General features: G+C 30.4%; 36 protein-coding genes and 4 long non-coding RNA genes across 72 annotated transcripts; 22 read left to right on the forward strand and 18 right to left on the reverse strand.

Annotated features, from left to right (window-relative positions):
• The first annotated feature begins 9,663 nt into the window (after positions 1-9,663).
• Positions 9,664-32,929, forward strand: LOC129915602 (zinc finger protein 567). 2 transcript variants are annotated; one of them, XM_055995219.1, is made up of 5 exons: positions 9,664-10,694; positions 25,179-25,307; positions 28,829-29,568; positions 31,574-31,670; positions 31,742-32,929. In XM_055995219.1, the coding sequence occupies exons 1-5, from the start codon at positions 10,505-10,507 to the stop codon at positions 31,891-31,893; spliced, it is 1,308 nt and encodes a 435-aa protein (XP_055851194.1). In that variant the 5' UTR covers positions 9,664-10,504; the 3' UTR covers positions 31,894-32,929. The 2 variants fall into 2 exon arrangements, with proteins under 2 accessions (XP_055851194.1, XP_055851195.1); XM_055995220.1 differs by lacking the exon at positions 9,664-10,694 and adding an exon at positions 24,875-25,003 and having other exon boundaries at positions 31,742-32,928.
• A 5,296-nt stretch (positions 32,930-38,225) lies between these two features.
• Positions 38,226-170,193, forward strand: LOC129916220 (dihydroorotate dehydrogenase (quinone), mitochondrial). The gene is made up of 4 exons (XM_055996057.1): positions 38,226-38,231; positions 168,850-168,881; positions 168,947-169,159; positions 169,225-170,193. The coding sequence occupies exons 2-4, from the start codon at positions 168,861-168,863 to the stop codon at positions 170,182-170,184; spliced, it is 1,194 nt and encodes a 397-aa protein (XP_055852032.1). The 5' UTR covers positions 38,226-38,231; positions 168,850-168,860; the 3' UTR covers positions 170,185-170,193.
• LOC129916221 (uncharacterized) lies at positions 43,499-44,089 on the reverse strand. The gene is made up of 3 exons (XR_008772420.1): positions 43,925-44,089; positions 43,715-43,806; positions 43,499-43,662 (listed from the first exon to the last, which is right to left on the reverse strand). It is a non-coding gene; the product is annotated as an uncharacterized LOC129916221 (long non-coding RNA).
• LOC129916216 (probable cytochrome P450 313a4) lies at positions 43,748-49,628 on the forward strand. The gene is made up of 8 exons (XM_055996053.1): positions 43,748-44,043; positions 44,205-44,405; positions 45,625-45,810; positions 46,002-46,065; positions 46,325-46,451; positions 48,449-48,604; positions 48,913-49,336; positions 49,405-49,628. Exons 1-8 carry the CDS (start codon positions 43,890-43,892, stop codon positions 49,560-49,562), a joined length of 1,470 nt encoding a protein of 489 aa, XP_055852028.1. The 5' UTR covers positions 43,748-43,889; the 3' UTR covers positions 49,563-49,628.
• LOC129915106 (putative mediator of RNA polymerase II transcription subunit 26) lies at positions 53,421-77,638 on the forward strand. The gene is made up of 11 exons (XM_055994569.1): positions 53,421-53,536; positions 53,724-53,801; positions 58,846-59,198; positions 59,264-59,343; positions 63,102-66,365; positions 66,419-66,484; positions 67,632-69,830; positions 74,093-74,219; positions 74,280-74,419; positions 77,181-77,271; positions 77,354-77,638. The coding sequence occupies exons 1-11, from the start codon at positions 53,529-53,531 to the stop codon at positions 77,416-77,418; spliced, it is 6,471 nt and encodes a 2,156-aa protein (XP_055850544.1). The 5' UTR covers positions 53,421-53,528; the 3' UTR covers positions 77,419-77,638.
• On the reverse strand, positions 81,178-91,046 carry LOC129916210 (ubiquitin carboxyl-terminal hydrolase 8). Its single transcript, XM_055996042.1, is given in 9 exon segments — positions 81,178-81,860; positions 82,772-82,990; positions 83,058-83,515; positions 83,575-83,805; positions 86,471-86,830; positions 86,898-87,350; positions 87,418-87,580; positions 90,137-90,673; positions 90,730-91,046. Coding segments are annotated over 9 exon segments (2,643 nt in total). The 5' UTR covers positions 90,831-91,046; the 3' UTR covers positions 81,178-81,739.
• LOC129916214 (BOS complex subunit ncln) lies at positions 81,781-100,585 on the forward strand. 2 transcript variants are annotated; one of them, XM_055996049.1, is made up of 7 exons: positions 81,781-81,894; positions 92,521-92,599; positions 92,666-92,774; positions 95,721-96,104; positions 96,218-96,397; positions 99,279-99,698; positions 99,759-100,585. In XM_055996049.1, exons 3-7 carry the CDS (start codon positions 92,676-92,678, stop codon positions 100,098-100,100), a joined length of 1,425 nt encoding a protein of 474 aa, XP_055852024.1. In that variant the 5' UTR covers positions 81,781-81,894; positions 92,521-92,599; positions 92,666-92,675; the 3' UTR covers positions 100,101-100,585. The 2 variants fall into 2 exon arrangements, with proteins under 2 accessions (XP_055852024.1, XP_055852023.1); XM_055996048.1 differs by lacking the exon at positions 81,781-81,894 and adding an exon at positions 91,973-92,301.
• LOC129916212 (ras association domain-containing protein 8) lies at positions 102,792-108,125 on the forward strand. 4 transcript variants are annotated; one of them, XM_055996046.1, is made up of 9 exons: positions 102,793-103,334; positions 103,438-103,817; positions 106,190-106,412; positions 106,476-106,901; positions 106,973-107,089; positions 107,151-107,353; positions 107,409-107,565; positions 107,646-107,733; positions 107,804-108,125. In XM_055996046.1, the coding sequence occupies exons 1-9, from the start codon at positions 103,263-103,265 to the stop codon at positions 107,902-107,904; spliced, it is 1,767 nt and encodes a 588-aa protein (XP_055852021.1). In that variant the 5' UTR covers positions 102,793-103,262; the 3' UTR covers positions 107,905-108,125. The 4 variants fall into 4 exon arrangements, with proteins under 4 accessions (XP_055852020.1, XP_055852021.1, XP_055852022.1 ...); XM_055996047.1 differs by having other exon boundaries at positions 106,479-106,901; XM_055996045.1 differs by having other exon boundaries at positions 102,792-103,334; positions 106,190-106,901; positions 107,157-107,353.
• Positions 112,380-117,756, reverse strand: LOC129916218 (trimethylguanosine synthase). The gene is made up of 2 exons (XM_055996055.1): positions 117,517-117,756; positions 112,380-113,601 (listed from the first exon to the last, which is right to left on the reverse strand). The coding sequence occupies exons 1-2, from the start codon at positions 117,754-117,756 to the stop codon at positions 112,462-112,464; spliced, it is 1,380 nt and encodes a 459-aa protein (XP_055852030.1). The 3' UTR covers positions 112,380-112,461.
• Positions 117,782-118,472, reverse strand: LOC129916219 (uncharacterized). Its single transcript, XM_055996056.1, has 2 exons — positions 118,177-118,472; positions 117,782-118,121 (listed from the first exon to the last, which is right to left on the reverse strand). The coding sequence occupies exons 1-2, from the start codon at positions 118,386-118,388 to the stop codon at positions 117,782-117,784; spliced, it is 552 nt and encodes a 183-aa protein (XP_055852031.1). The 5' UTR covers positions 118,389-118,472.
• LOC129916215 (transcriptional adapter 2A) lies at positions 119,621-124,472 on the forward strand. The gene is made up of 5 exons (XM_055996050.1): positions 119,621-119,876; positions 119,998-120,733; positions 120,807-121,019; positions 123,847-124,076; positions 124,143-124,472. The coding sequence occupies exons 1-5, from the start codon at positions 119,813-119,815 to the stop codon at positions 124,370-124,372; spliced, it is 1,473 nt and encodes a 490-aa protein (XP_055852025.1). The 5' UTR covers positions 119,621-119,812; the 3' UTR covers positions 124,373-124,472.
• Positions 124,539-124,916, forward strand: LOC129915107 (DNA-directed RNA polymerase II subunit Rpb4). Its single transcript, XM_055994570.1, has 2 exons — positions 124,539-124,678; positions 124,742-124,916. The coding sequence occupies exons 1-2, from the start codon at positions 124,539-124,541 to the stop codon at positions 124,914-124,916; spliced, it is 315 nt and encodes a 104-aa protein (XP_055850545.1).
• Positions 125,381-127,501, reverse strand: LOC129915108 (uncharacterized). Its single transcript, XM_055994571.1, has one exon. It carries the CDS (start codon positions 127,499-127,501, stop codon positions 125,381-125,383), a length of 2,121 nt encoding a protein of 706 aa, XP_055850546.1.
• LOC129916217 (uncharacterized) lies at positions 129,250-130,832 on the reverse strand. The gene has a single exon (XM_055996054.1). It carries the CDS (start codon positions 130,653-130,655, stop codon positions 129,252-129,254), a length of 1,404 nt encoding a protein of 467 aa, XP_055852029.1. The 5' UTR covers positions 130,656-130,832; the 3' UTR covers positions 129,250-129,251.
• On the reverse strand, positions 131,489-137,121 carry LOC129916211 (PP2C-like domain-containing protein CG9801). Its single transcript, XM_055996043.1, has 4 exons — positions 136,866-137,121; positions 135,891-136,792; positions 132,858-133,172; positions 131,489-132,800 (listed from the first exon to the last, which is right to left on the reverse strand). Exons 1-4 carry the CDS (start codon positions 136,997-136,999, stop codon positions 131,863-131,865), a joined length of 2,289 nt encoding a protein of 762 aa, XP_055852018.1. The 5' UTR covers positions 137,000-137,121; the 3' UTR covers positions 131,489-131,862.
• A 5,532-nt stretch (positions 170,194-175,725) lies between the features above and the next one.
• LOC129916130 (GRIP and coiled-coil domain-containing protein 1) lies at positions 175,726-178,019 on the forward strand. Its single transcript, XM_055995923.1, has 3 exons — positions 175,726-175,887; positions 175,980-177,744; positions 177,819-178,019. Exons 1-3 carry the CDS (start codon positions 175,806-175,808, stop codon positions 177,997-177,999), a joined length of 2,028 nt encoding a protein of 675 aa, XP_055851898.1. The 5' UTR covers positions 175,726-175,805; the 3' UTR covers positions 178,000-178,019.
• A 137-nt stretch (positions 178,020-178,156) lies between these two features.
• LOC129916183 (protein arginine methyltransferase NDUFAF7 homolog, mitochondrial) lies at positions 178,157-182,621 on the reverse strand. The gene is made up of 4 exons (XM_055996011.1): positions 182,171-182,621; positions 181,489-182,115; positions 181,248-181,427; positions 178,157-178,321 (listed from the first exon to the last, which is right to left on the reverse strand). The coding sequence occupies exons 1-4, from the start codon at positions 182,492-182,494 to the stop codon at positions 178,157-178,159; spliced, it is 1,296 nt and encodes a 431-aa protein (XP_055851986.1). The 5' UTR covers positions 182,495-182,621.
• A 3,182-nt stretch (positions 182,622-185,803) lies between these two features.
• On the forward strand, positions 185,804-187,652 carry LOC129915109 (transcription factor Ouib-like). Its single transcript, XM_055994573.1, has 7 exons — positions 185,804-186,091; positions 186,150-186,311; positions 186,379-186,438; positions 186,490-186,782; positions 187,136-187,270; positions 187,345-187,455; positions 187,532-187,652. The coding sequence occupies exons 1-7, from the start codon at positions 185,960-185,962 to the stop codon at positions 187,650-187,652; spliced, it is 1,014 nt and encodes a 337-aa protein (XP_055850548.1). The 5' UTR covers positions 185,804-185,959.
• A 146-nt stretch (positions 187,653-187,798) lies between these two features.
• LOC129914707 (transcription factor Ouib-like) lies at positions 187,799-193,279 on the reverse strand. The gene is made up of 6 exons (XM_055994049.1): positions 193,058-193,279; positions 192,803-192,979; positions 189,401-189,786; positions 189,204-189,338; positions 188,032-188,142; positions 187,799-187,947 (listed from the first exon to the last, which is right to left on the reverse strand). The coding sequence occupies exons 1-6, from the start codon at positions 193,169-193,171 to the stop codon at positions 187,830-187,832; spliced, it is 1,041 nt and encodes a 346-aa protein (XP_055850024.1). The 5' UTR covers positions 193,172-193,279; the 3' UTR covers positions 187,799-187,829.
• An 820-nt stretch (positions 193,280-194,099) lies between these two features.
• Positions 194,100-198,202, forward strand: LOC129914709 (transcription factor Ouib-like). Its single transcript, XM_055994050.1, has 4 exons — positions 194,100-194,324; positions 194,385-194,923; positions 197,751-197,885; positions 197,943-198,202. Exons 1-4 carry the CDS (start codon positions 194,208-194,210, stop codon positions 198,166-198,168), a joined length of 1,017 nt encoding a protein of 338 aa, XP_055850025.1. The 5' UTR covers positions 194,100-194,207; the 3' UTR covers positions 198,169-198,202.
• Positions 198,203-203,426: 5,224 nt separating this feature from the next.
• LOC129915110 (zinc finger protein 616-like) lies at positions 203,427-207,855 on the reverse strand. The gene is made up of 5 exons (XM_055994574.1): positions 207,566-207,855; positions 206,734-207,509; positions 203,855-203,989; positions 203,687-203,797; positions 203,427-203,602 (listed from the first exon to the last, which is right to left on the reverse strand). The coding sequence occupies exons 1-5, from the start codon at positions 207,692-207,694 to the stop codon at positions 203,512-203,514; spliced, it is 1,242 nt and encodes a 413-aa protein (XP_055850549.1). The 5' UTR covers positions 207,695-207,855; the 3' UTR covers positions 203,427-203,511.
• Positions 207,856-209,887: 2,032 nt separating this feature from the next.
• Positions 209,888-211,454, forward strand: LOC129915804 (tetraspanin-33-like). The gene has a single exon (XM_055995491.1). The coding sequence runs from the start codon at positions 210,229-210,231 to the stop codon at positions 211,102-211,104; it is 876 nt and encodes a 291-aa protein (XP_055851466.1). The 5' UTR covers positions 209,888-210,228; the 3' UTR covers positions 211,105-211,454.
• A 7,532-nt stretch (positions 211,455-218,986) lies between these two features.
• LOC129916366 (uncharacterized) lies at positions 218,987-219,516 on the reverse strand. The gene is made up of 2 exons (XM_055996252.1): positions 219,381-219,516; positions 218,987-219,311 (listed from the first exon to the last, which is right to left on the reverse strand). Exons 1-2 carry the CDS (start codon positions 219,394-219,396, stop codon positions 219,034-219,036), a joined length of 294 nt encoding a protein of 97 aa, XP_055852227.1. The 5' UTR covers positions 219,397-219,516; the 3' UTR covers positions 218,987-219,033.
• A 13,504-nt stretch (positions 219,517-233,020) lies between these two features.
• Positions 233,021-233,518, reverse strand: LOC129916644 (uncharacterized). The gene is made up of 2 exons (XM_055996732.1): positions 233,435-233,518; positions 233,021-233,349 (listed from the first exon to the last, which is right to left on the reverse strand). The coding sequence occupies exons 1-2, from the start codon at positions 233,451-233,453 to the stop codon at positions 233,066-233,068; spliced, it is 303 nt and encodes a 100-aa protein (XP_055852707.1). The 5' UTR covers positions 233,454-233,518; the 3' UTR covers positions 233,021-233,065.
• A 7,600-nt stretch (positions 233,519-241,118) lies between these two features.
• On the reverse strand, positions 241,119-262,760 carry LOC129913332 (uncharacterized). Of its 3 annotated transcripts, none has more exons than XM_055991946.1 (4): positions 262,492-262,760; positions 245,212-246,537; positions 242,025-242,369; positions 241,119-241,959 (listed from the first exon to the last, which is right to left on the reverse strand). In XM_055991946.1, the coding sequence occupies exons 2-4, from the start codon at positions 246,523-246,525 to the stop codon at positions 241,828-241,830; spliced, it is 1,791 nt and encodes a 596-aa protein (XP_055847921.1). In that variant the 5' UTR covers positions 246,526-246,537; positions 262,492-262,760; the 3' UTR covers positions 241,119-241,827. The 3 variants fall into 3 exon arrangements, with proteins under 3 accessions (XP_055847921.1, XP_055847920.1, XP_055847922.1); XM_055991945.1 differs by having other exon boundaries at positions 262,317-262,760; XM_055991947.1 differs by lacking the exon at positions 262,492-262,760 and adding an exon at positions 255,339-255,837.
• A 4,534-nt stretch (positions 262,761-267,294) lies between these two features.
• Positions 267,295-732,147, forward strand: LOC129913331 (maternal protein pumilio). 4 transcript variants are annotated; one of them, XM_055991941.1, is made up of 15 exons: positions 267,295-267,733; positions 267,813-269,522; positions 280,556-281,179; positions 284,894-285,571; positions 332,746-332,981; positions 334,983-335,118; positions 336,533-336,654; positions 354,262-354,532; positions 354,615-354,707; positions 709,158-709,538; positions 712,193-712,409; positions 720,135-720,206; positions 728,878-730,068; positions 730,137-730,305; positions 730,376-732,147. In XM_055991941.1, exons 3-15 carry the CDS (start codon positions 281,003-281,005, stop codon positions 730,818-730,820), a joined length of 4,188 nt encoding a protein of 1,395 aa, XP_055847916.1. In that variant the 5' UTR covers positions 267,295-267,733; positions 267,813-269,522; positions 280,556-281,002; the 3' UTR covers positions 730,821-732,147. The 4 variants fall into 4 exon arrangements, with proteins under 4 accessions (XP_055847916.1, XP_055847918.1, XP_055847917.1 ...); XM_055991942.1 differs by having other exon boundaries at positions 267,296-269,522; positions 354,292-354,532; XM_055991943.1 differs by lacking the exon at positions 720,135-720,206 and having other exon boundaries at positions 267,295-269,522.
• Positions 515,594-544,464, forward strand: LOC129913334 (uncharacterized). Its single transcript, XR_008772032.1, has 2 exons — positions 515,594-515,731; positions 543,991-544,464. It is a non-coding gene; the product is annotated as an uncharacterized LOC129913334 (long non-coding RNA).
• On the reverse strand, positions 656,549-666,197 carry LOC129913335 (uncharacterized). The gene is made up of 5 exons (XR_008772033.1): positions 666,139-666,197; positions 665,953-666,033; positions 665,742-665,891; positions 665,514-665,660; positions 656,549-657,432 (listed from the first exon to the last, which is right to left on the reverse strand). It is a non-coding gene; the product is annotated as an uncharacterized LOC129913335 (long non-coding RNA).
• A 12,933-nt stretch (positions 732,148-745,080) lies between the features above and the next one.
• LOC129914878 (uncharacterized) lies at positions 745,081-797,650 on the reverse strand. Its single transcript, XM_055994300.1, has 7 exons — positions 797,253-797,650; positions 796,424-797,189; positions 795,924-796,363; positions 753,438-753,547; positions 745,779-746,043; positions 745,563-745,712; positions 745,081-745,497 (listed from the first exon to the last, which is right to left on the reverse strand). The coding sequence occupies exons 2-7, from the start codon at positions 796,891-796,893 to the stop codon at positions 745,346-745,348; spliced, it is 1,587 nt and encodes a 528-aa protein (XP_055850275.1). The 5' UTR covers positions 796,894-797,189; positions 797,253-797,650; the 3' UTR covers positions 745,081-745,345.
• Positions 774,306-774,624, reverse strand: LOC129914884 (uncharacterized). The gene is made up of 2 exons (XR_008772258.1): positions 774,525-774,624; positions 774,306-774,427 (listed from the first exon to the last, which is right to left on the reverse strand). It is a non-coding gene; the product is annotated as an uncharacterized LOC129914884 (long non-coding RNA).
• On the forward strand, positions 774,801-787,784 carry LOC129914883 (protein takeout). Its single transcript, XM_055994331.1, has 6 exons — positions 774,801-774,934; positions 778,277-778,395; positions 782,941-783,062; positions 787,138-787,271; positions 787,346-787,498; positions 787,570-787,784. The coding sequence occupies exons 1-6, from the start codon at positions 774,871-774,873 to the stop codon at positions 787,716-787,718; spliced, it is 741 nt and encodes a 246-aa protein (XP_055850306.1). The 5' UTR covers positions 774,801-774,870; the 3' UTR covers positions 787,719-787,784.
• A 5,541-nt stretch (positions 797,651-803,191) lies between the features above and the next one.
• On the forward strand, positions 803,192-807,093 carry LOC129914882 (protein takeout). Its single transcript, XM_055994330.1, has 5 exons — positions 803,192-803,376; positions 806,044-806,133; positions 806,197-806,434; positions 806,500-806,633; positions 806,701-807,093. Exons 2-5 carry the CDS (start codon positions 806,055-806,057, stop codon positions 807,003-807,005), a joined length of 756 nt encoding a protein of 251 aa, XP_055850305.1. The 5' UTR covers positions 803,192-803,376; positions 806,044-806,054; the 3' UTR covers positions 807,006-807,093.
• Positions 807,094-821,618: 14,525 nt separating this feature from the next.
• LOC129914877 (inhibitor of nuclear factor kappa-B kinase subunit beta) lies at positions 821,619-833,326 on the forward strand. The gene is made up of 7 exons (XM_055994299.1): positions 821,619-821,864; positions 824,686-825,086; positions 825,140-826,165; positions 830,324-830,490; positions 830,563-831,039; positions 832,691-833,119; positions 833,196-833,326. The coding sequence occupies exons 1-6, from the start codon at positions 821,753-821,755 to the stop codon at positions 832,752-832,754; spliced, it is 2,247 nt and encodes a 748-aa protein (XP_055850274.1). The 5' UTR covers positions 821,619-821,752; the 3' UTR covers positions 832,755-833,119; positions 833,196-833,326.
• Positions 833,038-833,934, forward strand: LOC129915111 (protein takeout). Its single transcript, XM_055994575.1, has 3 exons — positions 833,038-833,119; positions 833,196-833,570; positions 833,633-833,934. Exons 1-3 carry the CDS (start codon positions 833,038-833,040, stop codon positions 833,932-833,934), a joined length of 759 nt encoding a protein of 252 aa, XP_055850550.1.
• Positions 833,935-853,732: 19,798 nt separating this feature from the next.
• On the reverse strand, positions 853,733-856,828 carry LOC129915112 (piggyBac transposable element-derived protein 4-like). Its single transcript, XM_055994576.1, has 2 exons — positions 855,874-856,828; positions 853,733-853,914 (listed from the first exon to the last, which is right to left on the reverse strand). The coding sequence occupies exons 1-2, from the start codon at positions 856,826-856,828 to the stop codon at positions 853,733-853,735; spliced, it is 1,137 nt and encodes a 378-aa protein (XP_055850551.1).
• A 30,101-nt stretch (positions 856,829-886,929) lies between these two features.
• LOC129915113 (uncharacterized) lies at positions 886,930-887,935 on the forward strand. The gene is made up of 2 exons (XM_055994577.1): positions 886,930-887,634; positions 887,840-887,935. The coding sequence occupies exons 1-2, from the start codon at positions 887,026-887,028 to the stop codon at positions 887,933-887,935; spliced, it is 705 nt and encodes a 234-aa protein (XP_055850552.1). The 5' UTR covers positions 886,930-887,025.
• An 8,065-nt stretch (positions 887,936-896,000) lies between these two features.
• On the reverse strand, positions 896,001-897,397 carry LOC129915114 (uncharacterized). The gene is made up of 3 exons (XM_055994578.1): positions 896,552-897,397; positions 896,069-896,500; positions 896,001-896,015 (listed from the first exon to the last, which is right to left on the reverse strand). Exons 1-3 carry the CDS (start codon positions 897,395-897,397, stop codon positions 896,001-896,003), a joined length of 1,293 nt encoding a protein of 430 aa, XP_055850553.1.
• Positions 897,398-914,848: 17,451 nt separating this feature from the next.
• On the forward strand, positions 914,849-917,724 carry LOC129914881 (protein takeout). Its single transcript, XM_055994329.1, has 4 exons — positions 914,849-915,163; positions 916,819-917,059; positions 917,129-917,315; positions 917,383-917,724. The coding sequence occupies exons 1-4, from the start codon at positions 915,052-915,054 to the stop codon at positions 917,623-917,625; spliced, it is 783 nt and encodes a 260-aa protein (XP_055850304.1). The 5' UTR covers positions 914,849-915,051; the 3' UTR covers positions 917,626-917,724.
• Positions 917,725-940,304: 22,580 nt separating this feature from the next.
• On the forward strand, positions 940,305-1,059,330 carry LOC129914879 (glutamate-gated chloride channel). 23 transcript variants are annotated; one of them, XM_055994309.1, is made up of 14 exons: positions 940,305-941,847; positions 941,949-942,116; positions 1,018,526-1,018,621; positions 1,020,139-1,020,251; positions 1,028,375-1,028,442; positions 1,041,954-1,042,023; positions 1,045,884-1,046,120; positions 1,046,228-1,046,362; positions 1,046,690-1,046,842; positions 1,050,781-1,050,960; positions 1,052,137-1,052,246; positions 1,054,351-1,054,475; positions 1,058,995-1,059,111; positions 1,059,192-1,059,330. In XM_055994309.1, the coding sequence occupies exons 3-14, from the start codon at positions 1,018,560-1,018,562 to the stop codon at positions 1,059,199-1,059,201; spliced, it is 1,380 nt and encodes a 459-aa protein (XP_055850284.1). In that variant the 5' UTR covers positions 940,305-941,847; positions 941,949-942,116; positions 1,018,526-1,018,559; the 3' UTR covers positions 1,059,202-1,059,330. The 23 variants fall into 23 exon arrangements, with proteins under 23 accessions (XP_055850284.1, XP_055850277.1, XP_055850285.1 ...); XM_055994302.1 differs by lacking the exon at positions 1,028,375-1,028,442 and adding an exon at positions 1,034,282-1,034,352; XM_055994310.1 differs by lacking the exon at positions 1,028,375-1,028,442 and adding an exon at positions 1,034,282-1,034,352 and having other exon boundaries at positions 1,052,140-1,052,246.
• Positions 1,012,082-1,013,476, forward strand: LOC129914880 (zinc metalloproteinase nas-1-like). The gene is made up of 2 exons (XM_055994327.1): positions 1,012,082-1,013,042; positions 1,013,150-1,013,476. The coding sequence occupies exons 1-2, from the start codon at positions 1,012,242-1,012,244 to the stop codon at positions 1,013,264-1,013,266; spliced, it is 918 nt and encodes a 305-aa protein (XP_055850302.1). The 5' UTR covers positions 1,012,082-1,012,241; the 3' UTR covers positions 1,013,267-1,013,476.
• Positions 1,059,331-1,082,407: the final 23,077 nt, after the last annotated feature.

The raw sequence follows: 1,082,407 nt of genomic DNA on the forward strand, positions 1-1,082,407 counted from the left end.
CAAGTTACACAATCTAAAATTGAAAAACTTGAAAAATACCTCAAAACACCTGAGGAGATCTGTTGCCGATGACCAGCCACCAGTGTAGGAAGTACCGTAATCTCAGTTTGGAATTTTGACATGGTTGGCTTTGGCTTTAAAAAATTCTTACTTTTTTTTGTAGGTTTCGTAAAAATATGATTGAAGCGTCATCTAAAAGATACAATAATAAGATTTCAGATGATATAAAATTTATTATAAGTTGTCATTTAAAAAAATTGATTTAAAGGTGATGGGAAAAAAAGTTAGATGTTTTCCATTTTGTTTTTCCAAGAAAAATGATATTTTAAGGTTTCATTTCTACCACGTGTGAATTCCACACATGATTTTTTTTTATAAATCTACTTCATAAAAATTACATTTGATTTGCTGACCTTGCTTCAGAAAAATGAATTTTCGTTATACATAGGTATGTAGCTTAAATGTTTTATAATAATGGCAGTTTTTAGCATTTCATACGAAGATCTAAGCAGAAAGCTCATGGAATGTCACAGAATAGATGCCTTTACTAAGAAGAATCAGAGTCATTTAAGTGAGTAATGGCTCTCTTAACAGAATAAACTCTTGAAAAATGTGTGATGCCAATATATTTTAAATTGTATAAAATGTGATAGAAGTGGTTTTTTGAGTATTTTTTAACTATAATTCGGGTTTTTCATTTTGCGTGGACGTGAACCTAGACAACAGTATAATGAGTTATTCGTTTCCATTTAATGTAATGTTCCAATAATACAAACAAATAAAAAAAATGCTTTAGGTACAAGTAAATTGTAAATAGCAGTTTTTAGATTTTCTAAGAACAATATCTGGATCCTTTATTACTCTTACAATATTTTTAAAAGGGAGTGGCAGTGGGTGCAAATGAATAATAATGATTTCTTACGACTTAAGCTGTCATTCCTGATCATCCAAATCGATTCAGTGGTTCAGTTTTTATTGAGTTTTTTCCGCACTCCCATACAAATTTCCCCAGTGTGGTACGCACCGACGAAGTTATAGTTGTGTTCACCGAGGATTTTTCTAGATAAAAACAGGACAGCACAGCACAGTTTCGTGAGAAACGTCATAACAAGTTAGAACAGTCATTTAAACGTCAGTTGTCAAAATAAAAAAAACAACAAATTGTTAATTATATGAATTTTTTACTTATCGGTTTTCGTTAGTTTTATCTATTTTTTTTTTTGTGTTTTTACTGCTGAAAATATAATTAAAAATTTAGGTTAAATTTTTTTTAGTTCCAAATCAAGCAAAAAATTCTGTTCTAAACTGTTCTAGATTTGTCAATGAACAGGAAACTAAAGCTGCGTTCCTTTGGAAATATTTATCTACTGAACTACTTTTTCAGTATAGCAAAGTAGTTCAAAGTAAATTTAAGTACTAAAAAGTAGATAAATATTTCCAAAGGAACGCAGCTTAAAACAGTTCAGCACAGAAAAAACTCAACAGCAAAAAGCTGTACTTTTCTGCCTAGAGCCACAACTATAATTGGCGGATGGAGTTGGAAGCTACTGTCAATTGTTGTTGTTTTCTTTGACTTTTCTATAAAGTCAAAGAAAACAACAACAATTGACAGTAGCTTCCGACTCCATCCGCCAATTATAGTTCTGGCTTAACAGTCCAGCACAGCGTCAGTGAACACAACTTAGTCAGCTATTACAACTTAGTCAGCCTAAAGAGGCGCGCCTCTTTTCAAAACTAATGAGTGCAAAAGAGAAAGAAGATAAAACAATAAATTACCCGACCGGAGAGTCGTAGGTCGAAATTCTGAGACTCTTTTTTGACGTTTCTTTTTCCACTTTTTCCACCATTTCTTTTTGCTTCGTGGTGCAATACAACAACAACAAACTTTAAATCAACAGAGAAGTGTCAAATTTGAGTCTTGACTCAAGAGGCATCGTGTAAAAGTACGCGCCTCAAAGAATGATTATCAAAAGATAATTCGGAAAAAGAGTCAAGCCTCTTGAGGCTTCGTGTAATAGCTGACTTAGGGCCAGTTGTACAAATATTTAATCCGTGGTTCACCAACTTTTATCTTCTGAATTCGGTCTTACCCTTCAAGCAAGAAAACGGAGTCCAGAAAAGACAGTCCGACCTCCGACCGAGAAAAGCGGGGTTGCACTCACACACTTGCAACTTTTTGTGTATGAACACAAAGTATAAGTATAATTAAGTATAATTATAAACAATTATATCAAACTATTAACAATATGGAAACAAAAAAAGGTATGTTGTATATATCGCTCAAAGTGTTTGGATTAAAGTGATGTGTTTCTGTTTGTGTTGTAGATGTAATCTCTAATGATGAAGAAAAAGGCAGAAGGTGAAACATGCGATTGGGCATCTAAAGAAACACCAACAACAGCAGCAACAACAAATAAAATAAAATTACTGACGTACAATGTCAATTCATTGTACAGCCTGGAAAAGAGGACATCATTTCACTTGTTCATGAAGAACCACAATCCAGACATTGCCCTAATTAGCGAAACCAACGTGACAAGGAAGAACAATATCGATATCCGTGGATTTAACACCTATCGTCGAGATAAAACGGAGAACCGCAGAGGAACCGCAATATTTGTCAAGAAGAAACTGAGCACCAGCGAAATCATCATCACCGGACTCCTCACCAGTGAAGCCACTGCCATCATCTTAAACGTAGGGAGAGATGAAACTTTGACGATTATCAGCGTATACTTCAAGTGCAGCTCCACCGTCAGAAACATCCAAAAAGATCTGCAAACCCTCAACGGCATCCTGTCAAGAAGCACTTATGGACTCATCGGCGGTGATTTTAATGCGAGACATCACCTTTGGATGGATACAACTATTAGCATCGGAGGCAAGGCGATAGCTGACTGGCTGGATGTCAACAGTTCTCTACACTCCCTAGTAACAGTCTCCCAACCAAAACCAACCTACCCGAGAACGCCATCAACGCTGGACTTCTTTCTCGCAACATCAAACCTCATCCACATCGAACCAGCCTACAGCAACTTCAACTGTTCAACAGTACCCAGCGACTCGGACCATGAAGCTGTTCAGCTTATTATCCAGCTTCACCAACCCATCTCCCTAGCAGCACAACCATCGGCGTGCTTCATCAACTACAGAAGTTTTGACGTAGACCGGCTGCAGAGAGACGTCGAACAAACCGTCACGCTCCCTCCACACAATAAGAACCTTGAGAATACTGAAATTGATGCTGCTATTGACTCCCTAGAAATGGCAATTACAAGCGCAGTGGACAACCAAAAACAGCCGAAGACATCAAAGGACCGCTACCAACATCTCCCAGAACAGGTGCAAAACCTATACGCCCACAGACAACGGTTAAGGAAACGCCTCCAAAGGATTCACCAACGGGACCTGAATACATCAAACCCCAACTACCGGACAGTGTGGAGTGAGCTACAGTGCACTAACATCATGCTCCGTAACTCCATTCAGCACTATAACAACACACAGTTCCAGAAGAGACTGCAGTCAATAAAGCCAGGGCCTGATGCCTTCAAGAACATCAACCGAATTGTTGGACAGAAATCACCAATGCCGGAAGTCGTTAACACCAACAATGGAGGAGCAACAACATCTCTGGAAAAAGCAGAAGCATTTGCAGCCCACTTTGAAGGTAACTTCTCACCGAACCCTTCCGCAGACTCAGACTTTATAGAGGAAGTCGAGGCATCCATCCAAAGGACTCTGCTACCTAACCCGGATAAAGTGACATTCAGCGACACAAATCCTGCAAGTGATCCTACTGACAGCCCAAACCTGACTACCCCAGAAGAGATTGCCGAAATAATTAACCTATCCAAACCGAAAAAATCAGCTGGACAGGATGGCATCTCCAACTTCATCATAAAGAGGCTCCCGCAAACAGTGATAATCTTCTTGGCTATCATCCTCAACAACTGCATAAACAACTGCTACTTCCCACAGAAATGGAAAACTGCAAGAATTGTGGCGATTCCTAAGAAAGGTGCTAGGAACATCATCTCCAATTACAGACCAATCTCTCTTCTCAACAATCTTAGTAAGCTCTTGGAAGAGCTGACACTCAGGAAGCTGAAGAAGTTTTGCAGCGATAACAACATCATCCCAGACATGCAGTTCGGTTTTCGGGAGAAGCACTCCACACTGCATCCGCTCATGAAGTTCCACCAAGACATCACCTCAGCTTTAAACAACAATCAAGTTACCGTCGCATGCTTTCTGGATGTCGAGAAAGCATTTGACAGCGTATGGATCGATGCCCTTATCCATAAACTTCATTTACTAAGCTTTCCTTTGGCACTAATTAAAATTATTTTTTCTTTTCTCTCTTCCAGAAACTTTTTTGTGCAAGTGGAGGATCGGAAATCACCAAAGAAAGTCATTCGAGCTGGAGTTGCTCAAGGATCCAAACTTGGCCCCTTTCTATACAGCATCCTGACATCAGACCAACCGCCTGCAAGTGAGTGCGAGAATCTGCTTTACGCGGACGATTCACTCACATACTGCAAGTCCATCTCGCCAAACATAGCTGCCAGGAAAGTCGAAGCTCACATTCGGAAACTGTATGAGTTCTACAGTAAATGGGGTATCCGGATCAACTCATCCAAGTCGGAACTATTGTGCCTTAGACGATCAGGAGGAAGAGGCAGTCGATCGGCTGGAAGCTGCAGAAGCATCACATTGACACTTCCAGATGGAACTAGATTGCCAGCCAAACGCAGCGCCAAGTACTTAGGAATCAACTTTAACGAGCTCCTCAGATTCAACAATCACTCCCGTTTGGTCCTCAAAAAAGCCAACTTTGCCTTCCATCGCCTTCACCCTCTGATGAAAAAAAGAACAGGCTTAAGTCAGCCAACGAAACTCTTGATCTACAAGCAGCTTCTGCGACCTGTCATTGCCTACAGCTTTCCGGTATGGTATACCATCTCCAAGACAGCCATGAAGGAACTACAAATGTTCGAGAGAAAAATACTGAGGATGTGCACCGGACTTTACTTCGATCGACAGCGACAAAAATACTACAGCAACAAGCGACTCTACGAGGAAGCAAAAATCATACCACTGGACAAGTATCTACTGCGATCGGCGAAGATACTTGTAGGAAATATCGCCAACCACCCCAATCAGCTGATGAGAAGAATGATAGCCCAACAACGACATCCGGAACCTAGGTACCTTTGCGCTTTGGATATACTGGACGAGAACATAATTTCAATGGACAACGAAGAAGCAGTTAACTTTTACGCCGACACCCAGTCGGCATACTATCGTGGCTAAACGCCAATCAAACCAACCCAACTCAACCAACCCCACAACTGGACATCCGGGTCTGAACACCCCGAGGACAACCTAGTCAGCAGACTTTTTAAATTAAGTTTATCCATGTATAATATTTATCTATATTTTATAACTTAGTCATTGTTTAAGGTTAGGCCCCTTCTGTGCCAACAAAATTTTATATCAACCAATGTATCTTAGAAATAAGTTAATTTTAAGTCAATTGTAAATAACAAGTTCAATAAACTAAATTGAATTGAATTGAAAATAAAATAAAATGAAAAAAATGTATTGTATTTTATATTGTATATATTGTGAAAATTTTGTTTGCCAAAATTAAATAAAAAAAAACAGTTTCAGTGAAAAAAAAAATAAATCTTGTTCTTTTTTGGTCGCAAATGCGAAACGTCATCCCTTTTTTGTTCCTCTTTCTAGTAGGTTTTCGCTGCTCCGACTCAGGTCCGACTTCGGCTCCGTTTTCTCGGAATGGAGATTTTCACCACACTAATACATATGCAATCGACTTCGCGGTGATTATAATTTCCATACTAATTTGAGCCGCCTTCGGACCAGTTTCTGATCCGAAGTCGGACTCAGCTCCTCCTCAGGCGGAGCGGATTCGGACCGAGGTCGGACCTGTTTGCTTGAAGGGTAAAATCAAAAAATCAATCTTACCACCGAATTCAGAAGATAAAAGTTGATGAACCACGGATTAAATATTTGTACAACTGGCCCTTCCCTTCAAGCAAACAAGTCCGATTTCGGTCCGAATCCGCTCCGCCTCAGGCGGAGCTGAGTCCGACTTCGGCTCAGAAACGGGTCCGAAGGCGGCTCAAATTAGTATGGAAATTATAATCACCGCGAAGTCGATTGCATATGTATTGGTGAGGTGAAAACCTCCATTCCGAGAAAACGGAGCCGAAGTCGGAATGAATGACGTCCGGCATTGGAATGGAAAAAAAAATGGCGCTTGACATTTGGAAGCATTTGCAAACAAAACAAAACACGAATTATTTTCTTTTTCTTAAATTTTTTTATTGTTTTTTTTTTTTACACAAAATTTTATTTTATTGTATTCGTTGATACAGTTGCTGGAGAATTTGCATCATTGAAGAATATAGTAGCTGTTGTGCGTTGTGGGAAGTTTAGGTTAGGGTGAAAATTCTCAGCTAGCGTATCATTATTCAACTCCTTGAAAAACAACAAAATGATAAATTATTAATTATAAAATCGCAGAAGCACGTTTAGCAATTCATACCATTATTTGAAATAAAATTTTCCATATTAATAAAACAATGTATTTAGTTTAAGAACGAGGCACGACGCACGACCCGACCACCGACGAGATACTGCAACAAACGACAAATAATAACAAAATGACGCATTATACCTTGTCTTGTTGTCTTTGTCTTTCCTACGTTCGTTTTCCTTTTCTCACTTTTTCACCACGATTCTCCTTCGACTTTGTGTTCATACACAAAAAGTTGCAAGTGTGTGAGTGCAACCCCGTTTTTCTCGGTCGGAGGTCGGACTGTCTTTTCTGAACTCCGTTTTCTTGCTTGAAGGGTTATTATAGACACAAAAATCAAGATTCGGAATAACTTTGTTTACACGTAGGTACTTGTTCATCAAACGTGAGTGAGTATTTATAACGACTTTTCACGAGCCGATTTAGGCCCTGTGTGAATTGGGTTAAATATTTAACTGTGGTTAAATTTTTGACACTATTGAAGTGAATAAAAAAATTTCAGCTGTCAAAAATTTACCCTGCTCTAGGACCTGGTTAAATTTTAATCTTCAGAGGATATCTACATTTTTCACACTAGGATTAGCAATTTTTTTAATAAGGCCGTGTGTGAATTGGGCTCAATAGGTGTGATTTGTATTATATAGCTTGGTAGGCAGATCGCGCTAATTTTTAGCTCCCATAGTTGATTTAGTTAATGTATCCCATCTGCGTACCAGGCTTTACTTTCGAAACCAGCAGACCCAAATAAAATTTAAATTTGTCATATTTTTCGCTTTCAGGAGTCGAACTCTACCGCATACTTTCGTTAATGTTTTGACTTTGGTAGCACAGATTTAAAACTGTTCAAAAAATTAATCCCAGAGAAATCTCCAGGATAAACAACTAAGTCCAAGGGGCTAAAGTGTTGTTGTATTTAACATATAAATTTCTTAGCCCCGACCTCAACTGGGTTTTTTTTTTGGTCCAGTTAAGACCGGTTGTGCCTACATAAGGATATTTTTCAATCAAAATTTTTATTTTTTTCATTTAATTAAGTAATAGTTGTGAACAAGGAATTCATATTTATTCTTACAATTTTCAATAAAACTACTGTTTTTTTTTGCATTAAAAAAATGTTATTTTTTTTTTTTTTTTTTGAAATTAAAAAATATTTGCATTAAAAAAAATGTTTTGCAAATACAAAATTTTCTGCATTTAAAAAAAAATAGTCAAAATTGTAAAAAAATCGACGAATATTAAAAAGAAATATTTAATGCACACATTTTGCATTGATTTTTTTTCAATGCAGAAAATTTTTTATTTGCAATAAATTTTTTTTAATGCAAAATATTTTTATTTTCAATGCAAATATTTTTCAGTAGCAATAACACTTTTTTTATGCAAAATATTTTTATCTGCAACAAATATTTTTTTTAATACAAATATTTTTCAGTTGCAATAACATTTTTTTCAATTGCAATAAATATTTTTTAATGCATTTTTTTTTTATTTGCAGTAAATATTTTTTAAAATTTCAAATGCATGTTTTAATTGCTATTTTTACAACCCTGCCTTCAAGCTTACTTATTATAATGCTTATTATAATAATTATATATATAATAATTATAATTATTAAAAAAAAAAAATATCCAATTTAAGACGAAAGTCTTTTATATCTACTGTACATCATTGTATATATATTTCTATAGTACTATCATGAAGTCGAATTTAGTATTAGTTGATGTCGCCACTTTTTTGAGGTGGCGCTCAGTGTGTTTTTTTCATACAAATTCTGCTTTTTCAAGTCACCACTAGAGTTCCTAAGATCGTTTTACTTCATGATAGTACTATGGAAATATATATACAATGCTGTACATTGTTTACCAAAGTCAAATCAAAAGTTCTTAAAAAACTTTTTGCCGGTTATGTTCCTTACTATATATTTTTAAAATTCAATTTATATCAAGAGATGTCACTAGCTATCATGAAAAAGCCTATCATGAAACCAAACCAAAAAACAAATAAAAAAAGCTCATCATATCACCAAACCTTTGTTGTATGTAGCAAATGCTGAGCAAAAGATGTCGCAATCATTCCGTTTCCGGTTAATTTCAAATTTTTTAACCGTATTTAGTTTTGAAAACTAAAATCTTGGACTTTATATTGAATTCAACTGAATGTTTCAAGAAATAAGAAAAAAATTAAAAAACGAATTGATTTTTTAAGTTAAAATATTCCAAACTAAATGATAAATTTAAGTGTAATAAAAAGTGTCAAGAGTAATGTGCGTGAGTTTGTTTTTTAAAGAAAAAATTAAAATAATAAATCTTATAATAGTAAAATAAAATGCTTGTTTACTCCTTCACAACTTATTTGATTTCACTTCCTTTTTATAATTAACAAACACATTCAAAATAAGACCAAATAGCAATAATGCCGCCGCAAAGTGCATTCACTTTATCTCGGCAGAGCACTTGCTTTTTCACTTGCACCCGTATCGTACTCAAATGAAAGTGATAAAAGGTTCACACACACTCAAACAATGTGAGAGAGAGAGTAAAGTAAAGTTATATATGTATTATTTATATAAATACACAGTCACATAAAATGTGTCTAACATTCAAGGACTTTCGCTCCCTTTTTATACCATTATCCATGTGATGATAAAAACGCCGCATATACCTACACCCATTTAAATCGTTGTTTTTGATTTTTGATATTGCTTATAGGTAGGTATAAAATGGGTATGATGGGACTCTGTGTGGCATGACAAGGCAGGGCAAGGCAATGGCATCATCATCATCCTCGCCTCGTTATCTCCACACACACTTTACTCCACAGTGTTAGGTATTTGGTGTTATTTGCTTCCTTGGATAAAATAGTGTGTATATACAGCTCTACCGCGGCACACATAAAACAATCACTGCTCCAGTGCTCCCGATTGTTTTTCCTTTCTATATTTACATTTTTAATACAAAAAATTTAATTTTCCAATTATAATTAATTAATTTTGAATTCGTGTTTTCTAAAATGTCCTTTTGTTGAAATAAAATAGAGATTATCTTAAAAAAAAAAATTTTAAGAAAAAAAAATTTTTTGTTTTTTTGGAAATTATATTTTTCATAGTGAAAAGATTTTCAAGTGAAAATTTTTAAACCAATTTTCCTGTTTTTCTTCGGTGTTGTGTTTCCATTTTTAATGCTTGTCATGTCTCCGTATCCGTATCCGTGTGTGTGCGCGCATGAAAATTACGAGTTTCTAATGGTATTGTGAGTGCAACATAAAACACAAACATACCCGGCGCTGTATAGAACTCCTACAACATAACCTAATACACAAACACATACACAAAACCCATACAAATACCAATAAAAACGCATACAATATCCCCCTCTGGAAAATAGAGAGGAAAATCTAAAACATACATCAACACTCTTCTATACACTATCGTAAAAAAAAAAAAAAAAAACAATAAAGGGCATAGGAAAGGAAAATTATAATTTCAACCCTCCTCATCACGTCATCCGTTATATTCCCGTTAGTATAGTGCTGTCGTGCGGGTAGTGTGGCGATAAAGCCGAGAGACCTCTCGTTAGATTCACGGCCTTTACCATATTTCTTGCCTTGTGTTTTTCCTTCTTTTTTGCTTCTTTGCACAAAAAAAACACACATAGTCATCATCCAGCGCCATCTAGCCATCCATCCGGCTGCCTGTTTGTCGTCATTCTTTACCGTTTCGTTACCATTAGGAGTTGTGGGCTTTTTGGTCGTAGTAGTGCACCAGAGTGAGTGCGGGTGAGTGAGAGTGAATACCCTTATTCAATTGAAGGGGTGGCAACCATCATCATCGTTATAAAGGAGACTACTTTCGCTACAACCGGGATACATTAAACATTATTTTCTGCCGGAGAATCGGTGGAGATTTTTCCAACCAAACAAAAAAAAAAAAAAAACGGTAAAATGATGAATTTTTCGGCATTTGGGGGCCCATTCTCGGGCATCCATCAATTTGCGGCAAAATTTGGCCACGACACACAAACGCCGGGAGCTTTTTCAACGCCGGGTGTAAATGGTAGCAACGCCAACGACAATCATGCTGCACAACGTTACCAGACGAACGGCAATCATTTCAATCAAAATGCACCCTCAGGTAAGTTTTTTCTCTCTAAGGCGTGATCCTAAAAATACCTACTGTTAAAAAAAGTGATATTTTCACTTATTCACGTGATCGGGTGAAATCAAGAGTGCATATAGAAAGTGATATAAGAAAAGGGTATGTCGCCATAGTAACGCAAAGGGGGGACAAAGATTTTCTTTTTTTGGTTATCGGTTTTTGGTTTACGATATTTATTTTCTTCCTTCTCGGCGACACGACTTTGGCTAATGGCGTTTTTATTGATTTTTTCCTTCAGTAGTCGTTTTTCGTTTCACCGGGATATCGCCGTCTACTAATATAGTGTTTGTATATTCCATGTGTAGAGTACATATGTATGTTAGGCAGCATATATGTGCCGTACATTCTGCTTCCACCCTCTTTGTTGTTTTTGTGGGGTAAAAACCACCACCGCCGCCATCTAACCATCTATCGGCTTTCTTCATCACCATCACACAATCATCGTCACCCCAATCCAACAAAAATCTAAACCCAACCACCACCATTTTTCACCACCGGCATCGCTCCACCAATTTGACAGCCAAGCAAGCACAATCTTTGACATCAGTGTTGCCGGTTTGAGCTTTGAGAGAATAAACTACCTACATACTTTCTATACAAAAATTATTCATTGGAAATGAACTTTAACTACTTTATATGGGGTGGTTGTTGTTGATATATTTTTTATTTTTGGGTGAATAAGAGAAAACAGCTGGAAATTGATCTTTTATTTACCTCCACCACATATACTTTGTTCACATATTTGCCCCTTATCACATAATAAGCATCAATATTCCAATTAGAAATTCTAGACTTTGTATATAAGAGAAGTTTTTGGAGAACTAAATTTTCTTGTTTTCTATGTCGATTAGTATAATGTGTAACTGTGACATATGGTTTTTCAAAGTTACTCTGGTAAATAAATTTATGTGCCATTAATGAAGAGATTAAAAATCGATACTCATTGATATGTTGTCTAAAATGAAGTTATTTCCCATGTATCCTTAATCTTTTCTAAATTTAATTTTATCTTCATAAACTATTTTATACCTACATTAGAATCAGTTAGAGGTAAGAGGTTGTTTCCAATTACCTACCCGAGAAACAATTTTGATTCTATAACGCTTTACAGATGCTATTGTTGCTCCTGTAAAGTATTATAGAAGCAAAATTACTAAATGGGTGGATTTAAAAAAATTGACATTTAAATTTTTTTGAATTATTAGCATTTTTTGCTCTTTTCTGCACTTGTCTTAATTTTGTAATTTTGTTCTGTTTTTCCCATAGCCTCATTTTGTAGCCTTATGTAGGTGCGGGTAAATAGGCCTAGCTTATATGTTTTTCCTACATTTTGTGTCCTACGGTAGGTATTTGGTAAGATATTACCGTCCTTTTCGCCAGGTTTTTACGTGTTCCCTATACATTTTCTGACTTTAAGTATATAGGTACGGGTAATAGGACCTAAGGTTGATTTGAAATAAAACTGTTTATTTAAAACGGTAGGCCCTAACATACTATGATAGGGTAATATGGCCAATTGGTTTTAACTATTATAATTGTTAAACTATACTTGGTAATTGAGATCAATATGAATATTTATTATTAATTAATAAATTTCTAAAGCTTTCAAACAACTATAGTAATATCTTTTTTTAAAAGCCATACCATATTATTTAAAAATTATATGTAGGTACATAATTATTCCACTTCTTATGATACCACTTGTGGAACTTATAATTTTTTTTCATATGAGCCATATTATACTCACAACCACGGCAGTGAGAAATTTGGGTGGGAGTTGTGATCTTTTTACATTCAAATATTTTAGGCCCTCTTAATCGCCGATACCATGGATTTCCACATACATATATCATTCTTTGGACTATGAACATTTTTGTGAAGCATCAAAGCGAATGAAAGAAACATTCAAATAAGTTTTTTACGCATAAATGTAATTTTTCACAAAATATATCGGGATATTTCTTATAATTTGATCTATAAAATCGGCTCTGAAAATGTATGATGTAACATTGATGAAAGGGAATGAGCAATAAAATACGTCGCGTCGGCACAATTCCATGACCACGAATCTGCATTTTTGGACATTTTCGCTTTTATGCATCATTTTACTTGTTATAGATTCCTCTACTCACTGCGTCGATCTGAATCCTTCATCTGTTGCTTAGCAGTTTAACCCTCTGTTGGCACACGGGTGCGAATTTGGCAGGACAACAAAAAAATTACTATTTTTCAAAAAAGTGGTCAGAATTGTGAACACAATATTCGAATTCCTCGGAAAATTCTACATCAATTTCATGTAAGAATCTCTATAAAATATTGAGACCGAAAAAAGTTCTATAGCTACATGGAAAAGTATAAACCAAATTCACTATCACGTCACAAAAAAGAGGTGTGCCTATAGAGGGTTAAACTATCAATAATTTCTGTTGCACAAGTTTCCATAAGATTGCATGAGTTTCCAAAACACACCGTCTTTCTCAAAACTACAATTTTGCAGATTCGTGGTTTTGGCTTTGTGAACATGACATCTACCAGTTTGAATAATAACACTGCCCAACACACATATACAAATTTTTAATAAAAATAAAATTTTTTTTGGATTTTTATTTACCTACATACAGAACCGAATTAAATTACATTCCAAATAAAAATTTAAAAGCACATGTGATAAAAAAAACTAAAAAAAAATTGCATTAAATTATCCCCAAAATGTGGAAAATGAAAATATCTAACAAAACAAAATTAGAGGTCCTCAGTGTGATTTTTAGGCTTAGTGAACCCAAATACATTAGATTCGATATAAAATTTCTGGAAAATGTTAACAAACACTTAAAATTAGCATAACTTAAAAATTTTTAATTTTTCTCTCATTTGAAATAGGTACCTACATACCTAGGTACATGCCTACATAGATACATATAGCTAGCTTTGAGGGAAAAAAAGTTGGATGAAGTTCTTGTCTGCATTAAACACCGTTTTCAAAAAGGTATAAACCATCTTTCTACTAGTTAAAAATGCTTAGGTGCCTTCTTAGTTTGCAGTAGCCCGTGAGAAGACCAGTAATTATAAGAAAGTTTTACGTTTTCTCCTATTCTGCAATACGGTTAGGGTCCCATTTTGTCAAGTTCGTAATGTTTCCCTATAGCCTATACACTCCAATACAAGCTTGGAGTTGATTTCGTAGGATTTAAGTGCTTTTATGGCAGCTTAACTCTACCAGAAATAATAGGTGCGTCCCACGAAGAAAAAATCTCTGAGGGCTCAATGTCATTTTGAAAGAGAGCAAGATAATTTTGTGGGACAAGTTTCTCACATGAACCCAATTTTTTTTTCAAATCCAACACTTCAACTGCAACTTCACACAATTGCAACTTTTCTTCAAATATTAAATTGTGATAAAAAAAAAAATTAAGAAAGCAAAAGAAATTGAATCGAAACAATTTTCGTCTCAGAAATCTCAGAAAAAAAATGAGCGCTCAGTAGACATTTTTTGTCTTACTTAAAAAATCTCTGAGCGCTCAGAGATCTGACTTGGTGGGACGCACCTAATGGTAATGTTTTTGCTCCGGTGATTTAATTTGAGGCTTATTTCTGCACATTTTACAATGGCGTTTACTACAGCTTGAAAGATACTTGGGGATTGACCCATTGGTACGGAGAGTTTGGTATTAGACCCAAAGACCTGTACTTTCTGCTGTTCTCGACCCGTCTGTATAATAATATTGATGGTACTTTCACAAAATGAGTAGTTGATAGATTCACCTTTCCGATATTTTTTACTACTGAGGTGTATTTTGTAGTTTTTTACAAAGTTGTAGTTTGTGACCATGACATCTCTTGTAAAATCAAGGATGTTTTCTTCTGAGGATATGGACAGGAAGTGTTTTTCTCTGATGTCTATGCATTTTCCAGTCCCAGTTCCTTTCTTGGAAAATCTTTTGATAGCTCCTTTAGCAGCACTTTCAATTACTAAGTTGAGTGGACTAAGATCTTGAATAGCCTCCATTGCTGCTGTTACTTTGATACTTTGGTTGTCTGCAAAGTCGGTTTACGGACGACAATTTTAATTGATAACGCCGCTAGAAAAAAAATTATAATAAAATAATTAGCAAAACAAAACAATATGAGATACAAAAAAGAATTTGGCTCTCTTGGGACATCAGACCTCCTACTGTGCAAAAGACACATTGTTAAGTTGGCCTACAAGATAAAATCGTGATTTTTTCCTGTGGTCCTAAAACAATGCAAATTTCATGATTTTATTACAAAGTTTACATATGACTATTTTTTCAATGCTTAGGTACATACTTAATACAAACATTGAAGAAGAATCGCATTATCAAAATTTGCTTTACTAGTCGTGTTTTATTGGCAACTCAGTACTTAGCTCAACAACAAATGAATGCCAAGGATAAATACAATTCTCGCGTTTGTTGTTAACAGAAAATATTTTTTTCAAACTCCTACATTTTTGACTCTTCAACAACAAATGATTTTATTATTAATAAATAAATAAAATTTGTTGTTTGCTCAGTAAAATACTGATTTATCAAGAGAACACGACTATTGATATTGTTTCTACAATGGCCCATATGCATAAAAAATAGTAAATACTAGCAATATGAAAATTAATAAGTATAAACTAGGTTTGATATGCACAAAATGTGGATAAAAAACGTTCATACTTTACAATTTTTCAAGTAAAAGCATTTACTATTTTGTATGCATATGACCCAATGCCTCACTTTTAGTTGTTGGTCGACTATATTTTGATATTTGTTTCAATTGGAGTGTTTTAAATTTTTTAACTTTGGTGAACTAGTCCAAAAAAAACTAAAATTCAATTTTTTATTTCTTTAAGGTATGTAGGTATTTTTTAATTAGTTTCGTTATTTAAATTTTTCTAAGAAAAAGATATGAAACTTCAAATATTTTCATTGTTTCAGCTAAAAAAAAAACAGGAATAATTAAAGCCATGTACCTATATTTATACCTATATCCATTTTCGAACCAAACCTTATTCATATTGTTTATACAGTTATGTTTATACATTTTTCAAGCTAAAAGCTCACACTTACTTTCCTTTTACGAGAACATCAGATATCCTTGAAAACTTCCCACGCCTGATTCCCTTGTTTGGTTCCTAGTTACTGCTTTAGTCGAGTCGAGGTCGTTTCGGCATCATCCCTACACAATACAATTTTCTCTGCCATCTGCTTATGAATTCTGTTTGGTTTCTTTTTACATTGGATGGATTTCTTGGAAAAAATATTATGTGTTTGAGAAAAACATTTATTTTTTGTCTCCTTCCAAAGAGGATATACATATAGAAATATTGCAAACACTTATTAAGGTTAACATTTAAAAGCTAAATATTATTATCAATACAATAAAGTAGGAAATTTTTTTATAAGAATTTCAATTACAGTAGGTACTTACATAAATATAACTTTTGTTGTTGCAATTTATGAAAAACGAAAACAAATTGAATTTTTGTCTGGGTCCATATCCCGGTGGTTAAAATACATTTAATACATGATAAAAACATTGAACTATAATTGAGTATTTACAGTTGTCTACAAATGGATTTAACAAAAATTACTGTGTATTTTGAAACCAGGGTGTTAAAAACTCTTTTTCCTTCTATTACAAATTCGAAAAATTTTTTGCAATTACATACAAAAAATTGTATTAAAAAAAATTCAATGGATAAGGAACTTTTTCTGCATTACCTATACGAAAATGTTACCTATTGCTAATTGAAAATATTTGAATTAGCAAACATTTTTTATCGTTGATTACCTTAAATATTTTGTTTTAAGATAAATGTTATTGCATAAAAAAAAACATTAAAAATAAAATAATATTGCAAAAAGAAATATTTTTCATTAATCAAAAATGATATTGGAAAAAAGAAGAATGTCTACATTCAAATGATGCAGACATTTTCAGTAATATATTTTTGAATTGATTATAGCGTCTTATAAATCCATGAACCCCGGCTGCATCTACTAAAAGATGACCAGGTTGTTACTATTGTGGTATAGACTGGAACTCAAAATTAAACTATGTATATATGTATTAGAGATACAAAAATCTACTATAACTATATTTGCTAGATTATTTTCAAAACGTAAACACGTAAAAGAAAGGATTTTTTAAAATTAAATCATTATCATCACCATAAGAAATAAATTATTTTCGAAAAAACAAGTCGTTGAGAGTTGATTTTTTTTTTTACGATAGATAAATTTGTTACAAGAATAGCACAGGTGTTTAAAAAATTCTTAAAAATTTCAAAACTGAGTTATGAACGGTTTTCTAAGCCTTCGAAAAAGTGGTTACCTATTATGTGTAAAGGAAATTTTGTACGACAATTTGAGCTATACCAAGGGAAAGTTAATAAAGAAAAATTTAAAACAGTTAGACGTCTAATACAGATATTTTTTAGGCGCTAAATTTTGCAATATGATTTTTTGAAAAACACCATTATTTTAGCGTTTTTTGAGTGATGATTTTATTTTTTTTTTGAGCAAGTTACTACAAAATTTGTTGGCCCCAAATTGCCTGGAACGTACTCCTTTCATTATAAAGGTTTAAGGCAGTAAAAGGCCCATTTTACACAGCTGAAAATTCAGAATAAGTAGGATATTCCGTATCCAGAAGCAGTGGCGTAGCGAGAGGGGGCGGACCGCCCCGGGTGTCACCCATTTGGGGGTGACACCCGAAAGCTACCAAAGAGTAATGCGCCTTTATACCTAGATAGCACAGTTTTAACAAAAAGTGATATCAGTGGTAGATTGAGCTAAAGAACAATTTTTTTAAATACATATATCCAAGAATCACCCCTTGAACTTTCCTTATCTACCTCCTATTGATTTAAATTTTTGTTCCTCAGGCCTATTACACAAATCGAGCTTAGTTTTAGCTCCCATACAAAAATCTTTCTAAAAGTTTGCCGAGCCAAGATTTTTTACGAAATTCAGCACAGTTGTGCACAGCTCCAATTAAAAAATCACATTTTCGTTTCGCGTTTTGTATTTGTCATAATATAGCTCACGGAAAAAAAGTGGAGAAAACAATTACCTCGATCTGCATACTAGGCTTTATGTTACATTTTCAATTTAATTTTATAAATTTCATTTAAAACATAAAATTTGTTTTTAAAAGTACAAAACCATCTTTTAAACAGGTTTTAAACTCCAAACCAAGTATTCAATTTAATGACAAAAAATTGTTCGACAAAAAAAATGTTCAAAATTGTTGGCGATTTTTTTTTTGGCAATACGAACTGAGTTGGTCCTGTTCTATTTTTGTGGAGATGGTATCTTGAACATGTTGACTTTTTATCTTATACGATCAAGCTTTGTTACAACATTGTGCTAAAAAAACAATTTCTTGAAATGAAACATTAACTAAAATCACAAACATTTTTTAATTTTTCAAACTTTCTATGCAGTTCTGTTCTCCACATTCCAATGCTTAATTTAACCCAAGTTAAATCGTGGGCACAACTCCAAAACCACGAATCTGCAAAATTGCAGTTTTGAGAAAAATGGCTTCAAGTTTTGGAAACACATGCATTATGGAAACTCGAGTAACGAAAATTGATATTGTAGGCTTCTAGGCAACAGATGGAAAATAGGGGTCGACGCAGTGAATAGAGGGACCGATAACAAGGTAAATGACGCTTTAAAGTGAAAATGTCAAAAAATGCAGATTCGCGGTGGAATGTACTACATACGGACGAAATGGAAACAAAAAATGTTTTTCACAATTCGGGCTCTGAAAATTGTGCTTTTTATTTTATCAATTTTCTGAGAACATTAATATTAAAATTTTAGATTTAACAACCTACATTATGTCAAAAATATTGAGACTTTATGTATATTGTACATGGGACACATGAAGATTGGCCACCTTGTACCCTTGATGTAAGCAGAAAAATGTTTTGCTAAAATAAAAGTATTTCTAACTAAAATTTTCAGACGAATGTAATTGTGTAATTCAACTTTTAAATGTACCAAAGACCCATACTATGCCTAAAATTCGGGATCTGACTGTATTTTAAAAGGCAAAATCTGGCAATTAAGAAATGCCAAAACTTATTTTGTAGGTATTATTTATTAATTAAAGCATTAAAAAAAAAACTATTTGAAAATCTTGGAGAGCTCAAGCAATTTCTTTTTTTTTAGCTAAGAGAAGGAAATGTTCTTTCAGCTTAAAAATAAAATAAATTGCTTGAGCTGAATTGACTCTGAAGGAAAATATACCAAGTTGTTTAACAAAACTGACATCAACAGTCGTCTACCAACCAATGGTTGTTTTCGGAGCTTTGAGGAATTAATATGTTAGCATATATGTTTTTGTTTAATTGACTTCATCCTTAACTACATTGGCCCAAAAGTAAAAAAGTGAGCATTTTCAAACATATTTTGTGATAGTTTTTCCAACTTAAAATCTTCGAAAAATGATGTAAAAAGGTAACTTTTTCACTACTTCATAAAATATACCTATACTACACACAGAAAACATACTACAATATAGGTTTAATTTATACTAGAAAATCCTTAACATCTTTGAAATCTTTATTTTTTTAACATAGGGGTTCATATAATTTTAGTAGATGAATTTACTCTAAAAATCGATATTGCTTGATAGAATAATCCTAACTTCTGATGAAACTGTGTACGATTCTGTTTACAACAATCAAAAAATCAATTTCAATACTTATTAGATAATATGGCAACACCGTCTCTGTGCCACATGCCATCCCACCCCTAAGTATCCTTCATCCCCCATATATAGCCAAAAAGAAAGAAGGAAAACTGCTGTTTCTGCTTCTTTGTTGTTGTCGCGTATTCACCCCCCTGTTTGCTAGTGAATGTGATAATAAAGGAATTCAGTCGTATCGACAGTCGGTACATATACAAACTTCATAGATTCTTCAATTTTTCACCCTCTCCTCGTACAAAAACTGGTTATAAAACTCGGCTCAGCTCGACTATGTGGGTGTTTTACTGTTTTAACTAAAAAAAAATTGAAGGAAGAAGGGTGTTTGATATGTGCTACAAACACAGTTATAATAAACAGAAAAAAAAAAGCCGACAACGGTGGGTGCACACTACTACAAAACTTACATGGATAAGCAGATATGCGGTAGATAGGGGTGGTGTAAGGAAGAGATGTGGTGACTTTCTTTTTTGTTTTTCATTCTTCTCAGTTTCTTCTGCTTGATCTTTTTTCTCAGTAAACACAAAAAAAAAAATTATAGGAAATGTACTGCAATCGTGAACTTATTTTTTAAATGCTGGACAATAAATTTAATAAATCTTTATATAAAAAACTATAGCAGTAAAAATACAAATATTTTACCTACCTTCTTTTATAGGATTTTTATACTTACATATATGGTGAAGTATTCTCAAATGATTAGGTACACAAATATGTTGAGGGCAATGACCTCATGTAGTCCTTTCGTCGAATTGAATTTTCTCTTGCTTTCATTGATGATTCTTGAGGCTAGTTTTATTTTTATGATTAGGTTCTTTGCAACATAGTCAATCTATCAATAAATCAATCGAAATATACAAGTTATAAATAATGAATTCCAAAAATGAAGAAATTCAGAAAGTGCATATAAGAATCGCCTATTAGAGAAAGAAAATCTTATAAGAAAAACAGACATTCCTATAAGAAATGTTCTATATTATCATAAAGTAAATCCTTTTCAAAATTTTTTGTATGCAAAATGCACATGCAATTGCGAGAACTATCTAATGAAATACTTTTACTTTACAATGAAATTACAGCTTCAGTTTAGATTGAACGATACTTGCCGGATTTATACGAGTGACAACTTATCTGTCTAATGTTCTTGTCATTATAATGTCGGAGAATGAGCAGCTTTATTTTTTTTACGGCGGGCGGTTTGTTATTATTTTAATAATACATTTATGTAGCTGTAAGAAACTTCACCTACTACATTTCAAAATGTTATAAAACAAATTTTTTGTTATCTTACTTACGGGAACATCTTTTTGCATAATCTTTCCCATTTTTACACTTTTTTTTTAATTTTGAATTTATGAATCTTAAAGCCTAGTATGCAGCTGGAGCAAAACGAAATTGTCCATAAAAAAATAGCACAGCGAAATTTTGAATGAAAAATTTCGATATGTATGTATGCTTTTCGTTTTTCAGTGGGCAGCAGTAGAAAATAGTTTCAGATTATGTGGACAGTTACCACTTATTTGTCACTTACTTTTTTATGTCTTAGACATTTTTCTTGATTCATAGATCTGTGTTGACAGTGTTTTCATTTTTAATTCATTTTATTTCTTTTTTAAAAAATCATTTTCTGATGTTTTTTTTTTATTTTAAATTAATTTAGAATTTTTATATTTGGACTCGATTATATTTTTTTCATTGGGCACGTTCAGGAAATATTAGGGGCTAGATATTTAGCCAAAGTCATTTTTTGAACGGAAATTTGAGTAAATTGCCTAAATTAGTTTGGATATGATGCTATTGTCAAATTTCGAGTTTACTTATTAGTACAGGAAAGTTAGTAAAAAAACAGGCATATTGTGGAACGAAATATAGGACGGCTGAATTTTTCAAATCTGAAAGAAGGGTATTAGAAAAGCTTAAGTCCTGGTTTTCGGGACGCCACCCCCCTGGCGAAATCCGCCATTTCGAAAAACGCGAATCGCTCTATATCTCCAAAACCGTGTGTCCTAGAGAAATGGTTATCATGACTTAAGCTTTTCTAATACCCCTCTTTCAGATTTGAAAAATTCAGCCGTCCTATATTTCGTTCCACGAAAAAGTCTATCTTTCCTGTACTATAAGTATTTTACCGACCGCATGGGGAAGACACCAAATTTCACTTAACTTTAATGAATAAATGATATTAATTATAACCGATAATGCACTTTTTACTCGTTTTTCACACAAATAAATTCAATTTTACTAAATTAATTCTTTAATTAAAAACAATCTGCTGTCATGTTGACAAGAAAAACTTTCGTAAATTTTTAGGAAAAATTTTCTTGCCTAACTTTCCAGTTAGCTTTCCAATAAAATTACCTAAATTGGAAAGATTTTTTTGACAGCTAACCAATCAGAGACCGAGAAATTACCTAAATATTTAGGGCCTAACGTTTCTGAACCTGCCCATCAGCACTTTTGCTGTCGACTTTGGAGATTTATGCCGACTTTTCTCGAGTCAATTTTTGCAGTGCGCCGAAGATTTTCGTCGTAAGATGACTCGTGTGACTAAAATGACAATCCCTATAGAAGAATCCTAGAATCCTAAAAAAAAAAACAAACAAAGTGTTAAATACTAAAAAATAAATGAGTTTTTCTTTTCTTTGTGATTAAAGAGAATCATGATTACACGTTCAACGAAATCGGTCAACGCGTTGACTATCTGACGTAAAAATGACCTCACAATCTGTCCCAAGAGTGTCACGTGGTGTGATCGTCAACGAAAACTGCTGTCATTGCGTTGACGGGTACGATGACACTCGCGTTGAAACACATTTTTGGGTCAACGCATTGACTATCGTGTGATCGTGTAATCTCTCTGTCAATGCCATTGGGACGCATTGACAGGGTTTTAGGACTGGGTGTCATCGCAATGACCCTATCCCAGCGTTGACGGGCAGAATTTCTTTCAGATTGACATTGGTTTTTGTATAGAAATGTTATGAAATTTGGATTGCCAACATTTTTTGTTGTGCGATTTTTTGAATGGTGTACCGTTTTGGAGGGAGATGGGTTCTCATTTCACCTTTTTGTTTTTTTTTTTTTTTTTACAAAAATAACTTTTCGGTATGGCCATGGCATCCATGTTGGATGCAAAAATTGTTTTTTTTTACAAAAAACCAAAAACCATTTGTATATTCTAAGCTTCATTTTAAGACCATAACCAATAACATTGGGTGCGGCGTTTCTATGCTATAAGCGTTTGAAGGTGGCCATATTGATGTTTTATCGATTTTTAAAAAATCAAATGTCGAAACTTTTTTAATTTTTTTTTTTTTTCTAATTTTTTGACAAAACTTTAGTAATTTTACATTTATATTCGTTCAACAATCTTATCAGAATTCATTTAAGACTTTTATCTTAAAAGTCCATTGCTTATATCTCGAAATATGACCAACATACTCAAAACAATGTTATTCACATTGTTTTGAGAATTTTGGTCACGCATTCAAAGTTTTTAAATACAGAATAACGACAAGTTCTCTACTCAGCAGCTCAGCTGTTTGAGTCAAAAATTTTCGAAAGCATGCGGAGAATTGCTAAAATTTTAGGAAGAAACAGAAAAATGTTTGAGTGAATAGGTTTTATTGAATTAGGCTTCCCTTGAATTGTAAAGAACAAATTCACAAACTCAATAATTCTTGATTGGCATTCGAATCTTATTTCAGAACATCAATTTTCGTTCCTAACATTGTAAGATTTCCTGGTAATTTGCCTTAATGATCGGTTTTCGAAAAACATTATATGAGTAAATCGGTTATTACCCAAAAACCTCTTAAACGCGTACCTACTCACCAAGTATTAATGGGAAGATCCTCAGCATTGTGGTTTTTCATTTTTACTTCAGTCTCATATTAAAAAACACATTTCGACTATTTATCGAATTTCTATATTTATGTATATTTTTGTAGGAAATTGAACACTCTACAAAAACACCATTTTTATTTATCTATTTAAAATATATGTTCGAGGTCAAGGTTTGAAAAATTCATAAAAACATTTTTTATTTTCTCTTAATTACTATCACATGAATCTACCGTGTTACAATCTTTCAAGATATCTAATCGTGCAATGTTATCGTTCCTCTTTCTTCCAATCCCAATCAGTAAGAGTTTGACAAAGTTCTTCCTCTTAAAACCCGGTCTTAGGATAAATTTGTATTGAAAAGTATCCCTCAACCGAGTTTTAAGAGTTAGAGGTTTGTCAATAAATGCAAGTTAATTAATTTAAATTTAAATTTTGCATATCACTTAATTTTCTTTTATATATTTTAGCTTTCTACATATTTTTAAATTCGTTTAACTATAACCAATCGGAAATTGAATATCGAAAATAATTTTTTTTTTTCACTAGCCGATAATAATAATAAAACATTATTAATTAGAACTTTTGCAAAGCTTCGCATTAAAAATTAAATCATTTGACGTCAGAGAATGGTCAGCAAAGTCATATCTTGTATTTAATTATTCAAGAATAGTGAAATTTGATTTTTCAATAAAAAAAAAGTTACGCATACGCCACAGTGACCCACGTTAAATCACAGACACTCAATTATAAATGAAATGTATCACTAATATTAAATCAGAAAAATCAGATTTTGGTTGACGGACAAATCACTGACTGTCAAAATTATACTGTTGTTAAGTTGTGGGTCCTAAAAATGGCAAAAGAAATCAACAAATACCTATATTAATTGATTAAGCTCCTTTTGGCCATGTCAGTTCTGCGGAAATGATAGCCATTTATGTAGGGACATTTCTTGGTACGCTTTAAATTAAAACTTGGGGGCCTAATCCTACAGGTGACCGACCTTTAAAGTTGTCTCAACATTAATAATTTTAACATATGTACATTTATACCCAGCTGTCTTATTGTCCTGTTTAATTAGAGCCTTCAAATCTTGAAATCTAAATTGCACAAAATTAATGCCCAATTAAAAATTTGACTTTATCTTACTTACAAAAAAGTCCTTTTAATGTATTATCATGACCTAAATAAAGCAATTTCCTACAACCCACCAGACGGTTTTATTCTTAGGCTCTCTCTCGTTTTCTGGGGAAATTCATGAATAATATTGGAATGATCATGGTGGCAAAGGGTGAGAGTGTGTTTTATTGGTTTATTTCAGTTGGTATTTTTTTTTTCCTTTTGGTATGTTCATGAAAATTCTATGCGAAAGTGAAAAGCCATGCACAGAGAGAAACTTTCCAAAGTTGCTTTTGCTATATTTGTATCTATCTATCTATACAATTTATACCTACCTACCTTCCTATCTATACATTGCTGCTGCTGCTTACTCCTTCGCTGAAGAGCACAACCAGATGACGACAGTACACGCATCCTGGTATTAGCTGGTGGAAGTTTGTGTGTTCTCTGTGTGTTCGTTGTCAGTTTTGGTTGGTTTTCCTGCTTTTCTTGCTCTTCGGGAAGTTTTTACTTTCTACAACAACGAATACCGGGTGCTCTGTCCTCTGTGTTGTGCCGTTGCCTTTGCCATTGCCGTGCCATTTCAAGTATATCTATGTGATTTTTAATTTCGCTTTTTTTTTCATATTTTTGCATCTCTTTAAAAATATAATAAAACAAAAACACATAAATAAGAAATGTCCTTGTAGAGTAGTGAAAACAAAATTATTGGTGTTTTGAAATTAATTGTGATTTCTTGTGTGTTTTTTTGTATTGTTTCAGCCAATAATATGCAATACGGACAGAATATCTCGATACCATATACTCAACCGCAAGGTGATTTGAATTTCCTTAATTCGTCCGATCATAAAGGAAAAATTCATCCAAAAATCGAACGGGACCGCGAAGAAGGTAAGTTATTTTTTTCATAATTTTTTTTTGTAATGTTTTTTTTTTTTTGTTTATAATAAATTTAACTTTTAAAAGTTTTTTTTTCTTGATAGATTCTTTTCTTAAATAGAAAAAATAAAAAAAAAACTTTTTTTTGGGGGAAATAAAGTTACCGGATATATAGAGCGTACACGCGCTAGCCCAATTAAGCTTTTGTACATAAAAAGGACCTTATGTGCTAGAATGTATATAATTTTGTGGTAAATAATCTTTTGAGTGAAGGGTGTGAGGATATTTCATCCGGTTCCGAAAATGAGCCACGATGAGGCAACGAAAGTTTGACGTCGGCTTTTGTTCTCTCTCTCTCTCTCGCTCTCTCTTTTTTTCCCTCTCTTTCTCTCATTTTGTCTCTGGAGTTCATTTACTTACAGGTTACAGTGTTAGAGCAGCATGCGAGAGCTTATACCTAAATAATAAATTTGATCGACTGATTCTTTTCCTTCGTGTGTCTCTATGAAATATTATAGGAATAGCCCAAATTTAGATCGACAGAGAAAATAAAAATCAATAGATAGGTAATTTTCAAAAGGAACTATACATTTGTGTAGCTTTATGAAGGTCCTTTAGCATAATAACACTATATTTTGTCTCATTGATGGAATAAGGTACAAGTGAAAGTTTCAAATATTTTGTTGTTACTAAGGGCAAGGATATACAAAAGAGCAAAGCTTCTCCTTAATCGAAACAGCACAGAAACCCAACAACAAAGAAATTAAATTTAAATAAGTTTTCTCTCGAAAAAGTCACAAGGACAAATGAGGGCGGCTGATGTGATGTCTGAGGTGAGGGATAGGGAAAGTGAAAGTTTCAAGGATATTCCTGGGCTGCTGCCTTATTTTGTCCATTCTGTGTGGCTCGTGTCGTTTTATTACAATCAGAATATATAGGTACATTTATATATAAATAAATATATACATATATGTAGGATATGTATGTTTAGTATTATGTTGTATATTATTTAATATAGGAATTGAGAATTCGTCAGTAAAAGTGTGTACATGACGGATGTATAGATATCGTTGTTGGTTAGGTACCTACACCCAACTTAGATATAAATATATGTATGAAGGTATGATGGAACAGACACTGTCTGTGTTAGGTGGGGTCAGTGTTTGAATAATTTTTTGGAGGAATAGACATTTTTTTGGAAATATATATCTTCACTTGTAGGTAGGTATTTATATGCATGTAGGTACCTAAATTTGTTGTACTTGTACTTAAGTTTATTCTGCTGTTTTTTGTTCCTCTATTGCCGAGGGCAGTAGGACATTCGTGATAAAAAGTAACAATCAATTTTCATTATTGAATTGATAATTTTGTGTTTATTCAAAAAAATGAATTTGGGTTTGACGTATATACAAATTAGTCAGTTAATTTCTTAACTTATGCAATTTATTTTCTTGCCTTTCTATGAGTTAATTTTTGTTTTTACATTTAAATTTCTAAAAAAAAAAATGAATTTGGCACCACACATGTTGGTATATTGATAACTTTGTGTTTTATTTTTTTTTTGTAAAATACCTATAAGAAGTGAAGAGCTAATCGTTTGCGTTCAAAAAAAACTTCGTAAGTCCATTTTTTTTTTTTGGTTTTACACTTTGTACCTAATTGCAAAAGTTTTATTTTTTAAGTGTTACAAAAAAATTATTTTAGAAATCACGACAAATGAATATCTCAAAAAGAAATAATTGACATACGTAATTTTCATTGAACGGCAACGACAGAATCTCATGAATTATTTTTTCAGTTTGAAAATTGCTTTTTAATAGGGAATTAGTTATAACTTATAAATAAAGTAGACAAATAAAAGAAACATTAATTTTTTTCTCTCTTTGTCAAACTAGATTTAAATACATAAATATATTAGTTTTCAGAGGTTCAAAGTGCTCAGCAATCTAAGAAAACTAAAGAGAACTCCTCTTAGGTTTCTCAATTTCGAAAACAAGATTTGAAAAACTTCCTTAGATCTTATTATTTCTTATTTGATCAAGCTTTGTCGAACCGACTCTAAGAAAAAATCTCTTTTTTCCTGGAGTCACTTATCTACGGTAAAATCAACTCAAAACACATTTATTTAGCGAAGATTTTCGGAAAACTCATCGTATTTCGAACTAATTGCATAATAAAGCTAAATAAAATTTGTGAGTCTTATACCTATTATCTATCTTCCTTATTAATTTTATTTATCTATTTATCAAAATAAAAAATTGGTTGAAAACGGTGAAAAAAATTGGAGTAGCAAAAATAGTTATTCCCGTTATTCGGTGCAAAATCATTTTTCAGAAATCCACACATATACGTTTATAAACCTCACCTATAATTCTATAAATTTTTTGCAAGCTTTCAAAGATTCCTAAAATCAGAAAAACACTCAAAATACCCCGCTTACAAATTAGTTGATTTTTTTTTTTCAAAAATTCGGGGCCTTAAAAAATCCGTGTCAGAGGCCTAATTCTTTTTTTTTATTATTCAAATTTCTGAAAAAGTTAGGAAGGAGAATACCTAGAATAACCCCTCGCATTGTTAAAAAACAAACATTCAAAACTCAGTACTAATTTCTAATAACACTTCTTTTAAGAGATTTATCTATTCTTCTCCCTTTAATTCGATTTTGTTATGATCTCGATTTCGAGGGGATTATAACTCTTCCCCGATTTTGTCTAAAGTTGAACTTGACGTCATATGACTTGACCTTAAAATTGCAATCTATACCAAAATGCTAACAGGTTCACGCGGAACGTGAGGATGAGTCACAATTTTTCGCGTATACAGCCGAGGTTCATTGATTTACATATATATAAGAATGCAAAAAATTGCAAGCGAATAATATTTAATTTGTATTTGTTTCTCTTTATTTTTATGTTTTTTATTGTTTGTTCATTGATCTTCTTTTATTAGACAAACTTTTTAAAAATATTGACAGTGAATTGTAAAAGATATAGCCTATAACATAAGGTATTATAGGAATGGGTCACTAGGGCGTATGTGGAACATTTTTTTCTATTAAAAAACTTTCTTTTTTTAATTTTCTACAACTGATAAATAAGTCAAGCCAATCTTTTCTTTAGTCAAACAGAAATGTTATGTAAGTTATTCCCACCCGTATGTGGGTTAAACAAAAATTGCATTTTTGCTGTCCAAATTTATTATTTGTCTGTCGAAAAAAAATATACCAATTGGAAGAAACATACTGCAAAAGGAAGCATACATGTAACCTCTTCTTCTAATTTTATATATGAATGAAAATAGGTACGACTTTTAGGACAACAAGTTTTTTATAAGATGTACTAAATGGAGAAGTTTTTTTTATTTTTATTTTTTTATTTCATTTAACTAAAAGAAGAAAATAAAAAAAAATGGCCTTAATTTGTATAATTAAATATATATATTAAAAATTAAGAAATATTTAAAATAATAAAAATTTACAAAACTTAAAACACATGTTAATATATTTTTTTTCTGTTTTATATTTTATTTAACAGTGATTAATCAACAAATTCTACAAAATGTCAACCAATCTTGGCAAACACTTGCAAATACAGCGAATACTGTTGATTATTCATCTCATTTGCTGTCAGCAACACTGCCAATATCAATACAACACTTCCTTAAATACTCCGAAACAATAAAAAAAGAATCTTCAGGAATAGTCGGCTCACAAATTAACTCAGGAAATTTAAATTTAGGAAATCTAGATACCGCATCCGGTTTCAATATCAAGGGTGAGGTCTTAAAGAACGGTGCCAATTTGAGCCTAGCACTCGGTGGTATACACACTCCAAACAATACAAATAATACCAATCACAACAATCATAATGGAGGAGGAATTGTTGGAATGGACGGCCACCTTACCAATCTCTCAGAAACAGGAGTTCCAACTACGACAACAGCACCAGCTACTGCTAATACAACTACAACCACAACACCTGGTACAACGACAACTGGCAAGAAAACCAAGAAAAAGAAGCCACCAAAGGAGAAGAAACCTAGACCGAAACCAGGTGAGATTCGTGAAACAAAAGCTCTGGATGGTTCGACGTTATATTGTTGTCCGGAATGTCAAATGGCATATCCCGATCGAAGTTTAATTGAACAACATGTAATATCACATGCTGTTGAGCGAAGATTTGTGTGCGATATATGTAATGCAGCGTTAAAGCGAAAGGATCACTTGACCAGGCACAAGTTGTCGCATATACCAGACCGGCCACATGTGTGCAATGTGAGTATACATTATAAAATTTAATATTGATTCCACCTTGATTAACTGCACAAATTTTCTAAAATTACTTTACTGTTTTTTTTTTAGCAAAAATTATTAATAAAGTAATTTTCCTATATTAGGTTTTCAAGAATTAAAAATGCGTCAGTTTTCGAAAGTTTTAAAAAATAATTGAAGTAATTTGCTAGAATTTGTGCGAAATTAAGTTATTTTCTAAACTTGGCACTAGTTTTTGAAGATTATTTCATAAATTTAAAAAAAAAACGAAATCTCTCAGTTTTAATCAAATATTTAATTTGAATATTTAATTTGAATATACTAGTTGCAAATATTTTTTAAAAAACTGCGCGCTATCTTGTTGCTTACAAATAAATGTATCTTAAGCACGTTTAACCCACTTTTTTTTTAAATTAAGGATTTTCGTTTCACATTTTTTTGTAAAAATATCGATAAAAAAAGCACTTGAAGTTAAAAAAAAATATTTATTGCAACTGAAAAATATTGGCATTACAAAATTATTTTTGTGCATAATATTTGAATTAATAATAATAATTTTTCTGCATGGAAAAAAAATTCAATGCAAAATGTGTGCATTAAATATTTTTTTTTACATAATATTTGTCGAATTCAAATGACTATTTGACCATATATCTGTGGCAACAAGGAATAACAACATAAGTCAACTTATGTCGAACAAGAAAGAAAATTCAATAAAAATTTAGAAAAATATTTAGAGCACACATTTTGCATTGAATTTTTTTTTCTGCTGAAAATTTTTATTTGGAATCAATTTTTTTCTAATTCAAAATATATTTATTTGCAATAAAAATTTTATTTTCACTGGAAATATTTTTCAGTTGCAAAAGAATTTTTTTTTTCAATGCAAAATATTTTTAGTTGCAACATATATTTTTTTTTAAACAAAAAAAAATTAAGTCGAAATAAAATTTGTTTTATTACAAATTTTTTCAGTTGCAACAATTTATTTTTTAGTCGAAATTTTTTTTATTTGCAATAATTTTTGTTTTTTTTGAATTTGTACAACAAAGTTTTTGAGACACTTGAGTGAGTTGTAACCAGGGTTGTACAAAATGATTTTTTTAATGCATTTGTTTTCCATTACAAATTAAAAAATTATTTATTGCAAGTGAAAAAAATTTGCATTAAAAAAATTTACTGCAACTGAAAAATATTTGCAATAAAGAAAATAAAAATATGTCTGCATTGGAAAAAAAAAATCAATGCAAAATGTGTACATAAAATTTTTTTAATATTCGTCGAATTTCTTACAATTTTGACTATTTGGCCTTACATTAGGTTCGATATTGTAGTTTAAATTGCTAATGTATGGTCAAATAGCCAAAATTTTTAATAATTTCGAAGGATATAAAAAAAAATATTTATTGCACACATTTTTTTAATGCAAAATATTTTTATATGCTATATACATATTTTTTTAATGCAAATATTTTTCAGTTGCAATCAAATTTTTGCAATTTTTGTTTTTTTGAGTTGCAATAAATATTTTTTTTAATATTATGTGGATTTTTTTTCAATTGATATTTTTACAACACTGGTTGTAACCCAAAATATCAATCAAGTCCATAATTGATTTGTGGACGGTTCAAGTTAGGTTCAGTTAAGTCGAAATTAGAAAATCTGAACTAGGTCATAATTTATGAATGCAGTGCACAGTGGGTACCCTCCTAATGGGCACATTTTTTTGAATTTGAGATTTTTTAAGAATACAATTTTCTCAAATTTGCGAGCGACAATAAAAAATGCCGTAAATCGAGCACAATTGTGCATCAAATCGGGTAGTGTAACATATTTTTTTTTTGCTTAATCTCATTCAGCTACCATTTTCATATAAACTTTTCTTGAAAAAAAAATTAATTCTTTTTTGTACGCTTTTATTTTACTCAATTCATTCTTAAAATCATTTTCATCGCCCTTAAAACAAGTCTTTATGTCAAAATTTATTCAAATATTTCATTATTTTCAGATTTGCATGAAATCATTTAAACGCAAGGAACAATTAACCTTGCACATCGTGATTCATTCCGGCGAGAAAAAGCATGTTTGCATAGAATGTGGCAAAGGTAAGTAAAATAATTTTCTCACATAAAACACTTCTCCAATAAAATTTTTCTATTTAACATTAAAAATAAAGGTTTCTATCGCAAAGATCACTTACGAAAGCACACGCGTTCGCACATCGCTAGACGTGTTAAGTCCGAGGTTTCCGCTCAAAATGTGAATGGCAGCAACAACAACACCAACAACAATAACAATAACCAGAATAGTACGCTACACGGTTCCTGAGGGTCGTACAAGGACTTTTGGTAGATTTCTATAAATTTCATTCGCAAAGTCTGTTAATACCTTATCTCAAAATGATTGTTATATAAATTCAATTAATTGATTTTATATATCAAACATAATTGATGATGAGATTTAACTTGACGAAAGAAATTTATTGATATTCTATCATTGGTCCTGCTGAGCGCCAACAATTTTTTTTTTTGTTTAAAAAGAAAATTTATTATTTTAAAGCTCCATATACATAAATATAAATTATATATACATTTGTATGTATTTTGTATGTATTTGTATATATTAAGATTTTTTTTTAATTTAAATTTTTATTAATGTACTGATATTGATATCAAATTTCATTATAATGATACAAGTATTTTGATATACAAATTATATATAATTTTGTTTCTTCAAGTACTGAAATGGCTGAATATCTGTGTAATGATGAATTAGGTGTGAGTTTAGATAAAAGGTAAAAATTATAAATTTTTATTTTCAAACAAAATTTCTTTAAGTTGCAATATTTGTTTATTTTAATTTCAATTTGTTATATATATTTTTTTGTAATTGATGTTTAATTTATAAGTTAAGTAGGGGTATACAAAAAAAAATCTTACATTTGTATATTGCAATAAAAAAAAATTAATTAAAATAATCGCACAAGTTACATTTTACAAAAATAAAGAAAGCAAAAAAAGCAAACAAATCTTAATGTACAATTTTATGTAAAAATTGTTAACTAAATTGTCTTCAAAATATACACCATAGAAAGTGGATAAAGAATAAAACAGCAATTAAAATGTACAAAATAATATATTAAACGAGAAAACAAAAATCAAATGCAATTCTCTAATATATTTAAAAAGAAACCTACTTTTTCTTATGAAAAAAATAAGAAACAAAAATTAAAAAGAAAACAAAATACAAAACAAATGATCACTGTGATCCTACTTTGTAACAATTACTGCAATTTAGTGTAAGAGCTTTTTTTTATTTAGTTTTTATAAAGAAATATTTTATTTACTAATTTTTTATTTTAAAATTAATTTTAACATTAAAATGTGCAATTTATGAATATTGTTTTTCTCACAATTTTATTTTATAAAAAAGTAAATTTAATTTATTTTATTTTGTATTTGTTATTTTCTCTATATGTTATTAATTTTTTTTTGTTTTGTACTCAAATGGGAGATGAAAATGACATCATCAGCAAATGATTTTAAATTTCGTTTTCCGATTATGTTTACACTAAAAAAAAAAACCATTTTTATCTTTTAATATCCAGTTAAGAAAAAATATTTTTGAAGCTTTACCATTTCATATTTAGATTTTCGTAATTTTATAATGGGATAAGTGGATTACAGTATGTATGTTAGGGTTTGATCAAAAACATTTGTATGTATACGTGCCAGTGAAATTGTTCTGTTTTTGAGAATTTATTCCAGTCCGCAATTTGTTTCCCATTTTTGTAGCTTATTGATTTATTATAGTTTACATAATTTGTAATCAAAACTAAAGCTTTTTTAAATGCGCAACAATTCTAGTGCGTATTTTTTGTGTGCTTGTTTTTGGAAAAAATGCTTAACAGCAACATATTCAGGCCTATTGAGAGTTTCACGTGAACAAGATTTTACGCAGAAAAATTAAATTTCACTACTCCTCTAAGAGTTGCCTGTTAATTATACAAATTAAGTTTTTAAGGTCTTGTTTCGACTTTTCTTTTACTGGAGATTGTTTTGAGTTGGATTTTGGTCGCAAAGGCGTCTTTTTAGGATTTCCCGTGCATGTTCTATTGAATTTAAATCTACATTTCTGGGTGGTCAACCCAAAGTTGGTGAACCAACTTATTAAAGATATTCCGGAATCACTTTAGAACACTGAACACTGAAGTGGTATGCTGTCGTGCATCAAAATAGACTTTGCCCCAATTCTATGGCTCTGTCTATGCAGTTCCAAAAAGGCTCACTATTACTTCGTACGTGTTGTAAAGCAAATTCTATCTCTGGAAAAGTTATGATCCTTCTCTTAAAGGTTCAACTATCGGGGTTTGACAGGAAAACTTCAGCAAGTCTCTACCCAAACCATTAAGCTGGTGCCAGTCACTTCTTATTGATGGCTATAATAGCCTATGTATATTAGCCAGTTATGTACATCCTTCAACAAGTGATAGCTTCCCTTGCTACAACTTCGAGATTAGCATCCTACGTCATCAACAACTGGAGGCCCACCCGGATTCTCCAATATCAGAGTTCAATAGGAGATCTGCAGTTTATTTAAGAGCATTGTCCATGTCCATTGATGTAAAGAGATCATGCCATCGACATTATTTATTCTTTAATACGTCACTAAAAGTTGTGCACTCAAAGCCTTTCAGATTCCGACTTAAACTCTGCTGAGGTTTTTTTTTAATGCGCAGCGTTAACTTTCCACTTGAGAGTTCTCAAATATTGGAATTAGAAACTGTGATGAGATTTGCTTTTTTTTGCGTTTGTATAGGTTTAACGATGTCTGAATTCTCATTGATTGATGTATTCATCTCAGGTTACACTTCACTAGTGCTTTGAAATTTTTCAACAAAATACGAGTTAAATGAATATTTCACAGTGGCCATTTTTGACACCGAAGGTTAAAGATTAACGAATTAATATCAATACGATATTTGTATTACAAGTGCGTGTTTTTATGCTCCAATTTTCAAGTAGTTTGTTTTTTCTCAAAAACAAATTTTTCACTACCTATACCTAGACAAATTCAGGAAAATAAGTACAAATATATACAAATAATACATTAGGGTTTTTAAAATAGGTGGATTAATTAATTATAATAATCGGGATTCGGTACAAATTAAAAATTCCATACAGATATATTATGACATTTTTAATAACGAATAGACAGTAGAAATGTTTCTTAATTTTTTAATAAAATGATTCGAATTACAATGCAATAAAAGAAGGATGCATAAATCTCCCAATTTGTGTGTAAAATCATCAACCTCAGTTATATTTATTTATATTTACATATCTTTACATAAGAACTTGTATTTTTTCTACATTTAAATTAATATTTTAATTTAAAGAAAAAAATTATGAAACCAAAAATGTAAGTAAATTATTTTAAAAATTTTGTCGTTGTCTTCTATCTCGTATGATATTCATCTCAAACAAAAAATCGCATCATAATACAAAAAAAAAAAAAAACAAAAACATAAACAAAAATACCTTGACTACATTAACAATAGAAACAACAAAACAAATAAACGAAAGTGCAAGATAATTTAAACTATACCAACAAACAAAACAAACAAACAAAACAAAGAAGAAACAATATTTTTATACAAACAAAAAAAGCAAACAACAAAACAAAAGTTCAAAATGCAAAAAAACTGTTCAAAGTATAAAATTTCCAAAAACATAATTATTAACAGCATAAAAACAAAATACAGATAAATATACACAACAAAAAATATTAATAATAATAATTAATTAGTAATATGATTATGTGTGTTATGAATGAATAATAAATTATTTTATTCTGTAAAAATATAAAACAAAAAAAAAACTACATGATTGTATCTCTACTCTAGGTATTAAATTAGCATTAAAAAGTAGCACATACAAATGGCAAATGAAAAATAAAAAAAGAAAGAAAGTACACAAATACAAACAGCTAATTAAATTTTATTATAAACTCATAAATAAATAACATACAAAACAAACAAAATATATGTATACAAACAAAATTCTTACCAATAAACAAATAGCAAATAAATGTATTACCTACATAATTTATTATTTAAATAAAATCAAACTCATTTTTTGAAAACAGATACAAAAATAGGTAACAAATGCAAGCAAAATAGTATGTGAATAATGACCATTTAATATATTTTTTAAAATCAACAAAAATACCTTTTATTATAAAATAAAAAGAAATACAAAAACAAAACAACAAAAGAATGCATTACTTGCAAAAAGTACAAATCTATACAAATTGAAACCAAAAAAAAAAAACAAATACAATTAAATTAAAAAATTTAAATAAAAATAATTACATTTAAAAATGAAAAAAAAAAAAACAAAAATAATAATTTCCAATTAATATAAATTAAGTGAATAAAAAGTTTTAAATTTCAATAACCATGTAAGATCACCAATTAAAATATATACATATAAAATTTAAATACAATTAATTAATATAAAGAGAATTACTTTATTTTTTCATAGAATTGTATTCGTCATAAAAAAAAGCTCATCTCTATATTTTTTCCCCCTTTTAAGATGATTTAGAATTTCATTCCAATGAAGTCATATATAAGTGAATAAATTTACATTAAATAAAAACAAAAAGAAATACTCGTAGTTACTTATAACACCAATACAGAATTTATATTTTTTTTTTTTAACTTTTTCAGATACTTTTTTCATTCAGAAGTAATTGCACTACCATACTAAACAGATACTTAAACATGACACCTCCCATAGCGATAATCGTTTAAAATTCCTCGTTTTGTTAAATTGTAATTATCTTTTAAAATAGGTTAACGTAGGTATTCGTGTGAACGTAAGTCGCAGGCGACTAAAGTGACATCCCCATAGAAAAATCCTAGTCGACCGACATATCGTGCGGCTAAAATCGTGAAAAGTGGGCATAACTTTTTTTTTATTTCAGTATTTGAGAACTACTTTGTCGATTTCATAGTTACTTTATTTTTGTACAAAGCTATTTGGCTAAGAATAATATTTGATATGAATAGTTTCAGCAAGGATTTTTGTTTCTTTTTTGTACAAAAAGAAATCCTACAAAAAAATTGCAAAGCAACAAAGATGTTTATTTTTTTGATAAAAATGCTAATACTAACCTGCAATAGTCGGAATAAGTATTTTGACAAAATGAAAACATTTCTCGATCTGATGAGAACAATCTGTAACGGTTAAAGATGAAAGATCGAAATAAACCTTCATTTAATAGGTTTTAATATGAAGAATCTGATGATAGTCAAAGTCAGTCATATGGGTTGTATAATGCTTCGATGTTGCCATGTTTGTGTTAGCAGTGCGAATTTCTGAGTGGAAAAAGTATTTTGAAAAACGTTCTTGTTCAATGTTGTTAAGGTAAAGTAATACATTTTACATTTTTCCAGCATGTATCAAAATGTTAAACTTGTTTTGATTCGAAAAAAATTGCGCAAAACGGCATAACAAAACACTGAAATTAATGCATCTTTAGTTGCAACATATAATTTCGGTGTGTGTTTTAAACAAATCCGTGAAAAACTGAATTTATAGTGCCAAACTATTAAATAGGTACCAAATAAAAAAACAAGAGAAGAATGGGCAAAAAAACGAAAAAAAATGCACTAAAAGAAAACAGGCACAATTTGAAAATTTCACTTAAAATCCCACATTGACTCATAAAAGAATGGAGTTGAAAATGCCATACTTTCACCAGAAACTTCATTAGCCAAAGAACAATTCGCAGAAAATTCGGATAGGAAAATTTTTAGATCTTTACCGAGAGATAACACAGTATTTACCTCATAGAAACAAATTTAAAAAAAAATGAATTCTCAAAAGAACATGTTGGTGTGCTCTTTCCTTCTGAAACAAAGTTTTATGGAATTAATTTTTACAAATTTCTTTCCCGGTGATCCCTAAAATACAAAAAAACTTTTATAGCTTCGTTAAAATTTGTAATTAAAACAAATTGGTGACGTTATTACGTAAAATAATCTTCCGTAAACTGACTTTACAGACAACAGATAACCAATTTTGTTTTGCATGGACTTATCGCATTTTCATGTACATAATTGGGAGTTAGTTAAACTAATATTTCTACTTGATACCTAAACGTTCAAATTTCTGCGAAGTTTTTCACTGGTTTTCAAAGTTATCCGTTTGAAAGTTTGAAAATTAATTCTAAAAAAGTACTACGAGTATAGTTACCAATCATTCAATTCAACAAAAAAGTTTTTACAAGCACTGTAATACAATTTACAAATTGATTGGCACACAACAAACGTATATCATTACACTAATGTATTTAAAAAAATTTCATAATAACTGTGAATTATGTACTTTTCTAAAAAAAAAAAAAAATATCAAGCATTGTTAAGAAATATTTTACTAAATCATCTCAACTTCAATGTTTTTCACATTATATAAATAATAAAATAAAAACAAAAAAAAAATAAAATTTAATAAAAAATAAACTCAGGGATATAGCCTCAAAAAGAATTAAAATTAAAAAATACAAAATTTCGCAATAAAATTTATAAAATGCATAATTTTTCTTAAAAAAAAAAAAAAACAAAACAACTACAAATTGTAAACTCAAATTAAAATCAATACAAATTTATATAGAAAAGTAAATTTAAGTACATATACGATATTAATGATGAAAATGTCAAATAATATAAAAAAAAATAATTCACTTTTTGTTTTAACAAAAACAATCTGCATTCAAAAAGAGGGAATAATAATAAATTGAAGAGAAATCCATATTGTGTAAATTAATTCACTTATTCAAATTGCATAAAAAATGTAAAGAGATTAAGAATTTTATTAAAAACTAAATTAAAGTAAAGTAATGTTTAAAAAAATAAAAACAACATAATTGGACATTTTTGGAACGACGATATTTTGTTAATAAAAAATCCAACAGAAAAAAAAACAGATTCGAGTAAGAGAATGATATGATAGAGACTAAACTATTAGTTTCCTTTTTCTTTTTTTTTTTTCTTTGCGAAAAAGGCTGATTAGTGTACTTAAAAAAAAAAAAAAAACAAAAAAAACAAAACAAAAATAGGTGAACAAATTTCCACTCCCTAAGCATTTTATTAATTTAGTTTAAATCAGTAAAATTATTTTCTACTTCCAAATAATATGGGCTTTGAGTGGATATGATACGTTTTAGAATGAACAAGTAAGCATTTGGTATCTGTGATTTTTTTTTATTTTAATTTTAATTAAATGTTTCCAATTTTTATTAAAAACTCAATATAGATTTATTACTAAGGCTCACAGATTTCTTTCAATACTATAATACATAAATTACAAAAAAATTGGTCCCAGAATTCAGCAATAGAGAATTTTGTTTTTATTTTTTAAATTAATTTTTTTTAATCTACAAAGGTATAATCAACGTAAAAGTAGAGTTTAGAGAGCGATAAAAGCAAAGCGTAGGTAAGTTGTTTTTATATAACTTTAGGTAGGAACTGTATAATTTTTGCTAAAACTAAAACTAAGTGCAGCAAAAAAGTTGCAAATGATATAAATAAAAAAAAATAAATAAAAATAATTACTAATACTCCATTAGAATTATATATATAATTTTACGATAAAAAAAATAAAGAGTATTTTTATAAACTCTAACTATCAATTATTTTTTGGTCATAAACTGACATATTTTATAATGGTTTCCATAACAATTGGTTTCCATATTCAAGTTAAAATTTAATTAATTAATCAGGAAAGCAGGCACTGATAGCAATAGACTTTGAATTCGTTTAATTACAAAAAATTAAAAACAAAAAAAAAATTTTCTTAATTTTCTAGTCTTCAGCATACAAACAAACAAACAACAAAAAAGAGAATGAGACACAAAAGTTATACTTAAATAAAAACAAAAAAAATGGTAAATATTTTTTTACGCAAAGTGATTAAACAAACAAAATTGATGAGAGAAGAAAGGGTGTGTTTGGTTTTAAGGATTAATAGGTTTAGGGTTTTTTATAAACAAAATAATTGAACAAATACGATATAAGCATAAGAGTCTATAGGAGATGAATGTATTGAAATGGTAGAACAAAAAAAAAAAAAAACAAAAATAAAAAAAAAAACAAACAAACAATTTGAATAGTGATCTATTTTTTTTCTCTTAAATATAAAAAAAAAAAATTATAAACATATTAAATGTAAAATCAGAGAATGTGGATTTAAATTTTTTCTTAAAGCTTTTTGTAGTTTACGGTTTTATTCATGGTAAATATAACTTGACAAAAAGTAATTAAATGGAAAAAATTATTATATACATATATATTATATAGAAAACAACAAATTATAGAAAACAACAAAATAAAATTATGTAATGAGAATTTAATACACTCACTCAGATAATGTCGAAAACAAAAGATTGTTGTGTGTACATATATATTATTATTGAATATATATAATAATATTAAGTACCATTTAATAAAAAAAAAAAAACAAACAAAAAATATAATATACAATACTATTTACTGATTATAGAATTATCTTTATACTTGATAATGTTTAATTTATTAAATTGAAAAATAAATTGAAATCATTTGAATAAATTACAAAATACATAAAAACTTGTTTGATTTGCACACGTGCTCTTTTTGTTTACTTTTGCATTGTTTCCAGAAAAACTATTAATAACTTTTTTATACCGATTTAAGGGAATTTCTTTCTTGAAACAATTTTATGAGTTATTAAGTGGTTATATTCATGTGTAAGTCCTAAAAAGACGTGTTTGTTTGAGATATTTTAAGAAGAGATTTTTATTCAATAAATATCCAAATTAAATGTATAGGACATTATAACGAATTAAATGTATTTTCGATGTACATATTTACTAAAAAATTAGGTTCCGTTGTTTCTGTAGGTAGTAGATATCCTAGAGAACCTCCACAAAAGAGGTGTCTTTCTCCGATCCAAATAATTTGAAATGAAAAATTCCAAAAGATACATTTTTAAGATAGATGAAAGAAAAGAAAATTTCCAATTTTAAGTGACTTAAAAAATTTAAATTATTTTCAGAAACCTTATTTCTTCGATCTAAGAAGATAGTGTGAAAATTTCAAGCCGATCCACAGTGCGTCGAGTGTATGGGGGATGTGGACAAAAATCAGAATATAAAAAATTTGTGTTTTTTTTTAATTAGAAAACCTTCAGAAACACATAATTATATTGTACCTATATTTCATCAAAGTAATGATAAATATTGTATATTTCATCAAAGTAATGATAAATATTGTATATTTCATCAAAGTAATGATAAGAAAACCTTCAGAAACACATAATTATTGCACCTATATTTCATCGAAGTAATGATAAATATTGTATATTTCATCAAAGTAATGATAAATTTAACAAAAAAATAATAAATATTTAAATAATATCGAATGAGAGCCAACTCTGCAGGCAAAATTTCTTAAAAAAAAGTCCAACTTTTTTAAATTCAATCTTAAAACTGTTTTTTTATAATGTTTGATTCTTACAAAAAAAAAAAAAAAAAAAGAAAACATATAAAATAGAAAAAACAAAACGACGTGGGAAAATTATCCCTTCATGTGAAGCCCCGGTTTTTCATCAAATAATGGACTTGATTTTTTTATTTTTGTCCACTGACCAACGCAGTGTGCGATCGGAGTAAGTTTCCCCAAAGTTTCGCTTAAAACGCGTTCAAAGTTTTGGGAACGATCCAAAATACCCGTTAAAATATAATATCCAAATACTGACGTTGACTCAATATCAAGTCCCTAATATTTCTTGAATAATGCCCATTCTAATTAAAAATATCAAAATGAGACAGAAAATGGGCAGCATAGGTATTCTGTTCTTTTGCGCTTATGCGGTACCCATTTCCATCTCGAAGATCAACCCATACATCGAGCACTTGGGAAATCGGATCATCAGTTGTTTATGGCTTCCGGCAACAAAGTATCACGAATAAACTTTATTTTGCCATCAAGTAGGTAATCAAGAACTTGCGAAAAACTGATGTACGATACTTAAAACTTAAACTCACTTATAAGATTGCTTCATTTTAACTATTCATTACAATATAGTTACGCAATTATATATCCATTCAATGTCAACCGAAAAATCCGTTCGCGCGCCATTTGTAGGTTAGATTTATTAAAATGATACAATAGACAAATTTCTTCGGACAAATTTTATTTAAAAAATAATGAATACATTTCCAAACAAACACCTATTATTATAATCGTTAAATGTGATTGATGATTCGCTTCACCGAAGAATAACAAGCAATAATTAGTTCATAACGCGGAAGAAGCTCATCAAATGATGGTTACGCTACAATACCACCCACAAGACACTGTAAGGGAGACTGTTCGGAGATGTAACTATATCCACTCAATTTGCTAAAATCTAATTTATATTTGTACGATTGGACGAAAGAAGATTAAGTCATTTAAAATTTGTCTTTCGATAAAGCTACGTTAAGAATGGAACAATCTGAAACAGTGAGCTATCAAGTGCTTTTTTTATAGCTTTTCAATTGGTGTTAAAATATTTTGTGTTTCATAATTTATATCAGGTTTTCTTAAATAATTTAAATAGGGGTTCTCGAATTCCTATTGCTTGGATTTAATTTTTTTTTTATTTATTTGATATACAATATCATATTATTGTCTCTCGGAGAATGAAAGCGACTGTGTTTTAATTAAATTAATTTAATTTTTTCTTTAGTATTTTTTATATAAAACATTTATCAATTCATTAGTAACACAGGAAATAATATTTTTAATTGAAAAATAAAAAGAATTTAAAAATAATAATTACAAAATAAGGTTCTTTGCTCAACTCTTTCGTTTAATCAAGATTTTCCAAAAAGCCTTTATTTATTTCATGTATTTTCAAGTTTAAAGTTTAGTTTAACTTTTTATATCATTTTATATTTGCTCCGAATAGCAGAATAACTATAAAACTTTCGAAAAAAAATTCACGAAATAAGATAATATGCATGGAGAACACATGACAACAAATGAAATATGGATAAAGTAGACATGCCATCTTTATAGTTTGTTCCGGTAATGCCCGTAGATGGAATTGTGTATAATCTTTCTGGGATAGATAATAGAAAAAACTAAGATGCTAAAATCTCCATCTAGGATGATGCACAATGCCACAGAAACATGCATTGCAACTATGAAGATCTGCATAATGACTAAAGTTTGAACGTCGCGTCGTCGACGCTCTATCGCCGGTTGACTCATATAATCATCTTTCTGGAGCTGCAAAAATAAAATTGTTGTTTGATGGACCGTGACATTTCTTCAGAAATAATTTCTTTTCAATTGTCACTGACTTAAATTTAAATGGAAGCTCGGTATAGTATTCCCCACCTACAAGAAAGCAAACGCTCTAAATTTCGCCAACAGATGTTGTATAAGTAGGTATGGCATATAAAAATCTTCCGGGTAAATTTTTTTTTTTTTTTTCACTACACTATTAAGGTAGACATGTTATGTAATCCGTGATAGGTAGGTGCAACAAACACGATCAACCAAGCGCATTTTCTTCCGGGGACATCTTTTATCTTTGACGAGTATACTTACGTGACATTGATAAAATCAAATCATTCGCAAAATTAATTTTTATACATTCTATTTAATAAAAAGAAACTTTGCGTCTTACTTTAATTTTGTTTAAGTTTATTTTATTTTCAACCATGTCTTTAAAAGTAGGTATTCATATTTCCATGCACATGACATTACACAGCAATACCCTGTAAGAGAGTGTTGTTTAGAAAAAAAAAATATTAATAAAATTAAATAAACTATCCATTTAATGTCAACAATATTGTTATTGCTGTCATTAATGCAAAAGTTCAAGATCTAAGATTACTTTGTATACATATATTTAAAAATAAGTTTAAACATTTTTAAGGTAAGTACAAAAAAAAAAACATTCAACATGAATAATTACTAAGCAGAAAATCTCAACATAATTTTGGCTCACTTTCACCTTGGAACCCTTATTCATGATGCGTATGTACCTAACCTACCTAGAAATATCTTTTCTAAATTATTATTATAACATATCAAATAAAAACTTACTCATTGTCAATGTCACGAGTTCAAAGTTTAATAGCATATAATAACAATGAATACCCAATGAACCCAGGTTATAAAAAGATGTTTACCTGCAACTAAACATAAAAGTAACTTTCATACCAGCCAAACAAAAATTGTTAAGTTTAATCTTCAAGTTTCAATTTAATATTCATTGAGAATGGTTGTGGCTGCTACTTTAATTGTTATTCTCACATTTTTGTGGATTTACTTCCTTTGGTCCAGAAGGAAGTATTATGCATTTGCTTTGAAAATGCCTGGTCCACTTGGATTTCCAATCATTGGTATTGTCCACAAACTTTTTAATTTGGCAGGTAAGTTTAGAAAAATTAACAAAAAAAAAAAAAGAAACACTTTTAAAAAAATTAACTCGAGGAATTGAAATAAAAATTCAAAGTTACTTTTTTAATTGTCTTTGTTTGTTAATTGTTTAAACGTTTAATTTCGCTATGGTTTTTTTTTTTTTTTATTTCAGATGTTCTATATGAGCTTCCTAAATATGCCATTCAAAACAATTTAAAAAGTTATTTTTCCTGGCTCGGACCATACCCAATGGTTTACACAATGGATCCTAAAATAGCTGAAATAATTCTAACTTCTCCAGATTGTATTGATAAATCATGTATTTATGATGCCATTAACGATATAGTTGGTCCTGGAATACTCACAATAAAAGGTATGTACAATTCTTTACTTTTCTCTCGTTGTCTTTCAAATCAATTTTTTTTTTTTAACAATTTTTCGAAAATTTGAATGCACATTCTTTTTAAGAATGCTAGGAAATAGCTGTCCTTGTCCATACATTTTGTGTCTATGAAAGTTTATATTAGGTCTGTTTAATGAAAAAAATCTAGGACAAAACAGATCAGAGCAGCACAAGTTTGTAAATACTGTCAGCACAAGAAAGAACAGAAAAGTTCAACTTTGTATTTAACAAGAATGACAGTTGTTTATATCGGTTGCAAAATTTTAAATTCAAAAACCATTTCTTGAAATGATTTTTTACTAAAGACTTTACTAGCACTTTTAATTTTCCCGTATTTTTTTTTTTTTTTACTATTCAAAAACTCTTAAGAAATTCACTTTTTAAAATCGTATTTTCTCTAAGAAAAACTTGAACTTTTCTGTGCTGAATAACTTCATGGAACATAAAATGACAGATTGTAGAACAAGTTGGGGAGAGTTTTTTTTCGTGAAACACAAAACCTTGTACTTTTCGGATCTTTTCTGTGCTTTTCTGTGCGGATCAGATTCATTAAACAGACCTACATATTTATTCACCCAGGCTCAGTTTTTCAAAAAAAAATGTCAAAAATAAAGAAAAAGTTTTTATTTTTGAAGAGGAACATTTCTGTAACTTTTTAACAATAAAAATTATATTGATTGATAATGTCAAAGGATTCAAACTCAACTTTTTTTTAAAAGGAAATAACAAGTGCTTTAGTAAAAAAAATCTTCAATATTGAAAAAAATTAACACCTACCAGTATTGGCACTTGCACAAAAATGCACAAATGTATTTAGCAGCAATTTTAACGAATTTGTTATATTTTTGGTCCGCAGATCTCAAATCTATTATAAATAGACTACCTGTCAACACTAAAATTAAATCACTGATTTATTTAGTATGTATAAACATAGTATACCCTAAGAATAATGTCCTGTTAATTATAGTTTTATTTATTGTTTTGATTGTGTAGTAAAAAATTATCACATACCTACATATAAATGTAAATCGTTTGGCTCTTTATGAACCAAAGACAATATCCATAGGATGTTTTATAATAAGAAACTACCGAAAATAAATTAAATTCGGTTAAAACTTAGTACATTTATGTATATTACAATACTTGCTTTGTCAATAATTGTTTTATTTTTTTTTTTTTTTATTTTCAGCTCCTGGTTGGAATCATCATAGGAAACTTTTGAATCCTGCATTCAGTCACAAGGTTCTATTAGGATTTTTTCCATTATTTAATAGGCATATTGATGAATTTTGTGAAAAATTGGAACAAAATGTCGATTGTGGTGAAGTTAATGTAAAAGATCTTGTATGCAATCTTTCCCTAACAACATCAGTTGGTAAGTTGCATTGTTCTTTTTATTTAAAACTTCATTTTTTTAGCAGTTTCTCTCGTTGATTCTTTTGACTCGGAACTTTTATTTATTAAAATGTTAAATTACGTATAATTAATTCATTATTAATGTCTTTGAAATTTGACACACTATAATAAAATCATTTTTAACATTCATTTTATTTTTTCATAACATAGCTACAACCATGGGCTTGGATTTTGAGAAGGAATCCAGCACGAAGTTTCTTGGACTATGCGAGAGGTAATGCTCTTTCATAGGTAATAATTACTAATAGTCGAGGCAGTAAGTTAAGTAATAGCACTGGCGGGAGGCGGCAGATGATGTCTACTACTGTAAAAGGGGAACATTTTTGTTCCCCTTTTAAAGATGTCTGCCAATTTTTAACAAAGATCCTTTGACATTTTTTTCCAATAATTTTTAGGACTACCTATATTTATATTTTATATCTTTCATAGTTAGCTCATTCATCAATTTCTTATCAAATTTTTTTCTATTCCAGAATGTTGGAAATGACAACTCAACGTGTATTAAATCCATTTCTAGCTAACGATACAATATTCCGTACAACAAAGTTACATAAGCCATTCTCAGAATTAAAAGATAGTGTACTGGGCTTTGCACATAGTGTAAGTTAAAAATCATCTCCTCTAAATCTCCTTAAATGAAGGTTTAAGAAATACAAACGAAACTTTTACGATTTGAACAGAATGCGTCGCACAATGGGGCAAAATTCAAAAAAGCTGGCATTTAATCAAATCATAAAGTTGAGCTTTGTTTTGAATAACCCAACTATTTCTCTTTGAAATATAATAGAGCATTAGAAATGAAAGAGAAAAAATTTATTTAAACCACGTGTAATTCAGGAGATTGTCTCAAAGAAAGGGAAATATCAATTTTGGGTAGAATTCTTACGACTTTTTATCATTTTGGGTTGTTTCAATAAATTGCGTACTGTTTATCATCTATTACTTGTACTAAGTTGAATCTTTTTGAAATAGAATCAGTGAGCCCTAGTACGTTCTAATAAATTTTCTTTTTATGAAAAATATGTATGTATTCAAAATATTTTAATTCCTAGTAAAAAATGAAAAATAACCTGAAAATAATGTGTTTTCTGCACTCTTCTGAAAACCTTAGTCTTTTAGTTGTGATCGCCGTAAAACGCTAATAAGTTTTAGATGTCATTTTGTTCTGGGTTTTATCTAGTTTTAGAATATGAAAAGTTTTCTTGCTGCTTTTTGCTCACCTGTGAGAATTGTTCATTTTTAGTTAATGACGTCATTTTCCATAAATGCCCATTTTTTAGTCGAAATTGAGAGTGATAAAGACATCTAAATTATTAAATTCGCTCATTTATTAAATTAGTACTTATGTACAGTAGAAATTAAAAAAAAATAATTGAATAAATTAATTAAAAAAAATTAAAATTAAATAATAAAAAAAAAACATAAAAAATTTCAAAAGTGGCAATCCTAATCTTTATTTTTTTTTTTTATAATTGCAATTGCATTACTGTTTTATAAAAGGCATTCAAAGTTTAATTGAAACTGATTAAGGATTCGAAATTTTGACTATGAACTTAAATTTGTATCAGTTAGACTTGTTCCAAATTTCAAGTGGATAGCTCTATTGGTTGATTTAATGCCACCTTTTTGCCATTTTGCCCCATTGTGCGTCGCTCGTTGCTCAGCGACTAAAATAGCTCCGTGAAGCCACAACTGCGACCTCAAAATTTTTAAACCAAACTGGTCTAATTCGATTGTCCACCGTTTGTCCATGTTTGTCGACCCAAAATTTTCGTTTGTCCACTTTTCGAAAACGTTTGTGAAAATAAAAACAACAATTGTTCGATATGTGAATTTTTGATCATATGATTGAAATTCCAAATATAATTTTATACGAATTACTAAAGAATTTAAATTTTTGAGTGCAAAATTTGTTTTTTGAATATCTCCTAATGGAGGGTTTAAGAACGATAAAATTTGGTATGTAAACAGAACTCGAGGTGGACAAACGATTGCAGTTGGTTTTATACGTCTATCTATCTCGTTTTAGATGATTTTTCATTCCAGACTTCGTTTACCGAAAAAAAAACAATTTGTTCTAAAATTTTTTTTGAAGGGTGGACAAACGAAAATTATGGATGGACAAACATGAAAAAACGGTGGACAAACGAACTAGACAAGTTTGGTTCAAAAATTATTATTTATTCGCTGAGCGACAAGCGATGTATTCTTTTCAGCTCTTAAAGCTTTTGCAGTTAGCGATCACAACTGAAAGAGTGGTCGAGATTATGCGAAAGAGCTGAACAAAATGCACCACTCTGTGACTTAAATGACAGAGATGTCAAAAATGAAAAATTTCTACGTGAGTCGCTTATCGGCATAAAAGTCTGGTTTCAGTACAGCCCAAATGAGATAACTTCGCAAATTATATCATTTCGAATGTCAATACCTAACCTAATTTTGACCTGATTTTCAAAATTACCTCATTTGGGCTGTAGTAAAAACGCTCTATGGGTAAGAATTTAGTCATTATCGTAGCTCAGCGATTTGCATTATTTACTTAAGGTTTCCATTAAAAAAATGGTGCTTAATGAACCGACTTATTTCTTTGTTTGCAGCTTGTTATGAAGAGGATTAAGGCGATTGAACATAATGAACCATCAGAAAATAAACCCAACCACAATATTTTCATAGATCATGTCATTAAAATTCATCAAAACAATGAATATACATTTGATGACATAATATCAGAAGGAAATATTATGGTATTTGCTGTAAGTACAAAATTTGAATTCCTAACAAAACTGCTCTTTTATCTTATTGTGTAATTAAATTGAACTAAGGCCCAATTTCTTCAATTTCCATTATATTTAAAGTCTCCATTAAAAAATTTAAAAAAAACTCTCAAATTTTAAAATTTGCTTTTTTAAATAGCGATTTCAAATCTAATGGAGTGTGAATAAATTTGTATTCACTCTCCTTTATTTTTAAAGCTCCTATTAAAAATTTTAAAAATGGCAACTCGTTTTCAATTTTAAAAATTTAAATTTTTTTAAATGAAGTGTTACAAATTTGCTTTTAGGCTTTTGAAACTACAGCAACGACTATGTTTTCAACATTAATGCTTTTAGCAATGCATCCAGAATATCAAGAAAAAGTATTTGACGAAATTCTAACAATTTTTCCTAACAAAGATTTTGAAGTAAAATATGAAGATTTCAAAAACTTAGTTTACTTAGAAATGTGCATCAATGAAACTTTGAGAATATTTGCATCAATACCAATGATTGGGCGAAATTGTTCCAAGGATATACCTATATCAAAAGATATAGTTATTCCAAAGGGTACTCAAGTAATTGTGGACATATTCAATATTCAAAGAGACGAAGATATTTGGGGACCTGACGCAGCAACTTTTAATCCTGATCATTTTCTACCATCGAATCTGATTGGTCATCATAGTTACTCTTTTATACCATTTTCAAAAGGACCAAGGAATTGCATAGGTAATGTTTTTGTATAAATTATGAATCTGGTATAAATATTTACTTGTAATAATATTTTATTTTTATAGGTTGGCAATATGCAAGGATCTTCTTAAGAATTGCTTTGGCTCAAGTTATTCGAAAATATCGGTTCACAACCAAATTTAAATTTGAAGATATTAGATGTGTCGAACACATTACTTTGCGCTACGAAAAACTTCCTTTATTAGAAGTTCATAAGAGATAACTTTTCCCAAATAAAAATTGTGTGATTGTGTAATAAATAAATAAAAAAAGAGATCTTCTTTTTAAATATTAGTTTTATTTTCTACCAACAATGGAATTAATGAAACGCTCCAATATAGAAGGTTATCATTTTTCTCAGGATTTCATGGAGGGATTGATCAAACTTTGGGCAATTTGGAAAATGCCCTTACATTTTTAGTTTTTATAATCTAGGGCCCCGCAGTCACCGGAGGCAAGGCAAGCATGACCTCATAAGGAATAGACGTGTATATGTATATATGTATAAGTATATTCACGTTAGAATTTAACGAATTGAAATAAATGTAAGAAATGCTTATAAAATAATTTTTAATACAACAACAACTAAGCCAAGCTTAGTTGCTTAAGCCTGGAATACTGATGAAGCACATCGCATCTCTTTCCCACTCTTTTTAAATAGAGTGTAAACCCATAAAAAGATGAGTTTCCACTCATGTGTGAACAGATTCTTTGAAATAAATATGAAAATTTGTTATTGCTTATTTTTGACAACTTTTTTTGTATATATGTTAAGAGTTCTCACACAAATTAAAAAAAAAAAAAAAAACAAAACTTTATAGCTAAAAACCCATATAAAAATAAATTTTTCGATAAAAAATCCCAGCAGGAATATGTATTCACAAATCAAAAGCAAGGAACCGCACTGCATCCGCCCTTTTCTCTCTTTTTTGAAAAATGCGCAGAATTAAACAAAAATTGCCGACTTCGTTTGGAGATAGAAATCTAGTACAAAACAACTAACTCCTATGCCTATCTACTTGAGCAGAAGAGCATGTGTTGATTGTAGTACTAGACTACTCATGAGTAGTCTACCACCTCCAAAGTAACTCTGCTAATGAAATCTAGTACTACATTACAAACTACACTTCCTAATCCTATATCTATTCGAGCAGAAGATGTGTTAATTGTAAAACTAGATCTTTGTATATAAAATCTATAGTACAGTAGTACCTCGATAATGTTAACTAATTAAAACAAGGCGTTTTCGGACTTTAGAGGGATTCACATTACTGGAACTTTTTCCAATTCTTATTAAACTGATTAAAACAATATTTATTATAAGCAATGAATGTAGCACAAAATATTTTTTTTAACCTCAGTTTTAGCATTTATTGAAAAAAATTTCAAAGATAAATAAAAAAATTAAATTAATGCACTCCATTTCAAAACTTCAAAAAAAAGTCATCGCATTCAATATTTCTTAAGATTTATCTAGACCAATAACAGTTGTTCATTATCCAAGATTATAAAAAAAAATTGCGTGCACGAACAAGAAAAAAACACACAAGCTTTTACAAAAGAAATTCACATTACAGAGTCTAAAAATGTTCAAAGTTCACATTATAGAGACAATGAAAATGTTTGGCGATTCACATTTTAGAGAAATTCGCATTATCGAGGGACTACTGTACTATCATGAAAAAAACAGCGCCACCAAAATAGTAAGCTAGCGAACGAACTAAAAACTATGTCAAATTTCAAACAGAAATGTATATCTCATCTTTTTACTCCCATTATTGAATTCGATCTAAGCGCCCTCGCGACCACTCAGGTAGCGAACAAACTAAAAAATTTCACTTTATGATAGTACTATAGATTTTATATACAAAGAACTAGATTTACTAATCATCGGCTCATAAAAAGTCTATTACCTCTTAAGGAAGGTCTAATATTAGCCGTTTTCCATTGAAAGTGATAGTTTACTCATGAGTAGATCTAGTACCTACAACATAAAACAAGATCTTCTAATGAGGAGATGGAAATGAGTAGTTGTTGTACTAGATTTCTACTCATTAGTAGAGTCTACCACCTCCAAAACAACGCGGTTACTAGGCATGTTTTTTATTACCACCGGTATTAACTGGATAAAAGAAAACGTATTCGGGGCTAAGCAATTTACATGTTTAATGCAACACCACCAGCCCCTTCGGCTTAGTGGTTTAGCCCGGAGAATTCTCTGGGCTAAACTTTTTCAACAGATTTAAATCTGTGCTACCAAATTAACTTGTTCGTAAATTGTTTAGAATTTGTTTAAAAACATCAAAACTGATGTTTGGAATGACAATGCAACAACACCAGCCCCTTGGGCTTAGTGGTTTAGCCCGGAGAATTCTCTGGGCTTAACTTTTTCAACAGATTTAAATCTGTGCTACCAAATTAACTTGTTCGTAAATTGTTTAGAATTTGTTTAAAAATATCAAAACTGATGTTTGGAATGACAATTATTATTTTAAATACTTATTTAATAATTAGTTAAACTTTTTTTTTCAAAAACACACAAGAAAACCCAAAAGCGAAAAATATGACAACTTTATATTAGGGGTATTCACGATCCGATGCGACTGGTCTAGTATCATTGCAAAAGTGTAAAATCTTACAACACTACAACAACAAAACATATGGATTGAAATTTTACAATGGTCTTGCACTTTTGCTATACCCTAACTCTATTGCAAAATAAAAATACAATGGAGTAAAATTATTTTTGACAGATTGCAGCTCACCGTCGCGTCGCCCATGATAAACAGTTTGTCTTTTTTATTCTGTTTATAATGAATGTCACTACTCATGTCCCGTAATTTAGTTTCTTTTGATGTAAAATAATTAGTGAAAATTAATGAACCCGAACAAAACAAAGAATTAGATTATAAAAAATGGAAAAAAGAAGAAGCAACGGTGGAGGAAAAAAAAAACATCATTTATGCTTCAATATTTACTATAGATAAGAAGAGGGGCGTTCACGATCTATTGTAAAAAAATAAAATTTTACATTTTTACTAGGCTGGTTGCACCGGATCGTGAATACCCCTATTCTTTTGTGTCAGCTGATTTCGGAACATTTAGTATGCAGTGCTGCCAATTTTTCTCGCTAAGCCCCCAGGCATTTTTTTTAACCAGTTAAGCCCGGTGGTAGTAAAAAACACACCTAATGACCACAAAGCTAAATTGAGTGGAGACTTTTTGCAAAAGTAATAGATGAGAATTCGAATTTAGCGCGTGAACTGAGTACTACCTGGCTAAAAATCCTTGCTAAAATTTATCTTTGGAGAAAATTTGTATAAAAGATAAGTTTTAAATAAAGAAAAACAAAGAAAGCACTAAATTTTGACAGATTTAAAATTTTTGTCGAAGAAATTTTTTGGGCTGAAATTCGAATGAAAAGGAAGTTGTTTTCTCTCTCGCGGCCATCTTTTTTGAGAAAAATTACACAATTTCAGAGTTCCCAAATTCCCAAAGTTCCCAAAGTTGAAAAAAAAAACTAGAAATATTTTTGTTCCAGACAGTACCCAAACAGACATTTCTTTGGAAAAAAAAATAAAATTACAACAAAGTAGTAAAACCATTGGTTTGCTACCTACAATTGGATCCAATACTTAAAATTTTACAGACATCATATTTTTGTTTAAAAAGAACAGAAAAACACCTAAAATGTGTACTTTGATTAAAACGACCAAATCTTGATTGTGGTTGATAGAAACGTAGCATAACATAGAAACATAGCATTTTGTTTACTTTTACAAATAAACTTGGCATCACTTGCCATTTGACATTGCGTTGCATTACCGCGCGTCATCGCATACCATTGCATGCTTTTCGAAATATGTGCGTCTCTCAATTCATTAACGGAATTTACAGAAAAAATCAAAACTCAAATGTTCCCGATAAAATTTGTAAAAATTCTTAAAAAACTAATTATATTTGGTTTATTTTAAATGTTAATATTAATTAAATACAATTATTAAACATTCTAGTTAATCTCTCAAACAACAGAAATTTGTGTAGTATCACCAGCAATCAAGTTTATTAAAAAAAAATTCTAACTAAAACCAAACAATGTAAGTTTGCTGTGCGAGAAAAAAAGAATGTTTAAAAAGTTTTGTGTTATTATTGTTCCAAATAATGCAATAAATTCAACTAAAATATTTTAATGCCATCGTAAGTTTATTATATTTTTCAAATTTTTGGATAGAATTAGTTAGAAAAAAATTCTGTAAGTGTGTGAGAGTGCAAGCAAATGGAAGTTTGAATAAATTAATTTAATTGTTTGTTTAAAATTTATTGCAAAAATTTTTAAATAAATATTAAAATATTCACTAATTGGAATAAAAATTAATTTACACAGGGCATCGGGTTCAACAAACAACAAAAATCAAAACAACTATTCGCCGCCCAGGAAGAAAACGAAGAGCTCAAAAATGGTGTAAGTATCCAATTGTTTTTGTTAAATTTTATTTTGTTGTAAAACTAGTGTATTATTGCGAGAATTTTTGGTTTTTTAGAATGAATATCTAAAGACATAATGCTTGAATTCTCACCAAGTATCATATCTATACAATATCGAGTCCAATTAGAGGCTGATGATGATGGGTCCTTGATTTTAGTTTATTTTCTTTGAGTTTGGTTCTTTCTTTGTTGAGCTCCACTGCATAGTTTTTTTTTTTTTTTTGACTGAAGAATGAGCACAAGAATGTATCCTGCAGGAGTGGAGGCAATTACCGCATTTAAGCATTTATATCACCCAGCCATTTGAATCGCTTCATCTTTGCTCATAATTGACCTTATTGTTCTTTTACATCCTTTTACTTACTTGGTGCCCAGCGCTACAGCGCCTAAAAGTAGCGCTACAGTCCATTTGGACCTCAACCAAAAAGCTTCTCTGGCCTTAAAAGAAAATACGACGAAAAATCAGCTTAACGAGTTTTTGATTTTTTCAAGAAATTAAACTAGGCATATTTCACAGGTTAATTTACTACATCAGTTGGCTACATCAATATCTTTAGACATTAATTGGTGTTGGCTTTTGATTTTTTTTTTTTTGAAGCAATTATTTGAACAGTTTAGAAAACCATATGCACGTTCAAACACCTATCGGATAGGTTATCTGGGATAACCGTATCTGGAATATCTCTTTAAACGAAAAGCTATCCAGATAGCTTGCCAATCAATTTGACCAGTGTCGGATTTACAAATTTTCGAGGTATAGGCTGTAAGAATTTTGCCCCCCTTGTCCCTATAATTGTCATATCCTACATTATTTTTCTATGAGTTTGGGTTCCCCATTAAAATGATGGGTTGCCGTAAAATCAGAAGTCATTTCGGTAAAACCACAACTTGGTTCTTAATACATGAAAATCTTGGGTAAAATCATATGTCGCGTCGGGATCACGATAAAACAACTTTCTGTGACTTTTTTGAGAATAACTAAAAATGCAATTTTATTGAAACTGCTTTGAATATTACCTCTACAAATTTTAATCAATATTGTTTCAGCCGTTTTCGAGTAATTTGCTATAATTTGAAAAATTTGTATGGGAGGTACACTTTCTAAGCGAGATATAAAAAAAAAAACAAAACAAAAAAATTTCAAAGTTCTATAAAAATCATCTGTACCAAATTTGAAGAAAATCCGTCCACCCGCTTAGGCTGTGGAAATGTGTACTGATGGAAGCACAGACTCACAGACGGACGGACGAAATTGTGAAATTCATTATATTCGAATAAAAATCACTGAATTGTATACAAATAAACCAATTCGTAACCTTAAACTGACATGTATGGTTTGTCAGTGAAAAAAGGGGAATACACATTTTCTACAATTTTGCTTTTTTCAGTCATACAAAGTGTGGGCAGAGAGGCCGATTACTGGTTGAGGGGCGGCGAACTAGCTGTTTTACTTTTAATACAAGGTCAAATCGCGAAATGGAGATTTTCAAAATTAGCAAAAATAGGCTATGGTATTATATACACATATGATACATGATTTCAAGGTATTTTTTAATGCTGATTCCAAAAAATCTAAAATCAAGACAACTCTGGAAAAAGTTATACCTGTTTTTCATCTGTCAACCCATATTATTATAACAGTTGCTAACTTACTACCGAAAAACCCTTAAAAGTTATGGTAGAGGAACCAAATTGTGCATGAAGGTTTTCATATCCATTATTATTAGGAATCAAAAAAATGCAATGAAAAAAACATTCATATCTATGAAAAATTGGTATTACCTTGAAATCATGTATCATATGTGTATATAATACCATAGCCTATTTTTGCTAATTTTGAAAATCTCCATTTCGCGATTTGACCTTGAAATCGCGACAAGCGGACATGAGTTTTTCTAGACTTTTGAGATATGTTATAGAATGGCAAAAGGAAGATATTGAGCAAAAAAAATTTCTATTAACATTCATTCCGAGGTTAAACCCTTATTTGACTGGATTATTTAGAATATGGAAGTTTGCTACTCTCGAAATGTGTTATCGGAAAAATTTGTTTAAAAATTCTCTCTGTAAGACATCAGAAATCCATTTTGATTTAATATTTTTTATTTCTATGAGGTAAAAACAAAAATCGTTCCCCAGATTTGCCGCTCCCAAAATCTGCCGCCCTAGGCTCAAGTCTACTCAGCCTATCGGTAAATCCGCCACTGAATTTGACTTTATTTCTTGGAAATTTATTTTATTTTCAAGCTGAATAAACGCACGGATACCTTCAGATTATTTTTTGACAGAAAATGGGCCGTTTCTTTGTTAATTTTTAACATTGTTTACAACAAGAAAAAGCTATCCGATAGCTTTATGTTAGGTGTTTGACCGTGCCACAAGTATTTCCCGATGATCAATCGAAATCAACTAATGAATTTTGAGGTCGCTGATGTTAGGTAGTTAGCTTTGAAACAGGACTCAGGGGGTACTATCCTTCCTCATGATAAAAAAACTACGTCGTCATCGGTTCAAACGCTTCTCTTCTTCCTTTATTAACTCTCATGAAAGCTATTCTTTTCGTGTAGCAGTTTGCTGCAAACTCTACTCTCTAGTGTCATGACTCAAAGATTTGTTTTTTCTCCTAAACATTGCTCTAAAACTTACAGAAAGAATAGATACAAGGGTTTTAGTTTAAAAACAATTCAATAACTATGTCATAAACATAACTTGATTTTCGTTTGTTCATTTCATATTTTTAATTTCAAGAAAAATATATATTTCTTTTAAGAACTGAATAAAGTTTGATGTGTAGATACGCGGTTCACGCAGAAACGGAACGATTTGTCCAGTCTGCCTCAAACTTTCGCCCGATTGTACTCACGATTGTGAGATTGTTCTAAGTCGCATCATATTTTGTTCTAAGTCTAATTTTTATTTAATAAAAATGCATACTTTTATAGAAAGTGTTCTATGTCCAATTTGGGGTTTTTAGTTTTTAAAAATATTACAAAACATTACAAAATAGTATGTATTTACTAATAAAGTAAGTTTGTATGATTTCTTCAAAAGGAAAGAGCAAATTTTATAAAAAACATAACTTGAATTACCGACGAGCAAAAAATATATGATAAGCTCATTAAATTCGGATCTCGAATACATAAGAGTAATAAGAAACCGCGTAAGAACACAATTGTTAAACTATTAATGACTAACACCGAGGAAACTGTTCAGCTTTCGATACTAGGTATGTCCATTACCATTACAAACCTCCTGTGGAATGAGCACGTATTTGATGAAATGTTTAGGTTTACTCCAAAAATATAGGAAATTTTGTACCTCCTCTGATCTAATTGTAATTTATAAAGGTTCATTAAAGATACAGATATTAAAAAAAAAATGTTCAAATAAAATGCTACATTCCCCTCCTTAAACAATTCAACCGTAGTATTCGTACTTCATGAAATTCAAATCAGTTTACACTTGAACACAATTTCGGACGTTTCGAGATTCTTTTAGTCGTACTTCAAGAATGGAGTACTTTATCCGCCTTAATTTTTACCTCTCATTTCAATGTTCAAAACTTTAAAACCAATGTGCATCGGTATCTCCTTACAAAATCCTCCCTCTTTTCGTTACGCTGTGGTAATACATTTTAAGGGTACCAAAACCCCCCTTACTGCGCGCAGATTATATAAAAAAAAGTCGTGCCGGATCGTTTTCCCACCGGAAAGAGTCCCAACTTAGAGGATTACCCCACTTAATCAGTTTGAGAGAAGGGCTCCTAATCGTAAAATTCTCTGAACATCATTCCTTTTCCATCTGAATTCTGTTCTTTTTGTTAATAATGATGAAGAAGAAAAAAAAAAAGCAAAATTTATTAAAGGGAGCCTTTTTTCCCAACACATTTTCCCGAGATTTTTCATTCTGAATATTGCTGAATATTTTCAAGGACGAGATGCAGTTCAAACCACACTTTATTGGTCTTAGGTTTCAATATGTCGAAGTAGCCCATATAAGTTCATTACGTAGTTAATACTGACTGGAACTGTAGAAGCCACCATTGATTTCATTTATGGAATTCCTCCGTTGCCCCCTGGATGCAAGGAGAAGTGGCTTAGTATTCGATGTTCTCCACGTTAAGTGAGAATAAAAGTTGGTAGAAAGTGGTTGGTTTAATTGAAAATATTGCCTGTCATGTGTAACACCATGGATGATTTAATTTGTAAGTGAGCAGGTTTTTCAAGATTCTTCCATGAAAAAGTGAACACGAATTTTGAACAAATTATACTTTTTCCAATAGCCTAATTATTATTTACAAACGGCAAGTCTTTATGCAAGTTGCAAGAATAGATTCTTTGTTATATACCCTTATGGCTAAATTAAATTCAAGGAGTATAAATAATCAAAAATCATTTTTAAAGTAAAAGCTTGTCAACTACAGAAGAATTTCACATGAATGTGACAGAAAAAAGAACCCACAGAAAACAAGATGAATATAATAGTGAAGTTGACAATATCCCCTTCTGATTGCTTAAATAAATAACCATTTAAGCAAGCTTTGTTACACAATATCCGATTTAAAATTACTTTAATGAAAATGCATTTATTCTTTATTCTTGCAATAATAAATCCTAGGTAACATGAGTTACCAAATTTATGTAACGTGAGTTACCTGAATATTTTCAAATTTGTCATCAAAATATTGAATAAATGTTAGGTTTTGCAACTAATTTTAAAATCTTGTATTTTTGTATGTATTCATTAAAAAAAATTAAGATTCTAAATTTCACAGAAAAACTTCATACTATCGGACTCTTAAAACTCGTGTCCGATTTTTGTAACGTGAGTTACCAACAGACTTTTATTTTTCCCAATCAAATGCTTAAATTAAAGAAAAATGTTTTACTTAATTATGAAAGGAATAGTTATGCAAGTGCAATATCGACAAACTCATCTATACAACTGATTCAGAAAAACAATAACATAAACTATTTTAAACTATAATATTCACACTCAATTTTTTAAAAATTATTTTCCAGTGATGCTAGAGAATCTTTAGGAGAATTCGAGTCCTCTATATTTGATGCCAGTGATGGTCACAAACTGGTTGATTTGATTCGAAGGAAGAAGGGATTACATGTCCAAACACAAAAAATCTTCGATGACGTTCCAACTCAAAGGCCAAGTTTGCAAATTGAATTTCAACGAATTGACGACGAAAATGTTACTTTGCAACCGGAAAAGCTTCCACAGGAACAGTCTGTGGGTCCTATTAATCCTGCCGATATTGATGATGGTACTTCAACCAACGGAGGTGCTCCATCGAGAGGTGAATTTGTTCCAAAGTCTCCTCGGAGAACATTTGTAGCAAGATCTGTTACAAGTCCAATAAGTAAGTTAACTATCATTATTTAATTTAGTTTTCAATATAATTTTTGTTTTGTTTTGTATTTTCAGTAAAAATGAACTCAACAACTTTGGGTAGACGAACGTTATTGAAGGAGTTTGAAAAGGCATTTCTGCATGAAAGTAGATTTGTAAGTATTTATTTACATAGATATATTAACTATTGACACTTAGTTAATGGAAATGCTAATCATTTAGAGTTTACCTTCGAGAAAAATTTTCTCTGAATTTTAACATTTCCAAATAAAACTGGAATGAAGTTTTATCTGATTCAAATGTTAATCCTTTTTGCCTTTTGTTCCTTGTGAGAAAAGATTTAGACGAAAGGAATAGTCGCCCATTCTTTATATCCCTCTCATTATGTTTGCGCCGATCAGCAGGTCGTCGGAACTCGGACTTTACTCACATTGTATTTAGTTATCAATTTTCAATAAGGCTAATTCTTCAATGAAAAAAATTAAAATTTCGAAGGAATAACATGTAAATTATCTGGGTTTTTCTGTTGAACGGGTAAGTTAAGCGGGTTCTACTGTGCATGCTTTTTTAAGAAGAAGATTTTTTTTCCATAGGTATACGGTTTAAAGACAAAATAAATCTAGCAATTCGACCTATGTGCGCCCGTACGTCTTTTTCGATCAACGACATCAATGCTTTTTGTATTTCTTAATGGACAATCCATCTTAAAATATAAAATATTTTACAAGACACTTGTATTCGGTTTTTTTTGTTTTTACCAGCAGTTTTTACAAGCAGTTTATTGAAAAGTACTATTTTTCCATTTCTTTATTCTTTCCTACAAAAGATACCACTTCTTCCTTTTCATTATTTGTCTGGCCTATCAATCTCTATTCCTCTATCATAAGCCTGTGGTCTATTTCACCAAATAGAATTCACAATCACAAATTTGCAGTTGTACTTTTTTTTTTAAGAAATTTGTAACTTTTTGTATGTATTTAAAATTTGGTGGAAACAGAATACGTTAACTAACAATTTTTGTGAAAAAGTTCTTGTAATTTGTAAGATGGTGAAATACATAGACCCCTATTGATTGTAGCGTCCCGGAAGGGTTATCAAGATTTTGGTAACAATCATTGATTCTGATACCACTTCCCTCAGTTTCTCTTAGTCGTTAAAGCATTTCTTCGATTTCGTGTATATGACATGTCAAATCCTTAGATGAATCACGAGATAAGCTAATATTTCTTCTTTTTTTTATTTTTCACAAGTTTTGTTGTTTCGTCTTTTCAACGATCCTTTTCAAAAAGGATTCTTCCAAAGAAAAAAAACAGTATTCATGAAAATAAGTTTAAATTTCTTGTTTCTATAAGTAGTGGACTGGGCCCAACCTGTTCAAAGATTATTTTAAATTGAATTTGGATTATATAATTCACATGACTTTATTTTGTTGAAGCTGCAATCTATTTTTGTGACTTTGTGGACACATATACAATAAACTAGAACAATAATCAAAGTGAGGTTTAATCAAGACATTACATAAATTTACAGCAGTGTTCATAGATATATTTTTCCTTATTTTTCTTAATACACCAGTTTTTTTGACACTTTTTTGCATATAATATATGCATTAATTAATATGTTCATTAAAGTTAAGTTTTTCGTCTAGAATAACAGCAAGATATTTTATTTGTTTGACTTGTTTATTTAATTGGAACCTATATGATTTAGAAATAAAACTTGGCTTGATTTAGAAAAACTTGAATGAACAATAGTTTTATTAAGAACGAAAACATAAGCAGAAACTATTTAATATTTTCTCTTTCATTTTTAAATAGAGAAGGAAATATGATTACAAAGTCTACAGTGATTTGGAACAAAGTAATCAAATCACATAAAATAAATATTTTCAACAATTAAATCTCTCGTAAACATTACAAAGGTCGACAAAAAAAAATTTTTTTTGTGCTTGGGTTTAATTTGCACTTTTTGGGTTAATGGTAAACCAAAACAATAGAAAATCACCCTTTCCCCTCCTAAGATTTGCTTTTGTAGTGTTGGAAGCAAAAATACAATTTTCATACCATGTGAGCCTAATTCCAGTTTTATGAGCTATAGTGCAAAAACCGTGCATTGTACAAAAAAAACTGTGAAGGTATAAAATGTAGATAATTTAAAGTCCTACATTTTTTCTAAAGCACTTTATCCGACTTAAATTATAAGAAAAAAGTTATGATGAATACAAGGGTTTTTTGCTCTTAAAAACCCAGTTTTGTTGAGTTCAAACTGAAATTTTTTTTGATCTAACTTCAACTTTGGAAACTTTTATACTTTTTTGAAAACTGCAATGCCGGGATATATTTTTAAAATAATTAACCAGAGTCACACAATACAAATTTTTTTCGTCTTGTTGTTCTGAAATAAAAGTAAGAAATTGAGTTTTTATGAAACTTGGAACTGTTAATTAATTTGCAGAAAAATGGCGTATGAAATAAAAAATATTTTTGTTAATTAATTGTTTCTTATTGTTAGGCAATGTTTTAGTGAAAGAATCGTAAAAAACAAAAATCAATAATGGACAGAGGAAGCAAAATACTGTTGCAAAGTAGGTATTTTTCGAAATTTCACAATAACTGCATATTTAATCGAAAATCTCAAGGATTTGGGATCAACAAGTTACCAATTTCTGAAAGATCTAAAGTTAGCCTATCAGCACATTTCGTTTGATCCATTACTTTTTAGAGACCCTGCATATGCAACAAAATAATAAAAATACTATGCAAACAAATTAATTTAATTTTTCAATAAATAAAGAATTTCAATATAAACTACACTTAAGAGCAAAAAAACGGAATCAAAAAAATTATTTATATTAAAAACAAAAATTGCAATGGATAAAACAATGTTTCTTCAAGTCTCATGGTCTCATTTAAAAGCTTGAATTTTTTACTTTGAATTGTTGGTAAAAACATAAAAATGCATACGATAGTATCATCGCTATCTGTCAATAAACTGCACTTCTTTTTTTTATAAACGTTAAATTTTCTTGATACTCGCTGGTTCAATTTCAGTCTTTTTTCCTAACGTTACTATTGACGTTGTCTGTCAATAAATTGCACTTCATTTTTTTTTTAATGTTGAATTTTACAGATACTCTCTGTTTCAATTTCAGTCTTTCTTTCCTTACATACTTCATTTATGTTGATTGGATCTTTATAAAGTGAACGGCTTTCTTAATTCTTAGCATTAATTTAAAGCTTTTGTTTCAAGCTTTTTAATGTGGCAATTGACATTCATGTATGTCAATTACATCCTGACCAATTATCGTTTTTACAGAACGAAAATTTTGATTCCATTTTTTTGCTCCTAAGTGTATATTGGCTAATGTTTGGATACAGTTATTTTTGTAACCAATTATTTTTGTTTAATAAAAATACCATCGGAGTGAATTACTTTTACCATAAATATTGAAAATAGAAGGTATCATATAATGCCTCAAGCTTCCATCTGACAAAAATTCGAATAAAACGAAAATTTCGATTTAATTTTTCTTTTTTCTTCTTACATTTCCTGATTTTTTTATTTTTTCTGAATATGAATATGAAAACAGCATTAAAATGAAGAAAACAAAAATCAGCCAAATCGGTTAAGACGTTCTCGAGTTTTTGCCAAAATTAAGCACAACAATTTTTTTAAAAGACAGATTTACTTAAATACTGGAAAGTGTTCTGCTGACTTCAAAAGCAAATTTAAAAAAAAAAATGTTTTCCAGATGGGAATCAATATATCTATCATAATTTCATAGTCACAACCTAAGCACAAATTTCGTGTTGACCTGTGTTATCAAATTGTCTCACATTAAACGAATTTTATTAAAAGAAAAACAATTGAAAATATAGTGATTAACATTTTTTATACATTTTATTTATTTTAGCTTCCTGAAATATGCAGTACCCCAATCGCTCCTGATTCGAACCAACAAAACCATGAACTCAAAAAATTACCCAAAGAAACAACAACGTCAAATAGTCAAAAAGAAAATATTATTTGTTCTCCTATAACAATTAGCGATGAAGATTCTCCAGAAAACAGAAATATAAACAAAAGTCGTAATACCGAAAATGTGATGGATTCTTTGATTAAACAAAATGAATTGCTCAAGGCCCTTGTACAAGAATCACAAGACGAACCAGATGCTACTCTTGTTAATAAGGAAAATACAGTTAATAAAAGTCCACGCCGAACGTTTACAGTTGAGTGCGATCACTCTACCGGCAAAATAATTTTATCACCTGCTAAATCTAGCCAATGTAATAATATCCCAAATACACCACCCAGAAAAAGTCAAACATTTACTAGAAAATTGATAGCTACTCCTGAACAAAGAAAATTACTTATTAGCAAATTTCGTCTTGGAATACCTAAAAGTAGTTTTACTGAACAGATTCAAGAGTCCCCCAAGAAAACACAATCACGTATACCAATTTTGTCGAAAACAACAACAACAACTGATAATGTGGTGCCATGTCTTGTTAATCAGGAATCAGCAGCAACTGCAGAGTTTGTGGAACGTTTACAAAAAAACGCAACACCAAATTGTCCAGTGATTGTGATACCAGTGAATCAAACATTTAACCAAGCCCCTGCTCCACAAAACAATCAAACTATTCCAAGAGAAATACCTGCCCTTGAAAATCCACCTTCGGATGAAATATCTTCAACCATCTCAGATAATAATCCGAAGGCGGCGGACTACCACTCCAAATACAAAGAGAAAGTCGGAAAACCAGCTCGGATTGACAGCCCAGTATCAAATGTTATATCATCAACAACTTTCTCAAATGGTGAAGCAGAAGAGAAAGGTAAAAATCCAGAACCACCGATGACTTCTCTAAGATGGGATGATATTATAACTGATGATGCCTCAAGTTCCGACAAAAGTGATTGTAGCCGACCAAGTTCGGTTTTAAGTAATAAAAGAAGAAAACTGGCCAAAAACAAATCACAAACAAAACATTCAACAGTCAATAACAAGAAAAAGTTATCACTAAGTTATCAGTGCTTAGATCTGCGTATGCATGTTGACAGTGACGAAGAGAGTGAAAGAAATTTGCCACAAAAATCTCGGCGATTAGATTCCAAAAACGATGAGAAACGGCATGAGCATTCAAAACACAACACACACCAACGATCTCGCCGGCAAGCTTCTAAGAACGCAGAACACTTTGTAGAAGAGCGTGAACACAACTTGCACCAACGAGCTCGCCGAGGAGCTTCTAAGAACTCAGAGCAATGTGATGAAGAGCTTGAAAATAATTTGCATCAGCGACCTCGAAGGGGAACTTCTAAGAATGCAGAGCTATGTGAAGAAGAGCGTGAACACAACTTGCATCAACGATCTCGGCGCGGAGCTTCTAAGAACTCAGAGCAATGTGATGAAGAGCGTGAAAATAATTTGCATCAGCGACCCCAAAGGGGAGCTTCTAAGAATGCAGAGTTTGATGAAGAAGAGCGTGAACACCAGCGATCTCGACGAGGGGTTTCTAAGAACGCAGAGCAATGTGAAGAAGAGCGTGAACCCAACTTGCACCAACGATCTCGCCGCGGACCTTCTGAGAGCTCAGATCAATGTAATGAAGAGCGTGAAAATAATTTGCATCAGCGACCTCGAAGGGAAGCTTCTAAGAATGCAGAGCTATGTGAAGAAGAGCGTGAACACAACTTGCATCAACGATCTCGCCGTGGAGCTTCGAAAACCTCAGAGCAATGTGATGAGCGTGAAAATAATTTGCATCAGCGACCTCGAAGGGAAGCTTCTAAGAATGCAGAGCTTTCTGAAGAAGAGGGTGAACACCAACGATCTCGACGGGGAGCTTCTAAGAACACAGATCAATATAAAGAAAAGGATGAACATCAGTTGCCTCAGCGATCTCGAAATAAGGTTTCTAACAAAGGTAACCAGTATGAGGATAATTTACCGAAGCGATATAATCCTAAACTTACACAATGTACTGAAGAGTGTGTAAACGATCCGCCGGAACAATCTGAAGAAGATGATTATAATAGGAGAAAACAATCTAAAGAAAGCCACTCAATCAATGCACTCCAAAGATCTCGACGAGTAGATTCTGAGACTTCTGATCAATGCGATGGAGAGCAGGAACAGATATCGCCTTTGCGGTCACGAAGGGAAAAATATGTCGAAAAACAACGTAACGAAAAGTGTGCAAACAAACTGCATCATAGATCACAGCGGGAAGGTTCTGAAATAGATGAACAACGACGAGCTACAAATATTGTTAATCAATGTGCTGATAAAAATGAGCACCGATTACGGCCTTCTTCCAAGGAACAATGCAGCGTGGATCGTGAAGATAATATCCCTCAGCGTTCACAACCAGATTCTCCTAAGATTCAAGAGCAGGGAGAAAGACATCCTGAAAACAATTTGTACCGAAAAAATCTGCGAGAAACGAAGGTTAATAAACTCAATTCCGAAAATATAGGGAATAATGTTAGGGAAAGTGCAAGAGGGGAAGATTTTGAACGGATTGAATACCAAAACAAGGATCGTGAAAACAACTTGCCAGCACCATCTCGACCTATAATTTCCAACACGGTTGAGGAATCTGGTGAAGAAAGCCATCTGCCTCGGCGATCTCAACATAAATGTGTCGAGAGCGATAAGCAAACAGACAAGGAGAGTGAAAACAACTTGCATCTGCCTCGGTCATCTCAAGATAAAAATGTCGAGAGCGATAAGCAACCAGATACAGAGGATGAAAACAACTTGCAGCGTCCATCTCGTACAGAAACTCGTAACAACGTTGAGCAATTTGATAAAGTTCTTGAAGAAAATCATCTATTTCGGCAATCAAGAAATAAAAATGCCGAAATCGATGAACAACGAGATAAAGAGAATGAGAAAAACTTGGAGATGCCATCTCGACAACAATCGTCGGCTAATAATGAGCAATTTGATGACCAACATAAACCCCGTACATCACTTCGTCATGAGAACGATATTTCTAAAGTCGATAAACAGTTAGATCGATTAAGAAATACTATTCAGGACGATCTAAGTTTTCAAATGGAAGTATTTCGACCACCTGATGAATTTCGTGACTCTTCCAATTCGACTTCTTTAGAAAAGGATAAGGATCTTGTCGACGAAATCTCTTCGGACAGAATAACACTGGTATGTTAATACATTTCTAAATTTTAACAAACATTGATAGATATTTTATTTAGTCTCAGGAAAACTTTAAACGCCCCTCTGGAATTGTTCCTAAAAAAAGAAGACAAAAAAAGAAAACTGTAAGTAATAATAATTTTTTTTTATTGTATGTTGTTTTTTTTTTTGAGGATTTGATTTTTCAAGAGTTGTAACCGCTTTTTTTAAATGATAAGTGTTGTTATTAAATTCAAACAAAATGAAAATACACTTTTTAAATATGTTGTCATGTTTTTGCAAAGCTTAAGCTCAGCTTTGGTTCTTCGATTTGAAATAAATCGTTGCTTATACATATAATTTTATACAACAAATGGTTTCGGACATCATCTTAACCACGGGAGATAGTTCTGAAAGGTTGTTTAAACCAGCGCTTTTATTCTTAAAGCTGGCAAATGATCCCATGTTAAATCAAAACATTTCAGATCTTTTATTGTATGGAAAACAGCATTGGTCCAGCCTGTCCCTAAAAAAGGCGAATATCTACACCCCCCAACTATTGAACGATTGCACTTACATCCCTTCTTTTTAAGGTAACGGAAAAGCTGATTAATTTCCAGAAAAAGAAATATCTTAATGACCCGCAGTACAGCTTTCTTAGCAATAGGTCCACCGACCAGTGATCTGATGATATATCTCACAGAACAGTGAAACAAATCTTTACATTCCTCTGGAGAAAGTAAGATTATTTCGCTTGTTATTTTAAAAGCATTTGATAGAGTTAAGCATCACGCTCTCTTATCCAAAATGCATGCTTTTGGTACCGATGACTCTTCCTTGTTGGATTAAAAATTAGCTTTCGGAACGTTCATTACAAGCCGTATTGGATGAATTCAAGTATGAAACCCACAAAATAAACGGTGGTATGCCCCAGGGCTCCGTTCTTTTTACGACTCTCTTCCTCATTTGTATTAATGATGTCCTGTCTAAAACTTCTAATCCACTTTCATATTCATTTGAGGATTCACACCCATGTCTTCGGATGTGGAATTTCAACGGCAAAACATGATAAGCTAATTAAACTTTGATCTCGACAAAAATCGCATAGAATTTAATGTTTAAAGTAGATATCAAAAACTTGTTTCCGGTTGTCCGAAGTCCTGAAGGTCGTCGTCGGTACTATGTTTGTTTTAAAAATTATCCTTAGCTTATTGAATTTACTAAATTTTAAACAAAATAATATTATTTAGCTCCATTCCTATCCTAAGTATTTATTTTCATTTTATTTTGCAGCCTGAAATTGTTCAAGAATATCTACAAACGGACAAGAGATTATCAAAAACGCCTTATCTGAACGTTTCAAAACGAAAGCTCTACAGTAAAGGTACATCAGATATGGAATCTGATGATTCGTCTTTCTCAAAGAAAGAAACCCCAGAAAAACTAACACATAATCACCGTAAATTAAGTAAATCTTCTGAATCTGTGAGCAGCAGGAAAAATGTTGCTTCAAAAACACTTAATAATTCTGCACAAGTTCATGTAGACCCATCTAAAGTTATCAATAAAGAAAATCTAAAAAAATCAAATCAAAAACGTGCATCTAGACCACAACGGCGGAGTTTAACATCTTGTCCCAGTTCCTCAGATGAAGAACTTTCTGAAGGAAGAGTTAATAAAGTTGAAAGTAATAAAAACCTTTCAGTGCGTACCGTTAGATCTACTGCAGGATCAGCAAATATTTCAAAGAATTCCAAACAAACGGAAAAACGTGACACTCAAGTTGTTCATAACATTTCTGAAAGGAATCGATCTAGATCACGATTGCGCTCCATAGAATCTTCAACTGATGCACCAGATAATGAGGAGTATACAAAGGAAACAAGCGAGGTTGTTTCAAGGAAATCACATATTAACATTGAAAGTAACAAGGAAAAAAATACTTCAAAGCGTTCACCTCGTAAGAAATCAGCTGCACGTAAATCAAACGTTGTAGACAATATCATTCAGAAAAATAAAAGTAAAAACCCTCAAAATGATGCTGAAAGTATGATGAAAGAAATTCATGGTGAATGGTCTTCCTCTTCTTCAGATCGATCTAGATCACGTTCAATCCACAAGAAATCTTCTACACAAACATCAAAAACAGTTGCTACAAATGTTGTCAATAATAATCAAGAACGAGCGCTTTCACTTTCCCCCTCAAAATCTGATACATATAGTACTCATTCAACTATTTGTCCATCTACAAAAGAAAACGCTGTTGAAGAAAACTTTGACAAAAAGACGACTAAAGCCCGTTCAAAAAAAAAGATTCCAAAGAAGACCAATGCGTATTGGGAAGAAAAAACAAGTACTGCACCTCCTATCACCGAAGATCAAGATTGTGGTCCTCGTCGCTCAAAAAGAGAGAAAAAACCACCTACAGCATATTGGGCATGTCCAAACTCTCAGTACACACATGCGTATGATATTTACACCATGTTAACCGCCGGAAAGAAACCTTACTTCCCCGAATTCCTTCTGAATCCTAAGCCAAAAAAGAAGGACAAACCAAAGCCATCGAGCACTGATGATAATTTAGTAGTGAATAATACTAATACAATTGATTCAAGCTCGAAAAAGAATAAGAACAAAACGAAGCAGCAATCAAAACAAAAAAATAAAAAACCTAGCGAAACAAAAACGATGGAAAACCGAGAATCACAGTTGGATTCAGGAAATGAATTACCCAGAGCGAATGTGTCTCATGAATTTCCCGGGTCATCAACCACAGAAAAGCAAGCTACTACATCAGTAGGTAAAACGAAGTCGAAGCAAACAACTAAGAAAAAGCACAATTCTTCTGAAGAGGTTGCATTATCATCAAATTCAACTTCTAAAGACTCACATAAGGTCGACAATTTTAAACAACCCGAAAATTATACACATCCTTCAATAGAAAGCGATCTTAATTCAAGTGATTACCCGTCAGAAGATGATGTATCAAGTGTCGAAAAGCGACGACTAACAACGATTAAAGAAAATGCTGAAACAATATTCAATAAAAAAAGCACAACTTCTCGTAACGATTCCGAGAATAGTAATCAAAGATCAACTGCTACACTTATGCCACCGCCAAAAACAAGTGTTATAAAAAAAGTTAAAAAAAAGTCTAGCAATAAGAATGCTTTCCGTACAGAACATGACGAATCTATTGCAGATGTGTCATCAGTACATGTAAATAATTTATTTGATCAATTGAAAAATTCAACTCTAAACAATACCATGGCTAATAGAACTCGACAAGAAATAATAACTCCTAATGGGCAGGTTTCCCAAGATAATGGCAGTAGTAATACAAAACGGAATACTTCTAATTCTTCTTCTAATTCGACTTTGAGTTCAAAAAAAAATTTGTCAGTGCGGCTGAAACGTTTGGATTTCCGAAATGAAAGACCTTACGATGTGAATGAAAGAAATTTCGATTCTGGATTTTCTTCCGAAGAAATGGTAAGTTGCTATTGCTTTTTTTTAATCCATACGTAAAACAGTGTTTCGTCAATTTAAACTTGTTCTTTCTAAATGCCAATGTAGATAATAATAGATACTTTTATGGTGACTTTAATTGAAACTCATTTATATTAATAAATTAAAATTTGGAAGAATACAAAAAAAAAATGCACGACTGGGTCGCACGTACTTACTCTTATATCGTATGTATGTGATGATAGTTAGATTTTTTTTAGTTATTTTATAAGTCTCTCTAGTTACATCTAAAAAATACCAACCTTAACTCTTCGCTACATTAGTTTGCACAAACATTCTTTATTCATTGCGATTGTATTATAGGTCGTTTCAAATCAAAAGTCCCATGGAAAATTGAGCAAAAATAAAAAAAACTCATTCGCTTACTGGAAGGAAGCATTTATGAGGCAGCTGAACTTTTTCTAAAATTACGATAAAATAAAATAAAATGAAGAACAGGGGTCGAACTACGGCATACGTTCGTTAACGTATTGACGCTTTATGTCTCTATCATTTTCTTCTGATTAAATAGAGAGAGCAATAGTCAAAACGTTAACCAACGTGTGCCGTAGTTCGACCCCAGTTCTTGATATCCCTATTTTAATTAATTGATCCGTCTGTGAGATTCACTGGGTTAGCCTCAGAAAGCGGAGGCGGCAAGTCTCCCGGGCTTGCATCACTCCATATCCGCAGACAATACAAAAAAACATACAATTATTTAATTATTTATCATTTGAAGGCAGTTGGAATAACTTTTCCGAAGATATTGTTATAGGACTAGATGAAGATGGACCAGAAATGTCCAGTTTATATGATAGCAATTCATAACTTAAAATTCTATTCACATCTTTTCATTTGTATAATTGGGCAGTAAATATCTTATTTTTATTTTTCAATTATTTTGGAGTCGTCACCATAGAAATCATTAATAAACAAATTCAGATTTTTCGTTTGTTTATTTTTTTCTCTAGCATTTCTTTCATTCAAACAAGCATGATTTGTTGTTATTTTTGAGTTGATTTGTCGCAATGAGCCAATAAAATTGAGTTTTTTGTTTATTTGCTCTCAATTTTATTGGAAGGGAGAAAATAAACTCAGAGTCAGGACTTTTGATTTGAAACGACCTATACCTTTCGCTTAATATTTCTTGACAAAGCCCTTTTCGAACAACCATTCCTAATTGTACCAATGTTTTATTCGCAGCTATCAAACACGATTCCGCAATGTAGATCAGAACTTGATTATAAATGTCATAGAAAAACGATATTATTGTTCAAGCTAAATACAAAGGTCCGCTTTTAGTCTTTTTTATTTTAAGGTATAATTTTTTTATACAAACCATCTGCACATAAAAACCTTTCAAAAAAAAAAATTACCATAATCAGACCAGCCAAAAGCTAGTTAATCGGCCACACACACAAACTCTCTTAAATAACGTTCTTAAATGTTAATGTACTTAAATAACGTTTTAAATGATTTCGACCATAAAACGAGGTACGCCACTTGATTTGTTGTATACAAAATTTAAAAAAAAAGTGGTATTCCATTTTTAGGAAAATATTAATCAACAATTTAAAACCAAATTTGGAAAAAAATTCAACACCTTAATTTCAAAAAATTGATTTTTTCAAAAAAATGTGTTTGAAATTTTTATAAAATTTTGTAAAAATCCGAAAGTGTGTTTTTTGAAATTTTTAGAAAATTCTTAAATTACGGTATCAAAATGTTCTTTGAAATTGTTTTTGTCGTTTAAGAGCAATTCAGAAACTAAAAAAAAGAACGGCTCTATGACAAATGCCGTTAGTCGCTGTGTTCCTTTGGAAACATTTATCTACTGCTTAGTACTTGAAGCTGATTTGAACTACTTTTTGAATATAGCAAAAGTAGTTTAAAGTAGTTTTAAGTTCTAAGCAGTAGATAAATGTTCCCAAAGGAACGCAGCTAGTAACGGTTCAAAATATATATTTTTTTTTTATTTTAAAAATATATGTCGTTTTCCTTCACTCTATTTAAGAGTTATCTAAATTTGTACTCCTTTTTCTGGAGTGATGGAGCATAATGAGAAATTTTTTTTCAATTGTGTGTCTGACGAGACAAAAATGGCTCATTTCCTTGAAGAAAATAGTGATAACAGGCGCACAAAGGGGTATTTACCTTCAAAAACCGCTCATGAAAATTTTTTTCGCTTAATGAAGTTGTACTCGACTAAAACCACTGATTAAGTAATAAAGCTTTTTTCTAATGAATCTAGGTATAACCCTTCAAGCAAACGAGTCCGACCTCGGTCCGAATCCGCTCCGCCTGAGTCCGACCTCGACTATGAAACGGGTCCGACGGCGGCTCAAATTAGTATGGAAATTATAATCACCGCGTAGCCGATTTTATATGTATTAGTTTTTTCACCACGATTTCTCCTTCGGCTTTGTTGTCATACACAAAAAGTTGCAAGTGTGTGAGTGCTGCAACCCCGTTTTTCTCGTTTTGAGGTCGGAGTGTCTTTTCTGAACTCAGTTTTCTTGCTTGAAGGGAAATAAAGTATTTTAGATTTGTTGGTATACACTGAAAAAAAAATAGTGAATTCTAATATTTTTCAATATCAACAAATATTTGATAATTAAAATGTTACGGTTATTTTTGTTTCATTGATAATAAAATATCAATTCGTAAAAAAATTTTTTTTTAATTAAAACAGTAAATTTTCACATAAGTTTTTTGGTTTTTGCTTTTTGACATCTTCCTCTTTAATATGATACCAAAAATGTTACCGAATAACACCGAATGATATCACAAAAGGCCCATTAAAAAGGCAAAAATAAAAAAAACTGCTTTTCTATTTACATTTAATATTAATTCATTTTACAATAAATAAAAGCTTGAAATGCAATAAATATATTTTTTAAATAAAGTACACACTTGCAGCTGAAACTTCCATAACAAGAATTTTATATAAAACAATAAGAAAAAAAAATCTATTATTACCGATGTAATTTTTCACACAAAAAAACTGAACCACATTAAAAGATTACAATTAATGACTTTCAAGTTTCAACTGATGCTGTGGCTTAGTGCATGCATAAAAACAAAACAAAATTACGGGACACTATTCCGTGGGTCGCTAAAAAAATCACTTCTCAACTCCAAATTTTGCAAAAAAGTTAAATGAGAGGGTTTTGCAGGTGAACCCCTATGTGAGTAGTTTACTTCTAACGGGGCTATTATTTCATGCAAATGCTTCATGGTATATTTTGATTTCGAATATTAGGGGTATTCATTCAAAAACTCTTAACCACTTAGTTTGAAGCAAATTGCTTCATTAGTTTGGGCTGCCGCTACCCACCACTCTTGTGAGAAAGTCATCCATTTTTTGTATAAAGTAAAACACATTATTTTGTATAAAGTTTTGTTATCCTCGTATTACTTTGTTTTATTTAAATGTCGTCTTTATCGTATAGGAAGTGAAAATTGCATTAATAAATTTTATTTATAGGTTCTCAAAACTGGTAACACTTTATCCTTGTGTGTAAGGAAATAAGAACACATCATTTTTTTAAAGAAGATTAACCATTAAATGGAAAAAAAAATCTAAAGAAATAAATTTTTTTTGTATATTTATCGCTTCCAAATAATGTACTTATTCTTTTTGTTTTCTCTTTAAATAAAGTTTAATAATACAATTTTAAAGGTGATGCTTTTGTTTTTGTCAAGTTTGAGAATTATGAACAAAGAACTTCTGGAAAAATGGTTAAAACACATTTTTTTAAACTGTGGTACAATCTATAATAAAACTGTTAATAAGGAGGGGTTTTAAAATCAAAAGTTTTCTTGTTCTTTACAACATTGCAGTTAAAGTTTGATGCTTTGATTATTTCGTAAAAAAACTTAAGAAATTGAGTTTTTGGTACTGGCGGTTCCTGTCTGTTTAAAGCCTTAGACTTCAAGAAACAAAAAAGTGCAAAGAAATCCCTTAAACAAAATTGTGTGACTTTCCCCCGAATTTTCACATCTCTAAGATTTTGTTTCCTTATTGTTAGAATGCGGAGCATTGTTCGTGTGACTAAGTCGTGCATTTATTTTGAATATATTTTACGAAAACGAACGAATAAAAACACATTCTGAATACATTTATGTAAGTAAGTAAAAATAGTATTTATTTTTTACCGGATTCCGTAATTTTAAGATCCAATCTTATTTTACCCTTCCTTGTTTCCAATTAAACAAAGAAACGAATCTTTTTATTTTTGTTCTAGAATTCAATAAATCCAAAGAAAGATATCCTACTCGATTGGCTAGTGCAAATGCTAAACAAAGGAAGAACTCCATCAAATAACAGGAAAGGATTGGCTAAATTATTACAACCAAATGGCTGTAGAACTGGTAAGTAAAATTAAATACTTTCGACTCAACAAATATCTTTAAATAATAATTTCTCAACAGCAAATGCCGATGAATTAAAATTTGAAGAGATCGATGGCGTTGAATTTGCTTTCTACGATAGTCCTGGTCATAAGTTTGGATATTTGCGTTTTCAGCCACATACACAAAAGAAGATGTCGTGTGCGAAACGGCATGAACTTGTAAATATTTTTTTTGTTGTTATATAGACAAGTTAACATTAACATTTGTAAAATTTGTAAATTATCAGTCCTATTATGATTTTCACCCGGCAAATTTGTCACCAAAAATATCAAGCCCTTTCTTAAATCGATATACAATTCTTATTGATTTTTTTTTAATTTCGATGATCTTAAACTTCTTTTTCAAGACATCGAATTTTTTAAATTTTTAAATATGTACTTGAAAGCCTTCAACCTGTACCTTGGGTACCAACAAATGACTTGACAACCAACCCAACCAACGTAATTTTAAATAAATCTTGTTTGACTGTCAATAGAAAATATTTATTTCACACGTCTTTAAATTTGAGTTCTAAGGCACATTTTGTAACGAAAATTTGTCATACGGTTTGAAATTGTATCAAACTTCTTTTTCAATTGCAAACGATTTTTTTTTACAAAAGCATTTGAATCATAAGTTGTAAGAACAGAATAAATCCATTTAGCAAAATTGTTGGGAAAACGCAAACAACTGTAAGCTTCTTCATTTTATTGTTTTCATATGTTTGACCTTCAGATAAAATAAAGATTATGTGGATTTGAGTGGAATGAGACAAAAACTTTATTTCTATCGGTTTCTAGTAGACATGTAATACGGTTTAAAAACATTGGATTTATTCTGTTTTTACAACTTACCGTTTGAAATTTCAAATAAAAGCCAAATTTTGAATGAAATAAACAAATTATGTAATTTGTTGAAAAAAAAAGGTTTTGATGATAACACATTAACTAATGGTAGAGTTTGAGTATTCAAAACAAAAAAGTGTTTTACTTAATAGTACGAAAATAGTAAAACAAAAAAGTTTATCGTGGTGTCAAAAAAAAAAAAAAAAAAGAATGCCCTGACCAAACATCTAGTTCTAAAAAAATGGTGTATACCTTTTTGAAAACGGTGTTTAATGAAAAAACCAGAGATCAGAAATAAATCTCAACCTTTTGAAAGGTTCCTTAATAACTCATATTTGTTGCCATTTTCAATAAAGGTCATAAAATAACATTTATTTTTAAAAAGGAAAAATTTTTGGTCAAGGTCTGAGAGAAACCTTTATTTATTTTGCATTTTTTAATATTTCGGTCAACCAGAGAGATTTATCGCTGAGAGAAAAAAATAAATCTCATCTGCAAATGTATCAATTAGAACATCGGTCTCCTGAAATATTCGAAATTTCATTGGTTATGCTTGTTTTTCCAGCGACTCAAATCACAGTGGAAAACAAAACATTTTCGTCTTTACATTTATTTTAAACGAAAAGCGATATAATCTTGGGTCTAAAGAGCTTTGAGAATCTATTATTAGTTGAACAATACATTAACTAAGAAAAAACATCCTTTTCATATTTATTTTTGCAAAATAAAGACATTCTTGACATATTCGACATTTTCCTTTGAATTGACCATTTTTGATTTCAAAAGTTCAAAATTTTTTTTTTAATTATTGAAAAAAAATAATTTTCACTGCAGAGAAAGTTTGTAACTCATGGTTTATGAAATATAATGTAAAATTGAGTAGGCATGAGTAGGGGGCTCAGAATTATAGTATATTTTAAATTTACTCTTCGACGAAAATTAATTAATTTGATATGAATTAAATATTGCTATAGCAAACAAACAAATTTTCTGTGCACTTTAACTAATTTTTTTTTCAAACGAAAACAATTTTTTTCGGACATCCTAATTAAAAATATTTCTTTCCATTCAATTATTTGTTTCAAATGTGAACCACTCGTTTTTTTTTATCCCCTATTAAAAATAGAAGAGAATATGTATTTTTTTGTGCCACCCTAATATAACACGGTTTACAAATTTTTCGTATTATTAAAAACATATTTTCGGGAACTGAAAAAGGAAATATTTTTTGCTTATCAAACAAAACTCATTCTTTGGTCATTTTTATATTTTTTTTTTCTGACGTTTATGAACACTCAGTGACTGCTGAAAATTGTACTAACGCAGGCCTGCAAACATTCTGCAGAATTGGTGTGTTCATTAATGCAGCAAAGCAGAAAGACAATTGTACTAGCTCAGCTTTCCGACGTTTATGAAAACACCCGTAATTTGGTAACTCTCAGACAGAAAGCGATTGAAAATAAAAGTTGACTGTTATTTCTGGTCTCTGGATAAAACTTTAACCCTATGGGGTGCCATCTAGCGTCAAAATAAAAATCTGAAAAAGTTAGGGAATTTTTTTTTTTTTTTATTATTTGGAAACAGTTTTTCCACTTAGGAACTTGATTCAAAAATAACGAACGCTCTAGTGTCTACGGCTTAAGATGCCATTTGCATCAAAAAGTCAATTTCAGAAAAAAAACTGAATATATTCTGTTCTTACAACTGATGATTCATTTACATATGGAGGTCTTATAGCTGTAAAGGACCAAGTAAAAAAAAGTTCCAAATTTAGTGCCAAAATCTACCCAAGTCTCAACTCAAATCAATTAAAGAAGTTTTTCTTTACCGAATTTAATTCTTTTTTTTTTCTCAATTCTTTAAAAATGAAAGCCACCTTGCTTTTTTTACCAGTCATGCCTCATGCATTTTAGTTGTGTTTTATCGCCATAGTTTAAAATACTCCAGTATCCGACGACATATGTAGGTCTCGTTAGTGGTAGACATTTGGAACAAACTACATAGCCTCCTTTAGAGGACACTCCATAAAACTCTTCTTATCATTTCAATTACAAATACTTTAAATATTTTATTTTATTTTTCTTGTTTTCCATAGAATTTTATACTGTTGGGCGGAACAATTCAAATGACTGTCGATAAAGAAACTTTTGATATGAAAAATGGTGATCTTACATCAATTTTTATTGGTAATTATAATTCAAATATTTTTTTTAATATAATTAATATTTTACGCTAACTATTTACTAACATAATTTGTTTTAATTTTAGGAACATCATATCGTATGAGAAATATAACTGACGATCCGGCTTTAGTCATGGTAATAAAGAACTAAAATAATAAAATTTTGCTGTTGCTAAGTGCAATATCCATTTGTATTTTTTTGTGTTGAAATGAGTGTTTTAGTTTTTTTTACTAACTAAGACTAAGGACAGAATTGTTAATCTTATTACCATAATGTGTCTGAATTAATGACTGGAACTGCATATTTTGTTATCTGATTTAGGGACAAGTGTGATCTTGTTTTAATGCTCAAATAAATGTATTTTTTTTTTTTCAAAGCAAATGTAACCTAGATTAGAAGTTGGAGATACAGAAAATCACACTTTGTCATAAAATTATTTATTTAAGAGGATAACTTTTTTTTACATTACATTAAATAAATTTTGTATATTATTGATTTTAATTGTTAGTATTTAGCTGTGAAACAGAATATATTAATTAATTCTATGTTTATAAATTGATGTGTAAATATATTCAAATATACGTAAGAATTCATTTTATTTTTTGTACCGTCAAAGCTGTGGTAAAAGTTGAGATTTCCTGAACTTGTGCTACAAGCTACTGTTTCATCTACGCCATTATATTGATGGAATTATTTCTATTAAGTCAAATGTAATCTCTTGAGTACATTTTACGTTTGTAATAAATACATTTTTAATAAAATCATGTTTATGCAACGCACTAACTTTGGTTTTTTTTATGTATTCGATTGATGTCAAAAAGTTAGAATGCCTTACCTAACAAACGTTGGGCCTTAAAAGGTATCCGTTTTAGCGGAAAATTTTCCGAAAGGCATACTTCATCGGAGGTTTTAGTTGCATTCGAAAAATATCGCAACACATATCATTTTCTTATGTTAAAATGCATTTTTTGGAAAAAACATTTTCAAAATCGTTAACGCCGTTTTTATATTAAAAAAAAATAACTTTTTATAAATATTTGTTTTTAAATAAGTTTGGTATGCTATTTTTTAGCAATTATTAATCAACACTTGAAATCAAAATTTTAAAAAATTCAATGTCCTATTTTTGAAATTATATTTTAATCTTTAAAATATTTGTTGTCCAAATTTTATTTTTAATTTATATTAAATTATACAGGGTGTACCAAAAGTAATGGATAAAACAAAATAAATGGTGTTAGGCCAACTTAAGGACTGACTCTCAGAATTTGGTAACTTGTTCATCCCAAATCCTTACGGTTTTGAATTAAATGTAGTTTTTGTGAAATTTCGAAAATTCCCTACTTTGCAACAGTATTTTGCTTCCTCCGCCCATAATTGATTTTTATTTCTTAATATTCACAAAAGCATTGCCTAATAATAAGAAACAATTATTAATTCATCAAAATAGAATATCATACGACATCCATTTTGCTGCAAAGTAATTAACAGTTGGCAATATCCATTTTATTTTATTATTTATTAGTTTATAAGCTTACAGTTAGTAAAAAAAATTTATTATAAGCCTATAACAAGCTATTTGTTTATTTAATAGCGTATGATTTAGAGAAAACAAAAAAAAATTTTTAATTTCGAAAATAAAGAATTTTTTTTTTAAGAAAAAATTTTAAGAATAAAAATTAAGAAAAATATACATGATGTATTTTTGAAAAAATAAAGAAAAGCCGAAAGTCAAAATCCAAACATCCAACATCACACACAAAACTATTCGATTAATAAAAATTTAATTATTCAATATAGGGATAAACGACGAACCACTATCCACGACAATTCTTAATACATATAACTTTTTTGGAATAAGAGTACTCTGAACATAAGACATCAAAATCGGTAAATATTATGTTGTGTAATTTCTGAATTCTTATTATTGGTGATTTAAGGAGTAAATTAGTTCGGTAAAAGGGGATTTTAAATGTTGTAGTATTATTGCGACTTGAACGAACTGGGCAGTGAATGTTTAATTTGCTCAAAAGAAATCGACAATCTGTTTTGCCACAAATGATTTTATATAAAAATAGTTCATCTAAAAGGCATCTGCGTTGAAACAAAGAAACAACCACAACACAACCTGAGTTAAGAAGCTGCCAACAGAATTAAAATTTTAAACAAATACAATGACAATTAACTGTAAATTTAGTTAAAAAAAAAAAAAACAATGTAAAAACGTTAGGCCCCTTTTGTGCCAACATAATACTTATATAAATCAATGTAAATTTTAAGATAACTAGCTTTAAGCAAATTGTATATATATAATTACTGTTCAATAAAAAATATCGTTAAATCGTTAATCGTTGAAACAAAGAAATCATTTTGAACCGGTTAAGCCTTTCATCATAAGTCGAGTGTTGCCTAAACACTTTGTATTCTAAATATCTGGTAAATTTCTTTTGCTGTTTTTTAATTTTATCGGAGTATGTTTTATAAATAGGGTTCCAAACCGAAGATGCGTACTCAAGAGTGTTTCGAATTAGAGAATTAAACAGCGTTATAAATCTTTGTGGGTTTTTAAAAAACTTTCCTGTTTTCATTTCATTTATTATTTATTATCAAATAAAAGTTTGGAATCAAACACCACTCCAAGATCCTTTTGTTCATATACTCTGGACAATTCAATACCATCTAATATATAGTTAAAAACTATAGGATCTCTTTGACGGGAAAAAGACATAGTTTTACATTTTCTTGTATTCAATGGAAGACAATTTAATTCACACCATTGTGACAGTACATCTACATCTTTTTGAAGCGGAATACAGTCTCTTACACAAGAAATAGTCCTGTACAGCTTCAGATCATCTGCAAATAGCAGCCCTGAAGATGAGAGATTTTCCATAATATCATTTATATATATAATGAAAATAAGTGGGCCCAAAACAGAACCCTGCGGTACTCCTGACTTAGGAAAGAATGGACTAGATGTTGTGTTATTTAAAACAACCCTGTGAGGTCTGTTTATAAAGATAAGATGCAAACCAATCTATAAGATCTTCATGAAACCGAATTTTTCGCATTTTTTTTGTTAATAATAGCATGACAAACTTTGTCAAATGCCTTGAAAAATCTGTGTATATGACGTCAACTTACTTGTTGTTATGAAGGGCATTAGATACATCGTGGATAAGTGTAAATTCACAAACGCATCACTGCAGAGATGATTTGCGATCATTCCTGTAGCACGTTCATAAACGCAAATAAATAGCATCACTTAAAAGTCAATCGTTCATTATTGCAAATTTGGATAAACTGATGCGCAAATATCAAACAAAAAAGCATCAAGAATTTTCTTGATAACTTTGTGATGCCGACGCGATTTGGAGTAAAAATGAAGGAAAAGGACAATGAAAAGTATTTAATCAAATTCTAAACTGTTTATAAATGAATAAATTTGAAGAAATTTAGGGAATATTTTACCAGCACATAAATTAAACAACTAATAGAAAGCAAATTAATATATGAAGGTGAATTTATTGGAGGCAGAAAATCGAAGTCAGTATTGTGGAGGAATGTTCTGGAGGAGATAAAATGTGAGGCTCCAGATTTTAATTATAACAAAGAGTTTTTATTAGTACATTTCCATCATTAAGCAAAAATTGTTTTTAAACGTAAAACTTTTTGTCGATCAGCATCGCAACGTCATCAGCTGAGCAACGATCAGCATCGCAAAAAAGCAGTGATGCGTAATCACTACCAAAAAATTTGACGTTTGTGAATTTACCCTAAAACAAGCCAAATGAGAAACTGTTGACCGACCTTTAATGAAACTATCACCGAATAATTTGCCACAAGAAATCATTTGACCCTGGCTCAAACTTGAAAAATATCTAAATAAACAAAACAAATAAAAGAAAGTTTTCCTTCTTATTTAAACTCTGTTTAATTAAGCAATATAAAAATAACATCTTTTATTAAAATATGCACAGTTTAGTTATTTTAATATAAATACATTCACCTTATGTAATTTATCTAAATGTGTTTCGACATTTTTGGTGAGCATACATTTTTTTTTAATGTTACTTCATTTAGATACTCGATAGTCATACATGCTAATGAAAATAGATCGAATCTAATATCATTTAACAGACTTTGTAAATTATGTAAACTGTATAACATAAATATATATATTAATTTTGTATGTATGTATGTATTTGTTTTTTTTTTAGAATCATTATTATTGAAAATTAAACTTTTTTTTAGATTTAAAGTTAAATATTCACATTTTAGGGATATTATTAAAAAAAAAAAATAAACACTTAAACAACTCATGAGAACAACAAAAACAATGAAGAATGATTAATTTAAATGAAAAAAAAAAAAAATAATAAACAAAAAATAATTCTTTGACATTTGACTATTCATGTAGGAAGAAAAAGTGTGTAACAACATTTTAAAATTAATAGTTTGTAAAAATTTGCTAGTTCAATTCAGGTGGTGGAGTTTGCGGCAACCATGTATAAAAAAGAATATAACCCGCACTGGATACAACATCTGTGGTGTCAATGGGGGATACAACTTGGTCATCAAATTTGAACCATCTAGAAAAAAGAAAAATCATTATTTAACTTTTATGTAAGTATTTTTCGGCTGTTTATAGACATAATATTTATAATAATTTTGGACTAGCCGAAATTATTATCAACAATCACGGCTGTTCTAATATTTGTTCGAATTTGAAAACGGAAACGAAAATTCAATCCGTACGAATTGAAAACGGTTGTTCTGATTTCCATTCCACTTTTTTGTTGGAGAATATTGTTTTCCGGTAGCAAATTGTTACCCGGATTGAAAACGGCAAAAATTTGTCGGATTGCAGGTCCGTTCGTTTTTCGAAACACCTATAAATTCGCAAAATGTGTTTGAATACGAAGTTCGAAACAGCTAAGATTTGAAAACGGTAGAAAATATAATTCGGAAATCAAAACAGGCGTGTTTCAATGGTAATTTATTTAAAAATGTCAAACTTTAAACAAATTACTAGCTTAATATTTTTGGGTATGCATAAATTGGTTGGTGATGTCAGAAGGACACGAGCGTCCGTAGGTTTTAATAAAAACCAACGTCCATCTGACAACGTCTATCGACAGGTCCGTATTAGTAAGACGGTGACTCTATTTGGCTGACAATTGCACTCAAAGCGACATCCGTTTATGAATTTTGGGAAGACCATATAATTTTGGTTGTTTTAGGCAAGAAGTTTTGATATTTGTTTAAGTTATTATAGATTTGCACTCCGTCAAATTTTGTCGAACTTTTCAAGGTTTTTGCGATCAAGAATAAAAGTTTTAATACGTCTACAACATAACAGCCCTGTATCCACACATTTATATTTTAAATTTATTGTTTTAACTTTCCTACGCAGAAATGTATATGATTTTTTTTAATTCAATTTAATCAATACGTAATTAAACTTATTATAACAAAAGTAAACAAAGCAAATATCACTCACTTTCCAAATACACCACTCTTGCAGAAAGCCGTATAATGACCGCTTTCCATTGAACCATAATGGTTAGATACGCCATACAATTGATATGTCTTTGGTGACATTGAACGTAATTCAGACTTGGCAACGTACGGCGTCATATCGAGATTCTCTAATGGAAATGTGACATAATTTAATTTCTTTTTGTACGAATGTCCCATACTGTCTGGATCGGCAAAAAATCTATAAAATATATATATTTTTTTATTTTTGGTTTGTTTTTTTGCAAAGTATTTAAATTAAGTTATACCTTTTGAAATGCACTACTAAAATTGGTGGCAGCTTGGAAATATCTAACTTTTTTATTGCATCTCTCGGTTGTTTACACGTTGGACAAATCCATCCGTGAATTCGTTCACCATTAAAATACATATCCATGCATTGATTTAATGTGCACATATTTGCACTAGATGGTAGTTCAAGACTCAAATTGGAGAAACACTCGTATGTGGCACTCTCCTTATTGCAGTACACGCATTTAACGGTGCTTTTAATTTGACCATAAAATAAACGCAAAATTAAACTTTCACGAGCTTTAGTAAATTCGAGCCAAGCTCGTTCTGAAGCCGGCATATTGTCACGGGCTGGTTTGTGCGCTTGCAATGTTTGCAAGTCTGAATGCAACCAATCCATAAGTATTGTTAAGAACTCATGTGAGTCCTGTTGTTCGATTCCTCGAAATATTTGTTGATACTGCCCTACAACATACTGAAGAATAATAAAAATATGAATTAAAAAATCACAATTGTATATCACATTTTTCTTACCCTTAGGTCCTTGCTGGCAACACATTTATAATTACCATTCCAGAGGACTTTGATGAGGGCAGCAACTTCTTCGACAACTTGTCCGTTTGTCTTGTTTGCGCGACTTATGTAGTTTTTGTATTTATCCGTTAAGCAATATTCCGTCAATGGTTGAGTATTGCTCAAGCATTGCAATATGCTATTCATGTAGCATGTATTGCCGAGATTTTTGAGACCAGTTAGACCACGGCCCTTCAAAATAACAATATAATAGAAATTTCAGATTAAAAAAAAACAAACAATAAACTCGATGATACCTTCTTAAAAGGACTTAAAAAATTGTAATTGTACGTTGGTAAGTGGATTTTAACACCAGCCAGAAGAACCATCCTGTTGACGACGACGACAGGCTAGTGTAAAAATACCGTCATAGAAATCGAGAATTCATTCAAAATTGAATATAGTCTACTTCCGACAAAAGTCTATAACATACTCATAAACCATGTCCACAACCTGTATAGTTGGTTTGTCCTAATCAAATTTAAGGTTCATGTTCATTTTTTTTATGATGGGGATGGGGGTAGTTTTTAATAATATTTTGCAACGTGTTGCATGCAAATACGACCACGATGAAAGTTACATACGACCCGACCATGTATAAATACTAACGACAAGATGTTTAAAAAGTGAAACTATACTTAAAAAGGGATTTCCTTATTCTTTTTGCGTTTTATTATGAATAGAAGTACATAAGCACTAGTTTTAGTGGTTTGTTAACATAAAAATAAACTATTGGGGTAGGGTGGATTCAATCTATCAGCTTGGTCATGTTGTATTTATGTTTATCGATTTACAAAAGAATTTTAAAAATAACTTAGATTTCACGTGTATGGGCTTTGAACTTATTTTGAGAAATTCTACTTCAACGTGATATTATGTGTCGTATAACGAAGATGACGCAAATTTTTAATTGGTTTCCCAATATGAAAAGATACGTAGATAAGGTAACGAAATTTCAATGAAAACTTACAATGAAATTAAAATCATTGATACGCTACCGACAATAATAGGGACGAATTTCGTGGTAAGCTCTTAAAACTGGGCCTACTAAACAAATATGTAACTTCAAACAATTTATTTTGAAAGTAGCCAAAGCGAGTGTATGATTATTTAAATAAGTACACAGGTTTAGGGGTTTTGGGTATCCTTGAATGTTAACAGTGCTTTAGGAGAAAAGAAAAGAGTAAAATGGAACTCCTGAAGCTGATTTTGAATGAAGAGAGCACAATTTCCGAAAGAGTTTTGATTGGGAGCAAAACACATTTCAAAAAACAGTTTTCATTCAGAAAAGGGCTGAATATAATTTAATATTAAAAAAACGAATTCTTTGGGGCCGGTTATAGCTATCAGGAAAATGAATCAGAAAAAAATTTCAAATAGATATTTTTTGATATTTTCATTCGATTTGATACACAAATGATACATCAATCGATTACACTGGTCTCCAAAATTTATTTTTTTTTTCCATCAAATAATTTTTTGAAATTTTGAATTCGGATTCCAAATCCGCATACTAAAATCTATTAGAAAAGTATACTTTTGTTTTTGGGAGAAAGAAATATGAATTTTTAATGATCAGTTTCTTTATGGTAAGATATGCCAAACCTACTTAACTTACTTAAATTTAGATATCTCGAATATTAAGGAGATTGAAACTGAATTTGAAAGAAAAAAATAAATTCTTTTATAAACCGTGACTAGTTTAGTTGAAAAAGTTTACATTACGCCAAAATATTGCTTCGAAAACAGCAAAAAAATGGGTTTTCGAGATTTTCTAACGGGAACATCCTAAAAACATGACGTGCTAGGCCAATTTTGACTTCGGATTCGCAATCAGCACATAAAAATCTTTTAGAATAATATAGTTTCATTAAAAGGAGGATTGTAATTTCCTTGCAGACCAGTGTTATTAATGATTCAAAGAATTTTGATTCAAAATAAAATTTACAATGGAACTATTATTTTATGCTAAAATTGTATTTATTTGTTTTCCAGGTGCAAATTCATTTTTCGTGCCAGCTGATTGACATTTAAAACAAAATGAAACAAATCGTTCCCCTGAAGTGTTTCAAATTTTTCCTATTCCACTCTAAACGAAAAACTTTTTCGTGTGTATTTCAATCATGTCAACTGACATAAGTTTCCCGGATCGCTATGAACGACCATAAGGGAAAAATATTCAATGTCATACTATTTCTTTTTTCCTAATGGCTATAACTGGCCTCTTTCTGGTCTGTCTGTCGGTCTGTAGGTACCTCTAGCTACAGCCTAAACTACTGGATCGATTTTCTTCAAACTTGGTAGTAATATAGTATAGGACATATTGAATTTTTTTTTAGGACCAAATAACGGTACCTGTCATATAACAAAAATAGAAAAGTTACTTTTTTTCAAAAACGGCTCTAACGATTTTAATTAAATTTTTTTGTGTGTATTAAAGCATATAAGAGCCAATTTTTTTTGTTTCATGATTTATGAATTTATCGTGCACATTACCGATTTTTGCCAATTTTTTTTAAACAGAAACGTTTAAATAATGGTTTTCTCAGAATTTAAAAAAACACATTTTTGGATTTTTTAAATATTTCAATTTTTTTTAAATCAATTTTTGGAAAATGGATTGATAAACTTTATCGAAATTTCGTTAATATGTGTTGAATAATATTTTCTTTCTTCTTAAATATTTAACAAATACAATGCAACATGCTTTTTGAGACATATAAAGTGATGTGTTTAATATTATGTTTAGAGAATTAGGAACAATTTCCTGGGAATATGATTTGTTCTTTCTTGGCGTAGTCACAATATAACGTACATAACAATATTTTAGTTATCAAGAAATACATATATTACTTACAACAGTTCCTGGTATCGGTGAAAAATCCCTAACTCGTTCAACACTCCTCACAGATGGCTTTATTGAACGGTCAAACTGAGGAATTTTCGGTTTAGAAATCTCATTATCTTCATGTGTTGGCGTTGTTATTCGTCTTTTCTTTTCTTCTTTTGCAATTGTAAATTCTTTGCTTATTTTTTCTAAAAATCTAGGATCGCGTTGTTCTTGAAGTTTGTGTTGTTCTTGAATGACATTTTCAATCTTTTTTGTCTTTTCCTCAATTGTTTGTACTTCTTTCGGAGATTTCTTTTCATTTAATTGTTCGTTTTCACGACGTTTAACTTCTTCAAGCTCTTGTCGCAAGCGATTGTTATCTGAAATCTTACAAAAAAAAATAAATTCTTGAAATAAAATCTATTGCAAATAAAAAAAAATTTTTTTAATTTACCAGATCTTTTTGTGCATTTTCCAGCTGGAGCATTTTATAATAAAGTGCCTGTTTAATTTGTTCTTCATTTTCATTATTGCTCAGTGTTTTGAATTCACCTTCTGCTTGCAGAAGTAATTTGCTTTGATGCAATGATTTCTCAGCGATAAGCTCTTGATCTCGCAAAATATCTATTTGACGATCTCCATATGTTTTGAGGGCAGCTTTTTTACTCGAACGATCTATACTGGGTCTTTGAGTAGACGAAATATTATCATCTCTTCTTTGATCATCTTTCATTGTTATATCTAAGATGCTTGGATATTCAATTTCTTCGATATACATTTCTTTTTCTTCAACACGAGGAGCCTGAACAGATGGATTGGTACATTGACTTGGATACATAAGTATAAAATATTCATAACCCTTTTCGAGAATTTTTATTGGTGATTTATAAACGACATCTGGATCCCACTTAAAAATTAATTTAAAAAAATAAAAATTCGAAAAAATGAACTAAATGTTGAAAGTATTGACATACCATTTGTAAAATATCCCTTAGTATTGCGATTGGTGAATTTGCAGGAGGATTCGCTGTGTTACAATTCCAGTCCATTAAGACAACTTGGTCTTTTATTGATCGAGAAGACCAAAGAGGTTTAGATGCGTTGTCCAATTTGTCTTGAAGTTTCCCAGCAGACATTCTGAAAAGAATAATCATTTTTTTAAATCTTAGATACAATAATAACACTGGTCATCAAAAAACAAAAAAAAAAGTCGGGAGCAAGAACTTTTGCAGGTGATTTTAATTGAATTTAGTGGGCTGAATTCAAAACTGTTTACAGATTTATTCTATCACGTCTAGTTTTTTAGCTACCTACACATTACACACAGCACTATTTTCGCTATAAAGTCTCAAAAAACTAATTTTCAAATAAGTTTTTTTTATGTTTAGTCAAAAATATATAATTTCCCGTAATATATTGCCTTTTGTAAGTCCAAATCAGAAGACGCAAACTGGAATTAAGTTCAAAAAACTGTTCATTAGTTTAAAAAAACAACCAAGCTTTTTAGATATGTATCATAAATCTATTTTTCCAATATCTTTGAGAACAAAATACCTTTAGGACGTTTAAATATGGCGTTTTGAGAGTGCATAAGTAGTAATAAGTAGTTGCAAAAAAAAATTAACGGAGATGTGTTTCGACGTCAAATGTACCAGAGAACGCGTTTTTTACCTGTTAATATTCAAGTCTTTCAAAAACTTGACGTGCCAGTGAAATTTTGACTTCGGATTCGGACTCAGCACACAAAAATCTTTTAGAAAAGTAGGGGTTGGTTAATCATTACAATTTACTAACAATAAAATAGACTGTTGGCTCTATAGTTACAGAGTAATTTATCTTGTTTTTTTTCAATAGGTTTACTCCAATAAGAAAAATGTTGATAAAATTGTCTTGGATGATTGAAAACCAAAGAATTGTGTATAAAATAAAATTCAACATATAACTTAATTATTTAAATGAATATATAACGCATGTCAGTGATGTACAGCTCCTTGCGTTAAGAAATGCTTGTAATTTATTCAGAAAAACAAAAACACAAAATATGTTTTTTCATAAAGGTTAGTATTTATGTATTATAATTAATTTATAAATTGAAAATAGAAACTAGTTTAACACTGTTCAAAAACCTTTAAATCACTCAACATTTTTTATAAATGGCTAATATATCTTTGCCCCCGGGTACAAAGGGGTTAAGTCACAAAATTGCACTTTTCGGGTTTCGATGAAATAAAATTAAGCTCCATTTCCTCTTTTATTTGGTATCAAAAACATAAATTTAGAGCAACTCCTTCATATAAAAATAAGAGGATCAATGCTCAAAAATTCATCGATTTTCATACATTAGCTCAAATTCAATCGCATTTTTTTGGCAAACTTTCATTTATGACTTAACCTTTTTGTACCCGGCGGCAAAGATATGTATAATGCCAAATAAATGATATTAAAATATATCTTTTTATCTAGATTTTTATTTCGTGTCGATAAATCTAACGTAGCAGACCTTGCTTCAGCACTAATAAAAATAGCGCTGAACCAGAACACCTGCTCATAGATATTTTGAACTCTTACCATAAAACCATTTCCCGATTGCAACTTAAGCTAAGTATACACGGTTGGAATATCTTCCAATATTTTACCAATTTTCCATCAAAAAATTGGCCGACTGCTTACAATCATTTTCAAATAATTGCATGATTTTGGACTAATAGTCATTGGATCATATTCTGCCAACATAGTCCAGTTTCTAGTTCTAGTTCGTTATCGAGAATTTTTTTTTTTAGTTTTTTTTTTTAATTTCTTGAAAACTAAAAAACATTTTAGTATCTGATTTTGATTACAAAGAAATAAGAGTTAAATGAAAACAACGTTAATATTAAATTACATAAATTTTTGAAAAAATTACAAAACTTTTAGAAAATTTGCAATTGGCGGCTTGCTTGCTATTGGTAGACTTTTGTGAGTTCGGCCGATATTGGAAGATCTTCCAATTGCTTAGTTAAAATTTTCGAAAAGCACAAAAATAGTTTTAAAAATGTTGGTTGACATTTTGTGATGTAAAAACAAGAGAAAGGTTTATTTTTTGTAGATAAGAGCCTTCTAACGTTTACATAGAAAAACAAGAGATGCAGTTAGAATTTGAAGAGAAAAATAGGAACATTTCTACTATACGAGTTAAAAAGTATTAATTTTAAATCGATCCAGACTCATCACATAAATTCTATAACGAAGCTCCGGCAAGCCATTAATAGAAAGCAATTGAAGATGTTCAAATTGAATAGCAACGAACATGAAATTATATTTCTTTTAAACTTTTCACAACTATTAGATTTTCTTTTAGAAAACCAAGTTAGTGTTTTGCATTTTTTTTACCTTGAATAATTTTAACGGTTTCCCCAGTTTGGTCAAGATGAAATACTTTTCAAAAAAGCCGAGAATCATCATTCACTAAAAAAATGTTGAAGATGTTGAAAATTTAACCCCTTCAACATCGAACTTGATTGTGCGCAACTCAGAAGTCAACACTAACAAATTTTTCAAAAGTCCATTCAACTCACTGCTTATGCGCTGATGATGTTGACATCATCGCAGACTATCAGTGGTGCATTTACACTCGTAAAAATGGGTTGGGTGGAAGTGTATAACAAAAATATATTATATTTTCTTATTAGACCAACTATCTTATAGCTAACTTACCCAGTCTGAATATACTCCTCTGGTACATTCATACACCATTGAAAATTTAAACGAGAATTTTAAAAATCCATCTTCGATCTACAATCCATAATCAGCAAACTTCCTGAATTCCTTATCAAACGATGCAATTCTTCACAAGAAATCAAAGCATAATTAGAACTCATAACATCAATGCAACCATTCGATGCATTGCCACTGGTCAGGTCATAGGTCTGTTGCATCAAACGATTATTACTCTCATTTTCCTTATCATACAACTCGCTCATCTCAATGGCCTTTTTCTTATCCGACAAACTTTTGTATCGGTTTTGTAGTGATTTACTTATGACTCCGAGTTTGTCCATTATTATAGTCATTTCGTCATTGCTTCCTAGAGTTTGTTTAACCAGTTTTTTATGCTGTTTATAGTCGGGCATTTTACTAATGCAATCAACAAATTTAAAAAACTTCATATATTGAATATAACTTTGTTCCTCATCGCCATCTAATTGGCAACGCTCAGCGTCTTCCAAAAGTTTACGAGTTGTTGAAAGAAGCCTAAAGTATACGTAAATTTAATTAAAAGTAAACTTTTTTTATGTGAAAATAGATACATTGTTAATTTTTTTCCTCTATAATCGGGAAGATCGTAATGTTTTTCCAAATCACGGAGACTCTTTCCCAAATAAAGTTCTTTAACATGATGATGATTCATTTTAGTTAGCACTTTGCAGGCTTTTGTAGTCACTAGGGTATTTTATTTAATAGATTAATTATATTTAGTAGTAGTCATTCTATTTTAGTATTGTTTTTTTGTTAAAAACATATTTTGAAAATCGATTAGAAAAAACTATGGAAAACCACCGAGTTTTGGTCTATGGAAATTGAATGAATGAAGGGCCGGCAGCCATTGCAACACGAGATGACGTTTTTCTAATAATTTTAGATGTGTTCATGTTTATGCATGATGGGGTCATAAATGACATTTTAGTTTAGACTGTACGACAAGTGGAAAGACATAAATGAATGAATGTTGTGTTCACACCTTAGGACCAGTTATACAAACAAGTTTGCAACTAACCCATTGCGGTGGTTTATATCATCAGTTCAACTCTGGTTAGATCGAAAAATTTCTCACATGAAACACACAAATCGGAACAATAATAATTTGAATCGACACAAAAATCATTTACTCACATTCGCTTGTGTCTATAAACAAAATTTTCTCGACTTGAAACATTTCTGAATAAAAATGCTTGGAAGAGTTGAAAAATGTGAATAAAACTGTGTCTGTAAGAGAATTAAAGAAATAATTTATGGCTTAAAGCCGCTGCTGAAGCGGAAAGAAATTTTCCATACAAAATTTCATTAACGAAATCTTGTTCTGCTTTTCGTTTTTCAGTACGCAGCTCTAGCGAAAAATTGGAGAGTTTTCACTCATTTGTCACTTACTTTTTACTGTCCTGTGCATTTTTCTTGACTCCAAGAGCAGTATGCAAAATACGAACTATGTGTTCCATTTACACAACTGACAATTTGCCAGTAGTTAATTATGGCTGAGTTTTCACAGTAAATGGGACATAACGTCACATCAAATAATAGTTCGAAATTAATAATTATATATATTAATAGACGTTTGCCCACCAACTAGGATAGAAAAAATCTACCAAAAAACAACTTTCCATGCGTCTAAAGTCCATCATCATATTAGATCATGTCTGTACAAGATGCTCAGCCGTGTGAACCTCTGTACTATAAAACCAAAGTTTTGGCATCACTTGAGTTTCGTTAAATATGTACTTTCTCGTACTAATTTCGTTCAGCTCACGTCATACGTCACAAAACGTCACTCAAAATGTCAAATTTTCGGTCATAAAAAAATTTCTTTTCCATTCCTGGGGTGCCGAAAAAAATTCCCACAAAAATTTATTATAATTTTCTTTTCTCGAATTTAGTTAATATAAAATTTCTGAAATAAAAAAACTCTTCCAAAAACATCTACCTCAAATCCAATATAATGTTCGAAGAAGCTGATAATTTTGCGGACATATTCCGTGGTGGCCTTCCCTATTATCTTCTAATTACTTTACCAATTCTAATTATTTGTTCCTCGAATCCAGTATTGGCATCTAGTGAATTCACCGTCCAACGGATGTCCCAATTTGATGTTAATGGTGTTCCCTATGGTATAATATATTAATTCAATTAAAACCTAAATTTTATAATTTTCATTTAAAGTTAGGGAAAATTTTTCGAATATTTTTTTTTTGGTTTTTAATTAATAAAATAGGTTAACTCATTTTTGATAAGATATACATCTAATTGAAGATAAAAACCATGTGTGATATGCATTTAAAAAAAAAAAATATATTTTAAATTCTTTTTTTTTTTTTTTTTTTGGTTAGGTTGTCGCGCATCTGCATTAACACTGGAAGCTAAGTCCTTGTATTCTTGGGGAACGTCAAGGCATTGTGTGGTGACAAAGTAAGTTAATTTAATCCAAGTACTAGCATTTACTAACTAAAAGATATATTTTGTTATCTTGACTAGGTTCCAAGACATGACAATAGATCAGTTTAGAGAGATTCGCCAAAAAGCAGGCGGTTTGGTTATCCTATTGCCAAACAACATTGCATCGCTATCGGCTGAAGAGAAAGAGGTAAGTAAAATATACCATCTAGAAACAAATCGTACGAACATCCAAGAGTATTGAATAGAATTATTTAAGAAGTAGATTCGTAGGTATATTTTATGTAAATGTTTACGGCCGATTTCTCCACAGAGTTCAAGCGCTAATACCGGTACTCAAATCGGTATCAACCAGGGCTCGGACTTTACTTCGATCGAAGTAGATTTACTTCGATTTTGGGAAAAAAAATAAAATCTACTTCCCTACTTCTTTTTTTCAGGAACTACTTCTATTTCTTGATTGAAAAATATTTTTCAAACAATAAATTTAGAGAAATTAAAGAAAGGGATTTTACTTCAATTTTGAATCTGGTCGAGATTGAGAAATAAAGCTCCACTGAAATATCAAAAGATGAGTAGAGGTCTGAAACTGTTCGTTTGGCTAAGTGACAGTTCTAATTTATTCTGAAAAAAAGAGAAAGTCGATTCCGAATTTTTAGACAGATGTCGTTTTCGATTGGTTTCACTCAAGGATTCACTCATTCTGAAATCCAATAAAGCGCTTTGAATCGCTTCCACTCAATTCTGATATTTTATATCTGTATTAGTAAATAGTCAAATAAAAATTTTTTGCTTTTCGACTAGAAAATTTGGTTTGATGTTTTATTATTTAAATTAGTTAAATTAGTAATTTTGAGTGAATTCCTTTTTGAAACCAAGAAAAGAATTTCTCTTCTGAGAAGCGTTCTGCCTGTCATATTCGTGCGAATAAAACACTTTTAGAAGGCCAATCGAAAACGACAAGAATAAAAACCAGAATCAGGCACACATGATCACACTTTAGAAAAAGCAATAAAATGTCATTGTGTTTGTTTATTTTTGAATTTTTAAACTTTAAATTATATTTTTTAAACAAAGTGAAGAAAACAATTATACAGTTAGAAAACAACTGTCTCTATCTCCAGCTGCAGCTTAAACCGATATAGGGAATTACTTCAAACTTCGTAGGGGAATTGAAATTTTTCTTAGGACTAAAATTAAAGCTCCTTGGCGTAATGAATAAAATCGAAAAGGTTATTTTTTACAAAAACGATTTTGATGAAAAAAAATACATGTAATGTGGCAAATAACTTCGTTCTTTGTAAATAAAAAATATTTTTGTTGCTCCGTTATTAACGTAAAAACGACCGATTTCAATGAAAATTTTTGTACAAAAACGTTTAAGTAACTAATAATGTTAAAAATAGTAAAAAATTTCATGTTTAGATCTTAATTTTTTTTTTTTTTGTGAAAAATTAATTTTTTTAAACGGAACAATGAATTTTTTTGAAACTTTGTTTTTACGTGTTTATTAATATTTCCTTTTTAATAGCATACCAATTTTTTTTTTTTTTAATTTTTTATCTAAATAAAACTATATTAAAACCCTAGTTTGGGGTTTGTGCGAATGTACATATAATTATTAACTTTTCTAAATCATTCTTTCGACCTCGGATGAAAAGTCAGTAAACACATTCAATAATTTGTCTAAACATTTGGTTCATCAAAATAATTTTGAATAATTTTTGGAAATTTTTTTTTTTTTTCTGGAAAAAAAAGTCGCAAACCAAATCTTAGGGTAACGCTTTAAATGGTAACCAAATATTTTAACTAAATACGTATTTTACTTCAATATGAATTCAATAGATAATTTTTTACAATATGAAAAAATGAAAAGCAATAAATTAATAAAAACTCATTCTGAAATATGTGGTTATGCCGGGAGTCTTTGATCGAAATGAAATTTTGTTGGCAAAGGTAACAGTGTATTCCATAAAAATTAACTGAACTGAACACTATCAAAGATTCACTTGTATGCTTTTGTATTATATCCAAAAAACTGGTCGTGTTTCGCCATTTCGTTTCTCGAAGCTTCGACATGTTATACATCTAACATTCATACCAACTAGCCCCCGAAATCCGTCTTGTTCTTACTTGAGTAGTGCCTGGCGGTGTGTAGTGCAATTTGAATACTTCCATGATGTGAAAATTTTTGAATGGATATTTGACTATATTTCCTTTTGATCAGCAAAGCAAATTATGTTTTGATCCATTGAAAATCACATAAAAAGAAAAGTTTAAACCAAGTTTTGTTAAAATCTAACTATTTATATAAAAGATAAGAGTAAAAAAACAAAAAATGATATATTTGCATTTTTCTCACTATTTTTGATATTAAATAAAAACATGATTTGAGAAGAAGTTGTAGATCTTTTTATTATCTCTAACTTTTGTATTAATCTTTTTTTCGATAAAACGTCTACTTTTCACAGAAACCTTTAAAAAATACGATTTTTGACACCCACACCTCTTATTCGCCCACCCACCCCCTCTCGCTCAATTTTATTTGTTTGCAATTTATTTTTCCCCCCCCTTTTATATAAGATGTATCCTAAATTTTCCGACCAATATTATGCCAATACAGGGACTGCCATGCGCACTTCTGGGAAAGTTTATAGGTGTTAAAGTTTTGCTATGTTCAACTTGGCTCTTACAATAAGAGGGCAGGCGCTAAAGGAATATTAAAACTATTATTTTTCCCTGATTACACAGGGTAGACAAGACGAATAAAGGCTTGGTACAAAACGAAGAAATTTTATCACTGACTAGCTTTTCGTTTGCAATTACAATTTGTTAATAAGACTCTATTATTTTTTGTGTTCATAATTTTGATTTATTTAGACTTGTTGATTTTTTGAAACTTGGGCAAAGCTTAAATTTGGCATTTGGAGACGATATCTTATCTCTTGATTCTATTTCTTAAGAAAATAGCATAACGTTCCGAGTGTTCGTCTTTAGATAGCCTTTTCAAAAATAGAGATCATTATATGACTTAAAAAATGAATTGCATTTGAATTGTATGAGCTAAAATTTTCATCATCACTTAACTTTATTTAGTCAGTTAGTTTAACAAAACAATTTTTTTTTTTTGTTTTAGCATTTAATTCTACTTGAGCAAGCAATGTTGGCTCAAGTCTCATCAATTCCTGTTTACTTTTCTACCTACAACAAAGATCTAGATCAGGTTATAACCGATATAACAAAAGCAAGTGACGCATCCAAAGCTGCTCAACAAGCTGCATCAGCTGGAAAAATTGAGCGTCCTTCGGCACTTTCTGAACTTCTCAACATGATATCAGCAAATGGTTATCAAATTGTTGTATCTGGTGCCAGTCATGCGGCAAGCAAACAAAGTAAAATTCCAATTATTCAAGGAGAACTTGCACCAACCAAGAATATGAAAGCTGCTGAAATTGAAGTGAATACAAAGTTGCCACTTATTATTATCACATCGCATTTAAACACATTTGGACTTTATAATGTAAGTAAAAAATGATATACCCAACTTAGATTCCATTGTTTATTATTATTAGATTAATCAACTTCGTAAAATCTTTTTTCAATACTACTGTCATATTAATTTTTTTTTTTCAGGACTACCCTCTTAACGCCGACACTGCTGTTTTGTTAACTCTTGCTGATCTATTCAGTAAGCTCCATAACACAGTTAATACAGCTCCCAAATTTCGTTTAATGTTCTTGCTCTCGGAATCAGGTTCATTCTTAAACTTTCAAGGAGTCAAGAAATGGCTTGATGAAAATGTTCAACTACAGGTAATTTTACAAATTTTAATTGAAACTTTTTCTATAAAAACACATAATTTCTAATCGAATTTATTAAATACGATGGAAATCCTTTACATAGGATGATATTGTTTCTATTACTGGATATTTAATTGCAGCAAGAAGAATGAATACTATTCTAACAAAGGTGGTATTAAAATAGCTTATTAATTTAAGTGTAGACAAAATATCGCTAGCAATGTATGCGTAATGTAGATTAAATGCAGTATTTGAGTATTTGTTTCATTTAATATTATTTTCAGATACCTAGATGCAAGTTTAACACTTAAATCTCAAGGTGACAGACAAATTAAAATTCAGAGCACCAAAAACTTTCAGATAGGTTTCCTTAAAAAAAATTGCATACTAGTTACTAAAACTTGTATACAGTAAAAAATGTAAACATGTAACTTAATTGATTTGGAGGAAATTAAAAAAAAAAAATTCCCGGAAAGGGGTTAACCGTGGATTTTTTAAAAAATCTGAAAAATATAGATTTGTTATTTTTATAACCAAAAGCAATGTTTACTATGAATTCATATCTTTAAATAAAAACTTGTTTCGAGACTTAAGTCCAAAGATATCTGAAATAAATTGTGATTGCAACAACTCACCAAACAGACCTCAGAGGAACTTTTGGTTATTACTCGTTAATAGAGCTTACAGAAACTTTGCTTTTGATGTCTAACTTGATGGATTTTGATGAAATTTTTTAATATGTACTATTTTTCGACCTTGATTTTTTCTCGAAAATCTGAAAAAAATATATTTGTAATTTTTCTACCTTATTGCATAGGCCTGTTCAATGTGAACTCAAATCTGTAAACCAAAACTTGTTTCGAGAAAAAAACTTGGTCCGCAATTATCCTTCTCCTAATTTTAGAAGAAAAAAAAAATATTTGGAGGCATTACTCAGCAGTCTGGCCTCTTAGAATCTTTTGGTTTTCAGTTATGAATAGGGTTTTAAGAGACCTTTCTTTTGATATCTCACTCGATGAATTTGGAGGAAATTTTTTACAATCCACATTTTTTCGGCAAGGGGTTAACCTTGATTTTTTATCGAAAATCTGAAAAAAAATAAATTTGTAATTTTTTTATCTAAATGCCTAGGCCTGTTTACTGTGAACTCAAACTTGTAAACCAAAATTTGTTTCGAGCCTTTGGTCCCAAGATATCTGCCTCCGAATTAAAAAAAAAATATATATATGGATGCGAATAACTTGGCAGCCCGACCTCTAAGAATCTTTTAGTTTTCAGTTATGAATAACGCTTTAAGAGACCTTCCTTCTGATATCTCATTCGATGAATTTATAAGCTTTTTTTTTACAATGCACTTTTTTTCGGCAAGGGGCTACCCTTGATTTTTTATCGAAAATCAAAAAAAAATTTGGATTTTTCGAGAAAATCCGAAAAATATAGATTTGTAATTTGTCTACCCAAAAGCATAAACCTGTTCACTATGAACTCGTATATTTAATTAAAAACTTGTTTCGAGACTTAAGTCCAAAGATATCAGCTTTCAAAATCCAAATCTAAGGAAAGGCTCGGAACCACTCGACTTTGAAGAAATCGAATATTATATGGAGGTTTCACAGCTGGAACAGACCAAGTCAAAAAAAAAGAAAAAAAATCCAAATCTAGTGCCAAAATCTGCTCAAGGTTTGACTCTACTAACGTCTTTCATTAGTTTGATCCAAAAGTGTTTCGATTCAAATTGTCATTTGTTCGAAAAAATATTCACCATGGAAACGTATTTTCTTTAACTCGTTATATCTCCGAATTATCTTTTTGTGACTTAGTTCACTTCAGCTCTTAGCCCTCCATATCTAATATCTCATCTTTGTATGAAGATTTCACTGAGTTTGCTTTGATGTTGTTTCTGAATATGAATTAGTTATAAACATTCGTTATCTTAGTCCCAATGCTGTTTCTGACGGTGGGTTTCCAATTCGGTTTGTTAAATAATGCTACCGTAAATCGTGTCTAAATTCAAGGTATTACGACCTCCTGGTTTGATATTTGACTCTCGGTCTCGATCTCGAACAATGTATTCTCAATTATGCTACTAGAAAAACGAATTTCTTTTCTTTGGTGCTACTTAAATAAGGAATTTCATTTTCAAGTAACCTGGTTTTTCGGTAACCCATATGAAATAAAATGCACGACTGGGGTCGCACGTACTTGCTCTTGCAGTTCAAAGCACTTTTATGTTAGTCTACTTGTAGATTTTAAAAGCTGGCTCTAAATTTAAAAAAAAATGATATTGGGGAAGAGCCGACATTTAGGGCAAAATTTTGTGAAATGAAAAATTTTTTTTTTTGTTATTTGACTTTTTTAAGAAAAAATAAAAATGCAGTTTTATTGCCACTGCTTTAAATATTACGTATACAAAGTTTAATCAAAATCGTTAGAGCCGTTTTCGAGAAATTCGCAATATCGTATTTTTTTGTATGGGAGGTATACGTTCTAAACGAGATAAAAAAAAAACAAAAAAAAACCAACTTTCAGAATTCCATAAAAATCATCTGTACCAAATTTGAAGAAAATCCGTCCACCCGTTTAGGCTGTGGAAATGTGTACAGATGGACGCACAGACGCACAGACGCACAGACGCACAGACGCACAGACGCACAGACGCACGGACGGAATTGCGAGACCCACTTTTTCGGAATTCTCCATCATCGTAATGTTGGTTTTGATTAAAACCTCAATTTTTTTTTTCGACACGAAACCAATACTTGCCCTATAGAGCAAGTAAAAATTAAAAAAAAAAAATTTAAGCTAATTCTGTAGTTTGAAACAAATGTGTGCCAAAAAAATACTATTACATTTTTTTTTTAACACAATAATAAAATACAATTTTATTTTCTAGAATGTTGACTTTGTACTCTGTTTGGACACAATTACTCAAGCTTTGAATACAGAAAGTGGAGCTATGTATATGCATGTTTCGAAACCACCAAAAGAAGGAACCGCAATGAACAACTTCTACAAACTACTCAAATCAGTTGGCCAACAGCACAACAATATAACAGTTGATGGTGTCCACAAGAAAATCAATTTAGCCGATGTCCAGCTGGCCTGGGAACATGAACGTTTCAGTATGAAAAGATTACCAGCTTTTACTCTATCTAGTCTCAAATCGCCAAAAGAACCCGTCCGAACGACCACATTCAAAGACGATACAAATAAAATTCTCTCGAGTACTCAACAAAATACCAAAGTTATTGCTGAAACACTTGCCCGATATATCTACAATGTAGAAGAGGGTGAAATATTCTCCGGTGCCATAGTAAGATATTTTTTTTTTAAATAATCTGGAATTTGATTATATATTTGTTCCTTTTTATAGGATATTAATAAGAACCTTATTAATTCGTGGATTAATATTAAATCATTACAACATAATAACGATCTTAAAAATGCTTTTGAAAAGTATTTGAAAAACGTTAAAATCGTTTACGACAAACCAGACGTACGAGAACCCGATTTTATGCTCTACGAGGGACAAGAGGCTAACCTATACGTGTACCGAGTGAAACCAGCCGTATTTGATCTGTTTTTAACAATTCTAATTGCGGCATACTTGACATCAGTATACTTTTTTATTCAACACTTCCCAGCGCTGTACACATTGATATGTAAAATGACAAAAAATATTGCACCATCAACATCCAAAGTTAAGTTAAATTAAGTTCCGAAGTGCTTAAGCAATTTTAATAAATAAGTTAAAAACAAACAAAAATAAATAAAACAACAAATCAATGAATCCAATATCAGAAAAACGTAGTATAGTTTATTTAGATTCTAGGAACTCGGTAAGACTCTAGATGAATTGTATTTTTCGAAGTAATGTTGTCAAAAATAAAAATTTAAATTAAATGAAAAAAAAAAATGGTGGCGGCACCAGATTAGTCCTATTTCGTTGTCATTTAAAAATAAAAACTTTATTAATTTAATTCAAAGAGTGGTGCTGGTAACAGAAACCATTTATGTATTTAAGAAAATAAATTCTATACAAAAACTTATTTAGAATTAAATACTCGCTAATTAAAACAAAAACAAAAAACTGTTATGCGCATTTTACGTTCTTTAAAACAAATCCAGATACTGCTCCTATTTAGATAATATCTATTTTCTCTTGCTTAATATTTGAATAAATATGTTTTTTCTTTCCAACTATGCATTTAAATTGAGTAGTTTTAGTTAACAAAAATTAAATGTTTGTATTCAGCAATTTAGAATACAACAAAAAAATGTGTGTTTCCTTTTAAGAAAAAAATAATAAAAAAATGATTGAGTAAAATAAAGTTGTTAAAAAATTACAAAAATATCTTTTTTAGTTATCTTTGGGAAAAATATTATCTTACTTTTTGGAATAGGCTCAGGTAAATTTTTGGAATACAGCGTGTACAGAAATCGGACAGTGGTTTGTTTTCATATAAAAAGGTGTGAAATTGAGTGTAAAAAAAATCGTTGAGACCAATTTTAAAAATAAATAAAATAAGTCAGAAGAAAGTGTTTTTTACGAAGTCGATATAATAACACTGTTCGGAAAATAGAGCTTGAACCAAACCCTACTTTCCTAAAGGAACTCAAAATGATGCTGGCACGTCATATTTTTTAAATACTTGAAAACTAACAGGTCAAAAACACGTTTTTTTTGGAACATTTGAAGTCGAATTACATTACCGTTTCATTTTTTTGAGTATTGCTCAAAAACTAGACGTGATAGGAAAATCTGTCAACAGTTTTGAATTTTGCACACTAAAGTTAATACAAACAAAAGTGTAATCAGACATGATATTACGATGATTGAAGCGATTTTCTTCCAACTTGGTGGTAATGAGATTTGTGAAATTCCCTAGAGGAAATTCCCTAAGGGAATATTAAACAGGTTTCGAAAGAAGAGAAACAGTTCTTATGAAATCCGTTAAAAAAATTTCCCCAATTTTAACCTGAAAAGTAGTAAAAAAACGCTATTTTTTTGCATTTTTTAACGGTAATACTTCAACAACGGTAAGTAGTAGAATATTTTTGACTTCGGGCTCAGCACCTTTATTCTCGGCACCAAAAACCTTGTGTATTTGTGTTATGAACTAAATTATGAAAACTGAATTCAATTTCGATGAGATGTGGAGATTTTCGCTCGAAATCCAGATTTTGGTAATGGCGTAAAATGGGTATAAACTTGCCCCATATTGCTAGGGAGAAAGAAGCCGTTAAGAAACGGGGTACCTTTGGACAAAGCCAACAAAAGTATGAACACGAATAGTTTTAAATCAGTGCAACGTAAGCGTTTACCCATAAAATTAACGGGGAACCGACGAAGTTATGAAAACCATAGTTATGAGCGTCAAAGGTTATGAAGTTATGAAAACCCAGAGCTATGAGTACAAAGCTTTACAACGTGGTTTTTGGGTTGGCAACAATTGAGTGGAACCGATATACAAGGTAATTCAGGAGGAATGTACCAAAAAACATGGTGTTATTAAAAATCAATGTGATGTGACTTTACAATAATCTTAGTACATTACTCAATTTTTAGTTTCACATTTGGGCACTTATTTTGGACGGTAAAGAAGGGGCACGTGCTTAATTTGCGTCCTTAACATTTTGATTAAAATTCTATACCCAACATATGCTTTTGACTCTTACACAATTTGTCTTTTCATGTCAAATTGTCCCTATTGGGGCAGATTTGGATAGTTGAACCATTTACTAAACAGTCAAAATTAACTAAAAAAAAAAAACAAAATTTTAAGACTCAAAAATATTTCCAAGGAAAAATTCCAAAGAACAAAGATATTCAAAAAGAAATTTAATACAGTCGACTCCCTCTAAGTCGAACTCCCTCTTAGTCGAACATCCCTCTAAGTCGAACTTTTTCAACATTTTTAATGAACAATTTTGAAGAAAAAAATATTAAAAAGTCCCTTTAACTCGAACCGATTTTCGAGTCCCGTGAAAGTTCGACTTAGAAGGAGTCGACTGTATTTGGTTATGTAAACGTTCCAGGAAGCCTTTTAAATTGTACCCTAAAGTACTCCCTACTCCCCTGTTCCCTACCTATAATACAAGTAAAAATTGTTGTATTTGACTCTTCAACATCCGTTAACTATTTTTCGCAACAGAAATAGAGAAGAAGAAAATATTACAAACAAATAAGATTCTAAACATACCCATATTTTTTGCATTTAGAGATTCAGGATGGTCACCCTAGCCTTAGTGCAACTTGTTATTTGCATCTAAACAATGCAATTACTCTTTGCAACATACAACATATTTTCTAGCAACATTCATTTCATTTCATTTCTTTATTCATCAACCTGTTTTGCTCTTTCTCTCACACAATAAACAAAAAAGCAAAACTCTAAAGAAAACTTGCCGCTAAATGTCATACGAAAGCACATATCTAAAAAAGGGCAAAATGGCGTTTTGTTCGTAGTGGTGTGTGAGTAAAACAAAAAGAAAACTTTTTTAAAAAGACGAACAAAAAAATGTAAATAAAGAAAAACTAATCAGCAATAAATTCCAATCGTGTTCTAATTTATGATTTCCTAATCGATTGTTATAAAATCGATTCAAAAATACACACCTCCAAATGCCTCTCATATCCCAACTAGAAGCAATAGCAATCCAATCACCAAAGTGACGACTGCTCTGCTCGGGGTGGTCGTGGACAACAAAAATCTTTTAACTCAAAAACAAATACAATGAGTTCCACAAGGATGCATTTTCATTAAATTTCATTTAAATAAAATTGACAAAAATCTATCAAACATAAATTTAAGAATAAAAACAAGTTGAAAATTGTTTAAAAAATTCCACAATTTGGGTGGAGAACTCAGTCGATATGGAACTGAAAGTTTGGGTTGAAGGAATTCAAAGAATTGTTTGTGGAGTGACGGTCAACACGACTTGTCAGGTAAATGGAATTTATTTTTTTGGGAGGAGCTCGTTTGCACTTAAACATTAATCATCTTTTCTTCTTTTTTTTTTTGGGTACTTTTATGATTAAAATTAATCAGGATGTAGTTTTTGCACTTGCACATGCAACAGGGAAAGTGGGGCGTTTCACACTGATTGAACGGTGGCGAAATAATGAACGATTATTGGCCCCCACTGAAAATCCATTAAAATTGCTTCTGAAATGGGGCGAGTATGCTAATGATGTGCAATTCATACTGCAGCGATCGGAACAAACAAAGAGACCTGCGGCTGCAGATGAGAAGGGACATTCACAGCAATTTGGTGCAACGACGGCAACAAAAAAACAGCCATTGCCAAGCAATGGCAGTGACTCAGAACTGCATCTACAACAATCTATGCAGCAGCAGCAACAATCGATGCATGCTGCCACTGAATTTATGCCATTGAATCGATGTAAAGAATTGAGAAAAAGTTTTGGGTAAGTTTTAAGAACTTGATATGACCATGAAATTGTTTAAGATTCAACTATTAGATAATAGAATAGGTACAACGAAAATTACTTTTTGTTTGTCATAGTATAGGGTGGTAAGCCTAGATGGGACGTGTTTGCAAGGTTTGCAACTTTTGTCTTAAAACTTGTAAATGTACATATTTTCATTTATCGTATCGTAAGGTATCGTGAAATGGAGTGTACATTTTGCAGCATCCATATTTAATATTGCAACATCATTTGCTCACCACTCTTTTTTTTATTAATTTACAAGTGTGCATAATTATTGGTTTTTTATGTGGTATAGTTATCTCACCTATGTCAAAAAAGAGCCATAATAAAAACTTCGATTAGTTTTCAGTCAGCGAATAAGAGATCTTGAATGCATTTCGAGCGTGTTTTCCCCACTCCAAGGCTTTCTTTCCGATTCAAGGCCCGTGGAAGCAGGTACTCCATGCTTCTTCAGGCGTATGATTAAGGAAGTTATATCTTTGGTTTTATTACATTCTGATTCGGGTGTTCTCTTGTGGTGTCGGCATTTTATGTTAGGTTGTTCAAGCCACTTGGTGGTTAATTCCTTAAAGCCCCAATTTAGTCACACTACATTAAATTAAACCATTAAAACAGCTATTTTAAAATTTGTACGAAAGTTGACCGATTCACCATTTCAAATGGAGAGTGAATAAATTGGGTATAATTTATTGAAAATAAAATCTTACTAGTAATGGAATGAGTATCTTAGGTGACATCAGTGGCGTAGCTAGCAAAGGCAAAGGGCGATATTTATGGTATCACCTCCAGAATGAAAAACAGTAAAATAAAACATCTATACAATACTTTATCAGTCCACCACTTATATTTAAAGAGTACTTGGTAAATATCTGACCATTATTCGTAAACTAAAAGACTGTTCATAAAAAGGCAAATTACCATTTACATGGTGGTAATTTTTTTTTATTTTGGTTTTATTAGATTAGTGAAGTGTTAAATTGCAATGCCCACACTTGTCTTATCCATCTTTCGAAATTTGAAAAAATTAAATGTCATGTTCACAAATCTTCTGATTTTATTTCAGATGTAAAAAAATTCCTTGACACCATGGTATCATATGAGTAAAAATTTTTCATTTGATGTTTTATTTTGAAATGCAGCAAAACTTTTGCAATACAGAAATACTCTTAAATCTACCCTTCCGGACGGAATCCAAAGTGACCAATATCACAAAATTGTCACCACCGTTTTTATAGATAATTTATTTTTTTACATACATATTTTTAATTTAAGCACTTTTGCTTGTAAAATTGAAAATAAGAATGTTATACTTTAAAGTAGATATGATTTTGAAGAAAAAAATCTTGAAGGGCCATACAGTTTTTTAGTACTTTTATTGAAAAAAAATATTATTTAAAATTTTTAAAGATTATATGATTTCTAAAAACTTGATATAGGTACTCACTTTTCAAATTTTGTTTACAATAATAGTAAAATATAACAACGTATTTTCGTACTGTCTTTTTAATAATTATTTTTTGCTTCTACATAGTAATTCCCATTAAATACTGGATCATGTAAAACTGATAAAACTAAGTAAAACCTCGTGTCGATCTCCCCATGTTTCAGGAAAAAATAGTTAAAAACCGACGGCAACACTTCAAATTTCGTGTTATAATATGTCTTTTTTAAGCCAGAGAAAAATTAATATATAGAGTTTTAATTGAAGCTGTTTACAAGCTGTTTAAAGTTATTGTGCAACTTATTTTCGTTAGCGCCTATCTTTTGGAACCAAAGCATAGTTCTTGAAAAGATATTCCGTACGAATAAAGCACAGTTTTGAAACACGACTTCTACCATTAACCGTCTCTCCGTGGAGTTCGAAGTCCAATCAGTAAAAATTCAACACAAAGTTGGTATAGTGAGTTTCACGTGAAAAAGATTGCACTCAAAAAAATTGAATTTCACTTTCCTCCTCTTGTGAGCCCCGGGAAAAAATTGTTCACTTCCCGATAACTACTCGTTTTTTGAGCTTTTTTTCTCTAGTAATATGCGAGGTATTCAACAGCTCCTTTTTCACTTTAATTTTGGTGAAAAAACAAGAAACCAGTTTAGCGAAAAATGCTTATTCCTCAATTTTAAAGTTCAAGTAACCTCAACTCCAACTTCAAGTGTAACTCGCAATAGCTTCTTTTAAATTCCGGTGTAAAACTTACTACGTAAAACGCACAATAAGTTTGATTTTAAATTATTTTTCTTAAATATTTCCAGACTAAGAACAAAGTATTCTAAATATTTTGTTGATTATTTGATATTATGAACTATATATTTTATTTATGCATCATCAATTCATCATTATCTTCTTTCAGTTCTTCAGAGTCACCAAAACCAATAGAAAATGTTGGAATCGTCAAAGGAATACCCCAACGTACGACAATCACCCCTACACAACCCTCACCAACATCTCCACAAAAATCTGGCAAACATGAAAAAACACCATCAAATCTAAGCCTTCCCTCATCCACAAGCGCTTCAGACACAATGGTCAACTATTATGAATCAAATTCTTCAAATGAAATTAATTTGGCTGAAGTACGTAATTCACTTGACCGTCGCACTACACCGCCTATGTCAAACATTAATTATTCCCACCAGCAGGATGCAAGTAATAATAATTCAAACAGCAATGAAAATCTATTAGATGTCTTCAATGGAAACACTTCTAATAACAATAAATATCAAGCAACTAACAGTGTTTCGCCTGATTTATACAAGAATACACCGCTTATATCGTCCAATGGTGCTCTAGTTCCCCCACCCTACCGAGATCCACCACCGCCGCGGAATAGTCCAATGCAATTGCAGCAACAAACTCAAGTTAAGCTATTGGAATTTAGCTCAGGTCTTGGAAATAATTTTAATAAAAAAGTCGACGGTGCATGTACAAACCCATTCCTTTCTGATATGGGTGATGGTGATTTCAATGATAATTTTTTTGAAACTGCACAATATAAAGATTTGATTCAATTGATTAAATTTCAAAGGGAAAAGATAACATCCCAACAATCTGAATTAACGAAGGTGAGTTTTAATACTTTTTGTTTATATAAAGTTTGAAAAAGTATTCAATTTACATTTTTGGTTATTTTCAGTATGATGCTGAAATTGTTTATTTGGAAAACAAAGAACGTGATCAGGCTCAAGAACTTGAAGCCATATCTCGGGAGATAACAAAAGCTGATCAAATATTCCGACAAGGCAGTGAACAGGTTTATCATTGAACTTTTTTTAAATAAAAAATGTTAAATACGATATTTAATAAATAATCAGTTACAGACATTGCAATACGTAGAGGAAGAAAACGAGCTAGTTAAACAGCAAGAGAAAACATTAAAATCTGAAATAACATTATTGCGATCAAAACTTGCAAATTGTGAGACTGAATTGCTACAGTGCAAAAATAAAATACGAATTCTCATGGATGATGTTCAAGTTGAACAAAGAGCAATTTCAAGTCGACAAAAGGATAATCGGTAATTTTTGTTTTTATTTTAAAATACTCTCATACACCAAAGATTTTATTTTAAGACAAAACGTAGAACGAGATTTTCTAATTGAAATGGAAAGAATTCAAACAGAAATTGATCAAGCAATACATAATACAGATTCATCTAGCAAGGCAACAGATAATTTAAAAAAAGAAATCAACATGATTGAAAATGCAATAGCTGAAAAGAAACGCCAGGTTTGATGGTTCAAAATTAAATTTTTATAAAATAAGGGTTATCAAACATTTTTTTATATAATTTTGTTTTATTTTTACAGGTAGAACAACTTGTTAATGAAATGAAAGAAGTTAACTTACAAAGTTTAGCTGTTACACCTTCAGATGAAATTCGAAATTTACTGGAAGGTAAGAATAACCCCAAATCAATTGTAGTAATATATTAAATATATTTATTGAATTATTTATTGATAATTAGGTTCCAACAAGCCTGGCAGTAGTCGAAGAATTATTGGTTCGCCAAGGCAACTAGAAAATGCAGTACCTACAAGTAAAAATCCACATGGGGTATGGGTATAAACGAAGCAATAATTATTCCCAATTTGTTTTAAAAAAAATCCTCACCGTCCACTTTTTGGCTATTTTTAAAAAATTTAATTAATGCGACACTCAATTTTTTTTTAACCTTATTCACTTTTGAGATGGCGTCGATCTCACATAGTCCTAAAAATAAAATTCACCTTGTAAATTATTTATATCATGCTCCACAAGTAATTATGCTGTTATTACAAACAAAAACAGCTACATAATATAGTACATTATTGTTAATAGAAAAGAACGCCGTCAAAAAATTAGAAAAAGTTATAAAATAAAAAGCATTCGGATTCATTTATCACGCCAGAATATATATAGGTCATTATGACCCCAACTTACTTGCTAATTTCTAACTGGAGTCGTGTCGAAAACCAGAATCTTCCATCAAACCTTCTCATTCGGTGCACATTGCTAAATTACTGCCCTTGTACAACCCGTTTAGTTCGTTATTGTATGTATCTCCTACTCTATTCACCATTTATGCAAACGGGTTTAAAATAATCACAAAAAGAATTTTTCTCTCAAAACAGTTCAAAGAATTCTTATTCGATTTTGTAAAATTTTATGCAACCGCACCCTAATATTCAGTGCCTCTGTACTGTAACTCTAACTTTGGAAACAACTAATAAAGAACGAAATTGAAAATCATAATTTCTTACAACGTATGTAGGTTGGCTAAAAAAGAATTTGTGTTATGTTCTATTTGTCGCAACGCTTCGATTGAGATCTTCAGGCTAAGGGGAAAAGACTGGAAATTAGTCCTTATTTTCATAATGTAAAATAGTTGAATTTAGCCAACTACCTACATGAAAATTCACGTTGTCGAATATAAAGCCGCGAATTAAAGCTGCCAGACTTTTGAATTCCATATCAGGTACAGCTATAAAACTACGGACTTACATTTTGGTTATACCTCCCTATCCTAATCCCTATCGCTATCGGTCTAAATGGCAGAGAGTATCTTATAGACGATGTTAAGTAGACTGATATTTCTGCAGTTAGTGCAGTTTAGATGACCTCCTTTTATTAATTTTAAGAATCCATTTGCCATATATTCGACGTATGAATTGGTGCATATTCCCAAATAAGTCATCGCCTTCTACTTTAACAGCTCGTCACCAAGGCCTTATTCAAATTTAGTTTGGATATGAAATCCTTCAATCCACACTTGATCAAGTTACATGCTGGATCCCCAGTACTTCCAGCAGAAGACACCAACCTTTTTCTAGCTTCTTTAAAGTTTTTTTTTTTCCCGCCGTTACATGTTTTGCTACTTACTACTACTGTTATTTGGTATACAACTCGATTATAATTTCTTCATGACAAAAACAAAAAAAATCTGTGTGTTTGAAAGATCTAGCTCAAAAATAGCCATGGAAAACCCCATACTCTAAAGTGGGTGAACTTATTCTATTTATACCATCAAAAATAAGATCTTTTAAAATATTGCAAACAAGCTTATACATTTATTGTAACAATAGCTTTTGAGCTAGATATCAAATTCTAATTGTGCCCTTGATTATGAAAGTGGACTAAGTCACTTTTTGCATTGGTTAAAGAAAAACTTACATAATAATTTTATTATAACGATTTAATTGTGTTTCTTTTATGAATTCACTGAAGGAGCAATAAAGAAATTTATTTACTGCAATTTCGCGTTCAAATAAACTTTACCCCTTAAATAATAATTATTTTTAGGCTAGATTTGATGCCATTTTTGGGAGTGACTTAGTCCACTTTCATAATAAGAGCACAATTCTAATGTTGTTGTTCTCGTGCTATTTTTCCTGTGAGCAAGGAACAAAAAAGATGGACAAATGCCTAAAATAACTATTATAGGCAGAGAAAAAGGCAGGCTTTGAAAGTGCATTCACCAAAAGCTTTGTGTTCAGTTTCACATAAATAATATTTGTCTATTGATCGACAGTGTTAAACACCTGATATACCAGAACGCTTTACTTGTTCAGAACTTGTTGATCAGATTATATTAAATAGCAATTACTGGCACATTCATCTGTCTGAGGTAGCTCAATTATTTTATATCTGAAAAAAACTAATTTTTGAGAAAAAAAAAAACTTATTTTTAAATTTATGACATCGTTCTTTTCAAGCGCTAGACAAATCATGCATTCCACATTTAAAATTGTTAAAGAATACACATATTTTATAATTCATTATCATTATGCATAGATGCATAGTAAAAAATTACACAAAGTCTGATACAATCAGAAAAAAAACATGTTGTTTATATGGAACTTTTGTTTTCCTTAAAGAATGTAATTTTGAAATATTTTAAGTTTGAATTTACTGAACATTATATAAAAAAAGAAAGAATAAATCCATTCCATTTGCAATAAAAAAATTAAAGAAAAAAAAAACATATCAATGAATAACTTCAAAAAACACATTCTATGCTATTTTTTTTTAATAAGTTAGTGTTTTTTCTAGTTTTTAATTATTAATAATAAAATCTAGTCTTAGTTTGAAAACAATCTGCATTAGAATCGCATTTATTAAACTGTTTTTTTATTTTTCTTTTTATTTCATATTTTGTTTGATTGTGTTAAACATTGCCATTAGTTAATTTTAAATTTTTAAGTGCTTTAGAAATAATTTAAAAAATAAAGACATCAGGCAAACTTCATGAATTTACTACAATATCATTATTTTTCAAGATTGTTTTCTCTAGACTACAATTTCTTTCTTCATTATAAAAAAAAAATTCAATAATTTTAATAAGAATAAAACACGTATCATTCCCTTATATAATAAAACAAAATAGAAAGGATTTAAATCCAAAAAGTATTTATATTTTTAATCCAATCGTAGAAAAATTAAATTAGTGAATATTATTATTATATCAATTAAATGTACTTATTTGTGAAACAATTATAAATTAATATAGACGTGTTCAATGCAAAAAATTACAATATAATTGTTTTGTCTTTTTTGAAGAATAAGTAACTTGGTTCATCTTTTGTAAGGTTACCAACATTCAGTTGACCTCAGAACTGGAACAAATACAATAATTCAAAATATGGATCTCTAGTGTGAAGCAGATACATGAGAGAGTTATGACCTCCTCAAAATCGAGATCATTACAGCACCAAATAAAGAAAGGAGAATAAAAGAAAATTCATTTATGCCTCAGTAGAAGCAATATGATTGGTTGAGAGATTTTTATTTGCCTTCTTATGTCAAAGTAACAGCGCCAGCGGTTAGTAAAGGTGAGTGCACTTAAATAATTTTGCAAAATAATAATGAATTCCATGTTAAAAAAGTCTTTGAATGTTTTAAAATTGAACTGGTCATCGTTAAGTTTTTTATTTTGTTCCTATTTTAATTTGCTCAATTTTTTATACAAAATCCAGGCAAAATATTCACAGTTTTGGAAAATCACCATTTGGAAATTTCAAATGCGTTCTCTGGCTCTATTTAACGTCCCAATGCCCTCAAAGCTGCCAAATTCAAAACTCTCTAAAAACAAAACTACTTCTCAAAAACTAATAAGAATAAAATGCACGACTGGGTCGCACGAACTTGCTCTTAGAGTTCAAGTTTCTTAAATTTTTAAGACTTTTTATATGGAAATTTGGGAAATGTAGGTACCTATTAAAACAAAAAAAAAATTTAAAAAAACATAAAATTGGTTTTTTAAAAGAATATAACAAAATCTGAAATCAAATTGCCCTCCAAAACAAGTATGCAGTTTTATTTTATATATTAAGGTGCATTTTTATAATAAAAAAATTTTCAAAATCGTTAGAAATACTATTTTAAAATACTAATTTTTTATAAATAATTTTTTGGAAAAAAAGTTTTAAAATAAAATTGGTATGCTGTTTTGTAGAAATCTATAATCAACATCTGAAAACAAAATTTCAAAAAAATTCAATGTCCCGTTTTCGAAAATTTGATTTTTCAAAAGAAAACCCAAAAATTATTCTTTTCAAAATTTTGTTTTTAGGTTATATTAAAATTATATAAATGCTTTCTTACAAAAAGTTTCGTTGCAATAAAATAAGTAGTTTCGGAGTAAATCGGATTTGAAAAAAAAACGGTTTTTTCATTTAAAGATAGACCTTGTTTTAAAACTTACGTTTCAATTTTTTTAACAAAATCGTTGGAGCCGTTTTTGAGAAAATTCAACTTTACTAAAATCGATATATGACAGGTACCGTTATTTTTGCTCAAAAAAAATTAATTCCAAAAACCCCTCTGGAGAGTCGCCAAATAACGCTACATACCAAGTTTGACATCAATCGGTTCATCCGTTTAGGCTGTAGCTTCGTTTACAGACTGACGGACCCACTTTATTGGCATTCTCTATCATCGTAATGTCATGGAAAAATGTTATCTCAACTTTTTTTTTTGTACGAATGCATAACTTGATATATAGTACCTATATCGCAAGTAAAAATAATTCATTGTTTAGTTAGTAAAATTAAATATTTTATTAGTTTTTTATTCTATGCTAATTTTTCCTAAACTACATAAAAGCAAAAAAAAAAAACAAATAAAAAATATTATAATAAATTTCACTTATAAATTTAAATTTTTCTTATCAATTAACCAATCACCATAGATCGCCGTCAAACCCACCAATCTCGTATCCAAATAATTATGTTCGACTTCAACTCTATTACCATTACCAGCTACTTTTGCAATTTGTTGAGGATTCGAATTTCTTGGCAAAAAGAATGCAATATTATCACTTATTAATCTTGATTTCTCTGCCAATTCACTTGCACCCAACGGAATTAGAGACTCTTCAATGTTATATTCCTTTTGTGTAATATACTTTGGACCACCCCATGGTGGACTAAGAAATACAACATCACCTTTTAGACTTTGGCTTAGTTGGAGATAATCTCCAATGATAAAATCAATTTTTTGGTCAACTCCATAAATCTTTGCATTATGTCGAGCATTTTTTATCTTCTCTGGATCTATATCAATTGCAATCACTTTTCGACAAGTGAATGCAAATTGTATAGAATTACCACCGCTACCACAGAAAGCGTCTATTATCGTTTCACATTGCAAACGTTCGGCCATATGAATGGCAATCTTTTCAGGTGTAACTGAAAACCAACTTTCACGATCAAGTTGAATTCCTTCATCAAAACGTGAAAAAAGAGAAAAACGTTTTTGCCAATAGCCACGAAGGGATTTGTCATCGAGAATGATCTTGGGCATTCGTTTTAGTTTGCGATTTTTTTTCTTTTTGGATGATTGCTTTTTCAAAGGTTCTTGTTGTGCAGGAGTCATGTCTTCGTTCTCTTCTTCTGATTCTTCTTCCTCGCTAAAGGAGTCGTTTTCCACACGATTTTTATAATATTTCCAATTTGAACCACCAAAGGAAGTCGGAAGTCCGAGAGCTAGCAATTCTTCGGTTTGGTCAAAAAACTCTAGTTCTTCCTCCTCTTCTTCTTCCTGTGAGGAATATGTCGATAAATCTTCCAATAATTCCTCTTCAATCTGAGGTCTATAGAAGCTAAAGTGGTGATAATGAACTATTGAAAAGAGTTGGTAGGTTCTTTCGTATATTTCCTGGTAATGTGTGTTCCATAGATCTTGCCATAGACAAGTGTTATTTTCTGCTTCAGATACAATTTCTTCAGTATTGTTATCAGTATCTTGTATAGACTTTTCGGGAAGACTGTTTTCTAAAGCTGTTACCTGTTAGGGATGAAAAATCGTCTTTTAGCATTATGTCGAAAGTGAAATAAAAAGTGTATCAAATTGTACCTCTTTGATTCTTTCAACTTTTATAAAAGAATAATTCACAAAAATTAATTTTTTAATGAACGAATAACTTTATGATTAACCAAAAAAACATTTTTTTTTCAAAAAGTTAAAAAAGAAATATTTTAAAGGCTTTTTGATTTTGTTCTTGCATTATACAGCGTGAAACTGCTTAAAAATTAGAACTCAATTTTTTGATCTTATCGAAAAGAAAAAGCGCTTGGTGGATAAAATTGTAAATTTGCAGATGTATAAAACTTCAAAATTTAAGCTATAATCTAATCGGCAAAAGCTATATAACAAAGGTAAATTTTCCAAAAAATGAAAAAAAAACAGGAACAAGTCTAAAATGTATCTTTTTTTTCAACAAATCTCACATTTATTTATTTTATTTGAATGCATACACAGTAAGAAAATATACATTCTTATAAGAATAGTGATGATTGACAATGAGATATTGATTTGAAAAATGAGGTCTATCGTGAATAAAAATTTCTTTGGGAATATTTCTTTGGTCTCAAATATGGGAACGAAAATGATCATGAAGTTTCCCTAGAATTGTATAGAAATTTAAATTTAACAGTCATATGATTTTTTCTTCACTTTTGTGAGTTTTTTTTTCAGTTTTAACTAAATCTTAGAACAATGAATTAAAAAATTTTATGCAGAATGTCTTTGATTACATTGATTAAGTGGACGGACAAAACTGTATCGAATTTTGTAAAATTGTGTTTGTGTACTTTAGCAAATAGTAAGCTTTATACCTCGGAATCAAGGGAAAGTCAATAAATCTTTATATTATAGACTTTGGAAATATCTTTTAAATAGTATATAGAAAAATATTTAAAAAAAATTTTGTTTTGGTTTCTAAATTGTTCTTTGAAACAGATTTATTAATAAGAAAAATCTAATGAAAGAGGTTTACCACTGCAGATTGTAAAAATTTTGTTTTTTGAAAAAAATTTATTTATATCCATGAATTCATCAAAAACTACTGCATTTTAAAAGTTGTTGTTGTTTTTTAAAAGAGCTGTAGACCTAGTAGTACAGGAAAGTTAGTAAAAAAACAGGCCTATTGTGGAACGAAATATAGGACGGCTGAATTTTTCAAATCTGAAAGAGGGGTATTAGAAAAGCTTAAGTCCTGGTTTTCGGGACGCCACCCCCCTGGCGAAATCCGCCATTTTGGAAAACGCGAATTGCTCTATATCTCCAAAACTATTTGTCCTAGAGAAATGGTTATCAGACCAAAGTTCTGGGAAATTTAATTATCTTTTTCTTTGTCATACATTATTTTTCTGAGCGGGCAATAGTTTTGAGGTTATGTTGTTTTAAATTATTTTTTTTCGGTTTTTTTTTTTAAGTTTTTATCATTCCCGCTAATAGTAACATAATTTTTTAAACAGTTAAAGTTATAGACCATCAAATTACCAATAATTTGGTATATTTTTGAAAGTCATGCTATGTATGAGTCGAAAGTTATTGATCTGAATACTATAGACTAAGTACAGGAAAGTTAGTTACATAACTAAAGTTGTAGGTAATATAAATATCTTTTCTTGTGCATTCACTGTTTTTCAGCGAGGACAACACTTTTGAGGTTATGTTGTTTTATTTTTCGTTTTTTTTTTAATTTTTCTCATTCTCTATGATAGAAACATAATTTTTTAGCATGATTAAAGTTGTAGAACATCAAATTTCCATTAATTTGGTATACTTTTGAAGATCATATGACTTTTCAAACCAAAGATACGGATTTTTGAGAGCAATCCCTTTCAATATTTTCAATAAATATACTAATATGTTTTTGCATAAGATATGAAAAAAGACTAAATCGTGTACGTAATGTAAAAGCAAGAAACATATGATATTAGAGGGAGTTGTTAAGGTGGGTAATGGTAAAATTTAGAATATTGTGGTACACATATTTTGTTTTAAGTCAATTCTAAAACATTATGTTTCTAACACGAAAAATAAAAAATAAAACAACATAACCTCAAAAGTGTTGTCCTCTCTGAAAAACAGTGAATGCACAAGAAAAGATATTTATATTACCTACAACTTTAGTTATGTAACTTATTCGCTCAAGCCAATAGTTTATTAGATATAGACCAATTCGCGTTTTTCAAAATGGCGGATTTCGCCATGGGGTTGGCGTCCCGAGAACCAGGACTTAAGCTTTTCTAATACCTTTATTTCAGATTTGAAAAAAATCAGCCTTCCTATATTTCGTTTCACAAAATGCCTGTTTTATTTACTAACTTTCCTGTACTTAGTCTATAGTATTCAGATCAATAACTTTCGACTCATACATCGCATGACTTTCAAAAATATACCAAATTATTGGTAATTTGATGGTCTATAACTTTAATTATTTAAAAAATTATGTTACTATTAGCGGGAATGATAAAAATTTAAAAAAAAAAAACCGAAAAAAAATAAATTAAAACAAAATAACCTCAAAACTATTGCCCGCTCAGAAAAATAATGTATGACAAAGAAAAAGATAATTAAATTTCCCAGAACTTTGGTCTGATAACCATTTCTCTAGGACAAATAGTTTTGGAGATATAGAGCAATTCGCGTTTTCCAAAATGGCGGATTTCGCCAGGGGGGTGGCGTCCCGAAAACCAGGACTTAAGCTTTTCTAATACCCCTCTTTCAGATTTGAAAAATTCAGCCGTCCTATATTTCGTTCCACGAAAAAGTCTATCTTTCCTGTACTATAGAAGATATTTAAAAAACAGTTAAGAATACGACCTAAATACACTGAAAATTTCATATTTCTATCTTATGTCAGCTTTAAAATTAATTATAGGTCCGTTCCACACTCAGTTTACAACTGCCGAATTTAGTAATATTTGGTTATTTTTGGTCAGAGTCTGTTCCCAACTTCAAAAATTGTGTAGAAGAGAGCGCTCACGAGAGAGTAAAAAATTTCCCCACCCTGACAAATTTAGCCCAAAGAATTTCTTCCGGCAGAAATATGAGTCTTGTCAAATGAAAAGTTGACGTATGTAAAACAAATAAATAAAGATGAAAACAAATCAAATTGTAGTGATTTTTAAATTAAATCGCGTTTACGTGTTTTTTGAATTAAAAAAGAGTTAATGTTTATCGAATTAAGCATAAAATATGAAATTGTGTTGAATATTGGTGTTCAATTTGTTCCAGACTTTTTGGCAGTCTTTCGTAGTTTTATTTCCTTCTGAGAGAATTCTCTCCCAACTCTCATTAATTTGACAGACTGCCTAATTTAGTGCACAAAAAGTCTGGAACAGACCTTATATTTTACTATTTTATTGGCGGTTTAGTTGTTTTTTTTTTTTACAAGCGTTAGACAAAGAAAATATGTGAATAACAAAATGAAATTTTCAGGATTTATAGTTAAGGATTAGAATTTAGAACTTAATATACTGTGAATGTCTTGTTTCTATATGAAGTTAAACATATTAAATTGTAGCATTAAATATATTTCTATCTTTAGTCAAACCGTGAAAAATCATAGCATAATATTGCTTGTTTTTTTTTCAAAAACTCAATACTTTTTTTCAAACAAAAAGATATTTTAAATAGAAAAGTTTTCAGAAGGAAAATTATAATAACATAAAAAAGACATTCTTCAAAAATTCAGTAAATTGTGGTTAAAAATTGTTGGAATCGAGAGCGGTCAAATTTTTTTTTTTTAACTTTGCTATTTCAACTTTTAGTAATACAGTCAGTTAGTATACAGATTCATTGGCTTCCCTGGATTCCCTGGTCTTACAAATTTTATGCTTTACGACACTCCAATAAAAGTCAAGTCTATCGAATAAAGTACAATCGTATCGACTTATGCAACCCAATTACCTGTAAGTTTTCTTCTCCTTCTTGATTATCTCCGTTTCCTTGGTCTTCTTTCAAAAGATACTCAGAGTATTTTCTTGTCCAAGATGAATGAACAATATCTTCTCCTTTTGCTGCCCAAAAAGTCAACCAATCATTAGCAAGTTGTTCGTTATATTCTAAACTTGATTCTTGATCTTCATCCGTTTTTCTTTCAAAACAATATTCCAAAGTATTTTGTAGTACAAACAAAATTGGTGGCATATTTCGTTAGAACTTCTACCATCAACTATTTCTTTGATAGCATTCTTATTTCAATATTACGTTCGGCTAATTCATGTCCACGTTCTAAGACTTTTATATCATCAACAGAAATTGCTGGTTTATATCTTGTCAATAAGAATGTTTTGTACTCAAGTACACATTGAGGACTTTTCGTACTTAAATAGTTAAGTTTTTCAGTAATGTCTTTAGAAGTTAGTGGAATTTTACTTGCAGTTTTATCAATAGTAGTATCGTTAAGAATACATTCACCAATTATTTCGCAAATTTTTCCATTTGGTATTGAACGCCGGAAATTTCTGATTGACAATAGCAAATTTATAGTTCCTTCTGGAAGGGAATACTTTCTAGGATTGTTAACAAATTAGTAGTGGTTTATTATAGGTTTTTTTTTATTCTTACTTTGGTAAACTAGGTAAACGAATATTTTCAAGAAACCAATTGGAGGAATCAGTAGAATCTTGAGCTAGTCTTCCAATAACACAACATCGTCCGTAATGTAAATTTTGATAGGATTCTTCTAATGCAAGTTCTTCAACAAGAAATGGCTTGGAATGATAACAATAAAGTGGAATTTTTAGAATTTGTTGATCTTGAGATGATTCTTCGCTCATGCTTTTTGATAAAACGAGGTAAATAAAAAATGTAAAAAAAAGATGCAAGCAAGTTTGACAGTTTATGAGAGTGCTGCCAGTATTTACTAAATAAACTATATGCAAATTTGAAAATGTTGCAGCAACATTCTTGAATCTGTTTGATTATAAAATTTTCTTACATCGAAAAGGAATTAACTTGCAGATTTTTTTATTCAAGATTTATTTATTTCAAAGCATATCAGTCTGAACTAGAAAAAAAACCTTAGGGCCAGTTATATAAAACTGGTTCAGCCTTGGTTCAGGAATTTAACTCTCCGATTTTTGCGGAGTGCCTGTTCAACTTTGGTTCAAGCATGGATTTGGCTATTTTAAATGGACCTGGACAAGTTCTAAATCTAAGTTTTACCACCGATTTCAGAATATAAAGTTGTTGAACCACGGATTAAATATTTGTACAACTGCCCCTAATAGTTTCGTGTTTGGAACTGTACAAAAGCTCTTTATATTAGGGGTTTCCATGCAACGATGTAAACTCTTGGTTAAACCTGGTAAATATGGTAAACAAGCAGATCCACCCCGTATACAATTTTGACACATTTACCACTTTATAAAGTGGTATACCAGGTTTACTAGGTTTACCACCATTTCATGAATACCCCTATTCTATAAGGGGAAAACTGACAACAACAAAAAAAAAAAAAACGCTGCCAATAGCTTTTTTTCGTGAAAAAAATTCTTTTCCTGAACACCGACCTTCCGGTGAAGAATTTTTTCATACAAAATAGCTCTCAGTACATTTTGTATTTTTTAAGGCACTTTCACACCATTGAAAACCGACGAAAAAACAGTCGACAGCGTTCGTGTACAAATTCCACACCTGAATGAATTTGGATTTATTCGTACAAAAATGCTCTGTCCTGTCTGTTGGTATTAAAATTCATGTGTGCCTTAATTTTTGCTTTCGTTTTACTTCGGACTTGAATGAAGAGTTTGCGGAATTGCGCTCACGCATTTATTTGTATATCTTTCACTTTAAACCCGAGCATTTTTAATTTTGTTTGTTTTTAAAAATGAAGCAATATGATTTTCAAGCTAACTGAATTCAATATTTTAAATTTTGGTATAAGTCTCTCTGTATAACTTTTAAACCTTAAAAATTCCTGCCCAGTGTGATCAGTCCCCAATAAAATCAGTAAAATCAGAACAAATTTAGGGAGTTGATAAAAATTGATTGCACTCAAACAGAACTCAGTTTATTTCACAAACGAACGTACCTTATTTTATTGTTGGTACCACTGCATGTCAAAAAAAGTGCGGGTACAACAAAAAAGCCACCATCAAAATCCAACAAATTTTTAAACAATTTAATTTTTATAAATAAAATATTACTCTTTTATTAATTAATTTCCATCTAAAAGTTAAGTCTTAATAAAACAAAAAACATGTCTTTCATGAATCCAGTTGATATGGTAGAAGAAGATGCTGCAGATCTTCAATTTCCCAAAGGTAATAAATGCTAACCAATGTCTTTCATTTCAACAAAATTCTATTAAAATTTTATTTCACAAAACGGTAACTTCTTCTGGGTTCTATTTTTTATCAAAAAACAAAAACAACTATATTCCAGACCAAAACGACTTAGAAGATAACGAAAATGATTATATTAAACTCGAACCAAGTGCTTCCACAAAGCACACAGTAAAATATTACAAACAACGAACCTCATCCATTCACAATGATCTCGACATCTCTCACGATCTTTGTCAAACTTGCAAACAAATTCTAGAGATTCCCCATATCAAATGCCCCGAATGTGATATAAATTTATGCCTTAATTGCTTTGCACGTGGCAAAGAAATCGCCCGTCATCGCAACACTCATTCGTACATAATAATTCATGACAATATTCAAGTATTTCCATGGTCCGATTGGACTGCCTTCGAAGAGAAACTCTTTTTGCGTTCGTTGCAAATGTTAGGCTATGGGAATTGGGATGACATTGCCAAGGCAATGCGTACACGCACTCCTGACGAATGTCGACATCATTATCATGAATGTTATTTCGATGGTATTTTTCGTAAATTACTCGGATTGAGCAATGAGTTTTACTTTCCCGAACGAACTCCTTATTTGTATAAATTAAAAAGCGTAGACCCGCCAAGACACGAAGCTGACGATACGATAAATGCTAAGATAATGGCTGGGTATCGTTGTGCACGGGGGGACTTTGATACGCCATATGATAATTCGGCTGAAAGTTTGATAAGTAATTTGGAAGACTTGAGCCAATGGCCAAGTGAGTATAAGAGGTTTGGTGAAGAATTGCATTGTGGTATTGTCAAGGCGTACAATCATCGTCTAGCGTAAGTAAATTGAATTATTTCATGCATCCACCCAATGTTTTTTTCTGACGTAGACTTTTGTTTTGCTTTGCAGCGAACGCCAACGTAGATGTAGAATTATGCGTGATAATGGTCTAATTGTTGCAAGTCGAACATTAGGGTGGATTGCTAAGTATTCGGAAGCACTTGAATCACAAAACAACGCTGGAAGATTTTTGGCATTTATGCAGATTACAAATGGAATGAAATTTGATATGCTTGTGGAAGCAATGAGTCATTTTACTGAATTGCGTAAATATGTTTACAGGTGATGAATTGTTATTAAAATTTTACATTAATCTCCATTTCTTAGATTAAAAGTTAGTTATTTAGATTAAAAATAACCCATTGGCTACTAATTAGGTTTATATTATTTTGTAACATTAAAGTTTCTAATCAAAATTAGAAATAATGGCGCAAAATTGTTAACGATTAAGTAAATTGCTAAGGCCATTTTAGTAAGTTACTAAGCCAAAAAGCATACGAATGTTAAACTTAGTAACTTACTAAATGGCTTTAGAAATTTCCTAAATCGTTTAAAATTTTTCGCTTTTTTTAGCAGCTTAATGAAACCATTTTATAAGTTCATTGTCTCTAAATTTAGTTTTTCACATTGAATTTTCAAATTAAATCAAAAATTTTTGCTAACGAAATTCTTTTTGTTTGAATTTTACTGCGATTCAAAATTTTTCTGGTCAACTTACCACAATAATAACTGAATTTCTGACAAATACAACAAATCTTCTTTTAATACAAGGGCAATTAATTCGGCTTCACAGGTCACAAAGGTCTCTTTTCTACAGCTTTAAATTAAAAGTCCTCATCTGCCCCCATTCGTACTAAAAAACTTTTACCTTTAACAAGCGATATTCCTCATTAATTCATATTTAAAATGAAAACAATCTAATAATTAACTTTGAAAATTACAAAAGAATGTGTACAAAAATCAAGAAAAAAGCCAAAAAACACGACAAAAAAGAAAGGGAAGGGAAATATAATATAAAATTGAAATGAAAGGTGAACCCAATTCACTGACAATTGAATCGGTCATTTAAAAAACAACTTAAGTAAAGCAGTAAACTGATGGACTTAATTATTCGTTTTTGAAATGACTGATTCAAAACTTAATATAACTTTCTTAATTTTCATGAGAAGTACCCAAAACATCAAATTGTTTAATAGAAGGCTAGTAAATCTTAAAAAAAAGGAAAAATAAGCTTTTAAAAAATACAAACTTTATAAAAGTAATGTAGCTTATCGACAGAATTATTTAAAATCTAATGTAAAATTTTACCGTCTGAACAGAACAGAAAATTCTGTTCAATAGCTATATTTTAAATATAATCTAAAGTCAAACATTAAAGTAACCAATTTTGAAAATATGTATGTACATTAATTCAAAAAAGAAATCAGTTGGTTTTCCTAATTGTATGCAGTATTCTGGGAATATATTTAGTGAAACAAGTGTTATATTTATATGTGACTTTTGCCGATTACTTTAGCTTTTTTTATTCTTACTCTTCTCCTTTTAAGTTGCCTAACTTCTCTCTTGATGGTGTCTCTCCCGTTGCATTAAAAAAATGTGCAGATTCCTAAGCTCTAACTCCCTTAAGTCGGAGAGTTTTTAGACACTTGGAAGATTTCTAATATAACTCCGGTACATAGATCAGGGTCAAAGTAAGATGTGACAAATTATAGACCTATTTGAGAGCTTTCAGTGATTGCAAAAATGTTCAAATGTTGTCCGACTCTATCATTAATGGAAGATTTCCGTTCGAATTATATTTTCTCCCGTTTTTAAATTTTAGCTGTTCCGAACTCCGTATTCGAACCTATTTTGTAGGTTCAAAAGTGTTTCGAAAAACAAACGGACCTACAATCCGACAATTTTTTGCCGTTTTCAATCCGGGTAGCAATTTTCTACCGCAAAACAATATTCTCCAACAAAAAAGTCGAATAAAAAACAGAACAACCGTTTTCAATCCGTACGGATTCCATGTAAGTGAGGGTTTTCAAACGGACATCAAATGGATTTTTTCCTATTTGAGTAACCAAACTCAGTTTGTAAAAATTGGATCTTTAGGATCAAACAAAATCACGGTTACTTCAGGGGTTCCACAATTAAGCCGTATGGGTTCATTTTTTTTAATTCTTTTTATTAATGATATCCCTTCAAACTTAAGATTTTCAAAATATCTTATGTATGCTGATGATCTTAAAATTTTTCTATCAATTGAATCAATCGTAACTCCTTCTATAGAATTAATTTGTTGCAAAAGGTTTAAGTCAGATAGTTTTTTTTTTTAATTGCAGTACTAAGGGCTTAAGTTGACTTGACTCTTTTGTTTTTATACAAGTTTTTAATTTTAATAAAAATATATTACTATCGCACTTGCAACTGAAAGAGATGGAACGATAGCTATGAAAATACGAACGTTTTTCTCTTTAATAATTCTAAATTATAAGAGGAACACTATTTTAGTTGTAATTTTTAACCCCTGTTACTTCTAGCCCCTCTTCCCTACTAAAACAAATATTCATCTTTTCATAAAAATGATTATATGCATATTTTTTTAAAGTGGTCTTTTCGGGTCTTATTCCATTCAGAATTATAAAATAATGTACTTTAAAATAATATACGCCACATTGTATGTGGAAAACGCGCAAATGATGTGGGTTACAACTTTGGCCTTGGAGCCAACACACCAAAATCCAATAATTGAACAAATATTTTTTGTAGTTAGCGTTAGTTAATAAATGAAAAAAAAAAACCTTTGATAAGAATTACAAATTTAAAAGTATTTCTTCAGCCTCATAAATTCTGCTTATTTTAAAAAAAAAATTACCAAAACAAAAAATAAATAAATACAAATAAGCTATCTTTTCTTAGATCGTTTTGTTTTTAAATTTAAACTATGAACATTCGGCCTTTTAATCCTATTTGAAATTATATTTCTTTTAAAACAAATAACAATAATCAAAAAACAGTCATACTTAAATTTAAAGTAAATAATTTTAAATTTTAACTTTGGCTCATATAGTAGCAGTAAAGTAATTATTACCATTGAAATTCAATTATTTTCTTTTCGAAAAAGGCTTTATGAACTACGCAAAAATGGTGTTCGCTCTCTCCATGGTGGTTTAATATACTTCAAACAGTTAAAGAGGCGACATCAAGACGCGAGAAACAGAAAAAGTGAACGTCTGAAAAACGATTGGAAAATTCTTATCCCAGATCCAAATAATCCTATAACTGGATCATACATAGTTCCAAATATATTTTCACCAAATCCAAGAAAAAAAGCTGCTCCAATAGACATTATAGGTAAAATATATATCACTTATAAAGTTTTCCTTCTTGTTTGTTTATTATAAATATTTTAATTTCTAGGACTACCGGGCTACGCAAAACTTACACAAAGCGAACGTGATCTTTGCAGTGTTGCTCGTATTATACCTTCATCATTTTTAAATTATAAAACTTTATTAGTTGCAGAAAATGCAAAAATCGGATATCTTAGATTAGCAGATGCTAGAAGATTGATTAAAATTGATGTCAATAAAACACGACAAATTTATGACTTTTTACTAGAAGAAGGACATATAAATAAACCCACATGAATTAAACACAAGATTGTTTTTTTTTCTTCAATTTTTCAAATATTTTTTTTTTAAACCCAGAAAGAAGTTATCGTGCCATTGAGAGGTATCCTTTGAGCAAAAAATTAAACCATTCTGTTTTTTAGAATTTGAAAATGCAGAAACTTTGCTGATATCGGAAGTTCACATGTTGTTAGACCATCGAAAACGTCAAAATGAATCGGCCGATGAAGAACAAGAATTTTCAGAAGTCTTTATGAAAACCTATAGTTATACAGATAGTTTTCGAAAATTCAAAAATAAAGAAACTATTGCAGCGGTCAGAAGGTTTGTTTTGAATTTTCTAAAATTGCAATAATTTTTTTATTAATGCATTTATTTGTTTTTTAGTTTACTTATGCAAAAGAAATTGCACAAATTTGAGCTAGCTGCTTTGGGAAATCTTTGCCCAGAAGCGCCAGAAGAGGCAAAAGCATTAATTCCATCGCTCGAGGGACGTTTCGAAGATGAAGAATTGAGACAAATTCTGGATGATATTGGTACAAAAAGAAGTTTACAATATTAAAATTGTTTTAGTGTTAAATTGGTCCCAATATGTATAATTTAAACAGGAATTTGGTTTTTTTTTTTAAATCCAGTTTTGTGTAGGTTTTCCAAAAAATTGAATTACAAAAATAAAAATTTCACAAAATATTAAAACAGTTTATTGATCTAATACATAAAGGCTATATAACGTGCGATTCTTTTTCATATTTATGGTTCATATTTGGGTTCGAAGATATCTATTTCGGAAAATAATTTTAAAAAATGATTTGGAAATAACTAAGCAACCAGATCTCAAAATTATTATTATTATTATTATTATTATTATTATTAAAGCTTATTAACTATAAATTGAAATTTACATGTTAATATTAGAAAGAGACTTAGCTGCTTGGGCTTCTGACTCTTAAGAAACAGTAAAATTAATATAAATGAAATTAACAAATTTGGAAGTAAAGGATTTATGAATAGTAAACTTTTATATAATTAAATTTTAAATTTATGTTGTTTTATAAAGGTGTGAATTTTTCGGATATTTTCTGGGTCTAGATTTCCTAGAATCTCTGCTGCTGAGGAAGTTGTGTTGGTTACGCTGGAGTTAGATGTCAGGGATTTACATGCTCCGATTCCCAGGATGTGATGAATATCAAGCGGTGCTTGGCAGGCATCACAAATTGGAGGATTTTCTTTTTTTAACAGGTGTTGATGAGTCAGTGTTGTGTGTCCGAGTCGTAGTCTAACTAGGGTAGTATTCATCTGCTTTGAGGTAGAGGTAGGGTAGAGCGGTCGAGATTTATCAATATTGTTAAGTTTGTAGAAGTGTTGGTAGTTGTGCCAGTCGTTGAGTTTGTGTTCTTTAACTTTTCGGTTAACTTCACGCAATAAGTCCTGTTTTGTCAGTGTAGGAGTGACATATACTGGGGAGAGGTGGGCAGCATTAGCCGCTTTATCTGCATGTTCGTTACCTGGAATGCCAGTGTGTCCAGGAATCCACATAAGCTTTATTTTTGAAGAGAATCTAATAAGGTGGTCTCTTATTTTGCTTATTATATTGGTGGTATTGTTAGGATTTTGTATCGCTTTTAAAACTGCTAAACTGTCAGAACATATCACAAAACTGCCACGTAATTTTGATGTTATTGCTGCTGTGTTGAGGATTGCTATTGCTTCGGCGGTGAAAATAGAAGCAGAATTGTCCAGTATTCCTATAGCCAAAAGAGAACCATCTTCATAAGTTGAGGCGAAGGATGTACTATGTTGGATTTTGGAACCGTCTGTGAAAACCATTTGCCAGCCTTTGGACCTAAGAGGGTCGCTAATATCGTGAAACAGTGAGCGAAATATATTAGGGGATGTGTTGTTTTTCGCATGTTCTGCTATATCCATGATAAGTGAGGAGACTTCGATGTTCCATGGGGGAAATGCTGGAGAGTATTTTTGGTATTTTATAACAGGTAATTCCATTGACTTGCCAGTTGTTATTGCTGTGGAGATAGCTGATGGAATTCGTTTTATACATATAGATTTTCTTATGGCTTTAACATCTTCATCGATGATGGATCCTTGATTGAATGCTAGTTTGATATAAAGCTTTGCTTTGGTCTCAAGAATACGTTCTTCTAGTAGTGGGAGACCTGCTTCTGCCAATATGTTACGTATTGGGGTTGTTGGGAAAGCATTTATGCTTCTGCGGGCGGCTTGATGATAAGGAGCTTTGATGGTGTTTATCGTTGATTTAGGAGAGTTACCGTAGATGAGAAGGCCATAATCTATCTTACTTAAGACTAAAGATCTAGTTATATTACAAAGTGTGTTTATATGTGCAAAAGATTTTTTACTAGATAAGTAGTTTACTATGTTTACCCTAGCAGCTAGGCTCTTCTTAAGTTCAGTACAATGGGTCTTAAAATTATACTTATTGTTAAAGTAAATTCCTAGAATACTTAGATTATTTACATTTTCAATAGTTATATTATTAAAATTGAAAGATACATCTGTGCAAGAATTTTTACGACATACATGCATTGTCTTACATTTATCTACGGATAATTTGGCCCCTGAGGTGACGGACCAAGTCAAAATGTCTGTTAGAACATTAGAAAAGAGATTTTGCTGTTCTACGAGGCTGTTGTGCCTACATAGGATGTATACATCGTCGGCGTAGATGCAGTGGTCTAATTGGGAGTATTTGGCTAGTATAGAACTAATGTCGTCGAAGGCAATTAGAAATAGCACGACTGATAATGGAGATCCTTGGGGGATTCCATTTTGTAGGGCATACGATTCTGAAAAACAATTATTTGACTTAACACAGATTTTTCTATTAGACAAAAATGACTTGACATAGTTAAAGATTTTGGGGCCAATTCCCCAAGATTTAATTTTATCTAGAATTTGATGAATACCGATTCTGTCAAAAGCCTTTTCAAAGTCTAAGGACAAGATGGTCACATGGTTACGAGCCGATAGAGCTTTAGTGATGTAGTAGTCGATGTGAAGTAGGGCGTCGGAGCAGCCTTTGTTTCTCTTGAAGGCAACTTGATTGGGACTAGTAAGGTTTTTTGATTCTATGAACCACATGAGTCTTTTGGCAATTACCTTTTCCATGACCTTAGAGGCGCAGGGGATGAGTGAGATTGGTCGATATCCATTCACATTTTTGTTACATTTTTTTGGTTTTTGAAAAGGAAGAATTGTTGCTAGTTTCCAGCTCTGAGGAATAGTGCCTGTGTCAAGAATATTGTTGTAGAGTTGTATTAGCCTGGATTTGGTAGATGGAGGAAGATTTTTTAACATCGGGTATGATATCCGGTCTCTACTAGCAGTTTTCCCTTTTAAGTTGACCAAGCAGCTTTCAAGTTCTAATAAAGAGATCGGTGTTTCTATATGTTTGGATTGTCGTGATAAAGAGGAACATATAAAAGGCGAGTTAATGGATAGTTGTTTTTGTATGTTAAATTCGTTAGAGAAATTATTGTCTTTTGAAAGGTTTGACCAAGTACTGGCAAAGCAGTTACTTATGTCAACGGGATTAGTTATTTGTTGATTATTCGCTTCAATGCACTTTATGGTTTGGGGAGTATAGGAACCTGTAAGCCATCGTATATCTTGCCATATCTTGGATGGAGAGGAAGTAGGACTGATTGAAGAAGTAATTTCTTCGAATTTTTTTGCTTTGCTTAGTTTAACCTCTCTTCGAAAAATCGCGTTTGATTTTTTGTATGAAATGAAGTTTTGTTGAGTAGGGTACTTTTTAAAGCGTTTCCACGTTTTGTTTCTTTCCTTTCTTAAAGAGTTTAACTGGGAGCTCCACCACGATACTGTGTGTCTTGAAGGCATTGGGGAGCTTTGTGGTATTGATAAGTTTGCAGCAAGTCGAATGGCTTTAGTTAGGCGCGCAGCCTCCTGGTTAATGTTAGGGGAGGAGTTTTTAGGTAGGTTGTTTAATATATGTTTTTGGAAGTTGGGCCAGTTAGCGAAATCTGTTTTAAATTTGGGAGTGAATCGAGATTCGAGGAGGTCTTGGTTAGAGGCTATGGATGAGATTAAAGGGAAGTGATCGCTGTTGTAGAGATCGTTTAGAGCCTTCCATGAGATCTTTGGGAATATTTCGGGAGAGCAGGTGGTAATGTCGATATGTGTAAAAGTCTGGTGTGTAGAAAAATGTGTAGGGGAGCCATCATTAAGAATTATGAGGTTAGAATTACTTAAAAACCTTTCCCAGATTGCACCTCTAGCATTTGTTCTAGGAGAGCCCCACAGAACACTCCAAGAATTAACGTCACCTGCTATAATAACTGGAGTGTTAATTTGGTTCATTATATTTTCGAGGTCATTGGAGGAGAAGGGTTGATCGGGGTGAATGTAAATGGAAACTAAAGTGAATTTGATTGATAGTTGTACTTCAATTGCTAAAGTCAAAATATGTGAGTTAATAAGAATTTTTTTATGCGGGATGCCTTTCTTTATCAGAATAGCAATTCCTTGTTTGGCTGTTGTATTGCTAACTAGATTGTGAAAATAACCTGTATAGAGTTTAGGAGTGTTTGGTTTGAAGGAGTAAGGACAGTGAGTTTCCTGAAGGGATATTATACTTGGTGAATGTTCTTTTATAAGAATACTTAACTCGTTATAGTTGTTTATGAAGCCTTTCATGTTCCATTGTAGGATTCTGAGTGATTCATTTGAAATGTTTGTTGTTCTCTTTGGAGTTTGTTGTGATAAATTAAGGTTGTCTGTATTAAGGTGATCAGAGCCTCGACTCCGCTGCAGGGAGGTCGAAGCACCCGGGCTCTCTGAGGAGCCCGGATGATTCGAACCCCGAGCAGCGGAGTCGAAAGTTTGGAGATTAGCATCTTTAATGCATCTCGACATCGTCAGGGTCTGGATTTCTTACGAAGTATTGTTTTTTTTCTATGAGCGATTGAGTTACTTCAGATATAGGTGAATTTGTTGGTTTTTTGTTAGGGTTTGTGGATTTAGGTGATTGTGGTTGATTGTTGGTTGGTTGATTTAAGGATGTTGTTTTTTTTAAATGGTTGGAAATAGATGGAGTGTCGGATAAATTAGAGATTGTAGGAAGGTTATCTAGAGCTGCATTAGGTGAGTAGCTTAATTGTATTGGGGTTGAATTTTTTGAGATAGTGTTTGATAAAGTTGTGTGAGATATGGTTGTGGTAGTGTTGTTGACGGTTGTGCTTACATTGTTTTCTCTGTTAATCATTGGCTCCGAATTGTGTATTGAAGCATTGTTAATAGGCTTTGGCGCTTTGGTTTGGTCGTTGTTCGTATTTGGGGGTTGTGCAAACTGAGATTGCTTTTTTAAGGCAAGTTTCGCAGTTTCAGAAAATGAGTCTGAGGTAGAAGAGCTCAAAGGGGGAGGAACATATTGATATTGATCTTTATAAATTCTCTTGGCCTCAGCCATGGAGCATTTTTTTTGAGTTTTAATTGTTAAAATTTCTTTTGATTGTTTGTATGCAGGGCATGTTTTGGAAGAAGAGGCATGAGCAAGAGAGCAATTAGCACATTTAACACGAGTGCATGGTTCAGGGACATGTGGGGAGAAACTACAGGTATCGCATTTTGCTTCACCGTTGCAGCGTTTACTGGTATGGCCGAGAATTTGGCAGTTGCGGCAGCGCATGGGGTTAGGGACGTATTCTGTGATTTTAGCGTTGTAAAAACCAATTTCAACAGACTTAGGTGCCTGGTAAAGGTTAAATGTGAAGAGCATAAGGCCCGTAACTCTTTGTTTTCCCTCTTCGTTTTTAGTGAATTTATAGATATCGGTGACTCCTTGTGAAGTCATCTCTTTGATTATTTCTTTTTCAGGGACGTTAATTAAACAAGGGGCGTATGCGATGCCTTTAGATTCGTTTAATTTATCGTGGGGTTTGACAGTAACGGGGCATTTAGCTAAATTGTTCACTTTGAGAAAGATATCAACTATTTTTTGCGACTTAACCAAAATGAGAAGATTACCATCTCTCAGTTGTGAAATTTGCTCGTATTCTTTGCTTATCTCGTCGATAGATTTTTTAAGGACGAAAGGGTTGAGGGATGAAATGGGATTATCATTGGATTTTGCCGAAATCACTAAGAACTTCGGATTTTTCACAGTTTGGATTGTTGGAAGATCAGGGTATTTGTATAAAGGAGTGAGATTTGTTTTATATTTTTTATTAGGTTGGGACAAAGGGACGGAATCCACGTCAAGCGGTAAATGCCTGAAACGCGATCCCCCCTCCCCGAGGGGCATTTTTACTCGCAAGATAAAGCACTCGCGTGTATGAAAGCTAACAAAGAAAGGTTAGCAGAAAGAAAACAATGGGTAGATAAGAAACAACGGGAAAACCGGTTGTTGCGCTTGGCAGCAAAAGAAAGAAAATCACACAGTAGAACGAACGATGCTTATGGTTCGGAGGTCAGACGGTGACTGGATCTCAAAATTATTCTTGGTTTGATAAATAAATTGAAGGTTTTGAATGAACAACAACTTGTGTGTGTTAAACCAAGTTCATAGGTTGGAGTTATAGCTATTTCACGGGGGCCAACCCGATCATCAGACTCCTTTCAGTGGTGCTAAGTCGCTTATGTTCAATTAATTTTGAAAATTGCCCGAGCGAGGCTTGAACTCAGAAAAAAAAAACTTAGTTTTTATTTTACCAAAGTTAAAATTGCATTTTATTTTCTATGAAAAAATACATATTTTCACTACAATTGCATATTTTTTTTGTATTTTTGTTGCTGTTGTGTAAATTGGTATATAATAATTTTAAGTTTAAAACTTTTATCAATATCAAAGTTTTTTTGTTTTTTCCTTTATTTCAGTTTTCATCATTTCATTTTTTTAAAAAAATTTTATGTTTCATCATCAAACTTCGTTGGTATAAACGAAACCAAAGGGTGCGTGTAATTCATTTTTTTGTTATAACAAACAATAAAATTAATAAAAATAAAAAATGTGATTTAGCCCTGATTTTTCAATCGTCAGTTAGACTATCAGAAGAAAAAATGTCAATACAAAAAAAAACTTTTATTCCTGTCAATAGGCTCTATCTTAGGTTTATCTGACTATTGAAAAATTGGCCCTTAGAAACAGAAAATAAAGTAAAACTTATTTTATTAAAAAAAAAATAACTCTTTGTTTAAATGTATCATATTATATATCACAAAAATGAAAAAAAAAAATTAATGAAAACAGATTTGTTAAATGTAAAAAACTACGAAAGCAAAATAAAAACTTAACATGATTGGCGCGCATAACATCAATTCATTCTCACATTATACTAAAGCTATGAGTTACTCTCGTTTCTTAAATGCAAAACTTAATATTTAATAAGCTCTCCAAGTAGAAACCAAAAATTTTTTTTTGTTTGAGGTGATGTAATTTTAAATTGAAAAAAAAAAAAAATAATAAAAATAATCATCACAACGACATAAACGCTGATGATACTGTGTGCATTTTAAAAATTTGTCTCTTGAAACTCTTTCGATTGAAGCCCAGATCCAATTGTATAAGCCACAACCGTGGCATGATCAAGCTTCCCTGGCAGCGATGAAAATGCACTACTATCAACTACCCGCTTCCTTGCAGCACGGTGTTGCATCCGATTCAATTCAACTTCACGTTTAATTCCATCCGGGCCAGTAGCCAATTTGTAAAAGAGTTCACGCTGCTCCAAAGTCTTTCGCCGGGCAGTTGTTATCATACGGACAAAATCTATTAATAAATGGCACAATCGACGTGCTGAAGAACATGGACAGAAGGTTCCACTTGTACCGTAGCTTAGCAAGTCTTCTAGACGATATAAAGTTAATGCGTGTCGTTGGGGCCCAGTAACCAAAGGTAGCCCAAGTATTGATTTGGGTACTTTAACAATTGGTTGCGTTTGCTGGGCGCGTGACTCGATGACGGTGTGTGAACGCATGTATTTTGGCCGACTTGGCACATTAGAAACACTTGAAGATTTCTCAAGTTGTCCTCGAGGAGCTACATTTTCGGGCGAGGAGCTTTTCTTTGAACGTGGTGGACGAGACGGAATTGAAGATTGACCAGCATTCATGCTGCATGTCATTTTGTTACTAGTTGGTTCTCCGCGATGTAAACGAGAGTAAATTGCTGATGCACTTTTGTTTTGTCGCTTCGGAGCTAGAACGCCAAGTGAACGTTGATGTTCATATTTTGAAATTTTACTTTCTGGTGTCCAGGCTTCGGCGAATTTGCCAACAACTGGATCAAAATTATCACTTATACCATCTGAAGTAAGAAAAACTATATCCCCAGCATCGACAATAGTCATAGAAAGTGTCAGATTGCTAAGTTCTGGTTTGTTGCCATCGGCTGGACCAAGAGCACCTAATGCATCACGCATATCACGCATGGAATGTATATCATGACAAGCTTTAAAAGATAAAAAAAACATTAAAATTTTATTTTATAAAAAATAAATCAAATTACCTTGCGTAAATTCTCGAACACCATGCTTCTTTGAGTATACATAACCCAGAGAATCACCAACATTACATGCACATACAACATATTTGCCAAGATTTGGTTCAGCTAATGGCAAAACAACAGCAATTGTTAATGTACTTAAGGCCCCACCAACTTCTAAAATGCACCCGTGTCCTTCCCATAAACTTCTTAAAAGCGATACAAATACTTCACTAGTAGTGGTTGCTATACACTCTTGGGCCATACCAAAAACAGCTCGGTCCAAATAGTCAAGGCATCCGTGAACTGCAGAGCGAGCTGCCAAACGAGCACCATCACCTTAAAAATTGAAAAGAGGAAAATGTTAGTAATGTGTTAGGGTTCCAAAATTTTCACAGTTAGGTCTTTTTATAAACACCAGGTGTTTAAAATTAAAAAAAAAATAGCAGGATTCCGAGGCTAAATTTGAAGCTCACAAAAAGAAACGATGAACGAATTCGATTATATGGAAGCCTTAGCGCACTCTCTTCTGTGCATTAACTACCACAGAGACTAAAAAACAGTGGCCTTAATATCGGGACAATATCAAGAAAGTAACTTAATCTATCGAAACATCGCATCTCAATGAGTTTGAAGTCTCAGCGGTAGTAACAATACTCGAAAGTTTTATTAAAAAAATCAAACAACTCGGTGTCTGAAACCGACCGCGAGCTTTCCAAAACATTGAATATGAGCTTATCAAGTCACCGAAAAACATGGGATGATAGAAATGTCCAAGTAGCTTTTCCAGCAACTGGAAGTTATTTAGAGAATATATTCCCTATTACTGGACCACCAACTTCATATGTTCCAGCTCCGAAAAAGGTAAACATTTTTAAAGGAACTATTAAGCAAAGGTGGAGTCACTAAAACCGTGCGTTGTTGTTGTAGTGAATGAGAAAAAAACTAGGTACATGCTATCAACTACCAAATAGTTCAGTCAATGAGGAGTCAAATGTAGGAGATATGAAAAAATTTGTGACGTCAGATAATTTTGGAAGCAGCATCGAAGAGGTGATTGATTGAAAAACGCGTTACTCTCTAAAACGATTTGTCGCAATGTACAAGGACGTTTCTGATAGGAAATATAACTTTATTTATCCCATAAATCATTTTCCTATTATACTTTCAGAATTAGAGCACGGCAAATGATGCGCTTTTTATGTTTTTAATAAGAGTTAGTGGAAAGTAATTGAAAATGATGTATGAGAGAAATAAAGGCAGAAAAGACCTTTATTATTTCTGTGCAACAAGTCGTTCTCGAGATATTGAGACTTGTTCTTCAAAATTACGGACGCCCCACAAGACCAATCGATACGCAAAGTAAGATTTATACATTTATACACAGAATGAACCCCTTTTCAATGCTGCATCCAAACTTATCTGACGTCACAATTTTTTTCAGATTTTTCCCCATTGAATGAACTAAAACAAATATATGTCCGCCGGCCGCCTGTTACAAAGCATCACTAGAACTATTAACAATTTCGAGTTAATCAACGAGTATAAAAAAACTTCGTGAATGACATCTTTTTTGAGATTCAAAGAAGAATTAGAATTGAATGCCTCTCTCTACAAAAAATCTACTTTGCTACATATTTCTGCTTAATGGTCCCGAGTGTGTAAACTCTTTCAAATGAAAAAGTCTTAGACGAATGAATGAGAAGCTGAAAAAAACCACCCAAAAAACTAAAACACGCAAACTAACTACATTTAAAATAGTCTTGGAGCCCAAGCCCCCATTGCCAGAGTATAGAAATCCTACCCTCGTTTACGGCACAACAAGCCTTGAAAACTTACGGATATAGGTATTAGGCTACCGCTAAGACTAGGAACTTAAAATTCGCAGGACCTTCACCGGACGTAATTGACAGTCTATTGAAGCTTAATATCGTCGGTTTCAAGCACAATTAACCAACTGATTTTGTATTATTGATGGAACTATAATAAAAAGCAAGAAGAAATTTTTTAAAACAGCACCTATTTGATATTAGGTCTGTTCGTTGTTTTCCCGCTCCAGGGCTGGGTATTTTGTCCAGGGCTCTGACAAAATACCCAGTGTTATTCAGGGTGCGTTCAGAGCGAACATCGAACACAGAGTAAATAACTCTGGTTGAAAAAGGAGCTACAAAAAACGCTTGACAAGGAATTCGGAGCGACCCAGAGTGCCCTAGAGCTCACAACGAACAAAACTATTACCTTTAGAATATGGAAAAACCATTCAAAATTGTTGGTAAACTGAAATGCAGGAAAAACTGCCCGAATTTGCTAACTACGTTTTTGCAGTTGATTATTTTTGCTTTGTAAGGCGTAATGTTTGACATTTCTGAAAGAGGCTATAAATAAGCCCAACGAATGCTTTTACCTCATATTGATCAAGATTCAGCCATGAAAAAGTTATTTTCCCGATAGGGACTGGGACTCATTTCGAAATTTTTAAAAGGATAGTTCTGAACGCGGTCCTCATGGATTTGTTCTGCCTAGCTCAATCAATATAATGTAGTCTCGTCTGATGCTACCATCACTCACCAGTCACCACCATGAAGTATTAAATTATGTTTGTGAAGAGAAATGTAAAGTGCGTGACTTCCAAAAATCTGTTGGCGAAGTTAAGGCGCAACAAAAAAACCGTCAGACAGAGCGTTTAGATTCGTATATTTATCAGTATGATTATTTCGCCGCGATATATTTATCACCGCGTTGGGCGGTTTCATTGCTAAGGTTTTTTTGTTTACGCTACAAAATGTGACAGTTGCATGAAAATAATCCTACCGAAAGAATTAAAATAATCCATAACTAGAGAGAAAGAAAGAGATAATTTAACCTCAAATGCTGTAGATGCAGCGAAAAAAGCGTTAACACTCAAGTGGTTCGACCAAAATGAAGGGACAACAAAGATCCAGCAAAGGTCAAGCCAAGAAGATATTCGTCAGTACAAGGAAGACCAAACTCATCCTTTAAAGATAAAACAAAATACTCGTAGGACTGAGGAACGCGTTATTAATATTAGAAACTCACCCCAATTTACCCCATCAGCTAAGGCCATTGTTGCAGCATTTCCACGCACTACAATACCATAACAATCAGCGATGGGATTTCCCATTGGTTCCTTAGTCAACATATTATTTTCATACAAAGACACAGATATTCCATAGGCACTCTCCGATTCCATCTTCCAATTTGTGACACCAGCAATAGGCTCAACCAGCGAGCCATTATCTGTTATTAAAGCCTGATTCGAAACTGCTTCGCGTAATAAACGTGATGCATCTTCCAGTTTCTTCTCAGCTATTGGTTTTGAATCATCAACTGATGTCGATGTTTTAATGATACCATTATGGCCATTCGAGATTTCCTTAAAATCAGTCTTTGCGTTAACTATATTCTTGTTACTTTGCTGCTCGTCGGTGGTAACAACATTGGTGGTTGTGCCATTGTGGCCGGCAGTGTTAGTTTTTGTTGTGCTGACCATGCTTACGACAATGGTTGTTCCTCCTCCCTTGGTGTTTTCAGATCCGCTACCGGTGGTGGTAGTGGAGGTGGTGGTAGATTGTTCAACTTTAGAATTTCTTCTAGAACGAGTGTTGGGTGTTCCAACACCACCAACACCCATTTTATTGGCATTTTGATCCGATCGATACTTAGAAGCGTTAAACTTAAATTTATTGTGATTGCTTATGCTTTTGCGAACCTCCATAACATCATTATCTTGAATTGTATCAATAAAGTCAATATCGGAGCCAGCACTTAAATGCAATTTGGATCGTTTAATTCCAGTTAGGCCATCATCGGGCCCAGTACATGCTGATGTTATGGTATGTGGACCGGTGGGATATTCAGCCAATGGATGTTCTGGCATATCGGACGGATTTTGGCCACTGCTTACTTCGGAACCAGGTTCAAAAATCCTTTCCATTCGACTAGATATGAAAAAAAATACAATTCAAAATTGAATAAAACTATTTTAAAATATTCGTGATAATAAAATCTCACCCTTCCAAGTACTTGGTAATAAAACCACCATCATCTTCTTCGGTTTTACGAGGACTCCGCGGACCATCTCTAGAGTCGGCAATGAAACTCAATTGACGAAAGTATGTTGTGACCTTTTGTCTCAGTGATGGCATCGCTAGGCGGTCTTGCTTTATGGTGTCTTTGCAGCCCTCTGAATGATTGATCAACTACTTGGACCTGAGTTCATTCACATGACCGGCATCATGGCATACTTAATTGATTACTAGCGTTGAACCTAAAGAGGGAAAAAGAAAAAACAAAAATTCGATTGAAACACAACATGCGATTGAATTGTTTATAAACAGCATTGTCTTTATCAAGAGACTAGGTTCTATGGTTGAGCTTTTAATTGTCACATGGAAAATGAGTTAGTTAGTCACTGCTGGGGATTCTTTCTTCTCAAATAGTAATTCAAAGTTCAAAAAACACAATACAAAGGAAAAAGCCATTCAGATGCGAGAAACTCAAACGAAAAATTCTAAAGAGACTAATTAAAAATGAGCAGCAGTTGGAAGTAATTGGGATTGGGATGTGGGTGATGCATTAACTTTCAAAACAATAGAAGAAGACTTATTGTTTTAGTTGGTCTCTTTAATTATAATCTTAATTTCTTGTTTAGGCATTCAATTTAAATTTATGTCCCAGTAAGGGTTTAGTTTAGATGAATGTATACTCGTATATTGGGTCAAAATTTTATTGTGTGTTTGCACGATAATTACAGTTTCGAATTTATTTTTTTACCTTGCGTGATAGTTGGAATGGAATTCTGAGGGTAATTATTTTCAAAGTGTGCCACGATTTGCATGTAGATGTTAATAGCACCCATATACTGCTCTACTGAGTTAGTTGATTTTTTTTTTACTTTTATGATACAAAAAAAAAAAAAATATATGTCATTGAATTAAATTTGAGATTTTGATGGTATTTGAAGCAGATATCGTCTTAATAACTCGATGAAAAATAAAAATGAAAAAGATTCAGGAAACTTCCCATAATTATCTATTGATTATGCACTAATAACCCAAATCGCTATGAACATAACCTTGCTTTGATATAAAATAAAAAGTTTACAATTTTTTCGTATGTTTCCATACTTTGCAGTGACTGCTTTTTGTTCCGTCAATTCCATTATAATCTTTGAACAACAACAACATCTTGAAGGTGCTACCACCAAGTGTTTTATGGCTAGAGTTACAGTACTGTTTCACGGATGCCAATCCGATCATCAGACTCCTTTTATTCCATTTTGTGTGTGGTGCTTGGTCTAGTAATTTTTTCATTTGATTTGAAAAACTTCTTCCGTCACACTTGAGTATTGAACCTAGACCAAGCGAGTTCAGAAGCCAGTACACTACGCACTGCGCTACCTCACCCACGTGATTAGCCTCACCCAATTGCAGGTTTTCTTAGTTTATCAACATGCAAATGAACCAAGCACCACACACAAAATGGAATAAAAGGAGTCTGATGATCGGATTGGCATCCGTGAAACAGTACTGTAACTCTAGCCATAAAACACTTGGTGGTAGCACCTTCAAGATGTTGTTGTTGTTCAAAGATTATAATAAAATAAAAAGCTTTTATGGAAATCATGTTATTTGCTTGCTTGTTTAGAATAATTTTTAGTAGAAAAAAGGTGCATATCATGATTTTTTGTTTTTTTTTTTATATTAGCCGTGTTTTTAATTGGAAACTGAGTACCTGCTAACGTTGGTAAAATTTTACAGGATGAACAATTGCATTTGTTTGTTGTGGCTTAAAAAGTATTTTTTTTGTTAAACTTACAAGTTTTTAACCTTTCAACAACAAACGATTAATAAAAATTAATAACACGGTGTTAAAAAAATTAGGTTTCAAAATACACGCGGGCCTATCACGTTTTGTAGAGCTAGTCGCACTGATTACGAAACGTTATTTAAAAAGTCGCTAACACCCTAAAAATCTGGAGTTAGGGGCAAAAAACGATTTTTTTTACCTTCACCCATTGAAAAAAATCTAGCTTCGTCAAATTTTTACAAATTTTTGAGGAAATTGAAAAATAAAAAAAAAAAATAATTTGAAAAAAGAAATATCTGATAAAATTATTATTTTTCAATTTCCTCAAAACCTAGAAGGCATAGAAACATATAGTTTGCGATATTCGATAAGGAATCAATTGAGGCAGTTTTATGCATGAGACAATTTTTTATTAAAATTGTAGTCTGGACAAAAATAGAAATTAATGAATTTTTTAAAATTTTTTTTCGACTATTTTTAACTTTGAAATCGATTATTTCAAAAACTATATATTGATTTTAAAATTTCAATTAAATGTACAATTCTTCCTTTCGGAAATGTTATCACTTATAACTGCAAGTGTTGCCGTTGTTTTTTAATAAATTTTTTTATTGTAGTATTTTTTTTTAGAAAATTGCCCCCCCTCCTAAAGGGGGGGACATAGACCCCCTTCTCATAGTAAAAAAATGATTGTATTGAAGTCCTCTACAAAAAAAACGTTATCAAATCCTGGCGCCCAATTTATGGTACTACGTGCCAAAATAACATTTTTTTTCGGTGCCTAAACGTTCGAATTTCTGTATCTGGGTTGAAATTTTTTTTTCTAAGCCAATTTGGAATTGATTTTCATAAAAAATACCTCGTTTGATTTGGAAATAAATATTATTTTAGAATATATTTTAAAAACAGCATGTTGTTGTGAAAATATATACTTTAATTTGATGTCGAAGTTGGGTAGATCCATGTAGACATTTTAACGAACGAAATGCCCACCGATTATTTGAAAATAAGGTAAAAAAAAAATATTTGAAATCAAATAAACTACAGTGTATTTGGGACATAATAAGGTAAGTTTTCACAAAATTTCGTAGACAAATTTTTTTTTTTGAAAAAGAGAAAAAAAAACCAAAAACTGGGTTATTTGAAATTTTCACATACATTTTGGGATTATGTGAAAAAATTGTCGTACGAAAGTTGTAGATCTTTTTATTACCTACAACTTTGCAATACATTTTTTTTCCATAACACTTGTATTTTTGCCGGAAATCGAGATATACCATTTTTTACCATTATAAACTCAACCCACCCACTTCCCGAACTCGGCTCGCCCGTAATTTATTTTTCCTTTCATTTTTATCATATTCATCTCCTTTTGCAAAGGGTTTCATCATACTATGATTTTTTTTTTACTTTTAAATGTTTTTGAAGGTTTCGGCACTGGTCTAATTAGCAATCGTTTGGTGTTTAGTTTAGTTGTGTTTATACATGTCCCATGAGACATGTCCCGTGAGACATTTCTCATGAGACATGTCCCATGAGACATGTCCCATGAGACATTTCCCATGAGACATGTCCCATGAGACATTTCCCACGAGACATGTCCCATGAGACATGTCCCATGAGACATGTCCCGTGATACATTTCCCATGAGAATTGTCCCATGGGACATTTCCCGTGAGACATTTACCGTGGGACATTTGCCGTGAGACATTTACCGTGGGACATTTGCCGTGAGACATTTCTCGTGAGACATTTCCCGTGAGACATTTACCGTGGGACATTTGCCGTGAGACATTTCTCGTGAGACATTTACAGTGAGACATTTACCCATGAGACATGTCCCATGAGACATTTCCCATGAGACATGTTCCATGAGACATTTACCGTGAGACATTTGCCGTGAGACATTTCCCATGAGATATTTACCGTGGGACATTTGCCGTGAGACATTTCCCATGAGACATTTACCGTGAGACATTTGCCGTGAGACATTTCCCGTGAGACATTTGCCGTGAGACATTTCCCGTGGGACATTTACCGTGAGATATTATCATATTACATGTCTCATGGACGGCATTGCTTTTGGCATGGATGACAACATGTTGGTTGGGATGTATGATGAGATGACATGTCTTATGACAAGATTAACGACATCAATGATGTAATGTCTGCTGACTGGTCTGATGTTATGTCTTATTGGATGTGGTTCATTATACAAGAAGATACTACCAAGTTCTTGAAATAATTTTATAGTTCTTTACTTTGAAATGCTGTTAAAAGGCAGAAACATTTTTTGATAATGTAAAAAATGCGTATGAAAAATGGCAATAAAAACTACAATGGGTTTTAGTTTTTGTGGATTTTAGTCCTAATAATTAATATTTTCACCGTGTAATTACTTTGTGGGTAATGTTTAAGAAAAATGTTTTTGAAAGCAAAATTTCAAAAAAAAAAAAAGGAAAAAAAATTAAACTACGCAATTTGTTTTTAAAATTTAATGAGTAGGTACTTACTCATATATTTTTCAAAATTCAATGCTTTTATTTGTTTTTAAACAAAAAACCGGATGCAAAAATGTTTTGTCGTTTTCGAGAAATTAATAAAAAAAAACTTAATTCAAAAAACCTTTTATTGTTTTACTAAACACTGTAAACATCAAATACAAAATTATTGATTCCAATATTTCTTTGTGAAAAATAAAAATCCATAAAAAACGATTCTTTTGGAAATTCGAAATATTTTTATAGATGTATGTAAAAGCTTGGAAGTACCAATGTAATTCATTTTGTATTATTTATTTTTGATTATTCTACATCCTACGGTGGTTGATAATGTAAAAAATTAAGAAAGTGTAGGTAAATATTAAAACTGCCCGCAGATTACCCTATTGACTTAGTACCTAGTGTATTTGCATTATGCTTTATTCATATTTACTAGTTTAAATTTTTGTTCTCCAATGTGCAAAGGAATAGTTGTCCAACTATCCAAATTTATTCTACATTACACTAGGTTGAATTTATGTGGGTCTATGGCCTACATGTTGTATTTTCATGTCTTACTTGTTCTTCTTGATGCAGATCACATTGAAGTAACTTTTTTTCAAAATGTATATGTATGAACTGAATTTGCGTTGAATTATTTGTGCTAGCATAACAACTTAACGACCTACGATATTTTTTTATTTACAAAGAAAACAAAAATAAACACAAATGTATAGTAGAGTTAAGTTAACACGTACCTAATTCACGCCTTAGCAATAAATGATCGTTGCAGCTGGTTTTGTTGATAAATTTGTATTAAACTTTCAATATATCACAGTAAACAGTGATTTAAATTTAAGTTATGAGAATTATTATTTTTGTAACTTTTGTTTTCAAAACAAATCAGTAGGAAAGTTAGAAAACATATGATTTGTATATGTAAATACAAAAAGAAAAAAAAATTTAACAATATTTTAACGATAATAATGTACTTAATTTTCAGATAACATTTACAAATGAATAATGGTTAAACAATTGCAAAATTTTTTGATTGATACCATTTATGCATACTTTCACATTCCTACAAATTAAGGTGTTAATTTTGGCGGTCGATCTGACTAATTAAAAAATATATTGTAAACAAAAGGTGTTTTTGCTATCGATCAAATATTAAGTGCGCAAAAAAATTTGTTATTGTTAAACTCAAGGTCAGGAGAGGTCAAATGTATACTTTTTAAGGAAGAAAAAAACTGTATTGGAATATTATACATAGGTTTAAAAGAATAATCATTGAGTTTATAAATTGGGGTAATAAATTTGTATCTAAAATTTGTTAATACCACTGGCGTGAACAAGGTTTTTTCCGCAAGAACTAAAACATACTTTTTTGAAGGTTTTCGAGGTGCTGAACTCGAATCCAAAGTCAGTAAAATTTGAATGGCCTTCGTTTTAAAATATAACTGTTATAAATATAACGTAATTTTTGTTGTTTTCGAGGATATGCTTTTATGTAAGTTAATTAATTACAAAGAAATTTGTAACGGTGCCTATAGGAAGTGGTTTTATTCTTCCAAAAACTGTTTAAATCTTTCCGATATATCTTTTTTATTGCCAAACACATATCTTAAACTTAAAATTTCGTTGAAATAATATTTCTAAGACATGCCTAATAAGCAGAGTTACAAGGTCGAAAATAATTTCAGAAATTAACCTAAAAGCGACAATATGCCTTGGCAGAATATCGCTAGGTAACCTACATGGATTACCTATGTAGATGCTAACCTTACAAAAATATAACTCAAATGGTATACCTAAAGATTAGGGTAGGTCATCCTATGGGGGACGTTCTTCTATAAGACTTTGGAATTACGAAAAAGAAATGCAACTTTGAAGCAGGATATGCTGAGTCGGTTGTGGGGTCTTCCAAGTAAAACTATCTAATACTGGATTTGAAAAGAAATTAATTTTATTTAACAAAGTTTTTAAAATAACAAAATCTGGAACTATGTATGTATGTATGTGTACTTCTTTTGAAGAGTCTAAATATCGTGTCATTTCTTTTCCCTTTGCAGCGGTGTTGGTGTTCCGCAGTAATTACAGAAGAGAAAGAGTTCATTTCTATAATACTCTCAAGCAAGTAGCCAAGGATAAAAAGTTACTCTCAAGCAAGTAGCCAAGGATAAAAAGTTACCTCTGTAATATGAATATCTTGACTCTTTTCTGGTCAAGTCGAAAGTGATTTGATTCTAATTTTGGTTCTCCTTTTATAGCCAGAAAATACTGAAAACTTATTAATTAATTAGAAGGCTTTGAAATTTAGAAAATAAAAGTAAATAATTATAAAAAAAAACCGATATTGAAATCAGACTTCCATAGAAACAAAAAAATTATAGGGAGAGGAAGATGTTGAGCCTGTCTGATTAAAAATTAAATCTTCCAAAAGCGGCACTTTTGTATAGGCTCAATTCTTTTGGTAAAAATGTAATTATGTAGTTTCCCAATACATTAAATTATTTTTGATACAAATCTACCAACGACAGACTTTTCGAGTAAAAAAAAATCGTAACAGTTGTAAACATAAAAGTTGGGAGTGTTATTCTGTTTATTTTCTAAGGAGCACTGTATATCTTTTAAATTTTAATTAACAGCTTCAAAAACTTTCATTAGATTTTTTTGTAAAAAAAAAAAACAAATCTTCATTCTAATTTAACCTTTTTTCAAGCCTTCTTACAATTTCCTTTCCATTTCTCTGTATTTAATTATTTATCCATCTGAAAAACTGATTCCACGTACAAGTGTTTGTGTGTGTAAGTAAAATGCTTGTTGTGTCATCATTCTGCAGGATGTTATTGTTCCATATTTTTATACTTAGGCCACATGGCGCTATGCCATATAATCTTACTCTGAATACAAAAACAAAAAGAAGATAATCCGGAAAACGAGCCAAAAACCAATTGTGGTTTTAAAAGTTTTTTTTTTTTTGTTTTTGTTTTTGGTCTGTTTATCGATGAAAGGAGCATTTCAAATATAATACACACAAAAAATATCCTATTTCATTGAGTTGAAATAACTTACTACAAACATATCTAAGAGCTCTTCAAATAGTTCCAATTTTACCCGTAACTTTTGTTTTTAAGCAACATAATACCTATTCGTATTTATATATAGTTCAATAACGAAGAAGTCCCTTAGTGTAAGGAAATCCATTTTACACAATAGTACCATCATGAGTTTCCTCAACCCACTATGACGTAGATGTAGGCAGAAAAAACAACATACTACCCCCATTTGTACAATAACTTTCTGAAAAATTCTGAAATGTAGGTAGTGTATAGAGAAATAAAGAAATAATAAACACTTTTTTTAGTGTAAACACAGCCCAGGGTTCACCACGGAAAAATAAACCCCATCAATGCGAAAAGGAATTTGAGAGAGAAGGAGAAAAAATTTACAATCCTATTGCATGTTTACGGAAGAGTTTTACAAAAATGAGTACTATTTATAGAACCAGAAACACCAGACAAAAATAATGAAATATAACAACAAAATATAGACCAAGATGCATTTAAAAATGAAAATGAAATGAAATCTTTTCAAACATCAGCTAGAGTAACCTAGATAAGATAAGCGGCCGTCAGAAAAAATGCTGGCGCAATCGATGATGATGGCCAACAAACAAGAAGCAATTTTTTTTATAGGTTTCACTGAAAAAAAAAAAAAAATAATAAATAATTAAATTCGTAACGCAGCGCTAGAGCAAGTGCCAACTATAAATAGTGGCGCACTATATGTGTATAAAATTTATGATAGCATGGCGCTATCGTTGAGCCGGTATATGGCATGTAACTAATATAGACTTTCCACGACGATGCACTGAAAATTGTTGTACGCACATTACATTTTTACTCGTAGATTTATGATTTAATTAAATTTCACTTTTATTAGCCGGTTAATTTACCAAAGGCGGCTTTTTTTTACGAATCAATTAAGTACTCCATAAAAGGTTTTTTTTTTGTTTATTATTAAATTAATGGGAATTGCAATAAAAAAATGTTTGTTCATACGAGGCTGATAGCAAGTATTAATAGATACAAGTTTCAAATAAATACACATTGTTTAGTTCAAATAAAAAACAAAGACCTTTTTCGTGTTAAGATTTGTTTACAATGTAAAACTGATAATTTTAAACGACTTTATCGGAGGAAGTGTACAAAAATTTAGTCAAATACAATTATTTTTTTAAATATGGAAATGGCAAATATGTTCTATCTCTCCCAGACACGATAATCGAATATACCCTCTTCTGAAGGTTTAAGGGATGTTGAACTCGAATCCGAAGTTAGAAATATGAATTTTTTTCCGTTTTTTTTAAACATTACCAATATAAAATGCAAAAAATCGATATTTTGACTGTTTTTGAGCACCCTTAAAACTTTACAGAAGTATGATTTTAATTCTTGTTGACCACTGATATCAGTATTGCCGCAGCAAAAGAGCATTTTATTAATAAATACCGTTTAAAATTTAGATAAATCAAAGAAAATTAATAATTTCAAAATAAGGAAAAATTTCCACAAAAAAAAAGTATGAAATGTTTTTTTTTTTTTTAATTTAACTTTTCTTGATAACATTTAATTTTTGTTTGATTTATATAAAATTCTATCGATATTTATTTTTAAAATGCTCAAATAAACTCCAGAGAATTTGATTTTACTCATTTAAAAGTGATTTGAACTAAGTCATTTACAACTGCAAAAATGTGGTGTTTTATTTCATCTCAAAAGTTCGATCCCTCAAAACAGAAAAACTGTGTGATGAATAAATCTGTAAAATTGCAGATTTATTTCAGGTAGTTTAAACTTTAATAATAAAGCCTCATTTTGATCTTATCTATAATTATCTAAATTATCTTATTTATAATTATCTAAAAAACCGTAAAAAGGCCTTATTTGATAGATTTTCTAAATTGATCACAAATGTAAGAAAAAAACAAACAAACAAAGTAGTCTTGGGCATTTTGCTGAATCGAAACTTAAATATAATTTATGTTGAATAAACTCTTATTCTCCACTTTTTTCCTCTGCGTAAACTGTTACATAAAGTTTTATGTTAAACAAAAATGCTTAAGTTTCGATTCAGCAAAAGGCTCTTTATCACTTAATTTCTTTACAGTGAATTAAATTTAAAATGTGTCCTTGAAATTTCTGTAAAGTGATCCGTTTTTGAGGTATTGATTGTTAAAGTCAAGAATATGGTTTTGGTTTGACGACTGATATTGCCGTCTTAAAAACATCGGAATAGAGCCTTTTTAAAAATAATAATGATTTTATCAGACAAATTTTTCGGAGCCTAACTTACTCAGAGGTAACTCAGCACTTTAATGGCAAATAGAACAAATTGTCAATGTAGTCTGGTAACGTATTCGATAATTTTAAACAAGAGCTCCCACATTCATTTGAAAAATTAGAACTGATAATGCCATCAACATAAAGACCGAATAAATCACAAATCAAAATTTGTTTTCAAACAAAAATTCGATTAATTAAAACTTACTGAGATAAAAAAAATCTAATACATTTGACGCAAATTAAAAAAAAGCAATCTTTTTTAATGCCGGAAAGAACTTGAAAATATCAATTTTTGTCTGTAATACCTCAAGATACCAGATATCTTTATGTTTTAATGATAGAATTACGATTTCCGTTAGTATCAATCAAAAGTTCAATTCATTCAAATCATTTATAATCGTTTAAAGAAAAAACATTTGAAATGGTAGATTTCAGAACACTAAAAAACCACATTAAAACAACCACCAATCATGCACCACAACCGGACTAAATAACAATTATTGATAGTAACAATCTTAACCACATTTGTGTGTTGTAGATACTCCTATTTGAGTATAGGAGTCCCGTATGTAGTGTGTAAACAAATAAAAAAAAAACACGAGACTTCACAACTACTCCGACTCCCTACCTTATGGTCTTTTGCAACTACATAAGTTTGTTGAATCGTTTGCATAATCTAAACATTGTTGACTCACTATCGCTGATAAAACTAACATGTACAAACAACACACACTCTCATGGTTCATTCCACAACGCACCGTACCCAACATAGCTCTGCTGCATCGTACATGGATAGAAATAGTGTCGGAATCTGTGTTTATATAAAATGAATGAAAAAAAAAAATAATAAAATAAAAACGAAAACATAACATCAGGGGTTCTCTTTTGAGATGAAAAAAGTGTAAACATGAGTTTTTTTTGTTTGTTGATTTAGTAGGTACTTTTCGAGAGAAAATAAAAGTGCTTTTAAAAAATAAAGAAAAGTTAAGAATTCATGAAAAAAAATTAAGTTCGACATTTAAGTTAAACATAATTCTCATAATTGAAATGGTAACGGAGTTACGAATAACAGAGTTACGCGCGACAGAGTTAAGGCCGTCAAAGTTACGCGAAACCGAAGTTACGAAAAACTAGAGTTACGAATTCTAAAGATTAAATAACACCCATTTTCGCTTAACTCATTTAGTTCTGACCAATGAGAAAAATGTTAATCTCTTGTTTGTATTTCCATAATTCCATATCGTTCCTCGCAATTGTTGCCAACCCAAAAATCACATGTCATAGCTTAACATAACTTTAGAATTCGTAACTCTAGTTTTTCGTAACTTCGGTTTTGCGTAACTTTGACGCTCGTAACTCTGTCGCCCGTAACTCTGGTATTCGTAACTTCGTCGGTTTCCCCTCATAATTAAGTCTGTCTTTTATGTGAATTATTCTTACACTGTGTTTCTCTTTACAAACGTAGTATGTGAATGATAGACCCTGAGCAGTTAATTTACTTACCCCTCTTATGGCTTATTGTCATGAAAGAGGTCCTCATTAAACTAGAACAAGTTCGGGCGAAGGCAGTTATGTTGTACACAGATCACAGAGAAAAATAGACCACATAAAATAGAACAAAAACAATAAGATTTCTCTATGGTTTTCATCCAAGAAGGAAACCTTATTAAAACAATCGGGTTTTCCTTATTGTTTTAAAATCTGCAAAAAAATAAAAAAAACGATGACCAAACTGGGAATCGAACTGGAGACTTCAAATCATTAGTCGCACACCTTACCACCTGAACCAACCTGCCATGAAAATATTGATCGCGATTTTTGTTCTAGTGCTAACTTGCAAAAAAAAATCAACTTTTCAGTCAAATTTTAATAAGATTTTCTCTATAAAAATAATAAGAAATCTCCTTAAAAAAAACCTTATTAATCGTTGATTTTAATAAGATTTCCTTATGAAATGTATGGACGGTAAAACAATATGGCAATCTGTTAGTTTTTAGCGGGTCATATTTTTCTCTGTGTGACCTGGTGATTTTGGAAGATCTGTTCAACAGCCCTAAACGAAAACATAATATTATAGGTGACTTAAAAAATGAAAGTTATTAACTGTGCCTCTAGACGGTGGGTCCTTCTGTTGATTTTACCTTTAACCTCCTTCAATCATCCCCGAAGAGAAAAATTCTATAACTTTTTAATTAAGTTGATAAGATATATTATTTAGGTGTTATTCTGGACCCTTAGTCTAGCTAGAAACTCAATATAGAATAACTTCAAAACCTAGCTTTCTACCTACGAATGTAATAGAACATTTGGGGAGAAATGGGATCTCTAGCCAAAGATACTCCTATGGATATGGACAAACGCTGCAGTAGTACAGTAGCACTTGATAAAAACAACAATATTGAAAAAATTAAAAAGATTCAAAGAACAGCTAGCATCAGTTCTTGTCTTACGGAGTACAGACACACTTAGTATTATACTGAACCTTCTACTTTTTACCCTTAAGCTGCGTACACATTATGTTGATCAATTTTTTGACCAGCATGTAACTCGTCCATACTCTCAGTTGAGTGCCAGTGACATGTGATTTTTGTGGTAGTAACTGTCAACAATTTGGAACATCTGCAACATTCGGGTTGCGTTCGGGTCAATAAAAGTTGATCAGCCCTATTGATCAAAACACGTCCACATTTACTCATCTTTGTTGATATGGCGTTTCGAGCATCACAAATGATTTGGATGTAACTTTAGACTTACACATAATGCAATTATAACCTATCCTGCACCTGCACTCCTGGGTATCGAAAGCAGTTATTCCCGAGTTATTTTCTTTCTGCGCATACGGCCATAACAAAATACTCGATTTGCTGCGGGAAGAACTATTACCAAGCTCATCCACCACACTTCGACACAAAATTAAAAATATGTTTACCTTGCCAAGACCAATGGAACCATGCAAGGGTTTTTTTTCAGAAATTGGTGTTAGCAGTTAGGGTGGTCTGTAGAATACTCAAAAACCAAAACCAAGCAAAATCACCCTTCTGGACTCTGGAGTGATAAAAGCAAAATATATTAACACTATACCTAAATCGATCAAACCGCAGCGCAGGTGTAAAGTCTGACCAATTTAAAGATATCAAGAAACACAGCTTAACTTGCCAAACTTAAACAGCCCATCGTTGAAGTTGTACGTTTAAAAAAGAGACATCTAAAATATTTCTTTTTCAAGTGCCAAGTCCTAATCCTAATCTTGACTTCAAGCCTTTGGTATTCCTTTTCTCGACCTAAGCGAATTCTTTACATATAGAATTAAAGACCTAATAAATTATCAAAACTCAACGGCTTTAACACAAAGTCATGTGAATTCCAAAATGACCGAGTGTTGTTCACAGAAACGCTTTTGTGAGACTTGCACAACGGGTATTCTGCTGCACGTACCTGCTTCTAGTCCTGCAGTACTGAAAAGAAAACAGAACTGGTGATAACGGCTCTTATAGCAATAAGTTCATTCCCAAAGTCTTGCACACTGGGTCTTCACTGAGGAACGAACTCGGCCGTCAGCGTAATAGGCCCTCACCCGGATAGTTGATGTACTGGAAAAAGGCAGACATTCAGCATCCTTTTTTCTGAGCAGGTGCTGTAGAGGCAGCCATTTTTACCTATCTACATTGATCAATAGTGGAGCATCTTGTGATAATGACATCAACTATTATATAAGCGTACAATGAATGAAGTGGAAAAATTCGTCCATCTTCTATGACCTAGGATAGCTCTAGACGGCTCACAATGTTGAACTCAGAGTCTCCATGAAAAAAAAAAAAAACTGTCTTAAAGTTAAACTTCATTGCACTCTTGTTCAATCGTATTTATCAAAGCTTAAAAAAAGGAGGATAAAGAAAATTGTTTCCACGTTGATTTAAAAAGAAGAAGGTACCCCTTCACGGATGTAGTCAAACGTAATAGAACACAAATGCAACTCTAGGTGCTTATGCTTATACTTAGATACATACTCATAATATGAAATTCATAATGCAAATAAAAAGCATTTGATTGAATATAATTTGCCATGTTTTTTTTTCAACAACTATGTACGTTCGTAAAGTACACCCTATTTGAATCTTTTTTAAACCAAAAGGCATTGCTCTGCAATATAACAATGCATTAAGGGCGATTAATGAGGAGAAAACAGAGTCCATCAACATCAACGTCAGTAATGAAAAGTTTCTTTCTCCCTTTCTCCATTTGACATCGTACCTTGGTACATATACTTTATAAATTCAAAACAAAAGTCAATGCAATGCATTGCTAGCTCTTAGAGCCAAATTAAAATAAGGGGAGCATTAAAAAATAATCCAACCCTTTCTATTTATAAAAATCACATTCATACATACCTACAATCAAATATATTGAAAAAAATATCTTTTCATATTTTGCAATACAACGCTTACCGCAAATGTATATTATTTGGGGACCAATTGCTTCGGAAAATCTTATACGCAACTTTGTACTTACAGTCTCTCATGTAATTCTCTGGGTATTTTACTGTAGGTACATTTGAATTTAAAAAAAATTAAAGGCACGTCTAGGTCGCAAGTACTTACCTTTTCAGAATACAGAATATAACCAACACTCTGAAAAACTAAATAGTTTTTAAATTGTATATTCTTCAATGGAATAGTTTTTAAAAACGACCACTAGTCGTCTAGCAAATATGTACAATGTACATAATAAAAATGTGTTGCAGAAATGACAAAAAATCGACCCCACAGCCATGTTGTTAATTTTTTCAAACAATGGTTGTGAAATCCATCTCGAAATCGTTAAACCTACAACAACGAAATCGTTAAAACTTCAACAAGTTTTTTGGTTGAGGATACCATGATCAATACCTGTTGTAACTTTTACGATTTCACGATAGAATCCACAAACCACAACTATTTCTTGATGAGAAGAAGTCATGCCCTAAGGATTCAAATCTAAGAGAGTATCGCGTAGCATTAGACTTTATGGAAATAGCGGCTGGGCTACCACAATGTAGCGTCATAGGTCAAATTTTGTACCTTTTGTTTACTTGTTATATACTTGAAACAGAAAACACTATTGTAGCTACTTTTTTTGACACCGCAATACTTGCAGTATGCAAAAAGGTGCTTGGGCAAAAATATGTCGCTTAACGAATTCAAATCCATCCACGTAGTCTTTTTGTATTAGAAAGTTAAAAGACTGGCTGCTTTTATTAATACTACTCAAGTTCCATTTGCAAATACGCAATACAAATTAAAATTTTCGCAGAAACATAGAAAACAGTTATTCGGACATTATAAACAGAAAAATAGTACATAGCTAGTTCTTTTTTTTGTAAATAGGTTAAACATAAATCCAAAAAAGCAAAAAAAAAAAAAATAAGACTTTCACCGGTGGACAAAAAGAAATAATTAGGGTATTCACGTAAGGAGATAATTTTCTAATTTGCAGAAAAATAGAAAATTCCGCAAAATTTTTAAATGAACACCCCAGCAGAAAATAATTGCGTAAACAAGGGAAACAAACAGCTGTTTGTTAAACGTCAAATTGAACTTATAAAATTTGTTCAATTAAGAAAATAAAGTCAAGCTAATTTTCCAAATACTATGCAACAATAAAAAAAAAAATGTAATATGCTCAAATAAAATAATATTCTCTTTTCAATATTAACATATTTTATTTGTGGTTATCTGAATAATAAGACATAAATTGCGTTCAAAAACATATTACAGATACGGATATCCTAGGTAGCCTATCCGATAGGTGATTGAACACACCCAAAGTTTATCAGATTTTTTTTTCTACGGTTTCTGCTTCAAATTTGTGAGATACAATAATTCTATGATTTGCAGAATATTTTTTCCATACAAATTTTGACAGCTCATTTCTACCGATAGAAAATTCTACGGTTTTTATGGGTTTTCCGCGTTTACATGAATACCCCTAATGAGCAGCTTTTTTCGCTAAATAAATAAATCTTTATCTTGATTTGACAAAGTGTCACATTTCTACACTGAGAAAAAAGGCACCTAAAAATAAGAAGAACATAAAAACAAGTACTTTTTGTGCGAAATAGGATAATTTGGAACTAAACTAGTACAGGAACAACCTGCGGATAAATTCTTATGCCTGTAAAATTTGGTGAACCTTGATCAACCCAAACCTCCTCCATTTATCGGACTCTTTGTTACTTTCTTTAATATCAATTCTTAAAGACTACAGCATAATTTAATTTCATCATCAGGGTCACAGTCTTTCAAAGACTTGGAAAAATAATGTTAACATTAAACCCACGTCTTGAGAAGAAATTTATGTAATGAAAAAGATTTCTTTGAGAATTTTAAGCCCTTCTACGAACTCATACACGATACTTACATTTTGGTCAAAGGATGCACTTAGTAAAAGCCCCGTTTTATTGAAGTTGTAGTTTACTCGTGAGGATGATGTTGTACATTTACTTCTAGAACTGGCTCAACTTTGATTTAATGTTGAAACAGAAAAATCTAGCATGAAACATTCTTAAATTAAAATTGAAACAACGTTAGAAATTTTTTTTATTTTTGTCGGACTTAATCTTTTGTTTCATTTTATCACCCTTGTTTCTAACAAAGAAATAGCACGTTGTTAAAGCATTCGCCTAGTGATCCAAGAGTTGTAGGTTCGATCCCCAGTAGCTGCCAATTTTTTCTTTTTCTTAATAAATTGATGTTTTTTTCAAAGTTGAAACAACTTTGATTTAAAGATGTTTTATAACGGTAAACCCCTTTAAACTAACGATGTTCTACTTTGATTTTAAAATTGTTTGTCTTCAACACAAAATCATTCCGAAAAATAGTTGAATTAACTTGGTTTTCGTTGATTTTAAGTTGTTTTTTCCCTCAGTGAAAGAAACCAGGCTAAATAAAGCCCTAAATTAATTTACAATATATAATGTTTTTTATTTTAAGTTATCTTAATACTTTATTTTTAAATGAAAATTATTCGTAATTGCCTATCAATATATACATTAAGTTAAAGCTTTTCCATATCGTCTGGGGAAGCTAAATTATAGGTTTTTTAAGGACTTAGAACAATTTTGCTTTCCGCCGAACGATATGTATTTTTATTGTTCCTAAGTTTTCATAAAACTCCTGTCTCTAGAAAATGAAAGAAATCTGATATGCTAAGCTTATATTTTTCAAAACCAGTCATATACCCTCGTTATTCATAAAAAATGAAATCCAATCATGTTGAGCGATGCACACTTCGTCAATTGTTCATAACTCAATTATTTCCAATTTATACAATCATCAATTATACCATCTACTGCTACGTCAATACCCATCCTTTAAAGATGTCTAATACTTAATAAACACGCACACAAATGTTTATGTATTAAACATAATTTGTTTTTGTTCAAAACCAAATCAAAAGCACACACATGTAGGTACTATACTCGGAACTCGGGTAATGTTTGTAGATTATAATATGGAGATGCATTGATGATGAGTTTTTTAACGAAGACTAATATTTTGCTTGGGTATTTCAATCTATGTATAAAGCAGACAGTATGGTGAAGAAATTTTAATGGACATCATTTCATCGCAACTGCTCAATTGACTCTTGTGGCGCCACATCTCACCACCTAAAACTGGGAGCATTATAAATCCAAAAATATGTTTACTTCGCATGAGGTTTTTTTTCCAAAAACTAAAAATAAATTCAAAATGATACTCGTAGTTTTATTTTTATAAACACACGAACTTTTTGTTCTTGTTATTTATTACAAATAGAAGTTTAGAAAAAAAAAATAATAAACAAATAAATAGTAAAGTCAGGAGAAGCAAAAAATATTTTGTATCTACTAATCTATTAATTTGGGCATTGATTTGATTAATTTTGTAACTATAACTTGAAAGGGTACATTTAAATCTGTTTATTTTTGATTTAGCTATAAAATTTAATTTAAATAAGAATCCAATGAAAAAAATACAAAGACGAATTTAAATTCGGAGCTATCGCAATAGTAAAATATATCCAAAATTTAGATATACCTATACACCACTTTTATGTCACATTTACATATTAATAATTCTGCTTTATTGTTTTTTTCACTTCCAATAGGTGGAAGAAATTACTTTTTCAACTGCGGGCGTTATGCAAGAGCTACGACAAAACATGAACAAAGGCGTAACCATCTTCATAGCCCCTCAAAAAGGAGAAACGCTCAATAGATTCGTTTGCCACAATTCATTAACAATGCTCAACGCTAGCTTCTTGTGTTAGATGACGAAATTATTCACAGATTTCAACAGTATTGTGACAGACTTTTATAGAACAGTTTCCTTGGCTATACTTTCCAATAACTTACTCTAATTCTCACAAAGTATTTGATGCCACCGTCGAAAGATTTAATGAGGCGCTTAAATGCTCAAAAAAGTGAAATCTAATGGAACAGACGAAATACCCTCAGAGAAAAAGATGTGCAAACAAATTAGTTGTAACTTTTGAACCATTAGAAGACTAATTTACGTAGTTTAGAGTGTTCGTGTAACCATCTGAAATTTTTATTGAAGAGATTCGATGTCGACAAGCCTAGTTACCTAGCCTAAGGTTTGCACTATGCAGGGTTGCCTACATTCGATATTTTTAGTTTTCAGAAAGTCCCTCTGTACGACGCAATATCGGTTCTTTTTAATACATATCTCAAGCATATTTTTAGTTAAATTTTCATGTTTAAAGTGTATTTGAATAAAATGTTTTAAAAAACAAGGAAAAAAGTACGTATACACCGCAGTGAACATATTTTCATACGTTTAGTTTATTAACCCTCTGTCGGCACACGGGTGCGAATTTGGCAGGACAAAAATAAAAAAATTACGATTTTTCAAAAAAGTGGTCACAAAAAAGTCTCTTTATAAGGGTGAAAATATTTTTTTTTCGGAATTGTGAATACAATATTCGAATTCCTCGGAATATTCTACATCAATTTCATACTTGATTCTCTATAAAATATTGTGACCGAAAAAAGTTCTAGCGACATGAAAAAGTATAAACCAAATTCGCACCCGTTTATAACATAAATACTGCGGACTCTGAAATAAACATCAAATCTGAGAATGTTTTCTAACTGAAAAACACGGGTTATCATACCACAAATAAGTACCAGTACATAAATTTGAACACAGGAACCTTCACAGACGTACGGAGAACAAATTCTCAAAGGATTTTTTATAATTGGTCTAAAAGAATTCATTGAGTACAAACAAAAATATACAATCTATCTGTATGTATGGTAAATACCATTTACATTTTTTATCTTGCGTTTAAAATTAGTCAAATATATTAATTGTAAGTCTAATAAATAAACAAAAACAAGATAAATTTTGTGTTTATTTTATCTATTAGGAAGTATTTAAAAGTACTAGATTTTCTCTACCTTCATAAGATTTATTATTATGTAACCCTAATGATAAGAGGACTTGCAAGTCTAAAGATCATACATTAATAATAACGATAAATACGCATGCATGTACGATGTACGAGTACTCTATTTATTGTTGTTGTGCATAAACAAACTTATCTTATTATCACATCAGTTTATTTACTAGCAAAGACGTGTTCATTAACGAAGCAAAATATTTGTCCTTAAGCCATGAATTTTTAATAAAAATACGTTTCATTGTTAAAAACCTATCCAATATTCTCTTTGAACGCTTTTTACTATTTTTTCTTAAAAAAAAAACTGCAAACATGTGTACACTCTACAAGCACATGTTTTTGTATGTGCATACTGTACATATTAGCTTCTGCCATCATTTTATAGTGACATCGTCGTTGTCGTCGTCGGATGACAATACGTATCAATTTAAATTGAAGCGTACTATGCAAGTCCGTAACCTCCTTCACATCAATGGCACCACTCCTGCCGTTCCAATTAAAATACATATTTTGATCCAGGTGCGGATGAAAACCTATGATGTCACAAGAGACGACACTACTCTGCGTTCAGAGTAACCCACTTTTGGTGTAGGTACTCGTACTTGTGCTCATCATCATCGTTCTTCGTACTTTATATAAATCCCTGCTTCAATCCTATTGAATTGCCAGATAAAAAGATTTCGTTAAGCCAATTGCACTATACGAATGCTCGTGTCGCATTATGCGGTCGTCATTGGATATTGTGTCAAGTGGTTTTTTTGATACCATGCGATCTCATAAGTTTATATTAAGCTATTGTGTGATGAGCGTTGATGGCAACTTTTAAAAACTTTGACGGCAGATGTATGACATTCATATTGAAATGTCCAGTAAAAAAAAGAATATAAAAATTTATAAGAAGCTCTTGTGTAATCATTGCATTTGTAATTTGTTGTAGTGTGTAGGTTAAATAGACAAAGATTTGTTTCACTTGAAAACAATTATTTTTTGTTTCCTGATTTTTAGGTTCGTTTTTTATTATCATTTACATAAAAAATCATTTAAATGATGGTATTTCGTAAAATAGTTGCGGAATGAAAGATATATGTATGTAGATACAAATGTTTGTGGCTAGAATAACAGCACTGTTTCACGGATGCCAATTAAACTCCTTTATTCCATTTTAATGTGGTGCTTAGTCTTGTAGTTTTTCATTTAATTCGAAACATTTTTTCCGTCACATTTGAGTTTTGAAAAATCGTGTTGATAATGTAAAAAAGTGGGCACTATTTGACATTATCACAACGATTTTTCAGCCATTTTACAGCATTTTAAAATACAGTACCTTAAAATGATTTTTTTTTTAAACTAGCTTTTATACTTCAACAATTGGAATTGCAATTCTACTTCGACTACAAGACAGCAAAAGGTTCTTTCAAACTTCACTTCAACAATTGCAATTGCAAATACGTGTTTTAAATATTGTTTGATCTTTTTCTTTTGCTATTTTGTATCCATTTTACACATACACATACAATACTTTGATCAATCACCAAACCATCAAACTTTATGATCATTCAAAAATTTCACGAATATTTATTCCATTTGTTAATGGGGTCTAAGGTAAGGTGATTCTTACGAAAGAAGGCATGTTTTTGATTTTTTTGTGACGACACAGTTAAGTTAATATACTATTAATATTATTAAAACCAAAATAACATTAAAGTATGAAATTCAAAGAAAATTATTTAAAATGTTCGCGAAGATAAATATTATTGCTGGACTTAATATTTTGACAGAATATTCTTTAAGTATTATTCAGTTAATAAAAAAATGTACTACCTTAGCCAGATTGTATCCTCATCTTTTATCGCGACAGATCCCAAACCGTGTTCGATATGATAGGAAGGCAAAAATTGGTCTAGCATAATTCTGTTTCCACAGATTTCTCCAATAACTATAACTTTTTTTAATCACTAACGCAATATAAATTTTTCCACTTAAATCAGAAAATTCTTTAAGTTTCAGTCTCCGCCTTAGGAGTTTACACTAAAAAGATCAAACGGAGCGATATAATTCTACGGCCTCAGTTGGTGTAGTTTTTATGTTGATACTTATGTATGTCAATACATACCAATTTCTTATTTTATTCATATTCTAAAGAAGCTTAAGAAGCCTACTACTAAAAATCTTGCAATTGTGATTGTGAATACACTAATGAAGTGTAGAAAACTTGGTTTAATTTCTAACTTTATATACCTGGAGCCTGCATTAAAGTTTTTCATATAGGTATATACTATTTGAAGAGGTCACTTCAAAATTCATATAATTGTGAGAAGGAGTAAAGTCAACGCATATCGAAATCTTGTATTATTAAAAATTCTTTACTAATGTTCTTTCTTTACAAACGTAATGTACATGTACGTACACGTACGGCTCAATTATTAAAATTTTGTATTGATTTAAACTTTAAATCCAAAGAATGCTCAGAATGTGTAGATGCTTGCATCATCATCTCTTTTCATTTCTTCAAGCAGAATATACGTCGCCAATTCTTTTTGATATTCATCTAGAACAACCAACACACAATTAAGGAGGTTGTAACATCAAATGGATTATGAAAATAAAATCACTTTTTCTGTGTGTCATTGATGTGAAAGCTTCAAAGATTTTGTTCTCACAATTTGAACCTAATGGGGATACAAAAAGGTCAAATGTCTACCATACACATAGTTATACACTTAAGACTTTAATGCGCCTTAATAAATCGATACTTGATGTTGCTCTAGGGAAAGGACAAAGAAAATCCTTTTTTTTTCACCGTCGTTGTCGGTCGCTCGGCTCTACCAAGACCTCCATAAGACTTGTATAATGTAGAAAAACAATACACTTTTTTATTTCTTGCATGTTAGCTTATTCAACTTTGTGAGTAATGAAGAAGAAAATGAGCAACAAAGAAATTTAATAAATGCATACTGATGTCGATGTGTAATGGACGACGACGACTACCTCTAATCGCACGCCTTGAGATCGTCGCCCGGTGAAACGTCATAAGACGATAAACACGACATTGGATTAAAGTTTGGGTGGAAAAATATTTATACAAAAAGACTTCTGAATGAATCTAAAATTCTCAACATTAATAGAGCTAGAAGTATTCATTTCTTTTTATTTCTTTGTTTGCCTTTACACTATTCTCGTTCGTTTAATTGTCTTATGGTGGAGTAGCTGTCTGCCTCTACATATCATGATACGTTTGTTCAAGCGAAAGTTCTTTAACCCTTTTGAATGACTTGAATTACACATTTCACGTTCCTTCACGTTCTGCAGTGAAACCGAAAGTAAAAATAAATTTAGATTGAGGCTGGGCCATTTGGGCAAATGAAAAAGACAAGGGAAAATCATTATTTTTTATCATTTGAAATATTAGGTCCCGAAATAATAATAATTTCTTATTTGAGTGCATTCACCATCTATTTCAATGTATTTAAAAGAAGAGAATACAGGAACAAGAATTTGTGCTTTAAATAATTGTTCTTATCAGCCAATTCAGTATCAGTAATTGGTGCGGTAATTATTAATTTTTTTTAATTGAGAAAAAAATATGATATTGCGGTATGACAATGGAATTGTACATACATACTTAAAAGATATTAAGTTTGTTATTTATTGAAGTCAGTTGAATTTGAGCTTATTGATAAAAATATCAATCGATTGGAAGAGTCTGTTCAATAAACACATAAAAATGCTTCATATGCTTGAATGGGTTTTGATTGGCAAATGTCCCGTAAATGACATAAAGTTATTAGATTTTGTTGCGACAAAATGTAAGTTTTGTCTGCAAATATTCGTTATTTTATTGTTGTTTTTTTTTTTTTTTTTGTAAAGGGCATCGATCTTGATTTTCTCGCAACAAAGATTTTAAATTTCCAGGCCTAATTTTTAATAAGCTGTAAATTATAGTACAATGGACTCATGGACATTTGAATCATATCGAAAATATTGTTGGAAATGACGAAACAAAAATACCGTTAAAGTGACAGCCCTTAATATTAATATTAAGTACTGCCGCATCGCAAATTTCTATTTCCGATATGATTTACATGGGAAAGATTGTGTTTTTGAGTTTGGAGTGATTTTTATTGTCTCAGTGAAATAAATAAATAATATGTATTAACATGACTATAACAAAATTGTTTCATTGCAATTTCTAAGTATATGCTTTGTTTTTATTTTTTTTTTTTGATACATTAACGCTTTTCGGTAAGGCCTAATATGCAAATCAAAAAAGTCAATATCCAGCTTGTAACAAAAATTGGCACTAATTTACATTTTAAAGGTTAAAATTCCCCACATACTGCTCTAGTTGTACTTAAAACAATGTTAAAAAAATGTTTCGATTTTTTAGAAATTGACTTAATTTTAAAAGCACTATAATAGAATATCAAAAATATTGGAATTTTTTTTCGTTGTGGAAAAAACAACCTGTAAAAATACTGTTTTGAGAAAAAATGAATCCTGGAAAATGGTTAATTTTGTTTATTTTATACTGTATTTTTAGTAAAATAAGATGGGACCATTAAGTATATAGTCCATTGAAATGTTACAAAAATTTGACCGAACCTTGCATTTTGGGTAGGACAAGATTTTTTTGTTTTGATCTGTAGGGGAGGTTAATGTGAGTATACAATCCAGTTTTCGGGGTTGAAAGCCCCCCCATTTGGCCGCCATCTTGGAAAAAGGGGTGTAAACTGTTTTTTATCAATATCTTGCGAACCGTAAGTCCCACAAAAAAAATGTCTGAAGCGATTTTGTAGATAATTTATTTCTCTACAATTTTGATTAAGGTATTTTTTTCTGTAAAATTGCAAATAAAAAAGTTATACTTGAAAATAGATGTACATTTTCAAGAAAAAATTCTTTGAAGGGCCATAGCTTTTTTTCTACAACTTTTATTGAAAAAATACTCATGACAGTTTTTAAAGATCATTTAATTTCCAACAATTTGACAGAAAAAAGGTAACAATTTATTTTCTTACTTTTATGTTTATTTTATTTTTTTTTTCTTCAATACAGACTGATTCAAAAGGATATGCACTACATATTATGTAGATTGGGTTGAAACAAGAAAAAAATCAAAGTACGGGGGTCCATTCCGTACCGTTTAGTCAGGAGGGCAATTTTCTAAAAAAAATGTCTTACTTTTGAAAAAAAAATTACTAAATCATTATATTATATTTTTTTGTAAAGCCGAAAACCTTTTCTTTTATATTATTTTTAATTAAAAAATTTAACGACAAAAATATTTTGAACTAATTTTTTTCAAAATTTTATATAATTAAATACTAATTAAGTTTTCAAAATTCAATGCTCTAATGTGTTTTCAAACAAAAACCGGATGTAAAAAAGTCTTAACTATTTCCAGAAATTAAAAATTGTAGAAAAAAAGCTACGGCCCTCAAAGAATTTTTTCTTGAAAATGTACATCTATTTTCAAGTATAACTTTCTTATTTGCAATTTTACAGAAAAAAGTAACTTTATCAAAATTGTAGAGAAATAAATTATCTACAAAATCGCTTCAAACATTTTTTTTGTGGGACTTACGGTTCGCAAGATATCGATAAAAAACAGTTTACACCCCTTTTTCCAAGATGGCGGCCAAATGGGGGGGCTTTCAACCCCGAAAACTGGATTGTATACTCACATTAACCTCCCCTACAGATCAAAACAAAAAAATCTTGTCCTACCCAAAATGCAAGGTTAATGTAACATTTCAATGGACTAATACATAAATGCACTGTATCATGAGCGTACAAAGTTCTCTTAATTTTTTTTACTTTTGAAGATTTTATCGATAAATATCGTTTTAATTTTAATTAAAACAACGAACGTTTTTTGTTTATTTATCTTAAATTGAAACCAAATTTTTTTACAATACGGTCACTGTGGCGTATGTGTAACTTTTGTCCTAATTCATTTTTTTTCGCACCTCTGAAAAGGATTTTAGATATATCTAGCACTACATCTTTGTTATAGGTTTTGACTTTATTTAGAAAACTAATGTCTTTTAGAAGTTACTTTAGTGTCAAAACAAAACTTATAAATCGAGCCCTTCCCTCCAAATTATCGTAAGCGACATGGCGTTTACTATGTTTTAGGTAGAGTTAAATCTTAACTATCTTTTGTTCTTATAGCCTGTTTTTACTGAAGCCCAAATGAGATAATTTCGAAAAATAGGTATGGTCAAATTTCAAAATAATTTTTTTTTTTCATATCTACGATTATTTGACATTCGAAATGAAATAAATTTGCGAAATTATCTGATTTGAGCTCTAGTGAAAACAGGCTAGTAGACTTATTGGAGACAATTTTTTATGTGAATGTTTTCTTGAGCAATTATTGATTAGATTAACAAAAAAAAAAGTTATATATTATTCGTTCTTAGTGTTAGAAAAATACAATTACATGCTGTCCATTTAAATCTTTATATTTATCTCTTGTGGTTTCAGTTATTTATTGGTAAATTTTGTGAAATCGTTCAAGACACGGGTTGTAAATGTCAAATATGATGATTTCGACTTGTTCCCTGATTTGTTTGTAGCTAAAATCGGCCAAAATTGATTACAATAAAGAAAGCAAACAGAGATTGAGATGTGAGAGCAAAAAATATTCACCAAACAATTAAACATTTTTTTTTTAATTTCCACAACGAAATTTGTTATAACTTGACTTAAAATCGAATTGAGAAAAAATTTTTGTTTTCTGAGAAGCCTTATGTTATTTTTGTGCCAAAGACGATTTCAGGAGGCTTTTGGATCCTTCCAGACGTTTCTGAACCTGCAATCGATAACATTTTCCGTTGCTGGTATGAAAATAAGGAATGTAGATGGAACAGAGACAAAGTTATGTAAAGTAAAATTCAGTTCCAAAGTTGGGCTCTGATCTTTTAAATATTCCTAGCCCCTACTTGCCCCCAACATCTCCTTAAAAACTGAAAGAAACAAAATCATAAAATCCTACTACCACCGCGGTACCTATTTCAATGTCATAAAGTCTACAAGTCTACATTATTATCCTAATGAAAACAGTTGTTGTTTAATTACATTATATCCATATTGTTTGTTTATTTTCTTTTTTTTTAAGTTCTTTAAGTTTCATGTAAATACTAAACATGTAACATTGGTATCTTACCCACCTAAAGGAACGGTTAATAATTAATCGGCTTAATTGCCTTTCTTCAATTCTTGATACTCCTTTTTTTACTTATAAAACATAGGAGACAAAGGTACCTATGTAGCATGGTATAAAAAGACAAGGTATGATCATTAGAGCCGCCATCTTACAAAATGGGGTAGTAAGGTTTTGACGTCTGGCATTTGGCAAAGTCAAAAGCAACAACAATTTCCAAGACAAATTTGTTTACAACAACAATTTCAATTGGCTGGGCTGTCAAAACACTAAGTAGCCATCTTTTTTTCTTTCATTTGACAGTTCTCGATACTGAGTTTTTTCTAATGATCATACCTTCTTTTTTTATACCATGCCTATGTAGAATGTAGTTACATCTCTTAGGTATATCTTCATCGCATTTACATCACATTTCACATTATTTCATGTCATTTTTTCCCTACACACAGCAGGACTCAACTCAAAGTTGCATCCTTCTTTGTAAAATGAAATTGTGAGTGTACTACTTCATACATGCTTCCTTTGTTCTTTCAAGGTTTCTTAATTTTTGTACGCAGCACTCTTTTATCGATCCAATGTACTGACTCCCCATCCCCATACTCTCCAACAAGGGACCAAACCAAAGGAATAAGGCCGTGTTTCGTCGTCGTCGTCACAAAGCTTGTAACAACAACAACAAACATACTGACTACAGTGTAATTACTATATGGAGATGGGGAAGGGGGTGGAAAACTTTGAACTTGCTGTGAAACTTTTTTCCCTAATCGTTTATTTACCAAAAAAAAAGAAGTAAAAAACCGGCGACGAACTTCAAACTTTTTCTCCACGGATTTGTAAAGAAATAATGAATTTGTTCATAAATTTTTTAATAAAATAAAGAACAATCGAAGGCAGACAACAAAAACAACAAAACCAAACCAACCAAAAGGTAGATATGAGTAACCAAGATTTCCATTTGGAAAAAAAAACAATAAAAAGAGCACGTAAACAAAAACAACAACAACAACGGAGAGGAAGCTAACCAGATTCTCGACTAAAAAAACCTTGATGTAGTTAGATGATAGGTATGTAAGATGTTTTATGATGGACAAAATACAAAAGTTCATAAATTTATTTTAAATAACAATAAAATACCTTTAATGAATTTCTATTTGATGAATCACTCGCTTAGACACTTTATTGTTTTCTTTTTGGGAAGAATTTTTTCACTTGCACTTTATTCTTTTGAAGAAGATAAATTCACTTCTTTGTATTGAATTGAATAAAAAAATCTAAAAATCCCGATATTAGACTACTTTTACGGAATCTTTCTTTTCTACCTCCAGACGAAACGAGAACTTTTGACAATCTAATAACAGAAATTATTGTTTTGCTTTTTGAATGCGCGACAAAACGGGTGGAATTTGTGTTTGCAGAAATGGAAATGACATTTGCTGGATAAATTACGCTGAATCTGTTTTGTTGTTTTGTAATAGATGAGAAATCTAATACTTTTTTTTAAATTTTGATAAGCTTTTATTAACAGACTGGAGAAAATTTCAAAGCACATTTTAAATAATTGTTATAACATCCAGATTCAAAATGAATTTTTTTTTTATTGAAAAGTTAAATTAATTTTTTTGCATAGTGTAGTCAGGATGTCTAAAAAGTAATGGATTAAACAAAATGGGCTGTTAGGCTAACTTAAGATCTCTCAGATTTTGGTAACTTTTTCATCTCAAATACTTACAGTTCTTGTGAAATTTCGAAAAATCCCTACTTTGCAACAGCATTTTGCTTCCTCTGCCCATAATTGATTTTAGTTTTTTACAATTCTTTCACGAAAACATTGCCTAAGAATAAGAAACAATTAACTAATAAAAATATTTTTTATTTCATACGCCAATTTTGCAAATTAATTAACAGTTCCGAGTTTCATAAAAACTCAATTTCTTACTTTTATTTCAGAGCAACAAGACCAAAAAAAATTTGTATTGTGTGACTCTGGTTTATTATTTTTAAAACTTGTCCCGGTATTGCAGTTTTCAAAAAAGTATAAAAGTTTCCAAAGTTGAAGTAAGATACAAAAAATATTACAGTTTGAACTAAACAAAACAGGGTTTTTCGGAGCAAAAAACCTTTGTATTCATCATAACATTTTTGTTATAATTTAAGTCGAATAAAGTGCTTTGGCAAAAATGAAGAACTTTAAATTATCTACATTTTATACCTTAAAGGCTTAACTACATTCAACTTCAAAAAGTACAAAAGTGGAAAAATGTTTTGTCCTGTACCAACACACTACGAAATTCTATCTTTTATCTCAGAAAAACAAAAGTGTTGTTGCATTTAACATGTAAATTGCTTAGCCCCGATTGCGTTTTTTTTGTCCAGTTAAGACCGGTGGTAATAAAAAACACAATTTTGCAAATTAATTAACATTTCCGAGTTTCATAAAAACTCAATTTCTTACTTTTATTTCAGAGCAACAAGACCAAAAAAATTTGTTTTGTATGACTCTGATTTATTATTTTTAAAACTTGTCCTGGCATTGCAGTTTTCAAAAAAGTATAAAAGTTTCCAAAGTTGAAGTTAGATACAAAAAATATTATAGTTTGAACTAAACAAAACAGGGTTTTTCGGGGCAAAAAAACCCTTGTATTCATCATAACTTTTTTGTTATAATTTAAGGCTTGGCCACACCGGAGGGTATGAGGTAGCGGTACGGGTAGCGGTAACGATATTTGTATTAAAAAAATTCCACATCTGAACGTTGATGTGTCAGTTTGGAATTTTGTTCATACAAGTACCGTTACCGCTACCCGTACCGCTACCGTATACCCTCTGGTGTGGCCAAGCCTTTAAAGGCTTGGCCACACCGGAGGGTATGTGGTAGCGGTACGGGTAGAGGTAACGGTACTTGTATGAAAAAAATTCCAAACTGATATATCAACGTTCAGATGTGGAATTTTGTTCATACAAATATTGTTACCGCTACCCGTACCGCTACCGTGTACCCTCCGGTGTGGCCAAGCCTTAAGGCTTGGCCACACCGGAGGGTATGCGGTATAGCGGTAACGATATTTGTACTACAAAAATTCCACACCTGAACGTTGATGTGTCAGTTTGGAATTGTTTTCATACAAGTACCCTCACCGCTACCCGTACCGCTACCGCATACCCTCCAGTGTGGCCAAGCCTTTAAGTCGAATAAAGTGCTTTGGCAAAAATGAAGAACTTTAAATTATCTACATTTTAGACCTTAAATGCTTAAGTCAGCTATTACATGAAGCCTCAAGAGGCGCGCCTCTTTTCAAAACTAATGAGTGCAAAAGAGAAAGAAGATAAAACAAAAAATTATTCGACCGGAGAGTCGTGGGCCAAAATTCTGAGACTCTTTTTTGACGTTTCTTTTTCCACTCTTTCTTTTTTCAACATTCCCTTTCATTTCTTTTTGCTTCTTGGTGGAATACAAGGCCTTCTGTATTCCTGCAGATATGCAATGTTTGTAAAGGCTTAACTACATTCACCACTTTTTGAAAAAGTACAAAAGTGAAAATATTTTTTTTCTCGCTAGCGGAATTTTTTGTAAAAGATAGTTTACAAATTGATTTTTGGACGAAAAAATAAGCATTCTGTATCATTTGTTTTAATTTTCTAGCTTAAAAAACCATACGAAAATGCGTTTGAAAATTTTCACTTTTGTACTTTTTCACTTTTTGAGCCAATGTAGTTAAGGCTTAACGCATTAGAAAAAAACATTGCATTTCAATGTGAGGTTTCAATTAGCTCCCAATTTTCCACTCATCTTTAATATTCGAGCATGGTCTATTGGTAAGGTGCTGGCTTGGTATGCAGAGGTACGTGGGATCGATTCCTGGCCGTGATGAAAATAAAAAAATTTGTTCTTTTTCAATTAAAGTAAATATTCTCATCATTTCAGAACAACAAAAAAAGCAGTGGAATTTCCAAAAAAGGAAAAGAAATAAACTAGGAAAAAATTAAAATAAATAAAATAAAATGTAGAAAATGCAAAACAGAAAAAATCAAAAGAAAATAAAAAAAAAACGAAATAAAATTCAATTAATTCTCTTTTTTTATTTATAAATTCAACATTAGGTGTGTTTTTTTGTTTATCTATATAGATTTTGTGCAAAAAAACGACATCGAGATTTTTGAAATCAAAACAATTTACGTGTTAAAAACAACAAAAACTTTATCTGTATAGATTTTTGAAAAATCCAGATAATTATCCAGATTTTACTTTCTCTCGATAAAAACAGTAGTGCCAAGGTACTTTATTTGTTGTGTTCATACAAAAATATCTGAAAAAATTAACAAAAAAAAAAAAGCGGAGAAAACGAGGTTTGAAAAAAACTCTCATAGAAAAAAATAATCAAAAATTTGTTTGACATGGTTGCATTGAAATGTTAATATCTCGAGATATACGCAATGCACTTTTCAGATAAAAGTCTTAAATGGATCCTGATAAGATTGTTGAACAGATATGTATATAAAATTACCAAAGTTTTTTCGAAAAATTAGAAATAAAAATAAAAAAGTTTTCACATTTGATTTTTAAAAAATCGAAAAAAAATTCAATATGGCTACCTTCAAACGCTTATAACACAAGAACTTTGTATATAAAATCTATAGTACTATCATGAAAAAAAACAGCGCCACCAAAAAAGTAAGCTAGCGAATGAACTAAAAAATATGTCAAATTTCAAACAGAAATGTATATCTCATCTCCTTACTCCCATTATTAATTCGATCTAAGCGCCCTCGCGACCACTCAGGTAACGAACAAACTTAAAAATAGATTTTATATACAAAGCACAAGAACGACGCAACTAATGTTAATGGTCATGGTCTTAAAATGTAGCTAAGAATATAAAGATAATTTTTGGTTTTTTGTGAAAAAAAAATTTTTTGAATCCAACATGAATGCCATGGCCATCATTGTATATATATTTCTATAGTACTATCATGAAGTGGAATTTAGTATTAGTTCAGGTAGCCACTTTTTTGAGGTGGCGCTCAGTGTGTTTTTTTCATACAAATTCTGCTTTTTCAAGTCACCACTAGAGTTCCTAAGATAGTTTCACCTCATGATAGTACTAGGGAAATATAATTCCAAATCGTTCCTCGCAATTGTTGCCAACCCAAAAATCACATGTCGTAGCTTAACATAACTTTAGAATTCGTAACTGTAGTTTTTCGTAACTTCGGTTTCGCGTAACTTTGACGGCCGTAACTCTGTCGCGCGTAACTCTGTTATTCGTAACTCCGTTACCATTTCGTAAATTAGCTGTCAAAATAAGGTCCCAAACGAAAAATTCCCTGAATATCGTTTCTTTTCTGTAATTTTGTGTCGTCCGCAAGCGTTCTGATTGGGAGCCCTTCTCACGAAAACTTTTCGCCAGGAGTTTTTTTTTTAAATAGGGCTGATTTCATTATTTTTTTATATTTTTAGAACCTCTTTATAGGCATGAGAACAATGAACATTTGTACTGGAGTGAAAAAGTGCTATATAATACCCCCTGAGTGCATATTCATTGCGTTCGATTATCACATGGTGGTTTTCAACTAAAAATTCAGATGTCACTGAACTTGTTATGACACTTGACCAATCAGAAACCTCCAAAAATCCAAAATAGAATTTCAATTTCATTTCATTGAACGCAGAAACTGTTTTTTGTTCATTATTTTTTTATATTTTCATCTGTTCAAGAGCCGGTTTTTTCTTGAAATTGAATAAAAATTAAATTATTCATCTCAAATGACTACTGTTTCAAAATTGGTAACATCTTACAGAACATCACATTTTTTCTTACCATCATAATTTTTATTTTAACATTTCTTTAGAAGAGCAAAATGGGCTCTCTTGTGCTTGTCACCACCGGAGCTGGCCTATTCTTTGCCGGATTCAATTTAATCAAAGGCAAAGATAAATTCTATGATGATTTTCTAATGCCAATTGCTCGGAAAGTTCCACCCGAAACATCCCATCGATTAGCAGTATTAGGATGTAAATATAAACTTTTTAATGGATCTGGCAAAGAAGATCCACACATTTTGGTAAGAAATCATTTATAATATTTTCTTTGTTAGAATAAATCATAACAAAACTTTATATTCCAAAGTCCACACCATTCTTTAATACTCATCTGAAAAATCCAATTGGCATTGCCGCCGGATTTGATAAACAAGGCGAAGCTATCCAAGGTTTGGACAAAATTGGCTTTGGTTTTGTTGAGATAGGTTCTGTGACACCAGAAGCTCAACCCGGCAATCCAACACCCAGAGTTTTTCGACTTAATTCCGATCAAGCAATAATCAATCGCTATGGATTCAATAGCGAAGGTCATCAGGCTGTATTTGAGCGCTTGAATGAATTGAGAAAAGACAATACATTCAAGGGAATTTTAGGCATAAACTTGGGAAAGAACAAAACTTCACCAAGTGCTCTAGATGACTATGTCAAAGGTGTTAACACTTTTGGACCAATTGCAGATTATTTAGTTATCAATGTGAGTAGTCCAAATACGCCGGGTTTGAGAGACTTACAGGGCAAACAAGATCTAGAAAACTTACTCACAGGAGTTGTAGAGGCACGCAATAAACTTCCTACCAACAATTGTGTTCCAATATTTGTTAAAATCGCTCCAGATCTAACCAAAAAAGATATTGAAGATATCTCATCGGTTGTCTTGAAAAAGAACTGCAAAATTGATGGCCTAATTGTATCGAATACAACAATTGATAAATCTCAAGTTAGCGATCAGGAACTGGCCAAGGAAGCTGGAGGTTTAAGTGGGGCACCACTTAAATCTAAATCTACACAACTTATTGCTCAAATGTATGCCCAGACGAAGGGCAAAATTCCAATTATTGGTGTTGGAGGTGTATTTAATGGTCAGGATGCATTTGAAAAGATCGAAGCGGGTGCTTCATGTGTGCAATTGTATACTGCATTTATATTTTATGGTCCACCAATTGTAACAAAAATCAAAAACGAATTGGCGGAGATATTAAATGAGCAGGGTTATAAGAGTGTTTCGGAGGTGGTAGGTAAAAATTACAAAAAGTACCTTAGTAAGTAGTAGCAATAAATGTGTTGAAAATTCAATTGTTTCTATTGGGATCTTGAGCACACATCACAGTCATGAATGCATCTATCGTCCTCTCAGTTTAAGTGTTTATTTTTTGTAAAAAAAATGTTAAATTGTATGAATAAAGTTAAAAATTTGAGTTTTTAGTAAAAGTTCAAGTGATCTTATTTTTCTTGTTTCTTGTATCAGGACCTGAATGAAATGTATACTGCCCAAAAATGAAGAAATTAGGAGATCAGGAGATTTGTCTGCCAAAGTTCATTAACAAGGCTCAAAACCAACTACTTATGTATATACAAGACGACGAAATTATTTACAGGTGGCGACAGTATTGAGATGGACTTTTACATGAACATAATGCCTAATCAATGGAGCGGGTTAGAAAGGCGAGCATTGCTTTCTATGCCTGCAGTAAAACCTTTGGGAAAAAATGGGGTCTTAAATCAAAAATGATTCTATGGACTTACACAGCGGTTGTACGACCCATTCTTACCTACGGCGCCATTGTTTGGTGGCCTGCACTCAGTAAAGCTTATAACATCAACAAACTTAAGAAAATCCAGAGAACAGCAAGCGTAGGGACTACTGGAGCCCTCCGGTCGTGCCCCACGGAGGCTCTAAACGTTCTCTTGCACCTCTTACCCATAGACCTTCATATCAAATACCAGGTCTCTTGTAGCGTTTTAAGGCTAAAAGAAACAGGTAGTTGGAAGGCAAAATCTTTTGGTCACAGTGACACAACAAATTTAATACCATCGGATATGCTTCTGACACCCACGGACTACTGCACCCCTATTTTGAATACTGTAATGAATTGCAAGGTCAGCTTCCCGTCGAGATCAGACTGGGAAGAGGGCATTGTGATGAGAGGCTTCGACACCTGCATTTTCACTGATGGCTCAAAAATGGACTGTGGGGTCGGTTCGGGTGTCTACTATGAATCCCTCAATATCTCAAAATCCTTTCGACTACCAAACTTTGCCAGTGTATTCCAAGCGAAATTGCTGGCAATTAAAGAAGCTTGCAAATTACTTAGAGTATATCCAAATCAAAACCAAAATATAGCTATACTAACAGATAGTCAGGCAGCTATAAAAGCAATTGCTTCGGTCACGACATCCTCCAAATTGGTTCAGCAGTGCAGAGAGGAACTCTCATTGCTGAGTGGAAGCCTCACAATCACTCTCATCTGGATCCCAGGTCACAGTGGTTTTGAAGGCAATGAAAAGGCGGATGAACTGGCCAGGCAAGGATCAGCCCTTCATGAGTCACTAGCAGAAATAGTTAACATTCCCATAGGAGTCATGAAGGGCGATATCTTCTTAAAATACCTAACAAAAGCTAACAATAGGTGGCACAACTTGACTAGCTGCGTCATATCCAGAAAAATCTGGCCCACCTATAATAAATCCAAAACACATGACCTAATCTCTAGACCCAGAAAAGATATTAGCAGAATCGTTGCGGTGTGCACAGGACATTGGCCGATAGGGGAACATGCAGCAAAGTTGGGTATACCGCACAATACCTACTGTCGCAGCTGCTTGGACCAGCAAGAAAAAGAAACGGTCTTCCATTTCCTATGTCAATGTCCCGCCCTTGCTAGGAATAGAGCACTCTCTCTGGGGAGCGAATTCTTTAATGTCATAGATAACATCTCAGAATCAAGGATCAAAGACTTGATCTCGTTCCTAAATGCAACAAAGTGGATTTAGGACTGCCTAACACTTGTTTTTCCCTTTTTTTAAAACCAATTAAAAAATGTATTTCAAATAAATCCAATTATCACTCACAGGTTTCATAAGTTTTGGTATCAAAACGGCGCATCCTGCGCTAATTGGGTCAATCAAACATGGTTTGCCTTGACCGCCATCTCTACCTACCATCAATGGAGAGAAAGTTATCTTCTTCCAATCTACAAATAGGGATGCAAACGATACATCGATGTTTTCAAAACATCGATGTTTTTGTTAAAAACATCGATGTATACATCGATGTTTCTTAAGCCGATACATCGCCGATACATCGACGTTAAATCTGCAAAACATCGACATCGTTCATTTTGTTACTCGTTTTTCTTTTTTTGCATTATAACTTGAACTCTCAAACTCAATCTTTTTTGTCTAGTGTTCAAAGCTTCAAAGTTTTTTTTTAATGTTTTCATTCAAAAGACTGTTTCTGTGTGTTCAGAAATCAGAACGCGACCATCAGAGGCGTACGTTGAGTTGCCGGGGCTCCGGGACAATATTAATTTTAAGGGGCCATTTCGACATTTTTTTAAAAAGGATATGTATACGCCTTTCTCTTTTTTTGGGGGCCCCAGAAGTATGATTTGTTGGTCGCTTAGATTATTTTAGTAGCATTTTTTGAGGTCCCTGAGGATATATTTTTTCTACTTTATTTATAATAACAGTTTCCTTCTCTGCATTGTCTCCAGTCAGGGCCCTAGCGTCAGTTGGGGCCTCGGGGCTCCGCCCCGCTTGGCCCAATGGTGTGTACGCCTATGGCGACCATTATTGACATGCTTGTGAGTTAAGGCCCCAGCCCATAGAATCCGTTGCGTCCGTTCCGTCGAAGTTTTTGACTGACAGCTCGATAAAATACACACGTTCTTATGGGAAGCGACCCATAAGCGACGGATCGGACGGAGACGGACGGTTTCGACGGAAGAAGTTGCCCAACTTTCTACTTTTTCATCCGTCGTATGGTTTGACATTGGTTGTCAACAATAGATCTGTTCATTTTTCTGCTTGAGAGTGCACACCGGGGAATTTCAGAACTAAATGAACTGCGTTCTTTTCTTCTCCGATTTTATGAATTGTGAACTTTAATTGTTTATTTGTGAAGAAAATGTAATAAAAGTAACATTTAATGATATATCTAATAAATTATATCAATTAAATACTCAAATTATGTTGTAGAGTTCAATTTTACTATGCCAAAGTCATATCTACAAATGATAATGTTATTAAAAATTGTTTTTAACTGAAGATCAAGTACCTACATGAAATCTAGTCGCGCATTTTATTTTATTAAAAAAAAGAACAACAATTATAGTTAAAAATTTCTTGCATCAGAACTTCCTTAGTGCACATGCAGCGATAAAATATCGAACACACCTCGGAATTTGAAGTGAGCTGTCAAAAAGCAATCCGTCGTACGACGTATTCTATGGGTCACCCCTTTCTGTCCCAAACTTCAACTTCAACGGATGGATTGACGGAACGGACGCAACGGATTCTATGGGCTGGGGCCTTTACGTTCAGAGCTCTGAACGTTAAAAAAATTGATTCCATTTGATTAGAATTGATGGTATTTATATATACATAAATAAAAACATAAATCGTATTAAGAAAATATGTTTCATTTTGTATGTTTTGTGGTACCTAAAAATTGAATTCAACTTAGGTTTTTGGGTTTTAAACAGATAAGACATAAATATTTTGTTCTTTAGATACAGTAGAACGTATTTATGTCCAACAAAAATACATCGGGAAAACATCGATGTATCGAAGATAGAACCGATGTTTTTTTAACATCGATGTTGTAAATAAAACATCGATGTATTCAAACATCGATGTTTTTTTTAACGATGTTGCATCCCTATCTACAAAGCAAAGACATCACCTGGATACGCGAAGCTCTGTGTGGATAATTATGGGCATTAGGGTGGGTAAAAAAAAAATTGAATATCTTGTTCTTGATTTTATACAACGTCAAAGTCAATCGACTCTTTAGCTAATTTCTTTACATATACTTGTAGGATCTACAAAAAGGGTCTCATATTACTTATTTCGTTTATCTAACCGTTTAAAAGATATTCGAGGTCGAAAGATTGAGAAAATTGTAAAAAAATCGTTATTTATTCTTAATTTTATAACAAATTGAAAAATTAAAGTAATCAAATGGGCAATTTTTATTCTTGTTGTTAACAGATTGTCCCACAAAAAAGGTCTAACCATTTGAAAGATATCCGGGATCAAAGTTTAAAAAAATTATAAGAACTTTTATTTACTTTTTCAAAATTTTCTAATTCACTCATTATTATCAAATTATCAAGATGTATAATACATTCTTTTAGGAGCTCGAACGTTCTACAAGTTATCGATAATTTGTATGGGATACTTTTTGGCTGGGCTAAAAATTTTCGATAATTTATTTGTATGGGAGCTAAAATTTAGCTCGAACTGCGAACCAGGCTTCACCGTGTAACAACAATAAAATTTAATACTGTTGGGTTTGTTTTAAATGTTTTTCAAAAGAAATGGTAATGGCTATAATTCAAAAACATTTTCTTAACTACATTAATTCCAGGAACTTCTGTATCCGAATGTTTAATTAATTATAAAAGTATTTGACAGAAAAAGGCCCAATTTATTCACACTCCATTAAATTTAAAGTCGCCATTTTAAAAGAGAAATTTTAAAATTTGTATGCGATTTGACAGACTTCTAATTTTTAATGGAAACTTTATATAAATAATGGAGTGTTATTAAATTAGGCTCAACTTTCCATTAGGGTCGCACGAATTTTAATACGCGAATACTTTTATTTGAAAGATGACTAATGACTAAAAGCAATAAAAATAACAATTTTAATGTTAGGAAACGTGTATTTATATTTTTAATTAATTTTTTAAAGTTCATTTTTTCATACAAAATGACGACCGCGAAAAAAAAATTTTTTAACAATTCTTTTTACATACCCAAACTTGTCCCCATTTCAAATCCTATAGTGAGCCCAAGCAAGAGGGTTGTAGGGGGGCAGTATGCCCCCCATATTCCCATCTTATTTTTATACTCCTCAAACTTCAAATTCTTCGTGGTCGTCATTATTGTATGAAAAATTTAAATATTTATTTTTTAATCATAATTAGGAGTGTTTCCTAACCTTAATATTTTAAAGGTATTCTATTGAGACCCTAAGCTCATCAGAACTCTAGGTGTGAGCCTTAATGGAAAGTCGCCCCTTAAAGGACAATTTAGTTAATAGGGTGATTTTGTTGAAATATTTGAGAAGACGTACCAACGAAAAAAAAGGAATATCCTCTGAAAAACAGGACGGATGGTCACCTTACTAATGGATTGAACCCGGCCAATGAACAAAACAAAAATAAAGACGTTTCACGAAATCCATTGGGTGCGTTCACGTACGCACAGATACCCTATCCAAGATACCTAAGTATCCGCTACGTTTGTGAACACGAATCAGCTGTTCTTCAAATCTCCCATAAGATACACAAGAATCCAGAAATTTTTAGGATACCTTTGGATTTTTTTGCTTGTTAAAACATGTGTTTGATCAGCTGAGAATTTATATGGGATTACAACAACACAAAGGTATCCGGATACCCTTGGATCGGTACGTGAACGCACCCATTTTTAATACAAATCTAAACGCTCCCCAAATGTCAAATACTCCCAATCAGCTGTGTTGTTTGTTTTTTTCTGCCACGAAATTGCAAATTTTTTAATTCTCGTAGGTATTATATCCATTCCATATTGATAACTATGCATTATTGCATTAAACAGCACTAGAAATAAACTTTATTTGTAATAAAAAAATGTTCTAATTAAAAACAATATTATAATAAAAAATACATCACAACAATAATGGATCGTTCCAAGCGTGACCTTGAGTCATTGGTCACATCCCAAAAGGAACAACTTATTCGCTATGAAACTAGATTAAAAGGTAATGTAGTTTTTCAACTATCTTTTTTTTCTATATACCACAAAAATATCGACTTTATTTTATATTCATATTAAATTAAAACAAAAAAACAGATGTGGTAACTGCTTACAAGGGTTTGCTAAAAGAAAAAGAAGCCCTAGAATCTAGTTTAGCAGCAGTTACATCAGCTAAAGAAGAATCAACTACTGAAAAATTAAAAACCCAACCTGACAATGGTGAAGGCGAAGACCAACAACAACCAAATACCGCTAAATCCACAGACAATACAAATACAAACGAAAATGCTACCCAAAGTCAAGTCATGACTCTAATGAATTCCCTGGCAACATTGTCTGCCGAAAAATCCCGAATGGAAGCATCATTCCAAGCTGACAAGAAACAAATACGCTCTCAATTAGCACAAAAAGACATTCAAATAAATGAACTTGTTGAAAAAAACAAAGCTATTGCCAAACAAGCTGCACTCGATATGAAAAATTACAAAGCTAAACTTATTGTCGAACGACAAGAACATGAAAAAGAAACTAGCAATCAAATGCTTATGATAAGAGAGTTACAAAAACTCTATGCCGACGAACGGCATTTAAAAGAAAATATTGAAATGCAATTGAATAATCTTAAAACTCAATTTGCATCGAATGATAATTCCGATGGTCGTATAAAGGAGCTTCAGGCTCAGCTTAAAGAAGCCAAAGCTAAACTTAAACAATTCGATTCGCAAAAAGAATCCCAAGTTAGCCACGACAATACATCGATTCTGCAGCAATTGCAAAACGAAATGTCACAGCTAAAAGACCAACATGCGGTGGCTATTAAAACCGAGCAAAAGCGTGCTCACATTGCCGAGGAGCGCAACAAAAAGTTGGCAGCAATTCATGAGGATCGTGTGGCCAATTTGGAAGCACGTCTTGCCGAGTTGTCAGCAACTGTTGGCACATATGATCGATTAAGACATCAAGACCAAGAAAGTATTCAAGCTTTGAAGAGAAAACTACAAAATCTCATTCCATCAGGAGTTTCAGCTGATAGGTCTTATGAAGTAAGACGTCTTTCCAAATCATCTCTAAATGATATGTCATCAATTGTCGATGAAATCATTCGTTTAAAGAAACTTCTATTAACCGAAAATGCCAATTCTTCTAATCCCATTGATATTTCTAAGATATTTACTGTCGGTTCGAATCATAGACAATGCGAAGAGGATGCAAGCAAACAGCAAACTCTTCTTGATGCAGCTAGAAATGATTGTTCGAAACTTCACGAAGTTATTCAAGTTCAAAAATCACACATTGCAACGCTGCAAGAAAAAGTCAAGGTTCTTAATCGAAATATAGACGAACAAGAAGCGGAGTTAAAACAACAGGAAGAGCGTCAACGACAAGCTGTTAAAGAGGAACGAGAAAAATGGAAGAACGCTTTGAGTGACATGGAAAATGAGTGTCGTTTCAAGCTGAATGAAATGGAACAACAATTACAAAAGCAACGTGTTCGTTCGCTTCAATTGCTTGATGAAAAAGAAAATGAAATTAAAACGTTGCAGACATCTTTTGATGTTTTCGCTCAGCCAAGGGTAGTAGCCAATGACAATATCAATCAAGAAGAATCCAATTCGAATTCGAGTGAGACACAGAAAGAAAGAAAAACTTCTTCATCAAATGCCAAAACATTGGGAATGGGTGAAAATTGTCATATGCTGCATTATGCCAATGAAATAGCTCGCAAAGATATTGAAATTGCTGGATTGAGAAAAACAAAATATGCAGCGGAAACAGCACTTCGCAAGGCTTTGCAGGACAAAGCAACATGTGAAGAAGATTTGAGAGATGAAATTGCTCAGCTTAAACAAGAAGTTGATCGGTAAGTAAAATTGGATCAGATTTAAAATCACAATTATTTATTTCAAACTTTTATTTTTATCAATTTAAAAAAAGTTTGGAACGCTGCAAAACACGAGAAGGTGCCAATTTGGAATATTTGAAAAATGTTTTCATTAGCTTTTTATCTACGAAAAGCATTGAAGGCAAAGGTCACATGATAAATGCTATTGGTGCAGTTTTGCAGTTTACTCCTGCAGAAATTCAAGTTATCAACAGTGTATTCCATAAGAAGTAAGATGTATAGCAAGGAAGTTTGGGGAAGGAAAATTTTTAAAATGAAAATTAAACCCAAAATTTATTGTTTGTTTTCGTATTTATGTATTTCAATAAAAATATTTTATTTATCTATTATCGTAATAAACAAATTTTATTAAATTTTTATTTATTTTAATCTAATTAAATCCTGAAATGGGAAATTTTTCTAGATGATCTTTAAGAACAGCTGGAAAGATCGATAGAAACTTAAATCTAGAACCCATTTGTTTGGGGTCGGTAAGCATTTCGTAGCCGGATTTAATGTTGGATTTATTCTCGGGTAGGGCGTTTTCCAAAAGATGCTAGAGAGAGAGAGAGAGAAAACAATTAATAAAAAGATTAATTTAAAATTCATTAAAATATGTTGATCATTTGTTGTGTATTTTCGTTTTTTTTTTTGCTGTCCGATTCAAAAATCTGACTATGAATTTGTAAATGTTAAACTACTGTATTTTGATGTCTAAGTGGATTATGTGTGTTAAAAAAATGATAAGTGAAACTGATTTGTCTTTTGTAGAAAATTATAATGAGGGAAAAAATAGAATGAATATGCTGAGAATAAGAATTGAGAATAGTTCCAACCATTTTTAGATCTCAGGTCATTTAAAAATGCTAAAATAAATTTTTTAGATGTTATATGAAAAGGATTCACATTATTTTTCTCCTTAAAGATTCAATCTTCGTTTTCGACGTGGCAATGATGCTATAAAGTAAAAAAAAAGAACAAAAGAGATCCTTGATCTATTCCATCACGTTGATATTTTATTTAAAGGAACCCTGACTAAATTAGAAATTGAAATTGGTTCATAAAACATTGTATTAACAGATTCAAAATCAAACGAATCCTTTTTTATTGAGGGGCAAAAGTGTAAAAGTTTAGAAAAAAAAATCTTTAAGCCACAACATCCACAAATACTTTTTTTTTTTCGTTTACTTGCATTGGTTTTGTTTTGTGTTAGGTTTGTATTTATTTATTTTTTGTAATATTCTAAAAATAAGTAGATTTTACGAGGCTGAAGATACATATTTGTTGGCATCTTGTTCAAAGTTGTAATTCACATTATTTGCACGTTATCCATGTACACTAGACTGATTCAAAAAAAAAAAATTTTTTTTTGTTCAAAGCATTGTTGAAAATATTGTTGGAAATGACGAAAAAAAAATACTGTAAAAGTTTCAGCCCTTAATGTTAACATTTAGTACCGCCGCATCGCAAATTTCTATTTCCCATACGATTTGTATGGGAAAGATTGTGTATTTGTGTTTAGAATTTTTTATCTTTTTAATGGTTCATCAAAAAGACTAGATTTAATTCATTTCTTGTATAAAATTGAACGCTCTACAAAATTGCATTTATAAAATTAAAAAAAACACGGACGCGAAAAATTAATTTAAATAATTTTTAGTTGAAAAAATGAATAATTCGAATTTATTAAAGAAATCTAATATGATAGTATTAGGGGTTTGAGAGTTATATAAAAGGAACTGTGAAACCAAAACACAACGTAGAATACAAATATTCGAAAATTTTGCCAAATTTTTTGAAAAAACCTAATAATTTCGTCAAAAAATCGTAAGAAAATGAGAAAAATTACTTTTTATATTTTAAAGTTGAATAACTTCGAAACGCGGGAGAAAATCAAAAAAATTAATAAGAGCTTTTTTGTAGAGCGGACAATTTTATAAAAGAAAATGATTTTGTCAAGCCTTTTGGATGAACCATTCAAAAGATAAAAAATTCTAAACACAAATACACAATCTTTCCCATATAAATCGTATGGGAAATAGAAATCTGCGATGCGGCGGTACTAAATGTTAACATTAAGGGCTGAAACTTTTACAGTATTTTTTTTTTGTCATTTCCAACAATATTTTCAACAATGCTTTGAACAAAAAAAATATAAAAATTTTTTTTGAATCAGTCTAATGTACACTGTGGCGTATACGTGCTATTTTATAGGGTTATGCTATCTGGCCACATAACACATTATTTTTTAATGCTGAATGGAATGAAATTCGAAACGACCAAAGTTGGTATGAAAACAAAGAAACAAAAGAGTTTTCCCCTTTCAAAATGAAATGGAGTTTTTTCAACTAATATGAAAAGTAAGATTTTTTTTCAAATCGTTTTTGAATTGTAACGAAATTTACAATACTATACCAGGATTCGTAAAAATAATCGGATTTGAGATAACAATGAGACATGACATAAGTGGGTCTCGCAATACAATTTGTCTCTCTGCAGCCAAAACCATTTAAACGATTTGCTTCAAACTTGGTAGTCAAGGGGTTTGAGTGATTCCCTAAAAGAAATTGATTTTTTTTGTCTGTATGAGGAGCTACGGAAAAGTTTAATTTCTGAAAAATGGCTCCAACGATTTTGTTAAAAAAATCAAGTGTATGTTTTTAGGCAAGGTTTATCTATTCGTGGAAATATTTTGTTTCGAAAATCATTAATAACGATACCTGCCAGAGAACCTTTTTTTTCAAATCTGATTTTCTGCCAAACTACTACTTCAATTCCAAAGCTGATATAATTTTAAAATAAATCAGGTAAAACATTTTGAAAAAAATAATTTTTGGATTTTTAAATAATTTTCGAAAACGGGATATTGAATTTTTTTGAAATTTTTTTTTTTGAGCTTAATTTGTTTTCAGATGTTTTTTACCTTTGAATTTTTTGTTTTTTACATAAATTTTCTAAATCTCTATCTTAAACATTTTAGCATTATGTTTAACCCTAAGAGCAAGTTCGTCCGACCCAGTTGTGCATTTTATTTTTTATTCGGTAAAGTTTTGCACTTGAAGCAAATTCGAATTTTGCGAATCGCTATTTGCCAGATTTTAAGTTCGTCTCTCTTTGAGCGACATGTTTTATTTAAAGATTAAAATACCGCAGAAGTATTTATTGAATTTTATCTGATGACATTTCTAATTTTTCAAATAATTTCGATGTTGTATATGTGCTGTTTTTCTTCTGAACCCTTTAAGTTTATCTGCGTTTTTAACTAAGAAGATATGTTCTCGTCTACACATTGCTGTTTGAGAATTACAGAGTTCATGTCATTTTCATTAAAAAGACATTTCCGAAAAATTTTGAATTTATTCCGTTCTTTTTAAAACGCAAACTGATGCCTTTAGAGCGAATGGTTTTCTTGTTGTTTTAGTACAAACGAAAACCTTTTCCAAAATTATTGGGAAACTTTTAAAAAATATTATATTACTTACCTCAAGTCGAGCATCTCCTTCCATTCTCTTAAGAAAAGTACCTTGATCCACTGGTCCTATTGCAATAGCTTCATCATTCTTTTCCGCTATGTACTTTATTCTTTTAAAATCAACGTCAGCCGTTAGATCTGCAGTTCCAGGTTCAATCAATGGATCATGCAACTTATGTTTCTTAAACGCCTTTTGTATAAATACTTAATAAATTACATAAAATTTTATCAATAAATTACAAATTCCTCACCCTAAATGTATCAGTTTTCTCTCCAAAATGTCCATAATCCATTATTAAACTAATTCCTCCATCTGTTTTTATTCTCTCTGCCATTGATTCAATAAGTGTATCAGTTTCTACTGAATATTCCAAGCAATCTCGCTTATCATCTTCTGCCGGTTGGAAAATCTTCGACATTGGTGTTTCAGATTTTGATAAAATATACCGAAATCCATTCTCTTTACTTGTATCAACATCAATCAGAATTTCTTTCCATTTTCCATTTTCTTTTTGGAATTTATGAACTGGCAAAGCATCAAAAAACTCATGAGCCAGAACAATAGAAAACCCTCTCGGAACATCTTCAAATCGTTTATACCAAAATACTTTTGTACCCATCAAAGTTTCACCTTTCATATAGCAAGGACCATCATCAACTAGTTCTTGCTTAAAGCATAACCTCGAGGCTTGCATCTTGCTAAGGTATGGACTCACCTCAACCAAGTGCAATGAGAATTGTCCACCTAGGTTAAAGTGGGTTAAGGTTTTAAGTACATCTATTGATAAAGTTCCCCTCCCAGGTCCAAGTTCAACAACTTGAAAAGGTGATGGAGATGAAACCTTTCGCCATTCACTTAAACACCAAACTGAAACAAGCTGTAAAATTGATAGACAATCCCTACAAACAAGAAAGTAACATCTAGTTTCTTACCTCGCCAAAAATTTGCGAAATTTCCGGCGATGTTATGAAGTCACCTTCTTGACCGAAAACATCTCGGGTCATATAATAACCGGCATAAGGATTAGTTAGGACTTCTTTCATATAGTCGGCCATAGTTATTGGACCTCCAGTGAGGATTCTTTGTTTGATTTGGGCAGTTAAATTAAGATGATCCCTTTTTCCATCATTGTCTGTGGCTTCGGGTGGAGATGTAAGCTTTCGTTTAGCTGACAAGTCGGGTCTTTTGACTGTTTTATAGGAAAAACCACGAATTGACAACGGTCGGATTAAACCGGTAAGAAGAGATTTATTCATAACGAAGTTGTTTTTATTAAACTCAAAATAAATAGGAAAGTATTTTGATATAAAAATTAATGAAAATAGGTATATAAATTTGGTAATCAGATGCAAGCGGTCAATTTTTTTTGTTTGACATTTCGTTTTAAAAGGAGTGCATTCAGCTATATTTCAGATGGTGTGCGTTCTTTTTATACTCCGATATGACGGTTATTTACTTTTTATGGTGACCGTCTTTTAAATGTTAGTTTTTTTCAAGGTTGTCTACTACGTAATACGAAACGAGCGGAAAGTAAAGCCGAATTTAGGAGTATCGTAAATAAACGATAAAACGATTATCGTAATACCTACATAATCCTATTTGGACGATAACGAAGTTGTTTTAACGATTATCTTTTACAAAATAGGGCCCCTGGCGATTTGCTTTGTTATTTTTTATACATTCTTAAATTTCGAGTTGTTTCCACATATTAAAGACAAAAAGTTACACTTCTTATACTTATACAATATTGAATGAGTATAATGGTGTTTTCGTTTGGTAAAAAAATCAATTTATTTTTTGATCTAAATCTGTCAAAAAACTTTTGTTGCGACTACTTTATACCTAGTAGTTGAACAGATAAAAAATTGTTTTTTTTTGGCAGATTTAGATCAATAAATAAATTGATTTTTTACCAAAAGAAAAATTGATTTTTTACCAAACGAAATCACCATAAGAAGTGTAACTTTCTGTCTTTAATATTGAAACTCATACAGTTCCTGGACGTATTTTGTACTTAATTAATGTGTTTCCACATTTTTACCGGTAAAATTTTTTAAGTTGGAGAGGTATTAAAAACATACATACAAGCATTCGAAATTCTTACGTAGCACAGTGGGCCAGAATTTCTTTCAATTCTTTCATTTGAACGGGTTGAGATATTTTAATAAATATTTTGTTTGAATATACAGCGATGAATTTGATGAGTTTCAAGAAAATTGGTTGACAGCGTGTTTCGGAATCTTGTCTTGAAATTCAATTTTTTCTTGTTATTTGCAATGAAAGCAATTCAGAAATTCTTATTGTTATGAAAATATCAAATGAAGGGTTTTTGCAATGGATTAGCGCAAAAATTTTATTAAATCAAATTCACGACTGGGTCGCACATACTTTCTCTTATGGTTAAAGTTGCAAAAAATCTTAAAGCTTTTATAAACTTCATAAAAGAATAATTTTAATTTAATTTTATCATTCATTTAAAAAGAAATGTAAAAATTAAATATCAAAAGTTGATTTTGAAATTACAAGAACACCTTTTTAAATGATTTTAAATCTCCAAATGAAGCACGCCATTTGATTTTTTATTTAAGCCTAGTACTGCTGCTGATGCGAAACGAAAAATTTTTATGTCAAAAAATAAAAAAATTCAAAATTAATTTAGATCAAGAAAAATCAACAGAAAATAATTTTTAAAGCAAGAAATAAATGAATTAAAAGTGAAAAAACCGTCAACACTGCTCTTGGAGTCAAGAAAAGTGGACAGGACAGTAAAAAGTAAGTGACAACTGAGTGAAAACTCTCCAATTTTTCGCTAGAGCTGCGTACTGTAAAACGAAAAGCAAACGAATTTATTTTCGCTTCTGCAGCGTACTAGACTTAACAAAGAATTTTAGGAATATTTTTTTATTTTTGAAAGTTGGTGGAGCCGTTCTAAAAAAAAATAATTTTTGTATCAACAAAATTTCCAAAAAAAATTTGGTATGCCATTTTAAAGAAATTAGCGCAAAATTTTAAAATGTTTAGTAAAATGCTTAAGCCAATTTAGTAATTTACTAAGTCAAAAGCAGAATAATTTTTAACTTAGTGAATTACTAAAATGGCTTTAGCATTTTAATAAATCGTTTAAAATTCTGCGCCATTATTTTGATTTTTCAAAAAAAATTGAATAATTTAAAAAAAAGCAAGTTTTTTTCATATTAGTGGAAGAACTATTTTGCCAAAAATAAAAGTAACGATCATTAACACTAAAAAATAAAACGATCTTTTGGGAATAGAAAAAGACTCCATTCGTCGTGAGAATGAAAATGGTAATATGGTAACGTATTGGTTTTTAAGTGCCTGGCCACACAGTGTTGTGCCCAATCACGTTCCAATTCACATTTTGTAGGAACAAATGTCAAAAAGAGGAAAATCCTCACCCCTCTTGCCTACAACCTGACTGGATAGGCGATTGAAAAATCACTGTGTAGCCAGGCACTAAAGCGATCATTCAGAAGTTGAGACATTAGGTCTACTTAGTTAGTACAAGTAGCTTAAAATAAAAGAAAATGTTTTTTTTACATAAATAAATAAATAAAAGAAAAAAAAATAACAATAAATTAAAAAAAATAGAAAAAATAAGCGTGCAAAAGCACTTGTCATTCCTATAATAAAAATTTGTTAGGAGCGTTCGTCATTTCAAACGTTTGGAGAGACCTCTTAATTTTGAAAAAAGACGTTATTACTTTTATTTATCATTGGTCGCTTGATTACAATATTATAAACGTTTGCAGCACTTATTTTGTCTAATTTTTCTTCGTATTTTTTATTATTTTTAATAAACTTTGGATAGATAAGAAATAACTATCAACCAATAGCTTAAAAAACTTGTATGTCAAGAATGTGCTTAATTTTACCTTTGATTTGATACCAAAAAAATTCTTAACTCGTTCACCAACACTGCCAAGCTTTGACCCGGAAGACCCTAAAAAGAAGAATTTTGAAAGTTGCCGATACTATCTTTAATTTAACATCAATATTGTCTTTTAGCTATAATAAGATGCACAATGCGCTTTACCACACCAATCGTGCCAGGATGGGGATGGGAAGACCTGTGGTTTTCGTAACTATTAAGTCATGTTTAACTTTCAATTTAAATTTTTTTTAGCTCGATAAGTACAGCTTTTTTCCAGTGGCCACCCGCTCTATTAAGTTACTCCACTATCATAAACTCAATAATTTAAAAAAAATACGTTTCATTCTTCACTTTGAAAGCCATTTTAACTATAACGAGGTTGCTGAAAGCTGACCCATCCATAGACAATTTAATAAAAGCACTAATAAATGCAACAATTAATAATTTAAAAATTTTGATGATTTTTTAAGGAAATAGAAGGCGAAAATTCGTTTTAAGACCCATTCATTTTTTGTTCACTTTTGATTACTTTGGGTGAAGCTATCCAACTGTTGCGGATTGTATGTAAATTAATTTATTTTATTTTAGGGTTTTTCTATACAAATCAATCGAAAACAATTTGTTTATTTTGTTTTATGTATCTCATCGGCAAATGTCTTTTCTCGATTCTTACTGATATGGGCCTAAAATAGATTACATCAATTAAAAATGAGAATGGATAATTCGCTCTGCATTGTTTGAGATTCAACAATTTAATTGCCATCAATTTTTTAAGTTCTTTGTAAAATTGAAAGTCAAAATTATTTTGTTTAATTGAGTTAAAAAAAATATGTCCGATACATATTTAGAAACATGTCGGATTTGTAAAATAGTGGTTCCCGTTGAAAATAATATTTTTCAAATCTATGACAATGCTTGCGTAAAATTCTTAGAAGAAATCAAAGAGATATCTGGCGTCGATGTAAGCGTTACGATATTAAATTTATTTTTAATTTGCACTATAATTTCACTTTCTCAAGTTTAATGGAGTTTTTGAACAACCATGGTATATTTGTATGAACTGTTATACATCGCTTTTATCAGCTCAAGTATTTCGAAAAAAATGTATTGAATCGTATGAAATTTTCAAAAATAGTCAAAAATTAGATGAACCTCTGGATAATGAAGATCTTTTAGAAAAGGTTTGATATATATAATTTAACGAAATAAGAAGAATAATTCTGTACGTAGCGATATTTTTGATTTCAGATTTTGAACTACAGACCGGATGTTTTGGAAAACGAAAGCAGCGAATTAGAGGAAAATAAGGTTTTGTTTAAATATACATGTGATGATAAGATAAATTTGTATCTTTAACAGTCTACAACTAACTCCAATCCATTACCAGCCATTCCGAATGAAGTGACTGTGGAGACAGTTGAGCCAATTAAAACAGTTGCAACTGTTGAAACCAATAAGACTGTTGAGCCCGTTGAAACTGTTAAGACCATTAAGACTGTTGAGATCGTTGAGGCTGTAAACAATCGACAATCAACAAAAAAAGATGTACAAATAACAAGAATTTGTGAGATCTGCGGTAATGTTTTTGAAAAGAAGCGAAATTTTAAATTACATCTTCAAAGACATACTAACATCAAGCGTTATGAATGCGAGTACGAAAGTATTTTAAGAAGAAAAAAGTTTTAACAAATAAGAAATAAGCCGAGTTCATTATAGGAAATCATTGGAATTTTCAACTACTCGTTGAGAATAGTTTTTATAGTACTTTCCCGCTTTCAAAGAAATACGGCTATCAAAGTAACGAAATGTAGATTTAAATACATCGCTACCGAATTTTGAAAATTGTTTGACTATTGTAAAAGTTATATTGGTTTCTGATTTAGTGCCTATTTGAAACATTGAAAAATATGCGCTACACAATAGTGATGCCCATTAATGGCCTCGGAAACTTATTTCTTTTTTTTTTTTTTAGCTTACTTGGCATTATTCATTATTTTTTTTACAGAATATGTTTTTGCAAATTTTACACTCCATCGGAACTGAAATGTCACATGAGGAAACATACTGGAGAAAAACCCTACAAATGCAAATATTGCAATCGTAAATTTTCCGACTATGGGACACATAAAAATCATGAAAGGTAAAAAAAAAAGCCTCTAAGAGTGTCATTTTCATGAAAAAGTGCATCTTTTATCTCTTTCTTTTTTCTTGCAGAACGCATACTAATGAAAGACCGTTTAGCTGTAATTTTTGTGAAAAGACTTTTACAAATCAATTTATGCAGAAAAATCATATTTTGATCCACACAGGAAAAAGAAATTATAAGTATGATGCTCTTATATTATTAATGCTAACATAATACAATAACTATGAAGGTTTTTAATCGTTTACATTATTACAGATGTGATGTATGTAATAGAGCATTTGTGTATCCAGGGCACCTTACGACTCATTTAAAATCGATGTTTCACCGGCGAAATTGTAAACTTGCTGAGTTAGAAGAAAAAGAATTAACAGCCTAACAGGAGGAAAAAAATAGATAACATTGGTAGAATATACCAGAACTTCAAACATCAACAAACTTATCGAACCGTAGACTATCTTTTATTTTTATTTAAAAAAAAATTTAACTCTCAATTTTGTTTAAAACTTAAAAGTAATTTATTTATTTTAAAAATTAAAAACTAACATTACATTCACTATGAATCTTCTTTGTCGCCATTTTCTTTTTTAAGGAGATTATTCTGATGATAAATTGATTTCTCATGTGTAGTCAAATTGTGCTGTCGGCCAAAAGACTTATTGCATATCGTACATCTAAAAAAGTAGACAAAAATTAGATTAAATATAATAAAACTTAAAATTAATTTTTTTTTTTGTTTTTTTTTTTAAATAACTTACTTGTAATTACGTTCACCTGTATGAGTAAGCATATGATTTTTCAAAACGAAACCGCACGAAAAAGCTTTGCCACAATGTTGACAAGCAAACGGACGGTCATTTGTGTGTGTTCTGTAATTTTTTAAAGTTATGTTATTAGAAACAAAAACTTAACTTACTAAAGAAAATATGAACAATATATTCATCGGCTTTCAACTTGGATTTTGTGTCTCGGGGTAACTTCCCGACCAGTCAAAAGAGACTCTCGTATACTGTTCCCTAAATACGATACTGAGACAGTTGAAGTATTATATCAAAGCCTCCGTGAATCAACATAAAAATATGGCTTCAAGCCATTGAATTTAAAAGAATTAAGGATCCACACACGAACCTGGCGATCTCCAAATTGTCGAACTCACTGACCAAATCAAAAAAGTCTTTTTCGACCTATGCCACTTTGACGAAAAAGCATAATTAGTCAGTTATTGAGACCTTCCCAGGCATGTAGCCCCTGGATCGATGAAAAAATTAGCTTTTGGATGCGCTGCGGGGGTTTTGAAACCATAACTTGCATAACCTGTAGGTGTAAAGGTTTACAAATAAAAGGGCGCTAGTCTACAGAGCATATTCATATTCTAAAAAGTTATGGTAGGTTTGCAAAAGAAAATGAATTATAACTTATTCTTCGCATTGAGGAAAGCGATCAAGTCTTGATCTTCCGAGAAGTCATACATCACGGACTTGTAGAAGACTTGATGAAGTAATAAGTTTCTCGTTTTTGAAAAATCAGGGCAGTGATGAAGGTGACAATTCTTTTTCATAATGCTTAAAACCAAAACTGGTATGAGCTGGAATGCCCAGCTTCTCTGCTTTCCTCCGTTTTACTAATTATCTTGTACAAGATACGACACTAGCACTATTGAAATAAGGAATTATATATATATTAGAGTAGGGTAAGGTAAGTAGTATTCGGATGGGAGAAGTTTTTTCGCGGGAGAAATTTCCACACGGCCCAAATATTTCAAGTACCTAGAGACGATTACCTAAATGTTTATGGTGATTAAGAGGTAAGAAACAAATCTAGGTTATTTTTCGCTTAGCCGTTAACGTAAGGTATTCTATCAAGAAAGTCAGTAAGCTGGAATTTTGTCTGGTTGTAAATAATGAATAATAAAGGAAATAAATAAAATTACCTTTCGTGTTTAACATGTGTTCCATAATCAGAAAACTTTCGATGACAAAACTGGCATTCATATGGTTTTTCACCTGTATGCCGTCTCATGTGACGCTTCAATTCAGAATTTGTAAAGAATTTGCTCGGACATAATCTGAAACGATACAACTTTTTATTACAAATTTTACAAAACCCCATTTCTCTCAAAGCACTCACTCGCAAACATATGGTTTGTCATTGCTATGTCTTCGTTTGTGCAGAGCAAAAATATGTCTAGCCTTGAAGACATTCCCACAGATATCACATACAAGTGCATGATGCTCCTTCTGTTTGCGATTCATCAAGTCGCGGCCCTTGGTCTTTGGGGATTTTTTCTTTACCCGTTTGCCGGATTTGTTTTCATCCTTTTTACTTTTGGCTGAAGTTTTATTTGGTTTTTCGTCTTGTTCATCTTTTTCGTTATCTTTATCGTTATCAGGCGGTAATGAATAGTCTGGATCTTGGTCATGGTCATTTTCATCAAAATCGTCTTCGTCGTTATGTATTTGGTCAACATCCTCTCTGCAAAATGACCCTTCCGACAATGGAGCTGGCGAAAGTGGCTAAACAATATACGTGATTTAAATTATACATAAAATAAATGTTAATATATCGTTTGCTATAGGTCTTTCTTGTTTAGTTCGTACCAGTCGACGTTTCAGGTGTGAATTGTATACAGGGTGTCCGGTAAAAAATGGATAAGCCTGAAATGGCTGATAGCTAAACGTATGACTGTACTAAAACCAAATTTCTATCGCAACCATTTTAGAAAATATTATATATTTCGTTCAGTGTATTTTAAATTTCATCATCTTACGTTTTCATTCATCACAACCACGAATCACGAATGAATGAATTTTTTTTTATTTCTTTTTTTTTTTATTTTCTACAATAATTGACTAAAACCATAAGCACTTAAAAATTTTTAAAGCTGTTGCACTTTTTCTTTGAAAAAAATATTGAAATTCGTTTTTCGATGCAAAATGTAAAAAAAAATATTTTATGAAAAATTTTAAACACCTGTGGTATAAAAAAAATCTATGGGAATGTAGGTCGCCAACTTTTTTAAAAATATGCGCGTCCAAGGGGGATTGCAGAATGATAATAGTTTTTATCAAATCTAGAGTTACTAGAAAGTTATTGGTACCAAAGTGCAAAAAAAACCTATTAATTTAATAAATTATTTTAACTGTATAATCTTAAGTTTTTTTCACATTGCTGCAACAAATGCATGGATTTCATCTGTTTTTTTGATCAGTCATATTTTACAATAATTCTTCTAATACATTACCATAAAAAAATTGTATAACCATTGAATAGTGACTATTAAAAAGTAATTTTGCTTTTTTTTTAATGCAAAAAAGAAAAAAATGATTATATGGCAGTTTTAAATTGCCCAAATCTGACTGAAAAAGACTTATAAAATTCGGTCATATCAACTTCATAGAAATTTGGAACTTACTTCGGAGTCACATTAAGAATCGCATGCCTCCATTTCCATATTATTCGACATTTATTCTAATTTTTATGAAAAAAAATAACAAAGAATGTCATATCTAGGGCATTCATGATTTAACCTACCGTTGCGTTAATTAAGAACATTCGCTTCCTAATTCACGAAATCTTATAAATTAAGAATTTTGTTTTCAGGTACATTCCATGCCTGGTAAGAAGATCGAGATAAATTTCAGCATAATTTCGAATTTTAATTGATCAATACAAACTCATAATAAGATACATTTTAGCTCCATACAGACTGCCGAAAAAATTTAGCCGAGCCAAAATTTATCTGAGCATCTTATCGAGAACACTGGTCAGCAAAATTAAACTTTTTTGTTACAGAAACCAAGGTATATTTTTCTATAGGTCCTTTTGGAAACCGTTACAAATTTACTTAAAACAAATAACCAAACGCTAACGGCCATATTATTCACTAGTTTAAAAAATACATCTGGATGTAAACAATGTCAAATGTCAAAAATAAATCCAATTCCATAATATTCACTACTTAAATCCAATCTTAAATCCAATTTTTTAAATCCATTCTCGTTAAATCCAAACAAATTTAAACTGCTCTCTGGAGGTCTGTTTAAATTGATAAATCCAGATGTAAAATTAATTTTCACAGTGTTCAGTTGTTTTTTTACGTATTTTGTGAAGGAAAAATAAAGATAAATGCAAATTATACAAAATTTATTGAATAAACATATAATTATTTTTGAGTGAATAATGTGACCAAAAAATTAAATCCTTGGATTTATGAAATTCAGATTTAATGGATTGGATTTAAAATAAACTTTAATCCAAACTAAATCCAGAGTGAATAATATGGCCGTAAGAAATAACCTTGAAAACTAGTAAAATCGGCATTTTCGTTTTTCTAACTGGATTATCTCAAAAACGTGATGTGATTGAATTTTTCTGACTTCGAATTCGAGCAAATCTATAGAAAAGTTTATCTTGGTGTCTGTAACGAAAACCTTGTTGTCGAGGGCCGCAAAGTTACTCGTTGTGGGCCCCAAGTTTGATATGCATGGTTTAATGTATATTCAATTAATTTTTCAATTAAAAAAGAAAAACATAAAAAAGGCAAAATAAAAAATATGTTTTTGAAATGAGGAGGACATGAACCGTGTTTGTATAAAGTGTATATTTTCTTACGATAACGCAATAAAAATAGGCAAAGTTAGGAAAATCCGTTGCCTGGTAATAGTAAAAATAACAAATTGATATTTGATTGGGATAAAAAACCAATATCTTACGGCCATATTATTCACTAGTTTAAAAAATACATCTGGATGTAAAGAAATTGAAATGTCAAAAATAAATCCAAATCCATAATATTAACTACTTAAATCCAATATTAAATCCAATTTTTTAAATCCAAACAAATTTAAACTGCTCTCTGGAGTTCTGTTTAACTTTATAAATCGAGATTTAAAATTCAGTATCACGGTGTTCAGTTGTTTTGTCAAGTATTTTGTGAACATAAAGATAAATGCAAATTATACAAAATTTATTGAAAAATCACATATATTATTATTTTTAGTGAATAATATGAACAAAAAATCAAATCCTTGGATTTATGAAATTCAGATTTGATGGATTGGATTTAAAATTAACTTTAATCCAAACTAAATCCAGAGTGAATAATATGGCCCTTAGGGTCGTCTTTTTAATATTGTGAGTACAAATATTTATGTCGTTTTCGATTGGTTTCACTCAAGGATTCACTCATTCTGAAATCCAATAAAACAGTTTAAATCGCTTCCACTCAATTCTGAAATTTTATAACTGTGTTGGTGAATAATCAATTTTCTACTAGGAAAATTGATTTAACGTTTAGTTATTTAAATAAGTAAATTGAATGAAGCGTTATTATTTTTAAGAAATTTTATTTATAGATTCCTGAAGAAGGCTATATTCATACCTGAAACGTCGACTGGTAAGAACTAATAACAAGAAAGACCTATAGCAGCCCACGAAATAGTAAAATTTATTTAACCTACTCAAAAAAATTAAAGGAATTAAAAAATAGTTTTTAAATCGTTCTATTTTCTATAAATTATTTAAACTTACGATATGTTCTATTTGTTCTTCTTTGGGAATAACAACATCACATTTAAGTAGACTTTCGCATTTCGATTCATAAAACTCATTTGATTCAATGCATTTGCGTCTGAATTCTTGAGCACCTTCAAAGTCCGTATTGCATTGATTGCAAATAAATGTTGGTATATCAACACCTTTTATTAGCTATTTTGAAATATATAAATTGAATTGGATTTTTATTATTTATTTAAAATGAATACATAATAAAAGAGTAAAACATACTTGAACGCCAATTAGATTTTCTATTTGTGATTCAATTCCATGCAAGTCTAATAATTTTGATTGTGCAAAATGTCCGTTGCATATTCGACATGGTGTTAGTTTAGTTTCTGCCATTCTTATGGATTTATTTTATAAAATAATAAAGTTTATTTATTGAAAAATTGTAAACAAAAAATTAAAAATATTTTTCAGGCTCTCTATTGAAGGAAAATGTCAGTTGACAGGGATGTTTTCAGTTTTTGATGCATTTGAATTCGCTTGGGATAGAACTGTTTGGTTTCAATATTCGCTGTGAATGGATCTGTTTGAATTACAATTTTTTTTTTCAATTAAAGGCTGGGCCACACCACCGAAGACCAACGACATAAAAACGCCACCGAAGTTGACGTTCCTGTTTGGAATTTTTTTCATACAAAAACGCTGTTGGCATGGTTTTTTTTTATCATCGATCGTCGTAGGTACAACACAGCCTCAATGGCCAGTTGCACAAATATTTAATCTGTGTTTCAGATTCTTTTATCTTCTGAAATCGTTATTAAGGGCCAGTTGTACAATCATCGTTCATCCTCGGATCAACGTTTGAACTCAGTTGAACTCATTTGCAGTGTTGTACAATCGAGGTTCAGGTCTTAACCCACTGCTGAACCACGATCAGAAGTTACCCACCGATATTGGTGGGTTAGCAGTGGTTCAGCCATGGGTCAGATGATTTTTAGTGGAAAAAATGTTGCTTTCTCACTTTTATCTAAATTTTTTGACAGTTCGGCTAATAGGTGGTGGGAATGAATGTGGTTCTCCCAAATGATTGAGGTGTTTTTTTTATTTGTTTTTCCACGTTTTTGGTATGGTAGTGCGACTGCAATTTGAACTATAAAGGCTTAACCACACCAAATGAAAAACATTCCATACAACTACCCGTACCGCATTCAGGTGTGGTCAAGCCTTAAACCTTGTGTCGTCCATTTGTTTCCACCTTCATGATACGATGCTTTTGTATACTAAATAGTTTCGAGCCTCGAAGAAATGACATCTATCAAAAAATTTTGCTTTGACAAGACAGAAGAATATTTACATATTTTAAAAATAAAAAGTAAATAATTTCTATTAAATTTTTTTTAAATGCAATTGAATTAAATATAAAGCTAAAATAATGGAAACTGAGGACATTGATCAATGTAGAATATGCCTAGAAACTGCTGAAGAAATGATAGATTTATTTGAAGATTCCAAAACACTTTACAAATTGGAATTATGCTGTGGTGTAGAGGTAATAACTTTGAAAATAAGTCCATAAAAATTTGTTATTTTTTAAAATTTTGTTTACTAGATTCCAAACATTCCCTCTCTGCCATCAAAAATTTGCAAAAAATGTTCAGATATTCTCAAAGTTGCTTATGGTTTTCGAGTTCTATGCCAACGATCCCAAGAATACTTAAGCGATCCACATAACATAGTAGACCTAATTGAAGATAAACCAAATCTATCTGAAGAGAAGGTAAGCGCTACTTCACCCAAATTAGAGCTTGAAATAGAATATGCAGAAAAAGAAGAGACATACAATGAAGAAGAAAAATTCAATGAAGTTGAAGAAGGTCACCATGATGGAGATGACCATCATGGAGATGACAATCATGATAATTACGACGAATCAGTTCCAGAAGATCAGTGCCAAGATAATAATAAAGCAGTCGAAGAGGATGAAGATGATGACAAACCACTAATCAAATATTTCCCAGCTCGAACTGCCAGAAAGCCCAAGTCACCAATAACTCTCATGTGTAATATTTGCGGGAATTTATTCCGAAACAAAGCTACTTTCAGCTATCACATGAAACTGCACAGGAATGATAAGAAATACGTGTGCGAGTAAGTTATCATTGAACTAAATGGTACAGGGTCAACAGTCCACAGGCCAAAAGTCCATAATGACCCACTTGGGTGGGTTGTAGGTCCATAATTATTATGGACCTACAACCCACCCAAGTGGGTCAAGTGTTCCCACAAAATTCCTGTGCATTTTTGGCCCATCGATTAAAAATTTATAACCACTTAGGAACGCCAAAATTCATAATGTGGTTGAACTCCCAATTGATTCGCAATTTCTCTAAAACATTTATAAATATGTTTCAAATTGGAGCGAATCTCAGAAAATTACTTTATTAATTTTTCAAAATTGGAACACTCGTCAATTTTCGAAAGTTTCTTCATTAAATATGTGGCCAAACCAATAACCGCTTAAGTCGAAAAAGAAAACAAAAATTAAGTATTACTATAATGCTCCGCATTTTTTAATTTGCCTCAAAAACGAACTCAATCCTTTCTTAACTCGACGTAGATGAATTTAATTTATCATTTTTTTATACTTAAAAAATTAAGAGTATGTAGATTTTGAATTTGAATTCATAATACCACTGAAAAATTTACTTAACTCACTTAAGCGGTTATTAGTTGTGGGCACAGAAATGTTCAATCACTTGTGCGTTACTACCGAACAAGAAAGATATGTTTATGTTATAACTCTGTAAGCGCGATGCGGATTAAATTTGCACGAATTTTTATTTTCACACCTCAGAATTGATTCTCCCATAGGCAAAATTTTTTTCCGCTTCGCTTTTGGCTTGTGCAAATTAAATTAATTTTCATGTGAGCAAATTTTGTCCGCGTCGCTTTCCGCGAATTAATTAGCCCGCTTTGTTTGCGAGATAATTCCCCAAATCAGCGGCGATTATAACTATGACACACTCCAAATTAATCGTCTTTTGAGTAAAATTTTGTTCTGCTTTTTGTGCAAGTTTTCAGAAATTACTTTAATAAGATTTAAAACGAAAATCGCGGTAGTTAAAAAAATCATAAAATTTTCAAAAAAAAAAAAAAAATAAATAAATTTATAAACAAAATTTAAAAATCTTTTTACAAATACATAATTATAGCATTTGCACTTTTATTTAACCTAAACACAAATTAGTTTCACCTTTTCAGAAATATATTTTACCTTTTAGCAAATATAATAAACCTAAACACAAATCAATTAAACCTAATAGCAAATATATATAATTAAACTTAAAGCAAACTATAGCATTCGCACTTTTAATTAACCTAAACACAAATTAGTTTCACCTTTCACAAATATATTTCACCTTTTAGCAAATATATTTCACCTTTTAGCAAATATAATTAAACTAAAAGCAAATCAATTAAACCCAAAAGCAAAAATAATTAAACTAACTATTAACTGAAATGCACATTTTGTTTATAGGGTCTTATTTTGGTTTTTGTAGTGTTTCGTTGATTTTAGTGCTACGGACAGCTTCTAAATTGTAATCCCTTTCTTCAAGCTCGATGCCAAAAACTTTTTCTAGAAAAGGTTAAATTAGTTTGCGTTTACTTTAAATAGATTTGCTAAAAGTTTAAATAGTTTGCTTTAGTTTAATTATATTTGCTTTTGGGTTTAATTGATTTGCTTTAAGTTTAATTATATTTGCTAAAAGGTGAAAAATATATTTGCAAAACGGTGAAATATATTTGTGAAAAGGTTAAATAATTTGTGTTTAGTTTAAACTTTAAATAAAAGTGTGAATGCTATATTTAAATCTATTAAACCTAAACGCAAAATGATTTAACCTTTTCTAGAAAAGGCTTTTGGTATCGTGCTATGAAGAAGGGATTAGGATTTAGAAGGTGAAATAAATTTGTGTTTTGGATTGCTTTAGTTTAATTATATTTGCTTTTAGGTTTATTGATTTGTGTTTAGTTTTATTATATTTGCTAAAAGGTGAAATATATTTGTGAAACGGTGAAACTAAATTGAGCCTTTCCACATTGTTTACAAATAAATATTTCTTAAGCACCTTTAAATCCACATCCTTTTTGAAGTTAGGGAGTTCTGGGGCCTAACTATGTAATTCGGTTCTACAAAACATGTGTTCGTATTCGTAAAAAACGGATCTCTGTAAATCTGTAAAAAATGAAAATTATACAGCTATAGTCATAGCAAATCTTTTATCAGGGGAATTCATGCAACCTGTAAAACTTTACCACATTGAAAAATGGAAAAGTTTACTAAACACGTTTCATGGACGCCCCTAAAATCAAAATGCGGTAAATGCGGTTGACGGCGATTTATTTTAAGTCTAATTGGAGCTAGAAACTGAAAAAAAGAATTTAAAATTATGTTTTCTATTTTATTATATTTTTTGTAAAAATATTCCCACTTTTTAATTATTATACATTTTAATTATCAAAATTAAACATCAAAAGTTTTCCACATTTACCAGATTCAGATGGTAAATTTTTCCACACAAAAAGTACCATATTTTGGTAAAGTTTTTCCATACAAATTTTGACAGCTCGTTTACCACATTTACCATTTTACCACGTTTACCCGGTTTCATGAATACCCCTATTGTGTTTTATTTGGATAGGTATTATTCATATAAGAGACCCAGTTTGACTAGGGAGTACAATTGAAATTAAATTTCGAACAGATGCGAAAGTATCACATAGTAGGGCCCCTGACTCACTTTTTTGTGGATTTTTGACACCCTTATGTGGGTTGTAATTCCATAATTGATTTGCGGACTTATAACCCACCTAAGTGAGTTAGTAGTCCATTATGGACTTTTGGCCCGTGGACTTATGACCCTTCACCGAACTTAATTCGATTGAATTTTTTTTATAATGATTTTTATTTTAGAATATGTTCGAAGCGTTTCATGCAAACTTGTGAGCTTCGGGCACATATTCGAGTTCACACAGGAGAAAAACCATATAATTGCTCCTATTGTGATCGCAAATTCCGTGATCGAAGTGGAGTAACAAGGCATGAAAGGTGAGTTTCATACTATTGCAGAATATGGATTATTTTAACTTGTTATTTAATTCATAGAACACATACAAATGAACGACCGTATGGTTGCACAATATGCGGAGCTCACTTTTCCTACTCAGCAACATTGAAGAAGCATGAAAGAGTGCATACGGGAGAAAAACCTTATAGGTGTTTGGTTTGTGACAAAGGTTTTTCAGAGGCACATCAAATGAAGGCGCACTTTGGAACAATTAGACATGCCGAAATGGCAAAAGAAAGAAGTAAAGTAGAGAATTTGGAATAAAGAAGACATTTTTTTTATTTCAATTAAAAAATTATCGGAACTATTTTTAAGTTTCAAAAAAAGGTCTGTATCTGTATATAGCAATAAGATGAAAGTTGAAACAAAGTTGAACGTTTTGCGTCAATATCTTAAGATCAACCGAATTTATTTGTCTTATGACGTTTTTTGATGGTAAAAGTTACAAAATCCTGTTTATTTAAATCTGTCCAAAAGATGATTTTTTTTAACTCAATGGAGATATTTTCAATTACTATTAGATAACTTAATTCTTAATGTGTTCGCCCTAAATCGAAATAAAACTAAAACTATCAGCCCTATTCTGCTATTCGATTCACGTAAATCGAAGGATTTCATTGCTTTGTTAGGTCATATGTTTTGAAAAACATATAACTTTCGAAATCAAAGCGTTGTGTCCGTCTGTCTTAGCAATTCTAAAGAAAATATAATGTACGACTGGGTCGCACGAACTTGCTCTTAGAGTTCAAGTTGCTTAAGTTTTAAGATTTTTTATATAGAAACTTGGGAAATGTAGGTACACTTCGCGTCACTTGAATAGAAACAACAATTTTTCTTTAGAAAATACCGATTGGCGCTTCGGTGAGGTAACTTAGTAGGATTTTGGTTTTGAATTTTCAAAGAGGAACTTTTAACAAACAATGTTGTAAAAACAAAAAAACCCAAAACAGAAACCGTATGGCTACTAGTTGCGTTTTTTCGCATTACTTCACAAAAAACAGTGTTTTTTTTTTGCGTCACTTGAATAGAAACAAGCTCTTAAATTAGATAAAAATGTGAAAAATCATGGACAACACTAATTTTAGTAAAGCAGTCTTAAACTTTGACATTATTTGCACATTATAACCAATTATGGGCTACGAGCTACCATTAGGCATCACAGAAAATGCATAAATAGCAGCTAACATTGGAAATGCACTTGCACTATGCAAAATCGCGAAAGATATTGGAAAATTTTGCCAAATTTGTATGAGAATATTTTTGAAATATCGTAAACTAGTGATTGAATAAAAAAATAAGACAGGTGAGACCCAAATCAAGAGCAGAGAAAAAAATAATTTAAAAACTAGCAGCAATTTCCTTCACTTTGCCGCTAAAATCGGTCAAAAACGTGGTGTTAGTGCGATGGTAATGTGTTGGTTTGTTCCATCATGGAAGTTATAAAAGGTGCACAACATTTAAAAAGCCTCAAAATGCAAAATAACAACATTTTAAGTTGAAAAGAAGTGAGGTAAAGAGTGGTTTTTTAAAGGAAAACATACCAACTCAGATGGACCACGTTAATATTAGTCCTATTTCATTGGTTTATGAAAGAATAACTTTTATCGCATCGCCAATAAAGGGCAATAAAATGTGTTATAGTAATACGCTTTGTTTTTATGATGTGCAATAGGAAAATTGAAGCTTCACGCTTCGAAAAAAGATGCAAACTTTTACAAAGAAATAATGGAAGAAGCTCTTGGGAAGTTTAGGAACGTGGAAAAACAACCCTCTTAGAGGTTGCACAAGGAGAGTTCCAGAAAAAAACAACGCAATAGAAACAAAACAGATGCATTCCGGATAAAAACGAAAGTTTATTTCACTTATTCAAACCTTAAATTGTAGAAAATGTCATTTTCTTAATTTGTAAGAAGTTACCAAACACTATAGTCACTTTCTCCAATTAGGTCCACGATTGTGTACAGTACAAGTGCATTTTCAATGTTTAATTCTATTTATGCATTTTCTGTGATGCCTAATGGTAGCTCGTAGCCCATAATTGGTTATAATGTGCAAATAATGTCAAAGTTTAAGACTGCTTTACTAAAATTAGTGTTGTCCATGATTTTTCACATTTTTATCTAATTTAAGAGCTTGTTTCTATTCAAGTGACGCAAAAAAAACACTGTTTTCTGTGAAGTAATGCAAAAAAACGCAACTAGTAGCCATACGGTTTCTGTTTTGGGTTTTTTGTTTTTACAACATTGCTTATTAAAAATTCCTCTTTGAAAATGCAAAACCAAAAATCTACTAAGTTACCTCACCGAAGCGCCAATCGGTATTTTCTAAAGAAAAATTGTTGAAAAAAAAAACAGAACAAATAAAAAAAAATAAAATTCATTTTTCAAAAAAATAAAACAATATCTGAAATCAAATCGCCCACAAAACAAGTACGCAGTTTTATTTGATATATTATGGTGCATTTTTAGAAAAAAAATTTTCAAAATCGTTAGAGCCGTTTTTTAAAAAAACTTTTTTTTTATAAATAATTTTTTGAAAAAAAGTTTTAAATTAATAAAAATTTTATATAGAAACTTGGGAAATGTAGGTAGGGTCAATGTGGGTAAATGTAAACAGGGGTAAATGAGAACATGGCTCATAACAAGCTTCAGTTAAGTCTCTGTGACGTATACATAAGTACAAATCGCGGACGCATGCATCTTTTAACTTATACGTCAAACTCAATGCTGTCAAGTGAGTATTCATTCGACGAGCGTATTTTCCGTGAAAGATAATTTTTTAAAGTGCCAAACAAGTTGTTAGTCTTTCAGAAATATTAAATATTTTTGAGATTCAATTAAGTCAGTATAATTTGCAAATACTTTTTAGTTTTGAATTTTGATGTAGATTCTATGTGATACAAGCAAATTTTAAAATACAGGACATTTATGTCGATTTGCATGTGTTTACATTTACCCCAGAATATTTTTCATAATGGGTAAATGTAAACAACGTATTCTGGAGGTAAATATAGACATATATTTTTGCTGAAATTATTGGTTTTGATAAAAATAACGTATTTTTAGTCAATTACTATTGCTAAAGTGCCGCGGAGTCACATTTTAAAGTAGCCAACACCATCATTTTCATTGAATGATGTTGCAAATCGGTCTTTGACGTAAAAAAACAAAAAATATGACGTTCAGAGCTGCTCAGGATGCATATTGGGCGCCTATATAAAGAATCAAACAAAAACTTTTATCGTAATTTGAAAAAGTTTTTGTCAAATACCTTCTTGAACGTTTTTCAAGTTGTTATCCATATGATAAAGAGGAAATTCTAAATTTTAAACCACCGTTTACATTTACCCCGAATTTGTAAAAAAACACAAACATGGTGGGGTATTTGTAAAAATGCCATATTTGACAGTAATGTTAACAATTTGGGAAATATTTGTTTATATTTATAAAGAAGAATTGCCATCATTTCATATTTGCATTTGTAGATACCATTCAAGTTGTTCCGTGAAAACATATAAAAATCTAAAGTCGAAAGAAAAAAAAGACATGAAATTGTTTACATTTACCCACATTGACCCTATATAAAAAAAAAAAACAAAACAATAAAAAAAAATAAAATTCATTTTTCAAAAAAATAAAACAATATCTGAAATCAAATCGCCCACAAAACAAGTACGCAGTTTTATTTGATATATTAAGGTGCATTTTTAGAAAAAAAATTTTCAAAATCGTTAGAGCCGTTTTTTAAAAAACTTTTTTTTCATAAATTATTTTTTGAAAAAAAAGTTTTAAAATAAAATTGGTATGCCATTTTGTATAAATCACTAATCAACATCTAAAAACAAAATGTCAAAAAAATTAAATGTCCCGTTTTAGTATATAAATGCTTTTGTATAAAAAATTTCGTTGAAATACAATAAGCAGTTTTGCAGAAAATCCGATTTGAAAAAAGCGGTCCTATGGCAGGTACCGTTAATAATGATTTTTTAAAAAAAATTTTTTCTTCAAAAGATAAACCTTGCTTAAAAACTAACATTTGAATTTTTTTAACAAAATCGTTGGAGCCGTTTTCGTGAAATTAAACTTTTCCGAAATTTTTGTATGACAGGTACCGTTGTTTTTGGACCAAAAAAATTAATTCCAAAAACCCCTCTGGAGAGCCTCCAAAAAAAGCTACTTACCAAGTTTGAAGTCAATCGGTCTATCCGTTCAGGCTGTAGCTCCTTATACAGACAGACAGACTGACAGACAGACGGAATTCCGGGACCCACTTTTTTGGCATTCTCTACCATCGTAATGTCATGGAAAAATGTTATCTCAACTTCTTTTTTTTTGTATGAATGCATAACTTGATATAATTATAGTACCTAGCAAGTAAAAATTTGATTAAATTTATTTTTTACCCCAATTTAAAGGCTTCTCATTTTAGACATTCACGTGAATCGAATAGCAGATCAAGGCCGTATGTCTTGAAGCGGAGGAGGCGCTTGAGGTAACTTCTACCATGAAGCCTTGGGCTTGCCATTGCGGAACTTGTTTCGCAGATTGTTGACCAGCAAACGAAAATTTGATAAGGAATTTTGGGTCTTAGTTATTTGGAACCAGTAAATAGATAATGCGGACTTGACAGCAATCCAAGATGTGCGATGAGTTGGAGAGCGCACCGAGGATAAAAGGCTTCAACAACTACTACGGAAAGTGTCAGAAGGAAAAAGAGAAAGGCTTAGGCAAGAAGTCATGGACTATGAGTGAGCGCTGTGGCACAATTCATATCCGAGGAAAATTTAAAAACAACACGATGATCTGTAATCAAGTCCCAAAAGAAGAGGAGTAGAAAAAAAATATCCAACCAAAGACCTTTTTGAGAAAACGTACGATACGACGCAGTGTGCAGTTTTGCAAATTTAGCGGAACTTTATTCCTGATTCCAAATACAATTATTGTTCGTATCGGAAATTTTCTACGATTCCCGAAAAAATAATCACAAATTCCGATCGTGGTGACGATTTGTATAAAATATTCCATTACGAACGGATTCCGTCATTGCTTTTTTTGGAATTCGTAACAAATTTCCGATACGAATGAAATGCGTGATAAGGTCGAATATAGGGCAAGTTTTAGGATTCGCAAAAAAAAATTGAACTGAAGGTAAGAATCAGACATGACAAAGATGATAGAAAATGGGAAAAAAGGTCGCTAGCAATTCTGTCTGTCTGTCTGAAGCGATTTACTTCATGCTCCTTAGTTAAGAGTTTTGGTGATTCGCAAGAGCTAAAATTGACATTTAATTTTTTGGATAAAAACTAGCGGTACTATGACCAAAATATAAAAGGTCGTTTTTCTGAAAAACGACACTTAAGATTTTGATAAATTGTGCAAATCAGATCGTACTTTTGTCAGCTTACCTTGATAAATAACAAAATAAGCAACGATTGATTTAAATGGGTTTAAATATGTTTATGACTGCAGAAATGTAATATTTGTTTTGTATATTAATAACCTTGAAATTATATTCTCTTATACACAGTTAACTGTGTATAGTGTTCTTATTTTAAAGACTTTATTATATTTCTAAACACTTATATTAAATATTCATTAAAAATTATTGCTAAAGTTCGGTTATAATACGATGCATGTTTGTCTGCAAATGTGCCTTTAATTGATGCGGTAGAGTAAAAGCTTTTGAACAGGGTTCACATCTAAATTTGGGATACATTTTTTGTTATTGTTAAAAAAAAATAAAAAATATATACATATTTTTTCAAAACATTGTGATTTCTTACTTGTAGGGTCTTTCTCCGGAGTGCATTTTTTCGTGAGCCTTAAGTGAAGTTGTAAGGGAAAATGCTTTGCCACATGTTTGACAGCTGTATGGTTTCTCATTGGTGTGAATTCTAAAATAATTTATTTAATTGCTTAAATGACCAAAAACAAAAAAAAATATAATTTACCTCTGATGTTTAACTTGTGTGCTGCGGTCGGCAAATTTTCTGTCACAATACTGACAATGAAATGGTTTCTCTCCAGTGTGTGTTCGCATGTGTGCTCTAAGATTGCAAGGCGAATTAAAGCGCTTGCTACATATTCTGTAATGAAAAATAGAAGATGTATTTTAACCCATACTAGAATTGTTTGAAAAAATTTTGAAGATTGTTTGTAAAAAAACGGAACTTAGTCATTTTTCAGCTAATATGGAAACGATCCTATCCTGGTTATACCTTTCTTGGTTTTGTCAAGTATCTACTTTGTTTCTATAAATGAGTGCCGTCTAAGAACGGGTTTTTATTTTTTGAACTCAATATTTAACCATTGATTCGACTGTTTTTTTGAGTGTTCAAGTGAATCAAACAAACAACATTACACAAAAATGTTTACAAAAAAGAGTCGATTTTTTTAAACCGACTTAAAAAAAGGAGGCGGTTCTCATTTCGACTTAATCTTGTGTATCTTTCGACAGGGTGAACCGATTTTGATGATGTTTCTTTCATCAATTTGGACCAGTTCTGACAATAGCATCCATGAGAAAGAAGTTGTTTTTTTCTGTAAATTTGTTTTATTAAACTTTTAAATTGAGATTTAAAAAAAAAAAGTTATTTTAATCAATATTTTTTCAAATAATCGATTTCAAAGTCAAATTTTGAGAATAAAAAGTTGAAAGTTACACTTTCAAGGTCATATACATATACATATGTATATATATGATGTGCACCGCTGCGCTGAGGCCTGCCAGGCCAAGATTATTTTACTTAGAGCCAATTTTTCAATCTTCTAATAAACAGTCAGTTAACTGTTCGACGAATAAAGTTATTAGGCTCATAAACAATCAGATAAAAACATTGAATTTTTCAATCAAGAATAATTTATTCTACAGAATAACAAAAAAAATTGTCAAATTCAAAAATATTTAAAATTAAACGTCATTTTTATTCATGATTGTTTTTGTTTTCTTGTTTTCCACTGTATTTTTTTCAAAATTCTTTCAAAACAGCTTTGACAACTGACACAATATCTTTATTGAGATTATTCCTTAGAATAATTTTATTCGTCTCTGAAAGAAGCAGATAGATTTATTCTTAGGAATAAGCTATATCTGCCTGTTGAAAAATTGATTTTTTCTCTATCCTTAGGAATAAGTACTAACTGACTATTAAACTGACTATTGAAAAATTGGCCCTTAGTATGCTAAAAATTACCACTGTAAGCATTTTTAGCCTTACAAGAGCTACCTTAGTCAAATGTGCCACTAGATCTCCTACTATTAAAAGTATGAAATAGTAAGAACAAGTGACAAAAAAAAAACAACAAATGTCAAATTCAAAAATAATCAAAATTAAACGTCATTTTTATTCTTAATTTTTTTTGTTTTCTTGTGTTCCGTTGTATTTTGTATCAAAATTTCTTTCAAAACAGCTTTGAAAATCGACGCAATATTTTTTTTTGAGATTATTCCTAAGAATAATTTTTATTCGTCTCTGAAAGAAGCAGATAGTTTTATTTCTCTAATAAATGTTTTATTAAAAAAATAAGCTATATCTGACTGTTGAAAAATTGATTTTTACTCTATCTGGGGAATAAGTACAAACTGACTGTTTAATTGACTATTGAAAAATTGGCCCTTAGTGATGTACACAAAGCTAGAAGAAAATTAGTGCTGGCCCTTAGAACTTGCATCAAACCGAGGATGTGATGGTGTGTGCGGAAAAAATTAAACAAACGCGAAAAAACGAAATTTTGAAAACAATTCAAGTGATATAACATTGAACGTTAAAACAACTTTACTTTTCAAAATAATCGATAGAAAAGTTTACAATAGCCGTGTTTTATTGGTACTCAGTATTTTACTGAGTAAACATTTTATGCTGTAAATAACAACAAACGTTTACTTTTATTTATTATTAATAATCTTTTATTGTTGAGAGGTCAAAAATGTATAAGTTAAGAAAATAAAATTTCTCTGTAAACCAACAAATAAAAAACTTTTGTTTATCCTTAGCAATCATTTGTTGTTGTTTACCGTGTAAAATTTTACTCAGCTAAGTACTGAGTTACCAATAAAACACGGCTAATGTAGCAGCTAGCACAAAATTTACAATAAAATGTTATATTTGTCCAAAAGATCTCAATGATCTTTCTAAAAGCAAGGAAGATAAAGAAACAGATAATGAATTGATCAAGAAGAATTCCGGATAGAATTCATTGAATAATTTCAAGTGCCATTTAAATGTCATATCCGTTTCCTCAATTTGCTTTCATATTAAAACAAAATTATCTTAATATATTCGAAATATACATACTTTACTTACCATTAGAAATAAGCTTAATAATCGTTTCAGTCAAGTAACTTCATTAAGAGAAATAAATGTTCAGGAGTGGTTTTTCGAGGCAAAAACACCTATGTGAGGCGGCCACGCAATGAGCGCCAAAATAGCGGAAAAAATTAAAAGAAAAGAAATCCTATAGTTGTGATTCAGGATTACATTTTGTAGTTTTTTTCTAGTTTGCCTGCGCGTCAGTTTGGAGATCCTATTCATTTAGATTATTTTTGCAGACAACTCAACTTAGGGTGACTAAATACTTTTATATCCCAAGAATATGATAACGTTTGGGGGGCAGCAGTTTAGTTAAGTTATATTGAATGTGTGTATCCTTTACGGACAAGAAGGAATGAATTGCTCTTAGTACCGAACCTTGCAAAGCCTAGAAGAATCGTTTACTTTCTAAATTGGCTTATATTAATTGAATTGTATATTTTTTTAATAAGTAAGGCAGAATAGAGATAAATAAATATAGGAACAATTAAAATGTATGACAAACAACCATTTAAACTTACTCGCATCCATAATTCTTCTCATTTCGATGAATTTTCATATGAAAACTAAGAAGACATCTTTTCTTAAAATGATTCCCACAAATATCACAAATAAAATCGTAAGGTGGTTTGTCAGATTTTTGATGATACTTCCTCACAGTTGGTTTCAATTCTTCTTCTTTAATAATGGTCTCATTTTGTTTCTCATTTTCACCTTCAATAAAATCATTAATCTGAATTATAGTTTCTGTCACACTTTGTGATTCCTCATCTTCATATATTTCTTGTTTGATTTCTTCCTCCGATATATATGCTAATTCATATTCTTGTTCGTATTGATCTATTTCACTTCCCTTAGATGAAACATAATCAGGCGGGAAATCATTTGTTTGACTGTTTTCATCTATAACTGGATCATCCGCAGTGACATCTTCTTCTTCGCTTATTTTAGCAGAAGTAATTTCCTCCGCTGGCGAAGGATCATCATCAACATCCTGAATAACGTATTGGACTTCATTGGTTTCAATGGTGTGAGGCTCATTGACATCGATGGTTGGTAACTCATCGACATCAACGACTTGTTCCTCTTCAAGGAAATCAATATTTTCAAATGACACCTCTGCTTCAACCATAGATTTATTTGATTTAAATATATTGGATGCTGTTTGGGTTTTCAGCACAATTTGATTTAGGTATTCTGTGGTCTTCTGACATGTCAAACGGAATTTGGTAGCATATCTTAAAATCGAAAGGCATCTTTGGCATATTTTGTCTGGCATATTGTCTGTTTTTTTAAGCTTAATAAAGGGATGTTTTATTGTTTAGTATACATTAATAAAATTTGATGGTTTACCTCAATTCCTGAACACAAAAATATATCATTTGGTAGCGTAGGTTCTTCAAAGATTGGATGCAGCGTGACGCTTTTACTTTCTTCTTCCATACAAATACGACAAACATTCCACTTAATACTTATTTCCATTGTTGGGGTTTGTATTTACATATAATAATTTTGCTCTTATTTTTCTTAATATATATTTTTAATTTTGTTTAATTGGTAATTATTTATGAGGGAATTTTAAAATTTTTTGTCTTGATAAAATTTTTGTATGTTTACCAAAACCAAAACTGACTTTATAAAAGTGACATCTTCGAGTATCGAATTTTATGAAAGCATTTTTCTTAAGCTGATAACACAATGGTCGCTTGCAGCGAAGATTAATGGTGTATTTACATTGGGTCAGTGGCCTTAAGTACATGTCCACTTTTAACAAAAATCAAAAGTGAAAATATTTTTTTTTTTGTAAAAAAAAGAGTTTACAAATTGTTTTTGAGAGCAAAAATAAACTGTCTGCATCATTTTTGTAATTTTTCCATTTCGGAAAACGCTTAAAAATTATCACTTTTGTGCTTATTCACTTTTTAAGCCTCCTTAGTTATGGTTTAAGGCTGCGTCTATACTTTGTCGATGAACACTCGATATTTAGTTTTATGTTTAGCACTGGTTCAAGGTACATAAAATGTTTAAACAGCTAAATCCATGCTTTAACCAAAGTTGATCCACATATAGACCAATGCTAACACGACAAACAATTTTGGTTCTGTAAAGCTTTACAGATGCAATTGTTGCTTCTGTAAAGCGTTATAGAAGCAAAATTGTTAGTAGGGAACACTACGTTTCCACCTACGCTAAATTCGAGATTTAGCTAAGTAGATTAGAATAAATCTCGAGATTTATTTTAAATCTACTTCTCGAAATCTCAGGTTTGGGTTCAGCTACCCTAAATCTAAGATTTTAACCTACTTTCATCCGGCATTTAGAATAAAACTCGAGATATATGCTAAATCTACTTAGCTAAATCTCAGATTTAGGGTAGGTGGAAACGTAGTATAAACCTCAACTTTATAACCAATTTCAAGAAATAAAAATTGCTGATCCACGGATTTAATATTTGTACAACTGGCTCTAGTGCCAGCTGTACAAACGTGGATTAGCTGCGGGTCAACTTCGGTTCAAGCATGCATATCGTAGGTGAAACCAAAAAAATATGTAACACTATTTTAGCAAATTTTATAGGAGAGCATCCCTTCTAACAATTTTGCTTCTAAAATGCTTTACAGAAGCAACAATTGCATCTGTAAAGCTTTATAGAACCAAAATTGTTTGTCGGGATTAAAACCTCATCGTTTTGAAGGCATTTGTATGAGTTTCCATTTTCTAATTTGCTAATAAAATAAAAACTATTAAGGGGATTTCCAGTTTAAGGAACGGTAGATATCAGGTTTGGCTAACAGATTTCATTCAAATCTAATTTTCAGAAAATTTGGAGTTACACACCCAACAAACAATATCTTTCTTTCTGGAACCACCAAGGTAAGCATCAACAATTGTAAGATTAAAATAAAAAATTTGCTGTGTTTTTTCATCGTTGCGTTTACTTTGCATTCAACGTCGAATGTATGTAATATGGGAAGTCGCTTTTCTTGGATTAAACAATTTTGTGAATAGTTATATTTTATATTATATATTAGATAATTCTTTTAATCTAATTAATTAATGATAAAACATACTTTCTGTTTGGAACCACCGAGTAAGCATTATCATTTCATCATTATAATAATAAAAATATTTGCTGTGTTTTTTCATCGTTCGTCTACTTAAAATTCATCGTCGAATGTATGCACCTTGGGAAGGCGCTTTTCTTGGTCAGCATAATTTGTGAATTGTTTTGTGAAAATTAATTATTAGAAATACAAGATTTCTTTTGAATTTAATTTAATCAATTGAAAAACATACTGGTTTTTCAATTAATTAATTACACTAATAAACACTGTGTAGCCAGGCACTTATTTGCAAAATTATATCATTTGGGCTGTAGTGAAAACTTCCATTAATATAGCAAAATGTCTTTTTTTCTAAATGTATGAATTAAAAACAAATTATTTTGAATAGAATTTCTTTCATTTTGATAAGATACATAAAATGAATTTTAAAGTCAATCAAATATTTTATCGCTAGTGATAAAAGTTATTGAATTAGGGTCCAGCTCTTTTATCAAAAGCACACACTACACAAAACTACACTACCGACTTCTTTTCATCAATCTTCAATCAAACAGTTCCAAACTGCAAAGATGTTAGTACACTGCCTCAAATCATCCCTGTTCAACTACATAGTTCAGTGACAGTAGCTTTTTATTTGTTGTTAACGAGAAAAAGAAGAAAAATTCTTTCACAATTAAAAAAAGAAAAAAGTTTTGCAATTTTCATAAACCAGTCGCCACCAAAACCCAATCAAATCATTAGTGATTAAAAAACACAATAAAGTTAAACAATGTACTCCTAAAAATTATATTTATTACAAATATTAACCCAGTATAAGCTCAAAGCAGCTTAAAAAGTCTCTCTCGAACGCGGAAACAAAAAAACACAAAAAAAAACTACTCCATCGTACACTTTTGTTAAAGTGAAGTGAGCCACCAACCAGCCCACCAATCAAATAAAAAACCAAAAGTAATGAGTAATTATCGTCACGGCTATTGTGGAATTGAAGTACGCGACATGCATCCGAGAATCTCTCACAACTTCACCTATGTCTCATCCTGTGTCAAATACATGATATTCATGTTGAATTTCATATTTTGGCTATTCGGTGGTCTCCTAATGGGCATCGGTCTATACGCCTTCAAAGAAAAATGGGAATCCACTGGATGGGTACGTTTGGAGAGCTTCTACGATGTCGTATTGAATATTTCTCTTGTCATGATGATTGCTGGCATTGTTATCTTTGTTGTTAGCTTTGCTGGCTGTCTCGGTGCTCTGCGAGAGAATACTTGTTTGTTAAAATTCTATTCCATGTGTTTGCTATTGTTTTTCCTCTTTGAAATGGCAATTGCCATTATGGGCTTTGTCTTTCCGCACAATATGAACTCTTTCCTGGAAGATTCATTTACCGATAAGATAATACACACTTATCGCGATGACCCGGACTTGCAGAATCTCATTGACTTTGCTCAGCAGGAGTTCAAGTGTTGTGGCTTGAGCAATGCTGGCTATCAAGATTGGAGCAAGAATGAATACTTTAATTGTTCATCGCCCAGTGTTGAGAAGTGCGGTGTGCCGTATAGTTGTTGTATTAATGCCACTGATATTAGTTCTGGATTGGTTAATATAATGTGTGGCTATGATGTGCAGGGTCAATCTGTGGCAGCAGCTAGTAAACGCATTTGGACAAGTGGATGCATTGAAATTGTACGAGTTTGGGCGGAAAGGAATCTCTATACAATTGCTGGGGTCGCTTTGGGTATTGCTTTGATTCAGTTGTTTGTTATCTATTTGGCCAAGACTTTGGAGGGACAAATTGATTTGCAAAAGTCTAGGTGGGCGGCGTGAGTAAAAACCTAGCAATACATCGCACACAACACCGGTGACAAGTAATATGAATGAATATTTGGCAAATTCACAAACATAACAAAGTCACCGATGATATACAACAATTTGACTGGCTTCAACAACTCAAACGTGCTGAATTAAATTGAGGGGTGTTTTCTTTTTCTTATTAATTTTTTTAAAATAATTTATGTTTTGTTTATACTGGAAATTTGGTTTCATTTTAAATTTAAAAAAGATTTTGTTTTATATTCAAATTAAGACTAGAAAAAAAAAAATATAATATGTATATTTAAACAAACAAAACGAACATTGCCATTTACAATGAGATAAATACAACAACAACAAAAAAAACATAGATCAACAATAGTATTGTTTTGTAATATTTTATTTTTTTCGAATTTATAATTGTATTACTTTTGAATTTTTTTCTTACATTTTTTCGAGTGCTATAAAAAACACAAAAAAGTTCTCTCCTTTATATAATGAATTTACTCAATACCACTATTTATAATCTATAATCAAAATATTTAAGAAAAACAAGAAACAAAAAATAAAACAAAAATGCTACAAAAACATTACTCAAAAATGATAGATATTTTTGTGATTTTATACACAATTATTATAAATATGTACTCATATATTATGTATAAATAATATGAATGAAGACAAAAAAAAAAGAAAGAAAAATATTAATCGAACAAAATAACACATACATACATAGAATTAAAAAAAAAACATAAACATATACACTCCCGGTCAAAAGTTTGGAAACCCTGAACAAAAAATCAATTTTTTATCTTTGGTGCAATGTTATTGGCCATTTATGAATTTTATTGAATGTCAATGAATACACTAGCGGTACTTGTAGCATTTGCTAAACAGTTAAATAAATTTCTATTTAAAACAACCATTTTAAAACATGAGAAATCAAAAGAAATCAGACCAACTTCTTTTCGTCGAAAAAGCCGCCTTTTGCTTTTATGATAACAGCACATATTCGGGGCATTCTGTTGACCAGATTTTGAAGTTTTTTGACTTGAAAGTTTCCAAACTTTATTTAGACAATTCCACATTGAAATTTGGCTGGTTGGTTTCAAATCCCTTACTTGGCAGTCCATTTCTTCCCACGATAATTCGATGGGATTAACATCGGGAGATTTCGGTGACCAAACCATTTTTTGCAGCACACCTTCTTCTTCTTTTCGTTCTAAATAGGTGGAACACAACTTAGAAGTGTGTTTGGGGTCATTGTCTTGTTGGTAACTGAAACCATATCCAATAAGACCGACCCCAGACAGTATTGCACTGTACTGTAGAATACGATGATAACCTTCTTTTCTCGTTATGCCATCAATTCACCAACTCCATCGTAACTAAAACAGCCCCATACAGTCACTGACCCTCCACCATGCATGACCGTTGGCGAAATGCACTTCGAATTATATTTTTCATTCGCTTTACGGCCAACATATTACCGACGATGCGACCCAAATATTTCGAATTTTGATTTGTCCGACCATAACACTTCCTTCCATTGGTCAATGGTCCAGTTTTTGTGTTGCATGGCGAATTCGAGTCTCTTCTTCTTATTCTGTGGTCGCAGAAGTGGTTTTTTTGCAGCCACTCTCCCTAACATACCTTTTTCACGCGGTCTTCGCTGTACAGTAGTTACGGAAATTGCTAAATCCAAACGTTCATTTATTTTGCTTCTGATTTTTGAAGCCCTTTCAAAATGATTTGCATAGTGGATGGTGTATATTTTGTCATCATCCCTTTTTGATGTTTTCCGAGGTCAACCAGATCGTTTTTTGTCAGTGTTTGTGACCGTTTCCCGATTTCTTCTAAGTGTTTTTGAAACCGTTCCTTGGAAATGTTTAAAATTTTGGCTATTTCGATAAAAGTTTTCCCTATTTTTTGTAAGATAACAATATTAGCCCGTTTCTCAATAGATAATTCCTTAGTTTTCGCCATTTTAAACTAACTTTACCAAAAAAAATCGTTAAATCCTCGAAATTTATTGCGTTTTCACAAATCTGTATTAAATGTCTCTTTGTGTTTCCATTTTTATAAAAAAGAGACATCATAATTACAGTACAGTATATTTAAAGTGAAAATAATGCAGGTTTTTTGCCAAATTTTAAAAATTGAGACAAAAAAACGCAATATTTTGTATGCAAGAATTCATATGAAAAATGTTCTTTGAAAGTAAATATGTCCAATGGTCGTTTAAAATGGTTGAATTTTTAAAATTTGTATAAAATGTCTAGATTATAACACAAGCTTAAGAAAAAGTTAAGAAAACCATAGAAACAAAATTTATTTGAACCCGGGAAGCACCAATAAACATGAAAACTTGATTTTTTATTTAGAGTTTCCAAACTTTTGACCGGCAGTGTACGTATAACCATTTATTAAGTAAGAACATTATAGTTGAAAAAAAAAAAAAACAAAAAAATAGATACAAAAATCTCCACGACTTTATATATGAAAATTAAAAATGTATTATCCTATTTAAAAAAAAAAAAAAAAAAAAAAAAAAAAACAATAATAAAGTATGAAATATTTAGGTCCCAAATTTGACATTATGATTTTTAATTGCGATCGAGAGGAGTGGGCTGATGGTTAATCCACTGGGGATTTTCTTGGGGCCTGAAAATTTGAAGGAATTTATGTTCAAGAATAATTACTTCGCATAATAAATAACTATTCAATTCATTAATTGCTAAAGGAAAAATTGAACACGACCGACTCAGTTGGTATTGCCATGTTCAAAGGAGAGATCCTGAGAACCCCGTCAAAAAAGCAACGTTCCAACACGAAATAAAAAGAAAGGTAGGCCTAAAAACTCCTGGTACAAGCAAATGCAAAAACACCAGCATTCAGTTGGCCTCAAAAACGGAACAATACAAAACCGGGAGGCTTGCCGCCGATTTCTGAGGTCAACCCGGGGAACCCCACAGGCGGATCACTAGTGAGAAGCAGTAACGTGGGAAGGTTATGATCCCCTCGACATCGAGATCATAACAGCGCCGAGAAAAAGGAAGAAGAAGAATTGCTAAAGGAAAACAAACTAAAAAATGTTAAGAAATTGGACGAAAAAACAACAAGAACTTCGTAAATGTAGCAAATTTCACTGGAGAGCCAAGGACATTTTTTTAGAATTTTGGAGCTTATCAACCGCATTAAGGCTCAGTTATAGCTATTAGTAAAATCCATCAGTAAAAATTCTGTTTTGCTATTTTGAATACTAATGTATGTAAAATGTTGATGAAATAAAGTAAAAACACATTTTCACTAACTTTTTGAAAAAGAAGCAATGCATTTGGTGTTATATTTTAGTCACAAATTCATTTTATAAATTTTACTGATGAAATTTCATTTTACTGAACAGTAAAATTTATAAAATGGATTTGTGAATAAAATTTAACACCAAATGCATTGCTTCTTTTTGAAAAAAAAAATAATTAAAATAAGCTTTCAACTTATTTCATCAATATTTTGCTCAAAATAAAAGTTTAAAGCATTCAAAATAGCTAAACAAAATTTTTACTAATGGATTTTACTGATAGCTATAACAGCGCCCATCAACAAACCAATACTTCGGCAAAACTTGAAAAAAATAAATACTTTCCAAGAGGACCGACAAATTCAGTTTTTTCGAGGAGTGTTTAAAAAGAATTCATCAAAATTTGAGAACAGCATTTGAAGTCAGTTATTTTGAAGGAGCGAGCTATGCCAATTACTTCGTTTTTTCTTGAAAAGACGAATATTTTGTCAATTTTTTTTTGTATAAGAAAGGTTTGCATACATATATCACTTACAAGTTGTACTGATTCAATTGTCTTATGTCAAAATTTCTGGAAGTTTTTATGGTATTATATTATTAAAAAAAACATAATGGGCCATATTCATAGTTGTTGTTTAATTATGTTTAAATTTCTTTTTGTTTGATTTTCTTAAGATTTTTTTCATGACTACACCAAAATATGCCATTTAACGGTTTTAATAAACAAATTACCACTATTTATAGCTATTGATGATAAGACAAAAGTGAGGCTAAATCCTCGAAAATGGTATCATTTCAAAAGTGTTCTTTGTTTCTAAAAAACACAAAATAAATCGAATCATATGAGTAAAAATATTTTTTTTATACGGTGTAACACAGGAAAACTTTTGTATGTACCCTTCCGGATGGAAGTGACATGTATGTATATTGAGCACTACCAACCATGCAAATTTGATTCAGCCCCCTCACTATAGTTGTTTTTTTTTTCTTGGTTTATTTTATACTTGCATTTAAATGAACTGAGTATGATTATTGAATAAAGTATAATTGCAATATTGCTTGTTTACAAAAACTATGACTTGCAAATAATATAAATAACAAGCGAGAAATGATCTGTGCAGGGCTGAATACCTAGAAATATTATGAGTTTAGTTGATAAGAAACATGACTGATTAAAAAAAAAAAAAAAAACAAACATAAACCGTGCACGTATAGACAAAACTCTGTGATTTAATTTTTCAAAATATAATGTCGCACGTACTTGGTCAAATAGTAAAAATCGCTGGATTATGTTGAAGATTTTTATGAAAAAAATATTAAAAATTTTACCAAAAATTATAATTAGATTTTTCAAGGAATTTCAAGAAGTAAAAAAAATATGTGTTTTTATAAACTCTAAACATCTTTCTTTATGGTTTTGACCACCAAATGAAGTATAATGCCATTTGATTTCTTGTATAAGGCGGGTATTACACACTTTAGTTTTACTTACTCTTTAGTTTACTTACTTTGGTTGAACAATGTTCAATGAACATACATGTAACTTCACAGGTGAGAAGTTTTGGAACTGAGTAAACATAAACACACTTTTTAAAAACATACAATTAAAAATGGCTTCGGAACAATCCTTCTATTTTCTATATACACTAGCCGAGTATCTGCCATAAGTAAAAAGCCATAAAGCACAAACAAAACACATGTCTTTCTTTAAATATTTTCAAAATATTGTCTGAAGCGAGCGACGAGACGTTGCGCATAGGGGTATCTGACCCAAATAGGTAAAGAAAAAGGTTTTTTAAAAGTGTAATCAATAAATACAAAAATTACTTACCATATTTTTACAATTTGTATTAACCAATAAAATATTTCAATATAAAAAAGTTACACATACACCACAGTGACCCGCAGTTAAGACACAAAGGGCCTTACTAATAATCAAATTTAAAGCTCGCTTTAATTTTTACCTTAATTCTAAATATTTCACAGTGCCAAAAACCAATTAAATAGTCAGGTTAAAGGCTAACTCTTGGTTAAATTTTATAGTTGAGTTTCCCAACTATAAATTTTAATCGAGCATTAGCCTTTAACTTGACAATTAAATTGGTTTTTGGAATTGTGAAAAATGTAGAATTAAGGTAAAAATTAAAGTCAGCTTTAAATTTGATTATTGGTAGGGCCCAAACAAAATAATTAAAACAAAATAATAGTTGACTAAACAACTACACCAGTTGACATTTGTTGTTGTTGATTGAATATATACAATTTTACACATGGGATGCTAAGATCTCGGAACCATTTAGTATCGCAAGCGAAAATGGGTAGAGTTTTTTACCCTCTAACGTCTAACCCATGTAGAAAACAAATAATAAAACAAAATGGCGGAAGTTTGCGGAACTTTTTATTTTTTTACCTGATGTATAGTACTAGGTTTTTAGGTACCAAGGTCTACTATATTACTTTTTTGTTAAGTTTTCTTTTTCAGCTTTCGTGAAAAAAACACTTTGAACTCTCACTTTAAATGATCAAAATTAATTGGGTTTTCGTTTGGTAAATTTATATTTTGATCTATAAATTGATTTTTTTCGTTTCGAAACGAATACGTTTTCAGATTGATTTTTATTTGCTATAGTATTGGTGTGTATTTATGTCTGTGAGCTAAGCAGCGATCGCAGTTGTCAAAAATATTGATTCCATATTTGATTTTTTTATTCGAAGATGAGCTGGACAAATAAATTAATTCACTTAAAATTGCTTCCATTTGAATTCAAAAAAATTTTAATTCTTTATTGAAACCGAAACAAATTATTATCAACAAAAAAATTGTCAAACTGATGGATGTCAACAATGGTGCAGAGTGGTGTTAGTAAAAGAGGGGTAAATCTACCGAAAACCAGATCTGGAAATTTGATCTAAGATCAAAAAATAAATCAATTTTTTTTGGCCAAACGAAGGCAAAAATTGAAAAAATCAGTTTTTTGACAGATCTAAATCAAAAGATAAATTGATTTTTGTACCAAACGAAAACCCCATAAAAAAAGGAAATTACTTAGTTGAAAAAAAAAAACATATTTTAAATAACGTAAACACCTTTTAAAGGCAAAAAAAATTCAAAATAAAAAAAAAAAGGAAATCTACATTTTAAAAAATACCTTGGCCCATTTGCTGAAACGAGTCTTAAATATTTATGTGAAACATAAACCCTTAAGTTATACATAGCGGTTTGCACGAACTTCAAATTGTGTCATAAATTCCTCTAAGTTTAACATAACTTAGGGGCAAGAAATAGTAGGTAGAACTTAAGGATTTTATGATCAACTTAAAGTATTTAATTGACCAAAAAAGAAAGAACGCGGCTTAAACAATAAAGCACAAACAAAGTAGATCCGGAAAGCACTTAGAATTAAAGTAACGGATCGACATGGTATGGTTAATATGGTTTTCACATGATGCAGTGCCTATTTATCTATGACGGATAAACTTTCATGTTATTTCTTCATTTTTTTATACTTTAGACTTTTGATCAGCTGGTTAGAAGAAAAGAAAATACATATATTTACTCTGACGTATACGTACTATATTTTAGCTATAAATTCGTGGCGAACCTTTTTAGAGCCTCGTACCATTAAACAAAAAAATTAATTTGAAATGCCTTGTCGGCGCGGTGTGTCAAGTCTTGATCTAGTTTTCTAGAGGCACAAAAGAAAGAAATTTACACTACGCAGCATAGCATTTTATGATTCATTTTAAAACAGACAAACAAACAACGTTAAACAATAAAGATGGGCTGATAGCTTTGAAAAAGACAAATATTTTTCTAATTCTTAATTCTAAGAAAAGTACTGTTTTTTTTTTAGTTGTCAATACTATTGCTTTTGATCTCGCTCAACCCTACTCCATAAATATTCATGTTTTTATAAAAAGGACTATAAAATTTTTCAAAGTGGTCGTTTCGGGTCTCATTTCATTTAGTACATTATAAAATACTTTAAAAATCATGTGTCATATGGCCAGACTGCATGAATTTACATTTTCTAGCTAAATTAACCGTTTTCTCCCCTAATATTGCATATGCGGTAAAAACAAAGTTAGTAAAAAAGAACACGTATACGCCACAGTGCATATGGACAACGTGCAAAGAAAGTGAATCACAACTTTGGCTCAAACACATGCACTCAATAATTGAACAAAATGTTCATCTTCTTGTCATTAGTGTTAATAAATAAACAGACAAATAAAATTCTTTAAAATAAGAATCAAAAATTTAAAAAATACAGCCCCATATTCTGTTTTTTTAAAAACAATTACAAAAAATAAACAAATACAAACCTATCACAAAAACAAAACCAATACAAATAATCAAAATTTAATTAGCATTTTTAACTATAGTTTTGGTTACTTTGTAACCAAGAAGTCCTTTTTGGGTATCAAATACACAACCCTGTAATGCGAATTTTACGAGTCTAGAACTTCATGTAGTCTATTGAAATTAAACTTTTATAAATCAATTCAAGTTCACACATTTATGTATACATTTTTTTTATTATAGAAAAAAATTAGAGAAAAAAAATTTAGTTTAAAATAATCTAGTTGCTTTCTGTTAGCAATATCTGATATCATTAGTTATGCCCATTACAGTAAAAATTTTATAATTCTTCGTGATGGGAAGGAAACTTTTTTAAAATCGCATTATATAAGTTGTAGAATGCATACACGGAAACCGTGACAATCACTAGCAAGGCACCTCCAAATGCTACACTAAGAAAATTCCCATCAATTATTCCAGTAGAAGTTCGACGGTTTCTGGACCAAATTTCTTCAGTACTCGCTGGCGAGGATTGTTGACTGTTGCGCTCTGCCATTAATCGTTTCATTGAACTAAGGCGTTCCCGAAGGACTTCAACAGATTCTGAATTAAGATCTTCTGTAATAAAAGAATTTATTTGTTTTAACTGGTATATTGGATATAAAGTTATTCTTGCATAGTGCACACCTGCAGATTCAGACATTTCTTCTCAAAAGATATTTTGTTCAAGGATGCAAAAATTCCAATACCACACTGTACACTATCTGAAAAAATGATAAATCCAGTTCTGATATTGGTAAGGTGTATGCAACATCAACATCCATTGCGCAGGAATTACATCGATAATTTTGAGAAGTGCTCACAATGATTTATCCTCAATTCACAATTGCTAAAGATGGTTGAATAGTACACTAAATAAAAAGCACACAAATTTGCTCTTAGGGTTCAAGTTGCTAAAATGTTTAAGAGTATTTATATAAAAATTTAAAATTCGTTTTTAAAAGGAAATAAAAAAAACATCTTAAATCAAATTGAGCCCCAAAACAAGTATGCAATTTCATTTCTTTTATTAACCTTTACCTTCTGTAGGCACACCTCTCTGCTTCTACTTTTTCTTGTCGAACTTTTTTATCCCTTATATTTTATAGAGAATACGAATAAGAAATTTATGTAGAATTTTCCGATTCGAATATTGTATTAACAATTCCAAAAAAATATATTGTAACCATTATAAAGAGACTCTTTTTAAACTTGTTATTTTTTTATTTTTGTAGTGCCAAATTCGCACCCATGCACAGTGTGGCCAATCACGAATCTAGCTGGACAAAATTAATAACTCGCGTTTAATCGACTTTTTTTCTAAACAGTTTTAAACAAATGAATGTGAATAGATAAAATTCTATAAAAAAGAAAGATTTTTTAAAAAGAAATCTATAATTTCTGCAAAAAGTGGGTCAAAATAGTGATGAAGAAAATGCATTTTTGATTATGTTTCCGTAAACATATTCTATGATTGGATATACTTAATTATTTAAAAAAACGCTTGAAAAATCTCAATAAATAAAAACTCTATTGCTATTCACGAAAAAAGAGAGGCAGAATAATTAGGTTTTATTAAGAAATAGAACTTTTACACACGTTTTTGCCAGGTGACATACATGATTTATTTTCTCAATATCATGCTTTAAATTAAAATGTTAGCAATGATTTTAATTAAATATGCTTCACAATCATAAAAAATGGCATCACCTTTAAAAATATCTGCAGATAATTTAAAAAAGTAACTCCTTTTTGTGCGATGCAAACTTGAAACATAAGGGCCTATTAAAAACAGCTGTGTTTATATTACCTTCGATGTTTTTCAAGCTAATAATTCTCTAAATTTCTTCGTGACCCTATTTCTGGCCTTTTACACTTGCTTGCTTTTTGCATTGAACTTGTTTAAGATGTTCCGACAGAAAAGCATCATTCATCAATGATAATGCCTCATTAGATTGAAAATTCCAGTGGTCTAGTGGTTCCAGAGGATCAGAACTTAATCTTTTATACATTTTGATCCTTCACTCAAAGAACATTTCTATAAATCCTTTCCGGTATTATTGGAATATGCTTTTTAAATTTTGCGGAGAGCGATTCTAATGATTTTAACTATTTTCTAATGGATAGGTGCACTTAGGAGACTTTTAACCTTCCGTTTGTTATTTTTTTTCCGTTTTTTTAGTTTTTAAAAATTCTTTTCTACTTTTGTTTCACTATCTACTGTTTTTGTTTATGTAGTTATCACATAATATTGGTCAAGCAAAATGAAATTCATGTTTAAAGAGTGGTCCAAAGTGTCTTCCACCTTTTTTGTCTTTTTTCGCTTAACTTGAAGCACAAAACTTTTATATATGTTTTTAATTTTTATTTATTGTCAAAAATGTTCCAAAAATGATACCTGCTCATTAAAAGATCAAAAAAACTGTCTTTTCGATCTTATTTGGCAGTTTTGACACATTTTTCGAAAATTTGTTTTTTTGAAAATCTTGACTTCATTTTGAAAAGTGAAAAAAGTTGTATGGCGGTCGAGAAAACGCGAGACATGTAACTAGCTAATCTTAATGACAACACTCCACCAAACACTAATTAATTAATTTCAGACCGGAAAAATGCGGAAAAATTAACTTTACCTCTATTTGAAAAACAAAGATATTTTTTTTTGCACTTCCTAGCCTTCATACAGAATTTATTTTTTTTTAAATAGTTGCAATGGTAATTAATAAATAAAAATTATAATACCTTACCCCCAAATGTAGATTAACAATTAAAAAAAAACAATTACAACAAAAAAACTACCACAGCGTTTTTAGTCGTCAACCAAACTCAAGCGAAAAATAGAATACTTTGTATTATCTCTATTATCTCCATCCAACTGTTGACAAGAACCAACTTTCAAGCTTAGCTTACGATAATCCGAGATGAAAACAAAAAAACCAAACATGAATTACAGTTACCCATTGTAATGAGAAGCTCTGCTCATGATTTAAAATCATGTGGCTAAACTTTTTTTTTTCTATTTTGTCCAGTCAGATTGGCGAATTACCACACTGTGCCATGTGCTGACAGAGGGTTTTGAAGCATTTTTAGAAAAAATTTCAAAATCGTTAGAGCCGTTTTTTTTAAACTAATATTTTATAAATCAAAAAAATAATATAAAAAAAAAATATGGATGCCATTTTGAAGAAATTACCTATCCACATCTAAAACCAAAATTTCAAAAAATTCAATGGCCGGTTTTCGAAAATTTGATTAATAAAAAGAATTTTTTTTTTTAATCTAAAAAATAATTTTTTCAAAATTTTATTTTTGGCATATGTTAAAATTATATAAATGTTTAAAAAAATCGTTGAAATCTAATAAGTAATTTTGGAGAAAATCGGATTAAAAAAAACGGTTCCATACCGTTAATAATGATTTAAAAAAAAATTCATTATAATCATTTTTATCAAAAAACAAAACCGACTTCCATGGATCAAAATTAATTTTTTAAACAAAATTGTTTGAGCCGTTTTCGAGAAATTTCAGCTTTACTAAAATCAGTATATGACAAGTACCTACAGTTATTTTTGGTCCAAACAAATTAATTCCAAAAACTCCTCTGGAGAGTTGCCAAATAACGGTACATACCAAATTTGACATTAATCGGCCCATCCGTTTAGGCTGTAGCTTCGTTTACAGACAGACAGACTGACATACGAACTTCCGGGACCCAATTTTTTGGCATTCTTTATCATCGTTGTCATGTCATGGAAAATTGTTAGGGTCAATGTGGGTAAAAGTAAACAGGGGTAAATGAAAACATGACTCATAACAAGCTTAAGTTAAATCTCTTTGATGCATACATAAGTACAAAACGCGGACTCATGTATCTTTTAACTTATACGTCAAGCTCATTGCTTTCAAGAGAGAATTCATTCGACGAGCGTATTTTCCGTGAAAGATAATTTTTTAAAGTGCCAAACAAGTCGTTAGTCTTTCAGAAAAATTAAATATTTTTGCAGATTCAATTAAGTCAGTATAATTTGCAAATACTTTATAGTTTTTAATTTTGATGTAGATTCTATGTGAAACAAACAAATTTTAAAATACAGGACAGTTATGTCGATTTGCATGTGTTTACATTTACCCCAGAATATTTTTCATAATGGGTAAATGTAAACAACGTATTCTGGGGGTAAATATAAACATATATTTTTACTGAAATTATGGGTTTTAATAAAAACTAGCCGACCCCGCACTCAAAATTCGAGTGCTTATTGTAAGATTGTAACTTTTATTTATGCTCAAATAAGCACACTATATAAATCACTTTATTAACTACTAAGAATATGCAACACTTATGTAATTTTATTCGAAATTCGAGAATGTCTTCGAAGGTTCTCGTCTTTACTTTTAGAAGTTTCTACTTCCAGAAGGGAGAGGGCGTGGTTCAGAACATTTGTTTTTGTTTTTTTCCTCAATTTTAATTTATTGTTTTTATCTATTTCGGTAAAAAAAAATGAATAATGTTTACATTCTGCACATCTAGATAAAATTTCCTATCTTTCGGTATATAATTTATGCCCCTTCGGTTTTTGTGGGCCGCGTATTTTGTACCACAAAATAAGTGTTTGCCGTTTTATTATATTGTAACGATGAATTACCGAACTACTTTTAAGATAAAAGTCTGAACACACTACCTGCTACAGTAAAGGTAGAAATGTGAACGGACCTTTAGTAATTAAGAAACTACCCTCTGAACGCATCCAAAGAAATTCCCTCAACTGCTGAATTTCCCAAAATATCCCACTGGACTGGAAGTATGAAGCGCCCCCTCTTGGAAAGGAAGCTTCGAGAAGCAAAGACGAGAACCTTCGAAGACATTCTCGAATTCCGAATTTCAGGTATAAAAGGGCAGCGTGGACACCGACCGGATACAGTTTAATTTTGAAAGTGAAAGAGTGCAGTACAAAGTGAAATAAAGTGTTGGAAATTGTTTAGTAGTAAATAAAGTGATTTAAACGTGTGTTTGTTTGAACGAATAATAAAAGTAAATTAAGTTGAAATAAAGTGTGTTCTTATTTGAACGGAAATATAAGTGGAAGTTTAAATAAATCGAAATAAGTTTTATTGTGAACCCTGAATAAAACATTACATTGGTGTCAGAAAAGTGGAATAAAACTTATTTATTTGTGCGAATCAGATAATTTCGCGGAAAAAAAAAATAAAAAGTGCGCGTGTGTCTTAACAATAAACAAAGTGTAATACATTTTGAAATAAGTAAAAGTGCTCGCGTTTTAAAAAGTTAAAATGGGTAAGACATTAAATCAGTTAAGTTTAACTGAGCTGAAGGCGGAATTAAATAAGCGAGGTCTTCCTACTGCTGGATCGAAAAATGACCTCATTATTCGTCTGCAGGATTATTTAACCCAGGAAAACGAAAATTTGGATACATTTCAATTCGAAGTTGAAATGACAGAAGAACAAGTAAGTACTGGTTCCGATATGTCGTCCATGATGTCTGTTCTCCTTGCTAAGTTCGAGGAAAATCTTCTCAAACAAATTGAGACACAACGCAATGAACAGAGAGAACAATTAGAAAAACAACAGAGTAATGTTCTCGGAAAAATTGAGGCACAACGTAAAGAACAAAAGAGTGAACAACAGAATCTTCTGGAAAAGCAAAAGAACCTTCTAGATGAACAGAAAAACCTCATCGAAGGTAAGCTTCATGCGATCGAGAACAAGTTCGTTGCTCTTGATGCTTCAATCAAAGGCGTTGAAAAACAATCTCAAGAAAAGTTTGAGAAAGTTGAAGAAAAACTCGAGAAAGTAGAAATAAAATTCGAAGACAAATTTAAAGGAATGGAAGTGAAAATGCAAAGTTTTACCGAAGAACTTGACAAAGTTCGGAAAATTAAGATCCGAGAAAGTTCTGGTGAGTATCCAAAGAAGAAGGAAATGCATCCACCAACCTTTGATGGACAAAGTTCTTGGTCAATCTACAAGAAACAGTTTGAGGCAGCTGCCACAACAAATGGCTGGGATGACGAAGACAAATGTATAGCGCTGACTCTTGCTCTTAGAGGTCCTGCTGCTGAGTTATTACAAACTTTACCACCAGAAAAGAATGGTAACTTTAACGCTCTTGTCCAGGTAATTGAAAAACGCTTTGGAGATGGCCATATGCAGGAAGTCTTCCGCGTCCAACTCAATACAAGAGTGCAGAAAAGAGGAGAAACTCTGCAACAACTCCAAGCAGATATTGAAAGGTTAGCTCATCTGGCATATCCGAAAGCAGGAGACGATATTATCAGTCAGTTTGCGACAGAAGCCTTTATTCGTGCTGTATCTGATACAAATCTCCAGCGAGCGATTCGGACAGCCGGAAAACATTCCCTTCCTGAAGCATTAGCGTTCGCACTAACTATGGAAGCAGCAGAACAGGCTTCTCAAGGCGTTCATCGGGTAAGAGAAGTTGCAGTGGAGGAATGCTCTTGTCAAAAACTCGCAATCCAAAGAAACCAGCGAGACGGAGCTGCTCGATGCTGGAACTGTAACAAGACCGGACATCTCCAGCGGCAGTGCAGATTGCCACCAAGAAGAACTGCTTGCACACACTGTGGAAACAGGAATATTGCCCAACAACAGGTAAGCGATACAACTAACATTCATGCTCATCTTGAATTCCCATTCGGGAAACGAGTAAGAACCACCTTCGAGGGGCAGAAGCTGGTTTCTGGTATCGATGGCCCCAGAACCACAATTCAAGTCTCACAGACTAAACGAGACAACAAAAGTCTGACAGTGGAGGCGACCATAAACAACAAACAACACGTGGCTACAATTGACACCGGTGCCACCGCCTCCATTGTACGAAGAGACTTGGTGAAGATGACATGGCTACATAACACCAACAGCTACCGTCTGAAGACCGCCACAGGAGAAGCAGCAAGGGTGTACGGTGAAGTTCGTCTTACGATCCGTATGGCAGAACTAGAGTTCTCGCATGTGTTTTTGGTGGCAGATATATGTGACGAGTGCATCATTGGAATCGACTTCATGAAGGAGCATGAAATCATTTTGGATATCGGTAATCAAGTCCTGAAATACAGAAATGTAGAGATTCCAATGGTCTATGGCACTGACAACTCGACAACAATTAGAACTGTCATCAAAGAAGACATGTGCCTGCCTCCTTCTTCAGAAGTTTTTGTGTGGACCAAGTTAAAGGGGAACTTTGGAAGCCATCGATACCTCATGGTTGAACCAGAAGTTGAGCAAAGTTCCGAAAACATCATCATCGGGAAGACTCTTGTGGCACCAAAGAACAACATGGTACCTGTACGGATACTTAACATCAAACCGTACCCAATCAAGCTTAAGAAAGGAGAAGTTGTTGGGCAATGTGAATCTGTGTCCGCAATAACTAAGATCAACGAGATGGACACACAGATGACTATGAACTCTGAGAAACTAAAGACTCAAATTCTCAAATCAGACAACTTGAGTCAACATCAGCTTAATGTTGCTGGAAGGCTTCTTCATGAATATGCTGATATCTTCTCTTCACCCAGCGGGCAATACGGCCGAACACAACTGTTGCAGCATCGAATCGATACAGGAGACGCTAGGCCGATTCGTCAACCAGCAAGACGTCTCCCCTTGGCCAAACAAGGTGAAGTTGAAGAAATGATATCGACAATGAAGAAAGACGGGCTGATCGAAAATTCCAAAAGCCCTTGGGCATCACCGGTAGTTCTCGTCAAAAAGAAGGATGGAAGCACTCGATTTTGTGTCGACTACCGCAGACTGAATGATGTGACGAAGAAAGACAGCTACCCACTGCCAAGAATCAGCGATACTCTAGATGCAATGGAAGGAGCACAATGGTTTTCGACTTTGGACTTGAAGAGTGGCTACTGGCAGGTAGAAATCCATCCAGAAGATCGAGAAAAGACGGCTTTCTCCACAGGAAATGGTCTGTGGCAGTTCAATGTCATGCCGTTTGGGCTATGTAATGCCCCAGCTACTTTTGAGCGCTTAATGGAGTGCGTTTTAAATGGATTAACCTGGAAATCTTGCCTAGTCTATTTGGATGATGTCATCGTTTACGGGAAAACATTTGATGACCATTGTGAAAACCTAAAGGCTGTATTCCAGAGGCTACGAGAAGCACATCTTAAGTTAAATCCAAAGAAATGTGCACTTTTCAAGACCGAGGTTAAATATTTGGGGCATATCATCTCATCCCAAGGAGTAATGACTGATCCAGAAAAAGTTGACACTGTGAAGAATTGGCCAACCCCTCAGGACAAGCATCAACTTCGGAGTTTCCTCGGTCTGGCAACGTACTATCGACGGTTCGTGAAGGATTTTGCGAGAATCGCCAAAAGCTTGCACCAGCTTACGGAGAAGGGTAAACCCTTTAAATGGTCAGGTGAGTGTGAGAAAAGCTTTCAGGAACTGAAGCTACGGTTATGTGAAGCTCCTGTGTTGGCCTATCCGACTCCAGGCAAACAATTCATCATTGACGCAGATGCAAGTAATGTTGGAGTTGGTGCTGTTTTATCGCAAGTTCATGACGGAGAAGAAAAGGTCGTTGCCTATTTCAGCAAGGTACTCTCGAAACAAGAAAGAAACTATTGCGTGACCAGAAGGGAACTTCTAGCTCTGGTATTGGCAACAAAGCACTTCCATAAGTACATCTATGGACAGAAGTTCCTTCTTCGCACAGATCATGGTGCACTAAATTGGCTTTTGAACTTCAAAAATCCAGAGGGTCAAGTAGCAAGATGGATCGAGATACTCCAGACGTATCAATGTCAGATTCAACATCGAAGAGGAAAGCTACATTCAAATGCAGACGCATTATCTCGGCGCCCGTGCAAGCAAGACTGCAAGCATTGCACACGGCTAGAGGAAAAGGAAGTTGTCGCTGTAAGAAGAACGAGAGCTGATCCCATTTGCGGCTGGAGTAATGAAGAACTCAGGATGGCCCAACAGGAAGATTCGGACATCGAACCCATCCTTGCATGGAAGGAACATGAAGAGAAACCAGAATGGGCCGACATCTCCGACCGAAGCCCCAATCTCAAAGCATATTGGGCACAATGGGACTCACTTCATGTGCAAGAAGGGTTACTCAGGCGTAAGTGGGAATCCGCAGATGGTAAATCTTATGTAATGCAACTAATCGTACCTCAGTCAAAGGTTAATGATGTTCTCCGAGAGATGCACGAGGGAACTTCTGGAGGCCATTTAGGCATCAACAAGACGCTGGAAAAGGTACGCCAGCAATTCTACTGGTTACGTATGAGAGAAGACGTTGAAAAGTGGTGCCGAAAATGTGATACTTGTGCCGCTAGCAAAGGACCAGCTAGAAAAATGCAAAGCAAGATGCATCAGTACAATGTGGGCACACCTTTTGAGAGGATTGCAATAGACGTGGCAGGTCCTTTTCCCGAAACCAACAAAGGAAACCGGTATATCCTCGTAGTGATGGATTACTTCAGCAAGTGGCCTGAGGCATTTGCCATCCCAAACCAGGAAACCAAAACAGTTGTGGATAAGATTGTCTTTCATTGGGTGAGCAGGTTCGGAGTACCCATGGAACTTCATTCCGACCAAGGAAGGAACTTCGAATCTAAGATTTTTCAAGAGGTTTGCTCACTCCTTGGCATCAAGAAGACGCGAACAACACCGCTTCATCCACAATCTGATGGGATGGTTGAGCGATTTAACAGGACACTTAAGGAACACCTGTCAAAAGTAGTCAACGATAATCAACGAGACTGGGATCGACATATTCCATTATTCTTGATGGCTTATAGAAGTGCAACACATAGTTCCACTGGACATACACCATCGGAAGTCCTTTTTGGTTCTACAATACGGCTGCCAAGTGAGATAAAATTCGGATGTGTTCCAAATGAGCCACAGGAAATAGATGAGTATGTTGATAACCTGAAAGAAACACTGGCTGACATTCACCAACGGACAAGGACAAATATAAAAGCGTCTAGTGACAGGATGAAAACAAGATATGACGCGCGAGCGACAGCAACAGGGTTTCAAGAAGGAGAACTTGTGTGGTTTTACAATCCCCACCGACAAAAGGGACTATCACCGAAGCTACAACAAAACTGGAAAGGCCCTTACACAGTAATAACCAGAATCAACGACGTGGTTTACCGTATACAGAGAGGGGTAAGAGGCAAATTAAAGGTAGTTCATTGTGACCGTTTACATCGTTATAATGGTGAAAGAAGCAATGGAGTTGTTCGGGACGATCAATCCTAAGAGGGGGGCAATGTAACGATGAATTACCGAACTACTTTTAAGATAAAAGTCTGAACACACTACCTGCTACAGTAAAGGTAGAAATGTGAACGGACCTTTAGTAATTAAGAAACTACCCTCTGAACGCATCCAAAGAAATTCCCTCAACTGCTGAATATCCCAAAATATCCCACTGGACTGGAAGTATGAAGCGCCCCCTCTTGGAAAGGAAGCTTCGAGAAGCAAAGACGAGAACCTTCGAAGACATTCTCGAATTCCGAATTTCAGGTATAAAAGGGCAGCGTGGACACCGACCGGATACAGTTTAATTTTGAAAGTGAAAGAGTGCAGTACAAAGTGAAATAAAGTGTTGGAAATTGTTTAGTAGTAAATAAAGTGATTTAAACGTGTGTTTGTTTGAACGAATAATAAAAGTAAATTAAGTTGAAATAAAGTGTGTTCTTATTTGAACGGAAATATAAGTGGAAGTTTAAATAAATCGAAATAAGTTTTATTGTGAACCCTGAATAAAACATTACAATATGATGATGATGATAAAGTATTTTTAGTCAATTACTGTTGCTAAAGTGCCACGGAGTCACATTTTAAAGCAGCCAACACAATCATTTTCAATGGATGATGTTGCAAAATCGGTCTTTGACGAAAAAAAAAAAAAATATGACGTTCACAGCTGCTCAGGATGCATATTGGGTCTTGGCTCTTGGGTGCCTATATAAAGAATCAAAGGAAGAATACAAAAACTTTTATTGGAATTTGAAAAAGTTTTTGTCAAATACCTTCTTGAACGTTTTTCAAGTTGTTATCCATATGATAACGAGGAAAATCTAAATTTCAAACCACCGTTTACATTCACCCCGAATTTGTAAAAAAACACAAACATGGTGGGGTATTTGTAAACATGCCATATTTGACAGTAATTTAAACAATTTGGGAAATATTTGTTTAAATTTATAAAGAAGAATTGCCATCATTTCCTATTTTAATTTGAAGATACCATTCAAGTTGTTCCGTGAAAACATATAAAAATTTAAAGTCGAAAGAAAAAATAGACATGAAATTGTTTACATTTACCCACATTGACCCTACATACTTACTTAGGGTGACCAGCGCCGTAAGGCGGCTACAATCCACTGTGGATTTGGGCCTCAACCAACAAGCTTCGCCAGCCAGCTCTATCTTTAGCTCGCTGCTTCCAGTTTCGCACGCCAAGTTGATTGAGGTCCTCTTCCACTTGTTTGAGCCACCACAGACGAGGTCTTCCTCTACTGTGCCGTCCCTCTGGGTTGGAGTCAAAAACTTTCCGGGCCGGAGCATTGTTGTCCATGCGCTCAACGTGACCCAGGAGCTGCACTTCAACTCTCTTGGCTAGGTTAGTGTCCTTGTACAACCCGTAAAGTTCGTTCTTATATCTTCTTCTCCAATCACCATTAATGCATGGAAAATTGTTGTCTCAACCTTTTTTTTTTGTACGAATGCATAACATGCCAATAGTACCTACATACATATATCGCAAGTAAAAATTTGATAAATGGAGATGGATATTTCCGTTCGAAGATACAATTTTCAATTTGATTATTTTTATAAAAAAGAAAAATAAATAATATCATAACATGCACGACGTCTTTGTTCTTACGGTTTAAGCTGGTCAAAATGATAAAATCTTCTGTTTGTATTTCAAAAAAATAATAATTTTAATTATATAATAATTTTAACTATATGCCTGTTAGACCTAAGGTCTTTTAAAATGCATACTGCACGGCACTAGTTAGAAGGAATAGAAAGATAGGAAAGAATTTTTTGTTGGTACAGTGAATTGAGGATAAGATGATTATTATCTCATATAATCTCACGGGTGGCTTCCAAGCACTACATCCACTGCACCATTGCCACCAATAATTTTAATTTAATTTTACTATTTTATAAGAAGTTTTATAGCGTTTTCGTTTGGTCGTCCGGGACTCTCCGGAATTCATTCGAACGATTCTGAAACTGTTCGTTTGGCACTCAATGACAGGTTTAATTCTGAAAAGAAGAGAAAATCGATTCCGAATTTTGAGGCAGAATCAAAACGAGAATCACACACATGTTCACACTTAAGACGTCAAAGTAATGGAATGTTATTGTTTGTTCTTCATTTCTGAATATTGAGATTTTGTACTATTCCAAACTTTAAATTATATTAATATAAAGTAAAGAAAACAAAAAAACGATAACAAAAACAAAATAAAACTTTCATCAGGCGTTCGCATATTATTTGGCATTTCCCAAATACAAAGAAACCCAAACTTCAGAATAAAAAAGAAGTACCTATCCAAGTTTGTTCGTTTGGAATTCCGGATCGGACAGTCCCGAACCATTCTAAGAATTACCAAACGAAAACGCTACAAACTTAAGTTAAAATTAATTTAAAATTATTTTTAAAGGCTGTTAATTTTTTCTTGCTTTAATGCTTTACTTTTAGCCTTTCGAAACTAAAGCAAACAAAAAAAAAAAAAAAAAAATTAAAAATATACCCAACAATCACTCAAAAATGTTCTGACCTATTATTTGTAACGGTGTCTATAAGAACTACCTTGCTCCTTCCAAAAACTGTTTTAATCTTTCCGATATCTCTTTTATTGACCTAGATATTTTAGGTTTAAGCTTAACTATAAGATTAATTTGAGTTAGTCTTTGGCTTATACGTAAGCTTAAACCTAAGATATCTCGGTCAATAAAAGTGATATCGGAAAGATTAGAACAGTTTTTGGAAGGAGCAAGGTAGTTCTTACAGACACCGTTACAAATAATTCTCAAATAAATTGCTAAAAATTATATTTTGATTCCTCTGCCAAAAAAAAAGGTTAAATTTTTTTGAGCAGTATTATCATTCTACCCAACCAAAATATTGAATTCGTCAGGTTATAACTGAGATAATTTTGGACGTGCAAGAAAACTTAATATACCAAAATGTAGGAAATTTAGAGTTGTATCAATGTTATTATAAGAACTTTTTCGCTCAGATGGACCTACACTAAAAAAAAAATGTAAAACTCACGATCATCTCCAAAAATGTTACATGTTTTCATCAATAACTTTTTATAGAGCAATATTGCAAAAAAAATTATTGAATAAAAAAGTTTTAGAATACGGTTTTCTACAAAACAAGACAAAAAAATCCGTTCTACGATAAACATTAGCCGAGAAAATCACAAAAACTCATTTTTCAAAATGGCGGCCAAACCACACGTTTTTGAGACAAAAAAAATAATTTTTTTATGTTCGTCTAAATGCACCTTTTTATATGAAATATCAAATTCAAATCCTTTCCAAAAATTCTCAGATGACCCATTTTCAGCTCCCTGTTTCCTGTACTATTTGAGCTCTTAAAATGAGGCTAGCGGACTGAAAAAACTTGGATTTTTCACAGATTGCCCACCTATACACCAAAAATCATCCTGTAAAAAATGTTTTCGTTTTTTTAATGGCCTTTGTGGAAACATACGCAATTTGAAAATTTAAAAAAAATACTTTTTTGAATAGAGTTTTTTTTATTACTATAAAACTGAGTATAAAAAAGTTAAATTAAGAAATATGACATTATGTAAATTAGGAGAAGGGAAAAAATCTTCAGAAATTAAAATTTTACATTTTTATTTATTTTTTAACAGGTCCTTGTTCAAAATTGGTAATAGCTAAACAAAACTGCATTGAAAAAACTATTTCTTTTTAATTTGCTCCAAATCATTGCAAAATTTCAAAGTGCATCACTTTTTTTTAAATTAAGTGTAGGTATTTTAATCTTTAAAAAAGTTTTGCCGATGAAATTGCACATTTTTTAAAGCGAGCAAACGTGGACCAATAAAATGCATTTAACATAACAAAACTCCTAATTAATTTTTTTTTTAACTTTTTATTATCATTGTAGTTATTATTATTGAGTTAATAAATAAGCTACATAAGATTCGAGTACAAATACATTATTTCAAGTATGTATTAACTTCATAAATTTAATTTTATAATAATGACGATTTTATGTTTATTAAAGATTGTCAGTACAAAAAAACACCACCTTACAACTCAGTATGAGGAGATGGAAATTTCTTCAAAACTGCTTGATACAAGCTGTAGAATATATAAAATGCAACACTAATAATTCCAATCAATGTTGCACCAAATGCAAAACTAAGAAAATTTCCATCAATTATTCCGGTAGATGCTCGGCGATTTCTTGACCATATTTCTTCAGTACTTGCAGATGAAGATGACTTTTGACTGTTGCGTTGTTCTGCCATTAAACGTTTCATTGAACTCAAGCGCTCTCGCAACACTTCAACAGATTCTGAATCTAAATCTTCTAAAAATATATGTATGTATGATGTTAAATTAAAAATTATTAATTTTAAACTTTAAGCATTTATAAATGTATGTTTAATTTATACCTGATACGGGTTGAGGCATTTTTTAATAAAAAATATTTCTTTTTTTTCTTAAGATGCGAAAACTAGAACACAGCACTTAATGGTATCTGGAATCTGATGAATATAATATCTACAAACAAATATCTATAAGTATGTCATATCCATTGCGCAGATACTGTAAACGAATTCACAATCATCATTCAGAACTTTCTTCTTTAGTTAATTCACATCACAACAAAAACATTACTGTTAAAAAGTAGCCAAGTTCTCCTATGTTGAAATTATGCTGGCACAAAAAGTACTGAGATGTAAAAGTGTACCAAGTTCTAAAGTTTGGGTTCAAATTCGTATCAATAAAATTTTAATTGTTCTCTTGACAATTTTTCTTTTAATTACCGATTTTTAAAGTTATTTCAAAAATTGCCAAGTAAACAATAAAAATTTTATTGATACGAATTTGAACCCAAACTTTAGAACTTGGTACACTTTTACATCTCAGTACTTTTTGTGCCAGCATAATTTCAACATAGGAGAACTTGGCTACTTTTTAACAGTAATGTTTTTGTTGTGATTTCACTACTTTTTGCAAGGTATGGCTGTAGAATTGAAAATCTCTATATTTGATGAAAATTCAGTGAAAATGGGTGGTTGTCACGCCCCCTGGCTGAAATTCTCAAACTTCAAATTTGTTCTCTGTATAAACTACCATCTCTACCATTCTACCAAATTTCAAGATTCTACGATAATCAGAAGTGCTCTATTATATTTAATGAAACTTCAGCGGAAATGGGCGGTTGTCACGCCCCCTGGCTGAAATTCTCAAATTTTAAAATTTTTCCTTTGTATAAACTACCATCTCTACCATTCTACCAAATTTCAAGATTCTACGATAATCAGAAGTGCTCTATTATATTTAATGAAAATTCAGCGGAAATGGGCGGATGCCACGCCCCCTGGCTGAAATTCTCAAATTTTAAATTTTTTCCTTTGTATAAACTACCAGCTCTACCATTCTACCAAATTTCAAGATTCTACGATAGTCAGAAGTGCTCTATAATATTTAATGATAATTCAGCGGAAATGGGCGGATGCCACGCCCCCTGAATTGAAAATCTCAAATTTTCGATTTTTCCCTTTGTATACACCACAAGCCCTATCACCGTGTAAAATTTCAAGTTTCTACGTTAACGGGAAGTTCTCCATAATTTTGATGATCTGTCAGTGAGTGAGTGAGTCAGTCAGTCAGTTACGGTTTTTGCGATTTTTGAAGCCCTATATCTCAGAAACTACTCATCGTAAAAGGCTGAAATTTTGTGAGGAGTTTTGTTTTGACAAGCTCAATAAATGTAGTTTGAAATTTCTAGCATCTTTGGTGTGGAAGTTAGAGGGCGGTCGAAAATGGCCTGAGTTGTTTCCTGTAAATAAGGGTGTAGTGCCAAAGTTGCTAGAGAACTTGGCTGGGCACTACCGTGCCCCTTGATTAATATAAGTAAGAATTTAAATTTCCATAAATAATGTTACACCATATTATTTCGATATGAAATGTTGGACTTTGTGCTATTTTCTCAAGCTATATTTCAAAGCTCTTAGCTCTTGAGGCCCAATTTATTTACTCTCCATAACATTTAAAGTGACCATTAAAAATCTGTAAAATCGTATTCAAATTTTAAAATTTCCCTTTTTAAATGGCGACTTTCAATTTAATGGAGTCCAATAATTTATTCAGCCAGTTTTTTTTCGAAAAAAAAAAACAAACAATTTTGGAAAAAAAATTTTTAGTTTTAATAACTTCAATATAAAATTTTTTGGGCAACATTTACTTTAATATGGTATAGAAAAACGTCACTGTTACTGTGGAAAAATCTATAATGTTAAAACGTCCTAAGAAGAAAAAAATAAACTATACCTAATTAATTTTTATTGAGGAATAAATTTCATATTTTAGTAAATCAAATTTTACAATTGTTAGAGTTGTTTAAAGAAAAAATATTGTTTTCTTTATATACAGGGTTTTCTTTATATACCAAAAGTCAGGCCAACTTAAGGGCTCTCAGAATTTGGTAACTTGTTCATCCCAAATCCTTACGGTTTTCGATTAAATGCAGTGTGAGTGAAGCTAGGAAAAATACTTACTTTGCGACAGTAGTTTGCTTCCTCCGCCCAAAATTGATTTTTGTTTGATACAATTCATTTGCTAAAACATTGCCTAATAATCCGTAAGGATTTTGGGATGAACAAAGTTACCAAATTCTGAAAGGCCTTAAGTTGCCCTTTCGCCATATTTCGTTTGAACCATTACTTTTGCGACACCCTATACACCTACAAAATTTAAAATTAAAAAAAAATTTGTATGCCACTTAGAGCCAATTTTTCAATAGCCATTTAAAACCCCAGTTATGGCTTATTCCTAGGAATAAAATTTTTTTTTATATTGACATTTATTCTTCTGGTAGTCTAACTGAAGATTGAAAAATCAGTGCTTAAAAGAAATAATTATTCGACACTTATGTAAAACAAAGTTTAAAGCATTTCATATGCTCGTTTTCAAAAAAATTGATTTTTCAAAAAAAGTCTATTAGTCCAGTAATTTTAGGTTTTATCTGCGGAAAAATTCCTACTGGGCTGAATTTTGGTATACAGCTTAATGACGGCTTTGTTATGAAGATGTGAAAAATCGACATTGATATCGTGTCCGCGTTAAGAGTTATAGGGGTCAAAAGGTCACAAAAACTGGTTTTTCACGATTTTCAGCAAAACGGTAAGTCTTATCAAAAAATTTTCAATGCAAGAATTGTAGACCAGATTATTATAAATAAAAAGTATCATGACACTTTTTTTCCTAAGACCCACCGTTTCTTAGGTATAACGATTCAAAAAGTTGAAGTTTAGTTGTAATCGTCATAATCCTATTCCTGAAAAAAAAACTCCTAACTGAAAAGTTCCTGAAATTTCATTATTTTTTTAGCTTGAATTTCGTTTCTCAACTGTTAAGAATATGGGGAAACCAAAAAAAAATAGAAATTTTCGCCATTTTTCCGATTGGGGCCCTTCTCCCGAAACCATTTCCCTGGGAATTTTTGTTTAGAATATGTCTGAAAATATACAGGGTGTGCAATAGAGAATAGACAACCCTAAAACGGCTTAAAGCTACACTTATGATTGTTCTAAAAACTTATAGAAAAAAGTTCTATCGCAACCAGTTCATAAAATATGGACTTTTTTCGTTCAGTGTATTTTAAATTTTATCATCTTATGTTTTCGTTCACTACAACCACGAATGAATGAATTTTATTTATTTCTTTTTTTATAATTTTCTACAATAATCCATCTTTCTTAAAAATATTCTCCTTATACCAGAATATTTTTAAGAAAGTTGGCCACCTAGGTTTCTATAGATTTATTTTATACCACAGGTGTTTAAAATTTTTCATAAAATACTTTTTTTACATTTTGCATCAAAAAACAGATTTCAAATTTTTTTTTACGAAAATGTGCAATAGCTATGAAATTTTTAAAGTGTTTATGTACTCATCCAATTATTGTAGAAAATTATAAAAAAAAAAAAAAAAAATTCATTCATTCGTGGTTGTAGTGAACGAAAACATAAGATGATAAAATTCAAAATACACTGAACGAAAAAAAGTCCATATTTTATGAACTGGTTGCGATAGAACTTTTTTCTATCTGTTTTTAGAACAATCATAAGTGTAGCTATAAGCCGTTTTAGGGTTGTCCATTCTCTATTGCACACCCTGTATATTTTCAGACATATTCTAAACAAAAATTCCCAGGGAAATGGTTTCGGGAGAAGGGCCCCAATCGGAAAAATGGCGAAAATTTCCATTTTTTTTTGGTTTCCCCATATTCTTAACAGTTGAGGAACAAAATTCAAGCTAAAAAAATAATGAAATTTCAGGAACTTTTCAGTTAGGAGTTTTTTTTCAGGAATAGGATTATGACGATTACAACTAAACTTCAACTTTTTGAATCGTTATACCTAAGAAACGGTGGGTCTTAGGAAAAAAAGTGTCATGATACTTTTTATTTATAATAATCTGGTCTACAATTCTTGGATTGAAAATTTTTTGATAAGACTTACCGTTTTGCTGAAAATCGTGAAAAACCAGTTTTTGTGATCTTTTGACCCCTATAACTCTTAACGCGGACACGATATCAATGTCGATTTTTCACATCTTCATAACAAAGCCGTCATTAAGCTGTATACCAAAATTCAGCCCAGTAGGAATTTTTACGCAGATTGGGCTTAAAAATGACTAAAATGACTGGGCTATATACTAAAAAAAAAAAACGGTTCTATGAAAGGTTCTTATTTATTTTAATAGAATTAATCAAAATCACCTCGAAGCATTATTCGTATGAAATTTCCGTTCCGGCAGATACTTCGCTAGGGCCCAAAGTAGACCCAGCTAGAGTCGTTTTCGACAAAATTAATTTTTTCATTTTGGTTTTATGGGAGGTACCGTTAATTTTGGTTCAAAAAATAAAATTGAAATTTCGATTCTAGGAAATATTAACAAACTCATAATTGCCAAGTTTGATGATACCAGACAGACAGACAGAATCGCGAGACCAATTTTTTTGGCCTGTGGCTAACAACTCTCAACCATTTTTGTGTGCGTAAAATTAATTGGCAAGCATGGAAGCGACCTACAATTTACCCCCGAGCATAAATGCACTTTTTCATGACAAAATCATGCTCTTGGAGGCATAGCCAATTCCTCGAAAGAGGGAGTACCCCAGAAAAAAATCTTTTTTTTGTATGTAGGTTCAAGTTAAAAAAAAAAGTTTTTGGCATTTTTCTCAATATTTTTGATTATATAAATTATAAAAAATTATAGAAATTAATGTCGTAGATCTTTTAATTACATTGGCTTACACAGCCAAATGGCTCCTACTATTTTTTTTTAACTTCCCTTAAAGCAGAGACTCGGAAATACTTAAAAAAAAAATTATAATGCATACGTTTTCAAATTGGTTTTTGTGTTTTTTTTTTCAAGCATTTAGTGTTCGGGCTATATCTTGAATAATAAATGATCAATCTCATTGAACTACTATATATATATACTATACATATATACTATATACATATATATACTATATATAAATTTTAAGTCAATGATCAATCTGGGGGTCTATTACGTAAAACGAAACGAGCGGCAAGTCAACGATACTGAAGTAAACAATAGTCACGACAAAGAGCGATTATGTAAAACGAGAAAGTCGTTTGGCCAAACTAGACCGAAAAAAATATTTTTTTTAGACTCACATGAATTTTACCAGCAAACGCAATAATATTGTGACAGCTGAACGAAAACGAAAGTTAAACGGTAGGTAAATGGCAGTCATAAAGATTAACGAGTATCGTTGAAGTAAAACGATTATCGTAATACGTAGTCGCATTTCAACGAAAACGAAGTAGTTTTAACGATAATCGTTTTACAAAATAAGGCCCCTGAATACACAAACAAAAACACAGGAATGACTTTTCTTTCTCACTTCAGAAGTTTGTCCAATGAATCAAAATATTTTTAAATAAGGAAATTTCTTAAAAGAAATTTTTGCAAACCATATTATTCTTCTTCTGAATTTGAAATTGTATGTAGGCGACAAGACCGCCTATGGCAACAAGACCGTTTTTGTACTATGTTGTATGAAAAAAGTAAAATTGGCAGCACTTACAATACAAAATAGGTGTCTTTTGGTATGACTGATTACGTCTGTAAGTTTTAGCAAGTTTGGTTGAGACGCCGAAGAGTAACGGTAAATTTTGTAATTTTTCATCAAATTTTTATCGTTCATATGAAAAGTCAGTAGTATTTTTAATACTGAAAAAATTTAAATTTTTATCTTTTCCCTTTTTTATAATAGAAAGTGAATATTCAAAAGAATTTTCTGAGAAGGAGTCATAAAGATAAATTTAAAAAAAATAATCCAGATATGATATACTGAGGCAAGACCATCCATGGGCAAAATTGGAAGCTCTGGTAGCTAAAAAAAAAATGAAAGCAGGTCACCGTTAAATCTTCCAAAAAGCATTTTTTTGTTAGAAGTTTTTTCAAAACTTATCGTCTTTTGTTCAATATTTTTTTATTTTTATTTATAATGAGAGCTCTTACAATAAACAATTAACCTAATGAATAAAGGCGTCATTTTAATTAAAATTTGTTTTTTATTTGCTTTGTAAGCCCATCTAACTTGCCCTACATAAGGAACTTTTTGTAAAAAATATAAATTTTCTATCGATATGAACCGTTTAAAATTTTTAAATAAAATATTCGACCTTATCAAGAATTCCATTCGTATCGGAAATTTGCTACGATTCCCTAAAAAGCAATCACGGAATCCGTTCTTAATGGAAAATTTCATACAAATCGTCACTACGATCGGATTTTGTGAATTTTTTTTTTTTTTTTTTGGGAATCGTAGAGAATTTCCGATACGAAGGGAATTCGTGATAAGGCCGATCGTAAAAAAAATTCAAGAAAAACTATGCAACAAAAAAGGACACTTTTGACTAAATTAGCATATTTTTATGTTCTGAACATTTATTGATATAAAGGAGAAAAGAAAATCATAAAAAAATTTTATCCGCAATCTTACCCATCTTTTCTTCTTTATGTGCTCAGTCTCTATAAATCCTTAGAATATAAAAACTTAGATTGAAGATTGAATAAATCACTTCATTTTACCCAAATGAGGCGAAAATTGTTTAAATTAAAATTTTTGAGGGAAATTACATATATGTATCTCATTTTCTTTTTCGACATGCTATAAGCTGCGAGCGGTTTTTAAGACATTTTAATATAAGGGTACTAACGTTTTTGTTGGCATTTATTTAAATTTATTGTAACGTGCTGAACAAATTTTTCTTTAAAAACCTCTAAATGGAGATACCATTTTTAAAAGTTTTGCGTTGCAATTGTGTTTTTTAATGTCACATTGCACGAGGTTATTTGGTCGTAATATCTTACAGTAAACCCTCACAGGATGAATTAAGCTGTTCCAAAACTTTAATACATTAAACATACCATTCCATTATTTAGTTTCTAAGGCTCTTAGAAGTACGAAGATCCGAGGAAGCCTTCACGTTAAAAATACCGTCTTTAAAAAATAGAACAAGACCGATTGTTTCCATGTTCAAAGGAGAACCCCGTCAAAAAGGCAGGTCAACCCTGCGAACGCCACAGGCGGATCACTAGTGTGAAGCAAATACGTGGGAGAATTATGATACATATCATACATATCTCGTCGAATTTTCATGTTTTCGTAGAAATATTTAGCATATAAAAACAAAAACCGACACTGACAAACTGAAGTCATATTTTTTAAATTCTTGTCTTATTTTATTCCGCACTCCAAAATATTTGCTCTTTGCAAAAGAATTTCTTCCTCATTTAGTATACAATTAGTGTTGAACAAACCATAAGTTTGGTTTCCTTGTTAAACCCGTACTTAACTTTGTAAATATAAAACAAATAACTAATTTAATATTCGTATTTTACTTTATTTTATTTTATTTTTTTGTATCACTTAAGTTAGGACAGAGTAGGAAAGAAGAAAAAAATATCTATCAACTTACAATACTTACATTAGTTTGTGTATGTTCTTAAGACATTAATATTAATATAATAATAATAAATATAACAAATATGTATAAGCAAAAAAAAAAAATAATAATAACAATATGTGAATGTGAACAATTTGTTTTTTCTTCTATTTCAATTCATTTCCATCATAAACGTTTCTAAAAACTTCCTGCTTACAAAAAATAAGAATTAAACGCTTTTCATAGTACAAACTTCACTATCGGTATTTTAATATAGCAAACATATTATGAGAACACGTTAGTGTTTAGTTATTTATATGTATATCTGACAAAAAAACAAAAAATTCTAGTGCTTAATTGTTTATTACAGATTTCAGATTTCAAATTCATTCATAATAAGAAAATATACAACGAGAAAATATAGGAATACAGAATATAAATACTGAAATCTCATAAGCTCCTCTCATTAACAAAAATTTACTGCATACAAAACACATATACGATTTAAGCTTAAACTTTAACATTGTAAATTAGTGCGTTGTTTATTATGTATGTTTATTGTAAGTATACGGTTAAGAATAGGAGAAATATTAAATTGTTTTCAATTATCAAAAGCTACATTCAATTGTGATAAGCAAAGTTCTTATCGCAACGTCCTTTTGGTGTGCACTTTTCGCTCTTCTGTTATCATCATGTTATTTTTTCTTAAATTTCTCGATATAAAAATATATTATATTTTTTTTTGTAGAAAATTTTGTTGTTTTTATAATATCTAAATGTATAAATTGTTTATAAAAAAAAAGTTTAAGCTTCAATATAAAGAGAAATATAATTAAGAAAAATAAACTTAAGGCATTGGTATGTTTTCGGGTATGTATTCAAGAAAATTCGCCGGAAATTGTCCCTGTCTTCCATCAGGGGTTTCTCCAAAGAGCCAGTCTTCGTTTATTCTGTATAAAACAGTTACATAATCATTTTCCTAAAATTAAAAAAAAGTTTAAATTTACATTTATTTTGTATAGAAAGAATTTCATTTATATTTACTTGAAATATTAAATCACCAGGTTCACCAGCATCGAAAGTATAGATACATCGTACTTGATTTGAATTATTGTTTGCATTTAGTGCTTTAGCACTACTGCCAAAGCTATTTGTTAATTGTTTCTCCTCGTGATGATAACTTTGAGTATATGACGATGATGAAGAGGAACTGCTTTGGGTGAGAGTTGATAGAGAAGTTGTCGTTGTCCTTGAAATGTCAGTATAATCTTTTAAGGGTACTTTGATGTCAATGTAATTTGTTGGAAATATTCCTTCACAGCCACTTCGGTTACGACCTCTCAACCATTCGTCGTTGAGTTTTTCCAAAATGTATATTTTTTCATTTTCCTGTTGATTACAATAAAAAAAAAATAAATTTCCAATTTAATAAGGAATGTTTGTTCAAATTAATGTTAAAAAATGTTTAAGAAAACTAAGGTATGCTTTTTTTAGACCGGAAATTAGTCTCCAAGAAATTGGACGATGATGGGCAAAATATCCGTCCAACCGATCAAAGATGTGAAAACAGCGATATCGATACTCAAATTGCATAAAGGTGCTGGTGTAGATGATGGCCGAACTGTTTAAGGGAGGTGGAGATGATCTGGTCAGGAGCATAGATCATTAAATCTTTAATACATTATATGGTCGGAAGAAAGTATGCCCAATGAATAGCAACTTATCACACTATGCCCCATCTACAAGAAGGGAGACGAATTGCGCCAACTTTAGAGGTACACGTCTTCTCAACGCATAACAAATTTTGTCGGCTATTTTGTGTGATTGCCTAGAACCTCTGCCAAAGACGTGATCGGCCCCTTTTAGTGTGGTTTTAGGTAAGAGAAATCTACCATCGACCAAATCTACACACTCCGACAAATTTTAGATAAAACCCAAGAATAACAAATCGATGCACACCATCTTCTAAATAGAGACGAGTTTTATAGACCCATTTTCGCTGCTCCGTCAATGTCGGCAGGAACATTACCGAAGCCTATGATGTCAAGAAAGTTAACGACAAGGTATTGCACTACCATGCAACCTCTTTAACATCGTACGTGAAGCTATTGTGAGCAGTTCAACACCAGTGGTACAACTTTTCTGAGTCCTTTTAATTTCTGGCTAATGCGGATGAAATTGACATTATCCGCTGAATGAAGCGAGCTGTCAGTGGTGCATTTGCTGTTGTTGAGATGGAGGCGGTAAAAATGGGTTCCACTGTAATCTGGCACAATGACATTAGAGCATAGTGCAGAAATCAAGCAAAGAATCACTCTTGCACATCGCTGTTTTTTCGAGCTAAGAGGGCATTTAAGCAGTAAAGCTCTTCCTCTAAGATAAAGGATAAAATACAACCACGAGCTTTACGGGTTTTACAGGGACATCGCCCTGCTAAGAAAGCTGAAAGCAGCAGTTAAGATGGCTGAGAAAAGTGGAGCGTATGAACACCGACGCACCAGCACGTAGTTTTCGTGTCTAACCCCGATGGGCAACGTGGAAGAGGAAGACCTCATCTTAGATGGCTCCCTCAGTTGGAGAACAACCACAACCAACTTGATGTGCGTAGCTAAAGACAGCTAGCTGGCTGAAGAGGGTTGTTGGTTTAGTTCAAGAACCAATCCTGGACTGTGAGCCACCTTACAAGTAAATACAAAAGCTCTTTCTGCCCAAGTTGTAGAAACGAATATGAAAACGAAATGATCGCCCACGTTTTTTATAATTTTCAGGCTCATGTACAGTAAAAAACCGATTTTTTGACGAAATTATTAGGTTTTTCAAAAAATTTGGCAAAATTTTCGAATATTTGTATTCTATGTTGTGTTTTGGTTTCACATATCCTTTTATATAACTCTCAAACCCCTAATACTATCATATTCGATTTCTTCAATAAACTCGAATTATTCATTTTTTCAACTAAAAATTATTTTAATCAATTTTTCGCGTCGGTTTTTTTTTTTAATTTTATAAATAAAATTTTGTAGAGCGTTCAATTTTATTCAAGAAAATGATGAAATCTAGCCCTTTTGATAAACCATTAAAAGGATACAAAATTCTAAACACAAATACACAATCTTTCCCATACAAATCGTATGGGAAATAGAAATTTGCGATGCGGCGGTACTAAATGTTAACATTAAGGCTGAAACTTTTACAGTATTTTTTTTTTCGTCATTTCCAACAATATTTTCGGTAATGCTTTGAACCAAAAAAAATTTTTTTTGAATCAGTCTAATGAATATGATCAATTTCTCTGCAGCCAATTTAATTTATAGTGGACTCTCGCTTACTAGAACATACGATAACTTGAACAATCCAATAACTTGAACATCCTATTTTCTTGAACTTTTTTATTGCTGACTCTATAAGTTGAATAATTAAACTATTTGAAGCTCTATAACTTGAACTAATAAATTGTATTTCAACAGAAGTTTGAATTTCCTCAATTTGGGTTACTACGATTGCAAATCGTGTTTTTTGTCATTTACATAATAACAAATTGAATTCATACAAAAACGGAGACTTTTTTTATGTTCCAGTAACTTGAACAGGCCTGGTTTCGTATGTGTTCAAGTTAGCAAGATTTCACCGTAATTTAAAAACCTTCTAAGCACTCACATCTTATTCGAAGAATGGTATGAAAACGGCGCATTCCAGAACTAATTGGTTCATATCTAGTATTTCTACCTACCTACCTAAATGCTCCTTCGGCGTATTCGAAAGTAAAATCCTTCCTAAGCTTAATGGCCCCATTTAACTCAAAAGCCAAGAATTCATATGGTTAAGAAGTTACAAGGACTAAGTTCACGAACTATGCCAATTAGAATGGCTGGAAAACGTAGAGCAAATGAACATCAACCCTCCTTTTCGTTAAGCATTTAACGCCAAACAGAGGGAGACTTATTCTCTTATGGAACGATCAGGTTGAAAATGATCTCCAATAAATTGAGATGCGAAATTGAGACTGCAATCCACAGTGGCCTGGAAGATGCTATTGAATGCCGCTTTAACAACAACTCTTCTAATAAAGATCTTATTTGCAATTTTTTATAAATAAAATAAAGCTGTATTTTGTAAATGATTATTCTAAACCAAAAGAAGTAGCTAATATAAGGGTCAGTCCCAAATATACTCAGCAAATAAAAGTAAAATGTATCTAAGCAAACATAAATTAAATAAATAGTATACTCACCCTAAAACTAAGATCACCTTCGACTGCACCCTCGAATTCATAAAGAGCAATGCCGTATGCTTGTTCGTTAGCACTATCATCATAATTAGCACCCAAACTCAATGCATCTACGTCACCTTTAATTACATCCAAAATACTAATTCCACCTGGTGGCGGTGGTGGTGGTGGACAATTTGGCATTGGTGGTGAAGGGGGCGTTATAGCGTCCCCATTTAATAATGATGACTGTGACTGTTTTGCACCTATAGCAAGGTCATACCTTGCCTGTTCCAACGTCGGTGGTTTTGGTGCTTTAGGCTTTTGAGAGATTTTCGGTTTAATAATTGTTGGCATATGCAACAGAGGAGGTGGAGGAAGCAAACTCTTTCCATTACATAATTGATTATCCGTGTTTTGTTGTATTCGATTAGTGACAATACTATAGTTTCGAACTGGGGCACTGCCCAGTGTTGTATGAGAACTTAAATCAGTGCCACCATTATTGAAAGCATCCCATGGATCTAGTGGACTTGTTGTGGCGCGACTACTACTGAAATCATCCTCGAATCCTGACTCTGGTTGGGACACACTTCCATTGTTTGGCGAACTAAAGTTCGAATCCGAACTGAAACTATCAACAGAAACACAATCACTATTTGATTTTTGTGTGAATGTTGGAGAACTGGGGGGCGAATCAAAACTGATCAGCTGGACATTGGTTTCTGAAGATGGTGGCGCCAACGTTGTTGGTGGAAATGAATATAAAGAGTTTGAGTGTGATTGACCTGAGCTGGTACCGTAAAATGAACTAGAATTTGCAGAAGCGACGTATGCACCTGGCCTCTGAGATGGCCGTTTTGGTGCTTTAGTTGACTTTTTACGTCCAAATATATTCGATAGGATGTTCACCGATTGGGTTGGTGGTGTTGTATGGCCATTATTTATTTTAGGTGGTGGTGGTCGTTTAGGCGGTGGTGGCCTAGGTGGAGGTGCCTTTTTGCCATTGACCATTGGTTCAAAGGGTGATCCATCCCAGTTTGTTGTCGGTGCATATCGAACATTTGCCGCTGGGAATTTTCTAGTAATTGACGACGAATTTGTTAGACCATTAGACGTTAGGGAATTATTACTGTTACTGCGGTATATGGATGAGGTGGATGCGTAATTACTTCCACCGCCCTTAGGAACGCCTTTTGTAGGCGGAGGTGGGAGTTTTATTGTTAACTTAGGTACGACGCCCCCATTTTGCTGTTGTCGTTGGTATTGTGATAAATTATTATTGTTATTGCCGACGCTTGTTGGTGGAGGAGGTGCGGGACGTGATGGAATTGTCATGCTATGGGGTTTCTGTAAAAAAAAAACAAAGAAAAATTATTATTTATAAATAATACTGTGTGAAGTAGTATTTATTTTTATTTTAACAGTAGCGCCGTTATCAATGACATTCTTATCGCTCGCTCAGAACTTTTTATGGAATTTTATACATCATACTATGAACTCGGGTAACACACTGATGGTGTGGTTAACATTAGTACTTTAAGGACGTAAAAATGCTTCGTAAACATGTATTTTATTTTTAGATTAGTCATTAAATGGAACTTCCCAAGGGCCAAATTACAGTTTAACCACATGCTTTTTATGAAAAGTTTTCCACTTTGAGGCAAAGTACAAAGATTTACACAGGTAAATGCAAATGGAAATTTTAGACCTAGCTGCTTAACATCGCTCTGTTCCCATATGTCCTATGACTTAGTTTTTTGTGTGACTTTATCGATTTGGTAAAACAAGTCTTTGACATTCATCTTCCGCAATGATATGTTAGGAGTTTAATTTAATGACAATGGTGGGTGGAAAAGTCTAAGTTTATTTTCGAGGTGCGTTTTTAAATAAACCCAAAAATGGCATTTAGGATAAATGTTTGGGTAAAACTAACTTTTTGTGTCATCATCAAAATGAGAGTCATATTCAAATGGTGACCACAAAAAATTAAGAAAATTCAAATCAATTGGCCTTGTCATCAATTGCATTGCTAATATCTTAATCAATTGCTGTTTCGAAAGGAATTTTTTAGGATTCGTAACAAACCAGCTATACAAAACAAATGATATTCATAAAAGGGCAGGATAAATTTTGCTGATTGAAAACTATCATGTCAGCTTCCCGCAAAAAAAAAATGTAAATGTAAATGTAGTTCAGTTGAACCTGCATTTGAAACTTCACATGGAGCAGATTTTCAAGCCCGTATAGAAATTTTTGTTGTTCTTTCTGATTAAATTTTATTCTGCGAGTATTGATAAAAATTGCTTGATATTGTTTGATAAAAAAGGCTATAGGTACATTTACTTCTGTTGATACAACCGACTATTTCAGGAACTGCATCACAATATATTCAAATTGCCAATTAAAGAAAAAAGAAGGCCAACTATTTGTGTTCCTCACATATACTTTCCAACAGTCGAATTTAATTTTAAAAGAAGTTTCCAAAATCAAAGAGGTTAGCATGGCAGTGAAAACTCTTATAAAGATCAAAAGATCAGTCCCGGCGAGATACCTCCTCAGTTCTGTTCGTCCAATTCAGAATGTTGGGTATTATACAAAATGTATGTTAGTCAATTGGCGGCAACTAAGAACAACATGATTTGTATGACTTTAGTAACAAATCTTGAGCTAATAAGAGGCAAACAAAACCAAGGAAGCCTTCAAAAAGTATGGTTTAGGACAAAATACAGCACAAAGCTGGTACAGTCACATACAAAGCAGGTAACCCTAGAATCCGTTTTAGAAGGCAATAACATGATAGAGCGAAAAAGAGTTGCAAATAAAAGAACTCTTGGAACCAATAAATGTAACGACATTTTGTATTTATTTCAGATATGAAAAAATTCAAATTCAAGAGGGAATCGGATATTCCCGACAACAACAAACTGTGCAGCCCTATTCTGCTATTCGATCCAAGCGAAAGTCTAAAATGAGAAGCTTTTAAGTATTAAATTTTAAGAAATAGTTTTTCTTGAAATTTTCAAATACAAATGCAAGCAACGCTTTCGATTAACGTGAATCGAATAGCAGAATAAGGCTGGTATTGTACTTGAAAAGTAGTTAAAAAAAAGCAGTCAATTTGATACAAATTAAAAGCATCTGTTAGAAATTAATTTTACCAAGTTCCGTCCTGGACCTCCTGAACATGAACAGAAAAGATAAGGAATCCTAACAACTTCCGCAGAAATTATATCAGATAACGCTAAGTATTGTCGCTGTATGCCTATGCACAGTTGGATTTAAACATTTATTCATTCCTTTCGGCATTTGCGTGTTCCTATCAAAAAGGCTCTTGAAAATGTTTTCAAATAGCAAAAGCCCATTTATTCTAAACAGTTCACCTCCAATCTGCATACAAATTTTGCTGACATCACAATTATTTTAAAATTTTCTATATACTGGTGATGCAAAATAGAACAATTATGAATTATGAAATAGAAAATCTTTCTTTTTTCTAGAATCATCATATTTCATGTGTTCTATCAAAAGAGTTGATTAAATATCTCATATTTGGCGAACAGGTTTGAATTAAGTCATGGTTTAAGGCTATTTTTAAACTTTTGTGTATACCTACAATTTCGTTAAAATCGACTGTGTCGCTATAAGAAAAGCTAAACAAATTAGTTTCCTCTTTATATTTTTTTTTCTTGTAACCCATTATCATAATACAACAACTAATCAAAAATCTAAAATACTGTAGAGAAAAAAACGTGCCTTATCTACACTTATTTAATCAAAACAAAAATTTGAACGGTTAAAAAGAAAGTTTTCTAGAAAAATGATTCACAAAAAAATAAAACCACCATTAACGAAAAATTTTTTGTTGAGAGAAAACAATATGAATTGCAGATACTTATCTACCTACTTGTATCAACAATAAATATTTTATTAAAAAAAAAAAAAAAACAAACAAAGATCGACGACACGAATGTGACTAAAAGAAATATATAATAAAAATAAACAACACTTGTTATTAATAAAAATAAAAAAAAATGAAGGTCGTCAGCTGCTTACGTATGAATGTAGGTATATAGATAATAGAACCAATTCCTAAACAAATAGCTATGCCAACTTTTTTTTCGAAAATACAGTCAGTGTCAATAAAAAAATTACAATTAACATTTAAACAAATTATTACTTGAAATAGTATATTATTTTAGTTCTAAGCCATTCTCAGGTAAAAGGTATAATGGGCTTATGATTTAAAATATTAATTAAGGTTTTAAGACAGCCTTAACTTTAAAAGTTACAGCAAACATATATGATTAAAGCAAACATTTGTTAAAATTGAATTTTCTATTTCCGAAATTATTTTCAAGTTTTATTCTTTTTTGGTTTAAACGTGCTTTTAAGTAACTATAAGCTATTATTTGGTAGTGACTGTGTCTACTAGACTTTAAATTCTTAATAGAACACAAAAATCATCAAAATACCATTTAAAATGTGATGTCTCTAGTCTGAGTACATACATAATATGTCCATTTTTGTCCACCTTCAATGACGCCAAACGCCCATTTAAGGGCACCGGTGTATTACTTGAGTTTGTTTTAAAATCAACGCCATTATTCTTGTTGGTATTCACTTTAATATACTTAAATGCCAACAAATGAGTTTTTAAGAGATAAAAGAAAAATTAATAAGGAATTGAAATAAATGATTCTGTCTTTGATTATTATTTTTTTTTTTTAAACGAAATTTTTCTTTACTTTCGGAAGTGACTTTTATTGTTCCGACAGTTAAGAAATAGGTAGCGAAAATTAGAATAAATAAGAAATCATCAATTTTTCCTTAAAATTAAATTCAATACAACTGAAAAAAAACAGACTTCTGAACAAAAATTGAACTGAGTTTCCAATTTGATTTGACTCATCTATTGATGGGCGGGTTGAGCTTTTAAAGTTATTATTACAATGAAAAATTAATTGTTTTATTAATTCATATGCCCTTTCGTGCTTTCAATAATCAAAGAAAAAACGATATAAATGGTACAGTGGGTGATAAAATTACACTGGTCTGCAAGGAAATCCTCCTTTTAATAAAACTATACTTTTCTAAAGGATTTTTGTATGCTGATTCCGAATCTGAGTCAGAATTGGCCTAGTACGTCACGTTTTTTTTTTTAGATATTCGCGTTAGAAAATCTCAAAAACCCCATTTTTTTTTGCTGTTTTCGAAGAAATATATTGGCATAATTTAATCTTTTTCAATTAAAATTGTAAGGGTAAGCGAACTTATTTTTTTCTTTCAAATTGAGTTTCAATCTTCTCAATATCTCTTTTCTTCTCCGAGATATCTTAATTTAAGTAAGTTTAGTAGGTTTGGCATATCTTACCATAAAGAAACTGATCTCTAAAAATTCATATATCTTTCTCCCTAGAACAATAGTATACTTTTCTAATGGATTTTAGTGTGCTGATTTTGAATCCGAACTCAAAAAATTTCGGTCAGCTCTGGTTTTTGAGATATAGTAGTTTTTTTGAGATTGTCAAAAAAAAACATGATTTTGTGATCCTTTATTGCGAATATCTGAAAATCCTGATGTGATAGAATTTTTTTTGACTTCGGATTTTAACTCAGCACATCAAAAACTAAAAGAAAAGTATACTTTTGTTTCTAGGAGAAACAAACCTGAAGCTTTACAAGGCAGTTTATCGATTGGTTTATTACAAATAAGATATTTCTCAATAGAAAAACAGTATTTAAAATTACAGAACACTTAAAAATTTTGTTGAATGTGTTTTATTATGGTTTTCTTTACATATTTGCCTTTTAAATATAATGGGTGTTGATATTTTACATTTTCCTTAATTAAGATGTTTATTTCATGTGGGATTTACTAAAAACTGCAGGATTTCGATATTTTTGCTATTTTTGTCAATTAGTATCTTAAAATGTGTTTAAACTTTTCTTAATAAATGCAAATTTGGTATCATATGACATATCATATTATAAAAAATAAGTCCTCCAAATTTGAGCTCAATATGAATAATAGTTTTATTTTTGTACAAGGTCAACCGAATCTAAAAGGGTTATTTTCTACAATCTACTCATATTTTTAAAAAATCATTTAAGAAAAAAATGGTACGTGATAGAATTTGAAACCAGATTTAGATTCAGATTTCATAATTTCAAAAAATTATTTGAAGGAGAAAAAAAAAGATAAATTTTGCAGACTAGTGTTATTGGCTTCTAAAAATCTTTTTTATAAAATTCTGTTTTCAAAATTCAATATGCATTATCTTCAACGCCACTACACCAACGAACTAAACAAAAAATCCTGTTTTTTTACTTTTTTCAAAAAAAAAAAATTATGTAAGGTATGAGGTTGGAAATTCAACAGTAGGACACTAGTAGGATTTGGAACAAAACTAGGACATGGTCTGACCACTTTTAGAAAATTTAATTTTTCCCATACAAGCTTTGACCACCCTAATCTAAACAGTACGAAAAATTGCAAGCGTGAATATGTGATTTTTTAAAAACTGGAATCAAATGGGAAATTTTTACCACAGACTGAAAAAAAAAATCATCAACTGGATTCACTAACAGCCTTTTGACGCTAGAGGAATCCCCCTTCGTAAACATTAAAAAAAAAAATATAAACAATAAAATGACCAGAGGACTGCTTCCGGGTGTTGCACTTCCATATTGTTCTTGAAAAAATAGTGCGAGATAACCTGAAAATGCCATTAACAACCCAACTGTTACTGGTGCTTTAATCATGGAGTCAGAGAGGAACAAAATAAGACTTTTCATGAGGAGAACAAATTTGCTGCAAGAAACAAAATTCGTTTTTTGAAGATAGACTTAGAAAACTGTTCTTTAGCTAGTTCATACTTCACAAGGATCAACTTAAATTCATCGATATGAAACTCCTATAGTTTTTTTTTATTCAAAATAAAAACTACCTGCCTAAATTTTATCATGAAAATCATTGTGACACTTCTTCCTTGCTACTAAGTATTTGATGTGTGATGTCTGATGTGTCTCAATACATCCTCTATTAACACAATTATTGGAACTCTAAATATTTGTTTGATTCCATTACACTTTTAAATATCTAAAACTATGCCGCCATTTAATATGTGACTTTTGTACCGTTCGAGGTTCGGCATAATTTAATAAACTATATTTTTTTTCTTCATTATTAATTTGCTTTCATGAGAACGAACAAATTGATATGAATTCGATTACAGGCGGTTGTTGCCCCGACGCAACGCACGAGGAGCTATAAATGTATTATAGTAGTCTCTCTTTCAATTTGATTACGTAGTACAAATACAACAAAAGTTAAACGACCTACGCTTTACTCACTCACAGTCTATTATGCAAATTAGACTTTCAGAAGAATTTTTGTTTGCCTCTCTCAAAAAAAAAGTAAAATAAAACAATAGCTTTTTATAACTGTGGTATGGTTCGGATTGAAGGCACGTATTAATGATGAAAATTTCTTTGCACCACAGACACATAAATGTGATAAAAGAATACTTTTAATACACATTGAAATAATGTTGATTATACTATTCAAATAATTATGATAAATTGCAAGTTATTTCAAAACTTCTGGTTTTGAATTTAAATAAAAATAACCCAGATTTATCGCGTCTCTCAATTCATGCGATTACATACAAAACAGAATATTGCAACTTATCTTTGTTCTTCACTCGAAGCATTTTTTTATGAAAAAGGTTAAACAATCTAATCTAATATATTTTATAAAGGCAACGATTTCTTTTATTTGAATTTTTTTATATCGCTAAAAGAGAATTAAATGTATGTATGTCACCGTAAAAATGTGCTTACATACAACCCTATAATTATATACCGGAACCGATTTGAAATTTAAGTGAAATTATTGATTCTACGGCTTCTTAAATCACATCACTATAAAATAAATCCCACACAATTTTCAGTGCACATAAATTACACTGATACGTCTGCACAAATATGCCAATATAAATCGATTCCTCACATAATCATAAAAAAGCAGATTATTATTTCCCTTTTTAAAAAGGTTAAAATTGATTTTCAAAAAGTAGGATAGTTTAAAAAGATTTTCAAGCATTGCCCATGATATTAAATTTCCATTCATCGCTAAAAAGGACTCCAACCCATTTCTTTATATCCAACGAAAAATTGAAACTATTGGTTTTTAGGAAGTCGATAAGTGCATAAATCAGTAATGGCTAGTCGACTAGATACCATTCTAGCACTTAGTGAAAGTTTGAACTCATGAACTTGAACTTGTATCTTATATCAAATTCATCGAATGATGGACCAATACGCATTGTAAAATATTTTGGAAGGTGTTGTGCTACACTTGGTAATGTCATTGCTTTGGTCTTTCAATAAGACAATGACCGAAAACACACAGGCCATTCCAGTGGTTTATTATGTAAATATTACAGTTTTGGAAAACGTTAGAAATGCAGACGTAGATATGAAGGCTTGGAATGACATACCATTTACTATTTTACAAATTTTAATGGAACCAATGTCTCGTCGGCGAAGGCCGTGTTAGAAAACAAAGGTTTTGTCACTAAAAATTTACTATTTTATAACCCTCTGTAGGCACACCTCTTTTTTGCGAATTTGGTTTATACTTTTTCATGTCGCTAGAACTTTTTTCGGTCTCACTATTTTATAAAGAATCACATATGAAATTGATGTAGAATTTTCCGAGGAATTTGAATATTGTATTCACAATTCCAAAAAAATGTATTTTTACCCATATAAAGACACTTTTTTGTGGCCACTTTTTATTTTTGTCCTCCCAAATTCGCACCCGTGTGCCGACAGAGGGTTTATTTATTAAAAGTTGCAACTTTTTTGGCGCATGCATTTTTATTTTGAAAATTATATATATATTATTTTCTTTGTATACTGAGGTTTCGCCATTTATTATTGCTTAGTACCTATTGATTCAAATTTTAAACAAGTTAAACAATTTGTTTAATTTCACTTGGAGTTGCAAGTGTTTTGTCCGGTACTATTTATATCAAGTTATCCAGTCGTAAAAAAAAGATGAGAACGCAATCAGATATGACATTACTATGGTAGATAATGCAAACAAAAATGATCCTGAACTTTGCAGACAATTTGTCTTCTGAGGTTTGGGCAGCCACCAGAGTCGCAAAACTAGTCCAATTTGAAAAAATTAAACGGCATTAAAATCTAAGGGCGATATTTTGAAGTTTCTTTTCATTTGTCTTAACCAGAGATCAGAAATAAATCTCAACCTTCCTTATAACTCTTATTTGTAGCCATTTTCAATAAAGGTCATAAAATATGTAACCTTTATTTGTAAAAAAGAAAAATTTCAGTCAAGGTCTGAGAGAAACCTTTATTTTGTATTTTTTTATGTTTCGGTCAACTAGTGAGATTTATCGCTGAGAGAAAAAAATAAATCTTATCTGCAAATGTATCAATTCCTAGAGACATGGGAGTGGTGCCATATGAAAGCTTATATTCTCAGCTACCCGATAGTGGTATAATCGGGTTTTTGGAATTTTTTTTTCAAAATTCCGAGAAAATCGCGTTTGAAAGTTGGGGTTAAATGTTTTTCGAAAAATCCCCGAATCTTTGAACGTTCCTGGAGTCTAAACCGCTTGAGAGCATTTTTTGGGAGTGATGCCAAATGATAGCTTGTGTCATGGGCCTACGCTTTGCACATTGTCAGATTTTTAAAAAATCATCTTCCGTGTTAAACCGCCACATCATGCCTATTTTTTACAAAATCGGGCTTAACTTTTTTTTATCCTTTAAGTTCTCCCGGTTTGAGAACGCGTGCACTAGAGTGTCCGCAAGAAATCGATTTTCGAAATTTGGTCGGGGGAACCCCATAAAATGTTCCGCCTTTGCAGATTTTTAGATAGCCAAAATTTCAGCTCGATTGGATAAGTCTAAATGGTGCCGACACTCGCTCAAAGTATCAAAAATCTCTGTTTTTTCACTGTTTTTCGAAGAAACTCCCAAACAGATGGGGTTATTTTCACTTTTTATATATTAAATGAAAGGTAGTGTTATTACACCTAATTCAGATTCAAAATTTGTTTAGTTTTACAAAAAAAAAAAAAAAATTGGCATCAATTTAAATTTTCAGTACTTACCTCAAAAAGAGCTGAAGTGCAAACTCGATTTAAAATGAAACTTTTTTTTTACTGCGTTTTTTTTCAGTAATGGTCAAGGCATCTCGATGTGCTATATCAAAGAGATCGTCCATTTTCAACGCAAATTCTTTTATTTTATTTTTGGTGCTTTCAAGCGTTTTGTTTTTATTTCGTTGGTGATTTCTCCACTCATTGTAAAGTTTTTCTAATTTAACAATGGCATCTTTTTCATATTTTGTTTGGATTCTGGCTTCTTCCCAAAAAATAAGTACCTCTCGAATGACAAGTCTTGCAGATTCCTTTAAATTTAATTTTACAATTCGCAAATTAAAAAATAGTGTTGACAAAACTTGACGATTTGAGGGTAATTTACACCCTGTAATTTGATGAGACGGATAGCCTACAAGAAAAATTTTTTCTCGGGTGTTTGCTGCCAATGCCATATCAACGAACACAAAATATATCTGGAAAACACTAACAATTCTTAAAACTTCTTTTAATCTTTTAAGTTAATTTATTTTATATTCAAAGGAAAATTAGCAAAAAGCGAGAGTTTATCTTAATAAAATTATTGAACTACCAACGAAACGACTCGTGAAGCTTAAACTTCATAAAAAAAACAACAAATATGTATTTTACAACTGCATTTTATTTTTTTTTCTATAAAAAAAACGTAAATAAACAGAAAAATTATTTCTCTAAAATTTAATTTTTTTTCTATTAAAAGCTTAAATCCTGAAAATTCCATAACACTTCGTTGAATATCTTAAGATTTGTTTAAGTTTGTCACGACAATTGTCAACATTGAGTTAGCCCGATGTTAAAGCGCTCGCCTATCAATCCAGGCATAGCAGGTTCAACCCCCACTGGGTGCCCTTTTTGTTTTGTTTTTTTTTTTCAGTCAATTTTACTCTGTGCTTCTATAATTGATAAAATTATTATATTTATTTATTTATAAGAATTAACAATAAATTAAAATCTATTATTAAATTATTATATATTATTATATATAATACGAGAAGCATTTCAATTAGATAGGTAACATCAATCTATAACATAGAAAGTTTTATTTTAAATCGAGTTTGCACTTCAGCTCTTTTTGAGGTAAGTACTGAAAATTTAAATTGATGACAATATTTTTTTTTTTTTTGTAAAACTAAACAAATTTTGAATCTGAATTATGTGTAATAACACTACCTTTCATTTAATATATAAAAAGTGAAAATAACCCCATCTGTTTGGGAGCTAGAGCTAATTTTCTTCGAAAAACAGTGAAAAAACAGAGATTTTTGATACTTTGAGCGAGTGTCGGCACCATTTAGACTTATCCAATCGAGCTGAAATTTTGGCTATCTAAAAATCTGCAAAGGCGGAACATTTTATGGGGTTCCCCCGAAAAAAATTCGACAAAAATTTTTTTCTATGGGAGTTGCGGTCACTCTAGCGTGCACCTACAGGGATGGGAGTTGTGCCCAAATGTAGGTTAGAGTCCTCGCTACTTTTTGGCATCAAATTTTTTTTTTTTTCATTTTTTTCAACATTAGAGATATAGCCGTTTGAAGTTGGGCGGGCGAAAACGCTTTTGTAAAAATCTCAACCATTTAAAAAAATAAAAAATAAATCTCAACCGATAACCTTTATTTTTGATTTTTAAAAATAAATCTCAAACCTTAACCGAAACTATTTAAAGTAATGTGTTAACTCTCAGAGAGAAACCGATTGAAAATAAAGGTTGACTGTTATTTCTGGTCTCTGGTCTTGACAAATAAGTTATGGTAAAAAACGCAGAAAACACCAAAAAAATTGACGTACAAAACTTTGAACTTTCTGCACCGATTTTCATAAAATAAACGGTAATCGCTTTTTGTTTTTTTTTGTATTTGTCTTTACAAAAAATTTATAACAAAACAAGTATAGGTATATAAATAACTTAAAAAATTTTGGACCTTAATCATCTCTGTAGAACGATTTTCATACAATAAACAGCAATCGTTTCATTTCATCTTCTAGTGGCGATGTTTTTGAAATTTTTTTGTATTTGTCTTAACAAAAAAAAGTTATGGCCAAGAATTGCAAAAACACAAAAAAATAATTAAAAAAAAATTTGGACTTTCGTCACCACTGTAATAATGCACCGATTTTCATAAAATATCACCCCTAGGTTTTGATAAAACAAAGGGATTGCCGTTTATTGTATGAAATATATCAATTTTGTAAAATTTTAATTTTCTCATTATTTTACCTAAAAAAATTCAAATGTTATTTTTAGACATTGTCTATCTTTTAATGATTATTCTTTTGGAAAATCATTATTAGCCGTACCTGCCCTAGGACAATTTTTTTTTATCTGATTTTCTCAGTGACTCGTAATTCCATCCAATTAAATTTTTTTTTTTTTTCAAAAAACTCAACAAAAAAAACGGCTCTAACGATTTTAAAAATGTTTTTCCTAAAAATGCATCTTGCAACTATTTTCAATATTCTTCAACATTCTCTTCAAGATTGTATTATGTATTTTGTTTGTATGCGTTTTTGTGTCACTGAATTTTGCACAAAAAATATACATACTACTTACATATGTACTATTAGAAAAAAGGGCGCGTAGTAAATAAAAAGTGCAAAATATATTCCATTAATCTAAATATTAAGATTAATGGATTCTGTTTTTATATTCAAATGAATCGAATCCACAAAAAGTTAAGTCCTATTCGTTTTAATTGTGCAATCAACTAGATTAATTTATTTATTGGTAACCATTTTCAATTTTGTTATGCAAATTGCAGAAATTGTAGCTACCTTATATCCAATCCAAACGATAGATTTAGCAAGGTCAATGCAATTATTTGAATACCAACACACAACTTATACATTACTTCGGTCTGGCGCACAGAAAATGAACGAGATACATTAATTCAATCTTCTCTATACAAACAGGAAACAATTTCGTTTAAAAAGTGGGTTCCTCACTATCATCTACTTTCTTTAAATAACCACTCTCGATTTCATGTTTATGTTCCATTTAGGCTTTACAAATATCTTTTTTTTCCTCATTTTTCGTTTCCTTTTCGTGTAATAAATAATTTGCGCCTAAAGAGAGTGAGTGTTAACATTTATAAAGAAAAGAAACAAAATTTATTTATGTAAATATTACACAAGCATTTAACGCATTTTAAATGCTCACGTTAAAGGTGATTAAAAAGTTGAATGAAGTAGACAGCGAAACTTATAAATGAATTTCGAAAACTTTATATAAACTAAAATGCAAACACCCAATTAAATATTAATCAATTTGTTAAAAACAACATTTTTTATATTTTGTCCACCTTGCAAAAACAACTCATAAGAAATCGACAAACCCATGTTGAAATTTGCATTCATGAAAAATTACATTCTGAACTATGACCACAAATCAAGTAGAGAACAGAGATATAATCGCATTTTTTGTAAATATTACAACCAAGAAATAAATCTAGAGATCGTCAATAGGCATTTCAAACAAAACCGGTTTACAATGTAACACTTTGTGAGTTGGCATAATGCACCAGTTGAGTTACGTTCATAATAGATATCAATTTCTTTTGCTTTTTGCATACCACTAAACTCTCGATTAACTTTAGATACAGTGTTTTGCAATAATTATTTGTTCTATGTAATCAATGAAAGGGTTTAATGTCAAGTTTCTATTGAGTGAACATGTGCTTCTTTTTTAATCAATATGAGTTTTCTTTATTATATTGAACATTTTTTACATGAAGTGTTAATTCTTTATCTTGCTGTAACAGAAATAACTAGTACATGATAACCTGTCTATTTGTCATCAAGTGTTAATGAGTCACAATGATTTATGATGCGCTAATAGAATTAGTATAGGCGTCCATACTAACAACGTTATAACACTTTTATTTAAATAAACAACCTATTAATTGATAAATATCGAAAATTTAAATGTTTGCATAGAGCACAATCAAAGTATTGATATCAGGAATTTGGTCCATATCTATTGTCAATGAAGCGGTTAATTTGTTTTACCCAAATTTTGATATCTCGTTTTGATATTTGTTTCGACGGAAACGTGTCATTTTTCGCTCATCGTCTTGAAAAAAAAACCAAATATTATTGTGCCCAGTGTATGGAATTGTCCAAAGAAATAACCTTTCAACATGTCTCTACAGCGGTCTATAATGGAATATAACGTGGCAACATTTTTCATCAAAGAAATAATAAAATGGTCTGACGACACCACCGACATAGACAGTTTTCTAGAAGGAGTACAATGCTATTTCTTGAAGCGCATAACCGTCATGCGCTTCACTTTGTACGACTACCGAAGATGAATTTGCGATAAAATTGGCAATTGTTCCCTCAAAAGGAAGAAACTTTAAGCAGAATAAAGTTAAAATAACTCTTGAAAGAGCTACGAATGCAAAAGAAACTTGGTGGTAACACACGCAAGTTGTTGTTGTTCATTCAAAACCTTCAATATAAATTGATTAAACAAGCAGCTGCCCTGCTAGTATTAAAAAGCTATACACAAACCATTCCTAGAAACGACCGTATGTTGATTAAGCACAAGAACGGCAAAGATAAGGTGTTTACGTAAAAAATATTATCACAACAAGATGATGTATACATATCATCTAAGAAAGATTGACAAACCTTGAGATCTATCATTACATATGTAATGATGTTATTGAAAATACTTTGAACTTTTTATCCTAAAAAATGACATACCTAGATCCTGCAATGAGTAGAAAAAAACACCACAACGCACCATCAATCGGCTAATACTCCAGTCTTTGGTATGTTCGCAATTTTTCTCTCGTGTAGAGGCTGATTCGCAAACCCTTTGTTGTTGGCGAAAAATTTCGATTTTTTCGTCTTCATAGGCTTCGCTGCTCGCTATTTACACCCGTGTTGGCGAGCAAAACCTATTTTTCCTGTTTCAATGACAATAGTTAGTCAGTTAGTTATCGAAGTTTATATCAAATTATTCCGGCGTGAAATTGCGATATGAGATTCGAAAAGTAAAAATATCAAAAATAATAGGTCCATTCCACGATCAGTCTGAGACTGCCGATTTTAGTAATATTTGGATATTTTTGGTAACGAGTCCGTTCCCAACTACAAAAACTGTGCAGAAGAGAGCGCTAATTAGAGAGTAAAAAATTTCCTCACCCTGACAAGAATTTCTTTGGGAAGAAATATGAGTTCTGTCAAATGAAAAGTAGACGAACACATGCCAGACAAATAAATAAAAGAAAAAAAGAGATCAAATTGTCGTGATTTTAAAATTGAATCGCGTTTATGTGTTTTTTTTTGCGTTCAACTCTTTCCAGACTCTTTGGCAGTCTTTCTTAGTTTTATTTCCTTCTAAGAGAATTCTCTCCCAATTCTCATTAAGTTGACAGATTTCCTAATTTAATACACAAAAAGTTTGGAACAGACCTAATATCGCAAATTTTAACGCTTTGAAGAATCAACGCAAACCAATAAGTTGGGCGAACATGTTTTTCCTTTAGGGCTATCTTACCCCACAGTTCACAGAATAAGCTAATAAGGTAATATCTTTCAAACATTGTCAAAATTTATTTGTCAAACACGGAGACTTATCTGTCAGTTCGGCCTCTTTATTCTATATTTGGATCGAACAGGAAATTTGTTTTTGTTTTGTTTGCGTTTTTCGTCGGTATTTTAAAAGGTCTCCGGTTTTTGGCAATAAAATTTTGACAAGGTTCGAAAGAGAGAGGCGAGAGGCCACAATTTATAGTTCAGTGGTAGTACCCTTGTTCAAAGAGGAAAAATTTAGAATAGAACAGGACTACACAGAATAGTTCCCTAAGAAACGTCAGAATAGAAAAGGGTAGCTTATTAGGATGTTCTTAGTTCTAAGTATTTTTATCATATAGTTTTAAGTTTTTTTTTTTTTGTAAACAATAGTTGTAAGTTTCTATGCTTGTATTAAGCTAATTAATAAATCTAAATCTAAGCTATTGAAAAACATAGTTTTGAACTTAAATGGCCCTTAAAGTATGTAGGTCAAACCGCGATGCTTTTTACTATTTATAACTATGATTTTAAGTTATTTATGTTTATTTTCAAATTACTACAAATTGCTTTTAACAAAACCCTACTCAAATAAGCTGCCATCTACTGTGCATGACCAATGACAAGACAATACATATACAATTTGCCTACTCAAACAATAGGTTTTCTTTGTTTAAGTTTCATACTTTGACTAAATGTATAATTCGCACGATTAATAATTTCTTTCAATTTTTCCCATATGATCTAGTGGCTAGAATATCTTTCAATTCAATTCTTAAAAGTATTTATTTACCTACCTATCAAGTATTAAAGTTTTCATTATAAAACTTTATATAATTTACATATTGATTATAAATGATTCATTTTCCAGACAAGATTTATTGGAAAAAGTTCTATAGATAAAGTTGTTTTTTAATTTATTCAAGAAAATATAGAGAAACTCAATACAAACTTGGTTAGAAAAAAGAAATGAAGATAACTAGCAACAAACTTAAATTATTTAGTGAATCTAAAAAGGAACTTTTATTTTTGTTGGAAAATCATGTAGTTGCAAGTAAACATCTAAAACATAACCTTACTTAAAATACATATAGACTATGAGTTGTTTACAATGAAAAGGAGCAAGTAGTTGTTTTTATTCTACAACAAATTTATTAATTTTAATTGTTAACAAAAAAATCTTCAACTTAAGAAAACCAGTTTGACCTTGTTACTAAGTTTTTTCAACTTTTAACAACAAACAAAAATTAATACAAAAAGAAAACAAAAACAAGAGACACCTAATATTTTATTCGGTCCACTGATCTTAGAATTTTTTTATATACAAAGCAGACAAACGAACTCATTTTGTTGCATTTTTATTTCATTTTCTACAAAATGGTTAAGGTATATAATTTTTTATTTCGTTTTCATTTTTTTATTAATAATACTAACCTGTAATTTCTGTGACAAGTTGCAATTGTGCAATTTTTTTTGTGCAATGAAAAAAAATTAATAAATTGCGTAGAATTTTTAGAAAAAAGAAAAATTGAGTTACGAAATAACAGGAAGTGGCGAGACACAAAAAAAAAAAAACAGAGAAAAAATCAACGGGCTTTTTTTGACTCACTTATGGCGTTTTATCTTTTTTTTTTTGCTTTGCAAGGAATTTTTTTTTTGTTCAATTGCAAGAATTCTAAACGAAGAAAAAAACAAAAGATTACGTTTACAAAATGGCAACGAAAGAAAAAGTTCAATTAAATAGGGAGTATATTTTAAGTTTTTTTTATCTATTCACAGCAGGAGAACAAAATTTACACTTCTTTTTACCAGACAACCGAGCGACAACCAACCGTCATTGCAATTTTTTTTTTATAAAACTTGTAAAAGCGGAACAAAAACAGCTCGTAGAGGAAGATTTGTGAAAATTTCCCTGCTTTTGAAAAATGTGTACAGTACGAAATGAAATTTTGACAGATAGATGAGTCATTTGTCAGTGCGCAGCTGCTATGGTAGCATTCAGTGAGACATGATTTAAGGGTGTGTAGTAAGTTCTCTTTGAAAAGTTTGGTCACGTTTTAAGGTCTTGCCTCCATTAAAAATATTTATATCAGACATTAGCTAGTATGCAATAAAAATGAACTTAAGATGAGATAGATCTCAAGAGAATGTACTGAAAAATGAGATAAAGCTAAGCTTATTCTTTTTTGCACATGAGCCATTATGTCAGGTTTTTTTTGCAATAGTAAAATTTTAATTAAATTTTGCTTCGAGTAACTAAAAAAAAAACACAAAAAATCACTTAAAATTGCAGAAAACGAGTGAGAGATATTCACAAGGCATAATTTCTCTACGAAGTCTAAGCATAACATGAAATTGTAAACGAAAAAAAGCGAGGTAACATAAAAATGTTCAAATTAGTGTCCAAACTCGACGTCCTGAGAGTAATTTGTGTTCAGTGTAATTGAGATGCCCTTGATTCTAATGGTGTTTTCGTTTGGTAAAGAAATCAATTTATTTTTTGATCTAAATCTGTCAAAAAACTGTTGTTGCGAATACTTTATTGTAGTTGAACAGATCAAAAATTGTTTTTTTTGACGGATTTAGATCAAAAAATAAATTGATTTTTTTACCAAACGGAAACACCATAAATTCATTTGGAATTTTTTGTATTCTCATTTTGACAGAATACTCGATGATATTTTTTCGTTGGCATTTTCGTTGTCGACTTTGGAGACTTGAAAATTTTTCGTTTCGCTTCAGCTACGTACTACCCAAGTAACAATTTTGCTTGCATAAGGTCCATTTCCGTCGATTCGACAAGCTATACCCAACTAGCACAACAGCTTCTATAAATTGAAATCTCGTAGGTTCTACTTTGTATACAGCTTGTATTGAGCTTGCTTCAGAATTTAACTGCTTATAGAAGTTCGGACTTGTTTAACAACTTCTAATAAGTTGTTTAAATACTATTAAAGAAACTTAAACGAAAAAAACTTGTTTTTCTTATTAGCCTGTTTAATGAATTTATAGAAGATTTACAGAAATTACCAAGTTTTGTATTTGATTTTTGGTTTTGATATTAAATAATCAAGCTCGGACACTTTTTGGTTTTGACATTGAATAATTTAGCTCGGACATTTTTTTTGCTATTTGAACTGATTAAGTTTTTGATTTCATTAATGAATATACTAGGATGGCCGAGTGGGTAGAGTGGTGGACTACCACCAAGCAGATACGAAGTTCGATTCCTGGGTGTGGTAAAAAAATTATATACTTTTAAAATTATTATTAATAGATATACTAAAAACTAATGGAATGTTATATATAATATCAGATCAAAAGCTAAAATTCATGATTTAAAACCAGTTAAAAAAGAATTCTTTTTTGTTTTTGTAGTTTATTTTTAATTTCGATAAGACATGTATTAAAGAGATATACAGGCTCTTCCGAAGCTATCTGTCAAATCTCAAAGCTTCGGTAGAGCTTCGGTAAAGCTTCGTTTAAGATCCTTATAGAGGGTCAATTTTGTATAACGTTCTCCTTTTTCCATGCCCAACAACTTTACTAAAGTTTAAAAGAAGCTGAAATGTAGCTTTTGTAGTACCTTAACCGAAGCTGAAATGTTAGTTGGGTAGTTTGTATAGTATATGTTTAGTTTAAGGCTTAAGGTATCCTTAAGGCTATCTAGAAGTGTTTAGAAAAAGCCTTGTAAATATCAGTTAAAGAAGACCTTTATGAGACCTGTTTGAACCATTCTAATGAGGCCTTGTATTTTCAAGTGACAGAAGGCCTCTATGAGACCTGTTCCAAGAGGTTCTTGTAAGTATGCAATGTTTTCATCTTGTAAGCATGCAATGTTTTTAACCTGTAAGTATGCAAAGTTTTTATCCTGCAGATATGCAATGTTTGTAACGCATTAGAAAAAAACATTGCATTTCAATGTGAGGTTTCAATTAGCTCCCAATATTCCACTCATCTTTAATATTCGAGCATGGTCTACCGGTAAGTAAATAAAAAAATGTGTTCTTTTTCAACTAAAATAATATTCTCACCATTTCAGAACAACAGAAAAAGCATTGGAATTTCCAAAAAAAGAAAAGAAACAAAATAGGAAAAAAAAATTAAAATAAATAAAATAATATGCAGAAAATGCAAACCAGAAAAAATCAAAAGAAAATAAAAAAAATGAAATAAAATTCAATAAATTCTCTTTTTTTACACATAAATTCAACATTTTCTACAACACCTTCAACAACTTCTATAAGCTAAATTGTTACTTGGGCTTGGCACTACCGTTTTTATCGAGAGAAAGTAAAATCTGGATAATTATCTGGATTTTTCAAAAATCTATACAGATAAAGTGTTTGTTGTTTTTAACACGTAAATTGTTTTGATTTCAAATATCTTGGTGTCGTTTTTTTGCACAAAATCTATATAGATAAACAATAAAACAGACATTATAATACCTGTTCAATAAATTCACAATAAATATATATTCAAATATATTCAAAAATATATTCAAAAAGTATATACCATTTCATTAAATCTATCAATTCAACATAAAACATGCAAAAATTCGCAAAAAAAAATATATTTTGTCATCCGCTACTACGGAGATAACCTTGCTCATGAGAGGACAAAAAATTATGAAAAAACTACACTTCTAAAAGAAAAAAAACACATCTGCCTAATTCGAATGTTAGACTTTCGTGTTTAGACAAAATCGAAGACACTTTGTCTAACATTGAATCATAACAAGAAATGGCATCCCTTCAAGCAAGAAAACGGAGTTCAGAAAAGACACTCCGACCTCCGACCGCGAAAGACGGGGTTGCACTCACACACTTGCAACTTTTTGTATATGAACACAAAGTCGAAGGAGAAATCGTGGTGAAAAAACCAATACATATAAAATCGGCTCCGCGGTGATCCTAATTTCCTGAGGCGGAGCGGATTCGGACCGAGGTCGTCCCTGTTTACTTGAAGGGATGCCTCTTCAAGACATTTCGTGTTATAAGACACGTCAACTTGACAAAAATTATATCCTGTGGAGGTAGCCTGTAACATATCAATCTACCACATGAAATTTCTTGTGAAAAAGTGGGAAATTTACATAAGTAAATTTTTTTATTTCTTTCTAGCTCTATTTGTTTTTGGAAAAAACTACAAAAATTGTTTTTTGAATCAAAAAATAAGCTTTCTGCATCATTAGGGGTTCACGATCCGGTGCAACGAAAAGGTGTAAAATTGTAAAATTTTATTTCTTACTACTACAACTACAACAGACAAATTTTGCACCATTGTATTTTATTTTTGCAATAGGGTTAGGGTATAGCAAAAGTGTAAAAAAATTGTAGTCTGCATATTTGGCTGTTTAAGTTTAAGAAAATGTTACACTTTTGCACTAAATTGTGGCATAATACACCAAATGTGTAGTGGGAAACGAAAATGTGTTTTTTCAGTTGAAGTGGCTCACAAACTCGAATTCAATTCTTGAATAAATTTTGGATCGGCTAAATTTTGAATAGCATTTTCTGTGGGAGTTAATATTCAGTCTGTTCCTTTGGCCTTAAATACCTACTGCTAAGTACTTCTGGTTGTATTCAACTCCATTTCTTCTATAAAAAAATGTCAGAAGTACTAAAAAGTCCTTAGCTAAGCTCAAAGGAACACGGCCAATATAGCTCGGTCTGCGAACTCGACTTTATTGTAGAAAATATATCAAAATCTTCTATATTAAACCCATTTGTTCTTACCTCCAACATATGTTTCATTTTAATTTTTATTTACCAACCAAACCAAAATTATTATCTTGCCAGATTGCAGATCATGGGGATTAATGAATTTACCAATGGAAAATCTCTCTATTTTTGTCGTTTCCAAAAGTCTAGCTGAATACCTTCTTCGCTTATCTTGTACTGAATGCATTCACTGCAAAAGAAATTCGAACTTTGGATATACATATAAAAAAAAAGCAACATGCCGGCTGAATCTTTTTCATTTGAATAATTTGAACAAAATCAATAATAATGAAATTCATTACAATAACTAACATATCATACAATAAATATTTTAATATGATATAACATTAAAGAAATATCAATAAAATTCAATAATTCCAAAAAAATTTTCATTTATTCGAACATTGCATTCCGCATGCTTTACCAATATAACCATCTCTTTCTATAACTTCGAATTTACTCGCAAAAAAAAAACCGAAGCCACCAACATTATCCATCTCTTTCTTTCAAAACAGGCCAACTATATCCAAAAAACAATCGATGCCGCTAAACACATTCATGTAAAGAAAAGAGTACACTCTATATGATTATGTAAATAATTCGCACCCTCAAACACACATACAAAAATTAAATACACGAACACACTATACCAAGCACACAATCACTACTGCTCCTGCTCACACATTTTTCGCAACTCATTTTTAAATGGCTTAAAGAATAGACGGGCCGTCGAAAAATCCGTGTGTGTATAAAATCGTGTAAATTAATTTAAATAAAATTCATTTTTAGCATTTTAATAAAATATAAAATAATCAAACAAAATAATCTATTTACCATCTATTATTGTCTTTGTATATATAAAATATCAATAAAAAAAAATACATCTCTCTTGTGTACAGTTTTTTTTTTTAAGTATTAAAATTATATTGAGAAGAAAAAGAAAAGAAAAAAAAAAAAAGAATCAAACAAAAGAGCTCTACGCCACAGCAAAGAATTGAAAATTTTTCAAAGAAAAAAAAAATAACGTAACGACGACGAAAGAAAAGAAGTTATTATAACTTCTTGTGTTTTTTATTTAACAAATCCAAAAAAACGATACCCCTTTTCGAAAAAAGAGACAAAAAAAAAGTATTTTCTGCAAAATTTTGATCGAGTAGGAAAAAAATTTGAATATTCAATTTTTCCTCTTTTTTTTGTTTGTGTGCAGATTAAAAATAAATTGCGGCAGTCGTCTTCGTCTTTCAATACATCGGTGTTATCCAACAAAAAAAAAAAAGAAAAACGAAAGAAAAAAAAACCTGCGGAGGAAAAGCACGAAAGAAAATAGACGTAAAACGACAAGCAAAAACGAGTCGAGCAAAAAGAGTCCCTGGACAGTGGCAGTGTTGAAAAAGAAGAACGAAATAAGAACACAGGAAGAAGACATCATCATTATCGTCTTCGAAAGAGTAAAAGAAGAGAAAAGTGAATAAGAAAACTTCTTTGAAATTTGGTCAAAGAAAAAATTTTTATACCGCAAATAAATAAAAAACAAGTAAAAGCGAAAAAAATAAACAAGGCATTTTCTGGCAAACATAAAAAAAAAGTGTTTTCTGCCACTCCTCTGTTCTCCGTTCTCGTGTCAGTCGTGCTTCGTCGTGGAAAAACCGTGAAAATTTTTGGCCAAAAAGAATAACAAAAAATATTATAATCCTTTTTGTCTTCTCTCGTTTTCGGTAAATCCAGAGAAACAACGTTTTTCTCCGTCGATCCCTCGTTGTTGTTCGTTCGCTCAGTACTTTGCTCTCTCTAAACCACACATATATTTTATCTGTGTGTGTGTATATTTGTGCAGTTTTGTTTGAAAAAGTCCGCAAAGAATAACATTGCTTTTTGTACTCTTCTAATACATAGCTCATTTTAAGTGCATACTCTTCTCACTAATAGATTTGGACGAAGAAGAAAAAAAAAATAAAATAACAACCCGCGAAGAACCAATCTTGCTTGAAAAAAAAAGAAAAAATCAAAACGAAGAGAAGGACAAACAAAAAATATAGTGTGTATCGTATTTGTATTATATATATGTGTGTGAGAAGAAATTGCCGTTGTTGTCGCCGCTAAAAGAAAAAGAAAAACAATTTTTGCTTGTGTATTGAAAAATCATCATACAGTTAATTTTTTGACATTTCTTATAAAAAAATTTTTTGTTGTTTTTTTTTTTTTGTAAATTATCGAACCCCCGTTGTGTATAGTTGTAAATAGAACTTAAACTTATAGAAAAAAACAATTTGATCGTGTAAATTATATTTAAAAACATAAAAAAAAAAAAAATCAATTTGTTTTGTTAATTTAATAATAATAATAATAATAAATACAAAAAAAGAAGCATTGATTTGTTTTATTGAACGTTTTATAGAGTATAGTAGTCGTCGTCATTTGTGTATATGAAATTGTATTGCATGTGGTGAAAATTCAACGAGAGGAAAAATCAATTTTTTCTTTCTGTCAAAATATAATAAGAAGCAAAAAAGAAATATCTTAAATAATTGTCGAAATTTTTTCAATAAGAGAAAAATAAAGAAAAAAAAAAATAATTTGTTGTGCATTGCTGTGTTGTGCGCGGTAGATTTTCTTTTTTGTCCATTTTGTACCAATATATATATATTATATGTACATAATTATTATCTTTGTGAATCTTCCAAATACGACGAAAGATAGAATTTATTAGAAGAAAAAAGTGTGAAAAATTAAAAAAAAAAAAGAAGAAAAATATTTAATTTGCCGCATATAAAAATAATTATAATACACTGTCAGTTTTTTGTATACTGCAAGTGTAGTAGAAGAAAAAAAAAAAAAAAAACAAATCGAGGGAATTCAATCAATTTTATATTTGGAGAGAAATTATTAAAAAGGACAACAAGAATAAATAAAAGAAAATGTAAGTAAAAAAACAATGTTTTACAAATGTTTTTATGTAAAGGTTTTTAAAGGAATGAGGAATGGAGAGCTCTATAAATAGTTAATTTACATTTTATATTATTATTTGATTGTTTTTGATGTAATTTTTGCCGCGATTGTGTTTTTGTTATTTTTAGTACCTATTCGTCTACTTCTCTACATGGATAGGTACCACCCATAAATACATATAGGTATCTAATTTTTGTTGGGTTTTCATTGATCTTGTTGGATGTTATGCATCGATTTTCTTGCAGGTTAAAAACTACCAAAGTAAAACAATAACACATGTCTTATGTCCACCTACAAAAAAAAAGGCAGGTGGTGTAAAAAAGAAAATTTTTCCCTTGAATTAGGCCGTGTGCGAATTGCGTTAAAATGTTGGTTAAAATTCTACCACGATTAAAATTTGACGTTTGGTTAAAAAAGGGATCAAATTTATTTTTTGCTGTGCGAATTGGTTTAAAATGTATTAAATGGGACTTTTTTCTTGGTACTACTTTGAATAAAATTCCCTCAAGATAAAACAAAATTACCCTCAAAAATGGTTTTTCTTATATTCAATTAACTATTTTTTTTTAACAAAACCCAGTTGAAAATATATCAAGTTAAATATTCTAGTATGAAAATGTAAGAAATTCTCAATTTCACATACTTTTTTTTTTAATTTATCGATAAATTCTCATTTCATTATGATCAAAAAGAAATTTATTAATTCAGTCTTCTAACACTAATTCGTAGTTCACCAGCTGCCAACAAAATAGAAATATAAAAAATAAAAAACAAACAAACAATTAGTAGATTTTCAATTTTTCAAGATGAATATTAATTTGAGGAAGTACTTTGTATTAATACTTTTAACATTTCTTAAAATATCAACGCATTATAACAAAAATAATTTCAAATCTATCTTGATCTTTCTATCTTGAGAAACGTCAAATTTTAACCACTTGTGTCAAATTTTACCCTGCTCCGCAGCTGGGTAAATTTTAACCCATTTTATTCACCATGCTAGTGTCAAATTTTAACCAAACGTCATATTTTAACCAACATTTTAACGCAATTCGCACACGGCCTTAGATTTGAGATGCGTAAACCATAGTCGTTACTTTAATACAAATTATTTACGATTTGTTACTTTCTCCATGATATGACAAGACAACTAAAACAATTTTTTTTCTTTTGATAATCAGCGGAAAATGAAAAACATGATAAGTCCACTTTTTTTCAAAATTTGTTTTTTTGACTGAATATGTTCTTGGGGAATAACCACACCTGCCTTCAAAATATGAAGCATCTACTCAGTCTATATTCGATTTTACAGCTAAGCGAAAAAAAATTTTACTGTCAAAACATCATAAAAGTCCCGGACTTATCATCTTTTGAAAATAAACAGCAACTTTTTTATGAGTAATTGACTACACATTGAGAAGCTGACTACTGACTCAAAATCTTAAGTTGAAAGCGTCTTTCAAGTAAAATAACTACTCGAAACATTATATTCTATTCCCAAATGCAATTGTTTGATAGACTGAGGCTTTACAAAAATTGTATATTCATTTTAAAACTAATTTCCAATTCGTTTATTTTCAAAGTATGATAAGTCCAAAATCGTTTTTATTTTTTATCTTTTAAACAATCGGTCCAAAAAGTAAATACCAAACGATATTCTGTAGCTAGGTAAAAGTTCTACAAAATATATTTTTTATACATTTTGCTACAGTTAACAAAAGAAAATAGAACGTTTTTTTCTTCTCCTGAAAAATTTTTACTCTAACATAAATGTTGTTCATTATTCGAAAAAAACTTTTCCTGATATACCGGTAGAACCGGGTGATTTTGGCCTGGCGGGTGACTTTGACTTTGACATGGACACTTTTTTAAAAAATTGTTAATATATGAAGGACTTGTTTGATTTTTTCCAAGTTTCTTTGTAAATTCGTATAATTTGATGAATTCAAAAGTGATCATACTAGCTTTATTTAATTAAAATTAGATATTAATTTATACTAAAATTTAGTTTTCTTAAAAATGCTAAAAAAAAAAATCACCTGAAAATGTTGGATGGTTTGAACATGTTGAAGAAATAGGATTGCAAAATGACTTTAACTCCGATATGTGTATTGTTTTGCAAGTTGAATTGCTTTTATTCTACCCTTGTAATTATTTCATAAAAATTAATTTTAATTTGTTTATAAAAAATGGCATATGGTAGGGTGACTTTGGCCGGCATATCGGCCGGGTGGCCAAAGTCACCCTCTTAATTTTTGCACTAGACTTTGTTTTTATATATTGGTATATGTTGACAAAACTGATATTTGGCAATATAATTAAAATGTTATCAGATCATACATATCAACATTTGGCAGCTCAACCACTAGACGTAGCCTTATTTCGGCCTCTTAAAATATTATGGATGAAGACCTTAACAGCGTATAAGATGGCAAACTCGAAAACAAAATAGTACCGAAAGATGTGTTTCCTAGGCTTCTAAAATAACATTTTACTTCGGCTGGATCTTAAATGTTGATAACGATGAGGTTACAGTGTCATTCCTGCGAAGAGGTGCTGGGTACAGCTTCAGAGAAAAAAGACGTTGCACAAGTCACCAAAAGTGATCTGGAGAAGAAACTTCCTGCTCCAATGGTTGACCGCAGAGAGAAACTATTTTTTTCCATATCCTTTGAAGGATATCAAAATTTATGCTAATTTTAATTTTTTGTTTTTTTTTTTTTTAATCAAATAAAAACCGACAATTCTGTGTACGAACATAAAATAAAATGCACGACTGGGGTCGCACGAACTTGCTCTTAGAGTTAAAGTTGCTTAAATTTTTAAGACTTTTTATACAGAAATTTGGAAAAAAAAATAAAATTCGTTTTTTTAAAAAAATAAAATAAAATCTGAAATTGAATTGCCCTCCAAAACAAGTATGCAGTTTTGATTGATATATTAACGTGCATTTTTAGAAAAAAAATTTTCAAAATCGTTAGAGCAGTTTTTTAAAAAACTAATTTTTTATAAATATTTTTTTGGAAAAAAAGTTTAAAAATAAAATTGGTATTCCATTTTGTAGAAATCACTAATCAACATCTAAAAACAAAATTTCAAAAAAATTAAATGTCCCGTTTTCGAAAATTTGATTTTTGAAAAAAAAAATTTTCAAATTTTTTTTAAAAATCCAAAAATAATTTTTTTCAAAATTTTATTTTTGGCTTATATTTAAATTATATAAATGCTTCTTCACAAAAAGTTTCGTTGAAATCGAATAAGCAGTTTTGGAGATAATCGGATTTGAAAAAAACGGTTCTATGGCAGGTACCGTTAATAATGATTTTCAAAAAAAAAATTTTTCATTAGAAGATAGACCTTAACTTTAAACTGACACTTGAATTTTTTAAACAAAATCGTTAGAGCCGTTTTCGAGATATTACAATTTTACTAAAATCGGTATATGACAAGTACCGTTATTTTTGGTCCAAAAAAATTAATTCCAAAAACCCCTCTGGAGAGTCGCCAAATAACGCTGCATACCAGGTTTAACATCAATCGGTCCATCCGTTTAGGCTGTAGCTCCTTATACAGACAGACAGACAGACAGACTGACAGACTGACAGACTGACTGACAGACTGACAGACTGACAGACTGACAGACTGACAGACTGACAGACTGACAGACTGACAGACAGACAGACAGACAGACAGACAGACAGACAGACAGACAGACAGACAGACAGACAGACAGACAGACAGACAGACAGACAGACAGACGGACTTCCGGGACCCACTTTTTTGGCATTGTCTACCATCGTAATGTCATGGAAAAATGTTATCTCAACTTTTTTTTTTTTGTACGAATGCATAACTTGATATATAGTACCTATATCGCAAGTAAAAAATACCCACATGTTTTAAAAAATCTGCTCTTTCATTTGGGCTGGGTTAGAATGACGTGCTACTTGTAGTTGAACTGGAAATATAGCAAACGTCCTACCGGCCAAAGTCACTAGGAATGGAGGGTGACTTTGGCCATCCATATTTTGGAATTTATCTATAGAACTGTAGGACAGATTTCTTCAAGATTAATCATACCTATAGAATGAGCGAAGTAGGTAAATTGGTTGAAATCTTCATTAAAAAAAAAAAATTATTGCAGAAGTTATTCACATTTGAATTTGAAAACGTGCCAAAGTCACCCGGTTTTACGGTAGCTTTTCAACTTTACAAATACAAGCTGGAACTAAATAATTGACACAAAATTTTAAAAACTAAAGTCTAGTCTTGAGGTGAAACGAAAATTTTCATATAAAACCAGCACAAGGAAATACGAAAATGTAGCTTGTCTTTGCGCATTTACGCAACTTAACCAAAGAAATTCTTAACTGTGTTAGAATATTTGGAGAGTCTTCAATTGTTTGTCACTGACATTTAACTGTCCAAGTAATTTTTCTTGCCAAAAGAGTTTTTTTACTTTGGAGATTTTTTTTTTTCATTTTGCTTCAGCAGCGTACTAGGCTGAATGCTTTTATCCGAAAAATTAGAAAAACTTTTAATTTAAATCAACCAACCACTGTTTTTCTTGATTTCCGTTAAAAGTTTTTAATATTTTTAATACAAAAATCAGAAAATGTGCAAATACGGGACAATCACGGGACAAATTTTAAAATACGGGACATTTATATGTCCCGGGTTTTTTAAAAATAAAACCCGGGACAAGCTGTTGAAATACGGAACAGTCCCGGGTAAACCGGGACGGATGGTCACCCAGCAGTTTGTACCACCCCCAAATTTTTTTTGCTCATTCGATAGAGCATTGGCTGAATATCATTACCCTGATTTTTCGCACTCGCGAACAGTGTTACCGTAGCCAAAATTATTTTTGAGTCCCCCAGGGCAAAAAAAAAGAGTCCTTTTGAAAATAAAAAATGTGTCCCTTTCAAAAAGTCTGCTTGTTTAAGCTAAGCCTTAACTAGATTGGCCACTTTTTGCAAAAGTACAAAAGAATTTTTTTTTTGCTAGCGCAGTTAGGTTGCAAAAATGGGCTACTTTTAGCAAAAAGTCAAAAAGTGAACATTTTCAAACTCATTATTTGACAGTTTTTTTGAACACAAAATTAAAAATAATGATGCAGAAAGCTTATTTTATGAAAACAATTTTTTTAAATATTTTTCCAAAAACAAATAGCACTAGAGAGAAATAAAAAATTTTTACTTTTTGTAAATTTCCCACTTTTTCACTTTTTAGGTCATTGTAGGTAGTTAAGGCTTTATCAATTATTTAATTTCATAAAACAAAAACATTAGTAGTTCACACGATACCTATTATGTCCGACTAAATACTTGTTTATTTGAACCAAATAAATATTTCAAGACATTATTTAGTGAGTATAATAATTATACGAAATCAAATTCAATTACATATTTCATTTTCGTTTATTGTTCTTTTAAAAAACTCACCATTCTTTGAGTTAAAAGATTGTGAAAAAAAATTTATCCCTTTTCAAAAATATGTATCCCCGAATCCCATTGGGAAAAAAGAATACCCGGGGACACTATTGTGTCCTTGCGGTAACTCTGCTCGCGAAATTCGCCTTTCGGCCGCCATCTTAGATTTTAGTTTTTGTTGAATATCTCGATTTATATTTATCCTACATAAAAGTTGTGTATACTAGAAACGTAGGCAATTAAATTTCGCGTCTTTTATGTAAAGAACAATTTTTCGATATTCTGAATATTAAAAAAGTTACAAGCCAACAAAGTAAAAAAAACAGAAAAAAGTGACAATTTTAAAGTTTTGAGCACTTTTTATCAAAATTATGAAAAAACGTATCGAAAAAAGATTATTCACCTTAAAATTCTCTACAACTCTGATGTACAATTTTTTTTTATATCGCTATAATTAATAATGTTATTAATACTTTTTTGTTAAAAAATACCTTTTTTTTACGCAATGAAGAGACTTAAATATAAGAAATTGCAGGTCCTCAATTTTTCTCTTGTAACATAAAGCTATAAAATACTCACTAATCATTTAAAATTCAAGATTTGGTAAAAAAAAAATTAAGAAAAAAGTAAAGATAAAAAGCACAAACAAAAAAGAGCATTAAAAAAAAAAAAAAGTATTAACAACTTTTTTATTTATAGCGATAGAAAAAAAAGTTGTTTAGCAGAGTTGTAGAGAATTTCAAGGTAAATAATCTTATCTCGGAAGGTTTTTTAATAATTTTGATAAAAAGTGCTCAAAACTTTAAAATTGTAACTTTTTTCTGGTTTTTTACTTTGTTGGCTTGCAACTTTTTTAATATTCAGAATATCGAAAAAGTGTTCTTAACATAAAAGACGCAAAATTTAATTGCCTGCGTTTCTAGTATACACAACTTTTATGTAGGATAAATATAAATCGAGGTATTCAACAAAAACTAAAATCCAAGATGGCGGCCGAAAGGTGAATTTCGCGAGTGCGAAAAATCAGGGTAATGATATTCAGCCAATGCTCTATCGAATGAGCAAAAAAAATGTGGGGGTTCTAAAAAACTGCTGGGTCAAATTATAAATGCACTGGACTATTATTCTCAACAAAAAAAAAAAAAAAATTGTTGGTAGGTAGTGTGACAGTTTAAAATATCTAATAACGAATCCTTCCTTATGGCTAGGTATTTCCATTGAAACGGGTGTGATATAGTTATAATTTCTTATTCCTGGTTTGTGTACTATTGACTTAATATGGTATTTAATAGCTTCAACTCCTTATATTTATTATAGTTAAAATATTTTCAAAATAACATTTTGGTAACCTGTCTTTAAACGTCACAAAATTTTTAAATAAGATGTAACGGTATGACATCTAGTATGCAGCTGAAGCGAAACGAAATTTTCCATACAAAAATAGCACAACGAAATCTTGAACGAAATTTAATTTTTTTTTATTTCTGTTTCAAAATTTATTTTCTTGGCCAAAATACTTTTTTATGCCTAAAGGGCAGTGAATTTTGAAAATAATATGGAAATTTTTATCAATATATTTTTATATATTTTAGTTGATAAGTATGGTTATAATTTAATCTATTATAAAATAACATTTGCACCGATGCACTGTGGGCTAGAACGCTATTTTAGCTGGAATTAATTATAGAAATTCTTGAAATAGTCTAAAATTGCAATTAAAGGCATTAAAATCATGTCGAATGATATAATAATGAAAATTTTATGGCACAACAGACACTAATGATAAGAACAACAACTAAAATAAGCGAATTATTATGTAAAATGAGGTTTTCAAATTTACAACACATATTATTAGTCTAAAAAACAAAAAAAATGGGGTCTTTGAAGTTTGAACGCATCAAATTCGAAAATGGTATCATTGAAGCGAACAAAAGTTGTTTTTACTTAATATGGAACGTAAAATGTTAATGCAAATAAAAAAAACCGTTATGTGAAAACATTCAACTTGTTTTCTTTTAATCGTAAGTGGTTTTCTGAATATTTTGCTCCCTAAACTTTCGGAGTTACAGCGAAAAAAGTTTGCTCTTGTAGGACATAGTTTTATATAAAACATAAAGCCATATAGGCTAGCTACTTTTTAAAATTATTTCTAGAGTGTGCCTACGCGTGCCTTTTTTTTAAAGCTTAGGAACATTCGTTTTATATAAAATCGGTGCTAGTAACATACTTTACTTTAAAATTCATACACAAAAGTTAAATATAATAACAATTTATTAGCAAATACTATATTTGGACATATCACTTATTGATAAACTAGCAAAATTTTCACAATCAATCCGTTAAAACAAACTCGGTAAACGAATATCTGGATAGAGGAAAAAGTGGCCTTTTTTGTTTTTTTTTTCGAAAAATTGCTTCCGATTGTGTTTTTATGTAGCCAATGAATGTTTTGGCCTCAACTTTGAATGAGAAATTATAGCTAGTTCATTTATCTATCGAATGAGACCAAAATTATCAATTTTAGAAGAAGTTGACATTTTTAATTAATTCCAGCTAAAATAGCTTTCTAGCCCACAGTGCGATGTTTTGAATGATATTTCTATATTTATGACAGTGATCAAAACCAATGAACTGCGTTACTTTACTAAAAATTTCAGTTTTATTTGTAAAATTAGGTATATAAAGTCCGTTTGGCCCGATTGCCCTTCAGTTTTGAACGAAATACCTACCCTAAAAAGAAAAAAAAATTGGCATTTTTAGTTTTTTTTTTGCATTTTGCTCAAACCTGGAAAGAATTTGAAATTGCAATTAAGTGGGTCTAAATACATATCAGTAGGTAGGTCTGGTCCAAAGTACATGACACTTTTTATTTGTATGCCGTTGAAAGTTATTAGGATCAGAATCTGAGTAGGAATAAATCAAAATAATTGGCTCGAAAACAAGCAATAAAGTTTAATCTAAGGTTTTTATAAATAATGCTTGCTTTCAAAACTTTTAGTGTTAATTTTTTCCATCTTTTACTCCAAAAATTCCTCATTTTTTTTTTAAATTTTTACATAGATACAGCAATGTATATACAAAAAAATTAAACTAATATAAAATTATTAAAATAAAACGTCTAAGTATTTAGTTACATAAATACCATAATTTAATTCCTTATACGTTCACTTTAATTTTTGGCTTATTAGTGGTTAACTTTCGTGGAATTATACTTATGTCGAATTGCTTTAAAAAAAAATTGAATTTAAATCGTTTTTTTTTTTTCAATAAAATCATGTTCGGGCATTGTTTATTATAGAAAAATCAGCGAAAGATCGATTTAAGTTTGATTTTTTTTTTCAACTCAATCTAAGTCGAACTTCCTCTAAGAAGTCGTACCAATTTACATGAAAATTCGACTTAGAGGGATTCGACTGTACTTTTTTTTTATGAAAAGCCAGAATTTTGCAATAAATTTTAATTTTTAAATCAAGTTATTTTAATGAATTATGATTTATGAAGTAATCGATCTCAAAGTCAAAATGTGGGATAATACCAAATTAAATACTATGGGGCAAATAAATAGTCAGTTTTAGACCCCAGTTTATCTTAGACTTGGGTTTATCCAATGTTATTTGAATAGGATAAGCTCCATTCTTTCTTAGACGCGGCTTAGAGAGTGTCTATGAATGTGGATTACATTACAAAATTTACTGATAGAGTAAACTGCCTCAATTTTTTCCTTATCAAATACTGAAAACCATATGTTCTTATGGGTACTAGTCTTTGAAACAAATTGAGAATTTAAAAAAGAAAAGCGAGGGTGGGTGCCAGCGTCAGAATCTGATCCGTATACACTCTTCCCCAATTTTAAATAAATAAATACATAATAACTTTTCCAAGGATTTCACACAATTGTCGAATTAATTCAATCTGGGACCAAAAGCAGCAGGGGTTAGGGAGCCAATCCATGGTAATTAATCTAAAAAGTGAAGAAAACAGGAGCCCAATCGACATGCGATTACAATCATACGTTAACGTATTGACGCTATACTGCCCATAATTTCGTAAAGGCCCTATCTAAAAAATTTTCGATTTTGATTTTTTTGCATATTTGGAGTTAAAATACGTCAGAAAATTGAAAATGAACTTTTGATTTTTTTCATTTTTATATGAATTTTGCGATATTACATTTACTATTTCCCTCTATAACTCAGAACTAAGAAAAGTGTAGTTAGGGCCTTTACGAGATTATGGGCAGTATAAGTCTCTATCTTTTTCTACTGATTAAATAAAGACAGCAATTCAAGTTATTTTGGTAAAAAAAATGTGGCAAACATCAAGTTAATGACAAGTTTCTTTAAACATTGGAAGTTGCACTCATCTTGTAATTTTCTTGGCAGTGAGAATGACGGTAGATACCAATATCCTCATTTTGAAACTGTTTATATTTTGAGGCTTTTTAAATATCCCAACACAGCCATATTTCCAGATATATAGGATATCCTTCATACCTAGGTATAACAAATATTTCAGAAATCGGCCACCTATACTCTCATTGTAAAGTTTTAATTTATGAATTTTCTTATTGCCCACTTTAGAATTTTTTGACCAAACTGATCTTATTCTTTTTTCAATCGTTTTTCCATATTTGTCCAGCCACAATTTTCGTTTTGTACCCCTCAAAACAATTTTAGAACAATTTTTTTGCAAACATTCAAATTTAGATATATATGTATTTATATAACCAATAATTGCAATCGTTTCTTACTCTTGACATAATTATTAAAAAAAAAAAAAAAAATTTGCCCCGAAAAATTCAAACTTATCACATTGCAATCGTTTGTCCCCCTCGAGTTCTCATCATTATTGATTGTATCGATTTTAGTAAATATTCGAAAAACAAATTTTTATAGTAACTTTCATACAAAATAATCATTTATGTTTTAAAAACATTACTTAAACAAAAAAATAATGGCAATCTTTTGTCCACTTTAAGACCTGGCTAAAACAAAAGAGATGTATGAGATAGTTGGGACAGTCGGTCTCCTTTCTTAAGGTTTCATTCTGCGGGCATACTTTCGGCCGAACGTGCAGATAATTTACCAAGTCATCGTCTGCTGCTTTAAATAGCTTGGCTCTTACAAAATTCTATTCTGGTAATGTAAAGTATTTGAATTCAACAAAAAATTCAGGGACTGGTTATAAAAACACATCAGCATAATCTTCTAAAAAAAAGAGCTTCGACATGCCCCAGATGTTCGGAAACACGAGATATCAGCCACCTATTAGGCCGCATTACCAGCTCTCTACTCAACAATAATGACAACATTTAATTCTCAAAATATAAACATTAAAAATTTAGATACTATTCAAAAGAAAGTAACACGACTGAATTTTAAATTATAACTTTGCTAAATATAATATTCTTTCGAAAGCCCTTGCAGCCTGTGCTCTCTAAACTTAGTACTGACTTAGCAATTTAAGATTACTAAATTATTGTAGACTTATATGTAGTTTGTTATTGAAATTTAGAAAATTGAAACAATTTTTAAAAATGCTAATACAATTTTTTTTTCTTTTTCCATTACAGATCTTAAACTCAACATCAATAAAATTAACTTTGAGATCAATTTATTAAAAGAATCAATTAAACAAATCTATTCGATATAAACAAATCACTTTTAACGGTGCGATCAATTTTCCAATTTTGTGAAATTCGGTTTCTGACTTCGATTTCGCGTTTTTTTTTTTGTGTAATTCGTCGAAAAGTTCGTCGCGTAACACGCGCATTCGTAAACAAGAACAAAATTTTGTACTACAAGTGAATCCAAATAAACGAAAAAAAAAAGATAACAAAGGCAAACAAAAATATTGCAACAATATAAGCAAATAAAAATATAAAAAAAGATCTCTTAAAGTATTTCTTGTGACACACGTTCAATACAAAGCCGTCAAAATAGAGCTGTTAAGCAGTACCAACAATTACCCCTCGATCTCAATTTCGACCCACCATCACAATCATCCACAACAGCAACACATGAAGTTACTGGGCGGTAATGATGACCGGATTGTACGGGAACAGCCTGTACGTTCCCAAGACGATGCCGCTGTTGGATATGTTTTCCAGCGACAGCCTCAACATGAAGCAGAATACGCTGCACAATTTGCTCAGAAGCAAGCTAGATGGGCTTGTGGTGATGAGCATTCCATTGATGTAAGCATTTTATTTATATAAATTCACATTAGATTATGTTTGTGTACAAACTAAATTTGCAATACATAATCTTGTAGTTTTTATTAATTTAAATTTGTATAATATTATTGAATTGGTTTTTCAATTTGAACTCATTTCTCAAATCGTTTTAGGCATAAATATAAAATTCAATCTCTTTGCTCCATTAAATCAGTTAATTTAAACAATATAAATAACATGAACAGAAATAGAAATAGAAAAGATAACGCGTGTAATTGGCTTTAAATTGCAAAGAATGCAATAGATACGTTATATTCTTCTAGGCTTTAAGATATGATCTTGTATTGTATAAATAAATAAAAATAAATAAATTAGTGACGCAAGAGTTCGTAAAGAACCAGGGCGTATTGGCTAACAAAATAATTCTTATTATATGCGTGTTGTGTTAGTTTGGCAGGAATAGGAATAGATTTTCTGTGGAATTTGAACGGTCAAGATTAGGCACTGTATCATTACAAGTCACTTCTTTGGAAGAAGGAACACACATTTGAGGTGTAGTGGGATAGTTTTGATAGTCCTATTACAAAATAAGTACAACACCATGGGAATTGAATTGGAAATTTTATTCCTTTCGTGTTTTAAATCTATTTGAGATGACACAAATTGTCATAGGAGGAATATTTTTATACTAAGATTCTTCTCAAACACGTAAATGATTAAACCAAATTAATGGCTTACAATTAACTTGAATATACGAGTATAATATAATTTCGTTATAGCATTTAAGTTATTCATTAGTCTGTATTTCTTGGACGATTGCGAAGTACTCATGTGTACTTTACTGCTATTATTTTATCAATAGCTTTTATTTACCTTATTTACAGAGCTTGATTTTAAAAGTGATGGGTAGTAAGATTTTGATGATATCTTCTCAATATCAGTGTCATGAACGTCGATTTGTGGCTCGAATGCTTTTAATTACAATTATTACAAAAGGCAAATTATAGGATTAAAGTCCATTTTTCCAAGGTCATTGAAACGCTGATTCATGATTCGGTCAATTCATGAAATATCTTGATAAACGAAACTTTCTTCATGACTGGTAGGATGGCTTTCGTATCTTTACATTGTTCTCTTAACGAAAATGCGCGCTTTGCGTATCGATGAACGCTTCTATGTTGGATAAGGAACTACAGTAGCGAGCAAAAAAAAAAAAATGCAAACGAAAGAGGTTTAAAGAGTTTTGCACAAGAACTAAGTTAAAAAATTTGGCATATTAAAACTGTTTTATTTTCATTAAAAAAAGTCAATTTGTTTAATATTTTACTCCAAAACCATTATTTGGTCAAAAGTGTACGTAAATATGCGTTTTTAGACAAGCAAAAAAATGCAAATGTTTTTATTGTTTGCATTTTTTTTGCTCGCTACTGTACCTCTCTGGTTGGTTAAAACAAGTTGTTTTGGTTCTCATATTCGTTTCCAACTTCGTGTCATTTCTCTTTTAACGAAGGACTGGGACGATTTCTTTTCAAGTTCATTGAATTCTTGAAAGTTAAATGGGGTAATGGAAATTGAGTAGAATTCAATGCTTCGAAAACAAAATGTTGTTTTTTCGTTAAAATATAACGCCATTGTTTTTTTTCATGAATAGTTCCTTTATTAATAACTCCGAAATGATGTCGGTACTGTCAATAATTGCTATATTTTTTGGCATTGTAATCCGTATCCGCAGGAAAAATGTACATTCAATTTAAAAGTTTAAGTGACCTTTAGTCCAAATGCGTTTCGCCCAGGTAAAGGTTGTTGGTCTTATCAGTTATGTAAAAGCAGTTTTACCTTCTAAGACGAATCGGTCGATGAACACCGACTTATTAAAATTACGGTGTGAATACACGTTGAATTCTAGTATTTTAAAGGAATTTGAATCAGTTCAAGCGCTATTCGAAAAATTTACATGAATTACAAAAAAAAAAAAAACACGCAGCTGCCGATAAGAACGGAAGCTGAATCCAGCTGCGGATATAACTTTTACAAAGTTGTTTTTTTGTTCGTTTTCATCACGTACATATTTTAAATTGCCAAAAAAGCTTCTATACCCTTCGATTTTTTCAAACAGTTTAGGCAATTCCTTATCCCCTCTTATCGGACTTCAATTTTTAAAGCCTAAAGCTTGTTATTAGCTATAATGTACATATTTTGTCAAATTCGTCTACTTGATAGATTACAAAATAGAGCACTAAAACACCTGCATTACTTAATGCATTCCCCTTTTAAAATTTAACCAATACCCCTCGGAATCCTCAATGTTCTATCCGGCTCCATCTACGGGAGTATTATACTTTATAGAAATTAAAAATCAATGTAGTACAGTCACCCCTACTTACATAATTCTTTCTGCGGCTAAATCTGGAATACGGCTTGAAATGCGTTTTCTTTTGTCTTACTTGACAGACCTTAGTGTATTTCCTTAATTTCTCAAAGAAGAAACTTCGTTTGTGCATGTTTTTGATAGATACAATGTCGAGTTATTGATTGAGCTTAATGGCTCCAGAACTATTGCTTTTCAATTATAGACTTTCAAAGTAACCAACCCGTTGTGCACCATTACCTGCACAAAATGGTTTAGTAATAAAATTTGTAGTACGATGAACTACCAGGGGTCTGGGTTCGTACCCAGCCTACACCACATAAAATCATTTTTTCCGGGGTACTGTCTCTTGCGAAGAATTGAGAAAGGATCCAAGAGTAACAAACTCGGCGGTAAATTTTAGGTCTCTTCCATTCTTGCAAGTTGTTATTTATTAGACCTTGCTCTCTTATGGCGTGTAGCGCCACAAATTTCTCATTTCATTTGATTCTCGTTTTTCGTTCAACTTTAAATATAAAGATTCTGATCACACATATAGCTTCTCAATTCTCTTCTTCGGATATTATTTCTTCTTTTTTATTTTCTTGGTTTTTGCACTGACTATTTTTGATTCTCTTGGTTTTTACACTGACTATTGTCACTATTGAAAAAAATCAGTAAATAATCCAGTTTAACACCACCAAAACATTTCGTTTTAGCAGTCATTTAAACAAAAAAAAAACTTAATTTTAATAAAAATCAAATCGAGGGTTCAAACATAAGAAAACAAAACAAAAAATTAAAAACAAATTAAAATTGTACGTTCTTCATGCATCTCTCAATAACTGAAATACATAAAACAGGCTTCTAATTTCAGCTGTTATATACGAATTTGTTTTTTTATTTTATTTTTGCATTTACAAACATGTTTATACGTTACATACATAAATGTGTACACACTCCTCTTCGCTGATGGAAGACGGAGAGTGAGATAAAAAGTGCAAAACGAAACTGAAAATCAAATTTCTGGCACAATTCCAATAATAAATAAAAAAAAAACAAAAACAAAAACAACAACCAAACACAGGACACGGTCAGGAAAATGCCACAACCCCTCTTTTGGCCATTACGAAAAAAAAGTGAAACTCACATAGAAAAAACGAAAAAAGAAGAGAAATAGTTAGCTTTTGTAGGGGTGGTGAAGGCTTTTGTTGGTTTTTAGAATGATGGACTACATGTAATATCCTCTGCAGATATTTCGTAATTTTTCTTTTTTTTTTGTTTCAGTTGTCTGTTCTATCCACATTACACACATTTATCTTTGTCGCTATGTTAATACATATATTTATGTTTTACTAACAGTTTTTTTTTGTTTTTTCTTTTTACAGAATCCCGATAAATGGAAATACAATCCGCCAAATCCCATGAACTCAACAAACGCGGTGCCCGGTGGTGGTGGAATTGGACCAGTTGGCCCTATCGGTATGGGTGGCGGAATGGGTGGAGGTGGTAATATGGGCAATATGGGTAATATGGGAAATATGGGCACTAATGGTGGCCTCCATCAAATGCCCAATGTTGGTGGTGGTAATGGTGGGATGAATGTTGCAATGCAACAAGCAGCAGCAGCTGCTGCTGCCAAACATCAGCAAATGATTAACCAACACCAACAGCACCAGCAACAACAACAACAACAACAACAGCAGCAACAACAACAACAACAACAGCAGCAGCAGCAACAACAACCGCCGCATCCATCGCATCAGCAAATGCAGAATCATTTAGGCGCCCCAAATCATCTCAATTCGAATATATTGAATCATGCTCTAAATAATCAGGCAGCAGCTGCTGCTGCGGCCGCTGCAGCAGGTATGCAATTGCAGATGCCACCTGCCATGCAAGGCAATATCTACGATCATGTGCATCCGGGTGTAAATATGAATGGTGTTGGAGTGCCTAAACCGCCTCAGGGTGCTGAGCAATTAGTTTATTTGGGCGGGCAGCCACACATGGGAATGATGCCGCAAAATCAATATATGACAGCAGCTAATCGCAATGCAGCAGCCGTAAGTTTGATCTTTTGTTCATTTTCTAAGTTAGGCTTATGTAAGTACACTTCTTCATGTTTAAAGACTGACCATTTGTGATGGATTATAGAAAAAAAAAACATTTGTTCCAAGTTTAACCGCGTACAATTATTTCCTTCATTTTAAATTAACTTGTATATTTAAGAAAAGTCATACATAAGAAACCAGACTTCGCGCTTAAGGGCCGATCCTGACTAGCTGAATTTTATTTTCATTTTTAAAGCCGAGAAAGATCGCTTTCAATTTGATAACGTCAGCCAAATACATTTTCGTTAGGTTTTTAAAAAACTTTGTGTAGTATTCAATTTAAATATGACTCATTGAATTCATACTTTCTTACCGTGTAGGTGGGGCTAAAATAGTGCAGTCTTTCCTGCCAGCTCGGGTCCCAGTTAGCTTTTCCAGTTGTGCACAGCAACTAAGATGAAGGTTTTTTCCACTTGATTATGTCTTCGTTGTCCAACGAAGTTGGATGCGATCATATTTTTCTTTTGTCCCATCTATCTTAGCTTCTGTATTTCAGCCTTCGTTTTAAAGCCTATATAAAAATCGTCGTTGAATTATCTACGCCAATTTATACTGATTTAAAATGAGGTAAACATAACTTGATGAATATTTTTACTTAAAACAACTCAGAAAGATTTCATATGCTGTTGCCAATGAGCATGGGTCAGGCGAATACACAAGCATCGAGATTATTATTGTCAAATACATGGTTTTTTGGTATTTGAGAATTAGCAGTTGGCAAGAGTGATTCTTCGTTTGATATCATTAAACAATCTCTGACTACTATAAAATCTATCTGTTAACCTTGATGTTTTGTCCGAGTAGACTATGCTGGGACTATTCTGTAACTTTATCACTGGTGATAAACATTTTTGAACCTCTTTAAAATCCATTTTCTTCGATAAAATAAATCAAAACATCTTTTAAATTTGGAATTTATGAATTAAGAATTATGTGATTTTAATTTTTTTTTTTGGATAACTATATAAAATACATTTTGATTCTATAGTTATTAAAAAATTGTATCGCAAGTGATAAAAATTACAGAACAGGGACACTGGACTTCTTCTTCTCGGTGACATCCAATTATTATTCTCAATACCAGTAAACGAAATGGTAACGGAGTTACGAATAACAGAGTTACGCGCGACAGAGTTACGGCCGTCAAAGTTACGCGAAACCGAAGTTACGAAAAACAAGAGTTACGAATAAAAATAAAAAATAAAGTTATGTTAAGCTATAACATGTGATTTTTGGGTTGGCAACAATTGCAACAACAGTTCACCACACCAAAATAACGTCTGAAAAAAAGGGGTGGTTTGGTTATTATTTTAATATAAATAATAACAAAGTGGGTATTACAAAATACGCTATGAATAATTATATTAATTAATAGAAAAAAAAAAAATACGTATTTGCAATATTAGTTGGACAAATAAGAAGTTAAATTCAATTATGTCCCCCAAACTTACATAAGTATACTTATGTTTTTTTTCTATTTCAACGTTTTTGCGATCTTCTCACAAAAACAAAACCATATATTATGTATATCTATACCTATCCAATCAAAATTTTACAAGATTAAATAACACCCATTTTCGCTTTACTAATTTAGTTCTGACCAATGAGAAAAATGCTAATCTCTTGTTTGTATTTCCATAATTCCATATCGTTCCTCGCAATTGTTGCCAACCATAAAATCACATGTCATAGCTTAACATAACTTTAGAATTCGTAACTCTAGTTTTTCGTAACTTCGGTTTCGCGTAACTTTGACACTCGTCACTCTGTCGCCCGTAACTCTGGTATTCGTAACTTCGTCGGTTTCCCCCAGTAAACGGGCCATTGTTAGCTCTTTCCGTTCTTCAGTGATACCATATCATCTGCATAAGCCAATAGTTGTATTCAATTTTTAAAAATCGTGCCCCTGGTGTTGACTTTTGAGTTGCATGATAGCACCTCGCGTTGTCCTACTCCTTTTTTCACATTTATGGTACCGGTATTGTCCTCCTAGATGATTTTGACGAATCAGCGAAACTTATTCATGAGTTTCCTATTCAAGCGAATGAGTAAGACATCCATATAATATTCTAAGCGATCAAGGTACAAGGTGATAGGTACAAATTGGACATACTTTTATGGATCAATTCGATTAAAGAAATACATCGATGAAGGAAAAATCCTCTAGGCTTTCGAAGCAAAATGTCCACAAGTGACCTCTTTGAGCCCCAAGTACATGTGTATAAAAGTATTTAGAGAATTTCGACAGACTGTGTGGGCAAAGGTGTCTGTGCAAGAGCAAGGGTACTCCACAGTCACCCAGTATACACTCTGGTATATTTTAATGTTCATTGCAGAACCTGAAGGTGGCACTGTCTACCATGCCATTGCTATTGAGTTTTTTTCTTAGTTTGCAATGATCTATGAGAAAGCTTGTTATTATTTTCAGGTTGTTCCTGCTGAGATGAATGCAGGTTTTTAATAGTTTTTGCTTTTAATTTTCAAGGTATAATTTTGCTTGGCTGATTTTCGGGTCTTCATAATTTTGTATGTGTTTTTATCACGTTAGTTTCTATACCAAAATATGATTTGGACTCCATTCGAGTTTTGAGCTAGTGCCAAGGGAGTTTATTGCTTTAAGCGCGGCTTGGCTATCTGAAATGACGTTAATGTTGTATTTTTTTGAGATATCGTTCATAGGCATATTTGTTTATAGCGTTTATTGTTTGGAATATGCTAAAAGGACGGTTGGATGGATTAGAAAACAAACTCTAGACCCCAAAATTCCTACTCTAATTCCATCAGCGGTTTAGTATACCACTTGATAGCGATTGTATTGAGAGTGTAGTAGGTAACAACTCTGCTTTGTTACTACAATTTGTTTGGAAGTTTTTGATATCCTTCTTAAGCCGCACTACACAATGTAGAAGGCACATAGTCCATCGTATTAATTTTCGAAACTGAAATATCAGTGTGTATCGGGTAATTCTTCCCAATAAAGGACTTTGTTTTTCCTTTAAATTTAGGTTTTTTGTTATCCTGATGAAAACTGCTGATACAGTTTCTTAAAGTATAAAGATTAAGTATAGAGTTGAAAATTAAAAAGAATATTCAATTTATCTTTTTCGGTAAGTCAAAATGTATTAATAAATCAAACGATACATACCTAGTCCAATTTGTTTATTGATTAAAGTACTTCACTACTACTTGAACAAAAAATTTAATCAATATTAATTCAACACATTCAATATAATGAGACTTTGGAAATATAATATTCAGCTCATTTTTGTATATCTTCACATTAAATTGAATAATCTCATTTAATTGCAGTGAATATTAAGAGCCCTTCTTATATTAAACAAAAACAACAACTTTTGTTTAAGTCAAAGTCAAGTGAAAGAAAAAACTCCATGGACATAAGGTTGCCGTCTTATTCATAATGCTCTTTAAAAATAACCACAATGCGAGCTGCTGCTTCTGCTAAGTACTAGAGTACGTCAAACCTGCTTGCTAGTAGAGATATTATACTACTTTTGCAGTGTCTGCATTTTTTGATTCTTCTTCTTCTTTTTCTCCTGATTTGTTGTTTATTATTTTTATTTCTTTCATTTTTTTTCTTTATGATTCTTGGAGTTCTATCACTTTTCTTTTCTAGTAGGATATCTTTTGCGTCTTCTTCGTCGTCGTTGTGCTTGTTTTTTTTTTTTTTCTTATTTTTAATTTTTGTATATGTATAATTCGCTCTCACTGTCATTTTCCGTGCACATGAGAGCTGCGCTAGAGGGATTCTCCAGCCTCCACTCCAGAAGAACTAAACTACACAGAAGAGAGACTGACAAGTTTTCCCCATAATGATGACTATGAGTTGTGTCTGAGATTTTTATAGTATATTTTTTTTTGCATCTATAAAGATTCATATATGTGTACATAAATATATCTCTATTTGGATCTGTGACGATGACAGTATAAACGGCCCGTTGAGCGTTAGTAGCTAGTAGCTAGCACACACAAATAGAAGTAAAAATGCCGGCAAAAATAAGAAGACAAATAAAAGAAAAAAATTTGGAAAAAAAATGGAAGCAAAATTATAAATAACGAGAACGAGAGCCTTGGTGTGGAACTATCAAAGTAACAAAGAAAAAATATGGTTGGTCCCGATGAAGAGAAGTGTCATGGTTTTCTGTAATCTTGTGTTTTTTTTTTATTTTGTTTTCTGTCCCTTATACATTTCTCCTCGTTCAGTATCTACAATTTAAGATCTTTCTGCGCGTCTCTTTTTCCTGGGTAAATTTATATTGTCTTGGTCGTTGTCGTCTCATCTCATAGAGAAAAAAAAAACTTCATCATAGAAATACATCTGCCTTATCGGGTGGAAATAAACTTTTACTTGAGGGGGTACTATAGCAAAAAAAATACAAAAAAACCGGACAAAATGGAAGCAGGAAGGAAAAAATGTTACAGAAAGGACTAAAATAAACACAATGCTTGTGCTGCGGTAGATTTACTGATTATATAGAAGATAAAAAAGAAACAATTCAAATATTTTTGGATTGATTGAAAGATATTACAGAGATAAAGAGATGGGTTGTTTTGAGTTTTTTTTTTTTTCTATAGTAAAAATATTCAATAGTTAGGTTAGGTGCTTAAGCAAAACGTGCCATCTTTCTCTAAAGAGATCTCTTTGATCCCATTATGGATTTGGTGATGTTAGATATTTTTTGAAAGAGAGAGACTAAGGTGCAAAGAATAAGAATGTTACTTATAAGAAAAGTAGGTGGAATATTTTAATTCTTATAAGCTTATTGAATAATTTAAATAAAATTGATGTTTTTGGGATTCGTTTTCGTTATACAGAAATGTATATTAATAAATTAGATTGAGGGTACAATTTTTTTTTTAATTGTTGACTTTACGTTGCATTCGGACAGAGTTTCATGGGTTCCGTTATCTGTACAATGGAAGGCAACGAGAAAGAAAGGTATTGATCTCAGCTTGAGAACTTTTACAGTAGATTAGACAATTATAGTTTAGTTATTGGTGAACAAATACAAAATTATTAGGAATTAGGTTTTTAGAATAAATCTACCCAAGGCCCGGCCAAAGGCAAACGTAAAAATCTGCACTGGGCATCTTCAAATCGATCAAAATGAATGTAACAAAAGTGACTTAAAGGGATTCGGTAAGGTAGGTAAACACGAAGCCGAGAGCTTAATAGTTCACTTCAGTGGTAATTAAAACCCCAAGTCGCAAATTAATCAATTATGGCCACTGCAAAGTTCAAAGACTACCCTGCTTTAGTCCGTAAAGAGTAGAAATAAGGTTTTGAGGCTCAAGTTTTAAAAAATCGCTGTGTGCTTCTCGATCAATTGAGAAAGACTGAAACCAAGCTTTTTGAATTTGATAAGAAAATTTTTATTATATTTCATTTGGGCCCATTTGCTCATACGAGTCATAAATTTGAATCTTACCTAGGTCGAACATATTTCTAATGTTTTACTTAGTTTATTCTAAGTTGTTAAAAAATATTTATGTTCAACTTAGCAATGATTTACTTTCATGCGAGAAATCGCTGAGAACTTCAAATTGAGTGTCAAATCGTTATTTATTTCACACTGGTGAGTATTGCTCCAAAAATATATGGGGTAATTTTTACAATTTGGAGAAAGTAAATTTAATTTAACTAAGTCCTGATTTTTCAATCGTCAGTTAGACTATCAAAAGAATAAATATCAATATAAAAAAACTTTTATTCCTAGGAATAAGCTCTATCTGAGGTTTATCTGAGTATTGAAAAATTGGCCCTAAGTGTTATTGAGATAATACTGTTCATTTTACTTCGAATTCATATATTTTTAAGCGGGATTCTCCTTTTTTTTTCAAAAATAAATACGCTTAGGTGGGAAATAAATGCTTAAGTTCTACTATTTCCTCCCCCTAAGTTATGTTGAACTTAGAACGATTCATGAATAAAATTGAATTTCGTGCAAACCGATATGTGGAACTTAGAGCCATTTGCTGAATCGAAACTTAAGCATTTAAGTTCTACATGAATCCTTATGTGACAGTTTACGCAGAGGAAAAAGTAGGGAATAAGGGTTTATGTTCAACATAAATTATTTAAGTTTCGATTCAGCAAATGGCCCTTAGTGCTTTATGTTCCTCTTAAATAATTAAGTATCGTATGAGCAAATGGGCCTTAACGCCTTACTAAAGTTTTCTGCATAAAGTTTTTGAATACCGTGAGGCAAGTACTTTTTGGCTTTTGAGAAATCCGTGGTATTTGAGTAGAAAATGGTTTATGTTGAAGGTTAATAGTTTACAAACTATGCTTTCGAATAGTTTGGGTTTGGAAGAAAATTTTCCAATAGGTCTTAGAAAAATAATTTTTACATTATCTGGTTAAAATGTCCGTAATAATGGATAGCTGAAGTGATGGCTTTTGCTAGTTTGTCTTCAAATTATTTAAAAAAACTATTGATAGAAGACCATCTGGTCAATGAGAGTAATAATCACTAATCAACTTTGAGCTTATTGGCTTTATTTGTCACTTCGGATAGAAAAATATTCAGACGACAAAGTGAGATCTGAGGACATTTATTGTTCACATAATTCAAATAGTTTGGATTGCTGTCAGAAGTAATGAAAAAGAAAGCCTCGCTGAAAAAAATCAGCAAAAAGATGATATTAGGGTTTAAACTCAGAGGTTCAAACATGCAAACTGATATTCAATATCTAAAAATTTCTTCTCATGTTTCAAATAAGAGCTCTAATCGGGTTTTTATATTGAGAATCAGCGATGCAAATAAATTCAAATTAGGTAACTACCATTTCAAGTGAGACACAAAACCGTTTAACCGTGTTATGCACCATGAAAAGTGTGTTAATACATTATTTCATTTATTGTGAACCTTGGTTTTTAAAGGGTTGTTTCCCACATAATTTTTTGTTTTGTTTTATTTTGTCTGAGTCTTTTTTTTATTCAAAAAGACTAATGAAATTCGATGGTTACATCGGAAGAGTTGTTATCAGTATTGAACGGATCAGAAATGGTAATAAAAGCAAAAGTTTTCAACAGTCAATTGGTTGTTGAAAATTTTAGAAATTATGTTTTGAAGTGTTGATAGATTTTCAAAATAGAGAATTTTGTGGGGAAATGTTCAAGTATTTACTTCAGGATTTCCTGGGTTCGTAAAATGTATACAAACGCTTCCTTGGATCAGATGCTACCTCGAAAGCTGTTCATTACAAATAGAATTGAACGGATTAAAGTTGGATATGCCTCGTAGAATTTAGTGCTTCGTAAACCCAATGGTCTTTAATGTCATTGAATCCGAACTTAAACCGTCTGACACTGTTCATGAGCGGCATTTGCATCAAGGAAACTGAACAACAGTTTGGTCTTGGTATGTGTTTAACTTAATCGATGATGTTAAAAATGCTGTAAAGTGTTTAGGTATTCCTCCCACCATTTCAACAGTAACACTCCAGCTTTTGGGTATTTTCCAATTTCGGACTTACTGTTATGAACAGAGATTCTAGAATGTGAAATGCTTTGATCAGCTTTATTGCCTTGGAATCTTGAAAAGCTTATGAAAAGATTCATATTCCATTTCCTGTGATCTTATTTTTTCTATTTTTAATGGTTGGTCCAACAAGTTTAGAGATTTTTAAATGAAGCAATAATTTTTGCCATGCTTGTCGTTTTGTTTCATAGCACGTTCTTGCAAAGTAAAAAAAATGTCTATCTACCAACTACAAAAGTCATAAAAATCTAAAACAACTAATTTAATTATTTCAAGTATAATCCATTTCATTTATTCAATATCAGCATGTGTTGGATTGAGCATTATAGCCGAAGGAATACAAAAAAAAATCAATTATTTGCTTCGAACTATTTTATTTTAATTAACTCAAATGTACACCATCGTCATAAGTATATATTTTTTTTTGTTTCAAACATATTCGTCCGATAAAAATGTTCTCTACTGCAAAATGTTAGCAAGTTTTATGCCATTGCAGAAAAATAGGATTAACCTAAACCTCTTAGTATCTATAGTTGTGTACTTCTTCATCGTCGCCGATCCAGCGCCTGCATGTTAGCTGATTCAGCAAATTCTAAACACAAAATTGAAGAGGATTAACTTTGAATTTTCTTTTAATTTAGTTTTATATGTTCTTTAGTCGTTTTTTTATCATTTAACGAATTTCTTCTTATTTTTCACACGATATATATTTTTTTTTTACAATACCAAACTTGGTAAACTGATAAAAAAAGGAAGAACTTGCTATAGTGACAGAGTTAACCGCATGTGTATTCCGGATATCTAAATAATTTAAACGAACAAAGAAACACAGAAAATAAACATTATAAAAAGTAAATAAAAATGCATTACGACGACTGCGATACACATCCAATGTTTTCCTGTCCTGGAGTGTTGCCATATTTGCTATATTTTGTTCGGGACACAAATCCCTAACGTGCAGCAAAAGCCACAACCTTCTTCTATTTCTACTATTGCTCCTACATCATCATCCCCCATATTTGAGCTCACATTCATGTGTGATTGTCATCGATTTACCTTATACTGCTGCGCCAACAACGACGATGATAATAATGATGATGATGGCCAACACCGTATATAACATTGTAGGTATGTGAATAGTTGCTTGTATAGTGTTCAGGTCATTGATTTGCCTGCAGCTATATAGCTTCTAGCTTCTGTATAGTTCCATTTGATCACTGATGGACTGCATGCTGTCAGCTAGCGACAGAGATCCAGTCTCAGTTGCCAGAGAGCGTTATAAAATTTATGTTCTGCCCAAAGATGGAATATCGTTCTGATTACGAAGATGAAATAAAAAAAACATGATAGTGATGAGAAGGGTTGACTAGGAGGAGGAGGAACGCACTGTAAAATAAATTAAAACAAAAAAAATGAATCGAATAATTCGTTTTAGTTTCTATATACGCACATAATTGTTCTGATTGAAGAGTTGCTATTCTATACTGACTATACCCCAGCAGCTATAGAATGCTAGCTTGATACGACCAGACAGACGGCTATTCCACACCGACACCGACTGAGTATAGTATAGAAGATATATAACAGGGGGCTCTAGTTACTTGTTGTTTAGCCATTTGATGACCACCCAGGAATTTGGTGCGTTGTTTGGCTATAATTTAATATCCGGTTATTGGGAGATGGCAATTTTTTTTTTTTTATTTTACTAAAAGGATTGCAACTGTGCTGTGAAATTCCAGAGATTGATATATGAGTATGTTTTTGCAATTTGATTTACAATTTTGTTTAAATGTATCTTTAATTATTTTTTGTTATGTTTGTTTGTGCATTTCAGCATGACCGTTAAGGTTTTAAATGATTTTTCACGATTGTGGAAAATATAATATTAAATATGTTTACTGCGTTCTTAAAAAAAAAAAAAAAAAAGGATTGAGCTACAGGGAAACGCCTCACGAAAAGTTGAAACAGTATGGCTGCAAAATGTCCTACAGTCCTTTTGTTTGGGATTGCATATGCAGAAATAAGTTTTTCGTTCGCATTTCTACAAGAGGCACGGACAATATTTGAACACAAATCGGTAGAACGTTGTGTTTCATTTTAATTAGGGGACAGATAAAGACATCATTGAACTTCATCATTGAAACAAATCAAAAGATAAGTTTTTGACAATTCATTTAATAGAAATCATTGAAAAATTAATATAAATGGACAGTCCTGTCAGTAAAGTAAACCACTTAGGTAGATTTTTAAGATTTGAGGTTATGGTTGATCAGTGAAACGAAAATTAATAGATGGGAACAGAAGAATCGGACACTTTACAGTTTGAAAATAAAAATCAGATGTTCATTAGTTACCATTTCATTAATTTTCATCGATTTGGGTAGCATTGACGAAGCAACTTACAAATCAAACATACTAAGACTTTACAACGAATGAATCATTTATTTTTTTTCTAACTTTATATGAACCTGAAGTATGCTCGGATGAACCAGTCGCAATTTTAAAGTAGAAGAACCATATTATTTTAATGACAGTTCTATAAATAAATGTTTTTAATAGAAATAAGTTTTTAAAGCAGCATTTAGTCCTCAAGGGCCCAACAAACAATCAATGTTGGTTGTCAATTTTACTTTAACGAGTCTCGATTCATTAAATATTCCTTCGGTCATCAATGTTAGTCATCAATCAAACCGTTTTTGAGTTCGTTTTTGTTTTAACTGACAGAACACTGATGGTCTGGTGTGAACATTCAATGTTTACCTTGTACTCGGATTTTTTTAAGTGAATTTATTTTAGAGAATGATGATTGCAAAATTAAATTTAAAGACTATATAAATAAAGACTTCAAACTAAATTAAAGCAATATAAATGTCAAAGTTCACTGAAACGTATGGTGGGTATTTTTCATAAATGTTACTGATCGTGTTTAGGACCCTTTAAGCGTAATTATGGCAGTCATCCGTACGAACTGAAGTATTTTATCATGAGTTTGTCCGAGGTGATGTCCAATTGATGATAATGATTACCTACTAGTTCCCATATTCGAGTGTTACCATATTTTTAATTGGTTTTCAGAACTGTTCGCAAACAGAAGCCTTCTTTAAAACACTTTAACATTTGAAGTTTTAAGATGAATATTGGGCGCCAAGATAAACGTCTTGACTTCGTAATCTATAACCTTTTGAACATAAGTTTCAAAAAATCTTGCAAATATTTAAAATCAACAAATCCGCCATTTTACATTTTTATTATGCTTATAAAAAAAAAAAAACACAAAACAAAAAACTGAGAATAAGACAGGAAGTTTAGAGTAAAGTCTTTCAATAACGTTCAAACAAACTTTTTGTGACGTACGGACAAACTTATTGTCACGTACATATTATTCGATTAAACGAACACAAAAATTGAGCTCTTTAAATATGTACATAATTTACATAGGTTATTAAAACAAAATGTCAAGTCCTAGCAAGAAAATTTAACCAAAAGAAATTATGAAGGTCAAAAGTCTAAAACCATTTCAGAAAATCTATAAAGCTTGGTATTATATCAGCGGCACAACGCCAAAACTGCGAATCTGCATTTTTGGACATTTTCACTTTAGGTTATGCGTCATTTATGTAACTTGTTATCGGTCCCTCTATTCACTGCATCGATCCCAATCCTCCATCTGCTGCCTAGAAGCCTAAACTATCAATTTCCATAACACGAGCTTCCATAAGATTGCATGAGTTTCCAAAACTTTGAAGCCGTTTTTCTCAAAACTACATACAATTTTGCAGATTTTTGGTTTTGGCTTTGTGCCCACGATATGAAAATTACATGAAAATTAAAGTTTTAAAGTTTCGTTCTAGGTATACATATTTTTACATTAACGACTTTTTATGAACGCATTCTGTAAACCTTTACATGATATTGGATAAAATTTACCTTGGTTAACCATTTCATTTGGTGGTATCCATTGAAAATCTGAAAACATTTCTGTTTAATGTTTCGTAGTCAAAAAAACTTGACTCGCTCTTTAGTGACAAAAAGTTGATCGATTAATAAATAATTTTAAGTGTTACAAATCTAAATTATTAACACAAAAGTGATACAAAAAATACCAATTAATATCTAAATTGATCATTAAAACGCAATCACGTGTTGATTTTTTTTTTTCTCAAAAAATAAAGGCATTTGTAAAACAAATTAATTAAACAATTTTGCTTTGTGCTTGGCACGTTAACATGATATTTGTTTGTTTTCATATACCTACCCACTTACCAACGATTAGATCAATATCAACTTGTTTTTGTTTTTATTTATTTTTTTTTCTCTATAATGTCTCCTTTTTTAATATAAATTTTTTACTCACAAAAAAAAAAAAAAAAAAAAAAAACAAACAAAAAAGGCTTCCAAAACCAAACAAAAAAGAAAACTTCGCACAAGCAATAAAGCATAACTTTTTTTCTATAGCAAATACATACGATACACCTAACAGAGAATACCAAAAAAACAACAACAACACAAATTAGATTCACCATCACACAACAAAATAGTGGGGTGGAATTGCTGTTGGTGCAGTAGAAAACGACAAAAAAAAAAAAAAAAAAACACGAAGAGAACGCAAAAACAGAGAGAATCATAACAAAAACAGACGTAAAAAGCCGGCTATTTTCTTGGATGAGTGTGTGATTCTGATTATGATGATTACGATTAGTCTTTAGATATTTTTGTATATACAAATATTTTTTCCTTTTTTTTTTTTTTAATTTTTCAGTTTTTTTGTTTATCTCTATTCTTTTTTCTTTCTTCATTATCTTTTTTCTTCTCGAATTTGTGTATTTTTTTAAGATTAATTTTGTTTGTTGCTTTAATATACACCTACAATATACAAATTTACAATTTGAATGAATTTAGATGAGGTATGACGCTATTGTCGGAGTAGACAATGAATGACGACACAGCAGCCAGCGGTTAGAGTTTAGTTCTTTGATTTGCAAATTTATCTGAATGTGACATCTACATCAGACATCAACAGAAAATGTAAACTAAAACAATTTAAATTCCGTCTGTCTGTGGATGTACCTTTTTTTTCAGTATCAATGGTTGCAATTTAAAATACTTGTTTTGTATTGGGAACAAGGTATAATGAAAAAGAAAGGTACAGAATTAGTCAAATCTATCAATGTCAAAAGTGACAGTCAATGGTTTTCCTAAATTGACAAAAATGCATAGTTGCAAGGCAAACAAAAGTTTTTGTTCAAAATTATTGATCCATTAAAGTGTTGGTTTAGTAACAATATGATGTTGCTTTTAAACAGCCAAAATAAAATATTCAATCTAGAGATGTCAGTTTCGTTAGCAACTTTTTTATGTTTGGGAATAACCAAAAAATTGAATGTCTATATGTAACTTTTATTTGTAACATCCTTTGTATATTGTATATATAGATATAATCTGTAGTGCTATCGAAGTAGTTCGTAAGAAGTAGTTCGTTTGGGGGCGCTATTTACAAACCTGTATTTGCAAATATCAACTATCAATTATTGATAGTTGATAAATACTGAAATTTGTTATTTTAAAATCTAAGTTATGGGAAAACTGGTCAACTTTTGTATGAATTTTTATAATTAAATTACAATTAGGTAATAAAAGTTGGCATCATTCTCTGTTTTCAAAACTTTTGTGAATTAAGGGCCCAACCCATAGAATCCGTTGCGACGAAGTTTTCAATTGACAGCTCGATAAAATACACATGTTCTTATGGGAAGCGACCCATAAGCGACGGATCGGACGGATGCCGACGGATTCTACGGAAGAAGTAGCCCAGTTGTCAACAATAGACCAGTTCGATTTTCTGTTTCAGAGTGCACACCGGAGAATTTCATAACTAAGAATTGTATTCTTTTCTTCTCCGATTTTATGAATTGTGTACTTTCATTGTTTATTTGTAAAGAAATTGCAACAAAAGTAACATTTAATGATATATCTAATAATTTATGTATATAAATTAAATACCTAAATTCTGTTGTAGAGTTCAATTTTACAATGCCAAAGCCATACTTACAAATGATAATTTGTTATTTAAAATTGTTTTTAACTGAAGAGCAAGTGAAATCTAGTTGCGCATTTTATTTTATTAAAAAAAAGTACGACGATAATAGTTAACAATTTTTTGCATCAGAACTTTATTAGTGCACATTCAGCGATAAAATATCGAACACACCTTGGAATTTGAAGTGAGCTGTCAAAAAGCAATCCGTCATGCAACGTATTTTATTGGTCAACCCTTTCTCTCCCATCTGTCAACTTCAACGGATTGATTGACGCAACGGACGCAACGGATTCTATCTGTTGGAGCCTTTAAGTGATAAGATATCATAATTTAAATTTTATCAGCTATCAATTATTGATAGTTGTTTACAATCAATATTATTTTTTATTAAAAAAAGCATTACAAATTTGATTAATGAATTTTTAAAAATAAAATCATTATTGTGTAACCATGTAACAAAAATTATTGAACCATTTTTTTTACAGTATAAAAAAGTAAACAAAACATCTAAAGACAAAATTTTATAAATAAAACAATATAAAATATTTAAACAATTAGAGAAGCTTTGATTGAAATTTTGATACTTTGACAATGCTTTGTATATCATTTGGGAAAGTATTCCACATTCTATTTTGGCTGTTTTAACACAAAAGTCAAACCTTAAAGATTGTTAAAACGACTATTTTTGATATTCTTTATTGTGGATTAATAGTTGTAGTGCTTTAGAAAGCAGCCATAAATGATGATTTTAAGTGAATATATTTCATGTATTCCGTATTTCGCAAAGTGCGAAAATGTGTCTCGCTTTTTTTGTTAATAAAAAATAACATTTCATCTGACATTACGCTAAAACTTCCTAATAACAGTCAATATGTGAAGCTAAAGGGTAAAAAAAATCGTAGCATTCTGCTTCGGTGACTTTAAAAAGCTATATTGATGAAGATTTTTGATTGAAAAGTCGTGAATATCGTATTTAATGGAGATTATATGTACCTACATATAACACTTCCAGTAAACACTTAATCTAGTGTTTTTAAAATCAAGCTTACTTTGAAAACTTTAAAAGTATTAATTTTTCCCATATTTTACTCAAAAACTACAATTTAAAAAAAAAATTTTAGATTGAGGAAATTAAAAAAAATAAACTATGTAATATGAAATTATTAGAGTAAAAGGAATAATTATTGAAGTACCATCATTTAATTTCTTAAACGTTCACTTTCATTTGTTGCCTATGAGTGGCTTAGGTTGTACATTTTTCAGTTTGAAGAACTATCATTTCCTCTTCTAGGTATAAAACAAGCAATAATGAGATTTCCTAGAATTTGGATATGTTATGAAATTCTGCGTCATTTCAAATTCTTGAATTAATTCTTTTTACACTATTGATTATGCCAATGGCAACTCTGTGTTCTAATCTTCCTTTGCATAATCCGTGTATCGTTATTTCATTTTACTACCATGGTAGTACACCTCACAATCTACCTATCTACATCCAATAAAACAAGGTATATCTCCAACTTTTTCTTGTATCATCGCTGTCTATTTTTTTATATCGATGTTGTTGTTGTTTTTTGTTTTTTTGTATTTTTCATTTTCTTTTTTGTTTTGTATCAATTTTGTTGCAGCACAATCGTGACAGTCACAGTGGTATCTCTATAGACTGGAATGGAAGTGCTCACCTCTTTAATCGACCGGTTTATCATAGTCACTTTTTATCTCTCTCTCTCTTTCACTCTCTTTTATTCGTACAACACTTGGTTTTTTCTGTACTCATTCAATACTCAGTCCTGTGCAGTGTTCTAAGTCAATAGCAAGAGAGTGAAATAGTGTTGTCGGCTTTTGGTCTAAGCGGATTGTAGTCAACTCAACTCAACTAAAAAAAAAAAATTCAATTGCCAAGTTGTGTCCTTTTTGTGGTTTCTATCAATTTAAAGTGCTTCCACATTGTAATTATCAGAAGAGCAAAAAATAAAAAATAAAATAACCGCTGTACAGACGCGACCTATAACAAAACCTAAAACCCGACGTCAATCAGCTGTTTTTTAAAACAAGTTTTATTTTTTTTTTGTTATCCTACAATTTGTCATTCGTCCTTCGTCATATAAAAATGTATCAGCTGCTCAATGTTGTATTGTTGATGGGCAACTAAAAGAACGAAATCAATTTTTTTTTTCTGCCGATTCTGTTAGTTGTCAAATGAAAATGTTTTAAGTGCATTTTTTTTTTAAACCAAAAAAAATCATTTCATTACAAAACCAAACAACTAATTCTTAACAGAATCTACATGATGAAACTGCTTCAGGAATTTATATTTTCTTCCACAAGGAATGTCGAGGATATTGCCCTTACACAGGAAATGGTAAATCCTTAGTCTTAGCTTTACAATTTTTGAAAAGCAAAAAAAAAACTCTTTTTTCAAAAAGAAATGAAAGGATGGTTTTTATAGGGTGGTGATTCCTTTTTTTTTTGATAGCACGCGTTTTTACACACTTTATTTCAGGTGAATCAAATGTCATTATATACACGCATGGCTCGTGGTTGGTGTCTGGATCACATGTGTCCTTTTTATCATTTTGACACATTTTGTTGTTGTTGTTTTTTTTTTCTTGACTTCCGATTTTTTTTTTTCTGATTTGAACTAACTTTAAACAGCCTACGAGATTGAAGTCTTTGAAAATGAGGGTCTTTTGTGCTGTGGTTGTTGGTTGTTGTTGTTATTCAATTGGTGTGTGTATCTTTTTTTTATTTTATTTGTCTCCATTTAAATGATTAGGTGTTGTGTATGTGATGTGGGAAGTGTTGATTGAAAAGTTGTTTAAAAGAAGGGGGTACATAGCCTGGATAATAGAAAATAATAAATCATTCAATTACAACGCCATTTCAAATGGGTAAATGTTTGTTTTCTACAATTTATTTTGTTTGTAGGATTTTTTTTTTTTTCAACAAAATAAATTTTAAAAGATGAATTAGATATGAAATCTAACACTTTGTATCAGGCTGTAAGTTATAAAGGTTCCGAAAGTAAAAACTTGCCTTTTAAGATTTTCTTTTTTGTTTTTACAAAATACTTAGCTAAAACCCCAAAAACTATACAAGTGTTGAAATTGTAAAATTGGAATTTTTTTGAAAGGCTTTATATAAATTGAAAATTAAACTAGAATTTGAAAGCTCCAATATTCTTTTTTGGATCTTTACCTTGACTTTTGAAAAATTAAACAAATTTTCAACTATTCAAAAAAAAAAAAAAAAAAATTAAAATTGCCTTTTAACTAAACCCCCGCGTTTAGAAATAGGTCACTTACGATGATACAACGAAAAAGTGGGTCTGCCAAATCTGTCTCCCTGTCTATGTCACTGTCTATCTGTCTCTATATCGAGTCTCGGCCTTAACCTCTGGAGTGATCGACTTCAAAATTCGTAGCTAAGAGTTTTTATTGATTCCCTAGAGGGAAATTTGAAATTAAATTTTTTGGCCCAAAGTTACCTGTACTTGCCAAATGACCAAAATAGAAAAAGTAGTTTTTCTCAAAAAGCGATTTTGATTAAAAATACATTATGTATGATATGTATATTTTTTTTATTATTAAAGGTACTTGTCATAGAACATTTCAGTAACTCTAAAGATAAAACTAAGTAAACATTTCAAAAAAATAATTTTTAGATTAAAAAAAAGTTTAAGATTTTTTTTTTTTTTGATAAAATCAATTTTTTGAAAACGGAGGAATGAATTTCATTGAAACTTTATTATTATGTGTTGATTTATATGTATTTCTTTTTTCATGGCATACCAATTTTTACTTGCGATACTATGTGTATTCGTACAAAAAAAAAGTAGAGATAACATTTTTCCATGAAATTGCGAAAGTCCGTCTGTCTGTCTGTATAAGGAGCTACAGCCTAAACGGATTACCAATTGGTATGTAGCATTTTATGGAGACTCTCCAGAGGGGTTTTTGGAATTAATTTTTTTGGACCAAAAATAACGGTACTTGTCATATACCGATTTTAGTAAAGTTGAAATTGCTCAAAAACGGCTCCAACGATTTTGTTTAAAAAATGCAAGTGTAAGTTTTAAAACAAGGTCTATCTTCTAATGAAAAATTTTTTTTTGGAAAATCATTATTAACGGTACCTGCCATAGAACCGTTTTTTTTTTAAATCCAATTATCTCTGAAACTGCTAATTGGGTTTCAACAAAACTTTTTGTGAGGAAGCATTTATATAATTTCAATATAATCCAAAAATAAAATTTCGAAAAAAAATAATTTTTGAATTTTTAAAAAAAATTTGAAAATTTTTTTTTGAAAAATCAAATTTTCGAAAACGGGAAATTGAATTTTTTTGAAATTTTGTTTTTAGATGTTGATTAGTGATTTCTACAAAATGGCATACCAATTTAATTTTAAACTTTTTTTCCAAAAAATTATTTATTAAAAATAAGTTTTTTAAAAAACGGCTCTAACGATTTTGAAATTTTTTTTCTAAAAATGCATCTTAATAAAAAAAAAATTACTAATACTTTTTTTTTCAAAAGTTTGAATCAAAGAGACAATTCGCAGATTTAACTTAAAATTTTGCAGCATTTTTGTGGATGCTTTTAAATATAAAATTCACACGCAACATTGGCAATTTAAGGAAAGCGGTTTTTAATCTGTTATTTGTTTACAAATTCCTCCCGAAGTCCGAAAAAATATGTTTTTTTTAAAATGGTATAGGTATAGTTTTCAATAGACAAATTGTTCAAAACTACTTCTTTATGTAATGTACCATTATTAGTTGCAGAGATATTGAAGTTTGAAGACAGAAGTGTCATTTTCTATACAAAGTCCGATAAAAAAAAAACGTATACGAATTTTTCAAATAAAAAATTAAGTATAGCTTAATGTAAATCTTTTGAATCTTTATAAAGGTTTAGCGCAAACATAAATTCCCAGGTCGATGCGAAAATACTTAGCTTAGAAAAAAAATATCAGTCAAATGGCACTATTCTGATCTTTCATTTGGTATTAAAAATGTTTTCTTAGGTGCTATACTTCGGATGCTATGAACGCTTGTTTTGAAAAAGGCCTGACTTCACCACCCAACTTCAGACTCGAAATTTCTGGAGACTCCCAAAACTAATTTTGAAAATATTTGACGCTTGTAGAGCTTAGCATAAGCTTTCATTTCACTACTTGTCTCATAAATGTACGCCCTGGGCCCAAAAATGGGTCAAGTCCTTTTTTTGGTGCAAAGCAATTCGTTGTATGTAGTTAATGTGTGATAACGGTAGTTTTTTTTTTTTTTATTTTATATTAAAAAATCTAAAAACTTGAATATTGGAGCTTTTAGTTTTACTTTTGAGTCCTCAATACGCATTTTTCATGTAATGAAATGATTTTAACTTCTAGGAAACAAAAACAAATTCAGATTAATATTCCTTAATGACTATCACCAAATATAGATTTATTGGATTTTTGACTTTGTTGACTAAATCTATTAAAAAGAATTGTTATCACAAATAAAAAATATTTTGCACATACAAAATTCCACAAATCTATATTTATGTATACCTATGAATTGCACTTTTGTGCCTTTGGGTTGCAGTTGCACAACTCTTAACCTGTTAAAATTTTAATTCATTTTCTGCAAAAAAAAACTTCCATTATGTTAGACTTTTAAAAAAATCCAATCTGAAGTGTTGTTCTACAATAATTTGAAGATGTCCTAAAAACATACAAATCCATTTTCTACATTTTCCATATAGAGAGTTTGTACCTATAAAAAAATATATATTTTACCCTTAGTGTGGTTTGGAGATCCTTCAATCTTTTGTCACACTCCGCAAAATAATAAAAAAAAAAAAAAATGAAGACCTCTTCATAACTTATTTGAAATAAGCCATATAAAAAAAAAAAGAACAAGAACCAACAATCTATTAATGTCGCCGCCTGACTCTTTATTTCTCTCCACGTGAACACATCAGGAGCAATATTATACCAAAAATCAATATCTGCGAGAATTGTGTACGATGCCCAGCCTCCCACGTTGCATATATTCAAGAATAGTCTTCTGACCCAGAATAAAATCACAAAACACAAACACACAGAAGACACATTCATTGCAAGTCACTTCTATGTCGCTGCGTTGTTGTTGTTTGTTTTGTATTTTAAGGATTTGTAAGGGAGAAAAAATATAACGTATGCTGAGGTTCATATTGGTTATAGGAGGAATGACACACGGATGTTATAATACTTTTGATGTAAACTACTTTTGATGTTTTTTTGAGTTGTAAGCTATGCGGGGTGAAATAGGAAACTTACATTAGCTTTTCGAAAAGTATTGAATTCCAAAATGAAAAAGGACTTCCCTAATTGACATTAAATCAATCAATTAATTAAAAAATTTTAATAATTTGGGTTTAGTTTTTCAGAAGTGCCTTTGGCAGGTTCTGAAATAGTCTTCCTTTAAAACTCTTTGTTCTCCAGTGGTTACAGCATGAAACCACCTTTTCAATAATTTTTTCCTTGTCACTCATTGGGTTTAATGAAAAACCGACACATTTACTGTTGTCTATACAGTTCTTTACAATAGCAAAAATTAATAGTTTTGTAAAATAAGCTTGCATTATCTGATATGTGAAGATCATTGAAAGTCTTTAGTCATTCGTGCAAGGTGCTTGAAGTTTGAAATAATAAATTTGAAATTTTGATATTGAAATAAAATGTTGGGTAAGTTTTGCCGTAAATAGATTTATGTGTGTATTAATAGTGAGTGTACATAGTTTCGTTCATAAAATTTGGCCATTTTATGGATAACGTGTAATTTTTGTGGGTGGTTTCTGTACCTAACCACCGGGAAGCAAAAGTCATTCTTGGTTGTGCTTTATTTTTCATAGGAAGCTTTAAAAGTGGTGGAAACGGATTTTTTGGCACTTCCTTGATGTGTAGGTCGTAAATGCTTTCATCATTTTATATGAAAGATCGATTCAAAACATAGGTTTTCAGAATTATAGTGGCAACAGGACTTGTTGGAGTAAATACAAAAGAAGCCCCAAGACACCGTACTTCCAAATCTAATTTCATAAATACAAATCGTTTCAAACTTAAAGTTTTGTTGGAGAAGAGGTTTGATCAGTGCAAACACTTACCAACTTATAGTACTTCGAGACGAATGTGCATTCTGCAGCACAAAAAAAGAACCAAATCGTTCAAAATGGTCCAGTTCAGTATTTAAAGTGGCATTATGTTTGTCAAAAGAAAAAAAAAATTGTTTTTCCAAGTTTCATAAAAAATAAATATTGTATAGTTTTCCCATAAATTTTGTTTCATTTAACAAGTTTTATTTTTATCATTTTCAGAAAAAAAAATCACTTAAAGCCTAGTGGTTAATATGTGAAACCACCAACAAAAAACATGGAATATAAAGTCGTATATTTTTTTTTATATTCATACAGCTTAAGTTAATGCCAATTATCATTATTTCACTATTTTTTATTTTAAAATAAGAAATTATAATGATTCGGGCAACAAAGGGTTAAAAAGCACATAATTACATTTTTAGAAAAATATTGAAATTTACTTCGTTGAAACTTACTTCCTTGGAAATTTTGAAAGATCGAGAATTCGAATGCTAATAGGTAATAAGTTTCCTTCGAAATTTATTTTTATGGATTTCTAATTCCTTGAATTTTATCTACGATTCAATATTTCTCGTATGTCTTTTCAATTAGTGTTGAAATAATATAACAAACTGTATATTAAGAACGATGTTTAACCCCTTCGGACCCAGCGGTACTCTCATGTAACATTTTTTTTTTTAATTCTTAAAAAACATTCCATTAAATATTTTTTTAGGTTTCGATGGCTTAATTGAAAGATAATAATGCCTAGTTACTGGATTAGTACAAAAAGTTAGTCAAATATCATACTTTTAATTTTTTTTTTATCGAAAAAGGGACTGAAATCCACATTTTGCAAAAAAAAATTTTTATATATGGTCATAATTTTGAAAAAAGATAAAAAAAATGTTAATCCAGAAAGTGTTTTGTGTTTTGGCTTTTTATTGTTCTATAAAAAGTTATTTCCTCAGTTGTCCGACTTTTTTTGGTGGTCATAGGCAGTGTATGTTACTTACATGTAACATGAGAATAACACATTAGTTTTGCTATTTATTATTTTGGAACATAACTTTTTGCTATTCATATTTCTTAGTTGTGATGTTTTTGACTCGATAATACTGGAAACACATTTTTTAATATTGATTTTCATAGCTTGGGTTCGAAAGGGTTAAGCATTGAGTACAAAATTAATTTGTACTGAGTAAAGACGTGATGTACTGAACACGAACTGATATTTCCCGATCACAGACTTAAATGTACTGAGTACAAACTTTTATATACTGAGTACGAAATTTTATGTACTAAGTACAATCTTTTATGTACCTAGAACAATCATTAGTGTACTGACACTGAGTATATACATAAAACATTGTTTTCAGTACATAAAAGTCTACTTTGTATATAAAAGTCTTCTCTGTACAAAAAAGTCTGTTTTGAGAAAAAAATCTGTACTGTATCTGTACATAATTATGTACTGTGTACATAAAAGTCTATGAGTATTTGGTACGTAATGACGTACTGAGTACAGAACTCTTGACCTCAGTGTACTATAGACATCGCAATAAATATATGAATTTATAATTTGGGAATTAAAATCGATTTACATAATTGTATTGTTATGTACTCAGTAGAGTTAAGTACATGTACTCAGTACAGTATATTTTGAGTTCAGATTTCAGAACTATGACTTTTTGATAGTTTCTTAACAACTTTATCAATAACTTCCTAATGATACTTTATTTCGAACTTAAACTAAACTCTGCCTTAGATTTTTAGAACGTCTAGGAAGAAGAAGGAATATAAACTTGTCTTCTTATTCCAAATTGCCCAAAAATCCACTCTACAAAAATTTGCAACTGAAAATTTTTTTTTGTATATGAAAGAAAACACCTTCTTTTCCTTCAAAACTTAAAATCTCTTAAGACATTGTCCTTTATACAAATCACAAAAAAAAAGAAAACAAAAAAAAAAGGAAAACATCCAAACAATTTATGCCTTTCGTTTGAAATTTCTTTTGAAATTACCTAAGCATAACTGAGAAGATGAAGAATATTTCAAGAATAAACTTTCTTTTTTTTCATGAAAATTATTCTTGGCCTAACTACCCTTATATTCATCTACATACAAACATATACAAATTTCTACGTGATATTATTTCAATTCTTCTAATTAACCTCTCCTGGTGGTGCTTGTGAAATACGAGCACGCAAACAACATGTGTTTCTTCAATGTTACCATAGATAGTGTAGATTGTCTGTCTGTCTGTCTGTCTATGCTGCCTCTGCAGCACCAGGCGGCAACACTCTTTCTCTCACTTCAACTCAACCCTAAGAGTCATAGTCAGATGGACAAGGGTAATTTTCCAATTTTATTTCCAAGTTCCGGTAGAGGACAAAAAATATTTATATGCATAGATATGCAGACTTAATTAAACAGTACGGTGTAGACTTTTTTAAAAATACATTTAGACATTTTGTTAAAAACTGAAGTCATGCTGGGATGGCCAGGAAATCTATTTTTCAAAAAGTTGAAATAATTTATCCGATAGTAAATTTGACAAATTTTCTAGTCAAACTATTCTATCAATCATTTTTTGTTAATAAACTGTTTTAAAATCATCTCAATTACAACTTTATTACCCAGAAAATAATGTTTTAAAACAGAAAATGTCAGTTTTCGTTTTCAATAAAGTAAGCAAACGAACCATCAAAACACATAAGAAGTCGCAATTTAAGCTTGCAATGCGTTTTGAAAAGTTGAAATTAAATTGAAACATTTTTAATACTACCACAAACTATAAAAAATGAGATATCGTACCCCACATTGATAGCACACAAAATTCAAGCAGATTCTTTGTTTGGGAACATGGCTTTTATCTGTCATCTCTAAAGCAGCGTCCACATTTTGTCGATCAACACTGTTTTTGTAAATTGTTGGTGCGCGTTCTATTTTGTTGCAAATTATCGTCCAAACTGTCAGTTAAGTATGGACATCCCATCGTTGACGTTGAATGTCAGAGAAATGTCATTTTTAAATTCAACTGTCAATAATTTTAATTGAATTTGATTTTTATCGCTTTCAATCGGGTTGCGTTCAGGTCAACAAAAATTTAGCTGCGCAATTAATCAACATGTCGACACTCCACACTTACTCCACTTTTTTTGAAGTGAAAACTTCTTTAGCATCGTAGTGATTTGAAACAAGATGAAACGAAAACGCGACACGAACATTCAACTTGTTATAACTTTTTTGTTTTAATAGATAGATTAATGAAATTTGTACTGTAGATAGGTAATTAAATAAACTATAGTTGTACAAAATTTCAAAATATCATATTCAAAATTCTAAAATAACGGTACAAAGATGTTCTTTTTCAACACACGTTATATCTTTTGATCTAGTGCACATACAAATTTGATTTAACTTTAATACGCATGCTGATAACAGAAACTTTTATTTGATATATCACACATAACGGTACGTGCTCTACAAGTTACACAATCTTAAAATGAAAAAAATTGAAAAATACCTTAAAACACCTGTGGAGATCTGTTGCCGATGACCAGCCACCAGTGTAGGAAGTACCGTAATCTCAGTTTCAAATTTCGACATAGTTGGCTTTAAAAAATTCTTACTTTTTTAGTAGGCATGGTAGAAATGTGATTGATACATCATATAAAAAGTGAAATAAGCATTCAGATGATATTCAATTTATCATAGGTTGTCATTTAAAAAAAAATAGATTTAATGAGAGAAAAAGGATTGATTTTTGTACTTTTTTGATGAAAAAATTTATTGGGTTCAAAAAATTCTAACTCTTTTTGTAGATGTTGTATAGACATGGTCGATATAAATATTTTGAGCTGAAACAATAAGCTTTCGGGTGATATAAAATTTATTATAGGTGGGTGGATTTAAAGGTGATAAAATAAAAAAAAGGTAGACTTTTTCGATTTTTTTTTGCAAGAAAAATGATTGTTTAATGTTTCACTTCTACCACGTGTGAATTGCACACGATTTTTTTTTATTAAGCGTGTTGATTATCACAACACAACATAAAGTGGACGCTTTTTCAGTCCCATTAAAGGCTCAAAAACCAGTAGACAGAACCAAATGGACGTTAATGTAAGAAAAATAATGTTACTTATTTTTTGGCACGTTTAACGAATTTTCGAAAAGAAACTTTTCGCTACATTAAATACCACTTTTTTCTCCTGCGAACACGAACAAATGCAGATACGTCAGAGAAGTTTGAAATTTGCCATATAACCTGAATTTAGTAAGTTATTTTCAAAGTGCGTTCTTTACTAACAATTAGAAATGGGCCTTAAAACTTGTTCATCAAAGAAGTGGTGTTCAGTCCTCCAACCCATTTTGACGTCTTTGTACTGTCTTATTACTCGCACTTTATGGTTGGAAACAGATATTTAATTTGACTAACTCGTTCTCACTATGAAGTGTGAACGAGAAAACAACAGCAAAGATGTCAAAATGAGTGGGACGACTGAGTCCAATGTAAACATTGGCCAATTATTTGACATTTAGTTGACATTGCGAAATCAGCTACTATAATACGAGCTGTGTTCAATGGCGCTGTTTAGGACTGTTCCGATAAGTAAGGTACAGATTTTTGTTATTCAATGAGGTTTTATTTTCTAAACTGTTCTTGTTTGATGTTCTATAACAGGCCTATTTTTTTAGTACCTAAAAGTAATATATTGTTCATTTTCAACGGAAAACAAAAATAAATATGTAATTGGTTTAAAAAATATTGATTTACAATTTACACCTGAATTCTCTAGAAAATAATTTTCAGTTCTTGTTTTTGATTCAGAACAGGTGAGAACAGAACAGAACAGAGAACTGTCAAAAATATTTGTTGTTATTTTCTTCTTCTGACGTTTCTAACGAAACTATTCTGACCTGTCACGTTCTGATTTAACTACCTATTTTCTCATTGATAACACACTGAATTTGCTACTGTATTGCGGATATGCTTCAAACGGCAAATGAATTGTCAACTGAATGTATCAAACAATTTCCATTATTTATATGTGTTTTTTTGCACACAGTACTGTTTATATTTTAACCTTTAAGTATTTTATATTCACTAGAATTTCCTTGCCTTTTGCAGGTTCAAATAAAAGAACGTGCCTCTGTGGTACGTACATGTTGGTTGTTCCTGTTTTTGTTGTTATTGTTGTTGGTTGAAATGTTACCCTTCTTCCGCATTTGATTATTATTCGTCTGTCTTGTCAATAAATCCGATTGTTTAAAATTCATTGTTTATAAATTTATATTATGTATCTAGGTATACAAGTACAAAAATAAACTACATATATATATTTTTTTAAATTTCATTATATTGCTTTTTCCATTCATCTTTCTTGCCGGTTGACGACTTTTTTGCAGAAGGGGCATCTAAATGATCATTTAACAATTTGTATTTTATTTTCTTTCACTTAATGTAGCTATCTGGCCGTTATAATAGATACCCCCTTAACAATAGCCTTCGTCGCGTATCTATTGAAGCATGAAATGTACTGTAACAGTTCATAAAAGTTGAATTGAAACCGGAAAATATATTTATTTGAGTTTAAATTGAGTTCCCATTGAATGGTATAATTTTGGAACTTAACTTTCTCAGACAAGGAACAAAAAATACATAATTTTTTTTACGCGAGCATATCCGAATAATCAAGAAATTCCACTACCGAGTTTTAGAAACCAAAAACCTAAATCATCTATTTTTGAATAATTCTTTCTTCTTTTAAACTTTTGGGTTTAAATAAAATGAATGTCAAAACTGGTTTAAGTTTTTTTGACAGATAATAGAAATGAAAGGTGTGTTACGTTACGGTGCATAGAATATATTTTGATAGTTAATGGCAGGGATTCCATTACAATCGGAACTTGCCACGAAAGTAAATCAATAAATTTTTGTGAAAATGAAAAATTGATGAAAAGATTTTCTACTCCAACAAGTTTTGAACTGAAATACATGTCTAATTGAGACTCGTGCGTTTATGAAGTTGAAAGTGTAAACGCACCTTTTCATCAACATAAATGTCGACATGAAACTTTGAATTCAAATTTTTTTTTGTTTTGCTCCAATAATGTTTTCATTCTCATATTAGGCATGAAAACTATGAGATAAACTTTCAATGAACTGTAGTTTTCGGGAATACACTCTATATGAATCGTATCAAGGCGAATTAAGCGTATTTGTAAAGACGTCTTAACTTAGTTTAAATGGTTCCCAAAACATTAAACACGTTTCTCTCGAAAAGGGTGTTTTCAGAGTCGATGAGGAGAAGTTCTCAAAAACGGCTGGACCTATCGGCGTGAAATTTTCACACGATCTTCTTAAAAACTTATGTCAGATAATCGCAGAATTATGGTTTTTGACAGTAATTTCGAAATAAGCGATTTTTTTTTCTTCGGGAAGCCGCCATCATTACCTGTATTCTTATAAACCTTTTTTTTACTTGCGATATAGGTACTATAGGGCAATTTTAGGATTCGTAAAAAAAATCGAACTCGAGATAACAATTTTACATGACATTACGATGATGGAGAATGCCAAAAAAGTGGGTCCGGCAATTCTGTCTGTCTGTCTGTCTGTCTGTCTGTCTGTCCGTCTGTCTCTATCTGGAGCTGCAGCCTAAACGAGTGAAGTGATTTTCTTCAAACTTGGTAGTTAGCAGTTTTTGGTGATTCCCTAGAGGGGAAATTAAAATTTTTTTTTTATGACCAAAACTAACGGTACCTGTCATATAACGGAAATAGAAAAGTTAATTTTTTTCAAAAACGGCTCTAACGATTTTGATTAAAATTTTTGTGTGTAGTACTACACATAAGAGCCAACTTTTTAAATAAAAAAAATATTTTTTGTACCGTTATTAACGGTACCTGTCATAGAACGGTTTTTTTCGTTTCTGAATATCTCGTACAACATTGACCCGATTTAAATGAAAATTTTTATACAAAAGTGTGTAAGTAAAGATAATAATAAAATTTTAGAAAATTTTCAAAAAACGAATTTTTGGTTTTTTAAAAAATATTTCAAAATTTTTTTTTTTGAAAAATCAATTTTGTGAAAACGGATCAATGAAAAATTTTGAAATTTAGTTTTTATGTGTAAATTAATTATTTCTTCAAAATGGCATACCAACTTTTTTTTTTTTTAAATGTTAAAAAATGTTTATATATAAAAAATTATTTTTTTTAAAAACGGCTCCTACAATTTTCGAAAATTTTTTTCTAAAAATACGTTTTTATACAAGAAATAAAATGGCATAATTTTTTTTTTTTTTAAGATAATTTAAAACGGAGTTTAATTAATTATAAAAACAGATTTAATTTTTTTATACTATGTACTTATGAAATTTCTTCAAAATATCGAATTTTAAATTTCTTGAATAAAAAGCTTTAACATTATTGTTACTTTAAGCATAAGAGCAAGTACGTGCGACCCCAGTCGTGCAATTTATTTTTTTAATTTCCGATGATTTGGATCAGAGATATTTTTCTCACCGCCAGACACCTTTTAGTGAAGGTCCTCTAGGAGATCTACTACAGCAGGCATGTCGAACTCAATGGTTACAAGGGGCCAAAACAGCTAGATAAAAATTTGTGTGGGCCGCAGAACATGTTAAGCTACAATTTTTATATGTAAAACAATTTTGTAAAAAAAAAAAAAACAGCAAGAATGATGAAACTATTTTTTTTTTTCATTTACCATTTTTTTTTGTAGGTTAACTCAGAATATTCGCTTCCTAGTTCACTTTAATAAATCAAATAACTTACCCTAATTTAAGCCACGAGATCTTATAAAATTTGTTATTTTATTTGGTTTTGTCCCATATTTATTTGTTGATTAGGAAAAAAGGAGGTGCATGTGTGTCGAAAGCTGTGAACATAAAATCTAAATTACAATCTAAAACTCAAAATTAATAAAAATGTGGAACGGGCCGCAAGTTTGACATGCCTGTACTACAGGAATAACGGAACCCAATATTTTTGTACAAGCTTAATGTCTTAAGCTTAATTTCTGTCTTTGAAGGCTCCCTAAATGGTGGCTTTCCACGTTGACTATTCCTAGCGTGCTGCCTCCAGGGGTCTACACTACTTTCAATTTGGTTTTAAATTGACGCAAAGTTTACTATTTCGAAACTGGGCACAGCTCATACAGTTCAGTATCTCTTCGAGCCGAATATTAGTCGAAGAAATTTTCTTTCGATAAAATTCAATATTAGCTCTTCATTTCTGGATATCAACAAACAGCTCCATAAAGCAGGGTGACACTGGCAGAATAAGACGTTTTTAGAGCAAACATTTCAGCTAAGGAATAAGGGCTTAACTCCATTATTTGCTTTTTACCAAACCGAGGTTGTAGCAATTTCATAGATTAATTCTTATTTGAGACTCAGATTCAGTTTGCCGTAGTTTTAAAAATTCAACAAAGTTCCAAGTTTTTTTTTTGATAGAAGGGTGGCCCGGAAATCGTGTTAAAAAACAACCAGGTGTGGAACAGCGTTTGCAGTACCGTGGAATTTATTCGAATGATTCAGAACGATGGTATGTAAGTCTTTCAGACATGTAACACAATAATTGAGAGATAATCAGGAGGCAAATGCCTGGATCTTTAAGAACTGCCTTTCTTCGTACTTCGCGATCGTACTGAACTGATGGAGGGTTATATGATATTGCCTTTTTGTGGGGGTTCTCAGAATATCCCCTTTAAATATACAAACTAAGTCGGTTGTGTTCTATTTTTTGAAAGATCAAATCTTGCAAAATCAACTGAGAGTACTTCGAAGTTAATGAGCAGTAAAAATTCGTTTTTTTTAAATAATAGATAATATCAAAAAAGTGGTTTTAAGGTTGATGTAATTCTTTGGTATTGTGAAGAGAATATCATTCTTGGTGCTAATAATTTTTTCCTTGGTACTTAGATTATTTAAAAAACTGCATTGTTATTATTACACTTTAACTTCCAAATGGTTCCATTAGGTTCATTAAAACAAACAGATTTTAATGTACAATAATTGAAAGACAATTAAAAAAATACAAATCATTTTCTACTGTTTCTCCAACTCGTTCTGTGATTCGGACTACATGGAGACTTATCAAGGTGTGACTGACGTTTTGACATTGATAGATTAAAACTTTAAAAGGTACTTTCGTGTTAAAGATAGCGAATTAGTTATGTCTGTATTGAAATTTATTTGACTTATTTACACATTTTGAGATAGAGTAGACTCAGGTAATGTGGAGAATTTAACTTTTATTAAAAAAAAAAAAAAAGTACACTACTTATAAAATTGAACTTTTTTTTTTTAAAGTTCATTAAAAGGTTAGTTTTACAATTACCCAACATTTGTGGGGTATTACTTCAGTGTACTACTTTTTTACATACTCCACATTTGCGGAAAGATATAAGAAATGCATTTCATTTTGTAAGAGAGTTTACAATATTTGTGCCATTCTTCTCCGATATGGCATGGTCCATATTACCCGCCTTCCCCACATAACTTGAAATTAATTTATAAATATTAAATCTTTTAAATTGATCTATTAAAGGGACCCAATAATTTATTTAATTTTATACTTTAGACATTGATACATCGACCGTGAGTTGATATACGAGCAGAATATGCTAATTACGTAAATAAATTCTTATTTCTAAAACTATACAAAACGCCAACAGTTGTTTTTTTATAATAAATGACTAAATATGTAGGTATTGCAAAACGTTTTTTTTTTTTTCGTTCTCACTTTCTTTAAAGGCGACAATTTATATTCGTTACAAAATGTATGAATAACTTGATCTTAAGTGCGCGCCAAAATAAAAATATTCTTAATTGAAAGTGATTTATTTTAGAAAGAGTAAGAGAGACTCGACTCTTTTGTAATACATCTGCGTAACTCTGACTCCATAAAACATATCAACCAGAGAGATCCTTTGTTTAGCATAATCCCACCACAAAATTGAGTCACAAATGATTGGAATAAATGTTTTATGTTAAATAGATTCCAACAACCTAGATCTTATTGCAAATTTTTATACATTGCCGCTTCGCGCCGCTCATCGTATTCTCGTATACCGTACAAAATAAAAACCAAACGTATTAGAATATAAATTTTTCACAAGCTTTTTCTTCTTACCTAATAGTTTCAATTCTCTTTTGGTATCTATATGTGCGTTTATTTCTTCTTCTTCTATTTGTCTACATATTATAGCTATCTGTCAAGGAAGCTTAGGAAATTATTCAAATTAAATAATTTATGTGTCTCGATTCAAATCTTTTGTAACTTAAGAAAGACAAAACAAAAAATAAAAAAAAAAAAAACAAAAAAAAAAGATTACGCATACGCCCGAGTGATGACGAGTGCTAATACTGATGTTATAGCCTTAGGTCAGTTAACTTATTGGTATGTGGGGTTATTTTATATGCACACAGCGTACACACATACGAGATTTTTTTCTAACATCAACAACACACGATCTAACGTAGACGACTTTAGTTTAATATCAACTCGTTTATCCTTGACTGACAACGTTGAGAGAGACTCAACATCTAAAAGAAGCTGGTTTCTATGAAAAATTCGCACACTCTCGGTCATTTTTTTTTTTATTTAATGAAAGTCAAGGTCAGGTATTAATTTGAAAAAAAAAAAAAAAAACTCACTTTACGCATGATTTTTATGTTGTAATTTTTAAATGATTGTATTTGTATGTTCATATTCATGTATACATATCTTTGATCATATAGATTCATGTAACATACTGTGAGGTTACTTGGACAACGTAACAATAAAAAAAAAGTTAAATGACAGGTTCGTGTCTACATACTTTTATTACCTTGGGCTACGTTTTAGCTAAATTTTGCTAATACAAGCGATTAAGATACTTGCAAAGTTAATTGTGCAAAACATACTATTTTGTGTCATAAAGTTGTAAAAACAGAAATTCAAAATTTAGACAAAGATAACTTTCAAAAAATTGAATCAAGATCTTCTGTTAACAATAAAGATAGCCCAAATTTATTAGCCCACAACAATTTTTGAATTTAAATAATAGCAAAAAATGATTGATATTTTAAGAATAGTCATTTAAATCACGTCCCTTATTTGGCGGAAACTATGTGGTGGAATAATAAATAAAAAAATTAATCTCACTAACCAAAAATTTGTAGCTCGCGTAGTTTTTGAGTTATTGAATTTTCATTTCCACAAACTTGGTTTTTATAGCCTCAACAGTTTTTTTTTTGTTATTCAAAATTCCGCTTAAATAAGACTGTAGGCAAAAATAGGAAAATAATAATTTTTTTGATGTCCAAAATTGTAGCCAATTAAATGCTAATTTGTTGCGCAAAATTTTTTTTGTAGCTCCATCCAGTCATTTTTTATTTCAAAGTGCACTTCTGGTTTGATCAGGCCAGGGGAGACATTTTTAAAAAATAATTTAAAAACATTTTTTCTTTTGCCAGCTTTTGAAAACAAAATTTTTGATGTAAACTCCAATTTTGTAGCTCGAACACTTTTTAAAATATTCAAGGTTTTGTTTAAAAAAAGTTAGCTCAAAACAAAGCTTTCAAAATCCAAAAAAATGCGAAATTCAATTTTTTTTTTTTTTTTCAGAAATTTGATGTACTTAATCTAGACTCAGATCAAACACAAAAACCTTGATTTTGTAGCTCGATTAGTTTTCTTGTTATTCAAGATTCCGCTAAAACAATACTCAACCTTATACTTATGTAACGGTCAAAATTTTGAATTTTTACCAAATATTTTTTTCTTTTCTCGTAGCTTTGCAAAACAAAATTTGTTGCACAAAAATTAATTTTGTAGCCCCTCAAGGTTTTCGCGATAATTAAAAGGTCTGCTTAGTTCCAAAATAAAAAAGAGGCCAACTACTTAAGGTAGTAAAACTGGTACTAGGGGTGCAAATGAAATGATATTGCCACGATAATTATATGAAGATGATAAAATAGCTGATAAAAGAGACAAGGAGTAAAAAATCTTAAAAATCGTAAAACTGTCATGTCTAGCCAAAGTATGTATGTCCAGAATAAGCTTGACCTAGATCGCCTCAATTTTGTCCGTCTTTCCAGTGCATGGTTAAAGTTGTATATCAGCAAGTTGTAAATAAGTTTTACATGAGCTCCTAAAAATTAAAGCTTTTCTCACTCTCACACTTGAATTATTTTGACTTCAGCCATTAAAAAAAGTCATTAAGCAATCAAAAATTAACTATAATTTTTCTATTCACAATACCTGTGTCACTTTCTTCCAAACAACCAAACTATGTACCTACAAGCTTTTAGTATAATCAATTTCTGCAAATATTAAAATCAATAGTTTTTTTGGAATTGCGCATCCCTTCACACAACTGAACAAAAATCACAAAAGATAAATTTTGCAATTGTATGTCGTCGTGTCGTGTCGTTGCAATGCAATCAATGTTAGTCGTCGCGGAAGCATCATCATCATCAATGAGAGGCGACGAAGAAGATACTTTTTGTGACACATCCTGTATTTGTTTTGCTGCTTCCATTTGCCACCGACATGTCACTAATTCATCATTCATTAGCAAGTAGTGCAGTCAGTGTTGTTCTGTTCCCCCATCAACATTTTGCTTTCAGCTATAAACTGGATGATGATGATGATGTTGATGATGAAATCTGTCACCACCACCGACGTTATTGTCACTTATTCTGGCGCATCATCAGTGGCATCACATTCACGCCTTTTGCTGAAATATATCTAGGTACCTCTACCTCTCGCTCTCAAGGGTTCCATTCCGTAATGGATATGGACAAATGTATATTTAACTCTCACTTGCAGTCAAAAAATTGCACTGGACTGTCAGATGCATTTCGTGTATATGCTTTTATATATATTTAAACTGGATGGCCTCTTTTTAATGCGAATCTTTTTAGAAAGTCATAAAACTCACTTCCAGATGCTTTTGAAGTTAACAGAAAATTAATTTTAAAATCTCTTGATGTGGCTGTTGCAATCGATTATAATCGATAATTATAATTATTTACCTGTCGAAGTGTCATGAAATTCAGGAAGATAATCAAGTGAGACCTCACCAAATTCAAGCCTACAATTTCCCAATTTTTAAAATTTTGAAGGTCCTCCTTGAAACCCAGTTTTAGATATTTATTGATTGTAAATTTTTAGAAATTAAGTGGAATAGTATTTTTACGATAAACTTCACTGTAACTTAGAAACATGAGCTACAATATTCGAAATTGATTTTTGTTACAAAAATTATTTTTCATGGAATGGTAAAGTTTGTTCCTAGCAATTTTCCGCTTTTAATTAAACATAAAAGAATCAATTTGAATTAATGCCAATAAGAGAGTAATTTCAGGAATTGGATTTATATTCTTTGATTTGGTTGCTGAATTGAGAGAAAGTTTGTTTTTTTTTTATGCAAACAAAATTCGTAGCACAACTTGAATTGATTGATTTTATAATAATATGGAATACAAAAAAAAAAAATTATGATTACTTTGAAACGAATTCAGCAAAGCAAAGCAACCAGCCAGAAGTTTATGATGATGGTTCGTTTGAGTTGAAAAATTCTGCTGTTACATAATATTTACCCTTGGAAGTGATTTGCTTTAAAGTTATGGTAGTTAAGAGATTTAGGGATTCGCTTTAGATGAAATTGTATTTTTTTTTATGAACCAAATAAATTGATAGATGCCATAGAACTGTTGAAATAAAAAAAATTAATTTATTCATCTGAAAACGCTTTAAAAAAATTTCTGCCGTAACAGTTATTCATTTCATATTATGTATTGTCCAATCTTCTATATAGTGGCAAATAAATATAAAAATAGAGCAAGTATTGATGCATCTTGCGGTACGACCTCATGGATTTTCACTACAGAAGTACTGCATACATGGAGTTTTCATGAATCCGTTGACTTGACAAGACTTTTTAACTCTAAAACTAGGTCCACATTATGTTAAATTGTGATGATAAATACGCTTGATAAAGAAGGATTAAAAAAAAAAAAACAGTGTTGATCAACATAATGTTGAAGCAGCTTAACAGTTTCTTAAAAGTAATATCATTTCATTTATATATTCATGATAGACAGTCTCTATATGATGTTGTTCGAAAATTGAAAATCAAGAAAATCTCGCGTCAATTATTCTAATAAATACTAAGATTCTGACCCTAAAATTATTATTTATTGCGTAAATAGTGCTTAAATATTTGAAACTTGAATTTATTGATTTTTTCTTTAATGTTTATATATTTTTAAAATACATTTTTTCTAACAGTGTCACACCCGTTACAAAAATATGTCACATCCGTTACATTTTCGAATTGTTATAAAACCACATTGTTTTTATTAATTCTCTTGAAGTATTTGCTTACTGGCGACGTAACTAAATCTCCTTTCAAATTGGATACGATATTCTTTTCATTAAGAGTCACCGAATAAGGCTAAATCGATATTCTAACGTCACACCCGTTACATCTTATCTTAAGAGTTTGAGACGTTGAAAGAACGGTTAACAAAATGTATAAATATATGTATAAGGTTTTCATGCTATTAAATACTGAATAACACACAAACCAGGAACAAAAAATGAAGTAACTGTGTCACACCCGTTACAATGGAATTACCCCTGTGTGTTCCTAACCTAAGAGCTGTAAGAAAACAGTAACAATTGACATTATTGTTGATTTTATTTGAAATTTGGAGTGAGTAGTCTATTATAACATTGGATACTAAATTAATAACCTATATAATTAAAGTTAGAAAAAATAATTCAAAATCGATATAAAAATCAAATCAAAATGATACCATATAAAAATATATCCTGCGTTTTTTTTTATTTATTTATTTTTTTTTTTTTGTAAGTACCTACATGCATACAAAGAATGTATGCATGTTTTTAAAATTGACATTGTGGGATGTCATCCAACTTAACCTAGATATCAATGATTTTATTTTTTTTTTTTGTATTTTTAAGTGGCTTTGGGCAATGTCATTAGGTAAATATATCGATGTTTGTATAGTTTTTTTGATTGATGTATTTATTGCTCTATGATGAAGGATAAAATTGATTGATATTATCGATAAGAAACATTTTGTCCTTTCATGTTTTCTATGTAGGTATATTATGTACTGTGCGTTATGAAGTTTTTAAATCTTGAAAAATTGAATGCAAATGAGAGCTCAATCGCCTTCTCCATTTTAAATCGTGCATTCTAAAAAATAATCTCCGAACCACTGTAGTAGCTAAGAATAAACCAACAACTTGGTTTGATCAAATGTAAGGAAATTTAACTTCCTTCGTCAAATACTTGTTCGATTTGTTATTAGAAAAGAGATCATAAAATAAATCTGTTTGATTACACTTTCTTATTTTGTCCAGTGTATTTATCATAACAAACTGAAATATCATATAAAAATAAATGTAAATAAAAAGAAAGACAGAACATGTAAAAATATAATCAACTCAGGTACAAAGATAAACTCTTTACACGTACTCACGTTCAGTGAAATTATAACTTTAAATTGCAAATAAAATCAAACGTCAAAAATTATTTTCTGTTTATTTTGCAAACAAGATGATTTCTTTCAACTTTTCTAACTAATTGCAAAAAAAAGAAATCATTTTAATAACAAAAAAAAAAATATGATTTCCTCAAGTAAAATGACAGACAAAAAAACCCTCATAGTTTCAATAAAATGAAAAAAAAAAAAAATCCTCTCGATTGAAATAGAACATGAATGAGTAAACAAACCATCCTATATAGATGATTCGTTTATTATGCTTCGATTTTCGCTCTAAGCCAAAGAGCTTCATCGTTTTTTTTTTTTTTTTTTTGGGACAACAAACTTCAATTAAGGGCACCGTTACATGGAATAACGTTTTTAATCAAGTGTTTGAAGAAGAACTTACTAATACTTCTCTGTCGTCATTGTCGTTGACGGTCTGGAGTTCAGTGTTGTTATACAATATTTTATGAAAATTTTAAATTGTTAATGTTGAACTAAAACAATCTGGATAGAATGTTTTAAAAGTTATACTTCTTTGGGCGCATTGACAAATTTTTAACTTGAATATTTTTTTGTATATGTCAATTTCCATTTGAAACGTACAAAGACTTAAGGTCTGCTTGTTTTTTTTTTTTTTTTTTAATTTCCTAATCTTAAATAAATTCTGTTTGTTTACCAATTTGTTTATAATTGTCAATTCTGTTTCTTTGTTTCGAATTTAGATTTTGAATGTTGTATTTTAATTGGTTAATACAATTTTTGATAATTAAAATGAATCCACATTAGTAATTGAAAAATTAAATTGATAAACTTCTAATGTATCTTCATGAGTAAAACATTAATTATACGTAAAAACTACGTTCTGGAACTGTATGAGTTTCAATCAGATAGAGGGTAGAGTTTCTTAATTTCGGCCGTCTCTAGTTTCCGGTCATCTTTCGGAAAATTGTTACAACTAGTGATTTCGTTGGGTTTTTTCCAAATTATGCTGTTCTTACATATAAGAGAACAACATCCGAAAGGTGGCCGGAAACTAGACATGACCGAAATTAGGCAACTCTACCCGATAAAAAGCAAATTTATTATATTTGTATGAGTATAAGAAGTTTGCCTTTCTATGTATGTTACATGAATTAACAGAATTTTTTTAGAAGTTGTTTGTTTCCTGCAAACTTCAAATGTTTTAGGTCTGCAATGATAGAACAATAAAACATAGGTATTTCAGAACCGAATAAGAAACTGCATAATTTTGTTTGCAATCAATGAAAAATTGGTACACTATCGATTCTGAAACAGTTTCCAATCGATTTGAAATAAATAAAATAACTAAGAACTGAATAATCTCGAAATATTAATTAATTACCTAATTTGTATGCAATTTTAAAATTCCCTGTATGGGACATTCCAAAGTCTCACGTATAGAAAATCTGCCGTACAGAAGAATCTATCTTATTTGTATACATATTTTTTGGCTATTCTGGGAACTATTACTGAACATTTGATACAGTATCGGTATTTGCATCTTTAAAAGTGGTTTTGGCGGGAGTAATGAAGCACCTTAGAGAATATATCCTCGGCACAAAACCAAAACCGGGAATCTGCATTTTTGGACATTTTCACTTTAATGCGTCATTTAACTTGTTTTCAGTCCCTATTTTCACTGCGTCGACCCTAGGAGTCCGTTGCATAGCAGTCTAAACTATCAATGTCCGTTGCACGAGTTTTCATAAGTTTGTATGAGTTTCCAAAACTTTGAAGCCGGGTAGAATTTTGCAGATTCGTGGTTTGGCTTTGTACACACGTAATAATATATATGCAAAGCTTGTACAATTCCAAAAGTGAAGCTTTAAGAGGGCCCGAGTTTTGCTAGTTTCACTTATTTCGATGAGCTGCTGGCCCATTTTATTTTCATTTGATGGCCAAAGAAAATGCACGTTTTTGTGTGTTTCTTTGTGGCGCACATCACTCATTGAAAGTGGATAAGCGCCCATTAGAGATAGGAACAATCATTCTATATTATATCTTTGCCGTTAGGCAATAAGGTTTTAAGCCACAAAATTGCATTTTTGAATTTTTGATTTTGATGATAATTCTCTTTAATTTCGTATCCAAAACATGAATCTGAGACAACAGCTTCATATCAAAATAAGCCAATCAATACTCTCAAAAAGTTACTCATTCGCATGCATTTTTCAATTAGGGTATATCCCAATAATGCATCTTAGGCTAGATTATAACTCGGCATACTTTAAAGTTGAAGTGTTGTTTAATTTTAAGTAAAAAACATTTTTTGTTGCTCCTGAAAAGTTTACGCTCATGGACTTATGTCGTTTCTGAAATAAACGATTCATTTTTGCTATACGCAAAAATCGCGTCGAAATGGATTTCTGTCGCAATCTATTCCTTAGCATTTCTTCGACACTTCTGGAACTATATATATTGTTAGCATTTATCTATTTCAATTAACATCTCTAATTAGTACATCAAATTCTAAGAACCCTCTAAGCCCATTTCATTTCCAAAAACTGCGGAGTTAAATATTTACTAGTACTTCTTCATTTTTTAAAACTACAGACTAAAATAACCTCTGCTGTCTTATTTTTATAACAACACTGAAGAAGCTCACTTGAAATTTGTTAAACAAATAATTTGTTTGTCGTTTTTTTTTTTTTTCGTTTTTATTTTATAATCCATTTAAAGTCTAAGCGCATATACTGAAAATATCTGTCTTAAATTTCAGCGAAAAAAAATTCCTTTTTTTTTTTAAAGTTGTCAGTACTAATCCTTAGCTGTGTTGTCAATAATTTGTTGTTGTTAGTTATTTTTAATTTTCTTCTTTTACTTTGGCAAAAGTTCCATATAAAAGTGTGAAAAATTATTGATTACACTTTGCCATATGAAAATATGCAGGTTTTATTTTTTAGTTTTCTCTCTCTCTCTCTCTTTTTCTGTTTTGCTCCGGAAGACCTAGCTACAAACCTAATACGTTATAGGTTGGGTGCAATATACTTTTAAACGCCACGGCTCTAATTATTCAATGACTGGTAATGTTTCTTCCTCATTTGGTTGTGGTCTGATTTGAATTTATGCTTATTGATTCTTCTTCTTCGGCTGTGAAGCTATAAACCGAAGAAGAGAAGACGGACCCAAGACTCAAGACCCATACTATATTCTTGTTTTCTCTACATGTACGGTTTAATACTCATAGTCGTGTGTGTATAGAATGTAAGATACTCGGTAATCGATACTTTAATTAGATGAAAACTAGGCTTATTGAAAGAAAAAACTATAATCGTGATGAATGTACTCGCATAATAGGGGGTGGTAGTGACTGTGATGATGGACTTCGGAATAGCAAAACGAAGTTACATGAAATTAAGTTCATAGAACCTGTCGTGTATAGCAGCAGCAGCCGCAACCGCTCTTTAAGTAATTCATATTCTCGTTTTGTGTCTTTCGAAAAATAATAATAAAAACATTTAGGTCCAATTTATTCACACTCCATTAAATTAAAAGTCTCCATTAAAAAAGGGAAATTTTAAAATTTGTATGCCATTTGGCAGTTTTCAATTTTTTAATGGAGATTTTAAATATAATGGAGAGTGAATAAATTGGGCCTTAAAGAAGAACATGACTGCTACTTAAAATGTTATAGCTTTTAATTAAAAAACTTAGTAAATCTATAATTTTATTAATTTGAAGGAGAAACAATTTTTAACGGCTTTCTATACATTTAAAGCACTTAAACCATCCATTGCTTGTAGAGCTTAGGCTGCTTTTGCGATAGCTGCTTTCAATCATTCTACTCTTCCACTGAGCAGAGAACAGTTTCGATTGCTATTCAATATACTGCTCAGTCCTCAGCCTTACAACCCAATCCAATTTGCTATAATCTTTTTTTTTTGTTCTTATACAATGATGAACATGAAGCGATCAAGTGAACAGGGAGAACAGTATACAAATGTTCTATGCTCTTAAAGATTCGACTGCTTTTATTGGTGAAATTGCTCTCTTTTCTGTGTAAATTCACTGCTATTTTTCGGAAAATGTTCTCGGTTCTTTAAAATTTCACTGCTTTTTTTGTAAGCATTCTGTTCTTCATATCTAATGATTTGATTAACGATGAAAAAAGCAAAGGTGAAGATAAAAATTTACTATGATGATGACGAAACATGGAAGTTTAATTTGAAAAACCATTGTTTTAGTGCAGGCATTCAAGGAGTTTTTTGTTATTTAAAAAATCGGAAATTGTTCTTTTTATTTTGATTTATTTTGTATTATATATTTTCAGTCATATTTCTAATCAGGAAGTAAAGAAAAATTTGCAGCATTAACTGCTATTTAATAGCTGCTGAATTGCTGCTCTTTTTATATCCTGCTCACTCACGACTCTTTTAAAATCGCTCTTTAGCTCACCCTTATTGATTGTGCATCACATATCCATTCCTGAAGTTCGTATGCTTGGTTTAGTAGACTAGACAGCGTAAGACAAGACAACCAATCCAAAAACCATAAAAACAACTCAAAATTGTATTGGTTGTTCCAAGAACAATTCCATTCCTTTTACTATCCGCACTCAACCTTTTCAAACCGGAAGATCTAAACAGTGTACCAGCTGTAAAACGGAGATTAGAGATTACTTTTTTACTTACGGGTAGAAAGCATAATTTATTTTGTCCCATGAGTGATCACTTATGGGGCATAGACTGAAACATATGACGTCTTGGTTTGGTTTCGTCTTCGCTTCAGACAATATCTGCAAGGTATTAGAATCCCTCTACTTTCTTTACCGAAGGTTAAGAAATATTTCGAATTCATTTGTTTTTTTCAAGGTTGCGCGCAGTACATTGCTTAAACAATTCAACCAAAATTGATTATAGTGTGCAGCCCTGTCTGACTCCACTTTGAACTTCAAACGTGGCATTTAGACCTATTATATGTTGCCTTTAAATTAAAATTTGCTTACCTTTACAAATGAACAAATCAACCCAAATTAAGACCCTTTTGACTGACGCTGTTGAAAGACTTCTTAAAGTTTATTAACAGCATGTAAAGTGGTGGCCGCTTAGCAACGCATTGCTTGCGTCGAGCTTTTAAAATGATCGAATATCTCCTTTTAAACCCTTCTTATTATTCTAACGCTCGTGCCATTTTTAACATATCCCTTTTCCTGCGCCCTGAGATTGCAAAAAAATTATCGTATTGATGTGAAATTATACATTAGACTATCCTTACTTCCAGATGCTTTTTATGTCAGAGCAAATGTTCGCTAATATTTTGGCATGTACCAACATCCAACAATACGCCAATCCCTTTTCAATCTCTGTCTTTTGGAATGACATTTCCTTTGTAATGGCATTCACAGTCATAACATAACAAACTTCATAGACGTTGAAATTCAATTTATAATCGGACGCAGGTATCAAAGTCCCTTTTTTATTGTATTAATTAAGATTCAAGCTTACCCAAAATTAAGTCGGCACTTACAACGTGGTCCAAAGGATAAGTTCAGTCGCTATACAACTTGTTAACAAAATGCTGACTATTCACGCACCCGCATGCTACAAACTGTTTCAGTCTCAAATGAACAAAATTAAATTGTTTGGTGTAGACTATGTATCGCCAGTAAAAATTAACCTTCAGATAACTCCTCTTATCGATCCGCCGCGCCGTCGTTCAAGCGAAAAAATGAAAAAAAAAACAACGCATTTGTTCTTTATCAATAAATGGCAAGAACAGAAATATTAATGCAATGGAACTTAAAAACGAAGACTATAACTGTCAAATGCACACAAACCTTCCTTGCCTGCAAAACGTATATTATACACTCAAAACCAATATCTAACTTTTGGCATCCAAAACCAAAGTGAATCACTATTCAAACATCTAAAATAATACCCCACTGAGTTATGAACATTTATATACTTTTATTGCGTGCCATTATGAATGACTTTTAAAAGTCTAGTATTGTTCTTTGTTCTTATCGGGATATACCCTTATTCAAGAGGTTGGGTTCCAAGTTTTATACCAATTGCCAAATGTACATGTAGGTCTAAATAGAATGATGGAGTTATCAGTGCAAAATTTTCAAAAAGCAATAAACGTTCTATGTATGTGCATCCATTCACTTAAGATGACAATCCTCCGGACATGATTTGAATCACTGACAGACAGTTTTATGCAAATGCGTAAAAACTATCAGTGCTATATTATATTTTATTTTTTATTCATGACTGTCTGTCAAATTTAAATCAATATAAGTTGCATTCAATCAAAAACGTTAATGCATTGAATTGATTTCAACTCTTTGGCAAAAGTTGCAATGCGAATGTTCATATAACTGCTACACTTGAACTATGTGGACTAAATTTTAGGACTCTATCGTTGTTATATACTGGTTCAAGTCAAAAGCTTGTCATTGGATATACAACACACAGAAATGTATTTGATATTTTACTCACGTTTCCATTCGTGTCCACAGCCATCACATTGCTCTCATGCATTAATGCATTAGCTGTTCCAAAACTTTCAATAAATTTGTACTCGATATTGAACCTTACGGACATGAACGAACATTTTTATTTATCAGGATTTGCTTCAAAAGGAAGACAAAAAAAAAAAAAAACCAAACCCTCACAGGGAGTTTGATTTTGTTTGTACATTTATGCTTTTTTTTTATGGCGTAGTTAGATTAATAAAAAAACTAATTTGATTTACATACTTAGTAAAGTTAGGTTATCAGTTTAATTGCAAACTTTTTTTTTAATGTAGTACTATAGCTCTTAGGGAATTTTTTTCGTCAAATCTCAGCCAGTTCCATATTGACTCTTGTCAGTTTACATCAAATTGATAGTAGTTCTAATTGATTGCGTAGAAATAACCAATATTTTCATGATTTAAGTACGCGTTTGTTGTCCTTTCGACTGTGCGAATTTGTTAAATAGGTTTTCCGTGTTTTGTTTTTTTATTCTGAAAAGCGTACTGAAGAAAAAAAGGCAAGAATAATTGCACATTCCACTTTTTGTCACGCCCGCAACCCAACAAAATTGGATACTGAAACTAAGTCAAGTATATTTTCCCTTTATTGTACAATGTACATTAGGGTGGGTCAAAAAAACGAATTTCGATTTTTGACCCACCCTAATGTACATGTTATCATAGAAAACACCATGTATTTTACATACTAATATTTTGATATTGAATAATGACTGACAAATTAACAAAATTATGAGTAAAAGTGTCACACCTTACCCGTAACAATAGAACGATGTGCGAGCAATTAATTTGCAAGAATAATTAATAATAATTTTTGGGGAATTAGCTCACTCATTCAAGTTTGTGGAACATCTTCTTCTTCCTTTTTCTCGGCGCTGTTATGATCTCGATGTAGAGGGGATCATAACCTTCCCACGTTACTGCTTCACACTAGTGATCCGCCTGTGGGGTTCGCCGGGTTGACCTCAGAAATCGGCGGCAAGCCTCCCGGTTTTGTATTGTTCCGTTTCTGAGGCCAACTGAATGCTGGTGTTTTTGCATTTGCTTGTACCAGGAGTTTTTAGGCCTACCTTTCTTTTTATTTCATGTTGGAACGTTATATGATATTGCTTTTTTGTCGGGGTTCTCAGGATCTCTCCTTTGAACATGGCAATACCAACTGAGTCGGTCGTGTTCAATTTTTTGGGAGATGGTATTTTTAACATGAAGGCTTCCTCGGATCTTTGTACTTCTAATTCTATCAAGCTTTGTTACTCCTGCTGTCATGCGAAGCATCTTCATCTCAGCTGCCGTTAACTTACTCTCATACTTTTTGTACATTGTCCAACATTGTGAACCGTATGTGAGTGCTGGACGCACAACTGCGGTGTAGAGCCTTCCTTTCAGCTTAGGGGGCATTTTTCGATCACAGAAGATAGCAGAATTTTCCCGCCACTTCATCCACCCTACGCTTACGCGATGATTGATATCGTCATCACAAGTACCTTCGTTATTTATCATAGACCCCAGATATTTAAACTTTTCACACTTGGGAAGCACTACACCATTCAAATAAATGTCAGGAATAGGCCTGTGTGGATCAGAAAATGGGCAGCATAGGTATTCTGTCTTTTTCGCGCTTATGCGGTACCCACTACCTTCTAGAACATCCACCCATACATCAAGTGCTCGTTGCAAGGATATCGGAAACATACTTTTGTTTAAAACCTACTGTTTTTAAGATATAAGGAAAACAGATCCCCTGAAAAGGCATAGCGAACGTAGGAAACGTCGGAACTTTTGTAAACCACCCCATTACCAAACCTGTATACCAGCCTGTTACTATTTTTACTACTGCTACTACTTTTATCATTTTTTTTTTTTTGACTATTTTTCGTCTATTATTTCTCTTACTCTGAAAAAAAATCGATTTATTGCCTTGCCTCCCATAATCGCTTACCGCGATGCAACAATATTGTTTTCCAATCACGGAACAAAAAATAATTAGGAGGTCCGATTTGTAGGGTGGATGCTGAATTTCTTTCAAACTATTATCTCGCACAACTGCCTTGGAAATTCGCGCCGTGTCAAAGGGAGCGTTAACGTGGTCGGTAAACTTCGACTTTTTTGTCTTCTTTAATTTCTAGGTTATTTGTAAGAAATTCATGAACGGTGTTAAAATTGGCCTCAATCCACCGATTCATTTTGACATTTCCATGTTGCTTTCTGACTTGAATCGGTTATTGTTAAAACAACATAAGTGAAATTTTAATGTTTTCGTAGGAGAGACAGATTTAAAAAAAAATCACTTATGTTGTTTTAACAATCATCGATTCACTTGCACTTGATGGTGAGAAAGAGATAAGCAAAAGAGGCAGGCAATTTTAAACTCATTTAAAATCTTCGGACTCACATAGCTGTTAAAATGAGCGGACTGAAATCAATGTGGACACCGTCATTAGCTTAATGGTGAAAAGTTTCAGGTTTTCTGCCAGCACAAGTTCCTTGACTTTTTTATTTTCCCTTCTGTACGACCCGGCTGCCTGCTGGGTCATTTTTAATTCTTTCCCCTTATATTTTTAATAAAAGAAATGAAAATCAAGTCGTTAAGAAAGCTTATACATATCTTGCTTTTTAAGATTGAATGCTTCCGACTCATTAGGCTTAGCTTATAAATCAAATGTCAATATAATTCCTTTTGTTTCGTCTTTTACCAGACTTTCGGGTTTGGTAATAAAAGATTTGCGTCTCAGATTTTAGTTATGTATCCAAACCAAAAATAAGTCAGCTCCTAGGCTCACTTTATGGATATACATTTTCAAGCTTGCTCAGAATCACGTCAACTTTTCTTTCAAAGATGAATTAATTTTCATTGTTTTGTTAAAATCCCTCAAAACATCATAACAAATTTTAAAAGGTTCCATTTCAACTTGATCTGTTCTCCGATTTTCTTGTTTCAACTCGGTTGCTTGTTAAATCTTCACTCAAATTCTGGCACCTGTCATATCCCAAATTATATAGGTAGGTTATTTTTTCTAGAACTATAGTTCGAAATCTTTCTGTTGCACAAGTTCATGGAACTGTGTATAATAACACTAAAAGAGTGGAACTCGTTAAACAATCTATTAGGTATACTCTACAAAACTTTTGAACTGATTTATATGCCGTTTAAAGTTTTAGCAGTTTAAAAATTTTAAAATAAGTATTTAAACCACTTAGCACCGCAAACTGCAGCGCTTTTAAAACATTATATAGTCTATAATCCAGCACAGAACAATTAAAGGTGTTGCTATTTCATTTCTTTACTTTACTTAACTTTGCAAGTGGAATTCTTCCAGATATTTTATTATATTGCCATAGTCGTCGTTGTTGCTGTCGTCTTGTTTATAGTTGTTGTTGTTCTGTTCTTCTTCTTGTTGTTCTATAGTTGAATGTACACACGACTTGTATTGGTTGTATCTTTAACTTTTAGCAAGAGGTGCTCTATTCTTCCCTCTCTCCTTCAAGAGGTGCATTTAACACTTGTACTCCTTTCAGATCATTGACTGCTTGGTTATGGATGCTTCTCAGCAACCGGCTCAGTTGCTGCTGTCATCCGCAAACAAGACCTTGCGCATTGTTAGTCCCTTCAACAACAACATGCATGTAAATATTATACATCGTACTCTTGTACATACATATATATAAAAAAAAAAAAAAAAACTGAAAACAAAACACACACAGGTGTAGTGCAGCAGCACTTATGACGATGACTTTTAGCTTCTCTTCGCTATGCAGACTTTTGCTTTTGAGTCAAGACTTCCTTGGCAACTCTTTTGAAAGGTATACAAAAAGAAAAGAAAAAAAAAATGAAACGTACATAGGCACTCTGAGTTCGCGTCGTATTCACTGTTTTGTACAAGTCCCCCCTATTCAAGTTCGTGGTTCCTCTCTAAGAGCGTTTGGTAAAAAAAGTTTTCAAGTCCCTACTTTTTTTCGCCTTTGATTAAGGTCAGTCCTCCCTAGTGAGTCCTTCGGATGCAAGCAATTTCTTTTTTTGTTTGCCTTGGTTGTACATTTTTTTCATTCTTTTTTTCCTTTTTTTTCTTTGGCTTTTGCATATAGGTCAAGTAAATCCAGGTAAATGATGATGATGTAGAAATCCACCACAGAAAAGTTAGCAAAAAGAGAAACCGTCGGGGTGAAAAAATTAAATTAATACAAAAAAAAAAAAAAAATATGAAAATACCAAAACAAGAAAAATGTAGAAATTCATTTAATCTGCGAATGGACAGGTGTACTTGCATTTCTTATATTTTTTAAATTTTTTTTTCAATATAGTAGGTTGTAGTAGAAATCCAAAAAAAAAAAGCGTGCAATCAGCTTTATTAAATTTTAGCATATTTTTCTTTCTACCCACGTTTACACTACTTTTTTTCATTTGACTCATTTTTTTTTTTCATTTTCTCCTTTTAAACACACAGATAACAACATCAACTGCAAAGAAATTATGGGAAAAGTCAGATGGTAAAGGGCCAAATGGTGGTGGTGTGTCTGCGGGACCATTAAATCCATTGCATATACCTGGAGTTGCCGATCATCCAGTGTGGAAGGATTCAACATGGTCGACACAGGGCGAAAATATTTTAGCACCGCCAAGACCGAGGACATTTCCTCAAGCTCCGGACTCGAATTCAACCGGAAATGCTGGAATATTGAGGTAAATTTCATTTTTAAATAATGTAAATATACTTTTTTTTTTTTTGCTCCTTAACTGTGATAGTTAAGCAATTATTTTACTGGAACAGAATGAGATAAATACTTTGATACCGAACATTTATTCGATCTTTGGAGTTGAACGATGGTTAAGAAATCAACCTTTTAACTTTAATTCAATTCTTGAAAGTTTTCCTCGAGGAGAATTGCATGATGTATTTATCTTCTCATGTCTGACAGTTATTAAAAGCATCAATCTGGCAATGACACGTCCTCCAACTGTACACATATTAATTCGCTAATTTGAAAAATGATTCTGGGTCACTCTTATATGGGTTTTCGGGGAATAGTTACATTGAAGAAAATAAATTAGAAGGCAAGAATCATTCCTTTATGGCTATGTTTGAATCACATTCTTCTCGAAGTTGTGAAAGGTAAAATGTTTTCAATTTCGATTCGCTCATTTGCATTAGATTTAGACCCGAATATAAAGCTCACCTACAATAAAACTAAGCCAGCTCCATCTACTTTAAACGACGAAGCAACTCTATTCATACGAGTAGATGAACTATCATACATCGCTTTATTTCCACACAACATTCCTATATTTCTTGTATGGATGGCTATGGAATGGATTGAGATTTAAGTGATTGACCTTTCATCCAGGTCGGTATATGTACATATGTACGTTTTTCCAATTTTATATCTCTGGTCGATCTATAGGCCTTAATCTACTTCACGTACCTTCCGGCTTAGATAAAATATTTCGGAACCATGTTGTAGTAACGGAATCAAGAGTGTTTGTAAATACACTTACATATCGTCGGCGTAGAGCAAAATTGTTCTAAATCCACTTGCTCTTTCCGAATTTGAAAAGCGTTTTTGTTTAAAAAAATTTCTTTGAGCAGATAATATAATTTAATTAGACATAGAAGAATAAAAACAGGTAAGTAGCTTTCTGAAAGTGAGACCCGAGTATTAATAATTGTTCTAAGTCCCATCATATTTTGTTCCAAGTCCACTTTTTATTTAAGGAAAGTGCGTACTTGTATAGGAATTCTTCTATGTCCAATTTTCTGTTTTTAGTTTTTAAAAATATTTAAAAATAGTATGCACATACTAATGAGGTAAACTTGTATGAGAGAACTTGTATTCAAGAGAAAACAACAAACTTTATAAAATAAATAACTTGAATATCGAATGAGTAGAAAAATGTCGCTTTAAACCAATTTTAAACTTAAAAATCGTCCCCTGTAAAATTGGCTTTTTGTGACTAAGAACAATTTTGCTTTACGCCGACGATATATCTGTCCCTCAGAACTTCTCTCAAGTAGGTTTAACAATTTTGAATAGAAGCCAGTTTGTCGAGTATATAACATCTGATCTGAAGTGGGCCATGGTACTAAATGTATCCGACAACGTCAAGTCGAAGAGAACTCTTGCGGTTTCGTCATAAAGCCCTTGCCGGGAGTTTAACCCCATTGAGCTACATTATATTAATGCATTATTTAATGCTATTTCAGTTCTGGTTCCAACATGTAAAACCATGTTGGAACCAGAACTGAAAGGTATTCAAAGTAGGTTCATTCCCTAAAAAGTGCAATATCTACATTATTCTTAAAGTCAACAGATGTAATAATGGAAAGCATTAAAAAAAAACAAGCAAATCCCTCAAAGTCGAACTTCCTCTAAGTCGAAAATATTTAAAAAAAAATTGAATTGAAATTGAAATTTTTCTTGCTCGAATTTCCTTCTAACTTGACCAGTTTTTGTGTCTCGTGAAAATTCGACGTTATATACATTTACTTGCAAGATTTAACGTTGAACAGAAAATCAAATTGGCTAAATATAAAGTATTTTTCTCAATTTTTTGTCAGTGAATTTTTTGTTACTTTCGACATTTTAGAACTAAACTTCGTAAACTAACAGACTTTTGACTTCTTGACAATCATTTATCTATTTTATGTATTTCCATAATAACCAAAAAATTTCTTTTTTTTTTCAGTCCTCGAGATTCAACAAGCGGCTTAGGTGTAAAAATGGTTGAATACGTACTTGGTGGTTCTCCTACAAACAAAGAGAGTCCATTGTCAGGTTTGGAGCCTCGCTTGCGAGCATTGAAATTTGATGACAATGATAAGGTAAGACAAACTAAAATTTTTAATAACATAATATTTTCTTTCTTATTCTGATCAGTTTTTGGTATACGCTTAGAAATAGTAATTCCAGGGAAGGAAATACTGTTTTCCGTTCTTCAAAAATCCAGTGTACTCGTATAAATGTTGAACTTGCTATTTATAAAGTTTTTGATGTTCTTTAATCCATACATAAGTTGAGCTTTTTTGTTTCGAAAAACATAGTCAATTTTTCACGGCTGTTTTTAATTTTGCGCTTCAAGTCTTTAAGATGATATTCAACATGTTCATTCCATCTTATATCAGATCTTCTTCGATATTCCTTTTATTACGCCAAGTCAAAGGCGTTGAAGGTTTAAGGAGCTGGAGCTTCATTCACTCTATGTGCTGCCTAAGCCCAGTAAGCCATCGATTTGCTAATCGAATTATACAATACGGATATTCCGGTCTTCTCTGACAATCAGACCGCAATATAAACTCTTGCCTCTGTCTCTACAAAATCAATCATGGTCCTAGAGTGTCAAACATTTCGAAGAGAGATGTCCTAACAGTTCCATCTCAGTCAAACGTTTTTCAAAAAGATTGAACAAAAATGAGAGCTCTGCACTACTACACTCTTAAACGGGCTGGTCTCAGTTAAATATTAAAATACCTATAACTCCAGCCCATAAACAAGAAAACATTCTTGAAGCTCCAATTTGTATTTAAATGAAATTCTAACTTCCATATCTTTCCTTTTTTCACCCTTTTTCACAATATCACCATATTTGTTTCCATAAAACTTCAATTATGGCATCCAAAGCGATTGGTTTTTGCACAAACGGAATCCATAATAGGCCTGATACCTTTTTTTATCTGGCCCATGACTTAAAACAGAAAGATGACCTTTATAATAGACACATTTAAACCTTTTTTGTACATAAATTTAAATGATAAAATAAGATTGATCATAAAACAAACAAAGAACCTACTTTCTTTGGTTTCTTGTGTTAACTTCCTTTTCCTTTCGAAAAAGACCCCCTTATATGAGAATTCACATCCAAATATATTTAAAAAACATTCTTCAATATTATGTCTCGTCGCCTCCGCAAGTCTGTTTATACACATAGGACCATGTAAATATTTATCTGACCTCGAAAGCAAAGCAAAGATACCAAATTTTTTTTGTCCCAATCGATATTCACATCCTTCTCAAAATGCAAAAAAAAAGAACAAAAAAAAAAAAAGGGAAACACCCGTGAATCTGTTTATTGGCAAACAAAAACACTCTTTTTCGTAAATACACTCTGTTCATTCATAAGAAAGAAAAAAATTTAAAAAAAAAAAAAAAACAATCTAGATATCTTGTCGAAGAAATTCATTTAAAAAAAATAAAATAAAAGATTTTTTTTTTTCATTCGTATTTTGTTTTAAATTCTAGAATCATGATGACAAAGAAAAGGCTAATTCTCCGTTTGATACAAATGGCTTAAAGAAGGACGACCAAGTTACCACAACAAATGGTGTTGTTGTCAACGGAATCGATGATGACAAAGGGTTCAAGTGAGTTTTTTCTTATACATAGTTTTTTAAAATTTGTTTGTTCTCGAAAAAGAATATTTTTTTTTGTTTGTGTTTTTGGATGATTTTTTTTTTAAGTTTGAAAAGGACCAGAACCTATGCGACCTGAAAAGATTCATGTCTTGCAACTTTTTGGGTAATTTTTTTTATATTAGAATTTATAATATTGTTTAATTGTGAGCTTTTCAATTTTTTCAATCGGAGTGGCAATCTCAAAATCAATGTTTTATATTGTATTTCATGTTTATCTTGTCTTTAAAAATCAATTTATTGGTCGAAATAGTTCTTGAAAAAATTCCTAAATTAACAAAGAAGGTTCAAGGACCAAAAATGAGTTAAAAACTTGTTGTGTATATTTACTTGGAAAAGTGAATTTGCTTCGCCTTGTTCATAAGCGTCATTGGTGAATACCTATCCAATTCTTAAAACTAACAACAACCAAACACCTTGAGTCATTACCACTGTGGCTTCTGGTGTTATTCCCATTTGCACTTTCCAACATCATGCTGCAAATAGTTGAGTGCATCCCTAAGTTACCTTGAAAAGTATCCCAACGCGAAAACTTGGCAGCCATTTACTTGCACTGATAGTTTTCTTCTCTCTCGTTTTGCACTGTAAAAGTGTTTTGAGTGTTTATAAGACTTAATGCAGGTGTGTAAGTGGCAATTATTTGTAACCTGCCTTCTTTCCAACTACTTATTCATTAAGAAAATGATTGCATACACTACGAATTGGGGCAACTTTTTTGTTTTTACTTTGATGATATTACTACCCACCATTATTTTTCGGTCTCTTTGGCCATAATTGCCAAAAATTGAAATACCAGTCTGCTGAGCCTGACCATTCAAAAGGGGGGATATTATGTAATGCACATGAATGTAACAAGCAGTTACGTCATTCTTTTTGTAAGGCCAAGGAGAGGAAAGGCGATTAGGATTCGAAAAAAAAAACTTTTTTTAAAGTATAATGTAATCGAAGCTGGGTTAGTTTTGAAGTTTACTTTTCGTTGTAAGTTTTCTCGTTCCGCAGGAAATGCAATTTGTATGGCGTTCTATAGTGGACTTTGGTCGGCGCCTGATTTTTTTTTTAAATTTTGTTCATATTTTTTTGGATTCTTGGATACTTGGATTTCTCCCATTTATTTTATTTCTTTTTTTTTTATTTTATCCTTTTTTTTCTTTTCATTTCTTATAGAACCACATATTCATCCTTTTGTTGACACCCAAGATGGTGTAGTAGTAGGCGCACATGAAACTGATTTGTATTGGATGAGATTTTTCATTGTGTAAATTAGGACACAACCTAGACTTGAAAATGAAAGACAAAAGATTCACATTCACAGGGGGGTAGAGATAATTTAGAAAATAATGCCATTTTCAGAGCGTTAATGCATGCATATGAAGTAGGTAACACCATTTTGTGTTAACATAAAAAATGTATTGCAACAATTAAATATGAATGTGTGGTGTGTATTATTAAAATGTATGAATACAAATAATAGAATCAAGTAAATGGTTTTATTAATAAGTAGTACACTTGTTCTAGTTGAGAAATGTTGGTTAGACTTTTTTTTTCAAAATTGGAGACTCTCCTTCCACTTTTGTGCGTCACCTGAGTTGCGGTTTTATTTCACTATGCTCTTTCTCTGAGGTGGACTCGAAAAATTTCAGATCAGGAGCATTGTTGCCCTATCTCTTACTTTATCAAGTAATCTCGATCAATTGTTTTGGTTGGTTTGACTGGTTCAAAAATTATTTTAAAAATTTTATCAAATTTCGTTGCTGCTGATCATGCAGCACGGCAGGGATGATAATACAGTGCTACAGGTACTCTTATTAAGTTCTCAATTGTGTACTCAATTGTCTTAGATATTAACAGCACCGGTTTTTAAGATTTGTAGATTCTTTGCGCTGACGTTGTTGTCTTTGTTGTCAAAGTTATGTCCGTGCATGGTAACTTTCTGTTCCATATATCGATGTTGGGTGTGCTTTTTTGACGACTGGATTGAGGTACTTGATTTTTCAGTCACTGATTAAAATAAGCCGCTTCTGATTCGATGCCGACGGGTTATTTAGATGATTTCAATATCTTCGGCAAATATAAACAAGCAGTTTGAATTAACTTTCAAAGATTCTAAGTCTTGGGTTGATTTAGGATGTATTGTTGACATGTTTATACAAAGTTTAATCCATACTATCTCATACCTATTCACTTTTATATTTTTTGAGTTTTTGGTGATACATTCTTTATATCCGTTTACATCTGTCGTTGTCTGTACGAAATAAATGCTTATATTCATTGAGGTTCTGGGACATATTTGTCCTCCTTTGATATCACGTTTAGATTCCCCTTTGCAATGGAAAAAAATATGTATTTCCAAGAAGACGATTCCAAGTTCAGGACATTTCTTTTAACTGGAGAGATGGTCAAGTTTTCCTCGCCGCCGTCTCTTTGGATCCTTTCAATGTTAAGTCTTCTGTAGTTGGTGTTCTGCTCTGGTTGTTCTGTTTAAAGTTGAACTGTATAGTATAACTCAATTGCTCTTTGTGAAGTTCTGAAGAGAAATCAATGAAATTACAGGTTGATAAAAACAGTTTAACATTTACACGTAAAGGATGTCCCCAGGAATGTCGGTTTAGGCCGTGTAACGATTATTAGTAGTTGTTGGTCACTCTTAATATGAAAAGTACATTATTCTGTCGGCTGTTTTTGGAAAAAAATGTTATGTTTTCTCAAACAACTATAGAATTAAATCCAAAAAAATCCAATGACTAAAAGAAAAGACTAAGTATTTGATTATTGATGAATAATCTTATTCAGATTTAAAGGCATTACAAAAAATCTGTAGGTGGCAGGGTATTAATTCATTCCAAGGCACTACTATTCAAATCCATTTCAAGTCTTAAAAACTTTACTTTACAAAAAAGTCAATATTGCAGCTCTAGGTATTGTAAAACCTCCACCCAATTATCATGAAACAGACAGAAAAAAACACAAAAGCTCAATCGAAAAGAAACAACAAACAAAAAAAAAATTAACGATTTACACTCAATCCGTTCCAAGGTTTATTGTGTTCAAATCTTGCCAATAAATCCCAAAAACCAATTCATGCAACATAGTCTCCTTTAAGCATTTTGGCCTGAAATAATTGGCAACACTAGTAACACAAAAATACACTTTCAGTCCATTGGCTGTGTAGAATTCCTTATGTGAGTGATAGACAGAGAGAAAAAAAAAGAGAGAGTGAGAGAGAGGGTATTAAATAAATAGACAGCATGTGCCTAACTAAGGTGTCTCCTCCATTGTGTAACTCTGTGAGTCTGCCTGCTGTTCTCTACTATCCTCTGACGTCTTCGGCGTATACTCGTTTTCACTGGTCCGTCGTTGTCGTCGTCGTTGTCTACCATAACCAGCCCCAACTAAACCCGTCTTCACCAACTTGGGTCGAAACTTGAAATGAATAATAAAAAAAATAAATAAATAAAAAAACAAACGATACATGAATACACAACTGTGTGTAGAGTGTATCTACAACACTTGACTCATAGATACACAACTACAAATGGTTAATATTATCTCATACCCTCTTTGGTTATAGAGCTCTAGCTTTTGTGGCTTTGATAATGTTAGTTAAGAGGAGCGCGAACTAAGCAAAAAGCACGTTGTTGTTTGTCACAAGTACCATGAGAGCTGAAAAGCAGCACCAGCAAAAAGCATGTTTTTTTTCGTTGTCGTCTCGGTGTATCCAGTTCTATCTCCAACTCCACAACCACTCCATTCTTCCAATTGCTTGCGCTCTCTTTTGGACAGATATTCGCATGGCATTGACATTAGAATAGCTTAACTGGTTTCTTCAAGGTTCTCGGTGACCGTCAACCGTGCGCCCGCCACCAAGCGTCCGACCGACCACACCGAGGCAGGGGAACTTAATAATAATATAGAGGAGATCTGATGTCGGTTTTAGCCTGTAGTATGTTGTATGTTTGAGCTGATTGAATTGAATTATTTGCGTAATGAGAACCCGGCTCAATATTACATTACTCTTCCTTTGCCAGAGAAGGGAGACTGACGACTACGTCGACCGAAGTACCAACCAGACCAGGCTTATAACATGTAACCACATGGCTTTGCCTGTGCATGCTGGTTTGTGAGATTCAACTTATACTCGGCGGTGCATATTTGCTCCGCCAAATCTAGTCACGGATTCACGTTTTTTTTTCTTCTTTCATTCTTTCTTTCGTTTTATTGTTTTTTTTTTTTTTGTTGCATCAGAAATTCCTTCCTCATGGATGCGTGTGGAATTCTAGCCGCTGCTGCTGTTTCTGCTACAGCATGCAACTGTGATAATTTCTTCCGAACTTGTGTGCACGCTTCTTTATTTTCTGAGACTGTGGTCAAAAGTAAAGATAGAGTATCTCTTTAGATAGACTACATTACAAAAAAAAAAAAATAAAAGAAAGACTAAAAAGAAGAACAGGAATAATGCTCCCATTAGTCTTTGTTAAACACAAGTGAGATGAATAGTGCGCCCGGGAAGGGTTGGTTGATGAAGACAACAGGAAGGCAGTGCGGAACCCATGAGCAACTACTGGAAGTTGCTGCTGCTTGGGTTGGGGGATTTGGAGAGTGACCTGGAAAAAAGATACTATTTATTATTTGTCTGCATTTTTTTTTGCTTTGCTTTTGTTGTTAAATATATATATTTTTTTTTAAATCTTAGCCTGCTTTTAACATGCAATACATTCATCTAAAGTTAAGTAGTGTGTTAGATTCAAAGGCAATGTATGTTAAGTGAATAAAAGTTCTGATGATGATGATGGAACTGAGTGATTTCTTGTTTGCTTAATAAGAAGAAAAAAAAAAAAATGTGATGGAATACCTATATAAGGATTAAATTTATTATTATAAAGAGGTCATAATAATAACTTATGGTTATGCATATATTTATGTATTACAAAATTTGTCGGTGTAGTTTAGATTTTATAAATTTAGTTTAGTTTAGATGACCCGGCACCCGTTGTCCTGTCCCTCCCGGCAGCAGGCAAAATGATATTGATTTCTAATCTAGAACTTTGGCTGAAAAGAGTAAAATAGGAAATATTCGTTGTTTTATTTAATGAAAAATTTGTTAGTAAGCGAACATGGTCAGTAATTGTTTATTTTTCAAAATTGATACATGATATCTGATCGTTGTTTAGAATAAAATAAAATCAACTTTTATTTGACAATATATCAAAGGGTGTGTGTTTTACACTTCTTTAAACAAATTTATCAGCAAAACATCACATCATGTGAATATTTAAAAAACTTCAAAAACGATGTTCACAAATCTTAATTGTTTTTATGCAACATTCACTCGGTACCAAACTGATTGCAGAACGCTTTTGGCCCAAGTTTAAGTTCCAAATCTCCTTTGCATAGCGTCACATGTTCATATGTGATATCTCATAGATGGCGTTGTAAACGGATATTGTTTTGCTTTTTCAATCATCCCCGAATCTTTTCTGAGGATTCTTCTCGTACCGAACTGAACGAAAATAAAATATTAGAAATTAGTCAGTTCGTGCTCAAACCGCTCTATGACAAATGTATGATAAAATAATTTTTCTTCAATTTTTGTCTTCATTTTTTTCGTTCTTTAAAGCCTGAACTACATCAAAACACAAAGTCAAAAAAGTACAAAAAAGTAAACACGATGTTTTTTCTTCTTCCCCCTATTAGCTTGTCTCTCTTTCTAAACTATTCTAAATTATTCTATTCAAAAAGCTTGAACAAGACCAAGCTTTCAATTTTCACAATGTTTTAAAAACGAATAGGGTCAATGTGGGTAAATGTAAACAGGGGTAAATGAAAACATGGCTCATAACAAGCTTCAGTTAAATCTCTTTGATGCATACATAAGTACAAATCGCGGACGCATATATCCTTTAACTTATACGTCAAGCTCATTGCTGTCAAGAGAGAATTCATTCGACGAGCGTATTTTCCGTGAAAGATAATTTTTTAAAGTGCCAAACAAGTCGTTAGTCTTTCAGAAAAATTAAATATTTTTGCAGATTCAATTAAGTCAGTATAATTTGCAAATACTTTTTAGTTTTTAATTTTGATGTAGATTCTATGTGAAACAAACAAATTTTAAAATACAGGACATTTATGTCGATTTGCATGTGTTTACATTTACATATTTTTCATAATGGGTAAATGTAAACAACGTATTCTGGGGGTAAATATAAACATATATTTTTGCTGAAATTATTGATTTTAAAAATAATAAAGTATTTATTGTCAATTACTATTGCTAAAGTGCAGCGGAGTCACATTTTAAAGTAACCAACACCATCATATTCAGTGGATGATGTTGCAAAATCGGTCTTTGACGTAAAAAGAAAAAATATGACGTTCAAAGCTGCTCAGGATGCATATAAGGGTGCCTATATAAAGAATCAAAGGAAGAAAACAAAAAAATTTATTGGGCTTTGAAAAAGTTTTTGCCAAATACCTTTTTGAACGTTTTTCAAGTCGTTATTTATATGATAAAGAGAAAATCATAAATTTTAAACCACAGTTTACATTTACCCCGAATTTGTAAAAAAACACAAACACGGTGGGGTATTTGTAAACATGTCATATTTGACAGTAATTTAAACAATTGGGGAAATAATTGTTTATATTTATAAAGAAGAATTGCCATCATTTCATATTTGCATTTGAAGATACCATTCAAGTTGTTCCGTGAAAACATATTAAAATCTAAAGTCAAAAGAAAAAAAAGACATGAAATTGTTTACATTTACCCACATTGACCCTACACTCAAACAATATTTTATATCTTTTCCGTAAGGTAGTTCTTCGATCACATAGTTCCTGTCATTTTGCGAAAAAAAGCTCTTTTGACAAACAATTGAAATTTCAAATACAGTCGATTCCCTATAAGTCGTACTTCCTTTAGGTCAAATTTTCCTCTAACTCAAATTTTTTTACCGTTTTTAATGAAACCGCCTGCAGCATAGATTCCTCTTAGGGCCAATTTTTCAATAGTCAGCTAAACAGTCAGTTAGTACTTATTCCTAAGGATAGAGAAAAAATCAATTTTTCAACAAGCAGATATAGCTTATTCCTAAGAATAAAACTATCTGCTTCTTTCAGAGACGAATAAAACTTATTCTAAGGAATAATCTGAACAAAATATTGTCAAAGCTATTTTGAAAGAATTTTGAAAAAAATACAGTGGAACACAAGAAAACAAAAACAATCATGAAGAAAAATGACGTTTAATTTTAAATATTTTTGAATTTGACAATTTTTTTTTGTTATTCTGTAGAATAAATGATTCTTGATTGAAAAATTCAATGTTTTTATCTGATTGTTTATGAGCCTAATAACTTTATTCGTCGAACAGTTAACTGGCTGTTTATTAGAAGATTGAAAAATTGGCTCTTAGTCGAATTTCTTCCTAACTCGAACCAATTTTCGTGTCCTGTGACAATTCGACTTAGATGGAGTTGACTGTAATTTGTTTACTTTTTCAATTTTTTTTTATTTGAAATTTCAAAACTTCAAAAACAAAAGAGCTTTTTTAGTTAATTTTTTTCCAATAGATGTCAGGTAAATATACATGTGATTTTTATATTTTGAACTTTGTTTACTTTTTCGTACTTTTTTTACTTTGTGTTTTGATATAGTTCAGGGGTCGAATTACGGCACACGATTACGATCATACGTTAACGTTTTTACTATATCTGTCTCTATTTAATTATTAGAAAACGATAGGGACACATAGCAACCATTCGTTAACGATCGTATGCCGTAATTCGACCCCAGGCTTTACTAGTAATTCTACTTTTTAGAAGTTTTTTTTCTGAAAATTTTGTCTACATAATATCGAAAAGTGGGTGTGGCAGTGGGTGAGTTTTTTCTAAATCTTTTGAATTTTCGGCTCGAAAATAAAACCGAGTTCTAAGAGTTTTATCCAGTCCAGGAGAGCAGAACGTTTTTCTAAAAAAATGTATTTTTGATTTTTTACTATTTTTTTTAATATCCGTTCGTTTGTTATAAGGGTACTAACGATCATTTGATATTTTAGGATCATTTTGTATCCCAAATAAAATTTAAGTTATAAAACCTAACAAATCGTTTCTTTTGAATTTTACCTTTGGATATTTGAATAAACTCTTGGCTCTTGGTTATCATACCAACAGCAGCACTTCCAACTAATTTTAAAGGTATTAGATTTTATTCGCAAGGTGATTTGGTACACGTTCCAAACTATTTGTTTGTACTTTTTTTTTTATTAACGTCAATGTTTCGATAGTTTTTTAGTCTTAAAAACATCAGTTTGCCTGTTTTTTTTTTTTGTATAATTAAAAACTCAATAATAAAGCCATAACTCGAAACATAAAGTGAAAAAGTACAAAAATAGTGTACAAGTTTTCAAATAATTTTAATTTTTAATTGATACTTTAATTACACCTTTATTACTTTTTGTTTTTTTTTTTCTGCTTTTGTATTTGAATAATGTTCAAGTAATGAGGCTTTGAATTCGATGACAAAATTAACCCATTTTTCTCTTTAAATAACCATTTAAGAAAATTAATTTATCGGTACCTACTACAACAATCTTTAGAAAGCGGAGTAAGTTTTAGCTTACATTTTAGAGCTTCTAAACATTTGCAATTAGCAAACTGCTTCCCTCAGACTCAGTAGGAAGAAAACTTCTTAAGTCTTACGAAAAGACTGGAAATAACAACGAGTTCTTCAAATCGCCAAATCCTAATGGTCTTGTTACAAAAAGGAAGAATGAAGATTTTATTTTATATCTCATTAACAACCTTCGACTTGCACTTAGGTGCAATATGTTGAAAAAAATATTACAATCCAAGTTGAAGTCTTGGAAAAGGTAATTAACAACTATAAGATAAGATGCCAATAGCATGAATATGGCATGAAAAAATAATAGAAACTGCACTCTGGAACTCACAACAAATGCCTAACAATAATCTTATAATGATTACTTACTTTATTTATATGGCACCATTTGCTGAAATTAATAACGTTGCAATAATAAGATTTATCCAAGTGGAAACATAAATATTGTTTATTTTTTAACTCTAAAAAAAGGGTATTTTGGAGCAAAAATTTAGGATACCATTATCAAGTCAATTGAAAAACCTAAAAAGTTTAATTTATAATGCATCGTCCGACACTTGCTAGCTTTTTTGTGGTAATTGTTGACTTTGTCATGGATTTGTTTCATAGTATCCAAAGTTTTTCATTTTAATTCATAATAAAGACATAATAATTTTGGTCTTCTAAATTCGTCCTATTCATGTTTCCCCCCAAAAAAAAATGATGAAAGAAAAATACCGCATTCAAAATCTAGTTCCAATTATGAAGCCATTCAAAAATTTACCCAAAAACATTTCTCTCGAGCACAAACGCTATTTACCTCCTACATACCTACACAGATAAAATTATAACTAAAATATTTATTCAAAATGTGACCCAATTCACCCTGTTTCCCCATCTATTAGCCACGAAAAGAGAGTTGTTTGCGTTCCCATTTGTGCCATATAGCACTGCTGTATAATGCAACATCAATACTATAGGAACGTTGGCACATTTGACCCGAATTGTTTATTTAATTCAATTAATTTGTATTTTGCTTAACTTGTGTGGTGTGAGAGGTGGCATTGATCTACATCCTTGCAACAATAAAAAACGTTAGGTACACATCTTAAAGAAATTAAAAGAAAGAAGAGAGGACGGGCTATAGAAGACGAAAAAGAAGACGACGACGGTTTGGTGTTATGATGATGGCGCGGGACTATCAACAAACGACCAAAACATGAAGACGCATCATAGACGACTTTACGCGATGTGAAACTCTTTCAAGTTCTTTCTCGTAATTTTATGCACTGAATAGCTCTGCTAATTACCCCCAGGAATCGTCCAAACGATGATGAATAAACAATGCGAAATAAATGTATGCCTTCCCTGACGACGACGACGAAGAAGACTATACGTATAACGACAATCTACAACGAGAACAGAACGTCGACGACGACTAAAGAACAACTCCCAGAGCTGAGTTTGCATTCTATAGGCTTTTCTTTGGCCAAGTTTTTTTGTGTAATGCGTTGCGTTGAGATGACATCCATTGTTTATGCATTCAAGGTGCATGTTGCACAACGTTAATTTCAGTCATCATTGTGGTTCTGTTTTTGGTGCCTTCTCTGGTTGCTCCCCTTCCATCCATCTATCCATCTTTTTTGTTGTTGGTAAGGTTTTTGTTTTTGGGCCTCTTTTCATTGTACAATGAGGTACATATATAAAATAGCAGGTATGTTTGTACCTATTTTGCAACAAATATACAATGCGTTGCACGTAGTTTTCTTCTTAATGCGCTTCCACCTCTTTGAGAGGGGGATAGCATTTTTATCGATGGTGTGATGGTCTCGAAGGTTCTTTTGTCCATTGCACATAACACTGACAACGACATAAGTAGATTTTTTCTCTCTCGCTAAATTCAGCGATTAATTAGTTCTTTGATGAAGAACTAAGGCAACAAAATCGAATCGAATCAAAGACTTATGTTCGTTTCATTCTCTTTTTTGCCCTTGAATTCGAACCGAAAAACATTAGCAAAAGATAAATCTAAAAAGGAGACAGAAAAAATAAATAAATACAAAAAATAAAAACTCGACAGTCAGCATGGAAGTTGACGTAGAACAGCAGCACGACAATGATAAAGATGATGATGGAGAAACTGGTAAGACGCGCTGCGCTTCCATGACGCTACTAATACTTTACGGTGATGGTGTCGGTTAATATTATACACTGTGTGTTAATGACCTGACTCTCTGGAAGTCAGAAATTCTTTTAAGTGAATCATCATTTTTTTTTTGCTCTCATCAATGTTATTTAGAGAACCTGGCAAATACTCTGTGTATCTTTATCTTTTATCTAATCAACAACAACATTTTGTATAGTTTCTTCTGATAAAAGCTCAGCAATTAATGAAGAAGCGGGTTTTTGTTTATGTCTAGTTATTAAGTTTGAAAGTAAAAACGATTGTTTTATAATTCATTCTATTGGTATTACGTGATGAGTGGAACTTCTTATGAAACATACTTACGCTTTCCTATAAAATAATGTAAGAATCTATAAAAATGTTAGTTATGGGGTATGATATGAAAAGACCATTAAAGACCATAATACTTTGAGAAATGCATATTACACAGTTCGTTGTCTCTCCTCTATCATGAATTTTTCTATTCTTACTTGAAGTCGTAAATCTTTTCCGACAAATCTTGACATATTGAAATATGTGTATAAATTATCTGAGCCGAATAGTACGGCATAACCGTTCAAAGAAGGTGGTCTTTTCCATCCGTCAAAATTGGTCTCTTAACGAGTGTACTAAAAAAAGAAAATTCATAGAAGCGCTGATAGAAAATTTTCTTCCGAAAAATATCGAAGAACGAATACTTTACATTACATTAAGTGAACAAATTTCAAAAGCTTTTCAATTTTCCATTTTATCTAATAAAAACACGTGCATTTGATAAATATTTTTTTCGCTGCACTAGAATGGTATCGAGCCACAACTTGGCTCCAATTGAATGGCAGTACAGTGCTTGCCAACTTACCTGGATGTGTGAGTTGGAGCCCTTCCTTTGGTAACATTATTTTACTTATCCCCCAATTTCAATTTTACCAGACTGGACTATGATGAGATAATAATTATCTTATTCTCAATGCACTGCACCAAAAAAAGTTCTTTTGTATCTTTCTATTCCTTCTAACCGTGCAATATACATTATGCATTGCATATAGCTAAAAATAAAAAAAAATGTGTACAATCCTAAAACTTACAAAACAGATACTGGTCGCTGATGTACCTCAAGGCTTCGTTCTATCTACTACTCTTTTTCTCATTTGAATTTTTTGAAACCAAGCATTCTGTAATGCTCATTTCATAACGAGAACTATCATATGAATACTTCACCATAATATTCGCGCTTCTAGAAATGCTTATGAATGTTCTTTTGTGTTCAATATCGGATTTAAATATAAAGGCTCTTTTTTCATGAATCTGCCAAAAAAAATCTTGGCTGTTTTTCCCAGAACTTGAAAAACCATTTTTATTACATCGACATCACATAAAGATGTGGATTGTCCTAATAAAAAGACCAATCTAAATGCTTTAATCTGCCCAAAGCATAACTTATGTATTTTACATGAGAAGATATCAGTTTAATTTAATTTGGTACTTCCTATACTTCCTATAACTCAACATTTTTGAAAAGTTTGTGAGGACATTTCTGGTAAAGAAGTTACATGTGTATTTGAATTTTGTATTCTTTTTAGAATGTTAAAAACTTCTCTTGGTACAAGGAAATAAATCCACACATAACAAGTGCATTATATAATATGTTAGTGAGTCTGATTTGCAGGTTAAAAAGGACAAAGTTGCACTTTTGTCTTGTTGGAATCCTTTGCAGAATAAAACGGAACTTGTCTCCACAAATTATTAGTATACAATTAGTTCTTTATTCCGATCATCAGAACGACCACTCACTTACGTGTTGACTGTAGGGTGGACTTTCCACTGTTAAAAACTGGGTAACATTCAGGGTTCACCTCGTACGGGTATCAACGAAGCCTTGAATTCGACACATTGAGCTAATAAGAGAGATCTCAAAGCCACAGAATCATATTTTTACTGAAAGGCATATAAACATAACCTTAGCCCATTGAGAGACTCAAGGGCATATGAAATCTCAACTTTGGTTTTTGAACTACGGAAAACGAAGCCTTGCAATTCAGATGAGTTTATGGGTTTTTTTTTTTATACTAATACTATGACTAAGATAGTTTGAAATGTATGTCATTTTGAATGGCACCAAAGTCTACTTTGCAAAACTAACATAAGCTTCCAGCTGGTAATATACACTTCGCGTCACTTGAATAGAAACAACAATTTTTCTTTAGAAAATACCGATTGGCGCTTCGGTGAGGTAACTTAGTAGGATTTTGGTTTTGCATTTTCAAAGAGGAACTTTTAACAAACAATGTTGTAAAAACAAAAAACCCAAAACAGAAACCGTATGGCTACTAGTTGCGTTTTTTCGCATTACTTCACAAAAACAGTGTTTTTTTTTGCGTCACTTGAATAGAAACAAGCTCTTAAATTAGATAAAAATGATGAAAAATCATGGACAACACTAATTTTTGTAAAGCAGTCTTAAACTTTGACATTATTTGCACATTATAACCAATTATGGGCTACGAGCTACCATTAGGCATCACAGAAAATGCATAAATAGCAGCTAACATTGGAAATGCACTTGCACTATGCAAAAACGCGAAAGATATTGGAAAATTTGCCAAATTTGTATGAGAATATTTTTGAAATATCGTAAACTAGTGATTGAATAAAAAAATAAGACAGGTGAGACCCAAATCAAGAGCAGAGAAAAAAATAATTTAAAAACTAGCAGCAATTTCCTTCACTTTCCCGCTAAAATCGGTCAAAAACGTGGTGTTAGTGCGATGGTAATGTGTTGGTTTGTTCCATCATGGAAGTTTTAAAAGGTGCACAACATTTAAAAAGCCTCAAAATGCAAAATAACAACATTTTAATTTCTACTAAGATTACAACTATTTTATAGTTGCATTTGAACTGAAAAGAAGTGAGGTAAAGAGTGGTTTTTTAAAGGAAAACATACCAACTCAGTTGGACCACGTTAATATTAGTCCTATTTCATTGGTTTATGAAAGAATAACTTTTATCGCATCGCCAATAAAGGGCAATAAAATGTGTTATAGTAATACGCTTTGTTTTTATGATGTGCAATAGGAAAATTGAAGCTTCACGCTTCGAAAAAAGATGCAAACTTTTACAAAGAAATAATGGAAGAAGCTCTTGGGAAGTTTAGGAACGTGGAAAAACAACCCTCTTAGAGATTGCACAAGGAGAGTTCCAGAAAAAAACAACGCAATAGAAACAAAACAGATGCATTCCGGATGAAAACGAAAATTTATTTCACTTATTCAAACCTTAAATTGTAGAAAATGTCATTTTCTTAATTTGTAAGAAGTTACCAAACACTATAGTCACTTTCTCCAATTAGGTCCACGATTGTGTACAGTACAAGTGCATTTTCAATGTTTAATTCTATTTATGCATTTTCTGTGATGCCTAATGGTAGCTCGTAGCCCATAATTGGTTATAATGTGCAAATAATGTCAAAGTTTAAGACTGCTTTACAAAAATTAGTGTTGTCCATGATTTTTCATCATTTTTATCTAATTTAAGAGCTTGTTTCTATTCAAGTGACGCAAAAAAAAACACTGTTTTTTGTGAAGTAATGCGAAAAAACGCAACTAGTAGCCATACGGTTTCTGTTTTGGGTTTTTTGTTTTTACAACATTGTTTATTAAAAATTCCTCTTTGAAAATGCAAAACCAAAAATCTACTAAGTTACCTCACCGAAGCACCAATCGGTATTTTCTAAAGAAAAATTGTTGTTTCTATTCAAGTGACGCGAAGTGTACGAATCCATCAGTGTACTTCTAAATTGTTTCAGAGGATTTACTTCACTGCAACTCTCTCATCTCAGTACTTTGAATTTATTCTCATATTTCTTCCTCAACTGTATTTGACCTTTCTAGACTCGCATATTTTTAAGGGATGTAATCAAAGGAAGTTCAAACGCAATATTTGCCTAGTAATAGCCTATTGTTATTTAGAAAATCATACGATATCAGATAGTTTCCTATCATTCAATGCCAATCCATGTTATTATCATAAACAAAAATATGCCTTGTTTTATATAGACCACATTTAAGTGGTCAGTATAGTTTATGTACGAGTATTAATGTCAATTAAACTTATAAAATGTAAGACTTGCAAAATAAAAAAAAAACTATTTGTATACATTTAAATACCGCAAATATAATATCTTTGAATTAATAAAACAAAAAGAAAAATAAAGAATAAAATAGAACAAAACTATATATATATTTTGTAATAAATGTTATGGTTTGCGTGCGCTTCATATTTACGTTTCTTTCAATTTATATTTGTGGTCATCCACAATGAAAGCAAAAAATATTGAGATAAAGTACTGTTTTTGCGTTGTTTTCTTTGTTTTTGAATTAAAATACATACACATAATAATTATATTATGGTTTTACATATATTTTCAATTCCACTACACCATTTTTCAGTTTCAATAATTTAAATAAATAGATAAAATGAAAATCAGAACCGTTAACTTTCAGTTGGTTGTATTGGTTATCCTCGTTCTTGCATATTAAAATGGTCAGCTGACTACATACGTGCATTTTAGGCAACACAGACTTGGAAAATAGCAACCAAACACTTAATCTACTGCCCCGTTGTGCTGTGCTCGAATAATAGCACCCTTATTCTCTGGCCTAGTAAACTTACATAGATCGTTCCCCCGTACAATTTTATTTTTATACAATTTTGGAACATTATACCCCGGCCACATACTGAAATCTTTGCTTGTCTTTCTTATTCAATCTCCTGTTGTGTTTCCTTTATTTCTGTTGGTGATTTCTCTTGGCACTCTCTACATATCCGATATTCGATGTGTCGCCAAGAATCTCCGCATTCGAACCTTTGCAACTGTGTTGGCATTTGGCACCCCGATGATGGTTGAGTATTCAAACCATTGAAAGAGCAGGCTAAACATTATTCAAAGTAAGAGTCAGTTGTACAAATATGTATTTAATTCGTGGTTCGCCCACTTTTATCTTCTGAAATCAGTGGTATAGTTCAGGTTTAGACCTGATTCAAGGTTATTATGTGTTAAAATAGCCAAATCCATGCTTGAACCAAAGTTGAACCATAGCTAATCCGCCGAAAACGGCAAGTCAAATTCCTGAACCAATGCTGAACCACGTTTGTACATCTGGCACTTAAGGCCCCAACCCATAGAATCCGTTGCAGTTGAAGGATGGGACAGAAAGGGGTGACCCATAGAATACGTCATATGACGGATTATTTAATCCTGAAGTTTAACACTGGTTCAAGGTTCATATATGTAGATATAGCCACATTCATGCTTGAACCGAAGTTGAACCGCAGCTAATCCGCCGAAATCGGCGGGTTAAATTCCTAAACTAAGTCTGACCCACGTTTGTACAACTGGCACTTAGTATCTGCGGGTGGGGGTGAAAACTCAAATAAGAACACTCCCAATCAGCCTTAAAATAAAAGTGCACAATAAAATTGATGCATTGGTCGTTAAAAGATCATGATTTGATTTCCAATTCCATTTGAAAATTCATTGTTGGTTTAAGATCGATTCTACTAACGTTCAGCGATCAGCATGACTTAAAAAAGTTCTGGTAATTGAGTGTTATATGGATGCGAATTCAAATTCTTAGTCAAATTGGCTGTACAATTCTAAGTGCAGGTCTCAAAAGAAAGATGGTGATTCTATTTAACACTCTAGATAAGTCCACCAATTTTTCAACTCAACCGAGTTCTAGAAACACGGACATGTCTCATCCGTTATTGACGTGACCTTAACGCCTTGAGATGTTCAATTACTTGGAAAAAAAAGTATATACAAAAATTAATGGTTTCTAGGTGCAACTCTCACACAATTTTTTCAAGAATGAAGCTTGCACGAAGACAATGCTCAAAATTACAATTTTTCTTGGTACGTACATATGTATGTAAATGAAGCTCCATTACCGTAGGTACAGTTGGTCCTTTTTTCAACTCATTTGACTCTTTTTATTTTAGAAAGTAGGTATTCATAACCCTTGGTTTACAAGATTATTATTTATACTCATAACAGACTTGCAGAGTTTCAATAATTGCAGATTTTCTTTTAGATAAATGGAGACTCTATACCCAAGGCAACTAATTTTCATCTCATAACTATTCCTTAAAAATATTACATATACAGAAAGTATCTAGACAAAATGTAGCCAAGACTCCGCTACAATACTATAATGCATTCAATGTTATATCAACTTTTTAGGATGCGTCATCGAATCACACGCCAAGATGAGTAAAGTTGCAATCTACAAAAAAAGGCCTGTAGTCGAATTGACTCTGAAATTATCACACGAAAATTGTATTGTGAAAACCTGGCATTAGACCTTGTAAACAAAATTGTCACTCTGGTTCTTATGCACTTGGATATCTTGGAAGGTTATCATCATAAATATCTGCAGAAGAAAATTATTGTATTTCATTTTTTTATCCAAAATCCTCTCCTTTTCCTATAATTTTATAGCAAACAATTTTAAATTTGGTTTATGTATTGAATATTATGTAGTTCTAAAATCAATTTGTTTCGAAAAATGTTCTAAAATGTAAATTCTAAACATTTCATGGTTCTTGTCTATACTTTATATTCTGCTACACAAACCAATTATGCATGTACTAAAAAAAAATTAATATTCTTTGCTTAAACCAAAAATCATCCAAAACACACACGAAAAAAAAAAACAAAAAACTCGTGTGTCTCAACTGGGTTTGAGTCCACGATTTAGATTTAGTACTTATTCTATACAGAACATCTCAAACCACTTCCTCAGTTATAATAATCATTTAAATTATTATTACAGTCGCACTCCCGGCTCCCGTCAACCATCACCAGCCGAAGAATCTCTACCAAGACCACCCACACTACTTGATCCTTCACAACATGGCTTTCCACCACATCCCCTGCATCATATGCTTGGTTCAATGGACCATCAACAAGGTCCTGGACCTCAAATGAATTCTTATCCGCATCATCAGATGCCACCGATGAATCAATTGCAACCTCCAGTTATGAATGGTGTTGGTGGTATTCAAATGGCACAGGTATGTTTAAATAAATATATATTATATGAATCATATCACAAGAAAAGGAAACTAATATTTCTCTATATTTTGTACATTTTAGAGTCCAATGATGAATCATCAAGGTCAGCGTCCAAATCAAATTGAATCTCCAGCAAATTTACTTCAACAACAGCCCCCTAACTTCGATGTACAGGTAAGTCCTCTTTAAAATAGAAGCATTTAGTTCTAAGATATATACACACACCGACAGTATAGGTATAAAAGAACCATTCATTGCGGGTCGGGGATTTAAATGCCATCCTCTTATAAATTGATTGCCTCTAACTAAAAGGTAAAAGGTAACCCAGAGAAAATTGGGATAAAATTCATTGCTCACATGATTCTCTGATGGTATCTGCGTAGAAATTTATAGAAAAGGTAGATGCTTATGTACTTTTGCAATCCTTGGAACTCGCTTCTCTACTTGTGCAAGGATTTTCCAATTTAGAATCCATTGGTCGAGAAGCAATCGAACTCAACTAGTTCCTAGTATGTAAACTTACAAATTTTACTCTTAAGAAGGATTGTTTAGTTATAGGATTGTAGCATTGCAAAATTAGAAATTGTGCATCATCGTCCTTGTTGAAGCGCAATGCGATTGGAATTATTGGAATATCCAAACGTTCAAATGCAACTGCAACAAAGATCCCCAAAAATACCAAAAACTATAAATGATTATTATGGGTATGTGAGTAGATAGATATACGTTATCCATTTTCCGATATCATGCCATAAACTTCTTTTGATAATAATTTTGCAAAATTTTACCCAGAAATATAGAAGAGAGAAGAAGTTTTAATTGTGTTTCATTGTTTTTAGTTATCCTTATCCCACAGATTACTACTCTCCTGCAAATGGGCTTTTGGAATTTTAAACAAAATTATTTTGATTTTGAACAATGTAAGTGAAAAATACCAAAAGAGTAAATGTGTGGTAAAGGAAAAACGTTTTATGTGTATGTATCTTGAAATTTTCTTTGGGAAATAAGGTTAGTTAAGTGAAAAGAGGAGTTATGTTATTTTCTCGTGGGAACTTGCATCAGTTTTGAAATTGATTTATTTATTTGGTGTGGGCTTACAAGGTATTTTTTTTTTTGTTTATCCATTGGGAATAACACATTTTCATAATTTGTAAATAGCAATCTACTTAAACTACTACTTTAGGTATTGCGAGTCAAGTTTTTTACGTTATTTAGAACTCTAATGAAAAAAGGTCAACAGAGGTTTTAAAAAGCTCGATAATTGACTATAATTTGCCAAGAATTGTGTTCTGCATACAATTTCCGTCAAAATAGTAAAATTTCAAAGTCGGCTTTATGCATGTTTGATAAACTTTAATCGTTTTTCTTAGATTTGAAGCGGTACATTCATTTGGATAAGTTCTTCTATTACACTGGTAAAAGTGAATCCATCTATGTGATATCTGTAATTGAAATCTTTAGAAAAAAATACTATCCAATTTTTACTCGGCATTATTGGCGAAGGCGATGTTTTCATTGTTGAATATTTGTATAAGTATATATTGAAATTCGAACATCCGTCTTACTGTTTTCTTTGATTCCCATATAAGTTCTAAATTTTTTATCGGATTTGGACGAATTTTACTTCAAAAAAAAGAAGAAGAAATAAAAGAGAAATGATTCTGCTTTGTGCTTAGAAGTTTTTACTTCTTCATTTTATCATTGTATCTGGCTCTTGTTTTATGCCTTGAAGTCTCTCAAGAAACTGAAAGCTTTTGAATTGTTTAACTGTGGTCCGTAAAATGACTTGTACATGCGAGCTCGTTCATCATCATTGGAGGTTGTTTGCTGAACTCCATTATCACTGATGTGTTGTTTCCAACACTTTTATAAAAGATATCGGCCGAAAGCGTTCTATTGGAAGATGTTAGTTTAAGGAATTGTTTATATCAGATTATGGCATCTCCGATTTAAATTAATCCGATTAAATAGTTTCTGTTGCAATGTGGGAACATCATTTGTGATTCAATTTTTTTTTGAATCCGGGCTGTTGTAACTGTTATATCCCTGATTCGTTATTAATGAGTTGACCGTATCTGAAATCCAATAATTTCAAGTGGTAACTACAATGTCAACAAACCTAAGACATAAAATTCAATTATGTTTTTATAAAGTATTTGATGTGGAGAATGTTGCTAAATATTAAATGTTTTTCCAGGTAGTATCTAGAATCCTTTGGCATAATGGAGCTCAAATTCAGCCTAAATAAACTTAACTGCTAAGTTTCAGGGGTGCTGAACTTTTGTGTTGCTTGGAACTTGAAACCATTTATGGGCTTAGGAATATACTGGGACTAAAATGTGAATTCCAGATACACAACAGCCATTATTTTGACATTCCAAAGTATGCGATATCATATCTAACTAAAAGATAAAAATGATTGATCGTTGTAAGCGATAGTGAGCTGAACTGCCTCGGCGTTGTCTGCTAGACCAAAATTCTTGTTCAGAATTTCCATTGTCGACAGGACTTTGCCGAGTGGTAATGCTTCTTCTTTCGAGAGTTTTTTGGATGGTAGTCGCTAAAAATTAAATTTAATAATTGGTTGTATGATTTTGGATTCCTCATAGACTGTTCATGGTTATAGTGTTTTTGCCTATGGCGATTGAAGAATAGTCCTATACAAACCCTCACAATTTCCCTTTTAAACACTGGAACTATTTCGTGGTTGTTTATGAGATATCGCGTACCACACGGGAAGCTGAAAGTAATGACTTGACTAAAGAGCATCTTATAATTTAAGAGATAAGTTAGCTGAAGCCGTCCGGTTCAGTTGATTTCTTTGGCTCAGAATATTTTCATAATTTAGCATACTTCTCTGGGTTGCTATTGTTAAGCTGTTATTTGAATCACTTGCAGTATTGCTGTTGTTAAATGTTCCATTTAAGCAGATTCCTTTGAATGGATGCTTAAACTTCATACAGCTATAATGTTCTAATACACATAAGAGCAAACAGAGGCCAAGGATTCAATGAAAGTACTTCATATATTAATTTTTTGTAAGGAATCAATTTAATAAATTGTAGTTGTAGGATGAAACTTACTTCATCTTGGTTTATAATTATAAAAGTTTGTACTGAACCAAATTGGCTATGTGGGTTCTTTAAGGCTTACAAAGTATGTTTACAGCATGTCTCGCGTTACATTTTTTTTAATCAATATTTCTGTAGAATGCTTTACTCCATCCTATTTATCTCTTCCTTTGTAATTATCCATACGTTAAGTAATAGCCCTTGATAATTTTTTTTTGTTTTTAATAAAATTCATTAATAAGTCTCAATTTTCCCAATAATTAATATCGCAAAGTTAAACAAAATAATAAATTCATACTTTACCAATAATTTTTCTTCCAAGTAACATGGAAAATATAATAATATTAATTGTGTCCTTCCGCTTGGAATTCCCAATGCAATTTCATAAGAAAGTCTCACAAAAAAACAAGTTAAAGAGAAAAACCAAAATAATGATGAAAATAATAAAGAAAATGTTTCTCATATAAGCCACTACAGTAACAGTGTATAACGTTACATTGCTGTTGCCGGCGCCACCAAACCACCCTGTTGCCATATCGGCTGTCGGCCATTGTTGCTTCCCGTTGAACTTCCGCTCGACTGATGATATGATATGATTATTTAAAATTGTGTCCTTTTGCGATACATTGCCGTTGTTGTTGTTTTTTTGTTTTAATTTAATCATACATATGATGAAATAATAAAAGCTTTTCTTTCCCACCACAACAATGAGTATGATGGGGGTGATATGACAGCACAATAATGAGCATCAGTGAAGAGGGAGCCAAATTTGTGTGTGTATTTGTTCCCAGAGGAGCCCTTATTATTGCGATATGGGTGGTTGAATGTTTAAGGGTACAATGTCGTCGTCTCCCGCCCATGTCGACAAAAAAGGACGACAACAAAATAGGCAGAAAAATTGTATTTACATCGGACTTGTCCTTGTATGTCAAAGGAGGCGAGAATACTTGTTCATGTTCTGTTTAATTCTTTTTTTTGTTCGTTTTTTTTTTTTTTGTTCGTCGAGTTTGGTGTTTCCTCCTTGAACTCAAACGACGTGGACAAAACTCCTTTTGAAATTCAATTGACATTCCATGGACACACTTTAGGCCAGTAAACAGGCAGGCATAGTAGACAGTCAGCAGCAACAAACAAAGGACCTTCAGCCACACGTATACAATACGTCCGAATAAGAAGAGTGCTGTGTCAGGGTGTAATTATTACTTGCCGTTCGTTACCCAATCGTACCTCTACATCCTTTTAACTACTGCCCACTCATTCCATTATTGTAATCGATATTCACATCAGGAGGAGAAGTGTGCGGAAAAGGATACTTAATTTCAATTTGATGCTTTTGTGATAGTTTCCAGATGGTAAGCAGCATGCAAACAAACAAACAAACAGACATATAGAAAGACAGACTCATCTATTCTTCATATATGTCGTGTGTAATTGATAAAATACTTTCGTTAAGAAAGGCTATAAAGGAATTCTCTCTACTCGATGAAGGTTCTCTACAAATAATGTTTGGATTTGAATCAAATAGAATTTTGTGCTCCCAAATATAAGCAAAGCACACACACGAAAAAGTAAAATTGAGAAATTTCATTCAATTTATCAAGTTCTTTGGGTTGGAAGTTTCTATATTTTATATGTTTGATCATTCATTTATACATATTTTTGTATGTATGTAAATGTTTGTGTAGACTCTCTATTTTATGTGTCACTATTTGGCAATGACAAATCACTTATCATATAGACATGCATATAAGGTACATATGGGTTCTACTTAAAAAAAAAAGGACACACTAACATGCAAAGTATATTTGCGGCTATGTTGATTTAGTTTTTCGATTTAATTGTTTGTTCATTACTTATCCGAGTAAAGAGTATGGAGGTGCTGGTCTCGTGGGATAAGAAGGTGTCAGTTTGTCTTACTAAATTTATTAGATTTTTTTTTTAATATTTGACAAAGGACACTTAGGGAAATTAATTTTTTTTTTGTAAACGTAGGAAACTATTTTTATCTGCCGATTTATAATCGTTTTATGGTTAAACAGTTTTAGTTATTAATGAGAATGAGAATGTATTAATATTTATCCTTTCAATATGCCAATCTATTGATCTGGTAGCTTGTTACACTGTTAGTCCGTTTTACGTAAGCCTGCTTGTTGTTAGTTTGTTTGTAGTTAGTAGGTTTTCCTTTTGGTATGTTAGTTTGTAGTCTGGTAGCCTTTTAGGTTAGGTTATTTTTCTAATTTTTTGGCCTGTTAGTTTGTTTGTCTTTGTATCGTTAGTTTGTCAGTCTGTTAACCCATTAAACTGTTTGCTTGTTAGTTTGTTAGTCAATTTTTTTTCTTTTTCTCAATTTGTGATAGGTTAGGTTATGTTAAGAGTTATAAAGCGAATAGTATCATCATTTCACCCGTTTTTCAATGTTTTTCCCAGGATATGAGTGAGATAGGTAAAGAAATATAATTATCGTTATGGTTAGTAGTATGTGTTTCCATCCATCAACCATTCTAAATTCTAATGGAATCGTCATATTTAGGTTTTTTTTTCGCGGGTTGCTTTTCTAGCCATGGTTAGGAAGAAAAAAATGCAATAAATTAATTTCAGTCAAGTCACAATTGCTGATCTTCTATATTGTAATATACTGTGCAAGTTTTTTTTTTTTTTTGCTCGAATAGCAAAAATACGATTTTTTTTTTTTTTTAAATAATGAAAATTTAATCAGATTGAATTTGAGAAGCTGATAGAATACCTAAGGATATAACCAAGTTAAGGTTAAATTAGGTTAACGTTGCTATTAGCAGGAGAGCCGATACCCTTTAGACCATGATTGGTCCGTCGTGATACCACAATGAATCTTTATAACTTTCTTTCTAGTCGTTGTACCATTTGTAGCTCCTAATGAAGCATTTGGTGATATTACTCCACCTAAGTTTTATTTTATTTGTAGCATTAGTTTACACTTACCGATTGGGGAACTTATTTGGTAATACAAACGTTCAAATTTTGGCAAGTTCATCGGCTCCACATTTTCCTGAAATGCCCCTGGGGCCCGGGACCCAGCAAAAGTGAATGTTAAATTGCTGATGGTGAGTTAGTAGAGATTTAATGGCTGCCTGGCTGTCCGAGTACATACGGAAATCTTCATTTGATAAAATGTTTTCTTTAAGCCAGGACTTCTTTTATCTCTAAACGTTCCGTTCTGAAACACGTTGCAGTAATTTATTAAACAGTAAACACCATCTCCAGTTTTAGATTCGTCGTTATAAAAGTGGATCGAATTATTTTCCAGGAATGCCATGGTCTCTCCGACTTATCCAGAAGAGATTGTCACCAGAAAGTTTTTATCAAATTGCAGATGTGGCTTTTATTTGTGATTGATCCGAATGAGAAGAGTGCTGTGGGCTTTTTGAATCTTGAATGTTAGGTCTCCAACTAAACCAGCCCTTAAAATTTTGCCTCGTCAGAAAATTTTAGTGGTATACCTTTAATGGGTATATAGGGTGGGCTAAAAGCTGAAGTGAAAAAAGTCACAAAAAGTGAATTCGGAGATATAACGAGCTAAAGTAAAAACGTTACCATTGAATCTTATGGTGAATATATTTTTTTGCACAAATGACAATTTGAATCAAAACACTTTTGGATCAAACAGATTTTAGTAGAGTCAAACCTTGCGCAGAACTAGGCACTAGATTTGGATTTTTTTCTTTTCTTTTTTTGACTTGGTCCGTTTCAGTTGTAAGGCCTCCATATGAAAAATCTTGTATTTCATAGAGAAGAGGATAAAATTTAGTTTTGTGGGGATTAATATAGTGCAGAATAATACCAAAAAAGATTTTAATTTTTTAATTCACTGGTGTGGTGAAAATCTGTTGGATGAAATGAAGTACAGTGACCAAACCAAAAATTTTTGTAGTCAGGTTTTGCCTTATAATGGTCGCGTACATTATTTATGGAATTGTGTTCCTCTCGAAATCTACAATCCATTTAAATATTTCCCTGTGATATGAAAACGTGTCCCGTTTATGGTGGGATGAGTTTTATATAAAATTAATATAATGATCAAGTTTCTGGTTCAATTGCTGATAATGTCAAGGGTTTTTGTGTTAGAAGATCCAATATTGTAGATGAAGAGTTTTTTTTTTGAAATGCTATTCAGAACAAAGTTCAAGACTCTCGTCGGTCGTTTCAACGGATTTGCACATATTAATTGTCTGCTATCTTTAAATTGTGGACCTCTTTGGTTGTTATTCCATAATCTTTCTTTCTTAATGTTGGGATGTAGAATCGGGTCTTGTAGAGGCGGGTCTTTCGCTGATTGTAAAAATTCTTTCTAAGCAACTGAGTAACGCTTGATGTTATCTTGTTGTTGATCTGTATAGTTTCGGGATTGATTTATTCTTTCTTCAACTATTTTATGTATATGGGCTTTAAAGGTTTTTATTCCAAGTTATATAACTACTGGTATAAAATGTTCCTTTCTCCGATTTCGAAACGCAACTGACAAATTTTACTTTTCGCCTAAAAATCTATAATATTGAACAATGAAAACACTTGGTGCATTATCAAAAAAAGTTGCTCTTATCACAAGTAATTTGATTTGGATAAAGTGTATCTGTAATTAGTGTGCTCTTGCTATAACTTGGTTTGTTTCTGTGAATAGAAAAAAAAAGCATTTCACTTCAACCAAACCAATCTTATTCCTCAAAGGAAAAAAAATTCTCCAAGTAAATATTTGCCTTGTTTTTCGGATCTGTCAAACCTTTTTTAAAACAAATAAAAGTATTTTTTTCAATTAGACAAAGTCAACTAAGAAAGTATAAAGAAAGGTCCGCTGGGGGCAAAAAATTAATAATAAAAAAAAAAAAAAACAAAAGACAGCAAATAAAACATAATGTTTCCCTTTTTTCGCCAGAAATAATACCCACCTTTAAAAAATCTACCAAGAAAACCCTTAAAGCGACTTGCTTTTTGTTTGCAAATCCAAATCGCCGAGCGATGCAAATATTCGTTAACATGTACTGTATACACCAAACCCAAGCCAAAACCCGAACTCGAACCCAATCCACCCGCACAACTCACCACCACCTACCTTTATCCCTCTCAGGGCCATTTGTTTGCCACACCGGAAAATGTGTATCCGCTTGGTTCTTTGTCCAATGTGACGACAGCAACAACGTCGTCGTTAAAAAACCTTCATATATACTTTTGTATGTACCTACAACTGATGTGGGAAAAACAAGAGCCACAAGGACAGTTTTTTTTTTCACATCCTTTTCTAGTTTACGAAACGACATCGCTACCGGAAATAGTTTTATTTTTCCCCATTGTGTTTGGTTGCTCATGGGTTGCATCTAAAGTTCAAACCATATACCATACCTACAACACAAAACAGTATCTCTAAATGAGTGGTGTTGAGAAGAAGAAGGGATACAGAAAAGATAGGAACGGCGGAGGGGGGGGGGCGAAAGCCCGCATGATATGCTTGCACCTTTGATTTATTTCCAATTAGAAAAGTTTTTCGTTGTTGAAAATGCATTTTTGTTGTGTGCTCTGCGCGCGGATAATGTATGAGCGTGACATGCAACACTCTTACGACCGCACACATGAGACCCCTCACCCCTGCAAGTGAAAATGTTTCTTATTGGTTTTTTGGTAGTTTTTTAGTTTGTTTTTTGTTTCCCAAAAATATATAAAGTGATGGACCTTGATGAGGTGTGTAAAGACAATGTCTAGAAGACACAATATAACTAAAAGAGACAAAATGAGAAATTGCTTAAAAATATTCTCTCTCAAACGGACGACAAGTTACCATCAATCAAATGGACTTAATTCAGAAGATATACTTTTTTCCTTCTATTCGACCTTTCTTCCTTCTTAAAAAAATAAAGTTTTACTCGAAGTTTTGTACACGGTTCTTTCGTATTTTTTTTTATTTTTTTCTGGCAATTATTTCCGCTTGATAAATTATGCATTATAAAAAAAAGGAAACAAAAAAAAAATAATACTGAAAACACAATAATCAAAATAAAATAGAGTAAAGTACACTTATGGGTCGCACAAACTTGATATAGCATAACGCACAACTCATGTGCATTTGCTTAAATCTCTTTTTTTTTTTAATCTTAAAGTATTTTCGCAATATTTGCAATTGTGCGAAATGAAGAGAGAGCTATTTGTTATGGACGAATTGTATTGCTGTAAAAAGGCACATAAATGTGCATAGTTGTTATAGCACACGTTAGGTGCGCACAAGCATTGAGTTCATTATTGTAAAATTGAAATTGAAAAAAACTCTTACCGCACGTTTGAGGTTTGCTCATGCACTATAATGTTCGCCAGTTAAAAATTCTCCAATGAATATTGACAGGCATTTGGTGTGCGCACAGAAGTTTTGCGCACCTTTAAGTGTTTTCGCAATATTTGCGATTGTGCGAAATGGAAAGATAGCTACATGGTATGGACATATTGTGTGCGCTGTGCTATGAACATTTTGATGAGTGAAGTAAAATGTGATCTGCTCTAAACAGGCATATGGTGTGCGCATTAAGTGTGCGTTGTTGTTATCGCACACATTAGGTGCGCACAAGCAATAAGAGTACATTAATGTTCACCAGTTTAAAATTTCCCTGCGTATATTGACAGGAGCACATCAAATGCGCCCCAAGGTGTGCGCACCTTAAAGTATTTCGCAATATTTGCGATCGTGCGAAATGGAGAGAAAGCTATACATGGAATGGAAATTTTGTGTGCGCTGTGCTATGAACATTATGTCTAGTTCTTATCGCACACGTTAAATATGCACAACCAATAAGTGCGCAATTGAAATTCTGATCCTTAGCGAAGCTGACAAGCATATGACGTGCGTTAGTTTTGACGCACACGCAAAGTGCGGACAGTCGATGAATGAATTATTCTAGAACTAATGCTCGGAAGAGGAAAAGTAACCAGCGAAAGCTGAGAGGCTGGAGTGCGTAGTGCTCACATAAATGTGCGTTTTCGTTTTCTTCAAACCAACAGAATTACAAGACAAAGTTTGGATTTGCATTGCAAAGCCTTTATTTGTTTATCACGTTTCATTGATATGTCAAGCTGGAATTTATTTTACGAATACCAAACAAACCCTTATTGCTCTAAAAATAAATACCTAAATACAAAAAAAAAAAAAAAAAAAACAGACAACCAACAATTCTAAGTGCGATGAAGTAGATATCGACAAAGATAAATATCGAAAGACACAAAATTGGTCAACTGATAGATAGATGGATAGATAGATACGAATATATATTCAAACGGAATAAAAGATGTATCTTCTTCTTTTTGTTATCGATGTCCAAGTTCTAAAAAGGTGCTATGGTGTATCGGAATTCTATCCATTTGGAATTGAAATAGAAGAAGTAAAAGGACACTTCTCTGTAAAGGACTTTTATTTTTTATTTTTCTGGAGAAAATTGCTCAGAAAAACCCAGGGTATAGAATAGGGTCCACATAGAGTTGTACAAAAAAAAAATAAAAAAAAGACAAGATAACTTTAAAAGAAGCCAATAGATACGGGTGAAATGAAAGCAACAAAAACCCGTAGGTAGTTTTTTTTTTTTTTTAAGTCCATCTTCTTTTTAAAAGGAGTGATGGAATGTAAAAGACGAAAGCTTTTTATATGTGTATTTGAGAGAGGGATATCGATGAAGAAGACAACGACGACGAATCGTCATCATTCATCAATTCAAAGTTTAATAGCAAAGGAAACTTTATCCTGTATACCTTATAGGAACTTAGTTTTTTTTGTTCTTTCTTCTTTTTAACTCTATAATGCTCTTAGGGTGTCAGAAGGACAAAATGAAGAGCAAAGGGAACTGTTTTTCTCTACTCTATCAAAATCTTCCTTCTACGTGAAAGGGTAAAATTTCAAATTATTTTGATAGGTAAGTGGCTTTTGCGAAGCTAACTGTTGAAATAGTCTATATCGTCTTGAAAATATAGACTTCCAAAGTATAAAGGAAAGATTTTTCTGTTTTTTTTTTTTTTTTTTTTTTTTTAATTTTATAGACAATTTGACTAAAAAAAAAGGGATAAAGCTGTAACAAAATTCCAACAACTCGACGAACGGCGAAAATAATGTTCGCACAAATTTCATAACAATAAAAAATAATAAAAAAAACTCTTGTCAAAGTTTCGGGTAACTTTAAAAGTGATGGTTTTGATTTTGTAATTTATTTGAAGTTGTGGTAAAATATACACATACTTATGGTGTGAGAATATTATACAAAACATCATTAATCATATAAGATTAATCGGAAGAGAGATTATCATTAAGACCCTTATAATATTTTCTAAACCCTATTAAAAGGCTTGAAGTTTTCATGGATGTCTTTTTTGAGGGGGGTGAATGAGTTTTGGAATAGCCTTAAGATTTTTTGCCATTAAACGATTAAAGTAGTGAGCTAAAGACTCTTGTGTTGTGCTATTAGTCTATTTAATAGACCCGAGCTCCAGAGCAAAAATAGAACAAATTCGTTCAAGACTTTTTATTGGCGATTATGGTTCCTTGGCATACAAGAATACTCCAGCCAAAAGTGCTACTAAATCCATTGGTGCATTTCTGAGAAAACGGCAACACTGGTCGGTTTTCAGTTTTTTTGATTTAACTCGAAAACCAAGCCTGACTTTGAAATTGTTCAAAGACACTTTTCATAGCAAATTAAATTTTCTGTCAAGTTAAGATGGTTAAAAAATTTTAAAAATTATTTTTGACTAAAATTCTAACCTAAAATCAAAGAAAAAAAAGTTAAAAAATTGACAATTTTATTTTTTTTTACTAAATCAAGGGGCATTTTGTGTCTGTAGCCGGGACGTCCAAACTTTGTACTAATGAAATAAAGTAGAGGTAAAATCCTTTGATAATACGTAATTTTTAATTTTTTTTGTCAAGAAACAACTTAAATGTACCTATTCAAAAACTAGCACTTTTTCTAAATTTTTGACTTTTTTAGTGAAAAGCAAGTTTTTAAAACTCGATAAAATCCTATTTATTGGTAACTTTTAGACTTTTAAAGTAAACATACTTCGAGGGATTGATTTAATATAAACTAAATATGACAAACAAAAAAATTTATTTGCATCCTTATGGCCTTTTGTGCAATTTTGTGTATGTGCATTTTTATAAATACGGGTCGAATGGATGGACGGAGAGCCATTAGCTTTGGTCTATTGCATAGAAGAACATTTAATACCAACTCATTTACTGTTTTCAATGGCCTGAAAAACAATTCTTGTAAAATCCGCGACCAACGAAAAGTTTCTCTTGAAAAACGAAAAAAATACTGTAATGAGTTTGAAACAAAATAGCTCAGGCAAATTAGTAAATCAAATTGCACTTTTCGCGGGACAAATTTTTTTCATGGAACGTGTTTAGGTGAATGTCCTTATCGTAAAAGTGAATTTTTTGGGATGATAAGATATCGGGAACAGCCGCCATCTTGGAAAAGAGGTTGGTGCCGTTTTTATTTTATAACTCCATTTTTACTCATTTAAACCAAAAATGTCCAAAGACAGACTTATTCAAAATAAAATTATCTAAAAAATGATATACAAATGAATTCCGTGAGTTAGTTAAATTCAATTTTATAGTCGGTCAAAGTCCAAATTCTTCTCGCAAGGTTAAGACAATATGATATTTTTCAAATATCTGAAGAACTTTTGATTTGTTTGGGATTTTCTTCAAGAATGAATTATAGCACTTTTGATTATCTATAAAATGAGCCCTTTATCTAAACTGTAACCAACATAATGTATAAGCCATCTAACGTCGAAGTTCACATTCTACTAGTCAAAAGTGAGAAAATAACAAGTTTTCTTCTATTAGACCGAGCAAATTTTTGAAGTGGAGGTATAACCAAAATATAAGTAAACAGTTTTTTAACTATATTCGTCTAAATATTGAATTCAAAGTTTGAAATCTTTAATGTTAACCTTTATATGGTTTTCGAGGTTTTAAATGAAGTGAATTTTCCAATTAACGTGAATAATCTAAAGTGACACTATTTAAGATTCTAAATATAAGAACTGATGCCCTGTCATTTTTCCAAAACATGAACACCTCAATCTCAGCATTACGATAAGTATAACTCAAGATATGAGGTGTGTAAGCCGTTACCTTTTCGAGACTATTGTGTTTAATTTTTGATTGTTTATTTGAACTATTGAAATCCCAAATAAGTTCAGTTAAAAAATCGTATATCATGACCTCGACGTTTGGTTGCTTCTACAATGTGATGGTTACAAAAACAATAAAGGGTTCATTTCATAGATAATTAAAAGTGCTATAATTCATTCTTGAAGAAAATCCCAAACAAATCAAAAGTTCTTCAGATATTTGAAAAAATGTCATATTGTCTTAACCGAGCGAGAAGAACCCGGACTTTGACCGACTATAAAATTGAATTTAACTAACTCACGGAATTCATTTGTATATCATTTTTTAGATAATTTAATTGATAATAAGTTTATCCTCGGACATTTTTGGTTTAAATGAGTAAAAATGGAGTTATAAAATAAAAACGGCACCGACCTCTTTTCCAAGATGGCGGCTGTTCCCGATATCTTATCATCCCAAAAAATTCAATTTTACGATAAGGACATTCACCTAAACACGTTCCATGAAAAAAATTTGTCCCGCGAAAAGTGCAATTTGATTTACTAATTTGCCTGAGCTATTTTGTTTCAAACTCATTACAGTATTTTTTTCGTTTTTCAAGAGAAACTTTTCGTTGGTCGCGGATTTTACAAGAATTGTTTTTCAGGCCATTGAAAACAGTAAAAGAGTTGGTATTAAATGTTCTTCTATGCAATAGACCAAAGCTAATGGCTCTCCGTCCATCCATTCGACCCGAATTTATAAAAATGCACATACACAAAATTGCACAAAAGGCCATAAGGATGCAAATAAATTTTTTTGTTTGTCATATTTAGTTTATATTAAATCAATCCCTCGAAGTATGTTTACTTTAAAAGTCTAAAAGTTACCAATTAATAGGATTTTATCGAGTTTTAAAAACTTGCTTTTCACTAAAAAAGTCAAAAATTTAGAAAAAGTGCTAGTTTTTGAATAGGTACATTTAAGTTGTTTCTTGACAAAAAAAATTAAAAATTGCATATTATCAAAGGATTTTACCTCTACTTTATTTCATTAGTACAAAGTTTGGACGTCTCGGCTACATACACAAAATGCCCCTTGATTTAGTAAAAAAAAATAAAATTGTCAATTTTTTAACTTTTTTTTCTTTGATTTTAGGTTAGAATTTTAGTCAAAAATAATTTTTAAAATTTTTTAACCATCTTAACTTGACAGAAAATTTAATTTGCTATGAAAAGTGTCTTTGAACAATTTCAAAGTCAGGCTTGGTTTTCGAGTTAAATCAAAAAAACTGAAAACCGACCAGTGTTGCCGTTTTCTCAGAAATGCACCAATGGATTTAGTAGCACTTTTGGCTGGAGTATTCTTGTATGCCAAGGAATCATAATCAGCAATAAAAACTCTTGAACGAATTTGTTCCATCCAAAAGGGTCTATTCAATAGACTATATAGGCAAACAAAGGTATTAGATTTTCTTTGATTTTGTCAAAAATAACTTGGTCTGGAAACCGTTTTTAAAGATTTTTCTAAAACACGAAAATTTCAGCCAATGAATTTTCACAATTTCAATTGTGAATTTTTGTCATATAGAACGCTCATGCAACTCATTTCTGACAGGTACAAGCGTCCAGATTATTTGCGTCTAAATGTAATATTGTAACTTACTTTTTTACACATCAGTTTTAGATGAAATTTAAGGTTGGAATAGAAATTCAATTTCGTAAAATATTTGGTAATTTGCAAAGGCTTGTGAGTCTCCATTTCTACCAATTTGTATGTAATAGAGAAACCACCTAAAAACAAGCGAATTTCTGCATGTTTTTTTTGCCAAGATGACTTTCGTCTTAAATTAAGCGGACAAATGTTTTTTTTATTTCTTGAATATCCAAATAAAAGAAATCCACTTAATTTTAGCGGAAAATCATCTCATTTTAATGTGAATACAATTTAATAAAAAAAACTGACAGCCAAATATAATATATAAAAATATAAAATAATATAATATAATTGAACATTATGAAATTACTTTTTGTAAGTCTAATCAATACGTAATTGATAAAACTCATTTTAAGTTTAAAATTCATCCATTTTCTATAAATTTTTCATACATACCCCCACAAAATATTATACTTTTGTATCTTTTTTTTTTAAAGTTGTTTTTATCAAACTTAAAATTTTCTTGATTTTTTTTGCCAAACTAAAAAAAAAAAGGTTGAATTGAGGACGTGTCAAATAAGGCCTACTGTGCAATTTTACCAACTCATGAGGTGGGCCATATTTCACTCTTTGTGGTCATTTACATATATTTTTATTTATATTGAGGGCTATCGTGAATAAAAATTTGCCTGCACAGAGAACAAATAACTAAGAGATAACTTTTCTTTTGGTATATTTAACTTTTGTTACATGCAAAAAAGTTCCGAGGGAGATTCACAATCGCACAATAGAATAGGAAAAATTCCGGAATTAATTTTTTTTTGAAATCATTAAACATGTGGCAGTTAGCACGGTTTTACTCTAAGCTGACGAATTAAAAACCGACTTGAAAAATTGATAATCTTGTCTTGTTTTCGAAGAAAGTTTTTAAAAATTTTGCCAAGTGTAACCCGAATCTTAAAAAAAAAAACGCTCAACAAACGCATGCTAAATTATTTAGAGCCAAAGCATATACGAATCAGTGACATCCTAATGCAACTGAATTTTTTTTCCAACAAACAATAAACCTAAAATTTTGAAAAATAACCTTCTCAATCAAAATTCAATTTTCCTCTTCTATAAGTTGAAATACTCGTTCGTAGTCTAATGAAAAATTCATCTATACTTAAAAAATAAATAAATAAATAAATAAAGAGTGAAATACAAGTTGAACAAAATAAACGAAATCATCATAGCATCGTTTTCGTTCACTTGTGTTGTTGTTTATTTTTTTTTCGGTATTCTCTTCATCCCTTCATGTTAACTTTGCAATTTCACAAGGATAACTTCGTTGCCGGTGTAACCTTTGCCCCATCATCTGTATAGAGTTACTCTTCAGTTTGAACTCTCCACCTGCTGCTGTTACTGCTGCTGTTGGGTGCTCCTGGCTAAATGTCAGTGTTCATAATCAATTTATAATTTCCAGTCTACCAGATCTTGAATCACCTGGGGCTATATATGAAAAGGTACTGACTGAGAAGAGGAATCAGTTTTTACCGAGAGAAAGGTGAACCCACGTTTTCTATTCTAGGTTGTTTTTTTTTTTTTTTTGTTACTTATTTTTTTGTATCGTTCATCGTTACACTCACCCCTACTCCTAGTTTTTAAATATATTTCTTTCTATTTACTTATGGTTTGGGTTTTCTTGAAACGCTATTGGGTCCTTCATCTCAAGTCGTTGGTTCGTTTCGCATAATACATATATAAATTCCCTCTTCGATTCACCCCTTCCGAAACCTCCATTGTAATTAGTTTACCAATGTTTCGCTTTTCATAAAAGGAAATGCTCAACTTGTTTTAAGTGGCAACAAGCAGGGGGCGACACGGACGGACAGAGACGGGGGAAAAATCTATCGATGGAGAGAACGAACGAAGAAATAGGATGGTTATTAGGAACTGGAGAGAATCCTTAAAAGGAAAGAGATGATTCAATTTAGAAAGATTTCTTTGACCATGAGTAAAGTTAAATTGGTTATAGGAGTTTTTTTTTTTTTTTTTCTTTCCACGCCCGCACTCATTGTTTTATACGAACTTTGATGTGCGCACTATCCTTCAATTGATTTGCCACATTATATATGATTTACTAAGACATTTGTATGAGTGTAACACCCCCTTAATTGTGGAAAGAAACTATTATTTCCCAGTTGCTGTCATAAGTTGGCAATTTCAATTAATAACGTTCTTATTCTTACTTTTAGATTTTGTTATTTGATGTTTTTTTTTATTGTTGTTTTAATATATTTCTCATGAGGATAAGAAAGACGCAAAATGTGTGTGTGTAGATGGAGCACGTGTGGAAGTGTTTCTTTTGAAAGGGAATTTGAAATTGGCAATTAGCACTGGGGTATGCCAAAGCAAATGCACAAAGTCATTCCCCCACCTTCTTCTATTTCTCTAAGGAGTCAAAAAACACACACACACACACACATCACTTTGTGAGCTTCAACGCAAAGAAATAAAAGACCAACTTAATTATTCACTGTTGAAACAAAAATAATTGAGTTAACTTTGCGGAGTGATTGAAAGTTACTATACACATTATAGTCTTGTGCTTTAGTAGTTTATGTTGAGTAAATTAAATATAGCAATTTATGAGTTTTAACTAAATTACTTTGTCTGGAAATTGTATCCTTTTTGCTTAACACACATGTTTAGTTATGCAATATTTTTTTTTTGCAAAAAATTAGGTATTTTTTGGTGTTTAATCTTCCCACTTGAGTGTCAAACCAAGGCAAGCTTCTTTTCGTTAAAGTTTTAAATGTTGGTAAATAGTATTGAGAAACCTACAGGTTGCCTTCATTAAATTCATCCATTTGCAAAGTAAATTAAACCTTTTGCTAATTATATTCACCTTTTTGCAAATCAAATTCACCCTTTTGCAAATCAAATTCACCCTTTTGCAAATCAAATTCACCCTTTTGCAAATCAAATTCACCCTTTTGCAAATCAAATTCACCCTTTTGCAAATAACATTCACTATTTTGCAAATAAAATTCACTATTTTGCAAATCAAATTCACCTTTTTGCAAATCAAATTCACTCTTTTGCTTATCAAATTCACTCTTTTGCTTATCAAATTCACCCTTTTGCAAATAACATTCACTATTTTGCAAATAAAATTCACTATTTTGCAAACCAAATTCACCTTTTTGCAAATCAAACTCACTCTCAAATCAAATTCGCCCCTTTGCAAAGCAAATTTACCTTTAACCACGTCAAATTCACCCTTTTGTAAATCAAATTCACCCTATATCAAATCAAATTCACCCTTTTGCAAATTAAATTCACGCATTTGCAAACCAAATTCACCCTTTTGCAAATAACATTCACCTTTTCGCAATCAAGGATGGAAATTCACTCTTTTTCGAAATTCACACTTTAGAAAATCAAATTAACCCTTTTGTAAATCAAATCCAACCTTTTTCAAATCAATCACCTTTTTGCAAATCAAATTCACGGTATTAAAAATCAAATTCACTTTTATTTTTGCTGTCTGGTTATTTAAATATCTTATCCACTTAAATTTATTTTCAAAAACTTAAAATAAATCATCTATAATTATTTGAAAAATTGATGAAAATAATATTTGCGATCGTCAAAATGCTTGTTAAGTCTCAATATCTACTCAGAAAACTTGTCTGCAAATACAATTAATATCTAACTTTCCAAAAATGACGAGCACATTTTTTCAAAACCTCGTTAGAAATCTTTATACCGCATTGGTAATTTATAGAACAAATAAAAAACAAACAATGTCAAAAAAGACTCAATAATAAGGTCACAAAACAAAACAAAAAGAAAAATTCAAATTCTAATGCAGGTATTTTCATAGGTTTTTTTTCTATATAAAAACCATTTTTGCAAACTAATTTTAAGACCCAGTCTATCAGAGATAATAATGAAACTTATGCAGTACAACATCAAGAAAATTGCAGCAGCAATTTTAGAATAAAAAAAAGAAAGAAAAGTGCCTATATAACATTCACCCGTTTGTTGTAAAGAGAAGAAATCCTTGTACATTCTCCATATCATCATCATCATCATACCTACACTATCAGCATCGTTTCTTCTTCTGCAACTCGGAAATTCAAAAACTTCTATACACAAATGAAATCTCATTTAAAGTTAGCATTATTATTAATATTATGCACATCATAACAAAGCAAACACAGTTCAACGGGGCAAGGACAAGGACTCCAAGCTCCTTGTGAGAAAGAGTAGAACCTTATATTTTCTATACCAAAACACCATCACCACCACATCACATCATCATACACAAAGTGGCTGCAGAAGTAGTGCGTTGTTGGGCTTTTTGGAATTTCACCGCCTTCTTCTTGGTTTCTCATGAAGAGGCAACTTTTCTGCGGTATTTTCTTCTATGGCGAAAAATGAAACTTTTAAATAGGTAATAGCGACGTATAGCTGTTATAGGTTAGGTTTAGTAGACAGACATCTTTTTCGTCTGGATCTGCAGCACCATCTTCACAACAAAAAAAAGAGAAGAAGATTTTCTTAATAAAACGTAATTTGTCTTGAACAACTCTAAAGATGAAATCGTTTGAAAGTATGAAACCCACTAGAAAAGAATAAAACTTAGTTTATGATAAAATACATCAAAATATTGAAACTATGAAAAAAATGGTTGCACTACAAAAATCAGGAACTCAAGCTATCTAGAAAGTCATAATACTATAGACAGATCCACAAGTTAATTCAGAACGAAAAAAACTTTTGCTTTAGAATAATACTACTTCAAAAAACGCACAATTTATTTATGCGGTACTAATAATAATAATAATAATAAATTTGTGCTACGACACCCCTGCAAGAGACTAACAAATCTCAACCATTCGTGCTTATTAATTTGCAAGAATTGTGGAGGCCTAAAATTTACCGCCAAGTCCAAGCCAAGATGCACTTTTTCATCACAATAATACTCTTACAAATTCCTTACAAGAGGCAGTACCCCTGAAAAAAATGTTTTTAGGTGGTGGAAAACGCGTGCAGATATTTACTGTAGTTTGTTGTAGAGACTCAATTTTGTGATATTTTTTTTATGACAATTTTTGTAATTAAGCTTAAATCATTGTTTTAATAGCATACATATATATCTAATAAGTTTTTTGCTACCACCTTTCTTTTTAAAAAAAAAAAAACCTAGGTTTAAATCTCAAAACGTTTGCCGTCTTTCCGCCAACTTATGCTTCTATCCGCTAAATGTAATGGTCAGAGGGCGTTTTATTTATTAATTTATTTATTCAACTAGATACTGAAAGTCTAATAGATGTTTGGGAATTCTAAAATAAAAAAAAGAGATACCTATTACTAAGAAAAAGAATGAATAAATGTGGTCTATAATGGCTTAGTTGAGGAACTCCAGATAAAATATCAGTTTGTTTTGACACACTGCTTAAAGATGACTTGATTCGAACTTTTTTTTTTTTTCTTCATTATCTAAGTCTTATAGAGGAGTGTCAGTACCACCATTTTAAGTTACGGAATTATTGTAAATATTCTTTGGACAAAATTAAAAAAAATAAATAGTAATTCGTCCAAAGCCGAAAAAACTACGAAAATAAGAAATACAAAAAAATGCTGTCAAATAGAGATAGAAATTAAAATTTAAGCAAGAACATTTTTAATAATCGCCTAATTTCAAGACAGAGAGAGAATAATAAGTCACTTCTGCGTCATTACAGTGGCCAACAATTTTGGAATTTGACGTCTACATAGGTAGTTTTTGCTCTATTAAAGTTGTACAAAAAATTTATTTTCCCCAATTTTCTATAGCTGTTTACAAACACTCTTAATTTTTGACATATGACTTGTAAACCTTAAAATATTAAAAAATTGATTTGAAAAACCGAAACTAATTTCCTTCTTTTTTTTTTTTAATTTCAGGTAAGCTTAAAAATTGAAAATATTCTTTTTTATTTCAAATGTAAGTACAAGCTTTAATATATTTCATTTCACTTTTTGCGAATTCACTTGTTTTTTCTGATCGAATTGAAATCACTTTATTTCTGTTCGTGAAATTGTATTTTGTCTTACTTCATTGCAAAAACAAAGTACTTTTAGAACTTTTAAGTAGGTACTAGAAAAGTTCTTTCAAGTTCTTGGCACATAAATTACGATGATGTACTTAAAAAATATTGGTAATTTGCTTTTTTTCAAATATGTATAATTTTACGCCATTTTCATCCTTGGAATGGCTTCTTCCCATATCACGAACAAAACTAATGAAAGATATACAAAAACGAACTGTCTGTCTCTAGGTATCTCAAGGTACAGCCTAAACCACTGCGGTGATTGGAAGATGATGGCTTTTTGTGATTCGCTAAAGGAGGAATTGAAATTTTTGTTTAGGACCAAACAAACGTTACCTACTTTTCATATGACTAAAATGAAAAAGGTTGCTTTTCCCTAAATCAACTTTAGCGAATTAAATTTTCTTTAAATACATACATCTAATTTGACACTTATGAAATAAAACAAAAAAGTTTTTTTTTGTCGTTATAAACGGTACTTGCCATTAAATGCTTTCTGATGATTTCTCGTGAAAACGGCTCCAGTTAATTTTTTTTTACAAAATCGTTTTAGTAGCTCTAATATTACAATTTTTAAAAAACGTTTTTGGATTTAAAAAAAGAAGTTATATGCTTTTTTTTTTTGTAAAATCAATTTTTTGAAAATGGCCCAATGAATTTTGTTGAAAGTTTATTTTTATTTGTCTATAAAATTTTCCTTTTTAATGGCATACAAAATTTTTCATAATCAAAAAGCAAATATTGACATATGTGCGACCCAGTTGTGCATTTTTTTAATTTTAACTAGCTTTTGTCTTGGCCGTAGCGAAAAAAGAATATCTACATCTTGGTTTCCTATATAAAAAGACGAGTGAGTCGTGTTGGAAAATAATAAATTATGTTTCTAAAATAATCTTCACTGAATTAGTTTTCGGCTTTTTTTAATTTCGCAAAATCAGCAAAAAGGAAAAGTGATGACCTTTCAAAATAAACTTCCATATGGTGTATTATTAGCCCAAATCTAAAACTTTTCTTTTATTTCAAAACAAAGAACATTGTATACCCTCCTGTAGCTTTTAAACTCGGTCGAAAATTTAAATAAAATCTCTGACAAAGTCCTGACATCAGACCCAACCGGTCAAGGATAATGTGTGTTGTCTTCAAGAAAAATTCATTGGCATCCAAGACTTTATACACATCATCTTATACCTAGTTGCCAAGACTAGCAAACAAGACGACAAAAGAAAAATAAAAGAAACTTTTCCATTTGCAAATAAACTTTGGCTAACTTTTGTATACTCTTCATAATAAAATAAAATAAAAAATTAAATGAAGCCCAAAGACCATTTTAGACGCATGAGACAAAAGAATACAAAAAGATAACAAAAAAAAAAAACAGAAAAAAGTTTTACTTAAAAACCCATTGAACGGAAGGCGTTATAAAGCTATTAAAAAAATTACCAATAAATCATATCGAATTGGGTTTTGCGTTAGTTGAGCTGCCAAAACAATGTATCTAATAGAGAGTTCTTTTTTTCCCTTTTCTATCCTTTTTTTTTTTTGAAATTCTTTTATTGGATTTTTTTTTTGGCAGAAATTTATTTGATAATATGACATTGGAAATATGTATTTTCTCTCTTTTTTTTTCTATGCCATTCTGCATCCTTTCACATGCATTTATGAAAAATTTCTTTTTTTTTTTTGTTGTCTTGCTTGGTATAAATTAATTCAAACATGGCCAAAGAGAGACGTGGCATAACGGCCGGGATATTGTTGTAATAGTTGAGTGTATCCATAGACTAATTAGTCATGTTTAAATTGCATGGGCAGTGAATAAGGGGATTTCAAAAAAAAAATAATAAGAATTTATAACAAGAAACCAAAATCACACTCCTACGACAAAGCTCAATTTTATTGCAACGATAATTTAGACAAACAAGCATTTTGAAACTGACAGAAAGTCTGAAATGGTTAAAGTGAGGATATTTATAGTGCTGTGGGAAAATAATGTGTCTTTTTGCATTTTTGTCTTCATAGAGTTATTACAGCAATTTATTCATAAAAATAATAATACAAGCCTTCACTATAGTACACTCTGTACAAAAGTGTCTTTGTTTAGAGTTAAATTAAAACTTAATCTGAGTCCTGAATCCAAGCCTTTAAATGAAATATATATAAAATGTCACAAAAGTAACGTTTTTGTCACACCCATAACGCATGTGTCACACCCTTAACTCCCTTGTCACACCCGTCACGTTTTTTCTCGCTCATAACAGAGTTAAACTGGCATGTATCTTTTCGTAATTTATGAAAAAAGTAAAACTTAAACACTTAAGTTTCGTATTATCAAATCGCCCCCAAGTGTCACAACCGTAACGATGAAAAACACAATTTCCTCAAATATCGATACTTTTATGGTTCTTAGATACAAAATAGAGAATTAAAAAGAAATAAGTTTTCGAAAAGAAAATTAAGTTACATATTTCGAAATAAAAAAATTGTCAGTAAAAATTGCACAGCACTGTATACATAAATTAAGAGATACAAAATTTTTGAAGAAACGGCTTGTGCAAAATAATTGTTTGAAAAATGAATAAGAAATCGTTGCGAATAAATCACACAGACAGTGGATGTAGGTAGGGGAGAGTGGGGCCAAATGTAACACTTTTTTCTAAGATCGATGGTTCTCCTACAAATTTGAAAGTGGGTCAACCAGACCTTTTTTAAATTAAAGACCCATGTTTTAGCTCCAAGATCCATCATAAAAATTTAGCAAAACATAACGGTAATGTTGAAAAAAAAGCTTCCAAAAAAAAAATCGTGTTGTTTCAACTTACCCCACATACGGGGCAAAGTGTAACACATACCGGGGTAGGTTGTACCAAGAACTAAAAATAAGAGAAAAATACCTTTATTTGTTTATATTTATTTATTTTTAATTAATAACAATAAAAACAAACCTCAGTCATGAAATTTTGGTGCAAATTTGTAAAAAGTGGAGCAAATCCAAGATTTCCAGAGAAAATTTGACAGTAGTCTTAAATAAAAGTTATTCGAATTCATAAATTGTTTTATAAGCTTTATGAATTCAAGTGGTGGTTCAAAAATGTGTTTCCAATTTCAAAATAAATACAAATTCAATTACAAGCATTCATATTCAGGGTTGTTAATTATATTAGGTAAACAATTTTTCAGTATAGGTAGGTTTTCACATGGTACAACTTGCCCCGGAAAAATGTTACAACTAGCCCCATCATGAAAATTGGCACATAAAATCAATTTAAAAAAAAAGCGAAACTGATATAGACATAACATATACACGCAATTTGAGCCAAAACACAGTTGCATATAACAAAAAAACACTTAGCACTCTATCTTTTTCGGGTAAAGAGGTAGACCAAAAATAAAATTAAAAAAAAAAGTTACAAACATGCATTTTTTGGGCACCACTAGTGTAACTTCTCACCCTGTCGTCTAATCTTCATCTGAAGAAAATGTGCCGGTAGATATGCAAAAATTGAACATTTTTCTCCTTTACACGTTTCTTAATATTGAAAGGAACATCGCTTTTTTTAGCTGTTAATTCTTACCCCTGTTACATTTAGCCCCACTCTCCCCTACTATATGTAAATGTAGTGGGTGGGTGGCGGTTTTTGTGTGGAATTAAAATATGTTGGACATTATTCAGTTGCAATTATTGTCCTCCTCGAAATTTGCCAACTGAAAAAAAGCTTTATTTAGATTTTTGTTTGTTCTTTGTTTAGAAAAAAAAATAAAAATAGGTACTGCAGGATTTGCATTTTTATATGTTGCCTTTTTGAGTTGGGATTTTACTTTTTTTTTTTTTTTTGAAGTGAAAACTTCTTTAGTATCGTAGTGATTTGAAACAAGATGAAACGAAAACGCGACACGACTTCAACTTGTTATAACTTTTTTGTTTTAATAGATAGATGAATGAAATTTGTACTGTAGATAGGTAATTAAATAAATTAAAATTGTACAAAATTTCAAATAATTTCATATTCAAAATTCGGAGATAACGCTTAAAAGATGTTCTTTTCCAACACACGTTATATCTTTTGATATAGTGCACATACAAATTTGATTTAACTTTAATACGCATGCTGATAACATAACCTTTTATTTGATATATCACACATAACAATACGTACTCTACAAGTTACACAATCTTAAATTGAAAAAATTGAAACATACCTCAAAACACCTGTGGAGATCTGTTGGCGATGACCAGCTACCAGGGTAGGAAGTACCGTAATCTCAGTCTGTAAATTCGACATGGTTGACTTTAAAAAATTCTAACTTCTCTTTTAGACATCTTTGAAATAAGATTTATGCATCATACAAGGTGAAACAATAAGCTTTCACATGGTATAAAATTTTTTATAGGTTGTCAAACAAAAAAATTGAATTAATAGCATGAGAACATAAAAATAAATGTTTTTTTTTTTGCTTTTTTTGATGAAATTTCATCGAGTTTAAAAAATTCTACCTCTTTTTGTAGATGTCTCATAGACTTGATCGATATATATATTTTGAGCTAAGACAATAAGCTTTCAGATGGTGTAGGTTGTTATATGTAGGTTGTTAGGAAAGAAAATGGATTTAATAGCGTGAGAAGATAAAAATACGTGTTTTTTCGCTTTTTTTGATGGAAATTGATCGAGTTCAAAAAATTCTAGCTCTTTTTGTAGATGTCTAATAGACCTGATCGATATATGTATATATTTTGAGCTTAGACAATAAGCTTCCAGATGATATAAAATTTATATAGGTTGTCACATAAAAAACATGGATTTGAAGGTGATAGAATAAAAATAGGTAGATTTTTTCTATTTTGTTTTTTTTTTTTGCGAGAAAAATGATTTTTTAAGGTTTCACTTCTACCACGTGTAAATTGCACACATGATTTTTTTTTTTTCAAATTAAGTAAAAATTTAATCAAATGTTGAATTTGCATTTTGAAAACGAAAAATAAATTTATTTTAAATAATCATCTATAAAAGAATAGATTAAAAAAGGGAAAATTAAAAAAAAAATCATATGTGCAATTCACACGTGAAACCTTAAAAAATCATTTTTCTTGCAAAAAAAATAGAAAAAATCTACCTATTTTTATTCTATCACCTTCAAATCCATGTTTTTTATATGACAACCTATATAAATTTTATATCATCTGAAAGCTTATTGTCTAAGCTCAAAATATATATATCGATCAGGTCTATGAGACATCTACAAAAAGAGCTTGATTTTTTTGAACTCGATCAATTTCCATCAAGAAAAGCGAAAAACACGTATTTTTATCTTCTCACGCTATTAAATCCATTTTCTTCCCTAACAACCTATAACAACCTACACCATCTGAAAGCTTATTGTCTTAGCTCAAAATATATAATCGATCAATCGATCAAGTCTATGAGACATCTACAAAAAGAGCTAGAATTTTTTAAACTCGATGAAATTTCATCAAAAAAATTTAAAAAAAACATTTATTTTTATGTTCTCATGCTATTAATTCAATTTTTTTGTTTGACTACCTATAAAAAATTTTATACCATGTGAAAGCTTATTGTTTCACCTTGTATAATGATGCATAAATCTTATTTCAAAGATGTCTACAAGAGAAGTTAGAATTTTTTAAAGTCAACCATGTCAAATTTCCAGACTGAGATAACGGTACTTCCTACACTGGTAGCTGGTCATCGCCAACAGATCTCCACAGGTGTTTTGAGGTATTTTTCAATTTTTTCAATTTAAGATTGTGTAACTTGTAGAGCACGTACCGTTATGTGTGATATATCAAATAAAAGGTTATGTTATCAGCATGCGTATTAAAGTTAAATCAAATTTGTATGTGCACTAGATCAAAAGATATAACGTGTGTTGGAAAAGAACATGTTTTTACCGTTATCTCCGAATTTTGAATATGAAATTAATTAAAATTTTGTACAATAATTAAAAATTATTTAATTACCTATCTACAGTACAAATTTCATTCATCTATCTATTAAAACAAAAAAGTTATAACAAGTTGAAGTCGTGTCGCGTTTTCGTTTCATCTTGTTTCAAATCACTGCGATACTAAAGAAGTTTTCACTTCAAAAATTATTAACAAGGCTTTCTTTACTTATTATTGTTGCCCGAAGTTTAAGGTATGAAATGCCAATCGGCGATATCTCCTTTCCCACGCTTTTGTCGTACTCCTAAAGTGACTGCTAACAAAATTTTCAGAAGTCATGTTTCTTATTTTCTGACAAATACTATTAAGTGCCTAAAAAAATGTCGCTTTTTTTGAATTTCATTTTCCTTGAAGAAAAAGTACAAATTAGTAGAAAAACCTATAGGTTTTATTATTTACTTTTACAAGTTTGAAACCCAAATTTGGATCGAATTGTTTACAAATCACGGTAACATTGTGGTTAATCTTGGTAACGCAGTGGTATTTAAAGTTTTAAAGCTGATTTTTAGTAATAAACTATTAAGAATATTTAATTGAAATTGATTTTTCTGTGATTTAACTTCATAGGAGACTTACGTTCTTCCTATAGTTTCAAATAGGAATATCAGAGAGCTTAATTATTTGATTTTACAAATAAAACTGAAATTTGCAGTAAAGTAACGCAGTTGTTTGGTTTTGATCACTTTCTGTTTAAACTGTCATAAATATAGAAATATCATTCCAAACCATATAGGTGCAGATGTTATTTTATAATAGATATAGGTATAACCATTCTATGTTAACTAAAATATATGAAAAATATATTGATAAAAATTCCCATAGGTACTTTTTTCAAAATTCACTGTCCAAAAGGACAACTTTTTAGGCACTAAATAGTATTTTGGCCCATACCTATACTTTCATTTAATTTTTTTCGACGGAATTTAAAATTAGGATAAGTTTTAAAACACTTCTATAACAAATTCCTAACGGATGATATAAATATGTACATATTGATCAACATTGAAAAAAAAAAATTAAAAATTCTCATGCGATTTTCATTTTTGTGTTATACAGTTCACATTCAGTTTGGTTTGTTGTATGAACCGAAAAATTTGTAAAAATCGTTGAATGTATCAACTTTAGCAAGGAGCCTCTGTGAATTCCGACATGTTCTTTCTACCGAACGTCAAAGCTTTTTTTAGTCTTCCTCTTAAAGGATTTTTTTGGAAAGAGTTTCTCTTAAGGGGTTCTTAATTGCGTCTATTAGCCCGCACATGGACAAAATTCCTTCTTAAAGAAGAATGTCAGAAGCACTTGAGAATTCTTAATTCCTTCTTTAAGCAATTTGGAATTTTTTTTGAGAGTTCCAATAATTTCTTTTTTGAATTTAGTTTCAAAAACTTCAAGGATCTTCCATTCGAGTTTTTTCATAGTTTTTGGGTCATCTCTCGGAAAAAGTTCAATTTTAATTTCTTCTTTGGAGATAATCCTAGAAATTTGTACCCTAAGGTTCAGTAAAGTATAAGCTAAGTGATACCAAACAAAGTTTGATGCCCTGTCATATTTAAAAATTGTTTCATGTTAGTACGTTGTAATTGAAAATAAAAAAAAAAAAAACAAAAAAATAAGTTTGAAAATTTTTATTTTTAAATAAATATTTTTTTCCCTTCAAAAATTTAAACTCGATTTCACTTGTGAATCGATATCACATTAATATTTGACATAGCATGTCACAAACATAAGCAACGAGAACCGAGAACTCTTCAAAATCACTCTCTTTCACAATATTGATGGATTTTTACTAGATACCCACCTATCCGAAAAATTGCACCTTATCAACAGAATTGAAAAAAAAAAAAAAAAATGCACTTGTCTGTCTATCTATCTATCTGTCTGTCTGTATAAAATGTACAAGGTTCTCTCATCTATAGATGCATGTTCTTTGTCGAAACTAAATACAAAAAATATAAATAAAGGAAATAAAAAAAAAAAAAAAAATACGTGACTGTATAGCGTGCAACATGAAAACTTACGCTCTTGGTGGAAAGTGATGCTAAGTGTTGGGTGACACGAAATCCCTAAGCGCGATTTTTCGCTCCTCAAGTAAAAAGGAATTGCCATCAGGTTTTTGTGACTTCTTTTTACCCTTCTCTGGTGTGGTGGTGTCACTCTGTGTGTCACGGTTGATTTGTTAAGGGATCCTACAAACTTATACACTACACAAAACTATGAGTGCTTTTACCAACCTCCCCTCCATCCCCATCTCTCTTTATCACCCCTTGTCTGTTTATTGAATATTCATCATTCTTTGCCTTAATGTTTGTGTGATTAAATTCATTGCACTCACTTTTGGGTGAGTCTTTAGTTATTGTTATTACTTTTTGTTACCATAAATACTCCCCCTTTTACTACCGGCCAATCTAAACCCCAAACTCTCGTATAAGTTTCTACTTTCCAATTTTACCGACAGGCGCGCTTCCATCACAAAGGGTAAAAAGTGATGTTCGTTCGTTCGCTTTGCTCCTTGATAATAATATTTCTTCCTTTCTATGATGTGCTGTGCCACTATGCCATTTAATATAATATGTTCTCCATCGTATTTATATGTATTTCTGCAGTATTTAGGGCTTTTGGGAATTTTTTGACAATAGAAGCGCGTACCGAATTGCACGAAATACAAATTCGATAGAAAAAGATAGATAGAAGAGTAAAGGATGTTTTTGTTGTTGTGTGATGAGAACTGTGAGGATTGGCGCGACTTCGACAGAGGACTTTTTGTATAAAATAGCTTTTTAGAGGACAACAATACATATATTATACGTGAATATGTACTATATACATTAGCTATTGATATTGATTTGAAATTGATATGTGAAGTTGTTGAGCCTGTCTTGATTTTATGAACTATGTCACGAAATCAATAATTTTTAATAAAACATTCTGTCAGGCTTTCAGTTTTTTTTTTTTTTTTATTTTCTATATATGAAAAAGCTTTATTTTTGTTATTGGAATGATTTTATATAAAAGGATAATCTGTATCGAATTCGGTCACGTATTTTTTCGGGGGTAAAAAAATTGGAAATATGGTAATTGGAACATGTAGCTGAATCGAAATCAATATTAGTATATGATGAAGGTACTCAATTCAGAAACGAAGATGAGAACACGTATTAACCCTTTCGACCCTGTTGGGACACATATGTCCCAGCGAAAGTTCATACTACTCTGAAATTTAAAATACACTTCTGAGTTGGGTGAATTATGTCCCAATTCGTAGATTTACTATTTCTAACGGGTTTTTTCATACTGGAGATGCAGTTATGGAAATGTTTGCAAGTTCAGTCACGTTTTTGTGGTTACAGTTTTTGTGTCTTACAACTAATTTTCAAGAAAAAAAATATAATTGAGTATTTCCAAGTGTTATTTGTGAATAAAAAGTGAAAAAAAAGGTAATTTGATTTGTTGTGAATACAGTAAAAATTATCTTTGTATAGATTTGTGTTATATTACAAGTTTTTTCATCATTATTGTGAGGTGGGTTATATATGTCCCGCCCGTATTTTTCCATCATACATATGTGGGACACATATATCCCATTAGTTATTTTGTAGCTAGTTTTCTAATAAATGTTTTTTCCGAAAAAGTGAATTACAGTAAATAAAATGGCCAGAAGAGCTGCGTCACATCAAGCTGTGTCTGACATTATGTTTTCCGATGATGAGGATGATGGAGATTTCAGTGTTAGTGCCAGCGATTTTGAACCATCAGACGATGATTCTAATTCAGAAGACGATAATGACACTTCTTCAGAATCCAGTGAAAATGACCAAAACGTTTCCAATACAAGTCTTATTCAAGGAAACACTTTATGGTCAAATCCCGAACCGACTTTTGAGCCCCGACTGAAGGTTAGTTCTTACCGCGATTCAATCGTAAATGACGACTTCAATCGTGTTGACACCTCACTGGTAATTTTTAAAAAAATTTTCCCTCAAAGCCTTTTCAATTACATTGCTCAATGCACTAATGAGCGCATTCAGATAATGCAAAAGAAAAAACCTAAAACCAAAATAAAACTTACTGATGAGGGAGAAATAAAAATTGTTATTGGCTGCATGCTAATTATGTCCTACAACAGAGTGCCTTCTACCAAAGATTATTGGTCCAAAAATGTATCGCTTAGAAATGAGGCAATACAAAATGCCATTTCACGGGATCGGTTTGTTATGCTTATTTCCAAAATGTATTTCGCCCCACCAGAAAAGCCTGATGGAGCAGGAAAAACATATTACATTGATGATATAGTAGATTGTTTGAAGCATCGGTTCTTGAGAGCAAGACAGGACAGCCCCTTCCAGAGCATTGACGAGTCTATGACAAAGTTCAAAGGCCGTTCGTCGCTGAAGCAGTACATGCCACTAAAGCCTACTAAACGTGGAATAAAAATGTGGCTGCGTTGCGATGCTTTGAGTGGCTATACGTATGACTTCAACATTTACAGCGGTCGTGAAGAACGAGTATTAGAAGGAACCTTAGGGGAACGTGTTGTAAATACTCTGGCAGAGACAATCAAGGAGAAAGACGTTACACTTTGTTTCGATCGCTTTTTTACAAGTGTACATTTGCTTGAAAGCCTGAAACAAGCTGCTCTTGGTACTATTATGACTAACCGCAAAGGCTTACCGATTATTGATCAAAAACTAAAAAAAGGTGAATCAGCCTTCAAGGCCAGCAGTACAGGACTAATGTTCGTAAAATGGCACGACACTAAGGAGGTATCTGTTCTGAGCAACTGTCATACTGCAAATGTCGTCCAAGTCAATAAAAAGCAAAAGAACGGAGAACAAATAACCATACCATGTCCTGAACTTATCAAATTCTATAGAGAGATAATGGGTGGCGTAGATCGGGCCGACCAACTAGCAGGGTTGTACGAACTAGACAGGAAATCTACAAAATGGTGGAAAAAAGTTTTTTATAGACTCTTGATGATGAGTGTTGTAAATTCAAACATTATTCATTCACAACTTTCCCGAACAAAAACACCTTTGATAGGATGTCTTGTTAATTTGGCAGAAGATCTAATAGCCGAAGGAAAGCTCACAGCAAAGATCCATCGCTCATCCAGATCTGGATGCATTTCCAGAAAGAGAAAACGGATGTCTGCAGTCCATCTTCCTGTGGAGGGACCTACTAGGAGGCGTTGCACTAATTGCAGTGACAACAAACGAGAGAGGCGCACTAAAACTATATGCGAAGAGTGCCAAATTCCACTCTGCAAAGACTGCTTCGCCAGCTATCATAAGTGAAAAGATCCATATATTTATTTTTTTATATTTTTTATATCTTTTACATGAATTCATATTTATTTTTCCTTTTTTTCCGCCATTTATAAACAAAATGAACTAATAAAAAACATTATACTTAGAAAATATTTTTTCTGAATCTGGGTTTATAATTGCCTACTGGGACAAATATGTCCCACTCAAAAAGCCGAGTGGGACATATGTGTCCCAGCCCACACAGCGCCCCCTGTGGATATTTTTGGAACTTTTTTGTTGGAAATATATTAAGATTAAATCATTTGATCGGTTCAACAAAAAAAATTTCATGTTAGGTTAATAACAGCATTCCGGGTTGAAAGGGTTAAAAGCATTTTGGAAAAAAATATTAATTTACAAATAATCAACGGAAAATCCTTCAAATATGTACGAGTAATGAGGAATATAGATAGTTTTTGACATTTGACACAGTAAATAAGACTTTTGAAGTGCGCTTATTTTGAAGTAAATAATTAAATTTATAAAATGCACAATTCTATTTGGAGAAGATTTAGAAGTTTACAAATTTTATTCTACACTATTGATTAAATCTACTACATTTTAGATGTTTATTCCTTTTAAAAACAATAGTTTACAGTATTTCTGTATGAAATGAATATCACTCATTCATTAATTGCATTTGCCATATGTTGTCCAATCTATTGTTTTTGTTATTTAAATGATAGATTAGATTATATGAGTAATTGTAATAGATTTCACTTTACGGTACTCCAACATAAGAACATTTTAATTATAAATTTTTTTTAAATAATGTCAGGTTAGAATCGTAATGAGTGCATTCCATTGTAACGTACAGAAAGATTTGTCATCAGTCATAACGTACAAACAAACCTTTGTTATTACTGTTTTTCGACTGTCTTACTTAAAATAGTTTCTTTGGATTGTCATCTTTCATTTTCGACTGCTTTTTTATAAGAGATTTTAACAAAACTTAAAAAGAAAAAAAAAACGTCACGTAGAACGTCGAAGACTAATTCTTTCAGCAAATTTATAGAACTTGGTGTTATGATGATGTCAAAAAAAACTACACATTTTCTGGATTAAATACAAAAATCTCGCAAAGGTTTGAAAATTTAAATTGTCATTTACTTAAAAAAAACTTTGCGTCTTTCCGTCTATAGATTTTTGATATTTTTGAAGATAGTTTAAAAAAAAATATAGGTACCTATTGATGAAAAAAAATGACAAAAGAGACGTTTGTATTAGTTGTTTTGTATTAGTCTATCACTTACAGAAATTTTCAAAAGTCAACAATTTTTGAGTTTCAGTTCTTTAAATATATTTTGCCATTGTCATATTCATTATTTTATGACAAAAAAAGGACAAAACAGTCAACAAATATCAATTAGATTCTAGCATTAGAAAATTTTGTATTAATTTTCAAAGATTGAATTTCGATGGTCACTGTGGCGTATGTGTAATATTTTTGTTGTTATGTTCTAATATATGTTAGTTTCCTAAGTCTATGTACATATGTCCTCTTTAATAGATGATCCAAATTGTAGGTAAAGTGTTTTGGTTTAATTGTTATTCCCTAGAAAAAAGTCAGCATAACCGCATCAGTTATCAAAATCTTTCTTTACAGTCTTCATATTAAAGTTTTTATTAGACAAAAAAGTACTAGATTATTTTCACTATGATGCCTTTGGTATTCAAATGTATTTTCCAGGTTAACCTATTTTCTAACACCTTATACATTGTAATCCAACAAAAAATTTGGTTTCCAGGCGTACTATATTAACAAAAAGTACTAAATTATCCCCCATGTGATGGTAATGAATTCAAAATGTTAAACTTATGGAAGGCTATGTTACGTCACCTAAACCAAGGTAAACTAACAGCGCTTTTTGTTGAAAGACTAGTTTTACTTTAAAAAAAAGTACTAGAATGCTTTCAGATGTGACGCTCTTTGATACAAAATTTCTGTCCTATAGTAACCTATCATGATTCAACAACGCATGTACTATACAGACAGGTTAAATTTAAACAAAATCACCAGATTACTTCCCTAAAAAATCGTATTTGACGCCCAAAAGCTTTTTACTGATTTTCTAACTTTTAAGTGTAAAAAGTACTAGATTATCTTACTTTTAAGTGAAAAAAGTACTAGATTACCTTACTTTTTAGTGAAAAAAGTACTAGACTATCTTTCGACAGCTTTAGCTGATGGCTGATAGATTATACACTGGAGAAAAGCAACAAATAATAATTTCTTAAAGTCCTATCATAAGAACCTGTAACATGTGGAAGTTTAAAGAAATCTTTTTAATCCCAAACCACATTAAAAAAAAAAAAAACAAAACATTTCAAAAAAGGTTCTGTATTGTGGTTCAACTCTTGTTTTTAAGGATATACAGATCCTATCCGATTTAAGAGATTCCACATGAATTTAGGATTATTTTTTTTTTTTTAAGTAAAATGCAAGTAAACTTACACTTTCTCTAATATCCAACAATGATGGGTACCCACACACATGCAAACTTTTACGTGCTATACTGATGTTAAAAGTCCAACACCATATCCGTTACAAAGGACCTCCCATCAAACACAAACACCATGTTGAACAAAAAAAAAAGTAAAACACCTTAAGCTCCTTAATAGTTGGTGTGGTGCTAGCTAACCACTCATCCTTCCATGTACTTTGGAACGTATGGTTTGTATAATCACCACTATCAACCGATGTATGCTCTTTCTCCACGTCATCACATTCTGATGTGATTTTATGTTTAAAAATTCTTGAAATTTTGTACGTAAGAGATTTTAAGGATTCTTTAGGTTTTTAAAAGGACAAACTTGCTGAAATAGTTGAACTAATTGAAGTTTTTTTTTGTCCTATGAAAAAACTTTAAAATTTTGCCAAAGTATGCTATGCCAAGAACTATCGCACATTTAAAGTTATTTAAGTTTTTTTCTTTTTTTATTTTTATTGAAAACTTCTGGCGATTAACTTTAGTGGCGTATCCCATTGTCTTTTACACTCAATATACTTTGCTAACCAGAAATCCAGTCTCACAGCAATGTCGTTATATTTTTTAACAAAATACTGACACAAATTAAAAATTACCATGAGAAAGGGGTGGAGGGGGAAGATGGGAGTTTGGGCTAAAGAACTATACAGAACACAGAGAGAGAGGGTGATGTGCACAGGAAATGCAAAACATGCAATTCCTTTTTAGCTCCATTTTTCTGTTTTTTTTTCTGTTTTTTTTTTGTGTCTTCTTATTTTTCTTCTATTTTCTAAAGACGGTCACCATTCTATATATACTGCGTTGTTGGAGAAGAATATCACTTACAAAAAGTACTACACTACACCCTTTCCTGCATAGTGATTTTTAACAATAGCTGCCGCTAAAAGGGAAGAACTAATAAACGACAGTAATATGAAGGATATTGCTGCGCCAAGGCATTTGGTTCTGTGAATTCTCTTTTTCTTTTCTTTTCTTCATTTTTTTTTTGTTGCATTTCTATTTTGTGATTCTTGCTTTTACTATTTTGCAACTATTGTCACTTAGATCTTGGCTAAAGTCGCCTGCAAGGAGGGAGTATTTGGGCGGTGGGAAAAAAAAAGAAGGAGCCGAGGATTTGCACGCTCTTATTTTCATTTGCATTTTCAGTAATTGTAGTTTCGGGCAACAATAGAAATGCTAAGAAAGGGAGACAGAGAAATTGTGTTTTTATTTTGTGTCGTTTTTTATTTTAAGTTAAACAGTGAGAAAGGTTTAGTGGGAAAGTTGGAAAGAATACAAAATCAGAGGTAAATGCATTCCTTTAATTACAGCATTCAGCATTCCCAACATTCAGCACTTTCCAATAAGATACAAAGCTATCACATTGAAAATTGGTAAGTCATAGGTTAAAACTTGTGTAAGATTTCCATAAAACTTTTATTAGACATTTATCAGACTTTCATAAATTAGTGTCCTTGCCGTTTTATAGGACATCTACACTACTGGCAAAAATTAAGGGATCAAAAAAAAATTCCAAATTTTTGGGCAAATTTCAACAGGCCGTAACTTCGAAAGAAATTATCGTACAAGAAATCGATAAAGAAGGAAATTGTAGCTCCAAGTGTCTAGTTTTTGGATTAGAACTTTAAAAATTTTTAACCTCCGCGGTTTTTGAGTAATCGTAGAAAAACCAGCAACAAAAAAGTTTTCAAATTTTTTTTAGTTTTTTTTTTTTGGTCTACGGGCGTGGAAAAATTTTTTTTAGCTTAACCACTATAAGGATCGGATACTTTGTTCATTTAGCTTTAATTTGTTTTTTTGAACACCTCGATACGTCCACTTCTCGCCAAGATATCGGTCTTCAAATGGAAAAAAATCCTTTGTGTTTGATTATCGATATCTCAGCAACCAATGATCGCACAGAAAGTTAAAGGTGGGTTTCAAGAACTTGAATGAATTCTCCTTAACGGCTAGCCATTGCTTTTCCAAAAAAAAATTTTTTCTTATTTTCACATGAATTTGAAAATGCAACAAAAAAAGGGTTTTTGGTGTTTTTTTTTGGAAAATCGAGCGCTAGATCGAAAATATTGAGGAAACCGCTAATGTTTAGTGTGCATTTTACAGTTCAATATGTCCACAAAAACCCTACAAAAAATCAAATTAATCCAGCCAGCCGTTTTTTTGTTTCAATCGATCGAATTTTTGAAAAAATTAAAGGATCACGTTTTTTGCTCTGAAAAGCTCAATTTTCTTTTCTCATTTTGTAATGAGAAAAAAAATTGTTTTTCCTAGCTTTTTCCACATTTTTGCTCCAGAAAAAGCTTAAATTTCAAACAAAACAAAATTCCAAAAAAAAAAAAAAAATTTAAAAAAATTAAATTTTTTTTCTCTTAAACTTTTCAAGAGAAAAAAATTAAAAAAATTTTATTTTTTAAGATTTTTTTTTTTTTTTTGAATTTTGTTTTGTTTAAAATGTTCAAAAAAACAAATTAAAGCTAAATGAACAAAGTATCCGATCCTTATAGTGGTTAAGCTAAAAAAAATTTTTCCACGCCCGTAGACCAAAAAAAAAAAACTAAAAAAATTCTGAAAACTTTTTTGTTGCTGGTTTTTCTACGATTACTCAAAAACCGCGGAGGTTAAAAATTTTTAAAGTTCTAATCCAAAAACTAGACACTTGGAGCTACAATTTCCTTCTATATCGATTTCTTGTACGATAATTTCTTTCGAAGTTACGGCCTGTTGAAATTTGCCCAAAAATTTGGAATTTTTTTTTGATCCCTTAATTTTTGCCAGTAGTGTATATGATTTCTATAAGACTTCCTTAAGACTTCGATAAGACTTCGATGAGACTACTATAAGACTTCAATAAGACTTCGATAAGACTTCGGTAAGACTAAGATAAATCTTCGATAAGACTTCAATAAGAATTCGATAAGACTTCGATAAGATTTTGATAAGACTTCGATAAGACTTCAATAGGACTTCAATATGAATTCGATAAGACATCTATAAGCTTTTAAAAAGCTTCTATAGCACTTCTATAAATTATCCGATGAAAATACAAAATTTAAAAAGGTGTAATATTTATAATTAAAAATAAATAAATACTTGTAAAAATAATTTATTTGTTCTTTTATTTCATAAATAAAGATCTACAAGACGTTTATAAGACTTGTATAAGAATTGCATAAAATTTCTATAAGACTTCTATGAGACATTTATAAAACTTTTATAAGACTTCTATAAAACTTCCACAAAACTTTTATTTAACATTGAAAAGTTTCTATAAGACTGCTTAAAGCAGTTTCCTAGCCGCTTTATAAGACATCTTTTACAATTCTATAAGACTTCGATGAAAGTTCGATACGACTTTTAAAAGATTTCTATAAGACTTTCCATAAAAAAAATTTCTCAAAATATCCGATATATTTCTAGGGCACTGTAGACAAAGTGACAGTATGTGTTCTAGCCAAAATAGCTCAATTAAAAATGCTCTTGTTAGAAACTCAATTTTTAGCCAACTTCAATCCCATAGTATTCAAGAAGTGAAATTTTTCTCCTATGATTTCAACAACTTGTTTTATTATTTTTTTTTTTCAGGACAACGACGAAGGATTTGAAAACGAAAGCTCTTCTTTTTTTGTGTATTCTTTGTGGCAATGCATTTTTTCTTATTTTTTTTTTTTTTTGTATTTTTTTGCTGAAAACTAGAAGAATATTCTAAAGAAATTGTAATATCCATTCATTATTTCTTATCTGGTTGGTTCTGTTGTGGTGATGTGATGGGTTGTGTTGGATTATAGAGTTTTGGAATAAGAGCGAAGAGGCGGTCAGGGATGCTACAGACATTATTATTATTTTCTTTCTCTCTTTTTTTTTTTTCTATGAGCATATCACATACGGGAAAAATGAACATGTGAACTGATATTAAGAGTTACATATGAATTTATATATTTTTTACTTGCGATAAGGGCAAGTTCTGTATTTGAGAATGAAAAAAACAAATGGTTGGAATATTTGATATCTTGAAAAATAAGTTCCTTAAGCTGAATAGGTTTTCAAACAAAGTATTTGTGAGTCAGTCTGTCTCTAATAGCTTTATTTCTTTTAAAGGGGTTGTAGTTTGTTATAGACTTAAAAAAGGTTTTTAGAAAAAATTAAAAAAATATCTTTTTACCTATTTGAAAAAAAAAAAAATTATTTTCAAAAACAACTCTTGATATTTTGATAAAATTAATTTTCTTAGTCTTAGGGTGAATTTGATTTGCAAAAAGTTGAATTTGATGAAATGCCTAATTCAATTTGTAAAATGATGCCATTAATTTGTCAGAAGGTGAACTAAATATAAAAAAATTGATTTTTTTTTTTTAATTTGTTTTTCAAAGCAAAAACCTACGACTATTTCGCAGTCTTTATTCCATATTAATCACAGCATTAGAATGTAAGTTCACAGTGCATTTCTAAGATTATGCGTTTGTTCAAAAGATGTTGAAATATCTCACTGTCACCCCGTCTATGTGTCTTCTCATTGACAATTGAGGGTATGAAGTATCTAGGGAAATGCTAAAGCAAAAGCAAAGGCTTGTCCAATCGTTCAGGGTTGTCCAGAGTAAAAAAAAATATATATTATATTGCTAGAAGCTATGCAAGAAGCATATACTCTCTCTCTTTATAATGTCGTATGTTGTATGTGTAAAGATTGTGTGAATAGGAAAAAAAAATCTGGATCAATAAATAGCACAAAAGAATAGTATTGCATTTCTTGTATTTGTGTTTTCACTTTGTATAGCTTTTGCATAAAAAAAAAAAAAAAATAAATAAATACAACATTTAAATTAATTTTTTTTTGTCTTCAAGGATAAGAGATTGTATGTGGGATCTATTTTAATTTTGCCTTTGTAAATTCTGAAAGGTTAGAAAAATAATATCAGTAAACGATTTACAGAGAAATAATGAGAAAAAGAGGAAAGAAACTTCGTTTATATTAAAGAGTCCTTCTAAATTCGCACCTAAATCCTTAGAGAACGAAAGTCTTGTTCAAATTTTAATAAATTTCCATAAATAACTTTGTTCCTGTTTTTTGATTTTTTTCGAAAAACCAGAATTAAAGTTATAATGTCATAAAACAACACCAGTAACGTTTTTAGGTCACACCCGTAACAGTCTTCTTCCTCCTTTAATCGACGCTGTTATGACATCGATGTGAAAGGGGTCAAAATTCTCCCACATATCTGCTTCACACTAGCGATCCACCTTGTAGAGCCTATTTCCACACAGAACCCGTAACGCATTTAAATCCTGTATTGAAACTCAATCAAATATGTTTTCAATTGATTTTACATGTTATTAAATTATAAAGAACTCCATGTATCCATGTATAACCCTCAGTTTTCAAGTTGAATTCATGGAATTATGATTAAAAATGTCACACCCGTAACGATGAAACCACCGAATAATATATTTTTTGATGAAAATAAACTAAAAATAAAAAATCGCAAAATTTGTTACTAATTATACAAAAACAAACGTTTGAGTTTTCTTACAAAAATTGTGGAAACGTTTTTTTTTTATAAAAATATGCTTTTTCAAAACTGGCACCGTTATTTATGGTTCATAAAAAAAACTAACAAATTCCAAACTTTATTTACAAATCTACGAACCGGATTTGTGAATGACACATGTGTATATTCCTGACATTTCCGTTTGATATAGTTCAAGTGCAAGTGTACCTACATCCTTAAAAAAATTTTGACCTTTATCGCCATTTAACAGAACCCCTCAATATCAAGTTCTCAATTCTCTTCAATCCATTAGGAATGAATGACTTTTCCTCTCACTGTTCAATTTTTATTTTGTCTATTTTTCTCCTTTTATTTATCTATGTGAAACTGACACGTAGTCAGTTTTTGTTAAATTTGATATTTCATTAAAAACGAAAAGAAAAGTGCACTTCCGCTATCCTACAAAATTTGATTCCCTGACAAAACAAGTTTGCTATAAAACAAAAACAAAAAAAAAAAAAATAAAATAAATAAAAACAAACAATATAATTATTATTATTACCAAAAAAAAAACTCATTCAGAATTTACCATCAAGAGTTTTTATTGTCTCTATGGCATTATGAATTAGTATATCTTTTGTTTTATAAAATCCTTTGGGTTCACCATATCAAACATTGAATGTATTATTTATAACTTTTTCTCTTTTCAAACAAGTTTTTATAATATAGGGTGTTTTTATTTCTTTTTAAACGAGGTAATGAGAAAGTATTTCCAAAACAATTTTTAACATTTAAGAACTAAAATCCAAAATATCTAAAAATAAAACTTTATAAAGAATTAGGAGTTTTTTTGCTGCTTTCCATACTATTGTTTATGTTTTTATAGTCTATTGAATAGACCTTTTTGGATGGAACAAATTCGTTCAAGACTTTTTACTGGCGATTATGATTCCTTGGCATACAAGAATACTCTAGCCAAAAGTGCTACTAAATCCGTTGGTGCATTTCTGAGAAAACGGCAACACTGGTCGGTTTTCAGTTTTTTTGATTTAACTCGAAAACCAAGCTTGACTTTGAAATGGTTCAAAGACACTTTTCATAGCAAATTAAATTTTCTGTCAAGTTAAGATGGTTAAAAAATTTTTAAAATTATTTTTGACTAAAATTCTAACCTAAAATCAAAGAAAAAAAAGTTAAAAAATTGACAATTTTATTTTTTTTTACTAAATCAAGGGGCATTTTGTGTATGTAGCCGGGACGTCCAAACTTTGTACTAATGAAATAAAGTAGAGGTAAAATCCTTTGATAATATGCAATTTTTAATTTTTTTTCTCAAGAAACAACTTAAATGTACCTATTCAAAAATTAGCACTTTTTCTAAATTTTTGACTTTTTTAGTTAAAAGCAAGTTTTTAAAACTCCATAAAATCGTATTAATTGGTAACTTTTAGACTTTTAAAGTAAGCATACTTCGAGGGATTGATTTAATATAAACTAAATATGACAAACAAAAAAATTTATTTGCATCCTTATGGCCTTTTGTGCAATTTTGTGTATGTGCATTTTTATAAATTCGGGTCGAATGGATGGGCAGAGAGCCATTAGCTTTGGTCTATTGCATAGAAGAACATTTAATACCAACTTTTTTACTGTTTTCAATGGCCTGAAAAACAATTCTTGTAAAATCCGCGACCAACGAAAAGTTTCTCTTGAAAAACGAAAAAAATACTCTAATGAGTTTGAAACAAAATAGCTCAGGCAAATTAGTAAATCAAATTGCACTTTTCGCGGGACAAATTTTTTTCATAAAACGTGTTTAGGTGAATGTCCTTATCGTAAAATTGAATTTTTTGGGATGATAAGATATCGGGAACAGCCGCCATCTTGGAAAAGAGGTCGGTGCCGTTTTTATTTTATAACTCCATTTTTACTCATTTAAACCAAAAATGTCCGAGGATAAACTTATTATCAATTAAATTATCTAAAAAATGATATACAAATGAATTCCGTGAGTTAGTTAAATTCAATTTTATAGTCGGTCAAAGTCCGGGTTCTTCTCGCAAGGTTAAGACAATATGACATTTTTTCAAATAGCTGAAGAACTTTTGATTTGTTTGGGATTTTCTTAAAAAATGAATTATAGCACTTTTAATTATCTATGAAATGAGCCCTTTATCGTTACTGTAACCAACATAATGTATAAGTTATCTAACGTCGAAGTTCACATTCTACCAGTCAAAAGTGAGAAAATATCAAGTTTTCTTCTATTAGACCGAGCAAATTTTTGAAGTGGAGGTATAACCAAAATATAAGTAAACAGTTTTTTAACTATATTCGTCTAAATATTGAATTCAAAGTTTGAAATCTTTAATGTTAACCTTTATATGGTTTTCGAGGTTTTAAATGAAGTGAATTTTCCAATTAATGTGAATAAGCTAAAGTGACACTATTTAAAATTCTAAATATAAGAACTGATGCCCTGTCATTTTTCCTAAACATGAACACCTCAATCTCAGCATTACGATAAGTATAACTCAAGATATGAGGTGTGTAAGCCGTTATGTTTTCGAGACTATTGTGTTTAATTTTTGATTGTTTATTTGAACTATTGAAATTCCAAATATGTTCAGTTAAAAAATCGTATATCATGACTTCGACGTTTGGTTGCTTCTACAATGTGATGGTTACAAAAACAATAAAAGGTTCATTTCATAGATAATTAAAAGTGCTATATTTCATTCTTTTAGAAAATCCCAAACAAATCAAAAGTTCTTCAGATATTTTAAAAAATGTCATATTGTCTTAACCTTGAGAGAAGAACCCGGACTTTGACCGACTATAAAATTGAATTTAACTAACTCATGGAATTCATTTGTATATCATTTTTTAGATAATTTAATTGATAATAAGTCTATCCTCGGACATTTTTGGTTTAAATGAGTAAAAATGGAGTTATAAAATAAAAACGGCACCGACCTCTTTTCCAAGATGGCGACTGTTCACGATATCTTATCATCCCAAAAAATTCACTTTTACGATAAGGACATTCACCTAAACACGTTCCATGAAAAAAATTTGTCCCGCGAAAAGTGCAATTTGATTTACTAATTTGCCTGAGCTATTTTGTTTCAAACTCATTAGAGTATTTTTTTCGTTTTTCAAGAGAAACTTTTCGTTGGTCGCGGATTTTACAAGAATTGTTTTTCAGGCCATTGAAAACAGTAAAAGAGTTGGTATTAAATGTTCTTCTATGCAATAGACCAAAGCTAATGGCTCTCTGTCCATCCATTCGACCCGAATTTATAAAAATGCACATACACAAAATTGCACAAAAGGCCATAAGGATGCAAATAAATTTTTTTGTTTGTCATATTTAGTTTATATTAAATCAATCCCTCGAAGTATGCTTACTTTAAAAGTCTAAAAGTTACCAATTAATACGATTTTATGGAGTTTTAAAAACTTGCTTTTAACTAAAAAAGTCAAAAATTTAGAAAAAGTGCTAATTTTTGAATAGGTACATTTAAGTTGTTTCTTGAGAAAAAAAATTAAAAATTGCATATTATCAAAGGATTTTACCTCTACTTTATTTCATTAGTACAAAGTTTGGACGTCCCGGCTACATACACAAAATGCCCCTTGATTTAGTAAAAAAAAATAAAATTGTCAATTTTTTAACTTTTTTTTCTTTGATTTTAGGTTAGAATTTTAGTCAAAAATAATTTTAAAAATTTTTTAACCATCTTAACTTGACAGAAAATTTAATTTGCTATGAAAAGTGTCTTTGAACCATTTCAAAGTCAAGCTTGGTTTTCGAGTTAAATCAAAAAAACTGAAAACCGACCAGTGTTGCCGTTTTCTCAGAAATGCACCAACGGATTTAGTAGCACTTTTGGCTAGAGTATTCTTGTATGCCAAGGAATCATAATCGCCAATAAAAAGTCTTGAACGAATTTGTTCTATTTTTGCTCTGGAGCTCGGGTCTATTAAATAGACTATTATTGGGTCTACTATATTTTCATGTTGTTCTTATTTCGTTTCCCCAAAGTAATATAATAAAAAAAGTAAATAAAGCTTAAAGATAACAAATGTCACACCCGAAACGAATATTTATCCCACCGTAACGTTTATTTGTCATCTTTAACCTTTTTTCACACCTGTAATATTTATTTATCAAATCCGCAACTTCTGTTTGCCACACCCTCAACGTTTTTATTTGTTTGTCACACCCGAACCAGGACAATTTAACAATGAACAAATTGCATTACATATTCTTATTTAAGGTTTTTCAAATGTCACGCCCGTAACGCCTTTAATATTGTATTTAAACTAAATTCACTTACTTATGATTAAGTATTAATATTTAATAATGGCTAAAAAACCTAAGTACAAGTAGTGTCACACCCGTAACAAGAAAGAAATATGAAAAAAAAAAACAACAAAATAGCTCAAAAACCAAAAAAGAAAAATTACGTATTAAGGGTTATAGAAATTTTAAAAAAGTGTTGTACCTTATACCCGTAAAACATCACATGTCTCCAAGTCACCCTGTTTAAATGTGCAACCACAAATCCTTTTGCCTCCTACTTATGGTGGTTTTGCTGTTAAAATATAAGCTTGTTTCAAAAAAAAAAAAAAAAAATGATAAAATAAACTTTTATTCCATTACCTCATTTGGGAAACTCACTTTTAATTGATATATGGTGCACCACCACCGGAACTCTCTGATGTAGCCCGCATCCTGTCATGTACAAAATGTACTATCTGTCTGTTTCCATACATTGTGTGTGTCTGTGAAAGTATTTGTGTGTGTGTGTATGTGAGAATTAATATTGCTAAGGAATCCTCTTAACTTAAGGATAAAAAGTGTTTTTTCATTGTCAGACGGTGTGATTGCAGTAACAACTTGCCTTTCAAAAGTTGTTGTTTTGATATAATAATTGAAATTGTAAACAATATAACTTTTTATTTCAACGAGTCAAACAAATAACGAGTACTATCAATTACGTATTCTGATTTTTTTTTGTTGTTGTTGTCAGAAATACACATTCATAAGTTTTGTGGATTTGTGGAAAAATAGGAACAAGTTGGAGAATGGTTTAAGTGCTTTTCAAAAGGTATTACGATACAAATTATCGTGGTTATCCCTAGAGAAAAAATGTAGTTAAAAAAACCAATTTTGAAAAAAATGATCAATTCAAATTGAAAATTGCTACAGTTTTCCAGATCAAATCAGCCATTCTCAGTGAAAAAGGTTACTTTTAAATCTGATAAGAGAACCGTATTCCAACGTCAGAAAACCAACTGGGACGGTTTTAATCATTTTTGCAAACAATTTTTTACTGGTTCCTATTATTTCGCGATAGTCACGTAGATTCATGCGTGAAATTTAATTCTCTCCGCGATGAGACATTTTATCCTGAGTAGGGTAAAAATTATCAAATCCCACCGAGAAAACAGGTAAGAGTTAAAACAAGTTTAAAAAGCTTGTAACGCATATTTTCGACGAACCAAAAAAGTTAGACAAGTGAAGTCCATTTTGCGTCGTACTACTAAAAATAGAGATACTTTCTTAAGCCGCACTACCCGAATGTGGAATGCTTTACCAAGGTCTGTTTAAAGTAAATTCATTGTTATATTCAGAAATTTAAAACCAATGTATATCGGTATCTCCTTTTAAAACTAATCAATGATCGCAGTGTGTTTAAAAACTTAACGGTAGTCATAATCCCTTGAGTGGACGCTGATAAAAATCGGACCTAGCTAAATTAAAGAAAGAAACTGTGTAAATATTAGCTTTAATTATCTAAATTTAAAGGGAACTGGTATACATATTCAAATTTTAAATAAACCAAAGAAAATTCAAAGTTTTCAAAAAAAAAAGATAAATTAAAAAAAAAAATTTCATATCGTTTTTGGATATTTTTTCTTTTTAAGTTTCAGTTTAATCTTATCACTCATAATTATAAATTAGCGGCACATTTTCTAAAAAAACGTAAAACGGCCTATTTTGATAGCTTTTCTAAATTGATCTCAAATGTAAGAAAAATTTTTTTTTAAAAGTAAACTTAGTTTCTATGTAGAGAATTAAATGAAATTTTCAAACAATGTATCCTTGAATTTTCTGTAAAGTGATCCGTTGTTGAGATATTGATAGTCTAAAAAAAATCGTAGAAGTTTAAAACAAAAAGAATCTTGAAGCCAAATAAATAGCTTTTCTAAAAATAATTATCGTTTTATCGCAAAATAGTCTATTTAATAGACCCGAGCTCCAGAGCAAAAATAGAACAAATTCGTTCAAGACTTTTTATTGGCGATTATGATTCCTTGGCATACAAGAATACTCCAGCCAAAAGTGCTACTAAATCCGTTGGTGCATTTCTGAGAAAACGGCAACACTGGTCGGTTTTCAGTTTTTTTGATTTAACTCGAAAACCAAGCCTGACTTTGAAATGGTTCAAAGACACTTTTCATAGCAAATTAAATTTTCTGTCAAGTTAAGATGGTTAATAAATTTTAAAAATTATTTTTGACTAAAATTCTAACCTAAAATCAAAGAAAAAAAAGTTAAAAAATTGACAATTTTATTTTTTCTTACTAAATCAAGGGGCATTTTGTGTATGTAGCCGGGACGTCCAAACTTTGTACTAATGAAATAAAGTAGAGGTAAAATCCTTTGATAATATGCAATTTTAATTTTTTTTTGTCAAGAAACAACTTAAATGTACCTATTCAAAAATTAGCACTTTTTCTAAATTTCTGACTTTTTTAGTTAAAAGCAAGTTTTTAAAACTCGATAAAATCGTATTAATTGGTAACTTTTTGACTTTTAAAGTAAACATACTTCGAAGGATTGATTCAATATAAACTAAATATGGCAAACAAAAAAATTTATTTGCATCCTTATGGCCTTTTGTGCAATTTTGTGTATGTGCATTTTTATAAATACGGGTTAAATGGATGGACGGAGAGCCATTAGCTTTGGTCTATTGCATAGAAGAACATTTAATACCAACTCTTTTACTGTTTTCAATGGCCTGAAAAACAATTCTTGAAAAATCTGCGACCAACGAAAAGTTTCTCTTGAAAAACGAAAACAATACTCTAATGAGTTTGAAACAAAATAGCTCAGGCAAATTAGTAAATCCAATTGCACTTTTCGCGGGATAAATTTTTTTCATGGAACGTGTTTAGGTGAATGTCCTTATAGTAAAAGTGAATTTTTTGGGATGATAAGATTTCGGAAACAGCCGCCATCTTGGAAAAGAGGTCGGTGCCGTTTTTATTTTATAACTCCATTTTTACTCATTTAAACCAAAAATGTCCAAGGATAGACTTATTATAAATTAAATTATCTAAAAAATGATATACAAATGAATTCCGTGAACTAGTTAAATTCAATTTTATAGTCGGTCAAAGTCCAGGTTCTTCTCGCAAGGTTAAGACAATATGACATTTTTTCAAATATCCGAAGAACTTTTTATTTGTTTGGGATTTTCTTAAAGAATGAATTATAGCACTTTTAAATATCTATAAAATGAGCCCTTTCTCGTAACTGTAACCAACATAATGTATGAGCCACCTAACGTCGAAGCTCACATTCTACTAGTCAAAAGTGAGAAAATAACAAGTTTTCTTCTATTAGATCGAGCAAATTTTTGAAATGGAGGCATAACCAAAATATAAGTAAACAGTTTGTTAACTATATTCGTCTAAATATTGAAACCTTTATATGGTTTTCGAGGTTTTAAATGAAGTGAATTTTCCAATTAATGTGAATAAGCTAAAGTGACATTATTTATAATTCTAAATATAAGAACTGATGCCCTGTCATTTTTCCTAAACATGAACACCTCAATCTCAGCATTACGATAAGTATAACTCAAGATATGAGGCGTGTAAGCCGTTATGTTTTCGAGACTATTGTGTTTAATTTTTGATTGTTTATTTGAACTATTGAAATGTTCAGTTAAAAAATCGTATATCATGACTTCGACGTTTGGTTGCTTCTGCAATGTGATGGTTACAAAAACAATAAAGGGTTCATTTCATCGATACTTAAAAGTGCTATAATTCATTCTTTAAGAAAATCCCAAACAAATAAAAAGTTCTTCAGATATTTGGAAAAATGTCATATTGTCTTAACCTTGCGAGAAGAACCTGGACTTTGACCGACTATAAAATTGAATTTAACCAATTCACGGAATTCATTTGTATATCATTTTTTAGATAATTTAATTTATAATAAGTCTATCCTTGGACATTTTTGGTTTAAATGAGTAAAAATGGAGTTATAAAATAAAAACGACACCGACCTCTTTTCCAAGATGGCGGCTGTTCCCGATATCTTATCATCCCAAAAAATTCACTTTTACTATAAGGACATTCACCTAAACACGTTCCATGAAAAAAATTTATCCCGCGAAAAGTGCAATTGGATTTACTAATTTGCCTGAGCTATTTTGTTTCAAACTCATTAGAGTATTGTTTTCGTTTTTCAAGAGAAACTTTTCGTTGGTCGCAGATTTTTCAAGAATTGTTTTTCAGGCCATTGAAAACAGTAAAAGAGTTGGTATTAAATGTTCTTCTATGCAATAGACCAAAGCTAATGGCTCTCCGTCCATCCATTTAACCCGTATTTATAAAAATGCACATACACAAAATTGCACAAAAGGCCATAAGGATGCAATTAAATTTTTTTGTTTGCCATATTTAGTTTATATTAAATCAATCCTTCGAAGTATGTTTACTTTAAAAGTCAAAAAGTTACCAATTAATACGATTTTATCGAGTTTTAAAAACTTGCTTTTAACTAAAAAAGTCAGAAATTTAGAAAAAGTGCTAATTTTTGAATAGGTACATTTAAGTTGTTTCTTGACAAAAAAAAATTAAAATTGCATATTATCAAAGGATTTTACCTCTACTTTATTTCATTAGTACAAAAGTTTGGACGTCCCGGCTACATACACAAAATGCCCCTTGATTTAGTAAGAAAAAATAAAATTGTCAATTTTTTAACTTTTTTTTCTTTGATTTTAGGTTAGAATTTTAGTCAAAAATAATTTTTAAAATTTATTAACCATCTTTACTTGACAGAAAATTTAATTTGCTATGAAAAGTGTCTTTGAACCATTTCAAAGTCAGGCTTGGTTTTCGAGTTAAATCAAAAAAACTGAAAACCGACCAGTGTTGCCGTTTTCTCAGAAATGCACCAACGGATTTAGTAGCACTTTTGGCTGGAGTATTCTTGTATGGCAAGGAATCATAATCAGCAATAAAAACTCTTGAACGAATTTGTTCCATCCAAAAGGGTCTATTCAATAGACTAAAAAGTAAACAAAAAAAAAAAAAAAAAATTGAAACATTTTGGTATTTGCAAAATTTCAAAGATTTAACTATTTTACCATTAGAAATAAAATATTTAGTTTTAAAATCCTCAAACAAGGAAACAAAGGAATGTAGCATATACATTAGGGTGGGTCAAAAAACCGTTTAGAAGATATTCGTATCCAAACCAATGCTAACTGATTTCAATAGTTTTCTTATGACCCGTATGCATTGCGATTTGGATACGAATATCTTCTAAACGGTTAAAGCAACCAATTTGATTCCAAGGAATTTTTTGTAGAACGTTTAAGCCCCTACAAGAATATATCTTGCTAAATTGAAAATAATGAATTTTCAGAGAACTGGAAAATTTTTAAAAATATTAAATGTTTTTATAATTTTTTTTAACTTTGATCTCGAATATCTTTAGGTCCATTTTCTTCACTCGGAGTTGAACATAACTTGAGAATTTTTAATATAAAAATTCTCAAGTTTTGTTCAACTCCGAGTGAAGAAAATGGACCTTAGAATGGTTAGATTAATGAAAAAAGTTAATAAGACCTTTTTTGTGGAACAATCAATTTCCAATAAGAATATGTCTTGCGCGTTTGATTATTAAAATTTTTCAATTTGTTACAAAATTAAGAACAAAAAACGAATTTTTAAAGATTTTCTTGATTTTTGGACCTCAAATACATATCTATTCAACGGTTAGATAAACGAAAAAAGTGTATAAGGCTTTTTTTGTAGAGCGTTCAATTTCCTACAAGAATATGAAAAGAAATTTGCTAAAAAGTCAATTAATAAAAAAATTATTTTTTTTTAGTAGAAGCTTGATGTAAAAATGGAAAATTGCAAAGCGGAGGACCTTCCCATTAATATAAAGAGCTCATATTTGGTTATGTATATTCTAGAGGGGTCTAGCAATCGATTTTTCGGAGTACCAAATCAAAAAAAAGAATTTCGATTTTTTTTGACCCACCCTAATATACATACTTGTTGTTTTGTCATGATACGATCATTTTTTACTGAGATACAACCTATCGAAAATCACTAAAAAATCACAATTTTTTTTTTGTTCCCTTAATTTTTTGGGCTAGTGTATTAGGGTTTTATGATTGATAATAATATATACTCTGTTATTACGGAAAATGTAAGACGTATTCGAATTTGCTAAAACTAACCCTAGCACAGGCCAGGGCTCTCGCCGCTAAGTGTCTAAGGGAACACATAATTTTTTTTTCGGGTGCACGGACATTTTGTGAATTGTAAAACTAGTGCAAATTTGCTGGTCCCTAGACAAAGTCATTACGTGCGTTTCCGAACTGAATATTAATTGTTTTTTTCCATATTTTGGTTAAAATCTCTTTTTCTCCTGTGAGTTAAACATTATGGGAACCCATTCCCATAATTTCTATATTTCTACTCTTTTACCACCATCTACAGCCGTTATCCACATGTGTAATACAAAACGAATGATGATAATGGACCACCAAGACCAACCCCCAAAAATCGTAACTAACCCCCCCCCCCTCACACTTTTTTAACTATAGGGTAAAATCAATTAAGAATTCGGATACGGAAAATTCAGTTCGTCTGTTGGTTATTATTTTTCTGGTTAAAATCTCTGCCGGAAAATCCCAGCGAAATCGTACATCTCTCTTGTCTGATCTGATCCCAAGTTCATTCAATTGTGTATAAAATCCAGGGAGCACGTTCAATTTTTTTTTCGTATTTGTTTTTCTTTTTAACTTTTCACGTGTTTTGCCAGTAAATAAAAGTGTATATTGTTTTTTTGTTGTATTTATTTTTGTATCAACCACGTGAACAACATCCTTCGTCTAGAGTGCGAACAAGAAAGTATATAATTTAAGAAGTAAAAGAACTTCCTGGAGTGCCTGATGATGATGATGATGGTGATGATGATGATGACTGTGTATACTCCCTTCATGCACTCTGTGACTGTGTTTTGGTGTGGTGCTCCTTTCATATTTGCACTCTGCAATTTCTAGCTCTATTCAACTTCGGTCCATTTAGCACCAGGTTATCACATCTAAGGGCTTTCTCCTCTCGTATATTTACACCCTTTTTCGTTCGCGTAAAAATTAAGCGGGGGGTAAAGCACGAACACGGACATGGGCGGCGAAATGTTGGGTGTTACACTGTTTGTATCCTTTTACACTCGAGAATGTTTGTTAACAAAAGTAAATTTAATCATAAAGTGCAGATGTGCGAAGGATGCTATAGGAAATGGCGAGTGTAGTCTGTTGTAGTGTAATGGATTTTAAACATTGCATCGTTGTAACTAGCTCCTGTGCATTTGCTCCATAGCGAACTCCTCATGTTTGCTAGAGAATATTCGAACTGTGTCTGTTTTTCTGTTCCTGCTGCTGCTTCAGCTTCGACTGTTGGAATACATGAAGCGAGGATAATTCCTTTTCATGATTCTCACTCAAATGGAAAACAGCACGTACCACGTACTCTTCTATTATAGTGATGATGCTTTACTCCTCTTGTGTGTGTTTGGTTTGGTTGGATGTATCTTCCTTCCTTCAGTCGTTGTCCGTTCGTTTGGTGCTTTTGTGTATGTCTGTTCTACTGTTGTCTGTTCAAACAACTCGGCTGTAATTGCTATATTATTTCAGTTTGTTAATTTCACCCATCTCTAGTTTTCTTTGCTTGTCTCACTCTGTTTTACCTGTTTGAGTTCTTCACGTGCTCAATGTTCTTTGGTCAAGTTTATTAAAACTCATTCCAATATTCATCCAGCCGCACTAACTAATGGACTATTTATTTTGTATATCTTTTGTTGTATATGCTTTTGTATGTAGTTACCTAGCGGTGTTTATTTATAATTTTTGTGTATCTTTAACCTTTTATTTTTTTTTTTTTTTTTTTGTAATTTCAGGTAAGACGTGAATTCTTTTCCATTATTTCATAATTGTAAAAACGACACAAATGTTGTAAGTATGTTAAAATTTTTCAGTCTTCTGATGATCGGTCCTTAAGTCAGATTTATTTTTGGTATCTTCAATGGGGGGTTTCGTGCTGGAAAGGAAAAAAAAAAAGATCTAAGCTTTCTTTGTTGATTTTAAGGCTTCATTTGACACTGTCAATAGAAACTCACTTATAAAGTTAACTTTGATAGGTGTTTCCACAAAATTCCTAAACGTCTACAAACAACTTATAACAAATATTTTCTTCATAGATTTAGTTTGGAATCAAAGGTTCCACAAGGTAGAGTTCTCAGTCCTATGCTTTTTAGCCCAAGAAATATAGATTTTTTTTAAGGAAAAAAATTGTAACAAGCTGATTTTTGGTATATACAGCTTGGTGTTAGGGTGGTTTAAAACCTGTGAAAAGTCCTGAAGTTTCCTCTCTCCGCTAGTCCCATTATAAGGGGTCAAAGGTCACAACATTTTTTATTTTAAAAACGGTTTGTTTTACAAAGCCATTTTATAGCACAGTTTTTGAAAAAATTTATATATAAAATCAAAATTTTGAAAAAAAAATTGGAAACAAAAATTTCAAACAAATTTTTTTCAAAATTTTATGTAATTAAGTACTAATTTAGTTTTTAAAATTCAATGCTCTTATTTATTTTTAAACAAAAACAGAAAACCAAATTCAAAAATATCTTGTCATTTTCGAGAAATTAACAAAAAACCAAAACTACTTTTTTCTAAAAAAACCTCTTTGTTTTCTGTTTTTAATTTATGAAACATTAACCATTCGCCAATTATTTTTTAAACATTCACACTTAAATAAGGATACAATATAGTGATACAGTATTGGATTAACCCTGAATTGATCAACTTTTTTCATTGATAACACTTGAAAACTTACCTGAGAATTTTTCTTACCTACTACTTACTGGGGTGCTCGCCGCCCATGGATTCTACCTTTAAGGGCCTTAAGGCAGTAAAATTGTTTTATTTTAATGAAAAACAATGAAATAATACTTGCGCAAGCAAATCAAAATAACAAAAATTACCTTTAAAATCATATTCTTTGATTTTTAAAGGTTTCAAGAGAATCATTTTTTCCTAGATAATATTTGAATTCTTTTCCTTCGTATTTGCCTTTTCTTATCATCGATTTATCTTTTGGATTAACATTATTATTTGTTATTCAATTTTTACTAAGAAATTGCGTTTTCAAAATGTTAATATGTTTTTTGGTTACTCAGATATTAATACTTTAATACTGTTCATTTTTTCTTTGCCATGAAAATTTTTTTACTTTGAGGGCAATTTTCTTCGAGAAATGTGGGAAATGAATAGTGTTTTAGTAATTTATTCTTATGATAAAAAGAATAGGTATAATACAAAAAAGTGATTAACAAAATTTCCAGAAAACTTATACATTTTAAAAATGGCGAAAATTTGTCCTAAAAACTTTTCTTGGTCCAGATTTGGGGGCTATGAATTGAATTTGTTCCTCTTTATATTTTTTTGAAATGTGTGCATTATACATAACTTTAAGAACTTTCGTTTCAAAAACTTAAAAAAAATTTTCCAGATCAATAACTTAACGTGTCCTGTATTAATTTCTTCATTTTGTTTAAACTCAAAACATGTTTTATGCATGTTATAGAGTAATAGACTTTCCTACTATTCATCTGTACTTTTCATTTGCAATAGTTTTCGTGAGTTTGGTCATCCTCCAGTCTGCTCACTGATTTCAATAGTTTTCTTATGACCCGTATGCATTGCGATTTGGATACGAATATCTTCTAAACGGTTAAAGCACTCAATTTGATTCCAAGGAATTTTTTGTAGAACGTTTAAGCCCCTACAAGAATATATCTTTCTAATTTGAAAATAATGAAGTTTCAGTGAATTCGAAATTTTTTAAAAATATAAAATGTTTTTATAATTTTTTTTAACTTTGACCTCGAATATCTTTAGAATGGTTAGATTAATGAAAAAAGTTAATAAGACCTTTTTTGTGGAACAATCAATTTCCAATAAGAATATGTCTTGCGCGTTTGATTATTATAATTTTTCAATTTGTTACAAAATTAAGAACAAAAAACGAATTTTTAAAGATTTTCTCGATTTTTGGACCTCAAATATCTATTCAACGGTTAGATAAACGAAAAAAGTGTATAAGGCTTTTTTTGTAGAGCGTTCAATTTCCTACAAGAATATGAAAAGAAATTTGCTAAAAAGTCAATTAATAAAAAAATTATTTTTTTTAGTAGAAGCTTGATGTAAAAATGGACCTTCCTATTAATATAAAGAGCTCATATTTGGTGTGTATATTCTAGAGGTGTCTAGCAATCGATTTTTCGGAGTACCAAATCAAAAAAAAAAAGAATTTTAATTTTTTTGACCCACCCTAAGCCGTAACCTTGGAAAGATTTTGTTGATATGATACCGATGATTTTTTTTGTAATTTTCAAGGTTTTTTTTTTTGTATTTTAGTATCTCGATTAAAAAGTGTACCTGCCATACGAAATCTTTGAGTTATTGCAATTTTTCGAAAATGGCTCTAACAATTTTTTATTATTTGGTGCACGTAATGTATTAGCTAAGTGATTCTAACAACTGCATTTTTATTTCCGTGGCTCTTCCCGTATTGCTCAAACGATTTTGTTTAGTTTTTAACCGACTTCCCAATTCGCTTGTATTTTTTTTTTTTGTGGACCGTTTTTAATGATTCTTTATTTTGTTGTTAAAAGCTGGTGCTGGTACTTGCAGTGTGGTCCCATTTTAATTTAGTCCAGTTCTATTGCATCCATGAGAAAAACGTTTAAAAAAAATGATTAAATATTGTCAATAAAATAGAGTTTATTATTTGAGTCCTATACCTATTAAATCAATAAATTTATATTTTTCGTTGTAGTTCTTAAAGTTTTGTGTCAGAAATGATATCGCACATTTTTTATGGGCCACCAATTATACCATAACACAATATTCCTTCACAAATTCAGACATTAAATAAAACAATCACTCACTTTAATGATTGTTCATTAATTTGATTCCAACAAAAATTAATTAATTGTCTTATTATATGATTAATTACTTATACTGCAAACTATGAAGTGTAATATTTAATTCGTCATGCGAAAAAGAGCAGAACGGCTATGTATCTTAAATTTTCTTAGCTAAATTTTGTATATAGAAAAAGGTTAAAAATGTATTTATCACTAAATTGTTTGATATAAATCGTGGTTGTAAACATAATCAAAACATTTTGGAGAAAAAAAAAAAAGATAAATATTGACGTTCTTTTTTAATGATGCCAAAAAAAAACAAGAGTAAAATCTTCAAGATAGACTCTGATCCATATGCATTTGTATATTGAACTTCTACCAAGTAAAACTAACAAAACTAAGATTAAAATTGACAAATGACAAAGTATTAAATTAGGAAAATAATAACACACAGATGATTTAACCACAAAAGTTAACTTTCTTTAAAACTAAATTTTGCTTCCTCGTAATATGTTTAAGTTTTAAGTTTCACAAAAAAAAAAAACAACCAAACAACACAAAAAAATAAAAACATTACAAAATCCATTTAGAAGAAACAAGACACAAAAGAGATGAAAAATACGAAACAAAAACCAACAAGAACTATAAACTATAAGAAGGCTCTGTTTTAAAGGAGTTCTATAGAAGTTTAGATGCTAACATTTGTTTTTTTTTTTTTCCTCTTATAAATTCGAAACCTTCTCTCCCTTCAAGTTTTATATTATAAGGAAAAGGTATGGTAAATATATTTTACATACTATATAGTTCTTTATGGAAAAGGAAAGTTTTTCCAAAAGAGAAACCTCTACTAATTACGAAAAACACTTGATACTACCTGAGTTTTATATACCTAACCCTATAGTATAGAAACTCTTAAAATGTTTAAATGTTACTTCAGGGAAAAGACGACCACAATGACGAACTTTCAAGTCCATATAGATAAGTTTTGTGGTGGCAAGCAAAATCGGCCACAGGTAGAACTACTATACTGTATATGAAAATAGTCTTAATGGTGTAAAAGTGGGCTTAAAATTTTCTTTTTTTTTTTAATACACTGAGAAAAAAGAAAAAAAAGTTTTAAGAATGTAAGGTTAGGAAATTTTGATTTAGACGTTTGCTTGACAACTGAATATATTTTTCGAAAGATGAGAATAATTCATCTTGGCTGGTATAAATTTTTAGCAGTTATTAAAAATTTTCATACATTTTTTGAAATTTCTGTAACATTTTTTTTTCTCTGGTATATTCCTCCAGAACATTCAACCATGTGTCAAGTGCTTGTTGCGAAAATGTCAAACCTTCAAACTCTCGTTTAAACGGAAATTTAAAAAACTCGTTTAAAAAGTAAAGGACTGAAAACGCTTCCTTGCTGCTTACCAACTTTCAATGAGTAAAAAGTGATAGGCAATTATAATTAGTCGGATACTGACGTCCTCTTTACCCTGATTTTGAAAACACCCATGATAGACGTTTTACCCGTTCCTCCATACCCGAGAGGCTAGTCAAAACATGTGTTTTTTTGTTAATTTCTTAATAAATGGTTTTTGAAATAAAAAAACTGCTCATAATTAATCGCATTTTGTCGTCCTCTTAACCGTGATTTCAAAAACACCCATGAAGGTCGTTTAACCCGCATCCTAACACCCGGGAGACGAGCGCAAACATGCGTTTTTTGTTATTTTTTTCAAAAATTTTTCGAAAATTAAAAAACTGCTCATAAAATTAATCGGGTTTTGAAGTCCTCTTTACCCTGATTTCAAAAACACCCATGATAGACGTTTTACTTGCACCTTTTTATGAATGGTTTCAAAAAAAAAAAATACTCATGAATAATTTCATTCAAATGATGATACACATTAATGTATCCTTTACTGACCATGCATGAACTTTCTAAACAATTTTTTTTTTTCTCCAAGTGTAGACAAAACATTGTCGTGTCGATATTTTTAAGCCGATTAAAGTTTCGTCCTTTTTGGGTTTCACCTTATCGGTTTTCAGTGTTCTTCGTTTTTTTTTTTTTTTTTTTTTGTTGGTTTATTTATTTTCATCATCAGTGGTTGATTGGGTGTGGTAGAGAATATTGTTTTACTGCAAAAATATCCACAGGAGTCATCGGCGGCGCCATCCTTTTGTTTCCGCTCCTCTTTTTAATATACACAACGACGACGATGATGATGATGATGTAATCCGAGTATATGTGTGCGTGTATGTTTACCAATTATTATTAATCGAATTGTTGAAAGGGTGGTGGTAGTTTAATAGGGGGTAGTGGTTTGTGTTGTTGAAACAACGAATGAGAATACTCCTTAAATAAAGGATTTGCAATTTAATTGGATTCAATAAAATGTGCAATAAATGTACACACAAAATTTGATAGTTTTGTCCTTTTTTTTTTACTGATTTTGAATTTTTATATTTTAAAATGCAAAAAAAAGAATAGAAAAATTGAAGTGAAAGTTGAAGAGATAGAGAGACAGAGAAAAAAACAAAAACAAATTAAGCTTCTACCCCACCCTGTGAATGGGAAGTGAAAGCGAAAATTAATAGAGAAATATTGCCACCATGGGAAAAGGATTAGCTGTTTTTTTTTTTTAGTTATTTTTCTTCCTGAATCTAACGTTATTTCGATTTTCCTTCTACTTCCACTACGAAGGAAAGAAAAAGAGAGCGAGTGAGGAAAGAAAAAGATAGAATAACGAACTGTTGAATATAAAATGCATATCAAAATGTATAAAAGAGATACTATTCTCCCTCATCCTGTATTGGCCCTTATATTCCTGATATTTTCCAGAATTCCAAATTTCAAATCTCTTTTACGTTCGAAAGAGAAAATTCTTGTGGTGAATTTCGAAATAGAATTTTGAGATTTAAGACAGATTTATTGAACATGCGCGTTTGAGAAAAAGGTTAATGTTTTTAAGAGATTTGGAAAGAAATTGCTTCCATAAAATTTGAATAGTCTCTGACGTAAGCAGATGAATGTTTTTTTTTTTTTTTTTATTGTTTTGTGAAAATACAAATTGTTGCTTTTGCATGGGAGGGGATTGAATATCGAACGATTTTATTCAGAGTGAGGTTAGGTGTGTTTTTTTTTTTTTTTTTAATTTTTAACAGATTGTCGCAATATGTTTACTTGTTTAGATAAATAATTATTAAGATGGTTGAAAAAAAGTTGTTTATTTTAATTGGCATTTTTCAGTTAAAGTATTTTCAAGTATTTCGACACGCCAACAAAAAGGGACCAGGCTGAAAAAAAGGCTTAATAAAGTGACGGCTTTAAAATGGTGTCCGGAATAAGTATTTTTTAATAAATACTGAAGTTAGATATTCAGCTAAATTGAATTCAGAAATATGTGTGTTTTTGACATAATCAACTACAAAATGGGTTTTTATCTAGAAAACGGGACATAATTGATATTTTCTGACTTCGGATTCAGCAATCAGCATATCAAAATGTTCTAGAAAACTATACCTAATAATATTCAACTAATTTTGAACATTGTAATTTTTTTTATTAGGTATACTTCAAGTTTCTTTTTTCATGCTTGCTTTAAAAAATAGTTGGCAACAATTAAGTTGGTATAAAATGATCAAACTTTTTTTGACAATAGATGGGAAAGTTGTTATAAAAAAGTCGTTAATTTAAAAAAATCATAGATAACTTAAGACATTAATAGCTTAAAAGTGTATTTTATCGCGTTTGAACAGATTTGGGGCCAATATGACACCTTTTTTTAAAAAAATTTAAAATTTTTTTTCGTTTGAAGACATTTATAGTATCAGTTTAGCTGAATTTTAACTTAAATCACTGGTTTCAAGAAGAAAATTCAGTTTGTATGCTTATTTTGACCGCAATTTTGTAAGATACAAATTTTCTAGTCATTTTGATGTTCAGAATTTCGGTAATTTTCGTTAAGTAATTGAATGCAAATGATTTTTGACTACAAAATTTATGAAGAGCACTGTGCCGCGCTGCTTCACAGTTGTGGCTTTGTTGCCACGACTTGTTCTTGACGATAAGCCATGAAGGTACGTAGTTTCGGAAGTAAAAAAAAGTATCCAATTTTTTTTTTCATTCTATATGGCGGCTGCAAAATGGCGTTTTAATAGAATTTTCTTCATTTCAAAAGGTGTTCGATCTTGGATTTAGATGCATTATAACTTATAAGTGTTCATATTCAATTAAAAAATTCAAAATTATTTAAAACAAACCTTAAAAATGCTTAATTAGTAAAACACGCTGTTAGACATTTTATTATGCTATTTCTCAGTTTTTTTTAGCGACAGAAAAAAAGTTAAAATGCAATTATTTGAAAGCGGTTCGGGTGTAAATTTTGAACCGACTTCAAAAAAGGAGGGGTTTCTCAATTCGTCTGTATTTGTTTTTTTTTTTGTTACCTCCGAACTTCTAGACTGTGTGAAGCGATTTTGATAATGCTTTTTTGTATTTGAACGCGATATTTTTTGATTAAATGAGATTGAATATTTTTGACTTTTTGATAAAAAAAAAGAACTAACTAACAAAAAAAAACTAAAATTCAAAACTAAAAAAATAAATTAAAAAAAAAAACTACAAATCAAATTAATAAAACAAAAAAAATTAAAAATCAAGAAATAAAAAAATTCTGAATGATTGTCTTTTTTTTCGTGAAATATTTCCATATTCATAAAAAATCTGAAAAATTTATTACAAAAAATATTTCAAAAATAAAAAAAAAAAAAAAATACAGAACAATTTTTTTTTTCAATATTTCAACAATTTTTTTTTAATACATATAAATGCACTATTTTAATTTAATTTAAAAAATATGTTTGTCAATATATTATGTAAATTTTTACTAACACCCTTCTTGCGATTAACAACTATCAATTAAGTTGATTTAAGTAAAATCTTGATATCTTATTACTTACACTGAACCAAATCCTTACGTAAATACAACGAAAAAATTCGTTGAGCCAACGAAAATTTAATTAATTTTCAGCCGATGAAAAATTTAATTGGCTCAACGAAATGGCTTTCATACGTTAATAAAGAACTTCATCAATTAACGAAAACTTTCGTATTTTAATGCAATTTTTCATAAAAATTTTTGATCGAGAATTAATGAATTTTTACATCACTTTACGAATTTTTTTCATCAATTAACGTAAAATTTAATTAAAACTTTCGTAAGCTAACGAAGTTTTTCGTAAATTTTATGAATATTTTAATTAAATTACGAAAAAATATTCGTTAGCTAACGAAACTTTTCGTTGTATTCATTATTTTTTTAGTAGATTATTTTTACATTCTTTTCGTAGAATTACGAATTTTTTCGTTAACCTACGAATTTTTTCATTCATTTTTCTTTTTATAAATATTTAATTGGACCTGTTAAATCATTGATTTAATTGTCCAAACAAAAAATTGGCATTTATCCCGGTGGAACTCACTTGGACTCATCAGTTGACTGACTTATCGTGAGACACCTTGTCAATACGCAAATATTGTTTATACTCAGCCCAACTTACATAGATTTTTAAACAAAAACATAATGTGAACTATATCCAGCAAGATTCAATTTTTAATCATTAAAACAGAAATGCACCCAAGGCTACGTTTTTTTTTTGTAAGGCAACGATTTTTTTTCGTTAACTGATGTATTTTTTCATAAGCCGATGTAATATTTCATTAGTATATGAAGAATTTTCATAAGCTTATGAAGATTTTCGTTAGTTAATGTTGAATTTCATAAGTTAATGAATTTTTTCGTTACTTAATTAAAACCTTGATAAAGTAAGGAAAAAATTCTCATTTTTATTCTTTAAAATGAGTATGAAATTTTTCGTTAAGTGATGAATCTTTTCATTAAGTTGGATTTTTTGGCACTAGGTAGGGAGAAAAAGTGTATGAAACGTTTCGTTGGGCCAACTAAAATGTAGTGTATGAAAGGATTTTCGTAATTTTACGAAATTTATTATTTTCAGTGTATTTAACAAAAGTTTTGCAAAATACTATTAAAAAGTTTACCAGTTTTCTCATAAATTAGGTTTTATATTACCAAATTGTAGGACCAGGTTTTCGTCCTTGATGTTTGTGGGTGTGACTACACACTATTGTGTAGTATCAGTTCTCAAATTATCTGTCACAAATCTAGAAATCGCAGCTTTGTTTATTTATTCTGAGGCGCTTATACTGTCCGAAGACCGTAGTAAACGTTGAACAGATAAACGAACAAAGGTGTTAAACAAAAGAAAATTGAATCACCAACAAAGATGAATGAAAAGATGTTTTGTTGTATTTTCAAATATGAATTTAAACAATTTTATTAATAAAATAATTGAGAAATTTAAATTACGTTAAATGAAAATAGTTGGCAACCATAAACTGCGTTGAACTACTTTTTGTAAAATATTTTGGCGCTTTGAGGAAAACGTCGTAAATAATAAAAAATAATTAAACGATTCAGGTTGGCTTACAATCAAAGCCACTCCCCCTGGTGTGATACTTTTTTGAGAACGTTAGCGCTAGGCAACCTTTGCTCAATGAAATATCAAACAAGAGTGATTTGTTTTGAATCAAGCTCTGCCTTTTATATGATTTTTTGAAATAATTTTAAATCAATGAAATATATGATTACAAACATAAATTATTTTAAAGTGATTAAACATGAAGTATTAATTTAGAATATTGAACATTTTAATGAGAATTATATGAATTAACAGTAAATGGATGTCTTATAAAATTTAAATATTTATCAATTATCAGTTGTTAGTTGTAGATAGCAATATGGGCAATTGTTGAAAACATAAAAAAACTAAATGAAAATATTATGACAAAATGTGCAAACATTTCTGCACAACGATGGGAGGTCAAAAAGTTATATTATTATACATGGCTTAGGTAGTTCTTCAAAATAGGCACATGTCGGAATACATAATACATTGTTCTATTGACCCTGACAGGTTTTCTTAGAACAAAAAAAAATTAAAGCAATCTTAATACTGAATTAATTCATGCTTAAATCCCAAATTCAAAAATTGTTGTTAATCATGAGGAAAAAAAAAAAAAATTAAAATTGAAATTGAAGTTTTTTTCAATTCTAATTTTTTGTCTGTTATTTTTTTTTTTAATTTCTGTAGATACCATAAGCTTTTGTATTGAAATAATTTCATACGCCTCCTAAGAATCCTTCTAATGCAGAGCATATACAGGGTGTCCCAAAAGTAATGGATCAAACGAAATATGCTGATAGGCCAACTTTAGGGCTCTCAGAATTTAGTAACTTGTTCATCCCAAATCCTTACGGTTTTCAATTTAATGCAGTTTTTGTGAATTATCGAAAAATCTCGACTTTGCAACAGTATTTTGCTTCCTCTGTTCATAATTGATTTTTGTTTTTTACAATTCTTACACTAAAACATTGGCTAATAAGAATAAATAATTATTTAATCAAAATATTTTTTATTTCATACTCCATTTTGCTGCAAATTAATTAACAGTTCCATGTTTTATAAAAACTCAATTACCTAATTTTTTTTCAGAGCAACACACTGCAAAAAATTTGTATGGTATGACACAGGTTAATAATTTTAAAAACTTGCCGTGTTATTGCACTTTTCAAAAATGTATAAAAGTTTCCAAACTTGATGTTAGAACAAAAGATATTACAATTTTAATGCAACAAAACAGGCCTTTTCAGAGAAAAATAACAAAGAAAAATAAACACATTTCCTCGACTGTTGTTTGTTTATTTCTTTTTGAATAAAAGCCTCGATTTTTGTTTGTTATTTTGCTCTGAAAACCCCTGTTTTTTTGCATTAAAATTGTAATATCTTTCGTTCTAATTTGAACTTTGGAAATTTTTATACATTTTTGAAAAGTGCAATAACACGGCAAGTTTTTAAAATAATAAACCAGTATCACACCATACAATTTTTTTTCGGGATGTTCCTCTCAAATAAAAGTAAGAAATTGAGTTTTTATAAAACATGGAACTGTTACATAATTTGCAGCAAAATGGCGTATGAAATAAAAAATATTTTGATTAAATAATTATTTCTTATTATTAGGCAATGTTTTAGTGAAAGAGTTGTAAAAAACAAAAATCAATTATGACCGTAGGAAGCAAAATACTGTTGCAAAGTCGAGATTTTTCGATAATTCACAAAAACTGCATTAAATTGAAAACCGTAAGGATTTGGGATGAACAAGTTACCAAATTCTGAGAGCCCTAAAGTTGGCCTATCTGCATATTTCGTTTGATCCATTACTTTTGGGACACCCTGTATACATATAACTACTTGTTAAAATATTGCATTGCTGCCCACAGGCAATCTTATGATACAAAAAAAAATTAAAAAAAAAAAAAAACTTGAATATTGAAAGCATGTTCTTTAGCACACACTAAATAGAGACATTTTCAATTTTGTTCTATTCTATGATATAATCTTCGTTGCGGCTTCAAGGTATCTTAAATTCCATCTTTTTGAAATTCTTCTATAAAAGTATAAACACACATACTTAGTATATATATTCTCTGTCCATGAAGCTAAAAAAAATTCCTTACGTTGAACAAGAAAATGCCTTAAATGTTATATGCGAATAAACGGAATTTCTATTTCTATATGTATATATTTTTTTTTATATCAGAAAGTAGGTATATGAGAGTTAGCGGTGGTGTGAGGAAATAAATTCCTGCTGCAAAAGTTTGTTGAAAAAGGTTTTGGGGGTAAAATTTCACAGATAAGATGGTAATTTTTTTTATACTTCTTCTTTGAGTATTATATGTGTCTTCTAACCTTTAAGCAAGTGTGCATGCATAGATATGGGTTTATTTTATTTTTCTGCATATTTTTTTTTTTTTATTTTCAGCTTTGAATTATTTATATAAAAGATATGTATGCATTTAAAAGAGAAAAAGGACATCTTTTTTCGACCAGACTATTATCCTCTTTAAGTTAGTTTATTTTGTATGTGTGCGTTTGTGAGTTTGTGGCGACAAGAAAGGAAAAAGAAGCCTAATACTTGTTTGTCTGTTATTGCCATTGGGAAAATAGTATATGGAGACTCATGGAGTAGTATCCAATCAAAGTGATTTTTTATTTTTTTCAAATTTATGTGGAAATTCTTTGAGGACTTCTTTTCCATTGAAAAAAAAAAATGTAAACTCAAGTATTGAAAAGCCTTCTCGCACTCTCTACCCTCCTTTCGACAGATTTATATTTATTTTTGCTCCTTGTTTGTGTTTAATTTTCTATGGCACTTATCCTTCGGTTTACTTTATGTTTATTTTTTTGTTGTGTAAGGACTTTTGTATGGTTTCTTTCAAGAAAGCGTCAGTCATAACAAGTAAACATGTTTATTTTATTTATTTATTTTTTTTTTTATGTTATTTTGTTACTTGACAAAAATAAAATAACAATAGAAGCGTTAAAAAAAAGAAGTTAGGAAGAAACATTTTTAACCAATATAATTGCTTATATGTGTATCTTAGATGCTATGGAATCATCAAGAAAATCTTGAAGAAATGAACTAAATTGAAAAGAAACCTCAAAGTTGTGTGGTGGCGGCGATGGCGGTTTTTGTATATTTGTGGCGCTAGTACAGCAGATAAGGAGAAGTGGTACAATTCTACAATTTAAAAAGCAATTTTTGAAGGATTCTTGTAGAAATCACTTAGTTTAACATCCAAAAGAGAGTTTATTTATTTTTGGTTTTCTTATAGGTATTTTTGATATTTAATTTACTAGGCGAAAATTCATGAAATAGATAAAAAATTTGAAAATTTTATAGACGTGCATGTTTTTGAATCTTTTTCGAAGTTCGTCATTTGAAACCGAAGTACATATTTAAAACAGTAATGACATTACAGTGGTTATGACATTGCCGGTACTAAAATTTTGGTAAAAATTTTAACAATAAAGGTTTCAAGACAATATATTTCATTCTAAGCCTTTTAAGACAGAAGCAAAAAAAAAAAACACATTTTTTAAAGATTTTACCTGGTGCATGTTTTCCCAATTATATTAAAATATCGATATAGGTTTTATGGTAAACTTTGATATAATTTGTTATCTTTATTATTGTTTTCTTCATAAGAATATATTAATAAAACACTGTTTATAACACTATTCACGAAGAAAATTGGACTCAAAGTCAAAAATTTTCATGGGCAAGAAAAAATGAACACCTTTAAAAATTAATATCTCAGCAACCAAAAAAGATGTTAAAAATTTTGAAACATATTTACAGAGAATAACATTTCTTCAACAAAAGAAGACCTTTAACAAGTTTCTACAACTATTATTAACAGAGAAATTATCATTAACATGAGTAAAAGCATAACTAAATTAGGGTTTTCTTAAATCATCACTAAATGGTATCAATTTGGCAGATATAGCGTTATTTTAGAACAATATATATTTTAAGAATATAAACCTTACCTTTCTTTCCGAAATGTATGCAATTTAAATCAATAATTTATGCAAAATAATAAAAAGCAAACAATTCTTTTTTACCGCCGACGATTGTAATCAGTGACGGGAATTAAATGGCCTTAGATAGATTACTCTAAAACCAAAATTCTGCACGGAGCAATTAGTAAATAGAGGAAGATTATGCGCTTAAATGCCTATATTTAACACCTAATCAGTAAGATATTCATCTATCCCAAGGACCTTCGTTTTAATCCCTTCGATTAATTACCAATTTTTTGTTTTTTTTCGTAAGAAATATTCAACACAAATTACCGTCATACATCATTCGTCTGTCTGTGATGTCTTAATTAGATTTTGCCTGGGCGATTATTTCCCAAAAAAAAAAACCATTTGCATCACAAATCAACTGCTAGAAAAAAAAACAGGAAAAAAAAAAAAACAACATAACCCAACATAAACACCAATCGAATAAAATCCCCCTTTTTTCTCGCTTGTGATATTCTCTTATATCCCCTTCGTTGAAAACAGTCTACAGAAAAAGAAAAAAAAAAAAAATATATAAAAACAAGAATGGTGTTCGGGAAAATTACTTTCACTTCTACAGCATTTATCCAATATTCTCTTTTTTCTCATACCCCTAAAAACCGCACACACAACGCCATCTAACCGTCAGTCTAGCTACCTCCACCTCTCTCCTTAAATGCCATTTAAAGGCCGCTTTCAATTTGTATCAATTAAAGCGGAAAAACACTCAATGGATCATAATCGATTTCCATTTTCCATTAAAGTATCTTCAAAAAAAAAACAACTAACGTCTCCCTCAAAAGGATATACATACTAAATACACACATAAACCTGTATATTTTCATATAACTTTCGCATTCAATTCATTCCGGATCCGACTTAAATAGAAAACTTTTGCTATCGCCCTTCGCCTTAAAAAAAAAAATATATAAAAAAATCTGTTTGTTTGTCACTCAAGCAGCACACACACCGTACACCGCACCAAAGGATCGTAGAGAATCCTTTTTTTTTTCTTCTGTCCTCTCTCTCCCTTCTATTAGAGAGACCCTAGAAACAATCGCTAAAATCCTAGAGTATTCCTATACCAACACTAAGTACTCTGGTGTGGAGTTAGTTTGTGTATACATTTGCTCTGGCACAAACTATTTGGCAGGCAAACCATCAGAGTGAACTAAGTAAAGAGAGAATAAAACGGATAATCGAATCCTGACAAATAGTAACGAACAAAACGACAAGTAAGACACAAACAGAAAAAAATGTAAAAATAAAAGGAACTAGCAGGCAAAAATAGCAAAGAAAACAACCAAAAACCCGTTATCAATCCGGAAAATCTACACGAACAATAGATATTCTCCATTATGTTGCGGAAATCGTACCCCTTCAACCTCATCTTCCGGTATTGGTGGCCGTTCGTCGTCTGTCGTCGTCGTAGTCATAGTCGTAGTAGAATCGTCAAAACACCCACACGTAGAAGGTTTGAATCTATATCTACTCAACAAAGCTCCCCTTCAACCACCTTGAAGAGGAATATTGTGGATTGGGGTGCAGATGATCAGGATAAAACCACGCAGGCATGCAACTACAAAAAAAAAAAGAACATACAAAAAATAATACTCCCCTCCCCTCTACTCTAATTTCAATCTGTAGTAGCGAACCGTTATTTCGCCGGAACGAGAACACTTTTTACGCTATTTTTAGCCGGAAATTCGGAACGTTCCTTCTTCCTTTACTTTAACTATAAAACTATACAAGAGGAGTGTTGAAATGTCCTCGATAGACTAAAGCGAGAATATTACTAAGGTGGGGGAGGGGGATGATTTAGAGGAAGTTGTGTTTTTGTTATCTGTCCGGCGATGACACTTGAAAACCCCAAACAATAAATACTCCCTCTCTAGATAGCAAAAGGTTTTTTTTATTTCTTATTTTTGTTTTTACTTTCTCCCTCTCTTTTTTAAAGACTGTAAAAGGGGGAACAGGAGCATATTGTGTTTTATTGTTTTCCGCGAAAAAACAGAGGAATTTCTGCTGTTGTCTGTTAATAGTTGGAAATTGACTATGAGCGTTGTTTTTTTTTTTTTTTTTTTTTTGTAAAAGATCGGCATTTTCCTTGCTGACCCGAGGTTTAAAGAGAATTTTCCAGAACAAGGAAAAACTTAAATCAAATCAAATACATACTTCGAGATGGATATGTGTATGGACAGCTGAACGTTTTTTCAACTTAAGTTGTAAAAAAGAATAATAATTCTAAATTGCATACATACATAAATAGAAAAATGGAAGCCAATTTTGTATGTTTTTAATTTTTATGACTTCGGGTGTTTTTTTTACGAAATAAAAAGAGAAAACAATTTTCGCTGCTCTAGGTAAAAAAAAATCAGATGGTTTTACTATTCATTCAGTGATTAAATTAGAGGATACTAAGTAAGGTCACTGTGGTGTATGCTTGTTTGTTTAAATAATTACCTAAATAAAATAAAAATATTTACGTAAAGATTGTAACAGACACAAAAGTTACGCATACACCATAGTGACTTTCTTATAGTTCAAGCGGCAATAGTCGAATTACTTTGCTCATAAGGTTTGGAGTTAAAAATTGCATCAGCTGAAAGATAAGTTGATACTGAAAATAAAAAAAAAAAAAAAAAAAAAAAAAAAAAAAAATTGCCACTTCTAAAATGGGAACCCTTCTTATGTGGCAACCCTATTTTTAAGGAAAAATTGTCCCATACGTAACTAGTACTGTCATATCTTTGTTATTTTGTCAGATAAGAACATTTTTGAAATGCCAAAGAAAAGTTTATACACTGAACAAAATTAATAAAATAATATATAAGCTTACAAATGTGGCAACCCTATTTAAATGAAAATGCAAAAAAAATTTCTTTGAACAAAACAGTCAACTTTTTATGCACTAAATGGTAAAACTATACACAAAACCTTAGCTGACACTCTCTTCTTCCAAAAAATGTCGGGTGCCACCTCTAAAATACAGTCAAGTACTCGGCAACCCTACGGAAATGCAAAAGAGGTGACACCCAAAATGTTTAAGATAAAAAACGGTCTCATCTAAAATGTGTGTGTTTTTTTTTAGCATTTGCGTAGGATTGCTGAGTACTTGTCCCTGTTTTATAGATTTTATACGTCTTTCTCGAAATTTGAGCGTTTTAGACTATTTTTCTTCCTATAGAAATAAGAAATTGCTCTAAATTTTTTTGAAACGTGGACGAGATTTATGAGTTTTTTGCATGTTTCCTCTCGAGAACAACTGCTTCTTCAATGAACTGGACTTTTGTTTATTTGCATTTAAAAACTGTTCCTTAATTGAAAATATTGGAATTCATTAAATTCTTTTGATTTTATTGTGCTGATGACCAAATGCTGACTTATCGACAGGAAGTCTTGCAGTTTGTCATTTTCTAACTCTTAGAGTTTTTTCTTATTTCGATTTGCCACCCTATAATTTTTGAAGTGAGTTGTTGATGATATTCTCTTAACTAATATTCGACTTCTAATGTAAAAACCTCGAATTTTCAGATAATAGAAATTTTATCTCCAAAAATTATAATTTTCCGTAGCCTTCAGGATAATTACCTTCACAGTTTGCTTATATGCCATTTTATTCTTTGTTTATTGGGACATGAAAAAATAACGATGTTTTGAATACCAAAGATTTCTTAACAATAACACTGCACAACAAGGTTTTGGATGAATAAACTATACAATACTTTTCCAATGGTTTTTGGTGTGCTGAACTCGAATCTGGAGTCAGAAATATTCTATCAGCTCTAGTTTTTGAAATATTGCCATTAGAAAATGCAAAAACACTTTTTTTGGCTGATAGCTCTAGTCAAAAAATTTGACTTTTTTTATTATAAATAAACCAAACTATATTTTTCCAATAGTTTTTGGGGTGCTTAACTCGAATATGAAGTCAGAAATATTCTATCAGTCTTAGTTCTTGAAATATTGCCGTTAGAACTTGCGAAAAAAACGTGTTTTGGCTGTTTTTGAGGTAATGCTTAGATGTGAGGTACCTTATTTTATCATAAGTTTTAACGGTTTCTATAAGAACTGTTTTTCTTCTTTGAAAATCTGTATAAATCTTTCCGATATCTGTTTTATAGTCTGAGATATCTTAAGTTTAAGTACGTGTGTTTTTGCTTATTTTATCAATAACGTTATTTTCAAACTGCAGTAACTTCAAATTAAAATATCTCGGATTATAAAAAAGATATCGCAAAGATAAAAACAGATTTTTAAAGAAGAAAGGCAATTATTATACAAACCTTCACAAAAAGTGTTCCAAAAAATTCCCACACATTGCAACACAACTTCAGAAACAGGTGTTTTTGCATTTTCTAACGGTAATATTTAAAAAACGGGAGCTGATAGAATATTTCTGAATTCGGATTCGAGTTCAGCACACCAAAAACCTTTGGAAAAGTATTGTTTTGTTAATTCATCATACAAAAAGCTTAATTTTGTTGTGCAGTGTAATATACTAGTTTGAATAATCTTCTTCACTCCTTGTTTTAACTTTTATTACTTTTCCAAAATTGTTTTTTTCATAACTTAAAACCATCAATTTTTAGTACCATTTTTGATGAAAGACCTCACACACTTCATTATTTTTTATTAATGACTTTACCATGAAATTATAATTCTTCAACAGACCCACTGAGAGAAATAAATTAAAAACTCTCAAAGTGTTTGATTTTTGTTCCGCTTAATTCTATGACCTTTTCACACAGCTATAAATCGTTGCAATTTATTAAGACATCTTGTATTGACTTTTGACTTTTTGAATTCCATTATTATTAGTTGAAATTTAAACTCGCAGCTTTTCTACATTGTTCATTTGCCAAAGTCAAATGCATATAATCATCATCAAACAGACAAAACATTTTTGTTGAGATCATTTTTTTCTTTTCTTTTCTGCAAGAATTCAGGTTTCCCCATTTAGTATAAATGTTTGACCTCGAACTATGCATTAAGTTTATAGTTAGCCATCGTTATTCACACTATTATACTCTTGCAAACCTGAACTCAAAGAAGCTATATCTGCTTATCATAAAATAGCATCTTCAAAATTAGATAGATGGTTTTATTTATTTTTTGTGACAAAAGAAGATTCTCAGAAGTGTTAAAATATTTGACATTTTTTTTAAGTTACTCAATTTATATATATTTTTTTTTTTTTCAAAAATCTTAAAAATAAAATAACAAAAAACTCACAAATTATAATCACTTGAATAATGATCTATAAATTAAGTTAGCTTATACCTAAATAGCCCCATCAAAAATATTTCAAAACCATCCGAAACGACTGATATGACAGACAAAAACAACTCACTAAAGAGTTATTCAGGTAAAATATTAAAAAGGAAGCCCCGCCGCCGAATAAATTTAAATATGTTTTCGAAAAAAAACACACTCAACAGTTTTTTTTTTTTTTTTTTTGAGTTTCAAAAAAAGATAAATTTTTTAAAATGACGAATACTTATTTCTAGAGACCACCTTTATTTTTGTGTTGTATGTTGCTCTGATATTTTGGTTTGAGAATGCTAATTATTGTGTGAATCAGGTCAGCTAGTAGAGACTATAGAGAGTGTTCTAGACATGTTTAAGTGGAAGATGATTTGAGTGGTGTCGGGGGGATAAGTATTTTTTTTGTTTAATTTGTAAAATGTATGAGTGGTTTTTCGGGTTGATTGCTTACAGCTTGTTGTTTAATAAAATTATTAGCTTAGCCATGGTATAAATTGGAAAAAAAATATTCTATGAATTTGTTTTTATTAAGAGGGGGAAGGTGTAGTCTTTTTGGCTGAAGAAATTTAAGAAATTGTTTTTGTTATTTTTACAAAAAGATCGGAAGAAAGTGTATTAGGTACTTATGTGTACTACAAAGTATACACATTAAAAATTTTAATTGCAATATTACCAATTAGTGATTATAGACTTGAATGTTTTTTGAAAGTGGAATCAACAAAATGTCTATTAAAACTGATGGTAATTATCAAAAAGTTTATTTAAGTTTTATCCTAATTTTTTTTTTTCGGGTTAATAGAAATGGTTGTTTGTTTTTTGCCTGCATAATAATTGGCAAGGAAAATATAAGTTATGATTTATGTACAATAAATTTAGACATATTTTAGGAATGATTAAAATAATGAAGTATTTTTATTTTTATTACAAAAAAAAGTCAAATAATCGATTTTTTCATTTTTGGGATATAGGATTTTTAACTTCCAAAAACAGTATTTTTGTGATGATTAAAAAAAATAATGAAAAAAAAATGAAAAATTGAAAAAAAAAATAAAAATAAAAAAAAAATAAAAATAAAAAAAAAATAAAAATAAAAATTAAAAAAAATAAAAATATTAAAAAAATTAAAATTAAAATAAAAAAGAAAATAAAAAAAAAAAATTAAAGAAAAATTAAAAAAAAACATTGAAAAAAAGAAAAAAAAAAAGGAAAATTAAAAAAAACATTGAAAAAAAGAAAAAAATAAAAAAAAAAGAAAAATTAAAAAAAAACATTGAAAAAAAGAAAAAAATAAAAAAAAGAAAAATAATAAAAAAAAGAAAAATAATAAAAAAAAAGAAAAATAAAAAAAAAGAAAAAGAAAAATAAAAAAAAAGAAAAATAAAAATAAAGAAAAATAAAAAAAAGAAAAATAAAAAAAAAGAAAAAGAAAAATAAAAATAAAAATAAAAATAAAAATAAAATAAAAATAAAAATAAAAATAAAAAAAGTCAAATAAAAATAAAAATAAAAATAAAAATAAAAATACAAATAAAAATAAAAATAAAAATAAAAATAAAAATAAAAATAAAAATAAAAATAAAAATAAAAATGAAAATGAAAATAAAAATAAAAATAAAAATAAAAATAAAAATAAAAATAAAAATACAAATAAAAATAAAAATAAAAATAAAAATAAAAATAAAAATAAAAATAAAAATAAAAATAAAAATAAAAATAAAAATAAAAATAAAAATAAAAATAAAAATAAAAATAAAAATAAAAATAAAAATAAAAATAAAAATAAAAATAAAAATAAAAATAAAAATAAAAATAAAAATAAAAATAAAAATAAAAATAAAAATAAAAATAAAAATAAAAATAAAAATAAAAATAAAAATAAAAATAAAAATAAAAATAAAAATAAAAATAAAAAAAAAAAAAAAAATAAAAATAAAAATAAAAATAAAAATAAAAATAAAAATAAAAATAAAAATAAAAATAAAAATAAAAATAAAAATAAAAATAAAAAAAAAAGAAAAATTTAAAAAAAATGAAAAAATAACAAAATTTAAATTTGTAAAAATCCAACATAGTTTTTTTTAAAGATAAAAATAAAAAAACCTTTTTTTTTCAATTTTTGTCACAATTTTTGAGGTTATATAAAATAATGGTTTGAATAAAGGTTGTAGATCTTTTTAATATTTTGTTAGGCATTTATTTTTTTTTTATTGGAGAACCAGGGATCAAAAAAGTCTTTAAAAAAACTTGGGTGGATGTGGAAGGGTATTTTTTTTGTCGAAGATACAGCAAAATTTGTAATTTTTCTCAAAAAGCCAATTTTTTTAAATAAAAAAATATAGACGTTATACACGAATCATTGGCTTTTTGGGACCAAATACAGATTTTACTGTCTCTTCGAAAAAACATCCTTTCCCCCAAATTTGTTATTATGAAAACTCTTTATTCTTGTTTTCTATGCCATAATTTTGTTTTTCACTCAAAAAAACACCCTTTTAACTATGAAATTCTTATAGACATTTTAGATTCTTATTTTCAATCTCAAAATTAAATTACAAATTACCATGTTTAATGTTTGATTTTTAATATATTTCGTTTTATACCACCGATTTTATCGGACTTCTTAATTTCATCATTTCTTTAAAGAAAAACACCCTTTCACTCAAGATATTTTTGTAACGTTTTCACCAAGTTAAAAAAAGTAACAAAATTAATATCAGCTGTTGTGATACCTTTCTCGCACAAAACTTAAACCTAAAAAAAAAAAAACACCATTTCATCAAAAATATTTTTAAGCGCTTGTATCCTTTGTCCCTGCTTTATCTTAAAACCTCATCCCAAATTTCAATAGTGTATCATGTTTTTCATATGAATTTCGGTTATATTTTACCTGTTGAAGTAAAAAAACAAGCATCCTATTGTTCAACCAGCAAGAACTTTTCTTAGAGAAGTTTTTTTTATGTCATTAGATTCAGCATCAACAAATAACCTTAAAAACATTGGTCATATGATTGTATTTCACAAATAATTTTTTAATTCTTTTGTTTAACTTCACCCCCAAATCTCATGAGGGTAACAATTTTTTTTTTTATTTATTGATTTTTTTTTACCATTTAGCGACCGCTAATAACTCTACAACTCTATAAAAAAAATTAAAATACATTCTTTTAAAGTTACGTTGCGTTACTGATCCAGTTGATAAATCAAAAAAATACATAGTGTTTTTGAAAGTTAAAAAGTCGATGTCTCAAAAACACTTTTCTATCGGACCATGCTGCACTACAAAGCAAATCTTTATAATTGTGCAAATATTGATTTCTCTAAAATGTCAAAAGTTCATGCCAAAAATCGAAACCACTTATGTTTATTCTTGCTTATTATTCTCAAAAAAAAAAAAAAAAACCCGTAACCCATACAAATTGGGCACTTAGCGTTAAGAAGAAAAAAAAGTAATTATCTATTTTCTTGTATTTTTTTTTAAATCTTATAAAGGTTGAAGGTGCATATATCTAGGCAAGAAAGAAATAAAGAAATAAAAAAGCATAGTCTTAAGATTTTATTCATGTCACTTAATTGTTAACCTCAAAATACGGTACAACAGAGAGGACTAACAATACAAGACTAACGAGCAACAACATTCTTTTAAGGTTAAGTCAAGGAGTTTGTGCATTTCTTTTCTTATTTCACTGCAATAAGCCAACCTCCTCCTCTTCCTTCCGCCTTATTCGACTTTGAAAGTGTCTCTCTCTCTCATACCAAGTAAACAAAAGTGTTATAAAGACTGCTGATGAATTTCTTCTACCCCAAATCTCCATCACCTAGCTGCTGCTGCATTCGAATGAGCAACAACAACAGCAACGAAAAGCAGTAGCAACATCAGAAAACCCCATTTTTATTTTTTTTGATTCAAGGTGGTGGTGATGGTGGTAGTGAGTGAGTGATGATGATGGTGGAGGTTGGTAATTGCATCCTTTACCGTGTACCTACAAAACGCTTGAATAGCTTCAAATGGGATAGAGGACACTCTATAGACATCAAGTAGATAATGACGGGTACTCTCGTATTTTATGAATACTAGTGCTCACACAGGTCCTTTCATTAATTTCACAGGTCAATTTCGCCGTGAAGCAGCAGCAGGCAAGAGAAAGAGATGATGATGATGATGATGATAAGCACTGATGCTGGAAAACTCTTCTGTGAAAACTCTGAAAACTGAAAACCGAAACGAATCGTTTTTATCTTTATTTCTGAAATTGACAACCCAGTAGATGAGTGGTCTAGATCCAGACTTCCTGTATGAAATAGTAGACAGTACTTTTACCTACCTATCGAGAGTACCTACCTTACCTTTCCTATCTACCTATACGTTGCTCTGAGGTCGCTTGCCTTTGATAAATTGGACTTCTCTCAATATCGGTAAAATAATTGAATTGGCAAATAGCTTTGCAGTGATTCTGACATATGATGATGTATTCATTGGCTGTACTCTCTGTTGGGTGTATCATCTGTGTATATGGAATGGATGAGGGAGCACCTCGAAGCCGGGAAAAGCGATGACAGCAACACGACACGACCCACCGACCGACCGACCGACCGAACCAACAGACCAACCGACCGACAAGAGTAAAGCAAATCTTTGGCATTGAATTGAATTAAAATTGAATTTTCAAGTGAATTTAATTACAACAACTCATCGATTGAACATTGTCCAGATTTTTGTATTTATTTAATTTTGAAAAAATTAAAAAAAAAAAAGCTTTTTATTTATTAGTGACAATGATATGTTAATGGAGCTAGATGGATAAGTCCACTACGTGGATGTTTTAATTTTGGAATTTATATTGTATGTATGAGAGTTGGAGTATGGTCGCTAAGTGGATAAACGATTTATTGTGTGAGTGTTTCAGAAAGACTATATAATTCAAATGAAATTTTGACCTCGGGAACTTTGAGCGGTTTCTGATAAAGACTGAAATTGCTATTTTGCTATAAAATACGTATGTTTTATAAAAGATTTTTTGTTATTTTAAATAAAATTATAAAATAATATAAATAGGTACATAAAACAAAATAAGTTATTATCTAAAATTTTGAACTTCAAAATACCGTGTGTCCAAATCTTATATATAAAAATGAGTTCATTTAGTGTGTGTGGCCGATAAACTCGCGTCTGGCTGGTCCGATTTTGGTAATTTTTTTTTTGTTTGAAAGGTATTAATATGTAAATGGTTTGTATCAAAAAAAATAATACCTTTTTTCGCATCTTTACATAGCTGTCAATTTGTACGAGTAAAAAAACACTCTCGCTTTTTAAAAATTTAAACTAAGCTTAATTTGTAAAGCTTTCAAAATAATTAAAAAAGCCTGAAACAAATAATTATTCGTTTTGTGACATTAAATCCACATATCGTCGGTGAAACCAGAAAAGTGTGTGTGTATGATGACACCATCAATCAGAGTTATGGTTTGTATCTATTATATATATATTTCTAAACGATTAGACAGATTTTTCTGAAATTTTGTGTGAAATGTATGTGAAAAGGTCCATCCGAAACAGGTTTTATTTTATAATTGGACCCGGTAGGTGGCGCTGCTGTCAAGTTATAGGCAAATTCCAAATTTGGAGTCCGATAACTGGACAGATTTTTGTGAAATTTTGTGTTATGACAAGGTTCATTCGAGACAACTTTTGTTTCATGATTGGACCCAGTAGTTGGAACTGTTGTCAAGTTTTAGGAAAATTGCATATTTTGAACGAACGACTGGACAGATTTTTGTGAAAATTTGTGTGTCCGATAAAATTCATTCGAAACATGTTTTGTTTCATAAATTGGATCCGGTATGTGGCGCTGTTGCCGAAGTATGTAGAGACAAATTTCATATTTGGAGTCCAAAAGACTTGACAGATTTTTGTGAAAGTTCGTTTTTGTGATAAGGTCCATTCATGTTTTGTAAATTATAATTGTATGTGGTAGGTGGCGCAATTGTCAAATTATAGGCAAATATTCGATATTTGGAGTTGGAAAGACTCGACGCTGTTTTCAAGTTATAGTTAAATTCCATATTTGGAGTCCGACGGCTGTATAGACTTTTATGAATTTTTTTGCGTTTGATAACAGGTTTTGTTGGACCTGGTACATGGCGCTGCTGTCAAGTTATGAGCAAATTCAATATTTGGGGTTCAAAGAGCTTATATTCAAGGCTAATAAAAACAAACATGATTTAACTCTTTAAAATGTTATTTCCTCAATTAAAATTGTTGAAAATTGGTATGATAAACTGAAACTTAAAATTTGTTTAAGTTGTTTCAACTACCACATTTATTAATACAATTTCCGCATTAATTTAAAATGAATTAATCTTTTTAAGAAAATGTTTTAATATTTAGACGTATGCATAGAATTAAGACGGAATCTTTTCATTTTAAGTCGTTTTTTTTTTTTAATTTACAAAGAAAGATCAATACTTTTTGAATTTCCTAAATAGCCAAAAAATATCAAATTTTAGTAGCGATTGCAAGTGATTGAAAGGAGTTCGAGGCACATAAGATTTTGTTTTTAAAAACATTTTTTTTTTACTATTTGACGCAAAAAACCCTTGCCAATAACCAGAGATCAGAATTAACAGTCAACCTTTATTTTCAATTGGAGACCGATGTTCTAATATCTAGGTCAAAGCTTTCAGCTTCCAGAAGCGTTTTCGCCCGCCCAATTTCAAACGGCTATGCCTCGGAATTTTGAAAAAAAAAATGAAAAAAAATTTTTGTATGCCAAAAGGTAGCGGGTAGGTAACCTACATTTGGGTACAACTCCCATCCGTGTAGGTGCACGCGTTCTCAAATCGGGAGAACTTAAAGGTAAAAAAAAAGTTAAGCCCGATTCTGAAAAAATTGGCATGATGTGGCGGTTTAACATGGAAGATGATTTTTTTTTTTAATCTGACAATGTGCAAAGCGTAGGCCCATGACACAAGCTATCATTTGGCATCACTCTAAAAAATTGCTCTCAAGCGGTTTAGCTTCCAGGAGGGTTCAAAGATTCGGGGATTTTTCGAAAAAAAATTTTACCCCAACTTTCAAACGCGATTTTCTAGGAATTTTGAAAAAAATAAATCCAAAAACCCGATTATTCCACTATTGGGTAGCTGAGAATATAAGCTTTCATATGTCACCACTCCCATGTCTCTAGGAATTGATACATTTGCAGATGAGATTTATTTTTTTCTCTCAGCGATAAATCTCACTGGTTGATCGCAACATAAAAAAATACAAAATAAAGGTTTCTCTCAGACCTTGACCGAAATTTTTCTTTTTTAAAAATAAAGGTTATTTTATGACCTTTATTGAAAATGGCGACAAATAAGAGTTATTAAGGAACCTTTCAAAAGGTTGAGATTTATTTCTGATCTCTGCCAATAACAGAAAAAAACAGTGGCATGCATACAACCTTCATATCGCCTGGGAAAGCAAAACTATTGTAACTCAATAAGATCTGTTAAGGACATAGCACCATTTTGCTTTCCCATGAAGATTTGTGTTGTTATACCTTAATAATGATATTAATGAAACTTCGTACACATTCCAATTAAAATTATAATAGCTGACAAACAAACGGTTTGCTTTTTTAATACTTCATACAATTTTATGTTTATGCTCCATATTTCAAGTTGTGACCCGATTTTTTTCTATTGGAAAAGGTTAACACATTACAAAGCCAAAAATTGGAAATAAATACTAAAAAAATGCGGAACGAAGTCCGTCGGGTGAGCTAGTACTTTATATCAAGTGACTGAAAATACTATTTTGCAAAGAACTGTGTTGGAACTATAGAGCATTTTTATAAAATAAATATGACATTACGATGCTTTAGATACCAGCCCCAGGCCTCACAGGGGGTTAATTTAATTTTAAAAAGGGGTGATTGAATGTTATACTGCAAAAAACATATCTTTTCGAAAAATCTAAAATTTTGACACTTCTTAATAGAACTATATAGAATTTGTCATTAATTTTGTAAACTGTTACTAAATTTAATTCACTGGGGAATTTTATTTAATGAGCTTGTTCAGCAATATTTGGAACAGAAAAGAACAAGTTTTTAATGTTTGATGAGAATATTCCTTTTCCGAATAACCCGCTTTTATTGGTCTTTAACATTTCTGTCTGGAACAGTTAAGAAGGGAATTTTTAAACATTTTTTTTTTTTAGTCAGAAAAACTAAGGACAGATTTGAGACGTTTTTCATGAAAACTGTTCTGCTCACTTCTGTCCAATTTTGTTCTACATTTTTTCTCATTAAGCTAAACACTTTTCGTCAAATATTAATAGATTTTAATGTTTTATTTAAAATTAATTGTGCTAACTTATTTTCTGAATCTTTAAGATTTCTGCTGTTAGATTTGCTTAGAAACATAATTTCACGATGGATACTATCCACTTGAACTTAAATTTTCGACTTAATTATGTTGGGTTAATAATTTGGTAAACTATTTGCCAACCCACTGTTAAAAATATTTCTTTTTAGTTCATGACTTTTCCTCTAGATGGCGCCATATACCTAAGTGAACTTAACATAACCTATAACCAGCGAGAAAACTAGACGCGTTTAACCGATACCACATATGAGGCTATGAGAGCAATAGTGGCGTAACCGGTTTTTTTTCAAAAATGAGTTTTTCATAAAAACTTGGTCTCTTTATTACAAAAATAGATTTATGTAGCTAGATACACTCAGAACTAGATGGCACTCAAAAAAGTGTTGTTTTGAAAAACCCTGTATCTTAAATCACTCGTAGCTCAAAACTTCCTTTTTGTGGCTTACGCCACTATTGTTCTCATAGCCTCATATGTATAACAAATTATGATAAGTTATTTAGAAGTTATGAGGTAACACACAAGTTCACATCCATAAAAACAAATAGTTCAAAAAGACCAACAAAAAGTAGATTTTGAAAGTAAAAAAATTTATCCAATTCTAGCCACATTCAATTTTTGTAACTATCATGTTAAAAGATTAAGTTTTTTTTTTCTATTTCCCATTTTCAATACCTATGAATTTTCAAAGAATAAAATTAAACTATTTAGTAAAAACATCAAAAATTTTGTTTTTTTCTCTTTTCTTAATTTTTTATTTTTTAAATTATTAATTTTTATTAAATTTTGTATCAATGCATATCGATAGGAATTGGCAAATAGCTTTGAAGTTACTACTTAAACTGCACTAAGTGATGAGCCGAATAACACAGTTTTGTGTTGGCAAATGTAAACGTAAAGTGTAGTGTAAAAAAAAGATAAACATTTTCAAATTCGGCTTGGTTTTCAAGTTATAGACAAAAAACTCGATAAATTTAAAAAAAGTCGAATTTAATCGTTATAAGAATGTTCATATCTTTATAACTTACCTATTCATACATTTAAAAAAAAAGTATCTTGTAATCTTTGCCAGAAATTTTATTTTTATTAAAACTACAAGGATTCGAAAGATTTTTAGTTAAAAAAAAAATCGATTTTTAAAAATGTGTTCATTCATTGGACAAGTCTAAAGTGTTCTAATGTTTCTTGCTAATCTATCAGTTGCCGGTTGTTGTATTCAGATTCGTTATTTTAGGTATGATTTTCTAGTTTTCTGGCTTGAAATTTATACGAAAAATATAACGGCACTTGGTGTTCGAATTTTTTTATTTTTTTTTTTTGTAAACTAGTGTAATTTCCATGAAGTGGTCGAATTTGCATAGTTTTGACAATTTAAATACCTCAATTAACATTCCTAGATTTAATATTGATTATTTTAATATACATATCCGCAGCTTATTTAAAATTATAACGGTTTTGGTCTCACGTTAGTAAAAAATAAAAAAAAATTACTTATTGTTTTAACAATTATCAATTCAAGTAAAGTCCGGACGCTATTATTCCTATAAGCCGTCAATATTGCTTTCATTAAATTCACATATACCACCTTTCCTCTATTAAAAAAAAGTTAAAGTAATTGTACACGAAGCTTCTTAAAACGTTCTATTCTTTATGTTATGACACTTTTATGAGTGCTTCTCCTTGAAAGTATAAAAATACAATATCATTCCTTCTTCTTTAAACTTCTTCTCTGTACCAACGATAATTTCGATAAATGTGTAACTGATCATATAGAACTTTTGGAGTCCATCAAAATGAATTTACGATAACTTCTGAGTTAAAACTTTTTTCTCCCTTCCGCTATTTTTCAAAAGTGTCTGTGTAAATGTGTGTTTTGTTACAAAGATATTATGTGTACTCCATATATGCAACATAACATCCCTCCTACTCTCTTAAATCACAGAACTTTAAGCAATTACTAACTTTAATTCTACATTTAAAGCACTTTTAGTTGTGTCATTAAATTTGTCACCCAACAACTACGACGACGACGACACAATTTGCATCAATCAAGGACGACGTTCTGTTCGCTTTCGCAAATGACACAAGCGATGTTGATGTGTTTTTTTTTTTTTTTTTTTTTTTTTTTTTTTTTTTTTTTGACGGGGGAGTTGTGCAAAGAAGAAGAGAGTGAATAAAAAAAAAAATACTCAAACGTAGGAAATGGATGGTGGGCACGATGTCAACTCAACGACAACTACGAGGACGACCAACGACGTTCCATTACGAAGCACTAAGCAATTAGGAAAATTAAATAAATAACCACCTGGACTCAAGGCTGTGTGTAGTGTAGAGGGATATATGCGCCGAACCGAGCCGACGTCTAAGTATGTTCCCTTCAGGATAACACAAAAATTGCACCCGAGAAGTATTCTTCACCATCATCAGGGAATTTCTTTATGTACACATTCTCTTTCTCTCTGTTTTCTCTAACTACTGGCAAAGAGTTGTGTCATAAAAATGCTCCCATGGCACAGGCACGGCAAATAACAACGACACACCACTTGAGACCCTGGTGCACCCAATTATGTCAGAGAGAAGAAAAACCCTAACCCTCCCATCAGCTAGCAACTAGTTTTCCGTTCCGTTCCGTTCGTTTGGTCTTGTACTTATTTAAGTTAAATGTTCCCTTTGGAATGCACATTTAGGTTTCTAATGATGTCACGACTATAATAGTTTGTTGTTGGTTCTCTTCTTAATAATGAAATAAATTCACACGCTAGAAAATGTCATTCCAACCATCTCTCTAAGCAGCTATTACCGCTTGGCCATCCTATGGCCTCTATAAGTCAATTTCTAAGTTGAAAAAGGAAGAACAAAAAAAAAAAAAAAAAAAACTATACTATTTTTCAAGTGGAAATTGGAATAATGTCCACTTGTGTCCGCTTCATCCAATAAAACTGTACATTTTCATCATTTTTCTGAAATGTGTATCGACTTTTAAGAGCGCCACTTGAGTGTGTAGTTTTTCTTTTGAGAGATGAGAAATCAAAGAATTTTTCTCAAGAACTCAAATGGCCTTATGTCAATAGCACTTTGGGTTTAAGATTGCTACATACTTCGTACTTATATGTAGGAAAATTCTTCTTCTTGTAGAAAATTCCAGTTGAGAATTTTATAGAATGTCTTAGTGTCCAAGAAATCAGGGCGCATTTTTTTTTGTTTTGAAAAATTTCTTTTAGAAGCTTAAATGAAAAAAAAAAAACTAGTCAAAATATATTGGATTTTGTGAAACAAATACACATTTCGTTAACCGAAATGTGTAAAAATTAATGATGTTTTTAAAACTTGTTGATATTTGTATATTTCAATGAAAAGTCTAACTTTATTCAAAAAAAATTAATCTAGTACATTTTTTTGGTATAAATTAATCTAGTACATTTTTTGTAGAAATTAATCTAGTACATTTTTTTTTGGGTAGAAATTAATCTAGTACATTTTTTTTAAATAGACAAAGAAACAGATAGGTCCAATTAAGCGCTCTACAATATTATGACTTATTAAACAGTCAGTCTGTTGCAACTGGTGTAATTCCTATCCTATGAGAATCTTTTACATCTGTTAACTTCAAGTGGTTGTAAAACAATTGTAAGTACATAAAACCAGAGACAACATTTTTATGTAAAAGAAAGAATAAACCCTTTTTATGTAACTAAACTCTTTTGCGACACGAGTTTATTATGTTTTGTCTTTTCATAAGGACATGTTGTTTTTCTGTTTTATATTTCTCTTATTTCCTTGTACATAGTTCTTACAACGTCTTAAAGTTGTCGCGACTATTTTATAAGGTTTCCTTTGACTATTATTATTTTTGTATTCTGACATGAAGATGAACATTAAAGAAATTGTGAGAATTGACAGAAAACAGAAGAATAAAAATAACTCAAGTTCTAAAAAAAGAAAAAAAAAATCAAGTTTGAAAGAAGTCAAGAAGCCAGTTAATTTGAGTTTTGTTTTCTTTGTACTTTTCACTTGTGTTGACATATAACTGCGGTGACCATATTTCTAGGGACAAAACCCGGGACAGATAAAAAATTCGTTGGATTATTTTGAAAACATTGGTTTTTCAAAAAAAAAAAATAAATAAATAAATAATAAAATGAGTTTTCATAATTTTGATATCAAGATTTCTTAAACTATTTTACAAGAACATTTTTGTTAAAATCATTTAAGTCATTTACGAGGAAGTCGGAAATCAAGAAAACGGTTATATTATAGGTACTTTTAATAACTTCTAAAATTTTTTTTTTTTTAATCAAAATAGTGAGAGTTGTTTTTTTAACATTTTAACTTTATTTTAAATGATTTTGATATTTTGTAATATTTTCAACATTTAATTTGTCCTTAAAACTTTTGAAATTAAGCGGATTCTTTCCTCTTTCATTATGTTGTTCATTATTCGAAAATTTTTTTTTTTTACTTTTCTTAAATAAAAGAAATACGAGACAGTCCCGGGTAAACCGGGCCTACATATAACTGCCATTTAAAATAAAAATTTAAACACGATTTTTTGAACTCCTAAAATTGGTATTTATAGTTTTGAAATTGCTTTCAAAAGTTGATTGTACATAATTTTGTAATTTTAGATTTTTTGAAATGAAGCTTATCTTCATGATTTGTGAATTTCTTAAATGCACTTACTTATGGGTATTTTCATTGTAACGGGTGTGACACAGTTACTTAATTTTTTGTTGCTGGTTTGTGTACAATTCACTTAATAAGGTATTTCAACACTTAATGTATGTATATGGTTGGTAATATATTTTTAAAATAGTATAGTAGTTTCTTGATATAAGGTGTAACGGGTGTGACGTTAGAAAATCGATTCAGTCTGTTTTGTAAATTTTTTAATGAAAAGTCTTAGAAAGAGTTTTTATAACGTTTTCAGTAGGCATATTTTTGATAGAGATTTATAAGCAGCTGAAATGGGTGTGACATATTCTTGTTACGAGTGTGACATTGTATAAAAAAAATTGTATGAAATTATTGAAGTTAAACGTTTTTTAAGTACGTTAGTTAAGTATCATTGTTTAGTTTCTTACACGTTCACTTTAATTTTTTCCAGTTGGTGGTAAACTTTCGTGGAATTAATCTCATATATGATCGGATTGAGAAAACTGTCTTTCGGAATACCTGCGTTATTTTCATCAAAATGCTTTGTGTACTTATAATTTAGAAAGTAAACATTTCTGTACGTTGAAGGAAGTGAGAATTAATTTCACATTTATAAGGAATTAAAACCAAATAGTCTTATTGGAATTTGTAACAACAACAGGTCCTTTTGTGCATTTGTCAAAACTGTAAGAAAATGTACGAATATTAAAAAAAAAAAAAACTATTTAATGCACAAATTTTGCATATTGCCTTTCAAAAAGCGCAACCGATAGCTTAAACATAGATTTTTTTAAATAAATATAAATATAATAGTATGTATTAAAATGTAAATATGTAAAAAAATAAAGTCGGCTCCGTAGGCTGTAATTGTCCTTAAAAGAGTTGGAAAAATTATAATTCGAAAAGAGCTCAACATTATCTGTAAAATTGCCCATTTCCAAAATGTCTGTAAAACTTTTCAGTTTGTACTTCACAGTAATGTCATTTTTGTATGAAATTTAAATGATTTTCATCCAATGATCCAACCAACTATCGAGTTATTATTTTCCGCGAAAATGTCTGTCTGGTCCTTCATTTCTTTGTATTGTGGAAATAAATAAAAATAAAATACTTAGCCAACTTTTGTGATTCAAAATGCATTCTAAATTAGTGCTGACATTAGTTCATCGACAATAAATCCAATGCAGGACAGAACAATCGATTTTATATTATTTTCTCTGAACCTATAAATTGAGTGTTTTTGTTTATCCACATCACAAATACCCACACATAAAAATGTCACGTATTGGATGATTTGTTATAGCTACTGATTGACCTTTGAAGAATATATAACTTTAGAACCAACCCTAAAAAAAAACTACTAAATAATATATATTATCCATCTATTGAAAGATTGAAATATCACACTATACAACTCAAAGCTGCTCCTCATCATTGTGTAGGAATTTATTCCCACGATAAATAAAAAAAATATTTTCAGAGCCAAGGTTACATTTTTTCATATACCTTCAACTCGCGTTCCAATAAAAATCACGACCTTATTGTTTTCATTCATGATATTTTTTTTATTCATGTCTAAAACAACTTATGTTGATGGTTTAACAATGCTACACTGAGACTTTTATTTCATTACACTCATTTTATATACATTAATTATATCCACTTAATAAATATGCATTCAAATTAAATTTATTAACCTGTTGTTTATGTTTGATATTAACAATTTGTTTCTTTTCTTTTTATTTTTCAGGTGAGTGCAAGAAACTTGAATATACTACAACACAACTGGGTAAATAATAATAAATTATTGTTTTGAAAACAATTTCATCTAAATAGGTATAGAGTCCTTTTGACTTGGTTTATGTTTAGCTGAGAAGAGATTTAGTTTGATTTATTGACGTAAAAAAGATTATGAAATTGTTAAAAAACGATTTGAATAGTTTTTAAAAAAGAATCTATAAACATTAAAAGTCAATAATTTTTAAAACTTTTACTTAATATAGCAGATTTTTTAAGAATTTCACCAAGCCTTCTTTTTTTCAAAATAGATACAAATCTAACAGTTCATAAGTGACTTAAATGGTAAAAAACTTGTATTACCTATAACCACAATTTCCTAATGTAGGTGGGGCAAAAACTTGCATTTACTTAAGTTTGATACAAGCAGCAAATATGTATGACTCAAAACCAAGAATGTTAAACCATTGAGAGAATGATTAAGCAGTTTGAGCCAAATAGTACAAATAAATTAGGCATTTAAAAAAAAAAAATTGTTACACTCATGAAACTTGGCAAAAAGTTTGCTTTTGGGATAAGAACCAAGTACAAAAAAAAGTCTATAAAAAAAGTTGGGTGGAAGGGTGTTTTTTCGCGGACAAGAGGGAGGGGGTGAAGGTCAAAAATATACTGACAAAAATTGTTTGTCGAATATCATCATATGACGCATGTTTTCAAGGTATTTTTTGATGCTCATTCTAACGACATAAAAATAAATTCAATACGATTGCTCTAAAAAAAGTTATAGCCGATTGAAAACAAGGGTGCTTGTTTTTTTACTTCAACAGGTAAAATATAACCGAAACCCATGGGAAAAACATGCTACACTAATAAAATTCGGGATGAAGGTTTTAGATAAAGCAGGGACAAAGGATTCATAAAGTACTTAAAATTATTTTTGGTGAAATGGTGTTTTTTTGATGGGTTAAGTTGTGTGTGAGGAAGGTATCATAACAGCTGACTTAAATTTTATTAATTTTTAAAACTTGGTGTAAATATTTTGGTTGGTATAAGAATTAAGAATCTATATGTGCACACTCGAATTTCGGTTATATCAAAACTGCCAAAATATGCTGTCGGCTCTCGGTCTATTTTACTGTCTCTTCGAAAAAAAACACCCTTTCACCAACATTTTTTTTATAAAAACTCTTTATTCTTGCTTTCTATCTCAAAATCAATGTTTTTACCAATTTTCATTAGGGTGGCCCATCATTTTTGTTTTCACTCAAAAACACACCCTTTTAACCATGATATTTTTATAGACACTTTATATTCTTGTTTCTTATTTTAAAAGTAACATAATTGCTAAATTTCAATAGGGTACCACTAATATTACTCTAGTATTACAAACTTTTTCAAATATACCCATATTTTCTTTACTTCTAAAAAAAAACACCCTTTCACATAAAAAAAATTTATAGACTTACATTATTCGTAATTTCCATTGGAAAGAGAACATATTTAATGAATTTCGTAAGGGTACCATTTATACTATTGATTTTATCGGACTTATCGGGGATTTTTCCCTATTTCCCAAAAAAACACCCTTTAACCTAAAACATTTGTATAGACTTTTTGGGTTCTTGGTTTATGTTATAAATGAAACATTTTTACCAAATTTCATTGGTGTAATAATTTTTTCCTAGTGCACTTAAAAATGCTTTAAAGCGGTCTGGCGGGGGGAAAGCTGAAAAAGAAACTTGCGGTACCCACATTTTTGAAATCAGTTGATTTTTTATGATTTTTTGGTGTATCATTTATTGGGGTAATACCTAGAAAAACGCCAAAAGTTGATTTTTGACTGCACTTTGGATGCGTCTGGCAGAGGGAAGGCTGAAAAATAGCTGGCTAAAATTATATTTTCTAGACCTGGAATAGACATAGAATATTAATTTGTTACCATCATACGGTTATACCTAACAGAAAATAAGTAATTAGGTTTTTTATTAGAAAAATGCACTTAAAAATGCTTTAAAGCGGTCTGGCGGGGGGAAAGCTGAAAAAGAAACTTGCGGTACCCACAGATTCGAAATCAGGGGATTTTTTATGATTTTTTGGTGTATCATTTATTCGGTTATACCAAAACGCCAAAAATTGATTTTTTGCTGCACTTTGGATGCGTCTGGCAAGGGAAAGCTGAAAAAGATCACCAGACTTGTTCCGTTGACATACTGTGGTGCATATCTAGATATGTGCACACTCGAATTTCGGTTATATCAAAACTGCCAAAATATGCTGCCGGCTCTTAGACTAAAATCTTCAATTGGTCCCAAAAAGCCAATTTAACTAAATTAAGTGGTATTCGACCTTCAGAAAGCCGTATTGTCTGGGAAAAATGAGGGACTTGCAACAAAAGATTTTGAATTTTGAAATTTTTATTTTTTAGATCACAGTTTTAATCTACATATCGATGGTTAAACTTCATAACCTCGTAAGTCGTTTTTGCAAGTTTTTCAGAAATCAAAAAAACAATATGTTGTGTTTCTTGTTTTTGTATGGGATCTATCAATACGAGCTTTTAAATTTCGTCATTCCTGAAAAATGTTCAAAACAACATTGTTGAACTGAATATGTACACCAAAAGATAACTCTGAATTTTCTGAATTGTTTGCATTAATAATATTTTTTTTCGACCTACGTGGTTATGAAGTTTAACCGTCGATAGGTATTCTAAGAATATCCATTAAGGTGTCCAATTCTTTATGATTTGATGGGCCTTTTTTTTGTCTTTTTACTTTCTCTATTAGGCAAGTACCAACCTATTGCTTTCTAGTCCCAAAAAAAATTTTGAGGACTCCAAAAAAGTGAGTCTTGTAATTCAGTCCTTGCGTCTGTATGTCTGTGCGTCCATCTGTACGCATTTTCACATCCTAAACGGGTGGACGGATTTTCTTCAAATTTGGTACGCAGATAATTTTTATCGAATTCTGAAAGTTGTTTTTATTTTGATTTTTTATATCTCGCTTAGAAAGTGTCCCTTCCATACAAATTTTTCACGTTACAACAAATTACTCGAAAACGACTCTAACGATTTTGATTAAACTTTGCAGACGCAATATTGAAAGCAATTGCAATAAAAATGCAGTTCTAGTTTTTCTCAAAAAAATCAAATAAAAAAAAAGTTTCATCTGGGTGACAAACAACATCAAAATTTAAAAAAAAATTAAAATCGTCAAGTAAACTAGCATAAAAGTTCTTTGAACTGCAAGAGCAAGTTCGTGCGACCCAGTTGGGCATTTTATTTATTTAAACAAAAGTTACTTTTTACGTTACTTAAATCTATTCAGGTTTTTGAATGATTTTTGGCCACTTGGTTGGCAGCTTTCGATAAGAATGGAGATAAATTTCTTAATCTTCACTTTTGAAAATTTTTTTAAGTCGTGAAAACGATTCACCGGAAAATAATGTGAACACAGCTAGTTTTTACGTCGCATACTTTTTTTTAAATCAGAATAAAGTACACATTGTTTTGTTTTTGATGCCTCAATTAGGAATTTTTTTTCTCCTTTAGTTGGCCTACGTTTAAGACATAACTTTCTCGAAAAGAATAATGAAGAAACTGCATTGCAGAATGTCAGTTGGTAGACATCTTCAGGTTTTGAGGTTTCCAATTTTAAAGAAGAAGCCATTATTTTCCAACATTATGTTCTTTACCTGTGCCAATTTGCAGATTTACCAAAATCCCTTCGGTTCTTCATAAATAAGTAAAATTTACTACAATTTTTATGGTGTGTTCTGGAACACGTTGGAAGATTTCTTGATTTTGGAATACCTGGTAAATCAGTAGGTTTTACCACAAACACTAGGAAATAACTGAGTGTGAATTGTGTAAACAGAAAGTAAAATTCTATGCAATTTTTTTTAACTAAGAGTATTAATGTGATGTTATTGAAGAATAATGGTGTTGTTTAACTTGTCATTGCCAATAACAAACATTAAAGCTTTCGTCAGTTGTGAGTCCAAAATTCCAGGATAAGTTCCTTCTCAGCCAATTACCTAAACTAGCTAAACTTGGAAATCCTAAAATAACCTTTAAGTGAACAAATAAACATCCCAAAATGAGACCTTTACCTAACCTACTTTTCATAGTCCATGATAATTCTCAGAAACGAACTAACAAAAGAAAACGAAAAAAAAAAAGAATAAATTTTAAAACTTTAAGTTGGTGCAATATGTCTCTGGTCGCGTGGTGCAGCTAGAAAACACCTGATCCTGTGGTGATGCTGCACAAAAAGTTCACTCTCAGACAGAGTCTTCCGCATTTACTAGTCACCATGAACCAACAAAACTTTAAACAAAGGCACTATGCACATTGTGAGAACTTTACTGATAACAAGTGTATCCAACAGTTGTACACTATACCGATGTACCTCTTTACTTACATAGTAGACTTTTTATAACTGTTCTTTCAAGCTCGTAATATAGAAATACAACAACACAATCTTTGGTTAGGAAACAGCGGATACATTGCGTCAGCAAATGTTTCCTGCTCCATATCACATCCGCATTGCATCCCCTATACAACGTATGTAACTCTCCGGTACACTCATATACTCACATTCACATACCCCCATCACATACATATGACATGCAGACTAGAGACTCTACCCCAATCTCGAACCCCATCATACTCCCAACCTACCACCACCGGGAATTTGTGTTAAGTTTGTGTGTTTGGTGTATGGATTCGGGATGTATGATGGCGGCTTCAGTCTGTCATCTCCCTCGAGAGAGTTTTAGCTTGGCAGTTAACTTTTGTGACATTTCGTTTCGTTCGTTTCTACTATAACCTCTGTACACCTCTCATCTCATTCCCCTTTAAAAGTCAAAATGGTACACTTTCATAGAGAACAAAATTCGGTTGCGTTGCTGCGGCACAAGAGCAAAGGCGACAGCGACGACAGGGGTTTTCTTTCCCTATACTTTGTCGATATTATATGTAGCAAGTGCCTCATGATTTGATTCGAATTTGGGTAAGAGAAACAAAGGGCATGATTTCTGACAATAAAGGGTGTTCCATAATAAACAAATGTATTTGACGTTAAATTTGACAGATGCTTTGGAATTTTTTCAAAAAACTTATTGAAAGGAATTCGTTGACTTGGGTCTTGTGCAGAGCTTTTAGTGCAAAAAAAGCTCCAAAGCCTCTTAAGAAAATTTAAAAGCTGTCAGAAGTTAAACATTTCTATTTGAATTTAGGAACACCCTGTATCTACTGACTTCTATTAATTTATACATCCCTTTCCCTTGAACCAAAAACATTGCATTACGCTGCGTTGTATTGTGTTGTGTGTAGTGTGTTTTAAAGCTTTCAACATAGAATCTGAAGCTGAGAGTGATGATGACGACAACGACGCAACACAGCACAGAAGAAGATTTGTTTTATTATAAAACGTTTTGACGTTTATTTGAATTTGCTTTGACGTTTATTTGGCATTTTGGTTTTAATTTTGTTCGCGCGCGCCAAACATGTCACACCATTAGAGAGCGACAAAGTTTTGTAGACAAATGGTCTATGGGTGCCCGTCAGTTTCCTATAAGTTGTTGACATTGATTCAAAATAGCTTTTTAAGGATCATGATGACATTTTTATTGTGTGTTGTCATTTGTATATAAAACGTAGAAAGTTGCGTTGAGGATTTTCTGATGTTAAATCTTTGGGCTGTACTTGAACTTTGATGGATGTTTTATTTGAATCTTATGCTGAAAAAAAAAAACAAAATAAAATAAAATAAAATAAAATAAAATAAAATAAAATAAAATAAAATAAAATAAAATGAAATAAATAAAATAAAATTAAATAAAATAAAATAAAATAAAATAATATAAAATAAAATAAAATAAAATAAAATAAAATAAAATAAAATAAAATAAAATAAAATAATATAATATAATATAATATAATATAATATAATATAATATAAAATAAAATAAAATAAAATAATATAAAATAAAATAAAATAAAATAAAATAAAATAAAATAAAATAAAATACAATAAAATAAAATAAAATAAAATAAAATAAAATAAAATAAAATAAAATAAAATAAAATAAAATAAAATAAAATAAAATAAAATAAAATAAAATAAAATAAAATAAAATAAAATAAAATAAAATAAAATAATATAATATAATATAATATAATATACTATAAAATAAAATAAAATAAAATAAAATAAAATAAAATAATATAAAATAAAATAAAATAAAATAAAATAAAATAAAATAAAATAAAATAAAATAAAATAAAATAAAATAAAATAAAAGTAAATACAATAAAATAAAATAAAATATAAAATAAAATAAAATAAAATAAAATAAAATAAAATAAAAAACAATAAAATAAAATAAAATAAAATATAATAAAATATAATAAAATAAAATAAAATATAAAATATAAAATATAAAATATAAAATATAAAATATAAAATATAAAATATAAAATATAAAATATAAAATATAAAATATAAAATATAAAATATAAAATATAAAATATAAAATAAAATAAAATAAAATAAAATAAAATTAAATTAAATAAAAGTAAATAAAATAAAATAAAATAGTCTTCTTAAGTTCTACATGTTTCCTGTTTTTTTTTTTTTTTGACAAAACGCTTTCTCTTTGTATAATTTATGAATAATATCCCAAGTTCAAAGACTCTTCTCCACGACCTTCTTATACTCCAACTCCATGTGCCAAACACCTCTTCAAAATATTTCTTCTTATTTGACTTTGTGTTTTCACAAACATCCCGACAAACAATGATTAAATAAAATTTTTTTGTACTCTGTTTACACACAAAACAAGCATATTAGGTATCTCCAACTATACCTACCTACATTTTTGTTTTTTCTCGTCCTGGTTTTCTTTTTCTCAAGAAAAATATCCTTCGAACAAGTTCAAACCCGTGAACCGAACACCAAAAAAATGTAATACAAAAAAAAAAAAAAAAAAAAAACATGAAGACCATGGTATCCTTTCTCTCTCTGAAATAGAACACAAATCTAATGTTAAAACAACTTTCTCAACATAGAGCACATATTTGGATGGTAGAAACGCTCCTTCATCAGCACTATGTTAGTTCAAAATATATGAAAAAAAAAAAATCAGAAGCACCTCGCAGACAAAAGTCAAGAGAACGGAAATGAAACACTTTGAAAAAAAAATAAATATAAAAACAAAAAAAATTTAAAGTACAAGAAAAAGGATAAAAAAAATATTCTTCCTTGTAGGATTCAATTCTATACCCGGAGACGTCACTTTACAAAGCAAAACGTGTAAATGCAGTGTATCTTGCTGCTTGTAAATGTGTGTGATGTTGAGAGATCCTGGCAATGATGAAACTACATACAAATAGCGCTGCAGCACATTTCAAACATCAAATCAAAAAGTCAAAAGGAAAAGAACTGCGAATGGGAAAAAAGTAAAACTACCGCACCCAAGATTCCAACCCCCTCCCCACCCTCTTTTTAACATGGTGTGTCCTCGGCAGCAGCGCCATCTCCATCTTTCTATTTCAACTCAACTCTACTCGGGTAGTCCTTGCATTTCTCAAACATTAAAATACATAGGACATGTTTTTCATTCCAGAATCCTTTTGCTCTCCCTCCAATGACTCGGATGCTCCGCTGCTGCTTGCACTGCTCCAATGTGCTTAATATGAAACCGTCTTCTCTGATTCGGATTCTGATTCTGGGATGTAACATGGCACATCATAATGATGTTCTGTTTGTTGTTTGGTATATTTGTTCCTGGCTACAAACTATGATGTTATTCCATCTCCCAGTTCTCATCATCAACTGCAATCATGTGTACTGTGCTTATACTCTCGTATATCTCGTCAGCGCCTGCCGCCGTCGCTGCTTCTTCATACATATATAACATATCCTGGGATATCTTTTCTATCTCCATGATGCTCATGCTGATGATGATGATGATTCTGATGCCTGATGCTTGGTGTATGTTGTTTAAAAAGTTTTTTAATAAACTAACTCAATGGGTGGCGTTGTTCTTTCATACTGATGTGATGTGTTTTTCAACTGTATGCTGTGATATTTTTTTGATTGAAGGGTTAAACTTGTAGCAACGAAAATACTCTAGACCAACATTTTTTTTGTAAAAACGAAAGATGAATCATTAGCAACTTAAACTATGGAAAAATGATATCTCTACCAAAATGAAAACTGTTGGAAAAACAAATAGATACGTCAGATACGTTCATTCTGGACTCGCCAGGACTCTAACTAATAAATGAATATTGTTGGTGTGTGTTTGTGTGTGTTTTGTTAGGTTTTGGTAACTTTTTTTTGTTCTAACTAAGTTTTTTGCAAAAATTAAGTTGGGATATTATTTGTATCCTTTTGAAATCTACGGTTACATGAATGAATCAACAATCTTTTGGCTTTACACAATTTCGAGGGTATCATATCATTAGTTGTGTATGAAATTATGCAGCTGGTACTGAATAGTAACGGAGAAGGTCCTCCTTTGTGAGGAAAGAGGGATTTCAATTAAAATGTATAGTTAGTTCAGTGCACAAATATATTTACATTGGGTGCTGTGGTCTTTCTTGTTAGTTGATAAGTTGGCCAGAAGAATTCATGCAACGATTTAAAGATCCATTTTGTATCATCGTATGCAAAACTTTAATCAAAAAACTCCTCAATATTATGAAGAACAAAATATTCAAGTCCAAAAATCATATAAGAGGTAGGTGCGGGTAATATGGCCTAGCTAAAAGAGGGAATTATAATATACAAACTATTCTTTCAAACAAAAAAATGATTGTTAAATAAAATTATCGATCAATTGTGAATAAAAATAAAGAGCTTCAGCCGTAAACAAAAGAAAAAGAAGGCGTCTATAATTAGATATTGAGTATGGTAGTGTAAAGGCCTAATAGTTAGAGAAGCGACAAAATTAAAAAAATGGGGTTTCCACTTTTAAAATGGGAAATTATATATGGCAACTGTCATACTTTGTAGTTTGGTAAAATAAAAAAAAAAAAAATTTAAATGACATACAAAATCCTAAAAAAATGAATAAAATTTGTAAAATTATTTATGAATTGTATTTCAAAAAATATGGCAACCCTTTTCAAATAATAAAAAAAAATACTTTGAATAAACGAGTATAATTTTAAATACACTTAAAAGCTAAACTTTAGTTGACAATCTTTTCTAATTTAAAAATTACGGGTACTCGGCAACCCTACGCCAAAGCTATGAAAAACTACTAATATTATTTTTCCCGCCAAAATATGTAATATTTAATAGAGTTAAAGACTAAAATATACATCAGGCATTAGGTGAAACCCTCTTCTATCTTAAAAAATATTGTATGCCACCTCTAAAAAACGGAAAAGTACTCGGCAACCCTACGCAAATAGTAAAAAACATCAAAAATACTAGTTTTTCAGCAAAAATACATATCGCACATGTAGTACAAAAGTGTCACAACTCAAAAATCTTCATTTTTCAATAGAGGCGATAAACCATTTACCGAGAATGGAAACAGCATATTTATTATTTAGTTAATTTTTAAAAGAGAAAATACACTTTTAACCAACTTTAGACAACCAGCATCATTTTAATTATCTTAAACCTTGGAAATTCACGTTTTTAGAGTTGTGGCAGTTTTCGTGTTCCTAGCATCCAATAAATAATGTATTATTTTGAGTTCAGCCACAGTTTTCGGAATGACCCCAAATATTCTGGGTTCCTCCGCTGACATATTTTCTAAAGAATGTCATTAAAAAAAAAGTGGAGTTACGAGGTTTTCTTATGAGACCGACGATTTGTGTTTTTTTCTAAGATGAGCTAAATAATTGTAAGCCATTGAAAGATTTCTTGTACCTTACTCATGTCAAAATACCGTTTACAACACAGCCAACGAAAACATTAAATTTGGGATTTTCAGTTGAAATCTTTCTGTCGAAAATGTGAAGCGCTAAAAAATTTCAGACTTCTATTTGAAGTCAGCATGCTTTTTATAGCTTATTCGTCTAAAGTGTCATAACTCGAAAAAAATACAAAAATGTATGAAAATAGGATTTGTTTCGAGTTGAAGTGTTTGTAAAATATCTGCCTTAGCGAGCTTTAGGTTTGATAAAAAATTGGAACCATTTGGGATTTAATTGAGCTTTAAAAAGCAATATCCTTAAAATAACACCAAACTGTATTAACTCTAAATTACAACTTTTCATTCATCTAAAGTGTTGTAACTTAAAATAATACAAAGTGGATACGCTAACCTCAATCAACTAAAATGTCACAATTCAAAATGAAACAAATACTTTTCCACAGAAAATCAGCAAAAGTGTTTCAATTCAAAATGCAACACTTGGTTTTCTTGAAAATAATACAATTAAAATGACACAATTCAAATTAAGGCACTTTTAATATTAATTTATGAAACAACTTTTTCCAACAAGAATCACATCACAACTAAAAATATGTAATTTTTGTCAAATGACTTTTGATTTGAAATGAAACATCTAAAACGAAATTTTACCTTCTGAAACAAAAACTATTAAAATTATATCAATGGCAACTAGATAGATTTGTCCGGGAAAATTTAAAATATTTTTTTTATCAAAAACTAAAAAATTGTGTTTTTTGAGTTGTGACACTTTTGTACTACATGTGCGATATATGATATTTAATAAAGTGTAAAGCAAAAAAATACATAAAATTTTAGTCGACACCCTCTTTTATCTTTGAAATGTTGAGCGCGCATAATTCTAAAATATGAATCAGTACGTGGCAACCCTACGCAAAACACCAAAAATGCTATTTTTTTCGTCAAAATGTATGGTATTTAATAGAGTTAAAAGCTTAAACATACATCAGATTTAAGCTAAAACTATTCTATTTTAAAAATGTTGGGCGTCACCTCTAATATACGGACAGGTAGGCAACCCTGCCTACGCAAATGCAAAACTCAACGGTCACCGCTTGGAATATAAGATTTTGAAACAGTATAATGCTCGGTTAATGGACATCAACAGGAAATTGCAACTGTTTCTTAATATTGGAATCCCTAACGTTACACTTTGACAGTAACTGTGCGAAAACGAAAAAAATACATTTGAAAGCATGATTTTTAAGAATTATCTAGTATGGTAACCTCCAACTCCTACTTTATTTTTAAATCTCATTTTTCTAACATATATGCCATACTAGCCGACAGGCCTTATTACCCCCACCTAACCTAAAAATTTTGCTAAAAACCCACAGTAAGCCCATACTTGACCATCCATATCCATATTTATCAGACCAAACTTCATAAAAGTAAAGATAATTTGGTAAATTCACCAAGGTAAACAAAATAAATTCAATTACAAGTTGAACTACCAATTTAGTTAGTTGAACTTGCTGCTCTCTGATAGAGATAGATTTTATGAATTTGTATAGTTCCCACTGTCCTTCTCCCTCCCCTACTATTAAAAACCATTAGATACTTCTGTTTCATTATGCAAAATACCACACCACACTTTTGCACTTGTCTATAACCTTCCTAGATTTTTCTCTTCTTCACTATCACCTTCTGAATATATGTATAAGTTTGATTTAGTATACTCTCATGAGCAAAATGTAATCGCTTGGAATGCAAAATTGGTCCTTCTAGTAGTCGGTTCTCGACTCGACTCGTCTCGTTCGTTCATCGTCCTTTTTGCTTCCTATAAACGATAAAGGACGATAGGGCCGTTTTTCGAGTACCTATACCTACAAACTACATATAAACCAAATAACCCGTAATCCACAAAAAAAGGAACTAACAAACAAACAGTAGCACACACACTTTTACTACATATCAGCTGTGCAAAAGATGCTGTGTGTTGTATGTTCACATATAAGCAATTAATAATTATTCCGAATTGTGCAAATTTTAAGGTTCATGAGTATCAGATGCTTAACAAAATTAAATTGTACACTTTCTCATAGTCTTCTTCTTCTAGTATTATTGTCTATATAAATTTGTATATAGCTAAAATCGCTAGAAGGCAAAAGAGTTATGCATTGTGTTGTTGTTGTTGTTGTGTAGGTGTAACTCTATACTATAAGGTTTTCTCTATGAAAATTACAAATAATGGTTTCAGGCAGATAGTAGAATTAGAATTATTTTCGAAAATTTATTTGAGAAAAGGTTGCACACTAAATTTTATTTAAATTAAATTCGGTAGAATATAATCATTTAGGTCAATAAATGAAATATAAATTTTAAGAAGACTATAACTATTTGTTTAAGAGATATTTCTTTAAGATTAATTCCTTTGGTTTTTGTTATTAATATCGGTTGTTAGCTAAATTATACTACTTTAGGCAATTATTGAAATTGCTTTTAAGACAATTGAAGGGTAAGTGGTTATATATGTAAATTTGGATTGTTTCAAAAACCTAAATCCTACAATTTGATCTTCAAGTTCTACCGGTATTTTTTTTTTTTTTTTTTCAAAATAGTGCACAATATTCACTCACTCACCATGAATACCTAATTTATACGAAGTATTTCTAAAAATGGTTTATATGATTTATGTACAAGTTCTTTTAAATTTAAATTTAACCTTCTACAAATAACCTTAAATTCTTTTCTTTGCAAATCAAATTCACCCTTTTAAAAAATTAAATTAACCTTCCGAGAAATTTAATGATTGACCCTTTTAATTAATTCACATTTTAAATCAAGAAACTGATCAGCCTTATTGTGATGTACAACTATCAATCGATAGTTGATAAATACTACACCGAAAAAAAAAATTGATAATAACAGCTATCAAATTAGCATTTTTCAATGACAAAAGTCGTCCAACAATTAAAATATCAATTTTGATATTTTATCATATCATTTTGACATTTTTTAATTTCAGGTGGAATAGTGAAAATTTCACTTTGACAATTAAAATATCATTTTGACATTTTTTTAAGTTTAAGTGGATAGTGAAAATTTCACTTTGACAAATAAAATGTCAATGTTGACTAGATTTTACGTTTTAGTTTATAAAAACCTATTTCTTTCCTTTTCATTTTTATTATTTTTATTATTTTAAGAATTTTCTATCTTTTTTCAAAACATTACTGAAAGGGAATATTCTTTACAAAATAATGGTGATATTATTTTTTCTATTATAGGTGATATAATTGTTTTGTTATTTTCTCCCAAACTATGTGAAGTAAAATCTTAGTGCCGATCAAATTAAGAATTTTTAATTTAATATTTTTCAATAATTTGGAATGAGAAATTGATATGAAAAAATGATAATAAAATATCAAACAAAATTTCCAAAATGTGACATTTAAATATAATCCTGATAATAAAAATGTTGTTTTAAGATTTTAAATATCATAAAACACATTTTATAGAGCATTTTTGGCTGATATTTAAAAAATGTTAAATTGATATTGGTTTTTATTTTCAGTGTACTGAAATTTGGGATTTTTAAACCTAGTTTATAGGAAAAATGGTCAACTTTTTAATGGAATTTTGTAATTAGATTTCATTTAATAACGGGTAGGACCATTCTCTGCTTTCAAAACTTTTCTTAATTAAGTAAAAAGATATCGAAATTTGATTTTTATCAACTACACTGGTCTGCAAAATTTAACTTTTTTTTTTCTCTTTCAAATAATTTTTTGATATTCTGAAAGATTAGACTTTCCTGAATCTAAATCTGGTTTCAGAAAACTTCTATCAGGTAGGTACCATTTTTGTAAAAATGATTTTTGAAAAATGTGAGTAGTTTCTAAGAAATCACCCATTCAGATTCATTTGAACTTGTATAAAATTAAAACTATTTGTCGCATTAAGCGACATATTTTGAGGACATATTTTTCATAATATAACCGATTGACACCAAATATATTTTTTTACATTCATGTTTACTCAGATTTTAAAATACCGATTGACAAAAAAAGCAGACATTTCGAAATCCTTCACTTTTTAGTAAATCCTACATGAAGAAAAGCACCTTAATTAAGGAAAATGTAAAATATCAATGCCCATTATATTTAAAAAGTCAAATATGTAAAAAAAACCAAAATAAAATACATTAAACAAAATTTTTACGTGTTTTGTAATTTTATATACTATTTTTCTATTAAGAAATATCTTATTTGTAATAAACCATTCGATAAACTGCCTTGTAAAGCTTCAGAATTGTTTCTCCTAGAAACAATAGTACACTTTTCTTATAGCTTTTGATGTGCTGAGTTAGAATTCGAAGTCAGGATTTTAAGATATTCGCATTAAAGTATCACAAAATCAAGTTTTTTTTTTTAGAAAATCTCAAAAAAACTACTTTATCTCAAAACACAGAGCTGACCGAAATTTTTTGAGTTCGGATTCAAAATTAGCACACTAAAGTCCATTAGAAAAGTATACTTTTGTTCTAGGGAGAAAGATATATTAATTTTTAGAGATCTTTATGGTTTCTTTATGGTAAGATATGCCAAACCTACTAAACTTACTTAAATTAAGATATCTCGGAGAAGAAAAGAGATATTGAGAAGATTGAAATTGTATTTGAAAGAAAAAAATAAGTTCTTTCATAAACCGTATCAATTTTAATTGAAAAAGATTACATTAGGTATGCCAAAATATTTCTTCGAAAACAGCAAAAATAATGGGTTTTTGAGATTTTCTAACGGGAATATCTAAAAAACGTGATGTGCTAGGTCAATTCTGACTTCAGATTCGGAATCAGCATACAAAAATCCTTTACGTTTACCGGGTAAACGCCCCTTTTGGCTGGTTTTTAGGTTAAAAGAATGTACACCTTGCGGGCTTGAATTGTGTGGTCGTGTGGTCCATTATGGATCCCTCAACATTTCAATATCCTATCGCTATGTGTTAAGAAGGGCAATGTTTTCTCAGGATCGTTTCTGTGTGCAATAAGATTCCACCTGGAAAAAATGAATTTCACTTTTCTCCTTTTATGAGTTCTGGGCGAATTTTTTTTTTTTTACGTTCTGGAAACTTCCCGTATTTTGAACTTTTTTTCAGTATTCGAGATATTCGACAGCTCCTATCAAAGACTTGATTTCATTCCTTAATGCGGCAAAGGGGTTTTAGAAGAGCCTTTGTCCACTGGGCTACTGTCCCTATGTGCTAGTGCTGCAAGGTAGCAGGCTTTCAAATACATATGTACGTTGGCCGATAGGTAAGTCTTCCGAAAACTGGGCCATGAGACTTATTATACTAATATGTTTCATGATTTTTTTCATCAAAACGGCCGACACACTCGGCGCTATTTGGGTGTTTTACTTAGTTCAAAGATCTCAACTTTTAGCCATTTGACTTTTGACACAATTACTCATTAACATTTTTGTAATTTCATTGACTCTATTGAAATAACATATCAAATTACTATGTTAACTTCAAAATTACCTACAATACGGGCACACATCATTATAATATTTTCTCACCACTATCCAATAATACTTCCGTTTATATTAGAAGTTAGAAAGAAAAACGATGATAATAAATCACCCAGCAGTCTTTCAATTGAAAAAAAATAAAAATTAATAATATTTTATTCTCAATTCGTATGTTGAGGCACAAAATGTCTTCCTTTTCGCCTGCCTACTTGGCAGACATCCGGGCTTCCGGCTTAGTTTTATGAGCTACTTTTTTTTTTTTTTTGCTCTCCCCCTCTACTACATTTTCCATTTAATTAAATGGCAAAAAAATAAGAGAGAACAAAAAATGCGTACATTCATATTGCACTCCCCATCAACATCATCATCATCATCATCGTCGTCGTCGTTGTCCCCCAAAAGAAACTTGAAAATCATAGAAAAAAACAAATTCAAATTGAAACAAATTGGAACAATGACGTGTAATTAAGAACTTCATTCACGTTCCACGGACGACACACTAACAACTGCCTCTCTCTACAACGTTGACAGTTCGAAATAAAACGGGGAGTGCCTGAGCTGTGCTGTGAGTGTTTATCCAGCGCGCACTCAATTGCGTACGAACGACCAACAACGACGACGATGGCTGCCGAACTTAGTTGCATTTTTTTTTTGTTGAATGGATTTACTACGACTGACCGACAGACGAACAATTGAACGAAGAAACAACGACAAAATGTCAGAATGACACTCGGTCGAGCATCAAACTGTGTTTATATGCACAATTGGGCCTCGCCTAAGCATCCTCGAAGGACGGACAGACCGATCGAAAATGTAATTTTGTAGTCGCCTCTGGGCTGTTGAGTAGTTTATTATTCCAAATGCATTCTCGGCTAAGTGACAGAAGGGGCTGCGGCTGCTGAGGAAGGGGGGGGGAGGGGGAATGGTCGCGGTCGTCAATGTAGCCTGGTGTGAGATAAGATTACTCGAAATACCATATTATAAAGTTTGACTGACACATTTTGACAAACAAACAAACATGTATAGATCAGAATGTGTGTGCAAGTGGCAAGAATGTTTGATTGCGATGACCTATATTATATTTATCCATCATGGATCCTATCTATTTTTTCTGTCCACCAGGATATACAATATCACTCTGTGGGAAGTAGATGGAAAAAAAAGAGGCATAAACAAACTTAAAAAAAATAAGTTAAAAAAAAGACGTAATTTCTCACAAGCCATTGACGTAGTTTGGTTGCTCTAGCCAGTGTTGCCATAAAGAAAATTCCTTAAAACAGTGAAGTCCAAAAAGGTTTTTACATCAGAATCATTATTCACAGAATTGTCTCTTTACTTTATTATCTTGAAAATCCGACAAAAAAAAAAGAAAGTTATGATTGGTGTTTGTATGTTCATCTGTTCTCTCATAACTTTTAAACTTCTTATCATATTTTAACAATTGAGGTCTCTTTGGAAGGGTCATGATTGTCCGCTAGTCATAAGTTGTTGTGACTTCACCTTTTATTTGATAAATAACATGTTCGTGGTAGGTTTCAGTCAGAAAACACCGATATTTGTGTGTGTATGTTCATCTGTTCTCTCATAACTTTTAAACTACTTATCATAATTTGACAAATGATATATCGTTGGAAGCGTCATGATTGTCTGAAAGTTATAGGTTATGTGACGAAACCTTTTATTTGATAAACTAAGAAGATCGTGGTCACTTTTGGTTAGAAATTGGTGATTCTTTTTTTTTCAAAATTCTTATAAAAACAACAACTTTATCCTCCGGAAACATAACGTTTTTGGTCTTTTTCTTATTCTTGTCATAAAAAATTCAATGGCAACACTGATTTGAAATCTCTTCGCCTTCACTGCAAAAACAACACACACAAATGATTATTATTTTTGAATGCGCACAATGCAATGTGTCAAAAAAAGTATCAACGATATCAATCAAAGTAACATGATTGTGTCAGTGTCATGAGCTCTTACTAACTATGGGGCGGCTTTGGGGCAATTTTTTACTTCAAAGTTTATATGCAGTTGAACATTTGTGTTTGTTTGTTTTTTTTTTTTTTTTGGTATTATTTTGGCGTAATTCCAATGAAATGTACTCTCTCAAGCAAGCTGAATGAATATGTAATTTTCAAGTGGCCTCTTCTAGAAATGACGTGCATTGTGTTGAGTGGAATTATATTTTTTTTTTCTTCATCATAGCGGTTGAAAGATATGATTAAAGGCCCTGTGGCAAAGCAAAAAAAATCAACTATGTGGACAATTTTGTTTGGAAAAAGGAGAAAAAAAGATTAAGAATTCTAAAATGACATTGCATTCATTTAGTGTTTTTTTCTTATAAACAAAATTTTTCTTTGTTCGTTTTGGATGTAATCAAGAATTGAAAAATAAAATTCAAACAAGAAATTGTTGCATGAATGACTAAATGAGAGATTATATCATAGAAGTAGTTCAAAGTATTTACGTTTTCTTTTCATATGAACTCTTTTGCATACAATATTATTAGAACCTTCTTATAAATACAGATTCTACGCTCAGAAATATTTTTTATTCTCGAGTGTGTGACCTGCAACTAGGTTGTAACCAGCATGTAGTCAGCTTGGAAGTTGCTTGTAATCTGCTTGGAACCTGCTGTTACCTGCTCAAAAACTGCTCAAAACCAGCTTATGGCCTGTTTGTAACTTTCTCGTAATTTACCTAAAGAAAAATTCAATATATAATATCAAATGTCACACCCGTAACGTTTTTGTTAGACCTGACAGTGTTAAATCAAATATTTTTAATTGTTTTCCATTGTGTTGTGTATATGTACAGTGAAAAAGAATAAATATATTTGGATGGTCACGTCCGTAACACATTAAAATTGAGTATTGAAAGTTTTCGAATCATATTTGTATGTTATTATAAAGGAACCAACTATTTTACTTAGTATTCCTTGATATCTAAAAACTTGGTAGGGGAGAGTGGGGCTAAATGTAACAGGGGTAAGAATTAACAGCTAAAAAAAGCGATGTTCCTTTCAATATTAAGAAACGCGTAAAGGAGAAAAATGCTCAATTTTTGCATATCTACCGGCACATTTTCTTCAGATGAAGATTAGACGACAGGGTGAGAAGTTACACTAGTGGTGCCCAAAAAATGCATGTTTGTAACTTTTTTTTTAAATTTTATTTTTGGTCTACCTCTTTACCCGAAAAAGATAGAGTGCTAAGTGTTTTTTTGTTATATGCAACTGTGTTTTGGCTCAAATTGCGTGTATATTAGGGTGGGTCAAAAAAATCGAAAATTTTTTTTTTGATTTGGTACTCCGAAAAATCGATTGCTAGACCCCTCTAGAATATACACACCAAATATGAGCTCTTTATATTAATGGGAAGGTCCTCCGCTTTGCAATTTTCCATTTTTACATCAAGCTTCTACTAAAAAAAAATTATTTTTTTATTAATTGACTTTTTAGCAAATTTCTTTTCATATTCTTGTAGGAAATTGAACGCTCTACAAAAAAGGCCTTATACACTTTTTTCGTTTATCTAACCGTTGAATAGATATTTGAGGTCCAAAAATCGAGAAAATCTTTAAAAATTCGTTTTTTGTTCTTAATTTTGTAACAAATTGAAAAATTATAATGATCAAACGCGCAAGACATATTCTTGTTGGAAATTGATTGCTCCACAAAAAAGGTCTTGTTAACTTTTTTCATTAATCTAACCATTCTAAAGATATTCGAGGTCAAAGTTAAAAAAAAATATAAAAACATTTTATATTTTTAAAAAATTTCTAATTCACTGAAACTTTATTATTTTCAGATTAGCAAGATATATTCTTGTAGGGGCTTAAACGTTCTACAAAAAATTCCTTGGAATGAAATTGATTGCTTTAACCGTTTAGAAGATATTCGTATCCAAATCGCAATGCATACGGGTCATAAGAAAACTATTGAAATCAGTGAGCATTGGTTTGGATACGAATATCTTCTAAACGGTTAAAGCAATCAACTTCATTACAAGGAATTTTTTGTAGAACGTTTAAGCCCCTAAAAGAATATATCTTGCTAATTTGAAAATAATAAAGTTTCAGTGAATTAGAAATTTTTTAAAAATATAAAATGTTTTTATATTTTTTTTTAACTTTGACTTCTAATATCTTTAAAATGGTTAGATTAATGAAAAAAGTTAATAAGACCTTTTTTGTGGAGCAATCAATTTCCAACAAGAATATGTCTTGCGCGTTTGATCATTATAATTTTTCAATTTGTTACAAAATTAAGAACAAAAAACGAATTTTTAAAGATTTTCTCGATTTTTGGACCTCAAATATCTATTCCACGGTTAGATAAACGAAAAAAGTGTATAAGGCCTTTTTTGTAGAGCGTTCAATTTCCTACAAGAATATGAAAAGAAATTTGCTAAAAAGTCAATTAATAAAAAAATAATTTTTTTTTAGTAGAAGCTTGATGTAAAAATGGAAAATGGCAAAGCGGAGGACCTTCCCATTAATATAAAGAGCTCATATTTGGTGTGTATAGTCTAGAGGGGTCTAGGAATCGATTTTTCGGAGTACCAATTAAAAAAAAAGAATTTCGATTTTTTTGACCCACCCTAGTGTATATGTTATGTCTATATCAGTTTCGCTTTTTTTTTAAATTGATTTTATGTGCCAAATTTCATGCTGGGGCTAGTTGTAACATTTTTCCGGGGCAAGTTGTACCATGTAAAAACCTACCTATACTGAAAAATTGTTTACCTAATATAATTAACAACCCTGAATATGAATGCTTGTAATTGAATTTGTATTTATTTTGAAATTGGAAACACATTTTTGAACCACCACTTGAATTCATAAAGCTTATAAAACAATTTATGAATTCGAATAACTTTTATTTAAGACTACTGTCAAATTTTCTCTGGAAATCTTGGATTTGCTCCACTTTTTACAAATTTGCACCAAAATTTCATGACTGAGGTTTGTTTTTATTGTTATTAATTAAAAATAAATAAATATAAACAAATAAAGGTATTTTTCTCTTATTTTTAGTTCTTGGTACAACCTACCCCGGTATGTGTTACACTTTGCCCCGTATGTGGGGTAAGTTGAAACAACACGATTTTTTTTTTGGAAGCTTTATTTTTCAACATTACCGTTATGTTTTGCTAAACTTTTATGATGGATCTTGGAGCTAAAACATGGGTCCTTAATTTAAAAAAGGTCTGGTTGACCCACTTTCAAATTTGTAGGAGAACCATCGATTTTAGAAAAAAGTGTTACATTTGGCCCCACTCTCCCCTAGTTAACTGTCACACCCGTAATAGTATTAAAAAATATTTTTCTATTATGTTGTGTCTTATTATAGAATTGATACTGAAAATAAAAACACTGACATACATTTAAAAAAATATATTTGGACGGTCACACCCGTAACCCATTAAAATTGAGTACTAAAACTATAATGAATTTATTTTCGATCAATTCATAGAGCATCACTTTACTCAATTCTCCTTGGTATCTTTTAATTCCTAACTGTCACACCCGTAACAATTAAAACTTTAAGCTTTAAGCATTGGACTAACCATGAACTTAAAATAAGTTAAGTAATTTACATTAAAAAAAACTTCATTTTTACTTTATATGAAAAACTTAGGATAAAATGTTACACCCGTAACATTTTTGTTAACCCCGTAACAGTGTTTAAACGTTTGATCGTTTTCCATTATTTCATTATGGGTAATATTCTAAAAATAAAAATGCTGATAGACATTTAAAATGAATTAAGATACATTTAAACGGTCACGCCCGTAACGCATTAAAATGTAGATTGAAACTAAAAAGAATTTATTTTTACTTAGTACTCCTTGATATCTAATAATTTCTAATTAACTGTCACATCCGAAACGATAAAACTTTAAAGTGTATGTAAAGCCAGTTTCGTCTTAAAAAAAAAAAAACACTTTTTGTGCTGAAGCGTATCTACCTTATCTTAAAACACTTTTCTGAGATAAATAATTATACGTCAACAAAATTTTCAAAATTACCAAAGCTAATTCTGGCGTAAATTGTAAATAATTAAAATTATTAAATTCCCTTTACTCAACAGAACATTTTTGCACCACAAAACCACTCACCTAAATCCATACGCAAATTCTAATTACACCATAAACCATCTCCAAGGTCAAAAATCTGACATTGTTGACAGTCCTCCATAAGACTTCCATTAATTCCCATTGTGTGTCTTCCATCCAAAGGCGAAGAATTATCTACCATAACAGTTTGTTAATCCAGCACTCTTATACCCGAAAAGATTAATTTTCAAAATTCAATATCAACTTTGGTAAACAAAGCATACATGTTTAAGTACATTGCGAGTGATGGTGTCTGGACCTTCTTTGATCTACTAATTACTTCTCATCTATAGAATCCTTTTTCCCCACTTAAGCTGTACTTTACTTTTTGTTTTTTTTTTTCTTTCTTTCTTTGTTGTGTAGCACTCCATCTTCATTCATCTTGTTTATTTATTTTTTTTTGTTTGTTGAACATTTTTGGTCCAAAGGATATAAATAAATGAAAGAACTTTCCGTGCCTTGTCCATCAAAATGCTTTCTCAGGAAGTTTTTTTTTTTTGTACAGGGGGATATCATTTATTCCAATCCCCTGAAAGTGGTCTCCCTTTCCAGAAAAAAGTGTAAGAGAAATTAGACAAAGATAAAAAGTAATAATTACTCCCGCTCCCTGCCGAAACCATTTCTAATATAAAAGTGAAAATAAAAGAAAAATTAAATACGCGCGCCCATTCGTCGTCGCTGCCGTCCATCGTGTTTGACCGTCTTTTTCGTTAGTCGTCCATCCGCACGTCCTCTATCTAATCCGTCAATCCCTTTAGGGAGTAATTACTCCTTGAACTTTGTTCACAAACTAATACGTCATTCTTGTCTTACACACAGAGGGCGCAATATTTGTCTGCTGATAATGCTGCTACTGCTATACTTTTGCTTTATGGTGGTATAGTGTTGAAACTGACGGTTACCTCACCCAAATTAGCGCGTTTCGAGCGTTTAATTCATTAATTAATTAAACTAATGAGAAATTGTGTTGAACGCGTAGTCTCTATTAGTTGCTTTTTGCCTTTATCTGACAAGTGACTTGTTGTTTTGTTTTGTTTTGTTTTGTTTTGTTTTGTTTTTGTTTGTTTGTTTGTTTTTCTTCATTGAACTTTTGGCAACTGAAACGAGCCAAACAAATGTACATTATTTGCAACACAATAGAAGAAGAAAACGGCCGGCACAGTACGGCGATGACAAATGACATTCGCACAATTTTGTTTTTGTTTTGCTTGCAAAGTGTACTTGCAATTTCAGGAATGTAAGGGCCTGTCATGGGTTTCACAAATAAAAGAATTGAGATCAAATTATATAACTGAGTATAAAAAGTACAGTAAAATGTACTGTTTAATTTTTTTGCTTAATTCAGTACTCGTTTTTGTAAGCTCAGATCGGACAAGCGTCAGGTACTGAGTGCAGGGTTTTATGAGCTTAGTACATTCTTTGTGTACAGTACAGATTTGTATGTACTAAGTACTGAATTTTATGTATTAAGTATTTTTTTTTTAACTAGAACTCAGATTTTTATGTACTGAGTACTTAGGCTTTTATCTACTGAGTACAAACGTAATGTATTGAGTACAAACATTTTTCGGATAAAATTAAATTGTACAACATAATTTCAAATGTCAGAAATGCTATAAAAAAAAACTATTTCCAAAAGAACGTTCCTACTGAAAAAGTTTTTTTATTAAAGAATTTTTTTGGTAAAAATTTTTTTTTAATTTTTTACAGTATCTAATTTTTTTTTTTTACTAAAGAAATTTTTTTGCCATTTTTTTTGGTATTAAAGAAATATGTAGAAGACATTTTTTTTTTAAAAGAAATTTTTTTTCAATTTTTTTTACAAAATAAATGAAAAAAAAATTATTTTTTTTTTACAAAATAAATTGAAAAAAAAAAATTAATTTTTTCTTAAAATTTTTTTTTACAAAATAATTTTTTTTACAAAAGATTTTTTTTTTTGAAAAATAGATTTTTTTTACAAAAAAAAAAAAATTGTTTTTTTGATTACTTTTTATTAATGTAAGGAATTTTCAAATGCCCTTAAAAGTAATATTACACGACACATTTGCTAACCTTTCTTAAATTTTCCTCCTTTTACATCGAAAGCAAAACAATACAAAAAAATTATCAAAAGAATAAAAGTTTATTTTTTTGGCAAAGAGAATCGTTTGTTCTCTGTTTCAGAGCACACTGATGACACATGAAGCATAAAATTAATATATTCTCCGGGACTAGCAATTGCTCATTCGACACACAAAAGTCAAGCACAAGCACCGGGTGATTAGGGACCGGGTTCGGCCGACTGCTCTCAGTACTCGACTGTGACATTCAGCAACATCATCAGGGCAAAACCGACCGTTAAAAACCATCCTTCTTTAATAAGGCTAAGTGGTTTTACACCTCTTGACTTATACCCCCGAGTAATATGTATACCCAAGAGGATGCATGGTGCATTACAAATATATATATAACAATTGAAAATAGCGTTATTGTCATCATCTCAAAAAAAAAATTAAACAAGAGAGAAAAGTATACCTATATGTTTTTTTTTGTGAATAATACCAAGCCCAGAGAGATGACATTTGTTTTGAGGGTTTCTCGGATCTCTCAGGAGAAAAGGCACTACCCATTGCTTTAGACAATTTATATTGAAATTAATTGAAATGATTAAAATTGGCAACGACCAAAAACAAGGACTGTCGAATCTTATATGTGTATTTTTGTGTGTTCTTATTTTTGTAAGGTATTTTTTTGGGGGGTATAAAAAGTCATTTATCTACTACCTGTGGGGTTACTAGAAACCTACCTATTCTTGCCTCTGAATAACTTGGAATTCCGGGTGTAGAATTGTGTGGAAATCGTTTGTGTCAACGCGAGTCCTTTTGTCCACACATCAAGAAGATATATGACTTTGCCAGATTAAGGGCGGTAAAGTTTTGTTCCCTTTTTTTGTCTTTTTTCTGTTCTACAGGAAGGACATATTTTGTTCAGACATGCTATACAATACATAGAAACTATTAAATCCCATTTTGTTTGTTGCCTTAAAGAGTATAGGAGTTGTGATAGTTTAACTTTTGGGTTAAATGACTAAAACTTTGATCAAGTGGATAGAATGTAGAAATTCGTGACAATTTGTTAGCGATTAGGTAGGTATTCAGTATTTTTATACAACAAAAGTGACATTTAATTCTTGGTAGCTTACTACTTTAGGAAAACAAAGTGTGCTTTTGTAGTTTAAAGAGGATATTAAAGAAGGATATCTTGCTTTTAATTTATATTCCAATTTTTCAAAAGACATTTACAATACCGAAATAAAGATCCTAAGTGTAATGGGAGATGAGACTTTAGAAAAAAAAAAGTCATCACGAGATCCGAATCAAATCTATTAAAATATTTGGAATTTGAATAATTCACTAATTGGTTCGGGTGGAAAAAATGCATAAACCAAAAAAAAAGCATCATCAACTCAGCTTTTTAATGTTTTTAATTTCACCAGATTCACTAAGTTCGTTTCTTAATTAAAAATGAAGAACTTCCCATAGAATAAATACGTTTTTTTTTATATTGCGCTAGTTCATTATATGGTAATTGCTTTGAGCAGCTTTTGACATACTTAAACATCATTCACTTGGTTGAATTAGAAACCAAAAAGAACGGTTCAAGTACATCAGTAGGTATTAAAGGGCCTAAATGGCTTTTTTAGAATGACCTTTAAGGCATGGCTTCGACGACCTTCATCGTGCCTTTCTTCTTGGTTGCGATGTTTTTGGTGATGAAAAAATGCTCCTATAATACGTCGATATTCACTGAAGTAAGGTGCAAATTTTCTTTTGCTTATGGACGTTGATGGACTAGAATCAGAAATGTTTTCAAATCAATCCTTTTATGTCATCTTAGTGTCTTCTGCTTGTTCAATTTAGTGTTAAGAGGCCTCCGGACAAAATTTTGAGAAAAACGAGAAATTTGGAAATTTTCTACACAGTTTGTGAAGTCCACAGAACACTTATTGCAAAAAACTAATTTGCTAATGAAAGATTGAAAATTAATCTAAAACATGGTCTAGCCACATTTTTATTTTTTTAAATTTTGTTCATACCTTTTATTAATATTTCAGTAACAGTTTTTGCAAAATAGCCCAAAACAACTTTTTTCTTTCATAGTTTATGAAAAACTGAAGTGGAAAACACATATGATATATATGTCAATTTAAAGGTAATGAATAAAATTAGAACATGGTCTGAGTGGATTTTTCATTTTTGGCCCTATTTTTGAATAATTATTTCATGAAACTCTTCTTTTTCGATGAATAGCTCCGTAGTCCGTAAGTTTCGCCGATGGCAATATTGGTCACTCTAGCGACTAACATTGCCTTGGTATCAATGCGGGATTGTCATCAGTAGTTGACTGAAAGAGGAACTTCGAAAAGCTTTATTCACTTCATAACAAAATAACAACAAAATCAAAGGTCTCAATATTTTATAGAGAATCATAACATAAAAAATATATTTTCACCCTTACAAAGAGACTTTTTTGTGATCACTTTTTTGAAAAATCGTAATTTTTTTATTTGTGTCATGCCAAATTCGCACCCGTGTGCCGACAGAATGTTAATATAAAAGCCAAAAATAAAATTTTGAAACAAAAAAAATTTTGCATTTAAAAAAAAAATCTTTGTTTTCTTTTTTTAAATCGAATTTTCGAAAATGGGATTTTTTTTTTTTTTTTTTTTAGGTGTTGATTAATAACTGCTAAAAAATGGCATACCATCTTTATTTAAACACGGCTCTAACGATTTTGATTTTTTTTTGTCCAAAATTGCATAGTTTTTTTGGAGCTCATTTTCATTTAAAAATTTTTATGTTTTTTTAAATTTATTGGTATTTATTTTATTTTCATGCATTTACCAAATTTGTATAAAAAAGTATTGCAAAATTTAGAAATTTAAATTCCAAGTGCCAAGAAGTACTAGCTAATTGTGTATTTTATTTTTATACAATTTAAATAGTGGTAAAACTATATCAAAAAATAATTGAAACTAACCAAACTGTCTTCGATGATGTTAAATACTGAATTTCGCTACCTTTCCGATGCTGTTTTCGGTGAAGTGAGTTTCTCATTTTCAAATTATTATTAAGAATGCATTTCTACTTAGAACAATTCGCAAAGCTTATTTTCTTTAATTAAGATGTGGACTCCATAACTCCATTTGACTTAAGATTTAAAGATTTTCTAATTAGTAAAGAAATACATACCTATTTTGAAAAAAAAAAGAAAAAAACTCAAAATAATGGCTTTATTTTGGTTCTAATTTATTATTTTTTTCTTTCTCATTTCAGGTTAGTGCAAAAAACTTAATTTTTAATTCATTTAAAAAAGGTAATTTTCTGATACAACTTTAGTGATGATATTTTATAGTTGTATTACTTTCTTTATAGTTCAAATAAAAACGCCAATTTATTTTCTTTCAATAATTTGCCAATATAATATTTCGAGGTATGAACCTCATCTTCAAGGCTAAAATTTGTTATACAATAAGCGTTTTTAATATATATGTAAATAACAATAAAATAATAAATTACCTATTATAAAATTATATTTTGTTATAGTATATAAATTATTTTTCCTGGCTACAACATTTATACATAATGCATATTTTGTATATTATGAATTGATTGATTTTATTTAAGTTTTTATTTTTGATTTTTAATTTTTAATTACGAATCAAATCAAGCAAAAATTACTGAGTTCAAACAAAGTGATTATTTAACAAATTAATATTTATCTAATTTTAGGCACTAACTATTAAATTATGATAAGTATTACTGAAGTCTTTTTTATCTGTTTTAAAATTACAAATTAATTTTTTTAAATTAATAATTTGATCGACTTCATGCACTTGTAATTTAAATTTGTGTTTTTCCGATTTTAAAATTTTAGTTTCTTCAAATTTAAAAGAATGGCCATTTGCTTTTGTATGTTCTGCTAGAGCGGCTAGAGCGGCAAAAGCTATAAAATATAAATAATACAGTTCAGCAAGAAAAAATATAATTTAGTGATAATATTTCGGTTACGTTTTTCTAATTTCAACTCTGAGAAACTTTGTATTGGTTTTTATATTTTTTTTATAATTTTTTTTTTTAAATGTTTCTGAGATCTAAAATGTTTTAAATATGTAAAGGTAGACCTTACACATTTTTTAGTAGATTTTCAGAAGAGACTTTTAAGACAATTTTCTACAACTCGAAAACTAAAACAAGTATGAAAGTGCTGATAATAAAAGTTTTTGTTTTTATAAAAAGGCCAATAACTTTTTAAATGCTAGCCGAAACATTTAAATCGACTTTAAGAAATACCTCGAAATCATGTTTTATATTAGTAAGGATTTGTCATCACTTGGGCTTAAAAAAAGCAACAAACCAAGTGTGTTAAAAGTAAGCTCTTATATCTATCCTTCTGGATAATATTCCAACTGAACAATTGACTTATATTTAAAATGCAAAAAACACACTACCTATTGCCAAACAAGTTAATAGAAAAAAAAAAATTAAAAGTAAGCTTGCTATTTTGTTTTTGTATAAAATTGTTTACACAAAAATAGGTTAAGCTTGTCGTATGCTAAGTAATTAGTTTTTTCTTTGTCATCAAATAAACAAAATGCTAATTTAATAGGTTTCCTGACGTAACTCAAATTGAAAACCACATATTTGTTCTTTCCTTACCTCAAACTGTATAAAACCACCCTTTTTGATATCATCAATGAGCTCATAGTCGCCCTTTTTTTGTCATTTCCATTAAATTCTTTTCTCCTTCCCAGAGAGAGAGACTTAGGTGAGGGTTAGAAAAAAAAAAAAAGAAAGAAAAGAGTCGTCAATTTTTTTTTTCGTAATAAATCGAGAAGCCACTTGGTGATCAAACAGAGAAAAAAAAAATAAACATCTTAAAAGAAAAACTTTTGTTTAGCACTTAAAACCACATTCAGTTACCGCCACTAAACACTGAACGACAACGACGACGGAAACGATAACAACGACTTTGCTCTTCCTTAAACTTTTCCTAATTGAGGGACCATCTGTTCGGCCCTGCGGAATATCACCCTTTCAATGTATTTGATAAGCGTTTTCTTTTATTTTTGTTGCTTCTTCTTCCGCTTGCCTATGTTCCTTATTTGTTCAAACTGTTAAAGTACCATAAAAAGAACAAATGAATGGCTGTTTTCTTTTCTTTTGCTGCTGCTCTCTGGTCGACTTGCCTATTTGGATGCTGCCGCAGCAACTACAGGTTCTTTTGAGTGCCCATATGACAAACACACACACACATACAAATAGCGATTTCAGGACGACATTGTGGCCAAGACAATATATAACTTGGAAAGTGTCAAAGTTTTTTCTTCTGTTTATCCGATGTCTGCTGGGCAGCTATAAAAAATTCCAGGACAAATTCGATTTTTCGATCCCGCCTTTATCCTCTCATATCAACCACCTCCCTTCAATTGCAAACGAAAAAAAAAAAAACCAAGGGTGTTGAATGTCTAGAGAAGGACGACGTGTGATTTTCTTTCTTTTCAACAGTCTGTCTGCTGTCACTTTTTACTTTTTTTTTTTTCTTTCTTTTTGTTTTCATTTGCCAGTGTATAAGCCATCAATAGAAAAACTTTAATGGAAGTTTGATGCTGCTATCCACAACGAAATCCTGTCTTTTGAAAATTCAAAGAATGTCTTCTAGATGATAACGGTATATGGCCTTCTAATCGAGGTTGAGAAAAACAAGGCAACAAAAAAAAGAAGAAGACAAAAGTCAAAGACTAAAACGAAGACATAGAGCTTTAGATCGATTTTTTTTTTGGCCGTATAGGAATGAGAAATCCTTTTTTGGAAAAGAGACCATGATAATCGCATGTAAATCACCCTTCATCTTAATATGGTCTCCATGTCAATAACCAACAACCAAAATTTCTTTTTCAGAGAGCTTTGTCTTGTGTGTGTTTTTTTACTTGTTTGTAGCACGCACAAGAGACATTCATTTCTCTTTGATTTTTTTGTATGCAAAAGTAGTACACCATTACACCACATTGCATTAAAAGGATTTGTCAAAGTTGAATCTTCAAATTCAATCAAAGGAATCAAAGGTTCAAATTGGAGAGTTTCTTTTCATAAAATTTAAAAAAAAATTTAAAGTAACAAATTGGGAAATCTCTTTTGTAATTTAGTTTTCTATTTTGAAGTTTTTGGCTTGGTTGCAATCTTTTCTGTTTGTTTCAGTGCAATTTTGCAATATCCAGTTACGAAGTTTAAAACGCAATTGTAACTAGTTAAAAACCTGTTTGAAACGCATATGCAACCCATTTGAAACCAACTTTAAATCTGTTCTATACTATTTTACAACATATTTATAAACAAAGTAATTGATTTGTAACTTGCTTAAACCCGATTAGAAAGTAGCGTTTTTGTAACTTGTTTAGAATTTGGTTGCAGCCAATTTGGAACAACTTAATGTCTGCAACTGATATTTAAAATATTTGAAACCTATTTAAAAACCTTTTTAAACTATTTTGCACAAACTAGTTCACAGTAACTTTATAACCTATTTGTAGATCGATTTTTGTAAATTGATTTGAAATTTTTTAAATGAGTTTTAAGTAGTTTACAACCTATTTGAAACTAATGAAAAACACACTGTAGTTTCAACTTGTTTGCAACATATGTATTTGTTGCTAAAGTAGACACACAAAGCCGTTTTCAATGCAATTTCAACTATTTTTCAACTTAATAAACTTATTTGCAGCTATGTATGTATTTTGAAACCATCTTGGAACATATTTTTAACTGTTTTTAAAATTATTTGCTCAAATTGTTTAACTACGTTTTTAAAAGTAGTTCATAATAATGATTTGTAATAATTATTTGTAAACTTTTGAAGTAAAAACTTCTTTAGTATCGTAGTGATTTGAAACACGATGAAATGAAAAAGTGACAGGAAAAATCAATTGATATTAATTTTTTTTTTTTTTAATAGATATATAAATGAAATTTATACTGTTTAAATAAACTACAATTGTGCAAAATTTCAATTAATTTCATATTCAAAATTCTGAGATAACGGTGAAAAGATGTTTGTGTTTAGAAAACACGTTATATCATTTGATCTAGATCACATCAAAATTTAACTTTAATACGACTGCTGATAATATTGAAAAACTTAAAAAATTCTTCAAAACACCTGTGGAGATATGTTGCCGATGACGAGCCACTAGTGTAGGAAGTACCGTAATCTCAGTTTGAAATTTGGACATGATTGGTTTTAAAATTTGTTTACTTTTTTTTGTAGACATGGTAGAAATATGATTGAAGAGTCATATAAAAGGTGAAATAATAAGCTTTCAAATGATATACAAATTGTTATAGGTTGTCATATAAAAAAATTGATTCAAAGTTGATGGAATAAAAAAAGGTAGATTTTGCAAGAAAAATGATTTTTTAAGGTTTCACTTCTATCACGTGTGAATTGCACACATGATTTTGTTTGCACCTGTTTTGTAACTAGTTCTCAACTGATTGAGAATAACTAAAACCACAAAGTCACAATCTTTATGACAATTTTATTTCAACATGTTTTTATTTGATTTTTTTTTAAACCTATAAGAAACCAATTTGTAATAATCTATAAATTGTAAAACAAAATAGCTACACTTATTGATATTTGAATATGTACTACCATCTACCGTTTTGAATTTGTCTTCTTATTAAATTGAGTAAACAAAACAAAAAAATCAAATACTATTTTTCACAGACCTTTTGAGTTGCATAAATTCGAGATGGATGAGAGAGCATAAAAATTCTGGAACATCATGGATGCTTCGATGATTCTTGCAACAACAAAAACAACGAAAAAAAAATGCATTACACATAATTCGTTTCAGTAATTCCGTTATTCACTGTCAACAGCAGAAGCAGCAGCATAAGCCAGGTGACCAGGATTGCCATCTCACACTTTCAATCTTCATTCCTTCCTAGAAGAGGGTTATTTTTTTTTTATATTTAGGAGAAAGTCCTAAATGCAATCGATTTAGCAGATGGCAGATGATAGATGGCAACCCTGTTAGGATCTATAAACGAAAAGAAAAGAGCAAAACCAAAAGTATAGTCATGTGGGGCGCGTCAGCAAAATAACAAAAAAAAAAAAAAAGTAGAAGAAGAAAAAAAAAAAAAAACTAGTCATGTTGTACATGTGTAAGCCCCTCTGCTTTCAAGTTAGGGTGATATGTATTCGCACTAGAGTGTGTCATGTTATGAAAAATATATACACAAAGGGGGTGGTGGAAATGATGGTGTATAATGGTGCGGGAGGGGGTGTTGTGTGTTGAGCAATTCAGAACATGTGGGTGTGATATGATACGCTAGGATGAGTTTTATATGTAGTTTTTGCATAGAAGCAAAAGGAAATTCCATTAAATTCGCCTGACTAGCTTTTAACATGTTGTCTCTCTCTCTCTCGCTTCTTCTCCCATATATTTAGCTTGCTGTTGATTCTAACCCCTTTATTTTTCTTCTCGCAACAGCAGCCTCCAAACTCGCACTTAATGTTCATTTGCTCAAAAAACACCCACGATGACATCCCACATCCCCCCACACACAACAGCATAAATTAGTAATTGAAAAAGTTTGGACTTTTTCAGATCGACTTTAAGTGTGAGTTGTGTGCACCATTATTCTTCTTCGTCTTGACGTCATAAGTTTATGTCATTCCTCCATATCATATCGCTTATAAGATTTTGCGACTTAAAAAAAAAACAGACTAATTTTACGTTGAATATAATGTTTAATTAGATTTGGTAAAAGTATATCAATTTTTTAAAACATTAAAGTTAATTGAAAAGAAAATTAAATATCTGGAAAGTTAGAAGAAAAATAGAAGAAAGTCTTGTGATTTTATTCGATTTTTAGTGAAAGAATTAATTTCATCGAACTTGATTTAAAATAAAACATAGCAGATGCAAGTAAATATATTTCAGGATAATGCTATGAACTATTGAACCCTGGTGATGGAATCTGGTTTGCAAATAAATTAAACGAAATCGCTAGTTGACAGCTCAATTTCAAAGCGGCAACATTCTACTCCGCTTCGACATGTCGTCAATGGGAGGCCCTTTTTGAAGTCTTTGAGAGGATGATTGAGTTCTGAGGGTCAACCTCTTCATTCAGTGGCCACGGCTCTATCAGTGGTTGCAATAATTCCCTTGTGGCTGTTGTAAGAGTTCTGCGGCAATAACCCTGTTCCTTTGGGTTGCAAACCTCTGCTAGTACCCAGTTTGCTTGCGATTCTTAATGGAACGCAATTTCAACGAAATCAATGCAATTCCCATTCACTCGGCCAGAAGAGGATGAATAGTTTGTAGTTCTAGTTAATGTACTAGATCATCAGACCATCATTAGAAAACGACCACCTCCAACGGAACGAGACTAATGTCGTCAAGTTCTACCGCCTTGTTGTTCTTCAACGCTTTGATCGCGGTACAGATCTCATATCTACTAAGGGCTGCAGACACAATCGATAATTTTTGCTTCGATCAGGTCAGCAAGTATCGGTTGCACATTTTCATATAAAACGTTTTTTAAAACCGAAGAAAAGTGTTCTCTGAATACTTCCGTCTTGTGTGCTCCTTCATTATCCTTGGAGACGGGGGTGATTGATTATTTCTTCGAACTGCAGCTGTATCGCGTTAATCGCGAAGTGATCTATTTGGTTGGGAGGTACTAGTTCACTATGCCTGCTTAGGCCTTAAACATAGTGCCACCAGTCATAATAAGATTGGAGATATCTTCAATTTTCTTCCGAAGCTGAACAAGCTTATTTGTGTGCATTTTTTTATGACTAAACTAAACTATTTTTGGATGCTTTTTTAAATCGTTTCAAGAGTTAGTTCCGCTGATAAAAAAGTTCCGCTTTGGTGGAGGAGAAAACAAGTGTTTAATTTAATTCTATTTAAAAAAGTAAAAAAGTTAAAGCTATATAGAAAAAAGCCTTACTTGGCTTCCATCTTTGATTTAACCCTTTCGAACCCAAGCTATGAAAATCAATATTAAAAAATGTTTTTTCAGTATTATCGTGTCGAAGACATCACAACTAAGAAATATGAATAGCAAAAAGTTAATTTCCAAAATAATAAATAGCAAAACTGCCTATGACCAACAAAAAAAATCGGACAACTGAGAAAATAACTTTTTATGAAACTATAATGTATGCTACTTCTTCTAAGCCAAAAAACTAAACACTTTCTGCATTAATATTTTTTTAACCTTTTTTTCAAAATTATGACCATATATAAAAAAATTTTTTTTGCAAAAAAAAAAAAAAGAAAAAAATGTGAATTTCAGTCCCTTTTTCGATATTGAAAAAAAAATTAAAGGTGTGATATTTGACTAACTTTTTGAAATAATCCAGTAACTAGGTATTATTATCTTTCAAATAAGCCACCAAAACCTAAAAAATTATTTAATTTAATATTTTTTACGAATTTTTAAAAAATATGTTACATGAGAGTAACGCTGGGTCCGAAAAGGTTAATAAAGTATTTCTTACTTTTTCCAGGCAAAATAGTTGAAAGCGACTATTTCAGTAAACAGTGTCAGTTGTCGATGTCGAAAAAATAAAAATGCAGTTTTATTGCAATCGCTTTAAATATTACGTCTGCAAAGTTTAATCATAATCGTTAGAGCCGTTTTCGAGATATTTGGGATATAGTGAAAAATTTTTATGGGAGGTACACTTTCTAAGCGAGATATAAAAAAAAAAAACAAAACACCAACTTTCAAAATTCCATAAAAATCTGCTGTACCAAATTTTAAGAAAATCCGTCCACCCGTTTAGGCTGTGGAAATGTGTTCAGATGGGCGCACAACCGCACAGACGAGACGTACAGACGCACGAACGGAATTCCGAGACCCACATTTTCGGACTTTCCATGTCGTAATGTTGGTTTTGATTAAAACCTCAATTTTTTTGACACTAAACCAATACTTGCCCTAGGTATAGAACAAGTAAAAAAGCTGTTTTGTGTTTCCAGAATAACTGATAAATTCGATTGAATCTTCGACCTCAACCAGCAAATCTTTCCAGCCAGAGCGGACTTGATAAGTTTATTCTTAGATTTTAAAAGTTTACCTTCTAGATTTTTAGTACTTGACTTGTTGTCTTATGCTGGAGTCCTTTTTAATTTTTGTTATCTGGTAAAATCTTTTTAGCTTTTAATAGATCTTAACAGCATAACTCCTCCAATTTTTTTAAAGGTGCTTCTTCCATTTCTTCTGCTTGGAAGTGTTACCTTAATCGTTAATCTACTAGATTTTCGTAGAGGCTGCCAAGTCCCCTTGTTAACAATAAGATGTGGGAATTAAGATCAATCTTAAGTAACATTTCTTCCTTTCTGAGTCGTACGGACATTTTGCCGTGCAGACTTACGACTATTACTATCTCGATGTTGTTGAAAATCCTCTTAATACCTTTTTTTTAACCTTACCCCAAACTCGACTAACCTCAAAACATCTAAATCTAAATATCTTTTTAAAGGTAATTAGACAAAAGGGCTATAAATATAGAAACAAACTACTTTGCCATCAAAGAAGAAAACAAAATTGCATTTTGCAACTTACAATCTGTTGTGAATAAAAACTATTTCGACAATCACAAACTTAAAATCAGTTACAATTTACAAAGAAAAAAAAAAACCAAACCTTAAATATTGCAATCTTTTTCCAATTTGCTGTCACCAACAATCTCGACAATCTTCTACCTATATTTCCATCTTTCCCCCCTTTCCGCTGCCACCTACCAAAAATGCATTTGCAAAACAATATCAAAACAATTTGCATTGTAATGGCAATAAAAATTTAGACAGTTTTACTGAAAAGTTTTTTATCCGCCAAAAAAAACAAAACCGATTTCACCTGGAGGACGGAATATTTTTTTTTTTTTGTTTTTCTTCTTCTGCTACAAATCCCGGAAATAAATGGATAAAACCCTTATAAAGGATGATTCTTCAAGAAAAAGAACTCGCATTTTAAAAAAGAAAATGTAAAAGAAAGCAAAACAAAAAGAAGAAAAAAATGAAGGAGAAAAAGTACCTTACAAATAAATAAATAAAATGCCAATCAGAACAGAAGTTGTATAGTTATTGTTGTTGTTTTAGTTGTTTTGACTTAAACTGGTAGAAAAGAGATTCAACTTCTTCCTTCTTCTTTGGTCGGTTGGTTGGTAGTCTTCGTATAGAATTCGTAGTCTTTTTCTTTAGTTATGGCTTAAGCTTAACCTTTTTGGTTTCATGGAATAGAAATAGCACCAAGCAGCCCAGAACCGACCATCATTCTCGTCCAGTGATTGTACTTATACCTTCCAACTATGAGTGTCGTGTCGTGACTTTTTTTTTTTCTACGAGAGTAGAAACAGATGGCATTCAGATTCTCGAATATTTATCTCAGAAGATATTTCGCAGAGAAATGGTTTTTGTAGAATGATGCCCAGGCTTAGAGGCTAAGGTAGAGGTAAGTATAGGCTAGGTTAGGTTTGGTCTTGCTTTGGTACATACCTATAACTAGGAAACAAGTTGCAAACTGGATATAGTAAAACGGAAAAGGAAAAACGGTCATTGAACCTTCTTTCTCCCACTGCCAATGTGAAATAAGACAGAAAAAGAGAGAAAGAGAGAGAGAGAGAGAGAGAGAGGGGGAAAGGAAATATAACATAACTCCAAGTACGGGCAACATCAGCTTCTGTGTTGCATGCAACAATCCAGCCGGAACATAATACATAACCCAAAAGAACCAGGCAGGGGAACACCAAAATACAAAAAAAAAAAAAGAAGGTAGAATTCCATGAAGACGACGATATGATGACGATAGAAGTGAGGAAAAGGGATTGGGCTCACTTCTTCCCAAAAAAAAAAAAATTTACACAGAGATGGAAAAATCGCGCTGGATGCCAGAATGCAATAGATTAGAAATTCTCGAGGCAGAATCCGTTTTATTTTCGGGCATGCGACGAGAGTGAGGTGACGGTGGTGGCGATATGGAAGCAACAGCAAGTATAGTGTAGGTTATCATTCGGTATACACATCGTTAAAGCCCCATCAGCCCTTCAGGCACATACTCGTTCTGTTTGCCGCCCGGAAAGCATGTGTTGCAACCAGAGGAGGAAGAGCTTCGACGACATCGTCTACGTCGTCAGAAGGGCTGTGTTGATGGAATTTTCCTCCTTTTGCTGCAAGTTTCTCTTCTGGTTCCTATTTTTTTTTTTTGTGTGTTTGTTTCGTATACAAGCTTGGGTCCTTTCATTTGTCAAGAATTGAAAATTGCATTTAGCATTGCACTCCTCGTTCTCACACAGAAGCTTAGAAAAGTTGCTGTGTTGACGTATGACGTGTGTATATGGCGTGCGTCTGGCAAAAATTGCACACACATTCATACAAAAGGTTTTTTTCTTTTTTTGGAAAACCCTAAGGGAAATCGAATCTGTCTTTTCTCTGTGTTGTGCTTTAGTGATGCCCAATCCTCCTCTCATCCCAATAGATTGAGGTTGTTAAGATACACCTTGAATTTTCGGTACATAGTGTCATGTTAATGTCTAATTCTTGTTCGTTTGAGAGGCTGTAATAAATCATGCGGCACTAAGCTGTGTGCGGTAAGACTTTAATGCACTTTAACCAATGTTTCCACAAAATAGGTTCGGTATATAACATAGTAAGTCGGACGAAGAATAGGTACAGTGGGGATAATTATACTTATAGTTAGATGAAATGCAGCACACCAGTGGCACTTAGGATCAGATAAAGTCATTAGATTGAATAACTCGAATGGATTAGTAATCAATTAATTACTTTTTAGAAAGAGAGTCTCTTGAGGATTCTAATTTTATTACTTATGCAAAGTTATGAGTGAAAGTATTTTATTTTTTTTGTTTATTCAGGCTGAGGGGAAAAATTATGAAATGTTTGCGTACTTGAGAAATCTATTTACCTTTGAGATGCTGTTATGCATTTTAAAGGTTTTTTTTCAGAAATGGCGGTACTCTAATTTGAGCTATTTCAGTAAATTTACCATAAACCGCTTTTTTTTAGATTTGGATTGGTTAGAAAGTTACCGAAAAACTCCACAGTTGCTATATTTTGTTGTACAAATAGAGTTGGACAATAATTTGTTCCGGTATCAGCCAGCTGAAAATTGCCAACATTCCCAAAAAAATAATTGATATAAACTAGAAACTTTTTTCGTATTGCCGACCGAAGGATTTGTATCACTCAAAACGGCTTAATTCAAAATGGAAAAAGTAATATAGCGCAGCATGATTTTCGTCATTTTGCAAGCAATTTTTTTCTACCTCAAAAAATGGATACCAACCAAAAATCGTCGTTTGCCTACCTTACCTTAGAAGATATTCAAAAAAACAAATTTTGTACTGAAAAATAAAAATATTTGATTTAAGATTATTACATACAAAAAAGTTACTCATACACCACAGTGACTTTCTTAGTTTTCTCTTATTTAATCACTGGATGAATAGTAAGACCATCTGACTCTTTTGACCATTCACTAATTGTACAAATTAAATAGTTAAAGAGTCAAAATCTCAAAATTGAAGCGTTTTAGACGATATTTCATTTTTCAGACTTCCAATAAAAAAAATTTTTTTGAAGAGTGGACCAACGAAAATTTTGGGAGTTCAAACATGGACAAAAGGTGGAAAAACCAAAGCATCACAGAATCGTATGAAGTTAATAAAATCTCTAAAAAAAAGCGACGCACAATCTCGAAGAAATTGTGCTTAACTTAAAAATCAAGATAATGTTTTCAAAGCTCCGTTAACTTTAATGCTTTTATTGCTCTATTGAAATCATTGAAACACATAGATAACTCTCATTTCCAGTTATTTAACATTCCATTGTTAAAATATTTCATTGTCTACAACACAATTTATGCAATCAAAGCTTAAAAGAATAACTTGTGTGTTCACAATAATGAAACGACAAACTTGAACATAAACAACTCTTCCATCACCAAATTATTCAACATTTCAAAATATCTTCATTCCACATCAGAATATTTCAATTTAATTCTTTATGAAGTTCCAACATAATAATTTCACGCAATTTTAAAATTTACTTCAATTTACACAAAATATATAAACTCTCCACATATAAACCTCATAAAATGTGCCCTATGGGTGCTTTTGCTAAAACTCTACACTCAACAAACCACAAACTGCCAATTCAACCAAAATATTTATGATGATTTATATAGAATCATCCATAAGACAAAAGGGCTTTTTGTTTGTTATGAATATTTAGTCCCTTAAAAAAAAAAAAAAAAAAAACTGTAGATAAACATCCCTCACGTAGGTATTAAAAAAAATAAAATTTTAAATCAAAAAATCTGACCGCAAAATCCTTTTGTTAAAGTACCTATAAAACTACCCTCTCTTGCATTAATTACTGTCTGCACATACTGGCCCTTTAACTTTTTCAAATCCTTTTTTTTTTAGACATGCTCCTGCCGTTCATCATCTTATTTAACACAAACATAATCATCATCTTATACATAATTACCAACTTATACTTTTGCCCTTTTTCCTTCCAACATGTACAAATCTATACAGAAATATATTGTATGTGTAATGTATAAATTAATCTAGTATGACAAAATCTTTCTGACAACAACGACGACAACGTAAGCCTCTTCTTTTCCTTCCGTGTGTATAGTGTAAAAAATCTCTCCCCGAAAGTCTGTCGTCCTTATAATTTTAAATAAATGAAAGAGAGTGAGATAGAAGATGGAAAGAAGAAGATCTGGTGAGAAACACCCTTTTGAATACTTCATGCTTCATTAGCACTTAAGCAATATGCCAAAGTGTACACAACACTTTTCGTCATGTTAACATTCGAGGCAAAAGGATATATGAGAGGAGTGTGGCCGATAACAACACACAGAGAAGAGACAACAAAACCTTAACGAAAACTGTCATCAACAACAAAAAAACACCCACACACAAGGATCAAAATAAGGACTCTTTGCTATTTTATAGCAACAACAACAAAAAAAACAACAAAAAAACTTTTATTACTTGAGTGAATGTGTTTAAAGAAAATAGTGTGAGTCGAAATGAAAACATATTCCCTTAATATCCTTAAGCACTCTCGGTCAATTTAATTTCGGACTTGGAGGATATCCTTAAAGGCTAGTTCGATGCGATGCTGCTTGTGTGTCATGATGGCACGTTTCCGTATCCTTTTTTCTGTGTTATTGTTGTTATTGTCGTTGTTGTGGTCTTCATATTGTTTGAAGGGATTTGTGTGTCAGAGGACACTTTTGGTGTCGCTTCTTCTTGTTTTTTTTTTTTTTCTTCTTTGTATTGCCTTAGTCTTTTGCTACATATACAAAAAAAAAAGGATATCACAGTACACCCATCAACATGATCATCATTTTTAGAGATATGTGCGGTTGTGGGGGGGGGGGAGTCCTTTTTCAGTCTCTCTCATTTAGTGAATCTCAATATAAGATTTTCTAATAACGTTCCAACATCACGTATTAATGCTCTGTTTGTGTGTGTGTTCATTTCCCTTTTGGCATATTAATGTTTATCTCCACAGTCAGTCGATATCCAAACACACTTTTCTCATCCTTTATTTCATCTGCTTGCATCGCTCTGTCATCGTTTTTCGTCATTCATTTTGCCTTGCTTGTATCGTGTCGTCGTCTCAGATGATGCTTGGGTTGTTTTTGTAAAGATATCAAGCTCTCTCTCTCTTTTTTATCAAAAAGGCTGCTGGAGGTATTTGTCGACACATTGACGAAAAGTAATCATAACATAGACAGACGAAGCTGGAAGGTTTTCTTTTCTTATATATATTTATAAGAAAAATTGAAAGATGTATGACGCGTTACAGCACATTGACTAAAAATGGATTCCTAAAGAAAGTCATTGCCAAAGGATATCGAAATACGAGAAGAACGAACAAAAAATAAAAGTGAACTTTTTTAAAGAAGAGTTGACTTGAATTTCACACAATGCTTAACAGCTCTCGTAGCTGTAAGGCACCGACAGAATGTTGTTTTGTTTAAAAAGAAAGCTAAGTTCGTGGATATTGTGATCCAAACATTTAAGAAAAACTTTCCATCGAAAAACAGTTTGTTTGAAAGCATTTTGTTCGAAAGTGATGATACTCTGGAAAGTTTTGTCAAACAAAATTGGATACTTCTTTCCTCTAAGTGTAAGCATTGAAAATGCATGAATTGAAATTCCAAACCTTAAGAATGTCCAATCCTTCGTTCGTACAAATTTAGAAATATTTTTCTGAAGTTTCTAAAAAGCATTTCTTGACCGTTGCTTATCATTTCTTACTAATTTTAGGGTGCTGATTCCGAAAACAACATTAGTTTTTTGTCTAGCAGCTCTAGTTTTTAAATAAGTCATACATGAAAATGCAAAGAAATTCATACATGTTAATTTAAAAACAAAAAAAAATTTTTTTTTTGTATTTTTATTTTACTTAGGTAGGGGAGAGTGGGGCCAAATGTAACACTTTTTTCTGAAATCGATGGTTCTCCTATAAATTTGAAAGTGGGTCAACCAGACCTTTTTTAAATTAAAGACCCATGTCTTAGCTCCAAGATCCCTCATAAAAATTTAGCAAAACATAACGGTAATGTTGAAAAATAAAGCTTCCAAAAAAAAAATCGTGTTGTTTCAACTTACCCCACATACGGGGCAAAGTGTAACACATACCGGGGTAGGTTGTACCAAGAACTAAAAATAAGAGAAAAATACCTTTATTTGTTTATATTTATATGTGGAGCAAATCCAAGATTTCCAGAGAAAATTTGACAGTAGTCTTAAATAAAAGTTATTCGAATTCATAATTCGTTTTATAAGCTTTATGAATTCAAGTGGTGGTTCAAAAATGGGTTTCCAATTTCAAAATAAATACAAATTCAATTACAAGCATTCATATTCAGGGTTGTTAATTATATTAGGTAAACAATTTTTCAGTATAGGTAGGTTTTTACATGGTACAACTTGCCCCGGAAAAATGTTACAACTAGCCCCAGCATGAAATTTGGCACATAAAATCAATTTAAAAAAAAAGCGAAACTGATATAGACATAACATATACACGCAATTTGAGCCAAAACACAGTTGCATATAACAAAAAAACACTTAGCACTCTATCTTTTTCGGGTAAAGAGGTAGACCAAAAATAAAATTAAAAAAAAAAGTTACAAACATGCATTTTTTGGGCACCACTAGTGTAACTTCTCACCCTGTCGTCTAATCTTCATCTGAAGAAAATGTGCCGGTAGATATGCAAAAATTGAGCATTTTTCTCCTTTACGCGTTTCTTAATATTGAAAGGAACATCGCTTTTTTTAGCTGTTAATTCTTACCCCTGTTACATTTAGCCCCACTCTCCCCTACTGAATCGAAATACATTACATTACAAATAAATTTTTCCAGCAAAACGTTAAAAACGCTTGTAATAATAAAATCTTAGAAGAAAAAAATGAAATTGCCCCCAAAATGTGAAAAATGAAAATATCTAAAAAAAAAAAAGTGGAGCTCCTAGAAAGCAACCAGTGCAATTTTTAGGCATTAGGTTGGACAAAAAATTTTCTGGAAAATGGTAACAAACAGTAAAAATAAGCATTACTTTAAAATTATTACGATGTGCAAAACTAAAATATTTCAAATAATACAGTAAAATAAGGAGAAAAAAGGGGTAAATCTCGGAATGAATGTTAGTAGAAATTTATTTTGCTCAATATCTTCCTTTTGCCATTCTATAACATATCTCAAAAGTCTAGAAAAATCTCATGTCCGCTTGTCGCGATTTCAAGGTCAAATCGCGAAATGGTGATTTTCAAAATTATCAAAAATAGGCTATGGTATTATATACACATATGATACATGATTTCAAGGTATTTTTTAATGCTGATTCCAAAAAATCTAAAATCAAGACGATCTGACGTCTCTGGACTTATAGGTACCTGTTTTTCATCTGTCAACTCATATTATTATAACAGTTGCAAACTTACTGCCGAAAAACCCTTAAAAGCTATGGTAGATGAACCAAATTTTGCATGAAGATTTTAGAATCCATCATTATTAAAAATCAAAACAATCCATTACAAAAACTATATATACCTACGAAATAATGGTATTTTTTGATGGAGGGGCAAATTTTATGATATGCACTAAAGAAGATTCTTGTTCATCTTAGGAATATGTGCTAATAGGCTAATTTTTTCATTTTAATCTTTGTTTGGATATTCTTTAACTACCCTCAAAAATTTAAAAAAATCTCATGTCCGCAAGTCCTAATTTTCTTGGTTTGAAGATAAGGTGCAGATTTGAAAAAATTGAAAAACTACTCTTCAGATATTTGTGTCAGATCAACATGAATTAGGTACATTACTTTTCAGGGATGGTCATATTGATTTGTTTGTGGGCTTTGTTGGAATCAGCGTTAAAAAATACCTTGAAATGATATGGGTTATGTTGGTATACATATAAGAATCTAAAGTTTTCTTATTATTTTTTTTAAATCTGCACCTAACCTAGTTTAACCTGGAAAATTAGAACTTGCGGACATGAGATTTTTTTAGATTTTTGACATAAGTTATAGAATATCCAAACAAAGATAGAAACAAAAAAGTTATCCTATTAGCACTAATTCCAAGATTGTACCAGGATGTTTTTAGTGCACATCCCAAAATTTCCCGTTTTCTCAAAAATTACCATTTTGTCATAGATATGAATGTTTTTTGCATTGCATTGTTTTGATTCTAAATGATAATGGATATTTAAACCTTCATGCAAAATTTGGTTACCCTACCATGGTTTTTAAAGGTTTTTCGGTAGTAAGTTAGCAACTGTTATAATAATATGGGTTGACAGATGAAAAACAGGTATAACTTTTTCCAGAGAGGTCAGATTGGCTTGATTTTAGATTTTTTGGAATCAGCATTAAAAAATACCTTGAAATCATGTATCATATGTGTATATAATACCATAGCCTATTTTTGATAATTTTGAAAATCTCCATTTCGCGATTTGACCTTGAAATCGCGACAAGCGGACATGAGATTTTTCTAGACTTTTGAGATATGTTATAGAATGGCAAAAGGAAGATATTGAGCAAAAAAAATTTCTACTAACATTCATTCCGAGGTTAAACCCTTATTTGACTGGATTAAAAAAATAGAGCTAAATGGGTGTGATTTTTAGTTTAACTGACCCTAAATACATTAAACTTAATATAAATTTTTCTGGAAAATTTGAATAAACGCTCAAAATAAGGAAAACTTCAAAATGAGTATGAGTATTCCCCCAAATATGAAAAATTAAATATTTTGAAAACCAGAGCTGCTAGAAATTTTGGACTATTTATTAAAATTTACACTTTAATTATTCAAAAACCGTAAGATTTTATGTTACATTGATTAATGTAACGGTTTTTGAGTAATGTAAGTGTAAATTTTAATGAATAGGCCAAAATTGTAAATAATGATAAAAAAATTTTCGAATTCAAGCTTTTTGCATTAACCGAGAACATGTACTATGGTATACTAATGTAAATTTTGTTTACACAATTGGAAAGTAGAGATTTTAACGAACAAAATTCTCACCGATTTTTTTTTTAGAAAAGCTGATATTTTGACACGTGAATTTTCGATTGAAAATTAGGGTGTTTTTTTGATATTAAAGATTAAAAAATAAATATTTTAAATCAAATAAATTACTGTGTATTCGGGATATAATAAGGTAAATTTTCACCAAATTTCGTAAAAAAAACATTTTTTTTGAAAAAGACAAAAATAAAAAACCAAAAACTCGGTTTTTTTAATTTTTCACATAAATTTTGAGGTTATGTGAAAAAATTGTTAATGCATAAGTTGTAGATCTTTTTATTACCTACAACCTTGCCATACAACTTTTTTCCATAGGACTTGTAGTTTTGCCGGAAATCGAGATATACCATTTTTTACCATTAAAAACTCAACCCTACCACTTCCCGAATTTATTTTTCCCTTCATTTTTATCATATTTACCTACTTTTCCTATGGGTTTCATCCTACTATGATTTTTTTTTGGTTTCAAAAATTATCGACCCTGGGCTATATTGATAACAATCAATTTATCTTAGCGACTAGCATAAACGTGTTGAAATCCAGTTGTCGTATAGAATCTACCTTTCGTTTGTTGGGCGCCATTTTCGATAAACTTACTGTCTTTTGGCTATGATTTTTTCAAAACACTGAGAGTGATTTTATGGAAAATAGTCGTCCCCCTTACCTAAAAACTATGTTTCCAAATCAAATTTAAATTGATTGATTGGAGGAAAAGTAAACCACTTAATTTTTCCATTTCTTACATAATGTTCAAAAAGATCAAAGCTTTCTAATGCTTGTTTTCACTTTTCAAATAAACAACTTTATCTTCTTAATGTAATTCCAATCTTTTAATCTTATTTTTTTTTTCTTTAAAAATATCAACCTTTACCTGTAAGATTGATTCAAAGTGCACAAGTCCATAAATTGTTAGCTCTTATACAGTTTATCATATATCTCTCTACATCATCATCGTTTAGAAACACCCTTCTAATCCCCAACAACAAAATAAAAAAAAAAGTCTCTACCAAAAAAAAAAAAAAAAAAAATAAATAATCCCTTAACCTTAATAGAATTTTTGTTTCAGCTTCTCAAGTGATTACTTCTGCTATATGTGTTGTGGCGGAATTTCACAAATATTTTGAGAGTTTACACATGATAATCTCTTCTTTTTTTTCTACTTCTTTAGGTAAGCTTTCTATCTGAACTTAGATTTCCCAGGAGCATTAATTCTGTTTGACAGTGCAGACCAATTAACCGAAACTGCTTGCTTGACCATCGTCATTTACCATCAATTCTACCATATCCGCAGCTGATGTTAATGGCGGGTGGCGGTGGTAAAGGTAGAATCCCTCTTGATTTAGGAACGTTTCGTAACAAATTCCCTAATCCAACCATGAAGATAACCTCATCGTGATAATTTCACTCCATAGCTAAAATTTATATAAAAAAAAAGTCCAATGCCTTTAGATACAATCGAGGTGTAGTTGGGAGAAAATACAAAACGACCAAGAAACTTCATCACACAGCAGATTATGATGGCACATCTAGCAAACTAGCAAGCAAATCGTCCATTTACCTAGCTATAGACTCTTATAGCAAGACGACATTGCCTATACACCATAGATAAAAGGTACACACGCGAAAGACAATCATCCGCCTAGCAGCGTCACCTCGTTCGCTTCGCTTCGACTCGCTCCGCTTCCCCAACAAACGACCGACCTGAACGACCTCTTGCCATTGATATGGTTTTTCCTTCTTCTTCATCATCATCTTCATCGTGGTTATAATATCTCTCTACCGTGCCATGCCCACTTTTGTCTGTCAAGTTCATGACCATTTCCAGAAACGAATACATCTCGACCGACTCCGGTTACGTTACGAAATTGCACTACCCAGAAAAAGACAAAAACAGCAAGTACAAAAAAAAAAAAAAAAAAAAATGATACAAGACACGAAACATGAAAAAGAAGTGTTTTTTCTTTCTTTATAACTCAGTTTTTTCCATTTCCTCGACCAGTAAACCGGAAAAAGCTGTTCGTACGGACGAAGAGTTAGTTTCAATGATGTACTAGTTACCACAGTGCTATAGTGATATGCGGTCTTGGCCAGGTCAACGCACTGTCAATATACATAATACAAGTCCATAGATAGGCTGTGTGAAGAATCCGAGTGTGATTTCCTAGGTTCTTTGGCAAAAAAAAAAGAAAGAAAATTAGTTCACATTGATGACGACGCACGAACGAACGAACGGCTGGCATTGTCGGACCAACAGTTTTTATGTTGTAAGTGCAAAAAAAAACTAACTATCGCACTTGTAATTATGGTTACGGACTATTAGGGTCGATGCATGATTATATCTGTACGTTCCCTAAACATTTTCTCCCGTCTCCCAAACCAACCAACACACCATCGACCGTGACGAAAAAAAAAAATAAAACCACTCGCTGATGAAAGAAGAAACTAACGACAAACACAACGAAGAAAGACCAAATGCGATATGAGGAAGAACGAAGTCGAAGAAGGCCATGAGGTTTGTTGCTTCGCTTCGTCTAATTGATGTTCTCTCATTAAGCCCGCCGATGAGGAACACAAACAAACCATTTAGATGTAGACTTTATATTTACACCCAGAAAATATATAATTTTTATTTAAGTAATATTTTCTAGGTATGGAAAGGTGAGTGAGGAGCTTCATCAGACTGCCTGGTGGTGAACGAACTAATCAGCTTAGGTCGTTGACTTATCAAACAAAAAAGTAAAAAAAGTTTATTTCAACCTTTCAAAAGGATGGTTAATACTCTTGCACACGTGTGCATATCCAACAGATATACACATACACTTTATAATAACTCTTAATACGAAAGCACATTACTTTTGAAAGTTTTTCCAATACCTAGTTTTTTTTTGTTTCTTCTTGTTTAATGGGTAGATAAAGCTTCTATAAGGGCATGTTATGGATTTGTGAAAATTTGAATTTGAACGGTAATTCAAAGTTTTCTCAAAGACGAATAAAATTACAGAATTTTATAAAGGTGAAATTGATTTTTCCATGGGAAAATTATAATATTTTATACACCTAACAAATTTTGATCAAATTCGGTTGTTCACGTGAATTTTGCAATTTTTTCACTTTTACATCGCTAACTAAACATTTGTTTCGTTGGATACTTTTTTTTCTCACTTAACTCGAATGTTTGAATGAATAACCTTTTTTTCTCTTTGAAGTAAAATTTGCGCGACGATATTAAATTTTTTGCAACCTAAAGTTTTTTTTTCACTTCACTTTCGTTTTACTGGAGAAAAAATCAATTTGATCTGTGAATTTATTTTAATTTATGTGTTTCAGAGATGAGTGAATTTAAAAGGGATGTTCAGAAACCGGGGAATAAACTTAATTTTCACTCTATGATTTTGTGTAGGTGAAAAATGTACCTTAACGATTAATTTGGGATTTTTTAATGTAAGAACGGGTTTTTTTCTAAATTCGGATTTTTTTAATTTTCGCATTCGAATTTGATTCATAAATTTTTTTTTTTTTGCTTTTTGCGAGCATATAACACTGATTTAAAAAAATAATAAATTTAACAAAAAAAAATGATAAAATAAAAAAATAATAAAATAAAAAAGTAAAATAAAATAAAAAAGCAGTAAAAAAAAATAATTAAAAAAAAAATAAATAATAAATAAAATTTAATATGACCACAATTTAGTTTCTTTAGCCTTAAATCGACAGACTCGAAGTATTCATTTTTGCTTTTTGCGAGCATATAACACTGATTTAAAAAAATAATAAATTTAACAAAAAAATGATAAAATAAAAAAATAATAAAATAAAAAAGTAAAATAAAATAAAAAAGCAGTAAAAAAAAATAATTAAAAAAAAAATAATATTTAAAAAAAATAAATAATAAATAAAATTTAATATGACCACAATTTAGTTTCTTTAGCCTTAAATCGACAGACTCGAAGTATTCATTTACTTAGGTTAAAAAGGTTAAAAAGAGTAAAACATTTTTTTTTTATAATAAACTAAAAAATATTAAAACAAAAAATTTTTACGAAAATTAAAAAAAAAAAAACAAAACAAAATAGAATAAAAAAGAAAATAGAATTAAAAAGTTAAATTAATAAAAAAAAAAAATAAATACGAAAAATATATAACCAACTTTTGGGATAACATTTGAATGAATCGAAATTAAGAGCTTTTAAAACTAAAAAAAAAAAAATCTTTAAAGTTCATATTAACACTTCATACTCTAGGACGTTGAAGCTTTTTCACTGGCTCTTAGACTTAAGTGTTAAAATATGAGTTAATCACGCTTAAGAACGCTTCAGAAAAGAGGTTTGAATGTTTTTGACTAAAATTATTATCTATTTATGTATGTCATCTAATTACACTGGTCAACAAGGCTTTTGTTACAGACACCAAGATATACTTTTCCATAGGTTTTTTGGATGCTGAGCTCGAACACGAAGTCAGAACAATTCTATCACATCTATCATTTTTGAGATAATACCGTTAGATAAATTGAAAAATCCGCTTTTTACCCGTTTTCGAGATTATTTCTTAGCTTTTGGTTATTTGTTTTAAATAAATTTGTAACTGTTTCTAAAAGAACTTGTCCTTCTAAATCCGTTTAAATCTTTTAAATATCTTTAACAAATTTGGTGACTTTTCTTATATATAAATAAATTCTTTTATTGTGGGCTTAAAGACTTTAAGCCCACAATAAAAGAATCTTTTAAATATCTCTTTTCTTCTTCGAGAAATCTTATGTTGAAATCAACGTGCTTAGTATATCTCATGTTTATTTGCTTTTAATAGCAAATCTCGAAAAGTTCGTTGCCAATCGCTTTCAAATTTTGACACAACGATTCATTTAAATTCCTGAAAGTTCTTATATTGTTTTTAACAAGAAGAAAGTTATATTTTTCTCACTAGTAATTATTTAGTGTAACTATCTGACACGGTCACGCATTGATGTATCTCACCGCGATTCACCACCTTTGCAAATATAAAAACTTTCGACATTTAAACGGATTTAGAAAGACAAGATTTAGTTCTTTTAGAAACCGTTACAAATTTATTTATAACAAATAACCAAACGTAAAGAAATAACTTCGAAAACTGGTGAAAAGCGGCATTTTCGATTTTCTAACGGGATTATCTCAAAAATGTGATGTTCTAGAATTTTTTTGACTCCGGATTCGAGCTCAGCACACCAAAATCCTTTAGAAAAGTATACGTTGGTTTCTGTAACAAAAAAAAAAAAGTTTAATTTTGTTGACCAGTGTTATTTGGGTGGTGGGATTTGAAAGAACCGCAACAATTATAATTTTCTTTCCTTCTAAAGTAAATAAAATGAATTCAAAAATGAAAACAGTCAAAACAAACTTTACATCCAACGAATGCTAATTCAATTTGCCAATTAGAAAATGTATTTCTTCAAACGTAGATAGCATGTTGATAAAATAGTAAATAGTTTACCGAAAAACTAAAGATAAAATACCAAAAATGTTTAAACGATTATTTTTGATAAATTTTCATCGTTTTGTGTCCGATTGTGGAAGGAGTTCTGAAGATAAAATTTAAGATATTCCTTTGGGAAAGAATCAAAAACCTTACACATGCAATATCTTGTAATTTATAAAATTAAACCGTTACAACATGTATTTTTAAGTAAACATATTATGAATAAATGCAAAAAGAATGCTATTATACTCAGTACGTTCGTTTTTGATTAATGGCTGAATTATTCATAAAATCATGTCACACCCGTAACTATATAGAAACAATGTTATAGATATAATTTTTTTTTTATTCTTGTTTTGAATCTATACAAACTGATTCACTTTAATTTGAATTCAGTCCCTCAAAGTGGAGAAATTATTTTTATTAAAAGTGCTATAATTCATTCTTTAAGAAAATCCCAAACAAATCAAAAGTTCTTCAGATATTTGAAAAAATGTCATATTGTCTTAACCTTGCGAGAAGAACCCGGACTTTGACCGACTATAAAATTGAATTTAACTAACTCACGGAATTCATTTGTATATCATTTTTTAGATAATTTAATTGATAATAAGTCTACCCTCGGACATTTTTGGTTTAAATGAGTAAAAATGGAGTTATAAAATAAAAACGGCACCGACCTCTTTTCCAAGATGGCGGCTGTTCCCGATATCTTATCATCCCAAAAAATTCACTTTTACGATAAGGACATTCACCTAAATACGTTCCATGAAAAAAATTTGTCCCGCGAAAAGTGCAATTTGATTTACTAATTTCCCTGAGCTATTTTGTTTCAAACTCATTAGAGTATTTTTTTCGTTTTTCAAGAGAAACTTTTCGTTGGTCGCGGATTTTACAAGAATTGTTTTTCAGGCCATTGAAAACAGTAAAAGAGTTGGTATTAAATGTTCTTCTATGCAATAGACCAAAGCTAATGGCTCTCCGTCCATCCATTCGACCCGAATTTATAAAAATGCACATACACAAAATTGCACAAAAGGCCATAAGGATGCAAATAAATTTTTTTGTTTGTCATATTTAGTTTATATTAAATCAATCCCTCGAAGTATGTTTACTTTAAAAGTCTAAAAGTTACCAATTAATACGATTTTATCGAGTTTTAAAAACTTGCTTTTAACTAAAAAAGTCAAAAATTTAGAAAAAGTGCTAATTTTTGAATAGGTACATTTAAGTTGTTTCTTGACAAAAAAAATTAAAAATTGCATATTATCAAAGGATTTTACCTCTACTTTATTTCATTAGTACAAAGTTTGGACGTCCCGGCTACATACACAAAATGCCCCTTGATTTAGTAAAAAAAAATAAAATTGTCAATTTTTTAACTTTTTTTTCTTTGATTTTAGGTTAGAATTTTAGACAAAAATAATTTTTAAAATTTTGTAACCATCTTAACTTGACAGAAAATTTAATTTGCTATGAAAAGTGTCTTTGAACCATTTCAAAGTCAGGCTTGGTTTTCGAGTTAAATCAAAAAAACTGAAAACCGACCAGTGTTGCCGTTTTCTCAGAAATGCACCAATGGATTTAGTAGCACTTTTGGGTGGAGTATTCTTGTATGCCAAGGAATCATAATCGCCAATAAAAAGTCTTGAACGAATTTGTTCTATTTTTGCTCTGGAGCTCGGGTCTATTAAATAGACTATAATGACTGGCCATTAAATTTTAATTTAATTGGATACGTTTCAAGACATCTACAAATCCATTCATCATTCGTCACTCTTCTTCTATAGCGTCATGGACATCAAACCATTTTTTGGCATTCAATTCAATATTAAGAATAATTTACCTGTGATAGAAATTTGTGTCCACCACACAAATTGCTTTTGCTAGATGTGCAACACACCTCGCGAATCCATATCGAGGACTTTTCAGTTTCACATTGTCATTGAGTTTTTCTCTCGCATTAGGAATAGACCAAAAAAAAAAAAAACCCATCTTCTTGTGCGATATACATCAGAACCATTATGAGGTGGGGAAATTGAAAAACTAGGCTTTGTGCCAAGACTCTATATACCATTACCAGCTAGATGTGTCGTAGTCGAATAAGCGTACAATATTTTTCTTCTATTTCTATTTTTTGTTCCTCACTCAGCTATCTCTAGAAGATACATTTTTATTCAATCAGACGAAAAATATGAAGAAAAGGTAGGCAAAAAAAAAGCAGGTGAGATACGTCAACGCTAGAAACAGCCGCAACAAATGCGTCAGATTTCTAAATTTAAATGACAAAAATATCTATAAATTTTGTTTTGATGGCGGGATGTTGTGTTATTTTTTTTTGCTTTGTTTTGCTTTTCTTTTTATTTTCAATTTTTAATATTTTGATTCAAAAATTTGAAAATTATATTTTTAATTTCTTAATTAAATATTTAAGTGATGGTTTCTTAAAAAAAAAAATTAAACAAACAAATATTATTTAAGTGATATAAAATTTAATAACCAAAGAGAAGCAGAAAGAAATTATTCAAAATATTGAATTCGAAAATCGTTACAGAAATTATTTTTTTTTTTTAAATGTTTTTGTGCTATTGCAGTATTGCTGTTTTTGCGGTTCAATATTCTCATTTTTGGTAAAACAGGTTTCGCATTTCTGACTGTTCGTCTTTCTGTGTGGCTTTCTCTCTCTCTCGCGCTTTAGCGTAAGCCACTGAAGCTTTTGACTTGAAAAGGCGTAGTTAAGTGTTTTTTGGGATTCACTGGAGGGGAAATTAAATTTTTTTAGTTGGTACCATACGACCATACTACAAAAATGGATGTAATAATAATTTTGATCATTAAAATATGAGTACTGCGGCAAAATTTTTGTTTTAGTTACTTTATAGAATATTAAAATATTAAAATTCAATTTAAAAAAATATTAAAAATCATTTTAGGTTTAAAAAGCAAAAATTCCATTTTTTTTTTTGAAAAATCATTTTTTTTTTAACGAACCAATAAATTTAATTGAAACTTTGTCCTTATTTTTTGATAAACATTTAATTTTTCTTTAGAGTTTTTTTTTTTTTTTTTTTTTTTTGAAGATTTGTATTCATATAAAAAAACGATTCCAAAAATTTTCCAAAATATCTTTCTTCAAGAAATTTAATGGCATACTTTGGTTAGAAGTCAAAACTCTTTGAGACGTGTATCTTTGAACCAAATTCTATATTATTTATTTTTTTTATTTAAAAAAAATTTTCTTATTAAATTTTTGTTAGCTTTAATATTTCAAGCAACTTTTCACCAAATTTATGTCAAATTTGAACGAATTAAAATAGGATAGAAAAACAACAAAGTTATTATTATTAGGTACAGACAAATCTGTCTTATATTTTAAAGCTGTTCGTTTGAAAAATTTCCAGATTGTATTTGTCGTCATTTGATATGTACTAAATAAGCTTTAATTGCAAAAAATTGGTTAGTTATTTTTGTTTAAACTAGAAGCAACGCAATCTCTTAAGAGTAAAGTAAACTTTATTTCTTTTTAATATTTTCTTCTTAAAAACAAAATTAAATGTATCTGCTATGAATGATTTGATTTCATTATTAATTTTATGCGCATTCTTATTGAAATTCAAAGCTTACATAAAATAAAAGAATTATCACTTTCACTTAAAAGGATTCTTTTTTGTTTGGCACTGTTAAAACTAAATTAGGGTTTAAGAAATTAAGAAGATCTCCGCTTATTTTAAGACGACAGTCTTCTTGGCAAAAAAATGCAAAAATCCGATTAATTTAAACAGATTCTATTTATTTTAAACATTTCTTTTTGTCTGTGTACAATAGGGATTGTCTTTTCAATATTATTGCTACAATATTATCATTTCATATTTTAAATTAATTCTCTTTTTTTTTTCTCGTTTCAGGTAAGCTTCAGCTATGAAAATCTCTTATTATTATTGCAAAAGTAAGTACTAGAATATCATATCAAACCTCGTAATAAGTGCAAAAAATAAATTGGTATTTCTTACAATGTATCTCAAACACGTTCGTCATAATCATTACCCTTTAGATGAAACTGAGATGATAATTGTCTGCATGTTTTCTGAAACATAAAACAAATTAAAGAAGAAGAAACAAAACAAAACAAAAATACAAAATAGATGGTTTTAAAGTATACAATGTTGCAAAAAAAAAATATGCAACAGAATGCGTGTAACTTAAACAAATTGATTGCGTTAAATTTATTTTCCTGTTTCGCACACAAGCATGTGCACTTCGCACTTGAATTATAGGTATCAAACACAAATATGAGGAAAAACTTAAAGAATTCTTTTTGTGTCCACCAGACACATTTTTGTGTTCCTCATATTCTAAAAGGTTGACAGTTGTTCAAAAAATGTTGAATATAGAAATTAATTTTACAACATTCTTCTCCGGCGGATAAAAAAGTATGAAGTCTTGGTGGCATGGGACACGGACGATTAAGTGAAACATGGCATGTGAAACGAATATAGAGTGCGGTAGACTGCATCGCATCCTTACCTTCGACTTGCGAGCAAAGGGCGAGAATTAATAAGTGTCTGTTTATCACATTCCTGATCTATGTCGATGTAAGGGGATATGTTAATCTATCACTTTAAATATCCACGATAGCAACTACGTAGTTTTCGGAAGCTATTGTCGCATTTTTTGTAATTTTCTTGTAAACAAAAGAGAAAAACATGTTTGCTATGTTTCAATGGATTTTAAAGATTTTCTTTAATTTAATGATAAATCCTTAAATTTGTAAAGGGTCATGTTAAATGTATGTTTTCTGTCAAATGAATTCATCTTAAATCGTTGTCATTCATCTTGATTGAAAACAATTTCCTTATATTTGAATTGAAGTTCATCCAATTGAAAAGAGAAAATCACTCTTTCAGGCACTAACATAACACCTCTTCTAGACCTATCAATGTTTGACAATCCTGTTATTCTATAGAAGAAAAAATTGTAAAAAAAGGAAAATCACTTAAACAGAAAAAACGTTAAGCCTAACTGCATTTCTATCATAACCCATTTTTCAATAGCCTATTCATTCAATAGATTTAGAAATAGCTTTGAATATTGCTTTTTTTTCTCCCTAACTCTCAATATATTATTTTCTCTATTAACAACACTCTGAATAACAGTACTTGTTTATATGTACCTATGTATGTATGTATTGGTACATAGGTTTGTATTTTGTGTGATACATTTGTAGTCAAACCAGGAAAGACAATTTCTTTCGTCTATTATATTCAATTTCAATTTAACTATCTCCACACGCATACCATCATATACTTTTGTGTGTGTGATGTTGGAATGAGAAATCAATTTATCAAAAAATAGAATGAGACAAAAAAAAAATGCAAAATTCAATTACAGAATGGCGACAGACATAATATGTATATTATATGTATATTATATTATATTATATTATCTGTATATTATACAGATAACAACAAGAACAGCAAAAAAAAAAAACTATAGCACCATTATCATCAGGCATCCGAACATCATCATCATTGCAATTGCAACAGCACTTGATAGTTTAGAAAGAAGGACTTTATATAGAGGACATTCTGTATAGCTGACAAAAACACATAGCCGTAGTCAGTCAATTTTTTTTTTTTTTTGTTAAAGGATTTTTTAACTCGAATTTTTTTGTAAATTAAAGCTAGAGAACGTTATAAAATAAAGACTATAGCCAGCGTAAGTAAGACGCTTCTAACGATACCTTATTTATCAAAATATGGTAAGTAGTTTAGACGTTATGAAGGAACATATAAACTAACATACTTATAATTACATACAAGTTTATTTATACATAAAGCATAGAATTATGTATCGATACTTACTATCGAAATATCGATATTTATAATCAAATTACCGATATTTACAGTCAAATTATTGATATTTGTAATAGAATTATCAATATACATATATAATCGAATTATCGAAATTTATAATCAAACTATCGATATTTTCAATCAAATTACCAATAACTACAATCGAATTATTGATATTTGTAATCGTATTTTCGATATTTTAAATCGAATTATTGTCATTTATCATCGAATATTGATATTTATAATCGAATTATTGATATTTATAATCGAATTATTGATGTTTATAATCGAATTATTGATATTTATAATCGAATTATCGATATTTATAATCGAATTATCGATAATTATAATCGAATTATCGATAATTATAATCGAATTATTGATAATTATAATCGAAATATCGATATTTATAATCGAATTATCGATATTTATAATTGAAATATTGAAATTTATACAGTACGTTCTCGATTGACGCAACTCTCGATTCACGCAACTCCTCGATTTTAGCAACACCCCAATGTTTATCATTGTTGACGCAGTAACTCTTGTACAAAAATTGACCCGAAAAGTGCAACTTTCAATACAAAAATACGATGAACTGACCAAAATTTAACCCTTATTGAAAAAATGTTGTTTGCGAGATATGTCAATTTTTAAAATCTAACAAACTAAAGAAACCAAACAAAAATATCCCAATTTTTTGGAAATAAAGTGTTGTTTTTCTGATATTTTCGCTTTTCATCTCAGATTGAGCGTAAAAATTATTTACTCGGTCATTGCAACAACCTCGGTCATTGCAACCACCCTTGTTTTAACTAGTTGCGTATTGAAATATCGAAATTTATAATTGAATTATCGATATTTATACTAAAATGTTCGATATTTAAAATCCAACTATCGATATTTTGTATCGAGATATCGATTTTATAAAAATATAAAATATTGTAGTCATCGATATTCAGTATTGAGTTATTGATATTTACTTTACAACCTATCGATCGATATGAATTGATTGTTTTAAAAATACCGATAAATTAATGTAGTTTTCGAGTGTTTTACTTTAAAATTGTAAATTGAAGAAATTTACAATAAATTTGAATTTCTTTAAATTTGTAGTTTTTGTCTGACTACAGCCTTGAACAAAATGACACCCACGGTATACGTTTATAAGGAAGGTACATATGTATATTAACAGTACATAGATCTATGCATGAATTGAACGATGGTGGTAAAGTAATGGAAGTTAATTCAGAAAAAAACAATATCAAAGCAAAGAGAAAAGACCAGAAATATGAGAAAAACCAAAAAAAAAAAAAAAAAAAAACTCACAACTTTCCTCTTCCGAGTTAAATAAAAGGACTTTAATCAGAAATCTTATATCAGGACAAAGCACTCGCATTTTCCTACTATGGCATATAAAGAGAATTGTTTTTTTTTTGTTTTTTTTTTTTTTGTAGTTAAATTGTGAATAAACATTCATATTATTTTCTTTTTTTTTATCTCTGTATAACAAACGAATACAGAGATAACTCTATATTATGACAGTCACTGTCTCACATACCTACCTTCCTACTAACTACATCATCGGATACAACTCATTTTTGCGGCTGATTTAATTCAATTTGAAGAGCAATACACTGGTTAGTCCGGGATTTAAATTGAAATTCAATTTAAAAAAGTTGAAATAAACAAAAAAAAAAAAAAAATAAAAAATGAATCTGACTTTTGGTTGTGTTGAATGAAAATGGATAAGCTATAGTGGGAGTTGTATACCTATGAGACTTTTAATAGGATTCATCTGATTGATAAAAATAGTCGTATGGGACTCGTGACAAAAAAAAAAAAAAAAAAAAAACAACAGTAAAAATAGACGTTTTAATTAAAATTAACATCATCCCATTTTAGAATAAACTGATCCAATTGTGTTTACTATTTAGAAGAGCTCCTGATAAAACGTAAAAAAAACTATACAGTATTAATTATACCTATCTGGTACAATTATTTTTTTTTTAAATGAATTCTACTTCACTGGTAATCGAAATAGCAAAGCCAGACAACTCGTTAAAATTCTTTAAAGTGCTTTTTTTTCGAAACTAAATTATTTTATCCTAGAAGTTCTTTCTAAATCTATTTAACTCTTTAAGAATTCTGTATGAAAGTACCAATTTGATAAAAAAAAAAATAAATCGACATTCCTTACGGTTTTTAAATCAATTTTTGCTTTTCAGGAGTATTAAGGCCAATATTTATCTTTTTAGTAATTGTGTACGTCGTAAGCTATTGCCTTTTTTGCTCGATTTTATTGGGGCTCCTTCTTTTATTGAAAGTTCCAGCTTACATACCTAACTTTTTTTTTGGTGATGCAACAACCATCGTACCGCATTCAATAGCATCTTCCTGTCTACTCTATGTTCAATCAAAGGTACCGGATCTTTCACCTGATCGTTCAATAAGTGTTGAGGAGTGCTGTCGTTTCGAATGTTTTCGTAGTTACTTCAAACTTTGAATAAGCAACCAACATCTTTCAATTTTTTTTAGTCTTCCCCAATATTTGTTGAAGTGTGAATGTAGTCAATAGTAAGGTGCTATGCGCTAAATGCCCTAAATGCCTTGTAATATTTATCTTCGGATGTTCCAAAGAGCAAGGAATCCTGTTATCTTTTAATTCTCATTAACAAACGTACCACTTGATTACTGCTAAAGAATTTGTCCATTTCTTTGGCACTGAAACTTGACAACGGTTATTTTACATTAGTATGTGGGTATGTTTGTTCCTTCATAACTTGGAATCTACCTATCATAATTTGATAAATGAGCTACCGTTGATCATCCGCTAGATATAAGCTGTAAACTGGTACTAATATAGCGTGCTCTTGAGTCAAAATTCATGAAATAAAACAAAAATGTTTCAAATTTGGTGTTTTAATTTCATCACATAAAAAAAAAAAAACACTGGCACACTTTGACTATCATGTATATATTTGGTTGTTCTCACTAATTCACTTGACTTGTTTTATTGCAAAAGAAGAACATAGCCATAAATAATAAAGCTCATTAAAAAATTCCCAACCCTATTCTAAAAGGAAATAGATATTTAATCAACTCTAAATGTCTAACCTTGTTTTTTTCTCTTCAGTACATCACAACAAAAATATACTATCGACCATGATTTTGAAATATAACTCGATTTTATACTCAATAACTATCTAAATCCCCAAAGTTCAAAATCTAACGCATGTTTCCACATCAACCCCAACCATAGAAACAGGTATCATGTCGTCATTTGTTGTTTTTTTTCATCCTCAACCATCACCATCATCATTAAATGAGAGCTCTCTACAAGAAAAAAAAAAACCCTAATCCCCCGGTGGGCTTATTGTAACAAATCGACAAACTTCATTTCGCAAAAAAAAAAAAACAGATGCCTGTTTTCTACTGTACAACATGAGGGTTTACGTTCGTTCTTTTATGTAAGTATTCCAGCCGCGTCACAAATCACGCCTTTCTGGCTGATGGGGACTATGTCGGTTGATCAATCGTACTCTTTGAGACATGTTTCCGATAAATTTGTTCCAACAAAATGTCGACTTGAATTCGATCACAAATCACAGGCGAATACAAAAAAAAAAAAAAAAAAAAAAGACAGAAAAACGAAAGAAAGACCATGCAACGAAGAAAACACAGAAGAACAAGAAAACATACAAAGAAAAAAAAAAAACACATTCTAACTGTATCTTCTGAAAGTCAACTTAATTCCACATCCACACACCACCTGGGGGATATACAAGGAAACCCACAAAAAGATACACAAATTCCTACTTCTTGTATGCCTTGAGATGAGGTAAGCTAATAAAAATACACAGATACAAATGCACCAAACTGAAGTTCCGTGATTCCACACACGAAACAAAAAAAAATCTCTGATCAAGCTGTGAAAACAGGTCTTGTTGATGTTGGCCAGAACGAAAACCCATACCTACCACAACAACACAAGTTCCCAATCCCAACAACAACAACAACTTGCAAAGCTATTTGTACCTTCTTGTGAGATTCTGTGTATATTGACCAGCTTATCTGAGAGAGCCATGAAATCTGCGGGATCTCTGGTGGGTAACACATTCCACTGGCCGTTGGAAGTTCATCAATTAAGACTCGCAATTCCAATCCAAGCCATTGACTTTTGTGCCGATTTATCGCACGAGACAGATTGTGAGTGTCACTTTTTTTTTTTTTCCTTTTTTGCTGTAAGAATTGATATTCCAGTCCACTGTTGGCATGTCGTTTTCCAATCCATATAAGAAAGACTACACCAAGCTTCTTCCAGTGAAGCTCGAGCTACTTTAAGTTCGTTCACCGCGCGCATGCGTGACGTCGATTGCCGTGTCGTTGTTGTAGATTTTTTTCTTCTTCGCATCTTGCTTCTTTTAAAAATATGTATGTATCTTTTGCTGCGCAGTTGGTATCTTGATTATTATTAACTAACTAACTTGCTGGCGAAATTGAGGCCAATTCACATTGAAATTCATTATACTTGCTTGTTTTTGTTGAAAATTTTCAAGAAAAGCAATACAAAAATGTATAGGTACCTACCTTGAAATGGACACACAGGCTTGACTTCTAGAAATCTCCTCATTTCTCTAATTAGTCATTTATCTATTCTGGCGGGTATAAAAGTGTATCAAGCAAAGATACTTTAAGTGAAGTTTGATTGAGAGTAATGTTAAGGCCACCCGCCAGCTGACGTATGTTGTTTTTTTTTTTTTTTTTTCGTTCTGTTTTTCGTGTTTGTATAAAAACAATCATCGTGACTGTCAATCATCTATCAAAAAGTAAAACGATTGAAAATACACAAAACAACAACAACAACAACTACGAAGATACCTCTGTCGACTTAAAATAAAGAAGACTAGAAGCTTGCAATGTAATTAAGGACTGTCACCTGTCAAACTATGAGCTCTTGGTGCTCGATTTGTGTATAGTATAAAATTATTGTTGTTCTATTGTTTGAAACTCATAGTATTTAGAAATAATGTATCTTTGTATCTTTTTCTAACCAATTGATAAATTGATGAACTTGATTAATGGTGGAAATTTCTTTATGAGATCTATGATTATGATTAGAGCAAAAAGAATCATAGCAGCATATTATAATAGGATGAGAGTGAGAGAGATTATTGAACCCTCCTGAAGTCCGTCGTTCAGTCCGATATATACGGTGTGGATCGGATCGGTTTGGTGTTGTTGTGTGGCGTGCGCGCTGTTGAATTGAGTTATTAGTATAGATTCTATCTTTTATTATAATTTTTTTTTCTTCCTCTTCTTTTTTTTTTTGCTTTTGATTCTTTCTTTGGATATTTATCTAAATTGTATGTAAGGTATAAAATGTAGAAAAAAAAAACCTATTAGATTATGAGGATGAGAGAAGGTCAATTACCTTTTGTTTGGAATGGATGATGGAAGAAGAGAATGGAATTAGATGATGGTTGATGATTGCAGATGTTACATTCTATATTACTACTATGATGTGGATGAGAGGTTATTAGCTAGCTTAATACATTTCTGTGCCAGCGGAACAAATTTTGATGAATCTTTTTGATCGATGTTTTTTTTTTTTTTCCTTTAAAGGTTCTAGGTAAGTTAAAAATGATGATTCAGTATTTTGTAATATTAGATTTTTAAACTTTTAACTATTTTTGAAAAAGCTTTGAAACAGGAATTAGGAGAATTAGGTAAAATTGCTGTAGTAGGAGAAGTTCAGAAAAAACTTGTTAATCAAATCCTTACATCTTTTCTGAAAAAAAGTAAATTTATATCGAAATTTTAAAGCGATAAATATCTCTCCAAAATGTTGTAAATTTCAGAAGAAACCATTCAAAACCTGTTAAAACTTAATCGCAATATAATGTGCTGAATGTCAGCCGAAAATGGAAGATCTCACCTGAAAATTGGAGATAAGTATAATTAGAAAGTGTAAAACTTAGTTAAAAATCTCAAAATCTGGTAAAACTGAGGTACATTTCAGCCGAAATTTTAAATACACTGGTCGGCAAAAAAAAAAAAAAAAGTCGGGAGCATGAACTCAGTGAGGTGATTACAAGTAACTTGAGTGTGCTGAATTCAAAACTGTTAACAGATTTATTCCATCACGTCTAGTTTTTGAGCTCTGCTCATCACTATTTTCTCTAAAAAGTCCCAAAAATTAATCTTGAATGAAATGTTTTTTGACGTTTGATCTAAAATATATATTTTTCTGTAATATTTTACTTTTTTTGTTATCCAAATCAGGGTTCCAAGACTGGAATTTGCTTCAAATATGCTTCAAAAACCATAAGTTACCTTAACCACCAAGATTTTGAGATATCATAAATTTCTATACCAAATATCTTTTAGAAAAAAATAGTATTGAAAAAAAAATAAAATAAACATATTTAAGACGATAAAATATGGCTTTTGGAGATTGCGTAAGTAGTTTTGCAAAAAAAAAAATTTACGGTGATGAAGTTCAACGCCAAAGGTACCAACAAAAAGCGTTTTTGACCTGTTAATATTCAAATATTTCGAAAACGTGACGTGCCAGTGAAATTTTGACTTCAGATTCGGAATCAGCACACAAAAATCTATTAGAAAAATATGGTTTGGTTTAAGCTCTATTTTCGTTGCCGACCAGTGATATCAGCCGAAAAAAGGTTAAGAACAGCTAAAATTAGTTAATCTTAGCAGAAACTGATATGTCTATGAAATGTTAATTTCAGCAATAGTGTTGAACTTTAGTCTAAATTGATGGTTATTTCAGCGGAAAACAATAATTTTACGTTGAAATCTTAAATATCAGCCGTAAATAATAAATATTTCTGCTAATTAGTCAATTCCGGCTGAAACTGGAATATCTCAGCTAAACTGATTAATAGTTCTTAGAAAACCTGTTGCCACCTGTAGCTGTAGGAATACTAAGAGCTTTTGGGTTTGTAGGGTTAGTTCCATTAGTATTGGATCAGCAGTTTGTTTTATTGGTTTCCAAATCTGATATAAAGGTAATTTTTACCAGTTCAAGATCTGCATGAGTGGACCGTACCAATAACATACTTTTGCAATGATGGATCAAAAACCAACAAGTTAAAAATATTTTTCGAAAACCTGGATTTCAAGCTTTTCTTCGACTTCTACACAAATTAATCGTGTTCCAATCCACACCAATTTTCAACAGTGATATAGCCTGATATTAAAGCACGCCTCTAATGACCCCAGAGTGGCTTTTACTTAAATTTTTGAAAACTCCACCTCGAAAAGTTTTTTTCTACTTATCAATTTATCAATATACTTCTGTCAAGAACCCAACCATTATCTTTATCAACTTTGACTACTCTAGATGACTTGTTCAAAAACTTGAATGCTGTATTTAAGCTTTTGTCACCCAGTCACTAAGGCACAATTATGAATCATGAATGTTAGAATACAATATTTCTTTACACAAAGGAATTACTCCGGTTTCCAAACTTTTCCGTTCCACAGGTTAAAAAGTCATTTATTTGAGAACTGTGAACAAACTTTGTTCAAACTATACACAGAATGTCCGGATTATATATTTATCTATAAAAAGTGATTGGCAGATACAAACTACTAATTAGCCGTAATACCTAATAACACTCTAAGCTACTCTTTTTTTGGTAAAATATTTTTTAATTAACTTTTCGAATTAAAAATTAATTTAGACCTACGAGAAGAAGCCCAAAAGAAAAGAACAATCGAACTATCTAACAAAAGATTAATGTACATATTTGGAAGAACACAGTAATTTATGTTAAAATGTTGTTACATAACTGAGAACAAAGCGTTCAAAAGAATATTAAAATTAATTTAAATATGAATCAGTTTTGGGCATCGAATTTTTATGGAAACAAAGGGTTATTGAACTTTGGAAAAGATATATCAAATTAAATACAAATTATCAATACTTTCAGCCTACAAAGTCAAATTAAGTTTTTGAATTAAGATTAATCATCATGAACAAAGAATAGATTGAAAAACAAAATAACTACGCAATGTAAAGAAGGTGTCATCTCAGCCACTCTTCTATATGGCTATCAATGTTTTAGTACAAATAGCCCAGTCATTTTAGTCATTTTTAAGCCCAATCTGCGGAAAAATTCCTACTGGGCTGAATTTTGGTATACAGCTTAATGACGGCTTTGTTATGAAGATGTGAAAAATCGACATTGATATCGTGTCCGCGTTAAGAGTTATAGGGGTCAAAAGGTCACAAAAACTGGTTTTTCACGATTTTCAGCAAAACGGTAAGTCTTATCAAAAAATTTTCAATGCAAGAATTGTAGACCAGATTATTATATATAAAAAGTGTCATGACACTTTTTTTCCTAAGACCCACCGTTTCTTAGGTATAACGATTCAAAAAGTTGAAGTTTAGTTGTAATCGTCATAATCCTATTCCTGAAAAAAAAACTCCTAACTGAAAAGTTCCTGAAATTTCATTATTTTTTTAGCTTGAATTTCGTTCCTCAACTGTTAAGAATATGGGGAAACCAAACAAAAATGGAAATTTTCGCCATTTTTCCGATTGGGGCCCTTCTCCCGAAACCATTTCCCTGGGAATTTTTGTTTAGAATATGTCTGAAAATATACAGGGTGTGCAATAGAGAATGGACAACCCTAAAACGGCTTATAGCTACACTTATGATTGTTCTAAAAGCAGATAGAAAAAAGTTCTATCGCAACCAGTTCATAAAATATGGACTTTTTTTCGTTCAGTGTATTTTAAATTTTATCATCTTATGTTTTCGTTCACTACAACCACGAATGAATGAATTTTATTTATTTCTTTTTTTTATAATTTTCTACAATAATTGGATGAGTACATAAACGCTTTAAAAACTGCAAAGCTTTTGCACATTTTCGTAAAAAAAATTTTGAAATCTGTTTTTTGATGCAAAATGTGAAAAAAGTATTTTATGAAAAATTTTAAACACCTGTAGTATAAAATAAATCTATAGAAACCTAGGTGGCCAACTTTCATAAAAATATTCTGGTATAAGGAGAATATTTTTAAGAAAGATGGCCACCTAGGTTTCTATAGATTTATTTTATACTACAGGTGTTTAAAATTTTTCATAAAATACTTTTTTCACATTTTGCATCAAAAAACAGATTTCAAAATTTTTTTTACGAAAATGTGCAAAAGCTTTGCAGTTTTTAAAGCGTTTATGTACTCATCCAATTATTGTAGAAAATTATAAAAAAAAGAAATAAATAAAATTCATTCATTCGTGGTTGTAGTGAACGAAAACATAAGATGATAAAATTTAAAATACACTGAACGAAAAAAAGTCCATATTTTATGAACTGGTTGCGATAGAACTTTTTTCTATCTGCTTTTAGAACAATCATAAGTGTAGCTATAAGCCGTTTTAGGGTTGTCCATTCTCTATTGCACACCCTGTATATTTTCAGACATATTCTAAACAAAAATTCCCAGGGAAATGGTTTCGGGAGAAGGGCCCCAATCGGAAAAATGGCGAAAATTTCCATTTTTGTTTGGTTTCCCCATATTCTTAACAGTTGAGGAACGAAATTCAAGCTAAAAAAATAATGAAATTTCAGGAACTTTTCAGTTAGGAGTTTTTTTTTCAGGAATAGGATTATGACGATTACAACTAAACTTCAACTTTTTGAATCGTTATACCTAAGAAACGGTGGGTCTTAGGAAAAAAAGTGTCATGACACTTTTTATATATAATAATCTGGTCTACAATTCTTGCATTGAAAATTTTTTGATAAGACTTACCGTTTTGCTGAAAATCGTGAAAAACCAGTTTTTGTGACCTTTTGACCCCTATAACTCTTAACGCGGACACGATATCAATGTCGATTTTTCACATCTTCATAACAAAGCCGTCATTAAGCTGTATACCAAAATTCAGCCCAGTAGGAATTTTTCCGCAGATAAAACCTAAAATTACTGGACTAAAACGGGTGTGACACAAAATTTATAATTTTTCATCGTAGTTTTTGCACTAGTCTTTCAATAATGTAACTTTAAACATAAATTCCTTATTTCTTTATATTCATTAAAAGATTAGATTAGTTAGAATATGTAACGGGTGTGACATTAAAATATCACAGTCATTTCATTATATTTTCCATTGCAAGATAGATGTTATAAATTTCATTTATAAAATATATATTTTATGAAGTAAATAGTAAATTAAATACGACAGACAAATTTGCACTTTGTGTCACACCCGTTACGATGGAAATAGATAGAAATCAAAAAAATTGATATTAATTTTTTTTATTTGAAATAAGAAATCTGTTGTTTTGTATTGTTTTCTAAAGTTTATTTAGTACGCTTTATTTATAAAGGGTGTCAAAAAGGGGATGTTTCAGAATTATGAAACCCGCCAACAGAACACATCAAACCGCGCACTTATTTACACTTCCATGCTATTGAAGAAAAATGCTTTCTTATTCACACTACAAGAAAAAAGCGTTTAAGAGTCATTATGTACACTGAAGCAGAAAAAAATAACCCCTCTGTTAGTTGAAAAATAACCATAAAGCTTCGTCATGTTTTCAACATTCATCAAGGTAACACACACACAAAAATAACAACAACAAGTGAACTTGCTCATGTAAATTCCATCACTTTTTATGGCTTTCCTGCGAGCCTGCGACAATTGCACCAACACCGCGCTAATAAATTGAAAATTATTCAAGTGCTTAGTTCAAATATGCAGAAAAAAACAACTCAAAGTCATATACAAGTACCGTGAAAGATAGTTTTTCTTGTCTGGCAATTTTTAAATCAATAGTCCTCGTCTTAGGTACATTCGAAAGAGGTATATGTTTTATATAGATTTTTTTTTATAGAACGAAAAAGACAACGGTTTTAAGCCGTCTGCCATACATAGTTTAAATTCGAAGTGGAAAACAACAATAAGGAAATGAAAGAACGATTAAATCAAATAAAAAGGTATCAACAAATGTCAGTGTCAATGTTTAATCGATCTTTTGGAATACTGAAATGAAAAACTAAAGAATTGTTCAACTTATTTAATTAGTGAAGGATTTCCTCTCTATGTTAGTCGTTTTCATGACAACAATCTTAGCCTAACCTTACTTAAGTTCATCAACCCCTTGTTGTTCCCATAATCAGTATTCCTAGTAGATGCACTGATACAATTCCCTAAGCCTTCTCCGACAATTTATGATGCACCAAATTCAATCACTTACTTTTCGCAGAATTTTTTGACATCTCTTGTACCAAAGAAAAAAAAAATACGCTGAGCGATTTTAATTCCAATTCGCTCCGAAGAAAATTGTTAAATTTCTTATACGAATTTAAACATGTCTCTTAAAGTTTACATACATTTTTTTTTTAGGATAATGAGTGGCTGTCAAGAATTTTTGCAAAAATTGTTTCCTAATTGATTCTATTGTGATTGAAAGTATCTTAGTAATTCAGAGACGCTTTCTAGGTGCAAAAGTTTTTTTTACTAACAGAAGTCTCTTGTTCAAAAAAAATATCCTTAAAAAAAAATATGAAAATATCATCGTAAGTCAATGGCAACTGAGAATTTTAAAAAAAATTTCGTTAAAAAAAAACAGAATTTTGAAGTAAGAAATTTGACCCGCTCCCGATTCGTGAATCCACTCAAAAGATGCATAGTTGTACATGTAATTAACATGCACTGCCTATGACCACCAAAAAATGTCGGACAACTGAGAAAATTACTTTTTATGGAACAGGAATGTATGCTACTTCTTCTACGCCAAAAAAACAAAACACTTTCTGCATTAACATCTTTTTTTTTATAAAAAAATATGAATTTCAGTCCCTTTTTCGATAAAAAAAATTAAAAGTATGATATTTGACTAATTTTTTTGTAATAATCCAGTAACTAGGAATTATTATCTTTCAACTAAGCCATCGAAACCTAAAAAATTATTTGATAAAATATTTTTTACGAATTTTTAAAAATATGTTACATGAGAGTAACGCTGGGTCAGAAAGTGTTAAAAAAATAAAGCCTCAATTTTTGAGCAAAAATCATAAAAGCAAAGTTACACACCTTAAACATTTTCCATAATAACTTGGTAACGGTTATTTTTAATACAAACATTTCAAGACAAAATTTGTAGATCAGATAGTTACCTACACAACATTTTTTTCTAAGTTTTTGTACGAAACATATTTTTTAACTTAAATTAGTTAAAATTATTGTCGATTAAGTCCTACAGCCAAAATTTTAAACCAAAAAATATAAACCGTACCTATTTTTACTTGCGATATAGGTACATACTATAGGGCAAGTTTAGGATTCGTAAAAAAAATCGAACTCGAGATAACAATTTTACATGACATTACGACGATGGAGAATGCCAAAAAAATGGGTCCGGCAATTCTGTCTGTCTGTCTGTGTGTACCTCGAGCTACCACCTAAACTAATTTAGCGATTTCCTTCAAACTTGGTAGTTAACAGTTTTGGGTGATTCCCTAGAGGACAAATTGAAATTTTGTTTTTAGGACCAAAACTAACGGTACCTTTTATATAACGGAAATAGAAAAATTAATTTTTTTTCAAAAACGGCTTTAAAAATTTTGACTAAAATTTTTGTGTGTAGTGAAACACATAAAAGCTTCCTTTGGAAATAAAAAAAAATATTTTTTGAACCGTTATTAACGGTACCTGCCATAGATTGGTTTTTTTGATTTATGAATAATTTTTTCTCGTAAACGACAAAACATATTTCGACCACAATTTTTGTACAGAAACGTTTAAATTATCGTTATTTAAAAAAATTTTAAATTTTTCAAAAAACACATTTTTGAATTTTTAAAAAATATTTCAAAATTTTTTTTTTTGAAAAATCAATTTTTTGGAAACGGGTTGGTAAAAAAATTTGAAATTCCGTTTTTATTTGTAAATTATTTATTTCTTCAAAATGGCATACCAATTTTTTTTTTGAAAAATGTTAGAAATTTTTTATGTATAAAAAATTATTTTTTTAAAAAACGGATCTAACGATTTTCGAAAATTTTTTTCTAAAAATTTCATTTTTATACAAGAAATAAAATGGCATACTTAGTTTTTTGTAAAAGATCATTTAAAACGGTATTTAATTATTTATAAAAAAAGATTTAATTTTTTTTTCCACTTATGAAATTCCGTGAAAATATCATATACCTTATTTTGTTCAATGAAAAGCTTTAACATTAGAGTAACTTTTACCATAAGAGCAAGTACGTGCGACCCCAATCGTGCAATTTATTTTTTAATGCCTAGAAAAAAAATTTCATCTTCATTCTTTAAAAAATTAAAACTGCGTTCTTCCAAACTTACAAAATTTCATCAAAATCAACTTACCCCTTTTGGAGAAAGTCAGAAAAAAAAATAAAATTTTCCTGGAAATAAATGGAAGGTCTATTATATTTGGTCCTTGAAGAACCTTTTGAAGGTGATCCAAAAAAACTCACTTACAGAGATTGAGTTGAATCCACAAATCCGTTTAGGTTAAAATTATTACCTATATTTAGGTCCATTTTCTTCACTCGGAGTTGAACAAAACTTGAGAATTTTTATATTAAAAATTCTCAAGTTATGTTCAACTTCGAGTGAAGAAAATGGACCTTAGGTACTCAAAATTACAGACCGACTGGTCCTATTTTCCTGCATAACCTCATTCTTTTTAATATCATGAATGAAAAAAAAAATTGTCTTCTTGTGGCAATATGAACCAAAAAATACTGATCTGATTTCAATAAAACTTTAAAACTTGTTGGAATAGAATATTCAAAATGTTCAAAAGTTCGGGTCTTAGAGAAATTTATTCAGCTACGAGTATGAATCAACGTGAGCATGGAGTATCTCAATTTAAATATAAAACAGACTTAAAATTCATTCAATTTGAATTAATTTATTAAGGAAACAAAATTACAGTTATTCGTGAATCAATTGCAATATAAAAATCCGTTTTTCAATCGCTTCCTCTTCATATCTATACAACTTGCAGTGGGTTACCTGCTTTCTTACTATGAATCTCCTATTTTAATTTTATCTAAGATTTAAAAATAACCCAACAATTTTATTAGGTGGACTCATAAATATTTCTTAAATATTGCATTTGCTATTAAAGAAAAAAAAAAAAAATAAAAAAACCGGTCGTTTCTTTTTATTTTATTACTTTTTTCCCCACACAGAAAATTTTCGCCACCCAATTTTTTTTTTGTTTTCTGTCGTGCGCTAGAAAATCGCCTGTTGCATTTCACATTTTGTTCGCTCATGCAACGTTATTATTTTAAGTTGTTTTATTTTTCCTCTCTCTCTGACTCTGTATTTTCTCGTGGAAAATCAACATAGTATATATTTTGACTATATTTCTCTTTTTTCTCTATAACATTTTGCAGAAATCTGCAAAAGCACATAAAAATCATATCATTGAAGAAAGTAGGTAAAGATGAAAACTTTGAAGGAGACTCTTGAAATAGACAAAAACTAGAAAAGAGAACACCATTATTGTACTGCCGGCAGAAAAGTGTGGTGAATTTTACTCAAAAATTCAAAAAACCACCAGACAACAAATTTAAATGACCTCTCTCATTTTGCACCCGCTTTTTTCTACTTTACTGCCACCCACTCCTGTTCTCTCTCTCTCTCTCTCTCTCTCTTTCTCTCTTTCTTTCTATCGTTCTCTTCTTTTTTGGTTAGAAAAGCCATTTTCATAATTTCACCACCATTCTTGGATGTTGGGGTAAAAGAATGGAAAAATAATTACCTATACAACACTGTTCTCATTTCCATGATGACTTTCCTTCTTCGCATGTTTGGTCAGAGAATCCTGGAAAGTCTCGCATATTTTTTTTTTGTTTGTTTTGTTGCTGTTTGTTGAACATTCATTTTATGCTGTTGAATGTTTCACCATATTCCAATGTGGGAGTGTATAGTGGCTTTTTGATGGGGGGGTGGTGGTAAAGACACAAAAAAAAAAAAAAATATATATGATCTATCCACCCAAGAAGGACTAATTATAATTTTATGACTTGGTGTTGCCAGAGTAAAACCTATAAAAAAGAGTTATGTGTACGAGACAAATTTGATTGTGTATTGGTGTCTGACTAAATCTGAATACCCAAGATGACTTATTGCCTCTGAAGTCTGAATAGAAAATAAATATTATTTTTTTCTTTAAATATATTTAAAACTTATTGCATGATGGACTTATTATGACAAAATGGTTTTGTTGAAGAGAAATAAGTAAAAGACCTTGAGAGTCTTTTAATAAAAAAAAAGAATCCAGAGTAATGATTTAGAGAAATTTTCAAGACTGTAAATCAAATTTGTTGATGGTTTTATTATTATGTTTTTTTTTTTTAATTCTATTTTATAGCACCTGATGAGAAAATTAAAATATTTGTTGGGTTATAGATCATTTGAAGGTGTTTTAAGCTTCAAATTAATGAGGTTCTCAGAATTGGTTATATATTTTTTTTGTATCTTTTTTAGTAACATTTACTTTATGTGACAATTAATGTAATATTTAAGTAGAGCGAGGCCATGGGGATTAAAAATGTTTGAAATACTTAAACAATAAGTTTTTTGTAGCGATAAATTATTGTGTTCAGGTTTTTACATTAAATTCACCTTTTGGCAAGTTAAATTTGTTCTTTTGCAATTTAATTTTACTGTTATATTCACTCTTCTGCAAATCAAATTCACCTTCTAAAAATCAAAACCTTAGAACTTATTAATTAGTTTACTATAATTTACATTATACATAGCTAAATAAAAGTATCCTAAGGTGTTCCAAACTTAGTGATCCAATAGAAAGTACCTACTCAGAATATAAGCTCGCTAAGCGGCTTTGTTTTGAGATTTTTTGCTTGAACTACAAGTTTCTGTATTATTTAAAATGTGAATCAAAGTGAATTAAATTGTTAAATTCCAGGATTTGATATTGAGAAGGTGAATTTGAATTGCAAAAGAGGTTAATTTAATTTGTAAAAGAGTGAGCTTAATGTAAACAAAAACTTCGAATTTTAGACTCAGTGGACATGGCAATTGAACCCAAATTTCTAGTCAAATGTTCTGTTTAGCTTTTTGTAAAGCAACGATCACGAAGGGATAAAATTAACAAATTTAAGAATATTCAGAAGTTCAGATTTTAGGACTTAAAAGCAATGAATTGTGTCAATCAAAAAAGTCTTAATATCCTTAAAAAATCTTTTTGAAACATTATTGCATAGCACCGTTAAGCGAAAAGGTTCTACAATCGTTCCAAAGTCTTGGCCGAAAAATACAAAAATTATTTATCATATTTTACAATTTTTGTAATTTGTGATAAGATCTTTCAATATAAAAAAGTTACACATACGCCACAGTGACCCGCAGCTAAGACCCAAATAAAATAGTTAAACAAAATTTATAGCTGACTAAACAATTAAACAGGTTGTTGATCATTAAATAAATGTCGAAATTTTGCATAGGTATGGGATGCTAACTATGCCTATTTACCAAAATATCGATGGAAATTAATATATGTACCTATTCAAGGTCCTTCGTAAAATTTTCGAGAAAGTTAACAAAAATATACCAAACTATTGATATTCAAACTTAGATCTTCTTAAACACAAACTCCAAAGATGCACACAACTGTCATTTTGGAACGAAATTTCAAAAATTTGACAAAGTTCCTATGCCATCGGAATAAAAAATAAAAATCCAATAAAAATTGACAATGTTTGAAATATATGTATGTATGTATATAATATTAAAATATTAAAAAAAACTATTCACAGAGATAATCTTAGATTCAAATTTTAGAAAATTACTTGCTTTACTCTTTACTTACAGTTTTTATAAAAAAAAATCTTTTAAGGCTAAAATCACAAACGTTTGTTTTTATTTTAATTTTGATATAAAAATAGTATGAAAAATTGACAAACTTGGAAATTTTAAACAGCTTTTCTGAAGAATTAAGATTTTTTTAGTTATGCCAGTTTTCTATAACAGTGATGATATGATTTGTCATGCAATTTTTTCCGTCTATACTAACCTTTGCGTATCAGTAAATGGATCTTAATGTCCATAAAGCATCAATATGAAAAAATTAAATACCTTAAGTTATAATAAAATCCTTGGCCTACATAAATGTACGATATTTTATCTTTTAGGGTAGTATACCAAAAAACCTGTCTGGTCCTAAAATTCTCACCTGTTTTTTTTTACTATAAGCTATAAAATTGTCAGACACAAAAGATTTAAATATTATGAACTTCAAAGTACATAATATGACCCTATTCCAAAGCTCTTTAACACATCAAACATCCACTAAAAAAAAAAAACTTATAACATCCAGAATGATAAACATTCATTTCGCAACAATACTCCAACACCCAAACCAGCTACCTAAGGTAGGTGGTATATTATAGTAGAGATATAGAGACCCATAAACATGTTTATATTTCTATTTTTATAAATTTCATGCTTAGGTTTTGCAATGACCTACCACTGGCATTTACCATTAGACCATAAAATATTTACGAGCTCAAAACCATCTCTTTTTTTTTTTTACCTACACACAAACCTATACTATTATTCTGTTGCACTCGGAAATAATATATTTTTATTTTTATTATTTAATAAAAACTGCACCTACGATTTACAATAGTCTTTCCATCACCCCCCTCAAACATCCCCCCTCTAAAAAAAACCATATTAAAAGGAATAAAGATTCTTTTCCCACCTGTCTAAAAGAAAATCGTGACTAGATACAATATTTTTTTTTTACCCACATGAGATATATTTTTATTCACCACACCATGCGCATAACACCCAAAACAATTTCTTTTTTCCAAATCCATCTAAAGCTGGTCACACTCGTTGTGTCTCTCTATATCTCCCCTCTGCATATACATTTTCATCGTTATAAACAAAAATCTCTCACCGAAGAGAATCTCAAAATAACACACCACAAAGTACAATAAAAAAAATTATATCCATGGAAGTCGAGGAAAGAAATGTGTGATTAGATAAATATCACAGACTTCCAACGAGTCGACCACGAATCGACGACGACGAGAACTCTCCACATTGAACACCATCGCAGCGCGACAGTTCGCGATGGAACTTTGAAGATTGTGGATCGTACAAAAAAATTATTTATCTTCATTCGTACAAATAAAAAAAAAAAAAAGAAATAATAAATAAAAAAAAACATCATCACGGATATTGTATCTGTTACTCAGAATAATTATACTTTTTTTCTATAACTACAAATCGGTTTCGGTCGTTTTTTTTTTCTTCTGTTGTTGTTGTTCATTATTTATCCTTGTTTTCCTACTCTACTCTTGCTCTGTATCTTGACACATTTGTCAACATCAACTCAACCCCAGGCTCAGAATCTGAATTTGTGTGCCTCAAAATTATATACAAACAAACAAAACAAATAAAAAAAATTAAAACGAATTTATAAAAATTTATCTGGACAAAGTCCTTCGCGGCACGCTTCAAAAATCCTAACAAAAAAAAAAAAAAATTGAAAATTGTATAAAATACAAAATATAAAATAGACGTCAATTTGTTTCAAGGATTTGCGTCTGTCAAAAGTGTATATATATTTACTCCATCGTCCTCGTCATCCTCCTCTCCAAAACCAAACCAACAAAACCAAACCACCACGGACAAACACCACTTGTGGAGTGGAAACAGGTGTGTTTACTTACCGAGAGTGCTGAGGATTTAAAATTAATTTGCCTTGGTTGTTGTATTGGGCGACGAATTCGCTCCGCGCCGCCGACACGACACGACGACGTGCATTCGAATAATTTAATTGGATTTAGGATCATCAAGGATTTTTGTTTTGTGTTTTTTCTGCAAATTCCAATTTAAATTTTATTTTTTTCCCACTCAACTCGCTCGTTTGTTGAAGGAGATTTAATATATATCACACACACATGGTTTGTGAGGTTTATGTGTGTTGACAGAATTAAAATTAAAATTAAAATAATAAAAAATAAAAAATAAATATTTATCTATACATTTTATTTTGTCATCGATGTGAATTATTGTGTCAAAAAAAAAAAAAAAAAAATAAAAAAAAAATATTTATGATAAGTGCTGTGATACGTGTGAGAGAATATATATAAAAAATAAAAAGATATTCAAATAAAACAAATATTATATAGAAAAAAAAATCTATGCATGTTTTATAAAAAAAATTAAATATTTTAATTAATTTATAACAAAAATATAAAATTAAATATAATTCATATTTATAATAAATTTGGTGCAATTAAATTTTTTTTATTAAATTTAATAATTTTGTTCGGGTTTTATTCTTCCAAATATTTTTAAATAATAAAAATTTTGTGTATTTTTTTAAAATAAAAAATAAAAATATATATTTATAATCAATGCTTCAAATTAATAAAAAAGAAAAGTGTTTTTGTAATTAGCTAATACAAAAAGTTTTAAGTTGTTGTTAAAAAAATTAATAAAAGTGTTTTGCTTTTCTTAAAAAAAAATTAATATATAATTAAAAAAATTTATATAAAAAAAGTGTAAAATAATATCAAAAATTTAAACAAAAATAAATTTAAAAAAAAATCAAAATGGTAGTTTTAGAAACTGCCTCCGCCCTATTGGGCGGCCCTTACGCACAAGGGGCACCAGCTTTAAAAATGGTACAAAAACGTTATATTGGATTACATCAATGGTTGGGACCACTTAGAACCAAAGAATTAAAGGAACACATTGTAAGTTTTTTTTTTTGTCATTTTATTTATTTTTTCTTTCTAAGGATTTTTGGTTGAGATTGATACCTATTCTAAGGTGAAACCTTCGAGACACAATCTAAAAAATGCTTTGAACTTTTATATCTCTTTCGAATTTGAATGTTTGCTATTTTTTGAGCTGAGAATTAACGAAACTTCTTCAGTTAAGTGTGTTGTTTCCTGCGACTCATTAAGTTATCTCAGTCACTTGAGTTATTTTGGATCTAGGTCTATAATTAATGACATTGTATTTAAAAGAGTACAGCTCAATTTTTTAAATTTAGGCAGCTCCAAATTTTAAAAAAATCGCAGTATTTATTAATATTTTTTATTTAACCTAAAACTTGATTAAAAAATAGTGTGAAAATATGTAATATTTTTAATCAAGTTATAGGCAGAATAATAAAAAAAATTAATGTTTGGATCTACTTAAATTTTAAAAAATGTAGCTGTACCGTTTTTGATTTATTCTTTTATTTTAAAATTGTTTTAATTTAAAATTCAAACAAAAAATTCAAATGAATCAAAAAGAAACACCAAATTCATAGATTTAGCTATGAGCTAATGCAATGAGTAAATACTCAAAAATGCGATTGAAATTAAGTTGAATTTGAATTAATATTTAAGGTTTCTTGCACCTCAAATTTATTTTTTATTAATACTTCAATTAAAAAAAAAAATCAAGAAGTTCAAATTGATTAAGGTGTTAGGCCACTCTTGGTGCTAAAAATAAATGCATTTTTTGGATTTTTGTTTTTAAATTGCAGAAAGGTATTAGCAAAAAACACAAAGAGATAAGTTTTATTGCATTTCCTATTTGGATGGTATTTTTCATGAAATTTCTGTATTATTGCACTGGGTAAACAAATTTTAAATGTTTTTCTCTTCCAATAGAAATTGACAAGGTTAGAATTTTTAAAATGACTTTAAGTCAAATTGCCACAATATTGCACTGCATTGCATTTTAAGCCCTATTCAATAAAACTTTTTTTTTGAATAATCTAGCTTAAATATTTTAGTTAAATCTCTTGAAATAAATTAAATGATTTTCACTGCAATGATTTTTTGACTAAAACTTAAAAAGAAGTTGTTCAAAAGTTTAAGTTTAAAATAACAAATTTATAAAATCAGTAAGAAATTCAGCAAAGATATGTAACCATTAACAGTTTGACGTATTTTTTACTTTAAGCTGGTCAAAAATGTCTGTTTGGAGTAATAAGGCCTTGCAAAAATATTGTTTTGTATAAAAAAAAAAAAAAATAAAATAATAGAATAGAAAGCAGCTTTTTCTGTAAAAAAAACTTAAATAAAACATTAAAAAAAAAAACTTGTCTTTAAGCTTTAAAAAAAAACTATTTTATGGTAATAAGGCCCACAATTTTTAATTGCTATTATTACCATTTGGTTAAAAAAAACGGTTAAACCTATTGAAATATATAATATTCAATACAAAATAGATCGTAGATCATACAAGTTCCTACAAAAAATTTTGAAGACACTTTTCTTCCTCCGAATATTAGTTTTTATTTTTAATGTATCAATATTTCAAAAACTGTAAATTGTCGAAAAGTCGAAATATAAATAAAAAATTAAAGATTTTTTTGCTTTCAACGCTTAAATACCGAAGTTACCAAAAGTGCTATGACACTTTTTTCAAAAATCGTTTTTATAAAAAAGTATCGAAATTATTGGATTCAAAGTAGTTACATGAAAAAAAAAATGTCATTACCGTGCCAATACTGGTATATTAAAAGAACACAAACATGGTATATATGTATGTAGTAATGACAACAAAAAATAATGACGAAAGGAAATTAAATACAATTTTTTATTAATGAACAATTATAGTGGAGTCAAATTAGCTTTATACCTCGGAATCCAGGGAAAGTCGATGCATCTGAAAAACGAGTATAGGGCTGCATTATAAAAGGGTCAAATAAGAAAGTTAAAAAAAAAAATTTCACCGCTCTCGATTACAACAGTTTTTATGGACCGTTAACTGTCATTCCGTATGCAAGCGTCAATCGGAATTGCTGTCTCATTTTAGATTTTGATCAAACTTTGTAGGGATGTTCTCTAGGACTGTAAGGAAGCAAATCCATGATGATTTAATTTTAAGTTGCGTGGTTTCCCCGCTACCCGCATTCGAACTTTTTCAGAAGGTCATTTTTATGTTATTATAGCTTTGCGTCTACTAAAGATATCTTTTTGTTTGAAACGCCATTTTAAAGCTTAAGAGTAGTAATTTTTGAATATATATTAAAAAATTACGTAATAATTATCCCTGAATTAAAAATAATTTTTGAAAAACTGGTAATTTTGCTGATTTTTCATGGTTTTTGACTGGCTCCAGAACCTTGGCTATTATATGTAGGAAGCTTAAACTTACCAAATATTAAATATAGATATTTTTCAACAAAATAAATCTAAAATGAACTCGATGGCTGTACTCCTTATGTAAAAATTTTAAGTTCAAAATTTTGAGTTTTTTGAAAAAATATTTTTTTATACTATGATTTTTTACGATTTGACTAAAGATAGAAACATGAAACTAGCAGTGTGTTAAGTTGAAACTTTTAACTTTAAGTCCTCTAAATAAAATTGTGTTATTTTCATATCTTCTTAGTGTACCGCTTGTTTGAAAATTCGCAAAAATGCTAAAAAGCCAAAAAAAAACCCTACTTAAGGCTATGATTGCACTATGTTTGACATAAGATAGAAGCATGAAATTAATAGTATATTTAGTTTGTACTCTTAGCTTAACACACTGTAAGTTTCACATTTCTTCGTTTAGTCAAATCGTAGAAAATGACAGTATAAAAATTAGCTTTTTTAAAATACTCAATACTTTGAACTTAAAATTTTTACATAAGGAGTACAGCCATCGAGTTCATTTTAGATTTATTTTGTTGAAAAATATCTATATTTAATATTTGGTAAGTATAAGCTTCCTACATATAATAGCCAAGGTTCTGGAGCCAGTCAAAAACCATGAAAAATCAGCAAAATTACCAGTTTTTCAAAAATTATTTTTAATTCAGGGATAATTATTACGTAATTTTTTAATATATATTCAAAAATTACTACTCTTAAGCTTTAAAATGGCGTTTCAAACAAAAAGATATCTTTAGTAGACGCAAAGCTATAATAACATAAAAATGACCTTCTGAAAAAGTTCGAATGCGGGTAGCGGGGAAACCACGCAACTTAAAATTAAATCATCATGGATTTGCTTCCTTACAGTCCTAGAGAACATCCCTACAAAGTTTGATCAAAATCTAAAATGAGACAGCAATTCCGATTGACGCTTGCATACGGAATGACAGTTAACGGTCCATAAAAACTGTTGTAATCGAGAGCGGTGAAATTTTTTTTTTTAACTTTCTTATTTGACCCTTTTATAATGCAGCCCTATACTCGTTTTTCAGATGCATCGACTTTCCATGGATTCCGAGATTTTACAAATTTTATGTCTAATTTGACTCGACTATTACACTTTTTTCATTTTTGTTTGTCATAGTCACACAATTAAATTAAAAATAAAAACAATTTTCATAGGACTGACAAGTTCAATTAGGTAACGAAAAGTCAAATTTTAAATTTTTAAAAAAATTTTCACTACAAGACTGGAAATGTAGTTTCTTTCTTATTTTGTGTCGGGTAATTGTCTTGATGTTATTATTAATTGATTTTTTTTTCGTAAAGTTATTTAATTGAAGTAAATTCTGAGTATGTAATTCATGTCACCATAGAAACTTGAAGTATTAACTAATTTTTTTTTGTCGGATGAGTGAAACAACTCAAAATCCTAATATAAAATAATGTAAATGTCCGTTTTCAAGTAACCGGCAAATGATACTTAATAGGGGACAATTTAATTATTTTCAAGTTGTCTTTTCCTCATTATAGGGACTATTCATAACGTTACGTCATGAGGGTAATTAAGGATTTACCAATTTATTATTTGTCAAGGATATTTATTTTTTCAAATTAACCTTGATTATGTTTATAAAAATAGAGAGGACATACTTATTGAATTAAATTCAAATAAAAATTTGTTAACTGACGCCTAAATTTACTTAAGAATCGCTGAACTAGCTCAAAATCATTACTGAATATTTGGACAAGTTGGTTTAAACAAATTTCACATTTGTAAAGCGTGCAAGCATCTATTAATTTATATCCTTAAATGTACTTAAAGCACATAAACTTGTAGCTGTCGCACGTTAATTTGCTATTGGCTTTTCCAATTCAAATCCTCTATACCTACCTACATTTGCGTGTAAGTTAAAAGCTTCCGAAGCACATTAACACATATATTTTTTTTTATATGTTGGTATGTTTGAAAAAAAAAAAAAAGAAATAATAATAATAAAAAAAAAAAAAAACAACAACTAAACCAAAAAAAGCAACGTGTTGTTGTCCCGTTTCAAGTTTCCATAAAAATGACTTTTAATGGGGGTACCTATACCAACAACAACAAAAACAACAATATTATAACGACTTGAATATAGCACGTGAACTTACATACCTACATTTTGCCTGATATGCACACAGTTTCATACCATTTTGATGGAAGTTTATCGTTTCATTTAACAACTTCTATATAGTATATGTACGCATTAACAGTTAAAACATGCGAATAAAAAAAATGTATATATATAAATAAACATACTCACACGTAAAAATCTTTATACTTATATAATGGCATACTTATATCTTTTAAATGTTGCTCTTTTTTGGCTGAATATTTTTTTTTTTATTGATATGGGCAAGAGGCTTGTAATGTAAGTGGTTTTATGATGCTCTGTACGTTTTTTCACAAATATTTAAAATTGTTGATTTTTTTTTTTAGGTATAATGTTCTTTATCGTTTTTTATTTCAGTTTTGTTTTTTTTTTTTTTTTTTTTTGGTACAATTCAAGTATTTTTCTTTGTAGGGATAACAAAATTTATTTTTTTTTTCAGTTTTTTTTTTTTTTATAAAATTTGAGTCAGATGGTATCATATTTTAAGCCAGTCTTTAAAAAGTAAAACTGAGTGGAAAATTTAAATTTTATTTTGTCAAAAGAATTTAAGTAATTATTTGAGAATAGAAACAAAAACATTTTGGGAAGATTAGGGTAAATTCAAATTAAAAAATGCTTTTAGTAGGCCTTATTACCCTATCATGGATTTTAAGGGCTTACTAACAATAAGATTTATTTGCCTTTGCTTACACCGGAAGTCGCCATTTTTTTTTATTTTTACGAATAGGTAATTGATCTATATTTTCTAAATAAACAATTAATTAACGGTTCGTATTACCCGCATCGACCTTGTTTTATTTACCTAATAAATTTAATTCGAACCCACAGTTGTATAAATGTGCTATGTTCTACATGCTCACAAGTTTATAGATTTCATTGACAAATAACTAATTAAATGTCTTGAAATATTTAACTTAATACTTGTAACTTATTCACATTGAACTTAGTCAATTTAATCAAGTAATTATACTTAGAATATATTTCAGTTAAGTTCAACGGTATATGCAACATTTTTCCCTAGTTAATCACCTTTTTTCCCACGTTATAAAATATTCAAATTATTTTTCAAACATTTGATTAAATTATTATAAAATAAATTAAACATGTTTTAATAAATATTTTATGAAGAAAGTTGTTGTTGATCTTGTTTATGCTTTGCTTTTTGTATTTTCGCGTTGGTATTTCTTCCTTTTCCTAACTCTCTGTGTCATGAATGAAATATATATATTTTTAAGTAAATCTCCTTACCCTGAGGGAATTTTTTGTTTTTTTTTTGAACAGCGATGTAGAAAAAAAAAACAAAAATCAAGTCTCATATGAAAAAAGAATACCACAATCCGATTATTTCCTTATGTCGTATGAACAAAAAAAAAAAGAAGAAGCACACAAACACCTCCTCCAGTACTAGCTATCCAAAAAGAACCAACAGGCTTCAATTGCAACTGCAAATTTATAGCCTGAGACGTAATATTGCCCAATTATTTTGCTTCAAATAACTTAAAAAAAAAAAACTATTCTCAGTTAAATGGGCCATAAGGCCACAAATCAAATATGTACTTAAAAACCACCAAATTGGGTCAAAAGTTCGAACGAAATTCTTGTGGACTTTTGGCCCATCGATTGCCAAATTTGACCCACTCAGGCCCACTCTTTTTAACTGTGGATTTTTGACCCAGCTGATAAGTCCATAATTGGACTTATAACCCACTCAAGTGGACTATATATCTTTAAATCACTCTGCTCTTTCACTGAGCAGTGAAAAGTTGAGATTGCTCTCCAATGTAAAGTTCTCAGCCTTACAAAAATCTAAACTATTCTAATTTGCGCTGTTCTTTTTTTTTTTCTTATAGTACAATTATAAACATGAAAACAGGGAAAACAAAACTGCTCTCTGTTCTTTGTAACTTCACTGCTCATTTTCAGAAAATGTTCTCGGTCCTTCGAATTTTTACTTCTTTATTGTCAGAAATCTGTTCTTCATGATTTGATAAACGATAAAAAAAAAAAAAATTTAGATAAAAGTTTAACATGATGATGACGAAACAAAGAATTTTTCATTATTTCAGTGAAGGCATTCAAAGAGTTATTTCTTATTGAAAATTTCAAAAATGGTAACTTACATTTTATTTATTTTGTATTCCATATTTTCAATCATAGTATGTATTTCAAATCAGGAAGAAAATTAAAGAGTAATTTGCGTCTTTAACTGTTATTTAAAGAGTGATCAAATAGCAGCTATTAATCGCTGCTTTTTTATATGCAGCTCACTGCTATCACTGGTCTTCAAAAATCGCTCTTTAGTGCACAACTTATTATTGGCTTTTGCCCTATGAATTAATGACCCTGCAGACTCTTTTCACTCTCCTTCGTTTGGACGCTTAGAGTGTGACTTAGTTTTCTAGAGGTTCTTTCTTGAAGTCCTTATTTGATTTAGTGGTATTCTTCGAAATCCATGCATATCCTAAAAAAAAAACTTTTTCAATGACGCCACTTAATTTTCTATTAAAAAAAATTCCAATGTACAACATTATCTCCCAGGCTACTAACCCTTTAAGAAATAACGACGGGCGGCGGCAACGGAAACGGCTTAATTCTTTCTAAAATAAAAACAGAATTTGTCCCTTTTGGCAGACACTTTTTTTAAATCATTTTTTTGGCCATCTTCCGTAGGTCTTTGAAATATCTTGAGTCTTCCCACATTAAAATCTGAAATCAAACTTCCTTTTTTTTCCCTTCCACTTGTTTTCTATATTCATAGGGTCACTTGATGACGTTTGAAGAAAAAAAAGGAAAAAAAAATAAATATTAAAATCAGCGAACCAAAAATGTGTAGTTAACCAACCGAAGATCTAGAAAACTAGCTTAAGTATCCATCCGAAAGGCCACCCTTCTTCTTTAGTTACAATTTTTACGTGCTCGTTTGGGTGCACTACCTAACCAACCTATGCACCATGGTCTGTGATTTTTCCTCCTCCTGCCTGGTGTACAAACACCAAACATTGAACTATTCACGGTACGGTGATGGTAATGGGGTGGTATAAGGTAGACAAGATGTATCTTTATATCTAAAAGTACAATTTGTAATGCAGTGCGGTCATGTTTTTGTGGTCACAGAGATAGGACACTACTACACTACTGAAATCACTCAACCAAAAACTTCAGAAGACACGAAAAGAAGTAAGATGCGGCGAATTGGGTTCAACGAATCCCCGCATGCACTTGTTGTTGTTGTTGTCGTCATTTTCCCATCACTAACCAACCAGTCAGTGTCGCAGTCGGTTTTCATTTGTATAATATTTCCCAGATGCGACACACTTTACAATGAAAAGCCATGTTTTTTTTTTACATGTTGTTTCCTTCTTTGTAAAAAAAAAAATTGTATACGTCTCTTTTTTCATTCTTGAATTAATTTTTATTTTTTTTGCTTTTCCATCATGACTCCTATTTCTGTCATCGTCATTGGAATTATGTCCATCGACTTTGCCACACAATGCGTGTAATAAGTTACTTTTTTTTTGTTGAGGTGAGAATTCTGAGGTCATCGACTGTTTCAGGGCACGAGTTTTTTTTTTCCTTCTTTTTTTTATTATTTTTCTCTGGATAAAAAATAAATAAGAACATGAAAATGAGGCCACAATGGCTCTCCCATAAATGATAATGACGAAGAAGGTGATGATGATAATGATGACGTTTCTTGGGTTTTATTCAAGAAAAAAAAAAAAAAAAAACTGAAGACAATGTGAGAGAATGCGACGGCTTAGGGAATAGTCTTCGGTTTTTTTTTATTTTTACCTGTGATGTGGCATATTTTTTTTTTTTTTGTGTTCTTTCTCACTTCATCGATAACAGAGATATCTACACGACTTAGGTACGATGACTATTTTCCGAACGTCTATTCCCATTTGGTGTGTTTTGAAAGTTTAATTGAAAAAGTTATTCAAATGAATTTGCATCTGACCTAAATTAAAGTCACGTACTACTTGCATGAACATGAGTCTTGAGTAGAAGAGATTTTATATATAAATGACAATAAGTAAAACCGTGTAGGTAAATGGGAATGGATTTTTGTGTATTTTTACTGTATCCTAATGTACCTACAGATGTTCTATAAAGTCATGTGAGAATACATTTTTTGAACATTTTATACCTGTCATTTTTTTTTTTTTTTTTTTGTTAAATTGACTGTGGGAAAAAATAAAAATTATGACTTGAAGACATTTTACAGATAGAAATAAAACTTTATAATTATTATTGAAGTTTTTAACATTAAAAATTTAACTTAAACTTTTATGAATAAAAATTTGGTTTGAGTTCGAAATATTGAATTTTGTTTGGAGGTTCTAATAGTCTTTTCATTTATGGGAATGAATATGGGTGACGAGCAGTGTTGTGCAAAACCGCCATTTTGAATTTTAGTTGTTTTTTTTTTTTTAATATGTTTCGGGTTCTGTTGAATACAATTTTTCGCCTAAATCAGATCTTTTGGTTGTGCCTTATTATTTCTGCACAGAGAAAAAAAATAATGCAGGAATAACTTTATTTCTGGTATAATTTACTTTATTTCTGGTAAATTTAACTTTATTTCTGGTTTATTTAAATTTATACTGATTAAATGTACTAGAAGTAAAGTAATCGCTGGCTTTATGTTTTCTCCATGTGTAGCACTTCCCAGGGACGTTTCAGTTTTCACGTTTTTAAATTTCCAAACATTGTCATGAATCAAAGTACATATGTATTAATCATTTTTTACTTTGATGCGATTTTTTGTGAAAAAAAATTTCTTTCTTAAAACCAACCAGGTTTTGAAAAGTAAGGTTGATTGACTGAAAGTCGCCTCTCAGATGTCTGTCTCTCGTCCCTTTTTTAACCTTTGCTGTACTCTTTTCATTTCGTCGGTGGTATGCAACCAAAATGCATTAAGTCATATTTTAAGGATTTTTAAATTTAAATGCAAAACGGTTCAGAGAATTATTTGAGGTATCTTTTTGTCAAAAACAACTTTAGTACACAAAAAGTATTTTAAAAGCCGATTTACTCAAAACATTTTTTTTTCTTTGGTTCACATGGACATCGTTTCTCTTTTAAAAGTAAATGATATTGAAAATGGATGAAAAGACAATGACATTTTTTTAATGGCATCAAAATGTCATATTGGATATGTAAAACATTTCTTCCAAGACTCTAATATTACTATTTTTCTTAGCTTAAGTAAACTGGGAACCACTCCTATAGGCAACACCTTTCCTTAACCATCAAATAGAGTAATTAAAAGACATTTTACAATGTTCCAACTTGTTTATTATATTTGTTTACCAAACAAATCAACTTATATTGACCACACCTAACAAAACATTATTTATTTTTGTGGTGAAATCCATTCCACTCACGATTTTCACTCATAAATAAAATAAATATAAACAATGATGTTTTTTTTTTCTTTCATTTTCCCATATTGCTAATTTGAAAAACTAGTTATTAAAAATGTTAAAAAATTCTCTAAGAAAAAAATATATAAACGTTAACCTAGATTGATATTTTGTGGCTTAGAAAAATATAAAAAAATAAACACTCAACTTCAATGTCATTTAATTGTGACAAGATAACTTTAGCGAGGAACTATTTTTGTTAAACACTCCAGAGTTGATGACGTGAATGCAACTCAATAAAATTCCGATTAAATTTTATAACTGTCATACCTTTTTTTTTTGTAATTTAACGAGTGTGATGTTGTTAAAAGCAAAAAGCACTTTAAAAAGGTTAAAATAAATTTAAAAAAAAAAGTTGTTGAATTTTAAAAACTCTATTAGGTTCCATTAAAGTTATATACGAGTATATGCTCCACATTGCTCACATTAATTTATTTTAATTAATTAATTAATTCATTAAAACTAATTATTATTGATACACATTTATTTTGTTTGCTATAAAGGTTTTTTTTTTAGTGAAAGTTGTTTGATATTTAATCAACTGTATCTTCTGAGGAAACACTTTTTATATCTTTAATTTGTATCCAATACTTTATTCAGGAAATGGAAGTATATCTATCAATTGAGGGTTGAGGACACGCTTAATAAAAGTGAACTAATTTATCACATATTGCATTTAAATTTGAATTGCATTTGTTGTTAGCTTTTAATTTTTTAATGCAAATGTGTAGGTTTTTTTTTAGAACCTTAATGAATAGTTTTAGAAAAGTAAAACAAATATGTTTTTTTTTTTAATAACTGCTTCAATAGTCTAAAGAGGTGTAACATTTGAGCAGCAATTTGAGTTTTTAGATGAGTGTTGACGGAAAATCTTTACTTTTTCTGAATCTTTTTTTACATGTTAAAAGATTTTATTAAAATAACTAGAAAACATTTCAGCTAATTTTCATACTTATTCAAATGATTCCGTTTTTTTGAAAACATTTTTATATATTAATTAGTTGCACATAGAAAATTTATTGGAAATCTTTTCATTTTAAGATGTTTTTTTTTTTAAGAAAAAACTTGTTAAAATGAAAAGATGTTCATTTCCAATTTAACAGAATTTAAACAGACTCCATTTATTTTTACAAGAAATCTTATTGTTTTAAGCAGATATGAGTGCATCAACTTCTTCTATTGTGCCTTATTTTTCTTTGTGCACAACAGAATATCCTTCCCTGATACCAATATTTCAAGTAAAAAACGTTGAAACGTTAACAACAAATTTTTTTCTAAAATCGATATTAAATCATAAACAAAATTTAAACATTTGCGTGTCAATGTCATGATATCTTTTTCTTAAAAAGTTCCAATAAAATTTAATTCTACAAATATTTTTCATTATTTTAACAATAAAAAGGTTTACTTTCACGGAATTGTTAAATGTCATTTTTTGTGATATTTTTTTTTTTTTTTTGAATATTAGTTAAACTTTTTTACTCTTGCGTTTTTTTTTTTTTTATTTTCCAAATAATAAAAAGAAGTCATTATTATCGTTTATAAAAATTGCCTTTTGTCTTAACATCCAAAAATATAGCAAGGGCCAGTTCCAAATCTTTGCCTTTAATTTTTACAGTTATTCTATAAATTCCAGGTTGTACATGTCCCGGTAATTCTTCATTTGTCATGCGACATTTTTTCAAATAATATGTTCCTATTGACAATGGTTTGTCAAAAACACTCGCAAATTGTGGCATATTCGAGCATGTTGAAAAAGTCTTTTGCAATACTTTAACATAAACAAATGACATGAAATTAAAAAATGGAGCTACTTCAACTTCAAATGGTGTTTCACGAAAATCACTATTTCCTTGTGCACTTCGATGAACTTTTACTGAACCCTATTTTAGTTTTTTTTTTTAATTTAATAAAATTAAATTGTACAAAATTGATAATCACCCAAAATGCATCATCCATATCAACTCCAAGATAAAATGTTCCATTTAGAGCATAAACACCGCCAGTGGTACGCATTGTCCGTATATTAAAGCTTGCTAAATCTGGATTCGAAGTATTATATTCAAATCGTATAATCCGAAAATCCCAGTCCTTGTTCAAGGATGAATTATGAATTTTTTTGTTTTTATGTTTTATAAGATTGAAAGTGTATTACCGCTAACTCTCCACCATCAGTAAAATGCCAAATAAACGATGCCAAGCAAATAAAAATATGAGACCAGTGCATTTTTAGTTTGAACCATTCAAAAAGTGAAACGATTTTATGTCTAAATGAAAGGTGTGTTTTGAAATTGAATTTATATGAATTCTTTCTATAACAATTGTGATGTTGTAGATTTTTATTTTGTTGTAGTATTTATTTTTAATAATGGGTTGTTTAAAAAAACTAATTATAGTTTTGATAGTTTATTTTGAAGTGATTTTTTCTGGGATTTTATTTTTGGTTGGGTGGGAACTATTATTATTATATTAAATATTATTTCATTATTTCAGTTGTCAATGCAAAAAAGTGCTATTTACTCTTCCGAATTAAACTTGATTTTCGAAGTATTTCGAGAAAATTTATTAAATAAAAACGTAAAAAGTATTATTCCGGGGAATCATTTCTATAGTTGCATGTTAGAGTCTTGTTCACAATTTGTGGTAAATTTAAAATACTGAAGGTTCATAGATAGTAATTGGCGCTAAAGTGTCAACTTTAAATGCTACATGTTTTGTTTTAAATAAAAAAAAATAATTGCTTTGCAATTATAGACAAGTTTTATGTAATATTTCGGCTAAATGTTAGTGATAACAAAATCTAATACCAATAATTTTGTTTGAGCTATTATTTGTGAGAAATCTTAAATAAAATACCTTTTCTAAATGAATTTCAGCTTAACTGAATTTAGGCTAGCCTATTGCAGAGTTTTTAGTGGATAGTACCCAGAAGCTATGTAGCAGTCATCCAGAAGTCATCCAGTTTTCATCCAGTTTTTATCCAGTTTTCATCCAGTTTTCATCCAGTTTTCATCCAGTTTTCATCCAGTTTTCATCCAGTACTCATCCAGTAGTCATCCAGTAGTCATCCAGCAGTCATCCAATAGTCATCCAGAAGTCATCCAGAAGTCATCCAGTTTTCATCCAGTTTTCATCCAGTACTCATCCAGTAGTCATCCAGTAGTCATCCAGCAGTCATCCAAAAGTCATTCAGTTTTCATCCAATAGTCATCCAGTACTCATCCAGTAGTCATCCAGTAGTCATCCAGTACTCATCCAGTAGTCATCCAGTAGTCATCCAGTAGTCATCCAGCAGTCATCCAGAAGTCATCCAGTTTTCATCCAGTCAACGCTCGCACTGTGTTGATACATATTAAGGGTACCCAAAACGACTTTAGTGCGCGCAGATTATAAAAAAAAAAAAATCCAGAAGTCATCCAGCAGTCATCTTGTAGTCACCATTCTGTTCGATGAAAACTATCTGTTGCAACAGTTCAGATTGCTGTTTAACGATTTTATTTTGAAAAGTACAATTCTCTGCTGTTCTGTTCTATTTGATTTGAAATGTTCTGACATGGTAGTGTTTTCTTTCCGATCTTCTATTGCTCTGAAATTTTTCATTCCTTCATTTCTTAATATCGATAAAAAAAAAGTAGAAAAACTGCAAATCTTCAACCATTAATTGTGTTAATCAAAAAGGTCTGTTGCTAATATTTTTCGTTTGTATCCAACTTTTACAATAAAAACTACAAAACCTCTTACCCCTTATTTTATATAAATTTCCCCCAAAAAATAAACTTTGTTTATCCCTTTTGTCGATTTATTTAATAACTTCTTCACATATTAACCATCAACCAACCCCACACAATATTATATGAAAACACACTTAACAGCAATCTGTGTGACAGCAATTACTAAAACATTTTCCTAAGAACACAAAACATTGTGAAGAAGAATTTCTTCAAAACAACAACAACAAGAACAAAAAAAAAACTATTAGTTAAGATTTAATTTTGCAGAGATCAACCCCCTTCTTCAAATATATTTGTGTTTTATGTTTTTCACACCAAAAACTTTGTTCCAGAGAGTGGTAATGTCTTGTGTTGTATTTTTGCTCTATCCCTCGTTTTTGTTTCTTCTTTCTAAAAATGAGTTTGCTTGAACTTGAAACATCTTGTGTCCATTTTCTCAGGACTTAGGGCATCACACCAGATTCTGTAATGAAGATGTGAGATTTGGTAGTGTGTCTTCTTCGTTTTTAATATCTTTACACCCCTCGTGTTCATGTACTAAAACTTGAAGAAACAAAATAATCCGAACATGACCCTAGCATCACCACCATCAGAAAGTGGACAAAGATATTTTAGCCAAATATTATCTATCTATACAGTGGTGAGCCATATTTTCACACTATATCCCCCCCCTTCTCTCCCCACAAACTTGTGTGTAATACCTCAAATCCAACTCCCCCAAAAATTTCATCCGAGTTTATCTATGGGGTTCATCTTGCAAAAGATAACAATGTGTGATATGTCCTTGTGCCCAGAGAGAGAGAGAAAGATAGACTCGAGGACACACTCTTCAAGGAAAACGAACCTTAACAAGTAGATTATTGGATTTATTTTGCAATTGTATATTGTGAATCAGAAGGAGGAGGGGATCGGATGTATTTGTAGAAGATTTTGCTGGAAGGAAAAAGTTTCCTTCTCTAGGGATGATATGATTTTGGAGACGGGCACGGGCACTTTTGTCCAGCCGAAGCTAATTCACAATCCACACTTTAGGGTCCATCAAAAGTGGATCAGAGAGAAGAATCAAATTTCTTTAGTTCGGTTTCAGTTCGAATTGTATCCTTTTTTTTCTACTTCTATGATGTTGTTGTTGATGACGATGATGATGGTTTTTTTTTTTTGTACTACCCTCACATAGGAAAAAAAAAAAAACTCAGTTATCTAGAAGATAACTTTTCAAATCAAATGGAAAATGGTATATATTCGCAATACGAATTCAAAAGACGAAAAAGAAATGAGGTTATTGGTTGATAGGAAAAGAGGTTTGGGAGGAAAGTGTAAAGAAAAAACTTTCACAGAAATATCGAAAGTCTATCTAATGGGGACAAAGTGAATTTGAGAAGAAAAAAAAACAACAAAGAAGTAGAATCAAAAAAGGACAAGAACGCATCAAGTATTGAAAGGAAGTTCTTTTATTGTGTTAAATGTTTTTTTTTTTTTTTTGGCGATATCCTTGTATATGTTGTTAATGTATCTTTGAAGAGTTTCGATATTTCCTGTTTTTTTTTTTTTTGTTTTATCTTGAAGGACTGTTGTGATGGAAAAACTACCAATATTTTAAAGAGTCTCCTTTTAATTCTAAAAAATGTCAGTTTTTACTAACTTTTATTTTCACATTCCTTCATGTTTATGCTGTTCAAATAGTATCGATAGATAAGATCGAACTTTAAACGTGAAGTCGATGTATCGATATGATAAAATTAAAAATATTGACGATAAACATCTTAACTTTTTGACGAAATTGCAAGCAGTTTTTTTTTGTAAGACTGTGCTTACGGCCATGAAAAAAATCGATTAGTTTCCAATCAATATTTGCAAAGAGTATCGAAATTGATATTTATGTATCGAAAAAATAGCGAATACTAAAGTGTGTTCAAACATAATTGAATTTAATTCTAAAATTACCATATTGAACAAAATATAGATATTTCGATACATCGAAATAAAAATATCAACTTTAAATATCGATAATTTTTTGAAAACTTCTTTAATCTGGACATATTTTACCATGTCGTATTAAAAAAATTAAACTAATTCTTCGAATTTAGGAGTGAAGTTCCCGAGCACATCTTTGTCATCCCTATCTTTCTGTAAATTTTAGCTATTAACCCATGTTCAAAATATCGATAAGTTTCGTTTAAGTAAAAGTATCGAAATCGAAAAATATCGATTTTTTAAATGTTTTCAAACAAATAAATGTTATTGAATTCTTAAATAGAAAAAATATCGATATTTTGATTCATCGAATTGTTGACGGTAAATATCGATATCGAAAATAGAACATATTTACAAACAGTACCTATGTAAAACAATACCTATTGAAAAATATCGATTTCTCTAGTGTGTTCAAACAAAACAAAAAAATTGAATTTCATACTTAAATTGTGCAAATAAAAATTATCGAAAAAAATATCGATAATTTTTTGAAAAATTCTCTAAATCTGGACCAATTTTTCTTAATTTTATTAGAAATCTCATTTAATTTTCGAATTAAGAATAATTTAATCTTTGACCCCAATCTGGACAAGTTTTTTCTAGGAACCCATCAAATTTCTCTTAATTTCTATTTCTTCTTATCGTTAAGAGAATAGACGTAAACTATTTTATTTATCAGTGAAATTAAATCATAACTTTGTATGAACATTGAAAATACTTCCCAAAAACTCATTCCAATAAATATTCCAATCTGTGATGCCTTGAATTTGTATTCTTCTGCAACGATGATTTCATTTAGATAAGCTTCATTCATGTCATGTCATGGCTTTGACTCGTGCCAAGAAATAAATAAAGCCTATGCATTGTCACAAAAACCACATCAAAAGACCATATAATGAGGCATGTTGATGATGATGATGAGCTTCAAGATACCCAACGTAGATAAGTTATACCTGTGTGCTCTCCTTTTGTGGTACAAAATATCAAAGAAAAACAATTATCCGATACAAGTGGTCGGTCAGCAATTATTGTTGTTTCACCATTTTCTGTATTTTTTTTTTCTCCTCAAAGTCGTCGACGAGCCTCTTTAAAAAATCCTTTTCCAGCCAGTCACAGGATGAATAGACAACAAGATGAAAAAAAGACATCAATTTGTTGAGTGTGTTAGTTTTTTTTTTTTCTATATCGAATAACGTTGGATGACTATTTAAGTAGGCAAATGGAACTAAAGCATAAAAGAGTAAACTGGGTCAACAAATGCAAATTGACAACTATTAATGGACATACACCAGAACCATAGAGATGAGATAGAGCATAGAACTAAATCCTAGCACACAAATCGACTACTACCATGACGATGACAAGAGGGAAGAAAAAACTAAAAATCTCTGAACGAGAACTCACTGTGCAAAATAGTTTCCTGAGCAAGGACATCATGATGGATAAAACTGTTCTAACTATAAATGCTCTTAAACGGAGGATGTACGCTGACTGAGGTTCATCCATTGGCATATGGAAATAGTTATCCGTGTTTTTTGATACCCAGTTTATGAGGAAAAACATTATATTTTAATACAAAGGGTGTAGTCTACGGCGAACGATGACGACCGTAAAAAAAAAACTCTACGACCGACGAGACCAACGCACCCCTTTCTCCCTCTCTATCAAAAAAGTATCTTTAGATCATTATTCATTCATCTCTAAATTCTATGTTTTCAGTAGTAACTTCCAGTTGAGGGTATGGGCCTTTCATCTTTTATTTATTTTGTCTTTTTTTTTCTGCTATCTTTTATTATTATTTTAGACCCCCGTTTCAAGGAAGAGTACTGTGCAAAGTTTTTGTTTTATGTCTGTGGTTGGTTTGACGGCATCTGTCTGTTTTTCTTTGTACATCTATCTTTTGTTCTATCTATACTATCTACCTTTTTTGTGTGTAGGTATAGCTTCCTCCTTTTTATCGGGTCAGGTTAACTGTGCCGTGTTAAATAATATTGTTTGAAGGAAAATTTGTATTTTGTTTTTCAAGTTAATCAACAAATTGCTACGAAAAGTAATTAAAACAATTTCCAAAGGACCATTCTTTCTCATAAAAAAAGATAAATATCTATCTTTATAAATAAAATGAAGATGAAGAAGAATAAAAACACTTATCTTGCTACGAGTTTTTTGAGTGTTTTAAATTAAACTCAAGTTGATCATTATAAATCGATAAATCCTACAAAAAAAAATCTGCCTTTTAAATTTTTTATTGAAATAGAAAGATACAAATATAGATAAATAGATAGAAATGGTGGTGTATTGTTCAGAGGCTTCAGGGTTATTAGAAATTGATTGAGTTATCGCGGCGGGCGCACAGACGAAGAATCGATATAGCTAGCTAACAGCACCCACCAGCAAATTGAATGAATCCTAAAGTGCATATTAAAAGTCCATTAGAAGCATGTGCCTTTAAATAATATTTGTTTAGAGCTTATGTACACCCAAGCACAGTCACATTGAACAAAAAAAAAAAAAACTATGAAAAAAATTAAGACAACAACAAAAAAAAGTATCTATAGAAGCTTTATTGAAGGAAAATCCTCTTGATTGGATCAATTGTAATTGGAGACTTTGTGTGCCACACACTCAAATATGCGAATAACGCCCTTCCACATGCTCTAAAAAAAAAAAAAAGAAAAGAAAAAAAAAAAAACAAACTTAATTCGATTTAGGAAGCAAAAAAGTAGAAGAAAAAAAAATATTTCGATTTGCCTTATTACATATGCCCCTGTCAATGCAGAGGGACTTTTGTTATTGGACTGAAATTGAGTATCTAAACGTAAAAGATACACCAATTGACTTACTGACTTTTAGCCTGAGGCAAATGATGATGTAGGTATCTCTTGTATTTGGTTGTCGTCGTTGTCGAGGGGTCAATAACATTTTTTTTTTTTTTTTTTATTGTAAGATATTTTGTTGTTGTTAGATATTATTAACTTTGTATTCCTTTTGCGGTGTTGTTTTTTTTTTTTTTTTTTTTTTGTTAAGATAGAAAAACGTGATCTCTAGTGGTGGCTTTAGGCCGGACAAAATTATATTTGTGTGGTTTGTTTGGTTGAAAATTGGCAGTAAGTTTGTCACGTAACAGATGTTTCTTCATTTATTAAAGAATATTTTCTGACAAGGATTCATTTGTTTTTCCATTTAGTATCTTCTGAGTTGGGTAAAAGTATCCAATTGAGTGATAAAGTGTTGGGTAGAAAAACATTAGTTTCACTTAATATTTTTTTATTGGTTTTATTATTTGTGAAATCATTAATTTTGTTTATTTGAAGATTAATCTTTCATTTTTTGGAGTTTAAATCAATGAATTTGACCAATGAAAAAGATTTGAAATATTTCTTATTCGTAGGATATAGAATTTAGACAAAATATTTTTTTTTAACTTTATCAATTTTTCTCATAATTTTAAATATTTTTATATCTTAAATTCAAATAAAATGTATGTTTTATTTACTTGTTATCTTTTTTAATTTTTATAAAATAAAATGCACGACTGGGTCGCACGAACTTGCTCTTGGAGTTAAAGTTGCTTAAATTTTTAAGACTTTTTATGTAGAAATTTGGAAAAAAAAATAAAATTCGTTTAAAAAAAAATAAAATAAAATCTGAAATTAAATTGCCCTCCAAAACAAGTATGCAGTTTTGATTGATATATTAACGTGCATTTTTAGAAAAAAAATTTTCAAAATCGTTAGAGCCGTTTTTTAAAAAAACAATTTTTTATAAATAATTTTTTGAAAAAAAAGTTAAAAAATAAAATTGTAATGCCATTTTGTAGAAATCACTAATCAACATCTAAAAACAAAATTTCAAAAAAATTCAATGTCCCGTTTTCGAAAATTTCATTTTTCAAAAAAAAATTTTCAAAATTTTTTTAAAAATCCAAAAATTATTTTTTTGGAAATTTTATTTTTGGTTTATATTTAAATTATATAAATGCTTCTTCACAAAAAGTTTCGTTGAAATCGAAGAAGTTTCGGAGATATTCGAATTTTAAAAAAACGGTTCTATGGCAGGTACCGTTAATAATGATTTTCAAATAAAAAATTTTTCATTGAAATATAGACCTTAGCGTAAAACTAACATTTGAATTTTTTAAACAAAATCGTTGGAGCCGTTTTCGAGCTATTTTAATTTTACTAAAATCGGTATATGACAAGTACCGTTATTTTTGGTCCAAAAAAATTAATTCCAAAAACCCCTCTGGAGAGTCGCCAAATAACGCTACATACCAAGTTTGATATTAATCGGTCCATCCGTTTAGGCTGTAGCTCCTTATACAGACAGACAGACAGACAGACTGACAGACTGACAGACAGACAGACAGACAGACAGACGGACTTCCGGGACCCACTTTTTTGGCATTGTCTACCATCGTAATGTCATGGAAAAATGTTATCTCAACTTTTTTTTTTTGTACGAATGCATAACTTGATATATAGTACCTATATCGCAAGTAAAAAACCCTTAGGTATTGTTTTTTTTTTTATTACATATTTATTCACGCAAAATTTTTTTCGCATAATTTTTTTCTTGTCAAAAATAATAGTTTTTTTTATTATTTGTTCACATTTTTTCACACTTTTACCTCGAAATTTGTTTTTCACCAAGATAAGGTAATTCAAATTTTGTATTTTTTCTTCAAAAATTTTTATTTTTTCTTCAAAATTTGTAATTTTATTCAAAGTTTGGAATTATTCATTTAAATTTAATTTTCTTCAAAATTTTTAATTTTCTTCCCTAAAATTTGTAGGTAATTTTGTTAAAAATTTTTAATTTGCTTAAAAATTTGGAATTTTCTCCAAAATTTTCATTCCAAATTTTTAATTTGTTTCAAATTTTTATATTTTCTGCAAAATTTGTAATTTTCTTCAAAATTGTTAATTTTCTTCAAATGTTTATATTTTCTATAAAGTTTTTTATTTTCTTCAAAATATTTAAAGAACTTATAATTGTGTTAAAAAATTTGCAATGTTTTTATATATGTAATTCTCTTTGAAAATTGTCCAAAATCTTTAATTTTCTTCAAGCTTAGTTGAAAAATTGTAATTTTCTTCAATTTATTTTTCTTCAAAAATCGTATTTTTTTTTTCAAAATATTTAAATTATTTCAAAATTTCTTCATTCATCAAAATTTTAATAAAATTCTCATCGTTAAATATTTATAACCACCTTCATTCTTTGAACGCCCATCGCCTTATCTTTGTACCCAATTTTGAACTTAGTGTCAAGGACCAATGAGATTGTTTGTATTTCTGCACTTCACGAATGCAGTGTGCTTCATTTAAATTGGTTTTACTCTTTTTTGTGAACTGGAACACACATCCATTGCCTTTTAAGAACTTTTTCTTAATTCTCCTCGACATGTTTTTTATATTTTTGAAAAATTGGCACAACCCGGTTATAATGAAATTTCAAAATAAAAAACTCTTTAAAATATTTAAACCTCTCTCTAAAAAAAAAACATTTGACCCCCTCAAATGATGTACATCTCTAAGGATCAGCATAAAATTTAAATTTCTTATTTTTCCTATTTCTAACTCTCGATGACTGCATTTTGTGTTATCTTCCATATCGACAGGATATACAAAAAAAAATTCTATTGGCTAAGGGATATAAAAACATAGAAACATGTCAGTGTGATGATTTATTCATATCCCCATATCTACCTTTGTATATGACCAAGCACAGCAAAGGTACATCTTTTCTATTGGGTACAAGTATTATCCTCGACCAAAAAATACGATAATATAATAACAAAAACAACAAACCCCTTTAACACACATATTGACTCTGGGTATATCTGGCAGATATATGAAATATAGAAAAATGAACGAAAAAAAAAAAAACGAAAAATCCCATTCAATTTCCGTTCGTCGTAAAAATGTAATATTTTTACCCTTCATCAGTTTTTTGACACTTGATAAATTCCCCGGACACCTTTAAAATTGCATTCTTTTCGATTCTCTCTAATACACTAGCCAATAGATGTCAGGTTTCGTTCTCATGTCTTTCACTTCTGTCTGCAGATACAGTAGCGAGCAAAAAAAATGCAAACGAAAAAGGTGAAAAGAGTTTTACATGATAACTAAGTCATTTTACATCGTTATGCTACCAAATTTGGCACACAATATTGAAAATGTTTTATTTTCACGAAACAGAGTCGATTTGTGGAATATCTTACTTCAAGACAATTATTTGGTCAAAAGTCTGCCTAAATATGCGTTTTTAGCCGAGCAAAAAAAATGCAAATGTGTAAAAAACAATAAAGTATAATGATTTATTCATATTTTTTGTTTATGTTTTTGGTTTTTTAGGTTCATATTTTATTAATATTTTGTTGGGAACTCTTTATTTGAAACAAAGGCGCGGATTTTTCTGGTATTGAGTCTATTAAAGACTATCATAAATTTTATGGTATTTGTTCACATTCTGATCAAATTTGCTCCATCAGAACTTTGCATTTTGAATGCTTTCGCTTTCTAATCACCCGATCTACAAGATCCTACAAATTTTCTGTGGTATTGGGGTCTGAAGATCGTGTTAGACACTTCAGAACAGCGAAATTGGTCATTTTCAAAAAGCTTTTTTCTAACCGGCTGGTGTTTTTGGTGTCATTATCTTGTGTAAACAAGCTATTTTTGAGGCCAAACTTTGCGCAAGACGACCGGAAAAAAAACCTTACAAAATTTCAATTAATACCAGAAAGCGGTTTGATTTCGCGAAGTGCCATATGCATTGGACAAGTGAAAAAGTGAGGTACAATTTTTTTGAGCAATGAGAGCAAGTTCAACTTGTTCTTGTCAGATGGCTTTCACTGTCTGTGAAGGCCTCTAGGATATCGATATAACCCTATTTATCAAGTTCCTGCTATTAAACACGGAGGAGGTGTGGGGTAAGTATAAAATACTCATGAAAAGAAATTAATAGTAAGTTTTTGTTTAGGGTTTGTTTTCTCGAGAAGTGTGTCACTTGTGCCAAATGAAAAGAATAAATCGGATGAATGCAGAAATGTGCAAGGACATTGTGGAAACCCATATGTTCCACATTTTTAGTCCAATATCCCCGAAAACAGCTTGTTTACATAAGATAATGACCCCAAAAACACCAGCCGGTTAGAAAAAAGCTTTTTGAAAATGACCAATTTCGCTGTTCTGAAGTGTCTAACACGATCTTCAGACCCCAATACCACAGAAAATTTGTAGGATCTTGTAGATCGGGTGATTAGAAAGCGAAAGCATTCAAAATGCAAAGTTCTGATGGAGCAAATTTGATCAGAATGTGAACAAATACCATAAAATTTATGATAGTCTTTAATAGACTCAATACCAGAAAAATCCGCGCCTTTGTTTCAAATAAAGAGTTCCCAACAAAATATTAATAAAATATGAACCTAAAAAACCAAAAACATAAACAAAAAATATGAATAAATCATTATACTTTATTGTTTTTTACACATTTGCATTTTTTTTGCTCGGCTAAAAACGCATATTTAGGCAGACTTTTGACCAAATAATTGTCTTGAAGTAAGATATTCCACAAATCGACTCTGTTTCGTGAAAATAAAACATTTTCAATATTGTGTGCCAAATTTGGTAGCATAACGATGTAAAATGACTTAGTTATCATGTAAAACTCTTTTAACCTTTTTCGTTTGCATTTTTTTTGCTCGCTACTGTATATGTTCTATGTCCGTGTCCTCATCGTCGTTTATTTGGTTGTTTTGTAAGTATTGCTCTAGATACTTTTGGAGGTACTTAAATTCCCATCACTCTTTGTATTAGAAAAAGAAAAGATGTTACGACGACGAAGTTATACCTTTATACCAACACTCTCAATGCAGTAGTACGAGTACCTACTTCGTCCTTCTTGATATAACACATAGCGACAGGTACACAATTGAAGAGTTTTATACTTGGAAAGCTACATCTATAGAGATAGAAAAGTATCTTCTTTAAGTGGATGAAAGAAATAATAAAAAAAAAAAAAAATCGATTGAAAAACCATTTCCTATTCGATAAGGACGATTTTTTTTTTTTTTTGAAGAATAAAAACACTAGAGAAGACTTTTTCTTTTTTGTGTGGCAAAAAACATCTGTACAGTAGCAATATGATAAGCAGCTTCATGATGTGTTTCAAGGATACCTAGTCTTCTGAGGCGAAAGACTAACCAATTCAGTCTATGTAGCTATTTTATAGACAAAATTTGTCTTATCGAACAACCGAAACCCATTCTCTCACTCTCTTTCTCTTTCTCAATCTGTCTATGTAAGAGACTGTGAATATATCACCCATTGAATAAAAAAACCTCGTATTTTTTTATAACATTATCCTTCTTATACCATTATAAACCGCAAGGATGCGGATAATAGTTTGGTTTTTGGGTGTTTTTTTGTTGTTTTTTTTTTTTTTTATTTTTGTACTTCATCTCACTGATGCGGTTGTAATATATGTTCGAGTTGGGAATCGGTTATAGAAATATGGTGCACTGTGCTGTGCTGTGCTGTGCACATGCCATGGTAATATGCTGAAAATTTGCGATTACAATCATCCTTTTTGACAGATTACATTATAAAATAAACGATCATATAATATTTGTGTGTATGTGTGTGAGTATAGACAAATTTCATTACCTATTCAAACACGTTTGGGAGGAGAAAATGATGTATTTTGTTACGTATACGCCATACATATGGGAAATTGGAAAAATTTAACGATGTGGTGGCAGGCAAACTTGGCGGTTTATTGAAACCTTAGGTTACGACGAGTAAAGTGACGATAGAAAAATCATAAAAGAAATAGTATCATGATTTATTAGAAAAAAAAAAAAAAAAAAAAAAAAAATAACCCAAAAAGTGGTGTAAACCTTTCAAAAACAGATTTTAACGTTTATATTGAAAACGCCTCATCGTACAAAATATTTTTTAGATTCTTTGTGATAGGAAATTGAATTATGTTTCTTTATTTATGGCTCAAGTTAATGCTTTCAGAGAAAGAGACATGCAAAGTTACTTTTTAATTTTTTTACGATAAAAATGAAAAATCAATTTTTCAGCAATAGGTTGAAGATCTCCCTTAATTTGATTTTTATTTTATTTTATTTTATTTTTTATTTTATTTTATTTTATTTTATTTTATTTTATTTTATTTTATTTTATTTTATTTTATTTTATTTTATTTTATTTAATTTTTATTTTTATTTTTATTTGTATTATTTTATCTTATTTCTTTTTTTTGAAGTTATATTATTTTAGTTGATTTAATTTTTACTAGAAATATTGGATTTATATTTAAAAGAAACTTAATTTTTTTCTTCAAGATAACGTATAAAATGTCACACCCGTAACGTTTAACTGTCACACGCGTAACAGTCAGTTGTCTCGCCAAAAACACTCAATTGTCACACCCGTAACAGAGTTTATGCATGCATATGTCACACCCATAACGATGAAAACGCTTTTAAACGAAAACGAACAAATATTTAAAAAAAAACTCAAAATAGTTTGCCTTTCGTTGACTTACTTTATTTAAATGTCAAATTTGAAGATAAAAGGATTAACATTTCAAAGAACTATTCAAGACCAAAATACTCTTCGTCATCCCAAATCATTCCGTCAAATGTCCAGTTCCTTTGTAACAACAAACAATAATGTTAAGTCAAACAACAGAATTACGTGTGAATGAGAATCCTTTTTACCAACAATACAAAAAAAAAACAAACTGCCCAAATAACAAGGATACAAAGAGTCAATAAAAAAAAGAAAGTATCCAACAGGCCGAAAAAAAATTCAGAAAAACATAAAAAAAAAGAACTTGGCAAACAAAAAGAACCCCAGACTTAAGTTTGCGCTTGGTTAGCTTTGTTCCAATTTCTTCATTTTTTTTGTTTTTTTTTTTGTTTGTCATGCTGCTTAGTTTTTTTTTGTACTTATCCTTGTGTTGTACAGGGATAATATCCATTAAGCAGTTTTTGATAGGCAAGATAAAGAAAAAACAAAAAGAGAAAGAGAGATGGAGAATTTAACGCAATTAACGATATGAACACAAAATTTCTGCAAGATTTTAGCCAAGTTCTTGTTTAATTTTATTTTTTTTTTCATTTCTTTTATTTAATTATTCATTTCTTATCCGCTTTGTTCAGCAATTAGGACGTCCTTTTTTAAGTGTAATCGTTTCTTTGTTGTAGTTATGTATATATTTTTTGTTGTTTTCTTCAGTGCAATAAATGGAGTGAGTACCTATAGCTTTTAATGAAATTAAAAGTGAATGAGTTAAGTATCTCGGACTTCCAAGTTGAGGAGAGGAAGAAAAGAGGTTTAAAATGGATGTTTCATTAATATCAGTCTAGTTGTTAATTTAATGGGTAGTCATGAAGAATATTCAATAAGTAGAAACAGTTGTGGTGGTTTGGAAATAAGATCAAGTAAAATGAGAAGTTGAAAGAAGCTTAAATAAATACACCACTAATCTGAAGATCAAGAAACCATAAGAAAAGACCTGAATATTTTTTGACTGGAAGTTGTTTCAATTTGGGCTTACGACGGACGTTAGTGCTTTCGATTTGCAAAATGGTAAATTTCTTTTGCAAAATGATGAATTTGGTTTGCAAAAAGGTTAATTTGATTTGCAAAATGGTGAATTTGATTTGCAAAAGGGTGAATTTGATTTGCAAAATAGTGAAATTGATTTGCAAAAGGATGAATCTCATTTGCAAAAGGGTGAAATTGATTTGCAAAAGGGTGAAATAGATTTGCAAACGTGTGAATTTGATTTGCAAAAGGGTGAAATTGATTTAATTTATAAAGTGTGGAAATGCTGAAAAACTTCCAGACTTCATTTAACCCAAGCGCATTTCACCCGATTCAACAAAAATTTATACTATAATTTTTCATTTCGACTTTTATCGCGTAAAATTTCTCGGAAAGATTGACTTTGTTTGTAAAACTAACTGCAATTCTATGTTGCTTTGCCATCGTCATAGATTGGCAATAAAAGTTGGAATATTTTCATTGCAGTTAACAATTTGTATTGGCAACTTGTGTCTACATGATTGTATTACCTAACATGGTTATGTATCCAAATTTTTAGACATTCAAAAATCATAAACTTGGCAATTAGAGTGATATTCCTGCTTAGTTTGGCGAAGTTTATACAAAATATTAACCAGTCGGCCTATATAAAACTTTGAATGAAATGTCCAACTCTGGCATGTAACCCTCCCAATTCACCCCCCAAATTCACATAAACACCTTCATATTTTATCATTCTGTCCATGATCTATAGGCAAAAATACAGGAAGGTATATTTCGCCTTATTTATAAACACCCTTTCCAATTCTAGTGGAAAAATTCCTCCAATTTAGTGACCTATGTTAAAAGTAGACTCTGCTTGCTGCTTTCGAAAAACGTTTGTTTGCTAAAAATGATTTATGTTTCCGATATCGTTCATGGGTACCTATCTTCCAATCCTCTAAAAGTTCTCTATCTCTGTGTAACAAGCAGTCTCTAATATATACTTATACACCTTCGTTCTATTTTGTATAAAACCTCCACTCAGACCCTAGTCAACACTGTGTCAAAAAACTAAAACGGAAAACGAAGAGACTCCATAACTAACCAAAAAAACCACCTCTCAATTCTGTTGTAACCATAACCACCATCATCCTGCGTTCCTATTTTTCGTTTCGTTTGTCGACGGACAGTGGCGCGGTGGTGGTGTATATTGGTAGGATGAGGTAACCCAACTTGGACTCAATTAGAACGGACGAACAAAATTATGTTTGCCACTAATATAATCAGTTTTTGCCTCCCAAGCATCCTGCTGCTTCTTATGGTGCAGCAGCGGCGTTGGCTGGATGCTGGTTGTGATGGTGCTCTACTGTCATTGCTGCTTTCTGCTGCTGCACCATCCAACCAAACAGAAGAGGAGTGTGCCTTTTATTCGGTCTCTGACCAGTTTCATTATAATGGGAAAGGGTGAAGATTATGCTGGTAATGATACATATTAATGATGTAACAAACTCTAGAGAGGACTATAGAGTGTAAGCCCCAGCCAAATGAAAAGCTTTGTGGCAAAATTATCAGCTACTGGGCATACCGGAGCCGCACAAGACTACTCTTTTGTTCCTGCCTTCGTCGCCGCGTGAGTTTTTGGTCGTTTGTCCTTGTGATGCGCTGACGATAGGGCACACAGTAGCAACACACCGTGCTGCGCTCGCCTTATCGTGCTGAAAGCTGTATTCCAAAAAAACTTTTTCTAAACTGGGTTCGGAGGTTTCACCATCTAGCTACATATCTCTCTGTGTAAACGGAAAAGATATCGAGAATCCTACTTTTTTCTTCTTTGCGTAAATTTGCTTAATTTTGTGTACAGATTTGAGTGCCTGCTTTTATAATGTGGTTGCCATAAGTTTATGAATAAGATTTTTTTTTGTCTATTTAAACGTTTTTATGTACATATAGTTTTTTTAAGTTTTCTTAAAAAAAAAATTGCTTTTATATAAAACTAATTTGAATTTTTTTTCTTTTATCTCTTTTCAGGTAGGTGACTATGTACGTTTGTATAGATGATTTAAGGCTTATCAAAAATATATATATTGGTAATGTAGACACCGTATTTGAATTTATTATTCTCGTTACCTCTAAATGACAATAGGTCCTAGGAAAGTATGTTTAAAAGAACGTTTGCGAATCGATAAACTCATATTTCCATTTGCCCATTTTTTCTAGGATAGTCAAAATGTCTGCTTTAAGAATTCTTTAAAACAAGCATTTTCAGGAGTTTTTAGGAATGATAAAATTTAACTTTTATCATATTTTACTTAACTGGTTTTTCACGTTAAATTCATCATTTTACAAATGGTATTAAACCTTTTTCAGGTTAATTTTACTTCTTTGCACATGGAATTTATTCATTTGCAAACCAAATTCACCCTTTTGCAAAGCAAATTCAGCTTTTGTGTGTGGAGACAACTATTATATAGGTATTATTTATATGAAAAAAAAAAAATTAAATGACAAGAAGTCTTAAATTTAATTCTTATTGTATAAAAGGTGAATTTGTTTTGCAAAAGGATGAAATTGCTTTGCAAATGAATACCTTTTATTTGCAAAGTGGTGAAATTAATTCTTAAAATTAATTAATTTAATTTGTAAAGGAATGGATTTAAACTCAAATTCCTGCAGTCCAACTTCATTAAAAAATACTTTTGAAATATATTTCCGCCGGATTTTGTTATATTAATGATTTTTGTATGCCTTTTTTCGGCATTTTTATCAGGGCCCAATGTTGACTTCTTTATAACCCTCATTTTAAAATAGCCTTATTTTTAGGTCATTGAGCTTTTAGTAGGACCGTTTCAACGAAGTATTTCTAACTTTTGCTTTATCAAAAATTGTTGCATTCAGTAAAAAGATACATGGCTCTGAAAATCAAAGATAGATTTAATAAATTCTAGATTTGTACTTATTTGTTTTTAGTCCAACAATTTCTGAATGGACGATTTCAAGTCTCAAGTTTTTATACGTATATCGGTGCAATATTTTGCTTGACTTAAAATAACTCTCAACTAACTCCTTTTTACGTTGAAGAAGCTCTGTCAAAAAAGTGTACTCTATTGAACTTTAAAACCTCCAACTCTCATATACTTTGCTTAAACCTCCCGATTTTACTTTATTCTATTTTTGTTATAAGCTTTTCAAATAATTAAGTCATAAAATTTTAAAATTGTTTATGTACCAATAAAAGGTTTTACCTCATTGTTTTTTAATTAAAATTGTTCATTTTTATGTAGACATTGAAGTAAGAATAAAAAAAAAAAAAAAAACAATATACCTTTTGAAACTATCCACTTGCACGCAATCCTTTCTAAAATTAAAAGAAAAAATACAATCCCATGATATTTATATTATTATTCCTTGCTAGACATAATATCATAAAATATTCTTTCATATTACTTTATAACTACCACACTCCACCAGCAATATTGAAAAACCATATGTGCGTGTCCTGAGTCTTATAGTAAAAACAAATATAACAACACAATCATCAGAGCACGTCATGTTATTTAAAATTAATTGAATTTCAATTGTATATACCACAAATTATTGAAGTTATATAGGCTTTTGATAGTAGGATAGGTTATGTTAGGTAGGTTGGAATATAATTTTAAGAGTCATTAAAGAAAATGACTATTTTTTTTTCTGCATACAAATTCTTGAACTTATTCAACAATACAAGTATAATTCCTGTCTATATATCTAACTAATCAATGTATAAGTGTTCAAACCTTATTCTGACGTGAATCAAAGCAGTAAGGATTTTTTCCCCATTACACATTGTTGGTCGTCGCAAAATAATTGTAACTCAAACCCAACTTGCACTCAATCACGGAATCACGGAAAAAAATAAGTGAATTGCATTCCAAATCGATACTATACGAGAGAATCTAATTCTAAAGAATTATACTTTTGCCAATGGACGAATAAAATGACTGACGAATCGACACGGGCAGAATGAGAAAATTCTTCTTAACCTCATTCCATCATTAAAAAGAAATACACTCTAAACAGTTTTTTCTGAATATTATTTTTCTTCGACTTTCTTGGCCGTGTCTTAACTTGTTTGCGTAGCTTATCATAGTAGTGATGAATTTCTACAAAAATTCTTGTTTTTGAGGATAAAATAAAATGTCACACCCGTAACGTTTATGTGTCACACCCGAAACTGAAGATAAACATTCATTTAAATGTAAATATGGAAGCATATGCAACACTTGATTAACAGTGTTTGATTTTTTATTCTTAAATAAGGGGTTTTTTAAGGTCACGCCCGTAACACAGCTTAATTAAATAATATCTTAAAGCAATCAAGTACATTTAGCATGAACTTTGCAATAATATAGAACATTTAAGAAGAAATATCACCTGTTACAACCGGAACGTATATTTGTCACACCCTTTACAGTGTGTTTTATAAAATAACGCCCGTAACACAACTTAATTAAATATTTTAACACAATCAGGTATATTTAGCATGAAATACATATGTATCTATGTATTATTATGACAAAAAAAATCAAGAATTATTCCAGGTTATACCCGTTACGTTTATTTGTCACACCCGTAACAATTTAAAAACGAATATTTGTTATCGTGAAAAAAAAACTAAAGCTTAACATTCAGAAACGTATGTCGAGACACTTGAAACACTTATTAATTTTTAGAATTAATGTTTTTAAACAAGAATCCAGTGTTTCGTAAAGTCACGACCGTAACATTAAATTGTATATTGAAAGAATATAAAGTATATATTTTGTATTAATTCAGCGTTTTATTCACTTGAATTATGTATATTGACATTGAATAATGGCTGAATAATTCATAAATTTATGTCTTAAAGTGTCACACCCGTAACGATGAAAACTCTCATATAAAATTACAAAATCTCGTCTTGCATATATATTTTTATGAAGAGATAAAAATCTGTACTCAATCAAATGTCACGGAGTATAATAATGCGGCATTATTACATACATATTGGCATCATCCCCCAATCCGCCCCATAATACTATGCCTTGAATTTTTATTTGCATTGTACAGAGTTGATTTCCTTTTCTTGTTCTATAATTTGCCCGCCTCCTTCATTGTATCACAGATTTCGAGACATGAAACCGCAAATAACACTCATTTGGCCATCCTTTTGTTGGGTAATCGCAACTAATTGAAGGATAAATTGCGTTAGTGAACTCAATTACAGACTAGGCATGTAGCTTGAAGTCAAATAAAAGTGGTTACTTTGGCAATCAACAAAAAAAAAAAAAAATTGCCATTGAAAAGGATATTTTTTTTTTTTTCAAGATTCTTTTGGTTGGACAGCAAAAAAAAGGACGAAAACATTTTGAGTTAACGAATCTCATTTTTTAGGATTTTCTTTTTTTTGAGAAATGAGTTTCTATTTTAATTTTTTTTTTCTAGAAGGGATTCATGTCCTCAGAGAAAAGTCCAAAACGCAGTCAACTAAACCGAAAAAGAGATATCACGCAACGCGGTGTTGACAATTATTTTTCCTGCGAAAAAAAAATTCTCTATCAAGGTGCAGTTTTTGTGAATTCTTTGGTGAATTTTTTCATTGACGGTACCACACGGTGTGTTCAAATTTTTTTTTAACTTCTGTTCATACTTTTTTAAACCTTCGACGACGACGGTGAAAATGAATGATTGTTGTTTGTTTTTTTTTTTTTTTTGTCTTGTTTGATGTCGATATCATCGATTGGTATAGGTATGGATGAGTTTACCTACGCCTTTTTTAGTAGGTACAAGCTGCTGGTCGTTGTGGAAAAAAGTAGGCACACACAACAGGAATGCTCACAGCTACCGCTAACCGATTCAACAAGAATTCAGTCATGTGTTTGCCTATTACCCATTTGTCTTTGGCAGCGAAAACTGGATTTTTTGCAGTTGTTTTTGTTGTTATTTTTTGTTTTCAAGTCGAATCAGCGAAGCGAATTTTTGGAGTCCGTCCTGTTCCGCACACAACCATCAAAATTGATATCATGACGTTAGTTTGTACAAAATACATGCATACGTAACGGTATATGGTACCTTTAACTATCAACCATTGAGCTGTGTTGCACTTGCTGCTGCTTGCTGGTTTACTTTATTAGAACACGATGACAACTACTACACTCTCGTCTCGTACACAATAAAAATAAAAAAAATTATTTTTTTCTAACTGCTACATGAGCAGAATTTTGACTTTGTCCTCCTACTTTCTTTTTTTTTTTTTTTGTATTATTTTTGCCTGTTCAAACATTTCAAGCAACCATTTTTGTATTATCTACCCTCTTTAGACTAGACAATTTTCAGTTTGCAACAACCTGCAAACAGTTGATAAGGATAATAACAGATAAAAAAAAATTATTAAAAGGGGTTGAAAAAGTTTATTCCTTTTTTTTTTTGTTCTTTATCATTCCAACAACTAGGTAAAACAAAAAGATTATTTTTTTTTTGTGTTGAATGATACATACATTTAGAAAAAAGTTTTAATTTAAAGTTTAAGAGCCTTGAAAGTCTACATTTTGTATTGAAATTATTGTGCAAGGCCTAGTTTGTTTATTTGAAAAAAGACATAATATTCCGAATTATTTATTCTCGTAAACATAAAAAAAAAAACAAATCAATAAAATTGAGAAGAATTGATTTAATCCTTGCTAAAACCTTTAGGCAATCAGTTGTGAAAGCAAGTTTGTGCGAATGAAATCTCTTGCAAATGCAATTTCTTGCTATTACGAATTTAATTTTTTGCGATTTCAATAATTTGTAAATGCAATTTTTTGAAAACGTTTGCGAATATTTTGCCAGTTTTGCAAATACATGTGTACAATATTTTGCTAAGTTTATCTTTAAAAAGTTGAATCTCTTCTGAATAATGCTATAATTTGTGAATGCAATTTCTTGGGAATGAAGTTTTAAGAAAGTTCAATCTTTTGCGATTGTGGTCTCTGTGAAATCTATGCGTTCTTTTTGAGTACCTACAATTTTTTGGAAATTCTTTCGTTTGAGGTTGCAATATTTAGGAAATACGATATTTTTAAAATGCAATCTTATGCTTATGGTGGATGAAATGTTCTTAAAATGAAATTTTTTGCAAATGGAATACTTTGCAAATGGAATGTTGTTATTGCAATCTTTTGCGAATGCGCAACATATTGCAGAAACAATCTTTTTAAAATGCACTGCAGAGTTTTGAGAATGCAACCTTTTGCGAATCCTATATTTTCCGATTGCAATTTTTTGCGAATGTGTCTTTGTGAATACATTATATTGCGTATGAAGTATCTTGCAAATGTAATATTTTGCAAAAGCAATTTCAACAAAATAGAACCTATTGCGAATGCAATCTGTTGTGAGTGTGTATAATCTTTTGAAAATGGAATAATTTGTGAGAGCAATCATTACTTAACAAATGAAAAATTTCGCCAATGGAATCTTGCGAATGCAGATTTTTTCGAATGCAAAATTTTTGCGAAACGCAATATTTTTCAAATGAAATCTTTTACGAATTCAGTTTTTTTTTTATTGATATCTTTCGCAATATACAATATTTTCTGAATGCAATTTTTAGCAAATGAAACCCCTACCTTTTGCGAACGTGGTCCTTGTGAATGCAATAAATTGCAAATGACATATCCTGCGAATGTTATATTTTGCGAATGCAATATCCTGCAAATGCTATTTCTTTCCAATGCAAATTCTTGTGAATATTTTTTTTTTTTTTTGAACTACACAAACTTAAAATTCAGGTTTATTTACTAACTACTATTCAATGTTTTTCAAGTTTATTATTTTTTTTTTTTTTTGGCTAGCGTGTGTTGAACTTTGGTCCCACTAAATCAGTCTTTGTCACACGAAGCAACCTGTAAGCTTTTAACAAATCTTCATCGTAAAGCAAACAAAATGTGAATCATGTAATTTGAATAATCTAAGGTAATAAAACAAAAACCCATCATCACCAAATTTCATACGTTTTTTTTAATAACGTCTGGAAATATATACTTAATCGGCTTAGAGCTTAGAAAGCAGTTCATTGAACCTTACACAAAAATTAAGATTTGAGTTAAGACACTCATTAAAAATCATTATAAAACAAATTATAATAAGGGCCTTTAAACTTTAAGATATGAAAATTTAGCACCATTTTGTTTGTAAAACATATTTTAAACCTCTTTAAAACCTCCAATTTAATTGAAAAATACTTCCATTTTAAGGAATTTTGACCGAAGGCCTTAAAATATTTGCATTAGCTAATGTTTCATTTCTTCAAAGTTAAACCTCAAAGAAAGTCTATAAAAAAATTAAGTATTTTCTGAAGGTATGTAACGTTTTGGATAAAAAAAGCAAAAAAAAAAACAAACAACAAATCGATTATTACGTTGATGATAGGCTAAACAAAAGAAAAAGGTAAAGAAGTAAAATACACACACGTCGTCGTCGAGCTGTTCGGAGTGTGACCGAATTCGGGCTCAAAGATCAATGACACCAATTATCATGAAAACTCACGAAACCTTATTATTATTTTTTTTTTTTGTTGTATTTTACGTTCCAATATTTTTTTTTTTATTCGTGTTTATTACTTTCCAGTCTATTTATGTTGTGTGGTGTTGGTTTTTTTTTTTTTTTTACATAGATACGAATATAAAGATAGTTTATGTTTATAGCAAATGCCTACCTACTCCTCTTCTTCAACACGATAATGGAGTTGAATTTCGCGCAAATATAATTATTATTATCCATTTTGCTATTTTCTGTGTATCTATGCGAAAAAGACGGATGTTTGCAATATCTATCTATTTATCTATCTATGATGATGATCCACAAGAGTACACACAAAACACAGGTGTAGTGACCTATGAATTGTATATATAGACATAGAGACACGAATTCATCATAAAATCTACATTCGATACTCGCACAACGCAACACTCTCTGGAATATATACCTACACATCAAGATAATAATTAGAAATTCAGAAACCGAAGCCGAGACACATTAAAATCAACTAATTGGATATTGAGCAGGCACACGGTTTTCGGTTAAGCAATATACGAAGTTAATAGAAAATCATCGAGGAAAGTCAATATAAATGAGTGATGAAGAATTCTTAATGAATTTTCATACAAAAAAGGTCCTAAATCAGGGATGTCGGAGTGCTTTTTATTCCGTTTTGTACGAAATGAGTGCATCATATACATATAATTAACTGAAGGAACTGATATTAAGAATCTGTTGATTTTTTAAATAAATCTTGGTTATTCTGAAAATATTGAGGAAATACATAAAAATTGTACTAGATTTGTAATAGAATACATTTTAACAAAAAAACTTTTTCTTTCAGTATTAAATACATACAATTGACTGAAGGCCTTAGACGTAAGGAGTGTGTTGATTTTGTAGATAAATCTTGGTTGTTCCAAAAATCATTAGATTTATAAAAAAAAATTGTACTAGAATTGTAATAGAATATATATTTTTAATATGTATTCTATTACAATTCTGCTTCCAACTTAATGTACATAAAATTGACTAAAGGTCAAGATTTCAAAAATCTTGAGACTTATAAATGAAATTGTACTAGAATTGTAATAGAACAAATTTTAAAAACATTTTGCTTTTGATGCCAAATTTACTTATTCTCTTTGAATCTGTGACAAAGATAAACGTGCTAAATGGAGTAGTTAAATTTTTTTCTTTAGTACTGAAAACGAAAATCTTGAGGAAATACAAAAAATTGTACTAGATTTGTAATAGAATACATTTTAACAAAAAAACTTTTTCTTTCAGTATTAAATACATACAATTGACTGAAGGCCTTCGACGTAAGGAATGTGTTGATTTTGTAGATAAATCTTGGTTGTTCCAAAAATCATTAGATTTATAAAAAAAATTGTACCAGAATTGTAATAGAATATATATTTTTAATATGTATTCTATTACAATTCTGCTTCCAACATTAAATACATAAAATTGACTAAAGGTCAAGATTTCAAAAATCTTGAGACTAATAAATGAAATTGTACTAGAATTGTAATAGAACAAATTTTAAAAACATTTTGCTTTTGATGCCAAATTTACTTATTCTCTTTGAATCTGTGACAAAGATAAACGTGCTAAATGGAGTAGTTAAATTTTTTTCTTTAGTACTGAAAACGACAGCCCTGATATTTCAGTCATAACTAGGGTGAAGTCATAACAAAAGTATGCCCACACAAAGTGGACACGTAGTTGCCGTTACGATGATGCCTTCTTTGAACTGGAAAATATTTTCTCTGCCATAAAAAGATGTACCTACAAGATAATGTCTATAGGTACAAGTTACATGTTGCATTAATAAAATTTAATGCGTTTTTGATTTAATTTATTTGCAAAATTGATGTTGTATTATGATGAGAATAGACAAGAAAGGAGCACTAAAATTTAGTAATTGTGTAAGCGGTCTATGAGCAAATAAAAAAGCTGTTTACAGGTCAGAGTTATAAGGCAGGAGCGGGTAGTAAGGCCAAGCTTAGGGAGAAAATAGATGAAAAAAACTATTTACTCAACTAATTTTCTTTTTTCTTTTAATTAAAACTATAAATCAATTGCTAATAAATGAAATCATAGCAACTTCGGTGGGCCTTATTATACTTTGGTAGGATAATAAGGCCTACGTCTTTGAAATACTGTAACTACTAAAAAGGCATTAAAAAAGGTAGACTTTAATAATATACTAAAAAGTACTTGGCCTTTTCTATGTACTTCAATAAATCGGTGCTAGTAACTGGAAAAAAAAGAAGTACCAGTATTTTCCAAGTTATTCTTCGTAAACTGTTTTTTTTTTGCAATTGTTAAACTTTAACAATTTTAAAATTAAGCCGAAACCAGATTTTTTTTCTAGAAGTGTATTTTTTTGATTGAAAATAAAATCAAATTTTTTCGAAGAATGCATTCCTAAATGATTGCATATCATCTTTAATAGTATCTACCTACTTCCACGCGTAGGAATACCAGTTTCCAATAATAGTCTTGTTTTTTGTATCTCCTACATAAATTCCTAATCCTATCTAAATATTCAAAAAATCAATTTCTATATTTTTTGTCACTAGTTCATTAACAATAATTCCAAAGCTTAACTTAAAAAATTTAAATAAAACACCAGTAAAAAAAAAAAAAAAAAACGGGATATACAAAACTCCTAAAGGAGACGAAAAAAAGTAGCAATGAACTTGTGAAGATCAAAACCAAGACACCACAGAGATAACATACAAAAAACCTGAAAAGAAAAATCACCATTCTAAAAGCGGGACAACGAACAAAAAAAACCTGGTCAAGAGATGTGGCTAAGAATTATAAAAAGAAAAGAAAAAAAAAAGTCTGTAAACCTTTCTAAATACACATCACGTATTGACGGAAGTACAAGAAGAAGAATCCCGTTATATAATCGGTCAACATAACGGTAAACTTGATGTGTGTGTATATGTTTATACATACAACAGGTAGAAGGCACCACATAAAGCCCGTTTTAAAATAAAAAAAAAAAAACAAGAAACATGAAAGACCAAAGACCAAAGAACTGTTTTTGTTTTAAATTGAGATTCTTCTTTGATTTTATGTTCTTTGTTGAAGTGAATGCATTCATACTTTATCCACTCTCTTCCTAACTGTGCTTGCGTTTTATTTATTTGGATACCCATACTCACATTGAATTGTTGATTATGGTTGTTGATGGTGGGGGCATTAAAAATGCGAAACACATTTTTTTCAAAGAGATTGCATCGCGTCACATATTAAATGCGAAAAAAAACAGCAACACTCATAAATTTGAACAAAACAAAAAAAATTGTTTACAGTTGGGAAAGATAAACGACACAAAATAAAAACGGTCGAACTTGATAAACAATAAAAACAAAAAAATCACATTCACCAAAGAGGAAATATAAATTAATATTTATATTTACTTTATTCTCAACAATTGTTAGAAAAAACAGTGGGGCAAAGTAGGATAAAGAATGGGGGAAAAAACCTTTGCAAATTTATAAAGTTTGTAGTTTTTCTTCTTGTAATAGAATACAAATTATAAACCTTTTTCTTTTAATGCCAAATTTACTCTGTCATTATGTTCTTTCGGTTGTTTTTTTTTTTCTTTTCCTTCTTAGTTATTCCGAAAATCTTGAGATTTAAAACATAAGTTGTACTAAAATTGTAATAGAATACATTATTTAAGGTTTAACTTTTGATTTTGATGCCAAATTCACTTTCTCATTTCTTCTTTTCACTAGAATTGTAATAGAATACATTTTAAAAACCTTTTTTATACCAAATTTACTTTGTCATGTGTCCTTTCTGCTGTTTGTTCTTTTTTTTTTTCTTGTTTATTCCGAAAATCTTGAGATTAAAAAGAAAATTTTACTAGAATTGTACTAGAATACATTTTAGAAATCTCTTGTATTTTGTGTCAAATTCACTCTGACATCTATTTTTTTGTTTGTGTGCTTTTTCCTCTTGGTTATTCCGAAAATCTTGAGATTTAACACAAAAGTTGTACTAGAATTGTAATAGAAAACATTTTTAAAAAAACTTTTTTTTCTCATGTTTTTTCCATTTTTTTTTTTTCTTTTTGTGTTATATTAATGTCTTGTGTTGTATCAGTCGATGTTCTAGTCCGCAATTAAATCTTTGTAGTAGATTAGGTTAGATGTGAGCTCTAACACATTTTTTGATTCTCTTAAATACAGAAGTTGACAAATTGAGTTCTTTGGGTTCTTTGATCCCCATCACTTTGTAGTTTTTGCCAATTTTCAAACCACTCAATCCCATAGTGTGGTGAATTTGATTTTGGAGTGTGTTTACCGTAATCACTTCAGTTGCCGCCACAATATCGAAGTTTGAATGGAGTAAATATCTACACTTTGAGTGACAAACTTCAATCGCTTTTTGTGTAAAGAGTTAAAGAATACTATCAAACACACATTCAAGGCTGTATATAACGGTGAAATTCAGGAAACTGGAATTGGAAAGAATCCAATGACAATGACAAAAGTAAACAAAAGAATACACAAAAAACGAAAAAAAAAAGAAACACAACAAAAAGAGTTGTAAAGTTGGTTACTTTTCTGAGCGTTGTTGGTTGTTGTGTTGTTTTTCGCCTTGGTTTCAGGGTGCTGGGTAATAATAATGGCTGAATTTACAGTTGTTTTGCAACGCGCAACGTTCCTGTTAAAAGAAACAAAAAAAAAAAAAAGTAGGTAGGTTACAAGCCTACCAATACAAACATATATTGAATATAGCAGAGTACGCTGCCTATGTTTTTGTTGCAAAGTTTGTTTATTTCGTTAACTTCTTCGCTTTTTTGCTTAAGTGGGACAAGACAGGTAGGAATTGTGATGAGGTTTTGCGGTTGTTTTTTTTTTTTTAATTTTTTATTTCTTTTTTTTTGTATTGTTAGTGCTGTTGCTCTTAGCTTTTTCGACTTTTAATTGAATTTTCCAACATCAGCTAAAAAGTACATACATCTCTACATGTACTGCAGGGAAATGGAAGGTATTCTCTACCACGAGACTTGGATTTTTCTTCATCATCGTCTTACCTAGTTTTTCTTTTTTTGCTGTGTTGTTGTAAAGCAACATACCTACCTACAACTTGTGCTTGCGCTTGGTGTGTTTTTTTGATTTTCTTGCACCATTCCGCCATTGTTGTTGAAGTTTAATTAAAGGTTCAACGGATGAAGAAGAGTGTTTTCTTTATTTTTTGAGTTTTTTTTTTTTTTTGAGTTGGTAAGAAAATTGAAATTGACAATGAATTTGTTCTTAAGGTGGGTGTATTGTTTGTAAATGCTGCAAACTTGTAGGTTCAAAACCTACATGCTGCATGGTAGGTAGTATAGAAACAAATATATGTTGAAAAGTTAGTTGACAAGTGACTTGGGGAACTTGAACAAGAAAATATTTTTGTTTTGTTTCGTTCAAGTAAGTAAACAAACAAAAGTTGAAGGTGGAAATGAAATTTCTTTTATTTAAAATTGATTAAGAAGAAATTAACCAAAATGGATGGATATATTCATTACCGGGGTCCTGAGAAAACTGGTTCGAAATAAACAATACCTATACCTAACTCCTTTGGTACTTTTATACTTACCAGTCTTATATTTAAGATTTTTTCAGTCCCTATATCTTCTTGAACTAGAAATATACCTTCTGGCACATTTAATAAAAATCTGAGCCATGAAAAAAAAAATTGCAAACATTTTCATTTTGATGCGGGTAACAAGGCCTAGTAAAGGATATTTGGAATAAACAAAACCTATTCATCGAAAGAAAGAAATTGCTTGCGAATCAACATTGTATTGTTTTGCAAACATTTTTAACGAAAAAAATCTTCTCAGTAGGCTTTAACACACTATGGTAGGGTAATTAGGCCCAATGAGTTTAACTTTCAATTATAAAAATTTTTATTAAGTAGGAACTATACAAATATATGTAAATATGTTTAAAGTACAAGCCTTGTAGCTCTTAGAATGGAGGTCTTTTTATTTTCAAATGATGTAGTGGTAGGCCTTATTACCCGAAAAAAAATATTATGTAATGAATAACTGAATATTTTATTATTCAAGCTCCAACGAATGAAAAACACTGACTACAGCAAATTAACGATTACACTACAACAAGTTTGAAGCTTTATTTTTATTTCTGTAACATAGGCCTTATTACCCTACATGTCTTATAACATGACTCGACCTTACATATTGAACATATAACACGCATGACTTGTTTCACAATCTCTCACTTTCTTTCACTTTAAACTTTCTTGATTTTCAAAATGTTAATTTAATTTGCAAAAGAGTAAATTTTTTAGCTAAGAAACTATTTTTATTCGCCAAAGGACTATTTTAATTTGTAATCTCCCTTCTTCATTGCAAGTAATATTTCAACAATTTAAATGAACGATTCTTGATTTGTTCTCCAAGAAATATCTTCCAAATCATACTTGTCATTGTCACACCCGTTACATTAAATCAATCAAACTTGTCCCATCCGTAACATTAGATAACAAGTTTAGAAGCTATGATAGTTTCGAAAAAAAGCACTTTCTCTAAGAAGACACCCAACAGCAAAATCATATCCCCTACTTTTCCCACCCGTTACAGTACAAAAAAAAAAAAAAAAACAGATTGATAAACTAAAAAATTTCAACTATGGATTTTATAAGCCAAATAAGCAATACATAAGAAAGCAATAAAGTTATTATACAAATATCCCACCCGTGACACTAAAAACAATACTAACCTTTACTATCTATGCAATATTAACCAATAAAATTGTTTGTAAATAAATAGAATTCCAAACTCACCGTAATTGTTATCGGTCAATAGCATTTATCCGTTTTATTCTGCACAATCAATAAATTTTGAACATTAATCAAAATTTATCAAACTCTGTTTATCAATAACAAATCCATATCGTACCTTATACACGTCAATATTATTTTAACAAAAACAACACAATCTAATAGTGCAAAAGAGTGTTGGATGCTACGTCATGTACCTTATATATCATCATCAAAAATCATAGTATAATCAAAAATAAAAGTACATTCCCATTTTCACACACCAATAAAACAAAAAAAAGAAATTAAATTAAATTGCAAAAATTCTATTATTGGTTGAATGCATATATTTTCCATTAGTTTGCCCCGAATCCAATTATTTAAATTTTTTTTTGTATTAATGAAATATCATCAAAATAACATCCAAACTTTATATTGTTTCACACAAAATACAAACTCCCAAACCCGAAGTTAGTATAATTATTATGTATTGAAGAGGATATGGGAATAATAATAAAATATGACAGCGCAAACATAACGCAATTATCGCTTAAAAAACACGTTTATTCTTTCGTTCTTATTGGTCACGCATCACCTACATACCCATTTCATTCATATCCACAAAAAACATACTCAACAAATAAAAAAAAAAAAATTGCAACATTATTAATCATCATCAATCAATGTCAAAACTTGTCATCAATGTCCTTTTGTGTTAAGTTCAATCGGCTGATATTTTTTTTTCATTTTTTTGTTAACTCTCTCAACTAACTATACAATATCCTTGGTCCTTTTTCGGAATATGTGTTTGTATGTGTTGTGTATGTTTGGTTATATATCAATTTATTATTATTTGGGTTAAGGGTGTATAACCTAAAACCCTTAAAAAAATATAAATGAAATGAAATATGAAAAAAAATACACATAACCACATTGGCCAAATTAACAATGTTTTATCTTTCACACAAGGAGGTCTTGTGGAGGAGGTTTTTCGATGACTACGACCGACCGACTCACGTCGACGAAGACGACAAGGAGTGAAAGATAAGCAATAATAATAAATTATGGAGGCAATGCGTCCATCGGCCATATTATATTTTGATTGACGCGGGTTCAAACATAGTTATAAAGAAAAAAAAAAAAAATAAAAGAAGTAATATCCATCGAATAGATACTGTTTTTGTTAGGTTTCTGGTCTTGGTTTGGCATAGACCATGTGTTTTTAGTGTATGAAATTCACACCCTTATGCTTGAGGAAATGCTTTATCTTGAATGGTATTTTTTTTTTTTTTTGTAACTGTTTTGGTTCGAAAATTGATATATGCTGTTGATTGACATGACATGACGCACCCTTTGCTAAATAATGTTTGTATAGTTTTGTGTTTATTTAGCCAGTTCAAACAAAATTGTATTAAAATTATGCTATTAGATAAAAAAAAAAAGTAGACAAAGAAATGTTGGGTTATCACAAAAAAGTGCTGCATACATTACCCCTTAATTTTTTTCTTTTTTTGAGAAAATGTTTAATTTTCGTTTCCTCAAAAAATTTTCTAAAATCTTTGAGTTAATTTAAGAGAATCGATAAATCTTAATTTAACTTATCATTTTCTTGATAAGTACCTATAACTCAAAAACTGAGCAACATTTAAAATTTCATGCAAAATAAGTTTATGTGAAAAATTTATGGAAAAAGATAGATTTGCAAAAATGATTAAATTATCAATGAAGAAATTATTAAATTCTTTTAACTAGCTTTTCTTAGATAGTTTTGTTTCTTCATAGAAAATTGAATTATTCTCAAAAAAAACTAGTTCTTTAAAATTTTTATATTATTTTATATTTCTAGTAGTTTAGAAAACTACTTATCAAATATACTGATAAGGTGGCAATGTGCACGTTTTTATTTCAAAAATAATTACTTCATTAAAACTTTTGTATTCATCCTAGTTTTTGAGTAAAAACTACTTATCAAAAATATTGATGAGTTAGCAATGTGGACGTTGTTTCTTACAATAAAAACAACTTTTTTCAAATTTTTGTATTCAGCCTAGTTTTTGAATTAGACCGACTTATCAAATATATTGATAAGTAAGCAATGTGCACGTTCTGTTTAGCAAAAAATTACTTCATTCAAATTTTTGTATTCAGCCTAGTTTTGGAGATGAAACTACTTATCAAAATTATTGATAAGTTAGCAATGTGCCTTTGTTTCTTCACAAAAAATTACTTTATAAAAAATGTTGTATTCGGCCTAGTTTTGGAGTTAAAAACTACTTATTGATAAGTTAGTAATGTGGACGTTCTTTCTTCACAAAAAAATTACTTCTTTGAATTAAAACTATGTACCTACTTATCAAAATGTGAACGTTCTTTCATAAACTCGACTTTAAAACAATGCACAAAAGTATATAAATGTACTATTAACCTTTTTGCAACCTATTTTTGCAATTGATTTGAAACTCAATTGCAATCGATTTGAAACTATTCTGAAAAATAATTTAAGACCCTTTATAAAAGTGACCTTAATTATATATTCTTCACACACCTCAATTAGAGTGCACTGCACACGCTTAGCAAAAAAACAAATTAAATACTAACTGAACACCTCAACTCAAGCCCACACAAACTTGTTCAAATAAATTAATGTATTAATTAATCATAAACCAATAAAGAAAAGTAAATGCCAGCATTATTAAGGACTGCAACACGCTACCTGTATAGGTTGGTAATTTACTTACTTATACATTTCCCTCTTTTCTTTCAAAAAGTACCTTTATACTTTACGTGTGCGCCAAGTCTAAACTGAATGTCGACACAGAGAAATAATGTTCACAGTTTTTTGTGACAAATTTTCCTCATAAACAATAATTATCCGGTCAATAAATGTCAAAGTTTATCCTTTCACACCCCTTGACAAATATCAAAATTGTTTTATGCCTTAATATTTTCTTTGCACACACACACAAAATGACAAAAACAAACACACACCTATATGCATCGTACCTACATTCCATACCTAATGATGGTCATGGTGAAGTATATGTTTAAGGTAAAGTGAGGTCCTGATGACCTTAATGATAAGGATGAAATATTATGTAATTGGCGTCCGGTTAAATTTATTAAATATCCAAGAAACGTAACGTAGACACACACACTTCATATATCTATATAAAAATATATTTAAGTATTCTGGACCTTTGTTATGTGTATATTATATTTTGAGGGTACTTTTTGGTCAGTATTTTTTGTTTTTGTTTGTTGAGGAGAGGATGAATTTGAGTTAATTATTTAGCGAGATTTGTTAGATGCCCTAATGAAAGCTGAATTAAATACTCTTTGTAGGTAATAAAGTTAACAGAGAGTAGGTAGGTTTAGTATGATTCTGGGTTGTTTTGTGTGAAATTTTTTCAATTAGGTATTTCATTGGGGAATTCAGTTTGTTTCTTCTAAATGTGAGGGAACATTCATTTCAATTAGTGGATTAAGGTCGTTCATTGGATTTTCGTTGGCTTTGCTAGGAATGTGATGAGAATTTCATATCTTGCGTTTTTTTTTTCTTTTAATAAAAGTTGGAGGAGTATTAATTTTTTTTTTTTAATATTAAAAAGATATAAAATGAGGTTAACTGCGGGTAATAAGGCCTATCGTCTAATAAGGTCAAAGTTATAGAAGTGCAACTTCAAATAATCGCTATAGTTTAAAATCACGTTTTCTGTAGCTTACACTCTGAAATGACAATTCAAACAGGTCACTCGTGATATTGGAATAAGAAATTGGGATATGTGCGGGTAATAAGGCCTATTTGGTCTAAGTTACAGAAATGCAACTTTAAATAATCGCTGCAGTTTAAAGTCACAGATCTTTGTTGGTAACGCTCTTAAATGACAATTCAAACAGACAGCTTATGACATTGGGACAAGGAATTGGTTTATTTTCGGGTAATATGGCCTACAGAAATGCAACTTAAAATAACTGCTGTAGATTTAAATCACTCTATTATGAAGATAACGATCTTAAATCACGATTCAAACAGATAAATCATTCCATTATGATAAGAAATAAGGTCAGGGGCGGGTAATAAGGCCTATTTAAATATACATTTTGCCGAATTTTTGCTCTTTAAGAGATTTCTGCAGGTCTTATTAAATTCTTTGTTGGATCTTCAAAGTTTTAAAGTGTTTGAATTTGAAGTTCGTAGTTATATTTACTCAAAAGTCTTCAATCAGATTCTTGTGGAATCTAAATTTCTTAATGTAGACCTTGCAATTTATCTTCTCTACAACTGATAAGCAAGTCATCCGACATCATTCTCTAAAATGCTGACCAACTGGTTTTCAAGAATTCTTGTCTATCTCGAAACAAAAAAAAAAAATTGTCATTGACCGCGAACAATTAAACTCGTGTCTTCAGAAAAAAAAAAAAAAATGCTTAAGCTATCTTAAATATTTATTAAAACAACACCAAACGTGTAAACCAACTTTATTTTTTTGTTGTCTTCTGTCATCTACCATACATGTCTTCTTCTTTAACATAACTCAATTAAAAAAAAAAATAAATAAAAGAAAAGAAATTTAAAACAAGTTTTCTAGTAAAACCAGTAAATCTACCTATTTTTATGTAGCTATATAAAAACAAAAACAAAATATAAAACAAAAGACGTCCAGACAAAAAAAAAGTCATGGATGACATTCAAGTCTTAATATGGTTCCAAAAAAAAAAAACAAATGAATATAAACAAAGTCGTTTTAACCAAATTGTTAAACATTGCTAAGTGATTTAGGTATACAATTTTGGAATAAAATAAACCAAGTAAAAAAAAGCCTTTCCAAAATATTAAGCAAAAAAAAAAAGTAATTAAATTTATTTCTTAACATATTTGAATATTTATTACAAATTTATACAATTTTTGTTTAATTTTAACAAATTTTTATAAATCAAGTTGATTTGATTTGAAACATTTAATTTTAGTGTTCAATTAAAAAGTCAATCTTTTCCTTTCACTCATAATTTAGTCGTTTAATTTGGTAATTTACGAGAATGTTTTTTTATATCAAAACCTTTGTTGTTCAATTATAGGTACAAAATTAGATCTGTTTTTGTGGGCCATCGCAAAATTCGATTAGCCAGAAAAAAAAACAAGTTTGAAAATCCATAAAAAAAATGTTATTATGTAAATACCTAAAATGTTGTTGTTGAAAGGTGTGCGAGCGACATTTGAATCATTCCAATTTATAGTTTCACGAACCGCATTAGCTTTTATCAATTGAGATATTTATATTCAATTTTCTCGAAAAGCCTGTTGGTATTATTTTTTTTTTCTTAGTAATTGTTATGGTCTCTAGGTTAGAAATTCGAGCCGATGCGTAGGTTTATCGGAAATCAACTAAAACACTGTCGTATAAATTAAGTAAGACTTTAAAGCTTCCACAGCTTCTGGTCTGAGTTTATTTTTTTTTATTTTTGACTGATTTTTTTTTACCACAAAAAGACAACCAAATGTCATAATCACTACCAACAAATCGAGGCTAGTCACGAGGAAGCATAATAATTCAAATATAGATGAACTGTGTGTCGTTTATTTGACAAAAGAATGATTTTATCTTGTTAACAAGTTATAGGTTGGAAGAATTGACTCTATTGTATTGAGCTTAATTTTGTACTTCTGAAATAACATTGAAATCAAACCATTTCTTGATTAAGGAAAATAAATTTCAAAATAATTTCAATTTTCTCTTATTTGGCAGATTATACCGTAAAAAGCTTAGTGTGTCAATATTTATCTAAATTAAATTGATTCAAATTTGGGATTATCTTTATCTCCAAAATTTTTTTTTTAAGTTTTAACTGACGCATTAAATGATCTTGAACCAAATTATGTATCCAACCACAGCGTATTGGTAAACTTATTTTAATCGATTAGAAAATAAGGTGTTACGTGGCCACTGCTTGTAAATTGGGTGTATGTATTTCTGATGTGAATGTCGCATCTTAATTTTTTTTTAGTTAAACGATAGTTTAGGTTTTTTACCTAAAGGTAAATTTGACCAAAAGAAATTGCAAAAAAAGACATATTTTTTAAATTATAGTATTTCAAAGAGCTAGGCCTTATTAACCTACCCGTTAAGGCCTACTGACAAAGTTTTTATTTATTATTACCAAAAATTGATCTAAGGGTTTTTTTAAAAACAATTTATGTCCCGGCATTATTTGTTTTAAATTTATTTTAAATATGTATGGCCTTATTACCCGCACCTATACTTAATTTATTCTTTTTTGATGCATTTTTCAGTGATTCTTATAAATGGCATGAATTTTTTTTAATACCTTTTTGGATAATTTTATATCTATATCTAACTAAAATTTCTACAGAAAATCCTTTAACTGTGAATAACGGACCAATTGTAAGCTTCATCACTAGCTTACAATAAAAAAAAAACGAAATTTTTGGGAACTCTCGCCTATTTTGTCATACCAAAAAATACTAAAAATTATATTAAATAAATATATTTTTCACTCAATCTTTTTCATATATTTTTTTAAATTTATTTCTGTGAAATTTTTTGTCAACAAAAAATTACATATATAAAACAAACAGTATCACTATCCACTAGATAAACATTTTGCAATTTCTGTGAACTGTTTATGATGAAGAGAATGTCACGTTTTCACACATATGCCATGAAATGTAAGGTAAAAAAAGGCTAACAAAAATTTTATATTTTTATTTATTATTTTTTTTTTAAACATCAACATAAACTTGTTATCATATCTCTGCAGTTAGAGAATGCGTGAAATAATTTTTTTACTGACAGCACCTCAACCTCATATTTTGTTTTTTTTTTGCATTCCCCACAACCCGTCTTTTACTGCATCCTACAATGGGATACATTTTATGAAAAAATTGGAATTAAATCAAAACAACTGAAAATATTTTTAATTATTAGGTAAATAAATAATCACACCTTTTGTGAGTTTCGCTCGAAATATTGTTTTTCGGGCGAAATTTCAAAAGCTATCAATTTTCCTCCAAACAGGTTTCTTATTCACTTCCAAAATTTAGCTGGAAAAAAGTTCTATCAATTCAATTCACTCGAAAAATGGTTCAGAATAAGGGAAGTTTTTCGAATATCAAAAACTTCTCGCCCGCTATCTACAAGAGAAATGTGAAATCCAAGTTTTTCAAGTGAAATCGTCTTCACGTGAAAAAAAAAACAAAAAAATTTCAATTCATTCTCATTTCACCCGAAAAAAATGATTCAGAAGAGGGGACATTTTTGGAATATGAACAAATTTTAACAAATCAAAGGAAAGTGTGAAATTTTAGTTTTTGGAGTGGAATTTTGTTGACCTACGTGAAAAACCGATTTTCAACTAATTCTCATTTTACTCTACATGAACTACTTTTCGCCCCCAATCCAAAACAATTGAAAAGTGAAATGTAAGTTCTTTTAAGGGAAAGAAACTGTCAAATATTTTTGAATAAAAGACAAATTTTACTTTTTCGAATATGTGTAATGTGTAAAGAATCCACAAGAAAAGAAACGTGGAAACGAAAGTTTTTTTTCGAGTGGAAACTTGTTCACGTGGAAAAATGAAACACTCAAATATTTTAGAGTAAATGGCATTTTTTCGAAAATGATTGCCTATTTTTTCTCTCAGAAAAATTTTGGAACATGAACACCTTTTCGCTCAGGATCAATTGAATAACAAATTAAGTAAAATTCTTATTATCAAGTGAAATATTGTTCACGAAAAAAACAAAAAAAAAAAACGTTCGTTTACTTCTAATATTCATCGAAAAATGTTGCAAATTGAGGAACAATTTTCGAACTTAAAAATTTTTTTCGCACGAAATCCATAACAAGTTAAAAGTGAAACCAAGTTTCCCGCCGAACTCACAATTTTTGTTTATATTACAAATAGTTTATAACTGAATTAGTTTTATTTCAACTGATTTAATTAAAAAATATAAACCAACTTTGTCCCGCTGTAGAAACATTTAACTTTGCTTTAAAATTGCATTGTACAAATAGCAGAGCAACAAGAATATAATAATTACTTTATGACATGACACTAAAGCGAATGTCATGCTTTTGACAGTTGTTGAGATTTATTTATCTCAATTTTGTGTATGTTGTTTATTTTTTTTTTTTTTTTTTCTATTTGAAGTAGTATCACTAAACAGTTATGCCGCAGAGTACATTACTTAGAAAGTGTCATGCACTGGTGCCCTACAATATTTCTGTCAACATAAGATAAGAAAAAAAGGTAGGTAAAGTTGAAAAAAAAAATACCAGCATCAAAATTGAAGAAAATACCTGTAAGGTAGGCTTTGATGTTTAGAAAGGGGGCCCCCTCATTTTTTTTTTTCATACTCGTGCAGAAAAGAAAAAATTGAATATCTAAGATGCCGCCAGGCGTGTAGTTAATATCTGTTTTCTTTTTTTTTTGACATTGTGTTTCAGATGAAAATAAATTAAAAATTCATTTCCGTTGAAATATATTGTTTGTAGGTTAAAATGTATCTTTTCAACCGGGTGCGAGTTGATTTATCACAATTTATTATTACTTTTCCTCACATAGGTGTGATAACACTGGTCAACAAAATTTAACTTTTTTTTTGCCACAAGAACCAAAATATACTTTTCTAGTAGTTTTTGGGGTGCTGAATCCGAATCTGAAGTCAGAAAAAATTTATTGGCCTCCGTTTTTGAAATATTACCGTTATAAAATGCTAAAAAACGTCATTTTGGCTGTTTTCGAGGTTCTGGTTTTATGTGGGGTAATTCATTATAAACAAATTTGTAACGGTTATTATAAGAACAGACATTCTTCTTTCATTAAATTTTCCCGATATCTCTTTTATTGCTCGAGATATCTTAAGTTTCATTTTATAAGCCAAAGAGAAACTAAACTTAATCTAAAGTTTAAGGGACTGGTCACAGAATTTTTGCCACAAGAACCAAAATATACTTTTCTGAAGGTTTTCGAGTTGCTGAACTCCAATCCGGAATCGGAAAAATTCTATTAGCCTCCGTTCTTGAAATATAAGCGTTATAAAAAAAAACCTTTTTTTGCATTTTATAACGGTAATATTTCAAGAACGAAGGCTAATAGAATTTTTCTGACTTCAGATTCGGATTCAGCACCCCAAAAACCTTCAGAAAAGTATATTTTGATTCTTGTGGCAAAAAAAGTTTAATTTGGTTGGCCAGTGTTGTTTCTGATTCAAAGACTGCTACTTAAATTTTAAATATCTCGGGCAATAAAAAAGATATCGGTAAGATTTAAACATTTTTTGAAAGAATTAAACTAGCTCTTATAGGCACCGTTACAAATTAATTCACAGTAAATTACTCCTCATAAAAACATAACATCGAAAACAGCCAAAATGACGTTTTTTGGCATTTTCTAACGGTAATATTTCAAAAACGGAGGCCAATCAAATTTTTCTGAATTCAGATTCGGATTCAGCACCCCAAAAACTACTAGAAAAGTATATTTTGGTTCTTGTGGCAAAAACCTTGTTTACCAGTGTAATTTTGTCTAACCTTAAAACAATAATAATAATTTCTTCATGTTGTTTTGGCAGCTCATAAACAGGCATACAAAAATTATTATTTAATATTTCATATATGTATATAATTTTCTTCATGGTACCTATCACTTATTGCATAATTGTTGTATTCACATGTTTAAAATTAGTTCGAACAAGTGAAATGTTAGACAGGTCCTGTGGTATGGTGTGTGCTTTATTTTCGGTCTTTTCTCGTCTGGCCAGACTATGATTTTTTGTTTTTGTATTTCTTCTTATTTATGTAATCCAAAAGTGGGTCGTCGGGTGGGTCTTGTGGTTTGTTGTGCATTATATATGACTTGTGAGTTACTCTCTTTATTAGTTTGTTGAGAGTTTTTTTTATCGATATAGGTTTTATGTAGATGATCTATTACATCATTGCGAAATAATGATGCAATAGAAAATGTGCTACTGATTATGGAGGATTTTTAACATTTTTTTTTTTTATAATTTCAATCAAGCAAATCTAGTTGGTATTTTATGGATCAAATTAAAAACAAATATCGCGTAGGTAACTTGCGTTAATTGTATTATGTCATTATGGGTGTTCGGTAATAAATCTAGATGTAAGTTTCTATGAAATGATTTATTTTTTTTTCTAATTAACAATATTGATTACTTTTTAAAGTTTAATGAGAAACCAATTTAGTGAGGAAAAACTTCGATACATTTCTTGGAAAAGTGATCGAAAACTTTGTCTCTCGGATGAAGGATATATAAGATCGAGCTAATGTAGACACGGGGTTTGAAATCATCTGTGATCTGTTGCAGAAATTTTTCCGAAGTTTATGATTTATCTAACTTGTATAAGCATTCTAACCAAAGTTTGTTAAGGTTTTTTTGAAACACTTAACAACACTTAACAATTCTAAAGAAAATCTTAACGAAGTTAAAACTTCTGTAAGAAATTCAATTTTAAGAAAACCAATTCTTAAAAACTCTAAAAAAGATATTAAGGAAGTTATAACTTCTAAGAAACACTAGGAGAAAAACACTTTAAACGAAGTTATAACTTCTGTAAAATATTAGCCTCTGAGAAAAATAATTCTTAATAACTCTAAAGTTATAGCTTCTGTAAGAAATTCGTCTCTGAGAAAAGCATTTCTTAATAACTTCTAAACAGGATCTTATCGAGGTTATAACTTCTGTTCGAAATTCGCTTTTGAGGAAAAATCTTCTTAACAACTCCAAAGAAAATCTTATCGAAATTATAACTTCTGTAAAAAATTTGCTTCTCAAAAAAACAAATCTTTTCATAATAACTCTAAAAAAATTTAAACGAAGTCATAACTTCTGTAAAAAAAATTCCTTTCTAAGAAAAACACTTCTTAACAACTCTAAAAAGATCTTAACGAACTTATAACTTTTGTTAAAAAATTCGCCCAAACCTAAACCCCCTCTGTTCCTTCCTCAAAGAGTCTTATACACGGTGCATGCGTAAATATATCACACTTCTCAAAAATAATTATCAACATCTTTCATTCTTTCAATTTATTAAAAAGATTTTTGTCTATGTTTATGTTCTGTTCACCAACAATTTGACACGCATCTTTTTTTGAAAAATTACGCAAATTATTCAACGCGCTTATTCTGCCGCGCGCCACACACATTTCTTAAAACAGTCAAGTGTTCTATAAATCTATGCTGTGTATATATGCATTATAATGTAGGCGCACCATCACCACTGCCATATACCGCTCGCTCATGTGTGTTTGTTTAACTGGCAATATCTTTGAAAGGATTCCACAAACAACAATAATCATCTTTAGATAGCGCATCCATTAAGGGATTAAACAGAGCCACTAAATCCATTCATGATATCACACAGAAGCAGCAGCAAACAGCCAGCCAGTCAGCCCAGAGCTAGAGAGACAAACGACTTGTGGGGGGTGAGTGTTGGAACGAGCAACGACAACGAAACGAATGGGATGCTATTCCTATCAACAACAGAAAAAAAAAATAAATATATTACCACACCAATTATATGGGATTTTTTTTTATTCTCTTTTTGTATATTATTGCATATCCTTGAAAACATAAAACTACATTACACAACCAAAGTGTGTAAAAGAACGAAAAAAAAAAAAAAATCGGCTGTAGAAAATAAAATATCTTCTTTTTTTTTTTCTCCTCAACAAGCTGAGCTAGGAGAGTAGCTGCGTATCATATCATAAGTACACACTCAAAGTTACAGAATTTTATATAATCTCATATCCTTGTGCATTTTTTATGGAATTTATCCTTGTTTTATCCGCCACATACAGGACTTTGGTTTCTTTATATTCTCAATTCTTCTTATGCTCTGCTCAATGTAACCAAACAAATTTTTATCTCTTCTTCGTCATATCTTTTATCTGCAAAGGCTATAAATTTAACAGCTGCACGCAAGTGTATAGTGATTGTATTTTTTTTTTTTTTTTTGTAGTATCTACTATACGAGTAGATGTCATTGTAATTTTGATGTGCGAGAGACATTTGCTTCTATGAAATGACACAGTTTTTCGTCCTTGTCGTCATCGTTGTCGTCTGGTGGTTTTTTTTTTTTTACTAACCAAGAAATGTAGTAGTAGTAGACGATATGAATAATATAATTCATTTAAGCCGTTATGCTTGTAACATATTTTGTGGCAAATTTGAAAAAATGTAACAGATAAATAGTTTATTTGTTTACAAAAAAAGGATTTATGATTTAGGTTTTATTTATTTTTGTTTTAAGGATCTTAAAACTTAAGTAGAAACTATTTGATTTGTAGTCAATTTGTAGTTGACCGATAAATCCGTTTCAGCGTTTTTTTTTTTATCGCTCAATAGCCTCACAATGTGTTGCAAAAGTTATGTTTTCTCTTATTCAATAACAACATTTTAAGATCATAAATTTCGAGTAGTTAATAATGAACTCACAAATAAAGTTACTCCCAAATGTTTGAATAATTCATTTGAAAAATTTGATTTGAATCAAAACTTGGACATGGTTCATTATTTTTTAAACTAAACTCCAACACAAAATTACAGTAAGTGGTTAATTTAAAATTTGACCATTGGTGATTTCAAGATTATTTTAAATTGAACGACGAATTCGTTTCATCGTTTTTCTTTTCTCGCTGGCAAATGAAAGAAATTGGTAGTCACTTTGGTCACTGCGGCGTATGAGTAACTTTTTTTTTTCTTTCGCTAACCAACCAAGAAAGTAGCAAAATTGGTCTCTGTTCGTCTCTTATCGCTGTTGAATAAATTAAGTGAAAAGTACATTTGTCCACTGTGGCGTATGTGAAACTTTTTTTTTGTTCAACAACAAATACTATACAAATAAAGTTCTGTCTATTAGCTTTCCTCCCTTAAAATTTTTGTCTATAAAAATAAAAATATATATTGGCATAAAAAACGGTTGAAAACGGTCAAAAAATTTGTAACAAAAAAAATAGTTTTTTTTCACATTATTCGGTAAAAAAAATATTTTAAAAATCTAAGTTTTTTGCTCAAGTACGTAAATCAATTTCACCTATAAGTCTTGAAAATTTTAGATTTCTTGCAAGCTTTCAAAAATTCCTAAAAACAAAAAAAAACCACTCAAAAATAAAATAGGTGTTTTTTTCAAAAACTCATAGTTTGAAAATTGAAGTCCTAGAAAAAATCTGTATTTGCTTTTAATTTTATTTTCATTATCTCTCCTTTGTTATTATTCAAAATTCTAAAATTCTAATCAGCCGGGGTTTATTGATGTATAAGACGTTAGCTCGTCAAAAACAAAATATTAAAAATTTCACGTGTCGGTTTTCAAAATGCACAACTCATTAGACCCAAAATGATTTGAAATCGAAGTAAGCTCCAAATTTTGACGATTTCACTTTTCTTTTTAATTGAACGACACATTAATTCTACCTTTTATATCATTTATTTGCCTTACAATATGCAACAAAATTTTATTATACCAAGTAGTTATCTGATTCAATTACATTAATTTAATACCAAAAAACTTTAATTTTTCTTTCAAAACCTTGTAACCTTGAACTACCGTAGAAAGTTCCTATCATCTATGCGATTCAGTTTAATTTTTTTGTGTGTCTCCAGGACAATTCTTCAAGCTTCTTTAGCATTTTAATTGGATCTCTTCACAAACCCAAAGAAGACTATATTATTATTTTTTTTTTTTAATACTTTCACTTGAATAAACTTCGGCTTGTGCATTATTTATTATAATAGCTTTGGTTTAAAACGAAAAATTCTACCCTTCCACTGCTTTTGATGGTTAGGTGTAGGTACTACCTACATTTATTTCATGAATATTTCGCATTTAATTGCAAATTCAGGCTTACACAGAAGCCAAATTATTATTGAGGACATTACGTTATACGTACCTCTACTCAAAATTTATATTCCAATTTAAAAATTAAACAAATCTGTCCGGGTGGAAAGTATTATTTTTATTATTATGATAACAATTTGGTTGATTTTATTATATATTTTGAGCTAAGAGTTGGAAAGAACTGTAAAAAGGTGAAAAGTAAAATGATTTGTCATTAAATGATTAATGATTAAGAAGGAATGTACTTCAAAATGTTGAAATTTTCATTCTACCAACGAATTTTTGCGAACTTGTGTGTTTCCTGCAAAGAAGCACTAAAAACAAAATAAAATTTTCGGTAAATATGTTATCGATTATACAAATTATATCGATTTTTTTCTATACAGATATCGATTACAGATATGATTTTTTCTGAAAACATTTTCTGCAAAGAAGAATATGAAAAAAATCGATAAAAATGATATCGATTGTAAAAATAATATCGATTTATTGTATAGAAATATCGATTATCGATATCGTTTTTTATAAAAACCTTTAGTTTAATTTTCAAATTGTTATTATTATACCAAAAGTGTATGTTTCCACTTTTTGGTTTTTGTTTTTTTTTTTAGTTTTTGATAAATTATCGATTTCTTAGTCTTTTTATATTTTAGACTAATTTAATTGTCACTTTTCTCACTTTTCAAAACAGAATATCTGTTGTACTATTCCTTTTACATAAAATCTTCAATATTATTAATTATTTAATCGAATTGAATTTCGATATCTTGAAACTCAATTAATAAATATTTTGATCATGATCATTAAAGATTCTTCAAACTTTTGAAAAAGCAAACACAATCGATAAATATTAGTAAAAAGTTTATCAATTACTCAAATAATTCGTTTATAAAACACAAATTTTCTGTAAGTACATGTTCAAGAGTGCAGTTGTGTCCTAAGAAATATCTTCCATGCTACCGGGCCTGATAAATCAAAACACATTGTAAGTGTTTTGGGTTTCTCATTTATTTTAAATTTAATTTAAAAAAAAAGAAAATACCAAGTCAAGTGGTGGAACGAGATTTCTTCTGCTTTAAAATGCTTCGTCGTTTTTAGTCAAATTTATTAATGTTACTCATACATATCGCATCGTAATGATAATAATCATTTTTATTATTTACGCTGATGACAGCATTCCAAATTAGAATATTCTCTCGCATTGGTGCGTGAAAATGTTCATTTTCTGCGCGCCATTTTATATGAAGAAGGTATTTGAGTTTAATATTAAAATTTATTCAAAAAAAAAAAAAGGAAGACAACTGAACACAACAACGACACGACGAAACGATGCTAAAAGTAAAGGTGAATTTGTTTTAATTTTAGAAAATTTTTGAAAATTATTTATTTCGATTTTGTCATTTTTTGGCTCTGATGGTATAGATATGGGGTGTCGATTAAATGAATACATAAATAACTTTACCTGGTTTACTATGTACTTATTCGTGTATATACAAAATATTCCAGATGCTACCAAAGTGCCAATTAATTAAGTTTGTTGAAGTGTATAAGAAAGTATAAATGAAAAAAAGGGTGGTGGTGGTGGTTAATTAAAAATCATTCACCTGAGTTTTCTTTCAAGACATAAAATATGGAAAGAAGTTTAACTATGGTACTTTTTTTTCAGTTGCCTTTACAAGTTTGGGTTTCTAAGCTTTAAGTAAATTTCATAAATGGTTAATGCTTACAAAGACAAACCATAATTCAATCGACTCTGCAGATAAAAAACAAAAAAAAAAAAATTTCATTGATTAAACTCAAACTATAAATATCTAGGAAATATTTCGTATATATCGTTACGGGTGTGACACTTTTACTCTTTTACTTTAACAAATCATAATGCAACCAACTTTGCAAACAAAAAAAAATTCCTTGGCTAAGCTTAAAATATAAATAATAAAGAAATGTATCGTAGAGAGATGTTTATATTGTTACGGGTGTGACACTTTTACTCATAATTTTATAAATTACACAGCCATTATTCGATTCAACTTGAATACTGAGTAGTATGTATGGTACCTACATGATTTAATTACAACATAATAAAATTTATCCGTGTTTCGGGCGTGACATTACAAAAACACTTAAATTATAGGACCTACCCAGTAACACCTTCTACTTTTTTATTTTCTGTAAGATTTGGGACACGGTAATGACAGTTCCAGAATTTAAGTTTTTGTGCTCCAAAAATTATATTAAAAATGTTTCAGCTTGTAGATTCGATGCTAGTTATTTTTATCGAAAAATCCTTACAATTATTACAAAATTGCACCTTTCGATAAACCAAAATTTTTTATCTTCATTTATAGATTTTTGCAATAATCGGAAAAAGCTTTTAAAAGTCTATTTTAACGGCTTTTGGGAAATAAAATTTCTTTTTACGTTCGTTTAATATAAAAAAATTATGATAAAGAGACAGATCATGTGTCTGAAAATGTAAACATATTACAAAATTATTGCTCATTCAATTTTCCCCAAAATTAAATCTTCTGCAAAATTTCAGATAAATAAAAAAAAAACATACAACCCATATAGGAGATATAAATTGCCAATTAAATTCTTATTTACGAACACATTATTGCCGCCCCTCTCTTACTTCTCTCAAGTCACTTAAACGTTATATATTTTTTTTTCGATGAGAAAAATATAGATGATACTAAAAATACAACAACAACAATTTTTTTGGAAAAATAAAAGTCTTTTGTTTTTGTGTTTTTCTTTTGGTGCAAAAAGATATAAACACACATAGTACCTATATAACGAAGAAGAGAATATAACTTTTAACGATTAATGCTTCGATAAATTTCACACAAAACAACTTTTATCCATTATCGTTGTTGTTCAATTGGTTTTTTGGTATGGATGTTTGAAAAATAGATGATATGGTGGCGAATAGATATGGGCGATTGTCAGAAAAAGTGTTTGGTACAAAAAACAAAATAAAAAAAAAAAAATAAGACAATCAACTAACCCATCACACGCAAGCTTTAGTATACTAAATGCGGGCAAATAAATTTGAAAAAACTCGGAAGAAAATGTAGTTTTTTTATGCTGAGTTGGTAATTTTTATACAATTTATTGAGATTGGATAAAAGAGATGGTTCATGTCATAGAAAGGGTTTTTATTTTTTTCCAACAAATGTTTGAAAATGACGAGCAAAATCGACAAATTGCTTCTACTATAGTTTCGATCATCAATCAAATGCTAAAATACAATAGCTAACGTTTTGTTTCCTCAACGATTTGTATGAATAGTTTCGAAATATTCGATATTCTCCAATGCGAGATAATAAAACTCGCTTCTTGGGTTTACTGGGGTAAGTTTCTTTCCATTACGCAATAAATCAGAACAAAACTGAGCTTTTCAAAATCTATTAAAGATATGATGAAGACAAAACAGAAAAAAATATGAAAACAACAAAATTCAATCTAAATGTAATTCAATTCCTTAAGGCTATCAACCCCATTATAGTTTCCTCTATTTTCATTACATGTGTAAGAATACCATTAGTTACCATATGTACAATTCGGATTAATGAAACTACCTAAAACATATTTTGTAAAAACAAAGAAAGAACAATACCTCATTTCCGCTTTCCAACGTGTTATTACGTTGAACAGGGTGGTTTTAGTTTAAAAATCGGAAATTTGCGAGAAATCAGGATGATAACTGTAGATAAGTTACGATGAAACATTGCGGAAAAACCCGCTTAACAGATTCCTGTGTGCAGCCCACAGTCATTTAAAAGTCCATTTCTTGTTTACGCTGTTTTGAAGGCAATCAGTGAAGACATCTTCAATTTGCTCGAATCAGAATTTCATTTTTACTTCAAAAAGCGGAAAAATCCGCTTAACAGATTCCTAAGTCAGTTGAAAGTCCATTTCGTGTTTAAGCTGTTTAAAAGGAATCCAGTATGCACATCTCTTATTTTCTCGAAGCAAAGTTTTCTTTTAAATTAAATTTTTCGATGACCAAGACGTTGCGGAAAAACCCGCTTAAAAGATTCCTGTGTGCAATCCAAAATCAGTTGAAGATCAATTTCCTGTTTACTGCTTTAAAAGCGTTCAGTGAACACATTTTCAATTTTTTTGAAACAGAATTTCAAATTAACTTTCATTTTACGATGACACATTGCGGAAAAATCGGCTTAACCAATGCCTGTGTGAAATTCAAAGTAAGTTGAAAGTCCATTTCCTTATTATGCTGTTTTCAAGGCAGTCAGTAAACACAACTTAATTTGATGAAATCAGAATTTCATTTTAACTTCAATTTTTCAATGACACGTTGCGGAAAATTTCGCATAAAGGATTCCTGTGTGTTTTTCAAAGTACCTAAGTTAAAATTCCTCTTTACTCTGTTTTGAAGGCAGTCCGTGAACACATCTTCAATTTGCTCGAAGCATATTTTCATTTTAAGTTCAGTTTTCGATAAAACGTTGCGGAAAAATCCTCTTAACAGATTTAATGTAGGCTTTGAATTGCTCAAATCACCCTGTAAACTAACAACATAAATACAATTTATGTACATTAAATCATCATCTGTTTTGTTCGAAAATTTTCTCATCTCTGAACTAAATGTTTACCACTCGGGATAAGATACAAACCGAAAAAAAAAAAATATTACAAAAAACCGACCACCATCAAAACACCACCTACCTACAATACCTGATGAAAAGCACGCAATAAATTACACAAAAATAATAAACACAAAAAAAATTAACATTTATCTTGCATCATCAACGCGTATCGTCATCATCATCATCACCTATTCGTCACCTCCCCCTCCTGCCAATCCTCCCAAAAAACATTCTGACACACACACACACAAACACCCACCACATGGTATTTATTCACACAGGCAAAGTAAGGGTGAGAATAGACAACAAAATAACACATTTTTCTGTTTAGGCAATTCTAAGTGAAATAATAAAAAAAAATATTTTTTTTACTCCAAATTTTCCCCACATAAAAAAAACCACCACCCCATTCACCTTAGTCAACCAGACCACCCCTCTCAATGGCTCAGACCTGCTATGTTGTTCCATCATCACACTGTTGTACCGCTGGCTATCAAAATGCTTGTGGGTAATTAAAAATTCTTCTTTCACCGAATGGATTTTTTGTTTTTTTCCCTATTTTTTTTTTTTTTTTATGAAAATGAAATCAAAACAAAAGAGAGTTCTCTCTCTCTTCAGTGCGTTTTTGTGTTGTTTTTAAATATTTTTTGTTTTATGTTTGTTGTATCTTTTTTTTTTTAAAGAAAATAGAAAAGAATATAGGGGTCGGCTGTCGTGTATATTGTGTGTGTGTATGATGGAGAGGTATAAAATAGTGGGTGCTCTATGCTATATGGCGTAGATATGCGACGTCCCTGTTGTGTGAGGATGGAGTTTGGGGGTTTCCTCATCTTTGTTTTTGATGAGCACATGAGCATAAATGAGGACATAACGATGATATGTATATATGATATTATATATGTATCAGAAAGCAAAAAAAAAAAAATAATGGAAAAATTCTATGAAAAGAAAACAACAACAACACAAACAAACAAACAAACAAAAAAAAATTGAGAAAACAACTAAACTGAGCATATGATTATTATTAATGAGATGTCAAGTGGGATGTGTGTCATAAGTTTGAGGATTCTCTTCTACAAGGATATTGTGTATAAATGCGGCGGGTGATATACGGATGGGGATATGATATGACGATGGACGATGGAAAAACGAACGAACACAAAAATTGTGAATGAAGAAGAAGAACTAAACAAACAACAGGAATCCATGTCATCGCAAATAAATTGCAAAAAAATAACCAAGAGAGTTTTGTTATGTCTCTTTTTTCTTTTGTTTATAGACACAAAAAAATCTCATTTATGATGATATTTGATATTTGCTATTTTGTTTTTTTTTTTTTATAATTTATGGATCGGGTTAGATAAACAGTTATATTTATATTTTCTTATAATTTTTTTTTTTTATTTTTTGTTTAATGGCAAAAATGGGTAGTTTGGATATTTTTCTGTTTGTGCTTCATTAATGCGACCTACTCTTTTTTGAGAGAAAAGCAAAAAAAAACGATTCGTCAACATTATAAATTGCTGGGGAGAGCCTAGTCGTTTGTCGTTGTCATCATCATATCGGTCGGTGCATATCATTATGACAGACATTTTAAGTTGTACAAATATTTGAACAATTAAATTAGAAACTATTCCAGATTTTTATGGTCATAGAAGACATTATTGACATAAATTTGGACGGTATGTTTTTTGATGAGAATACTAAGTCACAAGAACTAACAAATATTTCAAAGGATAAAAGCATGGCCTAGTCATCAAACTTCATATGAGATATTAAGAGATACACCATTGTTCCTAAACTAATTTTGTTCAGACTCCAAAAGTTTTCGAAAAATAAGGGTAAAAGATAACAAACAAATTAACTGACTACAAATAACATTTTTTTACTTCCCCAAAAATTCATAAGTCAATCTTTTCGCAGGAAAATGCGAAAAACATATAATTCAATTTACTATGGTTTCTTAAAATGTAAATAATACGTAGTACATCTATTCTCTCACTGAAACTTCACAATTAGTCGGAGATTTTTTTTAAATTTCAATCTTAATTTTGTTTCCTTTGCGGAAAAAACTTTTTGCAGATTCCTGCTTTTCGTGAAACATGAATTAAAAAATCTATTTCGTGTTAACTTTGTTTTCAATGCAACGAACACATCTTTAATTTGGTTGGAGAATGTTTCTGATAAAAAAAAAAACCTTCAAACGATTCGAAAAGTGTTCAAATAATTCTTTTACATATGTATAGATTATAAAAGAGGTAAAAGAATTCTATTTTAAAAACTTTTTTATTCTTAATTATTTTATCAGTGATGTTTTCTGTTTAACAAAATCTTTTATTTAAATTTATAAATGAAAGAAAAATTTCGTCTCGAAAAATTTCATTCAAAAAAACTGATTTCCTTCTTCCAATCTCTATACAAATTTTAAGTAATTTTTTGGATTTGAGAAGTGAATCAAATTTGAAAAATTTTTAAACCTCAGCTCTTGCGAAATGTGTTAGAAGTCGTGTTATTTTACTTGTCCATTTTGTTTAGCTTTTTTTTGCTTCTGAGAAATTTAAGCCAATTTTTCGTATTTTAAATTTTTTCTTCTATTTTTTGAAAACCTGAATTCCCCTTTCAGAAACTCCACCTCTCCTCTCCCCGAAAAAACAACCAACCTATGAAATCTAAAATTTCATAAGCAAATCAAAATAAATGTCTTCAGCATTTTGATAGTTTGTTGTTTTGTAAAAAATTTTTGCTGTCTATTTTTTTTTTTTTTTTTTTGACCTTTGTTGAGTTCTGTACCCCTTTTAAATATAAAATAATGGCAGTTCTCCCTTCTTTCATAATCTTTTTTTCCTTTTACTTTTCCATAAGCACGAAACGAATCGAAATAAATTCCAGCATCTTTAGAATTTATTTGAGAGTTTTTTTCCTTTTTTCTATTTTTTCTAGGCCATCAATTCTCTATGAAGAAAATCTTAAATTTCAATTTTTTTCCCATCAGGTACAAATTACCAGCTCTATCATTCTACCCACTAAGTTTCAAGAATCCGTGATACTCAGATGAGCTCAATTCAACATTTTCGATTTTTTCTTTTGTACATACACCATAAAAACCATAAATGAATAAAATAAGCTTGTTTGATAAAAATCTCTCTAAAAGTCATATACCAGCAGCTAATTTTCTTAGTAAATGTTTCCGAAATAGTCAAATACTAAATTTCAGTTTAGTCCAAGGACTTTAAAGGGAAATTTTGTAACTCAACTCAAAGTAAAAAAATTGAGTCAAAAACAGTTTTCCCAAATTCTTCAAACTGTACCAAGTATAAAATTTTGCAATGGATCGTAATTGTAATTAAACTAATCCTTTTTCAAGCTCCAATAAAAAAAATAAGCTTTGGTTAGGTTTTTAGATTTGTACACCAAAATTCTTAAAATTTTCATTTGATTTTAAAAATTAGGAAACTTTGAATACCTGTATCACCCGAGTCCTTCGACCGATTTTGTTTCAGTTTTTAAGCTTCCAATAGTCCCTAACCCAGTAAACACACGCGAAATATGAATATCGCAAGACTTTTAAAAAGTTGGCACACTGTGCAGCGAAGAAATAAAATTTAAATACAAATTATCGAGAACAAAAACGTTCTTTTGAAGAACTTTATGAAACCTTTTTGGAGTTTAAAAAATTAACGTCTTCCTTAATTTTATGCAATGTTCCTAAATTTTTAATATTAAATAACATGCTCTAAATAAATTATTATTATTAATATTTCAAAGTTAAAAGGCGGCAACCTTGGTCATCATATCGCTTACTATGCAAGTTCATTTTCATTCTGTCCCTCCATTTGCGTAGAAATGTAATTATTGGCATCTATATAGGATACATTATTTTGTGTCCGTATTATTTTTGGCCTTTTGATTACAAACTGTTTTTTTTTTTTTTTTTTTTTTTGGTATATACAGCTCGTGCGCTCATTATGGGGTCGGTTGGAGTGTTGATGGGTTTTTATGATGCTGATGCCAAGATAGCATTTCTTGCATAAATATATACATATACTCTAGTACATACATTTTTTTTTTAATGAAAAGCCTTGATTATGGTAATTATTTCATCAGGGTACTGTATATTCATTTTTTCTGTGTCGACAATATAATACACATTTTCCTTGAATCAAAGGAAATGTCAATCTTTAAAAAGTTAATTAGATTTTTTCCCTCCCATCACTTTCTTTGATGGTTTTAGTAAAAAAAAAAGTCTTAACATTTTTTTATTGTACATATATTTCACATCTTGATATACCAAAACAAAAAACTAATGTTCTAATTTTTCTTTCTTTTTCTTCTCTTTTCAGGTAAGTGATACCAAATGGTTTATGTCAAGACTTGATGGGCAAGAGATGTCTAATCTCAATCAATAACTCAAGCAAAATCGAAAAAAAAATGTTTTCTGTCAATCAAAAACATTATTTTTGTTCGTTTTGAACCAGAATACCACCACTGTAAACATTGTATGGGTAATTCAAAAAAACAAAAAAAAAAAAAATATAGATACATTATGTAGATACAATACTACTTTAACCAGAATCCTCCTATACTCGGGAATTATTGTTTAAGATCTAATTTTTGTTCGATATTTATAGATTTATTTACCTTACAAACACGCTGGCTAACTGAATAGTGTAGGTTCATGTTAAATATGAATGGAATTTCAGTTTTATTTATCTTTGTAATATTTTAAATATTAATCAATGTTGTGTGTCAAAAATGGAATTGGAAGAAAGTGAAAGATAAATCAGATTCTTATTAAATCAATGTCAGGACAGATTTGTAGAAAGATATTCATATCCGTTTTGGCTAATTTTGAATCACCCACGAATTAGAAAAGTAATAAATATTAATTTTAGAAACAAGAAGTCCTAGTGTCTGTCTTATAGGATCAATTGATGGTTCATTTGCTTAAAAATTGAATATCTACGTTTTTTCATCATTTCTTAATTTAAAACTTCTATCAATAGACCTTATAATGTGACATAAATCTATTTCATAATTCTCTTGCGTTACGGTCGTGACATTGTTTTTTCATAAATAAATGACTTATAGAGCCATTCTTTATTCAACATCAATAAAATTCTATTTGAATCCGGAATAATAAAGATAGTATCTGACCCAATTTAGTTGTGTTTAGGGTGTGACTTTCTTTAACTCATATATTAATGTATTCTTCAACCATTATTAAATATACATAACATTATATATGAATCCAGAATAGTGCCTATGCATATTAATTGACTTCATTACATGATCCAATTTAATTTCATTACGGCTGTGACATTGTTTAATCAAAAATTATTCTATTATTCATCCATTATTCAATATCAATAAAACTATTTGAATCCGCGATAATATACATTGTACTTAACCTAATTACACTACCTAATTTAGTTACGTTGCGGGTGCGACATTGTTTACTCCTAAATTAATGTACTATTCAGCCACTATTTAATATGTAATTCTATTTAAATCCGCAAAAATATTAAACTTGAATTAATTATACCACCCAATTTAGTTGTGTTACGGGTGTGACATTGGAAAAGACTAGGACTTTGGTTGAGGAAACAAATGACTAAATTAACTATCTGCCTGTTGATATTCTGACTGTTGATATTAAAAAACTTCTTTGACATTTAAAAAAATTGCTAGTTTTACCCCTATTACGGGTGTGACAAATAAACTTTATGGGCTTGACATAATGTACGAAATTTAGTCTCCTCATAACAAATTTAATATAAAAGTCGTCCTTTTGTTTCCAAAATATTTACAATAAATAAGAAACCGAACAAAAATACAAATTTACTTAATAAATTGATGAACCAATTCAAAAAACAAAAAATCCGGATGCAATTTTATCTGTGATCGAATCAATCAATATTGAATTGATGGATGCGGATGCGCTGGTAAATAACGTGTTATTGAAGGACTCTTTTAAAGCATCCGTTTACTCATTTGTAAAATTAATAATTATTATTTATAAACGTTAATTATTTTATGTCACACATCAATCGTTTAACATGAGTATCTTTACACTTACAAATATATAAAAAAAATATATGTGTGCATCACAGAATTATATTAAAATATAGGAAATTGGTTGATTGCACTGAAATAATTATTATTGTCGGATATTATATGTAAATGATGGACAGGACCAATAACCAAAAAAAAAAAAAAAAAAAAAAAAAACAAATTGATGTATGGCAAATGACAGTTAAATGTATGGAATGTGAATTGGCAGCACCAGTATTCGGAGATTATTTATATTTAAAACCATTAATTGAATTGATAATAAATTAATAATACATTACATGTCATTTATTTTTTTTTTTATCAAACAAAATAAATATAGCATGAAATTGATTTCCTTATTATGATGATTGCAAAACAAAAAAAAATCAATGAAATCTCTTTCGATAACGTTGACTTAAAAAAAAACCTTGTAATTATTAAAAAAAAACTGGTTTTGTTGCATTGTTTCCAAAATATTTATAATTTACAATTTGTTTACAATTGTCTTCATCCAACAACCTCAATAAGGTTATTGAATTGCACAAAGATTCAATGATAAGAAAACTTTTGAAGTTTTCCTGAAAAATTTTATTGAAAATTTAAAAACGCATTTTGTGTCATTTCGCTCATAATATTTAACATCTTTATCGATGAAATTCATCTAGTTCTTCATCCTAATTTTCTTGCTCGTCATTTTTGATAGTTTCGTCGGTAAGGTGACCAGAATGAAAGAAATATAGAGAGGGTTAGTCGCATAAATAGTTATTTTGGTAGTTTAGGATCTTAAGACCGATAGAAGTCATTTATAAAAATAAATAAAAAGTGAAGGGCTTAAATGGCAACCTTGTGGTATTCCAGAACTAAAACAAAAATAGTTTGATGGGTTTTCCTTTCTCTTTTTTAATGTTGACCTGGAAAAATTGCGTAAGAACTTCTTATGATTCTAATTGAAAATCGTTTACAATAATAACATTAGTCAATCTCTGAACAAAAAGCAATAAAAAAAGCTATATCATGAAAATGAACAAAAAAAAACCTCATTATTTAAAAATTTTTCCTAAAGGTAAAAACTCAATTTAAGAAACATAAAATTAAGTTTTTTTTTTTGTTTACGAATTAAGTAATTTTATACATCTTGATTGGCTTTTTCTCATTTTGTTGTTGTCTGTATCTAGTTTATTACTCATTTTATGATTAAATTTGAGTATACTATCTTTTATGGTTTTTTCGTAGCCAAAAATATGTTGGCTATTTTGATATTTTTATATGCCAATATAAAAAAATATATCTACTAAAAATAATGCTCATAAACATGTGGTTTCATAATTAATTCGCTTTAATGTTTATGTTTATATCCGTTGTTTTGTAATTAAATGTTGTTTAATTTAAATGGAATTTACATTTATGTATTTAGAACATAAAATCAGTTTTTATTGATTTGTAATTTTTGTATAGATATTTTAAAGAATACGAATCCGATTAAATCTAATAGTTTTTAATGTCTTGTCGTTCTCGTTAAAGAAGTCGTAGAACTGAAAAATCAGATCGATTTACTGGCTTTTTTCAAAGTCATGGGCCTTATTACCCTTCCCTAGTAAATTAAGGCCTATTAACAATAATTTATTTTAAAATTAATCTATAATATTCACTAATAATACAATTTATGTTATTTTTATTTGTATAAATATATTTTTTTATTTAATTGCGAAACTCCCTTAGCTGGGCCTTATTACCCTTACCTCACTTAATTCTTGACAATAACCTCTTGTTCACCTTTTCTATAAATAAACTTTCATCTCAAATTTTTCTGCCGATAAATTTAAAATTAATAGCAAATATTTGAAATAAATTTTCACACTTGCTTGCCTTTGCCAAAAACCTAGCAAATTTCTTATATATGGTAAAATAAACATTCCCTAGAAGAAAAAAAAAAAAAACCTTCCTACTCAATTTGTCATTCTATAGCCTTAATATTTTTTTTCCGCTTATTTACCACAAAAATTCCATCGTTCTAGAGAGAGAAAACCAACAAATAACAAAAAACGCTTCCGACACAACAATTATATTTATGAGAGAAATTCAAGCAGCAATTTATCTGATTGCTCTATACTCTTTGCCCACTCTCTCTGATACCAACTAAGCAAATTATATTATTACTGTGTCGTCTGGAATATTTAAAATTTTCCAAATTCAAATACCATGAAAAAGTATAAGAAGAAGGAAGAAAAAAAAAATATTATTATTTTTATTATCTCTCTTTCTCTGTATAGACATAAATTCCATTTCCACAAGTTTATTACTCTCGTTCTAAATACTTTGCCTCTATTCACAGATTTATTGCCTAAAAAAAATACCCTTAACTCGCTCCTTCTCTCCCCCTTTGGATACAATTCTACACAAAAGGATCTTATTTAAATGGAAACGGTACAAATTCCTTCATCCTCTCTTTGCCCACCACAAAACACAGTCATCGTCCTTGTTGTATGATATTGCTTAATTGTTGGCATAGATTTTCTATTATAGAAATAAAGTATCATTGCCAGGGTGGTCCTTCTTCTCTCCTCTAAATATTCTCATCGTCCTATATAAATGATGGTGTGATGATGATGATGGCTGTTCAAGTGCTTTGTCTTCACACATCTTGAGTGATGTTGTACATGACATTTTTGTGAATGACACCTCAAATTAATTGTCTATTGTTGCGCGACTCGACGAAAATTTATAATTCATGATGCATTTGATTACTCATATGAATCAGATGAGTAGTAGTAGTAGAATATTATACGACGAACAATGTTGCATGTATTTATATGTTATAACAGACATCATCATTTATAGAGGTTCATCATTCATGCTAAATCAGATTTAAATCGAATTAAATCTGCCAACTCTGCCATAGAGAGAACAACAATACAAAAAAATAAATAAATAAAATGTTTCATCGCTAACGCTGATGACAACTCAACAACATCAAGATGAGTAATTCGTTTAAATAAAATGTACATTATTATCATTTGTATTATTCATTTTGTTGGAAGAAGTAGTAGAGTACACTGAGAGAAAAAGCTCTTCATTTTTCATTATTAGAGAGAAGGATGGCTGGAAAAAATAAAACGTGTTGTTATGTCCGAAAAAAGTAAACTTACAACAAAAAAAGAAAAAAAATTCTAAAATTTTACGACTTTGAAAAAGTTAATTATATCTTTGAAAAGGTCTGTTTCAAGAACTGTGGCGTCTACAAAGACTGTTCATTTCTCATATTATTAGAAATTTAACTACCTACCGAACGAATGGCATTTTCATATCACAACTAGTTATATTAGTATGGTTAAAATCGCCAAATATTGAAAAGATATCGAAAATTTAAAAAAAAAATTTTAAATTCTGATAAAAATTACTTTTGTTGCTAAATTTTGCATTATTAAGTCCGCTAAAGCTCGTCAACATAAAAAAAATTGACGATATGTATAGATTTTTTTTTTAACTCAAAAATTATAACTTTAGAAAGCTCTGTTTTGGAAACTGTTTTGTCTACAAAGACTATTTAATTCTCATTTTATAAGAAATTTAATTACCAATCGAACTAATGGCATTTTTATGTCCTAGAACTTGTTCGGAATGGTTGAATCGCCAAATATTGAAATGAGCTCTAGAATTTAAAAAACTTTTTGATTCTCGTAAAGTTATACCTTTTGGTTGCTAAATTTTTGTATTGTTATTTTTATCATAAAAATTGACGATAAGCGGCGTTTTTTTCTTCTACAATAACTATTCAGTTCTCATATCTAAAGAAATTTAATTACTTATCAAACGAATGGCATTTTCATAGCCTAGAAAGGGTTCGAAACGGTTAAAACCGTCAAAAAATTTAAAGAACTCTAGAATTTAAAAAAAAATTTTTTCTATCTCGTAAAATTACGTTCTTTTGCAAAATCCACCAAAATTAGATGAACGTAAAAAGGATTGACAATATTCAGCCAATTTTGTTTAAAAGAAAAAGACAATTATAACTTTGGAAAGCTCGTTCTCGAAAAATATTGCTTCTACAAACTCTATTCTATGCTTAAATTGTAGAATATTCTGTTACTTGTTGAATGAATAGCATTTTCATAACCTAGAAATACATTGGAATGGTTAAAATCGCCAAAAAATTAAAAGAACTCTAGAATTTTAAAAAGTTTTTTTTTTATTTCTTGTAAAAATACGTTCGTTACAAAATATTGCATTATTAAATTCGCCAAAGTTATATGAACGTAATAAAGATTGACAATAAAAACCTTTCCTTTTCCTTTTTCCTTTTTCTCGGCGTTGTTATGATCTCGATGTCGAGGGGATCATAACTATCCCACGTAACTGCTTCACACTAGTGATCCGCCTGTGGGGTTCGCCGGGTTGACCTCAGAAATCGGCGGCAAGCCTCCCGGTTTTGTATTGTTCCATTTCTAAGGCCAACTGAATGCTGGTGGTTTTGCATTTGCTTGTACCAGGAGTTTTTAGGCCTACCTTTCTTTCTATTTCGTGTTGGAACGTTGTATGATATTGCTTTTTTGACGGGGTTCTCAGGATCTCTCCTTTGAACATGGCAATACCAACTGAGTCGGTCGTGTTCAATTTTTTGGGAGATGGTGACAATAAAAACCTAATTTTGTTAAAGACAAGAAATGAAAATTATAACTTTGGAGAGCTCTATCTCTAAAAATGTTGCTTCTACAAAATCTGTTTTATGCTCAAATTGTAGGATATTCTGTTACTTGTTGAACGAATGGCATTTTAATAATCTAAAATTAAATCAAAAGGATAGAAATCACCAAAAATTGGAGAGTCTAAAATTTTGCATTTATTTTTAAATATTTTTTCATTGAATTTTTTCTGAATTTGGCAAAAATTTTGTATTGTACGAGAAATGGATCAAAGCATAACGCGAATGCATAGTAATTAAAAAAATGGGCGTGATAGTAGGCGGATCTTAATCAACCCCTCCTTTTAACCTTCATTCTGAATTTTTTGAAATTTTCATCTCTATTGAATCAACCGTTTGCAAATATTTATTTAAACAAAATTCAACCTTTAATATGACATATCGAGACATTTTTATTTTTATTTCAAAAATTGGCTGGGACTAACACCATCTGTCACAAACATAACATTTTATTAATTGAGAAGTTTTTCTCTAAGTGTGCAAAAACTAGCAACAAAGAAAGTAAAAAATTTTACAATATATCTCCTCAAAAAGAAATTCTCAGAGCCAAAAAGGGTGGTGGTCATACAATTTCAGACCAGATTTACATCCCACCATATTTTTGTCTGTTTTCATTTTGTGTCAAAATGGGCGGACGATGCGGTGGTGGTGGTTTGGCGGACCCAATACTCTACAGTCTACAATAATGTGATTCGTCTTGTGTTGTCTGTTTAAATCATATTTAAATGTGACAATTAATAGTTTCACACATATTTAAGTCGACTTGTGTACTCAGATTTAATTGAACTTAATTGCCATTATGCCGTTTCGTTGTGTATACACCAAATACAAGTACCTACACAAAACACGCAGTTGTGTATTATGGGCGATAATTTAATTATATTATACATTTGTCCACCTCATTGTGCATCAATGTCTTATTATATTTTATATACATGTTTGTATCCATATTTGCATCGGGGATATTTTTTTTTTGTTGTCAATTTATTGTATTTAAGAGTATAAAAGGGGGCAGTGGGGGTGATGACTTTAACAATCCTTATGCGAAGCAGTTGTTGTTGAAATTAATTGGACATGTAATTTTTAGTTGGGTTCAAGTGATCACTCTTGATGTCTGTCTTGAGAAGAAAAAAAGATGTATGAAGGTACTTAGAAACGTTATGTATATATACACAATTGATTTGTATTATTTGTTTTGTTAATTAGAAGATTCTATTTATTTAATTAAATTGACATTTATTTTTGAGAGTTGAGTTGGCTACTCAAATAGAATTTTTCTAAAAATAAAAAAAAAACTGATTTTGTTGTGACAAGTCGCAGAGTTGAATAATTTTAATTTTTTTGAGAATTTTGACCTTGTGTGGAGACTTAAGTTTATTAACCTCTAAAAAAGTTATTACTTCTTCAAACTAAGTTTTTGAATTTGATTGTGGAGGGTGGGTTTTGATTAAATTACATAAAAATATATAATTTTTGAACGAACCAGAAAGTTTAGGTATTCGAAAACTGGGCGTGTCAATATTTGGATCTTATTTAATCCCATTTTTTAACCTTTTCCCTGGTAGTATCAATAATTCTTGAAATTTTCAGAATTTTCTAATTGAATCCCATTGAAAATAGTGTTGGACAGTTAGCTTTTAATACTTACTCATTTTTTTCGTGTCATGTATTTCGAAAACGGTTACTTTCAAGCAAAAAAATGTAAAGATTTTTTTTGTAGAAAAAATTCTAAGCAAAAATTTGTTTCTTCACGTTCCTTCTGTAACACTGACCGTTTAGGATTTATTCGCCAAAAACTATATTGGGGGCTTTAACCCCCCAAAAAAAATTAATTTACTTTATCTTTCTTAAAACTCAAATCAGAGTTAATGGTTTTTTTTTATCGAACTAAAAAGTTATTCAAACAAAAAAAAAAAAAACACCCTGTTTTTATATGCTTGAAATGAGTTTAAAAAACCCGTAGCACAAACAAATACTTTTTCACTACCCTTGAGAGATTGCAAAACAATGCTCCTTTAAAAATAAAAAAGTAAAAAAAGTTATTTCTCTTTTTATAGTAGTCCTTGTTGTGTATAAGAATATGAGTCAAAAACAAAGCGGCTCATCTCATTTATACACTTCTCTAGCTCTTTGATTGTTGAAAAGTTTTTTTTTTTTTTTTTTTTTGAAGTGATGCAAATACTTTAACCAACAAAATCTTTTTGTGTATACATCTCAAAAGGCACATGGTATATACGGTGTCAGTTTCTCTCTTTTGGAGTAGGTTTATAAATTGCTAAGGGGTACTTGTGTCGCGAAGCAGCAATCCAATGCGAGAGATATAAAGATGATGATGCTGATGTTGATGATGATAGTGATAATGATGATGGTGCTGATGATATTCAAGGATAGAGTTTGAAAAAAAAAAAAATTTAAGGTGCCTGGCATATTTCAACTGCAGATTCTTCTCTGTTTTTAAAGTGCCTATGAAGCATTGTACATAGATATAAATAAGTTGAAATTGAGGAGAATGTTAAGGAAAGATGAAGAGTTGAGGGAGGGTTTGACTTTCTTTCATGAGATTTAAAGATTTAGCTCAATTTGGCTTATGAATGTTAAAATTTTGTCAAATACTACTTAAACCTCTTCATCGTTCATAAGCACAAGGTGGAACGAGGGGAGAGGAGGACAGACTTGTGATGTTTTCATGTAAATAGGCCTGAAACTCCAAAACTCCACAAAACAACAAAATATTGAAAAAAATTCGACTTCGAAAAAATTTGATAACTTTGGAAAGCTGTAGTTAGAAAACTATTTGAACTACAATGACTGTTTTATGCTCAAATTTTAGGAAATTTAGTTCCGTAATGAACGAATGGGATTTTCATTACCTTGAACGAGTTCGGTATACCTAAAATTACCAAAGATTGAAGAGAAGTCGAAATTGTTTTTTTTTTTTTTTTAATTTTTGCAAAAATACTTGAGTCGGTAAAACTAGCAAATTATTTAGTGAAAATCAAGACAAATCAACAAATTAATTGGTAAAAAAATGTCGACTTTGAAAAATTTCTAACTTTGGAAAGCTGTATTTTGGAAACTTTTTGGTCTGTTAACATAGTTTCATGCTCAAACTGTAGGGAATTTAATTACCAAGTGAATGAGTGGTGTATTGATTATCTTAGAATAGTTAGTTATGGTAAAAATTGCCAAAAATTGAAAAGAAGTCTAAAATTTGTTCTTTGAAGTTTTGCAAAATTATGCGAAAACTTGCGATAATAAGTCGGCCAAGGTTAAAAACAATCTAGAGAAAAAAAAAGTTAACAATCCCTTTTCCTTCTTCAACGACAAGGTTACTGGACTTTTTGGCATAACCTTCTTCCAAAATCCAAGTTGAAACCCCTGTGGATACTATTAACTCCTCAAATCTACTGCATAACTATAACAACATCCAGCTATTAATTCATATAAATCATATCTCAAGTATACAACACACAACTTACACATAGTAATTCATCTTATTATGTTTCCCACGTGTACTCAAGATTACTTTATTCATTCTGAAGCACTTTCAGAATCTATTCACAGCTAATTACATTCAAACTCACCCTTAAAATGGGATGTTGACAACAAGCATCCTTGTCGTCGTTGTCGTTGCCATAATATCGTGTCGTGTCGTTTTAGTCCTTTTTTTTACAAAAAAGTCTTTCATATGACGCAACTAAATAGCAGTAGCAGTATGAATGCGCTTTACATGTGAACCACCTTAAGGCTTAAATAGCGTAAAATAGTTGGGGGAAACCTCTTGTGCACTGATGAAAACCTCCTCTCATTTGTCCTTTTGAAACGTCCATCTGCATTATAAGTTTTCAGAGCCCTTGTTTTGGTTATGTATGTAGATAAATGACTAGTACGACGACGACGACGTAACTCATATTTTGAAAGAAAGACTACGACGACGACAAGGCAACGGACGGACGACGACAAATTGTATACAAAACAAAACAAAAAACTTAAAAAAAAAAAAAAAAAATACTTTATGTACCTATTTTGTTTACTTTTTTTTTTGCTGTCTTTTTTCTCTTATTTTTAAGTCTTGTGAAAGAGAGAAACAGGACCGACACGACTCTACAACGATGGTGTAAATGAAAACTGTCAACAGAAATTTACATCATTAACCAACCAAACTAAGAAGAAAGTAACGTTCTAAAGTGAGGAAAGTGGGCTGAAATAGATGGCGCTGAATTTGCAAAATTAAAGATGGGGGGCATAGTTGTCCTGAAAAATGTTGCTGTTGCTAGAATATACAATGAAAGATGAGTAGAAGAAGCTGCTTTTTCGAATACCAAAGTCCTGGTAAAAGAAAAAGAGAGAGACTAAATGAATGATGCAGTATTGTTAGTCGAACCATGGATCGTTTAGTAAATATGTTTTCTTTTTCCGGACATCTTTTCTAAGTTTTTTTTTTTTTTTTTTTGTAAAAATTAAATTTTAGACGTCCGCGCAAAGAAATGAAGTGTTAAGTTTATTCAAAATGGCGCGACAACGATTTATCATGCTAAAGCACTTTTTGTTTTTGTTGTTTTATTTTTTTCTTCGTCTTCTTCTTTTACTATTTCTTGTCAAGACAAAATAGATGAGAACAAATGAGATAGGAGTAAAATAACAGTACAAAAGTGTCCTTTTTTCAAGGATAATAAGAAAGTATAATTAATTAGGTGTAAATATTATAATCGAGTAAACATGTATAAAGTGTTGATAGATTGCATAAAATTTGATACTTTTTTTTTTTTTGTCATAATTAGGTTTTTTGTTTCGAAATGTCCACCATCCTCAGGGAAAAGGTTTTAACCCTTAAGTTTTGTAATTTAAATTGCATGAAATCAATTTCGCTCTCTTTTAACTAAAATTTTAACGCTCTGTTTATCAAATTACATGCAGGGTTACCGCTTTGTACATGTTTCATGCTGTAATACAGTGTCGTTGCTTTTTCAGACTGTAATAGAGTTTCGATTGTTATCTAAGACTGTAATTTTGTGATTGCGAAACTGTAATGAAGTGATGGCTGCTATTGAGTGGCTCAGACTGACATTTCAGCCACTTCTGCTAAATTACACTGTAAATTGCTCTCTCTCTCAGACTGTAATTAAGTTATTTTTCAAATATTACACTGTAATTAAGTTATTACTACTATCTTTGAGTGTAATTTTGTTGCATCTGCTATCTCAAACAATATTTGAGTGCTGATTACTATTTGTAAATTAGAGGCAACTGCAATCTTATTAGCAAGTGAGACTGTAATTAGATGGTTGGCGACTGTAATTAGGTTATACCTGTCATGTCAGACTATTTTACAGTTACTTCTGTCATCAGAGTCTAATTTTGAGTAACATCTACTATTTAAGACTGAAATTTAGAACTATCTGCTCTCCAAGGCTGTGACTTTTGTACTTTAGTCATGTTTTATACATTCGACTGTAGTTTGTTAATACACCTGTTTTAATCTGTAACTTTAAAACGTCTGCTATCTTAAATAGTATTTGGGTGTCCCTAACTGTATCAGACTTTAATTTAGTGACAACTGCTTTTTCAGTAACAAAAGTTATCAAAGACTGTATTAAAGTCAAGACTGTAATACAGTAGAATTTGGAAGTTCAGACTATAATTTAAAAATATCTGCTACATAAGACTTTACTTAAGTGACTTCTGCTTTCTAGGACTAATTGAGTGGCGTTTTGCATTCTCAGACAATAACTTATTAGCATTTGTCACCTCAGACAATGGCAGTAAATCTTATGATATTTCTATGAACTTATAAACTTAAAGAGACTAAATTTTGTCTTATGCCATATTTTTAGCAAAAGCGAAGATATATACTTTCCTAACCAACCAAATCACATATTTAACTTCAACAATATCACATTATCAGTCCTTTTTTTTTTGTGAGAAAAAAATGTTAAAGTACCACCAATAAATTCCATTTTATTACTTTCTGTCCTGATTTGTTGGCCAAACCCTCTGTTGCTGTTAATCAAATAAAATAATCATTACCCATGAACACAGGGCCAGAAGAATAAAAACATTGTATCAGATCTTTTTGTGTCCATAATGATCAACAATTAATCTCACCCTCAAGATGGATTTTTTTTTTTTTTGTTCTTGGTGTTTGATTTCTTTTTATAACGAAACACTGTGCAAAAGATTGTTGTTTTCTTCCGCAAGCTTATACCCCATCATGACATGACCCCAAGGACGACGACAAGCACATCTTTTTTCTTTTTGCCATTTTTATAGGCTATCACCCAACAAGAAAGAAATCCCATCCATCACCGATTAAATAAACTTATACGCACAAAATCCAAAAAACACATACACATCATAACACATCTAGGACATCTAAACGGGATGACGACGATGACTATGACTACAACGACGACGTCAAAAACGAAAGAAAAATTAAGGCACATAAAGAATGGGATCTTTTTCACCCAGAAGCCAGGCACGTCATTCATCATACCAACCAAAGAAATAATTCATAGAACCCAACAACACCCAACATCGCACCCAATGAACAAAAGAGCTTAGAAAAAAAAAAATATATACACATATAAATAAATCTATCGCCGAAGAGTCCTTGATGAAAGGAACAGCGCAACGCAACTTTTGTCCTGACAAACAAACCGAACCAAAAAAATAAATCAGAAGTAAAAAAAAACAAAAATTGATAGAACACACACATGAGCGTCATAAGAACAGAGATGAACACACAAAAAATCCTATAATAAATTATGATTTATCGATTTCGTTATAAATGTGTATAAGCGCTGATATTTAATATAAGTTTTGCGGTACTTTTTTTTTTTGTAGGCAGCCAGGATTTCATTTTATATTCTGACACCTTTTTTTTGTTAGGTATTTGTTTTGTGGAGGCTAAAGTAAACAATTTTCATACCTATATCCTACTTCTTGTGTGAGCCTTCGAACTTTTAAACATAAATCAACGTACAAATATTCAAACATTTTACCTCCCTCTCCCCTACCTTTAAAAAAAAAAAAAAACAGTAATTTAACAATATGTTGCTATCGATAAGAGTCAGAGTGTAGCTGTATCTTTTATACCAGTATTAAAATTGTTTAACATTTTGGTCCTGAATGAGATTTTTTTTTTGCTGCTGCAGGAAGGATGCAATTGTCTAAAGAGGAGGTGTAGAAAGGGCGACAGCAAGACGGGGGGTTTAAAAAAATTAAATTTTAAAACATTGAATGTAGCAAGAGCAGGATAACTCCAAAATGCTTTTAATTATATTTTTTCATAAAAGAAATATTTTAACAATTTGAGCCGAAGCTCCTTCTATCGGATCGGATGAAAAAAATAAAAATTGTTGCCAGAGTGAAATATTATTTTAGTCCACAAAATCTATTAAAGGCAATTCTCCCTCCATTTTTTTGAAATATAGTGAAACCAAAAATCATGAAAAGCCAAAGTTTTGAAAACTGGGTTTTCAAGAACCCTTGGGTTTTGAAAAGCCAGAAACCCAAACTAAAAAATAAAATTTTGACCAAATTTTTAAACGCGGATTCAAACTTTGCTAGTGTTGTCAGCAGTCGTTAAGTCGTTGGTAGCAGGCTTTACCGACTATTGGACATTGAACCAGTAATGCATTGCATAAGTCTATAAGCATTCCTTTGTGTTTCGTAAAAATTTAAAAATTTTACAAAAAATGCAAAAAAAAACTCCCTTTTGAAATCAAAATATAAAAAAGTATAAGAGCCCTTCATTAAGAAGCATCAAGGACTCTTTATTTGTTTGCATTTATTTAAAAGATTTGCAATCTTAACTAAGGATCAGACTATAAGAGTACAGTGTTTTAAAAAGCCCAAAGACAATGTACAAACATCATTCTATTTGTCGACAGTCTGCTTCTTTTTCTTCTTGTTGATGTTCTGTTTATATGTTCTGGTATATGTTGACAAAATTGTCTGCGGCTTATTGAATGCTTAATGCACAGCAAAAGAAAGGAGCAAATATTGAAACAATCACAATGAAGTCTTATACACGAAAAGCTTAGCTTCTATTGCACTACCCCTCTTCTTAAAAAAAAAAATGAAATTCAAAAAAAAAAAAAAACTACCCTAACAGTTAATAGAAATTATAAGAAACTTTTGAATTTTTCATGTTGAATTTTTTTTTTCTTTTCAAAAATTTAAATCAATCTGTCAAATATTGTTACGCACAATTTGATTCAATTACTCACTTAATCGTTTAACATTGACAGACGGCGGCGACGGCAGTAGCTGTACAAATTGACAACAACTGGCATTTGTACAAGTTTAAATAACGACAAATAAAAAAAAAAAAAAATGGAAACAGAGAGGTCCAAGGGTATTTTTTGGGAGATGTGATGTAAAAGTTGAATGAATTTGCATTTGGAATGTTGTGAATGCAATAGGATTCAATTGAAAAGAACATGTTTGTAAGAGGGTGGACGAAATGCAAAAAAGGAGATATAGATGAAATTTTTGTATTTTATGTCTTTTGTGTTGATGGATTAAAAGGAATTTCTTATATATCAGGATAACATATTTTATAGATATTCTATTTGATTGAAACAATGGGGTTGAGTTCAAAGTAGGTATTTTAAAGAAATTCTTATAGAAAATTCTAATGTTTTAGATTATAATCGTAAGACTTGGGAAATATTCTATCTAAATAATTTATAAAGGAAATGGGAGATTTTGATACTTTTCAAGAGAAAATTTTTGAAAAAAAAGGAAAATTTAAAAATCTGCCTTAGACAGATTGAAGATCTATTCTTTCACATAATTTACATAAAGAAATAATTATTTACGTAATTTCCACTTCTTAGTTACCTTTTATATATTTTGAATTGTGAACAGTTTTTAAAGAAATCATAGGTAATTCGGAAATGTATATGATATTTAACGTTTCAAAATTTGCAAAAATGCACATGGCAACGCAAGTAAAACCCATTAAAACACAATTTTGTTAAAAAATAAACCTACTTAAATGACGGTGCTAAATTCAAAATCAATATAGAAAAGTGTGGTTCACTCAAGATCGCGACATAAAGAATTTTTTTCTATATTAGATCTTTTTTTTCGAAACATAAAAAAAAGAATGTATTTTTAGCAATTGAAAACCCTGAATAAAATTTATTAATACATTTTTGAATTGGCAAATATTCAAAATAAATTTTTAGCCATTTGGTGCAATCATAATCGATTATGCTTGTGCATATTGCACAGATGCAATAACATGCGTCACATTAAATTGCTTTCACACGACATTAATATTAAAAAAAAAAAATACATACTTTATTTTTCTTGTAAGTACATATTGCAATTGGGAAAAGATTTAAATGGATTTGTAAGAATTTATTTTGAAAAAATAATAAATATTTCAAGCAAAGCTATTTTGAAATTTATCAAAACACGATAGAAACTTTTTATCATGCATTTTGAGCATATAATTGATCTTTAAGAACTAGCCAGAACCGACTGCCAACTAATAGTTTTTATTGTTTTTTTTTTTGTTTTTAATTGTAAATCAAGATTTAAATTTTTTTGGAGTCTTTCACTTGATTTTGATCCTGTTAAATGTTGATACCTATACAATTTTTAAATTCTAAAACGACTTGCTTTCAACATGAAACCATGTCAAATCAACGCGAAACGGTATAAAAGCAATCATAGTTAAAAAAAAGTTGCATAATATTTATTTTTGTTTCAAATTTTGTATAAGCAGTAATCTCCTATGGGAACAAACACGTAGAAATAAGATACGAAAGCCTTAATGATATGCAAAAGACTAGGTCAATTTATCAACTACACACTTAAAGAAAACACCATCACTTAACGGTCACTGTGGCGTATGTGTAATATTTTATTAAAGCTTTTGTTTGCTTTGCAAAAACATTGTTTTTGCTAAACAAATATTGAAACCAGTTAGTTTTTATTGGCTCCTATCTGTCCATTATATCAGTACTTATTTTTAAGGGCTAGATAAGCAATGACTAAAGGAAAAAAACAAAACATATATTGTAATATGATCAACGTGAATTAAACGTTAAAAAAAAAACTAAACATCTTTGAATTAAAGTTGAAATAATTTTTAAAAATATAAAAATGTCATCAGTCTTCAACTTAAGTTTCAGTTTATTTTTGACTTGGCCTTGGCCTCATGGTAAAGCATTCGACTAATAATCCATAGAAGGCATGTTCGATCCCCAGTCTCAACTTTTTTTTTTAAATAAATTTGCTCTTTTTTCCAAGTTGGACATTTTTAATAATTAAGCTTTTCGTTTGAAAACCTCTTTAAACCTTTACTTTGATTTTAAAACAATCCTATTGAAAACAAAAACTTTTCGAAAAGAGTTAAAACAAGGTAGTTTCAGTTGATTTCAATTTGATGTAGTAAAAATATTAATTAAGAAATGCATTTGAAACTAAAAAAAAATATTTATTAGTTTGAAGATTCGCATTAAGGTAACATTTGAATAAAAAGTATATATCAATTCACTTTTCTTAGTTACTTGAATCCCCAAAGCAACCCTATTTTGAAAGGTGTCATGGAAATATTGAAATCAAAGAAAAACAATTTCGAAAATAAAAATTGGTTCGACGAATTTGAAGCCATGATGGCAGTCTTTTCTATAAAGTTCGGTTTTTGTTTCAATGTTGACATTCTGGTGTTTTTACTTGACAATAATCAAATAAAATCGCAGTTCCTTGTAGAGTTTCAAATAATTCTAATTAATGTCTCCAATATTCTTTTACACCTTTCCTTTTGTATATGCTGAAGTCTTCATTTCTGAATTTTTTTTTTTTTTTTGTTTTTGTTTCAATTGCGACAACTCAAATTTGAGTCATCTTAAACTAAAATTTGTATTTCTAACAAGAATGTTCTTTCACTACAAAATTGTGTCAACAATCTCCATCTTCCTATAAATATTTACAAAATAATAAAGATAATCCTTTTATTTTACACAAATCAGTCACCCTATATAAAATTATATCACTTCCATGTTTATCATTTGCATATTTATAGTTAAAGCTTCTTCTTTTACTAACCAACAACAACTGATCCTTATATTTATATACAATATTCCTTCTTGTTTTGAATAAATTAAATTTCTCAAACCATCAAAGTCCATGATTTGAATATTCTTCTCTCCTCTTTGATATAAGAGATACAAGAAAAATATTGTTTGTAGACAGATTTTTGTCAATACCCATCCCTTAACATTATTTTTTCCCCTCTTCTTCTTGTTTCTGAATGTTTTTTTGGTGTAGTTAGGTAGGTATAATATTTAAATAAAATATGAAAATATTCAAATTCCTAATTTCCATCACTTTCCACTCGATTAGATCGCAAAATTACATCCTTAAAATATACTTTTCCACACTAAGCTCCTAATTTGTATTGGCATTTAGTAAGAAGCAGAGATATACAATAGTCTCAGTGTACCTATATTCCACTTTCATCATCCATCCTCTCTCCCGCCCTTATAATAATAATAACAAGACAAATTTTGTCAGGGTGAAAACAAAACAATTCTCTAGTAAAAATAAGAGAGGGAGGTTTTATAAAGGCAAAAAAAAAAAAAAAAGAAAAACATAAACGTTACCATACGGCCCGTAAAATCTCGGGGGAAATCAAAGAGAAGAAAAAAATTCACCCCTTATAGAAACGTCATCTTTAAAAGCTTAAGATTTTTTTTTTTTTTTTTGTTTAACCCAAAAAACATCGAAACGATCTGAAAAACCTGGAGGGTTGCACACAAACAAAACGAACCATACAAAAAAAAAAAAAAAAACATAAAGAAAAAAACGAAATCCTAAGCACCCTCCTAATATACTCCATAAAAGAAAAATCGAAATAAAATCACAGAAAGTAACCTTTCAGCAGTTTGGTTTATTTTTTTTTTTTTTTGTGATTTTTCTTTAGCCTTTAGAGATGATGCAAAAGATATATAAGAAGCACAATATGCTTGAATGCTTCAGTGTGGTGTATTTTTAAAATACGATGAGAAAGAAATCAACCCGAAAATAAAATCAAACAATTTTTCATCATTTTTCCCGCAAAAACGAGCTCACGCCCGGTTAACAAACTTTTTATAACCCCATACATACCCGAAGGGCGGGATACGCTTGCTGGAAAATGTTTTTGGAATTGAGAAATACCAGAGAGAGAGAGAGAGGTTTTTTTTTTTCATCTTCGTGTCGGTCGTCTATACGAAGAAGGAAGGAAGCTCTTATATCGGGTATAGATCTGGACCTTGGGAAAAGTTGTTGCTATATGCATTTGTTTAAATAGATATCCCATAGTCATTGCAAAAGGTTGGGTCGGAAACATATGACTTGGCAAATATACCACCTCAACCTTTATCTATATCCTTAGCCAAACTGTGTGTGTGTGTGTGTGTTTGTTGTAAAAGGGAATGATATTTAGCCTTTTTTTTTTGCTTGCGGAAATTATAGTAGGTAGTAGGTATATAGACGTACAATGTGTGGTTGTCCTTTTATCACATCTCTCATATCTGCTTCCTTTAAAGTTTATATTTCCATTTTTGTGGCAGCGACGACGACGGCAGCGGAATGGTGTACGTATATGAGTATCTTTGCTCTTAACCTACATACACAAAGTTTAGAAAATCTCAAAACCGTAAAAATAAACCAAGAGCCAAAAGGATAACGTACTCCTTTATATAGATATAGGTGTACGTACACATGATCCTTGCAATGAAAAAAAATGTACAACTCCCTCTTGTGTGTGAGAACATGTGAACATTCTCACATTTCACTCAAAATCAGAACCCAGAGTCAGAGTTATAATGCTCAGCGTTAGAGAAAGAGTAAAAAAAAAAAAAAATGAAAAAATAAACCCTAAGTAAGGACAAACTTGAAAGGATATCACACGAATGGAATATCCTATAACTGCTGAACTGCTTCTGCTGCTACTTCTGCCTTGCCATATCAGCCGCCTCGCCTGTTTGCTGTGATTTATAATTTTTCAACTTTCTTTTGCAAAGACTTTTTCTACGGATTTTATTTATTTTGACTGAATACCGCTGGAAGACTTACACATACCTCTATAGAAGATGACGATGATGATAAAGGACGAATGACGATGCTATGGCAGGTATTTATTAGAAACTTCCTTGTATAAAGTAGGTATTCTCTATATTTGCCCAAAAGGTGTATGTACCGACTTATTTTGTGTAAAACCACAGGTTTAAGTATTTTTGCCGAGTTTTAAGATTAGATACGAATTTCTATCTAGAATCTAATCTATTCTAGATAAATGTATATAAATGTGTTTTTTGTATAAGTCAGTCTTTGTGTGTTAGTTATTTTTGCTTTGATCACAAAAATAGGAATTTTGGGCATCATTTTTGTTGTTTGTTGGGAGACTTTAAAGGGTAAAGTTTGAAGTATTTCAATGGGTGATGTGCTTTATCGTCCGAAAAAAGGATACAACAAGTATTTAAGGACTTTTAACAATTAGAATCAAAACATGCAAATTCTTTCAGATGTGGTGTTGATTGATGTTGTTTTTTTTTTTTTTTTCAAAGAATCTTTTTCAATTTATGTTTAAAGTTGGAATGAAAATGAGGTTAAACAATAATATTGAAGTTTTTTGTTTAAATATTTTGAAGTAGATTTCAGGAATCGGAAATAATTTTTAAAGTGTTTATTTAGTTCGTGGTATGAATTGAAAAAAGGTAGGTATTGTTAGAGTAAAAATCTCAAAAATACAATAACTCATTATGTTTTAAATAGTACTTTCTAAAGAATCGATAACAAGATATAATAATAAATCGGTTTTCTAAAATAATCGGCAACTCAAATTACGATTTCTAACAATTTGTAAGCTAATAATTTTCCAGTAGCTTTTAAAGAATCGATAACTTATATAACGTTCAATAATTGGTTTTCCAAAATGATCGTTTTTTTTTTTTTCAAAATATGTTATCGAATTTTAAAAACTATCGATTTTTCAAATTTATCGATTTTTTTTTTTAAATAATCAGTTTTTCAAAATAATCGATCATAAATCGCTAAGAAAACGCAATCAAAATATTCGATAACTTGAGATGACAATTTTAACCGATTTTAATATAAAAAACTTAGTATTAACCTAAAAAATCGATTGTTGCAGGTATTGATTAGAAATCAGAACAAGGGATAACAAAGAAAACTGCTAAAAAGGTGCAAAAATTGTACTTCCCCTCATCCAACTAATCCGATTGAATGATTTTGAACAGCTTCCAGCCAAAGTATCCGTCAAATCAGTTGTTAAAAATTCTCAATGGGAACCCTTCAACATTTATTACCGTACAATTTCAACTCCATTAAAATGTACACACACATAAGTACCCTACCTCTAGATACACCTACTACTACTCACCGAACAAAATTTTAAAAGTCCCTACACCAACCATCACTCAAAAATATAAAATGTAGGTTGGTATGCTCTTCTGTACCCTAATCTCTTCTCAGTCCATCAAATCATTTAACAGTAAATTAAGTAAAATACCATTCTACCCCCCCTCTTATAAATACTTTTCTGTGATTTTGAATTTAATTTGAAAAACAGTGCGCACATAAACTCGCATCATCGTTCAACTCTTCATCATGATGATAGATAACCATCAAAATCAGAAACGCAAAAACGGGCTGGCGGGCGGTCGGTTGGGCGCGAGAGGAAGCGACGACTTCAATTTTATTAATTAACTTGATGAACCCAGACAAGAGCGTGTACGAATAGTACTTTTGTGCGCGATATTTGAAAGAGGGTTATAGGTCTCAAAGGGCTTAGGTTGGATGACATCCTGACATCATGTTCTCGAGAGCTGGACTTTTCTGGTCTCTTCGTGTGTATAAATAAGTGAATTTTCCCTATTATCTATATGTAAAGAGGGTATAATAATTTTCCCTCTAACTAACGAGCACACCAACTAAACCTACATATATAGCATCTCATCTTTATAGCTGTTTGTCTACTCAATTCTCTCTCTCTCGGACAAAACTAATAAAAGTTAATCAAGCTCAATCAACTTTCATTAAAGTTCATCATCATCAACATCATCATCATCATCTTCATCTGAGAGAGTTGTACCGCGCATCCAGATGATTACAAGCGTTTTATACATCTCACATTAGGGGCGGATTTGCTTCTAGATGGGGTCATATAATGTGCATGTAAAAGCTGTGTGTGTACATGATGATGTTGCTTTTATCGGACGTCTCAGAGGCACAGCCAACAAAGTTGATTGAAAGAGATCGTTACTAATGGATACTAGTAAACTACCTACAACGTAGACGTAGTATCTCTAGTTTTTGTATTATGGTTTCAGGTTGTTTAATAATAATGTGAAGTGAAGAAATTTTCATCTCAGCTATAAAGCAAGTATACTAACTATTACTCCGGTGGCTGAATTCTGATATCATCCACTTTCCAGGTCAGCCATCATTTTCATAATCATCATCAACAACCATCTACACAATTATATGGAGTGGAGATGTGTTCGATTCAATTTATTCAACGTTCAAATGACCACATCTACATAAAATGTAAGTTTACTATTGTTGCTAAAAAGCTAACGTATAAGATACAAATTTGGGATATTGTTTTCTGGGGCACGTAAAGTAGGAAAATCATTAGATTAAATAGTAACAAAATTCCTTGTAGTGTATATAGTTTTTCTGGGAAAAATATTTTTAAATTTAATTTATTTAGATTGATGGATTAGTTCATGGATGCGAATATTTTTCATCATATTGAAACTTTAATGAAGAACCAATTTATCCATCGATATGTTTATGGAACTTTTATAGAAATTGTGGTATTTCTTAGGAAATTTGCTCTGCGATCTTCTATAATTTTTAATAATAAATGTCAGCCCCAGAACTCCATGGGAATGACATTTACTATTAAATATCCCCGATACCAATTAAGCAAGTAACATTTATAATTTTGTAGGTCATATGAAGAATCTGTCGTATTTCTACAAAAATTTGGTCTGCTATGTTGAATTTATTCTAAAAATAAGTGTTTCAACGTTAGAATTGCATGGAAATGCTATTGAAATACCTACCCAGAAAAAAAATGTCTTTCCGAAACAAATTATGTCAGTACCTACAGTCAAAAATCTAATTGAACTTTCATAGAATCTGTAGGGTAAAATTATTTCGAGGGCCACCACAACTACAAAAGTTCAGTTTATAACCACATGAGACTTTCAAAAAATTTGTAGAATTTCCTACGAAATTCGGTCTAGATACTAACTTTTACGGTAAAAGACAACCAAATTCCCTAGACGAATTTACTTTCGAAACGAATAAGGTCTGAAAGAATATTTTCGAATCTGGTTTATTTATAAGCGCTTTGAAATTTTGAAGAAGGTTAACATTTTTAGGTAAATTTTAGCTAACAATAACTGTTAAAGGAATCAATATCATTACAAATAGCATTAAGCTTCTCGTAAACATTTTGTTATAGGCTCATTTTTGGCCAAAAATTATATCTATGGAAAGGTTCCAAGAATACGCACATTAATCGAAGATATCGTAAAGGAGCATAAATCTCTACCAAAGACAACAAAAGAGTACCTACAGTTGATATGGTTATTAAATATGAGTCTAACAAAAATAACATAGAAATTTTTACGAAACCCGTTAGCTTAATTAAGCCAATTAGTTGGCAACTAGTTTAACAGGTAAACGATGCATCACAAGTCTTGTAAAACGTTTTTGTATTGTATTTAAAACCCTTTCTGAAACAGTTTTATAAAAAGGGCTCCAGATAAAGGAGCACACTGCGAGAAAATAACGCACTGATTACTTAACATATGGTCAGTTTAACTTTATTTCTGGTGTATTTAACTAGTTTCTGGTACCTATGTTTATGTAACTATATTATAAATCAATATACCAGAATTTAAGTTTTCCCTTGCGTTATTTTTTCTAAAACGGATCGAACAGGGATTTCAAAAGGTATTTAAGGGTAAGAATCGGTGAAGTCCTTTGTTTTCCTCGATATATTTAACCCAGCATAGAATACCCTTTAGCTACGATGTACATAGGCTATGTGAAAGTCAAAACATAGTTTGTGAATAAATAAAGCCTTCTTTTCAGTAATTCTGATTTTTAGTCGTCGGAAAACAAAAGTTTAAAAAAAAAAAATAGAAGGGGACCTCAGTGGCTTCCTTGAGGAACGCCAGAAGAAACATTGAAAGGATATAAATTTACATTATTTAAATGGACATATTGGATATGATCACATAAATATGACTGTAACGATTTAAGAATGTTGTAATTAAACCTTAAGTATTTAATTTATTCATCAAAATATTGTTATAGATTTGATCGTTAGCTTTGACGAAGACTGGGTAGATATCGTCTCATTGAAACTCATTTCCAGGAAATTATCAATACTGTTTGCCAAAAATCGTATAATTAAAAAAATCGTAATCGTATAATTCAATCGTACAACGACAAAACAATGTTTTTGAAGTGATATTACACTTTTTTTAAAGGAAACATAATTTTTTATAAATAGTTTTTTCGAAATTTTACAAGTTTTTCTATAATTTTTTACTTATTACTAATTTTGCTAATTTTTATGAAAAGAAAAAAAGTATAAAAAAAATTACAATTTTACAAAATTTAAACAATTTGATCCATCAACACAACAAATGTCAGTCCCGTGGTTATTTTTTTAATCTTCAAAATTTTTGATTTAGATTTTTTAAGTGTTGCTAATGAAAATAAATGTAAACTCTTCTGTTTACAATTTATTGGTCGTCTCCGATTTTTCACTGTCTTCCAAAGACGTTAAAGCTAAGTAAGATAACATCTGAATCATGTTGATTTATGCATCAATATCTCATTTTTCCTACTAAGAATTTTTGAAGAATTATATACCTATTTCATGAATTTTCAATACAAAAAAAATAACTTTATAAAGAAAATGTGCATTTTTAAATAACTCTTTTTGTGCATTCGACAAAGTACGAGTATATATATCTTTATCTATAAAACAAAAAAACAGAACTTAAGCCATTACTTCTTACTCAAGTAAAACTTTAAAACTATCAACTGTAAAAAAAAGCGAATAATTCTCTTTACTTTTCTTTGAAAAAGTACTTAAAATGCCTTCCTTCCTGATAATTCATTCTCTTTTTTTTTTTTGTTCATCGTTCTTTTTTTATTCTTTTTTTTTTTTTGTAAATGTAAAGTACTTCCTGCCAGAACGTAGTTAGCATATTGTTAAATGCCTACAAGTTGGCCTCTTATCTTCATGTACAGATTTCCGTTTAACTGACGAAATAAAAAAAAAAAAATCTATTAAATATATTCCTCTTTTTTTTATTGTTTAAGCTTCTTTTTATATTTCTACACCCAACCGACGACGACGAATGCGATAACAGAAAGTCTTGGATAAAATCGTATTTAATGAATTAAAACACTGTACTTTATTCGTTTGAGGCTAATTTTGTAACATTTTGTTTATAAACAATTGTGGTTTCAAGTGTGCATCTGGTTAAGCACGAGAATGCAGTTAAATGTCTTTTTTGTCTGGTAAATTAGAACGTTTTTTTTTTTTTTTGTTGGATCTTTTATTTATGATAACATTTTGTTTAAATTTTTTTAATTGGTAAATTTCTTATTTCGCAAATTAAATTGGATTTTTTTTTCTGTTACGTTTTAACATCATAGTCACATTAATGTCGCCCAAGGAAGTTTATTAAGTCATAAAATTAGAATAAAACAACGAAAAAAAAAAAAGAAATCATGCTGGGAATTTCATTTTTCAGACTCTTTTAGTTTGTTTTTATTTTGTATTTTTTTGCATCATTCACTTCGTCTGTTGTATTGCGCGACGCTAAATAAAAATGTCGTTGACTTGAATTTATCATTCGATTCATTTAAGTCCCTTGAATGGTTGTTGTCAATTTAAGTACTGCACAGAACATATTGTGCTCTGTCTGTGATATAATTTTTTTTTTTCAACTTTTTGTTGGAAAAGATCAATTTCGGTTTAAAGGCGAGTTTTTCAATCTGTGTTATGTTGCTTTCAGAGGGTAAAACTTAAGTTAAGACCGAAGAAGATTTCTTAGGTTTTTGTCACTTTAATTATTATGGTAATAATCGAGTGTGAATTATAATCTTACAAAAAAAAATCATCATTAGAATAGCAAACTCATCCTTTTTTCTGGCTTCTTTTATAAATAAAATAATTAGTTAAGTCCTCAAACTTACCCAAGATAAACTCGATTTGCTTACGATATAAATCGTTTGTCCACCAAATAGTAAGACGTCCTTAGAACTCGCTTAGTACCAAACCTAAGGCAATTTCTATCAATTTTTGTATGCTTTTAGTTTTGGTCATAAAAGAGTGTGAATTACAATTTTCAAAAAAAAAAAAAAAAAATCTTGTTTTGGTGTTTTTGATTCATACATCATACTTCATTATTCATGATCGCTTAAAAATATTGTTTGCTCAAAACACAGTGTGAATTATAATTTGATAGAAAAAATAAAATTGGTTCATTACTCAAAAATTAACTCAATTTAATTGTGATTTTTTTCCAAATCCCTTTGTCTATGTCATATTTCAGTGTGAATTTAATTCTCACAGAAATAAATCATTTCGAGATCCTGGCCTCTTTTTAAAATACTTTGGTAAAAAACACAGTGTGAATTATAATGTAATAGAAAAAATAATTGGTTTGATACACGAACTTTCTCAAGAAGACACTACAAACTACGTAGACTTTATGTAGCAGGTTCCTAGAAGGCCCACACAGATTATTAAATTTTTACGGGTGTTAATTACATACTTGTGCTCATTAAAGTCAATATTCGATAAAAATTATTACACTGACAGATTGTGTTGAAAAAATTCAGAAATTTAATTTATCCTACACTAACTTTTGCCCCAATAACAAAGCAATGCACTATATTGTAAGGCAGAACTTTACATTCTCGAAGGACACACAAAAAAAAATATAAAATAAACATGTCGATCTTCCCTCTTCATTCTACTGGCCAGTCTCCATCTTTTGATATCTAAATATTTTCTGCCTATAAAATCCATCATTACACTCCATAAGACCCTCAAGTCAGAAAAGACATCAGACAGGAGAGTGTGATATTTGATGATTATAACTTTTCAAATTAAATCGTCTGCATTAATGGTATGAAAATTTACGACAAGTAGTCTAGGATCCATTAGCGCATCACGTCCGTCGTCGTCGTTCGTTGCCGTTGAACGTCATAATCATCATCGGTTGTTTGGTCGTTGTCGTCGTCTGTTGCATGATTATTATTATTATTATTACTATAAAGACTCATCTCTCCATATAAATGTATGTGTAGGTGTACAAACAAAGTAATAGTGTCCTCGTTATTAATATAAACCAACGTCATTTTATTACTTTAACTCATCTCTATATCTCTCTGAGCAACGACGGACGAATAAACAAAAAAAAATTAAGCTCTTAAAGAACATTAAAACAATTATGTTTGGAAAAATGTTATTTGATAGCCATAGCTTCAGACGTGAATGCAGAGCATTATGTCATTTATCATCACTATGGTGTTTATATGTTTGTATGTGTGTGTTTTTGAGAGATGAATTGTGTTGCTATACTCTTATGAATGGGATGTGTATATAATCGTATCTCTATGCAACATATTGTGATGTAGGTTTTGTATCTTTTTTGCTATTGACGACGACGACGGACGTTGCAAGATGATTATAATCTCAAAATGGTTTATATATCTTATAAAAATATATATATGTATGTTTGTGACATAAAATAACCACGCATTTTGACATGTATGGGTATATAGGGATTCTTTGGTGTACTCTCTAAAGCTCTAGCTATGGTAACTAGTACGTGGGTACTTTTTATGGGATATTTCAACGATAAAAGATGACACGAGAAGGCTATATAAAAACGAAATCAGCCATTTAGGTCTTTATGTTTTTTTTGTACGCGTTCTAAAGTTGCTATTGGGGTGGCAAGTTTATTCCACACATCATACTTTCCAATAGATGTGGGATTTTCAAAGTTTTAAATTTCTTAAAATAAAAAAAAAATCTGATATACTTGAATAATTGGATATTGGCCAAATATCCTTTGGCAAGTTATATAGAATTCGAGAGTCTGCGGGAAACTGACATGCACATAACTTAATTCAATAGTATATTATTTTTTTTTTTTTCAATCACAAATTTATTGAAAATTGATAACAAATTTTAGAACAAGCTACAATTTGCCATTGCACTTTTTCAAGACAATGATACTCTAGGGGGCTTTGACAGTTTTTCGCAAGAGGTAGAACCCCTGAAAATTGACACACTGATCAATTTTTCAGGTCTGATGAAATATTTAAAAATGGGAAGACTCTCTCTCTCTCTGTCATTGATATGATATTAAATATAACTAACTAAGAATTCTGGAATCAAATAATTGTTTCGCGTTGCGAAAAGTAAAATTCTTAAGTTTGAAATTTACAAAGCGTTTTATTGAATTTACCTCATAACTTTATTTTTTAAAATGTATGCCTTCGACATCAATGATTTTTAAATCTACCAGTAATTAAAGTGGTATTGGATGAAATAAAATCTGAATGTGGTGTGCCGCAGGGCTACGTTTTATGGCCTGCATTCTTTTCTGTTTAAACTGTTTTGCTGATTAAAGGTACCCTCAGCTCATATTCGTTTCTAATTTCACACCAAGTGATTTTTTTGCGGTTCTCAACTACTGGAAAAATAGGTTTTTAATATTTTCTTGTAAATTAAGGGCAAAAAACTTCTTCCTTCTTTCAGCTTCTATAAGCCTATAATTTTTAAGACTGGTTGCGGTGGTTCTGGATGCACTTAAAAATCTATAACTTGTTTAATTTTCATATTAAGGAAACTTAAGACGGGTTTAAAACGTGAAGTAAAAAAAAATCCCTCTTGTTAGTTAAAAAGTTCCCAAAGAAAATTTGAACAATTGAATTGAATTGAAATTGAACAATTAAAGTTCAATTTATAGCTCTTAGTATAAACCCTTTACTAAGATGAAACTAAATAATTATTTGATTGACAAAAAAAAGCCCTTTAAAACAATAAGATTTTTATTACTTTTTCCTTCAATTCAAAACTAATTTTTTTCTTTTCTTCTTTTCATTTCAGGTAAGTTTCATGATGACGAACGTGTTGAAATAAAAAAACAAAACAATTTGGGTAAAAAGTATATATTTCTCGTGACATACCTTTCAGGATATAAATTCAAACTCAATGAAAAAACTTAAAAAGCTTTTACTGCCACAAAACCCATCATAAACTCCTTTTACCTTAATAAAACACTCAAAATAATAAAACAAAAAAAAATACCAACAACCATTTAAGTATAACTGAGTATAAAAACTTTCACTTCCAAATTAAATTACCGAAAATAAAATCGCATTTAAGTCTACACATAGACTTTGTTTTTATTTTTTTTCGAATCCTTTTTTTTTTGCGCTAAAAACGTATACAAACAAAAATACATAAGTATATTTAATTTTATTTTTTAACTCAATAAAAGTGAAATATAACACAGAGTTCAGTCGTCGTCGTCGTCGTTGGTTGGCCGTTTAAAGGATCGGGCCAAACGAAACCAACACATTCATTTATTTTTCTCTTCTTCACCCGACATAACAGGTGTGATTTCTTCCGCAATGTAATTGCTATGAGAGAGAAATAAAAATTCTCGAAAATGGTTTCAAAAAAAATTAAAAAAAAAAAAAAAAAAACAAGTCAAATGGCATTTAAAAATGTTGCAGTTGATGGTTAATTTTTTTTTAAGCGAAACCAAAACCATCCAACGATACGCATAATAAGCTTAAAGGGTTTTAAGAGGTCAAGCGTTCAGTATACGTTTAATTTTTTTTTTTTTTTTTTTTCATTTTGAGTTTATTTAGTTTTCAACGTTCCGACAATACTACAACCTGTGAGCTAGAGTTGCATTCATGTGTTAATATATTTAACCCAGGACAAATTTTCAAAAACTTTGTCCTTGCATGTGTTGTATACGAAATATCCTAGTGAATGAATGAAAGTGGGTGGTGGCTTGAGTGAGTGGGAGTGGGAAAAATCTCGGTTTTTATGTACTTATTTCGTGTGTTTGCATTTACAAGGTTTATTTTTTTTTTTTTTTTTCTTGCACATAAACTGGGATTATGTTTTTATAACTTAGGAAGGGGGAAAAAATTTTGTTACAACTATCCTTTTTGTTGTAAAATTAAAATGCTGGTGAGAGTGACATTTATCGTGATTTAGTGTTGTAAAAGACTTTTTAATAGTGACGTGTTGTTTGGTTAATTTTCTGATATGTTTTTGTTTTACTTCAAGAACTATTGTTGAGCAAAAATGTAAAAGAAATGTGAATTTCAAGCTTTGCATTGGTTTAAAAAAAAAAATAAAAAAAAAGAAAAATGAGTAAAATGTACAATTTTTTTTTGTAATGATGCAAAATATCGATTTTTTTTATAAATTAATCGTAGTGTCGAATTTATCGATGATTTTAATCCGATATTTTACGAATAAATCAATTTTTTGCCACCATAACTTATCGTCGATACTTTTAATCTCTCTCTTTTTTTTTTAAATTCATCAAGCAGATTTTTTCACTTTCATGTTTGAACTGTCTTCTGAGTTCAAAAAAGCATAATAATACCAAACAGGAAATAGCGATTGGCTGCAGTTGCAGAGCAGAAAGCCTTAAAAATATCGATTTTTTTGTAAATTAATCGAAAGTTTTAGTATAAATTTATCTATGCAATTTGTGTTCGATTTTTTTTTTATTGCTTGAATATCGATATATTTTTTTACTGACTATATTTTATCAATATTTAGCTTCGATACTTTTGATATTTAATTTTTTAAATTCGTGCAGGATTCTTATTCCAAAAAATCTTCTTCGTTAAATCTGAGCCCTGGTATTATGTTAAAATTAAAAAAAAAAAAAGCTATCGGTTTTAGATGCAAAGACTTTAAAATATCGATTAATTAATTAATCACTGGTTTTAATATCAGTTTAGAATGACATTGAAATTTGTATTTGATATCTTTATTGCAATAATATCGATGAATTTTTAATCGATTTCAATCAATACCAAGTATCGAACCTCACCTTTTTTAAAGAAAATTCTCTTAAATGTGCAGTCTTCTTATTCTAAGAATGCAGCAATTGGCTCCTTCTTTAAATCTCAGCCCTAGTAATGTGTTAAAATTTAAACAGAAGCAATCGGTTTTAGATGCAAAAACTCTTCAAAATATCTACCTATTTTTCATAAATTAATCGATTCATGGATGCATTTAACTTTTCAATTTTGTATTGATATTTTACTTGAAATCGATTTTTTTTTTTTGCAAAAATATCGATAAGTTTTTTATTGATTGTATTTAGCAATATTTAGCATCGATATTTTTAAACTCGATATCGTTTTTTTAAGTTATCGATTCTTTGTTTGAACACACCGATTTTTAGTAGCAATTTCCGATGTTTTTCTTGTTTCATATCAATTTAATCAGTTTATGCGAGTTATTAGACGGAATCTTTCTTACAAGAATCCTTCGTCGTCCTAGTTTGCCCCAGTAAATAAAAACATTTTTGAGTTTCATCAATCGATAGTTACCTACAATATCAAAATACGAAAAGCTTTATAGTTAAAAGCATCTATTTAAATAAAATAAAGCATCTTTTTAGAAAAATAAAGTTGGTCCACTAAAAATTCTCTTTTTTCCTACTGAAAACAAAAGCTCTATTTCAAAATCTTTTTAACAAACCACAATTGTATATACCAATTTTATTTTTTTTTTTTTAACTTTCAGGATAAAGGTTCATCCTATATCCGACTGCATGTTTAATTGATTTTTGTGGTTCTGTTCCATTTGTGTGTTTTCATTTATTATACCTACCTACGCTTGAACAAAACTCCGCATATTCCATTAACAGTACGAGTAAATTAATAATTCATATAACAAACTCTCCCGGCGAATGAAACAGAAACAAAACAACAAATACAAAAAAAAAAAAAACATTTCCTTCCGGAAATATCAGCTTATTGTGTACACAATTTCCAAACCTTTAACCAAAAAGAAAATACAAAATAAAAAAATGAACAAAAAAAAGCAAAAATAACAAACTCTAAAATATTCAATTACAACAGGGATCACTGCATTGAATGATTGCCACATTGGGATAAAATCGAAGCTCTTGCTGAAGGGAAGCTTGGGATTCATGCTTTAATTCATTCAGTTTTACACTCAATAAAAAGAAAAAAAAAAAAGGAAGAGTGTTGGAAAAAAAAATTAATAAACAAACAAAAAAACTTAGAATAAAAGGTCCTGTTTTTTTTTTTTGTTCCTTTTTGATTCTGCTATCCATTAAAAAATATTCAGTCGGAAAAGGACTATCAAAAAAAGTAACGAAAAAAAATATAGACACACTGTGACTTTCCTTCACTCTGCTCTATGTCAAAACCTCAGTCAAAAAAAAGTATCCGGAAGGACTAAGAGAAAACAAACGCTACGCAGACAGAAAACAAGAAGTAGCAAGGTTAATATAGAAAAAAAAAAAGAAAACCGGAAACTAAAATCGCGTCTACACTCTGTGTTTGCAACTTATAAATATTCATTTGAAATATTTTCATTTTATTTTCTCGTATTTTTTTTTTTTTTGTCCATCAGAAAGGTAGTCGGGATCGGGTTTCGCGCGATGTTATTTTTCTTTGCTTTTCTCGTTTTGTTTTGTTACTTTTTGACTTTGTTTTTTTTTTTTGTTTTTTGTGAATTGTTTTCCATAAATGAATAGAAGACGAAGGTGAAACAACAGTTACGTCTCCCACGAGAAGAATGAATGAATGAGTAGAGTATCCTCCTCTCAGAATGTGTAGCTAAATATTTTACATCAGACACAAAATAACCTGCAATTCAAGGGCAAAAACATAACAAAAGAGCAATCTATATAGGACTTTTGGTTCGTTTCTGATGGTACTTTTCTACCCCCAAAATGTGAGCAATTTTCATATTGAAAAAAAGGTTATCCTGTTGAAAGGTGTTGTGATAGGAGCTTGGGTTTATGCTTTATGACCCTCGTTCACAAAAAATGTACTTATGTACTACACAGTGGCGGGCGACGAAATGCACAATAAACCGAAAAAGTAAATTACCATCAACCTACCTTTTCCTTTTAGTGCAAAAAAAAAAAAAAACCACAAGCGTACACATACAAAAAGAATTTTTTCATACAAAAGGTTTCTACCGTTCTCGTTGACAGAGAAAAACAAGATGAATCCTGTGTATAACGATTGCGGTCAGTTGGAGGGTTGTTAAATTGTTGCTAGCGGATGGCGACACCTTCCTTCCGTTCATCCATTCTTCTTCCGGACGGGTTACGTTCGTTTGGTGTTTTTTTTTTCTTTTTTTTATTTTATTTATTTGCAGTTAAATAAAATGTCCTCAATATCCTTTTTTCAAGGAAATTTAACATTAAAGGCAGGAATGAGATATGACACGTTGGAAGATATATCTGTAGAAAAAAAGTTGAACTGCAAACTTTAATAGAATTGATTGAGTTTGAAAGGGAAAGGTCGATTAAGGAAGAATTTTTTAGTGCAGTTTTTTGATATTGTACAATAAGTTAGTGTTAAACAGGAGTAAGGAGAAAAAAATCAAGAACTATTGAAACAAAATTAAAAAACATAGCCAAAATGCATTTCTTCCATTTAAATTTTGGTTCAAAATTATCAACTGACTGTACTACACATATTTACTTCTTTATTATTCAATTAACAGAAAATAAAACAGGAATAACTATATTTCTGGTATACTCATCTTTATTTCTGATAAATTTAACTAAATTCTGGTATATTTAACTTTATTTCTGGTACAGTGCTGCTAAAAACATTCCGGATTTTTTTGTCATTTTCATCAAATAAAATTTTATAACACAAACCTGGAACAAAATATTGTTTTAATATTTTTTCTAGATCGTTCATATATCACTTAAGCAATTTCAACAAAAAATAATGATCTTTAACACATAAAGAAAATTTAAAAATTAAAAAAATGAAGTAAAGCCAGAATTTCAGCTGTGAAAAACTAACCGGATTTATTAATGTTAATGTTCAAAGTTAATATTTTGCTCAGAAACCTTTGTTTTCGAAAACTGCTTGGCACCAACGAGGCTTGGACTCGGCCAAACTATTTAAAATAGAACTAGGAATATCTTCCTAGTCATTTTTCAAAGCTGCAAGTACGTTTGTTGCTGAGGTGTGCTTTTTCTTCTCTACCTGTCACTTAAAGATTGCCCACAAATTTTCAATCGGGTTCGGTCGGATAAATTGTTCCGGCTATTCCAAGCCAGGAGTATTGTCTACCCCGAACTGCTGTTTTACGAGCTTTTAAAAATGTTTGGCATCATAACTTGCAGGAAGAGCCAATGTCAAGGCACTTCTTTCTCCTTTTATGGAGCCATTATCGACTCCAACATCTCTCCATTCTGAAAATGATCCATAAATCCGTTGATTCTGTGTAACGGGGTAGAGCCTGTAGCTGAAAGAACCCCCAAACCATCACTGATCCTCTGCTGTGTTCACGGTAGGGAGCATATTTTTTTGGTTTTAAACATGTCCATGTTTGAGAGCCTGGCTGCAAATTTACAATCGGAATAGACCCAGTTAAAATTGCTTTTATCATTGAAAAACATATTTTTCCGTTTTGTTATCGAGCAATTGAGATGATTTTTTGTAAATAAAACCATGATGAAATATTTTTATTTTAAAATTTAAAGATCCTTTAATTGCCAACTTTTTTAGACAATGCTTAGTATTAAAGAATGGCCTTTTTCCGAGTGGAGACAGATTAAGACCAAGTCTCTGAAAGCCTTCTTTACTGTACTTGATGTTGAAGGCAGATTAAGCTCCTCACAAATCGTTTAAGAAGCCGCAAAGGGATCTTATATCAAAAAATTCTTTATTCGCCTATCACTTTTTAAGGATATTTTGTTATGGCATCCACCCAAGTGATCTGCTTCAACTGATTTTTCTCTTTTTTACTTTTTGACGATATCATACTCACTTGACGTTGCAATTTACAACATTCCAAAGGGATAACATTATGTTTTATTTCGGCTTGAAAGTGTTCTACGACTCAGTTACGAATTTTGCGACTATAATGCGTTTTTTCCGTTATTCCATTAAGTAATTTATACAATTCACAAAGCTAACAACTTTGTTTGTCACTGCAAACAAAAATTTTACAGAAGTGACGCTTAAAACCGTTGCCTCAACAGCGAAAATTAAAATCCTTAAAAAATCCGGTTAGTTTTGCACAGACGAAATTCTGCCTTTCCTTCATTTTTCAATTTTTAAAATTTTTGAATGTATTAAAGAACATTAATTTGTGTTCAAATTCCTTGACTGATATATTAATGATCTAGAAAAAATATTAAAACAATATTTTGTTCCAGTTTTGTGTTATAAAATTTCAATTGATGAAAATTACAAAAAAATCCGGAATGTTTTTAGCAGCACTGTATATTCAACTAGTTTCTGGTAAATTCAACTATATTTAGGTTAAATTTACCACTTATTTCTGGTGTTATTTTTTTTTTAAATAAAGTTAAATATACCAGAATTTAGTTTACAACGAAAAAAACGTTGCAAAAATCTTGTAAAACTTGAAAGTATATCAATTCGGAGTTTTAAAAAACTTCTGTATGAACTTGAACATTTTGTTAGTTTGAATTTTAAAACTTTAACTCGAAAGTAAATTCCTTTGATAGATTTTGGAAAGCTTGTTAGTAAAAAGAGGTAAAAAAAAGAGCTGCTTGACGAAGATTTACCAAAGAAATCGCTGGTTATAAAGTATCCCCTCTCTGCTGTTAAATTTGTATAATTTATAATATGGGGAAATTTAAACATCCTTTTAAGATTCAAGAACATTTTTATACAGACACTACAAAAATACATCAAATCATCATTCCTGGTTTTGAGATACTATCGTAGGAAATAAAAAATCACACAACTTTTGAATCGTACAAGCTTATATAGTGTTGAAATCACATTTTAAATAATAAAGAAAAAGACGCATAAAATAGAACGCACATATACAATATAACTTTTATTTATGACTTGATTCTATCAAAGTAGTTGTCGTTTTTCATACCAAACTCAATGTTTGTATTATGCTTTGTGCGGTCTTGAGGTTTATTTGGTTTCCTTTCAATACACGATATAGTAAATGCATACCTTGAAAATGTGTGTGTGTGGTAAAATGAATGTCTAAAGCAAAAGGACTTTCGTTTGATGCGGTCGTCTACTCCATCACTCAGGAGGGATGGTATATATATGAACTGTACATTCATACATACATATATGTGTGGCTTTTTGTTTGTATAGTAAAAGGGTTTTTTTTTTTTTAAATAATTTTTTAGCAAGTCTTTTTCACTGGTGTGTCCTTGTTCTCAACGTGTTGTCGTCAGCGGTGTTGTCGTCATTTGCCTTAAGGGAGTATTTTATCCTGCGGGTCAGTTTATATCCTTGTTTTTAGTGTCAACACAGTTTCGTATACGGTGTTAAAAGAAATAAAGAATATGTTTAGAGCTAAAAGAGAAAGGTAGTTGAAATATATTTTTTTTTTTTTGTTTCTTCTCTATTCCTATTCGCTTCCCTGGTGTCTACTTTAAGGTAAATTGCTTTTTTATTTTATTTTATGAGTTTTTTTTATCCCTTTTTGGGGCGGTATAACTGGTAGTGAATTTTCAACCACTTTATGTAAAATCTTTTCGCAAAAAAAAAAGAAGGGAAAACATGGAAAATATCGTTTTTTTATGATGGCAAGGCTGTTTAATGGAAGTAACTTATGTATTTGAAGAAAAATACTATACTAAGAAAAAATGTCTGTTAAGAAAATGTCACATGTTTCTTTTATGGCAGTTATCTTTGATTTGATTTGAGACACAAATCGATTTAAGATGAAACAATGTCTGGAATAGCTCTTTTAAGATTTTGCTGGCTTTTTTTTTAAGTAAAGAAAGAGTAAGTGTTTTTTTTTTCTACAAATATTAAGAGCCTTCAGAAAAATTTAAATATTGCATTTTGTTAAAATTATAGTTTTTTTTTTTAACGATTCCGCGTCTATCTTTGCAATATATATAGCATAATATCTAAGAAAACTGCACAGCTTAAAACGCAGAAGTTTAGATAAATGAAAAAAAAAAAATAAATTGGTCACTGTTGCGTATGAGTAACTTTTTTAATTATAAAACCTAAAAGTTACTAAAATGGTTTCTATAGCTACCCAATTTAATAGATTATTCCCAAACCTTTAAATGAAAAAAATTACTGATCATTCGATGTACTCTATACAATCGCACGCACATAATTGTTCTCTATTTGAAATTGAATTGTTCAATTTTTTTTTAGTAAAGAAAGTTACTAATTCGTTTATCCCATTTCATTTGATACATCCATTTCAAAGATCGAGCGAGAATATTGAATGGTAAAATCAATTTTACAAACCATAATTAAAATGAGTCACTGTGGCGTATGCGTAACTATTTTTTTTTTTTTTTTTACTGAAAATCTTTAACATAATTCCTGTCGCCAGCTAATTGGTCAAACTAAATATCATTTAATGACAGTTTTATGATCTTTTGAATTAAATAACTAGCTATTGGGAATTTAAGGTTATGGTGCCTTAAGAAAGTACCGACCTGAGCAAAAGAATTTGCTGTTCTAAATTGTCTTTACGATCGTTTAAATTTAAATTTTTTCTAGCTCTTATGTTTTAATATTTTCTGGATGTGTTTTCTTTCATTTGATACCCTAATTTTACTAATCTAATTAAAATTGAAAATGATATAGGCAAATGTGTTAATCGTTGTCCCAAATGGTTCACTGAGGTGTATGCGTAACATTTTTTTCTATTGAAACAAATAATCAAATAATTTCTGTCGCTGATCAAATTGATAAATGAATTACACACTTGCACAATATAAAAAATTGAGTATTATTATATTGAATATGTTTTCTAGTTTCAAAAATGAGCCATATTGCAACTACAAAACAAACCAAAAAGTCCACATTAGAAAAAAAAAAATGGTTCTTGTCCTCGCTATATACATAATTGCATAATATCGATTTATTAATTATATTATTACTTTCAACACTCTCGTAAATATCTCTAAAAATTAAATGAACGAACCTAAAATTGTCATTTCCAATTGTGTTTCCCACTACCAATTATATAAATAACAACATAAAATAAAATTAAAAAAAATATTCTCTAGCTTTTACTATGTTGGCAGAGTTTTAGTTTTTGTTCATTTTGGTTTTTAAGCTATATCACACAATTGCTTAGGTAATATAATCGTCCTGCATTAAAATGCAATTAAAATTGTGAAGCACTTTTCTCATTCACATTCAAACGCACTCTCATGTATAAAATTGTATATTATTTTACAGGATATTCATATATGTATGGTATGGTGTGGTATAAATGTGTATATTTTGTCAGTGTAAAAGTGGATGTGGGTGGTTATGTTTTTTTGTTTCAGAGTGCACAATATGGTTGTTATTTTGTTGAAACACATTCCTCTTCACTAGATTTGGTTTTATTATTATTCGGTTTATTGGTTTTCATATTTTGTTTAATTGCGGTGGGACATAAGTCAACATATAAGATATGAACTTGTGTGTCACCATAATAGAACATTTTTTCAAAGATTAATCCTCACTGAAAAAATTTTAAGAAATCCTTCTCCATTCCATTCACATTTTTAACACCAGTTCAATCTTCTGGTTCTATTTATGTAAAGACTGCTCAACTTAATTTTTAAACCTTGTTTAATGACAATTAAGAAAAAAACAAACTTTTGAACTAATAACATTGGGATAAAAATGTATGGCAGATGCTGTTAATAAGGTCTGTCGGGTAATAAGGCCTATGCTAAAATAATCCCCGTAGCTTAAGGTTGCAGCTTAAGCTCATAAATGATTATTCAAAGTGGGGTATTTTTTATCACTCAATCGCTGTCACAAGTCGTAGCACTAAAGACAGCGATTAAATGATTCATAACTAGGCCTTATTACCCGCACCATACTTTATTTAGTGTTTTCCGATAGAATAAGGATAACTTAAATCCAATGATTCGAAGTGTAATTAACAAAAATAACTGGAAATCAGTATATGTATCTATCTATGCGGTTCGAATGCGAAAAGTAATAGTCGACATTATCATTACAAAGTAGCAACCAACTTTCGATGGGAAGTTTGTGTAATGTGTGTGCTGTGCATGTGTTCTGTCGGTATGCATTTTTTGTATTCCAATTTAATATAACTGTGAAAAATATGTATGTAGAGTAGATCCAGGACACACAACATGGTAGAGTCTACAAAAACTCTCTATTCCTTATACATTTATTCCCTCGTGTCTCTCTACAGATGACCTTTAGTTGAGGTTTAGCCAAGTTATAGGCCAGGGTGTGGTCGTGTGGTGGTTGTGTTTATTCTGGAATCAACAATATGTCCCAATCATGCTTCCCGCATACCAAAATCAGATATTCCAACTACTGTTTTTCGGTCTATACGATATGAGTTTTTTTTTTGCGAGAGAAAAAAAAAACAGCAGAATTACATTGTACCTACGTATGGAGGGACCATAAGTTGGCATTGGCATGGTATTAATGTTTAATTAGTGTGTTTACTTTTCTATAATAAAAGCTATGTATGTGTTTTTTTTGCATTTGCCCTCCCAAACCCGGCCGCTTTATTTTGGTTTTAATTTTGAAAACACAATTGTAATAGAATTCCTCTAATTCTATAGGTTTTTTTCTTTTGTTTTGTTTTTAACGTGGTCTCTGTTAATTATATATTTAATTAAAAGAAAATAAATTGTTATAAATTTTGCTATAAATTCATTTTAATGGCTTTGAAATAGATTTTTCAAATTTTATTTATAATGGAAAACGGAATTAAGTAAAACTATTCGAAATTTAATAGCACAAAAGTTTTATAAAATATGACGGAGTTTAATGCGTAATGAATTGTTTTTTTTTGGCTTGTTTTTATTAATGTTATAATTTATTTGTTTGTGGCTTTCTATAATAATTGCTTTTAGGTTCTAGAAATAAGCATAGAATATTTCTTTTTTTATTCTGTATACGAGTAACATGAACTTTCTTATGAACAAACTAATGCATTTCCTTTTTAAGACCTTTGATCATATATATTTCATTTTATATTTTGCAGAATCTCTTATGAACGTTATTTCAAAACTTATACCCTAATACCTTTAAAATGAACGTTAAAAAGGAAATTCTTTTTCATATTTTATTTTAATATTTTTTCCGTGAACGACATACAAAAAAAAAAAAAAAACACATTTATACGATCGTTCAATATGCTCCACACTTTTGAAATATGCATTTCTGATTTTTCCTATAAAAATGCTAATTTCATATTTTATTTTTATTCCATGTCTACCGAACGAGGTAGTATCCTTCATCCTCTTGGGTATAGTAAAGTATGATGTGTGTTATCTACCTTTTTTGGGTTATTCAATTTTATCCAGTCAAATGTTAAAAAAGAGCAGATTTTCAATTTTGTTTCAAGGTTTTTTCTTTTTTTTTTATATTTGTGTATCTTTTTGTTTGAACTTGATTTTGAGAAATAAAAAAAAAACTGAAACAATAAAAGAAAGCACGAGAAGAGTACCTACACCAACATTTTGGTGGTTGAATGTATTATTTTGAATCTAGCTCGAAATTCTTACTTTCGAAACAACTGAAATAACGGAATGAATGAATGAATGAATGAATGAATGAATGAATGAATGAATGAATGAATGAATGAATGAATGAATGAATGAATGAATGAATGAATGAATGAATGAATGAATGAATGAATGAATGAATGAATGAATGAATGAATGAATGAATGAATGAATGAATGAATGAATGAATGAATGAATGAATGAATGAATGAATGAATGAATGAATGAATGGATGAATGAATGAATGAATGAATGAATGAATGAATGAATGAATGAATGAATGAATGAATGAATGAATGAATGAATGAATGAATGAATGAATGAATGAATGAATGAATGAATGAATGAATGAATGAATGAATGAATGAATGAATGAATGAATGAATGAATGAATGAATGAATGAATGAATGAATGAATGAATGAATGAATGAATGAATGAATGAATGAATGAATGAATGAATGAATGAATGAATGAATGAATGAATGAATGAATGGATGAATGAATGAATGAATTAATTAATTAATTAAATAATTAATTAATTAATTAATTAATTTATTAATTAATTAATTAATTAATTGATTAATGAATGAATAGATAAATAAATGAATCGTTGAATGTCTTATTAATAAACAAAACAGAAACTATTTAGATGAATTTATAACTGATTGAATGAACTAATGGACAAAATTAATGAATCTAAGGATGAATAAATAAATAAAAATAAAATATAAAAAAAATTTTAGCGGGAAATTTTGAATGTAATCTTTTAAAGTACCTACCAGTTTTCCAACCAGAATTATTAAACATTTTAAAAATAGATTATTTAACTCGAGAGAAAAAAAATTTTATGTAAAAGTTAAAAATTTCCCATACAAATATGTATGGGAAAAGTATGACCCTAGAGGCACGGGTTAATGACCTCCAAAAAATTTGTTTTTGCTAAATTCCCTTTATTTAGGCCATAAACTTTCGATCTAGGGGGTGTCTCCCCCGAAAACATCACTTTGGGAAATAACGGACACCCTAATGTACATATATCTAAAGCCCAAAAGCATGATTAACTTTAGAACAAAAACTGTCAGTCGAAACCCACGTTAAACTTGAAGAATCATTATTTTCCAGTAAATTCGTAGGAGAAAATTCAAATATAAATATGAAATGTCACGCCCGTAACGTACTTTATATACAGAATTACTATACTTACACACGGAATACTTTTTCTCTATAAAATTTTCTTGTTCTATTACAAAATAAAGTGTTTTTTTTAATGTCACACCCGTAACTCAACTGAATTTGAAACTAAATTAAATACATTTTGAATTATTTTTATACCCGTCACGTTGTTATGAGGAACAACGTGACTAGAAAAAAATAAAAAAAAATACGAGAATAGTTAATTATTGACAACAACTTCTTAATAATTCACCTTTTTGAGATTATTTGACAGTTTGTAAACGTCTTTGTAAAATGTCTTTTCTGGATTTAAATCTGAATTAAAAAAAAAAAATTGAACTTCTGTCACACCAACCAATTACATTCAATCGATTTCTAAAATCTTTATAAAAGAAATAGATGGTCAAGAGTTGCAGTTTTTATACGTTCAAAAAGAGTCCTTCAGTTTTGTCTTCATACGAACTTAAATTTAACTCAACTCAAGCCTGAGCAAATCGAATTGACAACCTCTTATATACATTATTTGCCAATTTCACTCACAGCAAAGGTTAAGTTTTTTATTCTTAAACTTTATCATAAATCCCACAAGACATTTCTTAAAAAAAAAGAAATCTAAAAATAATCTGACATCCTTCTAACTGCTTAAAACTTTTGATGTCATCCATTTGGATAAAAATATATTTCAAACTAACTCATACAAATACATGGCTTACATATGTACAATTATTTATACCTACATAAAAATAAAAGCTAAGTGCAGTTTATATATATTTTTTTGTCTAAATAGAGCACGATATGTCAATCGGTTGGCAAGGACAACCAAAAAGGAGACTCTTTCTTGTTCTATCAAAATGGATACAAAAGAAGAGAAACTCAATAGATACAAGCACAGGAAAAACAAAAACAAAAAAAAAAAAAACTCTTATGAAGAAGTTATCCTTTTAACGGCAACTACTATACCTCTATCTACTGAAGCTGACACGATTACATGTTACATGCACTCGATTAATTCCTTGAAGAGTGTAACAAGGTGAAACATTTATAGGACCATATAGTGCACTCTGGAATTGATTTTTCGAGATTCCTTCCTTCTTTCTTTTTTTTATATTTTTTTTTTTTGTTTTCTCTGAATATTTATCCAACTTGCTTGAGTGCTAATAATCTCTTTATGTTTGAACACTAATATACATTTTTGCTAACATAATCTACCTCCTCCACACTCCCCCTGAAAGAACGAAAAAAAAAGGAACAGGAGCATCCACTTGCACCGTCAATAGTGCTTTGTAAATAACTTGTCCTAAAAGAATACAAAAAAAAGATAGTAAAAAAAGAAAAAAAAAAACTGAAGAGAATCCTTAAAACGAATTCAAATGAAAGCACAATATTCACTTCACTCGCGCGACATCCTTGTGTCATTGAATAACTGTATGCAAGAATATGTTTTGAATTTGCATTTGCAGTGTGCTTATGTTAATTTCTAAAGAGGAATAGGCTATAACGACGAACGACACGGGGGTATAGATAGAGAAGGCGTTTCTGCTAGGTTTTCTGTTGGCATTCAAGCATGCAAAATGCATCACATTTATGCAACGTTTAAGTCGCGAAAAATGATTGTAGAATGGCGTCGACGAGCTAAAAGGATAAAATGCTCGATGGGTTAGAAGAAGAAAAAATAAAAAAAAAAAAACCTGTGTGGTGATAGTGGTGGTGGTGGTGGTGCTGATGATGGGTAACGGTGCAAGAAAACTTGATGGCATATAGTGTTTCCTTTTTCCATTATCATCTTTCTAAAACACCCAACTACACCCTATCCCCTCCCCCTCACTCACTCACTCACATCACACAAAATGGGAGCTTTCAAGTGCTTATGTAGATGCAGAAAACCTGCTGCATATTAAAGATGTCATATCTCTCTCGTCCTAGCACAAAAAGTGGGTGTTGTGTTTTTTTTTTTTTTTTATTAAATGGGTAAAAGATATACAAAGACGAAGGAGCAGCAGCAAGCTATATTGCTTAACTAAGTTGACCTATTTTTGAGCGGTTTTATATGTGTATATAGGTACAAGTATGTTGTTGGTAGTCTTTTAGCCTTGGCAGTTGTTGTATATGAGAATGGCAAAGGTGGTGTGGAATGGCATGTGTCTTTTTAAGTGGAAAAGGGTTTTATAGTTTTATGATTGTTTGTTGTTTATTTTATAAAAAAAAAAAGATATTGAAAATGTTGCGGAATAAAATTTTAAAACGCAGAGTATACGTTTTTTACTTATTATCAAAAAATGTAGTTATTCATAATTTGATCCTTTTATAAGTTTTTTTTTTTATCTTTAAACATGCCAGCAAAACAGATAGAGACAGTACCCCTGAAAAAGAAATGTTTTTAGGTGCAAAGGTCAGGATTTATACTACAAGGAACAATAAAATTGAAAAAAAAGTCCAATTAAAAAATTGTGTGTTGTTACCCCGAACTTTCGTTTTATTTTACTGTACTATTAGGGGAGAGTGGGGCCAAATGTAACACTTTTTTCTAAAATCGATGGTTCTCCTACAAATTTGAAAGTGGGTCAACCAGACCTTTTTTAAATTAAAGACCCATGTTTTAGCTCCAAGATCCATCATAAAAACTTAGCAAAACATAACGGTAATGTTGAAAAATAAAGCTTCCAAAAAAAAAATCGTGTTGTTTCAACTTACCCCACATACGGGGCAAAGTGTAACACATACCGGGGTAGGTTGTACCAAGAACTAAAAATAAGAGAAAAATACCTTTATTTGTTTATATTTATTTATTTTTAATTAATAACAATAAAATCAAACCTCAGTCATGAAATTTTGGTGCAAATTTGTAAAAAGTGGAGCAAATCCAAGATTTCCAGAGAAAATTTGACAGTAGTCTTAAATAAAAGTTATTCGAATTCATAAATTGTTTTATAAGCTTTAGGAATTCAAGTGGTGGTTCGAAAATGTGTTTCCAATTTCAAAATAAATACAAATTCAATTACAAGCATTCATATTCAGGGTTGTTAATTATATTAGGTAAACAATTTTTCAGTAGAGGTAGGTTTTTACATGGTACAACTTGCCCCGGAAAAATGTTACAACTAGCCCAAGCATGAAATTTGGCACATAAAATCAATTTAAAAAAAAAGCGAAATTGATGTAGACATAACATATACACGCAAATTGAGCCAAAACACAGTTGCATATAACAAAAAAACACTTAGCACTCTATCTTTTTCGGGTAAAGAGGTAGACCAAAAATAAAATTAAAAAAAAAAGTTACAAACATGCATTTTTTGGGCACCACTAGTGTAACTTCTCACCCTGTCGTCTAATCTTCACCTGAAGAAAATGTGCCGGTAGATATGCAAAAATTGAGCATTTTTCTCCTTTACGCGTTTCTTAATATTGAAAGGAACATCGCTTTTTTTAGCTGTTAATTCTTACCCCTGTTACATTTAGCCCCACTCTCCCCTATTCAAAAATCTATTTTTAGTTGAACGGAAAACAAATCTAATTTTTATTAGTTCTTTCAAAACATCCTTCATTTAAAAGAACTTTGGACTTTTTCTTAGACCATCTTCAAAAATAACAAACAAAAACAAGAAAAATGAGTTTATGTCAATTTTTCATGTCAAAGTCGTCAAATAAATGATCCAAAATGTCAATCATCAAAAAGATATTTCAAAAAAAAAATGTCAGGTGTATCAATAGAAAATTATTGGTAAATTGCCAAAATTATATTTTTCCCATAGAAATTTTGAAACATTTCATATTTTTGAGTTCAAAATAGAAATGAAAAAAAAAAAATATATATATTAAAAAGTCCTCGATCGCTTATTTCTAGCGTCAAGCGAAATTATTGTATGAAATATGCAATTAAAGAATAAATCGGCACATGTTTAATTATTAAAAGTGTCGAAAATGTTATTTTTAAAATTCACCTTTATCGCCTGTATCTTATAAAAAAATAATTGATTTTATTAATGTCACGGTTATACTTAGCTGTGATAAACTGTTCCCTTTTTATTAAGTACATAATTTAGTTCGACAGAAAATTATAATATTTTTTTTGTTTTAATTTGTTTTATTCTGTTTAAGTATTTAAGCTTTTTGACTTAAAAACTAGTTTGTAAAAATACGGCGCCAAAAAATGGTTGCCAAGGATTTTTTTTCTTTAAACAGGGTTGCCATATAACTTGAACCATGTTTCGTGTTGACATATTTTGAATACAAGGTAGTCTTAGGAATCGCTTTGTGTTACATTAACATTTTTGCGTTTTTTTAGTTGAGAGGATTGCCATGATGTCATATTAAAATGGACATCATTTTTCAGGTAGAAGTAAAACTAAGCAATATTTATGTTATTAATATAAATGTTTAAAGCTTACAATTTATCTACAATTTTAGTGGAAAGAGTGCATGTATTTTGTATTGTTTAATAAGGGTTGCCACGAAACTGCTCCTAGCTTGAACATTACAAGCACTTATCTTTTCTTAAGAATGAGAGAATTTAAGTCAGCCAAATATGAACAATTTAATCAATAAAAGAGCCATTAAGTTTTGGTCTGGTAAGAATGATACACAACAAAACAGGGTTGCCAAAGTGTTGACTCTACATTATTTTAAAGTTTAGTATTTTGTTTAAAGTTCGTTTGATAATTCTTTATCAACTGTTCAAAATAATTTTATTGAAAATTACAAGATTTTTAAAATTATCTTTTTGGTGTAAAGTTGAAAAAGAACTTCTATAAGACTTCTATAAAATTTCTATAAGACTTCTATAAAGGCTTTTATAAAACTTCTATAACATTTAAATATCATCTATAAGATTTCGATAAGAATTCTATAAGACTTTTATAAAAGTTTTACAAGATTTTTATAGGTAGGACTTCTATAAGACTGACTTATGTATTTTACTAACAATTTCTCAAGAACATGTTGAAACCAACATCGTCTCTAATAAGGCATTGAAAAAAGTACTAGATTTTTTATTTAAACTTTGTAATCGCTTATCAAAAATCGCTCGGAAAGGCTCGATATGTGCTAATCCTCCACTGTACAATTTATTCACCAACTTAAAATCTCTCTTTTTTTTTTGGTAAATTAATTAATTAATTTATCTTCCATTTATTGGCAACATCGAAATTTCATAAAATATACACAACAGAACCGAAAAAAACAACAAAAACTTAAAATTATAATAAATGAATAAAAACCTTTCCATATTGTAGTCGAGACCGCGTGTCCCTACTTGTTTTTCTGTTTCAATTTCTGTCCACTTTCATCCACACAATAGTTGGTATAGATATGCAGGCGCACTACATAAAGACAGATATACAAGAAGTGGCTATCGAAGTGAAAAAATAAAAAAAATGTTGCACAATTATTTTAATAGTAATTCTGGCACAATTAATGATTTTTCATGAAACAAAGTTCTCTTATGTTTGTTTTTTTTTTTTTTTTTTTTGTTTTATAAATTTTATATTTTTGAGTACCAAATAGACTTGAAAAACAAAACACAACAAAATAAAAAAACAACAAAAAACATCTATAAGTACATTCGCCTGTTGCTGCTATCGTTTGGTTCTGATGATGATAGACGCATTCTCATCGCAAACAACAAGCACTGAGAATTATGTAGGTATTTCGATGAAATTGAACACACAAAAAAAAAATACAAGTGTCCAATTAAATCATTCCACGAATAAAATTCCACGGACGGACAGAAAACAGTTATGCCGAATGAAAATTTAAAATTGAAAATAAAAAAAAAAAAAACACACAAAATATGATTCAAATATTTTTTTCAAAAATATAAATTCTCAATACCTGGTTGGATGATTCAAAAGTGTCTATTTAAAACACTTCATGTTGTTTGATTAGGCTTATATTTTGTTTTAAAATTTATACTACAAAATAGGACAGTGATTCCTTTTTTATTCAGTTTATCTTTTACCTAAATGTTGTTTAAGGCTTTGAATTTGCAGATGACTGATCTCTAATTTTAATATGGATTATATTTGTGTAATAAATAAAGTTAATTTTATAAAAAGTCTAGTAACTTTTTCAAAGATAAAGATTTCAAAATGAATGTGAAAAAAAAGAGGTTAGAAAAAAAATTAAAATTCAAATATGTGTGTAATCAAGTGATACGGAGTGTATGTTCATCGATGAGATATATAGCACAGTTAAAAGAGGCCACAAGTGTGCATCAACATCACACATATTATATAAATCTGACAGGCTTTTTCTGATGATGAGGGTGGGCGGGGTGTGTGTGCATATGGAAATGTTTGCTCCTCGAAACGCTGCACTAGCTGGCTGGCTTGTGAAACATGTTCCAATTCTTTGATTTTATTTATTCTGTACAATGAATTGCAAATGTATTTTAATGAGGACTCATTTCATAGTTGTGGAATGTATTTTTTTTTTAATTTTATTTTTCTTTCTCTCTGATCTATACTTTTAGATACTTATGTGGTCATAGGGGGTAGACGTGTGTTTGTGTGTCGTAAGTTGATATACTGCAAAATTTCTGGTGTGCACCTACTCGAAGGATTTTGTGATTATAGATTTAAGTTTTTATGGACCATTTTCGTTGTTACGGGTGTGACAAGAAAAGCGAGATTTTGTTTTCTTATTGTTAACTAATTCACCAACACCGTATTTTAAAGCATTAATTACTTTGTTTTCTATGTATTTCATACATTATAAAAATAAGTATGTTTAGGAATATGTAACGGGTGTGACATTAAGAAATCACACCTTTTTATTCTTCCTCTCATATATCGTGACTAAGCAAGATCGTTGTTAATAATTGGGAATCATAAAACATAGAAATATATTATTTTAATAATGTTCCAAATATTCAAAACAAAATATTTTTTGTGACACCCTTTAGTTAGATTACACTGGTCTGCACCGGAAATGGATTTTTAACCAAATATTACTTAAATAAATAGTTTTTCAATTCTTATTCCGAATAGGAAGTCAAAATTTCCCTAGCAATTCACGTTTTTAAAATACTTGAATATTAAGAGGTCGAAAACGAGGTTTTTGAGTACTTTTGAGGTCGAATTAAATCAGCTTTTTTTCAAAATTAATTTTTTCTAAAAGATATTGGAAATAGAAATCGATGATGTTTAAAAATCTTGGTTGTTTACGTAACAAATCGTTTTTTGAAGCAATTTTCAATTTCTGATTTCTGATTTGGATTTAAAAAAGCGAAATTTCAAATTAAAGCATATATTTTGGATGAAACAGAAACAAGAATTAGTACTCAAATTAGTTTTTGAGACTTTATAGCTTTATCTTTATTTCTCAAAAAGTAGAAGTAAAAGGATATACAGGGTGTCCCAAAAGTAATGGATCAAACGAAATATGCTGATAGGCCAACTTAACCCTCTACTGCATGAATTAATATTAGCGGACGAAAAAATTAAAAAATGCTTTACATGGGTTCTTTGGGTTGTTTCAAAACGGTTTACATTTAAAAAATTTGTTTAAATTAATTTGTTTAAAAAATTTGTTTATAAGCCAAATTTGGCTTCGTATGCATTAAGGTTTAGAAATTTTACTAATTTTATTTATTCAGATTATGTAAAGAATAAAATTAAAAAAATCAAAAGATAAATATTCATCATTTAAAAACAAAATAAAGTAAAATAAATACATTGCATTACAAAAGATTAAGAATTAATTCAAATTTGGCTCATTTTAAGCCATGGAACCAAGAAAAGCAATTTGTTTTTTCCGTTATATAAATTTTTTTCTGGTTCACATTCTTTCTACTGTCAAAGTAAGTCTTGCTCCAACATTTTCACCCACTCCCAGATCTTAAAAAAACTAAAAAGTAATAAAATGATTGAAAAATATTATAGGTAGGCCTCCCTCCCCCTAAATTTTTTGTGGTTACGCCCCTGGAAATGGGGTTAACGTAAAAAAAATGTCTCTAAAAGTGAAGGGGCTTCATTTCTGAAGCTTCCAAGCAAAAAAAATGTAAAGGAACAAAATTTTCCAACAAAAAAATTTAACAAATTGTGTGGATTTAAAACCCCTTAATGCATACGAAGCCAAATATGGCTTCCGTACTTTTTGCCTTCCCAAGACCAGGCCAATAATTTTTTTTCAATAAAAATTGGTTCATAGCGTACATAATAAGACAATCGATCAAAAATAAATTTTTTATTCCACTTTTATTTCCAAACAAACGCCGTAATTAACACTTAAAGTATGAATATATTCTACACTTTCGATTTCAATGCACACGACTGATCGACTCACCTGTGATCATAAAATACACCTTTATTTTGTGTCGGACACACGAAAAAACTATCCTTATGGGTTCTCAGAAACACAAAGAAGAGGATTGTATTGAATCTTTTTAATTTTTTTGTGACAGAGAAGAGAAAAGTGCATACAAATAGACAAAACCATATTTGGCTTCGTATGCAGTAGAGGGTTAAGGGCTCTCAGAATTTGGTAACTTGTTCATCCCAAATCCTTACGGTTTTCGATTTAATGCAGTTTTTGTGAAATTTCGAAAAATCCCGACTTTGCAACAGTATTTTGCTTCCTCCGCTCATAATTGATTTTTGTTTTTTACAATTCTTTCACTAAAACATTGCCAAATAATAAGAAATAATTATTTAATCAAAATATTTTTTATTTCATACGCCATTTTGCTGCAAATTAATTAACAGTTCCATGTTTTATAAAAACTCAATTTCTTTCTTTTATTTCAGAGCAACACCCTGAAAAAAATTTGTATGGTGTGGCACTGGTTTATTATTTTGAAAACTTGCCGTGTTATTGCAGTTTTCAAAAATGTATAAAAACTTCCAAAGTTGAAATTATAACAAAAGATGTTACAATTTAAATGCAACAAAACAGGGCTTTTCAGAGAAAAATAACAAAGAAAAATAAACACATTTTCTCGACTGTTGTTTGTTTATTTCTTTTTGAATAAAAGTCTCGACTTTTGTTTGTTATTTTTCTCTGAAAAACCCTGTTTTGTTGCATTTAAATTGTAATATCTTTTGTTCTAATTACAACTTTGGAAACTTTTATGCATTTTTGAAAACTGCAATAACACGGCAAGTTTTTAAAATAATAAACCAGTAGCACACCATGCAAATTTTTTTCGGGATGCTGCTCTGAAATAAAAGTAAGAAATTGAGTTTTTATAAAACATGAAACTGTTAATTAATTTGCAGCAAAATGGCGTATGAAATAAAAAATATTTTGATTAATTAATTATTTCCTATTATTAGGCAACGTTTTAGTGGAAGAATTGTAAAAAACAAAAATCAATTATGAGCGGAGGAAGCAAAATACTGATGCAAAGTCGGCATTTTTCGAAATTTCACAAAAACTGCATTAAATCGAAAACCGTAAGGATTTGGGATGAACAAGTTACCAAATTCTGAGAGCCCTTAAGTTGGCCTATCAGCATATTTCGTTTGATCCATTACTTTTGGGACACCCTGTATATGGAAATAGTAAAATAAATTAAAATCGCATAACAACGTTCTTGCTCCGGAATTTGTTTTTTGTTTTTGCTGTATTTTCTTTTTTATTGCTGTTATTAGTAAAAAAAAAAAAGGAAAATAAATCTTCACTAAATTAAAATATGTCCCTAATACATTTAAAACAGATTTTTATTACAGAATTAACCGAAATACTAACTACACATCTCAGTATTTTCAACTCCCTTTAGTCAATTATTTTCGTTTCTAATTGAATAATAATTTAAATCGCTTTGGGCTAACCCACTCTGTAATCCAATAAATTAATTCCACTTGTTGGATGAAATTCTTTGCCAAATATTTACCACCCTTTTACAAAGCTAAAAATTGTATGTCACATTAAGATTAAAACAAACTGGTGTTGCAAGCTTCTCTTCGTTTAAATAATTTTCTCTTCTCCATTTTTTCGTTTTTTTTTTCTTTTTTTTCCATTTTTCTCATTAAATAATTAAACATTAATAACGAACTCATAAAGAATGTAAGTTCATTTAGAAATTTAGCTGATAATCGTCTTTTTTTGCTGCTCCTTTTTGGTGTCATGTCTTATAAAAGTTGGATATCCTTTTTTTTTCTTCTGTTTCGTTTCCATAACTGGTTTCGTTAATTAAAAGTTATAATCTTTGAACAAAAAAAAAAATTTATATTTCTCCCTCTCTCTACAATGTATCTACTACCTTCCTATCTATACCTAACTTTATAAGATTTCATAGAAAATAATAATCAGATAGGTACTTGATTTTTAATTTTATTTCTTCTAATTCCCATTTTTTTTCTTTCTTTGTCTCTTTTCAGGTAAGTTTATGAAGAACTCTCAACTTAAGAAATAAAACAACAAGAACAAAAAAAATCCAATCAGCTTAAAAGATGACACAATTTTGCATGACTTTTTGCAAAAAAAAGAAACGCATTTGGCTTATTTAATATCCTCGAGTAGGGTTTAAAAATATGATTGCTGCAGGTTTGATTAAGATTTAATCATTTGATACTCTTATTGCAGTATCTCTAGGCTATTATGGGTATTTTTACTTTCGTTGTGAAATAAGAAATCCTTGAACTTAGAAAACAAAACAAAAATTCTTAAGAAAAAGTCCAAGAAAATGTCAAAAAATAACCCCAAAAATGACGTTTATAATAAATTTTTGAAAGAATATATAAAATTAAAAACGCCTTCAACAACAATGAAAAGGGCCTAAGGTTATATCTAAAAGACATTTAAAGGGACAATCTTGTCCAAAAAACTTGAGTGACACATGAATGGGATTAAAATCCAACTCATTTCCTTAAATAAATTATTATTATTACAGATATAAACTTACCATAAAGAAAATTATTATTATTAAAACTGACATTTGTAACTGTCAAAAATATATTATTTCATACTTCAAGATGGAATAGGATATTTATATCTTCTGTCTAGAAAAGTCCTCCTTGTTCATCACCTGATGATGATGGAAAAGTATAAAATGCGAGACATTTAAGAACCTATATCATTTATCATTGTTCTTCTCAAGTGTTTCCCCCTTTCAAAATATTAGTTGTTCAACCTTTTATGTCAAAAGATTTACTTATTGTGTTTGTCCAATTAAAAGGATGAAAGCTATATACTTTTTCGAAGCACTTAATTTAACTAAACAAGAACTATTCGACCACACCTTTTACAACTATTATACCTAACCTAGAATTTATTCTTCCATCACAATTCCAAGGATCTAGTAGTCGGTTGGTTTGTTGGTTTGGTTTAGGGTGTGACAAACCTTTATATAGAGAAAAAAAGGCAAGAGAGGAGTAAATTATAGAACTACTAAATGAGTCTCGATGCCAATCCTTAGAAATAAAATAACTAAGACGCACCTAATTCTAGTTTATATTTCCCAACAATCCAGACGATAGAATACATATAGAGATACCCCCTCCATTCAGACATAGACAGGAAGAAGCATTCTGTAGACTCGAAGAACATTCTTTTTAACCCTCTCTAATATTGTCTGTAGTTTTACACTTATATTTTCCATGGTATGGTGGTTACGTAATGGATACTTTAATTCAGGGAAAAAGGAATTCTTTGTGCCACAACCTCAAGCTTATTTTTTTCGTTTGCTTTTTTTTTAACAAAAAATAGAAGCCGCACTCAAACCAACCACCACCCTATTTTTTGTATTTGAAAAGAAGAATTGGAGAAGGGTTAAAATAAGTGACCACAGCGACGTCGTTCGGTGACGACGAAAACGACGACGACTATAACGGCGACCAAAAACTTGTGTACGATTCTAATCATGGGGAGGAATTCTTAAAAAAAAAAATAGAAAAGGAAAAAAAAAAATCAAACGTTAAAGTAAGTAAAAAGCTAAATAAAGTAGAATTTTTTATTGAGACAAAAAAAAAAAAATACTTACATTTATATAAAAATGGGTGGCAATATTTGTGTGAAATTCAAGGGATTGGTCAATTGTGGTGGAGAGGGTTTTGAAAGGAAGAAGAATCAACAACGAACGGTTGGTTGCTTTAAGACTAATTGAAATTTACGTTTGTCGATGTTGGTTATATTCTATTTTCATGCACTTAAGCTAGTTAAGTATTTTATTTGTTTTTTTTTTTTTTTTTTTATGAAAATTGAAATTTATGAAATTGGCTTTTCATTAAATGATTTCTTAAATGTACCCAAAAGTATAATAAAATAAGTCAAGAGTAAAAAGCAAAAATATAAATGTAGGTTTATTAGGTTTGTACCTACAATGGAGGTCGTTCATAATTTTTTTTTTTTTTCTCCCAACAGACTTATGTTTTAATGAAAGAAATATATTTATCATTTGATTACTCCTATAAGCATTGTATAATACTTTTTGGATGAAAAAAAAATACAATTTTTGTCTGTTATTGTGTCTTAAAATGTAATGTGATTATTATTCTAATATAAAAAAGTTTGACTTTGGTTTTAATTACAAAAACTTGATGGATGAGAAAAAAAATCTTTTCTTTACTGAATTTTATCGAGGTCACATAACACTTTTTATTTGCTTTATAACACTCTTATAACTATTGGACTCACATTTTTACTGAATTCTTGCCGGATCTTGATTTTGATCAAAAAAGTGACTTTCTATAACATTAAAAAAAAAAACTTCTTACTCAATTTTATCGAGCTCATATAAGCTTTCCATAACACTACTTTAACTATTGGACTCACATTTTAACGAATTTTTATAGTAGAAAAATTGGTTTGGTTATGATCAAAATACTAAGTTACTCATATAACGTTTATATAAGTTTTCTATAAGACTCCTTTAATTATTAGACTCCCATTTTTTACCAAATTCTAATAGAATAAAAGGTGGTTTGATTTCGATAAAATTTCTAAGTTACTCCTATAACGTTCATATAAGCTTTCTATAACACTCATTTAACTATTGGATTCACATTTTTACCGAATTCTTATAAAGGAAAAGGTGGTGAACAAAATTCCAAAATAAAAAAAAAAAACTTCTTAGGTACTAAATTTTATTGAGCTCTAATAAGCTTTTTATAAGACTCCTTCAACTATTGGACTCATTTTTTTACCGAATTTTTACAAAAGAAAAGGAGGTATAATTTTGATCTTAATTCTGACCATTATATAAACTTTCTGTACAATTTCTATGCAAACACTTACATCTTTTAGACCATCTCCACCTTCATGGATCAAATTGAAATCATCTTTACCTTCTAAGCACCGAAATTCAATAAGCTTATAGAACGAAATCCTGCTTTAAAATAACACCTCTATTACAATTGTCAACTATCAATTGATAGTTGATAAATACTGAAATTTGGTGTTTTAAAATCTTATTAAGGTAAGAACTGGTCATTTTTTTAATGGAATTTTTCAATTATATTTCAAAAAATTATGGTTGGCATCATTCTTTGTTTTCAATTTTTTTGCAAATTAGATAATAAGAGATTGAGAATTATTTTTTATCAACTATCAATTGATATCAATTGATAGTTGACAATAGTAATAGGGGTGTTAATTTTTCTTAAATTTAAGCAATTAAATTTCTCTTCATAGCGAAACTAAAAGAAAGGTTGGCCTAAAAACTCCTGGTACAAGCAAATGCAAAAACACCAGCATTCAGTTGGCCTCAGAAACGGAACAATACAAAACCGGGAGGCTTGCCGCCGATTTCTGAGGTCAACCCGGCGAACCCCACAGGCGGATCACTAGTGTGAAGCAGTAACGTGGGAAGGTTATGATCCCCTCGACATCGAGATCATAACAGCGCCGAGAAAAAAGGAAGAAGAAGAAGAAGCGAAACTTGTTTCAACTTTACAAATAGAGAAAAATTTCTTATTAACTATCTCACTCATAAGCCTTCTATAAAAATCTTAATTAAAGGACTTCTCAAATTTTATCTTGTCATTAAATTACAAATTTTGAGGACAAAAAGCACAAAGCTTAACTGACATTTCATCGTTTCTGTCTCCAAATTGTCTGCAGAATAAATTCTCACAAAACACAATCCAAAACAAAATAGGCAAAGTAATGCATTATCATATTACAATGTAAGAAATATAATAAAGCTGACTTAAACACTCTTTAAAAACAAGAAAAAAAAAAAGACTTTATGATGCTTAAAATACCCGCATTTATTACATCTGGTCATTAACACATGACTGATGGTATAGGTCACCATACACTAAGTCTCATATTCAACATTCACATTTATATGTTAAAACTTCATTGCATCAGAATACACATATGAATGTAGATATAGAAGGTATATATGATGCATAGTTAAACGTACATAAGTTCTGTTTTAAATCTTCAGAGAAACTCTTTGATAATATTCATAAAGTATTCATCAAGTGTCACGTCTGAACGAAACTCATCAAACACAGAGATCCTTGGCATCATCATCCTTTTAACCGCTTGCGCTTCCTCTGCTTTGCTCTGCTCATGCTGACTGATGAAAACTTTTGCAGCGTAACACCCACTCACTTACCATGCCAAACATCTGTACTCATACACACATTCACTCCAACTCTGGGTACAAGAGAAATATTCATGTAAATTCAACCTCTACTATATACACTTTAGCACCAGTACCAGTACTCTTGTGTGATCCTATGGGTTATACCAAAACCGTCCTTATCATCAACGTGGCATCGACATCAAAAATCATCATCACAACCACTCACCAAAAACCATATCTCATCCCATTTATACAGAGGCAAAAATACGACCATATGTAAATGTGTAAGTGTGTGTGTGTGTGTATAGGTAGATATGTCATATTCAGGACCTTATAGAAGCTTCGTTTGGTGAAAAATAACCCAGCATATGCGGTTGGGTGGATTTAAACATCCTGTGCCTGCCATTCCCCCCCTGTACTACATCCCCCCGGACAGCTTATACCGATTCTACCTACTACCTGGACCGGTCGGTCGGTCGGTAGATTCCATAAGGACTCTTCTATATGTACCAGGTACTTTCATGCATAGCAAAACTGAATTTCATTGCGGTCATCAAACAGGAAGTCCCGGGGACTCTAAAGTACAATCGATATTATATTACATGTATGTATAGCTATCTCCTTTTTTCCCTTTCCTCCTATAGGTTTACCTTTGTATCTGTTATATAGAGGTTTTACGAAAAACCACCGCTCGTGTTTCTCTCAAAGCGAAGATTATGATTTCAATTAATGATTTTACCTCGACCATCAACAGCAACACAGCATCATCAGGAGCAGAAGCAGCATCAAGCCAAAAGTTCTACTTGAAAATTGGGCGACAAAGGGATGAATGATATTCCGGAAATGTGGTTATAATCCACATCCTCTTGTTCTGCCGGTCAAAATGTATAAATGTTGTACCCTTGTACAAAATAAACGTACTTCCTTCCTCATGATTTTCCATTTTTACAAAAAAAAAAAAATAAACCTACTTCTGTGGTTGTAAACATTTATTATTTTGCTATATTCATCAAGGATCACAGCAAAAGAAGCAATGTAAACATAACACAAACCACAATCTAATAAACTCCATACAATTACAAACACAGACATGGCCACAAACATAGGGACATATACAATACACCGCCGTTTTTCACCTGTCATCATGGTGGATAAAGTGTCAAATGCCAGAAATAATGTCATCAATTCACTGAAAAACGTTGAAAACTTCAACCCCACTTCTCGTCGTCACCATCGTCCTTGTTGTCCTTCGATAATAATTGTTTTTCGTTTGACAGCAATGATAATAGCAATTTATACTCATACAAAAGAGACACAATACATTCATTTAAAAAAAAACATTGAAGAAACGAACAAAAAATGTCCTTCTGTCAGTCATCACCACATCCCATCATGGCCTGGGTGTTTGTTGTTCTATATTTATTTATTTTTTTTTTAAACTTATCCTCTCGTTTGTACTATGACGACATACAAAATACAGTTGTTGGAATTTCTATTGTTTTTCTATAATATGCGGTATACAGACTTTGCGTGGTATTTGTATTTGATATTAAGGAGTTTTCATGTCATTTCATTGTTTTGTTTTTATTTTTTTGTATGATAAATCATTATATTATGTTCAGTTGACATATTTTTTTTTTTTTTTTATTTTTGACATTTGTAGAACTTTATTAAAATGGAGTATGCCATGGAGATGTCATATTAACTGAGTTTTTGTCCAAATATGAATACAGAATATTATACTATTAGGAAAGGATTGGAGACCAATAATGTCGAAAAATGAACGAAAAGTCGGCCAATAATGAATTTTACTAACAACTGTCAAAATTTTGTATGTTAGCACGGTTTTAGTCACTCTTGATAAGTTGCTACTGCTGAAGAAATCGCTGCTGATTTAGTGCTCTTCCAGCTTAACTATTTGTTCGTCGCTATTTGACTTCCAATAGTTAAACATGTTGAACTTCACAAGTTGTTAGCCGCTAGGAGTTCCCAATAGTTGAACATATTTCACTTTGTCTCGGTGTGCAGCTGATTAAATAGCAACAGTTTGAGTCGCTGCTGATTGAGTCGCTTCAGATTTAGCTGCCCCTAATTTAGCTGTCTTGTTTCCATTGTCTGGCTGCAAAAGTTGAACATGTTTAATAGGGTGGGTCAAAAAAATCAAAATTCTTTTTTTTGATTTGGTACTCCGAAAAATCGATTGCTAGACCCCTCTAGAATATACACACCAAATATGAGCTCTTTAAATAAATGGGAAGGTCCTCCGCTTTGCAATTTTCCATTTTTACATCAAGCTTCTACTAAAAAAAAATAATTTTTTTATTAATTGACTTTTTAGCAAATTTCTTTTCATATTCTTGTAGGAAATTGAACGCTCTACAAAAAAGGCTTAATACACTTTTTTCGTTTTTCTAACCTTTGAATAGATATTTGAGGTCCAAAAATCGAGAAAATCTTTAAAAATTCGTTTTTTGTTCTTAATTTTGTAACAAATTGAAAAATTATAATAATCAAACGCGCAAGACATATTCTTGTTGGAAATTGATTCCTCCACAAAAAAGGTGTTGGTAACTTTTTTCATTAATCTAACCATTCTAAAGATATTCGAGGTCAAAGTGAAAAAAATTATAAAAACATTTTATATTTTTTTAAATTTTCCAGTTCACTGAAAATTCATTATTTTCAATTTAGCAAGACGTATTCTTGTAGGGGCTTAAACGTTCTACAAAAAATTTCTTGGCATCAAATTGATTGCTTTAACCGTTTAGAAGATATTCGTATCCAAATCGCAATGCATACGGGTCATAAGAAAACTATTGAAATCAGTGAGCATTGGTTTGGATACGAATATCTTCTAAACGGTTAAAGCAATCAATTTCATTCCAAGAAATTTTTTGTAGAACGTTTAAGCCCCTTCAAGAATATATCTTGCTAATTTGAAAATAATGAGGTTTCAGTGAATTAGAAATTTTTTAAAAATATAAAATATTTTTATATTTTTTTTAAACTTTGACCTCGAATATCTTTAGAATGGTTAGATTAATGAAAAAAGTTAATAATATCGTTTTCGTTTGGGAATTCTTAGAAACGTCCGGGACTGTCCGATCCGGAATGCCAAACGATCAGAGTTGGATACTTTTTTTTGATTCTGAAGTTTGGGTTTCTTTGTATTTGTGAAACATCAAATGCGAACGTCTGATGAAAGTTTTGTTTTTTTTTATTATCATTAAGTTATCTATTTTTGTTTTGTTTTCTTCACATTATTTTAATATAGTTTAAAGTTTGTGCATAGTTAAAAATCTTAAAATTGAGAAATGAACAACAAAGAATGACATTTCATTACTTTGACGTCTTAAGTGTGAACATGTGTGCGTGATTCTGGTTTTGATTCTGCCTCAAAATTCGGAATCGATTTTCTCTTCTTTTCAGAATTAGAACTGTCATTTAATGCCAAACGATCAGTTTCAGAATCGTTCGGGAGAATTCCGGACAGTCCCGGACGACCAAACGAAAACGCTATAAGACCTTTTTTGTGGAGCAATCAATTTTCAACAAGAATATGTCTTGCGCGTTTGATCATTATAATTTTTCAATTTGTTACAAAATTAAGAACAAAAAACGAATTTTTAAAGATTTTCTCGATTTTTGGACCTCAAATATCTATTCAACGGTTAGAAAAACGAAAAAAGTGTATTAAGCCTTTTTTGTAGAGCGTTCAATTTCCTACAAGAATATGAAAAGAAATTTGCTAAAAAGTCAATTAATAAAAAAATTATTTTTTTTTAGTAGAAGCTTGATGTAAAAATGGAAAATTGCAAAGCGGAGGACCTTCCCATTTATTTAAAGAGCTCATATTTGGTGTGTATATTCTAGAGGGGTCTAGCAATCGATTTTTCGGAGTACCAATTCAAAAAAAAGAATTTCGATTTTTTTGACCCACCATAATGTTTATCTTTTCAGGCTGCACAAAGACTGTAGAAAATCTAATTTTGATGAAAAGAAATAAAAAAATCGTTCATTTTTTAAGTCAGTTGAAGAAGACATGAATCCGTGACAACATGAAATCCTCATCCTCCAAACTTTCAAGGCCTCGTCACACAAGAGAGCGTTTTTCCGTACTAAGATTTTTATTTATTTTTTTTTATTTTTTTTCATCCAACGTTCTAACTGTGTTATTGGTAAGCTTCAACAAGTAATATCTAAATGTATGAAAAATTAACCGAGTCCAGGCGGAAAAAAAGGCTCACTGTATGATGAGAAACGGACTTATATTTAAGAGGCGTTTTAGGTAGGTATTATTTGGAAAGTTCGCAGAATGCTGATAGAACAATATTGATTTCAAAAAAACATTACCTATTCTGATTACTTTGCGGGTACTCAAGACAATTAGAAACTTGGTGGAGATAAAGCTAAAAAGCAAACACTTGATTTCTTATGGAAACTTTTAGCTTAATTTTCTCGTCTCAGTACTCAGTGTGTCAATTCTTATACAAAGAGCAAGTGTCTTTTTGCGTGGCACCCCCAAGTTTTTGTCTTTTAAAAGTATTCGAGCAATTAATATGAAAAACTACAAATTCGTACAAATTTAAAAACCAAAAAGTAGTTTATCAAAAAACAAAATAACCCTTCACTTCCCTACTTTTTGCCCAGCTCCGAAAGAATTCTTAGCCAGATCCGAAAGAACTTTTAGAAACAAATCGTTCAACAAAAAAATTAACAACGCCATTGAATAGACTAACTTTTTTACAAACCCTTCTAAGTATGCAATTATAATTCGCACTCTAATACAGTAAAATAAGGAGAAAAAAGGGGTAAATCTCGGAATGAATGTTAGTAGAAATTTTTTTTGCTTAATATCTTCCTTTTACCATTCTATAACATATCTCAAAAGTCTAGAAAAATCTCATGTCCGCTTGTCGCGATTTCAAGGTCAAATCGCGAAATGGAGATTTTCAAAATTAGCAAAAATAGGCTATGGTATTTTATACACATATGATACATGATTTCAAGGTATTTTTTAATGCTGATTCCAAAAAATCTAAAATCAAGACAATCTGACGTCTCTGGAAAAAGTTATACCTGTTTTTCATCTGTCAACTCATATTATTATAACAATTGCAAACTTACTGCCGAAAAACCCTTAAAAGTTATGGTAGATGAACCAAATTTTGCATGAAGATTTTAGAATCCATCATTATTAAAAATCAAAACAATCCATTACAAAAAATATATATACCTACGAAATAATGGTATTTTTTGATGGAGGGGCAAATTTTAGGATATGCACTAAAGAAGATTCTTGTTCATCTTAGGAATAAGTGCTAATAGGCTAATTTTTTCATTTTAATCTTTGTTTGGATATTCTTTAACTACCCTCAAAAATCTAAAAAAATCTCATGTCCGCAAGTCCTAATTTTCTTGGTTTGAAGATAAGGTGCAGATTTAAAAAAATTGAAAAACTACTCTTCAGATATTTGTGTCAGATCAACATGAATAAGGTACATTACTTTTCAGGGATGGTCATATTGATTTGTTTGTGGGTTTTGTTGGAATCAGCGTTAAAAAATACCTTGAAATGATATGGGTTATGTTGGTATACATATAAGAATCTAAAATGTTCTTATTATTTTTTTTAAATCTGCACCTAACTTAGTTTAACCTGGAAAATAAGAACTTGCGGTCATGAGATTTTTTTAGATTTTTGACATAAGTTATAGAATATCCAAACAAAGATAGAAACAACAAATAGAAAATTAGCCTATTAGCACTAATTCCAAGATTGTACCAGGATGTTTTTTAGTGCACATCCCAAAATTTCCCCTTTTCTCAAAAAATACCATTTTGTCATAGATATAAATGTTTTTTTGCATTGCATTGTTTTGATTCTTAATGATAATGGAAATGAAAACCCTCATGCAAAATAGGATTCCGCTACCATTACTTTTAAGGGTTTTTCGGTAGTAAGTTAGCAACTGTTATAATAATATGGGTTGAAAGATGAAAAACAGGTATAACTTTTTTCGTCAGATTGCCTTGATTTTAGATTTTTTGGAATCAGCATTAAAAAATAACTTGAAATCATGTATCATATGTGTATAAAATACCATAGCCTATTTTTGCTAATTTTGAAAATCTCCATTTCGCGATTTGACCTTGAAATCGCGACAAGCGGACATGAGATTTTTCTAGACTTTTGAGTTATGTTATAGAATGGCAAAAGGAAGATATTGAGCAAAAAAAATTTCTACTAACATTCATTCCGAGGTTAAATCCTTATTTGACTGGATTACTCTTACTGTTTTAAATTCTTAAAACATGTTCTATTTAAAAATTGAAAATTATGTAGTTTTTAGGGGAAGTACATACTGAAACAAAAACTTAGAACATTTAGCTAATGACTGCTTGTGCTATATCAGTATTTTCATTGAATGGACCACTGCTTATTTATTAATGAACCATAATTGTTTGATTTTTTTTTTTTTTTTTTCAGAATTAATAATTTATTTGAACTTTGAACTATATTATTGTTGATTTTGACATTTCACATGAACTTCTGTTATTAAATAACACAAGCAATATTTTGATATTTTGAATCTCAAACACATCAATGTTGAATGAATCATCCATAATGCAAATCTGAAATCAGAAAATCATCCTCTGCTCTGCTCTCTTCGGCGGCCGACTGGTGCACCGGTCTGCTCTATCAAACAAAATATGTGTGAATTTCAAATGCAATCCGATTATTTTCCCTGGAATTGGTTACACAAAATTCAAAAAACATAAAATAGGCAATAATTAAATTCAAATGAAATTCCTGTAAAATTTATTTTGTGAATTCAAATACAAAATGAATTAAGAGGGGGTCCTTAATCAATATAGGTATAATTTTATTCAAAAACTCTATACATGCCGCCCCTTCACGTTATTTCATCGTGCGTGTCGTCATCGTGATGGAATCAATATATAATTATAACATCTTACACACACATACCTACGCATAAAAACATGTTCAAAAATCTGTAGTGATGGGCATTTTGTTGTTGTTGTTGTTTTAACATCTATCAGTTTTTTGAATATTTAATGGAAAGTAGCCTGCAATGAATATAGAATGCATAATGCAAGTAAATCCATCATCAATTTTGTGAAAAGTACCATCAGGATATCTAGAAAGAGAACGAGAAAAGAACCATCATCACTCATCTGTGTCAGTAAACATCGCCCAGCTTCAGTCAGCAGGCAGCAGCAGCATCAGTTCAGTTTCAGAAGCAGAAAAGCATCAACATCATCATCAAATCAAATTCACGTCGTGCTTATAACCCCTCCACATGAGAGGAATAATAATAATAATAGATCAGGGAGTCCCGGATTATCCTCATTTGCATCATCGAATCTAATCATTTATCCACATCGTCGTCGTCGTCGCTCGTCATAAAATGTGTGTATAGTAGAATAGGAGGAGTTGGGAAAAATTGGGCACGTTGTGTTTTCACTCTTCACTCTGATAACTGAATGTACTATAAAACCTGGATCCTAGAGGCTGGGATGATATGGGGTGTGATAGCTGATGGGTTGAGTCTGTTTTTGATGTAAAGTGAGTTGAAAAACGTGACACGGATGCAGAGAATAGTAATGCCCTGTGTGTCGTGTCGTTGTCGTTTTTGTTGTTGTTGTCGTATGTGTCGTCTGGTCGGAAAAGGTCGATTTCCTGACCATCGCGTGCAGAATATTGCATATTGTCACAGTAGAACTTACCATAAATGTAGGTAGAGGTAGAGTCAGTCAGAGTGAGAGAGGTTTTCAACATCATGGTTACTGATTGGATTAAGCTAAGGGCCAGTATCATAAGTGTGTTATGCGAGAGTGTATAGAGCCTGACACTTTACAAACACACACGTGTGTACCTCGTGATTGGCATATAGGATAAAATTTAAACGTATGGTATAGGGTATGTTGTTTATTTAAGTGGCAATAAAGGACTTTTTTTTTTAATGAAAATAAGGATGCAGAAAAAAAGTATTTTATTTAATCTTCTGAAAGTTAGATACGACTTAAAAAAAGGCTCGGTTTTCAACTTTTTCTTGGTAGCTTTTTGGAACTTTTAAAAAATAGTACCAAAAATTCGAAAAAAGTAAAATTTTTGAGATAATCCTTGTATCGCATACAATACGCCGACATCAAATCTCCTATAACTAACAGACAAGCAAGACGCTTCCAATGATATCTTATTTGTTATGTTATGATGAGTAGTTTAGAAGTTATAAAGGAACATACTTACACCTTAAATAAATAAGCGTCTGTTTTATACACTGTAGTTGAGTAAGAATAAAATAAGATTTTTTAAAAAGTTTCATATGATTGTGATAGGTAAAAGACTAAAAGACTAAAACGGTTGACTAAGGATATTCAAAAACTCCGCTATCCGCTATGCAGACATACATTTTTTGAAATAATAATAATAGAAGCATCTGTATGACCTAAGACTAACGGATGACAAGAAAGAAATCTTGAAAAAGTCCTTTGTTTCTAGAATTTCTTCCAAGAAATCTTCGGGTAATATTATAAGATTATCGTTCATTACGGAATTTTTGAACTTAAAGTGAGTTTTTTTTCTGAGTATCAATAAAATTATTGCGAATAAAAATTTCTCTACAAATAAAATAACCTGAATTTTGAATGAAATTTTTTTATTTTTCATTTTATTTAATTGCTTATTCCCTGAAAATATTCATATAAACAAATTTTTAATAAATTAATTATTTCAAAGAAATTAATTAGAGATTTCTAAAAACTTGAAAAAATCAGAATATTTTTAATTTCAGAGAAGACCATTTCAAAGACAAATTCCTGTTACCAATGACGTGAAACAAAAATCATGTGTCAAAACTTTGACTTTCCAGTTTTGATGCTATTTTCATTTAGCATGAATTAATTGCAACAAATAGGATTTTAAATTGTAGATATAAATCTACTAGTTGTATCCTTAAACCAAAAATCAGTTTTAATAGTTTTCAATTATATTTCAATTCAACTATAAATTTTCTTATTTCATCCTTTTTAATATAAAAATAGATACAATTCCATTCCGTATCGGTAAATTACATGTCCAAAATCGAATTAATCAATCAAAAAGGACCCAAAATTTATTATGTACTTACATAAAGCAAAATTGGAAATATTTCTTCTTCTATTCAAGTTTTCTGAATAGATTAAGAAAGGGATATAAAAAGGATAATCGAGTTATGAGAAGGAGTTCTCGAAGAGTAATCCTTGGAGACAACAACTGATAGTGAAATAGAAATGTCTATTTTTATATTTATTTTGTTCTCTAGTGACATTTGCCTCAGGAACTTGTTGTATGGTTTATTATGATGAGATGATGACAATATGTTTGATTAATGTAAAGATATCTGTTTGGATTTTGATTATTTCGTTTTGAAAGAAATTCGTCCAAAAACATCAAATAATTACTGAAATTCATGCATGAATAGAAGTACTTTAACTTTAACAAAAAATTGATGGAAAGTTATAAATTAAAAAAAAATTATGTAGGATTTACTAAAATTTAATTTTCAGAATTAACTCCCTCCTTAAAAACATCCATTGTCCCAAATTATTTAATGGAGTCCATTCATTTTTGTTTTCTATCCCAAATGTAATTTTATTTCAAAATTTCATGGAGCTGGCCCATCAATTTTGTTGTTGTCAAAAAACGCCCTTTCAATCATTATATTTTTATATAGACACTTTAGATACTTGCTTTCAATCTCAAAAGTAACATTATTGCAGAATTTCAATGGGTTTTTAGCAATAAACCCAAATTTTTTCTACACTTCACTTTAAAAAAACACCCTTTTACATGAAAAAATGTAGTCTTATTCCATTCATAGTTCCTAATAGCCAATGTATGGTTTTAATAAAGTTTTAAAAAGGGTACCATTTATGCCATTGATTTTATCGAACATGTTGCGAATTTTCTTATTTCCCAAAAAAAAATCCTTTTACCAATTTTTTTTTTATTATAAATTGCTTAGACTCTTGGTGCCTATGGTAATTGAAACATTGTTACCAATTTTCACTGAGATACCATTGTTGTCATAGTTTTTTTCTCTTTTCTTAAAAAAAAACACCCTTTACTCAAAATAATTTTGTAGGCCGTATAAATTCTTAATTTTTATAGCAAACGAAACTTTTTCACCAATTCTAAAAAATAAACAAAATTTATCACTTTGTTTGTCTAACCTATCTCTCATATAACTCAAACCCTAAAAAAAAACACCCTTTGACCAAAAATATTTTTTAGAACTTAATGGATTCTTTTTGTCTGCTTTTTCTAAAACCCTAATTCATAGTTTTCACCCAAAATTTTTGTACAGGCTTTTTGAACCCTTGTCCTTATTGCAAAAGGAAACTTTTTGCAAAGTTTCATTGGGATAACATTTTTTTTTAAATACCTGGAGAACGTTGCACCAATTTAAGGTTTATAACATATTTTGTTAAAAAAAAGAGCAATTCATACAGGAAAGAAAGCGTATAACATCCTTGATCTGCTCTCATCTAAAACGATAATGGGAAGAGAGTTAAGCAAGTTATTATTGTGTTTCAATCCTATCAATACGCACTTTAATATAAAAGTCTATAACACCATAAACAACCTGATAGCAAAACACTTAACTTTCTTAAAAAAAAAAAAACAAGTTTATGAACATGAACATACTTTTCACAACTCAAATAAAAAATATTTTTTTTTTTTTTAACAATGTCAAACAAAATAAACAAAACTTCTTCCTCGAAACTCTACCCAAAGTCTCACTACCCCCTATTTAAAATGTTCTCATAAGAATTGCAAAAGAATTTTAAAATTTTTGCTTCAAAACACAAGAACTTCAAACACAACTAACGAAAAAAACATTTATTTAAATTAATATTCATTCTCTTTAGAAAAGTAAACATTTTTACAAAAAAAAAAAAAAAATATCCCAGACATTTGCTTGGAGGGAAAGAATGTGAAGGAGTCAAAAATTCCATTAACAAAGGACGACGACATCAAGTCATTTTCTCGTCTTGACAATAGTTTTTTTGAAAGTTTCTTTTTTTTCCATAAGAACACAAAAAAGAAAAATGTCATTTTTTTTTTTGGATTTCTTAAAGAGAAAAAGGCGTATGCTTTTCAGTTCAATTTACACATTCAATCAACAGCGTTTTCCTGGCAAATACCACGTTTTTTTTTCAAGTTTACAATTCCCACTCAGTCGCAAATTAGGTTAAGGGAATTTAAATTTTTCTTCAAAAAAAAAAAAAAAACTTTGTCTTAAGTCATCTCTATTACCCATACCCACACCCAAACCTAACTCTTGTACGATATATATATATATTAATATAAAGAAATTGTTCATTTGGTTTACCTTGCAATTTGCTACGAAAGATGTTAGGTTTTTAGTACCGCCACCCTCTACATTTCAAGAAGCTAGTTACCGCCCTTGAACCAACCCATCACATCCTTCAGCAAAACCTACCTCCCCCTTTTTCTCCACCAGCCTTGTCTGGCGGTGAACCGTATTCAAAGAAAAGCCATCTCATAGATAGGTAGATAGATACAGCCATCCCTTATAATATCCCTGTGGGGCTATATGATTCTATACAAGAACGACGTCGACGATGAAGATGCCGAGGACGACAAACTTGTAGTTGTAATACTTTCTTCTGTCTACCGGTTGCTACTGTCTGATGTCGTGAAAGAAAGAAAGGTGACTTTGGTTGCCCAAGGGGTTGAGTTTATATAAAAAAAAATATAGAAGGTAGGTATAGTATAAAATGCCAAAAGAAAAGATTGCCCGGAAGCGAATTTCGGTAGAGAGATGTACTGTAATTGCCGTTACACAAGCATTAAGGAAGGATGGAACAAGAATGTCTTTTCCACAAAATGTTCCCTTGAATAAGGTTGTCGACGTTATTCGGTGTCGTTGTTATATTTTTTTTTTTTTTTTTTTGTTGCTACAGTTAAGGACCAAAAGGCTGTATTTTGTATAATTCTACACGTTTAATTCAGTGCTGGATTTATCTTCAGAAATTTAAGGCCCAAAATTGTGTGTTTCATTAATTTTTTTTTTATTTTTCATTCATCTCTGAGCTTCATAGGTAATATTTAAAATTTCAAGTCTCGAGCTCATTAAGAAGTTAGCAACCAACTATGTCCTTAAAAACTTCAAATTAACCGATTGGAAATTAGATTTAAAATGATTGCAAATTAGTTTAAAAACAATTGCAAATTTATTTGAAAACAATTTAAAACTTGATTCCGGACTCAAATATTGTGATGCTGGTCTGAGCTTTGTTCAAAGTTTCAATTCTGCTCGTTGGAAAATTGTATTTAAATTAATTTCTATAGTACGAAATTGCAATTTAGTTTCAAATCGATCGAAAAAATGTTTCACATTCATTTTACTACTTGAGAAATCAATTATTTAAAATCGATTTGAAATAGGTACCCAAGCACAAATTGAAGTTTGTTTAAAATAAACTAAAAATCTCTTTCAAATAGAATTGAAAAAAGTTGCGAAACGATTGTAAACTAGTTGCAAATGGATTACACTTGGTTTCAAGTTTTGTTCAATTTGTTTGAGACACCAGCTCAATAAAAAATTAGTTTGAAACCAATTCGAAATTGAAACCAACTGCATTCTAGTTGCAAATCGGTTGCAAATTAGTTAATATTGAATGGGTTATCAGACCTGAGCGGATTTTAAGTTTCACCCGAAAAAAATTGAAACAAGTTTCAAATTGGTTGCAAAATAGTTTCCAGTAATAACAAAAAAAATTTATCATCAAGTCCTGTTTTTTGCAAAAGATGTTTAAAAAATTGCAGTTTAGCAAAAAATAGACAAAAAATTGCCTTCTTTACCAAGATAAATCCAGTCCTGATAATCATATTATAGACATCTTGAAAGATGTTCGAATAGAGAGATATAGACGAGAGTGAACATTTTTACAACATCAATGATGTGAACGATATGTAGGTTGGTATAAGAAACCATAAGAAAAAGACAAAAATGTGTTGTATTTTTTTTTTATTTTTATTTTATTTCTAATAACAAATCTGTGAACATACTTTTTTGACTTTTTCCAAGGATATTTTTTTTTTGTAGGTAAGGGTTTGATGAGTTCCTGGTGGGTTGCTACGGTATTTAGATTTATCTATGCTTCTTTTATAGGTTGTAGATACTTTTTTTTTTTTTTTTGAAACACACTCACGTTACGTTTTTATGTGGCACCAAGAACCTTTTTTGTAACAAGAAGAAAAACCAAAAACGACTTAGACAAATATAACGGTAGCACAGGGAAGGTGATGATAATGGCTTTAGCAAAGGACTTCTCAAACATGATTGTGATGGTAACAACAATATTAGGAACGTTAAATCTATGTATTATTATTTTTTTTTTTTTGTTTCTTCTTCTTTATTCTTGCTTATTTGTATGTTAGGTAAGATTATATCCTTGTATAATAGGAATGTATAATGTATATCCAAATTCTAAGGAAGTTGTAACATTCTTGGAATTAGATACTAGTTGCATGTTTTGAAGAAATCTGTTTTTTTTTTTTTGTGTTTTCTTTTTTTTTTTTTTGTTTTTCTGAGAAAATTGTCAAAATAATTTTACTAAAAGAAAGAATTACATAATTTATTCAATTCTTTGAATTTTCTAAAAAGCTTATTGTCCGTAAAAGATTTGGTGAGTGATAAATTAATGTAGATCTTTAACTTAACACGATTTTGACAACTTTGAATCTTCACCATAAACTTTAACAAATTATGAAATTTTTTTCGAAATTTTCTAGGGACCTCTTAATTATATTGTTTGTTTTTTTTTCTGAAAGACCCTCAATCGAATACAACATAATTTTTACATTTTTAGTTATCTACTTAAAGTTTTGAAGAATTGCTTTATCTTGTACATATCTTGTGTAAAATTTCGTAAAACTTCAAGAAATTTCCCCTTTATGGGGTCACTGATTGAGGTAGCCTATTGACCTCTATAATTTTTTTGCATTTAATAAAGTTGTGCATTTTTGGTTACTTTTTAAAACTGCAATTAAACGTACATAATGGTGTTTTAGGACCTCGTTATTATTGTATTCTATGAAAAATCTTATGTAATAGTTTTTAAGGTCCTATTATTTTTGAATACATGAGATGGTTTACTACATACTTTGAAGTAGTCTGTTCAGACCTCTTAGTTGTGTGCACTTAAAATTGACATCTATTAATATCCAAAATTTTGATTAACAAGCATAAACTTTTAGGACCTCTGTATTTAAGTTTTTTTTTAAGTAAGTTTTGTTGTGATAAATGTTATTCGATTTCAACAACATTTGAAAGTCTTTTTTGGACGGATGGTTTTAAAATAGATGTTTCAAAGAATTTTCTTGAGACCCCATAAAATTTCAGTATCACAACCGAACCTTTTATCATTTGTTCAAAACGACATAGCGTTTCTTCAATAAAATGTTATTTTAATACTATACCCTTCCCAAAGCAAATCAGTAAGCTCATGAGCTGCCTTTCTCATTCAAATAAAGTTTATAAGACTTTAATATAATACAGTCAGCACACACGAGTTTCAAATTTTCCGCAAAATTTAACAAACTCTATTACACCATATTCCAATATGGTTACTTCATGTGTCTTTGCCTGTGCCTAAGGTTATACATAAATGTATAAGAAGGAACTGGAACTTCAATTTCCGCCTAACTGGCTTTGTCTTAAAATGCAATAACACTAAAACAAAATTGTGTATATGTATGCAGAGAGGGAAAAAGTATCAACATACAAGAATATAATATGAGAACGAAATAAATTAAAGAATTAACCAAAGATGGCAAGGATTTCCTGAACAAAAAGGATGTGTGAGTGTTCAACAAAAAAATAAAATATACAAGGCCAAACTCCAAGGACATTCATTCCTTCTTATACTTTAAACGATACCAACGTCAAACCACCCATTAATTCATAATGATTCTTTATTTCTTCTAAAATATCTAAAGACCTTTAAATCCTTAATGGCATCAGTGTGAGAGGTATCAAGGAAGAAAGAAATTGAAAGGATATAGAATAGAAGAGAAAAAGATTGAATCAAAATAGGAATTATAGGATATAAAAAAGAGAATATCTTTCACTCATGTGAGTTCGAAGGCTTTATTATGTTGAATATATTATACACATACATTTTATGTGATTGGAATGTTTTTCAATTGGGTACGAATTTAATCGATCGATGTATGCCATTAATTCTTGAATTATTCAAAGTAGGTTAATGGCAACTTACAATATTTGCTTCTTTATTTTTATATGTGTACGCTATACGCGTTTACGATTATACGGCCAAACGCACAAATTTCAGTGGTCTTCGTTATAACAAAGTGTGCTTCAACATTAATTATGCATTGAAATGTGCTGCCTTAAGGTGTTCTATATACCTAAGACGTGTTGTATTAGGGCATTTGGATAAGTAAGAAATCATGAATCATTAATCGAATAAGTAGATTGGTTGGGTAATAAAAAAAAAAAAATAAAACATATTAAGTTACTTTGTTCGAACATAAAATTTGGGTGTGTTTTGTTTTGATATATAAAGGAATCAAAAAGAACCCAAACTTAAATCAACTAGATGAAATATTCGTTTAGAAATTTAATGTGTTTTATAGAATTTAAATGCTTCACTTGCGGATTTAAATTTCAATATGGACATGGACATTATATAACTTTTCAATTTGTTCTAAAAATGGACTTTCGAAGATTGTTCATTTTGTTTTTAAACTCTTGTAAAATACTCTTAAATTCCTATGTCAGTTAATAATAATTTAAAATAATTTAAGTTTTTCAGATCAAGAAGTACAAATACAATCACAAACGTTTATTTAAGACTATAAAATTCTTCGTGTACACTTATGTACTGAATACACTTATGAGTTCAGGCATAATGTCCTCAATATATTATTTAAGGTACCGATTGTAAATTTTCATTTTCTGAGTACACTTTTGCGTACTTTGTTGCTATACTTATTTTATTAAATTCTGTACTCAATGTATAAAAGCTTAGTATTCAGTACCTACCCAAAATCAGTAATGAGTACTTAAAGTCTGTGCTGTGTCACTATTTAGTACATAATGCTATAATGAGTACCCATTTAGTCTTTAATTATATTAACACGTTAAACTTAACAATAATAAATTGAGTGGTGTATAGTTTGGGCATTGAAATCGATGTTCATAATATGTGTTATTTAATTATTGTACTGTACACGTACTCAGTTTAATTAAAATCAGTACATACGAACCGGTGCCAAATAACATCAGGGTTTCTGTACTGAGTAATTATACATATTTTTTTTTTATTCATTCAATAATTTAAAACAATATTAAAAAACATAACTGCTAACAGGCAGAAAAAAAGGGATATTTTTGTTTAATACATCAAATTAGTTAATGAACACTTAGGGTAAAAGCGGGTGAGATGGCGCGGCGGGGGAGATGGCGCACTTTAAATATCTTTTACATTTATTGCTCTAAAAATGTATGAAAAATATTTTTAGCTTTCTTTAAATATTTTAAATCGAAGTAGCCAGTATTCGTTTCTTTGTCTTTGATACAAAAAATAAAAAAAAATTCAAAGTAAATCATGTGATGATTTTTTTCGAATTTTTTTTTTCGCTCTTTTTTTTTTGTTCCGATATTTTGTGAGTCGTTGGGATCTTAGATGCCCTTGATACACCAATACAAACAAGAGAGTATAAGCTACGGATTGCGCATGAAATCTGAGCTCTAGTTCTATCTGCTTTTTATGGGTGCTTACGAATAGGAATTATCCGAAAAAAGGTGAGATGGCGCAGTTTTTTGCGGGTGAAATGGCGCATTCCGTACAAAAATTTTTCAATTGAGTATAGTGTTAGCATGTGCCATATCACCCTCGAAATATTTTTTTTAAAGTAATTCAGCCAAGCTCACATTTTATAAAAAAGACGACTAGTTGCAGTCTATTATATGGCATGCATTGCTTGACTCTTTGACATCGTTCAACCATTTGTGCAATGAATTTGGCAATAGAAACCTAAAACAAACTCATGCGCCATCTCACCCACCCTAGAGGGGGAGATGGTTTTTTTTAAACTTTTTTTCTATATTAATTTAAAAATATAAATTTAAAATATAAAATTCTGTAAACCAAATAATACGTTGGATATTGAATATAGAACATTTTTGCATTGTTAGAAATATGGAATGTGGTTTACTTTGTAAAATATGACAGAAACAAAAAATGTATGCCATCTCACCCGCTTTTACCCTACTATTTTTTTTAACACACTTAAAAGATAAATTACGTTTTAGAACAGTAATCATTCTTGCTTACTTAGCAACTGTGACACGTTATTTAAAAAAAAAAATAATATTAGTTTTGAGCGTTTTCATTGTTACGGGTGTGACACTTTAAAAAAATTTAATGATTAAATCAGCTATTATCTGTTTTCATTAGAACATAACGTCAATACCTGAGGTAAATGCATTTAGTTCTCTATAATATTAAGTTCAGTTATTTGAAATTATTTATAACTTATAGTTTCAATGTCACATTAAGATACGTAACGGGCGTGACATTACAAATAACCTCTTTACTTTATCAAATTTCTGTGCAATACAGGAACAATTAATTACTTTCAAATTATTCGTTGTCACTGTGTTACGGGTGTGACAAGCAAGTGTTGCTGGCGTGACAATTGGTATTTTGCCCTGATTTTTCTTATATATAGAGTAAAAATAAGATCTCAATATTCTCACTCTAAAGAATCCGCGGCATGTACATATTTTTATGAGTTCAACATTGTCTAAAAACTTTAAATTAAATGAAAAAATAGATTCAATATCATTTTATGGAATTTTCAATTTAAAATAAACAAAAAGCAGATACCTCAAAGTAACGTGGGTTTAAATGAGTTTGAATATCTCATCTTCTTTGAAACGTAGGTATATCACTCCAATAAATTAAGAAAAACATTTATGTTTTCAATTATACAAATCATTTCAAGCAGAACTCTTTTTTTTTTAACAAAAGTCAAAATTTTAACTCAACTTTGACCTCGAAGAATTCATTTACCTTTCATATTCCTTTATTCATAATGTGTATTCATCTATTCAAAACATGCCTTAAGGATAATTTCATCTCTCGTTCATTTTTTATTCCGCGTCATCATAATGACGATGATGATGAAGAAAATATTTAATATTAACACTTCATGAATATTAAGAAATAGCCCGCCCCGTTCCGTCCGTCGCTGTTTCGCATATCTCGTCGTTCTTTAGAAAATCTCAAGTCATAAAATTCTGATTGCTGTTTGTATTCTCTCTCTCGCCTCATTCTCTTCCCAAAAACTTACCATTTTACCAGTAACCACCTCATTGCCATTCACCATCATTCTGCTGTATCATAGGACAATGGAAAAAAAGGAGAGCATGTCTAAAATACTTCTTCTTCTTCTTCTACACACAACCCACTTTTTCTTTTTTTTGGCTAAATAGATTAATTTCAATCCTTTGCAGCAGGCCAATATCTTATACTGTGACTCGTGTCTATTCTATTGGAATGTGCCTTTGTCACATTGAATAGAATAGAAAAATGGAACAAAAAAAAAAAAAAACGAAAAATATATAATATAGTAAAATCCTTAAGGATAAAAATTACTCAAAATATCCCATTCATATGTCATTCACAGGTATTGAATATTTAATGGATATTCAGAGTTTCATAGTCTTCTTATTCTTGCTTGTCTCTTCTCTGGCATGTCCTTATGGAATATTTATACAAAGTACATAAATGAATGGAATGTCAGATGAAGAAGATTTTCTCTGTCATCGCAGTGATGAAGGGTTAAGTTATCTTCTTGCAATATCTTTTGTATAGGTGGGGGGCTTAAGGATATATGATGACATAATAGCGCGGGTGACATTTTTGACCTTTCTTTCTTCTTCTCCTTTTTTTTTTTTTTTATTTGTTTTCGAGTTCGAATCTGAACTTATGATGGAACACACACACAATTCCGAACCTGATCCTGAATCCGATCCTTTGTGATGTGAAAGTGTCTTAACTGTCATAGTGACAGGCGCATTCTTCCAACAGATTGATATTTACTCCTTATTGTGTGCAGAGACTATACCTACCTCCTGACATAACATAAACGATATACATCAGACTAGATAGGATGATAACATCATAGTCATTGTTGTAATCATCATGTCCTTGTATCCTCTTTTACATAGACTATCACCCATGGATTTATACACACACATACCAACATAGATAGATATTTCAGTCATTGTCATTTTATTTAACTTGTCATGTTTAGGTTGTGGTTTTTTTTTTTGTATTTTTTGACAGCTGAAAAAGGACGAGCAAGGAGACGGCATGGAAGACACTTTCTTTAGGTTTGATTTCGTTGTTGTTGTTGTGTGTTGTTTTGTATAAAAAGAAACCTGTGTCCTTTGTGAACCTATAGTAGTAATATTTTTATTTTTTGTTTGGATTTACAAAAAAAAAACAACAAGGAGAAAAATAAGTAGAGATGCTGAGATAAAATATAATATTTTGTGCCATAAAATGCGGTATCTGGGTATGTCTTTGACTACACACAGGCGATGATTATGATTATGATGACGATGATGATGGCAGCCAGCGATGAAAGCGAGGATACACTGAACCAAAAAGGTACATGGAATTAATGAATATATTCATTCTATTAATGTATCGTTCATTATTATTTGTCCAATGATCCTGTTCATTAAGATAATGAACGGCCGTTCATTAAAATCAATGAACGTTCATTAATTCTATGAACCATACATAATTTCATTCATAAAATTTCGAACTTGAAATTTCGAACATATTTTAATGAATCGTTCATTAAAACAATGAACAGTGTTCATTGATTTAATGAATACGTTCATAAAAAAAAATAAATGCGTTCATTACATTAATGAACGGATTCATAGAACTAATGAACCGTTCTTAAAAATAAAAATATCCGTTCATAGAATTAATGAACACGTTCATTAAAATAATGAACCGTTCATAAAAATAAAAAAAATCGTGCATAAAATTAATGAATGCGTTCATTAAATTAATGAACGCATTCATTGAATCAATGAACCGTTCATAAAAATAAAAAAAAAAACCTGCCTAAAATTAATGAACGCGTTCATAGAATTAATGAACGCATTCATAGAATTAATGAATGCCGTTCATAAAATTAATGAACGCCGTTCATAAAATTAATGAACGCCTTTCATAAAATTAATGAACGCCGTTCATAAAATTAATGAACGCCGTTCATAAAATTAATGAACGCCGTTCATAGAATTAATGAACGCCGTTCATTAAATTAATGAACGCGTTCATAAAAATAAAAAAACCCGTTCATAAAATTAATGAACGCGTTCCTAAAATCAATGAACACGTTCGTATTAATTTTACGAACGTGTTCATTAATTTAACGAACGCGTTCATTAATTTTATGAACACAGGCCTACGTTCCGTAACTCTTGCACCGTCATAAGTGCTCGAAAAACATTGTGAATTCGAATGAAATCAATTTTTTTGTACAAATTTCATTTTGATTCAAATTGTTTTTCTACAACTTATTTCCATGCAAGCGTTATAGAACGTAGGCACTGTTTTCAATAAATTTAAAAAGTTAAATTTCGTATAGTCTTATTTCTTTGTCAAAGAATTTTTAATCTCCTGTCAAGAAATTAAAAAAATCAACTGACAAATAAATAAGTCATGGAAGCTTAGCTTTCTAAATTTATTAGGTCGAGATCTGTGAAAAAGAAAGAAAAATTAATGTGAATCGCCGTGTTCAATTTTTACAAACCTGTACATTCGGTTTTTCATCTCTAATCTTCTCCTTTCTGAAATCTTAAAGGTTAAATTAAAGAAATATTTATATTTACATTAACTCTTTTATTGTTCAAATAAACCAAATGAATGGCAGGAAAAATTTTATTACATTATTTTGTAGATTTATCTTCAGATAAGAAAGTGAAACAAATTATAAAAAGTGAAATTAAGGGAAATTTGAATCAAAATAATATAAGAATTGAAATTTTATGATCTCATTTACCAAAACTAGAGCATTTGTACATACATACATTTTTTATTTGGTGGGTGGGTATTCTCACCCATTTTGTTGAGGAAGGCAATATGGTCTTCTTAAGCTTGAATTGTGTTGCCTATCCAAACGAATGAATACTGCGAGTCCTTGATGGTATGTCGTATAACGTGTTTCCTACCATCTGTGTCTTTTTTTATAACTTTTTGGAAAGGTACAAAGTATCCATGCAGAGCCCAAAGTAATGCCGCATCTTTACAGTCTGAAAAAAAGCCAACCACATAAATACCAAAATCAGTAAGGCTTTTAACAACAATTTGGTACAATAATTATATATTTATACATAGCTATATTAAAATGTATGATAGTGTATTTTTAAGTATAAATTTATTTTTACTAATCACTTGGAATAGTAAAAAATAATAATTACAAGTTCTACTTAAAAATATTTAAACTAAGCACGAACTTTCAGATGAATCTGCTGTTTTAATTTTGATTAGAACCTGTCGTATATTTTTTTTATTGACACGGTTATCAGTACAGAGAAATTTTCAAAAAAAAAATTTTTCATTGAAAAAAATTCTAAGTCCCAATAGTATGTTAAGTTTTTTTGGCATCGAAAATTTTCTAAGTCCCCAACTAAATTTTTTCATTGAAATAAAAAAAAAAATTTTCATTGAAAAATATTCAAGTCCCAAAATAAGTTAAGGTTTTTTTGGTATCGAAAAGTCCCCAACAAGATTTTTTGTATTGAAAAATGTTCTAAGTCCCAAAACTAAGTTAAGTTTTTTTGGCATCGAAAATTTTCTAAGTCCCCAACATTGAAAAATATTCTAAGTCCCAAAAAAAATTTTTCATTAAAAAATATTCTAAGTCCCAAAAAAAGATAGGTTTTTTTGGCATCGAAAATTTTCTAGGTCCCCAACTAAATTTTTTTATTGAAAAATATTCTAAGTCCCAAAAAAAATTTTCATTGAAAAATATTCTAAGTCCCAAAATAAGTTAAGGTTTTTTTGGCATCGAAAAGTCCCCAACAAGATTTTTTGTATTGAAAAATGTTCTAAGTCCCAAAACTAAGTTAAGTTTTTTTGGCATCGAAAATTTTCTAAGTCCCCAACATTGAAAAATATTCTAAGTCCTAAACCGAAGTTCAAATAATTTATTAGGATTTTTTTTAAATATTTTATGAAAAATCATATTGAAAAAGTTAATTTATTCAAGTTTAAAACATCTAAATCAACATTTGGCCTGTTTGCGGTAGAGTGTCAATGATAATATGCAAGTTTATTTCAAAATACTAATGAAAATGATTGTAGATGGTAATCCTAGTTTCATTTTTTCTCAATTTAGTATATCAAACTCTATAAACGATCAAAACCAACGCTTAAAAGTGCATAAAAAGTCATTCTATTCAAATTTTATTGATACTCTACCGCATACGCTGCTTTCAGAAAAGAAAAATAAACTAAAAACGAAGTTCAAATAATTTATTATGATTTTTTTAAGATATTTTATGAAAATTCATATTAAAAAAGTTAATTTATTCAAGTTTAAAACTTCTAAGTCAATTTTTGGCCTGTTTGCGGTAGAGTGTTAATGAAAATATGCAAGTTTATTTCAAAATACTAATGAAAATGATTGTAGATGGCAATCCTAGTTTCATTTTTTCTCAATTTAGGATATCAAACTCTATAAATGATCAAAACCAACGCTTAAAAGTGGCTAAAAAAGTCATTCTATTCAAATTTTATTGATACTCTACCGCATACGCTGCTTTCAGAAAAGAAAAATAAACTAAAAACGAAGTTCAAATAATTTTTTAGGATTTTTTTAAGATATTTTATGAAAAATCATATTGAAAAAGTTAATTTATTCAAGTTTAGAATATCTAAATCAATTTTTGGCCTGTTTGCGGTAGAGTGTTAATGATAATATGCAAGTTTATTTCAAAATACTAATGAAAATGATTGTAGATGGTAATCCTAGTTTCATTTTTTCTCAATTTAGTATATCAAACTCTATAAACGATCAAAACCAACGCTTAAAAGTGCATAAAAAGTCATTCTATTCAAATTTTATTGATACTCTACCGCATACGCTGCTTTCAGAAAAGAAAAATAAACTAAAAACGAAGTTCAAATAATTTATTATGATTTTTTTAAGATATTTTATGAAAATTCATATTAAAAAAGTTAATTTATTCAAGTTTAAAACTTCTAAGTCAATTTTTGGCCTGTTTGCGGTAGAGTGTTAGTGAAAATATGCAAGTTAATTTCAAAATACTAATGAAAATGATTGTAGATGGTAATCCTAGTTTCATTTTTTCTCAATTTAGTATATCAAACTCAATAAACGATCAAAACCAACGCTTAAAAGTGCATAAAAAGTCATTCTATTCAAATTTTATTAATACCCTACCGCATACGCTGCTTTGAGAAGAGAAAAATAAGCTAAAAACGAAGTTCAAATAATTTATTATGATTTTTTTTAAATATTTTATGAAAAATCATATTGAAAAAGTTAATTTATTCAAGTTTAAAACTTCTAAGTCAATTTTTGGCCTGTTTGCGGTAGAGTGTTAATGATAATATGCAAGTTTATTTTAAAATACTAATGAAAATGATTGTAGATGGTAATCCTAGTTTCATTTTTTCTCAATTTAGTATATCAAACTCTATAAACGATCAAAACCAACGCTTAAAAGTGCATAAAAAGTCATTCTATTCAAATTTTATTGATACTCTACCGCATACGCTGCTTTCAGAAAAGAAAAATAAACTAAAAACGAAGTTCAAATAATTTATTATGATTTTTTTAAGATATTTTATGAAAATTCATATTAAAAAAGTTAATTTATTCAAGTTTAAAACTTCTAAGTCAATTTTTGGCCTGTTTGCGGTAGAGTGTTAATGAAAATATGCAAGTTAATTTCAAAATACTAATGAAAATGATTGTAGATGGTAATCCTAGTTTCATTTTTTCTCAATTTAGTATATCAAACTCTATAAACGATCAAAACCAACGCTTAAAAGTGCATAAAAAGTCATTCTATTCAAATTTTATTGATACTCTACCGCATACGCTGCTTTCAGAAAAGAAAAATAAACTAAAAACGAAGTTCAAATAATTTATTATGATTTTTTTAAGATATTTTATGAAAATTCATATTAAAAAAGTTAATTTATTCAAGTTTAAAACTTCTAAGTCAATTTTTGGCCTGTTTGCGGTAGAGTGTTAATGAAAATATGCAAGTTAATTTCAAAATACTAATGAAAATGATTGTAGATGGTAATCCTAGTTTCATTTTTTCTCAATTTAGTATATCAAACTCTATAAACGATCAAAACCAACGCTTAAAAGTGCATAAAAAGTCATTCTATTCAAATTTTATTGATACTCTACCGCATACGCTGCTTTCAGAAAAGAAAAATAAACTAAAAACGAAGTTCAAATAATTTATTATGATTTTTTTAAGATATTTTATGAAAATTCATATTAAAAAAGTTAATTTATTCAAGTTTAAAACTTCTAAGTCAATTTTTGGCCTGTTTGCGGTAGAGTGTTAATGATAATATGCAAGTTTATTTCAAAATACTAATGAAAATGATTGTAGATGGCAATCCTAGTTTCATTTTTTCTCAATTTAGGATATCAAACTCTATAAATGATCAAAACCAACGCTTAAAAGTGGATAAAAAAGTCATTCTATTCAAATTTTATTGATACTCTACCGCATACGCTGCTTTCAGAAAAGAAAAATAAGCTAAAAACGAAGTTCAAATAATTTTTTAGGATTTTTTTTAAATATTTTATGAAAAATCATATTGAAAAAGTTAATTTATTCAAGTTTAGAATATCTAAATCAATTTTTGGCCTGTTTGCGGTAGAGTGTTAATGAAAATATGCAAGTTAATTTCAAAATACTAATGAAAATGATTGTAGATGGTAATCCTAGTTTCATTTTTTCTCAATTTAGTATATCAAACTCTATAAACGATCAAAACCAACGCTTAAAAGTGCATAAAAAGTCATTCTATTCAAATTTTATTGATACTCTACCGCATACGCTGCTTTCAGAAAAGAAAAATAAACTAAAAACGAAGTTCAAATAATTTATTATGATTTTTTTAAGATATTTTATGAAAATTCATATTAAAAAAGTTAATTTATTCAAGTTTAAAACTTCTAAGTCAATTTTTGGCCTGTTTGCGGTAGAGTGTTAGTGAAAATATGCAAGTTAATTTCAAAATACTAATGAAAATGATTGTAGATGGTAATCCTAGTTTCATTTTTTCTCAATTTAGTATATCAAACTCAATAAACGATCAAAACCAACGCTTAAAAGTGCATAAAAAGTCATTCTATTCAAATTTTATTAATACCCTACCGCATACGCTGCTTTGAGAAGAGAAAAATAAGCTAAAAACGAAGTTCAAATAATTTATTATGATTTTTTTTAAATATTTTATGAAAAATCATATTGAAAAAGTTAATTTATTCAAGTTTAAAACTTCTAAGTCAATTTTTGGCCTGTTTGCGGTAGAGTGTTAATGATAATATGCAAGTTTATTTTAAAATACTAATGAAAATGATTGTAGATGGTAATCCTAGTTTCATTTTTTCTCAATTTAGTATATCAAACTCTATAAACGATCAAAACCAACGCTTAAAAGTGCATAAAAAGTCATTCTATTCAAATTTTATTGATACTCTACCGCATACGCTGCTTTCAGAAAAGAAAAATAAACTAAAAACGAAGTTCAAATAATTTATTATGATTTTTTTAAGATATTTTATGAAAATTCATATTAAAAAAGTTAATTTATTCAAGTTTAAAACTTCTAAGTCAATTTTTGGCCTGTTTGCGGTAGAGTGTTAATGAAAATATGCAAGTTAATTTCAAAATACTAATGAAAATGATTGTAGATGGTAATCCTAGTTTCATTTTTTCTCAATTTAGTATATCAAACTCTATAAACGATCAAAACCAACGCTTAAAAGTGCATAAAAAGTCATTCTATTCAAATTTTATTGATACTCTACCGCATACGCTGCTTTCAGAAAAGAAAAATAAACTAAAAACGAAGTTCAAATAATTTATTATGATTTTTTTAAGATATTTTATGAAAATTCATATTAAAAAAGTTAATTTATTCAAGTTTAAAACTTCTAAGTCAATTTTTGGCCTGTTTGCGGTAGAGTGTTAATGAAAATATGCAAGTTAATTTCAAAATACTAATGAAAATGATTGTAGATGGTAATCCTAGTTTCATTTTTTCTCAATTTAGTATATCAAACTCTATAAACGATCAAAACCAACGCTTAAAAGTGCATAAAAAGTCATTCTATTCAAATTTTATTGATACTCTACCGCATACGCTGCTTTCAGAAAAGAAAAATAAACTAAAAACGAAGTTCAAATAATTTATTATGATTTTTTTAAGATATTTTATGAAAATTCATATTAAAAAAGTTAATTTATTCAAGTTTAAAACTTCTAAGTCAATTTTTGGCCTGTTTGCGGTAGAGTGTTAATGAAAATATGCAAGTTAATTTCAAAATACTAATGAAAATGATTGTAGATGGCAATCCTAGTTTCATTTTTTCTCAATTTAGGATATCAAACTCTATAAATGATCAAAACCAACGCTTAAAAGTGGATAAAAAAGTCATTCTATTCAAATTTTATTGATACTCTACCGCATACGCTGCTTTCAGAAAAGAAAAATAAGCTAAAAACGAAGTTCAAATAATTTTTTAGGATTTTTTTAAAATATTTTATGAAAAATCATATTGAAAAAGTTAATTTATTCAAGTTTAGAATATCTAAATCAATTTTTGGCCTGTTTGCGGTAGAGTGTTAATGAAAATATGCAAGTTAATTTCAAAATACTAATGAAAATGATTGTAGATGGTAATCCTAGTTTCATTTTTTCTCAATTTAGTATATCAAACTCTATAAACGATCAAAACCAACGCTTAAAAGTGCATAAAAAGTCATTCTATTCAAATTTTATTGATACTCTACCGCATACGCTGCTTTCAGAAAAGAAAAATAAACTAAAAACGAAGTTCAAATAATTTATTATAATTTTTTTAAGATATTTTATGAAAATTCATATTAAAAAAGTTAATTTATTCAAGTTTAAAACTTCTAAGTCAATTTTTGGCCTGTTTGCGGTAGAGTGTTAATGAAAATATGCAAGTTAATTTCAAAATACTAATGAAAATGATTGTAGATGGTAATCCTAGTTTCATTTTTTCTCAATTTAGTATATCAAACTCTATAAACGATCAAAACCAACGCTTAAAAGTGCATAAAAAGTCATTCTATTCAAATTTTATTGATACTCTACCGCATACGCTGCTTTCAGAAAAGAAAAATAAACTAAAAACGAAGTTCAAATAATTTATTATGATTTTTTTAAGATATTTTATGAAAATTCATATTAAAAAAGTTAATTTATTCAAGTTTAAAACTTCTAAGTCAATTTTTGGCCTGTTTGCGGTAGAGTGTTAATGATAATATGCAAGTTTATTTCAAAATACTAATGAAAATGATTGTAGATGGCAATCCTAGTTTCATTTTTTCTCAATTTAGGATATCAAACTCTATAAATGATCAAAACCAACGCTTAAAAGTGGATAAAAAAGTCATTCTATTCAAATTTTATTGATACTCTACCGCATACGCTGCTTTCAGAAAAGAAAAATAAGCTAAAAACGAAGTTATAATAATTTTTTAGGATTTTTTTTAAATATTTTATGAAAAATCATATTGAAAAAGTTAATTTATTCAAGTTTAGAATATCTAAATCAATTTTTGGCCTGTTTGCGGTAGAGTGTTAATGATTATAATGCAATCAAATTTTAAAATATTAATAAAAATGATTCTAGGCAGTAATTGTAGTTCTATTTCTTTGAAATGAACAGCAAGTTTGTTTTAAGTTCATACAAATTTTGAGAATGTCGTTTAACCCTTTGCTTCCTAGTGGTTTCAGCATGAAACCACGTATTAATTACTTTGTTAGTTTTTTTTTAATAAAAAATGGACTTCTCCTTTTGTACTCTCAGCTCAAAACATTCCTTATACAATGTTATTACTAGTACAATCATTATTTTTTCTTATTAGTGTGTAATTAGAAAATATCAAAACTTTTTTTCAAGATATTTGTATTTTTTTCCGGGAGCAAAGGGTTAAATACATTCTTCTGGGAAGGTATCGATATACAGGGTGTCCCAAAAGTAATGGATCAAACGAAGTATGCTGATTGGGGATCTTAAGGGCTCTCAGAATTTGGTAACTTGTTCATCCCAAATCCTTACGGTTTTCGATTTAATGCAATTCTTGTGAAATTTCGAAAAATCCCTACTTTGCAACAGTATTTTGCTTCCTGCGCCCACTATTGATTTTTGTTTTTTTAAATTCTTTTACAAAAACATTGCCAAATAATTAGGAACAATTAATTAATCAAAATATTTTTTATTCCATACGCCATTTCGATGCAAATTAACTAACAGTTTCAAGTTTTATAAAAAATCAGTTTCTTACTTTTTTTTGAGAGCAACACCGTTAAAAAAATTTGTACGGTATAAGAATGGTTTATTATTTTAAAAAGTTGCCCTGTTATTGTAGTTTTCAAAAAAGTATAAAAGTTACCAAAGTTGCAGTTAGATCTCAAAAAATTACAATTTGAATTCAACAAAACAGGGTTTTTCAGAGCAAAAAAACAAACAAAAATAGAGGCTTTTGTTCAAAGAAAAATAAACAAATAACAGTTCGAGAAAATGTGTTTATTTTTGGTTGTTTTTTGTTCTGAAAAACCCTGTTTTGTTGAATTCAAATTGTAATATTTTGCGATCTAAATGCAACTTTGGTAACTTTTATACTTTTTTGAAAACTACAATAACAGGGCAACTTTTTAAAATAATAAACCATTCTTATACCGTACAAATTTTTTTAACGGTGTTGCTCTCAAAAAAAAGTAAGAAACTGATTTTTTATAAAACTTGAAACTGTTAGTTAATTTGCATCGAAATGGCGTATGGAATAAAAAATATTTTGATTAATTAATTGTTCCTAATTATTTGGCAATGTTTTTGTAAAAGAATTTAAAAAAACAAAAATCAATAGTGGGCGCAGGAAGCAAAATACTGTTGCAAAGTAGGGATTTTTCGAAATTTCACAAGAATTGCATTAAATCGAAAACCGTAAGGATTTGGGATGAACAAGTTACCAAATTCTGAGAGCCCTTAAGATCCTCAATCAGCATACTTCGTTTGATCCATTACTTTTGGGACACCCTGTATATATAATATAAATCATAAAAAGTAGGTACATACCAGGAATTATTTTAGCAAGATTGGTGGCGGCTGGCGGGAGCAACGTGGTGTCTGGATAGAACGTGGTGTGGCAAATGACGACGACAGCGGAGGAAGACAATAATGTGGCGGATGTGGCGGCAGCGTGGTGGTGGCAACGTGATGGCACTACATATAAATATATTAATACATACGTATATATTTATAAGATTAAATGATCAATAAAAATTATAAAAAGTAGATACATACCAGGAATTATTTTAGCGTGATGATGGTGGTGGCTGGCGGGAACAACGTGGTGGCTGGAAGGAACGTGGTGTGGCAAATGACGACAACGACACCGGAGGCAGACAATATGTGGCGGCAGCGTGGTGGTGGCAACGTGGTGTAAGAAGAGCACTACATATATTATAAATATATTAATACAATTATAACACATTTTAGGGATGAAAACACTTACCTTAAATTTTTGATGCATGAAACGACGTGATGGCAGCAGGCGACGGGCGGACGGCGGCAAATGGGAAATCGAACAAATCTCCTATATATATGATAAAAAACAAATTATTTAACAAAACAAATGTGTACTTTTAATAAATAAATGCTTTTAAATAATAAATACTACGTAATCTAATGAAATACTTACTTTTTATTTTTGCTTCAGCTCTCCGCTGAATAGCTCCTCTTATCGATCAGACATTCACACTGTAACTGAATGGCTTGGGTTGGCTTGGGGACGCCGGCTACATCATTTAACGAAAGAAATTCTTTCGTTCTACGTATCAACAAGTAGTGTTCCCACTTTATTTTACGCGTTCTTTAAAATTTAAGTGTGAACTATGTGCAAAGAGCACAGTTAATACACAAAAGGTAATATCTTGTAAATATATGTTTTCAAAAATCGAATATCATAGATATTGTAAGAATATTGACAATCACAGTAAAAAAAAATAACTTAAAATTTTCTTTCATGTTGAAAGCACAAACAGATGAAACGACACCAAAAAATAAGTACTAAAGGGGTTTTCACATTCAACAACATTTACATCTCCTTGTTTCGTTAACTACTGTTCACATTGATACGAACGGTTGTTCAACCGAGATAAATGTTTGTGTGAGCAAGAAAACTTTGAAAATGAAAACAAAACACAAAACTACTTAATATGTACAAACACAAAAAAATACACAAGGTAATAAGCCCCGTCTTATTTGATTCTCCAACTCGGTTAAAAAAAATGATATTTCGACACCTGTCAAATGTGGTCTCAAAACATTTTATTCTCATACTGAATAAAATTATTACTTTAGTAAAAAGTTAAATGATATGAAAATCTTGTTCATAATTTGATACACTTTTTAAAAGTGTGATCACTGCAACATGCAAGTTGCCCTTCGTTAAATTTTAATGAACGGTTCATTAAATCAATGAACACGTTCCTAAATCTATGAACACACTCATAAAATTCATGAACACGCTCACTTCCACAATAAATGTATTCGTTAAATGATATGAAAACCTTGTCCATAATTTGATACACTTTTTAAAAGTGTGATTACTGAAACATGCAAGTTGCCCTTCGTTAAGTTTTGATTAACTATACATTGAATTTATGAACGGTTCATTAAATCAATGAACACGTTCATTAAATCTATGAACACGTTCATTAAATCTATGAACACGTTCATTAAATTCATGAACACGCTCACTTCGACAGTAAATGTATTCGTTAAATATGAATCTTAACGAATAATTGAAATAATGAATGGTTCATTAAAATAATGAATGGTTTATTAAGTTTTGGCGCCTTTTTAAAAAGAAGAAAAAAAGATTTATTTTATTTTCGTCATATCTTTTCTATTTTTGCTTTTTTTGAAAAATTGTCAGATATAAAAGTTGTAGATTTTTTAATTTCCGACAGAATTTATTAAATAAGTTTTTTTGATTTTCGCTTTCGTTTAGAAGTTATAGCGACTTTTGTGAAAAAAAAAACATCTCTCAAACAAAAACACATGAAATTTTTACTTTTTTCGTCATAACCTTTTTATTTTTGCTTTTTTTGAAAAATTGTCAGATATAAAAGTTGTAGATTTTTTAATTTCCGACAGAATATATTAAATAAGTTTTTTTGATTTTCGCTTTCGTTTAGAAGTTATAGCGACTTTTGTGAAAAAAAACATCTCTCAAACAAAAAGACATGAAATTTTTACTTTTTTCGTCATAACTTTTTTATTTTTGCTTTTTTTGAAAAATTGTCACATATAAAAGTTGTAGATTTTTTAATTTCCGACAGAATTTATTAGATAAGTTTTTTTGATTTTCGCTTTCGTTTAGAAGTTGTAGCGACTTTTGTGAAATAAAACATCTCGCAAACAAAAAGACATGAATTTTTTTTTTTTCGTCATATCTTTTCTATTTTCTATCTCGCAAACAAAAAGACATGAAATTTTTACTTTTTTCGTCATATCTTTTCTATTTTTGCTTTTTTTGAAAAATTGTCAGATATAAAAGATGTAGATTTTTTAATTTCCGACAGAATATATTAAATAAGTTTTTTTGATTGTCGCTTTTGTTTAGAAGTTATAGCGACTTTTGTGAAAAAAAACATCTCTCAAAGACATGAAATTTTTACTTTTTTCGTCATAACTTTTTTATTTTTGCTTTTTTTGAAAAATTGTCAGATATAAAAGTTGTAGATTTTTTAATTTCCGACAGAGTTTATTATATAAGTTTTTTTGATTTTCGCTTTCGTTTAGAAGTTATAGCGACTTTTGTGAAAAAAAAAACATCTCTCAAACAAAAAGACATGAAATTTTTACTTTTTTCGTCATAACTTTTTTATTTTTGCTTTTTTTGAAAAATTGTCAGATATAAAAGTGTTAGATTTTTTAATTTCCGACAGAATTTATTAAATAAGTTTTTTTGATTTTCGCTTTCGTTTAGAAGTTATAGCGACTTTTGTGAAAAAAAAAACATCTCTCAAACAAAAAGACATGAAATTTTTACTTTTTTCGTCATAACTTTTTTATTTTTGCTTTTTTTGAAAAATTGTCAGATATAAAAGTTGTAGATTTTTTAATTTCCGACAGAGTTTATTATATAAGTTTTTTTGATTTTCGCTTTCGTTTAGAAGTTATAGCGACTTTTGTGAAAAAAAAAACATCTCTCAAACAAAAAGACATGAAATTTTTACTTTTTTCGTCGTATCTTTTCTATTTTCTATCTCGCAAACAAAAAGACATGAAATTTTTACTTTTTTCGTCATATCTTTTCTATTTTTGCTTTTTTTGAAAAATTGTCAGATATAAAAGATGTAGATTTTTTAATTTCCGACAGAATATATTAAATAAGTTTTTTTGATTTTCGCTTTTGTTTAGAAGTTATAGCGTCTTTTGTGAAAAAAAAACATCTCTCAAACAAAAAGACATGAAATTTTTACTTTTTTCGTCATAACTTTTTTATTTTTGCTTTTTTTGAAAAATTGTCATATATAAAAGTTGTAGATTTTTTAATTTCCGACAGAATTTATTAGATAATTTTTTTTGATTTTCGCTTTCGTTTAGAAGTTGTAGCGACTTTTGTGAAATAAAACATCTCGCAAACAAAAAGACATGAATTTTTTTTTTTTTCGTCGTATCTTTTCTATTTTCTATCTCGCAAACAAAAAGACATGAAATTTTTACTTTTTTCGTCATATCTTTTCTATTTTTGCTTTTTTTGAAAAATTGTCAGATATAAAAGATGTAGATTTTTTAATTTCCGACAGAATATATTAAATAAGTTTTTTTGATTTTCGCTTTTGTTTAGAAGTTATAGCGTCTTTTGTGAAAAAAAAAACATCTCTCAAACAAAAAGACATGAAATTTTTACTTTTTTCGTCATAACTTTTTTATTTTTGCTTTTTTTGAAAAATTGTCATATATAAAAGTTGTAGATTTTTTAATTTCCGACAGAATTTATTAGATAAGTTTTTTTGATTTTCGCTTTCGTTTAGAAGTTATAGCGACTTTTGTGAAAAAAAAAACATCTCTCAAACAAAAAGACATGAAATTTTTACTTTTTTCGTCATAACTTTTTTATTTTTGCTTTTTTTGAAAAATTGTCAGATATAAAAGTTGTAGATTTTTTAATTTCCGACAGAATTTATTAAATAAGTTTTTTTGATTTTCGCTTTCGTTTAGAAGTTATAGCGACTTTTGTGAAAAAAAACATCTCTCAAACAAAAAGACATGAAATTTTTACTTTTTTCGTCATAACTTTTTTATTTTTGCTTTTTTTGAAAAATTGTCAGATATAAAAGTTGTAGATTTTTTAATTTCCGACAGAATTTATTAAATAAGTTTTTTTGATTTTCGCTTTCGTTTAGAAGTTATAGCGACTTTTGTGAAAAAAAACATCTCTCAAACAAAAAGACATGAAATTTTTACTTTTTTCGTCATAACTTTTTTATTTTTGTTTTTTTGAAAAATTGTCATATATAAAAGTTGTAGATTTTTTAATTTCCGACAGAATTTATTAGATAATTTTTTTTGATTTTCGCTTTCGTTTAGAAGTTGTAGCGACTTTTGTGAAATAAAACATCTCGCAAACAAAAAGACATGAATTTTTTTTTTTTTCGTCGTATCTTTTCTATTTTCTATCTCGCAAACAAAAAGACATGAAATTTTTACTTTTTTCGTCATATCTTTTCTATTTTTGCTTTTTTTGAAAAATTGTCAGATATAAAAGATGTAGATTTTTTAATTTCCGACAGAATATATTAAATAAGTTTTTTTGATTTTCGCTTTTGTTTAGAAGTTATAGCGTCTTTTGTGAAAAAAAAACATCTCTCAAACAAAAAGACATGAAATTTTTACTTTTTTCGTCATAACTTTTTTATTTTTGCTTTTTTTGAAAAATTGTCATATATAAAAGTTGTAGATTTTTTAATTTCCGACAGAATTTATTAGATAAGTTTTTTTGATTTTCGCTTTCGTTTAGAAGTTATAGCGACTTTTGTGAAAAAAAAAACATCTCTCAAACAAAAAGACATGAAATTTTTACTTTTTTCGTCATAACTTTTTTATTTTTGCTTTTTTTGAAAAATTGTCAGATATAAAAGTTGTAGATTTTTTAATTTCCGACAGAATTTATTAAATAAGTTTTTTTGATTTTCGCTTTCGTTTAGAAGTTATAGCGACTTTTGTGAAAAAAAACATCTCTCAAACAAAAAGACATGAAATTTTTACTTTTTTCGTCATAACTTTTTTATTTTTGCTTTTTTTGAAAAATTGTCAGATATAAAAGTTGTAGATTTTTTAATTTCCGACAGAATTTATTAAATAAGTTTTTTTGATTTTCGCTTTCGTTTAGAAGTTATAGCGACTTTTGTGAAAAAAAAACATCTCTCAAACAAAAAGACATGAAATTTTTACTTTTTTCGTCATAACTTTTTTATTTTTGCTTTTTTTGAAAAATTGTCAGATGTAAAAGTGTTAGATTTTTTAATTTCCGACAGAATTTATTAAATAAGTTTTTTTGATTTTCGCTTTCGTTTAGAAGTTATAGCGACTTTTGTGAAAAAAAACATCTCTCAAACAAAAAGACATGAAATTTTTACTTTTTTCGTCATAACTTTTTTAATTTTGCTTTTTTTGAAAAATTGTCAGATATAAAAGTTGTAGATTTTTTAATTTCCGACAGAATATATTAAATAAGTTTTATTGATTTTCGCTTTCGTTTAGAAGTTATAGCGACTTTTGTGAAAAAAACATCTCTCAAACAAAAAGACATGAAATTTTTACTTTTTTCGTCATATCTTTTCTATTTTTGCTTTTTTTGAAAAACTGTCAGATATAAAAGGTGTAGATTTTTTAATTTCCGACAGAATATATTAAATAAGTTTTTTTGATTTTCGCTTTCGTTTAGAAGTAATTGAATTAGTGAATGTGTATTGATTCTAATGAATGGCGTTCATTGTTTTAACGAACAGGTTCATAGAATCTTTTATCAAAAATTTTCTCGGATATTTATGAACGGCTGTTCATTGAATTAATGAATGGTTCATAGATTTTAATGAATTGCGTTCATTGTTTTAACGAACAGGTTCATAGAATCTTTTATCAAAAAGTGTATCGGATAACAGGTTCGTGTATCGGATATTTATGAACGGCTGTTCATTGAATTAATGAATGGTTCATTGATTTTAATGAATGGCGTTCATTGTTTTAACGAACAGGTTCGTGTATCGGATATTCATCTTTTATCAAAAAGTGTCTCGGATATTTATGAACGGCTGTTCATTAAATTAATGAATGGTTCATAGATTTTAATGAATGGCGTTCATTGTTTTAACGAACAGGTTCATTGGGATAATGAACAGATTTTTTTATGAACGGCTATTCATTGAATTAATGAACGTTCATAGATTTTAATGAATGGTATTCATTGTCTTAATGTACAGGTTCATTAATTCAATGAATAGCCGTTCATAAAAAAAATTTCAGACAAAAACGGATTTTAATGAACGAGATTAATGAACGTTCATAGGTTCATAATTTTATTTTTAATGAATCGTTCATTGAATTAAGGGATGGTGCATTAATTCCGTGAACCGTACATTAATTTCAAGTTAATGAACGCTGTTCATAAATTTTATGTACAATTTTTTTTTCAGTGTAATGTGGTCGAGCTTTTTATTTGGATTATATTAAATAGGATAGAACATGTAATTATATTGTTGATGTAATTCTCAACAGGACTTCACACATACACACACAAAATAAACGGCACAACGACGACGACGACAACCGACGCAAGTCTCTGGCTGAGATGGTGTAGAATGGATATTATATAGGATGATGCAATGGAATATACTAAGATTCCTTTTTCTTTTTCGTCCTTGTTTGTTGTTGTTTTTTTTTTTTTTTTTATTCTTGTATATTACTATGGATGTAATTAAGTTTTCTTTTGAAATGTCACTTGTTGGCAGAGTAATTATGGAACAAGAGTTTTTTTGGCAACAATATCTGTTAAAATGTATGTTTGTGTGGGTTTTTTTAGTTTAATATTGTATCTCACAAGTATGTATGTTTTAAGGATATACAAGAAAACAAAAAAATGCGAAGGCGTTTTTAATGTGGCTCTTTCAAGAGAAAACAACACAACAAAGGCAAATCATCAATGTTCTTAGGTTTTTTGGGAGGAAGAGGGATACTTAAAAAAATATAAGAAACATATTTTGTGTAGATTGAAAAAATAATTTTCTCTAAAAGGAATATTTTTTTTACAAATGAGATAACTAATTTGAGATAAAATTTAATAACGACTATTTTAAGTCTTCAGATTTTAAGTGGTTTTGGAGTGTTTTTGGTAAAGTATTTATTAAAGTACATTTTTTTTAGTACGAATTTAAAATGTATACGGAAACACTGAATTTTACGCATGAAAACTCATCAAAGCATTATGTACTTAATACAAATTTCTTTTTCACAAAACTAACCAGTTATGTACATTGTACAAATTACAGATTTTGGGTACTCATTAACAGACATAAGTACTTAGTGCTGACTTTTATTTACACACAAAAGAAGTAATGTATACTAACTGTAGGTTTTTGTTTACTCAATGACATACTGTTTTGTACTGGATATAGAGTTCTATTTTTAAATGTACTCAGTACTGATTTTAATGTACTGAGTTAAGATTTTTATAAAAAGGTATAATATTTTTATAAACTGATTTAAGAAGTTGTGAACTGATGACAGAATTTTATGAACCTTACAGAATTATATGTACTCAGTACTAATTGCAAGTTTTGGGTACTCAATGACAGACTATACTGTACTGGGTACAGAGTTTTATACATATACTGAGTTTGGATTTGTATGACAATTGCATATATTTTTATAAATTGAGTACAGAATTTGTAAACTGATCACAGAATTGTTTGTGCTCATGTACTGATTATGAATTTAAATGTACATATGTACTAAGAATGTAATAAGGTACTGTTTGAATTCGGTTAAAAGTATTTTTTTTTTTTGTGTGTGTCAAGAGGTCAAATTTATTTTCATTGGCGTGATTTCACCCTGAAAACTGCATGACTAATTTTTTTCAGTCAAATTGTCTCCCTGCAATAAGAACACACAAACATAAACTATGTTAAAAGTTCCATGACCCTAATTGTGTCAAAAAAAAAGTATAATAACGATGGGAACCATACAAAAGAACTAGAAAGAAGACCCCTTTCCCTCATTCTTAAAACCGACAAAATCTAAATTAAAACCTCATAAAAGTATGTGTATTTGCAATTTAATTTTCTAGACAATGACCTCTTTGAAAACAAAACAAAAATAAAAATTCCATCTCCCATACCATGATAGTAATTGACGGTATGATAAACACTCTAACTTAGCTGTCGTTGTTATTTCCGACACTTTTTTTTTTATTAATACTTTGGTGACCGCTTTTCTGCCGCATAAACAAAGGCTCGTTTATTATCTGTGAACAAAACAATAACAACAAAAAAAAATAGTTACAAAAAAGAATTTATCCAAAGATAAAAAAGCTTTCCTAGAAACACGCACTCACACACATATACATAAACCATAGTTATATGCTAAGTAATCTTTTTTGTTAGATCTCTTGACCACAATGAACATTTTATTAGATGAGAAAAAAAAAATCTGTGATAAACAAATCTAAGCAAAACTTATAAATATACGCACTAAACACACTTCAAATTGTATATATTATTTTCTCATAACAAATCTATCGTTGAACCTACTATGAAATATGGAGAGATGTGGACAGATGGATAAAAAAGAGGGCTACATAATGATGCATTTTACGTCTTATTTTGGTATAATTTAGGGCTTCGTAAAAAAAAATCAAATTACAGATTCTAATCAAATATGAAAGTAGGCGTTATTCCACATAATGATGGAAGTTATTAAGCTGTAAACAAGGCTTTGTCAGTTTTTTATGCTTATAGGTATAAATTTGTTTTTAATCTTTCAAATATCTAATTTTAAATTAAAATTTTGACTTTCTCTGCTGACCACATTTGAAAAAACCACAAACACTCAAATTGATACCCGTACACTATGTTACGTTCAATATTCAAATTTAGATAAAATGTTTTCCTCTACAAGTTTTTCTACTAAGCTCTTAATGCTTTTAGCTAACGCATATATGAATTTTCCAAAAAAAGTTTCTAAAATTAACATCTTTCAATTTTTGAATAAATCTCTCAGAAGCACTCTTCAATGGAAAAAAAATTGATTTAACCAAGAACAGACCATGGCGCAGAAATTTTACAAAATTAATTGTATTAGTATTGGTAAAATAGAACACAAAATTAATACTATGAAACTTGAAAGAAAATTAACTTTTGCAATGAGGATGACTGATCAAAAGAATCTATAAAAAAATTTTCGGTGGAAGGGTGTTTTTTTTTCACGGAAAAGAGGAAGTTGGTTAAAGTCAAAATAACAGTGAAAACAATTGTTTGTACAATATTTCTAATCATTAATTAAAGTTATTTTTTAATACTGAATCCAATGAAAAAAAATCAGGTCAATACGATTAGGTACTCTAAGAAAAGTTATTGCACATTTAACGTTTAAGGGTGCTTGTTTTTTTTTTTTCTATAGCACTTAAAATATATCCGAGAGCCACATGAAAAACATGATTCAATTTTGAAATTCGGAATAAGGGGTTTAGATGAAAGAGACAAAGGGAATTCATACATTTTTCGAAAATATTTTTGGTCAAAGGGTGTTTTTTTTTTTGGCTTTTTGGGACTTATTACAGAATCTACTTTCCTCCCAAAAGACACCCTTTCATCCAAAATTATTCAATGAAATCTCTTAAATTCTTGCTTTTTACCCCAAATGCAAAGTTGTTACCAAATTTCAATTGGGGGCCCATGAACTTTTTCTCGGTTAAGAAAACACCTTTTTGACCATTTCCCAAAAAAAAAAAAAAATTATATTTTGTTTAGACTGTTTAGATTCTTTATTGCCTGTGGGAAATGAAACATTTTCAGCAATTTTCACTGGAGTACCTAACATTTTTGTCATAGTTTTTCTTTTTTTTTAACTTATTCTGAATTTCGACATTTCTTTTAAAAAAGAAACCCTTTTACTCATGATCAAATTTAAGACCGTTAAAATTCTTAATTCTTATAACAAACAAATCTTTTGCACCAAGTTTAAAAAAATAAACAAAATTTGTATCTGCGGTTATGCAACCCTCTCTCAAATATAACTTGACCCCTAAAAAATAAAAAAAAAACTTCATTTGGCTAGCGAACGGGAATCCTCTTTCTTTAAGTGGAATTAGTCCTAGCTGAAGAAATCAACAAAATTGTCATAAGAGCAAGAACTTACGACTTGTTTTGTTTCTTAATTTTTTTATTTGGCTCTTTTTCATCTCCTAATTTCGATGAAATTACGTCTGTTTATTGTACACATTTGAACATACATATTGAAATCCACAAAAAAAAGAAAGAATTTTTGGCTCATTAGCATAAACATCTTAATGCAATGTATTAGCGTCAGTAATAAGTAACACATTAGATGGAAAAAGAAACAATTTTTTTCTTTTCCATGATATGATTGTTTATTTTCTTTTTTTTCCAATTTTCGTCGGTTTCTTTTTTTTTTTTTTTTTGGCCGACAAAATTGGTACGAGTATTACTTTGTGGAATTGAGGATTATGGAGAAGAAGAAATTTCTTTTTATATATTAATATGAATTTTTATTGCGTGTTTCTTTGAATTTTATTAAAGAAAGAACAAAAAAAAAATGTTTGTGGGTACCTGGCAAATGGGGAGATTTTTTATATGATTCATGTCTTCATTTCAAATTTATGAAAAAAGTTAAGTACGCACACAAGTAATATGTGTGTGTGAAGTGTTGTTTGAGGTACATAAATGATATGAGATTTTGTTTGCACGGCACGTGATTTTTTTTTTTTTTTTTGTATAGGTATGGTTTGGAAATTAAAATATAATACCTACAAAGTAGCAGTGGTTTTTTTGGGAGAAACGTTTTTATTTTATTTTTTTTTTTTTTTTGTCTGTAGTTGAAAATCATCAAAAGAGAGTTAATATTATTCGATTTGATGAACTTAAAATCATTAAATTTCGACAATGTTTTTGAAGGTGGGTTTTGCAACAACCGTTTAAGCTCTTTACTAGAGGCTTTAGAGATAGGTCCGATTTTAAGCAGCATTTGCATTGATTTTGAACTTAAGGCATTTATAACTTTTGCCTTTTCTATAAAAATTGACCTGAAAACATCTTATTGCATGTCATTTATAACTACGGCGACCATCCGTCCCGGTTTACCCGGGACTGTCCCGTATTTCCATAGCTTGTCCCGGGTTTTTATTTAAGAAACTCGGGACGTATAAGTGTCCCGTATTTTAAAATTTGTCCCGTGATTGTCCCGTATTTGTAATTTCTCTGATTTTTGTTTTCAATTTTAATTAAATTTTAAGGAAAACAGTGGTTCAAAAATAAAAGTATTTCTAATTTTCCGGATAAAATCATTAGTTTTAAAAAATTTTCGTCTACTCTCCTACTTAGTTCCAGCTTAAAAAGCTACACCAGAATAACGAACAATATATGGAAGAATTAAGAACCCAGCTTGATTTCAAAACTTTTAAAGGCCTGTTAAAAGTCAAATTAAGGATTACACAAGTTCAAAATCGTTTTAAATAAAATAAAAATATGTATTAAAAACCAGCTCTCACGATTTTTCTAAAGAAAATATTTTCTAGAAGTTATTTTCAACAGTACTTATTACAAAACCTTTTTTTTCCATTTTTGACTTCCTTAAAAAATTTAAAAATCGCTTAGACTTAAATATTTTTAACGAAAATGTTCCATTAAAACCGTTACAGAAATCTAGACCTCAAAATTATTAGTAATTATGAAAAGTCATTTTAAAAAATATAATTTTTTTTAATCAATATTTTCAAAACGATCGCTATGCAACGAATTTTGTATCTGTCCCGGGTTTCGCTTCTAGAAATATGGTCACCGTATTTATAACCCGAATTAACACTCTAAAAAATTCTTTATTAGCACTGGAATTCTCTGAAATGCTTTAGTTTCGTTGAGATTTCCTAAATTCGGCTGAGATTTATACCAGTTTAGCCTGAAATGTATCAATTTCGCCTGAGAGTTGACAAATTTACTGAATTCTGCTGATAATTAACGATTTCGGTGAGATTCGACAGTTTCAGCTGAGATTTACAAGGCTCGTATTAGATTTACCAACCTTGTCTGTGATTTTAAAGTTTCGAATGAAATTTATCAGTATCTGCTGAAATTTACTAGTTTCTGCTAATATTTTCTGGTTCTGCCTGAGATAACTAATTTCTGCTGAAAATTACCAGTCTAAAATTTTACAGTTACTGTTTTCTAATTTCGAAGAATTTATAAGTTTCCATAACTTCGGCTTAGACTTTTTAAGTTTTTGCTGGAATTTAACATTATTTTCTGAAATTTATTAACATTTACCAATTTCTGCTGAAATCTCCCAATTTCAGCTGCTAATAAATATTTCTTACTAGTTTTTGCTGACATTTAACAGTTGCTGGTGAGATTTATAACTTTTTTCTGAAATTTAAAAGTTTCGATGTTTAAGTTTAGTGATATTTACCAACTTTAGCTGATATTTGGCAGTTTCATCTTAAATTTTCATTAGATTTTCCAGGATTGCTTAAATTTTAATCTTCAACCGAAAAAAAACTAGTTGAAGCATCTTGAAACTAATTTTCACGAAATTTTTGAAAAGAAATATTGAGCAATCAATTAAACAAATTGATCAGCAATTTCTGAGTCATTAATAAAATATTATAGATATCAACCAATCAAGGTAACTGACATTTGATGTTATAAGGTTGCTTACCAAGAAGTCTGAACTAACAAGACATCCTTACAAAAATATACCTATTCTATTTCGGAAATTTACCAAATTCTGTATTGTACATTTATAATATTAGTATTTGAGTTAAAGGAAATTTAATGATTATCAATGCAAAATGTCATATAAACTGACCTTCCATCTCTTTAGTTGATGATGATGGGAACATTTGGTTTTGATAATGAACCTAATTCCTGTCATATGTGGTTACACTCTGCAACTGCTCTGATAACACCAACCCAACAACTCTGGATATGTCAACTCTCTAACACACACATACGAAACCACAAACGCCAATATTCTGCTGTGCTTCAAACATCATTAACAACAAATTAACCACTTCGATGAATCGAGATAATTGGATTCAAAATATCAGAGGATAACTCATTATTATTGCGCAATTGTATATTGAATTTCAGCGTTTTTGAGGGTGGAATCAATTCCGCACAAATATTTCAAAAACCAAAAAAAAAAAAAAAGAAAACCGAAAATGAAAAAAAAATAAAATAATAACCAATCAGGATGCCAATATTTTATAACTAATTAACCTCAAATTCAGTTCCAATTAGAGATGTCATTTGTTAACCAAAATAAAATAAAAAAACAAAATTTATACACATAGTATTGTATAAATGGATATAATGTGTACCAGTACATATTTCAATCAACTGTTATGTCTGTGTTCTAAAAATAAAATAAAAAGCGAATACAATAAACAATAACGAATGTCATTCAATTATAGAAATATAGGTCGTCCTGTGAGAGTCCTGTGGAATTGATAAATTATTCTATTTCCCTCTCTCTGCTGATGGTGATATCACGCTTCAAATATCAAAAGTAAGGGCCATAGATAAATTGTTTTTTCCCCCCTCTGTGTTATTTTCTAAAATTACTAGACATAAACTCCTGGACACACACACACTGCACAGGAAGCGAGAAGAATGATGGTATTCCGGTATCTTGTTCCAGTATTCTGTTCGCAATTTGTTCAGTTGGTCATTAAAACTGTTATTTGATATATATTTATTTTTTTTTTGTTCACTCTTTCATATAAAATTGATATTTTGGTTTGGTATCATAGAGACACAATTGTATATGGGGGGCAAAAATAAAACTGACACTGTGAAAAATATGAAATTAAAAAAAAATATCCTTTTGCACAAAACACAAAAGTAAATAATTAAAACTCTTTACGAGGACATTGTGTCCGATATTTTTTATTGTTTTAGTTTTTTTTTCTTGTTTGTATTCTCACCATGCACTGGACGCTTTTAAATAAATCGGTTCGAGGCTATTGTATATACCACTTTTTAAATTTAGGGCAACTCTTTACATAAAAAACAAGATAAAAGTCCAAATCGGAAGTACTTAAGTCAGAAAAAAGGATTTCACAACCACTCCTATAACAATGAAATAATAATTCAACTATCCTATTACACCGGAGATTGAAGTTTTTGCGCTCCATAATAATCCAACCATAAATGCGTTTGTGAGGAAATTAAGTTGTTTTGTTTTTTTCTTTTTGTTGTGAAATAGGTAATTATTATATTTTTTTCATTTTGTGGTTTTTAGAAAATAATGTTATTTTTGCTCGAAGGAGGACGAATTTCAATTTAGAAGAAATTTTGGAAGAAAACAAATTACTTTAGACATTGAAAATAAAAGATAAAAACATTTTAAATGGAAAATATAAAAAAATTGTAAAAAATAATTCAATCTTGTTTCAATCAAGCATAGCCACGTTTCTTTTCAATATCCCCACAAAATTGTGTTGGTTTCTTTCTAAAAATATATAGTTTCTGGTAAGATTTCTCTTTGCGAAAAATTTAGTTAGAAATCAGGATTACTACAGGGAAGCCCACTAGGGCCTGTTCTGTTTTACAACTTAAAACCTTTCTTCCAAACAATTTTGTTGGTTTTTTTTTTTCCTGAAAATAGGTAGTTCTTGCCTAGATATCTTTCTTGCAATTTGTTCCATATCAGGAGTTCTACAGGGAAGCCTACTAGGGCCTGTTCTGTTTAACGAGAACATCAACTATCAAGTGTATGTATGTTACTTTGTACACTTTGTGATTGTTAAAATTGATGGCTAGTTAAGTGTAGCTGGGATGAGAAAAAAAATAAATGTTAACTAACAGATATTATACCAATACAAAAATATTGAATCGTAAGAAATATTGTAGCTGTTTCTGTAGTTAAAGAAAAAAAAACATTTGCACAGTCTTAATTTTAAATACAATAAACCAGAAGTAAAACCACTTTAAACAGAAATCTTAAATACCTTCAGATACCTTTAGATTCAGCTAAAATTTTGTTTGATAAGACAGTTTCTGTTGAAATTTTTCAATTTTGAGGATTTTTGACAAATTCAGCTGAAATTTACCAGTTTTGTAAAGCTTCACCAGTTTCAGCTAATATTTTGAAGTTTCAGTTGAACTTTACCATTTTGGTGAAATTAACAATTTTCAACTGAAATTAACCAGCTTTGAAAAATATTTTCCAGATTTCAGCTAAAATTTATTAGTTTTGTTTATAAAATCTAAAACTTTTTTTATAGTTTTTAAAATTTGTTTCTAATTTTTAAATAAGCTTCATTTCTTTGTCAAATTGAAGATAATTTTAATTCACTTCTTTATGTTTGAATATTAAATTTATTTATATTAAATAATTTATAAAATATTAACCATTTTTTTTATTTTTCTTTCTTTTTAGGTAAGTTCATCAAAAAATCATGAAAAAAGTTTTTGTTACTTAAACGCAATACAAAGGGTATGTATGTTTGTGATGTCCAATTCCATTCAAAACTTTCGACTGCTGTAAACTTTAAAAATAAAATACACTTGAAAATCAAAGAAAATTTTGTTAATTAAAAAAAAAGGTCCTTTTTAAATTGCCTATTATATCAAAACTCCTTTTTGGGTTGGCAAAAACGAACAAATACCATCGTTGGGTATCCTACAAAAATATACAAGACAGAATAAATATCCTTCAACCCTTGAAATAAAATAATATTAGCAATTTGTAACGCTTGTCATTCTTATCCTTTGCTGGCAAAAAAAGAAGAACTATAGCAACACAAATAAAAACAACACACAGAAATACAGAGGAACAGGAGCAATTTTAAGTAACCTTTTCATTCCTTAAATTGACATATATACGAGTTCATGCATACAAAAAAAAAAAAAAAACAAACAAACAAACATTTATATGAATCGAAGGACTCTCCATCGAATAGGTTAAATTTGTATACAAACGTATACAAGGTCTTTTGTCAACTCTATGCAAACAAAATGCATTATTAATTTGAGTCTCAATACCTCATTCGTCATGTGTGTAGCTGTAGCCCATATGGATATAAGAGATCTGTGTTTTTCCTTCATCCTTTATATGTTTTCGTATAGTTTTTGGTCGTCGTCGTGTATGTCGGTCGTATAACGACAAAGAATTTCAGCTGTATCCTTTTTGGGCTTCAAGTTTAACAAATGGGATAGACTGAAAATATAAATTGTTCATATATACATTTATACAAAAGAGTTCAAAAGAATCAGAAAGAGAAAAATAGTTGAGTCTTCTTTTCCTAGGACATAACGACGAAAAAGGTTCAAAAATATTATATTCGGAACATTGGAATGTTTTGAGAAATTTTGGGATTAAAATTTATTTCGACTTCTTATTTGAATTGGATGGGGTTACATTTTTTTATATTTAACTTAAAATAACTAGAATTAAAAAATAAGCAAATAAGTCTTTCGGAAATAGCAGAAAAATATCGAAAAAATCCATTATTTCGTAAATTTAAGAGGAGGATCTTAACGAAATTTATGTTTCGTATTTAAACAGAGCTCCACGAAGTGAAAATTGTGACCCCGGAGTGAAAATCTTTATTGAGAATGCGATTTAACGAAACTAAAAGTCTTCATATTTTAACAGAACTCCACGAAGTGAAAATTGTGACCCCTGGAGTGAAAAAACTTCGTTGAGAATGAGACTTAACGAAACTAAAAGTCTTCATATTTTAATAGAATTCCACGAAGTGAAAATTGTGACCCTTGGATTAAAAAAACTTCATTGAGGATGCGACTTAACGAAACTAAAAGTCTTCATATTTTAACAGAACTCCACGAAGTGAAAATTGTGACCCCTGGAGTGAAAAAACTTCGTTAAAAATGAGACTTAACGAAACTAAAAGTCTTCATATTTTAACAGAACTCCACGAAGTGAAAATTGTGACTCCCTGATAATGCGACTTAACGAAACTAAAAGTCTTCATATTTTTACAGAACTCCACGAAATGAAAATTTTGACCCCTGGAGTGAAAAGACTTCAATGATAATGCGACTTAACGAAACTAAAAGTCTTCATTTTTTAACAGAACTCGAAGAAGTGAAATTTTCGTAAAAAAAAAAAATATGTAAGAGTTGAATTTGATTTGCAAAAGGGTGAATTTGATTTGCAAAATTATTAATATAATTCGTAAAAAGCAGAATTCAAATTATTTGTTTTCCAAAAGGGTGAACTTATTTAAAAACCTGTATTTTTCTGAAATCTATTTCAGAATTTTGTGATTTTTATTTTTTAACTAAGTTTTTTTTAAACAATTTTCTCCATGTCCATTCTCCACTCTGTTGTCTTCCTTCATCTTCGTTTGCTCCACTATCACGGTGGTAATACACAAACAAGTAGCGAATGCATATCACGTTTTGCATTTCATATTATTTAGGGATTTTCTCATACACAATGAAGGATACTCATAAGTTCTTCTTTTGCCAACAATAACCGGCTTCAAAACCTTCGTCTTCTTCTCATCCTCATTCTCAATTTTGTATGCATTGGAAGGATTTCCCATCCTATACATTTTATACAAATATACAAACATCACCATCGACTCGACGACGAACGCCGCCATCGCCATCTCTATGAAGTTATAAGTTTGTGAGAGAGACTTATGAAGCTTCTGCGGTTCTTAAAAGGTCTTTATGTTTATAAAACGAAAAAGAGTATATAGAAGGAGTTATAATATTATTATTTGTGTTTTTCGTTCTTCCTTCAAATATAATATCCTTGAAACATCGAAAATAACACGCGTTTGTCTTTGATGTGCGTGTTGCTTTTGAACCCCCTCATATCACCTACTTCAAAATAAAGAAAAAAAAAAAGATCTAAAAATAGTTCTCTATCATGTGTGTAGAGTTCTATATCATCTCAAATGTACCATGGTGGTGCACCCCATTGTGATAGAAGTAATACAGGATTTTTCCATTTGAATTTTACCAAGTGCACATTTTGAATACAAATTGACTCTCTTTTGCTTATTTTTTTTTCTTCTTCTTTTTGTGGCTCTCTTACCGAAGGAGTATCTATAGAATTTCTGGTTTGTTTTGTTTTTTTATTTTTTTTATTTTGTTTGTGAGGTATTTCTAGACTTGCAGAATTTAATATGCTCGAGGACACTATACACTGCCTCAAAGCTATTATGTGACTTGCATAATATTTTCGCCTTCTCATGATGGTTGTATCCTTTTTCAAGAATTGGGGCTCAGGAGGCAGCAGCTATGCCATATATCCATTGAAATGGAGAGATCGTGTTATATTTTTGGGGGGAAAAATGTGTGTGCGTGTATTTCGTAAATTTTTCTTCATTATTATAATTTCATTTGACGCGCGCCCTGGCTATCGATTTCTATTTTATATATCGCCAACTGGACATAAGAAAAAAAAAAAAAATAAAAAACAGAATATTACTTGAAAAATTTCTCTCTTAAGTCCTTGTAGAAAAAAAAATAAGGACATTGAAACAGGAAATGTGATATAGTGACGTAACGTACATTCTATAGCATACTTCTGCCATTACCATTGAGCGTATAATTTGTTCAAGTTGTTGAAAAATGTATGGTGTTGCTGTGGCATTGTGTCGACTCTATATAATACAGAAAGAGAAAAAAAAATATCATCCGTACTTTTCATTTCTTTATCCGGTGGCAAATTATGCGTAAAACATTATGAAATAGAAATTCAAGACAGAAAATGGGAAAAAATAAGTAGAACCCAACAAAACGAATGAAACACTTTTTCATTATTTACACTGAGAGAAAAGGCATTGAATTTGTATTTTTAATATTTGAAAGTACATAAATCTATTTGATCAGCGATAGAATTGTTCTGTTCAAGGTCACATCTTTTAATGAGTTTAAGGCCTCATATTTTTAAATTTCTTCAATTTTATTAGCACAGACCAATAAAAACAGACAACGGTAACTGTAGCGTATGTGTAATATTTTTTTATATCGCCACAAAATCAATCAAAATAGATATAAAATTAATCACTGTGACCTAAACACCTGATGTTTTTAATTTCTTCATTTTTATTGACACAGAACTATCCACAAAAGTCAACGGTCACTGTGGTGTATGTGGAACCTTTTTTGCTGAGCATTTTTTTTATATCGCTTCTATCGCAGACCAATTAATTTAGATAGAAGTACATTTGGTCACCGTGAAACATTGTTTCTATCGCTAGAAAATCATTTAACAAAGTAGCGAAATTGGTCACTGTGGTGTATGTGTAACATTTTTTTCTAACACAAAGTTTAAAAGATTTTTCAATCAAGGTATGAAGGTGGTCACTTTGGCGTATGTGGAAAAATCAGAGTAGAAATGAATTCGTTCACTATGGCGTATGAGTAACATTTTTTTTTTCCACAGAAAAACTGTGGTGAATCGAAAAAATTCTATCATTGGCAAATTTATATTTGTTCAAAGAAAGGGAAGTTCTTCAACGAAATGTTTTACCTTCTCAGTTTATTTTTCACTGTGTATATAACTGCTTTCTATAGGTAAAAACTGATTCTTGTGTTTGAAAGCCAAAGAATATTCGAATAGAACTTATTGCACTTTGCTGAGAAAAAAAACAAATTTACATTAAAAATATCACACAAAAAAATCATTTTTTTTTTTTTCTCACAGAACTTTTGTGTATAGCGAAAGTGGTAATTTTTTATAAGTAGTTAGTAAATATTTATGAAATTCACTGGTCGTCAATTTTTTCTGTCCTTGATGTGAATCTTTGTCGGTTCATAGATTTACAATAAGCAACGGGGACGTACTACAAAATCAGAAAAAACTTAATCGTTGTTCTTAGTTTTTTTTTTTTTTTCTGATACATTTTTATGAAAATATTGAAATTAAAATTAATTTTTGAAGAAAATTTAAAAAGTTATACAAAATGCATGACAAGTTTGAGGCTTGGTTCTTAAGGGGTAACAAAATCTTTGCAAAAGTACAATCGTAGGTGGAAAAAATCCTTCCAGGTCGATAGGTCGAAGACCTATCAGTTTCTTTGCTATATTTTTACCCTATAAGCTAAATTTCTAAAAAAAAATATGTAAATTTTAACATGATTTTGATAAATTAGACTCTATTTCAAGCTTCATTTGTCAATTCAACTCTCTTAAATAATTCAATTGGGTTTTTTTTTCATTTTACATTGCTTTGCTTTTTTTTTTGCAATTTTCCAATTTTCAATCAATTACAACTTTTGTACTCTCTTGTCTTTACTTACATCAGTGACACAAACCATCCAATCAGACAACTTAATGCACTTGTGACACGTAAAAGATTGAAAACTTTACCACACCAAAGTGAATGCAATCACTCCCTTGATGCTTAAACAAAAACAAAAAACGAAAAAATCTCAAAAACCTACTTACTTACAGAAGATAGTTTCATTAAAAAACTTGAAATTCACCTCTGAACCCATCTCATGAACCTTGCTTGTCGTGTCGTGATGTTGTCGTCGTCATTGACAACGGGTTTGGAGAGATGTCCAAAGACACATTTCCCTTTAATCAATTTATTTTGCCATCCCTTAATCACATTCGTGGTATAAAAGCTGATTCATCTTATTCTTCACTTTGGAATTTTTCGAATCGAACTTGAACCGACCATTACACAGAGAAAACGAAATGAACGCAGCAATATCTACCATCAGAAGTTGAGAAGTACAAGAGTAGATTGTAGTAGTAGGTAGTAGCCGACAAAATGGTGGGCGGAAATAGTTTTCGGAACTAAACTTCAATCGATTTCCTTTCAACATGACCAGCTGCTAATTACATTTTAAGTGAGTTTACAATGTCCTTCCATCCGGAGGAGGGTATGGGACGAATGGCCGGGTGACATGGCGTAGATAGTAGTGTTGAAGAACATCCCACTTCTGACACTTCAGCCGTTTTACAAAAACCTTTAGGTACAGTTATATTGAAGTAGATATATATTTATATCTTTAGATTGTCCATTCTTTCGTTGTCCAATATATCACAAACACACAAGAGAAGAGCAAAGGAATACTGAAAAGAATGTTTTCTCGTCCTCCTGGTGGACATGCCGGTAGTTTTTGTGTAGTAGTATAGTTTAAAAGGTGGCTTCCGTTGTGTCGTCCTCGAAAACAAGGATATATTGATGAGTCTCGAGACGAGGGGGGGGGGGGGGGGGGGATTGTAACCAAACCAAGTGACTGGTGCACAAGAGTAAGTGTGCTGATGGAATCTATGTCTCTGTTTTTATTTATATGTATAGTCTTTTTTTTTTGTTTGCTCCCTGTTGTATTTCCTATCTTTTTCAGTTGAAATGCCATTTGTAATTGAGTTTTTAATTGAAATTATTATACGTACATCCATATACATATATACCTGGTAAAGAGGTCTATAAAAGGAGGTGTAGTTAGATATAATGGTAGAGAATATTTTTAAGTCCCTTGTCTGAAGGGGGCTATAATATATTTTTTTTTAATTAAATTTCAAGTTAACGAACGGAAACGAAGGGTGTTATATCGAAAAGTCATCAAGAAAAAAGGAAAGAAAATTAACTTTGAATTGAATGAAGTATTGTTAAGAGGGAGAATAGAAATGGACGCATGATACCTGCATCAAAGCTTATATGTGTCCATACGTGTGAGTAAGAACTGTGTTAATATGCACCTTAAAAGTCCTTCAATTAAAATGATTTACAAAAAGAACTCCCCTATTTTCCATAGAAGTTTTTAATGAATAAGTGTTTTGTCTGTAAATGATTTGGAAATGAATATGTAATTGAATTTAAAAAGGAAGATGTGTATTGTAAGGACATTTTAGACAAGTTTACAGTTTTTGAAATGAATTTTTGTTTGATGCATACAAACTGTAAATTTATTAGGAGTCTCAAATCCTTAAATTAAAAAACAATAATTCCCACAAACAAAAAAAAAAGTAAAAAATCAAAACCGAAATTCATCATATGTCAGTACCACATACATATACATTACTTGGTAATTTTTAAAATCTTTGGTAATTTTTTGTTTTAAAAAAACCTCTTGTGAATGAGATAGAGAAAATTTATTGAAAATTTAGGTTTGTTTTTATGTCAGTACCTTGTACAGTGTATATTAACTTGTTAAGTTTGATAATTCTTAGTTATCCTTGAAATAGAAAATAACGCTGGCCAACAATTTTCAACTTTTTAAAATTTTCCAGTAGGTATGCCAAATTGTATGGATTTGGGTTCAGTTAGCTCAAAAATCTTTCTTGCAGCTCTAATTTTTTGAAATATTTCATTTTTCATATTTGAGGGAATGTTCATACTAATTTTTAAGCATTTGTTTCTAGGAGTCCATTTTTTAAAATATTTTAGTTTTCCAAATTTTTGGTAATAATTTCGTAGTAATTTTAAAGTTATGCTTATTTTAACTGTTTGCTAATATTTTCCAGAAAATTTTTTATCGAACCTAATTCATTTGAGTTAACTTAGCCTAAAAATCACTTTTGTTCCTTTCTAGGAGCTCTAATTTTTTAGATATTTTAAACTTTTTATATTTCGGGAGTGATTTCATACTATTTTCTTTTAGTTTTTCTCATCACAAGCGTTTTTAAAGTTTCGCTGAAAAAAATAAATTATTTCGACAAGAAAAAATTTTATGAACTTGTAGATATGCCTTTTCATGTATAAAAACTATATTTATGTATATTTAAAAACTAGCATATATCATATCCATGGCAATTTCTTTCAAATTTTGATAATAATCATTGGTATTTCAACTCACTGTGATATGAAATATTCTTTTGAAAAAAAAGAAGAGAAAATTCTTAAATAAAAGCTCAGATCCATCATGTGTTGAAACGTAGCACCCACTTCACTTAATAATTTTTTTTTTGTTCTAGTAGAATGCAATCATTAATGAAGAACCCAAATCGAAATTTCTAATTTAATTAAAGATTTGCACAAATTCACGTTATTTAATTAAATTAACACATGTTTTAAATTTATCCATTTTTATTAGAAAAGAACAGTCAACAAAAGTCAAGGGTCACTGTGGCGTATGTGGAATATTTTTTTTGTAACTCAGGGTTTTTTAATGGGGGGAGATCGTAATGAAGTTAGTAACAATTGCGTATGTGAAAAATTTGTTTATATCCCTAAAGAAACAGTCAAAATATTGTTCGTTGCGGCGTATGTTTGACATTTTTTTCTATCACTAAACAATAGCTAGGCAAAAAGTAACAAAAAAAGGGTCACTATCATTAAAAACTGACAAATGAATAAAGATAGAAGTACATTTGGTTACTGTGGCGTAGGTGGAAAATATTTTCTTTCGCCGCACCATCAATCGCAATAGTAATATAATTGATCACTGTGATTCTTACACCTCATGGTTTAAATTTCTCTATTTTGATTAGCACAGAACAATGAACGGTCACTGTGGTGTATGTGTAACCTTTTTTTCTATTAAAAAAAACTTAAGGAGTTTTTCAATCAAACAACATAGAGGTAAGTTTTGTCCACTGTGGCGTATGTGAAACTTTTTTGTACAGAAATTCTGTCGTCAATCAAAAACAAAATTCTGTAGTTGGCAAATTTATATTTTGATATTTATAGTTTTTTCCACCGTTACCTACTTTCTCATGAAGTAACCCAGATTTCTTTAAGAAATGAGACAAAACCCTCTGAATAAGTTGTATTCGAGACCTTCAAATGTCAACTTTCATACTCACCTAGTCACCACTTCTAATGGCATTTTGCTTATCTAATAACCAAACTGTTAGTTCTGTATAGTAAGGATTGCCTTACCTACCTTTACCCTTACAATAGTAACTTGATTTCTGTGTTTCAAGGTGCTGACGTAATTAACGAAGCGTATTACTTTACTTTCACTTCCTGATATGACAAACGCACGAACAGTATTTTTTGACATATAATACCAAAGTCCTTTTACTTATGTTGTTCGCGCAACTCGCTTTATTTTGATTTATCATTAGATTTCAAGAATCACAAAAAAAAAAAACTACCCGTTGAATTGTTGTTGATTAGTTGACACGCTAGAAGTTATATCCTTGTGATAAGGGTTGTGAAAAGCAAAAAAAAAGTGAAACGGAATAGTCAAATAAATTATTTTACATAGGTATAGTGTTATTTTTGGGGCCGTCACTTTAGTGTTTTTTTTTTTTGGTTTATTGGTGTTTCGTGTTTAAGTTACTTGGCAGTGAATCAAATTGTTTTTTTTTTTTTTTTTTTTACTGCCACGTCAAAAATGCCCGTGACTGAAAAAGCCAACTTGACGGTCGGTGTTGAGTAAGTTTTTATGAGTCAATACGTTATACAATTTGACAATTAATTTTCTAGAGAGTTGTTTTGTTTTTTCTTTACTATTATTATTTTTATGTGATTATTATGTTTTTGTGTTACTGTGATTTGTAGTTTTTGGGATATGGTGTTATTATTTCATTTGGTTTCATTAAGAATTAATATAAAACAACGTGAGGGTGCGAGTGATATTTGATATCAGTAGGTACAAGCTTTTACTTTTTCCAGATATCAGGTATAGACATTTTTTTTAACTATTTAAGAATTAAGATTTCTTCAAAATTTATAACTTAGACAGTTTGAAGGAATAATCTTTACTTTGTTAAAATTTCTTTTAGAATTTTATAAAATCCTGCAGCTAAAACTTGCCTTATTTTGAATTTATAGCCTTTGTGGCGAACTTTTGTTTGAAAGCTTCTTATACCTTCATAAAAATAGCGCAAAATAATTTTTCTAAACCCGAACTAATGTTCATTTATTAGGACTTTTAAAGCACCTTATTTATGGGTTTTTATTATTATTTCTACATATCTGTTTAGTTTTCGTCTACGACTTTTTAGTTCTCCGTCCCGGGGTGGAGATAAAAAATCTTTCTGAATAATAAAAACAAATAAAATGAAACAAATCCTATTCGAATAATATAAATCGTACATGAAAGTAGAACACTGATTCCCCCTGTCTTCTGTTCTGTTGTTTTTTTATGCTCGCCTTTCTTTATAGACAGGTACATTAAATAAAATTGTGCATTGATCTTTGAATTGTGTGCTTTTTCCCCTTAAAGACAACCCTTTGTGTCAGTTTTTCTGAATACAAAATAATTTTTATGTCTGAAAGTCGTGGACGAAGAACAAAAAAAAAACAATGTCAGACATCATAATCTAAAAAGGCCATCTATTAGGTACTAGAGTAGCTTTTGAATATTGTGGGAAAAAATTAATGTGAAACTTATGGATCCGAACATTAAATCAGAAACATTTGAATTTAATTAGTCATTATTGGGAGATTGTATTTCTGTCCGTCCTGCGTTCTATTAAATAAATTGGTTTATAGGTTAGAAAGATATGTATCTCCAAAAATAATAATGTACTTACATATTTTACAATATATTTATTTTTGACTGCGTAATTGGGTACTTGAACATAGCAGTTAAATATATTTTTAATGTCTTTTTTGTTACCTTTTATTGTTGAAATGTTTAATATCTGAAATACCTTTGAAGAATTATTAAAAAGACATTTAATTAAAAACGGTAATGTCTTAAATGCAGCTTAAATCTTTTTGATAGCAATGAAAAGGTGATAAAATGTTTAAACACAGTATTACTGAAAAAGTTTTGTTAAACCCATTTTTGAAATTTTATATACATTTTTAAGTCAACATCGAAACTTATCAGAAATGTAAAAGCCAATTTGTTTATTATGTTGTAAAAAAACATAAATTTAAAAACAATTCCTAAAAATTAAAGTACAAAAAAAAAAAGTAGGTACCTACATAATCTTGTTTTTTTTGTTTTTGTTTTGTGAAAAAATTATAAAGTATAAATCATATAATAGTTCCGAATTTGTAATTTCGTCACTTAAAAGATACATTAAAAAAAAAACCAAAACTATCCACTACTTTCAGTTTAAAAGTTAAAATTTTTTTTAAATATCTTCTATTTCATTTTCTAGGGTGTGACAGTTTACTCATCATTTTATGAACTATTCTAACTTTTTCAATATCAAGAGAATTAAACGTGATAAATGAGTGATGCTTTTGTTCTTTAACATATATGACTCATTAAAAACTATACTAAATTTAGTTGCGTTACCGGTGTGACCTCACAAATCACTTGGTGATAAGAAAATGCATTTGTGCAAATTCTTTATCTTTATTTATCTAAATATTTACCTTTTCTCTCCACAATAGGATACAAAACGATTACTCTAGTCTTTTGTATTAATGACCAACCTTTGACAAAAAATAAAGTTACGGGTGTGACATTTTTTTTATGAAATAACAAAAGTTTATACGAAAACACCAAAAAAAAACCTTTCTAAAATGAAGAAATATAATCCTGTACCGTAGCATTCAATAATCCCAAATAAACCAACCACCATTGTGGTGAATCGGGAATCTTGCTTTCCTTCGCAATTTTAATTTTTTTTTTTCTCAATTCATTATCAAATAAATCTAAATGACTCATTATAATCTCTAATTTACTCTAAATTGTACCCTTAGCTACACGGTCTCTACAAAATACAAGAAAAAAAAATATCCCCGTGGCTTTTTTAATACCATCATTATTTTAACGTTATCCACTCTTTAATTCGATTAATTCTATTTTCATTCTCTTAAATACTACTTAAACATATACACTCATACATTCACAACAAAAAAAAACTTTAATTACTCTACACTCAAGCCAAAAACATCGTCGCCATCTTCACTTTGCCCAGACCAACAAAGCATAGCATATTCATTATAATGTGAACAGCGTTAATACACATACATATATATAAATTACTATGGCCACCGCCGCTGCCACCATTACTATTATATCTACATTTTCTTCATTTATATGTACGAGTATGTTTGTATTCTTCGATTGCTCTCAATTTGTTCTTACTTAATCATTATTCAGTACGCATTCTTTGATACTAAAATTCCAATTAAAAGCCAATACAACAACGTTACATATATACTCACACACACACATACACAGATATTTATATCGAGATAGGGAGATCCTTTCTTATAATATTTCTCCATATTCTTCTGTTGTGTAAAGGCATTTCAGGACTTATCGTTTATGATCCAGGACCAAACTTAAAAACGTTGTTAAAGAGAACTAAAGTCAGGCGCCGATGAAGAAAAGAAAATAACTTAACAAATCGAACTCTTTGGAGCTCGATTTTTAACTAAAAACAAAAGGTATCCTGAAAATGAGAAAAATGATTCGTCTTTTCCATGTCATTCCTTATTTAATCTCTATTCCTACTTTATCATGTATTCTTTTCTGTTTCTTTTAATTTCTTTCTGTCGTGCCGCTAATTTGCGCTTTTTATTTACTTAATATGAACTTTAATCTTTCTTAACGAAGAATCCTTTTTGAAATAATTCTGTGTTTTTTGTGGGCAGAGTTGTGAAAATATCATTTGAAATTTAAAAAAAAAATTGAAACTGAAGAAAAATTTGCATTAAAAAAATTTGTACTGCAAGTTGCATTAAAAAACAATATTTATTGCAAAAAAAAAAGCTTGCAATAAAAAAAAGTTATTGCAACTGAAAAATATTTGCATTAAAAATTAAGTTTTTATTGGAAATAAAAATATTTTGGACTACAAAAAAAAATTCTGCGTTAAAAAAAAAAACAATGCAAAATGTGTGCATTAAATATATTATTTTTAATATTCGTCGAATTTCTTACAATTTTGACTATTTTGCCTTGCATAAGTTCAAAGTTATAGTTGAAATAGCTAATCTATGGTCAAAGAGGAAAAATTGTAAGAAATTTGACGAATGTTAAAAAAAATATATATTTAATGCACACATTTTGCATTGTTTTTTTTTTTCAATGCAGAACATTTTTTATTTGCAATAAATTTTTTTTTAATGACCTTTGTTTTTGTTTACAAGAAATTTTATTTTCAATGCAAATATTTTTCAGTTGCAATAACTGTTTTTCAATGCAAAATTTTTGTATTTACAATAAATATTTTTTTTTAACCAAATATTTTTCAGTTGCAATACAAATTTTTTCTAATGCAAATTTTTTTCAGCTGCAATACATATTTTTTTTTATTTGCAATAAATATTTTTTTAATTTGTAATGCATTTAAAAAAAAATGATTTCTTACAATCCTGCTTGTGGGGCACTTTGGTGGTATGAAATTTTTCTTTGATGTAACTGATACCGTTTATCACAAAAATCCTCCACTGGAATGCCACGCATCTCCAATCATTTCTAAATTTTCTTTCAAAAAAGCCAATGTGATGGAGTCAAAAAAGAGACCCTATAATAAGTACCGAAGAGAATGTAAATCGAGGGAAAAAAATTACTTCTCCATGACTCCAGGAAACAGGAACAAGGAAACTTCCGCTTAAATGCATTAAGAATTGCTTCAACATTATTATAATAGAAAAAAAAAAAAACCGACAGAACAATATAATCCAATATACCACCCACAACAATAACAAAACGAAGAATCAGATATACTCTCGTATACCTAAATAAGGATGACTTAATGGAAACTTGACTTTGTTGTATAATTAATTCAGCAAATGCCAAAGTGTACCCATACTAACACACACACAAACATTTTCACATAGTAGACACTTATAAAGCCGCTTTCAGTTACTCAACAGAAGAAGAAGAAGAAAAAAAAAAAAAAAACACGCACAAGGACGATATCCGTTAATCCCATCCGATATGCTTGTGCCTTTTTTTTTGTCTTCTTTTCTTTTTTATAATAACCTAATTGAGCATTAAGTTTAGTGATAAAAGCTGAGTAGATTATAGCCGGAGAATGTATAGGATTGTTGTATAGCACCATATACTAGAAAATATAAAGGACAAGAAGAAAAGTGTATTCTAAGGATATTGATAATGGTTTCATGTTTGTCGACCATAATATCCTGGGTATGGTCTTTTTATCACATACATATACCAATATTATACATATTTATATATACCCAAGCGTAAAGTATAGTTGTGCAAAAGGACGAAAAAATGTCATGTCCTAGCAAAAGATAATAATGTATTTGTATGTGTTTGTGTAAATGTTGGCAGATAGTTGGCTCCAAAAGGACAAGGACTTCTCTCACTATGGGGATATGACTTAAATGTACAGACTAATTACGCGTACATATTTATACAAGCCAAGGATATAATATGAATGAATGTAAAAAAAAAAAAAAAAAACAAATTCAAACAAGGACATAATGACGCTTTTCCCTTGTTGTTTGTGCAATTGTGCGCTGCATATTCTTATATTCCTGTTGCATACATAGCTTTAGCCCAACAAGGCGTCTAATTAAATATTTCAACTGGTTCATTCATTCTCCCCTGGTATATTCGTTAATATTATGTTGTTTCTGTATCGTATGTCCTGTTGCTGTTCATATCGTGCGGTAATCCCGACATGGTTTTGAGATATCCAGGACCCAGGATAAAAATACATTTTTAAAATTTATAAATTATTCTGGCTTTATAAAAGTGTCGCCTGTGAAGTGTAAACATTTTTTTAAAATTTTATATTTTGAATTGCACGCACTTTGCTGGCTAGACATTTAATTTTTTGTTTTGTGTTTGTCGTTCTGACTCTGGATATTGGTACCAACTTGCTTTGCAGGTCTTTCAAATTGATAGGTGGTATTAAAAAACCAAATGAAATCGAACACATATAATCGCAGTATACTTATTTTCATTTGGTAACTACCCAAGCAGCTATTTATAAGCAGTAACTCGCAACACGACTTTTTTAAAATAGATGGTCACCCTAAAGGTTCTGGGTTCAAATCCAGCCCCCAATATTTAGAAATTTTGATCAGGAATACTTACAAAGAGTTGACAAAGTCCCCAAAAGTATCATCATCATTAAAGTTTTATTTCACCTCAATTCATACAAACGAACATAAAAATCATTGTAAAGCCTTAACTACATCGAAACACAAAGTGAAAAAAGTACAAAAAAGTGTCTAATCAATAATTTATATATTTAAATGTCACATCAATAAATTTGTTTTTGTTATTTTGTACTTTTGTTTACTTTTTTTGCTTTTGTGGTTCGATGTAGTTCTAGCTAAAGTCACTAGGCTTGCTAGGCCAAGAGTACCGAATATCGAGAATCCCGAAAACCCAAAATCTCAAAAATCCATATACCCAAAATTTCGAAATCCCGACAACACAAAATCTGGAAAACCTATATTCCATAGAGACATAAATCCAAAAATGCCAAAATCCAGAAAATAAAACAGAAAAAGTAAAAAAAAACTCTTTGAGTTTTCTGGATTTTGGGTTTTCGCTTCTCTAGACCAATTTTTTTTAGCAACTTTTACGAGCTTAAACGAAAGTTTCAAAAAAAACCTAAAATTATGCATTAAACACACCGAACGAATTGAACAAACTAGGTTCACATCACAATGAAGGGAGGTGAATGTTTCACCTACAATCGTGAAAGGGCAGTTGAGCTTCTCAAACTGAAAGATATCAAAAAGTATTTTATTATATCCTCTAAAAACTGTTTTCGGCTCTTTCATTAGCTTAAGTCCCATAAATGATCGATAAGGTTTAAGTCTTGAATAGCTGCTCGTGGAAAAAAACCAACTACCTGAGGAAGTTTCCCTGACATCCAACTCTTACGTGCATTAGAACGAGTTATCGGAGATGTTTAAGATCCAAAGTTAAATCTTTTTCACGACCACAACCAAGCACAAGAATCAGCTCGCCGCAACTTTAATTGAAATGCCTCCCCATATCATTATAGATCTTCCATGCATCCTAAGCCAAGATTTCGACAAAACAGGGTTTGCATCTGTTTACTTTGCATCTAAGATAACCATGATTTTTCATTTAAAAAATCTACAATATAGCTTTTTAAAGTTAAAGATGCAGAGTGATGTCACACCCGTTACACCTAATTTTAAGAGATTGTGACATATAAACAACTAAATACATTACGTGTTGTACACAAACCAGGAACAAGCAAAATTAAGTAACTTTGTCACACCCGTAATAAAATCGGTGTCACACCCACATGCGTAGCCATAATGTGAAGCAATATAGTTGAAAAGTTATGATCCCATCCGAGATCATGGCTTTCGTTGATAAAGGAGAAGTAGTCACACCCGTAACAATGGACATACCCTTTGACGGAATAGTCGGTACGATTTCGTTAGAATTTTCGCGAGAAAAGTTTATTCGTGCGGTGAAGTTTCAAACTCGTGCGTTACTTAAGTCTCAATCCTCGTATCAGAGTCCAAGCCGACTTTTCCCATCCAACATAGGTATTTGTGACTAAAATCGTGTCGTTAAAAGACGGCTTTTAAAATTTTCGTTTTTTATAGCAGCGTTCAAGACTTTCACGTGAATTTATTTATAAAATATTTTGGAAGTTTTTTTCTTTAAAGAATTACAAAATTTTTGTTTTTGAAATCTTGAAGTTGCGACTGAACCACAAGGATTTTGTGCCGTTAACTCCTAGCTATTGAAAAAAAAAACCCTTATTCAAATCATTATGTGTTTGAGGTATTTTAAATAAAGACGTAAATACTTCCAGTATGTGTGCAAGAACCCTAAGTTAATTACTATGAGTAATTTTATACACCCAATTCGTTGATTTTATTATTATTTTACCAAAATGACAAGTCTCTCAAATTAAGTATATACAATGATGATACTTTTGCTGACAACAAGAAAAAAAAAAAAAAAAAACAACAACATCGAAAAATAACAAAACGCAAACAAACCATTAAAAATGAAAAAAAAAAAAAAACAAAATATGTACATTGTACACATCCTTTTAGGAAAAAAAGATCAGAGCATAACTTTGTCATCCTTTTACGCCCCAGACAGATAAAGGTTGAGGAACTGTAAATATTTGAACAAAACGTTCATCACAATAACCATCATCCCATCAGGCCACGATCCCAAAAAAAAAAAAAAAAGTATGCAGTAATATGAACGCAAGCAATGTAGAGTTGATTTAGTATAAAAGTCCTCCTCTTCTATATAAATTTATATATACGCTACGATATGCCAAGGCAAGCAAGCGAGGCGACAAATGACAAAAAGGACAAACAAACACACACAATTTTCGGTATGTTTACTTTTGTGACAATTACGTAGCTTAAATGGGCGTGAGTGAGTGCGCACGTTTGCGTTCTGTTTGATCAAGTTCCTGATCCCAAAAGGGATACACTGGATAAATATTCCACAACAAAATGAAATTAAATCAGCATACTTTACGAGGTTCTCTCTCTGCTGTTTATTAGTGAGAGAGAGTGTGTGCTATATGCTGTATATTGTGTATTGTGTAATGCAAGAGTAGGAGTATATTGTGAAGGATTTTCTGTTTTCGGGGTTTGATTGTACACCATGGAGCCATTTTCATATCTTCAACGCACGGGGTTAAGCTATGTGTATATTTTGCCAATGTCAAACGCAATCAAAAAGGACTCCCATCACCATCATACTCTTCCACCTTTTATAATACGCCGCGATTGTGTTTGACTAAGTTTAAGGTTTAATGAATTCCGCTTATAAAGCTTCAAAGTAACGCACAGTCACACACAAACACAAAATAAGACTAAATTCAAGTTTTGGAATTAATTACCATTGGGATGTTAAGATACATCACGTAGTTATTAAAGCCAGAATATTTCATTTATTCTTTTATTCGCTGTTGGGTTTTTTGTTGTTTTTGTAGATAGAGGACTTGAAGGCGTAAAACTGAAAATTAATAATTAATTTAATGATAATAGCATTAGCTCTCTGTAGTCTCATATAGCCTCACCAAAGAAGGCAATATTGCGGGGTGATACTAATTGAATTAGTTTAAATCAAATAAAACGGTAAATTGCGGTGCAGGAAAATGTCAGACGATGATTGCAAAGGGTTGATTTAATTAGAAAATTAAATTTTGAGTGTTTTTTTTTTTTATAAAAAAAAAGTTGAACGATAGCAAAGCAAAGTGACACGACGACGATATGGTAGAGAGGTAGATAATGAAAACAAAAAATATTATGGAGTACCACAGGGTTGGGTTTAGGGGGCAGTACTATTTAATAGTTTAAGTAAAGTTTGGGTAAAATATATCGATACATCAAAATAACGATATTGTTTTCATTAAACAATCGATATTTACTTTCGATAAGTCGATGAAGTGCCACAAGGTTGAGTTTGTAGGACATTATTTGAACAGTTTAAATAAAACAAGTCGAAAAATCAATTATCTAATTAATTAATGAATTTTTTTTAATATTCATTTTCTTTTTAACCATGATATACGTACTATATTTATATCTTCAATATCTTCTGCAATTAAAACTAGTTATTTTATTATTCATCTTTAATAGAGATGAGAGATTTCCTTTCTTATAGAAGAGAGAGAATCATGATTTAAAATTATGTCAATAAAAGTTAAATTTAATTTATGTCCGTATTGACCTAAATTTTATTACCAGTAGATCGAGTTGTTGTTTTCTTTATAGAAATCCAAAGAGAAAATTCACGCCAAAAGTAGACTAAGCCACATGGGAAAATTTATGTCTATCTTGAATGAGTTTTTTTTTTTTCTTTCAATTTATTATGGAAACTGTGAAAATATGGTCAACATTTTATCATAGATGATGTGATGAGGATAGTAGACACGAAGATACGTATACTCATCATTTATGATGATAATTTCTTTTATAGCTTTCAAACAGCTTTATATAGAGTCACATTGTTTTTGTAGGTCATTAGAAAGGAGTCTCATTTATGTCGCGTTTGGACAAGGTAATCATTCATCAATGTTGATATTTAGTAAATAATTGCTCTCTTGATATTAAATTGGAACCGTTACAGACATAAAAAAACCATACATGCTCATGTCAAATTAATGATAGTTAATCAAGACAAATGCAAACATTTATTTGTTTTTTGTTTTTTGTTTAAATTCGACAAAAAAAATTGTCTTTTTTTCAAAGAAAAAAAAAAAGACATGCTAAAAACAAATAGAATCTGTTTTAAATTAATCGGATTTCTGCATGTTTTTTTGTTTCAAGAAGTTTTCCGTTTAAATTAAGCGGACACATCTTATTAATAGCTTGAAAATCTTTTTGTTTTTATGTATAAACATTTTAATTTAATGTGAATTCCCGTTTCAATAAAAAGTGTAAGCCACTTAAATGTAATAGGTTTTCTGATTGAATTTACCAAAATCAGTTTGTTTTTAGCTGGGATCCTATAAAATTAAAATATCCAAAACATTGATATTACATGTTTAAAGATGAATATTACCTAGAAATAGCGCAAATTAAATAAAAGATAATTCGATGAAAATAAAAGTGATCATTTGGGGTTAAATTTGTTAATCTTATGGGATCGCTTTAATTTTTCTTTTAATAAATCTATATAAAAAATGATACTTTTTACTTTAAGAGCCGATTTTTCAATCTTCTAATAAACAGTCAGTTAACTGTTCGACGAGTAAAGTTATTAGGCTCATAAACAATCAGATAACAACATTGAATTGTTCAATTAAGAATAATTTATTCTACAGAATAACAAAAAAAAATTGTCAAATTCAAAAATATTAAAAATTAAACGTCATTTTTATTCATAATTGTTTTTGTTTTCTTGTGTTCCTCTGTATTTTTGTCAAAATTCTTTCAAAGCAGCTGTGATAATTTACAAAATATCTTTATTTAAATTATTCCTTAGAATAATTTTTATTCGTCTCTGAAAGAAGCAGATAGTTTTATTCCTAGGAATAAGCTATATCTGCCTGTTGAAAAAATGATTTTTTCTCTATCAGGGGAATAGGTAAGTACTAACTGACTGTTTAACTGACTATTGAAAAATTGGCCCTAAGACAAATAAGTTTTGTTTTTACTATTTTATCTGCTGAATATTTTATTTTTCTAAAGTAAAATTTTTTACAATTTAAAACCACTTCATTATCAAAAACTTTTCGCATTTTTGAACACCACTCTTGGTCTCAGTCAAAAACAATGGATCTAAAAAAAACATTGCTACTAAACATTTATGTTCTTAAAAAATGTTCACATTAATTCTTAATGATTTCTTTCTTCTAACAAAATCTTTTTAATATAAATTAGTATGGACATTAAATTCATAAAAAACCTTTTAAATTTTAGCCGAGTTTAAAAAAAATCTCATTCAAAAAAAGTTCACTTTAAATTTAACAGAGTTTAATCGGATACCATTAATTTTAATTAGAAATCTTATTGTTTTAAAAAGATATGGTTTGAAGTGGGTATCATCTTATTTTTAAAAGCCTTCTTTTTTCTTCGTGTTAATTTTATTTATAATTAAACAAAAAAATATAAAACTTTCAAAAATGGTTCTCTTTTTTTCTCACTAGTAAGTGAAAGGTGTCGTTACCCCAAGTCAAAATATGCAATTTTTCGATATTGTGCTCTCTATCTATGAAAAAACCCATCTTATTTTTTTAAATTATAGCTCTGAGAAATAAAAACTGAATAAAACTATAAAAATAAGCACATAATCTACACAACTTTTTTTTTATAACATCGACCATTTCACAAAAATATGCAAAAAAAAAACATATTTTCGATACGTTCCTCTCTTTCAAGCATATTTCAAGTTATTTTGTGGAAAACATAATTGTCTAAACTGAGAGAAAAGCCACTATAAAACATCGTGAAATCAGTGAAAACCACATTGATTTAACTTTTATTCGGAATGATTTTGCGTTGAAGATTAACATTTTAAAATCAACGTGGCAAAAAGGTTAATATTTGATGGTTTCGTATCTTAAAGTCACATAAATCAAATTAGTTCATCTTTGAAATATCGACGTTTCAACTTCAATTTATTTTTTTCCTCAGTGTATAATGTGAAAGTGAGTTAAAAATATAATACAATAGTTCGCAATTTTTGAGTTTTGACTTTTTCTGGTTGAATGTCTATTTTGACCAGAATATTATTGTTTATCCTTAATTTACAGAACTTTACTTAGCTTATAACCAGGGGCCAAGCAAGATCTCTTTAACGATACCAAATTTGTCAAATTATGAAAAGTAGTTTAGAAGTTATGCGAGAACATACATGTTCGCATTCATAAAAAAAGGTTAGATATCATTTAATATGCTGAATAATATTCTTGATTCATAAATAAGATCTTTCTATGAGCATAATGATGGTCTACTAGCTGTTCTGGAGTCCTTTTGTTTCAATTCATAAATGGATCAATGCTTTTGTTAATGGAAATGAAAAAAAAAAACACAAATCAATAAAAAAAAAAAAAATATTAATACCTATACTCCAGTCAAAGCGTCGGAAAAAAGGGCCTCACCTTGCGATGAGAGGCACTGTCAGTTTTTATTTCATGGATCGATAGGGGTATATTTAAAAGGCTTAAACCCAATTTCTCACCACCTGATCATTCTTTTTAGCGGAGTTATTCACAAAAATGCATTTTTTGGATATTTTACTTCTAAGCTAATATCTTTGCTCCAGATTATCGTAGACCAAAAAATAAACATACATTCTCTTCCTTATAATATTTTCTATCGTTGTATGTAATTTCATTGTATTTGAGTGAGTAACTATAAAATGGCAGCCATTTAAAGTCAAATTCCTGTTGTTAAAAAACACATTTTTGTCATTATTTCGAAAAAAGCTTATATCATGATTGACATTTCTCTAACCTATTTTGTAGCCCTGTTCATGTCCTGCATTTTACAGAAAAAATGAGCTCTTTATCACCAAAGATGGCCGAGCTATTGATAAATGAACGCATGCAAAACCGGTGCGAAAACACCCAAAAATATCGTTTTTTGGGAATAACTCGACTTCAGAATGTCCTACGGCAAAAAATAAAGCAATGAATTGTTCGTTACAACATTTTCTATCAATTTAGTGCACAATTTTTTTGTTGAAACAAAAATGTTTAGCAAACTCTTGCCTTATTATATTGCAAACGGTGCTAGTATTGGCTAAGAAAATAAAATATTATTGTAGTCCTTTAAATTATCTACAATTTAAAAAAAAAATTAGTTCTCTACGACCCACGAGAGCCGAGTAATTAATTTTTTAAAAAAGGTCAAAATGACCAACGAAAAAACATAAGACAAATTCTCTTATAACAAGAAACAATGAAAACAACCCCTCTAACTGAGAACTACACTCCTGCTCAAATTTAACGCACATCATATTTATTTTACAAAAAAGTCCTACTTTTACTTTATCTCACAGTATCGTGGTTATTTTCTCAAATAAGACAGGAGTTAGCTTAAATTGAAGGTATGGAATAAAATGTTTGTGGGGAAGATTTGGAGAGGTATGCTGAAGTCTATCTGTCAATCCGCGAACCTTTTAGAGATGAGTCATAAATTTTCATGGAGTAAACTCTGCCTCACAACACCTACGGAGTTAGTGAGATCTCCTAGACCTAATTTAAGTACCCAAAGATACTTGGCTGATATTCTCGATCAGCATGTGGCTCCAATCACCCCTAGATTTGGTCCACAAATCAGTCTGATGCACGATAATGCATGCTAGAGTGGTTTGAGAATATCTTCATGATTAAAATGTGCCACCTTTGAATTGACCACACAGATATCCGGATGTAAATTCAATAGAACATGTCTAGGAAATGTTGAAAAAAATGCATTTGCGGCCGAAATCCACCTCCAAGCATTCTTGATTAACAGAAAACTGCAGTGAAAGAAAAGTTACAACAAAACCTTCAAAACTTAATTCGTGGAATGAATAGACGACTCCAAATTACCATATGCGCTAGAGGAGACAATGCCAAGTATTGAAAAAAATTATTGGAAAGAACTGTCACGCGTTTCCATTTTTTTAAATTTTTTTTCTTAAAAACCAAAAATTATTTTAATATCAGTTTTCAGACCTTGAATTGCTAAATTTGGTTTATCTTTTTTTTGGTTAATAATACTGTTGCAATTTAGCATTTTTCTGACTTGCTAAACAATAAGCAAACACAAAAAAATACAACAAATAATTTTAAAGCCATTTCAAACAAGATGCAGGGGTATAACTAAAGAAAAAAAAAGTGTGCGTTAATTTTGAGCAGGAGTTTAGTATTCGAATCATAAACAAGGGAAATTTTTTTGAATTTTCGTACGGATTAATGCTTTCTTAAAATTATAATAGCTCTGCTCCCGTGGGTCGTAGAAAGCTAAATTTTTTTTTGAATTGTAGATAATTTAAAGGACTACAATAATATTTTACTTTCTTAGCCAATACTCGCACCGTTTGCAAAATAATAAGGCAAGAGTTTGCTAAACAAAAAAACGACTTTGACTTAATATTACTTATTTTTTATTTGTTTCAACAAAAAGATTGTGCACTAAATTGATAGAAAATGTTGTAACGAACAATTCATTGCTTTATTTTTTGCCGTAGGACATTCTGAAGTCGAGTTATTCCCAAAAAACGATATTTTTGGGTGTTTTCGCACCGGTTTTGCATGCGTTCATTTATCAATAGCTCGGGCATCTTTGGTGATAAAGAGCTCATTTTTTCTGTAAAATGCAGGACATGAACAGGGCTACAAAATAGGTTAGAGAAATGTCAATCATGATATAAGCTTTTTTCGAAATAATGACAAAAATGTGTTTTTTAACAACAGGAATTTGACTTTAAATGGCTGCCATTTTATAGTTACTCACTCAAATACAATGAAATTACATACAACGATAGAAAATATTATAAGGAAGAGAATGTATGTTTATTTTTTGGTCTACGATAATCTGGAGCAAAGATATTAGCTTAGAAGTAAAATATCCCAAAAAATGCATTTTTGTGAATAACTCCGCTAAAAAGAATGATCAGGTGGTGAGAAATTGGGTTTAAGCCTTTTAAATATACCCCCATCGATCCATGAAATAAAAACAGACAGTGCCTCTCATCGCAAGGTCAAATGACGCTTTGACTGGAGTACTATTTAAACAAGATTAAATAACTATATCCGTTTATATAATACAATGATTGTCCTGTGTTTTAAATTAAACGTTTGTCAAATCAATTGTCACTTTCATTGTCTATTTCATTATTATCCATATTGTTAGTAGTCATTAATATATACATTCTACAATACGATATACCTACCTTCCTACAATCTCTTTGTATTGCAGCTACATTGAGTTTCATTTCATCTTGTTCGTTTTCCAATTGAATGCATCCTTTGAAATCGAACATTATTGACTGCATATATTCATGTAACGCCACCCATCTTTTCCAGCAAAGAATAAAAAAACAAAAAATATTCTGAGGGGGTGGGTGGTTTCAACAGAGCTTTTTGATACCATTTAGTTGCACACGAAACATTTTAATTGCAAATAAAAAAAAATCAAGTAAAAATTTCATTGCATGCAAAACACAAAGCAAGAAAAAAGAAACACACATGCACATGAACACTTATTTATACATGCGAGGGTGTCAAATGAAAAGCTAGGTGTATACATATGAAACAAACGAAAAAAAAAAATAACCAAGAGTGACAAACAACTGACAGGAAAAAAGGATTTTAATTGCGTTTCCAGTTGCACACATGAAAGCTTTTATGAATACCTTATTAGCCATTATTGTCTGTCAGTGTCTCTCATTGATGCATGGAGCACGATACATCAGCTCAGCTCAGAACTGTACTGTATAGTGCGACATGGGAGTCGATACCTAGATAAACAAATTACGTTGTCTTTGGGGTGTGTATATGCAACTTGACGTACAATATATCGTGTTACCTATACCTCCTCTTCTGGTAAAATTGTACGGAATGGTGCGGTATGCGCTACCTATACACTGCTTCATTGGCTGCTCTTGATTGCTAATTGTGTGACATCGTATAATTTATCCTTGACACGCTTTCTGAACAAGGGGACACAGCCACAGCAGTAGATGTAGGTACTCATATAAAGCAACAACAACAACAACAACTCATACATTTATAACAACTCAAATATTCATTTTGATTTCTCTATAAACGTCATAATTTCATATTCTTTTTGTATGTTTTTTTTTTTGTTGTTTGTTTTTCTCTCAAATCCTTGTAGGTATACCTACATTATATGAATAAATCATTCATAAAAAGTACTTTTTCGAGGTCCTTGTTATTTTACTCGTATGTCTACACGATTTGTTTTTGTATATAGCGGTATAATCCTTGCTCATATACAAAAGCTTAATCAGTGATCACTTTAATTTTCTTAAGAAGGATAATTTTAATGCCAAAGGATTAGATGCAATTAGAGTGTCTTTATTATTTTTTGAGGTTTTATAAGTGTGATGAAAAACACACACAGATACATAAAAATAAATATGCAATCATAAAGTTGGCACTGAAAACAGGGATTATGTTTGCCATCACAGTGGAATTTTGAAAGAAATTTAAAAAAGACAAGCACAAATTAGGGTGCTTGTATTAAGTTACCTACATTTAAATTAACATTGACAATTTTTATATGACACCTAATAATGTTAATAACCATAATTGACAAAAAATAAATAAATTACTGTTGGTTTTATCTTATCATTATCATCGTGTTATGAATCATTTCTGAAAGCCCTCAAAGAAATTCGCCTTTGATAGAGAACTGTCTGCACAAAACGACGAAAAAAAAAACAAATTAAAGATTAATACCAAATAGTTATTTGAAACGAACCTTTTAGTTTATCGAAATTTTTAGGTAAATTTAACATGATCACTTGTTGAAGCAGCAGAATTTTCATGTTAATTTAACATTTATTTATTTTAAATTTTAATGGTAAAAAATAATATGATCTAGGTAAAAGCTTAGACACAAAAACATTTCCTCTGCAACTGCCCAGCTCTTTCATAAATCTATTAATCAAGCCTTTAGGGCTCCGTTCCTAGACCACTTAAGCGACCTCTATAATTTAAGACCAAATTCTTTTCAACCGACTTCCAAAAAGGAGGAGGTTATCCTTATCAATTCGTTTGTATTTTTTTTTTTTTATGTTTGTTACCTCATAACTTTGGACTGGATGAACCAATTTTGATAATTCTTTTTGTATTCAATTTTATTCAATTTTGACTATAGGAGAAAACCATATATCCAAGTTTCGGTCAATAGAATTCGTTTTTGTTTTTTTTTATGAAATAACGGCTATAAGGACATAAGCGACCGATATTCAGATAAACCCTTTTGAACAAGATACTTTCGACAAAAATAAAAAAGTTTTGAACTCTTTCCTTATAGTTTTTATAGATTCAGTAGATGATTTATGCATCATATATCGCACAACACTCTAAGACCCCTAAGCCCTGTGTTATCATAATTTGACCTGACCCCTCTCCTCCCGCACCCCCTCATTTTGTATTTGCTCATACGATAGTGAAATAGCAAACAATAAAAATTTTGTTCTTTACCTTTAAACCGCCATTTTGGATTCCAAATTTTTTCAAATATCTTCGTTCTCGTTAGAAATAAATTAGAAGACAAAAATGTTAACGTACAAAAAATAAGGCATTTTAAATGAAGATTAAATCCCATCTGCTTAAAACAATTATATTTCATATTACAATAAATGGAAACCGTTAAAATTTTAAAAGATTTCTCATCTATTTTATGTTCATACTAATTGATATTAAAAGACTGTTAAAGTTTTCCGATAAAAGTACAAAATTCGACCCTAATAATAATGATTATAATCAGTTACATTTTTAACGAATTGTCTACTATTTAATTTACTCGTCAGAATACTGAAAGAACTAATTTATCTAAAAAAGTGTAATATTAAGCTATTGAACATGTTGTTTTAATAGGATCCCTCCTAAAAAAAAGCGATTTAAATAAATTCAAACAGAAAACTTATTGAAGTTAAATGAAAGTCCACTTTTAATAAATATGTCTTCGCATAAATGAACCTGTTTTAAAATGAAAAGCTTTTCTTCTTAAATTAAATGCATTATTTTTAATTAAAATATTCAAGAAATTAAGAAGATTTGTCCGCTTAATTTAAGATGGAAGTCTTCTTTGAAAAAAAAAAATGCAGAAGTCTTCTAAATTTAATACCTACAGACTGTTTTAAGCATGAATTTTTTTCTGTGTGTATTTAATTAAATATTCTCTATTTTATGTAAAAAAAAAAAAAAAAATATTTCGATATTATTGATTAATAATAAAAAATTACAGATCAACAAAGTTGAACAAAATTAATTTTTGTACTCTATTTTGTGTACATTGTACATTTTTTTTCTAGCACCAAACTAAACTGAGATAATTGCCAAAAAATAAAAGTTCACAATTTCAAAAAATCATTATTCATTGAATGAAAAAATGTAAAAAAAAAGTCTTAGATTGTTCATTCATGATAACTTAAACCTAAAATGCCTTTCTCGTTAAAGCTTTTTTTGATCATTTCTGTTCTCTTAAAATCGTCCTTTACCACTAAAATTTTATCTTTTTGATTCTTAAGATTATTATCTTACTAAATCTGCCTTATTTAAAAAAAAAAAGAAAATATTAAAACACATTTATGTCCTTGCACTAAATCCACCTGAAAAATGTCTTAAGTGTCATGGGACACATACAACACGTACCTATACCAATCAGGTTTAGAATCTTAAGATAGTAGGTACCTATATACATTATGTATCTACAACCTCATTTGTTCACTATTTCTTTTTTTTTTATATTTTATTCCAACCAAATGAACCCATTGCTCCAAATTGAAGTCAGTTATTTTCACTTAGCCTTTGACACAGGGGCAAGCAGCATCACCACCCTTATATCTTAGTACCGTCCTCATCGTCGTCGTTGGTCTTCAGGAGAAAACAATTTAAGCCAAATGCCGCACAAATTCAGAATGAAATCAAAATAAAATCTGGTCTTGCTAAACTTAACCCCAAGATTGTGTTTTATTTGTTGCTTTGCTTCCCTCCTCCAAAAAAAAAAAACAGAGACCAAAAGAATGTGTAATAGGTATAGCAGGGTACAAAAAAAAAAAAAATGAAATATAATATCTCCACAATCCCTTGCCGCACTCTCTTAAAACGAGGGAAAAAATTGAAAAAGAAATACGAAAAAAGCACAGGGGAAAAAGCAAAAGAATTCAACATTCCCTTGTGGAATTTGGGTCATGAATTATGACATCTGTTGCTGAAACATTCGTAAACCATCGTAGTAGTAGAAAAAAATGAAAACCTTAAGCCAAACCCTCCTCCAAATTTTCTGGGCAATTCATTAATTTTATTCTCCATAAAGTTCAGATTTATACTTCCATTTTCGAGCAGATTCTAAATTCTCAACACACATTTTGTTTTTTGTTCTTTGGAAAATAGAATTTCAATTAACCTTTGAGGCATACAAACATACATACAACATTCCCTAATGTCCTTAAATTTCAAATTCTGGTATTTTCTAATAAACAATCCTTTAATAACTTTTTTTTTTTTTGTTTTTTTTTTTTTTCACTTCTAGCAACTATTCAGATCACAAAATCCTGGTTTAGCAGCAGCAACAAATGCAGCAGCTGTTGCTGCAGCGGCTGCGGCTGCTTCATCGGGGGCGCCCGGAGCACCAAATGGCACACCAATGCAACCGCAACCAATGCCTATGCCATCACAGCAATTTTTGGCCGCACAACAAAATGCTTATGCGGCGCAACAAGCCGCCCCCTATGTTATAAATCCAGGACAGGATGCTACGCCGTATATGGGTCTGATAGCGGCACAAATGCCACAATATTATGGAGTTGCACCGTGGGGCATGTATCCGGGCAATCTAATACCACAGCAAGGATCACAGCCACGAAGGCCTTTAACTCCATCCCAACAAGGTGCTGAAAATCAATCTTATCAGGTATGTTTTCCAAACTAAATATTCTTTTATCCTCAAAAAACAAAATGTACAAAGTGTGAGAAAAAAAATGTAAAGAATTTAAATTTATGTAAATTTTGTAAAAAAAAAAAAAAAAAAAAATGTGCTTTAGGACTAACTTATTAATCCGCGCGTAAAACGAGCACAAAGAGAAAGATTTAATAGTTGCTGCTAGAATTCGATTAATCGATGTGATGATCCTTCTTCCATTTAATTAATTCTTGCGGAGTTTCGCAAGTTAATGAAAACAGTTTTCAACATTATATCTCTCGTATATTAGCAACGACACATTGCTTACCATATTTTAATTAAACTAACTTGGGCTGACCTACAAAATCTAATCCATTCAACACTCTTCTTCAACCTCATACTCTGGAAAGTTAGTACTGATGACTGCCAACGATAGCGGCTGGTTTGGAATATAGGGTTGAATGGTAGCGGCGGCGTGTGTATCTATTTGCACTCAATGGAAATTGATTTTTATTCATTTCCTCATCGGATGGCTTTCATTTTGTAATCCATTTGTTAAATTAGAAAGAAGAACAGCAAAATAAAAACCAACAAACTAAATGGAAATAGTTACAACACCTTTAGCGCTAAAGCTTTGGTTGGATACACCTATTTTTATTAAGATTGAAAAACTTTGCGACAGACATAGTGAGCAGGGTTGGATTTACTGTTGTTAAAGAAAGGTACTAATCTGAAACTAGGGAAAAATTTGTTTTAAGTACGTTCACTTCGCTATGACAATGTAACAAATCACAGTGATATAAATCACAGTGATTAATATCACAGTAATATAAATCACAAGGCCACAAATCCCAGTAATGCAATTCACAGTGATTCAAATCACAGTGATAACAAATCACAGTGAAAAGAAATTTAGAAACAGTTTGAGCTTCTGGAATTGCAACTTTTCATTCGGAATCATAATTTCTCTAACTTTTATTAAAGTAAAAGAAAAGTTCGTGGGCATTAACTGGGCCCCGAAAAAAAAAACAACTTGATAGTAACAACACTTGATAGTAACTTATTGATGTAATCCGTCACCACCACAGTACAGAGAACGCATGCATTCTTTTTGGTGTGCAGTCAGCTGTTGCTGATTAAGGTGTTGCAATTTTTGTGTAACAATACTCTGATTGTTTTTTCGCTAAGTTTATATTAATTTTCTGATTGAACAACTTTTTGGCACAAAAAGTTATTCATTTATACGGAAAAAGTGTTAACGTGTTAATAGATTACTATTATGTAACATGACAGAAAAAAACATTCAGAAACATTTTTAAATGAACAAAGTTCTTGTAGTTTTAATTTCATGATTGACTGTTAATTTATTACTTCATTAGTTTTTGAGTACAACTTATTATTCTTTGTTTCCACTGAATGGGTTTTAAGAAAATTAAGATAATGATTTTTTGCAAATTTCTAGTGAAAAAGTTTGTATTTTTTTTTTTTTTAAGTTTTGTAAATGAATATTATTACCTAATTAATTAATTATAAAAAAGCAGATTTCTATGTAACTTTAATGTTTGTCTCTCTCAGTTCACATTCATGATTTGCAAGTAGGTTTCAAGGTTTTCGAATCAGGTACAAGTCCTTTAAATCTAATTCATTTTCGTTCTCATGCGAAGTGTTTGTTCAATCGTTAGAAAAAAAAACATATCCGCTTAAAAACCTATATTTTGAATTCTTTCCGTGGGATCACAGCCAAAATTTTCTAATTCAAGATTTCTATTTAAATGTGAATTAACTAATTGATTACTTCAAGCATTCGATTTTCGAAGGTGAATTTTTATTGCGAAAGGGTGAATTTGGTTTGCAAATCACTGAATTACACTCTACAAATTGTGAACTCTTGTTTTCCTTTTTTAGGTTAAGTCCTAAATTTTTTTATGTAAAAATATCTCAATAATTTTTTTTCGTATGAAAAAGCTCCTCAAAGTTATTTTGTTTTTTTTTTTTTTTTTTGTGAGTATTTTTCATTGAGGAGGTATTTGACGGAATCCATTTATCGATCAAAGTACAAATTTTCTACTTAAAAAAAAAATGAGAAAAAACATGAAAATAAACCTAAAACCTTTTATTTTATTCACACGAAATGCCATTTATATTCTACTACAAAACAAACCCCTTTTGGCGCGACAATCAAAACATACAAATCACATCCCATTATTGCCAGAAACATGCAATGTAATTTTAAAGAACTTTCTTATCGATAACAACAAAATCTAAACACAGTGATATTTTTTGTGTTTATTTTCAACAACTCGGAGGGAGAAATAAAAATCGATAAATATTCACATGTGTCACCGATTTTTCAATTCTAAAAGCAACATTTAATCGCGTTTGTTTTATAAATAGTATATATATATTTTTTTTTGTACATTTTAATAACTTTGTGCATATATAAAAAAAAAAAACAGAATAAATACATACATTGATTTTGTATATAAATTTATAAATAAAAATTCGAAACTTTTATATCTTTTTCTTTTCGTTCCATCTTTGTTCCCTCATTTTAAAATGCTTTCTCACACTTCAAAAAAAAACTATAAAATACTAAAAAACAAATATAAAATGTCACATCATCATCCTTATCCTATATCATAATCCTCCGACTACGTGTAAAACAGGTTATACCAGCATTTTTTGACCAGAGTGGTTCACTTGTGATGGGACCACGAACAACTACACCAATGCGCCTTGTTAGCCCAGCACCAGTGCTAGTACCACCAGGTGCCGCAAGAGCTGGACCACCTCCACCACAAGGTCCACCACAATTATATCCACCGCAACCACAGGCCGCTCAACAGAATCTCTATTCACAACAAAATGGTTCAAATGTTGGAGGTAAGCAACAACAAATTCAAAATTTAAATTTTTTTGTATAGTTTTATTTATTTATTTTTTTTTTTTTTATGTAAAAAAAAAGTATTTTTTGTTTGTTCTTTCGTTAAGATTGAATTTTCATAAAGTTAACATAACTCATTTTTGTATACATGAATATAATATTTATTTGCATGAAGCTTTATCAAGAAGATATTTTTTGTAAAAAGAAAACAAATTTTAATTGATCGATTGTTATAGGAATGATTTCAAGTCATCATTGAAGGACCAAGATTTGTAGGCCCAACAAAAATGTTGAACCAATTTTTTGTTAATTTGTGTATGACCCTTATGACATTTTGTCTTTCAATGTCACAAAATCTTAAGAATAGATGTAACGGGTGTGACGTTAGAAAACCGATTCAGTCTGCTTCGGTTACTTTAAAACCCGTATTTTAGAAAAGAAGAGGATTTCTTTTTCAATATGAAAGAATATTTTAATTCTTCTTTAGTAAGAATATATATTTGAAGGAAATTTTAAAAAACCGTGTTTTTATAACAATTCAAATATTGTATAAAAAAACGCATTTATACAATAAAGAAAAAATCAAAAAATTCATATCTCAAATATTTAAGTAATAAATAGACACAATAAATTATTTATTAGTTTCAGAATCAAAGTAAACAACAAAATAATTGACTCGAGATTTTTTTGAGATTTTTGATAAAAGTGTTATTTTTTTCCATATTTTACTCAAAAACTTCTCATTTTTTTTTAAATTTCAATAAAAAAACAACGCAAATACAAAGGATAACATGTGAAAACATTTTTGAAAAAGCTTAAAACCACTTGACGTTTTAGACTATCATGCAAAAAAAAAAACATTTTTCTCAAGAGTACAGTAGACAAAGCCTCAAAGAGTACCAATGCCAAGAATAAGTTCTTCTGCAAAACTTGATAGAAAAAAAATTAATTGCATAACTGGGTCGCACATACTTGCTCTTATAATAAAAGTTTCTTAAAATTGAAACAATTTTTGAAAATTCATTCAATTTTGTTTATGAACCCTAAACATGCACGTATAGCAAAAGTACGAGTTAGTACGGCTCCCGGAAATTACGCCAGATTTTTTTTTTTTGAAAAAACGCCAGAATATTTCTTTTGGTCAAAATTTGAAAAAACACCAGAAAATAGTTTGGAAAAAAAGGCAGAAATATTGGAAATTGTGCCAGACAGCTATGGAAAAAGAAGCGGAAAATGAAATGGAAATTAGGCCAGAAAATAAAACATTCATTCTGGCTTAATTTCCACATTTCATTTTGGAAAACGAGTCTGAAAATTAATAAAATCTGGTTTATTTTCCATTTTCCATTTTGGAAAAAAGGCCAGAAAAGTTTTTGTTTTTTTAATTCTAAGACAAAATTATAAAAAACCTTTATTTGTACTGCATTTTGAGACAGTAAATTAACGCCCCAAAAAGTCATAAAAACTCAAAAAGGGTGACCGGGCAAATTGACTTGACATTCGGATTCAGTGGGTTCGAAAACATATAGAAAGATAGGTCTGGTCCCTGGTATACATGACACTTTTTTTTTTGTTCCGGTGTAATTAAGCATATGAAAAGTAATTAGCGATGTTACGAAAACTAAATTTAATTATTTTAGTATTTTTTTCTGTCTCTTTTTCCAAAACAATTCTAATTAGTAATTTCTTATGGCGTAATTTCCGGGAGCCGTTAATACATGTGACTCGATGGCACACTTTATTTAGTTATGATTTATCTTTGCTTTTCAGTAGTTGAAAATGATTTTATCTATCACTCAATTTAAAAAAAAAAGACATAAAACAATTATTAAAAAATCAATCAAGTCTTATGATGGTCTGGTCATATAATACTAATTAGACACTTAAAAGTTTAAGATAACAAAACAAACAAAAAAAAAAGTAAATGCTTATAACTAGTTTCAAATATTAAAACAATTTTTTTGACATAACTTATCTTATCTATGAAAAGGTCTTGAGTATAAGTACATAATGCACTATAGCTTTGAAAAATCAAAACAACCAATAAAATTCAGATAATAAGTTAAATAATTCTGACATTCCACTGCCAATCACAATCTTCTTGAAAACATGCTGATATTGTGATATAAATTGACAACTTTATTTCCAATCAATACCAGACTTTTCGGTAGTTTCAAAATCTTCTATGTGATAGCTTCCATTTATTGCTGACAATCCCTTAAAAACGTTTCCTTGTTTATCAAACTTCAAACATGTAAAATTTCCCACTTTGTCAATATATCAACTCAATCAAATATTAATACTTTTTCAACCTAAAAAAGACGATACTAAAATCACAAAAGTCACCATGGTGTATACGCAACTTTTTTTTTGTTGCTTCCTTTTTAAACTCAAATTGTTATAATTATCATTTTAGCTAATATGACAAACTACCTATACAATTTATGCGTACTTAATGGTTGTTAAACATAATTTTCTATCCATCATGCAATTTTTTTAAATTGAAGAAAGTTCCATACTCATAAGCATTATGCACAGTTTAACCAGCAACCAAGGCTTTGCAAAACTACCACATTAGGTACACATCCCATAAAAGCACTATTAAATACATATATTTATGTATGTATGTAATTTCTGTGAATCCACTTTTTCGGTTCAGTGACAGCGCATCGACTTATGCACTTTCTTCCATGCTCACATGACTTTACAAGTAGAAATAGCTTTACCTGTACGATAATTGCTATTCGTAGATTACTTTAAAAAAAAAACTTCACTATTTTAGTTGGATTTCGACGAAAAACTCTTCCGTTTCTACTTGGCTGAACAACACCCATCTATTTAAAAAAAAAACTTTGTTCCCTTGCGAAATTTTACGGCAAACATTTCTCTGGTTAAAACTAAAGCGTGCAATTTTCTTGTATTTCCCGAATCATTAAAGCCATTTTAATTTCGTAAAAAAATGATTTCCCAAAAAACACATTGCAAACCTTTTTAAGATCGCAAAACATCGATATCGTACACATCACGATATCGTTTCATCGTCGTCATAGGTAGTCTCATCATCGATTGTATCACACCTCGCTATATACCGTCGATTGGGGTATCGATTGTAATTAATTTGCTTGCATTAACCTCGTTTTGATTTATCGCTCTTTATTATCTGCATAGAACCGTGCGCTTATTTTGTTTGGTGGTGCGGCGAAGCGGCGGCGATGACTATAAACGCGATATAAACGCGCGATTGTAATTTGTGATTGTGCATAATTAATTGAGCTCTCTTCAGTGCTCCTGCCTGCCTCTGTGTATGTGTGTCTACTTATTGCCAAATCCCAGCAATATTGTGTGTGCAACAATTCAGTTGCAGGCAGGCAAGCTCTGCACTGACTAAAGCTATACTACTACAACGACTATATGGCTAAGTGCAATCGAAATGCATTCCACGGAATCCCTTAATTACAATCGTGCAATGTTGATAATTTAAATTTCATTGCAAACTATAAAATTCTTCGATTGATTGATGAAACAAAAACCGCATCGAACATCAGTTTCAGCGTTCGAAAAATGTTTTTGGTTGCCCCGCAAATTGAAAGAAGAACAAACAAAACAAAATTTTAAAATAAAAAAAAAAAACAGATTTTAAACAACGACAAAAAAAAATTGTAGATATGTATGGCTGCTCTTTTCAATCAGCAATGGAATGCACCAAGCTCATTTTGAATCTCTGACAAAAGCTCTGTGTGTGTGTGATGGTGGCAAATAGAGGCATTTTGTATTTCATGATAAGGGATGTGATTAAAATTCATACAACCCCTTATAAACAGGGTGTTGTTATGATAACTGCTGATAATTATGGAAATAGCGAAAAAAATCAGAGAAATACTTAATCGGTTTTCTTTGAAAATCTGTCTAACAATTAAAATTTTCCTTGCAAATAGGTACAATAACTTTATATAATTCTTTTCGAGATTTTTGTTATTTTTTTCCAGTAGATAGATCTTTTAAAGTTTTAATTAAAACACAAAAAAGAAAAAACTCGAGTATTTTTGAACTGAAATCTCTATATTGTGAATGAAGTTTTTTTTAAATCAAACAAATAACCTTGTATTTCGCTTATCCACACCCAACCACCACTTTGGGGTTTGTTTTTCTTTTTTAATTAAATTTCAAGTCTTTACCCAAAGGTATTACACTGTTTTATTAAAAATTGTATATGTACCTGCGATAAACTTTAATATTTCAATCTTCTCACTTTGATGTGTAAAACTTGAGATTAAAAGGATGAGCATGCAACTTTATACAGACAAAACTTTTCTTTTGTTGCATATTGAGTATTTTTTTAAAGCGTCCTATATGAGCTTTACATCAAGAAGATTAAGAGCCAAAAAACGTATAGTTCTTGTATTTATATTGCATATAAAGCTTAGTGCATTTTTATATATTTAAGATAATTGATACTGGAGGTCTTCTTTTACCACTGTTTTTCCTCTGAATTGTGATCTTCTTCAAGTTTTTCGTATGTTCCAATTGGATTGAATTTATCACAGTAAAGGCCAAATCGTTTATGCTAACATAGCTTGCAATCAAGTTTCCAAATACCTGTCCTAAAAAACAATAGAATGTGGTACCTAACTTATTATTTGTCAGTAGTAATTAAGAATTTTGCTGTAACAGTAACTAATTTTTTATAGCAACTATTGCTTTTTTTAACAAGTAGCCATTCTTCAACAAAAGCTACAGATTCCTTAAGGGGTTATACCTAGTTGTAATTTTGAAAAAAATCAAATTTAGAAACTGTGTTTTCAAAGTCGGTGAGCAAAATTTCTCCGAAACGGCTGGATTGATCGGCTTGCAATTTTTACACAATTTTCTTAGATACTTTTATCAGGTAATGAACGAAGGAATAAGGTTTTTGACTCTTCACAAAAAATCCATAAAAAAGAACGTTTTTTTCGCACTTACAACTAGATATAACTCCTTAATAGAAGCTACCAATTTTTAGGAAGTAGCTAACGGTTTTTTAAAATTACAATTGTTTAGAGTCTGCTATTAATTCTGTTAGCTACTAACTCTTTAATTCTTAAGAAAGTACTACCGATATCTCTGCATAACTACCTATGAACTACCGATTCTTTAATCAGAACTATTTTGAGATTCACGTGGATTTTTTTCCACCCGAAATATTTTTGTTTGCCCGCAATTTATAGAGCTATTGTAAGTTTCACCCGAAGGGAATTATCATTTCTAGCTAAACTGATTTCTTGTTCTTCACCAAAATTGAAATGACAAAAATACGAGGAATTTTCGTGACGTGAACAATTTTTCACCCGAAAATCATATTAGGGGAAAAGTGAAATTCAACTTTTCCGGGTAAAATATTGTTCACGTGAAATTCCCAATAAGATTGAATAACAGTTCAGACTTTTTGAAAACAGAACAGAAAATTATTGTTATAAGTAACACTTACCGATTATTTAACAGTAACCATTTGTTTTTATTAGCCGCTATCCACTTTTTCGTACGTGTAGATTTTTTTTTCTTTTCTCTTTCTTATTTATTGTCTCAGCCAATATGAATTACAAAATAAATATTTGAAACCGAATGCCTCTGTTTGTATCACAAAATTCTTTCAAGAAAACTAAAAAAAAAAATACAGAAATAGCAACTTGTAGGAACAGCAACATCAACAGTTACAAGTGTCTAAATAATTGTTCAACATAGATTGTTCCTATCAAAATTTGTGTTCACCTCAAAGCTAACTTCCTTTAAAATCAAGTAAATTTCTGCAGGCGTTCAAGTTCAAGTACTAAATTGCCTTTGTTACTTATTCTTTAAGTATTCAAAAATTTGATCATTAATTAATTTTAATTAAGAATCGATTATCGATCGAATTATGTCGACTTAATTCTGTTCGTCCAAACAAAGAAATCAACATTATATCCTAAAGCACTTCCTTGTGCAACACAAGCTCAAAATTCGTTGTTATGTAGCATCACTAGATCAGTAGGTAAGCCTAAAAAGCAGTTGGTAACCCAATTATGACATTTACAATGTCTGTAGCTTCATGCAAATGTACCCAAGATAGTTCAAAATAAAAAAAAAACATAATGAAAAACTGAAAACTGGTCCTAGAGCACTAGCTTGTGGAACACCAGTTTAAAATTTCAGAGTTTTCTCCCTTAAATTGGTTAAAGTGCAAAATCTGACTTGAAAAACTCTACAATAATAAACGTTATTCATTCCAAAACATCCTGTTTTCAGTATGATAAAATCCTTTCACATTTTTAATTTTATTTTTTTGTTCGCTGTCCTGTTCTGAATTCAGGGTGCTCATTGTTGTGCAGTTTAAATAATTGAAATGTTCAATGCATATATGCGAACTCACATGCTTATATTGCCTATATGCATTTCACATTACAAATTAAATATTTAAGCCATTTCGATTGAAATTATTTTTGTTTTTTTATGTTCTTTTTTTTTTTTGTTGTTTGGAATACCCAAACTAAAAATCAGGGATTCCAAATATATAGAAGGAATTCAGTGTGATGTGTCAACGTTGTGGAAAATTTCTGGCTGAATTTTGGAATGGACAATATTTTTGACATCACAGCATGAAGTATATTATTTGTGTTGTGTATGCAAGAGAATTTTCATTGCGAGTAAATATATAAAAATTTACTCATGAAGTTTTGAAATTCATACATTGGATTTTTTTTTTGTTTGTGATTTTGAATTTTATAAAGTTTATTTATGTTTTTACCTCTCACATTTTTGTGTGGAAATATTTAAACGCAAAGCAGAGTTATTTTTGGTTTTAAATGTTGACAAGTTTATTAACATTTATTTGTTTGATTTGTGAATAGCCTTGCGTGTCTGAGAGTATTTATAGGTACAAACCAGAAAGAAATAGAATGAAAAGAAAATAGTAATTTAGAGCAATGAAGCCTTCAAAAGTTCAATTGAAATGTCTGCAAATCGTTAGAATTTGATTTCAACACAATTTTCCAACACTTTCATACATCATTAATTTACGGAGTGATATAAAATATTCTTAAAAAGTTTTTGACTTGAAGAAACCCATTTGAAAAAAATATCAAGTTGATGATACTTCTGAACCGGGCATTTCATAATAAATCTACAAATAAAGAGGTAGATAGCTTGTCAAATATTTTAATTTAAAGGTGCGGGTAATAAGGCCTAGCTAGCGGAGATTTGTAGTAAAATAAAAATTATTTATCCAACGAATTAATAGTTAAAAGCAATTGTAAAAACATTGAGAACAGTCCTTGTCGGTAGGCTTTAATATACTATGTTAGGGTAATAAGGCCATAAACTTTGAAATAAAAAAATTATAATGCCTATACAAATCTACATTCCCAGGAGTGCCTTCTGTCTTTTTGTGTTAGTTGAACCATTTTAAGTTACTTATTTTAAAATTAAACCTTGCTAAAGCCTGCCACCTATGGCCTTATTACCCGCACCAACCTTATTTTGTATACTTTTTATAAATATTTCAATCGTTCCAGCACAATCGATCAATTTAATAGTTAAATAAATAATATGTAAAATTTAAATCATTTAACAAATATCATTTAATTAATGTTTATATAGATTTTCATTATGCATAATTCATATTAAATATTAAGTTTAATTTTAACATTTAATTTATTTATTTTTAAATCATTTTAATGTTGTGTATAACCAATTGAAATAATTTTACTTTTAAGGTGGCGGGTTATTCGCACCCCAAGCATTTAGCGGAGGTCTTGGTACCTTGGGGAGCCCCGCACAGCCTACAGGTATATAAATAAAATCATTTATTATAATAACTTTCATTTAAGCTTTATAAAATCAATTTATTATTTGTTTTTTTTTTTGTGTAACATAATTTTTTGCTTTATTCATTCTACAAAATTGGGTACCATTCATGATTTACAATTCTCAATAGTATATTATTATTTTTTTTTTTTGGTTTACAGAGTAAATAGTCAAATAAATACAAAATTCTAAAGTAAATAATACAATTTTAATAAATAAACAGTTTCTTTTTTACGTTTTTGTTCATATCAAGTGCATATATCCTGTGACGTTTCTTCCAGCTTTGCGGCTTCATTTAAAGTCAAAAGACTATTCAACATTTTATGATGTCCTTTTTTTCCCTCTTTCGTTTTCTCTTCTTTCCCATTTGTCTTGCTGTTAATAATTGTAATTGCAAATTATGTCGCGTGGTTGTACAGTACACCACCCTGTGTTCAAGCACTTTAAACAACAACAACACAAACGAAAGAAGAAATAAAAAAATTATCCTGTTTATTTGTCTGTAAATTATGTGGGTGGGTGTATGTTGGTGTATATTTGCTCTTCATTTCCTATGAAATCCTGTTCGTCCTTCCGCTGACCTGGTTTGTCATTTATTATTCATGTAATCATTACATTAAGTAAGTAAAAAGTCACTTTATATTGCGCTATAAGGACATCAACAGCACGATGTGTCTTCAAATAGTCCTTTAGGTTTATTTTTTTTTTTTTTTGTATTCGTATTAAAAGAAATATACCAGCTTCGTTGGTCGTTATGTTAAATTCAAGTCTCTCTACACTTTGTTTGGTGTCTGAAGAGTTTTCCTCGTTTTCTATAATATACATACCAATACCCTTTGATAAAGTCATGTGAAATAATAATAATGGCATGTGTGTCTTTTTCAATTGAAATTACATTATTATCATAGAAGACTTTTGATTCAAAAAATTTAACCATATGATTAGAGGGAGATTTGATCTCCTAAAAGCTTAAGCATGTGTATTGTGCATTCATTTTTTTATGCCTGTATTTGCGTTCATAAGTGCGGGTAATAAGGCCCATTTCACACTAAGTTAAAAAAAATTTAGAATCATTTTAGCCAAAATATGCTAAACTTGCAAATTTTATTGAAGCAGATCGAGAGATATATGTAGGTATGTTTAGACTTTTTTTTTCCTTTAACCATGTTAGAACAAACAAATCCATCGTTACGGGTGTGACACTTTTCATAACTTTGTTAAATGTTTAACCCATTCTTCAATATCAATTTGAATACTGGCAGGATGTTCCTACTAAAAATATACACAATTAATTCGAAATATACTTGATTTTGTTTCAATACCCCATTAAAAATTGTGTTGCGGACGTGACCTTACATAAAATCTAATTTTCGAATAGATAAACAAACGAGTATTACCATAAATTACAAACAAACATGATGAAAAATTATCAAATTAATTGTTTGCGTTAAGAGTGTGAAAAATAAATGTTACGGGTGTGACATTTGATATTGTTTCTTAAGTTTTTCGTATGAATTCAAATCATTTAGGTTTATTACGATAAATTATTTAAATGTCAATGCATTTGATTTGAAAAATCATTAGGTACGCCTTATCTTTAGAAACACAAGTAACCTAAAATCCTTTAAAAGCCTGGTACCTATTAGAAATGTTATTTAACTGATTTTTTTTCTTTTTTGTAAAAGTTTTAAAAATTGATCACAAATTACAACTTCAGGCTTGTATTTCAACAAAAACAAAAAACTTTTCAACTCATTGAAATCAGATTACATTAAAATGTTTTTTGAAAAATTGAAAAAGTTTCTTACAAAACCCACTGGCGCGGCAGCACTTTGTAAATATAAATTAGTCCTTCACTTAAACATTGATTGATTTATTTCTAATTCCCTTAGAAGATATCTATCCTTCATACATATATGTACATACACGTATGTATGTTTAGATAAATTCCACATAAATTTAATATTTAAAATTCTTCTCCTAAAGCTTATATAATATACACAAAAGTGTATTCATGCGTATGCCACCACATACTCACAAAACATTTCTGAATAAATCGTTTTTTAATCAAAAATATAAAAAAAAAAAAAAACATTTTCAATACAAAATTATGTCAAGCTCGGATTTTTATTTTCCTTCATCAAACCAAAATGAAAAAAAAAAAAAAACTTGTATAAGTCTGAGTCGCCACAAAGGCAATTTTAAATAAATAATTCAACTGTGTATCCTGCTGGAAACAATATAAAATTGATTACCAAGGACACAAACCAGTCAGCTCCCCTTGACACTTTAACAAGAAAAACATTTTAATAATTTTCAATCAGTAATAAAAAAAAAAAAACTGAAAATACCTCCCTTCTGATTGATTAATCATCATCAAGTTCAGCATCTGCCGAAGTGAGATTCTATGTGCAAAAAAAAAAATCTCACACATAAAAGCAAATTGTCAACCCCCAAAGGAGTCAACCCACCCCCACAGCCATCAACATAGTCCACCCAATCCAACAACAACATACGTACAAACACACTCACAAATCTCTTTTATTCTTTCATACCAATCTCAATTCTTAGGATGTTTGCCAACAACTCCTCTCCCTGTCTGGAAGATTGATTGATTGATGTAGTCGAACCTTGACAAAGTGCCTCCCACACTTTTATAGAAATTTATTATGCTGGCTTAATTCGACTTCAATAAAAAAAAAGTAGAAAAAGAAAAAAAAAATACACATAAAACTAAAACCATCCTCGAACCTTTAACAACGTGACTGATAGATAAATAACAGTAAAGTTGAATGGTGACGCATACCTTATTAAGGATAATACCCCTGATCAGCAATTTCTATGGATATTTTAAAAAATATTTGCTCATTATGTACCCAGTGTGTCCTGATGAGTTCTCTTCTGGGATTTTTTTGGGATGATCTAATTTATTCAATACAATACTATACAAAATAAAATGCACGACTGGGTCGCACGAACTTGCTCTTAGAGTTCAAGTTGCTTAAATTTTTAAGACTTTTGATATAGAAATTTAGAAAATGTAGGTACCTTCTATATGGGTACAGAAAAAAAAAAATAAAAAAAAAAATTAAATTGAATTATATTAAGATGCATTTTTAGAAAAAAAATTTTCAAAATCGTTAGAGCCGTTTTTTAAAAAACTAATTTTTTATAAATAATTTTTTGGAAAAAAAGTTTTAAAATAATACTGGTATGCCATTTTGTAGAAATCACTGATCAACATCTTAATACAAAATTTCAAAAAAATTCAATGTCCCGTTTTCAAAAATTTGATTTTTCAAAAAAAAATTTTCAAAATTTTTTTAAAAATCCAAAAATTATTTTTTTCAAAATTTTATTTTTGGCTTATATTTAAATTATATAAATGCTTCTTAACAAAAAGTTTCGTTGAAATCGAATAAGAGGTTTCGGAGATAATCGGATTTGAAAAAAACGGTTCTATGGCAGGTACCGTTAATAATGATTCTCAAAAAAAATTTTTTTCATTGAAAGATAGACCTTAGCTTTAAACTAACATTTGAATTTTTTAAACAAAATCGTTGGAGCCGTTTTCGAGATATTTCAATTTTACTAAAATCGGTATATGACAAGTACAGTTATTTTTGGTCCAAAAAAATTAATTCCAAAAACCCCTCTGGAGAGTCGCCAAATAACGCTACATACCAAGTTTGACATTAATCGGTCCATCCGTTTTTGCCGTAGCTCCTTATACAGACAGACAGACAGACAGACAGACAGACAGACAGACGGACTTCCGGGACCCACTTTTTTGGCATTGTCTACCATCGTAATGTCATGGAAAAATGTTATCTCAACTTTTTTTTTTTGTACGAATGCATAACTTGATATATAGTACCTATATCGCAAGTAAAAAAGGACACCTCCTTGTGCTCATCTCACTGTTGAATTAAGTAATTAAATTAATTGCAAACAAATCAGTACCACCCATAGTTTGAAAGAGGGTGACATTGAATTAAAATCTGAAGTCTATAATGGGTGGGTGAATGTTGAGTGAATAGTGGATTGGATGGTGCAAAATTTGTGCGCATGGAATACCACTTTTTTTTTTAATCCGAAACAGATAATATCAATGGAAATAATTCCACGGTGTCGCTTTTAATGCGGAATTTAATGTGAATAAAAAAAAGAACTGAAAGCAAATTGCCATCTCAAAGGCACAGCATGACATCGAAAGATATCTCACAGTTGAAATATTTTTCAATATAATGGTATATGGTGTATTTCTATGGTTTTATGTGTTGACATTTTTTTATTTGTATTTAATGAGAAAGTAGAACAGCCATTTATGGTGCCAACTTGTCGGAATGAATGATATAAATAAATCACGGGAACTAAAAGCTTACTTGAACGGAATTATGACAATTTGAAAAGTTAAAAATATCCTCAGTAATTTGCTTCAAATGCATTCAAATTGAATAATTCCTTGCCTTTTTTTAAGCTTCAAACCAATTCGAGAAAAGGTCTTAAATGAATGATATTCTTGTATGCTTGCTTTACACATATTCATTAAAATAAAACTTTAAATTAAATGGAATTGATAATAATTTTATAATTTTTTCCTTGAATCAATGTCATTTTCCATTTTATTTTTGAAGGTAGATAGGTACCTACTTATTAGTTTTGTGACAGAAAATAGGATGTGAAGTCCTCAGTTCAATTCCGAGTAAAATAATTCCTCTTGATATAATTTTCTCTCAGAAAATATTATTCCCACTTCACATTGGCATTTGTGCGAAAGTACCTACATTCTTACCGTGTGGTTCAATCAATAAGGAAAACCTCTTTCGTCATCATTAAATACAGTCAAACCTTGATAACTCAAACTAAAAATATTGCAAAAAAAAATTTTGCCATTAAAACTCAAATACACTTGATTCCCTCTAAATCGAATTTTCCTCTTTCTTTGTTTACCATTTTTGATGAAGACGTTTGCAGAAAAAAGATTACCTACATTTATTGATTCCTCTTACTCGAATTTCCTTCTAACTCGAATTTTCGTGTCCCTTGAAATTTTTAGCTCTGCGGTTTTTTTTCAAGACTCGAAAGAGTTTTAATCATGTGTTTTTACTCATCTACCAGACAGCCTCTTCAGTATTAAAAAAAGCTGTTCCTTTTCTATCTAACAAAAAGAAAAACTTCAGAGAGCAACATTTATAACTTTCATTCTAGAGTTCCATTCAAAAGAAGCAGTTTGGAACAAGAAATTTCTTTCTTAAAATCAATTTGTATTTTTCATTTCCCAAAAGTCTTTTGAACAGACTTACTCTCCACCATGCATTAAAATGAATGTTTAATTGGTAATTAAATTATGTTTCTTTTACAAGACATTACAAATGTAATATTTTGTTGTTGAATATTGACCACAACTCTAATATATAACCCATATAAAACCGATCCGTACATATCATTTTCATCGATCATGACCTGCGTCGAAGATCCAACCTATATCCTACTTCATCCTTAAATGCTGTATACCTACCTAACCTATACCAAACCGCACATTATCTTCTATTGTCTAAGTCTTCGTTAATTTGTATTTACAATGAAAAAAGGTCCTTCTTATGTTCAAAGTCGGACTCACATCTGGAAGATCAAGACATATAAACCATTTGCAACCCTTTTCACACTTCATTTACATAGAAATATTATATTTTCTGGCGTCATTTTTACCAAAACATGCACCTGCGTACATATCATAAATCAAATCTTTAACAAAATAGAAGACGAGACGGTCACAGTGGCGCCAATTTTGTTCTAATTTGTATGGGCATAAGTGTGTGTGTTTATTGCAAACAATGTATACTAACAGCGTTGCCGTCCAGAAAAATATTTTTTTTTTAACAAAAATAAAATACAGGGTAATAATATTTAAGGACTCGCCAAACAAAGATCATTTTTCTCACCATGTTGAGATTTCTTTTGCAAGATTATATGGACGCACGCAACACACTGTCTAACCACTACTAAAATTCAATGTTTTACGTTCTATCAGAACGCGACAGTAATAATGTTAGGTGAAATAACCCTTCCAAGAAGTAAAATAATCACAATAATGTTTTACCTACAAGGCTTTAAGAGGTATAATTTATACAACACAGAATGATAAAGAAAACATAATTTTCTGACAAATTTAACAAAATGTGAAGCAATCAGCCCCGATAAATAATTCAGATATGAAATTCTTCCCACATTGATTTTTTTTTTTTTCATTTGGAATAAAAATATCTTGCCACTTTGGCAACGCGTACTAATGATATTGCATCAAATAATGCAAATATGAAATTTTTCCCATATTGATTTTGTTTTATTTAATAAAAATATCGTTCCACGATGCTTTTCGATGAATCAAAAGTTCGAATTCCAGGCTCGATCTCAAAGCTGGATCTGATCGAACTAAATTACCAATCAATCTAGGTATCTGAATATCCGATTAATTAAATTCAATCTTCCTATCTCATTCGAAAACTCATGTAAGTGCAAGCATTCTGAAATTTTTAATCAATCTCTTACTGTGTACGCTCTGACCTCTCCGATTAATGGGGTTTTCGATTGGTAAAAAAGTCAATTTATTTTTTGATATGAATCTGAATCCGATGTCGTGATCAGTTGAGTGGAGTTGAAAAAAAAAATAAAAATACATTTTTTTGACAGATTTAGATCAAAAAATAAATTAATTTTTCTACCAATCGAAAACTCCATTATTTAAGAAACCAACTCAGGCACTGAGTTGTCACAAATCGCGAGTTTATCTCTTCAAATCAATAAACATAAATAGATTTTTACATCATCTCTGTTAATTTGGCCTGAGCTTACTGATAGCTCACCATTCTACACGCTTTTAAAAAGAAAAAAGACTAATAACAGATGCGATTGTCCAAAATAAACGATGTAGAGAGCTTAATAACTCATTTCAACCTCTAACTAAAATATGAGCTTTATTCATATTTCTGCTAAAAGAAGTTCTTCCGAGCCACACTCTGAACGTGGTTAACTTAGAGCATACAACAAAATTCTAATAAATGTACCTACCTTAATCTGGAAGAATTTACAAAAATAACAAATTTCCATTAGATCTACAGATAGCCCGAAAGCATATTCGAGAGTAGGACAAATCTGGGAAGAGAAATTGCGTTCTTGATTTCAATTCAGAATCCAGAGAAGGCTATTTCACATTTCGTGATTCAGATGACATATATGAATAAATGATATAAAACTTTAATTTTACTTGGTGGATTAAATTTCAGATCAGAAAAACTCCCATTGAACTATTGAAACCAATGGAAACCAAATTTTTCCCAGGAATCAACAAAGATCTGACCGCTCAGATGATTACTTTTCCTATTAATTCTCAAAAAAGTATGATATTCTATGAAATATCATTGTTTTATTTATTTGAATCTAAAAAACTTGAAATTGGCTTTGGTACGACAAGTGCAATATTTGTAGTTTTCTATTTTCAGTACCAAGACCTACTTCCACAAAAATATCCAGCATGTTTGATGTTTCCCATATACCTAATTACTGCGGAATGCGGAACACACTAACACTGCATAGTTTTTTTATGACTACTTTCAATACATCAACATTATTTAAAAAACAGGTCAATTTCAACAAACAAAGTTGTTTGTGGTTCTAAGTACCTACCTATTTGAATAGTTACTTACAATGCTCAAAGAACTTTGTTCAAATTAGGAATCTTTAAATCCTTTCCTTAAAATACCTAGTTGCTATATTTCTACATAGTTAGTATTATCTTCTGAATTGACATTCAAAAATACCAAGAATAATATCACGTTCCAAGCCATGTGAGTCAAATGTAGAGCAACAAATTCAATTCAATAACTTTGTCATGTACATATATTCGATGTATGTCGGTAGGTATTTATCCGCTCAATTTGCTTATACTCCTTTATGTACATCATTCCTTCTTACACAACCATAGACCTAAACTGGAAATCCCGATTAACCCTTCTTTTCTTGTTTCTCATTTTGAAATTAGGTAGGTAGGTAGCTAGAAAAAAAAGATACATTTACATTGACGCAAAATTCTTCTACGACTATTTACCTACCTACCTACCCAAAAAAAAAATCAGACTGTTCTATTTTTTAAAGTTTGCCTTTGCCCTTAATGGTTTTTTAGAAAACAATTGTTGCATGTAGGTATTTCACGTTTTTGAATGAACTGTTTGACGAAAGACTACAAAAAAAAGAGCAGGAAAAGGATTATGTACTATAAATATGCAAAAAAAAAAAACATTATACATTTGTATTGGTGACATAAAGACATATACCCACTCCATTCCCAACCACAACTTTCGACTTCGACACGTGCTGGTTTTTTAAAATTTTCACAGATTTACTTTAGATCACAAACCGATAACAAGTGCATTGTGAAGAGTTCTCTTGTTTTAGTTAATTTATTTGAATAACAACCTCTTTTTTTGAAAAAAATGAATTTGAATGGTACTCAAACAATGTGGAATTGGACACAGCTTGCTTTGCTTCCAGGTCACCTAACTTTACTTTCAATTTTCTTTATTCCTAAACTTTGTTTTTCAAATCTAACTTTTCAAAATATTAATTTTTCATATTTTTCTTTATTTGAAATAGGTTTGGCATTGAACACATCATCGTTGACAACCCGTCGGGACTCATTTGACCGAAATACATCGGCCTTCAGTCCTTCAATGGACTACAGTACGAGTACAGTAGCAGCTACAGCAGTTTCATCATCTGTTGCAGCGGCTGCTGCTGCCGCAGCTGTAGCAAGAAAATGGCCAGTCAGCGGCTATGGCAACCTCGGCTCTGTGGGCAATGCATCGGCCAGTCCAATTGGTGCCCCAATCACACCTCCACCTGAATCTTGCCTGGTCGCAAATCGTGCACCTGGTGCTGAGACCAAATATCGCAATCAAATCTTGGTCGGTATTGCTGGACAAAATATGTTCGGTTCGAACAGTTCGCTATTCTCTAAACACTTGGGCATTCCGGGCGCTACAGCTGTTGCTGCTGCTGCTGCCACAAATGCAGCTGCAGCTGCCCGACAATCAGCTGCCATGGCTGCAGCTACAGCCGCAGCTGGAGCAGCTGCTGCTGCCGCAGCTGGCGGTGTTAATGGTGAACGTCCACCCGGTCGATCAAGATTACTCGAAGACTTCCGCAATCAGCGCTATCCAAATCTACAATTGCGTGATCTGACGAATCATATTGTTGAGTTCTCCCAAGATCAACATGGCTCACGATTCATTCAACAAAAACTGGAACGTGCTACCGCCGCAGAAAAACAAATGGTTTTCAACGAAATTCTTGGTGCCGCCTATAGCCTTATGACAGACGTATTTGGCAATTATGTTATACAAAAATTCTTCGAATTCGGCACTCCCGAACAAAAGAACACACTGGGCATGCAAGTTAAGGGACATGTATTGCCATTGGCATTGCAAATGTATGGATGCCGAGTGATACAGAAGGCTCTGGAAAGCATTACACCCGAACAACAGCAAGAAATCGTTCGAGAGCTAGATGGTCATGTGCTGAAATGTGTCAAAGATCAGAATGGCAATCATGTTGTACAGAAATGCATTGAATGTGTTGAACCAAGTGCGTTGCAGTTTATCATAAATGCTTTTAAGTCTCAGGTTTATTCATTAAGTACACATCCGTATGGTTGTCGGGTGATTCAGCGTATATTGGAGCACTGCACAACAGAACAAACATCACCAATATTGGAGGAATTACATGAGCATACGGAACAACTGATACAGGACCAATATGGCAATTATGTTATACAGCATGTTCTTGGTAAGTTTGAATTTTTTTGAATGCTCTTAATGGATCTTAATATAATTTTTGTTTTTCGTCTCTTCCAGAACACGGTAAACCAGAAGACAAATCCATTCTTATAAACAGTGTACGCGGCAAGGTTTTAGTCCTGTCACAGCATAAATTCGCTTCGAATGTCGTAGAAAAGTGTGTAACGCATGCAACACGCTCTGAACGCACTGGACTAATCGATGAAGTCTGTACATTCAATGACAAGTAAGTTAACATTTAATCCTAGTAGGTACCTTTGTACAAAACTAAATTTTTGTATTCTCTCATTTTTTAGTGCCCTCCATGTCATGATGAAAGACCAATATGCAAACTATGTGGTTCAAAAAATGATTGATGTCTCTGAACCAACACAGCTTAAAAAACTAATGAATAAAATTCGCCCTCACATGGCTGCTCTCCGAAAATACACTTATGGCAAACACATCAATGCCAAACTGGAGAAATTCTTTATGAAATCCTCAAATCCTATACAACCGGCAACTGCTGTCGTCACAACATCTGTAGCAGTTCCATCAAATGCTATGATCACAGAAAATGGCATGACTCCGATTGCAGTTACAGCCAATTCCTCGGCAACTCCATCGGTGTCTTCTGTGATGTCTTCGTCGGCATCATCAACTCCATCATCGGTATCAGTAGCTGTTGCTTCAGCCAATAATGGCAGTGGATTGGGACCAATTGGTCCACCAACTATTGCCACAGCAAATGGTGTCATGTAAAAAGGAATAAAAGAGGACATCTAATAACACTTTTTTTAGACTTAGGAGTCTTATATAAATATGCAAAAAAATCTACAACCAACCAACACACACATACATTTTTTAAAGATTTAAAGGAAGCGCAAGGAGCATTTTTTTAAATTTTTTTTATCATCAACGACTTTATATAATCATTTGTTTTTGTTTTTTATTTAATTTAAAAATCTTTACTTTAATATTTTTGTCAATGTTTCATTTTTCTTTGTGTAAATTAAGTATAAGTAAAAATTCATGTAGTGAAGAGAGAAAAATATATATTTAAATGTAAAATGAATTAACAACCATTACACACACACACATTAACAAAGCAAACAATATATAATTCTTCGTTTTAATTAAAATATTTAATCAATATAACTTTGTATGTAAAATAAAAAAAAACAATGTCTGACTATATAAAAAAAATACCTAGCTTATAAGTTGTATCTTGTCTTGTAACTTAGTTTTAATTTTATTTTAATTTTTATTTCAATTCATAGACTTTTTCGTGTACAATTATGTATTTTTAATTTTTTTTTTATTATTAATTTGTTCTTTTTTGTAATACAAAAACAAATCTACATCATATTAAACTATACATATAAAAACAAATATTTATCAAATGAAAATAATAAAAGTTTTTTGTTTTAATTTATAATTTTAAGGAATTTTTATTATAAAAACAACCTATGTGTGTCGTCACCCTCGCCCTCTCTATCGCTGCGTGCCTTGTGTGTTCTTAATTTCTTTAAACAAAAATTCAAAATAAAAAAAAAAAGAAAATCTATACAAAAATTTTTAACGTTTTTCACGTTCTATGGCTACATAATAATATAGTAATTTAGAAAAGTCACACAATTTTATTCTTTATTTTGTTTTGTCGTATTTTTGTCGTAAGTGCATGCATGCAAGCTCATTAATTATTATTAATTTAATTATAATTTTTTTTTTCTCTAACAATATACGATTTTTATTGGTGATGAAAAAAAAAATATAAATATAATTAATTTAAAAAAAAGGAAATTTTATGTAAATTAGTGTAATTTTTGTATAGTAACAAAATAATTAAACAAACAAAAAAAAAAACAAGAAACAAAACTGCCTTTTAACAAATTAACAATAAATAAGATGAAAAAAGAAAAAAAAAACATTTTTTGTATAAAAGAAAAACTCCTGTAAACATTTTGTAAAAAAAAAAAAAAAACAAAGAATAACATGGACAAGAAACGGAAGAGACACATTTTTTCACTCTTAAAAGAGAATTTACTTCTGCAAATTATGATATAATTCATATAAATTATTTTTTTTTTATACAAAGGGCTCATTTTGTTTTCATTATAAATGTAAATGTTTTGTAAAATAGAAGAAAAAAAAAAATATTCGTTGAAAATCATTTTTTATTTTGTTTAAAGTTTGATTTATTTGAATTTTGTATTTAAATTCAATTCATTTCTCTGTAGATACGAAAATAAAGTTTTTATATTTTTTTGTTTATTTAACGTAAAAGTGAAAAGAAAAATTTGTACCCTTGTCCTTTTTTTTAATTGTTTTATAACAACAAGGTGTTCTTTTTTTTTAATAACTTTCCTTTGTTTAAAGTGTAAATTTTTCTACTTTTTAAAAGCAACTTTATAAATAATTTTATGTAAATTATTGTACAGAAAAAAAATACATAATACCATTCATTAAATTCATTCATTAAATCGATTTATAATACAGTAAAATAGGGAGAAAAAAGGGGTAAATCTCGGAATGAATGTTAGTAGAAATTTTTTTTGCTCAATATCTTCCTTTTGCCATTCTATAACATATCTCAAAAGTCTAGAAAAATCTCATGTCCGCTTGTCGCGATTTCAAGGTCAAATCGCGAAATGCAGATTTTCAAAATTAGCAGAAATAGGCTATGGTATTATATACACATATGATACATGATGTCAAGGTATTTTTTAATGCTGATTCCAAAAAATCTAAAATCAAGACAATCTGACGTCTCTGGAAAAAGTTATACCTGTTTTTCATCTGTCAACTCATATTATTATAACAGTTGCAAACTTACTGCCGAAAAACCCTTAAAAGTTATGGTAGATGAACCAAATTTTGCATGAAGATTTTAGAATCCATCATTATTAAAAATCAAAACAATCCATTACAAAAAATATATACACCTACGAAATAATGGTATTTTTTGATGGAGGGGCAAATTTTAGGATATGCACTAAAGAAGATTCTTGTTCATCTTAGGAATAAGTGCTAATAGGCTAATTTTTTCATTTTAATCTTTGTTTGGATATTCTTTAACTACCCTCAAAAATCTAAAAAAATCTCATGTCCGCAAGTCCTAATTTTCTTGGTTTGAAGATAAGGTGCAGATTTTAAAAAATTGAAAAACTACACTTCAGATATTTGTGTCAGATCAACATGAATAAGGTGCATTACTTTTCAGGGATGGTCAGGTTGACTTGTTTGTGAGTTTTGTTGGAATAAGTGTTAAAAAATACCTTTAAATCATGTCGCTTATGTTGGTATACATATAAAAATTTAAACTTTTCTTATTAATTTTTTAAAATCTGCACCTTATCTTCAAACCAAGAAAATTAGGACTTGCGGACATGAGATTTTTTTAGATTTTTGAGGGTAGTTAAAGAATATCCAAACAAAGATTAAAATGAAAAAATTAGCCTATTAGCACTTATTCCTAAGATGAACAAGAATCTTCTTTAGTGCATATCCTAAAATTTGCCCCTCCATCAAAAAATACCATTATTTCGTAGGTGTATATATTTTTTGTAATGGATTGTTTTGATTTTTAATAATGATGGATTCTAAAATCTTCATGCAAAATTTGGTTCATCTACCATAACTTTTAAGGGTTTTTCGGCAGTAAGTTTGCAACTGTTATAATAATATGAGTTGACAGATGAAAAACAGGTATAACTTTTTCCAGAGACGTCAGATTGTCTTGATTTTAGATTTTTTGGAATCAGCATTAAAAAATACCTTGACATCATGTATCATATGTGTATATAATACCATAGCCTATTTCTGCTAATTTTGAAAATCTCCATTTCGCGATTTGACCTTGAAATCGCGACAAGCGGACATGAGATTTTTCTAGACTTTTGAGATATGTTATAGAATGGCAAAAGGAAGATATTGAGCAAAAAAAAATTCTACTAACATTCATTCCGAGGTTAAACCCTTATTTGACTGGATTATTATAGAAAACAAAGAAACCATACAAACTGACATACGACAAATGATTTGGAGAATATTATAGTCTTGAGTCTTTAAGTTGGGAGTCTTTTGATGAGGAAAGAGGAATATTTTTCTTTTTGTACAAGAATTGAAATTTATTAATTTCAGTGGTCTCGAATTAGGGCAGTTGCATGTTCAAAAATAACTTCTTTTCTTCTGTGCCTGTTCACAATCACTAACAAATATCGCTAATACAATGTTCAAAATCACTGCAACAAAAATGCATCTGTAAGTTAGATTTGATCAAAGAGACTCGTTTAGTTTGGAACACACAAGATTTTGATTTTTAAAAAGTGAATGAGTAATAAAAAATAATGTTAACAGTAAAAATTCATTCAAATTATGTAAATTCAAGATAAAATAGAAAGTATTTTCTAAAGCTCCTAAAGTTTTATGAATATTGAATGTTAGAAATATTCATAATATTTTACGGACTTGAATTTAATATTTAAGTAAATGATTAATAAAAATCGACCAATATAATGAAAAGCAATCGCTTCAACGATTTTGTTCAGATTTTCTTTTTTAGTATCAATGCATTCATTTGTGATGGATGATCAATTTTCGAAAATATAAGGTCGTTCAGTTTCAATGTCTGCCTGAAATAACCGAATTTGGTCAACATAAACAGCTGGAAAGGATCCAATAATGAAACTAATTAAAAAATTCATACGGTCTTCCTTTAGAAACTATTAATTTATTTTTGATACATGCTCAGTTTTCAAAAACATAAGGTCATTTTCACAAACGGAGTCAGATTACCAAATTCAGATTTTGAGCCTGATGAACTTGAAAAATTATGTTGGTTTTCGTCAAAATTAAAATCCTACGAATATCTTAAAAATTTTGACAAACTAAAGAAATCAATTCAATTAAAGGTAATTTCCTTGTTTGAGAGCTTTTCCCCACAAAACATTCATTTAGAATAATGCTTATTATATTAGATTCTGAAAGAATTATTCCTACATCCTCCAAAATCAGTTCTTCACTGAGTCAGAGACTCCCCTCATTATCTTCAACGATCTCAAAAGATTTTCACCCAATCCAAAACATTACCCTACTGCAAAACGTCAACAAACAAATTGTATCTATGTATTATTATAAATATTTTTTTACTCTAGAACTAGATTAAAAAAAAAAAAAACTATGAATACAAAAACACCAACTCATTTATTATACCTCAAAATAAAACTTCTTATTTCTAATCATATTCATCATTTGCTTTCCTTTCATTAAACACAAACAAAAATGTATAAAATATCGAAAAAGAATATTTTTACCCCATTACATACAAAAATACGAATTTAGAAAAAAAAAATTAAAATATTCTTTTTAACAAAATTAACATAAAGTTAAACAAAAAAAAAATATTGTAAATTCCTGTAAAATTTTGTAAAAAAAAAAAAAACATAAACTTTGTGATTCATTTCAACGATAGCAACTACTGATGCCTGTTGGATTTTTTTTTAATAATTTATTATTTTAAAGAAAAAAACTTGTAAATTCATATTTCTCTCTCTCTCTCTTGAGCCCTTCACCCAAAATGAGATATCAATATTTTTTGTAGAAGTAAATTTCTTTAAAAAAAATCAAATTTAAAAAAAGTATATATTTAATTTTAAACATAAATTGCAAGTTAAAAAAAAACTAGTTTGTAAATTCAAAACAAATAAAATTTTTTTTTTTAATTTTAAGTTTGTCGAAGAAAAAAAAATAAACATAAAAATTTTCGTGTGTATTGTAATTTTTATTTGTCTAACTCTGTGTGTAACTACTGTTTTTTTTTATGGTTTTTCCATTTATTTTTACTGCTTCTATCAAGCATGCACTGATAATGTAACGAGACGTGGATTTTCTTTTCAAACTTTCCTAGCTTATAGATTTATATACATACATAAATATATATATAATTTTTTTTATTAATTCATAATGCTGTAACTATTAATTTTTATATTTTTTAATTTTTCTGGTTTATCATATTTTTTTTTTTTAAATAATTTAATTTTAATCTTTCAGCACATTTGTAATAAAAAATAATAAAAATGAAAACAAAATATTTATAAATTTTTAAATACAAATAATATTTATACTGTTTGCAAACAAAAAATAAACAGCATTGTATTTAATGGTTAAATAAGAAAGAAGAAAGAAAATGTGCTAAACAAGTTATATAGATTCCTTTAATTATTATTATTATAAATATAAAACACAATTTATAATATATATTATATATATTATATATCATTAAACGTTACTAAAAATTATACACACATACATTTATAAATATAAAAAATATATATATAACAATTACTCTTTAGTGTAAAGTCTTATAAATAATTGTAATAAATGTAGATTAAAAAGAAATATTGAAAAACAAAAAAAAAAACAGAAACCCCTTAATAATAGAAAAACAATTTTTTAAATACGGAAATCGACACTTGTTTTCTAAATAAACGGTGTCAATTTATTCATAATAATAGGGAAAAGTTTTTTTTTTAATTCAAAAAATAAATATGAAAACCAACAAAGGGAAGAAAAAAGAAGAAGAATTTAAATGCAGCATAGTTGCGCGTGTAGATTGAAATTTCAAAATTAAAAATATTTATATACCGTGTATTAATTGTAAATGTTTGTATTAAATAAAATTTAAAAAAAAGAGATATACATTCTCTCAAAAATGAACTAATTGAAATTAAACATAAACTTCGTTTGTATAAAAAAAAAGTGTACCCAATCCAAAATACTAAGGCACGAGAATAATAAATTAAAAAAAAAAACATAAATCAATTTTTCAAATACAAAAAGATGCAAAATGCAATTAATAAAAAAAAAATAAAATAAAAAGTATATTTAGAACACATTTACACGTTCAACAACACTGACACAAAAGTTGCATAATACTTTTCTTTTTTTGTATCATCATTAAACATACATTTTATAAATATCTCACAATATACACATTTTTATACATAAAATATTATTGTTGAACAAAAAAAAAATCATTTTGGATGTTTTGTTTTTTCTTTGTTTGCAATGAAAATGTTCATTCAATTAGAAAAAAAAACCTAGCAAAAACCTCAAGAAAACAATAAATAACAACCAATATAATACCGGAGGTGTGAATAACGCTTTTTAAAAAAATAATGATTTTTTTTTTTAATATTATTTCATTTTGAAATTCTTGATTCTAAGTTTTACTCTTTTTTTATTATTACATTACGATTATAGATTTATTTTATTATTATTATCATTATATTATAATTATATTTATAAGTGTGACAACTTTACAATTATTTTTATTGTCTATAATTATTATTACTACATCTTCTATCTTCTTTTTAATCTATCGTCTCTTAGTTTTTATGATTTATATAAATATTATAAATTAAAACAATTTTATTAATTAAACAAAACAAAAAAATATGAAACTGAAAATATAAATATAAAATAAGGAAAAACAAACATTAATTTGAATAAAAACAATTTTAATTAAAATGTAGCAAAATTGAATGTTGTTTTATTTTGTTGTTAATTTATTGTTATTATTTTTTTTATTATTGCTGGTTAATTAAGGATTTTCTTTTGCAGCATTGGCATTTTCATTATTTTGATTGTTGCTTGATTATTATCTTGAGGCTTTTTATATTTTATTTAATTGGCCTTAAGTCATCGGTATGGAACAAATCCTTTAAATCAAGGAAATTGAGGTTTAGGATGCAGATTTGTTAAAGAAAACACAGGAATTGTATGTGAATGGTATTTTATTGTATTAACGCCAGAAATAACTTTATTTAAAAAAAAAAAAGAAAACAGATTGAATAAAAACTTTCATTGGCCCACGGAACTTAAAGCGAAGTGAGTTGCATTTACGAGTAGTGCTTCTGATTCTGATGCAGTGGTAGAGACTTTTTATATTAGCGTGTATGAGATAGCTTGAATCCCAAAAAATGGTACTACACTTCTTTCCGACATTCGTATAAACATGAATTGCTTAATGTCTTGAGAAATTCCCTCCTACTGGCTATTTCGAAGTGACTTGGGATTGATAAGAACAGGTGCAGGATAGAAGTGTGTGCAATAAAGTTAATGGACCGTTGTGAGATGGCTTTGATTTTTCATGGATGGTTTCATTTCATGGCCATTTATTTTCTTTCAAAAAAGGGTTAATAAGATTGTCTAATACTGCTAAAGGATTCGAGTGGAAGATTTTTTATCTAGAATAAGATTTGTCAGAGATTCATCAGGAAAATTAAATTAAACACATTCAATGGCCAACCAGAGTTTTGTTGTATTTTCTTGGAGATCTGTCCATTTGAGTAGATTCTTTAGAGCGGTTTACATGAGTTATAATCTGAGGGTATTTTCCTTTTATGGCAATAGGTCTATGGCATCGGCATTATGTAATTATTTTTAGTCCTTTTGCATCCAGGCTTAGTGGTTGTTCATTTCAATTTGCATTTCCGAATTTAGCCGGTCACTTTTCACTTATTGGGCTATTTTGGTTGAGGTTCTTCTGTGCTATTAAGATTTTTTGAAGTTAAGGTCGTTAAAAAGTTAAGCGATAAAGGGAATTTTCGTTCCAAGGTTTGTAGAGCGGATGATTTCCCCTTACAGTAAGGGCGTTGAACTGTGTGATGTTCTTCCTAGATTAGTCTTTCTAGATTTTTAAGAAGGAATGATGTCATACTAATCGGTATGAAATACATGGGATCAATATGGGAGTGGGAGCACTTGCCAGCTTGCTTGAGTATAAAATAGTGTCACCGCAGCGCAGGCTTCATTTAAAATGAGTCCAAGAGCCTGTTAAATTGTTGCTTGATATTTGTAATAATAATAAGTATTTTCGTTAAGTAATATAAATCTAACCTTAGCTTATCATTTTTTGGTTTTAAAGAAATGAGTCCGTCTAAAGAAGGTCAAATATAAAATTTGAGTCCCAAAGAACTCAAATGATACCCAGTGGAAAATCTGATGGTAAGACAACTTTTTAGTTTTCATTCTATGTAAATGACTGAGTGTCAACCATTATCGTCTGGTTGGGTAAAATAATACGCCCTATCCTGAGTTTCACTTGGAAATTTTTTCACCCGAAATATTTTCGTCCGCCTGGATTTTTTAAAGCTATTTTGTTAATCGCCAATTTAAGTGGACTACCTAGCATATTTCTTCCAAAAAAGTTCCGAATAGGGTAGTTTTCCGAATGTGAACAACTTTTCGCTCGAAACTCACAAAAGGAGAAAGTTGAATAAAATTTTGTTGTTCATGTAGCATCTAGACCAGCAGATTTATCGAGATGTAGATTCATGCTTGTTGGGTTGTACATCCTTGATTTGATGGTTCGTTTGAATTAAAAGTTCATAGTATGTTCATAAGAGGATATATCGTGAAGAAAAATTTTCCTGGGAATGTTTTCCTTTATTTTAAACATGGGCCTTAAACGTTTAAATCGAAATTAATTTTTATCGGCAACAAATTTTCCAGGGGAATTTATCTGTCACTACAGAGGGTTTTAAATTGCGAGTGAAACTCAAGATTTCAAATTCCGTAGAAAAAAATATTTCCAGTGTAACAAAACTTCTCTGTAAATCCACTAATTGGATATTGGAATAGAAAGTTTTTGCATTGTCTTAGCTTTTAGAAATAAGGAATATGTTTTCAGTTTGGTGGAAAAGAGTAGTTTTGGTTTCGGCCCCACCAAAGAATTCAAACTCAAAGGCATCAAACCAAGCAGACGATGGATGTGGAGTTATAATTCGTGGTCACATTTTTAACCTTTGGTTAAATAGTCAATGGTTCCATATTTTTCAATCCGATTTCAGCACAATCGCTTTCATTCAAGGGAACCTACATTTCTCGGTTTTAAATTTGCTTTTAGATTAGATATCCAAATTTATTTGGGAACTGTAAAGGTATGTACCAATATTCACATACGTATTATTAATATAAATTGATTTAAAGGACATTTTGATTATAATGCGGGATTTCTAATTTTTAATGAACATTTTTTAGTTTATTATAAATTCACAAATTTATTAACAGATCAAACATTAATTTTAATATTTTTTTCGAAATTTCATAAATTAAAATAAAACTATGAAAAAAAGTTACACAAACTTTATACATACTACACATAAATATATTCAATTTTTAAAATAATTATATATAGAAACCTTTTTTCTGTCTTGTAAAAGTTGTAAAGTTTTTAATTTATCTATCTCAAACACTTATATAATCCAAATACAAAAAAAAATGTTAATAACCAAATAATAATCAAAATAATATTAAATTTAAAATGAAACATAAATTTAAAAAGAAAACAGAATAAGAATTTTTTTAACGCAAATGAACATATTTTTTACATGCGAAAATTACACATGTAATTATGTCTTGTGAAATTTACAAGTTTTGTTATAAAAAACAATTATACATATGTATATCCAAGAAATAAAAACAAAAAAATAGAATTTTATTGAATTTACTCACAGAACAGATGATTCATTTATTTTTTTATATGCGAAATTTTTGGAAATAAAAAAAAAGAAGAGGAAAAAACAAATAAACAAAAAAGTAAAATCAACTTGAATATGAAAAAAATAAAAACACTAAATTTACAGTTCTCGATCAAATATTGAATTTGAAAACAGAAATTTTCAAAACAAAAAAAAAATGGATATTTAAATAAGTTTCTCATTATTTTAGAAACGATGAAAATTTATTTTTCGAGATTATCCCTAAGAAATAATATTTAACTCGTTATATATTACATATATCCCGGTAAAACAAGAAAACCAAAAACAAAAAACAAATAAAAATATTTATACACACCAATTGCTATATATGCATAGTAATAGCATTATTATATATATATATATAATTGTAGATTAAACAAATAAAAAAAAAATTAAAACAACTGTAGATTTTTGTGTAAACTATTGTATTCATATGTAAACATTGTAGAAGTTTTAATCATAAGAAACATTTTTTAACAAACTCTTAGTTTTATTTTCTGAGATTTTATTGTTTTTGTTTTTTGCAATTGTTGGAAATAATTCGTAGGACCGATTATTCTTTTGTTAAAATATTTCAGTTAAGTTCATTAGAGTTAACTTTTTACAAAACTTTTTTAAGGAAACCAAAAAATAAAACACAATGTATAAAATGTTTTTAAAAACAAATATCTCTTAAGGAATAGAAAATAAAAACAAAAATAATATTAATAAACATAAAAGGTAAAGATTTTAACATTTGTAAGATTTTACAAGGGAAAAAATATGTTATTAAAGAATTTGTACACAGAAAATTATTCAAGAAAAATAGATTTTGAAATAGTAGTAATATGAAATAAACAGAAAAAAAAACTAAATATTTACTGTATTTACTAAAAAAAAAAAGATGAAAACAAAAAATTAACTTCTTTAAGATTTCTCAGAAGTTGAGCTAGTCAACAAAAGTAATGAAAATAAAATAAAAATACTATAAATAAATTAGCCATAATGTTGGCATAATAGTAAAATTTGCGATAAATATAAATACATTCATTAAAAATAAAATTAATAAAAACAAAAACACTTTTTTAGATGAAGCAAGAGGTCGAAAAATTAAACTTGAACAAAAAAAAAAAATTAAATAGATTTGCAAGTAAATTTTTTTATTAGAAAAAAAAAAGCGAATAAACAAAAACCAAAATAAACGTAAAAACTTAAATAAAACAAAATATGTAAATCTTACAGAGATTTTTGAGCTTTTTGGGGTAAAAAAATACCAAATTCCGAAAAATAAAAAGACAACATTTTGATCTTAAACTACATTATTTGTAAATTCACATAAGTTTTTATTTATTTGAGTGCAAATATTGAATTTTTTAAATTTATTTACATATGTATGTTGAAATTTTAATTTTCTTCAAAAATCTTCTCAAAAATATATATTTACAAAACACTCGAAATATTTAAATTCTCCTCAATTTTGCAATTTGACAAAGTTTGTGTCTTATATTTATTAATTCAAAAATAAATTACACATTTAATTAAAAAAAACATGATAAAAAACAGTACTCAAAGAAAATATGAGATGTCTTGAGTTAAAAATAAAAAAATGGAAACTAATAAATAATAATAAAAATTACAATTTACATAAGATCCTTAAGTAAATATAAATGAAAAATCCAAATAAACAAAAACAAATTATTATAAATAAAATCCACGAAAAAATTATTAGAATTTAAAAGTTTGTTTTTATTTAACATTAAAATAACTGCCATATTTTTGTTCACAGCCAATCAATTTTGGAAGTCCACCATCAATTTCAGGAACCAATACATTTTCCATGCCTATCTTAATTCAGTATCAATAAAACAGGTTTTCAGTTTCTTAGTGAAGCTACTTTCTGCGAAGCACAAAGTCTAGAAACCATTTTTGCTTTATTTACAGATTTGAGTTCACAGCCCTATGCATTCAGGTAAAAAAAATGACAAATTTGTTTTTGTCAGATTTTCGCGAAAAAATCGTGGTCTGGCTGCTGAGTTACTCGCATCAATATATTTTTTTTTCTTTAATTCGGAAGCAGATATCTGCGGACCAAAGTCAATGAAGAATTTTTGGTTTACAGATTTGAGTTCACAGTGAACAGGCCAATGCATTTATGTACAAAAATTACAAATTTATTTTTTTCAGATTTTCGAGAAAAAATCAAGGTTAACCCCTTGCCGAAAAAAATTGCATTTTAAGAAATTTCCTCCAAATTAATCGAGTGAGACAGCAAAGAAAGGTCTTTTACAGCCTTATTTGTAACTGAAAACCAAAAGATTCTTGGAGGTCTGGCTGCTGAGTTATTTACATCCAAATATTTTTTTTTTTTTTTCTTAAATTCGGAGTAAGATATCTGAGGACCAAAGTCTCCAAAAAAGATTTGGTTTACAGATTTGAGTTCACAGTGAACAGGCCTATGCATTTGTGTAAAAAAATTACAAATTTATTTTTTTCAGATTTTCGAGAAAAAATCAAGGTTAACCCCTTGCCGAAAAAATTGCATTTAAAAAAATTTCCTCCAAATTCATCGAGTGAGATAGCAAAAGAAAGGTCTCTTAAAGCCTTATTCGTAACTCAAAACCAAAAGATTCTTGGAGGTCTGGCTGCTGAGTTATTTACATCCAAATATTTTTTTTCTTAAATTCGGAGTAAGATATCTGAGGACCAAAGTCTCCAAAAAAGATTTGGTTTACAGATTTGAGTTCACAGTGAACAGGCCTATGCATCGGGGTAAAAAATTACAAATTTATTTTTTCAGATTTTCGAGAAAAAAAATTAAGTTTAACATTTTTCCGAAATAGGTGCATTTTCGAAAATTTCCTCCAAATTCATTTAGTAAGATGTCAAAAGAAATGTCTCTTAAAGCCTTATTCATATAATACAGTCAAATAAGGAGAAAAAAGGGATAAATCTCGGAATGAATGTTAGTAGAAATTTTTTTTGCTCAATATCTTCCTTTTGCCATTCTATAACATATCTCAAAAGTCTAGAAAAATCTCATGTCCGCTTGTCGCGATTTCAAGGTCAAATCGCGAAATGGAGATTTTCAAAATTAGCAAAAATAGGCTATGGTATTATATACACATATGATACATGATTTCAAGTTATTTTTTAATGCTGATTCCAAAAAATCTAAAATCAAGACAATCTGACGTCTCTGGAAAAAGTTATACCTGTTTTTCATCTGTCAACTCATATTATTGTAACAGTTGCAAACTTACTACCGGAAAACCCTTAAAAGTTATGGTAGATGAACCAAATTTTGCATGAAGATTTTAGAATCCATCATTATTAAAAATCAAAACAATCCATTACAAAAAATATATGTACCTACGAAATAATGGTATTTTTTGATGGAGGGGCAAATTTTAGGATATGCACTAAAGAAGATTCTGGTTCATCTTAGGAATAAATGTTAATAGGCTAATTTTTTCATTTTAATCTTTGTTTGGATATTCTTTAACTACCCTCAAAAATCTTAAAAAATCTCATGTCCGCAAGTCCTAATTTTCTTGGTTTGAAGATAAGGTGCAGATTTTAAAAAATTGAAAAACTACACTTCAGATATTTGTGTCAGATCAACATGAATAAGGTGCTTTACTTTTCAGGGATGGTCAGGTTGACTTGTTTGTGAGTTTTGTTGGAATAAGTGTTAAAAAATACCTTTAAATCATGTCGCTTATGTTGGTATACATATAAAAATTTAAACTTTTCTTATTAATTTTTTAAAATCTGCACCTTATCTTCAAACCAAGAAAATTAGGACTTGCGGACATGAGATTTTTTAAGATTTTTGAGGGTAGTTAAAGAATATCCAAACAAAGATTAAAATGAAAAAATTACCCTATTTGCACTTATTCCTAAGATGAACAAGAATCTTCTTTAGTGCATATCCTAAAATTTGCCCCTCCATCAAAAAATACCATTATTTCGTAGGTACATATATTTTTTGTAATGGATTGTTTTGATTTTTAATAATGATGGATTCTAAAATCTTCATGCAAAATTTGGTTCATCTACCATAACTTTTAAGGGTTTTTCGGCAGTAAGTTTGCAACTGTTATAATAATATGAGTTGACAGATGAAAAACAGGTATAACTTTTTCCAGAGACGTCAGATTGTCTTGATTTTAGATTTTTTGGAATCAGCATTAAAAAATACCTTGACATCATGTATCATATGTGTATATAGTACCATAGCCTATTTCTGCTAATTTTGAAAATCTCCATTTCGCGATTTGACCTTGAAATCGCGACAAGCGGACATGAGATTTTTCTAGACTTTTGAGATATGTTATAGAATGGCAAAAGGAAGATATTGAGCAAAAAAAATTTCTACTAACATTCATTCCGAGGTTAAACCCTTATTTGACTGGATTAATAACTGAAAACCAAAAAAACAAAGGTTTTAAATGTTACTTAAAAGTTTATTACTTCGTTCCATTTTAGATTATAATTTAAACCTAAGACTATCTATTATCTTAAAAAAGAGAAAAAATATTTACAAAAATATGTGATACAAAATTCTGAGTATCTTGATGAAATTTCGATATTTTTTTTATAAAATTATGCAAGAAGAAACTCTAATTAGATACATTGTATCTTTCAAAATAATTTCGATTATGAAATACAAAAAAATGGTTATTATCAAAAATGATTCTTACTTTTAACAAACTAATAATATCTTACACCTTGATACTTATAATAGGCTTCTAATCTAGCTGTTTAATCAATATAGAACATCTCTCTGGGAACATGTTTCAAAAGTTGATTCGCCAATTGACCAAATTCATGGGCCAATTTCTTTTGTAATTGTGGTCGCATAGCATCAACAACCAATCTACCATTATCACGGAGAAACAAGTTTGTTGCTTCAGCTAAAAATAAAATGATATAAAATATTATTACATATTCAAGAAAAAATTTTAAAAAAAATTCTTACTTAAAATACGATTATTATTGAAAGCCTTCGAGATACTCATTTCAATGTTCTTCACATCAAGTTCAATATTAAGTGCATCGACATGAAGATAAGTGCCATCAGGCTTTTCGCTAGTCGAAACTTTTCCAGTCAGCTTGGCAAGGACACCATCTTAAAAAATAATCAACAAACATTTATTGTTATTTTAAAATTAAAATAATTTTTTTTTTTAATTACCAAAAATAGAATGAAATTCTCCTCCACCTGAAGCTGGAATGATGAGTAAAACTCCAGAACTGGTATACTTGGATTCAATTCTCAGTTTTGGCATAGCAATTTTTGCCTCGAAAGGTTCTCCGTTTTCACTTAGTTTCATGGACTTGACTTGGAAATCACTGGCACCAAATACTTCCATGTTCTTCAAGGTGATCTTGTATCCCTGTGGGCCGTCAGTCAATTGGAGGGATAATGAGTTCATTTTGAATGGTTCCACTGATGGCAGCTAAAAAATAAATATTCAGAAATTATATTAAAATTTTATTGTTTGTAGTTACAAGGATGTTGAACGTAAAGATATAACCTCCTACCTCGTCATTTAAAAAAAAAACTTCCTTGGATTTTTAATGTGTTTTTCTATAGGTATCTTGGGAACTTATTTTTTATACAGAACTCTTAAAAGAGGAGCCGAAGGAGGTGGGGTGATGGAAAAATCTCAGATTTCATGTGCCATTTGCCACTTTAGAAACAAACTAGACCAGACAAATATCACTGGTCTGCAAAACTTAACTTTTTTTTTATCCTTCAAATAATTTTTTGATATTATGAAAGATTAGACTTTCCTGAATCTAAATCTGGTTTCAGAAAAATTCTATCAGGTACCATTTTTATAAAAATGATTTTTGAAAAAAGTGGGTAGTTTCTAAAAAATCAACCTTTTAGATTTATTTGAACTCGTGCAAAATTAAAACTATTTGTAGCATTGAGCTCAAATTTGGAGGACTTATTCCTCGTAATATAGTTTATCGATTGACACCAAATATGTCCTTTTACATTAATGTTTACTCATATTTTAAAATACTGATTTATAAAAAAAGCAGAAATATCGAAATCCTTTACTTTTTATTAAATCCAACATGAACAAAAACACCTTAATTAAGGAAAATGTAAAATATCAACGCCGATTATATTTAAAAAGTCAAATATGTAAAGAAAGCCATAATAAAATACATTAAACCAAATTTTTACGTGTTTTGTAATTTTATATACTATTTATCTGTTTAGAAATATCTTATTTGTAATAAACCATTCGATAAACTGCCTTGTAAAGCTTCAGATTTGTTTCTCCAAGAAACAAAAGTATACTTTTCTTATAGTTTTTGATGTGCTGAGTTAGAATCCGAAGTCAAAAAAATTCTATCACGTGAGGATTTTAAGATATTCGCATTAAAGTATCACAAAATCAAGTTTTTTCTTAAAAAATCTCAATTAAAACTACTATATCTCACAAACCAGAGCTGACCGAAATTTTTTGAGTTCGGATTCAAAATCAGCACACTAAAGTCCATTAGAAAAGTATTTTTTTGTTCTAGGAAGAAAGCTATATTAATTTTTAGAGATCAGTTTTTTGTTATGATAACATATGCCAAACCTAATAAACTTACTTAAATTAAGATATCTCGGAGAAGAAAAGAGATATTGAGAAGATTGAAACTGAATTTGAAAGAAAAAAATAAGTTATTTTATAAACTGTAACAATTTTAATTGAAAAATATTACATTATGCCAAAATATTTCTTCGAAAACAGCAAAAAAAATGGGTTTTTGAGATTTTCTAACGGGAATATCTAAGAAACGTGACGTGCTAGATCAGTTCTGACTTTGGATTCAGAATCAGCATACAAAAATCCTTTAGAAAAGTATAGTTTTATTTAAAGGAGGATTTCCTTGCAGACAAGTGTATTTGACTCCGGATTTTTGTGTTTTTTTTAAGGGCTCGAGATTAATAAACTGTTTAATCTCTGTTCTCATAGCACTGGGTGTCGCAGAATATTCGAGAAAACCAACATGGACTCAGATAACTACCTCGTAGTAAATTGATTTTCGGATGCGAAAAGAAATACATATTAAAGATAAGAAATCAGTTAGCTTTTATTCCAAAAAAAAACTTTCAGAAGTTTTCCTAAGCTCATTTCTCTCAATTTTTCATATATATGTACTTTTCCATAGTCGAGTCATTTATATTAATGCTGTAAACTAGAATCACAACAAAAACATTAATGTTAAAAAAAGGAGCCAAGTTCTCCTATGTTGAAATAATGCTGGCACAAAAAGTACTGAGATGTAAAAGTGTACCAAGTTCTAAAGTTTGGGTTCAAATTCGTATCAATAAAATTTTGATTGCTAGAAATTTCAAACTAAAATTTTGATTGTTCTCTTGACAATTTTTCTTTTAATTACCGATTTTTAAAGTTATTTCAAAAATTGCCAAGTAAACAATCAAAATTTTAGTTTGAAATTTCTAGCATCTTTGGTGTGGAAGTTAGAGGGGGTTCGAAAATGGCCTGAGTTGTTTCCTGTAAATAAGGGTGTAGTGCCAAAGTTGCTAGAGAACTTGGCTGGGCACTACCGTGCCCCTTGAACAGAACTGATTAGAAAGCAGCTTGGAAACGAATCCTAAAAAATAGTTAAACCATCTACACTACACGAAGATACATAGCATGAGCAGTTTGGCCTAAAATGATAAAATTACAGAGTTGAGAAAACATTATAATTCACAAAAAAAAAACAATTTCACCTAAAATATTTTTTAGTCTGCTTCAGATTATTGGTTTCTGTTGTAAACGAAACATTTTTAAAAATTTTTATTGGCGTATCATTTTTGTCACAGTTTTTATAGTACTAATTCTGAATTTCATCATTTGTTTGTCATAGAGCAATCGTATTGACATGATTTTAATTTAATTAGATTCAAAATCAAAAAATACTTTGCTGAAAGGGCTTTTTGAGAATAGAAAACTATAATAATCTTTCAAAAAAAGTTTTTAGTGTAGTTTTTAATATATTGATATTAATTCTGACCGTTCGATTTTTCTGTCCTATTTGATTACACTGTTCAACAGAGTGCTGAGCTCTAATCCAAAATCAGAAAAATTCGATCACATTACGATTTTGAGAAATTACCATGCGAAAACATCTCAAAAACAGCGTTTCTGGAAGTTCAAAGTTCGATATCTCGAAAACTTGGCACATAAGAGCCATTCCAAAGCTAGATTCAAATTCATAAGATAGGCCATTAGAAAAGTAGCTATAATTTGGTTTATAGATAAAAATATTTCTCGCCAATATTACAATCATTTAAGGAAAAATCGATCTTAAAAATCGTTTTTTTGTTTTTTTTTTTCATTATTTTATGAAATGAAAGTGTAGTTTTTCTACAAGGTTTTAATACAAATATTGCATTTTAAACTTTGCAAAAAATTTTTGGTAACTTTTTTGATTGAAAAATAGGCTTTTTTTCCAAATTAAAGCTGTCAAAAATCCAAAAATTAATATTTCTCTTACAAAACATTTAAAATAGATAAAAAAAAACATAACAAAGCAAATTTTGACCAGATTTTGTTAAAATTCAACAACTTTTGTAAAAGATAAAAATAAAAAACCAAAAAAATCGTATTTTTAAATTTTTTTCTCAATATTTTTGAGGTTATATAAAAAAATTGTTTGAGTAAAAGTTGTAGATCATTTTGTATTTAAATTTCTTCGACAAGAGGTCTACTTTTGACAGAACTCTTAACAAACGACGATTTTTTACACCCACCCCACTTTTTCGACCACCCACCCCTTTTCCCCCAATTTGTTTGTGGGCAATTTATTTTTTTCCTTTCTATACCATTTATCCTAAATTTTTCCACCATACTTATGCTGCTTATAATTTTTTCAACTTTTGCCCTACGAAAACCGGATTGGCACTGGTATTGGTAAGAGCTATTCACTCTCATGCCAAAAGTTCTATTAAGGATTTAGTTTCTCTCCGAAAATGCGAAACTGAAACAACATTAAAAATAGCTATTTCTGGTTTAATAAACAACTTTATCTTAACATCTAATTCTTATTATTATATAACTTTGATTTCTAAGAGGTAAAAAGTTAAATAAAAAAATATGAACCAAAAAAACACGTTTAAATTTCAACTTTAAATTATTGTAAAAAATAATATTAAAATATAAATTAGAACGACAAATAACAAATAATAAAAAATCTTGAATTTAGTCATGGCATGTGTGTGTGTTATTTAATTTAATTTAAAATGCAAGTCCCAAATCTTTTTAAAAATATATTTTTTTTTCACATATTGCAGATTAAAAAAACATCTAAAGTGTGAATTATGTCACTACTGCGGTGATGTGAATAATGCATAACAATAAGAAAACAATAAATATGCAAATTAGACAATAGACATGAGGGAACATTTATTTTGTTAAGTTAATTAGACATTTTGTTGCTATTTGCTATATACATACAAGAAACATTAATTGTGTTGAGCGCGCAATTTGTTGGTAAATTAATTTAAGAAAAAAAAGAAAAATAGCAATTTTACAGTTGAATGATTTGTTTTATGTAAGAAGCTGTGATTTCCCGATTGCAAAAGATTTAAAAACTTTTGTGTGCTTAATGAAAACGTTAATTACACTTTAAAAGAAACTATTAGAACGAATAATTATAAGAGAAAATTGCATTAGTTAAATAAATATAGAGGAAATCATATATTTTCAATTACTTTCATACGTCAATCAAAATGCATGTAGTTGGTGGTGACTGATGAGTCTGCTGTTGAAATAATTATTATTTATTAACCCTTTCGGACCCAGCGTTACTCTTATGTAACATATTTTTAAAAATTCTTAAAAAATATTCCATTAAATAATTTTTTAGGTTTCGATGGCTTAATTGAAAGATAATAATGCCTAGTTACCTACTGGATTATTACAAAAAGTTAGTCAAATATCATACTTTTAATTTTTTTTATCGAAAAAGCGACTGAAATTCACATTTTTTTTATATCAAAATTTTGTATTTTATTTTCATGATATAATATCAAATGGATTTCGTTTTTGTATGCCTCTTACTTTGCAAGGCGGTACTAAAAGAACAACAGTTAGGACTATTTAATAGTGAAACCTTGAAGTAAGCCGTTAGCCGTAAGCTATTCTTAATTTTTGCAGGAGGAATGTGCTCCAGCACAGGTGGAGTCAATTCCAAAAAAAAATAATCCTATGGAAGTTTATCCAGGAGGGGCAATTTTCTAAAAATTTGACAAAATTTGGAAAAAAAATTACTTACCACACTGCCAACAGGCTCAGGCGAAACTGAAGAAAATAAGTAAAGTTTATTTATTTATAAAGTTCGTGGGTGCAGACTTTATCACGTCAAAAAAAAAATCGAAATCATTTTTTTTTTATTCTTTGTAGTAAAATACTAATGAAGTTATAAATGTCGTTTTCGATTGGTTTCACTTAAGGATTCACTCATTTTGAAATCAAATAAAACAGTTTGAATCACTTTAGCTCAATTCTGAAATTTTATATCGGTATTGGTGAATTATCAAATAAAAATGTTTAATTCATTTAAATATTAATGATTTTGAGTGAATTCTGATTTGAAATCAAGAAGAGAATTTCTCTTCTGAGAAGCATTATTTCTGTAATTTTCGTGCTATCAAAACACTTTCTGAATACTTCCGGAAGCTTCTGACCAATCGAAAACGACATAAAACTCAGTTCTTCGAGTTTTTGAGAAGAAAAAAAAACAAGCTGCTCTCTTATAAAAAAAACCTTTATTTTATGTTTTTAAGTGACTGGACTTTTTGGTAATTTAATTTAACATTAATCTTTCTTCTATTATTTTATAAATATTCAGAGTTGTTAGAGAATGCAATAAAGTGACAAAGAATTAGACTAACCCTCAATTATTATTAATCCTTTTTTTTATTGATAAAGCCTAGTACGCAGCTGAAGCGAAACGAAATTTTCAATAACGAAATCTTGAACGAAATTAATTTTGCTTTATTTTTGCTTTGAAACTTATTTTTAGATGTTTTTTCTTAAATTTTTGTATTTGTATTTTTATTTAGCACTGATTTTTTAATCGTCAGTTAGATTATCAGAAGAATAAATGTCAATATAAAAAAAACTTTAATTCTTAGGAATAAGATTTATCTGAGGTTTATCTGACTATTGAAAAATCGGCCCTTAGGTAGATATTTTTACTTTGCTATAATATCCGATGATATATTTTCGATAATATGTTCGCTGTTGAATTTGGAGACTTTAAAATTTTTCGTTTCGCTTCAGCTGCGTTCTGCGTACTAGGCTTAACGCCTGAAAAGTGACCTGTGAATTTTTCTTACTATATGCCTAGGTGTCGGCCTCCTGATGAATTCTAGCTGTAAGAGCCTTAACACAATCATCAACACTTAAAAATGTAATTTTAAAAATTCATCGAAAAGTTCGAGAAATTCGAAAAAAATGTGTAAAATGTTTATTTTACTTACTGAACCGAAATACATTACAATTGAAACAAATTTTTCCAACAAAACTTTAAAAACGCTTGTAATAAAAAAATTTTTAAAAAAATAGTATGAAATCACCCCCAAAATGTGTAAACTGAAAATATCTAAAAAACTAGAGCTCCTAGAAAGCAACCAATGTGATTTTTAGGCTTAGTGTGCCTAAATGCATTAGGTTCAACAAAAAAATTTCTTGAAAATGTTAACAAACAGTTAAAATAAGCATAACTTTAAAATTAGTACGAAATTACCCCCAAGATGTGGAAAACTTAAATATTTCAAAAAATAGAGGTCTTAGAAATAGGTATATGAATGTGATTTTTAGGTTTACTGACCCTAAATACATTAAGTTTAATATACATTTTTCTGGAAAACTCTAATAAACGCTCAAAATAAGGAAAACTGAAAAATTAGTATGAATATTCCCCAAATATGAAAAATTAAATATTTTAAAAATTAGAGCTGCTAGAAAAAAAACCAATATGATTTTTGAGCTCACTGGACCCAAATCCATAAAATTAGATATACATAAGTCTTTCTGGAAAATGTTGGCCAGTGTAATGAGAAATTTTTTTTCATTATTAAAATACAGAATACACAAAAGCAGAATAATGGAATACAACATTTCTGATGCCTATACAGAATTTTGGCCATGCAGCATTTTGAAATTAAAAAAAAGATCAGCTGATAGGTATAGCATTGCATGGATGACTAAATATCAACACTGAGGGCACCGAGTTCAAAAATAGTGGAAAATAATCACGAAACGAATCCCAGCTTTAAATTAAAATCTCTTTTTTGCAACTTTACGTTACAAGTCAAAGTGTCAATACTCTTAAATATTTCTTTTTTTTTTTTTTTGTCTGCATGTTACTTGTCAGTTGCCACCTTTTTCACTTTCTGTCAATCGTGTTGCTACTTTGCTAGTAAACAGTCAGAGGAAATTATGTAACAAGTAAAAAATCGAGAAACCAAAAACCTCTTGCCCAGCCAGATATTTCTATCCCCACGAGAGCTAGCTAAGTATGTATTATGCATATATACATTCAAGTCTTACTATAGTCAGTCTCCATTACCATTAATTGCATTTTCCCCAGCTATATTTGCTCAATTTATTCGATTCTGCTACAAGTGTTGGTTATAATTATTTACAAACTTATCCATGACTTATCAACGCAGACAATAACTTGGAATAAAACTTAAACTCATGCGGTGCAACTTTGCGATTTCTTTTGCAATTCATCGATCTCGCACGAAGTTACGAGATTCATGAATGTCACTGAACTATGATGTAATACAATATTTTTTGTTTGTATTATTCATTGAACTTACCTCAATTTCAGGAATTCCAGCTTTAAGCCACGGCCTCAAGTGCTCCAGTGAACCCTTAAAGCATTTAACGATCTCTGGGTCATTTCTTTTACAAGGTTTAATGTATTCAGCTAAAAAAAAAAAAAAAAAACAAATAAAAATACAAAATTATTACGAGAAATCGAAAAGAGGAAATTGAATAAAATGTAAAACGATCCATGCATCATCATCATCATCAACATAATGGAACAGTAGGTAGATAAACTATCAGATAGTCAACCTTAAACTTGAAACTGTATATTAACAAGGCCAAATGGAAGTAGAGTTTTGTTTTTTGGGTTAAATCGTTTAAATTATGGTTCGCTATAATGGCTTTTTCGAACTTAATGCAAATTGGTGATCTTGACCTTGCAAAGATTGGCATGCGAATTAAGTCGCCGAATTACATGGAAACTTGTTTTTGAAGGTAGTGAACTTATACCGCCGCCTGTGTTTTGAATGTTTGTTTTCATTTTTTTTTTTTTTTGTGGACCGGCAAGTGATCAATGATAAACGAGAATAAGCATATTGGAGGTAAAGACCTTCTGCGTGCTCTAGAATTGTTATTGTTTATCTTGATTTTAAAGATTTTATAGACTCTAGACGGACATAACAAACAGACTCAATTAAATGCAAGTGGAATATTTTAAGTGCAACAATATTTTGGAGAAGTTGAAGGAAGACTAAAAAACAAGTTAAATGCCCGAGTAGGCCAGACGTAAAGATCCTTAAGGTTAACAATTTTTAAGTGGTTTAATATTATTTAATGACATTGTTCACATTGGACTCATTCTGACGTCTCTGTGTTCCTTTCCTAACCTCACTTTCTTCTGACTATGAGTAAGCATTTTTTGGAAACAAAAAATAGTTTTCTTCATTTCTGACTATCTTGTATATGACTTAACCGATTCAATGAAAATAAAAACAAAAGACATTTTTGAATTCTTAAAAACTAGTTTCATGAATGTTTTTTTAATTATTTTTGTATGTGCCAAAAAAAATGTATCTCTAATGGCATAACAATTTTTTTTTATAAAGGTTTGAGATTTTTGTATAGATTCTTAAAAAAGGCTCAAACTGTTATATTTTTGTTTTGTTTTTGCAATCTAGTTGTGCATTTTATAAACATAAAGCTAAAAAAAAATGGCAATATTAGTGTGGCATTATTAGTGCTCCGATTGTTACAATCTTTTTTTGTTTAAAACGTCATCGGTAGTTAAAAATATTTCAATCTCTATTGGTTTAAAAATGCCACTGTTGCCGTATTGTTTTTTTTTTTTAATTTAACTGAAAATTTTTGTTAACAAAAAAAAAATTGTTTTCGAAATTTTTCCTCAAATTTCATAAATTAAATGATACGAAAAGATTGTCTAGGTACTAGGTCTAGGATTGTCTAGGTCTACGATTGTCTAGATACGAAAAGATTGTCTGGTAATTTAAGAAAAAAAAATATAGTGAGGAGCAATCTTCCAGTTTAAGTGATATACGCATTTTTCTCACAAGTTGACTTCAAACACAAAAAAAAGTATTTAAACACAACGGCAACGCCTACAATATTTCAATACGTATTTTTAAAAAAATAGATATACTTATTCCTATTTGTAAAAATAAAATTAGTTAAGTTGATTGAAGTGCTTTTGAAAAACTGGTCCTCAAACTCAGAATTATGAAAAAAATATTATTGAAAAAATGTTAACATGTTTTTTTTTTTATTTCGTAATAAAATATGGATTTATTTTTCAAAATGTTTTGGATATATTTATTTTTATTTGAATTCAGAAAAGGAGATGTCAATATGTATTATGTACAAATTATAATAAAAATTAAAAAGTATTTCCTTTTCAAAGAACTTTTTTTAATAGAAGTTTTTGAAAAAAAAATTTAACTTATTTTTTTTTTCAAAGTTCAACATTTAAATATAAAGTAAATTTTTCTACATTAAACAGCCGTTAATGTTGAATGTTAAAAAGCTACATTTTGAAGGTCTTGTTTGTCAAAATCTTACAGAAAATCAATTATTTCAATATAATTTAAAGTTAACTACCATAAATAAATATAAAAACAAAACATAAATGCAACTAAACTGTTGGTCCCGCCAATGCCATTATCCGTGATCCATGAATAAACAACAACAGATGAGAATATAAAACAAGAACAGAGACGACATTAAATTTACTTCACGTCATATGCGGCTATGCATTATTGATGTTTTTTTTTAAGAATACAAATCTTTTATTTAGTTCAAGGCAAACAAGGAAGATGAATTGAGAAAAAAAAAATAAAATCCTTGGATGCGAAAAAAAGATCAGTATCTAGAATTCGAAATGTTGTTAACACGTTGTTATTATTTATTATTTATTATTTATTGTTTTTTTTTTTTTTTTTTTTGAGAACGTCCGCATGAACAAACCATACATAATAAATATCCATACATATGTGATAGCTATAAAAAGGTTAAGGAAAACAAATGACTGCTGGCACTTGAACCTTAATTAAACCGCACCTTTTCATTTCACACTTGCATTGTAACAAAAAGGCACAGCTTAAACGGTCAAAACATATTTTAAACAAATTTTTGTAAGATGATTTATTTGAAAGTGCCATAAATTCCTATCACGATTGACAGAACCGATACTCCACAAACGGAGCACGGAGTCTGAAGTCATACAAATGAGACCTGTGATATTAATTACCCAAATTTAATTTACATAATAAAAATGTTTTAATTTTGAAGTAGAATGTCTTACAAGCAAAGTATTTAACAGCAATGTTATAAGAAAAGGGATCGGATATATTTTTGTTATGGCATTCAAAAGCAAGTTATAGTTGAGCAGAATGAAAATAAAGAAAATATATTCTCTGGAGTTTTCAGTATTACATAATATACAACCATAGGCGGATCCAGGGGGGGGGGGGGGGGGCCCGGGGGCACGTGCCCCCCCCCAGAACTTAAAGTTCATACTTAAAGGAAATCAAACTATAAGAGTTTTAAAAATATATGAATAATAACGAAAGAACTTGAGTGAAACTCTTGTCTATTTGTGGCTGAAAATGCGAATTTTGTTAATTGTTGCATCCCTTTCCCATGAAAAGCTCCACCTCACAAATAAATAAACGGCTATTTGTTGGGTACACACGAATTTTTTTTTTTTCGATTTAAAAAAAAGTGAATTTTCAAAGTGATTTTGGTGAAAAATTTTGATATGGACATCGAATGACATTGAATGATATAAAAAATAATTGTATATGCAACTCTATTTCATACAGAGTGGTTAAAAAATTTGCACTTTTTTCGTTGTTTTTTTTTAACATTAGTGTTTTTAAAATAGCGGAACACGTCACAAAATTGCATAAACTATATATTATAGAACTGCTGGATATGTAGAACAAACTTGCATTTCAGAAGTTTGCCCAAGTTTGCACCCCGAAAATAAAGACCCCTTGAAAAAAAACTCCTCAAAAGCGACCCTTACTTATAGATTTTTATAAATATTATTTTATTGAGAAAATTTCTCCAGGGATACCTCTAAAAATATGTAAAAAAAATAGTGTTCCAAATTTCAAAAGAATCGGTGCAGTAGTTTTGAAGTTATGATGAGCACCGGCGTTGAAAACATTAGTTGTGGGGATAACGATTTAAAGTTTTGAACTCTGGACTAAGACTAAAACGTTCCTAAGGGAAGTATTAAAATACTCATAACTTGGTCAATTTGGCTCCAAGAGACCTACAATTTGAACACAACATTCTTGAGGTATAAAACAATTTAACCCCTTGTAGCCCCATGTGACATTTCTGTAACAAACCGAAAAAGATTGCATAAAAGCTCTACAAACTATTTTTTTTTTTCTTTTGAAGCTTCTAATATTATAATCTTTAAGTATTGCTTTATCGAAATAGTACTTCAAATTTCTAATAAATAGTTTTTTCTAACCAATAGTTTTTAATTGACAGTTAATGTTGCAAGTTGGGTTTTTTTTTTGAAAATAAGCAAATTTTTGTAAAAACTACGAAATTCAGAAAAAAAAAATAGTTTTTGTTAGTAAACCAAACGGGGTTTTATTTTTGGATTTTAGGAAAGTGCCTAAAAATTAATATTAGATAGTTTTTTACTTGAATTTTTGCATTTTTATATAAAAATAAATTATTTAAACTTTTTTTTTACTCCCAAAATATCGAAATAACTAAGTAAATAATGACTTTATTGAATTTTTAAAAAAATACGTGTTTTATTAAAGATAAAGGCCAATCGATTGACTTATTAATTTTTAAATTTACGACCTTGGGTTACAAAAGGTTAATGCAAATTAAAAAAAACAAAACTGGGTTTCCCGGCAAAAAAGTATGATTCAGTTTTTTTTTGTTATTCTGAGGAACTTTTATATTTATTAGAATGAAGTCTTTAGTATTTGACTAAAAACTACTAGGTCATTAACTAATGGTATAATTATGTCCATAATATTGCAAAATTTTATACAAAATCAATTAAAAAACGTAAACATTTTTTTTTTCAAAATTTCATCTTTAAAACTTAATTTCTCAAAAACTATTTGGTGAAACAACTTAAGTCAAAAAATTAAATAAAGAATAGATTACTAACTTTAATATAGCACAGAATTGTACGTGCATTTTCTGGTTTTTTATATTTTTTTTCTTCCGGCTAATCCAGGAGTAAGAGGGTTAGCACTTAAGTGGCTTTTACTGTAACAAGAAAATGAAAATTTTTCCTTCCGAATAACTTTTTGGTCATTTGGTACCTATTTGATGTGGGAAATGTGCCTAAATATTTTTGGCCAGGTTTTAGACCACTGTGGGTCGTTAAAATTTTCTGCTTGTTAGTCAGTCGTATGGTACTTCACTTTATTTCTAACTGTTATTGCTGTTTTTTTTTTGCCAATCCATCCCTTGTGCCCCCCCCAGAAAAAAATCCTGGATCCGCCCCTGTATACAACATATAACTACATACATTGCATTCGTTTAATTCTAAATAATTCTTTTAACAAAATTTAATACCTATGAAGTTTTAGTAGTCAATATTTCGGTGATAGTACAGCTTTGCAATGCAATTTTATGAATATTTTTTAACTTAATTATTGTCTAATTAATTTTAAACATGTTCGCGTAATATAGGTATATGTATGTTCTAATCTTTTGAAGTAGTTTTTAAGTGCAGGTAACTTTAGCTTAAAACCTCCAAAAATGTGTCGGAAAAGCCCTTTTCAAAATATATGCACTTCTTAGATTTTGCAGTTTTTTTTTTTAAATCATTCAGTCAGAAATGCCTTTCCAGTTAATCATTCAATTTGCTGAGAGATTTAATAATTATACAAAAAACATGTGTCACGAATCAACTCCAACTTAACCCCGAACCTTAGATAATCGGAATGTTTACTTTCTTATAGGTCTGATTCACCAATAACTCAATTCAAGCTATTCGATAAAAAAAAAATCTTATTTGGACTTGACTTTGACTTATTTGACTTGAATATAATAATACCAACAGTAATTAAATAAAACACACACATTTCAGGAAACCACAGACTAAAAGATCCGTAAAGGCGTTACAATTTTTTTCCTGCTATTAGAGACTTGGGTTAAATATAAACTTTAAATAAAATCACGTCTAATCATTATACATTTCCAAAGCTAATATACCTATTTGTTAATTGATGCTAAATTTAAACTAAAATAAAAGCAAAACAAACACATTTTGCTATATATATTTCCTCAAACTATTTTTAAGTTATTGACCGTTTAAATATGACAAAAAACATCCGCAATCAGTCATTCCACTTCAATCTTCTTCTAACACAATCAAATCGACCTTTAAAGCTAATAAGTACAAACAAAATAAAAAAAAATAAAACAAACTTATCGTCTTAATTATGCGAACCGTTAAGCTATCGTACTATACTGATGATGAGTTTAAAGATGCATGATGGTCAAGTCATTAACAACATCACGTCTTGTTTAAATATTTTTGTCCCTCAGTACAAAATTAAAAAAAATATTCCAATTTTGCAATACCAAGAAAAAAATAATTAACCAAAAAAAAAGCAAAAGTGTCAAGGGAACCGAAATTAAGAAAACAAACCACAAACACGCAAGGGCTAGTTATAGCTTTTCCCATGATGCATGCATCTGATAAATATTGGTTGTTAATTTATAAAATAAATTAAATAATTCTTTTTTCTCATCAAAATAAGTAGGTACATACCTACTTAGTATTTAATTATTATACTTTATACATTTACTTCCATGGAGAATAAAGTCGGATGGAACAAAAATACAATGGGTGTTTTTTGTTTTTATCAAAATATAGCATTTAATAATATCCATACTTATATTTACGTTTTCTAACTTTAGTTGTGGATATCTATGAAGCCTATTCAATCTTGATTCTTATGAAAATTTTTGGTGTGTATAATAATCATAACCTTGGATTTTAGTTAACAAAAATCATCTGCACTGCAATTATTGTATTAAGATCTATACCTACTTGAATGGTAAAAATAATTTTTTTCAAAAATCTCTAGTAGTGCTCTATAACTTAAGTCTTCTAAATATTTAAAAAAAATAGAATATTGGTGAATCAGATAAGTAAATACTAAGACGTTTTTTTTTTTATTTTAAGTTTGAATTATGAATTATTTATCAACACTTAATATCTACCTATCTACTATAAAGAAAAACAACGATGTTTATTGTAAACAATGATCTGTAGTACCTAAGCAAAAAACAACAGCTCTATTTTGATCAGATGGAAGTTCCTTTTACAATTTTCGTTTTTTGGATTTTTTTTTCACAAATTTTTAAATTTTCGATCGATTTATTTCATGAAGAAAAAGTGTGAGAACAAAAAATGTTCACCTTAAAATTTCAAATATTATTATTATGTCGAAAATTTGACGCTCTTGACTTATTTCCTCAGATAATAGAGAGCGGCAAAGTTCCGGAAATTTGTTTTTTTTTTTTAATTTGTAATTCAAGATTTAAGCAAAGCAACTTTAAATAGATATAAACCTCACCACTTGTCTTAAGATATTTTTGAAAAAAAAAAAACAAACATTGTGAAAAAGACAGGAAAACTAAAGATTTTGAATGCGCATAATTAGATAATTTTCCACAGCATAAACATTTTTACTTTTCAACTCCTATGGGTAATTGAAGATTAAAAAAAAATAAATAAATAAAATTCAAGACGTATCTACTTGCTCTTATAGTAAAAGAATCTCTTATCAAAGGTTAGCATAATTTTTGATAATGTAAAAAAATACATAAATTTATTTTTAAAATAAAATACAAAAATTTTCTAACATTTTTTACTTGCTCTATAGGGCAAGTATTGGTTTCGTGTCGAAAAAAAAAATTGAGGTTTTAATCAAAACCAACATTACGATGATGGAGAATTCCGAAAAAGTGGGTCCCACAATTCCGTCCGTGCGTCTGTGCGGTTGTGCGTCCATCTGTACACATTTCCACAGCCTAAACGGGTGGACGGATTTTCTTCAAATTTGGTACAGATGATTTTTATGGAATTCTGAAAGTTGGTTTTTTTTTGTTTTTTTTATATCTCGTTCAGAACGTATACCTCCCATACAAAAAAATACGATATTACGAATTTCTCGAAAACGGCTCTAACGATTTTGATTAAACTTTGTATACGTAATATTTAAAGCAGTGGCAATAAAACTGCATTTTTATTTTTTCTAAAAAAAAGTCAAATAACAAAATTTCATTTAACAAAATTTTGCCCTGAATGTCGGCTCTTCCCCAATATGAATTTTTTTTTTAATTTAGATCCAGCTTTTAAAATATACAAGTAGACTAACATAAAAGTGCTTTGAGCTGCAAGAGCAAGTACGTGCGACCCCAGTCGTGCATTTTATTTAAAAAAGAGTTTGTATACCATTTTTAAAAAATAATTTATTTTCACTTAAAAACGAGATTTTGAAATATTTCACTAACCAGTTTTCAAAAAATTGATTTTTCAAAAAAAAAAAAAATGTTGAAATATTTATTAAAAATCCGAAAATTAATTTTTTTTGAAATTTTTCTAAAATTTAAATACTACAGGTACTTAAGCGCTTTTATATAAAAATGTTTGTTTATATCAGTTTAGTCTTGTAAGAGATATTCAGAAACAAAAAAAAACGTTCTATGGCAGGTACCGTTAGTAACGGTTCAATTTTTTTTTTTAATTTCAAAAGTTGAGTCTTATCTCTTATTTGTAAAATTACACACAACAAATTTTAATCAAAATCGGTAGACCCGTTTTTGAAAACTTTTCTATATCCGTTATATGGCAATTACGTACAGTTAGTTTTGGTCCTAAAAAAAATTTCAATTTCCCTTCTGGGGAATCTCCTAAAACTGTTAACTACCAAGCTTGAAAAAAACTGCTCTACATGTTTAGGCTGTATCTCGAGGCACATACAGACGAACAGACAGACAGAATTGCGGGTCCCAATTTTTTGGCATCATGCATCATCGTAATGCCATGTTTGATTGTTAACTCAAGTTCATTTTTTTTCCGAATTCTTAGCTTGCCTTATTGTACCTATATCGCAAGGTAAAATATTAAAAAATGCATAATTTTGTGAATGATAGATATCTAAAATCAACATCAAGAAGAATAGTAAAGCTCCATTGTAAGCTAATACTGATACCTTTGTTGATGGATGAAATTATTATAATCAATGATTATATTTACTCAAAATCTTCATTTATTTTTCTAATATATGTAAACCCTTTCTCGAACACTTTATTTTTTTATTTACTTATTCCGTAAATCAACATGATGTGATTTTAAAAATAAACTGTTTATGTATCGATTATGGATTTAATACAGTATTTGGTTGCCCAATCTCATTTAAGAAGAGATTAGTAAATAAAAAAATATTATAGATTTTTCTTGAAACTATATTGTTTAGTTTTGATAAAATATTCAGTTAAAAGTTTTTGAAAGAATAGTTAAAAAGTTCAAAATTTTGAAAAAAAAAATCTTTTAAAATTTAACCGAACAAACAATATAACATGAAAAAAAAAAACAATCCAAATCAAGAAAAAGAAGAGATTATGTGTACGCTTTGCTAGAATAAGTTCATGCCGTGATAAATTTAAGTTAAGTTTGATGTTAAAGTTATCAAGCAAAATGATAACAATTTTTCTAAAATCCTTTATCTCTTTATTTACACTATCACAGGTTCTTTTGAAAAGCAATATTCATTCTTTTAATTATTGCAAACAAGAATTATTTATTTTTAAAATTTGACATTTCTCGTTTGATTCGGTATCCGCTCTTTTTACGCTGATGACAGCAAAAAATCACTTTAATAATAACATCATGTTTTTTGTTTACATATAACAATCATTATTTTCTTTAATACAAAGAAATTCATTATAATTCATTTTAAAAAATTGGATTAATGTCAAAGCACATAAAAATGTGAGTTACATGCAATTAACTTGCCGCATCCAAAAATGAGTACAAATGTCCGACTTTTCTTTCGTATTTATTTCTTGTGGTTTTTTTTTTTATAGTTACTACCCGCATTCATGACCATAAACGAATTATAATAGAAAATATATTTTTAACCATAGTCATTTATCACAATTTATTATTCCCAGACACCGACCCCTATATAAACTGTGTTGAGATTTCTGGACACACACAAGATGGCCAAATTTAGCTTCATTGTACCGGAAGTTAATTGGCTTTGAATAAAGGAACACATGTGATACAAATATTTTAATTCCAATTGAAAGCGAAAGTTTTATTCTTCGATATTTATAAACAATTTCACATAGTCATCAAAATACAAAAATATTAAAAATGAAACTTACGGATATCATTATTAGCGGCTAGAATTACTTGGAAAATTGTAAGGACAATTATTGATTTCCACATTTTGAATTATTTGTTTTTTTTTTTTAACTATTTTTTAAATTTATAGTCTTCGTTAACGGTAGTCTAAACTTCACAGTGATGATAAGAAAAAATTATTTCGATGACGATGCGCGCACAGAGATCACAAACTTAAAACCCAATCTCGATGCTGCACCACTATTTATCTAAAAGATACATTCGCCCGTCCATAGCAAAGATATCTGACCAACCCGATAAAGTAGGTATCTTGTTTAGCTTTATGAGATGAGCTTTTTACTAAAAATCTCGCAGCACAGACTCCGCAGAAAGTGGTACCAATTTTGCTTCTAGTTTTTCTTTATTGAATCTGGCAGTACTGTTAAAAGAGACTAGCGAAACATCAAAAAGGTTGCGAAAACTCGATTTAAGTTGTATGCTAGCTTATATGGAAGTATAATAGTGATTGACCGCAACACACCGGCATTCAGTAGACTGTTTTTAGTTTGTCAGTTCGATCATTATTATGATTATCATTATGGTAATATGACGTAGTCGTGTGATTGACATAGCAGTGAGAGAGCTTTAGTTAAGAGAAAAAAAAAGAACGCCTGGATTAAAATCTCCAGACACTTGAGACTAGACAATTCCAATTAGCTGCAATTATTTCAACTACTGGAACTGGTTAAGAAATTTGTATTTTGTAATTTTGACAAAAATATCCTATATAGACGGACAGTAGAGGATAACATGTGTTTTATAAATTTGTTTCCAAATTTTTAAAAAGCTGTTTCCTGTTGCAGTTTCAAGTAAGTCGAAAAGATGCAGGTGTCCAAATGTTGAAGAACAAGCAATTTAAAAATAAGCCATTTCTATCTATAATTTTTTTTTTTAATTTAAATAAAGGAAAATGTAAGATGAATGGTTGTTTGTTTTATTTATTGCATAATGAAGGAAAGGCAAGTTTTAGTTTCGTAAAACTGAATTTTTTTCAATAATGATTGTAAAGGCTTTTAAGTAATTTTCATAAGCAGAAGTTAAATTTTCAAATGCAAAAACTAATTTTTTCTGCCGAGTAAATAAAAAAAAAAAAAATTATACCAATTAAATATAAACATATAAGCACATTAAATTGTATCATGCAAACAAAAATTGAAAAACAAATTTTTTAACTACTTTTTTCTCATTGAGAACTAGACTAAATTGAAATTGGACCACACAAATAAAAACGAATCATTAAAATCAATTCTCCCAGTCGAAACTCCTGAGGTAACCCACATAAAATTATTTTTTGCTATAGCGCAGCGGTAGCAAGTTTTGTATGAATTTTCAAAATTTTATTTGAAAAGGTCACTGGGGCGTATGTGGAATATTTTTTTTTTCTATACATACATTTCATTTTACTTAATAAATAATGAAACTTGTTGATCTTTGTAGACCATTTTTGAACAAAAACATTTAGTTATAGTCAGTTGTAATTTTACAAGAGAAGTGGTACACTTGTGAAGTTTCCCAAATTCTGTAATGTCATTTAGTTTAAGATGAGTATCATAACCCCTTAGAGGTACATATGAAATAAGGTTTTCGTTATTTCCTCTAAGAAATTCTACATGGCTGAATCTATTTTCTTACTCGATTGAAAACCCCAAAGACAATTATCCCATTCACGAATGTTAATAATTATTTCCACTTATGGAAACGAAAAAATAAATAAAATAAATATACATTAAACCATCAAAGTGTAAATGAAAAACTTATCTCCATTAAAATCATAGTTGGGAATATTTGAAAATGTTTGTGATTATTCAAAATTCTATCTAATTTATATTTAAAAACGAAACCGAATAAAAGAACAAATAAAGCTTTCAGCAAATTGCAGTATTCATAAAATAGAATAAATTTTAATTCAACAAGTTCTGTTATGTTTTTTTATTTTTGATTTTTTTTTTTTTTGTATTCTTAAAACTTGCCAAATTAAAATAAACTGAAAATTAAATACAACGAAAAAACATGTTTTCCATGCAAATGAAATAATTTATTGATTTAGATAACACATGCAGAAGCGTGAAATGGTTTCTAACATGATACTTAGGCTTGTCAAGCTTGTGATGTTGATAATCAAATTAAACAGATAAAAAGGCTTTTAAAAAAGTGCTTGAAGTAAGAAAATAGTATTTTTATGAGAACCACAGATCGAATCGAATAGCAGAAAATTCGTTTTCCCTAAAATTCTTAAAAATTTCGATTATCAATTTCAAAAAAAAAAATGTAAAAAAGCAAGAGCATGTAGGTTGGGTTCAGATAAGAAAAAAATCATAAGGGGGGGGGGGAAGGGTCCATTCCCCTCCGTTTAGGCGGAAGGGGGAAAATTTATAATTACTTGATTTAGTTACACTAAAGTTGTTAATAGAGCAGAGATACCCAAAGGAGATGGGAAACTTTCGTACGTTTTACCCCCCAAAACCCATTTGTTTATTTCGTGTTGTTGTAATCTCTTTTGTATTCGTGAATAAATGTGAAAAACACACATAGTGTAGCCACGGTGTTTTTCCGCACACCTAAGCAAAAATGTCAATTTTTCACGCATACTTCGCCAAAAATGTATATTTTTTCACGCATACTTATCCAAAAATGTCTAAAGCAGCTTGTAGGCAAACCGCGTATGACGTCAGAAGTTTCTCATCTCTTTTGGGTATCTCTGTAATAGAGTTTAATGTTTGTTATTATTTGTGCGTTAAGTGTTCTGTTATTGTCTTTTCCCCGTTTTTGACTTGTTTTACGTGTTTTTTTTACCAACACCGATGGCTCACATAGCACTCTGCTAATATGTATGTTTATTAATGTGGGTGCCACGTGTACCATTGGTGGCCAAACAAGTGTGTTCGTTATTCCGATAATAATTTTATTTAGTTTTTAGGCTATTTTTAAAAATGTGTGTGTAAGTTTAAAATTAGTAGAACGAGACAAGAAGATTGTTGGACTGTTTCGTCAAAAAACATTATTTTTTTTTTTTTCAAAGCAACTTTGAATTACTAATTTATTTTACATTGTTCAATATAAGTTCAAGTGACCTCAACTCCAAAAATTTATAAAGCGTTTCGCCCAGGTACGACAGTGGGCTCATCAGTTAGATCTGTCGTACCCCTTACTAAGACGCCTTATTTTGGTCGATGTTTACCGACATTATATGAAACTCACAGCATGAATATACTGTGAATTTTAATATTCTAAGGGTACGACAGATCTAACTGATGAGCCCACTGTCGTACCTGGGCGAAACGCTTTATAAATTTTTGGAGTTGAGGTCACTTGAACTTATATTGAATTATATTCAATCACTCCACTTAAAATAAAAATAATTTTAATAATTTTTTATTATTTTGTTATTTTTTTCTTCGTTATTTTACATTGTTTATGATAATTTTTTGAAATAATTTTCAAATGGAAATAAGTTTCAAAAGAAGTCAAAAATATATAAAATATAATTTAGAAAATGTTTCCCAAAAATATATAGAGAACAAAAATCTAATATATCTTCGCTTTTTAAGCCTTTTAGCCTTATATGAAAGAATAAACCTTTGCCCAGTGTCACTGAAATAAAAAAGTTAAGAATCTGAATATTAAAAAAGTAATAACATTTTCGAATTATGTACTTTATACCAAAAAAGTAATCAATACCTAAAATTTTGAAAAAAAAAAAATTCGAAATTTTTTGTTGCAAATTTTTTTTATAAAACTTTTAGGCTAAATCGTTGTTTAACTTTGAACAACTGCTTAAATTTGGAAAATGTGTTCAAAAACCATGTTTGTAGTTGTCTTATAGCTGTCAAACTTTTGTCTAAGTATAGATTGTCTTAACTTTGAATAGTGTGATATTTATTTTTATTAAATGAAACATATTTCCACTGTTTAAAAAAAGTTAAGCAGTGTTTAAGTAGACAAAAATCTAATAAATATGCCTGTTAGTTTATTTTTTCGGAAACTACAAATGTGTAGTAAAGTCCTATTGCCAATCAAATTTTGTCATTTTACTTCGAAAAATCACACAGCTCCTTCAAATAAGTACAAATTAAATTTTTTTTATCAGATAAAGAGTTACCAAATGTATTTTTGTGGGACAAAATATTTTATAGGTACTTACTTTTGAGGTTATGAAACCATATACAAGGAATTTTATTTCCATTTTAAACTGGCTTCTTTTGTCGTTAAGGTTTTTAATGCAATTTGATTTAAATGTATTAAAAACTCATTTGATATGGGAGAGATATGAAAGACGGATGAAAACTGCATAATATTTTAGTTATTTGAGTTTTTTTTTATCTCATCTCTAAAAACATATAAAAGTAACCTCATATTGCGTTGATCATAAAATCTATAGGTACTCAAAGAGAGTTAATATAATTACTTTTAACGGATGTAGGGGAATCGTATTTATATATATACATAAACTAGAAAGAAAAATGTATTAAGATAAAAGTTTTAGAAAATAAAATTTTCTACAAGTTTTGAATCATTCTGGTAAAAAAAAAGAGTGTGTGTATGTGTACACATATACACGCAAGTGAAGTTATACTACTCACTCAGTATATGTACCTTGTACCTATATGAATTTCATTTGATATTTTTAATTTTTATTATTAAAATAATTAATCCATACTTCGTTTTTTTACATTTTTATCAAGTTCAATTTATTCTGTGAAATCTACTCAAGTCGTGCGGTTTAGAACGTACGGCATATGTTTAAGGAAAGTAAACGAATTGCGCATATGTGCGCTATGGTTATTTTATGAGAATTGTGTGTGCTCGAGCACTAGTAGTAGCAACACGTAACTTGCCGAATGGAAATTACCAGGTGCAACTTGCCACATGGAACTTGCCACATGGAACTTGCCACATGCAACTTGGCACATGGAACTTGCTAGATGCAGCTTACCACATGCAATTTGCCACATACAACTTATCACATGCAACTTAACACATGCGACTTGCCACATGCAATTTGCCACATGCAACTTGCCTCATGCAGCTTACCACATGCAACTTGCAACATGCAACTTGCCACATGCCACATACACTTCCACATGTTTCATACTGAATCCCAAATGCCTCATGCTACTTGCCACTTGCAACATGCACTTGCACCATGTGTCATGCCACATGGTACTTGCCACATGCCACACGCAACTTGCGACATGAAACATGCAACTTGCCACTTGTTGTGTGTTTTTTTTTTGCCGTACTGCGGAGTACTGCACTTTTAAATACTAAAGTACTGCCAACTCTAAAGGTGAAACGACGGCCCTGCTGCCCAGTTGTAGATTGCGTCATAATCCCTTTGACATTCTTTTCAAAAAACAAATTTTCATACCCACCGTCCCATAAGAAGTATAACTTCAAAAATTAAAAATGGCTGAGTTAATCCAAGATGGCGACCTTGACTCAAGCTCAATTTTTTTCGACTGGGCTACTTAGAGGGAAAACCAACCAGTATAACAAAAATAATACTGGTACTATTTTTCTTTCGAAATAGATTCAAAATTAGCGCATACAAACATTTTAGAAAAATTTAATTTTTTTCACCACAATTTGTGTGTGTAATGAAGCTTACAATTTGGTGTTCTTTTATATTTACTTCTTTTTGTACAAAATTTAGTGCAGACAAAGACTCCTTGTTTTTAATTTTTGCTATAGTAAAAAATTTTTTCTCAAAGGAACAAATAAACGACTGGTGATGTGGCGGCAATAAAACTTTGATGACAATTCGCTTAACAACACAATAACATACTCTACGGGCTGTATAGTAGTAATACCCTCTATTTTATTCACCATTAAGTAAACAAAACCGCAGGAAGAAGTTTGTTTTTAAAGAAGAAATGAACAATGATTATTTCTCTTGTCAACATTTCAAATACGTGCTGAGAATCAATTAACACTAAACAAAAAAAAAAAACAATAAAAATCATAGCAATAATAAATTATTCATTCTTTTGTGCACTCTGCAACAATATGCAATGAAAAAATAATAATACTGATTCTTTATACAACTTCGTAACACGTTTCTGGAGTTTAAGGTCAATGCTCATTCATCATAACAATAAAATAAAGAATCCACTTATTAGGCGCAAGGAAGAGTTCTCAATTCAAATGCTAACCATGATCAGTAAAAACAATTCTAACAATTTGTGTTTCGTTTATTAAAAAAAAAAATATTATTATTGATAATAAGCTTGTAAATGAACCACATAAAAGAAGAAATAATAAAATCCATGAGGGCATGATTTTTACATTTGAAATTAGTTCTTCGAATCTGTTCAAAATTGAATTCTTTTGTAAAAGATTAATATAAAGAAGCGAAAATGAATCTTTAAAAAAATCGATATCGAAAATTATTGACAAAAAAAGGTTAAAAATTGTGATTTTTCAATAAGAACAAAATATTACGCATACGCCACAGTGACCCCAAATAATAGAAAATATAAAATATTGGATGCTAATGGATGCAAATAATACTGTGCATCTGTAAAATGGTTTATCACCAATTTATAGACACACTCTCGGATTCATTTCTCTTTCATTCAGAAAGACATTTTTCAAAAGTCCTAGGTTGAATTCTTTTTTTTTAATAAATAAAAGTAATAAGATATCAATTGACCGTCTCCCATTTATTCTTTTAAAAGTATCTACAAAAAAAACTTTCAATTCTTTGGTAAATGGTCTAAGTTAGTCAGCGACAACAACAACATTCTTAAAGACGAGTGAGCTTCAAGATCTAATCACAAAAATAGAAGAGCCTTTCAGAAACAAATTTTAAAGACTACAGAAACCAATTAACTTCAGTCTGACCTTATCGAAAATAACTATTGTAATGAAGGCTTCAACCAAGTTAGGATATCCATTCAACTTAGAAAACTGGAAACTTCACTCCAATACCTGTGACATACGTATAACTTGAGAACCATTTTAATTATATGTCGGCTGTCTACACTTATTTTATCATAATATTAAAAATCTTTACATACCGATTGTACACATATAATTTATTATTAAATAAACTAATAATTACATTATTATATAGATATGTACTTACTTTTCATACAATCACTCTTTATTTTCGGCTTACAGCAAAAGCCAAAGCAACATTGTAAGCAATCTCTGAAATTATAAACAAATACACTAAGAGAAAACACAGCTTAAAATCAACAAAAGCCACTTTTATTTAACTACATATTTTCGGAATGATTATGCGATGAAGACGATAATTTTCAAATTAAAGTTGAATGAAGTAATTTTAAAGTGGTTTTTAATCTACGACATCCTTAAATCAATTTTATTTCAACAGAACATTGAAAGAAAAACACTTATTTAAATAAAAAACAGAAAAAATGGCATCCACTAGGGTTCGGACTCTCTCTTAGTTCACTAAGCGAGTCATTTACCATCAGTCTATTTGTTTATTGTTCAAAATTTGTGTGATAAACTCCAACTAAAGTTGATGTTTCAAAATACAAATTAGTACATATTTTTCTTTAACTTTTATTCAAAGATTCAATTTTTGTTTCGTGTAAGTTTTTTCAACACTGAATCAAACGATCTTAATATCTTTTACGTTGCGTTTTTTTTTTCCTCAGTGTATGTATTTAATTCATTACTACTACATATTTAATTTTTAAACCTTCTCTGAAAAACTATTCCAATAAAGACTGCAATTGTTGTAATTGTTATTAAATCTTTATTCCTATTTTTATGTGTTTCACAATAACGAAAACTTATTGATAACACTGGTTAACAAAATTAAACTTTTTTTTGTTGCCGTAACAAAAATATATTTTTCTGAAGGTTTTCTATGTGCTGAACTCGAATTTTCTTTTATAAAAAAATAAGGTCCGAAATAGTCAAAAAATCGTTTTTTTTTTGCGTTTTCTAACGGTAATATCTCAAAAACGGGAGCTGATTAACTTTTTCTGACTTCGGATTCGAGTTCAGCACACCGAAAACCTTCAGAAAAGTATATTTTTGTTTAGGCAACAGAGCCCTGTAATAGCAGGGCAGCAGCAGTGTAATAAATAATTGAATACTATTAGAAAAAGTACAGGCTAGTGTTTATTAGACTGATTCAAAAAAAATTTTTTTTTTGTTCAAAGCATTGTTGAAAATATTGTTGGAAATGACGAAAAAAAAATACTGTAAACGTTTCAGCCCTTAATGTTAACATTTAGTACCGCCGCATCGCAAATTTCTATTTCCCATACGATTTGTATGGGAAAGATTGTGTATTTGTGTTTAGAATTTTTATCTTTTTAATGGTTCATCGAAAAGGCTAGATTTAATCATTTTCTTGTATAAAATTGAACGCTCTTGTTAATTTTTTTGATTTACCCCCGCGTTTCAAAGTTATTCAACTTTAAAATATAAAAAGTAATTTTTTCTCATTTTTTTCATATTTCTTGAAGAAATTATTAGGTTTTTCAAAAAATTTGGTAAAATTTTCGAATATTTGTATTCTATGTTGTGTTTTAGTTTCACAGATCCTTTTATATAACTCTCAAACCCCTAATACTATCATATTAGATTTCTTCAATAAATTCGAATTATTCATTTTTTCAACTAAAAATTATTTTAATTAATTTTTCGCGTATGTTTTTTTTAAATTTTATAAATGCAATTTTGTAGAGCGTTCAATTTTATACAAGAAAATGATTAAATCCAACCTTTTCGATGAACAATTAAAAAGATAAAAAATTCTAAACACAAATACACAATGTTAACTTAATGTTAACATTAAGGGCTGAATCTTTTACAGTATTTTTTTTCGTCATTTCCAACAATATTTTCAACAATGCTTTGAACAAAAAAAAAAATTTTTTTGAATCAGTCTAGTGTTTATATCTCACATAGAATCCGAAAGCTAACGGGGACTACTTTTTACTGGCTCAGCCAAGAAGATTAAAGAAGGCAACCCGTCCAGATTGAGGTCCTGAATTTCGATTAGATTTTAAATAAATGTTAATTTAAAAAATTTTTCCACATACGAAACAGTGACCGGTTAAGTTTAAACTTTAACAAATTAATACAACAATTAAAAACGGTGACAATGGTTTATTTAAAATCAAATAAAACTCAAAATTTAAAAAAGTCCATAATTCTGTTTCAAGTAGTTATAGATGTTAAAAAATGGATTCCTTTAATTTTTGGAAATTTGATTGTTTGAAATCGTTTTATTTTTTTATGTAGATTTTGTGTAAATACCATTCATTTAGTATTGCCATATTTAAAGAGGAGATCATGAGAATCCGATCAAAAAGGCAATATCATACAACGACGTTCCAATACGATCGTGAATTAAGAGAAATATACAAAATCAGGAGGCTTGCTATAGATTTCTGAGGTCAACAACAGGCTGATTACTAGAGTGTGAAGCAGATACGTGAAAGAATTATGATCCCTTCACGTCGACATTTTAACAGCTAAGAAGAAGATAACCACCATATAAAACTCAAATTATGCTATCTTCCAAAGTACTATGTAACATAAACTTGACCCTAAAATCTAACAAAAATTAAAAATAATTATCTTTGCAGGTTTTGTGTTTTCTTCAAGCAAGTTTAAATGTAAGTATGCTCAAGTCAAATGAAGAGGAATAATAATTACGAATAAAATGTATTTTTTCTCACTGAAATAATTTGATAAACAGAATTTTTAATAAAGACATAAGACACCTTTCTGGTAATTATCATTGACATCCCATAAGTTATTAAAGTCTTGGCTATGAATACCCTATAAATTAGAACATAAAAGTTTACAAATATCTTACAATGTGTTTAAGATGATCTTTCACACTTGTGAAGGTATAAGCAAGCCTAACATTTCAAATATAGTTAATGACCTTAGAAACTATGCAACTTTATTCAAAAATATAACAAAATATCCTAAACATATGCAATAATATGATAAAGAGTCAAACCTCTGTACTTATTAATTCACCTTTTGTTAAACTTGTTGATGAACTCACCTCATTGTTTATATTTTATCTCGATCGCTTTCTTTGTTGATTACCTTTTGTCAAATGACATACCTACCTATATTATAACAGAACAATGGTGCAAGTAGGTATCTTCAATTGAATCATCCTTTTAACTAGGTGATCACGATTCGTAAAGCGATTGTATCTTCTATGTGAATTTCATGTCACTGTTCTAAACAATTAAAATACTGTATGTACTTCTTCTTACACTGGATACAATTTTATTATTCAGAACAGGAAGGTTGTTTTTTTTTATAAAGAATTTCAACATTCTATGCACATAAAATAGCATTGGCTTGAAAGTGGGGGTTTGCAAATTTAAAGAACACTATGTTACACGTCAACCTAACCTAACCGCAACTTGTCATTATTTTTGCATAGGGAGAGCCATCACCTCCGGGTTGCCAATCAACATATACAGAATTCTCCCATTCTTCCAACTTTTCCTCAGGCTCAAATCACATACACTTCACTTCTTTTCCAAGTTAAGTGAGGGCTGATGTGTGTAGAAAGAACTTGGGCCCAGATTAACCATCATCATGTTCTCAGAAATCTACTTCAAAAAAGAGGGACAAACCTCTCGCACAATAGTTTAGAATGCTTCTCAAGTTTATAACTCATACCATTTTGTTCTGGTTTTTATATTTTTCGTGTTTACCTACCTACTTGCAGGTTCTTCTTCTTCTGCCTGTATAGGTAAATCGGTCGCTTTTCCTGTCGTGCTGCATTAATTTTTTTTTTTTTTTTTTTTGTTTTTTGTCCAGAACAGAAGAAGACGTATAGTAAAAGAAATGAGAGCTCCAACCAGAAGAACCACACAAAGGTTCCACCTATATTAATGCAATACCTTGTGGCCACTTAGCCCCCTGGTATTTCATTGTGTTGTGTGTGAAGTGTCTCTGTTTGGTTTGGAGTTGGCACGTACCTTTAGCTTAAAACGGTACCCCAAAGACGCTTTTCAGTTCATTTGTGACCTAGACCTCGTGAAAGTTGTCCACCAAAAAATATAATCGTCCGCGCCATCGGCTGTAAATCTTCTCTGGTGCTTCAAACGTCTTCAATCTAGTTTCATATGCGTGACACGGTTTCTATATAGTTAAAAAAATTTTGTGTGACGTCTTTACATTGAAATATAAGATACTTCAAAAAAACAGTCTTGTCTATAGTAGATGACTTAAAGCTTACAACATTTTGTAGCATTTGCATTTCTTTCGTTTCGCTTCACGGTATCAGGTGATTGGTGTGGTGCTGATGGTCGATAATTACTCGTGTTAAGAGATTTCGTTTTTGCAAAAGAAAAAAAAAAAATATTTATCGGTATTTTTGTCTTATAGATACTTTGACTTTGAAAGCAAACAAAATAGAAAATATATAAATTTAAATCAAAGGTCTTATACTTTCGCTGCTGCCGGAAGAGTTTGTTTAAGATTAGAGAGTGAAACGTATATTTAGTTAAACCAAACGAAACTAAAAAAAAAAATCAATTTAAGCCACAGAAGGCACAGAACTTTTTATTGATAAATCAGTAAATATGAATAAACAACTTGTGGTGTTTCTCGTCAGCTCTTTTATTTGTGGGACTTTGGCACAACAGCGTAAGTAACTATCATCTTTAAGGGGTTATTGGTTTTGGAATATGCATGTAACGGATAAATATGTATATAATATTGAATTGATTTCACTGATAATAATCGGTTTAGTGCTTCTATTCATGGTATTTTTTAAAGAAAATTTATATAAAATATTGAGTTCTTTTTTCGATATTTTATTCAAAAACGAATTTTAAAATATTGTGAAATTCGCACCTAGCCTTTTTATATACAATCCTTAGAATCCTAATGTAATAACTTTAAAACTATTTATTGTAAAAATTGATTTTTTATGATATTATTGCAATGATTTGCCAAACCAAAATTATAAATATTTTAATTTTTTATAACAGATGCTATTGAAAAAAATAGTATTTAAAATTATTCTGTGACAAATTAAATATATTCTCAGTGTTCATATTTGAAGAAACATTTTCTACCAACTACAACTAGTTTTGAAGATTACGCTAGAGAGATTTAAAATTTTCACTTTTTCTCTGACAAATGTTGTATTCACTTTAGAGTTTTAAATGCTTTTTGATTTCCATCTATATCTAATTGCTTCACAAAATTATATTTTAAAAACAAAAAAATTTTAATGAATCAAAAAACATAAAAAAAAATTATAAAAAATCCAAAATATTTTATTTTTTAATTTTTGTTATTAAAAACAATACTAAAGACCGTTTTCTTAAACAAAATACAATTAAATGTAGTATATATGTAAGTTATATAAACCATTACTTTTTAAAGAATTGAAAGTACTTAATCTTTTTTGAAAAGATAAGTCTTACTTTCAAAAACAATAAATGCCTTTTGTTTTAGTTGTTTGACCGCCCCGATTTATATTTTTTATAATTATATTTCTAAAATAACTAAACAACTTTTTCGTTTGAATCAAGTTTTAATAATAACATTTTATTTGACAAAAATTAATTAAATATTTTATTTTTATATGATATTTACAAAATTAAAAGTGTTCTTAAAAATCAAGTGTTTGAGAAAAGGTATTTTAAATATAAACAAACATTAATAGAAATAAAGATAAACAAACATCATATACCTACCTATGTACAGTACCTTGCCATATTATAGGCCCAGCCCAAACGAAAAAAATACAATTTTTTGGTTCATGTTGCTGAATTTTTAAAGTTTTTTGTCGAAATATCTTAAATTTTTGTTTGCTCATTTATTTAAGCCTGAACTACATCAAAACACAAAGTCAAAAAAGTACGAAAAAGTAAACAAAGCTCAAAATATAAAAATCAAGTGTATATTTACCTGGCATCTATTGGAAAATAATGACTAAAAAAGCTCTTTTGTTTTTGAAGTTTTGAAATTTCAAATAAAAAAAAAAATTGAAAAAGTAAACAAATTACAGTCAACTCCATCTAAGTCGAATTGTCACAGGACACGAAAATTGGTTCGAGTTAGAGGGAAATTCGACTAAGAGGAATCTATTTAATCTTTTTGCTGCAGGCGGTTTCATTAAAAACGGTAAAAAAAATTGAGTTAGAGGAAAATTTGACCTAAAGGAAGTACGACTTATAGGGAATCGACTGTATTTGAAATTTAAATTGTTTGTCAAAAGAGATTTTTTTTCGCAAAATGACAGGAACTATGTGATCGAAGAGCTACCTTACGGAAAGGATGTAAAATATTGTTTGAGTGTATTTGTTTTTAAAACTTTGTAAAAATTGAAAGCTTGGTCTTGTTCAAGCTTTTAAATCGAATACTTTTTTAAAATGAAAGAGAAATATACAAACAAGCTACTAGGGGGAAGAAGAAAAAACATCGTGTTTACTTTTTTGTACTTTTTTGACTTTGTGTTTTGATGTAGTTCAGGCTTAACACTTATCACGCAGATACGGATTAACTTAAAAAAAGTTAAAGAATTCATACATTTTGATAAAAAATAACATGCAAAAGGGGATAAGCTCCAAAAGAGATTTTCTATGGAATTCATGCCCGGAGAATTACCAGACCGCACAGTGGTGCCATTGGTCGTTTTTGGCGTCAAAATTCATTTGCACGGCCATTTCTGGACGAAAAGTTATGAAATTTGGTACACTGAATGGTAATAGTATGGAGAATAAGAAAAAGCTGCCAACTTTTTTTTATTCAAAATGGCGGCTCCAAAATGGCGGAAAGAATGGGCATAAAAATAGAATTTTCATTTTCAAAACAGTATATAAGCTAGAAATTGGGCTAAACTCATAACAAAAAGGTGTCAGATCTTAGATTTAGGATTCATAGATTCATATTCTTTAAAAAAAATCAAAAATTTTAAAAACAAAGTCCAAAAAATGCCAAGTTAGTAAAACACGCTTTAAGACCCCTTATTACGCTATTTCATGTATTGTTTTTTTTTTAAATTAGCACAATTTTGAGATCTCTTCTATTTATGTTTCACAGAAAATTGAAAATATTGCGGTTATATGGTTTCTTATTCTCCATACTATTATCATTCAGTGTACCAAATTTCATAACTTTTCGTCCAGAAATGGCCGTGCAAATGAATTTTGACGATAAAAACGACCAATGGCACCACTGTGGACCGGTCCAATACTTAAATTTTTCTATCGAGAATAACGCGACATTCTTAACTTTAGATGGCATAAATATAGAAGCTTCGAGTCTATAGTCTATTCGGAAATCGTAGAATCAAAACGTTCCCTCCTTTTTATGTTGGTCTGGAGTTATGGCGATTTCCACCATATAAAAGGAACCTAATTCTTTCCCTGAGATAGCAGAACCGCTAGTAATGATCAGATAATGTTTTGTTATTATAATAACGTACTGTGAATAGCTCTGCTCCTCTGGTTTTATAAGAAAAAAAAAAAGAAACTACCTAAAATCTTAGAACATTACGTACTCTCCAGGCACATTACAGTTTAACAACATTCTTTTATAAATTGTTGGTTTAATAAATCAGCATTAGTATTGTATAATTTATTATATTCAATACGCTCAGATATAGGTATACCTATGTTGGGAGTTTAGGCATAGGTACATACAACATGCAACTCCCGAGTCTCACTGGAGCTAAGATATCCGCTTAGAAGCAAAATATCCCAAAAAATGCATTTTAGTGAATAAATCCGCTAAAAAGAATGATTAGGTGGTAAGAAATTGGATTTAAGCCCACGAAATAAAAACTGACAGTGCATCCGCGCCCAAGCCCAAAATACGCTTTGATTGGAATAAAGAGAGTAAGAGCAAAACAAAAAATCCCCTTTGTAGTTATAGCAACAAAGTTCCCAAAATTTAGATTTCTAAGGCTTTGACATTAAAATGTAGTTTTACTATAAAAAGATTTTTTAATAATTTTTTAAATTTTATTTTTAGCTTATTACCTGCAACAATGTCCGAGAAATGAAGAAGTTGTAAATGAATGTTTACGCGATAGTGGAAACAGATTGGTGCACTATTTACGACAAGGTGTTCCAGAACTGGATATGTATGAGGTAAAATTAAATAATAATCTTGTCTATACGCAGACGCACTTTCACTGATATTTATGAATAAAATTTAGTTTGAATTTAATTAAAGCTTATCAATAAAAAAAAATCATCGCGAATTTAGAGAAAGAATTAGCACTTGTAAACTGTAAGATCAAAGGTTTAAAATTCAAATTAACAAATATATTAAGAAAGTAGACAGCAAATTTAAGTGTCTTTTATGCATAAGGTTTGACCCAGAAAAACAAAGAAGTGAATTTCAGGAAATAAGTATATTTTTTGTTTGTTCATGAAGTAAAGATTCTGGTTCAGTTTCTTTTATTGCATACCTATTAAATTCAAATCAGGTTTTACTTTAAGATATTTTATAATGATTGGAGTTCAACAAACCTTTTGTAGCCATTGGTATTTTTATAATGGTAGGTAATACAATTCCCCATATTGGGTAAATATTTGTAAAGCGAAAAGATGTAGAAGAATGAAATTGTTTTGGGTTTTATTGCATCTTTTAACGGATTAAACAGTCGATGCCTTTTAAAATATCCGTTGTGGATAGCAGTTTCAAATGAAGGTTGTTTTTTTTTCGAATTTTTGTTTTTGAATTTAAACTACATCTAATAAAGGAACAATCGAGGAGTAATTTTTCGACAGGAGATACAACCACTTTAAGATTTTTTTTTTTAAATAACTATGCAGTTCCGTTCTCTACATTACAACGTTTTATTTAACCGGACTGAACAGTCTTATCTTTTTTTTTCAAACGTGCGTCGTCGGTAGTAAAAAATATTTTGACCTTTATGATGGGTTTAATCTTTAATCTTTCAGAACATAACACAAATTTGTCTTTAAAAAATGTTTTGCCATTAGTTGAATTCAGAAGAAAAAAAGGTCTTATGTACAGTTTTGTTTAAAAAAATCAAAAACTGCTTCATTTTCATTTAATTTTCTTGATGAAAATAGAATTTTTATATTGAAATTTCTCTAAAATTTGAACAAAAAAGACAAACTTTTGTGTTTAACCTTCAACAATAAACCCTTCAAAAAATTACTCTCTATTAAAATGTTGAACTTAAAAAAAAAATAAGTTAAAATTTTTGTTCAAATCCTTCTATAAAAATATTATTTGAAAATGAAATATAGAAATATTTTGAATTTTGCTATATATGTATAAACTGTAATACATTAAATATGAACTTTTTCTCCTCTGAATTTTACGAACAAAAAGTATGGCCAAAAGTTTTTTATTTTATTTTACTACGAATAATTTTAAAAAAGGACAGGTATCTAAAATTTTACTCTATAGGGGATAGGGCAAGTATTGGGCTCGTGTCATAAAAAAATCGAGGTAGAATGTAAGTACTTGAATGTAAACAAAATTGCAAATAAAAGTTAAATTTTTAAACCATTGTTTTTTTTTTAATAAATTTTCGAGAAAACTGTTTCTACCACAACGATGGACAATAATCCCTCACTTCCATAAAAAAAATTGTGTTTATTTAATAGCAAAATACTTATAAGTAAATAAGTAAACTCTAGTTTTCAAGAGCACGATTGTTTTGCTAGCATCTAGTATTTTTTGCAATAGATTATATTGAGTAGTACATATAGTCTAAGAGCCAGCGACCTAAAGTTTGCAGGTAATTGCTTAGTATTCAGCCCTATGAAATATGTTTAAGGACATCTCCAGGCATGTTACTGCAGAAAAAAAAGTCTCGTCAGCCGTGGCAAAAACGGTCTGCCAAGCACTTGAATGTGAAAAAAATTTTAAATTAAGAACTCGACCTTAAATCAAAAAAAAAATATTTAAAGAGAACGGCAACACTTACAAAACTAAACGATACCTTTTTTTAAAGGTAAAAAGTTGTACTACTTTCTGGTTTTTATATAAATGTTTTTTGATGAATAGTTTTTGAAACAAAAAATTTCAAACACAAAATTTTGAAAAAAAATTCAAAAAAAGTTCAAACAGTTTTTATTCCAAAAAATCTACCCAATTAAGTACTAATTTTTTTTCCAATTCTTATTTCACTTATATATTTTGAGTCAAACACCGAAAACTAGAAGCCAAAATCTCTTTTACTTTTTGAGAAAACTGAAAATTACCAAACCTTCTATTTTTTCACCAACGCCAAAATTACGGCTATTAATTATGTCTTTCAGAAAGGAAGTAAGATGTTCACAGGTTTTATTGCAGGAATTGTTCAATGGGTTATAAAAAAGATAAAACCGCGGAGTGCTATTAAATGAGAGGGTGGGAACTGGAGATAGGGGTGCAAAAGCCCCCTTTTTGGTTTTTTCAATATATCTCGTAAACAAAGCATAATTTTGAGATATTGTTCTTAACTAATTTTGTAGAGAATTAAATTTCCTATAATAATAATGTTTTTTAAAAATTTATAAAAAAAATTTCCTTACCAAAACAGTCAAAACAAACAAAAAAAAATCAATTTTTTTAGTTTTTTTTTACTTTTTTGGTTGTGTCTCTTATTTGGGCTGAGATAGACATTAAAATTGCTCTAATAAAACATAGAAGATTAAATTTTCTTTAAAATGCTGGTCTTATTAAATTTTTTCATTGAAAATTAACCAAAATATGGCCATTTGAACCTATCTTTTTTTCGCAGATTCAGTTTTTCTCAAGTAAAAAAGAAACATTTGAGCGGAAAGTTCTATAACTTAGCAACCAAGAATTGATAGCGGTTTTTTGTAGAAGGGTTAAATACAATCATTTTTTACTATGGGAGGGGGTGTCTATCTTCCCCCGTTTAGGCGGAAGGGGTTATTAAAAAAAAGAAAAATACTTAAAATCAAAAAAATTTATTAAAAAACAAAGGTAACACTTACAGTTATGAACGATACTTTTTTCGAAAGCTAAAATTATACACTTAATTTAAATTTTTAAGTTAAGTTATTTAAATCAATTGTTTTCAAAATAAATGAATGAGCCTGGTATAGAAAGTAGTTTTTGCATTTTTTAATTTTTTAAGGAAAACAAGAAGGCATAGGAACATAATGATTTTCAGTTTTTGATAAGAAATCAATTGAGGCTGTTTACTTTATGGATAAACTTCGTATTGAAATCCAAAGTCATTCTTAATCAACGTGTTTTTTAAACTTTTTTTTCTAAAATTTTGACTTTGAAATCGTTTATTTCGAAATAGTCGGTTTAAATAACTTAACTTAAAAATTTAAATTAAGAGCCCCCGCACACTACAAACTTTCTATAGGTCGTGAGTTCAAGCCCAGCTCGGGCAATTTTCAAAATCACAAACTTTCTATCGGCCGACAGTTTAGTCGGTCTCTTAATCAGAATGAAAATGTATGAGAGTGCGCACACTACAACGATTAAGTATCGGCCGATCAAAAAGTTTGTTTGATCGAAAAAAAAGTTTGTTTTGCTACACAATTGCCTTCAAACTAAAATGTATCCTAGCGACCCGACTGTTTAGTCGGCTGCCGGTGCGCACACTATAAGCCCAACCCGACTAAACTATCGACCGATAGAAAGTTTGTAGTGTGCGGGGGCTCTAAGTGTATAATTTTAGCTTTCGAAAAAAGTATCGTTCATAACTGTAAGTGTTACCTTTGTTTTTTAATAAATTTTTTTGATTTTAAGTATTTTTCTTTTTTTTAATAACCCCTTCCGCCTTTTTTTTTTTGTTTGTTTTGACTGTTTTGGTAAGGAAATTTTTTTTTATCAATTTTTAAAAAACATTATTATTATAGGAAATTTAATTCTCTACAAAATTAGTTAAGAACAATATCTCAAAATTATGCTTTGTTTACGAGATATATTGAAAAAACCAAAAAGGGGGCTTTTGCACCCCTATCTCCAGTTCCCACCCTCTCATTTAATAGCACTCCGCGGTTTTATCTTTTTTATAACCCATTGAACGATTCCTGCAATAAAACCTGTGAACATCTTACTTCCTTTCTGAAAGACATAATTAATAGCCGTAATTTTGGCGTTGGTAAAAAAATAGAAGGTTTGGTAATTTTCAGTTTTCTCAAAAAGTAAAAGAGATTTTGGCTTCTAGTTTTCGGTGTTTGACTCAAAATATATAAGTGAAATAAGAATTGGAAAAAAAATTAGTACTTAATTGGGTAGATTTTTTGGAATAAAAACTGTTTGAACTTTTTTTGAATTTTTTTTCAAAATTTTGTGTTTGAAATTTTTTGTTTCAAAAACTATTCATCAAAAAACATTTATATAAAAACCAGAAAGTAGTACAACTTTTTACCTTTAAAAAAAGGTATCGTTTAGTTTTGTAAGTGTTGCCGTTCTCTTTAAATATTTTTTTTTTGATTTAAGGTCGAGTTCTTAATTTAAAATTTTTTTCACATTCAAGTGCTTGGCAGACCGTTTTTGCCACGGCTGACGAGACTTTTTTTTCTGCAGTAACATGCCTGGGGATGTCCTTAAACATATTTCATAGGGCTGAATACTAAGCAATTACCTGCAAACTTTAGGTCGCTGGCTCTCGGTCTAATATATTTTTACCTATTTTCTACATCATTTTATATCACTTTTTAATTTTTTTTTTTTTTTAGATTGAGCCAGTGATCATTGATGAAATTGGAATTGTTTTGGGAACCGGTCCAGATGGTTATCGGGCAGTTTTCCGAAATATTCAGGCGTATGGTGTTGGTAACATAACCGTTACAAATGTAAGGTGAGTAGTTCTCTTTTTGTTTAATGTATAATTGAAAATTTGTTCATTAAAGTGGTTCTAAGCTACCTTTTAGTAAAACAAAAAACTAAAAACATTGTGGTTTTGAAAAATTGATTAATTATTATTTTATGTGTAGGTTCTGAATATGAAAATCTAAGCCATGCTAAAATGAATTAATTTAGGGAACCGGAGTGTAGCATTATAGATTTTTTTTTTTTATTAATTTGAAAGACATAAATCTTCCTCTGATCAAAGTCTTAAATATTTACTGAGATGACGTAGGTAAATCGGTCGCTAGCTCTTAATCTCTTAGCAATCATAAACTCAATAATATTTAGAATTTATTCATTAAAATGTTGTAATTTTAATGTAAACATAAACATTTTGTTTAGAACTTGCATACTTACATATAAATCTACGCATCCCACTATTATCAAAAGCTTTTTTTTTCAATTTTATAGTGTCAATGGCACAAAGTTACGGTCGAACCTCGTAATGAACAACCGCTGCACGAATAACATCAATTATTATACAAGAAGCTACTCAAAAGTTGTATACTTACTATACGACTATACCTCCTATTCGACAATCTACATAAATCAGTAGCATGTGCGATATGCCGCTCCTGTTGAATATGTTGATCTTGTCTACCATAAAGCAAGCATTAAACTTACATTATGTAGATATGCAATCAATGAGGTCAAATGCATGATCGTGACCATGAATAGTTTGAACAACTATAGGCTTGTAGGATAAATATTTAGACTTTTTAAGTTTATTTGACCACTGAAATTGCCCAAGAAGATTTTGATTCTTTGACCGGTTTCAGATTTAATTGAGAATTTTATCTATTGTGACAAACTTACGATGGTATCAACACATAGAGTAAAAGGAATACAACCGAAAATTGAAATAAGGTGAGGAAACAAAACAAGTGTTAGAAAAAAAAACGACGTTTTCAATTTCAACAATACTCATCTGTCAAAACTTTTGTCATTTTTAAACATTTAACTTTAATTTTTAATAGCTAAAAAAATGGCAAAATAAAAGGAAACCAGAGGCGGAATCAGCTCCGTTTTCTAAGGTTTTTTTATTTCAAAAGTCGCGTCGGTAATTTTAAATACTCTACCCTCTATGAAAAAAAAAAATTGTTACCTTATTGGTTTTTTTGTTTTAAATTTTTGTGAAAAGCACAAATTGTTGTTTTTTTTTCAAAAATTGTTTAAATTAATACCAAAAAATAATCTAGATTATTTAGAAACACAATTATGTAGAAGTGAACGAAGATTTTCCATTGCTTAAGCGGTAGGAGCAATTTTCCACAAATTAACTTCAAACATAAAAAAAATTATTATATCACAACGGTAACACCTACAATACTTAGATATACATTTTCGATAATTACAATCAGAGTTGCCAGAGGGATACAAAAGTATCCCGGGCGATTCTTTTTCTCTAATAGGATTCGGGGATACCTACATATTTTTTAAAAGGGATACATTTTTTCCACAATCATTTTAACTCAAATAAAGTTGATTTTATTAAAAAAAATCAACGAAAATCAAATGAAATAATGTATACTTGAATTTGTTTTCATTTAGGTATTATACTCACATAAAAATATCTTAAAATATTATTTGGCTCTAATCTGTTAAAAAGTCCGATGTAAATAAGTATTAAGTCAGAAGTTCGCATCGTGTGAACTGACAACTAACTTTTTTTTGTTACGTTTTTGTTGCTTTCTATGAAATAAAAAATTGATAACACTAACATGCGGACTTTTTAGGAAGGGACACATTTATTTTGAAAAGGACTCTTTTTTTACTTGGGGGACTGAAAAATAAATGGCAGATACAAAATTTATATTCACATGTATTGCAAACGTCAACTATGAATAAATACTGAACTTTCATGTTTTAAAACCTAATTTATGGAATAACTGGTGAACTTTCAAAGGAACTTTTCAATTACATTTCAACTAATAACGGTTCGCATCATCATTAAATATGGAAGTTTAATTACACTGTGATAGTTCAAAAAACCGACAGAGGGCTCTTATGTCTACTAAAGATAATTCGAGTATGCTGAACACGATGGCGTTCTTAGTTTTTCTGGATTAGGTCAAATAAGAAAGATTTTTGCGTTTGAAATTTTGTTTGCACATGCCAAAACTGAGGGTATAAAACACCATATATTTTCCAATTTTTGATTTTTATTGATAAAAAAATGATGGAAAATCTATTATTTTGGAAGTATTATTCGTAAAAGAAGTTATTTGAAAAAAAATCTGTCGAATAACTATTTAAATCATTATTTTTTGGCAAAAAAACGTCGATTTTTCTTCAATTTTTCTTACATTTTTTAACTATAAAGGTACAAATGTATGCGAAAACTCAACATTTTTTTGTGCACACCTTGTATGTGTTAGTACTCTGGAATATTATACATATGTAGATGTAGATATTTAATTAAAAAATCAGGCATGGTATCAATATTTTTATTTAATTTTTGTTTAAGTTCAAAAAATCATTTTTCTTTCAATTTGTTTTAAAATTAAAACATATTTACTATTACTTCCATCTGCGTTATATGAGCTTACATACACAACACATAATATATTTGTCACAGTCCCCGTTTAACTGAAGAAAATATTTAAAGATCAGAAACGTGTTTCAGATAAGCGGGTTTTTCTCTTAAGAGGGTTGCTCTTAAGCGGGTTTTTATGCTACTTGAGCCCATGGGCGTTTTGCCCCCACTTCCCCTACATATGTATTGCATTTAAACTTTTTGTAATTTTTTTATTTTATAAACTTAAAAATTAAAACAAAAATAACAGTGTTTTACTGCTACTTTTTCACTCTTAAGCTTAACCAATATTGTAGATAGGTAGAAACTGCCTATTCGTATTTGTAAACAAAGCCATATTCTATCCTGAAATACAACATCAAATCGTTGCCACCGAGTGCTGCATTTAAATTTAGGTAATACGAAAAATATTAGAAAAATTGAAAAAAAAAGAAAAAATCTTTCTTATTTGACCTAATCCAGAAAAACTAAGAACGCCATCGTGTTCAGCATACTCGAATTATCTTTAGTAGACATAAGAGCCCTCTGTCGGAAAAAAAGTTCCATTTTCGAACACAGTGTTATTATCAACTATCAATTGATAGAAATGTAAATTGAAAGAATGGCGATTATCTGTTTAAGTTTTTCTATAGAAAAAAAATGACACGCATACGCCCCAGTGACTTTTTTAAAAATTCATTTAAATTCTCATATAATAAAACTGAGGTGATAAATGAAGAAAATACTTAGAAACAAGCACCCAAAACATACTGTTTTCTCTTTGTTTGAAGCTCAAAACCATTAAAGAAATTATTTTATTAATTTTAATAACATCCGTTCGTTAATTCAAAAGTAATAGCCCGATGACCATTTTTTCAGCTTTTCGTTTCACTGTAGGATGTCACAAAAAATATTTCCCAAAGTTCAATGAAATTATTTCCTTTTAAGACAATGATAAAGTTAATATTTGCAAGTGCACAGTCCACATTTTAGACCTAGGTTCAGTTTTTCAGTGCGAGATTAAATTAACCTCGAGTTAAGTACAATATTTTCCTAAATTAGTTTTGAATCAAGTAGATCTTGTACACCCTGTGTAAACATATATTATTGTGCAAGTATTTATTATTTACATGTATATTTTTATATTTTTTTACTGTGACAAATTAATATTTCAAAAATGAAGCGCGTTGACTTTTTTAAATAACAGTTCAAACTGCAATAATTTATTTGAACACCCACCTTTGGCATCCCTATTACTACCCAATTAAATGAATCACCCCTTAACAATAGCAATTAGTGGTAAACAAATCGTCACATTACAATACTTACATATATTTACTTTACAAAGTAATTATTGTCGTGATAAGGTGTTGAATTTTTAATAGATTTAATTAATTTAACAGAACTTACTTTTTAACAACGCAACAAAGACCGCGAAGTTGTTTAACCTCTTCAATCGTATTCATCTTGTAAATTCTATAATTTATCTTTTTTTTTTTGACATTTTCAGATCGGATATCGAGACCATGCAATTCCAATTGACTTGTGAAATTCCACGGATCAAAGTCAAAGCCCAATACCGTTCTACAGGTGTTTTGATTTTGGTAAAGGCCTCTGGTGCTGGCGAATACTGGGGAGAATATGGTTTGTTTCTTTAAAATTTTGTATGCAATTATTCCATCCGGTTCTAAGGCTAATGTTTTTGTTGAACTCCACAGAGGGTGTCAAGGCGAAGATTTACTTCAAAGCTATTCCAAATGTTGGTGAAAATGGTAAAACTTATCTCACAGTAGATACAGTTAAGATGGACTTCAATGTTAAATCGATTCAAATGGGTGTTGATAATATTGCAAATGGAAATACTGTTATACGTAAGAATTTCTTATTTTAGTTAAAACTATTTAATTTTTTATATTTGATTATTAAATGATTTTAATTACAGAAGCTGCTTTGAATTTGTTTATCAACTCGAACGCACAAGAATTACTGAAAGAAATGAAACCAGCTTTGAGAGCTAAATTAACCATGGTCATACGCAGTTTTATGGATAGACTTTTTGTTAGAATTCCTCTTGAAGATTGGTTGGCTTAAGTTTATAAATTATAGATATTAGTTCTTAAAATAAGTGTATTTATTAAATATAAGGGTCTTATTGCATTTGGGTATTTATTCTCATCTTGTTACTTATAAGTTAATAATATAAAATATCATTGTAGTATTTTAAATTAAATTTATGATAAGTATGAATGGAAAATAAAGTTAATAATAATGTATTTTAAGTTTTTTTTTTGTTTTCTTACAACCATAATTCTTTTACTCTTCATAAAATAAGTTTTGCCAAAAACTATTTTAAAAGTTAAAAATTTTCAAATTTTATAAAATCAGTACATTTTACAGACTTTATAAACTGCTAGAAATCTTTAGTTTAGTTACATGGGTTTTAAAAAGTAAGCCATTATAGCTATCATAGGTGTCACGGCAATGGAAAGTATTCACATAAGTACAATTAGATCCATTTTTGGCAGGATATAAATTTTGTATAGGACGTTACCGGATCTTTTTGCTCAAAAAATGGAAATATTACGGAACCGGGACGAGCAGCTGATTTTTTTTTTTCAAATATGCGTCGATAGTAAGAAATACTTTAACCTCTAAAAGTTAAAAATGCCGCCTTTGCCGTATTGTTTTTTAAAATTAAAATTAAGATTTTTGTGAACAAAAACAATTTTTTTTCAATAAATTTTTATATGTAAAAGAAATTTGTCAAAATTATAATTTAATTTAATAAAGGAATTTCACCAGTAGTGTTAAAAAATACATAAATATAAAATCTGTTATTTTTTCTTTAAGTAACAAAACACTGTTTTAAATGATATTGATCACGATTAAAGTATGCCATTTATTTTCTTGTATGAAAAGATATTTTTAGAAATTTTTTTTTGAAAATCGATAGAGCCGTTTAAAAAAAATAACATTTTTTAAAAAAAAGTTGGTAAGCCATTTTCAGGAAATAATAATAATTAAAAACATGATTTATTGACCAATTTAGAGTTAATAATCGAAAAAGTGGAGAAGATTAAAAGTATGCCATTTATTTTCTTGTATGAAAAGATATTTTTAGAAATTTTTTTTTGAAAATCGATAGAGCCGTTTAAAAAAAATAACATTTTTTAAAAAAAAGTTGGTAAGCCATTTTCAGGAAATAATAATAATTAAAAACATGATTTATTGACCAATTTAGAGTTAATAATCGAAAAAGTGGAGAAGATTAAAATCTTGTTTTCCTTTGGCTTTTTTGCCAAATCAAAACAGGATTTTAATTTTCTCCACTTTTTCGATTAATAATTAAAAACATAATTTCGAAATATTTCACTGACCCGTTATCAAAAAATTGATTTTACAAAAAAAAAATGAAAATTTTATCCAAAAATGTGTTATTGAAAAATTTATTAGATTACTGTTACTTGTATAAAAATTTTCTTTGAAATCCGATTAGTAGTGTACGAGGTAACCAAAGAAAAGGAGGTACTTTTAATAACAGTACAAAAATATTTTTTTTTTATTTCAAAAGTTGGCTCTTATGTGAAATACTGCACACAAATATATTAATCAAAATCTATAGAGAAAAAAAGTTACTTTTCTATTTCCGTTTTCTATTATGGTTAGTTTTTGTCCTAAAAACATTCAATTTCCCCTCTAGGAAATTACAAAAAACTGTTTACTACCAAATTTGAAGAAAATTGCTCCTGTAATTTTGGCTGTAGCTCAAGGTACATACAGATGGACAGACAGACAGAATTGCACCTATGTTACCTATATGTATATCGCAGGGCTGTGAAGAAAAAATTCCCATCATTTAAGTGGTAGAAGCAATTTTCTCACAAACGGACTTAAAACATAAAATAAATATTAATCCAGACGTTTATTCTTATCTGTAAAATTAAAATCAAGTTAATTGAATGAAGTGTTTTTGAAAAACTCAGAATTTAAAAAAATTAAATTGGGCAGGTTCAGAAACGTTAGGGACCAAATATTTAGGTAACTTCTCGGCCTCTGATTGGTCAGCTGTCAAAAAAAAATCCTTACAATTAAGGTAGTTTTATTGGAAAGTTAGTTAGGAAAGTTTTTTTTGTCAACACGACAGCAGACGACCCGATAAAGTAAAATTATATTTCGTTGAAAGCAAAAAAAAAATGAATTCCTACATACATACTCGCATACATATTATTTTCAAAAATTTAAATATTCAAATATTTTATGCTTTTTTTAACAATTGAGGAAAGTTTGGTATTGTGGTTATAAGAAACTTGTTTATAAAAATCTGTCAAGTTTTTGATGAGAAATGATTCGGGTCAAGTTCTTTTCTACACTTTTGCTGCCAAATTCAATGGTTTGCGCGTTCCCCATAATTCCATTCTCTGTCCCTACCCTCCCCTGATTAATATCCAATTTGAAAACATGCCTATTTGTTTTGTCAGCTTTTTTCAAAGTCGAATGTTTGCCTTTTCTTATGCATAAATAAAATGTAATTATTATTATTTTTTTTTATTATTATTTCTTTATATTTTCAAAAAAACGTTATAAATAAATTATTTATTAAAAAAGAATAAAAAACATGGCTTCATGGGCCGTCTGCCGAATTAATTATAAAATTATGTTGCTCTTACAGACAATTGATGAACATAAAGCGGTGGCTAAGACCACAAACAGTTTCATTATTCGTGCTAAGAAATTTTATTCCATCTCCTTAGAACTGCGAGGCTCATTTTTTGGGATTTTCCATTAGCGTAATGAAATTTTAATTTTGGTTTTTAAAATCTTATCCTTGATCTGCAGTACCTATTGTACATCACTATCGCAAGTAAAAGGGTTGATATTTGCTCAAGTTTTTTTTATAGTTAGCATTTGATGCCAAATTTTAAGCTGCCGAATATTACAATAAATCAAACAGAAGAGTTCTTTTTGAAAAAAAAACTTCTTAGAATTTCCAATCTATCAAATCTAATCAATTGACTGACAGCAGGTCTTCCTACTTTTTATAATTATTAATGATTTTTCTTTTCGTTTCAAATATTTATAAGAAAAATGCAGATTATAAACGTTTCGTGATAACCATTGCTATTTTCATATTAACAATAAGCTGCGAAGGGAAAAAACTTTGCTTTAAAAAATCCCAAAATATAATTGATTAATAATAATAATCGATTAGGTTAATTATATAGGTGAACTTATTAACATATTAATATGCTTTTTAAAAAGAATACCAAACTAGAATTCAAGTTGGATTTTCTTATAATTAGCATTTTTTATTACGAAATTTCATGTACCTACATATCTGAAATGTAAGTGCAAGATAATGGTTACAAAGTAATGAAATTTTATCTGGAAGTAGATAAGTATCTAGCAACGGTTGAAGTTGGTGGGTCATATAATGAAAATAGAAATAGAAATGATGTCACAACATTCATCTTTTAATGTTAAGGACATTAAGGATGTTTTTTTGAAAATTCTAAGTATTCGTGATAATGTTATGTATGCCCATAAAACGTGACCTTTTTGTGGGTAGGTAATAAGTCTGAACAAATATTGTGCCCTTAGGCCAAATAAATCTTGATGGATGCTTTCACTAAAATTACTCCCATTGTTCAGATGTTTGTTTTAGTAAATTACTAAAATAATGCTTCACTAACAATACCTCTATTCTTTGACATTTCAAAGCTTTTATTCTGAGGAGGGTATATCTTATTAAAACTAAACTAACAAACGAACTCACGATCAAGTGTAGTTCAAAAGTGATCACGCATATTTATTTACTGTCTCCTCAATAAGCAAAAGAATCGTTGTAAGATTCGGTTCGGTGCAATAAACACACAGTTTCTATCCTTATACTAACGAGGCAATGACATAAAGCGATATTCAATTACAGACATTAAATGCATAGATGATCATTCATTTGTAATTTTGCTGTACCTACTTAAAAAGCCGAATTAACCTTTGTTCGTTGGAAAAAAAAAGTCAAGTCGCATGACTGACAATCTGATGACACTTGCAATTTTGTGGTTGTTTTAGAAGACGTAAAGTGCTATTTACATCCTACAAAAAGAATTCTCGCATGCAATGTTAAATTAAATTGTCATTATATAAATTTTGAGCACACGTTTTCGAATTCAAATTATAATAGAAGGTGTCAACGACTCTCTATAATAAAATAAACATATGCAATTATTATTTTTTTTTATAAGAATTAACCAGGTCAAAAATCTTTACCACGTAAATAGTTAAGCTCTCTATAAGGCATACGTGTAAATTCTTTTCTAGTTTTCTTTTCAGAAGTCACTTATTTTTTGACTCAACATTGTTTTTGCTCCTTGCAATGACCGCTACAGAAGGGTAATTTTTCAGAGCGTTCTTTGATGTTTTATTCGACGTTCTTAAGTACATCGTACATGATTTAGAGCCAAAGAAGATTTTTCCAATTAAGTTCACTTGTACTTGCAAAATAAGAGAATTTTCAAACGAAATTCACGTTTTTTAAAATATAATTTTTTTTTTTTCCTTTTTCTCGGCGTTGTTATGATCTCGATGTCGAGGGGATCATAACTATCCCACGTAACTGCTTCACACTAGTGATCCGCCTGTGGGGTTCGCCGGGTTGACCTCAGAAATCGGCGGCAAGCCTCCCGGTTTTGTATTGTTCCATTTCTAAGGCCAACTGAATGCTGGTGGTTTTGCATTTGCTTGTACCAGGAGTTTTTAGGCCTACCTTTCTTTCTATTTCGTGTTGGAACGTTGTATGATATTGCTTTTTTGACGGGGTTCTCAGGATCTCTCCTTTGAACATGGCAATACCAACTGAGTCGGTCGTGTTCAATTTTTTGGGAGATGGTGTTTTTAACATGAAGGCTTCCTCGGATCTTCGTACTTCTAATCTTATCAAGCTTTGTTACTCCTGCTGTCATACGAAGCATCTTCATCTCAGCTGCCGTTAACTTACTCTCATACTTTTTGTACATTGTCCAACATTGTGAACCGTATGTGAGTGCTGGACGCACAACTGCGGTGTAGAGTCTTCCTTTCAGCTTAGGGGGCATTTTTCGATCACAGAAGATGGCAGAATTTTCCCGCCACTTCATCCACCCTACGCTTACGCGATGATTGATATCGTCATCACAAGTACCTTCGGTATTTATCATAGACCCCAGATATTTAAACTTTTCACACTTGGGAATAAAATATAATATAAATATAAAAATTAAATATTAAAAAAAAAATATTTCTTTGAATTCATTTGCAATGAGGTGAACTCCATTTTCAAATGCGTGAAGTTAATTTGCAAAATGGTGATTAGTTTTTATTCTTGAAAAGCCTGTAGTGCATAAATAACAGTTACTAGCTCAAAAACAGTAATAATAATTTTTCAAAATTTGTTTCATAAAACGTGCTTTGGCACCACTCTAAGAACTTCCTTTAATATCGCCTCAATTGCCATCATACCCCAACGCCCGCAAAAGAATTATAACTTCAAAAATACAAAATAGAGTACGTATACGCCACAGTGTACGTGAACAACGTGCAAATGATGTTAATTACAACATTGGCCTAGATACAAACAAAATTTAAAAAAATACAAACCTTATAGTCTAACCCCCGTATTTATAAACGTTGTTTAAATTTAGAAAATGTGACCAAAAACTTTGTTTATTGTTTTCTTATAGCTGTGAAACTTATACACAAGAGTAGATTGCAAATAATGTGATTATTATTTTTATTAAATAATGGATATTTCCAACAATTTGAAAAAAGTTATGCAGTATATAATTGAGTTCTGAAGAAGTTATTCACGATTTAAATCGAGAAAAAAATTAAAAAATCAATTTTTAAATCGTGAATAACTTCTTCAGAACTCAATTTAGGGAAAATTATTTTATTTTTCTATTCACTTATTTGCTCATCACAAAATTCCAAAGTGAAACAGTCAAATTGAAAAAACACTTCGATTTAAAAAGCTTAATTACTCGAATACGGCTCGTCTGACGAAAATTTTCAATCAGATCTTTTTTGTAGGAAATTTAATTTTATATAAGAAAAAATGAACAGAAATTTTTTTTACTTTGATCGTCTAGCAGTTCTGTTGTAACACATCATATCATGTATAAAAATAAAAAACACCGATGATAGACCTCTTAAAATTATTTTTAACGGCTCAAATTTTCACCAAATTTTTTTTTTCATCATCCTGAACAAGATTTTCGAAGTAACTTTCAAAAAAAAAATATTTTATTTTTTTGGCCCAGTCTACTATACATCAATACAAAAATAATATTCTGACTTTTGTATTAAAATCGCTCTTCAAGGGCTCTTCAAGGACGTCTGGTGGGGGTAAGGCCTTGGCTAAAACGCAAATTTCTCACGCAATTTTAAGGATGTTTAGTGCGATCTTCATACAGTTTTTTGCAAATTTCAATAAATATCTACTCACAAAACTTTTGAGTAGTCTAGATATTGAGTAAAAGAACATTTGAGGCATTCAGAATAATATTGGGTCAATTCCATTTGAAATTTGTCCATTATTTTGATCTTTGAGAAGCTTTTTCTCAGGAATTAAAAGAACTTTTAAAATAAATGTTTCACATATTAGGTCTGTTTAATTAATCTGATCCGCACAAAACAGAAAAGATTAGAAAAGTACAAGTTTTTGTGTTTCATGAAAAAAAACTCGCCCCAACTTGTTCTACAATCTGTCATTTTATGTTTCATGAAGTTGTTCGGCACAGAAAAGTTCAAGTTTTTCTACTCCTACTTTTGGGGTAGAGCAAGTGAGTGAAAAGTATCAATTGTCATTTGTTTGTGTGATTGTGTTAAAAATTAGAGAAAATAAGATTTTAGAGGTGATTTTTTAAAGAATGTTTGATTACTAATTAATAACAAAAACAAATTACGAGAATATTAAAAGTGCTAGTAAATCATTAATTTTATGGCGTTTTCGATTGGCAGTCCGGAAGCGTCCGGAATCATTCTGAAAGCGTTTTATTCGTACAAAACTGACAGTTTTGTGTGAATAAAATTTTTTCAGAATGATTCCGGACGCTTCCGGACTGCCAATCGAAAACGCCATTAGTAAAAAATCATTTCAAGAAATGATTTTTTAATTTAAAATTTTGCAAATCATATAGACAACTGTCAATCTTATTAAATACAAAAGTTGAACTTTTCTGTTCTTTCTTGTTCTGACAGTATTTACAAACTTGTGCTGCTCTGATCTGTTCTGTCCTAGATTTTTTTCATTAATAGCTCTATATCTCCAAAATTTCTTTTTTTAATACTTTTTGACAAAAAAACCGTTTTCTTAAATTTTGTTTCGATATCAGTGTGCTTCCCAAAAAAAAACGTGTGTGTACTATGTACACGCGACTGAAGTTATAACTCTCACTCAATCTCGGAGATGGTGATAGCGTCACGCCGCAAAAGAAGTATATGGAATATGTAACTTTAAAAAACTATTTGACAGTTCGCCATTTGTTTTACAAAAAAAAAAAAAAATTTTTGGAAGGTAGGTACTAATTTTCGCAGTAGCCTTCTAAAAATATGACTTTTTTGCAAACAAATTAGGTGCGTCCCACCAACAAAAAATCTCTGAGGGCTCAATGTCATTTTGAAAGAGAGCAAAATAATTCTGTGGAACAAGTTCCTCACATGAATCCAATTTTTTTTTTTTCAACTGCAACATCACACAATTGCAACTTTTCTTCAAATATTAAATTGTGATACAAAAGTATTTCAAAATAAGTTATTTCGTGAAGTGAGCCCGAAATAATAACATTTTCTTTAAATTTTCATGTTTTTAGCACTTTTATAACTACACACCACCAAACATCAAAACAATAACAAATAAAATTAAAGAAAGAGAAAGAAAACTTTGAAATTGAATCCAAAAAATTTTCGTCTCGAAAATCTCAGAAAAAAAAGTCAGCGCTCAGCTGAGATTTTTTGCCTTACTTAAAAAATCTTTTTTCTCACATTTTGAATTCTATGAAAGTTTTTTGTAATTGTGTTAAAGAATGAAGGGTTTTTTAATTTGAATTGATATGTTATGTTTTCAGAAAAAGCCTAGCAGGTAAATAGTTCGTGAATCAAGTCGTGATCAATACAATCAAATCTAAAAATTTGTTCCCAATCTAAAAGAACACTTTCTTTCAAAAACTTTCATAGTCAGCGTTGTCATAGTCACGAAAAGTAATTGTCTTAGGTGTAGTTGTTCAAATTCTAACATCTTTCCTCAGGGAAACCCCCACTTACCAGGAATATTTGTAGCATGTCGATAGTTGGTCTTATATCCCAAAGTCCGGGCATCAAATTTATAAATAGGTATCTTCTTGGCAAGCTCCACCGAACTACTCTCTTCAATCGACTTGATAGGCGCCAAAGGCAAACTATGTCTGATAGCAAGATAAGGTTCACCAGTGTACTGGACAAGTCTTTCTACTGGCATATAGACAGTATCTTTTTGCCAATCACGACCCTTTCTACTCTTAACAGCGTCTTTTGAAGGATTCACTCCTCCAACTGACCAGAATGCTTCATGTCTGGGATTTAGATCAATTTCAATTTCTGACAAATGAGCGGCATCGGCGCTTAAAGAGTTGATGAGGGTTCTGTTGAGGTTTTCGACTATAATCTGTCCTAAAAGCTTGTCTTTTTGTTGGGCAGACAATGAGCTATCATAACCATATCTTTCCCTGGAAACAAGATTAATTTAAACCCAAATTTATTGAAAAAACAAAATCAAAGAAACGTACTTGAAAAACTCATTGGAATACTCAATAGCATCTTGAATATTTGCCGAAACTGATTTGACAAATGATTCCATTTGAGTTTTACTAGCTTCATCGGCTTTTGTCGCTGTATTTGGTAACTTTTCATAACCTTCGAAAACTGTCCTTGTATAATGTTGATTAAGTGGAAGACAATTATAAGGATTCTCTTCGGAATTCAACATAATTGTCTTGAATCCATAATATCTTGGCATATTTATCTTTATCAATTTCTCTTCAATTGTTGGGACAGCTTTAATTTGTTCATGCCATGATTGTTTTTCACGTTTCATGCGTGCTTCGCGGCTAAGTTCCAAGATTTCGGGATATTCCGGTTTGTCTGTGTATTCATCAGAATTTGATTTTGGTTGGGGTTGTGCAGATAGGAATCGTTTTGGTTCAAGTGATTGGCCCAGGTAATGACACCGAGTGGTGCTTCTTTTTAATGCAAACATTTTTTGAAAAATATTTTTTCAAAAAATGGTCATGGGAAATGGAAAATCAAATGCAAAAATTTTGGTTTACTTTCTATCACTCGTTTTAATTCTATCACTCGACTCGAATGACAGCTTTTGCTGTCATTCTTGTCCTTCTTATTCATGGGTTGATTCAAACTGTATTATCGACGCACGACAGGGTGACTCTAATTTTTTTGTTTGTGTTTAATTTTTTTAATTGTGGTTGGATTATTTAAAATTTTTTTTGGAGCTTGTGATTAACAATAATTTTGTTAGTTTTTCATACTTCCACGCTGCAAAGGAAGTAAAGCGGTCATTTTTATAAGTTTTTTTTTTTTTTTTAAGAGTAAAAGTACTCATCTCAATTTTTATTTGGCACGTAGACATTGGATTTGTTTTCTTTATTTCCCAGTATTAAATAAATTCTTTTTTTTACCCATTTGACTCCTTTTGTCAGTTATTAGTGTTTTTCTTTATTAATTCAGAAATGAAACCCTGGAGTCAAACTACGGCATACGTTCGTTAACGTTTTGACTATTGCTCTCTCTATTTAATCAGAAGAAAATGATAGAGACATAAAACGTCAATACGTTAACGTACGTATGCCGCAGTTCGACCCCTGAGCTGTCAAAAAATTGTGTTCCTTTTTATCTCATTTTTCGTTCTGAACATGTTCAGAGCGCGCTCTGTGTACTCAAAAATAGCTGAACAGACCGAGTTGAATGCTGAAACCAAACATTTGTGAAATATGAGGATGCTGATTTTCTTCAAAAACTAAAAATTTTTTTTTTCAATATAACTAAAATGAGATAAATTCGCAAAACTTTCTAACTTCGAATGTCAAACCTTTGAGACGATTTCACAAATTATGTCTGTTCAAATATTAAAATAATTTTTGTTCTATACGATTTGACATTCAAAATTAGATAATTTGCGAATTTATCACATTTTAGCTATAGTGAAAGCATCATTTCAAGGTCAAGAAAACTTTAAAAATTTTATCCAAATTTAATGTTCTTCAAAATAATGGAATGGAACATGACTGGAATATTAAACAATGTAAACCAAGTGAAGCGTTTCATATGTCATCCCTGTGATATTACTTCGACTGTCACTCATTCGATTGTCAATTGTCATGTACTGTTTGCCGTTTGCGCACCACAAACAAGAGAAAACCTACCATGTTTGTTTAAAAAGCATTTTTCGTGAAAGAAAAAGTGTGTCTTATGCAGGGTTGCAACAAAGCTCAAAAGTGAGCTGAGCTCAGCTCACAGCTCAGCTCAAATTTTGAGCTAGCTCATTTTTGAGCTAGGTACCATAGCACAGCTCATTTGAGCTGAGCTGAAATTGAGCTGAAAGTGAGCTGAGCTGATGGTTGAGCTGAGCTGTCGGTGAGCTGAGCTGTTGGGTGAGCTAAGGTAAAGTGAGCTGAGCTGTGATAGGTGAGAGGTTACATTGATTTTTGTTTGGAAAGTATAATGAAAAATGAAGATATTTTAAACTTTTGTAAAACACCATAGCTTAAGATGTTTGGTTCTAGTTATTAATGGAATTATTTTTATAGAATTATAATTATATTATTTTTATTACTAGTTGAAAATTTGGTAAAATGTTTATGACGCGTTTGGTCCATGAATGGGTTTGAAGTTATTGTTATCACAGTTCAATGAAAAAGATATACAATGTATAGGTAATTATGTCGTGCAATATGGATAGGATGGGATATGAAAGGGTATGCATTTATTTTTTATTTTATTACTGTCACGCGTTTATTTTTGAATGAGTTTTGTGGTTTCTCAATCAGGTAGTTCGATAGATTATTTTTTATTAGGGGTTGAAATATTAAAATATTATTTTATTTATTAGGTATATCATAAACAAATATATTTTGTGGTTTCTGAAAACAGGTAGTTTTAAGTGTGTGGTGGACCTAATACCGAAAATATATTAGTTTTAATATCCAGAAGTTTTTTCGCGCCCCCAACTTCCAACGCCTATATCTCGGAATTTTGGAAAAAATGAAAAAAAAAAAATTTTGATGCCAAGGTAGCGGGGACTCTAACCTATATTTGGGTACAATTCCCATCACTGTAGGTCCACGCGTTCTCAAACCAGGAGAACTTAAAGGTAAAAAAAAAGATAAGCCCGATTCTGAACAAAAAGACATGATGTGGCGGTTTAACACGGAAGCAGATTTTTTAAAAATCTGACAATGTGCAAAGCGTAGGCCCATGACACAAGCTATCATTTGGCATCACTCCCAAAAATGTCTCTCAAGCCGTTTAGCTTCCAGGAGCGTTCAAAGATTCGGGGATTTTTCGAAAAAAAATTTTACCCCAACTTTCAAACGCGATTTTCTCGGAATTTTGAAAAAAATCCAAAAACCGGATTATACCACTATCGGGTAGCTGAGAATATAAACTTTCATATGACACAACTCCCATGTCTCTAGGTCAAAGCGTTCAGCTCCCAGAAGCTTTTTCGCGCCCCCAACTTCCAACGCCTATATCTCGGAATTTTTTTTATGATAAAAAAAGAAATATTTTACTAAAAAAATAGAAATAGTTTTACTATTAAAAAAAAAACAAGAAAAAGATCACGAAAAATTATCTGTTTTATTTATAAAAATATCCATGTGTTAAAATAATTCCATTAATAACTAGAACCAAACATCTTAAGCAATGGTGTTTTATAAAAGTTTAAAATATATTCATATTTCATTATACTTTCCAAATAAAAATCAATGTAACCTCTCACCCATCAGAGCTCAGCTCACTTTATCTTAGCTCACCCAACAGCTCAGCTCACTTTCAGCTCACTTTTAGCTCACTTTCAGCTCACTTTTAACTCACTTTCAGCTCACTTTCCTGTGCTTTTAATTTAAAGAGAATTTGGTGTGCAAAGTTATATTTCCAAAATAAATAGTAAAATATTTTGTTTTATTATTTTACAATTGAAATTTTTGTCGTAAAAAAAAATAATAACAAACAAAATTTTGTAGTAGGTACCATCTAATAAGCTAGATGACAGTTAATCCTTGTGAAAGTTCTTAACAGAGGAGTAAATTTTCATCCGTCGCCGCTAAATAAGTGTAAAGGCTTGGCCACACCGGAGGGTACGCGGTAGAGGTACAGGTAACGGTACGGGTATTTGTATGGAAAAAATTCCAAACTGACACATCAACGTTCGGGTGTGGAATTTTTTTAATACAAATATCGTTGCCGCTACCCTTACCGCTACCGCGTACCCTCCGGTGTGGCCAAGCCTTAAAGGCTTGGCCACACCGAAGGATGCGGTAGCGGTATGGGTAATTGTATGAAAAAAATTCCAAACATCACCGTTCAGATGTGGAATTTTTTTCAAACAATTACCCGTACCGGTACCGAAAGTACCCTTCGGTGTGGCCAAGCCTTAAAGGCTTGGCCACACCGAAGGGTACATACGGTAGCGGTACGGGTAATTGTATGAAAAAAATTCCACATCTGAACGTTGATGTGTCAGTTTTGAATTTTTTTCATACAAGTACCCGTACCGCTACCGCATGTACCCTTCGGTGTGGCCAAGCCTTAAAGGCTTGGCCACACCGGAGGGTATGCGGTAGCGGTACGGGTAGAGGTAACGGTACTTGTATGAAAAAAATTCCAAACTGACATATCAACGTTCAGATGTGGAATTTTTTTCATACAAATATCGTTACCGCTACCCGTACCTACACCGCATACCCTCCGGTGTGGCCAAGCCTTAAAGGCTTGACCACATCGGAAGGTATTTGGTAGCGGTACGGGTAGCGGTAAAGATATTTTTGTATTTAACAAATTCTACATCTGAACGTTGATGTGTCAGTTTGGATTGGAATTTTTTTCATACAAGTATCCGTACCGTCATGCCGACTTTTCACGAGTCGATTTTAGCTGCACGATATGTCGGTCGAATAGGATTTTTCTATGAGGAATGTCACTTTATTCGTCTGCGACTTACGTTCACACGAGTCGGAAAGCTTCGTCGCACGGCAAAAGTCAACTCGTGAAAAGTCCCCATTACCCGTACCGCTACCGCGTACCTTCTGGTGTGACCAAGCCTTAATTTCAAAAAGATTATTTGAATCACCCTATGTTACTACCTTGCCGACAATTTTTTGTTTTGATTTCATGTGATTAGGGGGGTTCACATTAACCAACTTACCGGACAGACCGATTGTCATTTGGCCTGATGGCCGTTTTATATTTTTCGTTCACACTCATCAGATAATTTTTATCAAAACCCATTTTTCAGCTTATTTTTAATGTATCTTTACCCTATTCTGCTCTAAAATTAGAGAGAATGGATTATCACTGTCTGCCGGACAGACATGTCGTTTAATCGACTAACATGTCCGTCCGACCACCAAAAAATCAAAATTTTTTGAAAACCATCCGGCAAACCGGACAGGCTGTCGGATGGGTGTTCACATTATCAAAACAACATCAGATCAGACCAAATGGCGGCTGGTCTGTCCGGTAAGTTGGTCAATGTGAACCCCCCTATTAGAAGCACCGTTAATCCCTTTGACATTTCTTGTCAAAAAAGAAATTTTTACTCCAACGCCGCAAAAGAAGTTATAACTTCAAAAATAATTGAATAAAATGTTCTTTAAAAATATTCTTCCTCTAAACGCTTCAGTGAACCTTATTTGGTGAGTAACTCCATAAAATACTATTTTCTATTAGTCATTATAATTTTAAGCGCTTCAATAAACCTTTTTCGTAACCTTGGAATTAATTGAAATTTAGAATACAAAAAAATATTTTTAAAAATAAATTCTGTAACTGAAATTATCTTGAAAACTTGATAATGGCATTTCCTTACCTAAATCGTTTAAGTATTGTATTTTGACAACCGTCTAATTGCAATAATAATAATGTCGCCTGCCAAGAGTATCTTAGAAAATTGCTCATATGGAACAAAACATATAACAACAACAGCAACAATGGATATGGCTAAAAACATGCAATCCATACAAATTACTTGATAAACTGACAAATGATCACGATGTCATGAATTGTTAGTATCTACTTACGAAGATAAACAATTTTGATAATAATGAAAGAAGAAAATTTAAAAGTCTTTGTAAACAATTCAAAATTGTTTAAATTTTGAATCAAATTATCAAATGAAACATATATTTGATTTTAATTTATGATTTATTACAATTTTGTATTCACACTTAAAAATCATTAAAAGAAATGGTTGGTGTTTCCGCAAAGAGACTTAAAATTTAAAAAAAACAATATTTTTTCCAAGCAAAAATTGTGTTATTTTTTAACAAAAAAGTATTTATATTTATAGCGATAGGTACACAAAAAGTTTTACAGGATAGTTGTAGAGATTTTTATGGTGAACAATCTTTTCTCGGACACTTTTTTCAAAATTTTGATAGAAAGTGCTAAAAAATTTAAAAAAAAGTGCTAAAAATTAATAAATTTGTTTTTTTTTTTAATTGTAACTTTTTAATATTCAGAATATCGAAAAAGTGTTCTTAACATTAAAGACGGAAAATTTAATTGTCTTCGTTTATTGTATTACCAACTTTGACCTAAGATGACTAGAAGTCGTTATACTTTTCTAATAAAAACTAGAATCCAAGATGGCGGCGAAAAGGTGAATGATATTCAACCAATTCTCTTTCGAATGAGAAAAAAAAATTTGGGGGTGGTGTGTATGAAAGATTGGACTCTATTTTGGCAAATGGAAGACGACGTAAGATGATTTAACATATATTTATAACAAATGAAAACAAGGACGTACAAACTGTTCACATAAAAATAAAAATTTTGTATTAGTAAATGAGTACTCAATCAAATGATGCGGAGTGTAAAAAAGCAATCCATATCTTCTTTAGAATGATGCTCGTTCTAGTAGTTATAGATACTTAATAAATAATATCAAAAGCTAAAGTTGAATGAGTTATCACCTCCAACTCTTTTCGCATGCGATTCATAGAATATTTATTAGAAAAAATGCAAAATAACTCTCAGGAAATCTTTGCTCATTAATATTTACATTAACAAAATAATAATCTCACTATACAATGATATTGCCATCTAAATTGCAGAGAAGTGAGGCAAATATCCATAGTAATAGTAGAGATACTACAACTGATCGTGTGTACAAATACACGCGCCTAAAGAAACACCAAACACCTGCTGGTAGCGGCCGGCGAGCGTCCCTCTGTGTACTTTTTTCATTTTGTGCTTTATGATCTCGCACTTTTGCCAGTTTATAGATTCTATATAAAACCAAATGACAAAAGCTCAGATAGATTCAGTTCTAATCATTGTGAAGATTTACTTAGTCCGCTAAAGTTCTAAGACTTTAGCAACTATAGCTTGCTACCTACATACATTTCGTCCTTTTAACGGATAACGGTTCAAAACTTGGATATTATAATTGTTTTGTGGATTGAATACGAATTGTTGGATTAAATCTGTGTCCTTTTGAAATGTAAGAAAATAATGGATAGTGGTGTTAAGTTAAAATAATATTTTAATTTTTTTAATTTTAATTTTTTCTGAATGAAAATGTGAAGATTTATTAATTTTGAAGATTTATTAATTTATTATCAAATCAAAATACATACCTAAATTTTGTGTATGTGATCCGTGAAAAAAAGTGTATTTCTGATTTTAAAAAAAATTCATAAATCCTTTAGATATAACAATGAACAATGGTTAACATGATTTTGAATACAACTTGTTTAAAAATCCACTAAGGATAATGTCCTTCCTATCACTCGAAGTCAGTCAAAACAATTTTGATTCGTATGATTCTTTCAATCATATTCTCTGAAATCAACATTTTAATTTTGTATGGGGTCTAAAATTTTGCACCAAATGCATACTAGGCTTTATTCATTAAGATTTTTTCGGCATTATTATTTAAAACGAAATTAAGTTTCTGTTACCATTTTTCTTTTGAAATTTTTGATTAAATTAAAAAATATAATGCTGCTAGAGTTCGAGTGACTTAAATTTTTAAATTTTTTAATTTAAAAATTTAGTAAATTAACAAACAGCATCTTAAATGAATTTAATGTTCACAAAAAATTTGCAATCAGTTTTCTTTTATTGTCGATGCTTTTTTGGAGTTTTTCTCTAAATCGTTAGAGCCGTTAAAAAATTGTTAAAAAAAAAAATAAAAAATGAATTTAAAATAGAGTTGGTATTTCATTTCTCAGTAATTATTCATTAACATTTAAAACCAAATTTTCAAACAAATCAATGTTTTCGGAAATTTTATTTTTCAAAAAAAAAAATTATTTTTGTGTGTATCGAAAAATTAAAATTTAAAAAAAAATTAATTAATTTAATATTGTATAAATTCTTCTCTTTAAAAATTCGTTGAAATTGAACTAGTCATTTGGAAGAAACTCAGAATTAAAAAAAAAAAAACCGTTCTTTGGAAGATACCTATAATAATAGTGTTTTTTTAGCCTAATTGTAAAATTTGGCCTAAAAAGTGAATAAGTACAAAAGTGAACATTTTCAAACGTATTTTAAAATGGTTTTCCCGGGTGGGCAGCATAAAAGTATGATACAAACAGGTTATTTTTTTTTTCTATAAAACAATTTGTATACCTAGAGTCTTTTTCTCAAAAAAATTGCGCTAGTGAGAAAAAAAATGTTTTTACTTTTGTACTTTTTTAAAATTGGTGAATGTGGTTAAGCATTAATATTAATAAATTTTAATTCTCGATTTTTTTAAAATCTTATTAGGAGTCGTTTTTGAGAAACGATTGATTGGCCGTCCAGAACCGTCTGAAATCTTTAAGAAGTCTTCTGAAATTGTTTTATTCGCACGACCATGAAAGACAGAATTCCAAACCAGAATTCACTCAAAATCACTAATATTTAAATAAATTAATCTTCAAATAAAATTTCAGAATTGGGTAAAGACAATTCAAACTGCTTTATTGGATTTCAGAATGAATAAATCCTTGAGTGAAATCAATCGAAAACGACATTATCCGAAAACGATAAAAACAAAAACGATTTCTCCAAAATTGAAATATGTCAGGTAACTTACCTAATTTTTGGTACTAAAAACTAATCACAAAAACCCGTCCGTAGAATCTCCAAAAACTGTAACATTTTGAAGTGGATTGATACATCTATTTGGATTGTAGCTCCATATAGGTATACAGAAACAGATACAGACTAGACGATTTTTGTTTTTTTTTTGTTTTTGATTAAACATTTTTGAACAAATTATGAAATTTTGTTATAAAAAGTTGCTTTAAAATGACATTCCAAGTTTTAATGGTAAAGGATGGATAAGCCTGAAATGGCTGATACGTTCTCTTTCGCCACAACTAGGAGTGAATGAATTTTATCAATTTGGTTTTTTTTTTAATTATTTTCTTCAATTATCACTCGTAAGCAGTTATAAATTTTTCATTGCTGTTGGACCTTTTCTTTAAAAATTGTTGAAATTTGTTTATCGACGCAAAATGTGAAGAAAACATTTTTTTTCTATGAAGGGTGTTTTTTTTAATGGTGGTTAATTTGTTTTACTCATTTTTGCAATTTGAAGAATTTTGAAAATTTAGTAAGTTTTTTTTAATAAAATTCAAAACTGTTTCCTATTAAAAACAGGGGTGATATAATAATTGTCCTTGCGCCATCTATATTTTTCAAAAACACTTTTGCCAGCTACAAAATAATAACGAACTTTAAGCACATAAACATTAGTTGATATGTTTAAATTCATCCATAAAAAACAAACCTAATTAGATAATTAATATTCTGTAACCGAACAATTCCAAATCGTTCCATGTAAGAATATACTCATAGAACTATTGTGCAACTTGTGAATGCAAATTAACTGATTATTTAGTGTTGATAATAGTAGTTATTGTTATTTTGTTAGTTGAGAAAATTTCAATGGCGGGTCAAGTTATAAGCATATAAAACATTTAATAGTTTATATTTCTTATTTATTAGTTGCATGCTAATTATAAATACAAAATTAAAAATACATAAAAGCAAAATAAATTTTTTAATTTTCGTTTCGTGATTCAAAATCATAAATTTAATAGTTGTAAGAATTTCAACGCTGCTTTTACAAATTTGTATTTATTTATTTAAACTTTTAATTATGCTTTGATTTCAGATAAGCTAAAAATGGAGTGCAAGCAGTTCTTAACGCTTTTCTTATTACTAGCTGTGTTTGATAGTTATTTGGCGGAATCTCCAAAGATTCGTGAGCTCTTATTTATGATTTGGAAACATTCATTTTTTTTAACTATTTAAACTTTCTATTAAGCCGACTACATTCACATTTGCCATCGAAGCGATCCCAAAATCAATGAGTGCATTCGAAACACTGTTCACGATATGAGACCGTATTTGGGTGATGGTATTAAAGAACTCAATGTTCCTCCATTAGAACCTCTTTATATTGGTGATCTAAACATATTGGATGGTGGACAAAATGGCTTTACTATTAAAACGAAAAATTTGAATATTTTTGGTGCTGCAAACTTTGAAATCAAGAAGTTGACGTAAGAATACTGATGAACCTCAACATCGATTGAATATTTCTGAACAATTTTTTTTTTTTATTTAGTGCACTAGACCAAGGTAGACACATAGATTTTGAAATGGTTCTACCAAGACTCCATGGAGAAGGGACTTACGATGTTAGTGGGCAGCTTTTGGCACTCCCTCTTAAAGGCAATGGAAGATTTAGCGGAAATTTTAGTAAGTACCAGATTTTTTTCACAACTAAACTTAAAAACTCTTTTAATCAATATTTTCTTTACTACAGCTAACTTTACTGCATTCGTAAAAGTATTGTTTGATATTAAAACTGACAAGGATAATGTTGATCGTGTTGGCATTCAGAATTTAGAAGTAAAAATTAAAATGGGAAAAGGACGAATTCGTTTGTATAATTTGTTCAATGGTGACAAAACACTTGGCGATATCATCAATGAAACAATCAATCAGAATTTCGAGACATTCACTATGGAATTAATTCCACCAATTGAACGTGCTTTGGAGAAGAAATTCTTTACGATAGCTGGTAAAATTATGGAAACATTTACTTATGATGAACTTTTCCCTGTGTAAAAGAGGACATAAAACTCAGCATTATCTCAGGATGTGATAGCTTTTTATATACACATAAGAAAAAAAACGAAAATTTACATTTTTAAATCAATTGTTTTTTTTTTTAGTTTAATTGAATATAATTTACGTTAATTGATTTTAAATGTTGAGTTTTATTTTGTTTTTTATTTTTTGCTTGCGATATAGCTTCGTATAAAAAATAAAATGCACGTCTGGGGTCGCACGTACTTGCTCTTGCAGTTCAAAGCACTTTAATACTAGTTTACTTTAAGATTTTAAGAGCTGGCTCTATATAAATGTAAAAAAAAATTGATATTGGCGAAGAGACGACATTTAAGGCAAAATTTTGTTGAATGAAAACAAAAATTTTATTTGACTTTTTTGGAAATAAATAAAAATGCAGTTTTATTGTAATCGCTTTGAATATCACGTCTGCAAAGTTTAATTAAAATCGTTAGAGCCGTTTTTGAGATATTTGGTTTAAATTGAAAAATTTGTATGGGCGGTACACTTTCTAAGCGAGATATAAAAAAAAAAACAAATAAAATCAACTTTCAGAATTCCATAAAAATCAGCTGTACCAAATTTGAAGAAAATCCGTCCACCCGTTTAGGCTGTGGAATGTGTAAAGATGGACCCATAACCGCACGAACGCAATTGTGAAACCAACTTTTTCGAATTACTCCATCAACGTTATGTCGGTTTTGATTAAAACCACAATTTTTTTTTGACACGCATAGCAAGCAATAACCAGTACAAATTGAGATAACAACCAGACATGACATACCTACCTAACGATGATCGATAATGCCAAAAAAGTGGATTCCACAAGTCCATTTCTGTCTGTCGGTCTATCAGTCTGTCTCTCTGTATAAGGAGCTATAGCCTAAACGTTTTTTGGCGGCTCTCCAGAGGGGTTTTTAGTAATAATTTTCTTGGACCAAAAATAATGAAAAAGTTTTTTTTTCTCAAAAATGGCTCCAACGATTACAAAAAATAAATAAAAATCTTAGTTTTTAAACAGCGTCTAACTTTTAATGATTTATTTTTAACGGACCTTTGTTTTTTTTTTTTTAATCAGATAAAAATAAAATTTTGAAAAAAAAAATAATTTTTGTACCTATAATTAAAAATAATTTTGAAGTTTCTTTTTTTTTTGAAAAAAAAAATCGATTTTTTTCAAAAATGGGACATTGAATTTTGTTTGAAATTTTTGGTTTTAGGTGTTGATTAATGACCTCGCATATGGGCTTTTATCAAATTTCAGCGAACTGCTTCGTCCTGTTTCTGAAAAATGAGGAGTAGCCATAATGAGCATATGCGCGCATAGCTTTCCGTCACAATTTTTAGTTTTCCAAAATTTGTGTAAAAAAGCACGTTTAATTACACAAAAATATTTTTAAAATAGTTGTGTTTATAATATTTTCATTAAGTGAAAAATAGTTTTATTCTTCCATTCCCACTGCATCCATGTTGTTTTCATTTTATTCTGATAAATTTACCTATACCGTGCGGTTCAGATAGCGCACGACATATATGCTTAACGAAAGTTAACGAATCGAGCATATGCGCATTATGGCTATCCGTATCCCGTAAAGGCCCAACTATAATAGGCATAAGCCTGGTACGCTCGCTGCTAGCGCTAACTTTTAGCTCCCATACAAATTATCGAAAAATTTTATGTGAGCTAAAATGGATCTAATAAAATTATTGATAACTTGTATGGGAATTTTATCTCGGATAAAATTTAGCGCGAACAGCGTACCAGGCTATATGCGCGGATGGGCTTATGTCAAAATCGAACGAGCTGCTTCGTCCATTTTCTGAAAACATGAGGAGTAGCCATAATGAACATACGCGTGCATCACAGTACACATAATAAAGTAATATATTGTCAAAATTTGTTTGTCAAAAATGGGCACCAATCTGTTAGGTCAATCAAAAACAAACCAAACAGCAAAAAAAAAAAAAAAAAAAAAAAAAACATTCACATCAAAATACTTTACATTTCCATAAGTGGGAGGGCAGTACTTACACCCTTAGGTTAAGTTATTCCCTAGTACACCTAAAATACTTTAAAACACAGAGGCGGCGCTAGACCAAAATGAGGCGTGTGCTAGAGTAAATTTTCGGGGCCCCTGAGAAAATGAATTTGGACTATTATTTTGAAAAAAAGTATCAAATCTTCCGTCCAAGTTCAAGTTCAAAATTCTAATAACAAACTTAAGGGGTTATCTAGTTGTAAATGCAAAAAAAAACTTTTTTTTGTGGATTTTTTGTGAAGAGGCATTTAATTATATAAACATAAAGAATACATATCCATATAGAAAATTTAATGTATTAAAAGAATTCAATGTGTATTTAAAAAAATATTGGGTTCCGTTACTTTTGTAGAAGATCTCCTAGACGACCTCCAAAAAAAAGGTGTCTGGCGGTGAGCAAACTTTCTCCTAAACGGCTGAAGTAATCGGCTTTAAATTTTTACACAATTTTCTTAGATACTTTTGTCAGGTAATGAAGGAAGGAATAATCATTTTTATCAAAAAAACAAAACCGACTTCCATGATTCAAAACGGGGTTTTATGGTTTTTCTAATAGTTCCTTTTATGGTTTTTCTAATAGTTCCTATGGCTTAAAATGAACGAAATTGAAATGGACCACATTGCAGCCACTAGCTTTCCAATACAAAAAGAATTATCAAAATTGATTCACTCTGTCCAAAGTTATGCGGTAACAAACATAAAAAAAAAAAAAAAATACAGACGAATTGAATACCTCCTCCTTTTTGGAAGTCGGTAAAAAGGTTTTTGACAATAATTCGATTTTTAAAGCCACTTTAAAATGTAAATTTTTGTAAAAAAAACGATTTTTTTCTTTGGGAAGCCGCCATTTTGTCAAAAATCAAAATTTTGACTATTTCTTCGTTCATTATCTGCATTCGTCTATCCTGAAAATGAATCTTTTGGTTTTTTTAATTTTAAGTGACTTGGATCAGAGATATCTTGCTCACCACCAGATACCTTTTTTTTGGAGGTCGTCTAGGAGATCTACTACAAAAACAACGGAACCCAATATTTTTTTAAATACATAACGAATCTTTTAATACATTTAATTTGCTATGTGGATATGTATTCTTTATGTTTATATAATTAAATGCCTCTTCCCCAAAAATCCACAAAAAAGAAGCATTTTTTGCACTTACAACTAGATATAACCCCTTAAGACAAAACGTTTCATTTCAATGTAAGCCCTGTTCCTTTGGGAGGTGGCAAAGTACTACTAGTAGTTTACTAGCGATTCCCAAGACAGTAGATGATAGTCCTAGATTAACCAAAACATCTACTATTAGAAGACTACCACTTCCAATGGAACAGGGCTGTAGATGAAAAACAAAATGCACGACTCGATCTCACGAACTTTTTCTTAAGTTTCAGATTGCTTTAATTTTTAAAACTTTCTATATAAATAAGATTTTTCGTTAAATGTTCTGAAACGTACATATCAAAAAAAATAATTCGTTCTTCAAATCAAACAAAATCGACATCTAGAATGAATTTCAGCAAAATGATTTCTTTTATTAGGGCGCGTTTTTAGAAAAAATCAAAATCGTTAGAAATCGCTATAAACATTTTTCGGAAAAAAACTATTTTAAGTAAAATTGATATGAAATTTTGCAGAAATTTTTAATCTACATTCCAAATTTCAGAAAAATTAAATGCAAAATTTTCTAAAATTTGACTATTCAAATAAAAATCAAACTTTCTTCATCAAAATAAAAACTAACACTTGATTGCTTTTTTGATTAAATTGTAATTTTCTAAAATTGGTATAGTATAATATAGCTATTTATTTTAATGTAGAAATTCTTGTTTTCGTCAGTTTCTCGGTTTCTTTTTTAGAATATAAAAATATCAATTGAATTACCAATTGGAAAAGGGGAATAAGTCCATCTCATCTTATTGTTGGCAAAACGCAAATAACTGCACAACTTCATTATTTGATGGTTCTAAGAATGTGGTTAGGCTAGTCTCACGTTATTCTTAAAATTTGAAAATTTACACTTTTCAAACAACCTGTAATATAGCTGAGTGCCATTGCTATATTAAAATAAAAAAGTTAAAATTTATCAGTAGGAAGAAGGAAATAAGGCCGGGATTTGTTTCTTTCTTTAAACTATTGTTTTTTTAAAAATCACTTGTATATGTATATGATTTCTATTAGAAAATCGTTTTTTTTTTTTTCTTTCTTTTGTATAGAGACAAGATTAACATCAAAATGTAATTTTAGGAATATTGAGGACTTATTGCTTCTTTTAATTGGTGATTCAATTTTGCTTTTGAGTTGAAGAAGAAGAGACCGAAAAAAACCAAGGGGCTCCCCCTGCTAAATACAGGAAGATATATAAAAAATTGAAATTGTTTTTGTTGATGTTTTTCCTCTGTTAGATACTTATCAATCATTAAATTAATTTTTTACGAAATAACTGAGAAAAACATAAATTATTCGCATGTTTGTTTGAGCAAAATCTTTGGTAACAGGTTTTTAAAGTTTGGTGGATTGTAAATCCGTCCGTATTTTGAAACATCAATGAATCCGCAAAATGATTTCGAATACCTACGAAATTTCGAACAGCGAAAATTCGAAAATTCCACTGAATAAAATGGTCCTTTTTAATCATTAAATTGGCGGCGGAAAACAGAAATGTTCTTAAGTCCTACGTAACAAAATGTTTAAATTGCTAGAAAGTGTAAAAAATCAGTTTATATAAATTGCGAGCGTAAGCGAGCAAAGAATTTTATTTAAGGGAAATAAAGTTTACCCATTTTTAACCTTTACAAAAACTTATTTCATACAATTTTAAATACCTATACAAAATTGAAAAATAGAAAAAAGAAAAAAAAACTGTTTTTATCACTGAGATTTTGTATTTTTTAAATTTAATTGGGAATTTTAAAAGCAACATTTTAGATAATCCAAGCTGCTTGGCAAACTAATTATTTGATTCACTTGAGAAAAAAATAATCATTTTTAGCAAAAAAACAAAACCGACTTCCATGGATCAAAACTGCTTTTTATGGTTTTTAAAATAGTTCCTATGGCTAAAAGTAAACGAAATTGAAATGGGACCACACTGCAACCAGCAGCTTTCCAATACAAAAAGAATTATCAAAATTGGTTCACTCAGTCCAAAGTTATGAGGTAACAAACATAAAAAAAAAAAAAAATACAGACGAATTGAATACCTCCTCCTTTTTGGAAGTCGGTAAAAACAAACAATAATCTTAAATTGTTTGATTTATTTTTTATTTCCTACTTTTGCAAAAAGTGGCCAATGTATGCTTCGACTCATCTCGATGGAATTATGGAAATCGAGTGGAAACAAGCCAATTTCAATTATTTCATTGTTTTGAATAAAATGAAGAGACATGGTTTTTCGGATTTTATTATTTCTGAGACATTTTCATTTAGCGACCGCGGGGCCCCTCTAAGCGCGGGGCCGTGTGCGGGGGCACACTCCGCACACCCCTTCCGCCGCCTCTGTTAAAACATATTCGCCAGTTAATTGATTTAATTTCATCTAAAGGCTTGGCCACACCGGAGGGTACGCGGTAGCGGTACGGGAAGCGGCAACGATATTTGTATTAAAAAAAATTCCACACCCGAACGTTGATGTGTCAGTTTGGAATTTTTTTCATAGAAGTACCCGTACCGTTACCCGTACCTCTACCGCGTACCCTCCGGTGTGGCCAAGCCTTAAATTGAATGTTTTAAGGCTTGGCCACACCGGAGGGTATGCGGTATAGCGGTAACGATATTTGTACTAAAAAAATTCCACACCTGAACGTTGATGTGTCAGTTTGGAATTTTTTTCATACAAGTACCCTCACCGCTACCCGTACCGCTACCGCATACCCTCCAATGTGGCCAAGCCTTTATTGTTTGCTACAATGTTATTGTTCTCATCCTAGTATCTATGTAATTAAAATTCTGTGATATATTTTGTATTAGTGTTGAGCACATTCATACTTCTTTACTGACTATTTCATTTTGTATCTCCTACCAAATGTATCTATATTATTTTATAACTTAAGAAGAGCTATCGCTCGTAAAGATAGAGAAACAACGTCAATGTATACCAAAATGTATCTTCCTCTCTATAGTCTATTTAATAGACCCGAGCTCCAGAGCAAAAATAGAACAAATTCGTTCAAGAGTTTTTATTGGCGATTATGATTCCTTGGCATACAAGAATACTCCAGTCAAAAGTGCTACTAAATCCGTTGGTGCATTTCTGAGAAAACGGCAACACTGGTCGGTTTTTAGTTTTTTTGATTTAACTCGAAAACCAAGCCTGACTTTGAAATGGTTCAAAGACACTTTTCATAGCAAATTAAATTTTCTGTCAAGTTAAGATGATTAAAAAATTTTTAAAATTATTTTTGACTAAAATTCTAACCTAAAATCAAAGAAAAAAAAGTTAAAAAATTGACAATTTTATTTTTTTTTACTAAATCAAGGGGCATTTTGTGTATGTAGCCAGGACGTCGAAACTTTGTACTAATGAAATAAAGTAGAGGTAAAATCCTTTGATAATATGCAATTTTAAATTTTTTTTGTCAAGAAACAACTTAAATGTACCTATTCAAAAATTAGCACTTTTTCTAAATTTTTGACTTTTTTAGTTAAAAGCAAGTTTTTAAAACTCGATAAAATCGTATTAATTGGTAACTTTTAGACTTTCAAAGTAAACATACTTCGAGGGATTGATTTAATATAAACTAAATATGACAAACAAAAAAATTTATTTGCATCCTTATGGCTTTTTGTGCAATTTTGTGTATGTGCATTTTTATAAATTCGGGTCGAATGGATGGACGGGGAGCCATTAGCTTTGGTCTATTGCATAGAAGAACATTTAATACCAACTCTTTTACTGTTTTCAATGACCTGAAAAACAATTCTTGTAAAATCCGCGACCAACGAAAAGTTTCTCTTGAAAAACGAAAAAAATACTCTAATGAGTTTGAAACAAAATAGCTCAGGCAAATTAGTAAATCAAATTGCACTTTTCGCGGGACAAATTTTTTTCATGGAACGTGTTAAGGTGAATGTCCTTATCGTAAAAGTGAATTTTTTGGGATGATAAGATATCGGGAACAGCCGCCATCTTGGAAAAGTGGTCGGTGCCGTTTTTATTTTATAACTCCATTTTTACTCATTTAAACCAAAAATGTCCGAGGATAGTTTATTATCAATTAAATTATCTAAAAAATGATATACAAATGAATTCCGTGAGTTAGTTAAATTCAATTTTTGACCGACTAGTCAAAGTCCGGGTTCTTCTCGCAAGGTTAAGACAATATGACATTTTTTCAAATATCTGAAGAACTTTTGATTTGTTTGGGATTTTCTTAATGAATGAATTATAGCACTTTTAATTATCTATGAAATGAGCCCTTTATCGTTACTGTAACCAACATAATGTATAAGCCATCTAACGTCGAAGTTCACATTCTACTATCCAAAAGTGAGAAAATAACAAGTTTTCTTCTATTAGACCGAGCAAATTTTTGAAGTGGAGGTATAACCAAAATATAAGTAAACAGTTTTTTAACTATATTCGTCTAAATATTGAATTCAAAGTTTGAAATCTATAATGTTAACCTTTATATGGTTTTCGAGGTTTTAAATGAAGTGAATTTTCCAATTAATGTGAATAAGCTAAAGTGACACTATTTAAAATTCTAAATATATGAACTGATGCCCTGTCATTTTTCCTAAACATGAACACCTCAATCTCAGCATTACGATAAGTAACTCAAGATATGAGGTGTGTAAGCCGTTATGTTTTCGAGACTATTGTGTTTAATTTTTGATTGTTTATTTGAACTATTGAAATCCCAAATATGTTCAGCTTAAAAATCGTATATCATGACTTCGACGTTTGGTTGCTTCTACAATGTGATGGTTACAAAAACAATAAAGGGTTCATTTCATAGATAATTAAAAGTGCTATAATTCATTCATTAAGAAAATCCCAAACAAATCAAAAGTTCTTCAGATATTTGAAAAAATGTCATATTGTCTTAACCTTGCGAGAAGAACCTGGACTTTGACCGCTTATAAAATTGAATTTAACTAACTCACGGAATTCATTTGTATATCATTTTTTAGATAATTTAATTGATAATAAGTTTATCCTGGGACATTTTTGGTTTAAATGAGTAAAAATGGAGTTATAAAATAAAAACGGCACCGACCTCTTTTCCAAGATGGCGGCTGTTCCCGATATCTTATCATCCCAAAAAATTCACTTTTACGATAAGGACATTCACCTTAACACGTTCCATGAAAAAAATTTGTCCCGCGAAAAGTGCAATTTGATTTACTAATTTGCCTGAGCTATTTTGTTTCAAACTCATTAGAGTATTTTTTTCGTTTTTCAAGAGAAACTTTTCGTTGGTCGCGGATTTTACAAGAATTGTTTTTCAGGTCATTGAAAACAGTAAAAGAGTTGGTATTAAATGTTCTTCTATGCAATAGACCAAAGCTAATGGCTCCCCGTCCATCCATTCGACCCGAATTTATAAAAATGCACATACACAAAATTGCACAAAAAGCCATAAGGATGCAAATAAATTTTTTTGTTTGTCATATTTAGTTTATATTAAATCAATCCCTCGAAGTATGTTTACTTTGAAAGTCTAAAAGTTACCAATTAATACGATTTTATCGAGTTTTAAAAACTTGCTTTTAACTAAAAAAGTCAAAAATTTAGAAAAAGTGCTAATTTTTGAATAGGTACATTTAAGTTGTTTCTTGACAAAAAAAATTTAAAATTGCATATTATCAAAGGATTTTACCTCTACTTTATTTCATTAGTACAAAGTTTCGACGTCCTGGCTACATACACAAAATGCCCCTTGATTTAGTAAAAAAAAATAAAATTGTCAATTTTTTAACTTTTTTTTCTTTGATTTTAGGTTAGAATTTTAGTCAAAAATAATTTTAAAAATTTTTTAATCATCTTAACTTGACAGAAAATTTAATTTGCTATGAAAAGTGTCTTTGAACCATTTCAAAGTCAGGCTTGGTTTTCGAGTTAAATCAAAAAAACTAAAAACCGACCAGTGTTGCCGTTTTCTCAGAAATGCACCAACGGATTTAGTAGCACTTTTGGCTGGAGTATTCTTGTATGCCAAGGAATCATAATCGCCAATAAAAACTCTTGAACGAATTTGTTCCATCCAAAAGGGTCTATTCAATAGACTATCTACACCATTAATCGAATCTTTCACTCAGTCACCCTAAGGCCGTGTGCGAATTGCGTTAAAATGTTGGTTAAAATTTCTACCACGATTAAAATTTGACGTTTGGTTAAAAAAGGGATCAAATTTATTTTTTTGCTGTGCGAATTGGGTTAAAATGTATTAAATGGGACTTTTTTCTTGGTACTACTTTGAATAAAATTCCCTCAAGATAAAACAAAATTACCCTCAAAAATGGTTTTTCTTATAGGTATTCAATTAACTATTTTTTTTAACAAAACCCAGTTGAAAATATATCAAGTTAAATATTCTAGTATGAAAATGTAAGAAATTCTCAATTTCACATACTTTTTTTTTATTTTATCGATAAATTCTCATTTCATTATGATCAAAAAGAAATTTATTAATTCAGTCTTCTAACACTAATTCGTAGTTCACCAGCTGCCAACAAAATAGAAATATAAAAAATAAAAAACAAACAAACAATTAGTAGATTTTCAATTTTTCAAGATGAATATTAATTTGAGGAAGTACTTTGTATTAATACTTTTAACATTTCTTAAAATATCAACGCATTATAACAAAAATAATTTCAAATCTATCTTGATCTTTCTATCTTGAGATAGAAATGCAATTCGCACACGGCCTTAAAATGTTGGTTAAAATATGACGTTTGGTTAAAATTTGACACTAGCATGGTGAATAAAATGGGTTAAAATTTACCCAGCTGCGGAGCAGGGTAAAATTTGACACTAGTGGTTAAAATTTGACGTTTCTCAAGATAGAAAGATCAAGATAGATTTGAAATTATTTTTGTTATAATGCGTTGATATTTTAAGAAATGTTAAAAGTATTAATACAAAGTACTTCCTCAAATTAATATTCATCTTGAAAAATTGAAAATCTACTAATTGTTTGTTTGTTTTTTATTTTTTATATTTCTATTTTGTTGGCAGCTGGTGAACTACGAATTAGTGTTAGAAGACTGAATTAATAAATTTCTTTTTGATCATAATGAAATGAGAATTTATCGATAAAATAAAAAAAAAGTATGTGAAATTGAGAATTTCTTACATTTTCATACTAGAATATTTAACTTGATATATTTTCAACTGGGTTTTGTTAAAAAAAATAGTTAATTGAATATAAGAAAAACCATTTTTGAGGGTAATTTTGTTTTATCTTGAGGGAATTTTATTCAAAGTAGTAGCAAGAAAAAAGTCCCATTTAATACATTTTAACCCAATTCGCACAGCAAAAAAATAAATTTGATCCCTTTTTTAACCAAACGTCAAATTTTAATCGTGGTAGAAATTTTAACCAACATTTTAACGCAATTCGCACACGGCCTAACGCAATTCGCACACGGCCTAAATGCATATCTCAATGTTAAAATGTTGCTCATACACTCTCGTATACTGTGATTTTACTTGTATGTTTAATGTATATATGACGCTCTCGCTTCATAAACTCAAAAGAAAAAAAATTAAAAAGAAAAGAAACGGAAAAAAAATCTAAAGCAATATGTTAGATATTAAGCATATCACTGCACTGGCCAGTATTCGTATGTATGTAGTTTTAAGATAGGTTAAGTTTATTGTATATTTGTATACGTGACTCCCGTCACAAACAAATTCAATTTAATGCTTATGAGCAAGAGCAGACCAACCATCCCCACAAACAATTTTGGTTCTATAAAGCTTTACAGATGCAAATGTTGCTTCTGTAAAGCATTATAGAAGCAAAATTGTTAGTAGGGATATTATTTGGCTTTATATAAATATAGACTGCCACGAGGCTTTACAAAAAAAAATATTCGAAAAAGAAGGCAATACTTTATAGCCACTTCAGTACAATCCAAGCTATTAGGTGTGTTTTTTATTACCACCGGTCTTAACTGGACAAAAAAAACGCCTCGGGGCTTAACCTGAAATTTTGGCAGCACTGTATATTGAATGTTCCGAAAACAGCGACACAACACAAATTTAGAGTTGTCATATTTTTCGCTTTCACGTTTTCTTGTATTTTTCGTGTATGTTTTACAAAGATATACAAGAATGAATGCTAGCAAAAATAGTTTAATACATTTTATCATTCCAAACGTCAGTTTTCACGTTTGTAAGTAAATTCTAAACAATTTATGAAATAGTTAGTTTGGTAGCACCGATTTAAAACTGTTCAAAAAGTTAAGCCCAGAGAAATCTCCGGGCTAAACAACTAAGCCCAAGGGGCTAAAGTGTTGTTGCATTTAACACGTAAATTGCTTAGCCCAGACTGCGTTTTTTTTTGTCCAGTTAAGACCGGTTGTAATAAAAAACACACCTATTAGGTGTGTTTTTTATTACCACCGGTCTTAACTGGACAAAAAAAACGCCTCGGGGCTTAACCTGAAATCTTGGCAGCACTGTATATTGAATGTTCCGAAAACAGCAGACACAACAAAAATTTAGAGTTGTCATATTTTTCGCTTACTTCATTTTCTTGTATTTTTCATATATGTTTTACAAAGAGATACAAAAATGTATGCTAGCAGAACTATTTAAATACATTTTGTCCTTCCAAACGTGAGTTTTCACGTTTTTAAACAAATTCTAAACAATTTATGAAGAAATTAGTTTGGTAGCACAGATTTAAAACTCTTCAAAAAGTTAAGCCCAGAGAAATCTCCGGGCTAAACAACTAAGCCCAAGGGGCTAAGGTGTTGTTGTATTTAACATGTAAATTGCTTAGCCCAGACTGCGTTTTTTTTGTCTAGTTAAGACCGGTTGTAATAAAAAACACACCTATTGTTAGAATAAGATATAAAATGTAACCTTACTTTGAAGACTCAATAAGATTCAATTCCAATTCAATTCTGTCAGGTTGGCCTTTAATTTTTATATTTCAATCGCAGTAAACAGGAAATTTGTTTTTGTTTTAATTTATAAAATGTCATTTAAAAATATTATAAGTTGAAAAATAACAAATTTTCTTCGTGTTTCATCGCGGGAAATGGTAAATAATTGTTTAAAAATTAGTGGTGTGCGTGGTTTATCGGTTTTTGTGCGTTTTTCGTCGGTATTTTAAACAATTAAGAATTAGGTAGCTGACATTGGTCGCCAAAGTGTCATGTTTTGACAATCTGGCGACCAATCGTCGCCTCAATAAAATATTGTCGTATGTGCAAAATTGAGGTTTTGAGATTTGAATGCAGTTTTGCTAATTGATTTTTTCTCCTTCGTTCTGTGAAATCCGTATTTCGATATCTGTATCCGTTTCCGAGATAATCGCTATGCATTTTGTCGTATGTGTAGGCTTACAAACATTTTCAGTGGCTTTTTGTCGTAAGTGCACAGAAAACGTGCACATACGACAAAAATTATCACATACTACAATTTTTTCATACAAATCAGTGTTTTTCTTCGTTCGGTAAATTACTGTCGTATGTGCTGTTTTTGCAACACATACAACAATATTTTACTGGAATTTCAGTAAACGTTTGTCGTTTGTCCCATAAGGAAATACACTGACGAGTGTAATTTCAGTTGCAATCAAGATGTCGAGCAGGTCGGACTAGTCGACCTTCGACAAACCAATTGTTTAGGGCCAGTTGTACAAACGTGTTCAGCCTCGGGTCAGGAATTTAACTCGCCGATTTCGGCGGATTAGCAGTGGATCAACTTTGGTTCAAGGATGGCTTTAGCTATTTCAACCTATATGGACCTAGAACCAGTGCTAGATATCTATTTTACCACTGAATTCAGAAAATAAAAGTTGCTGATCCACAGATCAAATATTTGTACAACTGGCCCTTAGAAGTTAGATGTAGGTATGTTATTTAACCATTGATGTTTTTGTTAAAATTGAGTTTTGCTAGACTCGGGTTATTACCAAGAGCCAATGTGATTTTAAAAAGTTTATAAATTAACGTTAGTTACCTATTTGTTTTTTCGCATTGAATTTGACATCTATTTGTCGTATGTCGTAAACAAGTGTCGAATAAAACTTTGCTTATTTTTGTCGTATGTGTCATCAATTTGTCGTATGTGTTTGGCTAACAAATAGTTTCTGTGAAAACGTTACATACGACATCGGTATATTGGAGAAAATTGACTATAATTTGCATCTGGATTGGAATATTGAAATAATTCTAACATAATTCAATAGACAAATATTTTCTGTATATGTCATGATATTTTTAAGAAAATTCACCTTACAGTTTTCGAGAAAAAAAAATCTGAACTTTAATTGCGTTTCCCCAAAAGTAGCCGAATGTAACATACGACATTATTTTATTGAGGCGACGCAATGTCAGTTCGGTATATATTACCTGTTTATGTGTACTGTGCTCGTGCATAGCCTTAATTGTCATAATTTACATTTTTGTTTTCCATAATTTTTGTACAAAGACGCGTTGAATTTACACAATAATATTTTTAAAACTGTTTTTATTCAATTCACAATTCGTTTATTACATTTTTATTAGCATAAGCATAAGCTTAACGAAAGTTAACGAAGCGCCCATATGCGCATTATGGCTATCCCATAAAAATTGTTTATGTTCGACAAACTCACTCAATCCATTTTGACATAAGCCCATGCGCGCATAATGCCTATTATAGTTGGGCCTTAAGAATTGTTTATGTTCGAGTTCGACAACTCACTCATGCCATTTTGACATAAGACCATGCTAGCCTATTACATGGTATAAAAAGAGAAGGTATGATCATTAGAAAAAACTCTGTATCGAGAACTGTCAAAACTTAAAAATGGCTACTTAAGGTTTTGACAGCTGCCCATTGAAATTGTTGTTGTAAACAAATTTGTCTTGGAAATTGTTGTTGCTTTTTAAACGTCAAAACCTTATTACCCCATTTTTTAAGATGGCGGCTCTAATGATCATACCTTGTCTTTTTATACCATGAGCCTATTATATTCGTAGTTCGGCCTTTAAGCCTGGTACGCAGATCGAGCTAAATTTTAGCAAAGATAAAACTCCGATACAAGTTATCGAAAATTTGTATGGGATACGTTTTTAAGCCTAGTAGCGAAACAAAATTTTCCATACAGCGAAAAATTGGAGAGTTTTCACTCATTTGTCACTTACTTTTTACTGTCCTGTGCATTTTTCTTGACTCTAAGAGCAATGTTGACGGTTTTTTCACTTCTAATTCATTTATTTCTTGCTTTAAAAATTATTTTCTATTTTTCTTGATTTTTAATTAATTTTGAATTTTTTTTAGGTACTCTTAATTATGACCCATCTAAATCTCGTGTTATAAAAACTAATTCTAGTTCTAGTAGTATATTTGGTTTTCAATATTCTAGTACATTATTTGAAATAACTGTCATTTTTTATTTTTTTTTTTAACAAAGGGTGTGAGGAAATTGAAATTCAGAAATTCCGTCGCAGTGTGCAGTAATAATTATTAAAAGATCCTAGTTAAAATTATAAAGTATTATTTAATGTTGATATTTCAATTAACTTAATTAATAATCATGTTAAACTATCGAGAAACTGAAACAAATTGGAAATTTGTAAAAGAACTTGGTTCCGGTGCATTTGGCGAAGTGTCGCTATGGGAAAATACGGAAACTGGAATTTCAGTCGGTATGTATAAACTTTAACATGTGAACAAACATAGATACATTTACCACATACCACGAGTGGAAATAAAATAAAAATAAACAAAACAATGCTTGCGGTGCAAATTATCTTATCATTTTTAAATAGCAATTGGTACCCTTTTTTGCACAATGTTTGTGGGTAGGGCACTTCTTGATAATGATTTATTAGAATTGCAATTTGCAATTAAAATGTTGCATTTTTAATAGGTTGTTGTATAATCCTGTTCTGAGAATTACACGATTTGATTTGAAGTGCTAAAGATTATATTTTATTGAGGCAACAATTTGGTGGAACCAAGATTCATTTGAGAGCACTAAAAAATATCTAGAAGGATCTTTCCATTTAACAAAATGTCTTCAAAAGAAAAAAAGTTTTTGTTCATTTTAGCTCAGAACCTTAAAAAATGTCTGTGGGTATAGTTTGCTTATAAAAACAACAAAAAGAGTATAATGAATTTGGTTTTTTATTGCAAAATGCTTGTTTATTGCCCCAATAAACACAAAGCCCAGATCTTTTTCGGGCAAAGTATATAGAAACTTCCAACATAGCAATAATGTCTGATTGAATGTTTTGTTTGTATTACTTATTTCTTTAGAAGATCGCCTTACCATCCGCTATTTGTTTATTGTTTATAATTCAAGACTTATTAGATTACTGACTAATTCTTTGTAGGTATGTAGATGTACACTTTGAATAATCTGGAGCTTATTCATGATTAGTACAGCATTTTGTGTGCTTTATTTTAAAGGGATTATGACTTTATCTAGATTCAAACTAAAAATAGCGAAAATTAAAGAAAAAAAAAAAAAAAAAAAAACAAAATGAAATGAAAAATAAATATTCTCAAAAATATAATTTTTTAAAGAAGAAAAATTTAAAGTTTTGAAACGTGTTATTGCGCCAATAGAATAAAAAAGAACACTAAGTTAGGTAAAATTGATTAGACTGGCTGGCAGTAGATTTTTTGCTTGGTATAAATGTTAAAATGGGGTTAAATGGGGTTTTCGTTTGGTAAATTTATATTTTGACCTATAAATTAATTTTTTTTTCGTTACGAAAAGAATATGTTTTCAGATTGATTTTAAAAAGCATTGGTGTATATTTCTATCTGTGAACTAGGCAGCGATAGCAGTTGTCAATTATTCGCCCGTTGATTTTTTTTTATCCGAAGATCAGCCGGGCGAGTAAAAGTAAAATAATAGATTTAGAATTGCGTCCATTTGAACTAAAACTGAATTTAATTCTTTCTTGAAACGAAAACAAATTACACGGTGCGACACTGAAAATACACCCGAAAAATTACATACTGTTGGCTGTTAATATGGACGAATAATGCAAAAAAATATTTTAGTTATATTTTTAGAACCCTCCATTTTTTTTTATTTACAAAAAACCATTTTTATAGACATTACAAGGTAATCTATGAATATCTCAACCATTTTTTTTTTAACAATTCTCACTATGTTAAATGTTTTTGGAATGAGCGTTCTCATACCTTTCGAATGATGTGTAGAAGTTTATTGTTTAGATAAATAAAGTGTGGGTTTTTATCCCATAAATCTTGAAAAAAAAATAAATTTAGGCAATATTCTGAAAGAATATTTGTTTACGCTCAAATTAGTGTATTGTTTTTTGAATTTGACCAAAACTGCGGAATCTATGCTACTTTTTCGTAACTAGAAAATATGGAATATGATGTGTATTGCAAGGTGCACAATAGAGTGCTCGTTATGTTAAAATAATTAGAATTTCTGTGCTCGCAAGATCTTAAATGGTTGGAAATAAACTAAAAAAAATATTTCCCAAGTTTCAAGTCTCTGACTTAATTCTAAACTTATGGAGGTCATTTTTTTGGACCTTGTTCTTTATTTATTTACTACAGTACTTTTTATTAAATCGGGAACACGTTTTTTGAATATCGATGTAAGTTGAAGTATGAATACAAAACTAATTTATTATGTAACTATGAATTAAATATAAATTTTAAATATACATACTATGCTTATTTGTGAATAAAAATGTATATTTTTTCATTTTTTGGCATTAAACGTGTAAAAATCGATTTTTTTGAAAAAGTCTGAAAATATGTATCGGTAACTTTCTGGAGAAAAAGTGCATCAAAAGTACATACATACGTGAGGGTAACCACTTAAAATTAGTTGGATCCTGATCCTGACGCCACACTTACACACTTCCTGCTTACAAAAATATCCATTACAGACGTTTTATCCGCACCCAAACACCCGACGGACGACCCCAAAAACGCGTATTTTTACGCGTTAACTGATCGAATGGTTCAACCATTGTTTTTTTCTTTTATGCAATATAAAAGAAAAAAACAATGGTTGAATGCAATATTCATTTTTGTGCCCATATAAATTAAATAAATAGGTATACCTACATTAAGTGTTTTTTAAAAACAATCTATTCTGCTGCACAAGGTAGACGATTTTTCTACAGAAACATAAAAACCAACTGATTTTTTTTTTTTTAATTTCATTGAAAGCATTTTTTCAAAACCCGAACAAAAATAATTATTTCAGGAAGTTGAAAAAAAAAAAAAAAATTTCACTCTCCTCTCATTTCAGTTTAGACTATCTAAACAAAAAAAGCGATACATACTCGCCATTGTATAACAAATATCGAAATTTGCTTGTTATTTTAATGAACCAACTAGATTGGATTCGGTCTTAAATAAAATCTGTTTTTCTTTCAATGGAATCATGTTTGGTCGACTTTTAAATTTGGAAATAAACAACCAAGATGAATATTTAATTGATTACTTCTTTTATATCTATTTCAGCGATTAAAAGATGCTCAGTCGATTTGGATAAACTGGCCTTGGATGAACGAACTAAACTGACAACAAGATGGCAACAAGAATCCGACTGGATGAAGGATATCAATACCGAAAACATCGTGCGAGCATGCCCTGAATTGTGTGCAAATTTAGTTGCCGAACAAAATAAAAGAATAAAATTGCCAGTTATTGCAATGGAGTACTGTGATGGTGGCAATTTGCGTTCAAAATTACATGAAATCGAGAATGTCAATGGATTTAGCGAAAATGATGTGAGACAAGTTTTACGCGCGTTACGAAATGCTGTATTTCATCTACATGATCGATATAAAATAACTCATCGTGATATTAAACCTGATAATATTGTTATAAAATATAATTCAGACGGACAACCAATTTATAAGGTAGGCGAATAGTATCTTTTAAAAATGACTTTGATAATATATTTAACCACTAGCTGACAGACATGGGATATGCTCGAATTCTTGACAAGGAAACTATAATTGGAGGGAGTATGGTTGGCTCCAGAAATTACTTTGCTCCAGAAATTGTAGAGTCGGCAGAATACAAAAATAGTGTAGACTATTGGTCAATGGGAATTGTTGCTTTTGAAATTATATGTGGCGTATATCCTTTCCTGCAAGATGGGTCAATGTTTGATGTCCTAATGAGTATAAAACACAAACCTCCCGGTTGTATAGCTATAACCAAATCTAGCGATGAAAAACTCTGCCATCACACTCAACTATTTTGTGAAAATAGATTAAGTAAAGTATTCTGTAGGTCGATTGAGCCATGGCTGCAACTTGCCTTAGAAGCTGATGGCCGAAAACGTGGCTATGAAGCACTTGATGAGGTACAAAGCACAAAACCAATGTTCACATTTTACACAAAGCTGGACGATGCACTAAATGTTAAAGTTCTAACCGTTTTTTGGTTAAATCGATGCAAGTTCTTAAGCTATGCTGTCTACCAAAATACAACAATGCAAGATTTTTGTATTTCTATGGAGAGGGATACCGGGATATTGCGAAATAAATTTTATTTTGTTCTTCCTGCAGGACATTCGCTTGATCATTTTACACCACAAACTCAACCATTTCAGTTGTACGAAGAAAAATTCTTCATAGAAAACAAATCTATGTTGTATTTAGTTGATTTTGAGACTGATGGTTTATGTAATCCCGAAGATCCGTTTATATCGGAACCGATTCGTCAAACATTTGGTTTAAATCAAAAAATTAACCCTAGAATTATGAAGCAATGCTTATTGAATGCATTGTTTTTGCAATATCACGAATTGAGAAGAGTTGGCGAGTGTGCAAATGGAATTCATGAATTTTTAATGAATTTGGAATCTGAAATTATGAAACAGGAACATGGAGTGAATTGTTTTCAGGAGAAAATTATACATTTAAATGGACAAGCGGCTCACTTTCAAAATATGGTAGTTTCGGGAAATCTTTTGCTGCAGGAAAAACAGGTAAGAACGTTTTAGATCTTTATTTCTTTTCAATATGTGTTGTTTATTTAATATATTAGAATCTGATAATACATGTTCATCAACCCTATTAAGGTTAGCGTTTGTCATCAAAACGACAAGAAAACGATTTTTGTTAAATTAAAAATTTAACTTCGGAGTTGCCTCCGCTCTCCACCCTATTTCACTATACCATGATGATTGCTTTACTTAAGCCTCAATTTTGGCTTTCAGACCTAATTGTTTTTGTGTCGTTTTATGACAAACGCCAACCATAATAGGGCAAGGCAGTCAGTCCCCGTAGTAGTCGCAATTTGTACGTATTATCTTTTCTGGAATATAAATCCCTATTAGGCTAGGCGTACACATGCGATTTTTATCGCGCGATTATTCAGTCGCAAATTAGATGACAAGAGTTTCAATGACTGTGGACACAATTTTCAAATTTTTAATCGCGGGAAGCATGTGTGTTCACAGGCATTGAACTCCTTGTGATCCATTTTTGCGACTGAATAATCGCGTGACTAAAATCGCATGTGTGCGAGTAGCCTTAAGATTGGCGTTTGTCATAAAACGAAAAACGACTCGTAGTACAGGTAAAATAGTACATTAATTCAACAAATAATAAAAAAATTGTTACACTCACGAAACTTAGCAAAAAGTTTGCTTTTGGGATACGAACCAAGGATAAAAAAGTCTATAAGAAAAAGTTGGGTGAAAGGGTGTTTTTTCGCGGACAAGAGGAAGGGGGTGAAGGTCAAAAATATAGTGAACAAAATTGTTTGTCGAATTTTATCATGTGACACATGTTTTTTAGGTATTTTTTGATGCTGAATCTAAAGACATAAAAATAAATACGATTGCTCTAAGAAAAGTTATAGCCGATTAAAAAAACGGGTGCTTGTTTTTCGACTTCAACAGATAAAATATAACCGAAACTCATGTTAAAAACATGCTACGCTGATGAAATTCGGGATGAAGGTTTAAGATGAAGCAGGGTCAAAGGATTCATAAAATTCTTAAAAATATTTTTGGTGAAAGGGTGTTTTTTTTGATGGGTTGAGTTATGTGTGAGAAAGTTATCATACCAGCTGACTTAAATTTTATTAATTTTTAAAACTTGGTGAAAAAGTTTTGTTTGTAAAAAGAATTAAGAATCTATAAAGTGTACAAAATTATTTTGAGTGAAATGGTGTTTTTTTTTTAAGAAATGATAAAATTCGGAAATATGACCACAAAAACTGGGAAACAATTGTTACGCCAATATATGTATATATGTATAACAGAAACCAAGAATCTAAGCAATCTATACAAATATTTTAGGTTAAATGGTGTTTTTTTGGGAAATAGGGAAAATCCGCGATAAGTCCGATAAAATCAGTGGTATAAATGGTACCCTTACGAAATTTATTAAAATTGTTGTCTTTCCCATAGGACTTACAAATAAAACAAGTGTATAAATTTTGTTCATGTTTTTTTTAGGTGTAGAGAAAATATGGGTATATTTGAAAAATTGAGTAATACAAGAGTAGTATTAGTGGTACCCTATAGAAACAAGAGGTGTTTTTTTAGTGTAAACAAAAATGATGGGCCACCCTAATGAAATTTGGTAAAAACATTGATTTTGGGATAGAAAGCAAGAATATAGAGTTTTAATAAAAAAAATCTAGGTGAAAGGGTGTTTTTTTCGAAGAGTCAGTAAAATCTGTAAGTTTCATGAGTGTTACAATTTTTACTTGCGATATAGGTACTATATATCAAGTTATGCATTCGTACAAAAAAAAAAGTTGAGATAACATTTTTCCATGACATTACGATGGTAGACAGTGCCAAAAAAGTGGGTCCCGGAAGTCCGTCTGTCTGTCTGTCTGTCTGTCTGTCTGTCTGTCAGTCTGTCTGTCTGTCTGTATAAGGAGCTACAGCCTAAACGGATGGACCGATTAATGCCAAACTTGGTATGTAACCTTATTTGGCGACTCTCCAGAGGGGTTTTTGGAATTAATTTTTTTGGACCAAAAATAACGGTACTTGTCATATACCGATTTAAGTAAAATTGAAATATCTCAAAAACGGCTCTAACGATTTTGTTTAAAAAATTCAAATGTTAGTTTTGAGCTAAGTTCTATCTTCTAATGAAAAAAATTTTTTTTGAAAATCATTATTAACGGTACCTGCCATAGAACCGTTTTTTTCAAATCCGATTATCTCCGAAACTGCTTATTCGATTTCAACCAAACTTTTTATGAAGAAGCATTTATATAATTTAAATATAAGCCAAAAATAAGATTTTGAAAAAAATAATTTTTGGATTTTTAAAAAAATTTTGAAAATTTTTTTTTGAAAAATCAAATTTTCGAAAACGGGACATTGAATTTTTTTGAAATTTTGTTTTTATATGTTGATTAGTGATTTCTAAAGAATGGCATACCAATTTTATTTTAAAACGTTTTTTCCAAAAAATTATTTATAAAAAATTAGTTTTTTAAAAAACGGCTCTAACGATTTTTAAATTTTTTTTTCTAAAAATGCATCTTAATATATCAATCAAAACTGCATACTTGTTTTGGAGGGCAACTTAATTTCAGATTTTATTTAATTTTTTTTTTTAAACGAATTTTATTTTTTTTTTCCAAATTTCTATATAAAAAGTCTTAAAAATTTAATCAACTTTAACTCTAAGAGCAAGTTCGTGCGACCCAGTCGTGCATTTTATTTTTTTTAAAATGCTTATTTTACCTGTACTATCGGTCTAGAACACATTTTAATTCCTCAAAAGATTTTTATGGTTGTTTTTGAAGAAAAATTTTTTTTTATTTTGCGATTAAAATAAGACGGTTGATGAAACTAATAAACCCTATGAGTAATAAATGCATTTTGCATCCCGATATTAGGAGGCTGTCTTAAAACCAATTGTTGCATTGAGGAACGAGATCAAGTGTTTGATCTTTGATTTTGAGAATTTAATTATGTCACTAAAAAACTCACTTCTCAGAGAGGATGCTCTATTCTTAGCGAGATCAGAATATTGGCATTGAAAATGCTTTAATGACTGCCTGACTATCCGTATGTGTAGCTACGTTTTGATGCGAATTTTTCCTAAGTAGTTTGCAAGCTTCCTTAATTCCTAAAATTTGGATTTTAGACCCTCATTTTTTTCCAAAGGTTTTGCTGCAGGCATAGAAAGCAATGTTCGCCTTCTTTACCCGCTAGAAGACAGTCATAAGATTTGACCGTTAAGGTGAGGTAGATGGAAGGCAGAGATTTTGGTTTCAGTTGTAAATAGCATCAGTTCTGAGACCACAACTCGTAGCCTAGTTGCTTACTTTCCTCAAGGCCATCTCAGTAATTCCGCTGATAACCAGGTCATCCGCATATGCCATGCACTTCACTCAACTGCTCTCAAGCCTTACGAGGATATTTTTCATGACAAGGAGCCATAAAATCGAGCTATATTGACTTTGTAAAAAAACTGAAAATAAATAGTTTGAGAGAGTAAGTGCACGTGGCACGCGTCACTTCCGAATGACTTGGTTGAAAGTAGTTTTTAACTCTAATTCATAATGATGTTATCCTATAGTACAAAGTTATTATTTTTCATAAAGCTTAGTGAAAAGAAATGATTTTTGATCCAAATTGCGGTCTAATCTAAAAATTGCGGTTACACAATCTTTTGTAGGACAAAGTATAGTTTTTACCACCACTGATTAGACTTTCATAAAATAATCTCAATAAAAAAAACACTATAACAAAAAATAACAAAATTTTCATACGACTCGTAGAAATTATCAAACTTTGTATGAAGAAATTAAATTTATGTAATAATTCGTCTCGAACAAATTAGTAAATAATAGAGTTTCCGCATATCATTCTGGCTAAAGCCAAGAGTACCCATCTTATAAATAAGATTGGGCTCTATTAGTCCCTAGCACTAGAAGAAGTAATTAAAAACGAGATTAGTTAAAAAACTTTTAAATATACTATTAATTCTCAATATTTCATATACTTATTATCTTACGTGTATTATTTGTACTAGTTTATATCAATTTTAATAAATTCACATTATTTTTTTTTAATGTATTTAAATTATTTTCACTCTTCACTCTACTTGGTAAGTCAACAAAAAATTTTTTTTATATTAATTTTTCTCAATTTCTTTTTTAGATCACCAATTATGACAACGAATGGGAAATGATTGCACAAAGCTTAAAAAACCTTAATGCTGATTATTCAAAAGTCCATCTCCGTCTTAAATCTATATTAAATAGAACTCGTGATTTCCTGAACAAATCACCTTTAACAACATACCAACAAGATGTTGAACTTCATGTGTAAGTTTTTTTTATGACAAAAAAAAAGTAATTACCATTCAGATAATTACAAGTTTTTCATATATTTTTTAGGAAACAATTTCAAAATGTATTCGAAGAAATTCGCAATAAAACTCGTTTAATCAGTCCAGAAGAAGTTCGATCGTATGTCTCAAATTTTCTAAAAGTTCGTAAAGACTTTTATGATAATACAAACAAATACTTGAGAAAAACTGTGGCTGGCAAAAGTAAACCTACTGAATTAATTATGGAAATTTATGTGGAATTTCAAACAATATTGAAAATTGTATTTGAAAATCAATCTTTATGGAAGGATTATGAAATTAAGATTAGCGAAAAAACTAAAGAGTTTCTATTGCAATTCGGTGAAAAGTTTTACATGCAAGGAAAAAATAATCAAACTGCTATTGATAATGTAATAGAAAATATGGAAACACTTGATATAGATAGTGGAGATCTTTCAACAAGCTGGAACGGAAATAATGATGACAGTGTTTTAGAATTACCAACTGATAATTTGATCAAAGATACAAAGTTACTACAACAAGCGTGAGTATTTGTTTTTAATTCTTTTAATTTTATATACACTGCCGCTCATCTGAATAGGTTCCACTTTAAGGTTACCTTTCTTTTACCCTCTCTTCGTAAATATTGCAATGACACATGATTTTTTATAAACATATACATATGTATGTGCAGTGCATATAAGACAAACAATTTTCTTAAAGCTTACCGCTATTCTCACACGGTAACGAGATCAAATTTCATAAAAACAAGCTCGTCTGAATAGATTCAAAAGCAAAAATATTAATAAATGTTGAGTTGCACGGGTCATTCGAACTCAAAATCTGTTAAATAAATTTAATTGTGTTTTACCTTTAAAGACAAAAACGAAAAAAAAAAATTTAAAGGGGGAACAAGTGTAGAACATAAAATAAACTTGTGAATTAGGACGAAACCAAAGAGTACGTTTGAGTACTTCTGAAAACTGTTCATTTTTTAGAGTGGAGATGGAGATGAAATCCTCTCAAAAACAACCCAAACTAAAAAACAATATTTGAACGGAATGAACTTTGTTGTCGGCCACATTTTATTTTTATTTCTAAACAAATCACTTTTTTAACACATTTTTACTTGTGATATAGGCACTATAGATAAGGCAAGTAAAATCAAACTCGAGATAACAATCATGAAATAACGGTGATGGAGAATGTTAAAAAAGTGGGTCCGGCAATTCTGTCTGTCTGTATGTACCTCGAGCTACAGCCTAAACTTCTGGAGCGATTTTCTCCGACGGATTACCTCGCTAGGGCTGATTACCAGAAAAAATAAAGAATGATTTTTTACTGTTATACGGTCAATTTTAAAAATTTGTGGTTTTTCACAAAAATAGCAGTACATAGCAGTACTGCATCTATAAGGCAAAAAGAAAGAAAACTATTGAAAGTTGTATGAAAGTGTATTAATTATTTAAGAATACCATTAATACTTAGTGGAGTAACCGTTATTTTAATGACTGCAATGCATTTTCGAGGGAAAGAGTTCTTTTAATTTTTACACCTCTCCACGAATCTCGCACTATTTCCCACAATTCTTTCGAATTCTTCGGTTTTCGGGGATTGTGCGGGCAACTCCATAGCGCATACCTTTTTCTCCTGAAACCATCATTTTGCCCCTTTCGAAGTATTCTTTGGGCCATAATCTTGTCGTATACCCAAACCAAAGACATTTCCTCTTTAGCATAGGGTAACATAACCTCCTCGGGAATTTTTACGTACTCCATTATAACCCTGATGGGCCTTGATGGGATAAATAGGCCCAACCCCCTTGTATGAAAAGCATCAGTTTCGCACCGCCATGCTTCACCGTTTTCACTTTGTATCGTGCATCGTTTGATGCATTTTTTGGTATTCTCACATACTCCCGACGACCCTTGGATCCCAAGAGGAGTATGTGAGAAGACCAAAAAATGCATCAAACGATCCACGATACACCGATACACTTATAAAAGCCCTAAAAACTTTGATTCGACACATTTTTAAAGCGATTGGCAAGTTTTAATAGGAGCCTTAATCTGAAACTATTAATTAATTAAACTGTCGGCGCTCTTTGAAAAATATTTGTATGCATCTCTGCTATTCAGTTAAACTACTCGTCTATTTATAAAGGGGTTTTATAAAATCTCACTTTTTTATTTCAGATTAAATTCCCTTTGGGGTGCACAAATCAACCATCAACAAAGCTCTTCTTCTGGCCACTCATAAAAAATCATAATGTGTGCCCTCATTGTATATATCAAAAATATATTTTTCATGCAAAAAAACAAAAAAAAACTCTAAAATAAGTTTATTATTAGTCATCGGGCTTTGTTTACAAAACTGCAATTAAGTAATATTGAATTACCGGACACCTGTTGGCTGTGCTATGATCTCAATTTTTATTTTATGTTTTCCTCCTAATCAGCAATAATATTTAAATGGTCAAAAGTTTTCTTCGAAACATTATGTCACTGTCTACTGCACAGTCTTAAGACATTCAATGAACACAATGTCTGCTCAACAACTTAAACCATACATATTAAGCATATTACTATGCTGCCTTTTCGGTGGGAATTTTGCTGCTTTATTGCGTAAGTAATAAAAAATAAAAAAAAAATAACATTTACATTCGATATTATAATTTAATTATAATTCAATCATTATTAGCTGCAAATTTTCGCATTTGTCGACGATCTGATCCCAATCTTAATGGATGTATAAAAAATTGTGTTGAAGATTTGCGAGATAGAATGCCCGTTGGTATTCCACAGCTTCATATACCCCCACTAGAACCGTTGCTTGTCCCAGAAGTTAAACTAGATCAGGATTCAGGAGCTGTATACTTGCATTCCACCTACAAGGACATTGAAATTCGCGGATTATCTCAGTTTGATGTTGAAAATGTAATTGCAAATATAAAGAACAATACGCTGACAATGCAATTGCGTTTTCCAAAAATCAACTTGAAAGCAAACTATTCTCTTAGAGGGAAAATTATGATGATGCCATTGTTAGGCGAAGGAATTTGCATGGCGAATTTATGTAAGTTTTTCTCTATCTTTTTATTTTCAAAATTCAAATATATGCATTTCTTTTCTTTTCAGCTGATGTGCAAGTTCTTGCTAACGTCGTAGGTAGTCGTTACTTAAGGAAAGGTAATGAACATTTGAAGATTGATGATGTAAAAATTAGATACAACATTGGAGATACAAAAATCCATTTGGATAATCTCTTTAATGGAGATAATACTTTGGGCGAGAAAATGAATGACTTTTTAAATGAAAACTGGCGATCAGTGTCTGAAGAAATGCGACCAATTATGGAGGATGCAATGGCTGAGGTATTGCGACAGACTACAGAAAAACTTTTTCAAATTTATACTTATGATCAGTTGTTACCAGCGTAGAAATTTTTTTAGTCAATAATTTTAATTAGAAAATATTTTTCTAAATATTATTTTTTTTAACATTTATTTATAATTTTTTTTTATAAAGTCTATTTTACTTATATATCATTCGTAAGATATTCAAGTTTGAAAGCACAAAGCAGTTATATGTTTACCTCAAATTTGATTTTTAAGTATGTAGTAAAATAATGGTAATAAGTTGTGGTGAAGAGTTTTTGTCTCCGACTTTCTACAGCGAGGTCTAGAATTTTTCTATTTTTACTTTTTATCCACATTCTTTTATGTAGCTTTATCTTCTCTCGGTTTAATGATGTTGAATATGACCCACATTTGATGGGGCCACGTTTAGTTGGGAAGATCGAGTAAAGTATTCAAAAAGTTTAAATTTAAAAAAAAGCTATGACAGCAATCTCGTAAGGCAGAAAACAATCACTCCTGTTACATACTCTCTACTATCATCGCGCTCCTTTTCCTAATCCTGGTTTTTATAAATTTTCTAATGGTGTTGTTGTTGACTTTGGTTATAAATCCAACTAACAAATGATTTTCTTAACCTGTCTTCCAAGTTAAAAATAAGGGATTTAAAAAGAGAAACCGATAAATATTGGTTTTGAAAAAAACAAGAGGCGTGTAATTGACATTCGTGTGGTGCGGGTAAAGAAAAAAGTTGAAAGAAAGTTGGGCTCAAGCGGAAACTTATAAGCATTCCTATAAGCGCGAATATTACGGTTGAATTGTTTCAGGGAAAAAATTCAACTAGCTATTTTATCTGAACATTATCTATAAAAATAGTTATAAAACAAAGAGTGACTTGAAACATTACGTCTGTAGTTGAGGGACGTAATTGTTTCAGTTATGTGACTCCGTTGGTACTCATCAATTAATTTTGGTTTGATGAAGTAATAAGCATTCACCTCCTTATATGTGACTTCGTTGGTACTCATCAATTAGTTTTTGCTTGATGAAGTAATAAACAGTCACCTGGTAAGCTTTGCTGCATCATGCATATTTGTCTGTCTTTATCCAGCAAAAACAGGACATTTCCATGCTCTTTCAAATGTCCTGAGCATAACTTTTTAAGAAGGGTAACATGCGTAGATTGAGAAATGTATAGTGATTGCAGAGGACATCTTATACCAGGGACAATTGTCTATCTCCAAAAAAAAGAATAATTGTGCCCTTGGTATTCCTGTCTTCCAATTATCGTTCTTGAATTCTTCAGCTGGAATTGTATTCTTGATTTATGCAATTAGTGCTAGGAAACTCTCCTTGTTGCTTTGTAGAGTAAAATGGTCGAAAAGTTCTTGTTTTGTCTGATATTAATTTGGTATTCTGTGTCCAGTTTAAATTGAATATTAATTCCACATACTCTGCAATATTTAAACCAACCTCCGTCAATGCTGTCAATAGATTTAACATTTATAGAAAAGGTCATCTACGTTAATATCTGATTCATTATTTAAAATTTGTTTAAAATTTTTATTTGTAACATTTTGTTGTCTACAGACTTTTGAGAAATGATTACTTTTCCCACATTTATTGCAACTGTTCCCATAGACGGGGCATTCATTTAATTTATGATTATATGAACATTTTTTACAATTCATTATAATTGAATGTTGATTAATTTCATTTTCCTTATCTTTACATTGTTTTCAATTTGCTCAACTTTTTGCGTGGCTTCGCTGATGCGGCATGTCCAATAACTTTTTTAAGTGTTAATTCTGGTGTACGTAGCAACCTTTCTTGTTAGTATTGTAGGCATTGCTTATTCCAAGAACAATGCGATCTCTCACCATTTGATCTGTAATTGTCTCTGTTGTATCAGTAATCTCGCATTTTTTTTGCCTAATTGATTATGTTTGTGAGACAGTTATCAAATATATTCCCCAATTGCTGTTTTCTCGAATGGAATTTGAATTGTTCGTATATCAAAAAATATTAAGGAGAGAAATACTCATCAAACTTTTCTTTTACGATCTTACAGGTTTTGCTTTGCTCTTCTGTTAGATTAAAAGTTTCCATAGTCTCTATTATTATTTTGCCCCCTTTCTTTAAAATATTTCTTATGGCAGTCATGAGCCAAATGTCCTTTGTTTCTACAAATGAAGCACGTCTTTTGGTAGGCACGTTTTTTCAAAAATCTTGACCCAAAAGTTTTTGCTGAGTCAGATCGATTATCTACGATCCCTGGCCCACTAACAGACTGTTGTCCTATTTTTTCCCGATTTTTTTTTGCTTTTAATTGTGAAGAAATTTTTAATAAAAGCTTTACAAAAATTTTAACTTGTGGATGCGGTTAATGTGTTGATCAAATTCGTGTACAAAATTGTGTTATTCATTTCTAGTAACTCAAGCGCATAACCTCGTCGTAGAAAGAATTTTCTACGCTTACATCCTGCCGCTTTTTTCTCGCCATGATTTGTAGAAATATGGTCGATTCATCTGTACTGTTGAAAAAGGCTTCGGCACTCAATCCTTGTTTATCGACTAGTTCGAATACCTTGCATAACAAGACTTTACAGTTTTCAAAACAGTTGATATATCTGGAGTCAAGATTTATACTATTACCTTTACGGAGACACTCTGTAAGTGGTTTTTAGCGAAATCCTTAATAAACTTTCGGTAATAACCGAGAAGTCCAAGGAAAGATTTTATCTGTTTTTTAGTTTTGGGTATTTTTGAACTGCCATGATTTTTTCCGGATTTGGTTTGACTCTGTTAGAAGTTACCACATGTCTCAAAAAAGAAACTTCTTTCTGAAAAAAAAAAAATTGACTTTTTAAGCTGGATTTTGAGATTGGCTTCTTTAAGCATAAATTTGGTGGCTGAAGTGGTCTATTTTGAAATTTTTGTATGTATGAAAATTGTTGTAGTTGTTGAGGATTCTGAAAATAATGACAGTTTTGTTCTTGAAGGCAGAAGCTTAATGCTTCGGCCAAATTTCTCAGCTTCATTGACCTAATCTAGGCCAGATAAAAATGTGTTCAGGCACATTTCCTGATAAAGAGATTGTTTGGCTATGATTACATTAGCATCGTTTTCGTGTACCTTTATATGATTTGTCATAGCTGAAAAAAATATCTATTTTTTTTGAATATAAGGTTTCTAATGTCATTTGGTTCTGACGAAGATAATGCGGATCTCTAATAATTGTCTGATTACATTTATCAGAATAATGTATAACTAGATTTTCTTTAATTTGAGCCCAATCAATGGCTATACGATACGCATTTAGTACTTCGTTGGCCTGTCCAACTACTTTGTTTCTAATCGATCTCAATATTATTCGTTCATACGTATAAAAGTATATGAAATGTCCAAAACTGCGAACATGCGGGCGGATATTGGAGATTAAAAAGATGGAAACATTTAAAACAAATATCTACAGCATTAATAAATTTTTTAAATTGGTATTTAATGCTATCTAGATAAACGTAATTATTTTCAAACATGAAATTTTCAGCTATCCCCATGATGAATGGCTGGATGTTCTCTTGCTTATTCAACAGGAATTTAATATGGTCGTCTAGTTCATGTGCGGTTTTGGCTCGAAATAAGAAGGCTTCCTGGGAGCTTTTCACTGTGTATTTAAAGACGTTTGACCTGCCATCAACACTCCTCTTCACACTTTTTTGAGTTGGGAAAAGGTATGAGTGGAGGCACAACATTATTTTTATGGATGCATCATCTGGAAAGAGACAAAAAAGTTGTATTAGTAAAATTAATTTTGTCTGTGATTTAGAAAATCAAAATAGAAGGCAGATTTTTAAAATGTCGATGGTTTTAATAAAAGGAAATATTTTTTATATATTAATTGTAATTACTAGATTGTATGTGTTACTAGATTTCCTTTAATTTGACCGCAATCTACGGCAGTACCATACATATTTAGGACTTCGTTGGCTTGTCCAACTACTTTGTTTCTAATCGCTCTAAATATTATTCGTTCATACGTGGTATCTTTTATATGTTGCATTAAAGCAAGTATTTCTTCCACATTGCTTATAAAATCAAATAAAGAACGAGGATTTCCATCAAAATTCGGAAGGTTTTTTAATAGCATCAGGAATCTTGAGACTGTGAAAGACTCCCGTGGCAATTTGCTCGTTATTCATTTTCACTTCGTCTACGCTTGAGTCAGAATTTAAAAATTTCATATTCGAACCAGCCTTTGATTTTTTTCTTAATAAATACCAATTTTTATTATTAAAAAAACGAGATTCAATTTTTCTTTTATTCTTGGGGATATAGGGATTAGGAAAGACTAGGGACTGATGAATATTTAACCAAAAATATGGACTTTAACAATTAGCTGCTACAGTTACTTCACTCTGATGCACATATGTCCAGAACCAAAAATGTCTCTATAGTCTTATAAATGTTATTGTTTCTTGTATATTTTCTCTATATTTTGTTTTATTGTTTTCAATTATTTATATTTTTTAAAATATTTCATGATTGTGTTTTTTTTTATCAATAATATTTTACGACTGCGCCAGTTAGTCTTTTAACTAAAAAAGCGGCGAAATATCTTCGACTACCTATTACGTAAAGCGATATTGAATTGTTAGCTACCAGCTGAAATATGAATTATTGTTCAATTCCGTCTGGCATTGTTCAGCAAGAATAAGAAACACAAACATTAGACAAATAAAACAAAGCAAAACTGTTGTTAATAACATGCGGTTGTTGGTAACATGTTTTATGAGCTTTACATCTTCTAATCTCACATTGAAATGGTTGTTGGCGAGCGACGGAGGATTTTTAGGGTCTGTGGAACTTGATGTGATTCAAGAGTTCGGTGAATCAAACATCAATACTTTGCTTTGTCTGGCCGATGTAAACAGCTTTGCTGTCTCCACATTTGATTTCGTGCCGTGTAATGATTGTAATTGAATTTAGGTTAATTTTTTGATGTTGATGCTTTATTATTTTTGCTGCCTCATTGCGCCAATCGAATCGATGGCGTATCAAAAAAAAACTTCCAACTTCCCGTTGGACCAATCGAATCAATGGTAATTAATAAATCTTCCTTCTAGCAACATTAAATGCAGTACTGCGCGTTGGTGTGGCCCTCAGAAGCGTCTTTTAAATTGTAAAAAGTTTCGTCGACAAAAGCGATGCACAAGTAGCAACGTGTAGAGCACTTTTTCTTTTTTATAAAGTGCGTGCACGTGTGTGGTTCTTGGATGTGATCGCAGCAGATCGCATATGATGAACACCAGTAAGTCCAGGCAGCAAGTCCGTGGCTCGATTGGACCAAATGTTCACTCACACAAAACCAAAAAGATACATACAATTAATGAATTTGTACATTAAATCAATGTAAAAATTCATGGCAAATGAGTCAATGTGAAAATTCATTAAATTTAAGAATCTTTTAATGAACAAATTCATAAGGGAATGAATCTTTCTTAAAAACAAAGAAAGCATATAATTTTCGTAAAAAAGTATATGAAATGTTTCATGAATTAAATCATTAAATCTATGAATTATTTCTTAAATCTTATGATTTGTTTTATTAGTTTCGTAAAAAAGTATAGAAAATTTTGCTAAAATTTTATGAAAATAATCATCAAACGTTATAAAAATATTTAATTTAATTAAATTAAATGAACTTTTTACATTAGTTATCTATCTGTTTTAGATGTTCACATAAAATATACATTTTTGATGTTTTATTTTTAGAAGTCTTAATATCCTAAAAATTATACTCAATAAAAGTCCAAAACTGCGAACATGCAGGCGGATATTGGAGATTAAAAAAATGGAAACATTTAAAACAAATATCTACAGCATTAATAAATTTTTTAAATTGGTATTTAATGCCATCTAGATAAACGTAATTATTTTCAAACATGAAATTTTCACCTATCACCATAATGAATGGCTGGATGTTCTCTTGCTTATTCAACAGGAATTTGATATGGTCGTCTAAATCCTGTGCGGTTTGGCTCGAAATAAGAAGGCTTCCTGGGAGCTTTTCACTGTGTATTTAAAGACGTTTTGTTTTTGTTTGATACCTGTTCGGGCCATCTCGTGACCACTCCTTGTCGTTTGCCGAACATGACCTCAAAATCCTTGTTTATCTATAAAGAAATATTGTTTTTGCATTTTAAAAAATCAATACTAATAATGTAAAATATACAACTTACCAATCGATAACCACTTGGTTTTGTATACTCTGGCCAGGTCTTGAACACTTCCATTAAAGATGTTGATGTTTTTATTCCCTGCAAACGAAATTGACTGCAGGCCTGCCAGCAGCTGTCAAATTCCGGAATTGTCAAATTGTCGTATTTAATAGTTGAAACATATTCTGCAGCATCAGGTTCTGGAGCTGAAATAAAAAATACAAAATTGAGTAAGATGAGGAAAGATCTGAACATACAAAATATATGTACAGAATAATTTTTAAAAATGTGCCCCTTTGGTATATTTCGTGAAAAAAAATGTCTCCGTAGTTTTCGTATATTACTCTGTGTCTACGTTTTCTATTAATACGTAATCTTCTCTAGTGTATTCAATGATTTCGCATGATGCAATCGCAATGATTGTTGTTAATATAATAAAAATATTAATTTTCTTAAATAAAAATGAAGTTTTAATATTATCCCTTTGTATTATTCTATTATTCTTATGAATAACTATATTTCTACCTAAATCTTCTTTAACTTTTTGTTTCTTATACCTAGGTAAAAGTTTATTTCTACAACCTGCAATTTTTTTTTTTATAAATTACTTGATTTTGTTTATATTCCTTGGTATTCCTGTTTTTATTACCTATGGGTTTGAAGTATCTTTCCTTGAGCTTCTGGAAATTCATGTGTTTTTTTTTTTTGTTTTTTTGTTTTTTTTTTTATTTCGTATGGCTTTTTATTATTGACTGAATGTATTGTTTTGTTATATTGTTGGGCAGCTCTGAATATTTTTCGGACGAACTTTGGTAAGTTTAAATTTCGTTGCGAATTTATAATTAAATATTTTTTTTACATATTTCACCGCTGCCACCAAATTTTGTTATGCTTTTTGAAATAGAAGAATTTTATTTTTGTCTGTATTAGAGAAATATTTTCGTTTATTTTAAAATCTGAATCAGAAGAAGCTTCAGAGTTTATTATAAGGAATTTGTTAAATTCTTTTGGTACTTCCTGAGAAATTTGAAGTAAAGTGAATAAAACCACAAGTCTCAATTTTATTGCTGAAAAATATGTTTTAAAAACGGATTAATAATCTGGAGTTAGATAAGGGTATACTGATTTGAAAATACCTTTTATGGTACCTACTATGTTGACATTGAAGAATATTGAGATGTTTTATTTGCGTTGTTTTTTTGGTACAGGTGATCTATTGAAACATTTGTATGATTTATCAAACTCAGTTTTTACCTCTTTTTAATTTATTCGACAAGTTTTCCCAGCTGACTAGATGAGCCATGTGGTAAACGCAAAATATTAAATTTTTTTTTTAATTCTTGGTGTTGAGTCTGGTCTAGTAAGTTTTTGCCAACAAGTACAATATTACCAGGATGATATATACAACTATGATGATAATTAAAGTTTGGCTATTTTCTGGGATCGGGTGTTATTGTTCATTTATATTTTTGTAAAACCTATTTTGGATTGCCCTTAGTTTTTCTATTTTGTCTTCCTGTCTTTTCCTTTCTCATACCCTGACAACGCCATTAAAATTGCGTTCGGTAATTTCTTAAACAATGATATACCTATTCAATGATTTACGACTTATGTGGTATATAAAATGTTATAAAATTTTCGTCAGAAACTGCACTCTTGACAAACTTATTTTAAAATATCTTTTATATACTTATTATACACTTATTTAAAATATCATATCATAATTAAGAATTATGTTTTTATAAAAAGAAAATGGTTTAATTAAAAAATTTGCTAGTTGCACCTTTTAGTATTCATCATTATTTTGATAAAGCTTTCCCTCATTCTCAATCGTTGGGGGGTGAAGAAGCACTTTGATATATAGAATTTCCTGTTGTTTTTTTTTGTAGCTGTTCCTCATTCACGATCGTTGAGGGGTGATGTGATGAAGCTGTGAAAAGTTACTGTATTTTTTTTTTACTAAATTTTATTATTTTTTTTTATTGTGTGTATATAGCCCAGTAATTTTAGGCATTTTTCACCCCAATCTGCGGAAAAATTCCTACTGGGCTCGATTTTGGTATAGACCTTGCTTCCTGTAAACTTAAATAGTAAATCTATAGTCGAACCGTTTTATAAATTAAACCATATTTTGTATTTTATTTGATTTGAAACAGAACTTTTATTTTTACGAAGAACAACTTTACATTAATAACACAAAAAGTCGACTGATTATAAAGACTTACAAGCTAACCCGATTTACGATCAATTATAAGAATAGATAATGTTAGAAAGATTAATTTAAACATTTCAATAAAGGAATTTACACACTTAACGTTTGAACTACAAACGATAAGTGTAGTGAATACTACTAAATGGTTGAAGTATCTAATTTAGGATTTAAATTAATAGCTTATAAGACAATATCTAAAATGTGATTAACAAAATCGAAATAGATTTGTATATCGTTCCATTTACATATCGTTGCAATATCTGTAAAGTACATTTTTTTATATTAATTCTTTATAAGACGTTGAAAACTTTTTAACTTGGTATACTTTGAGAATGTTCACTCCATCTATAACATCAATTCATCGAAATGAAGAATCACGACTTTTCGCAAACTGTTATTCCCCCTTCTTAAGTAACGGGAGAATCCTTTAAACCATTCTTCTAAATTAACCAACCAGACCGAATTCCCTTTTAGCCATAGATCCCCCCCCATGGGGGGATCCTGTTACTCTTAGGTTCGTTCTTTTATACGAGCCTTTTTAATATCTTGGCTCTTGGATTCAAGACTGTACCCCGATCAAAGAGGATCGACCAAGGAACGTCAATGTTGCTTAACTCTCGTATCACTGTTGCGTTGATGACTTGAAATTAAGTCTTGACTACTTTTGTTCTCACGAATCGTGAATCAAGAAGAGATTTAGAGCTATATAACCCTGGATGACTGGCTAAATAAAAGTAAATGTGTGTCATTTGTATGACCTATAATCAAAGGAATTCTGTTTCTTACCAGAGTCTCGTGCGGATTTAATTTTTGATGCGAACCTACAAATGCTCGTTCCTCGATCAAGATTTTTGATGCGAATCCCCAAAGGATCTTTCTTCGAACAAGAACTTTGATGTAAACTCTCAAATCTTCGTTCTCTGAGCAAGAAAAAAGTTTCTCCGGGAGGTGGAGAAGATTACTAGAAAGTTAACTCTCGTCGTTCAGAAATTCTGGAATGTATATACCTCATCGTAGTCGGTTGAAAGAAGGGATGTTTGACCGCATGAGTAATCCACCCACTGATCTTTTATGCTGCACACACAATGTAGCTGTGTAGTGCATCGGTTTATGTTAATGATTTTTATTTTGTGTTTCATTTCTTTTTATAATGTAATATTTATGTTTTCTGTAATAATAAAATAATATGTTCTGTTGTAATTATTATTATTTGAATAAGCGGGTGAAATTTAAGATTTATTTTCCGATAAGGAATTATTTTAAAGAAGACTTCGAAAATTATTTTGATAATTTTCGTTGGCCGTTTCCTACATATCTTCGGAATCCTTGAGCTAGACAGTAAGATTCTTTCCTGCTTCCCCCCAAGAAATGTTCTAGGGAATCTTCAACGTCTCTAAATACAAAATTGGTTGCTTCGCTCGCCATTGCAATTGTCTCTTCGACCTCTTCAGTATATTCTGTATTATCTTCAATTACAATTTTCTCTTCGTCTGTGTTATCTTCGCCTTCTTCAGTATCTTCTGTAGTTACTCTTTTCTCTTCACTGTCGACTTTTTTTCCTACTTCTTCTTTTATTTCTTTTGGAGTTATATTCTTGAATGCTTCCCTTATCCTGTTGATAAGGTCAGTTTTTACGTTGTACCTATCGGATAGTTTCTGGGCCCTATCGTGAATCTCCAGGGGAATTTTGTTTCCCTCGGAATATTTTTTCCCTCGGAATTTTTTGTGCGATCGCGAATCTTCCTCGGAATTTATTTCCAGGGAACAGAAAATAGTATGAAATGAGGTCTAAATTCAAAAGTGATTGCCGATACCAATAAATTCCTAGGGAAACTTTTTATGATCATTTTCGTTCCCATGTTTAAAACATGGGAAACATTTCGAGGGAAATTTTTATTCAGGATAGCCCCCTCTTACGTTTGAGAAAATTTTGTAGATCTCATCCATCCAAAACCACAAAAAAAAAAATAAAAACTATTTACACAAAGTTCGTCTTTACAAAAAATTCATCTTCCCACAAAGTTCATCTTAACCCAATGTCAAAAAAAGACAAATTTAAACTTAAACCATATTCATTTGCTTTAATCGACATATTCGATAAACCATTAATAACCAATGAAAGTATATTGGTTATTTTAAGCATATTAGTTGATGTTTTTTTTCAAGCAGGATTGAAATAACAATAAAAAATGTTAATTTCAATTCTTATTAAAACAACACATCATTGAAAAACTATTTCAATAGCCAATAACAAATAATACGATTGTTACCTTTCTTTTATAATTTAAAACTTCCTCCCTATCTTTAGAATGTTGGTTTAACTCATTTGTGTCCTCAGTAGGAGTCTAAAATAATATTAGGTTATAACAGATATGCATACAAATTCTCTTACCTCTTCGATGTTAGACGTAGATTGTCTTATACAGCAGTAAGATTTAAAAAAAAAAAAACAGCTGGTCGTAGCACCACAGCTTCGGTTCCTCCACGTCCTCAACTCATGCACCGCTCTTTTTGCTGCCCTCCACCCTCCGCAAATCTCTAAGAAATTCATTGCGGAGGGTGTGCAGCTTTCTTTTTACCGGTGCAAGTGTTATTTTGGGTTCGATCTTTCTTAGTGTGTTAAGGATTTCTTCGAACCCATCTGCTTTCTTAATTCTATTTATATAGTTGCCCACCCCAACTTATATATATATAAATGTTGCCTCATCTCATATGAGCTTATCAGCTCCAATGTCAAGGATTTGCTCCATGTAATGTCCTTTGACATATATATTTATCTTTTCTAAAATAATTCTCTAAAAAACAAAAATTAATTGAAATTAATAAATATTAAACAAAATGTGGACTTACTGATACAAATTCCAGAAATTAGAAAAAAAATATCTTTAAAAATATTGCACCAAAACAAAAACAAAAGATGGAAGGGAATATTGATAAAAGAAAAAGTGGAAAAAGAAACGTCAAAAAAGAGTCTCAGAATCGCGACCCACGACTCTTCGGTCGGATAATTTTTTGTTTCATCTTTTTTCTCTTTTGCACTCATTGTGTTTGAAAAGAGGCGCGCCTCTTGAGACTTCATGTAATAGCTGACTTTGAGTTTCTATTATTGGTATATAGTCTGCCCTATTTTCTCTAGCGCTATGGCTTGTTGCTACCATTGATTGCGAATTTCTTCTTCAACAGGATCTTTAATATTTTCGTTGTGATAAACTTCTGTTCAGACATAACTCGTTCTTGACCATAAGAAATAAAAGATTGCATTTGGAACACTTGTGTCAATAATTTGATAGTCATGAGTATGTTTGTTATGACGGGAAATTAATAAGAAGATTTTCTTTTCATTTCAAAAGACCTTTATTAAATGGATTTTGATTTAAGACTCAACATTACTTTTTTAAAAAGACTGATCTTTGTCTTGGAATAGAATTACAGATTCTATGGTATGTTTATGCATAACATTTCCCTTCGTAAAAAATGAAAATTACATTTTTTAACAAATTAATTTTCTTCAATCTCAAAATCATTGACCTTAAATACATTAGAATAAGGTCTTCTTAATACAGTTTTACTCTTATGATTATCATAATAATGAACAATTTTTTCTTTTTGTATTATTGGTTGTTTAGTTTTCTTGTTAAAACAATTACGGAAAATGGTTATACCATTTCTTTCTATAAATCTTAATAAACATCAAACAATAATTACAATTATTATTATACCGCTTAGTCCAAATAAAACACCTTGTCTTGATTAAACTACACTTATATCTTTAGATTTATGATACATTGATTTGTTTTCTTTAATATGAGTATTCTACGTTAGTGCTTTAATGATCACGTTTGTTGTTGGTTAACCATGAGCTACCATGACTACGTTTGTTGTAAAAAATAGTGATCACGTTCGTAGTTAAATGACTACGTTCATTGTTGATTTACCAGTTTTTTTTTTTTTAATTTTTGGTTGACTCGACTATTTCGTTTTTATTTAAACGGGTATTAATTGGATTTAATATAAATATCTTAAAGTTAATAATGAAGTAGTATGTACTAATTCATTCTTTTTATTTCAATACAATTGTAAAAACTGTTTAACAAAGCAAAATATGATGAACGTCCCGAACTTCCTCCAGAAATCCTTTTTGTGAAAATTCATTAAGATTTCGGTTTGATTTATTTCAACAATGTCCATTTGTGCGATGTCCTGCATCTTCACTTATAGCTTTGATCCACAGGAAACACAAAGACACGAGTGAATGGGAAGTAGGTTGTCCAGTCGGTCGAATGCGGTAAGGCATGCTAGCTTTTGCAATTGGGCTATCTTTACGGACGGTTGGGTTCTTGCAAACGCCACTGGACTGCCGTACATCTATATCATGCCTATTATGAATAATCAAAAACTAATCTGAATATAAAAGCTAATCAGCTGTTGGGTCATTGACCTTTCTTCTCTCATGCGAGATTATGATCTTGAGTATATTTCATTTAAATCTAGTTCAAACCGTAATCACTCAATATAAATATGATTTTACCGATATTATTTCTGTTTTAAGTTGGTTGGCACTCTTTTAAAGTTTTACTTTCTCAATTTGGTTCACAAATGGGAGATAATGCTCTGATCCACTCATATGTTAATATCTCTTAACATGCATATTTTTTAATATAAATTAGATAAAAATAACTCACCGGATTTTCTCCTCCTGTAAAGTTGGAGACTTTTTACTGGGACACGGTATGGGTATCTGTCGCATATTTTCAGTAGGTCGTCATATTTTATCCATCCATAGAAGTCGTCAATAATTAAATTCTCATGTTGTTTGTAGCCGTCCCACCATTCTCCTCTTGGTTTGTAATATGTAGTAGATGGTTCTGTAGTCGCCTCCGCCGTTGCAGCTTTGCGTGATTTTCCAGTTCCTGGGGCACCCCAATAGTAGTTAACGTTAGTCTTCCAAGTTCTTGGAGTAATAGGGGAAACTTTTTTAATATACTCGCGAATTCCGCGGTAAAATTTAATATATGCTCTTGGACATTATTTAGCAATTGATGACTCATCAATATCTCCATTCTGTATAATACGAACAACCTCTTCGATGTCGTTTCTAGCTCCTTGAGTAGTTTTTTTTTCCACAAGACCAGGTATTTCCGTCTTTGCTGCAAATAATCTTCATTCGCAGAGTCGTTTCCTTTAGCCAGTTCAATATGCCCCCGATTTCCAAGTATTTGTTTAATGTTATGAAATCGGGCCGGTTTTCTGAGATTAACATATCCCTGCAAATGTGGTGTTCCATTTTCAGCACCCACCTCTCTACCAATAATAGCGTATTTACAAAGCGTTGATAATACATTCTGGAGATTTTGATATTCTTCTTCTGTGTAATTGTTTAAAGTAAATGCGTACCGTCTCGCTTCTTTATTCATTGTGTGAATTATGGCTGTCGCATTTTATATTTATAGTGTAAAAAATCCTACTTGCATTTTCTGCAGTTATAACATATATGTAACTATGCATGAATGTTGTTTGTATCTCGTATTCTTGTACCTTCTTGTACTTTCCTTCAAAAAAACACCACTTTTTGTTCTTTAACAGTTTTTTATGCTCTACAAAATTACCTTATCAAAAAAAAAAAAGAAAGAGCAGTTAATTCTTTATATAAATAAAAAAGAAATAAAAACACATTCATGATGCATCAGCAAACAAAAAAAAACCCAAATCCTTCCACCAAATTTGCGCCACATTGGGCGCCAATTGTAGCACTTTTTCTGAACTTGTATTATAGGGAGGATACTGTAGTATGTGGCCGGTCCGTCCTTCTCGGTATCTCACATTCAAGTGTTTTCTTATTTCATGGATTTCGTGGTTGATGCAAACATAGAATATGTAGAATGTAATTAACCGGCGTTGCCAGGTACTCGCATAAAATTACATTAATCATAGAATGCTATTTGGCTAGATACTACAGATACAGCTGTTTATGATCCCCCAAGCATTATCTTTCAAAAACTCAAAACCGCGGATTAAAATTTTATTCGGGCGCAAAACTATCAAATTCACTATAGCTAATAGGGCTATTACCCTAGAAAGTTGTTCGTCTACCAAAGATCGAATTACAAAGAAAAAAAAAAAAAAAAAAATACACCTAATATATTTACCTATATATAAGCTCTTAAATCTGTTTACGATGGCAAAAATAAACTTCTTCCTTTTTTTGAATTTTGAAAATTTAAGAAAAGCAATTTATAAAAGGTTATTTATATCGAAGTTGCCTGATTTCGACGTTATATCCTCATCTGAATTTATTTTAAGTATAAAAGTAAGTAAAACACTTTGTTATTATGTTTACTGTCAGTCTACGACTATTATTCGCTTTTTTGTGTCGAAAGATCCGACATTCGTTTCACAATTGTTTCGCAAGCTGTTTCGACAGCGACCCGAACGGCTGAAGCTATGGCATTCGCGAGTTCAGACATTTTTAATTTTTTTTTTTACTAAACAAAAACAAATTTTATTCTAAGCGCAGTCACAATCACGTAAATTTGATTTACAGAGAAAAAAAAAAGTTCGCTTAAGATAGAAATTTATAAACAAAACTTAAATTTATAGGTATACTCTTACAATATGAAAAGTTGTAACACCATCTCTCGATTTGTTGCTGTGGATTTCCTCTATATCGTTTATTTGCGTTTTTGTAAATAAATTGCTCTAGTATCTTTATATAAAGATTTGTGTAGCTTACAATACTTCGCAAGAATACGTTGAGCGCCAGTAAGTAAAACACTTTGTTATTATATTTACTGTCAGTCTACGACTGTTTCTTTATTTAGTTTTTATTTTTCTCTAACCCTAAACTACTTATTCGCTAATTTCAATATTCTGCATTAAAAGTGCTGTTGTTTTATTTTCCCTCAAAGTTATTGACATTTCTTGATATGAAGTTTTCCTTAACTCTTTTATACTTGTGGCAAAGCAATCTCTATATTTATTTATCAGAGCCAATAGTTGATGCTGTTGCTCATTTGATTGTTCAATCTATGCCCTTTAGAAGGACCGTTTGAATTTTCTTCAATTTAGGGGTAAAACTGAAGTACTCTGTGGTGACTTCTTTTAGTAAAAATCTAATTTTTCTATGATTGTTCACTGTGTGGCAGTGAATCGCATGTCTACTATTACTAAGTCTATATAAAAATTTTCGCCAATGGCCGATTTTCATAGTTTTATAGTGTCTAACGAGCCAACGACAGAAATGAGTTCATTGACCCTTGCATACAATAGATTTAAATTAAAATTTGCACAATCAGAGCATCGATAACAGATGTTAGCGTTATGTTGAATAATTTCTTTCTGAGTATCCTCTGATATTTTGGTACAGAGTTTATGAAAGGTCTTTCGGGTATTGCTCTTTGACGGTTATTGCGTTTAAGGAGCAGAAATCAATACACATCCTGGATTCGGCATTTTTCTTTCGAACTAACAGAACTGGACTGGAAAACGTCGAAGTGTATTCTCTGACCGACCGAATCATTCTCAACAAGTTCATCTACAATTTTCCGTAGTTTTGATCGTTCGTGAAAGGACATTCGATATGATTTGTAACTGATGGTTTTATTTTCCCTTAAAGTAATTGACATTTCTTGAGATGAAGTTGATCAATCGGGGATGCTTTTTTTTTTTCTTTTTTGATTGACCGTCTGTGGAAAGTCGGTTGGAATTGCTTGACGCTGATGATCTCGATATCAGCGCTCGCTTTGCGGCAGAGCTTATCACAGAGCGTCTGGAGTTCCGTGAAAGAATCTATACCCTTTGGAAGGACCGTTTGGATTTTCTCCAACTTAGGGATAAAACTGAAGTACTCAGTAGTGGCTTCTTTTAATAATATTCTAATTTTTGTATGATCCTCCACTGTGTGGCAGTAGATCGCATGTGTATTATTACTTAAACGTTTAATAAAAAAGTTTTCGCCTAAGGCCGACTTACATAATTTTATGGTGCCTTCTAGCTCCATTTTGTATACATTTATGGTAAAACTGAAGTACTCAGTAGTGGCTTCTTTCAATAATATTCTAATTTTTTTATGATCCTCCACTGTGTGGCAGTAGATCGCATGTCTATTATTACTTAAACGTTTACTAAAAAAGTTTTCGCCTAAGGCCGACTTACATAATTTTATGGTGTCTTCTAGCTCCATTTTGTATACATTTATGGGTGGCACGTTTTCCTTCCCACTTTTCCCTTGGTCTGCTCTTTGAAAATGGTTCCAAACATACTAGGCAATAGAACTCCTGGTCTTCTGAACTTGAAGATTCTTGTGGGGTTTTATTGTGTTTAGTTTTCGTTTTCGTAGTTTTTATTTGGGTTCTTAACTTCGCACAATGTTTTTGTTAACTTTCCTAGTTTTTTGTTTCTTCAAAAAACAAACAAAACAAAAACACTTTAATTTTTTTTAACAGTTTATAAATTATCAGTTTATGAATTAATCAATTCTACTGCCTTTCTGTGTGAGTTGATTCAACTGGTGTTCTAGAGTCCGCATGTCTCTTTTATCTGCGTACTGCAGAGAGAGACATTGCTTCAACTCACCCTAGTCTCCGTCGAGGATATTATACAACAATAGAGCGCTATCGGCCGAGCCCCTTACCTTTCCACGAATGTGCTAAAGGATTGCTCGATAGATAGGCTTGGTTTTCACTATTTCAAAATGCCCTCAACACACAGCATGTATCCACGACGCATACTGAGTAGTATTTCCATCAAATATTTGGAGTTCCTTTACACTGTCGGGTAGACGACTGATAAAGAATATCGACGGTGTAGCCTCACTTTATATTGAGGTTCCAGCAATTTTGTATATCTTTAAAATCTTTTACACGAATGCACCTTTTTCAAATATCTTCTATTCTTACAATTTTTTTTTTATGTAGGCACCAGCACCTTTTCACTTCTGCATGTACATAAATGTCACTTACACAAGTTCTTTCATTTCTGTTTTTTTTTTTTTCAAATTTTTCTGTGGCTGCTGCTGGTGTCCTCTTCCTTGATGCTGATCATACAGGTTGAACAATTAAGTTGAAAGTTGACGGTCAACCCGGGATATCTTTATGTTTCTTTTCTATTATAAAAGATAGATTTGATCCTGGTTTCTGCGTTACATAATTAACGGTGGCGAAATAAGATAAATTCACGATAATTCTAATTGTACCAACTTGTACTTATATCTTTTACTTTCGTTTGTAGGTAGATACTATAAAATCGAATTTGAATTTGAAATGGCCGAATAAAATACCATACAAAACGAGCGAAAACGATGAGATTTTTTAACCAACGAAGTAAAAAGAAAAGACAATGATTTCCCCTTAGGGTTTTGATACAAGAAGAGGTTTTATTTCATTTAAAAGCTTCTATTTATACATATAATTTTCTAGTAGTTTTTGAGAGAGTAGTTACGTTAATTTTACAAATGAAGGAGCAAAGCTCCAGTCACCTTCCACGTCAACCTGACAAAGCTCACACTTTTTCTTATTTTTTGGTTTGTTTAGTTTTGAGCACATTTTCCGCTGGAAATTTCCTCGATGAATTTCAAATGGAGCGTATCCTTAACTACACAATATTTTGTAGTTGGGCCAGCTTTCCCACAATCCATTTTATTCGACAGCTCAGAAAAAAAGCGTTTTTACTTTTTTTAGGGCACAAATATTGTACTTAATATCAGATATTATTCCATAAGCTCCGATATTTTTTTTTTACGGTTTGTAATTGTTTTCGTTCCGCGAGTTAAGCGAGAATTTGCTTCTGTTACCGCGTAATCATCTAATGTAAACAACGAATATTCCTCCTCTTCAAAAAACATGATGTTATATGGTTAGTGTTCGTAATCGACTGTGCTCGTCGGTAACAACGAAATTTCCTTTTATAGAAGCCCTAGTAGAAGTATCCCAAATCCCCACTCAATCTTAAAAACCTGATGAAACATATTGTTTTCTATTTTCTTTAAAAATATTTTCGTATTCATTCTTTTTTAGAGCACAAATATTGTACTTAATATCTTCCATAAGCTCCGATATTTTTGTGGTTGGTTTGTAATTGTTTTCGTTCCGCGAGTTAAGCGAGTTTGCTTCTGTTACTGCGTAATCATCTAATGTAAACAACGAATATTCCTCCTCTTCAATAATGTAGTTGCTTCTGGATAACTCTTTCTTTACTCGCACTGACTGCTTTTTTTTTCCTTCGCCTTTTGAGGCTCGATGTATCGAAATCGAGATTTGTCCTAAGGATTTGATAAATTAATTCCTAGTTCTAATACTTTAAAATGAATGAAGAACAACTCACCGATAACAATGAATCTGATTAGTTTTTTTTTTCTTTCAAGGTTTTTTTTTAGCGATTTGAAGAAAGAACTAATCGATAGTGTATGTATGTATGTATGAGATTAAAAATTCTTATAGTAAAACTGCACTCGAAGACGATTTCTTTCAGATAGAAATATTGATCGCGGTGGAAACACCACGATGCTTAGGGATGGGTTTCAAATATCTGCTTTGATTGTGTAGTGTGCACTTTGAAATAAGATCAGCTGGGCCGACGAATAAAACGCACTGAAGTCAGTAAAACCATCTAAATATAATAATATGGGAAATTTTGTTCCATTTTTCACCAAAACTAAGATATAGAATGTTTTTAAAGTATTTAAAAACCACAACCACTTTCGCCTGTTTAAATGCCTCAGTCAGGAATCGAATTCCCAACTTCAGCAGGAATTCTTAAATAAGGATAGATTATCGTAGGAGGGTTCACGATTCCTGAGGTCGAAAATGTGAACATCACAGTAAGATTCTCTTTGTCTATTTCATAAACGTTTTTTACTTCCTTTGGAGCTAAAACTTTACTCTTTTTTGGATGGAGAAAGATATTGGTTTCATCCCCATTAAATACTCGACTTGGATCCTCCAAAATATCTGTATTCCCGGTTCTTAAAAGGTAGTCCTCAATTTGCCTTAACCATCACTCTCGGATATCATTTTCGGAAACTGTCGAAGATGTTTTAGAAAACTTCTGTACCACGTTTCCCCTGAGGTATAGTTTTTGAAAGGGGTTTTTGTTAGAGTTTTTTTCAGAAACTCAATCACACTATTTTGAATGTCTTCTTTTCGTCTTGAAAAACCTCTTTCGTGGTAATCCAATTAAGAATTTGTAGCTCTTCCTCAGCGGTCAAAACGATTTCGAATTCTTCCTTTTGACCAGTTTATTAAAGTTGTGCGTGGAACGTTAAATGCTGATGTCATTTTTTTTTTTGACATTCCGTCTTCAACTGCATTTATGCATTTTGCAGATCTTCTTTTTTGTATTGCTTCGGTTTTGGCATTTTTAAATAATAGCCTGAAATGATGACGAGCAGTAAAGTACTTGAAAATATGACGATGTTATAAGTCCACAACTGTCTCTTATAAAAACTTACCGAGTTTCAGAGAAACGGCGTAGGGAGGCACTGCTGAAGGTCAAATGCATAAACCTTCATTTCGGGATTCCTTTTGGCCAGCATTTTGCCTTCCTTTTTGATTTCGTACGCTAAGTCCTTCATAGCATGATGTTGATTCAATTCGCTTTGAAGGATTTCGAGATCCTGGGCTCCATCATGTTTTGCTGCTTCAATTTTTATTTTGAAAGCACGTATCAACTCTGGGTTTCTTGAATTTTATGTTCATGCCTACCACAAAAACAAAATAAGTATAAACATTTAAATAAATTTAAAAAATTGTGTATAATGACAATGTCGGATTTTGTGTACGGAATAGATTGTATATAATAGTCTATAAAATCGGCATGAAAATATTTGCACCTTGTATCACGCCTCGAGTAGTGACTTTCGTAAGCCGGGAAGCTATTGATATGAGCTTTAATTGCTTCAACCATTTGTTCAGACATTTAATTGCTTCCACCACCAGAACCTCGATTATCCTTAAAAGCAATATGCGGCTGTTCCATTTTTTTTTTTTGCAACAGTTAGGTAGGTAGGTAGAGATGGCGGTCATAAGCAGCCTAGCTTGATGACCCAAATAGCGCAAAATGCGCCGTTTTGATACCAAAACTTGTGAAACCTGTGAGTTATAAATGGGTTAATTGGAATAAAGTGATTTCAATCGTATGTATTGAAATCACTTTATTCCAATTAACCCATTTATAACTCACAGGTTTCACAAGTTTTGGTATCAAAACGGCGCATTTTGCGCTATTTGGGTCATCAAGCTTTGCTGCGTGTTCTCCTATCGGCCAATGTCCCGTACATACCGCAACGATCCTGTTAATTTCTTTTCTGGGTCTAGAGATTAGGTCATATGTTTTGGATTTATTATAGGTGGGCCAGATTTTTCTGGATATGACGCAGCTAGTCAAGTTGTGCCACCTATTGTTGGCTCTTGCTAGGTATTTTAACCCTGGATGGTTATCCTTATTTAACACACACTAAGGTTATGCTTCGTCGAATCGACGAAGCCCACTTTAAAACCTGCGTACTCCGGACTTTGACTTACCTTTGACCTGAAATTTTTAAATAGGACACTTAGGCATATTTCAAAAAGTATAAACTATATTTATTTCAGATATCGACTTTTTTTGGGCTTAAAATTAAAATTAAACTATATCACTTCATTTTGTTACATTAACAGCCATTGGTTAAAAAAAAAAATAAAAAAAAAAAACAATAAATTAAAAGCACCTTCAAAATTATTACATAAATAAATAGTATATATCCATATCAACTAAATAAACAAAAAAAAATAAATAAAAAAAAATTTTATATACAAGAGGCACAGACTTCAACTTTGTGCTCACCACTTTGTGCTTTTTTTGCACTTATAACAGGACGACTTCGTCATTCGTCTCTTTGAATATGGACAAAATCCGCAAATTTGTCTCTTTTTTCCCGTTTTGGTTCTTCTAAAATATTTTGTTCTTTTTTCTTATTTTCAGCCAAAACATTTTCAATTTTAGTTCTTGAGTTAGATGTAAGAGTAGGCGCTTCAAGTCTCCGTGTAGTATAATGCTCAACAAGATCGCAATGTAATTTTTTCATAAAATCCCGTCTATTCAAGGGTTTTTGTTAGCTGTCAAACATGTTATGAGTGTAAATGACATAACTATTTATGAAAGCCATGTTTAACATCCCATAAAACTGACACATAGGCCATCGGTTAGTCTTTCGAGAGCAACTCATCACACTGCACATTTGATCAAATGTGTCAACACCTCCCTTCGTTTGATTATAAAACTCTACCATATGAGGCTTTTTTGACGTAGGGTTTATAGTGCCTTCTTCATTGCAAGATGACAGCAAAAAAATAATTTTCGATGGTTTTGGCTTGTATGAGACCAGAGTCAATTCCTTGTCGTAACAAAACGCAGAAGTTTGGCATTTCCGCCCTTTTTGATTCCTCATTTCATTGGGAATTTCTCTTTTGTTGCTTCGTAAGGTTCCAACTATTGTCAATTTATATGGCTCTAATAAAAACGATTTTGCCAGATTTACAGAGGTAAACCAATTATCCATAGTTATATTTCTATTTGAGCCATGAATTGTTTTTGTTAGTTCCTTTACATAAAACTCACCAAGAGGCAGATCGCCAGTGTTTGAACCCTTTCCTAAGTAAGGCATTGCGTCCACCATATATTTTGTGCCACTGTCACACATCATTATTGTTTTCAAACCGTATTTTGCGGGCTTATTAGGAATGTACATCCTGAAGGAACATTTTCCACGGAAAGCTAAAAGCTGCTCATCAATTGTCAAATAGGAACCAGGAGTGTAGTTTTGTCGACATTTTTGAATAAACATATCCCATATTTTCCTTATTGAAGCAAATTTATCGTTACAAATTCGAAGACGGACAGCTTTATCATCGAAACGTAAGCAGGATAAAAGGAACTTGAATCTTGCTTTGGTCATTATCGAAACGTAGCGCGATCCACTATAGCTGCAGTCAAATAGTTCGTCGGAAGTGAGGTGGTTACTCTTAGAAACTGCTGTCAAGCATAAAACACCAACCAAGGCTTTTGTCTCATCTAAATCGGTTTCGCGTGTTTGCGCTGTGCTACTGACCAAATCTTTTTTTCGTACATTGATTTCAGCATTTGTCCATTGCACTACTTCACTCAAAATGTCATCCGTTATAAATAATTGAAAACACTTCAGAGGTTCAGTTATGTTTTTACATTCGCGTGTTGGACCCCGAGCCTGGTGCACTACATTCATACCATATCTATGACTTTTACCTTTTTTTGAGGACCACTTGTGTTTATTTTTCCCACGAAGAACAATTTTTGTAAATTCTATTATACCAATTTTTTTCCTTAGTAAGTTCAGGGGAATATTATCTTCGTCGTCAGAATCAAAAATATCCTCCTCCTCCTCCTCCGAGGTGCCTTCAGAGTCGTGTTCTTCTTCATCCTCCATATCAACATTTTCTTCATTTACCGTACTTCCAAAATCTTCGCCATCGGACCCATAGTCTTCGCATAACTCAAGAAATTTTTCAATATCTTCAACTAGTTGACTGGAACTCATTTTATACTTCTGTAACCAAAACAACACAAAAAAAACAAAAAGTAACAAAAACACTAACAAACACACAAAAAGAAAAAAAATCACACAAAAGTTATCCTTCGTCGTTTTGACGAACATACCTGTAAAAAATAAAAAAAATAAAATATTTCTGGCGACCGCAGAAAAGCATACGTCCGTTCACTTGTAGAGAACACAGCCAACTGACATTGTAAGAAAGAAGAATAAAAAAGGTTGAACAGTTTAAGAGAAATCATGAAAACTAAAAGAGGTGTTCGTCGATTCGACGAAGGATAACCGTCTAGGGTTAAGAAGATATCGCCCTTTATGACTCCCATGGGGATGTTAACTATTTCTGCTAGAGACTCATGAAGGGCCGATCCTTGCCTGGCCAGTTCATCTGCCTTTTCATTGCCTTCAAAACCACTGTGACCTGGGATCCAGATGAGAGTGATTGTGAGGCTTCCACTCAGCAATGAGAGTTCCTCTCTGCACTGCTGAACTAATTTGGAGGATGTCGTGTTATTTATTTGCAATGTGCCAATCGTCCAGCCATGCCTCTTTCTGAGAAGCTTAATCCAGTTAGTTTATTAATAGCTTCTGGCGCTAATATTTCTGGTAAGGCATATCCAAGTAAGTTTCTATTGGGCCTGCAATTTGCGGGGAAAGCACCGTCCGGAAATGGATTCCAATCTCCGAACTGCCTCTCATCACCTCTTCCTGTATTCACAGCAAGTGTTCTCTCTACTAATCTTCGAGATATGAATGGGCTGGCATAACACTCATAAGCGTTATGATTTGAAGCTTCGATATAACCAAAACTGCCTCCTGGGACAGATGGTAATGCTTCAATAGCCGGTAAGTCAGCAGTTGACTCTCTGCCGGCACGTCCATCAATTCGTGGGAGTGGTACCCCACCTTGTGGAAAGTTAACTAAAACTCGATCCTGCTGGTGTAATGCCTGTGTGAATCCCTGATATATACTCTTCAAATATCAGAGGTATCCTTAATCTTTCCACATCCAAAATACGGTTAGACCAGGGTCGATAATTTTTGAAACCAACAAAAATCATAGTAGAATGAAACCCATTGGAAAAGGAGGTGAATATGATGAAAATTAAAGGAAAAATAAATAACGGGCGAGCCGAGTTCGGGAAGTGGGTGGGTTGAGTTTTTAATGGTAAAAAATGGTATATCTCGATTTCCGGCAAAACTACAAATCCTATAGAAAAAAGTTGTATAGCAAAGTTGTAGGTAATAAAAAGATCTACAACTTTTGTATCAACAATTTTTTCACATAACCTCAAAATTTATGTGAAAAATTCAAAAAACCGAGTTTTTGGTTTTTTATTTCTATATTTTTCAAAAACAATAATTTTTCTACGAAATTTGGTGAAAACTTACCTTATTATGTCCCAAATACACTGTAATTTATTTGATTTAAAATATTAATTTGTTCACCTTATTTTGACTTAATACCAAAAAAACACCCTAATTTTCAATCGAAAATTCACGTGTCAAAATATCAGCTTTTCTCAAAAAGTCGATGGGCATTTCGTGCGTTAAAATGTCTTTTTTCTGATGGTTTAAAAAAAATTTTACATTAGTTTACTATAGAACATGTTCTAGTAAAATTCAAAAAATGAAAAAAGCTTGAATTCGAAAAGAAATTTTATCATTGTTTACAATTTTGGCCTATTTATTCAAATTTACACTTTAATTACTCAAAAAACGTAAGATTTCATGTAACATTGATTAATCTTACGTTTTTTGAGTAATTAAAGTGTAAATTTGAATAAAAAGGCCAAAATTGTAAACAATGATAAACAATTTTTTTCGAATTCAAGCTTTTTTCATTTTTTGAATTTTACTAGAACATGTTCTATAGTATACTAATGTAAAATTTTTTTTACACCATCAGAAAAAAGACATTTTAACGCACGAAATGCCCATCGACTTTTTGAGAAAAGCTGATATTTTGACACGTGAATTTTCGATTGAAAATTAGGGTGTTTTTTTTGGTATTAAGTCAAAATAAGGTGAACAAATTAATATTTTAAATCAAATAAATTACAGTGTATTTGGGACATAATAAGGTAAGTTTTCACCAAATTTCGTAGAAAAATTATTGTTTTTGAAAAAGATAAAAATAAAAAACCAAAAACTCGGTTTTTTGAATTTTTCACATAAATTTTGAGGTTATGTGAAAAAATTGTTGATACAAAAGTTGTAGATCTTTTTATTACCTACAACTTTGCTATACAACTTTTTTCTATAGGATTTGTAGTTTTGCCGGAAATCGAGATATACCATTTTTTACGATTAAAAACTCAACCCACCCACTTCCCGAACTCGGCTCGCCCGTAATTTATTTTTCCTTTCATTCTTATCATATTTCCCTCCTTTTCCAATGGGTTTCATCCTACTATGATTTTTTTGTACTTTTTAATGTTTTTGAAGGCATCGGCACTGGTCTAGGTAGGGATCCGCTTAGAGAATCTTACATCCTCGTTTTCATCGATTGAATGTTTTATAAGATAGGCATTGAGAATCTCAAACATATAGTGCTGGTAGAGGCAGAAGGGCATTCTACGCCTAAGTCTGCCATCTGTTTTTTCCATGGCATCATATGTTTGTTCAATTAACAATGGAAAAGTTGAAAATTCCATGTTTTGGGTACTCTGTTCAATACAAGGTTTTCCGCCAGAATATATTATATGTCTTATTATAATTTTCTGCTGCATCTGCTAGAAATTTCTCTCTGTACTGATGTTGGCTGATTTCCGTAATGCACTGATGATTTCACGTTATTTTAAATTTATTTATTTATTCAGTTTTGGTTGTGATCCAATTGGATGTTTCCAATGTGATATTTTTTTTTCCAAATACATCGTGGACCACTCGCTGTTTAACAGAATTGTTACTAAACTCTTTAATCAACACTTGTTTAATTCTTTCTTTTGGAGAATAACTGTTTTCTGGACATAATAGGGGGAGTCCATCAAAATATTTAGACATCTCTTCGCTTCGTATTGTTTCTCCTTCAAAGAGAGATATATCAAAATCTGTAACGTAAGAATTATGTGATGGAGAATCTCCTTAGTCCAAATTATTATTACAAAAGAGAGCAGACAAATATGAGTCGTATTCTCTTCTGTGTTCGCTTCATTTCTTCTTCGATATCCAATTTCTTTTTTTTCTTCAAGGTGTTGTTGTCGTCCATTGTTCAAAAATGTAAATGAAAACACGGAAATTAATTCAATGGATTTTTAATAAACGAAAATAAATCATTTTAACAATGGCAATAAGCTAAGTTTTGATGTAGAAAAAATGACTGGTTATTTGGCCTTTTCAAAAGTAGAATTTATAAATTATTTGATTAACTATAATTCAGAATTTAACAGAAAATATAAAGAGAATTCAAGTAACTGTAAATAAAAAAAATATTTAGAATGTAATTAAACAGCAATATACAAATATATTAGACTGAATTTTTTCAATGTTTCTTATGGCAGTTTCGTTCTGTTTCCTTTTCTTCCTTTTCTCTTTCGCTATTGTTTCCTCCACTGTTTGTGTATTCGAAATCTGATGTGGCAGATGCTCGGAATCGCTTAAAATAAGATCCTGCCGATTTGGCCATAGGAAGACTATTCGGAAGGGTGATGTTATCGAACTTCCAAAGTAGAGCAGATTAATACTGATAATCATTAATACGTTGGGTATATGTATTTAGTAAGGTTATGACTCGTTTATCTTCAGTAGACAACAATTCTTCTTCGGGATTAGATACTCCAAAATGATCAGTACACAAAAATGATTTTACTAGTTGCACAAGATCGGATCTATTCTCTTCGTTTTCGCATGAATGAACACAGTGTACACCATTAGTCATCTTTAACAATTTACACTTGCTTGATTGATTCCCATGTATTGTCCACCCCAAACGAGTTTTAGCAGCCATGGGCTGCCCTGATAAACCTTCTTTACACTTCAGTGGTTGAATTGGAAAACCTCGCAAATATCTGTATTTATTCTGGAGTTGTTCAAGATTGATTGACTGGGTTGGAAGTTGAAGACAGTCTACGGTGTGGATCCTTCATCCAGAAAAGCAAATGTACTGATTCCCTTATGGTTGCCATATATTACCACAGAAACTATCCGGAACAGAATTGATTCACAATCATCTACTGGCCTCTTTTTTTATAAATAAAAACACAAATTTACTTTAATTCAATTTAATAATTTTTATTACTTCGCAAACAAAACTACAACACGTCCGACCGGGATGATTCTCGATTTCAAACTGAAGAAACTTGAAACGGAAAGAATCTATCTTGGTAAGATAGTGTGTGTATCTTGTGTAAGTTATGGATTTATTAGTTAATAAAACTAAGAAAAGCAATTTTTAATATTTGTTGCTCCACGATGTGAGCTCTTTTATTGACAACGTAAAACTCGATTTAACATAATTTGTTTATTCGAAAGAAACCTAATTTATTCATATTCTGTTGATGGTACTGCTGACGTTGTATTCTAGGAATTCCACCTGTGGGAACCCTCGCTGCAGTCTGGTCACTAGCTGCAACTTGACCCGCTCGTGTTGTCTGGGGTCGACAACATATTGGATGAACTTAAGTTGTGTCGCGCGTGTATGTTGGTAGCGACAACTTATACTGTGATAACTTGTATCTTTTTTTTTCTTTTCTTCTTTTGTTCTTACATCTACCGGCAGCCCTTTACATATTATTACTTATTTTGAGTTTCTCTCTATTTCTTAGAGAGTATTTTATTTTTCGCTTACAGTTGTGTTGCGATACAGCGGCCCCTTGTATTGCTCTTTGGCACCTTCAACATCTTTCCCATCATTATATAATAGGCTATGATGTTTAAAGGTGCAATTATTTTTTCCGCAGACTAAAGTTGACTCGCACTTGTTGAACCCGTGCTTTCTGAGACATCTACGGCAAAGATTATTTTTTCTCACCTCGGCCCATTTATCTAGTCTAGGTAATTCAGTAAATTTTGAACATTTTATTTATGAAGAACAATCATCACTGCAAATAAACCATCTTCGCTGAGCGCTTTTGTTGCCATATACAGGTTTGTCGTTTAAGTGTGCATTAAGATAACATTTACCTTTAACTCTCTTGTTTTGGACTTTCTTCTCATTCGTTTTGTAGTCCTTTGTGTCGAGAAAGAAGGTATCTCCACATATAAGCAGCTTCTGCAACCTTGTAAAGCCATTCGCTAAACTGGACAAGACTCTACTAAAACCGTAGGTTACAAAAACTAAGTAAATTAGACTTTGACCAAAAACTAACACAAAACATTATAAATTATAGTTTTTTTTTTATATATGTATATTAAATCGATTCCTCGATTTTTCTTGGTAAATTCTGTTGTAAATCTCAATTTTCCTGAAAAATTTCGGAGACGAAAATCAAAGACGCTTTTGTTTTTTCTGGAAGTTTCTTCGAAGTGATGTACAATCTTTATTTTTCAGTTAAAGATATTTTTGAATACAAAAAAGTGTTGCTAATTTATAAAAATAAAAAAGTGTTACCACTTGTACAAAATAATTAATTTTAACTTTCAACAAATTCTCCAATCACTTTCTAAATAAAATTCAAACTTTGGTAACAAAACAAAAAAAATACTATTATATTTTTGTTATAAAAAAAGACTCCACTAAAAACGTGGGTAACAAAAACTAAATAAGTTAAAATTCAACAAAAACTTAATACAAAACATATAAATTATAGTTTTTTTTATATATTTAAATCCATTCTTCGATTTTTCTTGATAAATTATTCTTCAATTACCTTCTCAATAAAATTAAAGCTTTGGCACTTCCATAGTGCTTCTATTCGAAGTTTTTATTCTCTTTAACGTTGAAAAACTTCTTTCTGTTGTTGCTGTTGTGACTAAATTTCAAAGTTTTAAGCATTTCGAAAATGTTTGCTTTAAATTATATTACTTAATATGGACTAGGTTGTCCGGCCAGAGGAGTGCGGGTAGGCACGCTAGCGGAAAAGACCAATATGCTTGCTCGTCGGTGGGGTGGGATCTTGCACCCGCCACTTATCTGGCCTCAAACGACAGCCACATAGAAGTATTTAATATATGACTTGTGGGAGCAGTCGGATGATCTTTTAGAAAATCAATTATTTTGTCTCCCTTTCCTCTTTTTTTACACCCGGTATCTTGTTGATTTGATTCGTTACAGCAACTAGTAATTTCATTACTAGTTGATAATTGGGATCCAAAGGAGATTGTGTTAAAAAGGTTGAACGATAATTCGCTTCCTTCCACCAATCCGTCTTCGGCTTCTTCGAGATCTTCGAAAAATCGTAGACATCTAGCTTCACTACTTGGTAACCACGTTCTCCGGGCGATGTTAAAGTACAGGTACTTCCTGGGATTTTTCTGCAAATAGATTGCGAGATTGATGCAATGTTCGAGCGTGAACTTCCAACTTGGAATAACTCGTCTAGCGAATCTTTGAGTGAGAAATTCTTCGATGCAATTTGTGAACGCACATCGACAGGAATTGTTGGAGTAGTTACAGTCGTGGAGGACGTGGATGTGATCCCCGTGATGTGAGATGATGAGGATGGACCCTGAAAATTTTCCACATATTCGTTGGTGATCCAATTGGATGTTTCCATCGTCATGTTTTGTTCCAAAAACATAGTGGACCACTCGCTGTTTAACAGAATTGTAACTAAATTCTTTAAGGAACACTTGCCTAATTCTTTCTTTTGGATCACGAGTGTTTTCTGTACATGTCGGAGGGAGTCCATCAACATATGTAAATATCTCTTGGCTTCGTAGTGTTTCTCCTTCAAGGAGAGAGATATCAAAATCTCTAACGTAGGAATAATATGAAGGAGAAACTCCTTGGTCCATATTATTATAACCAAAGAGAGCAGACATATGTGAGTCGAACTCTCTTCTAATGTACTCGCCTTCTTCAATTCTTCTTCGATGTCCAATTTCTTCTTTTTCTTCAGAATATTGTTGTTGATGTTGTCGTCGTCCATCATTATTCCAGATTCGTTCTGCTTCCTTTTCCTCCTTTTCTCCTTCGCTATTATTTCCTCCACTGCTTGTGTGTTCGGATGATGAGCCAGCTGCTCGGAATCGTTTAATTCCTGCCGATTCGGAAATTCCGAATGACGATCCTCTTCGTTTTCCGATGATATTACCTATGCAAAATATATATAGAGTAAAGACACTGAGAAATATTTATACATTAATTAATACATACCTGCATTGAGTTCTCGTCCATATTCTCCAATGGAACTGGATCGCGAATTGTTACCTTTTTTGTTGTTGGTGCCATTATTATATGAACTTATAGAATAATTATATGAACAAACACTAGAATCACTTGAGTCCGTGTCACTGTTAGAAAACATTTGAACATTGCATTCAAATAAATTACACCTTATATACTAATTCGAAATTAAAAATAGTACAATTTGCCTAAATATAATTTAATATGCACGGTAAAAATAATAAAACATTTTGCCACGACGAAGACGACGACGGTCAAGAGCGCCAACAAGGGGGCGGAGCCAAAAAGCTCGCTGATCATGGCATAGCTAATCATCGGCCTGCGGCCGATTGCCGCCGACAGATTTTGCCACGACGACGACGACGACGGTCAAGAGCGCCAACAAGGGGGCGGAGCCAAAAAGCTCTTCTAGTACTAGTACTAGTAAAAATCAACAAGCTTTAAAGCTTAAAAAAAAAAAAAATAGTGTGTAATGCACGCATAAATATTTAGACTCTTTAACCAGTTTCTATCAGCTTTAGGCAACTGACCTTTCTAAATTTTATGCTTTTTTATGATCATTAGTGTCATGCACTGCTCAAATTCATTCATATGATATCAACAAAATGTCTTATATAAATAATTGGTTAGGGCTCACCCGAATCTCTCCTCCAGCGAAGCGGTGCGCACAACTTGGTGGTGGTAAGATGTAGATTTGAGTTCCTTTCTGAACTCTTATACGCTTTTTGCTAAATTTTAAAAAGAAATTCAACCCTATCGAGGTATCCGCTCAGAAAATTTTTTTTTCCGATTTGTTCGAAATCGGAGAATTTTGTATCGAGGTATCCGTTCCGATTGACATATCGGAGAATCTAAAATCTCAATAAAATTCGTATGTAAATCTTCACAATTTCCACTCCTTAGCAAATTGATCTTTTTTTTTGCGTTTGCGATCAATCTTAGTAAAGGCCTTCACAGCTTGGAAGCTTAGGTAGAAAAGGAAGTGTGTAAGCCATGTCAAAGGCAGCATGGTTATACATGGTACAATTTGGGATTGAAACGATAACCACAATTTTGATATCGAATCAAAAGTTAACGAAAAATTGAATGTCAAAGTTCAGTGCATATGAATATTGTAGAAGATATAAAGGCGGGTAGCAAGTAATAAAAAAAAAAAATTCTGTGAGCTATAGCGTTTTCTTCAAATTCTTGGATTCGAGTGTTAATGTCTAAGGACCCAGATCTATCGAAATGGACTAGCGAGTCTTGAATGTCTTTTAATGTGAAATTTCTCTACCTCGCAAATTCAGACCGCCTTGCCTCTTGTCCGCCCATGTCTAAATCGCTGTCTTCATCGTCGTCACGTGATAACTCAAAGTGGGTGAGCAGTCTGTCTTGTAACGTTCGTTTAGGTACCGTTGTCTCTAAGTGTAATTCAGTAAGTTTACTTCTAAGTCCGTGGCTCGCACACGACTTATTTTTTTTTTTTTCGATTTGCATACATATGTACATATATTTATGTAACGCGGATAATTTACTTTGTTTTTTTCCCTTTTTGGATTGAATTCCCTCTTTTTTATTGTAAATTTCGCGCAAGTTACGTGCGAGATCCTCCGGGATCTTAAATAAATATAATTTTATTCTTCTCCTAACGTGGAGGAAAAATGAATGGGCGAACACGAACTTTTGAGTTTAAAAAATATGATCAAAGTGATCTTTCTTTATTGACTGTAGGAATAGAACTGACTTAAAACTAAGATACATTTCATAACTTAACCTACGGTGCCGAATTTATTATCTCTGTATTTGTGTTCAAGTTTATATTAGATTAAATTCATATTGAAAGGAGATGCTATTTTGGTTATCCTTTGTTTAGTCTGCGATTCTTTAATAAGGTTGTTATTGTTTATGTTTAGCCTGGGATGCTGATGACATCGGTATCTGGATAGGTACCAACTGTGGGAGTGGCCATGGAAATGGGTACCTTACCACGACTAAATTTTTTTTTTTTTTTTTCTTTTTAGGTTCGATCCCGGTCGAGCCCCCAATTGTAGAATCTCGCTCTACAGTTAAACACTGTTTTTATATTCGAAGAGTTATATTTTAACTACAAAGTCAACAAATTACTTATAACAAAAACGAAGATCGGCCAGGCTCAATGACAATATACGACTGACTCTAGAAATAACTTTGATGGATTTTGTCTACTGATCATCCCGTTATCCCTTTGCGTCGTTTGGAGGTTGTTCGTTATGTCTTGCTTTGTTCTGTGTTTTGTCTGTGTGTTAGTTTTAGTTATTGTATCGTTGCTTCGTTTTAGGTCTCCTGTGTTGCTCGTTCGTTCCTGTTCATTACTTATCTCACATACATTCTACATTCTACACCTTCTAAAATTATTTGCTTTTTGTAATCTGTTACTTAGTGTTATCTTTACCCCTTTTTTTGTGACTCACTGATTTACAACTTTTTTTTTATGGGAAATTTCTCACTTTTGCTCAAATAAAAAGTATCTTAGTTTTGATTTAGATTTACTATGTATGTTTGTTCAAAAATTAAAATGTTTGTTTATAGATTGGATTCACCGATTTTTTTTATTACCGTGATAACTTTTTTTTGACGGATTATTTTATTAATTATTCTGACGGCTTGTTCCTTCCATAAATGATGTGCACAACATTTTTTATTGAAGAAGGCTCGAACAGTGGCTAAATGCTGTATGTAGTTTTACTTTCTTCAATAAAACTCCGACACAGATTTTAGTTTAACTTTTTTTTTTATTTAAATATTTCGGTACTTAATAAAACAAGCTTTCGCTTTAGAATCTCTGGATAGACTGACTTACTAGCTTGGATGTTCGAATCTTCCTTCTTTTTTATCTTTTCTTTTCTGTTTTTTGTTCCGTTTCGTTCGTTTGTGTCTGTAGTTGTATGTAGATCTAAGTATCGTTTGTGCATGTATCGTTTTGTGTCTGTCTGTATATCGTCATCCCACATCCGGCTATCCTGACTCTTAGTTCGCCCCGAACGAAGAACCCCATGCTTTCATAAATTCTGCCACAGTATTCGTCGAGTACGGCCCCTCGTGATTCCCTACCTGCACTACCTTATACCGGTCGTGACTCCACTTCGCTTCTACTTTGTATGGCTTTGAAAACACGGTTGGAGACGGTTGCAAAGCATACTCTAGCTTTTACCTTTGGATAGGTACTCTCTTCTGTCTCCACCGTTTGGACACTGTGCCTCTCATTTTTTATGTTAGGCTGACCTGCTTTGCATTCAAATGCTCGATGACCTGGTTGTCCACATTTGAAGCATTTAAGTAATTTCACCTGACAATCCCTAGAAAGATGGGTGTTACTACCACATCTGAAACAACTTTTTGTTTCTGTTCTTACTTGAGTACGAGAGCTAGTTGATGGTTGTGAATCTCCCCGGTAGTATGAAGACTTTTGGGAAGATCTGTTCACCCTCTCGTATAGCTTTATTTGCTCCTTCAGTTCTTTTGTTGTTTTGGCTTGATATAAACACATTTTGTTATGTCTAGAGTCGGGTATTCCCTCAGCAAAGTACTCAGTCAGACTTTCGTCATCTAACACTATCGATTTTGCGATTTCCATAAGCGCATACAAGTATTCCAAACAACACTCAGTTTGTTTTTCCTACGAGCCTTCAACTGCCTGTGAACTTCTGCCGCCGAGAGCTTACTTGAAAATTCATTTATCAACTTTCTCTTAAGTCTATCCCAACTGTTAACTCTAGACAAACTCCTAACAAACTGTCTAGCAACCCCTTTAATAAGCTATTTCCCGTATACGAATTTCTGAATCTCGCCCCATTCAACGATGATGGCATTTTCTTCGAAATCTGAGACCCACTGGTTAATGTCCGGGTATCCTGAACCGTCAAAGGCCAAAAGGGATCCTTCTACATCGCGTAGAGTGAAATTACTACATGTCCTTGGACGTCTGTGAACCTGCCTACTATTTGACTCTGCGTCTTCCTCTGTATCGTTGCCTTCTACAGGCCTGGAGAGTGTGAAATGTTCTATAAGTCTGTCTTGCAATACAGCCTTAAGTCCTGTTGTTGGTAAGTTTAGTTCCCGTAATTTGTCCCTAAGAACCTCAACGGTTGAACTTAAAATTGTTCAAACATCCATTACAATGTTTTTCTTAGTTTTTAGATTCAACAAAATAAATTAAATGAAAAGTTTAAAATAAATAAATTGAAGTATCAAAAATAACTTTTATCCACCTTTACTTTTACAATTTAAAGTCAAAATTTTTGTATTCAAAAAATAAATTAAATGAAAAGTTTCTTTTCTTGTATCTTCTTTCTTAAATACCGTTTAGGTTGAAGCCAATAGCCAAGCGTTTTATTTGTTCCGCGAAGAGACACAATTTCTGTTTCTTTTCTTGTATCTTCTCTCTTAAAACTTAAATACACTTTTGGTTGAAGCCAAGTGTTGTATTTATTGCGCGCACAGGCACAATTTAGTTTCTCTTTTATGCACTTACACCAGTTGAGTTTGAGTGGTGTATTTATTTATAGCGCGCACAGACACAATTTTCTGTTTCTTGTTTTCTCTTTTACTCACACCAATTGAGTGGTGTATTTATTTATTGCGCGCACAGACACAATTCAGTTTAAAATTTTAACTGTACTTTTGTGAATGGCGTCCTCTTTTCGTAATCTTTTATTTTATTACTTTTTACCGATTTTTGGGATGAAGCCCTCTTTTAATCAAAACAATTTTTAAACTTTTGGGATTGTAACCGTATTATTTGTTGTTCTTTGATCTACCAAAGTGTCTTGCTGTTGTGCAAGCTTGATTAAGGCACTTTGTACCTCTTGCTCCAAACTTATGTATCTGGTTGAGTCGTAGCCGATGCTCTTTGGGTCTTCTGAGCATTCCCAAATTGAGTTATGGATGTCCTCAATTTGCATCCAATGTCGTTGGATGGTCTTTTCTTGGAGCTCATAGAAATGTTTTGACTCATTTGATGAGTCCGCGGTAGCTAAAGCTCTTTGCATGAAAGATATGATAGCCTCTTGCTTTCTTATAAGCCGCGTCATATCATGCATGTCGTATGACAGCTGGCTCGACTGAACGTAAACCTCTGCTTTGGAAGGTTTGTGGACGTCCGTCTTAGTTGTCTCAAGAGTTTTTAAATTAGAATTAAACTCTTCTCTGTATTTATCATAGATTTCCTTTACAGAGTGATAGTAATTCTTTGTATAATACGGATGAGCTAATTCTGTTGGAAACTCATCAGTCATCACGTATTATTGAATCTGTTGATTCAAATTTGCTCCATAGCTCGTCTATGGTAGCTATCAACTATTGATAGTACGGAATTGTTTTCTTTAAATGACCATCTTTTTTGTAGTTGGAGATGACCCTTTGGATAGAGTCTCCAACATCTTTTTGCATAATCGCCTTTTCTTCCATGAAAGAATATGATTCGACGTTTAAATAAAAGGATTACCCCTTACCTCTGGTGGGGGGAGACAATCGCTGATATTACTCAATGACTGTAGTATTACGAGATTGTCCCTTACCTCTGGTGGGCTTCTTTCGAAATTGTATAAGATGATCAGATCACAGTGTAGCACTATGAGTATTAGTTGTTTGATTAATGTCAAAGGTCCAGGTGAACACCAAGATCTTGTAATTTGTGATTTATTCGCTTGAAAATTCAAGTAAAAGACGAGAGTTCAGTTAAGTGACTGACCAATACATTTTATTCAATCATTCATATTTATAGTTAAAAAAAAGCTTAGTCTACTTATTTACAATCAATAACAAATAATCAAAAATAACAAACAAAGAAAATAAATGAAAATAACAAGAAGCGCGCGTGTGAGGAATTATATTACAAAAAAGTATTTAGAATTTAATTTGGGTTAACAACCCTTTTGCTGACTGTGCAGAAGGCATAGCAGTCAGTTGTATGAGCTTTTGCTGATTGTGCAGAAGGCATCGCAGTCAGTTGTATGAATTTATGCTATGAATAATTAAAAATTGATAATGAAGTTACGTTAAATTGAATTTGAATTTAAACAGGGATGAAGCCCACTTTCAATTGTTTTTCGACACTCCCGACTCGGATTTGAATTTAGGTTAGAGCCCACAATTGTAGTTTTACTTTCTTTAATAAAACTCCGACACAGACTTTATTTTAACTTTTTCTTTATTTAAATATTTCTGTACTTAATAAAACAACCTTTCGCTTTAGAATCTCTGGATAGACTGACTTACTAGCTTGGATGTTCGAATCTTCCTTCTTTTTTATCTTTTCTTTTCTGTCTTTCGTTCCGTTTCGTTCGTTTGTGTCTGTAGTTGTATGTAGATCTGAGTATCGTTTGTCTGTATCGTTTGTGCATGTATCGTTTTGTGTCTGTCTGTATATTGTCATCCCACATTTATTTGTCTTTATCTTTACTTTTATCGTTATCTTTAGCTTGACTTTTACGTTATATATTTATATTCACTAGGTTTCCCCTTATTTTCTGTGTATTGTCTTTATTTTTAATTCTCTTAGGAGGTATCTCTTTAGATTTTTTCCATCTGTATTTACTTTTGAACTTTTGGTTTTTTCTTATTATCTTTTCCTTTTATCTTTTCACATTTTTGTATCTTTTAATTCTTCGTATCTTTGTATTTCGTTTTACTTTTTACTTTATGGTACGTATGAGAAGCGGCTGCGTGTGTATCTTATAACTTTTCTTTCCGTTAAAGAACCGTTTTAGCTTTTCTAGAACATTTAAGCGAATTTATACCGAACTGGCACAACACAAAATTTTTCTTTTATTTTTTTGAACATTAAGACAGGCTAAACGCACACGCACTTTTCTTCATAATTATCGTTTGGAATTTCGGAAATTTACACCGATCAGGTATTACACACGAAATCAAACGTTTTTTTATAATTTTTTCTCGTGTTCTCGGGATATCCATCCCACTTCTGAATTTTGCCTAGAAAGCTTAGTAAACTATATAATAATTATGTTGCTGCATCTACTAGAAATTTGTCACTGCACTGATGTCAGCTGATTTCCGTAATGCACTGATGATCTCACGTTATTTTAAGTTAATTTATTTATTCAGCTTTGTTTGTGATCCAATTGGATGTTTGCAATGTCATGTTTTGTTCCAAATACATCGTGGACCACTCGCAGAATTGTTACTAAACTCTTTAATGAACACTTATTTAATTCTTTCTTTTGGAGTATAACTGTTTTCTGGACATAACGGAGGGTGTCCATGAACTTATGTAGATATCTCTTCGCTTCGTATTGTTTCTCCTTCAAAGACAGAGATATCAAAATCTCTAACGTCGGTATTATGTGATGGAGAAAAACTCCTTGGTCCAATTTATTATTACCAAAGAGAGCAAACAAATATGAGTTGTAATCTCTTCTAATGTGCTCGCTTTCTTCATTTCTTCATCGATATCCAATTTTTTTCTTTTTCTTCAAGGTGTTGTTGTTGTCCATTGTTAAAATATGTTCCAAGTTAATGAAAACACGGAAATTATATCAATGGATTTTCTAAAGTAATAAAGTTAAAGTGGACTGTATATTTATGTATTTTGATTAACCAAATTAAATGAAACACAAAACAAATCTTTTCTAGTGGCAGCATACGTCCTGTTTATTCGGCGATATTTTTCGACTGACCCAACTTGGGTGTGGGTTGAGGATACAAAACAAAAGGAAACACACACAATGGCTGATCGTTCATTTTAGTTGGTGTGTGTGCTGAGAGGTACAGGATTATTTTTTGCGAGGATTATTTTACAGATTTTTAATTAAACGAAAATAAAGCATTTTAACAATGATAATAAGCTAAGTAGAACAAATATTTACTCTCTATCCTTTTTAAAAGCATAATTTATACATTATTTGAATAACTGTAATTCAGAATTTAAGAAAAAATATAAAGATAGTTCAAGTTACTGTAAATTAAAAAAAATATGACTGACTTTTTTCAACATCCATTATTATAGCGGTTTCGTTCTGTTTCCTTTTCTTCCATTTCTCTTTCGCTATTGTTTCCTCCACTGTTTGTGTATTGGGAATCTGTTGGGCTCGGAATGGCTTAAAATATGATCTTGCCGATTGGCAAACACGGTTTGATGATCTTCGCCGTTTTCCGACTATTCTAAACATAAGTTTGGAGAGTTTGGTAATGGTGACGATCTATTACTCGTGACTAGACTTTGAACAGGTGTAGAAGGATGTCTACTTTCAAAGTCCAATAAGTGGTATTTTTCCAAAGGAATTCCGACTGATTCCCTCCATTTTTCCAGCATATATTCGAAAACTATTTTGTCTCCGGTGGGGGAAGTGTTGGAGGTGAATGTGTCTCTTTTCCATAATTTTGACAACGTTGACGTACACCCTTAAATATTTTTGAAATACATACCTTACAATTTAAAAATTTACAAAATATCTTACCTACCTTCTTGCGCAAGTTACGTAAGAGATCCTCCGGGATCTTAAAAAATATAATTTTATATTCTTCTCCTAAACGTGAAGGAAAAATGAATAGGCGAACACAACGGACTTCTGAAGGGTGATGTTATCGAACTTCCAAAGTAGAGCAGATTCATACTGATGATCATTAATACGTTGGGTACATGCATTTAGTAAGGTTATGGCTCGTTTATCTTCAGTAGTCATCAATTCTTCTTCGGGATTAGATACTCCAAAATGATCAGTACACAAAAATGATTTTACTAGTTGCACAAGATCGGATCTATTCTCTTCGTTTTCGCATGAATGAACACAGTGTACACCATTAGTCATCTTTTACGATTACCCTTGCTTGATTGATTCCCATGTACGTTGTCCACCCCAAACGAGTTTTAGCAGCGATGGGCTGCCCTGATAAAACTTCTTTACACTTCAGTGGTAGGCCAAGTCTGGCATTATTAAGTCCGATCAATAATAATCGTGGCCTTGCATGCTTGTACGGTTGTCTGTATTTATTCTCGCAAATGTCTGTATTTATTCTGGGTTTGTTCAAGATTTATAGACTGGGTTAGAATTTGAAGATAGTCTACGGTGTGGACCCTTCATCCAGAAAAGCAAATGTACTGATTTCCTTATGGTTGCCATATATTACCACAGGAACTATCCGGAACAGAATTGACTCACAATCATCTACTTGCCTCTTTTTTTATAAATAAAAACACAAATTTACTTTAATTCAATTTAAAAATTTTTATTACTTCGCAAACAAAGCTACAACACGTCCGACCGGGATGATTCTCGATTTCAAACTGAAGAAACTTGAAACGGAAAGAATCTATCTCGGTAAGATAGTGTGTGCATCTTGTGTAAGCTATGGATTTATTAGTTAATAAAACTAAAAAAAAGCAATTTTTAATATTTGTTGCTCCACGATGTGAGCTCTTTTATTGACAACGTAAAACTCGATTTAACATAATTTGTTTATTCGAAAGAAACCTAATTTATTCATATTCTGTTGATGGTACTGCTGACGTTGTATTCTAGGAATTCCACCTGTGGGAACCCTCGCTGCAGTCTGGTCACTAGCTGCAACTTGACCCGCTCGTGTTGTCTGGGGTCGACAACATATTGGATGAACTTAAGTTGTGTCGCGCGTGTATGTTGGTAGCGACAACTTATTCTTTTCTTCTTTTGTTCTTACATCTACCGGCAGCCCTTTACATATTATTACTTATTTTGAGTTTCTCTCTATTTCTTAGAGAGTATTTTATTTTTCGCTTACAGTTGTGTTGCGATACAGCGGCCCCTTGTATTGCTCTTTGGCACCTTCAACATATTTCCCATCATTATATAATAAATAGGCTATGATGTTTAAAGGTGCAATTATTTTTTCCGCAGACTAAAGTTGACTCGCACTTGTTGAACCCGTGCTTTCTGAGACATCTACGGCAAAGATTATTTTTTCTCACCTCGGCCCATTTATCTAGTCTAGGTAATTCAGTAAATTTTGAACATTTTATTTATGAAGAACAATCATCACTGCAAATAAACCATCTTCGCTGAGCGCTTTTGTTGCCATATACAGGTTTGTCGTTTAAGTGTGCATTAAGATAACATTTACCTTTAACTCTCTTGTTTTGGACTTTCTTCTCATTCGTTTTGTAGTCCTTTGTGTCGAGAAAGAAGGTATCTCCACCTATGAGCAGCTTCTGCAACCTTGTAAAGCCATTCGCTAAACTGGACAAGACTCTACTAAAACCGTAGGTAACAAAAACTAAGTAAATTAGACTTCGACAAAAAATTATTACAAAACATTATAAATTATAGTTTTTTTTTAAATATATTAAATCGATTCCTCGATTTTTCTTGGTAAATTCTCTTGTAAATCTCAATTTTCCTGAAAAATTCCGGAGACAAAATCAAAGACGCTTTTGTTTCTTCTGGAAGTTTCTTCGAGGTGAAGTACAATCTTTATTTTTCAGTTCAAGATATTTTTGCATACAAAAAAGTGTTGCCAATTTATAAAAAGAAAAAAGTGTTACCACTTGTACAAAATAATTAATTTTAACTTTCAACAAATTCTTCGATCACTTTCTAAATAAAATTCAAACTTTGGCAACAAAAAAACAAAAATATTATTATTATTATTTTTATTATAAAAAAAACGTAGGTAACAAAAACTAAATAAATTAAAATTCAACAAAAATTCAACAATCACCTTCTCAATTAAAAACATTAAAGCTTTGGCACGTCAGGAATTCGCGTTCAATAGTCATGAAAGACAACACAGAAAGCCGGTCTTCTCCCTTGTTGATGTTGTTGATGAAATTGTCACGATTAAATTGCAAAGTTTTAAGCATTGCGAAAATATTTGCTTTAAATTATATTAGTTAATATGGGGTGGGATCTTGCACCCGCCACTGGACTGCCGTTTACTTAAAACGTGCCTCAATAATACTAGTAAAAATCAATAATCTACTAATGCCTTACTAATTATCACCAATTCAAACAACTCTATCTAAAATTAAATTCAAAAGCTCACTTGTAATATTAGAATGTAGGGTTCATTGACCTGTTGGGATATTTGACTCTCATGATAGTTTTACGTTAAATTCATTTGATTTATATCATTAAAACAAATTTAAAAAATTGATCGTCGATATCACTCTCCCTTAATTTATGAGTTAGCTTTTGTTCAAGAAGCTTTAAAAAAAAAAACAGTGTGTAATGCACTCATAAATACTTAGACTCTTTAACCAGTTTCTATCAGCTTTAAATTTTTAATGTAGGCAACTGACCTCTCTCAGTTTTATGCTCTTTTATGATCATAAGCAAGTGTCATGCACTGCTCAAATTCATTCATATGATATCAACAAAATTTCTTATATAAATAATTGGTTAGGACTCACCCGAATCTCTCTTCCAGCGAAGCGGTGCGCACAACTTGGTGGTGGTAAGATGTAGATTTGAGTTCCTTTCTTTGAGTTCCTTTCTGAACTCTTTTACGCTTTTTGCTAAATTTTAAAAAGAAATTCAGCCCTATCGAGGTATCCGCTCAGAGAATTTTTTTTTCCGATTTGTTCGATTTGGCAGCACTCACAAACGATTTGGCGGCACCTTGCAATAGCTGTTTCCCATGAATGTACATTTGAATTTCATTCCAATATACAGCTATAGCGTTTTCTTCGAATTCTTGGATCCAAGTGTTAATGTCTAAGGACCCAGATCTATCGAAATAGACTAGCGAGTCTTGAATGTCTTTTAATGTGAAATTTCTCACTCTCGCAAATTCAGCTGTTTTTATCGTCGCCACGTGATATCCCAAAGTGGGTGAGCAGTCTGTCTTGTAACGTGCGTTCCGTTGTCTCCAAGTGTAATTCAGTAAGTTTACTTCTCAGTCCGTCCACCGTTAGTCCTAAAATTTTTTCCCTTTCCATATTATTAATTTTATGGAATATGTATTGTCAAAGAAAAAAATTAAAAAAAAAGTTCCTTGTGTTAAAAATTATTTTAAAAATTACCAGCTTTTTTGCGAACAAAAATTACAAAAAAACACCTTATTGTTTCACACAAACAATTAAATCAAATTAACGATTAAAAAAAACAAAATTAAACATTAATTATAATCGACTTACACGTGAATGCATTTCGAACGCTTCGGTGGCGCTCATCATCAGCACTAACTCAAATGACAAAAACAATTATTAGTTTTGGTAAATCCAGAGCGAAGAAGAAACAGTTAGATTTTTTGAAAGTAAAAACTACACAAGAGAGAACAAAGGTGAATGAATGTCTCCTCCATCCACATTCAAATTGTTGTTTTCTTTTTCGATAATTTCGACATTTCATTCTATTGTAATTAAAAGTTTTTCGAAACCCAGTATCTCATCCTTATTTGGCGTAATTATTACGTCTTTAAAAATATTGTAATTTTAATTTTAGACTTTCTGAATATAAATTGAATTACGTGTCGATTTTTTTCATGTACCGATTAAATTTGTCTTCGAAAGTAGGTAACGAAATGCTTTCTATGTTGTCTTTTTCGAGTTTATTATTAAGATTGAACGATCAATTTAAAAGTGGACCGTCAACCCGGGATCTCTATTAAATTCTTGTCTATTACAAAAGATAGAATTGATTCGAAATTCGAATTGTACCAACTTGTACTTTATAACTATCTTTTACTTTAACTAGATACTAAAAAATTCGACTTTGAAATGGCCGAATAAATACCACACAAAGCGAGCGAAAACGACGAGAATTTCTCAATTTAATTTCTCTTTACTTTCTCTTGATCAATCAATAAACTTTCTCTTAAAACTAAAGCCCAGATTTGAATAAAAATATTATTATCTTTATCTTTTTGTGACTCACTGATTTACAACTTTTTTTTATGGGAAATTTCTTACTTTTGCTCAAATAATAAGTAGGTACCTATCTTAGTTTAATTAAGATTTACTATGTATGTTCAAAGATTAAAATTTTTGTTTATAGATTGGATTCACCGATTTTTTTTTTACTAGCGTGATAGTTTTTTTTTGACGGATTATTTTACTAATTATCCTGACGGCTTGTTCCTCCGATTTTTTTTTTTGACGGATTATTTTATTAATTATCCTGACGGCTTGTTCCTCCGATTTTTTTTGACGGATTATTTTATTAATTATTCTGACGGCTTGTTCCTCCGATAAATTATGTGAACAACATTTTTTTATTGAAGAAGGCTCGAACAGTGGCTAAATGCTATATAAAGGAAAAAACAAAAAATTATAGCCTCTGAACAAATGAGCGTGCGCTCGTTGATAAAACTTGCAATACTTAGCTTTTGTTTTGACTGTTTTTTGTTTTTTTTTTTGTATGTTATTTTTTTCTATCATTGTATGATTTAGTCGGTGAGTTCCAAAGAAAAGGTTTACAACAAAAATAATTTCAATCCTACGATAGGATGAGAAAAACAGCTCAGGAACGAATGTTGTTCTGCTTTAATTTTTTTTTTTGTCGCTAATAAGCGATGTTATTGTCTCGTGGTCAGTGATTGTTGTCGCTGATCAAAGGTATTTGAAGAATCAAATCGAGAAGGTTTGTGCTTCTGTTTGACCTTTTTGGAAACGGCAACCGAAAATTATTAAATAGGTAAACTCCTTCTATAGAGTTGTTATCTACAGTATGGTAACCTGCCAACAAAATGGCACCATCTTTAATTATTTCTATATTTTTATTCTTTTCTTTAATTTTAGTACAGTTTCCATTTTCTTTATTTAAAATTTTAGACAAACAAGATTTTTACCAAGTCATTTTACAAAATATATTTCTTAATTCTATTTTACAATTTTCAACATTTAAAAATGTATTATTACCTTTGATTATTTCTTTATTTATTTCCAATTTACCATCCTTCTTACTTATAGCTCTAGTTTCATAAAGTTTACAATTTCTTTGGATTATTGGGTATTTTATATAAGTTATGGATTTATTAGTTAATAAAACTAAAAAAAAAACAATTTTTGATATTTGTTGCTCAACGATGTGAGCTCTTTTATTGACAATGTTAAACACAATTTAATACAATTTGTTTATTCGAAAGAAACCTAATTTATTGATATGCTGTTGATGGTACTGCTGACTACTGCTGACATTGTATTCTAGGAATTCCACCTGTGGGAACCTTCGCTGCAGTCTGGTCACAACTTGACCCGCTCGTGTTGTCTGGGGTCGACAACATATTGTATCAGCTAAGTTGTGTCGCGCGTGTTGTTAGTGACGACAACTTATACTGTGATAACTTATATATAACTATCGCATCTTTATTTTGTAATATTTTAAATTTTGATATGTTCATAAGGTCAGTCAATGTTATAGTTTCGTGTTCGTGATTTATTATTTGTTGTATGTCTTTAATATTTAAAATGGCTGTATTTAAAATTCTAGCTTTGGCTAACGTAATTGTCTGAATTGTATTCTGTAGTTCAGTTATTATAAATTTATTTATTTGTTTAGCAATTCTCGCTTTTGAATCACTTTTAGTCATTACAGCTATCTGTTTTAGCTCGTCAATAGTCTTAAATATTTCTGAGTTGATCATAAATTGCTTATTATTGTTTTCTATTAGTTCTGAAAGTTTATTCGTAACAAATACATGGTCATCGTGGTCTGGTGTTCCAGCTATCCACTTCCATAAGGTTCCTAATTCATTGATAACTCTTCTTTTCCTAATATCTTTAATTTCTAACTAACAATATCTACATCTTCATTCATTTTTATGTAAACAGAAGAGTTACGTGAGTTAATTGTTTTGTAGCCCGATTTTGTGTTTAATATATTTCTGTTCGACTCTAAAATAGTTTTGTAATATGTTAAGTTAATAACATGAAAAATATCTCCGTAATTTTCGTAAATGACTGCGTCTCCGTTCTCTATTAACACGTAGTCTTTCCTAGTGTAGTCAATTATTTCACATGATGCAATAGCGATGATTGTTTTTTTCTTATAATATTGTTGCTCCTATTGCTGCTTGATGAAGAGTCGTCTTTGTCTTTACTCGGCTGCTGCTGGGTTTGAACTGATGGGTGATGACAAATTGTTTATTTATCCAGTCGGGCCTGAATATATTTCACTTTTTGTTTATTTATTTCACTGTTGTTTATTTTATTATTATTTTTTGTTTGTTTTTTTATTTATTTATCACTAACACATAGATCTTTTTTTTTTAGTGTTATTATTTCTTATTAACGTTTTGTTTTTATTATTTTTATTAACTCTCAGCTTTTCTTATTTTTTATTAACACTCCGTTTTTTATTTTTATTTTACACCAAACGTTATTCTATTTTTATTTTTGTTGTTTAATTTTTCACTAAACGTTGTTGTTTTATTTTTAAATAATTTTATTTTTATTTTCCACTAGACGTTGTTGTTTTCAACGTCTTCTTTGTATTCCTTGAATACTTTCTTTATTTTATTTACCCTCACTGTGAGTTGATTTTTCATCACTGGGTAATTTTTCATTTATGATTATTATTTTTTAATACATGGAAAATTTAATTTCTTTCCTTTCACTTTTTCACTTTTAATTTCTTTCACTTCTTTATTTTTGTCCTTTTGATTAAGGATACTTTTTTGGGTTTTCTCCTTTTTAATTAAGGATACTTTTTATTTAATTTTTTTCCTTTTCTTGAAAGGTACTTATTTGTTGAATGTTCGTAGTAACACTTTCACTGTCACTCACGAAGACGATAGTTTTTTCCCTTACTTGGTATTTTCAGGTTTCACAAAAAAACTGATCGTCCTGTCACGGTCGCCAATTAAATTATAAGCTACACAGAGTAGGTTTTAAAAAAGATTTTATTTCTTATATCTAAACTTAAAGATACAATTAAACAATATATGTTGTAACCTGAATGACACACAAATTGAACATGAAGTCTTAATACTCTGGAGAGCACTATTTATACAAAGATTTCCTTTGTTCTTACTTATGACTAATTACATCTTAAAACTATGAAACCATATGTTGATGGTGATCTCATCGGGATTCTGGATAGGTGCAATATGATCCCGGAACGTGCTTAGTAGGCTGTTTGCGATTTCTACATCTTCGGCACGATTTCAATTACCATTACTGGGTAATTATGACTCCTTAACTTGCAATTTGGTGATTGTTTTCTTTGACGTATCTGAAAAACTTCACAGCGTTTATGGTAACATTTCCACTATTCAGAACTTCATTAGATTTAACTTCGATTTGATTAATGTATTTTTTGTGAATGAAATTGCCTATGCAAATCAGTTAAAAAAAATTTGTCTGAAATACCGAAGTGTTTGAGTGCTATACTAAAAAATGTATTTTGTTAAATATTAAAAAAAAATATTTAGATATTTAAAAAAATACTGAGATATTTAAATATTTTATTTTAATATTAGATATTAAAAAAAAATATTAAATTTTTTATAATATTAAATGAAATTACTAATTTGTTTGCTTTATAAGACCTCATTTCATCTTATCAGAACAATTTAGCTCTTTATCGCTTCTTATTACCTTATTACTCTTCTGTTACAATAAAAATCTTTTAACTATATTAATCATCACAATTTATGAATTTTTTTTGTAAAAGCTTTATAGATTAAGTAAAATAGACTGATTTTTTGTGATAAAATAAATCATAATAATAAAATGTTTCTATTTAATTAATTAATGTATAATAAAATAAAAAATAAAATAAAATTGGGTCTTTTTTTAATGATTGAAATAACTTGTAAGTATTTTTAGGAAAAAACTAACAATTTTAAGAATGATTCCTGTAGACATGTGTAAGTGTTTTTTCCTTGATTAATATGGAAACTCAACGGCCTTGTTTCCTTGAAGGGTTGCTTTTGAAGATGTGTATGGCGTATACACGTAACCTTTTTTCTCGGAAAATTAAACAAAAGTATTAGGTACGAGGGCGGTTTGAGAAGTTCTCGGCCTAACTAATTTTTTGTTTGAACTAACCTTTGGTAATAATAAAAATTGAAAAAAAAAAATTAAATTAAAGCCGTTATTAAAATTTGGCCAAAAAGAATATGACGCCAAATCAAATTAAAGAAGACTTGTATTAGACATTGGGGGAATAAGCACTTTCATATTCCACGGTCAAAAAGTTGGCAGCCTTATTTAAACATGGCAGACAGAGCGTCGAAGATGATCCCAGAAGCGGAAGCCAACAGCATCCACCTCTTCATAAAACGTCGATAAAGTCCATAAAATGGTTTTAGACGACCGAAGGTTAAAATTGTGAAAAATAAGCAAGACCATGGGGATCTCTTCTGAGCGGGCTTACCACATTTTGACCGAACAATTATGGTCGAAAAAACGTCCCGCAAGGTGGCTGCCGCGTTTGCTTAAAAAAGAGCAAATATTCAATCGAGTTAAAATCTCTAGAGAGAATCTAAACTCCATGAACTTCGATTTGGAGTACTGAACCACCCCCTTATTCAGCTGATTTGGCACCAGCAGACAACTACCTCTTTCCGAACTAAAAAAAAAAAAATTGTCGACGGTAATTCTTCACCAAAGATGTGTAGGTGATTGCTGAGTTGGAGCTGTTTTTTGAAGAGTTGTAGGAACCGGTCTATAAAAAGGGCATAAAAGCACCAGAAAACACATGAAATGAGTGTATTGGCATAAGAAGAGAATTTGCAGAAAGGGATTAAAAAAAAGTTTTTCAAAACGCCCTCGTACATCGCTTTTTATATTATTCAACTACTAATTGCTAATTATTTTATTTTTATTTTAATATTTAGATCGCTAACTATTGTTAAGAGTAACCATTTTTGTTTTGAGGAGAGTATGGCCCAGTAATCTTGTCGTCCAATATGGTAACTCTGTTTATTTTGCCTTAAATAAGTCCTTGCCTTAATAAGTCCTTAACTTACTTTGGAATGGCCGATTACCAAAAACGAAAAAAAAAAAACGTAAACAAAACACTCTAATTTTTAGTCGCGGTGCACCGCGATCGCAGATCTAATTCAAAATTAAAAATAAACTTCTAGAGATAAAAAAATCTCCCATAGCTTATTTGAAAAATAATAACCTAAAGCTTTATCCAAATGAAGGATTTTTAAAAATTCCGTCATTTAATAGGGTAAACAGGGGTAAAACGGAAAGGTGAAATTTGAGCTAAAATCTAAAAGCGAAATCGGAGAGAAATGGTTTTTTTGCTATAGATAGATGAGACTAATTTAAGAAAAAATTCATGCATTTAAGAAAAAATTCTAAAAAATTTTGAAACTAAGCTATAACGTTTTGTTTGAACAAAGTACACTTGTTGGGGCTATGACAAAATGATGATTTTGGGTAGGGAACATTTTTTTTTGACAATTCTAAAGATGCCAAGTGAAAGATAAGGGATAAAAAAACTAGGGGTCTGACACGAATTTTTTTCCAACACTGCATTTCAAAATATGAATTTTTGAAAACGCCTTGTTTTTGAGGGGTATTTTTGGGTAGTTTTTGATTTTAAGCTTTTTTTTTTGGAGCGTTCAAAAAATCTCAAACTTATAGGACATGTAGGTTTTGGTCCTATACATACATATGAGTTTTGACTGAATAACGGAAGAAACAAGTTTTTAAAAAACACGTTTTTTGACCGTTTTTAACCAATTTGCTTCATTTTTTATTTTTATATTTTTTTGTTTAATAGATAGAGGAATAAAGTATATGAAGTAATGATAGACCATGACCACGACTAAATGTGTGCGAAGTTTCAATCATTTTCGTAAACATGATTTTGAGATAACGGTAAAATAAAGTTTTAGAATTCAACAGGTTATAACTTTTGATCAAGAGTCGATAGAAATTTTATTAAACTTTTATGAGCATCCTGATACAATTACCTTTCATTTGGTATTGGTATATCACACATAACGGTAGACTAACTACAAGCTCTACAATGTTAAATCAAGAAACTTGCGAAAAACCTCAAAACACTAGTGGAGATCTGTTGATCATGAACAGCCACTAGTGTGGGAAGTACAGTACTCTCAGTCTGGAAATTCGACATGGTTGACTTTAAAAAATTCTTACTTCTCTTGTAGGCATCTATGAAATAAGATTAATATGTCATATGAAAGGTGAAATAATAAGCTTTCATATGGTGTAAAATTTTTTTATAGGTTGTCATTGAAAAAAATTGATAAAATAGCTTGAGGACATAAAAATAAATGTTTTTTTTTGCTTTTTTTAATGAAATTTGATCGAGTTCAAAAAATTCTAGCTCTTTTTGTAGATAATTCAATATAATATAATTTTAATAATTTTTTATTATTTTTGTTATTTTTTTCTTCGTTATTCTTTTTGTAGATGTCTCATAGACCTGATCGATACATATATTTTGAGCTAAGACAATTAGGTATAAAATAGGTTGTTAGGGAAAAAAAATGGAATTAATGACGTGAGAAGATAAAAATTCATGTTTTCTTTTTGATGAAAATGATTGTTTTCAATAAATTATTTTTATACTCTGCACATTATAAGAATTTAAAAACAAAAGAAGAAATACCTGGCTTTTAAATTGCATAATTTTTTTTGTAAGCTTTTAAAATAAAAAAAATAATATAATGAGAAAATAAAAAAGGTATTTTTTTTAGCTTTTTCTTGTAAATTATGATTATTTGAAAAAAGTAAACTCTTCAAACAAAAGCACACAACCTGTTTTCAGACGACCTAATCACGTAAAATCATCGTCCGTAAACCGGCTTTACAGACAACCTTTCTTTTTAATGTAAATATTTTTCATTTGCAATTAAAATTTTGTTTAATGTTATTTTTTTTTCAATTCCAATAAATATTTTTTTTTTAATTTCAAATGCAATATATTTTCAATTGATATTTGTACAACCCTGCTTTATGAAGACTTCTAAAGCAGGGCTAAGTTAGGCAGACATTTATGAAAACACTCTTTATTTTCAATGTGAACATTCTTTACAGAAGATTTAAGATTTAAGAAAAAGCTAAGTTTAGTGTATTTTTTTTCAACGTTCACATGTAACTGCTTATTAAAAATATTGATATCTTGTTTGAGCTTTCATATCACATACATACAAATGTGTATATGTTCTTGTACAATTGTGCATGCTAATTTGAAAATAACTGTTTACACTTTATAAAACATTCAAAACATCAATTCGAAAGACACATAGTAATTACTCTCTGAAACATCAAATTTAAAAAGAACACGTGTGAAGACAAAAATAGGTTATCAGGATTTCAAAACTTTTAGCAAAATTGATGGTTTAACATTAAATTTCCGTAAAAAAATTCAAGTAACAGGATGTTTTGTTTTTAAGTTAATTTTGACATTGTTCTACACCGTTCAATTAAAAAATTTCATTTAAATATTTCTACCTTGAATGCCTAGTCAAAATTTTATTATTTTGATCCATAACACTGTTTAATTAATTGTGACTTGTTACTTGACGTTAACCAGAAACTGTTATTGTAACGTATGTATGTATATGAGACTGGGCCAAAAAAATAAAATATTTTTTTTTTTGAAAGTTACTTCGAAAATCTTGTTCAGGATGATGAAAAAAAAATTTCTGTTCATTTTTTCTTATATAAAATTAAATTTCCTACAAAAAAGATCTAATTGAAAATTTTCGTCAGACGAGCCGTATTCGAGTAATTAAGCTTTTTAAATCGAAGTGTTTTTCAATTTGACTGTTTCACTTTGGAATTTTGTGATGAGCAAATAAGTGAATAGAAAAATAAAACCACGACAGATTTTTATAGGAAATTTAATTCTCTACAAAAAAGGTCTTGTAGTAATTTTCCCTAAATTGAGTTCTGAAGAAGTTATTCACGATTTAAAAATTGATTTTTTAATTTTTTTCTCGATTTAAATCGTGAATAACTTCTTCAGAACTCAATTTAGGGAAAATTACTAAGAGACCTTTTTTGTAGAGAATTAAATTTCCTATAAGAATCTGTCGTGGTTTTATTTTTCTATTCACTTATTTGCTCATCACAAAATTCCAAAGTGAAACAGTCAAATTGAAAAAACACTTCGATTTAAAAAGCTTAATTACTCGAATACGGCTCGTCTGACGAAAATTTTCAATCAGATCTTTTTTGTAGGAAATTTAATTTTATATAAGAAAAAATGAACAGAAATTTTTTTTACTTTGATCGTCTAGCAGTTCTGTTGTAAAACATCATATCATGTATAAAAATAAAAAACACCGATGATAGACCTCTTAAAATTTTTTTTAACGGCTCAAATTTTCACCAAATTTTTTTTTCATCATCCTGAACAAGATTTTCGAAGTAACTTTCAAAAAAAAAAAATATTTTATTTTTTTGGCCCAGTCTAATGTATATTCTGTTTTATAAAAAACTATATCACATTATCACAACACCCTTTGATCAAAAGTGTTCTTTCTTCAAAATAAAAGATTACCTTTTTAAATTTTATAATTCATTTTATTAATTACTTAAGGTTAAAGTTAATAGCTTGACTGTCGAACCACAAGTGATTTGATTTTTCATTTTATAATTCATACATCAGTTTAAACATTATGTAGGTACATAGGTTATCTATGTGTGAACATTTACATTATATAAATCAATACCTAATGAATTTTAATAAAAGTAAATATAAATAGCAACTAAGTGTTCCCACTATAAAACGGAATTGGAATTTGTAATTAAATAATTGTTAAGGAAACGAAATACTGTTTATACATTTTCAGTAATATTTTGAAATTTCATTAGCCTTGTTGCTTTTATTTATAAATTCTACAGCACAAAAAAAATTAAATTAATAGTTTACCAATTCCGCGATGATATTTGCAAGTATTTGTATCTTCGTTGCGGTTTTCACTTCCGAATTTTTGAAAACACAATCTAAATTGAATTCAGACTTTCTAAGTTTCATCGAAAATTTTTTGAAAATTGAGCGATTTGAAACCGTATTTCTTTTTAAATCATCTCTACAATTTGTCAACAATGATTTTGATGACAAATTTATTCGAAACGTTTCTACAGAAATTGGGATTCCAGTTATTCTTTCAACTGAAGCGACTTCATATTATTTAAAGGGACAATTCAATGAAAACTTTCTTACAATTGTTCAATTTGATTCGAGTGACTTATTTCTTCAAAGATTTTTGGAATATCTTCAGCATCTTCGATTTTCTAAAACAATATTCTTGCTGGAGAATTCTTCGAGAAATGGGTTCGAACTGCAGAAACTTTTCAATTTCTGTTGGCAGAATAAAATGTTTAATGTTATAGCGGTTTTTCAAAATTTCTCATCGACTTACTACAGTTTTAACAATTTTGGTGAATTAATAATCGAAGAGCTTGACTGGGAAAAAGATTCAAGAATTTTTCCAAATCGAATGAGGAACCTTCGTGGAGTTACGTTACCAGTTATTTTCGGAGGTGCTGAGCCATCAGTGATCATATCAGAAAATTTTAATGGTGAAATAGTTATTGGAGGTCTTGTTGGTCATATTTTCAATGCTTTTGCTAAGAAACACAACGCCAGATTGAATAGTTCGAACATAAATTTATCACTCTCATCTGATAGCCTAATTATACTTGTAGCCAATGGTTCATTTGATATATTAGCAGCTGGCCCAGCTGCTATAGGAAACCCAATTGAATGGTTTACGTATCCGTATCGCATATATAAATGGGGAGTGATGCTACCCATAGAGTCGAAAATACCAATTTACAAAGTGTTTGCTTTTGTTTTTCAATTGGATTCTTTTCTTATATTAATCGGAATACTTATACTTTTATCCATGTTACTTAAAACTGCTTCAAAGTTCTTAGATTAGTGACATTTTCTTCATTAACTTGGATTGTTTTCGAGGAATACTTGGACAGTCATTTTCTGAATCACCAAAAGCCTCGTATAGCTCAAAAATAATTTATTTGCTGATTTTTTTACTTGGAATAATGATTGTAACTTCATACGATGCATTTCTTCAGTCATTTATGACCCAACCACCAAGGGAAAAAATTATAAAATCCTTTGATATGTTGGAATCATCAGGCTTAAAAATCTACACTTTCCAAAATGATATTGATGTTTTATTGTCCAAACATAGACCATTATTTGCACAGAAATATTCTAACCTATTTCAAGCCGAAACAAATTTTAAGACCTTTGTAAACTTTCGAGATAATTTAAATACAAAATATGCCTACACACTTAACAGCGACAAATGGCAAATTTATAAGAATCAACAAAATTTCTTTGGTCAACAATTGTTTCGATGGTCTGATGAATTGTGTTTGGTGGATAATTTATTATCGGCTATTGTTATAAATGAAAATTCAATTTATAAAAATATATTAAATACTCTTATTTTAGAAACTCAATCAGCTAAATTGTTGGATTATTGGATGAGAAGAGCTTTTTATGAGTTAATTGATATTGGACGAATTGAAAAATTAAATTATGGATTTGAACAGCAATTGGAACCGTTGAAAGTTGAAGACTTGAAGTGGATTTGGATGTGTTTGGAATTGGCGTTTCTAATTGATATTTTGTGTTTCGTTGGGGTAATTGTAATGTTTAAAAAAAATAAACATATTAATTAAAAACTTCTCGGTTTTTTGTTTTTCAGCATCACCAAAAATAAAAATTAAAATATATACTATTATTTTTATAATAGTTTTGGAGTTATTTTAATAAAAATAAAAAAAAAAAAAAAATAAAACTCAATAATGTTTGTCTTTGAATTCTAATATAAATTTTTCTCAGCAGGTATTCAACTCAAGAAATCTCATTGAATGTTTTTCAGTTCAGTCCAAAATGGCGAACGACGAACAAAGTTATTTTGTTCGAGTTTTGTGGTTTTAAAATTCCCAAGAGGTACCTTTTAAGCTATTTTTTTAGATATATTTTGGTAGTTTGGAATACCAACATATTTGTAGATTTCAAAAGTATAAAATTATTCGGTCACTGTGGTGTATGTGTAACATTTTTTTTACTTAACATGTAAGAATGCTTAAAAATGTATGGGTGTTTTCATAAACGTCGGAAATCTGCGTTAGTACAATCGTCTTTCTGCTCTGTTGCATTAGAGCCCCCGCACATTACAGATATTATATCGGCCGATAGTCTTGTCGGGTTGGGCTCCTAGTGTGCGCACAGGCCAGGCAGGCGAGTAAATAGTCGGCTGGGTAAGAAATATTTTAGTTTGAAGGCAATTGTGTAGCAAAACAAACTATTTTTTTGATCAAACAAACTTTTTGATCGGTCGATTGTTAATCGTTGTAGTTTGCGCACTTTCATTCATTTTCATACTGATTAAGAGATCGACTAAACTGTCGGCCGATAGAAAGTTTGCAGTTTGCGGAGGCTTATAATAAACACACAAATTCTGCAGAATGTTTGCAGGCCTCCGTAAGTACAATTCTCAGCAGTCACTGAGTGTTCATAAACGTCAGAAAAAAATACAAAAAATGACTACCGAATGAGTTTTGTTTAACAAGCAAAATAATATTTTCTCTCTTTCAGAAAAAAATACATATTTTCTTCTACTTTTAATAGCATAATAAAAAAAACGAGTGGTTCACATTTGAAACAAATTATATCGATGAAAAAAAATATTTTAATTAGGTTGTTCAAAAAAGTTTTTTTTTGCGTTTGAAAAAAAAAAAAAAAATAGTTTTAGTGCACAGATTCATTTGAAATTAATTAAATCGATTTTGGTAGGTTAAAAATGTAAAATATACCATTTTTCTGAGCCCCCTGATGCGAAAATACCTACTCAATTTTACATTACATTTCATAAACCATGTTTTACAAACTTTCTCTGCAAAAACTTTTTCTCTTCGATAATTTGGTCAAAATAATATCCACGTTGAATTTTTTCGAATTCCACAAGCAACTGTAGAAGATAACATTTTTAGAGCACGATTTAGAAATTTTCTGTGTCATAAAAATCTAAATTTTTCGAAAAATTAAAAAAGAAACATTTTTTGCACCACCCTATTTAATATGTTTGGTTTTCAATTTTTTTTTACAATATTTACATTACTTAACAATTAAAAAATCGAACCAAAAGCCAAATAAACTTCTTTGCAAGTTGTGCAGCCATAAAATATTGGCAATCTGCCCGACGTTGACGACATAAATGACGTTTATGAACAGCAGTACTGCAGTTGGCCTAAGTTAGTCTGATCGCAGACCGCTTCCTTGGCATAAAAGAATACTTCAGCCAAAAGTGGTACTAACTCAAAAACCAAGCCTAACTTTGAAATGGTTCAAATACACTTTTGATAGCAATTTAAATTTTCTATTAAGTTAAGATAGTTAAAAAATTTTAAAAATTATTTTTGACTTAAATTCTAACCTAAAATCAATAAAAAAGGTAAAAAATTGAGGATTTAATTTTACTAAATCAAGGGTCATTTCGTGTATGAAGCCTAGAGTGACCGCAACTCCCATAGAAAAAAATTTTTGTCGAATTTTTTTCGGGGGAACCCCATAAAATGTTCCGCCTTTGCAGATTTTTAGATAGCCAAAATTTCAGCTCGCTTGGATAACTCTAAATGGTGCCGACACTCGCTCAAAGTATCAAAAATCTCTGTTTTTTCACTGTTTTTCGAAGAAAATTAGCTCTAGCTCCCAAACAAATCGGGTTATTTTCACTTTTTATATATTAAATTAAAGGTAGTGTTGTTACACATAATTCAGATGCTAAATTTGTTTAGTATTTGAGTATTTGTATGGTATTTGTATGGTATTTGAGTTCAGAGCAGGCAGGTCTGGCGTTCTTTGACCTAACTTTACCAGATGGCGAAAAATTAGAAACGGCCAACATAATTTTGAAAACCAGTGAAACGGAAACCAACAGAATAGTAAATCCAAAGCTACAGACACATGAAGATGAACAATTTGTCACAGCGGGGTTAAAAAATATTGTGAACAAAGAAACATTGACATTCAGCCACAAGTTTTCTCAAAGAACCTCCAAATCTTTGGCCCGAAAACCCGCATTTTAAAGAAGGCTTTAAAAAAGTGCAATCACTTAAAGTCGTAAATGACATGACAGAAAGAGGAGTCAAATTAATAACGGATTTTAATAACCTTTTAACTAAAGATGAGGAACAAAAACAATATGTACTTCAAGTAGTCAGTGAGTGCCGAAAATTGTATGCTTCCAAAACTACTTTGTAAATCTGTTGATTAAATTTTTTTAGTATTTACTTCATTAATTATGTATAAGAAATGTAACACGATGTTATTTTTTTTGTTTTTTAGGCCGTGTGTGAATTGCGTAAAATAGTTCACATAGTGTAAAATATTTGACACTGTTGAGTTGAATACAAAATTTTTAGCTGTTAAAAATTTATTGGGCTCTGGGACCTGGTCAAATTTGAGTTAAATTTTTTTTGCAGATGGTTTTGTTTTCTTTTTTTTTTTTATTAAAAAGGAGTTTCATAGCAGAAAAGAGGCAGAGAAAAATATTAAACAATAAGCCATACAGCTGAATTTTTTTTGTTCACCTCAATAGTGTCAAAAATTTTACACAGTGTTAACTATTTAACGCAATTCACACACAGCCTTAGAATTCTGTTAAATGTTTCGTTTTTTTAAATAAAACAGTTTAAAAAAAAAGTTTCATTTTAAATCGAGTTTGCACTTCAGTTCTTTTTGAGGTAAGTACTGAAAATTTAAATTGATGACAAAATTTTTCTTTTTTGGTAAAACTAAACAAATTTAGCATTTGAATTATGTGTAGCAACACTACCTTTAATTAAATATATAAAAAGTGAAAATAACCCGATCTGTTTGGGAGCTAGAGCTAATTTTCTTCGAAAAACAGTGAAAAAAACAGAGATTTTTGATACTTTGAGCGAGTGTCGGCACCATTTAGAGTTATCCAATCGAGCTGAAATTTTGGCTATCTAAAAATCTGCAAAGGCGGAACATTTTATGGGGTTCCCACGACCAAATTTCGAAAATCGATTTCTTGCGGTCACTCTAATGAAGCCGGTAGGTACGTCCAAACTACTACTCTTAAGATATATTTTAAAAATATATTTTGGTAGTTTTACTGGACTAATATCTCTTTTTCAGCTTTTCAAAAAAAAAACAAAAAAAAAATTAAGTGAAAACAAAACTTGGAATACCAACATTTTTGTAGATTTCAAAATTAATTGCGTAGGTCACAACTTCTCTCTTTGTTAAAATTTGAAATTATAATTTTTGTATGCCACAATAATATATTTTTTTAATTATTTTTCGAATTAAATGACTTTCTTGAGAACTCATTGTGTTTTGTGTTTTCTGTTTTCATTTCTGAATTTGTCGTCTTTGACCTTTACAAAACTCACAAAAAATAATTCACAATATGAAAACGAAAGATAAATGAAAGGCTAGGAATTAATTTATAAAAATAAAATAAAAATAAAGTTCTCATAGAAAATGAAAACCAGAAAATAAATTGCTCTTTTGAATAAAACACTGTTTATGAATTTTGGTTAAGGAACAATCTTAACTTTTGACCATTGAATTTCATTTCAACGTATAAACCTCAAAACAATAGAATAGAATGCGTCTGGATTATTCAGATTCAATGTCAGTCATGTACAGGTACACTGACCACAATCTTGCTCTTCAAGTGAAATTTGTAAAATGTGAATCTTGACATTTTATCCCTTTCAAATTTTGCGGTTGCAACAATACATCCATCCATCCAAAACATTACCCTTCACTCATTCTTTCGTATGTGACAGTTACATAAATATGTAGTAAAATCATCAAAAGAAACCATTTTTTCATAAAGCAAATGCGTTCTAACTTTGTTGTTTCACTCTCCTACTCAGAAAAGGAAAGGAAATTCTGGAATATGATGGATACTTACGGTGACCATATTTCTGAAAGCCGAACCCGGGACGGATAAAAAATGGTTTTTTAATAATGTCTGTTAATAACTTCTAAAAAAATATTTTTTTAATCAAAATCGGGAGAGCTGTTTTTAACATTTTTATTTAAAAAATGGTTTTGAAATTGTACCTTAAGACAACTTTTAAAGGCTTGGCCACACTGGAGGGTATGCGGTAGAAGTACGGGTAGAGGTAACGGTACTTGTATGAAAAAAATTCCAAACTGACATATCAACGTTCAGATGTGGAATTTTTTTCATACAAATATCGTTACCGCTACCCGTACCTCTACCGCATACACTCCGGTGTGGCCAAGCCTTAACATGTCCTTAAAAGTTTTGAAACTTATGGGTTCTTTACTCTTCCATTATGTTGTTCTTTATTCGAAAACATTTTTCCTGGTGTGACAACCTGACAAACAGAAGCTGGAACTAAATAATTGACGAACATTTAAAAAAAACTAAAGCCTAGTCTAGAGGCAAAACGAAAATTTTCATACAAAACCAGCACAACGAAATCGTGAACGAAAATTTTGCTTTTCGTTGCACAGTACGCAGCTTAGGCAACGAAATTCTTACCCAGTGCCGGTTTAAGCACTACCGGCGCCCCTGGGCAAGATTGCAAGTGGCGCCTCTAAAAAAAAATTCATCTAAAAACAATTTTTTAAAATCACGAAAAAAAGCAATAGCAGATTATGTCTTACCTCTCTTGTTAATGCATTTATTAAAAATGTGCAGTGTATTAACTTAAAAAGGTTAACTTAAAAAAAAAATTAATTATTCATGTCATTTAGGCTCAATTGACAAGACTACCTTTATCTCTGACTTTTTTGTTTAAACACATTTAAAGATTAGGTACAGTTGGTTTTATTTGAACAATATTTTTTCAAAAACTTTTTTAACTAGGTACATTAATGTCGTTTTCAATTGGTATCAATGATTCACTCATTCTGAAATCCAATAAAAAGCTTTGAATCGCTTCCACCCAATTCTAAAATTTAATATCTGTATTGGTGAAAAATCAAATATTTTGTTTTTGTTTTTTCACTAGGAGAATAAAAAACTTGCAGCACGCTTCTTAATGATTCCAGGCGCTTCCGGGCGGCCAATCGAAAACAACATACCTTTATAAGTATAAGGTTTGTTCGTTGTAAGCTCTAGGGCACTCTGGATCGCTCCGAATTCGTTGTCAAGCGTTTTTTGTAGCTCCTTTTTCAACCAGAGTTATTTCCTCCGTGTTCGATGTTCGCTGATGAAACTAAAGCTCTGAGGTGTTCGATGTAAAATGAAAACCCGAGAAACTCTGATTTTTTTCACAGTTAATTGAAATGACTTAGAGTGCCCTAGAGGGGGGAACAACGAACAGACCTATTTTTTTATTCTCACAAAAAACGTAGTTTTTATGACAAACGTAGTTTTTATGAGAAATGGAGAAGCTGTCAATTTTTGGCACTTCTGGATTTTGGGTTTTCGGGATTTTGGGATTGTGGGTTTTCGGGATTTTGTGTTTTTGGGTTTTCGGAATTTAGGGTATTCTGGATTTTGGGCTTTCTGGATTTTTAATTTCGGGATTCTGTCCGACTCCCTTCTCTTTCCTTATTCATTATTATAGGGGCACCTTTGCAAAAATTAAATTGGTAGGAGGAATATTAGGATTGCTTTAGTCTTTCAAAAGAAATTGGGGCGCCTTGTTCTTCAAAGATGAACGAAGATTTTGGACACCATTGTCCTTCCGGAAGCCAAATAAATTAACCCAAAATTGGGGGGCGCCTTTATTCTTCAAAAAGTTTAGGACAAACAATACGAGCGCCGTTGAAAATGTAAAATAGAAAAAAATTGGGGCGCCTTTGTGAATGTTAAAAAAAAATAAAACATCGATTGGAAAGACTTCGTTATTTATATAACTTTTGTAAAAGTTTGGGGCGCCTGCGGCGCCCCTCAATTCTTGCGCCCCTGGGCGATGGCCCAGGCTGCCCCCCCCCCTAAAACCGGCTCTGTTCTTACCTGTGCTAGAATATATGGAGAGTTTTTAATTGTTTTTTTTTTTACTTTGGAGACTTAGAAAATTTTTCGTTTTGCTTCAGCAGCGTACAAGAAAAATTTTAATTTCCAACCACTGTTTTCTTGTTTTCCGTACAAAGTTTTTAAAATATTGAATACAAAAATCAGAGAATGTGTAAATACGGGACAATCACGGGACAAATTACAAAATACGGGACACTTATACGTCCCGGTTTTCTTAAATAAAAACCCGGGACAAGCTGTAGAAATACGGGACGGATGGTCACCGTAGGATACTACATAAATATACATTGTTTGTTTTTATTAAAATTGTTTTTGAAGGATTAATTGAAAATAACCTTTTATTTTGTGGTGTTCTCAAAAATGTCAGTGAGTCCTGTGCTAATTATAGCTCATTGTCGAAAATCTGGTTGGAACTTTGATTTTTTTTTGCAAACGGTGGTGCCTAGGATTATTGTTAGGTATGACCTTAAACTTCTGTAATAAGTTCCCGAATTTTTTTTTTTTTTTTGGGTAGATACAGAAATATTTCTTCAAAAAAGAAAAAAATGTTTGCATACTTGCAATTAACCACTTCCAAACAAGACTTATTTTGCTTACAAATTGAATTTTTCCGTTGTGCCTATTGTACAAGCTAACCCTATAGTCGACTAACCTTGTTATTTTTGTAGTGAAGACCGTGCGTTAAATTCGGTAGTTTTGATTTTGGGCTTTAACTTTAGTTCAAAGAGTTTTTCACTGGGCCTATAAACTATAAAGAACTTGATTTTTGGATAATTAAAAACTTTGGGAAGGGGCCTTAAGAGTATACCAAATTAAAGGAGGTCTGCTTAAGGCTATCTAGAAGTGTTCTAAAGAAGCCTTGTATTTTCAAGTGACAGAAGGCGTGTATAAGACCTGTTCCAAGAGGTATGCAATGTTTTCATCATGTAAGTATGCAATATTTTCCACCTGTAAGTATGCAAAGTTTTTATCCTGCAGATATGCAATGTTTGTAACACATTAGATAAAAATTGCATTTCAATGTGAGGTTTCAATTAGCTCCCTATTTTCCACTCATCTTTAATATTCGAGCATGGTCTACTGGTAAGGTGCTGGCTTGATATGCAGAGGTACGTGGGATCAATTCCTGGCCGAGCCATGTGAAAATAAAAAACGTGTTCTTTTTCAATTAAAATAATATTCTCATCATTTGAGAACAACAGAAAAAGCAGTGGAATTTCCAAAAACCAAGAAAAAAATCAAAATAAATAAAATAAAATAAAATAAAAAGTAGAAAATGCAAAATAGACAAAATTTTAAAGAAAACAAAAATAATGAAATATAATTCAATAAATTCTTTTTTTTTTATGCATAAATTCAACATCTTATAACAACTTCTATAAGGCCTTATAATAACATCCTACGCAAGTAATCCGGTTTGTGCATTAGATAAACCATCTGCCGGAAGACCTCCGTAAGGCCATTATTAAGCTGTTTGTCACAAGCTATTAGCTTGTGGATTACCTGTGAAGGAAAGTCCTATGCAATTTCGGTAAAATGCGCCAAAATGATTTGTATAAGACCTGTCCTTCTTGTAAGTAGTAAGCCAAAAAATAGCTTGCATTGAACCTTATGAAAGCTAAATTGTTACTTGGGAAGACTTATCAAAACAGAAACACAGGACCTTATACGAACTAAATTGATACCTGGAATACTCAATCGGTCACTGTGGCGAACGTGGAACATTTTTCTTAAAAAAAGAATGCTCAACAATTTACAGCGTAAACACACGGCCTTTTCTTATATAAAGGAGAATATTTCAAGAAGTATCTACTTTCTTCACGATACGAAAGAATTAAGTTCAAGAGATTTAATGAGATTTAATAGAGTATTAGTTTTTGAGTGCTTCTCGCAGACAACACTTAAACCTTATTATAGTAATAACATCGATCGTTTATTTTATAATAAAATAATTTTTTACTCAAGAAATTTAACATTTTCAAAAACCGGGAATTCATACCAAAATTATGTTTCTATCAGCTATACGTTACATATTAATTTTATTTTCTGAAAATATTTTTCCACTTAAATACAAAAATTTCTCCAACAAAACACAAAGTATCAACAAAAAACGCCAATCCCAAGCTCATCCAAATCCATTTCAGGTCCTCCAATTTCATTGGTTGCAACTGCAATTGTCCTTTAAAACCATAATTTAACTTTTTGATTCTTCCAACTTCGACCAACTCATAAAAAGCTCTTCCAATCCAATAATCCAACAATCCAGCCGATTGAGTTTCCATAATAAGAAAATTCAATATTTTCTTATAAATTGAATTTTCATTTATAGCAATTGCCGATTGTATACTATTTAACAAACACAATTCATCAGACCAACGAAACAATTGTTGACCAAAGAAATTTTGCTGATTTTTATAAAGTTGCCAATTGTCTTCATTTAGTGTGTAGGCATATTTGGTGTTTAGACTATCTCGGACTTCTATAAAAGTCTTGAAATTATCTTCCTTTTCAAATATATTGGAATATTTTTGTTCAAAAATAGGTTTTTGTTTTACCAAAAACCCTTCAATATCAGTTCTTTTGCAGTAGATTTTTATACCAGACGATTGAAGCATTTCAAAAGATTTAATCATTTTTTCCCTTGGTGGTTGGGTCATAAAGGACTGAAGAAATGCATCGTACGAAGTAACAATTATAATTCCAAGGAGGAAGATTAACGAATAGATGATTTTTGTACCTTTTGAGCAGCTTGGTAGTACAGAAAATGACTGTCCAAGAATTCCACGAAAACCATCCAAATTAATGAAGAAAATATCGCGCTTGGTAAAAGGTCGTTGTGATTTCGTTAACTCAGCAGCTCTCAGCAGCATAGATAAAATTATAAGTACCATTATTGTTATAAGAAAAGAATCCCAATAAAACACTGAAACAAACACTTTAGAAATGGGTATATTCGATTCTATTGGCAGCATTACTCCCCAGTCATATATACGATACGGATATGAAAACCATTCGTTTGGATTCATTAAAGCAACGGGTCCAGCAGCGGCTATTTCAAGTGAGCCATTGAGCACAAATTGGTATAAACTAAGAGGTGATAGTGATAAATCTATGTTCGAAGTATTCAATCTGGCGTTATGCTTCTTAGCCAGAGCCTTGAAAATATGTCCAACAAGACCTCCAATAACTATTTCACCATCAAAATTTTCTGATACGATCACTGATGGCTCATGACCTCCGAAAAGAGCTGGTAACGTAACTCCACGAAGGTTCCTCATTCGATTTGGAAAAATTCTTGAATCTTTTTCCCAGTCAAGCTCTTCGATTATAAATTCACCAAAATTGTTATAACTGTAGTAAGTCGATGAGAAATTTTGAAAAACCGCTATAACATTAACCATTTTATTCTGCCAACAGAAATTGAAAAGTTTCTGTAGTTCCAAGTCATTTCTGGAAGAATTCGGCAGTAAAAATATTGTTTTACAAAATCGAAGATGTTGAAGATATTCCAAAAATCTTTGAAGAAATAGTATGTCACTCGAATCAAATTGAACAATGGTAAGAATATTTTCATTGAATTGTTTCTTTAAATAAAATGATGTAGTTTCAGTTGAAAGTATAACTGGAATGTTTAGTAACGTAGAAATATTTCGTATGAGTATGTCATTAATATCATTGGAGAGTAGTTTTTTTGATGATTTCAAAATAAAAACGCTTTCAAATCCTTCTTGTTTTTGTAGATTTTTGATTAAACTTAGAAAATTTGAGTTGAGTTCTAATTTTGCTTTCAGAAATTCAGCGGCAGAGACAGAAATGAAAAGTAGAATACTCGAAGAGAGTAAAAACATGATTTTTCCTAAAGAATTTGGAGTTGTATTTTGTATAACTTTTGTTCTCCAAAGAATCGACTGAAAAAAGAAACAAGACTACCGGAAGAACAAAATATTACTGAAGACAATAATATGTGTTCCATTCTTATACGAACGATAACCTTGTTATTACTTATTTGAATGGAAGGGTGTTTGTTGTTCAAGAAGATACTATGTTTGCCAAGTTGTATTACCTTCTTATTATCAAAAGTCTTCAATTATAGTAGCTTCAATTAGAATTATTAAAAGCAAATCAAAGCAAAGCCTTTCTTAAATATGAAAGGAAAAAGGGTTATAAGTAAATTTATTATTTATTCGAATTCAATTTTGACCGATACAGAAAATTCCAGTGTTTTTTTTTTTTTGAGTATTTTGATAACTTCTTACTGAATGTACTTTGAAACCTCAACAATAAGTAAAAAAATAGCTACATACAACAGTAAAAATAAAATAAAAAAAAGTTTAAAGACTCGGAATGTTGGATCAAATCAATACATTTCAGTGATAGGTTTTTAAATTTTTAAATGTAATAGTTGTTTCATTTATTTCTTATACCTATTTACAAGAACTTAGCTAAACAAACTTATGTATTTAAATTCATTAAAAATTAGTTTATTAATTCATTAAAATTAATAAATCAAAAATGAACAATTAGTGATATAAGATAAAATAAAGTTAAATCAATCTTAAAGTGCTCTAGGTAAAAGTGATATCAAGTGTCAAAAAAAAGATCAGTTTTTACCTTTATCTCTGATTTGATATTGTTTTTTTTTACTTTTTTGGCTATATTTTTATGAACAGTATAAATTTAATACATTTATCTATAACAATTAGATTATTAAAAAACTTTGAAATCCGTGAAAAAATTTTGCGCAAAAAAAAATTGTTTCTCTCGTTATTCGTTCAAATATGTATAGTTTTGAAAATCCATGCATGCACATCAAGGTGTTCCACGCTTGTATCGGAAAAATAAAATTTTCAAAAAGTAGACGGATCAGCCCCCAGTTTTGTTCCACATCTTCTTGGTATCATATACTGGTGAATATTCAACTTCCTATCATGTATAGAAGGGGTGCTGATCGATATTGAAAAATTGTATTTTATTTGAAAAAAAGTAAAAAATTAAAATTTTCTTTAATTAATTAATAATTTCTAGTGCCACTTCCAAGTAAATTTCGTTGTTAAGTTAGTACATAGACCTCTCATTGGGACCTTTTCCTCAATAAATACTATAAAATTTATTAACTACACCGGCACACAAAAATAAAGAAGTGTCATGTACCAGAAACCAGACCTATCTTTCAATACACATGTTTTTTGACCCGCTGAATCGGAATTTCTAGTCCGTTTGGCCCTGTCACCCTCCAGTTTTGAGTAAAATGCAAAAAAAAACTCAAAAAAAGGAATTTGTTTGCCTTTTTTTGGTCTTTTTTGCATTTTCCTCAAACCTGGAGGGTGTTCGGACAAAACGGACTTGAAATTTAAATTCAGCGGGTCCAAAAACATATAGAAAGATAGGTCTAGGAAAGATACAACTTTTTTTTGTGTGCTGGCACTGCCGTTGTCATCCCCGGCACACAAAAAAAAGGTTTCATGTACCAGGAACCAGACCTATCTTTCTATATGTTTTTGGATCCGCTGAATTTGAATTTCAAGTCCGTTTTGTCCGAACACCCTCCAGTTTTGAGAAAAATGCAAAAAACTCCAAAAAAGTCATAAAAATTCAAACAAAATGCAGTCACAGCTCAAAACTGTAGGGTGACCGGGCCAAACGGACATGAAATTTGGATTCAGTGAGCCCAAAAACATATAGAAAGATAGGTCTGGTTAATGGTACAGGACACTTTTTTTTGTGTGCAGGGTTATTGCTGACATTTTTTTTCGAAAAAAAAAAAAAAATATTTTATAAAGACCAGTAAAACTTAAATAAAATATTTCCTTAAAATAAAAACAAGATTACGTACAAAACCTAAACATTGAACTGTTATCAGCACCCTCTTGCGCTTAAGATATCGACTTCAAATTTCACAACGTTAATGTTATAGATAATTGGAACAAATTTAGCGGGTGGGCCGCAGAAATGTCTAAAAAAATATTATTTTTTTTTTGACCACCCTAATGCACGTCCGCAATACCTATTAGTCATGTAAGTTACAGATTTTTTGAATATTTTGAAAAATCCTTCAAAAATAAATCACACCTCAAAAAAAGGCTAAAAAATAGGTGTTTTTCAGAAAATCAAATTTTGAAATCTGCCGCCTCTTTATTTGTTTGTTTTAACTTTCAATTGGTAGAAGCTATTTTGTCGAAAAAAATTTCCCCTATACATAATTACCACTTTGTCGGAGGTCTTTTTGTTTTTTTTTTAAACATCTTCGATTTTGTAAACTTGGTTTAGAAATTTTTAAGAATTTTTTCACTACCGACCTACCTTACCTACCTATGTCATTCTTGGAAATTAGGTGAGAAGCGCGGGGAGGGGAAACATTAATCATTCCTATTTTTATTTATATACAATAAGTGTAAGTTTTGTCAAATACCCACGAATTTTTGGTGTAATTGACTGTACCTACCTACCTAAGTAAAATTCTTAAAACAACATTTAATCGACACAAATTTAATTTCGGTGAAAATATGATGTAGGTATCTATTCATTGATTAAAGTGATTGATTACTATTGAGTGATACCCAGTGCCGGATTAGCCTCAAGGCAAACTAGGCAGCTGCCTAGGGGCCCCACTTCAGCTAGGGGCCCCTCGCCCCGACTACGAACAAACAAAATTTCTTAGAGTTGTACCTTCAATAAAAAACAGCATTACATTTGTATTTGTAAAAATAAGAAAAAAGAAGAATAAAAAAACGTTTGCAAATCATTAAACATTAGCCCCGTTCCATTGGAGGTGGTAGTTTACTCATGAGTTGATCTAGTACTATAATTACCACATGATCTTCTACTTCTACCACTGATCTTCTATTTTTTTTTTTTTTTTTTTTATAATGAGCGCGCACTAAAGGGGTTTTGGGTACCCTTAATATACATGTGTTTATAATGAATTATGACTCCCATCCCATCCTGAAGGGCCCAACCCAGCGATGCCAGATTGAGGGATTTTTTCCTGTTTTTTTTTCAGTATTTTTGATTAGGGAAAAATGGAAAATCAACCCAGAACAGTCAGCTCAAAATATATCACGTTTCAATACCAAGACAAATACTGGTCTATTCGAATATTATTCCAACGACATCGAACCAGAGTTTAGTAACGAGATGGTGCCATTAAAGCTCTTCATGTTGCAATCAGATAATATGTCAGAAAAATCTGAGATTGTGCATGCAGAGAAGTTAGAAGTTAATATAGGCACCGTTACAAATTTATTCATAATGAATTACCCCAAATAAAAACATAACTTCGAAAACAGCCAAAATGACGTTTTTTGGCATTTTCTAACGGTAATTTTGACTTCAGATTCGAGTTCAACACATCCAACACTACTAGGAAAGTATATTTTGGTTCTTGTGGCAAAAACCTTGTTGACCAGTGTTATCAATTAAAAAAAAAAAACTAAACCACCCACACGCGTTTTGAACGCGTTTCAAACGCGTTTCGGACGCGTTTCAGATGTGTTTTCCCAGCAAACGCAGAACTACAGAAAAAACCGGTGAAATATGTACGTAAAAGAAGTACTTCTTTTCCACTGAAAAAAGATAGGAGCTCGGGAAAAAAATCAGTTGTATACTTTCTGTATATAAGAATACGTGAAGCAGCTATCTCTTTCTTGCATGCAAGATGAAATAAATTTCCCCTCCATTAATAGTACAGACAAATGTACTTCAAAAGTGCATCAGCGAAGCACTTCTGGAAGTGGTCCTGATGTACATTTTCCAGTACTTTTTTACCTACAGAAAAAGCACTGAAACTTGTACTTTTAAAGTACTTATTTGGAGCACTTTCATGGGTTTATATCCGTACTGCTAAAATCCATATTTTAATTTTATCTGAAAATAAAAAAATCTTCAAAACAAACAAACAATTCTTTTAAACTATTATTTAATATTTTATTGGAAAAACACAAAATAGTTTTTTTTTTTTTTTTGAAAACAAAATACACTTAAAAAAAAAAGATCCATGGGCACGCGACTGTGGCCTGGCCAGTTGAAAAAAATGAAAAAGAAAAAAATACTCTGCGTCTGCAGTCTGCACTTTGGTGGTAGTTTTTGTATCTTGTTTTGATTTTTTTTTTTCTAAATGCTCAAGGCTGAAGCTGCTGTAAACTCAGTCAATGATGTCTGGAATTGATCGCCACTAAAAGACAGAAAAATCAACAACTTTATAATTTATCAATTTTATAATCAGCATACCTTTATTTTCCAAATCAATTGGTGGTTGTTTTTGTATCATTTTTGTATTACTTTTTTTTCTAAATGCACAAGGCTGAGGCTGTGCATTTTGTTTGTGGCGTGCCGAAGAATTTGTGTGGTAGATATTGTTTAGAGAAAATAGTTATCACAAATAACGAATAGCGTTTCGGACGCGTTTCGGACGCGTTTCAGATGTGTTTTGCAAGCGTTTCGGACGCGTTTCAGACGCGTTTTGGACGCGTTTTGGGCGCGTTTCAGATGCGTTTTGGACGCGTTTCAGACGTGTTTCAGACGCGTTTCATACGCGTTTTGGACGCATTTCAGACGCGTTTTGGACGCGTTTCAGACGCGTTTTGGACGCGTTTCGGACCCTTTTCAGACGCGTTTTGGACGCGTTTCAGACGCAATTTGGACGCGTTTCAGATGCGTTTTGGGCGCGTTTCAGGCGCGTTTCGGACGCGTTTCAGGCGCATTTTGGACGCGTTTCGGATGCGTTTCAGACGCGTTTTGGACGCGTTTTGGACAAGTTTCAGACGCGTTTTGGACGCGTTTCAGACCCGTTTCAGACGCGTTTTGTACGCGTTTCAGACGTGTTTCAGACGCGTTTTGGGCGCGTTTCAGATGCGTTTTGAAGCACTTCTGGAAGTGGTCCTGATGTACATTTTCCAGTACTTTTTTATCTACAGAAAAAGCACTGAAACTTGTACTTTTAAAGTACTTATTTGGAGCACTTTCATGGGTTTATATCCGTACTGCTAAAATCCATATTTTAATTTCATCTGAAAATAAAAAAATCTTCAAAACAAACAAACAATTCTTTTAAACTATTATTTAATATTTTATTGGAAAAACACAAAATAGTTTTTTTTTTTTTTGAAAACAAAATACACTTAAAAAAAAAAGATCCTTGGGCACGCGACTGTGGCCTGGCCAGTTAAAAAAAATGAAAAAGAAAAAAATACTCTGCGTCTGCAGTCTGCACTTTGGTGGTAGTTTTTGTATCTTGTTTTGATTTTTTTTTTCTAAATGCTCAAGGCTGAAGCTGCTGTAAACTCAGTCAATGATGTCTGGAATTGATCGCCACTAAAAGACAGAAAAATCAACAACTTTATAATTTATCAATTTTATAATCAGCATACCTTTATTTTCCAAATCAATTGGTGGTTGTTTTTGTATCATTTTTGTATTACTTTTTTTTCTAAATGCACAAGGCTGAGGCTGTGCATTTTGATTGTGGCGTGCCGAAGAATTTGTGTGGTAGATATTGTTTAGAGAAAATAGTTATCACAAATAACGAATAGCGTTTCGGACGCGTTTCGGACGCGTTTCATACGCGTTTTGGACGCGTTTCAGACCTGTTTTGGACGCGTTTCAGACGCGTTTTGGACGCGTTTCGGACCCGTTTCAGACGCGTTTTGGACGCGTTTCAGTTGCGTTTTGGACGCGTTCCAGATGCGTTTTGTTCGCGTTTCAGAGGCGTTTTGGACGCGTTTCAGACGCGTTTTGTACGCGTTTCAGACGCGTTGCAGACGCGTTTTGGACGCGTTTCAGACGCGTTTTGGACGCGTTTCAGACGCGTTTTAGACGCGTTTCGGACGCGATTAACAAGCGTTTTGGACGCGTTTTGGGCGCGTTTAAGATGCGTTTCAGACGCGTTTCGGACGCGTTTCACTCGCGTTTTGGAAGCGTTTCAGACGCGTTTTGGACGCGTTTCAGACGTGTTTCAGACTTGTTTCAAACGCGTTTTAGACGCGTTTTGGACGCGTTTCGGACGCGTTTCAGATGTGTTTCAGACGCGTTTTGGACGCGTTTCAGGCGCGTTTTAGACGCGTTTCGGACGCGATTAACACGCGTTTTGGACGCGTTTTGGGCGCGTTTAAGATGCGTTTCAGACGCGTTTCGGACGCGTTTCAGGCGCGTTTTGGACGCGTTTCAGACGCGTTTCAGACGCGTTTCAAACGCGTTTTGGACGCGTTTTGGACGCGTTTTGGACGCGTTTCGGACGCGTTTCAGATGCGTTTCAGACGCGTTTTGGACGCGTTTCAGTCGCGTTTTTGACACGTTTCAGACGCGTTTTGGACGCGTTTCAGACGTGTTTCAGACGCGTTTCAAACGCGTTTTGGACGCGTTTGGGACGCGTTTCACTCGCGTTTTGGAAGCGTTTCAGACGCGTTTTGGATGCGTTTCAGACGTGTTTCAGACTTGTTTCAAACGCGTTTTAGACGCGTTTTGGACGCGTTACGGACGCGTTTCAGATGTATTTCAGACGCGTTTTGGACGCGTTTCAGGCGCGTTTTAGACGCGTTTCGGACGCGATTAACACGCGTTTTGGACGCGTTTTGGGCGCGTTTAATATGCGTTTCAGACGCGTTTCGGACGTGTTTCAGGCGCGTTTTGGAGGCGTTTCAGACGCGTTTCAGACGTGTTTCAAACGCGTTTTGGACGCGTTTTGGACGCGTTTTGGACGCGTTTCGGACGCGTTTCAGATGCGTTTCAGACGCGTTTTGGACGCGTTTCAGTCGCGTTTTTGACACGTTTCAGACGCGTTTTGGACGCGTTTCAGACGTGTTTCAGACGCGTTTCAAACGCGTTTTGGACGCGTTTCAGACGCGTTTTAGACGCGTTTCGGATGCGATTAACACGCGTTTTGGACGCGTTTTGGGCGCGTTTAAGATGCGTTTCAGACGCGTTTCGGACGCGTTTCAGGCGCGTTTTGGACGCGTTTCAGACGCGTTTCGGACGCGTTTCAGATGCGTTTCAGACGCGTTTCGGACGCGTTTCAGGCGCGTTTTGGACGCGTTTCAGGCGCGTTTTGGACGCGTTTCAGACGCGTTTCGGACGCGTTTCAGATGCGTTTCAGACGCGTTTCGGACGCGTTACAGGCGCGTTTTGGACGCGTTTCAGGCGCGTTTTGGACGCGTTTCAGACGCGTTTTGGACGCGTTTCAGACGCGTTTTGGACGCGTTTCAGACGCGTTTTGGACGCGTTTCAGACGCGTTTTGGGCGCGTTTAAGATGCGTTTCAGTCGCGTTTCGGACGCGTTTCACTCGCGTTTTGGAAGCGTTTCAGACGCGTTTTGGACGCGTTTCAGACGTGTTTCAGACTTGTTTCAAACGCGTTTTAGACGCGTTTTGGACGCGTTTCGGACGCGTTTCAGATGTGTTTCAGACGCGTTTTGGACGCGTTTCAGGCGCGTTTTAGACGCGTTTCGGACGCGATTAACACGCGTTTTGGACGCGTTTTGGGCGCGTTTAAGAAGCGTTTCAGACGCGTTTCGGACGCGTTTCAGGCGCGTTTTGGACGCGTTTCAGACGCGTTTCAGACGCGTTTCAGACGAGATTAACACGCGTTTTGGACGCGTTTTGGGCGCGTTTAAGATGTGTTTCAGACGCGTTTTGGACGCGTTTCAGGCGCGTTTTAGACGCGTTTCGGACGCGATTAACACGCGTTTTGGACGCGTTTTGGGCGCGTTTAAGAAGCGTTTCAGACGCGTTTCGGACGCGTTTCAGGCGCGTTTTGGACGCGTTTCAGACGCGTTTCAGACGCGTTTCAGACGAGATTAACACGCGTTTTGGACGCGTTTTGGGCGCGTTTAAGATGTGTTTCAGACGCGTTTTGGACGCGTTTCAGGCGCGTTTTAGACGCGTTTCGGACGCGATTAACACGCGTTTTGGACGCGTTTTGGGCGCGTTTAAGATGCGTTTCAGACGCGTTTCGGACGCGTTTCAGGCGCGTTTTGGACGCGTTTCGGATGCGTTTCAGACGCGTTTCAGATGCGTTTTGGGCGCGTTTCAGACGCGATTCAGACGCGTTTTGGGCGCGTTTCGGATCCGTTTCAGACGCGTTTTGGACGCGTTTCAGTTGCGTTTTGGCGTTTCAGACGCGTTTTGGACAAGTTTCAGACGCGTTTTGGACGCGTTTCAGATGCGTTTTGGACGCGTTTCAGATGCGTTTTGGGCGCGTTTCAGATGCGTTTTGGAAGCGTTTCAGGCGCGTTTTGGACGCGTTTCAGACGCGCTTTGGACGCGTTTTGGGCGCTTTTTTGGCGCGTTTCAGATGCGTTTTGGACGCGTTTCAGACCTGTTTTGGACGCGTTTCGGACCCGTTTCAGACGCGTTTTGGACGCGTTTCAGTTGCGTTTTGGACGCGTTCCAGATGCGTTTTGTTCGCGTTTCAGAGGCGTTTTGGACGCGTTTCAGACGCATTTTGTTCGCGTTTCAGACGCGTTTCAGACGCGTTTTGGACGCGTTTCAGATGCGTTTTAGACGCGTTTCGGACGCGATTCACACGCGTTTTGGACGCGTTTTGGGCGCGTTTAAGATGCGTTTCAGACGCGTTTCGGACGCGTTTCAGGCGCGTTTTGGACGCGTTTCGGATGCGTTTCAGACGCGTTTCAGATGCGTTTTGGGCGCGTTTCAGACGCGATTCAGACGCGTTTTGGACGCGTTTCGGACCCGTTTCAGACGCGTTTTGGACGCGTTTCAGTTGCGTTTTGGCGTTTCAGACGCGTTTTGGACGCGTTTCAGTCGTGTTTTGGACACGTTTCAGATGCGTTTCAGACGCGTTTTGGGCGCGTTTCAGATGCGTTTTGGACGCGTTTCGGACGCGTTTCAGACGCGTTTCAGACGCGTTTTGGACGCGTTTCAGATGCGTTTTGGGCGCGTTTTGGACGCGTTTTAGACGCGTTTCAGACGCGTTTTGGACGCGTTTCGGACGCGTTTTGGACGCGTTTCAGAAGCGTTTTGGACGCGTTTCAGATGCGTTTTGATGTTTCAGACGCGTTTTGGACGCGTTTTAGTCGCGTTTTGGACGCGTTTCAGATGCGTTTCAGACGCGTTTTGGACGCGTTTCGGACGCGATTCAGACGCGTTTTGGACGCGTTTCGGACGCGTTTGGGACGCGTTTCAGACACGTTTTGGACGCGTTTCGGACGCGATTCAGACTCGTTTTGGACGCGTTTCGGACGCGTTTTGGACGCGTTTCAGAAGCGTTTTGGACGCGTTTCAGTTGCGTTTTGGACGCGTTTCGGATGCGTTTCAGACGCGTTTCAGATGCGTTTTGTTCGCGTTTCAGAGGCGTTTTGGACGCGTTTCAGACGCGTTTTGTTCGCGTTTCAGACGCGTTTCAGACGCGTTTTGGACGCGTTTCAGATGCGTTTTAGACGCGTTTCGGACGCGATTCACACGCGTTTTGGACGCGTTTTGGGCGCGTTTAAGATGCGTTTCAGACGCGTTTCGGACGCGTTTCAGGCGCGTTTTGGACGCGTTTCGGATGCGTTTCAGACGCGTTTCAGATGCGTTTTGGGCGCGTTTCAGACGCGATTCAGACGCGTTTTGGACGCGTTTCGGACCCGTTTCAGACGCGTTTTGGACGCGTTTCAGTTGCGTTTTGGACGCGTTTCGGATGCGTTTCAGACGCGTTTCAGATGCGTTTTAGGCGCGTTTCAGACGCGATTTAGACGAGTTTTGGACGCGTTTCGGACCCGTTTCAGACGCGTTTTGGACGCGTTTCAGTTGCGTTTTGGCGTTTCAGACGCGTTTTGGACAAGTTTCAGACGCGTTTTGGACGCGTTTCAGATGCGTTTTGGACGCGTTTCAGATGCGTTTTGGGCGCGTTTCAGATGCGTTTTGGAAGCGTTTCAGGCGCGTTTGGGACGCGTTTCAGACGCGTTTTGGACGCGTTTCGGACGCGATTCAGACGCGTTTTGGACGCGTTTCAGAAGCGTTTTGGACGCGTTTCAGATGCGTTTTGATGTTTCAGACGCGTTTTAGTCGCGTTTTGGACACGTTTCAGATGCGTTTCAGACGCGTTTTGGACGCGTTTCAGACGCATTTTGGACGCGTTTCAGATGCGTTTTGGACGCGTTTCAGATGCGTTTTGGCGTTTCAGACGCGTTTTGGACGCGTTTCAGTCGCGTTTTGGACACGTTTCAGATGCGTTTCAGACGCCATTTGGACGCGTTTCAGACGCGTTTTGGACGCGTTTCAGACGCGTTTTGGACGCGTTTCGGACGCGTTTTGGACGCGTTTCAGAAGCGTTTTGGACACGTTTCAGATGCGTTTTGGCGTTTCAGACGCGTTTTGGACGCGTTTCGGACGCGATTCAGACGCGTTTTGGACGCGTTTCAGTCGCGTTTTGGACACGTTTCAGATGCGTTTCAGACGCCATTTGGACGCGTTTCAGACGCATTTCGGACGCGTTTCAGATGCGTTTTAGTTCCTGGAACTAGTTCCTCACTCGGAACTAGTTCCACTAGTTCCCCAAAATTAATTTAAACAGTTCCATCGTTCAGACACAGCCACACACAAAAGAAAGAAAGAAGAAGAGGAACAAGAAACAAAACGAATGCGAATATATCTCTGTCTCTGTTTGAAATACACAATACACACACGCATGTCATAGAATTCTCATCCAAAGCCAACACACATGGATGCGAACGAGTTGAGCGCCAAAAATTCACAAACCAAAACCACAACTACTTTCTCATGAATCATGTTCACGGACATGGAACTACATTAATAGTTCCAGTTCCAGGATTTGATGCATTTTATTGAAAAAAAAAACTTAAATTCTAGATAGTTCCGCGGAACTAGTAGGTAGATTAAGTTTGTGTCAACCGACATACGTTTTTCTGGCCGCTTTAAAAGGTAGATTAAGTTTGTTTCAACTGACATAAGTTTTTCTGGCTGCTTTAAACGGCCATCAGGAAAAAATATTCAATATCATACTATTTCTTTTTTTGATGCATTTTCCTGAAAAAAAAACTAAAATTCTAGATAGTTCCGCGGAACTAGTTCCAGGAACTTGTTCCGACCGAAAAAAGAACCGTTCCATTTTCGTTCCGGCTTTGGAACTGTTTTGCGGATCTCTGTTTTGTGTAATTTGCCTTGTCTATAATAATAATAAAATCAAAATTGAAACTTTTTCGTATGATTTCTCTTTCCAGTTTTATAATGAAACCGTAATGCCGACTTATAACGAGTCGATTTTCGCCGTGCGGCGAAGGTTTTTGGCGTCAGTCGATTCGTGTGAACGTAAGCCGCACGCGACTAAAGTGACCATCCCCATACTAGAGTCCTAGTCGACTTAAGCCGTGAGACATATCATGTGGTTAAAATCGACTCGTGAAAAGTCGGGATAGGTATACCTACTTATACCTTTTGAATCTTATATATTTTCTAATAACTTATCGTTAATAAAAATTATCTGTGAACCATCAAGTTGCTTAAATTTTTTTGTTGAGATATCACTACAATATTTATTATAGTTATTTCAAAACTTTTAGTTTACATTTATAAAATGACATGATAGGACACCAGATTATATCCGATTAGTCTCTAGTAAGTTACCTGCACAAATTTCTAACCTAACTTAAAAATAGCTTATGATATTGAAAAAGCATAGGAAAAGGGCCCAAGAATTATTTTGCTTAGAGGCCCATGACATGGTTAATCCGGCACTGGTGATACCCAACAAATCATTACTCTATCTATCAAATTATTTAAATAATTCATGTATAACCCAGAGATGTAAAACAAAATACACGCTCTTGCTTTATATACAAACTTGTTCTCTTCTTTGTAACAACTTCAAATCACGACATTAACAAAAAAAAATGACCCAACGCATGCTTCACGTAACTCTTTAAGCTACATAATACCCAATGCATGTTGTATTAATCTCTGAATCATTTGGATAATACCTTTAGCTATTTCTAATGAATACTTTCTTGTTTATTAACTTGTTTTTTTAATATCATCAATTAAGATTTTTTACGTCATAATTCTACGTGTCGTCGCCGCACCGCATCGTCGTCGTCGGTAGTATCTATCTTATTTTACTATTTCTTTGATTTATTCAAAAACAATATTAAAAATTGAATAAATTAATTTAAATCGTGAATGGAAGCGTAACAAATGCAAACTGAATTGGTTTAAATGTTAAAGAATATGTACATTCTAGAAGTAAGCCAAGATTTTGTCAAGACACGCACACGGCTTTTTATTTCTTCATACATCTTCATAATATTTCCCAATTTATTATTTAATAAAACATAGAATATATCTAGATACATATATATTTTATAGACTACAAATCTGTCTTTCAAATTTATTTTTTAATTTTTTTTTGTTAGATTGTTTTAACTGAAAATCTACAAATTTGTTGTTTTAAAAAGCATTATACGAGTAATTATTTGAGTTCTACTGGTCGTATCTTTAAAAAAGAGAACTTTAAACACAAGGAAAAGGACAGAGCATCATTTTTTTACAAATTAAAATACCGTTGAATTTTTCGTAAAGGATGTATAATCACTTTTTTAACACCCAGAACTCCCTTTCCCCTCCCAGCTCACCAACGAAAAAAAAAATATAATATTTAAACTTATAATTTTTAACAGAGTGTAAGTGCACCTCGAATTCTTATTTTTATGTCAACAAATCCAACTTATGTACCTACATAAACATACATAAATTACAGACCATAAGTTGGTCAAAATTCCCATCGCATGAAATGTTACGTAAAAAGTTTTGAAATTAATTGTTTAGATTTTGTATTTACTTCATATTTATATTTGGCACAAGGTTCAAAAACTAATCGATACATTTTTGTAAGGTCAATCAATGTAACGGTAATTGTAGGTAAAGAAACGAATATGTTGTATGTGAATGAAATACTAATGGCCACATTATAGTAGTTCAATTACCTCAAATTTACTATAGCAAGTCTTAAGTTCGTGTGAATTCGAGATTTTAATCAAACAAATTTGTTGAATTAGATGAATTAAAATGCACGACTGTACTTACAAGCCCTTATGGTTTAAATGATTATTGGTTTTACATTGAAGTTACAAATAAATTAATGATTTAATGAAATATTGTAGCTAATTAATGATTTTAAAAACAATAGTTGTTTTACCGAGTAGGTAGTTTACTTAAAATTTTATAATGACATCAGGCACTATAAAATAAGAGCAACATTATAGCTTAAGCCTAGTACCAATCATTGAGTAAATATATATGGAGGACTAAGAGCTGAAGTGAACCAAGTCACAAAAAGTGAATTCGGAGACATAAAGATTTAAAGTAAATGCGCTACCATTGAATCTTATGGGGAAATATTTTTTTTGAACAGATGAAAATTTGAAACCAAACACTTTTTTGACCAAACTAATGACAGATCTTAATAGAGTTAAACCTTGAAAAAGTTTTGATACCTAATAGATTTGAGACCGTTTCAGGAAATTTCCTCAACTAACGAATTCGGTTTTATTAACTCCAAGTTGACGTTTTCAACTTTCGATCTTAAACTCCAGAGTTGATAAACTTCCAGTTTTCTCAACTTCCCAAAAAAGTAGAAGTTTGCCGACCAAACTCTCAAGAGTTTGCTTCAAATTTGTTTTTTAATTTTTCTGTCAAAATTTTGTTGGCAGTTATTGTGTCAACGAATTAATATTCCAAAGCAAACAAAAATCGAAAAATTAAACACAAAAAAGAATACAAATATGCTATGGATATGACAGATTCAAATTTTAATTTAAATAATTGACAGTTTTTGTTTCATATTTCATAAATATCCCAGTGATATTTTTCAAACTTGAAGTTGACCAACTTTAGATCTTCAACTGGAGAGTTAAGGAATTAATTAGTGATTAAAAAGAAATTACAACTTGCGTTTGAACTCTCATAGTTAAAGTCAACTCTCAATTAGGAAAACTCGAGAATTGGCTTCAAGTTGAGCAATAGTGAAAAAAATGGTCCTAAATTTAAAAATAAATACAAAATAAAAAGAAATTTAAGAGAATAAAAACTGTAACTTTATAGTCCAGTAAAGATAGGAAATCCGACATCGAAAGGCTCTGGAAAATTATTAAGTCATTAATATTTATGGCTTTTGAAAATTGACGACGCGAGAGGCGAGACATTTTTGGAATGGCTGAATTTTAATGGGTCAAAAAGTTTAATTGTTACTTATTTCTAAAGATGGAATTTAGTCGTAAAGTACAAAGGTTTTGTTTAATTAAAATCGTTAGAGCTGCTTTCGAAAAAAAGTTGTTGAAGAATCGAGTCAATGACGCTGTGTTTTTCTCATCGTGTTTTCTTTTTTTTAACCTTTTTAAAACTGTTTCATAATACTGCGAATTTTGTATCTATAGTAAAGCAAAAAAAAAACTAGAAAATAACTAATCTCTCTTCGGATATGAACCCAGACCAAAACAAGTAAGAGGCAGTTTCCTTGTCACCCACGCTAACAGAACTTATGAAACTCAGATATCTTTCATGCATATTTCGATTTATACATGTCCAGTTGATCATTGAAACTATCTTATGTTTGAAGAAACAAAAAAAAAGTTACATCAGTTTCTGCTTCTGAAAGGGTTTGTAAGAAATATGGCTGTAAAAGTAACGACAAAATGAGTACCCGCATGTATACGTTACTTTTGATACTAGTACCCGCATCAATAATATCGTTACTCGTTACTTTCGTATGTTTCGCATATTTCGTATGTTTCGTGTGTTTCGCATGTTTCGTTACTATCGTTACTTTCGCATGCTTCGTGTGTTTCGTACATTTCGTATATTTCATGTATTTGATACGTTTCGTATGTTAGGTATTTTAAATATGTTTCGTACATTGGTATAAGGGTGTAAAAATTTTTTTTTTGAAAAAAACCAAAAACAATTTCTATAATCTAAGCTACATTTTAAGGTCATAAACATTAAAATTAGTTGCGGCATTCTCATGTAATAAGAGTTTATATTGAATTTTTTTCGTTTTTTTTTTAATCAAACGTGGAAACTTTTTTGATTTTTTTCCAAATTTTTAGACTTTGGTAATTTTTTGTTTATATTCTTTCAGTAATCTTATCACAATTCTTTGGAGACCTTTATTTCAAAAGTGCAACGCGCAGATCTCGAAATATTAACACTTCAATACAACCATGTCGAACAATTTTTCATTTATTTTTTCTATTGAGAGTGATTTTCAAACCTCGTTTTCTCTGCTTTTTTTTGTGTTGAAAATTTTGCACCGAAAATAAACTAATTTTTTGAAAAAACAAAAATCTTTTGTACATTCTTAAGCTAAATATCAATACCATTAACACCAAGGCCATAAACAGATTGGTTGCGTCGTGGATATACATATTTCGGCCAAATAGAGAAAATACAAAAACGTCTCTTTTGATATTTCTGTATAAATTATCGATAACACAATGATTATTGAACCTTGGCACTACTGTTTTAATCGAGACAAAAGTAAACTCCAGATAATTATCTGTCGTTAGCATTCTGACTATGGTTACGATACCGACACGAGATGCGAAATGCGACAAATTGAGTGTATCACTTCATTTCGTATCTCTTACATCGGATTTAGTATTGAAACTGGAATCGCGTCGTTACTCGTATGTTTCGTATCTCGTACGTTTCGTATGTTTCGTTACTTCAGTACCCAGTAACGAAACATACGAGTAACGATACTGTTTAGAAAGTAACGTTTCGTTACTCGTTACTGAAGTGAATACCCGCATTTTAGTAACGAATACATACGATTTGCTACAGCTCTAGTAAGAAAAGTTAAATGAAGAATTAGTGTAAGACACGAAAAATCTTAATCATCCTATTATATTTTAAGTTTAGAAACAAATAATAACTCAGACAGAATCCGTATGCACTTAAAAATGCCGCATTTCTAGTAATGAAACATATAGATACCCTTTAGTGTCTCTTTTATCTTAATATTGACTCACTATAAATAATAATTCATGTCTTTAACCTATCGCACAAGCAAGTATCTATTGAACCAATTACTAGTTTCGACAGTTTTTGGTTAACATTATAAACCACTTTTTATGCAATATTGTTAACCCCACAATGAACCACTTTTATTTGCATAATTTTTCTTTTTTTTCAAAGGCACAGAGAAACTTAAATAACAGCTGTAACCAAACCAAACCACACAAAAAAGACTTCTCTTTAACATTGTTATCTCTTTCTATGGAAAAAAAGAACTTGCTATTTTACCAAAAACAAGATAAACTTGCATTTTTTTGCTTAAAGCTAAGTTTAATATAATAGAGTTAGGTATTTTAATTTTGCAATTCGACTTCAACTTTTCAAATGCAGAAAGAAAGATGTAAACAAAATAAACAAAAACACAAAAGGAAATTAAGAAACTCGCACATCATCTAATGTTTTTGGGGGGATTTAAAGCCGCTGCCACCGATGTTGTTGGTCGTGGAACAACGGTAGTTATAGTGAGGTGCACGTTCCCAAACAAGAAAAGTTGACTGCCTTCGGGTAATTTAGACAAACTAGTTCGTAGCGGCACAGCGCAGCGGCAGCGGCGTATTGGCGCTGCTCGTTTACCGCGAATAGATGCAATGCTGCTGGATAAATTCCATGCATAAACTAATATTTCAGATGCAAACTATCTATCATGGTAGTTTTGGTAAGGCCTTTGGGTTTTGGGGATCCACTTGTTGGGGGACTTGAATTCAAAGCTTCATTTAATTTCGGCTCGCCAAACCATTCGGACGTTCATACCTATGTATGTCTTAAAAGTTTCGTTTTCTATCGTTTAAAGACTTTCCGCTATTATAAGTGACATTACCTACAATTAATTTAAAAGTTTTTTTTTTTTTCTAAGAAAATAACAAAACTGGCTATTGCACAATTATATTTCCTGAAAATAGTTCAAGTGAAATTTGCGTTTGTGCTTGTGATTAAAAAAAAAAAATACAAAATTCCTCAATCAAAGTCATCAGTTTGAAAATTCCTTGTTATAAAGTGAAAGTTTGCATTTGTAGCAACTTATCTTTCTTCGTATCATGCAATCTAACAAAAGCAACATCCTTGGGGCTATATTATTGAGTGTTTTAACGGTTACGTGTGCTGCTAATAGAGAGATTATCAATAATTCACCACAATTTCAAGAAAAACGTAAGAAATTATTTAACAAATAAAGTTAAAAAAAAACGTGTTTAGTTAAGCTCAAAAGTCGATCGGTCGATCTTTTCTAAATAATCCAGATCCAGAACACTTTCAAGATGGGGACTTAAGGTTTTTTAAAATTTTTTTTTGTTTAAACACCCAAATTCTATAATTTCGCCTCGAAACTAATTTTGGTTTACTGATTTGAGTTTACAGTGAACAGGGCTATGGAGTCAGCTAAGATTTTCGAAAATTATCACAACCTAAAAACTGTCTACAAATTCGAAGTTTTCAAAAAAGTATTCTCCAAATCCATCGAATGAGACATCAAAAGAAAGAACTCTTTAGACCCTATTCATAACTTAAAACCAAATATTTGTAGGAAATCCGGTTGCTGAATTATTTCCAATTGAAGCAGATATTTTTGGATCAAAGTTTTGGTTTACAGATATGAGATCACAGTGAACAGGCCTATGCATTCAACTAAAAAAATTACAAATTCATTTTTTTTTAAATTCGGAATTTTCCAAAATTTTCTCTAAATCCATCGAATGACAAATCAATAGAAAGGACTCTTTAGACTGTATTCATAACTGAAAACCAAAAGTTTGTATGAGGTCGGGTTGCTGAATTATTTGTAATCGAAATATTAATTTTTTTTTTTTTCATTCGGAAGCAGATATATTCGGATCAAAGTCCCGAAACAAATTTTAGTTTACAGATATTAGATCACAGTGAACAGGCCTATGCATTCAGCTAAAAAAAATTAACAAATTATTTTTTTGAGATTTTCGAAAATTTTCCAAGGGGTACGCCTTTTCTAAAAATTCAGATTTTTTAAAAATGTTCTCAAAATCCATAGAATGAGACATCAAAAGAAAGGACTCCTTAGACTCTATTTATAACTGAAAACCAAAAGTTTGTAGGAGTTCGGGTTGCTGAATTATTTGCAATCGAAATTTAGTTTTTTTTTCATTCGGAAGCAGATATTTTCGGATAAAAATCACGAAACAAGTTTGGGTTTACAGATATGAGAAACAAGTTTTGGTTTACAGATATGAAATCACAGTGAACAGGCCTATGCACTCAGTTAAAAAATTAAAAATTTATTTTTTTTAAGATTTTCGAAAATTATCCCTTGTCTAAAAATTCGAAATTTTCAGAAATTTTCTACAAGTCCATAGAATGAGACATCTAAAGGAAGGACTCCTTAGAATCTATTTATAACTGAAAACCAAAAGTTTGTAAGAGTTCGGGTTGCTGAATTATTTGCAATCGAAATTTAGTTTTTTTTTTCATTCGGAAGCAGATATTTTCGGATCAAAGTCTCTAATCACAACTTAAAATCAAATGTTTCTTGGGGATCTGTTTGCTTAATTGCATGTTCACTTTATTGAAATTTTCTTAATGCATGATTTTCGTACCCTGGAGTCAATTTCAAGCTTTTTCAAAATTCAAGATTTTATTTACTTTTGTTTTGTTAAAATCTTATACGTTTTAAATTTTGTTATTTCATCGTCGTTTGTGGGTTCATAATTGTTACTAATATTGTTTTAAAATTTCATAATTTATGGAATTAAATTAATATTGTTCTTGTCCATAGTTCATGTTTTGGCAGAAAGAAACTTTTTATTAAATTATTATTATTTATTTTTTTATTTTAGCTAATTGGTTAAAAACCTGCCCAAGAGCAAATCCAAACGAAAACAAATGTTTTCGTGATCTATTCGAAGGATGTTTTCCAGCTCTAGCAGCAGGAATTCCTGAAATTGGCGTTAAAAGCTTTGAACCATTGCACATCGATGCGGTATCTGTATCGAAAGGAAGTGGAAATTTAGTACTAGCAGGTGGTTTTCAAAATCTGATTGTTAGAGGTCCATCTAATGCAACTGTCCGTAAAGCAAGGTAGTGACATAATTTTGATTGTATGTATCTCTTTACCATTCTCACTAATTGGAAATTTAATTTTTTTAGCTTAGACTTGGAGAAAAAACTTTTCAATTTTGAACTAGAAATTCCAATTCTAAGAATTAGAGCTAAATATAATTTAAAAGGTAATATTCTCCTCTTGCCAGTGGTTGGTAATGGCGACGTAAATATGTCTTTGAAAAATGTCCGAACTGCTGTCTACACGAAAATTAATCTGCGAAATGATCCAGAAGTAAGTTTTTGTATTACCTTAATTGTTTTAAAAACTTTAACTAAATAATTTTTCAAAACTCCCCCAGGAAATCATTCACATTGAAAACATGAAAGTTACATTCTTAGTTGGAAGCATGCGTATTCATCTGACAAATCTCTTCAACGGCAATGAAATTCTTGGAACATCTATTAATCAATTTTTAAATCAAAATGGCAATGAAATTATAGCGGAACTTAGACCCGATCTGGAACTGGGTTTAGCTGACATATTTATTGGACTTTGGAATAATGTTTTCTCAAAGCTTCCAACCAAATTATGGTTACTGTGATTTTAATAATATTTTAATTTGTGTGATTGTTAGAGCATTTATTTAATTTAATCATTTTTGTATTTTGTAAATATTTCCATCAGCACTTAGGATACGGATTTCAACATTAGAAAAGCTAAGCTTAGAAATTTTTATATGTTTTTGAAAACAAAAATATGCACTGAAAAATTAAAAATTTCCAATTTGAAGAATATATTTATTAAAACTACAAACTTCAAAAACTTTACTTTTTAAAGACTCAAAGAAATGCCTTTTATTTTGTGAATCTCCTGTGGATTAAAGACTGAACATTATCTCTCTTTTAAAAAAGTACGAAACTGTGACTTTACATGTTTTTTGATTTTAAATTTATAATGACATGAGTAACTTTGCAAAAGTGACACGCGTTATTTTACAAATGTTACGAGCGTCATTTTTCAAAAGTGACGCACGTCATTTTTCTAAATTTGAGCCTCATTTTCAAAACTGACGCACTTCAGCTTACAAAAGTGACCCACGTCATTTTCAAAAGTGACGAACGTCATTTTTTAAAACTGACGTACTTTATTTTTCACATGCGTACGTTTGAAAATTACACCCGAAAATAACAGAAATGCATATATGTATGCTTGGGTCCAAAATTGGTTTACAACAGGACCTCGTCTTGAAGTAATACGAATCGTGGGTGGTCCCAAAGGGGGTGATCTTCAAAACACTTTTTTGGGACCCGTTTTGCATGCGTTTTGGACGCGTTTTAGGCGCGTTTCGTACGCGTTGCATTTTGGACCCGTTTCAGACGCGTTTAAAGGCGTTTAGGACGCGTTTTTCACGCGTTTAGGACGCAAATTGGGTGCGTTTCAAACGCGTTTTGGACGCGTTTCAAACGCATTTCACAAAGTTGCGTAGAAATAATTCGCTCGAATTTAATCTCACTTTTGATTTGACTTCATTTTTTTTATTACAACTCGAAAACTTTCTGTGACCACTCTATGTTAAGTTTTGCTAACTTTGTTGTAACTTCTGCCATTTAACGTATGCAAGAACTGCAATTTTAACCTTAGCAAATATATTATATGTATCAACAAATCTTTATTTTATATTTCCTTTTGTTCCGAAATAAATTTCAACAGAAACTTCCACGTGCATAAAATATCTAAAACAATATAAGGTATTAACTTTGGTTTTTATAATAAACCACCATCAAAACATCAGAGAAATATGGTCATCCTTTGCTTCTAACTGTTTCCTTTCATTTCTATTTATATAAATATACAGAATAGATATAAGTAAAAACATAAAATTCAAAAATAACTGAAAGTCATGGTAATACCACCGTGTCGTGTATATTCGTCGAAAGAAAAACAAAAAACAAAAAAAAATAAAAACAATTTTGTTCCGTTTGGTTTGCTTATTTGCCATCACAACAAAACCACATACAGGACAAAGGAGAAAAACCTGTGGTTTTATTTGAAGCTTAACACACAATAAAGTTTACCTGCGCTTTTAGTTCCTAGAACTGATGTTTTCGACCGAGTTAAAGTTGCCCCCATTCAAAGAGGGCCACCCGTTCACTTTGCTTGGGATACCTCGCTACTTGTGGTGACAATCGATAAAGTAAAAAAACACTAAGAAGGAAAAAATACCTAGAACTGAATGGAGGACTCTACACCAAACCTTAAAAAAATAAAAACCAAGATGCAGATACTATCCATATAAACCATAGCTATACAAGTACCTATAAAAATCCTATATTACCTGTGACTTTTGTAGAGAAGAAGAAATTTTGCTTTTATAGTTTCATAAATTGTAGTTTTACGACGATAGGTGGCGTCATCTAAACGATAACACGAAATGTATAGTATTTTCATGCTAGGAAAACGACTATATAAGTTTTACTGTGGAGAGAATAGGTTGTTGCGGCATGCCGAAAGTGTGACATTTCTAGAATTTACGAGCACACTGTTGTCTTAAAAAATTTCGGTTTTGACTTTGTATAATTTAATTTAAGTGTTTTTAAGATTTTGGACTTATCTAGAGAGATAAAGGATTTACAACGATACTGGGAGATAATCTTCGAATGATTTATAATAAAAAGGTCACCTGGTTTAGAGGAGGTATCTAAGTCTAGTTGGTCGTTTTGTTTTGGGATTCGAAAGGAGTTTAATAGAAAAACATATCATTTGAAAATGCTTAACAGTTCTTTCGATGTATGCAGGTTTACGAGGAAATTCAGTTTTTGTTCAGATTTGCATTAAATGAATAGATTTTGGTGAACTTAACTGGAAAAAAATAGAAACAAAAAATTGATTAATAACAATAATTTATAACAATAAAGTATAATATTACCATTTTAAATGCAATCGCAAATGTGTTACATGTTACAAGTTACAAGCAACGAGTGCAACGAGTAACAAGTAACGCGTTACGAGTAACGAGCAACAAGTAATGTAATTACAAGTAACGAGTTACAAGTAACGAGTTGCAAGTAACGAGTTACAAGTAACAAGTTCAAGTAACGAGTTACAAAAAATTAGTTAAAAAGTATTGAGTGACAAGTAACGAATTCAAGTAACGGGTAACAAGTAACGAGTAACAAGTTACGAGTTACAAGGAACGAGTTACAAGGAACGAGTTACAAGTAACGAGTTACAAGTAACGAATAACAAATACGAGTTACAAGTAACGAATAACAAATACGAGTTACGAGTAACGAGCTACAAGAAACGACATGCATAACAGGTAACAAGTTTAATGTAGCGAGTTAAAGGTAACGAAACACAAGTTACGAAATTTAAGAAACGAGTTAACCATTTAAAAAGATATTTTTGTAGTTTTAAAATACAAAAATTTTATTTTTTTACGTTTCTTACAAGATTACATAAAAATTATACTTTTATAAATAAAGCTTTAATATTCTTAACAACCTTTTACCATAATAACAAGAAGGCATGGTATAAAAAGACAAGGTATGATCATTAGAGCCGCCATCTTACAAAATGGGGTAGTAAGGTTTTGACGTTTGGCATTTGGCAAAGTCAAAAGCAACAACAATTTCCAAGACAAATTTGTTTACAACAACAATTTCAATGGGCTGGGCTGTCAAAACCTTAAGTAGCCATAAGTTTTGACAGTTCTCGATACTGAATTTTTTCTAATGATCATACCTTCTCTTTTTATACCATGACAAGAAGGTGCGTCATGCGTTTTATTTAAATATGAGCAAATGGACCTAAACACATTCGACCCAAAAAATTGACTGAGCTACTTTTTTTTCATTTGATTTGTCAGTCTGTATTCTTGATTGCAATTCAGTTGATTTTCATGCTCTCTCCCACACACCAATTTTTAGCTCATAATCAATTTATATTGCAAGCTTTTGGGTGGCATTTTTTGCCATTCTCCGACGGGATATCAATGACTCTTTCCGTTTTTATAAAAAGCAAAATCCTTGTAGCATCCTTTTTTTCTGAAAATAATCCCACTTTATCAAGTGGAAGCAAACATAACCACCATGTTGCCCCTTTCCATCCCTTAGCGTTCCACTAACTGTTTTATGATGTGTAATCTTATGTATATTTGTATGTGTCAGGAAAATATGAGAAGTTCTGACACAACAGGTGCTTCTTTCTAATCTCAAAAATGTACTTCCTTGCGGGAAGTCGTAGTGTTTGTGAAAAGTAATTTCCGCTCGACAATGAGGTGCATCCGATTTATCTCTTCCCTTTATGTTGTTTTTTTTTTTTCTTATTTCTTTCCATCTATCTCTCTCTTCAAATTATAAAGTTTGTGTTGTGTATGATGATGTTTGCGTAGTCTTGACTTTTGATGAGATGAGGTCGTTTGGTTGAGTAGGTATAAAAGGAACTAAAAATAAATCTAAAACTAGATTTCTACAAAGCTCTCTGTCTCTCAGATAGATTTCCTTATTCATGTGCATAGAGTTAAAATAGAGACAAAAATATACAAATTACATTGTTACGGGAATATATTGAAGAACTTTCGATGTAGGAGGAAGATGAAGTATATACAAAACGAGCAGATTGTTATTGTTAAATTGTAAGGACTCTGCGGGAAATATCTGAAGACGAAGATAATTCAATTGTATTGTTATAGTTCAGCTCCAGGACGAACTGTTGACAAGAAGTTTTATGTAGATATATAATTTTTCCTTAACTATTTTCTTTTTTTTAATTGAAATCCTTTGGTTTCTATTATACGAACAAAGTTATACCTATGGTACGCACCCAAATAAAGTATAAAGTAGGGTTTAGGCAAGGTACTCGTAAATCCACAAACTTGGTTTTTGAGTGAATGAAAAAGGAAAGTCATGACGTTAAAAAAAAAGTAAATTAAAACAGAAAATAGTTGACGTTTTCTTTGTTCTTCTCTTTTTTTTTTTAATTACAAGTATTCCTCAACTCCAAGATGACAGACAAAGAACTTTTGATCTAATTTCAGCGCGAAGTTAAATTACAAAAAGAAAATTCTGGAAATATTCGTTGCGATATTATCCTTTACAAAACACAAAATATTACACTGAAACAAAAGTTCAGGTCCTTATAAAGATCGTTTTACAAAGAGAGTTTTTTGGAGTGCATAAAAGCTAGTTTAGGCCAGCAGTGTAACTGTAACAGTGTAACAAAAAAAGGAGAAACCGTAAGATTTTGAATACGCACAAGGCACACATAAAATAAAAAAAAAAAACAAACATCGAGCTTTCAATATTGAAACATTTCCATGAGAAGTCACGCGAGGAAATCTTTTTGATGAAACGCAGTAAAACTAAGAACACGCAGAAAAAACTATGACCTTTGGCAAAAAACAGCAAAACTTTAAGAGAATAATTAATTTCGATTAATGTAAAATGATTTCAAGAGATAATAAATTGGAGTTTCAGATTACAAAGTTTTTTCAAAAACAAAAATCCTACATTCTACATTCTACTCAAAAACTCTGTTTTTGACATCTTTGCATATTTACAAAATGAATAAAGGTTAGTAGTCGATGAAGTGACTAATGTAGGGGGGCCCAATAAGGCGCACCTAACAGATTTTTCTTAATATCTGCTAGATTTTTGGGAATATCCGAGTAAACTAAAAAGAATATGATTCTTTGTCTTTTTATCTATATGAAAACATAGATTTTATTATTTTTTTTTTTTATAATTGAAAAGTATATATTTTCGATATTAAAAAAAAGCTTACGTTGTTCTTAATAATTCCCATGGGGTCTTAATAAGGCCCACTCATTTTTCTTAAGAATTGAGCAAAATTGCTAGCAGGAAAACAAAGTTTTGAAAGTAAAAACACGAACAAATCAATGTTTTTCAATAATATTTTCTTTTAAATTTATTTTATAAGAAAATATAAGAAGAAAGTCTCTTCAGTTTAACATACAAATAAACAAAAAATTTAATTTTAACAAAATAACATAAACAAAAATAATAGAAAAAGAAACACAACAACAATTTATGGCTTTTTTGAAGTGAAAACTTCTTTAGTATCGTAGTGATTTGAAACAAGATGAAACGAAAAAGCGACACGAAAAGTCAATTGATCATAACTTTTTTGTTTTAATAGATAGATGGATGAAATTTATACAGTAGATAGGTAATTAAATAAATTATGATTGTTCTGAGATAACGGTGAAAAGAACACGTTACATCTTTTGATCTAGAGCACATAACAAGTTTATTTAACTTTAATACTGATAATATTACCTTTCATTAAATATATCACACATAACGGTACGTGCTCAACAAGTTATATAATCTTAAATTGAAAAACTTGAAAAATACCTCAAAACACCTGTGAAGATTTGTTGCCGATGACCAGCCAGCAGTAGAAGAAGTACCGTAATCTCGGTTTGAAATTTCGACATGGTTGGCTTTAAAAAATTCTTACTTTTTTTTTAGGCATGGTAGAAATATGATTGAAGTGTCATATAAAAGGTGAAATAATAATGATATAAAATTTATTATAGGTTGTCTTTTAAAAAATGTATTTAATGACTTTAGAAGAAAAAAAAGAGAAAAGAGATTGATTGTTTTGCTTTTTTTATGAAAACTAATTGGGTTAAAAAAATTCTAGCTCTTTTTGTAGATGTTGTATAGACATGTTCGATATAAATATTTTGAGCTGAAAAAATAAGCTTTTAGATGGTATAAAATTTATTTTAGGTTGTCATATAAAAAAAGTAATGGAATAAAAAATAGTTATATTTTTTCAATTTTTTTTAAATGATTTTTAAAGTTTCACTTCAACCACGTGTGAATTGCACACATAATTTTTTTTTTCATTTGTATGTGTTCTTACAGACATGGTTTACATATATACAAATCAAAAAAATTCCCGTTAATTTTTCTTTTCTGTGCTTTCTGACAAGTGGGCCTTATTGGGAACAGGGCCTTATTTGGCCCCCCTTCCTTAGTTCTCAGAATTGTAAAAAATACAATCTTTTTTGAGTGCAATCTTTAATGACTTCAATTAAAAGATTCCATTCATTGACTTATCTTTAAGACTTTGACTTCCAAAACAAATCAGTTAACGAAAAATTATTGGTGATTGCAAAATTTAAAGTGTCTAATGGCCAATTTCATAAAGCCCATTTAAATATTTATCAGGCTTTTACGTTCCATACAAAATAGGTAAGACATTTAAAAGTTTCAAAGCCTGTTAAATGTGAAATCGGCTATAAGTCTCAAAGATAAGTCAATGAATGCAATCTTTTAATTGAATCATTAAAGATTGCATTAAAAAAAGATAGCATTCTTTTACAACTCTGAGAACTAGTCATTGTTTTGAACTCGATTCAAAATAAAATTTTTGAACAAAATCAAAATGTTAATCGTTTAAAAAAGTCTTCATTTTTGTTCTAAGTTTTCTTTTAATTCATATGTATCATTGTGATATCGCCAGTCGTTACACAAGGCTGTGTAACATATTTTGAATATCTTTTGGAACAAAATCTCCTGCATGACAAAATATCTCCGTAATTATAAAAGTTTCATTCTTCCACTTTTTCCTAATCAACTAATCTCTTAGAAATTACAAAACAACCCCATCTGGTCTATATATTTTGAAAGTTTGAAAATAAAACAAAAAACAAAAGGGATGATGAAACACAAAATGCCAAAGCAAAAACATCTTCACCATATACACATCTATCACATACTAATAACATAAATTCGTCCAAAAGTTGTCACCTAGTGGCTCAGAAAGTTTTAATGGTTTGTCGTCAAAACTATGGTATAAGGGCGATCAATGTCCTCTTTTTCGTCTCGAGAAATAAGAGACAAACTACTATACACTTTTTCAAGGCAACGAAACCAGAACTTGAATGTAGTTTCAGAATTCAGAATCACCCACCAGAATGGCCGGCCAAAACATCCACTCGGCCGCCATGATACATATCACAGCGTTCGTTATATGCAGCCAAATGTTGCCTCATAGGCCAGTCATTATGTCGGAAAAAACGGCTTAGAAATGCAAAATGACCGAGAAAGCTAAATTTTGGATATGTTGTAGAGGATGCTTAAAAAAGCTTAACTTGAAGTTTTCGACCAAGATTTCCTATGAGCTTTTTCCGCCATTTTGAAAAAAAGGATAAAATTGGTTTTTTGACAATAACTCGGCTATCTGACGAGATGCGAAAATTTTACAAGAAGATTTTCTGTAGCTTTTAACGAGTTCTACAATTCATCCGTACACATTTTTTGTGTATCATGAACCGTTTTTCAGATATCGATTAGAAAAGTCAAAAATTTAGGACATGCCATTTGTTTTTTGACATAATCTATTTTTGGGTGATGAATATCGAAAAAATTATTAAAATAAAATTTGTAGACCACATTCAGACCTACAATTTCGTATTTTAGTATTTTTTTTTGGACAAAAATTACGACTTCCAGTCGGCCGCAAAGTCGTTTAGTCCGCACCCACCACCAAGCAAGCCGCCCCACAGTGGGCCCATATGGCCTTAGGCGTCTCAAAAATCTGTAACTTTGTTGTCTTTTGTGATAATTGCTTCAAATTTGGAACAAAGTGCCTTTGATGTATAACGAATCATTCAACTTACTTTTTTTTGAAATTAAAATTATTTTTAAGCTTTTAAAAATTAGTCAAAGTTCAAAAAGTACGATTTTCGCTTGATTTGGGTATTTAAAAATATCTGTAACTTTTTTGTCTCCTGAAATAATTAAACCAAATTTGAAACATATAATCTTTAATGTATCAGAAATCATTGAGCGTAGCTTTTTTTAAATGCAAATTATTTTTGAGCTTTGAAAAGCTAGGCAAAGTTCAAAAAGTACAATTTTGGCTCGACTATGGCGTTCCAAAAATCTCTCATTTCTTCGCGTCTGAAGATAATTAACTCAAATTAGGAATATATTACCTGAAATGTTTAATGAATTATTTGACACACTGTTTTTTTAGCTAATATTTTTATTTAAGTATTAAACGTTTATTCAAAGCTAAAAAACTACGATTTTGACTAGGCTAGAACGTCTCAAAAATCTGTAACTTTTGTATCTTAAAAGATTATTTTCTCAAATTTTGCAAAATAAGATAAAACTGGTTTCTTACTTTTATAAAGGCCTTCCCTTCGTGTCTTAAAATTACTTAATTATTTTTATGAGTATAAAATGTTTGTGTTACGTTATTTGAAATTAAAGCTATTTTATTGCAAAATTATAAGAAAAATATTGATTATACTCATTTTAAATAAAGTCGTTTGTAAGGCAAAGTGAAATAGTAGAAAAACTACGCTTTTGAGAAAAGAGCAAAAAAAGAAATCACAAAAAAAATTGGTTGTCAATTTTCACGAAAATCCTTCTTAATTATTTACTTTAAACGGCTCTTTTGAAAATCTTCGAGTAAAATCAAAGTCAGTAAATAAAATCTCTATCTAACTTTTTCCATAGATGAAATTTTTTTCAACAATTACAATATTAAATTCTAACATTTTTCTGCTACCTTAGACTTTTTCTAATAGTACAATGACTGAATTGTTCAAAATACAAATATCTTCAATTTCGGGTGCATATAATAAGTCTAAGAGCCCACAGCAAATTTTGGGAGTTGAGGTATAGCGTATAACCAAGATGTGAGAATGCAGTTTTATAGCCTTATGCGTTCTAACAACGAATTCAAAAGTCTGGCAGCTTTAAATCGCGGCTTTATATGGTTTCCGATAGGTTAAATATCGTGAGTTTTCCAATTAATGTGAGTAGGCTAAAATAACACAAAATCACATTCTGGATATAAGGACTGATGCTCTGTCATTTCCCCAAGGCCTGAAGACATCAATCTTGACAGTGCGATCAAAAGAACTCAAGATATGTATTGAAACAGGTCAGGATGCACCAAAATACGTTTTTTGTACTATGTCTTTCGACAGATATATCGTTCTCTATCAAAGAAAAGCAAATAAAAGCAGCCAATTCTTTTTGTATCTTTTAGTACATAAAATAAAGAACAAATTTGTGAAAAAAAGTAGACAGCGGAAGACAGCGGAAACATTTAAAACTCAATTCGAAATTAAAAAAGTGCAAATAAAAGCTTATTGTGTAAAAAAAATAATATTAATTAAAAATATATTTTAAAAAATTTTTATTTTCAGAAACATAAATAGCAGTTGAAATAAGCTTTCCAACGACATACAACACTTATATAATTTATTCAAATATAGTTTTGAAAACGTATCGTGAAGATTTGGTTTATTTTGTTACTCAAACAAAGTATTTTCAACTGGAGACTTCAGATACAATTTTGTAATAGAGGAACTCATTTTAAAAATCAATTTTTAATGAAAACATATAGATTGACTTTCCCTTGATTCATTTCCGTAAAGAAATTACCAAAAATTAAAATTTCATAAAAACCATTTTTGAGACGCAAATGGTCCTTTGGGCCCATTGTGCGCCCGTTCGGTTGTAAAAAAAAACAATCATTCATGTTTTTTTTAATATTTATATTATTATATCAGTAACACATACATAAAAACTGTTTGTATTTATTTAATAAATAATGAGAAGAAGATGGTAATTGTTTTTTTGTAACCCCAATTTTATTAACCCAAATTTTGTAAATACAGTATACCGGCTTTTTGTGTTGATTGTGCATTTTGTAATTTGCTTCAATCTCTATATTATTTAGTTCATCAAAATTGCAATTAGATCAGTGCCAATAATTTTTGAAAATAAAAAAATTATTAGCAGCATATGGGTGGTTGGAAAATTTAGGATAAATGGTATATGAAAGGGGAAAAATAAATTGCCCACAAACTAATTGGGGGAAAAAATCGTCAAAAATCGTGGTTTTTTACGATTTGTGTCAAAAGTAGACCTCCTATTGAAAAAAGTTAAATGCAAAAGTTTTGGATATTTAAAGTGCCATAACTTTTACTCAAACCATTTTTTTAATACACACTGAACCAAATCCTTACGTAAATACAACGAAAAAATTCGTTGAGCCAACGAAAATTTAATTAATTTTCAGCCGATGAAAAATTTAATTTAATTTCATCAATTAACGAAAACTTTCGTATTTTAATGAAATTTTTCATAAAAATTTTTGATCGAGAATTAATGAATTTTTTCATCAGTTTACGAATTTCTTTCATCGATTAATGTAAAATTTAATTAACCACGGTGATAGCTAACGAATTTTTTCGTAAATTTTATGAAAAGTTTAATTAAATTACGAAAAAATATTCGTTAGGTAACGAAACTTTTCGTTGTATTAATTTTTTTTTTTAGTAGATTATAATATATATTTATTCTACTTGTTAAATTATTATAAATTTAAAAAAGTCCAAAACAAAAAATTGGCGTTTCGACCCGGTGGGGCTCACTTGGACTCATCAGTTGACTTATCCGTGAGACACCTTGTCAATACGCAAATATGTTTTATATTCAGCTCAACTTACATAGATTTTTAAACAAAAACCTAATGTGAACTATATCCAGCAAGATTCAATTTTTAATCCATAAAACAGAAATGCACCCAAGTATACGTTTTTTTTTTGTAAGGCAACGATTTTTTTCGTTAACTGATGTATTTTTTCATAAGCCGATGTAATATTTCATTAGTATATGAAGAATTTTCATAAGCTTATGAAGATTTTCGTTAGTTAATGTTGAATTTCATAAGTTAATGAATTTTTTCGTTACTTAATTAAAACTTTGATAAAGTAAGGAAAAAATTCTTATTTTTGTTCTTTAAAATGAGTATGAAATTTTTCGTTAATTGATGAATCTTTTCATTGAATTGGATTTTTTGGCACTAAAAAGGGAGAAAAAGTGTATGAAACGTTTTCATTAATTGATGAAGGTTTTCATATTACGAAAAATTACATATTTTCGTTGAGCCAACGAAAGTTTCGTTGGGCCAACGAAAATGTAGTGTATGAAACGATTTTCGTAATTTTACGAAATTTATTATTTTCAGTGCATATAATCTCAAAAATATTGAAAAAATGCAAAAAATGCAATTTTTTTATTATTATCTTTTACCAAAATGGTTTGATTTTAACAAATCTTGGTTAAAAATTACTTTGTTATGTTTTCTATCTTTTTTAAATGTTTTTTGAGCAAAAAGTTAATGTTTGGATTTTTGAAAAATTGCCTATTTTTCAATCAAATAATATAGAGATTGAATCAAATTACAAAATGCACAATCAACACAAAAAGCCGGTATATTGTATTTACAAAATTTGGGTTAATAAAATTGGGGTTACAAAAAAACAATTACCATCTTCTCATTATTTATTAAATAATTACATACAGTTTTTATGTATGTGTTACTGATATAATAATATAAATATTAAAAAAAAAACATGAATGATTGTTTTTTTTTACAACCGAACGGGCGGCTTGCTTGGTGGTGGGCGCGGACTAAACGACTTTGCGGCCGACTGGAAGTCGTAATTTTTGTAAAAAAAAAAATATCAAAATACGAAATTGTAGGTCTGAATGTGGTCTACAAATTTAATTTTAATAATTTTTTCGATATTCATCACCCAAAAATAGATTATGTCAAAAAACAAATGGCATGTCCTAAATTTTTGACTTTTCTAATCGATATCTCGAAAACGGTTCATGATACACAAAAAATTTGTACGCATGAATTGTAGAACTCGTTAAAAGCTACAGAAAATCTTCTTGTAAAATTTTCGCATCTCGTCAGATAGCCGAGTTATTGTCAAAAAACCAATTTTATCCTTTTTTTCAAAATGGCGGAAAAAGCTCATAGGAAATCTTGGTCGAAAACTTCAAGTTAAGCTTTTTTAAGCATCCTCTACAACATATCCAAAATTTAGCTTTCTCGGTCATTTTGCATTTCCAAATGTATATAATGACTGGCCTATCAGTATCTTGCATTTTTTGGCCAAGTCCCAAGAGCATTTTCTGTGCCGAGCACAAGCAACCACCAGAACAGATAGAATAAAAAGATACAAATAAACAAAGGCAAAAGAATTGCCTACGTGCCTTTGAAGGCACGATAAGTTTTCATCTCAAAAACGTATATTCCTTATATTCCTTGAGTGGCGATGGGGGTTCTTTTTTTTGTTGTTGTTGCTTGCATTAGCTGATGCTGGTTTTGGCTGTTAGTTGGGGCTGAGGGCGAGAAAATGGAATACGATTTTTGTTTAGAGTTTTAGAGTTTTTTTGTACAACTTTTATTTTTCATTCCTTCCTTTCGTCGGTAGTCGTTAGCCGGCCGAGAGACTATGACTGTTGTTTTCCCAACGTTTTGCCCCAACTGTAAGTATGTTTATCCAACAGCAATATTATCTGGGGCAAGAAATTAAGCTCGACAGAAAAAAAAAAGTAGTGGTCCTTAATTGATAAGCATCTCTGACGGCTGCTGGCTGTTGTATGAACAGAATGTTAGGAGGAGGGCGACCAACACGATGAAGCACAAGAAGAAGCTAGCTTTTACACTAGAGGAATAAAATAGTTTACTCAGCACAAGGGTATACAACAACCGTACAACTACATATACATATGCCTTAGCTTACTATTACTTTTGTTCTTTGTTGACTGTTTCCTTTTTAAGTTGCGGACAGAGCACATAGTTGGAAATGTTTTGAAGCTTGCAAAATAACATTGTATCTTGCATAAGATTGTCTTGAGTATAATGAAAAATGTAACAATATTAGGAACGAGAAGAAGAAGAAGAAGAAGGAGTTGAAAGTAGGGCAAATTAATTAAAGAATTTTAATTGAATTGCATCTGAAGAACTTGGGGGAAATTAACCCAAAGTTAAATGAACCCTTCAAAGTGCTTTGGCATCTGGAAATTATGCATTTATTAAATATTTTAAATTTGAGTAACAGTGTATACACAGGCACACTCATTAGCATGTGGTAAATTGATATCTCGAAAATTTAATGAAAATAATTTTCAATGCTAATTAAAATTAATTATACGAGTAGGATGTAAATTATGTATATTTTTTCCTTTTTGTGGTGTTTAAAAAAAATTTGGTTCTACAGAATATTCAATTGTTTGGTCTTTTGTTTTATTGAAAATTTGATCTTATATATTCAATTAAATATTACAAAGAAAAACCGAATATTGAAAATTTTAATTGAATTGAGTTGTTAAAGTCTTACTTTAACTATTTGTGAGAACGGGAGTATTTAAAATTGAAAGAACTGCAGTAGGGTGACTCTTCGGAATACTTAATCCTTTTGATGTAAGATTTTTAAACTTCTTAAAATTTTGAGTCAGTGGTTGAAAAAAAGATGGCACAGGGTTACATAAAGAAAGAGTTAAGAATACTATAGCGCTTTTGAATGTGCCCCGAAAGTGTCCCAAATGTGTCCCGAAAATATCCCTAATGTGTTCTGAATGTGTCCCGAAAGTGTCCTGAACGTGTCCCAAATGTGTCCCGAATGTGTCCCGAATGTGTCAAAAACGTGTCCTGAACGTGTCCCGAATGTGTCCTGAACGTGTCCCAAATGTGTCCCAAATGTGTCCCGAATGTATCCCGAATGTGTCACGAATGTGTCCCGAATGTGTCACAAACGTGTTCTGAATGTGTCGCGAATGTGTCCCAAAGGTGTCCCGAACGTGAATCGAACGTGTCCCGAATGTGTTCCGAACGTGTCCCGAACTCGTCCCTTATGTGTCCCAAACGTGTCCCGAATGTGTCCCGAACGTGTCCCGAACGTGTCCCAAATGTGTCCCAAATGTGTCCCAAAAGTGTCCTGAATGTGTCCCGAATGTGTCCCGAATGTGTGCCGAATGTGTCCCAAAGGTGTCTCGAACGTGAATCCAACGTGTCCCGAATGTGTTCCGAACGTGTCCCGAATGTATCCCGAATGTGTCCCGAATGTGTCCCGAATGTGTCCCAAAAGTGTCCTGAATGTGTCCCGAATGTGTCCCGAATGTGTCCCGAATGTGTGCCGAATGTGTCCCAAAGGTGTCTCGAACGTGAATCCAACGTGTCCCGAATGTGTTCCGAACGTGTCCCGAATGTGTCCCGAATGTATCCCGAATGTGTCCCGAATGTGTCCCGAATGTGTCCCGAATATGTCACGAATGTGTCCCAAACGTATCCTGAATGTGTCCCGAATGTGTCCCAAAGGTGTCCTGAACGTGAATCGAACGTGTCCCGAATGTGATCCGAACGTGTCCCGAACGTGTCCCAAATGTGTCCCGAATGTGTCCCGAATGTGTCCCGAATGTGTCCCGAATGTGTCCCGAATGTGTCCCGAATGTGTCCCGAATGTGTTCTGAATGTGTCCCGAATGTGTCCCAAACTTGTCCCGAACGTGTCCCGAATGTGTGCCGAATGTGTCCCGAATGTATCCCGAATGTGTGCCGAATGTGTCCCGAATATGTCCCGAATGTGTCCCAAACGTATCCTGAATGTGTCCCGTGTCCTGAACGTGAATCGAACGTGTCTCGAATGTGTTCCGAACGTGTCCCGAACGTGTCCCAAATGTGTCCCGAACGTGTCCCAAACGTGTCCCGAACGTGTCCCAAATGTGTCCCGAATGTGTCCCGAATGTTTCCCGAACGTGTCCCGAATGTGTCCCAAATGTGTCCCGAATGAGTCCCGAATGTGTCCCGAATGTTTCCCGAACGTGTCCCGAACGTGTCCCGAATGTGTCCCAAATGTTTCCCGAATGTGTCCCGATTGTTTCCCGAATGTGTCCCGAATGTTTCCCGAACGTGTCCCGAACGTGTCCCCAATGTTTCCCGAACGTGTCCCGAACGTGTCCCGAATGTGTCCCAAATTTTTCCCGAATGTGTCCCGAATGTTTCCCGAACGTGTCCCGAACGTGTCCCGAATGTGTTCCCAATGTGTCCCGAATGTGTCCCGAATGTTTCCCGAACGTGTCCCGAACGTGTCCCGAATGTGTCCCAAATGTTTCCCGAACGTGTCCCGAACGTTTGCCGAACGTGTCCAGAACGTGTCCCGAACGTGTCCCGAATGTGTCCCAAATGTTTCCCGAACGTGTCCCGAACGTTTCCCGAACGTGTCCCGAACGTTTCCCGAATGTGTCCCAAAGGTGTCCCGAACGTGAATCAAACGTGTCCCGAATGTGATATGAACGTGTCCCGAACGTGTCCCAAATGTGTCCCGAATGTGTCCCGAATGTGTCCCGAATGTGTCCCAAAGTTGTCCCGAACGTGAATCGAACGTGTCCCGAATTTGATCCGAACGTGTCCCGAACGTGTCCCAAATGTGTCCCGAATGTGTCCCGACTGTGTCCCGAATGTGTCCCGAATGTGTTCTGAATGTGTCCCGAATGTGTCCCAAACGTGTCCCGAACGTGTCCCGAATGTGTCCCGAATGTGTCCCGAATGTATCCCGAATGTGTGCCGAATGTATCCCGAATGTGTCCCGAATGTGTCCCGAATGTGTTCTGAATGTGTCCCGAATGTGTCCCAAAGGTGTCCCGAACGTGAATCGAACGTGTCTCGAATGTGTTCCGAACGTGTCCCGAAAGTGTCCCGAATGTGTCCCGAAGGTGTCCCAAACGTGTCCCGAACGTGTCCCAAATGTATCCCGAATGTGTCCCGAATGTTTCCCGAACGTATCCCGAACGTGTCCCGAATGTGTCCCAAATGTGTCCCGAATGAGTCCCGAATGTGTCCCGAATGTTTCCCGAACGTGTCCCGAACGTGTCCCGAATGTGTCCCAAATGTTTCCCGAATGTGTCCCGATTGTTTCCCGAATGTGTCCCAAATGTTTCCAGAACGTGTCCCGAACGTGTCCCCAATGTTTCCCGAACGTGTCCCGAACGTGTCCCGAATGTGTCCCAAATGTTTCCCGAATGTGTCCCGAATGTTTCCCGAACGTGTCCCGAACGTGTCCCGAATGTGTCCCCAATGTGTCCCGAATGTGTCCCGAATGTTTCCCGAACGTGTCCCGAACGTGTCCCGAATGTGTCCCAAATGTTTCCCGAACGTGTCCCGAACGTTTCCCGAACGTGTCCCGAATGTGTCCTTAATGTTTCCTGAACGTGTCCCGAATGTGTCCCGAATGTGTTCCGAATGTTTCCCGAACGTGTCCCGAACGTGTCCCGAATGTGTCTCGAATGTGTCCCGAACGTGTCCCGAACGTGTCCCGAATGTGTCCCAAATGTTTCCGGAATGTGTCCCGAACGTGTCCCGAACGTGTCTCGAATGTGTCCCGAATGTGTCCCGAACGTATCCCGAATGTGTCCCGAATGTTTGCCGAACGTGTCCCGAATGTGTCCCGAATGTTTCCCGAACGTGTCCCGAACGTGTCCTTTATGTGTCCCAAATGTGTCCCTTACGTGTCCCAAATGTATCCCAAACGTGTCACGAACGTGTCCCAAATGTGTCCCGAAAATATCCCTAATGTGTTCTAAATGTGTCCCGAACGTGTCCCGAATGTGTCAAAAACGTGTCCCGAATGTGTCTCAAACGTGTCCCGAATGTGTCTCGAATGTGTCCCGAATGTATCCGAATGTGCCCCGAATTAGTCCGGAAAGTGTCCCGAACGTGTCCGGAAGTTTAATTTTGAATATGGGTACATATTCCAAAAAGGAAGAATTAGAGTAAAAGTGAGATGCATTCTTCTTTTCAAAAAATCATTCAACAAACTTGCCTCAACACCGCTCCTGTCTCGCCTTTGTTCAGTGAGTAATTTGTTATACAAATTTTACTCTACAAATTAATGTAAATGCAATTAATTCTCAAATCACCTGAGTAAACATGAGAAATATATTCAAAAGAGAATATCCAATAAATCATAAATGTACTGTCATACTGATATATATTCTACAATAATAATATGCCTTCGCTCTACGCCAACACACTCATATAATCATATCTATACATAAAAATCAAGTATGCAATAATTAGTATCACATACCTTACTACTTTCTCTATTAGCAACAAGTGTCGGCATTTAAACTAACAAATACAAATGTACCAACAAAGTTCTCCCCCCATATCACTTTTTATATCATTCACAAACAAAATATAAAAAACATAAAACACTCACACACAACGCCAACGCTCGTTGAAAATCAGGGATACAAATTAAAGCCATCCAAAGTTATAAAAACTGCAAATAGAGTGATAAACTGAATTTACCTTTCTTCCATGACACACCTTAACTCCATTGTTTGTCTAATAAATGAATACTTGTCAGAGGTCAAACTGATATACCAAGTGCGAAAGTGTGAATTTAGCACTTGGTGCGTTTTATACTTTTAAATCAAATATTTGACAAAAACTTGCACACCAATCACAATAATTTACATCGAAGACAAATCAAATAGAATAGTATTAAAGCGCACCAGCTTCCATAATCAAGGGTGTGTTAAATAGAGGCAGCTTTTAGCTGAAAGTGGTTCAACGTTTACTGTTGTAATTGTAAATTGTTTATGTGTGTGCAGTACACAAACACTTGTTCGTGCATTTCAAAATACAATAAAAAATTACTAAGAACATTTAATGCGATTATTAAATATTGAGAAAGCTACTGAGTGTGATCCTTTGATAAGATAAACATAAATATGAGTAGGCACTAGCTTGAGTTTTTTTTTTTTTGTTTCTTTTGATATAATTTTGAAAAGCTTTTTCTCACTACTTTTGAAGACTGGCGCACTAGCATTTGTTTAATTGGGGAAAAAACCGCTGGTGTGTTGACTGAGGTGAAATTCTTGGAAATTATGTTTTTTTTTTTGTTCATTGACGATGGTCTAGAAGTGCAAGTGTTGCAGACTCTTCAACGCGATTAAGTACTTATGGTTTAAATTCCATGAAGAAAAAAAGTACGCATACGCCATAGTGTACTAACAAATTGTATAAAGGTTTTTATGTTTCTTATGAAGTGAATGTTTGCTTAATTATAAAAAGTAATAACAAACACTAGTTAAAGTTGAAGAAAATATTCACACTAAAGTTATTTGGCAATGAAATTATACTTGTTTCCCTTGAGAACTTTCGTTTTGAAAAGGTTTTCAAGTTGCATTTTTATATGTAAAGAATGTTTTATATTCTACTCCTAATTAGGTAAAAATGTTATAAAATTAATTTTAGGAATAATTGTATTATACTCTTTTGCCTTTCGGACTATACTTTTAATTGATCTTGTGAAGCATTAAGAAATCCTTGTGTCAAAATGTACATTTCAATTGAAATGAACACTTTCTGAACTAAGAACCTGGGCTACCTTTGCGCCTCTAAAGATGCGTTTTTCTTTCCCTCTACTTTTTCAAAATTGTTAAAAAATCCCTCTTTTTGATATTTTGTTTCCTCTTTTTCCTCTTTTTTAAAATTATGTACGTTTGATTAAAAAAATAGACATTTTTTTGAAAATCATGGAAAATGTGGCTCATACCACTTTCAATTATAACGACTCAATTGTAGCGCTGATTTGATTTTTATAAGGTTATTTTTAATAAATTTTGTGTACGAGTATTATTTTTATAATAACCACAATTTTAATTTTAAGAAAAATTGCGTTAAAAGGTTTGTGTTGCGGTTCGGGAAAGGCGCAAATGAGGTATTTCGTGTGCCTGTCGTACTTAACTTATTCTATTTTTACATTTTTTGTTGCATCTCTTTTTTTTTTTATCAAAATCCTCTCTCTTTTTGGCCTTTTTTTGAAAATCTACGAAGGTAGCCCTGCTAAGAACCGTTTAATCAGACTTACATACATATACTGGCGAAGTGTCCATATATCTGTCAAATTGAAGACATTTTTTCTTTTCAGTTTGTAATACTAGTAATAATACTATTTATTGTTAAATAATAGGTTAAGTAAAAGTATTAATTTTAAATAAAAATCAATCTAATCTTATTTAATCTAATCTAAGACCAAAATTAAAAAAAAAAAAATTATTCCGTTTTCGAAAAATTGATCTGGCAAACAAATTTTTTTTTGACAAATTGACATTCAGCCAGACGAGACGGTCAGATAAGTATTAAAAAAAATATCAAAGTTCACAAATTGTAAAAAATGGAAGAAAAGCAAAAAATGACAATTCAAATTAAATTACTTATAACCTTTTCTTACACTTTTTACTCCTCCACATGCAATCATCAGGACAACAATAATTGCATAATATTTTTTTAGAATTTAATTTCAAATTGAAGGTAGTAAAGTCTCCTTTTGATAACCAGAAGTCTTTCAATTAATGCATCCTGTTGTAAGGTTAGAATCGTTTTTCACTTCTAATTTTCCCAAAAACCTATCAACAAATGGCTTAAAAAATTTGTATGCCAGGAAGTTGCTAAGCTTTACCTTTGATTTGATACCGAAAAAAATCCTCAACTTGTTGACTAACACACCAAAAAACAAAAATAAAACTCACGTTCAGTGCTTCTAACCTTAAAACGTGTTGCATGACAAACTGCCAAGACTTTACCCGAAAGACCTATGAGTTTTGAAAGTTTTATTTAACACAAATACTGTCTCTTAGCTCTATGAGAAGCACAATGCACTTTAACACACTAATCGTGCCAAAATGTAGACGGGGAGACCTGTGGTTTTTGTAGCTGCTATGAATTATAATCATCTTCCCATTTGAAATTTTCTTAAGCTCATTTTTAATTTTCCGAAACTATTCAATTTTTCTTTCCCGTGATAATTTTTTACTTTGACATCAAATTTCTTTGAAAAATGCGTAATATCAATGACATTTCGCTAAATAAAATAACATAAACCATACATAAATGACTTTATTAACCACAGTTACTTCGTCCCTGATGGGTGTTTTTTTTTTTGCTGCAGGTATTAAAGATCGTATGAGCTCTTATAGGTAACCGTTGGTTGCCTTGGAAAATATTGGTGATGGATTTCTCATTGGCGGAGTCAAAAAAAAAAATTCTTACTGTTAAATTCCTCAATTAAACAATTAGTTTCCTATGTAGAGTAAACTTATTTGTTGGGACTTATTATGGCTTAGAATATTTCTGTCAACAAATATTACTCATACAAAAATGTTCTTAATATTTTGTCGCAGTTAAAAAAAACTGCACTCTTAAAGAAAAACTAAATAAGGGACTTTAAGGTTAGGAACTTTAACGTACTTCAAACAATAAAATTTCTTATTGAAATAAATGGAATCTCTTAATATGAACTTCATTTTATTTAAATAAGTATTTTATTTAAAAATAACTCGGCTAAAACTGAAAATTGTTTCCTTAATTTTTTGTACATAACTATGTAGTTTATATTAAAATATTTTCTTAAATAAATTTAAATGGATTCTTTATAGAATGTTTTCATCACAACCTAAATAAGATAATTTCGCAAGTTATCTGACCTCGAATATTAAATGAATAATGAAATAACTTCCTACAGGTACGATTAAGCATTCGAAATGAGATAATTTGCAAAATTATCTTGTTTAAGCTGTAGTGAAAACAGGATTTTGCGTAATTCGCTTAGTTTTCAAAATAGCTAGCTAGTACAGAAATACCAAAAAAAACGAAAATAATCTTATTATAAAACGAAAATGTCGCAGTTGGTTATTTGATATTTTTTTGCAATACTGTCAACAACTAGTCTTGGAAGTAATTTTTTTTTTATTCAAAATAAGTTTTTAGGTTTCAATCGCCTGTTAAAATGCTTTTGGGGTTTATAGCTTTAAACTTTTGAGAAAATGCGTAGGAAACTAGTCTTAATTTCTTTTTGAATGCGCAGAAATATTATAGTACTTATCGTTAGAGAGTCTGTACTATTAAGTGTCTCGGTTCTGCTTTCGATATTTTTCTTGAAACTTTTGAATTTTTGAAGTGAAAACTTCTTTAGTATCGTAGTGATTTGAAACAAGATGAAACGAAAAAGCGACACGAAAAATCAATTGATCATAACTTTTTTGTTTTAATAGATAGGTTAATGAAATTTAGTAGGTAATAGGTAATAAAATAAATTATAATTGTGCAAAATATCAATTAATTTCATATTCAAAATTCTGAGATAACGGTGAAAAGATGTTTTTTTTTTCTAAACACGTTATATCTTTTGATCTAAAGCACATAACAAATGCATATCATCACACATAATGGTACGTGCTCTACAAGTTATATAATCTTTAATTGAAAAACTTGAAAAATACCTCAAAACACCTGTGAAGATCTGTTGCCGATGACCAGCCACCAGTGTAAGAAGTACCGTAATCTGAGTTTGGAATTTCGACATAGTTGGCTTTAAAAAATTCTAGCTTTTCTTGTAGGCATCACAGAAATAAGATTGAAACGTCATGTGAAAGGTGAAATAATACGCTTTTACATGATATAAAATTTAATATAGGTTGTCTTTCAAAAAAATTGATTCCATATCATGAGAACATAAAAATAAATTTTTTTTTTGCTTTTTTGATGAAAATAGATTGAGTTCAGAGACTTGATCGATATATATATATATTTTGAGCTAAGAAAATAAGCTTTTAGATGGTATTAAATTTATTGTAGGTTGTCATATAAAATAAAAGATGGAATAAAAAAAGTTATATATTTTTTTTTGCAAGAAAAATCATTTTTAAGGTTTCACTTCAACCACGTGTGAATTGCACACATGATTTTTTTTTTTAACTGTACGGAACTCATGGCCAACATTTTGTTAAGTTCAATTATTTTTTTAAGAAAAAAATATATAAAAAAATGGCATCACTTTTTATACAAATAACTCACAAAAAAATGCCCACACAAACTGTATACCTACTGAATATGAAGAATAAAAACAAAACAAAATCAAAAATAAAACAAACACACAAGTCAGGGGAAATTCAAAGAAAATTTTGAAATCACATATAACTATCCATGAAGAATCATAACAAACCATCATATCAAAAAAAAAAAAAAAAAAAAAATGAATACCTCCCCTCAATATGGCAGCCATCACAATCAGAAGAATCAAAACCATCAGTATCAGTTTCTCATCCAGCAACAAACAGATTGGGGCAGGAATTTAATATTGTGTTATTTCAACAACAATTTTTATACCCCAAAACATTTCCTTTGAAACCATCATTTTATAGGAGAAATCAGCGAGTACCTACCTACAATATTTTTTAAAAGAATGAAAGAACGAAAGCTTAACTTTAGATACATTACTGACCAAATATACAGCATCCACAACCAGAGAACAAAAAACACAACAATAATAAAATAGGGGAAAACGTACCCTCTATAAATGAAAATAAACTTTTTCTCTCTCTCAATAGAAAAACCAGAATCTCTGCTAGCCAAATCGATTTTAGTCAGGTGTAGTCAGTGTTCGAGTTCGGTTGAAGGCATCGTTTTTGTTTGCTACATCGGTTTTTTATATTCAAAAGAAAGTACTGTTTTTGCAAGGATATTCATCATCGTTGGGTTGGCTTTTCTTTTTCTTTCCTTTTTTCTAATAAATTGATAAAAGTGAATTATTTATATACATATATCAAACACTTAAAAGTGATCCTTTTGAAAGTTGATACAACCCCATAAGGATTTAGAAGAAATTTTGAAAAATTCCTTTGCATATATAAAAGTGTACACTTAGACTGTTCAGTATGTAACCATCAGGATCAAAAAAGGAAGAAAGAAAAAAAAAAAAAAAAAAAAAAACATAAAAAGAAAACTTGATAAAAAAGAAGAAAAAAGAAAAAAAAAATCATACCTACACTCGACAAGGAAAGCTCTCCTAGATTTTGTATGTTTATGTTGTTTTTGTAAATGAAATTTTCATCTGGTATACAAATATTCACCACACCCTGATCTGCTTTTGCTGCTGCTGCTGCTGCTGTTGTTTCTTCTTCTTGTTCTGCCTTTGCCTGCTGTTACCTACTTTTTATTATAGAGCTCCATATCCTTGTCGTATGAAAATTCGGGTGCAAATACTGTCTTCCCTTGGTGACATCCGTTTCACTACGCAACATCCTGTCGGTCGGTAATAATCACTATAGCTCTTAATTTTCAATCGAATTATAAAATTTATATATGAAAAAATATAAATAAAAAATATTTTCAAATCTAACTTAGAAAATAGTAGAATTTTTTTATAACTTCGTATGTATCTATACCTACAACAAAAAAAATTATTAAATATATATATAAAAGTGAAATCCTTTTTCTCATGTCTAAATGCTGGATGTGATAAATCTTAACCGGTGATGTGGAACTTAATAATCGCAAATAAAAAAGTTCACACAGTAACATCAGTAAAATAGTTAAAAAAAAAAATACAAGTGAAAATTTCTAGTTTGTATCTGTAATCAGTGAAAATTTGAAAAAAAAAATCAAATTCAAATCCAAAGAGCATGAGAAGAAAACATGTTCATCGAATATAATAGGAGCGAGTGATTAGATGAAAAGTGGTCTGGCAAATTAATTTTTGTTTTTTCTACCTTTGAACCAAAAAAAGTCCCAAATATTGTTAAATTTAAAAATCAGTGATAAAAAAAATCCTCTAAAGAATATTATATCCAAAAAAATTAAGAAAAAAACTCAAAAAGGAAGTGCCACTATTTCCACCCAAATCAGCAACAATTTATTTTTTTAAAAAATACAACAATGCTTTAACAGAAGAAAAAAATCCAACAACAACAAAATTAAAAACTCCAGGGAGGAGCTGGGAAAACTTAATTCTGCCACAACAACAAAAAAGAATTTGTACAAAAAATAAAAAAAACTTTATCAGAAAATCCACATCTCGTCGTGTTCTATATTTGATCCAGATAACTAGAAGCCAGATACTCACTAAAACACACTTACCTATCTTGCCGCTGAGAGAGCCGTGAGATTGACAAGTTTAAAAAGTGAGAGAAGAGAGAGTTGAAAATTTATATCCTGCGAGAGGAGCTTTCTTCTATTTAGTTGTTTAATTCTTATATTTTTTTTCGGTTGTTGGTTGATTCAGTAACTACTTTTTGTAAAAAGCAGAGGAGTACCCTACTCTATCATCATCATCATCAGCATCATCGAAAAGGAGTCCTGAAGCATCTGTGTATCTAATAAAATAAAGAAAAACGAAGGAAGACTTACGACAAGAAGACGACGGAAAACGCGCGGCAAAATATTCGCCAAGGTATGTTTTTTTGTGGGAATCTAAGAATTTGTGTGCTTAGATGTTTTTAAGGGTCATTTATAAATGAGAGAAGGGTTGGTTATATTCAAAAAAAAAAAATTTGGAAAAGGGTGTGTAATTTGGGACACATTCTCAACACAGTTCTCTAAAGTTGAATTTTATTCATGTATTTATTTACTTGTTTTTTTTTTTATTTTTAAAGGTTTTAAAGAGGCAAAAATGTTTAAATGAAAAATATGTAATTGATTGCGCACTGTTGCTTTTTTTTTTAGGGGGATGATAGGTAGGTATCTATAAAAGACAATTTAATTGCACAAGAAATTAAGTGTGGGTGATGGATTTAAGGAGAATATAAAATTTTTATAAGGTATAATGGTTTTAGAAAATAATGTAGTGATAAAATTTGGAAAAGAGCTTTTTTTCGGGAGAATAACAGGGAGCGTCTGGATGACCTACTGAGAAATATGTTTTACATTATTTCCAGATTCCATAATAATGTGGGAGTATTTGGGTAATTTTAATGTCAGTTTCTCTGTTTAATTTAAGACAGGATGGATGTGCTTAGACTAAAGTTTCTGATAGAAAAAAACATTTTTTCTATTGTTCAAATTATTTTGGCTATTTAAAAAAATACTTTGTAACACCAGAATTGTTAAAAAGTTAAGAATGACTTTAACCCGACATATTTCCTTATTAGATAGATGGTTAAAATTTGTACTTAAATTCTTTATTTTTAACTTTTAAGGAAGAACCACACCGAAAAAGTATGCGAGTGTATGAACAACATTCCTAACCGGTACATCACCGTTCAGGTGTGGATTTTTTATATATATAGTAATTCGTACAACTACACCTTTCGGGGATGCTCCTTCCTTAAGTTGGAACTTTTCTAGAGCTAAATTTTTTTCCAAAGCTTTTTTTAAAATACTTTAAGCAAAACATTCGAATGGGTTTTTTTTTCAAAAATTCATTCTAAAAAGAAAAATACATCTCTTTAAAGTAACTAGAATATATTTCTAAACCTTACAACTCATTATCTTAGTTAGATTTAGTTAAATGAACATATTTAGCCCTCCGTTATCAAAAAATTAAATTTAAAATTAATGGCTTATAAAATTTGGCACTGTGGTTTCATTTATCAGTTTAACACACAAATAAAGAATCAGTAAAGTCCATTTTAATATCTCACTTTAGAAAATATTTTTTGATTTCTGGGATGATTTGGAACTAGTACCGAAACAAAAACTTAATATACATTTTAAATTCATTGAAAATAATGTAGTTGGTGTGGTAATCAAGAACAAAAAGAGTTTATTCAAATATCCAAGTGATAGGAAGCATACATAACATCATTAAAGCTGGTATTGCTACTATATCTATAAAACCATAAGATATAATATAATTCTGCAGTATTAAATATTCTTAAATCATGAACAACATGGTGTCCCAAAAGTAATGGATCAAACTAAAAATGCTGATAGAGGCCAACTTAAGGCCTCAAAGTTGCCAACTTTTTCATCCCATGCAATAATTGTCCCGGTATTTCAGTTTTCAAAAAGGTATAAAAGTCTTCAAAGTTAAAGTTAGATTGAAATATATTACAATTTAAATTCAACAAAACACGGTTTTACAGAGCAAAAATCCAAACAAAAATAGAGGATTTTGTTCAAAAAGAAATAAACAAACAACAATTCGAGAAAATTTGTTAATTTTTGTTTGTTTTTTGCTCTTTTTGAAGACTTTTTAACTTTTTTAAAAATTGCAATACCGGGACAAGTTTTTAAAACAATACAATAAACCAGTGTCACACCATACAAATGTTTTTCTGCGTGTTGCTCGGAAATAAAAGTAAGAAATTGAGTTTTTTATAAAACTTGGAACTTTTAATTAATTTGCAGTGAAATGGCATATGAAATAAAAAATATTTCGATCAATTAACTGTTTCTTATTATTACGCAATGTTTTAGTGAAAGAATAGTAGGAAACCAAAATCAATTAATTTTCGAATTTTCACAAGAATTTGAATTTAATTGAAAACCGTAAGGATTTTGGATGAACAAGTTACCAAATTCTGAGAGGCTTTAAGTTGGCCTATCAGCAAATTTCGTTTGATCCATTACTTTCTTTTGTAACACCCTGTATAAAATCTTTCACCTTTGTTTACAAGTTAAGTATCACATTTTCACAAAACTGAATCATATCGTCGTCGGCGTAAAGCAAAATTGTTCTAAATCCACTTTTTACCGAAAATGAGTTAATGATGCAGTTTTACTAATTTGAGGGTGCTCTTTCCGAATTTAAAACCCGGAAAAACAGGGAAATAGCCTTTTGAAAATGAGCCTGAGTATTCTTGATTGTTTTAAGTCCCATCGTATTTTGTTCTTAGTCCACTTTTTATTTAAGGAAAAAACGTACTTGTATAGGAATTTAGGGCTTTTATTTTCAAAAAATATTTAAAAATAGTATGCACCTACTAATGACGTAAACTTGTATATTTTATTCAAGAGGAAAGAACAAACTTTATAAAAAACATAACTTGAATGGCAAACGACCAGAAAATTGTCACTTTAAACCAATTTGAAACTTAAAAATCGTAACCTGTAACGTTTGCTTTTTGTGAGTTAGAACAATTTTGCTTTACGGCGACGATATATAGAAACACATAGTCCTGCTAATAAGCTTTCAATGCATACCTACCAGATCCTAAATGGCATTAATTGCATAAACAAAACAAAAAGCACGACTGGATCGACTTACAGTAAAAATTTCTTAGATTTTGAAAAATTTGTTTTAATTTGAAAACAAATTTAAAACAAATTTTAAAATTTTGTTAGCCAAAAAATTTGAAATAAATTTTGTTAGCCAAAAAATGTTAAAGAATTTTTTATGAAAATCGTTAAAGCATGGTGTCATTTTCTCTTCAAACGCTTCTGTTTCAAAATTTTCGTTAAAACCAATATAGAATCATTTAGAAAGAAGTCAAAAAGTTCAAACAACTTTTTTTTTTCTATAGTAGACGTTTTGTATTCAAAATTGTTGGAGCCGTTTTTGAGAAAAACAAGATTTTCTATTTTGGCCATAAAAATAAAATTTCAGTATAATTTCTAGGGAATCTTTTAAAACTCATAACTACCAAGTGTGAACCAAATCGCTTCGTTGTGGTTTGAGCTGTAAATCGAGATTGAGACAGACACACTGACACAGATCTAAATACACAGACAGCCATAATTTCAGGACCCATTTTTTTTATTCTCCATACTATTGTCATGTATGAAAAAAAAAATCGAGAAATAAGCTATCAAAGGATGCCATTTTGTTTATTTTCAAATTTCATCATCATTTAAAAAAAAGTTTATAACATTTGTAAGTTTTTCTATAGAAATAAATGTTACACATACACCCCAGTGACCCGCAAATTTTTCCATTTGTGGAATCATATTCCCAGAGATTTTCTGGAAAAATATGAGTTTTCGATCCGCTGTGTGTCGTCAAATTGAGTTGTAGAAATACAATGCAATTATAGCTAAAGAAAAAACGTTGTGACATTGCTTCTTGGAGCGAAAATTCTAAGTAGTCATTTTTTTAACTTGATTTTGATTCACTCAATTCGACTGAGATTACATTTGAAGAAAAGACCTGATGAGGTTGCTATCTAGTTTTGTATATTTGTTTTCCGGGAATTCATAAAAAGTGTTTAAATGAAGATATAAAATCGGGTCTGACAAGAGTGTCCAGGAGACCACTGTGCTATTTTCATTAACCCAATACAACGCAAAGTTAACTAAATAATTTTTAATTTAGAGGGGAGTGCAAATTAGATTTTTATTCGCTGTTAACCATCTTTTGTTTCCCTGAAAATTTTGGGGGATCAGAAGGAGACATTATCGTCCACCTTAAAAGCATCTATAAATGAACTGGAATGTGAGAAATGTTCTCATTGCAGCATATTCTAAAACAATTTTAATAACCAATATTTTGTCGGAAAGAAATGCTTATAAACCAAAACCTACGATAAATATACAGGCCAATTCGCTAAACTATTATATTTTTTAATGCAGATTTAAAAGACTCATTTTCGGGGTGATAGATAATTTATTTTTTGTATGTTAGAACAAAATCTACTTATGTGATGGCTATTGACGTCATAATTCCCACTACACTATTTTTGAATAATTCTGATTCCTTACAGTTTCTAGTTATGTATTAAGCCGGATGTTTTGAGCAAAACTGTGGATTTATCTTGGAAAAACCTAGAGCCTACATACGTGGTTTGATGAATGATTTGTGCTGTGATTTTGTATGCGTGAAACACGTGAATCAGCTATTTTCATAGCCATAATTTCATCCTTGTGATTTTCTGAGAAATTCACATCAGTTAAATCCTTATGATATTTTCTGAGCATCGTATGTTGTGCAACTCATTATTTACAATAATATTTATTTACAGTCGTATTTATTAGATTTTTGTCTACATATACACTGCATAACTTTTTTTAAATTGTTGAAAATATGCTTTATTTAATAAAAATAAATAATAATCACATTATTCGCGGTAAAGACAATCTACTCTTGTGTATAAGTTTGACTGCTATAGGACAACAATAAACTAAACAGGGTTTTTGATCAAATTTTCAAAATTTAAACGTTGTATAAAGTTATACAAAGTTTCGTTTCCTACATTCTCAATGAAAACATTTGAGTTATCTATCTATGTATCTACTCGATCGGAACTTTTAATTAAAATTGAATATAGATTTAATTTAATTTAGTATCGCAAATCGTATGCTTTAAAATTCCAAAATCTTAAATTATCTATTTTCAAGTGCATCAAAAAATATTCATTTAATTCATGCCACTTAAAACTTAGGTATTAAAGTTTGTGCAGTTAAAGTGTCCAATGTCAGTTTTATTATGAAAAATCACCACAACAAGACAAATTGCAAATGATTACTGCTAATTCAATAAAAATAAGTTTTATTGCATTCATAAGTTGTTAAACTGTTAAATGGTATTTTTGCCAAATAAACATCACTTAGTTAATTCACAATAGAAAAAAGAAAAACCATAATATAATTCATGAAGATACTCTTGTACAAAAAGCAAATGCCTTAAAATGCTGTGATAAGTTAATTTGCAAAATTATTTCAATTTATATTTTTGATTCCAAATTCTAAAGTGCACTTGAAAAGTATTAAAATGCAATTGACTTCGACAATCATAAAAAAGTTTTGAATAATTTCTTTGAAATGTCTTGTTGAGTTCTATTAAAAGTTGTTTTGTGTGAACTTTGCAACAAGTAAACAAAATAATGAACCGTGATAAAAAAATATTTTAAAAAGAAATTGTATTTTAAAATGTTCTAGTTCTTAATGAGAAATTCCTCTTATTCACAATATTAGTGCATAAAAAAACCTATTTATGTTAGAATACATGTTCTTGATCTTTATTTTGGTTTAAAGAGATAAGTTTAGGAGATAAGCTTAGGAGACTGTCTTAATAAGGACACTTTTCGAATACATAATACAGAAAATATGGCAAAAAAACAGTTTTTTTTGTTAAATCGAATTTCAAAAAGTCAGAAAATAATTTCAAATTTACCCATTTTGATAATGGAAGATAAATTAAAGTATAAGTATAAAAGAGTACGTATACGCCACAGTGAATGAGCTATAGCCACTCACTTTTCTGCCATCATGTTTTTAAATATAAAAAATATTTTGAAAATTTTTCTATTGCAGAAATATAATATTGTTTTTCAAAATTTTAGTAATAAAATAACTTTGATTGATAATATTATTCTAATAAAGGGTTCTAACTTAAAAAAATACCTCCAATAAATTATACTTTTTCTTTAAAGTATATGTAATTATGTATATACAAACATCCAAATTTTTTTTTTTATTTATTACTTTTAGCTACTTAAAAAAAGTGTATGGTTTTTTTCTTATTTATTAGTGGTTTGGAAGCTACAAAAGGCTGTATGATATTTTTATAAACAAATTTTGTTTTAAATAAAAGGTATAGGTAATCCATGGTCAAAAAAGTTCTTGATTTTGTTTAATGAAAATATTTATAGTCATTATTGAAGAAATTATTTTTAAATCTTAAAAATTTCCTCATATTTATTTTTCAAAATTACACGTGTGTTTATACCTCGTACATTCTACAATCTAAATCTACATATCGTCGCCTGAGAATTGTTTTGTCGTATACGCCAATTTTGGAATTTTGGGAAATCGCATTTTAAGGTTTGAGCTTTTATAAAAAAAAAACTGGCCGATAGATTTTTTTCAATTTTTAATAGAATATTTTGTGCGATATCTTCTTTATATTTATGTTGTCAAAATTGTCACATCTATTTTAGTTTTCAAATTATCAAGGTTTTTATCCAAAATCAGTTTGTCGTAAACGCCACCAAAATCAACTTTTTTTTCCATCCCGTACACGTACGACAAAGTAGGCGCACGTACAACATTCCAATACTAAAAAATAAATAAAAAAATTTTCACAGTTCGTTTTTATTTATTAATTAAATATTTAAAAAATAGTTTCTTATTACATAGAAGTAGTATTGGTTTGACTTAGAGGCTCAATTATTAAAATAAATATATCTAAAATAAAGAAAAACCAAAAAATATGACCATAAACATAAAAAAAATTTAAAAAATGTCTTAACAAAAAATAAAAGTCATCCTATGGCTATGAAATATGAAAGAAATAAAATAAAAATAAACCATGTTTGGTTAAATTAATATATGGTCATGGTCATAAATAAAAGTAAATTAAATAAATATCAAACTAAAGAATTTATTCTAATTTTTTGATTTGACTTCATAATATTCTTGGTCTGATTTAGGCATAAATATGAAAAGGCTTTTAATATCAATAATCTTATCCTTAGTTATCGAGTTAGATTTTTTAGTAATTTGAAGACATTGGCTGAACAAATTTACAGGAGTTGTTATGGTAGACTTTTTATATGTTTCAAATATTGATGAGCTTTTATATTCCACTTTTCTACCGCTCGCTTTATAAAATAGTGTAAAAGTATCATCAGTATCATCAATTTGCAAAACAATAACGCAAATTTAGCGAAGAACAATGGCGCCTTAAAAAAATAATTTTCGACCAGCAGGTGTTTTTTGCGAGCGGGTGCAATAACAAAACTCACAGCAACCCTTTTTCGCTTCGTTCACGACAACGCGCGTGAACGAAGAGGCGCCACGGGCTCGGCGCCCACGACTACAGTCAACTTGTTGTACTTGTGTGTTCGATACAAGATCAATAAGTATACAGCAATAAAACAGCAACCTTTTTTTCACTTTACTTCGTTGAAGACAGCGCGCGCGAACGAAGTGACAAGATCAATAAGTGTACAACAATAAAACAATAAAACTGCGACCTTTTTTCACTTCGCTCAAGACAACGCGCTTGAACGAAGCGGCGCCCGCGACCGACTTCTTGATCTTGTGTTCGATAGAAGACCAACAGTGTACATATTTATAAGCGGTACTTGTGACCGAGGATGAGGTCAAGTATCTAGCGGCAGGAACAAACGACAAGAACCATGACAAAATTAAATACAACATTTGAGAGGTCTTTTTCTTCCTTGCACCTCTAGGAATAGTGCAAAACCTCAAGTAGCGCAAAGCTTAATTCAGCCCTTAGTTTTTAAATTCCATGTCCTTATAGCACATGAAGTCCTTATTTTCAATAAATACTTTTCTAGTAGGTTTATTATATTTGTTTATATTCTATTTGGGTCATATACCTACATACATGTAAGACAAAACAAGTTCGAAATTTTCTACCCTATCTGTTTTGTACGACGTACGACAAACCAATACTGAAGAAAAAAAAGCTGAAAAATACATAGAATTTTTGTCGTAAACGCCAAAAGTTGGTGCTTACGACAAACCAACGCTAATCCGATGCTTATTTTGTGGATATACGACAAAATGCACACTAATTATCTCAGTAACGGTAAACGATAGGACAAATCTGATAACAGAAATGAAAAGAGAACGTTCTAAAACCTATTACTACATATCCAGTTTAAAAAAGTGCATTTTGGCGTTTACGACAAAACAACTCTCGGGCGACGATATCTCGTTCAACTCGGTAGATCGGCAAAATTGTAATAGATTTTTGTACGAAAACCTAAATTTAGATTGAAGTTAAAAAATTGTACTGAACTTATATGTTTTGGAATGTTGATAGGGATAGGATAGATACAAGTACCAGCAGTATAAAATCAGATCCAAAATAAACTCCTGCTCAAAATTAATTTGAAATGGCTTTAAAATCATTTGTTGTATTTTTTTGTGTTTGCTTATTGTTTAGCAAGTCAGAAAAATGCTTAACTGCAACAGTATTATCAACCAAAAAAAAAAGATGAACCAAATTAAGCAATTCAAGGTCTGAAAACTGATATTAAAGTATATATCTGTGTGGTCAGTTCAAAGGTGGCATATTTTAATCTTGAAGATATTCTCAAACCACTGTAGCATGCATTATCGTGCATCATACTAAACTGTGGACCAAATCTAGGGGTGATTGGAACCGCATGCTGTTCGAGGATATCAGTCAAGTATCTTTGGTATCTTTACTCCATGAAAATTTATGACTGATATGATCTCTAAGAAGTTCGCGGGTTGACAGATAGACTTCAGCATATACCTCTCCAAATCTTCCCCACAAACATTTTACTCCATACCTTCAATTTAAGCTCACTCCTGTCTTATTTCAGAAAATAACCACGATGCTGTGAGATAAAGTAATAGTAGGACTTTTCTGTAAAATAAATATGATGTGCGTTAAATTTGAGCAGGAGTGTAGCTAAAAAACGCAAAGTTTGTTGAGGTTTTACAGTTATTTTTTATTCTAAAAACTTAAGGATAAAGTCACCAGACTAAATTTGCTGCAATTTCAGCACAACCGCTGCTCTGCAGGGTCAGAAAATTCCGGAATTTTTCGCGGTTTTTTACTCCAAAGTCAGCTAGAATAAATATGTATTTCGAATATGCAATTTAACAACTAGGGTCTATCCCAATAATATCCTTAAGCCTGCGTTCATTTTTTTTTGTAAAATATTTTTGAGAAAAAAAAAACTACTTTATATCAAAATAAAAAAAAAAAAAAACTCATAAGATTAAAAGCTTGACAGCTTATTATAATATTTAAAATAATTTTGTGAATAAATTATGTTATTTGTTTCGTTGGAAAATATTTCAAATCTGGTTGATTTTTCTAACTCGTCCAATAATAACTAAGATGAACTTTGCTCAATTTGGAACTGTCCACGTTTTTGACCAATCAAAATTGTGAATATGTGTAGAATTTTGTTCACTACAAATCGGAAGTCTTTTAAAGGTAAGAATTTCTGTGTAAATTTAAAAATTCGGTATTTTCGATTTGATTGAGTCTTCAGAAATTCTTCCATGGTCAAAAAGCATCATTCTTTTGACTTGTTTGTAGAGACCTCTGGTTGTTATTGGAATTTTAAATCGATCATTTTGTTAGAGTTTGCCCATTTTTATGATGCACGTTTTTTATCACAATCGTACTTTTTATTTGATCTATGTAGCTTCAAAATTAAATGCTTTATTTTCAAGGAAAAATGTATTGGATTTGAGACCGAATTCAATTGTATATATTTAATAGACATTGAAGAGAGACCATACAATTAAGCTCTCCGATGTACATAGATCAATTTTTATAAAATAGGTACATGGTGCTATTACATTTCCATAGAAAAATTCTGATTTTCAAATGGGGTAATTCTGATTTTTGATGCAATTGTTTATAGTTATGGCTAAAGGTCCCATCTGTCCTGTATTTTACAAGATACTCTTGTATTTGGAAGGTAAATCCAGTATCCTGTAATTTAGCTTTAAAACCTGCATTATCCTGTAATTTTGGGCAGTCCAATTATGGAATGTAAAATCCAATTTATAGTATTTTTTAACAAAAAAATGTATGTCTCAGTGAAATACATTATATCAACATGAATAAAATCAAGAGTCTAACTTGAACTTCAATTCCTATTATGGACATCATACTAAATTTTAGCTGCCGAGCAAAATGCTCAGCTAACAAAAATCTTAAATCAATACTCGATGTTGAATAATTAGTGTTTTTGTAAGAGTAAATATCCAAAGAAAAAGAACCTTTACAATTTTCCACAAACTGCACTACTTGTAGAACAAAAATATTATTTAAAACATTTTTCGATTTTGAGGAAATTGACGTTTTTTGAAAAGCAGTAAGTATCTTGAAAACTATTTGGCTCAAAGAGCCTATTATTGTAAATTTTGAAACTTGTATGTTTTATTTATTCTTTTATTTTTCTTTAAGAACGAAAATCACTCATAAAAATTCAAGAGTAAGGTTTTTTCATGTTATTGGTAAAAACATCCTGTAAAAATCCTGTTTTCAGAAAAAAATTATCCTGCTATATGGTAAATTTTCTTCATTTTAAGCTGTATTTTGCCAAAATAATAGTATGCCCTAAGAGCGTTTTTAGATTGAGTTTCGAATGCCAGATTATAAATGATGTCACAATACCCGAATTTTTGGTCTTTGTCGATCTGAGATGTTTTTTTTTTTGCAAAACAATATATTACAGTCTTATAAAAATTCCACTACATTAATTGGATGTTAAAATCCTTTCTGTTTACTGTTTCCAAAATATTCTTTTTCCAAAGTATTATCAATTTCGGCGTTTTATTCTGATCAGATCGATAAGAGCACGACTGGGTTGCACGAACTTGCTCTTGGAGTTAAAGTTGCTTAAATTTTTAAGACTTTTTATATAGAAATTTGAAAAAAAAAAATTCGTTTAGAAAAAAAATTTTCAAAATCGTTAGAGCCGTTTTTTAAAAAACTAATTTTTTATAAATAATTTTTTGGAAAAAAAGTTTTAAAATAAAATTGGTATGCCATTTTGTAGAAATCACTAATCAACATCTAAAAACAAAATTTCAAAAAAATTCCATGACCCGTTTTCGAAAATTTGATTTTTCAAAAAAAAATTTTCAAAATTTTTTTAAAAATCCAAAAATTATTTTTTTGGAAATTTTATTTTTGTTTATATTTAAATTGTATAAATGCTTTTTCACAAAAAGTTTCGTTGAAATCGAATAAGCTGTTTAAGAGATAATCGGATTTGAAAAAAAACGGTTCTATCGCAGGTACCGTTAATAATGATTTAAAAAAAAAAAATTTTCATTGAAAAATAGACCTTAGCTTAAAACTAACATTTGAATTTTTTAAACAAAATCGTTGGAGCCGATTTCGAGATATTTTAATTTTACTAAAATCGGTATATGACAAGTACCGTTATTTTTGGTCCAAAAAAATTTATTCCAAAAACCCCTCTGGAGAGTCGCCAAATAACGCTACATACCAAGTTTGACATTAATCGGTCCATCCGTTTAGGCTGTAGCTCCTTATACAGACAGACAGACAGACAGACAGACAGACTGACAGACTGACAGACTGACAGACTGACAGACTGACAGACTGACAGACTGACAGACTGACAGACTGACAGACTGACAGACTGACAGACTGACAGACTGACAGACTGACAGACTGACAGACTGACAGACTGACAGACTGACAGACTGACAGACTGACAGACTGACAGACTGACAGACTGACAGACTGACAGACTGACAGACTGACAGACTGACAGACTGACAGACTGACAGACTGACAGACTGACAGACTGACAGACTGACAGACTGACAGACTGACAGACTGACAGACTGACAGACTGACAGACTGACAGACTGACAGACTGACAGACTGACAGACTGACAGACTGACAGACTGACAGACTGACAGACTGACAGACTGACAGACTGACAGACTGACAGACTGACAGACTGACAGACTGACAGACTGACAGACTGACAGACTGACAGACTGACAGACTGACAGACTGACAGACTGACAGACTGACAGACTGACAGACTGACAGACTGACAGACTGACAGACTGACAGACTGACAGACTGACAGACTGACAGACTGACAGACTGACAGACTGACAGACTGACAGACTGACAGACTGACAGACTGACAGACTGACAGACTGACAGACTGACAGACTGACAGACTGACAGACTGACAGACGGACTTCCGGGACCCACTTTTTTGGCATTGTCTACCATCGTAATGTCATGGAAAAATGTTATCTCAACTTTTTTTTTTTTGTACGAATGCATAACTTGATATATAGTACCTATATCGCAAGTAAAAACGCCAAATGTAAAAAGAAACCTACCAAGCAAAGCCTTACTATGCATTTTAAATACAGAGGGTACTCCCTACAAATATTAATTAATTATTAAATTAATTGTTTAATTCAAACAATGTTGGTCATTGTTTGTCATTGTTCTTAGTTTGCAGTACTATACAAAAAAAAAAAAGAAATAAAAAAACAAAAGAAAAATTACTCATACTGCGTTAGATAAAAATTCTATTCCACTTGCCATCTTCTGTGTAGCACTAAATAGGTTAAGTTTGAAGTTTTTTTTTTTTCTATACCTTTTTTTACAAAGCCTAGTTTTGCAGTAAAATAAGAAAAAAGAAAATGTCCACTCGAGTCTACAGTCTAACTATATACATAATGTATGTATATAGTAGGTTAAGAGCTGCCGTAAGTAATATAAAGGGTGTCTTCTCAGACAACTCAAGAAGACTTTTCGTTCATACGCACATGCACAAATTGATATTATGTAGATATACTTAGAAAAGAATATGAAATTATACAACATCCATTCTACTGCAAGGACTAAATAACACTCTCTTAGTCTTAACTGTCTTAACCAATTGTTCCACAGTGAAATGTAAAATAGTTTTCGAAAAGTAAATACAATTTTTTTAAAAACAATTTTAATATGAATTTAATTTTTCATCTTACTTCAATACAACTTCAATAGAGTAGGTCTTGCGTTGCTCCTTGTTATGAACTACTTAAATTGTTTACTTTTACAAAAATTAACTTTAGTATGTATTATGGTCAAGTTATGTTATTGAAGCAAAGTTTATTGTGTATCCATAGTTGTGCGAAAACAATAATTATGTATATTAAAAAGATTCTATAGTGAAAAGAAGCTTTCATTCATTGAAGCTATTTTTTAAATCTTTATAGTCCAATTACAATACAAATTCCAAAAAATAAATATCAGAACAAATGGACTTTGTTATTTTCGAAAAAAAAGTACACCGAAAAAAAAAAACCAATATCAATTTAACATTTTTTAAATATCAAATTAACATTTTTTAAATATCAGCCAAAAATGCTCTATAAAATGTGTTTTATGATATTTAAAATGTTAAAACAACATTTTTATTATCAGGATGATATTTAAATGTCACATTTTGGAAATTTTTTTTTATATTTTATTATCATTTTTTCATATAAATTTCTCATTCCAAATTATTGAAAAATATTGAATAAAAAATTCTTAATGTGTAATAATTTAAAGGCGCTTTGTGTTTTTTCGAAGTAAAATGTATGATTTACTGAGAAAATTTGATCGGCACTAAGATTTTACTTCACAAAGTTTGGGAAAAAATAACAAAACAATTATATCACCTATAATAGAAAAAATAATATCACTATTATTTTGTAAAGAATATTCCCTTTCAGTAATGTTTTGAAAAAAGAAAGAAAATTTTCAAAATAATAAAAATAATAAAAATGAAAAGGAAAGAAAAAGGTTTCATTATAATAAACTAAAACGTAAAATCTAGTCAACATTGATATTTTAATTGTCAAAGTGAAATTTTCACTATCCACTTAAACTTAAAAAAATGTCAAAATGATATTTAAATTATCAAAGTGAAATTTTCACTATCTTACTGAAATTAAAAAATGTCAAAATGTTATGATAAAATATCAAAATTGATATTTTAATTGTTGGACGACTTTTGTCACTGAAAAATGTTAATTTGATAGCTGTTATTATCAATTTTTTTTTTTTCGGTGTACGACTGATTTAAATTTCTTTTTTTCGGAAAATTCTTCGGAAAATTCAAGATAATTTATTAAAAAAAAATATATATATATTTTTTCGAAAATGACGGTAAAAATTTGTTTAAAAAAAAAAAATATTTGTATTGGATTCATAGAACACTTAATTAGGTAGCAACTAAATATTATACCAATCCCGATTTTTATGTACTTATAGTTCAAAGCATTTTCTGATAAAATTGCTCTGCTAGTTTAATTTTAAGTTATACGTTAATTTTTTCAAATTTCTCAAATTGAAAATTAATATAGTAAAGTATTCGAAAATTCATTTCTGGATTTTACAATAAAAAGATACAATTTTTTGTTTGCAAAATCAATTTTTTGGGAAACGGGTCATTAATTTTCTTAACACTTTGATTTTATGGTTTTTTCATTAATAGAAAATATCATTTTTACTTCCTAAATACATATATGTAGGTACTGTAGAGCATGTTAAAGATTCGGAAAAATATTACCGTGATGGAAAATGCCAAAAAAGTGAGTCTCGCAATTCTTTCTGTCTGTCCGTCTGTATATACCTCGAATCACAGCCAAAACTAGGTACTGGATCGATTTTCTTCAAGCTTGGTAGTAAATGGTTTTGGGTTAATCTCTAAAAGAGAAATTGAAATTTTTTTTAGGATCAAATAAAGTAATGTCATATAACCAGTCATATATAGGAAATAGAAAAGTTATACTTTTTTTCGAAAACGGCTCTAACGATTTTGATCCAATTGAAACAAATTTTAATATATTTTCAAAAAACAAAATTTTGCATTTTTTAAAAATATGAAAATAGGTAGGTACAGACATAGGTACCTACATACATATTTCAAAATATTTTTTTTTAATTCATTTTTGAGAACGGGTTGATAACTTTATAGAAATTTCGTTGTTATCTATGTGTTTAATAATATTTTCTTAAAAATGATACACCAATTTTTTTTTTTTTGAAAGATGTTAGAAAATTTGTATATAAAAAAAATCATGTGTGCAATTCACACGTGGTTGAAAAAAAACCTTAAAAAAATCGAAAAAATATAACTTTTTTGTATTCCATCACTTTTTTTATATGACAACCTACAATAAATTTTATACCATCTAAATGCTTATTTTTTCAGCTCAAAATATTTATATCGACCATGTCTATAAAACATCTAAAAAAAGAGCTAGAATTTTTTTAACCCAATTAGTTTTCATAAAAAAAGCAAAACAATCAATCTCTTTTCTCTTCTAACGCCATTAAATCCATTTTTTAAAAGACAACCTATAATAAATTTTATATCATTATCATTTCACCTTTTATATGACGCTTCAATCATATTTCTACCATATCAACAAAAAAAAGTAAGAATTTTTTAAAGCCAAACATATCGAAATTTCAAACTGAGATTACGGTACTTCCTCTACTGCTGGCTGGTCATCGGCAACAAATCTTCACAGGTGTTTTGAGGTATTTGTCAAGTTTTTCAATTAAAGATTATATAACTTGTAGAGCACGTACTGTTATGTGTGATATATTAAATGAAAGGTAATATTATCAGCATGCGTACTAAAATTAAATAAATATGTTATGTTGTCTAGATCAAAAGATATAACGTGTTTAGAAAAAGAACATCTTTTCACCATTATCTCAGAATTTTGAATATGAAATTAATTGAAATTTTGCACAAACATAATTTATTTAATTACCTATCTACTGTAATTACAATTTCATTTCATTCATCTATCTATTAAAACAAAAAAGTTATGATCAATTGATTTTTCGTGTCGCTTTTTCGTTTTATCTTGTTTCAAATCACTTAAAAGAATTTTTTTAACGATTTTGAAATTTTTTTTTTCTAGAAATTCCTTTTTATATAAAATCACAAATGGCATACTTGATTTTCTGTAAAATCGGTGTTGAATTAATTATAAAAACAATTTTTTTTATTTAATAACTTCTGAGTTATGAAATACTCTCAAAAAATCAATTTATAATTTTTTTCTTTAACATTAAATCTTTAACATTAGACTTTTACCATAAGACCAAGTACTTGTGACCCATTCGTGCATTTTATTTAAAATAGCTCTGTTCTAAGAATTCTTTGTTTTATTAAAATGCATTCTTCGTTTAGAGTTTTAAAAATATTCAAATAGATCTTTTTGTTACAATAAAAACTAATTTATTATAAATTTTTTACATTTCTTAAAAAAATAGAAATCTTTCATGATTTATAACAGTTAATTAAAAACTTTAAAATTCGAACTAAATTTCACTATAAGCTGTTCATTTAATTTTAAATCGCATTTAGACTTAAAAACGATCAGGTGAATAAAATTGCGAAAGAAATAACAAATTTAAAACTTCCACTATCTCTGAAAATGTACACTTTTAATTTATACTTTTATCCATGTTTGAAAAATAAAATAAAATAAAATGCACGACTGGGTCGCACGAACTTGCTCTTAGAGTTAAAGTTGCTTAAATTTGTAAGACTTTTTATATAGAAATTTGGAAAAAAAAAATAAAATTCGTTTTTTAAAAAAATAAAATAAAATCTGAAATCAAATTGCCCTCCAAAACAAATATGCAGTTGTGATTGATATATTAAAAAACTAATTTTGTATAAATAATTTTTTGGAAAAAAAGTTTTAAAATAAAATTGGTATGCCGTTTTGTAGAAATCACTAATCAACATTTTAAAACAAAATTTCAAAAAAATTCAAAGTCCCGTTTTCGAAAATTTGATTTTTCAAAAAAAAATTTTCAAATTTTTTTTAAAAATCCAAAAATTATTTTTTTGGAAATTTTATTTTTGGTTTATATTTAAATTATATAAAATGCTTCTTCACAAAAAGTTTCGCTGAAATCAAATAAGTAGTTTCGGAGATAATCGGATTTGAAAAAAAACGGTTCTATGGCAGGTACCGTTAATAATGATTTTCAAAAAAAAAATTTTTCATTGGAAGATTGACCTTAGCTTAAAACTAACATTTGAATTTTTTAAACAAAATCGTTAGAGCCATTTTTCAGATATTTCAATTTTACTAAAATCGGTATATGACAAGTACCGTTATTTTTGGTCCAAAAAAATTAATTCCAAAAACCCCTCTGGAGAGTCGCCAAATAACGCTACATACCAAGTTTGACATTAATCGGTCCATCTGTTTAGGCTGTAGCTCCTTATACAGACAGACAGACAGACAGACAGACAGACAGAGAGACGGACTTAAGGGACCCACCTTTTTGGCATTGTCTACCATCGTAATGTCATGGAAAAATGTTATCTCAACTTTTTTTTTTGTACGTATGCATAACTTGATATATGTATAGTACCTAATATCGCAAGTAAAAAATTGATTCACAGAAAACTCTGAATAAAAAATCATCCTCGAAAATAACAATAACAATAAAGGAACGAATTTATGAATGATATTTACTTATTCACAACAAAAACCATTTTTGACAAGTTTATTTAGACGTAAATAATACAAAGATACCTTCCATGGAAAAACAATAATCAAATATGTATTTTTTTTTACCAAAGCAGAACATGAATTGTCGCGAAATGTATGCACAAGCAAATATAGATACAATTTCACTCGATTTTTATTGAAAAAAAAAAAAAAAATATTCGTGAGAAAATTGAAAATAAATATCTATTTCAATTGAACTGAATGGAAAATCAAACAAAATTGTCCAGAACTTCCATCATGCAGCGTAGCCATCATCTGTATAGGTAAGGTTGTATAGTACTTATGTGCATTATGCTGTTTATAAAGTGTTTATTTTTCAAAGGCGTGCATGTGCATGGTTAGAAGGAGTTCCTTTACTATCGTCGTCGTCGATAAAAGTGTACTCGTTTCTGTGTACCGAGGGAAACTAGAAAAATAGAATAAGTAAAAATTTATATCCGTTTGTTTGATATGTATCTGCTGATCTAATTTTTTGTAAACAGTGCTGTGCGTGAAGTTTTTACAGTTCAAACTACATTAGTATTCTTTGTATTCAACAACAAATAACAAAAGTTATTTTACATTATGCAGTTTATTTTAATACTAAAACCAAACTAGTGAAGAAATATTTTGGAATGCCCATTTCTGTGGCTTTTGATGTACATTTTCAAGTTCGATTTTTATTTGTATTCATTCAAAAAATAACAAACAGTGTTATTTTTATAAACATCTACATTTTAATTTTCTAAACAGAAAAAGTAGCTACAAGAAAGCTAGCTAGTATTACAATTATCGAACTTCCAGTTTTCTTATTAGAAAACAAAGCATTCCATTTATATATGTAGCTTGCAAGTTAAAATTTTGAGCAAACTTATTTAACTCTTTTTATAAGAAAAATAAACATTAAAAATTATTTTGCTTGGGAATTTGATCAGCGATAGATATTTTAGTATAACTCTTTTTCTAGAAAAAAAAGTAACACATACGCCACAGTGACCCGAATTAGTTTGGTTTGACACTTAAATTACTTCCGTAAACAAATTTCTAAGAATATAACTGAATTCATTGCAGACTCGAGGACTTTAATAAAGTTTTGGTTTAGTATAAAAGAATAAAAGGACTGAAATTGTGAACTTAAAAATGAACTACTATACATAACATATCTTCGGTCTAAAATGAAAACCTGCTACCGTAGCAAACTTCACGCAACACGGCAACACTTACAGTTTTGATTGATACTTTTTTCAAAAGCTAGAATATTAAACTTAATATTTATTTTAAAATGAAGTTATTTTAATCAATTGTTTTTGAAATACCCGATTTCAAAGTCAAAACTTATGAAAAAAAATTTAAAAAGCACATTGAGTACAATTTTCACAAAGACTGTGGACTTCAATACGAAATTGATCAACAGATAAAACTGCCTTAATTGATTTCTTATCAAATCATGAAAATCATAATGTTAATTTGCCTTCTACTTTTTGAGAAAATTGAAAAATGGGTTGGGGTCAAAATTCTGCCGGGGTCAAAATTCTTTTGACAAAATTCTGCTTTCAAAATTCTGCTTTACAAAATTCTGCTTTCAAAATTCTGCTTTTCAAAATTCTGTTTTTCAAAATTCTGTTTTTCAAAATTCTGCTTTTCATAATTCTGCTTTTCAAAATTCTGCAAAAAATTAAAAAGGGTTTGGAAAATGTTAAAAAGCGCGCGCTTTTTAACATTTTCCAAACCCTTTTTAATTTTTTGCAGAATTCTGTAAAATCATCTTTTTGAAAAATTTAATTTATAAAATAAAAGATGAATATTCAAAAATTTGAATAAGAAAAGGAATATACAACATCGGTTCCAATTAGTATACATATTGTATTTGAAAGAAAGTCAGTATATGCATTTCAAAAAATATTTGCGACACTTAAATAAAAAAATTTAGGAAAGTACCAATGTTGAATTACATTGATAAGGTGTATTTTTCTTTAGCCAGCGCATATGCTATAAAAAAAAACAGAATTAGCAGAATTTTTTTTGTTCAAATATAATGCTGGCAGAATTTTGAAAAGCAGAATTTTAAAAAGCAGAATTTTGAAAAACAGAATAGAAAAAAAGCAGAATTTTGAAAAACAGAATTTTCGCTGAAAAAGCAGAATTTTGAAAAGCAGAATTTTGAAGCCAGAATTTTGACCCGATCCCTTGAAAAATAGACAAAATACTTTCTTTATCGGAATCACTCGTTTATTTAAATGTTTCTGTTTTACTTGAGTAAAACTAAAAATACGAAAAAAAGATAGATTAAAATGGCCATACTTTTTATCAGTGTTATGGAATCTACATATACAGTAAGTTAATATTTTTTTGGATTACTTCAAAAATGTTTTTTTTTTTTTTATATTTTCGTCAGGGCTCTGAAAGTAGAGTCAGCTATTTTCCACTCTAAGCTGACAGTATATTTTTGAAAGTGTAGGTCACATTTTTTCCTTTTTTTGAAAAAGAGAAATTAATGCATTTAAAAAAAACATTTTTCAGTGTTTTTTGTTCAAATTAAAAAAGAATACTTACTTTGGAAACTACAAAAAAAATTATTTTTTCCAAATTTCGACCGTTATGGCTGTAGCTCAATACAAATTCGACGCACAGACGAGACGCCTAGGCCAACAGTTGGCCGGCTGAAAAGACGTACAGACGAACGAACTTCTCCATCATCGTATAATAAAACCATCATCTTTCATCTCCATTATCGAATAAATAAATATAAAAAGATACAAAATTAATTTTATTACAACTGTAGGAATTTTGTAGTGACAACTTCAAACTCAATCAATTATTATGAACAGGAGAGGCAAAATATTTGTTCAAAGTACAGGTTTTTAAAAATTTTACAAGAACTGCATTTAACTCAAAAACCCTAAGGATTTGGGATGAGAGCTCTTAAGTCGGTCTTTCATCATATTTCATTTTTTGAAGCATTTATTTTGGGACATCCTGTATATCAAGTAAGGAATTCCTAAACAAATAAAAGCTGAAAATTTATTATATATATTAAAGTTTTGTTTTGAAAAAAGAGGCTATTTTCTAAACGGTAAGTCGTAAAGAGTTGACTTTTTTTTTTAATGATAGACAAATTTATCCAATAGTTAAAAAAGGTATTGAAAAAATTAAAAAAAAATTTCAGAACCAAGTTGTGAAGGTTTTTTTGCAGTCATAGACCTCGGACAAAAAACTAATTACAGGTACGCAAAATTTTGCACAGAAATTTGAGTTGCACCATTTTTTTTATAGGCCCTGTAGGTAATTTAAAATACAAATTTTTGAAAAACAACTAATTTTATGAACTTTTCAAGTTACGACCCTCTTTTTCATTTGAAAATTAACTAATTACAGAGTCGAAATTAGAAATAAATACAATAAATGGCGGAACGAAGTCCGCCAGGACAGCTAGTAGATTTATAATTCGTTGAAAGAGAAGGACAAAAAAGTGGGTCTCACAATTTTGTCTGTCTGTGTATCCATATGTCTGTATACGGAGCTACATAATAATATGCTCTTCTCAATTTTGAAATTTTTTTTTTTTCAAAATTGGTTTCCTTGATTTCCTTGATATAAATTACTACGGAATGAAATACCAAACTTATTCAATCTTTTTTTTTTATTAAAACTTTTTTTCATAGAATATGAACACTTAAACACTCAAATCTAAGACGGGGACATTTTTTATATGTCCCTATACGCGGGTTCGAATCTCCTTATAATCGGTAGTTTTTTTTTTTTTTATTTTTCAATTCAAAATTGTTACATAATTTTGAATGGTGAAACATAATTTTGAAATGGTGCAGAGAATCTTCTATACACAATGAAATGGTGCAGAAGTGGTTCGTCGGTTATGCAGCGGTGCTGCATCATTTTAAGGCCGATATTTTAAATATTACTGATATATCCTTCATCACTTTCAATGCATCACATCGATTTTTGACACTTGTGATTGTGATGATATATTATTTATCACTAAAACGACCATTTCAATACGCATTTCTCCAAGAAAATCACCATGCAAATCATTTTTGACTCCGAAAACATGAAAAGCACCATTTTGGGTCGTCGTAGCAAACTGACCAACCAACTGGCGGTATGAAAAACACTTTTTCGAAACTCTCCAATCATCGTTAGCTTAATTGTGATTTAAAACTTGAACTTTTTTCTTGACACAAACCTTACAAAGTACCAAAAACAAAAATGGCTCATAAGGGTTTGTTTTACATTAAATTTATTCTTTCACTAAAAGAATTAACCATTTTACAAACTCCTGCATTTTTAAATAAAATTAAATTACAGATCAAATTCAACTCTTGTAAATCAAAACAATTATTCGTATTATTTATTTGAAGAAAAAAAAACAAATATTGTGAATTACATGACAAAAAATTAATGAAATATATATTTTAATTGGAAGGGTGAACAGTGAATTTAATTTAAATAAGTTTAAATTTGGCATGTAAAATCGAGAACTTAATGTACAAAACCCTTGAGGTCTTTAAAAGCAATGTTTAAATAATTTGTCTCTATACTTTTTGCAGATAAGTAATCGCCTTTTTTGTTTGTCAGATAGTATACTTAGTTTGTAATTATTGAGAATGAGTTCTTATTTGCTTTTTTAAAGTATACCTACTAGCTGAAATATCAAATTTCATACCAAGATTTCATTTAAAGCTATGTATACCTACCATTCAAAATGTTAAATCGTTCATTCTTAAGTTCTGAGAAAAGTAGGTAGCCTCAACAATATTTTTTTTCGTAATTAGTAAACAGGTACCTCTATAGGCCCATTTGTATATAAACCAACACAATTTTTTAATTAATTTCGTTCTTTCTCTCTGCTGAAAATTATGTCCTAAAATAACTACATCAACATTCGCCAAAAAATTCCTAAGGAATAAAAGTGTTTTTTTTTTTTTTTTTAATGATTTTTGCACAGTACCTTTGAGGCAAACGAACAGAGAACCTCATAGTGATTTTTTTTTTTAGCGTGAAGCAGAAAAAGCAGAGAACAATTCCAATTTCCAGGGATGACTTTGAGTGTGTCCTACCAGAGAGCTAGAGCTAGTGCAGCATGTGCTGCTGCATGGTGTTTGCCTTGGACTCAACCAACCGATTGTTTTTCATGAGCACTTTTTGTTCTGTGAAACCAGCCAGCCCCCAAAAGGAAATTAGGTCAACATTGTTTTATTTTTTTTTCTATTTTTTTTTTCTTTCTGTGTGCTTTGTGTGTTCTATATATGTTTGTATGTGTTTTTTATTTTTTTTTTTATTATTACTTGAAGTTTGCTTCAGTTTTCGAGCCCCTAAGTGCTAAGTGAAACGGAAATGGACGAACATTTTTCCAAATGACTTTGTGTTAATTACTTAATCCCGAAAATTGAAATTGAAAAAAAAAGGATATACATAGATGCATAGGTACTCGTATATACATACGCCAACAAATCAAAAACAGTATAGGGGAAGTGGGGGCAAGACCGCCCACTTAATGTTTGACTGTCTTAAAAACCAATAAAAAAACATCTTTTAAATAGAATAAAGTTTTTATTCATTAAGTTTAATGTTTTTTGCAGAAACTCTCATTATTATAAAAAAAAACTAGCTGACCCGGCGGACTTCGTTACGACTCTTCTGCTATTTGCTTCTAATTTTGGAGTGTGTCAATTTAAAAAAAAAAAAATCGGTTCCCAACATCAAATATCGGTCTTTATAAATAAAAGTATGTGTTTTTTTAGTTCTGTTGATCGCATTATCAAGATTGATGTTTTCAGGCTTAAAGGATATGACAGAACATCAGTTCCTATATTTAGAATATGAAAAAGTACGAATTTAGGCTATTCATATGAATTGGAAAACTAACTTTTGTGAACCCCTTAAAAACAATATGAAGCCGCGACTTGAAGCTGCCAGATATTTTATTTCGGTATTATAACGCATAATGCTATAAAACTGCATATGTACTCTCATTTTAGTTAAACCACCACTCTTAAAATTTGCTGACACATTCTAAAAAGGTGGAGGGTCTAAATTCGACTGTATTTCTTTCTTATGCTTGTTACCTCAGAACTTTCGACGGTTCTCCCAGTCTCATTTCCATCAAGCCCATTTCATATTTTTTTTTTCTTTTTAACAGATTTTGGCTCCGTTTAGTTTTTTTATTTGAGTCAAGTAGCAAAATCGAAAATAACAAAACTGGATGAGCTACTCGTGTAGAAATTTAAATTACTGAGACGAATATTTATAATTTAAATACTGTCACAATTTAGTTTTATGAAAATAAATCTTGGTAGATTCTCAAACTTAGTCGATATTCACACAAAATTTCATAAAAAAATCTTTTAAACAAAATTTTAAAACAAAATTTTGAGTATACCACCCTAACCATTTAGTGGTATGAAAATATATGTACATATGTTGACCGATTCTTAGACTAACCCGATATGCACACAAAATTTCATAAAAATCATTCTAAAAATATATAATCGTCGCCGTCCAATGAAAACTCCCTAAGTCCTTTTTTTACTTTTGGAGAGATCGCATTAGAAATTGGTTATCCAATACTAAAAATTCAAAAATGGTCTAATCTACGTGTTCGTTAACATTTCGGTAAAGTAATTGCTTCGTTACAATTGAAAAATAAAGCTTTGGTTATTGGATAACTGCGAAAATGTAACTGAAGTCGAAATGGACTTAGGGAGTTTTCATTGAACGGCGACGATATAAAAAAAGTTTTGGTTGGCCCACCCTAACCATTTTATGGTATAAAAATTCATGTTGGCCGATTCTCAGACCTACCCAACATACAGAAAAATTTTGTAAAAATCATTCCAAAAAGATATCCAACATTTGCCTTGACCACCCTAACAATTTAGAGGTATGAAAAATAGATGTTGGCCGATTCTCATGGCTATATGATATGCACACAAAGTTTCATAAAAATCGGTCCAGCCGTTTCGGAGGAGTTTGGTTACAAACACTACGACACGAGAATTTTATATATTAGATAAAAAAAAATACTGAACAAAAGATAATACGTTTTGAAAAAACATCAAACAAAAAACCGTCTTGCCCCCACATGGGGGTAAGACCGCCCTATCAAATTTTGTTGGTAGAAAGACCGTTTCCATTGTTTTAAATGCAGCCTATTTGTAATAATAACACAATTATGCTATATTTTCATTATTTCTCATTGCAATCTTTTTGAAGTTTTTTTCCTACAGATCGAAAACGGTCTGTCAAATCGTAAAACCGTTAATCTAATTAATGAAGGTAATAAAAAGATCTACAACTTTTACTTCAAATTAATTTTTAAAAAAGCTCAAATAAAAGAGATATGATGAAAATAAAAAAATTACCCTTTGACTTGCTTCAAAAAAAACCACCCTAACTCTTAAACCGAAGGTTTAATCGAAAAAACTTATTTAACATATTCTGTAGGAAATTAAATTATCTTCAAGATTGCTATACAATTTGTTCTGCTAGGTCCAATAATACGCGAGTTATGTGAAAAAGTAAAGTAAATAAATTTTCAGAAAAACTGCATTTTCGGGAGCGTCTGCCGGGGGTTTGGCCCCACTTAAAATATCTGCCATGGGTATTTTTGTTATCAGGGAGTCCACCGCTACAGGATGCGCCACCTGGGGCCAATCACTCTCACTAAGTGTCAGTGTTCGACATTTTCATTACGATTTTTGACATTTGTGATGACATTTATCACTTCAACGCCCATTTCAATGCACTTAGAATGAGCGCTATTTTTGTGTTTCGTATTTCCGGTTGAATGAACGCCTTCGTTAGTGCCGACACGGCGACAACAACTGTCGAGTGTTAAGAAGGATAATCTTGTGATTCATGTCCTCAAAAGTCAAAACACACAACACTACATTATCATTATGGGAATTGGAATGATAGCGAGGTAACGAACGACACGTGAAATAAAGTTAAAAACCAGACCATCCTGACGGCGGCACAGCATAGTAAGGATGCGACATCTGAAAGATACATTTGTGGTTTAATTATCTTTTTAAAGTTTAATAACGATGATAATGCGCTGAAGGATATAAAACTGATGCTTCCAAAGACAGAGACTTGTGTTTGGGATTAATGAATACTATCATGAGTTTTTTTGTTAATTAATGTTTTCATTTTTACATAATATTTGCTCTGCCAAGATTTTGGGTAAATATTCTAATTGGATAATTAGTTTGAGTTTGAAAAAAAAAAAAAAACGATGAGGGGAGAATATGATAACATCATCATGTGAGGTAGAGCCAGCGAGTAGATAGCAGCACAGGAATATCACATAACTATCTTATACACAAGTTGATTCTTTTCTGCTTGGTTTTGTGTGCAAAACTGCTTCTATACTCCTGAAAAGAGGATAGCTAGTCGAATTGGCATGCAAATATATAAAAAAAAAAACTTGAATGCAATCTAACTTGAAGATCCTACTTTTATAATATGTATGTACCTATATGTAGAAGACAGTATCTACCTACTATATAATCTTGTTGGTTGAAATATTCATGTATTACGTTGATATTGCACTCCTGGTGAAGGACTTGCAAGCACTTGACTTTATTTTCTGTTAGAAATCCAATCAACATAACGACTGTAGAAGATGGAATTTGAATGCAATCGTGAAATTCTTGTGAAGTATGCGAGGAAAAAATCTGGAATAGATTCCCGCTTTGAAGTGGGTTTCGTTTTTGGAACAAATCTTATAGGTAAGAAGTAACAATATTTTTAACTTGCGATATAGGTACTACAGGGAAAGTTTAGGTTTCGTAAAAAAAAATTCGAAATTGAGATAGCAATCAAATACGATTCGTACTGTGATACAGAACTGTAGTTCTCGCAATTCTGTGTCTGTTTGTTATTTTGTTCAAACTCAGTAGTTAACAGTTTTGGGTAATTCCCTACCACAAATAATTTTTGAAAAAAAAAAAGTTGTCTGTAAAGCCGGTTTACGGACGATGATTTTACGTGATAACGTCGTCAGAAAACAAGTTGTGTGCTTTTGTTTAAAATGAGTCAATTGAAGCGTTTACTTCAAACAAACAATCATAATTTACAAGAAAAAGCTAAAAAAAAAACTTTTTTTATTTTCTCATTATATTAATTTTTTTATTTATAGCTTACAAAAAAAATTATGCAATTTAAAAGTCAAGTATTTCTTCTTAAGAATAAAACCATTTTTAAATTTTTACAATGTGCAAAAAGCATAAAAATAATTTATTGAAAACAATCATTTTCATCAAAAAAAAAGCAAAGAAAACATGAATTTTTATCTTCTTACGTCATTAATTCCATTTTTTTCCCTAACAAGCTGTAAAAAATTTTATACAATCTGAAAGCTTATAGTCTTAGCTCAAAATATATATATCGATCAGATCTATGAGACATCTACAAAAAGAGCTAGAATTTTTTAAACTCGATGAAATTTCACTAAAAAAAAGCAAAAAAAAACATTTATTTTTATGTTCTCAGCCTATGGAATCAATTTTTTTGTTTGACAACCTTTAAAAAATTTTTAACAATGTGTAAGCTTATTATTTCACCTTTTATACGACGTATCAATCTCATGTCAAAGATGCCTACAAGAGAAGTTAGAATTTTTTAAAGTCAACCATGTCGAATTTCCAGACTGAGATTACGGTACTTCCCACACTGGTGGCTGTTCGGGGGGCAACAGATCTCCACTGGTGTTTTTAGGTTTTTTGCAAGTTTCTTGATTTAACATTGTGTAGCTTGAAGTTAGTCTACCGTTATGTGTGATATACCAAATGAAAGGTAAGGATGCTCATAAAAGTTTAATAAAATTTCTATCTGCTCTTGATCAAAAGTTATAACCTGTTGAATTCTAAAATTATATTTTATCGTTATCTTCTCACACATATAGTCGTGGTCATGGTCTATCATTACTTCATATACTTTATTCCTGTATCTATTAAAGAAAAAAAGATAAAAATAAAAAACGATGAAAATCGGTTAAAAACGGTCAAAAAACGTGTTTTTTAAAAACTTGTTTCTTCCGTTTTTCAGTCCAAACTCATAAACCATTCCAATTTTTTGCACATGTTCGCATAAGACCTACATGTCCTATAAGTTTGAGATTTTTTGAACGCTAAAAAAAAAGCTAAAAATCAAAAAACAAGGTGTTTTTCAAAAATTCATATTTCGAAACGCAGAGTATTGGAAAAAAATCCGTATGAGACGCCTAATTTTTTTTCCCCTCATCTTTCACTTGGCATCTTTAGAATTGTCAAAAAAATTGCCTTTACCCAAAATCATCATTTTGTCATAGCCCCAACACGTGTACAATGTTAAAACAAAACGTTATAGCTTAGTTTCAAAAATTTTTAGAATTTTTTCTTAAATACAGTTATTTTTAAATTAATCTCATCTATCTATAGCAAAAAAATCAATTCTCTACAACTTCGCGTTTAGATTTTAGCCCAAATTTCATCTTTCCGTTTTACCCCTGTTTACCCTATTAAATGACGGAATTTTTAAAAATCCTTCATTTAGATTAAGCTTTAGTTTATTATCTTTCAAATAAGCTATAGAAGATTTTTGTATCTCTAATAGTTTATTTTGAATTTTGAATTGAAATTTTTTGCCGCACTGCGAAAGTGCGAGAGTGTAACGTTAGAAAATGGCGTCACTTTTTTGTGGTGGTTGCCATGGTTCATCGATTTATAAGACATTATCACGTCAAAAATTATTTATTAGTAGAAAATCAGTGACGAGTGTATAGATAAGGAAAAAAAAATCAATTGGACAGCAACAGATGGCTGTAAATGGAGGGGGAGAAAAAAGGAACAAGAGTTAAAAACGGTTTTTATCAACGATTTCTGAAAAAAATTTAACCCCTCTTGCAGAAAAAAATTACATGTAAAAGTTGCAGGGAATTAATAATGAACTGTACATCTTCGATACAGACCATTTTTCACAAAACCTCAAAAATAATGAGAAAAATACAAAAAACTTATTGTTTGTTTATTAGTTTTAACACAAATAATTGGATTTTGACAAGATTTTGTGAAAATGTTTTTTAGTCTCAAAAAAGGTTGAATTTTCTTTAAAGCAAAAAATTATTTTTAAAATTTCAATACAGCAAAAAAAAGAATAAAACATTTTGCAGTCGATTTTTGTTCTGTTACCTGTTAATTAATTTTAATGATTTAATGATCATTTTAATGATGCAAAAACATGTTGGTTTGGTAACTACTGAGTTACTACTCAAGAATTTCAAAAATAAATGTTTTTTCTTAATTTTTTGTCCACTATGACATCGGATTTAGATATACATACATAATACATACTAGAACATTTCAATATCCATCGATATATTTCTATGATAACCTTTGAAAATTTTCTTTTCATGGTACCATCAAGGGGGGAAACAAAAAAGTTAATATTATTTTGTGCAAAAGTATAATTTTATCAAAAGAAGGATAATAATGTCAATATGTTTTATAGTAATCATCAAAGACTTTAAAATTATGTCAAAGTATTTTTTCTGTTAAAAATTTCTTTTTAGTAGATCTCACTGTTTTTAATTTAAAATCGAAATATTTTCTAAAGAACTAGCTACTCCTAGGCAAAATACGAACACCATTTTTTGTTTTATAAAGATAAAGATAGCATCCATTTTGCTAAAGAATTTTATATGAAAACGGATATTTTCGACATTTTTAGATTTTTTTTATAACCAATCAAGAATTTATTACAGTTTTTGTGCCCCAAAACGGACAACAGTTAGTAAGCAATTTTGCATCGAACTAATTTTTTGTTTCGTTTTTTAAGTTGCTTTTTTTCACTTTTATATAATTTTATTAAAAAAAATACACCTACATATGTATATGAGTAGAGTATTAATTTTTTTTCGCTTATTATTAAAACCCAGTTAATTTTCTTAAAATTTTTTTTTTTTTTTTTTTTTATAAAAAAGAATACTGAAAGTATTTTTTTTTTTAATTAACAAACTGGAGTTTTAATAACTGGGCTATAATAATAAGCTAATAAATGAATACTCATAAAAGTGTTTTTTTTTTATTAAATTATATAAAAGTGAAAAAAAAAACAACTTAAAAAACGAAAAAAAAAATCAGTTTGATACAAAATTGCAGAGATACGGTTGTCGTAACTTGTTTGGCAAAGATAAACCCAGTTATGGGAAAAGAGTGCAAAATTCATAAAAACCGTTATAACCCGAAAACGGGACGAAAACGAGTAAATTACCTCGTAATTTTTTCGACTTAAAATGACCTCATCAATTCATGGTTTTCATTTGGGCGGTATCTGTGGGACTGTATGACTGGGTTGCTCAAAGTTTTAATTTTTTTTTCATAAAAATTTGTTTGACCCCTTGTAGCTCCATGTGACATTTCTGTAACAAACCGAAAAAGATCGCCCAAAAGCTGTAAAAAACATATTTTAATTCTTTTAAAGCTTCTTACATAATCTTTAAGAATTGCTTTATCGAAATAATGCGCCATATTTCTAATAAATAGCACCAATAGTTTTTAATTGGCAGTTAATGTTGAAAGTTCGGCTTTTTTGGAAAACAAGCAAATTTATGTAAAAACTACGAAATTCAGAAAAAATATTTTTCGTGCATAAACTAACGGAGTTTTATTTTTGGATTTTAGAAATGCGCCTAAAAATAAATATTAGATAGCTTTTTGTTTGAATTTTTGCATTTATATACAAAAATTAATTATTTAAACTTTTTTTTTTACTGCGTAAATTTCGAAATAACTAAGCAAATAATGAATTTATTAAATTTTTAAAAAATACGTGTTTTATTATAGCTAAAGCCCTTTCGATTGACATTATTAATTTTAAAATGTACGATGTTGGGTTACAAGGGGTTAAGCTAAAACTATGAGAAAAAATGTAAAATTCGTTCTTCAAAGTCAAGAAACAACATCTTTAGTACATTTTTTTTTTTTAAGAATGATGCAAAAAAATATTTTTTTGTTTTGTGGCCAGTTTAAAATAAATTCAATTTTATTGGTTTGTACTTCAAAATAATGCGTACCTACTTTAGTTAGGCTCATCAGTCAGATAATGTGGTACACTTTTATAATACGCAACATTTAAGTTGACAGTATACGAATAAAAACAAATTTGTAAAGAAAAAAATATTGTAAAGAAAAAAATAAAATTTTAAGAGCTAAATATTACGAAATACCTTGTCTCCTTCAATATTAAATGGATATAAATATGTATTTTGATTGAGACTCTGTGTGAAATAAATTAGCAATTGAATTTGCCCAAAGTACCTAACCCCATGAATTTGCGGCTTTCTTAAAATAAGCTAATAATAAGTGAAGGAAAAAGATCCCTGCGACTTAAACGCTTAATATAAACTTTTTTGAATATCGTCATTTTATATTTATTCTGTTCCTAAAGAAATGATTGGAAAAGCATCCCAGTACAATTCCAAATTTCAAGAAATTCCATGTTTAAATAAAATTATTGGTAAATTGGAATTGAAGGTAAAAAAACAGGGCTGGTAGAAAACCACCTTTGAGTATTGAGTCACAAAATCTTCTTTTCGCTATAAATTTAAAACTATCAAAAATAATCTTTGTTTTATTTTGGAAATAGGTTAGCGACAGTCCCAGGCCCCCACAGCTTTAAATGCGGCCCTGTCTGTGGAACAACCTGTATATAATCAACGAAAAATATTCCTTATTTTATCTTCAAAACAATAAAAGTCTAACATTTTGTTTGATGAAAATAAATCATGTCTTCGTATAATGCATGTTAAAAGCTATCAATCATTATAATCCCCCTCAGAAGTGTTTATCTCACTTTAAGTTTTCCTAAATTCAATAATTTTAGAATATTTTTTTTTTTAGATTTTCAAAAAAACCATAATAAAAATATGCCACTCTTAAAATAAAAGGCAAAATTTCATTTCTCTTTCACTAAATGAATTAAGCTCACACATAAAAGCGGACCAAAAATAATTAGCTTGAAAATATTTACAAAGTTGATTTTTTTTTGCATTCAATCCAAAATAAACATTTTTTGATTTGAAATGTAAACATGTGTATTTTAGTGCATATTAGTTTGACTTATAAATACTAAGTTCAAAAAATGTAATGCAAGATATTTGCATCATGTGAAGGTATAAGAAATGGCAATTTATTATTATTGTTTTCTCATAAACAAAAACAATATTTTAACGAAATTGAATTTCAAGCGAATTCCTTCAAACACCTCGTTGATAATGCGACGAGTGAAATGAAAGTGTGAAAGAAATTAATTTTAAATAGACTGAGAAGTATTGTTGTTTTTTGGGTAGGTAGGGTAAGGTGGTATAAGAGTGCGCATTTTAGACAAAACACCAAATAAAACAATAACAAAAAGAATTTAACTACTTTTTTTATATATAGTTTTTAGTTTATAATCAAAGCAACGAAGAAAACTTAAAACTGGTAACAAAAATGTATTAATTCAAAAGTTATAAACAAAATACCACATTAGAAAATTTGCGCACTCTTATACATCCTATTGTGTAAGAGTGCGCGGTTTAGTTTGTAAGAGTGCGCAGCTGCGCACAGGTGTAAGTTCGCACAAAAGTCGCAAATAAAACTGCCTATCTTTAAATAAACAGAGTATTTATCGACCGATCACTCCTTGCATGAGGAACAATCTATTTATTCTTCGATTAATGGTTCCGAGAAAATTTCGACATTTTCTAGTTACTTTCATTCGCTTGTTTTTTGTAAAACTTGTATTTGGTTTCTTTTTGGTTGGAATTGCTTTTTCTAGCTGCTGTTTGCTGGTATATGGACAAATGCCAGTTATTTTGAAGCCTTGGATAGCATTTACTGCTCTTATAACCCGCGCACTCTTATACATCATCATGGTGCGCACTCTTACACGTTCAGACATGTAATCGAAGAATATACATGTATTTCACAATGCACTTTATGACCAATCTTACGTGTTCCTCAAATGTTTCTTTTTGTCGACATTTGAATGTCCCATACTTTGTTTATTGTTATTTTTTGTTGTTAAGCGGAAAATTTAATTTGTTTGGCAAGAAAAATTGGAAAAAAAAGTGATAAAAAACTTAAACTTAACTAGCACCTCTGTTTACAAACACATTTGCATGAAATTTTGACAGCAGATCAAACTCATTTAGATCTTTCGAAAATAAGTGCATTCAGTCTTATTCTCCCTTTCAAACCGTAGAAAATCGCTTTGCGCACTCTTATCAACCGCGCACTCTTATACCATCCTACCCTATATCGAATTTTTGAAAAAGAGAGTATTTTTTAGCAAAATCTTCAAACTAAAGTATCAAATATAAAACCGGTATTTTTACTTGTCACATCCGTTACAGTGCTAAATCGAATGATTTTGATCATTTCTTTTTTCATTAAGCAATTATTTTTTTAAAAAGAATTAACGTAGTTACACAGACAACATTTTGTACTTTATACGCATTTCCTAATTAAAAATTGGGGATTCTTACCGTCACACTCGTGACATGTAAATTTTGTTCAAATTTTAAATGATTTATGTTCAATAAATAGTTTTTATATGTTTAAATGACAATATGAAGAGGAATTAAATAGTAGAACCAAAAAAAAAAAAAATTATGAAAAGAGTGTCACACCCGTTCAATATTATGCGTGCATTATGCAATTGCAAAATGTATGTTCAGATATTTTTGCTGATGTTAAATGACATGCATATTAATTTGGGACACTACTTCCTGGGATATTCTAATTTCTAGTATATACAAACTTTGATTTCTCAGCCCCGCGCTGCACGATCCTAAAATTCTACAATCTGATTTTGATTTCTGCCAAGAACTATTACAGAATTTCTCTCGATTTTAAATTTCATTTAAAATCTTTATTTTTTTTTTCTCATTCAAAATTATCAAATGCATTAATTTAGCGCAAAACTATACTGTGTCTCCTCCTCTTGTATTTTTTGGGGAAGCCTTGTGCAGAAGTCAGTGTCATTGCCAGAGACATTCTGTAGAAATATTTTCTTTTTTATGTTATGTACGTAGGTATGTATATTTGAATTTATTTTGTGTAGAAAAGAAATAAATCAGCATTCACGTGGATTCGTGACAATTTCTAGGATTTAATTAAACACCGTTTCACAGTCTGATGAAAAAGTATAAAAAAATGGAATTAAGTTCTCTTCTTTCAATGTTCTGTGGAATTGGACATACAGATTTATCATGATAAATAGAATTTTTAATTGTTTTATTAATTCAATGGATTTGAATTGAATTTTTATTATAAAAAAAAAAGAAAATATATTCAAGGATTTTATTTTTATTCAATGTCATTCAGTTTTTAGTGGGCCTCAAGTTATATACAAAAAAAATCTGTTTTTATTATTTTTATTATTCACCGCAAATATAAAAACATTAAAAAAAGGAAGGGATTGAAAAAATACCCCCTTTGAAAAAAAAAAAATAAGCAAAATAAATTTCTACGTACCGAACAAATTAACATTGATTTCCTTCTACGAATAAACTATCATTCTTATATCAAGCTCAGTGAAGGCAATTCTTTACTTTGCAATAATTGTCTTCTACACCTTTCTTAATTTTAAAATTATTCTCAAATGATTATGTGCATATTTTAAAAATGCAAAAAAGATCCTATTTAGATAATTCCCATTTAATCAGTATGCTTAGTGGAAGCCAGGTGTTTGATAAGAAATGGGCAATTTTTTTCTTTTTAATCCATGGTGTTTGCATAAATTTTTCATTTGATTTGCTGGTTCACTTAGCTCATACATAATTTATTCAATGGAACTATCAGCGATTTAACTTTTTTTTGATTGTAGATTACAGACAAAATATTTTGTGTAAGAAAATTTAGGTAATACCTTGTTTCAGAATAGAAATTGTACCTACTTTAAATAAAGATTGCAGGTTTACTTATGAAGTTTTGAATTCGGTACATGAAAGATAAAGTTTGAAACTATGTAAATGTGATTCTACAATTGGGTGTTTTCGAAAAAAAGTAACCGAATGTTTTAAAATTTTGGCAAGTGCATATCAAGTATGGGACAAGTAGGTATTGGTTTTGTCTACAAAAAATGCTAAAATGTATGTGAATTTATAGGTACATAATATATACCTTAGGGTGGGTCAAAAAAATCGAAATTCTTTTTTTTGAATTGGTACTCCGAAAAATCGATTGCTAGACCCCTCTAAAATATACACACCAAATATGAGCTCTTTATATTAATGGGAAGGTCCTCCGCTTTGCAATTTTCCATTTTTACATCAAGCTTCTACTAAAAAAAAAATAATTTTTGTATTAATTGACTTTTTAGCAAATTTCTTTTCATATTCTTGTAGGAAATTGAACGCTTTACAAAAAAGGCCTTATAAACTTTTGAGTAGATATTTGAGGTCCAAAAATCGAGAAAATCCTTAAAAATTCGTTTTTTGTTCTTAATTTTGTAACAAATTGAAAAATTATAATGATCAAACGCGCAGGACATATTCTTGTTGAAAATTGGTTGCTCCACAAAAAAGATCTTATTAACTTTTTTCATTAATCTAACCATTCTAAAGATATTCGAGGTCAAAGTTAAAAAAAAATATAAAAACATTTTATATTTTTAAAAAATTTCTAATTACTGAAACTTCATTATTTTCAAATTAGCAAGATATATTCTTGTAGGGTCTTAAACGTTCAACAAGAATATATCCTGTGCGTTTGATCATTATAATTTTTCAATTTGTTACAAAATTAAGAACAAAAAACGAATTTTTAAAGATTTTCTCGATTTTTGGACCTCAAATATCTATTCAACGGTTAGATAAAATAGAGCGTTCAATTTCCTACAAGAATATGAAAAGAAATTTGCTAAAAAGTCAATTAATAAAAAAATTATTTTTTTTTAGTAGAAGCTTGATATAAAAATGGAAAATTGCAAAGCGGAGGACCTTCCCATTAATATAAAGAGCTCATATTTGGTGTGTATATTCTAGAGGGGTCTAGCAATCGATTTTTCGGAGTACCAAATCCAAAAAAAATTTTCGATTTTTTTGACCCACCCTTTATACCTACAATATGAAAAAAAGATTAAAATAAGATAAAATTCGTTTTTGAAAAGAAAAAAATTAAATCTTAAGTCAAATTGAGCTCCAAATCAAGTAGGTACCTATGCAATTTTTTAAAGATGGAAAAAATATTTTTTTTAATATAAAAAACTTTGGTATGCCAATTTTTAACAATAATTGTATTCAACATCTAAAACCAAAATTTCCAAGATATTAAATGTCCCGTTTTCGAAAGTTTGATTGATTTGATTTAATTTGAAATTTTCATTTTTTTTTTTTTTCCTAAGGTTAATTTTTTAAAAAAATTATTTTTCATTTATGTATATTTAAATAAAATAAATGCCTTTTTTAAATTCTTTATAATCGAATTATTAGTTTGGGAGAAAATCTGATTTAACAAAAAATAACAATACTTTTGCAGATATCGACATGGCGGATAATAGTTTTCGAAAATAATAAAATATGATTTAAAAAAAAAAAAAATCATTGCAGCTGTTTTTTAGAAAATCGGTACATGACAGATGCCATTATTTTTTTTCCAAGAAAAGAAATTAATTCCAAAAACCTCTCTGGAGAGTCTGCAAAAATTGCTACATACCATGTTTGATCTTAATCATTCTTAAGTTGGTATGTAATTTATGGATTATTTTTCAGCCTTTTATTTTATATTTACAAGGAATACTTTTCAAGATTTTATGTTGGTATGTTCACCTCTAGTAAAAACTTTCAAAATTCATTATTTTAAAATACACTTCTTTATTCTTTCTTAAAAAGGCATTATTCACTCTACCATTTGAAGTAATACGGGTCCTAATGGTTGGTTACTGCGATTGACTGTAGTGCTAGATGTTGTGGGTTTAAATCCATTTTTTGATTTTTTCTTTTGTTTTTGAAATATCATATTTTTTAATACAGTCGACTCCTTCTAAGTCGAACTCCCTCTAAATCGAATTTCCCTCTATAACTCGAAACTAATTTGTATGTCCCGTGAAAGTTCGACTTAGAGTGAGTCGACAGTAGTTGATTTTTAAGAAAAAAAAAAAAAACAAAGTTACAAATTCATTAAAATTAAAAACTAACTTTTTGTTTCTTTAAGTATTTTTTAACTTTAATATTAAAATTAAAAATACAATTTTTTTGAACAAAATTTCATTTTATTTTAAGAATTTTGTGTTTTTTTTTTGTGGATTTTTAAAGCCCGCATTTCCTAAAACTGAACATAAATATTTGTATGAATATAAGTCTTTATTTAAGCAAGTGCATGTTTTGCATAAGTAAATTTTCTCCATTTTTCTCAAAGAAAAAGTCTTAAGTGAAACATAAACTGCTTATGTTATTTCTTCTATTAAGATTATGTTATTCTTAAACGGACCTAGGACATAGTTTGAAATTCGTGCAAACCACTAAGCTGAATCTAACTTTATATTTTTCACTCAAATATTTATGAATCGTATCAGAAAAAGGGCGCCTAAAAGAACTGTTCGACCAACTTTTTCGCATTCTTAAAATTACCTTGCGTGTGTCTGGTTATGTTAATGGTTCTATATATTCAAAATTGAACTGTTTTTTTTTTATACTCTTAACAACAGCTAATAAAAATATTACATCACATTATTTGCTAATAGGGTTGTTATATTGCATTACCTGTCAGCAACCCTTCTTTATAATTAGGTTTTTGTAAGGAATTCTTGGTTTTCTAATTAAAAAAAATTATGACGCTATATTTTATTTTTTGTATTTAATGAGTAACATAAATTTTACACCAAGATATCGTGTTAACGCTTGTAACCTTTAAACCTTAAATAATAAATTATAACTTAAAATAAAGGAAAGAACTTTTTATTTATAAATTCTTAACTATAAATATATAAATAAATTTCTTCTACAAATACGTTTCTTTTCTTTTTAGGTGAGTGCTTGAAGTTGCTTTCAACCAAAAATCCTTTATAATAACCTACCATTTGTATATGCATACGTAGTGGTAAGTCTAAATAACTATTTACCTTTGATATGCTCCCAAAATTGGATTTCAGAAAAAAACAAAACTAGAAATTGAATATTTTGAGGCTTTAATCAAATTTTTTTTAACTATGAAACCTTAATTAAGCCCTTTATAATATTTTCATCAAGAATATATGAAGCATTTTCCCTTTGAAGAACCTGTAACACAAACAGCAAACTATTCACTTTGTTCTCATTTTAAACAAAAGATAAATAAGAGTGGAGTTCATCTTGGTCCATATTATTCAAGCCTATGACATGGACAGAACATGTATCATACAGTTATAAAAAAGCCCCAAAAAAGAACTTAATTTGTTCTTTTATTCTAGTCACGAATTTGGTGCTAAGGGCTTTCGCACTTATACCCTGCTGCGGATATAGAATTAGTTTTACCGAAAATAAAATCTACTCTGTTGTATGGTGCATCGTGTTTCTGTATTTTTAGGTTAGCAGCATTGCATCAAAAGAGTAAAATGATTTATAATTTATTTGAATATATCCGCTGTACGTATAGATGAAGTCTATTGTTTTTATATTGTAAGGCAGTTTTTTTTTTGTATAGAAAATATGATTTGTGGATAAAATTCTACTAAATAAAACTAGACAACTTGATTAGTTTTGAGGTTAAACTCTTGCAAAATTTTATTGCAAAAAAACACGACAAATTGAGTATTCAAAAACGAGGCGATATATGGGTCTTGTTAAATAGAAATAATAGCCTGTAAAATTGTTGCTGTTGAATTGAAAATTTTCACATACACCCTATTCGAGTATCTTATTTATGCTAATTAAAAAAAAAAAAGTTACACATACACCACAGTGACCCACGTCAATCATTTGTTTTATACATAGGGTTGTCATGGTTTAAAAATATTTTCCTTCATCGTGTTAATTAACATAAAATATGAAAATAGATGATTTGTGTCAATGGCCTCGAGACAGAAAAAAAATAACATTGTATTCAGGGAGAGAAAGTGACTTAAAATAGAAGAATACAAAAACAACGCCACATCCTACATTAACATGTAATACCTTTAAAGAAAGCTTAGAGCTTAGCCTATTGTTTGACTTTAAAATAAAGAGCCTCCAATTTATGGTTTTTGAAAAATATATACTTAAAAAAAAATTTCGAAAAATGTATTTTTTTAATAATCACCGGCCCACAAAAAAAAGTAGTCAGTACTTTTGACCATACTTACCTATCTTTTTGTATTTTGACACGTTGAATACGAATCTGCAGTCTGTTCATTCTCAAAATTTTGAGTAAATTTCATAAAAACCTTAAAATCGCATTTAAATTGGGTATTTTTAACCCTTTCGGACCCAGCGTTACATTTTTTAAAAAATTCGTAAAAAATATTAAATTAAACAATTTTTTAGGTAACGATGGCTTAATTGAAAGATAATAATGCCTAGTTACTGGATTATTACACTATCATACCTTTAATTTTTTTGTTTCGAAAAAGGGACTGAAATTCACATTTTTTTTTTTTTTTGCAAACATTTTTTTTTATATATGGTCATAATTTTGAAAAAAAGATATAAAAAATGTTAATGCAGAAAGTGTTATGTTTTTTTTGCTTAGTAGAAGTAGCATATATTATAGTTTAATAAAAAGTTATTTTCTCAGTTCTCCGACTTTTTTTGGTGGTCATAGGCAGTGATGTTACTTACATGTAGCATGAAAATAACACATTAGTTTTGCTATTTAATATTTTGGAAAATAACTTTTTGCTATTCATATTTCTAAGTTGTGATGTTTTTGACCCGATAATACCGAAAAAACATTTTTTAATAATGATTTTCATAGCTTGGGTTCGAAAGGGTTAAGGTTTTTCGAATTTCACGACAAAAGAGTAAAATAATTTTGTTGACGTTTATAACTCTCATAAAAAGTTGCGCATACACCACAGTGACCCATTTCAATCATTTCTTTTGTACTAACAAAATTTAAAGATTTTCTGTGGCGGATCAACTTATTGACCATTTTCTAACCTCTTAAAACCTGTATAATAAGAAACTTGACATTTAAGGTTCTAAGATCACAAGGCCACTCTTCACTTCTCTTTCATTCATATGACATTGAATTTTTTTCCCCTAAGGACAACAAAAATATCCTTTGTCATCAGCAGTTTGCTTATCAATTAGTCAATCACTATATAAGAGTGCCTCATTTTTTGATGACCAATTGGTAATCGATCCACACTAGAGTGAGTGGATAAAATTTCGCGTATATCACACTATACGATGTAAGTTGGTGTAATAACAAATTGTTAACATTTTGTTTACGTCAAGTATATAAAACGATACCGCTCACTCAAGACAAACTCTTAAGCAGATGATGCTGGTACTTATTCATATCAAGCACCCAATTTGCTTTCGAAATAAACCCCTATAGCTACCTACATCACAGAAAAAAATATAAATATAAATAAAATCCAAAGTAAGACGTCACATTTGTCCCACTTGACACATGATTCTCTCTGCTTTCATTCACACTTACGATAAAATCTCCTTCAATCAAAAAATATAAAACATATCTTCTGAAGAATATTTTGTTCTCAACCGCACCCTCTCTTCTCTATATTCTGTTTTATAAATATGGAAAATCATTCATGCAAATGCATCGTAGCTTTTCATATAGCTCCAAGCGAAGCGATAGAGAGGGGGAATATATCACATCCGGTATGCATCAATGAACTACTTTTATTAATTTTTGGTAGTTTCCACTTGACTAGCGTTATCCCTAACACCCTTTGGCATTTATTTAACAAACAACACACACAGCAAAGCACAAACTTATATACAAAATGCAATTCCTTTACTGTATAGCTGGCTCCAAAAGCCCCCCATATCTTTCTATCATAACAAAATACAAAAAGGATTTGGTGCGAGTTCCCGACATTCTATAATCCATACATATATCCTGTGTTTGCAGGTTTTATAACAACGTCATCGTTTCCTCCTTTTTTTATCCCCAATATATATCTCCTATCATAAGTCCTAATGCCCTAACGTAAACGTTCTAGATTTATACAAGAATTGTGTTGTGCTGTGCTGTGTTGTGTTGTTGTTGGTGTGCGTTTGGCTTTGTATGGAAATGTGAGGGTGATATTGTGCTTAGTGTTGTTATTGATTTGGGTCGGTGTACAAAAGGACGACGACAAAAACAGGACAACCGGGTTTTTGTTACTTAGTTGTGAATAACAACACATCTATATACACGTGGGCATAAAGTGAATATCTAAATTGCACACGGTATACAACAAGGTGTTATAGATTGTTTAGTATTCAGGGCTGGGGTGTAGGATCTATCAAATAAAGAGGGGCTTTATGTATTAAGGAAAACTTAAATGGATGGTTTAAACATATCGGTTAGATTTTTTATATTAGTTTGATGATGAAGAGTTTCCCACTCAGGCGTTTAATTTGTAATTTTTTTACCTGAATGCATAGGCGTATTCATCTGTAAACCAAAACTTGATTCGAGACTTTGGTCCGCAGATATCTGCCTCAAAATTTAAGAAAAAAAGAAAAAAATATTTGGATGCGAATAACTCAGCAGCCAGACCTCCAAGAATCTTTTGGTTTTCAGTTATGAATAGATCTTAAGAAGACCTTTCATTTGATATCTCACTTGATGAATTTTTTAAAATGCAATTTTTTCTCGAAAATCTGAAAAAAATAAATTTGTAATTTTTTAACATAGGTAAATGCATAGGCCTGTTGACTGTGAATTTATATCTTTAAATTAAAACTTGTTTGGAGACTTTCGTCCGCAGATATCTGTCTCCGGGGGTATGAACAAAATGTACTTGGTTCAGTGTTGCCAGAGGATCAGTGTTTTTATTCTCGCTCCTTAAAACTCTACTATTTCCGATTTATCAATATTTGGCTCCTTGAATTATGAACTTGTCGATTTAAGGCTACTTTAAAATTTAAGCATTTAACAAAAAAAGTCCACCAGAGATATGAGCAGACACAACAAATTGATAACATAATAAAAAAACAAACAAATAATACATGACGTTTTTCTTTTTGACTTGTAGGAAATTTTTGAGCGATTCTAAACGAAACTGTCATTTCATATAAAACTTCATTAATTTTTGGTTTTTGTTTATACCGGAAGATGCCGGCCGACTGTCTTGAGAATCAATTTTGTTTCTTATTTTTTTATCAAACCACTAAAAAATAAGTGAAGTTGACTTCGCTCAGCTCTTCACTCGATTTGCTCGCTCGTTTTATTTTTTGTTTTTTTACTGAGCAAATCGATGAAGTTTGGAGCTAAACAATTTTGTGCTCTGATATATTTGAGCTAAAAACATAGTAGATATTTTGTTTAAGAGTTCTGTGATCTGCTCTGAGTTAGAAAAGAAAAACGTCAACAGTTCTTCTTTGATAGATTCTTCAGCATCATCGGTTTGAACAAGGGTTATATTTACAAAGCTTAGTTTCTCTGATCTCGAATAAAAATGGTAGTTGAATTATTAAAACAATAATCTTGTTTGGATCAACGAAAGCGCAGCCTTTTGGTTGAAAATGCACCAAACGTTGCGTCCGGTCGTGATTCGGTAAAAAATTAATTCCTTATTACTGTAATTGTTGAGTATGGTGCGGCTCAAAAAGGCGTGCAATCTGCTGTGTTTCTATGGTGGTTCGGCGGATTTTCAATTTTATCGAAGACACAGGTTCATTATAGAATTTTTCTCACATCTCTTTCCTTACATGCTTTCTAAATTTAAATGTAAATCTGTTGATGATGTGCAACAAAGAGCAGTTCCTGGTATTTATCAGTTAGCATTGGTGTACCGCATATCTTGAAGCTATAGGGAAATGGTCGTGGTGTCGATGATTTACCGAGTCGATCGCTTTGGTGCGTTTAAAAGTAGACTTTTTGTGTTTGATTTTAAAATTCCAGAAAATAATGTTTGATTTGCAATGACGAAGAAGGTTTGGAAATATTGAGGTGAGATAAACATCCGAAGGACAGCAGCCTTGTGTAGCACATTTTTTTTTTTTGGCATGATTTTGCCACGGATTTAACAACGATTTTGACGGTTTTCAAATCCGAAGAGATACCGATTGCTTTCTCTGTAGTCTTGAATAACACAACAAATTTTCCATTGGCATTATCGAATTCCGCTGTTTTTGTGTTTAACTCTTAAATCTACCGGATAAATAACTCGACATAGTCTAAAAACGTCGGGTCTAAAAACGGGCTGAGTTTGAAGTTTCCTTCAAAGTTGTACTAAGCTTATTGACTGTGTTTTAAGTGACAGCTCCTCTTTCTTTCTTTCTTCTTCTCATCCCAAAATTTGGTGTCATTTAAGCTTTGCCAGTTTAAAAATTGTTTATTTAAAAAAAAAAACTAACTCATTAGATACACGGGCCTGCTCTTTCGATTATAATGTTCACAACAGTGTACCTTTGTTTATGTCCTTGTTCCTAACCATAGCTTCTAACATAGCATTTCTAGTTGATTTACTGTCACCAAGCGGAGAATAGTGATTTTTGTGTGATAAGAATTTAGGAACGAGACGGTGGTATTAGCAGCTTTATAACTTTATATATGTATCTGTGCATTTTGTGACTGAGAAGAGCTCCTCTAGGCTCTAGGCTTTCGTAGAACTCGCAACTATACCACGAGCTATTTAAATTGATGTTTTCTTGACTGCCATCACTCTTTGTATGTAGATATGTTTAAAAAAAAAAAGTGTGTCCCTAGTGCACACTTTTTGCTGGTTTTGATTTCTCGTCGCTCGTTTTTACTACAATCCTTTGAGCCTTTTTTTTACTTTTTTTGTTGTTGTTTTTGTTGGAATTGGATATGGTGTGAGTTGGTGTGGAATCGTATACTTGCGCGCCGTCAACTGTGTGTGTGTTTGTTTATAGTGGTAAATGTTGTGTTTTATACACGTCAATTTATTTATTTTTTTTTTTTTTGGTCGTAAAGCAAAAAGGATACAAAAAAAAAAATAATGTCCTGGCCAAATAGAGTGGGTTTGTAGGAGAGTCGTATATTCCTCGATTTCGCGTAAATTTCACCCGTTCACGAGTGAACGGTCGTTTTCTTTTTTTACATATACATAAAATACTAGATATGGTTAGTAGGGCGGCGGCGATGGCGAGGATGGGTGGTGGAAGGAAAAGCATTGGAAGGACATAAAACAGCATTCTTAGCAACCTTATACCTCCCCTCCGGTCTTTTTGTATGGTTGTTTAAAATTTATCGCTTCGCAACTTTTCTTTTGGTGTTGGTGTTGGTTGGGTTTTGATTGTGTTGTGTTTCTGGTTCTGTTTATAGATGACATTTCATCGTGTTGTTGCGAGCTGCTGAAAGTTTATCCTTGCTCTAATTGCGGGAAAAAAAATTATATACATTAAAAAATGTTGCTAGAGAGCGAATAGCTATAGTGTTGAAACTTGAAATATTTCACCGCTAATTCTATTTTATTTTTCTTGTTGGTATTTGTTTATTTTTTTTTTTGTGTATTTGTATATTTATATGTGGGTAAAAGGTATGCACTAAATTTTATGTGTGATTTAAATGAGCAAGAAGTGTTTTGGATGAATTGGTTTTGGCAGGTATATTATGCATGTATGTATGTATGAATCTTGATTTATAGATATGTATATAAATATTTTTTGGGAGGCTATAATGATTGAAATAAGTTATCATTTGTCATGCAACAACAATGAAAAAGGTATTTTTGAACACATCAAGGAGTAAATAAGCGAAAACGTTTAAGTATTTTGCCATTGTTTAAATAGTTTTGACATGCGAATTTCGAATTCTACTGTAAATGGTTTGGAATGTGTGGCACATTTGAGTGCTGCTACAAGCTATAGTCTTATTAACGGAACCATAAAGGCAAAGGCATTCATAATTACCTATGTATATTTCCAAGGTGATTGTTTTAATGAGTTTACTTACATGTTTAAAAGCATAGTTTTTGCAGGATAGGATGTGGAAGTTATTTTGAATGAGGAAGTAGGTATAGGTAAGCACGTACAAAATTAATAGGTATAATCTAGGAAAAAATGACTACAATTTAGTAATTTTTGTTGCTATAAAAAGAGCCTCGCCAATAAACAAAAAAATCTTAGCAAAATCTTTATTTTCAGAAACTAACACTAGATTTTGTTGTTAACGAATCTCTGTATGTCTAGAAATAGTTTAAAGTAGATATGAGTACCTAACAAGACGGCTCGTCCAAATTATCGGAATACCGCTGACAAACAAAATCATACATACCTACTTTTTTTCCGAAGAACAAATAGAGTTATTGGTGGTCAAAAACGATATTATTTAACAATTAGATACATTTAAAAGCATGTCCTGACAAAATCCCTATTTCTATAAAGATATTTAATACCATTTTTTAAACAGTATTTAATGTAGACAAGAATCTCATCAAACATTTTTCCAAAATATAGGTACCTATTTCAAATGAGATAAAACTTTAACCCTCTTGGAGTGCCATATAGCGTCAAAAATAAAATCTGCAAAAATTAGGGGATTTTTTTTATTATTTTGAAATAGTTTCTCTACTTAGAAACTTGATTCTCCAAAAACCCTTAAATTACGAACGCCCTAATGTTCAAACTTTTTCTATAAAAAATGTTAATGGGAAATTTGTAACTTTTACCGTTAATTTTGGTTCCTTTAAAATTATCCACTAAAAAATGTTTTATAAATTTATAAATACATATATTTGTAGTTTTACTTGCTCTATAGGGCAAGTATTGGTTTCGTGTCGAAAAAAAAATTGAGGTTTTAATCAAAACCAACATTACGATGATGGAGAATTCCGAAAAAGTGGGTCCCGCAATTCCGTCTGTGCGTCTCACAGTGGGGCACCTTGTATGGGAGACCGGAAACAACTCAATTAAGACTAAACTACTGAACCAATTTTCATGAAATTTGCAGGAAAAGTAGCTAATAGCAAGACAAACCTACATCAATGACCACCCATTGCCACGTCCACTCAGAAAAAAATTATATTAAAAAATCAGAAATCAAGTTTTTGCAGCTGTAAATGACTTACTTCCAATCGCTTTTTTAGAAAAATCAAATTTTTTTGAGTTTATTTGAACATTTAATTAATAAATACCGTTTAATTTTTACATAAATAAAAAAAAAAATAAAAAATTTTCAAAAAAGGAAAAATATCCAAAAACGGTAGGTATGGCATTTTTTTTCAAAATTTAACTTTCTTGGAAACTTTTTTTTCCTTGGTTAGTTCTAAAATTTAAACGGCTACCAAGCCTAAACTTTTCCTTCAATTAGCGGAACATTCCATCAAATCATTCCATCCTTTTTTTGGAAACAAGTGGAACTAAAGATAAGAGAGGCTTCAAATAACCAGTTTTACTGTATTCCGATTCCGATAGTTATAAATAAAGTCAAAAAAGTGGCTTAGTGAAAAAAACATTTGTTTTAATAGGTAAATGTGCAATGCAGGTTTCATTAACACAAACTCCTGATCCCAACAGCGACTTAATTGGGAAAAACTTTAAAATTGTGGGTTTAAAATTTTGTTTTGCAATCTTATCAAAAATTTTGGGCTGTTTAGCAAAACGGACTTCACATTCAGATTCAGCATACCAAAATACATTTAGAAATAAAATAGCTGCATATTTCTTTTTTGCCTTATTTTTTTTTTGTTTTTTGAATGACTTTTTCAGATTGAAATTGCTATAAAAACCGAATACGGACGTCTTCGGGTGAGATTTTTTTTGAAAACTGCTGAGATTTAACACTATCTAACGAAACCTATCCGCCAACAGAGGCAAACAGAGGAAGTAGTTAAAACCTTATGTGAACATAAAAAGTCACTAAAATGGAATGTTTTTTGTCAAAAAAATCGTATTCAATTCTTTTTCGCTAAACTAATGTACCATATTGTTTGTCAATTTATTTTAAGCCTATTTACAAAAAAAGTTGGTTCAAACCTTGAAATTATACGGTAAATGGATCATTTTGAAACTACTTGTATTTTTATCAGTTTTCACTATTTTTCAACTTTGAGCGATAATCTCCAGGCCCACAATTTTTTTTTTGAAAAACAGTTTTCATTTTCTGATTCTTCAACTAATTTACTGTTAGAAACACGTGCAGTATCAAATAAATCGTACTTCCGAAAGTTGGGTTTTTTCCGCCTTTTCCCCACTGTGCGTCTGTGCGTCCATGTCCATCTGTACACATTTCCACAGCCTAAACGGGTGGGTGGATTTTCTTCAAATTTGGTACATGTGATTTTTATGGAATTCTGAAAGTTTTATTTTTCGCTTGGAAAGTTTTTCATTTCAAACGAATTTACTCGAAAACGGCTCTAACAATTTTGATTAAACTTTGCAGACGTAATATTCAAAGCAATTGCGATAAAACTGCGTTTTTAGTCTTTCTCAAAAATGTCAAAAAAGTGTACCTCCCATAAAAAATTTTCAAACTATACCAAATAACTCAAAAACGGCTCTAACGATTTTTATTAAACTTTGTAGAAGACGTAATATTAAAAGCGCTTGCAATAAAACTACATTTTTATTTTTTCCAAAAAAGTGAAATAGAAATTTTTTTTCATTTAACAATATTTTGCCGTAAATGTCGGCTCTTCCCCAATATATTTTTTTTTTTTTTAAATGTATATAGAGCCAGCTTTTAAAAATCTACAAGTAAACTAACATAAAAGTGCTTTGAACTGCAAGAGCAAGTACGTGCAACCCTAGTCGTGCATTTTATTTTTTTCAGCCTTTGTTTTTACGTTTATTTTTTTTTCGGAAAACGGACAAAATCCCAAAAATTTGAATCCAGAAAGTCCAGAATCCCAAAAATCCAGAATCTAACCCATAATCCTCATTTATACACATTCACATTTCACACATTTTTTAAATACAATATTTCAAAAAAAAAAAAAAAAAACTAATAACTAATAAAACTGCAACCTACTTACTAGTTTGAGAGGAAAAACGGGAGTGGGGTCGAAATTCCGAAAATCTTCAACCTAGAATACCCAAAATCTAGAACACCTTGATTCCCCAAAAACCCAAAATCTCGAATTGGATAGCGAAATCCCGAAAAGTTATATAATTTGAAAAATTTGTGCAAATTTTTCATTTTATACCTACATATATAATTTTTCGGGATTTCGGTTTGGAAAAAATAATTTTAAGTGTTTAGTTAACAAGTAAAGGCGTAGTATCCGTTAATATGTAGCTCTTTGGAAATAATTTCAAGCTCTTATTGTTCTTTCAGCTGTGTTATGATGTAAATGAATCAAGTGGAAAAAAAAAAATTATTGAACTACATAAAATCAATACCTAAAGAGTTTTTTTACTTTTCTGTTTTACTTTCGTAATTTTGGCCTTTTTCGGGATTTTTCCGGATTTTAGGTTTTCGGAATTTTGGATTTCCAGGATTCTGGGTTTTCTGTAGTCAGAATTGAAGGAATGTATCCGTCCTCCCACTACTCTGATATCCGATTCCGATCATTTTCTGAAGTAACGAGCATGCTACTGTACTACTACTGTACACTGTTTAATGCGTCCTGAGACCTGACCGATGTGCCTAGCCTTAAACCACATTAAATTCTGTTTAGGTAGGTACATGCTTTTACTTTGAAAGCACGTCATAATCAGTTGATATATTTAATAATAAAATCCATTTCATCAAAGTAACACTTTCTTTAGAAAAAGCACAGTAAGAGCCAATTTTTCAATCTTCTAATAAACAGTCAGTTAACTGTTCGACGAATAAAGTTATTAGGCTCATAAACAATCAGATAAAAACATTGAATTTTTCAATCAAGAATAATTTATTCTACAAAATAACAAAAAAAAATTGTCAAATTCAAGAATATTTAAAATTATTCGTCATTTTTATTAATGATTGTTTTTGTTTTCTTGTCTTCCACTGTATTTTTTTTCAAAACACAAAATTTTTGACAACTGACACAATATTTTTGTTGAGATTATTCCTTAGAATAATTTTTATTCGTCTCTGAAAGAAGCAGATAGTTTTATTCTTAGGAATAAGCTATATCTGCTTGTTGAAAAATTGATTTTCTCTCTATCCTTAGGAATAAGTACTAACTGACTGTTTAACTGACTATTGAAAAATTGGCCCTAATACTTGCAAAGCTTCACACATTTAATAAGAAATCACATTGAATTGGGACCATTCTCTCATAAATTGAAAAGTCAATCACATGCCTTTGAGCAGTATTTGACTTTGATATTTACTATTATTCCAGGTCCACTATGAATGTTCTGTTCTTGATTTCAAAAACGAATTCAGTATACATATTTTGAAAAGCAGTACAAAGTTCTTTCAGTAGGTATGATTTTTCAATCAAATCAAAGACCATATTCCTACACAAAAGCATGTCATTCATTTTTTTGGAAATAAAAATTTAAATTGTAGTTAAAGAACCTACCTTACCTAGCCTTAAGTTAATTTTTTGAAATATTCAAATTACTTATTCTGCATGCCTACACGTGTAGGTACTAATAGTGAAGTGAATTTCAAACCAATTTTCCATCATATGCAGATTACAATTCCCTAAGAGACGTGTAAAATATCATAAATTCACATTTCTAAAGTGCACAAAATGCAATCCTCAATGGATTTCCTATGCGATTATATCTCTTTTTAATGTCATCTCATTCTCTACACACACTACGTGCATGTGACTATATGTATTGCATATACGTTCATTATGTATTATATGTTTGTAGATTTGCACTCGAAAAATGTCGATTTATTTATAGGTCATCGATTAGTGCATACTTGTTCCTTGAGAGGGTATTCATTTTTATTGGTTCTGAATCGACTATTAAACCTGAGATTATAAAGTGATAAATTGTTGGGCTATTAAAAAAACAAAAAAAAAACAGAAGAAAAATAATAAAAAAAAAAATCAAGAAAACACAAAAATCAATGGGGAAGAATGTTCTATTGAGGGGGATTGAGAATTTATCTGTTTTGAAAAACGTCACTGTTCATGGCAGAGAGTGTTTGCATTTTAAATTTATTGCGACATTATTTTTGTTTGGGGTTAGGGACATGACTTTTGGTCTCATATGATCGTTAAAATTATAGCATTTAGTATTTCGTTTGTCGACTCTAATTTTTTTTTAAACCTATTTGAAATTTAAACTCATAGTTTGGAATAAAACCTGAATTATGTATTTAATATGAGGCGTTTAGAAAAATAAGTCAATTTCAAATTTGTGCATTATTTTGAAGCTTTTTCTCAAGAACTAGAACAAGCACTTTTGAAATAAATGTTTTACAGATCAATAGCTCTATACTTAAGAATTTTTTTCTTTCATATACTGTTTGATATAAAATGAAACCCTTAATTTGTAGGACCTTAAAACATCCAACCTATAGGGAAGTGGACTCGAGCCATTATTATTCTGAACGCCTTATGTACGAAAACATTTCGACGTTCAAAAGTCGGACTTGTAAGAGTTTTATAAAAACCGTCAGATATAAATAGATTTTCCAAAAAAGCTGGGACTATAGTCTTCTTCATCTATCCATTGTTATAATATCACGCCTATCCTGCCCTGTTACTTCTTGCAAACAAAATATTAAAAATTTCTTATCCTATTTTAGTATTGGCAGCTCTTGATTTTTTTTTTTTTTGAACAACCTTGGTTTTCTTTGACTGTGGCATTTAATTTACTGATATGGCTAGCTTTGAATACAAAAAACATGTTTTCCGAATTGATTATTTTAAATATTGGGTGACATTACTTTAATTTATTTCAATTCGTTAAATACTAACGTGAATATACTTATACATGTATACATAATACTTAAATCTAAATTAATTACTCTAAGCTATTGAAAAACATTGTTTTGAATTTAATGCATTTAAAATTGTCATTTACAGACTCGATACAAAAGTAAAGTTTATTGAATATTATTATCAATTGATTGAGGGGGTTATTTGCACCATAGTTCGATCTACTAAAAATAAGGCACAATGGTTGGCGTAACCTTATACTTGTGCGACTATAACTGAAATTTAACCGACTTAGAACCGATGGGGATGATATTGACCCATTGATAATTCCAACAATAAAACAAAACTGCAAATACTTTCTATGGTCAGTAAGTGAAGGAAGATTTATTAATTTGAGTCTTTGAGAGTAAGGGGGAAGTAAAATTATCATGTGAAGGAAGAAAACGAAGACAGAAACGCGAAAACCTTCTCTGTATTGCTTCAAGTCTTGTTATATGAGTGGCATAGTAAGGTGACCACACTACACAGCTATATTCGAGTATTGGTCTTACATAATCATTTTTAGAAAAAAAACAAAACCGACTTCCATGGATCAAAACTGGGTTTTTTTGTTTTTAAAATAGTTCCTATGGCTAAAAGTGAACGAAATTGAAATGGGACCACACTGCAGCCACCAGCTTTCCAATACAAAAAGAATTATCAAAATTGATTCACTCAGTCCAAAGTTATGCGGTAACAAACATAAAAAAAAAAAAAAAAAAAAAAAAAAAACAGACGAATTGAATACCTCCTCCTTTTTGGAAGTCGGTAAAAAGAAACAAAGAGCAATTTTAGCACATAAGGGTCGCGGAAATCGCGAGCAAATCTCTTTATAAATCCTAGTATTTTATTAGCTTTTTTAATAATGTAGTTTAAATGATCTATAAATGTTAGCTCAGGATCAAGAATAACTCCTAAGTCTGAAAACACGGGGACTTTACTTAAGTGACATGAATCAAACGAATAATTAAAAACAAACGGGACTTTTTTGCGTGTAAAACTCATAGTTTTACACTTGTCGACATTAAGAACAAGACGATTTTTATTGCACCATTCCCTAAATAAAATTAAGTCTTCTTGTAAGAGTAAACAGCCAGAAGTACATTTAATACTTTTGAAAAGCTTAATGTCATCAGCATAAATAAGGACGGACGAATTTTTAATGATCGAAACCAAGTCATTTATAAATAAAATAAATAAAATTGGGCCTAAATGGCTACCCTGAGGAACACCTGGATTGACAACAAATTGGTTCGAACACATGTTACGAAATACAACACTATAAAGCCTATTTTTTAGATACGAGGATATCCAATTTAAAAAACTATTATTGAATCCAAGATTGCTTAATTTTAAGATTAATGTTTTATGACACAGCTTGTCAAAGGCTTTACTAAAGTCAGTGAATACACAATCGACTTGCCCACGTTTTTCAAAAACATCTAAACAAAAGGACGTGAAGTTAAATAAATTAGTGACGGTAGACTTTTTTTGACGAAATTATGTTGTTGATCACAAATAATTGACGTACAGTGAAAGGTAAGTACATTACATACAATTGACTCAAACAGTTTTGGTATCACAGATAATTTAGCTATAGGTCGGTAGTTCATTATTTCGTTTTTAGGACCTTTCTTGTGCACAGGAATAATGAATGCACTTTTCCAGATATTAGGAAAAAGAGAACTTTCTAAAGACTTATTAAAGAGAACACATAACGGATATGACATTTTAGAGATGCATTGATTGTATGACTTTAAGAGGGTTTTACTGTCTTATTTTGTACCACAACAGAACAAACTGTTGGGCTGAAAAAAATGGATAAAAAAAATCGGGAAAAAATCGTATTTGCAATTGCAGCTTTTGGCTTTCTTATTTTTTCTTATTTTAAAAGGGTATTTTGAAATCATTTGATGAAATAAAATTTAAAAAAAAATGCACGACTGGGTCACATGTACCTTGTAGAATTCAGAAAAAAATATAAAAAAAAAAATCACGAACAAACATTTTTTAAATTTTTTTTCCCACTTTTTTTTTTAATTTGAATAAACGAAATTCTTTTAAGTGATGAGAAATATCTGTGTCTATGGTTTGCATTAAATCGGTTCATCTTTTAACGAGATATGCGTAAGCGAACAAAATATCAGTTTTCCCAAGAAATGGCAATGCCATATTTCCACTATCCGAATTTTCTGAGAAAACTAAAATAGTAGTTTGATTGGAATAGAATAGCTCAGTTTTTGAGAAAATTGCAATAACTCAAAAATTTTGTATGGTAGGTTCACTTTTTAAGTGATAGAATTAAAAAAACAGAAAAAACAAACAAACTTTGGAAAATCATCATTACTAAATTTCAAGAAAATCCGTCCAACCGTTTAGGCTGCAACTTTATGTACAGAGGGACGCACTGATTCGTCGTGACGCACTGACCGAAGGACGTTATGGCTTCATAGAGCAAGTAAAAACCGAATCAACAGAAAAATGAATAAAAGTAAAATATCAAAAACTGTCCTAAATTTCGAAGAATTAAAAATAAAGTTGGACTATTTAAGTGTTCACAGGTTATTCTGAAGATTTTTATAAAGTATCTATTAGTTTTTTTTTTTTTTTCTATTTCGTTGTTTTCGTGATATTGACGTTAATTTTTTACTTGCATTATTTTAAAAAAATTCAAAATATTTTTTCGTGTACCTACTCCTTATTGTACAAAAAAAAAACTAATCTCTTTTGACAACTGTTTTTAAGATCAGAAAAATTAGCTGTTTTCATTATTTGTCAAATTTTCCAGCACGAAAAACTATATAGAAAAATCTGTTGAAAATGTTCACTTTTGCACTTTTTGAGCTAATGAGCAAAGGTGTTCCACCTTTCCGATTTTAAAACACAGAAAAAACAAATATTATCAAATTCAAAGCTTTGTCTGAGGACTTCCAGGAAAAAGCTCTCATTTGACTTGACTTTGAAAAAAATTCACATTTCACGAATTTTCAAGCACAAAAACTTGAAAATTTTACAAGTTTTAAATCTGAATTATTAGAGCACACATACGTGTACGGATTATTTTTCATTGTTTATTGCTTTCCTTTGAATAGTAGTTATTCCCAAGAGAATAACTTAAGCTCTACCTACTTGAAAATTCCGTCTTTTTTTGGACTTAAATAAAGGTTGGTTGTTGGAAAACAATACTTTTTTGAAATAGGTCATAAGGTGTGGGTGAAAATATTATGCCACGAATAATTTTGTTTAGATCCTTTAAGCATTTTTGCAAAAGGTGTGTGGGAACCTGGGAATACGTTCACAACAAAAGTTTATTTTTGGAAAAAAAAACTGGTTAAGTAGGTAAGCGTTTGTGGTTAAAATAGGAAAATATACTCGAGAAATATGTATGTTAAAAAAAAACTACACAAAGAGAACAGATTTTATAAATCCTTTTTTTATACTTAGAGCCAATTTTTCAATCTTCTAATAAACAGTCAGTTAACTGTTCGACAAATAAAGTTATTAGGCTCATAAACAATCAGATAAAAACATTAAATTTTTCAATCAAGAATAATTTATTCTACAGAATAACAAAAAAAAATTGTCAAATTCAAAAATATTTAAAATTAAACGTCATTTTTATTCATGATTGTTTTTGTTTTCTTGTTTTCCACTGTATTTTTTTCAAAATTCTTTCAAAACAGCTTTGACAACTGACACAATATTTTTATTGAGATTATTCCTTAGAATAATTTTATTCGTCTCTGAAAGAAGCAGATAGATTTATTCTTAGGAATAAGCTATATCTGCCTGTTGAAAAATTGATTTTTTCTCTATCCTTAGGAATAAGTACTAACTGACTGTTTAACTGACTATTGAAAAATTGGCCCTTAAAGGAATTAACTGAATTCCTCAGAAAAAAAAAATAAAGATTACTCTTTGTTGTGAATTTTGAGAAAAAAAGTGTATTAAAATAAATGGTTATTAAGAGTTTGTTGGGCATATTGAAATGAACAAGTTAGTTATATGAGAAAATCCTGCAATATTGTTGAACTTAATAACTGGAAAGGAAAACTTCATTAATTTTTATCAAAATCAAGTTAATCCAAATAAGTTTAACCTCATTAACATGTTTATAACAACTTCTAAGATTTCTGTCATTAAGAAGCCATAAAGACACAATCATTTGCTTATTCCCGTTTCTTTTGACATTCATAGAATTTCTTAGTAACGCAACTTATCACAAAGGCATCGAAATTCACCTCGAACTAAAACGATTGCATTTGATTCATCATTAAAGCATCAAGGATAGTCCTTGTAGCATAAAAATGAAGAAGCCCTTTTCTCTGAAGGTGACACTTGCGGACATAAAAAAAAATTGTATATTCTTTTTCTTTATATGAAGGTATGTTTATTTTTTGGTTGAATACATTACCACATCAACAGCAGCAAACTGAAACTACACATTAAACATGTTTCTAGGTCCCACTTGCATATATAGTTTTGTCTTGTTTCTATATACTCCCTCTTCTATATTTCTATCTCCCAATCGCTTTGGAATATTAATTTTATCTTTGCTGGCCGTCTCTAGTTTTCGTTTGGCGAAAACCTTCACCTCATTTCCCATTCAACTTTATGTTGTGCTATGGAATCCTTAAATTATATTCATCATAAAAAAAAAAATAGTTCCATATCCCATGCATTATATATTCAGTATTATGTTTTTATTCAGAAATGGAAAATAATGATTTAGTATATGGAGGGTTGATATTAATCAATGTGACCATTGCAAAACATTCTTTTCAGATAATATACAAATATTAAAAAAGATTCTTCATCGATGATGAACGGTTTTCCTGATGTCGGATAGGTTAGAGCACAGAAACATCGCATGAGCGTGTCTTCACTTCTTGAAATTTTTTAAATACTTATTTGATCATTTGAAAGCCGATTCGGTTCAAGGTTCTGGTGATTCTTGCGCCGACACGGTTCGGGCAATTTTTCACAGCGTCAACCTTTTCAGGATCATTCCTTATTTCTTGGAATGAAATGATTTGCCCCAAATATTAAGATAACTTCGATCCTGAAAAACCCACATGTATTAAATTTTTCAATTATTGCATATTAAAATTTAATCTTTTCATATTAATTTCTAATAAGAATTTTATTAAAAGATAATACAAAAATATTTCAATTCAATACCAAATGTATTTAAAGTTAATAATATGTATTCTTTTCCTAAATTCATTACTGAAAATAAATATTAATCATAAATAATATAATAATGGTGATATTATTGTCTCTATTTTATCTGTTTCACAAACTGTGGCATGTAAAATCTTATTGCCGATCAAAATTCATCTGCAATGTATGTGTTTTGCTTCGAAAGCGCTTTCAAATTAGTACAAATTTACAAATATTAATTAAATTTTTTTTTTAGAAAAGGTACCTCAAACAATTAATTTTTTTCATTTTTTTTCCAAACTGACATTGGTCGATTAGAATTTAACCCACGGAAATTATTTTCCAATAATTTTTGTATTACAAGTAGTAAACTTAATACTTAAATATTGAAATTTAATACAAAAAAGATTAAAAATAATTTTAATATTTTGGAAGTATTAAAATGTACTATTTTTTGTAATGAAAATTGCTGTAATACAAGAGCTGTATTAAAAAATACTCCAGAATTTTTAACCGTGTAGTTAATTCCTTAGATTTTAACATTAAATTTTATACCGGATGATTTAGGAGGAATGTGCCAAAAAGCTAGAGCGTATAGGTTTGGTTGAGACAAGAAAAAATCATAAATCAATTTATCAACAAGTCCAGCCACGTAAAAACAACAAAATAAGAGGTTTATTTGAAAAAAGTAGTTTTGGGTTTTTGTTAATTTCTAGAAAATGACAAGATATTTGTACATCTGTTTTTTTTTTACAAATAAAAAACATACAATTTTGAAAAAAATTAGTTTGAAATTTTTTTTTTTTAATTTTTCTTTTAATATTATGATTTTAAGAATTAATTTTCCAAAAAATATGCCATTAAATGGCTTTATTCAAAATTTTAGTAAAAAAAAAACGAGATTTTTGGCTTAACAAAGAGGTATAGCACGTTATTGTAGGTGTAACCGTTGATTTTTAATAATTTTTTTTCCAAATTCCCCGGCTAAACGAGGGGGAATAGACCCCCCCCCCTCCTTCCCATTCGATTTTTTTCTTGTTTGCCACACGAAAGTGAAAACTGTCTTCTCGAGATGTTGTTGGTATTGTTACTCTGTTACAGTTTCCACAATGCTGACATTCTTCTTTTCTTTTTTGGTATTTCACACTGGTTTCAGCATTTTGCGGGCTCATCACCATGGGTTCTGCTAAAATCAATAATCTGACTAGAGCATTCTTCGGATTCAACTGCCCAACTGAAGTATCTAAGGTATAGCATTTAAGCAAGAAGTTCGATGTCGACTTAGAGCTGTAGTAGAGTTTAATCTCTTTTCTGATTGATGCTTTTCTATTTTCTTTGAATATGCACCCTTGTTGAACTCTCTATAGAGACTAGTCCTAGATTTTATGTTTGATCTTTAATGTCCATTGACGTAAACTTTTATTAGACATTCTCGTCAAGAGAAGTGAGCTTCTTATTGAAATCCAAAAAGGTTTTCTTCTGGTCTATCATATTTCATATGGTTTTTGTGCACATTGCATTGTTTCTTAATTTGTTCGAGAAGAATCTTTTATTGTTTCAAAACATTCAATTGGCTGTTCTTTCATCTGGAAGAGGAAACAAATAATAAATTGACAAATCGACAACTACAGTACTTATTTTCCGGGCATATTTTCGAATAGAAATAAAGGGTCCAGAGGAAAAATGCTACATGTCCACTTTAAGTCACTATCTGATGGAATCCTTACTTTTTAGAAAATCAATGTAAGCCTTGCTAGAAAAATAAATGAATGTTTTGTGTCTTTAATACTAAGTTGTATGGAGAACAAAATTTTATATTGAGTTGTTCCCGGAATGACTTGAAGTGGACTTTTGCTGTTTTTTTCTCCAGGACCCTTAAAATGTGTACGAGTTTTTTGCTGAATAAAATGCTCATGGAAATTTATAGTGAAGAAGTTTTTGGGTTCATTTGGAATGTTTTCAGTGTTGAATGATTGAGTGTGACCAGTGGGACCCAGTGAGCAAATCTTTTACTCGAAAGGGTACCTGTGAATGCGTGGTACCCTTTCTTTATTTTTGAATTAAACTAATGTGACTTATTGCTGGAATAGCTTTAACATTTAGCCCAAGGCAGCAGCCTTTTACTTGACAGGATACTGTCTCTGTCACCGCCCGTCCCTGGATCTAAAGCGAGTTTGTACAGCGAAAAAATCTATGTGGAAGTTTCTTACTCAAAAAGGTTTCTGTTGCCGTTGTAAGGTATTTTGAGTTTGAGGAAGAGGCTAAGTGGCTTAGAAATTTATTAAGTCACCTCTTACGGTTTTCATTCATTTCCGTTTGGAAAGTTTCGAATCACACCCTCCGAATAATTGATGTTCTTTATTCTATATGTTCCTTGTGAAATTCTTTCAAGATGCTGGTCACACTGACTTGTGTTCAAAAACCGTACTCAATGAGTAAGACCATTCATTCAGGATTCACGAACCAGTTTTCAAGTACCGAGTGCCTTCTGCCACCCATATGTCATAGGTTGGTTGGTGATGGAGCTAAAGGTAAAAAGATAGATGAGAGGACTCAATGCGTTAGGTACCTATATTAAAGAGGACAACTACACTATACCTTACCTATACCCAACAACATACTTCTGTGCCTTTGGTTATAGTTTATCTCTTGTGTGTCCGTCTGTCTATATGTCTATCTGTCTGTCTGTCTGCTAGGCTATAGAGTATAGATTTCTAGTGCATTTGAGCAAATTGGTGGAATGAAATGCGCACACACTGCGGGTATCCTGTTTGGCTATTACATGGAATGAGGTGATGAGTTCCTGTTTTTGTGTCGCCTTTTTTCTATGCAATGAAAAGTATATTTTTTGACTACATACAGAGAGATAGTATGATACTCGAGAGGACTATAAGAGAGTCTGCTACTGCTTGAGATGTATACGGAGCTAGACACGTTTGACATATAAATCTGGTATAACATTGAGAGCATCGACTTTAAGTGCGTATACTAAGATTTGATACAAATACCAACACACATATGATTTGGAAGAAAGAAACTAAAATAGAAGAACTTAAAAAAAAAACAAGTCAAATGACACACATCGTTCTTCTTTTTTCCATAACTTTGTATATTTTTTTTATTATAAAGAATATAAATATCTACGCAGAATAAGCATAGACATTGTCAAATTAAAAAGACAAGGAAGAATCTGAAAATATTAATATTATACTTTTAGGCGTACACACATAATACAAAAAAGCACAAAAAGTTGCCTTGGAGATAAACATCATCCAGAAGAGTAATATGACAAAACAAGACAATGAAGAAATGGAAAAGGAGCAAATAATTAACGTCATCTTCATTCGGTCGGTGTTGTTGAAGAATAATGGTTGATAAATTTATATTTATACATACGTTTATCCTACATTATATACAAAAAAGAAAGTTCTTAGAAAACACTTTTTTTCTCAAGGTGAACGTCCTTTCAATGAAACCTTCTTGTCTCATAATTATTTGATTTTACTTTAGGTGGGTAATTTTTACAACCAATCAAGAATTTATTACAGTTTTAGTTTGTCTCAGAAATTTTTTTCTACGGACAACAATTTTCCATCAAACAAAATTTTCTTCGTTTTTTAAGTTGTTTTTTTACGCTTTCATATCATTTAAGTCAAAAAAAAACACGTTAATGAGTGTTAATTTTTTGTGCTTTTTACTAAAGTCCAGTTTATCTTCATAAAAATAATGAGTTTTATTTCATAAAAAAGGCTACCCAAAGTAATTAAAAAAAATAAACAAACTGAGTGAATTAAAAAAAAAAAATAATTTTTAAATAAAAAATTAATTTAAATGAATTAAAATCTTTTTCTGAGCTATTGTGGTTAAGAAAAGCACAAATAGATAAAGCTCAGAAAAAGTTTTAATTCATTTAAATTTATTTTGTATTTAAAAAATTTTTTTTTTTAATTCACTCAGTTTGTTTATTTTTTATTTAATTACTTTCAGTAGCCTTTTTTATGAAATAAAACTTTTTTTTTTTTTATTAAAATAAACTGGGCTTTAATAAAAATCACAAAAAATTAATACTCATTAACGTGTTTTTTTTTACTTAAATGATATGAAAGCGTAAAAAACAACTTAAGAAACGAAGAAAATTGTTTTTGATGCAAAATTGTGGAGAAACGGTTGTTCGCAGAAAAAAAAGTTTTGAGACAAACTAAAACAGTAATAAATTCTTGATTGGTTGTAAAAAAAATTTTTCAAATAAAACGTAGTTTGGCAAAGATAAGGCCAGTTAAAGGACAAGAGGGCAAAAATCATAAAAACCTTGGTAACTCGAAAACGGGACGAAAACGAGAAAATTGCCTCTTAAGTTTTTCGACTAAAAATGACCTCAGAAATCCATGGTTTTCATTTGGGGCGGTGACTGTGGGACACCCTGTATAAACTGCGTTTGATTAAATATAAAGAAATTTAAATATCATTTGAAAAACTTTGATAACATATGAGCAATATTAAAACATGAATAAATACATAGGATAAAAAAAGAATAAAATGTCTAGGTTCAAGATTGGATACGGTAGTGCGTGCAATTTAAAAGTAGTAACATAATAACTCAATAAGAAAACAGGACCGGAAACGGAAAGGGAAATAGAAACAAATTAATTGATGGTTTAATTTCGTTAAAAAAAAAAAAAAACAAAAATCAGTCAGAAAGTCAGAACTGATGCGTTTAGCTCATTAACCGTCAATGTTATAGAAAATAATTTCATACAAGTAAGTTAGTGCACAAAGCAATTTTTTTTTAATAAAATCAAAACTAAAACAAATTACTTTGTTACTTTTAACTCTTAAGTAGGTACCCTTAAAAGCTATCAAAAATGATTTAACGTTTTTTTAGACTTTAATACTGCCTGATAAAATGTCTTAACCAAAAAAAAAAAATTTGAAAAAATAAGTTTTGGATTAAAAATATGTAAATTCTTTTGATAAATCAAATTTTTGAAAACGTGACAGTGATTTTTTTTGAAATTTTAATTTAAATGTCGATAAGTAGTTGCTACAAAATGTTATACCAACTTTATTTAATTTTTCTATTTTTCTTTTTTTTTCAAAAAAATTATTAAAAAAAAAACGGATCTTAGGTACTATTTTGATTTTTTTTTTCTTAAATGCATCTTCAAAAAAAAAAATCAAATTGCATACTTTTTTAGAGCTTAATTTCTTTTGAAATGTTTTTTTTTTTTATTTAAAGAACGAATTTTTTCATATACATTTATGAAATTTGTATATAAAAAGTTTTGAGTTCTAAGAGCAAATTCGTGCGACCGCCGCCGGTAGTGCATTTTACTTATTTAAGTTTAAATTAATAAGAAATACTTCATATTTTATACATTAACTTTTTTCTCCAAAAAAAACAATGTTTTGTTGAGTTATTTTTGTGAAGAACGTTGCCACAAAATTTAAGTGGGCCTATCTTCAATCATAAAAATTCGTTTAACGAAAATTTCATTTATATTCACCACCGAAACCCATTTATGGAATAAATATCTGTTTATTAAATAACAAATCAGCTTGCATCTTAAATATATGCATAAATTGACCACAAAAATAAATAGTTTCCAGTAAAACGACCATTGTGAATTTAACCACAATAACCACAAATTCAATCAAGTATATAGTAACTCAAATCAAATAATATTGCATATACCTACACGTGTGCATAAATCAACGAATCTACCAAAAGTCTATAATATCCGTTCTTCTAAAAGTGGATTTGTAGATGTGTATACGTTTTTTAATGTCAATTTTATGAGTTTATATCGAACTAACTACCAATAGTAGCCCAACAAAAGCCAATTATACCAGAAAAGTCAATATAAATTCCTTCTTGATTTTATGGAGAGATGAATGAAAACGATATGGACGCTAGTTTTTTAAACGATGATGACGGAATAAAGTTCATTTTTATTGCATTTTGAACTTTAACATTTATTGTTAATCGGATAAAGCAAAAACAAAAGGAATAAAAAAAAAACAAACGGAAAGATTTACGATACCTATTTATTTTTTTTTTTTCTTTCTTTCGAAATAAATCAAAAGATTTTTTTTTTGTTTTTTTCCTTTATGGAGCACCCAAGACTGTCAGAATTCATAATGTAGAAATAAATGCAAAATGTTTGATATTTAAATTGATTTTTATTTAAATATTCTGCAGATTTTCGAGGACATCGTTTATATAAAACACTTAATAAAGAATTTCTTATACCTTTTTGTTTTGGTATAGGCAATTGAGTTTACTTATTTGGTGCTGAAGTCGTCCTTGAGAGTAACTGAATATCCCCAAAATGAGATTAAATAAAAATATGTAGTTTTAACGCACTGAGCTCCTAATTAAAAAAATATCGTTTAATATCTAAAATATTCTTTTTAATTTTGTTCCCCTAGAAATACTCGTATTGTGCTGAAATTAAAAAATAAAAAAAAAAATAAGAATGAACGCATAAAAGTTTTTCAATAAAGAAAACAACAATATTCGAAAAGTGTTTTGAAAAACAACCATTTCAGATTTAGGTCACCTTTTAACGAAATGCTTAAATAAACACGCTTTCTAGATAACTTTAGCAAAATCTCATATTTTTGTTCTAAGCAAGATTCATAAAAAATTAGATCCAATTGGATTCAAATGATCAGTACCTAATAAACATCTTTTAACGGTTCAGTAACAATTCAGTGATAAAAATTTAATAAGTATGTAGGCAAAAAATGTTACGCATACGCCACAGTGCCTTACTCATATATAATAAGACATACCAAATATTAGTAGAAAATCCTGCCATTGGACGACCTATCCTCATCGTTATACCAGTTGCGAGTTATATTTTTTAAAATGAGTCCTAAGAAACATTTTGCACAAGGGATGCCGAGCGACATCCTGTCATGGCATAGGGTTGCCACGCTTTAAAGTTAATTTTTTGAGTTTTTTTCGGCAGCGCCACTCTGCTTCTATGGTTCTTAGAGGTGTAAAAAAAAAGTAATATGTCAGAGGAAATCAAATTTAAATATGCAGGATTTTTAGGAAGTTTGAACTTTAATCAGGGGAAAAAGAGGTGGGTTTAGTTAATTTTTTGAGTTTTTTTCGGCAGCGCCACCCTGCTTCTATGGTTCTTAGAGGTGTAAAAAAAAAGTAATATGTCAGAGGAAATCAAATTTAAATATGCAGGATTTTTAGGAAGTTTGAACTTTAATCAGGGGAAAAAGAGGTGGGTTTAGAAAAAGGTCAAAAGCTATTTTATCAACAAAAAATGTTAGAAAAAAGAACGATATTGGAATTGATAGATATTGTAAATATATGAAAGTCACACATATAAATAAAAATGTAAAAAATCTGCAACTCGAGGCATGGGTAAAGTAAAAATGTAAAAAAGTGAAAAATGTCAATTGCGATGTTTGAGAAATAATTCACAAAAAGTCAGCATTAAATGGATTTGTATATTAATTTTTATTCAATAAGAAAGATAAAGTTAAATAATTTAATACGTATCCGCCAAATTTTTGATTTCACTTATTTTTGTGGCTTCTTTGGTTTTTAGAAAACATACATATTTTTATACAAAGGTAATGTCAATTACTGTTGTTTATCAAAAAAAAAAAACTAAATTTAAAAATTCTTTTCTCGGGACCAAGTGCGTTTTGAAGGGCTAATTGTACTTGTACATAGCAAAACTGCATATTTTGCTTTTTCAACTTACGTATTCCCAAAATTTTTATTTAGGAACATAATGGATTTTTTTTTTTTGAAAACTCAGCCCACTTTTTAGCTTTTCAATCCATTGTGCGCCGCCCGCCGCACAGTGGGGCAGAATAGGTCGATTAGTGATATTAATTACTTCTACTAATAATAAGACATTTTTTGTCACTTTTATTTGGTTTTATAACTAAAGTTAGCAGTCTGCTTGAAATGTATGAACTTTTTTCCATTAAAATATTTATTTTTCTCCAGGAAATAAAGTAAGGGGACAAAATATTTATAAATTTGAAAAAACCTATAGGTATTTTTGAATTATGTTTTTTTGTATAAAAAGTGAATTTTATTTTAAGAAATAGTTCTTTAGTTTGATCTAAGAAAAAAATTATATAGGAAGGGGGCTGTATTACCCCTCGTTCCGGTGGGAGGGGCAATTTTCTGAAAATTTAACCTTAAATTTAAAAAAAATACATAAAACCAACAAAAACACCTAGAATACTGTGCAATAGCTTTTTTGAAAGCTTATTTTGCATTCTTTCAAATGTTTTTCGATTTAAGCAGTTTTCACCTATACTTTTTGTGAAATAAAATTTCAAAGTCAAAACTTTGAAAAAAATTGTCAAATTTGATGTTCAAGTTATTTTTCTTTTCAAATTTGCTTTGTAAGGTGGGACTTTTTTTAAAAAACTTTACATCCGCATCAATTTTAATTGGAAAAAAATTTAATTATAAATTAAATTAAAAAATATTTTAATAAAAAAAAAGTAAAAAACAAAAGCACTAACTTTATATAACAAATCACCCTGTTTCACGAAACTTCTTATAATAAAAGAAAAAAAAAAACTTTTGAAAAGAAAAAAACATTGTTTATAAGTAATCAGTGCATGATTGTCAAAAAAGAATGATTTTGTAATTTATTTTAATAAAAACCAAAAAGTACTTTCTTTAAAAAAAAACAGTTTTTTGAAGTTCAAAATTTCATTAAAAATATTTAAGGCAAATATTTAGCAAATGTGTTTGTATGGGCTTATAGATTACTTATCATGCTTTCTCCATTTTTAGACTTGCTAAATATTTGCCTAAACAGAAGATTTTGAGAAAAATCTTTAGGATGCGTTTCAAAAAATTCATTATTTTCTCATTCAATTTTTAAATATAAGAAATTTTTTTAAAATTTTTTTTTCAGAAGAATAGTTATTTACATATTTTTATCTATGCGATAAATTTGTATTTTATTTTTTTCTCAAGTAATTTTGAGTTGAAACAAAAAAAACAAGAGAACACCTTTTTTATTACTTATTAAAAACTGAATTTTTCTCTAAAACTCTCAACTTCAACCGCATGAATAAACATAAATCAAAGACTTTGAACAAAACAAATATGCTCATCTTATAAATTTTACAGTTAAGTTTAGAACTCCTGATATTTTTTTCCCATAGCTTTAGTTTAAAAAATAACCTTCATATCACCACACTATATGGGGATGTTAATACTCAAGTATTTCAAAAACGTTACATGCCAGTGAAATTGCCAATGAAATTTTAACACCGGGACAAGAACAAAAAAAAAAACTTTTACAAATGTAAGGTTTGGTTCAAACTCTATTTTCATTGCAGATCAGTATAACCTTTCTTCTGTCTAAATCAGGTAAAAAAGACAGAATATCGTATACTATATCAAAAATTATAAAAATATTTATCAAGACACTGTGTGAAATGGAGAGAAACTCTTTAAAATGACATACCAATTCAGTATTTTTGTATTAGTTTACAACCGAGACCGAATTAATCCTGTTTGGATTTTATAATTCTCGTAACTTTAACATCATTCCACCAAATCCTACCTATCAACTTTATCATTTTTTAACTTTATAGTTTTTCTCCCATTCTGGAAAAAAACTTTTTGTTTTTGTGTTGTTGTAAAAACCATAGTCCATCTGTAGCAATTATTTTCCGTGCAATGTGCAAACTTTAACACTGTGCGCAATTATTATTGAAAAACTTTCGCAAACAAAGTTTCAATAAAAAATAAAAAAAAAAAAATTCTCTGAATAAAAACCTTAATTTCTAACCAAACTTTATTGCTGTCACAACACACCAACAAAACAAAAAAAAATATATAATTAAATTTTAACAATGCGCTCCAAGCTGAATTCGCCTCAGCATCAAAAATGTCACAACAAACATTTTAACTCACAAAAAAACAAGTCAAATCCCCTTTGTCATCTCATAAATATTCTTGGCAACCTAAGCAATTAAATAATTTCCCATTGCTGCCATTTGCCATTACCATCACCATCGCCATATTACCACCGCACCTTACCCGCCGCAGCCGACTCTAGTCCCGTTTCAATTCTGCTTCAAGGGAATAATAGTATCTTGTAGGTACAACCATTTATAGATGCAAACCGGAACTGCGGAGTTCAGTTAAATAACTTTTTAGTCCGAATAGTCTCCGAGAGTAGAAAAGTTGAAATACAGAATCAAGGCGACACATCCCTCCACTAAAGGTTCTGTCTGTTTGTAAGGTATATCTATCTCCATATTGTGTTCAACCTTTTCATTTATTCAACGATTCGTTCTCGCCCCCATGTCCGCCTTTTCCACTAATCTATGGATATAATTTCTGGCATATACAATGACCAACTTTTTGATGTTTAGTATCTACCTCTTTTTTTTTTTAGTTTTAGTTTTGTTCATCCTTGATCCTTGTTATTCTTATGGTTTTGCTGCCACATACCTATACCACCAACACCAACACATTACAAATCAAAACTTATATATGTATATTTGAGTTTCCTTCCAAGGTTTGATGCTCCTGCATATATAAAATGATATCCAGTGAACTGTTAAAATTATTATGAAACTCAAAAGTTGATCCTTCGTTATAAGTCACTTACAGACACATTCGTTATAGTCTGGTCATTTTCTTTAAAAGACTATATGTTGTGATTGTTAAACTTATAGTAAACTATGGTCTCAGGACCTCGACCTGGAGGCATAAATGATAAATAAATTAATTCGAAAGATACTAGAATTCTCAATTCATTCTTTTTTAGTAAAGTTGTCTAGTTCATTTGAATTTCTCTAGAAGGGGTCATTTAGGGGAATAATTTTTAAAGCAGTTTCATTTTCCAAAATTAACTTCTTTTGTTTCGTCAACTGTTTCAAAAAATAAATATTATTTATTTCAAGATGGTTTCAAGTACATTTCTAGTAGGTACCTACATTAGTGGAGAATGTCCCTTTTAAGGTAAAAATTCTCATTATGGACTCTTGTATTGTGGAAATATGTCATATGTTTAGTCTATTACAATTAAATTAAAAATTTATTGTTAAAATGGTTAAAAAATGATTTTTTTGAAAAACTTGCACCAAATTTCGATTTTTATTCATTATTAATTTTGCATTAACTTGTATACAAGCTTCCACTAACGAAATTTAAGGGTTTCGCAGGTTTCACCGTGGGGTCGTCATTTCAAATGAGAAGTACCTATTTTCTTTCAAAGATTTAGCTAATTTTATAGAATAATTTTGAAAAAAAAACTATACTTATAGTTTAATAACTAAAGCTCAAAAATTGGCAATATTAGGGAACCTGGCTGAACAGCTTAGATGATGATGATCTTTTTTTACAAACGTCGGTAATTAAAAATACTTTAAAGTCTATAGATTAAAAATTGCCGGTGTTTCCGTTTTGATTTTTTAAATTTAATTGAAGATTTTTGTGAACAAAAAAAATTTATTTTCAAAAATTGTTCTTAAATTTCATAAATTTATTGATGCCAAAAGATTGTCTAGGAAATTCAAGGAAAAAAAAAAATATATGGGTGAGGGACAATCTTCCATGAAACACAAAAAAAAAAAAAATATTTGAACACAACGGCAACACCTACAATATTTAAAAATACATTTTTAAAAAGCTAAAAGCTAAGTCACATTTGTAAAATTAAAATTAAGTAAATTGAATGAAGGGCTTTTGAAAGAATGGTAATTGAACTCAGATTTAAAAAAAAAATTATTGACAAAATTTTAACATGTCATTTTTAAAACTTTTTCGTAATATAAAATGCATTTATTTTAAAATTTTTTCTGGCCACATTTATTAAGATTAAAATTATAAAAGGAAATGTCAATATGTATTATGGTTTATGAAAAAAATTAAAAAGTATTTCATTTTCGAAAAACTTTTTTAAAGAAGTTTTGAAAAAAATTTAACTTATTTTTAAGTTCAACATTTAAATATAAAGTTATTTTTTATTCATTCAATAGCCCTTATTGTTAAAAGTTAAATAGCAAAAGTTTAAAGTTCTTATTTGCCAAAATCTTTGAGAAAATTAATTATTTCAATGAAAAAATTCAGTTTTTATCAAAAAAACCCATTGAAATTGAAGTAATTTTTATTTTTTTTTTTCTCAAGTGTGTTATATATTACCTTTTCTGCTTCGGAATCCAGCTGATAATATTTATGGCGAAAAAATTTTTTAAAATAAATTCATATTTTATTAGAAAAAGTTTGGAAAAAAGTCATTTTAACTTTTTTTTTATAACATTTTTGTTTGTTAATTCTGAGTTTGAGGACCATTTTTTCAAAAACTCTTGATTAAATTTAATGGATTTAAATTTAGGAGATAAAAATGAGCTTCTGGCTTTTTAAAAATGTATTTTAAAATATTGTAGGTGTTGCCGTTGTTTTCAAAATATATTTTTTTTTTGTGTTTGAAGTCAGATTATGAGAAAATTGCATTTATCGCATAAACGATGGAAGATTGTCCCTTACTCCCTTATATTTTTTTTCCTTAAATTACCTAGAGAATCTTTTGCTTTTATATGTTTTATTAAATTTAAGCAAAAAATTTAATTTTAATTTAAAAAAACAACACGGCAATATCGGCAATTTTTATTCTATAGACTTTAAAGTATTTTTAATTACCTACGTTAAAAAAAAATCGTCAAAATCAGAGCTGTTCGGCCGGGTTCCCTAATAATTTGCTTTAGTAACTCTACTATTACCTAAATGAAGTTTTAATAGATTTTTTTATTATGGACCAAATTCAGTGAAAATCTTTAAGAGACATTTCCCAGGAAATAATAATACCTATAGAAGTTTGTTTATGGGAAGTATTCAATGTAATGATCTAAACCATGGTAATATTGTAACTAATTTTCATCAGCCAAATTATTTCGTCATAAAATAAAAAAAATATTTTTGTAGGTTCCCTTAGAGATCAGTTTTTAATTGCTTTGTCTTTTAAAATTAATAAATTGCGGTAATAATATCCTACTTTTGAAATGACTATAAATATTTTTTGAACTGTCATGTTGTAGACGTTGGCGGTACCCTTTAAAGAACAGTTTTCTTGATTACTGACTTTCACGACATAACTGATTTCAATTTTTGTACAGAGTCACCAGAGGCGTTCGCTGAATTGCCGGGGCCTTAGGGCAAGACTAAACTTTGGGCCTCCTTTTATATTTGGGGGCCGCTTTGATAAAGAAAGTAAGAATAAATTAAAAAAGTACGTATACCTACGCCCTACTTTTTTGTTTGGGGCCCTTGATGTATCATTTGTAGGTTGTTAAGATTATTCAAGTAGAATTTTTTGGGGGCCTAAGAAAATATATAATTTTTCTTTCAAAAAACAGATTTATTTTTTTGGGGCCCCTGGAGGTAATATTATTTTTTTGAGATGAAATATTACATATATTACATATATTACATATGTACACTTTTAAAATAAGTTTCCTTTTCTGAATTGCCTCCAGTTGCTGCCCTGACGTGTCGGGGGCCCCGGGGTACCGCCCCTGAGAGTCACCTATATTAAAATTTAGAAAATTTTCAAAAATTTTTCAGTCTATGTTTTTATGTGTGTTAATTGATAAATTCTTGCACGTCAAAGTTTTTGAAAATTTGTATATTAAGTTAGTCAGAAAATCATATGGAGAGAAAGCTTGCACTCTGAAACGTACACCTACCAAATATGGACCCTTGATAAAATCGTTTGCGTTGAGGGCAGATTACTTAAACAAAATCGATCCTCAGATTTAGAACAAGTAAGTTTAGTACATCCAGAAAAGTGTAGGTATATTTATATAATCTGACAATTTGATCATAACATATGGAGGAGTCACAAAGTTGTAAAAAAAAGCACCTCAGCTCAGAATACTCGAGCACGATTAGTTCTTGTTAGTTTGAGATGGAAACTTGCGCGGTTGGTTTTGGTTTATTGTCGTAATTTCCATGTGTTAAAGCAATTTTTGTAATGCTTCATTATTAAATGCCAAATTTGCATAGTCAACAAAATTCAATGTACATTTTGTCTGTCACTGACCTACCTTCGAGCACCAACAAAACAAATATTTGAAAAAAAAAAAGTTTCTAGTTCACATGTGTTTAGCTACAAGTTATTCATTCACAAATGACTGTTTTTTGTTTTGATAATAAGTTCAACTGACAATTAAAGATAAATTTTTGTTCAAAAAGGGTTGACATAGTGCAAATTTGGATTAATTTTCAACTTTTTTAACAATTATGGTGTAAGAAAAAATCTTTTTGGAGTGTTTGTTAATAAGGGAACCTACTTGGCAGTTGTAATAATTTTCGCCACCATCTTAGCATTGTCGTTTACTTGGGTACCCTACGGAATCCATTCATTTTTCTAGTAAAAAAATTATCACAAATTATGTTCTGATGTATGTATATAAATATCATTAGGAATTAAGTTTTTTTCCGGAAACAAAACAAAAAAAGCTTATCGACACTGCAGGTACTACAACCCAGCCAAGGTTTCAAAAACTTTTAATATAAATTGCGATAGCAGCTTGAAACTCGCCATTATACCTAAATAGTTGTTAAAGTTCTCCACCTTTACGGAAATGAACTCCCATCATTATTCTAGACTGTTCCTTTTAATTGGAGTAGTCAAGTTTTGTTTGTCTAATGGTCTTTCCATATCCAAGTGGGAGCCTTTCAACGAAGTGGACGACACAAGTCCTTCTGATTTCATCGACATACATGCTTTTGGCGAAAATGCATTTATCGATCCTGATGACGAAATCACTGGCAAACTTGTGGCTCAATACAATAGGACGTCTAATCAAAATCCCGAAGAACTTGGTGCGTATTTTGAAGGAGACATTCGCATGCCATTTCACATGTACAGCCGAAATGGCTTAGTGACCCAGCCCACTCTCTGGCCAAAAGGAGTCGTACCCTACGAAATTGCCGGAACCTTCGATTCCAATGGACTGGCAGCGATTAAATTGGCATTTGATGAGTACCACAAGAGGACATGTATTCGGTTCAAGCTCCGCTCTAGGGAAAAGGATTACATATCCATAGTTAACGGTAGATCTGGCTGCTGGTCGTCAGTGGGGAGGATAGGTGGAAAGCAGGAAGTTAACTTGCAATCACCGCAATGTTTGATGAAACGCGGCACTCCTCTGCATGAACTTATGCACGTGTTAGGTTTTATCCATGAACAGAATCGTTATGAACGGGACAGCTATATAATTGTACGACCAGAAAACATCAAGGAGAATATGAAAGTTAACTTTATTAAGTCTTCTCAACAATCAGCACAAGGCTTGATGGGAATTGGATACGATTACACGAGTGTGATGCACTATTCAGCAACGTCATTTTCGAAGAATGGAAAGCCTACAATTGAGCCAAGGGTAAGGACGATTGAGAATGGTTTTTTTTCGTTTTTTTTTTAAATTTCATTTTGATTCGTTGGAAATTCCATTAAGGGTTTTTTTGTATTTATTTCTTTTTTATATAGAGAATTACAAGAGAATCAAGGTTCATGGGACAGCGCAGTGGCTTCTCAAGAGCAGATGTAGCAAAAATAAACGTCATGTATAATTGTAAAAGTATTAATGTCCTTGACGATTCATGAACATCATGAACTTGAACTGGAAAAACGTGGATGATTAATGTTAAAATAAAAAAACAAAAGTGTTGTTCAATATAGGTATTATTGAAGTTTTTTTTTGTCCAGAAAGGTTTTCAAGTTTATTGCACAATACATTCCATCAAAAGATTTTAAATATTCAATAGGTAGATACATTACAATATTGAAGTTCCATTTTCCTAAAGTCAACTGATTTTATAGTGGCAGTGGAGTGTTCGAGTTGAATTAAATTATCTTACTCAAACAATAAAGATTGTGTTGGTACCTTCATTGGGAGAATGAAAACAGGAATCTTTTATCAAATAAGACTGCGTGGAGCCTTCACTTGAATTAATTAGTTTTGAATGATCTATTGTTTTCAGCTATACACAAAAGATTTACGAAATTACAAAATAGCAATATTTTCAAAAGAGGAAAACTTATGCAAAGATATTGAGAGAATTGTTCTTTCAAATATTATTTATCATACCCGAAATACGTGAGTTTTCAGGAGACGTCTACTATATCAGTCTGCCAAGACATTCCTGAGAGCATCAACCAAATATCTTATAATCATTTTTATCAAAAAACAAAACCGACTTCCATGGATCAAAACTGGGTTTTATGGTTTTTCTCATAGTTTCTATGGCCAGAAGTGAACGAAATTGAAATGGGACCACACTGCAGCCACAAGCTTTCCAATACAAAAAGAATTATCAAAATTGGTTCACTCAATACAGACGAATTGAATACCTCCTCTTTTTTGGAAGTCGGTTAAAAGTCAGGTTTGTTGGAAAAGTTTTCGCCTTAAAACTTTTCTTATTTCGAAGTTATTAGGTGGTGGGAAAATTTAAGATAAATGGTATGTGAAAGGGGAATAATAAATTGCCCACAAACAAATCGGGGGGAAAAGGGGGTAGATGGGTGTCAAAAATCGTTATTTTTTTTACGATTTTTGTCAATAGTAGACCTCCTAATGTTGAAAACAAAAAAGTTTTGAATAATAAAACAACTTTTACTCAAATCATTTTTTACATAACCTCAAAAACAGTAAGAAAAATGCAAAAATACAATTTTTGTTTTTTTATTTTTATCTTTTACAAAAATTGTTTGATTTTGACAATCCTTGGTTAAAACTTACTTTTTTAAGTTTATAACTTTTCAGTAAAATATTATTTTTGGGAAGTTTGGGAAGCCGGGTTTTAAATTAGAACCTTTTATTTAAGACTATGTAAAAAAGTGGTTGTCTGTAAAGCCGGTTTACGGACGATGGTCTTTCATAAGAAAATGGATTGTGTGCTAAGGTTAAAAAAAAAAATTTATAAAAAACATTTATTTGTTATCAATTTTTTATATAAAAAGCTGACCAAAAAATTACACCATTAAAAAGTTTTCTAAAGTTTTTACAATGCGTAATGGTATAAAAATAATAATTTATTGAAAACAATCATTTTTCATTGAAAAAGTAAAAAAAAATTGTTTTGGTTTTTTCCGTTATTCGGTCAAAAATCATTTAAGAACACCAATTTTTTGCACATGCATGCTCATGCGCAAAACAATAACCCTAAAAAAGTAGAGGGTTTACATTCATATTTCGAAACGCAGAAACTTAAAAAAAAAAATCCGTAATAGACCCCTTATCCTTTTTTATTATCTTTTGAATTGCATTTTTCACATTGTCAAAGGTCTACCTCATGTTTTAGTTTTAAGAAACCATTTATAACTTGATTTTGAAAATTTCTAGAATTTTTTCAATGCCATTGTCAGCCTTAAAATAAATTTATCTATCGATTAAAAAAAAACCAACTTTCTACAACGTTGCGTTAAGAAAATAGCCACTTTTTTGCAATTTTGTTTTACCCCTATTTACCCTTTAAAATTATAGAATTTTAAAAAATCCTTCAGTTGTATTCAACCTTAAGTTATTATCTTTCAGATAAGCTATAGAAAATGTTTGTATCTTTAATAGTTTATTTTTAATTTTTAATTGAAATTTTTGCAGCACTTCTAAAAATTTCAGGTGGAACTGGAGAAAATGCCGTCACTTTTTAGGGGATGCTGCCATTGTTCATCGTCACGTCAAAAAAAAAAAATGGTAAAAAAAAACAATTTTTTAAGATCGATTTTTTCGTAAATGAAGTAACTTTGGCCGTCAAGATTTTGCCCTAGAAACCAAATTATACTTTCCTAATGATAGATGTTTTTACTACCTACAACTTTTGTATTTAACTGTATTGACAGGAATCGTAAAAACTACCACGATGTTTGACAACCACCCTACTTTTTTGGGCATCGAAATCGAAATAAAATTATACTCACCACGTTTTTTTTTTCTCGCAAAACAATGTGCATCCCATTGTTTTTGCGGAAAAAAACCTAAAATTGTCATCTGTTCACCACAGACTTTTTTTTAAGAGAAGAAATTTTTTCACCACTTATTTTTTTTCATCAAAAAGAACCGTATACAGGTCTTTAACTCCCGAAAGATGTAGAAGATGAAAATGGGTTTTTAAATCAGGTCAGAAGTTCGCAGGGGACAGAATGTTGAGCTACGAATAGGAGAAAATTAGTGCACAGGTAGAGTCGTATGGTTTTTTATTTTTTTTTTTTTTTATTATTTCTAATCCTGAATAGAAAAATTATGTTTTCTAAAAAAATTAACGTTCAAGTTTTGAGTGCTAATGATTTGACATGTCTGCAACTAGTTGCAAAGTTACTCAAAAAAATCAAAGAGATTTTTGACACTTTTGTTGACCCAAAAATCCACCTTTATCTATTTTGCTAAAATGTATTATTTGCGGATGAATTTTTTTGTTTGTTCAAAAAATCAAAAAGCTTGAAGCGCAGCAAACTGAAGCACCTTGACCTACTTCACAGTCTCTGATAATAACAATTACATCACAGAAGAGTAGAAAAACACGACGATGACTATGACATCGTTGTGCTCTCAATGTTTGCAAACAAAAAAAAAAAAACCATACAGTTGGTATAGCGAATATTATTCCGTATATCTATCTTTATGAGTTTTTTGTATGCAACAAAATAATTAACCTGCAGGCATACATTCAAAACAATGCACCCTCTCCTTTGAGTACATGTACACTTCCTAATTATCTTATCGCAGTAATTACACCCAGCGCAATATAATTGTAAGTATTCTACTAAATGAGTATGCGTTGGTAAACCTGTGTGCAAAAAGTATATAAATGTTGGGGGAGGAAAAGCGAGGGGTTTTTTTTTTAAATACATAAATAAAATATAATGTATACTGATCGGGGGTTTTTGCTACGATAGAAAAGTTTGAGCACATTGCTGCCGCCTACACCGCACAAGTTTTGGGAAACTACATATAGAGCGCTACAGCAAAACTTACATGTTTACATGTGAGCAAACAACTTCCTCATGCGTGAAAATACTCGTACCGAGGGTAATGAGCACATAGTGCATATAATTACTATACTTAAATTATTTTATTGTTTGTTTGGCTTAGATTTTATCAAATATGTAATCCGACGACAACGACATGGCATGGAAATGTGTTGAAGGCTAAATATTATAGAACATTGTTTTGTAGTTTTCAAAAACAAATAAAAAAGAGATAAAAGTAGGTTCTTGTTATAGAAACATAATATTATTGGTGAATTATGTTTAGTTGGCGAAATAATAAATTTTAATTTATAACTGCAATAAATTATTTATTTACCATTTCCCTATAACAGTAGGTTTATAGGACGACTAAGATATAACAATGAAACACCTGACAGGAATATTATTTAATTTATGGCCGCTTGATATTAAAAACAAATTTAAGCTTTGTAAAGTAAACTGATTGAAGGTCATGAGTCTTTTGTCTATTTTATAATTTTAATCTTAGCAATGCAGAGCTTCTACTGGTGATGAATATTAATAATTTTTTTTACACATATTAAATTTACAAATATTAAATTCAAAATATTACAGAAAAACCAAATAAAGGGTTGTTCAATAAAAAAAAACAATTTTCCAAAGAAAAGCAAAACAAATTAATTTTCAAAAAAGAAAAAGTCGAACTAATTTTTGTTGTTATTCAAAATTTTGATTTTGAAAATGAATTTTTTAAAAAGTATTATATAAAATAGCTTTTTTAGAAACATCATCAAAGATGAGGTTTTTGGCTTTACAAAAAGGTATTGTAGGTGTGACCATTGATTTTTTTCCAAATTAAGCCATTTTTTTTAGAAAATTGTCCCTGCTGGGCGCTGGCTAAACGAGTGGAAAAGACCCCTTATTCCCATTCAATTTTTTCTTGTCTCAACCCAATTAACACGCTCTAGCTTTTGGCACAATCCTCCTGAATCACCCATATCTACATTTTAAGTTTCTCAATCGAAAAAAATGTTACGTATACACCACAGTGACCCGAAGCTTTGCTTTGTTGTCACTTGGCCTTAAACGCAACATTTTTCAAAACAAAGCCAAAATGTACTGTATTTTTATTATTCATCATAAATAACAAAACGACGGTATTCAAAATCAGGAAAACCGAAAACCTCTTAATGCAACTAAAAATAGTTCAAATCACAATTCAGAGATGTACGATACTTTAAAAAAGCTTCAGATAACTATCAGAAAAAATTCTGGTTTCTTAAAAAAATTCTACATTTTCACCTCCACGTCCATGAAAAATGAAGGGCTCCAGAAGAATAACGCATTCAAATTGTATATAGAAGAATTAAAAATAAGAAAAAAAATATTTAAAGTGACTTGTCACGAGTGGGACAAAAAATAAGGTAGGATATGTTACAGAATGTTACTGAGTTTTCTTTTTTTATTGGAATCCTTTGGTTTCCAAAACAAATCATTCGTAGCTTCTACTACAAATAGTTAACAAACATAAAAATAATTGTATTTGTTTGGACTTTTTATTTCTATAATTTTTGTGGGCTAAAAAACATATATTAATGAGAAAAAATGGAAAAAAGAACAATATATTACATAAATAGATTTATTGTGATAACTAAACATAAATCCATGAAATTATTATCTTGCATACAACATCACCATATTCTTTCTGTATGATTACCATTTTTATGAAAACTTTCATTTCTATTGCTTGAGAAAAGAAAAACTATTTTTATGAAAGCAATCAGTAGCTAACAACGACATTAATGTAGTTTATAACACAAATCTTATTCTTTTATCTCCTTTAAATCGTTTATATTTATTTAATAAATATAAAAAAAAACAACAAACCACTATAATTTCTATCTGTTCTTGTATTTTCAGCGTTAAAAACTTTTTCTACCCACAAAACAATAAAATGGGCACTGGTCATTGCTTCTGGGCTGTATTTTACTTTGCCTGTCTTTGTAGTGCGTCCTTGTAAGTATCTCTCAATATTTTTATCTTTATTTTCAAGCAATTTAAAAAACTTTCAGTTCAAGTTTTGTTCTTCTGTTTTATAATTTCTTTTATTTTTCTTTTTGTGTAGCGAGATTTTTTTATTTGTAAATGTGTGTGATAAAAGTATATTCTTTTTTTTTTTTTGTTTAGCATTTATTTATTTTTCTTTTATTTTTTACGTAATACCTGCTGAAAGGTGCTCTAAATTGCAACCAAATACGCAGGCAACAAATCACAATGTTTCATTTCAAATGTGCTAATAAATTATAAGAAAAAAAAATAAAGCTTTAGACTGTCGCAAGGACTTAAAAACGGCTCAAACGACAGCATCTTTTCACAGCGTTCACTTAAAATATGCACTGCAAAAAAAAAGCAAACATTTTGAAAAATCATATTTATAAATATTTTTGAAAAAAAAAAATTAACAAAAATAAAATAAAAGAAAATCAAATCATTCTCGGTACAATTGAATTTTTGTTGTTATATGCTCATTTTGTTTATCATTTTAAAATAAACAATGGCAATGCCTAGCTTCTAATCGATTGAATAACTATATTGTCGCGTAGGTGAATATCTTTAAAAAAAAGTTAAAACACCTACTCTTTTAGGGATCACATTGTAATCCTTTTGAGATATGGTTGTCAAACTGTGAAAAAACAAAACAAATCCCTTAAACTCAAAACTAGTAAAAAAAAAACTCATATTGAGTTTTTAACCGTCACGTACAGACACATTTGTCCTTTTTGTTGTATTTTCCAGTTTATTTCATTTGAAGAAATTCTAAGTGACAGAATTTCTAAATGCTAACTTTCGTCTTTGACGAATACAAAAAAAAAAGATTTGTACAAAATCAAAGAAATGTCACGTACAGACAATCATTACATGAAAAAATACTGATATCTGAAATGATGATATATGAAATACATCCTTGTTCATGTTTACATGTCATGTAAAGCCTGATACAATGCATTTTAATTACAAAAGATTAAAATTTTATTCAAACCTCACCTTGACCATCAACGCAGAACATTTCCAAAACTCATCTTAAAAGTTCAATAGCTTAAATCCATTGTGCAATAAAGAAAATTAAGGCAAAATTGATTTTCCTTTTCAATTTTGCACTAACTTATGGACTTCACTTAAGCGGCAAATAATTTATTCATCGATTAAGCAAGGAAAACCACCAAACCATCATTTCAAAACACAACCACTAAAATATAATACACCCACACCCCACCCTCACTACTTCCTCCACCGCTACCACCACCACAACAACCACCACCATTACCACCAACGTTCCGTCTATCAAATCTCTTTATCACAACATCCACATCCACAAATGCTTCTCTTTCTTACTCTCTCTCTCTCTCTCTCACTCTCTCACTTGCTCAAAACCACAAAATCGAAATTAAATTTTCGACAAAAAACCAAACCATCAAATTCAAAAAGATTTTCAATTCCATTAAATCACGTATTTCACGTTTCCACCATTTCAGAGCAAATAATGCAAAAATAAATTTCCGAGAAAAAGAGAAAAAAGTTTTGGATCAAATTTTAGGTGCTGGAAAATATGATGCCCGTATCCGACCATCCGGAATTAATGGAACAGGTAAAGATATTACATTCGTACTATAAATTCAAATTTAAAAAAATAAAAAAAAAAAAGAAAAAACAAATATTCCCTTTTATATTTCGTCGTCGTCGCAGTCGTTCTTCAATTTATTGCTCCTCGCCAAAAAAAAAAAAAAGATATTGGTGATGAGAGAAACGAAACGACATAATTTAAATTATCGAAATGAAACATTTACACATTAGTTTTAATTTTTTTTTTTTTTAATTTTACTTTTATTATAGAGAAATATTTTTTATGAGTTTAAAATTTAAATTTATAGCGAATTATTATAGATTTATGCATAAAGTTATTATTTTTATAATTTAATATTTGAAATTAAGAATATATTTAATTAAAATATGGGTTAAATGGAAAATTTAAAATTCAAGTTTGGGAAAGGGAAAATATACAATATAGGCTGGATTAGGAGAATTTCAAAATTATGTTTACAATTGAAGAAGTAATTATTATTTTAGAGTAAATACAGAAAAAAATATTTAAGGTTCAATGTGGGTATTTTAGTTATTATTTATTAATTTTTAAACAATGCTTTGCTCTTTACATAAAACTTGGATACTGTGATATATAACTTTTGTTTTTATTTTTTTATATGTATTTTACGGACCTGTCAATCAAGTCTACCTATCTTGCATTTGAACTCAAACATTTGTTTAAATTATGTACATTGTAAAAACTACAGGTTCACAAAACAAATTGAAGTTGAAACGTTTTTGTTTTACAGATGATACCTACTTTGATTAATATTGCTTTAAAGAAGGAAATTACTAAAAATCAATATATCGTCCACTTTAATTTTAAAATCTTCATCTTTAACAATAAATTATTCTAAATAGTTACTAAATCATTGTGATTTTCAGTGATTTAACGTTGTCTTAATGTCGTTTTTTTTCCTTTAATGTAGATGATGCTATTTTGGTGTCTTCGTAAGACTTCCGGGTTTAAAGCTGTTATTAAAAAAAATCTTCTGATCTTCTTACTCTTCAATTGAATCGGCCATTTCAAAAACCACTTTAGTCCAACAGTTTACTGCTGGGTTTCAATTTACTCTTAAAATTTACTTCGTTTAGAAGATATCATTATTAAAACAAAACGAAAATATTGTTTCTTTGCGTCAATGTTAGGTACAGCCAATATTTTTATCGGCAATTGTTCAGAACCTAGGTACTTATCTGCTTGTTCCAACAGTTTTTAAGATACATATAGATACCAACAAAATCAAAAGTTTTCTTCAAACCTGACATTTTAGCGTTTTTGGTTACTCCCAAACGAAAAAATTTAAATTTTGTTAGTCCCAAAATTATCGGAACTTCCCAAATTACCAAAATAAAAAAAAATATTTTTCTCAAAAAACGTTTTAACAATTTCGATAAAAAAAAAATACATATGTATGCACTGCGGCATATAAGATCCTACTTTTTAATAAAATAAAATATTTTTTGAACTTTTATTAATGGTAACTGCGATAGAAACGATTTTTGATCTCTGACTTTCTCGTAAACGACTCAACTGATTTCAACTAAAATTATTGTAAAAAAAACATTAGCTATCTTAAAACTAAAATTACAAATAATAAGTTTAGGATTAAAAATAATATTTACATTTATTTCAAAATTAAATTTTTTTGGAAACGGACCAATGAATTTTCTATAACTTTTTTTTTATCTGTCAACTTTCATATCAAATTTGTTTATATAAAAAAACTTTTTTGTTTTTGAAACGGCTGCAAAAATTTGTAAGAGTTATTTTCCAAAAAAATATTTTTCATTTTAGAAGTAAAATTGAATTTTTGTTTTGGAGGTTTAATCCATTTAAAAAGATGTTTTTGTGATTTCAATATCAAATTGTATTTTATTTTCTTAGTTTTTATTGAAAGTTAAACTTAAAATATTTGAAACGTGCAACCCAGTCGCGTTTTTTTTTTTTTTTTTTTAATCAGCACTTTTTGAAAAACAGACCAAATACTTTCAACCGAAAATTTGTATTGCTGATTTTACGGATTTTGTACATCTTTTAAATGAAAGCTTAACTTATGGCTAAAAAAAAGTTAAATCAGCACATTTCACTTTTATTTGAGTCTGAAAACAGTTCGACTGCCCTATATGAAATAAACATTTTACCTACATACAGTATAGGTACAGTTATTAGTTGACGTTTGCATCATTATTCAATCATTAAAAATAGCTGAAAACAATCTATACAAATTAAATAGATTCATGATTTTTTTCTGTTTCTATTCAGAAGGTAGAATCTTGTAACAATTTTTCTTTTTAAACGGTCACTGTGGTGTATGTGTAACATTTTTTAAAACTTTTGTTTGCTTTTTAGAAAAACGTTCTTGTTGATAAACAATTAATTAAACAAATTAATTTTCGCTATACATTAAAATTACTTTTTTCTCTTTTTAAATCTTGAATATGAAGTCCTATTTTAAGGCTAGATCACAGTGATACTTAAAGTAAAGCATCCGAATAGTTATCCAAGAAAGGCATGATCAATCCAAAGTCGCTGCCAGTTTTTTTTAATTAAATTCTTACTTTTTTCAAAGCTGAATAATTTTTATTTAACTATGCTTTTCGTTAAAACAAAACAGTAGAAATGAATATCGTGCTACTTTGTTTTTAAAATTATTATCTTGGACGCAAATTCATCCCGAAAAATAGTCTCTCAGTTTAGAGAGAAATAATTTGTTAGTTAGGATGTGATTGTTTTATTAATGTTTTTTTTTCCAAAATTTTGAATTTGAAAGTCATTGTTTTCGAAAATAAATAATAAAAGTACTTGAAAAGATATAAAGATATCCATATGAAAATTTGTAATACAGTTAAAATGGTGCAATAACGAAGAAATGGTGCTGCACTTACCTTGACATTTAAAATTATCTATTTGTATTAACTGGGTACTTTTGTGAGTTTTTCAAGGAAGGAATCACAGAAATAAGTTATTAAGTGCCAATGAAAAAATAAAGTTTTTGAGTAGAAAATTAAAAACTGCGTGAAAACGTTGCAATCAATGTAACCATTTAAAAGATTAAGTGAAAAACCTTCGATACATCGAAATTTTGCTTTGTTTCGAAAAATCAAAATAAAATCCTTTAACCAGGGACATTTTTTACCACGTTAGCCCCCAATCAATAGCCAATAATTATAATGCAGATAGTAAGTTTATATTCCAATTTTGAAGCTCAACGAAGCGAATTCATCAGAGGTTAATTTTTTTCTTTGATGAAAAGTACATAATACATTTTGTTTCTATTCGATGTGTTTCCAAGTTTAAAGGTATTAAGAGCAAAGCATTTTGTAAATTTTTTGTGTACAGATTCTTATCAAATTACCTTAGGTATAGTTTCAATTTTTTAAAAATCAAACATTGAAACCTAAGGCAATTTACATAATGTTTATTTGTAAATAAAATGATGTAAGATAAATTCTATACATTAAAAATCACAATAAAAATATTTTTCTTAATATCAATATAAATAAAATGAAAAGCAAAAAAACAAAAATATAACCAATCAATTTTGTTTGTTGAAAAAAAACAAAAAACTTTTTCATATTGTTGTTCCACATTAAAATTTTGTATATTCTAATAACAAAACCAAAAAAACATCTACCAACAAACAGATGGCCCTGCAATAGTCAGAATCAATCTTTTCGTTCGAAGTATAATGACGATTAGTGACATTAAAATGGTAAGTCCACGGAATTATTGAATTGCGCCTTTAAATTCAAAGCAATCCTCTCAAATTAAAAAACCCAAACCAAAGTTAACTGCTAAAAAAATAATCGTTAATTAAAAAAAAAAAAAAAACCAATACAATTTAGTGCCTCTATTATTTTCCATAAATTAAATTTTAAATTAAAAACTAATTATATGCAAAAAAATAATTATACTTTGCAAGAAACATAAATATAACTTTGTTTTTTTTTTTTTTATTATTAACTACTATATAGTCTAGAATGCAATTGAAACAAAAAAAATACTATTTAACCATTGATTGAATAAAATGCAACCAAAATTTAACCCTGAATATAACTATTTTAATAGCTGTCATTGCATCAATACATTCCAAAACCAACAAAAAAAAAATAGAAATTAAAGCAAATTATATAATAAATCAAACAAATTAGAATAAAAAACAATATTTACAAAAATAAAAAGTTCCAATAAATTCCTGAATTTTTTATTTTTTTCAATTTTCCTAGAATTAAAACAGCAAAAAAAATTATGGAAAGTATAAAATTGGCAATAATAAAAAAAAAAATGAGAATGAAAATCAAACATCCAAAATTTGGCTTTTCAATTTTATTTGTTAGAAACCTAAATATAATTATTATTTTTGTTTTTTTTTTCAAAAGAAAACATTCTTCTCATAAGCAAATCATTGCAACTTAAATTTAATTGTTATGGTTGCGAAGCAAAAATTCCATTATTTTAAAAATACTGTTAAAATAAAATTAGTTTTTGATTATAGTAAAAAAAAAAACATATTTAAGAGTTTTTTTTGTTTGTTTTTAATTCCGCCAGTGATGTTTTTTTAGTTTTACGTTTTTTTTTTCTTATTTTTGTTTTTTATTTAAATATTATGTAGCTATATATATATTAGTTTAAGTTTGCTTTTTAATAATTATATGAAATTTTGAAGTTACATTTAAAAACTTGTTTCTTTAAAGTTTGGTTTTGTTATATTTATTTTTTTTTTTATTTGAAAAAATGATTTTTTTAAGAATTTATGCAAAAAAAAATATATAGTTTAAGCCGAAAAGCATACACCTTTGTGACGTAAATTTTGGCTGTATAAAATTTGCACTTAAATGCACAATATTACTATGGATATATTTTTAATTGGCTGTTAATATATTGATATTTGTATCTTTAGCAAAGGTATATGTTTAGAATTATACAGAAAATAAATGAATTTATAGAAAATCACAATTTATAATTTATCAACGCATAAATTAAGTGTGTATTTTTTGCGTTGATTAAAAAAAAAATTAATCAACAGCGGTTTTATTTTTGAGTTGTTCTAAGTCTTTAAATACATCATTCCACACTCTTGATCTATATTTCCAAAATGTGGTTGGATGCAAACAAAGTTTACTATTCATAAAAAAAGAGAACTCGATATAATAATCAGAGCTTGCAAAACGATGATAAAAAAGCACAAAACCACCAAAGAAATTTGCTTCAAGCATAGAAATTAAGCGTTTTGAAAAATTGACAAGAAAACATTTTTCAGGACCAAAATTCCATAAGCTACGTCCAATTTTACCAATGTAGAAAACCTTACTTTTCTCAAATACGGCTTCGATGATGAACGACCATTGATTTTTTTTTCTCAAAAAGACTGTCGTATTTTAAAATAAAAAAAAATATTTGTTGAATCTTTTCAAACTGTAAACCCTTTTGTTTATGTCTGATTTTCTTGTAAAATCATGAACCGATTTCAGCCAAATTATTCTTATAGAACCGTTTTAGTAAACGTAAAAAAAAAACACATTTTATGATTAAATAAAACCAATAATTTTTTTTCAATTCTATTTTGTCTTCGAATTTCTTTTATTGAGTGATTCAAAGTCGTTTTTATAATCTTCGTCGCTCAATAGAATAGTACCCACTTTGAAAACGTTCGTTCTTGTTGTTTATCATGAATTCGTATGGCCAAAATGAATTAATTTTTTTTTTGTCCGTGGGTAGGTGTTGAAATCTCCAAAAGATTCTATGCTCATAGATTAGATATGTGGGACTCTTACCGCACTAAAACCACCTCCTGCTACCGATTGCAACTAAGTTCAGATGGAACTTATGTATCTAGCAATTCATCTTTCTCGAAGTTAAGTTACGTGTTGTAGGTAACTTTCTGGTGAAAGTTAAAACTGATGATATTTAAAAATAGCTAAATAACATTTTTTTTTTTTAATTCAATCATTAAAGTAATTTAAATTTAACATTTAAATTTATATTAATCAATGCCGATATTTTGAAATAAAGGAATTAAATTGAAAAATTTCACTGTACCAAATCGGAAGGTTTAGTCCTTCGCAAACGTCGTACTAAGTTTGTCTCGTCGAGAATTTCTAGTATTGTTCTATTAGTATGTTCGACTAACCGAAATGAATAAATAATTAATATATTTTACATACACTTATTGTCTCGCTAATTATATATTAATAGTTTAATTTAAAAAAAAAAAATCTTTTTGAAATTTAATTTTTCCTTTTACTTACATTTACTGAGTGATTATAGAAGTTGTTCAGTAGTACTGAATCAGTACCCAAACTGAAAACCTTCGTTCTTGTTGATTCTCATGAATACGTGTGACTTAATAATTTTACATATGCCTATTGTCTCGCTACTAACATAGGTACATATTAATCATTTTATTTTTATTTATTTTTTTACTACGAAGTTTCGGCCAAAAGAGTTAGAATTTTTTTTATTAAATGTCGTCTAGGAATTTAGACTTCTGCGATCACTATAAAACTTATCGATATTCAAAAAATTTAAGGCAATCCTTTTGTCTTCATAAACATTTGATTAATCATTTTTTAGTTTTTTTGTATTTACTGTTTTAACGAAGTTTGGGCTAAAAGAGTCAGAAATGCTCCAAAACATGTCTTCTAAAACCTAAGACTTCTGTCATCGCCGCCGTACAACATAAACAATTTTCAAAAAAATAACGGAAGTCACTTTATCTAAACACTTGATACGCCATTTTTTAGTTTTCGTTTTATTTGCCGTTAAAACGAAGTTTCGATCAAAAGAATCAGAAATGTTCAAAACAAAAATGTCGTCTTAAATTTCAGACTTTTGACACCACCAACTTAACCGGTTTTCAAAAACATAACAGCAATCGCCTTTTCTGAGTAAATACTCGATTTTTTTTATTTACTGCTATAGCAAAGTATCGATAAAGGGGTCGGGAACTCTCAAAAAAAAAGTTTAAAGGCGGTGGCGGCAGCAGTCCAAGGTCTAAAACGACATCAATGAAATTGTATGCAATGTTCAGGATCATTAGAAAATATTTTTAATAAATATTATAAAGAGTTTCAAAATAGAACTCTGTAATGGGGTACATCTGAACTTTTGTACAGCTGTTTTTTTCGACTATTAGAAAAACTTATGGTTAGTCGGAACAAAATTAATTTTTTAAAGCATTATACAATTTCCCACTTTCCCATATCATATAACACTAAAATTTCATCATGAAGACTTAGAACACTCTAACTCAATGATAAAACTTATCTTCCAATGTTATATCAAAAAATATGCAACTTCAAAATAATTAGCAGTTTTGTTTTATTTTTTATTTTTATTTTTATTTTGGTTTTGTTATTTAAAGCTCTGCATTGTGTTACTTTAATAAAACTTCTACGTATAAGCATGAGAGTTTAAATAACAGCAGCATATTTTTATAACACATCTTCAACCAACAACAACAATAAACCTCTCAGCCCATTTAAGTAAAATAAAAAAAAAAAATTAGAATGAGCCCCGTCAAAAGCTTTTTCTAACCACACCAATGCATATATTCAAATCCAAATTATTAATTCATTCTTCGTTTTCATTTTTTCTTTTTTTTTTTTTTTTGTATTAAACTTTATTCAATTAATTTATTTTTTACTTATTTAAATTTTACAATAAAACACTTTTGTTATTTTTCAACTATAGGATTTTATACTACATAATATTTATATATTTTTTTTTTTATTTTTCTATGTAATTTTTGTAAAATATGTATATTCGAAATAATAGAACTTAAGGGTAAGAAATTGATTTTTTTTTTTTCACTATTAGGGTAGACATTTTTTATCACTTTAGAATTTAAACAAATGTATTTCATATAATCAATTTTTGCTGCAAGGAGGGATTCTTTTTGTATAGAAAATAATGTTTTATAATTCATCTCAGCTATATATAGACAAAAATCTACAAAAGCCACAAAAATAAATATATATATAAAAAAAAAAAAAACATCTAATAACTTCTATTCAACAACAAAACTACAGAAAATTATCAAACAAACAAAAAATTAATTTAAATCAAAATTCTAGATTTTTCTTTATTTGAATTTCTCTGTTACACTTTTTCTACGAATACAGATGGCCCTGCTGTCGTCCGCGTCAACATTTTCGTTCGAAGTATATCAAAAATCGATGATGTTACAATGGTAAGTCCGTTGATAGTGTATCAAAAAAACAAAAACAAAAAAATTGAAAATCTGTAAATCTAAAAAAAAAAATCAAAAACAAAATCAATCTTTGAGGAAACTACAAAATCATAAACTTCGTATATATAAAAACCACAAATATTTTTATATATACTCAAATATTAAGTAGAACTGTAAAATATATATATTAAATATATTTTTGTGAAGAGCTAATTTTTTTATACGGTAACTGCTTCAATCACCATTATACTTCGTACTAATGAATTTTTATATAATTAATTACCATCGTCTCTGTAAAAATTAAAAGAAAAAAAATGAAATTCTTCGATAAATTACATTAATTTTTAATTGCATAAATTAATGTTTTAAAAATCATCTTCTTCTTTTTTTTTTTTGAAACATAGGTGTATGAGTTTTTTTTTTAGAAAAGAAGACTTTCGTTTAAGTCTGCTTGAGAATGCTGTAAATAAAAAAAAAATGTTTAAATTTAATATTTCAATATTAATGTACAGAAATCACCGATACAAAATGTTAAGTTAAAGAAATGCAACACAAACATCACGTAGAAATTTTGTAAATTATCCTAGTAGCTGTTTCTAACTGTCTTTAAATATATACAGAGGTTTTGGACGAAATATGTATTAAATTTTTTGAAAATATTCAACGAACGTTCAAAGTGTGTACTTTTACTTTGAGGTTTGGAATGAAACGTGTACATAAAATCGAAGATGATTTTGTAAAAAAAAAGAAAAGAAAAACTTTCTTGTTCTTTTCCTCGAAAGCTGTTTTGATTACTTTATATTTAAAAAAAAATTAAAACAAGGCTTTTGAATTTTTTTTATTATCTAGAACAAGTAAGAAGGGTTTTGTAAGAATTTTTAAGGATGATTTTCTACCTCAATCTCAAATTGATATTTTCAGTTTGTGATTTTTGACTCGAAAGTTTATCGTCTTCGTTTACAAGTACAAATTTATTGCATTTGGTTGAGATTTCTTATCAGCGTCTTGTATTTCTTTCTTTAAAGAAGAAACAACATTAAGAGCCTTGTTACTTACATTGATCTACCATCTTATCCTCCCCTACTCTGGCATATGCGGCTTAAAAAATAAATAAAAATAAAGCACGTATACGCCGCAGTGCACGCAAGTAATTTAAACTACTACATACTTTGGTCTAGATGCTAACACATCCTAATGCAAATTCAATAAGCATTTGCATTTAATAACTAATTAAACAAAAAGTTATCTTTCTTATAATATAACAAGAATACAAAATTTAAAAATATTTCTTCAGCTTCGTAATTTTTACTTTTTTTTAAATATATCATAAACAAAAAAAAAATTAACAAAATAAAAACCTTATTCAATACAAAACCAATACAAATAAACAAATTATAAATAGAATTTTTTTTTAAAGTTTTGGTTACTTAGTAACCAAAAAGTCCTTTTCAGGAATGTTTTAGCTATCACTTTTTTATATAATTATTCAATCATACAACAGTTTTGAATTATTCAATTTTAAAACATTTTAACAGAAAACCAAAGTAATAAAGTGTTTGTATTTCAAAAAAAAAAAAACATAGTTTTACTTGGAGTGGAGTGGTACTTGAGAACTTTCAAGTTATTTTCTTCTTCGAAAATGTCCATTGTATTTCTTCTTCATCGCCTATACGTTACAACTCTTTTGTTTCTACAAAAAAAAAAATGTAATTTAAATATATTATTTTCTTTTTAACCTTGCATCCATTTTGCGTTAAATGAAATAAATGGGGTTCCACAAGTCATAATAAATTTTTCTCAAAAAGTGATCTCAAGGCAAAAAGTTTTTGCCAAACAAGCAACATTAACTAACATTGAATTACTGAAAATTCCAATTTCAATTTGGATAAAGTACTCAATTTTTAAAATACAACTATCTTATAAGTTCTTTAAAAAATTAGACCGCTTTCAAATTTACAAAAAATAAGTTTAACTTTTTGTAAATCCAACCAAGACTTTTGCAGTTTGAATTTATCAAATTTTGACAAATCAAATTCGCTTTTAGAAAAGTTTTTCTTTTATATAAAAATTATGGAAATCTATTTTTGGCTTACAAAAGGTGAATTTGATTTGCAAAGGGGTGAGTTTCATTTCCAAATGCATTAAATCAATTTGAAAATAATGAATTATTAAACTTCTCTTGAGGGTGAACTTAATGTAGTACAAACCATGACAATTAGAGTTACAAATTGATCATAATAGTATTCCATCAAATAAACAAATTCATCGCAGAGACAGATTATTTTATATCATTTTTATTTAATTTTTTTTTTATTAAATAAATGTAAGCAGATAGAAATACTAGCTACTAGAATGATATACAAAAATTTAAATTTAAACTTATTATACACCTGCTTGTTTAGCATTTTACAAATAAAATACAATTCTCAAACTATTACGTTGAAGTATTTTCAAAGTCAGTTTCAACTAGCTCTTCAAAGTTCTTCGTTTTAATATCTTCGAATTATGTAAAACAACAAAAACAACAATGAAAAAAACCATAAATCTTTAAAAATAATAATATTGTCTGCAGTAAATGAAAAAAAAAACTTTTCCGTCATTATGTTATATAAAAAAAAGATACTTTTTTCCAATTTGAAAATTTGGATGTTTTAACGTATTGAGAGAAAGTTCTGTTTTATTTTTTTTTCATTTAATTTATGTCAATATTTATGTTTTAGAACATTATTATAATTTTAGTTAACAATATTAAAGCACATATTTGATACAAAATTCATAGAATTTCTGTTTTCTTATTTTTATTCTAATTGGATTTAACGCATTTGCATTGAAAATTAAATTGAAAAAAAAAAATATCATTTGTTGTATCGAAATTAATTTTTATTTTGCATTTGAACAAAATTACATATCTTGTCATTTTTATTTTTTTTTTTTTATAAATATGTGTTACACTAGGGCTTTTGTGAAATGTCTTTTTGGATCTCTCTTATACATAATTTAATAAATATTACAATAATAATTTTTTTTTGTATTATCGTACAATTTTTGCCAATCAAATTTTGTATGGCATTTACTTACATAATATAGTTTGAAGAAATATTAAAAATATTAAAAAAAAAAAAATGTTAAGCAATATTAAACAATAAGTGTATGTTCATATTATGATATATAATTATTTTATTTCAATTTATTTAAATATACTAACTAATGAAATAAAATATGTGTAATAAATACTTTTTAACTATTTTTTTTTTTTTTAATTTTTCAATCAATTTTTTAATGATGGTATCATGTGTGCTTTAGTCGTACAAAAATAATATATATATAAATATACATAATTTTCAGTGTCTTCTCTCCTTTTTTTACTTTAACTTAATTAAAAAAAAAAAATATTTTAATTTTTTTTCCTAAAGTATAAAATATATACAAAACTTTTTTCATATTCTTTCAATCCTGTATTAAGAGGAATTAATTTTTGAATGTTTGTTTACTCTTTGAAGTTTCTTATTTGTTTAATTTAATTTAATTTATATTGTTTTATTTTTTATATTAAATTAAATAATGTTTAGTTTTTATTAAAAAAAAAAAAGAAACAGCTTATATCAGGCATAAATTAATCGATATGATATTTTTTGAAAATTTAGGAAGGGTTTAAGAATATAATAAGTTAAAATTCTTATAGGAACCCATTGAATATTTAAAGCAAAAAAGGGAATTATGCCGTGCAATGTAAATACATTTTAAAAGTAAAAAAAATTTTTTTTTCTTTAGCAAATAATTATAATGATTTCCTACTTAAAGACGTTATTAACTCAAAAATACTGGTCTCATCATCAATTTTAAACATGCACTTATTATTCATTATTTGTTTTTGTAGCGAGATCCATGTAGACATTTTTTCAAATAAAAAAAAAAATTATTTTTTGATAATTTTACTTTTTGCAGTCACCAGCAAACATCATTATTTATGTTAATTTTTTAAAATTTGTTTTTAAATCACATTTTTCCGAATCTGGACTGCGTCCTTAACATTTGCGTTCTTCAGGATTGCTTATACTGTAATTAACTTATGTTTTCGCATTTGGGTCACAATTTTGTATGTAAGTAAAAAAATTTGGATTTCAAAACTGTGCAAATTCTTTGCTAAACAAAAATACAGAAACCTATATTTAAAGAATTTTCGAATACCTGCAGAAAATAAAAGTAAAACTCATTACAAGCCAGGTTTTGAAATTAAATTGAAAAAGCTCAAACATAAACAATGTTAACTGGTTAACTCTATTTCTATATATTTTAGTCCGTTTAAGTGGGAAAGAAGTATTTCACATCTGATTAATTTAATTAGTAGCTATTTTTCAACAAAATTAACTTTGATCTCAGAAACTATTGCAAAATCTGGCTGGCCACATTTACGGAAAAATTTAACTTAAAAAATCGTTTTTTTTTGTTTCGTTTTTTTTTTTTTCAATTTTACCGAATATTTTCAGAAATAAAAGTGTAGTTTTTTATATAATCTTAAATTAAAGTTTTTCATTTAAAACAAGGCATCTCTAGTTTTTCAAAAATCAGAAAAAATTTCATTAATTTTTTTGATTGAAAAACAAGCTATTTTTCCAATTAAATTCATCAAAAATTAATATTTTTCTGAAAAAGAATATTTAAAATAGATAAGAAATAAAAAAAAAAGAAGTTTGTTTTTTAAATGCATCAATATTTATAAAAAATAAAAATTTTTCTCAATATTTTTGAGGGCATATAAAAAATTATTTTCATAAAAGTTGTAGATCTTTTTACTATCTCTACATTTTGTATTCAACTTTTTTCGAAGGAATGTCTATTTTTCATAGAAAGCGTAAAAAAATGTTTTATGTATTTGTTTAAATACTGTGCCCATGTTCTGTAACTTTTATATTTGAATATCTTTAAGATCCATTAAATATCATCAAAATAAAAGAAATTTTGTTCCAGTTCATAATTTCTTAATTCCTAAATGGCCATTTTTTAACGAAAAGTTGTGAAATATTTTTAAATTCAAAATGTCATCTCTAAAATGACATAATAAAACTTTACAATGCAAAATAATTAATACAGCTTCATTTGCTACTTAAAAGTATTAGTACCAGTATTAGTACTTATTAAATTTTGAATTTATATTTTTTGGTCCCCAGATCGGAAAAATGTATTTATTTATTTATTTTTTTAATTAATTAATTTAATATCACGACTTCTTTTTATATTTTTTCTTTATCATTCATCCTTCTCACCATATCCTTATTTGTTAAAAAATTAGTTTATTTAAAAAATTGAGTGTTAATAAAATTGAACCTGAACAAGAAGACAACAGCAATGTCCACGTATGATATGGCGCAGCGACACAAATTCCCTTGTCATGAATTTTGTTTTATTTTTTTTATTTTTTTAGAATAATTTTCAGAATAAAAATATATATAATGTTTATTTAGGCAATTATATGTATATGTATTTAAAAAAAATAAGGTAATTTTTAAGTAGGTATATACTATTTTTAAAAGTATTAAATTATTTCTGAAAAAAAAAATGTTTGTAAAACAAAAAAACCCACCAACCATCATCCATCAGTCACAACACTACACTCAATCATAACTATTATTTGTTTCTATATTTTTTTTTTTGTTTTGTTTCACTATAAGGTCATCGTTTAAAAGAAGAAAAAATTTATATAAACGTATGTCTCCAGGAAAGAGAGTAACCCAATTTTTTATAAATTCAAAATTTTGAATTAAAAAAAAAAACTAACAAAAAAAAACCAAAATGAAAATCTTGATCACTTTGACTAAATTTAATATCATAAACATTTTAGAAAATTTGCCAACCTATGTCACAGTCAACATGTTCCTACGGTCAATTTCTAAAATCGACGATTACAAAATGGTGAGTGAGTTTCTCAGTTCAAAATTATGAACAACAACAAAATATTCGCATTCAGCACAAAATACTTAACACCTCTTAAAAAAAAAAAAAAAAAAACAATATATATAAATTATAAATTTTTATGATGTATGATCATTGGAAATATATAAATGCATACATAAATTTATGTATATGACTGTATTAAATGAAATATCTGTGTTTATAAATAAATATAAAATAAAGTGAGAGTAATGAGAAAAGATATTGTTGTTTTAGTCGATTTTTATTTATTTGTTTTACTTTTTTTATTTAATATTGATTTTATAATTTAGTTATAATACAATTTTAATTAAATGTAAATTTTTTTGAAATGACAAACTCATGTGTGATATTCATACAAATAATTTTGATATAAATATCGTTTTTTTTTTAATGGAATCAAAATACAATAATTAATATTTTAATATAATATTTATAACTATATGTCATTTAATATACAAAAATACGATTATTGTGTAAAAAATAATAAAAATCAGCTTTTGTCTTCTTTGTTTATCTCTTCTCTTATTTATAATTAATTTTTGACTGATTTTTTAGTTTTATTTTTTCAAGTAACCTACCTACTCTTTTATATTTCTTCGTATTTTATTGTAAAATATAAATAGATTGGACCGTTTTTTTTTTTTTATTTTTTGTCAGTCCGAATGGATTTTAAAATATGCGTGCGGAGGATCAAGTGTTAATTAAATTTTATTTGCAATTTTTTTAATATCAGCTTAAGATACAAATAATAATAATAATCTTATGCTGAAAATAAAAGATTATAATAAAAGTTTATTTTAGATTATTTTATTAAGAAAATGTACACAAATAAAAGTGAAATAAAAAGAATTTATTCTTTAGATATTTTTGCATTGGCATTACTCCCCCTCTGATTCATAAATGTCAAGTTTTTTTTTAATGAAATATTCTCCTACCCATTTAGAATATTAAAAAGAAAACATAACATCCAATAAAATTAAATGAATTTATACCAGGGGCGAACGCAGGGGGGTTTTGGGGGTTTAAACCCCCCCCCCCCCGAATTTTTTTGTTTTAAAGAAAAAAATACTGCTGAAATTCCCAAACTTTCTGTTTTAAAGAAAAAAAAAAATATTAATTTGCTGCTGAAATTCCCAAACTTTAGAACTTATAAAGTAAATACATATTATGTTATAATTTCGCTATGTGAATGTGGATTGATGGGTTGGTCCTGGATAAAAAAAAAATTGAAAACTGATCAAGCCATTTTTTACTAACAAAATACAAGTGTATGTTTATTGTTTCACTAACAATTTTTTGCTTTACATAGAATCTAAGTGATTTTTTACAAAAAATGCAATGCGATCTAAGGTTTTGCGTAAATGTATGGGAGAAATTGAGATACATAGTTGTGTATCACAATTTTTTTGTGCCTCAATTCGTTCTCGAGATATTAAGATTATTACTCAGAAGAAAACCCTCTTCAATGCTGCATCCAAACTAAGCTGACGTCACAACTTTTTTCATATTTTTTTCCATTAACTGAACTACTTTACGAAGAATGATTTTAAAGCATATATATTGCTCATAAGATGGATGGTAGTAGGTACACTAAAAAGGAACCGAGACAATTATGAAGGCGGTCCGGAATAGTATTTTCTTCGGTCGGTCTATGTTCCGTTTTTGGACCATTTATACAGTTAAACAAAATTGACAAAGCTTGGTATGTTCGCTTAGTCGTTCTGGTAGCCGAGTCCCATGTCAATCCCCTACTACATTAAGGCCCCGCTAGCACTAGTTCCGAATTAAGTTGGCAACAGTCACTTTGATTTTCAAGAGACGATGTATTATGTTCCCCAAAAAACATATTCAGCCTTATTGTTAGTTTCACTTGAACAAGATTCCACCCGGAAAAATTAAATTTCACTATTCTTCTGTTGTGAGTTGCATTCGACAAGTTGTTCGCATCTCGAATTTCATATTTTGAATTTTTTTCAGTTAATATGCGAGGTAACCAGGGGCCCATTCCGCAAGAGCGAGTTCCTCTGTGTATACGAAAAAAAAGTGTAAATTGCCTTGCGAATAAGTCAACAGACAAACTCACGCAAAAAAACTCACATTTGAGGAATTGGGCCCAGCTCACTTATATACATTTTTGTAAAAAAAAAAACAGTTTAGCGGAAAATGCTAATTTCCTTACGATGAAACTTGCAATAGCTTTTTAAATTTCAGATGAACAAAAATATTTCGAGCGAAAAATTGTCCACGTGAAACTCACAAGGGCTGATTAATAATACAAAAAAAGTGGTTAGTTAATTTTGAGCGGGTAGCAGGTAAATTTTGACCCACTATTATATTATAGCTCCTGGTTTAATCAATATTTGTATCAAATTGAATAGAGTTAAAAAAAAACATGTTAACCCCGATACTTTAGTTTCACATTTTTAACACTTGACCTACCGTTTCGGTATTTTATAAATGTGTGAAATCAATTTTAACAAAACAATAGACGTGTAAAATTTCTTTTATAATATTTTTAAACAATATTTTTTTTTACCATCTTCACTTGCTTTTGCTTTCCACAATATATTTTGTATTTTTGTTTGATATTTTTTTTTTTATTTCTTGTTTTCTAAAAATTAATTGGCATTAAGAATTATGAAAAAAAAAAAAAAAAAAAACAATTACTTGAGGATTATATGACTTTTATATACACAAAAAACATAGCATTAAGTAAAAAGACCTTTAATATCTAAGTAATAAATCATTTCATTAGTTTTTAACTTCAAGTAGGTACCTACCTACTGTTATATCAAGTGTGCCAACTACTTATATCTAATGTTGTCTAAAAGGGGGAGTAAGAGGCAGTGGCGTAGATAGCTTTTCGCTAAGGGGGGGGATAGATCTAGTCCGCAAATTTTTTTTTTAAGTTTTAATAATGCTTCTCTGTATTGTTTTTATTCTCTTTAAATTGGATAAAGTTTTTAGGTAGTTGACGTTGAAACCAGCAGTGTAGCTTATATCTTTAATAAAATGTTAGGAAAACTTTTTTCGGGGCATCTATCTTTCAAAGAGTTCATACAGGAAGTATTATTCCTTCTGATCAAATATCTTTTCTGAGTTTTTAATTCTTCACACAGAGAAAAATATGACCAGGACCACCTTAAAACTAACAGATTTTCTTATTAAACTGTTTCATGAAAAAACTTTATTAAAATCAACAATTAATTATTAAATATTATTTTCATGGAGAAAATCTTTTTAAAATTTTAGTAAAAGTTTCATAATTTCGAATTTTTCAACTTGGCACTAGAACAAAAATTGTGACCAATATTTCTATACTGAGTTGGTAAAGGTCGAAGATGTGCCACTGAGAGTTAAGGTCTTTAGTTCGATCCTTGACATGATGTTTTTTTTTTTTTTGTCTTGGCAAAACCCAACAAAAGTACATATTTCAAAAGAATAAGGAAAACCCGATTGCTTAAATAATATTTCCTTTTTGGATGAAAACCATAAGGAAATCTTATTGTGTTTGTTCTATTTTATGTGGTCTAGTTTTCTCTGTGGAAGAATAGAAGATGTTCCTTGAGCCAAATGTGTGGTAAAACTAAACAGTTTCATTAAACTCTTTAGCTGCTTTGTCTAATTTAGACGAAGAATCCTTTGACAGAACCGAAAACCCTTCTAGTATGTTTTCATGGTTTGTACATTTTTCTCCGAGGCCCATTACATAGAAATCGAGGTAAAGATTGAAAATAGTAACACGAAAATATTCTTTTTTGTTCTTTGAACCGAAGGGTTCGAATGATTCTTTTGTCGTTCCCCTATACTCTTATGTTTAACGCCTATGTCAAGGACTTCAGCTATTTTTTCGAAACTACAAACATTTTCGAAAATGAGTCGTCTTCTGCCCGTTTAATTTTTAGTTGATCCCTTCAATCTTTGGCGAGCTCAATAGCTTAGACCAAGTCTAAACTCACTCTTTAAAACACCGACTTAATGGCAACGAGAGTTGGTAAACCATATTTATAACCTTTAAGCTAATCAAGAACTTGAAATCCATAGCGTTTTTTTCAGAGTGCGTTTCTTCAGCTTATTTGTTCATGAGGGTAAAGGTATTAATTTTTTTTTTGTATTATTTTTTATCTAAATCCATAATATCTAAAAAAAAAACCTTGTGTCATTTTCAGTTGATTGGTGAGGGGGCAATGAATATTTTAATACTTCACTTATCAACGTTTTATATCTGTGTTCAAAAAATTTTAGATAGCTTTCCACACAGCTCACATAAAATTGGTCAGATATTTTGCCTCTTTTTGAAACAGTTACATATGTAAATTTTCTATTACCTTTTCTCATTTAAATTTTTAAAAAATCCATCATTATACAAAAACAGAGTGTCAACTCAGTGTCTGCACTTTTTTTGTATGTATATTTAGGTCCATTTTCTTCACTCGGAGTTGAACATAACTTGAGAATTTTTATATTAAAAATTCTCAAGTTATGTTCAACTCCGAGTGAAGAAAATGGACCTTAATTCACTAGAATTAATTTTTACCACTTTTAGGTAACAATTCTTCAAAATACTACCTATCAAATTGTGAAGATAAAAAATTGCAAATTCGGTCGTATTTCACCTTAATACCTACTTTTCCAAAGCTCATAACTGTTGAATTTATGGTTTCATACTGCCTCTCTGGGCAATTACAGGATTTTGCTTATTTCTTTAGTATTAATACTGATTTTCATCTTTTCTCAAAAAAAAAAAAAAACAAATAAAAATCAAAGAAAATCATATGTTTTGAAAAAAATTGGCTTTTTTTTGTGAAATAAATTTCCGACCTTAACAAAAATCGGTACCTAATGTGTTAATGATAAATTAAAAAAAAAAAAAACACAGTAGACTTTGAAAATCCAAAATTCGTACACATTCGCTTTTTTTGTCAATCAAGCTCAAAGATAAAGCATCTTCTTTGCTCAATATCTATAAAATCACAGAAAAGAAAATTGTATTTTTTTTTCTATTTCGTTTCGTAATTTCTTTTTTTTAAGCCATAGTGACAGGAAATATTTTTCAATAAAAGCCTTTCAAGAAAAATCCTTATATCTTATTCCCAGATTTTTTAAAAAAATGTTGACTTATTGAACTTAAATTTCTGAGGCGACCCAAAAAGGTATTCTAATATCTCTTGCTTATCTATTCAGCGTTCAGGTGCGGTTTTTCTCAAATTGGTCATTTATTGCCAATTTTTTTTAAGGAAAAAAAGACAAAAAACTTTAAAAAATCATGTGTCCAAAACTATTCCATTTAAATCAAATTTAATTTTTTTTCAATGTGATTTTCAAGGTCAAAAAGTGTAGCTACGCACGAAAAACTTCTATGGTAAATTAGTTAAATTTTGCTATAAATTAGTGTAGTCAATAAATCTATTTAAAATTTGAAGAAATTTGGTGTTTTATTTATCTATTATAATGGTTGATATACAAAAAAAAAATAGTGAATGCTTCTACTTGAAAAATTGTAAAGTATGAATTTTTTATCCAGTTTTTGTGCGTACCAAACCTAGTGTATACTTATTACTTTCCCTATTGCTAGTATTTACTATTTTTTACAAATACGGGCCAATGTATTATTGTATTAAAAGTCATATATCCTAAATACTATAATTATAGTCCTAAAATAGTTTTTTTCTTGTAAATAAAAAAAAAATATATTTTTGATTTAATTTAATTTTTAAACCTTGTCGATTTAGGATGTATACTATACTACTGTGTGCTTTGAGAGACACCAAAAATGCACTTTGTGTCTTAAGTAACCTCTAAAACTGAGACTCAAAAGCTTTAATTATTATTCATAAAAATAGTAATTTTTGTATTCAATTTTGTGAAATAATTTTAAATAAGTACGCTTAAAAGCTAAAAACATAAGGAATACAAAAGATAACATTTAAAAAAATGTGTGATGATGGCAACAGATATTTCAAAACAATATTCTTATTTTTATATACCTACTAAATATTTATATAATTCCCATTAAATAGTTTAATTTTTTTTATTTTACCAAAAAAATGGCATAATTAAGCCAAAAAAAAATTTTATTTAAATTTCAAAAAAAAAAAATGGAGTAAAAATTAAATAGGTATTTAAATAAGCCTTCGAACTTTTAACGGTTTAATTTTTATAAGAATCTATAGTTTAAGATATTATTATGTAGTTGCAATATTACTTCAATGTAAGTAACCTTCATAGTAATAATGTCTGCTTTCATTTTCATCATTTTTTTGTTTTCCTTTTTCACTTAATATTAAAATTTCACCACAAGCAATTATTTGCTTCAAAGAGTCTGCTTTCCATTTTTTCATCTCTCACAATCATCCATACAAAAAATCAATTAAATTATTAAAAAAAAAAAAAAAAAAAAACACCCTTACACCTACAAAGCACAAATATAAACAAAAACAACTCAGTTCAAAAGGACATTAATTTATATTCGTTTGATTTTTCAGGATTTAATTTCAGGAGGTAATATAGCTTTTTCGAACGTTAAGCCGATCGAAGCAATCTATTTCATAAAAATTTATGAACAGAGTTAAAAAAAAAAAATAGTAACCAAAAGAGAAAGTAGCTAGTTATTTGCTTAAAATTATGTAAAAAAAAAAATTAAGAAAACAATTAACATATCGTTATTAAGTTTATTATATTTTTTTTATTTAATTTTTTAAGTTTAAGTTAAATTCACTTAAGATCTCATTTAGCTTTTAATTTAAATCAGTTCACTTGTTTAATACTTTGTTTGCCTTTGATTTTGTTATATTTTATCATTTTATCTACCGCTTCTGTTTCAATGAAAAAAGAAACAACCTTCCTTCGTTGCCCCTCTAAATTAAATTTGTAAAATAAACCAACTACCTACTTAAAAAAAATATAATAAATCATTTAGCATAAAGTCCCGAAATGCCTTTAATCATGCTTGCGACTCTGGAATTTTCAATTTTCCCCAAGAAAATGTTCTTGACTTTGCTCTTGATGTATGTATGTATGTATAATGGCTGATTCAATGTGTATTAAGTGCATGTGTGGTCTCTAACGAACTTATATAAGTATTGTAATGTTTAATCGTTGATGCATTTTGTATTAATTAGCGTATTGCGAATGCTATATGCCTGATGTTCTTGTAATGAAAATTGCTTAAGTTAAATTTTTGATTTGTTTATTGCTATATGATACAAGCTGCTTAATTGTAATTTATTATACAACAACCTGCTTTGTTTGTGCATCTTGGCGATAATATATTAAACATATACCTATTTATTATTCTTAATTAATTTGATATCTATATCGCATGAAATGCGTTGCAATTATAGTTTGTCTTGTTGCATCCTTATTCTACCCAAATTGAGAAAAAAATATGCAAAAAAAAACATAAAAAAAAGAGAAACAATTATTACCACCTATCCCTTAAAAATAAAACAAAAAAAAATGAAAATATAATAAGAATTGAATCCCTTTTAATTATGAATTATAATCTGCCAGTAATAAATTATTTAAATTTAAAAATATTTATTATAAAAATGACTAATATTGAATTGTGTGTAATATAGGAATACAGCGTGCAGTTAACATTTCGAGAACAATGGACTGATGAACGTCTAAAATTCGATGACATCCAAGGTAAGCAATTTTGAATTGAAACATAAACATAATTTTTTTTTTGTTTAAAGAATATAAGATAAAATAAGCTAAAAGTTGGTGCATATGTACCTACTCATCTCAGTTAATAAACTATTCTAACAAATATGCCAGACACAGAGTTAAGAATTATAAAAATTAAAGTATTGAGTACGATCAAATGTACATAGTACAGACTTTAATTTACGACTTAATCATTGTTCTTAGTAAAAGCTTAAGTACTAAATAGAGAATTTTATGTACTTCGTACGGGCATTATGTATAAATTGCCTTCTGTTGTGTAGGTACTCAGTACGAGTACATACAGTACTATTGAGTACAAAACATTTTCATTTCAGTACGAACTTTTTCAATACAAACTTTTTCGTAATTTGTCTAAGATACCTTTCGAGTACTACTTGAAGTAGTTTCATTAACTTTTCACGTACTGCGTGGTTGGCAAGAAGCATTATTGCCAAGGCCCCCACCATAACTTGGCCACAAAATAACTGAAATGAAATGGGCCCCCACAAAAAATAAAATGGGTTTTTTGAATACCAAATACAAAATTAAATTATATCAATTTCAAAACCACGGCGAGACTGTCCAGTCTAGGCAATATATTTGGGGCTTTATCAAATAGGGTCCTAGGCATTGAAAGAAATTATGTAGTAAAGAAACATTTTTATATAAATTAAATATAGTGCTGATCTGAAATTTGAAAAAAATAAATTTGTAATTTTTTTTTACCTAAAAGTTCACCGTTATCTGTTAACCAAAACTAGTTTCGAGATTTTGGTCCGTGGACGTTCGGATGCAAATAACCCAACAGCCTGGCTTCCAAGAAACTTTTGGTTTCCAGTTATGAATAGAGTTTAAAAAGACCTTTCTTTTGATATCTCACTCGATAAATTTGGAGGAAATTTTTTAAAATGCAATTTTTTTCGGCAAGGGGTTAACCTTGATTTTATCTCGAAAATCTGAAAAAAAATAAATTTGTAATTTTTTACCTGAATGCATAGGGCTGTTCACTGTGAACTCAAATCCGTTAACCAAACCTGTTTCGAGACTTTGGTCTGCAGATAACTGCCTCCGAATTTTATAAAAAAAAAAAATTTAAATGCGGATAACTCAGGACCCAGACCTCCAAGAATCTTTTGGTTTTCAGTTATGATTGAGGCTTTAAGAGACCTTTCTTTTTATATCTCACTCGATAAATTTGGATTCAATTTTTTAAAATGTAATTTTTTTCGGCAAGGGGTTAACCTTGATTTTTTGTCGAAAATCTGAAAAATATAATTTTGTAATTTTTGTACCTAAATGGATAGGCCTGTTTACTGTGAACTCAAATCTGTAACCATAAACTTGTTTCGAGACTTTGGTCCACAGAAATCTGCCTGCGAATAAGAAAAGAAAAATGTTTGGATGCGAATAACTCAGCAGCCAGATCTCCAAGAATCTTTTGGTTTTCAGTTATGATTGAGGCCTTAAGAGACCTTTCTTTTTATATCTCACTCGATAAATTTGGAGGAAATTTTTTAAAATGTAATTTTTTTCGGCAAGGGGTTAACCTTGATTTTTTGTCGAAAATCTGAAAAATATAAATTTGTAATTTTTGTACCTAAATGGATAGGCCTGTTTAGTGTGAACTTAAATCTGTAAACATAAACTTGTTTCGAGACTTTGGTCCGCAGAAATCTGCCTGCGAATAAGAAAATAAAAATGTTTGGATGCGAATAACTCAGCAGCCTGACCTCCAAGAATCTTTTGGTTTTCAGTTATGAATAGAGCTTAAAAAGATCTTTCTTTTGATATCTCACTTGATTCATTTGGAAATAAAATTTTTAAATGCAATTTTTTTCGGCAAGGGGTTAACCTTGATTTTTTCTCGAAAGTCTGAAAAAAAATTAATATTAATTTTTTTCATTTTTTTTACCTAATTGCATAGGCCTGTTCACTATGACCTTTTATCTGCAATCCAAAAATAGTTTCGGCATTTTGGTCCACTGATAAAAAAAATTATTTTCTCCTCTTAATAGCCCGAAGTATTGTACAATTTTGAAATATTTTGTATTAACTTACACTTTTACAGAATTGTATAGTAAAAAAAAACTCTTAAAAATTAACAGTCTTATTTATTACATTTCACTAAACAGCTCTAAACGGCTTCATAGTTCTACAATGCATACAGTTTTATGTAGCCTTTATGCAAAGTTACATAAATTTTCATTTATAAAACATTTTCCTATCCATTATAGTTATGCTAGGTTTGTGTCCAAATAAGTACTAAAACTGGAAAATTAGTACTTTTAATCACGACAAACAACTTGATAACAAATTGTTCACATGAAAATATTTATAATCCAAAAAAATTACACCAATAAAAAAGATATTCAGTTTTTTTCGATTTTTGTTTTATGAGATAAATACTGTATTATCTTCCCATAAACATGGTAAAATTGTCTTCTTTGAGCTCAATGCAAAGGGTACTTTTGCTAACAAAGTTTTTGATGAAAGAATGGCATTTCCAAATTCAGACTTTTTAAAGTCAATCCGCGATAAAGTGAATTCTTCAAAATGCTTCAATTTTTGTAAGTGCATTTTTTTCATTTTTTGTCCGTTTGTGGTAAATTTTGAATAGTATAATTATATTTTTGTGTTTGTATATTTGGTAATTTTTAGTTTCCCGCGATAAATTCAGTTCTCCACAGATTTTTTAACAGACACACAGAAATTATGACTTGCAACAGAAGGTGCACTAATTTCAATGTTAAGTTCCGCCGTTTTGCCCAATTTTTTACAAATCGGGGCCTTAACAAGTCTGTCAGTTGTATACGTGCTTGAAACACGTAAAATGCATTACCTTACCTTACCAACGTTGAAAAAGAACGTTTGTCAAAATACTTTTTTCCCTCAAAAATTAGTACTTTTTATACAAAAAATGCAGCCTAGAAGCATAATACCAACTATATGACTGACATTGACCATCATGAGATTTACCATAATATACTTAATAAATAACCGTCAACTTTCTTATTTTATGTTTAACCCTTACAGATTATTCTCATCAGTTAGAAAAATGTTCATTTTGTTAAAATACTTTTTCCGACCATTGTAGGTACATCGTACATGAATCAATTTCTATAAAAAAAAAAAACAAAAGACGCAAAAAGAAAAAGAATAGAGAATACACTACAAAAGTTAGTTAGGAAAAAATCTCCGAAAAAACACAAATTATTACTTACAAATTAAGCAAATGCCGAAAATGAGTTCTTCAATTAAAAAAAAAAATATACAAATGATTGCTGTTTTCTTTTCTTTTTTTGACATTTGAGAAAAAAATATTCCTATTCAGGCTCTAAACAACCTTTAAACGCGTTTAGCTATGCAACGTTGCATAAATTTTATAAATAGCTATTTTATGTTTAAAGACATTATAAAGAGTGTATAATGTTATGCACTGTAAGTCTGCACGTGTTAATATATTTTATTATTTTTTGATGTAGCATACGAAAACTTTTGTTAAAGATTGAATTGATAATTTTAAGTAAAGAATAACAAGAATTTAAAAAAAAAAATCTAGTTCGCTGCTCAACTCTTTTGTTTAAGGGGAAAAAACCTTTTTTTTTAACTATATTTAAGTTTGAATCATAGCTAGACTTAATTTGAAATATTTTTTAGGAAATATCCCCGTTATTAGACACATATCTATGTATTTGTGCATATGAACAGCACATAGATACATGCGAAAATTACTGAAAAATTGTTCACTTCCTAAATTATTGAATCGTTTTCTTTTACATTATATTTGAGTCGGAAAGAAACAAATACACAAAATATTAATTTTGTTTTTTTATTTTTAGGTCGCCTAAAATATTTGACACTGACTGAAGCAAATCGAGTCTGGATGCCCGATCTTTTCTTCTCCAATGAAAAAGAAGGACATTTCCACAACATAATCATGCCAAATGTTTATATCCGTATTTTTCCAAATGGTTCCGTATTATACAGTATACGAATATCACTCACACTAGCATGTCCAATGAATCTAAAACTCTATCCTTTGGATAGACAAGTATGTTCCCTACGAATGGCTAGTTGTAAGTTTCGAAAAAAATCACTATCCCCAATATTATCTACTACATTTATAAACTCAATCAAATCAAACAATCAATCAATTTCAATTTTTGTTCACACAAAACAACAGACGGTTGGACTACAAATGATTTAGTCTTCCTTTGGAAGGAAGGCGATCCTGTACAGGTGGTGAAAAACTTACACCTACCACGCTTTACCTTGGAAAAATTCTTGACTGATTATTGTAACAGCAAAACAAATACGGGTAAGTTAGTCCGGAGTCCATGTGTCCGATATATTTTAGGTTTCATTTCTTTTTTTTTTTTTTTTTTTTTTTTTTTTTTTTTTTTCCTTTGAGATACATACATAATATTTAATCAACATCAAGACACTTAAGCATTCACAATCACACTTGCAGAAAATGAAATAGAATAAAATAAATCAACTTATTAATGTAGTCGCATGGTTTTTATGTTTATGTTTTATTCATTTTTATTATTTTTTTTTTGTATATCAAAGAAAAATACAACAGCAAAACATACTGACAGATTTAATTTATTTATTTTTTTTTCTCTTATGTTTCTCATTTTAGGCGAATACAGTTGTCTGAAAGTCGATTTACTATTCAAGCGAGAGTTCTCATATTACCTTATCCAAATCTACATTCCCTGCTGTATGTTGGTCATTGTCTCTTGGGTGTCATTCTGGTTAGATCAAGGAGCTGTACCCGCTCGTGTGTCACTGGGTAAGTAATGTCACGTCGCAAAAGGTCATTTGATTTATATTATTGCCTACTACACTACAACTCGTCCTTCGTTCTTCAATCATCGTCTTCGTCCTTCGTTCTTATTCTCGGAATAAAAAAAAAAAAAACTCATCGCGCGTTGATAAGAAATATCAGAACTCTCTGCTTGGTGCGAACTTTCAGGAAAACGGAAGTTGCATTATTATCTTAGGTCGTCAGGTCTTGGCTGTGCTCCATAAATTTTGTTAAAAACAATTAATATAGCAAACCATGGGGTACAGTCGAAGATTTGATGAAGTCCTTTAAGATAAAATCTCAAATATATAGAAATATATTTAACCAGGTTTTGTTTTAGTTTCAACTATTAAGTTCAACGTCTTGTAACAAAACGTTGAACTTAGTGTTGAATTTGTTTAGATTATTATGTTATATGTTTGAAAGTTTAAATTTTTTAAAATAATTTACTTTTGATAAATATATATAATTTTTAATATAATAGACGAAATTAACGTAACCAATTTAGTTATTTTAAACGGTTAGACTCCAAGTATATTCTTTTTTTTTTTTAATCTATCAAAAAAGTTCCCTAGCATGCATTAAATACATATACATATATATTTAAATATAATTCAGTTAACTGCTTTGTTGTTTTCAAATTTAGCATGATATTTAAATTTGAAGACTAAATGACGTCGAATAAGGTAGGTGCGGGTATTAAGGCCTGGCTGAAAGGAGATTTTAAATAATATAAAAACTATTTTTCCAAATAAATACATTTTATTTTAATTTAATATATAAAAGAAGTACAATAAAACAGTTTAAAAAACCTTGTAATGAAACCTTATTAGACTATTAGAGGGTAACAAGGCCTAGTACTTCATTATAATGTAATTATAAAATTATACTCTCCACATTTGCTAATGAAGATCAATATGAATAGGTAAACATTAATGATATTTAGCTTGCTCTAAGCTCACTACATCCGAAATTTCTGTAGTGTAAAAAAAAAACAAAAAAAATATTTAAGGCCTTAAAAACAATTAGTTATATAAATGTACCTTACTAAACAGTTGCTGGCAAACCAAGCGTTGCTCTTGTCGCTATGTTATCCTCCTCACATCATGACCGTGACAGTACCAACTCACTTGGTTCTGATTGTAACTAGTTCCATCCCATGAAAAAAAATTGTCAAACAAAATTTAAAATAAACCGGTCGCTAGGCAAAGGGAGACGCATATATAGTACGAAAAATTCTTTTTGACTTAAAATTAATAAAAGTATTGCATTTATTTCAAATAAATCCAATTATCACTCACAGGTTTCATAAGTTTTGGTATCAAAACGGCGCATCCTGCGCTAATTGGGTCAATCAAACATGGTTTGCTTTGACCGCCATCTCTACCTACCTACCTACCTACCTACCATTGATAAGTAAAATCAGTACTTAAATAGTTACGTACCTTCAATTTTGAGAAAAATTAATTTGAAATTATTGCTCACAATTTATTTTTCAAAATTTTGAGTTTGAAAATAAAATTTAAAAAAAATATTCCCTAAAAAAATTTTATTTAAAATTATAATAAAAGAAAAAGTTTCTGTGATATTTATGTTGTGCGTTACGATGTTAAAAAATTTTTTATTGTTAAATTGTGATGTTTTTAATTTATTAAATCTTATGTTAATTTATTTAAAAGTATAAAACTAAATTTTGATTAAAAATTAAATAAAAAAAAAAAAAAAAATATAAAAATGCAATAAAAATAAAAAAATAATACGTAATAATAAAGCGCCCCTGAAGATGCTGAGAAACTCCAGCGAAACGTCGGGACAAAAATTTATGTTTTAATTTTTTATTTACATAAACAAATCAATTTGACCAAAAAAGCCCAATTAAACTACTTAAATTATAAAATTACAAAGAATTGGTCACAAACACAAACTTAATAAGAAAAAGTTATTTTGGCTCTCCCAAAAGGTATAGAACGTTATTTGAAATATAACCTGCGATTTTTAACAATTTTTTTCCAATTTAAGTCAAGTTCCTAGAAAATTTGGCTAAACAGAGGGAAATAAACCACCCCGCTCCCCTCCAATACGATTGTAATAATAAAAAATGTTTAAACTAAACATAAGTCATTCGTTTTTGTAATTTGTTCCACAAATTCACTATACCATGGAGCATCCTGAATTTTTAATTGACGTTAACGACCTAAAAATATTATTCAATTTTCACAAATTTTTCGGACAATATTTTTTTTTCATGACAAAATGGCGGTTAGGGACGGTCAAAATTAACAAATTTTGTTTACCCAATATAAAGGCGCACCCTGAATATCCCGCATCTTCCTTATACCGCGAAAGCCCAGATTCATAATCTCATAGTGAATCCATTGTTTCACAAGAAATAATGGTTATTTTATAATCTTTTCTTATCAATTTTAATTCAAGATAGATAATATTGCAGTTTATTAATTTACTAGGCTGTAATCGATTGAAATAGTTATTTTTGCAATTAATTTATGTAATGTTTTCTAGCAAACAAGCTTCTTGGTCTAGGTCTTGTTTGTACAGATTCAGCAATTACAAGCTATCAAGAAAAAAGAATCAGAAGAAATTATTTAATCAAATTGATTTTGTTTCGAAATATGTAAGTAAATTTAAAAAATTGGTGGCAGCATGATGTTGTTGTTATTCATATATTGCAATATGAAAGTAACCTAACTGCCAGGGGCTTTCATATTATAGGGGCAGCCAAGACCCTTTCTCGGGGGCCCCATCGGATGCCAGGGTCAATATATGAATTTAGAGGAATTTTTTTATTTTTTTATTTTTTTTTTTTTTTTTCGAAAATCCAGATAATATAGATTTGTAATATCAAGTAAATGCAAATGCGTGATGATTATAATCTAATATCTTCGATTCAATACGAATTTCGAAGAAAGAAAAAAATTTTCGTTGAAAATATCTCAGGAACCAAACCTCAAAGAAACTTTTAATTTTCTGCCATGAATAGAACTTAAAAAGACCTTTCTTTTGATGTCTCACTCAAAAGATTTGAAGAAAATTTTTGAAAATCTTTTTTTTTTTGCCAAGGGGTATTTACCCCCTGATTTTTTTTCGAAAATCCAAAAAACATAGTTTATAGGCCTGATGATTATGAACTCATATCTTTAATTAAAAACAAATTTCGAGATTTTGATGGTTAAAAGATATCAGCTTCGTAATGTAAGCAAAAGAAAACATGTTTGGTTGGAACCAGACCACGAAGAATCTTTTGTAGTTTTGAATAGAGCATCAAGAGACCTTTCTTTTGATGTTTCACTTAATTAAGAAGTTATTAATTCAAAAGTTATCCATGGTTATTCCTAAATTCGCGTGATTTTGAGTGTTACAGCGGAAATTACTCTAAAAATGTGCCCTAATTTTTTTGCAAAACATTAACTTAACCTTCAAAAGATAATTTTTGCTATTTATACTAATACTTATACTAAATACTAATCACACAGTTTGAACATCATTTAAGATATAAATTTTGACCCATTTATAGTGTTTTCATCGAAAAAAAGAGAATCTATATGAATATTGCTCTCAGCGAAATGAGGAAAAACAGACTTCATTAATATTAGGTACCTACTCAATACTTCCGGAGAAAAAAAAACGTAAAAAATATAGTTTTCTGGCCTTTTAATGCAAACTAATCTCTAGAAAATCCTTAAGGCAATTATTTTCTCCAAACCCAAGTGTTATCTCAATCTGATCCTTTATTGAAATAAATTTTAAAAATATATACGAATCGAATACTTTGAAGCACGAAGCGCATTGAAAATTCGCGGTACTATGTTATTTAATTAGCTTTTTTATTTTTTTTTTTGTTTAACCTGCATATTTCCTATAATTCTAATTTTTGTTTCCAAAAAAACAAATAAAACTATTTCTAGGTGTAACAACTCTTCTAACAATGGCGACACAAACATCCGGCATAAATGCATCGTTACCCCCAGTGTCATACACTAAAGCGATTGACGTTTGGACTGGCGTCTGTTTGACATTTGTATTTGGTGCATTGCTAGAATTTGCACTTGTAAATTATGCATCACGTTCAGGTTTGAATAAATGCTGTAATTGACATTTTTTTAATACGCTTTCTATATTATATAATTTAATGGTGTTTCTTAATTAAAAGCTTTCTACTTCTACTACTACTATTCGTTGTTGTTGTTTACGAGACAAAAAAACAAAATTCAAAACACAAAAAAAAAACTAAAAAAAAAAAAAAAAAAACATATTACATGGTACATTGGAATTGGTACTCCTCGCAAAATGAGCAAAACAATGAGAGAAATTCCAGTCTACTCTTCTTCTACTTTTAATTAATTAACATTCTTGATGTTATTATACTTAAAACTATATATACTTTTTAATACTCGTACTATTTTATACTAACTAACGTTTTCTTTTATCTCATTTCATCCAAACAAAAAAAAAAATCAATCAAAAAAAAAAAAAACTAATACAAAAAACTGAAATAAAAAAAAAATTATAAATTAAAAACAAAAATTATTTGAAAATACAACACTACACTCAACACACCACCACAACCACCAACCACCACCACCACCACTACCAATTTGTATCCCGCTTGTGTTCAAAAAAAAAAAAAAAACTTTAATTGCATTGCTACTACTGCTACTATTGTGTATCTGCTACTAACTACCTCTACTCTAAATCTATCTACTACTATCTGCTACGAAAACAAATTTTTCAAAATTTCCATTTTCCGACTTCCGAGACCTCCTTATTGTTTGCTCTTTACCTTAAATGTGTTTTGTTGCTTTTTCCCAATTTATCTTCTAACACCCTCCCTTTGTGTTTACTAACTTCTCTTCTATCTGTGTTTTATCGATGTGTTTCTGTTTCTGTTAAATTTTTTGTTTTGTTGTTCTTTTTGGGTTCAAATCCATTAAAATTATAAAAATAAAATACAATCAATATTTGACAAATTTTATTTTATCAATCTCCTGTGTTTTTTCTTTCTTCTTTCTTCATTTCGTTTCATTAATAAAAAAAAAAAAAAAAAACTATATATATATATAAATATATATATATCAAAAATCGTTGTAATGTATGTACAAATCGCACAACAATTTGTTTTTATTTATTTTTTTGTATAAAAAAAAAAAAACCAAACCAAACAAAATTCTATGTGTAATCGTGTCTTCATCCCGTTTATTTGGCGAACAAATAAATTCTTGAAACCATTTTCTACCCCAATGCAACATAAACGGATCGTGCAGCAGACATGCATAAGGAGAATATGAAAAAGAAACGCCGGGATTTGGAGCAAGCTAGCTTAGATGCTGCTTCAGATCTCCTCGACACAGACAGTAATGCAACATTCGCAATGGTATACCTTTAACATACATTTTTTTTTTACTTCAAAATATTAAAATAAAATATAAATTTAAAAATAATTTTTTTTTTTTGTATAATATTGAAAATTTAAAATGTGTTGAGTACTTGATTTATGGTTATTTATAGTATAAAGGTGTAATTGTGATTTTTTTTTTAAGGTTTTAAAATTGAAAAAATCTGTTTTTAATTAGTTTATTATTTTTATTTAATTCATAAAAAAAATAATGGCCCATTCAGGTTTCGCTAACAGCAGTTGTAATTGTCCACTCGATGGTCCCTAAGTTTTACTTGCTCCAAAAGGCAATTATTGGTTTCGTTTCAAAAAAAAATCCAAAGTTGAATTTTTATTGAACTACAAGAGCAAGTTCGTGCGACCGAGTCTTATAAAAATGTACAATCTATTAGTTCAAATACCTAATTTTGTTTCTTTACCAGAGCAGTATTTTTTTTTTTATCAAACGTGGATATGGATTTTTCTATTGTTACGGGTGTGACAATTTTACTTATTAATTAATGATTTATTATTATTTAGCATTCCTCATAATTAATATGTAAAATCTATTAGTTTCAATACCGTATTTTGTTGTGTTACCGGTGTGACATCAAGAAATCAAGTATCTATAAATTAAACAATGTGACTGATTTGTATGGTTATTCTTTTCTAGATGTTTGTCAATATTATATCTTTAGAAACGCTTCTACAATCGGACACTAAAAAAATATTGGTTTTTACAGTGTAACGGGTGTGACAAGCAAACATTATAGGATTGATATTTTGACTTTATTCGCAATATTTTTGTATATTAAATACATTTACATACTTTTTTTTCTTTGGAGTTTAACTTATTAAAATAAATTGTCGTTTTCCCCCTTTTCTAATCAATTTTTAAAATCGATTTATTTCAATTCCTATAGAGTGTCAGAGTGAAAATATTCACCTAAATATTTTGAATATTTAAGAGATTCTCAAAAACAACTTCTATGTATGTTGTTAAGAAAAAAATTCATATGTATTTTTAAGTCAATTAAAAGTAATATTTATTAGTCATTATAAAGCTAGGATCAACTAAATCGGTCAACGTGTGGACTCTCTGAAGAAAAATCACGTCAAAATATTTCACAGGTTAGTGATTTTTTTTTTTTCAAAATTTCTTTATCAGATTTCAGATGCTTAAAATTTCTTCAAAATGACATACATACCTGCATATGTAATTTTGAAAATAATTTTTTTTAAGTTTTTATATTTCTATTTGAAAAATAAGTTATATGTATGATAAGATACACTCCAAAATCTATAAAAATAATCGAAGCACAAACTTTTCCATAGACAATTGGAACGTTCAATCATGTTCAATCATGTCTACCCGTAAGCGTTTATGAATCAAGATTTGCTAGAGTATAATTTGTTCTAAATTAATACTAGTGTTCATGTAAAATTTACATGAATTCTTTACTTAATTAATAATTTCGACTTTTAAATTAAAAAGGCTCACATTTTGAAACTACATGACTCATTGTCAAATTAACTCTTGGATCAATGTTAAAGGAACAAAAAACAAGAATAAATAAACACAAACGCTTGATAAATAGAAAACATTTACCTATGTATAAATTATGGGCCTGTAAGTCAAGATTTTGATAGCTGTCACGTTGAACCTTTAAGAACGCCTTTTATATTATTAAAAAGGCGAACTCTAAAATAACAATCCATTCCATATTCCATAATATAAGCACTGTTTCACTTGTTTAATGATTATATCATTGGTAAATTGTCCCAAGACTTCACACGAAAGTGTTGTTGATATATTATTACTTTCTTTTAATTTTTTTTTATCTTAGGTTTTATTTTTTTTTTAATACATAAATCAAGTTTTAAATTTTATAAACGGGTACCATCTTAAAATAAATAAAAGTAATATTGGAAAACAAACTCTCAAAAGTTAATTGTATACTCAACACATTGATTAATAATAAAATAAAATAATAAAATAAAACCGGTCGAAACAAACAATACCAAAAAAAAAAAAAACAAAAAAATATTAATAAAAACAAATTGTATTTTCAATTATTTTAATTTTTTGTTTGCAATCATATAGAAGCCCCTGGTACGTCATCCAGGTGATCCATTAGCGTTAGAAAAACTTCGGCAATGTGAAGTCCATATGCAGCCACCAAAACGTCCAAACTGCTGTAAGACATGGCTATCGAAGTTCCCAACCAGGTAACATATTTCATCCTCAAATTCCTTAACCAAAGGATTTCCTTTTTGATGTTGTGATACTATCTTTGAGTATATTATATATTATATATATAATTATATATTTTAATAACACATTGTGGATTGATGATAATTTATTGTTTTCCTTATTTTTTAATTAAATATTTAATTTATACTTTAATTATAATTTGTGTTTTTTTTTTTTATTTTCGAAATTATTGATATAATTTCATTCTTTTAATTGTTTTAATTTTGTTTTAAATATTAAATTTAAATTTTATTTTTCGTTTTGGTTTTCGTTTTGCTGATATTAATATAATTGAATTGGTTTGATAGTTTAATTTAATTTTAAGTTATTAATTTAAGTTTTCATTAAATTCAAATTGTTTGAATGCCAGTTTCATCTATAAATTATTTTTGTCTAAAATATTCTCAAATAATAAATTAAGGAAACAAATTACACTGTAGGCTAAGATTTAGATAAATAAAAAAGTGATATAAAACATAAACAAATGGATGGTAACACTAAAATCAGCCAAATTGTGAATAAATGAAAATTTGCAGAAAATCAATCTTTTACCCAAATGGATACAGCATACAAACAAATTAAAATAAAATTAGTATCCGACTTAATTATTTATAAGATTTTAAATACCCTTTTGCAAATCAAATTCACCTTCTGAAGATAAATGACTTCATTTCACTGACTTTAATTCACATTTAAAAAATAGAAACTGATGCTTTGCCATTTTCCCTTAAACCCGAAGACTCATATCTTGAAGATCCAATTGATAAAACTTAAGTTATAAGCTATTTAAGCGGGTATTCTGGAGGCTTTTCTGTTTGGTTTTTAATTATTTATTAAACTTCATCTGAAATATAGAAACGAAACTTTAATCAGTTCTAATATTTGAAAAGTGAATATAAATGAACAAGGTGATAATTTGAGCATTTAATTTTCAGCAAGTGAATCTGATATGTAAAAGTGTGAATTTGATTTGTAAAAGGGTGAATTTCAATTGCAAAGAATCAATTTAATTTGAAAGATTTAATTTCATATCATATCATACAGTCCTACAGTGTACGTTCCATACAAAAAAAAAAAAAAAAAACATAAGTCTATCTCTTACTAAAGCTTTAACTTATCAGTGTCATGTTTGTGCTATTTTACTATTTTACAATCTTATCACTTTTGCAGTAAATGTTACTTTTCCTAAACTTATCTTAAATCAAGCTGGAACACAGTAACATTATACATAATTTTCACATACTTAAAAGTCTGAATATTTTTGTAATAGATTTTTTGTTTTGAAAAATTTCGGTCAAATAAATGTTCAACAATTGGAGTAATTGTTGTCAACATTTTTTATGCAGGTAAGTTCTATTTTTTCATTCTGATTTGAATGAACTCGCATTTAAAAATAATTTCAAAAAAGAAATTAAATTGATTTATTCAGACTTTAAAGTAGTGATATGCATATATTTATTTGTTTTTCAATTCACTGTTTTAAATTAATTATTTTTAAATATTTGTCATGTCAATTAAAAAAATAATTAATCAAAACTTTGCTTTTATTTAGATATTTAAGATTTATTTTAAACATATTCAACAACAAAAAAAAATATTCCTCAAACTATTACTTTAAAAAAAAAAAAACAAATAATTTTTTGTAGCTATCATGTTATAATAATTGTTATAAATCACAATTTGAAACATTTAAAAATGCACAATTATTTTCTCAGTCAAATTTTCAAAAAAAAAAAAAAAAATAAAAAATAAATGCACAAGTAACTCGAGACATTGTTTACTTTGCATTTTCTCTCATATCGTCTATAGATACATCATAATATAAAACTTTCTTTTTATATTTTTTTGCAAAACATAAATCTACTCCCCGTTTTTTTTTTTTCAAAATTCTTATAAATTAAATACTCTATTCTCCAACTTGGTAAAACTAAAAAAATATATAGCACTTGATTATAACCTAAGTAGTCTGGAGCTTAGAGATTTGATTTGATTTGGCAACTAAACAATTACATTAAACATAATAAAATGTAATACATATCTACATTATTTTAAAACGATACTAGATAAATCTGTTTAATTTGACATTTGAAAATGATTGTTTTTAAGTGATGATATTTGTATTATTTGTCGTTTGTTAAATTGTATATACAATGTATTAATTCGATAATAAAACAAAAATTATAATAATAATTAACTATTATGTGAGTAATAATAAAAAAAATATTATATTCAATCCAATTTTATACACCAAGAACCTATAAAAGTTATAATGTATTTTTGTTATTATATTTAATTTTTAGTTACAAAAAAATAAAAACACTTTTTAGGAATTTTTCGTTTGAAGAAAAAAATGCTTTTAATAATTCTTACTGTTAATGGTCATTTTTAAGGAGCCTATACTTAAAACGTTTAAATTTCTGAACCATCTTCCTTTAGGATCTTAAGAATAACTTAATTACATATCCGTAGTTTTATACAGACTTATTAAGATTTCAGATTTTCGTTTTGTAGAAATTCCAGAAAGAAGGGAAATTATGTTACACATACACCATAGTGACCCAATTCGATAATTTTCTTTTCAATGGCAATTCTATTACAATTTACAAAACTAACGTAATAGATTATAGCAAATTTATTTTGATTTGCTCTATATTTGTACATGTCGTTTATATGGGCTTCATAAAAAAAAGTTGATGAAAAAAAAGTGCACGAGCAAAAAATTCACTAGCCCAAAAAATTAAAGAAACAAAAAAAACTTTGTGATTTTTTTTTTTTTTTTGATTTTTGATAGGCTGTATCTCAGTTGAAAATGCTTGTATAATGACAAAACAAAATGCATATAAAAACTACATTCTTTTAGTTTTAAGATTTACGTGTTAAAATATTTTTCTCACATGGCGTAATCGCACAGTCATTAGAAATGTCAAAAAACCAAAATTTTAAGAAAATATTCTTATTTCATTCTCCTTCACAAGAAAGTGGAAAAAGATTTTCCGAAAAAATGATTGCAATTTTTAACTAGGATATTTATTAAGCTTTAAATTTTTCTTAGTTGACTATTCTACAATTTATTTGAACCTGCAATATCAGTCAGTTCAGTTTAAAATTTCCATTTAATTGTCTTCAAATAAATTAAGTTTCTTTTGTAAAAAAAATGATTTCTTACATATGATGTCAATTTAGAAAGGCTATCAAAAGGAATTAAAAGGAATTTTTTTAAAATTTTGGTTTTGGAACATTTCTTATTATTGTGCGATTACGCCATTTGAAAAAAAATATATATGAAGAATGAAGCTGAAATTTAAGCGGGTGGACCGATTTTCTTGAAATTTGGTACAAATGATTTTGTCGTAATTTCCAAAGTTTTTTTTATTTTGTTATTTAATATCTCTTTTAGAACGTAACGTTTTCGAGACATTGCAATTTTCTCGAAAATTGCTCTAACGATTTTGATTAAATTTGGTTTTTAGTTTTTCTTAAAAAATACGGAAATTAGTTTTTTTTTAATAAAAAAATTGTCACTGCTTTTCTAGTATGTACCTATATCTCGTTAATAAAATTAAACCAATTTTGTTTAAAAGTTACATTTTGAATGCATTTTATTTTAAATGCAATCTATTTCAAATTTGAAGTAAATATTATTTCGTAATTTCAAAATGAATTTTTTTGCACTGATATTTTTCAAACCTGATCTATTCGAATTTTATATTTTCAACGGAACTAAGACACTAAAGCAAAATGAATACAAGTTTTTTTTAAAACATAGTCTGTTACCTAAATTTTGATTTTAAATTTAGTTTTTTTGAAAACCCACGGAAACTTTTTAAAATAACTTTATTAATGTGAATTTCCAGTTTCCACAAAATCAACATAAATGTTTTCAAAAATTAAACACACGTCAATTTCTGAAGGATTCTTCATTTCAAAACCCTAATTTCAATTTATCGAAACCGCTTTAAAAAATTGTCGTTTTATGACATTACTAATTGACACTGAATTCATTTTTAAAAACTTAGTAAAAAGATTTTCGAAAATTCTAAGCACACATAGCCTAAATTCAAAGAATTTACAGCAACAATTTAAACATTTACATTTTTTCCTTAAATTCGTACTTCTTAAAAATGACCAAAAAATAATTTAATTTAATTTGTTTGAGTAACACTTAAACCTCATTTCAGTCATTGAATTTTCTATTTGTTTTGAATTACTCTTTTAAGTTATTAATTATTAATTTATTTAATTAAATTTGTCTTATTCTATTATTATATTTTAATTTGCTTAATTTACAAAAAATAAAATTAAAAAAAAAAAAAAAAACAAAAAAAAATTATGAACTCCAGATAAAATCAGCAAAACAACTTCAAATAATAAAAAATAAAAAAAATATATATAATTTTTTTATTTATAAAAAAAAAATAAAAAAAAAATTATTCACAAATCAAAAAGCTAATCTCTAGATTTCCATTAATTAATAATCATAAATATTTATCCAAGACAATGTTCTAGATCGAAGAGGATTGACGTTATATCAAGAATAACGTTCCCGCTGGTATTTGCCCTATTCAATCTGGTCTACTGGAGTACATATCTCTTCAGGGAAGAGGAGGATGAGTAAATCAAACAATAATTTTTTTTCCGTAGAACTATCCAAAAATTATATTAATATATTTATTATTATCCTTTTTTTAAAGGACATTTTAAGGAAGACGTTTTATTCGTATACCTATACACTCGCACAATATCTATGTGTGTGTAAGTGTCTGTCTCTCTGTGTCTCTCTGTAATGGCTATGTAGAATCCCATAAAAAAAAAAAAAAAATAAAATAAAAATATATATAAAATGAATATCAAAAAACAACAACAACAAAATCATGATAAATTATAATATATAAATGTTGATATAGTATATAATTTTACAAAAACAATGGACAAACAAGAAAAAAAAAACAATACAAAAAAAAAATTATACATAAATGACGGAGAAGAGAAATGTGAATACAATTTTTATCTTATGTGAGCTAAAGATGTTATATATAAAAAGAATATTATATATATAAATATATATATATACATACATATATATGTATAAATAAATAGAGATAGTTATTTTTTAGCTTTATGTAATAATTTAGGTGTTTAAGTCTATTATATATGTATATGTAAATTTGGATAGAAAATAAAACAAAAAAAAAATATGAAAAACAAAACCCTCACAAACAATTAAGAGATAAGTGAATATTTTATAGACAACATTCAATTATTAAACAAAATAAAAGGACATTTTTCACATAACGCACCTCTCACCACCACAAATACAACTATCTATTCCCGATCACAGTTCTCCCAGAAATAAACAAAAACAATCATTTATAAAGACAAATTCTCATTATAAATATAAAAACAAAAAAACTATATAAATGACTAAGGTACTTAATTTCCAAGAAGAAAAAAAAACAAAGACAGGTACTGAGGTCAAGTTAGCGATGGTCGATTGTCGAGCTCAATGCAATTTAATCAAATCACTTTGCCAACCGATTGTTACAAGAGTGTAAGTGGTCTCCCGAGTTAAGTTTAAGGGACATTTAACAGTGAAAAGCAAGTTGAAAAACTATATCGATATTTACAAAAACGATAAGTTATCGATATTTCTATAAATCGATATGTTTAATATTTTTGGGGTGTAAGATGCACAAATTTATTAAATTAAGACTAACAAAAAAGAGTTAGGGGAGAAATTATTTGCATTTATATATTTTGTTTTCTCTGAGACAACTGCTATCGATTCTATTTTAAATGAAAGGAAGTACTACAAAGCTTACCAACTTTCTTTTCCTAAATTTTTTGAGTAGTGTAAAAAAATACTATCGATTTATCGAAATAAAATATCGATAATTTTATACAAATATCGATAACGATGATTAAAAATGCATTGAGTCGCCACTGTCGCTAACACCATAAATATTGTATATATTTATAATATAAATCAATAAACACTATATAATAAAAACACAGTATACACATTTTTAATTAAGTTTATTATAAGATTATATTTTTAATGTCTTAGGTTTATGATTTGGAATAAAAACGAAATAATTTTTTTGAATCGAAATTTGGTTTTCTTTATAAATTTTCATCAATTTTTTCACTTCGAAATTCTTATTTATAATATTAAATAGATTTATTTACATAAAAAAAATAATTTTATGCAAGTTGTTTTATTTTTAAATACTTTTTTTAAGCTTTTTTTGTACAACTTGCGATTTTTTTTCAATTTTAAATTAAATTTTAGAATGTCGTAGATTTAAAAAAAGGTCTAACCTATTTTTACTTTTTGATATGACAGCTTGTGGCACGAAATGAGTTCGGTTGGTTGCAATCTTTGAAGTTTGAATAAATTGGTTCCTAGAGGTGTTTCACAAAACAGTTGGTTTTTTTCTATTCATAAGTCTTGAATCAGGATGGACTTGTATTAAAATGGCTTATAGTAAGTTGAAAATTCTTTAAAATCAAGATGAGAGTTGTTGTCTCCTTCATTTTTGTTTTTGTATTGAATTCTTAAACTGTATATTCCTTAATTTTTGAAACTGGTAGGCAGGTTCCAAGTTAACATTTTGAAAATTCTAAAACCTTGAAACCCTTTCGAAAAAAAAACTCTTTTCGACTCATTAAACAAATTTCGAAGACCAACAAAAAAAGGTTACTTTGAATTTCCCGAAGAAAAACGAAAGATTTTTTAATGGACTCTAAGGAAAAAAGAAGATCTAAGGAAGATTTTGGATTCAAGGAAGAGAAATCCCCCCAAAAGACAATTTAGCACAGAGATACCTTCGGAAACCAAAAGGAAAAGCTATGTTGAGAACGGTAATATTTTTGTTCTAAGAAATCTTGTAATCTTCACCGAATGAATTTTTTCTAAGAATGTGAATGTGAACTGTAAGAATTAAAGAGTAAAATCGTATATGACACATGCAGTCGGTTGAAAAATACCTCTTTAAATCGTTTTCCAACACATTTTTGAGAGTTCATCAAGTTCTCCAATCGAAAATGGGTTAGGTATTCGGTTCCGAGAAATTTTATTTCTCTTTCTTATTTTCATCAATGATCCTCTGCTTCTAGATTTGCTTATTAGTACTTTTGTTGTTGTATCCAATGAAACAATATCCATCAGTTCCCCAATTTGTTAACCTATGAAAAACAATGAAAAGATAAAATTTCAGTTTCAGTTGGGCATTCCCGGCAGAATTGTTCATACAAATTATAACATCAAAAATTGTTCTCACATTCATTGCAAATTTTATAAAAGGTTTGTATTTCCTCTGGAAAGTTTTTTCTGGTAAAGTTGTAGCTCTTTAGGGAGTCGAAGTTTAATTGAAATACAACTTTTTTTAAGTAAAGTCCCTATATTTTTTTTTTTTCGATAAACTAATAAAATTTGTTTAACTTTTTCATACTTTAGATTTCTAGAAAGTATAAATTGAAATTTTGTTAAGCTTCAGATTTTCATTGCATTTATCACAATTTTTAAAATAAGATATTATTAACTACAGCATTTTGTACATTAAATATAAGTAAATTAGTTTTTTTTTTTTGAAATTTAAATTTAATATTGTAAATTTTGTTTAAATATATACCTACCTATATTTATTTATGTATATTTTATTTGAAGAAACAACAATGTTTCAAAAATTTGTTTTTCAGAAAAATAAAAAAAAATGGATATGGTATGTACAAATTTTATTTTTATTTTTAATTTTTCAATAATTAAAGTTTCAATTTTATGCTTATTGTCTAAATTTAGTTATAAAAAAAAATTTAGAAAAAAATTTAAACCATCTAAAAATATAAAAAACAACAAGGAAGACAAAACATTAGAAAATACGGATTAACAATGCATCAGGATCAAAGGAAATAGAAAATATAGTAAATTAAATTATAAAAGCACGTTAAATTAACTATAAATTATTCAATAAAAATATAATTTTGTTTTTTAACTGAAGTTAATTTTGACTTAACGTTGATTTTATTTCTTTTTGTCTCTTCATAATTATTATTATATAATCATATTTTGTCTTTAATAAAAAAAAAATAAAGTTGATTGTTTCTTATTTATAATAATTCTACTACTATATGCATCTAGCTCTCACCCAACAAGAAAAACAAAATAGAAAAAAAAATAAATAAACTATAAAGACATTTTCAAAACCAAAAAAAAAAAATCAATTTTTTCAAACAACAACAAAAAAGAAACAAAATTTTCAAAATAAAATAAAACATCATTATAAATAAAAAAAAAATTGGTTTCACTCGCACTAAAATTTTTTGAATTCACATTTTAAAGTAAAAAACAATATAACAAAGTTATCAATACAAAAAATTAAAAAAAACTATCACTAATAAACAATTCATCCACACTTAAACAAAACTATCTATGAAAATAGCGACAAACAAATTGAATTCAAAACAAAACAAAAAAAAAAATAAAGTAAAACTCGAGTTTTTTATGTGCAATTTTTTTGTAAAAATTTAAATTTTTATAAAACAATTAAAAACTCTTCCAAACAACTTTTTTTAATTCATTTTTTTAATAAAAATTACTACCAGAAAGTAGCATGTTGTTGATTAATTATATACTCGTACAACATCATCATCAGTTTGTGTCCAAGATAATTTTGAAACATTAAATATAAAATATGAAAAATTTAAATTTTGTTTATGACAAGTATTTTTTTTTTACTTAAAAGTAAAATTAAAATAAAGTCATATAAAAGTTTTAATTTCTTGTATTAAAATTAATGCTTTCACATAGTCTTGGGCACATTTTTTTTCTCCAACTCAAGAGTTATTTATTTTAAATTTTGGAATTGCATGTAAAAAATCAAGTAGAAGTGTGTTTTTTGACAAATTAACTTAAAAAAAAACAAAATCAAGTTTAATTAATTTTAAAAATTAAATCAAGCGAATTCTACATAGCAAATATTTTTATTTTTTTATTTTAATTCATTTTTCAATTTTTTTTTTTGTCAATGTATATTAAAATATTTGTCAATAAAATATATTTATAATAAATGATATCACATCAAAATTATAATTAAAAAAAGGTAAGTTTATATAAAAACAAAAATACATACACTTTGTTACTGTAAATTTTTATACGAGAAATAAAAAAAAAAAAACACTAATAAATATTTAGATAATTTTTTTTAATATAATGATTAGCATGGTGTAGAAATAATATAATTTTATTTTTAATTTGTTATAATTTTTTTTTTAATTTTTGAAAGCAGAGAGGTACACATTATTATTTTGTTTGTATTTATTTTTAATATGTATTTTATACCAACAAAAAAAAAGATAGAGAGTTGTAGATGAAAGTATGTTATTAAACAGCAAATACGAACATATTATATATAAATAGATAAGTAGTGATATTAGCAGAAATGTCATTGAAAGGCTTTGAAAAGGGTAATATAGGCTAAAATTTTAAATTAAAATTAAACATTAATATAATTTTTAAATAACATTAAAGTTAATTTTTAAAAAAATTTGATTTTTTTATCAAATACCTACATTTTTCTATTAAATTTCATTCACTTTTTTTGCCCTTTCGAAGTTTCTTTTGATGAATTGAAAATATAATACAGGGTTAAAATGTAAAAAAAAAGAAAGCAAAAAAATGTGTATTGTAAAAAAATAGACAAAACTAAGATTTCAATTTTTGTATTTATTTCTTAAAAAAAAAAAACTACTTTTGCACTTACATAATGTATAATCAAAAGGTTGCTAATGTACATTTTTTTTTAAATTTTGAGTTGTTTTTTTTTTTCTTATAAGAAATATTGTATATAGAATAGGTAATTTTTGGATTTGTTTTCTATGCAAAAAAATATATAGGTTGTGCATTTCGTAAGATATTCACTTATTGTTTAAAAATGTTTTGTCTAAATTTTATCATTCAGTCATTATTTATATTTTTTTTCAACATGTTGTTGGCTTAAGGTTGTTGGAAAAAGAATGAGAGACCCTTATATAGACTTTTTCAAGCAAAACCTAAATTTTATGGAGTAAATTACAAAAATCATCTTTATATATTTCAAAGAATGTAGTCACACTTATACTAGGTAGATTGGGGAACAAAAAAAAGTGAGTGTGGGTTGAATTCGATCAACTCTTAAAAGGTGATTTTGAGATACTTTTATCTTAGAACCACTAGGTTGCTACAGGTTGTTTCCGACAAAGCCTGCAGGAGTATAATTGTCATTAAAATGAACATCTGCGGAAAGTAACTTTTATTAGTAAAGTTGATCAGTATAATCGTGAGATGTAGTGGCTACTGGTTTTGGAAGCCTTTTAACTACTTTCTATTTGGCTTCTTGGGCTTGGATTGCCTCTATTCACCCAGAGTTGCACACATAATTTGACGGTTTTCCATTGGATTACCTACTTGTTGATCCAATTGCATTCTTTGCTTTTAAGGCTGCAAAAAAATGTGCTTCAGGACATTGGAAATAGCTAGTTCCAAACAGTCAATTGCACCAATTCAATTTCTATGTTCTAAAGATTCAGAAAGTTATTATTTGATCTTTGCCATTTGAGGCATCTGATGGCAGGTTTACTAAGGTTCTGGTAACACTAGATTTTGATCGGCAGGAAGAATAAAGCTGCTAGTGGCACGACTGATCGGTATGTGATACAGAGGTTCCTGGAAGGCACTACTGATGGCTTTGTTTGGCTAAATGAGATCTGCTTATCTTTTTTTCTGACACAAGCGGTTGTGAACTGTATGAGCATTAGAAAAACAAAATGCATCACATCTTTCGCCTCCTTTTTAGTGTCAGCTTTTACGATAAAAGATAAAAACTTGCAATTTTGTTTTTATTTATTTATTTTTATTTTCTATAAAATTTTTTATACCTAATGTTAAAAACAATTATATTTGAAATTTTATTCAGCTTCTAAATGGGTGTCCTAAGAAATCTGTCGAGTTCTTACAGTTTTTGTAAACCGTAAAAAAAAAAACAAATAAAGCATTCTTATCCAACAGTCCTATTTTGCATCATTTTTACTTTATTCTTCAATTTTGCATCTCATTTTTTAATCGTGTGTTTATTAAAAATAAATTAAATCACAAAACCAAAAAAAAAAAAAATATAATTCACTGTCACTCTTGCCATTTTGAATCAGAAATATAAATGTAAATACACCACTTATATTTGTATAGAAAAACTTATAGAACAGGTTAGAAAAAACAAAACAAAAAAGAATGGATAGATTAGTCTGTACTCTTTATAAAAGCTGTAAGTATGATTGTGTAAAAAAAAAACCTGTAGTAGATACTCGTAAAATACAACAAAAAATTATATAAAAAAAAATATATTTCAAAAGAAAGTCAGCCGCAAGTATGATAGTTAATGACAAGAAAGAAAAAAAATAGTTAAAAGGAGTTGTGTAAAACATATGAAATACATTACATTTAAAATCCATATTAAAATAAATAGTCGTTGTGCATTATAATGTGTATATATATATCCATCAACATTGTCACTCAATATAAAAAAAAAAAATAAACAGAAAAAAAACTACAAAAAAACAAAACACACACATATTTATATCTGACTATCCGAGTTAATAGTAAAATGAAAACAAACAATGCCAAAATAAAAGATCACTAATATTAAAAAAAAAAAAAACTAAAATTAGTGAATTTTACAATATAGACAATTGAAATAAAATTAAAACAAAAAAAATGAAAAAAAGAAACATATACACACTTAAAATACACAAAAATAAAAATAAAAAAATATATATCAAATTGTATATTATATTATACAATTCATTCAAAAGGAGAATAAAATACTCTAACAATAAAATTCAAGGTCAACGTTAAATTAAAACAAAAAAAAATAAAAGACAGAAAAAAATAAACAATTAAATATATAAGCAAAACAGAAGAAAAAACTGAAACTAACTAATTGTCATTGTTGTAATCACTGAACATTAAGAAAACATAAAAAAAAAAACAAAAAAAAAAAAAAACAAAACTATAATTTATTGATATGTTTGTATTTATATTTTACAAAACAAAAAAAAAAATGACTAAATAAAAAAAATCACTAAGATATGTTATATAGAAAAATTGGTGTTTTCGTGTTTTAATTTGACTATTGGAAACCAAATAAGAAAATATAAAAGAAAGGTTAGTATGAGAAGGTAAGTATTATTTTTTTCATGTGTTCTTAGCTGTGAAATAATGGCCCACAAAAACTTACAGTTCGAATAAAAAAAAACAACAAATGCATTACTACTAGGTCAAACTTAACTACTCTTATGGTAAAGGTAGCTCTCAATTCAATCATTTTATGAAAAAAAATTAAGGAAACGTTATACTTTGAATTTTTAGAAATTTTAAAAGGAAGGTAAAAATATAAATTTTGTGTTAAATTACTGAAACATCATTTTAAATCATTTTGACAATACCTTGCAAAGTGCAATGAAAATATTTCCTCCAAGTTCAACAAGTTAGATATCAAAGGAAAGGTCTCTTAAAGCCTCATTCATAACTGAAAACCAAAAGATTCTTGGAGGTCTTGCTGCTGAGTTATTCGCATCCAAACATATTTTTGTTCTATTTTTTTTAAATTCGGAGGCAGATATCTGCGGACCAAAGTCTCGAAACAAGTTTTGGTTTACAGATTTGAGTTCACAGTAAACAGCCCTATGCATTTAGGTAAAAAATTACAAATTTATTTTTTTCAGATTTTCGAGAAAAAATCAAAGTTAACCCCTGCCGAAAAAAATTGCATTTTAAAAAATTGCCTCCAAATTCATCAAAGGAGATATCAAAAGAATGGTCTTCTTAATCTCTATTCATAACTGAAAACCAAAAGATTCTTCGAGGTCTACCTGCAGAGTTATTCGCATTAAAATATTTTTTTTTCTAAAATTCGGAGGCAGTTATCTGCAGACAAAAGTCTCGAAACAAGTTTTGGTTTACAGATTTGAGTTCACAGTAAACAGCCCTATGCATTTAGGTAAAAAATTACAAATTTATTTTTTTTTCAGATTTTCGAGAAAAAATCAAGGTTAACCCCTGCCGAAAAAAATTGCATTTTAAAAAATTTCCTCCAAATTCATCAAAGGAGATATCAAAAGAATGGTCTTCTTAATCTCTATTTAAAACTGAAAACCAAAAGATTCTTAGAGGTCTACCTGCAGAGTTATTCGCATTCAAATATTTTTTTTTCTAAAATTCGGAGGCAGTTATCTGCAAACCAAAGTCTCGAAACAAGTTTTGGTTTACAGATTTGAGTTCACAGTAAACAGCCCTATGCATTTAGGTAAAAAATTACAAATTTATTTTTTTTTCAGATTTTCGAGGAAAAAACAAGGTTAACCTTGAATTTCAAAAAAATTCCTCCAAACTCATCAAGTGAGATATCAAAAGAAAGGTCTCTTAAGGCCTTTTTCATAACTGAAAACCAAAAGATTCTTCGAGGTCTACCTGCAGAGTTATTAGCATTCAAATATTTTTTTTTCTAAAATTCGGAGGCAGATATCTGCGGACCAAAGTCTCGAAACAAGTTTTGGTTTACAGATTTGAGTTCACAGTAAACAGCCCTATGCATTTAGGTAAAAAATTACAAATTTATTTTTTTCAGATTTTCGAGAAAAAATCAAGGTTAACCCCTGCCGAAAAAAATTGCATTTTAAAAAATTGCCTCCAAATTCATCAAAGGAGATATCAAAAGAATGGTCTTCTTAATCTCTATTCATAACTGAAAACCAAAAGATTCTTCGAGGTCTACCTGCCGAGTTATTCGCATTCAAATATTTTTTTTTCTAAAATTCGGAGGCAGTTATCTGCAGACAAAAGTCTCGAAACAAGTTTTGGTTTACAGATTTGAGTTCATAGTAAACAGCCCTATGCATTTAGGTAAAAAATTACAAATTTATTTTTTTTCAGATTTTCGAGAAAAAATCAAGGTTAACCCCTGCCGAAAAAAATTGCATTTTAAAAAATTTCCTCCAAATTCATCAAAGGAGATATCAAAAGAATGGTCTTCTTAATCTCTATTTAAAACTGAAAACCAAAAGATTCTTAGAGGTCTACCTGCAGAGTTATTCGCATTCAAATATTTTTTTTTTCTAAAATTCGGAGGCAGTTATCTGCAGACCAAAGTCTCGAAACAAGTTTTGGTTTACAGATTTGAGTTCACAGTAAACAGCCCTATGCATTTAGGTAAAAAATTACAAATTTATTTTTTTTTCAGATTTTCGAGGAAAAAACAAGGTTAACCTTGAATTTCAAAAAAATTCCTCCAAACTCATCAAGTGAGATATCAAAAGAAAGGTCTCTTAAGGCCTTTTTCATAACTGAAAACCAAAAGATTCTTCGAGGTCTACCTGCAGAGTTATTAGCATTCAAATATTTTTTTTTCTAAAATTCGGAGGCAGATATCTGCGGACCAAAGTCTCGAAACAAGTTTTGGTTTACAGATTTGAGTTCACAGTAAACAGCCCTATGCATTTAGGTAAAAAATTACAAATTTATTTTTTTCAGATTTTCGAGAAAAAATCAAGGTTAACCCCTGCCGAAAAAAATTGCATTTTAAAAAATTGCCTCCAAATTCATCAAAGGAGATATCAAAAGAATGGTCTTCTTAATCTCTATTCATAACTGAAAACCAAAAGATTCTTCGAGGTCTACCTGCAGAGTTATTCGCATTCAAATATTTTTTTTTCTAAAATTCGGAGGCAGTTATCTGCAGACAAAAGTCTCGAAACAAGTTTTGGTTTACAGATTTGAGTTCATAGTAAACAGCCCTATGCATTTAGGTAAAAAATTACAAATTTATTTTTTTTCAGATTTTCGAGAAAAAATCAAGGTTAACCCCTGCCGAAAAAAATTGCATTTTAAAAAATTTCCTCCAAATTCATCAAAGGAGATATCAAAAGAATGGTCTTCTTAATCTCTATTTAAAACTGAAAACCAAAAGATTCTTAGAGGTCTACCTGCAGAGTTATTCGCATTCAAATATTTTTTTTTTCTAAAATTCGGAGGCAGTTATCTGCAGACCAAAGTCTCGAAACAAGTTTTGGTTTACAGATTTGAGTTCACAGTAAACAGCCCTATGCATTTAGGTAAAAAATTACAAATTTATTTTTTTTTCAGATTTTCGAGGAAAAAACAAGGTTAACCTTGAATTTCAAAAAAATTCCTCCAAACTCATCAAGTGAGATATCAAAAGAAAGGTCTCTTAAGGCCTTTTTCATAACTGAAAACCAAAAGATTCTTCGAGGTCTACCTGCAGAGTTATTAGCATTCAAATATTTTTTTTTCTAAAATTCGGAGGCAGTTATCTGCAGACCAAAGTCTCGAAACAAGTTTTGGTTTACAGATTTGAGTTCACAGTAAACAGCCCTATGCATTTAGGTAAAAAATTACAAATTTATTTTTTTTCAGATTTTCGAGAAAAAAACAAGGTTAACCCCTTGCCGAAAAAAATTACATTTTAAAAAATTTCCTCCAAATTTATCAAAGGAGATATCAAAAGAATGGTCTTCTTAAGCTCTATTCATAACTGAAAACCAAAAGATTCTTCGAGGTCAACCTGCAGAGTTATTCGCATTCAAATATTTTTTTTTCTAAAATTCGGAGGCAGTTATCTGCAGACCAAAGTCTCGAAACAAGTTTTGGTTTACAGATTTGAGTTCACAGTAAACAGCCCTATGTATTTAGGTTAAAAAATTACAATTTTATTTTTTTCAGATTTTCGAGAAAAAATCAAGGTTAACCCCTTGCCGAAAAAAATTGCATTTTATAAAATTTCCTCCAAATTCATCAAAGGAGATATCAAAAGAATGGTCTTCTTAATCTCTATTCATAACTGAAAACCAAAAGATTCTTCGAGGTCTGGCTGCTGAGTTATTCGCATTCAAATATTTTTTTTTTTCTAAAATTCGGAGGCAGTTATCTGCAGACCAAAGTCTCGAAACAAGTTTTGGTTTACAGATTTGAGTTCACAGTAAACAGCCCTATGCATTTAGGTTAAAAAATTACAAATTTATTTTTTTCAGATTTTCGAGAAAAAATCAAGGTTAACCCCTGCCGAAAAAATTGCATTTTAAAAAATTTCCTTCAAATTCATCAAAGGAGATATCAAAAGAATGGTCTTCTTAATCTCTATTCATAACTGAAAACCAAAAGATTCTTCGAGGTCTACCTGCCGAGTTATTCGCATTCAAATATTTTTTTTTTCTAAAATTCGGAGGCAGTTATCTGCAGACCAAAGTCTCGAAACAAGTTTTGGTTTACAGATTTGAGTTCACAGTAAACAGCCCTATGCATTTAGGTAAAAAATTACAAATTTATTTTTTTTTTCAGATTTTCGAGGAAAAATCAAAGTTAACCCCTTGCCGAAAAAAATTGAATTTCAAAAAAATGCCTCCAAACTCATCAAGTGAGATATCAAAAGAAAGGTCTCTTAAGGCCTTTTTCATAACTGAAAACCAAAAGATTCTTGGAGGTCTGGCTGCTGAGTTATTCGCATTCAATTTTTTTTTTTTTTTTTTTCTAAAATTCGGAGGCAGTTATCTGCAGACCAAAGTCTCGAAACAAGTTTTGGTTTACAGATTTGAGTTCACAGTAAACAGCCCTATGCATTTAGGTAAAAAATTACAAATTTATTTTTTTTTTTCAGATTTTCGAGGAAAAATCAAAGTTAACCCCTTGCCGAAAAATATTGAATTTCAAAAAAATGCCTCCAAACTCATCAAGTGAGATATCAAAAGAAAGGTCTCTTAAGGCCTTTTTCATAACTGAAAACCAAAAGATTCTTGGAGGTCTGGCTGCTGAGTTATTCGCATTCAATTTTTTTTTTTTTTTTTTCTAAAATTCGGAGGCAGTTATCTGCAGACCAAAGTCTCGAAACAAGTTATGGTTTACAGATTTGAGTTCACAGTAAACAGCCCTATGCATTTAGGTAAAAAATTACAAATTTATTTTTTTTTTTAGATTTTCGAGGAAAAATCAAGGTTAACCCCTTGCCGAAAAATATTGAATTTCAAAAAAATGCCTCCAAACTCATCAAGTGAGATATCAAAAGAAAGGTCTCTTAAGGCCTTTTTCATAACTGAAAACCATAAGATTCTTGGAGGTCTACCTGCCGAGTTATTCGCATTAAAATATTTTTTTTTCTAAAATTCGGAGGCAGTTATCTGCAGACCAAAGTCTCGAAACACGTTTTGGTTTACAGATTTGAGTTCACAGTAAACAGCCCTATGCATTTAGGTAAAAAATTACAAATTTATTTTTTTCAGATTTTCGAGGAAAAAACAAGGTTAACCCCTTGCCGAAAAAAATTGAATTTCAAAAAAATTACACCAAACTCATCAAGTGAGATATCAAAATAAAGGTCTCTTAAGGCCTTTTTCATAACTGAAAACCATAAGATTCTTGGAGGTCTACCTGCCGAGTTATTCGCATTCAAATATTTTTTTTTTTCTAAAATTCGGAGGCAGTTATCTGCAGACCAAAGTCTCGAAACACGTTTTGGTTTACAGATTTGAGTTCACAGTAAACAGCCCTATGCATTTAGGTTAAAAAATTACAATTTTATTTTTTTCAGATTTTCGAGAAAAAAACAAGGTTAACCCCTTGCCGAAAAAAATTTCATTTTAAAAAATTTCCTCCAAATTCATCAAAGGAGATATCAAAAGAATGGTCTTCTTAAGCTCTATTCATAACTGAAAACGAAAAGATTCTTGGAGGTCTGGCTGCTGAGTTATTCGCATTCAAATATTTTTTTTTTCTAAAATTCGGAGGCAGTTATCTGCAGACCAAAGTCTCGAAACAAGTTATGGTTTACAGATTTGAGTTCACAGTAAACAGCCCTATGCATTTAGGTTAAAAAATTACAATTTTATTTTTTTCAGATTTTAGAGAAAAATCAAGGTTAACCCCTTGCCGAAAAAAATAGCATTTTAAAAAATTTAATCCAAATTCATCAAAGGAGATATCAAAAGAATGGTCTTCTTAAGCTCTATTCATAACTGAAAACCAAAAGATTCTTGGAGGTCTGGCTGCTGAGTTATTCGCATTCAAATATTTTTTTTTTTCTAAAATTCGGAGGCAGTTATCTGCAGACCAAAGTCTCGAAACAAGTTTTGGTTTACAGATTTGAGTTCACAGTAAACAGCCCTATGCATTTAGGTTAAAAAATTACAAATTTATTTTTTTCAGATTTTAGAGAAAAATCAATGTTAACCCCTTGCCGAAAAAAATAGCATTTTAAAAAATTTCCTCCAAATTCATCAAAGGAGATATCAAAAGAATGGTCTTCTTAAGCTCTATTCATAACTGAAAACCAAAAGATTTTTCGAGGTCTACCTGCCGAGTTATTCGGATTCAAATATTTTTGTTTTCTAAAATTCGGAGGCAGTTATCTGCAGACCAAAGTCTCGAAACAAGTTTTGGTTTACAGATTTGAGTTCACAGTAAACAGCCCTATGCATTTAGGTTAAAAAATTACAATTTTATTTTTTTCAGATTTTAGAGAAAAATCAAGGTTAACCCCTTGCCGAAAAAAATAGCATTTTAAAAAATTTCCTCCAAATTCATCAAAGGAGATATCAAAAGAATGGTCTTCTTAAGCTCTATTCATAACTGAAAACCAAAAGATTCTTCGAGGTCTACCTGCCGAGTTATTCGCATTCAAATATTTTTGTTTTCTAAAATTCGGAGGCAGTTATCTGCAGACCAAAGTCTCGAAACAAGTTTTGGTTTACAGATTTGAGTTCACAGTAAACAGCCCTATGCATTTAGGTAAAAAATTACAAATTTATTTTTTTTTTCAGATTTTCGAGGAAAAATCAAAGTTAACCCCTTGCCGAAAAAATTGAATTTCAAATAAATGCCTCCAAGCTCATCAAGTGAGATATCAAAAGAAAGGTCTCTTAAGGCCTTTTTCATAACTGAAAACCAAAAGATTCTTGGAGGTCTGGCTGCTGAGTTATTCGCATTCAAATATTTTTTTTTCTAAAATTCGGAGGCAGTTATCTGCAGACCAAAGTCTCGAAACAAGTTTTGGTTTACAGATTTGAGTTCACAGTAAACAGCCCTATGCATTTAGGTAAAAAATTACAAATTTATTTTTTTTTTTCAGATTTTCGAGGAAAAAACAAGGTTAAAAAAATTGAATTTCAAAAAAAATCCTCCAAACTTATCAAGTGAGATATTAAAAGAAAGGTCTCTTAAGGCCTTTTTCATAACTGAAAACCAAAAGATTCTTCGAGGTCTGGCTGCTGAGTTATTCGCATTCAATTTTTTTTTTTTTTTTAAATTCGGAGGCAGTTATCTGCAGACCAAAGTCTCGAAACAAGTTTTGGTTTACAGATTTGAGTTCACAGTAAACAGCCCTATGCATTTAGTTAAAAAAAAAGAGTGTGTGTACAGTGTACACATGTACACGCGACTGAAGTTATACTTCTCATTCAGTATATGTAAATGAATTTCATTTGATATTTTTAATTTCTATTATTAAATTAATTAATCCACACTTCGTTTTTTTACATTTTTATCAAGTGAACAATAAATTAATTCTTTCATCCTCCTTGCGTCCATGTAGTTTTCAATTTATTCTGTGAAATTTACTTATGTTGCAATATGGAACTTGCAGGGTTGCTACAAAGCTCAAAAGTGAGCTGAGCTCAGCTCACAGCTCAGCTTAAATTTTGAGCTAGCTCACTTTTGAGCTATGTACCATAGCTCAGCTCATTTGAGCTGAGCTGATGGTTGAGCTGAGCTGATGGTTGAGCTGAGCTGTTGGGTGAGCTGAGCTGTCGGTGAGCTGAGCTGAGCTGTTGGGTGAGCTAAGGTAAAGTGATCTTATAGCTGTGATGGGTGAGAGGATACATTGATTTTTATTTGGAAAGTATAATGAAATATGAAGATATTTTAAACTTTTATTAACCACCATAGCTTAAGATGTTTGGTTCTAGTTATTAATGGAATTATTTTAACACATGGATATTTTTATAAATAAAACAGATAATTTTTCGTGATCTTTTCTCTTGGTTTTTTTAATAGTAAATATATTTCTATTTTTTTAGTAAAATATTTCTTTTTTTATCATAAAAAAAATTTCGGTACAATCCGGTTTTTCGACTTTTTTCAAAATTCCGAGAAAATCGCGTTTGAAAGTTGGGGTAAATTTTTTTTTCGAAAAATCCCCGAATCTTTGAACGCTCCTGGAAGCTAAACCGCTTGAGAGCATTTTTTGGGAGTGATGCCAAATGATAGCTTGTGCCATGGGTTACGCTTTGCACATTGTAAGATTTTTAAAAAATCGCCTTCCATGTTAAACCGCCACATCATGCCTATTTTTTCAGAATCGTGAATATTTTTTTTTTACTTTGAAGTTCTCCCGGTTTGAGAACGCGTGGACCTACAGGGATGGGAGTTGTACCCAAATGTAGGTTAGAGTCCCCGCTACCTTTTGGCATCAAATATTTTTTTTTTTCATTTTCTTCAAAATTCCGAGATATAGGCGTTGGAAGTTGGGGCGCTCACTTTCAGCTCAGCTCAAATGAGCTAAGCTATGGTACCTAGCTCAAATTTGAGCTGAGCTGAAATGTGAGCTTTTTGCAACCCTGGCAACTTGCCACATGGAAATTACCACATGCAACTTGCCACATTCAACTTGCCACATGTAACTTGCCACATGCAACTTGCCACACGCAACTTGCCACATGCAACTTGCCACATGCAACTTGCCACATGCAGCTTGCCACATACAACTTGCCACACGCAACTTGCCACATACAACTTGCCACATGCAACTTGCCACATACAACTTGCCACATGCAACTTGCCACACGAAACATGTAACTTGCAACGTGTAGTGTGTTTTATGTTTGCCGTACTGCGGCGTACTGCATTTTTAAATACTAAAGTACTGCCTACTCTTAAGGTGAAACGACAGCCCTGCTACCCAGGGTGATCGCGTCATAATCCCTTTGACATTCTTGTCAAAAAGTAAATTTTCATACCCACCCTCCCATAAGAAGTATAACTTCAAAAATTACAAATTTATTTTTTTTTCAGATTTTCGAGGAAAAAACAAGGTTAACCCCTTGCCGAAAAAAATTGAATTTCAAAAAAATACCTCCAAGCTCATCAAGTGAGATATCAAAAGAATGGTCTTCTTAATCTCTATTCATGACTGAAAACCAAAAGATTCTTCGGGGTCTACCTGCAGAGTAATTCGCATTCAAATATTTTTTTTTTCTAAAATTCGGAGGCAGTTATCTGCAGACCAAAGTCTCGAAACAAGTTATGGTTTACAGATTTGAGTTCACAGTAAACAGCCCTATGCATTTAGTTAAAAAATTACAAATTTTTTTTTTTCAGATTTTCGAGGAAAAAACAAGGTTAACCCCTTGCCGAAAAAAATTGAATTTCAAAAAAATGCCTCCAAACTCATCAAGTGAGATATCAAAAGAAAGGTCTCTTAAGGCCTTTTTCATAACTGAAAACTAAAAAATTCTTGGAGGTCTGGCTGCTGAGTTATTCGCATTCAATTTTTTTTTTTTTTTTCTAAAATTCGGAGGCAGTTATCTGCAGACCAAAGTCTCGAAACAAGTTATGGTTCACAGATTTGAGTTCACAGTAAACAGCCCTATGCATTTAGGTAAAAAATTACAAATTTATTTTTTTTTTCAGATTTTCGATTAAAAATCAAAGTTAACCCCTTGCCGAAAAAATTGAATTTCAAATAAATGCCTCCAAGCTCATTAAGTGAGATATCAAATGAAAGGTCTCTTAAGGCCTTTTTCATAACTGAAAACCAAAAGATTCTTGGAGATCTGGCTGCTGAGTTATTCGCATTCAGATTTTCGAGAAAAAAACAAGGTTAACCCCTTGCCGAAAAAAATTGCATTTTAAAAAATTTCCTCCAAATTCATCAAAGGAGATATCAAAAGAATGGTCTTCTTAAGCTCTATTCATAACTGAAAACCAAAAGATTCTTCGAGGTCTACCTGCCGAGTTATTCGCATTCAAATATTTTTGTTTTCTAAAATTCGGAGGCAGTTATCTGCAGACCAAAGTCTCGAAACAAGTTATGGTTTACAGATTTGAGTTCACAGTAAACAGCCCTATGCATTTAGTTAAAAAATTACAAATTTTTTTTTTCAGATTTTCGAGGAAAAAACAAGGTTAACCCCTTGCCGAAAAAAATTGAATTTCAAAAAAATGCCTCCAAACTCATCAAGTGAGATATCAAAAGAAAGGTCTCTTAAGGCCTTTTTCATAACTGAAAACTAAAAAATTCTTGGAGGTCTGGCTGCTGAGTTATTCGCATTCAAATATTTTTTTTTTTTCTAAAATTCGGAGGCAGTTATCTGCAGACCAAAGTCTCGAAACAAGTTTTGGATTTCAGATTTGAGTTCACAGTAAACAGCCCTATGCATTTACCTAGTTAAAAAATTACAAATTTTTTTTTTTCAGATTTTCGAGGAAAAAACAAGGTTAACCCCTTGCCGAAAAAAATTGAATTTCAAAAAAAATGCCTCCAAACTCATCAAGTGAGATATCAAAAGAAAGGTCTCTTAAGGCCTTTTTCATAACTGAAAACTAAAAAATTCTTGGAGGTCTGGCTGCTGAGTTATTCGCATTCAATTTTTTTTTTTTTTTTTCTAAAATTCGGAGGCAGTTATCTGCAGACCAAAGTCTCGAAACAAGTTATGGTTCACAGATTTGAGTTCACAGTAAACAGCCCTATGCATTTAGGTAAAAAATTACAAATTTATTTTTTTTTTTCAGATTTTCGAGAAAAAAACAAGGTTAACCCCTTGCCGAAAAAAATTAAATTTCAAAAAAATTCCTATAAACTCATCAAGTGAGATATCAAAAGAAAGGTCTCTAAACTCCTTTTTCATAGCTGAAAACCAAAAGATTCTTCGAGGTCTGGCTGCTGAGTTATTCGCATTCAAATATTTTTTTTTTTTTTTTTCTAAAATTCGGAGGCAGTTATCTGCAGACCAAAGTCTCGAAACAAGTTATGGTTTACAGATTTGAGTTCACAGTAAACAGCCCTATGCATTTAGTTAAAAAATTACAAATTTTTTTTTTCAGATTTTCGAGGAAAAAACAAGGTTAACCCCTTGCCGAAAAAAATTGAATTTCAAAAAAATGCCTCCAAACTCATCAAGTGAGATATCAAAAGAAAGGTCTCTTAAGGCCTTTTTCATAACTGAAAACTAAAAAATTCTTGGAGGTCTGGCTGCTGAGTTATTCGCATTCAATTTTTTTTTTTTTTTTTTCTAAAATTCGGAGGCAGTTATCTGCAGACCAAAGTCTCGAAACAAGTTATGGTTCACAGATTTGAGTTCACAGTAAACAGCCCTATGCATTTAGGTAAAAAATTACAAATTTATTTTTTTTTTTCAGATTTTCGAGAAAAAAACAAGGTTAACCCCTTGCCGAAAAAAATTGCATTTTAAAATAATTCCTCCAAACTCATCAAATGAGATATCAAACGAAAGGTCTCTTAATTCCTTATTCATAACTGAAAACCAAAAGATTCTTCGGGGTCTACCTGTTGAGTTATTCGCATCCAAATATGTTTTCATTTTTTTTTTTTTTTTTCAAATTTGGAGGCAGGTATCAGCGGATGAAAGTCTCGTAACAAGTTTTGGTTTACAGATTTGAGTTCACAGTGAACTCGCCTATGCATTTAGGTAAAAAAATTAAAAATTTATTTTTTTTTAGATTTTCGAGAAAAAATCAAGGTTAACAAGGTTAGGAAACAAATTGAATTTCAAAAAAAATTCCTCCAAACTCATCAAGTGAGATATCAAACGAAAGGTCTCTTAAGGCCTTTTTCATAACTGAAAACCAAAAGATTCTTGGAGATCTGGCTGCTGAATTATTCGCATCCAAATATATTATTTATTGAACTGGAGAAAAATTGTATTCTTTTAATATGACGGGAAACAACAAAATACGTTGTTTTAAGAAAAGTTCTTAAGTGGTTTTGCCTGTTGGTTGACACGTAGAGACATGATATACCACCAGAAACTTCTTCCTAACCTATAGTTTGAAATTTATAATAATCGAGTTAGGCACTAGAGTTTACTAAAAAAAACAAAAAATATTTGTATAGTAATGACTGAAATTCTCACATGAGTGCTCATGTTAAGATGATTTTTTTTTTTATTTTCTGTTCCATGTTCTTTTTTTTTTGGGTCCAAAGGAGAAGATACATAACTACCCCATAAATTCTTTTCAAAGCAGATACCAATCACCAACCATTGACAGACATTGAAGTAAAAGCACTTAATGAATGTCTTTATTCAATTAAAAGTGTAAATATAAAAGATTTATTTATTGAAATTCAAGAGCTTTATCAATTTATTTAGGTTAAAATAACAAATAGAACCAATATACTCATTCAAACAAAATATTTTCTTTCCCAATTTATCAACTATTTCAAAAAAAAAAAAAAAAAATAAGAACAAAGGACCAAAACTCTTAGCATGCAAAACTAACTGAATAGTCATCTGAGCCATCATCTAATCGAAGTCCTTGTAGTTTATTCAAAGAGAAATATTTGCTCTTCCTTTTCCACACAAAAACCAAAACTAAAAAAGAAAAAAAAAAAACAAATATACCACAACACTATATGACTGTAATACAACCCATCAAGCAAAACTAAAGTTAAGGACTTCTTTCGTGACCGACATTTTTGATGACCTGGTTGTTGGAGTGACGTCATTGACTCATATTTCACTCTTTTTCCAATACTCAAGCTATATCTATAGATACTCTCATCCACCCGCATCGTAAATGTATATGTATTTCATGATGAAACAACGACGACGACGACATAACAGGGGAAACGGAAGGGAAACCATCATGTTTCAAAAATTTGTTTACCCTGCTCAGAGGATAGCTAGTGTTTTTGCACATTTTGTTCGTATAGAACAGCCAACGACGACGCGACGTGCAGAAAGCTCAAAATCAGGACTCTGGACCAAACTGTGCTGAAGCTGACATTTGCGCAATGCAAACGGAGTGATACACAGATTTGGCTGCCACTCTGGCTTCTGCCATAAAGCTTTTGTCTCATTTTTTTGAATGAACGTTCCGCGAGGGTGGCGTATAAAAGAGGTAAATTCCGACAAGCCCAAACAACAACGGTTTGGTTATGGTAAAAGAAAAAAAAAACAAACAAAAAAAATAGTTCCAAATAGAAATATAAAAAAAAAAAAATAGCAGCAAAAGCAAAAGAAAGAGAAAATGAGAAATTAGAAATGCAAGCCGTCGGCAACGTCAAAGTCCTTGATGCAAGAGATTAGCCGGACTTGTGTGTCCATCTCAGTTGTGCTCTCATTAGTTTGCTGTTCCATTGAATAATGAATGGCATTTGCGTTCACAGAAAAATTTGTCAAAAAAATATGAATGAAAATTAGAATAAAAAAAACTTACATAAAAGCAACGATAGATTGCTCTTTATCTTGGGTATAATTTAAAAGGATACAAAAAAAAAAACATATTATTATTATTGAGATATGGCTTTTGGACTATGATGGAGATGGAGTTTGTGGGCGTTCTACCAAAAATGATGATTGCTATTTCTTTCTTTCATACAAAGGTAATAAAAAGTTGGCCAAAAATTGCTAATTAGTAGCTCCGAAGGATTACAAGGGCTGATTCACGTGGTTCTTGGAAATTATTTTGATTTATTTATCTCGAAATCTGGCTTTGGGAAAGGAGCTAATTGCATTTTGCGAATCCTTCTTTTTAAATGAAAAATATCTTTATAGGTACAGAAGAAGTAAAAAAATTGAAAGATAAAAACAAATTAAACAATAAAATGGACACCACAGACGGTAAGGCTGTAAATAAACGCATACTCCAGTAAAAATACCTCACAGGTATCAAAGTGGAAATAGTGCTGTATAAAGTTACATGTAATTTCATATTCAAAATTCTGAGATAACTGTAAAAATATGCTTTTTTCTAAACTGGTTATATCTTTCGATCTAGAACACATAAAAAGAATTTATTAAACTTTAATACGCACGCTAATAATATTACCTTTCATTTGATATATCACACATAACGGTACGTGCTCTACAAGTTACAAAATCTTAAATTGAAAAACTTGAAAAGTACCTCAAAACACTCCACAGTGGGTCACCTCCCATACAAAGTGCGGTCAAATATATATATCATTGGATTTTAAAAAATTGACATTTACTTTTTTATTTTTGACCTATGGCGGGACCCACTGTGCACTCCTGTGGAGATCTGTTGCCGATAACCAGCCACCAGTGTAGGAAGTACCGTATTCTCAGTTTGTAAATTCGCCATGTTTAGCTTTCAAAAATTCATACTTTTTGTAGGCATGGTAGAAATATGATTGAATCGACATACATATACAAGGTGAAATAATAAGCTTTCAGATGATATAAAATTCATTATATAGGTTGTCATATAAAAAATATGGATTTAAAGGTAATGGAATTAAAAAAAGGTAGATTTTTTCGATTTTATTTTTGTAAGAAAAATGATTTTTTACTCTTCTACGACTTTTTTGTTAAGACGATAATATCAGTTAAAGTTATTAAATCAAAACAAAAATTCTTTTGACTTTAAATATCGGATCGTTTTACATAACATAAGCATAGCTGCGCTTAAGAATTGTATCTTATTCTCTACAAAGAAATAAAGTCTACTTTGTTAGAAATTTTGTTGTACTACATTTAAGACAATTTTTAAAAGCTATTAAAATATCAAGGATTTTTTAGAATACGTTCCGATGTATCCATCTTAATACCTATAGCTATCAAAATAGCTATTGACATTAAGATTAAAATTATGCTTACTATTTTTTAATGTTTAATATAGGAGTCCAGAGATCTAAAATAAATCTGCGAAATAGATTTATAAATAAAAAAAAAATTGGAAAATAGAAAAACTACTTTCTTATAAGATATTTTTTTAGTGACTGTTTTAAATAACTTTTAAATAACTTCGTGCCAGCATAAAAAAAGAACTCTAGATATTTCTTGTACGCTCGCCCAGAATCTAAATCCACTGAGGGACTTAGTTTAACTCTTTTTCGAGTCCTCTGTCCAACTTACGCAACTTCCAACAACCAAATTACATCACTGTGATCGAATTTGATGGAATAACCATGTTAAATTGAAGAAATGTGTATAAAGGATAATTTTGCACTGGAATTTTTTTTAAGGGGTTGCTAATTTGAAAATAAAAATTTGTCATAATTTTTATAAATGATCACTGTTGTGTATGCGCACTAATTTTTTTAGGTGAATACAAAATAATGCTTCTATAATTTTTAAACTAGGGGTAGAATAGCGATAATAAAAGTTGGGCTATCCTAGGCTAACCTAGGGCAAAAAAAAAACACGGTTTTATATTAACGAATTTTCCACAGGAAAAAAATCATAATTTTTTTGGTTTCTTATATGAAAAAAAGTTTTTTTTATTGTATCTTTTGAAAAAAAAGAGGTTGTCTGTAAAGCCGGTTTACAAACGATGATTTTACGTGATAACGTCGTCAGAACACAAGTTGTGTGCTTTTGTTTAAAATGAGTCAATTAAAGCGTGAACTTTTTTCAAACAATCATAATTTACTAGAAAAAGCTAAAAAAAATACCTTTTTTATTTTCTCATTATATTAATTTTTTTATTTTAAAAGCTTACAAAAAAATAGGCAATTTAAAAGCCAAGTATAAAGAATAAAACCATTTTTAAATTTTTACAATGCGCAAAAAGTATAAAAATAATTTATCGAAAACAATCATTTTCATCAAAAAAAGCAAAGAAATTTGTATCTTCTCACGTCATTAATTCCATTTTTTTCCCTAACAACCTATA

This window comes from Episyrphus balteatus, chromosome 3 (genome assembly GCF_945859705.1).
Source record: "Episyrphus balteatus chromosome 3, idEpiBalt1.1, whole genome shotgun sequence".
Classification (NCBI taxonomy): Eukaryota; Metazoa; Arthropoda; class Insecta; order Diptera; family Syrphidae; genus Episyrphus; species Episyrphus balteatus.

Bases quoted from the DNA above. Each gene is read 5' to 3' on its own strand.
- LOC129915602 (XM_055995219.1), top strand. From the start codon at position 10,505: ATGATGAATTTTTCGGCATTTGGGGGCCCATTCTCGGGCATCCATCAA. The intron at 29,569-31,573 runs GTGAGTATACAT...CATTATTTTCAG, and splicing joins ACCGGCCACATGTGTGCAAT to ATTTGCATGAAATCATTTAA. The intron at 31,671-31,741 runs GTAAGTAAAATA...TTAAAAATAAAG, and splicing joins TTGCATAGAATGTGGCAAAG to GTTTCTATCGCAAAGATCAC.
- LOC129916216 (XM_055996053.1), top strand. From the start codon at position 43,890: ATGGTTGTGGCTGCTACTTTAATTGTTATTCTCACATTTTTGTGGATT. The intron at 44,406-45,624 runs GTATGTACAATT...TTTTATTTTCAG, and splicing joins TGGAATACTCACAATAAAAG to CTCCTGGTTGGAATCATCAT. The intron at 49,337-49,404 runs GTAATGTTTTTG...TTATTTTTATAG, and splicing joins AGGACCAAGGAATTGCATAG to GTTGGCAATATGCAAGGATC.
- LOC129915106 (XM_055994569.1), top strand. The intron at 66,485-67,631 runs GTAAGTAATAAT...TTTATTTTGCAG, and splicing joins GAAGACAAAAAAAGAAAACT to CCTGAAATTGTTCAAGAATA. The intron at 69,831-74,092 runs GTAAGTTGCTAT...TTTTTGTTCTAG, and splicing joins GATTTTCTTCCGAAGAAATG to AATTCAATAAATCCAAAGAA.
- LOC129916214 (XM_055996048.1), top strand. From the start codon at position 92,133: ATGTTCGAAGAAGCTGATAATTTTGCGGACATATTCCGTGGTGGCCTT. The intron at 92,302-92,520 runs GTATAATATATT...TTTTTTGGTTAG, and splicing joins TGTTAATGGTGTTCCCTATG to GTTGTCGCGCATCTGCATTA. The intron at 92,775-95,720 runs GTAAGTAAAATA...TTTTTGTTTTAG, and splicing joins TATCGGCTGAAGAGAAAGAG to CATTTAATTCTACTTGAGCA.
- LOC129916212 (XM_055996044.1), top strand. From the start codon at position 103,263: ATGGAACTGAAAGTTTGGGTTGAAGGAATTCAAAGAATTGTTTGTGGA. The intron at 103,335-103,437 runs GTAAATGGAATT...AAAATTAATCAG, and splicing joins CGGTCAACACGACTTGTCAG to GATGTAGTTTTTGCACTTGC. The intron at 107,734-107,803 runs GTAAGAATAACC...ATTGATAATTAG, and splicing joins AATTCGAAATTTACTGGAAG to GTTCCAACAAGCCTGGCAGT.
- LOC129916218 (XM_055996055.1), bottom strand. From the start codon at position 117,756: ATGCCACCAATTTTGTTTGTACTACAAAATACTTTGGAATATTGTTTT. The intron at 113,602-117,516 runs GTAATTGGGTTG...CATCCCTAACAG, and splicing joins AAGGAGAAGAAAACTTACAG to GTAACAGCTTTAGAAAACAG.
- LOC129916219 (XM_055996056.1), bottom strand. From the start codon at position 118,388: ATGAGCGAAGAATCATCTCAAGATCAACAAATTCTAAAAATTCCACTT. The intron at 118,122-118,176 runs GTAAGAATAAAA...TAACAATCCTAG, and splicing joins CGTTTACCTAGTTTACCAAA to AAAGTATTCCCTTCCAGAAG.
- LOC129916215 (XM_055996050.1), top strand. From the start codon at position 119,813: ATGTCTTTCATGAATCCAGTTGATATGGTAGAAGAAGATGCTGCAGAT. The intron at 119,877-119,997 runs GTAATAAATGCT...ACTATATTCCAG, and splicing joins AGATCTTCAATTTCCCAAAG to ACCAAAACGACTTAGAAGAT. The intron at 120,734-120,806 runs GTAAGTAAATTG...TTTGCTTTGCAG, and splicing joins GCGTACAATCATCGTCTAGC to CGAACGCCAACGTAGATGTA.
- LOC129915107 (XM_055994570.1), top strand. From the start codon at position 124,539: ATGTTGTTAGACCATCGAAAACGTCAAAATGAATCGGCCGATGAAGAA. The intron at 124,679-124,741 runs GTTTGTTTTGAA...TTTGTTTTTTAG, and splicing joins ACTATTGCAGCGGTCAGAAG to TTTACTTATGCAAAAGAAAT.
- LOC129915108 (XM_055994571.1), bottom strand. From the start codon at position 127,501: ATGGAAAAGGTAATTGCCAAAAGACTCATGTGGTTCATAGAATCAAAA.
- LOC129916217 (XM_055996054.1), bottom strand. From the start codon at position 130,655: ATGCCCCTCGGGGAGGGGGGATCGCGTTTCAGGCATTTACCGCTTGAC.
- LOC129916211 (XM_055996043.1), bottom strand. From the start codon at position 136,999: ATGCCATCACTGAGACAAAAGGTCACAACATACTTTCGTCAATTGAGT. The intron at 136,793-136,865 runs GTGAGATTTTAT...TTTCATATCTAG, and splicing joins ATTACCAAGTACTTGGAAGG to TCGAATGGAAAGGATTTTTG. The intron at 132,801-132,857 runs GTAATTTGATTT...TATCTTTTAAAG, and splicing joins TGTTCGAGAATTTACGCAAG to CTTGTCATGATATACATTCC.
- LOC129916220 (XM_055996057.1), top strand. From the start codon at position 168,861: ATGACTACTGTTTCAAAATTG. The intron at 168,882-168,946 runs GTAACATCTTAC...ACATTTCTTTAG, and splicing joins TGACTACTGTTTCAAAATTG to AAGAGCAAAATGGGCTCTCT. The intron at 169,160-169,224 runs GTAAGAAATCAT...TATATTCCAAAG, and splicing joins AAGAAGATCCACACATTTTG to TCCACACCATTCTTTAATAC.
- LOC129916130 (XM_055995923.1), top strand. From the start codon at position 175,806: ATGGATCGTTCCAAGCGTGACCTTGAGTCATTGGTCACATCCCAAAAG. The intron at 175,888-175,979 runs GTAATGTAGTTT...ACAAAAAAACAG, and splicing joins CTATGAAACTAGATTAAAAG to ATGTGGTAACTGCTTACAAG. The intron at 177,745-177,818 runs GTAAGTAAAATT...ATTTAAAAAAAG, and splicing joins CTTAAACAAGAAGTTGATCG to TTTGGAACGCTGCAAAACAC.
- LOC129916183 (XM_055996011.1), bottom strand. From the start codon at position 182,494: ATGAATAAATCTCTTCTTACCGGTTTAATCCGACCGTTGTCAATTCGT. The intron at 181,428-181,488 runs GTGAGGAATTTG...TTTATACAAAAG, and splicing joins AGAAAACTGATACATTTAGG to GCGTTTAAGAAACATAAGTT. The intron at 178,322-181,247 runs GTAAGTAATATA...CTCTCTCTCTAG, and splicing joins AAGGAGATGCTCGACTTGAG to CATCTTTTGGAAAACGCCCT.
- LOC129915109 (XM_055994573.1), top strand. From the start codon at position 185,960: ATGTCCGATACATATTTAGAAACATGTCGGATTTGTAAAATAGTGGTT. The intron at 186,312-186,378 runs GTTTGATATATA...TTTTGATTTCAG, and splicing joins ATGAAGATCTTTTAGAAAAG to ATTTTGAACTACAGACCGGA. The intron at 187,271-187,344 runs GTAAAAAAAAAA...TTTTTCTTGCAG, and splicing joins ACACATAAAAATCATGAAAG to AACGCATACTAATGAAAGAC.
- LOC129914707 (XM_055994049.1), bottom strand. From the start codon at position 193,171: ATGGCAGAAACTAAACTAACACCATGTCGAATATGCAACGGACATTTT. The intron at 189,787-192,802 runs GTAAGTTTAAAT...TATATTGTTTAG, and splicing joins AAGAACAAATAGAACATATC to CCACTTTCGCCAGCTCCATT. The intron at 187,948-188,031 runs GTAAGTTATTTA...CTACTTTTTTAG, and splicing joins ACAGGTGAACGTAATTACAA to ATGTACGATATGCAATAAGT.
- LOC129914709 (XM_055994050.1), top strand. From the start codon at position 194,208: ATGGAAACTGAGGACATTGATCAATGTAGAATATGCCTAGAAACTGCT. The intron at 194,325-194,384 runs GTAATAACTTTG...TTTGTTTACTAG, and splicing joins AATTATGCTGTGGTGTAGAG to ATTCCAAACATTCCCTCTCT. The intron at 197,886-197,942 runs GTGAGTTTCATA...TTTAATTCATAG, and splicing joins GGAGTAACAAGGCATGAAAG to AACACATACAAATGAACGAC.
- LOC129915110 (XM_055994574.1), bottom strand. From the start codon at position 207,694: ATGGAAATAAGTATTAAGTGGAATGTTTGTCGTATTTGTATGGAAGAA. The intron at 203,798-203,854 runs GTAAATTATATT...AAATTATTTTAG, and splicing joins ACACAAGTTAAACATCAGAG to AATTCACACCAATGAGAAAC. The intron at 203,603-203,686 runs GTAAGAAATCAC...TCCCAAATTTAG, and splicing joins TCCGGAGAAAGACCCTACAA to ATGTGAACCCTGTTCAAAAG.
- LOC129915804 (XM_055995491.1), top strand. From the start codon at position 210,229: ATGAGTAATTATCGTCACGGCTATTGTGGAATTGAAGTACGCGACATG.
- LOC129913332 (XM_055991946.1), bottom strand. From the start codon at position 246,525: ATGACAATTCCATCACGTCCCGCACCTCCTCCACCAACAAGCGTCGGC. The intron at 242,370-245,211 runs GTGAGTATACTA...TGTAATCAACAG, and splicing joins AAGGTGATCTTAGTTTTAGG to GAAAATGAAAAAATATACAT. The intron at 241,960-242,024 runs GTAAATATAAAT...TTTTAATTTTAG, and splicing joins CTGGTGATTTAATATTTCAA to GAAAATGATTATGTAACTGT.
- LOC129913331 (XM_055991941.1), top strand. From the start codon at position 281,003: ATGAAGTTACTGGGCGGTAATGATGACCGGATTGTACGGGAACAGCCT. The intron at 709,539-712,192 runs GTATGTTTTCCA...CGTGTAAAACAG, and splicing joins CTGAAAATCAATCTTATCAG to GTTATACCAGCATTTTTTGA. The intron at 730,069-730,136 runs GTAAGTTTGAAT...CGTCTCTTCCAG, and splicing joins TGTTATACAGCATGTTCTTG to AACACGGTAAACCAGAAGAC.
- LOC129914883 (XM_055994331.1), top strand. From the start codon at position 774,871: ATGAATAAACAACTTGTGGTGTTTCTCGTCAGCTCTTTTATTTGTGGG. The intron at 778,396-782,940 runs GTAAAATTAAAT...TTTTTTTTTTAG, and splicing joins CAGAACTGGATATGTATGAG to ATTGAGCCAGTGATCATTGA. The intron at 787,272-787,345 runs GTTTGTTTCTTT...TGAACTCCACAG, and splicing joins CGAATACTGGGGAGAATATG to AGGGTGTCAAGGCGAAGATT.
- LOC129914878 (XM_055994300.1), bottom strand. From the start codon at position 796,893: ATGTTTGCATTAAAAAGAAGCACCACTCGGTGTCATTACCTGGGCCAA. The intron at 746,044-753,437 runs GTAAGTTCAATG...TTTATTTTTTAG, and splicing joins CTGGAATTCCTGAAATTGAG to CTGCCATCAGTGGAACCATT. The intron at 745,498-745,562 runs GTAAGAATTTTT...TTTTATTTTTAG, and splicing joins CAATAATAATCGTATTTTAA to CTGAAGCAACAAACTTGTTT.
- LOC129914882 (XM_055994330.1), top strand. From the start codon at position 806,055: ATGGAGTGCAAGCAGTTCTTAACGCTTTTCTTATTACTAGCTGTGTTT. The intron at 806,134-806,196 runs GTGAGCTCTTAT...CTTTCTATTAAG, and splicing joins GGCGGAATCTCCAAAGATTC to CCGACTACATTCACATTTGC. The intron at 806,435-806,499 runs GTAAGAATACTG...TTTTTTATTTAG, and splicing joins TTTGAAATCAAGAAGTTGAC to TGCACTAGACCAAGGTAGAC.
- LOC129914877 (XM_055994299.1), top strand. From the start codon at position 821,753: ATGTTAAACTATCGAGAAACTGAAACAAATTGGAAATTTGTAAAAGAA. The intron at 826,166-830,323 runs GTAAGAACGTTT...TTTCTTTTTTAG, and splicing joins TTTTGCTGCAGGAAAAACAG to ATCACCAATTATGACAACGA. The intron at 831,040-832,690 runs GTGAGTATTTGT...TTTTTATTTCAG, and splicing joins ACAAAGTTACTACAACAAGC to ATTAAATTCCCTTTGGGGTG.
- LOC129915111 (XM_055994575.1), top strand. From the start codon at position 833,038: ATGTCTGCTCAACAACTTAAACCATACATATTAAGCATATTACTATGC. The intron at 833,120-833,195 runs GTAAGTAATAAA...AATCATTATTAG, and splicing joins GAATTTTGCTGCTTTATTGC to CTGCAAATTTTCGCATTTGT. The intron at 833,571-833,632 runs GTAAGTTTTTCT...TTTTCTTTTCAG, and splicing joins AATTTGCATGGCGAATTTAT to CTGATGTGCAAGTTCTTGCT.
- LOC129915112 (XM_055994576.1), bottom strand. From the start codon at position 856,828: ATGAGTTCCAGTCAACTAGTTGAAGATATTGAAAAATTTCTTGAGTTA. The intron at 853,915-855,873 runs GTGAGTTTTATG...TAAAAATTGAAG, and splicing joins CACTGGCGATCTGCCTCTTG to CAGCAAAACATGATGGAGCC.
- LOC129915113 (XM_055994577.1), top strand. From the start codon at position 887,026: ATGATTGTAACTTCATACGATGCATTTCTTCAGTCATTTATGACCCAA. The intron at 887,635-887,839 runs GTAATTGTAATG...TTTTCTCAGCAG, and splicing joins ATATTTTGTGTTTCGTTGGG to GTATTCAACTCAAGAAATCT.
- LOC129915114 (XM_055994578.1), bottom strand. From the start codon at position 897,397: ATGGTTAATGTTATAGCGGTTTTTCAAAATTTCTCATCGACTTACTAC. The intron at 896,501-896,551 runs GTAAAACAAAAA...ATATTTGAAAAG, and splicing joins CTGATATTGAAGGGTTTTTG to GAAGATAATTTCAAGACTTT.
- LOC129914881 (XM_055994329.1), top strand. From the start codon at position 915,052: ATGCAATCTAACAAAAGCAACATCCTTGGGGCTATATTATTGAGTGTT. The intron at 915,164-916,818 runs GTAAGAAATTAT...TTTTTATTTTAG, and splicing joins ACCACAATTTCAAGAAAAAC to CTAATTGGTTAAAAACCTGC. The intron at 917,316-917,382 runs GTAAGTTTTTGT...AAACTCCCCCAG, and splicing joins ATCTGCGAAATGATCCAGAA to GAAATCATTCACATTGAAAA.
- LOC129914880 (XM_055994327.1), top strand. From the start codon at position 1,012,242: ATGAACTCCCATCATTATTCTAGACTGTTCCTTTTAATTGGAGTAGTC. The intron at 1,013,043-1,013,149 runs GTAAGGACGATT...TTTTTTATATAG, and splicing joins AGCCTACAATTGAGCCAAGG to AGAATTACAAGAGAATCAAG.
- LOC129914879 (XM_055994302.1), top strand. From the start codon at position 1,018,560: ATGGGCACTGGTCATTGCTTCTGGGCTGTATTTTACTTTGCCTGTCTT. The intron at 1,052,247-1,054,350 runs GTATACCTTTAA...GCAATCATATAG, and splicing joins GTAATGCAACATTCGCAATG to AAGCCCCTGGTACGTCATCC. The intron at 1,054,476-1,058,994 runs GTAACATATTTC...TATTTATCCAAG, and splicing joins CTATCGAAGTTCCCAACCAG to ACAATGTTCTAGATCGAAGA.